Genomic DNA, 1,147,060 nt, shown 5'->3' on the forward strand with positions numbered 1-1,147,060 from the left:
GTAAGTCTTAATAGTGTCTGGCACACAGTGGGCACTCAATCATGATAGCTATTATTATTGCCCACTGCATTCAGCAAGACACCTATTCCCAAAGCTGGAATGGAAGAGAACATCCTGCTAGTGAGGAAATCATCTCATTCTCTTCCTCTTTAAGCCAAGTGATATAAACCAGAGGAGTGTGGCCAAGGGTGGCCTGCAAAATACGTTCTGCTTGGTTTAGTCATTTTTTTTTTTTTTAAGAGAACTAATTACCAACACTTACAAACTGAGACACTGATCCTGAAACTGATGCTCCAGTACTTCGGCCACCTGATGCAAAGAGCCGACTCATTAGAAAAGACCCTGCTGCTGGGAAAGACTGAAGGCAGAAGGAGAAGGGGACAACGGAGGACGAGATGGTTGGATGGAGTCACTGACTCGACGGACATGAATTTGAGCAAGCTCAGGGAGACGGTAAAGGACAGGGAAGCCTGGCATGCTGCAGTCCATGGCATTGCAAAGAGTCAGACATGACTGAGTGACTGAAAACCAGCAACAACAAACTGAGAGGGCACATAAATACGGGGATTTTCAGTACCTCTTTGATAAACAGGTTTGGGCCATCTAACCCCACTTTCCTGAAGGCAGGAAGTGCAAGGGCAGTGGGTCCTTTAAACAAGCGTCTTTTCCAGCATTTCTTTTTAATTTTTTTTTTTTTGGTCACACCATGTGGTATGTGGGATCCTAGTTCCCCGACCAAGAATCAAACCTGCGCCCCCTGCATGAAGCATGGCATCTTAACCACTGGACAGCCAGGGAAGTCATGGGTGTTTCTTCTGATTAGTCAGTTTCCACTAGGCCCACTTTCCTCGTTTACAAGGTCTTCTTGGCCCCTGTGAACCTTTATATTAATTTATTTGGCTTCATCAGATATTCATTGTGGCTTACAGGATCTTCGTTGGGCTTATTCTGGCTATTTACAGGGCAGGCTAGAGCCTGACTAATGTCAAGAGTTAGCTCCCCTCCCTTCTCCCGGAGTGTGTTTCAACCAATGACTGGCCAAAGGTGGGGGTGGAGGATAAGCATCAGATCTCAGATCCCTCACTTCTTGGTGGAGGATACATTGAATGTGGATTTGGGCTCTGGTGCCCCAGTGGCAGTCTGCTCAAGATGCATCTGTGTTTGCTTCCTTCCTTTCTTTCCCCTCTCCTCCACTGATGCTTCCTGAGGTCGCCTCCCCCAGTAATTGATTTGTACTCACATCTTTGTCTCAGAGTCAGCTCTTGAAGGTGGAGAAGGAAATGGCAACCCACTCCAGTACTCTTGCCTGGAAAATCTCATGGATGGAACAGCCTGGTAGGCTACAGTCCATGGGGTCGCAAAGAGTCGGACACGACTGAGCGACTTCACTTCACTTCACTTCAGCTGTTGAAGGAGGTCATCAAGAGGATGTGACTATTGTTTGGCCCTTGAGGTGGCCCTGGGCAATCAGAGGCTCTTCACTTCCCCTCTTCTGATCTAGCAATGTACCTTCTGCCCACTGTTCCTGCAGTGAGAAGCATTTTCCAGGACAGCCTTGGGAGAGTAAGGTGCAGTTGAGACCATCTGGATGGTATATGTAATCAAGCGCAGTTATGGCGTCTCTAAACTTTTCAGACTGGCAGGCCGGTGTGGAGATATCCCCATCTTGTGTTGGCCCAAGACCAGCCTCGGAAGTAAGTTCCCTTACTTACTGAAACTGCCATCTGCCAGCTGGTGTGGCTGCCCCTTTCTCTGGTCTCTCCCTGCTCTGTGTGTGAACCAATCTCTGCTGGGGAGGAGCACGAATGAGGACGCTGCACACTGCGCTTAGCATACCACCCCAGCACCCTCTCGGGCCCACATCGCAGGAGTGGCCTGGCCCCTGCTGCGGCCTACTCCAGTGTTTCAGTGAGCCAGGCTTTCACCTCCTCAGACATGCTGAGAGGTGGCCTCAGGGCCTTTCTACAGGCCCTCTCTCCTTTTCACTTGTGGGCCATTTCCCCAGAAGAGCTTTCACTCATCATCCTAAATTCAGCACCCCTCTGTCTGCTCCCAGTTATTTTCATCCGAACTTGTATCACCACTTGGAATGACGTATTTGTCCTCCCTTCCCAAATTGTGAGCCTCTTTGAGGATAACTATGTCTGTCTTATTCACAACTGTAAACCCAAAGCCCGCTTCACAGAGGTGCTCAATACATATTTATTAAACAAATGAACAAAGTGTGATTATCATTATGCCCATTTCACAGAAGAGTAAGTTGATGTTCAGAGTGATTGAATCATTTGTTCAAGTTAACACATTTGGAAAGTGAAGGTCTGGATTTAAACCTGGCTCAGGAAAATGTCTGCTGAGTCATATGGTGTCTCTTTAACTTTATAGGAGATAGCAAACTATTTTCCAAAGTTGTTGTGCCATTTTGCATTGCCACCAGCAACATATGAAAGTTCTAGATGCTCCGTATTTTTGTCAGTATTCAATGTTGTCAGCTTTATTAATTTTAACCATTCTGCTGGGAGTGTTATCTCATTGTGGCTTTAATTTTGCATTTCCCAAGATCCCCTGGAGAAGGAAATGGCAACCCACTCCAGTACTCTTGCCTGGAAAATCCCATGGATGAAGGAGCCTCGTAGGCTACAGTCCATGGGGTCACAAAGAGTCGGACACGACTGAGCTACAACACATTTGTTTGGTTGGTTGGTTGGTTGTTCTTGACATTTCAATCATACAGGACATGTCTGGGTGCCTCTACTCCCCCTGTGCCAATGATTAATACAGGCCTCCCAGGTGGCGCTAGTGGTAAAGAATCCACCTACCAATGCAGGAGATGCAAGAGACGCAGGTTCAATCCCTGGATTGGGAAGATCCCATGGAGAAGGAAATGGCAACCCGCTCCAGTTTTCTTGCCTGAAAATTCCATGGACGGGGAGCCTGGTGGGCTACAGTCTGTGGGGGTCGCAAAGAGTCAGACACGACAGAACACCCAGCACAATAATTAATAACACTGAACATCTTTTCATGGGCTTATTAGCCATTTGTATATCTTCTTTTGTGAAATATCTTTTTCATTTCACAAAATAAAATAAAGATGGGAAGATAATGACCCAATCATGGAACAGCGTAGAAGCAAAGTATGAGATGGGAAAGAAGAAACCAGGTCAACTTGGCAGGTGGGAAGACAGAGTGGAGTTGTGAAATTAAAACGTTAAAAGTTGGAGAGGGAAAAGGTAAGGACTATTACAGCAGGAAGATTTGCCCACTGCTGTATCTCCAACACAGACCTTGCCTGCCAGGTAGTAAGTACCCACTAAATATTTGCAGAATGAATAATAGCAGCCTTATGGTATTTTTACTATTTGTCCCATGACTGCCCTCCCTTCCCTCCACCTTCTTTCCTTCAATATTAGAGAGTATATTCACATCCTAGGGAACTGACTGGAGGCTTGAGTAGGGTGGCAGGATGAGTTAGGGGCAAGTACTCTGGGCTGAATATTGCATCCTCCCCAAATTCATATATTGAAATCTTAATCCAAGATGTGATGGTATTTGGAGGTGGGGATGTGGGCCTTAGGGAGGCGATTATGTTAGTGGGGCCATCATGACAGGATTAGTGTCCTTACAAGCAGAGGGGGAGATAGGAGATCTCTCGCTTTCCTTCTCTCTCTCAGCACACACTCAGGAAAGCCCACAAGAGGACAGAAGCTGGGACAGAGCCCTCAAGAAGAACTCCACCATGCTAGGACTTCCCTGGCAGTCCAGTGATTAAGACTCCAGGCTTTCACTGCAGCGGGTGTGAGTTCAATCCCTGGTTGGGGAACTAAGATCCTACATGGCCCCGCAGCACAGCCAAAAAAAAAAAAAAAAGGAATTCCACCGTTCTGGCACCTCGATCTCAGGCTTCCAGCCTCCAGAATTATGAGAAATAAATGTTATTTAAGCAGCCTAGAGAGCTGAAGAATTCAGAAGGCATGGATTTGTCCTCCAGGAAATCACAGTCCTATTCACCTCCAAGAACTAAGGTAATGGCTGTAAAAAGACCTGGATCAAGAGACAGTGCTATCTATCTATAAAGTGGAATATTATTCAATCATAAACAGGAAGGAAGCACTGATTCATGGTGCAACATGGATGAGTCTTGAAAATATTATGCTCACTGAAAGAAGCCAGTCACACAAAAAAAGAACACATATTGTAAGATCCCATTTTTATGAAATGTCCAGAATACGTAAATCCATCAAGACAGAAAGATGAGTGGTTGCCAGAGGGTAGGAGGAGAAAAGGGCATGGAAAGTGACTGTTAACTGGGTACACATTTCCTTCTTGGGTGATAAAAAGGTTTTAGAACTACATAGTGACGATGGTTGCACAACACTGTGAATGTCACTGACTTGAACCTTTTAAAATGGTTAATTTCATGCAAGATCAATTAAAAAAAAAAAAGACCTGTGAACATAAAAATGGGAATTTTTCTGAAAAATCCCTCATAGGGATTATTCTAGCTAATGCCAGAGACTTTGCTGCTGGTGCCTAGTTCCATGTCACATGTGGGGCTGCCACACTGCCCAGTTCCAGGGGTGCCATTTACACGGTATTCATTCTACAGGAGTGGCGCCCCCTAGAGTTGTGAGACATGGCAGCTCCACCTTTAGGGTCAGAAACAGATCTGACTGGCTGGAATGCCACTGCCTCCCCAAGTTTGTGTCTTTCTCCTCTCCCCCAAAAGGCTCAGGGACTTGGCTCTGACAATCCTGACTCCAATTAGAAAAGCAGTGTTAGAGGCGGGATCACGGGTGCCTGCAGGTGGCTGGTGAGAGTCCCCAGACAGCCCTGGAAGGATGGCTTCTTCACTCTTTACAGAAACTCTATCCCAGGGTTGTTAGGCTGGTTCAAAGGGCAGAGTGAGGAGTGCTTGGTAATTGCATTGAGCTGGGCAGCTTGCTTCCCAATTACTGGGCATCTGAAGTTATTTGATGCGGGAAAAGTGTCTGCACTGCTGAACTTCCTCTAAGCTGCTGTGGGAACAGCGAGAGCGTACCAGCTCCACGCTGAGATGGACCAGATGCCAAGCAGAGATGCCTATTTTGGTGTTAGCTCCTTCCTGCGCACAGCTGGGCCAAGATGGGCACTTAAAAATAATCATCCTTGTCAAAATGTCATTGACATGCCATAACACTAAAGAAAGAAACAACTTTATGGAGGTATGATTTCCGTACAACAATGCACCCATTAAGTGGACAGTTTGGTGCATTTTGGGGCTACCGTGGTGGCTCAGCAGTAAAGAATACTCCTACAGTGCAGGAGATAGCCTGCAATGCAGGAGACAAGGGTTCAATCCCTGGGTATCTGCATAACCACCACTCCAGTAAAGATACAGAACCTTTCCATCACCCCAGAAACTTTCCTCATATTCCTTTGCCCTTAATCACCACCCCCTCAATCCTAGATGGCCATTGACATGTGAAAGAGCTCTAGAATTTCATATAAATAAAATCATACAATATGCACATTTCTCTATCTGGCTTTTTTTGCTTAGCAGAATGTTTTTTTATATTTGTCCACATTGTTGACTGTATCAGTAGTTCACTCCTTTTTCATCACTAACAAGTATTCCATTATATGGATACACCAGAATTTGTTTATCTAAGCACACATTAATGGGTATTTGGGTTATGTCCATTTTGGAGCTATTATGAATTTCACTGCTGTGTGCAAATCTTTGTATAAGCATATGCTTTCATTTCTCTTGGGTAAATGCCCAGGAGTGGAACTACTGGGTCATATGATAAAGTGTATGCTGAATTTTATAAGAAATTGCCAAACTATTTTCCCAAAGTAATTGTACCACTTTGTGTTCCCATCAGCAGCTCATGAATGTTCCAGTTGCTCCACACCCTCACAACCACTTAATATTGTCAGTCTTACTAGTGTGAGCCAACCTGGTAGATGCGTAGTGGTTGTCTCATTGAGGTGTTAGTTTGTATTTCTCTAATGATTAATACCGTTGAACACCTTTTCATGTGTCTACTGGCCACTTATATACATTCTTTTTTGAACTGTCAAGTATTTTGCTCACATTTTGACTGGGTCATTTGCTCAATGTTGAATTATAAGATGATATATTCCAAAGGCAAGGGGTGAAGTTATTCAAGATTCTCAGTGTGATGGGAGGGGTTCCTAGTCTCCATTTTTCTCTGGGGTCTGGCCAGGACGACTGAGAAGGGAGCCTGTAGTAGTATAACCTGAGGTGCAGAAAGATTAAAAGCATAAATCCTTATAGCATAGAGCACACAGGAGGACATTAACCTCAAACTTTAGTATTCATGAGAATCACCTGGAAGACTTGTTGAACCAGAGATTCCCCGGGAGACTCACCCCAGGTGTTTGACTCGGTAGCTCTAAGGCAGAGCCCAGGAATCTGCCTTTCTAACAAGCTCCCAGCTGATGCTGATGCTGAAGCTGCTGGTCTGGGGACCACAGTTTGAGTTACACCTTAAAGGTGCTTGATGCTGAAGATGGACTGCAGTGAACTCCCTCTTGTCCAATCTGTCATCTCTGAAGCCCTCCCCTCTTCCTCCATCCACCCGCCCATCCCGCGCTCAGAGTAACTGGACAGAATGGAATGAGTGACAGACCACACTGTCACCACAGAGAGGACCAACATGGCCCAGGGGCTCAAGGAGAGTGCTTTCCCCGATGACCTCGTGGGGTAGACGCATCTTAAGGAGTGCCCTAAAAGTCAAGAACGGAAGCCACAAACTAGCTGAGTCAGGCCTGGATACGAGTCTTTTTGTGGGCAAGGAGGTTGTCTACGCAGTATTCAGGATTCTTCTGAATTAGTCATCAACATGTATACAAAATTGACAAATCCAAGGTCATTTTTTTTAGAGCCACTGGTTGCAACCAAACTTTTTAATTTGCTTTTTTATTTAACTTTCTATTTTTTTTTATTTTAAATTGGTTTTTACTGTTGTTATTTTTAAATCATTTTTTCTTTTTTTCAAACCCTTGTGTCAAGGGCTGACTTTCAATAGGTCGAAGCAAGGGCGGTGCCTTGCTACAAATGAAACCCCAACCCAGAAGCAGGTCATCTACGAATCAAATTCTTCTTAAACTTTCATGTGAAAAGTAGAATTATGCTTATTAAAAATAACTCTTAGTGACTTTGGCATCTGAGTTTAGGATGAAATACATCTGGGGGCAAAGATACCTGGAGAGACAGCAAAAGCTTGTTAGAAGTGGGAATGCATATAGATAGGCGTGTATGTGCACAGCACACTTTTTTTCCCTTTTCTTTTTTGGCAGCACAGCGTGGCATGTGGGATCTTAGTTCCCCCACCAGGGATCAAAACTGTCCCCTGCACTGGGGGCTCAGAGTCTTAACCACTGGACCACCAGGAAAAAACACACATCTTTTTCCTATATGTGTTCATTGAGCTAGAAGAATGCACAACCTTAATTGAAAACAGGAAAGACTTTGATTTTGCAAATTTATAAACTACAGAGTAAAATATAAATAAAGAAAGCAAAAGAAGAAGAAGAAATGGAAAGGAAAGAATACTCACGGTTGCCAGTAACTAGGAGCAGATGAAATAAGAAACATTTTCGATCTTAGTTAAAATTTTAGAAATTTTCCAAAGTGCTTAAATGAGAGAGGGGGAAAAAAGGAAGTAGAGTGAATGGGGGAGAGGGTACTGCCAATTCAGATGAAGCTAAAAATTTAAATTCTTGTTAAACAATCCTAAGAAACTGGCATTCAAAAGATGCTATTAATAAAAATACTCTGTTCAAAAAGATGGTTTGGTGTAAAGTACTTTTTCCCTTTATACTTTCCCTTACCCCTCAGGCATTTGGGATATAAAGATTGGATTTGAATTCCAGTTTTGCTGTTTATTACCTGTGTGACCTTGGACAATTCACTAGACCTTTCTGATCCTCAGTTTCCTTACTCGTAAATTGGGAATAGTGAAAATTACTTCTCGGGTAAACGGTAGAAAACTCAGCAGTAGATCTTAGGCAGAACTCAAAAGGTCCACATCAAGGGACCTCCCTGGTGGTCCAGTGGCTAAGACTCCACTCTCCCAATGCAGGGGGCCAGGGTTCAAACCCTGCTCAGGGAACTAGATCCCGCATATTGCAACTAAAGATCCTGCACGACGAAATGAAGGTAGAAGATTCCATGTGCCACAACTAAGACCCTGCACAGCCAAATAGGTAAATAAATAAATATGTATTTAATACTAAACACTAGGTTTATTACTAAGTTCATATTTATTTTTAAATTTAAAAAAAAAAAAACCTTGCCTATGAATATTAGGTGCAGCTGGCTGCTGAAAGTTTTCAGTTCTGTGTGCCCAGAAATGGAGTGTGCCAAGCGGATATGAGCAGGGCACCCACAACATGTAATGAGTCACTGAAGGATTTTAAGCAGAGTGATTTTCAAAGCTCACTCTGGTCTTTGGGAAGATAAGAGGCTGTAGGTGACATCAGTGGAAACACAAGTGTAGCGTGGATTCTGCTGGCAGTAACTCAGGCAGGAGATGGCCGTAGTTTGGACTGGTATGGCGGATGGGGGTGGAGAGAGTGGGAAGGTTTGAGATACATTCAAAGTAGGAACTGCAGGGATGATGTGGAATGATGGATGGGATGTGGGCCTGAGAGAGAGTGGGGCATCAAGGATAGCTCCTAAATTTCTGGCTTTGTCCACTAGGTGAATGAAGATGCTATTCTCTGAGAAGGAACTGGAGAAAAAAATGTTGCTATTATTGTGGAATTTGATTCAATTAAGGAGACTGCACCTAGTCTGGGGCCTTCCCTATGCTAGGCTCTCAGTAAAGTTCTGTGTTTTACCTTCCACTTTCATCTTCTTTGGAGACAATATCAAAGCCTGCTGGGGCCCACAAAGAGGGAAACATTTAATCTCTGGGAAATAACAGACAATAGAAACGGACTTCCCAGCCCACCTTGGCAGGTTTATTGAAATTCCATGTGATATCCCTGGTGACTCAGATAGTAAAGAATCTGCATGCAATCCAGGAGACCCAGGTTCAATCCCTAGGTCAGGAAGATCCCCTGCAGAAGGGAATGGCAACCCAGTCCAATATTCTTGTCTGGAGAATTCCACGGACAGAGGAGCCTGGTGGGCCCATCCATGGGGTCACAAAAAGTCAGATATGACTGAATGACTAACACACATGTAACATTCCAGCCCAATTCTGGAAGCAAATTCCAGAAATTACCTTTGGTCCTGATACACCAGGGGCAGATCTTTTTTTTTTTTTTTTGTGATTGGCATCAATTATAAGCTGAGGGTTAGAATAATGTGGTCATTTTCAGCTGGTGATGTGCTTTTAGTTCAGTATTTTCAAATGGCTCAGAGTTTTCCTCTTAACACATGGTCCAAAAACAAACATGGAAGAGAAAACATTTGGGATTGCTCCAGAAGATCTGAATCAATCACTCACATATTCAACAAACATGAGCATCGAGCGTTTTCAAGGCAACTGGTAGACAGAGGAGCTTTCTCAAGGAGCTAAATCATATGAGCAGAGATGAAACTGTTCACAGCCAAGAAAGAAAGTATACTGGGCGGGGGTCAGAAAAGGGGGTGATTGTTATCCACAAGTGTCTTTACAGGGAATACAGGGACAGGGAATGATGCAATAGACTTAGAGACAGAAAGACATGCAGAGTTACCCGAAGAGGAGTGCAAATGGGTACAACCACTTTGGAAAACTGGTGGTATCTATTAGAATTAAACAGACATAAACACTGTAATCTAGCAATTCCATTCCTAGGCATATTCCAAGGAGAAATGCATTCATTTGTTCACTAAAGACATGTGCTAGAGACTTCAAGGTCATGCTATTCATTAGAGCAAAACAATCAAAACAAAGAAACTGGAAACAACACAAGTGCTGACCAACAGTAGCATGAATGAACAAACTGTGGTATATTTACACAATGTGGTATATTTACACAGAGTATCATTATACACTGTACAGCAATGTGAACAGTCTCCAAGAACACACAATAACATGGATGATTCCCATACAGGTATAATTCTAATAATAATACTTTACAGTTGGACATACTGTTAAATAATTCCAAGAAATACTGAGAAGTAATTGCTAGAAGGGGCATCCCTGGTTCTCGGACTCAGTAGTAAAGAATCCGCCTGCCAATGCAAGAGATGGGGGTTTAACCCCTGAGTGGGGAAGACCCCCTGGAGATCTATTCTTGCCTAGAAAATTCCGTGGACAGAGGAGCCTGATGGGCTACAGTCCGTGGAGTCATGACTGAGCAGCTGAGCACAATACACACACACACACAATTCCGAGAATAGACACTGCCCAAGGTACTGGAGATGAGACAGTAAACAAGATCTTAAAAAACCCTTGCCTTCATGTATCTTACATTCTAGTGAAGGGAACAGACAGCAAATAAGTAGTATATCTGAAATCTCTGAACATGTTTAGTATGGTTTGGGCTTTTTAATGGAATTAGATAACTTAATGGCCAGGACTGAATTAAATGAACATTATCCCCTAAACCTGGAGTCGAGGAACATCTGTGGAGAGGGGTGACCCTTGATGGATATTGAGGGACCACTGAATCTCGTAGAATTATATGTAAAATGTTGTATGTCTAGGGCTTTTTCTGGGGAGATGGTCCAAGGCATTCTCAGATTCTTAGAAAGGTTGCTGAAAGGGAGTTCCAAATCTCCAGATTCTCCCCAGTGCTGCTCAGGGAGCATACACACAATCCCAGGACACTTGCCAATAATTATGGGATCAACTGTATTTTGCTCAATCTGCTCAACATTATTTCTCTGAACCAGGAAATGTATAGTCCCATCCTACGTGTCATTCATAAATGCTACAACAGATCTTGCTGCTTCATATTCTGTTCGCTTTGCAGAACTACTCCCTGCCCCTCCATCAGGCATGGGGTTGTTTCCCCTGTCTTACCATCCCACAAAGGTTGCTGTGAGAGCTTTGGAAAGATTGTTTGTTCCTTTTAAAGTTTTTTCTTGAAGTGTTTTCAAAAACTGCAAGAAGTGGGTCAAATAGTACCAATGGTTTAATACTCCAGAATGGCTTTTGACCACATTTTCAATACAGCAAGAATAGCTATTAAAAATCACCTACAGGATATGACAAAGGGATCATTTTAGCTTTAATTCATCATTGATCTTCTTCTCCCCCCAACAATAGTAGTCATTTATCTGTGAAAAAATAGCAGAATGAAACATACTTATTACAATAATGGGAAAATACCTATTTTCTGGCAAGATATTTCATGCTTCTATGCCCTTGGAAGTTCCTCTCAAATTTTTTTCATTCACCATAACCAATGTGTCAGTTTCAGGGTAAACAGGCAAGATGGAGTGGGGGATGGGGGGGGTTGAAGGGTGGAATGTTGCCATGGTAACAAAGGATTTCAGTGATGAGTATCCATGGTGATTGTTGCTAAATTCTGAGAGGCTTTAAATGCTTTATTTAAAATACATAACAACTGTGCAGCTGCTGAGGATGTTGTGAGAGGAAGAGAGGAATGGACTGTTTGTTCCTTTATGGATCCGTGCTTGGTGTGGTTCAGAAGGAAAAAAATAAGGCAGTTTAAGGACAGACGTGCTCCCTGTGTGATGCTGTTTAACAGCTATCAAGGTCTGCTCTCCCTCTAACACAGGATGCTCTCACAGTTCTGAGTCCATTTTACCTTGATCGCCTACTTGACAGGGTAATGCCTGAGATAAACTCCAGCAGGAGCGAGTTCCCATCCTGCTCCTTCCCTGGGCACCCTGCCCACATCACTGCCTCAGAACAGAAACACCCAGTGCCCTGAGCAGAACTGAGAGTTCCCGAGGGGTGAACCCCAATGGAAGCTTAAATTCAAGGCTGAGGATTGTGAAGCAGGGACTATTTTTTTTCACCCCCAAATTTGAATGGAAGATGAACTGGAGGAGTGGGACTAGACTCCAGGTCGTCTAATTAGTAACAGAGTTCACTCTTTCTCCTTTTGTATTAGAATGAACTTTCGCTATGAACAGCAAAGATCCAACACAGAAACTTTTTAAAATAGAAGCTCATTTCTCTTTTATAAATCCAATCAACTCATTAAGCAATAATTCCAGAGGCTCGGGGGGCCGGGGGCCCCTTATTGCTCCACTAGACTCCATATTCATGGTCCCTTCTTTGTCCACCATAGCTGCCTAATTCTAACCATCACATCCAAATTCCAACCAACAGCAAAGAGAAAGCGATGAAGAAATAAAAGCAACGGTCCAAATAAATGTCTTTTTAAAGAAGGTTCCTTAAAACTGCCCCCTGACACTTTCCTTTATACCTCATCTGTTGTTACCGAACACAAGTCCGTGCGCCAATACACAGTGAGGCCAAACAATACCACAACGTTGGAGTTTGGAGCAGAGAAAGGCTTATTGCAGGGCCATCCAAAGAAACGGATGACTCACGTCTTAAAAACCCTAAACTTCCTAAAAGCTTTCGGCAAAGCTCTTTTATAGGAAAGGTGAGGGAGGGGCATGGTTAGTTGTTGCAAACATCTAGGCGTCAGATCCTTTGTTCTTAAGGTCAGGACATGATCAGGTTATGATATATAAACCTACAAACCTATAAACCTCCATCAAAACAAATGTTAGTCTCTGTTCTGATAATAAAGAGCAAGGTCCCAAGGCTTAACTTTTGTCCTCTAGGGCCCCTATGCCAGCCAGTTACTCTGCCCAGGAGCACTTGTCCAGCATCCAGTCTGGGTTCTTCTGCCTGTGCCCAGATCCTGCTGAAGAGGCAGCTCTCAGCTGGTGGTGCCCTCGGGGCCAGGTCCCCAGACCCTGTCCAGTCATCTTCACTGAGGGAGCGAGGCACCCAGGACCCTGCCGCTCTCAGGCTTTTCATTTAGACAGGAGAGAATAGTTGTATAGGATCAATAGAATATGTGTCATAGCAAGTATCAGGTTAATTCCCAGCTCATCACAACTGCCCTTCTTTGAGAACAGCCCCAACTGTTACGGAAGTCACTGACCAAAACGGCCCACCCTCGCTAGCCATGATAGTAACCACTTGCATGAGTTATCAAACAGGAGGTGCTGGTAAGGAACATGGAACTGACAAGCTACTACCAGCCAGAATAAAAAAAAAAAAAAAAGAAAAGGAAAGAGGTGAGACACCAGTCCATACGTCCTGCCACCTCCCTAGAGTCCTTCTCATCAGACTCCATCTTGGCTGAGCAATTCACGTGCCACCAGGAAGGTCCCTGAGTCGGAATGATTGGCCAAAGACAACCTGGAAGCTAACCCCATCAGCATAAAACCCGAGACTGTGAGCCGCGGGGCAGAGCAGTCCTCCTGGTGCTCTCCGTCCAGGGCGGCCCTCCCCACTAACGTCTCTTGCTCCGTGAGCACGGGTGTCTCCTCGAACAATTCCTTTCTGAGTGTTAGACCAGAGCCCAGCCTCCAGGCCCTGGAAGGGGTCTGCTTTCCTCCAACACAACCACAGAGGTGGACTTGAGGTGATAAAGTGCAACGTCCTTGCAACTTAACCCTGGCCTCTGGTTACCTCCTAGAGGTATACAACTGATCTAAACTGGACCAAGTTGTGAAACTTGGACAGAGAGACTGAAGCTGTTGGAAACTATTTCCTTAAGGGCAGCATCTACGTACGCCGTCCTCTGAGGACATCAGGAGGTTCCGAGACGGCGGCCATTAGGTGGAGGAGGCGGAGGTCAGGGAAAGGTTCGCCTCTGCCTGGAGGCCAGGACGAGGGCTCTGGAGCTCTGCGGGCAAGACACAGCCCTCAGCCTGTCCCTGGGCCCCTGGTTCACCTGCCAGCCCTGAGCTGGAGGGCCCCTGGGAGAAGGCTGAGCTCCACCTCCGGGCACACTCACCTCTGAGAGGACCACCCGCTGCTAGGCTGACAGCCGGACTAGCGAGACCTCCCGCCTGCGCACACTCTGGATCTCGTTCCAACGGTCTCGCGGTAACATGCCCCCCACCCCCCAGGACCGTAGTGCTTGAGACCATCCTAAACGGTACGTTGGGCTTCCCTGGTGGCTCAGACTGTAAAGAATTTGCCTGCAATGCAGGAGACTGGGGTTCGATCCTTGGGTCCGGAAGATCCCCTGGAAAAGGGAATGGCAACCCACTCCATTCTTTCCTGGAGAATACCATGGACAGAGGAGCCTGACAAGAGCCACTAACACATAATCTTTATCTTGGGAGAAATTCGTCACTTTTTTCATTCCCTTCCAATCCTGAGCACGACAAGGAGAAAGTCTCGAGTTGGTAACCACAGGTCCCCAATGCTGCTCTCAAACTTGCTATTGCCTCCTTTTAACAGGAAGTCTCAGCCCAGAGTTCTTTTTTAATATTTTTTAAATTTATTGGGCTGCTCTGGGTCTTAGTAGTGGCATGCGGGATCTGGTTTCCTCGGCAGTCAACCCCGGATATCTGCATGGGAGCTCATTCTTAGCCACTGTACCACCAGGGAAGTCCCACCCAGAGTTCTAAGTAGCCCTGCTGCTGCTGCTGCTGCTGCTGCTGCTGCTGCTGCTGCTGCTGCTGCTGCTGCTGCTGCTGCTGCTGCTAAGTCGCATCAATCATGTCCGACTCTGTGCAACCCCATAGACGGCAGCCCACCAGGCTCCCCCGGCCCAGGGATTCTCCAGGCAAGAACACTGGAGTGGGTTGCCATTTCCTTCTCTAATGCATGAAAGTAAAAAGTGAAAGTGAAGTCGCTCAGTAGTGTCCTACTCTTAGCGATCCCATGGACTGCAGCCTACCAGGCTCCTCCGTCCATGGATTTTCCAAGCAAGAGTACTGGAGTGGGATGCCACTGCCTTCTCCGTAAGTAGCCCTAAATATCTCTAAATACTAAACCTGATGGGCAGAGCAGATGCTAGCTTTTGTTGTACATGAGCCATTGTCTAAACAATCACAGTTGCCTTACTAGAGCTTCATACATGGTTTTACTTGCCTTGTATAATTATCATTTATTTTCTATTTTTGTGAGTAATAAGATTTTCCATTTACACTTGGGCAGTTATTTCCTTTTAAATAGACAGCTTTATGTTTTTTAAAGGGAATCTATTTAAAGGAAAAACGTACGTGCACAGTAGTACTGGGGGCACATGAATATCTTACAAGTGTGACTGAACTATGGGAACACAAAATTTTCATGGAAAATACAACTACTGAGGCTGGAAGAGGCCTCATTCTAATCCCAGTTATGCCACCGATTTGCTGTGTGACTTTGGACAAGTCCCTTTACCTCTCTGGGCTCCCATTTCTTTACCTGTAAAATGAAGAAAACTGAACTGCTGTAAAATGAAGAACCACTGAACAGTGGTTGCTAAGATCCCTACTCTAAGTGATAGGAATTCTGGGGTCTACAGAGAAATCCAAAATATAACTTCTAAGGATCCAGTGATACCAGCTTTGTGACACCAGCTTCCTCTAGTGATACCAGCTTTGCCTCCATGAGCCTTTGAGAGCACGTGTTCTCTCATGCATGCTAAGTCACGTCCAACTCTGTGTGACCCTTGGGACTGTAGCCTGCCAGGCTCCTCTGTCCATGGGATTCTCCAGGCAAGAATACTGGAGTGGGTTGCCACATCTTCCAGGGAATCTTCCTGACCTAGGAATTGAACCCATGTCTCTTATATCTTCTGCAGTAGCAGGTGGGTTCTTTATGACTAGCACCACCTGGGAAGCCCCAGTTGAGAGCACATCAAGCAGTGAAAGCTTAGTTTAGCGATGGAGATTAATCTGTATTCAGAACATTGCAAATAAATAAAGATTTTTAAGCCAGTGGAGAGCCATCTCCCAAACATGCAAAATTAGAGTTAATTATTTTTAAAACAATACATCTCTTAATTTGCAAATGAGCAGAACCAGCATGCTAAGCAGGGTCTTATTTTGGATGCTAACTACAGTAGCTTTTTCAATGGAAGATTTTCATACTCTCTTCACACTTCCCCTCAACTGTTTATTAATAACTCTGCCTTTTCCTTGGGTTTAAATTATCCCTAAATATTAAAGCTGGTGTGCAGCGCAGATGCTAACTTTTGTTTTACGTAAGTCGCTTGTCTTATTATAACCCGAAACAAAGACCCATATCAAGAAATCCCGAGAGATGATCTACTTCGGAGCTCTGGACTTGAACAAAACTGGGCGGGGTGGGGGGGAATCTGGAGGGACACAGCTCCACTGTCCCTCAGAAATGTTGACATCTGAGTTCCCAGGCATATCAAGAAATGTGTGGGAAAACCACTATTTTACACCCAAGCACTGGAGAAAATTGAAGTGTCTGGCTATAGCAAGTGTTGTCAAGGATGAGTAATTCTTATAGACAGGAAGCCAGTCAAGGGAGGCCCCATGCCTGCGGTGGACAGAAGGATGACTTTGGAGTTATTCGCTCAACAAATATAGATTGAGCACCTACTGTGTGCCAGGTGCTGCTCTTGATGCTGGGGAAGCAGCAGAGGGCATGACAAAGCACCTTGCTTTCATGGAGCTGATCTTTTTGAGGAGAAGAGTGAACAACAAACAAAAACAAGTAAGTGATAGAGTGTGTTAGATAATGAGAAGTGCCAGGGAGAAAAATAAGGAAAGAAGGGGAAATTAGGGGTAGTGGGGAAAAGTTGCAATTTTTAAAAGGGCTGTCAGAGAAGAGGTGACATTTGAGCAGACACTTGAAACAAGTTTATGCAACTATTTGGGGAAGAGTATTCTAGGCAGAGGAGAAGGCAATGGCACCCCACTCCAGTACTCTTGCCTGGAAAATCCCATGGATGGAGAAGCCTGGTAGGCTGCAGTCCAGGGGGTCACGAAGAGTCGGACATGACTGAACGACTTCACTTTCACTTTTCACTTTCGTGCATTGGAGAAGGAAATGGCAACCCACTCCAGTATTCTTGCCTGGAGAATCCCCGGGACGGGGGAGCCTGGTGGGCTGCTGTCTATGGGATCGCACAGAGTCGGACACGATTGAAGCGACTTAGCAGCAGCAGCAGCATTCTAGGCAGTAGGAACAGCCTGTGCAAAGGCTGAGGTAGGAGCATGCCTGGGATGATTAACAAAGAGGTGGGGAGAGAGGATGTAATCAGGGAGACCAGGGAAGAGGCTACTGAGATGTGAGAGCGGCTGGACCAGGTGATAGCAGCGGGGTTGGGGAAAAGTGGGCAGGTACATATTTTGAAAGTAGAGCCAAAAGATTGTGCTGAATCTAGTTAGAGCTGAGTTCAAATTCCAGTTCATCCATTTTCTCAGATGTGTCAGTTTTCCTCTCCGAGCCTCAGTTTCTTCATCTGTAAAATGGGGATAATCGTTCCATTGGCAGCTGTGGTGGGGAGCCAGTGACACAGCTGGTGCACAGTAACTCAAAGCTATTATTATCTCCTCCAGCCAATGTCCACCTCCTCGGGGCTCTGCTGACCACCTTAGAAAGACAGAGCGCCCTGGGGGTGGGGGGTTATCACAGAGCCATGTTCTGATATGGAAAAGGGAAATGAATCTGACCAGAGTGGACCCTAAGAAGCTGATGTCACCAGCCACATAGAAACAGGATGGGTCATGGGCACAGGAGACTGACCACCACCACATGACCTGTCCTCAGCTAGAAGCCAGGAAAACCTCCTTCCATCTTCCGCCTCTCTCTCTGCTTCTGCTAGTCTCGTCTCATCTCTCCACTAACTGTAGCCTCTTGTTCTTGATGGCGAGTTCTGGCTGCCTCTGATGGCCTTTCTGCACACTGAAGATATGGGAAAAACAAAATAATTAAACCTTGCCTTTCTTGGTATCTTTCAGCTGGGAACCCAGAGTGCTTTTCCAACATTAATGAGACTGCTGAGGCTTCCAGCAGCTGAGCACAGAGGGCAGGTCACTGACACAGCATGGACCTGGCTGTCAGGGTCTTTCTGTTGCCTTAAGAGCCCTCCGGGAGGAATATCAGCTCATTCAGAGAAATGTCCATGCAGTTCTATAAGGATGGATGAATCTGCCCTTTGGGGTACCTCTTTTAAAAACAGTAAAATTCAACACAGAAAAAGGAAGCCAAAAAACCTTAAAATGTTTATGGAAGAACTCTTATGTAATTCGCTGCTGTTGCTAAGTCGCTTCAGTCGTTTCCGACTCTGTGCGACCCCATAAATAGCAGCCCACCAGGCTCCCCCGTCCCTGGGATTCTCCAGGCAAGAATACTGGAGTGGGTTGCCATTTCCTTCTCCAGCTGATTACCAATAATCAGCTTATCCACTTCTGCGATAATCAAGCTAGACATCAGCATAATGTCATTATGTCAATCGATAAACATTCTCTGTCATTTCACATGTCACTCAGACATGTTTTTCTGATCTCTGTATTTAAAACAGCATCCCACTGCCCCCATCTCTATTTTTCTTTGTTCCTTTATCCTATTTTATTTGTCTTATTTCTTCTATTATTGTATGAAATTGTGATTATTTATCTATTTTCTTATTTACTATTTTCTCCTCCAGCTGAAAATAAACCTCATGTGCGCCTTATTTGTTGCTCTGTCCCAGCACCTGTCACAGTGACCATCACATACTGCGCCCTCAATAAATACTGAATGAGAGGATGAATGAAAGAGGGAACAACCCTTCGGGGTAGGTGGGCCTCGTATATCTTTGCCATTTAACAGATGAAGAAACTGAGGCTTATCTTATCCAGATTGAAACAAACAGCTCAAGGAGGGGTACAGGACAGAGCCAAGAGTTAGAAGAGAAAGAAGGGTGGGCCATGAGGTCTCCTGAGTCATCACATTCTGGACCATGGCTGAGGAATCCAACATTCTAAATTCAAACCCATAAGTGTGTCAAGATAGAAAGATAACACATTTTGTTTATTTGCTTGATGTATAATTTTCAAATACACAAACTAAAGATATCCTGGCCTCCCTCTGCACTCTTGCCTTGGAGCCTGCAAATGTTAGAGGTGCCCCCATCACCCCAAACCAAGAAGTGAGCCTGGAACCCATGCTGGGCTGATAGCACGTCCCCTCTCCCACAGTCTGACTCCTGAAGCTTCTGATTAACATCTTTGACTTAACTGAGCCCAAATTGGTGTCTGTTGCTTCGCACAGAGTCAGACACGACTGAAGAGACTTAGCAGCAGCAGCAGCAGCAGCAGCTTCCAACCTAAGAACCCGCCAGATATTCCCACCCCCAAATTCATTGTTCCTTCCATTAGAAAAGGAGGTAAATACACATCAGGTCTGCATCCCCAGAAGATGTACAAGACACAGAGAGGTAGAAAGGGGAGGGTAGGATGGAACCTCAGGTACACCTCACAAGAGGTATCCAGAGACTGCGTTGGATCCTCCGTCCCCAATTCCCCCCACCTCAACTGACTCAGGGCAAACAGAGTCTTAAAATTCACTGAATCTCATAAAAGAAATTGTGCCTTCAGCTGCAACCTCCACCCTCATATGTATTGAACAAAAAAAAGCAAAACCATTAAAAATCATTTTAATTTTTGCTAGAAATCATTAAAACCTTCACACTTGATGCTCTGTCTTTTGTAAATATTTCTATCGCATCCCCTAAAAAGTGATCTCACTGAATGGATAAATAATAATCTAAAGAGAGGACAGGAGGAAATTTACATCATTTAAATGAAAGCCTCTATTATGCACAATTATTATTCAAATCATGCAAATATCACCCTCTCAACTGGATGAACTTGCCAGGGGAGTGGGGAGGGAGCGGGGGCAGACCACTCCATGGAGCGGAGGGAGGGAAGAAGCAAGATAAGCAGGATCCTAGAAGAGCATCTGGAGGGTACTAAAGCCTGCAATGGTCCACAACAGGATGGGTCTTTGTATGTTAGATTTGTTTGTGCATCACTCTACCCTAAAAATATGCAAAAATCGGATTCATTTCCTGTGATTCCCACAAATTGCAAGAAATGAACCCCTCAGATGTTGTGGCTGTACATCAAGAATACTTGTAGCAACAGAAGGATGGAATTCTCTTCCAGCAGGGTGTCTAGTAAAGATGAGACAACCTGAAAAAAAAGTTAGCTTTCAGGATAAATGGGGAAAGGACAGAATGTCTGCTACAACAGAGACCAATCCCCATTATTATTACCATGGATGCTGATACTGCTGATAAGAACCCCCTTCCTTTGCCAGAGTTTTTTTTTTCTTTCTTCCCTTTTCTTTATTTCTTTCTTCTTTTTCTTTCTTTCTTCTCTCTTCCTTTCTTTCTCTCTCTCTCTCTTTTTTTTTAAAGGAAATTGGATGGTGCTGTTCCCCTCCTTAAAGCGTCTTAGGAGCTTCCCATTCACTGACGATGGGAAGGCTACATGTCCTCCCATCCACCTAGGAGTAAGTGTGATTGTCATCCAGTGTTCCAAGCTGGAATCCACAGGAAACCAGGAAATCCACCTGGAAAACAGGAAATCCATAGGAAATCCACCTGGAGACAGAGCTTAGCATATGGGCTATGTATTAAGGAGAGCCCTTGGGATGGATCCCTGCGGAAGGCTAGGGAAGGAAGTAGAGTGGATAGAGGGGGAAATTGAGCTTGTGATGCAGGTTCAACCACATCCTCAACCCCCATGGGGAGGCCCGGTGCTAATTTGGTGATGTTCAAAAGTTGGGTCTTGATGGCTAGGCCTTCATACTCCACCTTGAGTTGCAGGCTGACCCAGAAGGGGAAAAGGTCAAAGTGGCTCTGCAGCTGAGGGAACCTTGAAGGAATTAACAGCTGAGGGCCATCTGCTGTCAGCATCCCCCTGACAAGCCCTCCACTAAAAGTGGATCTGAGTGGCACATGGAACTGAGACTTGATGAGTTTTTGCAACCTGCCAAACGTCTCATAAGTACAACACAGACGAAACAGCAGAGCCAAGATTTGAACCCAGATCTGTCTGATGCCAACATTTTCCCCACCAGCATGTACTTCTTATTTAAACTGCTAGTCTACACTGGTTAGTAAAAAGCAAAGGAGTTCATAATGACTTGGATAAAGGGAATAAAACAGAAAAGACTGAAAGACCAATCTGTGGTTTGACAGCCTGGGAGCCTGAGTATATGATGGCATCCCTGACAAATGGGCAAGTTGGGATGCGGAGTCAGTGGAGGGAGGAGAGGTGACAGGTTCTGATCTGACCAAGTGGCCTGTGGCAGAGATTGCTAGAGGGAAAATTTGCATTCAGGGATAGATATGAAAAAAATCACCATGTTTTGAACTCTCTGAGTTGGCAAAGGGCCAGGAAGATAACCCAGCATTTGTCTGGAGCATTGCATGACGGGAAATGCCATTAACACTTGGAAAAGATGAAATGCAGCCGAGGAGATTAAATAACAACACTGCACTTTCTTCCAGAAACTGTGAGGACTTGGGCTTCTCCCCAGAGAGAGGTAGCAACTGAAGACAGTTTCACAGATGATGACAAAATGGAACAAGTACACAGTGAGGAAGCAGGGGCCCTGAAGTTCAGCAACAAAACTTCGCTGACAAACGTGCTGTGTGTCCTTGAGCAAGCCACTCGCCCTCTCTGAGCTTTGAGGTGAGTGAGTGACAGTGAGCACAGTGAATTCTGCCTTAATGGAAGCCAGATATAACACAAAGCAAAATCAGATACGTTTGTTTCCAAATGATGTCTCAGTATTCTTTTGTCCCAGTCACACATCGTTTGCACATTAAAGCTTTGCCAAGAGCACTATTTCCGCAAAAGAAAACATTCCTTCTTCATCTGCTTCTGAGGAAAAGCCCTCTCCATCTACACTTTGTCCTTCCTCTCCAAGGGGCATTAAGTAAAAGAAACGTTTTGGTTTCCTCTCTACTGTAACAACATCTATGTGCTGATACACAGCATTGAGTGACACTCCAGCTGCAAATTCAGAGGCACTAGAAAGCGATCGGGGATGTGCAAGAAGGAAGGAGGGACGGGGCTTCCTTCTGGCCCCTCCCTGCTCTGACTACCTACCTTCTGACCTACGGTGGCCCCTCCTGCATAGCCTCACCTGTCCTTCCCCACCCCCTCACTGCACACCGCCTCCAACTGCGCTCCTTCCCTTTGCCCTGGAGGTGGTAACGATTCTCTCTCTGCCAGCCCTAACACCTCAGTATGCCCTGTAGTCCCCTTGATCACAACCACATCGTTATACTAGGTTACAGTTACATAACTATATAACTATACAGCTATAGTCTTTTTTACCAAACTCTCCTCAATTATCCAGTTGAAGTGTGCATTCTCTTTCCTGCTGGAACCCTAGCGGATACAATAGGTGCTCAATAAATACGGATTTTTAAAAAAATAAATGAACAAACATTTGAATAACTGAGTGGATGAAAATGGTAACTGTGTGAGGTGATGAATGCATTAATTAACTTGATTGTGGTCATCATTTCATAATATATACGTATATTCGCTAGTAGCTTCCCTAGTAGCTCAGATGGTAAAGAATCTGCCTGCAGTGCAGGAGACCCAGATTCGCTACCTGGGTCGAGGAGATCCCCTGGAGAAGGGAATGGCTACCTACTCCAGTATTCTTACCTGGAGAATTCCATGGACAGAGGAGCCTGGTGGGCTGCAGTCCACAGGGTCAAAAAGAGTCAGACACGACTGAGCAACTAACAGACACATAGGAGGTCTTCACAGTGGAGACCTTAAATATATGCAATACTAATTATACCTTAGTAAATCTGGAGGGGGATGAATGGATGAATGAGGTGGGTAAAGGGGAGAAGCAGAGGATTGTGGTTGAGGTTAGTTACGAGTTAGAGTAAGGTAAGGGATTAGGGAGGCCTGGCGTGCTGCAATTCGTGGGGTTGCAAAGAGTCGGACATGACTGAGCGACTGAAATGAACTGAACTGAACTGAACTGAACTGAAGGGTTAGGGTTAGAACTGGGGTTAGGGTTAGTGCTAGGGTTTGTCTGCAAAGTAGAGGGAGAAGGGATGTCATCACGGCAAGCAGAGCCGCCCACAGCTGTCTCTGGTGCTGTGTGGAGGCTCCTCTATCCCATCTCTGCTGCCCAAGGGGCCGTGAGATGACTGTACTGTGCAAAAAGCCCATTAATTATTTTGGCTGAAGGTCAGCTGACACACCCCACAGACAGTACATTAAAACACCTGTCACATGGTGGTCCTTCTGGGGGCAGCCAGCACCTCCACAAAAGGATGCAAACCTCAGCCTCCAGCAAGGTCAGATTGAAGGAGTCCGGCGTGCATGACGCCCTTAGTGGAAGTCACCAGGCTCTATGGCTACGAAAGGAAGACATTTCTCATCTTAGACAAGCGATTTTGTGAGCTACCAGAGCTGTGGCTTAGAATACACTCAGGAGCCCCCATCTGGCGTCTTCCCTGATGCAGGCATTTTCCTTTTTTGTGGATTCTAGGTTTCTAGAGTGTGAAGCGCTTCCTGAGTTTCAGTGACTCAAAGCCGTGGTCGCAATTTGGCTGTACCCTTGTCATGCATGCTTTATTATCTGTTTAATACTTTTCTTTAAATTAACTCTCACCTCCTTTCTTTGTTCTTGTTTTTGGTAAATCTGTTTTAAAAAGGAAACATTATGTCATGTATCAGCAAACTAGGATGGTTAAGGTCACAGGCTCTGAAGGCAGAATTCCTGGGTTCAAATCCCCCTTCTGGTATATACTAGCTGTGTGACCTTGGGCAAGTGCATCAACCTCTCTGTGATTTTATTTTCTCATTTCTAAAGTGGGGATAATAATAGTATCCTATCTTGTAAGAGAAGGAAATGAGTCATGCATGTAAAATCTTGAGAAAAGTTCCTGGAATTAGTAAGCACTACGTTGGTGTTGGTAGTGGTGATTGTTGGATTATAAATAAATGGAAAACTAGTTTTCACTGGCTACACAAAGAGAAGGGCAAGGAAAAACACAAATAGAAAATAAAAACAATGTTTTTTATGTATATATATCTGAAGAAAACAAAAATACTCTTTCAAAAAAATACATGTATCCCGATGTTCATAACAGCATTATTTGCCATAGCCAAGATTTGGAAACAATCCAAGTGCCCATCAATGGATGAATGGATAAAGAAGACGTGGTAAAAAAAAAAAATGAAATTTTGCCATAAAAAAGAAAGAAATTTTGCCAGGGACAGACTTGAATGGTATTGTGCTCAGTAAAATAAATCAGATAAAGACAGACAGACACTGTATGATATCATTTACATGTGGAATCTAAAAAATACAACAAACTAGTGATATAACAAAAAAGAAACAAACTCAGAGATGTCGAGAACAAACTAGTGATCATCAGTGAGAAGAGGGAAGAGGAGGAGCAATATAGGGGTAGAGGATTAAGAATACAAACTACTATGTATAAAATAAATAAGCTATGGGGGTATATATTATACAGTACAGGGAATATGCCTCCCTGATGGCTCAGATGCTAAAGCATCTGTCTCCAGTGCGGGAGATCTGGGTTCGATCTCTGGGTCGGGAAGATCCCCCGGAGAAGGAAATGGCAACCCACGCCAGTACTTTTGCCTGAAAAATTCCATGAACGGAGGAGACTGGTAGGCTACAGTCCATGGGGTCTCAAAAAGTTGGACGTGACTGAGCAACTTTACTAGCTCACTAACAGGGAATATAGCCATTTGTTTTATAATAACTATAAATGGAGTATAGCCTTTAAAAATTGTGAATCACTGTGTTGTACACCTGAAGTTTATATAATATTGTAAGTCAACTATCCCTCAACTTAAAAAGATAAAATTTTTAAAAAGGCAATGTTATTAAATTTTCTTTGTTAGAAGGAGATATTAGCCAATGCAGGTATTAAAATATCATTAGCAACAAGCTGCATTTTTCTTCACGGAAAAGACAAATGGAATTGATGAAGGAAAGAAATTCCCCAGGGGTCTAGTGCTTAGGATTCAGAGCTTCCACTGCAGAGGCCCTGGATTTGACTCCTGGTTGGGAAACTAAGATCCCGCAAGCCTCTTGGTGCAGCCTAAAAAAAGAGAGAATTGAACAAAAAATACTTTAACCAGATGATACTTAAAGCTCCATCCTTGTATCAACTAAAATTTGTTTCATACACTATAGTCCACTCTGGTTTTACCCTCCAGGACAGGGGCAAACAGAGGTCCTAACGTCGGCCTGCCCAAGGGCACAGGCAATCTAATACAGATGTCATTCTCAGCCAAGCTGGAAGTTCTTTGGACATCAGAATTCCTAAAATCTCTTCTAGACAAGGATAACCAAGAGCCCCAGTTCAGCTCTGTTCAGTGGGTTTATATTTTCAGGCACCAGACCTGGAAAGACCTGAAATGTAAAAGAAATCTTTAATAAAATTCCATAAAAACTTGAGAAGCAGTCAATGGCCGTGACACAAAATGACTTGCAGAAGCTTCGAGTATTTTCATCTTCTCCAAACTGCCTTTATGAAAAAGACAGCTATAAAAATGAAGGTTTTAGAGCCCTCTCAGGGCTTTTGAACACACAGGTAGATTGCAATCAGTGTTGCAGTTAGCCTCAGGAAATGCAATTTTTTGGGCACTGAAAATGCCTGTGATATTCTTCTTTGGTTTTCAAAATGAATGCAAATGCACATCCCTCAAGACAAAAGGAGAGTAAGGAATAAAATAAAAAATAAAAATGTCAGGTTTAGGGGGATGAAACCAGGAGATAGAGTTTGTCGCTGTGGGAAGTGGACCAATTATTTTACCTCATTCAGGGCCTGGGTTCTTCACCTTAAAAAATAGGGAACTGAAACTAATGGTCTCTACGTAGAGAATGGACTTGCGGTTGCCAAGGGGGAGGGAGGAAAGGGAGGGGACTAGACTGGGAGTTTGGGGCTAATAAATGCAAACTACTAAGTTTAAAATGGATAAACAACCAAGTCCTACTGTATACCACAGGGAACTATTGACATATCCAATTTCCTGGGATAAGCATAATGGAAAAGAATATAAAACAAGAATGTATATATGTGTATAACTGAATGACTTTGCTGTGCAGCAGAAATTAGCGCAACATTGCAAATCAAGTATACTTCAACTGAAAAACAACTAATGGTCTCTAATGACTGCCACTTACATCTCTTACACACACACACACAGGAGCTGTAACAGAGAAAACCAGCTGCCCCTCCACCCACACACTCAGCCCTTCCCCACATTATTCTTAGTTGAAGGTTGGCCATCCTCCTAGGAACCAGGACTCCAGACTTGAGGCCTCTAAGCACCTTATCTCCATCATATCCATCCACATAGCATGCCAAATCTTGCTAACTCTCCTTTTATTATTTATTTTTGCTTTTATTTATACAATGCTAATTATATTCCAGGGAAAAAATGGGTTTAAACCTTTCCAGCAGTCAGTAATAAGCACTATTACTTTGCTACCCAGCACCCATACCCCTTCTTCTGGTAATAGCACCCTGTTTTCTTTTGAGGACCATCCCCCACTCTTAATCCATGAGGCTTAGGAAATGCCAACACACACTCCCTTCCAATGACCCAGGCCTTACAATGCGTGTGTGTATTCCATCCCTCTGGCTATAAGGATTCACTCAGGAATGGGCATGTGAGCTGTGGTGATCCAATTACCAACCCCATAATTTTTATCAGAACTATTAATAAAGAGGTAATCTCTTTACATAGGATTTGTTGAGGGAGTGTGACATAGGTCTGGATGTACTGGCAGCCAACTTGCCACCATGAGGAAAGAAACAGCCTAAATAAAGCCAACACTTTATCAAGAGATAAATCCCTAGTAACTTTACTAAAGCCTCTGGATCCAGCCATACCTGAAATCGGAGCAGTCTCTAGTGAGCATACAACACAAGTAGTTACCTTAGCGGGAGAGTGAAAGCAGAATATCTCAGGTAGAACACTCAGGCATATGCAAAGGCCCTGAGGCAGAAACAGAAAGGAAATATCTATTTTTGTGAAACAGAATGGCTGTTGTGCAGCCATTCTGCACAACAGAATGTGGCTGGGATGCAGACACCAGGGACAGGCAAGAGTGGAAGGAAATAAGTTCTGAGAGAAAGGTAAGGGTCAGACCATCGAGGGTAGACCAGAGTATGTATTTAGATATTCATCCTAAAGTCAACAGGCAAAATAATCATAATAATAAGTAAAGACAATAGGTAAAGTTTTAAGAAGGAGAGGGTTAATAGTCTGATTTGAATTTTGAGAAATCCACTGGGGTTGTTTGAAGGAGAATGGACTGGGAAGGCAGATTTTGGAGGGACAATTCGGGGACGATTGTAATCATCAGGGGAGAGAAGGTGGCCTGGAACACGGTGGCATGTGTCCAAACAGCTGCCCTTGGAAAGGCCACAGAGAGGAGGAGAGGCCGGCCACGTGCTCTATCTTAGAAGCTACATGAAATGAAAACTAATGCAACAACCAAGGCAAGATTTGCAGCCCCCAGCAGCCCACCCAAACCACCGAATTATGGAGAGCTAACACAATCAATAAATCCACAGTTGCTGGGCAAGAGCACTGCTCTGCATATATATCGGCACGAAGTAAGGGACCCAGAGCTATGCACCAGTTACATTCAGTCACCCCTAAGGCTTGCAAGAACCTGGAAGCTGAGCGAACTGTCTGCCAGACAGGACCCCTTGTGCCTGTTTGTCTTTTCCTGTTTACACTCTTGAGCGATTTCTCCTGACTATTTCCCTTGAATTAAAAAATGGCAGATGTTCATCATGAAGGGGAATGATTCCTTTACAGGGGAGAAATTAGACAATATCACCTTGGCCACATGATCAAGGTTAACATCATCAATAACAGGACAAATGACACCTCGTGCCTCCTGATGGGACACACCAAGAAGGACACAACGATGCCCACACTGTGTTTTTGCCAAAAGATGTTTAACCCCAATCTAATCATAAGAAACAATCAAACAAATTCAGATCGATGGACTTTGTACAAGACAAACGGCCTGTGCTTCTCGAATACCAATGTCGTAAAAGAAAGAGAAGGGAACTGCTCTAAATTCCGGGAGACTGAATCAAAACGACTAATAAATGACATGTGTGATCTCTGACTGGATCCTGGTTCCCAAAAAAGAAAGACATTTGGGGGACAATGGGGAAATAAAAATATTGACTATATATTAGACAGTGATGTTGGGTCAATGTTAAATTTCTCAAGTGTGAACACAGCATAATCATAATTATAAAGAAGGATGAGAATGCTTTTAGGATTTACACCCTTCGATGTTAAAGGATGAAGTGTCATGCTGTCTGTACTTGAGTCTAAGGAAAAATAATGATATTGATAGACAAAGAAAGTATGTAGGTAGGTGGGTAAATAGATTAGTAGGCGGATAGATAAGATAGGTAGGTAGAAAGATAGGTAGGGTAGGTAGGACTGATGCTGAAGCTGAAGCTCCAATAGTTTGACCAAAGAGCTGACTCACTGAAAAAGACCCTGATGCTGGGAAAGATTGAGGAGAAGAGGGGTGACAGAGGATGAGATAGTTGGATGGCATCACCAACTCAAAGGATATGAGTCTGAACAAACTCTGGGAGATAGTGAAGGACAGGGAAGCCTGGTGTGCTGCAGTCCCTGGGTCTCGAAAAGTCAGACACGATTTAGTGACTGAACAACAAGAAGATAGATAGGCAGGTATATAAAGTAGATAGATAAGATAGGTAGACAGATAAAGATAGGTAGGTTACCTGGGTAGACAATAAGACAGATAGATGGGTAGATAGATAAAATCAGTAGATAAAGACAGGTAGGTATGTAGGTAGGTAGAGAGACGTAGGTAGACGGAGATGACATAAATGTGGCACCTGTCAAAAATGGCTCTATCGAGGTAACTATTATGTAAGTGTTCATTGCCCTAATCCATTATTCCTACGTTTCTTCTGCACTCTCGAAATCTCCCAAGTTATAAATTGTGGGGAAAAATCAGTCACTTCTTTCAACGCTCACACATACAGCACACAGCCAGTGTCCTGCTGCCACTGTGGTGAAGAGTCACCTCCCTGATTGGCAATGTTACCAGGCCTCCTGGTTTGCCCAAGACAGAGAGCATTATTAACAGTGCCCCCTGAAAACCAAGATGGCTGCCCAAAGTGGAGAGAAAATATCACCACCATCTGACTTCTGAAATGTCAGCATGTAACACTCATATTCATCAGATGTATGGTGGGCACGTAACGGTGTGCCGAGTATACAATGCTGAACAAAGTCAGGAAGTTTCCTCCCCTCATGGAACCGATGGTCGACAGCCCCTTTTTGCAAACTGCAGCCCAGAGGCCACATCCAGCCCCTGGCCTGCTTTTCATTCACTCGCGAGTGAAGAAAAACTTTACATTCTAAAATGCTTAGAAAAAATCAAAAGAAAAAAAAATTGTGACATATGGAAATTAAATGAAATTCAAACAAAATGACCATCAATAAAGTTTTATTGGCACACAGCCCCATCATTGAGGTACACATTATCTCTGTTGTGTCCCAACAGCAGAGTCATGATAATGACAATCTGGCCCACAAAGCACAAAAGATTCACTTTCTCACCCTTTATAAAAAAAAAAAAATTCGCCGACCTCTGGTCAACAGTTGTATTTTCAGTTGATTTCCTAGGGTCGCCAAAAGATGAAGTAAGATAAGGCAAGTGTAACAGAAGCATCTGGCACTTAATAAATTCTCAGACAATGTGATTTGGTTAACTGTCTCAATTTACTCATCTGACAAGTGAAGGTAACTGCACCTACAGAGACTTCCCTAGCAGGTCAGTGGTTAAGACTCCACATTTCCACTGCAGGGGCGTGGGTTTGATCCCTGGTGGGAGAATTAAGATCCCATATGTTCTGTGGTGCAGCTAAAATTTTTTTTAAAAAGGAAAAGAAAGAAATCACAGAGTTCATATAGATAATCTCTGCCCTAAGTTATCATCTGAGAAGGCAGTTGTGGTGTGGTGAAGAAAAAAACATGGCAGCTACAGGGTGTGGTGGTTGTGTGGAGGTAGTCAGAGAATGCAGGTCAAGCCCTTGGCAGAGTGCCTACACCTGGAAGTCAGTCAACAAACAGCAACTACTGGCTGTTATACAAGCTGACTTGAGCAGTGCACTATTCACGAGGTGCTTGTCACATTTATTACCATCATCTTTTTAATGCTTCATCCTGACATATTTCAAATGTTCAAAAGAATATATGGAACATATAATCTTATAATATGAACATATTTACAAAATGTTATAAAATCCATAAAAACAGGAAACATATCATCTTATAATGTAAATACCTTATAAAACGTCACAAAATCTAAAATTATATGGAACTTATGCTCTTATCATGTAAATAGATGATAAGACGTAAAAACTAATAACATTAATAAATTGCTCCAATAAGCATCGTGGAAGCCATCAGAAGCCCACTGGTCCCTCTCTCTTATCCAGCCTCATCTCTTCCTAATGTGGAAACAACTACCAGAAAGTGAGGGTTATTGTTCCTGTATTTTCCTTTAGAGTTTGACTATGAACAATTTTCTTCTCTAAACATGATTATTTGTTTTTGCATGTGGCTGGGCAGGCAGAATAAATGATCTCACTGTGTTCGTCTTCTCCCTAGATTTCCTTGTCCCTTTGTGTGAAGGATTCAGTCATATTGACAGGATCCATTCCTTCCCTTTGCTGTATCACACATCAGTCAGTGTATGGAAAACACCACAACTACTGATCCCATCCATTCTTCTGCAGAGGGACTTTTGGGGGATCTTTCATTGCTTTGCTCCTACAAAGAATCATTCTTGTGTATCCTGTTAGCTCATTTTATCTGCACAGGCAGTATGATCATCACCCCATTCTCCATGAGGTTCTGAAAGCTTAAATTACTTCCCAGAGTCACACGAGCAAAATTTACGACCCAGTCTTTACCGTCAGCTCATCCCCATTCTCAGCTCTTTCAGATCACGCTTCCCAAATTGAAGCAATTTCCCACTTGTTGATTGTAATAAAGTAAAAGGTATTTGCTCAACCATTATCTTTTGGAAGGGCTATGTAAACTCTAAAGCAACCCATGAATTTCATTCATATCCTCCCTGCTACGTGCCATTAGCTAGTAAATTCATATAACACAGGAACAAGCTATGTCAAGGGTCTGCAAGAGATTTCCAAGTCCTGTAGGAAAAACATAGATGTTTATTGAGTTCCTACTATGTGCCGAGTCATCCACCCCCATTAAACTTCTCAACAATCCTTCACAACAAGGTAGATTTCCCAAAGAGGAATCCGTGGATCAAAGGCCTGAACTGATTTGTCTAAGATCTTATAGCCAATAGGTGATAAAACCAAGAAACAAGATCAGGATTGTAGGATTTCAAAGCCCTGATTTTTCCCACTAAATTAACACGCCTAGCACAGAATGTTCCACCTCCTCCTGGAGCCTAAAACGCCAACGTAATTAACACCTTGTACCAAAACATATATTTTAACTTCCCCTTAGCAGAAACTTGATGGTTTATTCTTTTCTCTCGTGAGAGGAATTAGGACTTACTTGTTGGTCCAGTGGTTAAGACTCCACACCTCCACTGCAGAGGGCACGGGTTTGATCCCTGGTTGGGGAACTAAGATCCTGCATGCCTCACAGTGTGTTCAAAAAATTAAAAATAAAGAGAGGATTTATGCATCCCCAACGAGGATCTTGGGGCTTCCCGGGTGGCACTAGAGGTAAAAAATCTGCCTGACAAGCAAGTGATGTAAGAGTGTTGTAGCCATGTGTTCTGGGAAACAAACTCACTCAGAAGGACAGTTTGTTTCCCGGAACGCGTGGATACAACATTTGGTGCATTGGCCGGGAAACTCCTCACTTTGAGGAGACAAGTCCCATTTGGGACTACTCCAAGGCCTTGCAGCTCGAATTTTCTAGAGGGGGAAGGCGCCTCGCCCTTCTGGAAGGATTGTGCTTCTCAATGCCTGGACCTTTCACGTTAGCAGGTAGTGGACGGCAGCAGAGGAACTGAGCTCTCAGGCGAGGAGAAACCTACCCAGTAGGATGGAAGAGGGGGCCTGATCACCCTCCTGGGAGGGATTAGAAGGGGCACAGACCCACAGGAGCCTGGAATAGGCAGGTGGCAACAATTACTTGGTACACAGGTTGACGAGTGAGTTAGGGCTTAGGAAGGAAATTTGTGTAGGTCATTTAGGAGGTGGTGTCCACACTGTCTTGGGGAAAATTATTACCAAGCAATTGTCAGGGGATTTTTAGGAGAAGAAACTTGGTTTTTCTGTGCTCGTATTTGCCCTCCCCAAGGAGGTGTCCCATCTGCTATGAAATTCTCGACCCCCTCGGAATTGTCAGGCTAGAAGGAGGGGGATACATAAGTGAGTACGAATTGGCTTTTCCGGAGACGGCCTGGGACGTGGGATATTTAACCCATCTGTATTTTCATCTGAACCTAATCAAGCCCACCAAGGCAGAAGGGACTTTAAAAGTTAAGGGAGAAACAGTCTTGGATCACGTGATGTTCTGGTTTGGCTATGAGGACCGGCAGGTGAAGACACGCCGATCCCCCTTCTCCCTCTGGGACCTGGCAGGTAAGGCTCATCTCAACCCAATTAGGAAAGAGGCAGAATGGCAATTTAAGTGTCACTGAGTGGAAATATCAGAAGTACATAGGGTACTGAGAACTTTGTAGACAGAACAAAAAGGAAAAGTAGAAGGTCCGAGAAGGTAAGCAAGATGGGGGAAGTGAATCTAAGGCAACTGTATTGGAGTGCATGATTAAAAATTTAAAGAAGGGATTTGGAGGAGACTGGGGTGAAGATGAAGCCTAACCGCCTCCACATACTCTGTGAGGTCGAATGGCCCTGTATGGGAGTAGGACGGCCACCAGAGAACACCATGAACTTAAAAATACTGGAAGCAGTCTCTACAGTAGTCACAGGAGGGCCAGGACACCTGGATCAATATCCACATACTGACTCATGGCTAGGGTTAGCTTAAGACCCTCCTACTTAGACAAGGTTCTGTATCCAGAAGGGAAAGGGAAAAATATTAATGGCACAAAAATTGACTGATGATAAAAAAGGAAATTCTATAGGATTTGGACGGGGAAGACCTGACCCCTCCCCCATACTGGATAATGACACGCCTGCCTCCCAGTGCTCCACCAGGACCGGAAGCCGCCTTACTGCCCGATCCAGGGCCAGGTGAAGTCCTGCAGCAGCCACTGCTCTTCCACCAGCTCTCCTGGAGTTCGTAGAGCCGCCATTTCAGCAGGCTCCAATCCCAGCAATGGAGACCTCTGGTCAATCAGTGCCCCCAGAATTCCACCTCAGCTGGACCTCCTAGATTGTATCCACTCTCTTGGTGAGTACTGATGGGAAGGGGGAAGAAAACACAGCAATTAGACAGAGGCTGTGCTCCATCAAGGAACAGGGGGAAAGAACCCCACTACAGATGCCCCTCAGAGAGCTACAACAGCCTCCAGTTCAGGACACATGGGGCACTACCATCAGCCCCCTGTAGCCTATTATTACCAGCTATTTTCCTCTATGGATACATTAAACTGGCAGAGACACGCTCCACCATAGTGTGGGGGAGCCACAAGCCACGATTAGGCTAATGGAGACTATTTTTCAAACCCACCGCCCTGCATGGGATGACGTAATCCAACTACTAGTCTCCCGCTTCAGCACTGAGGACAGACACAGGATCCTAACTGAGGCCAGAAAATGGTTAAGAGCAATGGCACCTGAGGGTACTGCAAACCCGCGGCGGTGGACAGAGCTAGCCACCCCCGATGAGAGGCCCCGCTGGGACTGTAACACAGAGGAAGGGAGGGGCCACCTGGAGAGATACCAGGCGGCTATTTTACAAGGCCTCAAGAGGGGGGCCCGAAAAGGTATGAGTATGGCAAAACCCTCCGAAGTGATTCAAAGGGAAAGCGAATCACCCTCTGAGTTCTGTGAAAGACTGTGTGAGGCCTATAGACTTTATACGCCAATAGCCCCAGCCAGAGGCTGCTGGGTCTCAGATGGTGACTAAATGCAGCCTTTGTGTCTCAAGCCTACCCCGAAAATGTCAGATGGTGGGGGTCACCAAGTGGCTCATGAATGTTTATACATCCCTGAATGCCTAGTACCTTTGTTGGGAAGAGACTTGCTGTCTAAACTGGGGGCTGCTGCTGCTGCTAAGTCACTTCAGTCGTGTCCAACTCTGTGCGACCCCATGGACTGCAGCCTACCAGGCTCCTCCATCCATGGGATTTTCCAGGCAAGAGTACTGGAGTGGGGTGCCACTGCCTTCTCTGAAATTGGGGGCACAAGTGACCTTTCCCCCCACAAAACACCCACTGTTCGAGTGGGCTCAACCACCTATTTACTCTTCCTTTCAGTAACCCCTCAAGATGAATGGAGGTTGCACGAGCTCCTGGAAGGGAAACTAGACGGGCTAAACAGTCAAGAGAGAGAGTTAACTCAACAATTCCCTGAGGTCTGGGTGGAAGACAACCCCCCCACCAACCCCTGTGCCAGGCTTGCAAAACATGTCCCACTGGTAATAGAACTCAAACCCGGTACAATGACATCAGCACCCGCCTTGGGCCTGCCAGACCTTGCAAAGCCGTTGACTCTTTACATGACTGAAAAGAACAAGGTGGCTGTGGGAGTGTTGTCCCAGACTATGGGGACATGGGACAGACCAGTGACTTATCTCTAGTCAGCTGGACAATGTTGCCACTGGGTGGCTGGGATGCTTATGCGCAGTTGTTGCAGTTGCCTTACTGGTCCAGAAGGCAATGAAGCTGACTTTGGGCCAAGATTTTTTCATAGAAGTCCCGCATGAGGTCAACATTCTCCTGCGAGGGGACCCCCATAAATGGCTGTCGACATCCTGGATTACTCAATACCAAGGACTGTTATGTGAGAACCCCCATGTTACTACTGAGCCTTGTCAGGCCCTGAAGGTGGGCCCTCACATGATTGCAAGGAAATATGCCAGCAGACCTAACTTGAGAGACCAGCCAATCCCAGACCCAGATTTGGTCCTGTACACCAAGGGCACCAGCCTGGTGAAACAAGGACAATGACTGTCAGGATATGCAGTAGTCATGGAAGAAACCATCGCTGAGGCTGGCTCTCTGCCATCACACTGGTCTCCTCAATGGGTCAAACGATATGCTCTAATCCAGGCCCTCCAGCTGTCAAAAGGTAAGAAGACAAACATTGATACAGACTCCAGGTATGCTTTTGCCACACTACAGGGCTCTGTATAAGGAGAGAGGCCTTTGACAGTTAGTGAAAAAGATATTAAAAATAAGGAAGAAATTAAGACCCTGTTAGATGCTGCCTGGGAACCAGAAAGTGTTGCAGTCATACACTGCTGAGGACGTCAAAAAGAGGATACCCCCCAGGCTCAGGGAACAGACTGGCAGACAAGACCACTAAACAAGCAGCTGAGGGCTTGGGGGTGACAAGTGAAGCCCCTATTAAAGCTCTCATATTGGTGGAGCTGCCTGAGGTAACGCTAGACTCTCCAAAATACACTGAAGCCAAAACTAACTAGCCAAAGCAGAAGGGGCCATCAAGACTGAAAAGGGATGGTGGGAATTGCCAAGTGGCAAATTATTGGTACCGGAGGAACTGGCAGCCACTCTGATAAGCCAAACACACCAAACGACCCATCTAGGCCATGATAAACTGGAAGAGCTAATTTGAAAATATTTCTTAGTTCCCCACCTCTCTTCCCTAATGCAGGACAAAATCTCAGAACTGCACTGCCTGCTCACAGGTCAATGCTCCCTCTCGGCATGGACAGAAACCTCCAGGGATTCAGCTAAAAAGCACGCTGCCCTTTGAATACCTGGAAGCGGACTTCACTGAGATGAAACCTCACCGACACTACTGTTACCTGCTGGTCATGGTATGTACGTTCTCGGGATGGGTAGAAGCTTTTCCTGCCCAGACTGAAACAGCATCAGAAGTAGCCTGGTGCCTGCTTAGGGAGATAGTTCCCAGATTTGGATTTCCTACCAGCATTGGATCGGACAATGGCCTGGCTTTCATAGCTGATTTAGTATAACAAGTAAGCAAAACTTTAAACATCAAGTGGAAATTACATACAACATATAGGCCCCAGAGTTCTGGGATGGAGGATAGAACCAACCAGACACTTAAAAAGACACTCTCCAAGTGGATCTTAGAGACTGACTGTTACAGGGTGGATTTGCTTCCGACGGCTCTGCTCACTCAGGATGACCCCACAGTCCCGTGGCTCTTTTCCATACAAAACTGTGTGTGGGAGGCCCCCTCCCATAATAAAACAGGTGTCAACAAATTTCCCTCAGGTAAAGGGCGATGAGATTTCACAGCAGATGGAACTGGGTAAGGTAATAAATCAGGTAACTAAGTTTGTACAAGAAAGGGTGCCGTTCTCCCTTGGGGAACAGATTCATGAATTTGTGCCCAGGGATCAGGTGTGGTTAAGGACAGGAAACAGGACTCCTTGGCCTCACATTGGAAGGGTCCATATACTGTTGTTCTAACCAGCCCTACTGCAGTTAAAGCTGCAGGTGTCACTCCCTGGATCCACCACGTGAGGGTGAAGAGAGCATACCAGGCAGACTCGGAGGACGCTGAGCGGACTACGCAACAGGACCCCACTGATCCCCGTGAAACCAAGATCATCTTAAAGAAGAAAGAAAGATGAAGCTCTACGATCAACTGCTGCTACAAGGACTTGCTGGTATCATCTTGAGACTAACCTTAGTTTCAGTACAAAGAGGGACCTGTGCTATAATTAAAATTGAATGTTGTGTATATATTCCTGATTTATCTGGCTATATATCAGCCACCCAGGATGACATGAAAGGTCAGGTAAAGGTTATGTCTGATGATAATCTTCCTTTTTGGACTTCAGTCCTATCTTGGGTGAAGGGCGATTGGTGGAAAACTATATTTACCATTGTTATAGTTGCCTTGATAGTTCTGCTTTGTGGACCCTTTATTTTACAATGTATTATGAATTTTGTAACCCAAAGGTTGATGTCATTCTCCCAAACTGGAGGTTGGAGAGTCAGGGTGCAATATATCCCTATGAATGATGCTCATACTATGAGTTAAGAGCATCAAGAGAGGGGAATGAAGGAGGAAACAGACAGAACAGGCTCCATCTTGAAAGCAGGACTCCATGTTGGGCCGGACTGTGGACTTTGAGCTATATGCCCAGTATCTATGGAAACGACATACCAACTGGAAAACCAGGCCACCGGGATGGAAGAGCCCCAGGGCTCGTACCTAGACTCTCTGTTGCCTAAAAGAATACCCTAATTATCTGTGTAACTGAATAGAATCATAAATTCTATCATGCTTATTGGGGTATGACCACAGGCCTATTGATAATTGTCCACTGTTAACTACCTAGGCTTAAGGCATATGAATCACAGGTTAACTTTGATTGTATCTTTCTTTTCCTTTGTTCAGACTAGTTTCAGGGAATTTGGGGAGGTGGGTTTGGGCACGTACACTTAGGGTATATAAGGTTTTCAGAAAAACTGGTCAGGGTCCTTGGCTAAGAGGAGACTCTGCCTTGGGCCCGCCAGTGTAATAAACTGCACTCCACTATCTGCATTGTCCTTCTGAGTGAGTCTGTTTCCCAGAACACGTGGCTACAACAAGAGATATGGGCTCGATCCCTGGGTTGGAAAGATCCCCTGGAGAAAGGAATGGCATCCCACTCCAGCATTCTTGCCTGGAAAAAGGGAGCCTGGTGGGCTACAGTTCACGGGGTCACAAAGAGTCGGACACGACTAAGCATACACACACAAACAAGGATCTTAGTCCATTGTCAAAGGTGAACATATTAAACAGAATAAATCAATTCACAGTGGGGCACTGCTAGAAGCTTATTTGTATGATGGAAGCTTAGGAATCTTTTCTGTCCATAACTCAAACCTTTGTTAAGACATTTTCTAAAGCCTTTATACAAGGTAACACTTGAGAGAATCCACCCTTTAGAAAGAAGGAAATTGATTTTCGTATGAGAAAAAAAAATAATGGTAAAAGGGGAAGCAACCGTCAAACATGTATGAATGAAGATGGAAAAAAACTACTTCTTACAAGCCGAGAAATCCATCAGGACCCAGACATCTGTCACCTCCCAAACAGACTTTAATTTTAGAGTTTGCTTCCTCTACATTTCTTTCCCCTTCTCTTCCCATAGTTAGATGGATTTAACATATGCTTGGGATTTCACAAACTCGGTTTTGGTAGGTGCGATGTCTAAGAATATCTAAAGCTGGTTTTGAGGCCTTATGGGTTCTTTGAGACTCAGTCTTTGGATTTTTCCTATTCTTCGTGGGTACTCCTGTGATGTCAAGTGATTCCCAAATCCCCATCTGCAGATGTGGACTGAACCAAGCACGGGGTCTAATTTCCAACTACCTTTCTCTCCAGTGCAGCTCATTTCAAATGTGCCCACACACCCCCTGGTAATCTTGTTTAAAAAAAAAAAAAATACAGTTTGTGATTCAATCCCTGGTGGCTCAGACAGTAAAGAATCTGCCTGCAATGCAGGAGACTCAGGTTCAATTCCTGGGTCGGAAAGATCCCCTGGAGAAGGAAATGGCTACCCACTCCAGTATTCTTGTCTGGGAAATCCCATGGGCAGAGAAGCATGGTGGGCTACAGTCGAATAGAGTCACACACAACTGACCAATTAACACTTTCACTTTTCTGACCCAGTAAGGGTGAAGGAGGGCCTGAGACACTGCCTTTCCTTAACTTCCAGGAACACCACTACCTGTCTCCTTGACCTTCGAATGGCAGTAATAGACGCAACAGACCAGGGCTAGATATACTTTAGGAGAGTGAACAGAACTGGCCGGAGGGATGGTCAGGCACCGGAGGGGTCACAGATGATCCCTACATTTCTGGCTGAAACAATAGAGCGGTGGTAATGCTGGGGCCTGCACCAGTGGAGGAGATGCTGAGTGCTGGCCCAGAGCTTCAAGGGGCTTGTGCAGGGGCTGGGTGTGACTGTTCAGAGTTCACAGCTGCCCCAGGGAATCAGAGTGAGGCTGCCTCCACCTGAGTCCTGCTTATCCTGCACTCCTGGGCTCAACAGACCCTAATTCCCCACTTACTGAGTGAGTGGAACCTCAGATAAGTCTGCTTATGTCCCTGAATCTCAGTTTGCATGCATGCTAAGTTGTTTCAGTTGTATCCGACTCTGTGCGACCCCATGGACTGTAGCCCCCCAGGCTCCTCTGTCCATGGAATTCTCCAGGCAAGAATACTGGAGTGGGTTGCCATTTCCTCCTCCAGGGGATCTTTCTGACCTAGGGATCAAACCTGAGTCTCCTGCATTATAGGCGGATTCTTTACCACTGAGCCACTGGGGAAGACAGAACCTCAGTTTACTCATCTGTAAAATGGAGATGAGCCATTCATCCATAACTACTGAGCCACCCAGGCATCATGCTAGGCACAGGTACATGGCGGTGAGCAAGACAGACAGGGGAGAGTACCTGCTTTGCCAGGGGAAGGTACCTTTCAGTTTTTAAAATCATCTCTGACAGTCTTTCCATAGCAGCTTTATTTTCCATCTTTTATTTAGCCTGTGTGTGTCTCCTTTCCCTAAATGGGGCATCAAGTCTTTTAAGACAGGGGTCAAGATGGATATTTGTTTTGCATCCCTCATAGCAGCTAGCCTAGGGCTCACCATACTCATTAAAAAGGGGTTGAATGGATGCATGAATGCATACTGCTTGTTGCTTTTGAATCTGAAAGAAAACCTGAAGAAATTCTAAACTCGCTGCTGCTGCTAAGTCGCTTCAGTCGTGTCCAACTCTGTGCGACCCCATGGACTGCAGCCTACCAGGCTCCTCTGTCCATGGGATTTGCCAGGCAAGAGTACTGGAGTGGGTTGCCACTGCCTTCTCCCCTAAACTCACTAGCCAGGATAATTAAGACTGGTCTCACATGGTAGCTGGTAGAGAGCTTCAGCATCCTGGCAATGCCAAGAATGCTTTCCATCAACCTGAGGAAGGAAAAAAACTGAGAATGACAATCACAGCAAGGCCCAAACCACAATGCACAGACAGGTATATTCCATATGCACCTAAAGAGCATTTACAGAAATTGATTGGTGATTCAGTAATTCCAGACAAGTCAGCCAGTCAGAGAGAACTGAATATCTTTAGTCCTAAACTCAGAACAGGACAGATCCAGAACTGAAAAGGAAAGAAAAAAACAAAAAGGCAAGTGACATAAAGAATTCACAGAAAGGGATATACAAAGCATTTGAAACGATGCTTGAGAGAAGCAGATTTAGTTACATTGAACCATCTCTGTTCATCTATTAGAGGGATGAGGGCTCATGTTGGCCCACAGGGTAAAGATACGAGGGGAAAGAGGCTGGTCGGGCTATAACTAGTGTCAGCCACTAGTTATATGTCCACACTGGGGGACAGTTCAGCATTCTGCATCCAAGAAACAAGTGTAAACTCTTGGAACCAGCACTTTGTTGTTGCTGTTGTTCAGTCGCTCAGTCGTGTCCAACTCTTTGCAACCCCATGGACTGCAGCACACCAGGCTTCCCTGTCCTTCACCAGCTCCCAGAGTTTACTCAAACTCATGTCCATTGAGTCGGCGATGTCATCCAACCATCTCATCCTCTGTCGTCCCCTTCTCCTCCTGCCCTCAATCTTTCCCAGCAGCAGGGTCTTTCCCAATGAGTCGGCTCTTCTCATTATATGGCCAAAGTATTGGAGCTTCAGCTTCAGCATCAGTTCTTCTGATGAATAGTCTGGACTGATTTCCTTTAGGATTGACTGGTTTGATCTCCTCACAGTCCAAGGGACTCTCAAGAGTCTTTTCCAACACCATATCCAAGTAACAAATGTAAACTCTTGGAACTGGCACTTACAGTGGGACATATGTTCAAAGCTGCTCTCAGTCCTTGGGGATAATGAGAAACACTGTTCACAGGAGACAGGTGTGAAGAGATTTCCCACTGTATGCTCTTTTGACTGATGCTAAAGCTGAAGTTCCAATACTTTGGCCACCTAATGCAAAGAGCCGACTCATTGGAAAAGCTCCTGATGCTGGGAAAGATTGAGGGCAGGAGGAGAAGGAGGTGACAGAGGAGGAGATGGTTGGATGGCATCACTGACTCAGCGGACATGAGTTTGAGCAAACTCTGGGAGACAGTGAAGGGCAGGGAAGCCTGGCATGCTGCAGTCCATGGGGTCACAGAGAGTCAGACACGACAGCCACCGAACGACAAAAAAATGCTCTTTTGAATATTTCATACTTTGTTCTAAGTGAATTTATTATGTATTCAAAAACAAACACAATTTTTTAAGCCTAAGGGAGGGAAACTTTTAAAAAACAGACATATTGGTTAATGGGTCCAGAATTTCAGTGGTGATGATACAGTTCTGGAAATATCGTGGTTAATGTTGCACAATAATGTGAATTCCTCATACCATACACTTAAAAGTGGTATAAACGTTCAATTTTGTGTTACTCACATTTCACAATTTAAAAAAAAATTTTTAAACAAACTAAAGACAAACACAAAAGAACTCATGAATCATGAGATCACATTCAAATACAATTACTTGGGAATTCCCTGGTGACCAGATGGTTGATGGCATCATCAACTCAATGGACCAATGGACATGAGTTTGAGCAAACGCCAGCAAACAGTGAAGGACGGGGAAGCCTGGTGTGCTGCAGTCCACGGGGTCACAAAGAGTTAGACACAAATGAGTGATTGAATGACCACCAGTGGCTAGGATTCTGAGCTTTCACTGCCAAGGGCCCAGGTTGGATCTCTGGTTGGGGAACTAGATCCCAGAAGCCGCAGAGCCGAAAAAAAAGAAAACACCAGCACTTGGAAGATACATTCTGCCAAGCTGTTAAAACTCAGAGGCCTAGATTATATACATTCTCTAGGGTAGTCCTGAATTAATAAATAAAGGAACATTTATTAATTGTAAAACTAAATTGCAATGTAACTCTGTGAACTTATATGAAAACATTTACAATGTAGGAAAAAAAAATCCTTCGCCTTAGGACGTGAACTTGATTTTTCCCTTGAAAAATGTGGTCTCAACAGTGATTATATTCAGAATGAAATGGCTCATTCCAAACCATAGTTATACTCTAAATTATACTAGGAAGTCCTAACAAAACTAGCCTAGATTATCCAAATAGTGACTTTATACTTCACCAAGAACAGGATGGTTAAAAATGTGGTGAACAGATGCATGGATAGAGGATAAAGACACTGATAAAATATGTACTGTTTTGCTGCAAAATGTGTCCAGAGAGTCCTAGAACTGCCACTGGTGCAGATCATGACAAACAGAATTATTCTCCTTTATTCAAAGATGAATAGAGAAGAGTTGAAAGAGAAGAAGGGAAATAGCTATTTGTCTTGCATGTTCATTTCTAGAAAGAGAAGCAAAGAAACTGACCTTAACTGAACCCACAAGAAAATGAAAGGACAGTTTTCCTATTTCTCTACACACACACACACACACACACACACACACACACTTCCCCTCTTTCTCTGTACATACGCACACAAACACAGAGGCTCCCCCATGGCCAAGAATAAGCTTAAGGGACCCCCAACATTGAATTCCAACTCCCCTATAATTTACTCCTCTATGTAACCATTCAGTTAATACTCTTATTGTCTACTCCCATCAAATTACTACCTGTATATAGATCTGTCTCCTTGACTACACTAAACATGTCAAAACAAGGACTTTTATCCATCTATTCCCGTGTCTAGTCTCTAGCAAGGATTTAATTTTTGCTGAATGGAAGAGAGTTTGTACCCAAACACTCTACAGTCTTATCAGGTAGAGACAAGTCTGAGTAACATATGAATTTTTTTGTCCATAAAAATGTTTATAAGATTCTTTCTTATAAACTCTTGTTTGAGTAGCTGTGTTTTATATCAGGATGCTATTTGGAGATTTAAATCATCTAACCTCAAATGACAAGACTATCAGCTCACCAGTAACTGTGGCTATTGATAAAATAGCAAATCACTCTTCTTGGCTCAAATTCAGTGTTTGGAAGTTCACTTAGTTCCTAGGGGGGAAAAAACAGCACCTGCAATAAAACCATTTACTTCAGGTCTCCATCCCCTTTTTTTTTCCAACTGCTTCTTGTGTGGGCTTCCCTGATAGCTCAGCTGGTGAAGAATCAGTCAAAGCAAATGGGTGGATACAAAAGCAAGCACATGATCCAATAACAGGTGCTCTCTTCAAAAGCTTTTCATTTACAAGATGATCAAACTTGACAGGCTACAGCCCAGCCCATCGGGTTGGAAACAGACACAACTGAGTAACTAACACGACAACAAGCTAAATAAACCCTTAGTGCTCCATTCACAATTAATTGGTTATGGGGATTCCTGCTTTGCCCTTTAATCTACACATTCTCTTAGGGACTCTTCTTATGTGTAAGACCTATAGAACTAGAAAGTTCTTTCATGACAAGTAAAAGATATTGCCTTTGCCATCTAATGTACAGAAATTCCTTGGTGGCTTAGATGGTAAAGAATCCACCTGCAATGCAGGAGACCTGGGTTCGATCCCTGGGTTGGGAAGATCCCCTGGAGAAGGAAATGGCAACCCACTCCAGTATTCTTGCCTGGAAAATTCTATGGACAGAGGAGCCTGGCAGGCTACAATCCAAGGGGTTGCAAACAGTCAGACACGAACCAGCAACTAATATCTAATGTAACAACTCAGGATCTCAGGCAGGCTGAAGGGGAAAGAGTTTCCAGGCCAGCAGTGTATACCTTTTCTGAAACCCCAGAGGGTACACACCAAAGTTGTTGTTCAGTCGCTACACAGCAAAGTACCACGCTATGAAAACCCAGCAGAGGTTCCCCTCTCAAGAAAATTCCCTTGATAGATACCCTCAGTTCCTCTTCACAACTCCCATACCATTTGAAATTCACTAATTCCCATTTTTCCTGCTTGTCTTACTGTCCTGCATCTTCAGTAGTGCTTATCCCAAGTACAGCTAACTGCTTTCCTTTTTTTTTGCTGCACCATGTGGCTTGTGGGACTTTTTTTTTTTTGACTCCACCCCACAGCCCGTGGGACCCTAATTCCCTGACCAGGGGTCGAACTCAAGCTCCTTGCATTGGAAGGTGAAGTCTTAACCACTGGACTCCCAGAGAAGTCCCTTGTGGGATTTTTGTTCCTCGACCAGGATCAGGACCAGGGATCGAACCCAGGCCCTTAGCACTGAGAGCACTGGCCCACCAGGGAATCCCCAGTTAACTACCTTCTGACTGTACCAGGCCTAGCTCCCGTGTTGGAGCACCACCACTGTGACGATGGCCCCCACATCTATTCTGCTCACTGCTCAGTCCCAGTGACTTAACACAGACAGACGCAGCACTCGGCATTTCGCAGGGGCTCTGTATTTCCTGAATGGATACATGACCAAACCACCTGCATCTAATTACAGGCAACTTGGCTGAGACCAAGAGGAGGGCAACAGTATTTTACAAAAGTGTAAGTAAGTAAATAATACAGATCATTCCTTGGATTTATAATACAGAAGGAATACCTGTTTTGTTATTTATAAAAAAGGATTTCTTTCTGGGTAGCGATGTCAGAAGCAGCAAACGGCCCTGTTGGCATGAGGTATGAGACCTACGCTACTCCTAAGGGGAGACTGATGTCCTGCACCACGCTGATTTACTGCTCCTGCAAGCCTCCTTTATCATATCTTCACTTCAGGGCCCCGCTCAACACTATTTACATCCAGTTCTATATGTTTTCTGTGTATATAACACAGACATATTTTTTATTTGCTACTTACTCATAAGTTCTTTCGAATAAAATTGCCTTTGTGTCTCCCAGAGCTGCTCAATAAGTTGGTACTGAGTAAGTGCTTGAGGAACTGACTCATTCATTCTGTATTCCAAGTTCCCTTCTAGGTAAGAGTTGCTAAATGTCAGCATCTGGCCAGTATAGAGGTTCAGGGACATATAAACCCAGTTTTTCCTGGACCTTTTTTTTTTTTTTTGGAGTATAGTTGCTTTGCAATGTTGTTTCTGGACATTTTTGATGAAGTAAATGACAAATACTGTAATATAAGAAAATGGTTTTATTCCTAATTTTTAGTTCCCATACAGTTTACAAATACACTTTTACTCTGATAATGCAGCTTTGCAACTAGCAAAGCAGTTAAAACTAACACCCATAAATATAGGTGGGGAGACAATTAACAGCCACTAACGTTCCTCTACATAAACTATTCTCTTAATGTCATTTTTTAAAAACAATTGCAAATAGACTATGTAATATACGTGGGCAAAAAGGCGATTAACTGAATCTCTTGAAACACTAAATGTATAATAAACAGTGCATATTATCAACATTTACATGATTCACATCAAAATGATGACATCCTAAAACGTCTTCCTTTTAAAGGATAGATTTATCAATAAAATATTACATATCTTTTAATACTCTGGTACAATACTTCATATACTGCAGGAAAATTAACTGTAGGTCTAGTCATCAACTTAATAAAGGATCCTTTTCCATTAGCTTTTATTAATAAAAGAATCACAATTAGGTCATAAATAAACAGGCAAATTATTAATTACATGATTTGAGGTTTAGGATGAAAACTTGTAAAAATTAGTTTGATATACAGTAAAGTTATACAACACACTAAAACCAACTGTTTAATATTTTTGCCTTGTGTGAACTGCCCGTAATGAAAAAGGAATAAACTTTTTAGGGATGGAAGATACAATAAACTATATTTTGGAACTTACTTTTCAAGAGGAAGAGGAAAAAAGATTTTAAAGAAATTAAGGGCTAATACAGATCCTAATAAAGGCATATTGAAATCAGGGAGGCCATGTGCTTGCCATATAAAACTTTATTCCCCCAACAACATACAGAAAACAAAAACTGCACTGGGTTTGTACTTTTGTCTACAACCTAAGTCTCCCTTGCGGATTAATAAGCTACAACAAAGCACTTCACAACTGCATACCTTTTTCCACATTCCTCTGCACTAGAAAGAACCCAGGACATTATATTAGTTCTTAAAAACCCCAGTAAACCCTTAACAACCCCTTAGTAACACCTAAAAATAATCTTGATGACTTTCTTGGGTGTTCCAAAGCAACTGGGCTTTGTAAAGGACGCACAAACACCAAGAAAATCACACATGTACATTCTCATCCCTGTTTAGCCACATTTAAAAAGTCACTGAGTCACTGATTTCAAAGGGAGAGATGACCAGAATTTTCAGGAGGGCCACACACTGAATACAAGGTGTCTTTTTGCTTTTTTTTTTCCTTTTTAAAAAAGTTATTAAGACTCTGAAATTTGGCTTCTTTTTAAAAAACCCCAATACCACGTGCCAGGTAATCTCTTCACCCCAAATATAAAATCTTATGCTTATAACTTTGAAATACGGGGCCAGCTCGGGATATTGTGCAAATTTAATGCCCGCCAGCACCCTGGAAGCAGACTGTAGGCATGCAGCTGTCACGCCTGCTTCCCAGTGACCTGATTCAGCTATTACCGACTGCTCTGGCCCCGGGCCCTCTGACTTCCTCAGAAACCACCTCTTTGGAACTTCCATTTCCGCTGTATTTCTTCCTACCTGCACCTTGAGCCCCCGCCCCCTGCCCCCACCCATCTTCACAGTCCCTCCACCTGAATCCATCCCACTTAACGTTACCCAAGAACCTACAATCACCTTTACCAAACACACGGCAAACCTCAGCACCCTAGGGACTATTACAACCTTGTCTTGGCATCAGTTTATAGCACATGATAGTTTGCTGACTTTATGGAGGGAAATCTAAATGAAATCAATGTCCCTTTACAAAGCTGGCCAAGATCAGGTGGTTTCCAAGTGCAAAACCAACTGAGCTTAAGCTACAGGCAGAGACGTTACTGCAGCAGATATATTGTACAATCAAACCCTTGTTTGCTGGTGAAAGACCTTGCCCCCAAAGTCCACAGTCAAAAATTTACCGCAAAAATGAGAACCGTTCAATGTGACAATGTAATAAAAAATAACAGGACGCAAGATCCTTGTTGCTAATACTTAACTGGAATCTCTTTCCTTACAGGTTTGACAAGAAGACAGTAGTTATTTACATTCCTCTTACAAGGTAATTACCTTCAGATCAGACCTGTGTTCTGAAGCACTGAAGGCAGTGCTTCAATGCTGAAGTTCAACGGCTAGGCGAGATGGGAGGTGGGGTAGGGAGGAAATCAACGTACTCTTTTTTTCCAATGTACATTTTTGTCTTCTGAAAATGGCAGCCAGGCTCTCCTCAAACAAATCTCCTCAGGATTTTAAAGGAGGTAAAGCCCTCAGGAAGGAACTACTACCAGGGCTGGATCTAGTCCTTCCTTTTCAGGAGACAAAGCAAGAAGAATTCGATGAAGGAGCCCATGACTTAACAGCAAAGTTGCCACGGCATTTTATTATCTTTACCATGTCCACCAATGACGCTTTAATTGAAATACACTCATTGAATGATGATTCAACACACAGGGCAAAGAGGGATGTCTTTGGAGAAGGCACTTCAGGTAGGACGTTAGCAAATCTTACTGCTCAGTTAAAACAAAAATGAGCTACTGCTAATTCAGTCAGATTAGTGGCCTCAGGAGAACTGCTCCTCCTCACTCAGCCAACGGCAAGCATGGGTGTGGGATATGTGAGAGGTGCACTCTCACATATGGGAGTGCACTCCATACACCCCTCTCTGTAGGGGCTAGGGCAGTGAGCTGGTTCTGCTTTCAAATGCTCTGCCCTCACAAACACATCCATCCTTAAGAGGTCAGGTGCCCAAAGTGATGGTTCAGAAAATATGCTAAGAGCCAGCAGAAGTGGTTCAAGAAGCTTGCTGAAGGCCCTGTTTCTGCCCGACTCCCAACTTACACCAGTTATCATAACCAGCTTCAGCTTTCCAAGGTCACTAGCGGCTCCTACTTTTGCTACTTTTTTTTTTTAGCTGTTTTTCCATGGCCCTAGTCCTGACTGTTATGCTGGGGGCCTCCAAGGAAACTTACCTCCAGTTCACGCCCTCATGCAGGCCCCTCTTCCCAAACGGGGCCTGGGCCTGGGACTGGCTTTAACCAACACGGGGCAGTAGAAATGATGCGGTGACAGTTCTGGGTTGAAGTCTTCAGTGCGTGTGGCCACTACTACTTTATACCCTTGGGGCCTCAGAGCTCCCATGAATGTGGTCCAGCTACCCTGCTGCTGAATGAGAGACCTGAGGACCACACGCAGACAGAGAAGCCAAGCCATCCTGCCCACCACATGAGTGACACCAGCAAGACAAGGAGAGGAATCACCCAGCTGAGCCCAGCCCAGTTTGAAGAAGATGAGGAAAAGCAAGCTCTTGTTTTAAGCCACTCAGTTTTGAGGTGGTTTGTCAGCAACAAATGATAACCAAAAACTGGTTATCTGAAGATGCAATTTTTTTCCCCAAACACAAGACAATTACTCAAATGAAAAGAAAAGATGGCAAATGTTTTCCCACCACAACGTTTTCAGTCAACAGGCTGAATGGTAACTGGTCAACTGCTAAGAAGAAAGCATGCCTTTTACCCTAAGTTCCCATGATCTTTCCCCTCCGTGATTTTTTAATGTCAATGCAAAGGTAGACAGTCTGGGGCACTGGCTTAATTATTCTTGAGCCAAAATAAGAGGCCATCAAAATGAATTATCCACTACTGGATAAGTGATGATAAATAAAACTGTTCACTCTTCTACAGGATGTTGTTACTTAATTTTTCCAAATCATTTTTCCTCTTACAAGTGCCCTAGCATCCCCCACAAAGAGGGGAAACTCAATCTGTTGAGGTTATTAAAAAAAAATGCCAATAACTAGAATTTGAGCCACCATCATCTGTAAAATATACAACACAATTTAACTGCTTCCTCAATTTAAAATAAAATTCCACAAAATATAACACTGTCTACATCATAGAGATGATTTCTTATCTGAGGACATGAGTAACTAGAAATCAGGTATCATCAAGTTAAAATACAGTGGTCTTCAAATGGTTTCAAATTTTGCTTATCAAAAGGTAGCCAACCACAGTGCAAGTTTTCCAAATTCAAGTTCATTCTTCATGTAACCTTTCTTGCATCTGTTCTTGATCTTTTCAGGGAGAGGGTGAAAGTTCACATCTAGCAAAGAAAGAAATTAGAATTTTTAAGGAGCATACATTGAAAAGTCTGGCAAGGCAGTAAACCATTTTAAAGCAGAGTTAAAGCTTTTAAATATACTATTCATTAGAAATGAGAACGTCAACATGAAATACTAAAAACTGTGAGCTTCTAAATTCTCTTGGGTTACATCCATACACGCACTTGGGTCACTCTCTAAAAAGATGATTGACAGGCAGGAGATGTACAAGGGAGATAATTCCTAGCATCAGAGCTGGAAGGTGTGGAGTCGAGCCAGTGAGAGAGGCCCAGGAGGTTCAGTGCCCTGTGTCACACAGGCAGGCAATCAGAGGCCCACTAAGGTGAAAACTCAGGCATCCTGACTCCAATCATCCAGGACCGTGTCCCCATACTTCCTAAATCCCTAGAGATCCTCTCCCAGCACAGCCTGGGTTAATCTACTTTACTAAAAATTGCAGGAATGATGATATATGCTCTTTATCACCAGTTTTAACCATTTCTCAGTTAAGTGCTAACCCTGCCCTTAACAGAATTAATTTTGCATTTGATTTCAATATTTAAATGAATCCAGCTTGGAAAAAGAAATACAGGCAAAAGAAAAAGAAGGCTGATTTCTAAAAAGAAGGAGGTTTGTTTTATTATAACAGTCACAGATTATATGCCAGCTCCGAAATGCCACAAATTCACCAGACCCTGATGCTGGGAAAGATTGAAGGCAGAAGGAGAAGGGGACGGTAAGAGGATGAGATGGTTGGATGGCATCACCGACTTGATGGACATGAGTTTGAGTAAGCTCCGGGAATTGGTGACAGACAGAGAAGCCTGGCATGCTGTAGTCCATGGGGTCACAAAGAGCTGGACACGACCTGAGCGACTGAACTGAATTGATATGAACAATGAACCCGAGACCACTTGCACTGAAATACCTGTTTCTGTGCTTGACATCTTGGTGGGTCTTCTCATCTGAAGCTTTTCTGCTGCTGCATCAGGCCCACGTTTTCATAGACTCTAGCATTGTCTTCTCTCATTCTGAAAAGAAGAGAAAGAAGACACTAACAAAAACACAGACATACTGCTTAACCTTACGTGATAGTAATAACCCATCTACTTCATTCTCTGGGACTGAGTATGGCACAGATATAGCTGTTGTCCCCAGGAGCTGACATTCTAGGAGGGGATTTGAGACAGAAACACATATCAAAATCACTGTGAAGAGCCTTGAGTCCCTGTGCTCTCAAGGGTTTGGCACACGGAGAGTTGTTTCCCAGGAGGTTGGAGTAAGGGAGGCCTGTATAACAAGGTCCTGGGTTAGACCGTGAAGGAAGCTGGGGAGTGTGCACAGAGAAAAAAATGGTATTCACTGCGAGGAGAGGGATCTGATGGCCAGAGCTCTATGAAGGCAAAATGTAAGAATGGTCAGGCAGTGACTCTAGATCCATTCAGTCCCTATCCAGTCACGTGAAAGTGAATGTGAAGCTGATTGGTGGTTTAGGGCCCCTGGTGACCAGAACAGTCCAGGAGGACGAGGAAATCAGCAGCAGCAGGCTGGCCGGAGAGGAACAAGCTGAAACAAGCAGCAGGGGCTGGGGTCTCCTGGGTCTGCACCCTATGAGGAGGATGATGGGAAAGGCAGAGAACCTGTCGCTCACAAGGAGGCCACTGGTAACAGGGGAGTCATCAGAGCTAATTCTGTTGAGCCAACGAGTGGGGAAAGCTTCCTGGCAAGAAATCGGGGCCCTGACGTGCTGGTTCCACTGCAGATCACAATTCAAAGTATCAACTTTCCCCATCGGCCTACTGGGAAAGAAAAAAGCAGCCAGAAGGAAGAGGGAGCTTGGCGAAAAGCGTACTTTTGCTGCATCATTTCATCTCAATGCTAAATAGAAAGCAAATGTAAATACGAACCTCATATATGTTACCCAAAACGTTTATATAGAGTATTAAAGCCAGCAGGGGTTTAAAAATCCACATCAGAAGCAAACAGACATAAGACTCGCAGGGGAAAATAAAAAGTAAATGTTATACCAGAGAGTGACTTCAGGATATACAGAAAAATCATAACTTATAATTACTATTACATCATTGATTTAACAAATATTTTCCTATCACATGTTTTAGTTTTAAAAAGGAGTTGGCAAAGTTTTTCTGTATAGAACCAGACCGAAAATTATGTAGTCTCTGTGGGCCATATGCGGTCTCTGTCACGTATTATTCTTTGTGCGTGTGGTTTTTTTTTAATAACCCTTTAAAAGCCATCCATGAGCTGTACAAAAACAAGCTGTGGCCCAGATTTGGCCTGGGTGCTACAGTTCGCTAACCCCTGGTTTAAATAACCACGGTGGATTTCTGCTGACTATGGAAAATTAGACCACGGCTGTGTGGACCACTGTGTACTTAGTCGCTCAGTCAAGTCCAGCTCTTTGTGACCCGACGGACTATAGCCTGCCAGGCTCCTCTGTCCATGGGATTCTTCAGGCAAGAATACTGGAGTCAGCTCCCATTCCCTTCACCACAGGATCTTCTCGACCCAGGGGTCAAACCTGGGTCTCCTGCACTGTAGCAGATTCTTTACCACCTGAGCCACCAGGGACCATTACACCATTATTTTATGTAGCAAAGAATCCTGACTCATCAAAAGGGGTGTTACCTACCTCTGCAACAATCCCCCACCCCACTGAAACAAAAATAAAATTCTTCTTGGAGAAACAGCACTTGATATATTTATAATCCCCTAGGTTCCTACCCAGTGTAGCAAGCAGCCTTCAGTTTAGGTGAATTACAATTTAGTTTAGCTAGCCACACTCACAAACTAGTCAGGCAACAATAATGTGCACCAAGGAAAAGCATGTCATTTTTTAAGCTTTTCTAAAGGACTGTGTTCAGGTAAAAAGAATTTCCTTCATTTCTACTTACTCTGCACAGGATGGTGTTGGGGTACAAGGTGGCAGGGGACTCTGATCTCCACTTGCCTGGTCCGTCAGGGAATACTTAATATTTGTGTATTCGTGTCCTTTCCTCTTGCTTTTCTGAAAAGCAAAGGTTGCATATATGAAGTCCTATGACTTTTCTGAAGGAATGAAGAAGTTAAAAAGGCATTTCACAGGAAAGGAAAAAGGAGAGAGAGAGAAAGACAGAACTGGACATATAGATAAGTTGAACCCTGAATACTGGTATGCTGGCCAAATGCCAGGGAATTCACCTCCTCCATATAAATTCACCCTATGGGTGAAAGGGACTTTTGAACCATACAACTCAAAAGCAGAGAGAATCATGCATTAACAACTTACCGTATTAAATGAAATGTACCTGCTTCTAGGCTAAGAGAGAATTCACACTTTCTTTGCCACATTAGCATCTAATCATTTCATAGTTCACTTGCAACACATTTAATGATTTTCAAGTTAACGGGTGGGAAAAGAGTTCCAGAAATAAATGCACTCCAAGTAGAAATGGCCCACGGGTACAAAAGATGTCAGCATCTTATCAGGATCATACATTTTATCACATCGTCCCCATCCCACCCTTACACCAGAAAAAACCCTAGCACATTTAATACTTTATTTTCAGCCTAATGATAAACTCTGGAGGGAAAAAGGCAAAGAAAATCAGTAGAATACAATCTCATCTCAGATACAGAATGAACTGCATTCGGTAGGACTCCTGGTTAGATGATTTATCACTCTTTCCTCCTAAATTCACCAATTCCAAAAATCTAATCCATAAAGTTCTCATCATTATACAATGCTGCTTTCATTTCAGGATTATTCAAGACACAGCAAACATTACAAAGGGTATCCATATCAAATATTGACATACAGCAGTGACTTTCGTTCACTGCTGGTGGGAGGGTAAACTATGCCATCACTTTGATGCACAATTCATCAGAACGGATGGTGCTAACACTAGTTAGTATCTGGTAATGATGAAAAGGCACGTATGTACTACAACTTTAAACATTTTCTTCTTCAGAGGCTCATGCACACAAGCCTAGAAGAGCTGATAAGAATGTCCAGTGACATGCTATTTCCAACAACATTCACCAAGGGAACAAATGAATGTGATGTATTCATATCACAAAATAAGAGGAAATGTACGTATGTATACATGCACACCAAAACAGATTTCATACACAATGTTAGGTACAAAAATACAAACTGCAAAATAATGATATCGCCTTACTGAACATTCTATGGAGAAGGCAATGGCAACCCACTCCAGTACTCTTGCCTGGAAGATCCCATGGATGGAGGAGCCTGGTAGGCTGCAGTCCATGGGGTCGTGAAGTCGGACACGACTGAGTGATTTCACTTTCACTTTTCACTTTCATGCATTGGAGAAGGAAATGGCAACCCACTCCAGTGTTCTTGCCTGGAGAATCCCAGGGACGGGGGAACCTGGTGGGCTGCCGTCTATGGGGTCGCACAGAGTCAGACACGACTGAAGCGACTTACCAGCAGCAGAACATTCTAAGGGAATTCCATTACACTGTTTCTGCGTATTTTTTAAAAATGTCTTTTTAATACTGTAAATGGAAGTTAACAAAAGAAATCAACTTCCAAATAAATAGCAGAGTGTGAGATCGGTATATAAAGACTGGAAAATTTTCTCAGTCTTGCTCATTTGCATTTCCCCTAGATTCCCACCTCTGTTTTGCACTTCCTCCTTCCAACGCTGCCTTGGTGTCTCTTCTTCCCTTACCCTGCTCTCCACCTCTGACTGTCATTTTCTTTTTTTCCATTTATTCCTCTGTAGCACAGTCTTTTACTCCCAAAGGTCCTTAATGCTTCATATTAATAATTTTGGAAATACCTGGATTTCAGCATAATTAATTATGCTGAATGAGTTTTGTTCGTTTGCTTAATCTAAAAATCAGATGGGTGTAATATTTTTAAGTCTGCCACTGAAACCTACTAAATTAAAGTACTTCTTACTCTAGTCCCAAATCAAGTAGCAAGTTCCTACATTGAATCAAACAGTATATTGAAAGAAACAACATACCACAAAATCTACTTTATTTCTTTTTATTAGTGGATTTTTTTTTTTAATTTATTTTTTGCCCCACTCTGGCATGCGGGATCTTAGTTCCCTGACCAGGGAATCAAGGCTGTAACCCTTGCCTTAGGAGCATGGAGTCTTAACAACTGGGATCACCAGGGAAGTCCCCACAAAATCTAATTTTAAAAACACAAATACAATCTTAGCCTACATATTTTTCTTTTAAATCCAAAGGTTCATATACCAAATAGCTAATGCGCTGACACATAATGGCACTGACAAGTATTGGCTGAGTGGACGAATACACATACTCATTCGGTACTCTTGGGATGGGATTCCTGGGGACATCCAATTTCTATAGTCTACATTCTGTAATATTTAAGTGATTCTACCTCCCCTACCTCTCATCCCCAACAAAAGGGCAGCAATAAAGGTATTTTGGTTTTAACTAGTTCCTAAATCCAAATTACAACTTCAGATTTAGGGTCAGAGGGACCATATACGGTAAGTAACAGGAAGACGTGAAGTGCCAGATAAGCTGGGAGGGAAAGTCCCTAAATTCTCCAAAACCAGAAGAAAAACCAAAGCTTCTGAATGAAAGAGAGAGCTTTTCCCCCAGCTTTTCTGAACAAGACGACCTTATGGTCTTCAAAATATTCCCAAGTAATTTCCCATCTGTACCAGTGGTACTGCATTCTACTTATTAGAAGTCCTTCTTTTGAGGCAACTTCATGCTTTAAGTAAGTACTCCTGGCCCAAATCAGGAGTGTGATTTGGGAAGGTAAATATGAAATAGCCTACAGTAACCATCTAAAGGCTTCCTGGTGGCTCAGACAGTAAAGAATCTGCTTGCAATGCATAAGACCTGGGTTCGATCCTTAGGTCGGGAAGATCCCCTGGAGAAGAGATGGCTACCCGCTCCAGTATTCTTCCCTGAGAATTCCATGGGTGGAGGAGCCTGGTGAGCTACAGTCCATGGTGTTGCAAAGAGTCAGACATGACAGAGAGATTAACACTTCTAAGTTCTATTCTAAGTTCATAGCACTTACATTAAGACAACAACCTAAAGCGGTAAAGTTCAAAACCACAGCAGAGCTTGTTAATCATTTGACCATGCCTTTCTATATCCACACTGTTTCTGAAGACGTTTTTGTACAAGGAAACAACCTAGTGAGTATTTGTGCATGGACTGAGAACCTGCTGAACTAACTAACTCGGGCTAACCACGCTTTGATAACGTGGCCGCTGCGCTGCTAGGCTAGAAGCCTTTCAGTAAGGTTGTAGGTCCCCTTTTTGAGAAGCTGAATTTTCCAGAAGGTGATAAACAGGGTAAAGAAGGCAAATACCACTGTTTAGATATCACATCTATCCAGTGAGCAGCACGGTGATGGGGCTGGGGTTGGGGGTGGGCAGTGAGCTAAGGACAGCTCCCAAAAGAGCAGTCTCCTCAGTCCTCAGGAACTCAGCTTTGTGTGTTATAAAGAGCTTCCAATGGAAAGGCTCCAGTGCCACACTGTTCATTATGTATGGCTTATTAAAAATGGAAATGTTTCTGTTTCCAACTTGACCACACTGGTGGGTCCAACCCTCATGTGCTATAAAGAGTAAGGCATTCATTTAAGAGATGGAATCAGGATGAATAAGGCCTGGATCAAAACTGGAACAGGCTGGAAACTTTGAGGCTTGGAGTTCTAAGCCTACCAGGTGAACCTGGGGAAATCCCAAACCCATCTGTCAGGCTTGTTGCCCCTCCCTGAGCTACTCCATAGTGAAAAATCAGAGTTGTGCGGTAGGGAATAATTCATTTCCAGAGAGGTCCTTCCTGGTTGGGAACTTGTTTCTCCTTTTCAGATAAAGACAGTTATCTAGCAAAGCCTGTATTCTCTCTCAGAAGGAGAGCATATCCAAGCCAAGCTGTCCAGAAAAAAACACCAAAAATCTACATGTCAGCCGTGTAGGCTTGGTACCTGCTCTTCTTCAATCCTGCGCTGTAGTGTTTCAATATAATGCTGGACGGCCATATAGATGAATCGGTACTGTGCTTCTGTCTGGACCATCCCTGACCTCTGTGACCGCACCATCTGAATGGTTTTGGGAACGTCGATGTCACAGTCGACACCTACAAAGCAAAGCACCGCGGAGCATCAGGAGAAACTGCAGAGACAAGGTGAAGCAGTTTAAAGCACAACTTTGAGCAGAGATAAAGCAAATTTACACGTTCGTGTTTTAACCGAAGCTGTTCTAAGGGCTACGGCATTGGCCTTCTGACCAACAACAACGATCCTAGAAGATTATAGGGTCAGGGGTCGGCAGTGAGGAACCCCACAGGTTACACCACCACCCTGTACCATCAGCAAAGAGCGAGCAGATGGACAGAGACCACCACTCTCCTAGGCTGTGTTTTATGCCAAAAGCTCAAACAGCATCACTTCTGTTCTTGGGCAAACACATTGAAAGTTGAAGTCTCTGGCCTAGATTTTTGTGAAAATACCTTAACGTTCAATTTTCTTCTGCAGGCTATTTTCACTAGCACTTTCCTTGCATAAACTGAAAACAGGAATCATAGCTTCTTGCCCTCCAAATGACCTACCTTTCTCTCTGATGATGTCAATAAGAATATCAATCACAATGAACGTCCCTGTCCGGCCAATTCCAGCACTGTGGGCAGAAGGAGGAAGAGCGAGGACAATGGAGTCATTCATGAGGGTTTTATGCTCAAAACCAAGCTATTAATACTAACCGAAACAATGTCTGCTCTTGGGAGTATTTATAAGACTGTCTATTTATATTTGCGAACATATTAGCAAACAGCCCAGGGCTTTGGACTCAGTCCATCCTGCACTTGGAGCCCAGCTTCTCCAGCACGGTGTGCCTGAGGCAAATCCCTTAACCTCTCTGACCCTCTGTTTCATCATCTGTGAAATGGGCTATTGTGAGTATCAAATATCAGTAATGGGTGAAAAACAACTGATGCAGATGCTGGTATGGAGCAAGGGCTCAATAAAAGGGAGCTTTTATAGAACTGAATAAATAATGTTTCACACGCATCTACTTGCCCAACATATACCAACTTTCCCCAGTATAATCATGAAGCCTAAACTTGGGAACTGGCACCTACAAACTCTGGTGCGGAGGCCATGGGCCTGGCTTCTAGAAGCCTGAACGGGGAGCGGTCCAAATATTCTGAAACAAACAGGTATGTTGTCAGGGGGAAAAAAATACACCATATTTCCATGGAAAACAAGAAGAGGATCACAATCAAAGAGATGAATCCTAAAATAACTGCATGAACAGAGAAAACCAATCAAACACTACCAGACTAAGGGTGCCTTAAGAATAAGGACTGTGTTCACCACCCCCTGCCCCACCACCCCAGTACCTGGTGGTCCCACAGGATCTAGAAGAAATATACTTTGGGGTCAAAGTGTCCCTTAATGCCACAAACAGGCATTAAATTTTTCCCACAGTTAAAGAGCTGTGGCTTGGGCTGGGCAAGTACAAACAAGCACCCTGGGCGTTGAGAGATGATGGGACAGGTGACATCCTAGAGGTGGAGGGGCCAGTCACCTGCAGTGAACCACCACGGGCCCCGCATCCACAATGCTCTCCTGCTTGTGGTGAACCTCCTCCAGAAAGTCCAGCACGCCCCCCGGGTCACTGGGCACGCCGTGGTCCGGCCAGGTCCGAAAGTGGTATTGCCAGACCGTTCTCTCTGTATTCCCCTGGAGTAAAGCCAAGAAAAACCAGAAAAGAATTAAATAAATCAAGGGGTTGAGACATCGTCCGGGTCCTATCTTTCCCAGATCCTCCGTGAGCCAGGAGGACCAGGCCAGCACCGCCTCCCGACACTCCGTTCACAGGTCCCCCCGACAAGTTCCCCAGACCTCTCCTCCTCCTGGGTCTGGCTGAGCAATCCTGGAGGCTGGAACCCATTGCCTCTGTCCAAAGAAACAAGATGTCTCTTATAGCAGTTTGTTCTTGAGGAAACGACAGCCAGCATTCGTGCCTGCCCTGTCAGCCAGCGGCAGAGGAGGTCCCTGTTCCCCCTCCGCCGAGCACAGCTGCACGTGGGAGACAGCAGAGCCCTCTGGGACTCGGGGGCTCTCCTCCCACCACCTGAGAAAGGGGAATTCCCTCCAGACATCTGCTCGTCTCTGTCTTTTTGTACCTGGCCCGCCTCTCCTGCAACATGCACTTTTATTAGAATTATTTCAACTTCCATTTTGGTGCAGAGCAGGTAAGACAGGCTTTGCAATCAGGTGGGTGGATTCAGGCCCCAACCCCAGCATTCACGCTCACTGTGGTCCTTGGACATTTCCAAGCCTCAAACCCCTCATGTGTGGATGGGCATAAGACTCTCTACCACAATTATCACTGTGAGGACTAAATAAGACCAGTTAAACGGAGAGCCACTGTGAAGCAGACAGGAAGAGACTCAGCACGCTGGTGCTCTTCTGAGGACTGACATTAATAAAGGTCAACAAGGGTACTGAGACTACGAAAAACTAAAAGGCATCGTGTTCTGGGTTCACCCAATTAGGTCACTATTTGTCACTGTGTCTTCTTCCTACATTATCTGGAGACTACATAAGCTAAGTAACATTTTTAAAGGGGATTTTGAAAAAAGGAAAGAGAGAGAATAACCAGACCAGTATCCACCACCTGTGACCTTCAGAACATCCAAGGAATCTGAACCGCAGTCAAGATCTTTTCGGGAATTATGTGCATTTAGTTTGCTGAGTCATGAAAAAGGATTTTTCTGGAGGTTACCAGTGAGCTAAAACTCAGGGGGTTCCCAGGGTCACAGAAAGGACAGGGAATGAGAGAGACCCAGCTGCCCTGAGCATCCTTGTTCCTCCTCCTATATAAATGGCCACTGAGGTCTTGGTCCCACTCCTCCTTCCCAGGCGATTAGGAGGCTTAAATGAGATCATCTGATAGCACTTTAAAAAAAATGGAGCATGCTATACAAAAAGCAGATAACCCGTGACCAGTAATCCTGGAGAAATGATCGGCCTTGTGTCAGCACCTGCACCCACAAGTGCAAAACACAAACCCAAACACCAACATTCCCTGTACCTGGTACTCCCAAATCTCTGCTAACAAGAAGACGGATGGTTTATCAAAAAAAAAAAAAAAACCTGAAGAAAAATCCACCTGCTACTGAGAAACACCTGATAAAGAGAAGACGAGTAGTCTACCACTACAGCTGAAGAAAAATCTATCTGAAATCTTTGTCTGATGTTCTCTAAATCTCTAATTTCTGCTTGACAGAGACATTCTTCCAGCTTCCCCACACAGTCTCGCAATCGACCTAACCTCCCTCTTACCTCTCCCTGCCAGCAACAGAACGGCACATCAGAAGTTCCGACATCTCACCCTGGACCACAGCCGCTGAGGCTCCTGGCTCACTCAGGTCCCCAGACCACCTCATGAAACTCACCAGAGGACAGTCCCTCCTCTGCCCTCCGCATGCCTCCTCCCGCCCCGGCTGCCCAGCTATGACTCCGTGCACTCTCTCCATCACGGATCTGCACTCCCCCAACCCTCTCTCCACCCGCTGCTGAGGAACCCCAGCACCTTAGGTGGGTGTGACAGCGGGTGTCTGCTCGATGGCATAGGGACTTGTACCATGGCTTCTCATGGCTACATGACTACAATTCCTTGAGTACAAAGGCTGTTTCATTCACCTCTGTGTCCCAAGAGGCCCCTGAATAAGTAAGCCTGTCTCACCATGATATCATGATGAATCCAAATCACGCTGGATGCAAAGTTAGTCACCCCAGATGTACACATATTGGTGACTCCCTTTGCTGTCCACCTGAAAGTATCACAACATTGCTGATAGTCTATACTTCAATACAACATAAAAAGTTAAAAAAAAAAAAAGAAACAAACATAGTCATCCCAGGGACAAAACTGAACTACGTACAATTACAAGCTGACACATGGAACATGAGCACTAAAATAGGCCTCAGGGCCTTTGCACTTGCTGCTCCTTTTGCTTGGAACTCTCCTCTCCCGAGCCTCAGATGCTGCTCCACCTTCAGGTCTCAGCTTGCCTGGCACCCCCCGAAAGAGGTCCTCCCTGCTTACTCCACTTCATTCTCTAACACACCACACTGTGGCGTTCATAGCCCCAGCACAACTGGAAAGCTTGGTTGGTTATTTACTCCTTAGCCTCCCACCTCCCTAGGCTCTGTGGGGAAAGGGACCGTGCAGATCTGGTTTGCCATGTACCAGTCCAGTACCTTGCGGCTCCCCAAGTGGCTCAGACGGTAAAGAATCAACCTGCAATGCAAGAGACCTGGGTTCGATCCCTGGGTCAGGAAGATCTCCTGGAGAAGGGAATGGCAACCCACCCCAGTATTCTTGCCTGGTGAATTCCAAGGGCAGAGGAGCCTGGCGGGCTACAGTCACAAAGAGTCAGGCACAACTGAGTGGCTAACACAATGACAATGAAACAAGTACCTCGGTGGTACCTGGCACACAGAGGGCGTCCACAACTGGATGTTATTCAGTGAGTGAACAAATGCCTGGAGGTATGCAGACAGGAGTGACCGCACGACCCTGGATTAGCACACCCCCTGTGCAGTTACCAGACTGTCTAAAGTACGACAGTATACTTACTTGTCCAACCTTCGAGAGTTTAAGTTCTCTTAAGGTATAGTCGTGAGCGGCACTTTCCTTGACGTTCCTAACGCGCATGACTCCGTATTCTTTTAGTGCATACTCGTCAGGCCAGTATTTGACACATTTACTCTGGAAGGAGTCCAAGAAAAGAGTTAATCTCTGTGAACTCTGACATGAAAGCCTTAACCAGCAGAAGAGCAACACTCAAGTGTTGACTACTAACATGGAAAAGGGCCTGCCTAGTGTCTGTTGGATTTTCAAAGAAAAGGAAAGAAGAGTTCAAACTAAAGAAGCAGATGCAGGGAGAACCAGGGAGAAGTGGGAAGAGAAAGCCAGTGTAGCAGAGTGGTTCATCTAAGTCACGGGTCTGAGGAGAGTCGGTGCTTGTTTGTCTCTAAAGAACCAAGGAGGGATTTCCCTGACGATCCAGTGGCTAAGAATCTGTGCTCCCAATGTCTGTGCTCCCAATGCAGGGGACCCAGGTTCGATCCCTGGTCAGGGAACTGGATCCCACATGCCACAACTAACTGTTTGCATGCCTCAACCAAAGATCCTGCATACCGCAACCAAGACCCAGCAGAGCCAAATAAATAAATATATTTTTTAAGAAAGGACTTGAACTTATCTTATTAAAAAAGAACTAAAGGGCAGAGAGCAGGGGAGCACAGGGTGCTGTCTAGCAGCCGCTGAGCGCTGAATTCCAGAGATCTGCCAGTCACTCTGCAGGGAAGACAGGCAGGGGCTCTGGAGGTGGACGGGCTACCCAATGAGCCAGACTGTCTGGTTCATTTCCGCGCCCGTGTAGGAGGCCTCCGCGCCTTATCTAACCCGAGTGTGAACAACTCCAGCACAGAAAGGCAGCTGATGGAGTTTTGAACCAGCTGCTTTTTCTATATCCAGATCCACTTGATACCTGCTGCACACGTCACCCTCGCTTAACCGGGCGCCTGGGAACGTCGAGCCTGCAATAGCTGCTGGCTTCGGGTTGGAAAATATGGCACTAGGGGAATCAGTCTTGCTGCCAAAGAGGAAGACACTTTGTTCAATGAGACATGAGTCTGCAGAGATCTGGTGACGCATCCTGGGCAGGGAATGTTTTTGTGTCTTGCTTTTTTCCCCAGGAGCAGTCACCCACACCACTCACTTTCCACAGCCCCCAAGACACAACTACCAGCAAGAGAAATCTACCTGGTACATTAGGAAGATACAGCAACTCACTGTTAAAGAACAAGAACTCAGAAAACAGCTGTAGACACCACCCCCCCCAGTCAATGATTAATCGAAAGCAAACAAAATATGGTAGGAGAAAAGATCAACAGAAGAATTACTGGATAGCACTACTGTTTTTCTTGACATGCTTTATGCGGCCTTTTATTTATTATTCTGAATTTGGCTTTCCCTCCAGTATTTTGTAGATCCAAATACCTCTTTGACAGATTTGATACAATTTTTATTATCCCCAAATGAACACTTTGACTATTAAATGTATGCAATGCTCTCACTGGTCAATCAATTCTGAGGGCTGCTGGTCACCCCAGAGAACACAAATCACAACTCCTAACACTGTAGCCGACTCTACGCATCTGTGAATGACTGCGCCCTCCTCCCAGTTTCCCAAACTCTGATGTAAACCTTGGCAAACAAATTCTAAAACGTGAGCACCGATACTTTAGCTTTTAAATTAAAAGCCCAGGAATCCAGAGTCTGGTTTTTCTTCTATGCGCTGGCGGCGGGGGGCGGATACCAAGGCCAACACAAGTTATTGGAAAGACCTGTGGGGAGACCGAGAGCACATCACGCCCTCCGCTCCAGCTGCAGAGTGAAGAGGGAGAATGGGAACATAGGCGCAGGCCAGGAGAAGGAGGTAAGGAGTGGGGCAGGGTGACTGGTCCCAACGTCTGTCTGTTCCAGGAGCTTCTGGCAGCTCTTCTGACAGGGGCCAATCCTGATCCCTCTGAAGTAACCTGAGAACCCTCTCTTCCCAGCCCCCAAGTCGGCCTCCTACAACCGCACCAGAGAATGAGAATGGGCGGCCTCCTATACCTGCAACCAGGCAACTGGCAGGGTTCAGTTTTCCCTTCTACACTCAGAGCAGGTGATCCTCCCCTGAAGCAGAAATTTTAAAAATGTTTCAACTTGTCCACTAATTCAAGAACATCTAATGCTACTGCGGGCAGCTGCTGGAGGAAGCCCTTGTTTCACCATGACCAGACCTGGCACCAAAGGTATTCAGACGTGTTAACAACTAGCAGTACAACAACGAAAACCTTATAAGGGAACCCCTTGGTGGTCCAGTGGTTAGACTCCACGCTTTCATTGAGGAGAGCCGGGTTTTGATCCCCGCTCAGGAAACTAGGTATACAACACTAGACCATGCAGTGCAGAAAACTACACCAGATTTCTTCCACTCCCCTTTTTCCAGAGGGTCAGTTAGAATAAGCTTAGCATGTTTATTCAGTTCTTAACATGATCATAACATGATAGAACATAACATAACATGATAGAAGCAAGGTCCGATGCTGTAAAGAGCAATACTGCATAGGAACCTGGAATGTCAGGTCCATGAATCAAGGCAAATTGGAAGTGGTCAAACAAGAGATGGCAAGAGTGAACGTCGACATTCTAGGAATCAGCGAACTAAAATGGACTGGAATGGGTGAATTTAACTCAGATGACCACTATATCTACTACTATGGGCAGGAATCCCTCAGAAGAAATGGAGTAGCCATCACGGTCAACAAAAGAGTCTGAAATGCAGTACTTGGATGCAATCTCAAAAACGACAGAATGATCTCTGTTCGTTTCCAAGGCAAACCATTCAATATCACAGTAATCCAAGTCTATGCCCCAACCAGTAACGCTGACGAAACTGAAGTTGAACAGTTCTATGAAGACCTACAAGACCTTCTAGAACTAACACCCAAAAAAGATGTCCTTTTCATTATAAGGGACTGGAATGCAAAAGTAGGAAGTCAAGAAACACCTGGAGTAACTGGCAAATCTGGCCTTGGAATACGGAATGAAGCAGGGCAAAGACTAATAGAGTTTCGCCAAGAAAATGCACTGGTCATAACAAACACCCTCTTCCAACAACACAAGAGAAGACTCTACACATGGACATCACCAGATGGTCAACACTGAAATCAGATTGATTCTATTCTTTGCAGCCAAAGATGGAGAAGCTCTATTCAGTCAACAAAAACAAGACTGGGAGCTGACTGTGGCTCAGATCATGAACTCCTTATTGCCAAATTCAGACTTAAATTGAAGAAAGTAGGGAAAACCGTAGACCATTCAGGTATGACCTAAATCAAATCCCTTATGATTTGTATAATAAGGGATTTGTATAATAATTGTATAATAATAAGTGGAAGTGAGAAATAGATTTAAGGGCCTAGATCTGATAGATAGAGTGCCTGATGAACTATGGACAGAGGTTCGTGACATTGTACAGGAGACAAGGATCAAGACCATCCCCATGGAAAAGAAATGCAAAAAAGCAAAATGGCTGTCTGGGGAGGCCTTACAAATAGCTGTGAAAAGAAGAGAAGTGAAAAGCAAAGGAGAAAAGGAAAGATATACCCATTTGAATGCAGAGTTCCAAAGAATAGCAAGAAGAGATAAGAAAGCCTTCCTCAGTGATCAATGCAAAGAAATAGAGGAAAACAACAGAATGGGAAAGACTAGAGATCTCTTCAAGAAAATGAGAGATAGCAAGGGAACATTTCATGCAAAGATGGGCTCGATAAAGGACAGAAATGGTATGGACCTAACAGAAGCAGAAGATATTAAGAAGAGGCGGCAAGAATACACGGAAGAACTGTACAAAACAGATCTTCACGACCCAGATAATCACGATGGTGTGATCACTCACCTAGAGCCAGACATCCAGGAATGTGAAGTCAAGTGGGCCTTAGAAAGCATCACTACGAACAAAGCTAGTGGAGGTGATGGAATTCCAGTGGAGCTCTTTCAAATCCTGAAAGATGATGCTGTGAAAGTGCTGCACTCAATATGACAGCAAATCTGGAAAACTCAGCAGTGGCCACAAGACTGGAAAAGGTCAGTTTTCATTCCAATCCCAAAGAAAGGCAATGCCAAAGAATGCTCAAACTACTGCACAACTGCACTCATCTCACATGCTAGTAAAGTAATGCTCAAAATTCTCCAAGCCAGGCTTCAGCAATATGCAAACCGTGAGCTTCCAGATGTTCAAGCTGGTTTTAGAAAAGGCAGAGGAACCAGAAATCAAATTGCCAACAACCGCTGGATCATCAAAAAAGCAAGAGAGTTCCAGAAAAACATCTATTTCTGCTTGACTGACTATGCCAAAGCCTTTGACTGTGTGTTTATCACAATAAACTATGGAAAATTCTGAAAGAGATAGGAATACCAGACCACATGACCTGCCTCTTGAGAAACCTATATGCAGGTCAGGAAGCAACAGTTAGAACTGGACATGGAACAACAGACTGGTTCTAAACAGGAAAAGGAGTATGTCAAGGCTGTATATTGTCACCCTGCTTATTTAACTTCTATGCAGAGTACATCATGAGAAACGCTGGGCTGGAAGAAGCACAAGCTGGAATGAAGATTGCTGGGAGAAATACCAATAAACTCAGATGTGCAGATGACACCACCCTTATGGCAGAAAGTAAAGAGGAACTAAAAAGCTTCTTGATGAAAGTGAAAGTGGAGAGTGAAAAAGTTGGCTTAAAGCTCAACATTCAGAAAACGAAGATCATGGCATCCAGTCCCACCACTTCATGGGAAATAGATGGGGAAACAGTGTCAGACTTTCTTTTTTGGGGCTCCAAAATCACTGCAGATGGTGATTGCAGCCACGAAATTAAAAGACACTTACTCCTTGGAAGAAAAGTTATTACCAACCCAGATAGCATATTGAAAAGCAGAGATGTTACTTTGCCGACTAAGGTCCGTCTAGTCAAGGCTATGGTTTTTCCAGTGGTCATGTATGGATGTGAGAGTTGGACTGTGAAGAAAGCTGAGCACCGAAGAATTGATGCGTTTGAACTGTGGTGTTGGAGAAGACTCTTAAGAGTCCCTTGGACTGCAAGGAGATCCAACCAGTCCATTCTGAAGGAGATCAGCCCTGGCATTTCTTTGGAGGGAATGATGCTGAAGCTGAAGCACCAGTACTTTGGCCACCTCATGCGAAGAGTTGACTCACTGGAAAAGATTCTGATGCTGGGAGGGATTGGCGGCAGGAGGAGAAGGGGACGACAGAGGATGAGATGGCTGGATGGCATCACTGACTCGATGGACATGAGTCTGAGTGAACTCCGGGAGTTGGTGATGGACAGGGAGGCCTGGCATGCTGCGATTCATGGGGTCGTAAAGAGTTGGGACACGACTGAGCGACTGAACTGAACTGAACTGAACTGAATGTGATCAACCCGACACGTCCAATACTTCAAGAAACTATAGTACGCAGTATACCTTTCCTCTCTCCACTTCTTTTGTTGTCATGACAATCACTCGGGAGTTCTCTTGGAACACCATCCTCCAGAAGTCATTCACTGTGTTCTGCAGGCAGCCTTGTGTGGCAATGTAACTCTTTTTGGGCTTTGAGTTGTTGCATTTGGTTTCAAATTCAGGCTAGAGATTGAGGAAGAAAACAACTTCAAATGTTCGAAAATTGCTTTCAGGCCATGTGGAAGGATTTAAAATACAAACACTGGCTAGCAATATACAATCAGAAAACACCATGAAAGCAGTTTACCATGATAATGTTTGCGTTGATGTAATCCGAAACGGGCTCATTGGGATCACCATCGTGGAGGACGACCCTGGTGTGATCGACTGGAAGAAGAAGAGACCACGGTCACAGTGGTACTCAGACCCCTTCAGGATAAGTCAAGTCAAATCGGCTCATCCTCAGGGAGTCCTGGTTTTATTCATTTCATGATAAAATGGCATTAAAAACTAAATCCAACGTGAACATGATAATCTGAATATGATGCCCCCAAATGCTTTCCTTAAGGAGTATAAGGTAGCAATGTTAATTCCCTGGTTTTAATAGTTTATTGTTGATATTATCATCTGGAGAAGCTGGAGAAAACAACGGTACACGGGAACCCTCTATGTATTTTTGCAACTTCTTGTGAGTCTAAAATTATTTCAAAACAAAAGGTTTTTTGCTTTCTTGTTTTTTTTTTAAAGGAAAAGTATAGGTAAATGACGTATGTCTGAGATTTGCTTCACAACAATTCAGGGAAAGAAGAGATGTGTACCAGAATACAGATAAATTGGGACCTCCCTGGTGGTCCAGTGGCTAAGACTCCATGCTCCCAATGCAGGGGGGCCAGGTTCAATCCCTGGTCAGGGAGCTAGATCCCACATGCCACATCTAAGAGGTTGTATGCTGCAACTAAAGATCCCATGTGCTGCAACTAAGACCTGTCAGGCCAAAATAAATAAAAATAAATATTAAAAAAAAAAAAAAGAACAGAAATGAATCAAGATTGGGGACGAGCTGACAATTGGTAGAGCTGGGTGCTAGGCATGTGCGGGTTGTATATACTGTCTACTTTCAAATATACTTTAAACTTTCTGTAATAAAAAGGATTTTTAAAAAGTGAAGTAGAATTAAATACAGTCTCCAGACAACAAGATTCTGACAACAGTATCTACTGACCAAATTCTGTATAAAAGTACATTACTCATATAAAAATCTGAGTGTGCTTCCAAGCAACACATTTTACACTGGGAATTAGTAATAAAGTCCTTAAGTCTTAACACTGTTCTTTTGTTTCAGACTGCCCATCTTTAAAGAAAATGATGCTAATCAGAAGAAACATCTGCTTGGGATTTTTATGGAAGGAAAGGACAGTAATATTCTTTTTAGTACTGCATACCACTGTTCCCGTCATCTTTCCCTACATGCCCACATCTTACTAATGAGCACCATTCAGACCTCCTGAGCAGAAATGAAAACTTAAGACGTAGAGAGGATAATGCTTCCCCAAGGTCATTAGCACCACGCTGTGGCTCAGAATGATTCCCTGCAAATTCCTCTTTTTCTCTCCTCGATATTAGAAGATCTTCCACTGTCTCCCATCCTCACTTACACACATCTATATGGATGTGATATTCATATACACCATGTATGTGCCTATATGAACACAGAAAGAGGAAGACTATGCTCCACACACACACACGGGATGGGTTTACAATATATAACAAAGTAGCTCTGACCCGATGAGACATTAGAGCAAGGCTCTCCAATCTGATCATGCTCCCCAATAAACTCTAATAATAAAGTTTTTGGACATTGAAATGTATACATATTGGATGGGTCAAAAAGTTCATTCGGGTTCTTCTGTATGCTCACAATGTAGAAAACCCAAACAAACTTTCTGGCCAATCCAATACAAGTATAGATACAAACAAAGCTTATTAAATACATTATACACACTCTGCTATCAAGCTGCATATCAGATTTAATTTTTTTTTCTTTCTCTTCTTTTTTTTTTTTGGATAAAGAATATAAATCAAGAGAAGTTCTAAATGTTTCTTCCTGGCCCACTCTGGAGACGCTGCATTAGAGCCTGGAGCCAAGAGTAGTGACTCTGGTGGTTCCAGTACCGGTTTTCCCATGCAGACCCAAGAGCCAGGGACTGCAGAGCAAGGGCACAATCCTGGGACCCCTGAGGCTGACGGTGAGACCCTGGGAGAGAACAAGCCTTGACATGATCTCTCCTGGGCAGTCTAAATTAACAGCAGGAAACAACCACACTCTAAGCCTCCTAGTGGCAATTTCACTCTGTAAAAAGCAGCATCACAGGGACGCAATGAACGAGGCCATCCGTCTCCACCACAGCTGACTACTTTGGAAACTACTCACAATTAAAGGAAGCTAAGGCCTTGGATCTGCTGAAAAAGCACATGCCCCACCTCCCCAGAGAAGTGAGAGAGACACTGGGGATCAAAACCTCCAAGAGTGACTATTACGGAGATTGGTACTTACAGGGCAGGATGTTCTTATATCTATTTTTGTTTTTATTTTCTTGCCTCTGACCCTCTTTCCGGCTATAGAGAAGTTTACACTCCTGTTGTTGTAGTGTCTGGAGAGAAACAAAAGTAAATATTATTATGAATCAAAAGCTTCCCAAAAAAAGCCTGACTGAGCAGTTCTGCTTTAGGGGATTTATCCCAGGAAATGTTTAAGAGTCGCGGGCGACAGCTATAAGAATGCTCACCTTAATGCTACATCAAGAGGGGCAGAGACACTGAAAGAGCTGCCGAAATAAACACTTTCATTCATTCAAACAAAGGATGTTCTACAGAAATTTAAGAGACAGCCTAGGAGAATATCTAATGCCTTGGAAAGATGATCAGAGTGAGTGTTAACTAAAAAGAAGGTCAAATTTTCCAAACAGTGTGTTACATAAACCCTTATGTCTGTGTGCACCTATGTATGTAAGAAATGGCAGAAGTCTGTACACCAAAAAAGGATGGGGCTTTTTTATTTTCAGCAGTAAGATTATGTTTTGTTTTGCTCATTTTTTGCCTAAATTTTCTACAATAAGTATTTATGAGAAGAGAAACTTTGGGAATTTCCTATCAGGTTAGGACTCCTTGCTCTCATTGCTGAGGGCCTGGGTTCACTCCCTGGTCAGGGAGCTAAGATCCGATCCCCCAAGTCGCTCAGTGCGCCCCTACCCTGAAAAGAGAGAGACCTTTAAAAGTAAGTTATTAAGAATGAAAGCCAGTGAACGTTGGTATACAGTACCCAAACAGGAGATGTGATCCATGTTCTTGAGGACTTTGTAATCTGCCTACTTTAACCATTGATGAGTTCAAAGCAAGCTGAAACTCAGTTCTCAAATCTGGATTCTGGCGGACAGTAAAAGTGGTTTACCGTGGGCATGCAATCTTTGTTAGCAAAGCTTTAGAGTCCTCCTGTGCCCCAAACCTACATCAGTGCCCTGGGCAGTCAAGCCTGCGTCTGCACAGACGCCCGCTCCCCTGCACTCTGAGGGGAGGGGGCGCCCCTCCGTCTCCCCAGATAGAGATGGAGGAGGAGAATGCTCAGGCTCCTGAAGCGAGTGGTCAGGAAGGACACCTCTGCAGGGAAAGGACGTGGCGAACGGAACCAAGGAAAGAAGAGCCTAAACAAAGCAGGCAGCCACAGCGGGGCTGGCCCCAGGGAAGAAGGGACGACGTAAGGAAGTGGAGAGGAAGACCAGCTGTAGAAACAGACAGGAAGGTGGACCAGCCAGGCTGAATGAAGCATTTTCAAGGATGTAGGCTTCATTTTCAGAATCACCAAAAGTGCCTCTTCAAGGAACCAATGGTTTCAGACAAGCCTCGTTTGAATAGGAAATCACAAATGGGCAAATCAAGAAAGTGAAAGGCAGACTAAAAAGAAAATAAAAAGTGTTACATACTAAAAATATATTTATATATGCCAAAATGATGATCCCTTAAGAGATTTCTCTACAAGGGAAGGCAGAGCCAGTATTTCATAACACAGTGGCCCTATTATATTTCTATTTCATTTATCTGCATTTCACAGACAGGTATGAAAGTCAGGAGTTTAAATTGCTATTTGACTCTAAGTTTCAAAATGCAATAATTCAGCCTTGACACACAGCTCAAAACCAAAATGTTTAGCCAGCTGAAACCTGGACAGAAATAAAATACAATATACACAGAACTCTGACAATCAAATGGTCACTCAAAATTCCTCAGTGAGTTCACATAGAGTAATTAGAGCCATCTGCATTCTCGGAGCTGGCATATCCTCTGATACTGCTGTTAGGAAGAAAGTTTGATCTTGATTTTTAGACAGTAAGGTGAGGTTCAAACCCTATGAACTGAATCAATCACTTAAACATCAACCAAGTGAAGAGAAACAACATCAACAAAAGCTACGCGCCAGGAAATAACTAGGGGCTTGACTCAAAACAAACTTGACAGCAAAGCATTCAAGTGCTCACTTACGGAACACACTTCGAGTGATGCTTCACTTGTGGAGGGCACACTGCCAGAGCGAGCTCTAGAAAAGGCAAATCTCATCCATCTCTCCCTGTTTAATCACGTTCAATTTCTCCCCCTGCCTTCAAGACAAGCGCATGCTTCTCCGAACAACTCAGGAGACCTCTTCTCTAAGTGGATGGAGGCCTGCCTCTAACCTCAGCTTCTGACTGTCCGGTCACTATCCTGACTGTCCTTCAGTGTCCTCCAGCATAAAGCAGGGTGAACCCTAATTACCTACCCCACAGAGTTGGTATAAGAGTTAAGGCGCACTGTCTATACCGCAGCCACACCAAGTGTCTTGAACCCACCGTATTTCTTCAGGCCTTCATGTTCTTGTTCATGGCCTCTGCCTAGAATTCCTTTTCTCTGCCTTGAATACCTCTGAATGTTACTTTTCGGTCATTCATTAGGACCCACCCCAAATGCCGCCGCCTCTGGGAAGCTCTCCTGACCCACTCAGCACGACCTCCCTGTGTCTCATGATACCCACACACGATCTGCAGCACCCCCCTCCGTGAGTGCTCCTGTCACACTGAATACAGCTACGTCTTTACAACCTGTCTTTTCTATTAGAGAGCATGGACCACCCCTGTTTCCTGTAACCAGCTCAGCATCCAGCACAAAGCAGGCCCTCCAAATGTATCTGCTGGATGGACAAATAAATACAGGAAGGGGTTGGGGGGTGGAAGGGAGACAGACAAACCACAGACCATCATTGGCGATGGCCAGGAACTGCAGGCCCCACACTCAGCATTCCATGCTGACACTGTTGACCTGACCTTCAACGTAAAGGAAAGCCACTGGAGGCAAAATATGAGATCAGCATTTCCCAATCTTTAGTCACCTGAAAAGCATATTTAAGGGAATTCCCTGACGGTCCAGTAGTTAGGACTCCAAGCTTTCACTGCCAAGCGTGCTGATTCAATCCCTGGTCAAAGAACTAAGATCCCACAAGCTGCACAGCACAGCCAAAAACAAAAAGATAAATGAAAACAAAGAAAGGAAAGCATCTTCAAGATGCTGTCTCTTCTCGGCACACTGCCTATTATATCAGTTGTTTTCTTAAACTAACCTCCACTTTTTCCCCTTTGGAAGATGTATTTCAAGAGAAAACTGCATATTACTAGCACATAAGAAAACCACTATCACTTGCCATATATAGAAGGTAACCAGAAGAAGGAATACAATAAAAATGAAATATTGTCAAATCCTATCTAGATATTATAGCATGCCTGAAAGTGAAAGTCGCTCAGTCGTGTCCGACTCTTTACTGTCTATGGAATTCTCCAGGCCAGAATACTGGAGTGGGTAGCCTATCCCTTCTCCAGCAGATCTTCCCTACCCAGGCATAGAACCAGAGTCTCCTGCATTGCAGGCCGATTCTTTACCAGCTGAGCTACCAGGGAAGCCCTGGTATGCCTGAGGCTTTATTTAAAAAAAAAGAAAGGTATACTGGCAAGTGTTAAGAAATAGATGTTGCTGCTGTGCAGTCACTAAGTCGTGTCTGACTCTTTTGTGAACCCATGGACTGTGTAGCCTGCCAGGCTCTTCTGTTCAAGGGATTTCCAGGCAAGGATACTGGAGCCACTTCTTTCTACAGAAGATCTTCCTGACCCAGAGATCAAACCTGCATCTCCTGCACTGGCAGGTAGATTCTGTACCACTAAGCCACCAGGGAAGCCCAGAGGCAGATGTAAGAGGCATATTAAAACTGTACTCAGACCTTCTCCTAAGCCATGACCAAAGAAATGGATAAGGGTAAAAGAGAAGAAAAAAGAGAAAACCTTCTTCATTCACTAATTTAATCTTACTGTAATAGGGCCGCCGAAAATCACCTCACACACCAAAAACACTTTGCTAGAATAATTCAGACTTCCAGGCTGAGGAAAGCCTCACCAATACCCAGCACGTGCTGGCTGGACCATCTACTCAGCTCAGCCTCTGGCTTCCCTCATCCTGCATTAAGTTACCAACCGTCTCTTCCATGCGGTAGGTTTAAACAGAACACAAGCTGAAACAGTTTGGGCCCTGGAGTCTTCCAGAAAGGACAGGCCCAGGGGCCCTGTGTCCCTGGCTTTGCCGGGTGCTGACTGCCGGTGGCTGGCAGCTGTCATGGATTAGAACTGAGTAACCGTGTGTCTCCCACTCCAGCCCTGCCCCCTCCTCAGACCACATCAGCCTGTTCTCAACTATGCCTGGGGCCCACTTGCCTGAACACAATTCATTTCTCACAGTGGACAGCTGCCATTCCCTAGAGTGAGGCTGAAAATAAAAAGAACTCACAAGTTGTGAGTTTCTGTGCTCTGCCAGCAGAGGCTCCCTGACTGCACCCGAGATTATCAGCTACCACCTGCTAAGGGGTGCTTTCTCCCCAGCACCAGGCTGGTGGACCAGGCATTGTCACCAAGCCCTGCCCCCAGGAGGTTACAATCCCTTCCCAGTTGGTCTTCCATGAACTCCCTCTCAGCCGCCCCCAGGTCACCAAAAGCTGTGAATGACCTGCAGCTGACTGTCACTGTTTCTGTCCCCATTATCCACTGGGCCAGGCAGGATGTCAGTGATAAGGCGTGGGACAAGCAGCTAAAAGGATAGTACTAAACTAGAGAGAAGCCCATGTGCAACCAACAATGACAAAAAAGACTATAAAGCTTGGGCACAGGCTGCAAGTATCCCATTCTCCCAAGCAATACAACCAAAGATTTGCACCCAAGGATGAACCCTCCAAAAGGACCAGAGGCTGGCTACAGTCACCTGATTACATGAGCCAAAGCTGATCAACAAAGGGATTATATCAAATGGTTAAGCCTTTATAAAAGCCATGAAGAGAAAGATAATCCCCTGATCCACACTATACATTAGGAGTGCCCAGCAGCACCACCAGTGTGGACAGAACAGGTGTTCACAGTGCAGAACCATCCCTTACACGTATGGCTGTTGAACATCCATGCTCCCCACACCTGGACCCCTTTCGGTCTCCAGCCCAAAAGCCAGTAGCAGAATCCTCAGTCTCTGTGATGATCGAAAGAAACCCCTCGAAACACCCCCTCACAGACTTCCAAAGCCCTCTGATTAAAGACCACTGGAACTGGCTCTTGAACAGAATGTCATGAATGCAAGTGGAAAAACAGGATCAAAGAAAGACAGACACCCAAGTGGATGGGCAGAGCCAGGCAGCCCCACGCGCCAGGACATGGCCTGAGAACCATTTGTCCTCACTGCTCTAAGCAACCGGGACTAACTGCTAAGGGGGGGGGGGGAAATAATGCCATAAACCATTAGGGACAGACCAAGTTGTACAGTTACTTTATTTTTTAAATTCTAATTCTTCCTCTTCTTCTTATTTTTTGGCTGCACCGAGTCTTTGCTGAGGCGTGCAGGCTTTCTCCAGCTGTGGAGTATGGGCTCTCAAGCACGTGGGATCAGTAGTCCTGGCGCACGAGCTCTCTAGCTGCGGCACGCAGACTTCTCTAGCTGCAGTGCGTAGGCTTAGTCGCTGTGCAGCATGTGGGCTGTGGCATCTCAGTTCCCTGACCAGGGATCGAACCTGCGTCCCCTGCATTGGAAGGTGAATTCTTAACCACTGCACCACCAGGGAAATCCCAGCAGTTACTTTATTTCTAAAAACAAACTAGGAGGGGAGGAAACAAGAATAACAAAGTATTGCTAAGTGTTAAGCTGAGTGTTGGGAAAAAGAAGGTTCATCATCCTATTTTCTCGACTTTAGGGTATGTGAAAACATCAATAATAAAAGAAGGTTTTTATAAATTGTAAAAAAGAATAACAGAAATGTAAAAGTTGCTATTAACTCTCCCGCTACCTATGCATGGCTGGCCTCCTGAAGGAGACAGAGAAGGCTGAGAAGGGCTGCTGGGCCGATGGCCTCTCTGATTTGGGGCCATGAATAAGACAGTGGTAACCATGTGGGCAGGCTCCACGTGTGCAGGCCTTCTTCCCTGTCTGAATGAACTTCTGTTTCCCTTTGGTGCCTGCCCTCTGCAAAGAGGAACACTGGAATTCTCACTCTGTCCTCTTTACTGCAAACTCTGCAATGTTACCAGGCACCACTAGCGGGTGAAAGCCCCCACTTCCAGGTGCTACGCAGCCTAGCCTTTTACCACTTCCTCACGGTGGAGTCTGAGCGGTTAGTCCCGAATGAGTCCACGGCAACCTCGAGAAATGAAAGGGCTGATGGAGTCTCTCATGGTCGGAGAAGGTCCGCACTGATGGACAAGCACTTACAAAGCACCATGAATAGACAAAACCAACCTAAGATCTGGTTCCTTTCCAGGTGCATGTTGTAAGTCATCACCTCCCTCCAACAAGGGGAAGAATAAGTGGAAAAACACATTTAGAAGACACAGTCCCCAGATGAGAACAGGATCTGACACAGGAAATAGCAGCCCACAGCACAAGACAAATCCATCATTAACACTCTGCCATTCAGTGTGTAATGGATTAGGTGATGTGGAACTCTGGGAGCGAGATTCATGAAAATGAAGGGAAGGTGGTTTCTGGGAGGAGCTGAGGCTTGAGGTAGGTGAGGGGTGAGGGGTGAGGCAGAGGCAGAGGAGTGCAAGGAAGAAGACAAGACATCCCAGCAAGGTAGGGATGCGAGCAAAGGTGGCTAACAGGCCAGAGCGAGTAACCTCAGAGTTGGGGGGAAGGAAACTGGTCAGAGTCTGGAAGTTGTGCTGTCAGCGGTGGGGAATGACGTCAGGCGGGGAGCTGGGGGGGCTTTGGGAACTGGGCAGGAGATCTTCAACAGCTGAGCAGCACAGTGCAGTGGACTGGGAGTCAGAAGTTCTGAAAGTTCAAACCACAGCCAACTATTTGCCCGCCACATCCTTGGGGACAGCTTTCTCCCTTTCTTCGGGGTACTTCATCTTCAGAATGAAAATGCTATACCTCTGGTGAGACATCAGGAGTCACTGCAGGTTTGTAAGCAGAAGAGTGATGGGAGAAATGCTGGGAGCAGATAAGCATGAAGGGTGAATGGAAGGGCAGAGGTCAAGGGTAAAAGAGCAGCTGGTGTCCTGTGGGGCGGTGAGCACCTACAGCCCTGGCATCAGGTGAGACTCCTGTCTCAGCCGCTGCCCGCCTGGGTGGTCCTGGGGAGTTGCCCTGATCACAGAGCGTCCAGGGACACAAGATCTACCTCCCTCAAAAGATCCGGAGACACAATGAGATGACTTCCTTAGCCCACAGCACAGCACCAAACAGACTGTAAATGCTGCCTTGCTTCCTTCCTTCCTCTAAAAACAGAAAGACAACTAGGAAAGGAAAATCAACTGGACCTGGTGCATGACAATCAGAGAAAGAGGAGAAAGACGCGTTAAGGGATGCTCCGAGGATTCCGTCATACAGGGTCAGAGAATATACAGGACAAGCACCAGAGATGGAGATGTAAAAATGGATAGTTGGTTTGAAGGCAAAAATAAAATAACAGGTCTGGTTGTGGATGCTTGAATCTGAAGAGACATGAAAGCCAAGAAGTGTGGAAGGCACAAATCAAAAAGGTAAAACCAGAGCCTGGAAGCCACTTGGCGTAATTGGACTGGGGTGAAAATGGACGTGCTCTCAGTGAAGAGCAATTTTAAAGCCAGAAGAGCAGAGGGCCCAGGCCATGTCTTGGAGAACCAGCAGAGTTAACTGGTCAGGAGAAGAGAGAGCAGTGAATAGCAGGAAGGGCACATGGGATGGGAGGAGGGAATAAACCAGGCACATGCTGCCATCAGAGAAATGAGAAGATGGTGGGAAAGAAAGGCTAGACAGCTGTTCCAAGACCGGCTCACAGGAAAAAAAGGCCAGAGAAAAGACTGTTTTTAAATCACAATTAAGAAAACCTTTGGTGGGACCTCCCTGGTGGTCCAGTGGTTAAGAATCTGCCTGCCAATGCAGGGGACACGGGTTCAATCCCTGGCTGGGAAACTAAGATCCCATGTGCTACAAGGCAACCAAGCCTGCGTGTTGCAACTGGAGAGCCTGTGCACCGCAACTACTGAGCCCGTGTGCCACAGTGAAGACCAAGCACAGCCCCCTAAAAAGAAAGCAAGCAAGCCACTGGTGTCTTCTAAAAGTGTTATGTCAATATACTGGGGACTGTCACATTCCAAAGTTAAGGAAGAAAGGGGCTAAGAAGAAATGGAGGCCACAATACAGGCCCACTGGATGGAGAAGACAGAAGGACAACCACAGGTGTAGAAAGCACCAAGGGTGTTCAAAAGCAAAAGGGAAGGTTAAGCATAGACGTGAAAGTAGCTGGAAGTATCTCAGGTTCTTCAACTCTCTGTAAAGACATCAGGCAGCTCCAGCAAATGAAAACATTCCTAAAGAGAAAAACCTGACACTGGAGAGGCGCAGAACAAAAGCAGGAGGGGAGGGAGGCTGAAAGAGAGAGTTCAAAGGAAACAAAGGAATTGCTCCAGAATGAAGCTTGTGGAATAGACCCCCTTAGCCACTGTGATGCTCTGCCTGCAAGAAGACAGCAGCTGGGAGCTCGGGCCTGGATGGAAAACCCTGATGACAGCTTCAAGGCTGCCATCCTAGGGCATTTTTAAGCACGAAGTTGGAGCCCTGGTTGGGGGCTGTTGTTCAACATGGGTTTGCTTAGTCACCCAGCGGAAGATTTCCGCTAGAGATCACCAGCAAGAATCATTATTCGAGGCACAGCTTTGGGGTGCAGTTAAAAGTCTTGTCTCCATAAAAACCTAACCACCTCCAAGGAGAATTTATAGCTCCCCTGAGCGGATGTAATCACTTTAAAGAAATCAAACCAGACTGTGGGTTTGAAGATAGGCACGAGCTCCTTCCGGAGACACGCTGGCTGGCAGAGTTGCTGGCAAAATCCAGGACATCTGTGTGGCTGTCAGCAAACTGCCTGCAATGCCCATGCAAATGGAGAATAGTTTCAGACCATGACAGGGAAGAGATGCTTGTGTATAATGGAAGAAGGATGGGCTTTGAAGAAAAACCAAAATACTAAGGAAAACAAGCTTTAAAGCGCTTTGTAAAACAGAACCCCAGTGAAGAAGGTGTGCTGGGTTTATCTGTGTGCATTTTTTTTAAAGTCAGAAAGTTAATAACTGAAATCTTTCTGAAATTCATTACTACGATCTTGAATGACATCGTTTTAAGCAAGTCTGTAGGGAGGTTGCAGGGACTAAAATGTGCATTCGCCAAGCCTCCAACAGGGACTCCAAATGAAAAGTGCATGAGAATAAAGAGGGACATATCAAAGCAAAGCCTGGAACATTCCTCCATACTTTTTAAGCGTCAGAGATCTGTTCCCTACTGAATATAAGCAAAGGGTCCAAAGCCAATACAAGTCTCTTGCTACTGAAAACAGCTCACACTTGACAAAACACAAAAACATACGTTGTGCCTACTGTGTGCCAGGCACTTTGCTGGATTCTGGGGCTACAGTGAAGAGAACAAAACAAAAAGGACTACATGTCTTTGCAGGGCCACAGACTCACCCAGACTATTTTCTTAGATAATGTGCATACAGCAGACATAAACAGCAGGGCTGAAGTGTATCTATTTGTTCACCAACAGTTTCATTTGAACAAAACCATAACTCATAATGGGCTTCCCAGGTGGTGCTAGTGGTAAAGAACCCACCTACCAATGCAGGATTCATGCTTTTGAGCTGTTGTGCTGGAGAAGACCCTTGAGAATCGCTTTGACTGCAAGGAGATCAAACCAATCAATCCTAAAGGAAATCAGTCCTGAATGTTCATTGGAAGGACTGATGCTGAAGCTGAAACTCCAATACTTCGGCCACCTGATGCGAAGAACTGACTCACTGGAAAAGACCCTGATGCTGGGAAAGACTGAAGGCAGGAGGGGAAGGGAGGCAACAGAGGAAAAGATGGTTGGATGGCACCACTGACTCGATGGAAATGAGTTTGAACAAGCTCCGGGAGCTGGTGATGGCACAGGGAATCCTGGTGTGCTGCGGTCCATGGGGTCACAAAGAGTCGGACACAACTGAGCAACTAATCTGAACTGAACCAATGAAGGAGATGTAAGAGGAGCAGGTCTGATCCCTGGGTCAGAAGGATTCCCTGGAGGAGGAAATGGCACCCCACTCCAGTATTCTTGCCTGGAGAATCCCATGGACAGAGGAGCCTGGACGGCTACAGTCCATGGGGTCACAGAGTTGGACATGACTGAAGCAACTTAGCACACACACTCTCACGCATGATACACAGGTGGTGAATTCAGGTTTCAGGTCACTTGCACATCACAGGGACAAAATGGCAGGATCATAACCTACCTGGTCATTTATTTAGTGTCAGTCTCATTTTAACAGAACTTTAGTTCATTTCACCAAATCTAGAAATATTGTCCACCTCTTCGCAGTCATGAGCAGAGATATGCAAGAGACACAAGATGTTTACAGAAAAGGGCAAATTCATTTTACCACAGTAAATGTGGCTTTTTAAAAAAAGAAAGGTGGGGGAGAAAGAAAAAAAGATGGAGAATCTACAGAGAAGAAAAATCAAAGCTTGGGTTTGCAACATTTTGATCACACCACATGACCTAGAAGAAAACCATCAATCTGAATTTATTTCAGGAGCAAAGGAGGAAAGAACCAAAGAGTTTCAGAAGAGACTTTGTATATTTTAAGATGCGTCAAGATCGGAAGTAATTTGTAAGTGTCTTCTGGGAGAAATAGCTGAAAGAACACTCAGAATTTTACAGAAAACCAGAAGCCTGGCATACAGACAAACAAAATGTACCCATCAGAGCTAAATTCTCAAAGGCACTGCAATTTAGAGCTCTGGTTGACTCTAAAGACCTCACACAGTAAGAAGGAACTAATCCCAAATTTATCACCTTCTGGGAAAAAACTAAGGTACAACCACTAAAACAATGCCTTGCTGTTGGATCAAGCTTTACCTTCAGAGGACTTAGATTTTAACGAGTTTCTGCTTCCACAGACCTAAGTTCTTCTATAACTGTTTGCTCTGCTCCCAGCCTTATTCCCCTGGCCCCAACTTTAAAGGGCATTTTTTAAAAAAATTGACTGGATTTAAGAAGCAGGTACATAAGAGATCTAGAAAGCAGGCCACCAGCTGTTTGGATCTAGCTTCAGTTTAAATGAAACGATAATGCCCTGACTGAGTGCCTGACAATTCATCACCCCAGCCTGACCTCTGAAGAGGATATAGGAGAGTTCAGACATGATCTTGTTTCTCTCCCACTTCCCCTGAAAGCCAACTCAGTTCTCCCTCATTTTGTTGTTAATAATATATAAAACATGAACTTAATTTGACATGTCATGGAGTGAAACCATCAGGTGAGCATTTAGAGTCAATCTTCTTTCCATGGCCAGAAAGGTCAGGTTAGGCACCTTCCTTCTAAGTTCTTATCCTAACCCTACCAATGGGATCAGGAAAAACTCCCTGCTGCCACAAGCGGCAGGAAGGACTTAGTTTCTTTAAGCATTGCCTAAGTGAACTTAACGAATCCAGATACCCAATGCACCAGATGCCCAACTGGCTGCTACAATTTTTTAAAAGTTCATAGTCACTTTCGTTTCCCTGGCGGCTCAGTGGTAAGAATCTGCCGGCCAGTGCAGAAGACACGAGACACAGGTTTAACCCCTGAGTCAGGAAGATCCCCCGGAGAAGGAAATGGAAACCCACTCCAGTATTCTTACCTAGAAAATCCCATGGACAGAGGAGCCTGGCAGGGTACAGTCCATGGGCTCGCAAAGAGTCAGACACGACTGAGAGACTAAGCACGCACGCACACACGGTCACATTTTATGGGAAAAGTGGTTGATGCAAATGACTGCCCCAGTTATTTTAAAGTGTAATATAAAAATGGGTCTAGATTACAAAATTACTCACCATTTACTTCTTATAATTATTTCTTACATTTACCAAAAAGGGTTGATATTTTAAAATTTTAATTAAAACCAGTACTTTTCAGACTTTAAACATGCTAACCAAAATCATGCAGGATAGATAATAAAGATTAAAGATGAGTAGGGAGTTTCCTGGGAGTCAGTGCTTAGGTTTCAGAGCTTTCACTGCTGTGGCCCAGTTCAATCCCTGATCAGGGAACTGAGATCTAGCAAGCCATGTGGCATGGCCAAAAAAGAATAAAGATGAGTAACAACCATCACTTTTTAAAAAAATATAGAATACCAAAAAAAAAAGTTAATATTAACAATAATCCACAAAAATAGAGAAACAAGCATGCACAAGGCTATCCACTGTACTTCTTTCATTTGCAAACTATCCAAATGCAGATCAATAAGCTGAATAAACTATGGTACATCCCCACAATGGAGTATTATGCAGTAAAAATGAGTGAAGATTATCTGTAGACACTATTGTCCGGTGGATCTCCAATGTAACAAAAAGACAATGCTGGGAAAAAAAAGGGTGTAAAATGTTGCAACTATTTATCCACGAAAGGATGGGTTATGAAATTACAGATACATATTTGCTTATGCTTTTTGAAAGGCAACGATAAGCTACAATTTTTTTTAAAGGGCTATAAATATAAGGAGGAAAAGATGGGAACAGAAGATAGACTTCTTTGAATGTATTTTTTTATATCTGACTTTAGAATCAAAGGTAATATTTTATATAATTACAAATAAAATTTTATAGAAAGAAATTTCTGAAATTCAAATATAAAATGAAACAACCTAACTGTATATCCAGTTAGAAAATAACCATATAGAGAAGAACTATTACAAATGAATTGAAAGAACAGTAATATGACTCTATTTCTCTGAAGGAACTACCTTAAGGATTAAAAAATAAAAACTAGGAAAACAAACTGTTTTCAGTAATCATATTATTACAGGTAGTGGAAGTCTTATAATTCTGAGCCCTAAATTTGAATTGGAAGTTTCATCTGGACTCATAAGTTATTTCAAGAAAATAACTTTTTCTAGCTCCACCCACTGAGAAGGCAATAACCAACATTATAGCAATAAGCACTTCTGGCTCCCGGACTACAGTCTCTAAATACCACTTCCCAAGAAAGGAAGGAAGAGAAGGAAGGGAAAAAAGGGAGGAAAGAGAGAAGCTAACTCACTCCTTAGAGAAATGACTGATTCCAGTTCTGATATGGGAAATGTATTACCTGTAACAATTTATTAAACCAGAAAGTTAAGGAATCTAGCAAAAACTACTAAAGTTGTACAGGAAGGAGTAGAAGCCACCTGCAGAAGCTCCCAGTGGCAAAAGCTAAAATAATTTGAGCAACAAAAACGATGATGAATGCTGTAAACAGACGCACACGGAACGTGTTAAAAATTCATGAGTAGGGCTCCTCTGGTAGTCCAGTGGTTAAGATTCCACTTTGCAATGCACTGGACACCAGTTCGATCCCTGGTCTGGGAGGATCTCACATGCTGTGGAGCAATTAGGCCCATATGCCCACAACTACTAAGCCCCAGCCTGTGAGCCACGACTCCTGAAGTCCATGCAGCTAGAGACCGTGCTGCACTACAAGAGAAGCCACGACACTGAGAAGCCCACGCGCCCCAACTAGAGAGTAGCCTCCGCTTGTCACAGCTAGAGAAAGACCATGCACAGCAACGTAGGACCCCTGCACAGCCATAAATAAAGAATGAAAATTAAAATGTAAGGTGCCAATGCAAAAATAAAGTAAAAATAAAGACGTACAAAACGTTTTTTAAAATCCATGAGCACATATTGACAGAAAAATTTTTTTTGGAGAATGCTATTTTGAAAACTACTTAGTAAAAAGGAAGAGAATCAAACATTTATCTTGTCTTTGGTGACAAGCACCTCCTGACACACCAACATATATGCAGTCCTGCTGAGGAAAAACTGGATCTGACGAAGCTTCTAGATAGACCAACCTACAAAAAATACAGGGGACTTCCCTGGTGGTCCAGTGGTTAAGACTCCGCGCTCCCAATGCAGGGTGCATGGGTTGGATCCCTGCTTGGGGAACGAAGATCCCACGTGCCATGCAGCACAGCCAAGAAAGAAAGAAGGGGGAGGTGGGGGTGCTAGCCTGTTCTTAGAGCCTCCCACATGAGAACATTTAGAGGCTTAGGATTTTAAAACAGAGATCCAGGGGGAACTTATTTGAAAAATGATCCAACAACAACAACAAGAGACAACTAGTATAATGAGAACAATGACTACTATTTGATGAATCTTCATTATAAGTGGAATGTAGTGTAAAAAGACTGGCCAGGTAACATCAATTGTTAATGTTGGGTGACAGGTATATACTGCTACAATCAGATGATTCTCTCTGCACTTGTATATATTTGAAATTTTACATAATAAAAAGTTTTTTTAAAAAATAGGTTTTTCATTCAAACTCTGATGTAAGATCTCTGAAATTTCTGTTCTTATCCATCTCTCAATTCAAAGTTCCTTAAAGACAAAACCCTGTCCATCTTGTTCACCAGGGTGTCCATGGTGACTAACCCAATGCTGGTATAAAGGAATAAACATGAGGTCAAATCTCTGGTCAAGAACACAGAGCAAAGCCCATGACTGTTCTATTCTGTACCCACCCTCAGTGCTCCAAGTCAATCAAGGTTCGTGGTACAGAATGTTGGACAATTTACTCAGCCTCTCTCAGCCTGAAGGCTCTTCCCTCATCTGTAAAATGGAAATAATATCTTGCCAAGGCGATCTGACATATGGTGGTTAAAAGGACTCCATGTGGCCATTTACTTGTTCATTCATTCCACAGATATTTATGAATCCTACAGTCCATGGCAACCCACTCTAGTACTCTTGCCTGGAGAATCCCATGGAGGGAGCAGCCTGGTAGGCTACTAGTCCATGGGGTCGCAAAGAGTCGGACACGACTGAGCGACTTCACTCACTCAAAGTCCTACAAAAAGTGTGTAATGATCATTCCCATAAACAGAATAACGATAATATAATAACATAAATATTAGCTAAATGTAAACACTCATTCAACAAACATTTATGGAGCTTCTGCTGGTTACTAGGCATGCTGCTTAAAGGTAACTATGAAGATAGATACAGCACACACACACACAATTGTTTTTCAGGACGTTTTCTGTCAAAGGGATGACAAGGGAGAGAACAAGGTTACAACGGTGACACGTCTCACTGCAACAGGGACACAGCCCACTCCCACTGTGGACATTCTCCTACCCAAGCTGGTTTCAGGAAAGAAATCAGTTAATCTCTGAAAAGGTATAAACTTCCAGATTATACCTTATAAAAGGTATAAGCTCCCAGATTAAAGCCACATCGAGCTAACTGTCTTTTACTTATTCGCTGCAGCAAAGCTATATATTCTTCCTAAAGACCCCAGCCAATGCTGGAAATCTTCCGAAGAATTAGGTACTTTTATGTTTCTGGGATTTTGCCAGCAGTCCAAACCAAAAGAGCCAAATCCATGAGCCAAATGGCTCATTCATTTAATATTAACTGCCAACTCCTTTCTCCTAGAACATAACGCCAACTTTTTTGAAAAAGCCCCCTCAGCAACTTGCTCCATGTCAATCAACGACCAAATTAAGAAGAGCTGCAAATCCAAGTGAGTATTTGAGATCCAATCCCAAACACAAGACTAACTTCCCTTCCACTAAGATTAGGATTTAATAAATCATGTAAAAAAAATTTTTTTCATAACTTACCTCAAATTCTTCCCAAAAGCCTTGTTTGACTTTATCTGTGGTCTCAGCTAATTTGCTTAGTTCTCGAACCCGACTTTCTATTTCAGCAGCATTGATACGAGTTGTGTTGAGGGGCTAATCAAATTCAGCAGTCGGTGCAAAATGAAGAAAGTATTACAGAAAAAAGCGTCAATGCAAAAAAAAAAAAAAAGACTTCTATGTTGGCATTCATAAAACCAAGGACAGGAAGTTCACAGTATTCACAATAAAAGTTTTCAAATAGAGTTTCACTTTCCTTTCTGTTCAGTCAGGAAATACCTTTCTTGAATCTCCACGTACTTTACTCTGCTGATATAAATTTGAACCTATTTTTCTTTATAAATAGACCACATGTTAGAGATGATGTCATTTGCCACTAAGTAATGAGTGAGTTTTAAAATAGTAGTAACTCCCAAGTGAAAAGCAATGATCACCTAAAGATAATCAAAGCTGGATTTACAATGAAAACTTTATCAAAACTTTGCTTTAAAACCCCGTAAGGCCTTTTGAATTATATATGAAAACAGTCGTGAAAATGATGTAATGTCTAGAATTCGTTTACAAATACTACGGAAGAAGGTAGTGACTGGACTAATAAATGAAACAAGACTTGATGAGCTGATATAATTGAAGGTGGATGATGGGTACATGGAGGTTTATGATACTATTCTACTTCCATCTGGAATATTTTATGTTGGGACTTCTTTAATTGTATAACGAGGTGGAGTTTAGCTTTCCAATATGCTTACCTGCTTGAGTTGTAGTACTGTGCCCAATGTTTCTACCATAGGATTCTTCTTGTAATGCTCCACGAGGTCTGTCAAAGAGTCAAACCGTTCTCCTCCACCAACATCATATTTCAGTTCCTTTCATGACAAAAAACAACAAAAAAATTACGCTCATGACCTTTAGGTTAAATGACTGCTTTTCCCCACTCAAGTACAGAGACTAACTCTCCCCCGACTAGGTAGTCTTGAAAACCGATGGCTTCATAACCGCAGTAGCTGGGAAAACGAAGCAGCTCAGCACAACTGGAGCAGACAAGATGAAACTGGAACACTGTCCAGACCAGTCCCCAGAGAATTATCACTATTTGATCTGTTTAGCAGCTCCCTGTTTTCAGAGCTTGTCTTTGAACCTGACTTAGAGCCTATTTAGCCCTGCCTTAAGGGGATCTCCCCAAAACAATCCGCAGCAACTGTTTAATATCACAGCTGCCTGAGGCAGCAATACCAGTCAGTGCTTTATAAGAGACTGAGCAAAAACCTAAAAGGAAAATCCAGGCAACGTCCATAGCGGGCTCTGAAAACCTCCAACATACTCTTAAGAATCCAGAAGGACATGTGCACGTGCAGGGCTATGTGAAGTTCAGGAAAGATCCAAAAAGGCCCTAATCTTTATCTCTGGCTGATTCTGAGGTTGTGTACAAGCAGGAAGTGAAGGCTAAGGCTGAGTTTTAAGGTATCAGAACACTAAAAGCAGATGTGCCCCAACACACACACACACACACACACACACACACACACACACACACACACACACACACACACACAGCTATGCTGGCACAGTCTGGGAGATTTAATGTTTCACGGCATTTAAGGAAATCTCTGTCCAACCATCAGGTGATCACTATGCTACCCAAGCAGAGACATCAGTGGCCCCACATGACAAAGAATATAGGAAAGTCAATAAACATACAAACAGCAACAACTATAGGAACAATAAAAAGCAGCAACAACAAACCCTGGGAAAGGAGGACATCAGACTTCCAGAGCTGCCACATAATATTGCTTTAACTGTCTAGTTTCCAGGAATTTCCTGGTAGTCCAGTGGTTAGGACTCCAAGTTTCCACTGCAGAGGGCCCAGATTCAATCCCTGGTTGGGGAACTTAGATCCCACAAGCCATATGCATGGGGGAAATTTTTTTAATACGTAAAATACTTTGCTGTCCACCTGAAACTATCACAACATTGTTAAATGGCTATACTCCAATACAAATTTAAAAGTTTTAAAAAGTAAAATGTCTAGTTTCCAACAAAAACTCATGAGCCATGCAAAGAAATAGGAAACTGGACCATTTTTTGGGAATGGGAGGAAAGCATTCAGTAGAAATTGTCCTTGAGAAAGTATAGACAAAACTTTAAACCAGCTAGTATAATAAAGGAAACTATACAAATTAAAAGAAAATATGAACATCACGTCTCATCAAATAGAGAATATCATGAAAACTTTTACATAAATGCATTATTCACGATAGCCAAAATGCCCATCAGTTGTTTAATGGATAAACAAAATGTGGTATATATCCATACGACAGAAAGTTTGACAACAGAGTTTACTGACACATGCTACAATATGGATAAGTCTTGAGAAACATGCTAAGTAAAAGAAGTCTGTCACAAAAGGCCACATATTACGTGAGTCCATCTATATAAAATACCCCAAACAGGCAAATCCATTGAAATGAAGAGATTAGTGGCTGCCAAGAGTGGGGGAAAGGGGGAAAGATAGGGAGTGACTGGTAAAGAACACAGTTTCTTTTCGGGGTGATGAGAATATTCTGGAATTAGTGTTATTGGCTGCATAATTTGTAAATATAGTAAAAAAAAAAAAAAAACAACCACCAAACTGTCCACCCTAAAAAGAGTGAATTTCATGGTGTGTGAATTATATCTCAATAAAGCTGTTTTTTTTAAATCTTATGAAAAAACCAAAGCAATAAGTGAATACACAGTTACTATTTAAGAAACTATGTCAGTGTATATTATCATATGTGAAATAGATTGCCAGTCCAGGTTCGATGCATGAGACAGGGTGCTCAGGGCTGGTGCACTGGGATGACCCTGAGGGATGGGATGGGGAGGGACGTGGGAGGAAGGGTCAGGATGGGGAACACATGTACACCCATGGCTGATTCATGTGAATATATGGCAAAAACAACTACAATATTGTAAAGTAATTAGCCTCCAATTAAACTTTTAAAAAAAAAACCTATGTCAAAACAAAGTTTGATGTAGTTGACCAAAAACCTAACCTCCTCAGTCTAGCCACCACATTAAAAATAAGAAATGGTGAGTTCAATTCTCCCAGCCTTAACTGATATGAAATCACATGTAGTCACAGGCTATACTGTGCCAACCCAAGGGAGGAGCTGAGGCCGTCGCTTTAGAAATTCAGACGGAGGCAGATTACAGCTGCAACCATGTCCAAGTAGATTGAGATACTGTGGGGCTGGGAATTCCCTGGCAGTCCAGTGGGGAGCACTCCACACTTTCACCACCAAGGACCAGGGTTCAAGATTCTGCAAGCCACGTGGTGCATCCAAAAAAAAATAAAAAAAGATACCACAGGGCAGAAGGTGACTTGCTAGAGACACACAGGAAATAAGTAATATAATAAAGCCATGAAATGATGAAAACAGTTATAATTAACAAGGTACTCAAAGTGTAGAAGCCCTCGCCTAAATGAACAAAGAAAACCTGACTTTGCAAGAAATGGTGTTGGTCTTCTCCCAATTGAAAAACCACCCAAAGATGACATTTCAGAAGACTCACGGTTCAGCTGGGGCTTTACCTGACAGCGGATCATGACGTGGGTCACTTTAGACTTGGCATCATTGCTCTCCCCTTTGTCATCTCCAGTTCGGACAGAGAGAACAAAATCTCCAGGGTGGCTCTGGCTCTCACGCACAAGAAAGCTACCATGTTTTCCTTTTTCAGTTAATAATTTTTCTGCTTCTTTCCCAGAGAGGTGTCCATGAAACCACCTAATTTTTTTTTTAAATGACAATCAATTGAGTTCTGCAATGAGTTCACAACATCCTTTTATAAAACTACCATCCACAGTCATCTCTCAAAACAATTTAAAATAGACACATTCGTCCAAGAGACTGACCCATCCCACTCAAGACTGAACCTGCATCCCCAGCATGCAGGAAAAAGGATAAAGATGTTATGAGTAACCATTAAATTCCTTAAATGAGCCCAAAGTCATTTGAACACAAATATCCTCAATCTTCCTTATTTTCTTTTAAATCCCTCATCTTTTAAAAAGGCAGTCTGCCATTTCTCCACTGCCCAACTCTAAAATGACCAACTATTTAATCACAGTCATTTAAAAAAATTATAATAGAAAGTTATGGTAGTGACAGAGAATCATGTGAATGTTTGCCCTTGCTTTGGCATGCAAACACTCCATAAAAAAGGGATCTGCGTTAGAAATGAATTCAAACATTCCAAGCTTTTCCAGATTTTCAACTTATACTTCAAGAGCCTCCAAGTTTGCTGTCCACATATTTGGACTATCTGCTGGGTTATCATTTCAAATTTTAATGCACATGAGACCTGGAGTAGAGGCAAAGGATTGGGCTAACGATGTGAACTCTCATACCTTACAACCAGAGATACCAATACACTAAGTCAGAATGGGGCCCAGCAATTTGCATTTTTAACTAGCACATTAGAGTCCTAATGTAGGCGGTCTAAGGTCAGACTTTAAGAAAATACTACTCTAAGTTACTATAGAAAATATCTTAACATAGTCATATTAATAATGTGGCTTTTTCCCTCAGGATCTTGGTGAGGAAACAAGTATGATCTGCACGTAGTGCTAATCGCTCATCACTGAAGGTATATGTATCAAGATATTTTTCATCCACTCTCAGCCAAAGAGTAAAATTAAGAAATAAACTGCAGAGAGTTGGCTGACAGTCTTTTGCTTAATAATCTGGCTGGCAAACAAATGATCAGCATAAAATAACAATGACATGAAGGTATAAAGAGAAGAAACCTATCTGAAGATGGAAAATATATAAACCTAATTAAGAGACCCTGATTTGGTACTGAGTCAGAAAGGGGACCGAGAATGCAGAAGAAAACCAATAAAATCAATACAAATAAATCTAGCCCCAGCTTTCATCAGCTTAGTTCCAAAATAAGGGAAAGATCTCAGAAATAATACAATTCCCTCTAAGCAAGGTCATTCCCCCACATTCGTGGATATAACATCACAGAACTTATGAACAATCTGAACCGTCTGAGTTCTCTGCTTTCCCACTTCTGAGCTTAAACTGACATCTGTTGGTGGCACTGCTGAACAGCTAGTCAGGAGCTACAGGGAACTACTACCGTTTTGGTGTTTCCATTAGTGTTTGTCTTCCTCTCCTAACTCTCAAAGTTCAGTAACATTCAAATTCAATCATCTTAAAATTATCGCATGTACCAAGTATAATCTATACAGGAACTGTCTGAGACTTCGATGAGTTCTCAGTAATAGTGACTGAAGCTTTTGTAAAAAAGGCCACTCTGAGAGTAAACTGATCCTACCACTGATACTTTAGTAAAACTTTTAAGATTATGAGATTTTTAAGATTTTAAGATTAATAAACAGATAGAAGCCAAACCCCCATGATGCATTCACATCACACCTATGACACGGAAGAGACACAGGCTCCACAGTTACGGAACCAGAACTGACCTTTCAGAGGTAGGATCGGCACAGTTGAGAGGATATTTGAGCTCAATGACATCTCCATTCTTCTCTTTCAATTGCCCATGATGTTCCATGTAATACTGGACCAATTCAGCCAAAGTGGCAAATTTCTCTCCTCCGTACAGGTCATAGTAATCACCAGTGTTCTGAATCTTGATGTGGGTGACAGCTCCATTTCTTCTAAAATAGTCCATTAGAAAGATGGGGGGGTGGGGAGACAAATAAAGAGCTATACTAGTAAATACGGATCTCACATTCATTATCAGATTTCACCTAACTGAAACAAACCCAAAGAAGGTACAAGTTTATGCTTTTTTAAAACAAATGCATTGAGTGAAAAATAACCACACAGTCAACCATTTCAACACAAAGGGTTCTGTGTATATTAAGGGGCAATCATTTTTCTCATCACTAATTAATCAAGATGAATATCATTAGAATTAAACAGTAATTCAGTAAACCCGCTCTTAAGTATTTTGCCCTCCAAAAATGAAACTTCATGGCTACCAAAAGATTGGCTCAAGAATATTCACTGCGGCCTCTTTGTAGTAGCAGAAGAATGAAAAATCAAATATTTATCGCCAAAATGTATACAAATACTCATACAATGGAATATCATATAGGAATTTACAAAGAGAGACACAGAACCATTGATATACACAAACAACATAGGTCAATCTCTAAAACATTAGGTTATGACAAAGAAGCCAGTGCTCACTTTGGCAGCACATATACTAAAATTGGAATGGTACAAAGATTAGCATGGCCCCTGCGCAAAGATGACATGCAAATTCATGAAGCATTTCATAATTTTAAAAAAAAGAGAGGGAGAAGTCAGATACAAAAGAAAATATACTGTATGACTTCATTTATATATTACTGTCAAATAAGCTAGTCAATGGGGATAGAAAAAAGAATATTAATATTGCTGACCTCTTAGCGGGAGGAAAATTAGAAAGGAGCACAAAGGGACTTTCGAGGGTGAAAGAAATAGTCAAGATTTTGACTGTGGAGTTTTGGTTACATTAATAAGTACACTAGTCAAAACTTGTCTCACTATACACTTTAAGATATCATACATAACTGTATCTTTAAAAATCATTTTAAAGACATATAACTGACAGAGGTTCCAAAATGAGACGGCTAATATGTCAACCCACTGAACTGATGTAACACACTGGCCAAAAGTTTCTAAAACTTGCTATTTTAGTTAGCCTAGGCAGTTTGATGATTTTCCATTTGGTTTTCCGAACTACTAAATATACCTCGTTACTCATAATCATCTTTGTGGACCCAAGAAGTCTGGCAATCCCAAAATGATAGCCACTAACCTATATTTTTTAGTCTGACCCTACAGCATTATCGACGGAGGCCTCTGTTAAATATAAACACTACTATCTTTATCCAAAGATAAAGGAAAATGGGAACAAAGTATGAAAAAGTACCCTACAACGTTAACAACAATATCTACTTCTAATGTGTGGTAACAATCTTTTCCATGTAAAAAAGACTTACTTCAAGTAAGCCTCGCCTCCAGCTACACCTGATTCTAATTTAGCACATGAGCTTTCTACCTCTAATCTTAAGAACACAGAAACAGATATTTCAGTTATGGACTAGATCAATATAAAGCAACATAGGTGGATCTCAAAAATACGATATTAGGAATTCCCTGATGGTATAGTGGTTAGGACTTGGTGCTTTAACTCCTGGGGCCCAGGTTCGGTACCTGGTCAGGGAACCAAGATCAGCAAGCCTTGCTGTGCAGCCAAAAAAAAAAAATGTATATATACATAAATATACACGATAGAGCATGAAAGAAGCACAATGCAGAACAATATGCTTAGCATGTACCATTTATGAAAATTTCAGAATGTACACAAGTCATACCATATATTATTCATGACACAGACCACAGACATACATATAATTATGTTTACATTTTATTATTTTTATGTTCCATTATTTATTATATGTACCCTTTTTAAAATGAACTAGAAAGAAATATACCAAACTCAGAAAGTAGTTATTTCTGGGAAAGAAAAGAACAGCAGAAAGTGTGGTGAAAAAGAGGAAACTTTGCTTTACTTTATATTTTACTTTGAAGAAAAAAATGACTGGCAATAAACACAACATGGGTAACTGTACATAAATTTATGTATTTTTCTGTATTTTTTTTTCCTCAAAATTAAAACTGGGTATCTTCCTTGACTAACTAGCATGGGCGCATAACAGAAAGTTTAGATCACCTGCAGAAAACTAGAACAATAAACATGTCATGCATACACATATACACATATCTCAGTGTCTATTATATCATATATAAGAAACCATATTTATCATATACATAAAAAAATGAGTGTATAACCAAAAATGAATACAGAAAGAAATGAATCTGACTTCATAGTAAGTTCATAACTACACAGAAAATTAATTCCTGTAGCTTTTGAAAACAGTACTAACAGTACACCCTTATTGGGGTATATTCTAAGAACAAAAAAGACTCCAGGGAAATCATGAACTTTACTTAATTAGAAATGTTTGTAATTAGAAATGATAGTGGTATAGTCATTCTGAAGCTATTTTCCTATTACAGGACTGGGCAAATGAGGTCATACACTGATGCGGCTATAAAACAGGGTTCTCGCTGTAAGTGAACGGAAATGCAAATATGGAATGAGAAGAGGTGAAGAAGCTGGTGTTGAACTGGAACTATCAAACTTGGCTTGATATATATTCATGTATGTATTGATGTTGATATATTCAAAATTTGCTTTCAAATATATATTTACTCCCCAGCTCTGTCTACTACAAGGGCCTAGAAGAAGTAACACTCCAAGAGAACAAACACCAGAAGATAAGACAAACAGATATTCTGCGCTTTCTGATGTGACATAATGGGATGGCTTCAAAAGCCACGATTGAAATGAAGAGAGAAATTTGAACCTACTTTATATATAATATAGTGTGTACATTAGATAACACTGAATCAATGTTAAAATTTCTCATATATAATATAAATGATATCGTAATTATACAGGATATCCTTGTTCATAGGACATGCACACTGAACTAACAATATTGAGAGGTTAAAAATAAGCATCCTGACATTTGCAACTTATTTTCAAAAGGTTTGGTAGGAGTATACACACACACACTCATAAAAAGAAAGAGCAAACACAGTGAAATGTTATAATAACAGGTAAAGAGACTGCGGGTATTCATGGTATTCACCTTTTGACTTTCCAATAGACCTGAAATTGCTCAGAATAAAAAGCTGAGGAAAAGTAAATTTAAAAAAAAACCCTCACCAGTTCTGTAGTCCTGGCTCTGCTGCCTACTAGGTACGAGACCAGCTTTCTAACTTGACCTTTGAGCTTCAGCTTACTCACCTCAAAGCTGGAGATAGTGGTATTTATTCTTAGGACTTAATAAAGTGGTATTTATTCTTAGGTTACTGGACAGATTAAACAAAATGAAACACGGTGTTTAGCAAGATGGCCTGGAATGTGTCAAGTCCTCAGTAATGTTTGCTAACATCCTTCTCTTCCTCCTCCTCATCATCATTACTATTATATAATCTCCATGCAAACTCTTGTAAGTCAAATGTCACTCAACTGTAGGTTAGAGGTCTGTGCTAGGACAAGGCCTGAAAACTCACGAAGGCTTCTGCCCACTCCTGGGAGCAAAACAGAAGTAAAAGCTAATGACGACATGGGCTCCTAGAGAAACTAATACCCATCAAAAAGGGACTTCTCAAGTCCCAAAAGGGTCCTAGATAAATCCTCAGAGCACATTTTCCTTACTTTTTTATTTAAAAATAATAACAACAAAAGAAAATTCATAGAGCAGTTCAGATCTGGCTCCTGGAATGAGCTAGAGCAAGGAGAATATAAGAGTATATAAGAGAAACTCAATTTCAAGAAAAAACTCCCATGTGGGCTCAAAGAGACATGCAACAGGATGGGCTGGCCATACTGTTCAAAACAATTTTAAACATAGTAAAGATAACCTAGTGTCCAACAATAGGGGATGGGATAAATTGTGGTATATTCACACCATTCAAGTATTATATAGCCATTAAAATTGATAATTAGATCTATATGTCCCAGCACAGAATTAAAAAAAAAAAAATTTTCAAGGAAGTCGCAGAATACATACGTTATAAAGCCAGGGATATGAATTCTAAAAACACACAAACCAACTCCATATCATTCACACATAGGACAAATGCAGTACGAGCATAAAAACACGTTCAGGAAGGAGATATGCCAGCCTCTTGATGGTGGTTTCCTCTGAGGAAAGAGCGAGGGGAATGGGACTGGACAGGGGAACAAACGGCACCACAACTTCCTCAGTGATGCTTTATTTCTTGAAAAAGAAAAGGGATCTCAAGAAACTCTTCTCTTTCTTTCTCTTTTTACTTGAAGTACAGCTGATTCACAGTGTTGTGTTAGTTCCAGGTGTACAGCAACATGGCTCAGTTATGTACACTTTTTTTTTTCAGATTCTTTTCCCTTACAGAACATTACAGGATACTGAGCACAGTTCCCTGAGCTATACAGTAGGTCTTTGTTACCTACTTTATATATAATATAGTGTGTATCTGTTAATCCCAGACCCCCACCACCACCACTTCCCCCTTTGGTAACCTTAAGTTTGTTTTCTATGTCTGTGAGTCTATTTGAAGAAATACTTCAAGAGTATTTTTTTTTTTCCCATTCAGTAATCACCAGAAGAGAAAGGGAACCAAATTCAGGATGAGTGGAACCAGAACTGCGCCTTGTGTGGGATTACACCGGGATCAAATCAGGCTCAATTTAAGAACTTATGCTCTGCTCCAACTCATCCTTATGTGGTCCCTCCAGAGAGAAGAAAAGCCCATCTTTCAGGCCCTTTCTGCTGACTCCCTAATCTGCTCACTCGCAGGAGGCCATGTCCTGAAACACCACAAGCAGGCCTGAATCACCCCTGATCTGGGGACCAGGGCACTGGCAAGGCCTCACTCACAGGGCTGCAGACAGGTCTTCAGACTCTAAATGAGGGTAGCAGGTTGTCCAAATGTGGTATTAACATTTCCCACCTGGCAGGTGATCTCAGGATGTGCTCTTGTTCTTCTGACTCACCTAACGGAAAGCGTGAAGTCGCCAGGGTTGCTTTTGCTGGGCCTCGCCAAGAAACTGCCGTCAACTCCTCTTGTCAACAGTAGGTTTTCTGCCTCCACGCCAGTGATATTTGGGTGAAACCATCTTGAGAGAGAGAGAAACAGAGCAATGAAAAACAAAGCACTGCTTTCCACACCATTGCCGCTAAAATGCCTATGAGAAGAGTAGCAGATAAAAATATCAACACAACCTTTCCCCAACTCTCTCTGATCACTGCCTTCTCCCTGTCTTCCCTTCTGTAGGGACCTGGCATCCCGCTGGCACAGCAGGTGAGGCTGGGGGCATGGTTAACGGGACTGGGGCTGACATGGATAATATTTATTCAGGGTGGCTGGGGACGGCCTCAGCCATAAGGGAATATCTGATCAGATCTGGAAGAAGCAAGGCAGTAACATGTAGCCATATAAGACAGGAGCACAGCAGGCAAACGGAGGAACAAGAAAAGGGCACAGGGGCAGACCATTTTTGACCTGTTCAACTTGGGACAGAACAGACAAGGGTCAGAGGGAAAGGAGATGAGGCCAGTGAGGTAATGAAAAGCCAGATGAGGGAGGGCCTTGGAGGACACTGTAAAAACTTCAGCTTTTATTTTTGTGTGAAATGGGAAAGGACTACTGGGTTTTTAGGTAGAGGAGCAACATGATCTAACTTACTTTTTATTTATTTATTTATTTATTTGGCTGTGCAGGGTCTTAGTTGCAGCATGAGGAATCTTCAGCATTCACTGTGACATGCAGGATCTTTAGTTGTGGCACACAGAATTTTTAGTTGCAGCATGTGGGATCTAGTTCCCTGACCAGGGATCGAACCCAGGTCCCCTGCATTGGGAGCAGAGTCTTGGCCACTGGACCATCAGGGAAGTCCCTGACTTACATTTTAAAGTTATCCTTCAAGCTATCATGCAAGGACAGAAGCACACAGATCAGTTAGATAAGCTCCTGTGATAATCCACGCAAGAGACGATGGTACCAAGGACCAAGGTGGCAGAAGCAGCAGTAATAAACAGTCCAACTGGGAATACGCTGAAGGCAGCCAACAGGATTTCCTTATCAACAAATGGATGGGGAAAGAGAAAACAGTAAGAAAGATGCCTGGGTTTCAGGTCTGGGTAAGTAGAAGGTTGGAGGTACTGTGTACAAGACAAGGGAAAAAGGTGGGGAGAGGAAACTCAGGTGTTGGATTTGGCATGTGCTAAATACGAGATGCTTAGTCATCCGAGAGTGCATCTATATTACGCACTAAGGTTAGATATTATTACTGCCAATCATAATAATAAATGTAAGACTGTTCTGACAAGGAATAATCAGAAAAGGCAAGAATTCAGACATAGCCTACCAACACTCCTGTTATTTACATTAACTGAAATTTATTTTCTTTTTAATTTTTCCTACTGTATCTTCCGAGCATTTGGGGGAAAGTCTAAACATCACTCTGATTGTCCCAGAGAAAAATCACAGGGCTCAGGTGAAAAAAATATGTATATATTAGTTGGCTTTTTACTCCCTCTGAGAGCCTGTCAAAAAATCAAGATGGAATTTTACCCCAGGAAAACTCAACCTCAAGTTATATATACCTATCATCCCAACATCCCATACTTTAGCATACAGCATGATTACTAAACTCTTTTTTTTCCTTTGATTTCTTTGATCTGTGGTTCCCACCTGAGTCCTCACAGCCCTAGGGAATCAAAAAGCAATAACAGAGGGTTTCCAGTTACTTATAACTTTTCAAAAAGTACAGTGAAAATCTTACATTAACATTCAATTTGTCTACCTATATAAGCCAGTTAGAATGTCAAATCTCTTTTGCTTTTGGCTACAAAATAACATATTACTTGATGTGGTAGTCTGAAGCTGAGTGGGGGAACACACATATAACCAAGAAAAAAAAAAACATGCAACAGAATCCTCCTGCCAATGCAGGAGACATGGGTGTGATCCCTGATCTAGGAAAATCCCACGTGCTGCAGAGCAGCTAGGAATGTGTCACAACTACTGAGCCCACGTGTCACAGCTACTGAAGTCTGTGTGTGCTAGAGAGCATGCTCTGTAACAAGAGAAGCCATCACAATGAGAAGTCCAGGAACCACAGCTGGAGAATAGCCCCAGTTCACTGCAACCAGCGAAAAGCCTACAAAGCAACAAAGACTTGGCACAACCAAAAATAAATAACTAAATAAATATATTAAAATTTTAAAAAATAAATTGAGACAATAAATACGATGTGAACATATACACTGAAAAGTGTCACCAGGTACTTAGGAAAATTAGCCCAGAACAATCACTCTGACACTTGTTCTAATGAAACTATTACACTTTAAAAACAAATGGGGAAAAAAAAAATCTTCAGTGCCTGCAGGAAAATCAAATAACTTGCTACAGGAAACAAATGAGACTAGCATCTGACTTTTCAAAGTCAACATATACAGCAAGTTGACAAATGAACAAGAATTTTTTTAAAAACACAATGAAAGAAAAGTGTAAACCAAGAATTTTATATCCAGCCAAGTTATCCTTCAACTATCAAAGCTATAGAAAAAAACAAGTTTCAACATACAAGAACTAAGGGAATGCTGCACATATCAGTCTTTCCTGATGAATCTCCTAGAGGATAAACTTCATCTAAGCAAATGGTAACAAGCAACATTGACAAAATACCTGACAGTGGGCATTTAATAATCTGTAAGTGTACACGGACAACTGAAGCAAAGACGGGAAGGGGAGTAGAAGGCTAATGCACAGTAGTTACATACTGTCACACAGGAGAAATACAACCAGAAAACGGGAAAGGGAAAACAATAAAAACCTCATTGTTGGGGAACTAGGATCCCACATGAGTCCTCTTAATCTCCACAGCTGAAGAGTCTGTGTGTTGCCAGGAAAGATTCCCCAGTGCCACCACTGAGACCCAACACCGCCAAAATAAAAACCTCACTGCTGCATAGTGAAAGCGAAAGTCACTCAGTCATGTCCAACTCTTTTGTGACCCCAGGGACTGTAGCCTTCCGGGCTCCTCTGTCCATGGAATTCTCCAGGCAAGAATACTGGAGTGGGTAGCCTATTCCTTCTCCTGCAGACCTTCCCAATCCAGGAATCAAACCAGAGTCTCCTGCGTTGCAGGCAGATTCTTTACCAGCTGAGCTACCAGAGAAGCCCCACTGCTATATAGGCAATAGGCAACAGATGGGTATTTAAAGGAAATGAAAAAAATCTGATAAGCCTGATAATGAAAGTTAAATAACCAAACAGAGGGGTGTTAAGTACTAGAACTAAGAAAAAAAGACACAAACCTTCCAAAAAACTATTTTCAACAAAAAACTTTTAAATACACACCTTAGAAAAAAATTATACACACACACATCTTGAGACAAACAATGCAAGGAAACACTATTACACACAAGACCCGTGAAAAACTTGGGGGTTAGAGGCACTGATCCTTACACAAGTTGAAAATCCATATTTAACTTTATACACAGCCCTCCATACCCACTGTTCTGCTTCCAGCCACATGATCTCAACCAGCTGCAGACTGTATTGTTCTGTGGCACATACTTATTGAGGGAAATCTATGTTTAAGTAGACCTGTGCAACTCAAACTTGTGTTGTTCAAGGGTCAACTGTAAGTATAAAATATTATGATAGAATTGATACCAAACCTATCAATCATAACAATAAATGTAGATGAGGTTGCTATCTATTAAAAAAAATTAACAAACAACAAATCTATGAATATTTATGTATAATCACCTTTATGGAGCAAAAACTATAGGAGATGCAAGGGAACACACTAATAACAGAAGATTTTAATAGTCCACATCCAATACAAAAGAAAACAGACTAAGAAAATAGGTGAGAGATAGAAAATCTAAACAACGTGAACAATATGGTAGATACATTGTGTATATGTTGAATTCCACACCTTGATAATAGTCACATATTCTTCCCTGGTGCCCAGAGAATTTTCATAAAAACTGATCAGATATATTAGGTCACAAAGAAAAGAAAACAGTAACGCCTATAAAGTAGAAGTATTACAACTTAATACCATTGTATCATGATTGGTCTATAGAAAATAATAGAATTCTGTATCAGCAAAACTACCATTTAACAGAAAAATGTGATCACTTTTTAAAATCCAGATGCACATCAGAATTATCTTAGAATTTTTTGAAAAATACAAATGCCCAGGTATTGCTTTTTTTCTCCAGATGTGTTTCTAATGAGCAGCCATGTTGCAGAGCAACTGGAATATATGATTGTCTTTTACTTTTTATCTAGCTTGTTTCACTTTATCTATTTCATATTCAGTGCTCCCATTTTATTTAGTCTCTGTTTTCCATTTTTTCATATATAGCCATATATGTATTATACACATATTACATGTCTATATATACATGTATAATATATGTTAGAAAACTTATATATATATTTTTGACTAGCTAAAAAATTTATGACATTTTGATTCCACTTGTTTGATGTAGTATGAATAGAAAGCTAGATTTCATGCAACAAACAACAAAAGTTTACTGCATAGCACAGGGAACTACAGTCCGTATCTTATAATAACCTATAATGGAAAAGAATCTTAAAAATAGTACATGTGTATACACATAAATCAATCACCTCGCTGTGCACCTGAAGCACTGTAAGTCAACTATATTTCAATAATATATATATATTAAGAGAAAAAAGTATTACCAAATACACTATCATAAAGCAATAAAACCGAATTCTACTATCATAAGCAAAAAACTGAAAGGCCCTTCTACCTGGAAATTTTAAAACCTTCCATTAAACAACTGTTAGGTAAAGGGGGAAATATAAGCTCAAATTACACAATTTGTAAAAAATAATGGCCACAAAAACACTATGTATCTATATTTATAGCATACAACTAATGGAGTGGTCAGTGGGAAATTCCCTACACAAACACTAACAATAATAAAAAAATAAATAATAAAGTCCCACCCCCATCCCCAAAAAATGGCCAAAGTATACCACAAGGAAGGAAACATATTTTATAAAGCTAAAAGTAAAAATCAAAGAAAACAAAAAGGTAGCAGATGTAATTAATAAAAATCCTGCTTCTTAAAATTAGCAAAATAGACAAACCACTAGTTAACTTATTCAGGAGTACAAAAACAAGAAAAAAAAATCACAAATACACAAAATAAGAAATGACAAGGGGGAAATAACCATAACCACTGAAACAGAAGAAGGAGAATTTTTTAAGAAGCTACTTCACAAACTGGCGTGCAAATAAATTAGAAAATCCAGATAAAGTGAATAATTTTCTAAGGAAATACAGACTGCCAAAACTGGTCCATTCGAGAGAAAATGCAGGCAAACCAATTTCTATATAAAAACAGAGCAATTTTAAAACTGCCCCACAGAAAAGCACCAGGCTTTTTTTTTGGTTTCAAAATGGAATTCTATCAAACTTTCAAAGACCATACCATTCCAATGCTCTGTAATTTATTCCAGAGAAGCAAAAGGAAAGAAAATGCACCACTTCCTCTCATGAAGCAAGTATAACACTGATATCTATACCAGATAAAGACAGCTACTTCAGTGATATGGAAGGCAGATACCTTGTTCCTGATTCAAAGAAGATTCTAATTATTTTTAAATTATAACGATGGTTATATCACAGTATTTGAAAACTCCTTAACCCTACAGTTCTCAGGTTGCTGAAGTGAATGAAGGGAAGCCACTTTGTCTCCCTCTGCGGACGCGTGCTGCAAGCCCAGCGGTTGCTCCACTTGGCTGGCCACCCTGCCTGGGCCCCACCACCTACGGGAGGCCTGTTCCCTTGCTGTTCCACCACTGTTACCTCCTCTTTGTTTTTCAAAAACAGGTTCTTAGAAGAATTTCTCGGGTTTGCCCTCAACCTCACCACGGGGAGGGCTGCCTCAAGAGCATTGTTTACTGCTTCTAGCAAGATCTTTTTATTTGGTTATCCTGTTTTTCATTCCTGTTTCATCTTTCCTTATCTCAGCCAGCTACTTTAGGCGGCTCTAATTTTGTATAGAGTTGATGCCCTCTAGGATCCTGCTGAGCACACACGCTTAAAACTTTCTAAAACCTTTTAAAATTTATTTATTAAAACAGCACAGATAGGCATGAAATTCAGAGAAAAACGGCCAAGGTTCCATAGACTCCCAGCTGTATTCGTCAAAAGTAACTACAGTTAGCAAGTTTCCTGTAACACTGAGAAACGTCTCATGCCTACATACACACACACATACACACACACACACACACACACACACACTTACCTATGTGTGCACAGGTGCATAGTCCATGCCAGGCTATGTGAAACACACACGCAAATGGAATCCTGATCCACACCCCAATTTTTTCACTTACTACAACACAAAGATCTTTCTATATGATCTTTCTATTCTTTTTAATGGCTATACATTATTCCATTATAAGAATGTACTATTCATAATTTAATCCCTATTAAAGGACATTTATATTATTCCTAGATTTTTGTTAATACAAATAATGCAGAATATCATACCCTTTATAATTATCTTTATACACGTTTACAAGTATGTTTGTAAATTAAAATTTTAGAAACAAAACTGTTTTGACAAGAGTGCTTTTTTAACTCTGACAAATCTGTCAAACTGCACTCAAAAGAAGGTAACAGTTTCAACTCCCATGAAATGAGTGTGAAAGTCCCTGTTTTCTCCCAGTTTTGCCAATACTACATATATTACCAAACTTTTTCATCTGAGTCATGGAAAATGGTACCATTCTACTTTGCATTTCTGTGTGAGACTGAGCAATTTTTCATGTTTCCAGACCATTTTTTTTCCCTTTTCTATGAGCTGTCAGCTTGCCATTGTTCATTTTCTATTGGATTTTTTTTCTTACTCATTTAAAGGGGCTCTTGATAGAACCAGAAAAACGATCCTTTATTATATGTGTGACAACATTTGTCTTAGCATTTTTCCTTTTTTACTCACTTGTGGTTAATTTTTTTGCCCCCAAAGAAATGCATCTTGGCATGATTAAATTTATCAGCTGGTTCCTTTATGGCTTCTGGGTTTCTTGCTATGTTTAGAAAACCTTAACTGACAGCAAGTTGTTGTGAGCTTGAAGTAAATTAATAACACATAAAATGCTTAGCACAGAAAAAACTCTAAGGACTTTCACCTTGGGAACTAGGAATTCTGTTTTAGGTCAGAATAAAATACCTACAATAAAGGCATAGATTTTAACAGGACCCTTCACAATAGGTACTAAAAAGACAGGGTGACTGGAAGAAGAAAGTAAATAAGACAGAGATGAGAATTTACATCAGGAAAGAGTATGAAGACAGAGAAGGCATAATTATATGTTTACCACTAATCATATTTCTTAATTGGTAGAAAATTGCTTTATAATGTTGTGCTTTTTTCCTGAGGTACAATAACACAAATCAAGTCATGAAAAGCGTTAGTCACTCAGTCACGTCCAGCTCTTCGAAACCTCATGGACTGTAGCCCACCAGGCTCCTCTGTCCATGAGATTTCTGAGGCAAGAATACTATAGTGGGTTGCCGTTTCCTTCTCCAGGGGATATTCCTGACCCAGGGATTGAACCCAGGTCTCCTGCATTGCAGGTGGATTCTTTACTGTCTGAGTCACCAAGGAAGCCATAATTATTTATATATATACATATATCCCCTCCCTTTTGAGTCTCTCTCCCCTACAAATATTTCAGATTTAAATTAAAAGTTGCAAATTATAAAACAGAAAAGACTTCTCCATGGTCATATTATTACATACATTTTTTTCTCCTCAATTATGAACTAGCTCTGACAGCAAGGAAAAAAATAATTTACTGGCTATTATTTATTATGGCTGGTTAAAACTGCGGCCACGGGACTTCCCTGGTGGTACAGTGGTTAAGAATCCACCTTGCAATGTAAGGGACACGAGTTCGATCTCTGATCCAGGAAGGTCCCACATGCCATGCAGGCAACTAAGCCCACGCATCCTAGGGCCCGTGCTCCGAAACAAGGAAGCCACCAGAGTGGGAAGCCCGCGCATCGCATCTAGAGAACGGCCACCCCTCTCCGCCACTAGAAAAAGCCCACACACAGCAACAAAGACCCCGCAGCCAAAAATAAAAATAAACAATAAGTACATGCTTTTCTAAACCTGTGGCCACATTTACTGACATTCCATGGGGCCACATTTCCATGGGGCCAGCATACACTGTAGACTCCAGAAATCAAAATTTTAGCCTTTACACTGTTATTTATTTCTAAAAATTTCTGGAGCAAGACTCTGAGTCTAGATGGTCTTCATTCATAACCATGTGTTCCCACCTTTGTATATTTTAAAAACACAACATTTATGTAGAGTATCCTGCTGAGGCTGAGAGACATTATAAAAGTGACTGCTGAAAGTAGGGCTAGGTAACCACCACGGACACTCATCAGACAGACTGGCACAGGAGAAAAAGCAAGTGGTCTCTTTACCCCTTTATTAAACAAACTATTATTGCTTCATTGCCAAGTTCTAATTATGCCTATCATGTTATTAAGAGGGAACAGAGGAGAGTAATGTTTACTGGGGAAACTCAGTAACCAGCATTTAGCACAAAGGTTAGACAGAGTAAGGGCTTAACAAACACTGGTTATCGCTGTTGTTATCATTACTATTTTTGGTGGAAGATATACAGATAGATTCTTCTTTTGCATAATTATGTCAGTTTCACATGGCCCATTTTGACGTATGAATCATTTATTTTACACTGTCTTTGCAAAAACTGAACTTCAGGGCTCAGGGGCTGTCCCCATGTTATTTCGAACGGTGTATAATTAGAAATTGAAAGTTCTACAACATAATCCACCCACAAGTTTTGATATATTGTAAACTCTCCTTCCCGAGCTACGCTTTTCAAAAAGTTCTTCGTATTTACCAGAAACTTTTTCCCAATTGCATATTTAATATTTGTAGTTCAATGACTAGCAGTTTTGTGATTTGCAAAATGCTCACCTCTAACACAGAGCAATGGCACCCCACTCCAGTACTGTTGCCTGGCAAATCCCATAGACAGAGGAACCTGGTAGGCTACAGTCCCTGGGGTCGCTGAGGGTCGGACATGACTGAGCAACTTCACTTTCACTTTTCACTTTCATGCCTTGGAGAAGGAAATGGCAACCCACTCCAGTGTTCTTGCCTGGAGAATCCCAGGGACGGGGGAGCCTGGTGGGCTGCTGTCTATGGGGTCGCACAGAGTCGGACACGACTAAAGCGACGCAGCAGCAGCAACACAGAGCAGTTAAGAGATCATTCATTCCCTGAGATCTTAGTGAGGGAGGGTAGAGGATATGCATGTGCTAAGTCGCTTCAGTTGTGTCTGACTCTGTGCGACCCTATGGACTGTAGCCCACCAGGCTCCTCTGTCCATGGAGATTCTCCAGGCAATACTGGAGTGGGTTGCCATGTCTTTCTCCAGGTGATCTTCCCAACCCAGGGGCTGAACCTATGTCCCTTACATCTCTTGTGCTGGTAGGCAGGTTCTTTACCACTGAGCCACGAGGGAAGCCAAAGAATCATGAAGTTAATAGGTTTAATATTAGATTATAGAGCCAGCCTCAAGGATGACAGAAACACTTGTAATAGTAGGTACCGAGGCCACACATCTCTAAATCCTGCCCCCATCTTCTGCTTCATGTGAATTCAAACAGCAGAGGTTAGTCTCCCCAAATCATGTAAATGTATCTATGTCACCTTAAAGGAGGGGAAAAGGGCATTTGGGTTTATCAACAAGGTAGGTCCATAAAAGATGAGAAGAAACAGATAAATTTCAGTCTGCCTAACGTCTACCGTAGGCACTTGGTGAAGGATAGATGCCTGAGTTAATTTTGGGGAATGAAGAAAAACCAGGGAGGAGAAAAGCCAGAGAGGAAGGGCACAGGGGAAAAAATCACATGCAGAAGAGGGGAAGAAAGTTCTCTTCTGTATTTTTTTCTCAATGCCTTGCCACAAGGCATGCTGGATCTTAGTTCCCTGACCAGGGATCAAACTGGTGACCCCTGCAGTGGAAGTATAGAGTCTTAACCACTGGGCCACCAGGGAATATGAGCGTTCTCTTGTACACTGTAACTCTCACAAACCTGCAGGTGCTTGACAACCCCTTCTAACTGGTCATCCTCTGGCACTATTTTTTAAAAAACTTATTTTTAATTTTATACTGGGTATAGCCAATTAACAATGTTGTGATGGTTTCAGGTGGACAGCAAAGAAACTAAGCCATACCTGTACATGCGTCCATTCTGCCCCAAGCTCCCCTCCCGTCTAGGCTGCCACATAACACTGTGCAGGGTTCCCTGTGCTGCGCAGGAGGCCTTTGTTGGTTATCCACTTTAAATATAACAGTGTGTACATGTCCATCTCAAACACCCTAACTATCCCTTTCCCCATCCTTCCTCCTGGTAAGTTTGTTCTCTTAGTCTGTGGCACTATTATTTATTAAGATTCTCAGGTCATAACATGGCCCAGGTGGGGACCACCCATCTCGCAGAAAGAGCTGAAAACACATAACACTCACACAATCCCAACACCTGTGGAAAAAAGAGCCTTCAATCAATGTGTGAAACAAATCAGCCCTGTGCTGAGTGGGCTTGAAGAAAGGAAAGACAGAATCCCCCACCTCCATAAGAGTTTACTAACCCAAACTACTTGCCGGGAAATCATACCAAAATGTAAATCTCTCATTACTGAACACAGATTCTACAAAGCCCTAGCTCACTGAGACTAGGCTCTTCTTTATGTCAAATGAGTTTAAAAAAGAAAATGCTGATGAACCAAAAAGAAAAAACAATGATGCTGATTATTTTATCCACGAGTCCCCTTCCCCCCAGTGACGTGGGGAAACAGTCGAGCAGGCTGTTAATTTCAGGAACTTATTCTCAAGGCTGCTATGCTACGAAAGGAGTTTAAACTAAGGATTCAAAGTCTAATCTCAGTTTCTTGCCTAAATATAAAGTAATACTGGGTATGGTTTTCTTACCCGCTGCTCCAGAAAAAATGATTCTTTGTCCTTGGGGAGAAAGCTTAGAGTGGTACTTTCTGCAGATTACAAGAATGTTCCTTTTTTCCAATTAAATGCTAATTTTCTATGGTGAAAAGGATGAGTCATGAGAGAGGGGTAGTCGATAGGGAAAAGGATTCTAGGTAACAGAGGTTAGAAAAAAAGTTAAGGCAGTTTTTCAATGGTAGTAAAGAGCTATGGCTTAATCGATCGTTATCTTTTCACAGAATTTCACTGGTCAGCATCTCTGCTCTGATGACAAGGCATTGGAAACTGCCTCCAAATATCTTTCCACAAATGGCTTCTACCCTGTTCAAAGTCTCGTTTGTCTGCTCTCCCAGGGTCTACTCGAGCCTCTTACAACCCTCCCTTCAGAGCAGCTAGAGGGATATTTTTAAATAGATCAGCTCATGCCACTCCCCGATCACATCCTTCTATGGGTTTGAGCTGCTCTTAAAATACAATCCAAACTCTTCTCTGTAGTCCACGTGATGCTGAGGACCTTAATAATCCCTGCGTGGTCTAGTCCCCACCTACAGCCCCAGTGTCAGCTCTACCACGTGCTCCCGTCTGTCCTTCAAGCACTCTGAGAACTCCCCACCTCAGCACTTTCACACTCGCTGTTTCCTTAAAACCTGGACACTCAACGCCTAGTACAGTGCCCCCCATACGTAGTAATCCCCTAATAACTAAGTTAAATCCCACATTCGTGAATGAATAAGTCAAGGTTCCATTAGAGTGGGTCAGTGGAATGACAAAGGCTTGGATCTATAGCCTACTATTTTTAAAATAAACATATTGCATGTGGGTATAGGTATGTGTATATAAACAGACATACGTTTATATGTGTGTGTGTGAACAGTGTGTATGAACGTGTACCTCAGTACACAAGCATGTGTGTATTCTAAACAGTACGCTCGATACTGACAAATTTCAGTTTCAGTTTGGTCCTACTTTCATCAGACTCATTCGATGTTGGCCTACAAGTCTGTCTCCCTCTAAAGCCAATGCTACTTGAAAACATGAACTGTGTCTTTCATATTTCAGCACCGCCAGGAGTTTGCTAAATGTACATCACCCTCCAAAACTCAGCAGTGAAATGGGCTGCAATTTTAGGGTGTCTGAATCCATTTCGGCGGGGCGAGAGGGGTGGTCTCAAACCCCTGGCTGCAGTCCACACCTGCCACAGAACCTACCAAACATCAGTATTTGTCTTCCCCTTCCTTAAAAAGGGCAGCATTGGAGGGCAAGTGCTGTTTGTGTTTCCCAAAGGGAAAAAGGAATAAGCACAGTGTCTTCTATTGTTCTGCTGCTGCCTAACAAAGTACACCAAGGCCCACTAGTAACAATTACAAACAAGGGTTGGCTCTGCTTTTCCAGATCTCGTGTGACTCTCTAACAGTCACCACATTGACCACGTGCAAGAGGGGTAAGTAATCTTCACAGTGGGCCTTGCATTTGAGCAGCTCTGGACAAAAACCCGAGTTCTGGACAGGACGTTAGCAAAGACAACCAGTTTCAACTGGAAAGACACAGAGCTGTTATTTTTCAGTAAGGCAAGTTTATTGACTCCCACAGGAGATAAACAAACATGGCCACCAGGGAGAGCCTGGGACAAAATGTACTTGACCTGCAACAGATAAACCAAAAGCCTAGAGTTAGAGAACAAGCTAAATTTTCTGCCCCTCTCAGTACAAGTCATTGGACAGTCTCTCCCAGAGGAACAAAAGCAAACGCCAAAGATGTACCAGATGCTGAAGGATATAACCTGTTCGGTCAGCCGGGTGAGGCAGAGTAGAGCAGCCAAGCAATCTCAAAATCTAAACAAAGAACTGCCATCACTCTATTACCTGGGGTGGTGGTTGTTTAATGGCTAAGCCATGTCTGACTTTTTGCGACCCCGTGGACTGCCAGGCTCCTCTGTCCATAGGATTTCCCAGGCAAGCATACTGCAGTGGGTTGCCCTTTCCTTCTCCAGAGGATTTTCCCAACCCAGGGATCCAATCTGCATCTCCTACTTTGGCAGGCAGATACTTCACTGCCTAGACACCAGGGAAGCCCATGGCAAAGGCGGGGTGGGGATGGGGTGGGGCTTGTCATTTAATTGCTCATGACTTCCTTTCCCTACCTGTGATGCTAAGAGGCATCAGCATACTGAATATGACATTTTAATTACTGAACGCATAGAGACTCTAAACCCATGAACCAAAAAAGATTAGTTTGATAATTAAGCTACACAAAATTCAGGATATTCGTCACTGAGGCGTCAGCTCCTATGATCACCTCCTCAGAGACTTTTCCTAAATCCATTATCAAAACTAACGACATTCTCCACATTTGCTTTTTTCGGCCTCCCCATAAGTTACTGCTACCTGAAATAGTCTTATTTATTCATGGGTTTGTTCTCGTTCTCTCTCAGTCACGAGAACAGCAATCTCTGCCTACTTTATTGCCTCATCCTGCCTGGTTCAGTAACTACTTGGTCAGTGTATGAATTCTGAGGTTAAACGTCATTTGAAAAAGAACAGTTTGAAGACTGAAGACACTATCCGATTTCAAGACTTGTTATAAACCTACAGTGATCAAGATCCTGCAGTATTGGCATAAAGACAAATAGATCAATAGAACAGAAGAGAGTCCAGAAATAGACCCATGTACAAACGGACAACTGATCTTCAAAAAAGGTGCGAGTTCAGTAAAGATGGACAGTCTTTTCAACAAGTGGTGCCAGAACAACTGAACACTCATATGTAAAAAAGAGAAGATATATCCACAGCCCATACCACACATAAAAGTTAACTCAAAGTCAATCACAAACCTAAAACTATAAAACTTGGAGAAAACATTTGAGACTTAGATTAAGCAAAGATTTCTTAGGAATAACACCAAAAGCATGATCCACTTTTTTTTAACTGATAATTTTGACTTCATCAAAATTAAAACCCTCTGTTTAAGACACTGTTTAAAAAAATGAAAAGACAAGGTACAGACTAAAAGAAAATGCTTACAATTCTGATCAAAGACTTGTATCCAGAATAAAAAAGCTCTCAAATTTCAATAAGAAAACAAACAAGTAAATTTTTTTTTACACATAAACTTTCAAAAGGAAAATATTTAATCAATAGATATGCCACCAAAGAAGAGATACAGATGGCAAACAAACACATGAAAAAAATGATCAACATTATTAGTCACCAGGGAAAATACAAATTAAAATTACAATAAATAAATATCAAATCAGTATGCTGTACACCTAAAACTAATATAATGTTACATGTCAATTATACCTCCATTAAAATATTAAATAAGTAAATTAAATTAAAAAGTACTGATATAGGAAAAAACTACAATGACACACCTTTACGTGACTGAAATTTAAAAACTGACCACACCAAGTGTTGACCAAGATGTGGAGAAACTACAATTCTTAATACACTGCCAGTGGGAACATTCTGAAAAAGTTTGGTAGTTTCTGAAAAAATTAAATATATATGCGCTCAAACAGGGGCTCTGTATCAACCTAGAGGGGTAGGATGGGGAGGGAGATGGGAGGAAGGTTCAAGAGGGAGGGGACATATGTATACCTATGGCTGATTCATACTGAGGTTTGACAGAAAACAACGAAATTCTGTAAAGCAATTATCCTTCAATTAAAAAATAAATAATTTTTTAAAGTAAAAAAAATTGTAAATCAACTGCACACCAATAAAAAATTTTAAAAATTATATCTCCTAAATATATATATACACATCTGCTATGTGATTCAGCCATACCACTGATAAGGATTTATCAAAGAGGAATGAAAGTATACATCCATATAAATACACGAACACGGGCATTCAGAAGGAAATGGCAACCCACTCCAGTACTCTTCCCTGGAAAATCCCATGGACAGAGGAGCATAGTAGGCTACAGTCCATGGGGTCGCAAAGAGTTGGACACGACTGAGCGACTTCACCTGACTTCGAACTCTGAAACCACCCAAATGTCTACCAACAACTGGATGGAAAAATGAAGGGTGGTACAGGCATACAGTGGAATATCACTGATCAATAAAAAGGAACTATTTACCATACACAACAACATAGATGAACCTCACTATAATTCTGCTGAGCACAAGAAGCCACACACAAAAGTCCACTTGTATAAAATCCTAGGAAATGCAAACTAACATACAGTGACAGAAAGCAGAAGAGTGTCTGCCTGGCAACAAGGAAGGGATTATAAAGGGTTCCGGGAGCCATCACAGGAGTGACGGATATATTCATTATCTTGATTGTATTGCTGGTTTCTTGAGTGTATAAGTGTGGAAACTTATCAAATTGTATGCTTAAATATATGGAATTTGTGGCATGTCACTTATACCTCAATAAAGCTGGTTTAAAAATAATAAAAGACCTATGATCTGAAAACTAATAATAAATAATCCCCAACTGTGTGCACTGTTGTTGTTGTTATTTAGTTGCTAAATCATCTCTGACTCTTTTGCAACTCCATGGACTGCAGACAGCCAGGCGCCTCTGTCCATAGGATTTCCCAGGCAAGAATACTGGACAGGGTTGCCATTTCCTTCTCCAAGGAATCTTCTCCACCCAGGGATCCAATCTGAGTCTTCTGCATTGGCAGGTGAATTCTTAACCACTGAGCCACCTGGGAAGTCGTGCATTACAATCATTTGTGTGTGTGTGTGTGTGTGTGCATTACAATCATAATCTGACTTCTTAGGGGGCACATATTTCTCTTCCAAAACAAGTATGGGAGAGCCGGAAGAGGAGAGGAGGAATTACTTCATTTCAAACTGTCATCTTTACCACTTGCTGCTTTGGCTCTTCTCACACTTCCTGGCTTCTAAATTAACAAGCTGGACAATGTAGGGTCTATTACTACCCAGCCCCTACCCCACCCCCAGTCCCCAGACTTTTTGTCTCCTAAAAGAAGCAGATCCTTACTTGTCTGGAAAAGCAGACACAAGGAACAAAAGGCTCAATGACTATTTGACAGATTAAAGAATAGAAAACTGTTTTATTTAAACGCTCTCTAAAGAATTAGAACATCTGAGGCTATACGCTGTTCTGCTGAAATGCAATTATATATTACCCAGATCTGTAAGCACTTGCCAGAAGACCTGTCCAAATCACTCACTGCTTGAGTTTTCAGTTTTCTCCTTTCACTCTTTTCATCCCATCAATGAATAATGTGCAGGTGTATTTCTGAGAAGACATTCCTAATGTTTTGAAGTTTCTCAGTCAATAACCCCAACAGCTTGAAACAGTTTTCCAAATGTCTAAGACAGTGTGAATTCTATACAGAATGACAATACAATAGCAGGATCATTATCTGAAAACAATCAATCATACTAATATTTAACAACAAAATTAAGGCTTACAAATGATTGGCAATAGTTATAATAGCAATTAACAGTGGGGTTCTGTCTCCACCACTTACTGATTGAGTGACCTTAGGCAAGAGTCGGACACGACTGAGCGACCAACACTAGCACTAGAACTACTAGGCAAGTTGCTTAACTTCTGAAATTCATTTACTCTCTTTAGAGCGGGATAACAGTACCTACCTGATAGGGTTATAAGGATTAAATGTGTTTGGCATACGGTAAGAGCTAAATAAATGTTAGCAATTAGTAGTATAGTCTACTATACTACTTTCCAAGGATCTCATTAACTCACTCATCTTCCTTCTGACTTCTAGGTTCAAACCCTGTCATTTACCAGTATGTTTCTTCTGAGCCTCAGTTTCCACATCCGTAAAACGGAGGTAATTAATGTTACCTGACTTTTAAGGTTGTGGTGAAGGATTAAAATAACTAGAGATACGATCCCTTCCCTCCCACCTCCCAAAGCGAAGATCGCAGAGGAAGGAAATACTTCTAATAGCTGCAGATATAGTCAGTTTTTCCATTTCTGGCACGTGAGGGGTGGGGGGGTGGGGGAGAAGAAGATGCAAAGAGGCATACAAAGTGGTCAAGGACCCTGAGTAAAGCCCCCAAATGCGCGCAAAACGCAGAGTGACCCAAAAAGGCTCGACTATCGGCCTGGCCTCGCGCAACTCTCTCCTCTCCCCTCCCGCGTCCCGGGCCGAGGAGCCTCCCCTAAGTGAGCGGGGTTATTTCGGAATCACCATGAGGCAATTCTCATGAGGCAATGGGTCAGGAATGCGGCGCGCCGAGCCGAGCCGCTAGCGTCCGCGGTTCCCCGGGCGGCTCTACCTGTCCCCGTCCTGACGGGCATCCCCAGGGCTGCGGGAGCCGGAACTCCGTGGAGGCAGGAAATGAATGAGGACCCGAGGGGTTGGGGGCGCGCTAGGGCCGGGCCCCGGGGCCCTGGAGGGCTTAGGGGGCTGGAACGGAGCCTGCCCCGCGACCCCGGGCGGGAGTCCGAAGCCCAGCCGAGCCGCCCCCTCCCGGGCGGAGCTGACTGAAAGCGGCGGGGGCCGGGCCGAGGCCCGGGCTAGGCCCTCGGGGCTCCTCACCTCCGCGATGTCATGTTCCTCCCGCCCTCCGGCTCCGCGACGAACCGGTTCCTTACTCAGGCTCCACTGGGCCCGGTCACATCGGGCTGGCCCGAGGGAGGCCCGCTCCGGACCGGACGTGGGGGGGGGCGGGCAGAGCCAGCCGGCCGCGCGCAGACCCCCCTCAAGGCCTGAGGAGCCCGGAGACTGTGCAGCCGCCCCCCAAGCCCGGTTCGCTCCTCCTCCTCCTCCTCCTCCTCCTCCCCCGCCCTTCCCCGCCGGCTCCTCCGTGACGTCACTCCCACGCGACGCCCGCCGCTACTTCCTGCTTCCATTCTGCGCTGAGGCTGGTCATGGCAGTTCAGTGGATCTGTGGAGCCTCTGCCGCGCTGTTCCCAAAGGACCTTCTCATTCTCCTTTAGATCCTGGCGTTAAACCGTGCGTTGTGTGCTCAAAGTTACACGCAGTCGCGTGAATTGATTCTAGCTGCTCCCACAGCGTCAATTTCCATCCCTGCGCTGTGAAGTCGAATTTCATTCATTTCATTCCTCAAATAGTTGTTCCACTTACTGCTGTGTAACCTTAGGAAAGAGGTTGGGATCGCAAAGAGTCGGACACGACTGAGCGACTGAACTGAACCTTAGGAAAGTTGATTTCTCTGAGCCTCCATCCTTGATTTCTGTAAAAAGAATAGTAATTGTATTTTCTTCTTAGGATTATGAGGACGATTAAATATGTAAAATGTTTAGAACTAGGCCTGGTCTGTTTAATAAGTTCTCGGTAAAAAATCCGCCTGCAGTGCAGGAGACCCTGGTTCGATACTTGGGTCGGGAAGATCCCCTGAAGAAGGGAAAGGCTACCCACTCCAGTATTCTGGCCAGGAGAATGCCAAGAATTGTATAGTCCATGGGGTTGCAAAGAGTCGGACACGACTGAGCGACTTTTACTCACTCTCTCCTGTAGTTATTGGGGCTTCCCTGGTGGCTCAGATGGTAAAGAATCTGCCTGCAATGCAGGAAATCCCAGTTCAATCCCTAGGTCGGGAGTATCCCTTGGAGAAGGGAATAGCTACCCAATCCAGTATTCTTGCCAGTAGAATTCCATAGAGAAGCCTGTGATGCTATCGTCCATGGAGTCACAAAGAGTTGGACACAACTGAGCAACTAACACTTTGACTTTTTCACTTTTTTTGTGTGTCATTATTAGCTCTATTATCATTAGAAGGAAACGTGAGCGTTTTCTGTCTGCTAGGCACTGATTTTCCACTATAGAGATAAAAGAGTGAACTGAAAAGACAAAAATCCCCGATATTCTCATGGGAGGAGCTACAGTAATCGATAATAAATAAAACAATTGAGATAATACCCCCAATACTCATCTCCCTTCTTTTCTCCATTGCCCTTTATATTACTTTAAATGGGGGTATTTAGGGAAAGCTTCACTAAGGATGATATTTGAGTCAAGGAGCAGTCTAGTAGTGAAGTTGCTCAGTTGTGTCTGACTCTTTGCCACCCATGGACTGTAGCCTACCAGGCTCCTCCACCCATGGAATTTTCCAGGCAAGAGTACTGGAGTGGGTTGCCGTTTCCTTCTCCAGGGGATCTTTCCGACCAAGGGATCAAACCCAGGTCTCCCACATTACAGGCAGACACTTTACCATCTGAGCCACCAGGGAAGCCCTGAGCAGTCAGTGGAAATTTAGAAAAAGAGCATTTCAAGTACAGGAGGAGGCCAGTGCAAAGGCTCTGAGGCTAGAGGCTGACTTCTGTATTTGAAGAAAAAGGGAGAGCATTGCAGGCAAATTCTTCACAAGATTGAACCTCCAGAGAAGTTGGAGCACAGCAGGAGGTGGGGGATGGGGAGGTGATATAGGAGATGCAGGGGGATAGCAGCAAATGAGATGAGGAAGGGGTAGAGATGATATAGGGTCCAAAGCCTATTGAAATAAATAGTAGGGACTTCCCTGGCAGTCCAGTGGTTAACTCCCTGTGCTTCCAATGCAAGGGGCTTGGGTTCCATCCCTGGTTGAAGAAGTAAGATCCCATAGGCCAAAAAAAATTTTTTTTAATCTAGTAAAAAAAACAAGATAAATGAACAGTAAAATGGAGAGTCATTAAAAGATTTTAAGCAGAGAAGAATATAATCTATGCTTTAAAAGTATTCCTTTGGGTACTTTCAGTAACTGAATCACAAGGGCAAGGCTGGAAACAGAGACCAGGTCAGAATACTGTAACACTGGAGATGATGGACATGAGGGAGCTCAGACCAGAGAGAGATGGTAGAGCTTTTTCAGAGAAAAATCTGCCCCTGTGACTCATGAAAGGCCACAGATCTAGTACATGGCAGAACCAAAATTCAAACCCACAACTGCAGAGCTCCAAAATTCTCATTTTTTTCCCCTCCCAGTGTTCCCCACATCATTCCTATACAAAGAACTCTCATACAGTATGCTAATTTCTTCAGCACTGATGCTACTCAAAAATTCTTACAAAAATTGTCTTTAATATATGCCAATTTAAGCCATAGACTTTGAACAAGCAGTTGTCCAGCCTGTTTCTTTTCATTCCCCTGAATCTGGCCACCCAGATGGCAAACAACATCCTATCTGACCTTAAGCCTGAAGGCTTGTTCTCTCCAACTATTCACCACATAATAGCCCCGGTAATCTAAACTGCAAAACTAGTCACTCCTTCAGTTGAACACTTCAATGTATTCTCACTGCTTTTAAAATACGGTCAAAAAAATTTTTTTCTGGACTTTCCTAGTGGTCCAGTAGTTAAGACTCCATTCTTCCAATGAAGGGGGCACAGTTCAATTCCTGGTTGGGAAACTAAGATCCCTCATGATGCAACGTGGCCCCCCCAAAATGAAAACATATATAAAATGCACAGTATGCAGCTTGAGTTTTTAAAAGCATTTGACAATCACCTGGTCTGGTCCCTGCTCACTTTACCAGCCCCTTTTCTCACCACCACTCTATGATCCAGCCATGCTGAATGACTCTCAGTTCCTCTCAATAGCCATGTTCTCGTCCACCTCAAGGCCTTTAAACAATCTACTCCCTCTCCTTGGAGGATTCTGACCCTCCCCATGAACTCTAGTCTATGCCTCTGATCTCAGGCTAAAAGTCATCTCCTCTGGAACAGAAAGAATCACCTCATTCTCCCAACCCAGTTTAGATGGTCCCCAAGACACCTGGTGGCTCAGATGGTAAAGAATCTGCCTGCAATGCAGGAGACCCGAGTTCTATCCCTAAGACAGGAAGATCCCCTGGAGAAGGGAATGGCAAACCACTCTAGTATGCTTGCCTGGAGAATCCTAAGGACAGAATAGCCTGGCAGGCTACCGTCCATGGGGTCACAAAGCATCAGACAGGACTGACTGATCAATACTAAGACACCTATTGTAGCTTAGAACTGAACACATTCCATTATAAATCTAAGACACAATATCATATGAGGATTAAGCTGTTAATCTCCAAAGTTTAGCTTGCCTGGGTGTCCTCAGGCGAGTCACTTGGGTCCTCTGTTTCTCAGTTTACTTCTCTGTGAAATGGAGAGATCAAAATACTACCTACCATCAGTTCAGTTCAGTCACTCAGTCGTGTCTGGCTCTTTGCGACTTCATGGACTGCAGCACACCAGGCCTCCCAGTCCATCACCACCTCCCAGAGTTTACTCAAACTCATGTCCATTGAGTCAGTGATGCCATTCAACCATCTCATCCTCTATCGTCCCCTTCTCCTCCTGCCTTCACTCTTTCCCACCATCAGGGTCTTTTCCAATGAGTCAGTTCTTCACATCAGGTGGCCAAAGTATTGAAGTTTCAACTTCATCAGTCCTTCCAATGAATATTCAGGACTGATATCCTTTAGGATTGACTGCTATGATCTCCTTGCAGTCCAAGGGACTCTAGAGAGTCTTCTCCAGACTACAGTTCAAAAGCATCAATTCTTCGGCACTCAGCTTTCTTTATGGTCCAACTCTCACATCCATACATGACTACTGGAAAAACCATAGCTTTGTAGATGGACCTTCATCAGCAAATGTCTCTGCTTTTTAATACACTGTCTCAGTTGGTCATAACTTTTCTTCCAAGGAGGAAGCGTCTTTTAATTTCATGGCTGCAAACACCATCTGTAGTGATTTTGGAGCCCCCAAAAATAAAGTCTGACACTGTTTCCACTGTTTCCCCATCTATTTGCCATGAAGTGATGGGACCAGATGCCATGATCTTAGTTTTCTGAATGTTGAGTTTTAAGCCAACTTTTTCACTCTCCTCTTTCACTTTCATCAAGAGGCTCTTTAGTTCTTCACTTTCTGTCATAAGGGAGGCATCATCTGCATATCTAAGGTTATTGATATTTCTCCTGGCAATCTTGATTCCAGATTGTGCTTCATCCAGTCCAGCACCTACTGTAGGGTAAGCATAAAAAATAAAAGAGTTAATGTTTATGAAGTACTTAGAACAGTGCCTGGCAAAGTCAGCATGTGATAAATGCTGGTTATCATTAGTCTCTTTTCAAAAGTAAACTGTAAGCTTTTTTTTTTCTTTTGGACGCACTACATGGCTTGCAGGATCTTAGTTCCTTGACCAGGGATTGAACACAGGCCACAGCGATGAATGTGCCAAGTCACCATTGGACAGCCAGGGAATTCCCAAGCTGTAAGCTGTGTGAGTGAAGAAGCCATTGCTCCCCCAGTATCTTCTATGTTCTATGCATTCAACAGCTAGAATGATCTTTCTACAATACAAATCTAGTCATGTCCTTTCCATGAAAGAAGTTCAAAGCCTTTACTGTGAGTGAAAATTCTTCCATGGGGCACTTCTAAACATGAACTATGCCTACCTGGTCAGTTTCATTTACCTCAACTTCTTCACATAATCTGGTAGTTTCCAAAGGCCTCTGGCTGTTTCTTGTATCCTTGTCTTTCAAAATTTAATCCTTCTTAATAATATATCCTTTAGGGGACTTCCCTGGTGGTTCAGTGGCTAAGATTCCACATTCCCAATGCAAGGGGCCCTGGTTCTATCCCTGGTCAGGGAACTAGATCCCACATAGCACAATTAAAAGATCCTCCCTGCAGCACCGAAGACCCAGTACAGTCAAGTAAAATTTTTAAATTAATTAATTAATTAAATACCCTTTAAGTTCATCTCCATCTGGGAAACTGAACGTCATGCAAGATTCAGCTCCAACTCAATCAGCTCCTCTAGGAAACATTCACTGCACACATCCCTTGACTACTTCCTCAAAATAAAATAGAAACCTCTCCCTGGAAATTCCCTGGCAGTCTAGTGGTTAGGGGGCTTCCTAGGTGGCTCAGTGTGGAAAGGAATCCGCTTGCCAGTGCTGGAGCCGCAGGAGATGCAGCTTTGATCCTTGCATCGGGAAGATCCTTTGGAGTAGGAAATGGCCACCCACTCCAGTATTCTTGCATGAAGACTCCCACGGGCAGAGGAGCCTGGCGGGCTACAAGTCCATAGGGTTACAAAGGAATCAGACATGAGTGATCAGCTGAGCATGCCCAGGGGTTAGGGCTCTGTGCTTTCATTACCATGGGCCCAGGTTGAATCCCTGGTTGGGGAACTAATGTGAACAGAAAGCAGAAACAAAAAAAAAACTCTCCCTAAACTTTGGGATTTGCCTGTTCATGCCTCTGTCAGTCCCTAACATTGTTGGTTGATTTCCTGTCTCTTCCCCTAGATCAGGAGCTCTTCTTAAACTCATTGTCTTCATCTTTTTATGCCCAGAGCCTAGCACAGGCATGGACAAGCTTAATAAACATTCCGTTCAGTTCAGTTCAGTTCAGTTCAGTTCAGTTCAGTCACTCACTCATGTCCGACTCTTTGCAACCCTACAAATCGCATGACATGAGGCCTCCCTGTTCATCACCAACTCCCAGAGGTTACCCAAACTCACATCCTTCGAGTCAGTGATGTCATCCAGCCATCTCATTCTCCGTCGTCCCCTTCTCCTTCTGCCCTTAATCCCTCCCAGCATCAGGGTCTTTTCCAATGAGTCAACTCTTCGCATCAGGTGGCCGAAGTATTGCAGTTTCAGCTTCACCATCAGTCCTTCCAACCCACTCCAGTATTCTTGCCTGGAGAATCCCATGGACAGAGGAGCTTGGTCGGCTACAGTCCACAAGTCGCAAAGAGTCGGGCACGACTGAGCGACTTCACTTTCACTTTCACTATCAGTCCTTCCAATGAACACCCAGGACTGATCTCCTTCAGAATGGACTGGTTGGATCTCCTTGCAGTCCAAGGGACTCTCAAGAGTCTTCTCCAACACCACAGTTCAAAACTATCAATTCTTTGGCACTCAGCTTTCTTCACAGTCCAACTCTCACATCCATACATGACCACTGGAAAAACCATAGCCTTGACTAGACGGACCTTTGTTGACAAAGTAATGTCTCTGCTTTTGAATATGCTATCTAGGTTGGTTATAACTTTCCTTCCAAGAAGTAAGCGTCTTTTAGTTTCATGGCTGCAGTTACCATCCGCAGTGATTTTGGAGCTCCCCAAAATAAAGTCAGCCACTGTTTCCACTGTTTGCCCATCTATTTGCCATGTAGTGACGGGACCAGATGCCATGATTTTCGTTTTCTGAATGTTGAGCTTTAAGCCAACTTTTTCACTCCCCTCTTTCACTTTCATCAAGAGGCTTTTTAGTTCCTCTTCACTTTCTGCCATAAGGGTGGTGTCATCTGCGTATCTGAGGTTATTGATATTTCTCCTGGCAATCTTGATTCCAGCTTGTGCTTCCTTCAGCCCAGCGTTTCTCATGATGTACTCTGCATATCAGTTAAATAAGCAGGGTGACAATATACAGCCTTGACGTACTCCTTTTCCTATTTGGAACCAAATATTCCTTTAGATATACTTTATTTTAATTTCTTCCTCAGCTACAAAAACAATACAAGTTCCTTGAAACAGATCAAATAAAACAGTGATTTTTCCCTGCTCTACAATGTATACACCCTCCCTTCCCAAACCCCTACCAGAGTTAATGGTTTGGTGTGTATCTTTCCATACTTTTTTCTATACCTATACAAACACACATAGCCCACACCCACACTCACTCACGCACATAACATATATAGGGATTTTTAAAAATAGAGTCTTAGTGTGCATATATATTTATGGGTTCATAATATGTATCACTGTGGATGGTGACTGCAGCTGTGAAATTAAAAGATGCTTGCTCCTTGGAAGGACAGCTATGACAAACCTAGAGAGTGCCTTAAAAAGTAAAGACACCACTTTGCTGACAAAGGTCCATATAGTCAAAGCTATGGTTTTTCCAGTAGTCGTGTGAGAGTTGGACCATAAAGAAGATTGAGCACTGAAGAATTAATGCTTTCAAACTGTGGTGCTGGAGAAGATTCTTGAGAGTCCCTTGGACACAGCAAAGAGAGCAAATCAGTCAATTCTAAAGGGAATCAACCCTGAATATTCATTAGAAGGAAGGACTGATGCTGAAGTTGAAGCTCCAATACTTTGGCCACCAGATGGGAAGAGCCGACTCATTGGAAAAGACGCTGATGATGGGAAAGACTGAAGGCAAAAGGAGAAGATGGTGGCAGAGGATGAGGTGATTAGATAGCATCAGTGACTCAGTGGACATGAATATGAGCAATCTGCTGGAGATAGTGAAGGACAGGGAAGCCTGGCATGCTTCAGTCCATAGGATCACAAACGTCAGACATGACTTAGCAACTGAACAACAACAATAATAAGTATGTATTTGAACATACACGTACATTTGTATATATATGTACATATATATGTGTATACATATAAAAAATAAGATTCTGATATTTTTTCCTCTTAAAATATAATGGGCATTACTAACAGAAGCAGAAGATATAAAAAGAGGTGGCAAGAATACACAGAAGAACTGTACGAAAAAGATCTTCAAGACCCAGTTAATCACGATGGTGTGATCACTCACCTAGAGCCAGACATCCTGGAATGTGAAGTCAAGTGGGCCTTAGGAAGCATCACTAAAAACAAAGCTAGTGGAGGTGATGGAATTCCAGTGGAGCTGTTTCAAATCCTGAAAGATGATGCTGTGAAAGTGCTGCACTCAATATGCCAGCAAATTTGGAATACTCAGCAGTGGCCACAGGACTGGTAAAGGTCAGTTTTCATTCCAATCCCAAAGAAAGGCAATGCCAGAGAATGCTCAAACTACCACACAATTGCACTCATCTCACATGCTGGTAAAGTAATGCTCAAAATTCTCCAAGCCAGGCTTCAGCAATGTGTGAACCATGAACTTCCAGATGTTCAAGCTGGTTTTAGAAAAGGCAGAGGAACCAGAGATCAAACTGCCAACATCTGCTGGATCATCAAAAAAGCAAGAGAGTTCCAGAAAAACATCTATTTCTGCTTTATTGACTATGGCAAATCCTTTGATTGTGTGGATGACAATAAACTGTGGAAAATTCTTAAAGAGATGGGAATACCAGACCACCTGACCTGCCTCTTGAGAAATCTGTATCCAGGTCAGGAAGCAACAGTTAGAACTGGATATGGGACAACAGACTGGTTCCAAATAGGAAAAAGAGTATGTCAAGGCTGTATATTGTCACTCTGCTTATTTAACTTATATGCAGAGTACATCATGAGAAATGCTGGGCTGAAGGAAGCACAAGCTGGAATCAAGATTGCCAAGAGAAATATCAATAATCTCAGATATGCAGATGACACCACCTTTATGGCAGATAGTGAAGAGGAACTCAAGAGCCTGTTGATGAAAGTGAAAGAGGGGAGTGAAAAAGTTGGCTTAAAGCTCAACATTCAGAAAACTAAGATCATGGCATCTGGTCCCATCAGTTTAGTTCAGTTCGGTTCAGTCACTCAATTGTGTCCGACTCTTTGCGAACCCATGACCCTCAGCACACCAGGCCTCCCTGTCCATCACAAACTTCTGGAGTTCACCCAAACCCTGGTACTATCACCTCATGGCAAACAGATGGGGAAACAGTGGAAAGAGTGATGGACTTTATTTTGGGGGGCTCCAAAATCACTGCAGATGGTGACTGCAGCCATGAAATTAAAAGATGCTTACTCCTTGGAAGGAAAGTTATGACCAACCTAGACAGCATATTAAAAAGCAGAGATATTACTTTGTCAACAAAGGTCCGTCTAGTCAAGGCTATGGTTTTTCCAGAGGTCATGTATGGATGTGAGAGTTGGACTGTGAAGAAAGCTGAGTGCCAAAGAATTGATGCTTTTGAAGTGTGGTGTTGGAGAAGACTCTTGAGAGTCCCTTGGACTGCAAGGAGATCTAACCAGTCCATCCTAAAGGAGATCAGTCCTGAGTGTTCATTGGAAGGACAGATATTGAAGCTGAAACTCCAATACTTTGGCCACCTGATGTGAAGAGTTGACTCATTTGAAAAGACCCTGATGCTGGGAGGGATTGAAGGCAGGAGGAGAAGGGGACGACAGAGGATGAGATGGCTGGATGGCATCACCGACTCGATGCACATGAGTTTGGGTGGGCTCCAGGAGTTGGTGTTGGACAAGGAGGCCTGGTGTGCTGCAGTTCATGGGGTTGCAAATAATTGGACACAACTGAGTGACTGAACTGAACTGAACTGAACTCTAGACCAGCACTGATTGTCCATACAAATAAAATAGCCATATATATGTGATTTTATCTATTTGTTTCTTTGGTGTATAGTTGCTTTATCATGTTGTGCTAGCTTCTGCTGTACAGAAAAGTGAATCGGCTTTACATATGCATATATTCCCCTCCTTATTGGACTTCCTTCCCATTTAGAGAAGTTGTTCTGTGGTGGCAGAGCACTGAATAGAGTTCCCTATGCTATATAGTCAGTTCTCATTAGTTATCTATTTTATACATAGTAGCATACCATATATGTAATTTTAAAACTTCTAGTGAAAGAAAGTGAAAGTGAAGTCGCTCAGTCGTGTCTGACTCTTTGCGACCCCATCAACTGCAGCACGCCAGGCCTTCCTGTCCAACACCAACTCCCGGAGCCCACCCAAACTCATGTCCATTGAGTCAGTGATGCTATCCAACCATCTCATCCTCTGTCGACCCTATGGACTGGAGCCTGCCAGGCTCCTCTGTCCATGAGATTTTCCAGGGAAGAGTACTGGAGTGGGCTGCCATTTCCTTCTCCAGGGGATCTTCCTGACTCAGGGATCAAAGTCTGTTCTCTCACATTGCAGGCAGACTCTTTACCCTCTGAGCCACCTGTGAATCCCCAAAACTTCAGGTAGTCACACGTAAAAAGGTAAAGAAACAGGTAAAATAAGTTTGTAAAAATATGCTTATTTAACCCAAAATAATATCAAATATAAAAACTATTTTACATTATTTTATTTTACTTATTAACCCTTTGAAGTCCAGTGTGTATTTTGCACTTACAGACAATGTGTGAAATCTCAGTGTGAACTGGCTGCATTTCCAGTGCTTAATAACCACATTTGGCTGATGCAACCATACTGGACACTTATTCCTTGGAAGAAAAGCTATGACCAACCTAGACAGCATATTAAAAAGCAGAGACATTACTTTGCTTACAAAGGTCTGTCTAGTTAAAGCTATGGCTTTTCCAGTAGTCATGTATGGAGGTAAGTTGGACTATAAAGAAAGTTGTTGGAGAAGGAAATGGCAACCCACTCCAGTATTCTTGCCTGGGAAATCCCATGGACGCAGGAGCCTCGTGGCCTACAATCCACGGGGTCGCAAAGAGTCAGACACGACCGAGCGACTTCACTTTCACTTTACATTGTGTTAGGTATAAAAAAAAAAAGAAAGAAAGAAAAAAAGTTGTGCTGCGAAGAATTGATGCTTTTGAACTGTAATGCTGGAGTCCCTTGAACTGCAAGGAGATCAAAGCAGTCAATCCTAAAGGAAATCAGTCCCGAATATTCATTGGAAGGACTGATGCTGAAGCTGAAGCTCCGATACTTTGGCCACCTGATGTGAAGAACTGACTCATTGGAAAAGACCCTGATGCTGAGAAAGATTGAAGGCAGGAGGAGAAGGGGATGACAGAGGATGAGATGTTTGGATGGCATCACTGACTCGATGGACATGAGTCTGAGCAAGCTCTGGGAGTTGGTGATGGACAGGGAAGCCTGGCGTGCTGCAGTCCACTGGGCTGCAAAGAGTCGGACACGACTGAGCGACTGAACTGAACTGAACTGAACCATACTGGACAGCACACTGAGATGTAACTCACGCTTTTCCATATCTGCATAATATTCCACAGTGTGGATGTTCAGTATTTAGTCAGTTACTGTGTTGGTAGACAATTTATTTACAGGGTGGTCTGTTTTAATGGTGCTTGCATGAACTTCCTTATGAGAAAATTGAGTGAGGGAGTGAACCGCTATTAACCTTAACATTAACATTAAGGGAGTGATTATTAGTATTGTCAATATCATCCTCCATTTTAAAAATAAGATAACTCACGTGCAGAGATTTATCACAAAGTCAGAGAACAAATGATCCCTGGCTAGAAGAGTAGTACTCTTTCTGTAGCACAACTGCCCGCTGGTTTTCTGTTTTCCAGTAGCTCAAAGAGATAGGATTCAATGTAAATGTATGTGTGACCTTGGATAAGCCATTTATTGCAATCAAACCTCAGTTCTTTCATGTTAAAGTCCTACATCGTGTTAAAGTCTTGCATTGAGGCTTCAAATATTTACATTGTAATTAATAAACTGCTGAACAAATTTATGACCTCCTTATAGATGGCAAAACCAGGTGCTTAATCATACTGTTTACTCTATAACAGAATGATGATATTAATGTTTTGCCCAACTAAGGGGTTCCTTGGTGGCTCAAACGGTAAAGGATCTGCCTGCAGTGCGGGAGACCTGGGCTTGATCCCTAGGTTAGGAAGATCCCCTGGAGGAGGGCATGGCAACCTACTCCAGTATTCTGGCCTGGAGAATACCCATGGACAGAGGAGCCTGGTGGGCTACAGTCCATGGGGTCACAAAGAGTCCGACACAACTGAGGCGATACAACTGAGTGACTAAGGCCCAGCACAGTGAATGCTAAATTTTGCAATACCGAAACAAAACACTAGAGGGAGTTCATTATATTTTTGTGTCAATGGCAAGTCATTTAAGAAACGTTTTGGAGTCATCACTAGGAGAAAGTCTCTGAGACTGTCAGAATTTTTGAGGGGTTCAAGTAAGCCATTCTGCACTTTATTCGTTGTGATACATTTTCTGAAGTAGCAGTTTCTAAGAGGTGTTTTTCTTAAGAAGCTGAGCAAATAAATGTGCTGACATTCCCATTCTCAAAAAAAAAAACCAGTGTCAGCTCTTCCTGGAGAAAATTACATGCCTGGACAGTGAATAATCCTGAATGGGTATGAAATGGAGTAGGACACTACGGTCCTTGCCTCAACTTGCCTTTCATCTGTAGAAAAACTTTAGACAAAGAACACGTTTAATTAGAGAACTGAGAAAATGCAGAAGCAAAGAAAAGCAGTCAAACAGGACAAAACAATAATAGTTTAGTCTGTAAGCAAAGTCAAGGATCTTTAGTTCCTTCTCAAAGGCTGTAGATAGTATTCTGAGCCACATCCTGTGAGCTGTCTTATAGAGTCTAAAACCCCCACCAGGTGGAAGAACTTATCTACACGATGACCAGACTGAAGCCGTGAAACAAGCTGTCACAATTCCGAGAACCGACCTCAAGAAAATGGGAACAAATCAACCCTGGAACTGAAGACCAACTGTACTTAGTTAAAGATGATGCTGGTCAGGCCAATTTCAAGAGGACTACCAGAGCTGACTGCTATTTATACACATAGCTCCCTCCCTCTGCCTATAAAAACTCTTGCCCCCAATTGTTGGGTTAGAGAGTCAGCCTTTGGACAGGAATTGCCGGCATCCAAAATAAAGCAAACTTTCCTCTTTGCCAACCTTGACTCTTTAATGTCTTTTGAGCAGTGAGTAGCCAGACCCCACTTTTAGTTACTGGTTCTAAATGCAGCCTATTAGGATTTTATTCATCCTAACCCATGTGGAAGGCAGACATGGGTAGAAGCCCCATGTTTCAACATACGTGGCAACTCTGCCTCTACTGTGGTCAGAAGTATCCCACTGATATTTCTGAGACCTTTGTAAGCATCTGATCACTGCATTTGTGTCCTTAGTCACCTGAAACCAGAAAAGGCTACATTATTCTCAGGGACACAGCATTGAAGCAAGTGGTTTGTATACAGCAAGGCATAAAGCTCTAGCCACCAGCAACAGCAAACGGAAGAGAATGGAAACTTCAAGCTGAAAGATATTGTATTGTGTACATGTTACCTTAAGGGCTGCAGTGAAGTTTAAAACATACATACACACACAAAACGCTATAAGATGTACCGTGCTATTGGTTTTGCAAGAGATAATAACTTCTTATTTTTAATTCTATTAATATGCACAGCAAGCTGTCTTATTCATCTTCATTAATCAGTTCTTTAATCTTCACAGACTATTGGTTAAGAGCGCACTCTCTGAAATCTGATCCATGCTGTGGGCAAGTTACTGCACCTCTTTGAGTCCGAGTTTTCCCATAATAGTATCCTCTATAGGCTGTCAGGAGGATTCAATGAAATAAGGCAAGATACATAAAGCAGTGCTAGGTGCATTGCTCTTCCCACCCCTGGTGTATAGTTTTTAGCAGAATACTTGGCACGTAGTAAGACCCCACAGGGTCCTGCTCCATTACATCATTCACAGCTATGACCTAGATGGTGATGATGGTGCTGGTGGCAGTGACAACAAGAACAGATATTTATTTAGCCCTTTCCATGCATAAAATGCCATACTTAGTGATTTTGTATATATTAACTTATTTAATCTTCCCAACAATTCTGTGAGATACATATTATGGTTATCTCCTTTTTTTTTTTTTTCCATTTTAGAAATGAAGAAACAGGGCAAAGTGGCCAGGGAGGGAATGTGGAGGGAACAAACAATCATGCTCTTTGATGCCTCCATGCCCCTTGATGCCTCCATGCCCCCTCCATTTATTGTACCAATTGCCACTTCCATCTGCTAAATTTGTATCTAGTCTTCCAAATCCAATGCAAAACCAAACTCTTTTGCAAAACTTTCCTAAATCCGCCAGAAGAAGTAACTTATAATTATTCATTTCTCTGTTTGTTTTTTCCTTGAATATGTGTTCTCAAGGGCAGGAATGTACTTCATTGGTTTTAAATTCTAGCCTTTTCTACTACTGTATCACAAAGGGAACTATACCCAATCTCCTGGGATAAACCATAATGAAAAATAAATATTTTTAAAATAATGTATGTATGTGTAAATTGACTCACTTTGTCATACACCAAAGACTGGCACACCATTGTAAATCAACTATATTTCAATAAATACAGTAAAACAAATTCTAGCTTTTTAGACCTGCTGTCATTGAGCACAGGCTGTAGTCTGATTAGGCGATACAGGCTTTAGGTAATTGTGGAGAAAATGTCCCTGGAAGGTTCCCATCTAGCCTTTCATCGGATAGGTTTCACTTTATTTAGGATAAGTCCTTCATCCATCTATGTGCTAAGTCCTTCCAGTCCTGTCCAACTCTGTGGGACCCCGTGAACTATAGCCCACCAGGCTTCTCTGGCCATCGAATTCTCCAGGCAAGAATACTGGAGCAGGTTGTCAAGCCCTCCTCCAGGGAATCTTCCAGACCCAGAAATCCAACCATGTCTCTTGCATCTCCAGCATTGGGAGGTGTGTTCTTTACCACAAGCGCCACCTGGGAAGCTCATTCATCTGTCTATCAGTTCAGTTCAGTCTCACAGTCATGTCCGACTCTTTGCAACTCCGTGAACCGCAGCACGCCAGGCCTCCCTGTCCATCACCAAATCCCGGAGTCTACCTAAACCCATGTCCATTGAGTCGGTGATGCCATCCAACCATCTCATCCTCTGTCGTCCCCTTCTCCTCCTGCCCTCAATCCCTCCCAGCATCAGGGTCTTTTCAAATGAGTCAACTCTTCACATCAGGTGGCCAAAGTATTGGAGTTTCAGCTTCAACATCAGTCCTTCCAATGAACACCCAGGACTGATCTCCTTTAGGATGGACTGGTTAGATCTCCTTGCAGTCCAAGGGACTCTCAAGAGTCTTCTCCAACACCACAGTTCAAAACCATCAATTCTTTGGCATTCAGCTTTCTTTACAGTCCAACTCTCACATCCATACATGACTACTGGAAAAAACATAGCCTTGACTAGACGGACCTTTGTTGACAAAGTAATGTCTCTGCTTTTTAATATGCTGTCTAGGTTGGTCATAACTTTCCTTCCAAGGAGTAAGCATCTTTTAATTTCATGGCTGCAGTCACCATCTGCAGTGATTTTGGAGCTCTCCCCCAAAAAAGTCAGGCACTGTTTCCACTGTTTACCTATCTATTTCTCATGAAGTGATGGGACTGGATGCCATGATCTTAGTTTTCTGAATGTTGAGCTTTAAGCCAACTTTTTCACTCTCCTCTTTCACTTTCATCAACAGGCTCTTGAGTTCCTCTTTACTTTCTGCCATAAGGGTGGTGTCATCTGCATATCTGAGGTTATTGATATTTCTCCTGGCAATCTTGATTCCAGCTTGTGCTTCCTCCAGCCCAGAGTTTCTCTTGATGTACTCTGCATATAAGTTAAATAAGCAGGGTGACAATATACAGCCGTGACATACTCCTTTTCCTATTTGGAACCAGTCTGTTGTCCCATATCCAGTTCTAACTGTAGCTTCCTGACCTGCATACAGATTTCTCAAGAGGCAGGTCAGGTTGTTCTGGTATTCCCATCTCTTTAAGAATTTTCCACAGTTTATTGTGATCCACACAGTCAAAAGCTTTGGCATAGTCAATAAAGCAGAAATAGATGTTTTTCTGGAACTCTCTTGCTTTTTCCATGATCCAGCAGATGTTGGCAATTTGATTTCTGGTTCCTCTGCCTTTTCTAAAACCAGCTTGAACATCTGGAAGTTCATGGTTCACACATTGCTGAAGCCTGGCTTGGAGAATTTTGAGCGTTACTTTACTAGCATGTGAGATGAGTGCAATTGTGTGGTAGTTTGAGCATTCTTTGGCAGTGCCTTTCTTTGGGATTGGAATGAAAACTGACCTTTACCAGTCCTGTGGCCACTGCTGAGTTTTCCAAATTTGCTGGCATATTGAGTGCAACACTGTCATAGCATCATCATTTAGGATTTGAAACAGCTCAACTGGAATTCCATCACCTCCACTAGCTTTGTTTTTAGTGATGCTTCCTAAGGCCCACTTGACTTCACATTCCGGGATGTCTGGCTCTAGGTGAATGATCACACCATCATGATTACCTGGGTCATGAAGATCTTTTTTGTACAGTTCTTCTGTGTATTCTTCCCACCTCTCCTTAATATCGTCTGCTTCTGTTAGGTCCAGACCATTTCTGTCCCTTATTGAGCCCATCTTTGCATGAAACTTTCCCTTGGTATCTCTAATATTCTTGAAGAGATCTCTAGTGTTTCCCATTCTATTGTTTTCTTCTATTTCTTTGCATTGATCTCTGAGGAAGGCTTCTTATCTCTCTTTGCTATTCTTTGGAACTCTACATTCAGATGGGTCCTTCAGATGGGTCCTTCAAATGGGTCCACGGTGCAGGAGTGGTGGCTGCAATAGCGCCGGAGTGGCAGAGAGGAGCTACCCCACGTCCAAGATAAGCAAAACCCAAATAAGATCGTAGGCGCTGAGAGAGGGCATCAGAGGGCAAACAGACTGAAACCACAATCACAGACAACTAGCCAATCTGATCACACGGACCACAGCCTTGTCTAATTCAATGCAACTAAGCCATGCTGTGGGGGGCCACCCAAGACAGGCAGGTCATGGTGGAGAGGTCTGACAGAATGTGGTCCACTGGAGAAGGGAATAGCAAACCACTTCAGTATTCTTGCCTTGAGAACCCCATGAACAGTAAGAAAAGGCAAAATGATAGGATACTGAAAGAGGAACTCCCCAGGTTGGTAGGTGCCCAATATGCTACTGGAGATCAGTGGAGAAATAACTCCAGAAAGAAAGAAGGGATGGAGCCAAAGCAAAAACAACACCCAGTTGTGGATGGGACTGGTGATAGAAGCAAGGTTTGATGCTGTAAAGAGCAATATTGCCCAAGAATCTGAAATGTTAGGTCCACGAATCAAGGAAAATTGCAAGTGCTCAAACAGGAGATGGCAAGAGTGAACATCAACATTCTAGGAATCAGCGAACTAAGATGGACTGGAATGGGTGAATTTAACTCAGATGACCATTATATCTACTACTGTGGGCAGGAATCCTTTAGAAGAAATGGAGTAGACATCATGGTCAACAAAAGAGTCCGAAATGCAGTACTTGGATGCAATCTCAAGAATGACAGAATGATCTCTGTTCATTTCCAAGGCAAACCATTCAATATCACAGTAATCCAAATCTATGCCCTGACCAGTAATGGTGAAGAAGCTTAAGTTGAACGGTTCTATGAAGACCTACAAGACCTTCTAGAACTAACACCCAAAAAAGATGTCCTTTTCATTATAGGGGACTGGAATGCAAAAGTAGGAAGTCAAGAAACACCTGGAGTAACAGGCAAATTTGGCCTTGGAGTATAGAATGAAGCCGGGCATAGGCTAATTGAGTTCTGCCAAGAGAACGCACTGATCATAGCAAACACCCTCTTCCAACAATGCAAGGGAAGACTCTACACATGGACATCACCATATGGACAACACCAAAATCAGATTGATTATATTCTTTGCAGCCAAAAGATGGAGACGCTCTATACAGTCAGCAAAAACAAGACTGGGAACTGACTGTGGCTCAGATCATGAACTCTTTGTTGCCAAATTCAGACTTAAATTGAAGAAAGTGGGGAAAACCACTAGACCATTCAGGTATGACCTAAATCAAATCCCTATGACTATACACTGGCAGTGAGAAATAGATTTAAGGGACTGGATCTAACAGACAGAGTGCCTGATGAACTATGGATGGAGGTTCGTGACATTGTACAGGAGACAGGGATTAAGATTGGCCACCGCATGTGAAGAGTTGACTCACTGGAAAAGATTCTGATGCTGGGAAGGATTGGGGGCAGGAGGAGAAGGGGACGACCGAGGATGAGATGGCTGGATGGCATCACGGACTCGATGGACTTGAGTCTGAGTGAACTCCGGCAGATGGTGATGGACAGGGAGGCCTGGCGTGCTGCGATTCATGGAGTCGCAAAGAGTCAGACACGACTGAGCGACTGAACTGAACTGAACAAAAATAAATGCAAAAAAGCAAAATGGCTGTCTGAGGAGGCGTTACAAATAGCTGTGAAAAGAAGAGAGACAAAAAGCAAAGGACAAAAGGAAAGATATACCCATTCATCTATACTTTCTTACTATTTAAAATGGTAATGCTTTCTAATATCTTTGGTAGGCAAAATAAAAGTTTCAACTTTAGGCCCGTTCCCAAAAGTACTCTGAGAATTCTACCAGTCTATAAAATGAAGCATTTTCAGAAAACGTATTCTCCACTTTCGCCTCCTGAGAAAATCAGTCCTGTATACAGTACCAAAGAGGCTGAACTACATTTCCCATAATGCCTCAGACCCGGAAGGAAGTGAAACTCATTCCTTATAGACCGGAAGCCAGGATCTTAGTTCTCTTTCCCATCTTGCAAGGTAAGAATGGTGGTATGTCTCTTCAGGACTAGATTTCAAGATCCCAATCCTTCGCCATCCTAGCCGAGAGGGTATCAAGTCGACATCTGCAGGGGTCAGACACCCTCGGGGCCTTCTGAGAGGCCTCCCGGACGCTTCATTTCTCTCTCTTGGGTTTACGGTAGGGTACGAAGAGGGTGAGGTGGAATGTTGTAGAGGCTCCGGTTGCTCGCCACCTTCCTGTACTGGGGAAACAGGGCCCTTCCAGGGATTCGTAGCGGACTAGCGGGGCCGCAGGGACTAGAGCGGCGGCGCGCGCTCCGGAATCCCCAATCTGGGTTCCAGAATACGCAACCTAGTTTGTCTCTGCCACGTTGTGGATTTGAGGGTGAGGCCAAATGCTGCTTTCTCCTCTTGCCCAGTCCGCGGGCCGGAAGTCTGCTCCGGGGCTTTGCGTTTTTTTCTCTCAGGGCTTAGTTTGGACTTAGTGTGTGTGTGTCTTCGCCTCCTAAACCGAATTTCTTGAATGAGGCAGTCTGGTAAGAACAGTCCTGAAAGCGAGCGATTTCAAGTTAGAGTTTCGCTGCTTCCTGGCTTTGGAAATTGTTTTGGCCTGTGCCTAGAATTTTTAATTTGCAAAATAGAAATAATGGAATAAGGACCTGTGACATCAAAATATGCAGCAAACACTTAACGGGCGTGAGGTGTCTTCGGCTCGTCGAAGAGGTTATAGTGTATTGTGGGAGACAACCTAAAAATTACAGCATTACGGATGTTGTTGCAAAGGTGGGATTAGGAGGAAGGCCTGTATCTTAAGAGTGGGAAGACTGAAAAGGACGTTTTAGCTACTTGGAGGATGAGAACTTGTAGTTTGGGAGGCCTGTCAGTGTATAGCTATGGGATAACTGGTGAAATGCCTTAAAAAAAAAAAAATGTGTTGGTAGATGGCGGGTGAAAAGGCTGAGAAGCCAGATACTAAGGAGAAAAAACCTGAAGCCAAGAAGGCTGATGCTGGCAAGAAGGCTAAAAAGGTGGAAAAGGTGAAGAAGGTTAAGAAGGGGAAGCCCCACTGCAGCCGAAATCCTGTCCTGGTCAGAGGAATTGGCAGATATTCCCGATCAGCCATGTACTCCAGAAAGGCCTTGTACAAGAGAAAATATTCAGCACCTAAATCCAAGGTAAGGGATGAGGGGAACTCATCGGGCATTTTCTTAAGCTTAAAATGTTTGTCTGCCTCTGACTTTGTGATGTGTTTGTCTCCTCATAGGTCGAAAAGAAAAAGAAGGTTCGTGCCCTTGCTACTGTCACAAAACCAGTTGGTGGCGACAAGAACGGTGGTACCCGAGTGGTCAAACTTCGCAAAATGGTAAGATTTGGAGATCTTAAGTTGGGAGTTGAGTTGTATCTTGTGAGCATTTTTGTGTGTGCTCAAGGTTCTGGAAGTTTGTGTTTACCAGAGGATTACTAATGGAGGGTAGCAAGTTTTGGGTTTATGACTTGGCTTTATTACTTCCCTGGTGGCTCAGAGGTTAAAGCATCTGCCTGCAGTGCGGGAGACCTATGTTCCATCCCTGGGTCGGGAAGATCACCTGGAGAAGGAAATGGCAACCCACTCCAGTATTCTTGCCTGGAGAATCTCATGGATGGAGGAGCCTGGTGGGCTACAGTCCACGGGGTCGCAAAGAGTCCGACAGGACTGAGCGAGTTCACTTATTACTATTCCTCAGCAGAGTTACTTCTCTGCGCTTTTGTTTCTTATAAAGCTGGAATAAAGTTTCGCGTCTCGGGTTTGTGAAATTTACCCTGCACAGAGCCTAGAAATGCGGCCAGACCTATAGAACGTTTGTCCACTAAAGCTGTGTTTCTTGGCCCCTCTTTACCATGCTCAAGACACAACATTTTCTCTGTGAAAAAGAAAGGTTTGCTCTGATTTCCATTATGGGACTATTCCCAGAGGTATTTCACTCTGCGCAGTTGAATATTACTGCACAAGAGCAAAAATGGCACTTTGATTTCTTCTTATCAAAGGTTTTGTGAGCTGATTTTTCTGTTAGCCATTCATGTTTGTGGTAAAAGCAGAAGTGTCCACTAAAATGATAGATTGTTGTGAGTTACTTGTCATAGGGTCTGTTACTTGTCTGTGGGGTCTTATTTTTATAATAAATGAACTGGCAGTCTTGATGATCTAAGCTAGTATCTTTGGTTCTATGCAGTTTGTTTTTCTTTGTGAATGATGTGGAAGTCATGCATGTTAGTGTGATGTGTGTGAACATATTTTAATTGGAAAACAAGCCTTGGTTTTTTCATAGCAAACAGAATGTGTCAGGCCTTTGTTTTCTGAAATGTGGTTTACAGCAGAGTCAGAAACCTTAGAAAAGCTTGAGAATGGCTGCTGCACGACAGTGCATAAGCCATGCAGTACACTAAAGTTTGGTTTGACCCCAGATTTACTTGCTGGATCTTTCCCTCTGCTTGAACACACAGCTCTCTCAGTTTCTACCCTGTGTTCTTGCATGAAAAGCTAATAAAGCAGCACTGACCTTTTCTACTTTTAAAATCTTAAAAGTGAAATGCAATAGTGTAAACAAAAGTGTTTCAACTAACTGCAAGACTGTAGTAAAGGTTTTACCTACCCAAGAACCAGCTCTACTGACTTGATTAGCTTACTTTAATAAGTTGGACCTATGGGCTTTCTCCAGCCTAGGTATTACCCTACGGAAGATGTGCCTCGGAAACTGTTGAGTCATGGCAAAAAACCCTTCAGTAAGCATGTGAGGAAGCTGCGTGCCAGCATCACTCCTGGGACCATTCTGATCATCCTCACTGGGCGCCACAGAGGCAAGGTGAGTTCAGCTGCCCGGAGTTACTGCATCCGAATACGCTGGCACTTGGGATGGGATTGGTTTGCCTGTGTTAACTGCATCTAGCAGCAGGAGGTCCCGTGGGCGAGATGGGATGCTCCATAACAGAACCAACAATCCAGTCCCTAGCATTATGTGTCTAGTCTATAACAGATAAGTGAGTACCTTTTCCTGTTTTTGGTAATACTAGTTACAAATGATTCGGGTGTCCCTGTACTCAAAAAATGTTTGAGTTACTTCCTTAGAGTGAAATTGCAGGGATAGAATTAGAGTTGAAGGATATTTATTTGCATTGTTAAAGGTGGTGGCTGCTAAGTTAAAAAAGGCACACCGAATTACTGCTTATATCCTAGAGTCACCCCTGTTAGTAGTTTGGTATAATTCCTTCCAGAACTGTTGTATCTATACACAGGTAGAAATTTGCTTTAACAACGTTAGTCTGTGATTTGATTAATTTAGAAGTCAGGTTTTATTTGTGAAGCCATGTAACATTTCTTTTTAATTTACAGAGGGTCGTTTTCCTGAAGCAGCTGGGCAGTGGCTTGCTACTTGTGACTGGTAAGAAAGTCCTTGGATTTAGTATTCTTTGAAATTTGCAGCTCTCCCTATCTTCAGTTTTGTTTAGAAATAACTTATATGCATCACTCTTAGGAGTTGAAGGTGTACAATATGATGATTTGATTTATTAATATATATATTATGAAATAATTACCATAGTAGACAAGTTTAAAAGTTCTTTCTTTGTGATGAAAACTCTTAGAAACTACTCTCTTGAATTGTGTTTTTAAAAGCCTGAAGTATACATTTTGCTTAGGTGGGAACCTAAGTAGAGGTTTCAGTGCCATGAGATTCTTCAGCCTATTTCATTGCCTGTGTACAAATGCATTCTAAGGGAGCAGGTATTTAACTTTATGATAATGTGGCATATCATAAAGTAATTGCCACCTGTAATGCAGAGTGTTTGTCTGCTAATTCCAAGGAATACTGTACAAGGCCTGTGATTGGTTTGCCACTTGGCCCCAGGATGGAGTTCCTAGAAGTCCTCAGTTTGAATTTTTCATGAGGCACTGGTGATTTTTTTTTTTTAACCAACCTGTATGAGTAACTCTGCTCTCTCCTGGTCTGCGTAACTTAAAGATGGGAGGGGTGGTCTGGGTAACTTAAGGTGTGAGGGATGGGGGGAAGCCACACCTCTTGAAAAAAGCCTTGATGCTGGCAGTGGAAAGCAGTTTGGAATTTCTTCTGACCTAGAAAAAAGCTAGAACCTTTGTCAGCAGATATTTTTTTCAAATCCAGTCAGGTCTTGACCATTTGCTCCTTTCCCTCATTATATTGATCCTCCCCCACCCCCAGGGCCTCTATCCCTCAATCGAGTTCCTCTGCGTAGAACACACCAGAAATTTGTCATTGCCACCTCCACCAAAATCGATATCAGTGGTGTGAAAATTCCGGAATATCTCACTGACACTTATTTCAAGAAGAAGAAGCTGCGTAAACCCAGACACCAGGAGGGTGAGATCTTCGACACAGAGAGAGAGGTAAGCTGCTATTTCTGTCTTTGCCTTTGGTAACTCTGGCTCCTCTGTTGGGAGTAAAAATAAATAAGGTTAAGAACTGTTAAAAAGAAAGGCTGTAAATAACGAGTGAGGAATATCTGGGAAATAATATTAAATAATAATAAATGGTAGTGTGCTGGATTCCTAGTTGGCAGCTAGGAGTTCAATTCAGAAGCCTGAGGTTTTGATGAAACTCTGTGAACTACTGTTTTCCTGGGAATTATAGATCATTTATCCTTTTATATTATATAAAAGTAGGCAAAAGGGTAAAACTGGTTGTTATATATTAAAATAGGTTATGTTTCACAGCTCTCCAAAGAGGATTATCAGAATTGCCTTCTGAATATCCCCAGAACTGAGTACTTGTGAAAGAGGATTTCTTATGAGGAGTTTGGTTCTTGGGCCGAGTTTTTTTTAATGATTTTTCTTTTTCTTTAGAAATACGAGATCACAGAGCAGCGCAAGGTTGACCAGAAGGCTGTGGACTCGCAAATTCTGCGAAGAATCAAAGCTGTCCCTCAGCTCCAGGGCTACCTCCGCTCTGTGTTTGCTCTCACAAATGGAATTTATCCTCACAAAGTAGTATTCTGAACTTCTTGCAAAGAACCTAATTAAATAACTTGTCGTTTCCTTTGTGTCTTTTTTTTTTTTTTGATCTGCCTCTAGGTGTGGTATGACTTATAGCCAACTTAATGGGACATTAGCCTCTATTAAAAGGAGTGGGATTGGGGGCTGTAAACTGCAGAGGAGTCTCCTCTTCGGATAAGCATTCTTAGCTTCCTTAGTGTCTTTTCAGCTTTTTCGCCAGGCACGTACCAATACAAAACAGTGGGATTTCCCCAGTCATCACTGAATGAGTCTGTACTAACTACATGGATAAGAACTGGTAGGTTTTCACTGCTATCTATAAGTAGAGTACTCCTCTGAAACCTTTTGTAAGCTAAAATGGCATAAAGTGAAATTACCTTATGACATATCTTGCTAACAGGTATAAAATGATATAAAACACAGGTGCTCACAGTTCACAGCAATGGTTCTTTACCTGAAATGCTAAATGCAGTTCCCAGGAAAGGAGCTTGGCAATGCCATTCCCACAGCCTAGACACACCTCTTTAATGGCTCTGTAAGACAGCTGTTTTTCCCCACTTTCTTTTTTTGGTTAAAGTAGACTCAGCAGTGGGTGCCTGAGAGTTACAGTCTGAAATATGCATACAGATGAGCAAGTACCAGGAAAAGTTTGCTTAGAGAACTTACTAAGCCGTTGTGGTTACGCTCATTTGTGTCCGACTCAGGTGTGTCCGTCTGTGTCTCACCCATGGACTGTTGCCTGCCAAGCTTCTCTGTCCATGGGATTTTCTAGGCAAGAACACTGGAGTGGTTGCCAATTCCTGATTCAGGGTTCGAACCCACGTCTCCCACATTGCCAGCAGACCCACTGAGCCACCTGGGAAGCCATAGGCTGTTCTGGTAAATGGTGCCAAAGTACACTACCCTCCATGAAGGTTGTACCAACTTGAGAGTGCCCGTTACCTTACAGACTCACTAAATGAAGTAGTCAGACTTCAGTTTAGCAATAGGTGAAAAATGACAAGATTTTTTTTTTTTTTTTTGATAACAGGGTGGTGGTGGTGGTTTTGCTGCACCGGGTCTAGTTCCTGAACCAGGGACTGACCCTGGGTCCCCTGCCTTGGGAACGAGAAGTCTTAGCGACTGCACTACCAAAAAAATCTATTCATCTATTAAGATTTATGAAATATGTTTTAATACTTCGTGTTGATTTGTTTGAACATTCATGTGCTGTTTATGAAAGAAAGTGAAAGTGAAGTCGCTCAGTCGTGTGAAGTCGCTCAGTCGTGTGAAGTCTGACTCTTGTGACCCCATGGACTATAGCTTACCAGGCTCCTCTGTCCGTGGGATTTTCCAGGCAATAGTACTGGAGTGGAATGCCATTTCCTTCTCCAGGGGATCTTCCCGACCCAGGGATCGAATCTGGGTCTCCCACATTGTAGACAGACGCTTTACTGTCTGAGCCACCAGGGAAGTCCATGAAAGTTTATGAGAGAGATGGGTAGAATATTCAAGAGAGCAACATAAGAGTCTTGAAATAATCATAAATATGCAAAAGTCATGTGGATAAAATGTTATTTTATTAATATAAATGTGATTATAAAAATCACCACAAGAAATTTTTACGTACATTAAAGACTGAGTTTTCTTTTTTGGTCTCCAGAGCTCTTTATGGTCTTAAATTATTAGTGATAAAGAGTTTTTTGTTCATGTGAGTTATGTCTGTTGATAGTATACCATATTAAGACCAAATAATTATTAAAATATTTGTATTTAAATGACAAACCATTCCATGTTAATGCAATATTTTTGTGAAAAATAATTTCCAAAACAAAATGGCATTGTTTCATGGTTTTGCAAATTTCTTAACTTCTGGGTTTATGGAAGACAGCTGGCTTCTCATGCGTGCTACTACATTCAGTCTGTTGCTGTGTCAGATATGTCCTGCACCCTCTGGACACTTCATTTTTCTCTCACCAGAGAACGAACGTGAAGACAGCGTCTCAGTAGCAACATGGCAAATGGCTTTCACATCACAGATTCATTCTAATATGTCAGGGACACCAAGGATTCCAAAATCATAGTACCACTCTACTAGCTCCTTTGGAAGGTTCCAGATTCTTTGATATTTCTTTTTTTCTTTTTTTCTTTTTTTTTTTTTTTTAATACATTTGCCATGCTGACAGCATTTGGGATTTTGGTTCCTTGACAAGGAATTGAACCCATGCCCCTTACAGTGGAAGCTCGGAGTCTTAACCGCTGGACCAGCAGCAAAGTCCTCAGTATTTCCGTCTCAGATGTCCTTCCTTTCCATCCATCTGCTTCCTGTAGCTCTGGTGCATCTGTGCAATGCTTAGGGCAGGACTGCTTGTAGAGAACAAGGCTGGGAACCCTGTGTCTGAGATCCTTCTTCCTTAGCATCCAAACACCTCTCCGTTGCTGCTGTAATAAGTTACCACAAAGTCTGTGACTTAAGTACATTCTCTTAGAGTTCTGGAGGTCAGAAGTCCAAAGCCAGTTTCAGTGGTTTAGTGTCAAGCCTACGGTAGTGAGTGTCCATCCATCTCCCGTGACTTGGGATCCCTTCCTCCCAGGTGCTCCAGCCCAGGTTCTTCTGTCATATCAGCTTTCTCTGACCCTCGATCTCTAAAAGACCAGTGTGATTACATCCCAACTGGAAAATCCAGGGTATCTCCTTGTGAAGATAGTTTCTCCACTCACAATACTTCTGACACCAAAATGTGTGGATTTTCCCACACCAAGCAATTCTCCAGTTCTCCGCAGATACCAGCTGAATGTCCTACAGTCCCGTTCTGACACTTAACTACTTGGAATTAGCATGGACCCAAAAATTAAGGCTCAATACCCAAGACTGCCCCTCACGTCAGATACCAATCACAAGTACTGGGTCCCTGGGTCAGACCCACACTTCTGTTTGAGCTACAAATAGAGGATTCTTAAAAATCCATCCTCAGCTTTGATAGTTTGCTATAACGGCTCTCAACTCAGAGGAACACTTCACTTCCATTCACCAGTTTGCAATAAAAGGTACAACTCAGGAAGCCATAAATGGAGCAAAGTAAGTAAGGGTGGTGCTGGGAGCACTGAACCCTCTCTGGGTATACTATTTCCAGCACCTCTTGATATGTTCATCAGTCAAGAAGCTCATCAAATCTTATTCAAGGGTTTTATATAGAACTTGGTCACTAGCACTACCGCCACTTCCCTGCCTTTCCTTAAGTCGGTTGGGCTGAAAGTTCCAGCCTTCTAATCCCTTGGTCTTTCTGGTGACCATCCCTATCCTGAGGCTAGAGTCTGACCCTAAGTCAACTCATTAACTTGGGTGTGGTCAAAAAGGGGCTTCCCTGGTAGCTCAGACCATAAAGAATCCACCTGCAACGTGGGAGACCTGGGGTCAATCCCTGGGTTGGGGAGATCCCCTGGAGAAGAAATGGCTACCCACTCCAGTATTCTGGCCAGGAAAATTCCATGGACAGAGGAGGCTGACAGGCCCTAATCCATGGCATCACAAGAGTGATCAAAAAGAGCTCCTTACCAATAACAAAAGATACTCCCATCTCAGGAAGTTGCATGGGCTTTGGGAGCTCTGTGCCAAGGACCCAGGACAAAGACCAAATATATTTTTGTGTTATACTGCCTTCCCCACCTTGAGGTCTTTCTTAAAAAAAATGTTTATTTATTTGGTTGCATCATGTCTTAGTTGCAGCATATGGGATCTTTCCGGTGTAGGCTTCTGCTTGTGGCTCGTGGGCTTAGTTACCCCCTGAGGCATGTGGGATCTTAGTTCCCCCACCAGGGATCTAACCCGCATCCCCTACATGGGAAGGTGGATTCTTAACCCCTGGACCACCAGAGATGTCCCTCAAGATCTTTAACTTTATCACATCTGGGTCTTCCCGAGCAGTCCAGTGGTTAGGACTCTGCTTCCACTGCAGGGATGGATCCTGCAAGCAAAACACTTAATCACATCTGCCAAGTACTCTTTGACATATAAAGTAATATGCATGAGGTTGAGGGATTAAGACAGGACACTTTTTGGGACCATTATGTAGCCTGCATCAAGCACCAAGCTCTGGTTACGTGGGTTTGGGGAGGATTCCTACTCTAGTCCAGAGCCTGATTACCACCTTTGGCAGCCCGAAGTGTTGAACACACCTCAGTGCTATGCTCCATGTATGTAATTCAAAATAAAAAGTATCAAAGTAAGGAAAGGCAACCGTGTTCTGAATTTCCCATAGACTGTACAAGTATAAAATTGGAATTTCTTGGGCAAAGAAGGTTTGGACTACGCTCAAAAACTGTTCATTGAATACAGGTCAATTGAAAATGGTATAGAGGTTCAAGTTGTAGCTTTGGAGATCCAATGGACTTGGATTTGAAACCTAACTTTGCTGCTATTCATTTACCTTTCAGGTAATCAGCGTGATCCTAATGACAAAAGCTATTGTCCTGACTATGTGCCAAGCACTTAAAGTATATACTTTTTTTTTAGAATTGTATTTTTAATTATTAGTCATTATTTTTTTGGTTGCGCTGGGTCTTTGTTGCTACACACAGGCTCTCTCCAGTTGTGGTGTGGTGACTTCTCTTGCTGTGGAGCATGGGCTCTGGGGTGCTCAGTCTCCAATAGCTGCAGCATGCGGGCTTAGTAGCTGTGGCATGTGGGATCTCCCCGGAACCAGGAATCGAACCCTTGTCCCCTGCATTGGCAGGCAAGTTCTTATCCACTGTACCACCAGGGAAGTACTAGAATTATTTTCTTGTGGTAAATTATATATAACAAAACATACCATTTTAAACACTTTAAATATACAGTTCCCACCTGTACAGGTACTACTGTAAATATACAGTGGCACTAAGAATTTAATGTATTTAATATACTGGGCTCCCCTGGTGGCTCAGACAGTAAAGAATCCACCTGCAATGAGGGAGATCTGAGTTTGATCCCTGGGTTGGGAAGATCCTCTGGAGGAGGGCATGGCAATCCGCTCCAGTATTCTTGCCTGGAGAATCCCCACGGACAGAGGAGCCTGGTGGGCTACAGTCGATGAGGTCGCAGAGTCAGACACGACTGAGTGACTAAGCATAGTACAACACAGCACATTTAATATATATTTGTATATGTATTAATATATAGGTATTTGATTAAATATGCAAATATTTAACATATATTTTAAAATGTATTTAAGGTATACAGTCTAACAAGGGCATCTAAATTTTTATTGATAATTATTTAATTGCAGTTAAAATAGGTGGGCTTCCCAGGTGGTGCTCTTGGTAAAGGAACTGCCTGCCAATGCAGGATTTGTAAGAGACTCAGGTTCAGTCCCTAGGTCAGGAAGATCCCCTGAAGGAGGAAATGGCAACCTACTCCAATATTCCTGCCTGGAGAATCCCATGGACAGGGGAGCCTGGTGGGCTACAGTCCATGAGGTCACAAAGAGCTGGACTCGACTGACACGGCTTAGCACAAAATAGGTACTACTGAGAAAGTATGCTGTGCGAAGAGATTGAGAAACAGGAGGACTTGTCATGTTTGGGGGAGCCAAGGAATTTCTCTTTGAGGTAGCTGAGACCTGAAGGATGAATAGGAGTTTGTCAAGTGAAACAGGTGGGAAGTACAATCTGGGCCAGGGACTACCATGTGCAAAGACCCTGAGCAGGAACAACTGTACAAGGGCTAAAGAACCCGGAAGAAGCCTGGGTAACTCTTGGATCAAGATTGGCTCTGGCCTAAGGAGAGTAAATCCTAAGAGTTCTCTTCACAAGGAAAAAACTTCTTTTTTCTTTAGTTTGTACATGGGATGAATGGATGTTTGATAAACTCGTTGTTATAATCACTTCATGATGTAAGTCAAATCATTACACTGTACACCTTAAACTTACACAACTGTGTGCTGTGCTTAGTTGCTCAGTTGTGTTCGACTTTGTGGCCCCATGAACTGTAGCCCACCAGGCTCCTCCATCCATGGGATTTTCCAGGCAAAAATATTGGAATGGGTTGCCATGCCCTCCTCCAGGGGATTTGCCAACACAAGCATCCAATTCAGGTCTCCTGTATTGCAGGCAGATTCTTTACCATCTGAGCAAAAAAGCCCAAACTTATGTCAATTATATCTCAAAAAAAAAAAAAAAAACCTAAAAAAACCTGAGCAAAAACACCCTGGACAAAATTATAAAAAAAAGGAAAACCTTTAGGGGAACCTTCCTCATTTCTCAGATCAGGTCCCTAGCTTTCTCATCCCCTTTGGAATTACTTGTTTCCAGTCATTTTCCCATTCTAAGCTGGAGCTAGGAAAGATGCTTTTCTCCTAGAGGGGAGGAGTGCCAAACCTAATACTTTGCCGGCACTCGGAATACTGAATGAATGAAAAGATAACAGTGTTTGCCTTTTTTCTTGTGCAGACTCTAGGATTGTGCCTTTTGCCTGCTTTTCCTTTGTGGGGACTAGCTTTTTAAAATTGGAGGATCATTGTTTTACAATGTGTTGGTTTCTTCTGTATAACAACATGAATCAGCTATATGTGTACACATATCCCCTTCCCTATTGAATAAGGCCTCTGGTATCCACAAGGGGGCAAGAGAGGACGTGGCATCTTTTGGAACTCCAAGGTGCCGGATTCCTCCAATGACGATTGCACTTCTTGATGCTTTTCATCAACGTGGAGGCTCTTCCCTTGGTAACCGTAATTAAGGGAGCTCTCAGGAGAATTTCTCCCTCTGCTTTTCAAATATCTTTTCTTTCAAATTCTTTTCTCCGATGCCTCATAGACCCTCCTATGAGCTGAAGGAATTTTCCTTAAATTACAAAAAAAAAAGAGAAAACACGGCCAACCATATCATTTGGAAAAAAGATTTTGAGTAGGTGTGCGTGTTTCCTCTTTGAGACTGTGATTAGTGAGATGGAAATAATCAATCTCCCCCACAGATTCTGTCGATGTGTGTGCATATAGTTATGTAGCAGATGTAGGCATGTATTTTTCCCGTGGTGTTTTGAAAGGCCTTAAAAATTAACATGGCTGCTTTGTTTAAAGCTATTTCAAGCTCTATTAAGGCTTATCAAGGACCACTTATCCCCACCCTACAGTTGCATTTTTGTGGGCCCGGTACGGCTTACAGACTCAATTTTAGACAGTCAGCTGGTACAGGAAAGCTAGCAGAAGGGAGAGCTATTGAAAAATCCCAGAGGGGCCCCAGCTCAAGGCAAGGCCAGTGAACACCACGTCAGCAGCTGGGGCAGCGGGGAGACAGTCTCTACCAACAAGCTCGCTCTCTTGGGGAGATGCCTCCCAGGGGAAACTGAAGTCCAGTCTACTCATGGCTTTTCTTCCTTCTTGTTCAGACTTCTTTGCTTCCAACAGAGGGTTGTCCAGACAACACCTTCTCCTGCTCCTTTTCCTATCCCAAGCACCCGTTCTCAAACAGAAGAGTGGAGAGGACAATTCCAATGAAAATAAGTTGTAAATCATAAACCTTTCCTTTCTATATGCTTCCATGAATGGCTGTTTCCTGTATGCATGGTATGTGTGTGTGTGTGTGTGTGTGTGTGTGATCTTAACTAAATTTGGATTCTCTGTATCCAGGTTTCTAGCATAAAATTCTTTTGAGCAGGGACTTTTTCCATCTTGCTGATCTGTTCTAAGAGATTTCCAGTAAATGGTCTCTTTTTCCATAGGGCTTCTATAAATATTAATTCATCAGCTGCCTCTTCATGGTACAGTGGTAGCCATGTAGTCCAGTGACTAATTAATTACTGTTGCTAAAATATTAAATAACTATTCATTATGCAGTCTAAAGACTTTCAGCTATGGATATGTGCTGTTTTAATTCATTGAAGTGAAGGGCAATACGGACTGTCCCCAACCTAGGATGGTTCAACTTACAGATTTTTCAACTTTACAGTGGTGGAAAATGGATATAGTTGATTTTGCTCAACTACAGACAATGTAAGTGTTCTGAGCACCTTCAAGGTAGTGTAAGCTAAGCTATGAAGTTCAGTGAGGCTTTGTTTTTTATATTTTCAACTTACGATGGGTTTATCAGGACATAACCCCATCATAGGTCAAGAAAGATCTGTAATTCCTGGGCATCTTGACTCCTTATCTTGAAATATAAACAATATGAGGAGGAGAATTATTTTGAGCCACACAAGGCTATTTAGATTCCAACTGAAATGTTCTTTGACAGAGGAATGGATAAAGATGTGGTGCATATATACAATGGAATATTACTCAGCCATTAAAAAGAATGAAATAATGCCATTTACAGCAACATGGATAGACCTAGAGATTGTCATACTGAATGAAGTAAGTCAGACAGAGAAGATGAAATACTATATGACATCCCTTATATGTGGAATCGAAAAAGAAATGATACAAATGAAATTACTAGCAAAACAGAAAGAGACTCACAGACTTAGAGAATAAACTTATGGTTGCTGGGTTGAAGGGATGGTTGGGGAGTTTGGAATGAACATGCACACATCGCTGTATTTAAAATGGATAACCAACAAGAACCTACTGCATAGCACTAGGAACTCTGCTCAATGTTACGTGGCAGCCTGGATGGGAGGGGAGTTTGGTATATGTATAGTTGAGTCCCTTTGCTGTTCACCTGAAACTATCACAACATTCTTAATTGGCTATACACCTATACAATAGAGAAAGTTTTTAAAAAAAGAAAGCTGGGATTATAGATTCAAACAAACCTAGGTTCGCATCTGAGATTTGACATTTGCTGTCTGTGAGATATTGATTAAAGCATCCAACTGAGCCTTGGTTTCCTAGCTGAAAACAGGGGTAATAATATCTCCATTCTGGATACCTCCCAGGATTTGACACTTGCTAGAAGCTTAACACATGCATGGGGGATAAATATCCTGAAAATGAAATTAACAATTGTTGTAAAGCACATGAGATTGTTACAGGGCAGTGTATATGAATTGCTTATTTGGGAGGGAGGCAGAAGAGGATAGAGCCAGTCAGGGATTCAAATCTCAATTCTGCCAATTTCTAGGTGGGTGCAAGTCACTTAATTCTGAGCTTCAGTTCCTTGTAAAATGCAAATATTAATGAATACTCAGAAGGATAGTATGATAGATATATGAGTGGAGGTACCTCCATTCCTAGAGGTTCAATAGATTTTTTTTTTGGTTTTATCAAAAGTAATGCAAGCTTGAGAAAGAAAATTTGGAAAACATTGCAAAGCACAAACCACTCATCTCCCAGTCAATGCACTGCTGTAAATGTAGTGCATCTCCTGTAAATGCACTGCTGAAATTTACCAAAATATTATCAGACATGATACTTTCCCTGTCTTCTACATCTACAGTCATGCATGTATGTAATTTTTAAAATGCAGTCTTAACAACAAACAATTAAATTTCAAAATTTCTTTACTATTTTAGCCTGATTTTTTTCCATTTACTAATACCTCAACATTCACTTGTATTAATATCCTTTATAAGCATTATTCTGAATGGCATCATAATATTCCATGTTTCAGATATACCATTATAATAGTTAACCAGTCCCACATTGTTGGGTATTTAATCTGACTATAATTTTTCCTCTTATAAACAATACTGAGCTGCACATCCCTGTGTGTTCATCCTGGACTGTGAATCTGATAATTTCCTTCAGACAACTTCCTCAAAGCTGAATTGCTGGATCAAAAAGTATGCTCTTTAATGCTCTCATTCATTCTTTCTTTATGAAAACTTTTATTTTTTAGAAAAGTTTTAGGTTCACACACACACACACACACAAAAACTGAGGATGCAGAAATTTCAGACATACTCCCTGCTCCCATGCGTGCATGATCTCTCCCGTGTTCACATGCCCCACCATGTGATACATTTGTCATGACTGATGAACTGAACTGGCACATCATAATGCCTAAAGTCCATATTTTCCACTGTGGCTCCCTCTTGGTGTAGTATGTTCTATGATTTTGAAAAAATGTATAATTTCATGTATACATCATTACTGTATTATACAGAGTACTGTTCACTGCCCTAAAAATTTCTGTGCTCTGCCTTTCTGCATCCCTCCCTTCCTTTCTGCATCCACTAGCTACCAATGATCTTTTTTATCATCTCCATAGTTTAGTCTTTTCCAAAATATGATATAGTTGGAATCATACAGGGTATTGTCTTCTCCTGGTTTGATAGTCATTTCTTCTTTGTGCTGAATAATATTCCATTGTCCAGATGTACCACAGTTTATCTATCCATTCACTTCCTGAAGGGCATCTTGGTTTTGGCAATTATGAATAAAGCTGCTATAAATGTCCCTATGCAAGTTTTTTAAATTTTAAATTTATTTTAATTGGAGGATAATTGCTTTACAGTGTTATATTGGTTTCTGCCATACACCAACATGAATCAGTGATAGGTATACATATTTACCCTCCCTCTTGAGTCTCCCTTCTACATCCCACCCTTCTAGACTGTCACAGAGAGCTGATTTGGGCTCCCTGCCTCATACAGCAAGTTTCCACTGGCTATCTAATTTTACTTATGGTAATATATACGTTTCAGTGCTACTTTCTCAGTTTGTCCCATCCTCTCCTCCCGCCACTGTGTCCACAGGTTGTTCTCTATGTCTGTGTCTCCACTGCTGCCCTTCAAATAGGTTCATCGGTACCATTTTTCTAGATTTCATATATATGGTTACCACACAATCCTTGTTTTTCTGACTTACTTCACTGTGTGTAACAGGCTCTAGGTTCATCCTCCTCATTAGAACTGACTCAAATGCATTCCTTTTTATGGGCTGAGTAATATTCCATTGCATTTATGTACCACAACTTCTTTATCCATTCATGTATGGATGGACATCTAGGCCTGTGCAGGTATTTTGGTGGACATATGCATTCAAGTCCTTTGATACCAAAGAGTGCTTTTTTTTTTTTTTGGAAGTATAAAAGCAATACAAAGTTAACCTTACTTCAGCCATTCCACGCTAGTCCTGCTCTGTGTGGCAATTCATATTAACAACTTAGTACATAGTCACCCACACATTTTTCTCTAAACACATAGTTCTTTCCTTTCTTCTTTTAATAAAAGCGGGATGGCTGGCATATTTTTAAGGTGTATGTCAATCAGTGTTGAATAGTGATAGAATATAAGAATAATTTTAACTCCCTCTTGGAGCATTTATTAAGGTCCAGACACCAGACATTGTGACTAGTGCTTTATTTTCACCAGATTTTGAGTGCTTATTGGGTACAAGAATTTGTGGTGAATATGTAGCACCTACTGTGCATTTCGACCAAGTGCTTATGAACAAACTTCAGCACCTACTGTGAGCCATATTTTTGCATATATCTTATTTAAACGTGTAAGCAGCCCGTGAACTTCCATGTGTCTGCCCAGGTGCCCACGGTGGGACTCAGGCCAGAGAGGGTTGCACACATGAGCAGAGGGGAGGAGAGTAGAGGAAGGCTGCCCTCTTCTCCTGGAGTAATGCAGACGTAGGGCGCCCTGGAACTGTAAAGGACGTGGGAGGTCACTCTGAGGGCAAGGTGCAGAAAAAGGCTAGGCAGAGATCCAGCCAACCTGGCTGTCCCCGGGCCTTCGGTAGGTGGGCGGGGCCAGATGAGTGGGCGGGGCCGGTATTGTCCGCTCCGCGGGGCATGCCGGGAGCCCCGCCCCCAACATGGCGCCTCACTGACAGTTGGCTGCCTAGCGGCAGAGGCGGATCCTGTTCCTCAGGGCGGCGGCAGCGGCGGTGGCGGCGGGGCCGGGGTCTCCGGGGCCAGGGGTGGGAGGATGGCAGCTCGGACCTCCTAGGGCGGAGCTGCACGCGCGAGGCGGCGAGTGGGGCGCTGCAGGCGGGCGCGGCGGCTGCTGCCATGGACTGGTGAACTCGGCGGCTCCTGCTCGCATCTCGCCGAGCCGAGCGGCTGCTCCTCATAGCCAACCCCTCAGCTGGGGCCATGGGCTCGTCGGCGGCCGCGGCGGCTGCGGCGGCTGCGGCCGCGGACTCGGCGCAGTGGCTCTCGGTGAAGGAGGAGACCATCTTCCTGCACGACGGGCTGATCCGGGTCACCGACCTGGCCGAGCTGCCCAGCGAGATCCTCGGGGCCCCGGAGGCCGCCGACACTGACCTAGAGGTGAGCGAGGCTGCCCCCTGGCCTCCGCCATCAGATTAGCCCACCCGGCCCGCACCCTGGGGTCGGGCCTTCTTTCTGCTTCACCCCGGACCCCGAGGGTCCCAGAAGGCTGCCCTGGCAGGTGTGTGTGTGGGTGGGCGCTGGGCAGGCAGGTGCGGGCCGCGCCGCTGGTCTGCAGACCACCCGGGGCCTCAGGCCCGCCGGGGATTTCATTTGTGGTTTCATTTTGAACCTTCCGACTCCCAGCATTTTATTAGACCATCACCCGGCCCGGCCTTCACGCCCCAGAGGAGCCGCCGCCGCCTCCCGGGCCCTATATCCCCTCCCCCACGGGCCCCTCGGACGCACTTCCAGGGCACACCCAGGCTGCTTAGCTTTGGGGTCTTTTTAATTTTAATGCTTTACATCTCCCGCCGTGTTGTTATACCCCAGTGCTGTGTGTGTGTGTGTGTGTGTGTGTGTGTGTGCGTGCGTGTGTGTTGTTTATTTTTCTCGGGAGAAGGTAGTGGCAGCTGCCAGTCGGTGATGGGCATTCCAGCAACTACTGTGTGTCGTGCCGGGGATTGGCACGGGGCCTTTGTCAGGGAAGCAAGCTGGCTGTGTGGACAGCGAAGGGGGATGCTGCGGCGGTCCTCAATGCGCTCTCCGCAAGGGTCATGAACGTTTTAGGCCGCAAGGCCTTATCTATGATCTCGGGGGTCAAGGAGAAGCCCAGGCTTAGCAGCCATGGCAGGTGCAAAAGCAAATCTCAGCAGTTGTGCCGCTGGGTTTGGGGGCAGAAGGAAACCAAATATGCTGGATGGATGGGAACTTTGCACCGACTTCACTTGGTTCCCGTGTTTGCCCCGGGGTGGGAGCTCCGGCAGGATCGGTTGATCCAGGCACTGCCCCCTCCCCACCTCCACTTTGCGGGATGACATTTTGACGTGTAGGAAGCATCCGGTGGCACGAAATTCTTATTGTCGCAAGGAGGACTGTCAGGGGTAGGGCGCAGAGAGGCTGGCCTGTCTGTTGGCTATAAACGGAATGCGAGGAATCTTTTTGTGTTTTGCGGTTTTGCAGGCGCTTTGGCTTTCAACACAACGAACATTTATAGAAACGGATTAAACCCCATTACTGTGTGTTTCTGGAAAGGGCAGTGACGGGATCCCGTTGGCTGAGACATTTGGATGTGTCTGAGATGGGAATACCGACCTCTGTATTTTTGTGTCTGGATTCGAGGTTGAGGTTGCAGCATTTCCACTGTGAACTCCTAATGACTTATTTTACAGTCTAGCTACCAAAAAAAGGCATGTGCATATTGATAGGGAATTCCTAACATGGAATTAGAGGTTTATCATGTCTCATTTGGGCCTTTCCTATAAAAAGCAAGGTGTGTCTGAGTGTCTTATCTGCTTGAAAGCTCAAGGGGCATTATGCTATGATGGTGGAATCTTTGGATTTAATTGGCTCTCTTGTAGGTGAAATGTGGAAAGCTCTTTGTTTCTCAAGACTAAGTTCACAGATCCAAAATTTTTGTATGTATGTAGTTTATTTATTTTTAGGATTAAAAAGTGTAGGCTCCATTAAAAATACGTGAAGTTGGCTTTCCTAAGATGTTCACTGTATAAATGTACTGAGTATTTGCCAGGTATTTCCACAGAAGAATGATTTTAAAAGAAGGAACCTCTCTGGCCTGGAAGTTTTTTTTTAAACTCTTAAACATTTTTTTGTTGTCTGACCTCTCAGAAACCAATATGTGTATGAGTGATAAACACTTCTGACTATGGTCAGAACTTTTTTCATTTCTTTCCATGTGTGATACAAGCAACATAGTATCAGAAGAAGCAGCTAAGAATGTTTTGTTAGATTTGTGTTTTGTGTGGGTGTATTCACATTTATTTATTTAATAATAATGTTGATTAAGTATGTCATATGTGTCAAGCATTTATTAAATTCTCAAAGGGATCTTGGTTTTTTTAAAAAAGGATCCTGGTAGCTAAATATTGTTACCTGTTTTAACAGTTGTAAATATTGTATCCGTGTACAGATGAGGCAAATAAACTGCAGAGCAGGTATGCAGTTTGCTCAGGATCACATAACTGGAAAAGAGAGCCTGACATTAACTCAGCTCTATTTGGTCTCAAACATACCTGCTACTAATCATGTATGTATGATGCTCATGTTTGTAATTACTTTAAATTCAATAACTGGTTAAAGATAGGGTAATAAACAGATATCTTTATTTCCTTTCTAGTGACTTATTCTTTTTATTTTTGAGGAAGATTAGAGGTTCATTAACTTTTTAAAAACTAGTTTTTGGAGACTTCTCTGGCAGTCAGTGGCCAGAGGTCTGCACTCCTAATGTAGGGAACCCAGGTTCAGTCCTTGGTCAGAGAACTAGCTCCCACATGCCTCAACCAAGACATGGAGCAGCTAGGTAAATACAAAACAAAACACCTAACTTTTGAAATGCTGCCACCCCTATGTAGTATATTCTTCCAGCTCACACCTTCTAGTGGACACCTGGGTAAAAATGACTGATTTTTACAGGGTTTTATAGTTATATAGAATCTTTCAGTTTTGGATTAGAAAGATGAGATTCAAGCTGAGTTAAGTGATTTATGATTGGCAACTTTCATAAGACTGCACTAGCTGTAACAGAGTCTCAGAATTTTAGGAGGAACCTTAGAGATATTTGTTTCTCTCATTTTATTATAAAAAAATTTTTTTTAAACCAATCTCATTTTTAAAAATTATTTTTAATTGAAGGATAATTGCTTTACAGAATTTTGTTGTTTTCTGTCAAACACCAATCTCATTTTTAAAAAATGTTATTTAATTTGGACATACCGTGTGACTTGTGGGATCCTAGTTCTCTGACCAGGGATTGAACCGAGGCCCGTCAGCAGTGAGAGCACAGGCAGGGAATTTCCTTCCCCTCATTTTAGAGAGAAGTTATCTGAGATAAGGAAAGGTTTTGGCTGGGAGCAAGCTAGTCCCTGATGCCGGGAAAGATTGAGGGCAGAAGGAGAGGAGGGTGTCAGAGGATGAGATGGCTGGATAGCATCACGGATGCAATGGACATGCACTTGGGCAAACTTTGGGAGATGGTGAGGGACAGGGAGGTCTGGCGTGCTGCAGTCCAGGGGGTTGCAAAGATTCGGATACTATTGGGCGACTGAACAACAACAACAACATAGCTAGTTATGGCAAGGCAAATGACTAGACCCTGGCTTTCCTGTCTTTAAATTCCAGTGTTCTTTTCATCTGTAAGTGTAGCTTAAAGTTAAATGTCAATCTGAAAAAAGAACCCATCCTGAAAAGTAGATCAGCATTAACTTAGCATTTTAATTTAAGCAGTAGCAGGGTATTTAATTAAAAAAAATTTTCTTCTCTGTGAATTCTAAACAGAAGGGTATTTTTGTCAGTAAATAGTGTTTAATCAACAAATTCATTCAAGTGTTTGTGGAATTCAGAGGTAAGCTGAGCCTACTGTTGTGAAGTGAGCATAGCAGGGGGCAGATAAAATCCTTGTTCTTAAAAAAGCTTTTATTTTAGTGGGGGATATAGACAATAACAAATATTGTTAAACGTAAGACGTGTATACATTATGTCAAATGATAAGTGCTATGGAGAAAAGTGTAGCTGGGTTAGAGGGATGGAGGGTGATGGGGATAATGGGGATGGGGGAGGGCTCTATTTCACATGCAGTGGGCAAGAGACGAAAGGCTGGGATGGCATTTGAGACCTGAAAGAAGTGACAGTGTCAGTTTAGTTCAATTGTTCAGTCGTGTCCGGCTCTTTGCAGCCCCATGGACTGCAGCACGGCAAGCTTCCTTCTCCATCAACTCCCGGAGCTTGCTCAAACTCGTGTCCATCGAGTCGGTGATTCCATCCAATCATCTCATCCTCTGTCATCCCCTTCTCCTCCTGCCTTCAATCTTTCCCCACATCAGGGTCTTTGCTAAGAAGTCAGTTCTTCACATCAGGTGCCAAAGTTTTGGAGCTTCAGCTTCAGCATCAGTCCTTCCAGTGAATATTCAGAGTTGATTTCCTTTAGGATTGACTGGTTTGTTCTTGCTGTCCAAGGGACTCTCAAGAGTCTTCCCCAACACCACAGTTCAAAAGTATCAATTCTTCAGAGCTTAGCTTTCTTTATGGTCCAACTCTCAACATCCATTCATGACTACTGGAAAAACCATAGCTTTGAGTAGACGGACCTTTGACAGCAAAGTAATGTCTCTGCTTTTTAATATGCTGTCTAGGTTGGTCATAGATTTTCTTCCAAGGAGCAAGTGTCTTTTAATTTCATGGCTGCAGTCACCATCTGCAGTGATTTTGGTGCCCAAGATAATAAAGTCTGTCACAGTTTCCATTGTTTCCCCACTATTTGCCATGAAGTGAGAGGACCAGATGCCATGATCTTCATTTTTTAAATGTTGAGTTTTAAGCCAGCTTTTTCACTGTCCTCTTTCACCTTCATCAAGAGGCTCTTTAGTTCCTCTTCCCTTTCTGCCATAAGGGTGGTATCATCTGCATATCTGAGGTTATTGATATTTCTCCCGGCAGTCTTGATTCCAGCTTGTGCTTCATCCAGCCCAGCATTTCACATGATGTACTTTGCATATAAGTTAAATAAACAGGGTGACAATATACGGTCTTGGTGTACTCCTTTCCCAATTCAAAACCAGTCTGTTCCATGTCTGGTTCTAACTGTTGCTTCTTGACCTGCATACAAATTTCTGAGGAGGCCAGTAAGGTGGTCTGATATTCCCATCTCTTGAAGAATTTTCCACAGTTTGTTGTGATCCACACAGTCAAAGGCTGGCGTAGTGAGAGTGTACCGTATAACTAATAGAGGAAGTGCATCCCAGACAGAGAACAGCGAGAGCCAAGTCCCTGAGAGGGAAGCAGCCGTAGCATCCTTAGTGTGGATCTCTGAGCCCAGGAAGCAATGGGAGAGAGGAGAATGAATGATTGGATGGAGGTGGGAGCCGCAGATCAAGTAGGGCCTGGTAGATAGGAACTCTGAATCTACTCTGAGTGAATTAAAGATGCAGAGTGGAGCTCTTTCTTGGCTTCTGAAATAGCTGTTGTTTAGTCACTAAGTCCTGTCCAACTCTTTTGGGACCCCGTGGACTGTAGCCTGCCAGGCTTGTCTGTCTGTGGGATTTCCCAGCAAGAATACTGGCCTGGGGTGCCATTCCCTCCTCCAGGGGATCTTCCCAACCCAGGGATCAAACTCACGTGTCCTGCACTGGCAGGTGAATTCTTTACCACGGAGCCACCAGGGAAGCCCCTGAAAATAGCCATCTGTATTTCATTTTATGTTGTTGGCAAAAAGTGAAAGCATGCAGGAAGTTATTTTTAAGTGTTGAAATAAATATAAATTTAAGAGAAATAAAAAAGCAATAGCTCAAAAATGACAACTCAAATATTATTGAACTCAAAATATTTTGCATTACATTTCATAGTACATTAGTCCTTCTAAACAAAAGGGAATTTTCAAGGAAAAAGCATCAGTTCTGATTCATTTCGACCCTGTGGACTATAGCCTACCAGGCTCCTCCGTTCATGGAATTCTCCAGGCAAGGGTACTGGAGGGGGTTGCCTTTTCCTGCTCCAGGGGATCTTCCCAAGCCAGGGACTGAACCCGGGTCTCAGTTTCTTTGTGGGAGTTGCAAAAGATTTCAGCCTCCTGTCACATTTTACTTTACAAACTCCAAGTGAGGACAAGCAGCATACATATGGGTATTGGTAGAGATAATAACTGACTTGCCCAAGGTAGCCAAGATATTTTTTACTCTGTAGTTTAATTTTGAACCCAAGCATTTTGCTTAGTGTTTCTCATTTTTCATTGTGTTTGTTTATTAGGACCCCTTTCTTCATTGCCGCCCCCCTCCCAACCCCCAACACCATTCAAAGACTTCAACATGTATGTTCAGGGCAGCTTTATTTGTGATTGCCAAAAACTGGAAATAATAAAAACATCCATTAACAAGTGAATAGGTAAACAGATGTGGTACACCCATATAATGGAATACTACTCAGCAATAAAAATGAATGAGCTGTTGATACTGACAACATGGATTTATGCGGAAGAACCCGGTCTTACAAGAGTGCACATTGTAAGATGTATATGACATTCTAGGAAATGTAAACTAATCTGTGGTTACAGAAAGCAGATCAGTGGCTGCCTGGGGATGGAGACAGGCAGGAAGAGTTGGGAGAAAGGACTACAAAGGTCCATGAGGAAATTTTTGGGCTGATAGTAATGTTCCCTGTTTTGATTGTGATGATTTCATGTTGTATGTGTACATATGTCAAAACTCTTCAAATTGTGCACTTCAAATTTGTGTAGTTTATTGCATGCCAGTTATACTTCAATAAAACAAAACCCATGGAAGCCCAGAACACTTTATTGATATTATTTAGGAAGTGAAAACGGATAAGGCAATGGCACCCCACTCCAGTACTCTTGCCTGGAAAATCCCATGGACGGAGAAACCTGGTAAGCTGCAGTCCATGGGGTTGCTAAGAGTCGGCCACGACTGAGCAACTTCACTTTCCCTTTTCACTTTCATGCATTGGAGAAGGAGGAAATGGCAACCCACTCCAGTGTTCTTGCCTGGAGAATCCCAGGGATGGGGGAGCCTAGTGAGCTGCTGTCTATGGGGTCGCACAGAGTCGGACACGACTGAAGCAACACAGCAGCAGCAGCAAAAAGTGAAAAAGACTAAATAGCTCTTTGATTTCGTTTTGTCCTGTCATATAAGGGAAGGAACATTTTGGGCTTGGAGGTGGTCACCTGAAATAGACAAGGCTTTGAATACTTATATTACACTCAAGTAAAATCTTTGAGATGATATTTAAATTCATAAATGTTGATCTATTCTCCTAGGAGGATACTACCACCTGTTTATCCTTTGGTCAGAAATCTTTGGAAAGTGTTTATGTACTTTTAGAGAAATTCAAATTCTAGATTTGGAAGAGTTAATGAGTAAATGAATAAACTACCTTTGTTCACCAAGAGAATTAATTATCAGGTATTTAGTGAACACTGGAATAAGAGTCATTGAATTTTGGTACAGTTCTTTCAGTTCAGCAAATGTCTCAGAAGTTCTCAGGTGAAAGAATATAAAAAGGAATGTTTATACGTGTATCACTCAGTCACTTTGTGGTGCAGCAGAAATTAGTACAACATTGTAAATCAGCTATACTTGAATAAAAAAAAAAAAAACATTCTCAGGCCTGGCTGGCTAGCTACAAAGTTAGGATGAAGTACCTGAAGACCTTGGGAGGTAGTATTGCCTAGAGGTTAAAATCAGATTCAGAGAGTCAGACTGGGATTGAAATTCCAGCTCTGCACTCTTACTAGCTGCGTGACCTTGGGCAAGTTCAGTTACCTTTGCTCATCCCTGATTTCTTCCACTGCAACATCTCTGTCATCACTGTCACCACCTCTGCCACCAGGAGGACGACAGTGTCAGCATATTGCAGGCCAGGCTCTGTGCTAAGCACTTCCCACCCACTATCTCATTTAATCCTCACTGAGACTTTATGAGGTAGGTATTATTGTTATTTATTTTACGAATAAAGAAGCCATGGCACAGAAATGAAGTCACTTGAGGAAGCTCATACAGTTACTAGTAATGCTGAGGCTGAAATAGATCTGTCTGATTCCAGCCCAGGGTCGAGGCTTGAAAAGCATTGTTAGACGGCCTAGTCATCTGTACTAGGGAGATAATAATAGGGCTAATGTAAGGATTAAATAAGGATGGATGTGAATATGTACTTACAGTCTGTACATTCTCTTTGGAAGGTGCTATGCTGCTTAAGTTATTTTATGTATATTAAATTAACTGCCTATTGTCTATGAAAGCAAAACTATCCCATCAACATTTTTTTTTCTGGTAGTGAATTGTGGGTATAGTGCTTTTTTGGTGTGTTTATGATCCCTTTGGAATATTCTTTCTTCCCAATTTGTTTGGAATCTGGCTGGCAGATGAGATAATAGTCTTCATTCAGGTTTCCTCCAATTGTATGCCCAGGCTTTTGCTAAATAAATCAGTTCTGATTATTATCTGTCTTCTTGACTTCCATATTGGCTATCACAAAATACCACCAGGGCTGCTGGGTGAATCATGCACCTGTTCTTTCCTAAGTCTGGTAAGGTGCCTGTGGTGATCACTATAAAGGGACTGTCAGTTCCTGCATATACCCCATGCTGTCTCTCCCCTTTGCCCCTCTTTCTGGATTGTTTTTACAATGGTGGTGGTGGGGTGAACACAAGCAGTATAGTCTGCTCTTCAAGATGTTTAGTCAGTGGTTGTAGACAAATGTAAATAACAGCAGGTGATCAACTATGGGACGAATGCATAATTACTTCGAAAGGAGAGAAACCTGCAGAAATTGTATAACTATTACTTTGATCCTGCATTTTTAACATTTTTATGTGTTCATTATATTTTTAAAAACGAGCCCATGAATACATTCTTATAAAAAATGCAGGGGAAACTGAAGTTCCTTTTGACTACCATCACTAATCCTGTCTTCGTCTACTCCCCAGCTCAGTTAAGACAATGATAATTTTTTAATATACTTTTCAAGACCATTGTTGAATGTGTATGTTTGTGTGTGTGTGTATACATGACACTTTTTATTATTTTTCTCTTTTGCATGAAAGATTTGATGCTAGACATATCTTTGTATAACTCACTTCTTAAAAAAAAAGTCAACTCAATGTTTTGGTTTTCTGTGTCTCCATATATATAGATCTACCACATTTTTTTAAGTGCTGCACAAGACTCCAGAAATACCATAGTTTTTTTAGCAGTTCCTCTGTTGACGGGTGTGTTAGTTTCCTGTTGCTATGCTAACACGTTATTACAAACTTAGTGGCTTAAAACAACACAAACTTACCTATTACGTTTCTGGAGATCAGAAGTCCTAAATGAGTCACCTTGAGTTAAAGTCAGGTGTTGACAGATCTGCTTCCTTTTAGAGGTTCTAGGGGAGGATGCATTCCCTGGCCTTTTTCACAGTGTTTAGTGGGCACCAGTATTCCTTGGCTTGTGGCTTCTTCCTCGAAACTTGAAAGTGCATCACTCGTCTCTGATCTGTCATCCTACCTTCTGCTCTGACTGACTCCTTCCCTTTTACAAGGTCCCTTGTGATTACATTTAGAGCCCACCCAGATAATCCAGAGTAATTTCCCCATCTCGGGGTCCTTGATTTAGTCCCATCTGCAAAGTCCCTTTTGCCCTCTAAGGTCACATTCACCGGTTTGAGGGATTAGGGTATGTCCATCTTGAGGGCGGTTCATTATTTGGCTTCCCACAATGAGTATTTTTTGTTTGTTTGAATTCAGTTTTTCTCTCTTTAAAACAGTCCTTCAGGGACTTCCCTGGTGGTCTAGTGGCTAAAACTCCACACTCCCAGTTTAGGGGATCTGGGTTCGGTCCCTGGTCAGGGAACTAAATCCCATATGCTGATCCTGAGTGCCGCGACTGAGACATGGTGCAGCCAAGTAAATATGTAAACAAACATACGGAAATGATCCTTCAGCGGACATCCTTGTATGCCTGTTTGTGCACATGTAGGAGTATTTCTCTAGAGCAGTTTCTGAGAAGTAGAATTGCTGAGTCACAGGTGACCATTTTAAATTAGAATAGATACTACCAAGTTGCTCTCCAGAGTGGCTATCCCAGTTCATGCACCCAAAGAACAGGGCTTTTGATAGGCCTCTTTTCCTCACACCCTCGTAGAACGTGTAGATTTGCTTAAATTTATCATTTGCTTAAGCCAGTGGCTTTTGCTCCCAAAGATGAGTCCAATAGATGTAACTGGGTACCTGCACATGCGTGCCAAATCCTAGTCAGCAGAAAGAAGCCTGAATTTTCTGTGAGGGTGCCTAGCTGTTATCACTTCACTTCAGAGAACTCTGGTGGCTTGATTGCCTTCAGCTCCTGGCATGTGCTCATGTTAGTCAGTAATCCAGTGAATACAGACTATGTCCATATATGGGCAGGTGAGAGCACCAGCTGTGTATTCTGGTGGTCTGGGGATGCTGCCAGAGGTCAGCAGAGGCAGGGAGCTGCCCACCCTGGGAGGAGATGCAGCGGCCACCAGTGAGTGCAGAGTGCGTAGTAGCTGTTAGGCAGACTGTCTGGACTCAGATCATCTTAAATTTTTCTCTCGTACATGCCAATATAAGGAGTAATTCTCTTTTTTTAACCTGTATGGAAAATAATTGATAGTGAGTTCATTATATTTTTATGCTATCAAAACTTTTTTGATTATAAAGAATACATGGATGTCATAGAAATTGGAGGGAATTCTAAAGATATAAGAGAGAAAAGAATATCCTTTGATTGCTTAGAGGGAGTTCTAAAGGTATAAGAGAGAAAAGAAATATCCTTTGATTGCACTATCCAGAAATAGCCATATTAACTCACTTTTTAGTAGTTTCTTCTTAAATTCACATTTATATATATTATTGTAAATCCAAAAAATTTTTAATGTTTGGAGTATAATTTTCTTTTTTTTTTTGAGTGTTATCGACAAAATTTGGTAAATTGCTAATTTGTGGTAACTTAAAAGTATGTTTCAATCAACTATACTTCAATAAAAAATAAAATTAAAAAAGGAAAAGCAGCAACAACAACAAAGTGTGTTTCTGCAACCCATTGTTATTAGCAGTTATAATTGAAGGAGATTTTTATTTAATATAGTGCTATATGATTCCTCTCCCAGTAATGCTGAATATTTGTGTGGAGCTTTGAGTTTATGAAGTGCTAGTAAAGCACAATTGTAGAATAATTAATTAATGTTCCATGATGGGACACTTTCAAGTGGACACACTTGAATCCCTGGTGTTTCTACTGAAACCTGCAGTTGACTGAATTATTAGGTCAGAGCACAGTGTGTAGCAATTTTAGATTAACAATAAAGAGATATGGTATTTGCAGGGTATTTTATGCAAATTGTAGGTTTAGCAACCCTAATAACTACAGATTCATGGTTCAAGTGGTGGTTTTATACCAACAAAATATCAATATGAACTTTCAACTTGTATTTGTAATGGACCTTTTCTGGGTTTTCTATATTTTCTTTGAGCTCTGTAGTTTGCATGACTGATTTCAAATGAACGAAGTCTAATATAAAAGGTATAGCTATTTATAGGACAGATTAGAAAATCTGGACCTCCTATCTTTAGATATATTTGCTTTTCTTACTTGTGAGATAAATCATTAAGAATGTTAAAGGAGAATCTGTGTCAGCATGTTTTTATCAAAACAATGGCCTCTAATAGAGTAATTACCTTTTTTAGTTCTTGATATGAATTCTTTCCTGATTATCCAGTGGTGGTGTGGCTGAAAGACAACTACTGGTTTATTTAATCTGAAAAGGAGCAAAATATGTGGTAGAAAGGTAAATATACATTTGGGGAACTTTGAGGGAAGTTTTTTTTCTCTTTTTTGATGAGCTTATAATAAAAGTTTGCTTTCCCTCAGGGGAAAGGGATTCTGAACATGAATAGAATTCGATGGGGGACAGGGAGAGTCCCATGAACTTGTATGGGGAAAATTATATCTTTATTTACTCATACCTTTAGCTAGAACTCAGCATTTCCTTCTTTTTTAAATTTAATTTTTAATTGGAGGATAATTGCTCTACAATGCTGTGTTGGTTTTTGCCGTACAACAATGTGAACCAGTCATAACTATATATGTACATATATATGTGTGTATATATATATATATCGCCTTCCTCTGAAACCTCCCTCCCACCCACTTCCCCAGCATTTCCTTCGGTTATGAATGGAGTCAACAAACCCTAGTATTGGCAGTACCTGTGACCTTGTAACCGGTTGTTGTTTAGTCACTCAGTCGTGTCTGACTCTGTGACCCCGCCAGGCTCCTCTGTCCATGGAATTCTCCAGGCAAGAATACTGGAGTGGGTTGCCATTTTCTTCTCCAGGGGACCTTCCCAATCCAGGGATCGAACCTGAGTCTCCTGCACTGGCAGGCAGATTCTTTACCACTGAGGCACCAAGGAAGTCCGTAGAAATCGTGAATATTTCCAGATCATATTGCTGTTATGGTTGTTGAACATATCTTGAAGTATTGTTTATGCTTGCCTCACCACCACTTGGAAATTATGGCAAGTGTTAGATCTTGTTATTCCAATGTATGAACTAATAATGAAGTTTCTGATATCACAGGTTTATTTCTTAAAGTATTTTGGTAACTATATTTTAGTATACTGTAATTGGTTTTTTATAATTCCATGTGTTTTGTTTTATGCATTTAAAAATGTTACCTGAGAAGGGTTGTCGGCATCACCAAACATGTGAGGGTTAAAAGCCATCCAGAGATAGACTCTCTTTCTGCCAGCATCTCTCCCTTTTTGGTCACAGTTTATTGAAGACCAGCATAGTTTGCAATTGTTTGAAATAAAAGTGACCACATGTTGGAAAATCCTTAATGTTTTCTGTGGTTTCAAATGTTAATCTCCTAGTTTTTTCCATTACCTACTAATTGTAAGCTTTTAGCTATAATAATTTTCCTGGGTGATCTGATTTTTGCCCATTTGCTAAATATGGTACCATTGAAAAAGGAAACTTTTTTTAAAAAGAAAATTGAATACTTGCTAAAAAATGACAAGCAGTTCTTTTGAAATAGAACAATTTTTTGTTAACCAAATATTTTGGGTTTTTTCCCCCTTATCGGGGGAGAATGTTGGTCAACAGAAACTATGGAAATAAAAATTAATCAACATACTTTATATTGGTATCTTATACTGCTAATAATGAACCATTTTAAACAAATGGCCTCAACCAGTAACTGTTGGTATCCCAGGAGAACATTATTTTTTTAAGCTTAAAAATCATTTATTTTCATCTCTGTAGAGTACAGTTATGTGATTGTGGTTTCTTTTATGGTTACTCTACGTAGTATCTGCCTTCATGCTACAAGGAAGAACTGAGTGTTTGTGACAGAGACCTTATGGCCAGCAAGCCTTCCGGGGGCTTCCGTACATACTATTTTCATTTCATCCTTTCAGTGGCTTCATGAGACAGTAGAGGAGATATTTATTATTTTAGGAAAAAAGACTAAGAGAAGTGAAATGATTTGTCCAAGGTAATATAATTAGTTCGGAGAAGGCAATGGCACCCCACTCCAGTACTCTTGCCTGGAAAATCCCATGGATGGAGGAGCCTGGTAGACTGCAGTCCATGGGGTCGCTAAGAGTCAGACACGACTGAGCGACTTCCCTTTCACTTTTCACTTTCATGCACTGGAGAAGGAAATGGCAACCCATTCCAGTGTTCTTACCTGGAGAATCCCAGGGACAGAGGAGCCTGGTAGGAGACCGTCTATGGGGTCTCACAGAGTCGGACACGACTGAAGCGACTTAGCAGTAGCAGCAGCAGCAGCAGCAGGACTCTGTTTCATTTCTTGAGCGATTTTCCACTAAAACTGTGCTTTAGGTAGCACTTGATCTTAATAACCTATTATCTCTGAGACAGGAGTTAATGGCAGCTATTTTAAATAATAACTACATAGCACAGCTTACGCAGGCTGCCAGAGTAATCTTCCTAAAGCACAGTTATGTTACCTCCTTGCTCAAGTCTTCAGCAGCTTCCCATTTCCTACAAAATAAAATAATAATTCAACATAGCTATGTCTTGGCTCCATCTAGCTTTCCAGTCTTGTATCATTAATACTTGCCCTGCCTTCCCCCATATTTTATAAATTGACCACATTTACTCCTACAGTCTTGGGTCATGTGGTTCCATTGCCCTGGGGTACCCCATCTTCACCTTTGACACCCTACTCTTTATTCTTCAAGGGGCAGATCAAATGCTACTTGTCCATGAAATTTTCATGATGCCTATGGTTAGAGGTAGTCACACGCTCTTCTGTATCTCTGTAGCACTGCTTTATGTAAAAGTTATCTTACTATAAGCTCTTTGAGAACAGCCATTTCATATTGTACATCAAGTACCTGCTAATATAGCAGCAGCTCCAAAATTGGATATTGATTGAACTGAATTTTAAAAGGTGCATTTGAAATGTGTGAAAAAGTGTGATTTAATGAAGGTGGCTCAGTTGTAAAGACTCTGCCTGCAATGTAGGAGACCACCTGCAATGCAGGAGACCTAGGTTCAGTCCTGGAGTCAGGAAGATCCCCTGGAGAAGGAAATGGCAACCCATTCCAGTACTGTTGCTTGGGAAATCCCATGGAGAGAGGAGCCTGGAGGGCCATAGTCCATGGGGTTGCCGGAGTTGGACACAATTTAGCAACTAAACCACTACCACCATCACGAGTTGAGGACACAGGTAAGGAAAAATTCATTAATAGAGAATAAGATAAGAATAGGTAGTTATTTTTGATGAACTGAAGTAATAGTTCAGGTGAGACTTAAGGAATTTTAATTGTGGTTGTGCTTTGCATTTTAGATAAGAAGATTGAACACATTCCAGCAGTTGTAATACATGTTGGTAATGCTGGAATATGGATAATATGATGGTTAACATCTTTCGTTTTGTGTAGAGTACGGTGCTGTTTTTCATAGAAATAATGCATTCCCAAGAGGTTTCTGAATCTCTTCCCTGCTATCAGCTTCCCTGATATCCCTGATAGCTCAGTTGGTAAAGAATCCACCTGCAGTGCAGGAGATCCCAGCTTGATTCCTGGGTCAGGAAGATCCCCTGGAGAAGGGAAAGGCTACCCACTCCAGTATTTTTGGGCTTCCTTTGTGGCTCAGCTGGTAAAAAATCCACCTGCAATGCGGGAGACCTAGGTTCAATCTCTGGGTTGGGAAGATTCCCTGGAAAAGGGAAAGGCCACCCACTCCAGTATTCTGGCCTGGAGAATTCCATGGACTGTATAGTCCATGGGGTTGCAAAGAGTTGGACATGCTGAGCGACTTTCATTTCACAAGAGATTTCTGAAAACAACTAGATTAAAGGGAGTTAATTAAAAATGCTTTGCTCATAATTCTAAAACTCAATGAATTTGAATGAATTTTTATTTAACTTAGTTGTTCTGTGGTTAGGTAGTGATCTTGAGCATTATTGTGTTTATTTTGAACATTTCCACATAGAGGCTTTGTTTATTTTTCAGGCTTTTCATTCAACTGTGACCATTTATCAGCTTTTATTGAGTGGCAGTGGTGCCTTGAGGACTGAACTGTCAAAAAAGTTATCGTACAGGATTTAGTCTCTAGTTAGCATAATAAGGCTACTAATCATACTTTATTTAAAATATTATAAAATGCTTACAATTAAAAAAATTAAAATATTATAATTTTAGAAAACTTGTAAGATATTAAAAAAAGTGTAAAGAAGAAAATAATATTGCCCTAGAGATGAGATTAATTTATAATTTCATGTGTTTCCCTTCAGAATTTTTTCTATGCATGTACACTTCAGAGATTTTTTAAGAAATCAGGTTCATTTTATATGCATTTTGTATCTTGCTTTTGTCACTTAACATTGATGTTATTTGGGGGGCATTTCTCTAAAACTTCCGGTATTGTTGAGAATATAATTTTTAATACCTGCATAGATATTACAGTCTGCATGGCATTTCATTATATGGATATTCAATGATTTATGTACCCATTCCTCAATTGTTGGATATTTAGCCAATTCTGTTGAAAAGGTTTTTAAGATTAGGGAAATGATTTTTATAAATAGTGAGATTCTTCTGTTTTAAGTATGCTTCAACACAGATATATGACCATCTACATTTATTTACCATAAGTCAGAATGAGAGGCTTCAGAACTATGCTGTAACTGTATCAATTAATAGGATTGTTTCCTTGTGTGTTTTTATATGCATAGTCAGGTTCATGTTTTTGATTATGTAATATATAAATTACATGTGAAGTCTGTGACTTCATGAGGTGCTTTATTAAAAATTTTAGGGAAGCAACGCATGGTTTAAAATTATTAGGGTTCAAAAGGGAGCTCAGAGAAGGCAATGGCACCCCACTCCAGTACTCTTGCCTGGAAAATCCCATGGACGGAGGAGCCTGGTAGGCTGCAGTCCATGGGGTCACTAAGAGTTGGACACGACTGAGCGACTTCACTTTCACTTTTCACTTTCATGCATTGGAGAAGGAAATGGCAACCCACTCTAGTATTCTTGCCTGGAGAATCCAGGGACGGCGGAGCCTGGTGGGCTGCCATCTATGGGGTTGCACAGAGTTGGACACGACTGAAGTGACTTAGCCAAAAGGTAGTTCAGGGGAAAGTCTCCTTCCTAGCCTCTCTTCCCTGGCAGGAGCCAGTGGTGCCCACAGAGGTATTTAATACACATACAAGCCAGTGCCTAGCAGATTCCTTGGGACTTCTGCTCCCACTATGCTCCCCCTCTTTTCCTTCACTTCCCTGCAGCCACCTGGGCCTCCTGGTGTTCCTCGAGGTCAGGCTGGTGGGTCCCTTCTTCAGAACCTTTGCTCTTCCCTCTGGATGAAATTAGCTTCTACAAGGCAGCAATCCACAAGGGAGATAGAGGTGGTATTTTGTGAATATTACAGTATGAAAAACTTAGAAACTTAAACATATTAGAAAACAAAGATAGCCGTATTACTAAGGGCAGCTTTAGCTCTGATAGCAGACCAGTGGGAAAAACTTTGAAACAACTTAAACAATGAATCTTTCAAACAGATACAATCAGCCAAATGTGTAACACAGTTCTAGAGATCCGAGATAGAAACCTCTGCTTTGAGTGCCATGCATGGCAAAGGAGACAGAGAATTTCCTGGTTCAGAGGTTCTCTTGTTGCAGGACTGTGTGGTAATTCCACATAATTGGGACATATAGCGTTACCCAGAACTAGAACAGTTCTCCCAAATTCTGGTCTACAGATTCATCTTCCTCTAAGTATTTCTGTTTGGTGCTAAAATGTCTCCCTGCCTGCTACAGAAGTCAGACAGGCACCTACATGATAAGCAACTGTATATCTTGCGCAGGACGGGTTTTTAAATGTATATCAAGTACTGTGTTGTATGGCTCTTTTCTTGCCTGTTGTTTTTAGAAGGCATGTTAATATATGGGGCTATGCAGAATATGGTACCCTCTGGGATTTAAAGAATGGTGGTATACTGAGTCAGTGACAGATCTGGGACTTCTAAATATAGAAGTCTTCAGGGGATGTGAAGACACAAAAGTTGAGCCCAGTGGTTAAGCCAATAGGCTTTGGCATTAACCCACACATCTAGCCAACATTCTGTCACCTGTCCAAACTTCCATTTCTTGGTTATATTTTAAGCTTATTTTTTCATGACTTAGATTTAATTTTTGCAATGTCCAATTTTTAGGAACTAATTTGTAGGAGAGTTGCACTCTGTCCCCACCCCGTCCGAATTCTCCCAGATAAATGCTGTTGTGGTTGGTGTTTATCCTTACTCAGCTGCAGCTCACTGTCAGTATCTGCCTCCCAGTAAATTCTTATTCCTTTTTTCTGAGCTTACTCTTCCTCCCTGTTTATTGCCTTTCCTCGTTTTTTAAATGAATTTATTTTGATTGGAGGGTAATTACTTTACATATTGTGGTGGTTTTTGTTATACATTGACATGACTCAGCCACGGGTGCACGTGTGTCCCCCCATCCTGAACCCCCTTCCTACTTCCCTCCCCACTCCATCCCTCTGGGCTGTTCCAGAGCTCCAGCTTTGAGTGCCCTGCTTTACTGCCTTTCCTCATTTAGTCGCTCCATTGCTGCGACAGAATTGGCTGTCTTTAGGTAGTGAGGGTTTTATTTGCTGGTCATGTCACATCTTCAGCATTCAGAATCATAGGATGTGTGGGGCTGAAGAGGATCTTGAGATCATTTAATCTAGCTTTCTTTTTTCAGAAGACACTGAGTTCCTTTAGCCTGTTGTGATCATTACTAAGAGTTTGGAGACTTTTGAAAATTACTTTGAAAAATTAAATGGTTGCATATTTAAGTGTGGGCCACATAACATGAACTGTTACCTGTAACAACAAGGTAAGTACAGAAACTGAAAGTCAACATTCAGAAACTTCATAGCAGATTGCTAGACTAGTTTTATATCTGTAGCAATAAAACTTGGGACTTGCATTTTGTGCCTTTTTTCACTTTTTGTTCACTTTTGTTCACTTTTTGTTACAAAACTTTCATCACATGTGCTCAATCATGTCCGACCCTTTGGGACCCTTTGGACTGTGGCCCACCAGACTCCTCTGTCCTTGGGACTTTTCAGGCAAAAATACTGGAGCAGGTTGCCGTTTCTTTCTCTAGAGGATCTTTCCGATCCAGCGATCACCCAAGATAGTTTGAGAAGCAACTGATATAGAATTATCTAACATAATGTTTGGCATACAGTAGGCTCTCAAAGGAGAATCCCAGGGACTGGGGAGCCTGGTGGGCTGCCGTTTCTGGGGTAACACAGAGTCTGACATGACTGAAGTGACGTAGCAGTAGCAGCAGCAGCAGGCTCTCAAAAAATCAAATGCTTCCTTGTTTTGTAAAAGTTTGCATTTATTTTGGGTAAGGATGCTAGAGATCTGAGTAGTAGATAAATGAAACATTACTTTATAGAAATGAGGTGATTAAAGTTGACATTGCTTGTTTTCACATACAAGTAACTCGGGTTTTTTTTCCTATTTAAGTTTAGCCTGTGCTTTGAAGAGAGATTTATACAGGGTAGAACTGTAATACATAATTGCACTGATTCTTGGAGTTCCTTTATAATGTTTAATGTGCTGCTAAACCCTCAGCTCAGCAAGGTTGAAGGAACTTAAACTTTTTGGTAGCAAGCCATATCCATAAATATTTGAATACGTCACGGCAGTATGCATATATTATCTTCTTGGATAAAAGGAGAAGATCTAGTGAGAAGCACTGGGGCTTTTGTCAGTTTTCTCACCTCATTCAGCTTTTGGAAAGTATACAGTTGTAATATTATTTGGCATTCCCATTTTGAAGCAATTGAATGCCACATATGATAGCCTTTATATTTATTTTTAGCAATCCTTGACTATATTTTGAAATTAGTCTTGTCCTGATTTTTTAATTAAATTAAATTGTAGTTGAGCTTATAGTAAGTATAGAGTATCAGAGGTTGTTAGCTTATCCTGGTTTACAGGTTTGAGGGACATTTTTCATATTACTCAAGATCTTGAAATTGCTTCTCCCTATTTAAGGATAAAGAAAGGTCAATGACTAAGTCAGGTGATTCTCCTCAAATGTCACCCCTTTAAAAATTCTGTTTATAACCAAGAATCCTTAAAAATGAATCCCTTGGATTTATGAGATTTCATTTTGGCAAATTGAAAAAGTTATTTGAATGTTGAGAAACCTTAAAGGATTGCTCTTTCCTTGGCAGTACCATCTACCTCCATGTAATACCATACACATAACATAATAGGATAAATCTTTGTCCATAAAATGAAGTGGAATGACACATTAAAAAAATCCTGTTTGGAACATCCTTAATCTTATGCATATTTAAATGTTAGAATAAATATTTGCTCTGTAGGGCAGATCAAATATGTTTTGTTTTCAGTTTCAATTTTATTTGGACAAGGCTCAAATTTTCTTTTTTTCTTTAAATTTATTTTAAAAAATTTCTTGACTGTGCCATGCAGCATGTGGGATGTTAGTTCTCCTACCAGGGATTGAACCCACACCCCCTGTACTGGAAACATGGAGTCCTAACCACTGGACCACCAAGGGAGTCCCCTGGTTACGTCTTTTTTTTTTTAATTTATTTTTTGTTTTTAAACATTGAAGTGTAGTTGACATGCAGTATTTTATACAGGTGTATGATGTAGTGATTCACAGTTTTTAAAGGTTATAGTCTATTTATACTTATAAAATACTGGTTATATTCCCCATACTGTACAATATATTCTTATAGCTTAATTTATACATAATAGTTTGTAGCTACTAATCCCCTGTTGCCCCTTTCCACTTCCCACTCCCCAGTGGGAACCAGTTTGTTCTCTATGTCTGTGAGTCTGCTTCTGTTTTGTTCTAGTCATTAGTTTGTTTTATTTTTTTTAGATTATGCATATTGGTGATACCATACAGAATTTTCTTTCTCTGTCTGACTTATTTCATCCTCCAAGTCCATCCATGTTGTGCAAATGGCAAAACTTCATTCTTTTAAAAGATCAAATTATTAGTATCCATGGTGTCTGCGACTGAGCTAGGATTTGAAGTAACCAGCATATACCATGCTTGAGAGTATTTTTGAAGTGATGACTTAAAACGATTTGAGATTTGAAGTGTCACTCCCTGGTTTTACTAGGAGCATTTGAATAACACATCCAGGTTTTCCTCTCTTTCTGTGTCTTTTAGGTGTCAGGCTAAAGAACTTCAGGGAAAAAACCCACCATTACTAATCCTGTTGAGCACATGTTGCATTTTGGTACGTCTGGCTGATGAGGTGAAGATTACCCTTCACATTTTAAAAGTTACAGTTCTGTAATGTCACTAAGAAGCAGGTAGATCCTAGGTGGACAGGAGATGAACGTTCTTTCACCCTAACTTTTCAAAGTTTAGAATTTATTTTGGGATTTTGCTTTGATGCATGAGAGGATCTGGTTGTAGTTTTTTTTTTTTTTTTAATAATTTATCTCTGTTAGCAGTCATGTTGAAATTCAAGGAAAAGCTATGTGTTGGAAAATATGAAAGAGAAGAAACTGGAACTCTTGTAGTGGTATAATATGTTCTTCTATGACAGAGCTGGAAAACACTAAATAGTCTCTAAGTGGGTTAATAATTGGAGAGTCTTTTCTCCCAGGTTGTTGTTTACTTTGCTTCATGTCTGACTCTTTTGTGGCCTATAGACTGTTACTCATGCTTCCATGGTGTCTCAGATGGTAAAGAATCTGCCTGCAGTGCAAGAGACCTGGGTTTAGTACTTGGGTCAGAACGATCCCCTGGAGGAGAGGATGGCAACCCACTCTAGTATTATTGCCTGGGAAATAGAGAAGCCTGGTGGGCTACCGTCCATGGGGTTGCAAAGAGTTGGACACAACTGAGCAACTAACACACACAGAGAGACCATTACCCACCAGGCTCCTTCAGTTTTAGGATTATCCCAGCAAGAATACTGGAGTGAGTTGCCATTTTCTTCTCCAGGGAATCTTCCCGACCAAGGGATCAAACCCACATCTCCTACGTTGGCAGGTGGACTTTACCACTGAATCACCAAGGAAGCCCATTCTCCCACATACCATGTTTAGAGTTTAAGGAAATAGTCCAGGTTTGGAATTAATGGAAATTAATGGAAATTTCATTAGCCTACAAAGGTTCCTTGTAAGAAACCCTCACCAGTTATTAAGTTGTTCCTTGACTGTAACAAAACCACACGCTGGTCCTGAGAACTGCAAAGCTGTCAAGATAATATTGCTAGAGGGAACGCCTTGGAGATCCAGTAGTCAGGACTCCACACTCACTCTGTTGAGTGCCTGGGTTCAATCCCACAAACCACGTGTCACAGCCAAAAACAAAAATATAATCTTGCTAGAGAGGTCAGCATTATTTTAACCTGGTTAATGGTGGCTGCTGGTTAGGGGGCTGCCCAGTCTGATTCATACAAAATCCTTGGTGACTTCATCCTTGTCACCAACGTTTGTTAACCTGAAAATGAGTATGCTTCCAGCTGTTTGGCGCCTGACTTGTTGGAATCCTGGTGTTTTCTTCATTGTAGACAAGGTTTCCTCATTGCTCTGCCCCAGTTTCTGCTCTTCAGGTTTTGAGGATCAGAATTATGCTCTCTGTGGTTAAAACTCAGATTGATAGTTAAAAAATTTTTTCCCTTTGCTTCCTGTATTTTCAAATGCTTAAATAAAGCAGAGAAAAAACTGTGTTTGTGACAAGGTGTTACTCCATGGCCATATCCCTATGGGGCCTTGGGATTTTAGTACAGATGATCTGAATGAGGTTCAGCCCTGCAGTGGGCTGGGTTGTGCCCGTCCCTGCTTATTGTCACTCTTCATCCCAGCCTCCTTTTTATGTCCCTTAGAAGTTTGTTTGTTTGTTTTTTTAAATAGCTGTGAGGGAGGCTAGCTGATGCTAATGTTTTACTGACTTTTAAAGACAACTTCTACAGCTTGCTTTTATATCTGAGTGATTACAGCTTGTTTTTCCCTGTCTGGGATTTGAAATGTTAGTAAAATAGATAGGAAACCTTTTACTGAGAAGTCTTCAGCTTCCCTGTCCTGATAGGGTTATCCTGATAGTCACTTCCTTCTCAGTTTCTGAAATAAATTCACCCGCAATCCAGTTTATCTAAAAATGAGCCTTCAAACTTAACATTAATGTTACTTTTTTATAGAAGCGTAAAAGATGCAGCAAGTACTTTGTGTGTTTTTTATATTATAGCCCAAGTTTTTTTTAAACCTCCAAAAGAGAAATGGGAGTTTCAGTCCCATTTCTAGACCAACCTAGATAGCATATTCAAAAACAGAGACATAACTTTGCCAACAAAGGTCCGTCTAGTCAAGGCTATGGTTTTTCCAGTAGTCATGTATGGATGTGAGAATTGGACTGTGAAGAAAGCTGAGCGCCGAAGAATTGATGCTTTTGAACTGTGGTGTTGGAGAAGACTCTTGAGAGTCCCTTGGACTGCAAGGAGATCCAACCAGTCCATTCTTTTTTTTTTACTAATAAAAAAAATTGTATTTACTTAGAAGCATTCAGAATGTCAACAAAACAGCTGCAACTTTTTTTTCTTTTTCTTTTTTTGCAATTCAACCAGTCCATTCTAAAGGAGATCAGTCCTAGGTGTTCTTTGGAGGGAATGATGCTAAAGCTGAAACTCCAGTATTTTGGCCACCTCATGCGAAGAGCTGACTCATTGGAAAAGACCTTGATGCGGGGAGGGATTGGGGGCAGGAGGAGAAGGGGATGACAGAGGATGAGATGGCTGGATGGCATCACCAACTCGATGGATGTGAGTGTGAGTGAACTCTGGAAGTTGGTGATGGACAGGGAGGCCTAGCGTGCTGCAATTCATGAGGTCACAAAGAATCGAACACGACTGAGCGAGTGAACTGAACTGAATATTCAGTGACGGTATTTCATCTAACATAGGTGTCTGTTGGACGTTTCTGATTTATTCTTAGGCTTTTCCATTGGCTTGTTGGCCTCCTAGTCTTAGGCTAGCAAGAGTTGTACCTAGTGATCTTATTTTGGGTTTTTCTTTCTTTTTTCTGTGTTTTTACTTTTAAGGGACCTCAAGTAGCCAAATCTAAACAGATGCCTTATGTTTATTGATAATTTTATTGTTTCTAAGTCATATGGAAACCATGACATATTTTAAATTTCCTGATGTATTTTAAGAGCCAGGCATTCTGTAAAATAAAAAACAAAAACCTTCTTAATCAGAAATTTCCCTATGACTGCATGTACATTTGTGAATGAGAGCCACTCAGCCTACTTATTATCCACAGTATGGTATGTTTGGTGAATATTTGTTAAATTGAATGAAAGCACCAATATATGAGAGAGAATGGGCGTATTAAAACAGGTTTAGTCACATTTCTGAGCGGTTGCTAGATAGGAATCATTCTGTCTTTGTCTTAAAGACTAGGAACCTGAGGAACAGAAAGATTAGTGACTGTCATAACTTGGGTTAGACTTTTTGCCTCTTAACACAGTAAGTGTGTTTTCTTTGTTAAGCTGTGTTACAAAGTCAGCATGCATGGCTGGCCTTAGGTAATGAAATCCAGTGCGTTGGCCCAATTTAAGTCAGGCCATGTAGCATACAAATAGGTAAAAATATTCTCTTATGATCTCTAATGATTTATCTGTAGCTTTAACAGGGGAAAAAACCAACTAAACATGCTAAATTTAAAACTTTCATTTTTATCCCTTTCTCTAGAAATGTCTGTTTATTAAAGCATGGGATTCATTTCTATCTCTCCATTTGTCTCTATGGGTAGCTGATAGATCTAGAACTCTTCAGAGTTGCCTTTTTTGGGGTACCTTCTTAAATTGTCATCTTTCTTAAACCTCCTACCTGGTTTTTTTTTTTTTTCCATTAAAAGATTCTGTAAGTTGGTTACCTAGAGGAGACCTCCATGGTGTTGTGAGTCATATTCTGAGATAGCAGAAGGAGGGCCAGCTGTATGTCCTTATCTGTGTCCTGACAGACACTGTAAATGAACTCCACCCTGGTATATTTGGTGAGAGGCGATAGTGTGTCCTAGTTGATGATGACTTCTGGTCCCTCCCTGCGCTGGGGACCTCTGTCCTCACAGGAAGTTTGATTTACTTTGGAAGCAAAGAGATTTGAATTCTTTGTAAACACTAACGAAGTGAGGCAGATAGGCTGGGCAAGGGCTGGTTACTTGATGCCTCTACGCAGAAAGCTGGGTTCAGATCATTTAGATATGCAAGATATAGAAAATAACCCCAAAGTATAGAAAATAATCCCTGAAGTGAACTGATGGCTATAACGGGAAATGAGGTGGCTAAGAAACGAAGGTAAAAAAATAAAATAAAATAAAAAGGTAAAAAAAAGAAAAATTAAAAAAATAAATTAAAAAAGGTAAAATAAATAAATAAATAAATAAAAATAAAAAAAGAAACGAAGGTGATGGTTTATGCTGCCATTCACACTCTGTTGGATTTCTGACACAGAATGAAGCTCTTTCTTAGGGATACTAAAAGGCCCTTAATGTAGATTGAACCACAATTTAGTATTTGGTTCCAACTGACTGGGCTAGTTGTATTAGCCCAAAGAGCTGACCCAGCCCTCTCACTGAAAGGTCTTAATAACCAGGAGAGCAAAGTATGGTATGATGTGCGGCCAGAGCTTTGGCATCATAAATCAGAGCTGATTGCATGTGGACGGTGAAAACTGAGGGGTGTGTCTTGCTGACAGCCTTAAGCTTTTAAAATTGGATTATTTTCTTACGATGAAATTCACTTATTCACTTGAGGAACACTTGAGGGATTCTTTTGAAAAATGATTTCATCCAAGAACAGTAAAGCGTAAAATTCTATTAAATAAAAATATACTGAGAAATTGGAGGGGTGGGTCCTCTTCATTGGCTTTATATCCTTAATAAAGAAAAACAAAATAGACACTAAACCTCTAAGAAGCAAAGCCTGGAATTTGCCTGATGGACTACTTAGAAGGTTAGGAGGATATGACAGTATTGCTTCCTAAATCAATGAAATCAAAACAAGAAAAGTTATACAAGATAATTTTTTTTTCTGATAGCACATGCTGTTTCCTCAGAAATGATCATTACCTCCTCCTTGCAGCATGTTTTGAGAACGGCATGTTTATTTGGGGATATAAACCTAAAAAGACATTTGATACCAAAATAAAAAATGCTGTATATTTATTACCAGCCCCCCACCTCCACAGAAAAATTTTCAGGGACATAACATTATTTGAGGTATTCTCAACATTATTGCTTTTCTAGAATTAAGTAGGTTTCTTTAATCAGTTTTTTTTTTTTTTTTCATTTGCACGCAGACCTTGCCCAAAATAAAATCCTCCTACACTGGCTCAACCAGTTTTACTCTATAACATTCCAGGCACTGTTTCTAGGAAGAGGTTAAAATTAAGAATTATGTATTTCCCGCTGACCACCACATTGGTGCTGCCGCAGCTGAGTGCTGCGCCAATTTCTTTTGCCATCTGTTCTCAGCATGGAGAAGTTGAGATTCATTCAATGAGGGAGAAGCCAAACTAGATGTTTTACCTGACTTCTTCCCCAAGAAGCAAGGCTTATCTTTGCCAATTAGAGTCTTCACTGGAGAATAATTTGACATGGAAATATCATGCAAGTAGTTTTTAAATGTTGATTTTGGGGTATTTCATTCTAGGCATCTCTATGATTTTTTTAAGTTAGTAAAAACATTTTTTGTTTTGTAACCTGCTTTATTTATTTACCTGATGTTGTATTTTAAGTGTTCTTCCCATGATATCATATATCTACCCATCTCCCCAAATCAAAGGCAGTTTGTGCTTATTGTACACAACTTGGAAAATAAAAAAAGATAGAAGTCAACCATAATTTCTCCACTCTAAGGATTTTGAACCTGTTCCTCCTCTCCCTCCCCCCACCATATATACACATAATATATACACACATACATAAAACACACATGCACATTTGAAAAATAAGATCATTCTCTATCTAACATTTTAGTGAATGTAAATTTTAGGTTTTTGATCCATTGTTCTGATTGATAAAACAAGCAGGAGCATCATAAAGCCTATTTCAAAGACAGTCTAGAATCTTCTTGATGAGGTTTATTTCTCTCAGCCCTAAAATTGGTCAGTTCCTTATATCTTCCTTTTGAGGTTTTTGACAAAAGTAGAAAGAGGCTAGGGTCACCCAGATAAAATATATAGTCCTCTCAATGCATCCTCTTGTAGGGCACTTTATTTAAAGTGTTAATCTACTTTATTTCTTTTCCCTTTTAATTTTTTTCATTTACCTTTTTATTTCTATTTCTTTCTTCTTTTATTTTTTAATTGGAGGGAAATTGCTTTACAAGTTTGTGTTGGTTTCTGCCATATAGCAATGCAAATCAGTCATAATTTTATATATTACTCTATTTCTTAATATCAAAGCTTGGTCTTTGAAAACGTTCAACCTTTACGTTCACGGTGTCCTACCCTTGTCTCTCTATGGTTTGTCCAAACTAAGACGTGAACTATCTAGTCCAGCCTGGGGCGAGTACTTGGCAGAGCCAAGGAAGTGACAGCCTGAGAAAGCTCAAGCAGGGAATTCTCTGTATTGTCCTGTTACACGTCATCCATGTAAATGGAATGTGCTTATAGTTCATATGGCAAGCAGTTGGCATGAACACAAGCACAGCTTGGGCCAGCATACTGTCCTTATGTTCTAAATCAGCAATTCTTAACACCTGCCATGGGGACCCCCTCTCCTTCTGCCCCAAGCATCACTGTGTTAGGAAATTAGGGTGACTGAGAAACAGTATGATACGTCTTTTGGTTCTGTTGGAATAGGAGGGTGGTGAATCATAGCTCCAAGTTCTGTCCACTAGGTCCGATATTATTCCTTATATCAATATGCATATTGATAATTAATGATAAGAAAGTGAAGTGCAAATAAGTTCCTTATTTAAGCTGACTTAGTATTACCAATCCTGAGTTTCACTTTTTAAAGAGCCTACTTGACAGATGCCAAGTCATTTATCATCAGAGGTTTTTTTCAGCTTACTGAAGTATGATTGACAAACAAGGAATTTAAATGCAACATTTGTCCTCTCCATGAATACACGCACACAGACACACACACATAGTATAATGAATGATATGTATTTATGGAAAAAGACACTGAGGTAAGAAGAAATTTGGGCCCACAAGGATTGCAAACTATAGTCAGAAGGTCAGATTCAACCCATAGGCTTTGTTTGGCATGCAGAGTTTTACGAAATATTTGAATGCCTTTAAGAGGAACTCCCATTTTCCAGTTTGTGGTGGACCTCACCATTGCTTGTGTATATGTATGTGAAAGTGAAAATGGAAGTGTTAGTTGCTCAGTCTTGTCTGACTATTTTGTGACCCCATGGACTATAGCCCGCCAGGCTCCTCTTTCATGTAATTCTCTAGGCAAGAATACTGGAGTGGGTTGCCGTTCCCTTCTCCAGGGGATCTTCCCGACCCAAGGATCAAACCCAGGTCTCCTGCATTGCAGGTGGATTCTTTACTGTCTGAACCACCAGGGAAGCCCCATATATGTATAGATGAAATACTAATTCAAGAATTGATTACCTGTTTCTACTGGGAAATCTTATTTAGGATTTTCAAAATGAGAGTAACAGAGGAGGGAGGTCACTGAACTCATTCTCCTACTCCTTCCTCCTTTCCTCAACCATGATTTCCCCAGTTTGTGTTTCGGGAAAACAAGCTGACAGTGACTCTCATCAGAGCAGTTGTAGAGGTTGTAGAAATTCAGCATCTATGACAGCCTCAATACAAAAGCTTTATCTCCTGCTTTGTGTTGTATAGTCTTTTTCTCTCTTTGGAAATCCAAGGGTGACTTCAACCAATAAATTGACCTGGTTTTCTTTTGTGTTTTGCAGAATGTAGTATCTGGCATTTAAACAGTTCATACCAACTAGGGCCAATTTGTATGCAGCAATAAGCTTCATCCTAAACAAAAAGTTTGGGTGATAGCAGAGGGTGGACAGATCTTCCAAGTTATAGCTTGTAAGAATTACTGGGACACCTGTTAAATACAGAGATTTCCAGGTCCATGTTAGAAGGTGTAGGGGAGCATGTTTTTTAAACTAGTGTTGAAGATTATTCTGAACATGTGTGGAAATACTGGTGGTGTGGTTCAGAATGTGGACTTGAGTTTACAGACTACCTTTTAATCCAAGTTCACCATTTACTAGTGAAGTGATTTTGGTCATTGCTTTAACCTGGTAAACCAGCCATTTCCTATTGGTTGATTTACACTATTGGAGGTGTATAGCAAAGTGAATTCAGTTATATGTTTTTTTATATACACTCTTTTTCAGACTCTTTTCCATTATAATCTTATATAGGTTATTACAAGGTATTGAATATAGTTCCCTGTGCTGTACAGTAGGTCCTTGTTGTTTATCTGTTTTAAATATAGTAATGTGTATTTGTTCATTCCAAATTCCCAATTTATCCCTCCCTCCCAAACCAGTCATTTTCTTATCTAGTGGGGCTGTTGCACTGCTTAACAGCGCTATTGCTTACCCGCCTCATGCTATGCTTTTCCAGATTAAGAACCACGGTGAATGGAACTTTCTTGGCACAGCTTCTGGCACATAAACATTTGGTAAATTTTGTAAATGTAGTTCCCTCACTACTAAACAGTTCCATTCTGTGAGCTCCTGAACTACAGTTTTCTAGTGCCTTTTGGAAAGATATTTGCTTTGTATTCTTTCTAAAATAGCTTCTTATGGGGAACTGTATTCATTATCCTATGATAAGCCATAATGGGAAAGAATAGAAAAAAGGAATGTACACACACACACATACACACACACACACACACACATAACTGAATCATTTTACTGTGCAGCAGAAATTAACACAACATTGTAAATCAACTATACTTCAATTTTTAAAAATGAAGAAATCTTAAAAAATAAAGTAATTCTTGTAAAAGTAATGCATGTTCTCTGGAAAAATTTGAAAAAGCAAAAGGAATATAAATTACTTGTACTCCATAATGTCATGAATTTGCTTCCAGTCTTTGTAGGCAAGTGTTATAATGTGATTAATATATAACTAGTAATTTTCTGTTATAAAATACTTTATTGTTCTCAAATTGCTTATTTTGCTATTTATGTTTGTTTCTTTCTTTATTCTGGTTGCTTAGTTTTTGGTTGTTCTTATAGATAGGGTTTAGAGCCTTGTTTATTTTTTCTGTATTGTTTGATCATGATTTTTTTTCTTAATCCAAACATTTTGTATGCAATAAGAAAACTCAAGATAGTCCAGAGACCTACAGCCATTTTTGTTTCCAGTCTCCTTACTTTTTTGTTAGTACCCTTGTGCCTCTGCTTTGTCAAGCTTTTTATGAACTCTGAGTGAAGCTAGTTTTGGATTTGTATTTTGAACAGAGACATTGCCGCTTTGTTTAGTTTCTCACAGTGTGGCTGTTTTCCAGGCCGTGTTCTTTATGCTGAACACTCCTCCAAGTTGTTCCGGAAATCACTGAGCCAATTATAACACCCCTGCAGTTTTTGGTTTACAGCTTTAGTTGTTTCACTAAAACAGGACATTATAGGATACTTCTGCGGTGGTTGATTTTTCTCCTTGAAGCCATTAAGGGTTGGAAATGCTTTGGAGTTAAAATTTTGAGTTTTCCCAAGAGTAACAGTTCTAAGTAAATGGAAATCAATTATTACAAAAATTTAAGTGATCTGCAAGCTTGCTTGAGGAATTCTTTGGAGAGATACTGAGGATTCACACTCTGCCCTATTCAAATCCCATTCCATTGTCCCTCACCATTATTGGTCTCTTCCAAGTATGTTCGTCTCAGCTCTTGGCTTGTTTGCTCACAGAGCCTGTAGATTCTGCCTGTAGGAGATATGTAGTATTGGCCTTTTTTTTAGTATCAGTGTTGTTATATGCATGTTTTTGCAACTTATATTTTTTATACTCAGTATATCTTAGAGCTTGATTCATGTGTGTGTATATGAATTATATATATGAATATGAACTATATTATGTTATATATAATTATATATGACCTGTGTATATATATGACATATGGATTGTATATAACTGTTTTACATAATTCATATGAATTGTATATAATTATATATATACAAATTGCTTATTTATTTATATGACTTGCTCAGCCTCATTCTTTTAAACTTCCTCAGAGATTATTTAGCCCTTCTCTTGCTGATAGACATTTCAGATTGATTCCAGTTTTTCTCCAGTACAATGTTTAATGTCTTTATACTTCCAAATGTTTCTGAATACTCACAGTGCTTATCAGTACTTTGTACATGAAAAGCCACATCAGAAATAAAGTTTGTTGACTGAATTTGAAGAATGTGGGTTTATTTATTTATAAATGGAATTCAGTAGTATTTGTCAAAGTAGCGATATTATCAAAAAATTTGAAGTATAGTTTTGAGAGAATATCAGTATCACTAACTACCTATATGCTCATGCTAGTTGAACCCCTGTACAATAAATCTATGTAACAAAAATGTTTTTAACCTAGTTGGTGGAAATTTATTTTCTGTTAAATTTGTTGCAGCATATTTCCTGTGCCATGAAAAAAAAAGATATGTCTTTGGAAGTGATTTTGTCTGTAGTTTTAAGAGTTTTAGTGAAATTCTAAAATTACAGTTATATGATTTTGAAGAAAAATAAGGAGCTGTAACTCCTGGGTACAGAGTGTTGTAAGTTAAATATACATTGATGTGGTAAATTGTAGTGTTTTTTCAAATAAATTTCCAAAATGTAAAATTTTTAATGTTTCATTTTGTTGTCTGTTGTATTACTTAATAGAGAGAGGATTTCTTTGGTAAAAAAAATTGTACTGCAAAGAGAAACTGGACTTTAGACATTTTGTGATGTTTAAGGACATAGGTATAACATGGTATAATTTGGTATATGTGGTTTGGGCAGCAAAAATCAATCTACAGACTCACAGTTAAAATCCATAATGAAATAGGTCTTTTTCATGTCTTCCTCCTTTATCATACCTAGGGAAGGACTCTGTAACTCAGAAGTGAAGTAAAATCTGCATTAAGAGGGGGAATTTTATGTATTTTGCTGTCATAATTTGTAAAACTCTTAGACATTTAAAGTTATAGGTTCCAGATAGAGGCCATAAAAAGTGGATTTTTTTTTTCTAATCATTGGACAGGACCCAGTAGCTCAGCAATGAATCATCTGTTTTTCAGATCTCAAGAGTAAAGCTATAGATTTTGAGCCTATTTAGGTTTTCGAATGTTCAGATGAGAGGAAAATGGATGAGCAAACCTTTGGAGTTGATAGCCCTGTGTAGTTATTTTGGAAGAGCAGCATTTGACAAGTATTCATTTCTCCAGAAAGTTGCTTTTAGAGAAACCTTTTTTACCCATGAGTTTCTGGATTTATCCCTGTTTTGCTAAGATAGGAGTTGAATAAGTAGTATAGTTAAGCTTTGTGTCACCTTCTTTTTATCCATAGATTTATTCATGTACTTCTTGCTTCCTGCCCCCAACAACATATTAAGTCTTAGCTACAAAAGGTACATTTAATTTTAGCTAGTTGGATAGTTTTTCTGAACATTTGTTCTTTGTAGACCGAGGGAGACAGATGGATTTGAATTCTAAAGTGGGGTCTTTTGAGCTAGTAGAAGAAATAACCAGTAAAGTGATAGACAAGGATTCCAGGCAGTTCTAATTAGTCAGGCACAGCTGTGAGCAGGAATTGATGAGAAGGGCAAGATTCAATGACATAGAAGATGCAATATTTCTCATTTTCTTAGAGGTACTTAGTGGTCAGCCATGGTCATCGGTCATTTTTGAATAGTTGCTGGGTGCCTGTTCATGTTTTTACCTAACCCAGCCAAACAATTACAGGCTACGGGTCTAGAAATTAACATCTCTGATCTTATAGTCAAAATATGGATGACTGATTTCAGCTTCTTTGTTCATGTTGACTAGAGGAAGATGAGGTCAGGAGTCTCATTAGAAGCCTAGGGACTTCTCTGTGGCTATGACTCCAAATTCCCAATCTGAGGTCCTGGGATTGATCCCTGGTCGGGGGACTGAATCCCACATGCCACAACTAAAGACCCCGCAGGCTGCAACTAAGAGCTGGTACAGCCAAATGAACAATTTTTTTTTTTAATTACTGGCCTGGAGTGTATTTGCACCTGGTGCCTTATTGTGTCTGTAGCTTTCTGTGTTTTGTTTTGTTTGCTGCTGCTAAGTCACTTCAGTCGTGTCTGACTCTGTGCGACCCCGTAGACGGCAGCCCACCAGGCTCCCCTGTCCCCGGGATTCTCCAGGCAAGAACACTGGAGTGGGTTGCCATTGCCTTCTGCATGTTTTGTTTGAGGGGCACTTGTGTGTGGGACAGAAATGATATGGACCTAACAGAAGCAGAAGATATTAAGAAGAGGTGGCAAGAATACACGGAAGAACTGTACAAAAAAGGTCTTCACGACCCAGATAATCATGATGATGTGATCACTCATCTAGAGCCAGACATCTTGGAATGTGAAGTCAAGTGGGCCTTAGAAAGCATCACTACGAACAAAGCTAGTGGAGGTGATGGAATTCCAGTTGAGCTCTTTCAAATCCTGAAAGATGATGCTGTGAAAGTGCTGCACTCAATATGCCAGCAAATTTGGAAAACTCAGCAATGGCCACAGGACTGGAAAAGGTCAGTTTTCATTCCAATTCCAAAGAAAGGCAATGCAAAAGAATGCTCAAACTACCACACAATTGCATTCATCTCACATGCTAGTAAAGTAATGCCTAAAATTCTCCAAGCCGGGCTTCAGCAATACATGAACCGTGAACTCCCTGATGTTCAAGCTGGCTTTAGAAAAGGCAGAGGAACCAGAGATCAAATTGCCAACATCCGCTGGATCATGGAAAAAGCAAGAGAGTTCCAGAAAAACATCTATTTCTGCTTTATTGAATATGCCAAAGCCTTTGACTGTGTGGATCACAATAAACTGTGGAAAATTCTGAAAGAGATGGAAATACCAGACCACCTAACCTGCCTCTTGAGAAACCTGTATCCAGGTCAGGAAGCAACAGTTAGAACTGGACATTGAACAACAGACTGGTTCCAAATAGGAAAAGGAGTACGTCAAGGCTGTATATTGTCACCCTGCTTATTTAACTTCTATGCAGAGTACATCATGAGAAACGCTGAACTGGAAGAAATACAAGCTGGAATCAAGATTGCCGGGAGAAATATCACTAACCTCAGATATGCAGATGATACCACCCTTATGGCAGAAAGTGAAGAGGAGCTAAAAAGCCTCTTGATGAAAGTGAAAGAGGAGAGCAAAAATGTTGGCTTAAAGCTCAACATTCAGAAAACGAAGATCATGGCATCTGGTCCCATCACTTCATGGGAAATAGATGGGGAAACAGTGGAAACTGTCAGACTTTATTTTTTTAGGTCCAAAATCACTGCAGATGGTGACTGCAGCCATGAAATTAAAAGACGCTTACTCCTTGGAAGAAAAGTTATGACCAACCTAGATAGTATATTGAAAAGCAGAGACATTACTTTGCCGACTAAGGTCCGTCTAGGCAAGGCTTTGGTTTTTCCTGTGGTCATGTATGGATGTGAGAGTTGGACTGTCAAGAAGGCTGAGCGCCGAAGAATTGATGCTTTTGAACTGTGGTGTTGGAGAAGACTCTTGAGGGTCCCTTGGACTGCAGGGAGATCCAACCAGTCCATTCTGAAGGAGATCAGCCCTGGGTGTTCTTTGGAAGGAATGATGCTAAAGCTGAAGCTCCAGTACTCTGGCCACCTCATGCGAAGAGTTGACTCATTGGAAAAGACTCTGATGCTGGGAGGGATTGGGGGCAGGAGAAGAAGGGGATGACCGAGGATGAGATGGCTGGATGGCGTCACGGACTCGATGGACGTGAGTCTGAGTGAACTCCGGGAGTTGGCGATGGACAGGGAGGCCTGGCGTGCTGTGATTCATGGGGTCGCAAAGAGTCGGACACGACTGAGCGACTGAACTGGACTGTGTGCAGTCTTGGGTAGCATCTTTAGTCATTTTCTTCTCAGTAAATATTTATTGAGCACCTGTTACCTGCCAGGTTCTCTGGTGCTTGGTATACATTAAGGAACAGGATAGACAAAGTTGTAATCCATATTGACAGAGAAAAACCTTTTTTTTCCCAATTAATATGAACTAATGTTATTGAAGGGGCTTCCCTGAAGGCTCAGCAGTAAAGAATCTGCCTGCAATGCAGGACACACAGGTTCCATTCCTGGGTGGGTAAGATCCCCTGGAGAAGGGAATGGCAACCTGCTCCAGTATTCTTGGCTGGGGAATCCCATGGGCAGAGGAGCTTGGTGGGCTACAGTCCACGGGGTGGCAAAGAGTCAGACACAATTGAGCGACTGAGCACACACGCAGTGTTACTGTGTGCTTGCTATCTGCCAAGTGCTTTGCTCAGTGCTTTATTTCAGGGGAAGCCATCAAAACATGCTGAGATTTAAGTGCAGAGGATAAAAAGAGGAACAAATCTAAGTATGTGCCCTCAAGAAGTTTACAATCTATCAGAATCTCTCTGGTAACAGTATCTGCTGCTGCTGCTGCTAAGTCACTTCAGTCGTGTCTGACTCTGTGCGACCCCATAGACTGCAGCCTACCAGGCTTCTCTGTCCATGGGATTTTCCAGGCAAGGGTACTGGAGTGGGGTGCCACCGCCTTCTCCAGGTAACAGTATCTATAGAACTTAATTGAGCATATTAGAATCCCTCCAATGCACAACTCAGGATTGACAGATTTTGCAAACCAGACTGTGTCCTTAATGGGAAGTTGTTCGACACACTTAATGTCAGGTGGCAGTAGTTAGTTAGGCTAACTACAGTAGTTAGTAGTAGTTAGTTAGACATACATTCAATCAAGTGTTTACTATAGAGCAGGGTTTTTCAACCTCAGCCAGATAACTCTATTGTGGGGGCTTCTCTGTACATTATATGATGTTTAGCAGCATCCCTGACCTCTACTCAGTAGATGTCAGTTTCTGTACTTGTGACAACTAAAAATATTCCCAGACATTGCCAAACATCCCCTGGGAGGCACAGAGAGTCTCTGCTCTAGGCATTAGTCTCCCTGGACATTCAGCAGCTCTTCCAGAAGGCAAAGCCAACCGCAGCATCACCCAACATTTAGCTTGTGCCACCAGCTCACTCTCTTCCTACAAATGTGAACTGCTTGGGCTCTTCACACCTTATACTGGAAATACAATCATGTGCAGTGACAGTGTCTCTGCAGTGTCACTTAGTGCTTATCAGCAGTGGGGACAATGATCTTGATCTGCTTTTCAGAGCTAGAATAATCAGTGGGAATTTCATTTTTTGTTATTAAATTTATTATGAATTTGAATAATATATATGTGAGGTATAAATACATAAGTATAACTTTGAGTCTATACATAAAATAATTTTTTAAAGTATGTATTCTGTTTTTCCACCACCCAATTAAGAAGTGGGTCCTGACCAATACCTTTAAAGACCCCTGCAATGCTGTACCATCCAACCCTCCCTCTCTCCCACATAGGAGACACTGTCCTGAGTTTTGTGTTTGCTTTTCATTATTGTTTTCTCATATTATGCACACAACTCTAAACATTACAGAGCTCAGTTTTGTGTGTTTTAAGACCTTATTATATAAACATAGCATGCCATATTATGTTTCTTGTGACTTGCTCTTTTTTCTGTCCCACATGTGTTCTGGGATTCTTCCATACCTATGTGTGTAGCTGTACTTTTATTTTCACTGATGTGTAATTATATGAATACATCACAGCGTATCCATTTTGTTGCTGAATGTTTGCTTGGTTTCCAGTTTTGTTGTGGCTGTAAACAACATTTCTGTGACTCTTCTTGTACTTGTCATCTGGTGTTCATGTGCAAGAGTTTCTGCAGGGAATTACCCAGAAGTGGATGGCTGTATTTAGGCTGTATCTATGGAGCAGGCTGAAGGATGGCTCCCAAAGATATCAGGTCCTAATGCCTGGAACCTGTAAACGTTATCTTATGTGGAAAGAGGATCTTTGCAGATGTGATTAAGTTAAAGATCTTGAGCTGGGGAGATTATCCTAGATTTTCAGGAGGGCCGTGGATATAATCACAGGTGTCCTTAGTACAGGAAAGGCTGATGGAGATTCCTCGGAGTACAAGTGGAGAAGGCCATGTAATCACAGAGACAGAAACTGCAGTGATGGAGCCACAGCTGAGGGCACCAGCGGCAGCCACAGGTCGAGCAGCCAAGAGACACACTGTTTCCCCGAGCCTCTGGATAGATTTCGGCTCTGCCAACACCTTGAATTTGGCCCACTGACACTGATTTTGGACTTCTGGCCTCCAGAACTGTAAGAAAATAAATATCTGTTGTTTTAAGCCACTAAGTATGATGATTTGTTATAGCAGCTGCTGCGAACTAAAACAATGCATTTTCATTTTAACTGGACACTGCCAGTTGTTTTCTGAGGTGTTTGTACCAATTTCTGTTTCCACTAGAAGTGTTTCAATTCCTGTTGTTTGACGTTCTTCTCAGCACTTAGGTATTTTTGCATTTTACCAATAAGAAATTTTTCAAAGCAAGTCTATTAAATTTGGTGTAAACTTTGAAATTTTTAGTCTAGAATGCAAAACAAGCAAAAAACTGAATATGCTAATAAGGTAAAAATGTTGATATTGAATACTATAATAAAGAAGATAAGGGGTTTGGTTAAATTGATAAATATGCTATAAACACTGTATTATACCTATTATTTCTCTTGCCTTATCTCCTAACCACTGAACTTAGTATGTTCTCTACACACTCTTCTTTCTCTTGAAAATAATCTAGTGATGGGGGACTTTCATTTTGGTCCAGAGGCTCAGACTCCACGTTCCCAATGCAGGGGCCCCCAGTTCGATCCCTGATCAGGAAACTAGGCCCCATAGACCATAACTAAATGATAATTAAAGATCCCATGTGCCACTGCTAAGACCTGGCACAGCCAAATGAATAAATATTTTAAAATATAAGCTGTTTGGACTTAACTTTAAAAGAATATCTACTGATTCTTTGGTATTCACTACATGAGTTGGCATGTCCTTTAGTTTCTGTTTGGTTTGTTTCCGTTTTTACTCTATCCCATGTTAAATCTTTTTGGCTAAACATAAATTGGTAAAATAGTATTTTGTGGAGGATGGACAGTGGGCAGTAATTATAAACTATCTGCTCAATAAAATAGTGTATTTCTGTATGTATTTTGAGCGAACAGATGTTTAGTCATCAATCTCAGAAAATGTTACCATTCCTTTGTCTCATGAATTATATTGTTTGATGATAAATATATTGCCCATACTAACAATAAGTGTAAATACCTTAGGGATGAATTGCTTTTGGCAGTTTAAAAACTAATTTTAAAACATATATCCTCATTTGATTAATTTGTTTCTTTTGGGTTCCTTAAGGGTACACATTTAACCAGATATATTTACTTACGAAACTGGGTGAATCATAGTTGTTTGTAACAGTTTTGAGAGGCCCAAGAAAAAGTTTCTATTAGCAAAATTAAGTGGCAAATTGAGATTATGGAACCCTAGCATTGGGAGAGGAAATTCTTACCTGCCATTTATAAGAACTGGAATAAAATCTAGTTTCTTCTTGATTGTGCCCATTGGTGGGGCTCTTATAACCTCTTCAGCTTTTGGTTTTGACAAGCTTTTTTTTTTTTCCCCAAAACCCTTTTCTTATAAAAAAAATTTGGACAATTATCCCCAAACATTAAAGTAGACGGAGTTGCGTAACAAACCCTTAGGTACCTATCACCAACTTTACCAGTTTTCAACGCATAGCCAATCTTCTTTCAGCTATACTGCCACCTGTTTTCTCTCTTTCTCATATTATTCCCATATTATTTTAAAGTAAATACATGACATCCTATCACTTTATCCATAAGTATTTCTGTATGTATCTAAAGAGGTGAGGAATCCTTAAAAACAATCATAATCTTTCATATCTTTAACTTTTTAAAATATAATTAAATATGTAGGCAGCATTTGGATTTCCAGTTGTCTTATGATTGTGCTAATATTTTTAAAAAGATTGGTTGTTTGAGTTAGTGTTAGTCGCTCAGTCGTGCCCAACTCTTTGTGACCCCATGGACTGCAGTCCACCAGGCTCCTCTGTCCATGAGATTTTCCAGGCAAGGATATTGGAGTGGGTTGCCATTTCCTTCTCCAGGGGATCTTCCTAACCCAGGGATCGAACCTGGGTCTCCTGCACTGCAGGCAGTCTTTACTGACTGAGCTACAAGGGAAGCTGTTTGAATCAGGATATAAATAGGACGCAGCATGACATTGGTTGATTTTTTTTAAATATTTATTTTATTTTGACTTTGCCGGGTCTTAGTTGTAGCATGTGGACTCATAGTTGCAGCATGCATGTGGGATCTAGTTCCTCAACCAGGAATCACACCTGGGCCCCTGCATTGGGAACATAGAGTCTTACCCACTAGACCACAAGGGAAGTCCCAGGTTGATGTTTCTGAACTACATGTTACTTCTCTCTTTTTTTTTTTTCCTTCCTCTGCCTTGCAGAAAGTTGGTTTTTTGTCCTGTTGAGTTTCCTTTGGTATTGTTGAGTCGCTAAGTTGTGTCTGACTGTTTTCAACCCCATGGGCTGCAGCCCGCCAGGCTTCCTTGTCCTTTGCTGTCTCCTGGAGTTTGCTCAGATTCGTGTCCATTAAGTTGGTGATGCTATCTAACCATCTCATCCTCTGCCACCCCTTTCTCCTTTTGCTTTCAATTTTTCCCAGCATCAGAGTCTTTTCCAGTGAGTTGGCTCTTCACATCAGGTGGCCAAAGTATTGGAGCTTCAGCTTCAGCCCCAGTCCTTCTAATGAATATTCAAGGTTGATTTCCTTTAGGATTGACTGGTTTGATCTCCTTGCTGTGTCCAAGAGTCTTCTCCAGCACCACAATTTGAAAGCATCAATTCTTCATTGCTTAGCGTTTCTTATGGTCCAACTCACATCCGTACATGACTGCTGGAAAAACCATAGCTTTGACTATATGGACCTTTGTTGGCAAAGTGATGTCTCCACTTTTTAGTATGCTAAGTTTGTCATAGCTTTCCTTCCAAGGAGCCAGTGTCTTTTAATTTCACGGCTGCAGTCACCATCCACAGTGATTTTGGAGCCCAAGAAAATAAAGTCTGCCACTGCTTCCACTTTTCCCCCATCTGTTTGCTGTGATATGATGGGGCCGGATACCATGGTCTTAGTTTTTTAATGTTGAGTTTTAAGCCAGCCTTTTCACTCTCCTCTTTCATCCTCATCAAGAGGCTCTTTAGAGCCTCTTCACTTTCTGCCATTAGAGTGGTATCATCTGCATATCTGGGGTTGTTGATATTTCTGCTGGCAGTCTTGATTCCAGCTTGTGATTCCTCCAGCCTGGCATTTCTCATTATGTACTCTGCATAGAAGTTAAATGAGTAGAGTGACAATATACAGCCTTGTTGTACTCTTTTCCCAGTCGGAAACCAGTCAGTTGTTCCATGTCTGGTTCTAACTGTTATTTCTTGTCTTGCATAAAGGTTTCTCAGGAGACAGGTAAGGTGGTCTGGTATTCCCATCTCTTGATAAATTTTCCACAGTTCATTGTGATCCACACAGTCAAAGGCTTTAGCATAGTCAGTGAAGTAGATGTTTTTCTGGAATTCCCTTGCTTTCTCTATGATCTGAAGAATGTTGGCAATTTGATCTCTGGTTCTTCTGCCTTTTCTAAACCCAGCTTGTATATTGGAACCTCTCGATTCACATACTGCTGAAGCCTAACTTGAAGGATTTTTGAGCATAACCTTATTACTTGTGAAAAGAGCACAATAGTATGGTAGTTTAAACATTCTTTGGCATTGCCCTTCTCTGTGATTGGAATGAAAACTGACATTTTCCAGTCCTGTGGCCACTGCTGAGTTTATGCTTATTGTACCTGCCTGGTATAGTTTAACATGTCTTTTTCTGTCCTCTAAATTTCCTGTAGCTTTATCTCTGGATCTCACTTCTAGATCAGGGTTCCATCAGATTTTAGGTTTTTCAGAGCACTCTCTGTACATGATTTCCTTTGATCTTAACAGTGTAAACCCCTCATTTCTATAAATATAGAAACACAGACTGAGAGAATTTAAGTAAAATGCCTAAGTGGAGAATTACTTGCAGAGGCTCAGCTAGAACTTAGTTTCCTTAACTCAGTGGTTTGTAATCTTGGCTGTGTATCTCATTCACCTCTGGAGTTAAGCAAAACAAATGCCTAGATATTTTGAGTTAATCGGGCTGGGGTGGGGCCCATTAAATATTATGTGAAAGCTCTCAAGGCAGTTCTCATTGTTTAGCCAGGGTTGAAAGCAACTACCCTAATTCATATCTCATGTTCCCTCCTCTGTCACATATATTTTCTTCATCTAATTAGAAGATTCTTACATGGAAGAGGAATAGTTATTTTCCATTGCTCCAGAAGGCAGAAATATAATTAGTCCAAGTGAGGGAAGTTTACTTGGATGTAACAGTGGGAACCAGCTATACATCCTAAGAGCATTATTCTTGGAATTTATGTATCTTCTCATTCATTAATTTATCAAACATTTATGTGCCAGACACTGATACAAGTATGACTAAGACATGGTTCCCTCTTTCAGAGTTCACAGTTAAAATAGGGGTACAGATTTAAATAATGTTATAGTAGAGTGTGTTACACATCTTGGGGGCTGCATAATTTCCTTTTATAAGTTGTTATATTTTTATATTTTTAAATTGTCATCAGTGGCTTTCTTACTAAGATATTTATGCTAAGCATTTAGTGAATATGTCACAATGATAGTCTTTTCATTAAATATGTAATTCAAGCAATAACAAGTAAAGTTAGTCTTTGCATAGTTATCATTTTTCTTTAAATAGAAAAAAAATAAAATTTATAATAGCATTGAAACCATTTTGAGAGTTCATTTCTACATCTTTCTCCGAATTTTACTCTGTTGATTACTAAGCATAGAAGGATGATTTGTATTGGTTTTGTCAATACTTTGGTGAAGAAAAATGATTTTGTAACATGCAGAAATTTTTAGATTTGGACTCTGTGCCTCAGATCAACTTTGAACAGTCACTCTACATACCGCTCACTACATTTCCTTCATGGACATCATTTATTAAAAACAAATCATTGAGGCTGGGATGGGGGTGGGAGGGGATATATGTATAGTTATAGCTGATTCACATTGTTGTACAGCAGAAATCAACATGACGTTGTAAAGCAGTTGTCCTCCAATTAAAAAAAGTTTAAAAATTTAAAAACAAAAAATATGAAGTGGTATAGGGAGAACATTCAGAAAACGAAGATCATGACATCTGGTCCCATCACTTTATGGGAAATAGATGGGAAAACAGTGGAAACAGTGTCGGGCTTTATTTTGGGGGGCTCCAAAATCACTGCAGATGGTAATTGCAGCCATGAAATTAAAAGACGCTTACTCCTTGGAAGAAAAGTTATGACCAACCTAGAAAGCATATTCAAAAGCAGAGACATTACTTTGCCAACAAAGGTCTGTCTAGTCAAGACTATGGTTTTACCAGTGGTCATGTATGGATGTGAGAGTTGGACTGTGAAGAAAGCTGAGTGCCGAAGAATTGATGCTTTTGAACTGTGGTATTGGAGAAGACTCTTGAGGGTCCCTTGGACTGCAAGGAGATCCAACCAGTCTATTCTAAAGGAGATCAGCCCTGGGTGTTCTTTGGAAGGAATGATGCTAAAGCTGAAACTCCAATACTTTGGCTACCTCATGAGAAGAGTTGACTCATTGGAAAAGACTCTGATGCTGGGAGGGATCGGGGGCAGGAGGTGAAGGGGACGACAGAGGATGAGATGGCTGGATGGCATCACCGACTTGATGGACATGAGTTTGAGTGAACTCTGGGAGTTGGTGATGGACAGGGAGGCCTGGTGTGTTGCGATTCATGGGGTCACAGAGTCGGACACAACTGAGTGACCGAACTGAGCTGAACTGAACTGATAGGGAGAAAAACAAATTCATTGAGAGACTTCCCTTGTTGCCCAATGGTTAAGACTCCATGCTCACAATGCAGGGTTCCATCCCTGGTCAGGAAGCTAGATCCCACATGCTGCAACTGAGTTCCCATGCCTCAGCTAAAGATCTCACTTGCCTGCACACAGCTGCAGCCAAATAAATAAATAAAAATAAATATTAAAAAACAAATCTTTGATACATCTGTTGAAATAGCAGGCACAATTTCTCTTAGAGTTTGTATCTGACCCTTTGATAGAGGTATGTTCTAGATGATATGGGAATACCAAAAGGTTATCTGGAACTTCCCTGATGGCTCAGTAGGTAAAGAATCTGCCTGCAATTCAGGAGACTCAGGTTTGATCCCTGGGTCAGGAAGATCCCCTGGAGAAGGAAATGTCAACCCACTCCAGTATTCCTGCCTGGGAAATCCCATGGACAGAGGAGCCTGGTGGGCTATAGTCCCTGGGGTCATAAGAATTGGACATGACTTAGCAACAAAACTTATAAAGCAACTAATAATAAAAGATTATTCTCAGAAGGGGAAGTGAGAGGAAGAAAAGTGTATTTCAAAGTTGATGGTGGAGCAGAGCTGAGTTCTGAATGATAGGTAGGATTTAAACTTAGTGGTATAGGACATTCAGGCCACATTAGCAGAGAGATGGCAAAATAGAACCCTGGTCATAGAACATGACAGAGATGAAAACTAAGCAAGGATTAGGATAAGATGGAACTTTTATGCAAAAAGAATTTGAACAGTGATTTCTTACATATGGAAGTCCTCAGAGTTCTAACAGTTGTGCTGTCAATAAAAACTGTTCTCAGTTTATCCAGCGATTTGGGAGAAATCACCGGATACTGGAGTTCCAGAACTGAGCCAAAGCTAATTAGCGTGGTAACAAGGCAGAGTCCATTCCTAGTTTTGGCACCAAGCTAAGGGCTAAAACTCATGAATTAAAGTGTGAAATTTAATTGTGGTTATCAGTTAAGATCGTTTTAAAAAATAGATGCTGATGAGAGTTTGCATACATACAAGACTGAATAAGGTTGTGCAGCTTCAGGGTCTAATTTAATTGATAACGGATCCACTTTTGATTTAGGCTTTTGTATTAGAGATAGAGTTCCATCCTTTCATTCTTGATTCATTTACTTGGTTCACATGAAATCTTTCTGATCTTTGAGTTGCCAGATGCAATTCAATTTGACCATAACTGCCATCTTCATAATGTAAAAAAAATTGTAGGAAAATCTGTAAAAGGGTTTAAAAACTCACTCTGACGTTTGAGAGAATTTTGGTATTCTGTTGACTCTACTGAAAAGTTTTGTCCTGGGGTTGCAAGTCGGGCCAGTTCAATCTGCTTTGGAATAATTCAGGTATAAATTCATTTAATGCTGACAAGTTCACACAATGAATTGAATCAGTTAATGAACCTTACTAGGGAGTATAATAATTTATTCATAATAGGGAGTGTAATAATTTATTTGGAGCTTCCGTGATCCTGAGTTTTCAATCTCATTTCTTTTTGGAGAATGAACAGTTTTACTGTTCACTGATAGTTCTCAGCATCTGTGGTGGTCTCCCCCATCCCACCACAGTCTTCCACCTAATGAGCCCTACAGTGAGAAAAACTGCTGCTGAAGTACAATAGATGGGACTAATGAATTGATTCAAAGAAAACACTCCCTGGGGTCCTTATGCTTGTGCTTTGTCAGATACATCCCCCAAATGTTGATATATCAGTTACCATTTGTTTGACTAGGAGTTATTAAAGATAATGCTTGCTGCTGTAAAATACCAGCTCTGGTTAGGACTACTTTTCTTCAATATAAACTATTTAACTTGTCATCACAGTTTTTTTTTAATAGAGGAAAAAAACCCACCTGTTTATATTACCTCAAATATTAATGACATTTCAAAATTGAATAAGTACATTTTACCTTATTATAGGGCATATATAATTTTTATACTGCTTTTTATTGTTGTATAGTTTTAATTATTTTTAATTTATTCCACAATACTCCATTATGATATGATTTAATTGAACACTTCTGAATTTTGAGATTGCTTCTACTTTTTCCACTGTGATAAGACTGCAGTGAAAATCTCTCTGTGTGTTTTTATTTCTGGAATGTTTCAGATAAATTCTTAGAAATGGGGTGCTTTCTGTTTCTTTCAGAGTTAGGAGATTATATATGTTTTAGCTACATCTTGACCCTTTTAGAGGATTACATCTCTAGTATTCTGAACAGCAAAGTAGATGGAAATTGAGATTTACATTTAGGAGAGTATAGTAGTTCATTCCCTAATCTTGATTTTTCTAATGATTTATTAGTCTAGTTAATTTCCTAATGTGTATATATAATATTTTCTGTTACCCAAAAAGCCTCTATATGCTTATTATTCCTACCATATTTTGCATCATGACTGGTAGGTATGTGTTCTGTGTTTTCCAAATGAAAAAAAGTTGGTTAAAATGATACAGTCCTCTCTAACTCTTCTGTCACTACTGGAGTCTTGTTCAAAGCTAGATATGGCTGGTAAAGAATATTTTGCTTCCTTTCTCTTAACTTTCCAGAATGATTGTTTTTTAGCTTCAAAACACATGTGTCATGTATGATGAAAAAATTACATTAAGGCTTTAAGTTAATATTTTGAGTGTCATTCCCTTAATACTTTGGTGACGTCAGCATTGTCACCAAAGTACAGTTAGTAAACCTGTCTTCTGATTAAAGGTGTCAAGGATCTTCCTTTTTCCTCAAATAGCCTTTTTCGTTTTTTAAAAAAAATTTAATTTTCTAATGATATTTTGGTCTTGATCAAGATCTTTACTAACAGTAGTGGTTTTATATGAGCATCAGAGACAAATTATTTAATATTCATAAGTACCAGAAAAGATCCTCCATAGCTGACTCACTAAAACCCAAAGGTATGATCTCTTTCTCTTTATAAAATGATTTTAGGGCATGACTTTCGAACTTTAGAATTCTTAAAAACAGCAGCATATCAGACAGTTCTTAGTTTTCATAAGAGGCCATTGAAATGGATAATGCTGAGTAACCTAATGGATTTCTGAAAGCATAGGGTACTTTAGATACTGCTAAATCAATAAACAACAGTCACTTAAGTGTGTATATTATGTATTATTTGGTTAATTATAACTCAGATCCTTTCAGAGTATTTGTCTTTCAAGTGGAATGCTAAAAATATAACTAAAGTGCTTTTAAAAAATAGAACCATCAGAAAAATGCAGTAGTATGTATTTTTTCAGATAATCTTAATATTTGAAGTTAACCTCAGATTCTGCCATATACATCATTTTATGAACCATGAAGGAACAAATTTCAGAAGCACTTAGTAGTAAAAGTAAATAGTTGAGTTTAATGTTACTTTCGGAGACGGCAACAGCAGCCCACTCCAGTACTCTTGCCTGGAAAATCCCATGGACGGAGGAGCCTGGTGGGCTATAGTCCATGGAGTCGCTAAGAGTCGGACACGACTGAGTGACTTCACTTTCACTTTTATGCATTGGAGGAGGAAATGGCAACCCACTCCAGTGTTCTTGTGTGGAGAATCCCAGGGACGGGGGAGCCTGCTGGGTTGCCATTTGTGAGGTCTCACAGAGTCGGACACAACTGAAGCGACTTAGCAGCAGCAGCAGCAGCAATGTTACTTTAGAAAAGGCAGAGGAACCAGAGATCAAATTGGCAGCATCCATTGGATCATAGATAAAGCAAGAGAATTCTAGAAAAACATCTATTTCCATTTCATTGAATATGCTAAAAAGCCTTTGACTGTGTGGATCACAACGAACTATGGAAAATTCTTAAAGAGATGGGAATACCAGACCACCTTATTGAAAGTTGCTTGGTTGTGTCCAACTCTTTGCAACCCCATGGACTTCTCCAGGCCAGAATACTGGAGTGGGTAGCCTTTCCCTTCTCTAGGGGATCTTCCCAACCCATGGATCAAACCCAGATCTCCCGCATTGCAGGTGATTCTTTACCAGCTGAGCCACAAGGGAAGCCCGAGAATACTGGAGTGGGTAGCCTATCCCTTCTCCAGCAGGAATTGAACTGGGGTCTCCTGCATTGCAGGCAGATTCTTTACCAACTGAGCTATCAAGGAAGCCCCGAATTGCCTCCTGAGAAATCTGTATGCAGGCCAAGAAGCAACAGGTAAAACTATATATGGAACAATGGACTGGTTCCAAATTAGGAAGGGAGTACATCAAGGCTGTATATTGTCACCTTGCTTATTTAAGTTACATTCAGAGTACATCATGTGAAATGCCAGGCTAGATGAAGCACAAACTGGAATCAAGATTGCATGGGGAAATATCAATATCAGATATGCAGATGATACCACCCTTATGGCAGAAAGCAAAGAGGAACTAAAGAGCCTCTTGAAAGTGAAAGAGGTGAGTGAAAAAGCTGACCTAAAACTCAACATCCAAAAAACTGAGATCATGGCATCTGGTCCCATCACTTCATGGCAAACAGATCGGGAAACAATGGAAACAGTGACAGACTTTATTTTCTTGGAATCCAAAATCACTGCAGATGGTGACTCCAACCATGAAATTTAAAAGATGCTTCTTCCTTGGAAGGAAAGCTATGACCAACCTAGACAGCATATTAAAAAGCAGAGACATTACTTTGCTGACAAGGGCCTGTCTAGTCAAAGCTATAGTTTTTCCAGTAGTCATGTATGGATGTGAGAGTTGGACTGTAAAGAAAGCTAAATGCCAAAGAATGGATGCTTTTGAACTGTGTTTAGAGAAGACTCTTGAAAGTCCCTTGGACAGCAAGGAGATCAAATCAGTCAATCCTAAAGGAAAGCAGTCCTGAATATTCACTGGAAGGACTGATGCTGAAGCTGAAGCTCCAATACTTTGGCCACCTGATGTGAAGAACTGACTCATTAGAAAAGATCCTGATGCCGGGAAAGATTGAAGGCAGGAGATGAAGGGGACCACAGAGGATGAGATGGTTGGATGGCATCACCGACTCGATGGACATGAGTTTGAGCAAGCTCTGGGAGTTGGTGATAGACAGGGAAGCCTGAAGGGCTGCAGTCCTTGGGTCGCAAAGAATCAGACACAACTGAGCGACTGAACTGAATGATACTGAATTGTTGTTTGATTCTTGTGTGCAATAAAAGCCTATATTGAATTTTTCAGGAGTTGCTTCATATAACATAAGTAGCTGCTCAGTGTATTGTGTATCAAAGGGTTGTACTGAGTAGAAATCACAAAATCAATATTGAAAGCTTTTTAAAAATGTAACAAAATTTGTTTAGATCTTCATAACTTGAGATGACCAAATTTAAAATTCTATGGTTTTTCACATTAAAAGTATCTTAATCTTTGTTGACCATGACGGTGGAAGCTGGTTACTGACTTTTTGAGGGGAGATCTTAAAAAAAAATAGGCAATCTAGCTTCCTTAGGTACGATTACTTCAGGGTAGATAGTCGCCTCTGAAATGTGATCCTTTCTATAGGAATTTGTAGTTATTTTATCTGCTACCATTTGTGAAAAATAATCAAAAGTGTAATTTGTGTTTGAATCTAGACAAAAGGGTGGGATGATTGAATTTGTATGACTTGATGGTGAAGGACATTATAATCATTATCTGTTTGATACTCTTTAGTAAAAACTAAATAGAAATGTCCCTAGTTCTTATTTTTAATAATATGGTTTGCAATATAGTTTTACTTAATGATACCTAGTTGAATACAACTATTGCCTGGTTAGAACTTTTTAAAATTTTATTTAAAAATTATCAAGTTGACATTTTTGGGGGGAAAGTACAGTTCTATGACTCAATACATATATTGATTCATGTAACCATTTAACACATGTATTGATTCATGCAACCACTTAGCACATGTAAGATTCATGTAACCACCAGTGCTGTCCAAGATATAGAACAATTTGTCTTCATGAACCTTCTTATACTGTCCCTAAATAGTCACACCCTGCGTGTATCCCAACCTCTGGCAACCATTGATCTGTTTTTTAAATCACTATACATTTTTTCCCCAGAAAGTAATAAATAGAATCATGCAGACGGAACCTTTTGAAACTGATTTCTCTCACTCACAAAATGCCATTGAGATTCACTGAGGTTGTGGGGATCAGTAGCTCATTTTTTTTTATTGCCAAGTTGTTGGTTGAAATGTTATGGCATTTGGATATTATTTCTGATCTGACACACTGGCACTGAAGTTTGAATTGGTTGCTTTTAACTGGGTTGACTAATTTTTTTAATCAGTTAAATGAGATACACATGTAGTTGATTTTCTGAATTAGAATGTCTTTTTAAACTGAACATTTTTTTAGTTTAGTGGCTTGCATGTATAGCTAAGCTAGTCAGTTACAGGATTTAAGGGCAAAATTTGAGGTTAAAAAAAAGGATTTTGCAGTTTATGAGTGAAATAGAATGACCTATGACCCTTTAAAATGCCAGTGCCAATGACTTGACAGAATTTTCTTTGGTTTTGTTCCAAGCCTGTTCCCACTCTGTCTTCCTGGTCTACTGAGAACCAGACACTCTAGTGGCTGATAATCTATTTTAATATGCTTGCTTCAGTAGTGCCTGCCTTTATTTGTTGGTTATACCAGTCTATTCACCTTAACTTAGTCAAACTTCTGTGTATAAACTCTTTGCATCATAAATTTAGTTTGATTCTTTATCTTAGTATCTATTTCTTAGTTGATTGAGGTTTTATTATTTCCCCAGCTGCTGAAAATCTCAAGGAGGTCTCCTGATAATTGTGTGTTTTGGGAAAGAAAATAGTGGTGGTTCTGCTATCAATGAGAACTGTGTAAATCTATTTACGATGCCACCAATTGAAATAATGGATTAGCAGTAGTAAGAGTGGAATGCTTCTCAAACGGAGAGAATAATATGCAATCATTTATTAGTAGGTATTTTAGATTTTGAAGGTGAAACTTGTTCTGTTTTCATTGACAATCTAATTGGTAATAGAAGTTAGAGACAGATTTATAAATTGATTGAGTAAATATTTATGCCTCAGCTTTCTAAGTTATTCAAATTAACTTTGGCTTCCATATTTAAACTATTTTCATGATTCAGGTTCTAACTTTTAATAGTAACATTAGCAGAAATGCCAAGAAAAGAAAATCTCCATCAGCAGCCTGGCTTTATAGCACACATTTTCATATTTGGTCACAGAAGATTTTTTGATGTGGACCATTTTTTTAACTTTCAACTTTAAAATTTTAACTTTAAACTTTAATTTTGTACTGGGGTATTGCCAGTTAACAATGTTGTGATAGTTTCAGGTGTACAGCAAAGGAACTCAGCTATATATATACAAGTATCCATTCTCCCACAAACTCCCCTTCCATCCAGGCTGCCATGATGTGGGCCATTTTTAGATACCAGCGGATAGATTTACTCTTATCATAGATGAGAGTGGTGGTGGAAGCAATACATACCAACTTCCTCTCTACTGGTTCTTTCCTTAGATTTTAACATTTGAGACCAAGAACCCAACGGAATTAGCAGAACGTCTACGCTCTGTTTGTGGGAATCAGAGCAACGCGTATGCCCGCCTGCTGGAATACCGCCTGAATGCCTTGCGAGGACTGTGGAATGCCCAGCGCCAGCTGGCCTTGGAAGAACAGCATGAAAGGGAGAGTTCAGGTGATGAAGAAACTTTGGCCTTGCTCAAACGCCAGGGCTTGTTGCAGCAACCCGAGCAAGCTCCCTTCACATCGAGGATGGGGCTCCTGCTGGTCTTCCCCCTTATTCAGTCCCAGAGTAGAACAGACCCCTCTCTCTGTAACATCACTGCTGAGGTGCTATTGAACTGCCTTCGCGACTGCCAGCCTTTGAGCCTGACCAAGGAGCCTGCTGACTGTCTCAATGGAATTGAAACTTTGCTGTGCTCCTGGCTAGAGGAGACTTCTGACACAGGCCGACATATCCCACTTAAGCAAAAAGAAAATGCTGCTGCTGCCCTCGTGGCTTTGGCATGTGCCAGGTAAGGAAAATCAAAGGTACTCCCCGGTGACCTTGTCATAGCTGCTGCCTGGGTTGGGTGAGTGAATGAGAGAGCAAGTGTATTTGATGGATGTCTTAACATTCTGAAGTTCTTTGTTTTCAGTATTGAATTTCACAGCCTTGACAGTGCCTAAGATGTTTTCATCAAAACTTGGCACCAGGAGTTGGAGCTGGAACCAAAGTTCAAGGTTTTGCTTTGTGTTATATCATGATAACAGCTTAATCAGTTTAAAATGGAGAATTAACACTTGCCATTATCTACTTACCCTTAGATGATTTGTGTTTTACATCAAGTGGTTAGTGGAAGATGTTATATCTGTATTTCTCCCAGAAGGACAGTGAAAAAAATGTGTAGAGCTTTTAAATTTTTTTGTGACACATGTCTGTAAGGAGTGTGTCAGCGAGTGAAGGGGTTATTACTCACCTGGACTCGGTCACACAGATATGGTCACAAATTATATTTCTGGACCTTGATGCTTGGCTCCATCAATCTGATTGAAAGATCTCTCTGTGTATGTGTGTGTGTGTGTGTGTGTGTGTGTGTGTGCTTGCATAGGATTTAATAGTGTACTGTACTTCGCATGTAAGTTGATGTTATTGATAACCGTCAATAAGAAATATTCTTGGAAAAAAAAAAAAAGAAATATTCTTGGAGTTACTTTTCCAGGAGAGGATTTCTTACATTCTCCTGCTCAGTAAACTGTATGATCCCTCTAACATATTTGTGAAGAAAAGGTTCACTGCCTTTGCTTTCTTCTAACCTAATTGTCTAGGGACCATTAGGACCATGGTCTGACAGGTTAATGCTGCTAATCTGTCCCTCTCCTTTCAAAATTTTTTCTTTGATTGAGTTCTTCCTTTTGTTAGCAAAGCAAATGTGGATAACTTCTTGGAGGATTACGAAGTCCTTAGACTCCTTCCTCCATTTTTATGGCTTCAAAGTTGACCTTCAAATGGTTCAATCTCAAGCGATTTTTAAGGCAAAATGGCACCAACATTTATTGTCAGTTTCTTTGCCCTGAGCAAACTGTCATAGCTTACTTTTAGATGCTGAAAGACTGTAGTTGATTATGGAAATCCTGACATGAGCTTAATTCTGGAGACATTACTGGGTGGTACCAAAATAAGTTTCCCTGTAAAGGCTTTATATTGGATTGATTTATTAATTTTTGGATATGCAGAAGACAGTTTTGATCCCTAAATAGATTTGTTATTAATGCAAAAGTCCTACTTTGGGAAGTTTTTCTGTCTATCTTTAGACAGATTTAGGATGTTTGGAATAATTACCAGCTCTTTACTTTCAGATGTTTTAATAAACATGGGGTCATAAAACTCACTTTTTTATTGTGCCCTAATTTAGTCTGAACCAAAAGATGGTTGTTGAAATTGCTTCATGTACTTGAGATTCCAAAGTCCATCCTGAAGAAATGAGTGTTTTTATTTTCTTCTTCTTGGGTGTGTGTGTGTTGTTTTTATCTTAGTGCCTACATTCTGTTGCTAGTATTATCACCTTGTCTGGACTTTATTTACCTCAGAAGTCATATGCTTTTCAGGGTTGGATCATCTCTTTTAATGACGTGTTTAGGAGCATATTATTTAACTTTTGAGACTGATGCTCTTAAAGACAGAACAGTGTTTCCAAAAAGTTATTTTGAAGATATTCATTTCAATTAGCTAACATTTATTGAACACTTCTGATGTGCCAGGAACCTTGCTAGGTCTTAGAGAAATAGTGACTCATGGTGGGTGACTCACGATCTCTAATTTTACAGTTGAGTAGATTGCATTTTGTCAATCATTATTGCTCATTTACCACAGGCAAGGGGCTCTTCTAGGCAGTAGGAACATAGCAGTGAACAAAGTAAATGGTCCCTAAGATTGCAAAGTTTACGTGAGAGAAAGACAGACAACTGGCAATGAATGAATGTATAGGATAATTTCCAGAGAAAGAAGACAAATCAGGATATTTTGCTAATAGAGAATAGCTTAAGAGGAGGTGGAGGCCAGCATTAACTAGAGATGCCAGGGAAGACCTTACTGAAGAGATAACATTTGAGCTGAGGCCTAGACAGTTGACAAAGAGCCAGCCACACAAAAGAGGAAGTAACAGGGAATTCCAGGCAAGAGGAGCATCAAGCAGCACAAATCTGATCCTCCTCCTGTCCTTGGGGTAGCTGAGGGACAGCAAAGTGAGCAGGGGGCTGGAATGCAGTGGTAGAAGGGGAGGTGGGAGAGGAGGGTCCAGACCATGTTGGGGCTTAGGAGCCATGGACGGAGTCTAAATTTTACTCTAATGTCTGAATCTGGCAGCCAGTAATATCTTATAGTTGGCTTGCTGGTTTTAAATATTCCAGTGTGCCGTTGCCCATTAATTTTAACCTCGTTGTAACACAGGGAGGTATCCTTGTTGGACAGATGATGAAGTAAAAACCTATAGGAGTTTGGTAACAAGACTGAGATGGTGCCGCTGCTGAGTGCCAGAGCCTGGTTTCAGAGCCTAGGGGTCTTTTCTCCCAGCTTGTGCTTTTACACTCTCTCTGCTGCCTCCCTGCCGGTATGGTTCTTTGGTTTTGATTCTTTTGAACACCAGAGATATGGAAGGGGACAATTAAGAGGAGAACTCTAGGCCTCCTTGATCCTCCATTGGGTATTCCATTTCTTGTGAGGTTTAGGCACATGATACCTAGCAATTAAAGCCTTGGCTAAGAGAAATAAGGCAGCAGTCTGAAGTCAGCCCATCTGATACCCATGATCATTTAGTTCAGGAAATGTTCTTATGGTGATTTATACTTGGAATCTGGCCAGGTAAGTCTTGTGCATCTTAAAAGCACCTTCTTTTAGATCCTGCTGGCCGTATTACAGACTTCCCAGGGCCTCAAGCCTTTGGAACCAAAAGGAAATCGGGTCTTTGTGAGCTCTGCAAGCATTACAATCACATACTTCACAGCAGGGGAAAGCAGAAGGAATACCCTTCAGCACAAAATACTATTTGAATGTTTTTCTTTTTGGTCATATTTAATGTGATGGGAAATTGGTGAGATGTAAAATGGATGAACTTAACAAAGATATTAAAAAATTTAAGCCTGGAAATAGTGCTAGACTTTAAATATAATCTCTTCCAGTGAAATCGCTCCTCTAGACTAGAGATTGACTTGATGCAAGAGTATCCAGGCATAATCACCACCTGTGTTTTGTGCTTGAGCTTTCTGTTTTGAGCTTTCATGTTAGGGGGAGATAATTTACCTTTGCAAATACAAGAAGAACCAGCACGGTAAGAGGCAAGTATATCTGATATCTTGTACAGCACAGCTACTGATTGGCAGCATGTATGCATGCTCAGTTGCTCAGCAGACACAGACTTATTTTGGAAGCTTCCCAAGTGATTAATAACATTGACATCAACAACCTTATTATTTGACAGTTCAATTTAAATGATTTTCTGTTCCCTCTTTTTTTAGGGGATCATTGAAAACTTTTGTTCATACAGTCCATCTATTACAGAAACAGACTGATTTAGGGTCTCTGCCTGTAGCCGATGTGCTGTATAGGTAAGCTGTCACTTTGGATCCTCACCCTCTTACAAAAGTGAGCCTTGAGAATTAAAGCTTTTCCAATAAGTAAATTGGTAAACTTTTTTTTTTAATCAATTAATTACTCATGCTTTTAAGTAAGTGTGCTATTCTAATCATTGTAAGTAAGAATTTTGTTTTTTCCTTCTTAAAAAAGCATGTTGTTTTTCATTTTTTAATTTTAGTGGATTAAAAAAATGCAGTAGCTTGTCTTAAATTTTTATTGTAGATTTCAAGATGATAATATGTTAAGACATAAAGTGAAAAAGTGAAAGTTGTTCATAATTTCGCTCCTCAAAGATAACCACTCCAAATGTTGTATGTATTTCCTAGTTCATACCCCCTCTCTCTCCATCCCTTCCTTTCTCTCATACATGTATACATGTAAAATATATACATTTTTATACACAGCTGCAAATTTATTATAATATAAGCACTACTTCATAATTTTTTTTAATGTAAAAATATAAGTTTCATGAATGTCTTTTCAGATACATAGTATTGTGTAGAACTATTGTAGTTTTATGCTCTTTGAGATGGTAAATTGACTTTTATCTTCTTGCTGGAATGGATAGTGTCAGTGTCTATATGATTCTCTACCTCCTTCTTTTAGGCTGTTGCTTTTGGAAGGGGGGCCCGGATCCCCATCCTGTTTGCTTGGTGGCAAACATATAGTATCCTGGGGGTATGAAGACATGCTGCCTGCACCAGATAGCAACACTGGCTCCAGTTCTGAAAATAAAGGTAATGCAAGGGTTTGGGTCCTATGATTGAAATTAAGATATGAAAAGAGTGGTTTTAGATCATTGTGGCAAACGATTTAGATATAACTCTGTGTTCCTTTTAATTAAGAGCTCAAGCTTCCTATACAGTGCATTCATTGTCTGCTTTATCAGTAAAAGTATAAAAGCTGATACTGAGTGAGGTAAGAAAATTGATAGGTTTTACTATCGCAAGGGAAAAGGATCATCCGTACAGTCCTGCAAACGAGGCATGAGTTACTTAAATTGATTCCTGAGTATTTAAATTTGGGCATGGGAACCTTAAGTTGAATTTTTATATCCACGAGTAGAGTATCAGGTCTTGCTGCCTGATTCTGTTTCTTTGAGTAATTTATTGTATGTGTGTGTTGGTGAGCCCTCTTGTCCTAAAAACAACAACAACAACAAAAAGGTTGTTCAAAGGAGCATGAATTGTGAAGTATCTCCTTTAAACAAAGGAGATTAAAATGTTTTACACAGTTTCACAAGTATTACATATCTGATTTACTCTGTGATCTCAGCGAAAATGGCAGAAGGTCTCTGAAATGTCCTGCAGTTAACTGACTTGCCAGATGAATTAGGCCTCTTTCTTCATTTGGTGGATGTACTGACTAGTGTGCCATGGCACACACAACCCATGAGGCCAATACACTCTTTTAATAGTCTGTGCCCTGCTGCTTCCACTTCTGGAGTTGCAGCCTTGCAAGGAGTCTGCCTTGCTTCCAAACCTGTTTGTTATTGTAGTTGGTACTTGTGATTATATCATTAAATGTTGCATAACTGATAAAAGTAAGAATTTTTAAAAAAACCCTAGGAAATCATTTCCATTTAGAAATAGAATACTTTAGAACTATCTCTAAGAAATTGATGTTCTCTAAGAATTTAGGATGGGATTCAGAGTCTGTTCTCCCTACCCTTTCATTTCATTCTCTTGATGGGGGCAACTTTCTCAGATAACCGTATGGAAATGGGGTGCAGTCTCAGCGATGGGCCACCCCCCATCTCTCGTCTGGTGCCTGTGCCTTTTCATGGTCCACTGTTTATTCTGGATAGTCATGCTAAAGTGATGAGAGGAGCAGGCAAGACTTTGAGATGTGAGTTACCACCTTCACTGACTCAGTTAGAGTCAACAGGAAAAGTGAAAACCTGCAGTGCCCAAGAAGTTCTTAAACATTATGGGCAGAAATAAACAAATTCATACAAAACCAAAACCCTTTTCTTCACTTTCTCCTTTAGTCCTTTTGGGCTTCTCAGGTGGTGCTAATGGTAAAGAACCCACTTGCCAATGCAAGAGACATAAGAGACATGGGTTTGATCCCTGGGTTGGGAAGATCCCCTGGAGGTGGGCATGGCAACTCTCCCCAGTATTCTTGCCTAGAGAATCTCACAGACATGTAATTTCTCACAGAGGATGATGATATCAAGCTGATCTATATGCCCTTCAGTCTCTTGTACCTTTGGTTTTGCTTCTGGCTAGAGGATGTTTTTCTTATAAAAATTTAAAATGTAATCTTATTTAACTTTTAATACTGGAAACATTCAACATACACAGAAGTTGAAAGAATTCTATAGTAAATTGTATAGTAAACACTCAGCTTCAGCAAGTGTCAGCTCTGGTCCATCTTATTTATTGTTCTGTCCCCTTCACTCCCACTCCCTGTCAGATCCATACTCATAAGGCCTTGACGTTAATCTCAATAGTGGTGAATAAGTGTCTATTTATAAGTTGTAAGTTAAAATGTTTAAGGAATGAAATTAGTGTTTTTAAAATGATGACCTACTTTAACTGTTTTTTGAAGAACCAGTAGGAACAAGTCTCAGTTGTCTTGGATTAGTAGACTGAATTTGTAAGATAATCACGTGTGGATGTGGATGTGCACGTGTGCTGAGTCGCTTCAGTCGTGTCTGACTCTTTGCGACCCCCTGGACTGTAGCCCACCAGGCTTCTCTGTCCGTGGGATTCTCCAGGCAGGAATACTGGAGTGGGTTGCCATGTCCTTCCTCTAGAGGATCTTCCCAACCACATGCTCAGTGCCAATTTGAGTGCTGTGACGCTGAATTTTCTCTAATATGTCAAGTAGTAAAGAAACTCCACTTAAACATAGTAAGTGGATTGATTTTGAAAATAAGCCCAATGTTTTATTTATATGTTCTTTTTTTAAAGGTAAATTCTCTAGGATGTTTTGGTAAACCATTTACTATCATTCAGAGAGAAACTTTGTTTTAGCTTGGGGAAGATATACCAAAAGGGAAATATAATTGCTGTTTTTAAATAGAAGCAATATTATATTTTTGTACTGTGTCATTCCAGAAATTTGGGTTTCCCAGTGGCCCAGCAGTAAAGAATCCATTCACAAAGCAGGAGACTTGGGTTCAATCCCTTGATCAGGAAAATCCCCTGGAGGAAGGTGTGGCAACCCACTCCAGTATTCTTAGAGGATCCCATGGACTGAAGAGCCTGGTGGGCTACAGTCTGTAGGATCGCAAAGAGTCAGACATGACCGAAGCAACTGAGCACAACACTCCAGAAATTTAACATTAGGATCTCTTGATGGAAAATCCACAAGGAGCAGATTCTAGTTCAAATTATCATTAGTCTATCAATATAATATCATTTGCCATTTAAGGGGCACTGGCTTTGTACCAGAGAACAGTGTGGTGTGTGCTTATATTGTCTCCTTCAACCGTCACAGTCACTCTTACTGTGCATGCTATCTGCATATCTCAGTATGCACTATACGGTGCACACTAAGGTACATACTATCTTCAGCTTAGAGCTGCAGAAACTGAAATTCAGAGAGGTCCAAAGTCAACTAATAAGTGTCCCAAACTCTTGAACCTTCTACCTTTTTTTATTATGCACTCCTTAGGGAAAGTATTGTATTCTTAGTCATTTCAGATTAGAGTTAGGAATGAATTTTTCCTATTCAGAAAGAAAAAAGAAAAATCTTTGGCAGACTGAACCAGATTCTCCTGATAATAACTATCTGACCTCTTTCCCTGATCTTGGTCCCTAACCCTATATGCATTTTGAAGTTTGATGTAGGGGTTCGAGCTGTCTTCCCTGGAAGTCACACTGAAGCACTTATTTTATTATTATTATTTTTAGCTATACTCCACAGCTTGTGGGGATCTTAGTTCTGAGACCAGGGATCAAACCTGGGGCCCTGGCCATGAGCACATTGAGTCTTAATCACGGGACCACCAGGGAGTTCTCAAGAAGCACTTATTTTAAAAGTGGGAAATTATCTTTCACTCAGCCTCCTAATGGTTTTTTCATTAGAAAAAGCACATTTATAATTTCATTAGAAAAAGCATGTATATAATTTACCTGTGAAAAAACAATTTCAGATGCTGACTTGGGACGCTGTCTCACGGCAGATGGTCTTTACCTGTATACTACTAACTCAGTTGGAAGAGGAGTAAGCAAATTGGGGTCTGGATTACATGGTACTCTCAGGTCAGTTGCATGGAACTTGCTGAATAATTTGGCTGGAACATTTTCCTCGTTACGTAAATCTGTGGTGAAGACCCCTGGGAGTGCGTGCTAACTCCCTGTAGACTGACTAGTGACTAAACAAATCTGAGTGACTTCATACGATTCTGGTTTTCTTTTATTGTCACTTTCTTTTCCTGGTTCTATTAATGCATTTCAGCTTTGTTTTTGACTCTATAAAAATTGAGTTTGGTAGCCCTAAGATCATTGTTTGTAGCTTCTAGCCAAAAATCCCTCCGTGATCAGAATTTCTATATTAGTGACTTCTCCATGTCAAAAAGTGGGTATATTTCTAGTTAAGTCTCTTTGTCCTTGGATTTGACATTGGATCAGCAGTGATTTTTTTTTTCAGTTGAGATATAAGATCTATGAATTGCTGCCAAAAGAAACCGCAGTTTGAGATCCTTATGTATATTTAATTAGATTGTTTCCCCAACCTTTTCTCCTCTCCAATTTGTTGTGGGAAATTAATATTTGCCATAGTTTGTCAGTCTCAAAGTTAATATTGTTATTCTCCTTCAGATGTTTTATATACTTAGTCATTGAAAAGAAATGAGGAGGAAAATATAGTTTTGTCTGTGGTAGCTCATTGTCGGGTGTCAGACCTGACCTGCTGACTTAGCCTGTGTGCCTTTTTCCCCCGCAGAGGTTTTGTGTACTGCCGGAACGAGGAGCTGGAACCAGGATGGCTTGCTTTTGGCAGTGGCAGTCTTCTCCACCGGCCTGTATCTTTTGACAATAAACCTCACTCCCTTTTCCAGGTCATTGACCAGAATACCCTTCAGGTAAACAGAACACCAAGGCTTTGTGTTTTATATTTTGGAGATGGTAAGCAAAGTTCATGACATGATCAGAAGCAATAACACAGTTGATACCTTGGGTTCGTTTGGGTTTTTCCGTAAGACGTTACAGCAGTTTCCTGCCGGAGTGACGTCCTTTTAACTGTCATTGTTTTGGGCATTCTGTTCTTTCTCTAGTGTCTTAACTTTTCCTACATGATCTGAGTGAATGTGCTCTGTTAGAGTTTCTAAGGCCAAAGACAAACTTTTTTTTAGTTACTTTTTATTGAACTATAGTTGCTTTACAACAGTTTTGTTAGTTTTCTGTTGTACAGCAAAATGAATCAGCTATATGTGTACATGTACCTCCTCTCTTTTGGATTTCCTTCCCATTTAGGTTACTACACAGAGCGCTGAGTAGAGTTCCCTATGCTATATAGTATGTCTTCATTAGTTATCTATTTTATATATAGTAACAATAGTGTATATACATCAATTGCAGTCTCCCAAATCATCCCAGAACAAACTTTTGATTTAAAAAAATTCTAGAGTCAAAGATGGTATAAATACCAGCTTTTTTTTTTTTTCCCAACTAGATCTGTTTTGAAAAGACAGTATTTCCCTTATTCAGTTTGTTCTAAACAGCCTTTCTGTGGGAACGGGAGCTTTGAAGTGAGTTTAGATAAAATCATCATGTGCCCAGGATCGAACTTAACCATGGTGCTCTCGTAGCACTCTGTGATGTCACTTGCCACATTATATTGAGATCACCTGCTCTCGTGTGGAACTACTCGCCAAGACCACACGCACCTTTAGTTTTGGACACTGTCTTACTCATATTTGTGTCCCTAGAATGTAGCCACAGCACTTGATTGATGATAATGATAATAAGCTTGTCTCTCTGTGCCAGGCCCTGGTTTGGGCAATTGACATGTCCTACCTGGGAGGTATAACTACGGCAGTTTCATCTTACAGTTAAGGCACCTGAGGCTAGGCACATTGTAAGCGTCCAGTAAGTGTTTGTCCTTCAGTGGAAGAGTGCACTTAGAGAGATTAAGTATCATGGCACACAGTAATGGCAGCAAGAGGACTTGAACCCATCCACTCTAGAGTCTGAGTTCTTTATGCTACAGCTGTCTGCCTTTCAACCAAATTCGAACACAACAGTTATAGTTGCCATCTGTGGAGTGAGTGCCCTAAGAGTAGTCATAGCCAGGGCTTAAGTGAGATGTTACACCTTTTCTTGTCTGCCTCTCAGCTGTGTTTTTCCTGGAGTTGTCACCATTGCGTCTCCAGATCAGATTGGAGGTAATCAGAAATTGTGAAAGTGAATTGAAAAAGTGAATAAATAGAGGCCATATTAACTCCATTTCCTATCAGTAATTCATATAGATGAGAACACTGCCTGTATTTATTTGCAATGGAGTTATAAGCTAGGGAATTAAACAGATGTTAAATCTTAGAATGTGATTTACACTTGAAGTAATGTTAGTATCCTGTGTTGTCGTAAAAACTCTGTTGTCCAAGAAAGCAGTGTTCTCACTAACTAGATATCTGCATTGGAACAATTTTGGGGTGGCTTAGGCCATTCAGTGACTTCCCTGGTGGCTCAGACGGTAAAGCGTCTGCCTATAATGCGGGAGACCCGGGTTCAATCCCTGGATCAGGAAGATCCCATGGAGAAGGAAATGGCAACCCACTCCAGTATTCTTGCCTGGAAAATTCCATGGACGGAGGAGCCTGGTTGGCTACCGTCCATGGGGTCACAAAAAGTTGGACACGACTGAGTGACTTCACTTAGGCCATCAGTGGCTGTTAACTTTATAGACTTTATTGGCATTACATATTTCAAAGTGTAGTTACAGCAACTCCATGACTTTTAAACTTTTGAGGTAGACAAAACAAGTCTGGAAAAAAGTTCATAACATGAGTTCAGGAGTCAAAAGTAACCTGAGGAAAACTAGTGATGCACCCAAAGAAATGGAGTAACTGAAGGTCATTCTTAATGTTCCCTGAAGGCACCTGACCATCTCTAATTATTTTTATTTGGGAATTTTCAGTTCTGCTCCTATTCTTGGATTTAAAAAAAAAAAAAAAAGCATGTTTCTTGATTCTTATTTTCTATTATTTTAAGTGCTTTTCTCTGGCAATAAAAATTAGTATAAGAACTTATTCATTATACTGAAACCAAAGGATGTTTGCTATTAGAAACACATGCCTTCATGTCTAATGTATAGAATGGCTGTTTGTCTCTTTCTTCCTGGTAAATTTCAATAACGTCTCGTGTTCTACGTTAGGAGCTTATGTGTGCCTTCTTTTTTTGAGGCCTTTCTCCTCTTTCTTCTTTGCTTTCCCTCTTGTTTTCTTCTTGCCTTCTCTTTTTGCTTCCTTCCATAATTATTAATTTTTGAGTTAGACTCTAAATTAGGTGCTGGGAGTATAAAGATGAATAACATATGGTTCCTGTCCTTTACATATAATGAAGTCTTAAATTTATTTACTAAGGAAATTTCAGAAAGTACTATTTCTCTAAGACTTTTAAAAAATAAATATTTGATAAAACACACATGCAAAGCAGAAATAAAGTGTTTAGCAAATACTTTTTTTTCCTATTAAAATGTAATTTGAATTAATCTCAAGGATCTTTTAATATGTTGCATGGCTTGTTGTATGAAGTTTTATATATTTGTCATGTGATTTTCATATATTATTCTTAGAGATAAATGTCAGTTTTATTTTGACCAGGAAGCCTACCGAATTCTCTTCTTGGATTTAATGGCATTAATGATGAATTGATAGGAACAGAATTTACATGTCACACGAATGAAATTTTCCTCCCTTTCTTGTCCAGGTGTGCCAGGTGGTGCCAATGCCAGCCAATCACCTCCCTGTTGGCAGCACTATGAGCACTGTGCACCTTTCTTCAGACGGCACTTACTTCTATTGGATCTGGTCTCCTGCCAGCCTGAATGAGAAAACACCTAAGGGACATTCTGTTTTCATGGACACTTTTGAACTTGTGGTGAGTTTCACTTTCTCATCCCATGTCTTTGCAGAGACATTTTCACTTGCTTTCTTTTTATGTTGATGTACAAGGGACCTAAGAAACTGGAGTACTTGTGCAGTATATTCACTCTTGCCTCAAAATTGGTTTTTCTCTTGGATGTGTTTTGAAGGCTTCTTTATTTGGAGTTGTATGACACAAGTAAAGCAGGCTTTTTGAAGGTTAATCTAGCAACAGAATGGAGACAACAATAGTTAATATGTAGACAGTGGGGTTTTTAAGGAGAAATGCTCATGAGCTTGCTGGAAATTTGGAACTAGATTACAGTAGCAAGATTGTGTCTACACATGGATATTGGGCGTCTCCGAGAGAGATGATGATTGAAATTGTGAAAGGCAATCATTCATTCATTCATTAGATATTGGCAAGGTATCTCCTGAGAGCCAGGCACAGTGGTGTTCAGGTGGTGGGAATACAGTGATGGGCAAGGGGGTAGGATCCCTGCTCAAATGGAGCTTGTATCTTGACTAGTGGGTGGGTTGAGTGGCAGTGGGAGAGAGATAAAACTTCACCCATAATTGAGTGAACAAATAAATGGACAGCGTAATTTGAGGTAGTGAAGGAAATGTAGTAGCTAACCAGATGAGGGAGTTGGGGGGAAGGGAGGGGAAAACATTCTAGGAAAAGGAGACCACAAGTGCAAAAGCTCTGTGGTGGGAGCAGGCATGTGTGTTGTAGGAAATGACAGTGAGCCAGAGTAGATGAGTGCAGAGAGCAGAGCTTGAGGCGAGCAGAGACGGGGAACTATGAGAGTCCAGATCTGCACTGTCCAGTGCAATAGCCAGTAGCCACATGAAGCTGTGGTTTAATTTAATCAGAAGTTTAAATTGATCAGAAATAAATACAGTTAAAACTTTAGTTGCTCAGTCACATTAGCCACGGTTCAAGTGCTCAGTAGCCACATGTGGCTGACTAGTGGCTACCATATTGAATGTCAAAGATAACATTTCCATCATTAAAGAAAGTTCTCTTGGACAGCACTGAGACGTCAAGATAGTATTTGTAGAGACTTGTAAAAGAAAAAATTGCTCCAAGCCAGGTTCAACAAAACCTTTTTTCATGATGTAATTTAACAGCCTCCTTCTGGGAAGAATTTTAGCCTTCTTGGGAAGGGAGAAAAGACACTGAAGTAATTTCTAATAAACTTTAATGAGGTTATAACTTGCTCTGGAAAATCAGTCATCCATCCTGCCAGCTAACTATCAGTTTAGTAACCTTTCAGTATACATTGTTCTTTTTCTATTATCTAGTTTCACAGTATTCTCCAAAAATGATCTTTTCTTATAAAATGTCTTAGCCAGAGTGAGCCTTCAAATTGATCTGCTAGAGGTTGTACAACTAGGAATGTCTTTTTTAAAAAAGAAAAAAGAAAATTGTTTTCAAACAAACTTAACCAGCTGGTTAAAGGATTTAGATCTTTTTTCTGGACAGAGGAGCCTGACTGGCTATAGCCATGGGGTCTCAAGAGTCGGACTTGACTTAGCAAATAAACCACCACTGCCACCACCTAAGAATAATGGAAAAACATCAAAGAATTCCCCTTTCCTTGATGTGCTTTGGTTGAATTTTAAAGATCATGTCAAAGAAAAACATGCACATGCATTAAAATTTGAGGTAGTACATCTAGTACATCTGGGCTCATAATGAAAAGTGGGAGTCTCTTGCCCCATCCCTGGCAAGTTCCTTATAGATAGTTACTTTAACGGTGTCAGCTTTTCCTTCTTCTAGTGGTTACTTTCATGTCTCTAAGTGAAAGGCTTACATTGCTGTTTCTTGATTTACTAACTCCATGTATTATGTGTTTGTGTTTTGGTTTTTTGCTGTGACAGATGAGGATTTCGCTCAATTCACCTCCTTTTTTTCTTCCTTCCTCCTAGTGTATTTATTTGATTCATTTTAATTCTTCTTTGGAGGAGGATATCTTTGTAACTTATAGTTAAACCTTTATTACTTGTTCCTCAGCTCTAAGTAGTATCTCTTATCCCCTGACCTTAGGAGATGGAGATAGATAATAGTGTCTCTTCTTGTCCTTTAGTATGGGGAAAGCCAAAACTAAAAGTATGCATTCAGGGGAATTCCCAAGAGGAAGAGAGATGATTCACCAACATCCAGCCTTAGAGAGTCTTAAGGATTGGTGGCATCAGGTATGGCACAGAACCATTGTGAGACGGGGGTATAGACTGCAAGTTTGTTAAAGGAACTGTCTGTTGTCTCCTTTCCTGGTACACACTACATTTGTGCTCAGATGCCAGCTGCCCAGGCAAAAGTCTTGATGTTTGTCTGAAAAAACCAAATGACCCTGGAGAAAAGACCCCACTGTACTGATATTTGGGCTCATATAAGTTAAAGACTTGCTGCCCCAGTGAATCACCCACAGTGATGTCTTCTAGTAAGTAAGCTTCCCCAACCATGTGCATAGCATTCCTTTCTAGTGGTGAACTGTTTTAAAAAAGAGCAGACACAAAAACACCCCAAACAAGCAAAGGCCAGGGCTTTGGAGAGCTGTGTGTGTGGAGGGGAGAGGAATAGATTTTAGAAGTTTGGCAAGGTGGTGATAATTACTGAAGCCAGAAGCTGGGCACATGGGGAGCTCATTATACTACTCTTTCTTCTTTTGTGTACATTTTAAAATGACACTAATAAAGTTCTTTTAAAAAATTTAAAGCAGACCATTGAGAAACTCTAGACAAACTAGGAAAGTCTCTAGATTGGAAACTAAAAATAAGAAAAAGAAATCAGAAAAACAGCTAATAGAGTAAGATAAAGACCTCATTAGCGCTTACTACTCTGTGAGACAGATGAGAAGATACTGCGTTCATAAAACAGAGCAGGATGTCATGAAAAAAGGACTCTCAGAATGAGAAGGAGTTTATGATTGTCAAATTTTAAAAATTAATAAGGGAATTAAAGATATGAAATCTAGAAAGTAGGATAAGTAAAGAGCAGTAAATATGAAAAGATAAAAGACATAAAGGAATAATCCTTCTGAATACTTAGTAACAGCAGTTCCCAAAAGAGAACAGAAAATAAGATATTATCAAAGAAATAATAGAAGGACAATGTCAAACTAAAGGACACTGATGTCCAGATTAAAAGGTCTTTGGCACAGTGAATGAAAAATGTCCACACTGGCACCTCATCTTGAAATTTCAGATTATCAGGAGCAAAGAAGATTCTAAAGCTTCTGGAGGTAAAATAAAATCATGTACAAATAATGAGGTATAAGAAGAACACCAGGCTGTTCAGTCTCATTACTGAATGTAAAAATGGGGCAGTACTTCCAAAAATTCTGGGGGAAATCAATATCTAACCCAGAAGTCAGATAGTCAACCAAAATATCAATCAGTCATAAAAACAGCATAAAGATATTTTTAGGCATACAGGATCAAAAGCTCATACCTGCCCTGGAGGAAATAGAACAACTACAAGCCTTTGCCTATGGCATGAAATAAAAAGTTGGGGAGACGCTCAAGGGCCTGCTCTAGATTAAAACAGTAACCTTTGAGTTACTTTTGGAGTCTGAATCCAATGGACCAATTGTAGAAAAGAAAATTTGGAGACAATTTGGAATTTGAATATAAAATAAGTATTAGAGGAAACTAAGGAGTATATTCTTATTTTTAAAGTTATGATAATGGCATTGTGATTATATAAGAAAATGTCCATATTTTTAGAGATGAGTAGTGCGGAGAAGGCGATGGCACCCCACTCCAGTACTCTTGCCTGGAAAATCCCATGGATGGAGGAGCCTGGTAGGCTGCAGTCCATGGGGTCACGAAGAGTCGGACGTGACTGAGTGAATTCACTTTCACTTTTCGCTTTCATGCATTGGAGAGGAAATGGCAACGCACTCCAGTGTTCTTGCCTGGAGACTCCCAGGGATGGCGGAGCCTGGTGGGCTGCCATCTCTGGGGTCGCACAGAGTCGGACACGACTGAAGCGACTTAGCAGCAGCAGCAACAGTGAAATATTCAGAAGTGGAATTTCATGATGTCTGGGACATGTTTAAAATGGAGTAAAAAAGAGATAGGTGGGTTAAACAAATTTGGCTATATCCGGATAATAGTTGAAATTGGATGATGAATATATGAAAGTTCATTATACTATTCACAATTTTTACCTATGTTTGAAATTTTTCATTGTAAGATTAAAAAATTTTAAGCATCACCTGCCATTAATTTAGCAAATTCTAAAATACTGACTTGGGAAGCTAAACAAAGATACCTACCTGGCTTTCTGCTTATGATACTATCACAGAAAGGAACACTGTGTAGCCATTAAAAAGCATGGGGCAGATCTGTGTGGACTGAAGTAAATTAATTTCCAAGTTACATTGTTTAGTATAGAAAGCTTGGTTCAGTGCACTGTGTGTAATCAATCACTGCCTACTGTGTGATAAAAATTGTGGTGGGCAGGTATGGATTCTCTCTGGAATTGGCCTTCTCCTATGATACTAGCTTTCCTCTCTCAGTGGATCATTCACCACAGCATATAAATACAGGAGAAGATATTCAGTCTTGAAAAAGCAGAACCAACTCCCTTGACCCTCATTCTCCTCCACTCCCCTATCTTTGGTTCCCCTTTACAGCAATATGCTTGAAATAATTTATTCTTACTGCTTTACTTTCTTCCCTTCTGTTCACTCTTGAACCTGCTGCAGTCTCACCATGCCACCATAGCAGCTCTTCTCACGTTCCCCAGGGACTTCCACAATAGTAAATTCAAGGGCACTTCTCTTTTCTTTTTATTTGACCTTCTAGCAGTATTTAATATGATCTCACTCCCCCCCATTCTTGAAACTGTTTTCATTTGGGCTTTGGGACACTCCTAGGGCTTGTCTCGTCACTGGTGTTTCCTATCTCCTGTCTTCCTAACCTCTCAACAGTCAAGGGTGCCAGGACCTATTTCTAGGACCCCTTCTGTCTACTCTGTCTGCTCTTACTCCCTCATTGATCCCATCCTGTCTTATAGCTTTAAACACCTCTCTGTACAGATGATGCTCAATTTTGCTTCTCAGCCAAAACCTGTCCCTGAGGCTCTGCATGCATATTGATGTGGGTGGGTGTTTGTATATGCTCAGGATATGAGACTTTTCCAGTTGGAAGTCTGATAGTTCCCTCAAGCTAGATATGCCCTGTACCAAACTCCTGATTTTACCCCAGATCCGCTTCTGCCTCAGGCTCTCCCGTTTCACTTCATCACATCTGTGTCCTTTTAGTGCTGGCCAGAGACCTCTGTGTCCCTCTCTCTCCTCTTTTCCCTTCCCTGATTCCTTGCCCAGTCAGCATATATTGCCTGCTTTACCTTCTAAGTGTCTCCCAGCCCCCTTCACCTCTGTAAGAGTACTGTGTGATTTGGGGCTTCTGTCACTCCACTCCAGCCCCGCCTGACCTCCTGGCTGACACGCAGGCACTAACGTGTTCTCCCTTCCGGGCCTTGTGCAGTGTCATCTGCAGATAAACAGACAGCTCGTTCTCTCTTTTTAGGTCTCTGCTCAAATATCATCTTATCAAAAAGACCTTTCTTACCATTCTTTATAAATTATTTTATGTAAAATACAATCCTATCCGTCCTTGTCCCTTTTGCTTTGGTGCAGAATTCAGCTGTGACGGTACCAACATGTTGATCAGCAGGAAATACCTTATTCTTAATTTTAGCCTTTTCCTTCAAGATTATAGAATAACCAAGGCATGGACTCTTTCTGCGTGATTTCATTACCTGTGCACTGGACACATCCTTGCTTGAGAATCTTCTATAACTCTCTTTTACCTTTTCAGGGCACTTGTTTTACATCTTCAGTTCTGTTTTGCTCTGAGACCTCTTCCTGTGCCCATGTGCTTTCTGTAAGCTGCTGTTCTTCAGATAGATTCAGTGACAGTTTTACTGCTGTTTTGTCTCTTTCTTAGGTCTGTTCTTAACTATATGGTCAGTATAATAACGGATGCACTAGGTGCCTCTCCCCCTTCAACTCCATTGGTTTATGATTTTCTTTAAATTATGATTCGGATAGCTGAGGTGATCTTCATTCATTCAGTGTTAATCCAGTGCCTTGTCTGGGTAGCAGGGTAATAAGCCTTTGTTTTCAAGGCACTTACATCAGAGTGTGGGGAGTTAGTAAGAAAGGAAACACAAGAAGAAAATAATTTCAGCTACTGGCAAATGCTGGGGAGAAAATAAAAGAGGGTAATGCGATAGAGAGTGAGGGGGTAGAGATGGTGAGCCACTCCGGTTTGCCTGGCAGAGAGGGCCATTCTGAGGAAGGACATTTGAGCTGAAATGAGAGTGATGAGAAGCAGCCATCTATCCTGCCAGAGATGGCAACCAACCCTCCCCATTTGCCAGGACCTGAGACGTTTCTTAGGACAAGGACCGTTGGTGCTAAAACCAGGACAGTCTCAGGCAAATCAGAACTAGTCCAGTCCAGAAAGAGGGATCACCAAGTATAGGCCTAGCATGCAGGCATTTTAGAGGAGGGACAGAAGGCAGTGCCCTGAAAGTGTGGGGAGAAGGGGAAACCAAAGCACGGAGGTCAGTGGATGTTGGACCCCATGGGCCTTACCAGCCATTTGAGTTTTGTTTTAAATTTATTGGGAAGCTGATGCAGGGCTTCAGACAAGGAAGGACATAATTTTATTTTCATCTGTAAATGAATCTTTGGCTAATGTAGTAAAACATACGGGGTCAAAGTGGGGAGACCAAGTTGAGGCTGGATGGTCACTGGACTTGAGGTGGTAGCGTGGGCCAGGAAGGGAGCCAGAGGGAAGCTTCTTGTCATCACTAGCTGTGTGCTGCTTCTCACTCCTCCCAGGCGCTTCCCCCTCCTTTCAAAATCACTAGTAGCTTTTTCGTCCCAAAGAGATACTTTGCTAAGTATAGAGGTTCCCAGATTTACTACTTGGGCACCAAAGCTGAGTCCTCTTTGCTTCTCATGGGTGCTTTATCAGGTTTTCTTTTCAATATTTTCAAAGTACTTAAACACAATAGCATGACTTTTTTTTTTCTTAATTTAGCCATTGTTTTTCTTATGGAGCCAGATTGGGCAGTGCTTTTGAATGCCAAGTGATTGATTTTTTAGTCTGGATGCCTTTGAAGGGTCATATTTAGAGTTGTGCAACATAAATAGAGCTACACTTGGTAAACGTGAATCTAGCTGAAGGGTGGGGGTAACACAGTGTGGGAAGATGTGGATGTGTTCAATTTTAGGCGACAGAGGCTATTCCAGCCGAAGTGCTGGGGAGTGGGAGGCAGTTAGAAAAGTTGTGCTCAATCCCAGGAGCAAGGATGGTCTGTATATAGCAATGTAGGAGTTGCCGTGGAGAGGTAGCATTGGATTTGGGTCAGGACATGTGTGCATGCTGTCGCTTCAGTCGTGTCCGACTTTGTGACCCCATGGATGTAGCCCGCCAGGCTCCTCTGTCCATGGGATTTTCCAGGCAAGAATACTGGAGTGGGTTGCATGCCCTCGTCTTGAGTCAGGACACAGATCTGTTTATTCAGCAGAGCTTCAAGTATTTACTGTCTGCTTCATGAGTGCTGGAAATGAGACAGCAAACAAGGCAGGCAGGATCCTGGCTCTTGGGGAGCCAGCATTCAGCTAAGGTGGAATGGAGGTAGAAGGTCAAATAATAAATAAATTAATGAGTAAGATCATTTCAGAGAATGGTAAGTGCTGTACAGGTAACATGACTGGATGTTGTGCTCTGGCTTGTGGGGGTGAGTAGGAGAGGGCGGAGGGGATTCTTCTTTGGTAATCATGGAAAGCCTCTTTGAGGAGGTGACATTCTATGTAAGACCTAAATGATAGGAAAGAGCCAGGCACACACAGGAGGATCTAGGGACAGGGTGTTCCAGCAAAGGTTTTAGAACCAGAGGCAGGGTCTAATCCTAAGCAGGCTCCCGTTTAAGTAAGTGGAGATGGGAACCAGCAGATAAGAGGAGCACACAGAGGGCAAGAACTGTCTTGGCTTTGCTCATTAGAAGAGTCCCTTACACATAGGTACATGTTCATGTTGAAAAGAAACCAGGATTATATTCTGCCACTGAGACTGAGGCAGGACAACCCCAAGGTTTCTGGCAACCATGGCACAGCCTACACAGAAGACAAGGAAAACCTTGATGATTTTGGTTTTAGGTTCCTCTTGACCATCAAGAATGTTCACTTGTTAGAGGGAACTGAGTTAAGTAGCTGTAAAGCGTTAAGAGGCAGAGGTGAGGAAATAGAAACAGCATTTGCAAACTCTGAGAAGCCTTTTTACTTCTCTTTTGTGAACGTCTCATAAAAGCCCCCCTCAGCAGGTCCATCCCTCTCCGGGAACCTTGCCTGGCTGTGCTCCTCAGGTTGCTTCCTCTAGCCTCTTCTCTGTTACCAACTTTTCACTTAGGACTCCTTCACTGCTTTTTATTTGCTTCTGGAAGCCTTTCCACTTCGCACTCCTGTTCTTTCTTATCTCTATTTCTACCTCTCTTCACTCATGACACCAGTTTCTGAGACTCCAACCAGACCCAGAAGCCTGGTCTGGAGCAGGCAGTGGGTGAAGAGGCTGCTTGAGGTATATCTAAGACATCTGACAGTGAATGGAAGTTGAGAAGAGGGATGGTATTGCAATGGGCCACCAATGTTTTCTTTAAGATCTTGGAGACCTGTGAATATTTGAAACCAAAAAGGAGATCAAAGAGGGAGACTGTGAGGGTGAAGGGGGCAGATGGGAGATAATTGAGGGGGCAGTTAGAAAGGAGGTGGAATGCTTCTTCCTCTGAATTAAGAGAAAAAGATTAAATGAGGCTGAACACAAGATTCTTGAGTGGGAAGAGAGACAAGTGGGAGCAGCTTATAGTAAGTGGTCTGGATCTTTTCAGTAATAATAAAAGCCAGGTGGTCTGCTTAAAGCCATACTGAAAATTTGGTGGAAGAATTTTGGAATCACCACCCCAGAGCTTTTGCTGGGTTATAATCAAACGATGAAGGAGAACTGCCAAGTACCAGCAAGGATCCAGTTGAAGCTGGCATATATTTTTAGCAGACAAAGTCTGCCTTTCTCCACCGTTGCTCTGCCAATCCCTGAGCAGCTGGGGCTAATGTTGACTGCTGTTATTACAGAGTTTGGATTTTAGCCACTAATTATATTTCAAGAAGATATAATCCTCATAGCTGTACTTAATAGTAAATCAAGACCTGATTGATTTGTTTTCCTCTCATCTTACTTGTACCTGTCAGAAGCTTGTAATTAGTGAGAGCTGCCTGTGGAATTCAGTATGAGGAATTTTCATCAACAACCTTTCGTAGAACCTATTAAACTTGGCTCATTACTTTTAAGAATCTGGGCTATTAAAAATGAAAGCTCTCAAACATCTCATAGTTTCCCTTTTGTTCTCAGTTTCTGTAGAGCAATTAGGTTTTGAGGTGTACACCTACTCAGGTACAGTTTTGGGAAATGTTTTTGAGTAACCAGGTGACAATAATACACTTCTGAAGGAGAAGTTTGCTCACTGAATGGAAACAGGTTCCATTTAAGAACTTCTTTTTCTTTAAATATTAGGTGGAAAATGGTGTATTCGTAGCCAGCCCACTTCAGGAACGCACAATTCTAATGAGAAAAGAGGGCGAGTCTGCAAAAAGCATTAATGAGATGCTCCTGAGCAGACTGTCCCGTTACCGAGCCTCGCCGTCCGCAACACTGGCTGCCCTCACCGGCTCCACCATCTCCAACACCCTGAAAGAGGACCAAGCAGGTTGGCTGCCCTTCGCTTATCTCATGTTTACCTTGTTCAGCTTCATTCAGCTCTATATATGTTTTGAGAGTATTGTCTTAGAGCAGTTTTAGGTTTGCAGCAAAATTAAAGGAAGGTACAGATTTTTTGTGTACCTCCCACCCCTACATGTGCACAGCCCCCCTTATTATCAGCATCCCCCACCAGAGTGGTGCACTTGTCACAATCGATGAACCCACCGAGACACGTAATAATCACCCAGAGTCCACAGTTCACCTTAGGGTTCACTCTTGGTGTTGTACATTCCATGGGTTTGGACAAATGCATAATGACCTGTGTGCATCATTATTGTATCACATAGAGTAGTTGTATAGCCTTAAAAATCCTTTGCACTCTACCTATTCATCCCTCCCCACCCCCCAAACCCTGGCCACCACTGATCTTTTATTGTCTTCATAGTTTTGCCTTTTACAGAATATCATATAATCTGATTTACACAGAATATAGCCTTTTCATATGGGCTTCTTTCACTTAATAATGTGTGCCTTTACAATTCCTCCATGCCTTTTCATGGCTTGATGGATTCAGCTTGTGGTTAGTGCATGCTGCCTGTGGAATTCAGGCAGTACTTGTTATTGAGCTCTTACAGACTTACAAAGCAGTTTGCTTTACATAGTTCACCTTTTTGTGTCCTTCCAGTCATTGTTCATTTTTTTAATTCCAAGCTAATACATACTGTTGGCTGTGAACATGAATTAGCAAGAATCTGTAAGAATTCAACACAGCTCTCTCCTTAATTGTAAATACTTTGTCCTTACTGTTAGAATAAATTATTTTCATGTTTAGTATATGCTTCATGAATGTAAAAAACTCACATTTAACATCATCTTCACTAAATATGGGCTTCCCTGATGGCTCGGATGGGTAAAGAATCTGCTTGCAGTGCAGGAGACCTGGGTTCATTCCCAGGTCAAGAAGATCCCCTGGAGAAGGGAATGGCTGCCTACTCCAGTTTTCTTGCCTGGAGAGTTCCATGGACGGAGGAGACTGTCAGGCTATAGTCCATGGGGTTGCAAAGAGTCAGGCAGGACTGAGCGACTAACACTTCCACTTTCACTAAACATATTCTCAACCAAGCAAATAAAAGGCAAACCCTCTACGACAGAGATTGATTTTTCTGGACTTTGGCATTTAGTGTTTGCACTGTAATATTTTTAAATAGATAATGTGTTTACAGAGTTTGAAAGTGAAAACAATATAAATGGTACATGCAGAAAAATCTTACTCCAGTATCCTGGTGTATTCTGTTATTTGCCCCACCCTGCCCCCTATAGGTAGCTCTATTTATTAGTTTCTATTTATCCTGGCAGAGTTGTTGGTTTCTTTAATGCAAAGAGAAATTAAATTCATGTAGAAAGATACATTTATGTATTTTTTATTGTTCTTCTTTTCTCAGTAAAAGGTAGCCTTCTAAACACACTGTTCTGTATTTTTAAAGCAGGTATCCTTAACTAGGGTAAGAATTCAGTGTTTCATAAGCATCCTTTCCCAAAGTTTTAAATAACATAGTATGTGTATCATCATAATTTTCATCAGAGTTTCATGGTCACTTATGACCCCCCCGCCAAAAGTCAAGAACCATTATTCTTGGAGAGTTTTCATATTATATATCAACTACATGAATTTATAACAAATCATGACCTGTAGTAAAAGATAAGGCTAGAAAAAGATGCCATGTAGAGAAAAATTATCTGAATAAATATATGTTTAATGAATTTAATGCAAGTTTGTGTTTTCATTCTTTTATATAGTGAAATGTTACGAAAAATATTTGTGATTAATTCTTTGTGAGACTATCAAATTTTAAATATTTATTAGTCCATATTAGAATTTAAGGATAATATTTTACTTCTATAGGTCTCTATTATATCAAATACAAGTTAGAAATTTATTAATAGTTATTATAACTTGGTTCTTTGGATAATTTGAGTTATAGGCAATACTTTGTAGAGAGCAGTCCTCATTACCTAAATAAATGTTTTCTCGATAAGCTGAAGACTTGATCTGGGTTTGTCCCTTGGAAGAAAATTGAATCCTACCTGCACAATAGAAATGCTATTTTCTTGTTACCTAAGAAAATATGAGTGATATCAAAAAGAGGACTCAGTAGGCGAGGTATATTTAGTTCCTCTGAAACTATTATTTGTGTTCTAAATATGTGATCTCAATCACTGCACTTCTATGTGCATTCTTGATGTATTCATTTAAACACGCTGTTGTTACATAAAAATTCACCAGTAATAGGCTAAGTGAATTTTTGACAATTATTCAACATTCAGAAGGTCTAGGGTTTTTTATTCTGTGGTAAACTAATACCTCTTACTATGTTAATAAGGGTATGTCTATTAAAAAAAAAATCTCAGTGAAAATGTTATGCTCACAAAGTTGCTAGCTTTTTAGGGTTTCTTACTTATGGAAATTTATGCTACTGGGTTTATGTCCTAAATGAAGAATATATTTGCTGGAGGCTTGAAGTTTTAAAAAATGGAATTTAGAACCACAAGCATTCAAAGCAATGACAGATTAGATTTCACTTGTCTCACTTTTCTAATCTAAACCGTCTAAAGATTATTTTATGTCTATGTAGGCAGTTATATTTTATACCCTGACAGCTTCCTAGGTAAAACACTCTGATTGACTTTCTGCTGCCATCATCAATCCTCACTAAACTAATACATAGAAAATCCTTCAGTTCACCCTACGTTTTCATATCTGCCAGTGAGTAAGGGAAATTAAAGTACATTTTATACCTTTTAATTATAAACAATAATAATTATTATTTTTTAAAATTTTTATTTTTACTTTATAATTATTTTCTTAATGAAAATTTATGTCACTGATCCTAAAAAAAAAAAAAGAAAGAAAATGCATCATAGGTTATAAATCCTGCAGGCATAAATTATTTTGTGATAGATACTGTGAAAGCTTTTATTAACTGGTTATGGGTTGAAATTTCTGGCTGATTCCGTGTTTAAAGCTGTTTATAATGAATGAAATATCACAAGCCTATTAATAATTTGTTCTGTATAAAATGAAAAGATCTCTACTGGAGCACAGTTTCCTAGGGGGAAATATAAACAATAGGATTCTTCTTTTATTTTGAGATTTAGTCCATGTGAGGATTCATTCCTTTGAAAGATTTTTTAGAGCCATAAGGGCATATTGAGTACTGGGAACACCTTTGAGAAATGTTCAGATCATAGAACCAGGGGGCTTGGGGCCAGACTATGGAGCTAGATCATTATTTTTGCATTAGCGTATTATTTTTTGCTCTATTTTCTGAGTCTTAGTATATCCTTGCTAGAATTTGGGGCCCCCTTGTCATACTCTAATTTGGTTTGGTAATCAAATTAATCTGTGTGTCAACTGCTGTTACTCACCATTTTCATCCTTTTTACCAGCAAATACTAGCTGTGGACTTCCTCTAAAAATGCTTCGGAAGACACCCATTTATACCTGTGGTACATATTTGGTGATGCTGGTCCCACCTCCAGGGGGATCAGGCAGCTCTGCCACCCGATCTCTTTTTGGTGGAACAAGTGGTTTGTCGTCTTTAAAAAGTAAGTGAACTTTATTTATGGCTCTTTTCCCAATTCGTCTCCAACTCTGAAATTTAATGTTTTTCCAAATAGTGATTTTGCACTTACTCTCTTAAATGTTTGTTTGCAAAACCTCTTTGATAGCAACAAAACACCATATCAGTGTCATCAGAGGCTAGGAGGAATGAAAAACAGAATTTTGGTAGATGATGTAATAGTACACTTCTGAAAACTATTGTCCTGTAAAATTACTCAAAATAATAATGAGGTCAGAAAGATCTTAGGAAATAAAATAATCTGTCATCACTTTATTTATTTATGACACAGCAAGAACTCCACCCACCATAGAGCTATTAAAATAAGTCTATGAGAGAACGAACTTATGGTTCCTGGGGGGAAGGATGGGGGCAAGGGATAGTTAGGGAGTTTGGGATAGACATGTACACACTGCTATGTTTAACATGGATAACCAGCAAGGTCCTACTGTATAGCACAGGGAAGTCGGCTCTATGTTATGTAACAACCTAGACAGGAAGGGAGTTTGGGGGGAAAATGGATATGTGTATATGTATGGCTCAGTCCCTTTGCTGTTCAGTTGAAACTGTCACAACATTGTTAATTGGCTGTACCCCAAATACAAAATAAAACATGTAAAAAGCAAAGGTCTGTGAAATGCCTCCATTTTAGGACACATATGTGTCTGAAATGTTAAGCAAAAAATGTATATGATACAAAATAGTGTGCAAAAATTCATTAGTGTTAAGTGTACACATATTTTTATAAAAGAGGGAGGTATACTATCATGATTAAAGTATAACTTACATACCATAAAATTTACCCATTTAAAATATACAGTTCAGTGGTTTTGTATATTTAGAGTTGTCCAACCATCACCACTATCTAATTATAAAACATTTCTATCACTCCAAAAAGAAACCCCATACCCATTAGCAGCCACTCCTTTCCCCACCCCCTCACCCAGCCTGTGGCCTCCACCAGTGTGCTTTCTGACTATGGACTTTCTATATATGTGGAATTATGTAATATATGTGCTTTTCAGTTCAGTTCAGTCACTCAGTCTTGTCCAACTCTTTGCAACCCCATGGACTGCAACACGCCAGGCCTCCCTGTCCATCACCAAATCCCGGAGCCTACCCAAACTCATGAACATTGAGTCGGTGATGCCATCCAACCATCTCATCCTCTGTCGTCCCCTTCTCCTCCTGCCCATAACCTTTCCCAGCATCAGGGTCTTTTCAAATGAGTCAGCTCTTCGCATCAGGTGGCCAAAGTATTGGAGTTTCAGCTTCAACATCAGTCCTTCCAATGAACACCCAGGACTAATCTCCTTTAGGATGGACTGGTTGGATTTCCTTGCAGTCCAAGGGACTCTCAAGAGTCTTCTCCAATACCACAGTTCAAAAGCATCAATTCTTCAGCACTCAGCTTTCTTTATAGTCCAACTCTCACATCCATACATGACTACTGGAAAAACCATAGCCTTGACTAGATGGACCTTTGTTGGCAAAGTAGTGTCTCTGCTTTTTAATATGCTTTCTAGGTTGGTCATAACTTTCCTTCCAAGGAGTAAGCATCTTTTAGTTTCATGACTGCAATCACCATCCACAGTGATTTGGGAGCCCCCCAAAAATAAAGTCAGCCACTGTTTCCCCATCTATTTGCCATGAAGTGATGGGACCAGATGCCATGATCTTTGTTTTCTGAATGTTGAGTTTTAAGTCAACTTTTTCACTCTCCTCTTTCACTTTCATCAAGAGGCTCTTGAGTTCCTCTTCACTTTCTGCCATAAGGGTGGTGTCACCTGCATATCTGAGGTTATTGATATTTCTCTCAGCAATCTTGATTCCAGCTTGTGTTTCTTCCAGCCCAGCGTTTTTCATGATGTACTCTGTATATAAGTTAAATAAGCAGGGTGACAATATACAGCCTTGATGTACTCCTTTTCCTATTTGAAACAAGTCTGTTGTTCCATGTCCAGTTCTAACTGTTGCTTCCTGACCTGCATACAGGTTTCTCAAGAGGCAGGTCAGGTGGTCTGTTATTCCCATCTCTTTCAGAATTTTCCACAGTTTATTGTAATCCACATAGTCAAAGGCTTTGGCATAGTCAATAAAGAAGACACAGATGTTTTTCTGGAACTCTCTTGCTTTTCTGATGATCCAGCAGATGTTGGTAATTTGATCTCTGGTTCCTCTGCCTTTTCTAAAACCAGCTTGAACATCTGGAAGCTCATGGTTTATGTATTGCTGAAGCCTGACTTAGAGAATTTTGAGCATTACTTTATTAGCGTGTGAGATGAGTGCAATTGTGTGGTAGTTTGAGCATTCTTTGGCATTTCCTTTGTTTGGGATTGGAATGAAAACTGACCTTTTCCAGTCCTGTGGCCACTGCTGAGTTTTCCAAATTTGCTGGCATATTGAGTGCAGCACTTTCACAGCATCATCTTTCAGGATTTGAAATAGCTCCACTGGAATTCCATCACCTCCACTAGCTTTGTTCATAGTGATGCTTTCTAAGGCCCACTTGACTTCACATTCCAGGATGTCTGGCTCTAGGTGAGTGATCACACCATCGTGGTTATCTGGGTCATGAAGATCTTTTTCAGTTCGTCTGTATATTCTTGCCACCTCTTCTGAATATCTTCTGTTTCTTTCAGGTCATACCATTTCTGTCCTTTATCGAGTCCATCTTTGCATGAAATGTTCCCTTGGTATCTCTAATATTCTTGAAGAGATCTCTAGACTTTCCCATTCTGTTGTTTTCCTCTATTTCTTTGCACTGATCGCTGAGGGAGGCTTTCTTATCTCTCCTTGCTATTCTTTGGACCTCTGCATTCAAATGGGTATATCTTTCCTTTTCTCCTTTGCTTTTTGCTTCTCTTCTTTTCACAGCTATTTGTAAGGCCTCCTCAGACTTGGTGACTGGCTTTTTCTTTAATTGAAACATAATGTTCCCAAGTTTCATCCAAGTTGTAGCACAAATCATTGCTTCATTTCTTTCTTGGCCAAATCATATTTGATTGTATGGATATACTGCATTGACATTTGAGTTGTTTCTGCTTTTTGGCTCTTTTGAATAATGCTACTATGAACATTCACGTACAAGTTTTTGTGTGGACATGTTGTCATTTCTCTTGGGTGTATGTGTAAGAGGAAAATTCTGGGTCCTGTGGTAGGTACCTCTATGTTTAATCTTTTCGAGGGACTGCTGAACTGGTTTCCCGTGGCTGTACCATTTTAGAGGCTCATTAGCAATGGTTCCAGTTTTTCCACATTCTCTCTAACATTTGTTATTTTCCTTTTTTGTTGTTTTTGTTGTTTTACTAGCCATCCTAGTGGATATGAAGTAGTATCTCATTGTGGTTTTGATTTGCATTTCCCTAGCAATTAATGACAGAGAAGGCAATAGCACTCCACTCCAGTACTCTTGCCTGGAAAATCCCATGGATGGAGGAGCCTGGTAGGCTGCAGTCCATGGGGTTGCAAAGAGTCGGACATGACTGAGTGACTTCACTTTCACTTTTCACTTTCATGCATTGGAGAAGGAAATGGCAACCCACTCCAGTGTTCTTGCCTGGAGAATCCCAGGGACGGGGGAGCCTGGTGGGCTGCCATCTCTGGGCTCGCACTGAGTCGGACACAACTGAAGCAGCTTAGCAGCAGCAGCAGCAGTTAATGATGTTGAACATCTTTTCTTGTGCTCATTGACTTTTTGTATATTCTTTGGGGAAATATCTATTCAAATTCTTTGTCCATTTTGAAATTGGGTTATTTGTCTTTTCATTGATCATTAATCATCTTAAACTTTTTTTTTAGTTTCCTTGGCATGTTTTTTTCCCCCACTCAATTGAAATTAGCCCCACTTGATTAAAACAGGTCTTCATGGCACCATTTTTTCATGAGATTATAGCTTACTCAATGATTCTATTTTAGACCAACAAATAAATGCTGAAATTCTTTCTGTGCCCTCTTCCACAGTGGTCACTGTGGAGGCTACTCAGTAAGTGGAAAAAGTGGTGTTTGCCTTGAGGAGCTCATAGTCTGGTTAGGATAAATGATGTCTGTGTGTGAAACAACTGGAAAACGAAGCATGATGCTGTGTTCAGTGCCTGAACCATGGGGAGCAGATGTAAATGCTGCAGAATCAGAGAAAGACAGGGTCATTGTCGAGTGGGGTAGAAGGGAAAAACTTCATGAAGTTTTGAATTTGTCCTGAAAAATGGCTGTTATTCATGTAAGTGGCCACATGGGGAAAGGCCTATGCATGGGAAACAATCAAAAAGAGATTTGGAGAAGACCATTTGTTGGTGTGCAGGACAGAACAATAGAAAATAGAAAAGAAACAAAGAGTGCCGTTTAGATCACAGCTCAAGTCAGCCGTGATAAGAATCTGGATTACTAGGGTGATGCAGCTAAAAACGAGAAATTTGAGAGGCACTGCTCGGATTTTCTGTTGAAAAGTGGGGAAGAAAATAACATCAGTAATAGGGCCAGCCCATCTGCCACAGCAGCCATTGAAGAGCAGTGACTATGGCTCTGGGCTACCCCCTAGCCAGGGGCCTCAGCAAGGGCCACCAGGTGACCAAGAACAAGAACAGCCCCACCAGACATGATGCAGAAGGTGTGCGCCTTTGCCTCCGAGGGGCAGCATGCCATGGAGCGGCATGCCAAGGGCTCCCAAGAACAAGCCGGCCCTCAAGTCCATCAAGAAAAAAGGTGGGGACGTACATCCGTGCCGAGAGGGAGAGAGAGGAGCTGAGTAATGTCCCGGCCACTGTGAGGAAAGCAGCAGCCAAGAAGGGCTGAGCCCCCTCCCCTCTGTCCCAGTAAAACCTTTTCAGGAGAAAAATTAGCAGCTAGCATATGTGTGCTGGTGTAGATCCTTGACGTGTTTTTTAACTCACTTAATCTTCACAATAACTATATAAAGTAGATACTTTTATTATCTCCACTTTACACGTGGGGCAACTGAGAGGTTCAGTAAATTTGCCAGGGTCACACAGAAGTGGTAGAGCTAGAATTCAAATTCAGAATCCTGAAGTGCATGCTTGTCATCACTGCACTCTCCTTTGTTAAGGGAAAAGGCCAAAATCTCTCCAAACTTTAGAGCCAGTGCTTGGAAGGATAGCAACTGACCTGTGTTTGAACACCCTCTGAACTTTATTGAGCACCAAATGTATGTAAAGTATTGCTTGTAAATGTTGCTACTTTGTGATGTTAATGATCATAACCCCTCTTGCAATTACCCTTTTGACAAACTATATTGAAAAAACCCGTATGTAAAAGTTGCTGTTTTAAAAACACTTTCAAAAATATGCTTCACTTTGATGGCTGTTCCTCTCATTGCTTGGAGCTCTGAGTAGTGGGATTTTAGTCCATCATGTGTTTAAGCTGACTTGTCTTCACTCTGGGCACCATCGGGATGGGTTGGCTGTCCATTAGTGCCTTCTGAATTTTGTGGAGTCAAACAATTGGGGAAAAAAAAGAAAAAAATATGGTTCACTACATTGGAAGAGACTTTATGACAGTTTTTTTTTGTGAGTGTGTGATCTTAACATGTGTCTTTTGTCTCCTCACTGTTACACCAATAGACAACCAAAAAAAGATGTGATTTTGATGAAAATCTTTATCAGTTCAGTTCAGTCGCTCAGTCGTTCCCGACTCTTTGCGACCCCATGAATCGCAGCACGCCAGGCCTCCCTGTCCATCACCATCTCCTGGAGTTCACTCACACTCACGTCCATCGAGTCGGTGATGCCATCCAGCCATCTCATCCTCTGTCGTCCCCTTTTCCTCCTGCCCCCAATCCCTCCCAGCATCAGAGTCTTTTCCAATGAGTCAACTCTTCCCATGAGGTGGCCAAAGTACTAGAGTTTCAGCTTTAGCATCATTCCTTCCAAGGAACACCCAGGGCTGATCTCCTTTAGAATGGACTGGTTGGATCTCCTTGCAGTCCAAGGGACTCTCAAGAGTCTTCTCCAATACAGTTCAAAAGCATCAATTCTTCAGTGCTCAGCTTTCTTCATATTTTTGTCTTTATATTATATGTCATATTTATATATCTTTATATTAAGAGGCTAAAATTTAACTCACCATCATTCATCTCAAGGCTTACTAAACTGTTTGTTTCTGAAGTCCTTGCCTCTAGCTTGGTGTATAATATTTCGGATGGTCAGTTCACAAGCCGTGCCGACCTCATAGATGCTGCTGGAAGCTCCTTGGGGCGTGGTGCCCTTGTACCAGGATTGGGTAAGAATTGAAAGCCCACATTTATTGTCCTTGGAAAATTCAAAATTTTAGCAATTTCTCTCAAAAAGTCTTGCTGGTTCTCTATGGTATTCTAGTTTCCTTGAAAGAATTTTTTTTACGCTACTGTTTAGTTGTGAGGATTAATATAAGAAATTGTCCTATGTGAAATTCCTCTGCATAAATTATGGTTGAAGATACTGTCCGTTATAGGTTATATGATGATCCTATAACAAATTTTTCTCAAGTTCATGCCATAAAGAAACTTCTTTCCCCTAAGGGTTTGGTATACTTCTTATTGTTAGAAGATGAGCATTATGTAATATATTGGATATTCTGTTTGCATTGGCACCTAGGAAACTTGATTCTGAGTTTAGGGTTCAGTTACTAAGGCTTTTACTGTGTGTTAATGTTAACTAGTCCTATTGTACCTGGGTTTTAATGTAAGCCACTTGAATCCTTTTTGGAGTTGAAAAGGTCACATGTAAGTCAGTGACTAAAAACTTTCTATTCCTTGAGACTATTCCATTCTCACATATGAGTTAAGCCAAGTAGACTGAATCCTTTGAGCCCCAGTCTACTGCTTTGCCATCTCTGGGGAGCATCCTTGCCCTTCCACTCTTTAGCAGTGCTTATGAGAAGTATATATCCAGCAGATAATGACGTGATAGTTGTATAAAGGTTGCTGTTTTTGCAGGTGCCTGTTATGATACAGTGAACAACATGCTGTGGACATGCTCGAATGACTATATTGATCAGTGGTGTAATCCTGGGAATCAGGCCTTCCATTACGTCTGCCAGAGACTTGGAGTCAGCCATATCATCACTGAGCCCAAAGGTGGGTGCACTCATTGTCCTACAGGAAGAGATTCTCCCCTGGGAAATAAGAGACAGCACAGCAGCAGTATAAGTGGGAATGTACCCCAAGCAGCAAAGTGTGTCAGCAGCCTTCCCTCTTCAAATTTAGAATTTAGAATTCTTGTTATCTGGTTGGTTTATGATTAAATAAATAAATGTGTAAATAAATAGAGCTTTTGAGGTGGTCCACAGACCTTTTTTTAAAAGGAAATTGTTACGACCCTTCTGAATTGTCAGAACTTTAGTACAGAAATTCACTGTTTGTATTTGGCATGGGATTATATAAGCTGTTATGTTTTGCTTTAAAAACAACCTACTTATACACAGACTTACAATTTGATAGAATATCCAGCAAATGACCTTTAGATTTCTTAATATTAAAGTTCTTAATATTAAGAATTGTTAATTTTTAATATTATTTTAAAATCTCATGACTTCAGAGTCAACTACAGTGGTATATATGGAGTAGTGAGTAGCTCAGCAAATCCTCTCTTGATAAAGCAGTGATGAACTGAATTATCACAAATAACTTTCTACAAAATGAAAATACCAACTAAAAAAGTATTTCTAGACTCTGGAAATTGACCAAAGGGATATAACAAATTGAGAAGCAGTATTCATTAAAACAAACAAACAAACAACCCACTGAACTTTGGCTAGGAACAGTAGAAGTCTGTGGTGTTCTTAGCTGGAGATACCCCTGTCCCCCACTTTCAGCTTGATCAGTGCCGTAATTCTGGCAGGGTGGGACAGATCATGGGAGCCAACAGCTTTGCTGCCAGAAGTGGCTAACTGATTTGGAGTGGAGCATGGAAAAAATTCATGCTCAGCAGCAGTGTCAATAATAGTAGTGGTCTTGGTGGCAAACAGAGACAACCAGTGGCTTAACTAGCCTGAGGTTGTGGTCCTGGTTAGGGCAAGCAGCAAACCAGCAAACTAGCCAGAAATTTACTGGTGAGATTTGGGTAATGAGAAAGCTACAAAAAGACCTTCATAAGCTCCCCCAAACATCTGAAGAAGCCAGAGAAGGCCCAAGCTGGTCACATAGGCCTGGCTGAAAATGAGCCTTCATACACATGCAGAAATTTGAGAGGGTCCAGCAGAAGGTGAAAACCATGGAAGACTTTAAAACTGCCTAAACTTTGTCCTTCCCTCATAAAACATGGATCCATCCAGGGTGGAAGTTGTACTAGCTCAGGGTGTTTGAGCACAACCTATGACTCAGACGAGGTTACTTCCTACCTACCACTAGGAAGATAGCTTTACAAAGAAAAATGAGAATAATAAAAATAAACAAATGAAAGAAAAGAAGTAGTAAAATAGAAATAATTTTTTAAAAAGTGAGCAGAGAAACCAGTAGCTAAACACTGCAGGCAAAACTCAGATTTAGCAGATGAAGACTTTAAAGCAGCCTTTATAAATAAATTCAGAGAACTAAAGAAAACCATGTTTAAAAGACTAAAGGAAAGGATAATGATCATAATTATAAACAAATAGAGAATTTCAACAAAGAGTTTATTAAAAAAAAAACTAGTTGGAAATTCTGGATTTGAAAATTTCAGTGACTAAGAAAAAAAAATACTAGAATGGTTCAATAGCAAATTCGAGATGGTCAGAAAAATAATCAGCAAAGTTGAATATAGGTGAATAGAGATTTTTCTAGAAGAGTTACCAGCATGGAATCTAAGCTGAAATGGCCTGAATTCACATCCCAACCCTACCATTAGTTTCTGTATGACCTCAGGTGAGTTACTGACTCTGATTCTTGAGTCACTTCTCTACGAAACAGGGCTAAAATAATCAAAGTTGATAGCAATATTATAAGGTAATGCATGTAAAGCATTCAGCCAATTGTCTAGCATATAGAAAGCTCAAGAAGTGGTAGCTATTTATGCTCTTTTTTAAAAATGGAAATTCCCAAGTGTTTTCACCCCAGCACTCTGTGGCAAGGAAGAGAGTTCTCCAGCAGTAGTGGCAGAGATTGGAGCCACATTAGTCTCTTCCAGTGTGCGTGTACCTTTTGTAAGTAAGAGGTATGTTCTGTGGTGACCACCCACAGAGTTGTCTTTCCTCACAGACTTTCCTTTTCATCTTCTAGAAGAGGCTATAACCACGAATGAGGTTATAAACCAATTATTGCACCACGTTGGTGCGATGTGCATACATCAACTCAATCTTCTTGCTACCAACCCCAATCTTCCAATCACAAGTGTCTTGGGCAAACAGCATCCCATTGAAGCACACCATCTTAGCAGTATTTGTGACATTATGGAGAAGGCCATGGTTAATGGAGACACCTGTATTATACGCTGCATTCTTGTTGTCTTTCAGGTAAATATACTGTTTTGAGATAATTGAAATAGGGAAAAAGAAACACAGACTCTGGCTTCTGTCAGCTAATTTCTACCAGGAGAAAAATGTTATAACATTCCTGTTTTGCAACTTAACCACGTTCTAATCCTGTAATTAGAATAACCATCATACTCATTGCACTGCAGTTAATGGAATATTGCTATATGTAGCTCATTGCAATTAATATATGTAAAATATTTAATTATACCATTACACAATAGAAGAGATTGTGTTTAAAAATACACCTGGGTATACATTCATAAGAATAACCAGCATGTTCTTTCTTCATAAGGATAATTTTATTCCCAGTAGAATTAGCATTTTCAGATATACCCCTTCTGTTTCTGTAGGTGGTGTTTAAATTTTTCTTCAGCCCACAAACTGAAAGGAATCGAGACATCATTCGACGATCAGGATTGCTTCTTTGGCAGTTGTTGATGGCACCCAAAGATCAAATTTGCCCTGAAATTCAGAAGGAGGTCTGCCTTGCCATCAGGTAGTCAGCACATGGTTTTCTTAATACTCTCTACCAAAGGCTTCTTCTGTGCTTCATTGTAATTGTCCCTCTAGGCGGTTAGCCTCCCATGTCTCCTCCCCCATCCCATAGTCAGGACCTCAGGGACTCAGACGTTCCTCATGTATGATGGATCTTAAAACAGCAAAAGAAAAAAACAGTCCCTATAAGTAGATATTTTGGTGGTTTGCAAGTAGATGTTCTTCTCATTTGGGTCAAAGTGTGGCAAGGTGGTTATGAAACAGGCTTTGGGGGACTTCCCTGGTGGTCCAGTGGCTAATACTTCACACTCCCAGTGCAGGGGGCCCAGGTTTGATCCGTGGTTGGGGAACTAGATCCCACATGCTACAACTATGAGTTTACATGCTGCAACTGAGTCCCACGCAGCCAAATAAATAAAAAAGGAAACAGGCTTTGGCACCAGGCAGACCTGGATTCTAGTCTTTGCTCTGCCAGTTACTTCTCAAATGATTTTCTGCCACAGTCTACATCTAGCTGGCTTCACTACAGTGATTTTGTATAACTCAGTTCTCTTTAACTGGTTCAGCATCTAGCCTCAGATAAGTTATCATTTTGGTAATTCACGAATATGAGCAGTGGGATCCTGTTTATCAAGAAGGTCATTGGGCTGAATCACAACTGTAAATTTAGGTTCAACTGCCTTTTTAGTGGTGAAACTGTACTCAGAATGGCATCTTTAATAAAAATTTTAAAACTTAGAGTTGGGATATTCTAGAACATGTGTTTAAAAACTTTTCAATTTTTCTGTCATTTCAGCTCTGGGTTAAATATCTTGTACCCAGGTGAAACTGAAATCAATAACTTACTTAAGCTGGTCTTAACAGAAGGTGAGAATTATCCTTTAATTACCCTTGAAAAACTATCCTTTTTTTGTCCCTAAGGAAATGACTGAATTTTTTTTTTCTTCATATCTATTAGTATTATTTTAAAAAGTGCACATATGCCAACACTTAAACAAGATTGAAAGCAGAAACCATATTCTATATATTGTCAAGCTTTGTAAACCTCTTTCTAGCCCCACTGTATAGCATAATGTACCTGGCTGTAGACGTGCAAAGAACGTTAAAGATAATGATTTCTTGGGATTTCTAAGCCAGTTATTCCCCCACACATTAAAACTCAACTTTCAAAGTTAGACTCAATGACGGCAACAAAACTCACCTTGTTAAGGACACTCTGCATTTATAAGCAACATTAGTTTAAAGAATTAGAAATCACACTTCATGAAATATCAAGACAGTAACTCCACTTTAATCAGGATTTGCTGGTTAAAGAAAGTCTGATTGGTTGTGATATAGTTTTTGCTGCTGTTTGTCTTAGTACATGTGCCTGCCCTCAATTGTCAACAGTCTTCTCATTTACAAACTTAAAAAAAAAATAGTATCAGTTTTCTAAGCATGGTTGGTAAGATAGTTTATGGAGCTTTGTTCTGTGCTAGGAGAGAGAAACAGTGGCCTCTCCCAGCTGCGGGATGTGATCCTCACTAATTTAGCTGAACAACTTCAAAACAACCGATTCGGCAGCGAGGAGGAGGATCATTACAGGTGATGTGATATGATTCACTGCTAGCCTTTTCTTAGTGTTTTCCTCAGTAATTAATTTACACTTAAATGTGTTTGATCATCTTGAGTCTCCTGTAATATCTTTTGCTATAATTAGCATGTTAAATCTAAACTGTGGATCAACTGAAAGATAAAAAAATCCCACAGTTGCCCTAATAAATGATAATAGCACATTTCAGTTTTATGAGTGAAATAGCTTGAGCCTGGCAAAAAGGGTACTTAGCGGAAGTAACAGGTGGAGCTTATTTAGGAAATTTTGGTAAAGGGCATCATCTAATTGCTGGTCTATGAGAGGCTGGGAGGTGTGGCTAGAGCTGGTGAGTAGAGGAAGGTGTGTTTCTGCTATTTATAAAATACTTGAACTAGGTCCTTGAGTACCATTGTGTTTCCATAAATTTAATTTAGACAGTATATCTAGTTGTTAGCATCATTACTAAGTAAGATGATTCACTTACAGAGCCAGTGAATCTTTTGTATCTGCTATTTGTCATCTTGTACTGATTGTATAAGTTTTATCCTTTTATTAGTTAGCCATCGGTATCTTATTGTTACATTTTTCCTACATTTTAAAGACTAAATGATGAACTTTTACACTACATTCTGAAGATTGTTGTACGAGAATCCTGTATCTTAATCACCAAGTGCCAAACTGTCTCTAAAGATGATTTTCAAAAACTCCTTTCAACTGTGCCTGTAAGTAAAAATGTGTTTAATGAAAGCAAAATTATATCAAGGGTCCTTGTTTTCATTTTACCATTTTAAAGTATGTGTGTACACACATACTTATACACATGCTTTTCAAGGATAGACTTAATTGATGAAAGTCAATGAACAGCTGTGCTTGTCTTAGAAATGTAAAACTAGACAAATCCACTTACTTTCTCCAAAGACTTTATTCCTCCAGCTTAAATATCTTAAGCAATAAATTGTTAGACTGAATTTGGATGTTTTGATTTTGTATAAAATACTGCGGATTTTCCTTCTATTAATTTTTAATTTAGCATTGTTTTCTAAACCAGCAATGGTTTACAGAGACTGATAAGAACCAAAAGATTCTTTTAAGGGTTTGGGTAGAGTCTTCTGTCACAGAGATGCATGCGAGGGGTAGACGGGGGAAGAGGAATTACTTATTAAGAGGCAGAAGTTCAAGTATCAGAGTGATTAGTGAGCAATGTATAGCAGAGGGCAGAACGTTATGATAAATGTATTGAAATAAGTCACCTGAGAAGCTAACTTGGTCTGTTTTCTGTACTTTCTCTTTTGCTTCCCTTATCAAAATCTTTTAAAAACGTGAGCCCTTCTTTCAGTACAGTTTAGATCATTTAAATACCCTTATTTGTATTAAAGGCCGCATCCTCCTGCCTGCGCTATCTGATGGCAGTTCAGAACCACCTTCTCAGTAACACTATTTTGATTAAGCCTGATGAGAATGATGACAGTGACAACTCCTTGCAGGGAGAGACATTGAAGGTACAGGTAAACACCAAGCTTTATTCTAACGATGCTTTCTACCCAATGTGTAAAAGCCCAGCTTAACTGACTAAATTTCTGTCTATGATGATGTCAGAGTTCACCGTGTGGCCTATATTTTTGTGTGAGGTAATATTAGGTCACTCATCTCATAGATTTTTATGTCATTGCACGGTGGTTACCATATTTGTGACACTCCCATAGTGTGTCATCCATGAGCTCCTGTCAGTCTTTTTGTGGCTTTATTTTCATCTGTTTTTAAGAACTGGCACTTAACAAGTGATCTCATATGCACCTGAGAAGTTTAAATATATGTATGTATATGTAGTAAATATAGATAAATGAATCTGGGAGCGTAACATTTTAAACAGTTTTGACATCTTGGCTGGTTTATTGTGTTCTCTTGATTCAGATAACTTTAAAAAGGTGATAATTTTCTCATACTCCTTATATTGAATAATTTCTGAACCTATAGTTCATTTCATTTTTGGTAATTATTTTTAAGTTAGCTTCTGTGTAAACTCAATAATTTGTTCCCACGTGACAATTTATAGCAATCCACAGATTTCTTTTTTTAATAGCTGTGGTTGTTATAATCTTGACAGATGCTTGATGTTGTTGTTTGCATTGTTCTTCAGAATTTCATCTTTGTGGGAGAATTAGAGAAATCCATAAGAACTTGATTTTTCTTTAAAATGTTGACAAAACACACTGAAAAATTAACCAAGAAAGCTATAGCTAAAGATAAAAACCACTATAATTTGCCCTTTTCTTACCCTTTTACACACACACACATATAAAAGAGTTCACTGCTAGCTCATATTTATGGGTTTTATCTCATTATGTAATCAGTTTTTAAACAGGCAGAAAGACATGAATTAATCATTTAAATTGATGACACTTAATATGAAAGTGCTCTAATTTCCTAATCAGTATAAAGGAGCCAAAGCCTCTCCCTTGTGAGGCTGCTGTGAGGAATAGAGCTGAGGCCTGTGCAGTGCCTGGATGCGCTGCAGCCCGCAAGTAGTCAGCCCATGAAGGCTGACAGGATGTCATGTAGTCAGTTCAGAATGCCTTTCTCTTAATGATCAAAATGTCTAAATAATACCCCCAAAAGACCCCAGAAAATTCCAACAACAAAAAGCAGTGCTTTTATTTGAAAGGCTAAATGTTACAAATCTGAACTCCTGGAAGGAAATACTCCTGGTAAAAGCAGAATAGGCTGGCTTGTCTAGGAATTCTGGGGAAAAAAAGGATACACACTTTACCTGAAGGGTTAGAGTGGTTGTATTTTTTTTCCTAATAGGAAATAACTGTCAACTAAACATTTCTATGATCTTAACTAATGTTTCTTAACACGTTATTCAGTACTTGTACTCCCACGAACTCTCTAATAGTTATTCTTAATGTTTAATAGCCTGTAACTGCCTGCTACTTTCATTGAATTTTTAAACTTGCCTGTTTTCAAGTGTAATGGTTTAAAACGTTAAGTAAAAAGGTCACTTGGACTGTTTCAGAATGTTGTGTTTTTGTCTCATTTTATTCACCGCCTCTCCATGCGCCTTTTGCTGTTGTGTTTTTCTCTTTAGCTATCCTCATCCTGCCCACGGCATTCTTCCACCTGGACAGTTTCTGGGCTGGTCACCGGGAGCTCTCCTGTGCTGGAGGGGATGGGAGAAACGCCTTTTCTCCCAGGGACTCGGTGTGCTCCCCGTGAAATACTGCGTATTTCTATCAGCACTCCAGACCTTAGCTTCCCAACTCAGATTGTTACTTGCCATCCTTAGCAGAACTTACTGCATTGGGCTTACTCTGGACACTTCACTATTTAATTTGGAAATGCATCATTAAATACATCATTTCGTGTTGTCATTGTGAGTGTATCATCATCACAGAGCTTAAAAATAATTGTATGATGTTTCCTACCTAGGAGTTAAAGGTCAGTATTTTGGCTCTTGCTACCCAAATCCTGACTGGATGTGATGAAGTGTTGGAAATGCTACAGCAGGTCACAACTGCCCTCATAAATAGTGACATACCCGACCGGGAGCAGAGGTGAGGACTTGGGTTGTGAACTGTGGCCTGCTGCCCTTCAGGAAGAATTTGCTTATGAAAGTGAAATCTTTTAGAATAGAACTACCACATGCTCACTTAATTCTTAGGCATTTTTGTGAGACCAGGTTGGAATGGCAAGTGTTTCAAAGCCAAACACAGTTGAAATCTTTAATGGTGCTTTTAGGGAGGAGTGGGCTGGCAGCCATGATCTGAGGGCCACAAGGTGTGGACACCGTCCTCTCTGACACATGGGCCTTTCCTTTCATTGCGTCGCTCAGCGCTGTGTGCGCTTAGTTTCCTCATGGTGAGTACTTGAGAGAGGAGGCAGTGACTCAGTGACACAGATAAAGAACTGCCCTGCAAGAGACGACACTGACACAATATCCCAAGAATTTACTGAAGTTTTACTTCTCCAAATACAAGAGTGATCTATTCAGAGGGTAAACTTCTCTTTCCCAGTACTAAAGCTCTTTCTCAGTCCTCCCCATTAAGATTTCTGCTATGGTTTCTTGTCAGAGATGAGTTACATCCTGTGTTTCTTGATTATTTCATTGTTGAGATGCTGATCTGAAACAGTGCCCTGCAGTGTCTTTTTTCTCCAGTAATGCTGTCTGTCCCATGTCCCTGTTTCTTGCCCACTCCCAGAGGGCAGGTGGGCAGGCTAGAGCTGCCAACAATATGATCCAGAAAGGCATTGCACTGGGGCTTGTTGGGACATGTCAGGTTCACTGTGGGCACGTGGAGCAGATCTGCCTGGGGAGGACATAGAGTCCGTACAGTCCGAGAGCCGGGGAGATGTGAGGGATGTCTCTGGTTCCAACCCCAGCATCCTAAGTAGTTTAGAGAATTTACATAACCCACATGTTTCTTTGGGTGAGTCACATACCTTCTTTCTTCGAGCAGAGGATGAGTTATTAAGAATAGGATTTTAGGTAATCATTTCACAATATACACATGTATCAAATCATTATATTGTACATCTTAAATTTATACAGTGATGTCAGTTATATGTCAATAAAACACAGGGGACGGGGGGAAGAGCATGATTTTAAAGACAAATTTAAAAATCTACTTGCCTCTGTCTCACATGGGAACCAGTTTCTTTAGGCAGCTGAGTCAGTGTTGTAGCCATTCCCTGTCTCCTTATCAGAGATTCAGTGCAACACTGCAACCTGCAGCCCCAGAGCCAAAGGAACTTGCAGGTGGTAACTAGAGTACCTGTTTGCATTTTAGAACCCATTTATAAAGTGCTTCAAAGGTGCTATGAAATGCACCATATAAACTTGGTAGGGCAAAAAGAAAATCACAGTTCAAAGGTAAAATCTATTACTAGATTTCTGTTCTTTCCCTCTCCCTCGTGTGAGGTGGGACATTTGTAGACTGAATTGCTGGAACAATAAATGCTTAGCTAGTACCAGGAGATGCAGTTTAAGAGAATGTGTCAAAGAATAATGATAGTGGCTTCTTCTCATGCCTGAGAGTTGATGAAGCTGTATGTTTTCTTGAACTTTTGTAGGTTAAAAGGCTTGGAACAAGTTACTAAGGCTACTATGCTTGGTCACCTTCTCCCAGTGTTACTCACTTCCCTGATGCATCCAAATTTGCAAACTTTGACCATGGCCGACGCCCTGATGCCTCAGCTAGTGCAGCTGGTACTCTATACCAGTCAGGTATGGTCCTAAGGTGTGCCAAAGTGAACTGCTCTTTGGGAGCAGGAAATGAAATAAAGGTGCAATGAAGCAAAACATTGTGTCATAAAAATAAGTTGAACTAGTAAGGGAAAACAGTTTGTTTGACTAAATTACTTACTGCATTCATTTAACAAATATTAATTGCCAATGAACTGTAAAAATGCTATCTATGGCACGACTGAGATCCTTCCATTATATTTAGTCTCCTGAGCCCTTGCTGGATATTGGTAATGAATATAAATGATATGTTCCAGAGTTAAAATGATATTAAGTGGTCTAAGTAGCAAAGCATTTCTTAGTGAAAGAGAACAGACTGGGATTGTGAAAAGATGACTTAAGTGAGAATTCTAAGTTTGGCTCTAGTACCATCCAGATGGGCGTCTTTGATAGCTCAGTTGGTAAAGAATCCGCCTGCAATGCAGGAGACACCAGTTTGATTCCTGGGTCGGGAAGATCTGCTAGAGAAGGGATAGGCTACCCCCTCCAGTGTTCTTGGGCTTCCTTGGTGGCTCAGCTGGTAAAGAATCTGCCTGCAATGCAGGAGACCTGGGTTCAATCCCTGGGTTGGGAAGATCCCCTGGAGAAGGGAAAGGTTACCCACTCCAGTATTCTGGCTTGGAGAATTCCATGGACTGTATAGTCCATGGGGTCGCAAAGAGTCAGATATGACCGAGCAACTTTCACTTTCACCGTCCAGATAACTGAACATGTAAGCACTTTAGGACACGATGCTTTTGTGTTTCAGACGGCTTTGCTGCTTAAAACCCAGTGTCCGGTTTTTGCTGAGATGAGCTGTTCCCCATGTGGTGCATCAGACCAGAAGGGCAGGCTTTTGCCGGATGAGAGGTAAGGAGCACTGCTTCCTGCAGAACCTCTGCCATGTTTTCCTCTGGTGAAAGCCTACTACTCCCTTTGTAGTACTCCCTTTGTGATTTTTTTAACTGGGAAAAGACAGAGACTTCAGGGCCAAACCTTTACAGATAATTAAGAGAATGTCTTTGGAGATTATAGGAACAGGTTAGAATAAATTTCCCTGCAGATCAAGAGATTAGTTCAAAACTGAAAATTTTTCATATACTAATGATGGAAATATACAGCTTGATAGTTTCTTAAAAAGTAAAAATATATCTACCATGAGATCCAGCTATTCCACTTCTAGGTCTGTACACAAAAGAAAAGAAGGCACAGATTCTTACAGACTTGTATGTGAAGGTTCACACAACAGCTTTAGTTAGAATAGTCCAAAATAAGAAACAAGTCCAAATGTCCATCAACAAGTGAAAGGGTAACACACTGTGGTGTGTATCTGTGTAGTGGAATCCTATTCAGCAATAAAAATGAATGAACCACTGATATTTTCAACAACACAGGTGAGTCTTAGAATACTTAGGCTGAGTGAAAAAGTCAGAGCCCTCTTAAGAAGTACAAACTATGATTCTACTTATATAAGATACAAAATACAAACTAATTTCCAGTGAAAGAAAATGAAGAAGTGACCACCAGGATTCCCATGAGGAAGGAGGAGACTTCAAAGGTGTATACAGAAGGCTAAGCTTATCAAAATGTATACTTTAAATATGTGCTATCTATTATATGTCAATTACTTCTCACTAAAGCTGTCTTTAAGAACACTGATCAGAAAGGAAGGACTTCCTGGTTTTTCTAGAGCAGCATGCTGTCCCGTTGAGCTTTCTGTGGCGATAAAAGTCTGTATCTCTGTTCAGTGCTGTTGCCCATGGCCACCTGCTGTTATTGACCTCTTTCTGAGTGGCCAGTGTGGCCAAGAAACTGAATTTTAATTGTGTTTCATTTAGATTCAATTTAAATGGCCACACTTGACAAAGTAACCCCCCACATTGGATAGCACAAAGCTGAAACAGAAAAAGAGAATTCCACAACAGCTGAGTTTAGGGTATAGGAGTTTGCATTCCATGATACAAACTTGGGCTGTGAAGACCCTGAGAGTTGAATTACAATAGAGACGAGGACCTTCAAAGGCACTTTTCCTTAGTAAAAATTATAGCAAAAGTAGTCATGTAGACTCATGGGGTTTTTAACAGTTGGCATTTTAGTTATCAACAAGAGGAGACTTTGCAGGACCCTTCCTGTGCGATTTGGAAAGTAGCCAGTCTTTTTTTTTTTTTTTTTTTTTGGAAAGTAGCCAGTCTTAAAGGCCCTTTACAGTATCTTTTTTTTTCCCCTGAGGAATTTTAAATGAGAGTTGGCAAGGTGGTCTTCTTCTGGGTATGAATTCAGCTTCTCCCTTGAAAAAAAAGGGAGGGGGGGGAATGCAAATATGTTGTCTAACAAAGGGAAAATAACCTTAAATATAGGAGTTTAAAAAACATTTCTGGGGACTTACGTGGTGGTCCAGTGGCTAAGACTCTGCACTTACACTGCACGGTGGGCCTGGGTTTGATCCCTGGTCGGGGAACTAGATCCTACCTGCCACACAGTGCAGTGCGGCCAATAATAAATAAAAGGTTTTTTGTTTGTTTGTTTTTGGTTACAGTGTTGTCGTACTGCATATTGTAGAAAATTGAAGCAAAATTTCTTAACCTTTCATATTTTACTGTGTATACCTTTTCCTTCCCTTTCTGTTAAGCTCCATTGCTTTCTCTTTGTCTGGTTTTAGAATGCTGGAAGAGAAGGAGGAGCCAGGATTTCTCACTGGTTTAAAGATTCCTGCTCCATGGGCTGCTGGGAAGACTGTGGAAACAGTCCACCCTGTCAGAGACAACTATAAATTTAAAGAAACTGTCCACATCCCCGGAGCTCGCTGCCTGTACCTTAGATTTGATAGCAGATGCTCTTCGCAATATGACTATGACAAAGTAAGAAAGAACTGCTTTAGTGTTGGTTTCAACTCTAATAAGCTGTTTTCTTTAGATGCTTCTTATTTTTCTTTGCTGCTGGTCACCATTCTTGACTTATTTCTGTCTGCAGAGATCTCTTAGGGAGAACTTTCTAAGATAACGCCTTAAAGGGTAGTGACTGGCAGTCAGAGCCAGCACCTCTGCAGTCCAAGAGCAGTGTTTTAATGACATGTTGAAAGTGGACTTTTGTAAGCTTTCAAAAGTGCTGCATGCTGTTCACCTCTTGCCTTCCCTCTGTGCTTGGGATTCCTGTGGATGTGAGTGTCCATTCACTTCAAAAGGTCTCGCTGCCCAGTTCTTGGGGCTTCTCATGTATCTTTTGGGAGAAGGTGGCTTTTTATAGAAGGGCTTCAGATGTGCCTAGGACCTGGTTTATATTTATTTAAATTATTTGTTCTTCTTTGCCCTTACCTCAGAGCCCACATAGTTTGAGGAATTATAGTTTTTAACCTAGTGGCTTAACAGTAGTAAGTAAAAGAAATCATTTTAGGGGTTGAAGTATTTTCCTTTGTCTCTAATTGTTACATTGCAAACCATTCTGTTGAACTTATGTGGAAAGGCTAATAAAATTGTGACATGTAACATACAGGTACAGCTGAAGGATTGTCTGATAGTGTTGTATGCACACAGGGTTTTTTTATGTGAATTATTAATTATCTGTTGTCTTTTTCTGTGAACTGTATAGGGCAAATGATCTTAAATGCCTTGAAGGGAGGGTTTTAGGTTAAAAATAGAGAATTTGTTAACTGTAAATACTGAGATGGTGAAACACATTACTGGGCAAATTATAGTATCCTCTTTCCCCCCTTATCTTCTAGGATAGTGATGATTCCCAGATGTCTAAAGGGGTTTAAGACTTGCCCCTCAAACTCACCTTAGCCGGAAGCAAGAGAAATTAGAAAATTCTTTAGTGGATTTTCCAAAAAAATATCTCCTGGCATCAGTCTATCCCGCTTCATAGCTCCTGGCAGTAGCTACCCCTATTTCCTACATTCATTTAATAACTATTTAAAATGGAAATGGAAGATGTTACCATTTTCGCTGGTGTCATTTTGTTTCTCCTTTTAAAAAAAAATAGTAACTTGCATCTTCTGATGTAAGCTAACCTCCACCTGCCATAGACATTAGTGTTAAAATGGAGGCTCAGGGAGGCTTACTACATGGATAAAAGTAATGCTTACTTTTCCAGTGGTCCATGGCTGGTGTCCTCCAAAGGTGCAGAAGGGTAAGAAATCACAAAGTGATGAAGCATCTAGGGCTTAAAATGCAGCTTTTAGATCTGAACTGAACTCAGTGCTGGTCAGAGTACATGTTACAAGATAGAATTTGGTATTTACAGAAGCCAGAGCCTTCTTCCTATGAAAGTATTTGAATGCCAAATGACCTCTAAATGTTTTTCCTGCATGTTATTAATAGAAAGTTTGTTAACTGTGTATAAATGAATGACTTTTATTGAAGAAAAATACTGATACATGAAAATTGACCCAAGAAGAAGCAGCCCCTTTTCTGACCCAAATTTGTGTCATTTTCTTTTTATACCATTAAGCAACATTCTAAGAATACATGGCTTATTTTCAATTTGTTGCATCTTTTAAAATATTCACTCATTAAATTTTTTTGACTTTTGTTGTTATGTTAGCTATAACCATCTTACCATCTGTATTTGCTCATTTTATTAATTTGGGGGAGGATTTAAGGGGCAAACTATAGCTGTCATTAGGAGGCTATATCTCATTACTTAGAATTAAAACAGATTTAAAAATAATGTGTATAGTAGCTGAGTATAACTTATTTTAACGTGAGGTCCCCAAGCCAATTAAATCATGCTAATATTTGTTACTACTCTGAGGCTACCCTGTAAATACCAATGGCTGATTGCATCTAAACCAGTATCAGTTGTACCTAAAGAAAAAAAATCAGGAAATATTAGTTATAATGACCCCAGTGCCTGGTTATAAATGTGTTTTTAAACGAACATTTTTTTGCAGCCTTTTTATTTGTAGATGTTGTTTTTGTTTTTCTTTTACAGTCTAACAGTATATTTTCTGTTTTGAAGTTGGTGATATACGCGGGGCCTAACACAAACAGTAGGAAGGTTGCTGAGTATGGAGGCAATACACTGGGATATGGCAGCCGTAGTGTCTTAGGAACTGGTTGGCCGAAAGACTTGGTAAAGGTATGGTATTCAGGCACATTCGCTTCCTAGAAAAGAAAATGACCTTGCATTCCTCATGGGCCCAAGGATTAACTGTAACTCTAGAGAAACTTTGCCATGGGGACTTTTATTGAGGTGGGGGTCTTGGATAGGCCTTAAACTCACTAGAATGAGCTTCCTTTCATTTATAAGACATCAGACCCCTATCCACTCCAGAACTTGGATCTTTTCCATAGGTCACTCCATGGGCTGAGGTGGAGCATCTTTTCCCTGGCCATGGAAAGGACGGCTAGTTCTTCCCGCTCACTTGTTGTCTAGACTCCCTCATGAGGGGTGTCCTAGAACCACAGGGCTGTTGCCTTTTTAAAATGTGGAATCAATGTTTTCAAATGAACTGGGGACTTGAGAGCAAAAGCAATGATCCATTCTCAAACTGATGAGATTGGAGCCATGCTTTGTAATGTGGGCTTCAACTTGAAGTATGTCTACCTAGAATATAAATATGAACGGAAATGCCCATTGAGACCTGCAGACCTCTCCAGAGTCTGTTCCCATAGCCTTTATCTAAAATACATTACATACCTGCTTTAATTTAGCCACAAGGCAGCAAGTTACCTCCAGATGGGTAGCCCAGATGCAGCCAGATCAGATTAGCACAAGACTGAATTGTTTTCTGATTTCCTACGTTTTGTCTCTTACTCACGTTGTTGGTTCTACAACACAGAGCATGGTCTTTCAGCACTCTCTCTGTGTTTTTCAAGACATTGTCTGTTTGCCCACCTTATTGGCACAAGTAAGGTGGTAATAGTGGAGAGGGGAAGGCAGAAAGCGTAGAAACCTGGGGAATTTATTGAAGTTAGGCTCAAGATTTGATCTTTACTCTGGTCCCACCATTGGGCAATTGTGGCCCATTTCACAGATGCCTCATTCCCAAAGCTCCCTGGTCAGGAGAGACAGCTGAAAGGTTGGTTTCCAGCTGAGAGGGGATGGAATTTGAATCGAAAAGCAAGTGAGGAAAGGAGTGAAATATTGCTGTGGTCCTTTTCCAAAGTAAATCTCTAAAATTCATTGCTCTCTTGCAAATTGTGTGTTTTGTTTTTAAAGTGCATTTTCCCCCCTTAAATTTTAAGGTGGAAGGAGATACAGTCACCTTCTCCTTTGAAATGAGAAGTGGCCGTGAACACAACACTCCCGATAAGGCTATGTGGGGCTTTGCTTGCACAGTTCGCGCTCAGGTATTTGAACCTAACCACTGCTGTGGGCAGAATGTACTTTTTCCTGTGTGCCTTGGTTACGTACATCATATTTGCCTTGGAAACAGGGCAGAATATGAGCTACTGTTTCATCCATCTCTTCCACTTGGCTGTAGTAAGACCATTAACAGAAGTTATAGTTTCATGGACTAAAACTAGCTAAGACCTAAACTCAGTGTAGCACCACAGAAAGAATCCCTTGTTAGGGGCCCAGCTTCAAAGCCTGGAGAGGTGGTCTGCCGCTAGCATCTCTCCAGAGGGTGAGGAAGACTGAACACCTGATAGAAGTAAGCACTTGGATTCTGGTTTTCAAAGCAGTAGAATTGGATTCTTTTTATTCAGTTCCCAAAGGCTCTTCTTGCCGGTCTAGATCTGTCTGTGCTTATTTACTCATGTTACACTCTGTATATAGTTTAAATCTACTCGTTTTAATAGTGCCAGTTACTTTCCTCCCAGGAATCTATTTAAATAAATTCTCCCACATGGAAAAAGAGAGGAAGAGAGAGTAGTAAGTGTTCTCCTAACCCCTCTAGTTGACTGATTTGTATAACGCATTTTAGCACTGGGAGGTTGCTTAAGTTTAACCAAGCCAAGACTCTCTAGAGTGGGATTATCTTCTAGAATGTAAGCTCCATGAGGGCAGGCATCTTCATTTTGTTCTCTGCTTTCTCTCAGGCACCTAGCACAATGGCTGGTACACACTAGGCACTCAGTGAATAGTTATTGAATGAATTCAGTGTAATCATTGACAGCATCTTCGTTCAGGCACAGGATGGAGGTGGCAAAACACGACAGTGCTTTATGCCTGGATAGTTCAGCAGAGAGGAAGCCGTCCAAAAAATCTCACATGTGTTTTGTGCTGTATCTAATGTGGAGTCTTACCGGCTCTTCTCTCTCCAGAATTGTGTTGAGACTTCACTCTGTGGTCATTCCAGAGCCACCATCTGTCTCCTCATGGTGTTGGGTGCTGTCTCTGTGTCCCGTAGCAATGATACTTGACGCTGCTCTGTGAGCCCTCGTGGTTGGGGACAGTGCAGCGTGATGCAGCGCAGGTGACATGCTCCGCCGTGTAACTGACCAGTGCGGTTTGCCCTGTCTGCATTGTAGGAGTCTTCGGAGGATGTGTCAGGAGGCTTACCCTTTCTGGTAGACCTGGCTTTAGGTCTATCTGTGTTAGCTTGTTCCATGTTAAGAATCCTATACAACGGACCAGAAATTACCAAAGAAGAAGAAACCTGTCAGGAACTGTTGCGGTCCAAACTTTTACAAAGGTAACAAAGAGTTCAAATCAGACTGGTTTTGCTCACAAAGGAAAGAGGACTTTATGTGAAAAACTGCTTTTAGTACATTTCCCAGCTGATTGGGCCTACTGCCTGCCAGTCCTGTGGGTATCTCTGTGTCTAAGAAATAAGATGAAAATTACACCACAGTGCCTTGTGGTCCTTCCTGTACTAAATGTGAAATTGCAGCCTTGAACTGTATAAACCTTTCTCCAACCCAAATATTGTATAATTAAATTAAAGGATCCCCAAAAGGATGGGCAGATGGATAATAAACCAAACAGAGCAAAATGCTTATTCTAGAATCTCAGCTGTGTGTATTTGCGTATTAACCATATATTTCCTTCAACTTTTCTATATATTTAAAAGTTTGCATAATGCTGGGAGCAGGCAGAGTCCCAAAGATGGGGTTTCATGTAATGTTCATTTTTCTTAAGCCTCTGGAGGAGGTTTGATGAATAAGTTCTTAGCACATAGTGTGATCCTTCATGTGCTTAATATATCTGCAAATGTTAAGTAATTTTCCAGATAGAGGAGGAGGTGAAGAATCTCTTTTTCTTTATGCTCAGGTGCCAGTGGCAGGTAGAGGCCAACGGTGTGATCTCCCCTGCCCTTACTCCAAGCCCATCTCCGCTGCCTCTGACCATTGAGGAAGACAGAGAGTTCACTTACCCATCTGATGTCCTCGTGCCTCCTGTTGGAAACTACTTTGACCTGCCCCGGATCAGGCTGCCTCCAGGAATCATGATAAAGCTCAGGGAAATTTCTGGGCGTGCTAGACCACAGTTTAGACCAAGTATAAAGTATGTTGCTATACAGCATTTTATTTTCCCAATGAAAAAATGTTTAAACAAGTGAAGGGGATGCATTTCTTTTTGTAGTCTAACAAATTGATCTTTCATTTATTTTTATTTTATCTTTGCCCTACCAACTGGCATGCAGGATCTTTGTTCCCCAAGCGGGGATCAAACCTGTGCCCCCTGCATTGGAAGCGTGGAGTCTTAACCATTGTACCGTTAGTGACATTCTTGAACCTTTAATTTTACATGTACTTAATGAATGTTAACCAGGTATTGTGGGGAGTACCCCAAGTGGTATTCCCGGTCAACAGGCTTCAAAGTGTGGGCTCTCAGTCAGCAGCATTAGTATCACTTGAGAACTTGTTAGTTCTTTAGCCCCATTTCACACCTACTAAATCAGAACCTTTGAAGAATGGGGCCCAAGTTTTCCATATGATTTTGATACAGGCTAACACTTGATGAGTTCTAGGTTTTTCTCAGGTAGTTCAACCTTCTACTTTAAGGAGTCATGGTAGTCATCATGGTTTCCATGGAGTCTGCAGGCATTTATTTGTTTTCGATGCCCAGAGAGATGCTAACGGTCTTTAGAATATGAGGTGTCACAGTGACAAATGTCTTTGTGCTATTCTTGCTTAAAGTCAAGTCTGCTTTGCAGGCCTCTGTTCTGCCTTCCGAGGCAAGATTGGCCATTTCAGAGAGAAAAATTTAAAGAATAGATGAAATTTAATGTGAAAAAAATACAAAAGCACCATTGTTTTCAGCCTAACATCCATACGCCTAAAATACTATGAACCATAATACTGCATAAAATGAATTGGCAGATAAATGGTGCCAAAAATCTTTTATTAGCATTAGATCTATTCCAACTTTAATATAACTCCAGCTCAAAATTTTACAAATAGTAGAAAATCAAGTCTGTTTAATTTGGATTTTCAGCTTCATTGGCCAGTGTCAGTTTTACCTGTTAAGTTATTGCCATCTTGTTATGAAAGCCATCATCATGTTCATGCCACTTTATTGTACTAGAGATCGTGTGGTGGATATTTAACATACTTAAAGTGACATTCTTCCATCTATAAAAATACGGTGTTGGTACACCTAGAGCACGGCACGTATCTGACTAGTTTCCCTTGTGATCACAGAGAAGTAATTCAGCCAGATGTGATGGAGGAAATGGTGGTATCATGTGTTATTAAGCACTTGAACTTAGTTGATGCACTGCAGTCCCTAATAAATTTCCAGTATCAAGAAGAACATGCTGAGGAATATGATTTACTGTGTAAAATCATGGGAGAGACATTTAAGAAACTCAATGCCATGGAGAGACAGCTGCAGGTAAGTGAAAGTTAAAAGCATTTAGATGTCTCTTATAACTGTTGGAAATGACGTCTTTCCTAAAATTTAACGATGTTTAAAAAGTGACCTGAAAAAGAGAGAAAAAATATTGAATGACTGTATTCTGTAACAGGAACTAACATAGTAGAAAAAGAAGTGTCTGAATTTTAAAAAGTTATTGTGACTAAAATTTCTAAAGTCACAGATTCCTTATTTTGCATCTAGTTTCACATTGTTTTCTATTTTAATATGTCAGAGTGTTGCAGAATTGGAGCAGAAATGGCAGAGTGAAGTTGATGATGCCATGCAGGGGAAACTGGAGAACAACATGCCTTTCTTCTATGATTATCATTTTAACGAGGTGAGCAAGTTGTATGACTCATCACTGGGCATTGCTGTTTGTCATATTGGGTCGGCCAAAAATTTTGCTCAGGTTTTTCTGTAACCTCTTTCAGAAAACCCAAACGAACTTTTTGGCCAGCCCAATACAATGATATATACTGTATGTGGAAATTTAAAAAATATCATTCTTAAAATGTTGCATACCTCAAAATGTACCCAATCTCTAAAAAAGGTTAAATAAAGTTGATTAGATTAACATGTCAGTGATACAAAGAGTCAGTTACTCAAATTATTCAACTGATTAATAGTTTTATAGAACAGTTATTATCATTGTCAAATTCTGCTTTCAAGCCTTTTTAAAAAAAGACAAGAGTTATAAGCAATAACGAAATCCCTGGAAAGTAGTCAGTGCCATTTTTAATCATTAAAATATCAAGTAGTAACTTATAAATGTGCTTCTGGTGTAGAAACATGGACCAAAGGTGGGTTTTTGTCCCTGAAGTTTTCTGTTTCTTGTAACACGTACAGTAAAATTCGGTTTCTGCAGATCCTGCATACCATCTTTTCTTGATTTTTCCTTCTTTAGAACAAAATGAAAGAACTAGAACTTTTGTGTTCAATGAAGGAAGTCTCCTTTGATGGAAATGATCTTGAAAACATGGTGCTATCTCTGAGGTTAGTGATGTTAGTAACTGTGTAAAGCTAATTTATCACTTTGATGCTCAAAATAAAATGCAAAGATCGCATCTCTTAACAGATATTTTTAAAAATATTATGCATTCACTAAATATTTTAGAGTTGGAACTTCTTTGGTATTTGGAAATTATGATTTTAACCTTCAGGAGTTAGCATATAGGCATCTAAAACTGGGCAAGAGGAACTAAAACTGGCCACAGTTAAAGCACTGCCTTCCTTGGAGGGGCAGGGAGAAGGCGGGCAATGTTTGTCAGGTTACTTCCATTTCATTTCTCCTCTGTCTTCTCATACCCTCTGTGATTAAACACTTTGGTTTTGGTAAACCAGAGGACGACTAAATGCACATCAGTCTTTCTTTATAGGGAGAAGTTCCTACAAGAAGTGAATTCTCTTATTCAGAAACCCTCACACCCACTGGCTAAAACGAAGACGTTAGTGAAGAGTCTAATGAACCGAGCTGAGCTGTTGCTGCACGTCACCATTGCGGCCCAGTCTGGCCTCACGAGAAGCATCTCAGGGACCCCCGCGGAAACACCGGGTACTGCTGACAGCAAGCCCCGCAAGGCTCTCTGCGCTAGTCTGTTCATAAAACATATACTAGTTATTTTTTTTAAAAAAAGAAAGAAAATAACTCTTGTGTACTTGTAGAAAGGAAAAAAAGGAAATTTCAATGTTATTTTGCTTTTTACTTTTTCCAGCCAAGAAATACTTTCCACTGAAGTCATGTGGTGCTTTGTGAGTCATCTGAGCATTGGGGGGTGCCTTGTCACCTGCCTTGTTTAGTTTTGGGGGAGCATCTAAGGAGAGCAGTGACATATATTTTTATAATCCAGTGAGCCTCACTTTCAGATTATAGATTATCATTTTCATAGCAACATATAATTAATCAACTTTGTGAATCCTGTACTGCATCATATTTTCCTCTTGAAACTGAGTTTGCATTTCCTCTTTAGTGATTATGTGGAACCTTCTAGCATACATTTGCACTATTAATTTTTTTCCTGGTCACATTTTAATTGTTAGCCTGAGACTACATTTCTCAGGGAAATCAATGAGTCTTCTACTTAAGTCAGATCCACAACACTGGGCAGAGCCCGTAATAGCAAGTGTTAATTCTCACTCAAGAGAATAAGTTGTAAACATGTTCTTAAACGAAAGACTCCATGTCGTCTAGCCCCATTGCCCGATGGACACTATGGAACAAGTGAACTTGTTTTCATCCCAGCTGACTACCCAGGGCTCTTCTCACTAGGGAGAGAAGCCTAGGATGACTCCTAGGTTTCTGATCTCAGTAATAGGGTTTCCCTCCCTGAGAACATCAGGGAAAGCTTTCCAGACATGAGATAATGATCACATGCCACGTGATCTGCTGTGCCACGGTCAGAGGGCTGTGTTAGCCTGAGTTCATTAAAGGCCCCCCCAAAAGTTTCCCACTCAGTAAGGCTAGTGGTGCTTTCCAAGAGGCTCTTGGCACCAGAGATGATGAACCAGTAGTTTCCTAAGAGATAATATCTTCAAAAATTATATTTTTTTTAATTGAAGCTATCTAACTGTTCTTAAGACAGATTCAAAATGACCTCAACTTTCTTAACATCTTTTTTCTTAGCTGATCAGCACATGCAGTTTTGTCTGCTTCCATTAAAGTATTCTTTTACAAAACACCTATTTCCTGGATAGGAGCCATGTGTCTTATAGGAAGGGCCAGTCAGATTCTTGGAAAAGTGTAATATTTAGTCACACCAGCTGTGATCAAAGCAGAGGTTTCACCAAATGGCAGTAAGTCAGCAAAGTAAATCCAGGATCAAAGGGGGAATCAAAGGCCATCTCTAAAAAAAAATGATCTGCATTTATTTAAATTAAGATTATTTGCTTCCAGAGACTATTTTCTCTGTCCTCTCTTGATTTTTAGAATCCTTATATTAAAGTTAACAATGGGAATTCCCTGGCAGTCCCGTGGTTAGGACTCCTAGCTTTCCCTCCTGAGGACTCTGGTTTAATCCCTGGTTAGGGAACTAAGATCCCACCAGCCACATGGCCTGGCCAAAATAAATAAAAACATAAAGTTAACACTGTTAGCTTATGAAATTAAATGAATTTTTCAGGTTTTCCTTGGAAACTCAATTTAATAAAAGAATGTGGTTTTTCAAGCTGAAGTAATTTTTAACCTTGGTATTTGAGGTTGAAACCTCAGTTTTCAAATTTTTTAAAAATTGGCCTAAAAATCATCTATGTGTTGTGCTGGCTGGTTTGGGGGCCAATTTCCTGGAAAACGAAGGTACTCTTAGTTTGGTGGTTCCTTGTTGGTTTTTGCTGTCGCTGTGTCATTCTTACAAATAGGATAGCAGATACGTCAACCTTCTTCCTTTCTGTTCCAGCTTGTAAATCAGCCTCTGAAACAAAGGTGATCTCTCATGCTGTGCGGCAGCCTGTTTTCCTTCGCAGCATGTCGGCTCCTTCTGACCTGGAAATGATTGGTAATGAAGATTTGGAATTTACTAGAGCAAATCAGAGGTAAATAGCTGAGGGCCAAGGTCGGATCGGCACATGCTGCCACGCACCTTCACCACAACACACTCCCTGAGCGGGTCTCTTGTTTGGCCGCAGGCGGCGCCACGTGACCAGCCACCGCAGCAGCTCCTTCACACTCCTGCAGTCATTGGCCATAGAGGACAGCAGGGACAAGCCCACCTACAGCGTCCTGCTGGGGCAGCTGTTTGCTTTCATCGGCACCAACCCTGACCAAGCTGTACGTCCATGTTTTTTTGTTTGTTTTGTAATGTTTATTTGTTTGAGCATGCTGGGTCTTAATTGTGGCATGTGGGATCTAGTTCCCCGACCAGGAATTGAGCCCAGGTCCCCTGCACTGTGGACTCGGAGCTCCAGCCGCTGGACCGCTACGGATGTCCCTGTATATCATGTTTTGCCAAGTAGCTGAGTAGCGTGAGAGGTGCTGTGACCGCAGGAGTCAGGTGTACTTCCTTCTCACGTGTTCAGGTGTCCAGCAGCAGCTTTCTTCTGGCCGCACAGACGAGATGGCGGCGGGGAAACACCCGCAAGCAGGCGTTGGTGCACATGCGGGAGTTGCTGACGGCTGCCGTGCGAGTCGGGGGAGTGACACACCTTGTGGGTCCAGTGACAATGGTCCTTCAGGGAGGACCCAGGTCAGTTGTTTCTGTTAGTTTATCCTGTCCTGTCTGGAATGGGCAAAGGCCGTTCCAAAGATTCCTCTTGGGTCCAAATGTTAGATCATGGTGTTTGCTAGTGTTTTCCCCTAAAATAATATATTTTTCTAAAAATGGTACAGGATATAATTGAAAAATTCAGCACATGTAACAAAAAGTAAATTCTCCTTACCTTCCTTTTCTAAATTTCACTATTAAGAGCTTGTTTCATCAACTATACACATGTAAATAGCTATTTCATTTTCCTTGTATGCTTAAGTGTTTGTGTGTGATTTTTTTTAACTCTTCAGATTATATTTCACGTGCCTTATTGTAATCAGTTGTTTTCCTCAATATATTTTGGACATCTGTATCTTTTCATGTTAATATGTATAGCTCTGCTTTATAACTTTTAAGACCTTCATAGAGCTCTATTATATGCTACATTTATTTAACTCTTCAGCTGCTGATGAACACATGGGTTCATTCATTCTCTCTTTCACTCTCCATCTGTTCTTTCATCCCTCCTTTCTTCTTCCTGTTTTGTTTTGCTTTTCTATTAACAATAGTGCTGCAGGCAACAACCTTATATACCTATATTTTTGTATACTTTGTGCTTATTTTTATTGGGTCAAATTTCTAATAACATAATTGTAGATATTAACTTTGAGGAAGGGTTTATAACTTATTTGTGAGGAGTTTTCCTATACTAATGACCGACTGGGCTTCAAAGTTACTTAGATAGAAATAGAAAAAGCATTCTCTGCAAAGACTGGACTGCAACTGCTGGAGGCTGCTTGTGCCTCCTGACAGCTCTCAGGAGCTCTGGCCAAGAAGCAGAAGCAATAGCTGGAGGGAAACGTGAACTAAGAGCTAACATGACTGTCTTAAGAAATTTCTGTGTCGATCAGGAAAAGCCAGGTTATTCTTTGGAAACAAACAACTCCCAAAATCTCAGTAGCTTAAAAAACTAAATTTTAGTTTTTGCTCATGTCCCTCACAAGTCTATCTTGGCTCCTGGTAATTACAGAGAGCTTGGGATAGAGGAGGGGACAACCACCTTGGAAAGCTGTCAGGCCCCTTGTCAGAGCTCTGGCTCATTGGCCAGACTAGTCACATGCCCACCCGACCACAGCGGTTCCCAGAAGGCATAGTGAGTTACACTAATGAGTACCACAGTTCACTTCCAGAAGTTTCTCTGTAACACTGGCAGCATTATTCCTTTTCCCCTTATTACATTTCCCTCATGACATTATTAACACCATATGTCAGACATTTTAAAAAGTGCAGAAAATCCCCAAAGTACAAGATAAAAATCACCTGTAAATCCAGCGTTTTAAAATAAAACCCATTAATGTTTTAGCATATTTGTTCAGTCTTTATTCTAACCTTAGTGATCTCCTATAATGTTTTTAGTGCTTATATAGCATGGTATCATATCCTTGAACCTTTATTAAGCCAATTTCCTATTTTTAAATCATAGTTTTTGTTTATTTCACTATTATAAGCAATATTATGTTGCATATCTTTGTAGATATATTCAATAGTTCCAGTTTTCAACTAAAATTAATTGCTGTAGAATCTATCCCAGGTTGTGTTTTTACATTGGGAAAGTCTTATTTCCCAACTGGATTCTCATATTCTGCTAATAATTGGAGTGTGAACTTGCAAAGGACACTTAGCTAATGTATTTGTGTCTTGGTTTTCTCATTAGTACAATTGCATTTACAGTATTCAGTACTGCATGGGATGAGGCAGGCCTGTCTCAAATGAATGGTTTCATTATTAAATAAATTTGGGAAATGTTGGGTACCATTCTCCTGCTCTGAGAGATATGAAGGATTTTAACGCCTTGAGTTGTCCTGGAGTGAGGAACCCTGCTTACCTTTACTTTACCTAACCTAGGATTTCCCAGAGCATCCTAGAGTGTGGGCGTTGTCTCTGAGGCACTCTTAGGAATCCTGCCCAACAGCCTTCTGTGGTCCAGCACTTTGGGAAACACCAGTCTCCAAGGTTCCTTCAGTTCTGGATTCATCTAGCCACTTTTGTGTTTCTCAGAAGGCCTCTCCTGCTTTCGTGTTCACTATTGCTGTTCTTGACACGGTTGAGGAAGCCTGAGCTTTGGTTCTGTTTCCTAGAATTGAAGAACTGACCTGTGGTGGGATGGTCGAGCAGGTCCAGGAAGCCTTCGGTGAGACCATGACCTCTGTGGTGTCTTTGTGCGCACGTTACCCTATCTCGTGTGCAAATAGCATTGGACTCTTGTGTACTATACCTTACACCAGGTAAGCAAAGAAATGCTTTATAGTGTATGTAAGTTATGCCACAGTGTCATCAATTAAATAGAAATATTTTTATTTATTAAAAATATTTTTTAAAAGGATTTTTTGGTTTTGATTATCCAGTGACACTATCACTCTGATTAAATGAGCCTATCGCCTGACAAACACCTAAAGTTACTATGTAAATTCTTATTGTTGAGTTCCTACATGATCAAAGGTGGATCCCCATTAGAAATTATGTTACATTGTCAAAATGGAGAAGTTTGAAGGAAAGAAAAGTTCCCTAGAAAGTTACTTACTATATTGGGCAAAACTTTTTGCCTTTGCGCATTTCCTTCCTTCATTACTTGATTAAGAGTTTGAAGATGTCAAGCATTCATGAAGTCAGTCTTTAAATCCCCTTATGATAAAATATGGAATTTTTTTCTATTATGATAACCTTGTGTTGATTCCATTGATTTTTACTTTGCTATCCTATATGAACTAACCAGAACTTGAAATTCAGTATTTATGAAGGAAGTCATCATTCTAAAAATTTCTGTGTTGAGTTTTACATGGTGGCATCCTAAGTTGTAAATAAAGGACTATGTTGACATGTTTTATGGCCCTTTGATAACCTTGATCTTAAGTGAGAAGTTCCTAAGAGCTGGTCAGTTATGTTTCTTTCAATCAACCCTTTCTGCTTGGCCAGGAGTGAAGAGAAGTGCCTGGTGCGGAGTGGCCTTGTTCAGCTCATGGATCGACTATGCAGCTTGAGCAGTCAGACTGAGTCCAGCTCCAGTGAGAAACAAACCAAGAAGCAGAAGGTGGCCACCATGGCCTGGGCAGCCTTCCAGGTGCTTGCCAACCGCTGCGTTGAATGGGAAAAAGAAGAAGGTGAGAAGCAGGATCCCTTTCTATACTAGAGCTCCTTGATTTCTTCTATCGATGTTTTTTTTTTTTTTTTTGGTATTTGTGCTGGATGGGGAAAAGAAAGACTATTAGATTACATAACTAGGTTGATTTAATCAATTATGATTTCATGGGAGCCTCTTCATCAGCATGGTCCTATGGAAATTTATCACTGTGCTATGACAGTTAGCAATATCCTAACGCAAAAGACATTATGCTAAGTGAAATAAGCCAGGCACAGAAAGACAAATACTGCAGTGATCTCACTTATGTGTGGAATCTAAAAAGCCAATCTGATAGAAACCAGAGGGTAGAACAGTGGTCACCAAGGCTAGGGGGGAAGGGGAATGGGGAGATTTTGTTCCAAAGGACACACTTTCTGCTATAAGATGAGTAAGTTCTGGAGCCCTGATGTACAGCTTTGTGATTAAAGTTCATGATACTTCACTTATACTTGAAACTCGCTGAGAAGATGTCTTGTATTTTTACCCGCCATACGCACACACAGAGAGGTAATCGTCATGTTGTATACCTTTTAAAAAACTCACATTCTACAGTCTGAGTATATACAGTTTTTATTTGCTAGTCACACCTCAGTGAAGCTGAGGGGGCTGGGAGGAGTAATGACCACCTGAAAGAGGATAGTAGCCCCAGGAAATTGAAGACATCTTTCTTTTCCTTCTTGCCATCACTGCTAATGGTGTCTGAATAGATACTTTTATGAAATGATTTTTCAGTTGTGCTTTTGAGATGCTATTTCCAAATCATATGTTCAGTCAGCAATCCAACTTAAAAAGTAAACTTGAAGAATAACTTCTCCATACTATCCCAGGTATATAACATGTCATTCGCTGTGCGTTTTATTGTTCAGGGAGCCAGGCATAGGATGACTAAGGTATTGTTCCTCCCCTTAAAATATATGGTCTAGTGGGGGAAATAGGCCAGTGAACAAATAATTCCAGTGCAATCAATGCCGTGATCAAGGTGAGCTCAAGGTACTGTAGGAGGAGCATAGAGGTCCTTACAGACCCTCTGTACTAAGGCATCAGGCAGAGCTTCCCAAAGAAGGTGATGTGAGCATTTTTCTTGAGGGGTAAAGAAGACTTCCCAAGTAGAATGAACAGTCAGTGGCAAATAACTTTTGTGGCTTTTATGAGAGGTGCTTGAAAATGGAAAAATCCAAGAAAATCTTTTACTGTGTTTGAGAAGAGGTTGGGTGTGAGTTAAATATCAGGATGTTTTCCAAAAAAGAAACAGACTCACAGACAACAAACTAGTGTTTACCAGTGGGGAAAGGGAGAGGGGAGGGGCTATATAAGGGGAGGGCACTGTGAAAGTGAGAGTGACGTCGCTCAGTCGTGTCCGACTCCGCGACCCCATGGACTGTAGCCCACCAGGCTCCTCAGACCGTAAAATTTTCCAGGCAGGAGTACTGGAGTGGGTTGCCATTTCCTTCTCCAGGGGATCTTCCTGACCCAGGGATCGAACCCAGGTCTCCCTCATTGCAGGCGGATGCTTCACAGTCTGAACCACTGGGGAAGCCCTAAACTGTTGTGTATAAAGTAAGCTACAGGGACATACTGGACAACACAGGGAATATAGCCAGTATTTTATAACTGAAAATGGAATACAACCTTTAAAAATTGTGAATCACTATATTGTACACCTGTAATTTATATTGTACATCAACTACTTCACGAAAAAAAAGATGTTTTCATTCCAGTAAAATGATCATTCTTCCCTATTAAAGTATGTTTCTAGGTTTTGTGTGGATTAATTATATTCAATTTTAATTAAGAAAAATGTCTTTTCCTGGGACTTCCCTTGTGGTCTAGTGCTTAAGAATCCACCTTGCAATGCAGGGAATGCAGGATCAATCCCTGGTTGGGGAACTAAGATCCCACATGCCTTGGAGCAGCTGAGCCTGCAGGCTACAACTGCTGAAGATAAAAGAAAAAAAAAAAAAGAATTGCATATTTCCCCAACATTGAATCATTTTTCAAGTCACTGTTACCTTCCTTATGTTTCTGTGTGTGCTTAGTCGCTCAGTCATGTCCAGCTCTGCAACCCCATGGACTGGGTGGGCTCCTCTGTCCATGTGGATTCTCCAGGCAAGAATGCTGGAGTGAGTTGCCAGGCCCAGTTGTTATCTAATGAGAGACACTAATTAGATGGCTAACAAAATACTGAGCATGTTAAAGAAAAATTGGGCAAAGGGAGGCTTTAGTGCAGACCCGCCACAGCTGCAGACCCACCATGCCTTCCTGGGGTTTTCACCATGCTTTTTCTTGCTTGAACTCTGAAGGCGGCTCCACAGAGGCTGTGCACTCAGGTCTGGCCCGTCAGGTGTCCAGCCTTCTCACGAATCACCTTGCCCGAGCGACTGAGTGCTGTGGCAACCAGGCTGCCGGGAACGACGCCCTCCAGGATGTCCTCAGTCTCCTCAATGATCTCTCAAGGTATGGAAGGCCCCCTGGAGCTATGGGAGGAGGTGGCTTTTCCTCTGAGTGATGGAATTCCTTTGGGGAAAGGGTGGCTGTCTTTAGAAACATCTAATTTACTAGGCCGTCATGACATGCTCCTGCCTCAAGAAAAATAGAGAATACAGTCGTTGAAAAATAGCATTTAGTTCCAAAATGTGGAAATTATTTATTTGAATATCTATACCATAAAATAACATATTATCATTTGCTCCAATACTTTGCTGGTAACAGCTGCTAGCCTTTCAGGTCAGTACCACTGCATTCAGTAACCAAATAGCTTAACCTTCGTTATAGCAAGATTAAAGACTAACAAGCCAGGACTTGTAATTAATTCACCTTCTCGTGCTGTGTCTTTGAAAGAAGATATTCTTTGGAGGTTTAATCATGTGTGAGCTGTGAGGCCCACAGAGGTTTGTCCACCTAAGGCTGCTTATTCTCTGGTTTCTGCTGAAATGTAACAGGTTCAGCTGTGGCAGAGCCCAGACTCTTGAGGTCTGTACAGCACTGTATTATCTCTTTGGTCTTGAAGCACTTCTTGAAAAGGAATAAAAGACTAGACTAAAAGCCTCCTAGCTTGGATTTCTAAGCCTTGATGCTCTGTGAATCATGCTGAACTAGAGGATCTCAATTAACTAAACATAAGGAATCAAAGAATTTTCAAAAATCTTTTAAAGCATTACTGGTCAATTATGAGCCTTCATCAGATGGTTATTAAAAAAAACCTTCATAAAAACATATTGCCAAAAATCTGTGTCTTCGCATGAAATCTGAATTCAGTTTGGTTAACCTTTGAGGGAACCTTTGTTTCTGAATTTCTGTAGATCAACGTCCCCAACATTGTGGCCCTTTTCTTCCTCTCTTTGCAGGAGTCACATAGGTAAAGCCATCCTGAGCCAGCCAGCGTGTGTGTCCAAACTCCTCTCCCTGCTACTTGACCAACGCCCATCCCCAAAGCTGGTTCTTATCATTCTTCAGCTGTGCCGGGCGGCACTCCCGCTGATGAGCGTAGAAGACTGTGGGAATGTGGAGCTCCCACCCTGGAGCTACTCCGTCCCCTCCCTAAACAGCGAGCAGGAGGATCCCAGCGACCCAGCATCCAAGATCGCCTCGCTGCTCTTGGCAAAGCTGGCAGACTATGTGGTCCCAGGTGAGTCACCTCCAGGATGGGAGAAAGGCACCGTCACTTCCTGTGGATGATCAGACCAGGCTTTCCCTTGTCCACAGTCGCAGCTGTGCTTCCTGTGATAAAAGGAAAGGGGGAAAGGGCAGGAGAGAGGGAGGAAAGAGAGATTCCAAAGCCAGTGCTTCCCCATCCAGGGGAGCTGCACAAACACCTTTGCAATGTTTCTGTTTGCTTAAAGGATGTCAGACAGTCCTTTCTCCAACCGCCTCCGAACCTGACACCACGTTGACGAAAACCAGCCCCAAGAATTCCTTAAAAGGCGATAAAGATCCCGGAGAAGAGAGTGAAGCAGTGGATGGCAAGCTCTCTATCTTCATCCACAAGCGGGAGGACCAGTCATCCCATGAAGTTCTGCAGCCATTACTAAGGTGATGATCGTAATAGTCCATGCCTTCAAGCATGAGCCATGTCAGACACTGTGCTGAGTAAGCCCCTTACCAATGTCAACCATCTCAGCCCTCTTCACAAGTAATCACTGCTACTATCATCCCTGTCGTTACACACGAACAAACTGAGGCAGAGCTGAAACGTAGACACAGTTCCCCCTGACATCAGAGCCTGAACTTTTAACCATAACTCTGTACTGTCTCTCTGGACCCGACAGAGTGAAAGTCCTATTGAGTATGTATCATTTGTGTCCAACCAAGTCTGTAGTGTGACCTTATCTGTGAGAAGGAATAATGCAGCTTGGTTTTCAGTTATGGGCATCCCTCAGTCATAGTAAAATTAGGGATACCATTGACTATGAGATAAAGAAGTAAGAAACTTTTTCAAAAGCCATAATTAATTGGAAGTATGAACAATATGATTGCTTAACAAAGAAGTGAAAATATAATTATTGTCCAAAGATTACAAACCGGCAGGGCCCTTTTAGTGGAATCCAGGACAATGAGAAGGTCCCACAGAATACAAACTCCTAAATATAGGAGAAATTTAAGGAATTTAGAAGAGAAATTTAGGAAATTTAGAAGAGATGTTTGTCTCAGATGGAAGAGTCCTCTCTTCAAATAAATGACTGAATGATGGTGTCATCCTCATAATCGGGTTCCTTGTCTGCCATCATAGAAATCAAAAGCACTATGGGCTACTGCATAGGGTAAGCTGAGTCAGGGGAAGTCAGCACACAGATGAAGAAATTTCCAAGGAACGTTCCTGGGCACTGTGAAATGTCATCATACAAACTTGGTGAAAGCTCTTTTGAGAGCCAGGTTGAGGAGGCAGGAGGAACTAAATTCTTAGGGAGATCCAATCATTCACACTCAGGCACCAGTCCAGGCTGTTATTAAAACCGCCTCACTTGGAGATTTAGATCCCTCACTGAGGCCTCCTGTGGGCCTGGCCTTCTCTTTATTTTAGGATCAGCTTGTCACTTAGTTTATCATCTTCACACAAGTTTTTAATTATCATTATAACTCTAAAAAAAATTGTTGTTTTGATCCCTAGAAGTGCTATAATTGAGCAATAAAGAGCATTTCCTTTTGAAAAATTGAGTCTTACTGTGGATTTTTGTTACAGCATGTAATGGTGGCCTGATCATTACCAGGTTGCCTCATGGCCTGCAGTCCCCAGCTGTGACCATCCTGTAAAATCATTGCCTCTCTCTGACTTCCTATTTCAGTAGCTCAGAAGGACGACCCTTCCGACTTGGTACTGGTGCCAACATGGAGAAAGTTGTGAAAATGGACCGAGACATGACGAAGGTAACCCCAACGTGGAGGAACCTGCTCCAACAAGAACCACAGTTGAGAACATTTGCCAGGCTTCAGGTTTTCAGGAGAAATTTTTTTTAAAACATTCACGTTACCACAAAGAAGCAGGGTGAGAAATTGAAGTCATTGAGGCTATTTTCAAGAAGATTAGTCAAAATCAATTTATCATCTAACCAACAAGGACCAACAGTATAGCACATGGAACTCTACTCAATGCTATATGACAGCCTGGATGGGAGGGAAGTTGGGGGGGAATGGATACATGTATATGTATAGCTGAGTCCCCTGCACTGTTCACCTGAAACTATCACAGTATTGTGTTTTGTTTTAATTGAAGGATAATTTGCTTTACCATTTGTTTTGCATTGGTTTCTACCAAACATCAACATGAATCAGCCATAGGTTTACCCATATTGAAACTATCACAATATTGTTAATACCCCAACAGAAAATAAAAAGTTTAAATTTAAAAAGATCAATTTATCCTTAATATTAAAATATGGAAGAGAACTCTTGATTTTGACCTAGAAATTTTCTTAGCTCCGTTAAGAAAGTTCTACAGCATAAAAATAGTTTAAAAGTGATCATAGGGTGAAAGGTTAAAAGAGTAATAATAATGGATAATAAGAAATAAAGACAAATAGCCCATAAAAAATATGTCCAGTCTCACAAATTACACAGTAAATAAATAAAGGGAAAGAATAAAAATAATAGTACTGTGTCATTTTTACCATATCACCCTGATAATGTTAAGATTGATGATACCCTTTATTGCCAAGGTGAGGGTAAATAGGGCATTTTCAAGTATCCAGAGACAAGCTTATTCTTGGCAGTTATGTTTGTAAAAAATAAAATAGAATTCATGTACCCATAAATAGGAGATTTGTTAAATTATTATACCCATTTGATGAGATGATCTGAGCTTCCCTGGTGGCTCAGCAGTAAAGAATCTACCTGCCAATGCAGGAGACTCAAGTTCGATCCCTGGGTTGGGAAGATCCACTGGAGGAGGAAGTGGCAACCAACTGCAGTTTTCTTCCCTGGGAAATCCTATGGACAAAGGAGCGTGGCGGGCTACAGTCCACGGGGTCACAAAGAGTTGGACATGACTTAGTGACTAAACAACAACAACGAAATACTGTATAACCATAAAAGTAACCAGATATGTCTATGTTGACATGGATATTTATGATATTTTATGGTATCAGATTCATATCAATGATCAAAATTCACAATGTTTTGATAACTGTTAAAAAGAATTCAAAACTGCATGTAGCATGACCTATGATTCTGTATGTCAGAATCTGCGGGGAAAAAATTCTGGCAGACTAGCAATGATCTCTTTCTGGCTGAGGATAAGGGATGCGTGTGGAGATTTAACTTTCTACAGTTCTCATATTTTAATATTTGCATTTATAAAAATGAGCCTAGATTGGAGGACACAGATTTTTTAACGTATAGTGCTGAGAAGAGTGAAAAGAATATCATGAGAATCTTTAAACTGACCCCCAGGGTGGCTGCTGTGAGGTGATTACGGAAGAGGCGGCAGCTGCTCTGCGAAAAGCGACCAAGTGGGCACAGTCAGGCCTCATTGTCAGTGTTGGGCCACCCGTGGAGTCCCTCAACCCAGAGACCGTGAGTGGGCTGTCCACAGGGGACAAGAAGAAGACAGCCCAAACCTCCATTTGCCGAGAGAGGAACTCTGAACTCGCCAGGTAAAGCCTTCCTAGGAAAGAAGCTGTCTACTCTTCTCAGACTTCCTGTGTGAAGGGTTTGTTTTGAGGGTTTCAATTTTATTTTTTTATATTTTATTTTGTAGAGTATTTATATATGTATTTATTTTTGGCCTTGCCACGTCACATGCGGGATCTTAGTTCCCCATCTAGGAATCAAACCCATGCCCCCTGCATTGGGAGTGAGAAGTCTTAACCACTGGACCACCAGGGAAGTCCTGAAGGTTTTAATTTTATATCCTCCCCTTGACCTGCTGGAAGTGAGGAAGTGAGGCTTAAAATACCCAGCCATTCGTAGTAGTTTCTCTCAAAGTTGAGTCAACCAGTGATGACCATTCACTTGGTGGATCTGATGCTGTGAGGGACGAAGAGGGAGGCCCTCCAGCCTGAGTGCGCATCTGAAGCTGGAGGACTGTTTTTCTGAGAAAGGCCACCACCAGGAACACCAGCTACAGTTTTTTTTAGCAGCAGTAGTAAATTCTGGCCTTGCTTCCTTTACTTCATCTAAACGGTACTTGTCACCATTCCAGCTGTGTACAGAAGGATGAACACGTGTTGCCCCTGATAAGTTGGGTGAGATTCTATGCTTGCTGGCCAGAGGCAGATGCAGAGAAGTCATCAAAATCCACTTTTCTAGTATGGAGCAGGCCAAAAAGTTTATTAAGTTTTTTCAGCAATATCTTGCAGAAAAAACACAAACCAACTTTTTGGCTAACCCATCGTAATTAGAAAATGTTTCCATCTGATGCCAAGTCTAAAGCCACTCTTCTGGCTTCTTTACCATCACGGGGCCTTGACACTTTTCCCTGTTGACACTTGCAGGACCGACCCCGTCCGACCTTTCATCAGTGGGCACGTGGCAAACAGCATGGCCGCTGAGGTGATCGCCTTGCTTCATAGCTTGCTGATGGCACCTGAGTCAAATGCTGCTCAGATATGGACCACGACAGCAGAGAAGGTTAGTACGCTGTTATTGCTTAAAGGAGGAAGCAGGGCAGAAGTCAGTGTTTTGTTCTAGCAAGGGACATTGTAACAGCGAGAGTTCCCTCTTGAGCCAGATAGACTTGTGTTTCCCCTGAAATCTGCTTTGATTTAGTGGTTTCAACTCTGTTAACCCACATCTCCTATCACTGCCAATTCTGATTTCACAGAAGGCAGGCTAATACTCTCAGGGAAAGAATGGCACACCTTGTTTCTCCTCCTTGCTTGTGTTCAATCGGTACTAACATTAGGAAGTCATGCATCCTTGGTTTATTGGATTTGTTAAGTGGAGTTGATGAGTATTAAGGAGGTCTCTGTCGGACTCACACTCCTGAGCTCTTCAGTAACTCATCTTGACAAACTAGTCCAGTCTCCCAAAAACGAGTTTGGTCATCAGTTTCCCTATTCCGAGTCATTCATCTTGTGAACACCTTATATCATATCCTAAAGGTAATTGGGTGTTCCAAGGTCGTTGATATGCTATTATGGTCTTTCTTCAGATAAATTTTTGGCTCTTTTTTAGGTTTGTTTCTTTTTTTTAACTGTGTTTGATTTGCTCATATTTCAAGATTGTGCGTTTCCAGTTTTGTCCAATTACATAAGACCAATATGGCAAGAACATCAGTGGTCATTCCTGCTCGTTACTGCACCCCTCCCGTGTCCAGAGTTCCTTTAGTCCAGGGGCCCTGTTGTCGACACTGCACCACCCTTAGTATCAAAATGACCAAAGTTCTAACTCCTGTCATGTTGGCTGCTTCATATGTTTAGGTTCTGTCTCGTGCACTGATGTACATTCCACAGTTGGGGAAATATGCAGAAAGCATTCTGGAAAATGGCAGCAGTAGTGGCAGAAAGCTTGCCAAACTTCAGAGAATTGCCCGCCAGGCTGTGGCTGCACTGTGTGCACTTGGAGGCTTCAAAGAGACAATCAAGATCGGGTCTGAGGTCCAGGTAACCAGCCACCATTTCCCCAAGTCATCGCTTTCCCGTGTGTATAAGTCCATTGATTCATCTATCAGCTGGAAGACAAATATCATCCTCCCAGTTGGACAAAAATTCTTGTTTTTTCAAGCTAAGAAACAAGTGGCTTCTCATCCACACAGTGCTGCAGATTATTCAGACATCAGTACAGTACTGCACAGTAGCTAAAACCGTTGTGTCCTGTGGTAGTGTTAATATTGGGAGTGTTTTAGAATTGAGGCTTGAATTTGCTTCATACTGTGATCACCTTGATATAAGGTTTTAGGACCTATTATTTTAACTCACATTCAGGGCTTGGCGTCTGCATTATAAGAACCTATTGCTGTAATGCCAGTAATGACAGCTGTAGATTTACTCCTCCCACTTGTCACATCAGATCGCTGCTCACACCGTCAGAGTTGGTAAGTAGTGCTAACCCATCTGTGTCTCTAGGTTCTAGGTAGAGGAATATCAGGAAGCATCGGAGTGGTGGCTTCTATCAACGAACAGGAAGGTATAGCTACGGTCAGATTCCCACCCATAGACTGTAGAAAGACTTCGCAAGCATCAGACACACTGACTATTCCATTGTCTAGACTTTGTGTTCCAAGATCAGAGGTAAGGTGATTTTTAAATGTATCCTCAAATGTCACTGCAAATGGTAACCATCCTGTAATGAATGATATGCACGTGCACAATGCTGAAGCACAAATACGTGGTTTTCTTAAATTTTACTTATGTATTTACATACTAGGTGTAATTATTTAATAGTAACGTTGATGTGAAGATTTTTACCTAAATGACCAAATTCATTTCTTTGGTGAGGAATATTCCGCAGTATATTGTATGTTTAATTGTTTTGGTCTAGCTTGCAGTTTTCTGTACGGTGAATTTTTTTTTTTAATTGAAAATTTGAGAATTGACTCCAGATGATAATAACACCCTCATTTCTTATAAACTAACTACTTGAATTTAACTTTTTGCCATGCCCCCCCCCACCGCCATCAGGCATTGCCTCTTCATAAACTGTCCATTACTGAGAAGGTAGTACAGGCAGTCCAGTCCATGTTGCTTCCTCAGGAGGGAAGTCTCTCTATTCATACCTCACTTCCTGCAACAGGAGATGGGTCAGCTCCTGTGATGGCAGTCGTTCGGCTCCTGGCTGAAATAAGAACAAGGTGAGCGTGCTCCAGAGACCCCCTAATGTGCTGAGGTGGTGCAGGCCAGAGGGACAGGCGTCTTCCGTGGGCCTCTCTGTGCCAGGTTTACTGGGTCCATAGCATGAACTTCATGCCAAACTGAGTAACAGAAGCCATCCATTTGTGCTGCGTTTACTACAGTTTTTGTTGCATTCCCCAACTTCTGTGCTTTGAAATAAAGTTTAGCTGTTTCCCTAAGAAAATAAACAATCAAAATATGAGTGTTATATGGAGTGCATGCACTGATTTGCTTTGGTCAAAGAGCTCTGTTCTATCACAGGAAGTCTTCTGTCACTTGGCCTTTTTAAAGTAGTTCAGACCACATCAGTACCTATCCAGTCTCTTTCCAAACTGCTGAGGAGAGAATTAGGGAATGCTCACAAGTGTCAGAATTGGAAAGAAAACACATTTATTTACAATTAAACAACAGCAACAAGTTTCTTTTGACAATGAAACTTGCCAGAAAGTTCTAATATATGTTTTGAATCTGGTGAGAGAGATCAGTATACAGATTTCCCAAGCATTTGGGTCCCTCTTGTTCTCAGAACATTAATATTGCCTACAAAGCAAAGTTTAGGAAAAGTTATTAGGAGACAGTGCTTATTTCACAGCTGTCACTTGGTGTCTTCATGGAGGGAGATGGCAACCATTTCCCCCTTTCCAGTTGTCCATGCAGTGTCAGCAGTTACTGTGTGGGAAAAGAGAAACTAGTTACATATATTCAAACCAATGCAGCTCAGTAAAAAAGCAAGAGGAATGGAGAGTTGGAACCTTATGTAAATTAGTGGATAAAATTGATTGAAATGTTTTTCACAGTTGGCTTTCTAGAGAATGACCATTGATGACTTTGAAATATTGTAAATCTTTTAACATTAAGAGCATGCCTGGTCATGGCCCAGCTTTTGGAAGACAGCTTATTTTGTGAAGAATTCATACAGCAGTGTCCTGCAGCTGTTGAAGTTCTTAACCTAGTAGCCCAGGAATGCAGTGCTGGTAAGTACCTGTTGCTTTCCTTTCTACGCTTTGTGTCGAGGTTTGTTAGCACACTGACAATTTGGAATGGGATATTGACTGTTTTCACATACACGTCCAACAGCTAAGCTCTAGACACAGCACTTACACAACTGACTTTCATTTCAAGTCTGCAAATGTAAATAAAAAGATGCAGTATATGCCAATTAGGAAATCAGCATTTTTCATTTTAACTTTAGGACCATGATGTCAGAGTATTTTCTTTGCCCCATTCATATTAATAAGTGGGTTTCATTTCTGTATTAGAATTCTTTGTGACCTGCCCTTAGGGCTATGGATACTTTCTGACTATTGTCATTGGCCATATGTGAATTCAGAGTCCAGAAATTTGCACTAACATCCATCTTTGTGTGTTTGTGTTTCTGTGTGTCTGTATGTGTGCTTATGGAAAAGTTCAAACAAGTACAAAAACAGACTGTTTTTGTATAATGAACCCTCATGTTTCCATCATCTAGTTTGAACAGTTATCAACTAATAACCAATCCTGTTTCTCCTACACTGCACCCTCCTGGATTATTTTTAAGCAGATTTTTAGATATTCCTTTTATTTATCTATAAATATTTTAGTGTGTATCTCAGTAAGGACTCTTAAACCACAATATCATTTTCACATGTAAAAAATTTACAATAATTTAATATTATTTAATATCTAGTCAGTGTTCAACTTTCTAATTTTCTCGAAGTCATACTTGTTTTTATGTTTTGTTTATTTGAATCAGAGTCCAATTAGAGTTCATCCATTGTAATTCATTGTTGTCTTTTAAATTGCTTTTAAAATACAGATTCCCCTCAGTATCTTTTTTTCCCTTACAACTTACTTGTTGAAGTTTTCCATAGTCTGGATTTTGTATATCTTATGGTGTCATTTAATATGTTCTTTTGTTCTTGAATTTCTTGTACATTGATGGTTGGCCTGGGTTTTTCTGAGTGAAAATTTACCCTTTATCATTGTTCACAATTAGATTAGCATTTCTCCAGTGCTCTTGTACTAATGTTGTAATGAACTAAGGAAAAAATGGATATCTTTACCTCCCTTAATGGTTTTAATCATATCTATTTTTTTGGTCATTTTTGTTACCTATATTATCTACTGTCTCTCATGCTATTTCCTTTTTTTCTCTAACTCTCTAACTTTTTCTGTCCTTAAATTTTTGTCCTTTTTCATGTGACAGTGATTTCTTTTGGCTTGTTTTTGCTTTTTAATTCATCTTCATTTTTATATCTGTTTCACTTCTCAAATCTCCTTCCGTTAATAAGTATAGCTGTCTGGGGCCAGCAACCATTAAAAAGCCTCAGAGAGATCCCCCCAAAAGAAGCAGCAAGAACAAAAGAAAAGGAGCTTGCTTGCTCGGCTTCTCAAGTGAAATTACTTGTGACTAAACACTTGCTCATTATTTAATTTTGTATGTGTCATAGGTAGTTCCCTGCTTCTGCTTTTTTAATATTCTTGGCTTAGGTTGCATCCTAAGACTTATTTGACTTATTTTAGCAAACATATAACCTTCTGAATGAATCCCTTGCTTTTCTCTAGGACTCATTCTGGGTCTCTTTTATACATTTTATAGAATAAAATAGAATACATTTTATCTTACTCTGTGAAATTAACTTTGGTACTTGATGTATAAGCCAGAAATCATCATAATTTAGAGCAAATAGCTTTAATAATAACCCATCTAACCCATTTCCCCCCCACTGTGGAAAAGAACCCTATAGAAACAAAGAGTTGAAAGAAACATGTGGGAAGTTCTTATTAATTGCTACAATTGGAAGACTATGAGCTTATACATAGGAATTTATATTCTAATATAGTGTCCTATGTCAAGAAAGTGAAAGTGTTAATAGCTCCGTTATGTCTGACTCTTTACCACCCCATGGACTAGGCTCATGTAACCCACTAGGCTCCTCTGTCCATGGAATTCTCCAGGCAAAAATACTGGAGTGGGTTACCATTCCCTTCTCTAGGGAATCTTCTCGACCCAGGGATCGAACCCGGGTCTCCTGCATTGTAGGCAGATTCTTTACTATCTGAGCCACCAGGGAAATCCATGTCAAATTTAACAGTCCTTAATAACTCACATATTAGATTACCAGAAAGGATTTTAAGGTTTAAAGTAGGTATCTAAGTTTGCTGATTTACCTGTATTAAAAAAAAATAAAAACTATGTCTGAATTACTTTCCAACACAGCAGTAGTTTCTTATAGCCTACTAGAGAATTAGTCTGTGCTCAGAAGAAATGCTGTTTACTACATGAGATTCAAAGTAGCGTGTAAAAGAGAAAGAGTTATTTGATTTTTATTTTTTAATATATCAAGGTTTTTTAATTTCATAAATGAATTGTCATAGAATTTATAAGCAATATAATATATTGATTCTCTAAAGTGAAAATTTTTTCAGTGAATTCCTCTTATTATTTTACTTCATCTGTGATAAATTAAGCCTCAGACTTGGCCATTGTAATGCTTCCCTCTTTGGTCTGTCTCTCATCTTTGCCCATGTTTGTGTCTTATGTCACATAATAATACACTTCAGCCTTGCACTATGTTCTTTGTCATATGCGTGTGTGCACATACATGTCTTATCTCTCCTCCCAGATTAGGGACTTCGGCTCATATTAACTTTCTATTTTCCAACATCTGGCCCTGTGCTTTGTTTGTGGGAGATGTTCAGCAGGTTATAGTCTTAAAAAATCGATTTAGATGATAAAAATAATAGTTTTCATTCATTAGATGATAATAATAGCTTTCATTTATTGAGTGTTGACCATGTGTCAGGGACTTGGCTAAAGGCTTTAACTTGCATTGTCTCATCTTCACAACCACCCTGTGAGGCACAGGTACTGTTATTACCCCCATGTTGGCAGTATGATGTTAAATATCAAGTAATGGAACCAGATTCTGGATCCAGGCAGCCCAACCTCAGGGTCCGTGCACTTGACTACATTGGTTTGTTGCTGAGCTACACGCAGGAGACAAAGATGTCTCAGGGCGTTTGCTCTTTGTAAGAATTTGAATAATCTCTATAAGTATTTCATTGCTCGGGTCCAACTCCAAAAAAGTTGGAGCCCTCTCAGGAGTTGTAGGATTTATATGCACATCTTCGACATCTTCCCCTCCAGGAGAGCGGCTGGCAGTTGTGGAAGTGCAGTGTGAACGGCTGAGGATGCTCTACCGGGACTGTGCTCGGCCCCCGCCGCCTCCGCTGCAGGCTGACCGGAGACAGGTGAGCCCTCTGCTGTGTCTGCAGCACGCAGCATGAGAGAATTACAGAATGCCAGGCAGCACGTTCATGATTTTAGAAGGGGTGTTTGCAGAGCCATTTGGAGGTATAAGCTCTGCAGTGACATGCTCTCATCTCTGAATGTCAAAGCACATCAACTTGACGTTCTGAATATTGAAAGATTACAGCAGGGGAGCAGAACTCGGCAGTCTGTAAATAATTTCTGCATTATCAATAACAAAAAAAAAGAAAACTTTTTCAAAATTTCAGATCTGTAGTTCATCTTATAATAATACTAAAAAGTATACATAGAGTGACTAAAAAGCAAAAGTGGCACAGAGAAAGACATTGAATGTATGATATTACTTACACATAGAATCTAAAACTAGTGAATAAAACAAACAAAAAAGTAGTCTCACAGGGAAAAACAAATTTCACTTGAGGGGCAAAAGCAAAAGAGGCAAAAATGTCCAATATTGGCATATCTGTGAATGTTCTTAGCAGCACTAGTCATAATAGCCAGAAAGTAGAAACAGCCTAAACGTCCATCCCCTGATGAATGAATGCATAAAATGGGCATGTTCATACAATGAGTATTATCACCCTTAAAAAGTAGCAGAGTGCTAATACATGCTGCAGTATGGATAAAACTGGAATTATGCTAAGTGAAGGAAGCCAGTCACAAGAGACCACACACTGTATAATTCTATTTCTTATAATGTCCAGAACCTGCAAATTCAGAGAGACAGAAAGCATAAAGGTGGTTACCAGGGACTGGGAGGAGCGAGGGATGGGAATTAACTTCTAATGGGTACAGTTTCTTTTAAGGAGAACAAAAACGTTCTAAAATTAGTTTGTGGTGATGATTGTAGAATTCTGTGAATATACTAAAATCCATTGAACTGTACATTTTAAATGGGAAAGTTACATGTTACGTGAATTTTATCTCAAAAAATTTTAGTTATACTAGGTGAGAGTATATAAAAATTGCTGTATTCTTATAATTTTCTGCCTGGATTTGAAGTCATTTCAAAATAAGACAGTTAAAAATATATAAGAGAAAAAATATCACTTGAAATCTCAACATCTCCATTTTGTGTTCACAATGCTATTGAATGAAAATGTTTTTCCACAATGCAGCCCAAAGAGATTACATGGAGCCCCTCACGAGTGTTTCCACCTGTCCGAGCCTGCATGTTCTCCTCGCACCTCACTTCTGTCACTTTCCTAGCAGACCCCAGTGCGGGGGGCGGTCTGCCCCGGGGCACATTTATCTACGCCACCTCACCACTGCCCGTTCAGGTGAGAAATCACAGGACCCCTTGTCTTCTGCCTCTGTCCTTCAAATGTGAGAGAAAGAGGAAGTTCAAGGGCCCATGGTGAGCCCTGATTGTCTGCCCACTCCTGGTGTTTCTTCAGGCTCCGTCTTTCTACTGGGAAATTGAAATTGTTTCCTATGGAGATACAGATGATGATACTGGACCAATAGTTTCCTTTGGCTTTGCTACAGAAGCAGAGAAAAGAGATGGGGCATGGACTAATCCAGTGGGCACCTGTCTTTTCCATAAGTAAGTGGCTGCTATCACTGTTACCTGAAAAACAATAGGGACTTCCCTGGCTATCCAGTGGTTAAGACTCTGTGCTTCTACTGCAGGGGGCATGGGTTCAATCCCTGGTCAGGGAACTAAGATGCCACACAGTGTGGAAAAAAAACCCCAACATGGATGTGGGTATTTTAAAACTATAGTAATATAATTATAGTCTCTACCCTAAAAAATATAGACAATACCAGCTGGAAATATACTCATGTTCAATGAAAGAGAAGAGCTCTTAGGATTTGTCTTCTAGTTACTCTCCTGCTACTGAAACTCCTCCAACCATTCACTGCTTACCTTCCTCTGTGTTGGCCCATTAGCCTCGTCTCTGACTGTTCCTTGTTTTTTCTTTTCAATAGCAATGGCCGAGCCGTGCATTACAATGGCTCCAGTTTATTACAGTGGAAGAGTGTTCGATTAGATGTAACTCTCTCTCCTGGTGAGTATGGTGGGAGGTTTTTTGTTTTTTGGGTTTTTTTTTTGCACCTTGTCTATTTCTGTTGTTCCCAGGTTTGGGCCAGAATAGGTCAAAATTAATGAAACTCAGCAAATGGAAATGGACACTGTCTTCTAGTGAAAATGAAATACTTGTCATTGCTGTCCCCTAGTTTACACTGAACCTTTCATTTTATGAGGCAGTGTTGTCGTTAAAGCCTCCATTGGTAACGTAGGAGTCACAGTAATTGTCATTCCTCCATCATTAGAAAAATCTGAGATTTTGCTATACTTTGAAGTTTGGTCTTTAATTAGCTTTTCATTAATAAACATATAAATAGCTTCAAAAAAGACCCCCACCCCTACCAGTCAGCTTGAAGCACTCAAGAAATCCATTATCCGTAGGTAAGATAATGTGCTATAGACTTTGCTCTCAGTAGCCTAAACATCCAGTCCAACTTCAGCAGATCTTCAGCCCAGGTGTTTCAGTCACATAGTCGGTTCAATAAAGAGAAAATCTTTCCCCTCGTCTTTTTAAGCCTCCATATAATAACTTGATCGGTAATAGTAGAGGAATAGTCCTAACTGCTCCAGAAGTAGCATATACAGACATTGTCCTCTTGACATTAGAAGCAGCCAAAAGTGTTGGTGACTTATTTTCAGACAGTACATCTTAGCATCATCTCTGATGAAACTTGAAATTATTAAATGTGATAGATTATCTGAGATGCTTAGGTAGGGATTCCTGAGTCACTGAACCCGACAGATAACTTCTTGTAGCTGTCTGGGAGGTAATTTGGTCATCACTTTTCCTTGAGGGAGCTGCTTATTAAATTGTACTTTACCAGTGAGCATGGTATTTTCAGTTATGGTCAAGTTATGCCTTGGAAAGTTACTTCCTGGCAGGTTGTTTCTCTCTCTATGGAGCAGAACTCTGTGATCTGCTGAGTACTTAAGTGCTTTAAGCACAAAGGGAGGGGGAGTAGAGAGCAGGGGACCCATAGTTAAGTGGTTTATTTGTTTGTTACAGTTGATTGTTTTGTTTGATCGTACTTTAGTTTTTGAGAAAATTTTGGATCAGACCTCAAGCAAGCTGGCTACCTACTCTTTTCTTAGAGAAATGTGTCTGTGTAGTACTAGGAATTAAGAACCTACTTTTAACAACAGGATCCCAACCTCAGTACCAACACCTTCAGTGTCTGTTCATTAACAGTTACTCTTTGAGCATCTCCTATGTGCTGGGCCCTTTTCTAGGCCCTGCAGATGCCGTGGTGAACAATGACAAGTCCCCAGCCATTGGGAAACCCAGCCTAGTGGTATCAAAACCGTATGAGACTGGAAATTCCCTGGCAGTCCAGTGGTTAAGACTCCACACTTTCATTTCTGAGGGCACTGGTTCGATCCCTGTTTGGAGAACTAAGATCCTGAAAGCCGTGCAGTGCAGCCAAAAAGAAAAGCATGTGAGACTGATCAAAAGCAGAATCACAGAACTTCATGCACTGACTGGAGAGTTTACAATGGGTTAACTGTAAAGCTATGTGCACTAGCAGCTTGCCTGAGGCAGCCTATAGTGCTGATGTGGTGGACATGGTCCCCTTGGTTCTCTAAGTTCATCCCAGTATCTAGTCATCTCATCAGAAAGCAGCTTAGCTTGTATTATCTTCACTTCCTGAAAAACGCCGTAAATAAATATAAGTAAGGAGTCATAATATGAGTTAGTGATGTATGTTTAGCTTACATTGTAGGTGGAGTTTAAAATTACATTTTTTAGACCCTTTCTAAGTCATCTGCAAACTTGCTGAGAAAATACTACTTTTCTTACCTTTATTCATAAGCAATCTTGTACATGTCAAAAGAGAAAAACTTGTATTCCTCTATTAAAAAATCATATCCAATATTTTTCCTTTTTGTCTTCGCTGCCTGGAAAATAAAGGTTAAATTTCATGTGTAATTATATAACTATGTAGACACTACTATTTTTGTTCTTCTGAACAGTTTCTGACTTCTCTTTTTAAAATTGTTTATTTCTGTTGTGTTACTTTGAGTGAGTGAGTGAGTGTTAGTCGCTCAGTCTTCTGACTCTTTGTGGCCCCATGGACTACAGCCTGCCAGGCTTCTCTGTCCATGAAATCCTCCAGGCCAAAATACTGGCATGGGTAGCCATTCCCTTCTTGAGGGGATCTTCCTGACCCAGGAATCAAACCTGGGTCTCCTGTATCGCAGGTGAATTCTTTACTGTCTGAACCACCAGGGAAACTATGTTACTTTATATGTATCTAAATATTGGGTTGGCCAAAATTTCCTTTGTGTTTTTCCATAAGATGTTATGGAAAAACCCAAATGAATGTTTTGGCCAACCCAATACAAGGTATTCCATGTCTTTTTCAACTGTAACTGATGGCATGAATAAATAAAAACCATGATAGTCAATGGTATGTGACCGCATGCCAGTTACATATTGGAATTTTAATAGTCAATAAAAAGGAAAAAAAAAAAAGTGTTGTCTCCTTCTGCCCTAGGTGACGTGGCAGGGATTGGCTGGGAGAGAACCGAGGGGACGCCTCCTCCACCCGGGCAGCCTGCCAAGGGCCGTGTGTACTTCACATACTGTGGGCAGCGCCTCTCACCGTATCTCGAAGATGTCTCGGGTGGGATGTGGCCGGTGGTTCATATTCAGAAAAAGGCAGGTTATCTTGTTGAGAACGAAAACCAAATTCTCCTCAGCAATTTGTCCCATCGAGAATGGAAAAATTAAAGACACTAGACGTGGCCTGGTTGACATAGTATGTGGTACCTGATGACAGAACCTCAAAAAAGCTGAAGAAGTGGGTCCTTCCTTTGCATTGAATCTGAGTGCTTAAATGCTTTGATCTCCTTTTGGCCATCTTTCCTAAACAACAAGGCAAGGAACACTGGTGTTCTTCCAGTGCCAGTAGAAAATAAGTTAAATAAGTTTGGAACATGGCCCTCTTGGGTTGCTTTAGTATACCAAAAGCTCAGAGGTATCCTTCAGTAAAGATTTAAAAATTAAACTTTATTTAACCCAGCATCCCTACACTTATACTTAATCATGGAACCCTTGTTTTTAAGAAGCACCTATAAACAACTAATGTTGTGTGGGACATTTCTATTTACTACATGCTGGTAGCTCCCACATCCTTATATCCAGTCTAGATCTCATCCTAAATTCTAGACACAAATATTCAGCAGCCTAGACAACATTTAGAAATAGATATTCCACTGGCGTGTCAAAGTTAATGTGTCTAAAACTGAGCCTAACTCTTCCCCACCCCCAGCCTGCTTCTGCCCTAGCCTGCCTTGTCTCAGGAAATGGCAGCTCCATTCTTCCAGTCGCTAAGGCCCAAAAACCTTGGCCTCTTTCTTGACTCCTCTTCTTCCTCCCACTGTACAGCCAGTCTGTCAGCAAACCTTGTTGACTTACCTTCAAAATGTATCCAGAATCTGACCACTGAGTTGATGGCCCAGCCACCCTCACCTTCTGGGAAGCGTGTTACAGTATTCCTATATTTCCCTCTCCTCCCATCCCCGGAGTTCCTGCCCTTTTACATGTCTTTTCAACACAGCAGCTACAATGATCCCTTAAAAATGTTGGTTAGGTCATGTTACTCTTCTGCTTTCAACAGGTCAGTGGCACCCTGTGTCACATATTGTGAAAACCCAAATCTGAGAATGACTTAGAAGATCTTGTAGGATGTGCCCCTGTACCACGTCTCTGATAGCATCTTTTCTCTTTCTTCAGTGAATTGATTAAAGATGTCAATAATTTAGGCAGCCTGTTCTTTTCATTCAATAAATATTTATTTATTGAGCACCTATGTTGAGTGCTATATCTCAAGTACTGTGCTAAGCTCTGGACTTACAATAACAATGAGCAAAAAAAGATATGGTCTTTGTGCAATTAAATCCAGTTTGCAGGAGTCAGATACTAGTCAAACATTCACATAAATATATGTGTGTGTATATACATATATATATCTATATGAGAGAGAAAGAATGTGTGTGTGTGTGTGTAGACAGAGGTGGGAGAGATTTCTTTTGAGGAATTGGCTCGTGTTACTGTGGAGACTGACAAGTCTGATGAACTGCCATCTGCACGCCAGAGACCCAGGAGAGGCATGGCTTGATGCAGTCTCAGTCCAATAGCAAGAGAAAAGAGAAGACGGAGTGAGATATCCTAACTCAAGCAGGGGGAAAGGGGAAAGGGTTGAATTCCTCCTTCCTCCACCTCTTGTTTTATTCAGACCCTCAATGGATTGGATAGTGCCCACTCACATTGGGGACATATTGTGTCCACCGATTCAAATGTTAATCTCACAGACACAACAGCAATAACAATGTTTAATCTGGCACCCTGTGGCCAGTCAGATCAGCATATAGAATTAATCATCACAATATGATTCAATCGTAGACTTGAGGGAAGCAAGTACCAAGCCAATCTGGTCACATCTGTATTACCCTGAAGAAGTGATGTTTGAGCCAGATCTGGAATTTTAACCGGTTTAAATGGACAAAATTGGAGGAAAGAATGTTGCAGGTGAAGGCAATGGCATGTGCAGTGGCGTCAGGTAGAAAGGAACAGTGCTGGAAACAAGAAGGGTCACTGAACTTGAATAGCAAAGAGCATGAGTGAGGGGAGGGGCAGGGCGGCCTTGCCGAGCTCGAAGCACCAGGGTCTATAGTTGCACCAGCCCTTCTCCTGGGGTTACAGACTCTCCATAGCTAGGGACAGTGAATGAAGTCCACTTGGAGGTGTTAAAAGTGAAAACATAAGTAACCTAACTCCTTTCAAGTCCTTTCTTTGGTTTCCTTTCCAGAACACCAAGACTCGCGCTAACTTTGGTTCCCGCCCGTTTGCCTACGCTGAAGGGCAGGCCCACCGCAACGCTGCCGACCTGTGCACTGACCTGGCTGAGGAAATCAGCGCTAACTTCGAGGCCCTGCCCTTTGCCATGGCCTCTGACAGTGATAACGATGCTGGCACCAGTATTGCGTCAGACCCGGGCACTCACGGGCCACCATGCCGAATTGCTGCTGTAGCCACTGCTCAGCAACGTAAGCTGCCTCCCCTCAGGGTGCACCTGCTTCCTGGAAATGGAAATGCTGTTAATTCCATAAACCCATTTAGCTTGGACATACTCCATTGCACACTGGTAATGGGGTAATAGGCCCAGATAAAATAGGGAGCCAGGAGGAAGCCTGGTGGTCTGGAGAGTCCATCCCCCACATAGAGGAAGTCTGCCACTACTCAGAACCAACAGAATATTGCCACATGGAAATGCAGGCCTGAAAGATTGTCCACTTTTTATGAGACAGCTAAGAACCACAGAATTTTATATAAAACCTCCTAATTTTAAATGTTAATCATTTTTAAACTGATTTAAAATGGAAGCCATCAAAGAATAATAAAATGTTAGTTGTGGAATCTAAGTGGTAGATGTGTAGGTGTGCACTAAAAACATTCCTGATTATTTGAAAAATCTCATAGTAAGATTGAATAAAAATGATCTTCAAGAAATGAGATGTCTGCAGCCATATTTGGCCCTTGGGATACTGGTTTGAAAATTGTTTTAAGAATCTGTTTAATTCTGTATCTTGTTGAAGAACCATCCAAAGTCTTCTTTGAGTTGAATGAATTATATCCACATAAACTATTTTAGGATTCAAGGAAATTGTAGATGATTAGTTATTCCTTGACTCTGTGGTTTAAAATTCCTCCAAGAGCTAAGAGTCTTTCAGTTCAGTTCAGTCACTCAGTCGTGTCCAACTCTCTGCGACCCCATGAATCGCAGCACGCCAGACCTCCCTGTCCATCACCATCTCCTGGAGTTCACTCAAACTCACGTCCATCAAGTCGGTGATGCCATCCAGCCATCTCATCCTCTGTCGTCCCCTTCTCCTCCTGCCCCCAATCCCTCCCAGCATCAGTCTTTTCCAGTGAGTCAACTCTTCACATGAGGTTGCCAAAGTACTGGAGTTTCAGCTTTAGCATCATTCCTTCCAAAGAACACCCAGGGCTGATCTCCTTCAGAATGGACTGGTTGGATCTCCTTGCAGTCCAAGGGACTCTCAAGAGTCTTCTCCATCACCACAGTTCAAAAGCATCAATTCTTTGGTGCTCAGCTTTCTTCACAGTCCAACTCTCGCATCCATTATCTCACAAATTAAGAGAATCTGTTCTGTCCATGTATGAGTTTATATGCCCTTGCCTAGAATTCACTGTCACTGTGCTTTGTTACAGAATATGATAGTGATACTTCCTGTCATTATAAAGTGGAGCTCAGCTATGAGAATTTCATCACCTCTGGCCCAGACCCCCACCCGCCCCCCATTGCAGATGACGAAAGTGATGATGATGATGATGACGACATCCCACAGGTAAGAGCCCCACAGCAGTCACTTAACTCCCTGGTGATGAAATCAAGCCACGAGGAATATTTTGATCTGAGCATGCAAAACTGAAGTCTTTATGCTTACAGTTATATCATTGTGTTTGGACAGTAATTGGGGTATTCGTTTTCCTAAACCACATATCAATAGCTGTATCTGTTTGGCTCCATGGCCCAGCAGCAATCCAGATGCTGGAGAAAGAAGTGCTTCGATGGTAATTCAGCAGTGAGGTTTGGGGTCATGTGAAGTGTTTATATGGCTTTAGAGGGAAAGGAAGAGCCCACCCCAAGCCAGCTGTTGCCTCCCCTGGCCTCTGAGGGTGTAGTTAGTTTGATGGTCTGCACGTTGTGTTTCTGCTGCTGGCATTTGAGGGGGGTGAAGACCTCAGGGGTGAAAGCCGTAGTAAGTCAGGAAAGGACACAAGGTGTTCCTTCTCCACTCGCGTTTGTCTTCTCCTTCCAGGAGGACCACTACGCCCTGCTGGTGAAAGCCTGGGAGACCAAGGTTTTTCCTACCATCCGAAGACGGTTCCGCAACGAAGCAGAGCGGAAATCAGGACTGGACCAGATAAAGGGTGCTTTACAACTAGGTCTGGTGCTTTATGTTTTCCTATGGAACCCCCTTCATGGCTTGAAGAGATGTATTTACATGAAACTCAGGGAATAAATCAGAAAAGAGGGGCTCATCTAAAGTTGGGCCAGACTTACTAGTATCCCCTTCTTGGACCTTTATGGAACTTTGTGGTCTTTTGCTTTCTTTGCCAGGCTTTTCTTTGCTTGTCAGTTCTGCTCAGTATTTTGAGTTGATGGCCTGTTAGAATGAAGCTGGCCTTGTTATACCAGTAAACTGGATGGCCTGGTGGTTAATAGCTTGGGCTCTGACATCATGCCTGTGCTATTACCAGCTCTATGACCTTGGGAGAGTTACTTAACCTTTCTCAACTTCCCTCACCTTTCAAATGGAACCAATAACGGTATGAAAAATCAAAGAGCTGACACAGATAAAGCGCCTAAGAACAGTTTCTGGCACATAGTAAGCATCCATGGAACTTCCCTGGAAGCCTGGTGGCTAGGACTCTGAGCTTCCACTGCAGGGGGCACAGGTTCAATCCCTGGTTGGAGACCCTGCAGGCCGTGTAGTCTGACCAAAATTAAATGTCACGGTAATGATGATGGTGAGATATTTTTTGTCTGCTGGACACACAGAATATAACAGTTTGACTGCAGACAGTGAATTATTAGTGAGGCTTAAATGCAGATAGCTGGTTTCTGTTTTAAGGCTTTTTCTAATCTGTGAAACACCTGCTTTGTGAGATGCAGAAATGCCTTTTCCTGAGAGGCCCAGCCACCCTTCTCTCAGAGCATCAGATCAGGTTTCCTGTCATCATCGTGGCAGTCAGAGAAGGTGTGGGGAGATAGTACTTGCTCTTTCTCTTTTAACTTTTGTCCTGACTGAGACTAGAAACAAATAAGGCGAAAATCCACCAAAAGGCCTTCATTTCTTGACCAGCTAATACACTGAATCCCTGATTTCCAGTGATAGTTAAGTAATTCCTTTTTCTCAGATTGGTGCCAGGACTAATCAGTATATGTATGTGTGTGTGTGTGTATTTTGGGGGCGGTTTAATTATTGTTTTTTCTCCCACTGAGAAAGAGGAACAGAGCAAATTTCAGTACTGGATAGAAGAAGCTGATGGAGCTGCCCATTGCTCTTAAATAAGCAGCCTGTGTCAGTTGTAGCAATAATCAAACACAGTACAAGAAGGTATAAAGTAAGAAAAACATACAGCACTACCCTCACTTTCTTCTTCCTCTCCATTTGTCCTGTAGTTTGTTCTGTTGACTAAAATAAAATGACTGCTTCATAATGTATGATCATTTTTAAGATGACTGTGCTCGTTCTTCCCATTTTTTTCCTGGTTATACTTCGCAGCAGTGCTACCGGGAGTGTTCCTTGTACCTTTATACACTTGAGCTTGTGTTTCTGTGGGAGACACTTGAGAGTTTATTAGAAGTAGGGCATTGAGTATTTTAAACTTGATAGACACTGTACAATTACCATTCCCAAAAGGCTGCCTGCTCCCATGAATTCCCCTTCTGTCTTCATGCTAGGTACAAGTCAGTGTCATGATTGGACTGAAGATCGTGTGCTCTCTGGAGGGTTACCAGTTCTGTTCTGTCTTTCAGGCATGGTGGATATTGCCCGGCAGACAGTTGAATTCCTCTACGAGGAGAATGGTGGCATCCCAAGAGACCTTTATCTTCCCACCATTGAAGACATTAAAGATGAAGCGAACAAGTTCACGATTGATAAAGTTCGAAAAGGTTTTGCTTCCCCCCTTTCCTTCCTCTTTGAAACTTACCCTGAAATGAGAAGTTGAGTTTTCCCACACCTGAGTTTGAGTAGGCAGCTGCTGGTTCTCCTAGGGTGACTCTCTTCACTCTGAGTGATTTGAGGTCTCCTGAGCTCTCCCTCGTGAGGCCCTTGGCTCCTGGTGGGGAAACTGGATGCTTGTCTGGCCTCTAGGGGCCTCTTGCACTTTCCCAGAACCTGTTGCATGAGCAGGGTGAGACAGAACACTTGAAGACAGAGAAATAGGGCATGGCTGGAGGATTGCAGATAGGCCTCTCAGGCTTAATCCTGGCTGCCCAGCTAATGAACCATCAATATGTAGTTGTACTATGCTTTTTAGAATTTTATAGAAGGTATATATTCATTTGATTTAAAATCTGTTGCAGATTTTGAGGAAACAAAAATACAGAAAAGCACACAAAAATATCTAAAACCACTCATTATTAGACTTTCACAAAAATATCAGAACCTCATGGGCAGGGGCAGGCATATGTATTTTCTTTTCTGTTTTGATTCCTCTTCGTTTGAGAGAAAAACTTCACAGACCCTTTTAAAGTATACCTTTCAGTGGTTTTAGTATACTCACAAAGTTGTGCAGCCTCCAAACCATTGCCTCTGATTCCAGAACATTTTCATCCCCTGAAATGAATCCTGTACTCTCACCACTCCCATTCCTCCTTCCTTCTAGCCCCTAGCAACCAGTGATCTACTTTCTACCTCCCCATCTCTATAGATTTGTCTAGTCTGGACATTTCATAAAAAAATGGAATCATACAATGTGTGGTCTTTCGTGTCTGGCCTCTTTCACATGGAATTCTTTTTCAAAATTCATCCTTGTCATAACTCACGTTGGTACTTCCTTTTTATGGCAAAGTGATATCCCACTGTATGGATAATACTCCATTTTGTTTGTCCATTCATCAATTGATGGGCACTTGGGTGATTTCTACCTTTTGGCCATCATGAATAATGCTGGTGTGAACATTTGTGTACACGTTTTTGTGTGGGCGTGTCTTCATTCCTCTTGGGTATATATGGAAAATATATGGACCCAGTGGAATTGCTGGGTCATATAGTAATTTTATGTTTAACCTTTTGAGGAGCTGCCAGATGGTTTTCCGAAGTGATTACACCATTTTACATTCCCATCAGCACGTATGAGGATTCCAATTTCTCTACATCCTGGCCAGCACTTAATAGTGTCTGTCTATGATGATAGCCATCTTAATGGATGTGAAGTGTGGTATCTCACTGTGGCTTTGGCTTGCATTCCTCTAAAAACAAATGATGTTGAACATGTTTTCGTACATATATTTTCTCTTTGGAAAAATATTCAGATTTTCTGCCTGTTTTTTAATTGGCTTGTCTTTTTATTGTTGAATTGCCAGAGTTCTCACAGCACTTTGTTTTATTATCTTCCAGACTAAGCTGTGTTCCTCTGGGGCTATAACTAAATTGAGGGTATTGGTAAATGCTGGAGAGTTATTTGTATCCTAAAATATATAGAGTCCCAACGTGTTAATGCTACTTGCTCCTGAAAAATCTTCTCCCCTCTACTTTCCTCAGGTCTCACAGTAGTAACACGCTCTCCAGACAGCAATAACGTAGCCAGCACCACTGTTGGAACTGCTCTGCCAAAATTTGCTATCCGAGGGATGCTGAAAACCTTTGGGCTTCATGGAGTTGTCTTAGATGTTGATTCAGTGAGTGAACAGCCTTTTATATACACAGACTTTCATGCCCAGGCTTCCAAGTACCTTAAAAGTCATTATACAGGTAGATTACTCTTCAGAGTCAGGATAAAGAAACCAGACTGAGTGCTGTCATGCCAGATGACTTGCCTGAGATTTTCTCAGGGGCCCAGGTCAGAGTTGATGGTAGAGTGTAAGCTGTTAACTTTCAGTGCTGTCTGTGACTTCAGACCACACTGCCACTGCAGGGTTTGTTTTTTTTTTTTCCATCAGCCATGTTCAATCTGCCCCTGCCTATATCTACCAAGTTCCAAGGGAGAATTCTCCCGCTGGCCTTGTTGAATGGACGATCTGTCATTGTCACAGTTGTTATACAGATTCGAAGAAATAGTTATGTTGATTACATCATGTTACTGGTTCTCTCAAGCCTTGATTTCCCCGTCTATAAAATGTGTGTATTAAACTAGATCAGTTGTTTCCTTCTTGGCTTTGCAGAGCCCTCTCAAGGGGTTGGAGGTGGCAGGGAAGAAGGAATAGAAGAAAGTAAGGGCCGTACTAAAGCTTTCTTTTGAAAACAGAGTCCTCTTTGAAGGCTGTGATCCTTAGGTTACATATATGTGCTTGCATTTATGCTTCCTATTCAGGAAAAAGCGAAGAAATAATACACAGATCAAGCCTAAAAGTCACAGATAAAGAAGTAGCTATCACCACATAGATAAGTTTTGTTATCTGTCTGTCTACAGATACAGATAATGTTAGTTATCACTGATGCTTTGAAATGAAAGGTTTTACATCTTTAACTGACTCCATTTTACCAGACCATAATTTAAATCATGACATTTTAAAGAGAAGCTATTGACTGGTGGTTTACTAAGGTGAATGAACTTCCAAGTAGAAAATTCCATCAATAATATCTCCCATTCCTTTCTGATACAAACTTCTGACTCTGGTTATTAGAAAGTATGTAACTGACAATATATTTCAGCAGTGGAAATGTGTGCCAGGAAAATTACAAAAATATAAATTTGTTAAAGTAATAATTCTGGTATTTCTTGCTGCTGCTGCTAACTCGCTTCAGTCGTGTCTGACTCTGTGCAACCCCACAGACAGAAGCCCACCAGGCTCCTCTGTCCCTGGGATTCTCCAGGCAAGAACACTGGAGTGGGTTGCCATTTCCTTCTCCAGTGCATGAAAGTGAAAAGTGAAAGTGAAGTTGCTCAGTCGTGTCCGACTCTTAGCGACCCCATGGACTATAGCCTATGAGGCTCCTCCATCCATGGCATTTCCCAGGCAAGGGTACTGGAGTGGGGTGCCATTGCCTTCTCCCTGGTATTTCTTAAGTAGTCTGATTCCCTTTGTTTTAATAGTAATCCCTAAATAAAGATTAAAACAAAGGGAATCAGACTACTTAAGAAATACCAGAATTATTATTTTAAAAAGTAATAGTATTGTTTGTTATTACTTTAAATACAATAGTAATCCCTAAATAAAGATTGGGCTTCCCTGGTGGCTCAGATGGTAAAGAATCTGTCTGAAATGTGAGAGACCAGGTTAGATCCCTGGGTCAGGAAGATCCCCTGAAGAAGGGAATGGCTACCCACTCCAGTATTCTTGCCTGGAGAATCCCGTGGACAAAGGAGCCTGGCAGGCAACAGTCCTTGAGGTCACAAAGAGTCAGACACGACTGAATGACTAACACACACAGAGAAAGATTACATTGCTATTGGAATCCAGAATGCACTTGCATGAGCTTACTTTTTTTAAATTACTAGCAATAAAATAAAGCTATCAGACTATCCTCTGTTTTTGTAAAATTAACATAAAACCAATGAATATAAATTTTACCTGGCAACAATGTATGTTGAACTGTTACAGAAATATAGCACTATTCTCTTTAAATTTCTGACTCATGGTTACATTAAAGCTCTTAAATTTATTGTCCCAATTAAAATTCTCAAGCAGCTATACTCCAATAACAATTTTTAAAAATTTGCCAACTGGTATGAAGAAACTAAACACACTATCCCGGTGTCTTTGGACTTTTAAACTCAATAAATGACATGAAACTAGCATTTTAGGCTCAATAAATGAAACAAAACTAGCATTTACTTCTATAAAAGTTTGGTACCGATACACATACATACATAAGTATTTTTAAAACTGGGAAACAAACCAGTGCTCAAAAAACAAATAGACATTTCTCTTTTCTGTTGTAGGTCAATGAACTAGTTCAGGTAGAAACGTACCTCCGAAGTGAAGGTGTGCTGGTCCGATACTGGTACCCTATTGATATGTTGGAAAGGCCCCCTGCAGGCTACAGAAGGACTGCCACCAATGGGCTCGTCACACTGGACAATACCAACCTCCAAATTCACAGGTAAGGGAATTCCTGGCCGCCCAGTGGTTAGGACTCAGCACTTTCGCTGCCAAGGCCCCAGGATCAATCCCTGGTCAGGGAACTAAAATTCCACAAGCCATGTGGTGTGGCCAAAAAATGTTTTTTTAAAAAAGCATAGGTAAAGTTGAGCCCTTCTTTCTAAGCAAGTCACAGAAATCCACTTACTGTGTTTTGTCACATGTGCTACTCATCATTGACAAAGAAGACTTTTCTTTCAAAGTTGGGCAAGTCAGAGGCAGCTAGTAGTAGTAAGTAGTAGTAGTAAGTAGTAGTAGTAAGATAATAGTGAGATAGCAGGTTAGGACACTGCAAGATCCAGTGTCCCCTGGCCTGAGGATGATGGAAGCACGTCTGGAGATTTGGAGAGTGTAGAAAAAGTCTAAAGACTAAAGCGAGTCAAGAAGAGACACCTAGGAACTTCCCAGATGTTCCAGTGGTTAAGACTCTTCCAGCGCGAGGTGCATGGGTTCGATCCCTGGTAGGGGAGCTAAGATCCCTCATGGTACACGGCCAAGAAGAAAGAGAGACAGCCAAGAGGAGTCCAGGCACTGGGTGAGCAGCCAGCTCATTTTTGTTAATCTGACAATGAAAGCCTTGAACCCTGCTCTGTGCCCAACACCCTGTAGGGGTCTCTAAGAGAGAGTGTCTGCCCTCTGTGGGTTAGCACCTAAAAACCTGGCAGAATTCCCTCACATACACCTATGAATTCCTTCTTTCAGTTGTAAAAATTCTCAAAACAGTTCAGAAGAGAATATAATGGAGCTATCTGATAAAAGTTTCCATAAGCTGTTTTCATACCATTCATCCATTAACATTATAACTTCTGATTTTATTGTCAGTTTTGAAGCAGCTTGAATCTATCTCCAGCGTAGACCTCTCCTTGGAACACCAGATACACGTATTCAGCTGCCTCCTTGCCATCTCCACTCAGATATTTCATCACCCCATGTGGGTGGTCTGAAATTTCAGCTGGACAGTCAACTTTACGAGACCCAGATAGGCTATACTTGGCACTAGCTTCACCTAGGTCCAGGATGGGCCACGAGACCCAGATAGGCTGTACTTGGCACTAGCTTCACCTAGGTCCAGGATGGGCCACACAGCATGCCACAGGGCAGCGGCGTGCGTGTGTTTCAGCAGGAGTCAAAGTCACCCACACAGAAGTTCAAGGGCTCTTCTCTCACCCGGTCACAACCCAGGTGTGAGGAATACACTTCACATGGCCATGTTCACGTGGTGACTAAACAGCCCCACACCCCAAATAGAACCCAGCATCTTTTGTAACAACTCCACAAGCATAGCTTCCAGAGATTTAGCAAGAGGCATGCCCCATTGGTAAGAGTCACTGTTTTCTGGAAAGCCCCGAAACCATCACCTCCTACCAAGAAGCTCTTCTTCCAGTCCTCCCAGTGCAGCTTGCCAATGGGGGCTTGTTGTGACCATAAACAGGGTGCGTGGTAATATTGCTGATATTTGGGAGTTTCCTGGCAGTCCAGTGGTTAGGACACAGTGCTTTCACTGCTGAAGCCCGGGTTCAATCCCTGGTCAGGGAACTAAGATCCCACATGCAGTGAGGTATGACCGAAAAAAAAAGGCAACTAAATGTGGCTTTTTGTTTTGTTTAAAACACAAGTATCTAACTTGGAGCACAGAACATGAGGCCAGAGAAGCCTGAGATGTGGCCCTTTCTCTTCAGGAGCCCATGGCCCACCCAATGTGGTGGCCGGAGCATCAGAGCTCAGCGCCTCCCCCACCCTTCCCTTGCAGGGAGCTGCTGCGCTGCGAGGCTGCGCTGGCCAGGCTGTACTGCCGCATGGCCCTGCTCAACATCTTCGCCCCCAAGCTGCCTCACCTGTTTACCCGCCTCTTCCACATCCCCGCCATCCGGGACATTACCCTGGAGCACCTGCAGCTGCTGTCCAATCAGCTCCTCGCTCCTCCCCTCCCAGGTAAACCTTGCCTTTGCTGCTGTCACCACAGACACCAGACCCAGGACAGAATAGCCCTAAGGGTGAGCCAGGCGCTGAGCAGGAGGTGTGCGTGGTGTCCTCCTTCTCCATGTGAGGAGTCCCATCACAGGACCTTTAGACTTAATATAGATAAACAGCATGAAAAGATTGCTAACCTGTTAAGCATTCATTGAGCTTCCCAAACTAATCATGGATCAAGGAAAATAATATAGCTATGAAATCTAGTCACTGTAGTGTTACAGACATTCTGTTTGGCTTATAAAGAAAAGAAAATGCCCCTGCCATCAAATGCCACCTGAGATCTAACTGATTCATCGTAACCTCAAACAGAGCTGTTTTGGTGGGCCAGCCTGTGTGCATCAGCTCAACTTGGGGCCCTTGTGGTGTGGTACTCCCTGGTGAACACTGACGACTCTGCTCTCAGCCCGATTGAAGACCAGAGGGCTCCTCCTATCTTCTGGCACGTTGGCCTCCAGCCTGTTCCCCTTGACCTCTTAGCAACTGCAATGGGAACAGGAGTGAGAGGGCAGATGGCATTCTAAACCTAGAGGACATCTCACAGCCCTGGGGTCCCAGCCAGTGCCCTTGTGAACAACATCTCCACAAGCCGACTTTAGCACGTGGGGTCCACTGGCCCACCCCCAAGAACTTAGAGGCTCTGAAACAGACCTGAAAAACTTCCAAGTGCTGTGGAAGAAGCTTTATCACGATGACTAACTTGGGTTATAAAATCTACTCTCAGCTACACTGGCGATTCCTAAGGGTGGACCTGGGCAGCCAGTAGGTCAGGCTATGGGAACCCCTGAATCCTCTTTTACATGCTTGATAGACCTGGGCCTCCACTCAAATTATTATGTTAAGAAACAGTTTTGTAGCTTAAGAAAGCAAACATTTAAAGACCACTGAATTCCTGAATCCCACCCTGGAGGATCTGATTGGTAACATCTATTATCCAAGACCTAAGGCCAAGCTGAACTCCGAGAGATGGTGATGGACAGGGAGGCCTGGCGTGCTGCGATTCATGGGGTCGCAAAGAGTCAGACGTGACTGAGCAACTGAACTGAACTGAAGGCCAAGCTTGGAGAAGGCAATGGCACCCCACTCCAGTACTCTTGCCTGGAAAATCCCATGGATGGAGGAGCCTGGTAGGCTGCAGTCCATGGGGTCGCTAAGAGTTGGACACAACTGAGTGACTTCCCTTTCACTTTTCACTTTCATGCATTGGAGAAGGAAATGGCAACCCACTCCATTGTTCTTGCCTGGAGAATCCCAGGGACAGGGGAGCCTGGTGGGCTGCCGTCTCTGGGGTCGCACAGAGTCGGACACGACTGAAGCGACTTAGCAGCAGTAGCAGCAGCAAGGCCAAGCTAACTCATCCCAGTTTTCCAGATGGGTCGCGCCTCGTTGCTACTCAGGATCTCACAGCCCTGGGCTGCTGTGATCCTCATTGCCTGTGTTTCCTTTCCCGTCCCCAGATGGCACCATCAGCTCCAGCTCCATCCTCCTGGCGCAGTCCCTGCAGCACTGTGTCCATTCCCAGAACTGCTCGGCCACAGACCTCTTCTACCAGGGCAGCTCCCAGACCGTGCGAGAGTGGCTCAACGTGGCCATCACACGGACCCTGCACCAGGGCGAGGAGAGCCTTCTGGAGCTGACCAAACAGATCTGCTCTTTCCTGCAGGTGAAAGTCCAAAGCTCTGACGGCCCTGAACTGGGATTACAGGTTCCAATTGGAAATCTGCTAAAAATGACACTTTCTTGGTGCTTCCCTGGTGGCTCATTGGTAAAGAATCTGCCTACCAGTGCAGGAGACGTAGGTTTGATTCCTGATCTGGAAAGATTTCATGTGCCATGGAGCAGCTAAGCTCATGTGCCACAATCACTGAGCCTGTGCTTTAGAACCCGGGAGCCACAGCTAGTGAAGCCCGAGTGCCCTAGAGCCTGTGCTCTGCAACAAGAGAAGCCACCACCGTGAAAAGCCGCACACCGCACCTAGAGAGTGGCCCCTGCTCTCCACAGCTAGAGGGAAAGCCCCCTTGGCGATAAAGATCCAGCACAGCAAAATAAATAATTTTTAAAAAATAACACTAATTTCCCCAAGCCCCCACCTCACTAGCCTTGTTTTCTCTGCAGCTCCCCTACCTTGTCCAATCCATGTGTCCTTCCTCCCAGAGGGCTCTTTTGTCCTCCTGATCTCGTTAAAGTGTGTGTATTATGTATCGGCTCTCCCCTGCCTGGGAGCTGGGAAGGTGAAATGCCCTCTTGTGTTGAATCTGTGGTTTTCCCTGTTCAATGTCTCTGCAGACAGCACCAGAGCAGTTCCCCTCTGAAGAGTTTCCAATTTCCGAGTCCAAAGTCAACATGGACGTCAATTTTCCCGGGGCAGCTTTTGTTGTCGTATCTTGCAAAGAAAGTCAGTCTGGATTCCGCAAAGAGTAAGTTACCTGACTCCAGCAGATGGTGACAGGGAGAGAAAAAGTCAGGCAGATTCTGGTGAAACTTACAGAAAAAGAAAATTCATTGCTTTTATTCTTTAATGCATACTGTATTTGAAAATGATTTACACTTCTTCCCTAATTTCCATGTTTTAGAAATTAGTCTGTATGAAGAATGACCTTCTAAAACGTGGTAGGGATGACATGTGTGCCCAGTTCTCACCCCGCTTCTCCCAACAAAGTGTCTGTTGATCTGGCTGAACTCTGGTCAATTTCATACCTCCTCTTCAGTTCCTCTCTGTACAAGGCACCATGGGCGCGGGTGCTGGTGTACGGGCTGGGCCACAAAGTGAAGCGAAACGGCCAGCTGAACCTCATCGAGGCCGTCTGTTACCCGCGGGACGCATCTCCGGCCAACACAGGGCTCACGCCACCTCCCACCACCAACCAGTACCCTTCTGTGATCCTCTCCACAGACAAAGTCCACATCAAACTGGGTAAGTCTCTGAATTAGCTCATGGTAATACAAACAGATTTGAAGTCATTCTCTGCTTTCCTTCCTTGTGAAAATTGAAAGGATTTTCTACCTTGCTGTGTTCCCATTTCCCATGGGTGAAGAATAGGACTGCTTGGGGCAGTGTACTTCAGAGACAATAAATGAAATGTTGTCCCTTTCCTGCCCAGGGAAGGCCTGGCAGATGCTGCCCGGATGACGGGGGGATTTCGTCTCCTTTCACAAGTGTGTGCTGGGTACATGCTGTTTAGAATAACCTGAACAGAGCAGTCCCATCACTTAGCTATAACCATCCTGGCTGCCCTTCCTCAAGTTCTCATTAAAACTGAGTTCTCTCGGGTATACTGTGGCTCCCTGGGGCACGGGCCTCAGTGATTATCCGCTCCCCACGTAAATGATAAACAAAAGCTAGTGGCCAGGCTGGGAGGCCCATGTCTCCCTGGCATCCTTTGTTAAGTCTTTGTAGATTTGGACTGAGCTGAGGGCTCCTCCTCTGTAAGTCCTGACAACTGTCGCTGGCTGTCTACTTTATATACCAGGGCCAGCTGACTCTGTTTCTGAGTCAGCACACAGAGGAAGGAAAACCTACTCTCAGACTTCCACTGCGTGTCCTTGGCAGGTTGGACAGAAAAAGACAGACAGGTGCTTGCTGGTGACAGTCATAAAGATGTCTTTGAACTTTCAGCCAAAATTGGGCCTTGGCTTCTGCACAGCCCCAGTCCTGGGGACATTGCATCTTTGGGGAACAAAGTGAAAGGACATTTCTTAAGAGATTTGGTCAATGCTAAACAACTTTATGATCTCTTTTTTTTAGGGTCTAATTTTTTCACTGTGTTTTGCCCACATTGGTTTTGAAATTGTGTGTAAACATAGAGGATCTCTGTCCTGCTGTCACTCCCTAAATACACATTCACCCCAAAGTACAGAGCCGTCAGCATGGTTCCTCCTGATCTGGCCAGAGACCCCTGGTAGCCCAGCTTATGGGTTTTTGTCTATTTGTTTGTTGGTTTTATTGTTTTGTAGGCCACACTGTTCAGCAGGTAGGATCTTAGTTCCCTGACCAGCCCTCTGTACTGGGAGTGCAGGGTCTAACCATCAGACTGCCAGAGAAGTCCCCCTCAGCTTACGTGTGACCATTGCTTACAGAGAGGGTGGGGGTGCAGTTCAGGTTATGATGGGGTTCCGGCCTCAGAGCCTTTCTCTCTCATTGTAAACAGCTTCAGTCAGATTTAGATCATCGCAATAATGCAAGGTGGTAAAAAAGAATCAAAGCCCTGGTAGTGCCTGAAGTCTGGGAACCTCCTCACTGGTCTGCTCTGTCAGCCTAAGATAAGCTGATGCTCCCATGGGCTTGCAGCCACACCAAGGAGCTGGTTGTTTCTTTACCAAGCCAGGACCATTCCAATGAAGCATCTCTTAAAGTCTGACTTCTGTCTCCACATTAGGCCATTGGGCTGGGTGGTATCTGACTGACCAAGGGATGTTTATCCTTCCCTATCCCCTCTGTCCTGTTCTCACACTAGCAAGTGGACTCCTTGGAGGTCATCCTCCGCTGCTCCTCTGCCTGCAGCGGACTCTGTCTGGCAGGTGGGGAGTGAGGTTTCTTCTCACCCCAGCGCAGGAGTGGACAGGCCTCGTTTCTCTGCTCACACCTGGCAGGTCTTTCTCACAAGCTAGTTTTGATCAGGTGCTGCCAATCACAAGCTTTCCTTCCGGGTGCTTCTTCTAGGGGTGTCTCCCCCGCCCGGAGCCGTGCTGGTGTTACACTCCCTGCCCCTCGAGTTCCCCCTGGCGATGGCCTTCGCCGAGCAGCTGCTGTCCTGGAAATCAGAGGATGGCGAAGGGAGAGCTGAAGACGAGCCTGACACCATCCCGACGTCCGTCCTCCTGCAAGTGGTGGAGCTGCTCGGTGAGGCCCGCCATCCCCGGGATCGGCCAGGGAAGCTGCTTGGGGGTGGCCACAGTGGCCTGGAGGAGCGATACCTCTCACGAGCTGCTGTCAAGTGGGCCTGGAGAACTGAGTGGAGGTTAGACTTCCACATCCATGATCTGCAGGATATTGTCGTTATTTTGAAGGGTGGCATCTAACTAGGAAAACAAGATTAATTTGATCCTTCTTTGCTTTCAAACACAAACATATGCCATTATTGTAACTTTGATTCTATGACAGTGTTCACTTCCATGCCCCCTATCACCTGCAAACATGGTAACAGCTCCTGAAAGGTTAAAGAGAGATTGCATTTAGGCAAAACTCATGGAATGGTAAACTTAAAGAGTTGTGAAATTAGCCTATATATTGACCTCAAAAGTTTTCTAAATATTGAACTTTAATGATGTGTCTGCTTAAGTGGTTAGGGATAAAACATACTGATACCTACAATTCATTCTGAAATAATCAAAATCTAGGGTGAGTCTATAGATGAATAGAGGGATGGATAGATGTGCAATAAAGCAAACACAGCAAAGGTTAATGGTAGGACGTAGGTGGTGAGCATCTAAATATTTACTGCACAAGTTGTTCAACTTTTCTGTGTTTTTTCATAATACAGTGTCAGAGGGGAAACCATGTTGCAAACTCATATGCCCTCAGGGGTTCAGACAGATGATATGAGAGGAAAGTGGTTTGTCACCAACCTACTTAATAACTTTATGAGAAATAAAATACTGATTTGGGAGGTCAGAGCTGTAGAAACTGACTCCATGTAGTCAGGTGGCACAGGGGTTAGGGCCACCAGCCCTGGCGTCGGTCTGCCCTGTGAGATCGTGTGACTGTGTAGCAGCCATGTGAGTCCTTTGGCTCTTTGAGCCTCTGTTTCCTCATCTGTGAAATGAGGATGAAGGATGTATGTTTGTTTCATGTGGTTGCTGTGAGGATCTACTCTGTCAGAGCAGTGCCAGGAGCATAGTAAGCTCTGTATAGGTGATTGTTTTAAGTGATGACTGCTTTCATTTGCCTCAGGCAACTTCCTCTGGACCACAGACATGGCAGCCTGCGTGAAGGAGCTGGTTTTCCACCTCCTGGCAGAGCTCCTGCGCACGGTGCACAGCCTAGAGCAGAGGAAGCACCCAGCCGGCCTGTCCTCGTCCATCGCCCTCCAGCTGAACCCCTGCCTGGCCATGCTGATGGCCCTGCAGTCGGAGCTTCACAAGCTGTACGACGAGGAGACGCAGAGCTGGGTCTCGGGCAGTGCTTGCGGAGGCGCGGGGGCCACGGCAGCTGCTGACCAGGGCCGGTTCTCGACGTATTTCCACGCACTCATGGAGGGCTGCCTGGCGGTGGCCGAGGTGACCCTGCCCACCAACGTGAGTGTCACCGCCAGTGGGGTGACCTCAGCGACCGCCCCGAACCTCAGCGACTCGTCATCCTCCTCGTCGTCTTCCCCAGGACAGACTCCACAGAGCCCCAGCCTCCTGTCCAAGAGGAAGAAAGTCAAGATGAAGCGGGAAAAGGCCTCCTCCTCCGGGAAGCACCAGTCCTCGCGCTCTGTGGACTCGGACCCCGCCGTGCTGAGCATTGGGGGCAGCAAGCCCGAGGACATGCTGTGGTTCCATCGTGCTTTGACCTTGCTCATCATCCTCCGGCACCTCACCAGGAAGGACCCGCAGGGGCTGGGCGTGACAAGTGACGCCATCGCCGACGCCTGCCAGGCCCTGGTGGGTCCCACCGCCCACAGCCGCTTGCTGGTGATCTCTGGGATCCCCACCCACCTGGACGAGGGCATCGTCAGGGGTGCCATCCGCAAGGCCTGCAATGCCCACGGCGGGGTCTTCAAGGACGAGATCTATATCCCCCTGCAGGACGAAGACCCCAAGAAGCCAAAAGATAAGGCCGAGGGGGGTGATGGGAAAGCCGAGCCGGAAAAGACCCTCGGCTTCCCCAGCACGGACAGCTTGGAGGTCAGCACATCCAGCAGCCTGACCCCCGCCATGAGTATCAGCGCATCCGCGTCCACCAGCCAGGCTTCCATCTGCAGCTCCCAGGGCATCTCACAGACAGTCAGTGACCTCTCTGTGGATCCGTTGCCTGCAGGCCTGGAGCTGCCCATCCCTGCAGGCTTGTTGGAGCCCCATGTGGTGTCCAGCCAGGAGAGCCTGGACGTTTCCCTGTGTAGCACCGGCAGCCTGGGCAGCCTGGGGAGCCTGGGCGAGCCACTGGACAACGCAGAGACAGCCTCAGTGTCAGACATGGGCTCCATGTACACAGTCACGTCCCTGGACAACCAGCCCCTTGCAGCACGCCCCATCAAAGGCTTTGCGGTCGTGGAGGTCAGCACCTCATGCCTTGGCCACCACTTAAATCATGAGCAGTTAGAATCCCCCCAGCCTCTTTACGCCTTGCATTATTGTTTCCTAGGGACTAATAGGTGACATCGGAGCACTTATGGGGCTGCCTGAGGCAGCTGTTAGCAACAGCAATGATTTATCATGTTAGTTATCTGTGTCTGAGGTCACATCTCTGAGCGTGATGGCAAGTCTGATGTCAGGAAGGAAATACAGCTCATTGCTGGGAGTGGGAGGGAGGGAGGCCGAGGGGCTCCAGGGGCTCAACTTTCCTGAGGAGTGGGCTTTATTGAGTGCTTTCCCTCTCCGGCCCCAGTAGCATCTTTTTGAGTGGCCTTGGGTTGTTTTAATCATTGCCGTCAGCAGGAGGGATCTCCATCGAGCATGTGAGAACAGACTTGCTGTTCTGTTCCGAGTGACTCCAAGTTTCAGGTGCTGTGCGTGTTGCCAGGTTCCTTTTCCACTTCATGATGCCATCTGTCTCATGGGCCTCCTTGGGTAGAAATGCTGCACCCTCTGTAACAGGAGTCAGGTGCAAAGTGAAAACGGTCCTCCCCCTTACTGGATATGGCGAGGAAGGCCCTGGGAAGAGAACCTATACCCCCTCGCTCCCCACCCCATGGGCTCTGACAGGAAAGCTCAAGGATTCAGGGATTGGCTTTCTCCCAGAGTCACCTCTCATCCGTCCATCTTCTCCCTGGAGATTTTCTCGGAGCCTGGACCAAGCATGGCCTTTAACCACCTGGGCGTTCAGTAAAGCCACAGACCTGGCCAGGGTTTAGCAGCAGGAGTGTCTGCTTGAGTTAATCTTCTGCAAGTAACCGCTGTTGGCACCTGAGAGAGACTCTGTCAGGAAGGCCAGCTCGCCCTGGTCAGGTGGCGCTCAGAACGCTGAAGACTAGCAGAGGGCTTTGGGACAGACAGGAGGGAAAGAGAGGTCAGTCGTACAGCTGAATGACTGGTTTCTCCACTTAAATCCTGACTCTTTCTCTTGTTCACACAGATAAGGTCCCGAGCCAAAATTGAGAAAATTCGAGCAAGTTTATTTAACAACAATGACTTGATAGGTTTGTCAAGCTTGGATGGTGAGGATGAATTGATGGAAATGTCAACAGAAGAGATCCTCACGGTGTCTGTAGTGAATCAGAGTCTATTCGATACGCAGGGGAGCCCAGGGTTAGAAGATTATTTCAATGATAAGTCAATTAAAGGTGGGTTACAGATTTTGTTTTTTTAAACGAATAGACTTATTCCCTCAGGGTTCAGCCAGCCAAGAGACCACCGGGAATGACTGTGCCACAGCCTGCATCAGCTTCAAATGTGGGCTTGCATTCACGTCGTTTTTCCTCTTTTTGTCTAGTCAGGCTTCCCCTTGTCTGAATTCAAGTGTATTTCTTTTGTTGTGTCCTATGGAGCTAGAATGTGCTGCGTACATGACTGGTAATCATTTAGTTTGTATGCTTGAGGACAGCTGACGCCTCATCCTTTAAAATGAATTATTGAGGAAGAAACTGTCCCAGTTTCTTTTCCACAGAGTCCTTTGTCATTTGGTGGCTCGTATGTTGGGGGGGGGGGGTGTCTCTGTCTGGCTTCCCCATTTCTATTGTTCACCCAGGACCCACAGAGCTGCGTCTAGCAGGTCCTGAGGCTGAGAACTTATCTCAGAACTTATCTCAGAACTTATCTCTTCTGTTGCTTTGCAACAGAAGCAACAGCAGTTTTTCCCCTTTCTTTTTGTAACTAGTTCTTTGTGTGGTTGTCTTTATTTTGTATCAGTCTCTCTCAAATTTTTTAATTTATGTTCTTTTTTCCAACTCTTTAACATTATTGAAATTTCACAATAGAGTGGTTGAGTTTGTTTTATGTTTGCTGAGGACAGAAATGTAATATTGGGTATGGGTTTTTGTTGCTGTTCCAAATTATTATCCTCTAGTCATGAAATTTTGAAATACTGCTCCAAGGCTGGGACCAGAATGAGGTAAGTGAGGCCACAGAATTCAATGGGGCTGTGAAGAAACTCAGAAGTAGTATTTTAATACAGTACTTATGAAAGTCAAAATTAATGTAAAATATCCATGGTGAGCAAACCATTAAAATTTTAAATACAGATAGGATCAGTATTAAAGACTTTTCCTTTTGCATCAGGCTTCAATATGGCTCAGCACAGAACTTTAACTATTTTGCTCATCATGGGTTTTTCATATTAATTTTTATGTTTTTAATATTGCCTTGAACTATGTGTCTCGGTCTGTGAGTCTGTCTGACTCTCGCTCCCGAGGCTCTGCTTCTCTTCCCTGTGCCCTTTCTGGTGGCACTTTGCCCCCTCGCTCTCATCTGCCGCATGGGCTTGGCTGGTGTGAGATCTGTGGGAACCCTGGGTCTTTTCCTGCTGCAGTTAATGCTATACCGGTCTTTTCATGCTTCGATATGGATTTACTTCTAGCTCCCAATTGCATGACAGCCGAGCCTTCTGCATACGGTGCTCAGTCTTTCAAAAACGAATCTGCCACATCATAGCCACACTCGTCTCGCTTGAGTTCCTTCGAGTTGTGGTTGTACTGAATCGCCTGTTAGGTCTTGGTCATGCCTTCCATACACCCATCTCCTCACCCTCAGCCCAGATGCCCAGGGAGCCTTTGTGCTCTGGTTCTCACAGCCCCGTCCCCCTGAACTGGGTGTGGCCCTGACCACACCCCAAAGAGAGGGGATGAAGAGAACGGTCAGTCCCGCCCCCAGATGGGGGGGACCCTTGGCCACAAGGAACACGTGGGTGGATCCTGACTAGCCCCTTAGGAAAGATAAGAGCATCTTCAGGAGGACCAAAAAAATAAGTTTGGGGACCGAAAAACTAAGTCTTTTTTTCTCATACTCATGGACAGTTTTCTTGTTTCTGAGAGAACTTTCTCTTTTTTTAAGTATTCATTTGGCTGCACCAGGTCTTAGTTGCAGCAGGCAAGATCTTTAGTTTCGATATGCAAACTTTTGCAGCATGTGAGATCTAGTTCCCTGACCAGGAATCGAACCCAGGCCCCCTGCATTGGAAGCTCAGAGTCTGAACCATTGGACCACCAGGGAAGTCCCTCTTGTATCTGAGAGAACTTTCTTTTCCACCTGCTGGTTGTGCCAGGTTTGAAATGTATCCTGTAACAATAACCATTGAACAACTGTATTGACTACTTTGCACTGAAAATTCCTGCAGCCTCTACATCCTCTCACTCCCTGGGGTCTATCTGTCATAGACACATTCTTGAAGTTAAGGGAGGTTCAACCTCCATAATGAAGAGACCCCACAGTACAGTGACTCAGACCCAGTGGAAGTTTTATTTCTTAACACATGTAAGAGTCCAGCGTAAGCCCTGAGGTCCACCATTCAGGGGGCTTGTCATCTCCACGCAGCCAGCAGCAGGGACAGGCACCGAAGAGAGCAGGTTGGTCCAGGAGGGGCCCGTGTCCCAGGGCCACACCTCGTGGCAGAGAAGGCTGGGCGTGTCACTGACGTGTGCTCACAGAGCAGGGACACCAGGTCTCAGTGGACAGCTCCTCATCACCACTAACCTCCTGGTACCCACTTCCCAAGTAAATTGCTAATAAAAAATAAATCAGGTGCTGCAGGGCTTGTCCCGACGTAGCGTGTTCACGGCAGAATCGTTTGCCCTCCCTCCATCCTGTGACAGGTGAGAAGCTGGTGCCTGGGGCCAGAGAGGTGCTGACGGAGATATTTAAGAGCTGTGCCCACTCGGAGCAGATGCTGAGCCTGACGCCAGCAAAGCCCATCAAAGTGTCGGACATTTATCTTAGCAAAGAGCAGATCAACTCCCAGACACCAGGCAACCTCCTCCACCTCTTCTTCACCAATGTCCGGCCCCCCAAAAAGGTGCTGGAGGACCAGCTCACCCAGGTAGCCACCCCGTCCCCGCCACTCCTGTGCTGGGCCTCAGGCGTGCCCTGGGCTCAGCCTGAGGCCCTCCCTCTTGGTTGCCCCAGATCCTGAGGAAGTACGGTGTGCCGAAGCCCAAGTTCGACAAGAGCAAGTACAGCAAGGCGGGGAAGGAGCAGCACCCCGGGAAGGTGGTGAGCACCAAGCGGCCCATCACCAAGCCGCCCACCAAGGACAAGGCAGTGCTCAACAGCGTCAGGTGGGCGGCCGAGGAGCACAAGAGCCAGGCTGGTGGGAGGACGCGGGCCACCTGCCAGCAGGCTTCCTGGGAGGCTGTGGGCACCTCAGGGAAGCCAGACATTCTGACTCTGCTCTACTGCCGGGGGCCTTTGTGCCCTCACCTTCATCAATTAGAAGAGAACGTTTCTTTTGATACACAGGGATAGTAAAATCTGGACCATGCAGGCTGGAAAGCAGACCAGTCTGAATTAATTAAATGTCTAAAATGTACAGAATTCTTTAAAAAGCCTGAATTCTTTTACCAACACATATAGTACATGGTTATTGTAGAAAGACTGTAAAGTGCTCCCATGCATACTGGAAGATACTGAAGTACCCCCAGATAGCCACTGCTTGTAACATTCAAATGCAAAAGGTTTTGTTTGTGCATATGTATTATTTTGTTATATTTTAAATAGTGTAATATTCAAAAGTATCAAAGCCACTCCTCTTCCTCTCCATCCTTGGTCCCCTCCCTGAGGCTGCAATGCCCCATACATAGCCTCCCAAAACCCTTCTGGGTGTACACAAGTGAGTGTAGGCATACACAAGCAAGTGTAAGCATACCCAGATGTTGGCAACTTTACAGAAAGCCTGTACCTTGTTCTTTCTGTTTATTCCTGATCTTGGAGATGATTCCATATCAGCACAAAAAGACCCTCCCCATTTCTTTTTAAGGTAGCTGCATAATATTCCATGTGTGGATCTGTACACTTATCTGATAGAATCTTCTTTAGATACAAGTTTATGGCTCCCAAGTTAAAATTCAGATAGTAAAGCTTTACCTAGCAAGAGTCTCTAGAGGAATCCTTTAAATCATCAGAGAAAAAAGTGTCCATTAATTACTTACACACAAATGGTGCATTTGAATCATTACTGTCCAGTAGAGCTTTCTGTGACTATGGAAATGTGCTGTTTGTCTGTGCTAGTCAATTCAGCACAATAGCCCCTAGCCACATGTGGCTTCTGAGCACTTCACTTGTGCAGGCACCGCCAAGGAACTGGACTTGTCATTGCAATCAATTTAAACTTCAGTAGTTACATGTGGCTAGTGACTCTGTCTTGGGCAGTGCAGCTCTGAAGTAAGCAGAAAGAATGTTTGGAAAGCGTCACCTCAAGATTGTCCACATTTTAAATTGTCCGTTTGTCCCCGTAATTTGCTCAGGAAGCTTTCTTGATCAGAACAGAGCTGGTCTTGACCCCAGCCTCCCCTGAACCATCTGCTGTAGCTGGGGGAGGATGAGCCATTGCCTGGTGAGGCTCTGCGTTCCCCTTGCCAGGAGAGGGTGAGGGCGTGAGGAATCCCGACTCCAGTGCTTTGGTCTACAGCAGGACTGCCTTGAGTGAGAAGAAGCCCACTGTGAAGCCCAAGTCACCCGAAAAGAGCAAGCCAGATGAAAAGGACCCCGAAAAGTCACCCACCAAGAAACAAGAAGGTAAATAAGCACTTGGGGCCTGAGACAGGCTTGTCTCACCCTGGACAGAGGCAGCTCAGCTTGGAAACCAGTCTCCCTGCCTTTCCCTTCCTGCCTGGCTCCCTCGCATTTTAGCCTAGGCAGGGCAGCCCTGCTCACGACACAGACCACATCCTTGGCTGACTCCAGTTACTTCTCCAGGCCTCCGTCTCTGCTGACCTGAACTTGTGGAGGTCAGATTAGTAGCTCCAGAAACACCACATCCCCAAGAGAACTGATGATCGTGACTGAAAGTAAAGATTGGCAATCTGCTCAGAAATTTTTTCCCAGAGGGCACTTATCTGAGCATTAGAGCTTCATCTTCCTAAAGATCCAAGCAGAGTTGGAGAAAGCTGACAATTGTTATTATCATAAACAATTGTTATTGTCATAAAAATTGCTTAGTCAGGAATGTTTGAGATACAGGAAGATGGGACTGGAGGGGAAGCGCCCCACCCCTTGGTGTCCACCTGTCAGGTTGAGGGGTTATGCGAGTTGAGCAGCGGGTGGAGACGGTCTGCTAATAGACCCTGGAGTGACGGCGGGAGACAGAGGAGCTAGATGAATTGGGTCCTGAAATAGAGGGTGCACTGAGAGCATCATGTGGGGCCCCCGCTTCTCACCAAATTCCTAACTCTGTGAACACTCTTTCGTCAGTCCCAGAGGAGAAGTACCTGACCTTAGAAGGATTTCACAAGTTTGTGATCGACCGAGCCAAGCAAGACATCCGCAGCGTCTGGAGAGCGATTTTATCCTGCGGCTACGATCTTCACTTTGAAAGGTAAGAGGCCTTCAGCCCAGTCAGTTCCTTGTGAAAACTTGTCCTCAACCACTAGACAGTTCCCAAGAGATGACTTCCTGGGAAGCCATTCCATCTGGCCTGTTTCTAATGCCTATTGAGTTATTTTCTAATTTTGCTAAAGTGGGTTTTCTCACCCATTTGAAACAGTGCTCTAAACAACAGAAATCCAGTACTTCACAGTCTGGAGGCCGGAAGTCCAAGATCAAGGTGTCTGCAGGGTTAGTTTCTCCGGAGGGCTCTCCTTGGCTCACGGACGGCCACCTGCACACTATGTGCTCACGTGGCCTTGCCTCTGCGCCTGCATCCCTGGTGTCTGTCCCTCTCATGAGGATCACAGTCCTGTCGGATGAGGGCCACCCTGTGACCTCGTTTAACTTCATCTCATTAAAGGCTCTGTCTCAGCACAGTCACATTGCAGGCGTTAGGGCTCCAACATAGAAACTGGTGGGAGGGGACAGGTCAGTCCCTTACAGGGATGACTTATTCCAAAGAGTCTTTTTTTGTCTGGCGTCACACTTCCTCTCCCGTCTCTCCCTCCCAGGCGGGAACACAGCAGGGTCACTAGTCGCCAAGGCTCCAGGGTCAAACTAAATATGGTTTTCCCTTTCTGTAAGAGAGTCCCAAACAGGCAAGATGTTTGCAAACTGGAAGAAACCTCCCTGCCCTCTCCCTCTGGCTCCACCACACAGGCCTACACACCCTGACCCACAGCAAGAGGCTCTGGACCTCAGAGAAGGAATGGCTGCCAGAAGCATGCTTTTCTAAAGCCCCGTTTTCCAAACAGTTGAGAAATTGTGTACTGCTTGGCACCAGCGCTTTGTGCCTTCATTGAAGGCTCAGAGTCAATGCCCAGATGGGCCTTGGCTCACGGTGGCAGGGCCAAGTTCTCTGGTTGGTTTTAGAAACTATAATTTATACCTTATGTGGCAGTAGTGAGGCAGCCCTCACACACACACCTTTGCCTGCCTGTTCAAGGAGCTGTGTAACTGGACCTGGGGCAGAGTCACAGGGTAAAGGACACCTGTGACTGGCACCGCCCTTGGGAGGTGCCGGGCACCGTGTCGTGTACGTTATGGGCGTCCTCTTAGTTCTCCTGATGGCACAAGGTCATGCTATCACCAGCTCCATTTTATAGATGGGAAAGACTGAGGCCCAGGAAGTAGGTGTGCTTTGTAGCCTAGATTTCACCCAAGGACTCCACTCATATCTTTAACCCTCGGACCGTGTAATCCATGGACATGAGGGAGGCACATGGGGATGCATATTGCCCTCCCCACACCCCACTCTCAGCCTGCTTCTTCTGAAGAGCGCTTTCTGCTCAAGAGGAGCAGTCCCTCCGTCTATAGTCAGCACTTGGCTGAGCACCAAGAAACACCTGGAAGGCAAGGCTGTCTTATAAACAGGAGCTGGGACATGACTGTGGAGGAACCCAGCGTCCCCCTGTGGCCACCACCCTATCTTGCCTATCCCTGCCCCCAGGTGTGCCTGCATCGACGTCCGGCACGCGCACAAGGCCTCCAGGAAGTGGACCCTGGAGATGGATGTGGCGCTTGTGCAGTACATCAACCGGCTGTGCCGCCACCTGGCCATCACGCCCGCGCGTCTGCATCCCCACGAGGTGTATCTGGACCCTACAGATGCCGCTGACCCCAGAGTGGCCTGTCTCTTGAGTATGTGGGTCCAGGGGGATGCCAGTCAGGCACCACTGCCTGGGCTGCCCTGTGGGGGCCTCACCCATGATGGCACCGGGGGTGTGCAGGACTCAAAGCCCTTTACACAGCCATTAAACAAATCCTTAGAAACACTTGCTGTGAACCGAGTGGGTAAGGAAAGAGAGAGAGAAAGACAGGAGGCTGTGATTGTGGCCAAATTAAAGTTTTCGAGGACTTATTACTTGCTCCTCGCAACCACGCCAAGGAGCAGACCCAGGAGTGTGGTGGCTGGGAGACAAGACCCCCGCCATCACACCCAGGCCCCCCCTGCCTAGAGGCCACTTTGGATGCCAGCCTGGTGTTGGGGGTAAGAGGCCATCTGGTAGCCTGTGTTGGAGGCACGATCCTTAATGACAGGAAAACAGCATTTTTTATCGAAACCAGGAATGCACAGAAAAATAATACACACACAAAAACGGACACTCTCCAGAAATCCACCCCTGGAGAGGGTGCCCTGCCACGACCCAGTAGGCCCCGGGCTGGCTTCGAGGCTTTTGGTGCCCATGTGCTGCTCCTCAGGCCCCTCAGCCTGCTCACTCCCATCAGCCGCATGTCCGAGCCCTCGCTCTCTTGCGGGCACTGCGACCGTGAACATGAGCAAGAAGCTGCCCCGACATAAGTCTCACGGTCAGAGAGGGGACGCACGTGAGGGCGGACAAGTACAAGTCAGTGTGCCCCCATCACAGTTCCGGTCTTGATGTGTGATGTCACACTGAGGGGAGCTAGGTGAAAGGTACCTAGGACTCTACATTTTTTTTTTTTGGCCACTTCCTTTAAGCTTATAATTATTTGAAAATTAAAAGTTAAAAACAGTATAGCATGCAGCCCTGGCACAGCCCCAGAGTTGGCCGAGGGGACCTGTGGCTTCCTCAAGAACCCAGGCTTTGCCCTTTGCTTCCGCCTGGCCTCGCTCCCTCACCGGCAGCCTCCTACCCCTCCCGGTGACCAGGCCCCTCAAGGGATTCACAGATAGACGGAGAGTTGAGGCTCACTAGACCAAGCCCCCGCCTGACCACCCCTGCCCACTATGCCCCGCAGACGTGCCCATCGAGAGCCTGCGCCTGCGCTTCGCTCTGCTGCAGTCCCTCAACACCACACTCGAGACCTTCTTCCTGCCACTGGTGGAGCTGCGCCAGACTCCCATGTACACGCACAGCATCGCCGCCCTGCTCAAGGAGGCCAAAGGTCAGTGCCCGGCCGCCAGCAACTTGTCCGCCCCCCGCCCCCCAAGAAGAGACTGCACAGTGCAAAGGGGACAGCCTCAGGGTGACTGGAGTGGGGGAAGCCACCCACCCTGTCCCAGCCTCTCTCCCACCTTCCTCCCTCCAGGGCTGATCTTTTATGACACAAAGGTGACCGTCATGAATCGGGTGCTGAACGCCACGGTGCAGAGGACGGCTGACCACGCGGCACCAGAGATCACTCTGGACCCGCTGGAGATCGTGGGAGGTGAGATGAGCCACGCAAACCAGAAGATGCCTGCAGCGGCACCTGGCTAGTTGATTTCTCACACGTGAAAGAAGCCTCTAGAAGAGGATGTGGGAGCTGCTTCGACAGTCCCTCGTGGGTGGGAGTGCTCCTGCCGCCCTGCTCTGAATTCCAGCCTGTGGCTCCCCGTCTAGTCTGTCCAGAGCTTACTGTTCTCGGGAGGTAGGAGGAGGGGTGTCAGCAGCACAGGCTGCACCTCCGTGCAGGGCACGGCGGGAGAGGTGGGCTTCACTCTGGTCGTGGACCTGCCAAATTCCAGGCTCAGGCACCAAAGCAGAGGGGAGGCTGGATGTTGGGGAGGCAGCCAGGAGTCTCCCTTACAGCACATGACCAGAGAGATGTCGGGAGGGGCATGAGCCGGGTAGTGAGAGGAGCCTGGGTGTATCCCCAGGACACGTGGCAGGATGGGAGGGGCTGACCACGTGGAGAACAGGGCCGTAGGCTCCTTGAGAGGACCGCCCCCATGACGGAGACGTGACGACTGAAGATGTTCCAGGAGTTGAGGGCAGGCAGGGGCTGCTCCAGGGGTGGGGGTATGGGAGCAGTAGGCACGGCCCGGCCAGGAGTCTTTCCTGTCCTGGGAGGCGGGAGGTGGCCAGTGGCTGCTTAGAGGTTTCAGCAACTCCTCTGTCTCATTCCAGGGGAAATCAGAGCCTCTGAGAACTCCTACTTCTGCCAGGCAGCCAGGCAGCTGGCCTCAGTGCCCTCCTCCCAGCTCTGCGTCAAACTGGCGAGTGGCGGCGACCCTACCTATGCCTTCAACATCCGCTTCACTGGGGAGGAGGTCCATGGCACCAGTAAGTGGAGTCCCCAGCCAGTTCAGGTTGGAGGCCATGTATAGAGTGTGAAATTCCTAGGGTTACTGTTAAACAGCCAATTCTTCCCCATTAGCAGATTCCCCACATACTCATTACCTTGCTCTCTACAGAAGCCAGGACTGCCCCCAAGTGACCAGTGGTCCCAGGTTCTCCAAACCCAGCCGCCCTGGCCTAGGCCCTGTCCTCTGGGGAGTGGTGCCACTGCTGGTCTGGGAATTCAGCCTTGAGCCATGCAGGCTCAGGGACGCAGCTTCTGATCAGTGTTAGGGTTGCATCTCTGGCAGAGTGGACCCTCAGTGGAGAGACACCCTCAGTGTGGACTGGACTTATTTTCCAGGAAGAGCCCTTGACTGAGGGGTTGGTCGGGCTAAAAGCTTGTATGTGCCCCATAAGAGACAGGGGTCTGGGGAACCCTCGATAAAAATGGCACCTTCTGCCATTTCACACTGCAGGGATGAGGGACAGCCACTCAGAAAGTGCTCCCTCATGGTCCTCAGTTAAGCTCAGACATTCTGAAAATGCCTCCCACACTGGGTGGGAGGATAACGTTCTTTCACTGGGCACCCTGGGCAGGAAGGCTGTTCAGCGGCTCCATCTCCCACGCCCACCCTGATCATGGAGACATCCCTGCAGCAGCCTTCCCTCCAGACAGCGCCGTGGCCTCCCCTGGGCACACCGTACTCGGAGGCTGGCTGAGGACAGCTCTTTTCACTGAGAGAACAAGCCAGTCCCAGGCTCAACAGCTTATACTCCTCCTGACACCAGCACTGCCCTGCTTTAAAGATGGGGAAACTGGGGCTTCCCCAGTCGGCAGGCTCACTGGGGTTCAAACCCAGGCCTGTCTGATTCTGTCCCAGCCCTTGGCGGCTTCAGCAGGCAGGAGTCTCCTGCTTCTCCGTGGAAGCTCTGAGGGCCAGGCCTTGGCATCTGTCCCCCAAGCAAGTCCTCCGCACACACAGCTCTCCTCACAACGCCCAGACCTGAGGGCACTGACAGGGGCTGCCCGGGGGAGGATGCAGGAGCCTGGCCACAGACAGGAGTTCTATGAGACGCCCAGGGGCACGTTTGAAATGGCAGCAGGAGAGGAGCTGCTCACTGCCCATTGCCCATCGCACTGTATCTGTATGTCCATCCGTTTATCTGTGTTCTCACTGAACACGCCGAGCCTTGGGCTTGGCGGGAGGCCGTGCTGAGGAAGCCGGGGGCCCTGCTCTTGGCCCAGCGCAGGGGATGGACACAGGTCCCCCAAGCCCTCATATCAGTGTCAGCTTGCAGCCATGACAGCCGACCCATAAAGGATCTGACTTTGATCTCATGGATGCCCCAGAACTAGCTTGGGAGGTGGGTGTGGTGATGGCCCCCATCTGCTAGGCGGAGGGATGGAGACTGGCTTCAGCAGTGATGCGGTTCCCTGGGAGCCACCAGCCAGTTAGTGGTCCCTCAGGTTTGAACCCAGGTCCCTCAGCCCTCGGGCGGGTTCTTTCCACTCAGCAAAGCCCTGGTGCAGGGGGGCAGAGTGGCTGATGTCCCAGTGGGGTCAGGGTGTCCCAGTGGGGACAGGGCCTGCGGGCAGGGGGTCTGAGAGGTCCCCTTCTGTCCTGCAGGCGGCTCCTTCCGCCACTTCCTGTGGCAGGTGTGCAGAGAGCTGCAGAGCTCCTCGCTATCCCTCCTCCTGCTGTGCCCCAGCTCCGCAGTCAACAAGAACAAGGTGAGACATGGGGCCTGAGCCCCGCGGGCAGCTCCCTGAGGGGCGGGGGCTCAGCTCTGCGCCTTCCACAAGCCCCTGTGGTCCATCCCTCGCCCCTGCCTCGGCTTCCAGGGCAAGTACATCCTGACCCCCAGCCCCATCACCTACGGGGAGGAGCAGCTGCTGCACTTCCTGGGCCAGTTGCTAGGGATCGCCATCCGAGCAGATGTCCCCCTTCCCCTGGACCTCCTGCCCTCCTTCTGGAAGACACTGGTGGGCGAGCCCCTGGACCCTGACCAAGACCTGCAGGAAGCAGACGTACTCACCTACAATTACGTCAAGAAATTTGAGAGTGTAAGTGAAAAGCGCATTTTTTTTCTGGGGGGCCGCGGGGCTCTGGAACAGTGCCCCTGCCCCGTGTCTGCTGGAGGAGGCATCAGCTGAGCCCCCCCCGCACCCCATCCCCCCTCCACCCCCCCACAGATTGAGGTCCCTGGCAGGGTAGGGGGCAGGTCCTTGCTGCCAGGTTCTCTGTAATCCCCTTAGCTGCCACTTGAGGGCAGCTGGTACACAGGAGCTGCAAAGCGAAGGGCTGGGATGGCGGCTGACTTCTTAGCAGAAAGTGGCCCACAATGCATTGCTTAAAGGGTCAAAGCAGGACACCCCCCAGGGGCTGGGGGTTATGAGTCACTGCCAGGCGCTGCTCTGAGAGGCCCTCCCAGAGCTGTGGGTGGGCACCAAGAACCTGAGGCAGGCAAGGGATGTAAGACGGTGTCCAGGCAGACAGTCCAGCCAAGGCTTCCGTCTAGAGGGCATAGGCAAGGCCCCAGAGGGTGCCGGGAGACAGAACCACCCCAGGGTTGGCGGGGAAAGCAGACGAACCTCCTTTGGGGTGCCCGCAGCCTTCACCACCCCAGAGCCACGGGGCTGTTCTCCTCTGGCTGGCCCCGCATGCACTTCAGTATGCCGCACGGTGGAGGGTGGCCGGTGTACCTTCCACAGATGGGATTGTCAGGGTTCTCTGGTGACAAGTGACAGGAAACCCCAGCTCTAACCAGCTTAGGAAAACTTTTTTAAAAAATGATTTGACCTTAAAACTGAAAGTATAAATATAGATTGGGCTTCAGACAGAGCTGAATCCAGGTGCTCCGATAACATCGTCAATGACTCGTCTCAGGATGCCCCAGCAGTACAAGGCTCACCCTCCTTCAGCCGTGCCCGCACCAGTGAAAGGGAGGGTGTAATTTGGTCTTGTTAGCCAGGCCTTGGTCAGTGCCCAACCCTGAATCGAGGGCATGGCTGACGGTCCAGGCCAGTGCCACCTACCTGTTCATGGTGGCCAGGGTAGCCCCACCCCAAAATACCCAATGTTTGTCCCCAATCGGGAATGAGGTTCTATCACTGGGGATCTGAGGAGCAGGGCAGTGGTCAGCCCCACTCTGCCATGCCCTCCTTCCAGATCAACGACGAGACGGAGTTGGAGGCCCTGTGTGCCGAGATCGCCTCCCAGCACCTGGCCACTGAGAGCCCTGAGGGGCCCAACAAGCCCTGCTGCCGGTTCACCTACCTGACCATGACCGGCGAGGAGGTGGAGCTGTGCAGCCGCGGCCGGCACATCCCCGTGGCGTGAGTGCAGGGCCTCGGACGGGGCCAGGTGGCTTTCCCGGGGGAAGACAGGAGGCAGGATGGGGCGCCGGGAAAGATGGTGGAGTATCTTCAGTGGAAGGACCATATTCAGGAACACTGGCTCTGGGGCGGGTGACACCCAGAGCAGGAAAGGAATTCCCTGAGCTGCCTGGCCTGGGAGGTCCAGGAAATGCTGCCAGCAGCCTCCTGAGTGTCATCCCTTGCCCATGCCCCAGGTGGGAGAACAAGGACATCTATGCGGCCGCCATCCGGAGCCTGCGGCTGCGTGAGCTGCAGAACGTGGAGTGTGTGACGGCTGTGCGCGCGGGCCTCGGGGCCATCATCCCCCTGCAGCTGCTCACCACGCTCAGCCCACTGGAGATGGAGCTGCGCACTTGCGGCCTGCCATACATCAACCTCGAGTTCCTGAAGGTTGGTGGCCGGGCCAGGTTGGTGGGTGCATGCGGCCTGTCATCTGTACAGTACTGCGTGTCCTGGCGCTCTGTCCCCCTTATGTAAGAGAGGAGCCGTGCTCATCCCTGTCTCACTGCTGAGTAAACAGAAGCTGAGAGAGGTCACTTGCCCAGGGTCACCCAGCCAGGAAATGGCAGGTCACCTGCCTCCAGAGCCTGTGAATTAAGCCACCAACCAGAGGCGAAGCCCCTCCACTGCTCAGCGTGGCCTGCTTTCACCCATGCCAGCTGGGAGACCTTGCCCAAGTGACCTCACCTCTAACGGGCAGCGGCAGGACCCACCCAGTGGGGTCAGTGGGGTAACGTAGGTAGAACCCCTGCTGCCGAGCCTGGCGGGTGGGCCAGAGTCATGCAGACTCTTACCACCACTGCCTTTGCAGTCCTTGTCATAGCTGTGATCTCCCTGTGTCCTGCGGTCATCACCGCGCCCTGGGGTTGGGCGGGAGGCTGGGGTAGCAGAGGCTCGGGCCTGCTCACGTCTGGGGCCTCTGTCCACAGGCCCACACCATGTACCAGGTGGGGCTGATGGAGACCGACCAGCACATCGAGTTCTTCTGGGGGGCACTGGAGATGTTTGCCCAGGAGGAGCTGTGCAAGTTCATCAAGTTTGCCTGCAACCAGGAGCGCATCCCATTCACCTGCCCCTGCAAAGACGGGGGTCCTGACACAGCCCATGTGCCCCCGTACCCCATGAAGATTGCCCCCCCAGATGGCACAGCAGGTACTGGCCTTCCCTGTCACATTCCAAGCAGGGACACTCGGGCCCTGTTTGGAGCTGGGGCTGCTAGGCCCTGCATGAAGGGGGAAGGACAATGGATAGGTACCCCCGAACACCACACCCCAAATGTAAATGAGGTGCAGGGGTGGTGGGGGTGGGAGGGGGTCATGTGCTTCCCAAACCTGACTTTTCGCCAAGTGGCAGTACAGGCCCAAAGTTGACATATCCTTTGAGATTTTCAAAAGCTTAAAATTCAGAAATGTCATCTTTTGACTTTTAAATGCAGCAAAAAATTTTTAATTTTTGAAAACTCCAAACAAAACTCTTTGCTGGCCAGACTTGCCTGTCACAGGTCAGCCAGCCATCTGGGGCCTGTGCTGCTCTTTCTTCCCCCAGAATCTCCTCCTGCCCTACCCCAGCCTCCCAGACCCTCCCCCTCCACCCGCCCCGCCCCCCGCCGATAACTGGGCCTTGGGGTTGTCTTAAGAGCTGCCCAGAGAGGCAAACCTGGAGGCGGAGGGGCCCTCGCTCTAACGCTGGTCTCTCCTGTAGGTTCCCCAGATTCTCGCTACATCCGAGTGGAGACCTGCATGTTCATGATCAAGCTTCCCCAGTACTCCTCGCTGGAAATCATGCTGGAGAAACTACGTTGTGCCATTCACTACCGCGAAGACCCCCTGAGTGGCTGAGGAGAGGAAGCCAAAGTTAGGCTGTCACCGAGGCTTTGCTCTACCGGCTTGGGAAGCCTGCTGCTGCGGGCACACCCCTCTGGGGCCCTGCGTGAGGAGTTGGCGACATTTTGCTTTTCCAAACTTTTGTCCACACTCCAGGGCGTCCTGGAAGACTTAACCTTATGTATTTGTACGTTTCGTGATGGGTTGGTTCTTTTGCTACCTGTTTGTGGTATGTTTGTAGGATAGTTTAGTTCCCAGACAGCTCGTGTCTCATTTGATCTTCCTGGACATTTTCCTTCGTGGCCACCAGGTTCTGATGCTACGTCACAGAACCGCCCAGCAGGAAGCTGGTAGTGAGATGCTCTCAGCCCGGAGAGCACCCTGTTCGCGTCTCCACAGACAAGTCTGTGGCCAGCCCTGCCTTCCACCTCGAGCTGGCGTTTCTGCCAGACATGGCTCCTGCAGGCCTCCTTCCAACTTGAAATGGTTGGGCCAGTGACCCAAACATAGGAGACACACATAGGGAGTTTTGTGTGTTGATCTTCCGGCTGTAGACTCTTGTCTACAGTCTGGGTTTTTCTAAGGAAAAGCCCACCGTGGTTTGCCCTTCCTTTCCCACCCAGACAACCCTCTGCTCTCCGACTCTCCTGGACCCAGTCTGACAGGCTCCCGCTGAGTGCCGCTTAGGAGCGGACAACTGAAGGGATCCCTCCTGACCTTAGTCCACAGAGTCAGGCCAGGTACATCTCAGCTCAGGAGCTGAGAGGAGCCTGGGAGCTGAAGGGACAGAGCTCAAGTGGGGGCATTTTTCCGGGACTCAACATGAAAGCACATGACTCTGGCCTGCCCCCCTACCCCACCCGACCCCTTCTGTCCTCAGAAATGGCCCTTCCTCACTACGGTGTTTTGTGATGTGAGGAGCAGCAGAAAGGCCACACCCCATTTTCAAAAGAGCTGTCTGAGGTGCTCTGCTCCATTTGGGGTCTACTTCAGTGATTAAGACCTTCAAGTCTAGATGGAGACACCAGGGTCCTTCCGGCCCTCTGGCCAGGCCCACCCTGCACCCTCTCCTTTCCCCACGTGAGTGTGTACCAGGGCTGAGCTGCTGCAGCCCCAGCGCATCTGTGCCCTAGTAGGTCTCTTGTCCAGTGGTACTTTGTTCGAGAGCAGCATACACCATCCTGTTGGACCCTGTCATTTTTGGACCTTGCCAGTTCATGCAAAATCACATCACTGTATTTATTGTAAAATATTGTGAATATTGGAAGTTCTGCGTGAGTGCTGTCTAGAAGGCTTTGGAGTGTGAATGCTGGTTGAGAGACAGGATTTGCTCTTCCTTTCTCGGCTGTGGCCCTGGCCTGTTGGAAAGGTATGGATTTTAGAGTTAAAGGCGTTAGCATCCACCGCCTCCCTGTTCTTCTTAGGAAATGCATTAAGGACCATTTTAGAAATGATTCCCTGACCTAAGGAAAGGATAAACCTGGATGAATTGTTCCAGTCGCATCAGTTACATTTGATGCAGGATCAGTCACGTCTGGAGATGCCTGCCAGCAGTTTCCCTGATTGGAAGGAACATGGTCGGCCACTGCCTCCCGGGGGCAATAGCACCCTTGACTGGGGGGTCTCACCAGGACATAGTCCTGACAACAAGGATCCTCTTATTTCATTTCTGCATAATGAAAGAGCCTTTAGATTTACTAAAAGTGGTTTTTCCTCCCTGTATTTTTAAATCTTTGTCCCTCCACCCCCCAATCCTTCCCATCCCTTGAATGGACTCTGAATTGTCAGCTACCTCCCCAAGAGGAAGCTTTTGTTGGCCCATCTCTTGACTAGATGACAGCTGTGAGTAAGGTATCTGCTGCTAACATGACTGCTTCTCCCAGAGAACACATTAAGGTCCAGACAGATCCAAACCTTGGCCCTAAAAAATGTGTGCTGTAAAGTTACTTGATGTATATTTATTATAATTATTTATGGTTGCATCTAACAAACTTTTCATTCAATTTGATGCTATTTACACCACTGCTGTGTAAAGGAAGCTCATGACAGGAAAAGTCACACCAATAAATAACCTTCATCTAATTTTTATTTACCTTAAGAGTTGTGTGGTCATCTACTCTTGCTGAGAACATTCAAAAAGGCCAACATCCTTGAATGGCCCTGATGCTTGAGGGTCACCAAGAGGCTAGAAATTAAAAGTGTTTCTAATTATTATGGTCTCTTTGCACTTGGGGTGATTCTTAACTCATTATGCTTATAAATGACCTGTTGCTCCCCGACTCGACCCCTTAAATCTGTGGGCTTTTTTTTTTTTTTTTATGTGGACCTTTTTATAAAGTCTTTATTGAATTTGTCACAATATTTTTTCTATGTTTTGGTTTTTGGCATGTGGGATCTTAGCTCTCCAACCAGGGATGGAACCTGCACTTCCTGCATTGGAAGATGAAGTCTTAACCAGTGGACCACCAGGGAAGTCTCTCTGGTTTTCATATAGGAAGTCTGATCGAAGGGATGGAAATCCAAGGTCAAAGGTAAACCTACCCCTGCAGGTCTTGCCCACTCCTTGTCCTGGAGCTGGTTATACTCTCATCTGGTGTGAGGATTTTCCTCAAGTGGACAGTTGCACTGGAAGAGTCTGGGCCCCTCTTAGACCACATGTCCTCCTTTGGGCACAGGCAGTGGGTTTAGAACTACTTTGTGCAAAAGGAAAATGCAGGGAAGAGGGAAAGACTTAGCTCAGAACTACCATCCAAGATCAATGCTCTGCCTTCTTGTCCCGTGTCCATCACACACATACTCCCCGCCACACCACACACCCCCTACACACACACGCACATATACATACTTGCCCTCTGGTCTGCATTCAGGAGACTACCAGACCCACTTAATTCTCATTCTCTTGACTCCACCTTCTTTGAACTCAATAAATGCTCACAGTGGTTGTGTCCTACATATTTATTATACAAACATTAAGAACCCTATTGGACAAGGAACAAGCAACTTTCACTTCCTTCAGTTTGTTGCTTCAGGGTGCTAGAAACAGCAAAAAACAGCCACTCACAGCAGAGAGAAGACTATCAGACACACGAAGCTAGAGAATAAGACACCTCCGTTGTCACATCTAGGATTCTCCTGCTGGCCGGATCAGTTCAGTTCAGCCACTCAGTCGTGTCTGACTCTTTACGACCCCGTGGACTGCAGCACGCCAGGCCTCCCTGTCTATCACCAACTCCCAGAGTTTACTCAAACTCATGTCCATTGAGTTGGTGATGCCATCCAACCATCTCATCCTCTGTCGTCCCCTTCTCCTCCTACCTCCAATCTTTCCCAGCATCAGGGTCTTTTCAAATGAGTCAGTTCTTTGCATATGGTGGCCAAAGTATTGCAGTTTCAGCTGGCCAGGATGGTGGAGGCCATTTCCTTTTTAAAAAGTCTCGAATATATTCAGAATTACACCATCCAACGATGAGAACATATCCAGTCTCATTAGTTATATCAGGGGAATGCAAATTAAAATCACAATGAGCATACTGCACCACCAGCAAGAGGGCTAGAAAGACAGCACCATGGTTGGGGAAGACGTGGAACCAAGAGAACTCTCGTGCACTGTGGGGGTAATGGACCCTACACCCGCTTTAGTTGTTCTGGTTCCTCCTCTGAGACCAGCAAGTCCACTCCTAGGTGTAAATCCAGTAGAAACACGGCACCAAACTTCCCTAGGGGTCCAGCAGTGAAGACTCCGGGCTTCCACTGCAGGAAGAAAAGGGGGAAAACCTACAACCAAGAATACTCTACCCAGAAAGGTTCTCGTTCAGATTTGGTGGAGAAATTGAAAGCTTTACAGACAGGCAAAAGCTCAGAGAATTCAGCACTACCAACCCAGCCTTATAACATGCTAAAAGAACATCTCTAGCTGGAAAAGGGCAAAACCAGAAAACAGCAAATGATGAATGGGAAAGCTCACCAGCAAAGGCAAACCTACAGTAAGGGTAGAAAACCATCCATGAACAAATAGAATTTCGAAACCAGCAAGTATGAAGGAAAGTACAAATGCAGGACATAAAAAACGCATTTGAAATTAAGACATCAGCAACTTAAAATAGTCTTGTATATATGCAGACTACCATATCAAAACCTCATGGTAACGGCAGACCAGAAAGCTATATGGGAATAACCTTTTTAAAAAATTATTTATTTTGGCCACGCTACACGACTTGTAGGGTCTTAGTTCCCGGACCAGGGATGGAACCCGCAACCCCTAACCACTGAACCGCCAGGGAGGTCCTCCTTTTTCTTTTTCTCGATATAACTCAGATCCAGATGAGTCCTGGCTGCCATGAATTAATAGCGGCATAGCCTTATACAAGTCACCCGTTTCCACATGTGAAACTGGAGCAATTCTTCCTACTTTTCCCACTCCTACTAGGTTGTTGAGAGGAACACAAATGAGGTCAAAATGACCACAGTGCTAGATGTTCTGGTGCACAGTATGAGGTGCCAGGGGGTGATGGATAATTTTGCTAAGGCTCAGCAAGGCTTGGGACTGAGGCTTTTGAGGAACCTGCCCTCCCCCTTGTTTGGGGGCGGCCCCCAGCCCTCCCCAGTCAGCCCAGAGCTGCAGCCACCTGTCAGTTTCCCCTAACTCTGAGGAGGCAGAAAAGCCGCATCTTGACTGGCCCTCTCTGAGAAGGCGCGCCTTCCCTCGTTCCGCAGAGCTGAATCCAGGCGCCCTGGTCCGCCTGCACTCTCCAAAGAGTGTGGAGCAGAAGGAACCACACGACTCAGCTGAACTCCAAGTACAAAGTTTATTTCTATTACAAGGATGTTAATAATAACAGTAATAGTAAAATAAAAAGAGGGGAGGGGGCTCTGATTCTTGGTTTTCAGAGCCAACCACGAGTTTAGGCTTCAGTCCTGATTAAGGCAGAACCCAGCATGGCTCTGGAGGGCACAGGGAGCCCCTGGCCTTCTCCATCAGAAGGCAGTGAAGACAAAGAAGCCGTGCTCCCCTCAGAAACAGAAGGCAGTGATGCCAGATGCCAAAGAAGCAGATTAAAACAAAGCCCATAGTCCACTCACCTGAAACTCATCTCCAAAAGCCTTGTTCCTAACACATACTACAACTGGCCTGAACACTTTACCAAAGCTCCTCCACGCACCCCAGACCCCAAATTCTACAGTGGGGATGGGCAGGACACACGAGACGTTACCCCCAAGGTCCCAAATCAGGCCAGCACAGGAAGAGCATCACCTCACTGGTGGGACCAGCTTTCCAGAACCTTCCCTCTTTCCCACCAGGACCCCACAGCACCATGAAGCGACGGTGACAGTTTGTCAAAAGATGAAGCCCTGGTGGGGCGAAGGGCCCTAACGTACATTTCTGTGCTGTCAAAGGCAGCAGCTAAAGCTGAAACATTCTCAACAGCCTCCCTGCCAACCCTCCCTCAAACCCCCAAACTCCCACAGCACAATCTCAAAAGACACAAAATGGCCATAACCTAGAAAACGTTAAAATCTGAAAGGTCGCCCCTGCCCACAGAGCCCAAGGGGCAGGGCTGCACCGTGACAAGTCACGCGGAGAAGATGGAGCCAGCACGCGAGTTCTCTGCGGACACTTGTTACTCCTCCTCTTCTTCCTCCTCTGCATCCCCAGCTCCCTGCTGCTTGGGGGTTTTTGCCTGATGGACAACAGAACAAAACAAGGTTTATGCAGAAAGAAAGAAGGACGATCCTCCTGAAGAGCGCCAGAATGCCAGGCTTCTATGAAGCCACCTCCTCAAGAGCCAGAGAGGGGTCCTTCAGCTGCCATCAGCCTGAGGCCCAGCAGTTTCTCTGACTTCAAGGACCACACCAGCCCACCCCCCGGAGTCCTCACTGAGCTTTATGGGCTGGACCCCTCTCACCTTTGCAGTTCTGCTGCGGTAGCTGGCAGCTGTGGGGGTGACCCGGGGGTTCCTGCCACCTTCACTCCTACCGCTGAAAGAAAAGGATTGGAAACTCATTCCTGAGATGCCCCTGAGCCAAAGTCAGGAAACTCAGGACAGAAACAGCTGGAGACAGACAAAAGCAGCTCTCCAGAAGATAAAACTAATGAATAAAAACCACAAAGGGACTTTCTTGGTGGCTCTGTGGAAGTCGCCTACCAATGCAGGAAGACGCGGGTTCTATCCCTGGTCCAGGAAGATCCCACATGCCTCAGAGCAACTAAGCCAGTGCACCACAACTACCAAGCCCGGGAGACACAACTACTGAGCCCACGCACCACAACCAGAGCCCACACGCCACAACCACTGCAGCCTGTGCTCCTAGAGCTTGTGCTCCTTTAACGAGACGCCACTGCAGTGAGAAGCCCATGCACCGCAGCCAGAGAATGGCCCCTGCTCACTGCAACTAGAGAAACGCCTGTGCAGCAATGAAGACCCAGCACAGCCGAAAATAAAAAACCACAGCGAGCAAAAGGACATTATGAATCAGGCCACGATACAAGCAAAATCCACGCTTCCATTCTCCTGAGCTATCCCCAAGCTCTCCTCCCAAGCAATGTTTCTTACCTTGCTCCGTATCTCCCTGAAGGCCCACGGGGGAAAGAGGGCACAAGGTTTTCTGGGTAGAGACTCCGAGCAGGGTAAGCCGCTGGGACGTGGCCAGTAGCCAGAGCCCCGTTATGGCTGTTTCGACTGCGCCCCCGGACACCCTGGCTGTCTAAGTTGTTGAGCTTCAGAGCGCGAGGAGGGCTCGGCTGGTACCCAGGCCTGGGGCCTGATGTGGACGTTGACAGGCGGTTAGAAGGAACTGTCGTATTGTTAGGGGGTCGGCTAGAGGGGATAGGGTAGGCAGGCCCTTTAGCCGTTTCCTGCTTGAGATCATCCATGTAACCAGAAGACAAGTCTCCTGAGAAGAGAAAAGAGCACCAGCTTCAGGGGAAAGGCTGCTCTTAGTGCTGGATTTGGGGCAAGAACAAAAGATCCTGGGTAAAAGATGACTGCCTCGTCCCTAAAGGATGCTGAGACCCGTGTCTGCAGGACAGGGTTGAGAACATTAACCCACACTGTACACTTACCACCTAAGTCCTCACCAACTAGTCAACAGCAGTGCATAAGCAAACTTTGACAAATCACTTCTAACTGGCTTTGGGTTTCCAATAGTGACTGGGTTTCAAAAACAAGTTTACTTGCCTAGTCTCGAGACTATAAGAATACTGAGGATAATTCTGATCACCCTACTCTAGGTGAGCATATTTCAGCTAGAAGCAGGGGCCCAGGGCAGCCAGGGTAAGGTGTGAAAATTACCTCCCAGTCATCCACTAAGTGTACTGACAGGGACCGGCAGCTGAGTAAGCATTGATGCTAAGCATATCTCATGGCTGTCCCCAAAGCAGCCGAGTCTGACCCAGGACCACAACTAGCCCCAAAGGAGTCCTCAGTGAACTTGTACTGCGCTTGCTAATTTGGGGTGCAGGTAAACCCCATTTGAGTAGCTGATGAGAAGTGCAGCCCTGGCACAGCCCTGGCCCATACCCTGGTGTCGGACACGCCTCTTGGGCAGTTCTGATGAGGTCTCTCGAGGCTGGAGATCCTGGCTAGGGATTCCCTCCGACACGTGGTTGTTTGCTGTGGCTGGGCGTTGGTCACACTGGTCCTAACAAGAAAAACCAGAATTAGTACCCAGTCATTCCTATGAGATGAAGCACTGGGAGGAAAGGAACACCGGGCTTGCGGAAAACACCTGATGGTGGGTAGGAGGGTGGCAGGGTGGTGTCGATGGGCCAGGATGACTTTGACAACCACCGAGAGGAAGGGCCTGGGAGCGAGAGGAAGCGATCTGGAACAGAGCAGTCGCTCTTACTAGCACTGCCTGATCAGGGAGATCAGGAGGCGCTCTGATCTGCGCAGGGATGAAGGAAGGCGGATCCTGCGAGCCCAGGAAGGTCTGCCTACACTGTGACCACGGAATGCTGGCACCACTGCTTATTTTGTGGTCTCCTCTAGGGGACAACAGCAGTTAGCTTATCTACTGCTTGGTCCAAAGGCATAAGTGTGACTTCAGAAATGAAACGTGTGGTGTTCTAGCAACAGCTCTATGGCATCAATTACACAAACGCCTCTGAAATACCTTCAGTGTTGACTCCCATAACAAACAAGACTGGGCAGAAAACATATCTCCCACTAAGACACTGGAATCCCAGACTGGGAAAGCTGAAAGAGGACTTCAGATCATCCAGTCTAATTCCCTCATTCACAGGCATCCCCTGTGAGGGGCTGGGACCCATTGGAGGTCAACCATTAGGGCAAAGCTAGAATCAGCTTCCAGATTCCTGGAATGCCAAGATACAAATGCCGCCCCAACAGGAAGAACACACATGGTCAAGAGCAGAAACTGTCAGGGACCTGAGGGGGACTCCTCTAAACTCTCTGGCAAGCCCTCCATACCTGCTTACCTGGCTCCCGCAGCTGCAGCTCGTGATACAACGGTTTCCACTGCCAGAAGGCAAGGAAAGTCCAAAGGCCGGAGCTACTGTGTACCTCAGCTCACAAAACAGGACACGGCCAGTAGCCAGATCAGGTATGTATGCAACTTCAAGGCCAGAGAGGCCTTCTCGGCTCTGAAGGCCTCAGGTTCACTCCCACAGGATGAAGGGGACAAGACAAGTGCCCGGCTCTTCGGGGACTCTCACCTGGTGATGGAACAGCACCTCCTCTTCCAGCTGGACCCCACAGAATTCACACGGGATGACAACGCTTTCCTCCATGGGAGGAGAGCTGCTGAAGCCCATCAAAGACTCAAACTGATCACTTGCAGACTGTCGCATCAGCTTCTGGAAGATAACATCAGGGTCCTCCACCCCTTGGGGGGAAGTGCTGCCCACATTGAGCGGAGGTAAGGCACATGAAGGGTTACAGCTTGTCTGTCTCAAAAAACACAGGTTAAAACAAAACAAAGGGGAAAAAAAACAAAAACAGAAGTTAAGGAACAAACTAAATTCCAAAAATATTTTCAGGAAGTCACAACATTTTCATAATGCTTATTAATATTTGGGAAAAGGACTAAAAAGGGTCAGGGGAACACAGATGAAACACTCACTCTGCTTTTACTTTAAACATTGCTGTACTGTTTTAATTTTTTTAAGTGTGTTTTTATGTGATTATTTTCTCTAAATTAATTTGAAAAGCTTCAAGATTCTTTCCACAGACATACAGTAAGAGAGGCCCATATATTCTTTGTTATCCCTGTGTATGGATTTTCTTATGTTGCTCCCAAACCAAATACTAGATGTATTCAAATGCTGTATTGTTCCACATATAGGGGAATGCATGTTCCACCCAGAGCATAGGGACCACTTACTAGCCGTGGAAGTACCAGACTAGGTCAAACCAAATCAGAGTAAGAACGTTGAGAGGGAAAGGCGCTCCCTCCCCCATCGGAGCCACTCTTCCAGCACAAAGGCTATTCTCTAATCCTTCCTAAATAGCACAGGAACTTTCAGTCATTCAAAAACTACCTGACACCTTTCATACACAACGTATTAAGAGATTCAGAAACCAAGAAAACCCAGAACCTGTCCTCTAGGAACTCCACCTAGTGGTACCGACCAACAGGGTCAGCAGGCCACCCCACAGGGTGAGGGTGACGGGCTGAGAGAGAGATGGGCGCAGGACGTCTGGGGAGCACACTGATGGGCCCTCTGGCCTAGCTTTCAGAGCACTCCCCAGGATACTTTCCTGAGAGTCGTGTCTGAACCAAGTGTGTGAGCGAGGGGTCTGTGTGGCTGGGTGTGTTAAGGAGACGGGTAAAAGGCCACACACGTCCAGGCAGAAAAAGTAAAGTGCAAAACAGACCCCTAGCCCTCCCAGGAACTGCAGGGACTTCAGCAAGGCTCCTGTAAATCAAACATGGCATGAGATGAGAGCTGATTACAAGATGGTCTCAAGAAACGTACAGTATCTCCACAGACTGGAGGCAGCAACTGGGCCTGCTGGCATGAACGTTACTTTGCCCAGAGAGAATGAGGCCGAATTCTCACACCCACATGTGAGGCACACACAATTACTACTGGATTTTCCCTGGCAGTTCAGTAGTTAGGACTCCATGCTTTCACTAGCGGCCAAGGGTGCCGTTCAATCCCTAGTTGGGGAACTAAGATCCCACATGCTGTGCAGCACGGGCCAAAAAACCAAAATACTAAAAAAAAGAAAAAGAAAAAACACAATTGCTCCTCTCATCACAAGAGTTGTATCAATTTGCTCAAGATTTTCCATGTTCTGTAACACCAATACGGCCGCACACATTCTTCCTTAAAGCTTAAAGCCCTCAAGGAACTCACAACCCACCTGATGGTCAATCAGCAGTTCCTCTGGGTAGAGCTCCTCACAAAATTCACAAGGCAACATGGTCTCGTCAACTGCACCTAGGTATCAGGCCACACAGACTCAAAGTGAAAACCACAACCTTTTATACCCCTTAGGAGGGGTCGACAGGAAAATTTGATTTCCTTAAAACTATTAAATATGAAGACAAAATATATTTTCAGACCCAAACAGTCTTTATAATCAACAGATACTTGCAGTAGAACTTATAAAGAATGTACCTCAGAAAGAAATGTATCCTAAAAGGAAATTTGAAGAAACAAGGAAGCAAGGGTGAGCAAAGAAAATGGTGAACACATAATATACAAAATGATAAATATGAGTATATAAACAAGAAAACTCTACATCAGGGTGTTAAAAGGAAAGCAACAGAGAACACTAACATCCATCAGTGGCATTTAAGTCATAAAGGGATGATCCACATTCTAAGCTTACTGTGTCAACCAAGAGAAGTGTGAGGAGGTGGACTAAATTAAGACTTTACTAAGTTAAATAAGTATGTTGAAATTTCCAGGGCAACTACTACAAGAACTACAAGAGAATATAAATTCCAAACCATAATGAAACATGCAAACAAAGAACAAAGTCAATAAGGCAATCTAAGAAATGAGCAAGAAAGGAGAAAGTAAACGACACTGAATCCAGAGTCTTCATTTGTCACAACTGCGCTATTAAAATGTTCCTTTCTTCACCAATCTAAATCCTCAGGTCCGAGCCCTGGTTGGGGAACTAAGATCTCACATGCCATGCAGCTTGGCCAAAGAAAAAGAAAGACTCAAACTTAAATATCTGGATCCAGGACCAATTCCTATTCTAAATCAACAAAATGTTCAAAGTTAATCCTACTGTCCTTAAGGTCATTATTCTTACAGTGACATGAAGAAAAACCACAACTGAAAGCTGCCTAATTTTCAGGTCCCTAAAATCTTATAAGTTGAGCATTTTAAATACAACATGCCTTTCTCAAACATATTGTTCTCTAAACAAGAGACCCAAAAGGTGATTCACTGTTGATAATCCAACTTTTATTTTTAAAAACTTAGTTTTAATCCAATGATACTAAAAAAAAAAAAAAAAAAAAGAACTGTTTTTAAATGGGGGTGAGGGACCAAAGTTCTCTACAGACGAAGGACAACTAATAAATACAGAACAGAGGAAACATAAAAATCACCATTTTACAACTGCCATAATAACACTGGATTCACGCAAGAAACATCAATGAATTCTAAAACTGCTGGATAGGACTGTGAGTATCCTGTTCCCCAGCAATCTAGAAATAGCACCCTACACACAGCTAATACGAAGCAAAAAGGCTACCTGCACAGTGGAGGTATCTGACAGACTCCACTCTGACACATAGGACAGACTGACGTCTTGAGAAAGACACAGCATGGCCGGTATGGCACTCCTGCCAAAACTGTAACATGAACTTACACGTGGGAAAAGAATCAGACACATCTTCATTGAGAAAGGAGGAGTCTACAAAACAGCAGGCCTGGACTCCTCAAAAATGCCGAAAGAAAGGAAAGAGGTCAAGGAGGGGTGCTTCCCTAGTGGCACAGTGACTGAGAATTCACCCACCAGTACAGGGGAGACAGGTTTGATCCCTGGTCCAGGAAGATCCCACATGCCGCTGAGCAAGTAAACCCGTGCGCCACAACTACTGAAGCCTGTGCACCACAGCAAGAGCAGCTCCCGCTGTGAGACGCCCACACGCCACCACCACAGTCGCCCCTGCTCGCTGCGACCAGAGAAAGCCCACATGCGGCAGCAAAGACCCAGCACAGCCACAACCAGATACGTCCTTTAAAAAGAGCGAGAGGGTAGGAAGCCAGACTAAAAGAACCTAGAAAGAACTAAATGTATAATGCATAATCCTGGATTTCAAAACAAAATTAAAAAGCTCTCAAGGACACTATGTATAAGTAAGGAACTTTCCTGAAAGTGATATTTGTATTGTGTTCACATAGGAGAATGCCCTTGTTCTAAAGAAATACATCTTATGACCATTTAGGGATAAAATGTTATGTCGGCAACTTATTCTCAAATGGCTCAGGGGGGAAGAAATATAAAGATAAGTGGAAATACTAAAATTGATGAATATAAATGAGGGGCATATATTAATAGATAGTCACTGTACTTACTATTCTTGACAATTTTTAAACAGAGAGTTGAGAAAAGCAAATAAATGAAATGAAAAAAACCAAATTCTATCTCATGAAAAACTTGCAATCTTATATGAATTGTGACATAGAGACAGAGGCTAGTGCAGAATAAACAAACACACCCCTGATGTCATTCAGCGTGCTGGGACCTTCACGGGACTGGTCTGCCTCATATATGACCCTCCAGAGGTCCTGCTCTGCCAAGGCGGGGGCCTGGCCTTCATTCTGCAGACTGAGGGCCAACATGAAGTCCAAATTTGCACTGTCTTCACCACGTTCTTTGGGGGTCTGCCGGCTTCTATTCCTTTCCTGCCTTTCTTGTTCTTCCACTGAGGGGGGGGAAAGAAACAACAACTAGTATTTAAGAAATGTTAGATGCTCCCATCCCTTAGTTCAAGTCCAGGCCTAGCAAATATTCAAGGTTTTCAGGAATCTGTGCAGGAACAAAAGAGGCCCAGCCCTACAGTGCTCACAGGAATCCAAACATTAAGACTGCCATGATAAAAGGCTCAATTATTATTCTAATTGTTTTCTTAGTAAGTAGTATAAATAAGCTGTAACTATGAAACTGGCACTGTGCTAAGCATTTTACGTGTATTTTCTATTCAGACAGTAAAAACTCTGCCTGTAATGTGGGAGACCAGGGTTCAATCCCTGGGTTGGGAAGATCCCCTGGAAAAGGGCATGGCAACCCAACTCCAGTATTCTTGCTTGGAAAATCCCATGGACCAAGGAACCGGTGGGCTACAGTCCGTGGGATCACAAAAAGTCGGACACAACTCAGTGACTAACACACTTTCTGCATGATAGCAGAACGGTTTAAAGCATGAGGTCAGACAGCCTGAATTCAAACCCCAGCTCTACCACTTACCTACGTTCAGAAAACTGTTGCGAGAACTAAATGAATTAACCCAAGTAAAGCACTCTGTAAATGCCTTTAGGCACACAAGGGTACACTCAGTAATGTCAGCTATGAACAGCACTGTCACCCAACAATAATCCAATAGCAAAGAGGTTCTATAGGAAAGTTAAGTATTCTTCCTCATGTTACAGTCAGGTTTCTATAATTAAGATCTATCTGGTTCCAAAGCCCTGTTCCCATTTGCCCAGATCCTGATACCATTCCAGGTTTCTACTCCCAGACACAACTCACATAGATTATTCTGAATTGGAAACTGGGCTGTCATGCTCCTTTGGTTGGTGGTTCTACTTTGGAAAAGGTCTGATTCAAAGGCTCTCAGGGGCCTTCGAGGGAGCCTCATGGGTGAGTCCAGAGCCTCAATCTGTCTGAGCTGGGACGCAATCCAGATCCCATCTGGACCCCAAGATCCATCATGCGCATTAGGTGGCATGGCAGCCTCGACTCTCTTCTCCACATCTCTCCCACACACTTCAGGGTGAGTCTTCAGATCTTTCACCAGGACATTGCGCCCACAGGTGCCACATAACTCCGTCCGGGCACCACAGTAATCTTCATGGTCCTTCAGTTTGAGAACAGAAAGTTCCAGATCACAGTGCTGGCAAAGGGCAAGCCGTAGAGGACACTCAGTCTCCTGTAAAACAGAATAATGAGGCAGTTAATATTCCTAAGAGAGGTCATGCTGTTGCATAGGGCAAGGAAAGCAAAAAGTATTTACAAAAATATTCTCTTCCAGCCCTAGCTTTGCCTGCCATGGTTTTCTATGTATTTAAGAGTCACAGCTTCCCTCTTTGTCCTGCCACCAGATTCTACAAAGGGAAAGAAAATCTTATGAGGAAACTATTCACTACTTACAGCCACCCTATCGTCATCTTGTGTACACGTTACAAAGGAACCCAAAATCAGCCAGCAAAGTCCAGGGGCAAACAGCAAAAGCAGAGCAATTCCCGTATGCTTGTCAAAGCTCCCCCAGACCAATTTCCCCTTAGTACTCTGATTTAAGTACCTGGCAACGAGGAAAAGTGATTGTCCTTTAAAAAGACACTGACTTTTCCAATCTGCACATTTGTATGTAGCACTGGCTTTTTTTTTCTCTTTAAAATATTTATTTATTCATTTATTTATTTGGCTACACCAGGTCTTTGTTGCCACACACAGGATCTTTAGTTGCTACATATGGGATCTAGTTCCCTGACCAGGGATCGAACCTGGGCACCCTACATTGGGAGTGGAGTCTTAGCCACTGGACCACCAGGAAAGTCCCATATTACCTTTAAATTAACCAAATAAATCAAGAATCATCAACAAAGGGACTTCCCTAGCCTAATAAAATGTAGGTCAAATGCTTAGAAAAAGCAATGAAAGAGTGCCAAATTATTTATAAGATGTTTATCTCTGAGCTTTGGGGTCTTGAAGTAGTTGTTTTTATATTTTCCAAGTTTTCTACACTATGAATCACCTTTGAAAATTATAAATTAATAAGTTAATAGCTTTTTTCAGGTACATAGAATGAAATGCACAAATCGTAAGTACATACCTTAATGAGTTTTTACATATATATACACACTCCTGCATGACCACCAACTAAACAGTTGTTGGGATTTATTAATTGGTGAATATGTTTATGTTCATTCAAAATACACACACACACACACACACACAGAATTCCCTGGTGGCTCAGACAGTAAAGTGTTATTAATTGGTGAATATGTTTATGTTCATTCAAAATACACACACACACACACACACACACACACACACACACACACAGAATTCCCTGGTGGCTCAGACAGTAAAGTGTCTGCCTGCAATTCGGGAGACCTGGGTTCGATTCCTGGGTTGGGAAGATCCCCTGGAGAAGGAAATGGCAACCCACTCCAGTATTCTTGCCTGGAGAATCCCACGGACAGAGGGGCCTGGTGGGCTACAGTCCGTGGGGTTGCAAAGTCACGACTGAGTGACTTCACATATACACACACACACGCACGCACACACACACGTACACACACACACGGCTTCCCTGGTGGTCAGGTGGTGGAGAATCGCCCCGCCAGTGCAGAGGACACAGATTCAATCCCTGGTCCAGGAAGATCCCAAGTACCTTAAGGCAACTGAGCCCATGGGCCGCAACTACTGAAGCGGGCACGTTCTAGAGTCTATGCTCCAAAACAGACGCCATGGCAGTGAGGAGCCTGCACACCACAAGAGGGCAGCTCCCACTCCCCACAACTAGAGAAAGCCGGAGTGCAGCAACAAAGACCCAGCACAGCCAAAAATTAATTTAAGAAAACCACACTTACCAACTACGCCCAATTTTATCTCGACTAGAGACCAAATGATACTATGTTCTCTCTTGTCAAATACTGTGAATTTGTTTGGGTGTAAATAGCATGTCACCCAAGCGATCAAGAAGTCAAAATGGAATTAGAAGAAAGAAGGCAGGCTGTGTGCTTAAGAGGCTGTACCACACTGGCTATCCCAGGCTTGGTTTAGCACCCAGTGAGCCTGCCAACAGTCACACCCCAGCAGGAAGGACTCGGTTCCAAAGGCTCTGGGGCTTGAGCCTGAGGCACAGCAGCCGTGCAGTCAGATCTGGCAGCAGACCGTCGAAGTCTCAAGTGGGCTCAAACAGGCTTTGAGAGGCAGTGTGCCTGGCGCTGGCGGAGAACAAAGACTCCACAAGACTGGCTTTCTGCTCTGCAGGCGGCTCTGTAATCTCCCCAGGACTGGCCCCATGGTGATTCCCTTCACGGTACAGGGAAACCAACCTCGTGCTTCTTTAGCTGCCTTTTCTCCAACTTCTTGTTACACTTGCAGGTCACCTAGGGTAGGAAGCAAGAATGAGTAAATGGGCTTTGTGACAACACGCTCACTTGCTGTTACACAACAGCAAGTCTAATCCGCTTCTGAACATCTGAGTGCGTGGTGGTTCACCTGACAATGTTCTGTAGCCATGTGCGTCTCCATGTCAGATTTGGGAAATGGTTCCTTGCAGACAGGACACACACCAATGTTCCTTTGACAGTGGATCTCATGGATGGTAAAGTTAAACACAGGAATTTCTTTTTTGCTACAGAAATAGATCAAAGAAAAAGGCAAGAATTACTGATATCTATGCCCAGAGGAATCACAGGGAAATCTGTCTGGTCCAATCTTCAGACTCCATTACTTCTCTTTAGTGAGGACCTAACAAATAAGCTCTGTGACTGTTACTGCCCCTGCTTTCCAAGAATTAACTCCTGGAGGTTTTCAGTCTTTCATGCAACACTGAGTTCTCAGTGCTGTGCACAACCTCTAAATGCTCAGCCTCACTTTCTAGACGTCAGAGTTCATCACAACCAACAACATGAAGACAGATGCCATGAGGAGCTAGCTGAGGTAGGCTTTTCCAAAACCATCCATGCTCCAAAGCACAACGATCCACTCTAAGATTATTTTTTTTTAATAAATAAAAAAAAAACACAACATCTACCGTTTACTTTCAGTCTCAGCTACCTTTAATCACATTAGATTTTATGCCACTAAAGTCAAACCAAAAAGGGCAGACGCCAGCTTTGGGACAGTCAGTGGGGAAGGGATCCTGCCCCCTTTATGTCTCACATGTCTTTCAAAGTAGGCTGGACATGAACTGGGAACAAGCTCTCTGGTTGGGTTGGTATAAACTTTACTGCAGAGATGTACCAAAAGGAAATCCTGAATCCCCTCCCCCAGAGTACACATACACTCAAACCAGAGGCACGTAACATTCAAAGGCCTTCCTTTCACTCATTCGGTTATGACCATTAGAAGTCTCCAGTTTCAGTCTAACTAAAGGAAACATGAAAAGAATGTACCTGTAAGTATGTCACCTAGGATAAATTTTCAGAAAACAAAACACTGAACAGGATAAATACAGACAGTTACACAACAAATCTGTAACCACCTGTTTCACCCCTGAAGCTGATACTACAGAGACCTTCTCCCCCATCACGCTGCAGATTGTTTCTCTTTCATAGTTTTCATCTTCAGACACAGTCTAAGAAACATTTCAAAGCAGGATGACAGGTGTGCCTCCAGCTAGTCATACTCCCAATCTGAAAGACTAAGACACCAAAAAAATATATAAAAATTCATTTTCATCCAAAGGTAGAACCATCAAGGCATGTACCTTGATGTCACTCGCACCCTAGTCATCGAGGCAGCTCTCAAAACAAAACTGGAAGGGGACACAGAGTAACAATCAAGTGTGAGAGATGGGAAGAAAACTCAGACGGATAAGAGGGAAACTACCAATGCTTCGACACCCTTAACGTCTCCTTATTTTACCAAAATTCCCAGCTTTCCAAGGAAACTGTCAGTTTTAAATTAATTCAGCTTAAGTTTTTCAAAACTGAAGAATATTAAAATATATAGTGGAAGGAGCTATAAATCAAAGTTATCATCTAAATCTATTAAACTAATAAATATCAAAATTACTAAATCCTACTATTAAAGATGTTATGAAACTAGTACTCTTAACAGATTGCTGGTGGTAGTATAAAACCACTGCTTTTAAACAGTCTAAAACTGCATTTCTATTTCTAGGACCATTAACAGTTAAAGTGCGTTTAATAAAACAAAGACCCTGTCATTAAATTACTTGTTAAAGACCAGTAATTCCACTCTTGGGATTATGAAGATTTTCATTAGTATCATAAAATGGTAAAAAACTGAAAACCATTAAAAATACCTCAACTATAAGGCAACGGTTAAATACTGTATACCGACAAAGCACAGGAAGCAAAGCCATATCCTGATTGCAAATCCTGTGTTCACAGATGCCACAAAAAATTAAAGCCAGCAATTACCTCTTACAGTGTTGAGAGTCAAGATTCTTTTTTGGTAATTTTGACAACAATTTTCTTTAAACAGCCAAAGTCAAGAAAGTAAGTGTCTGGCCTTTATTTTACAGGGCTCTTCAGGACAATGTACTGGCACAGAGCATTCATTCTACATGTATAATGCCACTAAAAGCTTTAGGGTTAAAAAATATTAAGGACCATGACATAAAGAAGCAAGAGTCAAAAGCAGTTGTCAGGTAAGATCACAGAGCATTTACAATGTCACCTTTTGGGAAACCTTGAAAGAAGATAAAAGACAACTGCAATAATTACACAAAATGGTTGCCTGATGGTTACTTTTTTTTAAATTTAGCTGCCAAGGTAGTCCCACCAAAAGTTCTAAAGAGAGACAAAATACTAATATACTTGCCTCCTACCTACAGATAAAATTAAGATGTTTTAAATGAGAACACATTCAATTCTAGATAAAACTGCTAAAAGCCCCAAGGAAGAACTAGCCAAGTTAGAGATGAAATTTCATTTTCCGAGGTTTCCAAAAAATGGAAATTTTATTTTCCAAGGTTTCCAGAAAAGTCCCCAGCAAGCTTCCAAATGACATAGAACCATGCAAAAATAAGAAGTCAAAGTTTTCTAACACTGAAGCTTCTGTTTTTGAGACCCAAACTCTCCCATCAACGGACAAAACAGTAAGAAAAGAGGTAACATGCAAAAAAACAACAACAACCACCACCACTTTCAATCACAACAAACTGTTCTTTTTCCTGGCCCAGGAGGTTTAACTACAGCGTATACTCTGATGAGCACCTTAACTTTTCTTAGGGAACAACAGGAATATGGCTCTAAAGACAGAATTTTAAAACCTGGAATTTAAACAGGGCTACTTAGATGGGCGGATTGTACTGGCTTGGTCAGGTTTCCATGCTAATCTGCCTTTTTTCTTTAAATTGCTTTGGCTTTGAATAACCTTGTTTTCATTAGCTTTCCATTAACTTACCCTTTCTTTTTTTAAAAAAAAGTCCCTTAGCATAGGGACATTTATATACTATCCTAGGTTTGAGATTCCTTCAAAATGTAGTGGACTGAAAAAATAAGAATCTCTTAATTGATGTTAAAGCCAATATGTCTGTTTCTTTCTAAAAACACAAGGTTTTCTTGTGATTATTTGTATAACTGATTATTACACTTGCATCAGAAACTGTATGCATAAAACCTAAACAGAGCTAAAATAGTTTTTTTTTAAGGTGAAAGGGACAGTGACACAGTACCAAAAAAATACCCTATAAGGCTGGCACAGTACCAAAAAAATACCCTATAAGGCAAGACATTCTCACAGAAATAAAATCTTAATTTTATGCAGGGAAAGAATATTGTGACCAGCAGTTGCTCTGATTGTATCCTAATGCTGCCGAGAAGTTGAGAAGAAAGCAAAAGGCAATGAAAAAAAAAGAAAGAAAGAAAAAATTTTATCAGGCTCATCTTTCAACAGCCTCTCCTTCTACCACAATTTGGTAAGTTAAATATAGCACAGGTAGTTCTGCTTTGCTTTTTTCTTTTGCTGTCAGTAAGGGAACTTGGATATCCCTAAAATGCCAAGTTCTTGAGAAAGCCCAACCAGAAAATCAGCTGATTACAAGCTGCACTCCTAAGTTTCATTTCAGCAGAAAAGGAGTTGCTCTCTCTTGTCACTCTTGTCAGTTAAAAACACGAATATAAGAAAGCTTGACATTCAAGTCTGCACCCAGTCCTGCTCCTAACAGTTCTGGAATCATGCAGGACTGCTGAAAGACTTTGGCTAAAGTTTTTTTTTAAAGCAATGGAACATTCTTCCAGTAAAATCCTTTACAAAAACAGCTGAGCTGTTCTGCTGTACACATAGAGCCAAGTCCACACTAAACCATGATCCCATTCAACCTCAAGACAGCCGCTGTAACCACTCAGGGAGGTCCTTGCAATACACTTTGAAAAACACTGCTCTAGTCCAAACATTTCACTATATTTTTATTATCTCTAAAAAACATATGATATTTTTCAGGAAGATGAAAAACAAATTCCTGAACCTATAGGTCAGAAAAGTGAGGATTCAAAGCAGTCAAGTGACTTGCCAAAAGTCATTAACTAATTCACGGTAGGAACCAGACTCCTAAGTCTCATCTCCATCCCATCAGTCTTGTCACTGCTCTGTGCTACCTAAACCAATCACCTTGTGGAATTTCTAAGACAGGCAATTTTATCTAAAATTGTTTTAAAAAAACTTTAATCCCATATATTTGCATGACATGTTACATGGCTCGAATTTTAACCTGCCAACTACTAAACCAACTGTTTACAGAACTGTCCTCATTCCAATAATATTTCTTCGATTTCTTACCAATTGTCACACAGTCGAGTGTCCTGGTCATTTAGAAATTCAGCCATCTTGAGCTGTTCCTAAAAAAACAACAAAGGAAGAAGTAGGATCTTTCCATTTCATTTCTGTTTTAAGAATGAACACACACACACACACACACACACACACCAGTGCACAGAAAATGTCACCAAAGCCAGTTCATTTCACTTAATACCCAACACACTTGGGTCTGATTATTTTCATTTTAAAATAACTTGCCTTGCAGGGCTTCCCTGGTGGCTCAGTGGTAAAGAATCCGCCTGCCAATGTAGGAGACACGGGTTCGATCCCCAGTCTGGGAAGCTCCCATGTGCCGAGCAATCAAGCCCTTGTGCCACAAGTTCTGAGCTTGTGTTCTAGAGCCCGGGAACAGCAACAAGAGAAGCCACCACAGTGAGAAGCCCACACACCACAACCAAAGAGGAGCCCCGCTCTCTGCCAACTAGAGCAAAGCCCACAGAGCAGTGAAAAACCAGAACAGCCAAAGAGAAACAATTACCAACAAAAAATAAAAGTAATGACTTGCAAAAACAGCACAAAGAATTCCCACATATCTCTCACCCAGTACATCATAAATAACCATAGTAAAATTACCAAAGGGCAGGAAACTAACACTAATACAATACTAGCAACTAATCTACAATCAGTTAATGTCACAAATCATGCACTAATACCCTTTCTTGGGTTCAGGATGCAATCCAGAGTCCAATATTGCATTTATTTGTTATTTCTCCTTAATAATCTTTGATCAGGGATATTTTTTCAGTCATTCTTTTTTTTTTTTTTTTTGACCAAGCAGCATGCAGGATCTTAGTTCCCCAACTAGGGACCAAACCCTCAAAACCATGCCTCCTGCAGCGGAAGAACGGAGCCCTAACCACTAGACCGCCAGCAATTCCTTCAGTCTTTCATCCTGCATGACCTTGTTAAATCTAGGCTAGTTATTTTGTAGAATATCCTTTAAGTTGAATTTACTTGATGTTTTCCTGTGCTTAATACATTTTTGACAAAAATACCACAGAAGTGATGTTGTGCTCATCTCAGGGCATTATATCAGAAACCACATGATGTCAACAGTCATTATTACAGATGAGGCTAACTTTGATCACTTCACTGAAATAGTGTCTGCCAGATTTTGCCACTATGAAGTCTTTGCGTCTTTCTAAACAAGATGTTAACGCAGAAAGCAAAGTTTTGGCAACTTTAATACCAGTATTTACAATATTCAGATTACCCCTTTCCATGACGCAAAAATGGTCTAAAATACTGCCTCGTAGTAGGGTTCTTGAATGGTTTACACCTTTCCAAACTAACACTTTTCAAAACACCTACTCGTTCATTCAACATAATTAAGACCGTGTGCCACTTGTACCCTAGTCCTAACAATACAAAATAACAAAATATATTGTCCAATCTCTAACACAACAACAACTGAGTGATAGGGGAAAATTAAGCAAAGAAACTGACAAGTATTTTGATGTTAAAGTTAAGTAGACAAATGAAGATTGAATGAAGGGAATCTACTCTAGATAAGGGTGGTCAAGGAAGACATTTCTGAGGACATGACATTTAAAAAAAAAAAAAGACCTGAAGCACAAGGATCCATCCATGCAGAGGAAGATAAGAGGATGGAACAGAGAAAAACCCACTCAGGCACTGGGCCTAACAGGCAATGAGAGAAAGTACAGGGAGATCTGGAGGAGCATAATGAAAAGGGGTAATGATTCAAGCCCTTATTCTGCAGGAGAGAAAATACTGGATTATTTTCCAGGTTCAGTGATAAACCACAGAAGAGTTTTAAACTAGGAAGTGAGGAGATTAACGACATCCACTCTGATGTGATGTAAACCAGTGACAGGAAGCACCTATCTATGAAAATAAATCATGTTCCCCAAAGGGGTAAGCCTGACAACTTTTCTCAGGGCTGTCTGACTGATCCTAGGCATGCTGTATTCCATCCCACCAAAGCCAGGGTCAGGGCCTCTGAAGAGTCAAGTACCCGGTTCTCTAGCTTCAGGGGGGTTGGGGCGGCACGCAGGGCTCGGAGTTGGTCCCCTCCGAGGGTCAATTCCGCTTCTGCAGTTCAGCAGCTGTGTGCTTTAACCTCTCTGGGCCTTTGGATTCCTCACGCAGAAAGGGTCACTGGGAGGAGTGAAGGAGCGAATGCATGGAAGCGCTTTGGTAAGGAAGTTTCTTTTAAACCTTAGAAGGAAGCCCCTCTTAGGCGAAGGCCAGGACTCCCAGGACTTCCTTGTGCCCGAGGTGGGTGGGGACACCACCGCAGGGTCCACACGCCAGGAGGCAGTTTCCCGAGGGGGAGGGGTGATCCCCGATGGGGAGTGGAGAGGGCAACAGCTTCGCCGATCGTAATCGACATTTACCGGCTGTTTACTGATGGCTCAGGCGGTAAAGAATCTGCCTGCACTGCAGGGAGAGCCGGGTTCGATCCCTGTGTTGGACAGATGCCCTGGAGAAGGAAATGGTAACCCACTCCAGTATCCTTGCCTGGAGAATCCCACGGACATAGGGGCCTGATGGGCTGCAGTCCATGGGGTCGCAAAGAGGCGGGCACGACTGAACAACTAACGCTACTGATGGCTAAACGCTTTTACATGGACAGTCTTTTCATCCAGACCACAATCCGACGAGGTGAAAAAGTCATCACCCCCATTTCAGAGACCACGCAAGAGGAAATCCGGGGGAGACAGCTGCTGCACTGTTCTGAGTCCGGGCCTCGAACCAGGTCCGTCCGCCGACAGCCCACGCCAGGCCACCCGCGGCCCCTCTCAGGTTGGCAGCTCTGGACTCGGGCCCCGCCCCGCCCCGCCCGGGGCGCGGTGCCCACCGTCCGCTCCGAGCTACGGCCGACTCCCAGCCCGGCGGGGCCAAGGCCTGGAAGGGGCGGTACCGCCGGAGCCGTCGAGGCTCCGCTAAAGAGGAGCAAGGACGGCCTTTCCCACTGGCCAGGACAGACTCCGCGACGCGGGCATCTTTCTTTCTTTTTTTTTTTTTAACGAGAAATCCCGCGATCTCAGGGGCCCACAAAAGCCCACCCTCGAGATGCCGGCCTCCTCCCGAAACTGGAGCCCGCAGGAGGCTCCCCAGACGCTGGCCACCGCTTCTCTCACCTGGGACGAGACGAGAGACGCCAAGCAAATCCGCTAAGTCGCCGACACTGAGCCTCTACGGTGAGCCACCGCGGCTGAACAACGGCCCCCGAAGCCGCCTCACCACTTCCGACCGTCACGGAGGAGCGCGCCCATTGGCCAGGAGCGGACCCGATTCTCTGTCCATTGGACGGCACTGGTGTCGGTCTCGGAGCCCCACCTTCTGCGTGCCGATTGGCTCCGCAGGGCTGCGGGGGAGTGTTCCTAGGAGTCCCAACCCCTGCACATCTGGAAGGAGCGGCAGAGACCTGAGCTATGAGCCTAGACCCTGCTGACATGGGCCAATAATATTTGCATGAATAAACTCTGTACAAACATTACTAATATTCTTTATATATCAAGATAACTAACGGCATTTGTTCTCTTGTCATGGGCCATTAATACTTATTAGTCATTCTCGTTGCTATTATAATGCCCTCGTGCCAAGACATCTGCAAGGCTCTGCCCATATTTGAGCACTTGGCTTTATACAGTGAAAGAGCGAGTGCATGACAGGCAGGTTTCAGTTTCAGATTCTCCACTTTCCGCCTGAATAGATTCTCTGAATTCCTCCTCCCTCATGAATTATATATATAAAATAGTCGAATATAGAAGAGAACATATTATTTACAATATAGCAATTCAAAGTAATTATTTTTTTGCAGATTATAATTGCAAGATATTTATGACATAGTGGTAAGCAGGAGAAGCAGGTCACAAAGCATTGTTTATTTATAACAGGATAGAATGCTTAACTTAAATGGATCGTAAATTCTCTGTGATTCCCAAGATATAAAGTTCAAAATCAGGCAAAATTAATCTAAGGTGAGAGAAGTTACTATAACGGTTCCCATTTGGAGGGTATGATCTGCAAGAAAATATGAAAAAGATTTCCAAGTACTGGAAGTGTTCTATAACTTGATCTGCAAAGTGGTAAACACATGTACTAATTAGTAAATGGTCACTAGGCTATACAGTTAGGATTTAAACACTTTTCACCGTATATTAAAGATAACATACCACTCTGTATTGTCCTGCACCTTGACTATTTTTTTGTAATACTACACATTCAGTCTTGAAGATCTATTCGTTTTTAGCTCCTGTATCTGAAGCGTCTTTACACTTTTTCAGCAGTCATTCCGTTCTATGATGTGCCATGGTTTATTGAACCAGTTCCCTGTGGATAGACATTTCGGCTACAAAATGCTTTTTAAAATTTTTATTTTTGTATGGCTATGCTAGGTCTCCATTGCTGCGTGGCTTTTCTCTAGTTGAGGAGAGCAGGGGGATACTGTCTAGTTGCAGCTGCAATGCCCGGACTTCTCCTTGTTGCTGAGCATGAGCACGTGGGCCCAGTAGTTTCGGTTCCCAGGCTCTCTAGCACAGGCTCCACAGGTGTGGTGTGGTGCACAGGCTTAGTTGCTCTGCAGCATATGGGATCTTCCCAGATCAGGGATTAAACCCATGTTTCCTGCATTGGCTGGAGAATTCTTTACCACTGAGCCACCAAGGAAGCCCCAAAATGCTATTTTTGAATACATCATAACCAATACCTGAAGTCCACAACTACATCAGCACCAGCCTCATTGATTTGCTCAGCATATTTATAGAGGGTACCATATGTGCCAGGCCCCAGATGAGATCCTGGAGCTTTACTGGCAAACAACATGTCAAGCTCCCTGCCTTCCCAGAAGCTTGCCAGGAAGAGAGGCACAATGGCAATGACAATAACTATGATACTGCTGTGGTATAATAAAGAACACAATGTATCTGATTTTTGTCCCTGGCACAGAATAACCTTGGAATTTCCTGAGCAAATAGGAGCATCTATGTTATGCTAGTGAGGTGACTCAAAGTGAACCCCTAGATAGCTTCAGAATGGTGGGCTGGGGACTTCCCTGGTAGTTGAGTCGGTAAGACTTCATGCTCTCAATGCAAGGGGCCCCAGGTTCAATTCCTGGTCAGGGAACTAGATCCCACACGCTACAAATAAGACCTGGCCCAGCCTAAACAAATAAATATTGGGAAAAAAAAAAAAAAAGAATGGTGGGCTGATCCCCAGAAAGACCAATCACATAATTAGAGAATTGGAATTTTCCACCTCCAGAGAGGGGAGGGGTCTGGAGGCTGAGTTCAGTCAGGTGACCAGTGATTTCATTTATCTTGCCTTTAGTGATGAAATCTCAATAAGAACTCTGGCACTTAGGCTAGAGTGTGCCTGGAGCGTGACACACCCTGACTCCACAGGGAGAAGGCACCAAAGCTGTGTGTTGTCCCTCAGGCTGCATCCTATGTGTCTCTTCATTTGGCCGTTCCTGGTCTCTATCCTTTACAATCAAGCAGTAGTTGTTAGCACTTTCCTGAGTTCTGTGGGTCATTCTGCGCTGTGCTGTGCTAAGTCCCTTCAGTCATGTCCAACTCTTGGTAACCCTAGGGACTGTAGCCCACCAGGCTCTTCTGTCCTTGGGATTCTCCAGGCAAGAATTCTGGAGTGGGATGCCATGCCCTCCTCCAAGGGATCTTCCCAACCCAAGGATAGAACCCATGTTTCCTGCGGCTCCTGAATTGCAGCCGGCTTCTCTACCGCTGAGCCACTGGGGAAGCCTGTTTTCATTCTAGTGAAAAGCCTAAGAGAGTCACGGGAAACCCTAAATTTGAAGCCAATTGGTCAGAAGTCTGGTTGATCTGGGGACCCCTGAAGTATGGCCAGTAATTGACATGAGTGCCATCTTGTTGAGGATTAGTAAGATCTGTTTTTCATGCACAGCAATTAACTTCTGACAACGCATGTGTAGAGTTTCTCCTTACACTGACAACCAATCCTCCAACCCATTGGTCTTCACCTGGATATCCTGCAGTTTAATTCAAGACTCACACTAACTGCCTGATCCCACAAGTTAAAGGCTCAGTCCCACACGCTGCTCTTCCTCCCCCAGCTTCTGCTGCCAGTCACAAGCCCAGTTTGTCACCATGCTTCTGACCAACCAGCTATAAATTGAAGATTCCCACAATTCCCTCCTCGTATTTGATAATTTGCTATATTGGCTCACAGAACTCAGAGAAACACTTTACTCAATTTTCCTGCTGCTGCTGCTAAGTCGCTTCAGTCGTGTCCGACTCTTAGTGACCCCTGGTTTCTCATAAAGGGTGTTATTAAGGATACAGTTAGTTGATCAGCCAGACTAAGAGGTACACAGAGCAAGGTCTGAATGGGTCCCAAGAACAGGAATGTCTGTCCCTGTGGAGTTCAAGTGTGGCACCTTCCTGAAGGTCATAGTTTAGAGGTTTTTATGGATGTGAGTTTGAGCAAACTCTGGAAGAGAGGGGAGGACAAAGGACACTGGAGTGCTGTAGTCCATGGAGTCGCAGAGAGTCAGACACAACAATGGAGGTTCAGTTACACAGGCATGATTGATTAAATCATTATGGCCATTTGTGATAAGCTCAATATCCAGCCCCTCTCCCTTCTCTAGGAGGTGGGCAAAGGGTGAGACTAAGAATTCTAACGCTCTAATCACCTGGTTGGTTTACCTGGTAACCAGCTATCTAGGGACACACCAAGAGTCACCTCATTAGTATAAACTCAGGTGTGGTTGAAAGGAGCTTATATGAGCAACAAAGAATCCTCACCACTAACACTCAGGGGATTTTCCAAGAGTCTCAGAAGCTCTTAGGCCAGGAACTAGGACCAAGACCAAATATTTCTTATTTTATCACCGTGTCACAGGGACTGAGTCTGTTCATGTTTGGAGGCAGGGGCTACACCCAGCTGGGGGTGAAACAGAACAGTGAAGGTGTAAGACCACCCAGCCCACAGTGAGAGGGCTCTTCACTGCAGTGGCCTCTCTTGTGGAGCACAGGCTGGAGGGTGCTCAGGCTTCAGCAGCTGCCGTGCAAGGGCTCAGCGGTTGTTTCAGGGCTCTAGAGCACAGGCTTAATAGTTGTGGCTCATGGACTTAGTTACGCTGAGGCGTGTGGGATCTTGCTAGACTAGGGATCAAACCCATCTCTCTTGCATCGGCAGGCAGATTCTTCACCACTGAGCCACCAGGGAAGCCCAGGTTTCGGAAGTTTGAAACAGATTTTCCCATAGCAGCTGTATTACACTGGCAATTCCAATCTCAAACGCATCTGTGAAATGTTATTCAATTTATAACAAAGCTATCCCCTAATCCTATGAACTAAACAGAATCCTTTCAACAAAACTTGATTTTCACTAAGTCAACCAGAGTTGGGTTTTGTCTTGTCATTAATAATCTTGTCTGATTTAAAAAAAAAAACAACACTATAAGAACCTGAATCCTTGAGAATGTATCTCCTTTTCTCCCTTGCCCCACCCCCACACACATACCCTTTAGCCACAGGAACAGAAAGGGAATCATTTTTTTCTCTCCTTGAAGCTGCTTTTTGGACCAAGAGACTTCTAGGAAACTAACTTACATATAGGAATCTTCATGCTGTGTAATTACAAGGATGACTAATACTGTTTTCAGCAATAAAAAATAAATGGACTTGGGACTTCCCTGGTGATCCGGTGGCTAAGACTCCCTACTTCCAAAGCAGAGGGCCCAGGTTCCATCCCTGATTGGGGAACTAGATCCTACATGCCTCAGCTGAGAGCTCATATGCTGCAGCTAAAGACCCCACACGCAGCTATGAAGATGCCCCTCGAGCCGCAACTAAGACCCGGTGCAGTCAAATAAACACATGGACTGTGCTGTGCTAAGTTGCTTCAGCCATGTCCGATTCTTTGGGACTCCATGGACTTTAGCCTGCCCAGGCTCCTCTGTCCATAGGATTCTCCAGGCAAGAGTACTAGAGTGGGTTGCCATGCCCTCCTCCAGGGGATCTTCCCGACCCAGGGATCAAATCTGTGTCTCTTATGTTTCCAAAGAACTTTGGCAGGCAAGTTCCTTATCACTGGTGCCATCTGGGAAGCCCAAACAAATACACAAATAAAAATAAATATTAAAAGAAAAAAAAAATAGACGCAGCCAGCTACTCCAAATCTTTGTAGACTCCTTTGCTGCTCCTCAGCCTCACCATGGCCTCCTCTGGTTTGCAAATACTGGAGATCATCCTGACGCTGCTTGGCTGGGTAAATGTCATCACGTCCTGCACCCAACCCCTGTGGAAGGTAAACGTTTTCATCAGCAATGGCATTGTGGTGGCCCAGGTGGTGTGGGAGGGGCTTTGGATGTTCTGCGTGGATGCAGTGCGAGGTGTACAACTTGCTGCTGGCGCTGCCCCAGGACCTGCAGGCTATCGGAACCCTCTGCATCATTTCTCTACCTGTGGTCCTGCTCTACCTGCTGGTCTACCTCGTGGGAACCAAGTGCGGATTCCAAGGCTTGTCTGGTGCTCATCTTCCAGATCATCTTTGTCATCTCAGCGGTCCTGACCCTGATCACCGGGTGCTGGACAGCCCACACCATCATCTGGAACTTCTACAATGCCCTAGTGTCTGAGGCCCAAAAGCGGGAGCTGGAGGCTTCCATCTACCTGGACTAGGTGACTTCTGGCCTATTGTTGCTGAGTTGGGGGCCACTGTCCTGTACCTGCCCTCCTGGGGTAGGGGGTCCTAGGGCTCCAGTCATTATATGGCCTGATACTCACCATCAGCCCACACATTTGGGGTTCTTCCAAGTGCCCCACTAAGAATTACATCTAATTCGAGTAGGGAAGTGGGGGTTCCTTTGACAGTGGAGCCCAAACCTTTGAGCTGGAGTCAAGGAGATGGTGATCCATGACAATTTGGGGGCTGTTTTTGCTTTTTATTGAGGGTGGGAGGGCAGTGGTTACTCCATTTGATAATCCACGTGGGCTCTGTTACTGGCGTTTCTCAGCTTTGAATGATGGAGCTAAAAAGGTGATGCTTCTGAGTTTCTGTGTCACTCTCCACCCTGGACAACCCTATCTTAGAGGCCAGCCTGGAGCTTCGGGCCCCATGTGAAGGGTACTTGCTGTCCAGGTGCTCTCATCCTGTCCCCTGCTGATGCTGGCAGCAGGGCCTCCTTAGGTGTGTGTCATCGCAGCAGTCCTGACCCTGGTCACCGGGTGCTAGACAGGCCACACCATCATCTGGAACTTCTACAATGCCCTAGTGTCTGAGGCCCAAAAGCGGGAGCTGGGGGCTTCCATCTACCCTCCTTAGGTGTGACACACACGCCTTCCCTTACTGGTCAAGTCTCTGGAACCCCCAGATGCTCTTGAGCCTCAGAGAGCCTCCAGAAGGGCAGGTGACAAGTTACTGAAGACCCGCCCACAGCCGTGTCCTCTGATCTCTGGCTCCTGCACCCTGAGTCATGGCCCCCTGTACTAGCCCCTAACTCTCCTGTGCCCAGCCCCTGTGTACGTCTGCCCTGTCCTGTCTGCACTCACCAGTTTTACTGAATAAAGCATGTTCTGTTAAGTTAAAAAGGGAAAAAAAAAAATAGATGGACTTCCATGGTAGTCCAGTGCTTAAGACCCTGCCTTCCACTGCAAGGGGATATAGGTTCCATCCTTGGTTGGGGAACTAAGATCTCGCATTCTACACAACTTTAACTTCTTACAAATGGGTTACTTTTATAAGCACACACACACACAAAGAATCAAAATTTCTCCCTCTTCTCCCGATCTGCACAAAATGTATTGATGAGAGAATCCTAAGTCAGACTTTTATACTTGCTGACTGCTTTGTATGCCTTGTTGGTTGAGTAATCTGGCATAATATAGTTCTCTTTTTTACCCTATTTTTCAGTTTTATTGAAGCATAATTTACAAACCCAGAAGCCATTTTAAGTGCACAGTGCAGTTTTGACATCTGTAACTATGACTACAATCAAGATAGAGTTCCGATCATTCTTCTCCGTCTACACTGCTCACCGAGACCCTGGCAGCCCATGTGATGCTCTGTATACTTCAGAGTGAAATTCCATAGAAGTAGAATCACACAGTATGTCCACTTCTGTGTCCAGTCTCTTTCCCTCAGCATAATGTTTTTTGATGTTCACCTATGCTATTGATCATATCAATAATATATTCCCTTTCATTGCCTAGTAGCTTTCCATTGAGCTTCTCCTGTGACTCAGTAAAAACTCCACCGGCAATGTGGAAGACCTGGATTTGATCTCTGGGTTGGGATGATCTCCTAGAAGAGGGCATGGCAACCCACTCCAGTATTCTTGCCTGAAGAATCCCCATGGAGAGGACCCTGATAGGGTGCAGTCCATGGGGTCACAAACAATCGGACATGACTGAGCAACTCAGCACAGCACTAGCTTTTCATTAAATGGATATACCACAATTTGTGTTGATAGAATTGATTCCAGTTTTTCATTAATAAAGATAAAGCTGCTAGAAACATTCTGTACAAACCTTTTGGGAGGACCTATGTTGTTTTTTATTAATTTTTTAAATATTTACTTATTTGGCTACATAGTGTCTTTAGTTGCGGCATGTGGGATCTTAGTTCCCCAACCAGGGATGGAACCCCAACCTCTTCCTTCATTGGGAGCTCAGAGTCTTAGCTAATGGATTACCAGGAAAGTCCAGGACATATGTTCTTATTTCTCTTGGATTAATACCAAGAAGTGGAACTGTTGGATCATATGGTAAGTCTATGTTTTAATTTTACAAGAAGCTGCCAAACTGTTTTCCCAAAATGACTGTACCATTTAACATTCCCCCCAGCAGAGTATGAGAGTTCCAGTCGTTCCACATACGCACCAACTTGATATAATTATGCTTTGAATAAATAAACAAAAGCATAGCACGCTCCTATCTCCTGGAAACAACTCACTTTCTTCCCCTGCATGGGTGACCCAGAAGTTCCTCTGAATTCAGAGTTTAAAATGGGAGGCATCATCCAGGGTACCAAGGAATAAAATAGAAATAATGACAAGCTCCAAGTTCACCTAACTCCCAGGGGTGCCTTACTTTTACTGGCCTGTATCCAGCAGCAGAAATTTAGAAAAGTTTATCCAACATTTTATTGCTAACCAAAAGAGGCAGGTAGCGTGGGGTGATTTACAGCAACAGCAGAAAGGGTTTAGGTGAGATTTGTTTACTAGGCAACAATCCGTAAAAGACGATTAGATGCAGTTCCCCTTCAGCTCAGTTCAATCACTCAGTCATGTCTGACTCTTTGCCACCCCATGGACTGCGCCAGGCTTCCCTGTCCATCACAAAGTCCCGGAGCCTTGTTTACTAGGAGACAATCTGTAAAAGAGGATTAGATGCAGTTCCCCTTAGGCAGTATTTCTCCAACTACAGTTTAAGAATCTTCCTCCCACCTCCCACCCACTTGTGCCGGGATCATTTAGGGGCTTGTTGAAGAATTGCAATATTTGATGCCAGACTACCCCTCATCTCTCATACGTGCAAACGCCACTCGGCTTTATAGATGCTGAATTTTGGGGAACAGGACCTGAACTTTTCCCTTCCTGGTTCAGGCAGATGCAGCACTGACCGGAGTGGAATTTTGTTAAAGCCCTCGGGATAGGTATTGCCTTGCTGGTCCTGGCTCTGCCAAACTCAAACTGTTGGATCACATGGTTAAGTCTCTGTTTTAATTTTACAGGAAACTACCAAACTGTTTTCCCAAAGTGATTGATTGTACCAGGATGGGGAAGTGGAGGTCCCTCTCTTCTAGCTAAAGCTGTCTGAGAAGCCAGAATGGACTTCCCCCACCCAAGCACTTGCCTGACTTTCCCAGTTCACAAACACTGTCCGCCTCCCCCTCCTTACCCCTCTCAGCCTCAGCCCCAGCTCAGGGTTAGGGCTTTTCCTAGCAGAATGAAGCTTTTCCTTGTGTCTTCAGCAGGCACCCTCGTTCTTCCCTTCCTTGCACATGCACTTGGCAGTAGCTGTCTGGAGTCACATATTCCTGGCCTGGTGCCTCACCCAGACTCTGACACATAGAAGGCGCTCAATTCATACTTGCAGGATTACAGCAAGGTGTTCCTGATGGTCATCTCTGATCTGTAGAAGTTGCTGATTTTCTTTATGAGCTGCTTCATATGAAATGTTATAGTTTTATTTTTGTTTGGCCAAAATCAAATTTGTCTTCATTGAGTTGAATTCCGTTTTATTCTCAGCCATTCCATTTTCCCTTCCCTCAGGTCTTCCCCAGCTTCATCCATTTTCAGGTACCTGGTCCCACCTGCCTGCATGCTTAGTCTCTCTGATGCTTTTTCAGATACACTGAGGGGCAACTCTGCCACTGAGCAAGTCCCCAGACAACGGGGGACTATCTTAGCTAGTTTTGCCTTTTTTTTTTTTGCCACACAGCACAGCATGTGGGATCTTAGTTCCCTAGGGATCAAACCTGTGCCCACTGCAGTAGAGAAAATGGAGTCTTAACCTCTGGAATGCCAAGGAAGTCCCTCTGTTTGTTTTTCTTGAAGTATAATTGATTTACAATGTTGTGCCAATGTCTGCTGTATAGCAAAGCGACTCAGTTATACATATATATATACATTCTTTTCATTATGGTTTATCCCAGGAGATTGGATAGAGTTCTCTGTGCTATGCAATAGAAACTTTTTCTCAACGGGACAATATAGTTTTGATTTGTTTTAATTTGTATTGAGACAAATGACACAATAAAGTGCAGAAATCTTAATGGTATAGTGCAGTGAATTTTTCATAACAGCTCTCCTGGGATATAATTCATATATTAATACAATTCACTCAATTAAACTTTTAGTGGTGTTTTGCATATTCACAGAGTTGTGCAACCATCACCACAATTAATTTTAGAATATTTTTGCTACCTCAAAAGGAACTTTTGAGCTCATGAGTTGTCACTCTCTATGTCTCCCTTTTCTCCACTCTGGGCCTGGAAATCACTACTCTGTGCTGGACATTCATAGGAATGGAATCGGACAATATGTACATTGTTGTGACTGGCTTCTTTCACTTAGCATGATGTTTTTAAGATTTATTTATGTTGTAGCCTGGGTCAATGCTTCATTTTTTTTTCCTGCTGAATGATATTCTTTTATGATGGATATACCAATTCTGTTTTCCAATTGTCAGTCGATGGATGTGTGGGTTTGTTATGACCTGAATTATGTCCTTCAAAAATTAGGGAACTATACTCAAGAACCTATTAACAATGTATAATGTAATAACATATAAAGAATTTTAGAAAGAACACATTCACTAGTGGCTCAGTGATAAAGAATCCGCTTGCCAATACAGGAGATGCAGATTTGATCCCTGGGACAGAAGATCCCCTGGGGAAGGAAATGGCAACCCACTCCAGTATCCTTGCCTGTAGAATCCCACGGCCAGAGGAGCCTGGGGGGCTACAGTCCATGGGGTCTCTAAAGAGTCAGACATGAACGAGCGACTGAACAACAATGAATACACATGTGTATGTACATATATATATATAACTGAATCACTTTGCTGTACACCAGAAACTAACACAACGCTGTAAGTCATCTGTATTTCAATAAAATAAAAAATGAAATATTCACATGTTGAAGTCCTAATTTCAAGCACTTAAAAATGTGATTGTATTTGAAGACAGGGTCTTTAAAGAGGTAATTAAGTAAAATGAGGATGGGCCCTAATCCAACTGACTGGTTTCCTTAGAATAGGAGGAAATAGGGACACAGACACACAGAGAGAAAACTCTGTTAGAATACAGGGAGGAAACAGTCAAGTAGAAGCCAGTGAGAGAGGCCTCAGAAGAAACCAACTCTGTTGACACTTTGATCTCTGTCTTCCAGCCTTCAGAATGGTGAGAAAATACATTTCTGTTTAAGGCACATAGTCTATGGTACTTTGCTTCAGCAGCCCTGAAAGTGAAAGTGTTAGTCACTGAGTCGTGTCTAACTCTTTGCCACCCTATAGACTATAACCTGCCAGGCTCCTCTGTCCATGGAATTCTCCAGGCAAGAATACTGGAGTGGGGAGCCATGTCCTCCTCCAGGGGATCTTTCCCACGCAGGGATCGAAGCCAGGTCTCCCGCATTGCAGGCAGATTCTTTACTGTCTGAGCCACCAGGGAGCACCTAGCAAACGAATAAAGGGTTGTCTCCTCCTGTTGGCTACAACGAATAACGCTGCTATGAACAACGTTTGGGCTTTTGTTTTGTTTTGTTTTTTGTTCTTGGCCATGCCACATGCCATGTGGGATCTTAGTTCCCCAATCAGGGATGAAACCTACACCCTCTGCAGTGGAGGAGCAGAGTCTTAACCACTGGAACCGCCAGGGAAGTCCCTGAATATTTGTATACAGGTTTTTGGTGTAGACATATGTTCTCATTTTGCTAGGAGAAATTCTACCTAGAAGGGGAGTTTACACGATGAATTTTTACATATGTTTACATGCCTGTTACCACCACCTAGATCAAGAAATAGAATATTTCCAGCTCCAGTGGGTTCTTTTAGGCTCTTTCCCTATTTAACCCTCTTCCCTATTCCTACAGGATAACCAGTCTTCTGATTTCTATCATTGTTTTGTGTTCTCACCACAAAAAAGAAATAATAATTGTGTGAGATGATAGAGGTATTAGCAATTGCTAAGGTGGTAATCATATTGCAATATATGAATGCATCAAATTAACATGTTTTATACCTTAAATTTATATAATATTTTATGTCAATTATAGCTCAAACAGACAAATAAATAGTTTTACCTGTTCCTGTATATCATGTAAATAACTTATTATATACTCTTCAGTGTCTGACTTATTTCATGTAATATTTGATTTTATATTTCATATTTCGTGCAATATATTCACTCATGTTCTCACATATAGCCTTAGTTTGTTCATGATCATTTCTGCATAGCATCCCAAATAAATTTTGAGCATATCACAATTTATTAACCCATTCTACAGTTGATGAACATTTGGTTTGCTTATATTTTGTTGAAGAATGAATTTCTAATTCTTTGATTAGATATGACATTCATTTCAGTTAGATGTGCACTCAAGCGTGGAATTCCTGGGCAAGCCTGTAGGATATGCATTTATCGGTTATATAAGTTCCAGCCATCCATGTATTCATAAATATCTCCACTTCTCATGAGTTGGTGATTCTCAAGTATTTATGGTTAGCCTTTGCTTCCCCACCCCCTCCACTAACCTCTTAATTTCTACCAATGAGTTTTGGGTTCTTTCTTCTTCTATCTCTCAATGATCCCGGGAGCTGGCCCATTAGTTGGTCACCTTATGATTACCTGGAGGTACTTAGACAATTGACAAGCTGGGAAGGGGAAATAAGGCCTTTGGCAGGGAGTAAAGGGGGAGGTTGCCATTTGGAATGACTTTTTTCCCCTTTGGCCATACCATGGGGCTTGTGGGATCTTAGTTCCCTGACCAGGGATTGAACCTGGGCCCTCGGAAGTGAAAGCTCAGGGTCTTAACCACTGGATTACCAGGGAATTCCCAGGAGGTTGCTATTAGGGAGTCATCCTAGTGTCTGCTACAGAAGTGCACTCATACTCACCAACCCTGTCAGTGAAGATAGAACTTTCAGGGTAGTCTTTAAAAAATCCTTTTTGTTTGATATTTTCCACATGCTCACAGGTATATCCATCTATTACGGAAGAAACACTTGTGAAAGCACTGATAGAACATAGTCTCCTAGTCAAGGCGCCAGGCCGTGAAACACGCTATTGGTTTGCCCTTCAGGCTCCGAAACGTTTACATTATTCTGTCAATTCTGAAGCAGGTGGCTAGGAAACTCAGCTGACTTCTGGGGGCTCATACATACTCATAAGGAGAATGGAGATTGGACCTGAGTCCCCAGGGCATGCTGGAAAATCGTCCAGAGCTCCTGGTTACTAGGCAGAGTTCCCAGAAGCTGCTGCTCTCTGCCCCCTGGCTTCCTCAGCCCTTAGATGCTTGCACAGAGCCCTTCTAGATCCAGAGAAGGAGATACCAGGCTCACTTGCGTCATAACCTGATTTTCCAGAAAACTCACAGCTGTCTTGGCCCCATGCTGCCGAAGAAAGTACTTCCTGTTTCCCCGGGGGAAGAACCTTAGTGCATAGTCATTGTTTTTCTAAGGGTGGTTTGCTGGCTGGCAGAAGTAGTGTCATGCGGGGTGGGGTGGGGAGGATGGCTCATTAAGGTGCATTTTCAGGCCCACTTCACACCTATTAGATAAATAGGTAAACGTTTCTGCGGCAGAGTCCCAGAATGTTCATTTTAGAAGTTGGTGGGTTCATTTTAGAATTTTAGAAGATTCTTGTGTACAGTGAACTTGGAGAACCAAGTTCAATTACAGGAAAATTAACAACATAGATACATTCTTGAAACTATATCCAGTCCCAAGCACCTGCTCCCACCAGCTTGAAGAGCTTGCAGTTGTACCCACCTTCTCTTGTCCCTGCTAGGACTTTGAAAGCAGTTTCTGTCTGCTGTGACTTGTCAGGCTTTCCTTATCCTTCAAGATTTGGCTTTGATCTCACATATTACAACAAGCCTTTTAAGAACTCTGGGTAAGGTACCCCTCCTCTGGCCCCCACTGCCTCCTGTGATCACCAATCAGAGCCCCTAGAGAGCTACAGTATTGTTACCTGAGGAGGTGCCTGTCTATCCTCTCGAACTGAACCAGCTGCTCCAAGTCTGGGCTGACATTTTTTCATGGGCATGTCTGGCACCTAGCATATATAGTGCCCAGTAGGCACTATATAAATATTGAATAAAGGGAAGAATTATCTATTATAATTTGTGCTTTTTTGTGCTTATTTTAAAAAAACTTGCTTACCCCATGTAACAAAGATATTCTTCTATGTTTTCTTCCAGAAGTCTTATTGTTTTACTTTTTACATTTCAGTCTGTGACCCATCTTGAATTAATATTTCTGTATGGTCTGAGGTTGGGGTAAAGGGCTTTTTGTTTCTTTGCCACACTTGGGCGTGAGGGATCTTAGTTCCCCAGCCAGGGATTGAACCCTAGCACCCTGCAGTGGAAACACAGAGTCCCAGCACTGGACTGCCAGGAAAGTCCCACAGGTTTTTTGTTTGTTTATTTTTAAGGTATAGCCTGTTGCTCCATTTACTGGGGAGCGGGGACTTCATTCTTCCACTGAACTGGACTTGGGCCTTTGTCATAAATCCAAGGACATGTATCTGGACTCTCTATCCTACTCATCTATTTATCTGTCTTAGGCCAATAGCACACTGTCTTAATGACTGCGGCTTTATGGTATGTCTTGAAATCTCATCATGTAAGTCCTGCTACTCTGTTCCTCTTTTTTGAGATTTATTTGGCCACTATAGGTCTTTTGCATATAGATTTTAGAATCAGTTTGTGAGTTTTAATCTCTTATCCTTTATGCTTTATCTTCACCAGAGACCTGACCACACAGCAGCACTACTTCCTAGAAGCTCCTTTTTTCTAAATCAAAGACTGCCTTCTTGGCAGCTAGCAGCCATTTGCAGCTGACAAGGCTCTTCCCAGAGTTCAGCAACCCAGAGGCTGTATAGATCAAGTTCAGACTCAGAACACAGCTTCCAGTCAGCTCCGCAGAGCCCTCATTTGTGGCCCCAGCATTGACCTGCCCTTGAAAGGATCCTGCAGACTGTCCTGTGACTAGACAGAAATGCATATGGAAATGTAATATATGATAAAGATGGCATTGTGTGCTTTGTGAAAAAGATGGATTATTCAAAAAAGAATATATTTGAATCAGTTCTAATGAGGTGGATGAAACTGGAGCCTATTACACAGAGTGAAGTAAGCCAGAAAGAAAAACACCAATACAGTATATTAACGCATATATATGTAATTTAGAAAGATGGTAACGATAACCCTGTATGTGAGACAGCAAAAGAGACACAGATGTATAGAACAGTCTTTTGGACTCTGTGGGAGAGGGAGAGGGTGGGATGATTTGGGAGAATGGCATTGAAACATGTATAATATCGTATAAGAAATGAATCGCCAGTCTAGGTTCAATGCAGGGTACAGGATGCTCAGGGCTGGTGAACTGGGATGACCCGGAGGGATGGTGTTGGGGGGCAGGTGGGAGGGGGTTTCGGGATTGGGAACACGTGTACACTCTGGCGGACTCATGATGATGTGTGGCAAAACCAATACAATATTGTAAAGTAAATAATAATAATAAATCAATAAAAAGATGGATTATTCAATAAATAGGGTTTGGAGCAACAGGAAAAGATAAAATTGGAACCCTACCTCATTATTCATGCTGAGTAAAATTCCAAACAGGTCAAAGATTTAAATGTTAAAAACAAAACCATAAGATTACTAGAACTCCTAAAGCAATTGAAAAATAATACAGCCGTGGGGAAAAGGCTGCAAAAAAACGAAACACTTCTTTACGGCAAACCACCCCCTCCCCATCTCCCAGAAGTTGAAGGGAAAACAAAAGGCCTTCCCTGGTGGCTCAGTGGTAAAGAATCCCCCTGCCAGTGTAGGAAACATAGGTTCTGTCCCTATGTAGGTTCTGTCCCTACCCACATGTTGTCAGGCAACTAAACCCCCCTACGCCACAACTATTGAGCCCATGCTCTAGAGCCCTGGAGCTGCAACTGCTGAAGCCACGTGCTGAAGCCCACATACCCCAGAGTCCATGCTCCGTGGGAGAAGCCACTGCAATGAGAAGCCCATACACAGCAACTAGAAAGTCACCCCTCGCTCACCACAACTAAACAAAATCTCACGAGCAACAAAGACCCAGCACAGCCAAAAGTAAATACACTAAAAAAAATTATTTTGAAAGAAATAAAGTTATTAAAAGAATATGAAAATGTAGAAGGAAGGATACTAGCCAATAGCAGAATGCTGCTTATCTCTGAGGAGCCAGGGAGATGGGGAGATAAAGAAATGTACCTACAATATCAAGTCTATGCTTGTTAAAGATAACATTTGTCAGACCTGTGTGATATGTATACATGATTATTACTCTCTCTAGCTTTAGATTTTGAAACATTTCATTATTTTTAAAGTTAGGAAGCATAGTTTCTAGAGGAATATTATTAAGAGGATGTCAGTGTTCTCAACTTAAACTATATTACTGGCTGCACAACTTGGTAAAATGTAGTAGAACAGCATTGAATTGCGTTCTTGAAATGAGGGAATTTTATAGTGTATAATAACACCTCAATAAAAAGTTGAGCATAAATATTGCAAAGATATAAGGAATCCCTGGAGGCTCAGTGGCTGGGACTCAGTGCCTTCACTACTGGGGCCCGGGCTCAATCCCTGGTCAGGGAATTAAGACCCTGCTGTAGCCACGTGTTCCAGGAAACAAACTCACTCAGAAGGACAATGCAGATAGTGGAGTGCAGTTTATTACACCGGTGGGCCCAGGGCAGAGTCTCCTCTTAGCCAAGGACCCTGACCAGCATTTGTGAAAATCTTTTATACCCCATGTGTATGTGTCTGAACCCACCACCCCAAATTCCTTGAGACTTACATAAACCAAAGAAAATGCAATCCCAATAACCCCAGCGTTCACGTGCTGTGTGCTCATGTGCTCAAACAGTCAAACAATTAGCCAATAATCAATAAACCCGAGGTTACACTCCGACAAATACAGAAAAATGTATGGCCAGTCTGGAGGAAGGGGTGATTAGTGTATGTTTTCTCTTAGGCGATGAGTAACCTAGATAAGATCTTCAAGGTTCCCCTGTCTGGAGGGGGTCTTATCCTTCTGTTGTTGTTTTCATAGGCACTAAACACAGAGGTCAGAGTCCATCGAAAAGGTGGCTGAGCATGATCAGCATGAACAGGCCTAGGATGGAGTCCAGGCCCTATGAATTCCTTCTTCAATCCCATAAGCCTTGTGGGCAAAAAAGAAAAAATGATTACAAAGATAACTGGGCTGCATGCGGCCTCTTACTTACACAACTAGGGATTGAACTCACATCTCCTGGAAATTGGGAATGCAGAATCTTAACCACTGGACCACCAGGAAATGTCCTCTGTTTTATTTTGTAAATGTCCTCTGTTTTATTTTTAATTTTTTACAATTAAATTGAGATCTATCCCTTCTAATTTGAAAGAGGCCTGGGCAATTTAGCATTCATATGCCACCTGGTGGACAGAATTGGAAGTGCTAGAGTGAACAAAGGCTGCACCTCTGGGACTGAAAGCTGAAAGGGGCTCTCAGACCCATTCTCTCTTTTTCTGTTGGGAAAAATGAGGCCCAGGAGTATATCTTAAATTATTGGCCAAAACAAGACCATAACCCTCAACTCTTAACTCTTGGTTCTGTATTTTTCTGCCTTCATCTCTGTCTACCTTTAATTCTGTGCCTATTTGGTATTTTTGCCCTTTATACTAAGCATTGAAGCGACTTAGCAGCAGCAGCAGCATACTAAGCATTGCAGGAAATTCCAAGATATTCCTCGTGTGCCACAACTACTGAGCCAGGGAGCCACAGTTACTTAAGCCCACGCACCTAGAGCTTGTGTTCCACCAGAGAAGTCACTGCAATGAGAAGCCCTCGCATTGCAGCTTGAGAGTAGCTCCCACTTTCCACAATCAGAGGAAGACCTAGCGCAGCAATGAAGACCCAGTGCAGCCAAAAATAAAAATAAATACATTTTTAAAAGGTCGAGAAATCCATTAAAAATATGAACTGTGTCACTGTTCTGTTTATTCTGTGGAGGATAAGGATTAGGCATTGGATCAAGGTGGAAAAGAAAAGCAAAGGAAAATTAGAAAAGTTATCCAGTGGAGATGCTCACAACCACTACATCCAAGTAACGCACAGCCCCGCCCTGTGTTTACCAGCACGCCCCAGCTACCAGCACGACACACTGGTGTGCCTCACGGCTCCTGAGCGAGAGGGTTTCCTACCAGATCAAATCTGCCACCAAATAGGATAAGAACGAAGGGCTTAGCCCCCTGTTCTAAGTCAATATAATGGAAACCACCATTGAATGAACATCTGTTGTATACCAAGTATTTTCCCATAACATCAACTCTAAGGTACAGAGAGAAGGATAGGCTTTTGGCTCCCTTGGGGGGCATCTCATTTGATACCTGAAATTATTTAGGCCAAAGCGTGTGAAAGGTGCCGCTCAGGGAGCAGGTAAGGACAGGCCTAGACTCAGGTGACTGCTTCAGTCTTAGGCTTTTGAGGACAAGGAGTAAGAAAAAGAAAAGAAAAAGGCTAATTCATCCTGCTTGTATGCCAAACAGGCTTTCAGGGTGGACGGAGACATATTCTACGCAGCATGGTGACTCAAGGATTTAAAGGCCTCTCTTAGGTGGGTCCATAAGACTCCAGCCCTGCCAAGTTCAGGTAGCAGGGTGCCAAGCATCAGCATTCCTCTTGGGCCAGGCCAACAAAGGTAATCTAATAACATAGCTGAGTAACCACAGTCCTGGTCAGGAGCCTCCCTTTTAAGGTGCTGCACTTTTCCATTCTGGGAAATTCTTGAAACTCGGGTAACTCAACAGCTCTCTCATTTGTGTCACAGATGAACCCCAGGTCTCCTCCCTTCTCCCCCTCTCCAAGCCCAAGTCCAGCCCAGTCCTACCTGGCCGCAGCACCTAAGAGCAAGCCTGTGATCAGCTTACTGGAGGCTCCTGACCTTCATTCTTGCTGGTTAACATGATTTGGGAAACATGGAGTTCTCCCTGGGATAGGGTTTAGCAAATAAATGTGTAGAACCCCTGTGCACCTGAAACTGATACAACCTTGTAAATCAAGTATTAAAAACTCTAAGTCACCTGGCTAAATGTGAATTTCAGATAAACAGTGAATATTATTTTAGTGTAAGGATGCCCCAAATATTGTACCATATTTGACCTGACAACTCTACCCTGGAGGTATCTGTTTATTCATTTATCCTGAGCGTATTCTAGAATAGCAATTGGCAAATGTTTTCTGTAAAGGGTCAGATAGTAAATTTATTTTAAGCTTCTGGGCCACAAGGTCTCTGTTACAACTACTCAGTTCTTCTGTTGTAGCACAAAAGCAACCACAGACAATGCATAAATGAATAGTTGGGTTCAATAAAATTTTACTTATAGACACTGACCTTTGAACTTTATATAACTTTCACGTTGTGAAATAGTCTTCTTTTATTTTTCCCCAACCATTAAAAAATGTGAAAATCATTCTTGGCTCACAAACTGTACAAAAACAGTAGTAAGGTAGATTTGGCCTATGGGTCATAATTTGCCCGCTTCTGATCTAAAAAAGGATGAAACTTTTGTCTGAATCCAAATCACAAGAGGATTTGTAAAGATACAAATCGCCGACCCTACTCCCAGAGCATTTGATCCAGTATGTCTGGAGCAGTGCCTAATGTTTCTAAGTTCCTAGGTGATGCTCAAACCCGTGTCCTCTGGAGTGAAATGGCCAGGGAGGTCCCCATCTAGTGTATTTTAAACTCTCCTCAGCTTTAGGAACTATTTTCTATGAGGATCACAGATCATATCTTCATTTGAGGGACTCTCTCTCCCCAAGCATCCCCATTCTCACTAAGAATTTTTCTGTGTAATTGCTTCTGGAATTTTCTCTTTGAGCTAGAACTCAGGACAGAATTGGGATGAGAGTTTCTAGTGCATTTGGTTTTTAAAAAGTAGTCACCCCCCCACAAGTGCATTTAGGGACCTTCGTGGTGGTCCAGAGGTTAAGACTGTGCTTTTACTGCAGGGGTTCTATCCCTGGTTGGGAAAATAAGATTCCAAGTACTGCAGGGTGCGGCAGAAAATTTTAAAAAACAAACAATAAAAGCATTCTAAAATCTTTGATTTTGGAATAATTTTAGACTTAAAAAGAGAGTGAAAAGAGGATTAAGTTTTCATATGCCCCTCAACCACTTAACATCTTGCATTACCATGGTACATTCATCAAAATGAGAAACCAACATTAGCACAATACTATTAACTGAACTCTAGACTTTATTTGAATTTCAACTCTTTTTCCACTGATGCCCTTTGTTCTGTTCCAGGATCCCAAGGAAGGTATCACATTGTGTTTGGTTGTCTTGTCTCCTTAGGTATTGCTGGGCTGTAACGGCTTCTCACTGTTGCCTTATTTTTCATGACCTTGACAGTCCTGAAGCCTACCGGTCAGGCATTTTGTAGAATGTCACTCAGTGCGATTTGTTTGATGTTTTCTTTGTAACTAGTCTGAGTTTATGGGTCTTCCAGAAAAAAATACTACACAAGGGAAGTTCCTTTCTCATCACCTCTAACTGGTAATGTTAACTTTGATCCCTAGGATGCTTCTTAGCAGGCTGAGCACCGAGGAGGGCGTGAAGGGACCTCGAACTTTTCTGGCACGTTCTACTTGTCGCTCAGCACCCTTTTCCCCCTACTGTCCCCGGGGTCACCCTCCCACAAGAGTTTCCGGTTCCTCAACCGTGAATCAAAGGCAAGTCTAACTGGTCCTTCAGCACAGAGGAGAAACAGGATGAGCAGCAGCAGCCGAGCCCTGTCTTTAACCAAGTTTCTCCCCCACCCCTCCCCTCACTTTTCACCAGCGAAAGGGAGGAAAAGGAGCCATGAAGTGACACACCTTGGGGGGCGGGGGGCGGGGATGCGGTTTGAGTGTCTGTGTTTTCCGCGCCGGCGCGTTCTGTCGCAACCACGCGACCATCGCGATAGAAGCGCGAGATCGGCGCTGGCCCTTTAACAGCCCCTTCCCGGGGGCCTGCCCCGCGCGTGCGCACTGCGGTCCTGCGCTTGTCATCATGGCGACGCGGGGCCATGTGCAGGACCCTAACGACAGGCGCCTCCGACCCATTTACGGTGAGTGCCTGGGGCCAGTCTGGTCGCCAGCCGAATGCGCCGAGGGCTTCCGAAGCCGGGGCGAAGGCCCGGGAGGGGCGCTGAGGGGCCAGAAGCCGAGCCGGCGGGCACAGGGGGCGGGCCGCGCGGGCCTCTAGGCCTCAGCCACGGGCCTCGCGTAAGCGCCGGCCTGGCTTTCTCGAGCTCTGAGTTGGTGGCGGCGCGGCCAGGGCGGCCGCAGGTCGGCAGAGCCGGCCTGACAGGCAGGCCCTGTGAGACACTACTCTCGCCGGGACCTCCGCTACCCGCAGGCTGCGTTGTCTGTCCGCAGGTGGAAGCTGGCTCCGGCATGAGGGTGGAACACCCCAGCATGAGGGAAAATTCCCCACTAAAGACTTTTTACTTGAGGGAGCGGGGCCTAAAGGGTTGTCTGACTAACTGTGCTCGGGGCACAGGGAGAAACAGGTCCAGAGAAGGGAAGGGACTGACGCAAGGTCAACCCATATCGAGTCAGGAGCAGGCCCGGATTTGAGGTTCCCAATACAGAGCCCTGTGGTGGAGGAACAGCTGCTCTGGGCACATGTGGGAAGCGGGGGCGGCGGGGCGGGGTGGGGGGGTCTTGGGTCCAAAATAGCGGTGAAGCGACTCCAATAGCTGGTGTCGGGGGGCATGCAGGGAGGGCTCTTCCTTTTTGTAGCTTCTCTGGTCTTTCCTTTGCAGCCTGCCTTCCGCGTGCTAAGTGGATCCCCTTTCATAACGCTTACCTCAACCCTCAGGCTTTAAGACCTTGGTGGCATTCTGCTCTTCCAGTTGGGAAAAATCACGTATTTGAGTAAGGGAGGAAAACCTCTTCAGTAATCGAGACGTTCTGTAATTGGAAAGTGGCCCCATTTGTATTTCCTTTCCCCTTAGATGCTTGTGTGGTCTTGGTCTAGTTCATAGTGAGGAAGGCTTCAAGGTCAGTGGCTTTCCAAAAGGAGGCCTCGTGTTTATAGGGTAGATGTTACTTAAATGGAAGCTGAGATGATTTAACTTTTTTGGATGGGGGTAACTTTATGTTTCTGGTACAACTGGCAGTGCTTTTTGTAATTTGTATAATGTTTTGCTCTTGAGTCTTATTTGATTCTAGCAACAGCCTTGTTGATAACAACAACAATAATAATTATTATTATCAACAGCAATAATGTGGATAGTCTGCTAATTATGTCAGTCACTCTCCTTGGCCTTTTATACTTATTATTGTTTGATCTTCACATTTTCTTCTGGGGTGGGTGGTTTTTCCCAGTCTCCTCCCTTCCTCTCGCCCTCTTCTTTCCACAGATGAGGAGACTGGGGGCTTTATTGATGTGTAATTCGTTTAAGGTCACTTACCTAACATGAAACTGGTATCTTAACCCCTGGGGACTGTCCCAGACTTTTTAACCACTGTGTTAGAAATCACCTTAGTTTGCACTGAAGACACTGATTTGCCAAAGGTCACAAAGGTGGAGAGTGGTAGATTTCCATTTTCCCAGGGCTGTAAAGTCTTGTGTATTTCAGTATCCGTTTTAAAGGGCAGAGATGAAGTATACAAGGGTGTCTTGAGGGTAAGTTCTGAATCCAGAGTTCACAATGGATAGCTCATCACTGCTTTATAGCAGCTGCCTGCAGACTTTTTCTTTTTTAAAGACTGAATATTTTTAAGAATAATTGGATTTCTAAAAATTGTTCTTGAGGACCAAAGAAAATGTCTTTGGTGCCCCATAAATTGCTTAGAATTAATGTTTTGAACTATCCAATAGGAAAACTAGTCCCTTTCACACTGTTAGACATCAGGCTATGTTAACCAGATATGTAGGTCATATTGAAACTGAAGTCAGAATTATGTAGCTTTTCTTATAGTTACATGGGAAGAAGATTAGAAGATACTTTCTTTAGGAGTTCCAAGGCAATTAATATACACTGGCAGAATTAGGGAAAGCACTGCCCTTGACTTCAGCACTTCTGACCTCTGGACCTTGGGACAGCCTTGCTTTTGTGTTTAAATACCTGGGTATCCCTAAACCACTATTGTCCCTTGAATTTATCTCATTAGCTGACACATGAAGAAGCTAATGCTTGGCGGTGCTTACCCACCAGCCCAAAGTTCAACAACACTCAGCATTGATTGAGTGCTTGTTTGTGTGCTAACTGTCCTGTTTGGTAGGTAAGATTATTGTGAGCATAGTACTGAAGGCCAGAGATTAACTTGCTCAGGGCTGCAGCTAGTAAATTGTAGAGCTGGAATTTGAACGTGGCCATTCTCACTGGAGAGCTCAGCCCTTACTGAGACTCTGCAGCCTCGCTGTCTTTTGTGCAGCATTATTTATATTACCAAGGTTTAGGATTTTACAGCTGTTAGAAGCTTTGCCTATGACTTCAGCTTTTGCCGATGCAGTTGAGGGTAGAAGAGCACAGGGTGATTAATTGTGAAAATTATGGTAGGTTGAAATTCTGTTTTTGATGTCTCTGTATGTAATAGTTGTTTAGTCTAATGTCTTTAGAGTGCTTCTCTTTACTCATAAATTGGTAAGTTTGGGTATTGCAGTTTTGGTTTTTGAAAACCATCTTAAGTTTCTCAGAATGCCTACTTTATTGTTTTCTCCTTTCACTAAAATTATTCTCTTGTACTTTGTGGTTCTGAACAGATTTTCTATTCCCATGTGACTTGGTGAGCTCTAGTGCTTGCTTCTACCATTATTATTTTAAAATGTTTTTAGTAGTTAGTAGGGGTGTAGAGTTGGAAGTGATGGTCAGATATGGTACTTAATAAATTTTTATAGGATGCAGGAATTGTAAAATAAAAATAGAGAAGTTTCAAAGAAAAAATATCTCTGTAGTCTTTAGAATACACACACACATACTTTTATGGCACGAGATCCATTCTAATCTTTGTTACTGACTTACGGTGTTTTTTTTATATACTTATTTTAAAAATTGTACTGGGGTATAGTTGATTTAGAGTGTTGTGTTTGTTTCAGGTGTACAGCAGAGTGACTCAGTTATTCATGTATCCATGCTTTTTTAGACTTTTCTCATGTAGGATGTCACAGAATGTTGAGTAAAGTTCCCTGTGCTACACAGTAGTCCTTGTTGCCTACTGACTTGCAGTCTTGCTCTAGCCTGAATCATGTGTCACCTGTCCTAGCTGTGTTTCCTGAATGATAATCACTTCTTTGGTGCTTTAGGACATTTCCCTTCCATGTGTAGCCAGACTCCAGGTAATTATTTTGCTATAGTTTGTTATTAAAACTTCCCAAGTCTTCACATGATTGTTCTATATATTCTGAACCTTCTGTTGGGCGGTGTTAGCTCAGTGAGTCTTGTCCTGTTTCGCCCCAAGAGTGACAGGGTGTCTTGGTAAGTGAATATTATCTTTTCTTTCTGTAGAAAAGTCACTTGGCACAACCTGTAGTCTTCTGTTCTGAAATCTTGACCTTTTAAAAAGCTCTTAGACTTTGAGATTCTAAAAACATTTTAAGCTTAGAAAGACATGATGCATAGAAAAATCCTAGAAGAATGCACAGAGTAGAGGGTAGTGGGTGTGTAGGGCAAGATTACAAGACTAGTAATTCTTTTCATGTTATACCTGTATGAATCACTTTTTTTCCCACTATACTGTATTATTTTTATTATTTAAAAATTAACTGAAAAGACTTTTAAAAGTCCAGTTTGATTACAGGAAGCCATCACTAATCATTGGTTCCTTGAATATCCTATTGTGGTCACTTTGTATTTATGTATCTCTTTCTCCCGCATTGTAAAAGGATGACTCTGTGGGAAGTAGGTTTAAAAAGGACAGATGCAGGATGGAAGGCCATCAGTTCGAAGGCATTATTTGTTTTTAAGTTCAACCATTCATTTTTAAGTTCAACCTCACCACCCCCCATCTTCCACGTTAGGTATTTTAAAAAGGCTTGTTGATTAAAAGAATGTTTCACCTACAGTTTGTGTTCTTGGTAAAAGCAAGACTTCTGTTCTCAAACATTTAGGATTTTTAAGCAAAGAACATTATAATTTGAAAGTGGAGCTGTCTTGTATTCAGTCTTTTTCTAAATTTGGAGCAATATCTTGACTAGTCTCTGAAGTCCTTGTAGGAAGTGAAAACAGTGCAGGTTGTCAATTTCAGCTACTCTGGAAGGTTTAAAAGCATTTGCAAGGACACCTAATTTAAAGGCTTTCCTTTTTATTTGTGAGACTGATCCCTTTTCTATTGTCAGTATTCGTAAGTATGATTGGACTTAGGATTCTTAAGTATGTTGGTCCCAGGGCCTCTCTACAGGGCCTGTAGACAGTAGGCCTGTATGTGTCAGGGCCTACTGCTGTCTGTCTGCACCACCTGCAGGGAAGAGGAGCTTCTGTTGGCCATATTACCCAGGAACGGGGCTGGCTCATTCGTTCAGTAGATTTTGATAGTCTCTTACCAGTGGTTTAACCCTGTGTTCCCCAGATTTTTATCATTCTTTTATCCAGTCTGATGATTTTAGCTATATTATAGTATCATCTGTACTATTAATTACTTAATATTTTTCTCTAAGTTGACTGTTAAATTTATTTAAAAATAATTTGTATTATTGGGCTTCCCTGGTGGTTCAGTGGTAAAGCATCCGCCTGCCAGTTCTGGAGACGCAGGTTTGATCCCTGGGTCAGGAAGATCCCTTGGAGAAGGAAATGGCAACCCTTTCCAGTATTCTTGCTTGGGAAGTCCCGTGGGCAGAGGAGACTGACAGGCAGAGGAGACTGACAGACAACAGTCCATGGGGTTACGAAAGAATTGGACACGACTTAGCGACAGGGCTTCCCTGATAGCTCAGTTGGTAAAGAATGCGCCTGCAATGCAGGAAACCCTGGTTCGATTCCTGGGTTGGGAAGATCCCCTGGAGAAGGGAAAGACTACCCACTCCAGTATTCTGGCCTGAAGAATTCATGGACTGTATAGTCCGTGGTGTTGCAGAGAGTTAGACACGACTGAGTGACTTTGAGTTCACTTCACTTAGTGACTAAACAACAACAAATCTTTATTGTTACCATTAGTGGAAAATCTGTCACTTGCCCTGAGAAAACAAATCATAAGAATAAGTACATACAATGAAAAGAAAACAATGTTATTAAAGTCTTAAATCTTTTTTTTGTTGAACCAGTGGCATGTAGGATCTTAGTCCCCTAACCAGGAATTGAACCTGCGCCCCCTGCAGTGCAAGCACAGATTCTTGACCACTGGCCTGCCAGGGAAGTCCCTTAACTAGTTTCTGATAGTTGTGGAACTCTCAATCTGAGACCTGTTGCTTCTCTGTTTGAAAAAAATGGGGGGGGGGGGGAGGAACATTAGCAAATATTAAAGAAGTGACAGGCAAATGCCAATTTGAGTATCTCCTTAATATAAAGGAAATATTAGAAGTCAACTTTCTCACTGTGTTATCTAGTACTGCCTACAGAGATCACCTAAAAACAGTAGTTGGAGTGATAATTGTGCTTTGAAAAACACTGCTTTAACTGACACATCATCATCTTATTTCCTGTGTCTGATTCGTGGATGGCTGACTGGCTTACTCTCATTAAGGGAACCATACCAGTCCTAATGGTCAAGCCACAATTACCCTTGAGTAAGCTTTTAAAAAGACTTAAAAAAATAGAATTAGGATATCATTTTTTTGGCCTTTTTTCACCAAATGCTACATAATTTATATTACAAAGTCAGTGATGTAAAGTGGAAATAAACATTTCCCAAAGACTCAGCAACCAATTAATCAGTAGGCTTCCAGGAAGGGGGAGCCTGACAGCAGGCTGAATGTGGTGGGGTATCTTAGCTAAAATTCTTTTGGGTTCAAGGAGCAGAAACCCTTTGACACGAGCTCAAGTAGAGCGAGGTTGTTTATAAACCCTGTGGGAGCCTAGGGCAGGAATGCAGTGTTCTAGAGCCTGATGGAAACTGGAAGGCTGTCAAGATCTGAAGCTTCTTTCTCAAACGCTTGTCTCTGCTGCTCGTATCTGTTTGTGTCTGTTCTTTTCTCTGCTAGGTTCTCCAAGCCTTTTTTTTAATGTGCTTACTCATCACTTATGCAGGGCCCAAGTGCTGGCTGAAGCTAAAGTAGGGAGAGGTTGTTTGCTTAATCAGCACCGCCCCCTATCCCCCCATCTATTTTTTGATAAAGGTAACTGACATTATTCTTTTATAAATGTTATATGAATGAAGAGCCAAGAGATAACTCCCTTTTCACTCCCCATTAACCAATTTGCATCTCCCAAGGCTCCTTCCAGATGGAAATTCTGGACCTGCCCCGGATAATCTCAAACTGGAAATATTTATTGCCTTCCAAATGGAGTTCTACATAGCTTTCTGACTCCAGGTTTCAGCATTGCAGTTATGGATTACCAGGTTTACCCAGCTTGGGTCAAATGTCCATTCCATTGGGCTTCAGTTACGTGATCTAGACATACTCATCCAATTTTACCCCTTCAGCAGAGTCTGTGGAAACCATTCCCAAAGAAGAGGGCAAGGGTACAGGATATTAATATATCAGACCCTTGTCAACAACAGAGAGGAAAAGTTAAATATCCTTGTAGTCCTAATCTCTGGTCTGATCTGTTTATGGGGAGATCCTGAGTTGGGGTTTCACCAAAGATACCTACTCTTTGAGAAGGCTTCAAGATGTGGTCCATGAACCTGGAGTCTTACAGGACTGAGTCAGACATAACTTAGAACTCACTCTGCATAAGACCAACACCAGGTTATTAGAAAGAGAAGATATCATTTATTGAACTGAAATGTCTCTCAGATATTCTATGAGGACAAATGGTGGCCTGTCGCCGGAACTAAGAATTTGAGAAAACTGGTATTAGGTATTCAGGCCAAGATTTTGTATGCTTTTAGATTTCTGTGGTTTCGCTCTGAGTATTAAGTCTTTGATCTTTTTTAGATTGTGATTCCTCCAGAGTAAGTCGTCTTAATCATTGTACCTAGCATTATTGGTGCTCATTGGTATTAAGTGCATTGAAGAGAGACTAGAGATGAAACTCATGTGTTCATGTGGTTGTTTTTTAAAAGTTGTGGCAAAGTATTCATTGGAGAAAAATTGAAGCCGTCAGGTAAAATGATAGTGCGTTTCTGTTATTTGGCCTTGAGCCACCAGGGCCGTAGCTGATTTTGAGTTGTCTTTGCCTCCTCTCTCCCTGTTGCTAATGTGGGACCTTGAGGAGCAAAGAGAGACCAGCTGTAGTAGCCGATTGTGAACTAGCTTGTGTTCAGCCATCTTTCTGTGTTCTGAATCAGCAGCTACCACTCGATTTCCCATTTATAACACTTCTTTCTTTCCTTTTCTAGAAATGAATCTTTGCTTTTATTAGATAAATATTTTTCAAGTCAATCAGCTTTTTTTTTCTAGAGTGGTTTTTCCTATTCACCCACACACCCCCCTCTTCTCCCGGCAGTTTCCCGTGTTACTAACATTTGCAGTGGTGTGGTGCATTTGCTATAGTTGCTGAGCCAATGTAATATGTTATTGTTAACTCCCTAGTTGACTAGTTTACATTAGAGTTCATTCTGTATGTTGCGCATTCTGTGGATTTTGACAAATAAATAATTGAGGCATACCGTCATTACAGCATCATACAGTTTCACTGCACTGAAAAATCCGTGCTCTCCAGTTATTCATCCTTCCCTCGGCTCCTGGCATCCACTGACTGTTCCACTGTGCCTATAATTTTTGCCTTTCTCAGTACGTAGCTTTGTCCTGTTGGCTTCATTCTCTTGGCAGTGTGCATTTAAGAGTCCTCTGTTTTTTCCTTTGACTTGCTAGCTCATTTGTTTTTATCACTGAATAATATTTCATTGTATGGAGGGATGTACCACAGTTTTTTATCCATTCGCCTACCGAAGGACACTTTGGTTCCTCCCAAGTTGTGGCAGTTACGTACAAAGCTGCTGTAAACATTTGTGTGCAGATTTTTGTGTGAAAGTAAGTTTTCATCTCATTTGGGTAGATAACAAGGAGCTGGATCATATGGTTAGAGCATGTTTAGTTTTTTAAGAAACAGCCTGTCTTCCAAGGTGGCAGTGCCGTCTTTGCATTCCCAGCGGCAGTGAGTAAGAGTTGCTTTGGTTCCCTGTCCTCACCAGCCTTTGGTCATAGATTAGTGTGAGTTGTTCGTGTTTTGTCAGTTCCCATGCTGATTCGGGACCTCGAGGAGCCAAGAGGGATCTGGTAGTAGTCGTCGCGTTTAGTCATCTTGTATCTAGAGTTGGCATCTGCCACTGTTGCCCATTTAACACACTTCTCATTTTCTTTTAGATCCTCTCATTTGGAAATTAATCTTTGCTGTTATTCTACTTTTGAATAATAATTGATTGGTTTTCTTCCTTAACAAAATTTTATAACAAGTCTCCATATTCCTTGAGTTTTGGAATGGATGCATAGGTTAGGGAACTTAGAAGTCAGTTTTTTTCAAAGTCAGTGCTAGTTTCTGTTTCAACTTACGTATATGAAAGAACTGTTTTTCCTACCTTGTCTACTACTAATATTGCTGGATTTAATTTGCCACCCCTGTTACTGTCTCTTTTTTTTCCCCCAGCAAATTATTCTTAACTCTGTGACATAGTAAGTACACATTACACATTTTATTGAGGGAATGTGGTCCATTTGGTAGATTTGAAGTTTGAGTATAATAAACTGTTTTTTTAGATATTTTAATTTTTGTGTGACTAAACCCATTTGTTTCGCATAGGTAAAAATATTAGTGTCATCTGTCATCTAAATATATTTGGTCTTGAATCTTCATTAAGGACTAGTATAACTGGATTATATTGCTTTTGGATGAGAAATGACTATAACAAAATATAAGATTGGGTTCTGGACCATCCTGGCTGTTTAGAGTTCATATCGCTCCATGATATTTTTAAATACCAAATTAGGACACTTTTTGAAATATCTGATACTAGCCTATACATTTTTCATATTTGTTGTTGAAGAAATATAATGATCCTAACTTCTGTTTTCATAGATTATCTTGATAATGGTAATAATAAAATGGCAATTCAGCAAGCAGATAAGTTGTTGAAAAAGCATAAAGATCTTCATTGTGCTAAGGTAAGTTCATTTTCCTTCAAGTTACTTATAATTTGGTTGGTTATATATTATAATCTTTAAAGGGAAAGATGTTTCATTAATCTCTTTAGTGCCTGTGTTTTTCAGAGTATTTCTTAGGCCATATATTTTCCTGGTCCCTTAAATGCCATAAATAGTATTTAATTAAAAGCTCACTGCTTTTTTCTTTGGACATGACTTCTCTAATTTAATTATTCAATTTTCACAGGTCCCTTTAAGGGCTGTTGTACAGTTTTTTTGTCTTGCTTTGTGCATTCTTAATATGACTGAGATAGGAAAGAATCTTTATTTGCTGATATTTTTAGTGAAATAGTTGATTCGCAACCTAGGCATATCTTGTAATTTACCTTGTGCTTTCAAGTTGCCTTTCTTTGGTTCACATTTCCTTTTCTGTTCTTTAAAAGCAGTCTTGTCTTTTCTCTCAGGTGTTAAAGGCAATCGGTTTACAGAGAACTGGAAAGCAAGAGGAAGCCTTCATCTTGGCACAGGAGGTGGCCGCTCTTGAACCCACAGATGACAACTCGCTGCAGGCACTGACTATTCTTTACCGGGAGATGCACCGACGTACGTTTCATTTATGACATTTTTATTTGCTAAATGAAAGAGTTGCTTTTTCCCCACTTTAAAAATCCATATATTTTTGGCTGTGCGGGGTCTTTGTTGCTGCTTCGTTGGCTCTTCTCTAGTTGGCGTGAATGGGGCCTGCTCTCTGGTTGCAGTGCGCAGGCTTCTCACTGTGGTGGCTTCTCTTGTTGCAAAGCACGGGCTTCAGTATTGCAGCTCCTGGGCTCTAGAGCAGAGGCTCAAGCATGTGGCACATGGGCTTAGTTGTTCTGAGGTGTGTGGGGTCTTCCCGGATCAGGGATCAAACCTGGTCTCCTTATTGGCAGCTGGATTCTTTACCACTGAACCACCAGGGAAGCCCCTTTTCCCACTTTTTATTATGGAAAATTCCAAACATAGAAACAGAACAACATAATAAACCCCAGTGTGCCCATTACTCACCTTCAGCAATTGTTGACACATGGTCAGTTTTAGTCTATACCCCTCTGCCTGCCAGATTATTCCTGACAATATCCTAGGTAGTGTTCAGTTTCATCTGTAGATAAAGTTTTTCCTTGTTGATTTCTTAAATGTTTTGTTATGAGATATATGTCTTTAATAATACATGTTATAGAAGAGTATGTTTTATGTAACACACTAGAACATTTGATATGAGGTAAATGAACGTTCATAAACCTACCACCCAGCTTAAGAAATCGAGCATTATTAGGACAGGCGTACCTTGGATATATCATGGGTTTGGTTTCACATTAGAGTGAATATTGCAATAAAGGGAGTCACATGAATTTTTTCTCCAGTTCTCTCAACCTTTATGGAATTAAAGAGAGTTACGGTCTTCTTCTGGGTTAGGCTTTGGCTTAAAGGAATATTGTGGCTGGTTTGATTGTCTACCCAGATCACTGAAACTTACTCCATGTCAGCAATAAGGCTGTTTGACTTTCTTATCATTTATGTGTTCACTGAAATGATACTTTTTTTTAGGGGAGCGCTGCACCTCTTGGCTTGTGGAATCTGACTCCCCATCCAGGGAATCCCTGGAGTAGTACTTTAAATTTCCTTCAAGAACTTTTCCTGTGCATTTACAACTTGGCTAACTGGCACAGGAGGCCTACCTTTCAGCCTGTCTTGGCTTTCTACATGACTTTCTCACTAAGCTTAATAATTTCTAACTTTTGATTTAAAGTGCCAGTCATGTGACTCTTCCTTTCACTTGAGGCTGTTGTAGGGTTATTAACTGGCTTCATTTCAATATTGTGTCTCAAAGAATAGGGAGGCCTGAGGAGAGGGAGATAGACAGGAACAGCTAGATAATGGAGCAGTCAGAACACACGAACATTTGTTGATTAAGTTCAAGGTCTTATATGGGTATGATTTGTGGTGCTCTCAAACAATTCCAGTAGTAACTTCAAAGACCACTGGTTGAACTTGCCTAGTTGTCCAGTGGTTAAGACTCTGTCTGCCAATGCACGGGTCACAAGTTTGATCCTTGGTCTGGGAAGACTCCACATGCTGCGGGCACCTAAGCTCGTGTGCCTCAGAGCTGGTGCTTTGCAGTTGGAGAAGCCACAGCAATGAGAAGCCCGCGAACTGCGACTAGAGAGCCGCTCTCACTCACCACTGTAAAGAAAGCTCCTGTTCAGCAGTGAAGACCCAGCACAGGCGGATAAATTAATGGATTGAAAAAGAAAATGATCACTGGCCATAAATCACCAGAACTTTACAATAATGAAAAAGTTAGAAATATTGTGAGAATTACCAAAAATGTAGCAGAGACACAAAAGAGCAGATGCCGTGGGGAAGATGGTGCCAGTGGATTTGTTTAGACGCAGGGCTGCCGCAAGCCCTCAATTTGTAAAACACACAGGACCTGCAAATCTCAGTAAAGGGAAGTGTAATAAAGAAATGAGGCATGCCTGCGATGAGAGGACTTCCTGTCTGTCCTTTGTCAATCTCATTTCCCCTTTAACTTTCTAAGAGGGATTTGTATCCTGAGTTTTTTTTTAAATTCTCTTGCTTTTCTTTAAAAATATTTTCACATTTGTTTTTCTAAGCAATACATTGCTAGTTTTGCTTATTCTTGGACTTAATGTCAATGGCTTCATACTGTACATCTTCTGTAACATGCACTTTTCATCTAATATCCAGGTGCTTGTAGTTAATTCATGCTCACTGCCACAAAATACTTTTTTGGGTAAGTACACTAGAATCTAGGAATGGAGGTGTTTGGTCATAGGGTGTAGGTTCAGCTTAAAGATAAACATGATGTCAACCTACTTCTAAATTTACCCTCCCACTAGTATCACCGACTCAATGGACGCGAGTTTGAGTGAACTCCGGGAGTTGGTGAGGCCTGGTGTGCTGCAGTTCATTGGGGGTCCCAAAAAGTCGGACACAACTGAGTGACTGAACTGAACTAGCAGTGTATAAGAGTTTTAGTTGCTTCACATCCTTGTCATTGGTATTCTTAGACTTAAAAATTTTTTTGCCATCAAACCATCATGTTGTGCTCCTAAAAATACACAGTTTTTGTCGATTATTTCTCAGTAAAACTGGGGAGAAAAAACAAATTTTTTGCCAACCTAGCAGGCAGAAAATGTTATTTTATAGTTCAGTTTTGTTTTTCATTCTTATAAAAGATTAAAGAATTGAGGTATATCTGATTATTCAGGGATTATGTCAGTTTAGTGCTATGGATTCTCTCCTAGCCTTAAAAAAAAATTATCCTACAAGTATTGATTGAATGTTTTTCTATGACAAGTATGTACTAGAATCCTAAAGGAAAGGTATTCTTTCTGCTCTCATGTTACTCATAGTCTATAAGGAAAAATAGATCAATAGATAGTATATTGCATTATATATTAATACATTGTATAAGAAAGTTATTTAAAAGATTTAAAAGTGGCAGAAGGAAGAAAGTGGCAGAAAGAAGCAGTGATCAAACTGAGGTGGAGGGGCAGAGACGGTGTCAGGAAAGGATTACATTTGAACTTGCATAGTTTCTGGCAGCATGCATGGGTGTGCGTATGCTGCACCTTGTCCGACTCTTTATGACCCCATCAGCTATAGCCCACGAGGCTCCTCTGTCCATGGAATTTTCCAGGCAACAGTACTGGAGCAGGTTGCCATTTGCTTCTCCAGAGGATCTTCCCTACCCAGGGATTGAACACACATCTCCTGCCTTGGCAAGTGGATTCTTTACTGCTGTGCCCCCTGGGAAGCCCTGTTCCTGGCAAGAGGGGATTACATTTGAACTGGCTCTGAGGTGATGTTCTCTCAGTAGAAAAGAGAGGAAAGGGGAATCCAGGCAGAGGAAATAATGTGAAGTCATGGAGATATGCTATAGCCCAGGGCATCTCGTGGAACTACAGATATTTTGATGTAGCTGTAGCGTAAAATGTCAGGTGGAAGGAATTTGGAAGAAGACAGAAAGGCTAAACAGACCTGGAGAGTCTTATATGTTGTAAATATCATTGGGGGGCTGACCTAGTCCATTCTTTTTTGAAAACACCTGAGCAAGGGAGGAGTAATGATCAGGTGAGGCAAAGCAGATATTTCTTCTTAATGATAGGAGACATCTGTTTCCCCCAAATAGGAAAAAAAAATTGCTACTAAGATTTGTTACACATCAGTAATTAAAATCCTATTTCTCTTTGTCTTAGCGGAGTTAGTCACAAAACTTTATGAGGCAGCTGTGAAGAAAGTTCCCAATAGTGAGGAATATCACTCTCACCTCTTCATGGCCTATGCCAGAGTGGGCGAATACAAGAAAATGCAACAGGTAACTTGATAACCCAAGCCTCCTGGGCTGTGCGTTTTCTCTGAAAGCCTTTTCACTGTGGTTGAACTGCAGTTTGTGTGTGTGTGTGTGTGTGTGTGTGTCTCTGCACATGTATGCTTGCATACTGTATAGGAGTCAGTCTATTTATTTGTGTGTGTGGATCAACCAGATATTTGTGTGTGTGTGTTTTAAAGATGAACAACTATTCAGATTCTTTAACTGATTTATCTGGGAAACGTGATTGTTCTTTTGTCGCTTAATATATGTTTTGTTTGGTTCTAGTAAGGACAATCTAAAGGACAATCTTTAGATTGTCCCACTGCATCAGATCGTTGGTATATTTTCAGAAAATGGGCAGAAATCCCAGAACAATAACTGAACAGACTAGAAAAATTGGCTTTAAAAGTTTACATCTATTTTGTAAATTCAACTGTGTATATAGCCTGCTAAGATTTTTAAATCCACAGTGGGGGGAAAAAGTCCCTGTTGCTTGGGATGCTTTTTTTCCCCCTGGATGCAGCTTCTCCTTCTCTGCTAGTTAGCACATTTCCCGTGTTCCTTGTATACCTGTGAAGGTGCCTCATTTGGATACATTGGGGCTGATACGTAAGTAAAACTGCCACCCCAGAGAAATGAAATTTGCCCAGTTAAGCTCATAAAGGGTTATGATGTCAAGCTAGAATTTTTTAAAGAAATGCTTTGTGGATATAATATGTTCTGAAGGCAGATATTTCCTACTTGGGTTTTTATTTGGTCTTATTTACTTGAAATATCAGGCTTCCCAAGTGGCTTGGTGGTAAAGAACCTGCCTGCCAATGCAGGATCTCCTGCAGGAGACGCTGGTTTGATCCCTGGTCAGGAAGATCTCTGGAGAAGGAAATGGCAACCCATTTCAGTATTCTTGCCTGGAGAATCCCATGGACAGAGGAGCCTGATGGGCTATAGTCCATGGGGTCGCAAAAGAGTTGGACACAACCTGAGCAACTAACACTTTCACTTGAAGTGTCAAACTGTAACACTAGATAAAGCAGGGAAGGTGGAAGATACTGTATTAAGATAAATCCTTTAAAAATCAGTCTTTGTATTCACCTTGGCAAGTTTTTAAACTGGAAGAATTTTGAGGGGCCCAAATATAATTCTTTGAAGAAATTTTATCATTATTTTTATGTATTGTTGGAGTATATTCTCGGGAAAATATTCAGAAATTATAATTTTTCTTCTGTTGTAAAATGGGTGTATTTTTAAAAATTGGTAACACTAACATAAACATGTAAATCTTTAGTATGATTTTTACTTGTAAGAGTATGTTTTAAGTAAAGCATATTAAATATACATTAATATGGACACAGGTAAATAAACTACAACACCTCATTCTCACTCCCTGCACCCATCCGTGGTACTGTGTGTCTTTATTTGTTCACATAGAAAGATATTCCCAGTAGTGATTGAAGAGAGCAGGTTGTAAAATGGCCTTCTCCCCCTTCTCTCCCATCTACCTCTCCTTAATAAAAGATAGTATTAGATGTATGTACTGAAATATTGCTAGGATATAGGGCTGTGGTTACTTTCCAGCTTGCTTTCTGTTTTTTTAAAAAGCTTTGTTAATTTATGATCCCACAAAATACATTTTTGAAATATATATTTTATAAAATATAAACACATAAAATAACAAAAAGTAGAAGTTCATGCAATGGCAATATTAAGGTAAATTTTGAGAAAAGGAAAAAATAATCTGCCACTTGATCACTTTTATTTTTGTAAGGTTTAACTTTACTTGTTGCCAGAGATATGTATAATTTTTCAGCTTGCTCTTTGGAGACTGTTGCTCTGACTTGGCTTAATAGTTACAGCTTCTCAGTGTTTTAACCATAGCTTGCTTTTGCATTGTCTTAGTCTATTGTATTGGAGGAATGGAGTCCTCTAGTGTTAAATGTCTCAGAACGGAGTTTGTTAGCTCTTATCCTACCTTTGTTGCTGCTCAAGGTAGTCACAGTTCTTAGCTCATATGTATGCTTATTTTGAAATGGGTATGTCCGTCTGGGGTAATAGGTATTTTATAAATTATGTGCTATGTTTCTTAAGAGTAAAGGCTTTTGTTCACTACTGAATCCTCAGTTCCTAGGATAACATATGCATGATAAATATTTGTTAAATAATGAGCGATTTGCATAAACTGGTTTAGGTAAGAGGGAGGGAAGCCAGGGAATCAGAAAGTTTAAGGATTTCTGCCCCACAGATATCTCTGGCAGGTAACATTAAAGCCACCTTGAATAAAGAGTTGCTAGTTATTCACATGATAGATGACTAGACTTTCCTTTTTCTGTTAGTGACATTCCTATTCTCTGAGTCACCAATTTGTGGCCACATTTTTCCAACTTCTCTGTGGTTGGAAATTCTCCGTAGCAACAGAGTGATTGCACCTCTAAGACAGTAAGGTATAGGCATGAAAATTTTCTTTTATGTTGGAAATTCGTATTAATATTCCTTCTTATTTCTGTATGTCATTATAAAATGTTATCTTTACCCAAATTATTGAAAAAAATTTTTTTTAATGCTTTGCACTTCATTTCTCCAGTTTGGTTGGTATTAGAAACAGGGACCTCAAGCAATCCTGGACTCTCCTCCTTATCCTCTATGTCCATTTTGTCTCTAGAGTCTTTTTTTTTTTAAAGTTTTTTTATTAACATATAGTTAGTTGCTTTGCAGTATTGTGTCAGTGTCTGCTGTATAGCAAAGTGAATAAGCCACACATACACATATATCCCCTCCCTTTTGGTGTTTCACCGTCCAGATCATCTTGATTCTGCCTCCAAGGTGTTTTTAAGGTTTCTCTCTCTCTCTCTTTTTTTTTTTGGCCACAGGGCTTGTAGGATCTTATTTCCTGACCAAGGATCATCCCATGCTCCCAGCAGTAAGAGCATGGAGTCCTGACCACTGGGCAGCCAGAGAATTCCCTGTTGCATATACCGATTCTTGGTTTAGTTTTTCATTGCCTCCCCCCATTCCTCCTATTTTCTTTCTTCACAGTACTGCTAAAACACTCTGGAGGAGTATAGATTTATACAATGTCACAGTGTTACTCTGTATAGCTTCCTTTTTGAATGCCTTAATAACAAAGGTACCTCTGTCTACTTCTTAGCTCTTTTCCCTTCTACTGCTATTAATTTTTTGCTTCTGCTAGATGTCCTGCTTGTTCTTGTCAGCATGTCTTTTCTTTAATGTTTTTGTTTAGTTATTCATTTTGCTTCTACTAAGAAATTGATTCACTCCAAATGATTATATGTATTTTTACCCCCACATCTTTGCTTTTAGACATTGTGTTTGACCTTCGAGTTCCATCTGAAAGACTGCTACTTTGGAGAAGGCTCTTCTCTGCTTTTCCTTAAAAAAAATAAAAAGGAATAAACAAACTTATTAACCTTGTTTTCCTTGGAAACACCTGTTGTTTAGTTGCCAGATCATAACTCTTAGAAAATCCCGTGGACTGTAGCCTGCCAGGCCCTTCTGTCTATGGGATTTCCCAGGAAAGACTACTGGAGTGGGGTGCCATTTCTTCCTCCAAGGGATCTTCCTGACCCAGGGGCGAAGTCTCCTGCGTCTCCTGCATAGCAGGCGAATTCTTTTGCTGTTCAACCACCTGGCAAGCCCCTGGAAACACCCTAGCATGGTGTTTCTGTATAGGATGCTTTTTTGTTTGTGATTGTTTTTTTCGGTGGCTTGTGGGAACTTATTAGTTCCCCGGCCAGGGATCAAACCCTGTCCCCAATACTGAAGTGCCAAGTCCTAACCACTAGACTGCCAGGGAAGTTCCTCATATAGGATGTTTATTTTTATTGCCAAGAATATTTTTAGTTGTCTGAATATTTGTCTTTTTCCCTAGCTTTTAAGTGCCTTGGGGATCAGGACTCAATCTTTGTGTTCTTGGCAGGAATAGACATTTCCTTCCACTTAATGTAATAGGGGCTCCATGTATTTTTTTCAGTAGTAACTGTGATAATTAGCTGACAGAGTTCTTAGCATTGATTACTAATTGGGCAATTATGGACAGATTCTCAGTTTTACTTGAATAGATTTTTGCTTCTTTATGCCATGTTTCTGCTTTTAAGTATTTGAATATTATACATTATACAATGAAAGGGTTCAATTCTAATTAATGGTATCTTGAAAGAACTTGAATATTTTCCTAACCTAAGAATTATTTTTTGAATGATGTCAGAGTAATTTTGTCTAACTTTGAAGTTTAAATATGCTGTATTTTTAAATTTTACTGTAATTGATTAGTGCAGTGGCTTCAGTAAAGTTTATTGATATGTAGTCATAAGCCACATTTGTTTTCGCTTGGTAGTCTACGAGGACTATATTGGGATGCAGTATTTTCTAGGAACATTGGGCTTCAATTTGAGAAAATGTGATTTAAAAGGTGAAATATCATTCCTGATCTTGTAAAAATTTGCCATTTTGATTACCTCTCTTGTTAGCCTATAGAGCATATCCATCAAGTTACTAGGCACGTACAGTAACTGGCATATGTAAACGTGGTTATTTTCCTTGGAAACTTCTTGCCACATATCATTAACTGCTCTGTCTGATGTTTTCTAAACAAAATATTTATGGCTCTCTGTCTTTCAGGCTGGCATGGCTCTATATAAGATTGTCCCCAAAAACCCTTACTACTTTTGGTCTGTGATGAGCTTGATTATGCAGGTGAGTATGGCATTCAGAATGGGATTGAGATTTGCTTTTGTTTTTGTGTACAGTAATTGTCCTTAATGTGTCCTCTGAACATCTTGGGTAATGTGTTGCAGCATGTGTCAAACAGGGAGTTGATACACTGTCAGCTGATTTTTTTGAATTGAGGAGTTTTGGTATTCTTTATGAGTTGATATATTGGTTTATTTGTGTGTAATACACAGTGTATTTCCCCTTATCCTTAGATCTGTTACTAGGTTGCTTGATCAAGTTATGAGCCTAGAAATGTTTGCTATTGTTGGTTAGTGAACAGATCATTGAACTGGGTGACCTTGTTTTGTCACTTCTTTCTGAGCCTCAGTCTGCTCTTTTGCCTAATGGAGATGCTTATCTCCCAGAGCTACTTTGAGGACAAAATAAGATACTGTGTATGAGAGGATGGGGAGGAAGGTGTTAAAATATAGCAGTTTAGAACAGAGAGACTCAGAGTAGCCTGCTTTTCAGATACTGGCTTTACCCCATGTCTTGAGCTGTTGCGAAATCTTTTTAACCTTAGTTTATCTGTAAAATAAGCATAATAACTACTCTGAAAGGTTGTTTACAGGAGGCAAATAAGCTCGGAGCAGAATCTTTGGCAATGTTAAAATGATTACTATCATCTATCAATTTTAATGATCAGTCTGAGGCAACTGTAGCTGTTAAGTAAGCCATGCTATAAATAGAAGAAATTGGCATTTCCTTTATAATATGTGAACATCTCAAGAAGACATTGCAAAAGCTTTTCTCTTCAAATGCTTGGTACCGTTTATCTATAATAAACAGTATAAACGTAACCCCCCTTAATATATTTCAAGAAAAATGTTTGAATGACCTATATAAAAGTTAGGTCATATTGTAGAAACTGTTTCAAGAATGTGTAAGATAATCTTAAGAAATCTCTTGTAAAGCAAACCATCTCTAATGTATCTTCTTGGTAAATTCAAATTAGGTCTGATATTTAACATAGTGGTTTGTTAATTATGGGCCAGAGTCACAATAATAGTCTGCATGGCGATAATATAAATAGTGCAAACAGGGAAGAAATTTGAATGAAACATGTATCTTTCTCCTCCAGTCTATATCAGCACAGGATGAAAACCTCTCAAAAACAATGTTTCTGCCCCTCGCTGAGAGAATGGTAGAAAAAATGGTGAAAGAGGACAAGATAGAAGCAGAGGCTGAAGTGAGTAGTTTAAACCTCACTTTTGTATTTGCATGTTTTTAATACTGTTACAACATTATGAATTGTTGCTTTATTCCCTTTAGAGAACTAGTTCCTCACTCTTGTCTTTTGTGTAAATATGAAACTGTGGAATTCCCCAGCCTAGGTATAGTGAGTGAAGGAGCTATTGTTTCTTGCATGCTTCCAGCAAGTGTTCTCTGCTGAGATATACACAGATAGGGGAGATACTATTGTCTGATTCTCACTGTTAATTTCATCTTATTTGAAGATAGTGTTCTTTTCTATTAGACAGCTTTTTAAAAACATAAATGACATATCTCTATTATTGAAAAGTTTCAGTGGTTACACTTTTTGTTTTTTCTATAAGGTTGAACTTTATTATATGATCCTGGAACGTTTGGGAAAGTACCAGGAAGCCTTGGATGTTATCAGAGGAAAATTAGGAGGTAATTGAGGGTCTGTTTCTTTACATACTTACCCATCTATATTATCAAACTTTTTGTTTTTCAGTTAGATAAAACATACCTTAACAGTTATTTATTTAGCCACGAGGGAGCATAATTATTTTTTCAATTGTTTAAAAATCATTAATGTTTTCTTCTTCTCTGAGCTGCTTTTCCATAGTCTTTCCTGTTTCTAAAAATTTGGTTAATCTTATTGATTTGCAATAGCACTTTACATGTTAAAGAAGTTAGAGCTCTTTTCTGTTGTTGTGAAAATACTTTTTTCCTTTTTGTTGGAAAATTTATTTGTATGAACTTCATAGATGGTGTTAAACTATTTCTCTGTTTTTAGACATTTATAACAATTTGTTTCCTAAATATTTACACATTTTAAATTTCCTTAGGAGAAATTCATGGGAATGTAGTTATTGTTTTGACAACTCTGGTTTTTAATTGTGACTTTTTGGTCAGTTTCTTTTGTGGCCTCATAACTCTCATTAGGTCCAGCCATGAAAAGGATTTTGTTTCATACAAGTACTGTATATCCTTTACTAAAACCATAACAGTAACTGATAGTTTTAACTATTTTAATTATATAAAATGTAGGAAGAGTTTTGTTTTTATTTTTAATGTTACTTTCTAACTTTGGCCTCCTTGCAGGTGAGTAGAAGTCAACTTTGTATTTTTATTCAGTTAGGTTGTAGTTCTATGGATAAAGTTTAAATTTTCTATAGAAAATTCATAATGTAATTGTTGGCATGCTTAATCTGCTAAACTGTTTTAAAAGAACAGGGCAGATATAATTTGGTCAGAAATTTAATCCTAGTTTTTTTGTTCCCAGCTGTTGAAGAATTTGATTCATTTCTTTTCTTTTAATCTTCCTCCTAACATCTTCCCTTTCTCATCTTGTTCAAGTCCAAGCTTATTCAATGTTTTGAAAGTGTGTGGATGGTGAGTCTATGGTCTAAATATACAAGTCCTCAGATACTCTTGGGATTTTATGTGTATCCCATATACTAGATCTTCAACTCAATATGTTCTGGATCCTTTTATTTTATCGGAAAACAGGATTTAAAAGTTTATATCAGAAATATACTATTTTTCTTTTCAGGAAAATAACCTTTAGTGAGATAGAACTTTGTATCTAACGGTGATCCCATTTTCTCAGAGAGGGAATTTTAAGAACGTGACAGTTTCCTTCTTGTATTTGGACTTTGTTCTGATTTCTGAGTGAAAATGAAACCAGCTTACTAACTTTTATTACTTTCAATTGTAGAGAAGTTGACAAGTGAGATTCAGAGTCGGGAAAATAAATGCATGGCTATGTATAAGAAACTGAGCAGGTGGCCAGAGTGTAACGCCCTTTCTCGGCGCCTCTTACTGAAAAAGTAAGTATTTGCTTCTTTGACTATGAGAGTAGAGTGGGGCTTTTTGATTTTTTTGGACTATATCTTTAGATTTCTGGGCATAAAGTGAAGTCCTTTAGTTGTGTGTCCTGGATATTTTTTAAAAGTTTTTGATGAGCCTTCATCTTTCAGTAAAGAAGTATAGTGAAACTTTTGCTACCAGGATGCTGAGTATTCAGAATGAATGCTGAAATTTCATTAATTTGTTAAACTAAGGATTGGTCTCCCCCCAGCCCACCTAGGAAGCACTGTGGCGGGTTTTCTATAATGAATATTAGGTTTTTAGACCTGGTTATTTTATTGAAGGAAAAAATAGCTTCTTAGAAGTATTTGACCTTAAAAATACCTTTGGAGTTGCTGCCCTTTTAGGGCTGTAGAAGAAACCCAGAGGGAAGATTGGATTTCTCCTAATGAAGACTAAAGTATCACTTAGAAAATAAGTTGAGTATCATGGTTCCTCAGGCAGATTTGTCACAACTTGGGTTTAATCCTGTGTGCACCATTCAATCTGATTTTAGCTCAGATGACTGGCAGTTCTATCTGACTTATTTCGATTCTGTCTTTCGACTGATTGAAGAGGCCTGGACTCCTCCTGCTGAAGGTGAACAGTAAGTTGTCCTTTTTCCTGAATTACAGCACTTTTTAATATGTTGTAGCAAAAAGATTTCCTTATAAGCCTAATTGAATTTTCTGTCTCAATAATGTATCTCTTTCAAAGAAAGATTTTTTTTTCGATTTTAAAATTTTAAAATAAATACATGCCCATTGTAAAAATCCTAAATTAGGACAGAAACGTATGGTGTGAAAAATGTTAGTTTCCAGGATGTTTTTTTCCTCAGTTTTATCAGGATATGATTGACAGAAATTACTCTTGATAATAGTTTGATATCTTCCAGATTTATTTGAAAAATACTTTGATATTTTCCAAATTTATTTATATTATGCATATACTAACATAACTATTCTTATTTAACATAAAACTATTCTTATTTAACATAAAAATTAGATGTAATGATTTACAACTTGATATTCTCCCATCTTACAATGTATCTTGGGCGTCTTTCCATATATAGTAAACACAGATTTGATTAATTCTTTTTAGTGACTTAAGAGAACTCCATTTTAGAAATGTACGAAATTCATTCAGTCTGTCTCCTGTTGATGGGTACTTGTATTGTTGCTAATTGCTGTTTTGGGGGCTATTACAGACAGTATTCATAAATAGGATCTTTTTTTTTTTTTTAAATAGGATCTTTTAAAAAAGTGAATAAGGAAATAGGATTCATGGTAACCAATTATGAAATGATGCTTACTTTATAATATTAACTAAGTCTCTAATTTTTCTCAGATTAATTTTCTTAGCACTAAAATTTACTTACATTTTTAATTAGGTAATATTTTATATATGCAAAATATATAAATAATGTTTTTTTAAGAAAACAGTAGAGGTGGTTAATCTCTATAATAATCAGATGCCAGAACTGGGAGGAATCATGTGTCATGCTAACCATCAGAATATGCTCATAGCTTTTATTCTCATTTGTATTGTTTATTGTTGTACTTACTGTTATTTTTAATTTGTTTCTTGAAATCAGTTTGGCTTGACTTATAAGTTTTGGCACAGAACAGTAGAGGCACAAAATACCTTTTTCATGTGTTTATACCCAGCTCTTTAGAAGGAGAAGTACATTATTCTGCAGAAGAAGCTGTGAGGTTTATAGAAGATCGGATAGCAGAAGAATCTAAAAATTCTCGCCATCTCCGAGGACCACATCTAGCTAAACTGGAGCTGATTAGACGTTTACGAGGTCAAGGTTTTAATGATGAATACAAACTGGGTAAGAAGCTGTAATAATATTTGGGAACCATGGAGAAGGGATAGGGACATACTCGGTACCCAAGGGCGGTATCTGTTCTCTGAGGCCTACAGTATAAAGTTGTGTTTTGAGAAGCAAATGTCTTCATAACCTGAAAAAAATTACTGATGAATGGATCACTAATAAAATTAGGCCTCAGTCATACACGCAACTTGGCTTAACTTTAACATTTCTCTCTATGCCATCAGAGTCTTTGTCAGGCATTCTTTTGCTGACCTAACAATAATATCAAAATAAATTTCAAAGTAAAATAGCCAGTTCTGTAAAAGTTTGAGGATTTCAAGAAATGAATGAATGAATTTCTTGAAAATTTGCTCTAAGCACTCACAAAAACACTGACAAAATAACTTCTGGCCAAGTTAGAGCAGTTAACAGTTGAGAAAATTTATAAGGATAATGACAAGATGGGAGAGAAGAATGATTTGGATAGTAGAGGATTAAGAGAGACCTTCAGGAAATTTGATGAAGCGCTTAGATGTTTTTGTAAAATGGTTCTTGTTGAGCTTACTGCAGAAGAGTGAATGTGGTCATATTGTACTAGTTCACAGTTTTATGGGGATGAAGCACTACTCCCAGCCAAAATCTGCTCATATTAAGAATTAGAATTAGCTTTAGTTTTAGTTATACCCTAAATTTTGTTAGGTTTAGGATCGTGAACTTTAAAAACATTTTCAGTTTCTTTTTTCTTTTTGAAGACAAAGCTCCAAAGAACCTTTCCCCTCCCCCCCCATTCATCATTACAGAAATTTGGTTCTCATTAAAACTTGATTAAGAGGGTTTTTTTAGGGACCAGTTGTCTTCAGATGATGAGCACTTCTCAGTACCTAAAACCTATCCTAGAACATCTCTTTCCCTTCTAATCATGTAATTAGTGTTCTCTGCAGTTTATTCTGAAATTAACTGGCTATCTCTGTCATTCTATATGTCGATTATTTACAGCCAGTTTTGTATTCCATGTTGACTTCTTTCTTTGGGTCTACCTCAGTCACTTTAGTTTGTATTTATTCCCGAATTGCAAATGAAAATTGTTCATGTGCCTTTCAGCAAAATATTGTTAAAATATATTTCAAAGAATTGTTTTTTTTTGTTTGTTTTTTTTTTTTCGGATTTCCCTGGTGGTCCAGTGGTTAGGACTCTGTGCTTCCACTTCAAGGGGCCTGGGTTCAATCCCAAGTTGAGGAAGTAGGATCCCACAAGCTGCATGGTGCAGGCAAAAAAAAAAAAAATGCTTTCTTTCCAAAGATGGAAAGAAAAATATTTGGATCTGCTTTCACACTTGCTATTATATTCATCTCCTATCTTCCTCTTCCCTCTCACCCACCTGAATCTTATAAATTGGATTTGTCTAATGATTTAAGGGACTAGATCTGATAGATAGACTGCCTGATGAATTATGGACGGAGGTTTGTGACATTGTACAGGAGACAGGGATCAAGACCATCTCCATGGAAAAGAAATGCAAAAAGGCATAATGGCTGTCTGAGAAGGCCTTACAAATAGCTGAAAAGAAGAGAAGTGAAAAGCAAAGGAGAAAAGGAAAGTTACAAGCATCTGAATGCAGAGTTCCAAAGAATAGCAAGAAGAGATAAGAAAGCCTTCCTCAACGATCAATGTAAAGAAATAGAGGAAAACAACAGAATGGGAAAGACTAGAGATCTCTTCAAGAAAATTAGAGATACCAAGGGAACATTTCATGCAAAGATGGGCTCAATAAAGGACAGAAATGGTATGGACCTAACAGAAGCAGAAGATATTAAGAAGAGGTGGCAAGAATACACGGAAGAACTATACAAAAAAGATCTTCACCACCAAGATAATCACAATGGTGTGATCACTCACCTAGAGCCAGACATCCTGGAATGTGAAGTCAAGTGGGCCTTAGAAAGCATCACTACGGACAAAGCTGGTGGAGGTGATGGAATTCCAGTTGAGCTATTTCGAATCCTGAAAGATGATGCTGTGAAAGTGCTGCACTCAATATGCCAGCAAATCTGGAAAACTCAGCAGTGGCCACAGGACTGGAAAGGGTCAGTTTTCATCCAATCCCAAAGAAAGGCAATGCCAGAGAATACCCAAACTACCACACAGTTGCACTCGTCTCACACGCTAGTAAAGTAATGCTCAAAATTCTCCAAGCCAGGCTTCAGCAATACGTGCACTGTGAACTTCCAGATGTTCAGGCTGGTTTTAGAAAAGGCAGAGGAACCAGAGATCAAATTGCCAACATCTGCTGGATCATGGAAAAAGCAAGAGAGTTCCAGAAAAACATCTATTTCTGCTTTATTGACTATGCCAAAGCCTTTGACTGTGTGGATCACAATACACTGTGGAAAATCCTTCAAGAGATGGGAATACCAGACCACCTGACCTGCCTCTTGAGAAATCTGTATGCAGATCAGGAAGCAACAGTTAGAACTGGACATGGAACAACAGACCGGTTCCAAATAGGAAAAGGAGTACGTCAAGGCTGTATATTGTCACTCTGCTTATTTAACTTCTATGCAGAGTACATCATGAGAAACACTGGGCTGGAAGAAGCATAGCTGGAATCAAGATTGCAGGGAGAAGTATCAATCACCTCAGATAGGCAGATGACACCACCCTTATGGCAGAAAGTGAAGAGGAACTAAAAAGCCTCTTGATGAAAGTGAAAGAGAGAGTGAAAAAGTTGGCTTAAAGCTCAACATTCAGAAAATGAAGATCATGTCATCTGGTCCCATCACTTCATGGCAAATAGATGGGGAAACAGTGTCAGACTTTACTTTTTGGGGCTCCAAACTCACTGCAAATGGTAATTGCAGCCATGAAATTAAAAGACGGTTACTCCTTGGAAGGAAAGTTATGACCAACCTAGATAGCATATTGAAAAGCAGAGACATTACTTTGCCGACTAAGGTCTGTCTAGTCAAGGCTGTGGTTTTTCCAGTGGTCACGTATGGATGTGAGAGTTGGACTGTGAAGAAAGCTGAGTGCCAAAGAATTGATGCTTTTGAACTGTGGTGTTGGAGAAGACTCTTGAGAGTCTTGGACTGCAAGGAGATCCAACCAATCCATTCTGAAGGAGATCAACCCTGGGATTTCTTTGGAAGGAATGATGCTAAAGCTGAAACTCCAGTACTTTGGCCACCTCATGCGAAGAGTTGACTCCTTGGAAAAAAGACTCTGATGCTGGGAGGGATTGGGGGCAGGAGGAGAAGGGGTCGACCGAGGATGAGATGGCTGGATGGCATCACTGACTCGATGGACGTGAGTCTGAGTGAACTCTGGGAGTTGGTGGTGGACAGGGAGGCCTGGTGTGCTGTGATTCATGGGGTCACAAAGAGTCAGACACGACTGAGCGACTGAACTGAACTGAACTGAACTGAACCTCCCCACACATAAGAAGTTTTTGTCTTTTTCTTACTAGTGAGTGATTCTTAGTCTCTTTTGGATCACAGAGACCTGTGAGAATCTGATTAAGGCTATGGAATCTCTGTTCCTAGGAACAGAAGGAACTGAGGCCTGAAATCTTACAGAGATCTTATTAAAAATCTCTGCTTCCTAAGTCTAGTTCAATTTGAGAGCATTCTACTTTTATTATTTTTATTTTTAATTTGAGGAAAAATAAAATGAGCTAGTAGCTTTCTGCATATCCAGGTTTAAATTTTACATTGTGACTTTGGAGTTATTGGCCCATGGCTCTTCCCATTGACTTTCTCTTCTGTTGGCATGCCTGTTAACAAACATTATCTTTCATGCAGTTAACATTTATTTAATATTTGTTAAGTAGTTCAAGAACTGGAGAAAAGCATGTTTGTTTAATGCTTGCGTATAGACTCAAGTATTTAAACTTTAATGAAAACTTTTTAACTATTTAAACTTCAGTTGAATGAAAGACTTCACATTTCCTCAGTGTAATAACTGAGTTGGTAAGATTCAACTTCTTTTTCAAGTATTCGTTTATTTTTAAACTAACAAGCCATCTTCCGGCCCTCATTGTCATCCTCATTCTCATTGAAGCAAACTTTTCATTTAATTGAAATAAATGTTTCTCAAATCAGACTTATCACTTAAATTAGAAATTTCTTTAGTCCGTGAATTATTTAGTGATATTTTACCCTCTTCTCTCTTAGGTGATCCAGAGGAATTAATGTTCCAGTATTTTAAAAAGTTTGGGGATAAACCTTGTTGTTTCACAGACCTCAAGGTGTTTGTTGACCTCTTGCCTGCTACACAGTGTACAAAAGTGAGTAGGGTTCTGTTGGTTACCTGTGTTTATTGTAACTAGGTTAAGAGTCCATGTTTCTTTTCTAAAATGGCTGAAAGTAGTGAGCATGAGATTATCAAGATATTGCTCTATCAAGCCAAGTAGTCTAGGTGCTGCAGATACAAGGCATAATTTCTTATAAAGCTGGACCTCAATGAGAATAAGCCCCTGGTAGGTAATTGAATTCTCCTGGTGTGTGTGTGTGTGTGTGGTAATTGAATTCTCCTGGTGTGTGTGTAGAGAGAGAGAAATAATACAGAGAGATTTGTATGTCTTTCACCCATTTTGCCTATTCAGATTTCACCCGTTTTACGTGCATTCATTTGTATGTATATGTGGGGTGTGTTTGTGTGTGTGTATTTAGTGTGTGTGGTGCATGTGGATTCATGTGGCCACTGCGTAGATAAGATGCGTAGTAGTTCTGCCACCAGAGTGCCCCCCATGTGCTGCCTACCCTTTTCTGCCCACAGCCACCTCCCTGTATCTCCTCCTTTACGCATCCCTCTCCCTTAGAAACTGCTAACATGTTTTCTTTTTCCACATTTTATCATTTTAAGAATGTTATATAATGGAATCATATTATGTATAACCTTCTTTACTCAGCATAATTCCCTGGAGTTCATCTGTGTTGTTACATGTAACATGTTCATTGCTGGTACAGCAATATTATTTTGAATAATATTCCTTGATACGGATGTACCACAAGTTTCTTTATCTTGTTGAAGAACATCTGGGTGTCTCTGGTTTTAGGCTATTACAAATAGAGCTGCTGTGAACATTTGCATGCAGGTTTTTTATGTGAACCTAAGTCTTCATTTCTCTGAGAAAATGCCCAGGAGTTCAGCTGTGGGGTCTTATGGTAGCTGCATGTTTAGCTTTTTAGAGAAAAGGCCTAACTTTTCCATAGTGACTAGGTCTCTTAAATTCCTGTTAGCTATGTATGAGTCATCTGGTTTTTCTGCATCCTCATCAGCATTAGGTGTTACCACAGTTTTTTATTTTTGCCCTTCTGGTAAATATGCAGTGATGTTTCATTATGGTTTTAATGTGCATTTCCCTAATGGTTAATATTGTTAAACATTTTTTCATGTGCTGATTTGCCATCTGTATTTTCTCCTCAGTGAAATGTCTGTTATTATCTTTTGCTCATTTTCTAATTGATTTTTTTTTTTACTGTTGAAGTCGCTCAGTCGTGTCCGACTCTTTGCGACCCCATGGACTGTAGCCTACTAGGTTCCTCCGTCCATGGGATTTTCCAGGCCAGAGCACTGGAGTGGGTTGCCATTTCCTTCTCCAGAGCATCTTCCTGACCCAGGGATCAAACCCAGGTCTCCTGCATTATAGGCAGATGCTTTACCGTCTGAGCCACCAGGGATTTTTACTGTTGAATTTTGAGAATTCTTTAGATAGTCTTGATGTAAATCCTTTGTCAGATATGTGGTTTCAGATATTTTCTCCCAGACTATAGCTTGTCTTTTCATCCTTTTAATAGGATCCTTTGCAGAGCAAAGTTGTATTTTTGCCCATGTCATGGGAGTTACAGGATCTTAGCTCCCTGGCTGGGGGTCAAACCTTAGCAGTGAGTCCTAGCCACTGGACCACCAGGAAATTTCCAGAGTAAAATTTTAAAGTTTGATGAAGTCCAGTGGATTTTCCTTTAAATGTCTTGTCTCTGATTTTTTCAAAACTGTAGCAGTTAATTGCTGAATTTGTCAAATCACGATTTATTCTTGCTGAAGCAGTCATCAAATCTTAGGGATTTTTAAATAATAAACCTTGAAGGCCCAAATAGACATTTCTCTGGAGAAGACATGCAGTTGGCCTACAGGCACATGAAAATATATACAACATCACTAATTATTAGAGAAATGCAAATCAAAGCTACAATGAAGTTTCACCTCATACCAGTCAGAATGGGCTTCAACAAAAAGTCTGCAAAAAAACAGTCTGCAAATAATAAATGCTAGAGAGGGTATGGAGAAAAAGGAACCCTCCTATACTCTCAGTGGGACTGTAAATTTGTGCAGCCATTGTGGAAAACAATATGGAAGTTCCTTAAATCATTGAAAATAGAACTACCGTGTGATCCAGCAATCCTACTCCTGGCGTATAGCCAGAAAAGATGAAAACTCTAATTTGAAAAGATAACATGCATCCCAGTGTTCATAGCAGCACTGTTTATAGTAGTAAAGACAAGAAGGCAACCTAAGTATTCATCAGCATATAACTGTATAAAGAAGATATGGCATGTGTATGTCTATGTCTATACGCACACACATATATACATATATTGTTGTTTAGTTGCTAAGTCATGTCGACTGTTTCTCACCCCTATGGAGTGTAGCCCACCAGCCTTCTCTGTCCATGGAATTTCCCAGGCAAGAGTAGTGGAGTGGGTTGCCATTTCCTTCTCCAGGGGTCTTCCAACCCAGGGATTGAACTCACATCTCCTGTATTGGCAGGCGGATTCTTTACTATTGCACCACCAGGGAAGCCCTTACATACATACATGGTAGACATACACACACATGAAATGAGATATTCACTATAAAAAAGAATGAATGTTGCCATTTGCAGCCCAGATGGACCTAGAGATTATCATACTAAATGAAGAAGTCAGACAAATATATGATATAACTTATATGTGCAATCTAGAAAATAACACAGATGAACTTATTTACAAAACAGAAACAGACTCACAGATGTAGAAAGCAAAATTATGGTTACCAAAGAGGAATAAGGCGGGAAGGGACAAATTAGGAGTATTGTTTAACAGATACACACACTACTATATATAAAATAGATAAATAGCAGAAGAAACTATATTCAGTATCTTATAAAAGCCTATAATGTAAAAGAATCTGAAAAATAACGAAGTCACTTTTCTGTATATCTGAGACTAATACAATATTGTAGCAACTATACTTCAGTAAAGTTAAAGAAAAAAAAAAAACCTTCATTTTGGAATAACTGCATTTATAGGAAAGTTACACTAGACCCTTCACCCAGCTTTCCCCAATGTTACCGTCTTAGAAACAGTGGTACATTTGTCAGAACTAAGAAACTGATACTGTTAATTGGCCTTGAGACTTTATTTGTATTTCTGTAGCTCGTCCATTAGTGTCCTTTATCTCTTCAGGGATCTAAGCCTGGGTACCATATGGTAGTTAATTGTCAACTATCAGGGTTTTTTTCATGTGATTAAATCAATGCAAATCAAGTACATGCTGAAGTGGCGAACCTTTAGACTCCTCATCCACAGCAACGTGTATTGGATCAGATTGTTCACCCATTAATGAGAACTTCATACCTTCTTGCATATTAAAGGTTTTTAAGCTTTTAGCCCCGAGTATCCTTGGGTAATGGGCAGTTGGAGTAGAACACCAGTTGGAAGAACAGTGTGCCCAAGGTAGGATAGAGCACTATATTAAGAAATACTAGTGTCTATCAAGAAAGTCTGTGACCTTTGGGTCAGCTTTACGTATAAAAAGCTCTTAATTAGTGGAGGTTGGAAGTCTTCCTGTCACAGGGCTCCCACCGTCTGTTCTTCCAGAAGGCTCTGTCACCGCATGTGGAATGAATGAAGCTCAGTGGGAGTGCAGTGGTGAGGACTGAGCGTTTGTCTCGTGACCTTCCCCTTAGTCCTCCTGCACTCAGTGCTCTGGCAGTCTTGAGGTTACACATCTAGGGCAGATGGAGCAGTGCTTTCTCAAACTGGTAAGTAGCCAGTGTTCTCTGTTGGATTCTGAAATGACTGCCACCATTCACTTTGGTTTAGAAAAGGTTAGTCTTGGAGTGGTGTTAATTAAGCTCAGACTAAGCTTTAGAAGTTTTCTAGATAAATTGTAACATATCCAGAAAAGAAGGTTCTAGGTTATACTTGAAAACCTTTGAGAAATGGTTATTGGAAGAGAGATTTTTGGTCTGGTGCTGATAGTACTTTATTTCTCCTAATTTGAAAAGCTCTCCTGTAGAAGAGGGATAAGAACAGGGACCAGCAAGAAGTTGTTGCAGGGAATTAAGAATTTGGCTCAGTGAGAAAAAGATCTTTTTTATAGTCACAATTCTCTAAAAACACAGTGTGTGGGTTTCCTGCTATTGGAGGGATTAAAGCAGAAAATAGAACCATGTGGGAGAGAGAGATTCATTCAGTAAGTGTCACCCATGTTACGTGCTGAGTGCTAAGGTAGGGAACAGTTGACCATGCTTCATAGTGCTTACCATCTTGTAAATTAAAGCATCAAATGATGGGAATGCATTAGAGGAGTGCTTACATCTCATTAAGCTGAGATTCATATAGGTTTGCTAGCACAGTTTCAGAACCAGAAGCTCTACTTTATCGACATGTTTGAAAATCTTAGGTCACCTCTGTGACCCCATATAGTAATAATCTACTGGGAGGAACCCTCTAGAAATAGCGAAATACCAGCAGTGTTGAGGTGGTCATTGTTCAGTGAGACAAAGGGTTGAAGGCTATTGCAGTGAGTTTTGTAGTCCTGTGTAAACTTTTTAATTGAGAGGGGTAATTATGCTGCCACAACTTGTTAAATGTAGGATGACTTCAGTAGCTAAAAATTCCGCCACTCAGCAGTATGTTTGTCAGAGGATTGTGGACTCTCGAAGTAAGGTTCACACAGAACTGCTGTCTGGCTGAATTAGGAGACACGTTCTAAAATGGAACTGGTCCCTAAGAATGGACCATACAGTTCAGATATCCCAAGTGTCTCACCCCTGGTGACATTTTTATATTTTGTTTACTTTGTCTTGGGATTTTAAGTTAACACTAAAATATTTCCAGTTTTTAAAGAAGCTTTTTGTATAGCAGTAAAACTGTAAAGTCTAGAACAGAGAATGAACATACTGTTTTATGACAAAACCTGTTGGGAGGCCTTAATAATAAACATAACTAGATATATAAAATGGTTTACAAGAAATATGAAATAGCTTATAAGAATGGAAGAGCTGGCAATAAAAATTAGGTGGGCATTTAATAAAAAACATGAAAACTAATGCCACAGAGTATTTGTTACAGATGTGGTTATCTGATCATAATAAAGTTAAAATTCATACAATTGTAGAGAAATTGAAGCAAAGTTGACAAATGTGAAACTGCATGATAAGTAGGAATTTTAATTTTTATTTCCATCTAAAAATTACATGTATAAAATTGAAGAAGTCAAATGGTACTACAAGGCTTATCTTGAAAACCAATTGCAGCTCTTTGCCTTCTCCAGCCCTGGTTCTAGCTCTGTGCAGACAAATTACTTTGAACTCTTAACTGTTTCTTTTGTTATTTAATGCTGTATTTCTAAATTTTACACTCATATAGTTCTTTATTTTTATGATTACAGTCTTCATCTGTTGGTATCCTGTTGTGTGTGTGGGTTTAGTTGCTAAGTCATGTCCGATTCTTTGTAACGCCATGGATTGTAGCCCACCACACTCCTCTGTCTATGGGATCCTACTGTGGAAAGCAATAATTTCATTTCTAACATCCTACTTCTCTTACTTTCCCCTCAATATAGTATAGTCATTATTCACTGTTTATATTTTTATGACTAAATATTCACAGCTGAGCCACTTTATATATGGAGATTATAGCTTTTTTACACAACTTTCTTTCTTGGAGTTAATGTTTTTGTTTTTTGTTCATTTCACCCCAATCAGTCTGACAGAACCATGAACGTTTAAAACGCCTCTCACTGGGTTGTCTGAAATGTGAGGTTAATAGATCCGTTCCAGTCTCCCCTTGAGTCTACAGTGTCTCTGGTTCAGCTTCTCCTGGGGGTGAAGGAAAACCCTGACTTCTGCTGGGTTTAAGAATTCACTCAGTGACCTTGGGAGGGGTCTAACTTTTTAGAATTTAACAGATTCTCCTGTTGAAGTTTCACCAGAACTTTAGCTTTCAGACATACTTCCTGCCTTTAATTTCTGAGTCTTCCAAGGCTCCGCAGCTAGAAGAGGCTTGCTGTTTATTGGTGGCCTCCCCATTGCATACTACTGGATTCCAGCGTTCTTGACCCCATACATTGGTTATTACCTACCACCTGCGCTTGTGCCTTGTATCTTTTGAAATCTTGTTAATGCTTTTTACTTGCTGTCATCTCTTCACATTTCACATGTTCTAGATCCTTATGGGTGAATCCTTTTTTGTTCTTCACTGTCATCTTCATAGGATCTTGGAAGGGAGTGAAAATGGCCTATGTTTAATAAATGTGTAGTTGGAACTTTTTTTTTCCTTTAAAATAATGTATTGATTTTGTATCATAAAATAGAGGGAAGACACAAAATATAGTGACCCCTTGGCTGCATTTCTCTTCCATAAACACCTTTAGAACCCCAGATTTGTGCTGCTCAAGCATTCTCTCACATCCTGACAGCTGCAAAGTATAGCATCCAAGCATGTGTGACATGTAAACTGGTACCCTGACTGCAAGGTAGGGGTCCCTTCCAGTTAAGTCTTCTAACTCATTTTTGCCAGTAGTGCAACTGAACTGGTTGTGGAACTCACGTTTTTAAAAATTTATTCTATATTTAGAGAATTAAAAACATTTTAATACAAGATGCTACCATAGGGATGGAATTTCCTAGTCCAGTGGTTAGGACCCTGATTCCACTGCAGGGGACCACAGGTTTGATACCTGGTTGGGGAACTAAGATGTTGCACATCACACGGTGTGGCCCCCCCCAAAAGATGTTACCATTGGAAAAACTGGGCAAAGGGTACATAGGATCTGTGTTATTTCTTACAACTTCATGCAAATATATAATTATCTCAAAGCTTTAATCAAAAAAACAATTTAAGGCTATTGACATTCCCTTCAGTATATAGTGTTTCCTTTAAGAATTTATTTGTAGTATAATAGAGTATTTGTTTTAGGGTAATTGTTCTTTTTTACAGTCTTCCTAAATAAACTTTTTCATTGCTACATTGTATATTATGTTAATGTGTTATGATTTAAGAAACATTTTCACAGGTCTTTTCATCTTTTAATGCTTATACTGCATGGTGTTAGCATTAACACTTTTGACCAGCAGTGAATGTTTCACATGTGCCTGTTTTGCTGGAGTTTCACCAGCAAGTGTGCTGTTAGAAGTGTTTTGTTGGCAATTTTGGTAGACAGAAAATGGGACTTTAATTTGTATTTCTCCTTGATGTCTTTTTCTAGACCATTTCAGTATTTGTTAATTGTGACCTACTAAAGATGAGTTCCATTTTCAGACCTGTACTTTTTTTTTTTTTCCAACTTTGCAGTTCATTAATCAGTTACTCGGAGTGGTTCCTTTGTCAACACCAACAGAGGATAAGCTGGCGCTGCCCGCCGACATCAGAGCTCTGCAGCGACATTTGTGTGTGGTGCAGCTGACGAGGTTACTTGGCTTGTACCACACGATGGATAAGAACCAGAAGCTGAGTGTGGTCAGAGAACTGATGTTAAGGTACCAGCATGGACTGGAATTTGGTGAGCAACCTTTCAAAGTGTTCAGTAGTTCCCTGCTCTGCTAAGACTTAGAAGTCAAGTTTTGTTTTTTTTTTTTTCTTAATGTCTGTATACTTTCTTTTTCTGGTTGGAGGCTAATTACTCATAGCACGCTATTTTAATGCTTTTGGCAGGAAAAATATTTTATCAAGTGGGAACTCTATCCAAGTAATAAAATGCAAAGCCTTTCTTGAGCTTGGAGTTTTAAAAAAATTTGATAGGCCCCCAGATCCCATGTTCTTCTTGAGCTGGTGAGCCCACTTTTCATCACATTGGGACTCAGATGAGTTGCAGAGTTTATGATAATTGTCACATTTTCTGCTTGTAGGCCTTAGTATTCTTAATATATAGACTGTGTAAATGAACAGAAAGAATGTTGTAAATTGTGAGGTATATATTTAGTTTAGAAGTAGATGATGTTTGAATTATTTAGATTGTGTGATAAAATATAAATTAAATTATCTAAGTGGATGATATTAGTATTTCTCTAACTGTATTCTAAAAAATTAGGTGAGGTAATGAGCATATTATATTAGTTATACATGGCTCTTGATGTCTGTTCTTTCCTTCTCTTGAAACCTTTCACAACCTTTCACATAGTCCTTTTGGAACTATTTGGAGTATCACCTCTGTTCTGAAAGCCTTTTGCTCCAGCTGAGTGTAGTTTCACCTTTTTTTGACTCTTTTAATTCATGGCTTATATTTTCTTCTGGTATTTACTTTATTCTTAATAGTTTCTTTTACCCTTCTTCCTGCTGTCGTTTTCTAGCTTTACATAGCTCTTTGGGGACAATAATCATTGAACAAATCTTAAAATACAGATATGATTTTTTTTCCCCTATAGGGAAATCCTGTTTGAAAACCGAATTGCAATTTTCAGACTATTACTGTCTCCTTGCTGTCCATGTGCTTATTGATGTCTGGAGAGAAACAGGTAAAAACCAGTGATTTCAGTCTAACTTTATTTTTACTCTTTGTTTTTATTGATTATAAATCCTTAAACTAATTACATAATCCAAGACTTTGATTTATGCTTTTAGGTTTTTCTTCTTGCCTCTCTCCAGGGTGCTTCTAGAAGAACCCAAGTCTCCAAGTATCCTCTGTATATTTAGGATAATCTTAAATCAGTGGATATCTGTTCTGTTTTAAAATGTTTCTGAATAGTGAGTAAACAACCTATTGCAAAGTTACAATAATTAAAATGCAGGGAAACTGGTTTAGAGATAGATGTATGAATCCATGGAATGAAATAGCCATTTTTGTTCGTTTAAAATTATATACACGAGCATATACCTTTTTTTGGAATATAGTTCAGATTAACCCATTTAAGACAAAAATAAGACTACATGGTAAAGGAAACATCATGACTCATTGAGCAAGAGAAGAAGGATTCAGCTGATGATTCAGCCTTTTCTTTTAAGTCTCATACTCTGATGTTTTCTCTTATTAGCAGTTTTTGAGAAAAAATAGCTACTTATTGCATTATTATTAATGAAAATAAACTGCAGAAGAAACAGGGCTGATGAGACAATGGTGTGTGCAGACACAGTCCTGCGCTTGTGGGTCATTTCACCAAGCACTCAATTTTGATGTCCTCCTCATGCTTAAAATCCTTCAGAGATGCCCTATTTTCTTGAGGATAAAGGTCAGCCTTCTTAGGATGGTTTACAGTGCTCTCTAATCTAGCTTCTGCCTGCATCTCCAGATTCTTAAGTACTTAAAGCCCTAAATCGACTTCTTTGTTGTTGCTGTTTCTGTCATTGAACATCATGTTGCCTCTCTTTGAAATAACTGTATCACCTCCTTCATCTAACTTTTAATCAAAGAGTGCCTCTGAGAAGTGTGTCTTGATTTCATCCCTTTCTCATTGCAGATTTTATGCCCCTTCTGAACTTTTGTAGGACATTGTATATACCCATATGCTGCTGCTTGTTTTACTGTGTTCTACCGGAGGTGGGGAGGAAATTCTTTTCATCAGAGTACTTGATATCAGAAGCCCCAGATTCAGGAGGTTGCATAGAGCTGTAAAAGTCATATTAATGTAAAAACCATAATGAACTGATTACTTAGTAATTTGATCTTTACTCAGATACCCTTCCCCACTTATTTGTAGCATCTGTTCTTTCTCATAATGACATGGTTTTCCTAATCTCTTGGTTTTCGAGCAAGATATCTGACCATATAATAATAATAATAACACTTGACACTTATTGATCATCAGGCACTTGAAAGTACTTTATATGAATTCAGTTCAGTTCAGTTGCTCAGTCATGTCTGACTCTTCGTGACCCCATGAATCGCAGCACACCAGGCCTCCCTGTCCACCACCAACTCCCAGAGTTCACTCAAATTCACATCCATCGAGTCGGTGATGCCATCCAGCTATCTCATCCTCTGTCGTCCCCTTCTCCTGCCCCCAATCCCTCCCAGCATCAGAGTCTTTTTTCCAAGGAGTCAACTCTTCGCATGAGGTGGCCAAAGTACTGGAGTTTCAGCTTTAGCATCATTCCTTCCAAAGAACACCCAGGGCTGATCTCCTTTAGGATAGACTGGTTGGATCTTCTTGCAATCCAAGGGACTCTCAAGAGTCTTCTCTAACACCACAGTTCAAAAGCATCAATTCTTCGGCGCTCAGCTTTCTTTACAGCCCAACTCTCACATCCATATATGACCACTGGAAAAACCATAGCCTTGACCAGATGGACCTTTGTTGGCAAAGTAATGTCTCTGCTTTTGAATATACTATCTAGGTTGGTCATAACTTTCCTTCCAAGGAGTAAGCATTTTTAATTTCATGGCTACAATCACCATCTGGAGTGATTTTGGAGGCCCCAAAAATAAAGTCTGACACTGTTTCCCCATCTATTTCCCATGCAGTGATGGGACCAGATGCCATGATCTTTGTTTTCTGAATGTTGAACTTTAAGCCAACTTTTTCACTCTCTTCTTTCATTTTCATCAAGAGGCTTTTTAGTTCCTCTTCACTTTCTGCCGTAAGGGTGGTGTCATTTGCATATCTGAGGTTATTGGTATTCTTCCCAGCAGTCTTGATTCCAGTTTGTGCTTCCTCCAGCCCAGCATTTCTCATGATGTACTCTGCATAGAAGTTAAATAAGCAGAGTGACAATATACAGCCTTGACGTACTCCTTTTCCTATTTGGAACTGGTCTGTTGTTCCATGTCCACTTCTAACTGTAGCTTCCTGACCTGCATATAAGTTTCTCAAGAGGCAGGTCAGGTGGTCTGGTATTCCCATCTCTTTCAGAATTTTCCATAGTGTATTGTGATCCACACAGTCAAAGGCTTTGGCATAGTCAATGAAGCAGAAATAGATGTCTTTCTATAACTCTTGCTTTTTCGATGATCCAGCGGATGTTGGCAATTTGATCTCTGGTTCCTCTTCCTTTTCTAAAACCAGCTTGAACATCAGAGAGTTCAAGGTTCATGTATCGCTGAAGCCTGGCTTGGAGAATTTTGAGCATTACTTTACTAGCGTGTGAGATGAGTGCAATTGTGCGGTAGTTTAAGCATTCTTTGGCATTGCCTTTCTTTGGGATTGGATGAAAACTGACCTTTTCCAGTCCTGTGGCCACTGCTGAGTTTTCCAGATTTGCTGGCATATTGAGTGCAGCACTTTCACAGCATCATCTTTCAGGATTTGAGATAGCTCAACTGGAATTCCATCACCTCCACTAGCTTTGTCCGTAGTGATGCTTTCTAAGGCCCACTTGACTTCACATTCCAGGATGTCTGGCTCTAGGTGAGTGATCACACCATTGTGATTATCTTGGTGGTGAAGATCTCTTTTGTACAGTTCTTCTGTGTATTCTTGCCACCTCTTCTTAATATCTTCTGCTTCTGTTAGGTCCATACCATTTCTGTCATTTATTGAGCCCATCTTTGCATGTTTTAAACCTTGTTAACAATACAGTTAAGGTTGTTACAGTTTTACAAATGAGGGAAATACGGAGCAGAGAAATAAAGAAGGTAGGTTGTCCTAAAATCATACAGTGCAAATACATGGAAAGTTACAGATATTATAGATGCAAGGTTTCTTTCTTACTGTTTTTTAGGATTTTCATTTTATTCTTTTTTCTTTTTTTGGTTTCTTGAAGTCAACAGAAGTAATGCTGAATGTTCCAGTTGTAGACATAGTGACTGTTCAAGGTGGAGCTGATAAAAATTAGAAATGTTATAGAGGGACTTCCCTGGTGGCCCAGTGGCTAAGACTCCACGTTCCCAATGCAGGGGACCTGGGTTTGATCCCTGGTCAAGGAACTAGATCCCACACGCCGCAACTAGAAGATCCTACATATCATAACCGATACCAAAGATCCTGCATATCGCAACTAAGACCTGGCATGGTCAAATATATAAATAGATTAAAAAACAAAAGAAATGTACAGAAAATTGGGAGGATGTCTAGAGAGACTGCTTTGAATGTGAAAGGATTAAGAAGAGCACTTTAAGATTAAATTGATGATGCTCTCAAACACTTATTCAGGGACTTCCCTGGTGGTCCAGTGGTTAAGACTTCACCTAATGTAGGGGATGCAGGTTGGATTCCTAGTCAGGGAGCTAAGATACCACATACATGGGACCAAATAAACCAAAATATAAAAACAGAAGCAATATTGTAACAAACTCAATAAAGACTTTATGATTCTGCTACGGGAATGAAATGAGGCATGAAGGATATAATTTTTCCCCCTCTCTATTTTCACTGGGATATAATAGATAAATTACATTATGTTAGTTTAAGGTATATTATATGATAATGTGTTGCAAAATGATTACCACAGTGAGTTTAGTTACAGTTCATCCCCTCCCATAGCTACTCCCCTTGTGATGAGCATGTACTCTCTTCAGTTCAGTTCAGTGCAGTCGGTCAGTCGTGTCCAACTCTTTGTGACCCCATGAATCACAGCACGCCAGGCCTCCCTGTCCGTCACCAACTCCCGGAGTTCACCCAAACTCACGTCCATCGGGTCAGTGATGCCATCCAGCCATTTCATTCTCTGTTGTCCCCTTCTCCTGCCCCCAATCCCTCCCAGCATCAGAGTGTTTTCCAAGGAGTCAACTCTTCGCATGAGGTGGCCAAAGTACTGGAGTTTTAGCTTTAGCATCATTCCTTCCAAAGAACACCCAGGACTGATCTTGTTAACTGTAGTCACCGTGCTATACATTATATCCTCAGAACTTAATATATTTTATACCTTTTTGTTATATTATAAAAATTAATTAGAAAAATTTTGTCCCCAAGATCCTCATCAACCCTTGATGTTCTTTGATTTGGTGAAGAATTTGCATAGAGTTGTAGTTATATTCTATATTTTGCAAAATAAAATAGGTTGATAAATGTCTTCATAATGTTGGGTGTAATAGTTCAGAAGTGTGCTATTTACTTTCAAATTTTGTTTCCATTTAAAAGAGATTATTTAAAAAAAAGAAGTTAAATTCTTATGGTTATCCTTGAATAACATTGGACTTAAAAAATTTATCTGTAATTGTACAACTGTCTCTTCTGCTCAATTCTGAACCTGTTGAAGCCAGCAACCACCTACGCGTCTCTGGGTCTTATATCTAGTGTTACTGCAGAGTTTAGGTTACTGAGTGTTGAATTAAATAAAATTACAATTGTGAAGACCAGTTAGCCACATGAGAAAACACAAAATTGGATGTATGCAGTGATTACTACTGTGTAAAAGTAATTATAGTTCAAAAGCAATACATTAATCATAGTGGTAGTTTGAGTAGATCTTGGGTAGTTTACATAGTTTGGGTAGGATTATAGATGATATTTATTTAAAACCCCAATTTTTGGTTATATTTTATTTCTTTTCTCTTGGGAAAAAGCATATAAGATATAATCTCAGAAGCTCAGTGCTTGAAGCTTTCCATTTTAGACATTTTTTTCCTAAACAAAAGTAAATGGAAAATGGTATATTTTAATCTCAATTTTCCAGCTTCCTAAAGATACTAACATTTTTTGCATATTTCCTTCTCTGTTTGTGAATGCTTTATATACTTGAGATGAACTCTTCATACTCATTTGAATTCTGTATTTTTTACTGGTCTTTACTGTTCGTTTTTTTTTTTTTTTGCGATTAAAAATTCCTTGTTAATGTCAAATGGCTGTATGATATTTCCCTGTGTGGGTATAACTATAGTTTACTGTTCCTCTCTTATTAGTACAGTAGATGTCCTTGTATGTAAAACTTTATCTGCATTTCATATTATTTTCTTTAGATAATTTCATAAAAGAGAAATTACTTACCCATTAAGAATATTGATGTGTGTAACTTTTTGAATTTTGGTACTCCAGAAAAAGTGTATCATTTTAGTTTAATTATTAGAGGGCAGTTTTTTTTTCAAATATTAGTTGACAGTAGAGTTACATGTGGAAGAAAAATGATGTCTAGAGAAAGCATCTGTCTGGGGTTTTATAGAGGAAACCCTGTACTGGGAAGGTTGGTGGATTCCAGTTCTCCTTCAAAGTCCATCTCTTCTCAGAATCTATGATTCTGTGAGATTCCAAACTTCTCTTTAAGACCCAGCAAGTTAAAGTTGCATCGTTTTTGCAGATCTTACCTCAGTTAAGAACTGAGATAACTATTGAGGGACTGTCTATTCAGGGAAATTCCCTATTTTGCTTTCAGGTTTGTATCTAAAATTTGTTCTATGCCACCCAGCCTAATCCTTAAAATAGTTAGTGGAGGGGATGATATTACTAAGTTTTTGTTTTTTATTTTTGAGAACCCTCATTTGCTGTCAAAAACTGGATAATGCTATTATATTTTGGTTCTAGGTGATGAGACCGCTGTGTGGCAGGCCCTGACTTTGTTGGAAGAGGGACTAACTCACAGCCCTTCCAATGCTCAATTCAAATTGCTGCTTGTTCGAATCTACTGTATGCTGGGGGCGTTTGAACCAGTGGTGGATCTGTACTCCAGCCTTGATGCTAAGCATATCCAGCATGACACCATTGGGTTGGTAGTATATACTCTGAATAATGAGCAGCCCAGCAGGGTGGAGTCCTCGTACATGGAACTCCAGTATTTTAATTTTAGCAGAAACGTTGTTCCTGTGTTATGTTTTGTAGATTAAATGATCGCCTGTTATGTATGACCCATTGCAAAGCAGATTTTTATATCTTTCAGCATTTTGTGGTAATTTTAAATTTGTACAATTTAGAAATAGTTAAAAAATTTTTTCCTCAGTTTCAAAAGAACAGTTAACATACTTTGAACTCTTTTTCCTTAGCACACATTGTTTTGAAGTCTACTTCTGCCTTGCAGTTGAGTTTGAGACTTATACATTATGCATTGATCTCAGAGATCCTTTGAATTTGTATTTTGATTGTTCTTTGTCGTGAATCAAGGGTATTTTCTCTATGTCCCATAGAGCTGTTTTAGGAAGACAGCATTGTATAAAACTGAATTAACTTTGCTGTTTTTTTTTTTTATTTGATTCTGTGAATTACATCATTTCTTTGGCACAATTTTTTAAACTTTTCTTATGCCCTAGCTATTTGCATAATTTGAAGTGTAGTATTTGATACTAGAGGTGGGTAGTAATTTGAAGTGCAGTATTTGATACTAGAGCTGGATGGGTATAACATTTTTTTTTTCCTTCCGACCTAGTTATCTTTTGACCCGATACGCCGGATCCCTAGGTCAGTATGCTGCTGCATCCCAATCGTGTAACTTCGCACTCAGGTTTTTCCACTCCAACCAGAAAGATGTAAGTGAAAACAACATTTCTTTTTTGTTGTTTTAATGTGGTCTTGGTCCGGTGAATGCACATGACCCAGAGAACATCTTCTTCAAGTCACAGATGCACACATGAGGGCGCACCATTGTACTTGCCAGCGCCTTAGGCCATATCTTCCTGGCCGAAGGCTGGTACGCAGAGGTAGAGAGTTATCTGTGGTTGTTAGAACGGGTGTGTTAAATAGAATCCTTGCAAGTGCATATAAAAACTGGTTATTAACAGAATAGGAAGTGCCTATTAGGTCTGTCTTTTAATCCCTAAGAGACTTTCTAAGGGTATAAGAAATAGCCCATAAGAGTTTATAGACTGGGATGCCAAATATGATTTTATAATAGCATTTGTTCTCTATTTTATGGATTTCTGAAGTTTATGGCAACTGTACTCATTATCACAGAGAGTACACTTACCTTTTCTTCAGTTATAAAATTAACCATTTGAAGGACATTTTAAGAAACTTAAGTCAATAATTTGTATTTTAAAGTGACGATAAATAAGATAGAGTTTTTATGTGCCATAATGAAAGGATGGGATTTGCACCATATTTTTCACTGCAAGCAGATGTTGTCTCTACTTGTCAGTTAAGCAGAAGCTTTTGTGGGAAAGCCATAAAAAGCCATGGTCTCTACTAAGTCGAAGTATGCAGAACCACTCAGGAACATACGTGGAGAAAAGACACGCCTCAGCAGTGGCCACTACCTGCTTGCTTCTCGTGTGCTTCTAAGACTCACCACCTGGAATCTGGCCATGCCTGGTGTCTGCCCACAGTGTTCCATTTTCATGGTCTAATAGCAACTAAGAAACAGCAACAAGGAAGCTGGTTTCTGAGGTTCTTCTTGGCCAACACTCATGAAGATTTTTTTTTAAAGCCCTTTTGTAACTATGACTGCCACACCTTCATGTGTATATTAAACAGGAAGCGGGCATAGGACAGAAGCATTTCTAACCACTGGAATACAGGTTTGTTGCTCTCAGCTTGTGATAATTAAATTCTGCCACACTTCAAGGCATGGCCTAGAGGGCAGGTGTAGCACAGAGTGGCAATCTTTGCATCATCAGTTGACTTTTAAGCTCTATCCCTCTTCCCCATGACTCCACTTCCCAACAGTGATTGTGTCTGTTCAGATCTCATTCTGTGCCCTAACTTCTGATTGGGGAGAGACAGAAGTAGGCACCTGCATTTAAATATATTGTTCAGAAGCTGCTGACCTAGCTTTAGGGTCAGAATGGAATCTCTAGGACCTTGGTTCTAAATTCTCCTAGCATGAGTGGGCAGTCAAATTATAAATCTGCGAGTTTTCACTGTGTATTCAAATGTCTATGCTTGCCATTCTCTGTTTCACTACCTGAGGAAAAACTCCAAAGAAGAGTATATTTCAAATCTCATTCTGACTCTCATTACTGTGTTTCTAAGGGAAAGGTTAAATAAACATTTGATATCCTGAAGAATCCTTTTCAAAGTTTTGTTTCTCAAATAGCTTTGCTGTGGGAGTGGGGGGTTAATTAAGGGATTAATCCAAGTCTGGAGTTTGGTTTTTGTCCAGTTTTCAAACATCCAGCATTCTAGAGGAACTATATTTGTTCATGAATTGGTCAATAAAGGCACATTATTTTATGCTAATAAAAATTAATCTTTAATATTTTCCCCCACAAAATACATTTTACCTGAAGAAATGTTCTGAAAACAATATACTCACACATAAAACAACCCAACTGAAAGTACTGTAATAGGGAAAGGAGATCTCCAGGAGTGATTTGAGACAGCACATTGTCCTCAGTGGCTTTTGGTATCTTTGTTTGGTATTTTGCCGATGGTCATGTGTGGCAGGAGTGACTAATTCACCTGAATATATGAGATGCTGAAGACGATAAAAGTAAAGCATTTATGAATCTGGGACTAGAACTCCACTTGAAATTTATTTGTATTATTACTAACTAGGGAAAACAGCTATTTAATCACATTAAAGTATATAACTGAGGGGGAGGAGAAGGTGACGACTAGGTCCTGGGGCTAAAAGCAAGGCATGATACAGCAAGGCAAACACCTTAAACTGTACTGCCTAGGCCAGGTCCCAGAATAGGAAAATGGAGACTGTGGTGTGGACTGTTCCCTTTAGGAGTCTGAAGTTAAGAAAGGTCATGGTTGTAGTGTTGTACTGTCTGTGTTAAACCTCCTGACAGTGTTAGAAATACCTCTCTGGGAAGCTAAAGCTCTGTGTTCTACATCTTTTATGCTCAGTAGTTTTTGGCATCCTCAGATGATTTTTTGCTTGAGTGACTGATACATTTCAGTTCCCAGTTTGTTCTTTGAAAGAACACCTGCTCCTTAAAATCCTGGAAGATCTGCTTTGTAAGGCTTTGTGCTGTGGGATTGAAAGTTCTATTTGGAAATCTACATAGGGATTTTCTTTTTGGAAAGGTCATTGTCTACCGTCATCTTATCTGGAGTAGATTTTTATAATACAAGAATTAAGAGCTTATATTCACATATCTCCAGAAGTAACGTACATGTTCATACTTTTAAAAAATTGCCTTTAAAAGTCTCTGTTTTAGGTATTCACAGAGATCATCATTCAGGGATTTAATGTCCATGTATTAATATTCTACTAATTTTCACAGTGACCAGGGTTCATTTCAGGCATCCATATGGGATCCAAATAGCCTCATTGGTGCATAAATGAATAGAAATGGGTACAGACAACATTCTGTGATATTCAGAAGTCTTTAAAGTACCCGTGGCTTCCAGTTTTGCCTGCAGTTCCAATAAGGCCTTGTTGCTTCAAAGCGTAGTACTTCCTCAGTTTTTGTCCTGTTGGTAGCTGCCCAGGCCCTTTCCTAGCTCTGCAGGGATACTACGCTGCAGTATTAAAGGAGGACTATCTCAAAAACAGAAGCCAGAGAACTCTGATTACGCTTAGTTAAAGGACTGCATTCCCTTTTTGTGGCCTCTTATTCTCTTGCCTTTTTTTTTTTAAGTGGTATTCCATGGCCCACTCAGGAATTAAAAACTTCCTTTGCACTCGGTAAGGCTGAGTTCTTTCCTTTAATCACAGTGTATTTTGCAACTGTAATTAATAAATTTGATTGGAATCGCCAAAATAAAATCTCTATCCTGATTAGTCTCTGGATCATATGTTCCTAACCAGCTGCCTTTCCCCTCCCAGCCCCCACCTCCCCCCAAACTATAAGGTCCTATTGCAAGGGCTGATGTTAAACCTGGCTTTTCCAAGCCAGGAGGCCATTGGATAGGCATATGTGTTTAGGGTATCCTGGCCTCTCCTTGATTGGGTGTATCACTGTCAATCAGGCTAGAAGGTACACTTGAGCTTTCTCAGATAGTCCTTCTTTAAACCTGCAGGATCACAAGTAATCTTTTTAATTTTCTTGTGTCCGTCCGTCTTTAATTTCTCCAGATACTGCAGGCAAACAGCTCGCCGAGGTGTCCCATGGGGGTTTAAAAGCCGCATCGAATGCAGTTGAATTAGCGCCCGTGGCGCAATCCCGCGGCCTGAAATGAACCCTGCGAGGCTGTGTATCAGAGGGTATGTTGTTGACTATTGGCCTATTTTCCTATTGGGCAAATGACTCGGTCATAATGGAGATGGGGACAGAACTGACTGAGGCTGTGCAAAAAGACTAGCTTTTCTGTAAAGGATCTTTGGGGCAGACATCAGCTTTGAGCTTAATACTTTCCTTAGCCCGAAAGGGTGTTCTTCTGACTTCTGATCCTGATGGCAAAGGCCCATACCCATGAAGTTCTTCCCTGAGATTTCCTTCTGTTGTGCCAGAATTTCTGTTTAGTATTCTTTATCTTGCCTCTGTTCATGTTTCATCTGTATATATGTATTAATCTAATTAAAGTACATGTGTTGAGTGTTCCCTTTATTTACCTGTTTATGGCATTTCTAGCATAGTAGTTTGGATGGACTGGTAACTGGTTTTTGAATTTTCTGTCTTCAGAATGGATTATGACATGAATTTTTTTAGGTCTTTTGTTTGATGAATTCTATCTTGATGCAATGCACGTATATCCTGTGCTTATTCAGAAGTAAACAAAACCAACAGGCAGCCTGTCATTTTTTCTGAAGGAGAGTACTTTTTACTTCTGATGGTAGTGGGATGGTTATATTATACTGGTGTTTTGGTATAAAAGAAAGTGTATCTTAGATGCAGAAAAATATGGAGTAACATTCCTTCCACTATGGCACTAATCAAAATTTCGACTGATGTGTATAACGAAACTTTCAGTCCTGTTTAAATGAAAGGCACAACTCCTAGGAGGAAGTTTGTGTGGTGGTAGCAGTGGCTAAGTATTATTAATAATAATACTAGTGAAGAAGACATTTGACTCCAGTATATGATAGAAGAAAAATAACATTTTTAAAAGCTGGTATTCTGCTTGGTGACCAGAAACTTTCAAGATTAGTTTCAACATCTTAATTTTAGTTTGAGTGTTTTGTTTTGTCTTGCAAGGTTTGTCTTCATTGACTGACATGTGAAATATTTATACCAAGGTGATGTCTTTCCTCCCCCAGACCTCAGAATATATTATTCAAGCTTACAAATATGGTGCATTTGAGAAGATCCCAGAGTTTATCGCTTTTAGGAACAGGCTGAATAATTCTCTTCATTTTGCACAAGTCCGTACTGAGCGGATGTTGTTAGACCTTCTACTTGAAGCAAATATGTAAGTATTGCATGAGAACTAGTAAGGGACTAAGGGATTAGATCAGATGCTGAGAGCGATTAATGGGCTCATGGGTGTCATTAGTGGGCTTAAGCTAAAGAAAAATGAGGCGGTGGGAGTAGGAGGGAAAAGGGAAGTAAGGAGAAAGTGCCTGTCATGGGAAGTGATCGAGTATTGTCAGCACCATCCCAGGTTCCACACAGAAGCCAGCTGGACCATGGTCATTGTCCCTGGTCCATGTTGTGTTTACAAAGTTCCCCATACCCCACAGACATGAGATTTTGGGAGTTAATGCTGATGAGTTTTATTTTGGTTGGGCTTTCAGATGCCTTTCTCTAGCTGTGTAGCAGGCCAGTATGATCAATGCTTGGTTCTATTTCGTGTTATATAAGCTTTTACTTCTTAATAGTAAAGCCTTCCTTTCTTCACCCTTTCCTTTTCTCTCTAGTAAAACAAAGTCCTGGCTAGTATGTTTTCATGACTATTTTACTATTGAATAATACTTAAATAAAGTTTCTATATCCCAGATCAACCAGCTTAGCAGAAAGTATAAAGTCAATGAATCTTCGGCCAGAAGAAGATGACATTCCATGGGAAGCCTTGCGAGACAACAGAGACTTAAATGTTTTCTTTAGCTGGGATCCAAAAGACAGGTAACTGGAATTTAACCCCAAGAAATTTATTTTTAAAGAATAAGGATGATGTTAATGTATGGCAAAAACCACTATAATATTGTAAAGTAATTAGCCTCCAATTAAAATAAATAAAAACACAAAAACAAAAAACTAGGTGCCAAAAAACTAGGTGCCAATATTCCCTATGAATACAGATGTAAAAACACTCAATAAAATATTGGCAAGCTGAATCAAAAAAAAAATAGAACTAGGATGAATTTAAGAGTTATATGTATATAAATATATATAATTATGTCATACAATAACATGTATATAATATATATAATATACAAATATATATTAATATATTTTAATATATATAAAATGTCATAAATAACAATATATAAAATATAATAAATATTAATATTTATTATTTATATATATAATATATAATACATACATATATATAATTATGTCATACAATAACATGTATATTGTAGAGATCAGAAAATACAGGTAAGCCAAAGGAAGAAAATAAACCTCACCCCTATGTTGAAATTACTGGCTAATCTAAAAGTTCCTCTTTCACACCATAACATGAAAACAAGTTATAGATGGATTAAAGATTTTATGTTAAAACTTAGAAATTCTAGAAGAAAATATAAAAAATATCTTTAAAAAGTTGAGAAAGCCTTCCTTAGCATTGTTTCAGATCTGGAAACGAAGGATTTGACCCCTGTAAATATTAACTTGCTATATAGAAGTGAATTTGTTAACAGGTTCTAGAGGTATCTGGTAAATTATTAACTTTCTTCATATATATTAATGTCCTTCACATATATAGGGAACTCAGTAAATCAGTAAGAAGCAGATAACTGAAAAAACAAGTGGAACAAAGGGTTTAACAGGAATTTCGAAGAAATGCACTTTATATCTATATTTGTATTTTAACCTATCAGACAAAGATTTAACCTATTGGATAAAAAAAGATTAATCTTTGTTCTCAGCAAGGTTATGGGAGAATGACTATTGTGCATTTACGTGGCAGTAAAACTTTATATAACTTTCCTGTAGGGAATTTTAGTGATACATATCAAGATTGAAAAGACTGTGTACCAACTTGTGGCTCAGCTGGTAAAAAATTCACCTGCAATGTGGGAGACCTGGGTTTGATCCCTGGGTTGGGGAGATCCCTTGCAGAAGGAAAAGGCTACCCACTCCAGTATTCTGGCCTGGAGAATTCCATGGACTGTGTTGCAAGATATGACTGAGTGATTTTCACTTTCACTTCTAGGAAAGTGGAAACTAAGAAGTTGCAGAGACATGTGCATGAGGTAGTTCTGAATATGCTGTGATTCAGTGTCTTGCCAGGACTCTTGGGACTCTGCATGTAGTTGGACTCACAGCTAAGGTCTTTTGTAACAAAAGGAACCAGCAAGGGAAAGAGATTCAGGTGGTCTGTGGCGAACCCTGTGCACAGACCCAGTGTTCTCTTCCTCCTATGAAGGAACACGCTGGGCATGCTCCTTTCTTGAGCAGCGGAAAATGAAGTAACGTGTGTGCAGTATTTCTGCCCAGAGAAGCCCGTTAACAACTTGGTGCCCTAGGTTTTTATCAACTGGTTATGTAGGCACCCACTGTGTAGCATGTACCAACATTTCAGACTCCCAGAAGGAAAGCGCTGTTCACCCTAAACCACATGATTGTGTGAACAGTCTAGGCACAGTGAGCCACTGATTATTTAGGGAATGGTTGGCACACTGGGTTCCCAGACCTCAGCCAGGGGCCAACCACTGCAAGCAGGCCTTTCTTAGTAAAGATAATAGCCCCAGGCTTACTAGGTTAACTCTTTTTTGTACAGACTGTCATAAAAAGATGCAGTTTACAAAACAGTATAATCACTACTGTGAACCCATTTCATTTGTTTAAAATATATAAATATTTGTAGTTCATTTTTTGTACATCTATATTGTAAAAGTATGAAAAGATCTATTCCAAGCATGTTAATATTTTGGATTCTTAGGCTATTGGGGCCCATTTTCCTGCCATTTTTTAGTATTTTTTATATCGGTGTTGTTTGAATTTTTTATACTATGTATTTTATCATCAGAAAAACCAGTCTCATGTAAGGGAAAAATGGCTTGTTAGATACGTTATCTTTCCATTTTATGGATACCAGGGTGGTGACTTGGACTGTTTTGGTTTGTCCAAGATCGTTCAGCTATTAAATGAAAGCTGGGATCGTTCAAAGTCATCTTGACTAATGAAAGTGAACCTTAAAAGATTTAAAGTTGACATGAATAAATTGGATGGTTTGGGAATGTTTCTTTTTAAGGGATGTTTCTGAAGAACATAAGAAACTTTCCCTGGAGGAGGAGACAATGTGGTTAAGAATCCGCTCCTTAACGTTGAGGCTAATCAGTGGACTTCCAAGTCTTAACCACTCTGTCGGGCCCAAGAACTCAGAGAAGACCACTGAGAATGGAGTGTCCTCCCGGATTGACATTCTCCGTTTGCTCCTTCAACAGCTGGAGGTGGCCCTGGAGACGGGAAAGCGGTTTATTGAGAAGGACATTCAGGTATCATCAGTGTTTATTTACAATCAAAGCTGCAAAAACCTGTGACTGTCTTTTTGAAAATAGGAGTTGGGGTTGGGCGAGTAGTAAAGTGGGGCTTCCCAGGTGGCGCTAGTGGTAAAGAACCCGCCTGCCAGTGCAGGAGACCCAAGAGACACAGGTTTGATCCCTGGGTCGGGAAGACCCCCTTGAAGAGGGCATGGCAACCCACTCCAGTATTCTTGCCTGGAGAATACCATGGACAGAGGAGCCTGGTGGGCTACAGTCCATGGGGTTGCAAAGAATTGGACACAACTAAAGTGACTTAACACTTAAACGCATGAGTATTAAAGAATAGAATTTTGTCCCAGTTTATGGCATCTACAGGAAAAAGATAAAACTTTTTAAACTTGGTGAATTGCAAAGGCTTCCTCAGTATCCAACTTGGATAGTGAGGAAAAGCAGAGTAGTTTTTTTTGTGATGATTAACTTTTAATACCTACCAAGAAATTAATGCAGTGTTTTTGTTTTCATCATAATGATTTGGTTATTATTAGCTTGCAGATCAAAGCTTTGTGATTTAATCATGGAAATAGATTTTTATACAGTAGTTACTGTTCCTTGTTTTCTCATTTTGTGAATTCATTTTATGAATTGAAATTTCAGTGGATTTAAAGAACATCACTTTTTCTCCTTTCCAGTACCCTTTCCTTGGTCCTGTACCTACCAGAATGGCTGGATTCTTTAATTCTGGCTGTTCTCAGTGTCAGACCAGCTCTTTTTATCTTGTCAGCGATATTTATGAGCTGGACATCAATGGTTTAGGTAAGTGTATACTTGCATGTATATTTACGGCATCTTTGTCACTGAAAACTTACTGAATGCAACAAAATACCTATCACCTCACATATTTGGAAAAGTTTGGCAGAGGTGGAAGCTGGGAGCTGTTCTGGAACGTCGGGTTTGATATACAAGAAAATCCATTAACAGTTTATAAGAAAATCGATTAACTGTTTACAAGTAATGTTCTACAAATTTAAGTTTGTTCCATATTTTATTTTCTCTACCACCTTTTCTCCCCTCCCCCACTTTCCCTGGTTAGGCACCTCTAAATACCAGTCAATCCCTTTCCTACCTTTTTAAGTCCGTTCCATATTTCAAATCATTTTTTAGGTCCAAAAGTTGAAGAAATCCTTGGTTTGTTGAAATATCGTTGGATTTCAAATTGAATTCTTTTAATTCACTCATTTATTTAAAAAATTTTTTTAATTCAAAGTATCATTGATTTATAATGTTAATTTCTGGTGTACAGCAGAGTAATTCAGTTATATCTGTATATATTTTCATATTCTTTTCTATTAGGGTTTATGATAAGATACAGTTGCCTGTGCTATACAGTCGGACCTTGTCATTTATCCATTTTATAAATAGTAGTTTGTATCTGCTGATCCCAAACTCCTAATTTATCCCTCCTCCACTCCCTTTCTTCTTTGATAATCATTAGTTGTCTATGTCTGTGAGTCTATTTCTGTTTTATAAATAGGTTCATTTGTATCAGATTGAAATTTTTACTTAAAAATGAAGGCCTAAACTTTGTAGAGAAGACATATTTTTTTTTCCCTAAGCTGTCAACCCAGTGAGAATAACAAATGCCTTATAGATCATGTATATTTCTGTTTTATTTTTCCCAAATCATAAGGCTTGTTGATTCTGTCATTTAGTGTATTTGAAACACATAAATTTTTAGTCCTCCTAGAGAATTTTAGATAGTGCTTTTGGCGGAAAGGTGATTAACACCTTTCTTTTCCTTTTCTCCTTCCTTTTCCTGTCCTTCATCTTTCTCTCAGTAATGGAATTTAGGTGCCTGTGGGTCTTAAAAGAAAATGTCCTTGCCTATGCTTTCAGGTGTTGGTTTTGCTTCTTTATCTTAATTTAAAAAACAAATTGAAAGTTTTTCATTGTTTGTCAATTGTAGAGGATACAGTGGAGATCCAGGAGCGAGTAGAGAATAGCCTTAAGTCTTTACTAGAACAATTAAAAGGTAAGTGTTCCAATTGTGGATTCCCATATTGTATCTGACTGTCTGACAGCAGCTCATTTTTTAATAGAAACTTGAAAGAGATTTTGAAAAATAATAATGTACACTTTCGGTATTTTTATTTATTTATTTATTTTTATTTTAATTTTTACTTTATTTTACTTTACAATACTGTATTGGTTTTGCCATACATTGACATGAATCCGCCACGGGTGTACATGAGTTCCCGATCCTGAACCCCCCTCCCACCTCCCACCCCATATCATCTCTCTGGATCATCCCTGTGCACCAGCCCCAAGCATCCTGTATCCAACATAGACTGGTGATTCGTTTCTTACATGATAGTATACATGTTTCAATGCCATTCTCCCAAATCATCCCACCCTCTCCTTCTCCCTCAGAGTCCAGAATTGGTAGTTTTAAAGACTTGTTTCTATTTCCCTTGTATTCTAGTGGTTAAGACTACATGCTCTCAATGCAGGGGATGTGGGTTCAGTCTCTGGTTGAGGAACTGAGATCCCGCATATGCATGGCATGGTCCAAAACAAAAAAAAAAACTAAAAAGTTTTGTTTACAAAAATAGTAGACACTTTTTGTAAAACAGTACAGTACACAAATGGGTGTGGTCTTTCCCCCTTTACCAGTCACATTCCCGCCGAGGTAAGTAGGTGCTGTTGACATTCTGCAGTCTGTATTTCTAGAAATGTGCACGGTCATACATATGCATATGGAAATACATAGTAGTGATTTTTTAAAAAAAATATAGGCAAAGATATAATGCATGCTTTTCTGGCTTTATTTTTTGTTATCTTGGACCTCTTACCATGTCAGTTATATCCACACCCCATTTGTTTTAAGAGCTGCATAATATTCCATAATATTGAATCCATGTACTGGTTTTATTTATATACCCTGAGTACATAATATATTATGTGTAACAATGCTGAAATAAATATCTTGGGACATAATTGTTTGGGTACTTATTTGAGTATTTCCTTGGGGTAAAATTCATAGTAATGAAATTGGTAAAGAACATAGGGCTTCCCAGGTGGCTCAGTGGTATAAGAATCCACCTGCAGGCCAGGCAGGTGACCCAGGAGACATGGATTCAATCCTTGGGTCCAGAAGATCTGCTGGAGAAGGAAATGGCGATCCAGTCCAGTAGCCTGGAAAATCGCATGAACAGAGGAGGCTGGGGGGCTACACCCCATGGGGTTGCAAAGCTAAGCAACTGAGTAAATACATATGTGTTTCTTTTAGCTCTCTTAAATACTTTTAAAAAGTATTATTTCATTATAGCTGATTTATAGCACTGTGTTAGTTTCATGTGTACAGCTTGAGATTATTTTCCATTATAGGTTATTGTGCATTTTAAATTTAGAAAGGGCCCTTCTTTTTCAGAGCCTAAATAGTTTTTTATTTTGTTGCTCGAATGAAGCTGAAAATTAAAAGATGATCAAGATTATGAGAGTAAAACATGAAATTTGTTATGAAGGTGCATTTCTACCATGCACATTAGTCTTTCTGTCTATAATGACACAAATTCTTTAAATCACCTACTTGAATTCTTACTTTTATGTGAGTGCCCTGTATATGGAAAGACATAGCTGGTGTTTAGACCCTAGAGTATAATTTATAAGTCTACCTTTTATCTTTTGAAGATAGTAGAGCTGTAGTCATGAGACTTTTTAAAGAGCTTAAAACAGATATTCTTTAGTGTTTGGTTCATTGGGGAGGGGGAGCTTTGTGTATTAAGTCTTTATATCTGCTTATTCTTGACTCGATTGTACAAAATAACACTGAAACAAAAGCTGAATAAAACCATAAAATATTTTTCCTTTTTCAGATGTCTTCAGTAAATGTAAAGGTGACCTCTTAGAAGTTAAAGACGGTAACTTGAAAACACATCCTACTCTTTTAGAAAATCTAGTCTTCTTGGTTGAGGTATGTTTTTGCTTTCATCCTAAAAAACTCAGTTTTCCTTGATTGTGTGGAGGATTAATTTTCAAAAATGAACAGGTAATAGGCACCTTATACCTATAATTTAACCCATCATCACCACCTTTTGTTAATTGAAAAGCAATTTCAATTTTCTGAACTAAATCTTTCCAAAGATATCAGGAGAATTTAATTTATACTGCTAGGGTAAGACTCTGAAATTTGCTTTACAAATCTCTAGAGAATCCTCAGATTCACTCTAAATCTAGTTCTATTCTGTTCATCCTCTTTTTTGACTCAACTATTATGTAGTTTAAGTTAATTCTTGTTAAATTTTTAATTTGCTTTTTACATTTGTTGCTGCTCTTCACTAGTTGCTAAGATTCTGCATTATGAAGGAGAATCCAGGAGCTGATGTAGCAAAACTCTTTTTAGCCAGAGAGAAAAAGAGGAGGACCACAAATACTCATAGTCCAGTATCTTTTTTCCTTTTGTCACACGTTTAATTACTTTCTTTTTCTATTAGTCTGTAAGCTTCCTGAGGACTGTGTTCTCTATTTTGGTGACTGGCACATTTCAAGTGTGTAAGAGATAATATGAGTGAATGAGAAATACTTGTGTGTGTGTGTGTGTGTGTGTGTGTGTGTGTGTGTGTGTGTGTATGTACATGAATATACTGTAAACTCCTAACTTAATACAAAGGAGAATGGGTGCTGACCAACTGGGGGAGAATTCTTCGTACATAAGTTAAGGTTTGCACATGAGGTTTGCACCAGTGTCTTATCTGGATAGAGAAGTGGGCGCGGAGAGGCATATTGTATGGAACCTTTGGATTCCATGCCTAAATTTGGACTTTTCAGTGAAAAGGATGTTAATAGATCCCTATTTCCTGCAAGGAGATGAAAGAATATTGGACTGAGTAGAGGATTAGTTTAGAGCTGGGAGAGTGAGGAGAAGAGTAAAGGCAGTATTCTGAGGAGGAGATGAAGAAGACGTGGATCAATGTGGTGACTGTAGAATTAGAGTGGAGAGTTATAAGAGAAATTGAAGGGATTTACAAAGAGGAGCTGTTTGCATAGAATTGGTTTAGTCCATAGTCTTTGTTCCTGATAGGTATCTTGAGTGTAATCCTTATTGATGAATTTGCAATTTTTCTTCTTTCAGACTATTTCTATTATCCTTTGGGTGTCCAGTTACTGTGAGAGTGTCCTGCGACCATACAAATTAAATTTACAGAAAAAAAAGAAGAAGAAAAAAGAAACTAGTATCATCATGGTAATAACAGAGAAAACACAAGTAACAATTTGGCTGCATGCTGCTTTTTTTTTCCACTCTTTTCCTGCATTTTGTAAAGGATCTTAGGATCTTATATGCATTCATTTTCTCTCCCCAGCTTAAAAAAAAATTAATACAGAAAAACTGAAAGACTACTATAATGACACCCAAACATCCATACCTAGATTCACCACTTATTAATGGTTGTCACATTTCTCTCTTGCCCTTTCTCTTTTCTAACATCCCCCACCCCCATTTGTTAAACCATTTGAAAGTATAGACTTTGTGATATTTAACTCACCAGGGTAAAAGAAAGACAGTCTCCTACAAAACCACGGTACTCAAGACATTTTCACACCCAAGATATTTAATATTGATACAATAATATGTTCACATTAACCTTTCCCCTGTTATCTCAGTTATGACTTTTATAGTCTTTTTCAGAATCCTAGAATTTTACTAAGGATTTGACACAGCTTTTAGTTGTCATTTGACTGTTCTCTTCTTTCATTGAAAGTACTTCCTTAGCTTTTTATGTTTGTCTTTGTCATTGAAGAGTCTAGCTAGATTTTTGGTAGAATATACCACAATCTGCTGCTGCTGCTGCTAAGTCGCTTCAGTCGTGTCCGACTCTTTGCAACCCCACAGACGGCAGCCCACCAGGCTCCCCCATCCCTGGGATTCTCCAGGCAAGAACACTGGAATGGGTTGCCATTTCCTTCTCCAATGCATGAAAGTGAAAAGTGAAAGTGAAGTCGCTCAGTCGTGTCCGACTCTTAGCGACCGCATGGACTGCAGCCCACCAGGCTCCTCCGTCCATGGGATTTTCCAGGCAAGAGTACTGGAGTAGGGTGCCACTGCCTTCTCCTCTCACAATCTGGATTTGGTTAATTGTTTCATTAGATTTAGATGCTGTGTCCATTTTAGCAGTTAAATCAGGAGGCACTAATGTTATGTCCCATTATTGATAATTTCAGATTTAATTATTTGATAAAGGAAGTATCTGCCAGATTTCTTTATTATGACTATGTCTTTCCTCTCTGTAATTAATCTGTGAATTGAGACTGTGAGTGTCTTGTTCCCCAGAGCTTTTCACCCACTACATTTAACATTCATTATTAGTGTGACTTGCATGAGTCATTTATTACTTTGATGGTTCCAGAATGGTAATTTTTAAAAAATGTTACTAACCATTAATAATTTATTATCTGGCATTCTGTAAAATAGAGTTGTATATTTTTAATATCAACTGTCTATTTTAGTATCACTGTGTACTCATTCTTTTTAAAATTTGCCTTATAAGCCGTTGTCATCATTTTCTTTTGGATGCCCACATTTGGCTAATGGGAGCCACTTTAGGCTGGTTCCTGTCCTTGAACTCGTCCTCATTGGTTTTTGAGCCCTTACTTTCTGAAACCACAAAATGTTCTAAGCACTTTGTACTCAGCCATTGAAATGAAATCATACGTTTTTTCCATTGAGCCCTGGTTCCTTTATGGGGAATAGCTATTCAGAATACTAAGATCTAGTTGTTAGATGCATTAATTGCTATTGGGGTTTTATTGCTTCTAGTTAATGTCAGTGAAGAGAGACAGGAAATTTATTTAGATACATACACACATAGTTTTAAATAATTAATTCTTACTGATAACCTCCAGCTGTAGTCCAATATCACAGTCCTCTTCCTTCCATTCCTTCTCTCATTCCATATTTGTAGCTTTCTTTTCAGAGTGAGAACAACAGTTCCCAACAGGATCAATATATTTATTCATTTGCTGTTTTACAGTAAACACTGTAAATAGTTTTGGAAATAGTACATTGGTTCCATTACCAGTTCCAGTAACAAACCCACTGAAGTTCAAATTTTTGCAGTTCTTTTTTGTCCTTAGAATATGTTCAATGAATGTAGTAGTTGAGGTACTCTATAAAAGCACTAGAGTTTAAAACTCGGATTATGTTATTAATGGGATGTAGATGAGATTCATGTATTTCTGTTTGTATTCAACTTTGGAGTTTCCTCCCATCTTAATTGGTTAACTTTTGAATGTGTGAAACATTAACATAATTTGTATTCTTTTCATAAGGAAAGATGTTCAGGATATAGTCTGCAATGGCATGCTATTCATTAATGGGAGATTTTTGTTCATTGTAGCAATATAGTAACCATTGTCATTTGAAAATTTTGATGGTTTTATTAGTAATATTAATTTCCTGCACAGTTCAGTAACAGTTCAGGAATTCTTTAGATTTGACACTTGTCCTGGGTATTACCATTTATTTACTTCTCTCCTTCATTGTTCAAGATAATTTTAACAGATCATGAGTGCAGAGTTTGAAAGTATAGACCAGAGTTGCTCTGTTACTTTCTCTTCTGCAGAAAACCTGCACTCCTAGTACTTGTCAAAATAGCTTTTGTTATTTGGATTTTGTGCGAGTTTTTGTAGATATTGCTTTTCTAATTTCCAAAAATGAGGATAGCCTTCTTTTTTCTGTCAAAGTAACCTAAAGATATGAATAAAGAGAAGATCACCCATTTTCCTACTCAACAGTGATAGCCACTACATACAAGCCAGAAATATAGAAACTTTCTATAGAACTTTCTATCAAAAGTTCTGAACTTGGCTATTTGTTTTGTTTTCACTTAATAAGGTATCTTGGACATCTTTTCATTTCAGCAAATATAGATGTATCTCATTACTTTTAATGCTTATGTGCCATCCTGTTTTATTCATATACCATAACTTATTCTCAATGTTGGGTGTTTAGTTGGTTCTAATTTTCTTTTATTGTTTTATTTTTAAAAAATTATTTTTGGTTGCGCTGGCTCTTCCTTGCTGTGCTCCAGCTTTTAGTTGCAGCAGGCAGGGGCTACTCTTCATTGCGGTGCACAGCCTTCTCATTGCAGTAGCTTCTCTTGTTGTGGAGCACAGGCTCTAGGCATAAGGACTTCAGTAATTGGGGCTTGCCGGCTTAGTTGCTCATGGCATGTGGAATCTTCCCGGATCAGGGATTGAACCCTTGTCCCCTGCATTGGTAGGTAGCTTCCTATCCACTCTATCACCAGGGAAGTCCTAATTTTCTCTTAATATTACAAACAGTACTGCTATTAAAATATGGACAAATATATAAGATGAATTTATAATATGATTTCCTTAGGCTATCTCTTATATCTGAAATTACTACGTATACAGGTTTCCCCTGCTACCAAGATACAGTATTCCTTTGAAACCTTTCATAAGCCCAAGTGGCATAAGGGAAAGAAGCAATTACCTTAAGACACATCTTGCTAATGGGATACACAGAACAGGTTGAGATAAAGCACAGATGCTTACAGAGTTCAGAGCTGTGGTAGCTTGATGTTGAGTATAATAGTTCCAGTGCTATTCTTGTTGCTCAGGGTGTGCACTACTTCTATAATAGCTTGCTGCAAATGCTTTTCACCTTCTTCCTGTTAGAGTGAAAATCTTCTTTGGATTTCTTTTGGTTAGCAAAAACAGGTACTAATGTAGGTCTTTCATAAAAGCTAAGTGGCATGAAGTGAACTTTCAAAAAGCCAGAGATACCTATTCTTCTGTTTTTACATTCTCCAATGGTGTGGTATATCTTTACCCATTCAATAGGCAAACATTGATACTCCTGCCTGCTGCCAATTGGTGTTAAAAGAATTCTGTTGATGTTGCACCTTCAAAGAAAACTTCCTGAGTGAAAAGCTAGCTTTACTAGTTGATTGGCTGGGTTTCTTGTGTTTGTCTGTTTTTTTTTTTTTTTAATTATACCATTACTGGGATTTTTTTTGTTTCCTTTTTTCCTTTTTTAAAGATTTATTATTTATGGCCGCACTGGGTCTTCGCTGCTGTGCATGGGCTTTCTCTAGTAGCAGTGAGCATGGACCACTCTAATGCAGTCCATGGGCTTCTCATTGCCAGTGGCTTCTCTCGTTGCCAAGCGTGAGCCCTAGGGCGTGTGGACTAGCAGTTGTGCCCCGCGGGCCCTGGAGCACAGGCTCAGTGGCTGTGGCCATGGGCCCAGGTGCTCTTTGGCGTGTGGAATCTTCCTGGAGCAGGGATTGAACCCTTGTCCCCTGCATTGGCACGCGCATTCTTATCCACGATGCCACCAGGGAAGCTCTCTGGGATTCCTTTGATACATTTTCTGTTTCTGTCTTCGGCCAAGGTTTTCCTATTGTGGTGGTACTATTTTTTGCATTGATGTGTTTTGAGCTATTGACTCTTAACATAATTATGTGATATAAGCATTGAAGAAATATGTTTGATAATCTTTCAACTTCTTAAAAAAATTTTTTTTTTTTTTTAGCCACCTGTTTTTGCCAGTTTTCAAGACTATGTTACTGGGCTTCAGACTTTAATTTCCAATGTTGTGGATCATATTAAAGGACTTGAAACACATCTAATTGCACTTAAACTTGAAGAACTTATTTTAGAAGACACTTCTCTCTCGCTGGTAAGAGACTGTAGTTGATCAGCAGTAAGTTATATAGAGATAGTCGAGTGTTCTCACTTCTGTCACAGGGACAAGTTAGTTTTCAGTTCACCATTCTCTCCTTGTAGGACTTGAGATTAGAAGGCCCCTGGCACTAGTTTTTTATTGTGGTGGTGGGGTCTTCTCCCTGTCATCCCCTCATCCCTGACTCTTCACTGTTATACATTTTTTAGGGGTGTTGTTTAACTGTGAAAACTACTGACAGATTGTTGAGGAGTGGAATTATTATTGTTCCTATTTTGAGCACCAGAGGAAACCAGACATACTTTTGAGAAATCAGGGACAATCTCCTTGACTGAGAACTTTCCTGCTGCTGGATTGCCTGGTTTCTTTGGCCAGCCCAGCAGTCATCACATAAAAAAGGAAAGATGCTGAACATCAGAAATAATTATGTCAGTATTAGTTACGTCAGAGCAAGTCAGCCAATAAGGAAGTATGGAATCAAAGGAATTAGTTTTCTCCTGATCATTGTTTTTAGGCTGGTTTCTTAAAATTCTGCAAGGAAAATCCCTGTAAAGTCACTTTTTAAAATGTAGGTTCTTTTTAAAAAACAAATTTAATAGAACAAACAAATGGTGTCAGGTGAGTTAACATGCACCAGCCTGGAGTAGGTTTAGGATTTTGGAAGGTGCCAGAAGGGCAGTTGTGGAGCCACCTGTTTCTAGATCGTTGTTCCAGTGATGTAACTCTGATCTTAAGGGAATGATTTTCTTGAGTAGTTTGTCTAACTTGAGCCTCTGCTGATGACTGAGCTCCCCTAGTAATATGAGGCAGCCACCATCCCAGCCCAAGAGCTCCACCCAGGCCCTTGGAGGGAAGGGAATAAATGGAATCTTGCTTGGCACACCAACTTTAAAAGATTGTAAGCCCCTCTTTTGTAAAAAACAACATATTAGAACTTTGAATAAATGCTTACTATGGGAAAGGGCTCAGAGCATTTAACATTTCCAAAGATTGATTAAAGGAATCAGACAAGTGATGCCTAGAAGTTTGGTTTTAGCCAGTTAAGCTGTATATTCAACTGTTTTCCTATGTACTTTAGAATGAATATAGACTATACAGAATGAATATAGGTCATTAGAGGTACTAATTGATGAATTATTAATTTTTAGTATTTTTGTTTCCCTCTTTTTAAGCCTTACATTGTTTCAAAAAGTAAAATCTGTACATGGTGGGAAAAAAAAATTCGAAGAGGAAAGAAAGACTATGTAGTACTGAATAAAATAGGTTTGTGTACATACCTTTTAATGCATGTTTGGGTAATAAAGTGTGCTTATCTGGTTTCTTTTGGGCTTTAAAATACTGCCAAATTCACATAAAGTTTAACAGTTTTTAGCCAATCTTCCTTCCGTATTTAAACACTCCACCCATCCCCTTTATTTTTTGTGCTGTCTACCACAGGTCAAATGAGCAGCAAATATTTAACTCACATATTTGAGCAGCCTTAGGAAAACTTTGGTCTTTTTTAGTTGTTTGGCCTCTGGAATCTGTGGACTTTATTAAAATGGAGGGAAGTGTGTCAGTATTATAACTAAAAAAGATGATACTGGTAAATGTGATGCCTTTAGAAAGTAGCTGTGATAATGTCTAAATTAATAATAAATTTCTGCTTTTTTCTTGTTTCCTGATGACTAATAGTAAGAAATCTCAGTTTTTCTACTTTGTATAGCTCATCAGAAAATTGTAGTGACTTTATGGCCAAAGTGCTTAGTAATTATTTTTCTAACTTTTTTCCTTGATCAGAAATCTCAATTTTCTGACTTGACTAAGATTACTTGAAAGAATAGTAATGCTAGAGCAACAGGGTCTTAGTGAAAAGTCACATGGAGAAACAGACATCTGTGATGAGATTAGCCATCTTTGCATTTAATGAAATTGAAAATGACCCACTCCATTGTGATGGAGCTTCTGATGGAGTTAAGTGGTAATTTTAACTTACATGTGAAAAACTATAATCTGGGGGAATGCTTTCTGAGCAGGACCACTCATTCTTATTTCCTTTGTAGGAAGAGAGAAAATTTTCAAAGACTGTACAAGGGAAAGTGCAGAGCAGTTATCTGCACTCACTTCTGGAAATTGGGGAGCTGCTGAAAAAAAGACTTGAGACGACAAAGAAACTAAAAATTTAAAAGTTAGTGTGAACCACGGGCACTGATGATTCTACAACAGAAAATGACATCATCTTCCCAGGCAAAAACTACATCTGGTTGACCATCATTTTAAATCCAGAACTTCCTCATAAAATGCATGAAGGACTTTGATTGTGAATTAATTTTTTAGGTATTAAATGTATACAACTGATTAAATTATTGTATATAAACCAGAAGCAGGACCCTTGTCTGGGTTTGACCACTTTTTATACATGTTCATATGCATATGGCAGCCACAAGAGAACCCCACTTTTCTTCTTCCTTTCTATCACCAGAAACATCTGGTGGGTGGTGGTGGTGGTTGGGGGTGTCCTATAAAAGCAGCAATAGAAATTAAGCATAAAGCATTGAACTCAGAGCAGCTGAATGGCCCTACCATTATAGCAGTGGGTGTTTTGGTCTGGTCCTTGAGCCTTAGGAAGCAGGAAGCCAGTAGAAGGGGACCATGATTGGGAGCAGGCCCTCTTTCCAGCTGCTTAGCTCCCACAAAACCCAAGATAGGTACTCAAAGGGCTTCCAATTAAATTTGGCGTAAGCACCTGCCACTGAAGGGCATCACTCAGATGATAACAGGCCCTCGTTTTTTGGCTTAATAATGCCAGTGGCCAAGACATCCCCATCCTGGCTCCTGCAAGAGTTAAATCTGACAGGCTTCTGTTAACTTATAGCTGTTTGGAGGGGAAAGTAGTGCAGACCACTTATAAGCCTGCTGAGGACTAGCTTGCTATCTTTTGTCTGTTCGGGAAAGACAGGAATCACTGTTTTAAAGAAGAGAGGTGTACATAATTTATGCAGGCAAGTCTAATACCAGTGTCATTGGTTTTGAGATATATATATATATGTATATGCTTTTACATATATACGTATATTTTCAAGCATATATACATGTGTATATATGCTTGAAAATAAAGATTTAATACTTAGTGTTTTTTAAGTGGGGGGTTTGGGAAGGAAGAAAGGAAAGAATGTATATTAATATGGATTTAATCTAGGTTTTAAGTTTTAGGCTGGCAAAAGAAACATTATCAGTTGGGTTTGAGGTTGCATTTACTTTTTTCAAACTTGAGAGTTATACCAGGATGGTGTTGAACCTTGTTCACCTGGAGCTCCCCAAGACTGTAGCTTTAGAGGTTGGTCTGACAGAAAATGTAAACATTGCTCTTGAAAATGTTACACATTTTATACAATTGCTTTGGTAATTTTTTTGTGTTGGAATCTGTGCTTTAGTCTTTGGTCTTTGTTATCCAAATAACATTAAAGTTAGTAATTCTGAAAAAGCAAAGAAATGAATTTGATGAGGAAATTCAAGTATCTAATGGAGGATTGGTCTTGAAGGCCTTCCAAGTTCTCTCCAACTCACTTCTCCAGTGAAATGTGATACTTTTTTCTTTTAAAAGCAACCAGAAAAAGAGCTTAGAAAATCTCTTTATGCAAAGCAACTGCATTTTGTTTCCATCATTTGGACTTTAGATTCACAATTTGATAGGGTGATAACTGTCTCAACTTGCAAGGAAACTGTTTTGAAAATTACTGAATTACCTTTTCAAAATAAGACTTGTTGGAAATCTTAGTCCATCCAGTAATTTCAAAAAACTAGATTTGATGTTAATTGGTAGCCAGAGCTGTCATACCCCATCCCAAAAGGAAAGAACTGCTTTGAACAAGATGAATTAAAAATTGATTCCAAATCTAATAACATTTCACAAAACTATGGCCTATTTAGATGGAACTTTGTGTATGGGGGGGTGGGGCTATGTGTGTATAGCATGTGTTCTTGAAATGACGTTTCTCTGAATATCCAAAAATACTGTGTATAGAAGTAGAAATGCTCTTTGAAACAAGTCTATCAACTGACCATGATCATTCTAGAATATGTGTGCTCAGTGAGCTGGCCTTGGTCCTCAGGGACAGTGTGTGACTCCAGTGGTCTGCCTACCTATTTTCTTTCCTAGGGGCATCTGGGTCCTCTACTGGTTTTAGTGACAAACAATGTTACATTGGGGTTATGCTTCTTTGTTACTTAACTGATTTCCCTACTAAATGTAGCATTTCAATTAGATCCAACCTCTTACATTTTGAGAGAATTGTAAAAAGAATGAAATTATGCAGAAATGGCCAATATCTTTTATTGATCTGTTCTTTTGGAAACTGTCATGCACTATAAATTGTGTACAGTTAAAAAAAATATATATATATATATATTCTTACATGAGTAAAAAGCACCCTCTCCAGCAATTGTATGTCATTGGTATTTAAAGAGAATTCCCAAATAACTCATTGCTGCTGCTGCTGTTTTTACTTTGTTTGGGTTTTTTGTTTTTATTTTGTGTGGAAAATTGATATTTAAAAAAAAAGGAAAGGAGAAAAAAAAAGACTACTGTTTACAGACTGAAAAATTACTGCTTTTTATACTACTGAGATCCTAAGTTAAGACTCTCCAAAGCAAACATTTGGTTTAAATCATATATCTGATGTGGATAAAAGGTAGAGAAATTTTTAGTGTTCTCCACATAATGGAAAATGTACAAATGCCTAGTTGTGTTGCCCATCAATTTTGTATATTTTCATAATTTTAATTGTTCAAAATTGCATTATATTTTGCAGTCACTATGTTCAATCTGGATTTGTCTTTCATTTTAACTTTTAATATAAAAAGGGGTTTCAATGTATCTACAGCCTTGTTATTGAAACTCTTCCTACTTTTTTGCTCTGATTTATTAACGTGGGAAGCATATATTCTTCCTTCTTCAGAATTAAGTGAAGCATAGCAAATCTACTTTAAACTGGATGGGTTAATTTATATAAAACACTTTCAGTTTGGCACTTTTGCCTGGTTCATTTTTGTTCGTGTTCTTAGAAGCCACAACTTTTTAAATGGTATAATTCATTTCAATTTTGTACTGTTATATTCCTCAGAAAAATGATACTTGTGAATTTAAAATTACTCCAAGGCCACACTAGTCCTTTTGTTTAATAGCACCTTGCGCTTTAGTATTCATTAATTAGATTTATGCATGTATTGGGCATTTATTGTGTGCCAGATTCCATGTTAGGCTCTGCTGATATAATGGTAAATGAGACTGTGTATCCTAGTTAGTGGCTGAAGTGGGGGAAGAGACAATAAAGGTAAATATTAGTTTGTAATTAATTCCTGACTAATAAAATAAAAGTCAGGATATATGATAGGCAGGGTCACCAGAGGACCTCTCAGATGGTGCCATCTAACCTGAATGAGGAAGAGTCAGCCTTGGAAAAGGGAATACAAGTCAAAGGCAGGAGACTGCTGAGCATGTTCCAGTGACTGGGAAAAATGGTTCAAGTGCCTGGGACTTAAAGGAGTGGAAGAGGAGTACAGATTGAGATAGAAGGTAGAATGGGATTAGGGCAATCAGGAAATTGTAGCCTGGGGAAGCAATGAGATTTCTAAATTTAGTGGGAAGTTACTGGAGGATTTCAGGCAGGCTGATTACATGGGTTTTTTATCCAAGAGTATATGAACGTACAGGCTGAGATCAAATGTTTATTCATACATGCAACACAGTGGGAAGAGCTGTTTTTCTTTCTAGTTTCCTTTCTGTCCTGTGATATTAAATGCCCTTAATTGAGCCCCGGAAAAGTCAGTTTTTGCTTCTTCAGTTATGAATTAATGCCACCTCAACATTGTTTTCCCCTTTAACAAAAAGTGGGCACTTGGCTGTTTCTCACTGCCATTTTTGAGTTCCTCAAAAGGTGGACTCAGGTTTATATTTTTTTCATGTTCCCTGTTTTTGAGATGCTGTCACTGCCTCGATGCAGACATGTATTTCATAGTAACAAGCAGAGGGTAAGCAACCATGAGCCAAATGCTTATAAAAATTATTTGTGGGGTACCTGTGTTTATGCTTGAGCATAGTAGTTTTTTGCAACCTCAGCTTCCACACACCTAGTAAAAGTGGGTTCTAGATAATGTACTGTTTTATGGATGAGAAAAGCAGTTATTGCAGATAAGGCTACTAAGGCCAGGCAGTAAGGTAAGGGATGGGTAAGATTCCAACTCTTAAGCATTGATGAAATGAGCTAAAAATCAGTGTCTCTCCCCCCCCCCTCCGCCCCCGCCCACCCACCTACCTCACATTCTTCATCTTGATTCTGTCTTAGAGGTTCTCTATTGAAGAACCATTCTTTCCTAAAGCAATTCTAATGCCTCGTGTGTGTGTGTGTGTGTGTGTGTGTGTGTGTGTGTGTGTATCACCAATTACCAAGGACTATTAGTAAAATTACCCTTGGCACTATTTGAGATAACTTGCAGGTTCTTTAGAACAGGACTCATGTTGGCTCCAGGGGCTCATTGTGCTTCAGTTTATCTGGAAATTCCCTTAAAAATTGTGTAGGATTTGATTCTAGGAAGCCATAGCCTTTATTACAGTCTAGTTATTGTCCACACAATATTAGTAAATTATATGCTAATTAGTAGAGGGAAGGAATCCATTGGACATGTTAGGGAAGATTTTTGTGTGGCATATACAAATCACTGCAGATTCTAAATGAGAAACACGGCCTACCTTTAATGAAAAATATTTATGCAAAGAGTCTTTGATGTATGATAATCCAGTGCCATCCAATAGCCCGCATTTCTTCAACTCAAAACCCTAGGCTTATAATGATAGAAGGCATGGACCCATCCAATGAAATACCCGTGGGTGGGTTGCCACTTTCCTGTCTTTCCCCTTACAATTGAGAAATGAGACCATATTCGAGGACTGAATTTAGTTTGAGAGTCCTTTCTCTACCTGTCATTTGTCTTACTCTAATTTCTATAAGACAACAAATACTTCAAAGAATGGAAATGACTGTTTAAGGTAGATGAGAAAAAACTAGAACAGCTCAACAAGTTTACCAGTGAGAAGTATGGAAAAAGATCTTGTAGATTTTTCAGTTAGAACTGAAATAATGAGTAGGGGACATACTGAAATTATTGGGCCTAATATATAAATAGTTATTCTTTTGTCAAATATTGAGAGTATCGATGCTGGCCATGGGCAGGTGTTTAGGCTTAAACATCTTTTATCTAGTTGGTTTGAATTGTTAGCCTAAGCTGTGCAATTTCTTTTGTTGTTGTTCCATCCAATTAAACACATGAGTTTTGCTGTATTTTTTGTTCCAAGTGATTTTAAATACCCAATATGGCTGAAATGGAGGAATTTAAAGTTTTACTTGCCAACTCTGCTCGACTTAAATTTCTTTGTGTGGGTGCAGTTAGACATTTTATAAGCTGCACTTTGATATTTTCAATAGTTAAGTATGGAAGTGTGAATGCTACATGAAGCTTACTATTGCAGATAATTGCTCATCACTCTTGAGAAGAGATTTGAAAGTCAGTACAGTGCTCTCCTACTCTGCTTATTAAAAAGCTGGTGGTTACTGAGTAATCAGCAGTGACAAGGTGACTTAGATGGACAACAATCCCTTTCTAAAGAAACGTTCAAATTGAACTGAGTTACATCATTTAGCTGTCTAGATGCAACTCTTAAAGAAACTTACCAGACTATACTGGTAAAACTAAGAATCTGCTGTATGTATCTTACGGAGTATGGGAAAGAATTTACTGCTATTCAACTTCAAGGACCAGAAAACGGACAATGCATTCGACCAGCTGCAATCAGTCCACCTGAATCTGAACACCTGTGGAAAGGAAATTAAAGGTAGGTCTTGAGCTCAGCCTAGTTTCCACAGTGTTACCAGGTTAGTCTGTTACCCTGGTAGAGCAGAGTCCACACCACCTTAGCTTTAAAAAAATAAGTTCCAAGGAAAAAGCAGGCCACAGGCCAAAGCATAATTTGTAAAAGAAAACTAAATGGCTACAGGTCTACTTAAGGAAAACACAGAAACTTTAATTGGGATCAGAATCATACCTTTCAAGAACCTGGGCAGTATACTCCTCTTTATAGCACCGATTTCTTCTGAGGGGGAATTTCACAAGCCATCCAAGTGTTCACCAGCTATCCGCGACCGGCTACAGAGATGTTCCAAGCCCAGTCACATCAGCGTCAGTGTCCACGCATGCTTAGATTTCAGGTTTCATGCCACTTTTCCTACAACTCCCTGATACCCCAGGAGAGTTTCACAGCCAGAAGGTAACTTACCCCTCCCCACCCCACCAAACCCTGGAGTGCCTTCTCACAGCTCCTCCTTCTCACCCCCCTTCTTCTGGAAGGCAGTCAAAATGTTTAAGCTCTTCTGGAGTTCTTCTTTCTTCCCATCACTCATCTTGTTCTTCTCAATCAGCTTGGTGATCCTGGTCATCTCTGATGCTGGGAAATCTTCACCTTGGTCCAAGATCTTTCCCATGATCTTAAGGTATTGCTCGGCCCACTTCTTGTCAGTCTCCTTCACACTCGCGAGGTTATCCTGCCCCTGCTTCAAGAGGGACTGGCGGGCCTCCACACCAGAGGCCCTGATGAACTCCCCAGCAAGGGTGTCATATGCAGGCAGGCAACCAGGCATACCTAGGTAGATCCCATGTCCCTTTAGCCAGCGCTGGATGGCTCCAACCTTAACTGCCCCACTATACAGGATTGGGTTCTCAAAGTCCCCATCCTGGAAGAGATAGAAGACTGGGTAGCTCTCTTTGTCCAGCTTGTATTTCTCACTCAACTCCATATTCAGCTTGTCGCCATAATCTGTGAATGGAAACCAGAAATGAGGAACAAGACCCCGAGGAAGGCATGGCAGGAGGTTGCTGTGAGGCCCGAGCTGAGAATTCCGGCTGTCAGAATTCCTCCTCTGCTACTCCCTAACCACGGGGCATTAGTCAAGTCCTTTACCTCTCTGACCTTCATTTTCCTCATTTGAAAAGGGGGAATTCTGCATATTTATTATACGTGTCACTATGTGCCAGGGACTGTCCTCTAAGTGCTCGGGAGTACCACACTCCCTGACCTCAAGAGCTTACACTCTTCAAAGTGTGAGAAGAGATACTAAACAAAAGAACGTAAGTGATTAGTGCCATGACAAAAATGAAACGGTGACATGTGAAGATGACATGAACTCATGGACCTGAAAACGCAGCAGCCAGACATATCAAGATGTGGGAAGAGTGTTTCAGGCAGAAAAGACTGCAAGTGCAAAAGCTCTGAGGCAGGAATGAGCTGCATGTGTTTAAGGATTACGGGAACGTGTGGTAGGTAATGAACATGGCCCCTAACACTTGAACGCTCTTGGGAGGACCCAATAAGGGGATATGTGCCACTTAACCTGGCAGAGTTAAGTGTTTAATATGTGGTGGTGGTTGTTTTGGTTGCTCAGATGTGTCTGACTCCTTTGCAACCCCATGGACTGTAGCCCATTAGGCTCCTCTGTCCAGGGATTGCCCAGGCAAGAATACTGGAGTGGGTTGCCATTCCCTTCTTCAGGGCGTCTTTCCGACCCAGGGATCGAACCTGTGTCTCCTCCGTTGGCAGGTGGATTCTTTACCACTGAGCCATCAGGAAAGTCTGACGTGGTAGCTGTTACTATTTGCTATGTCTTTCCCAACAGGCAGTGGCAGCCCCAAGGGCTGACACGATGACAGCTACTTGCTTATACCTCGCCAAGACCACCTGTTAGTGGGTAGTGGTATAGGAAGTGTGGGGTTCCAGTCTAGGTCTGTCACTTCATAATCTTGAGCAAGTTTCTCTAAGCATCTGTTTCTTCATTCGGGGATCACAAAACTTTTCACAGTTGCCACAAGGATGACATACATGTAAAACACTTGGCACAGTGGCCTGGCACACAGTAAACATTTGAGCTGAGTTTCTGTGGTCATAGAATCTGCTCAAGCTAAGCCTGCCGTGGGTACCAGACTCCTTGAAGGGCAATGACCCCATTTACACTAGATGTGTGTGGCTCAGACAAGAAGATGCTGGGGTGTTCTGACAAATAGGGAAGTAACCCCTAGTTTCTTCCCCCTCTGCCCTCCTCAGTCATTCCAGACTTATCCATACCTGAGATCCCCACCTCTGCCACCAGGAGATCATCACTGGAAGCTGAGTTTTCAGCCAGACGCTTGAACTCATCCTGCTTCTCACCATAGGGGTACTGGGTGTCAAACTTCACCAGGACGAACTTGCTTTTGGGAATGACCTGAGGGCATATAGAGCTGAGCAAGTGAGGGTTCCCAAGGACCTTTGGGACTAATTCCCTTTCCCCAGGGACCTCTTTCAGGGTAGAAACCAAGCCCACAAAGGAGACAAACTCACAAACATTCATTCATTCGTTCCCTCATCCCTTGATTCATTTAACAATTTGATGATGTTTGCTGTGTCCCGGGGACCCCATTAAGTAGTTGCTCACACTAATCAAACTGTCTGCAATAAACAATGCTACAGACGTTCTAAGGCCTTCTCTTCCAGTGGCCCTTTGGTAAGACTAAGGAAGCCTACCGTTAGCACACACTAGGTTAGCCCCTGTCACGCCCATCATCCCAGGGGGCCTTTCTGGAACCAGCCAACCATCTATAAAGGAGCTGGCACCATGAAAGACACTCTGGTGAAGAGGTCCAGAGTTTGAACTCTGCAATTTCAGGGTTCACAGGAAGTTGCTGAGAGGCTAGGCTTGGGACAGTGTCCCCTCTCTGAACCAGTTAGATTCAGTTTAGATTGGTTAACGCAAGCAGTTATGTTAGATCTCTAGTATCTAAACTGTCAGGATCAAGATTTTTTATTTTAATTGTAAAATTTACATCACATAAAATTTGCCATTTTAAAGTGTACGATTCAGTGGAATTTATTGCATTAACTATGCTGCACAACCATCACTAATACCTACTTCCAGAATATTTTCCATTTTCATCATTGAAAAGGAACCACATATCCATTAAGCTGTCATTCCTCAGTCCTCCTCCTAAGTGACCTTTTGTGTGTGGCTTGTTTCCCTTAGCATAATGTTTTCAAGATTCATTCATGCTGTAGCATGCATCAGTGTTTCATTCCTTTTTATGGCCAAATAAATATTCCATTGTATGGATATATCATATTTTGTTTATCCATTCATCAGTTGAGGGATATTTGGGTTGTTTCCACCTAACGGTTATTTGTGAATAGTGTTGTTATCAACACTTGTGTACAGGCTTTTGTCTGAACACCTCTTTTCAGCTCTTCTGGGAACATACCTAGGAGTGGAATTGCAGGGTCATATAGCAATTCTATGTTTAACTTAACGAAGAAATGCAAAACTTCACTTTGATGGTGTTACCCAATGCACAGATTTTTATCTAATAAGCTCCCTCAGGTCAGTAGCACTGCCTTCCCTCCTACAACCTTTTATTTTTCTAATCAAAGTCATCATGGCTGGTTAATTTTTCAACACAGGCAATCACTGCTGTAATTAAATCAAGCTGACACTATTCCAGTTTTTGTTAGTCCGTGTTCCTTTTTTTTTTTTTTTTATGTCTATTTGGTTTTAAAAAATATATAACAGTGCCCAGGGACACAAAGGAAGAGGGAGAAGGGTCCAGAACAGGTAATCTTTAAATGGTCACTGATCCCCAGAAGTCTGAGCTCTGGAGCCTAACAAGCAGGGAAGACTTAAAAATATAAATCAGACCACATCCCTCTGGCCCATCTGGCCTTATTTTAGTTTCAACAAACATTTCTACTCAGATCCTTTTCATTTGCTATCTCTACTGGCTGGAGTGCCCTTTCCCTGGGCCTTTCCATGGTTATCAAAGCTGAGTACAAATGTCCTCTCCAAACAGAGAGGCCTCCTGCGCTCATACCAGGTAATTCTGCTTCCTTTCCATCAAACTCTATCATGCCACCATGCACCAGTTTCTTCACTGCATTAATCACTCTGAAATCCTTATTTGCTTGTTGTCAGTCCTCTCCACTAAAATATACATTTATAAGAATAAGGACCCTCTCTGACCTGTTTTCTGCTGTATCCCTAGTGCCCAACAGCACCTAGCATGTGACAGATACTCCAAAAATATCTAATAAATGAACAAACCCAGGATAGGCTTTGGTAGCAGATGCAACATGTCCAAGGAGAAAATTTTTTACGAAAACACATGATAACCTACCTTCAAAGGGAGTTCCATTTATATTATAGAATAATATTAATAATCATGTCTGTGTGTGTGTGTGTGTGTTAGGTCACTCAGTCGTGTCCGACTCTGTGACCCCATGGACTATAGTTCACCAGGCTCCTCTGTCCATGGAATTTTCCAGACAAGAATACTGGAGTGGGTTGCCATTCCCTTCTCCAGGATTAATAATCAGACAGTGATTTAATACTGAAATAGAATAGAGAGGACTTCATCTTTTATTTTCACCATTTTTAGCCATCACAGAATGGTTTTGAATGGCAAAGTAAAAGTCACTAAGTCATGTCCGACTCTGCAACCCCATAGACTATATACAGTCCATGGAATTCTCCAGGCCAGAATACTGGAGTGGGTAGCCTTTCCCTTCTCCAGGGGATCTTCCCAACCCAGGGATCGAACCCAGGTCTCCCGCATTGCAGGTGAATTCTTGGCCAGCTGAGCCACAAGGGAAGTCCTTGTTTGAATGGCAAACATTTGGATGATTAATTTTTTCTTGTTCTTTTATTCAATCTGTACCTTTGAACTGCTTTAGAAATCTCTCTCCTTTCCTCATCCTTGAGGTATCTGTTCCACATTAACCTACACTTAGGCACCTTGTTTCTTCAATGTATTGATGAATTCATCATTCATTCATTGAACAAAAAGGTACTGACAGCCTATCATTGCCAGGCACTGCTCTAAGTGAATACAGAAGTAAAGGAAACAGACAGGATCTCTTACTTTTAGTGGTCGTAAAGGGCAAGAAACAAACAAAAAACAACACTGGAGATCATAGAAAGACCCCTGGATACAGTAACCCTAGGAAGCTCCCCTTTTGTTCTACAGTGATGGAAGAGAGTGAGATTTAGAAACAGACTGCAGAAAACATTTGTTCAGTCAACACATTATTACTGAGCATCTTCTAGGTAACAGGTCAACTGTTAGGTCGTGCAGATGATCAGTGAACAAGGAGACAAGGTAGTTCTTCACAAGTATATAATATTTTAGTGTGGGAGATGATACACTAGGCAAGAGAAAACAAAACAGTGATGAGAGTTCAGAGAAATCAAACAGAGCAATGTGACTGGCACTTCAGATTGCACGAGGGGGAAATCTGAGAAAGCTAAAGCGTTTATCACTCAGTCATGTGCAACTCTGAAACCCTGTGGACTGTAGCTTGCCAGGACCCTCTGTCCATGGGGATTCTCTAGGCAATACTGGAGTGGGTAGCCATTCCCTTCTCCAGGGGATCTCCCCGACCCAGGATGGAACCCAGGTTTCCTGCACTGCAGGCAGATTTTTTCCTGTGTGAGCCATCAGAAAAAACCCCTGGAATGGAGGGGGTGGAGGTAATTTGAAAAGATAACATTTAACCCAAGCCTGAATGAAGAGCAGCAACCAACCTTTCAAAGATTGAGCAAAGAATGTTCTAGTCACAAAGAACTGCAAGTACAAGGGCCTAAGGCAATAAGGAGCTAGGAATAGCCAGAGGACAGAGCACGGCAAGTGTGGTTGAAGCAGAGGGGGCAAAGAGGTGAATTGTTAAGGTTTGAGGGAAAGGAGAGGGAAGCAGGGATCAGATCATGCAGGAATTCAGCTACTGTGTGAGTGGACTGAGAGGCTCCAGAGTGGAAATCTGCAGACTAGTGAGGAAACTACTTGAGATATAGCCTAGACTAGGGTGGTAGCTATAAAGATGGAGATACACTAATAGATGAGGAAATACTGCTACCATTAACAGTGCGAAGTTTCCCTCTAAGTCACATTTGGTCTGTGATGTTATCCCATATCCATGTTTGGGTGGTAGTGGGTTCCCTTTGCCAAGAAAGGCCCCCAAAGCAAAGGGTGCTGTGGGGGTGTGCCTGACAACCAACTGGTCATACCTACACTTTTGAATTTTTAAACTTTGCATTCAAAGAGCCACAGGTGCCAACTCCACAACAGGGAACCCTTTCAAAAATACTGAGTTCAACCAACTGAGACAGATTTAGAGCTCCACTTCTTGGTTTCACTTCCCAGCAATGGGTACAAGTTAAGAAAATAAAACGACTGGCTCTCTCTCAACACTCAGCTTGCCCATCACAATGGGCGAGATTAAAAAGGTGCCTGCTGCTGCTAAGTCGCTTCAGTCGTGTCCGACTCTGTGTGACCCCAGAGACGGCAGCCCACCAGGCTCCCCCGTCCCTGGGATTCTCCAGGCAAGAACACTGGAGTGGGTTGCCATTTCCTTCTCCAATGCATGAAAGTGAAAAGTGGAAGTGAAGTCACTCAGTTGTGTCCCACTCTTAGCGACCCCATGGACTGCAGCCTCCCAGGCTCCTCCGTCCATGGGATTTTCCAGGCAACAGTACTGGAGTGGGGTGCCATCGCCTTCTTCGAAAAAGGTGCCAGTGGGTGCAAAATTAGAGGACAGGGACTGCATTCAGCCTTCAACATTCCTAACGTCCATTTACCCAGGCCAAGACCCCAATTCTGTAAATATGGAGGCAGGGGTAGAGGCAAATCCTTCCATGTCTCGACCCGATTTTATCTGTCACCAGGCCCAAGACATTCACTACAGGGTGGACGAAACGAAACTTATTCTTAAAACCTGCACTTTTTAAGGAGACGCAGAATATCTATACAGTGGTTGCAATGGAAGCCAACGCGAGAGAGGCGCTGAAACGCAGGCTAACAAGCCGCGTTTCGACCTTCGTCCCAGCTGCGCTTGGAGCTTGGTGGCATCCGCCTCGCACCGCCCTCCGGTTCTCCAACTTGGGACTCAAGGATTGGATCTCGCCCGGCACCGCCCTCTTCCCTTAGGCGACGGGAAGGCTGCATCTCCGCAATACTTTAGCAAAAGAGGAAGCAAATGCAAATACTGCAAACGTGTTTGGGGACCCTCGATCGTATGCTCTATGGTCAGGATACGGTCTGGGCCCAGAGTCCATCAGTCCTACAGGACGGTGGGAAGTCCCCGGACCGTCGCCACAGACCACCTCCTGCCAGCTGTCAGTCCCCTGCGTCCCCTCAAGGGTGCGCGCTCCCTTGGGCGGTCTGGCTGCACCTGCGCGCTAGATTCCCGGCCCCTTTACCTTGTAGAAAGTGATTGTATCCAGGGGAAGGGCGCCCTTGGTGTGCAGGCCACTGCTGTCTTGCGGAGCGGAGAGGAGGAACAGGAGAAGTGGAAATAATGGGGAGAGAGAAGCGGCGCGGGGAATGGCGGCAGCCATAACGCCGGATTCTGGCAGTAGGTGCTGGGAAGGCTGCAGTGGAGGAAATGCCGAGCCAGGGACCACGAAGTTTAGGCGGGCAGGCTCGGGTGCGCGCACGTGTACAGCCTACCAGGCACACGCCAGCCTAGGCTGAGAGGGAGGAGCCACGCGAGGGGCGGGGAAATGGAGCTGCCGCGCGTGCGCACTCGGCGAAGTCCGCGCAGGTCGAGGGTGAGAGGGCGGGGCCGCGTAGGGGGGAGGAGGACGGACGGCAGTGCCGGGGAGGCTGGGGGAGAGGATGAGGAAGCGGCGGCGGAGACGGAGAGTCTGCTGCGCACGCGTACTCTGCGAGGTTGGCCATCCACCTGGCCTTTTCCGCTCATCCTACGCCTGAGGCGCGGCCAGAAGCTGGTGTTTGGCGTGTCTGCAACTTTTCGTTTGCTGTCTCCTTTTTCGAAGGCGACGAGGCAGGCCTTCATTTGTTTCTGCCTCTAGCCCGTCAGGCAGTCGGCTGGGACCTCTTGCTACTTTGTTAGGCAGTATGACTGCAACAAACCCTCCGTCAGGTGGCCCAGAATTTTCCTCAGTCAGTCACAGTCCGCTCCCTCAGCCGCGACCGCAGTTGGACAGTGAGACTCAACTCTTCGTCAGTGTGGCGGTCAGGCCTTTCCTGCCGCTGCCCAAATCCGATATTAGGCCTGCTCTGTGGTGAGTGCCTCACCAGGGAGGCTCTGGGCTCCTATAAAAATAGGCTTCCTTGAAAGTTGACGTGTGACATAGGTCTACCTATGTCCTAGGCGCTCTGAAAATTTTTTTGAAAGTTCTAGTAATTGTCTTCAACCGGTGTTTGTTCAGGGTAGTTTGCACCATATCCTGGTTTTGCCTGCGGGAATACAGAATGCAGAGCTGTGTACTGAACAGATTCACTGGTGGGAGATGGAGACACGGAAATAGCCTTATAACCATTATAATGTAATTGGTAGAAAATAAGACTGTTAATTTCGTGCAAACACAAATGGAGATTCAGTCAGCCAGGAGTGCCAAAGAAAGTTCTGGATGGGAAACCCTCTGGTGGCTGGGTCTTGAAAAAAGAGGTGTTTACAAGGCAAACACCAAAGAGTATTTCTAGCAAGAGGGAAAGTATAATGAATCTGTGGCGGTAAACGGGGATTGCGTTGTTAAGGGTCTTATCAAGATAAGAGATTTGGAGCCACCAGAGCTTTTATCCAGGAGAGTGACTTAGATTTGCCGTCACTCAGCAATAAAGGGGGTGCATTGGAAGGCAGAAAGCTGAGGGCAGGGAAATTCATTGCAGTAGCTTGGTGGGAGAGACTAAGATCCTGTAATAGATCCTAACAGTAAAGATGAAAAGATGAGGATGGAATTGAGAAACTTTTATAGAGTAGAATTCACAAGACTTGATGAACAAATGGATGTGCTGATAAAAGAATAAGTTATATAACACATTATAAGGGGCTTAGCACCAGATTAACCATTGTGTTGTTGTATAGTCACTGAGTCACGTCCAACTCTTTTGCCACCCCAGAGACAGTAGCCCTCCAAGCTGCTCTGTCCGTGGGATTCTCCAGGCAAGAGTATAGGGGTGGGTAGCCATTTACTTCTCCAGGGGATCTTCTTAACCCAGGATCGAACCCCTATGTGCTCCATCTCCTGCTTTGGCAGGTGGAGTCTTCTCATTGAGCCACCTGGGAAGCCTGGAGTAACCACTGCAGGTGTCCAATAAATGTGTGTATGTATATATGTATGTATAAGAGAGTCATCAAAGATAATAGCCAATCTTGGATGGCCAGTTTTGATAGAAATTTTGAGAGAACCCTCTGTATGTGTGTTGGGAAGGTTCAGAAACATTTTGAGTTTTCCCTGGTAAATTATTAAATAAAATGTGCCACATAGACAAATGAATAGAAGTTGGAGGAAGGGATAATTACTGTGAGGTGGTTTAAAAAGTCTTCGTGTAGGAGGTGGAAATGGAGTTAAGCCTTAGAAGAAAAAATGTTTTAGATGAAGAACAGATTAAAAAGGAGAAGTTGTAATGAGCAGGATGCTTTGGGGAATGACTGGCTTGGCTTGAAGGAGTTCTTGAAACAGAAAGTTAAGACAGTTTTAAGCCCAGTTAGGGGAGAATCTTGAAAATCAAATGCTGTTTTGTCCTGTAGTCAATGTGTGCTTAGTCACGTAGTCAAGTCTGACTCTTTGTGACAGCATGTCTGGTAGCCACCAGTCTCCTCTGTCCATGGAGATCCTCCAGGCAAAAAGACTGGAGTGGGTGGCATGCCCTCCTCCAGGGGATCTTCCCAACCCAGGGATCAAACCCAGGTCTCCCACACTGCAGGCAGATTCTTTATGTTTGAGCCACCAGGGAAGCCCCCTGTAGTCAATAAGGAGCTATTATCCACTTCTGAGTATATGAATGCCTAGAGTACATCTGTGGTAGTTAGTATGATTGATCAGGAGTGACTTTCTAGTCACGATTCACTTAGAAGTGGGTTTTGAAAAAAGTGAAAGAAGTGGCTTGGTTGGAGAGGAAAGGGAAACACTAGTACTTTTGCTATGAACTGCAAACATATAGTAATTGTATTAAGCTCCCTTTCTATAGTGCACTGGTCCCAGTTAGTTACCTCATGATATAATTAGATTTCTTGGCTTCAGGACCTTGACAACCATCATCTATACCAATAAGCCAAGTATAAGTCTCCATATTTAGGAAGTCATAAAATCCCAGTTGACGCTTGTGGAAAATCAAAAGGCTCACCCTGGGTATTGTATGGAGGTAGGAAGGAGGAGGTGGCAAGGCATGTTGGTTTAGTGAAATAAGAAGGAAGGAAAAGGACATGGTTTACTGAGACAACTAATATGTAAATTCTCCCATCTTTTTTTCCTAACATCATCAAGCTGATGACCCCCCAATCTCACTGATCTCTTTGCTCTTTCTCTTATACACAAGGCATATTCCTGCCTCAGAGCTTTTATACTGGCTTTCTCTCTCTAGAACTTTTTTTTTTTTCAAGATACTCATATGGCTGGCTCCTGCATTTCCCTCAAGCCTTTGCTTAAATGTCAGCTTCCTAAGATCTACCCTGACCATCCTTGAAAAAATCGGTTCTCTCTGAGCATTCACATACTCCGAAGTGGATAATAGCTCCTTATTGACTATAGGGGGCTTCCCTGGTGGCTCAAACATAAAGAATCTGCCTGCAGTGTGGGAGACCTGGGATTGATCCCTGGGTTGGGAAGATCCCTGGGTTGGAAGAGGGCATGCCACCCACTCCAGTCTTTTTGCCTGGAGCATCTCCATGGACAGAGGAGACTGGCGGCTACCAGACATGGGGTCACAAAGAGTCAGACTTGACTACGTGACTAAGCACACCTTGACTACAGGACAAAACAGCATTTGATTTTCAAGATTCTCCCCTAACTGGGCTTAAAACTATCTGCTTTCCATCTCTCTTCTCCCTTATTTTTTTCTGCATAACACTCTTCAACTTAGCATACTGTATAATTTCCTTATTTTACTTAGTGTCTGTTTCCCATGAAGGATGAATTTGGTTTTGTTTTTCTTATTGTTTTGTCTTTTGGGTTCACTGTTCCCAGCACCTAGAACAGTGGCACATGGTAGATGCTCAGTACATTCTTGTTCTGTGAATAAATGAATCAAGTTAATGAGAGAGAAACTATTCCATGCCTCTTTCAAAATTCCATTGATTCTTTCTTCATTCCCTTCTTAGATCACATCTTGTTCTTTGGCACTATCCTCTCCCTTAGAGCTAATTGCTTTCCCCCTGCAAGGTTTTGGTGATATTAACAATAGTTCTTTTAACAGAGATGTCTTAATGAACACTTAAGGCAGACTTCTCATTAAAAAATTGTTACAGAGGGAAGATTTGCTCCACAGTATGATTTTCTCCAAGCCCCGTACTCCTTTAAGAAGCTTTCAATATTTAATAACCATTTACTGAACATCTTTTACTCACACACTTCTGGGGACAAGGGTTACACTGGTGAAAACAACAGATGTGCCGCTGCAGTCCTAGAGGAGAGACTAACATTAAGCACATATACACATAAATATACAAGTCTACCATCCTTTCTCCTTATAAAAATGTTTTAGTTATCAATGGCTTTCTACAATTTCTAGGACTCCTAGCAATTTCTACAGTTTTCTACAACTTTAGCAATTTTTCCAGCTTTACGTGAACTCTCACGTTTCATTCAGTGGTTTATTGGGTTAACTTCCAAGTTTTAGCAAGGCCCTGGAGTGTAACTTGTTCAGGCGAGGAGTGGTGTATTCATTTAGAGCAGTCAGGCGCTCTCTTAAAATGTTTGTCTTCGGTTCCCTCTTACAGTGTTTGTTTTACACTTTTTATTCTAAATAACATTCTTTTCAGTAGGAAAGACAGAAGCATGTTAGCCATTAATCGTTATATCATGAATTTCAGCAATGGGAAATATCCTTCCTTGCTTTTGTCCCAAACTTCATTTTTTTAGACATTAGAGTTTTGAGATACAATTTAGATACCATACAATTCATCCTTTTAAAGTATACAATTCAGTGGTTTCCAGTAGAATTGTACAACTATCACCACTAGTTAATTTTAGAATATTTTTTATCACCCTAAAAAGAAAGCCTATACCCATTAGCAGTCAGTCCTCAGTTCCCTCCCAAACTTTCTTGCCCTAAACAATACTAATCTACTTTCTGTCACTGTAAATTTGCCTGTTTTGGACTTTTTGTATGAATGAAATTGTACAATATGTTGCCCTTTGTGATTAGCTTTTTCTCCTAGCCTAATGACTTCAAGACACTTACTCCTTGGAAGGAAAGTTATGACCAACCTAGATAGCATATTCAAAAGCAGAGACATTACTTTGCCAACAAAGGTCCATCTAGTCAAGGGTATGGTTTTTCCAGTGGTCATGTATGGATGTGAGAGTTGGACTGTGAAGAAAGCTGAGCACCGAAGAATTGATGCTTTTGAACTGTGGTGCTGGAGAAGACTCCTGAGAGTCCCTTGGACTGCAAGGAGATCCAACCAGTCCATTCTGAAGGAGATCAGTCCTGGGTGTTCTTTGGAAGGAATGATGCTAAAGCTGAAACTTCAGTATTTTGGCCACCTCGTGCGAAGAGTTGACTCATTGGAAAAGACAATGATGCTGGGAGGGATTGGAGGCAGGAGGAGAAGGGGACGACAGGATGAGATGGCTGGATGGCATCCCTGACTCGATGGACGTGAGTCTGAGTGAACTCCGGGAGTTGGTGATGGACAGGGAGCCTGGCGTGCTGCGATTCATGGGGTTGCAGACAGTCGGACACGACTGAGCGACTGAACTGACTGAACTGAGTAGGTGTGAAATGTCATCTCATTGTGATTTTAATTTGTATTTCCCTGGTGACTTATGGTGTTGATCATCTTTTCATGTGTTTATTGGTTATTTGTATAATTTCTGGGATAAGCCTTTTATTTTAAGCCTTTGTCTATGAATTCCCTGGTGGTCCAGTGATTAAGGCTTTGTGCTTTCACTGCCAGAGCTCAGGTTGGATCCCTGGTTGGGGAACTGAGATCCTACAAGCTGTGAAGTGCAGGAGAAACAAAACAAAACCCGTTGCCCATTTTTAAATTGGATTGTATTATTGAGTTATAGGAATTCTCTTATCTATATACAAATCCCCTTATTAGATATATGGTTTATAAATACTTCCGTGGGTTGTCTTTTTTCCTGTCTTGATGGTATCCTTTGAAGAACTAAAGTTTCTAATTTTGAAGAAGCCAATTTATATATGTTTTTCTTTTGTTGCTTGTGCTTTTGTTATCATATCTAAGATGAAATTATCTAATAAAAGAGTTCTCTTGATGTCCCATTAATTTTTAAATTACCTTTCCCTGTTTCGCCATTAACCAGTTTCCTATTAGTATCACTGTACTGTTAAGAGTAAGAACTGTGATCAGACTGAGTTTGATTGTAGGTGTTATCACTTGATAATTCTGTAATCAGAAGGAAAATGACTCAACTTCTTTAAGCCTCTATTTCGTCATCTGTAAAATAAGAATAGTACTTCTTACCTCAAAGATTGTGTTGAGGATTAAAATGCTTACATAGAAAGCACTTGATAACTGGTAATGATTATTATGAAAAGTTTTCTTTAAGTACTATTTTTGCTTAATTAAAATACTTTATTACATAGGTGTTTTTCTTGACTTTGTACCCCACTGCAGTAACTTGATTCTGGTAGAAATTTAGTGAATATCTGTTAAATTGATACGTCCTATATACTAGTAGGGCTTCTCAGGTGGTGCTAGTGATCGAGAATCCACCTGCCAGTCCAGTAGATTTAAGAGACTCAGGCTCAATCCCTCGTTTGGGAAGATCCCCTGGAGGAGGGCACAGCAACCTGCTCTAGTATTCTTTCCTGGAGAATCCCACAGACAGAGGAGCCTGGCAGGCTGCAGTCCATAGGGTCACACGAAATCAGACGTGACTGAAGTGACTTAGCACACATGCACATATACTAGTGCAGAAGAATTGATGCTTTTGAACTGTGGTGTTGGAGAAGACTCTTGAGAGTCCCTTGGACTGCAAGGAGATCCAACCAATCCATCCTAAAGGAGATCAGTCCTGGGTGTTTGTTGGAAGGACTAATGCTGAAGCTGAAACTCCAGTACTTTGGCCAGCGAGGAGCTGACTCAGTTGAAAAGACTCTGATGCTGGGAAAGATTGAGGGCAGGAGGAGAAGGGGACGACAGAGGATGAGATGGTTGGATGGCATCACCGACTCAATGGACATGAGTTTGGGTAAACTCTGGGAGCTGGTGATGGACAGCGAGGCCTGGAGTGCTGTGGTTCACGGGGTCGCAAAGAGTCGGACACGACTGAGCGACTGAACTGAACTGAACTGAACGTATACTAGTAGCCCATTACATTGCAGACTGGGATGCATTTTAACTTGCTAAGGAGCTAAGTAAAAAGAAAAGAGAAAACAAAATATATATCACCCACTTCGTCATTTGGGCTTGGATTAGCCCTTGTAGAAAAGGATTTGGGAGGATTATGTTTCCAAAGACATTTCACAGGGAAACAGTGCTAAATATACAGGCAGGGGATTAATTTATAGAGAAAAATAGAAAATAAATCCCTAAATGTTGGTTGGTGGTATAAGCCATTTTAGAAGAGAGGCCAAAAGAGAAAAGTTCTCTTGCCAAGAGTAGCAGACTGATTTGCCGTGGCTGTTCTTGACATTTGTTCTTGACTGAGACAAGAGTCCTTTGTTCAAAAGCATTCTCTTATCACTGGTGAGACTGTCATTAGTCCTTCACCCTTATTAGATAGATGTGTGATTAGAGGCCTCAAAACATTCCCTAAGACTTTATGATAGGAGTTTCTGATCCAGAAATATACTGGTATTTTAATTTGTTTATCTAATAATTTAAGCAAAGTGATTAGAGCCTACCTCCATTTAACAATGTCCTGTCTTCCACTGCACATGATATTCTTAATTTCATGTGAAAATATGAATAATATATTTAAGTTACTCATGATTGAATTTATATTATCATTAAATATTTGTGAAATGTATAAGGGAATGGTTAGATGAAATATAAATAGTTATGTAAATGAAATATTCTTCCTTCTGCTTTCTCCTTCCCCCAATTTTTGTCCAAATTTTTCCAATTCTTCCAGATAATGTTCAAATGACAATCAGTGTACATTATTTTTTGTGACAATTATTCAAGATTTTGGAATTCAAGTTATTTTTCTTACTATAGTATAAGGTCCTGGAAGTCTAGGTCTGTGTCTTTTTTGTCTTTATATATTTCATACCAGTGTTTTGTACAAAGTTGGTATATAAACATAAGCATATTAAATTATGTAATTTAGTAATGTAATTATATGGTGGGAATTTTGGTACAGAATATTGAAGAAAATGTTACTGTTAAATAAATATGAGACATTAATAACCCCTTCTTCTTTCACACCTTTTCCAGATATTACTAAAAACTGACTAATTGAGTGAATATACAGTCTCTCTTCCCCAATACAAGCTATTGTCCCTAAACAGGAACAGATTTCAAACAGAACTCCCTTCTTCCCTATTTTTCTCTCCATTTTTTCTATTCCATTTCTCCCTTGCAGCTCCATTTATCTTTTCTTAGTGACTCATTCTGTGTACTTTTTATTATTCCTACCTCTTGCCCCTTAGAAATCCTAATGCTTTTTAGAACTTTGTTTCCTTGTCACCTGCTCTTTCTATTTTTGTTCTTTCTGCTAGGCTTTCTCCTCCACTTCTCACTACTTTCTCTCCTTGCCCTCAAGATACAGGGCAGGATTGGGTAGGGAGGAGCCCAGCTGGTTAAGGGTGGAGCTAGCTGTTTACTGCTTGGAATTCAGAACCTGACCAGGAAGGATCAGGCTGCTTAAATTTAGCTGAGGCTGAGTTCCGTATGGCCTTCCTACTGGAGACTAGCATTTTGGAGGACAGTTGGGATTTGGTGAGACTAGAAGCAGCCCCTCTCTTCTTTTTGGTTCCCCCTTCCTTCCTCCCTGGTCTGTATTTTTCACTAACAGTATCTCTCTCCATGCGATTAACTTTTCTTATTCCTTTTCCCCTGTTGCTTACTATTCTGTTTTTTCTCTGTCTAGCTCTCTGGCAGTCAACTTCATTTAGTGTCTGTTTGCCTTTTCTGTTACCTACTCTTTCCACTTACCTGACTGTTCTCTCTCAAAATTTAACTTTTTCTACCTCTTCCCCATTTTATTCTTGACTCTCTTAATTTTCTCATCCAACTCTTTTTATTCAGTCATTTTCTGTCCACCTCTCTATTCTTTTTATCGTAGTGTTTCCCAGCGATGTAGCAATAAGGGAGGAAAAAGGGCCACCCGGGCTTTCCAGGGGCCTATTCACCCCTTTTACTCATTTTCAGACCTAACATGTTTTGATTAGGCAATGAAAGGTTTATGTTCTGCACAGATAGTTAATAAATAGTGAAATTAGAGTAAGGTTGAATATTAAAATTTAAAGACTTTATTTTATTCTCATTTTCTCTTTTTATTTAGTTTTTTTCTGCAATACAATGGATACAGTTTGTCATGGCTACTCTGAGGTAAGTTTATTTAATCTCATGTAATGTGACTGTTTAAACTACTACAAGCAGAACTGGAGAATTCTTGTAGTTTCTATATCTCCGCCCCCCACCCCCTGGGGATTTACTTTTATTCTTTAGAGAGAGATGCTCTTCTTTACCATGCTGATTTTTTCTGAATAATAAAATGTAATAACATCAACAACTACAATAATAAAAAAACAGATTGAAGAAATCAAAGGATATTTTGGTCAACAGGACTGATTTTCAAAACCAGTTGCAAAGTGTTCACTTTGGTAGCCCATATACTAAAAATTGTAACGTTACAGAGATTAGCATAGCCCCTGCTTAAGAATGACACACAAATTCATGAAGCATTCCATATTTTTGAAACTGTGTAGTTTAATTTATATCAATTATGTGTCAGTAACTATATAAAATCAATAGCAAAAACAAAGGAGCCCCAATTGTCCTGTTTAATGAAAGTCTTTTATCTCTGTCAGTGTTATAGGTTCAAGCTCACTTGTTGCCTATGCTGTATTCCAGAACATACAGAAATCTCCAGAGGTGAGCCATCTGTTTTCATGTTGGATTTGAATTTTCAGTGACTTAGCCTTTGAAATAATTAAGTGAGGTGGGTGTCCCCTGTAAGTGATGGAATAATTCTATAAGTTGCTTGTGAATTTGTCATTTTGATACATTGGGATGCTTTAGACATTACCAGTAGATCTCCCTTTTCTTTTAGTAGTTATTTTAACTATAATTTTTAATACTGAGAAATTGACTAGATGTGGATTAGTAGATAAATGTAGATTTTTTTGGAGTATGCATTAATTATTAAAGTCAAGGAGATGGAACCCTATAATTTGCTCTAAGCATGGCAGGGTCCTGCCAAGAGGTGAGTTTTCTGATGTTGATATGTTGGTAAAGTTGCTAGTGGGGCTGGAAATCGTTCAAAGACTGCTATACAAAAGATATTTATTTTGCTGTTCTGGCCTTCTGGCAATTACATTTAACAGTGAAAACAGAACAAAAATACATCCTATGTAAAACTAATCATACCAAAAAAACCCTTTCCTTTTGTTGAGATGTAATTGACAAATAAAAATTGAATATTCTTAAGGTATTAAAAAAAACCAACCAGGGAGTTCCTCAGTGTCCTAGTGGGTAGGTTTCTGGGCTTTCACTGCCTTGAAAAAATATTTTAAGAAAAATATAAGGAAACTTTAAAAATCAGGCCAGGTGGCACAGAATTAAGCAAAATGTAATTTAGAACATGTATTAGAGAACTTTTGTAATGTAGAAAATGTCGCTAGGTTTTATTTGGCCCACTCTAACTCCATATGTTAAATACTTTATCTTGTTGGCCCTCATCACTGTCCTGTGAGAAGAATGGTATTAGCTAAATTTTGCAGATAAGGAAATTGAGACTCGAAGTCATGACATAAGTTGTTCAAGTTACACGGTAAGTAGCAGAGCAGGGATTTTTCAAAAGCCTTAACTCTTAAGTACAATCCCCCTTCAAATTAAACACAGTTTTCATAATTATTGTATTATTGGTACATATGCCCAGCATTTTAAACACGCTCTTCAGGACTTCCCTGGTGGTCCAGTGGTTAATACTGTGCTTCCACTGCAGTGGGCGTAGGTTTGATCCCTGGTTGGGAAAGTTCCACATGCTGCTTAGGGCAGCCAAAAAAAGAAGAAACATTTTTCATTTAATCCTTAAAATAATCCTGTGAGGTAGATATTATTAGTCTGATATTACAGATGGAGAAATGGAATCCTTATTAAATTGATGGATTTTCCTAAGGTCTCATAGCTAGTAAGTATTAAAACTAGAATTTGGATGCAGATTTATCTTGTTCCAGAGCCTCTCCTCACCTGTGTTTTTTTGTTGTTGAAGATTTTTTTTTTTTAATGTGGACCATTTTAAAAGTCTTAATTGAATTTGTTACAATATTGCTTCTGTTTTACGTTTTGTTTCTTTGGCCCTGAAGCATGTAGGATATTAGCTCCCTGATTGAATCTGTACCCCCGGCACTGGAAGGCAAAATCCTAACCGCTGGACCACCAGGGAAGTCCCTCTCCCATACACTCTAAACCGCTGAAATATAGTGTCTAATGAAAAGAGAATTTTGAATTTCAGAGATAGAATGCGGCTATGTAAGTAAAACTAGAAAGTAGAAGTCTTGATACTGTATTGTTAGTTGCCTGCCAAAGTAATCAGGCCACACATCTTCCTGTGACGTGAAATTACTTAATGTTTGCTTCCTGGATGTTTATTAAAATTGTCATCCAGGTGTGATTAAGTAAATAAAATATAAGTTACATAGAAAGGGGTAAGCAGAGATTCTCAGTCTCAGCCACTATTGACGTTTAAAATTATATGATTATTTGTTATAAGTGGCTGTCCTGCATCTTAGGATGTTTAGCAGACTTTACCTATTGGATGTTACAGAAATCTTCTTCACCCAGTTGTTATAACCAAAAATACGTTCAAATGTTGTCAGATGTCTCCTGGAAGAGACAGTCACTCCTGATTGAAAATCGCTGCTCTAGGGTGACCTCTGCCATGACAGTGGGTTAGAGCTTTATAAAGATGTGGTGTCCAGTTTGGCCTGGGGTACAACCTTTAATTTCTCTGGCTTCAGTGCTCATACCTTTCACATAACCAGAGCCTGAAGGACCTTCAGTTCAGTTCAGTTCAATCGCTCAGTTGTGTCTGACTCTGCGACCCCGTGAATCGCAGCATGCCAGGCCTCCCTGTCCATCACCAGCTCCCGGAGTTCACTCAGACTCAAGTCCATCGAGTCAGTGATACCATCCAGCCATCTCATCCTCTGTCATCCCCTTCTCCTCCTGCCTCCAATCCCTCCCAGCATCAGAGTCTTTTCCAAGGAGTCACCTCTCCACATGAGGTGGCCAAAGTACTGGAGTTTCAGCTTTAGCATCATTCCTTCCAAAGAAATCCCAGGACTGATCTCCTTCAGAATGGACTGGTTGGATCTCCTTGCAGTCCAAGGGACTCTCAAGAGTCTTCTCCAACACCACAGTTCAAAAACATCAATTCTTCGGTGCTAAGCCTTCTTCACAGTCCAACTCTCACATCCATACATGACCACTGGAAAAACCATAGCCTTGACTAGACGGACCTTAGTCGGCAAAGTAATGTCTCTGCTTTTGAATATGCTATCTAGGTTGATCATAACTTTTCTTCCAAGGAGTAAGCGTCTTTGAATTTCATGGCTGCAGTCACCATCTGCAGTGATTTTGGAGCCTCCAAAAGTAAAGTGTGACACTGTTTCCACAGTTTCCCCATCTATTTGCCATGAAGTGATGGGACCAGATGCCATGATCTTAGTTTTCTGAATGTTGAGCCTTAAGCCAACTTTTTCACTCTCTTTCACTTTCATCAAGAGGCTTTTTAGCTCCTCTTCACTTTCTGCCATAAGGGTGGTGTCATCTGCCTGTCTGAGGTTACTGATATTTCTCCCGGCAATCTTGATTCCAGCTTGTGCTTCTTCCAGTCCAGCGTTTCTCATGATGTACTGTGCATATAAGTTAAATAAGCAGAGTGACAATATACAGCCTTGACGTACTCCTTTTCCTATTTGAAACCAGTCTGTGGTTCCATGTCCAGTTCTAACTGTTGCCTCCTCACCTGCATACAGATTTCTCAAGAGGCAGGTTAGGTGGTCTGGTATTCCCATCTCTTGAAGAATTTTCCACAGTTTATTGTGATCCACACAGTCAAAGGCTTTGGCATAGTCAATAAAGCAGAAATAGATGTTTTTTCTGGAACTCTCTTGCTTTTTCCATGATCCAGCAGATGTTGGCAATTTGATCTCTGGTTCCTCTGCGTTTTCTAAAACCAGCTTGAACATCAGGAAGTTCAAGGTTCACGTATTACTAAAGCCTGGCTTGGAGAATTTTGAGCATTACTTTACTAACATGTGAGATGAGTGCAATTGTGTGGTAGTTTGAGCATTCTTTGGCATTGCTTTTCTTTGGGATTGGAATGAAAACTGACCTTTTCCAGTCCTGTGGCCACTGCTGAGTTTTCCAGATTTGCTGGCATATTGAGTGCAGCACTTTCACAGCATCATCTTTCAGGATTTGAAATAGCTCAATTGGAATTCCATCACCTCCGCTAGCTTTGTTCGTAGTGATGCTTTCTAAGGCCCGCTTGACTTCACATTCCAGGATATTAGTAATTATTAATTCAGTAGTTCCTACACATTCTGTTTTCTTGGTTTAGGGAAGATTCCAATTTTTCCAGCTTAAATATCAGTCATACTGCTGCTGCTGCGTCGCTTCAGTCGTGTCCAACTCTGTGCGACCCCCGAGACGGCAGCCCACTAGGTTCCCCGGTCCCTGGGATTCTCCAGGCAAGAACACTGGAGTGGGTTGCCATTTCCTTCTCCAGTGCATGAAAGTGAAAAGTGAAAGTGAAGTCGCTCAGTTGTGTCCGACTCTTAGCAACCCCATGGACTGCAGCCTACCAGGCTCCTCTGTCCATGGGATTTTCCAGGCAAGAGTACTGGAGTGGGGTGCCATGGCCTTCTCTGGTCAGCCATACTACACTGTTTTTTCTATTTGTTAAATAACGTTTTTAACAACAAAGACACATGAGCAATAATCTGAATGAAAGATAATTATTAAATTAATAATTATGGTAAATTGGAGAAATCCATGGGAAATCTTTGAGTGGACTAGCTGATTAGACAGTGACTCGGAGAGGCAACCTTAAAAGAGAAGAAAGTGGCTTAGGCCAGCCAATGTTTAAAAAAAAAAGGCATATGTACTTCACTACACTTGTGTGGCTTCATTTCCTTATGAAGGTCACTTTTGATATTCTTTGTAACTTGATTTCACTGGAAATATTGGAAAGTGGGGTTTTGGAAGAGTGTTAATATGGGTTGCTTTAGGTGTTTTACCTTTCCAGATAGACCTGGACCCAGAACCTCCTCAGGGAAAGCCTTTCACATGATGCATTCTGTCTCTGCATTTTATTTTGCTCTTGATTTTAATTAAGTAAATACAGATACATGGTTTTTTTAAAGATTTTTCTTTCATGTTTAGGATCATTATTAAGCTTTTTCATGTCTTTCTTAACTACTGTTCTGATTGTATTTTTATTAAAACATTTTTTATTTTAAAAAAACATTTGGCCAGGCCACATGGCATGTGGGATCTTAGTTCCCTGACCAGGGATCAAACCAGTGCCCCTTGTAGTGGAAGCATGGACCACCAGGAAAGTACCTTTTTAAAAAAGTTTTAAATTTTCTATATTTTGTATTTTTCTTAAAGTATGGCTTCTATCATACATGTCTTTGTGTTGCCTTTTATATAGTATCTTGTTAAACCGAAGGGGTGACATATTTTTTTAGTTCAATAATGGATGCATCAGTTTTGTTTTTTAATGGTGTATTCTTTACATATATATTTTTTAGAAATATTATTTATTTATTTGACTGTTCCTGGTCTTAGTTGCATCACATGAGATCCTTTAGTTGTGGCATGCAAACTCTGAGTTTCATTATGTGGGATCTAGTTCCCTGACCAGGGATTGAACCTGGATCGCCTGCACTGGGAGTTGGGAGTCTCAGCCACTGAACCACCAGGGAAGTCCCAGGTTTTGTCGTTTATTTGATTTTGTCTCCTGTTACTAGAACTCATGATTTTCCATCCATGAGTGAAAGTATATAAACCTCTTTTTATCCTTTATTTCTCCACGAACAACCTTAGGTATGTTTTAATGACCAGCGGTTCCCTATGTTTAAGGTTATTTGTTGAATCATTGACTATAATTATGTTCTTGCTCACAAGAGCTGCTTGGCTGCCTTTCTGCTCCAGAGTTTATTTTGTATTCTGTTTTAATTTTTTACCCATTAACAGTTATAAACTTGTGGTAGGTCATAGACCAGTAAAATCTGTGAAAGAATTTAGTTTTTTGCATTTTTGAGCTTAATATAGATGGGATAACACTGCATTTTTGAGGATGTATTGCTTTGTGATTTGCTTTTTTCCCTTATTATTACTTCTGAGGTTTGTCCATGGTGTTGTGTATAGCTCTGCTTCATTTCTTTTTCATTGATGTTTAGCACTCTGTATTATGAACATACCACAGTTTATCTATCTGTGCTTCTATAAACAATCTGGTAGATGTCTTCTGATGCCCACATGCAAAAATTTATCTAATGTATTTACCTAATAATAGAGTTGCTATAGGATATGGATATCCCATAGATAATGCCAAGCTTTCTTCAAATGGTTGTGCCAACAGTGTATGAAATGTCTCATTGCTTCATGTTCCCCTCAGTATTTGATATTGTCAGACTTTAAAATTTTTTGCCATGGGTGTGTAATTTTTGTCTCACTGTAGATTTTTTTTAAAACTAAATTTTATTTATTTTTGACTGTGCTGGATCTTCATTGCTAAATGTGGGCTTTCTCTAGCTGCAGTAAGCAGGGGCTATTTTCCTGTTGTGGTGCACAGGCTTAGTTGTCCCAAGGCATGTGGGATCTTAGATCCCAGACCAGGAATTGAACTTGTGTCCCCTGCATTGGCAGGCAGATTCTTAACCACTTAATTGGGCCACCAGGGGAGTCCCAGTCTCATTGTCGATTGGTTGATTTGACTTTTGGTCCCCTTGTAGTTTATGATTGATTGACTTTGGTCTCCTTATAATTTTAATTTTTTAATTTCTTTGATTACTGATTGGGTCAGATGTATTTTCACATGTTTATGGTTATTTGAATTTCTTTCTTAACTACCTGTTCAAAGCTTATATCCTTTTTTTATTAGTTTTTCTTATTGCATTTTAAGAGTTTTTGTTTGTCTTTAATATTGTTTGGATACTGTTCCTTTGTTAGTCATATGTGTTACAAAGATCTCCCACTTTGTAGCTTGTCTTTTCACTTTCTTTATGGTATCTTTTGACAAACATTTTTCATTTTAATGTGGGCAAATTTTTAACTATTTCTTCTAGAATTTTGTTTAGGAAAAACTTTCCCTAAAATTGAACACATTCTTCTATATTACCTTTAAAAAACATTTTTAAAAACCTTTATAGATTTTTGTCTTTTACATTTAGGTCTTTGAACTAGTTGAGACTAATTTTTGAGTGTGAAATAGAAAGTTGGGGCTCAATTTCATTTTTATCCATATGGATACCCAGTTGTTCTAGTATCACATTTTGAAAAGCCTGTTCTTTCTCCACCCAGAAAGCTACCTCTGTCTTGTATCAAAAGTTTATAAATCTTATAGAAAATCTTATATATAAATCTTACATATGCAAATATATATATATATTTTTATATGCATGCTTGGGCTTGTTTGAGACTCTATTCTGTTCCATTGATCTATTTGTCTGTCTCTGGGCTAGTACCACTGTATCTGCTTTATATTGTATCCAGCTTTATATTGTTTTGGTATGTGTAGGATAAGTCCTCTTTCTCCTTTTTCTTGAAGAATGTCATGGTTAACTTGATATTTTGTGTTTCAGTGTCAAATTTAGAGCTAACTTCATCAAACTATATAAGAAAATATGTTGAGATATAATGATTTACATTTAATCTGTGTATCAGTTAAAGGAGAACTGACATTTTCATAATACTGGATCTTACAGTTCATGAGCATTCACCTTAGATCTTTGGGGTCTTTTAATAAACATTTTATAATTTTCTCCATGGGGGTCCAAAACTGTTTTCAAGAAAGTGGGAGTGTGTAGACCAAAAGGAGAAGGATACTAGAAAGTGAGACAGACAAACTTCAGAATGTAGCTAGAAATTGAAAGACAACATATATAATTCTTGCTGGTATTTTTCTCTGTCTTGACTTTCATTAATATGAAAGCCTATAAGATGAATAAAATTTTAGGATCTTGTCCATAACATGATAACCATAGTTGATAACCACTATATTGTATAGTTGAAATTTGCTCAGAGGATAGAATGTAAATGTTAAATGTTCTCACACATTTATATTACATAGGTAAATATGTGAGGTGATGGATGTGTTCATTAACTTGAGGGAAATCCTTTCACAGTGTATATATACATCAGATCATCACATATACTTTAATTATCTTATAATTTTATTTGTCAATTATACATCAGTAAAGAAAAATTGCAAATTAAACTGTATGAAAATTTAAAAACACCTGTTTTCATGTTCTTTCTGTTCTTAACCATATCCTAAAACACTCAGATCTCATTTCTTCTTGTTAGATGTTGGCTGTGCAGCTAGAACACTTAAAATTTCCCATTTGAGCTATGTCTCCATTACAGAATTTTTCATTTTTTCTTTCTTTCCTTTGACCCTGTATCTGAGGAAGGAATGTCTCTGTGAGGGAGAAGTTCCTCTGGTTCCAGAACAGTTGGAATAATTGAGATTTCAGATTCCTTCCTACCTGGATTGTTCATTTAGATTCCCTACAGTTAGCCACTAGCAGAGGGCCTAGAGAAATTATGCCCAGTTTTATATTAGAAAGGTTAAACCTAATTGATTGTTACATTCTTTTGGCTGCATCATTTTTGAAAGTATGAATTTTCTTGCTTTGACAGAGAAGACCACTCTTTTACCTGAGCTTCTCTGACCTCCTTTTGGGGATATACTGGCTCACTGAGGCACTTCTCTATGGTACTTCAACAGCCAATAAGGACATTGTCTGCTATAACCTGCAAGTAGTTGGACAGGTGAGTGCTACTAGATTGTGACAACATCTTGTATGAAAGGCACACTCTGATCTAAATAAGAAGTGAAGAAAACCCATTCTGGAAAGTGGGACCCTTTTATTTATTGTTACACTTTGAAATAATAGCTTTTACTGTTTTTCCACATTAAAAAACTACCTACTATAGAAAACTTGGAAAATATGGAGAAGCAAAAAGGTAATTAAATCACCCAGCTATAATTACTCTTTAATATTTTATCTGTATTATAATATACATAATATATATTATATGTAATATATATAATATACAATATTTTCAATCTTCTCTATAGATAAATGCATTTTAGAGCAAATATAATATGTTAATACTCTTTATAATCTGCTCTTATTATTCAACATACTGTGACCATATTTTCACGTAATGGAGTATATTTCAACATCTTTTGAGATTATTGCATTTTTTATTAATATAATAAACATTGACTTTTAGAAATACTACATATGATTATATGTAAGTTATATATCTTTCATAGATTTTATCAGTGGATTAACCTATCTAGTACTATCAGTATATAATGTTTCTGAGACTTGGGATGTGAAAAAAGTAGAGGTTAATGTGCAGTCTATACTCACTGCTGGTTACTTCCTCTGGGAGTTGTTGCAAGAGGGTAAATTTGTTTTAATTTAGTGGGAAAATACTAATATGTAATTAGTGATATGAACTCCAGGTACTGATAATATGTTACCTATCTCATATGAATTTAAGTATCTTAGAGACATACTTTATTCAGTCCTGCTTATAACCTCATAAATAGGGTGAAGCCTGTGTTTTCTCAGGTAATAATAAACAATTATTATATTATAATATTATAATATTTGTTGTTGTTCAGTAGTTTCAGTTGTGTCTGACTCTTTGTGACCCCATGGACTGCAGCCCTTCAGGCTTCCCTGGCTTTCATTCAGTTCAGTTCAGTTCAGTCGCTCAGTTGTGTCCAGCTCTTTGCAACCACATGGACTGCAGCACACCAGGCTTCCCTGTCCGTCACCAACTCCCAGAGCTTGCTCAAACTCATGTCCATTGAGTCAGTGGTGCCATCCAACCATCTCATCTTCTGTTGCCTCCTTCTTTTCCTGCTTTCAGTCTTTCCCAGCATCAGGGTCTTTTCCAGTGAGTCAGTTCTTTGCATCAGGTGGCCAAATATTAGAGCTTCAGCATCAGTCCTTCCAGTGAAAGTTCAGGGTTGATTTCCTTTAGGATTGACTGGATTGATCTCCTTGCAGTCCAAGGGACTCTCAGGATGATTCTTCATTCAGCACAGTTTGAAAGCATCAATTCTTCGATGCTCAGCCTTCTGTAGGGTCCAACTCTCACATCTGTACATGACTACTGGAAAAACCATGCCTTTGACTATATGGACCTTTGTTGGCAAAGTGGTGTCTCTGCTTTTTAATATGCTGTCTAGGTTTGTTATAGCTTTCCTTCTAAGGAGCAAGTGTCTTTTAATTTCATGACAGCAGTCACAGTCCACAGTGATTTTGGAGCACAAGAAAATAAAGTCTGTCACTGTTGCTATTTTTTTCCCCATCTATTTGCCATGAAGTGATTGGATCAGATGCTGTATCTTAGTTTTTTGAATGTTAAGTTTTAAGCCAGCTTTTTCACTTTCCTCTTTCACCTTCATCAAGAGATTCTTTAGTTCCTCTTCATTTTCTGCCATAAGGGTGGTGTCATCTGTTTTTCTGAGGTTACTAATATTTCTCCTGGCAATCTTGATTCTAGCTTGTGCTTTATCCAACCTGGTGTTTCACATGATGCACTCTGTATGTAAGTTAAATAAGCAGGGTGACAATATACAGCCTTTGATGTACTATTTTCTTAATTTTGAACCAGTCCATTGTTCCATGTCCGGTTCTAACTGTTGTTTCCTGACCTACATACAGGTTTCTCAGAAGGCAGTTATGGTGGTCTGGTAAAATTCTCTTTAGGAATTTTCCACAGTTTGTTGTGATCCACACAGTCAAAGGCTTTACTATAGTCCATGAAGGAGAAGTTTTTCTGGAATTCTCTTGCTTTTTCTTAGATCCAAGGGATATTGGCAACTTGATCTTTGGCTCCTCTGCCTTTTCTAAATCCAGCTTGTACATCTGGAAGTTCTCAGTTCATGTACTGTTGAAGCCTAGTTTGAAGGCTTTTGAGCATTATCTTACTAGGATAAAAAAAAAATCTGCATTGGAATCCTGAACCTGATTAACTTTGTAACCTTAGGCAAGTACTTTATCTTTCCAAACTCAGTCTCCCAAATCTATAAAACTGTCACTAATAACAATTACGTTGTGTTTGGCACAGATGTGATTGTTACTTTATTTTTTGAACTTTACTGAGCTATGTATTCAAAAACTACATATATTTAAAGTGTACATTTTTTATATACGTATGAAATCACCACTGCAATCAAGTTAATAAACATTCCTATTTCTGTCACCCCCTAAAATTATTTCAAGTGTTTTTTCCCTTAAATGCATTGTAAATAGTTGCTTTTAAAAATACTGGTTGGGAAGAAGGAAATGGCAACCCACTCCAGTATTCTTGCCTGGAAAATCCCATGGATGGAGAAGCCTGGTAGACTACAGTCCGTGGGGTCGCAAAGAGTTGGACACAACTGAGCGACTTCACTTTCTTTCTTTTACACAGGATTAAAGGAGGCTCCATGACGACACTTGGTTCCTCCTGAACTCGTTTTTCTCAAGCGTTGAGCTGCTAATGGCTCAGCAAACCAGTATGTCTTACTCATGAAAATGTTTTTCTTAATTAGCTGTATTAATGAACCTCTGTATTTGCTTGGAAATCTGCCTGTCTTCAAGATTCATGTTAATTGTTTTATGGCCAGAGATGACTCTCTTTCTACCAATTCTATCTCAAAATGCTTGCTAACCAATATAGAATAAAAACTAACAACTATCTCAAAATGCTTGGTGATTAGTATGTAATGCTTTGCTAAAAACTAACAAGGGGGCACTGTTTATGTCCCCTTCTGATGTCTACGTCAGAAGCTTTCTCTATCCCTTTACGCTTTAATAAAACTCTGCTACACACACCAAAAAATAAATAAATAAATAAAAATACTGGTTGGATGTTTCCAACATCTGGCTCATTTCTGAGTTGATGTTTGATGATTATCTTCTCCCATGAGAGTCAGTGACATTTTTCTTTTCTTTATATATAGAATGTAATTATCATCTCATCATCTTTAGGCAGTGGTTCAAATCTCAGTCTGTTTCTCTAATCCTTGGCTATGCTGTTTTGGGACTGCCATGCTCATGCATGGTGTAGGGATTAGGCTGAGACGTCTATGGAATCACACACAGAATCAGAGCATCCTCATTTCTGACTCTTATCATTTCTGGGATTCTCCCCATACATTTCCATACCTTCCTACCTGATGGGAGCCCTTCTCCGGTTTCTGTAGCCTAAAGGATGGGTTTCTATTAGAGTTTTAGGTGCCTATATTGAGCAGCATCATGATTGGGGCACACATTTGAGGCAAAACTGTGAGAAAAAGTTTGGGAAACTTATTTCTGTGCAGTTCACTTCTTCACATTTGATTCCCTTCTGTAATCCACTTGCTTTTGTTTACTTTTCACAGTCCTCAAGTAGTTGATTTTTATATTTTTACCAGACAGTTTTTGTTTGTAATCAGTGGAAGGGATGGACTATAGAGGGCTTAAACACAGTAGCTTATTTATTTAATGAATTAGCTGTAGTTTTTGAAATTGTGGTAAAACACATTTAACATAGAATTTTCCATTTAACCATTAAAAAATTTTAGGTTTTGGTAAAAATACATAACAAACTTTAGTATTTTAGCCACTTTTAAGTATACAGTTCAGCAGCATACATTCACATTGTTGTGCAACCATTACCACTATTCACCTCTAGAAATTTTTATTATCCCAGACTGAAATTCTGTATCCTTTAAATAATACCTTTTCATTTCTTGTACCTTCCAGCCTCTGGTAACCACCTGTGAATTTGACTACTCTGGGTACCTCATGTGTGTACTAAGTTGCTTCTTGTCTGACTCTTCATGTCCAACTCTTTGCGACCCTGTGGACTAAAGCCCACAAAGCTCCTCTGTCATGGGGATTCTCCAGGCAAGAATACTGGAGTGGGTTGCCATGCCCTCTTCTAGGGGATCTTCCCAATGCAGGGATTGAACCCACGTCTTTGTCTCCTGCATTGGTAGGTGGGTTCTTTACCATTAGCACCACCTGGAAAGCACTGGGTATATCAGTAGAATAATACAGTATTTGACCTTTTGTGTTAGCTTGTTTCACCGAGCTTAATGTCTTCAAGGTGTATCCATGTTGTAGCATGTGTCAGAATTTCTTTTTTTTTTTAATTTAAGATATAATTGATGCATAATATTTTATTAATTTCAGATGTACAACCTAATGATTCACTTTTTAATAGATTATCGTTTATTTTATACATAGTAGCTTGTACTTGTTCATCCCCTATCCATTTTTTGCCCCTCCCTCATCTGTTTTTTCCACTGGTAACCACTTGTTAATATTCCAGGCAAGAATATGAACAAGTGGTTTCAATCCATAGGGTCTCAGAGAGTCACACAGGACTGAAGCAACTTAGCACGACCAGTTGTTTATTAGGTATATCTGTGAGTTTGTTTCTGTTTTGTTACATTTATTCATTTGTTTGAGTTTTTAGATTCCACATATAGGTAGTAACATATAGTATTTATCTTTCTCTGATTATTTCACTAAACATTATACTTTCCCGTTCCATCTATGTTGTCGTAAATGGTAAATTTTCATTCTTGCTTATGGCTGAGTAATATTCTATTTTGTGTGTGTATGTGTGTTTATTTATTTATATACCACATATTTTGTATGTGTTCATTTGTTGATGGACAGTTAAGTTTCTTTCATATCTTGGTTATATAAATAATGCTACTATGAATATTGGGAAAAGTTATGACCAACCTAGATAGTATATTCAAAAGCAGAGACATTACTTTGCTGACTAAGGTCCGTTTAGTCAAGGCTTTGGTTTTTCCTGTGGTCATGCATGGATGTGAGAGTTGGACTGTGAAGAAAGCTGAGCGCCGAAGAATTGATGCTTTTGAACTGTGGTGCTGGAGAAGACTCTTGAGAGTCCCTTGGACTGCAAGGAGATCCAACCAGTCCATTCTGAAGGAGATCAGTCCTGGGATTTCTTTGGAAGGAATGATGCTAAAGCTGAAACTCCAGTACTTTGGCCACCTCATGTGAAGAGTTGACTCCTTGGAAAAGACTTTGATGCTGGAAGGGATTGGGGGCAGGAGGAGAAGGGGACAACCGAGGATGAGATGGCTGGATGGCATCACAGACTCGATGGACATGAATCTGAGTGAACTCCGGGAGATGGTGATGAACAGGGAGGCCTGGCGTGCTGTGATTCATGGGGTCGCAAAGAGTCGGACACGACTGAGCGACTGAACTGAACTGAACTGAATATTGGAGTTTGAAATTGTCTTTTCAAATTACTGTTTTTTTCTTTGGCTATATATGCTCAGGAGTAGAATTGCTGGATCATACGGTAATTATATTTTTTTCATGAACCTCCATACTGTTTTCCATAGTGGCTGAACCAGTTTACATTACCAGCTGTTCTAGGGTTCTCCTTTTCCCCACATCCTCACCAACATTTGTTATTGGTGGTCATTTTGGTGATATCCATTCTGACAGATGTGAGATGATATCTCATTGTGGTTTTTATTTGCATTATCCTGATAATTAGCAACACGGAACATTTTTGTGTGTGCCTGTTGGCCATCTGTATGTCTTCTTTGGAAAAATGTCTATTTAGTTCTTCTGCCCATTTAAAAATTTGGTTTTTTGGCTTCTTGATATTGAGTTGTATGAGCTATTCATATATTAGCTCCATATTGGATATATCATTTGCAAATATTTTCTCCTGTTCTGTAGCTTGTCTGTTCTTTTTCTCAGTGGTTTGCTTTGCTGGGCGAAAGCTTTTAAGTTTAATTAGATCTCATTTGTTTATTTTGCTTTTGTTTCCTTTGCATGAGGAGACATCCTAAAAAATATTTCTGTGTCAGAGTATTCTGCCTATGTTTTCTTCTAAGAGTTTCCTGTCCTACATTTAAGTCTTTGATCCATTTTTAGTTTATGTTTGTATATGGTGTGATCATAGTAGTTGTTGTTGTTTGGTTGCTAGGTCATGTCCAGTCTTTTACGACCCCTTGGACTGTAGTACACTAGGCTCCTCTGTCTATGGGATTGCTGAGGCAGAAATACTGGAGTGGGTTGCCATTTCCTTTTCCACAGATCTTCCTGACTCAGGGATCAAACCTGCATCTGCTGCATGGCAGGCTGATTCTTTACTGTTGAGCCGCCAAGGGAAGCACTGTATGGTGTGATAAAATGTTTGAATTTCATCCTTTTACACATAGCTGTCCAGTTTTCCCAGCAACACTTATTGAGGAGTATCTTTTCACATTGTTTATTTTTGCCTCTTTTGATAGATTAATTGACCATAGTGTATGGTTAATTTCTGGGCTCATTATTTTGTTCCATTGATCTGTGTGCCTGTTTTTATGCCAATACCATACTGTTTTGATGACTTACCTTTGTACTGTAGTCTGAAGTCAGGGAATGTGATACTTCTAGCTTTGTTCTTTTTTTTTTTTCAAGCTTTCTTTGGCTATTCTGGGTCTTCTGTGGTTCCATATAAATTTTAGGATTATTTGTTCTAGTACTCCTAGGTATTTTGATAGAGATTATTGCCTTGAATCTGTAGATTGCTTTGGATACTATGGACATTTTAACAATATTAATTCTTCCAATCCATAAACATGGTGTATCTTTCTATTTCTTGGTATCATCTAGTTTCCTTTGTCACCATTCTATAGCTTTCAGAATATGTCTTTCACCTCTTTAGTTGGTTTTTTTTTTTTGATGCTATTTTAAATGGAATTAGTTTTTTTGCTTTCTCTTTCTGATAGTTCTTTATTAATGTATAGAAAAGCAACAGATTTCTGTATATCAGTCTTGTGTCTTGCAACTTTACTGAATTCACTGATGAGCTCTGGTAGTTTTTTGGTAGAGATTTTTAAATTCTGTATGTGTAGTATCATGTCATCTACAGATGGTGACCATTTTACTTCTTCTCTTCTAACTTGGAGGCCTTTTCTTTTTCTTGTCTGATTGTTGTAGCTAAGACTTCTATTACTGTTGAATAGAAGTGGTGAGAATGGGCACCTTTGTCTTATTCCTGATCTTCGAGGACCACTTTTCACTGTTGAGTATGATATTACCTGTGGTTTTGTCATCCATGACCTTTATTATATTGAGGTATGTTCCCTCAATACCCAATTTGTGGAGAGTTTTTTTCATAAATGGATATTCAATTTTGTCAGAAGCTTTTTCTGCATCTATTGTGATCATCATGACTTTTATTTTCCTGTTTGTTAATATGGTATAACACATTGACTGATTTGTGGATATTGAACCATTCTTGCATTCTGGGATAAATTCCTCTTGATCATGGTATATGTTCCTTTTTATGTATTGTTGAATTTGGTTTGCTAATATTTTGTTGAGTATTTTGACATCTAATTTCATGATTATGTTGTACCTTGGTATGGTTTCTTCATGTTTCTTATGTTTGGTTTTATTAAGTTTCTTGGACATGGTGGTTGTATTTTCATCAAATTTGGAAAATTTTTGGTTATTATTCCCTCAAATATATATATATTTTCCTCCCTTCCTCTCTACTCCTGCTGGAATTCCAATTCCATATTAGGGATTATTAGCCTGCTTGTATTGTTACATAACTCACTGAAGTTTTGTTCCTTCTTTTCAAAGTCTTTTATCTCTAGGTGTCTCATTTTAGTTTCCAATTCTGTGTCTTCAAGTTTACTAATTTTTTGCAGTTTCTAATTTTCCCATGTATTTTTCATCTCTAGACTTTCAACTTGGATCTTTTTTACATTTTTCATTTCTTAATGTTGTGCTAATGCTTTCCTCTACCTTCTTGGACATACTGAGTATATTTACAGTAGTTCCTTTAACTTTTTTCCCCTAATTTTTATAATCTAGGTTGTTTCTGGGTCCATTGCTATTGATTAATTTTTCTCTTGATATGGGCCATAATATCCTGCTTATCTACATGACTTAAAATATTTTAATATACACCAGATATTATAGATTTTATATTGTTGACTATTAGGTTTTATATATACATATAAATCCCCTTTAAATTCAGGAATTTTGTCTTCAATGTAGTTAACTCTGAGTTCATTTGATCCTTGGTTTGTTTTGAAGGCTTGCTTTTAAGCTTAGTTAGGGCAGTATTTCATGTATAGCTAATTTGGTTTGATTAGTAGGGCAGTACTCTTCTTACGATTTTACATTATTATTCTACAATACTGCCAATTCAGCCTATGGATTAAGAAGTCTTTCCACACTGGCTTATGGAGACATAAACTATTCCTTTAGGGATTTTTTTTTTTTGAAGATTGTTCTACATGTTCCTTTCTGGTGCTTCTTTCTCTGTTCTTCATGGTTTTCTCTCCCATGTGTATAGATTAATACTTAACCAAAGACTTGAAGGTGCCTCTGCAAACCTGCAGAGCGCTGGGTCTCTATGTATCTGCCTCTTCTCTGATAATTTGCTTCACACATTTTAGCTGCCTTGGCCTCCATGAACACTGAAATCTGTCTCAGCTCACAGACAGCTTATTTCTTTTGGATTCCCCTTCACCGCACTCACTTTGCCCAGCTGGTTAGCTGGGTTCAACTTGTTTATTTTTCTTTTTTCAGGGATTACTGTTCTATACTGATTGTTATCCAATGTTTGAAAACAGGGTGTTTTCATGTATTTTGTCCAGGTTTTAGTTTTTTAAGGCTGAGGTGCAAATTCTGTTCCTTTTATTTCATCAAAGATGGAAGCAAAAGTTCCTTCTCTTGGATTTTTGTCCTGCTGGCTTGTTGCAATCTTGTCAGCTCTTCAATGTTTTTAAAGATTAAAAAAATATTCATGTTTAGTTCTTTTGAATGGAAAGTTCAGTTTGGATAGTCGAGGCTTTCATTATTAGAAATGGAAATTCTCGTGTCCTTTTCTTTATTTTTTAAATTTTTATAGGAGTATAGTTGATTTACAATATTGTGTTAGTTTCAGGTATACAACAAAGTGAATCTGTTCTACATAAACAAATATCCACTCTTTTTTTAGATTCTTTTCCCACATAGGCCGTTTCAGAGTATTGAATAGAGTTCCCTGTGCTATACAGTAGGCCCTTACTAGTTAAGTATTTTTTATATAGGAGTCTGTAAAAGCCTCTTGATGAAAGTGAAAGAGGAGAGTGAAAAAGTTGGCTTAAAGCTCAACATTCAGAAAACAAAGATTGTGGCATCCGGTCCCATAACTTCATGGCAAATAGATGGGGAAACAGTGGAAACAGTGTCAGACTTTATTTTCTGGGGCTCCAAAATCACTGTAGATGGTGATTGCGGCCATGAAATTAAAAGATGCTTACTCCTTGGAAGAAAAGTTACGAGCAACCTAGATAGCATATTGAAAAGCAGAGACATTACTTTGCTGACTAAGGTCCGTCTAGTCAAGGCTATGGTTTTTCCAGTGTTCATGTATGGATGTGAGAGTTGGACCGTGAAGAGGGCTGAGTGCTGAAGAATTGATGCTTTTGAGCTGTGGTGTTGGAGAAGACTCTTGAGAGTCCCTTGGACTGCAAGGAGATCCAACCAGTCCATTCTGAAGGAGATCAGCCCTGGGATTTCTTTGGAAGGAATGATGCTAAAGCTGAAACTCCAGTACTTTGGCCACCTCATGTGGAGAGTTGACTCCTTGGAAAAGACTCTGATGCTGGAAGGGATTGGGGGCAGGAGGAGAAGGGGACGACAGAGGATGAGATCACTGACTCGATGGACGTGAGTCTGAGTGAACTCCGGGAGTTGGTGATGGGACAGGGAGGCCTGGTGTGCTGTGATTCATGGGTTCGCAAAGAGCCGGACACGACTGAGCAACTGAACTGAACTCTATATGTCAGTTCCGATCTCACAATTTATCCCTCCCCCACCCCTTATCCCCTGGTAAACTCAAGTTTATTTTCTACATCTGTGATTTTACTTCTGTTTTGTAAAAAAGTTCGTTTGTACCCTTCTGATGTCCTTTTCAATTAAAAAATGAAATAGGAAAAGATTCTATGATATCCTTATAAAAATAGAACAGTTGACTGAGAGGAAGTGAATAATGTGGTTCCTCTGAACAGTCAAAAGGATAAAATAAGGACGCTGGGACATATTTTAGGTAGGCCTGGGTTGAATTCTCAGACTTGGCCCAATTTTGCATAATAGAGATACTAGATGGTAAGTTACTAATAGACCAGTAGTTAGGATTCTTACAGTAGAAAATAATGAAATAAATTGAAAGAAGCCATCAGTTCAGTTCAGTCGCTCAGTCGTGTCCGACTTTTTGTGACCCCATGAATCGCAGCACGCCAGGCCTCCCTGTCCATCACCAACTCCCAGAGTTCACTCAGACTCACATCCATCAGGTCAGTGATGCCATCCAGCCATCTCATCGTCTGTCGTCCCCTTCTCCTCCTGCCCCAACTCTTTCATCAAGAGGCTTTTTAGTTCCTCTTCACTTTCTGCCATAAGGGTGGTATCATCTACATATCTGAGGTTATTAATATTTCTCCCGGCAATCTTGATTCCAGCTTGTGTTTCTTCCAGTCCAGCGTTTCTCATGATGTACTCTGCATAGAAGTTAAATAAGCAGGGTGACAATATACAGCCTTGACGTACTCCTTTTCCCATTTGGAACCAGTCTGTTGTTCCATAGTGGGACAGTTATGATCAGTTGTTTTGATTTTCATCTAGGTATTGTACATCTCCTCATTTTTCTACACCATCAATTATATCTGGTATCTGTACAAAGAACTGAGGATGAAACCTAGCCAGAGTGCACAGAGGACATTTTCACTGGTAAGTTTTATTCAGAGGTGATAGTTCAGAACAGTATGCTAAAACAAATCCACATGTCTTTGACAAATAGTTTAGCACTTAGCACTGACTAGGTGAAATCATGGGAGTTAACAAAAGAGAAAACTCATGGAATTTCCACTCTGTTGACATGATTTCTCTACTCTTTTGCCACCATCACCACCCCTGCCGCCACCGCCACCACCACCACCACCAACAGGATTTGATTATAGGAAACATTATTTACAATATTACCATTCTTGCCTGGTTCCTTTCAGTAGGGGAAATCCTTCTTGGCTCTGTGCCAGTCCATCATTGTTAAAGAAGACGATCTTGGTGAGCAGATAGGGAAATGCCCAGCTAGTTAACCTGGGATTTGGGTTGTGGATATTGGAAAGGCAGAGTGTTGTGCTCTAAAGTATTTTGTTGGTATGTGTGGGTTACACATATTGGTTTGCAGAAGGGCAGAGGAATAAATGCCTCTGTTTTCTAATGTAATTAGAAAACAAGATGGATCCAGGAAGCAACCTGTTCCTTCTTTGAGTCACAAAAGAGTTTTGGACACTGTCTAGCATTACAGAAAGAGAAGAGAACACTTGGTAAATAAGTCAATATACCTGGATCCTTTTCTGTGTATACATATCTTACATATATAATTCACCTATTTCATGTGTACAGTTCAGTGGTTTTAAAAGTAAACTTATCAGGTTGTAAAATTATCTTAAATCAGTTTCAGAATATTTTCCTCACTCTAGTAAAATCCTTCATGCATATTTACTGTTAAATTTGTTTTCCATACCCTGCCCTGCCCTTGTTGTTCAGTCTCTATGTCGTATTTGGCTCACCCTGCCCTAGGCAACTGCTAATACACTTTCTATGTCTGTAGATTTTCATTTTCTGGACATTTCATATAGATATTTTATATATCATACAAAATATTTGGGTGTCTGGTTTATTTGGCATAATGCTTTTGAAGTTCATTCATTGTATATAAGTAATTCATTCCTTTCTATTGCTAAATAGTATTCCATTGTATAGTGCTCTTAGTTCCTTATTTTTGATTCTTTAAGTAAGTCACTAGGTGATTTAGCAGATTACATTTTTATGTTGTTAGCAATGTTCATTTATTTAACTGTCTGTGTTTATTTTATCTTACTCAGTATTCTAGTCGTTTTATTTATGCTGTATCCATTCTGTCGTGGCTTTTTGAAGGAGAATTTTTGTTCAAGAGCACCATAGAATAAATGAATCTAGAAAGCCTCCCAGCATATTTTTTCCAAAGCCTACAGTTTTAGAACAAATGAAAGTGGTATCCTGTCATGCACATGATGAAATGCAGCAAATGTTTGTTGAATGAATAAGTGGTATTATAGCATTGTGAAAAGAGCATTTGAAAGTAAATTAGGAGATCTGTCCTCTAAACCTATTTCTGTCATTTATCTCCTGTATGACCTTGGGCACATCATCTTCCTTTCTTGGGCCTCAATTTTTCATCATAAAAATGAAGTGCTGGGGGACTTCCCTCATGGTCCAGTGGTTAAATATCCACCTTCCAATGCAGGGAACATGGGTTCCTATTTTCTAGATAGGTCTTATATTCAAGGTGCCTTTTTTGATTCTGTCTTATACTAACCCTGGGCTGTGAATGGTTTCTGCTGGTCATCTTATACATAGACTTTTATTCCACCTATAAGGTCTGAACAGTTTACACCTCCCTTGATCTAAAAGAGGAGAGGATTGAGCAGTTATTAGAAGATGAAGATTTACTATGTAATTTCATATTTGCCTTTCTTCTTAAGAGAATTTGTTGTGGTATCCAAATCTTATATTAAGCTACTCTCTGCAGGCCCTCTACTGGTGTATTTTTTAATATACAACAATACAGATAAATTCTCTTTATCTTCAGTGCTAAGGAACTATTCATTTCATTTACTTTTTTATCAAATATTGCTTAACTGAAGCAAACCTGCTATTGGGAATTTTTGTACTATCAAATAGTAAGTGATGACCTGGTATTATTATAATATGATTGGCAATATCCTAAGACATAGTCACATTTATTATTTTCATAGGTTATAGATTATACCTGCCGAATTAGTCAAATAGCCATCATTTTGTCCAGGTAAGATTTTTTTTCCTTCCTAGCATGGTGTAGACTCATTATTCTTGGGTCCAGGTGGGAACAATTAAAAGGACAGCGCTCTTATTTCCATTCATTCTGTCACTCCTTGGTCCTCACATAGCTTTACTGAGTAGGAAGCAACAAATGTGTAATTACTGATTTCATTTTCCCAGGCAAATAGGCAAGCAATTTGAAGTTACAGACTGGGTTTTAGCCCCAGTTCTGCCATTAACTGTGTGTGACCTTGAGTGAATATTTTTCCTTTAAGTTTTTTGACTTCAAATTCCTTTTCATATATCATGAAAGCGGTAATAGGTGATTTTCAAGAACTTATTCACCTTTATAACACTGGGTGAGACTCTTTTACTAAACTCAGAAAGAATCTGGATCTCACCTAAAGTGATGGTCACATTGAGTTGATTTTAGACATTGTTATCTTTTACTCCTGGATCTTTTCCAGTTATAGGAATCTGCATATATTGAGCTGGATAAATAACTGTTTGCTTAAGGCTGTGTTTTGGAAAATTTCTCAGGGAATGGACAGAGCACATAGGTCCTTGATAGATTTTTCATTTCATTTTGACCCACTTGGTTTTTTAATCTGATCATGCAACTCCCAGAGTGCATGCTTAGTCACTCAGACATGTCCGACTCTGCAGTACCATGGACTGTAGCCTGCCAGGCTCCTCTGTTCATAGAATTTTCCAAGCAAGAATGCTAGAGTGGATTGCCATTTTCTGCTCAAGGAACCCTACCAACCCAGAAACTGAACTCACATCTCTTATGTCTCCTGCCTTAGCAGGTAGATTCTTTCCTGCTTTGCCACCTGGGAAGCCCATAGCTCCCAGAGACTGTGAAAATCTGTTAGGTTTTATTAACCTAGATATAAAATGCATTTCCTGCTTCATTTCACCAGGAACTTGAAAAGAAAGTATACTTAAAATTTTTGAAGTATTTTTCTTGAAGAAATTAAATGTGTATGTTTCCATGGAGAGTGGATAGGGTAATGGTATTGGGAGAAGGATAGAAGAATATTTTGCACAGGGAAAAAGGCATAAAAAAGTCTGAATATTAGGGTGATAATTTTTTTTCCTCCCAGTCTGATACCTCTATTGTTGATGGTACCTGTATTCTGTTTGGGCAACGTCAGTGAATGTTTCCGCAACTTCAGCCAGAGCCACAGGTAAGTAAGGACCAAACCTATCATTTTCATGGTAGACTACACCTATTATTTTCTGTAAATAAAGATGGAAGATGACTTTGTACATCCATGCTATCCAAGGTGCTTGTGTTTTAAATAGGCTATGGATAGGGGCTATAGTCTAGGCTAAAAATACATTAAGTAGAAATATGACATACAGTGACTAGATGACAATGTTTCAGTGAGAAGGAACAAGGTATTATGGACAAGGCTTAGCTAGATGATAAGTAAAATTGCATACTCATTAACTTTTGTCGCACTGAATGGCTCTCTCTCTGGTCTTACACCTGTAGCAACACTCCAGACCATTGATTCTCTTCCTAGGTGTATCCTGATGTACTCACCACCACCAGCCATGGCTGAGCTCCTGCCTTCTGCCAACACATCAGTCTGTAGCACACTTTATTTTTATGGGCTCATCATTTTCCTGGCCAGCTTTGTACTCAGCTTCTTCACCATTGTGGTACTGTACCTCCCTATCTGCCTTTATGGAAAGTGGGATGGGGTGGGGTGAGGTGGCACAATATTTCTGGGCCTGCATGGGAAAGATGTGGTACAGAGGCACTTCTTATAGTCTTAGAACCAAGGAAGTGACTGGTACATATTGATAATTTAATTACTTTCTCAATCTTTTGTACTTCCCAAAGTCAAATGATGAGTGGGGAAAAGAGCCTGTATTCATTAGGTGAGAATTATGCTCACTCTAGAACTAGTATGTGTTCCTGTGGATCCTCATGAAGGACCAGACCAGAAAACTAGTATGTGTCGAGTATATTCTTTATATAGTATGATTTTCTGGAGCACAGAACATGTTCTTTGATTTAATTTTCCAAATAATTAAGAGTTTTCTTTTCTTGGTTCTTTACTGAATATAAATTTGTGCTTATCCTATGTCTAACTGAGTTTAAAGTATTGAGTGGTTCGTACAGTTACTAAATACTCCTTTGATATCATCAGAATGATGGACAAATAATCATCTGTGGGACAATATGTTATTTATATATAACTGCCTAGGACAAAATCAGTAAGCAAGGAAATATGCCTTTTTATTTGCCAAATCTACTTTTCAGTATCATTTTCTCCTCTTTACATGCTAGTTCAGGGATTATAAATTATGCTTGTAGACCAACTTTATCCCACAAATTTTTTCTTTTTGCTAGCATACCTAGCATGTGTGAATGAAATGCAATTGTGGAGTATTTTCTTTGATAATTCAAAAGTAAGTTACGGAGGTAGCTTTGATCAAATCAGCAACTTTGTAAAGAAAGCACAGTGACTACTTTATGTTAAAATGGCCTTGATGGTTTTCGCTTAGAACTGATTGACAAGAGAGACCGGTCTCCCAAAACATGAGACCCTGGGAATTCCTGTTTGCTCCTTCAGAATAACCTAGACTTCAGTGGGCATTCAGAATTGGCATTCTGATTCTTTTTTAATTGGAAGATGGTGAACTGATTTCTACTAGACATAAATAATCTCAAATCAAGTTTTGGCCTCCTTTTGATTCCTGTGTCTGTGGGTAAAGGAAAATGCATGACTGAACTTAAGGAATTGGGTTATTAACTTAGATAGTGAAAAGTGAAAGTGAAGTTGCTCAGTCGTGTCCGACTCTTTCCGACCCCATGGACTGTAGCCTATCAGGCTCCTCTGTCCATGGGATTTTCCAGGTGAGAGTGCTGGAGTGGATTGCCATTTCCTTCTCCAGGGGATCTTCCCGACCCAGAAATTGAACCCGGGTCTCCCACATTGCAGGCAGACACTTTACCATCTGAGCCACCAGGAAGATCTGGATTATTTGAAAAAAGTTTCAGATTTGGTCACTTTTTTGTTGTTGTTGTTGTTTTACTTGTTTTACTCACTAAAGTTGTGTCCAACTCTTTTGCAATTCTATGGACTATAGCCCCACCCAGGCTCCTTTGTCCATGGGATTTCCCAGGCAAGAATACTGGAGTGGGTTGCCATTTCCTTCTCCAGGGAGATCTTCCCAACCCAGGGATAGAACCCACATCTCCTGCATTGGCAGGCAGATTCTTTACCACAGAGCCACCTGGGAAGCTCAGGTTTATTACCTAATTTACTCCCCAACAAAAAAGATATTTAACTGATTTATATTTATTTAGTTAACTAAAGCGTACTCAAATTGCTCCCAGTTGGAAGGGAAAAACAATCTGTTTTCCATCTAAAGATAGTAAGAATCTTCCTAAAACTTTTTTTGGGGGGAGCTGAGAATATTAAGCTCTGCCAAGTGCTAAACTATTTATTTAAAAGGTTTTAAGCTAGAACACTGTCTAACACAAACTCTAAGAAAGTATTTTGTAAGAGAATCTGGTTATATCTTAGTTTTAACTTCCCATGCATATTGTAGGTAACCTCATTGAGAAAAATAAAAGCCTTAGGGTTGATGTAAATTTTACATATTGAACATGATAACCACAAGTTTGACTAACATTTGTCCATTTCCTTGGCCAAGCAAAGGATCACTCTGGAGAATTTTCTCTCAAAAAAAAAAAAGAAAAAGAAAAAAAGAAAAACCTTATCTCAGATAGTAAAGACAATAAAGATAAGAGGATGGTCTTTCCTGCTGTCAGATCCTAAGAGAAGGCTCTCTCCAAAATGACAGACTAGACAGGGAAGTTTTAGTAAGTGTTAGGCAGACTACTCACTGCTCTAATCCATGTTTAGGTTTTACTCATTCAAGCCCAGACACTCTATAAGAAGTTTCTGAAATCGACTGGCTTTCTGGGGAGTGAACAGTGGGCAGTGATTCACATCATGGAGCAGCGAGTACGTTTCTACCCAGTGGCCTTCTTTTGCTGCTGGAGCCCAGGTGGGTATCTTAACTGAAAGATCTAGGCAGTGAAAAGGGTAATTGTTAGACTGTAATCAAGCAAAGTAGTTTCACCAAAAAGTATGACTACAAATTCCTATGCAGCATATAAAATTTACTTTGGTCCCACCCATATTTCCAGTTTTTCTCAACCTCCTTAACTTCTTTTCCTTTTATGTTTTTAGAAACTGAGATAATTAGACATGTAATAATATGAGAGGAAATGTCATGACAGAACTCAGAAATATTAACACCTGCCCTTCCTACTGCACAGAGTTGTAATGTGAGGATCAGATTGGATAATGTTTATGAAAAGGCTTGATAAACATGTTAAAAATCATAACTTATGTCCTTCCTATAGTATGTTTTGCTTCCATTACTACTCTTAATAATCTGCAAAGTTTAATCACTGAGGAATAGCAGTGGAGACCTGCTGTTGGAGGAGACCTGAAGCCAGTGGTTTGTATAACTGGTTTATCTCACTGCTAGTCTTCATCATGCCTGTAATTCTCACAGTGCTTAAGTGTTTATACTAAAAAAATTTATGCTCAGATACCCAGAACTGGCAACAAGATCTGTGCTTCGTGTTTTCACAGCTGTCATTCTGATGATCATAAAGCTGACAAAACTACAGGACACCAGACTTCATATGGCCCTCTATGTTCTCCAGGTAACATCTTCAAAAAAACATCCAGCATGTCTGTTCTTACACTTTGTTATCCTGTTCTCTTACACTGCCAAAATTCAGTAAGCACCTTTTCCCCCACTTAGGGTATTTCTTTCTACATTGCAAGAGAAAAATATATTATTTGCATTCAGTTCTGAAAAATGTGAAAATTTCCTCATTGATGAGGTAGATATCTTTATGAAAGTGCTGCCATGCATTTCAGAGCTTGTGTGTCTCTAGCCAATTTCATTTTATTGATGTGTTTTTTTAAGGGATGGGTAACAAAAGACAAGCTCTTCGAGGTAATGTTCTTATGAAACACTGATAGTGACATGATTGTCTCTCATCCAGAGTGAAATGAATAGATAAATTAGCTATTCTAGGTGAACAGAGAGAAAGAAACAAAGAAAAGAATGATTCTTTCCCCCCTTGTCAGATTTAAGTAGAGTTTTGGGGGCTCTCAGACTATGCTGCTTGGCAGTTTCCTCAAGCCTAACCCAGGAAATAGGGCAATAAGGTGGGATATTGAAACCACTTCATTGTCTGTATGTATATGGTAAGAAATATGACTAACTCTCATGACAAAGAACAGTGTGAAAAGTGAGTTCAGGAAGAGATGAAAAATAGTTTTTAAAAACAACACCGAATCTTGATTTTTGAAGTGGATATAACAATGATTTATAAGTAAGAGGAATGGAACTCCTCCCCAAATCTCTGAAAACCTGAAGGATGGGCTCCATCACCCCTTCATCTCCTCCAGGCTCTAACAACATCATCTCTGGGTCTGCTCAACTGTGGAGTATATGGCTGGACACAGTACAAGTTCTACCAACTAAAGCAAGAGGCTCGGCGTGATGCAGACACCCAGACACCATTATTATGCTCACAGAAAAGATTCTATTGCAGGGGCCTGGATCCGTTGGAGTCAACTCTTGCTTTTGCTACTAGCACCTCTACCATTCTTTGAAACTAAAAACTAGAACATCCAGAACTGGAATTATTCTGCACTCGTGGTTTGGGCAGAGTGTTTGAGGCCAACATCTTAAGTCTTTTCTAACCATACCTTAAGGTATAGAAGTGAAAGAGAATGTAGTACCATGATTAGTAGCTACTGTAGTTGAAGTGGGTGGAATCTATCCATTATTCTTAGATCCACAGATTAAGTCACTGTTCAGGGAGATGAAGCTACTTTTCACCTAAGAGATAGACTCTTATTACTTGAATAGATATTAGATTTGTGGAGTCTCTTCTGGAAAAAAATAAATTTCAAGTTATTATTAGTTATTATTTATACAAAATATTTCCAGGCCCTCTACTGAGTGGTTGTGGGGGAAGCAGTGTGGCATGCAACAACTTTCTCAGATATTTACATTGCTTTTCCTTCTGTTGAACAAAGAAAGTCCTGGTTTTACATTCTTTGAACAGAGTTTTGGAAATTCAGAAGAAGCAAGGACAGAAGGTGTCAAAAAAGTGATAGGGAGATCCTCAGACACTTGACATCCTAGTCTCGTATATATTCCATGCTGTTCTAGGTCTTAAGAATAGAAACCATTCCCTTCTAGAAAGTTAAGGCCAGTCTTTTGAAGTTACAGTGGATAATAAGATTTAAGAGAAATCAGGACTAAAACTGAAACAAAAACTTCTCAACTCTCATTTATAAGCAGAAATCCTAGGTTGTAGGTTTCATAGTGCTTAGATGTGGAATTAGATTGAACATTATGAACTTGCCATTTTTGTAGGTTAAAATGGTCTAAAGTCATCTATTTTACATGGTTCAACCTGACTGGAAGTGCTAAATATATGTTTATTGAATAAATGAATAAACAGGTGAATGAATGACTAACAAGTAGAATTGAACCTTTGGGAAAGAAAAGACTCCCACACTGAAGAGGCTCATTCATGGGTAGGGATGTTTAATGTTTCTTCCTCTTTAGTCGTGTAACAAATGATGTTTGGTCTCTCTCAGTTAAGTCAAGAGCAAAGCCAAACCAGGGCCAGGGCATCAGATGCTGTGATGCCTAAACAAAGGGGAAAGCCAAATGGACAAAAACTAGAATGATAATCAACTAAAACATCTAGAATGTTTATTAAATCAGATACTTTTCGCCTAATATATTTCCTTGGCCTGTGCAAGCTAAAATCATTAAGATTAGAGAAAATTGACAGAGTAGATTATAATGGGAGATAAAACAGTATACAATATATTAGAAATATATTAGATAATATATTAGAAATCAGTCCTGAATATTCATTGGAAGGACTCATGTTGAAGCTGAAACTCCAATACTTCAGCCACCTGATGTGAAGAACTGACTCATTAGAAAAGACCCTGATTCTGGGAAAGATTGAAGGCAGGAGGAGAAGGGGACGACAGAGGATGAGATGGTTGGATGGCATCACCGACTCGATGGACATGAGTTTGAGTAAGCTCCGGGAGTTGGTGATAGACAGGGAAGCTTGGTGTGCTGCAGCCCATGGGGTCACAAAGAGTTAGACACGACTAGGCGACTGAACTGAAATGAAGACAATATACTCTGAAAAGTAAGTGCCAGAGATCTTCCCAAAGGAATTCTCAATAGAAATGTTGTTCAGTTGCTAAGTCATGTCTGACTTTTTGCGATCCCATGAACTGCAGCATGCCAGGCTTCCCTGTCCTTTACTGTTCCAGGAGTTGGCTCAAGCTCATGTCCATTGAGTTGGTGATGCCATCCAACCAATAGAAATGTTAGGAAACTCTTTAAGTTTTAGGCCATGAGCTTCAGCCTTTCTAAGGATGGTAACCTGACCTCATTCTATCAAGATATCTTGAGGCCTTTCAAGGGGTGTAGCACAGATTTTTGGGTAGCACAGAATGATAAAGATACCTCACCTAGAGAGCTGCCTTCACTTCTTTTAATTTAAAAACTAATAAGAATTCAGCATATAGAAAGACAGATGGAAACAAGAATTCTTTCCATAGGCCTTGAGGGATACCTGAGGTAAGGAGCCCATTTCTTAAAAAGTCCTATCCGTATCACTTTATATTTGACTTTGTTTCCAAAAAGAAGATAATTATCAAATGTCTGTCAGGTTTGTTTATTTTCTCTGATGAATTTTTTGCATTGACACTGGTCTTGGATACTCTATAGATGTAGGCAAGCAAAAAGATAGTAGGAATGAAAAATAATAGAAGGTTAGGCAAGATTAGGATCATCAGCTCTTCATTATACTGAGAGTAGGAGGGCCACTATTCAGACTGCCCCTGTCGCCCTTGAATTCACATGTAGGAGGAGCATAGACATAGATACAGTGGCAGTTCTTAAAATTTCTGCGAACACCCCTCCCGTGACTCTGATACTTGTCTAGGTTGCAGTCCTAGTGGGATACAATGATATCTATGCAGCTTTGATTAATACAGATCTTTCTTGGACCACATGTTGTATCATCTGTCACCTTCCCCTCATTAGCCCTGTCTGTGGCTTCAAAAATCTCTGTACTGCACCACCACATGTCCTGCATGGAGAAATGGGTAAATGTTTGAGGTTTTTTCAATGCATGAGAGCCTTTGGATATTTTCACATAGGCACCTCCCACATTTTACATCTTTGGCATTGCACTGGCTGAAGACTTCACTGCCACAGTTCCAAAACCTGTCTCCCTTGGTATTGATTCACATTAGCAACTTTCCTGGGCAACCTTTGTACCCCTTTCAAAGCTTTTAACAAAGAGATTGTCTAGGCTTCAACCCTGGCCTTGGCAACAATAAGCTTGTTCCTTGCAAGGGGTGCCATTTTGCTTGTAGGTATCTGTGTGGCACCACTTGGGGTGCCATTACAGTATTCTGGGAGGTCACGCTCATCCACACTGAGGGGGCAAGGTGTGGTTGTCTTTAGAGATTTGTGGTTTTTGCAGCAAGATCCAAATGCAAAATCTGACCCCTTCTTCAGCTGGCATGAGGGCAGACAACAGTGATTGTTTTGAAGAAAACTGCCATAGTCACATTCTTCACCCTTATCTACTGTCTTTTTCCCACAGTACAGCTTTCAAAAGGAGCTTTGGACCTCAGGTTTATTAAATAGGCAGCCCTTTCTGTGCAACAACATGTGGAAATAGGGAAGCTGCAATTGCTGAAGCTCATATCTATAATAAATTCATGGGCTGTATAGAGATTCTGGCCATGGAATTTACAGACCACATGGTCATTCTTCATTCCCAAATGATGACCAACCTCATGAGCTATGAAGGCTGTGAAGTTTGGTGTATCTTTTTGAAAGAAAGATTCATCAAGGTTGCATTCTTGGCAGTGCAGATACCACAGAAATAATGCATGGCCCTGGTAATTCCCAAAACTTTGGCCAGTAGTCACATGAGCAGCATCATGTTCACCTCTCCCAAGAGATGCCAGTCTCTCTACTGGTTAAAATTTTTAAGTGTTTGCTACAAATTCAGGAAGATTTGCACAATGGTTTTTTTCTGCCCATATCTCTAACTTAGTAAGTACCACTTTCATGTTATATCCTTGGTGTACTTGTTGACCAGTGGAGAAGGAAATGGCAACCCAATCCACTGTTCTTGCCTCGAGACTCCCATGGACAGAGGAGCCTGGCAGGCTTTTAGTCCGTGGTGTCTCAAGAGTCGGACATGACTTAGTGATTAAACCACCACCACCACCTATTGACCAGAGCATGGAATCTGTTAACATCTTTGGGATCTTGGTAACTTATTATTCCCACATTTGGAATCACTGTCAACCACAGTCAACTTGAACATACTTGGGAAGTGGCCATATATAAGGCATAGGAACTGAGGAAGTCCTGTTCTGCTCTGAAATTGTGAAATGCTTAAGAGTTCCTCTTATTTATCTTCACGGATTACACAAGACTAACCTGATTTTGAAGATATGCGTAAACCATATGCTGAGAATGTACAGGCTTGATGCTAAAGACAGTGCCATATAAGGTCAGGATTCCCTTTTGACCTGAGCAAGGGCTGATTATCACAAAAGAATCCAGGTCATCCTCTGAATACTCAGTCATCCTGAATGGAAGCAAGACTAGTTTCCCATTTTGACATGTATGAAGAGGGAACTTGTGTAAAACAGAAACAAATAATCCTTTCTTTTGCTTCAAATTAATAATAATATGTCATTTCCTTTGTTTGGGCAGGACTTTGTACACTTTTTCTGCTTTTACTTCTTGTCCTCTGAATATCATCAGGTTCCTAGGAAAGACTTTTATAATAAAGAGATTCACGCTACAATGTATCCCTGGAAAAACAGTCAGAATTACCAGTCAAGTGACACTAGGCTTTATATGGGAAGGGCCCATTCTCAAATGCCCTAAGTGGGATTCCTAAAAGAGAAATCGCTCCAAAACTTAACCCATTATCACTTGATTTCATAGAAGAAAGATAGGAGGCAGGCAGAGTAACAAACTGGGGTCGTCATTATCATGGCCCAAGTGAAACAGCAAACTGATTGTGAGTTGATTTCCCTGGGACACAGTTATTTGTCAGTGACACAGTTGTTTAGACAAAGATCAAAACTGTGTTGCTTGCAAGAAGAATAGCTGCTCCCACCCTCAGAGTACTACATGAGGACACCTACCTTTTGTCTATGTCACTTCCTATTCCTCTAGAGCTCTCGCTGTTTGGGGGTGTCCTCACTTTGTAACCACCCTCAAAAAACAGCAGTTGTAGTACTCTTTGGAGAAGGCAATGGCGCCCCACTTCAGTACTCTTGCCTGGAGAATCCCATGGACGGAGGAGCCTGGTGGGCTACAGTCCATGGGGTCACTATGAGTCGGACACGACTGAGCGACTTCACTTTCGCTTTTCACTTTCATGCATTGGAGAAGGAAATGGCAACCCACTCCAGTGTTCTTGCCTGGAGAATCCCAGGGATGGGGGAGCCTAGTGGGCTGCTGTCTATGGGGTCACACAGAGTCAGACATGACTGAAGCAACTTAGCAGCAGCAGTACTCTTTAGCCGAGTTCCTGCTGTCTTCATAGAAAGGTTTATCAAGGAGAGGAAACTTTTAGATGTCCAGCCAGTACAGTGATAACAGATCAGGCCCCAAGAAAAGAAAAGTATATAACCTCTTCCCTCAGTCCTAGTTTCTGTGGAACAGCTTTCTCCTCCTGTCATCTAGTACACTTTTGAATATTGACACTATAAAGTTTCCAAAGCAGGGGTTCGTGGATTTCTGAGTGTCACCGGCCTCTGCTGTTTAATGCCATTTACACCATTCTCTGCTCTATATCTTATAGCCCATTTCAAACCTCCAGTCCTTTTCCTTTTTTTACATTATTCACAATGTTTGTTTATTTGCTCCATCGTAGAATACATGTGAAGTATTTTTAGAGGAACTAACCCAGGCCTCTGTGAAAAGGAAGTCTATGAACTGGAGAACAGAGTTTATGTTCAGTTCCTTTATTTTTAGCCTTACATATGAGGTCAAAATAATGTTTCCAAGAATTATTTAGATTGGTACTGTTTTATCCAGACCTATTCAGTGTGGTCATGTTATTCATTTCTAATACAGTTAAGGTCATATGTTACTTTTTGTATTTCATTCTGATTTGCTCCCATATTTTGGATGATGCTTATTATTTTGAGGGAGTATGTGAAATGTTATCATGATTCTAAAAGTCAGTGCATGCTAAGTTGCTTCAGTTGTGTCTGACTCTTTGTGACATTGTGGACTGTAGCCTGCCAGGCTCCTTTGTCCACGAGATGCTTCTGTCATGAGAAATACTGGAGTGCATTGCAATGCTCTCCTCCAAGGGATCTTCCCAACCCAGGGATTGAACCCACGTCTCTTACATTTCATGCATTGGCAAGTGAGTTCTTTACCACTAGTGCCACCTACTATACCAAAAAAGTGTATTCATAGTACACCTCCTTGAGCCTTTAATCTGTTCCCATGTCCTCATTCTTTCCACTCAGTTTTCAGTCATCAGTCTCAATAGTACTGGGTTTATTTTTCCTGTATTTCTTTTTGCACAAATAAGCAGATTTTCCAGTACTTTTGCCTGGAAAATCCCATGGATGGAGGAGCCTGGTGGGCTGCAGTCCATGGGGTCGCAAAGAGTTGGACACGACTGAGCGACTTCACTTTCACTTTTCACTTTCATGCATTGGAGAAGGAAATGGCAACCCACTCCAGTGTTCTTGCCTGGAGAATCCCAGGGACGGGGAAGCCTGGTGGGCTGTCATCTACGGGGTCGCACAGAGTCGGACACGCTGAAGCGACTTAGCAGTAGCAGTAGCAGTAAGTATATACATGTGTATTTCCTTATATTCCCCTTTTTCATATGTAAATATAGCATAACATTATCTACTTTCCTTTCTAAACTTAAACATATAGCTTGTAAATCACTTCATATCAGTTTATAAAAAATCTTCCTCATTCTCTTTTTTATAGTTGTGTAGTATTTAGATTTATGGATATACCATAATTTATTCAGTCACTCTCCTATATGTGGGCTTTTAGGTTGTTTATTTTGAAATTAATACACTATCATCAGCAAATAATGTTGCACATATATTATTTTGTGGAAGAATATTCTTAGAAATGAGAAGATTATGTTCATACTAATGACAGTTATAGCTTGTCTGATATTCCCAAATGTATGAAGGGAACTTCAGAAGCTTTTTGCCACTTTTAATTCCCACTAGCAGTGTATTAGAATGCCTGTTTCCCCAAAATCTAAGCAACAGAATATATCACAATATATCAGTTCACCAAACTGATAGAGTATAAGTAGCATGTCAGTATTGTTTAACATTTACTTTTTTCTAATTTTGAGTGAATTTAAATATTGAATGTTTAAAAGCCATTTTTATATCTCTTAATAATTGTTAATATTTTTTCTTATCAAGCTCTTGGTATTTTTTTCTTCTCAATTTTTTCCCTGTAGCTTTATTGAAGTATAATTCACAAATAAAATGTATTTGAAGTATATAACATGATTTGATGTATGTATAATTGTGAAATATTTATTGTGAATATAAATTTTATAAAATACAATAAATAGAATAGTTTAAATAATTTTGGGAATGAATAATGTGGGAGGAACCACTCTACTGAGTTTCAAGACTGTGTGGTATTGTGATGGGATAGACACATAGATCAATGGAACAGAATAAAGAATTCAGAAATAAAGAACCCACATGTATGGTCATCTGATTTTTGACAAAAAGGGAAAAGCAATTCTGTGGAAGGAGAATAGTCTTTTCAACAAATCTTGCTGGAAAATTGGACATACATGGACAAAAAAGAGGAACTTTAACCTAAACTTAACACTTCATACAAAAATTACCTCAAAATGGATCATAGATATAAATGTAAAATATAAAACTTTTTAGAAAAAAACATAGCATATATTTTAGATCAAAGACTTGCTGAAGAATTCTTAAACGTGGCACCAAAAGCATGATCCATAAAATTTTAAAATCCATAAATTGGACCTAATCAAAGTAAAAGCTTTTGTCAAGAACCTTAAGCTGAGACAGAGACAAGATGGCAGAGTAGAAGGATGTGAGCTTACCACTTCTTATGAAAACACCAAATCACAACTAACTACTGAACAACCACCAACAAAAAATTGCTGGAACCTACCAAAAATGATCCCCTACATCCAAAGAGAAAGAAGCCACAAATGAGATGGTGAAGTGAAGTGAAGTTGCTCAGTCTTGTCCAACTTTGCGACCCCATGAACTGCAGCCTGCCAGGCTCCTCCATCCATGGGATTTTCCAGTCAGTGAGACGGTAGGAGGAGTGCAATTGTAATAAAATCAAATCCCATACCCACCAGGTGGGCAATTCACAAACTAGAAAATAATTATACCACAGAAGTTCTCCCACAGGAGTGAAAATTTTGAGCCCCATGTGAGGCTCCCCTGCCTGGATGTCTGGCAACAGGAGGAGGAGGCCCCAGAAAATCTGGCTTTGAAGGCCAGTGAAGCTTGATTATAGGAATTCCACAGGACTGGGGGAAACAAAAACTCCACCACTCTTGGAGGGCACATACAAGGTCTTGTATGCACCAGGACCCAAGGAATAAAGCAGGGACCTCAAAAGAAAGTGTTGCTGAAGTTCCAGTACTTTGGGCACCTGATGGGAAGAGCCAGTGCACTGGAACTTCCCACAGCAACTTCCCACTGTTTCTGGGAAAGATTGAGGGCAGTAGAAGAGGGCGACAGAGGTTGAGATGGTTAGTTAGCATCACCGACTCAACGGACATGAATTTGAACAAACTCAAATTTAAATAATTTTGGGAATGAATAATGTGGGAGGAACAGAGTAGCCTGGTGTGCTATAGTTCATGGGGTTGTAAAGAGTAGGGCACGATTCAGCAACTGAACAAAAACAACATAAAAGACTGGGCTAGATTTACCTGCTACTGTAGGAGGATCTCCTGCGTAGACAGAGTTGAGAGGTAGCTGTGACTCACTTCCTGCTGCTTCCTGGGGGAGAGAAAAAGTTGGGAAAGGCCCCAAGAATCTCTGGCCAGAGTTATTGGTGGAGTTCTTGTCCTGTATTTGGCCAGTCTGTGAAGACAGAGAGGTACCTGGTTTGTCTGACACAGACACCAACAGAGAAAGTTAAAGAAATGAAGAATCAGGCAAACGTTCCACATAAAGGAACAAGATAGATCTCCAGAAACCGACCCTAATGAAATGGAGGTATATTATTTACCTGATAGAGAATCCAAAATAACTTATGAAAATGCTCAGTTCAGTTCAGTCACTCAGTCGAGTCACGCCAGGCCTCCCTGTCCATCACCAACTCCCGGAGTTCACTCAGACTCACGTCCATCGAGTCCGTGATGCTATCCAGCCATCTCATCCTCCGTCGTCCCCTTCTCCTCCTGCCCCCAATCCCTCCCAGCGTCAGAGTCTTTTCCAATGAGTCAACTCTTCACATGAGGTGGCCAAAGTATTGGAGTTTCAGCTTTAGCATCATCCTTCCAAAGAAATCCCAGGGCTGATCTCCTTCAGAATGGACTGGTTGGATCTCCTTGCAGTCCAAGGGACTCTCAAGAGTCTTCTCCAACACCACAGTTCAAACGCATCAATTCTTCAGCGCTCAGCCTTCTTCACAGTCCAACTCTCACATCCATACATGACCACAGGGAAAACCATAGCCTTGACTAGACGGACCTTAGTTGGCAAAGTAATGTCTCTGCTTTTCAATATGCTATCTAGGTTGGTCATAATTTTTCTTCCAAGGAGTAAGCATCTTTTAATTTCATGGCTGCAGTCACCATCTGCAGTGAGTTTGGAGCCCAAAAAAATAAAGTCTGACACAGTTTCCCCATCTATTTGCCATGAAGTGATGGGACCGGATGCCGTGATCTTTGTTTTCTGAATGTTGAGCTTTAAGCCAACTTTTTCACTCTCCTCTTTCACTTTCATCAAGAAGCTTTTTAGTTCCTCTTCACTTTCTGCCATAAGGGTGGTGTCATCTGCACATCTGAGGTTATTGATACTTCTCCCCCCAGTCTTGATTCCAGCTTGTGTTTCTTCCAGTCCAGCGTTTCTCATGATGTACTCTGCATATAAGTTAAATAAGCAGGGTGACAATATACAGCCTTGACGCACTCCTTTTCCTATTTGAAACCAGTCTGTTGTTCCATGTCCAAACTGAAGTCAAAGAGAACAGCACATGAACAAAGTGAGAATTTCAACAGGGAGATGGAAGATACTAAAAAGTATCAGATACTAAAAACCCACTAGGTATTCATACTTTAAAACTTTAATGGGAATACAAAGATACTACATTGTTATTGTTGCTCAGTCACTAAGTCATGACTCTTTGTGACCCCACGGGCTAACTAACTAACTAACTAACTATCCCCATGGACTCCATAACTAAGCCATGAAACTTAAGAACACAATAATTAAACTGAAAAAGAAAGTCAATAGAAGGGTTCAACATTAGAGTAGATCAAGCAGAAGAAAGGATCAGTGAACTCAAAGACAGCACTGGAAGTAATTCAGGCAGAGAAGGAAAAAGGAAGAATGAAAAGCAGTGAAGAAAGCTTAAGGATTTTATGCAGTATCATCAAGCCAACCAATAGACACATTTTAGGAGTTCTAATTGGAACAGAGAAAATAAGACCAAACAGCTTGTTAAAAATTTTGAAAATTTCCCAAATGTAGAGAAGCAAATAGCCATACATATCCACAAACCCCAGAGATCACCAAGCAAGATGAATCTGAAGATAATTCACACTGAGACGCATATAAACAAATTATCTAAAGTCAAAGAGTGGACTTTGAAAGAGGCTATAGAAAATTGACTACTCACAATTTTTCTTTGTAAAGAAATGTCCAAAAATTCTCATTAATTTTTCCAGCAAGAACTTTGTAGGCCAGAATGGTATTAAAAAGATATTAGCATTTCCTTGTTCACTGTGACCAAGATTCACAACAAGGTAATGTTTTTTCAACAGATACAGAAAATGTGATATATATCATACTGCCGCTGCTGCTGCTAAGTCGCATCAGTCGTGTCCAACTCTGTGTGACCCCATAGTGGCAGCCCAATAGACTCCTCTGTCCCTGGGATTCTCCAGGCAAGAACATTGGAGTGGGTTGCCATTTCCTTCCCCAGTGCATGAAAGTGAAAAGCGAAAGTGAAGTCGCTCAGTTGCATCCGACTCAGCGACCCCATGGACTGTAGCCTACCAGGCTCCTCCATCCATGGGATTCTCCAGGCAGGAGTACTGGAGTGGGGTACCATTGCCTTCTCTGATATCATACTACTGAGCCTTAAAAAATAAAGATATCTTGCAACATGTGACAACATGGATGAATCTTGAGGATATTATGCTGAGTCAAATAGACCAGTCATAGAAATACAAATACCTCATCATTCTATTTACATGAGGTATCTAAATTAGTCAAATTTATAGAATCTGAGAGTTGAATGGTGATTGCTATAGAGTAGGGCTATGAGGAAATGGAGCTTTACCCACTAATGATAAAAAAATTTCAGTTCAGGAAGATTAATAAATTCTACAGATCTGCTGTACAGCATTGTACCTAGAGTCAGCAGTACTGTATTACACACTTAAAATTTTGTTAAGAATTGTATTCTTGCCACAATAAGAAATGAGTAAGTTAGAAATGTATAATATGGGTACAGAAGATTTTAAATTATATAAGACTTATTTGTGCAACTCCTTCATTACTAAATTTTAAAATCTAAAGGAAAATCTGAAAAATTCTTTGTGGAGGTAATATAATCTTAATTCCCTAACTTGATAGAGCTGGCATTTTTAAAAAGTCAGAAATAAATTTCACTTTTTCTGGATGTAGATTAAAACAATTTTAGAAATATATTATAATTAAAATCTTGTACAATATTCAAGGCAAACACCATGCTAAAAAAAGTTTATGCCAGAAACATAAGCATGAGTTTAGCGTTAAGAAATACATTATCATAATTCATCACATCACAAACTAAAAGAAAAATAAAATGAACATATGAGTACATGCCCAAAAGTTGTTAAAAGTCGCTAGTTATTCATATTTTAAAACTTTAATGGGAATACGAAAATGCTACATTGTTATTGTTGTCCAGTCGCTAAATCGTGTCAGACTCTTTGCAATCCCATCCTTCACTATCTTCCGGAGTTTTCCCAAACTCATGTCCACTGTGTTGGCAATGCTATCTGACCATTTCATCCTCTGTTGCCCTCTTCTCCTGCCATCAATCTTCCCCAGCATTAGGGTCTTTTCCAGTAACTCGGCTTTTCACATCAGGTGGCCAAAGTATCGGAGCTTCAACCTCAGCATCAATCCTTCCAAAGAATATTCAGGGTTGTTTTCCTTTAGGATTGACTGGTTTGATCTCCTTGCAGTCCATGGGACTCTTAAGATTCTTTTCTAGCACCACAATTTGAAAGCATCAATTCTTCAGCTCTCAGCCTTCTTTATGATCCAACTCTCACATCCATATATGACTACTGGAAAAACCGTGGCTTTGACCATATGGACCTTTGTCAGCAAAGTGATGTCTCTGCTTTTTAATACACTGTCTAGGTTTGTCATAGCTTTCCTTCCAAGGAGCAAGCATCTTTGAATATCATGGCTGCAGTCACCGTCTGCAGTGATTTTGGAGCCCAAGAAAATAAAATCTGTTGCTATTTCCCCCATTTCCCCTTCTGTTTGCCATGGAGTGATGGGACTGGTGCCATGATCTTCATTTTATGAATGTTAGGTTTTCAGCCAGCTTTTTCACTCTCCTCTCTCATCTTCAATAAGAAGCTCTTTATTTTTTTTTTAAGAAATGCAAATCAAAACCACAATGAGATATCACTTCACACTTATTATCAAAATGACAATAAATAAGTTTTGGCGAGGATGTGGAAAAAAAGGAACACTGTTCATGGCTCTGCAAACTGGTGCAGCCACTATGGCAAGCATTATGGAGGTTCCTCAAAAGTTAAAAGTAAAGCTACTGTATGATCCAGCAATCCACTTCTGGACATTTATCCAAAGGAAACAAAAATGCCAACAAAGAAAGGTATCTGCACCACCATGTTCATTGTAGCATTATTTACAATTGCCAAGACATAGAAGAAACTTAGGTGTCATCTATTAGTGGATGAGTGAATTAGAAAATGTTATACAGGACTTCTCTGGTGGTCCATTGGTTCAGACTCTGCATTCCCTCTGCAACCCAAAGCCTCATCAACGGTCATGAGGAAACAGGTCTATAAAATCATTTCTTTAATCTTTCCTATTCAGCTTCTTCCAAATGGGCGATTTGGGGATTCTCTCATCATAAGGGGGCCACCATTTAGCTGAAACAGAAAAAGGAGCATGCCTTAATGCCACTAGAGTATGCTTAATGAAGCCTGCAAATTTCTCCCTCCCTTTCTTTCCTCTCCCCTTCTCCCTCTACTTCTCCTTGTTCCTTTCAAGCTCACTTTGAAAGTTGACCTGAATCTCCAGCAGAGGCCCTGAATCAGTCCAACCCAGAGCTTAGGGCCCAGAGATGCACCACAGCAATGATTTGCGTTTACACCTTATACTCACATTGCTCACAACGGCCAGCAATTCTGCCTTCTGCTATGAAACACAGTTGTTGAGATGACTTGACTTTAGCTTCAGAGAGACCTGCTCGGACACCTGTCTACCCTTCTCACCTGTCATGTGACCTTAGGCAAATTGCTTAACCCCTCAGGTTCTTCACGGGGAGAGTGGGGCCAATGATAGTGGGTACCTCATAGGACTATTATGGAAATGGTCAGATAAAATATGAAAGTGCTTAGAACAGTGCCTGCCACATGGTCCATGCTCAATCAACCGTAGCTATAATGCTTGATGTGGAAACCACAAACCTCCAGTGAGAAGACACCCAACCTTGGTGAACTCCAAGGAACAGGACACCTACCTCATGAAGCTTATATCTACAGTATCTGGACACTTAAAACACTAGTTCCTGCCACAGAGGTAAAAGGACAGTATGTGGGCTAATTTCGAGTTAAGCACTCCTCGGAACTCAAACGTTCTAATGGCGATTTTTGTGGCCTGAGCAATACATGCAAAAACATAAGTGTCTGTGGCCAGTGAACTAAAATGTGAAACAATGACTACCCAGCAACAAGCCAGGAACACCTACTGGTGTCTGTTAGATGCCACCATGTGGCACAAGCCTGTTGTTTCTTCCTGCATCATTTAGTAGATAAACTTTTTCATGTGACTAAGATACTAGTTGTCATCACAACTTCCAAAAAAAAAAAAAGACTCCATGTTCCCAATGCAAGGGGCCCTGGTTCAATCCCTGATGAGGGAACTAGATGTGTGCTGCAACTAAGACCCAACACAGCTAAATTTAAAAAAATGTTACACACACACACAAAATGTTACTCAGCCATAAAAAGAAGGAACTCTTGCTGTTTGTGACAACATAGATGGACTTTGAAGGCATTATGCTAACAAGTTACAAAAGAAAGACACATACCTTGTTGTCTTACTTATATATCTTTCAAAGACATCACTTTGCTGACAAAGGTCCAACATAGTCAAAGCTATGGTCTCTCCAGTAGTCATGTACAGATGTGAAAGTTGGACCATAAAGAAAGCTGAGTGCTGAACAATTGATGCTTTCCAGCTGTGGTGCTGGAGAAGAATCTTGAGAGTCCCTTGGACCACAGAGATCAAACCAGTCAATCCTAAAGGAAAGTAACCCTAAATACTCATTGGAAGGACTGATGCTGAAGCTTAAGCTCCAATACTTTGGGCGCTTGATGCAAGGTGCCAACTCATTGAAAAAGACCCTGATACTAGGAAAGATTGTGGGCAGGAGAGGGGGGTGACAGAGGACGGACGAGGTGGTTAGATAGCATTGCTGACCAATTCAATGGACATGAACTTGAGCAAACGCCAGGAGATGGTGAGGGACAGGGAGGCCTGGCGTGCTACAGTCCATGGGGTCAGAAAGAGTCGGACGCGATGTAGCGTCTGAACAACAACAACATTTCTAAAAGAAACAAAACAAAAGTTGAACTCATAGAGAACAAATCAATTGTTGCCGGGGGCGGGATGTGAGGGATTGGTGAAATGGATGAAGGTGGTCAAAAGGGGCAAACTTCCAGTTAAAATGTCCTGGGAATATAATATACAGCATGGTAACTATGATGAATACTACTATATTGTGTATTTGAAAGTTGCTCAGGTAGTGGCAGTGGTTTAGTTGCTAAAGTCATGTCTGACTCTTGTAACCCCATGGACTTTAGCCCACCAGGCTCCTCTGTCCATGGGATTCTCCAGGAAAGAATACTGAAGTGGGTTGTCATTTCCTTCTCCAAAAGTTGCTAAGAGTAGATCTTAAAAGTTCTCAACATAAGAAAAAAAAATTTGTAATGATGTGTGGTAATGAATGTTAACTAGATTTATTATGGTGATCATTTCACAATATATACAAATATGATCCCTGGGTTTGGAAGATCTGGAGGAGGAAATGGCAGCCCACTCCAGGAAGATGTCCTGGAGGAAGAACTGGCAACCCACTCCAGTATTCTTGCCAGAAGAATGCTATGGACAGAGGAGCCTGGTAGGCTACAGTCCGTGGAGGCACAAAGAGTCAGAGATGACTGAGCATCTGAGCAGACCCCTACCATAGTCTGTCTTTGATTGAAGTGTGGGGTTTTATAAACTTTTAATGCCTTATTTGTCTGTTTATAAGTAATTTAGCAGTATTGAATCTGAGCAAGATTTTGGTTGTGTTAGGGAGTGGTAAGAGGCATCCTGCCCCAAGAATGAATTTGGCCCTATATTTTAAGGTTAAATCCTTCACTTGGTAAACACTTATTAAGCATGTTCAATATGCTGGGCCCACATCATTGAATAAGATGGTAATCTGCCACACCATAATGGATATAGTAGGAGGAAAGACATTTTCATCAATAATGACTACACAATTTGTGGATTCATATGTAGTAGAAGTTAGTTAAGGACATTTTGAAGGTCTTCTCTGTCACTTTTTATTGAAGGAAAAGGTTCAGGAAGTATTGGAAATTGTACATTGAGTCATACTTTGGAAAATATGCAAATACCACTACTTACTATCTCTAGAGAAAATTCTCCTTGGTCTGTTTCCTCATGAAAGATGGAGGTTTCATAGCGTGGTTAGGAGGATTAAATTAAGACAATGAATATAGTGTGTTTAACACAGTTCTTGGCACAGAATGAATAGTGTTAATACTATCCTTGCTTTGTGCTCGTCACAGAGAAGTATCTCGTAGATCTAAAGGTATTACTTGTAATTGTAGAGATTCCTTATGATGTCAACAAGTTGTTTCAAAAAAGAAAAAAGGAAAAATAGAAAAGACAAAATTTTAGTTTAATACATGTACTCAGCACTGTGGTAGAGGCCTCTATACTATATAAAATTAAGTATAAATGCAGTTTTATAACTAGGTAATGTTCATCAGACATGACACATCTGAGGGTATGAAATTCATCCAAGGAATATTAAAAGAAGGGGATTAAACATTCTCTAGGAGAAAAGGGGGGCTTTCCTGGTAGCTCAGCTGGTAAAGAATCCACCTGTTTAATTCAGGAGACTCTAGTTCAGTTCCTGGGTTGAGAAGATCCCCTGGAGAAGGGATATGCCACCCACTCCAGTATTCTTGGGGTTCCATGGTGGCTCAGATGGTAAAGAATCCACTGCAATGTGGGAAACATGGGTTCGATCCCTGGGTTGGGAAGATCCCCTGGAGGAGGGCATGTTAACCCACACCAATATTCTTGCCTGGAGAATCCCCATGGACAGAGGAGCCAGGCAGGCTACAGTTCACAGGGTCACAAAAAGTTGGACATGACTGAGCGACTAAGCATAGCACAGTACAGGGGGAAAAGGGCCATCCAAGTTGGAGAGCTCATGGTGGAGAGTTCTGACAAAATGTGATCCATTTGAGAAAGGAATGGAAACCACTTCAGCATTCTTGCCTTGAGAACCCCATGAACAGTATGAAGAGGCAAACAAAAATGACTCTGAAAGGTGAACCCCTCAGGTCAGTAGGTATCCAATATGCTTACTGGAGAAGAGCAGAGAAATAGCTCCAGAAGGAATGAAGAGCCTGAGGCAAAGTGGAAACAGTGCCCAGTAGTGGGATGTGTCTGGTGGTGAAAGTAAAGTCTCATGCTATAAAGAACAGTGTTTCATAGGAACCTGGAATGTTAGGTCCATGAATCAAGGTAAATTGGAAGTGGTCAAACAGGAGATGGCAAGAGTGAACATCGACATTTTAGGAATCTGAACTAAAATGGACAGAAATGGGCAAATTTAATTCAGATGACCATTATATCTACTACTTGGACAAGAATCCCTTAGAAGAATGGAATAGCCCTCATAGTCAACAAAACAGTCTAAAATACAGTCCTTGAGTGCAATCTCAAAAACAACAGAATAATCTCAGTTCATTTCCAAAGCAAACCACTCAGTATCACAGTAATCCAAGTCTATGCCCCAACCACTAATGCCAAAGAAGCGGAAGTTAAATTGTTCTATGAAGACTACAAGACCTTCGAGAACTAACACCAATAAAAGATGTCCTTTTCATTATAGGGAAATGGAATGCGAAAGTAGGAAGTCAGGAGATACCTGGAGTAACAGGTAAGTTTGGCCTTGGAGTACAAAATGAAGCAGGACAAAGGCTAACAGAGTTTTGCCAAGAGAACGTGTTGGTCATAGCAAACACCCACTTCCAACAACACAAGAGGTGACTCTGTGCATGGGCATCACCAGATGGTCAATATTACTATTAGATTGATTATATTCTTTGCAGCCAATGATGGAGAAGCCCTATACAGTCAGCAAAAACAAGACCGGGAGCTGACTGTGCCTCAGATCATAAACTCCTTATTGAGAAAATCAGGCTTACATTGAAGAATGTAGGGAAAACCACTAGGCCATTCAGGTATGACCTAAATCAAATCCCTTACAACTATGCAGTGGAAGTGACAAATAGAGTCAGGGATTAGATCTGATAGAGTACCTGAAGAACTATGGACGGAGGTTCATGACATTGTACAGGAGGCAGTGATCAAGACCAAATCCAAGAAAAAGAGGCAAAAAGGCAAAATGGTTGTCTAAGGAGGCCTTGCAAATAGCTGAGAAAAGAAGAGAAGCTAAAGGCAAAGGAGAAGAGGAAAGGTTTACCTATCTGAATGCAGAGTTCCAAAGAACAGCAAGGAGAGATAAGAAAGCCTTCCTCAGTAATCAATGCAAAGAAATAGAGGAACACAATAGAATGGGAAAGACTAGAGATCTCTTTAAGAAAATTAGAGATACCAAGGGAACATTTCATGCAAGATGGGCACAATAAAGGACAGAAATGGTATGGACCTAACAGAAGCAGAAGATATTAAGAAGAGGTGTCAAGAATGCACAGAAGAACTATACAAAAAGAGGTCTTAATATCCCAGATGACCGCGATGTCATGATCACTCACCTAGAGCCAGACATCCTGGAGTGTGAAGTCAAGTGGGCCTTCGGAAGCATCACAACGAACAAAGCTAGTGGAGGTGATGGAATTCCAACTGAGCCACTTCAACTCCTAAAAGATGATGCTGTGAAAGTGCTGCACTCAGTATGCCAGCAAATTTGGTAAACTCAGCAGTGGCTGCAGAACTGGAAAAGGTCAGTTTTTATTCCAATCCCAAAGAAAAGCGATGTCAAAGAATGTTCAAACTACTGCACAAATGTACTCATTTCACATGCTAGTAAAATAATGCTCAAAATCCTTCAAGCTAGGCTTCAACAGAATGTGAACCAAGAGCTTCCAGATGTGCAAGCTGGATTTAGAAAAGCCAGAGGAACCAGAGATCAAATTGCCAACATCCGTTGGAGCGTAGAGAAAACTAGAGAATTCCAGAACAGAATCTACTTCTGTGTCATTTACTATGCTAAAGCCTTTGCATAGATAACAACAAACAGTGAAAAATTCTTAAAGAGATGGGAATACTAGACCACCTTACCAGCTTCCTGAGAAACCTGTATGCAGATCAAGTAGCAGCAGTTAGAATCAGACGTGGAATAATGAACTGGTTCGAAATTGGGAAAGGGGTATGTCAGGGCTGTGTATTGTCACCCTGCTTATTTAACTTATATGCAGAGTACATCACGTGAAATGCCAGGCTGGTAGAAACAGAAGCTGAAATCAAGATTGCCAGGAAATATATTAATAACCTCAGATATACAGATGAAACCGCCCTTATAGCAGAAAGTGAGGAATTAAAGAGCCTCTTGATGAAGGTGAAAGAGGAGAGTGAAAAGCTGCCTTAAAACTCAACATTCAAAAAAAAAAAAAAAAAAGATCATGCATCCAGTTCCATCATTTCATGGCAAATAGATGGGGAAACAATAGAAACAGTGACAAACTTTATTTTTTTGGGCTCCAAAATCACTGCAGACGGTGACTGCAGCCATGAAATTAGAAACACTGGCTCCTTGGAAGGAAAGCAGTGACAAACCTAGACAGCATATTAAAAAGCAGAGACACTTAAGTCAAAGCTGTGGTTTTTCCAGTAGTCATGTACAGATGTGAGAGGTGGACAATAAAAAAGGCTGAGCGCCAAAGAATTGAACTGTGGTGTTGGAGAAGGCTCTTCAGAGTCCCTTGGACTGCAAGGAAATCAAACCAGTCAATCCTAAAGGAAATCAACCCTGAATATTCACTGCAAGGACTGATGCTGAAGCTGAAGCTGAAGCTCCAGTGCTTTGGCTACCTGATGTGAAGAACTGACTCATTAGAAAAGACCCTGATGCTGGGAAAGATTGAAGGCAGGAGGAGAAGGGGACAACAGAGGATGAGATGGTTGGATGGCATCACCGACTCAGTGGACATGAGTTTGAGCTAACTTGAGGAGATGGTGAAGGACAGGGAAGCCTGGTGTGCTGTAGCCCCTTGGGTCATAAAGAGTCAGACACGGCTGACTGACTGAACAACAGCAAGGAGAAAAATATTTTAGTTAAAAAGGGAATATGGCCAGGGACTTCCCTGGTGATTCAGTGACTAAGACTTGGTACTTCAGATGCAAGGGACGTAGGTTCAAGAATTCAGTCAGTGATGAGGGAACTAAAATCCCGTATGCTGCTAAGTGCAGTTAAAAAAAAAAAAAAAAACTAAAAAAGAATAAAAACTGGACGGAAAAAGAAACTGTTTTTTACTCTTGGATACATTTGATTTTTTTCACTTTAAGTCCACATATGCTTCTATAAGAGTGATCCTTATAATAAAGAGTTAAAGAAAAGGAATAAAAAATGGAAACAACAAAAAAAGGGAAGTGTGGCTATAAAAAGGACCTGGAGATCCTGGGAAATAATGAATTGAGTATGTAATATATCAGTGTTTAAACATCTTCCCAGGTGGTACAGTGGTAAAGAGTCCACCTGCCAATGCAGGAGACAGAGGAGACGTGGATTTGATTCCTGGGTGGGGAAGATGCCCTGGAGTAGGAAATGGCAACCTACTCTAGTATTCTTGCCTAGAAAATTCCATGGACAGAGGGGCCTGGTGGATTACAGTGCATGAGGTCACAAAGAGTTGGACACGACTGAGCATACTCACCAACATCTGCCAAAACTGAAAAGTTAGATGACTGAAACACTAGCCCCTTGACCCTGGGTTGATTAGGGTCTTTTGACTTACTGGATATAGTCCACCCACAGAGTCCCAGAAGAAAATAGACTCAATAAATATACCGCATGGAATCTGAAGAGATATCTAATCTGAATAGGGTTTTATTTTTTGTTTTAAAAAATTCATTTCTTGAATGAACATTTATAAAAGGCCAAATTAGAACAATGAGTCACATAAATAGTTGTTCTCATATAGTAGGTAGCTGTTGCTTGAAAATCCAAGTGATAATAGTAAATGCAGGTATGAATAGTGGTATATGTCAAACAACTTTGATGAAAGATGGAATTTCCTGAAAAAGATTCTGGTACCTGGAAAAATTAGCCCAATACAAGGATGTTGATGTCAATAGATGCATGTGAAGAGTTCAAATTTAAATGTGGAAAAGCGGTAAGTTATTTAATATATAATTAAAACCATAAAACCTTAATGACTAAAGTGATAAAAGTGACAGAATCCCTCCTCCTACAGTAGTATATTTTTATAGAGTATATAATCGTAGTCAGAGCCACTGAGTTATCAATTCCCACTTCACCTTTGCTTCAATGAGCCTGTCATTCCCACTCAGTGCTTGAGGTGTATGACATATTATGCTTCTTTCTCCCATTGCTTGTCTTATGGCTCTGATTCTTCCTCTTCCTCCTCTTCCTTTTCTTCCTCCTCTTCCTCCTCTTCCTCCTCAGCCTCCTCTTCTGGAGGCTTCTCTTCCGGAGGCTTCGCTTCTGGGACAGCTGGTTCCTCTTTTGGTTTAGCAGCTGCTCCTTTGTCCGCTTTGTGAAACACGCAGATACAACAAATTATAAGTAGTAATAACAACATACAAAGTATTGCAACTAATGGGATTATTGTGCCTAAGACATGTTTGGCACCGTCTTCGTCAGAGGTAGTACTTCCTTGTCCACCTCCCTCTGAGTCGGGACCAGGGAAGCCACTGTCCACGCTACCACCAGGTCCTGGGTTTTTGCAGTCAGGAGGGGAAAAACCATCATCACAATGGCAGTTCTTGTTATTGTTGCAAACTCCTTTCTGGTTACACTGTACCTTTACATCACAATCGTACCCAAGAACACTGACATCTGAGCAGGTGAAGTCTATGCAGACTTTCCCTGGGGCACAAATAATGCCCATCTTTGCATCTCCAGAATCAGGGACATCCGTAACACTATACTTATCCATGGACCAGCAGAAGTCATTTTTATAATGAGTCTGCAACAATGTATAATTGACTTCGGTCTCTGGTAACTCTTGAACATTTGTACATATCATTTTCCCACAAAATACAGCATCGTTTTCACATTTAATATATGATGAGTCACCCTCAATGGGAGTACCACAGTTTCCAAATCTGTTCCCTTTACCATTAAATGACCGAAAACATTCTTCTGAGGCAGCTTTTGCAGGAAACCCAAAAATTTCAGAACACTGAGCATCAGAAGACATGCATACGCCCTTAACACAATAGTAACCACCCATACATACTGAACCATCTTGCTTGTAGGTGTCCGGGGGACACTCCCCAGAGGTACCAAGACAAAATTCTGGAAGGTCACATTCTCCTGAAGCAGGACGGCAGCTACGTCCAGTTCGTTCATACTGGCATGTAGCATTACAGCAGGGTCCAGGATTACACAATGCAGTCGACTTCAGTCTACATGTGTCATCACAACATTGGTCAAGGCCACAAACAGTACCACAGTCACACTGCTCATCTTCTTCTACAATGCCATTGCCACAGCGGGAAGCCCTCCGTAAGCGGCCTTTGTGCCCAGGCTTGTTAAACAGGCAGGCCCCCTTGTGTTCCCAGAGGAACTGGTGGAAGAAGTCAGAGCTGCAGTTGCTGAAGCCACTTTCTTTAGTGATGTTTTCATGCATGAGGCAGAAGGGCCTGTCTTTACAAATGCAGGCCGAATGGTCGTGCCGAATACCCAAGTTGTGTCCAAGCTCGTGGACCATGAGTGCTGCAAACAGGAGGACATCCTCGTGGTGGAAAGATTCCACGGCTGCTGCAAAATCACTGGAGCAGGCACCGCTGAGAAATGCCTGCCCCGTATCCTCCTTAGGATGCTGTCCCACGATCATGTGGGCAACATCATGCTTGACACGATGGAAGAGGTTCTCTTGTCTCCAGCTGTTGAAATTCCTGAGTGCAACTTGCAGGTCCACGGGGACCTCTGTGAGGTCCCCCTCAGTCCAAATCTCCATTCCAGCCAGCACCACCTCTGTGTTTATTCCCCTTGTGAAGCTGTTGGCCAGAGCGATGATGTCCATTACTCTCTGGACTGTCTGCTTGACGTCACTGCCCCACAATTGGAACCGCTGGTTGTTGACCACGACAACCATCTCCACGTACTTGATATGTGACCACAAGTCGGATGGCACCTGCCAGCTGTGAGGCTTGCCGCTCTCCGGTCGCCGGCTGGTGGACGCCACTTGGCTGTCTTTGGACGTGACGCCACAGGAGACGCGAGCTTCGTGGGCCATGGCGTACAACACGTGTTCAAACCGTTTGGAAGAGTGCACGGGCTCAATGCCATAGGATTTTTCCTCCTTAATCAGGAGGCCCCTGAGGCCTGAACAGGTGTTGACAGAAACAAAAGAACCTGGGACTCCTTCTATGTAGCCTTCATAGTGACAGTCCTGTGAGACGGGAGGCATTTCTTGCCCCAGGATGCCATTGTGGTAGCTGAAGACCGGGAAGTTATCCACAAAATAGTCTCTCTTCACCGTCAGGTGAATCAGCTGCCTCTGGCCCTGCATAAATAGCACGTAGGAGAGCTTTTCCACTTGGTCTTCCCTTCCTTCCACTGTCAGACTCTTGGGAATGACTATTTCATAGGAAGAGTGATGTAGTGAGCCCAGGTCACCGTACAGGCTTGGCAGAGAAATCAGTACCAAGAACAACAGGATCCCCAACCTGGCACATGAAAGTCCTGGCACCGGGGCCAGCTTCAAGCCCTTCGTGTGAGGAGCCCAAGTTTGAAGCGCTCTGATAGCCTCAGACATAGCCACTTGCCTTTTCCACAGAGAAGGCAGTATAGAGGCAGAGTCTCTCACAGACGCTGCCACTGACATGGCCCTAGTGAATCAGTTGATGACGCAGGGCTTGTGTCCAGCAGCAGCAGCAGCAGCTCTCCCTGACACACAGACCCTCTGTCACAGGTACTCACTTCAGATCTATGCTGGCTGCACGAAGGATGGCTCTTGCCTGCCTCTCTGAGGTCAGCCTGTGGCTGTGTCCTTTCTAGCCTTTTGGATCTCTCTGTTATGCTTCAAATAGTCTTTTCTCTGTGACTTCCCTCCACAGCCTCAACTCCAATGCTCCTTGGTTAAGGTCTTCCTGACATTAGGAAGAGCTGTAATCATGAAGAGGGACTTCAGACTCTAACATGCAAGACGGTACCTTGAGAAAGGAAACAAGACCTCCATGCCTTTCTCAACTGTACCGCATGGAACACCCCTCCCCCACTCCCATCGTCCGTTGCTCAGCTGACTCCTAATGTTCTAGACCAGGAGGCTTGGACGTCTTCAGTGGGCACACTCCATTGCCCATGTCCTCTCTCCTAAAGCTCTTGTTCTCTATCATATGGACATTGTAACTGGATATAGCATGGCATTATAGATGCAGTGCACAACAGACCAATCTGTTAGATAAAGCCAGTGTGGTACCTGCCTTGTGCCCCCAGATATGTAAGCCCCAGTGTGCTGGTCACCCGTGGGACAAATGACATTCCCTACTTTTAAAAAACATCATCAGAATTCAGTTTCTCAAGTTCTGTTTATAACACAGTGTGTTATTTATAGCACTAAAAGTGTGTATGGGAGATGCCAACAGAGCATTCTCCCCTTTTTTGCATGTTATCATGGGAACCTTGGTTGGTAAGTATCTCCAGACCTATTACCGTTCTTGGGCTGGTCCTGACATAGCAGTACCTTAAGACTATGCCTGTTGAAGACTGCTGCTGCTGCTGCTAAGTCGCTTCAGTCGTGTCTGACTCTGCTGCTGCTGCTGCTAGGTCGCTTCAGTCGGGTCTGACTCTGTGATCCCATAGATGGCAGCCCACCAGGTTCCCCCATCCCTGGGATTCTCTAGGCAAGAATACTGGAGTGGGTTGCCATTTCCTTCTCCATTGCGTGAAAGTGAAAAGTCAAAGTGAAGTCTCTCAGTCGTGTCTGATTGTTAGCGACCCCATGGACTGCAGCCTACCAGGCTTCTCCGTCCATGGGATTTTCCAGTCAAGATTACTGGAGTGGGGTGCTATCGCCTTCTCTGCTATTGAAGACTAGGAATCCTGTGTGTTCAGTGGCCACTTCTGTGTGTTCCTCCTTATATACTCTCCCAGGTCTAGAAGAGTGCTTGTCCAAGAGGAGACGAGCAAGAATTATTGAATGAATAGATAGCTCCCAGGTATGGTTGCTGTGGTGTCTCATTTGCTGTATCTTCTGTGTTTCTACTTGGCTTCATGCCTGCCCTGAATATCTGTAAATGTCTTCAGAAAAACCCACGAAAACCATGCTGGCACAGACATGATCTCAAAATGTACTTCTTTCTGCATTTCACTCTCAGTCTCCTAATTTCTTCTGGCTTCATATTTCACTGAGAAAAATATTAATAGAAGCAATCAAAAGAACACCTCCACATATAAACACTAGCTGAGTCCACCACCTGCATCTAAATGTTCCTCCCACTATCATGAATAAATTGTCCTTGCTCCAGTCTAAGACCAATCCTTTTATTTGTGTGTGGGGTGTCCTTCCCTTTTAATTTCTCATGGACTTCACTTTTAGACTTCTCCCTTCTCTCTTTTACATCTTCGGCATCTGTTTGTCCGCTGGATCCAGTCTTTCTATTTGCTGTAATTTCTCACCTTTATAAAACCATCCCTCTCAGCCCACATGACCTTCCAGTCACCATCTAGTTTCTCCTTTTCTCTGTTTTACAGAGAAATTCTTTGAAAGAGTGTGGAGACATTCTGTTCTAATTTGTATCACTCCTTTATTTTCTGAAGTTTTAAATTTTGATTCCTAACTCAGTCACAAAATATGCATAAAACATAAATGTGCTTTTCAGTGAATTAGTGGAATGAAAACCAGCCAGACACAAAAGGACAAACATCGTGTGATCTCACATATATGAAATTCCACAAATAAGAGACATGCAGAATAGATGTTACTTGCGGTGGGGTAATAGAGGAATGCTGAGTTCTTGTCTGATGGGTGCAGACTTTCAGTTTGCGATGATGAAAAGTTCTGGAAGTGGATATTGATGATGGTTGCACAACAGTATGAGCGAACTTAATGCCAATGAACTGTACAGTTAAAAATGGTTAAGATGGTTGTTTAATGTTGTGTGTATTTTACTGAAAAAGAGATAAATAGGAAAGGAGGGAGAAAAGGAGAGAAAAATAGCTGTGTAAGTACAGCTCTGGTGAGGTGATCTGTTTTATCTTCATAGAAGTCATCTATGTGCCATTGCCAATCACATGCCTTCATGCTTCAGTGGTATCATTATCTTGTCTTTATGGTAACTACTACTTCACCTTCTTGATTGTTTTTGCTTTCTAAATGTGTGCTTCCCCAAATTATGTTATTTTAGTTTAGTTAGCTTTTAATAACAGCTTTATTGAGATATAAAGTCATATACCAGAATACTCATCCTTCAAATTGTACTATTGAGAGGTTTGTAGTGTGTTCAGGAAGGTATGCGGTCATCATCACAAGCAATTTTAGAACATTTTCCTCATTCTAAAACAAAACTCTGCTGTTCATTCATAGTCACTCTCCATTCTTAGCTCCCTCCAGCCCCTGATTACCACTACTCCCTTTTCTGTCTCTATGATTTTTGTCTATTCTGGACAGTTCATAGCAATGGAATCCTGTATTATAGTTGTAGTCTTCTGTGACTGGCTTATTTCACCTGTTTTTCTGCATCATCACTGGAATTTGTTATTTGCCGTTTTGATTGCAGTGATCCTAGTGGAAGTAAAGGGGGTATCTTATTGTAGTTGTGATTTGCACTTCCTTAATAATTAGTGGTATTGCACAGTTTTTCATATTCTTACTACTCATTTATATATTCATTGGATAAGTGTCTAGTCACATCATTTGCCTTTTTTAAACAGGGTGTCTTTTTCTTATTGAGTTGTAACAGTTCTTAATATTTCTTGGGGTTAGTCTCCCATCAAGTATATAAGTTGTAAATATTTTGCCCCATTCTGTGGGCTTTTTCATTTTCTCAATGGTTATCTCTTAGAGTAGAAAATTATTTCACCTTTCTCTCTGATTTTTTTATTCTGTTAAAACATTCAGAACATAAAACATATCATCTTAATCATTTTTAAGTATATACTTCAATGGTATTTAGTACTATTAACTGTTGTGCTAGCATTACCACTGTCCATCTCCAGGACTGTTTTTTTTTTTTAATTTATTTATTTTTATTTTTACTTAATTTTACTTTACAATACTGTATTGGTTTTGCCATACATTGACATGAATCCACCACGGGTGTATACAAGCTCCCAATCCTGAATCCCCCTCCCACCTCCCACCCCATATCATCTCTCTGGATCATCCCCATGCACCAGCCCCAAGCATCCTGTATGCTGTATCGAACATAGACTGGCACTTCGTTTCTTACATGATAGTATACATGTTTCAATGCCATTCTCCCAAATCATCCCACCCTCTCCCTCTCCCTCAGAGTCCAAAAGTCCGTTCTATACATCTGTATCTCTTTTGCTGTCTCGCATACAGGGTCATCATTACCATCTTTCTAAATTCTGTATATATGTGTCAGTATACTGTATTGGTGTTTTTCTTTCTGGCTTACTTCACTCTGTATAATCAGCTCCAGTTTCATCCATCTCATTAGAACTGATTCAAATGTATTCTTTTTAATGGCTGAGTAATACTCCATTGTGTATATGTACCACAGCTTTCTTATCCATTCATCTGCTGATGGACATCTAGGTTGTTTCCATGTCCTGGCTATTATAAACAGTGCTACAATGAACATTGGGGTACATGTGTCTCTTTCAATTCTGGTTTCCTCGGTGTATATGCCCAGCAGTGGGATTACTGGGTCATAAGGCAGCTCTATTTGCAATTTTTTAAGGAATCTCCACACTGTTTTCCATAGTGGCTGTACTAGTTTGCATTCCCACCAACAGTGTAAGAGAGTTCCCTTTTCTCCACATCCTCTCCAGCATTGCTTGTAGACTTTTGGATCACAGCCATTCTGACTGTTGTGAAATGGTACCTCATTGTGGTCTTGATTTGCATTTCTCTGATAATGAGTGATGTTGAGCATCTTTTCATGTCTTTGTTAGCCATCCATATGTCTTCTTTGGAGAAATGCCTATTTAGTTCTTTGGCCCATTTTTTGATTGGGTCGTTTATTTTTTTGGAGTTGAGCTGCATAAGTTCCTTGTATATTTTTGAGATTAGTTGTTTGTCAGTTGCTTCATTTGCTATTGTTTTCTCCCATTCAGAAGGCTGTCTTTTCACCTTACTTATAGTTTCCTTTGTTGTGCTGAAGCTTTTAATTTTAATTAGATCCCATTTGTTTATTTTTGCTTTTATTTCCAGTATTCTGGGAGGTGGATCATAGAGTATCCTGCTGTGATTTATGTCGGCGAGTGTTTTGCCTATGTTCTCCTCTAGGAGTTTTATAGTTTCTGGTCTTAACGTTTATCTTTAATCCATTTTGAGTTTATTTTTGTGTGTGGTGTTAGAAAGTGATCTAGTTTCATTCTTTTACAAGTGGTTGACCATTTTTCCCAGCACCACTTGTTAAAGAGATTGTCTTTACTCCATTGTATATTCTTGCCTCCTTTGTCGAAAATAAGGTGTCCATATGTGTGTGGGTTTATCTCTGGGCTTTCTATTTTGTTCCATTGTTCTATATTTCTGTCTTTGTGCCAGTACCATACTGTCTTAATGACTGTGGTTTTGTAGTAGAGCCTGAAGTCAGGCAGGTTGATTCCTCCAGTTCCATTCTTCTTTCTCAAGATTGCTTTGGCTATTCGAGGTGTTTTGTATTTCCATACAAATCTTGAAATTATTTGTTCTAGTTCCGTGAAAAATACCACTGGTAGCTTGATAGGGATTGCATTGAATCTGTAGATTGCTTTGGGTAGTATGCTCATTTTCACTATATTGATTCTTCTGATCCATGAACATGGTATATTTCTTCATCTATTAGTGTCCTCTTTGATTTCTTTCTTCAGTGTTTTATAGTTTTCGATATATAGGTCTTTAGTTTCTTTAGGTAGGTATATTCCTAAGTATTTTATTCTTTTCATTGCAATGGTGAATGGAATTGTTTCCTTAATTTCTTTTTCTACTTTCTCATTATTAGTGTATAGGAATGCAAGGGATTTCTGAGTGTTGATTTTATATCCTACAACTTTGCTATATTCATTGATTAGCTCTAGTAATTTTCTGGTGGAGTCTTTAGGGTTTTCTATGTAGAGGATCATGTCATCTGCAAACAGTGAGAGTTTTACTTCTTCTTTTCCAATTTGGATTCCTTTTATTTCTTTTTCTGCTCTGATTGCTGTGGCCAAAACTTCCAGAACTATGTTGAATAGTAGCGGTGAAAGTGGGCACCCTTGTCTTGTTCCTGACTTTAGGGGAAATGCTTTCAATTTTTCACCACTGAGGATAATGTTTGCTGTGGGTTTGTCATATATAGCTTTTATTATGTTGAGGTATGTTCCTTCTATTCCTGCTTTCTGGAGAGTTTTTATCATAAATGGATGCTGAATTTTGTCAAAGGCCTTCTCTGCATCTATTGAGATAATCATATGGCTTTTATTTTTCAATTTGTTAATGTGGTGAATTACATTGATTGATTTGCGGATATTGAAGAATCCTTGCATCCCTGGGATAAAGCCCACTTTGTCATGGTGTATGATCTTTTTAATGTGTTGTTGGATTCTGATTGCTAGAATTTTGTTGAGGATTTTTGCATCTATGTTCATCAGTGATATTGGCCTGTAGTTTTCTTTTTTTGTGGCGTCTTTGTCAGGTTTTGGTATTGGGGTGATGGTGGCCTCGTAGAATGAGTTTGGAAGTTTACCTTCCTCTGCAATTTTCTGGAAGAGTTTCAGTAGGATAGGTGTTAGCTCTTCTCGAAATTTTTGGTACAATTCAGCTGTGAAGCTGTCTGGACCTGGGCTTTTGTTTGTTGGAAGATTTCTGATTACAGTTTCAATTTCCATGCTTGTGATGGGTCTGTTAAGATTTTCTATTTCTTCCTGGTTCAGTTTTGGAAAGTTGTATTTTTCTAAGAATTTGTCCATTTCTTCCACGTTGTCCATTTTATTGGCATATAATTGCTGATAGTAGTCTCTTATGATCCTTTGTATTTCTGTGTTGTCTGTTGCGATCTCTCCATTTTCATTTCTAATTGTATTGATTTGATTTTTCTCTCTTTGTTTCTTGATGAGTCTAGCTAATGGTTTGTCAATTTTATTTATCCTTTCAAAGAACCAGCTTTTTGCTTTGTTGATTTTTGCTATGGTCTCTTTTGTTTCTTTTGCATTTATTTCTGCCCTAATTTTTAAGATTTCTTTCCTTCTACTAACTCTGGGGTTCTCCATTTCTTCCTTTTCTAGTTGCTTTAAGTGTAGAGTTAGGTTATTTCTTTGACTTTTTTCTTGTTTCTTGAGGTATGCCTGTATTGCTATGAACTTTCCTCTAAGCACTGCCTTTATAGTGTCCCACAGGTTTGGGGTTGTTGAGTTTTCATTTTCATTCGTTTCAATGCATAGTTTGATTTCTTTGTTTATTTCTTCTGTGATTTGTTGGTTATTCAGAAGCGTGTTGTTCAGCCTCCATATGTTGGGATTTTTAATAGTTTTTCTCCTGTAATTGAGGTCTAATCTTAGTGCATTATGATCAGAAAAGATGCTTGGAATGATTTCGATTTTTTTGAATTTATCAAGGTTAGATTTATGGCCCAGGATGTGATCTATCCTGGAAACGGTTCCGTGAGCACTTGAAAAAAAGGTGAAATTTATTGTTTTGGGGTGAAATGTCCTATAGGTATCAATTAGGTCTAACTGGTCTATTGTATCACTTAAAGTTTGTGTTTCTTTGTTAATTTTCTGTTTAGTTGATATGTCCATAGGTGTGAGTGGGGTATTAAAGTCTCCCACTATTATTGTGTTATTGTTAATTTCCCCTTTCATGCTTGTTAGCATTTGTCTTACATATTGCGGTGCTCCTATGTTGGGTGCATATATATTTATAATTGTTATATCTTCTTCTTGGATTGATCCTTTGATCATTATGTAGTGGCCTTCTTTGTCTCTTTTCACAGCCTTTGTTTTAAAGTCTATTTTATCGGAGATGAGTATTGCTACTCCTGCTTTCTTTTGATCTCTATTTGGGTGGAATATCTTTTTCCAGCCCTTCACTTTCAGTCTGTACATGTCCGTTGTTTTGAGATGGGTCTCTTGTAGGCAGCATATATAGGGATCTTGTTTTTGTATCCATTCAGCCAGTCTTTGACTTTTGGTTGGGGCATTCAACCCATTTAGGTCTAAGGTAATTATTGATAAGTGTGATCCCGTTGCCATTTACTTTATTGTTTTGGGTTTGGGTTTATACGCCCTTTTTGTGTTTCCTGTCTAGAGAATATCCTTTAGTATTTGTTGGAGAGCTGGTTTGGTGGTGCTGAATTCTCTCAGCTTTTGCTTGTCTGTAAAGCTTTTTATTTCTCCTTCATATTTGAATGAGATCCTTGCTGGGTACAGTAATCTGGGCTGTAGGTTATTTTCTTTCATCACTTTAAGTATGTCTTGCCATTCCCTCCTGGCCTGAAGAGTTTCTTTTGAAAGATCTGCAGTTATCCTTATGGGAATCCCCTTGTGTGTTATTTGTTGTTTTTCCCTTGCGGCTTTTAATGTTTGTTCTTTGTGTTTGGTCTTTGTTAATTTGATTAATATATGTCTTGGGGTGTTTCACCTTGGGTTTATCCTGTTTGGAACTCTCTGGGTTTCTTGGACTTGGGTGATTATTTCCTTCCCCATTTTAGGGAAGTTTTCAACTATTATCTCCTCAAGAATTTTCTCATGGTCTTTCTTTTTGTCTTCTTCTTCTGGGACTCCTATAATTCGAATGTTGGAGAGTTTCATATTGTCCTGGAGGTCTCTGAGGTTGTCCTCATTTCTTTTAATTCGTTTTTCTTTTTTCCTCTCTGATTCATTTATTTCTACCATTCTATCTTCTATTTCACTAATCCTATCTTCCGCCTCCGTTATTCTACTATTTGTTGCCTCCAGAGTGTTTCTGATCTCATTTATTGCATTATTCATTATATATTGACTCTTTTTTATTTCTTCTAGGTCCTTGTTAAACCTTTCTTGCATCTTCTCAATCCTTGTCTCCAGGCTATTTATCTGTGATTCCATTTTGATTTCAAGATTTTGGATCATTTTCACTACCAATATTTGGAATTCTTTCTCAGGTAGATTCCCTATCTCTTCCACTTTGGTTTGGTTTGGTAGGCATTTCTCCTGTTCCTTTACCTGCTGGGTATTTCTCTGTCTCTTCATCTTGGTTATATTGCTGCGTTTGGGGTGGCCTTTCTATATTCTGGGAATTTGTGGAGTTCTCTTTATTATGGGGTTTCCTCACTGTGGGTGGGGTTGTATCAGTGGCTTGTCAAGGTTTCTTGGTTAGGGAGGCTTGTGTTGGAGTTCTGGTGGGTGGAGCTGGATTTCTTCTCTCTGGAGTGCTATGAATTGTCCAGTAATGGGTTGTGAGACATCAATGGTTTTTGAGTAGTTTTGAGCTGCCTGCATATTGAAGCTCAGGGGTGTGTTCCTGTGTTGCTGGAGAATTTGCGTGGTATGTCTTGCTCTGGAACTTGTTGGCCCTTGGGTGGTACTTGGTTTCAGTGTAGGTATGGAGGCGTTTGATGAGCTCCTATTGATTAATGTTCCCTGGATTCAGGATTTCTCTGATGTTCTTAGGATTTGGACTTAAGCCTCCTGTTTCTGGTTTTCAGTTTTATTTTTACCCTAGCCTCAGGACTTCTCCATCTATACAGCACTGATGATAAAGCATCTAGGTTAAAGATGAAAGGTTTCTCCACATTGAGGGTCACCCATAGAGGTTCACTGAGTTACACAGAGAAGAGAAGAGGGAGGGGGTAGTTAGAGGTGACTGGAATGAGATGAGGTGGGATCAAAAGAAGAGACAGCAAGCTAGCCAGTAATCACATCCTTATGTACGCTCCACAGTCTGGACCACTCAGAGGTGTTCACGGAGTTATACAGGGAAGAGGAGAGGGAGGAAGTAGACAGAGGTGGCCAGGAGGATATAAGAGGGAAATGAAAGGGAGAGAGAGGGATCTGGCCAGTAACCAGTTCCCTGAGTGTTCTCCATCATCTGCAACACACAGAGATTCACAGGGTTGGGTAGAGAAGAGAAGGGGGAGGGAGGAGACAGAGGACACCTGGTGGAGAAAAAGGAGAGTCCAAAGGAGGGGAGAGTGGTCAAGCCAGTAATCTCGCTCTCAGGTAAAATTGGGTACTGAAGATTGGGTTTTTACATGTACAAAATTGACAACAAATACCAAAAAGCAAAGATTAAAAATCTGGAGTAGAGATTGGATTTTCAAAAATACAATATTAAAGAAAAGAAGAAGAAGAGGAAAAAAGAAAGAAAGAACAAACAAAACAAAACAAAAAACAAAGCCACAAGAATTATTAAAAATAATAATTAGAGAAATAGAGTACTTAAAAATTTAAGAGAGTTAAAAAAAAAGAAAAACAAAAAAAGAAAAAACAATCACATAACCCCATCAACTCAAAAAAAAAAAAAAGATTGTAAAAGTAGTAAAGGTATATCTGGCCCTTTCTCTGGTGTTGTGGGTTGTGTGGGGTCACTTCCAAGGCAGTTCCCTCTGTTTAACTTCCTCTGTTTGCTGGTCTCTTCAGTGTCTGATTTCCATCTTGACACAGGGCAGTGGTGGACACACTAGGTTCACTATTCAGTCTAGCTATGGGGAGGGAGGGATGCTGCAAACAAATACTACTGGCGTGTGCTTGCAGTGTCTCATCCACTCTAGGCTTGCCCCTGCTCGCAGTGCACACCGCTCAGGCTCTATGTAGCTCTGCCGGGAAACCATCTGAGGCTGGCCCTAGGCTTCATGCACCTCCCCGGTCTAAGCCACTCAGGCTCGGCGTTCAGGAAGCCCTCAGAGGCGCAGATTTGGTTGGGCCTGCGTTTTGTGCCCTTCCCAGGTCCAAGTAGCTCAGGAGTTTGGCGAGCGCAATTGCTGCCACTATGGCCTTTCCCTGTTGCTCAGTTTTCAGGGTGTACCACTGGCATTCCTTCTCAGGCAGATGATGACTGTCCAGAACCCCCAGAAGTCTTAGTTAACAAAGAAGCCTGCTTGCATTTTGGTAGGTAATGTTTCTCTTGGGCTGCGATTGCCCCCTTCCAGCCCTTAAGGCTCTGGCTGCCTGTCACCAGAGGGGGATGGTCTGCAGCCGACTATTTCCGATCCATCCTTTGTTCTGTGCGCGGTCCTGGTGGTGTCTTATGTTCGAGCGTTTCGCGTGGTAGCTATCCCACAGTCTGGTTTGCTAGCGCAAGTTGGTTCGCTCTGTCCACGTGTGGGGCGTTCCGGCCCGATTCTCAAAAAAGCACTGCAGCCCACGCCTCCCGTGGCCTGATTCTTAAAAAGCACTGTCCAGGACTGTTTTTATTGTGTAAAAAAGAAAGCCTATACTCATTAAGTATAAAAATCTCCATTGATTGCTTTCCCTCAGCCCCTAGCAACTACCATCCTACTCTCTCTGTATGATTTTACTCCTCAAGTAAATCATTTAAGTGGGATCATACAGTGTTTATCTTTTTGTAACCAGCTTATATCACTTAGCGTAATGTCCTCAAGATCCATCCATGTTGTGGCAGTTTGCAGACTTTCCTCTGTTTTATGGCTGAATAATATTCCATTGTATGTATAGCCCACCTTTTGCTTCTCCATTCACCCTCTGTGGGCACTCTGGTTGCTTCCACATTTTAGCTGTTGTGAATAATGCTGCTCTGAACATTACATGTATGGACATAGAAATGTCTCTTTGGGATCCTGCTTTCCATTCTTCTGGGCTTATACGTAGAAGTGCACTTGCCGGACCACATGGTCATTCTATTTTTAATATCTTTCAGGAGCTACCATGCCATTCCAGAGCAGCTATAGCATTTTACCTTCCCACCAGTAGGGGACAAGTGATCCAGTTTTCTCCACCTCCTCTCCAACACTTGTTCTTTTCTGTTTTCTTTGTAGTGGTCATGCTAATGGATATGAGGTGGTATCTCATTGTAGTTTAGATTGACATTTCCCTAAGGATGAGTGACATTGAGCATCTTTTCATATGCGAACAGTCATTTGTGTATCCTCTTTGGAGAAATTTCCATTTGAGTCCTTTGCCCGTGTTTTGAATCAGGCTGTTTGGTTTTTCGTTGTTGAGTTTTAGGAGTTTTCGCTATGTATTTTGGATAGTAGTTCCTTATCAGATATATGATTCGCAACTGTTTTCTGTCATTCTGTGGGTGGCCTTTTCACTCTGTGAATATATAGTAATTTTGGATGCACAAAATTTAAATATTTCCCTAAAGTCCATTTTGTCTGTTTATCTTCTGTTGCCTGTGCTTTTGGTGTCATAGCTGAGAAACCTTTGCCAACTCCAACTCTGTGAAACTTTTGCCTTACGCTTTCTCCTGTGAGGGTTATAGGAATACAGGTTTCCTGAATGGGGATTCTCCAGGAACCTGCCAGACACGCAAGTTAGTAGTAATGCTATGGGTAGGCTTTTGAGGGAGCTCCGGACTGTTCTGTGCATTCTGCCAGGCTGCCTGTTTTCACGGCTGTTGCGGTTGAGATGATGCACTTGAGTTGTACTTGAGCTGACTCGTGGGGACCTGAGGAGAAGGCTGTGGGAGTAGGGTAGTTAAAAGTTCACACACCTCACTGCTCTCACCAAGATTCAGCTGTTTTTGTTGTTTTGTTGTTCTTTTGTTGACTTAGACAGTTTCCGCACTTGCAAAAAGTTGATTGTGACTGTTCTTGCCAGTGTTGCCACTGCTTTTATGGAGGAGGGGGCTTCTGTAGACCCTTATTTTGACCTTTTGGAAGTGGTTATTTTGACCTTTGGAAGTCCCATTTTCCCTCTTCACGTCATATGAAGCCAGATGAATGCAGTGTGAATGTACAGCCCGTTTAGTTCCACAGTAGTATTTAAGCTTACTTAGTACTTTTGTGTGCCACTGTGGTTCATTCCTTTCCGTTGCTCTACTCCTGTATTTCTCTGTGTGGATCTGCCACAATTTAACGTCCATTGTATTATCTGTGAATACAACGTGGAGTTCTTTTGGAATACTGTGAAGTGTGCTTCTGTGTCCATTATTATCTAGTAAGAGGATGCAGATGTCAGGGTAGAAAGGTCAAGGGTATTCAGTATATGCTATTTCAAAGTGGCATGCCAGTTACATTTCTAAAGCAATTGATGAGAGTTTCCACTGTTCCATAGTAATACTTGGAATTTTCCTTCTTCTGTAATCAGTCTTGTGAGTGTATAGTAATATCTCTGCAGCTAGATAACCTGCATTTCTCTGAATACTAAAGAGGTTGAACAGCTTCACGAATGGTTTTGGGCCCATCTTTTGCATTTTGACTCCGCTGGAATAAGCTTTCACCCCCATGCATCCATCCAAACTGCCAACTCCAGGATGTCAGTGGATAAACCACTCTCCATTGTCAAATGAAAAGATCAACATGGGGCCCTCAGGCTATGGACCTGCCAGCAACATTTAAAGCATAATGGGTATGTTCTGACTTGTTTTTTAAAAGAATCACTCTGTCTGCTGGGTGGAAAATAGGCTATTGTGGGAGCAGAGAGACCAGGTAAATACTTCTGCAGTTGTCTAGGAGGGAGTGATGGTGATGCAGGTTCCACTCCTTACCAACTCTAGAGCAGAACTCTGCAGCCTCCGTTTCTTCGTATACATGATGGAGATCCCCTGTTGTGTGTGGGAGGATTAAACTGAGAATGAATGTATAGTGTTTAGCACAGGGTCATGATGTTCCATGTGCTTGGGGGTATTGCTCAGGTGTAGCGCATTTGACTGCACACAGCGTCTTGCATAGAGTTGGTGATGTTACATGTGTTTTGTGGTCTCTTTACACACAGTTTAACCCCCTCCAAAGCTCTGTTTCTTTAGACTATCAGGCAGCAATATATTAATTTAAAAATCAGGAATAAACATAAGTAGAAAAACAGAAAACAAAGGAATAATTATTAATACCAGTTGAACGCCACACTAGACAAGGTTGTCTCTTGCCTAAGTCCTCTCCTTCCCTCATGCACCACCCCCATGCATCCAAGGTGATCAGAGCACCCTGGATCAGATGTAGTCCCTTCCAAGAGAGCCCCCAAATAAAGAAGCCCCAAAGACTAGGCACTATGGAGTCTGAAGTGATGCTTCTTAAAATAGCTTTTTATTTAAAATCATTTTCTATTCATGAGTAGTAATGGTTGAGGCAAATTAGATTACTGAACAGATAACCTTCTTTAAATAATATGTATGAGTGGGATGAATGATCCTGTAGGTGCAAATAATAGTGTTTATCAGACAGTGCAGAGGGAGGATAGTATGCCGTGAAAAGTAATTTCAGATCAGAAATTGGCCCAACTAAAAGATGACATTGATAAGTATGATTCATGAGAAGAACTTATATAAAGTTGTTTTGTGAAATGGGAAAAAAAGCAGAAGTGTAGAATAGTTTACATACGAGTTCACATATGAATATATAACCAAATTAATAAAACGAATACTGAAAGCATTGTCATCCTGTTCCTATGTTGGTATGTTTCTGTAGACCATCCCTGTCGAGTTAAAGGGTCCATCAATTCTCACTTCACCTTTGCTTCTGTGAGTGCCTCATTCCCACTCAGTGCTTGAGATATTTGATATTTTTGAACTCTTCCTCCAGTACACGTCTGCCTTTGGTTATCCTTGTCCTTCACCTGCTGCCTCTTATGATGCTGGCTGTCCTGGTGGTGGGGCCTCCGGTGGGGGCGCCGCCGGTGGGGGTGCCTCCGGTGGGGGCGCCGCCGGTGGGGGTGCCTCCGGTGGGGGCGCCGCCGGTGGGGGTGCCTCCGGTGGGGGCGCCGCCGGTGGGGGTGCCTCCGGTGGGGGCGCCGCCGGTGGGGGTGCCTCCGGTGGGGGCGCCGCCGCTGGGGGTGCCTCCGGTGGGGGCGCCGCCGCTGGGGGTGCCTCCGGTGGGGGCGCCGCCGCTGGGGGTGCCTCCGGTGGGGGCGCCGCCTCTGGGGGTGCTTCCTGTGGGGGTGCCTCCTGTGGGGGTTTCTCTGGTAGAGGTCCTGTTGGTAGGGGGGCCTCCTCCCGAGGGGCATCCGGAGGAGGTCCCTCAGGCGGCGGTGCCTCTGGTGAGAGGCCCTGCTCTGGTAGGGGGCCCAGCCCTGATGGGGGGCCCTCTCCTTCCTCCTCTTCTATCATGACTGGGAGTAACTCCATTATGAATACCTCACTACTGCTTTCCTCTGAACTCTCCTCTGAGGAAACCCCTGGGGTCGGTACTGACTCAATTCCAGTCCTGAGGCTAATAAATAACATAACAATTATCAAAAGTACTAAAAGTATGGAAGGGAGTATGAAAAGAAGGTTGCCAAGACCTGGAATGTCATCACTACGTTTCTTAGGTTTTTGACTTTGCCCTTCACTTGAAAGTTGAATTGATGTGCTAGGAGGACCACTGTCCACACTACCACCGTCTCCTGGATCTTTGCAGTCAGGGGGCGCATAGCCTTCCTCACAATGGCAGTGCCTAAAATTGTTGCAAACTCCTTTCCCGTTACACAATTCTGTTGTCTCACAGCTGTACCCAAGTGAGGTGTGATCAGTACACAAGTGATTCATGCAGACTTTGTGTGGGGCACAGAGAGTGCCAGTGTGTGCATCTCCATCATCAGGGATATCAGCAGTGTCATAGGCATCCATGCTCCAGCACCAGCCATCGTTGTGAGCGACCTGGATCAGTGTATGATTGGGTTTGATTTGTGGCACCTCTCTAACATTTGTACATATAAGTTTCCCACAAAATATGTTATCACCTGCACACTTCAGATATGTTAACCTCGGTGAGCTGCTGGTACCACAGTTTCCAAACCGGTCCCCTCTTGTGTTCATTGAAACGTAACAGTTTTCTGGGGCGGACCTTGCAGGGAACCCGTAGATTTCCATGCATTGATTGTCAGGGTTCTTACACCGACCTCCAGCACAGTAGTGAATTCTATCACACACTGTGCCATCTAGCTTATAGCTGTCTCTGGGACATTCTCCCGAGGAACCATTACAATACTCTGGGAGGTCACACTCTCCCAAAGCAGCACGGCACATGAATCCCTTGAATCTCAGGCGACATTTATCACAGCAGAGTCCATCACTACATTCTGCATGCTCTCTCAGCATACATCTGGTGTCACAGCATGGGTGCATTTCACACTTAGACCCACAGTCACACTGCTCAGGTCCTTCTACAATGCCGTCGCCACAGCGGGAAGCCCTCCGTAAGCGGCCTTTGTGCCCAGGCTTGTTAAACAGGCAGGCCCCCTTGTGTTCCCAGAGGAACTGGTGGAAGAAGTCAGAGCTGCAGTTGCTGAAGCCACTTCCTTTAGTGATGTTTTCATGCATGAGGCAGAAGGGCCTGTCTTTACAAATGCAGGCCGAATGGTCGTGCCGAATACCCAAGTTGTGTCCAAGCTCGTGGACCATGAGTGCTGCAAACAGGAGGACATCCTCGTGGTGGAAAGATTCCACGGCTGCTGCAAAATCACTGGAGCAGGCACCGCTGAGAAATGCCTGCCCCGTATCCTCCTTAGGATGCTGTCCCACGATCATGTGGGCAACATCATGCTTGACACGATGGAAGAGGTTCTCTTGTCTCCAGCTGTTGAAATTCCTGAGTGCAACTTGCAGGTCCACGGGGACCTCTGTGAGGTCCCCCTCAGTCCAAATCTCCATTCCAGCCAGCACCACCTCTATGTTTATTCCCCTTGTGAAGCTGTTGGCCAGAGCGATGATGTCCATTACTCTCTGGACTGTCTGCTTGACGTCACTGCCCCACATTTGGAACCGCTGGTTGTTGACCACGACAACCATCTCCACGTACTTGATATGTGACCACAAGTCGGATGGCACCTGCCAGCTGTGAGGCTTGCCGCTCTCCGGTCGCCGGCTGGTGGACGCCACTTGGCTGTCTTTGGACGTGACGCCACAGGAGACGCGAGCTTCGTGGGCCATGGCGTACAACACGTGTTCAAACCGTTTGGAAGAGTGCACGGGCTCAACGCCATAGGATTTTTCCTCCTTAATCAGGAGGCCCCTGAGGCCTGAACAGGTGTTGACAGAAACAAAAGAACCTGGGACTCCTTCTATGTAGCCTTCATAGTGACAGTCCTGTGAGACGGGAGGCATTTCTTGCCCCAGGATGCCATTGTGGTAGCTGAAGACCGGGAAGTTATCCACAAAATAGTCTCTCTTCACCGTCAGGTGAATCAGCTGCCTCTGGCCCTGCATAAATAGCACGTAGGAGAGCTTTTCCACTTGGTCTTCCCTTCCTTCCACTGTCAGACTCTTGGGAATGACTATTTCATAGGAAGAGTGATGTAGTGAGCCCAGGTCACCGTACAGGCTTGGCAGAGAAATCAGTACCAAGAACAACAGGATCCCCAACCTGGCACATGAAAGTCCTGGCACCGGGGCCAGCCTCAAGCCCTTCGTGTGAGGAGCCCAAGTTTGAAGCGCTCTGATAGCCTCAGACATAGCCACTTGCCTTTTCCACAGAGAAGGCAGTATAGAGGCAGAGTCTCTCACAGACGCTGCCACTGACATGGCCCTAGTGAATCAGTTGATGACGCAGGGCTTGTGTCCAGCAGCAGCAGCAGCAGCTCTCCCTGACACACAGACCCTCTGTCACAGGTACTCACTTCAGATCTATGCTGGCTGCACGAAGGATGGCTCTTGCCTGCCTCTCTGAGGTCAGCCTGTGGCTGTGTCCTTTCTAGTCTTTTGAATCTGTTATGCTTCAAATAGTCTTTTCTCTGTGACTTCCCTCCACAGCCTCAACTCCAGTGCTCCTTGGTTAAGGTCTTCCTGACATTAGGAAGAGCTGTAATCATGAAGAGGGACTTCAGACTCTAACATGCAAGACGGTACCTTGAGAAAGGAAACGAAACCTCCATGTCCTCTTGAGTTGGACTGCATGGAACACCCCTCCCCCACTCCTCCCATCGTCCGTTGCTCAGCTGACTCCTAATGTTCTAGACCAGGAGGCTTGGACGTCTTCAGTGGGCACACTCCATTGCCCATGTCCTCTCTCCTAAAGCTCTTGTTCTGTATCACATGGACATTGTAATTGGATGTAACATGGCATTATACATGCATTGCACATCAGACCAGTCTGTTAGATAAAGCCTGAGTGGTGCCTGCGTTGTGCCCCCAGATGTATACACCCCAGTGTGCTCGTCACCTGTAGGACAAATGACATTCCCTATTTTTAAAAAACGTCATCAGAATTCAGCTTCTCAGTTCTGTTTATAACACAGTGTGTATTTCTGACACTAAAAGTGTGTATGGGAGATGCCAACAGAGCATTCTCCCCTTTGTGCAGTTATCATGGCAACCTTGGTTGGTAAGTATCTCCAGACCTATTACCATTCCTGGGCTGGTCCTGGCATAGCAGTATGTTAAGACCATGCCTGTCGAAGACTAGGAGTCCTCAAGTCTCCCCTGTGTTCATACATGACTTCCATGTGTTCAGGGGCCACTTCTGTGTGTTCCTCCTTATACACTCTCCCAGGTCTAGAGAGTGCTTGTCCAAGAGGAGACGAGCAGAATCATTGAATGAATAGATAGCTCCCAGGTATGGTTGCTGTGGTGTCTCATTTGCTGTATCTTCTGTGTTTCTGACTTCCCTGGTGGCTCAGACAGTAAAGCATCTGCCTACAATGCGGGAGACCTGGGTTCAATCCCTGGGTCGGGAAGACCTCCTGGAGAAGGAAATGGCAACCCACTCCAGTATTCTTGCCTGGAAAATCCCATGGATGGAGGAGCCTGGTAGGCTACAGTTCATGGGGTCGCAAAGGGTCGGACACGACTGAGTGACTTAACTTTCTGTGTTTTACTTGGCTTTGTGCCTGCCCTGAATACCTGTAATGTCTTCAGAAAAACCCACGAAAACCATGCTGGCACAGACATGATCTCAAAATATACCTCTTTCTACATTTTGCTGTTCAGATCACTCTCCTAATTTCTTCTGGCCTCATATTTCACTGAGAAAAATGTTAATAGAAACAATCAAAAGAATACCTCCACATATAAACACTAGCTGAGTCCACCACCTTTATCTAAATGTTCCCTCCACTATCGTGAATAAATTGTCCTTGCTCGACTCTAAGACCAATCCTTTTACTTGTGTGTCGGGTGTCCTTCCCTGTTGGTTTCTCATGAACTTCACTGTTACATTTCTCCCTTCTCTCTTTTACATCTTCGGCATCTGTTTGTCTGCTGGATCTAGTATATCTATTTGCTGTAATTTCTCACTTTTATAGAACCATCCCTCTCAGCCCACATGACCTTCCAGTCACCATCTAGTTTCTCCTTTTCTCTGTTTTACAGAGAAATTCTTTGAAAGAGTGTAGAGACATTCTCTTCCAATTTGTATCACTCCTTTCTTTTCTCAAATTTTTAAACTTTGACTCCTAACACAGTCACAAAATATGCATAAAGCATAAATGTGCTTTTCACTGAATTAGTATTAAATGAAAAAGGGAATACCTTATGATCTCACCTATCTGAGGTTCCACAAATAGCCAAGTTCATAGAGACAGAAGGTAGAACACAGGCTACCCTGGGTAGGGAAATAGAGGAATGGGGAGTTCTCGCAGACTTTGAGTTTAGGATGATGAAAGGTTCTGGAAGTGGATATTGATGATGTTGCACAACAATATGAATGAACTCAATGCCAGTGAACTGTGCACTTAAAAATGGTTAAGATGGTTAATTTAATATTGTGTGTATTTTACTGAAAAAGAGAGAAATAGCAAGGAAGGGAGGGAGGGTGAGAGAGAGAAACAGCTGTGTTAAGTCCATCCTGATGAGGTAATGAATACTTTTAGCTTCATAGAAGTCACCTGCGTGCCATTGCCAATCTCATGGCCTCCTGCTTCAGAGAGACCATGATCTTGTCTTTTATGATAACTGCTTCCTCATCTTCTTTATTATTTTTGCTTCCTAAATGTGCCATCCCCCAATTATATCATTTTACTTTAGTTGTCTTTTAATAACAGCTTTATTGAGATATAAAGTCACATACCAGCACGCTCATCCTTTAAAGTGTACAATTCAGTGGTTTGTAATATGATCGAGAAGTTACGCAGTCATCACCACAAGCAATTTTGGAGCATTTTCCTCATGCCAAAGTAAAACTCCCATGTCCATTAGCAGTCGCTCTCCATTCCCCGCTCACTGCAGCCCCTGGTCACACTACTCTCCTTTCTGTCTCTATGATTTTATCTATTCTTGACAGTCCATCGCAATGGATTCCTGTATTATAGTTGTAGTCCTCTGTGATTGGCTTATGTCACCTCACATAAAGTTTTCAAAGCCGTATCATAGCAGATACCAATACTTTCTTTCCTTTTGGCAAAACAACATTTTTTTAATCTGGATATATCCTAGTTTTGGATTCATCAATCGATGAACATCATCTGAATGCAGAGTTCCAAAGAATAGCAAGAAGAGATAAGAAAGGCTTCCTCAGCAATCAATGCAAAGAAATAGAGGAAAACAACAGAATGGAAAAGACTAGAAATCTCTTCAGGAAGATTAGAGATACCAAGGGAACATTTCCGGAGAAGGCGACGGCATCCCACTCCAGTACTCTTGCCTGGGAAATCCTATGGACGGAAGAGCCTGGTGGCTGTAGTCCATGGGGTCGCTAAGAGTCGGACACAACTGTGCGACTTCACTTTCACTTTTCACTTTTATGAATTGGAGAAGGAAATGGCAACCCAATCCAGTGCTCTTGCCTGAAGAATCCCAGGGGCGCGGGAGCCTGGTGGGCTGCTGTCTCTGGGGTCACACAGAGTCGGACACGACTGAAGCGACTTAGCAGCAGCAGCAGCAAGGGAACATTTCATGCAAAGATGGGCTCCATAAAGGACAGAAATGGTATAGACCTAACAGAAGCAGAAGATATTAAGAAGAGGTGACAAGAATACCCGAAAGAACTGTACAAAAAAGATCTTCATGACCAAGATAATCACGATGGTGTGATCACTCACCTAGAGCCAGACATCCTGGAATGTGAACTCCGGTGGGCCTTAGAAAGCGTCACTACACACAAAGCTACTGGAGGTGATGGAATTCCAGTTGAGCTATTTCAAATCCTAAAAGATGATGCTGTGAAAGTGCTGTGCTCAATATGCCAGCATATTTGGAAAACTCAGCAATGGCCACAGGACTGGCCAGTCATCAGTTTTCATTCCAATCCCTGAGAAAGGCAATGGCAACGAATGCTCCAACTACCGCACAATTGCACTCATCTCACACACTAGTAAAGTAATGCTCAAAATTCTCCAAGCCAGGCTTCAGCGATACGTGAACCGTGAAATTCCACATGTTCAAGCTGGTTTCAGAAAAGGCAGAAGAACCAGAGATCAAATTGCCAACATCTGCTGGATCATGGAAAAAGCAAGAGAGTTCCAGGATAACGTGTATTTCTGCTTTATTGACTATGCCAAAGCCTTTGACTGTGTGGATCACAATAAACTGTGGAAAATTCTTCAAGAGATGGGAATACCAGACCACCTGACCTGCCTCTTGAGAAACCTATATGCAGGTCAGGAAGCAACAGTTAGAACTGGACATGGAACAACAGACCGGTTCCAAACAGGCAAAGGAGTACGTCAAGGCTGTATATTGTCACCCTGCTTATTTAACTTACATGCAGAGTACATCATGAGAAACGCTGGGCTGGAAGAAGCACAAGCTGGAATCAAGATTGCCGGGAGAAATATCAATAACCTCAGATATGCAGATGACACCACCCTTATGGCAGAAAGTGAAGAGGAACTCAAGAGCCTGTTGATGAAAGTGAAAGAGGAGAGTGAAAAAGTTGGCTTACAGCTCAACATTCAGAAAACAAAGATCATGTCATCTGGTCCCATCACTTCATGGGAAATAGATGGGGAAACAGTGGAAACAGTGTCAGACTTCATTTTTGGGGGCTCCAAAATCACTGCAGATGGTAACTGCAGCCATGAAATTAAAAGATGCTTACTTCTTGGAAGGAAAGTTATGACCAACCTAGACAGCATATCAAAAAGCGGAGACATTACGTTGCCAAGAAAGGTCCGTGTAGTCAAGGCTATGGTTCTTCCAGTGGTCATGTGTGCGTGTGAGAGTTGGACTATGAAGAAAGCTGAGCACTGAAGAATTGATGCTTTTGAACTGTGGTGTTGGAGAAGGCTCTTGAGAGTCCCTTGGACTGTAAGGAGATCCAACCAGTCCATGCTAAAGGAGATCAGTCCTGGGTGTTCTTTGGAAGGAAGGATGCTAAAGCTGAAACTCCAGTACTTTGGCCACCTCATGCGAAGAGTTGACTCATTAGGAAAGGCTCTGATGCTGGGAGGGATTGGGGGCAGGAGAGGAAGGGGACGACCGAGAATGAGATGGCTGGATGGCATCACCGACTCGATGGAAGTAAGTTTGAGTGAACTCCGGGAGTTGGTGATGGACAGGGAGGCCTGGCGTGCTGCGATTCGTGGGGTCGCAAAGAGTCGGACACGACTGAGCCTCTGAACTGAACTGAACTGAACTGGTTCTTTCTACTGTTTGACTATTATGAATAGTAGTGCTATAGACATTTCAGTACAAGTTTTGCATGAAGTATGTTTTCATATCCCTTGAATGAATACTTTGGAGTGGAATTGTTTGGTTACGTGATAACAATGTTTAGCCTTTGAGGAATTGCTGAACTCTTTTGCAAAGCTGCTGAACAATTTTACAGTCCTGCCAGAAATGAATGGGGATTCCAGTTTTTCCACATCATCACTGGCATTTGTTATTGCCTTTTTGATTGTAGCAATCCTAGTGGATATTAAGAGGTATCTCATTGCAGTGTTGATTTGCGCTTCCCTAATAATTAGTGATGTTGCACAGCTTTTCATATGCTTGCTTGCATGCTCAGTCACTTCAGTCATGTTCAACTCCTTGTGACCGTGTGGATTGTAACCCGCCAGGCTCCTTGATCATTGGGATTCTCTAGGCAAAAATACTGAAGTGGGTTGCCATGCCCTCCTCCAGGAAATCTTCCCAACCCAGGGACTGAACACCATGTCTTCTCATCTCCTGCGTCACGGGTGCATTCTTTACCCACTGAGCCACTGGGAAGCCCAGGTGATATTTTTATTGCTCACTTATTTCTTCTTCAGATGCATGTCTGTTCACATCCCCCTACATGGATCACAGCCTTATCGTAGCAGAAGGGCTTGCGTAACACAATAAAGCTGTGAGCCATGCTGTGGACCACTCAAGACAGATAGGTCATAGTGAAGAGTTCTGAAGTGTGGCCCACTGGAGGAGGAAATGGCAAGCCACTGCAGTATTCTTGCTAGGAGAACTCCATGAACAGTATGAAAAAGGCAAAAAGAGATAACACCAGAATATGTGCCCTCCAGGTTGGAGGTGTCCAGTATGCTACTGAGGAAGAGCAGAGGGCAATTACTAATAGCTCCAGAAAGAATGAAGAGGCTGGACCAAAGCAGAAATGACACTCAGTTGTGGATGTGTCTGGTGGTGAAAGTAAAGTCCAATGCTGTAAAGTACAATATTGCATAGGAACCTGGAATTTTAGGTCAATGAATCAAGGTAAATTGAATGTGGCCACACAGAAGATGGCAATATTGAACATCCACATCTTAGGACTCAGTGAAGTAGAATGTATGGAAATGGGTGAATGTAATTCAGATGACCATTATATCTACTACGGCGGGCAAGAATCCCTTAAAAGAAACGAAGCAGCTCATAGTCAACGAAAGAGTCCGAAATGCAGTGCTTGGGTGCAGTCTCAAAAACGACAGAATGATCTTGGTTTGTTTCCAAAGCAAGCCATTCAGTATCACAGTAATCCAAGTCCGTGCCCTAACTGTTGTTGTCAAAGAAGCTGAAGTTGCCTGGTTCTGTGAAGACCTAGAAAACCTTCTAGAACTAACACCAGGAAAAGATGTCCTTTTCATCCTTGGGGACTGGAACGCAAAAGTAGGAAGTCAAGAGATACCCAGAATAACAGGCAAGTTTTGCCTTGGAATGCAACATGAAGCAGGACAAAGGCTAACAGAGTTTTGTCAAAATTCAGGCTTAAACTGAAGAAAATAAGGAAAACCACTAGTCCATTCAGGTATAACCTAAATCAAACCCGTTAAGCTTATACAGTTGAAGTGATGAACAGATTCAAGGGCTTAAATATGGTAGACAGAGTGCCTGGATAACTATGGACAGAGGTTTGTAACATTGTGCAGGAGGCAGTGATTAAAATCATTCCCAAGAGAAAGAGATGCAGGAAGGCAAAGTCATCATCTGAGGAGGCTTTACAAATAGCTGAGGAAAGAAGAAAAATGAAAGGCACGTGAGAAAGGGAGCGATATACCCAACTAAATGCAGGACTGCAGAGAACAGCAAGGAGAGACAGGAAAGCCTTCTTCAGTGAACAGTGCAAAGAAATAGAGGGAAACAACAGAACAGGGAAGACTAGAGATCTCTTCAAGAAAATTGGTGATAACAAGGGAACATCTCATGCAAAGATGGGCATGATAAAGGACGGAAACGATAAAGACCTAACAGAAGCAGAAGAGGTTCAGGAGAGGTGGCAAGAATACACAGAAGAACTGTATTGAAAAGGTCTTAATGACCTGGATAACCACAATGGTGTGATCACTCACCTAGAGCCAGACATGTGGAGTGCGAAATCAAGTGGGCGTTAGGAAGCATTGCTATGATTAAAGTCAATGGATATGGTTGAGTCCCAGCCGAGCTATTTAAAATCTTAAAAGATGATGCAGTTAAAGTGCTACACTCAATTTGGAAAACTCAGCCATGGACACAGGACTGGAAAAGGTCAGTTTTCATTCCAGGCCCAAAAGAAGGGCAATGCCAAAGAATGTTCAAAGTACTGTAGAGTTGCACTCATTTCACATGCAAGCAAAGTTATACTCAAAATCCTTTAAGGTAGGATTCATTCAGCAGTACATGAACTGAGAACTTCCAGGAAAAGCTTTCTGGGAAAAATATCAGCAACCTCATATATGCAGATGATACCACTGTAATCGGAGAAAGTGAAGAGCAACTAAACAGCCTCTTGATGAGGGTGAAAGAGGAGAGAAAAAGCTGGCTTGAAACTCAACATCAAATAAATTAAGATCACGGCATCCAGTCCCATGACATCATGGCAGATAGAAGGGGGAAAAGTAGGAGCAGTGACAGATTTTGTTTTCTTGGGCTCCAAACCCACGGTGGATGGTGACCGCAGCCATGAAATTAAAAGACACGTGCTCCTTGGAAGAAAAGCTATGACCAGCTAGACTGCGTCCTAAATAGCAGAGACATCACTTTGTCGACAAAGGTGCATCTAGTCAAAGCTATGGTTTTCCAGTAGTCATGTATGGATGTGAATGTGGGATCATAAAGAAAGCTGAGTGCCAAAGAATTGATGCTTTCAAATTGTGCTAGAGAACACTCTTTGAGAGTCTTTTGAACTGCAGAGAGATCAAACAAGTCAATCCAGAGGAAAGCAGTCCTAAATATTCATTGGAAGGACTGATGCTGTTGCTGAGGCTCCAATACTTTGGCCACCTGATGCGAAGAACCGACTCGTTGGAAAAGACCCTGATGCTGGGGAAGATTGAAGGCGGGAGAAGGGGGCGACAGAGGATGAGATGGTTGGATGGCATCGTCAGCTCATTGGACATGAGTTTGAGCAAGCTCCGGGAGGTGGCTGTTTGACAATGAAGCCTGGCGTGCCGCAGTCCATGAGGTCGCAACTTAGCGACTGAGTAACAACAACAACTGCTCACATAATTTGCCTTTTAAAACAGGGTGTCTTGTTGAGTTGTAAGAGTTCTTAATGTGTCATGGGTACTAGCTAACCTCTGTCAGTATATAATTGACAAATATTTTCTCCGATTCTGTGGGCTTTTGCACTTTCTCAGTGGTTATCTCTTAAAGTGGAAAATTATCTCATTTTTCTCTTTGGATTTTTTTCATTCTGTTCAAACAAGCAGAATATAAAATTTTCCATTTTAACCAACTTTAAGTGTACACGTTAGTGGTACTAAGTAATGTCCCTGCTGTGCTACATTCAGTTCAGTTCAGTCGCTCAGTCACGTCCGACTCTGCGGCCCGAAAACCGCAGCACGCCAGGCCTCCCTGTCCATCACCAACTCCCAGAGTCCGCCCAAACCCGTGTCCATTGAGTCGGTGATGCCATCCAACCATTTCATCCTCTGTCGTCCCCTTCTCTTCCTGCCTTCAGTCTTTCCCAGCATCAGGGTCTTTTCAAATGAGTCAGCTCTTCACATCAGGTGGCCAAAGTATTGCAGTTTCAGCTTCAACATCCGTCCTACCAATGAACACCCAGGACTGATCTCCTTCAGGATGGACTGGTTGGATCTCCTTGCAGTCCAAGGGACTCTCAAGAGTCTTCTCCAACACCACAGTTCAAAAGCATCAATTCTTATCACTGTCCATCCCCAGGACTCTTTTCATTATGAAGCTATACTCATTAAAGTATAAATCCCCATTATCTTCTTTCCCTTAGCCCCTAGCAGCCTCTATCCTACTTTCTGTCTGTATGATTTTACTACACAGGTACACCATTCAAGTGGAATCTTACAGTATTTGTCGTCTTGCGACAAGCTTATAAGCTTATATCACTTAGCGTAATGCCCTCAAGATCCATCCATGTTGTGGCAGTTTGCAGACTTTCCTCTGTTTTATGGCTGAATAATATTCCATTGTATGTATAGCCCACCTTTTGCTTCTCCATTCACCCTCTGTGGGCACTCTGGTTGCTTCCACATTTTAGCTGTTGTGAATAATGCTGCTCTGAACATTACATGTATGGACATAGAAATGTCTCTTTGGGATCCTGCTTTCCATTCTTCTGGGCTTATACGTAGAAGTGCACTTGCCGGACCACATGGTCATTCTATTTTTAATATCTTTCAGGAGCCACCATGCCATTCCAGAGCAGCTATAGCATTTTACCTTCCCACCAGTAGGGGACAAGTGATCCAGTTTTCTCCACCTCCTCTCCAACACTTGTTCTTTTCTGTTTTCTTTGTAGTGGTCATGCTAATGGATATGAGGTGGTATCTCATTGTAGTTTAGATTGACATTTCCCTAAGGATGAGTGACATTGAGCATCTTTTCATATGCGAACGGTCATTTGTGTATCTTCTTTGGAGAAATTTCCATTTGAGTCCTTTGCCTGTGTTTTGAATCAGGCTGTTTGGTTTTTCGTTGTTGAGTTTCAGGAGTTTTCGCTATGTATTTTGGATAGTAGTTCCTTATCAGATATATGATTCGCAACTGTTTTCTGTCATTCTGTGGGTGGCCTTTTCACTCTGTGAATATATAGTAATTTTGGATGCACAAAATTTAAATATTTCCCTAAAGTCCATTTTGTCTGTTTATCTTCTGTTGCCTGTGCTTTTGGTGTCATAGCTGAGAAACCTTTGCCAAATCCAACTCTGTGAAACTTATGCCTTACGCTTTCTCCTGTGAGGGTTATAGGAATACAGGTTTCCTGAATGGGGATTCTCCAGGAACCTGCCAGACACGCAAGTTAGTAGTAATGCTATGGGTAGGCTTTTGAGGGAGCTCCGGACTGTTCTGTGCATTCTGCCAGGCTGCCTGTTTTCACGGCTGTTGCGGTTGAGATGATGCACTTGAGTTGTACTTGAGCTGACTCGTGGGGACCTGAGGAGAAGGCTGTGGGAGTAGGGTAGTTAAAAGTTCACACACCTCACTGCTCTCACCAAGATTCAGCTGTTTTTGTTGTTTTGTTGTTCTTTTGTTGACTTAGACAGTTTCCGCACTTGCAAAAAGTTGATTGTGACTGTTCTTGCCAGTGTTGCCACTGCTTTTATGGAGGAGGGGGCTTCTGTAGACCCTTATTTTGACCTTTTGGAAGTGGTTATTTTGACCTTTGGAAGTCCCATTTTCCCTCTTCACGTCATATGAAGCCAGATGAATGCAGTGTGAATGTACAGCCCGTTTAGTTCCACAGTAGTATTTAAGCTTACTTAGTACTTTTGTGTGCCACTGTGGTTCATTCCTTTCCGTTGCTCTACTCCTGTATTTCTCTGTGTGGATCTGCCACAATTTAACGTCCATTGTATTATCTGTGAATACAACGTGGAGTTCTTTTGGAATACTGTGAAGTGTGCTTCTGTGTCCATTATTATCTAGTAAGAGGATGCAGATGTCAGGGTAGAAAGGTCAAGGGTATTCAGTATATGCTATTTCAAAGTGGCATGCCAGTTACATTTCTAAAGCAATTGATGAGAGTTTCCACTGTTCCATAGTAATACTTGGAATTTTCCTTCTTCTGTAATCAGTCTTGTGAGTGTATAGTAATATCTCTGCAGCTAGATAACCTGCATTTCTCTGAATACTAAAGAGGTTGAACAGCTTCACGAATGGTTTTGGGCCCATCTTTTGCATTTTGACTCCGCTGGAATAAGCTTTCACCCCCATGCATCCATCCAAACTGCCAACTCCAGGATATCAGTGGATAAACCACTCTCCATTGTCAAATGAAAAGATCAACATGGGGCCCTCAGGCTATGGACCTGCCAGCAACATTTAAAGCATAATGGGTATGTTCTGACTTGTTTTTTAAAAGAATCACTCTGTCTGCTGGGTGGAAAATAGGCTATTGTGGGAGCAGAGAGACCAGGTAAATACTTCTGCAGTTGTCTAGGAGGGAGTGATGGTGATGCAGGTTCCACTCCTTACCAACTCTAGAGCAGAACTCTGCAGCCTCCGTTTCTTCGTATACATGATGGAGATCCCCTGTTGTGTGTGGGAGGATTAAACTGAGGATGAATGTATAGTGTTTAGCACAGGGTCATGATGTTCCATGTGCTTGGGGGTATTGCTCAGGTGTAGCGCATTTGACTGCACACAGCGTCTTGCATAGAGTTGGTGATGTTACATGTGTTTTGTGGTCTCTTTACACACAGTTTAACCCCCTCCAAAGCTCTGTTTCTTTAGACTATCAGGCAGCAATATATTAATTTAAAAATCAGGAATAAACATAAGTAGAAAAACAGAAAACAAAGGAATAATTATTAATACCAGTTGAACGCCACACTAGACAAGGTTGTCTCTTGCCTAAGTCCTCTCCTTCCCTCATGCACCACCCCCATGCATCCAAGGTGATCAGAGCACCCTGGATCAGATGTAGTCCCTTCCAAGAGAGCCCCCAAATAAAGAAGCCCCAAAGACTAGGCACTATGGAGTCTGAAGTGATGCTTCTTAAAATAGCTTTTTATTTAAAATCATTTTCTATTCATGAGTAGTAATGGTTGAGGCAAATTAGATTACTGAACAGATAACCTTCTTTAAATAATATGTATGAGTGGGATGAATGATCCTGTAGGTGCAAATAATAGTGTTTATCAAACAATGCAGAGGGAGGATAGTATGCCGTGAAAAGTAGTTTCAGATCAGAAATTGGCCCGACTAAAAGATGACATTGATAAGTATGATTCTTGAGAAGAACTTATATAAAGTTGTTTTGTGAAATGGGAAAAAAGCAGAAGTGTAGAATAGTTTACATACGAGTTCACATATGAATATATAACCAAATTAATAAAACGAATACTGAAAGCATTGTCATCCTGTTCCTATGTTGGTATGTTTCTGTAGACCATCCCTGTCGAGTTAAAGGGTCCATCAATTCTCACTTCACCTTTGCTTCTGTGAGTGCCTCATTCCCACTCAGTGCTTGAAATATTTTATATTTTTGAACTCTTCCTCCAGTACACATCTGCCTTTGGTTATCCTTGTCCTTCACCTGCTGCCTCTTATGATGCTGGCTGTCCTGGTGGTGGGGCCTCCGGTGGGGGTCCTGCTGGTGGAGGTGCCTCTGGTGGGGGTGCCCCTGTGGGGGGTACCTCTGGTGGGGGTCCCTGCTCTGGTGGGGGACCCTCCTCTGCCTCCTCTATTATCCCCACTGGGAGGGGCTCCATTATGAATACCTCACTACTGCTTTCCTCTGAATCCACCTCTGAGGTATGCGGTGGGGACTCTATTGTCTCGACTCCAGTCTTGATGCTAACAAGTAATACAATTACCAAAAATATTAAAAGTAAGGATGGTAATATGAAAACAATGTTGCCCAAGTATTCAGTCTGAGAGCTACGAGTCTTAGAAGTTTCACTTTGCCCTTCACTTGAAAGTTGAATTGATGTGCTAGGAGGACCACTGTCCACACTACCACCGTCTCCTGGATCTTTGCAGTCAGGGGGCGCATAGCCTTCCTCACAATGGCAGTGCCTAAAATTGTTGCAAACTCCTTTCCCGTTACACAATTCTGTTGTCTCACAGCTGTACCCAAGTGAGGTGTGATCAGTACACAAGTGATTCATGCAGACTTTGTGTGGGGCACAGAGAGTGCCAGTGTGTGCATCTCCATCATCAGGGATATCAGCAGTGTCATAGGCATCCATGCTCCAGCACCAGCCATCGTTGTGAGCGACCTGGATCAGTGTATGATTGGGTTTGATTTGTGGCACCTCTCTAACATTTGTACATATAAGTTTCCCACAAAATATGTTATCACCTGCACACTTCAGATATGTTAACCTCGGTGAGCTGCTGGTACCACAGTTTCCAAACCGGTCCCCTCTTGTGTTCATTGAAACGTAACAGTTTTCTGGGGCGGACCTTGCAGGGGACCCGTAGATTTCCATGCATTGATTGTCAGGGTTCTTACACCGACCTCCAGCACAGTAGTGAATTCTATCACACACTGTGCCATCTAGCTTATAGCTGTCTCTGGGACATTCTCCCGAGGAACCATTACAATACTCTGGGAGGTCACACTCTCCCAAAGCAGCACGGCACATGAATCCCTTGAATCTCAGGCGACATTTATCACAGCAGAGTCCATCACTACATTCTGCATGCTCTCTCAGCATACATCTGGTGTCACAGCATGGGTGCATTTCACACTTAGACCCACAGTCACACTGCTCAGGTCCTTCTACAATGCCGTCGCCACAGCGGGAAGCCCTCCGTAAGCGGCCTTTGTGCCCAGGCTTGTTAAACAGGCAGGCCCCCTTGTGTTCCCAGAGGAACTGGTGGAAGAAGTCAGAGCTGCAGTTGCTGAAGCCACTTCCTTTAGTGATGTTTTCATGCATGAGGCAGAAGGGCCTGTCTTTACAAATGCAGGCCGAATGGTCGTGCCGAATACCCAAGTTGTGTCCAAGCTCGTGGACCATGAGTGCTGCAAACAGGAGGACATCCTCGTGGTGGAAAGATTCCACGGCTGCTGCAAAATCACTGGAGCAGGCACCGCTGAGAAATGCCTGCCCCGTATCCTCCTTAGGATGCTGTCCCACGATCATGTGGGCAACATCATGCTTGACACGATGGAAGAGGTTCTCTTGTCTCCAGCTGTTGAAATTCCTGAGTGCAACTTGCAGGTCCACGGGGACCTCTGTGAGGTCCCCCTCAGTCCAAATCTCCATTCCAGCCAGCACCACCTCTATGTTTATTCCCCTTGTGAAGCTGTTGGCCAGAGCGATGATGTCCATTACTCTCTGGACTGTCTGCTTGACGTCACTGCCCCACATTTGGAACCGCTGGTTGTTGACCACGACAACCATCTCCACGTACTTGATATGTGACCACAAGTCGGATGGCACCTGCCAGCTGTGAGGCTTGCCGCTCTCCGGTCGCCGGCTGGTGGACGCCACTTGGCTGTCTTTGGACGTGACGCCACAGGAGACGCGAGCTTCGTGGGCCATGGCGTACAACACGTGTTCAAACCGTTTGGAAGAGTGCACGGGCTCAACGCCATAGGATTTTTCCTCCTTAATCAGGAGGCCCCTGAGGCCTGAACAGGTGTTGACAGAAACAAAAGAACCTGGGACTCCTTCTATGTAGCCTTCATAGTGACAGTCCTGTGAGACGGGAGGCATTTCTTGCCCCAGGATGCCATTGTGGTAGCTGAAGACCGGGAAGTTATCCACAAAATAGTCTCTCTTCACCGTCAGGTGAATCAGCTGCCTCTGGCCCTGCATAAATAGCACGTAGGAGAGCTTTTCCACTTGGTCTTCCCTTCCTTCCACTGTCAGACTCTTGGGAATGACTATTTCATAGGAAGAGTGATGTAGTGAGCCCAGGTCACCGTATAGGCTTGGCAGAGAAATCAGTACCAAGAACAACAGGATCCCCAACCTGGCACATGAAAGTCCTGGCACCGGGGCCAGCCTCAAGCCCTTCGTGTGAGGAGCCCAAGTTTGAAGCGCTCTGATAGCCTCAGACATAGCCACTTGCCTTTTCCACAGAGAAGGCAGTATAGAGGCAGAGTCTCTCACAGACGCTGCCACTGACATGGCCCTAGTGAATCAGTTGATGACGCAGGGCTTGTGTCCAGCAGCAGCAGCAGCTGCTCTCCCTGGCATGCTGAGACTGGGAAATTCAGTTGTCAGTCCCAGATCTATGCTGGCTCCCTTCTGGGTGGGTGCTGCCCAGCTCTTGTGTCTTACAGACCTTGGGGCTGTGTTTCTGTTGTTTTTCTCTGTTGGTCTTCAGTAGTTTCCTTACTATATGACCCCCTTCCCACAGCAACGGTTTTAATGGTCCATGGCTGTTTCCTCTACCCAAGTAGACAGCCTCCAATAGTTTCAAGTCAGTAATTTTACTCAAGCAAATTATCCTTGTCCTTAGCCCAGTCCATACTATTCCTGATATCCGTTAATCTGCTCATTCTCTGAAACCCAACATTCTGGCAGGAGGTCAGGGGGGAGGGGATGGGGATTCTTTGGGGATCCCAGAGCAGGATGATGTTCTTTGTTGCCCACTGTCTCTTTTCCTGGTATCTGTAGTACTGAGAATATTGTTTCTCAGTCCAATCCTCCTTTGTCAGGGTCTGCTTTTTTTGTTTAATTCCAGCAAACTTCTACATAGGTGCAGAAACTCTCCCTCATTCACTTTGGTTTATGACAGATGAGTTTTGAGATTTTATATCTACATGTAAACATAATTTTCCTCCAATAAGAAGAATTCTGAATGTATAGATATACTAACTGTTGAATGAAAGAAGTTCAGTTTCACTATGGAGACTAACAAGTGACTAGGATCAAAGTTCAGTTTCTCCCAACATAAAAACAAACTCTGGAGTAAGACTAAAGTCTGAATAACCAGCTTATCTAGTTACCATTTCATCAAGAAAATAAAAATGCACTGTATGAGAATTTTTTTTAATATTTATTTTTTATTTATTTGGCTGCATAGAGTCTTAGTTGTGGCATGTGGGAACTAGTTCCCTGACCAGGGATCGAACCCCTTGTATAGGGAGCACAGAGTCTTAGCCACTGGACCACCAAGGAATTCCCTGTATAAGAATTTTTTAAAGACCTCTTTGCTTTTGTAACTAAAACTAAACCATAATGTCTATGAATGTCTTTTAACTTGATTTTCATGTTGATGTTATATTTAGTAGTATAGATTTAAAAGAAAAAAAGGGAAAAAAAGCTTCATCTATCCACGTTCTTTGCCCAGTTATTCTTTTTTGCATCCTAATATCAACTAAGTAAGACTCTACATGTTTTATCTTGCATTAAAATAATTTTATATTAAGTCAAATACTTACAGTATAAAACCTTCAAAATAAGGGTTAGGAATATAAGTACCGCACAAAAATGGAGAGATGCACTATATAATTTGAAAAAGAATGGTATACCAGATCTCAGGTATAAGCATGAGCACATGAAGTCATTAACCCTTTCCAGTTAATAATGTTTAATTCCTAACAGACAAGGAAATTTATGCATATCTAGCAAGAAAATTAATACCATCATATCACCCATTAAAAATTTACAGCAAAAAATGGTGAAATGATTTCTAGGTGTATTTCCTTTCTCCTTGTATTTTATATAAGAGAAAAGCCTCTTAAAATTATATAACTTGGAAACTATCTAGATTTTAGATGTTCCCCTGTTCTTGAGCAAACAGACAGGACAAATTTGATCAAGTCATTTTGTGGGACAAAAGAATCAAATCAATAATGAAAGACCACTTCTACTTTTTAAATAAATAAAAATATAATTAAAATTAAATATCCAGTTTTCCAAGTCTCAAATTGAAACACATTTTCATCAATACATACGTACGCAAGTATTCACACACAGGATCTGATTTAAATCATTTGACTTCAATAATTCCTTCAACTTGTTCTATCTCAAATGAATACAAAAACAAAATTCTTTTTAAAAAAGCATTTCTTCCTATCTGCATGTTTCAGACAGTTAACTTCTGACAAGTGTTTCCTAGCTTATAAAATACATTAGCCAGAAAAATACAAATGTTGTTCCACATCAAATAGATTAATAATTGTGGTAAAATCTAAAAGTGTTTGAGTGATAAGTAATGGTTATATAGTAAGCAGAGGGTTGGCAAATCATGTAGGAAAACTGAAGACTCCTCCTGCCTATGAGAACTATTCTTAGAATGGGAACTTTCTGCAGATACAGGCATTAGAGGGACAGGTCAAAAGAGACAAGGATGATTTTGTTTCACTTCCAGTACATGTTTTCTTTTATTAGCAAAACTGACTGGTAAAGTTAAAGCAGAATTTGCTACTGGCCTACAAACTCCCCATAAACAAAACCCCACTTTAAAGACCAAACAGTGCTGAGTCTTTTGGAAGCTCCAGTTTTGTCATGGAGCTCTGTGTCAGGTAGGACCCACTTTTAAACACCCTCTAGCGTATTCTATGGACTTTCCGAGAGGCTCAGTCGGTAAAAGCGTCTGCCTATAATGCAGGAGACCTGGGTTCGGTCCCTGGGTCGGGAAGATCCCGCTGGAGAAGGGAATAGCAACCCACTCCAGTACTCTTGCCTGGAAAATCCCATGGACCAACGGAGGAGCCTGGTAGGCTACAGGCCACAGAGTTGCAAAGAGTCAGACACAACTGAGCCACTTCACTTTCAGGGTATTCTAAAACTCTGAGCATGAACCTGTCTGGACACTCTACTCATTTGGGAGGCCAGTTTAATTCAGCCTAAAGAAACATGAGCAACCTCTGCTTAGAGTAAAAGGAAGCATCTTTTGGACACCCTTTTAGATCATACCTAAAATTCACCACACAGGGAAATCATCCTGAGCCTTTAGAAGACACCCAAATAACAAATTTGAGAAGTTAATGGTAGCCTAGTTCCTCTGCTAGAAGGTTCTTCTGAAGAAAAAGAAGAGTAACAAAGTTAGTTACTGCCTTCCTCACCCTAGGGAATACTGAAGGGAAAGTCACTTAGTTCTGTCCAACTCTTTGCAACCCCATGGACTACACAGTCCATGGAATTCTCCAGGCCAGAGAATTGGAATGGGTAGCCTTTCCCTTCTCCAGGGGCTTTTCCTAACCCAGGGATCAAACCTAAGTCTCCCACATTGCAGGCAGATTCTTTACAAGCTGAGCCATTAAGAAAAGCCCACAAATACTGAATCTCTGCAATAAACTAAGAAACATAACAGGGATTCAGTTGTTCCAGAAACAAGTGCAGTTTTTCCTGACTGCAGAAAGTGATTTATAAGACTGCATTTCACTGAAAAACAGAATTCAACTTTTAATTCAACTCTCAGCTAAGTTTTTTGGTTTTTCTCTGCTGCCTGTTAGATTTTGCCATGTTTAAAAGTATTGAATTCTCCTTACAGGGTATCCATTTATAAGTTATCAGTCACCTGAGATTAGTGAGTCTTACCTCAAAAAATGCCTTGAATTAAAAATTCTCCAAAATATGAAGGAACTGATGTATAAGGTAATTGCTAAGAGATATTATTTTTATCATGTATTATTGCACTCATTCACACACATATGGGGTATACTAACCAAATGTCATCCTGAAGACATATTAGCAAAGTGGAAGAGTTAGAAAGTAAGTGAGCTCTGTGGGGTTGATTTCAATTGAAGAGAATGTGATGGGATGAAACTGAGTAACCAATCCTACTGAGTCTTTCCTTCTCTGTGAATTGGAGTTTGCCTATTAGCTCTCCCATTTATCAACACCGAACGAACAACCAAGAACTAGTAAAACAAATAAATAAAAATGGTTTGTTATGGAAGCCCATTGCACAATAGCACAGTAGAAAAGCACTGAGCCTTGTTTCTATTCAAGTATCTGACCTCTGGGCCAAAACCATGCTTCCTGAAAATGAAGAGTGCTAAATAAAATACATGCAGTCCAGGGGATGCCAACATGAAACCCAGGCAGAAACGTTAGAGAAAAAAGGTAGCTTTAAGACAGAAACCTGGCCCATCTTAGATGCTAACCCAGTTGTTGTTGTTCAGTCACTAAGTCATGCCCAACTCTTTGTGACCCCCATGGACTACAGCACACCAGACCTCCTTGTCCCTCACTATCCCTCAGAGTTTATCCCTTCAGAGTTTACCAAGTTCATGTCCATTGAGCCGGAGATACTATCCAAGCATCTCATCCTCTGCCACCTTCTTCTCCTTTTGCCTTCAATCTTTCCCAGTGTCAGGGTCTCTTCCAGTGAGTAAGCTCTTCACATCAGGTGGCCAAAGTATTAGAGCTTCAGCTTCAGCATCAGTCCTTCCAATGAATATCCATTAGTCCAGTTTTTATGACATGTAACTTTCTCAGAAAAATCATTCCATAAAAGGAGTCAGAAGAACAGGAAAAGGAGGTAAGAAGCAATGGAGCTGGTGAGGGCTTCAGGAAATGGGGAGTACAAGGTAGGACCTCGAAGGAAGTGACAGGGCTGAAGCTCTGGTTAAACATGAAAGAATAAACTCAATAGAGAATCCTATTAAAGAAACACACCAATACCTTTTAACAAATACGACAATAAAGAAATGGGACCACTTTTCCCTAGGGAATTAGGGAGAAGAGAAACGAGGACTCAGCTCCCTGCCTCTTCCATCACAGGAGTTGGCACCCTCTGAGTTCCATCTGGCAGTTTGCAACGGATCCACAAAAAATTCTTGGCACCAGAGCTAATCCACCAACAGTGCAGAGAGGAAATACACAGGGCAACTGAAACCAGATTCCACAGTACTTGATTCAACTGTTTACTAAGCAGAGAGGTCAAAATAGTCAGTCCTTTGCCTACCACTGGCAAATGGTTTTTGTATGCTTTATTACAAATAAAACAATCTTGCTTGACAATACCGTCAGCTTTACAACAGATGACTAAACAATCCTAAAGTAATAGTATATCTCTAGGAACTGAGCTTTTCTTAAAACAAATGAACTATATATATACTATTAGTAAATCCTGTATCTAAATTTATATAGCATCTTTAAGCAGTGTGGAAATGAAATTATGATTTATTAATTTACATAAAAATTATACATTAATGAATAAATCTTCAAATTTTTTAAAAAACAAAGTCTGAAGCTGTCATTATTGGGATTCGTGGGAAGTGGTTTGCTCTTCTATCACTTGCTTCACAATTTCAGCCAGTTTTAATCGATCTACTTTATCAGTGAATCCACGACCTGAAACTCAAAAAAGGAAAAGGTGAGTCTCCAAACTATTGGGTAGGTGGTAAGATTCTTGACAGGGACCCAATAAGGTACACCTCACTAGTGTCAAATTCACCTTCACCAATGGAAGAACCATCACCAACACTGATCACAAGCAGTTCAAGTCCCCCATTTTTCAGGTAGAGTTGAGCAGCTTATTAACCTGGTCATAAAAATCCAGTGTTCAGTACAACAGCACAGAAGGAAACCACAAAGAGGGAGAAGTTCTTTGTAATATGTGTCTACAACAGAACTCATATCCAAACTATATAAAGAACTCGTGCACGTTTATAAGAGAGGTACAAGTCAACAGAAAACTGGGCAACAGAATAGGCACTTCACAAAATCTAAGTGGCCAGTAAACATTAAAAAGTGCTTACGCTTAAAAGTCATCAGGGAAAGGCAAAGTAAAATGACACTGCGATACCAACAGTACTTACTAATTAGAATGACTAAAATGAAAAAGACAATAGCAAGTGTTGGTGTGGATACAGAATAATTAGAACCCTCAAACCCTGCCAGTGGAGGTATACATTGGTATGACAACTTTGGGAAACTGGTGGCAGTACCTTCTAAAGCCAAACAGATGAATATCCCCATGAACCAGCAACTCTTAATTCTAGATACGTAAGAGAAATGAGTTCCCTGATGATCCAGTGGTTGGGTGTCTGCCTGCCAATGCAGGGGACATGGGTCTGATTCCTGGTCCAGGAAAATCCCATATGCCACCAGGCAACTAAGCCCATGAGCCATAGCTACTGAAGCTCACACACTTTGAGCCAATGCTCTGCAATAAGAGAAGTGAAGCCACCGCAATGAGAAGCCTGTGCACCTCAACTGGAGAGTAGCCCTCGGTCACTGCAACTAGAGAAAGCCTGCGTGAAGCAATGAAGACCCAGTGCAGCTAAAAATAAATAAACGGAAATAAATAAATCTTAAAAAGAAGATATATGCTAGAGTGTTCAGAGCAGTGCTTTCCTTAATTACCAAAACCTGGAAACAACCCACATATCCATTCAACAGCAGAATGGATAAATACAAAAACTATTTATGTGGTATATATATATGGAAGAAAAAAAATATGAATATATAGAGAGAACATATGTACATTTACATATGTATATAAAAATGAGAAATGAATTGCTACTACACATAACAATATGGTTGAATCTCACAAACATTGACAAAAAGAAGCCAGATACAAAAAAACATAGATTTGTCTGATTCCATATACATAAAATACAAAATCAGGCAAAACTGATATATAGTGCTAGAAATTGGGCTCATAATTACCCTGTGGGGAAGGAGGTAGTACAGGAGGGCACATATTCCAGTGCTGGTTATGTGAGAATGTTCACTTTGTGAAAATTTACTGGAAGTGTGCACCTCAAATGTGGTCACTTTTCTGTATAGATTATTTCAAAATCTTTAAAAAAAGAGAAAATCCTATAGAAGCTAATTTCCAAGTACAGAAATGGCTGGACTAGCTTTTGGACTTCTCATGTCCAAAAACCAGGCTCCCTGCCTTGAGCATCTTAGACCTGAAGTCTAGCCTACTACGCTAGGAAGATAATACAAAAGCAGCTCAAAAAATACACCTCTGCCTTTGCCTGTGGGGAAAAAAATTCAACGAACAGCAGATTTGGGACACTCTGCTCTTTAGTGTAACAGGTCTTCTCTAAGCTGAGCAGATCTGCAGGGTGGACTCTGCAGTACTTTACCCTCTTTCTCCCCTTCAGACTGAACTGCTCTTTAATGATGCAGTTAAAAGCTCAGGTATCTAGAAGGAGTTCTGAGATCTGATGCTTTGTTTTTGCCCAAGTGGTATGTGATGGGGGCTCTGGACAGCAATGAATCTGCAACACACAATTCATTTGAACTCTGGAAAACAAGCAAAAAGGCCGGATGTCCAGATATGCCTGGGTAGTTACTGCAGGATTAACTCCGTCTCCCACAATACTCCACTGACTCTCCAGCCCTACTTCACCTGAACACAGCCCCAGCTCAGCCCCCAGAGATCCTACATAATCTAAACACAAATAATTCTCTGCATTCCTGGGGAAAGGCATAATTAAGGCTCCTACCATTCCAGCTGAAGCTTTGCAGAGTATCTCTGAGGAGTTTGCATTCCCGATTATACTTCCAAGCTTCCTGCACTACTTCATTCAGCTTTTCATCTTCATTCTCTCCTATTAATAAAGGTGAAAAAGAAGTTGCATTCCTCTGCAGCATCATGGGGTTTTATTGTCAAAGATGGAAGGACAGGATGTCCAACTGTATTGAGAAAGTGATCATAAAAGGTGCGAGCTTTTCCAGATTATCATTACTGCTAGTTCCTACATTACATGTAGACTACTTCTGGTTTCTGAATTCTTCCTACCCTGACCACCTGACAGACATCCCCTGAGGCCCCCAGAGTCTTAGCCCTGGGGGATGGGAAGTAGGCATTGTTGGGCTATTGCTGATCAAAAACACCTGGTTAACCTACAAGATCATGAGAAGGAAGAACGAGGCTGAGTGGGCTACCTTCTTTCTCCTAAGCTCATTTCCTACTCTGGAAGGCTACCTGAGGTACACTATGTGAGCTCTCTTAAAACCCAAGGAATCTAGGAAGACTGGTCAGCTCAGTAGTTTTCAGGCCTACAACATGAAGTATCTCATTCATCTGCTGAGAAAAGCCCGTCCTATCCCATTAAGTGGAAAGAGAACATATTTAAAGAGAGCTCTCACTCAAAAGACATGTATATAAGTCCCAGTCTGCCTGGAATACCAGTAGCCACCAGGGCCACTTCTGAACTTGGAAGGTCTTCTCTTTATATTCATAAGTTAATGACAGCCTTGTACTCTAGATATGGCGTTTCTCAACCTTCCTGACCTTCCCAACCTAATCCTGACCCTGTTCACATTTTCCATCCTCTATCCTGTTATCTCATTAACAGACTAAGAAAATACAAAATTACATGTTATGTCTGAAACTGCCAATTAAACGCAAACTAGAAATTTCATAGGAAGCCAAAGGTGGGGCAGAACCTGCGCATTTCTGAGTGCGCACCGTCCCCTCTTCAGTGGGCTGAGTGTGTAAGGCACTTAGAGGCGAGACAGACACTTCAGATTGACCCACTCCCCCAGCCACGCGCACACGCACACACAGCCACGCACAAAGCAGAAACGGTGTGACCTTTACCAGCCTGGGGGAGGATACACTGAGCAATCACGTCGCGGAGCTTTTCCAAGGCAACATTGGAATCCTCGGCTCCATTCTCACGGTCATGGATGTAAACACCATCCTTTGGTTTGGTGCTTTAGAAGTTTGGGAAAGAGGTAGGAACAAAGTGAGACCCCAAAACCCAGCTCTTCATGGATGTTAACTCTAAACACTAAACATAAGGCAAGATTTTTCAGATAAAATTTTAATTATAAAGTATCTCCAACTTCTGATGCTATTTAAAGAACTTATCCTTTCCACCCTCTTAAGAGGCAAAAAAGGGCAAGACCCTTGGCTGACCTTTCAGAACCCTGTCCTTGGCCACACCAGCCATGAAGGGAGAATCGAGGAAGTAAGTTCAGTTACCCAAGTAATTTCCTCTTCCTTAGAATGGGGTTGTTCACAGAGTGCAGGGGTTTGAGGCTGACTTTTAGTTCCTGGATCCGCATGTTGGCCAACTGTTCCGCATGGGCCTGCTGGATCCCTGCAACCACCGCCTGAATGCAAACACTGGTGTCAGGTTTTCACATTCATTTCTGGGCACCTAAAAAACCAATCTAACAGAGAAGGAGAATCTCTAAAAGAACTAAGCAGGTAATTTCAGTCTTATACTTGGAAGTATACAAATTCTGAAAAGGCAGAGGACTCTTCCCCATGGGTCAGCAGGGCCCAGGAAATACTAGGCCAGCCAAGGGCCACACAACAGCAAGCCCTTCTTCCCTGCAGGGGGACAGAAAGGCAAGTAAGAAAAACAAACAAGGCTCATGCTCATAGTCATTGGCAAGGGCAAGTGTAAAGAGAGTCATACATGTACATCAAGGGAAAGGCTGGCCGGCTGCTGCCTGAGAAGACTCCCTGACTGGCATTTATTCGCTTCCCTCAAGGTGGAAACAGTCACCTCAGCCCCAATGACTCAGAACCCCAAGTATTTCACCTGGTGAGCATGGAAGACCCTCGCAGACTCTTCTATAAAGCCAGTCAATTAATTTACAATGAAAAATAACTCATAAAGTCTAGCACTCTTCAAGTCTGTCTTTATGACCAGTGTGTTCTCTCACTATGGGCAGACCAACAAGGGAAAGCAAAAACCTTCGTAAGAATGAGATGATCCCACTTTTGTATTTAAAAAAAAAAAAAGGACAAACTGTGTGAATGTGTGTGTCTCTCCCCAGAAAAAGATCAGGAAGGATACATCAAGTCACAGATCACCTCACCTCTCAGGGCTGAGACTGGGACAGGGTAATTAAAAGGAACTTTTGCTTTTCATTTTATATACCTCTGTGTTATTTGAAAGAAAAAATATACTTCCTTGGTAAGCACACAATTAGATCCGGAAGAGTTCAAACTCTTTGAAGTAAACTACAGTAATTGGCCCTGGCTACCCATCTCCAGACCCGTGCATCTATTTCCTTCTTATCAGAGATAGCCCAACCAAAGAGATGGGAACCCTGCAAGGTCACGAGCTCAGACTCCATCTCCTAGCCACAGCCGAGATGGACACTATTCAGCTTCTGCATGTGGCCATTTTTTCTTCTCTTCCAAAGGTGACCAGCCTGCATCTTGACCACATCATTTCTTTCAAAATGGGAATACACTGTCACACTCCAGTTCCACCTTAAAGGCCTTTTTCTTCATTAAGATTATGCATATTCAAACTTGGCTTAGTTAGATACTAATCTTAAAGTAACTCCAGAAGACAATCTTCTTCATTTCCAACATCCTGAGGGAAACCACGCTGTAACACTCAAGAGCTGACAGTCAGAGGATATAAGTAATCCTGTATTTGGGACTGACCAAACAAACTATTTCTGGGTTATTGGATACTTTTAAACCAGGAAAACAACTGCACACAGATCAGGGATAGCAGAATACTCTGTTCCTTCTAGTTCTCCTTTCTCTTCTCGTACTCCAGCTAAACTAAGGGAGGTCCTAGCATTCCTTTCTCCTATTCACTTATTCTGTCACGCCTCAGCTCCATCCCTTCTAAGTGAGTAACTCTAGTCTGCGACACTGCCTTTACCTTTCAGCCACACTCTGAATCCACACCACACAATCTCATTCATTTGAATGTCCATCTACCATCAAATAATAGTGAAAATCTAAACCCGGCTCATTCCTGATTTCCCTGTCAGTGGTATCACCAGATATGCCACTCACTGTCCCCTTATCTCTAGTCAGTCACCAAAAATTGTTGAAATTTGTCTTCAAAAATATTGAGCCTATTCATTCATCTCTACCTCTCTGCTCCTAGTGCAGCTTTCCAGCTTCTAGATTACTGTAGTAGTATTAGGTTGGTGAGTCTGCAAGTCTGACTAACCATCCCTACCCTAAATATCTTCCCTGTAGCAGAACTCTTCTCAGAAATCTGTACGAGCCTCTCAATTAGGTCCTACTAAGACTTACACCCCTCTGTCTACTTTCAAAGCCAGGCCCTTCCCTATCACACCCATTTCACCAACTTCCCATTAATGAAATCAGGCTGTTTTTCCCACTGATGGATTTCAGCCTCTAATTTTTCGCTCATGTTGTCCATGATATGTGGGCACATGTGCTCTCTACTCCAGTTCTTCCAAGGCCAGCTCACAGCTAAACATGTAAAGGGGTTTAAAAGTGCCACACAATAGTTAGTAACTGTGATGGGTTTTGCCTTCTCTTTGGGAACCCTTCCCTAATTACAGCCCTTCAAAGATGTCTTCTTTTTCTGAATTCCCATAAGAATTCACAGAAAATTTAGCATGCAAAAGCTCTGATGTCTGAGAGTATTCCCTCTTTGTTTTGTATTTATTGGTGTTTCTAACCAGTCTTATTTAAACCCCTTGGGCAAAAGGATGGTTGATGTCTGATACTGCTCTCTGCCTCAACCCCACAGCACAAATGTGGAAGAGGATACTTTGAATGTTCCCTTAGTGTATGTACCAGGCTTTGATCTGGTCTTTATGGAAGGAAGCTCCTTGTTTCCAATCCTGATCTTCAGGAGACCAGAGATGTTTCTCTGGGAAAGACAGTGCGCTCTGCATTGTTTTGCCTTTAACCCCCTCACTGAGTCAAGCCCCAGCATTCCTTCCCAACACCACCATTTTGGCCAACAACATAAGCATCATTCAGAACCTTATCCATCATCAGTTGAGCAGAGGGTAGCACATTATCCAGGGCCTCAGTTGAGTTGAGCCAGGGGTGGTCCAGCACTCCCTCGATGGTAAGTCTTTCCTCCGGTTTGACCTTCAAGAGCCTGTGGAGAAAAGGCCAAAAGGGCTGCCATGCACAGTTGCTTCCAGAAGGCCATAAAGTTCCCGAGCCTGGCTCTAGTCAGCTCCAGCTTCTGACTTTCTACTTTCTGCCAACTCTTACAGCCTAGGCTTTCTGCAGGACAGAGGTGAGATTCTCTTCCCTAACTGTTAGTTGTGAGGGTGCTGTGTCCTTAGGCAGTCCTTTCTCTACTAAATAAATTGAGATTAAAAATGGTAGGAAAAGGCTTAATCCAGTGATACCTCAGACTGAGTTCTAGGTTCAGTAAGGTAATCAATCTTACATATGGCTCACAGTTCCTGAGACACTGAATCCCCAGACTAATGTTTCTAGGACAGTGGGCTATAATTTCCAGAAGGGACTCAAAGTACTCTTTTGGCCAACAGTGGCTGTAAAATTAGTTAAGCGATCATACAGTTCTGAAAATCCAGATTGCTACTTGTGATAAAACTTTTAGATAGCACCATATGGCAGCACACGAACCCTGAGCCATTTCTCCGAAGACATTCTAAGCTAAAAATCTAATATCTGAGAAGGGAACAGCATTTCTTTCTAAGCCTAATGTATTGTCTATACCATCAGCTTTTGACCACAGTTCTTTTCATCTTGTACATTCATACCGATGCAATTCCTAGCTTACCCCAGCATATTCCCTGGACCTTTTACAGCACTCCTTCCAAATACATAGCCTCCCATTCCAAACATCAGTCAGGACAACGTGCCTACTTGCTCTTTCATGTTCTCTGTAACTTTCTGGATCATTGTGAACAGCTTCAGATTCTAAAGAAAGGATTATTTAGAAAAGACCCTCAATGCTGAGAGAAGATAATCAATGTTACTCTAGTGACAGGGGAAATACACTCTATAGAACTGCAGAGAACCACTTAGAGGATATCGATGTTTTGGTTAAGTAGCTGAGAATACAGCATGGAAAGAACATGGGAAGACAGATTTCAAATTGCCTCCACCCTCCTAAAACACCTTCACTTGGATACTTAAGAAATGAATCCCTTTTTATGTACATGAATACCTAACCAACAGGACAAGTTCACTTCTGAAAGAGAGTAATCTGCATAGAGAAATAGCTGTACTATTAGGAGACAGCTCCCAGGTACTGCCCCTTTAATGCTTATCTTTATCACATTACAGATGAAGAAACTGAAACCGAGAGGAGCGATTACTCAGTGAAGAGCAAAGTAGTGACGTCAGAAGAGCGCATAAGTCCCAGGCAGCAGATCCCCTGGCACAGGTGGGCAGAAAAACCGAGCACACCTCCTATGTAGGCCTGACTTCTTAGTAACTTCAGCTAAGGAGCTGGAGCACGTGCCCATGTGTGAGGTCATTCTTGGGGAAGATATGTTGAAAGGCACTACCATGTCTGTAGGTTTCAGGTGATTTCATGGCCTGTAGTCAGAGCATGCTTATTAATAACGGACTCCTATCTTAATTAAACGCAGTTCCACCTGCCTCAGAAACTGGGTCCACAGAGGCCTCAACCCAAGCCCCTCCTGAACAGCAGGACAGAACAGTGTCCGCCTGAGGAAGGCGGCCCAGGGAGCCTGCCGCTGTGGCCACTCGCGCCTCACATCACAGCTGTGCGCTGCTCTGTAAGAAACAAAGGACTCTGAATGTCATGTGTCCCTCATCCACTCACTTAGCCCTAGTCCTTTTGAACCTTTCTATCTCTATATGTCAGAGCAACCAACTAGCAGCAGGGAGGCCAGGGTGGGATTGAGGTCCTGGACAACCAGTCACACTCCCACAGTAGCTAAGGGAGGAAAGGACAAAAGCGTCGTGGCCATTCCGGCACCCTAGTTCAGCTTCCGGCATCATGTCAGTGCCAAACGACTGGCCTCCGTGCAGGAAGGATGCACCGGGGGTTACCATTTAAAGTCTGAATTAATGCTAACGGATACAGTGGCTACCAAGGGACCTGGATTCAACCCTAGGGACAAATTCTAGGAATGCAACAGGAGGGAGTACAGCTCCAATTTCACCGAGATGTGGATACTGAGAACTCTCATTTCAGACTCCAGGACAGATTTTCTGTGATGATAAAAATGAGAAGGTACATGCCTGCAAAACAAAGAATTTTCTCTACCCAACATTGCTTTGCATTCCACCACTTTTAAGGGCCCCACCCAGTGGCCCAGAGACTCACTTTCTCACAACATCTTTGGCCATCTCTGAGATCTGGCTCCACTCTTCCTCCGGGAACTCAAAACTGCCTGTCATGATTTTTCTCCGCATATCCTTTGGGATAGTCCGGCTATGGTGTTTGGAGTAAAAAGGAGGGTATCCGCACAACATCACATAGATAATCACCCCTAGGGACCACAAGTCACAGCTCTGAAAGCAAAAAGAAAATGGTCACTCATACAAGAGGCACAGCTCTAAAATAAAGCCCCCAGAACTGACCCAAAAACAGCCCTTGATAGCCACAGGCTGATATCACCAAGAATCACTTATCAGAGACTGGAAAAGTTTCGGGAAGTCTTAAGAGAATTAACCTTTCTATCATTTGTTATCTGCTATCAATGCTACATATATGCACATCATATACACAAAGCCAATCTGGGGTAAAAAGTCACTTTTATTCTCACTGCCGAGGCCCAAGCTGCTATCTGACTGTTGGGTACAGAGAAGACACTTTGATCCCAGCCAGAAAAGTAATTGATGTAAGCCAGCTGTTGTGAAACATGTCCTCTGGCCACCTGGGAGGGTTGAGGGTGCAGGAACAAATAGCTAGGATGCAGATGGGCTGATCCCATAAAACAGCACCAGTCATTTTATAAAGGCTCACAGCAGTTTGACACAGATGAGGGACAAGCACGGTAAGGAAGAATGGGAGGTGGAAAGCAATCCTTTGGCCAAGGACTCACTGTGCCCATGTGCAAAGCCACTCTTGGGGAAGATATTTTGAAAGGCACTACCATGTCTGTAGGTTTCAGGTGATTTAGTCACAGCATGCTTATTAATAACGGACTCCTATTTTAATTAATCACAGTTCCACCTGTCTCAGAAACTGGGTCCACAGAGGCTTCAACCCAAGCCCCTCCTGAACGGCAGGACAGAACAGTGTCCGCCTAAGGAAGGCGGCCCAGGGAGCCTGCCGCTGTGGCCACTCTCGCCTCACATCACAGCTGTGCGCTGCTCTGTAAGAAGCCTGGAAAAGGAGGTACCTCAGGTACTCTCAGCCATGTCTTGGCATCATCCTACTAATAGAGATTCATAAACGACATGGCCCATGCTGTAAAACAATTATAAAATCATAGAGGTGAAAAGAAATCTTAAAAATTCAAATGTGGAAAATAAGTTCCCATGAGAAACTGGTGCTACAGAGATCTTGTCACATCTAGGGTCATCTGTCAAGAGTGGAACTAAGCACACCAACCAACAACATGCAGCAGACTGGGGCTGGAGTCACTGCAAGCATCCTGCCTCTTTTTTTTTTTTTAATTAAGATTGATGTAATTAGTTTTTTAAAATTTAACTACCTCTTATTACATTATTTTTCTTTAAATTACTTGCAAATGAAGCATTCAGTGTTCACTCAGTTGCCAATGTAAAGATTATAACTAGATGAATATATATACACATTCAAAAATTATTATGAGCTTATTATTTTAATATATTATTCATCTGTGGAGTGTAAATTTTATGGATGCCAAGCAAATTTACAAACACCACTAGATTCACAAAACAAGAGTAGGAAGAGGAGAAAAAAATAGTACTGGGAAATAATGTATCACACAAGAATCCATTGTATTCATGCTGAGAATATTGTATCAAGTAAATTCCGATCTCTGTTAGCTAAGTGTTTTTACCACTCAATTCCTGCCCACTGTGGGAAGCAGGAAGCAGTTTCTAACTGATAACTATCATCAGCCTAGCCCTCACTTCCAACCTTCACTACATAAGGACATAGCAGCCTATAGTTTGTAGAGCAAGAAGGTGTGGAACAGTAAGTACTTACTTGGGGACTGAACAGGGTTAATCATGAAAGCAGAGTGTAGAGTTCCAGTCACGTTGGGCCAGTGCCGAGTGGAGGGTGCTGAGAGCCACAGGAGCCTGTGTGCCCTCTGATACATGTGTCTGCGTGTGTCTGTGCATGTGCGTGTGGTAGGAATGTGGGGGCCCTCTAGGGTGTGTGACCAGGAGGAGCTGGCCTGCCCTTTTGCCATCCTCAGCTCCCTCCCTGTCATCTGTATCTCCCTGAGTCCCCAAGCAGCATCATTCTTTTTTGATCCACTCTGTGACTCCAGGATCTCTAGGACTTGTTTCAAGAGGCCTTAAGCCTCTTATACTTTAGAACAGAGAGGCCTGATGTGTAGGCTACAGGTAACAACGGTGATAGGAACAGGTACCACTCAGGACACTTGCCTTGTGTGTTAGACACTGTTCTAAGTTGGGTATTTTATGGGGTTAGAAAGAATGGCACCATAAATGGCCAAGGAATATTCTGTGAAATGGCCTCCACCTCAAAAAAGCAGGACAAACGTATCTTTTAAATGTGATCAGTGGACTGTACAGCTAGTCAAATAAATAACCTCCAGGTGACCACAGCCTTGGTTCCTGCTGCAAAACCTGAACTGGTATGAATCTTACTTCATCAGACAGAAACTTGAATTTCAAATACTCTTCTGCATAGATAGCTTCTTTCAGCTTCTCAGGCGGCAATATAATATCAAGGAATAAAAAGAGAATCTGCTACCTTCCCAAAAGACCACAAACACCACACAGGAGAATACAGGCTTCACCCAAGGGGTAGAGATTAGTTTTTCTTCTCCTACCTTGTTATAAGTGTAGGGTGTTGGCGAGGTAGGTATGATGCCAGATTTCTCCTTCTGATGCCTTCTCTGGGCTTCCAGTACCTGTCAGAGTCACACCAAAGGGGACAATTTACTGAACCTCACATCAGTGACCTGCAGCTTGAGACAGACTGCTATGTTAGAAGGCTGAAGAGGGTAGCCACTGGCAGTTAACAATCAACAATTTTTTAAAATTCTAAATACTTTCAAAAGCCTTTTTTTCTCTCTTACTATCAGCAACTTATCAGTATTTGCCTAGGTCAAGGACGTGAAGATTCAGTCCCTGAAGGAGATTTACTTCTTCCTGAGATTACTTTTCCCTAGGGGCGTCTCTTAAGGCCTCGGCAAGCAGTGAACAAGCAGACTTGCTGGTCGGTGGCTCAGGCTCAAGGTATCTGCTGCCATGAAGCACTGTGATCGTCACACAGGTCTGGGTGCTAAGTGCTGCACGGAGGTAACCGCTGCCATCCTTGGGGCCACCACTGCGGCCCAGCTCTCCACTGCCACGGGGATTACGGCTCCTGGGGACACAAGACTAAAGAACCCCACAGGGTTCCGTGACGAAGACACGATCCTGCAGCTCCCTGCCAGTAGGTGTCATCGTTGTACCCAGACACACTGCTGCTGCCTGGGACTTCGTGGCCATAGGACCACGCTGCTGACAGCAGGCACTGAAAACTGTCACACCTTGGCCAGGGGCCACACTGCCACCTTGGGCAACCTTGCCTAGGCCACCTCTGATGCCACCTCTAAGGCCTACAGCTATCTTACACCTGACCTCTTGAAGGTGACAGTGCTCACTAAAGTACCCTATCAGGAATTCACTGACTATCTTGTAAAGACCAACACTACCGTCTCTGTGGAGAAAGGACCCGGGCTCATGTTCTCACACAAGAATAATAAAGTGAATTAATTAAACCTAAAAAAGAAAATACCACTTATTACAGCATTAAAAATATTAAGGATAAATCTAAAAAGAGATGTGAAAGATTACACTGAAAACCAGACAGATTGCTGAGCAAAACCAAAGACAAAAATAAATGGAATATAGCCTGCTTATGGGTCAGAAGGCTTGATGCTGTTATATTGTCAGTACTCCCATACTGAACTATATGTTTCAAACAACACTAGTCAAAATTCCAGCACACTTTCTTGTAAAAATCAACAGCCAAGTCTAAAGTTCATATGGAAATGCAAAGAAATTTGAATAGCCAAAATAACTATGAAAAAGAACAAAGTCAGAGGGCTAAAACTACCTCATGTCAAAAGTTATTAAAAAGTGTCAATAATCAAAACAGTATATGATATTGGTATAAAGACCAATCAATGGAACAGAGTAGAACAATCCAAAAATAAACCCACACATATACATTCAACTGGTTTTTGACAAAGGCTGAGAAGCAATGCAGTGGAGAAAAGATAGCTTTTCAGCAAATATATAGGAACAACTAGATATCCAAATGCTTTTAAAAAATGAACTTGGATCTATACCTCACATCTTATACAAAAATTAAGTCAAAATGGATCACAGACCTAAATGTAAAGCTTAAAATTACAAAACTTATAGTAGAAAATCTTTGTGATCTTGGGTTAGACAAAGATCTCTTAGATAGAAAACCAAAAGCAGAACCCATGAAAATTTTTTAAAAGTTAACAAATTGGTCTTCACACCAAAATGAAAGACACTGTTACCACCTCACACCAGTCGGAACGGCCATCATCAAAAAATTTACAAATAATAAATGCTGGGGAGGGTATGGAGAAAAGGGAACCCTCTGACACTGTTGGTGGAACATAAATTGATGCGGCCACTATGGAAAATAGTATGGAGGCTCCTTAAAAAACTAGAAATAGACCTATCATATGACCCAGTGACCCCACTCCTGGGCATATGTCCAGAAAGGATGATATGTGTATATGTGTATAACTGAATCACTTTGCTATATGCCTCAAACATTGTAAATCAACTATACTTCAATTTAAAGAAAAAAGAAAAAGCCACAGACTGGAAGAAAATCTTTCCAAAGCATGTATCTGATAAAGGACTTATAGCCAAAACATATTTTTTAAAAAGCTCTCAAATTCAGCAAGAAAATAATCCAATTTAAAATATGGGGAAAACATCTGAATATATACTTTGAAGAAAATATACAGACAGCAAAGAAGCACAATAGATGCTCAACATCAGTAGCTATTAGGGAAAAGCAAATTGAAACCACAGTGAAATACCTCTACAAAGTCAGTTAAATGGCTAAAATTAAAGACTATCCATGCCAAATGCCAGTAAGAATGTGGAGAGCCCTGAAGCTTTCTAATTGGGAATGTAAAATTGAACGACTACTTTGGAAAACAAAGTGGCAATTTCTAAATTAAGATAAACACATCCAACATATGATAGAGCTATTCCACTCTAGATATTTACCAAAGAGAAAAGTAAATAAAGTGTCCATACAAAAACTTGTGCACAAATGTTTATAAGCAAGCAGGCTTATTTTTAACAGCCAAAATTTGAAAACAACCCATCAATAGATGAGTAGATAAACAAACCATGGTATATCCACATCATGGAATACCTTCCAGCAGTAAAATTAAAGAACTATTGACATATGAATAACATAGGTAAATAAACATAATTTTGCTGAGTAAAAGAAACTGCGCACACCCACCCCCCGCAAAAAAAACACCATACGATGTGCTGACTGACCGACTGACTGAAGTCGCTCAGTCGTGTCTGACTCTTTGCGACCCCATAGACTGTAGCCGACCAGGCTCCTCTACCCATGGGATTCTCCAGGCAATAGTACTGGAGTGGATTGCCATTTCCTTCTCCAGGGGATCTTCCTAACCCAGGGCTCGAACCCGGGTCTCCCGCATTGTAGACAGACGCTTTACTGTCTGAGCCACCAGGGAAGTCACTTCTATATATAAATCTAGAGGAAATAAAAACTAATCACAAAAGGTCAAAAGATTTGTACCATACTTCAAAACAGAATGTCGTACCCATATTTCACAACAGAATAGCCAATAGACACATGAAAAAATATTCCTCAACAGTAGCCATGAGGAAAATGCTGTAATTAAATCCATAACGAAATAACACTAAATACCTACTAGAATGACTAAGATTATAAATACTAACAAACTTGAGTTAGAGATAAGAAAGGCACAACCATTTTGAAAAAAGATTTTACCTAAAGGGGAAGGGCATGTCTCCTCAAACCTGTAAATGAACATTCCCAGGACCATCACCCTAATACCAAAACCTGACAAAGATGCCACAAAAAAGAAAACTACAGGCCAATATCACTGATGAACATAGATGCAAAATCCTTAACAAAATTCTAGCAATCAGAATCCAACAACACATTAAAAAGATCATACACCACGACCAAGTGGGCTTTATCCCAGGGATGCAAGGATTCTTCAATATCCGCAAATCAATCAATGTAATTCACCACATTAACAAACTGAAAAATAAAAGCCATATGATTATCTCAATAGATGCAGGGAAAGCCTTTGACAAAATTCAACATCCATTTATGATAAAAACTCTTCAGAAAGCAGGAATAGAAGGAACATACCTCAACATAATAAAAGCTATATATGACAAACCCACCGCAAACATTATCCTCAATGGTGAAAAATTGAAAGCATTTCCCCTAAAGTCAGGAACAAGACAAGGGTGCCCACTTTCACCGCTACTATTCAACATAGTTCTGGAAGTTTTGGCCACAGCAATCACAGCAGAAAAAGAAATAAAAGGAATCCAATTGGAAAAGAAGAAGTAAAACTCTCACTGTTTGCAGATGACATGATCCTCTACATAGAAAACCCTAAAGACTCCACCAGAAAATTACTAGAGCTAATCAATGAATATAGTAAAGTTGCAGGATATAAAATGAACACACAGAAATCCCTTGCATTCCTATACACTAATAATGAGAAAATAGAAAGTGAAATTAAGGAAACAATTCCATTCACCATTTCAACAAAAAGAATAAAATACTTAGGAATATATATACCTAAAGAAACAAAAGACCTATATATAGAAAACTATGAAACACTGGCAAAAGAAATCAAAGAGGACACTAATAGATGGAGAAATATACCGTGTTCATGGATCGGAAGAATCAATATAGTGAAAATGAGTATACTACCCAAAGCAATTATAGAGTCAACACAATCCCTATCAAGCTACCAACAGTATTTTTCACAGAGCTAGAACAAATAATTTCACAATTTGTATGAAAATACAAAAAACCTCGAATAGCCAAAGCAATCTTGAGAAAGAAGAATGGAACTGGAGGAATCAACCTGCCTGACTTCAGGCTCTACTACAAAACCACAGTCATTAAGACAGTATGGTACTGGCACAAAGATAGAAATATAGATCAATGGAACAAAATAGAAAGCCCAGAGATAAATCCACACACCTATGGACACCTTATCTTTGACAAAGGAGGCAAGAATATACAATGGATTAAAGACAATCTATTTAACAAGTGGTGCTGGGAAAACTGGTCAACCACTTGTAAAAGAATGAAACTAGATCACTTTCTAACACCATATACAAAAATAAACTCAAAATGGATTAAAGATCTAAACATAAGACCAGAAACTAGAAAACTCTTAGAGGAGAACATAGGCAAAACACTCTCCGACATAAATCACAGCAGGATCCTCTATGACCCACCTCCCAGAATACTGGAAATAAAAGCAAAAATAAACAAACGGGACCTAATTAAAATTAAAAGCTTCTGCACAACAAAGGAAACTATAAGCAAGGTGAAAAGAGCCTTCGGAATGGGAGAAAATAATAGTAAATGAAGCAGCTGACAAACAACTAATCTCAAAAATATACAAGCAACTCCTGCAGCTCAATTCCAGAAAAACAAACGACCCAATCAAAAAATGGGCCAAAGAACTAAATAGACATTTCTTCAAAGAAGACATACAGATGGCTAACAAACACATGAAAAGATGCTCAACATCACTCATTATCAGAGAAATGCAAATCAAAACCACAATGAGGTACCATTTCATGCCAGTCAGAATGGCTGCAATCCAAAAGTCTACAAGCAATAAATGCTGGAGAGGGCATGGAGAAAAGGGAACCCTTGTACACTGTTGGTGGGAATGCAAACTAGTACAGCCACTATGGAGAACAGTGTGGAGATTCCTTAAAAAACTGGAAATAGAACTGCCTTATGACCCAGCAATCCCACTGCTGGGCATACACACCAAGGAAACCAGAATTGAAAGAGACACGTGTATCCCAACGTTCATTGCAGCACTGTTTATAATAGCCAGGACAGGGAAACAACCTAGATGTCCATCAGCAGATGAATGAATAAGAAAGCTGTGGTACATATACACAATGGAGTATTACTCAGCCATTAAAAAGAATACATTTGAATCAGTTCTAATGAGGTGGATGAAACTGGAGCCGATTATACAGAGTGAAGTAAGCCAGAAAGAAAAACACCAATACAGTATACTGATGCATATATATGGAATTTAGAAAGATGGTAACGATAACCCTGTATGCGAGACAGCAAAAGAGACACAGATGTATAGAACAGTCTTTTGGACTCTGTGGGAGAGGGCGAGGGTGGGATGATTTGGGAGAATGGCATTGAAACATGTATAATATCATATAAGAAATGAATTGCCAGTCTAGGTTCGATGCAGGGTGCAGGATGCTTGGGGCTGGTGCACTGGGATGACCCGGAGGGATGGTGTTGGGGGGGAGGTGGGAGGGGGGTTCGGGATTGGGAACATGTGTACACCTGTGGCGGATTCATGACGATATGTGGCAAAACCAATACAATATTGTAAATTAAAAAAATAAGAAGAAGAAAGAAAGAAAAAAAAAAAAAACAGGAGACAACCCTAAATGGCCACCACTCAGTGAACAGATAAAACAAATGTGGCTTAGTCATATGATGGAATACTACTCAGCCATAGAAAGGAACTAATTACTGATACACACAGCAACATGGATGAATCTCAAAAACATGCTGAGTTAGGAAACAGGCATAACTGTGAGTGGGCAGAAATCTCTCATCTGTGTTTTACTAAGAATAGCTCCTCAGTATGGATCTTTATGTCCAGACATGAGGACATGCTACTCACAGGTTCCAGCCCCAACCAGAAACTCATGAAAGCTCAAGGCGAAGAAGTGAAGAAGGTCCCAAGGTTGAAGAAGTGAAACACGAAAGGTACAGGATTTCCATTCTAATGAAATTCTGCAACAGGCAAAACTAACCAATAATGACAGAAAGTAGATCTGTGGTTTTAATTAAGGGGATTAAGTTGGGAGCAGAATGACTGCAAAGGCACACAAGATGGTTTTTGAAGTAATAGAACTGTTTTACATCTTGATTTTGGCAAGGTCCATGCAGAAGTATCCACCAGCACTCATCAAATTACACTTAGAAAATGTAGTTGCTCAGTCGTGTCCAACTCTTTGCTACCCCGTGGAGTATAGCCCACCAGGCTCCTTTGTCCATGGGATTTTCCAGGCAAGAATACTGGAGTGGGGTGCCATTTCCTTCTCCAGGGGATCTTCCCAACCCAGGGATCAAACCCAGGTCTCCCACATTGCAGGCAGATGCTTTAACCTCTGAGCCACCAGCGAAGCCCAGGGTAGAAGTATTTTTACAGTATACTAATCATACCTCAATAAGGTTGTTGTTAAAAGAATAAAATGCCTATACAAAATTAAGCAGCCTATGGGTTTCTGAAGCTGAGTTCTCCCCTTTCCATTTGTAATATATGCCCACTCATGCTGTAGAATGGAAGAAATACGAGTCTACAGGTAGCCTGGTGATACATCCTATGGAAGAAACAGCACATGCTTACCTGAGGTGCTACATAATATGGGGTAAACTGAGGCGTCATCAAGTCACCTTGGTCAATTTTGGCAAATCCAAAGTCACACAACTTCACTGGGGCATCCTGAAATCAAACAAATGGGAATCACTGCCCCAGAGTTCTCAGAAAATGTTAAAGGAAAATCCAGGTGTAAGACATGTTGCCTTGAGCTTTCATGAGTTTCTGGTTGGGACTGGAACCTCTGAGTAGCATGTCCTCATGTCTGGACATAAAGATCCATATTGAGGAGCTATTCTTAGTAAAACACAGATGAGAGATTTCTGCCCACTCACAGTTATACCTGTTTCCTAACTTGTAAAGGCAGCACTCAAACCAAGATATTAGTCGCAGGTACCCTGATTCTGTCTATTGTGCATCATCTCTCATCAGTCTAGAGCGCTGCTTCACCCTTAACGTCAGCTTCATGATAGCCAGTCAGTAATCTGTAATCTAGTAGGACATAGCGCATGGGGCATGGGTTGGGGCTGGAGAGGAAAACACCTTATCGGGATTAACTGTAAACACAACCATTAAGTTTCAAGGTAACATATAACAGCATAAAGATTCCTGCCCCTTCCCAAAGTCCTTCCAAATGATATCCCAAATCTTAAGTCTGTACAAACATGTATCAGTATCATCCAAAACGACTGATATCAGGAGTATGGTAAAATTTCTCTTGAGCCTCTCGCAAGGGAACAGATGGGGAAAGTAAGCTGCCAGAAGCACTCTGGCCTAAAGCTTCTTCAACATGGATTCAGAGCACTCCAAACATATACACACCAACACACCTGCACACCACTCCTGAACTATGTTGGGAGTAGCGGCACTGAAATACAGAAAAGCAAGTAATCTCACCAAAGAGTTATCCTTGAAGAGCAGATTTTCAGGCTTGAGGTCTCTGTGGGCGATGTTTAACAAGTGACAGTGCTGTAGAGCCAAAGCTATCTGGAAAAGGACATAATGGAGCAACCGTATCTTAGAAGAGATTATTCTTGAATTCCCCCGGCTTAGAAAACTCAGGATGTTAAAAAATGACCCTTATTAAGTCAATTAACACTGTGGTCAGATTTCAGCTTTACAGCAGAAATGAAGTAAGACTTCACATACCAAGAAATAGAAATGAAGTAAGCTTCATTTAATAGCAACCTATATTTTGTTCAACAAAAAGAAAAATACAACAGGAAAATAATTCTTTGTCAGAATAAACTGATGGTTAAATCCTATATTAAATGGGAAAAACAAAATACTTCCACTTCCACTAATGTGAGATGTAACAAGCACTGCAGAGCAAACAGTGGGCCAGGCAGTCTTCAACAGGCCTGCGTTTCCCCAGCGGGGCAGTAGCACTAACGCCTGGCTCAAGAGAGACCTGCGGTCTTCAGGGAGCAGGACTTGAAGTTCTGCCTTCAAAAACAAAAGAAAGCAGCTGAATGGATGTTTCCACCTGATGCTCCAATCTGCTCATCACACTGGTTGAAAATGTTGTCTCTTTTGGTGGCTTTAAAGGGGTCTTGTTTTACAGATTATTAGAGCTCATCCTTTAGTCCTAATGTTTGAAAAACACAAGCTATAATTTTTAAAAATCAAATAGAACAGATTGCACCTGTTCTTTAACACTCTGTGTGGAACTGTCTTGGCATTCTGAAGAGCGCTTCCTCCCTACCAGAAAGGAGGCCTCAAAAAATGCTTGAGGCTCACAGAAAATTTGGAAGAATTTTTCTTTAAGAACCAACTGGGCCATATGTCATGCTTCTTTGCTTTGCTTGCTTGGCCTAAAGAGAAACCTTGAGGGTTTGGCTTTCCATCTCCTCATGAGGTTATTTCCAGTCAGATTCCTAGTATTGTTTATGAAAAGATCATACCTCTAGCAATAAAATGTGACGTCAGAATAGAAAGAACATATAACCAGGAATACCCCCAGAATTACAAAGACCTTAGAATACTTGTTAAAATCTGATGAGAGAAAAGTGACTCAGGAGCAAAAAGTATCCTAAATACAATTGTCTTAGAATGTGTTTCCATACCACACAGTCCTTCAGGTAGTACCAGCAGCATTTTATCTCAAAGTCCAATAACAGTGGCTTGGAAGCTACATGCCTAAAGATTATCTACCATATAAAAAGGAGTAAAGACTACCTTCCTTGCAGAGTTTATTTAAATCTTATGATAAGCAAACAATTGACAGCCACTGAAGAGTACACCTCCCTCCCCAAAGCAGAAAAGGGGCTCACATTCCTCCTGTCGAGGCATCTTTTCTAATTACATAACAAAGCAGGCAATGAGAGATCAAATAGAGCTTTTCTCCAAGCTTTCTTTTATCCCCCCCACCCCCAGTGAAATTGTGCTTCTTAACCAACACTGTTGGCAGTTTGATTGGTACCCGGGGTCAACTTGCCTGCTTTGTTACTTGGCTGGCTTGCTTCTCTGTAAAGTGCCGGTGCTGGCTGATTCTGTGAAATAGCTCTCCCCCTTCCATCATCTCCATTACAATTAAGAGCCGAGCCCTGTTTGAAAGCATTTGATTTTGTTAAGTTAAAAAAAAAAAAAAACAACTGAACCATCAAGTAGCTAGATACTTCATCTACAAAATGTGTCCTAAGTCTAGTCCTACCAGTCCCTTTGAGCTGGATCCCCTGTCACTACCAGCTGGACACTATGAATAAGGACTATCCCTGACCTAAAGGTTTCTAAGATGCTAAAGGAAAGTAAAAGAATTAGTTTTGAAGACAATGGTCCTTTTGAAGATTCTATACATGTATATATATTTTAGGGAAGCTATACTGAAAGCGTATTGAAAACAGAATACGACTTTGTATAGGCTGGGCTGTCTTCGTTATTTATTCGTGGGGGGGGGCGTGGTGTGTACACGCACATTGTGTGTATATGTGTGTGTGTTGCGGGGGGGCATGCTGTGTGCACACACATTCTCCCCCGCCTCATCTCTACTCTCTACCCCTACTCCACTAGTTTTCCATATGACCCACAGCATGCCCAGCAAGATAGGGTTAAAGAGCTACTAGATAAAAGCAAAAATTCTTATGTTGTCAAAAAAAAAAAAAATCTGCATTTTGGTTACCATTCTTTAATATAAATGCTTCCACCTTCCATCCAAATGCTTTCACCAACAGAGCACAATTTTAAGAATAATCATTTGATTTCCCATTTTTCTTTACAAATTCATATTTTTCCACCTGGAAAACTCCTACACATCTCCTTCAAGTCCAAGCCCCAAAACAACCACGCTAAGACACCTCACCTCCCCAGCCTACAGACAGCAGCTTTCCTCCTTTGTAAGCTCAAAATATTTTATGCATGCCTGTCCTTGGTCCCTACCACACTGCTAGAATGACAGGTTTACATCGCAGTCCCCTTGGTATTGAACTCCCTGGAAAAGAATTAGAATGACACCCAATGGTGTCACACTCAATGGGCTTCCCAAGCATTTGGAGGCTAAAGGAATGACATTGATCTCTCCCTTTAAAAGGAACACCAGACTAAGCAATAAAGGCCTTTTGCCATATCAGCTTCAGACACTGCCTAGAATATTTGGTCCCCTTTTCTCATTTGAAATAGAATCTATTTAAACTCCACGTGACACGCTTTTTCAAAAGAGAAAGTAATCACATATAATCGGGGGTAGCGGGGACAGGAGAGTGGGTGAAGTACAGATGAAGCAAGACTGGCAAGGAGTTAATAAATGCTGAGGATAAGTGATGGGCACTTGGGGATTCAGTATGTAATTCTTTTACAAATGTTTGAAAATATCCAAAATAAAAAGTAAAGGAGAGAAGAAAAAGAACAAAGGAAGGGAGGGGAGGGTAGAGAAAGAGAGCACAAAAGAGGAGATGCCACTAGGCCTTGGCTTACCCATGGAGAGGTGAGCAGGTGACAGTGACCCTGTGTAGTCTTACCTGGGGCTGGACTCATGAGGAAACTGTACACTGTTAGCAAACACTTCAATAATCTGAACTATATTTGGGTGTGTGGCACACATCATGTGCAGACGTACCTTAAAGAAGAACAGAGGAAATGTTTCTGTACATAGGGGAGGCCAACATTTTCTCTCCGAACTCCCCCACCCTGCCAAAAGTGACCACACTAGGCCCGGACATGAGCCTATTATGTAAAAAAACCTGATCATCTGGAATGACATTTAAAAAAAACTGTTTTCATATACACATTACCTCCTTAATGCTCTTTCCATGAAATAAAGAAAACCTTACCAACAGATGTATTTTCTCTGTCCTATTACCAAATGGAAAATTCATCTTATTTCAGAAATTATTCATATATCTCTAAGCAAAAGAATAAGTCCTTCATTGCATATAATTAACATGTCATCACCACATCCAAATAATTTTAAACAAATGTCTATTATTGAAAAACTAGAAACATAACTTCAGAGTTCTGCAGCACCTTTTCAATATATCATTCAATAGAACCTTCCTCATACTATTCTATCTCCACCCTTTTAGGACCTTTTCCAATAAGTAAAAGCTAAAGTAAACCTGACTACTTCAGAGTTACAAGAATCACATTAATTGAAAAAGAACAAGAAAGAAGTGGTTTGAAAGGAAGCAAGACTCTACTCATAGCTTTTGGTATTGATGGATGAAGGATTGCTTTATAATAACAACATGAATAGGGAAAAGTAAGTATGAACATAAAAAGAGTAAGTATGAACATAAGATTCTTTGTGCATCTCTGTATTCTCTCTCGGAAGCTGCCTTACTTGTAAAAAGAATAAATTCTTAGGCACTTCGAATATTTAGGCAAGTCAAGGGAATAAAGGCTCATACCTCATTTCTAGCTTTTGGACGATCAAAAAGAATTTTCAGTGCAAACCGTTCTTGGGTTGATTTCTTCACACAGACTCTAGATTTGAAAGAAAAAAATTCAATCAAAAATCATCTATGTTACCGTAAAAAACTAACCTAACAAGCTGTTCTTTGAGAACTGTACTTCTAATCAAAAATATATCCAGGCACATCAGAACAAACTTGCCCCTAGGACTAGCAGATGGAAAGGCAGAAAGAGGCATCTCACCCAACCTCCACAGGCCTCAGACACAGGAAATCAACTTGAGGGTGGTCAAGAAAGAAGAAATGGCCTCTGCTGGTGACAAGTGACTCACACAGTGGCTCCCTGGTATCAACATCTTAAATGATCCTGTCACAGACCATGTCACCATAAATATATTTCTCCGTGGATGAGAAAAAGCCTATCATAAATACCTCCACTTGTTAAATTAAGGCTATTTCACAAATCTGGAACACGTAATGCTTCTAACTTTATGTGTATTTATGAACGGCCCTTTTTAGAACAGTTTTGTCATGGTCTGCAGCCCACTCCAGTGTTCTTGCCTGGAGAATCCCAGGGATGGCGGAGCCTGGTGGGCTGCCATCTATGGGGTCTCACAGAGTTGGACACGACTGAAGTGACTTAGCAGTAGCACATGGGTCTCTTACCTAACTGGACCACTAATTCCAGCTCCCAGCTTCTGAGTCCAATTGATATTGTATTCTTCTAAAATGGAGCTTTCCTGTTAAAATAAAAAGGGAGGAGGCAGAGAATGATTCTCCAATTAAAAAGTTGAACAGTTAAGCAGAGGTGGAACAGCGGAAGACCTTAACAGCTCAATATCTTATTGATACCTTCTGAAAGAAGCTGATAAGTAAAGCTTTGTTGAAGAGCTATGTTATTAGACATTTCACCTAAGTGACTAGGCTAGGCCTTGTTTTCCAACAAGAGAAGGCAAAAAACTTGGGGATGAAAAGAAATTCTTCAGCTCTTCTTCAAGATCCATGTGAGTCAATCCTCGTTGCTGGTTTTGGGGTGTTTTCGTTGTCATTTTTTCTTCTTGAGTGTGTGGAAGATACCCTTTCAAAACTACTAAGGACTTATTTCCTCAAATGGTCAAGTGGATTTTCTGAGATTCTAGAAAGACTGGTCTTATAAATGCTGCTATGCCACAGAGGCCTATATCCTTAACAAATTGATCAAATTGGAATAACTGAATAAACTGAAACTTATTAAGTTCAAATAAAATAACAGTAAATATCATATTTATCTCGTTTTCAAGTGTTATTTTGAACACAAAGACATACATTCGTTGTGTAACTATATTCTTTATAGTTTTTAAAAAATAGATTCCAGTAGCTTTCCATAGTTCCATATAGAGCCTCTACAGCTTAAAGTTTTTATGGAATTACTGTGTAGTCACTATACACTGGGATTTCCCAGGTGGCTCAGTGGGTAAAGAATCTGCCTGCAATGCAGGAGACGCAGGCAGACATGACTTCAACCCCTGGGTTGGGAAGACTCCCTGGAGGAAGTCATCGCAACCCACTCCAGTATTCTTGCCTAGAGAATCCCATGGACAGAGGAGCATGGCGGGCCATAGTCTACAGGGTCGCAGAATCAGACACAACTGAAGCAGTTGAGCGAGCATGCCCGCACACTATACTGAGCTTCTGTTGCTATGTTTTTAGGCAAGGAAGTCATACATTTAAACTGTGGTACAGTAAAATTCATTTTTCAGGGTTCCATGGGCAGTACTGGAAACTAACCTTGAGAAATTAGGCCAAAACTCATGAGACTTTCAAACTGTTTTGTTGCAATGAAAATCTGATAGACTACAGTTAGCAACAGAATTCTGACTCCCAGGGATAGCAACAGGACATCTGTCCATGTAACACAAACTCACTGAGCAATTAGGAAGTGCCAGACACCAGGCTAAGTTCAGAGATGAAAACAGAGCTTCTATCCAGTGAATATATAAATGTGTAAAACAAGCTGAGAATAGTCTTCATCTCCACACCTTTCTGCTGCCAGTTTTTTTCTTTAACACTTATTTAGTTGCAGCGGATCTTAGCTGCAGCGCACACAATCTTCCATCTTCACTGCTGCATGTGGGATTCACAGAATCCCTGTTAAAATCCCAACACACTTTTTTTTTTTTTGGTAGAAACTGACAAGCTGATTCTAAAATTTATTTGGAAATACAAAGAACTTAAATAGCCAACTTAATTTTGAAATAGTAAAACCAAGATGGTTCTCATGCTACTCAATTTGAAAACTTACTCTAAAGCTTCAGTAATCACATCAGTGTGGCACTGGCCCAGATAGTCATGTGGATCAATGAAACAGAAAAGGGAATTAAAAAAAAAAATAAAATCGAAAGAATGAACACAAGAGAATCCAAAAAGTAAACTCATACACTTATGATCAACTGATTATCAACAAACGTGGTTCAACAAGGGAAAGAAAATATTTTGAACAAATGAGCCTAGAACAATTCCACTTTGGAAAAGTTCTACAGCTTCTTAAAGAGTTACTATACTATCCAGTAATTCTGCACCTAGTTATTTCCCCAGAAGAAATGAAACATTATGTTCACACAAACACTTGTATGGACAAGTTTTATTGATCATTTTGTTTATAATAGCTAAAAACTGGAAACAATCCAAGTGCCCATAAAGAGATTCCTCAAGAATAAAAAGGAGTGAACTACTAATGCATACACTAACATGAATGAAAAGTATAAAGAAGTCAAATACATAAGACTACAGGTATATAATTTCAATTATTTGGAATTTCCAGAGAAGGCAAAATAATAGTGACAGAAAGCAGATCAGTAAAGTTGTCTGGGGTGGGGAGTCAGTGTACAGGCTGACCACAGTGAGGCAGAATGAGCTCTCAAGGGAAGTGGGGAGTGTATGGAAAAATCCTAAAGCTGGGCAGTGAGGACAGACGCACAACTCTAAGGTTACTAAAAGTGACTAAATTAGATGCTTATCTTGGGTGACTTTATCATACGTGAATTATAACGGAAATTTTTTATGTTTCCTAAAACTACAGAAATGAATTTTTATTAAGTTCATCAAATATTAAAACCTGCCATATACAACAGAAAACAAATATGTAAGGCAATCTCTAATCCCATAATCCCCAAACGCTCATTATCCAGGTTTAGCTAAGTGACCTGGGAGTAGTGAAGTCATGGGCTATGGCAGGAGAGACAGAACTCAGAAGACAGAGCCAATGGTTGTAGCCAGCTGGCCTTATCCTGATATATTTAAGAGTAATAGGATAAGATCTGAAAGTCCAATCAGCCCATTCTCAGGTCACGAGGCAGCAGAAGTTTAAATGTTGCAGTGAAAACCCAGGAAAATAGCTTTTCCAGCTGAACTCTAGAGGTCTCAGTTCTCACCAAATGAAGGACAGCCTCAAAAAAACAGAACAAAGAATATAAGACACCACCACAGACCAAAAGTTTTAATTGATGTGATGCTGGCTTGCTTCCAAGGAGTGTATCCTATTCAGAACTGGTTGTTAGGTATTTTCAACTTCACTAATCTGTATTGGTTGAATACATACAATTGGAAGATTCACCAGTGATCTAATAAGTACAAGAAAAGCTAAAAAAAAAAAAAGTAAGAAAATCAGGTTAGACAACAGTGACCAACTGAGGAAAACTACATACAGTTCTTTCTGAACCATTCTTAAGTTGCTATGAGCTAATATCCATTGGGTTCTTACTAAATGTTAGGTATTATAAGCACATTTTAATTAAATGCTCAAAAAAAAAAAAAACAAACAAACCCTGAGCTGGGGAGTTTTATCCTCTTCCTATGGATGAAAAAACTAAGTGACAGAGAAGTAAAGTGACTTATTCAAGAACACAGCTAAATGAATGGCCAGGCTGAGATTTCAACTCATGAGTCAACCTGGAGAAACCACTATAACCACTAAGTAACACTGCTTCCCCGTTTATATATTTGCCCACTAGAACTATGTACCTCTCCTGCTCAAAACTCTCTCAGATTTCCCCTTCTACTCAGGGTCAAGCCAAAGTTCTTGCAGTGACCTCCTAGAGGCCCTATGTACTCTGGCTTCCAGCTACCTGGCTCCAACATAGTCTATACTAACCCACTGCCTTCCAGTCACCCTGTTGTTCCTGGGTCACAGGAGACCTGCACCTGCCTCAGGGCCTTTGCATCTTCTGTTCCCACTGCCTGTAATATTTTTCCCCAATACAGTGGAGGTTTGCCCCCTCATTCCCTTCAAAGCTTGATACAAATGTCACCTCCTCAGGAAGGCCTTCCCTGCCCACCCTTCCTAAAATAGCACTCTCCACCTTTCTTAATGTGTGCTCGGTCACTAAGTTGTGTCCAACTCTTTCACAACCCCATGAACTGTAGTCCATTAGGCTCCTCCGTCAATGGGATTTCCCAGGCAAGAATACTGCAGCGGCTTGCCATTTCCTCCTCCAGATCTTCCCAACCCAGGGATCGAACTGTGTCTTTTAATCATAATCATCTGACAATGTTTATTAACTAACTCCACTATCTAGACAGAAGATCTACAAAAGAGGGACATCTAGTGCCCAAGACAGCACCTTGCACAAAGCAAATAATACTAGCTGAATTTAAAACCCTGCCAAATGCCTTTTGATTCACAACCCAATCGTATAACTTTAGGCAATTCATGATGCTGTACCAATGAAATCCAAACCAAAAGAAAAAATATATATATCCATCAAAGCAGTCTTTTGGATCTTTTAATTCTATCATTTAAAATCTGATCTTTCTTAATGTGTATGTTGTCTTGATGCCTCCTTTTAAAAGGTGAATTTTCTTTGAAATGACCGATGACTTCTATAAATTTTTAACCCCCAAAATTGTTAGAAGTGGAAGTTCTTAATTAGTTATTGGTAGTAGTGATTGTGTCTTGATGGGGAAAATAACCCTGAGTTGCCTATCCCTCAAGGGAAAATGAAATTCCTAAATGCACAGATTTGACTTAGTACTGTAAAATAAGTAATACATATCAAACTTTAAGCTTCAGTGTTCAGTTTACATAAGAAACTTAATTTCCTCAATACAGCTGAATGGTAACTTTCTGACTCCTAGTGACTTACTGCCTCAATGTTCGCCTGTTTAAAAAAAAAAGTAAAAAGCGGGTTTTTTTTTTTTCAAAATGTGTCATTTTATTTGGGCCACTTTGGAACACACATATTTGCTTTTTTTTTTTTTTTGGTTAACAGAGCAGTACGTTACAGGACACCATTAGCTCCTCCTAAATAAACTCAACGCCCCCCAGGAGAAGAAGGAAAAGGAAACAGGAAAAGGGGAGGAACCACACGGAAAAGTGAAAACAACCTATTTGCCAAAGGGCAGGTTTTGTAAGGTGAAGCACCTGCTGAAACTGCAGATTTCAAACAAATCTGGAGCGAGGGGTAAGATCCAACTCGTTGCAGCAGATCACCTGAAAACAAATTCTGATGGTACTCGGAGAGTGATCGAATAGAGAGTAGCAGGGCGCCCTAAGTGCTACTCGCACCAAGTATAGCCACGCCACCCACCCTCCATCCTAGGGAAGTACAAATCACATCCCCGCTTTAAGCAGGTTAAGTCGGAGGGAGCCGGACGTCCCTCCCCTGCCCATTCCACAAACCCTTTGCCCTCAGCGCTGTAAAATGCAGTCCACGGAACCCAGAAGTTGGAACCCACGGAACTGAAAGCCAGAGTTGCTGGAATCTCTAAGTTCTCTCCGCTTTCTGAGGCTGAAGCCGAGAGGAATGCCAAAGAGACAAAGCGGGGAGGCATCTCCCCCAACTTACCTTGATGGCTTTCTCCATATCGCTCTCCTCCGACATGCTCCGCGGGGCCCGCAAGGCCGGGAGCAGCGGAGGCTGCGCAGCTGCCCGATCCCACCGCAGCCGGGGGAACAAGGGGCTCAGCGCTCGGGGCCCTGGGTCTCGGGGAGACGGGCAGCAGCCGCCCCCAGGGACCTGAGGGGACGAGGGCCCCGGCGCCGGCTCGGCTTCGGCAGGCGGCTCTAGGCTGGCGGCGGCAGCAGCAGCGGCCCCCGGGAACAAGTCTTTGTGCTGGGCCCCGCGCGGCCGCCTCCCGGCCTCATCCCCGGCCGGGGAGGCAGGCTCCCGGGGCAGGGCGAGGCGGGGAAGGCCCCGATCAGGGGCGCTGTGTCGGGGCCTCGCGGGGCCGCCGCTTAGGCCCGGGTTCGCCAGGTCCTGATGAGGAGCCTGCGCCTCCGCCTCCGCCGCCGGCACCGCCGCGAAGCCGAGGCCGAGCCCGCTGCCGCTGCTGCTGCTCCCGCTGCCGCTTCAGCACCACACATCGCCGGGACACCAGCGCCGGGCAGCCCGGCCGGCCGCCCGCCTGCCGGCGCTGTGCCCCGCCTGAGCTCCGGGCCGCCCCTCCTGTCGCCCGACTTCGTGTCCCCACGGCTCCACACGCCCGTCGGCGCGGTCCGCTGGGGTTTCCGAGCCGCCCCCGAACCAAGCAGTCGACTTGCAGGCATCCGCCAAGGCCTCCCCAAGGTGGCGCCACACCCAGGACAGGCCCCGGGGCCCTCCGCAGCGCTGGCGCCGAGCTGATGACGTAAAGGGGTCGCGGCCGGCGGGGCGGGGCTACGGGCCCTCACCAGCTGACTCTAGTGCCTGCGGGTGGCACTACAAACTAGTTTGTCTCTGCGCCGCGGGCAGGGCTTCTGGCGCGGGATCTACCCTACGGAAAGATCCGGAGATAAACGACTAGTGATAGAGGCGCGGAAACTGAGGCTCCGGGCGGGTCCGGCGGTAACAAGAGTTCTATATATAATAATAGCAACAATAGTTGTATATATACGGTGCGTTTACTTTACGTGCGGCTCTTTTCTTCCATTAGTTTCTCTCCTCTTTATAAATAGGCATTTGGCCCTTTGAGCTAAGTGTGTTCTTGTTCCCTGTTAACAGGTGAGTTAACTGAGGCAGTCGGAGAGCAAAACTCATTTGCGCACAGCTGCGGACAGCTGAGAAGTGGTCAAGTCGGAACTGGAACGCAGGTTTGTGCTCCTTACTCTACCAACACAGATGACTTTTTTTTTTTTTTTTTTTAATGCCTGGCTCGAGAAAACAAGTAATCAACGAAAGCCGGACGCTAAAGCCTTTGCCTGTCAGCATCCCATCTGCGGACCAAATGCTGAACTGGGTGCAGGCCCTCCCTCCCTGCAGCCCCTAGGCCCCGGCAGCGGGGAGCAGCCTACAGCTCAGGGGGTCGGCCTGGGGGCTCTGGAACCAACTGTGCCGCAGGGGCCCCCCAGATCTCTGACCCCAAGGCTCGTTCCGCTCCGCTCTTCCTCGTTGTGTCGGCATTTAGGCTGGGTATCTTTCCCTTTCGGAAAGTGGAGTAGCCAGCAAGTTCAGGCTCCCATAGCTCCGTGGGAGAGAGGAGGGCCTCACCAGATGCGGCTGCTCTTCTGCCAAACCTCTCCTGGGCAAGGGGACGGGCGGCTAGGGGTGGGGAAGAAGGGTGGAGAGGCCAGGCTATACCAACAGCCTATCAGAACCTTGCAGGAGCATTTGGTTAATCACCTCTTGATGGTTCTTCATTTGTTCACTTATTTACTGAGCACCACTGTGTGCCAGGCCTACTCGACCCTGGGGAAAAAGTAGAAAAAAAGACACAGTACCAGCACATGGATCTTTTTTTTTTTTTGAGAGAGAGCGAGAAGCAGAAAGTAAAGAAAGAAAAGCATAGTTTGTGGATACTAAGAAAGTAAACAGAATGCTGAGTAAGAGAATTTAACTGGGTGTGGGAACTTTTCAAATAGAGGATCAGAAGAGGTCTCCCAGGTGGCAACCCTGATGCTGAGACCTCTGATAAATGAGAAGGAACTGTCTACTGGAGATCCAGGTCGCTTTCTGGGCAGATGGAACAGCAGTTGTAAAAGTCTTAAAGTAGAAGCTAGGTAAATGTGGTCAAGCAGCAGCACAATCATTGTAGCTGGAGCAGGGAGAGTAGGAGAGAATGGTAAAGGATGAGGTTGGAAAGGTGAAGAGGGTCGTATCATCTACACCAGCGGTCCCCAACCTCTGGAATCTGATGCCTGATCTGAGATGGAGCTGATATAATAATAGAAACAAAGTGCACAGTAAATGTAATGTGCTTGAATCATCCCGAAACCATCCCCTCTCCCCTACCCTGGTCCGTAGAAAAAATTTTTTCCTAGAAAGTGGTTCCTGGTGCCAAAAAGGTTGGGGACCGCTGATATACACCTTTAGGGGTCATGGTGAGAACTTTGGATTTTATTCTAAGCCACTAGAAGGTTTTAAACTAAAGAGGGGTCTGATCAAATTTATGTTTTTAAAGATAAGACTCTGCTGTATGGAGAATTAAATATGGACAAGTGAGTGGAGACATGGATAGTTATTAAGAGGCTGTTGGAATAGCCCAGATTATTATGATGCTTGAACTAAGACAGTGGCCATAAAGTAGATTGGTTTATGATGTTTTGGAGGTGGAGTTGAAAGGACTTCCTGAAGAACTCCATGAGGAAGATGAGAATAAGAAACAAATCAAGAATAATTTTCAGGACTTCCCTAGTGGTCCAGTAGCTAAGACTCTGAACTCCCAATACCGTGGGCCCGAGTTCAGTCCCTGGCCAGAGAACTAGATCCCACATGTGGCAACTAAGACCCAGGGCAGCCAAATAAAAGCAACAAAAATAAATACTTTAAAAAAAGAATAACTTTTAGGAGACCACCTTATGCAACTTGCATAGATGGTGGTGCCATTTGGTGAATGAAAGACTTGATGAGAGTGAGAAATCCAGAGTTCTTTTTTATCTGGTTAATTTGAGGTTCTTGAGGAATGTACCAGAGAAGTAGACACATAATGGGATATATTTTGCGGTGCAGACATAGTTGTCCTCTTTGTTGGCCATACGCCTACAGGACATTCCCCACACCCCATAAAGTCGGTATGGCCATGTGTCTATGCTCTCCCCCAAAGGAAAGTGAGCAGAAGAAGACGTGCACGTATCCAGGCCTGGCCTGGAAAATCTGTCAACAGATGCTCTCACTTACTCTGCCAGCTGGAAGATGATGACCAGGTTCTGGAGAAGGCAAGACTTTTAAGATGGAGGATATCTGGGTGGAAGAGAACTCTGCCCTGTTGACCTCAGCATCCTCTCAGGATTGTTATATAAAAGAAGAAGAAGAAGAAAAAAAATCTCTTATGTTGAGCTTTCATGTATTTACAGCTTTTTGTTACAGCAGCTTTGCCTGTTCTCTCTAACACAAATAAGAAAGTGATTCTGCAGTGAACTGTGGGAGAAAATTTTGAAATGACTTGGATTAACATTATCTATGACAGTTAGGAAATAGAAGGTGCCTTGGTTTCTTTGGTTCTTTCAGTTAGAATTTATCAGGTGCCTCTCTGTGCCAGGCACCATTGCTACATAGTAGAGATGCAGAGAGGAGGCCCAAGCCTTATGCACTCTGAGTCTCACAGCTAAACTCAACATCTGTCATCTGCACACACTGTCCCTCTATCTAGAAGCTTACTCTCCTTACTGAGCACACAGAGGCCAATTCCTACACGTTCTTCAACCACATTCTAAATATTAATTCATCAGAAAGACTGGGCCTCACCCTCGTGTGTTTGTGTGCTTAGTCACTGAGTTGTGCCCGATTCTTTGTGACTGCTTGGACTGTAGCCCACCAGGCTCCTCTGTCCATGGGATTTCTCAGGCAAGACTACTGGAATGGGTTTTCTTTCCCTTCTCCAGGGGATCTTCCCAACCCAGGGACTGAACCCGCATCTCCTACACTGGCTGGCAGATTCTTTACCACTGAGCCACCTGGGAAGCCCCAGGCCTGACCCTTCAGTTCAGTTCAGTCAGTCAGTCGTGTCCTACTCTGTGACCCCATGGTCGCACACCAGGCTTTTCTGTCCATCACCAGCTCCCAGAGCTTGCTCAAACTCATGTCCATTGTGTCGGTGATGCCATCCAACCATCTCAACCAAGGTCTGACCCTTGGTTCAGTCTAAATCAAGTATCTATATTACCTCATAATTCACTTCCTTGTACTTATCACAATTTTAATTTATATATCCACTTTTTTTTTTCCTTTAGGGTCCTCTCCTCCATTAGATTAAATATTCTCAAAAAGGGAAAGAATCTTATCTGCATTATTAGTTCCATCCTCAACACCTAGCCCACAGTAGGTGTTTAATAAATATTTGTTGAAGAAATCAAGGAACGTGGTAGACAGCCTAAGATAACCCTCAGAGATGCCTGCCTCTTGGTATTCGTGGTCTTGTGTAATCCCCTCACTGTGCTCATGGGCTGACCTAGGGACTCACTTCAAATGATGGGCTGTCATGTCTGAGATTAGATTACAAAAAGATTGTGGCTTCCCTCCTGGGTACCCCTGTCTTGCTTTCCCATTCTCTTGCCCATTCGCTCTGAGGAAAGCCAGCTCAAATGTGAGCAGCTTTATTAGTTTCCTGGGGCTGCCATAGCAAATTACCGTAAACTAGGTGACTACAAGGAGATCAGTCCTGGGTGTTCTTTGGAAGGAATGATGCTAAAGCTGAAACTCCAGTACTTTGGCCACCTCATGCGAAGAATTGACTCCTTGGAAAAGACTCTGATGCTGGGAGAGATTGGGGGAAGGAGGAAATGGGGATGACAGAGGATGAGATGGCTGGTTGGCATCACTGACTCGATGGACATGAGTTTGAGTGAACTCCAGGAGTTGGTGATGGACAGGGAGGCCTGGCATGCTGCAGTTCATGGGGTCGCAAAGAGTCGGACACGACTGAGCGACTGAACTGAACTGAGGTGACTTAAAACAATGGAAATTTATCCTCTACAGTCCTGCAGGCCCAAAGTCTGAAATCCAGGTGTCAGAAGGGCCCTGCTCCCTCTGAAGACTAGGAAGGGTCCTTTCTGTCTCTGCCAGCTGCTGGTGGCTCCCAGCAGTCCTTTGGCCTTCCTTGGCCTACAAGTGTATCCCTCTCTCTGCCTTGATCTTCACATGACCTTCTCTGTGTGCCCCTGTGTTCTTTCCTCTTCCAAGGACACCAGTCATTGGATTTAGGGGTCACCCTAACCTAGTATGACCTCATCTTAACCTAACCAGTTGCATCTGCAGAGACCTTCTTTCCACATTCTGAGGTTCCATGTGACCAGGAATAGGGGAGAGGATGCTAGTCAGCCCACTACTATTGCCCATAGGGGGCCCCACATGTCGAGGAATCCATGTCTCACCAGCTGTCAGTGAGAACTTGAGGCCTGGCAAGTGGTCACATAAGTGAGCTTAGCATGGATCCTCAATGAGTTGAACCCTGAGATGATTGCATCCGTGGCCAACAACTTGATCGCATCCCTCTGTACCAGAGGCACCCAGTTAAGCTATGTCCAAATTCCTGCCCCACAGAAACTGTGAGAGAATAAATGTTTTTAAAGTGCTAAAGTTAGGGGCAGTTTGTCATGCAGCATAGATAACTAACACAGATGTTGGTGCCTGAAAGAGGGGTGCTATCATAACAGCTCCCTAAAATGTGGGAGTGGTTGGGAACCAGGCAGTGGGCAGAGGTTCTAACGAGTTGGACGAGTGGGTTATAGAAAGCCTGAATTACCTTGAACAAACTTAGCAGATAGAGGTCTGGGTTTTGGTTCTCTAAGTGTGGCTGCCAGACCAGTAGTATGGGGCACTTAGTAGATGTACAGTAAATATTTCTTCTTGGGGCCATAAAATTGGAAACCAGGAGTATATATCACTGAAAAAAAAATTTTCATTTTCAGAAAAAGTTTAATAAAAACAATGACTATCAGTTACCTTTTATTCTTCATGAAGTAGCTGAATGAGGGCGGGACATGACTGGAGGGACTGTGAGGAAATGGAGGCCCAGAGGTAAGGCAGTTTATTTTTTTAAATTAAGATTAAAATTCATGTAACATAGAACTGACCATTTAAAAGCGAACAGTTCAGGGGCATTTAGTACTCAATGTTGTGCAAGTATCATCTCTATCTAGTTGAAAGACATTTTCATCATCCCCAAGGGAAACCCTTATCTATTATCCATCAACTTCCCTTCTCTCCCTGGCTCCTAGCAGTGACCAGTCTGCTTTGTCTCTTCGGATTTACCTATTCTGAACATTTCGTAAACATAGAATCAGACAGTATGTGGCCTTTTATGTCCAGCTTCTTTCACATAGCATCGTGTTTTTGAGGTTCATGTATGTAATAGCATGTATCAGTGCTTCATGAGTTTTTTATGGTTAAATAATAATTTCATTATGTGAATGGGCCCCATTTTGTTTATTCATTCATCTGTTAATAGACATTCAGAATATTTCCACTTTGGGGCTGTTGTGAATAGTACTTCTGTGAGCATTCGTGGAGAAGTCTTTGTTGGAGTCCCTGTTTTCCATTATTTTGGGTGTGTGACCGTTGCCTCCTGACTCATTGCCCTTGTCCACTGGGTGTTGCCCATATATACTCATGTGGCACGTAACGCCATCTTATGTTTTGTTTCAACCATTTTTAAAACTGAAGTATTGTTCAGTGGTAAAGAATCTGCCTGCCAGTGCAAGACATGTGGGTTCAATTCCTGGTCCAGGAAGATCTCCTGGAGTAGGAAATGGCAACCCACTCCAGTACTCTTGCCTGGAAAACCCCATGGACAGAGGAGCCTGGCAGGCTACAGTCCATTAGGTTGCAAAGAGTGAGACACGACTTAGTAAATGGACAGCAACAATAGTTAATTTACAATGTTGTGTTAGTTTCAGGTATACAGAAAAGTGATTCAGTTATATAGATACACTTTTCAGATTCTCTTCCATTATAGTTTATGGCATGATATTGAATGCAATTCTCTGTGCTACATGGTAGGTCCTTGTTACCCTTTAGTAACCATAAGTTTGCTGTGAGTCTTTTCTGTTTTGTAAATAAGCTCATTCATGTAACACTCTTTGAAAGACACCAGCCTGATCATTTGGTCTATCCTGTCAGATCTCGGCGAGGATAGCGCTGTAGTTGTACTTACAAACACAAGGTGGCACCTAGACTTAGAAAACCCCACATCAGCCCCCTTCTCAGGGCCGCAGGAAGCTCCTTGTGTCCTTTACTCAGCCATTTCCTCTTGGCTGCTGGGCAAGGCCAAAGGCAGAAACACCATCTTTACACCCAATACTCCTGTGACTGACCCACATCTAAAAACCCAGAGAGATTAGGTTGTTCATAACCTGAGAACTTTGTTTTTGCTTCCAGACAGCTACCTAGTGTTCTAATCAGGTTTCTGTCACTAAAAGCACAAGGAGATTAATGGGTCTAGGGTGTCAGAATCAACATTATAGACGTTTTCTTAATAGCTGGCATTTCTTTTGTTATTTGCCAGTTTAAGAAGCAGATTCTCACCATGAGTCTGATTCACAGGGATGGGGGCAAGAAACATCACATTTCTCTGTTTTCTCCAGTTCACCCCAACAGGGTTTTCAGCAGCACTGGAGTATTAAAAGGTTGGCATTTCCAATGTCTTATGTCCTCTCCTTCAGATAAGAGCACCACTTTTCTTTGGGGATCCATCCCTCATTCTCAGCCTCAAATGGACTAGAAGGGCCTCCAGGGCTACAAGGGTGGACCATTACAACTCAGGTCGAAGTGATCACCACATCTTTATCGCTCTGGCCACTGGTCGAGGGAAGGGCAGGATGTCACATCCACTGGACCAGTTAGCATGGACCTGAGTCTTTGCTGGGGCTAGCAAACACGGACCTCCTCCTAGCCAGAGGACTTGAGCCTTGCCCGGTATGAGAGCTCTTGAAGTCAGTTGGTTCTTCTAAGAATCCAGACCCACCAGAACCAAAATGGGTCTGGTTTAAACATGGAGCCAACCTGGCAGAGGTGGAGCCAAGGGACGGAAACTTTTCGAACTTCTGGATCAAGCCATGGCCAGAGCCAAAGGGGTTTTGGAATGTGGGGACCATGTTTTTTTCACACTGACTTGAACTTGGTTTTCTGATACTTGCAACTAAAATTTTCTTGAGTAATACACTGTGTATAGAAAATCTTCCCAGAAGTACTCTCACCTATATCATGAGATTTGGATTAAGTTGGTGGTAAGGTTAGGCATAGGAAAGTCATCACCCTAAATTTTGAGGGTGCTGTTTCGCATCATGATAGGGATTGCTGTTTGCCTTCCCAAATCCATTTTCCTTTTATTCTTAAGAACTTTTAAGAATTAAGAACTTTAGTTTTAGATAGGCACACTGACTCCCAGCTAAACAAAGTTCCTTATCCTTCTTTGCAGCTAGATGTGGCCATGAATCTTAACTTTGTCCAGTTCAGTTCAGTTGCTCAGTGGTGGCCGACTCTTTGTGACCCCATGGACTGCAGCACGTCAGGCCCCCTTGTCCATCACCAACTCCCGGAATTTACCCAAATTCATGTCCATTGAGTCGGTGATGCCATCCAACCATCTCTTCCTCTGTCGTCCCTTTCTCCTCCTGCCTTCAATCTTTCCCAGCATCAGGGTCTTTTCAAATGAGTCAGCTCTTTGCATCAGGTAGACAAAGTATTGGGAGTTTCAGCTTCAACATCAGTCCTTCCAGTGAACACCAAAGACTGATCTTTAGAATGGACTGGGTGGATCTCCTTGCAGTCCAAGGGACTCTCAAGAGTCTTCTCCAACACCACAGTTCAAAAGCATCAATTCTTCGGCGCTCAGCTTTCTTTATAGTCCAACTCTCACATCCATACATGACCACTGGAAAAACTATAGCCTTGACTAGATGGACTGTTGTTGGCAAAGTACTGTCTCTGCTTTTTAATATGCTGTCTAGGTTGGTCATAACTTTCCTGCCAAGGAGTAAGCATCTTTTAATTTCATGGTTGCAGTCACCATCTGCAGTGATTTTGGAACCCCCAAAAATAAAGTCAGCCACTGTTTCCCCATCTATCTGCCATGAAGTGATGGGGCAAGATGCCATGATCTTAGTTTTCTCAATGTTGAGAACTTTAAGCCAACTTTTTCACTCTCCTCTTTCACTTTCATCAAGAGGCTCTTTAGTTCTTCCTCACTTTCTGCCATAAGGGTGCTGTCATCTGCATATCTGAGGTTATTGATGTTTCTCCTGGCACTCTTGATTCCAGCTTGTGTTTCTTCCAGTCCAGCGTTTCTCACGATGTACTCTGCATATAAGATAAATAAGCAGGGTGACAATATACAGCCTTGACGCACTCCTTTTCTTATTTGGAACCAGTCTGTTGTTCCATGGCCAGTTCTAACTGTTGCTTCCTGACCTGCATACAGATTTCTCAAGAGGCAGGTCTCTTTAAATGTCCAAAGACATATAAATAGAAGTTTTGTGGGCAGCCCCTGGGAAGTTGCCTTATAGGGAAAAGTGTCCCACCTTTCTTTGTCCTTTAACCATCTTGCTTCTTGGATGTTATTGTGATGGCTGGAATGTTAGAAGTCACATTAAACCTCACGGATGAGGGTCATGGAACATTGAAATAGTAGGAATTACTTATTTAAAAGACTCTGTGGAATCACTTTAATAGCCCTTCACTGCTCACCTTTGGGCTTCTTTTACCTGAGAGAGTACATTCTAGGGAGCCTTCTTCCCTGCCTGCAGTCAGCAGGGGCCCTTCTTGTCCTTCCATGATGTTATTACCGTATTCCTCTCATTGTATCTGGCACTTACATCGCACTATAATCGTCTCTTTTGAGAGTCTGTCTCTCCTTACCATTTCCTGAGCTGCTAGAGACAGTGAGTCTCACAGGTCTTACTCGTCTTTGCATCACCACTCCCTAGCACTCAGTACCCTTCCAGTAATTGTTCATGATGGACGTATGTAAGTGTGAAGAGCGTGACTTTTTCTTCCATCAGGCCCAGGTTAGGCCAGGCATCCCCCTTGGCGCTGTCAGAACACCCTCTTCCTGTTAAGTCCCTGTGTTTAATCCCTCTCTCCCTGCATGGACCCAGGTGCTGTGAGAACAGGGACAGAGGTTTCAGCTGACCTCGTGCCTAGGAGACTGCCAAGGTGGAAGAACAGTGGGCAGAGGGTGGCGTGAGCTCAAAACTTTGCCTTTTGCCACTCATTTGTCATGGGACAATTGCTGCTGCAGCTCCTCATCAAAGCTAAAATACAGAATCATTTTATTGGCAGTGAACCTCATTTCACCTTGAAGCAACATGAACTGGAATATCTTGTTACTGTCAGCTGGTCGTAAAATTGTCATCTCAGTGAGATGTACCTATTTCAGCTATAGAATAATTAAGTTTTTGAATACATATATAAATATGTGTTGTCCTAAGTCACTTCACTTGTGTCTGACTCTTTGTGACCCTATGGACTGTAGCCTGCCAGGCTTCTCTGTCCATGGAATTCTCCAGGCAAGAATACTGGAGTGAGTTGCCTTCCTTCCTCCAGGGGAAATTCCCAACCCAGGGATTGAACCCGCATCTCTTACGTCTCCTGCATTGGCAGATGGGTTCTTTACCACTAGCACCATGCGGGAAGCCCATATGTAAATATATATAATCTAAAAGGTTAAATACAAGTAAACCTAATAATCTAAAAGACACTTGTATTTCATTGTTTAAAACTTAGTAATATTGTTCTGCTTTCATTTTTCACATATTCTATTTATGACAGTTAAATGCTGTTCTTTTTTATGTACTGCAATGTAAATAAAAGTCAATTTAAAGAAAAAATAAATAATCGTACAAGTATATGCATATATGACAAAAATTGTGAAGTGCTACTCAGAGAAATCAAATGAGTCTTTAGTGGAATAGGGGTTGCTTATCAAGACGTGGCTTAGCCTCAGTGAAATAAAGGCAGGGGTCAACCGGAGTTCACCACTCCCCTGACACTGTCTGCAAAAGTTATACAGGTGTGTTTCTCAAGAAAGGATCAAACCTTTCCCCCAGATTCTTAAAGGAGCTGTGACCCAGTCGTGATCACTCACAAACTACTACTGTGATTCAATTCTTTTTGCTCCATTTTCATTGCTCACTAAGGAATGTTCAGATTCCTAATTTACTAATAGTACTAATTACTAACTTTCCAGGTCCCCTGACTAAAGGCAGGCAATGTTCTGGATACAGGATTCAAAAAGTCTGAGAATACAGACCTCACTTTAAATGAGTAAATGGGCATCTGGTTTTCAAGTTAATCTCTTATGAAACTGGGCCGGCAGGAATCTGTTTTGTTCTGACCAAGTCTTCGAACTTCCAACACTGAGAACCAGCCTCGAGTGTCAAGTGCACATTTTCCCCGGTTTACCTCCCCGTCTCTCAGGGCAGGGGCTGGGAGTGCTATTGAGGTGTCCGGACTCAGTGTGTCGCACAGGGCATGCCACACGTGGGCAGGCCAGAGACACCCATTAATTACGTGCAGGATACAAAGGCCATTTGCCCCCAACAGGGGAGGGGTGGTAGCTGTTTGCAGCGTGACACACGCACAGAGGGGACAACATGTCTGTGTGACAGCATCTCCTTGGGTTGAGATGGAGAAAGAGTTACTTAGAAAGTGTCTTTATTGAGTTTTTAGTCCAGAATACAAAGCAAGGTGCTAGCTGTTGCCTCAATGATAGTACAGGGGTCAACAATGCCTTTTCCTTCCCCTGTTAAGGCAAGTTACAGAAAGAAGTGTGTCAGATGGACAGAAGGAAATATTTGAATCTTTGGAAAGTCACTCTGAAAGCCAGTAGCAGTACTGCAGTGTAAAAGGCTTTCCATATATGCTTTGCCCCACACTCAGCCTATGTATTGGAAGGAACTTTCTTGATCCAAGAGATTGTTCTGGCAGAGTTTCTCTTTCGAGACCTTTAGCATGCAAGGGTCATTTTTCTTGGTCTTGTGGCTGATCTCCTCTGACCGGTCCGTTACTGGATGAGTAAGAAAGCCAGCGTGGTTTAGGAGTTCTTCTGAGGAACTCTGACCGTGACCTGTGAGGGATGCAGAGGAGCTGTTAAATCTGTGTGCTTCCCTGTGGACCACAGGCCCCCTCAGCTGGGTGCTGCCAAAGCGATAAGAAGGGCTGTCCTGATTTTCCAACATCTCGACGACCAAACAGTCGATCCGAGCAACCTGCTAGGGCTGTGTTCTGCGTTAAGATCACACTCAGCCTCCCCTTGACCCAGTCTTTCTCCACTGGGGGTCTTTCCCTCTTCTCAGGCTCTACAGAACTCAGTGTATGACGAAGCCCAGGACTTGCAAAGGACTGTGCAAGCTCGGTGGTGGTCAAGTCCCTACTTATTCTTCACAAGGCATAGAAGAGACTGGGTCTTTACCCTCGTTGGTAGCTTCCATGGCTTAAAACAAGAAACCTGCAGTCAACACTGGGGGAGCCCAGCACAGGAAGAGGGCGGAGAAGGCACCCATACTCACGGTCTTCACTTCGGTGTATGCCTGCAGCCCGTATTCCCCCAGCTCCCGGCCACTCCCAGACAGCTTGTAGCCACCGAACGGCGACTGGGCCCCAAACACGTCATAGCAGTTGACCCTACAATTTAAGATGAGATTTCAGGAGTAACTCACTGGGGCAGGGATGAAGTATCGTGCCCCCTCAAACCTCCTGTATTGCTCTAAAATTTAACTTTAGAGCAAATTTTACTTTAGAAAAAGGGAGGTGGAGAACCCTACTAAAATCTAGCCATGCTGCTGCTGCTGCTGCGTCACTTCAGTCGTGTCCGACTGTGTGCCACCCCATAGACGGTAGCCCACCAGGCTCCCCTGTCCTTGGGATTCTCCAGGCAAGAACATTGGACTGGGTTGCCATTTCCTTCTCCAATGCATGAAAGTGAAAAGTGAAAGTGAAGTCGCTCAGTCGTGTCCGACTCTTCACGACCCCATGGACTACAGCCCACCAGGCTCCTCCACCCATGGGATCTTCCAGGCACGAATACTGGAGTGGGGTGCCATTGCCTTCTCCAAAATCTAGCCATACAGGGGTTCAAAAGCAGGCCGTGTGAAACAAAGCCATAAGCTGTCTGGTCCTTCATGACATGGATGTCAATACCAGGGTACACCAAATACTAGCTTCCCATTTTAATGAGTTGTTTTTGCTAATTAGGTGCTAAACTTTTCGGGGTAGTTTTTTTTTAAACTATTAAATTTTGACTGAATTTAAAAACGTACCACCTTAAAGGTGTACAATTCAGTGCTTTATAGCATAGTCACAATATTATATCCTCTCCATTTAATTCCAGAACATTTCTATCCCCCTAGAAAGAAACCTTATGCCCAGTCAGCAGTTACTCCCCTGTTCCCTCCTCCTCCGGCCCCTAGCAGCCCCTAATCTACTTTCTGTCTGTATGGCTCTGTTCTGGATATTCCATATAAATGGGATCACACGACATGTGACCTGTGTCTGGCTTCTTTCATTTAGTATTACATTATCCACGTTGAAACAGGCATCAGCGCTTCATTCCTTTTTATGGCTGAACATTCCATCACGTGAATAAACCACAGTTTGTGTGTCCATTCATCAGCTGATGGGCATTTAGGCTGTTTCCACTTTTTGACTATTGCGAATAGTCTGAATATTCAGATACACTTTTTTGTGTGGATGTGTTTTTTTTTTCCCCCTCCTGGGTATACACCCAGGAGTGGAATTACTGGGTCCTGGGACAACTCTATGTTGAACTGACTGGGGAACTTATGCTAGACTTGTCTGTAGTGGCTGCAGCATTTTACAGTACCACCAGCAGTGTGTGAGGGTTCCTGTCTCCGCACCCTAACCAACACTTGGTATTTTCTGTTTCTTACATTACAGCTGGCCTAGAGGGTGTGACGTAGGTGCTAAGCTTTGAAAACTAGGGCGACACAGGTGTGGGCCCTCAGTGCTGGTTTCCTCATAGCTTGGTGAGGAGCCCAGTCACCCAGCTGCTTGTCCAAGAAGAGCGTCACAGACATACGCACCACAGGGAAGTTTAATCCCCTGAAGAAGGGCATGGGAAACCTCTGCCCGCTACCCCACACCCAGACCCAGGAGGCACTGAGCCTGGCACCCCAACTCTGGGATGTGAGCAGGGGATTACCAAAGACCCTGGCTTGGGCTCTCTGCCTGGGTTGTGAAGGGCTGCGGGAGGCCCTTACCACACAGTGCCGGCCTGGAGGGCCTGGGACAGATAATTGGCTTTGTCCAAGTCCTTCGTGAAGACAGCTGCAGCCAGCCCGTACTTGGAATTGTTGGCTCTCCCAACAACTTCCTCCATGCTCTTGAACTTCAGAATCTGCATCACTGGCCCAAAGATCTGGGATGAGACAGCATGAAGGGTGGGTGTGGCAGACGCACACCCACATGTTAGCCAGCTCTCCCCAGCACTGAGCAGGTGGTTCCAGCAGCCCCCAGACACACGGAGGGTGCTGACAGCCCCCGGGGGAGATGGCAGCTCCCATACTCGCTGGAGCACGAGGGAAGGAAGCCAGCTGGTGGCCTTCTATTATGTGCTACGGGCCTTACATACAGCTTATTTCTAAACAGTCCTGTGAGGTAGGGGTTTGCACTGACAAGTTACATGTAGATTTAGTTTCAAAGAACTTGAGTCAGTCATTCAGCCAGACACGCATCAGATACTGAAGAAACAGCTATGAAGAAGTTAACTAAGCACAAACAGGATCTCTGATCTCAAGATGTTCCAGGTTTATCTTACACCTTCCCTGTCTTATATCTGAGCCATTTCTTCCAGGAATCCTGCTTCCTTTTAAGTGGGCAACGGGATTTAAAAACCACAACATGGGAATCAGATGTGCTTCTTGTTGTTGCAGTGTGGCTGCTCTCAGCCCTGTCAGGGGAGAGCCCCAGGGAACGGATCCTGATGTGATCCAGTGCCTGGCCTATGACCAGGACACGTGCGGAGGGGGAGCCCAGAGGAGCTACCTGGCCCGAATGAGTGGTGGGAGGCGGGAGGTCAGGAAAGGCCCTGAGAGGTGATAATCAAGCTGGGACACCACAGAAGCAGAAACTGGCCAAGCCAGAGTCGGGGGGAGGAGCAGGGAGGAGGAAAATGGAGTTCCAGGCACCAGCGCCCATTCTTCTTTATGGCGCCCATTCTTAAAAAATCTATTCGCCACTAAAAGGAAGCAGGACTTTGTGAAGAAACGGCTGATGCCAGGACTGGGTAGAGAGTGTCAAGAGGGAAGTGAGAAGACTGCCAGGAGCCCATATCATAGCTAGAGCAAGAGATGGGGCATCATGCACCTAGGGCACTAGCAAAGCACAGGAGCCCCTGCCCTCCTTAGAAAATGAGTATTTTCCCTTTCCATTGAGAATGAAAAAAAAAAGATCAAAGTAGTCATGATGGCAAAAAGAGGCAGAACTTTGTTGTATTTTCCTATCCTGATTTTTGCTCTTTTTGAGTTATCAATGGAAGAGGGTGGCAGTGTAATATTTTCCCTGTGTAAGGCCACTAAAGGGCTTCATCCTCCCAGGGGAGGTGGAGTGAGTCTGGACTCCACTAGGGCAGAGTACAGGTACTGGATACCCCCGGCTCTCCAGGGTCTGTAGAGCACCTGGCACACAGTAGGCACTCAGAATGATTTGTGAAGCAAACGAATGAGACAGTTGCTGCCCTACGTTCATAATCAGTACCAAGGAGGAGAAGATCAAGGGACTCTAGCCATGCGGGGAAGCCTGGCTTCTGACCTAGTCCAGAGTCCTGCCTACATGAAGGCCATGAGAAGTGCTGGGAAGAATCCTGCCTTGAGTCCCGCTCACAGGGGCCAGAACACACGCAGGACCTGCAGGCTTGGCCAGGGAATTCAGAGACTGCCCCCAACCACTGGCCGCCACAAGAGGCTGAAGAGAAGCACAAGGTCAGCAGTGAGCTGCAAATGGTTGGTCTTATGCACTGAGCCCGGATTTGACCCAAGGTCAGCAGATGGGTCATGGGTCAAGATGCTGGGCTGAGCTGTCCACGTCTTCTCCTAAGAACATTCCCTTAAGTGCTGGACCCATACTGACCTCCTCCTTTGCGATGGTCATGCCATCTTGCACATCTCCAAACACGGTGGGCTGGATGAAGTAGCCACGGTCAGCAGCTGCCCCTCCACCACACAGCAGCTTCGCCCCCTCCTCCTTCCCAGATTTGATATAGCCAAGGACCTTCTTAAACTGCGTTTCATCCACCTGAGGGAGAAGGAGCCCAGAGTTATACAGATGCTACAGCCAGACGTTTCCTAGCTCTAGTCTTAGAACCACACAGGCATGGAGACACCTGGGAAATGGGCCAGATCATGAATGCTCCACACTCAGTCACTCCGTCGTGTCCAACTCTGCAACGCCATGAATTGTAGCCCACAAGGCTCCTCTGTCCATGCGATTTTCTAGGCAAGAATACTGGAGTGGGTTGCACTGCCCTCCTCTAGGGGATCTTCCCGACCCAGGGATCAAACCCACATCTCATGGCTCCTGCATTGGCAGGTGGGTTCTTTACCATTAGCGCCACCTGGGAAGCCCAGATCATGAATGCTGCTGCTGCTGCTGCTGCTAAGTCGCTTCAGTCGTGCCCGACTCTGTGCGACCCATAGACAGCAGCCCACCAGGCTCCCCTGTCCCTGGGATTCTCCAGGCAAGAACACTGGAGTGGGTTGCCATTTCCTTCTCCAATGCATGAAAGTGAAAAGTGAAAGTGAAGTTGCTTAGTGTCCAACTCTTAGCGACCCCAAGGACTGCAGCCTACCAGGCTCCTCCATCCATGGGATTTTCCAGACAAGAGGACTGGAGAGGGTTGCCATTGCCCTCTCCGATAGTAAGCCTACCATTTTTGTTTTTCAAGTATGAGATTACTAAAAATTTTAACTAGTACGAAAATACATTGATGGTAAAGTATGTTACATACTCTGTAATATGCATATAGAAGAACTGATAAAACAGGTCAATTATACCTCAATTTAGAAAGGAAAAAAAAGGACCGTAAGCTGGTACAGCTCTTTGGGCAAGTGTCTTAAAAATTAGGCAAAAAGTTAGATGTTCATATCCTTTGACCCAGCTACTTAACTTCTAGGAATTTATGCTACGTGTGACAAAGGGACCTGAGCAAGGATAGTCACTGGGGAACATCTTATAAAAGCAAAAAGCAGAAACAATCCTAAGTATACATCAGTAGAGGAGCTGGTTAATATAATTATGGTATATCCATATATTGTACCATCAATAACAACAGATCAGTCAACTAACACAGAAAGATAGCCTAAGATATTTCTTAAAGGGGAGAAAGCTTGTAGAAGGAAATATATTCCAACTTTTGTTAAAACAAGCATACCAAAATGTAATTCTGTGTGTGAGTGTGGTTGGTTACCTATGGGACATGGACATGGAGGGGAAAAGGGGAATCTTGCTTTTTACTGTAAACTCTTTTTTATGAAGTTTTTAATATAAATCTGTATTACCTTAATAATTAAATAGCCACAAACCACAAAGAAAAGTGAGAGAAAAAGAGATGCTGTAATGGTAGATACATGTCTTGATTCATTTGTCGAAACCCACAGAATGTACACCACCAAGGGTGAACTCTAATGCAAGCTATGGACTTTAGTTAATAACACAACAAATATATCAAACCAAGGCAAGATGTTAAAACCAGGAGAAACCAGGGAGTGGAAAGGTTCAAGGCTTATGGGAACTCTGTACTTTCTGCTCATTTTTCTAAAAAAAAAAAAAAAAAACAGAATCTGTTTAAAAAAAAAAAGGGCTGCCTGGGCTGGCCCCAGATTCTGGGGAGTGGACACCAGCAACACAGGTGCTCCCAGGACAGTGGAGCCCACAGAGAAGCCCCCATGGGCCCTCAAAGTGGGCTCAGGGCTGCACACAAGGGGCCTGTCGGGGCAAGTACCCCTGATTCCTGACCCTATGGCTCCTCCTCCCTGCGAGGAGGTGGCCAGCACGGAGCCCTGTGGAGAGTGAGCCCAGGACAGGCTGGGTCTAAGGACAGTGCTGGGAAAAGGACCAGGATACGAGAGGAGGTGGTGGGGAGAGGTACTGCTGTGTTTCTTACTGTAATTATTATTGACTATTAATTAAAATGAATACATGTTCATGGTAAAAAAGAAAAATTTTTTTTTAATTTTCAATAAAACAGCTCAGAAGAGTGTAAAGTGAAACGAAGTCCCTCTGCTACCCATACGTGGCCTTCTGCTCGCCTCCCAGAAGCAGCTGCAGCGAACAGGTATGCATGCACGTGTCTTTCTGGTCAAGGCATTTTTAAGATGGCCAAGGTCCAGGAAACACGCGTTCCCTTTCCCATAGACCCTCCTCGTATTTATTATGTGTGTGTAACTTACAAAGGGTAAGTGTAGGTGTAACTTTCTACTGTTAGTTTCCACTTCACGGCCACTCTGGGAGTTAGGAAGGGTAGGCATTACAGGTGAGAGACTGGTGGCTCCGAGACAGCAGGTGGCTTTCCACGGGCACGCAGCTGGTGCCTGGCAGAGCTGAGCCTTGGAGTCAGGCCTGCCTGACTCAGGAGTCCAAGGCCCTTTCTGCTTCTCCGTGGCGGCTCTGGACACTTGAGACCTGAGTGTAACCACCGAGCTTACCTGCGGCCCCTGCTCAGTCCGGCTGTCAAAGGGGTTCCCAACCACACGAGTCTTGGCCCGGGCAACACTCCGTTCCACAAACTCGGCGTAAATGTCCTCCTGCACAAAGGTCCGCGAGCCTGCACAGCAGCACTGGCCCTGGTTGAAGAACAGGGCGAAGTGGGCCTGCTCCACAGCCCAGTCCACTGGGGAGGCAGAAGGCAACCACGATCAGAGGAGAAGGAAAGGCCTGGCCCCTGTGGTGGCTGCTACCTATTAACACTGCCAACAGCACTCATGCCCTCTGGGTGCCAGACCTCATGTGGGAACAAGACAGGCCTGACCTCTCCCTCCTCCAAGCATGGAGACCAAGGGGCAGACAGACATGAAGAGCAGCGGTCCTAACCCGCTACGGTCATGAAGCCAAGGGCGGCTGGAGGACAAGCCAGCTGCCCTGTGACCATCAGGGAAGACTCCCTCAAGGCAGACAAATCTAAGAGCATCTCAACAGGACCAGGAAAGAGGACGTGATGGAGGGAAAGTAGCCTGATCTGACAGCAAGCTGCACAGCTCGGCCAGTCAGTAGCTCAGCCCGGCTGGATTACAGACAGCAGAGAGGAGAAAAGCGGGGGACAGGCCACAGCCACACAGGCCGGAGGGCCATGCTGCGGAGTCTCACTTTCATCCTGAGGCCCTGGGGGCAGAAACCAATCCAATGATGATAAGGATGGCAGAGCCAAGTGGGACCACAGGAGACACAGCTAGTGGCAGGTTGATATCAGACCTCTGCCTCCTCCCTCCCCCCCACAAAAAAAAACCTTACTATCAGCATCTGACATGATGATATTGGGACTCTTTCCTCCTAGCTCCAGGGTCACTCTCTTCAGGTTACTCTTCCCCGCAGCAACCTGGATTAGGTGGCCAACCTACAGGGAGGCATAAACAGGGACAAACTCTTAGTGGAGAAGAGAAGAGCCAAACGTTCTCACAGGCACAGAACAGAAGCCCCCACAGCTTGAGGGAGCAGCTGGATTAGAAGAGACCTGGGGAATTTCACTACATCTGGCCACTCACTCACACAGCAGCCCCACCCTCTGGGCTCCCAGGGTGACAGCAACGTAACGACAACAAGCAGTCAGAGTCACTGCCGTGTGGCTGCCACCTCCTGAGCACCATCTACACACCAGACACGGAGCTAAGTGCTTTGTGAGCATTGAGGTCAACCCTCTAAACAACCTCAGAGGGAGGGCCGACTCTCCTCCTCCACTCAGAAATGTGGGAGTGGCAGCTCAGAGTGGTCAAGTCACTTGCCCACAGTAAACCTGGAACCAGAGTTCACACTGGGCAAACTGCGTCCAGCACCAGTTCAGACTTGCCATCCCGCCGCCTCCTCACAGTGATCTAAATGGTATCCCCTGCACACAGCAAGGGTGGGGTGCTTTTTACCTCCATATTCCAAAAGCCTGCCACAAAGACACCCCTGATCTGTTGGGTGAACACACATTATCTCGGTCGGGAAACCATCCCCTCTGCCAGATTCCCAATACCCTCTTGAGGCGTTGATTTAGGTGGTGACTAACCCCAGAAAGAGTGGACCGTGTCACCTCAGCCACCATTCTGCCCTCCCGCAACCGCCATCTCTACGTATAGACTGAACGTTTGAAGGTATCTTCATCTCAGGGGAATCATTTTGAAGATCCCCTTTATTATGCTATTCAGTGTGCCTTCTCTAAAGTCATGGGATAAAGCCTTCCAAGAATTCAAGTTACCTCTTTAGAATGAATTTTGTCCCTGCTTCCAAGGTAATTATGTTTAAGGAATCCCCAGACATCTTACACATCTTTGCCTCTCCAGGGCCTGGCCCAGAGTGGCACTCACTCATTCATTCACTCACCAGGTACTTACTCTGGGTTAGACCTTTGTTGAATAAGCTTTATCTCACTCACGCCAACCCTGGGAGGTGGGCAGAGTTATTATCCCTATTTTACAGATGGGGAAATGGAGGCTTTAGGAGGCTGACTTGCCTAAGGTCACATAGCTAAGTAAGTGCTGCTGAAACACTTAGTTTGACTCCAATCATCTCCGCCACTACACCACACCTACATCTCTACTGCATAGACACTACCATCCTCAGTCTAAACACGAATGAATGGAGCCCCCAAAGGCATGCAGTGAATCACCCCAAGTCATAATGTCAAGGCTGGGATTTGAACTCATGTCTCCCAGAAGCCCACTCTCTTTAATCACCAGGACAGCACCAGTCAAAGAGTCTGACACAGCCCAGGTGCTTTGACCTTGGGCAGGCCAGCACCTCTGGGCTTTAGAAGTCTAGACAGCCTTGGCTTCTTTATCCCACATGGTATGTCAACCCACCCCCTGCCCCACAGCAGGGGCACACCATTCTACAGAGGGCCCCACCCTGATGGTCTCTGCTGGCACACCTGGGCCCCTCACACAAGCCACTCAAAGACAGTCCTGGGGCAGACCCCCATGCAGTGCCCAGAGGCTAATCTTATTATTATTTTTTGTTTTGATCGCTCCACTTTCAGGATCTTAGTTCCCTAACCAGGAACTGAACCCTGGGCCACAGCAGTGAAAGCACCAGGTCCTAACCACTGGCCCACCAGGAAACTCCCCCCAGAGGCTGATCTTGAGCGCACCATCCTCTGAGGACAAGGGCGCTTGAGCCACATGCACCACAAGCCTGAGGAGCTGGAGGCCTTACCTCAGTGGAGCCGGTGAATGCCACTTTGTCCACGTCCTCATGGGAGGCGATGGCAGCTCCGGCCGTGGGGCCAAATCCAGGAATAATATTGACCACACCTGGAGGAAAGCCAGCCTGTGAAAAAAACACCAGGGACACTGGAGTCATTCTCCTGCTCCACGGAGTCCAGACAGAGGAATACACATCCCTTCCCAGAGAGGCTGAGGCAGTCGGCCCAGCACCCAGGTAAGCAGTCTTACTGGGTGCTGCTCAGGAGTTCTAGATGGTACAGTGAGGAACCTGTTTTGTGGGATTCCCTGTGGCTGCTGCCCCTACCCCTATGGCACTCAGAACGATAATCTTCATAGGGCTTGTTGTTCAGTCACGCAGTCATGTGACTCTGTGAGCCCATGGACTGCAGTACACCAGGCTTCCCTGTCCTTCACTATCTCCTAGAGGTTGCCCAAATTCATGTCCATTGAGTCGGTGATGCTATGGAATCATTTCATCCTCTGCTGCCCTCTTCTCCTATCTGCCTTCAATCCTTCCCAGCGTTGGAGTCTTTTCCAATGAAAAGGGGTCTGGCAATGAAACCCAACATAGAAAAGAGGTGATAGGGGGGTCACCTAGGCTGAAGTGTGTTGAGCAGAGGTGAAGGGGGTCAGGCCCTGAGCTACAAATACCCGGCCCCACTAGGGTGCCCCTCATCCGAACTCCTATAGAACAAGCCTTTAAAAAGGCGTTTAGAGGTCAAGACAGACACAGCCACGCACCTCCTTAATCAGGTTGGCCACATAGAGGGCAGTGAGTGGAGTCTGCTCAGCCACCTTCATCACAACCACGTTTCCCGTTGCCAAGGCTGGGCCCAGTTTCCAGGCTTGCATCAAGAGCGGGAAGTTCCACTGCAATCAACAACAGCCACTGCCAAAATCTAAGCCAAGAGCTACAGCAGCTGCAGAAAGTGGCAGCCAGAGAGCGGAGATTCTCTGAACCTCTCCTGTTTCCCTCAGAACTCCATTACAGATGAAGACAGACGAGCAGGCAGGTGGCCGGGGACAGCACCAGTGACTCATGCTCACTGATGCTTTTACCATTGTGGCGGCACCACACTGCATTCACGCCTCCCTCCCAGCCTCAGACAGCTACTCTCACTTCCACTTTTCAGATAAGGAAGCCAGTTCCTAGGGGCATCAGTGACTTGCCCAGGGTCACAGAGTTCACACACGGCAGTACTGGTTGGTTTTCTTAAAACCCATGTTCTCAACCACTGCCCAGGCCACCAGCCAACATCAACCCACAGACCTTTCCACCTTGGCAATGAACCTGCCCGAGACCGCTGCCTCCCACAGCGCTCCTGATAAGCCTTCACGTGTTTGAGTCTAAGACTCACTGGGATGATCTGCCCACACACTCCCACAGGTTCATGGCGGGTGTAGCTGAAGTAGTCCCCGTCGATGGGAATGGTTTTCCCGTGGTACTTGTCAGCCCAGCCAGCATAGTAACTTAAAAAAAGAAAAATAACAACTCAATCAGTGACTGTTGGGGACCCTGTAAACCCTGGCAGAAAGCAAAGGCTCAGACTGGTCCAGCTGGGTCTTTCTGGTAACTGCCCTTGCTCTTGGCTTATTTCCAAAGAGTCAGCTAACCACTAGGGTCTCAGTAATTCATTCTAGATAACTAACCTCAAAGCCTCAGACTCACTTGGGGTGCTCATAAAAAAGCACCAAATTCTAGGTACCCACTTCGGACTTATTCAGCTGACTCACTGGGGCCTATGCCCAGGAGTCAGTATTTTTAATAAACAGATATATTAAACTGTGACTGTCTTACCAGTACAGCACCGTAGGTTATTATCTGAGAACCATGGCTCCACTCTAGTGGGAAAGTGCACACCCATCTAACAGCTGGCACTTGTGTGCACAACACTGTACTACCACCAAGGGAGCAGTGGCCAGAGACAAATCAGTGACTGAGTTCCCATCCAGACACACGGGACACCAGTGGTGAAAAAGCACTGCAGGCTAGACGAGGCGAAGAGCCATGTGCGGACAGTACGTAATGATTTTCAGGGAAGCAGGAAAACGAAAGATGGGGGAGAGATGCAACACGCAGGGTGAAAGAGCTTTCAGAAATGAACGTGTCTGCTGAAGTTAGTCCAAGACCAGAGTTGACCTGGGTGTGAACATGGGTGTGTGACCCTGGGGAAAAATATAGCCAGGGAGTTATTTTGCCAGTCTGTACAAAGTAAGGTATTGCTGCTCCCTTCCTCTTAGGCCTATGTGGTGTGGGTCTGCATGCCTCAGGACAGGTGTTGAATCAGCACAATAGTATACTGCTCAGACTCAGGAGGGCCTGGCGATTTGCCTGGGGTTCACCCAGCCACTCCCTCTTGGGTGTTCTTGCAGAGCACTCTGGATCTTGGCACGCCTGTCATTTGGGGCTGGAAAATTCTTCACTGTGGGAGCTCTCCTGTACCTGCTAGGATTTTTAAAGCATCCCTGGCCTCTATGCATGAGATGCCAAGTAGCACCCCTCCCTCCCAGTTGTGATAACCAAAAATGCCTCCAGACATTACCCATGGTCCCCTGGGGGACTCAGCGGCCCTGGCTGAGAACCCCTGTCAGGAGAGAGAACCAGCCCATATGTCTCCGACTCTGCTTCTTCCCCTCCACCCCTGTCCACATGGGCACAGGGCAGCAGCCATTATTGGTATAATGACCTGTCCACCCGAACCACAGCCGGTCAGACTGAATCAGGGCCGCTCCTCCAGGAATCTGGCACGAGGACTAAGGGGCTGAGGTCAGTCTGGCTGGAATCAAGCCCAGAGAAGAAAGCCCAGGAGTGGGCAACCAGGTTCCAGCATGCAGACAGGCACTAAAGAGGCTGGGGTAGTCAATCAAGAGAAGAACGCAGCAAGGAGGCAGCCGTGAGAATCAATGGCCTTGTTGGTTTAAGACCCCTCACTCTCTGTAGCTGCCCAAGTTAGCCTGAAACCTCTTATTCCTCATCTTGTATTTCTCAGTTATTAAAATGTTTACAGTTAAACCCAAAGCTAGCGAGAGGAAGCAAATAATGGAGAACAGAGACAGATGAATTGAAAAACAGGAAAACAACAGAATCAACAAATTCAAAAGCTGGTTCTTCGAAACGGTCGCTAAACTGACAGGCCTTTAGCTGGACTACGGAAAAAGGGGAGGGATTTCTCTGGTGGCCCAGTGGCTAAGACTCCGCACGCCAAACGCAGGAGGCCCAGGTTTGTTCCCGGGTCGGGGAACTAGATCCCACATGCCACAACTAAGACGTAGCACAGCCCACTGAATAAATAACGTTTAAAAAGAAAAAAGAAGCACCAATAACTAAAATCAGAACTGAAAGTAGGGACATTATGATTATAAAAAAACGAGATCTAAATGATTATGAGAGAATGTGATGTGCCACTATAGCCAAAAATCAGATAACTTCAAAGAAAGGGACAAATTTCAGCTAACCCATGAATTACCAAAACTGAAAGAGAAGACACATAAGGCTCAATTACAGTTTTGGTACGGAGGGACGGTTCCCCCTGAGATAGAGTCTCACTACATTCCCCCAGCTCCGGTGATCCTTTCACAGCCCTCCAGCAACACTCCCCACCCACTCACCCACCCCCACCCCACCCTCCCCCTCACTGGCACAGCCACAACAAAGAGCAGGAAGCCTGAGTCCATACCGCAGGCACTTGAGGACCATGTCCAAATCCACCAGGTAGGAGATGACATAGGGTTTGCCATTGTCCAGGGTCTCCAAGGCCTGAGTGGAAAAAAAAAAAAAAAAACAAGATCAGCACAGACGGGTGGGCACAGGAATGAATCAGAGCAAATCAGGTGATGAGCAGCATGGAGGCTCAGCATGGTACGAGGAGGGCTGGTGGCCCCTTTGTGCTGAATTTTAAGGCACTTTTGGCCCTCTTCAATGGCAGGGAGCATGGGGATGGATGGGAGGAAGGAGGCACCAACTTCTCATTCAGTCATTTCATAAACATTTGTTTCAAGCTTCTGTTCTATGGCAGATCGATGTTAGGAATACAGAGATGATCACTGGGACCTTATAGAACAAAAAAGCCAGCAAAAAGCCAGCAAACAAGGACACAAATCATTAGTCACAAGTGTCAGGACCAGGCAGGGTCTAGTAGATCATGTTGAGGGAACAGGGCTTTATCCTAAGACCACGGGATGCCATGGAGGGCTTAAGAGCAGAGTACCATGGTATAATTTGTCTTCTGGAAGGTTCACTGTGGTTGCTATGTGCAGTATGGATTGGGAGAGGTGAGGGTATTGCCTCCTGGTTTCTTCTGCCTCTTGCAGCCAGGGAGGAGCCCCAGCACATAGCAGGCTGTCCGTCTTCTGGGCTGTCTCCAGGAAGGCCTCCCCATCACAGCCCCCTCCCCACCCTCTCCTTTCTTAGACCCATCACATCAAAGGAAACACTCAAGAGGCTCCCAGGGCTGATACAGGGGCAAACCCCAAAGGTGTCCCACCTACACCATTCTGGTCAGTTACTTGTCAGCAATGCAACCCCTTCCTGACTATCTGTGGGATCTCCATTCTCCGTGCAGGTTGAGAAGGGAAGAGGTTGAGAACTCACTGCCAGGTAGGTCCGGTCTCGCTCAATCAGATCAGCCAGGCGGTTCAGTAGCCGGCCCCTCTCAGACGCGTCCATACGGCGCCAGGGCGAGCCCAGCTGGAATGCGGCCCGGGCTGCCTTCACTGCCCTGTCCACGTCTGCCTGGAAAACACCCACCCAGGCACCTCAGGCCTTCTCAGCAGTAACCTCCAAATACCTCCTGACCCACTGCCAAACGCACCCACAGGGGCTCCAGTCGATACCAGTGGAGACACTGCCCCAAGCAGTTCCTCCCAGCCTCGAAGAGCTCTGTCGACCAGGTTTAAGATGAGCAGCTTCTCAGGAGTCAGAGTGGGAATGAGGATGCTGATGGTTTCCCATTTCCGAATCCCCCAAAGAGTTATGTAGAGAGCAGCAACACAGGGATCAGCACTTAGAAACTGGCCATTTCTGCCCCTGCTTCCTTCCCAAACAAGTCCAGTAAAATTAACCATTCCTTCTGAAATGACTGGCAGTCTACAACACATGCAGGTTTAACCAGCTTCTCTTTCCTTGGGGAAGCATTAAAATCAACACAGCTAGCATTTTTCATAGAGGCAGATGTGTATCAAGAGGTGGGGAGCATGGTTGTAATTAATATTAAATACATTTACCATTAGACTATGAGTCAGAAAAGTATTCACACTTTCTTTTAGCAAAGGAAGCTAGGCTTTAAATGTGCATACAAGACTGTCTTAAAGCAGAGGACAGGAAGCATTCTTGAATCATTTGTTAAAGCTCTTTCTGTTTTAAAAAACGAAGTGTTTTTTTACTGAATGTTTTTTAACTTTAATATTACTGTTTTTTAATTATCATGGGTATGATGTAAATCAAAAATATGCCACAGACACCATAGCGAGATCTCAGAAGACCCAAACTGTGCTCAACAAGATTTCCAACCAGCTGTGCACTTCCCTTCTCTGGCCTTCAGCTTCCAGGTCTGAGATGGAGAGACTGGATTGGACGTTCTCAAATTAAATTCCAAGTTGGCAGTTCTACAGCTGTATGAATTCTTGAACCAGGGTACAATCTAGACTTTTACCTACAAGGAAGAGTTTCTGTGGCTTTACTTACTCAAAAATCTTAATGGGCATTGTAGTTATGAAAGTAATACACGATAGTTTCAGCCACACGAAAACCTATGTTAAAGAGTGAAACTACCCTTGCCCATCCCCAACCTGCTCAGCCCTGCCCTGAGGTTAAGTCACCAGTTCTCACCTTGTCCCCTTCAGCCACGTGACAGATGACGTCCCCAGTGGATGGATTGACCGTGGGGAAGGTTTTCTTGCTGACGGCATCATGCCACTCATTGTTTATAAAGATCTGCAATGAAAAGGAAGAAAGTCTTGAGGAGCAGCTCTCAACCTGATACTGACCACCAGCAATGTTCAAAAAAAAAAAAAAAAATCAGACAGAACAAATAGGAATTAACTTCAGAGGTACGTGGCCTAGAAGTTAAAAGCACAGGCCTTGGAGACAGTCCGAGCTGGAGCACCCACTCTGCTAAAAGTACTGAGGTAAAGCATTAGTCCTTTCAATGCCCTGGTTTCTTTGGCCCGAAAATGAAGACTACATACCTTCCTTATCAGTTATCTGCATCTACCACTGTGTGCTGCTGCTGCTGCTAAGTCGCTTCAGTCGTGCCCAACTCTGTGTGACCCCATAGACGGCAGCCCACCAGGCTCTGCCGTCCCTGGGATTCTCCAGGCAAGAACACTGGAATGGGTTGCCATTTCCTTCTCCAATGCATGAAGGTGAAAAGTGAAAGTCAAGTCGCTCAGTCGTGCCTGACTCTTAGTGACCCCATGGACTGCAGCCCACCAGGCTCCTCCATCCATGGGATTTTCCAGGCAGGAGTACTGGAGTGGGTACCACTGTGTGACATCAACTCAAAATCTGGTAGCTTAAAATGATTTATTACCATCTCTCACAGTTGGGTCCATTGATTGGGCTCAGCTGGGCAGGGCTTGGTCATGTGGTTGCAGAGCGAGGGCACCTGGGGCTGAAGATGCAAGGTGCCTGCTCACTCGTGTGTCTGTGGCCACACAGGTGCTTGGGCTCCCTGACTCCACGGCAGACTCAGGCTAGGCAGACCTCTCACATGACAGCTGGCTCTCCGGAGTGTTCAGCAACACCAGGCCGAAGCTAGAAGGCTTCTTCCTTTTTTTTTTTTTTTAAAGTCTTCTCTGTTTAATTTACTGACCTTTATTTTCTGGCTGCGCAGGCTCTTCACTGTGGTGTGAGGGCTCTTTGCTGCGGCACATGGGCTTGTCTGGTTGGAGCACAGGTTCTCCAGTTAACGGCACACAGGCTTAGCTGTCTCATGGCATGTGGGATCTTAGTTTTCCCCAACCAGGGATCGAACCCACATGCCCTGCATCAGAAGGCAGATTCTTAACCACTGGGCCAACCAGGGAAGTCCCTGAAAGGCTGCCTAAGATCTAGCTTCAGAAGTCATCCAGCCTTATTTCTGCTACCAAATTCCATCAATCACGTTATGTCCTAGAAACCACCGTTCCTCTACCACACTACTGCCAGGGTCATTATGAGAGCTGAGATTCTTCTTTTCACCCCTTCAGTACGTTATTTAGTGAACATCTGCAGCAGGGCGCTGTTCTAGGGCTGAGGACACAGAGTGGGATCCACACTCAGGAAGGACCTTTCTTTCGTGGAGCTGGCATTCTGGTAGGCACAGAAAGTAAAGACACAATCGAATATACAACGCAGCCTCAGACTGCAGTCTTAAGTGCAAAAGAGAAAAAGCAAGATGCAGAGAGAGTACCAAAGTTGGGGAAGATAGAGAACTCTAGCTGGGATGGTCAAGGAGGGCTTCTCTGAAGAGCAGACATTTGACTTGAGCCCTGACTGATGAAAGGAGCCAACCGCAGGAAGAGGACGGGAAGCAGGAGCAGTGCAGGCCACAGGGACAGCAAGTGCAAAGGCCCTGGGGCAGAAGTAAGTCTGGTGTGTTAGAGAAAAAACAAAGGTGGCCAGAGTTACTGGTGAACAAGGAAGAGAGTGCTAGGAGATGGGGACAGAGAGGAGGGTGGGTCCTGTGAAGCAAGCTGTCCCCTGAGGCTGGGGAAATTGGTCTCAGGAAGCGGGCTGAGGTGTTTCAGTCCCTTTAACCAAGGCTGGGGCGAAGGTCACAGGTAGGGTGAAGTCAAGGCCATCGGTCCAAGGCCTCTCTGTCTTCCTTTCCCAGGGGCTCTCCTGGGCCCCAGCATCCTACGCAGCGGTGGGGTGGGCCTGGCCCTGGCTGAGGACCCAGGCAGTTGTCTACAGTCACTCAGCCAGGTTCTCTGGAAATGTATGTGGGTTTCACTTCAGTTGGCTGATCCTCAATCTGAAGGGAAAAAAGACACCTCTGTTTCTTCCTACAGGAGGGCTGGGAAGTGAGCAACAGGTCGCTTCCAGTGGAGGGTACAGGTGTGGCAGAAAGAGTTCAGCCAGGTGGACCCAAGTTCAAGCTGGATTGGGCCACACCCTGCCTGCGTGCTCCCCTCTGAGAAATCAGCTTTACCTCCTGGTGAACTTGGAGGAGAGGGAGGCCCAGGGGGAGGAGCAGAGATAACATCCATGGAGGAAGGAGAAGGGCCTGGCACACAGTCTGTGAGCACTCTGAGCATCTGTTCCCATCGCCACCTGAGTGCAGGCTCAGGTTTCCAGCCTCACACCCACCGCTTCACGGACGCACTTGAAGCCAGAGATGAGTAGCTACAGAGAGAGGCAGGCCGCAGTGGTGGGGTGAGACGGGCTGGCCTTGAACTGTTCCCTCCTCTTGACTGAGATGTCAGCGCCTGGTCCCATGAGGATGTTCCCCCCTCACACCTATATGTCATGGAAATGGCTAATGACCATTATTTAGCTACTCGTTATACGGCAGCCCCTGTATTGGAAGCTTTCCAAAACTGGATCATTCCCATTTAAACTTCATAGCAAACCTAGGTGAGTTTCATCCTCTCTACAGTGGGGGATGGGGGTGGGGGACACTAAGGCACAGAGAGGCCAAGCCACCTGCTCAAGGTCACACAGCAGTGAAGGCAGAACCCAGATCTGAACTCAGGTCTTTGGAACTCTGAGACCTGTGCTCTTTGCCCAGTCCTTCTCAACTCCAGTCCAGAGCCCATGTCTGCCTTCCAGAAGGTCAGAACTCTTTTCTTAATCTCCACCTTTATGGTTTACTTACTGCCCTACTGCAAGTTTGATTTTGAGTTTTTATTATGGGTGCTGTAAAAAAGCACAGCCTGTAAGCCACACAGACGTGGGTTGGAATCCTGGCTCTACCTCTCTCAAGCTGTAACCCTGGGCCAATCCCTTCACCTCCGGATGCTTCATCAGTCTCTGGAAATAACATATCTGGGGGCTTAAATGTGAGGGTGAAATTCCACAAGGGGTGTAAAGCTCCTGGGCCAGGACCCCACGCACACCGTGTCTCACCACCACAGTCCCTGCATTCCTCCAGATCCCTGCATGGTAGCATGCAGAATTAGTCTATCCTGAGAAAGTCTCCATTGTTATTTCACAAACATCAGGAGGTATGAAGTGGACAACAGGCCAGTCTGGTGAAACTCCCCAGGTCCTACACCATTCCTCCCTGGGCGAGGCCCACACTGTCCCCTAATCTTAGTCCAGGATCCTGGCAAGACCGCTCCCTGGCACTGGCCTGCCTCTCAGGGGCCTGAATTTGCTGAGTCACTCTCCATTGTTGAGTTTTTAACAGTCCATCCTCCCTTCTAACTAACAGGATAAGCTGGAGTTTGCAGGAACCTGGAATCTTCCGTTCATAGAGTTCCCACTTCCCCTCTCCTAGAACCAGGCTTTAATGGTCTCCTCCTTGGGGAGGTGGGGCAATGGGGGGGCCAGGGTGAGAAGCGTTCCCAGACTGAGGCACTGCCAAAGTTCTGCTTCAAGTGAGGAGAGTCTCATAGCAACTTCTCTTGAATAAACACAAGAGCAGACTCCAGGCCAAACGCTTCCTGACCTCTTGAAACCGAAAGCCAAACTTACATAACATGTTAACCCAGTCACCCTGGGAGGCGGTCCTACCAGGCTCTCACTTTCCCCTTCTAGCCTCTAGAGCTGTAAGGACGACACAGGGTGCCTGCAGGAGGGGCCAGGGACAGGAGGAACCAGAAGGGCTCCGGAGCTGCAGGGTGAGCAGGAGGAGAGCAGAGGGTGCTCTGGGTTCCGCACCTGCTGCGTACCAGGACCTGCACTGCTGCTGGGGTTCTGAGGGGCATGGGATAGACACGGGGAGCATCCACTCTCAGTGGCGATCATGGACTTTTATTTTGTAAACTGCTTTTTTAATGAGTGAGTTTATCTTGGACATTATTCCACAGGCATATCTGTCTCACTATTTTAAGCAACACAGCAATCTTCAAAACTTAACAGATGGCAATTTGTTGAATCATGTCCTACAAATGCACTTTAGGACAAGTTTTCACTACAAGCAGACCTCAGAGAGATATTTTATTTTCAGTCCAGACCACTGCAATAAAGTACTGTAATAAAGGGAACCACATGAATCTTTAGGTTTCCCAGTGCATATGAAAGGTTTGTTTACTTTATACCAGTCTTTTAAGGGTGCAATATCATGATATCTTTAAAAATAAATAAATAAATAAACAATGCGCCTACTTTGAACTGAAAAAAACCTTACTGCTAAAAAGTGCCAGTCATCTTCCGTGCCTTCAGCAAGCCGTAATTTTTTTTGCTGCTGGAGGATTTGAAGTATGGTGAAAATTACCAACACATGGCAGAAAGACAGGAAGGGAGCAAACGCTGTTGTGAAAAAAGCACTGACAGACTTGCTCCATGCAGAGTTGCTACAAACCAATTTGTAAAAAGAGAACAAAAACACCACAGTATCTTCAAAGTGCAGTAAAGCACAGCGCAACTAAATGAGCTCTGCCTATACTCCTGACGGTGCTGCTGCAGCGAACATCCTCTGACCTGACGTGCATCTTTGCAAAGCTGGGGCAGGTTACTGTATAAAAATTAGAACTGCTGAGTTGCAGGATAACATGATCCTTGGCTTCCTCAGATGTCTTGTATTCCAGGTCCCCGCGTATTAGGAAATGTGAACAGAAACTTGGGGGGAGGGGAGAAGCTGGGGCAGGGACAGTAGAGCTGAGAGCAAGGACTGCAGGACCCTGGAGAGGAGTCTTAACCAAAGTGAGGACACAGGGATAGTCCAGTGCAGCCTCCATCCCATGGCAATGGACAGTCATCATCTGCCCATGGTCTTCAAGAAAAGGTTAAATGCCCTTCAGTAGCTCCAATTTACAGACACAGGACACATTATAGAAAGACCTCATTTCCAAGCTCGGATGCATGAAAGAATTCGGGATCCATTACCTAGGAAATCTACATCCCTGAAATATGTTTTTTCCCTAAGAGTAACCAAATGATTGGTTTTCTATCCTGGATGGCTTCTGCCGGCATCTGATTTTTCAGTGGCAGTTGAGTACTTTATGTCAAAGAGAAAACATATTATCTTTTGTATTGCAAGATCCTAAGGAGAAACATTCAGGATCTGAACCTTGGAATGCCACACGCATTCAGACTTTTCCATACAATCATCTAGATATCTCCTGGTTAGTTTGGGGTTAAGGCCAAGGGCCGTTCCCTGGCACCGCCCCCAAGCCCTCCTCTGTCTCCTCCACATCCCCCAGGGTCTTTGGTCTCACATTCCTGGATTTTCACCACTTTCAAGATGGAAGGGCTGACTCCACTGTGGACTGTTTGGCAGATAGGCAATTTCAATTTGTTGACATGTCTGTGGGCTTACGGTTGGGCAATCTCTATCTCACTGCAATCCCTTCTCTGGCCAATTTCAACACTCCCAATATGTCCCCACAATCTTGTTCACATTAACTCCACAATTCTTTGCAAAAAGGCCCTTCTGAGTAGAACTCTTAGGTTCCCATGCCCTGCTACTAGAACACAAGATTGTAAACAGTTTCATAAATGTCAACCTTCAATATTTACTGAGCAGTAATTACATTCCAGGTGGCTCAGCGGTAAAGAATTTGCCTACCAGTGCAGGAGATGCAGGTTTGATCCCTGGGTTGGGAAGATCCCCTGGAGTAAGAAATGGCAACCTACCCCAGCATTCTTGCCTGGGAGATCCCACAGATTAGAGGAGCCTGGTGGACTGCAATCCATGGGGTCGAAAAGAGTTGGGCATGACTGATACACACACGCAAATTATGTTCCAGTCTTGGTGTGGGAATATAAATGTGAACACAAACTTGGCTCCTCCTTTCCAATTTAAAACATTCAGTTCAACTATCTCGTAAATATTTACATCCTTGTTCGACAAGGCCTGGTCATGAGGCATCATGGCATGAGGGAGGTCTTGTGTGTTAAGAGCTAACAGAGCTAATCTTGAACCCTGGTTTCACACAAATGTGAACTTGACCTCCCTGAGCCTCAGTTTCCTCATCTATGCGATATGGTTCCTGCAGTTGTTGGGAGGATGAAACGTGAAGATGTAGGTTCAAGTTATCAGGCACAGCGCCTGACAGATCATAAGTAATCAATCAACATGGTTATTGGGTCACAGAATTCACATGTACGTCCACAACACACATGACTAGCCTCAACATTGTCCTAACCCAGTCACCTCTAACTCAGCCAGTTCCCACCATGCTCTGGGCATACTAAACAGCATTTCTGTTTATAATAGAAGCAGAAGAAAACCAAGGTGGGGCCAGTGAAATCCTCCAATTCCCTGGGTTGCCCAAATCTATTGTATCTACAAAGTCTCGAAAATCCCCAACAAGCAGTAAAAGCAGTGCGATCAACATGGGGATATTTCACTTGACTCATTCAGCCTGCAGCCAACTCCGAACCACAGCCTAGCCCAACAGAGGTTTTGGTTCATTCCATAAGACTCTGCAAGGAAAACAAGGTAATTCAAAACTCCTATTCTATATATATCACCTGTTGGCAGTGGTAATAGGTATCCATCCAGGACAAGTTGAGGCAAGAGGACCCCAAGAAAGTCGACCAAAGCACCCCACTGTACCTCTTCTAGTTAGGAAACAGAAGTGGGAGGAAAAAGATCCATTGCCTATGCCACCCTCTCTTCAAGGAGAGACCCAACAAACTTGAAATGCAGCATTCTGCACCCCCAGTCACCACCACCATGTCCTTGGATGAGAATACCCAGCGCCTACAGAAGCAACTTCAAAGCCTAGGTCACAGCTCCTTTGGGACAAGCTCCAGGATCCAGAAGAGTTCACTGAACATCAAGGAGTCAATAATCCCCAGGGAAATGTTGGCGCATATGATCTAGTTTGTACCTTGAGTCCCTGGTAAGAAACTTAAAATATTCAGGGATTATAAGAAGTCAACACTGAAAACCACCCAAGGAGCTTTAAAATGTGCCTGTACAGCAGAATGTCATCCTCATGTGAACTGCTTTGCAACCTTGGGAAACATTGGAATCTACTGATTTAGGAAGATAACCCAGATGCATTGTTCAATGAGACACAGTTTCAGAACAGCAAGCACAAGGATCTCATTTAAATAGGAAAAAAAAAAAAAAACCACCTAGTGCAAGCTCACTTGCCCAATGCGCTTATATACACACGTGTGCACACGTGCCCACAAATTTACCAGTTAAAATTGTTCTTGGACGGAGTGCGATGGAATACGCTGGAAGTTTTACTTCTGCATTTGTAAACAGTGAGCAACGGTTACTTTTATGATCTCAAAGAAATGTGATCAAAGCAGCTGCAGAAAGATTTCACTCAGCATTTCAAACTAACTCGAGAGAAAACTCTAGAGTCAGGACCTGTCCTATCTACCATGGCTATGCACGCACACATCTGGACCCTGCTTCCTCACCTCCACGTGAGCACAAAGGAGGAGGATCCTTAGAATCTGTGGCCACAAAAGCTTGGGGTGCTGCTGTCTTTCCGTTGATATTTCTGCGTGATGTGCAAATCTTTCAAGCATGAACTCCTTCCTCCTTAAGCGGCCTACTGAGGAAGCAGCAGCTGCTGCTTTTTTCGGCTTGTGTTATGCAAAGGACATCTTATTTTATTCTTTGTTTTTATTCCCTTGCTAATGACGATTTGTAACACACTTCAAGGGGCTTCCCTGGTGGCTCAGTGGTAAAGAATCCGCCTGCCAATGCAGGAGAAGAGGGTCCAATCCCTGGGTGGGGAAGATCTCCCAGAAAAGGAAATGGCAACCCACTCCAGTATTCTTGCCTGGAAAATCCCATGGACAGAGGAACCTGGCGGGGCTACAGTCCATGGGGTTGCAAGAGTCGGACACGACTTTGCAACTAAACAACACCACCCTTTAAATCACACAGATGCGCCCTTACCCGCTGCCAGGGTGTAGATCTGCAGCGAAGCTCCGCACCAGACAATCAAGTCCCCTGTTGAAAGCAGCCAGCCAGAGGCTGGCTCCCCAGCATCTTAGGTCAGCAGTAACCCCTATATTCCCACCTAGAGTTGCAACAAAAATACCACAGAAGTTTCTGGTTATTGGCTTACTCTTGGGAGCCCAGATGTGAACCCCAGCCTGACCACTGATTTGAGTCTTTGGGTAACTCACTGCATCTCTTTGAAAACTCAGTTTTTTCATCTGTAAAATGGAGATAACCACAGTACCTGCCTCACTGGGCTGCTTAAGGATTAAATGGCCAATCAGGTAAATGCTTAGACTGGTGCGAAGGAGGTGCACAGAGAATAGGAGCTGTGACTCCTGCTAGTGCCCCTGCGGTGCGTGAGCCCCTGTGCTCATTCTCCAGCCCCTCCCCAGGCTACAGAAGAAGGGGAAGCTTAGAGAAGGGCAGCAGCTACACTTGTTGTGAAAACAAAACAAAGTCTTTCATAACCAGTCTCCTTGGTGAATTCTCCAGCACTTTACCCAAACTCAAAAGTCAAGAGAGAAAATGTGCCAAAGTCCTGGTTGTCCAAGAAGTCAGCCACTGGGAATCGAGGTTATACTGGAAAATCCTTGCTTTGATCAAAGAAAGAAACTTTGGAAGGTGCAGACACCACCGCAGGATGGCACTGAGATGGCGAGGGTCCCCGCCCTTTTCCAGTTCCCAGCAGTGGAAGCAGCCAGGACGTCAGGTGGCCATGGCCGTGGCCTTGGCCTCTGCATTGGGGAACTGGTGAACTTTTAGTTGAAAAGGACTCCTTTTTCCTGTTTTCCCATTTGGTCGAGGGCATGAGTCAAGAGATAAAAGATGACGAAAAACCAAAACGGCTCCTGCAAAGAGGGTCTTAAACGGACATGTTCTCTGGATGAGTGATGTCGGATGAAAGAGCAACTGTGAGCAAACCCGTGAGACCCAACGGGATAAGCTGAGGCCCAAACAGATCCAGTCCCTTCCCACCCGGCAGAGAACAAAGCACGCGGGCGGCCTCACCTGGTTGTAGAAGACCTCAGGCTGCTGGTTGGGGGTCGGCACGGCCTGGGTGGCGGCGGACAGCAGGCGGCGGCCCTGGCGGGGTCCGAGGCGGGCCGCGGCAAGCGCAACGGCGCGCAACATGCCGAGGCTGGAGCTGGGACGCGGGGGCTCGAGAGGCCGGCTGGAGGCTGACTGCCTGCGGGGCGCGACTCCGCGCGGGGCTCCCTCTCCCCCCCACCTGCGCGGCCGCCAATGGGCAGCCGTGGGGCGGGGCCCCGCGCCTCCCCCACGCCTGGGGCGGAGAGCCCTTCCGCAGCTCGTCTCCAGTGCCGAGGGGGCAGGAGTGAAACTTGGGGCTGATCTTCCGCGGGGCCTCTCACTGCCCCACGCAGGGCGCGCCGCCGATGTGGAGTAAGAGGCTCTCCCGAATTCAGCGCACGTTGACTGAAGCCCTAATCTATACAGGCCTGAACTGGAGCGCCCCTGGCCCTGACTTCCGGGGCTTACGCTCCAGGGCATTACTCCCCAACCTTTGGGCAGCAGGCACCAGTTTTGTGGAAGCGGGTGTCGAATAGTTTCAGGATGATTCAAGCCCATTACATTTATTGTGTATTTTATTTCCAGTCTAATGCCCCCGCTGATCTGCCCGGAGGTACCAGTCGGTGGCCCAGAGGTTGGGGACCTCTGCTCTAGTGGGAGAGGCCAACCTTAAACCAAACACGAGATAATTTCAGATAGTGAGAAGGGATGTGAAGGAAATGAAGGAAAGGTGAAGAGGGACTTGGGGCTGAGGGCACCCGTGGTCAGGAATTGACCCTGAAACCTCAATTGTAAAAATCGTGGGATTAAGGAAGTGTGGCAGGAGGAGTGGGGAGAAGGGCAGGGCCCTGCGATGGGGCTACCTGACTTATGCTGCGGAAAAGACTGGAGGCCAGGGAACAAGGCAGAGTGAGTTGAGAGGTGAGGTGAGAGAAGTGGGCAGGGCAAGAGCTGGAAGGATCTTAGAGGCAGTGGGGAGGGGTTTGGAAGGGAAGGATTCATCTAGGAGAGACACTGAGTGATCCTGTAGAAGGATCTCAGTTCCCTGCTCAGGAATTGAACCTGGGGAGCCTGGATAGAAAGCAGGAATACTAGTCAGGGAACTAGATCCCACAGGGTGGCAACTAAAGATTCCGAATGCTGCAACAAAGATAAAAAATCCTGCATGCCCCAAGACATCGCACAGCCAAACAAATTAACATTAAAATATAAAAATTTAAAAATAAACAGGCTTTTCTGGGTTAAGCCTGTTTCATTGGCTAGAAGTCAGTTATGTGGCCACTCCACCGCATAAAGGAGTCTAGGAAACAGGCTGTGCCATATGCTTAGTTTCTCAGTCATGTCCGAACCCTTGCGACCCCATAAACTATAGCCCACCAGGCTCCTCTGTCCATGGAATTCACCAGGCAAGAGTGCTGGAGTGGGTTGCCATGTCCTCCCTCCTCAATGGGAGGAAACAGAGTTCTGTGCCCAGAAAGAAGGGGAAATAAGTTTGGGGATCAGCTGTAGAGATAAACTGCAAAGTGAGTCTCCCTCTCTTCTCTGAATGCAGCACCCAGCCACACTTCCAGGTTCCCCTTCCCCAAGACGGCTTGCTTTTTCACTTCCTAATCTGTGTAGGTGTTTGCTATGGCCAGCTCATTCTCTTGACAAAACTCTATTAGCCTTTGCCCTGCATCATTCTGTACCCCAAGGCCAAATTTGCCTGTTACTCCAGGGGTTTCTTGACTTCCTACTTTTGCATTCCAGTCCCCTATAATGAAAAAGACATCTTTTTTGGGTATTAGTTCTAAAAGGCCTTGTAGGTCTTCATAGCACCGTTCAACTTCAGCTTCTTCAGCATTACTGTTCAGGGCATAGTCTTGGATTACCTTGATATTGAATGGTTTGCCTTGGAAATGAACAGAGATCATTCTGTCAACTTTGAGATTGCATCCAAGTACTGCAAAACCAGGTTGATTATATTCTTTGCAGTCAAAGATTGAGAAGCTCTATACAGTCAGCAAAAACAAGACCAGGAGCTGACTGTGGCTCAGATCATGAACCCCTCTATTGCCAAATTCAGACTTAAATTGAAGAAAGTGAGTAGGGAAAACCACTAGACCATTCAGGTATGACCTAAATCAAATCCCTTACAATTATATAGTGGAAGTGAGAAATAGATTTAAGGGACTAGATCTGATAGACAGAGTAGCTGATGAACTGTAGACAGAGGTTTGTGACATTGTACAGGAGACAGGGATCAGGACCATCCCCATGGAAAAGAAATGCAAAAAAACCAAAATGGCTGTCTGAGGAGGCTTTACAAATAGCTGTGAAAAGAAGAGAAGTGAAAAGCAGAGAAAAGGAAAGATATACCCATTTGAATGCAGAGTTCCAAAGAATAGCAAGGAGAGATAAGAAAGCCTTCCTCAGTGATCAGTGCAAAGAAAAAGAGGAAAACAATAGAATAGGAAAGACTAGAGATCTCTTCAAGAAAATTAGAGTTACCAAGGGAATATTTCATGCAAAGATGGGCTCAATAAAGGACAGAAATGGTATGGACCTAACAGAAGCAGAAGATATTAAGAAGAGGTGGCAAGAATACACGGAAGAACTGTACAAAAAAGATTCTCATGACCCAGATAATCACCGTGGTGTGATCACTCACCTAGAGCCAGACATCCTGGAATGTGAAGTCAAGCGGGCCTTAGGAAGCATCGCTACAAACAAAGCTAGTGAAGGTGATGGAATTCCAACTGAGCTATTTCAAATCATAAAAGATGCTGTGAAAGTGCTGCACTTGATATGCCAGCACATTTGGAAAACTCAGCAGTGGTCACAGGACTGGAAAAGGTCAGTTTTCATTCCAATCCCAAAGAAAGGCAATGCCAAAGAATGTTCAAACTACCGCACGATTGCACTCATCTCACATGCTTGCAAAGTAATGCTCAAAATTCTCCAAGTGAGGCTTCAACAGTACATGAACTGAGAATTTCCAGATGTTCAAGCTGGTTTTAGAAAAGGCAGAGGAACCAGAGATCAAATTGACAACATCATCTGGTGCTGGGGTCCAGCCTCAGCAGAGTCCAGGGATATCCTCAGGATGGACGACGTCGGCAAATGAAGAAAAATAGGGAAAGAGATCAGGAAAGACACGGGGTGACCAAGCTTCTTCGGTGAGTGAGGCCCACTTACTTTATTTTCCTTGGGGCTTTTATACCCTGAGTTATACATACAGCAAGGTGAAAAATGCAGAGTCAACTCAACATTCCATCAGTAATAACTTTTATCAATATCAGGTTTCTTCCTGCAAGAGCCTTATTTTTTGTACATCATCTTCTATCCCGGAGGCCTGTTGATATTCCATGACCTCTTTTTGATAAATATTGGTCAGCCAGAACAATAATCTTCCCTTAAAGTGTTTCTTCTTAAACTCCTGGCCTGTGTCACCCTTAAAGTACAGAGTTACATTTTTATGGAGCAAAGATTCAGCGGGTTACAGCAAAGAAAGAACTTATTAACTCAAAGTCTAATGTTGCTAATGCTAAGGCTATTATTTGTTTCTACTACATCCTGACTATATGCACTCCCAGGAGCACAATGGATAAGGGATGTGAGAACTTGGCAACAAGCATAGGCTCAACAATGTTGCAAGAGTCTAGATAAACCTGCCAAGTAAGCTAGAATGCTAACAGGGGGTTTGAATTGAAACACTCTTATCTTGCCCAGGAGACTTATTAACTAAAGCCCTAAGTTAACTCTTTCCAGCAAAAGATGGTCGGGGGCAGCTCCCTGTTAATGTCAGGGGAGTTGATGAAAGGCATAAAATAGTAAGACAGACAGATTCTGGTTTGAGGGTAGATGCTCGAGCAAGTCCAGGTGGGTCCCTTGAGTCCCGCTCTCGCCTTTGCCCATCAGGCCTCTTCCTCATGACCTTTGCCATGGGTGGGATTCTCCACGCTGGCTCCTGGCAGTCTGGATCACAGAAAAAGCAGGAGAGTTCCAGAAAAACATCTATTTCTGCTTTATTGACTATGCCAAAGCCTTTGACTGTGTGGATCATGATAAACTGAAAAATTCTGAAAGAAATGGGAATACCAGACCACCTGACCTTCCTCTTGAGAAATCTGACCTGTATATAGGTCAGGAAGCAACAGTTAGAACTGGACATGGAACAACAGACTGGTTCCAAATAGGAAAAGGAGTATGTCAAGGCTGTATATTGTCACCCTGCTTATTTAACTTATATGCAGAGTACATCATGAGAAATGCTGGGCTGGATGAAGCACAAGCTGGAATCAAGATTGCTGGGAGAAACATCAATAACCTCAGATATGCAATGACACCACCCTTATGGAAGAAAGTGAAGAAGAACTAAAGGGCCTCTTCATGAAAGTGAAAGAGGAGAGTGAAAAAGTTGACTTAAACCTCAACATTCAGAAAACTAAGATCATGGCATCTGGCCCCATCACTGCAGGGGAAATAGATGGGGAAACAGTGGAAACAGTGTCAGACTTTATTTTTTTCATCTCCAAAGTCACTGCAGATGGTGACTGAAACCATGAAATTAAAAGATGCTTATTCCTTGGAAATAAAGTTACAACCAACCTAAACAGCATATTAAAAAGCAGAGATATTACTTTGCCAACAAAGGTCCATGTAGTCAAGGCTATGGTTTTTCCAGTAGTCATGTATGGATGTGAGATTTAGACTATAAAGAAAGATGAGCAATGAAGAATTGATGCTTTTGAACTGTGGTGTTGGAGAAGACTCTTGAGAGTCCCTTGGATTGCAAGGAGATCCAACCAATCCATCCTAAAGGAGATCAGTCTTGAGCATTCATTGGAAGGACTGATGTTGAAGCTGAAACTCCAATACTTTTTCCACCTGATGCAAAGAGCTGACTCATTGGAAAAGACCCTGATGCTGGGAAAGATTGAAGGCAGGAGGAGAAGGGGACGGCAGAGGATGAGATGGTTGGATGGCATCACTGACTCAATGGACATGAGTCTGGGTAAATTCTGGCAGCTGGTGATGGACAGGGAGGCCTGGCATGCTGCAGTCCGTGGGGTCACAAAGAGTCGGACATGAGCTACTGAAAAAAAACATGAACCATCACATCATATAATTTTCATTTCTTTTTTGTGGTGAGAACATTTAAGATCTACTCTCTTAACAACTTTCAAGTATATAATACTGTACCATTAACCATAATTCTGTGCTGTACATTAGATCTCAAGATTTATTCATCTTATAACTGAAAGTCTGTACCCTTTAACCAATATTTACTCATTTCCCCCAGTCCCAAGCCCCTCATAACCACCAACCTGCTCTATTTCTACGGGTTTACCTTTTGCAGATTCCACATACAGCTATGGTCATACGTTGTCATTTTGTCTCTGACTTATCTCTGTTAGCATAAAGTCTCCAAGTTTCCTCCTTGTTGTTGCAAATGGCAGGATTTTTTTCCCATGGTTGAAGAATAGTCCATCTTCCTTATCCATTCATCTGTTGATGGACTTCTGTTGATGGTTGTTTCTGCTGCTGCTAAGTCGCTTCAGTCGTGTCCAACTCTGTGCGACCCCATAGACAGCAGCCCACCAGGCTCCCTCGTCCCTGGGATTCTCCAGGCAAGAACACTGGAGTAGGTTGCCATTGCCTTCTCCAATGCATTAAAGTGAAGTCACTCAGTCGTGGCTGACTCATAGCGACCCCATGGACTGCAGCCTACCAGGCTCCTCCGTCCATGGGATTTTCCAGGCAAGAGTACTGGAGTGGGTTGCCATTGCCTTCTCCGGATGGTTGTTTTTGTATCTTGGCTATTAGGAATAATGCTGCAATGAGCACAAGAGCACAGATAGCTGTTTAGGATGGTTATTTTAGTTTCTTTGAATTTTCTTTGGACTCAGAAGTCAGATGGTTGGATCATAAGCTAGTCCTCCATACCGTTTTCCGTAATGTGTATGCCTAGTTGCTCAGTCGTGTCCGACTCTTTGAGACCCCATGGACTGTAGCCTGCCAGGCTCCTCTGTCCATGGGATAGTTTCCACAGTAGCTGTACCAATTTACATTCCTACTGGTCATGTATAAGAGTTCCCTTTTCTTCACATTCTCACCAGCCCTTGTTATCTTTGACTTTTTGTTCATAGTCCTTGTCACAGGTGTGAGTTGATATCTCATTTTTTTTCCTTAATATTTATTTTCATTTTATTTATTTATGTGGCTGTGCCAGGTCTTAGTTGCCACATGCAGAATCTTTAGCTGTGGCTTGTGAACTCCTATTTGCAGCATGTGGGATCTTGTTCGGTGACCAGGGATGGAGCCCGGGTCCCCTGCATTGGGAGCCCGGAGTCTTAGTCATTGGACCACCAGTGAATTCCCTCTCATTGTGGTTTTGATTTGTGTTACTCTGATGATTAGTGCTGCAACTCTCTTTTCATGGGCCTGTTGGCCATTTGTATGCCTTCTTTGGAAAGATGTCTATTGGTTCCTCTGCCCATTTTTTAGTCAAGTTATTTGTTTTTCTGATACTGAGTTGTGTGTTCTTTGTACATTTTCGATATTAACTCTTTATCAGTCATATGATTCATGAATACTTTTCTCCTTCCAAAGGTTACCTTTGCATTTTGTTGTTACTTTTGTTGTGCAGAAGCTTCTTAGTTTGATGCAGCCCCACTAATTAATTTTTGCCTTTGTTGCTTGTGCTTTTGGTGTCATATCCAGACAACGAGATCAAACATAGTCAGGGTGGAATGGCCGCAGACTGGTGTCACATCCAAAACAAGTTGTGACCAAAACCAATGTCAAAGAGCTTTTTCCTTGTTGTTGTTGTTGTTGTTGTTTTCCTCCTGTAAGTGTCATGGTTAAGTGTTCATGCCAGTTAATTTGAGTCAATTTTTGTGAGTCATGTAAGATAAGGGTCCAGTTTCATTCTTCTGCACGTGTGATTATCCAGCTTTCCCAACACCACTTAGTGAATACTCTTTATTTTCTAGTACTTTGATTGCTCATATTTTACATTCTAAAGTTTGATTCTTTTATTAATTTTGGTACAAAGAAAGATTTAGAGATTCAGTTTTCTTTTTTTTTCTTTTTTTTAGATGTTACTCAGAGCTCCTGATCCTATTTATTCAATAATTAATCTTTTCCCCACCCGTGTAAAAAGTCCTCTTTTTGTTTATTAAATGCCCTTTGGTAGTTGAATATTTCTGAACTGTATTCTGTTCATGGATCTGCCTGTTCATATGCCAGGATGATGCTGTTGTGACCACTGTAGCTCTCTTGTGAGTCTTGATCTCTCACACCATCCTTTCTTTTAACCAAGAGTTTTAAGCCTGGAAGTGATGAGTTTACATATGTGTTTTGGATGGGTCCCTCTAGCGATAGTATGGAAAATCAGTTGTAAAGAAGAGACAGGGTGGAAGCAGAGAGCTGACATGGAAGACGATGAAGCCCTGGTTAAAAGCAGCGGATATGGAGAACTTCCCCGGTGGTCCAGTGGCTAAGACTTCATGCTTCCAATGAAGAGGGCCTGGGTTTGATCCCCAGTCAGGCGACTAGATCCCACCTGCTTCAACTAAGAGTTCGTATGCTGCAACTAAAGATCCCACATGCCACAACTAAGACTGGGTGGAGCCAAATAAATAATTAAAATAAATATTTTAAAAAAAGAAGAAGCAATAAGGATTGCCGGGGTCCAGCCCCGGTGGATCCAGGGTAATTCGAAGGGGAGACGGAATCGGCGTCCTAGGAAAAAACTTATTTAATTACAGATATAAAGAGAGATTAGAAAAGAATAGTGTAGTAGGAAAATTAGTGGAGAAAAAGAGGCTGAATAACTTGGTTTACATGGAATACCAATAAAACTCCAAGACAAGGAGTTTGCCAAGTGTCCACGCTCCAGATGGGAATTCAGCCAGAAGGGGAAAGAAAGAACGACACGGGGAAATCAGTCTTTCCAGAAACTGATCCGTTTTCTTTATTTTTCAGGTTTGCTTATATACTTTTTGTTATACATAAGGATGAATACAGAGTCATGCAGGGGTCAGCAGACCTGACCCTTGTCACAATCAGATGCTTCATATAAAATTATACAAAGGTCTTAGGGGTTTTACATCATCTTCTGGCCATGAAGCCTGCTGACATCTTATGGCCCTTTCTGATAATGGTCAGTCAACCAGAAAACTTATTTTTCCCAGGAGTGATTTTTTCTTAAACCAAGCGCCACCCTCCAAATAAAGTTGCATTCCTATAGGGTGAGGGTGTAGTGGGTTACAGTTAAGAAAGGAATTTACTTAGCCTAAGGTTTAACATGATTGATCTTAAAGGTTAATACTTATTTCTCCTATATGCTAGTTATATTCATTATAAGGGCAGGGAATATGGAGATTTAGCAACAAATATTGGCTCAACAAATGAAAACCCTTCACCAATATAATTTCTAATCAACCCACTATACTATACCAATAATTTTCTAACTTCTCAAAAGAGTCTGTATTTAGAAAGTTTTAAAGCATCTCATACCTCTCACGGTTGGGAAGCTGTAAACAATCACATGTGGCCGGATGAACCTGCTCAGGCAGGCTAGAGAACCTTCAGAGGAGTTTGTAAGTTGAAACACTCTTGTCACGCCCAGGAATTTTTATTAACTGGAGCTGCAAGTTAACTCCTTCTCCGAGAGAAATGGTGATGGGGGAGAGCCCCCCGTAAAGTTAGAGGTGTAGGTGAGAGCATGAGTAAAGTAGGCAGACTCTGGTTTTGGGGGTAGATGCTCGGGAACAGGGGGTTTCCTGAGGCTTGATCCCGCCTTTGCGTATGCCAAAGCCTCCTTCCTCATGACCTTTGCCATGGGCCGAGTTCCTCACGCTGGCTCCCGGCAAAGGATGGTTAGGAAGGCGAGCATGGAGACAGAAATGACAGGTCACTCACTAGGCAGAGATACGGATGAGGAAGGAGAGGAACATGGTGCTGAGATTCTACCTTGTGTTGTTCACTAAGAAGTGGAAGCCAGAAAAAAACAAACAAAAACCCCAGTAAGTTTGGTTGTGGGGATGGGAAGGAGAAAATGCATTAACATGCAGACATTCATCTATGCTGAGATGGCCTGTGGCGACACGCTCGGGTCCCTAGCAGTATGCATGGCTGTGTGTGTCAGTTTAGCACACACATTAGTTCACAGAGGCATTTATTCTGGTTTGTCCATTGGTGGTATTCACCGTACCCACCAGCAGCTTTCTGTCGCGTAGTCCCCTAGTTTTGGGGGCCCAACTTCCTCATGCCCATCCTACCCTCTCTGCTTAAGGAAATCTTACCTTCCAAGATTCAGCTCAGATCCTCGTCTTCTGGGGAAGGCTTCTGGAAACACACTAACCTTCTTTAGCTGCTTTCACACTATTTTCTGTTCAAGGTCCACCAAACACTGAAGCCCAAGATGAAGTGCTTGTGATGAAACCCTAATATATCTGTGCCTCCATTTGGCTCAGTCTGTCCAAAGCACTAAATACAGTTTAGCTCTCAACCTAGACTTCTCCCTGAGGATCTGTGTTCTCCCTGAGCATCTGTGTTCCCCCTGAGCATCTGTATTGGCTCATTCTGTCTTCCATCTTTCTTTCAATCTGTTTTCTGTGCTCTTATGTAAGTCTTTATTCTGATTTCTTTAAAAAAATATTTATTTTACTTGTTTCTTTGGTTGCACCGTGTGTTAGCTTCAGCATGTGGGGTCTAGTTCCCTGACCAGGGATCGAACCCAGGCCCCCTGCATTTGGAGTGTGGAGTCTTAGCCATTGGACCACCAGGGAAGTCCCTTCGATTTTTTTTTTTTCATCTCTTTTTCTCTCTGGGTCTAACTTCGTTCCTTGTTCTCCGGTGTTGTCTGTGGACTCATTGTCAGGAATGGAACTGGCAAAAGCAAAATATCCAGAGAGGGAAAAGGAATGAAGCCAGGGGAAGAGCTAAGCAAGCAAAATGTGACTTCTTTTCAGGTGCCTCAGAGGGGAGCAGTGTGAACACCTTGACATGAATAAATGTTGTCCTCCTGCCCTGCTGAGATCATTGAGAGAAGCACCCAGTTGGGTAAGAAACAGTCCTTCTGTTCCTCTAAGAAGATAGGCCAAGCCTTAGCTTTGAAATATTCCAACGTGTTTCATTGTTAAGGCCCAAGAGCGTGTTTTCAAGTTAAAAAGTATCTAGTTCCCCTCTGTTCTCTAAAAACAGTGGTAACTGAGGTGTCCATCTAAAATGGTGAGATTTTAGATATTTGGATATTTACTCCCAGTGCTGGGACACTGACACTATCAAGGTGTGTTACATTTTGATTTGTTTTGTTTTGCAAAATATTGGTGGGAATTAATTCAAAGCAATATTTTAAAAAATATTTACTTATTATTTACTGGGCTGCGCCAGGGCTTAGTTGCGGCGCACAGTATCTTTTTTTAAATTGCAGCATGCCAACTCCTCTTAGTTGCAGCATGTGGGATCTAGTTCCCTGACCAGGGATCAAACCGGGGCCCCGTGCAGTGGAAACGCAGAGTCTTCCATCAGGCAAGTCCTTCAAAGCAACATTTAAACTGGAAGACATTCTCTCTCAGAACTAAGAGGAGAAAATGTGGTCCAAACTGTGTGCAGGCTGCCTTCCTTCCTTGCGAGCGCACACACACAGAGGACAGGCTGCCAGCACAGCACACCCCACCTGCAGCCTGGCGCTTGGTGCAGATGCCCCAGACACCCCTACATGGGCTGCCCCCTAAGGCAGTGAGGAGGTACCGCCAAGATTCCCCGGCTTCAGAAACAGCCTCATACATTTTCTTCATGGCAGGACATGTCTCCTTGGCTGGGTGGGGCTTCTTTTTCCTCCTTCTCCTTTTCCAGTGAGGCAGCCAGCACCTCTCAAGAAGCCCCTTGGAGATGGTAAAAACCCATGCCTCCGAGGAGAAAGAGCTCTGCAGTCTCAGAGATTAGGTTTGAATTCACCAACGGGCTGTGTGATCTTAGGCAAGCTGTGTAACCTCTTTGAACCTCAGTCTGCTCACCTCCTGCTGCTGCTCCTGCTAAACTGCTTCAGTCGTGTCTGACTTTGTGCGACCCCATAGACGGTAGCCCACCAGGCTCCCCCGTCCCTGGGACCTCCTAAATGGGCATAAAAAATGTACCTGCAAGTGTTCAAAGTAACACATGTGCAGTTCTTGGCACCTGGTAGGTACTAGACATGTAGCAGCTATAACTCCATCTAGGTGATGAAGTGAGGGGAATCCTGCCATTCTCCTCGCCCTGCCTTCCCAGATGGGGTCCCCAAACAAGCAAGCAATAACTGTGAGTGCATTAGGGAGGCAGACCTGCTGAGTCACACGGCACTGTAACCAGATCACAGGTTCACTACCTGCATGTCCGCCCGTGAGAGCTGCAGCCGTGGCTGGTCCAGCTGTGCCTGGCCTGGTGAGGCCCCCTGCAGGCCCACATCTCAGCTTGAGCACAGCCTCCTCTTTAGTCCCTTCCAGACTCCAGCCACATTGACACACTGGCGTGTACTGTGGGTCAACTCATTTAATCTTCAAACAGTCCTGGGAGGGAATTCTCTCTCCATTTTTCCAAATGAGAAAACCAACCCCATGAGATGAAAAATCTCTTCCCTGTCATCACCCAGCCCATCTGTTACAGAGGCAGGATCGAAACCCAGGCTGTTTGAATCCAGAAGCATAGCTGACAAAGAGCCTCTCCTTGACTGATCTCTGGACAGCCTTCTCTCAGCTAGCTTTGCTTTTTGCGGTGCCAAGTGGCTTGCAGGAGCACTTGTGAATAGTTCCCCTGACCAGGGATCAAACCCAGGCCTCCACAGTGAAAGCACCAAGTCCTAACCGCTGGACCACCAGGGAATTCTGTAAGCTGTCTTCCTGACTGGGCTTCAGTGTCAGCCTATAAAAACCGCAGACTCTCTGCACCGAAGATTTAGTTCACCCTAGGCAGCAGCACATCCGAAGACCTGAATAAACACTAACATTGTTTCTAGTAGCTCAAGGCCACAGCCCTATGTTGGCCCAGCAAATGTGCTTGCCTGAGAAAACTCAAGGCTGCCACAAGTTACTGTTTATTCCAGCCAATGCCTCAAGATATGGCCCCTTTTCCAGTCTCCGGGAGGCTACAAGCCTAATTTCATTAAGCGCCAGTTAGCAAACCCACATAAGCTTCAAGTGGACCAGTGCCATCCTCCTGCCCGCTTTCTGTACATTTAGCAGGAATTTCCCTGTGTAAACCTCGCCATTGCCCCTGCCTGCTCTCTCATTCTTCTCTTAAAATGTGCCCCCGTACAAATGGAAGTTGAAGTGAGTTCATGCCAGGCCCTGTTCCTACTCCAATTGTTGTTTAGTCAATTAGAGTTTGCTCAAACTCATGCCCACTGAGTCAGTGATGCCATGCAGCCACCTCATCCTCTGTCGTCTCTTTCTCCTCCTGCCTTTACTCTTTCCCAGTATCAGGGTCTTTTCCAATGAGTCAGCTCTTTGCATCAGGTAGCCAAATTATTGAAGTTTCAGCTTTAGCATCAGTCCTTCCAATAAATATTCAGGGTTGATTTCCTTTATGCTATTGATACTGTGATAGCATATTATTAATATGTGTCCTTAACACTTTAATGTCTGTCTCTGTTTACCTGTGTCAAATAGCTCTTTACCACTACCAGGTAATCTAACTAATGCTGGAAAGATAGAGAATTCCCTGAAATCATTTCTCTATTCGGCCAACTTTTTTTTTTTTTAATAGGATCTTAGTTTCCCAACCAGGGATCTAACCTGCACCCCCTACATTGAAGTGCAGAGTCTTAACCACTGGACAGCTAAGGAAATCCCTCAGCCATCTCTCCTGGGAGAACGGTGCCTCCAGAGTACTTGTCCAATAGATGGTCACAGGTCTGGACCCCAGGTTTCTGAAGTCTGGGACTCCCCCGTCTTTCTGCTGTGACTCTCACACACGTTGGCAGGGTGGATGGAGGGGAGAGGGCTATAGCCACGTGGCACCTTGGAGGAAAGTGTAAATACTGAGCCAGATGTCGAGCACCTCTGGGATATCTGTGGGAAGAAAATAATTAGCATATGTTATAATCACATTTTGTTTCCTTTCCCAAGACACACTAATAAGAAGGCAGGCCCGGCCATGTAGGGACAGTGGCAAGCTGTTAATTGCACCACAGATAAAACTGGTCAGGCACGCTCATCACCACGCCAAGCTCGTTCACATCCAAGCATACTCTCACAGCCACACGCTGCCTCCCACTCCAGAGGGTGCTATGCTGGTGCAGCACCACATTTGCTACCTCGTTTGCCCCTGTTCACTGACAGGTGGGAGGGGGCTGGGGAAGCCAGACAAGGACCAGGTTGGTGGTGGTTCCTTCCCTCAGTCGTGTCTGACTCTTGCGACCCTATAGACTCTAGCCCACCAGACTCCTGTGTCCTTGGGGAGTCTCCAGGCAAGAATACTGGAGTGGGTTCCATTTCCTTCTCCAGGGGATCTTCCTGGCCCAGGAATCACACCTGGGTCTCCTGCATTGTAGGCGGATTCTTTACCAGCTGAGCTACGAGGGAGGCCCAAGGACCAGGTTAAATGTCCTTTATTCTTTAGATTCTTACCTCATATCTTGTTGAGGCCCTGCCCCCATCCCCCTGCCTATCCTTGTCTTTTTTCCATTTTATGTTAAGTTAAATTTAAACATTTTTTATTTTGTTTTTTTTTTTTTTGCGCTGGGCCATCACTGCGTCACACAGGCTTCCTCTAGCTGCGGCAAGCAGGGACTGCTCTCTAGTTGCGGAGCATAGGCTCCAGGGCTTGCAGGCTTCAGTCGTTGTGGCTCAGGGGTTCCAGAGCCGCAGGCTCAGTAGTCATGGCACACAGGCTTAGTTGCCCTGTGCCATGTGGGATCTTCTCAGACTAGGGATTGAATCCTGTCCCCTGCATTGGCAGGCAGATTCTTAAACACTGGACCACAAGGGAAGTCCCTTTCTTTTTTCATTTTAATTTTGAAAGTGGTTCTTTTGGGAGACCTATGCAGCATTGAGAAACTCGGTCTAATCCTTCTTCATCCTGGTGAACTTTGGAGAGCAGAAGGATCTTTTCAAAATTCATATCATATAAAAATTCATATTCATACCTTGACAGTCCAGTGGTTAAGACCCTGCGCTCCCAGTGCAGGGGGTTTGATCCCTGGCCGGGTAAGTAAGATTCTGAATGCTGCATGGTGCGACCAAAAAAACCCCAAAAGCAAAAACTCAAGTCAGTGCATGTCACACCACTACCTAAACTCACATTTGTCATGATTAGGACCAATAGCAGACTCCTAACCAAGGCCTCTGAGGCCTCACATGACCCAGCACCTCCCACTGCCTTTGTTCTGCACCCAGACACACTGGGCTGCCCCCCAGGGCCTCTGCCTCTGCTGCTGCTGCCTCTGAAGCAGCTTTGCCTGTTGGCATCCTGCAGGTCCGGTCCAACTGCCTCTTCTGGAACCAGTCCCCCATTCTGAGCCCCCAGCTCCCCATCCCCAGCAGTGCCTATCATGTCACCTACCTCAGCACCTGCAACATCACCCGCCACGGTCTCAGGCACTCGCCACCATCCCCCACTCGAGATGTGGGCCCCTTGATAATGGCAACTGAACCAGTTGTTTTCCCGCACATTCCCCAAGGCCTACACCAGCCCCCAGCCGAGAGGCGGGGTACAGTTCACAGTGATGAATGGAATTATTTCACGGAATAGGAGACTCTGGATGAGGGGCTGCAGGAGGCCGCATCTCTGACTTGCATCCATCAGGCACTGGTCATTGTCCCCCACCACCCCCTCCACTTTGCAGCACAGTATCTGATGGAGACTCTGGGTTGCCCCACAGCACGGCTTCTATTTCCATTCCTGCAGTGCATGACTTAACAAGCAAGGGGAACCTCAGAGGCCACAAGAGAAATTCTAGAGCCATGTGATAAACCAGGCCACTAGCCAAGGCATTTAGTTTTTCAGAACCTCCTCTTCCTTTCTAAGGCTGGAGGCAAGAATACAGGCTGCTAGAACCTTGTCAGAGTTTGCAAAACGTTGTTTGCCAGTGTGGCTGATGTTGTCACAGCAATTCATTTGGGGGCTTGAATTAAACTTTACCTTCCATGAGCAGCAGGTAGTAGAGGAGAGCCTGGACCTGCCTCCCCAGACCACGGGGGCAGGAGTATCTGGGGAGCCCTTTTACAAGCCCCCCATGACTCCCCAGTACCCTGAAGGTCCATAGCCCTGGCTGTAGCAGGCGGGCATTCTCTCCAGTAAAGTGGTTCCCTCAAGCGGGTCAGGTCTGTAATGTCAGGTAAGCAACTTAGCATGCACACATGCACAGGTCGTTCTTAGGGGCTTCCCTGGTGGCTCAGATGGTGAAGAACCTGTCTGCCATGCAGGATGCCCTGGTTTCATCCCTCAGTCAGGAAGATCCCCTGGAGAAAAGAATGGCTACCGAATGGAACCCCGTGGGAGGACGGCCCCTGCCCACATGGTCTGACCTGAAACGGGCAACTGTTGGCCACATCATCCCAAATCATGAGATTAGCATGAGGTCAACAGCCAGTGGCTTATCTCTGCCCACCACCTGGGCTCACAGGCACCCACTCCTTGAAGAGCTCGGATCTCAAGTGAATGAGCGTGTCCACCTTTCTCCACGAGTACTGCTCTCAGAACTGTAGTGGCATACTGCCCCCACCTCCCCCTACCCCAGCAACCGTTCTGACTACAGAGCAGATAGATGGGCATTGGCCCTCACACACCAGAACACCATGGTCCTTTGCTGACCTTACCATAAGCAGGAGTGAGATGGCTGATTCAGGGGTAGGGAGGTCACTGCGTCTGTGCCCTCCTTGTACACGGGTGGGCCAATGCACTGGGCAGAATCTTGTGTGTGTGTGCTCAGTCGTGTCTTGACTCTTTGCAACCCCGCAGGCAGGATCTTGTGTAAACTCAAATATGGGGAGGCAACTGATGTACTGAGACAGGGGCCAAGGGACTGGGACTTGGAGAGGAGGCATGGCATGGTTAGGCATGGCTGGGCCTGGTGTAAGAAGGACCTGAAAGTAAAGTGAAAGTGTCAGTCGCTCAGTGGTGTCCAACTCTTTGCAACCCCATGGATTGTAGCCCACCAGGCTCCTCTGTCCATGGGATTCTCCAGGCAGAAATACTGGAGTCGATAGCCATTCTCTTCTCCAGGGGATCTTCCCGACCGAGGGATCAAACCAGGGCATCCTGCATGGCAGCCAGGTTCTTCACTGTCTGAGCCACCAGGGAAGCCCCTAAAAATGACCTGTGCATGCGTGCATGCTAAGTTGCTTCAGACGTGTCCGACTCTTTGCGACCCTATGGATAGTAGCCCTTCAGGCTCCTCTGTCTATGGGATTCTTCAGGCAAGAATACTGGAGTGGGTTGCCATGCCCTCCTCCAGGGGATCTTCCCAGCCCAGGGAAAGAAGGACCTAGATTCCCCCAAATCTGAGCTGAGCTCCTTGCAAATTGAGTGACCTTAACAAGTCACTTCACTTTCTTGTACTTCTGTTTCACATATTCAAAATGGAGGAGGGACTAGGACCCCTCCTAGGGTTGTTCTAAGGAGGAAGAGGAAAGTCACGTGTGATGAGTGTACAACAAAGAGAGGCTGTTAGTCTACAGGAGGTTGGGCAAGTTGAAGGAGAGGGAGTCTTGCATCTGTTGTAAATGATTCAGAAGAACCAGCGATCTTAACTGTGCTCACCTGAATGCACTTATCAGCCGCTCCGGAGGCCATGGACAGGGATACCACTTGAATCATGGCAATATCCAGAGCTGCAAACTTTAAGGACAAGGAGCCATGGTGAGGAGGGCAGACCCCAGGGCGGAATGCTTGGAAGAACCATCTGTTTCACAGGGAGGAGTAGAAACCATGGCTCAGAACCGAGACCCAAGGTCCCGCTGGAATGTGAGGCAGCCCTGCCTGGTGTACAGTGTGTGTCCAGCACCAAGGGAGGGTGGAGGGGGTGGCAGTGGTGACCAGGACAGTGACTCAGCTTGTGGTATGGTGTGAGGAGGTGTCTGGTCAAGGACAGACTCCAGGCATCTTCCCAGGTGACTGGCAGTGTCCCCAGAGTGGGAATGGCTTGTGCTTCATTTGGGGTTGCAGCCAGCTCTGTTTCCAACTGGACAGTGGACCAAAGCCAGCCAGGACTCGGGGAAATTGAGCTGCGAGGATCTACCCTGAGTGTGGCATGCATTTGATCCCCTTACAGCCCTCATACCTGGCACTAGAGTGCTGCAAAACTGGGAACTTGAGCCTGGGTCACTCCCACCCCTCCACCCCTTCACCCTCCCAACACTGCCCCCCCAACCAAGGCCTCTCAGCTAAGGGGTGGAGGCCCCATGGAGAGCTGGAGCAGGCAGGTGTCAGCACAGCACCATGCCTGGTGTTAGAAGCACTCAGAAAGAGCCATTTAAGGAATAATGTCACATCTGAAAGTAAAGCTTCTCCTCTGGCTAATTCCTTTGCTTACTCTTAGTGTGCCTGATGTGTGGGCAGTCCAGGGAGGACGTAGCTGAGGCTGGGGGCCATGTTGCCCTATCAAGCCTATTGTCTAGGACCCGGAAATTCATCAGGTTGATAAAACAGAAAGTTCAGTCCTCTTTTATTGTCTCTTTTCTTTTTTCTCTTTTCATAGCTTTTTCGGTTTTGAAGAGCTGCCCAAGCAATTCCAAGAAGAGTTGATCACATTTATGTCAAGGAGCCAAGTGCTTTCTCTGAGGTGTGCAGAACCGGGAGGGAAGAGTCGGCATGTTCAGATTCAGTCCCTCACCACGACCTCAGGACCTGTCCTCTGTGAGGCTCCTGCCCCCCCAAGGCCTCCTGCCTCCTTCCCACCACATCTGGGAGGTGGGCTGCTCCATCTCTACGGGGGACTGGGAGACTTCTGCCAGGACTGTGCCCTGCTCTACCAGGGACTTCGCCTGTGGACACAGGAGACAGGACCGGAAGTGCAGGGCTGCGCCCTTCAGAGGAGGTAGGTGGAAACAGACTGTGCAGTTCATCTGCCACTTGGCCAGCTCTCCAGCCCCCAGAAACTTCCAGGGGGAAGAACCAGACACAGACAATGTTCGAGGGCACCGCAGGGCTAGTCAAATTGGTGCCTGCATAAATTACCTCTGGGAACCCCTTTACTCCAGCCCTTCTGCCCTTTTGGGGCAGGCCCAGCCACCAGCCAGGACAGAGCTTGCTCTGCGCCGCCTCAGGCCCAGGGCTCCCCAGGGTGTTGGGAGCCACATTAGGCATTATTGACAAAATGGAGGCGCAGCCCCAACCCCCTCTCCTCATCCTGGAGGCATGGTCCCGGGATGAAGGAGTTAGGTCTTGTGATTCTGACTTGTTCTCTCCTTTCTTTGGTTGAGTTGGCTGGAAAGAATGTTAAGGTGCTTATTGTTCTTGAGAGAAGCATGAGAAAGCACAAAGCCTTCTGCAGTTGTGCCCAGAAAATAATCAATAAAGTAACCATTGACATTTGTTCAAGGATCTTTACAAAGAATGTTCCAGGATGAGCATGTAGGCTGCAGCTTGAGGCCATGGGAAGGATTGTTATCTGAGACCTGTTTGTGAGGGGAATGTTTATGGCAAAGGAAGTTTGCTGAGCTTAGGGATTAGGATAATTAAGAATAGCCAGAAGCCTTTTTAGGAGATAGTGAGCTTAAGATACTAGGGGCAAGCAGGATTTAGAAAGATGAGAAATAAACTGAGGAATGTGGTACGTAGTCCAGACATCAGCATGAACTACAATGTAATCACAAGTCAACACAATTCTGAGAGAATGGCTGAAGCAGGAACGCTGTTTGAAGGGCAACAAGGAGACAATAAATCTGGGTGAGGGGGAGCTGAAAAGGTAAAACCTCTGATCTAATGCTTTTGTCGAAGTATAAAAGAAGACCTGCTGCTTGAAATAAACATGCAGTCCTGCACCTTGAGTCAGAGGCTGCATCACTTTCTGCCGACACCGCTCATCTCTTCAGGCTGATTCCTTGGCTGCTGGAGCTGGACTCTGGCACCAGGGAATCAGGCAGAGATGGTGGGCACCTCACACAGGCCAGGAGGACGCCCTCTGCTGGCAGCAGGACCTGCTTCACGTCCTGCGGGGCCCTCGGGAGCAAAGTCTGGGTGCCAAACCTCACTTGTGAACAACTCCTGTTGCAACAGGGATCCAAGTGTCTTTGAGAGCCGCAGGCAATCAGGAAAGGTTGTATGGGGTCCTTCCCCTCATGTTTTTTTTTTTTTCTTTTTTGACTCTGTCAGGTCCCAGCTGCACACGGGATCATTAGTTGCAGAATGTGAGATCTAGTTCCCTGACCAGGGATTGAACCCGGGCCCCCTGCATTGGAAACTCAATCTTAGCCACTGGACCATCAGGGGAGTCTCCCAACTTTTTTTTTTTAAGCTAAATACAGTTATGACACAAATAATATATCTCATGACAGATATAGTATACATTTGCAGACAAAAAAAAAAAAAGAAGAAAATACAGACACCTGGTATCCAATCATCTGTCACTTACACCTAATATTTGGTGGATACCCTTTTGCACTTTTTGAACATGCATATTACATACATAGGCTACCCCGGTGGCTCAGTGGTAAAGAACCCACCTGCCAATGCAAGAGACTCGGGTTCAGTCGCTGGGTTGGGAAGATCCCCTAGAGGAGGAAATGGCAACCCACTCTAGTATTCTTGCCTGGAAAATTCCATGGACAAAAGAGCCTGGCAGGTTACAGTCCATGGGGTCACAAAGAGTCAGACACAACTGAGCACACACAGACACATACATACATCTGCATTTCTTACCGAGAAATGGAGTCACACTCTATATAATGCTTTATAGCCTGATTTTTTAAATTTCGGAGCATCTCTATATATATTAAGGAATAATTTTATTTTGGAATTTCCTGCATGCCCATACCACAGTTATCTGACCAGGCTTCAGTTGTTAGCCTTATAAGGTGTTTTCGACATTTTATAATCAGCACTATGATGAACCTCCTAGTATCAAATATCAAATGTAATTACTCCTTGTGACCACATCTTCTAGTGGAATGGCCACATCAATACTATGGCACCTTCTAGGACTTCTTTTTAAATTTTTTAAAATTTTATTATTATTTTTTTTTCTCATTAAACTTTTTTTAATGGGTCTCAAATTCTGTGACAGATTTTTGGTCAAGTTGTTTTCATTAAAAAGTAATGATTTTAAAAACTAATAAACTGCCACACACAAAACATATGGCCCACAAAAAGAATTTCTTTTTTTTGTTTGTTTCTTTATTTACTTGGCTGCACTGGATCTTATTTGTGTCATACGAGATCTTCCATCTTTGTTGCAGCAGGTGGGGCATAGTTCCCTGACCAGGGATAGAACCTGGGTCCCTTGCATTGGGAGTACAGAGTCTTAGCCACTGCATCACCAGGGAGGGCCTACCTTCTAAGATTTCTAACACATACAGTCAAACTGCTCTGCAGAATGGGACTGCAGTACTATACATAAGCCCTTAGAGAGAGGTATTTTTAATAAATTTTGTTTGTTTATGCATTTATTTTTGGCTGCACTGGGTCTTCGTTGTTGTGAGCAGGCTTTCTCTAGTTGCGACAAGAGGGCGCTACTCTTTACTGCAGCGCACAGGCTTCTCATTGCAGTGGTTTCTCTCGCTTTGGAGCACAGGCTCTGATAGTGCATCAGCTTTGATAGTTGGAGTGCGTGGGCTCAGTAGTTGTGGCACATGAGCTTAGTTGCTCCAGAAAGTGTGGGATCTTACTGGACCAGGGATCAAACTTGTGTCCCCTGCATTGAAAGGCAGATTCTTAACTACTGGACCACTAGAGAAGTTCCAAGAAAGGCATTTTCAAAGATAAAAAAAACAAAACTGGTCACCCTGAAAAGGGTGTAAGTCTCAGGTTTGCTCAGTAATCCAAACCCAATGGATTCTCCATTCTTTGTACAGAGTATCTTGTGAAATATTTGTTTGTTTCATCTCTGTGAAATTGATACGAATGATTTGAATTACCGATCCCAGGTAGAATTTCCTTTTGTGTCGCCTTCCAACCTTTGAGGAGGTCACAGCAGAACAAAGTTTTTAGGACACATAGCGGGAGAAGGGTGGTGCAGGGCTGGATGATGGGACCCCAGGTTCTCCCTGGTAACTGATTTTTAAAGACAATCTGGTAACAGGGGTGGCCATCAGCAGGCCATCACCCTGTGGACCTTGAAATCTTGCTGCCACATGACCTAGACTTTCCCCCTTCTGGCCACCTCAGCAGAATGAGGCCTATTCCCTACCTTTCAGACTTCAGCAAAGTAGCAGATACAAAGCAAAGATAGGGACACAGCTCCTTGAAAGACCAACATCTTGCTTCACTAGCCAAGTCTACTCTCAGAAAATAGGATCTGACGTCTGATAGGAAAACAGACGGGCCTTCCTGCGCTCCAGTGCCCTCTCCAAGTACCTGATCAGCCGCATGCAGTGATGGATCCTGTTGGAACCCACTCAGCCCTGGAGGATCACGAAGCCCGGGCCAGACTCAGGACCATGTTCTCCTTGGGCACACGCGCCTACTGGAACACGACTTCGCTGTGGCCACCTGAAAGACCCAGAGGGTTCCCCTGAGTGATCTGCCTCCCCATTTTCCTCCGATGTATTTATCTCTTGCCTCAGGTCATCTACAGCAATATTCCTGCCTTTTGGTAGCCTTCTAACTGTGACATGGTTGAAGGGGGAGGGAGGGCAGGAAGGAGCCTATTAAAGATGGAAAATAAATCACTGATTTACAGTATCATAAATGAATAGTTTGACCTTCCTATTATAAAACATGACTCTGCCTTAAGCTGCAACTCCCTGGTGGTATGTGACTCTAACAATGTACTGCCCCTACCGAAACAGTGAAGGCAAAATGTGGATGTCATCAGCAGAGAGAAAGACTCCCTGTGAGAGAAACTTCAGGCCAGGAGGCTGGCTGTCCACGCTGGGGTCCAGAAGGGGGGTCTGGAGGGCACTTCCTGCCTCCTGCTCCATCCTCTGTGGCCCTGTCTGAAATTTGCCAACATGGACGATACTCATGGATGAAGGGAAAATGCAGGAGCACGTGGCCTCCCAAATCTCATCACACCCTTACAGGTGTTACTTCCTACCCTGGAGCAAGGGCTGCCCAAAGCCTTTTCCCAGACTCAGACCCAGACCCACACAGAGAGGCAAAGTGCTCCCAGGGGGGACGACCTGGAGCTTCCTTGAGCTCCCACACCGTCAACGGCCTGGTGACTTTTATCCTGAGTATCCAAGAAGCAAGAGCACGGACTGCTGCTGGTAGCATGGGACAGCTGGGCCTGTTTTTTCCACCATCGCAGAGTTGCCAGCGGGGACCCAGGGTGCCTGTCAGGAAGGGAGAGAGACAGACTCCCATCCTCTGATGCCAGCGCCACCAGGTCTCCTTGTACACGTAGCCCTGGGCCAGGGAAGCTGAACCCGTGAGCAGACGGGGCCCGTTTAAGACTTCCCATGGGTTTCCTTGGTGGCTCAGTGGTAAATAATCCACCTGCGAATGCAGAAGACACAAATTCAATCCCTGATCAGGGAAGATCTCACATGCCTCAGGGCAACTAAGCCTGTGCCCCACAACTACTGAGCCTGTGCTCTCGAGCCTGGGAGCCGCGACTACCGAGCCCCTGAGCCACAACTCCTGGAGCCTGCATGCCGCCTGAGCAATGAGAAGCCCGGGCACTGCAGCTAGAGAGCAGCCCCTGCTCGCTGCAACTAGAGAAAAGCCCGTGCAGCAGCAAAGACCCAGCACCGCCAAAATAATAAGACTAATCAAAAATAAAAAGACTTTCCGTGATCAGATGAGGATGTGCAGGCCCTTGATCAGCTATAAGAGCAATTGATTTTTGTGCCAATAAGGAAGAAATCCAACATCATAAGAGCCATTTTTTAAAAAAGCACTGCGTCGAGTTGAAAATATAACAAGGAGACAAGAGGCTGAAAATTGCTACCTTTTTGCTGGCAGCCTGTCAGTGGAAACATGATGGCTTTGGTATAGTCTTCAGAATCAGACCAGTCCTGGACTCTGGGTTCTCTGCTTGCTGTGGGGGGCTAGTACCTTAGGCAAGTGACTCAAGTCACTTCTCCATTCTAGTTTCCTTCTCTGTAAAATGGAGATAATAAGACAGACCTTCTGGGGAGTGGTGGGGACTCAGTGAGATGAGGTCTGCACAGCCCGTATGGAGCACACTGCAAAGTTAGTGCCTGGCAAATGAAAGGATTACCACCAGCCCTTCTGCTGTAGCACAGCAGACCTCGCAGCAGTCAAGAATGGCAAGCCCCTTGGTCTTTTCTGGATGGAATCGCAGGTTGTTTAGTCTTAATGGAGACAGCTCTAAGAAAACTGACCACTAGGGTGTATTCCATGCTGGGCATCTTGTGTTGGCCCCTTCAGAAGCATGCCCTGCCCCACCACTTCTGTGACCCAGGTGCCCAGGAGCCTGCATGGGCTGCGTCCAACAGCTCCCTTGTCCGGCTTTGATGGGCTCAGCCAATGCGGACACCAGCAGGCAACAGGAAGAGGCCTGCATGTTAATTCCCCACCTCCCTTCAGCAGAAGGCCAAGGAACAGCTGTATTCCTCTCTCAAGGGCCAGAGTTTGGTCAGGCAGCCCTCACCATATAGCAGTGACTATGTCTAGGTTCTTGCAATTACTCCTTGCCTGAGATGGCTTTAAAACAGGCCTGGAATTTTTTTTTTTAATTTCCTTGTATTTGTTCAAATTAGATGACTAATATTAAAACATACAAGTGACTTAAGACTTTAGAACTTTTCAATGAGCACTCACTGTGGAGCTGGATATTTGAGTGGGAGCCTCAAAGAAGAGATAGTTGATGGGGAAAAAAAAGAGTAAATGAGAATAACAAGTGAGATTTTGCTGAAAGAAGTTCACCTTTCGATTTCAAGGAAATGGTTGAACGTACAAAAGAAAGATGAAAACTGACATCCTTTTAATACTATGTGCCGAGGACTTAGCATTATTATTTTTCATAACCATGCTGTTGGGTGGATATGGTTGTTTCAATCATAGAGATGAGGAAATTAAGGGTTAGAGAGGTTAACTCACTAAGCTAAAGGCTAGGCACTTCAGATCTGGACAGGTCTGCCTGATCCAGAATGTCTGACTGTAGCGTGCCAGCTCTTTCTTGCATATCGTGTTTCCAGAAGAGTGAGAGAGTCAGAATTATAGATGGAGACTCCAAGTGGCACAGGTCCATTGTGACGATCGGGAAAGACATGCTGGATATAATGGCTGATAGAAGGCAATAAAGGATAACCTTTAAGGGAACCATTATTGGCATGAGGAGGTTCTAAAGGGATCTGATGGTAAAGAAAATGTAGAGCCAGTGGGTGTAGGTTTCCTGATGGAAAACTTTATTGTAGGAGCTGAAGCCTTGGCAGGCAGAGATACCAAGAAAGCAGGCTGATCCAGACCACAGACTGGAGGCGCCATATCTTTGCTCTAAATACTAGCAGGGAGAAGGATTCATCATTGCATGACTTTCCAAGATCTTGCCTGGCTTCCAGAGTGTAGCTCGTGAACTTGTCCTCTTCAGCGTTAAACCCATCTATGTAATGAGGCCTACAAAAAATAACTCCTCAACCGGGAAGAGGTTCTCTCAAATGCCGCACATAGGCGGAGGGCTGGGCTAGATGGACGAGGACCAGGCCGATAGGCTAAGGGCACTGCTCGCCCATTGGCTGGCATCAGAGAATGTTTCAGAGAGAGAGGGAAGGTAGCAGCCCAGGAGAACCAGGAGGCTGGGATGGCCGCCAACCCAGTGAGATGGGACCAGCAAGACGTATTGAAAAGGGAGCTGCCCGGCCAAGAGGGCCTGGAGGCAGCAGCGGGCCCGGAGGGGGAACGGGAGGCGGAGGAGCCGGGGTGAGTGAGGCAGGGGGCAGAGCAGGTGGGTAGACTGCAGCCTGGTGGGCTGAGGGGCGGGGAGGTGGCCCAGGTCTGCAATTTTTTAAACTCTTTTTAAAAATTCGGTTTATTTATTGTATTTTTTGGCTCTGCTGGGACTTCCGTGTTGCCCAGACTTTGTCTAGCTGGGGAGAGCAGGGGCTACTCTCTAGATGCGATGCGTGGAATTCTCATTGCGGTGGCTTCTCTTGTGGCCCAATGTGGGCTCTAGGCGCATGGGCTCCAGGAGTTGCGCTCCTAGGCTCTAGAGCACAGGCTCTGTTTTGTGACCCACGGGCTTCGTTGCTCCACAGCATGCGGGATCTTCCTGGACTACGGATCAAATCTGTGTCTCCTGCGTTGGCAGGTGGATCCTTTACCACTGAGCCGCCAGGGAAGCCCTGCAATTTGTTAACACTCCCTGGTGGCTCAGAGGGTAAAGCGTCTGCCCGCAATGCGGGAGACCTGGGTTCAATCCCTGGGTCAGGAAGATCCCCTGGAGAAGGAAATGGCAACCCACTCCAGTATTCTTGCCTGGAGAATCCCACAGAGGAAGGAGCCTGGTAGGCTACAGTCCACGGGTTGCAAAGAGTCGGACACGACTGAGCGACCTCACTTTCACTTTCCTACCACAAAAAGAAAAGTCTAATCTTTCACCTCTGGAAGTATCTCACTTCTAACATTATAATGCAGGTGGAAGTGGTGATGAGTGACTCCAGAGACGAGGACAGAAAAGGTGATCAGCTTGTGCCCAGCCCTCTCCCCTCAGAACACACGCCTCTGCAGCTCTGAGCCACCAGGTATGAAATTCAACTACCCAGAAGCTGCCATACTGGAGAGACCAGGTGTAAACCACTGAGACACAGAGAGAGGTTCAGCTCCCCTCTGCCCCCATGCAGGTGTGTGAGCAAGGCTTCAGGTGACCCCAGCCCTCGGCCTGCAAGCCACCCCAGCGGTGGCATTCTGTCAAACAAGCATTCTGTCCCTAGACTGCAGATCTGTGAGTAAAATCATTGCTGTTGCTGTTGACAGGCACACAATTTTGGAGTTGCATGTTGTGCAGTAGTTACGACTGGAAGCCCGTGCTTGCACCTTCAGACCTGGAGGTGGTACCAGCTCCTGCTATTGCACAGGCTGCCCTCGCATCGTAGAGAATTATTAATAACTGGCCCAAATGTCAATAGTGTCAATGCTGAGAAACCCGGCCTTAATGGCCTCACACAGGCAGCATCTCATCTAGCGACTAGAAGGACACTCCTAGGGGTTGTGCAAAATGGAACTTTTTTATAGGAAGAAGGGTGGGACAAGGGAGCTATCAGCAGAAGTAAATAAAGGATTGTTTTTGGCCAGGCTATCTTTTTGGAGAGAGGGAACAGACAAAGATATTGTGTCGGTTGCCTCCTCATCCACTGGGCCGGGCGGGAAATGGAGAGGGTCCACGTGACAGATTATTTCAGTGGTGCTGACCAGAAAATTCCAAACTGGTTAATTAAGATTGCATTTCTATGAAGGTCAAAACTGCAATTACAGGACTTCCCTGGCACTCCAGTATTTAAGACTCCACACTTCCACTGCAAGGGGTACAGGTTCAATCCCTAGTCGGGGGACTAAGACCCTGAATGCCATGTGCTGTGGCCAAAAAATTAAAAAAGCAAGACAAAAATGTAAAAAAAATCTGCAATTAGGTTATATATTAAACCTAGGTTTGGTGTCATGGGCATTAGCACAAGTGATGCCATTTAGGGCCAGTGATTTTTCTCTTTAATAGTATATGTTATATATATTACTATATAGTGATATATATCACTCTTTATATATCACTATATAGAGACATCTTTTATTTTCTTGACATCAAAAATTGTCTTCCACCCTGACCCCAACCCCTGGCACTGAATTCCACAGAACAAGACCTGATTTTGTTTGGTAAGAATTTTATATGTATCTTGTGGAGTGAGTCCAGTTGTGTGCTGATAAATGTTTAAGAAGAGCTTCTGAGGGTGGGAGGGAGGATGATTTACAGAACTAGCCAACTTCTGTGGGGTAAATACTACAACCAGAGCCCATTTCAGGCTGCCACCATGATTTCACCGAATTGGCAACCAGGAAGAAAAATACTCAGATCTTTCAAGCCTGAGAAAGCCAGTTCCAGTGCCAATTCCCAGCCATTCTCGACAAATAATTGGATATTGAACTGCTTTCTTAAAAAAAAAATAAAGTTGGAGTACAATTAGCCAACTGAGCTTTTCTCTTTTTGAGTGGGATAGGCAAGTTGAGAGCCAGAACTGAGTTCTTCCAGACCATGGAGGGGAATTTATGTTAAGATGGGGAACCAGACAAAGACAGAGAAGCGGGAGGAGGAAAGGGGAAAGGAAGCTGATATTTATAGAAGAAATTCGGGCAGAACTTCTTAAACTTTAAGATGTTTAAAGGGAATTGCTTTGGCATTTGCCACGAGGTATGCAATGTCTCTGTGAGGTGGGCACAGTGGTAAAGAATCCGCCTGCCAGTGCAGGAGATGCAAGAAACGTGTGTTCGATCCCTGGGACAAGAAGATCTCCTGGAGGAAGAAATGGCAACCCACTCCACTATGCTTGCCCGGGAAATCCCATGGACAGAGAATCCTGGTGGGCTACAGTCCGTGGGATTACAAAGGGACACAGCTGAGCACACACACACACCAGTACAGACACACGTGTGATGTCACCCTTCTGCCACACCTTCTCCAGAAAATCTTCAGTAAAACTTTGTCGCTCCATCACCGATAGAGCTGGCTTCCTGGCACTGCATTTAAATTCTGAATGCAGCCTCAGAGTGGACCAAGGGTGAGAGCTGTGATTACCGTTAGGGACCTTGCTGCATCTAGGTTATGCATTTTCCGGTCACATTTGATTATTTTTAATCATGAGCATGCATTATTTAAGTTGTCCGCAAAAATATTTTTTTAAGTTACTTTCACCTAAGAATGTGGAGTTATTTTCTTACCCAACTCAGTTGAACATGACATAGAAACGTTTGCCCTTGCAGGAGGGAATCAAGTCCTGTAATGAAATATAAAATCTCCCTAAAACTTCTTGTGTGCTTCCATTGTATTTTTATTACAAACCTTTGGCATAGCCTCAAACATGCTAATAAGCCTCCCAAATAGCTTTATAAAGAGTAGACAGCTGTGCAGACTTGCTCTGTGATTCAAGTTCCTGAGATCATGCTGATCCTGTGTGCTAGAAACTTGGATGGAAGGCATTCAAGTCTCTGACATGTTCCTGCAATGAGGTGCAAATATGGATTCTTATTATTGCTAAGGTCCAAGACTATAACTAAGAAACTGACACACAGAGACAGAGAAAGACAGGAAAACAAAACAAAAGAAACCACGTCTTCACACCTCGCCATAGGTACACGTTTCTTGGCTTTGGGTAGTTGCTTTCTTTATTTCAGTGATCTCATGGACAGAGTCTGCCGGGCTACAGTCTATGGGGGTCACAAGAGAGGTGGACACGGCTTAGTAACTAAAACAACAATAAAAACAACCTCTCAAATTCACCCTCTTAGCTGTTCTCAATGATGGGTACTCCTGAGGCTGGCACCCACCATACCAGTCTGGAAGACAGGATACCCAAGTTTGCTACAAAGGCACCCAGAATTGATGCTGTCTGCCTCTATCAGTGCATTTTCCAGTTTCCAGCCACTCAGTCTTGACCACGTCCCTTCTTTTTGCCTTCTAAAGTTTCTCCATTTCCAGTCTCTGCATGCCTAGAGTGACACACAGCCTTGCCTGGGTTCCCAGCTGCAGAGTCCATGTAATGCTTGCTATCTGATCCCCACTACCTGCCTAAGCTTCCTCCTTGTGGAGGACTTCCAAGACTGCAGATCCTGAGCACAGCCATGATGGCTAACGTCGCGCTATTTTATATCTCAAAGGTTCTGTTGACCTAAAATTAGTGCACCCAGAAGGGGCAGTTGGAGTCAGTACAGAAAAATGAGTAACAAAGCACAGGGTTGGATGGCAGGTACACATAGAAGACAATGTGAATTGCGCCCCCTGGAGGACCATCCCAGCTCTGCAGTCCATAGGAACGATTTTCCCTCCCTTTCCCGAAAGTTGAGCAACAGGGTCAGCAAAGGTCCGTCTAGCCAAAGCTATGGTTTTTCCAGTAGTCATGTATGCATGTGAGAGTTGGACCATAAAGAAAGCTGAGCGCCGAAGAACTGATGCTTTTGAACTGTGGTTGGAGAAGACTCTTGAGAGTCCCTTGGACTGCAAGGAAATCAAACCAGTCCATCCTAAAGGAAATCAGTCCTGAATATTCATTGAAAGGACTGATGCTGAAGCTGAAGCTCCAATCCTTTGATCACCTGATGCGAAGAACTAACTCATTGGAAAAGACCCTGATGCTGGGAAAGATTGAAGGCGGGAGGAGAAGGGGACGACAGAGGATGAGATGGTTGGATGGCATCACTGACTCAATGGACATGAGTTTGAATAAGCTCTGGGAGTTGGCGATGGACAGGGAAGCCTGGTGTGCTCCAGTCCATGGACTTGCTAAGAGTCGGACATGACTGAGTGACTTGACTGAACTGAAATGAGCAACAGGGTGCTCTTACAAGCTGTGTGACTGTAAACAAGCCAGTTGATCTCTCAGCGCCTCGGTTTCACCATCTATAAAAAAGAGCTAAAATTCAGTGCTTATGTCACAGGACTGTTGTAAGGGGAAATGCTATGTAAAGGCAGCGTTGTGCCTGGTACATTAAAAATGTTCTATATGCCTTAATAGTTATTATTTTCCAAGTATAAACTCAATGGCCAACCTTCTTTAAGTTGGATCAGAGATGCTGTCTTTCTACATATTGGTGGGACCAGCAGTAATACTCCTGGGTTGCTAGGAGTTTGGCTAGGCTGAACTAGACGATCCAAGATGGTCTCGCTCAATATTTGGGCGGGTGCTGATTGTCACCTGCGGACCCTCAGTTCTCCTCCACGTGGCCTCTCGTCCTCCAGTTAGCCAGCCCTACTCCAGCACTCATCAAGGAGAGACCAGAAGATATATTTTTTCCTTCCCTAAATGGTGGGACATGAAGATAGGAGATGCACTCAAAATAGCAGAACCCAGAGCAGCCACAGGACCAACCCTGTGTCACAGAGCGGTTGTAATGATTACATGAAATAGCATGTGTAAAATGCCTAGAACAGTACTTGCACATAGTAGGTACGCAATATGTATGTGTAAGTAATTGTACTCATGTTGGTTTTTAACTTAGATTAAAATCCAACCTCTTTATTGATCAACTACAAGACCCTGCTCGAACTCTGTCCACCTTCTCCAGCTCATCCACTTCACTACTCCTCACTGACTTACCTCTCGAAAACCACACTGGCCTTTTTCTTTCCTAAATATGCCAAGTTTGTCCCTGCCTCAGGGCCCTTGTGCTTGCCATTCCCTCAGGCTGGGCTCTGCCAGCAGCTCCACAGACAGCTAGCTCCATCTTGTAGCTTACCTTGTGGTTCAAATATGCCCTCCTGTGTGGGCATCACACAACCCAAAATTAGCCACCCCTACTGACTTAGTTTTTCTCTCCCACCACCCTGGCATTTCTTCTGTCTGTAACCATCTTGCTTATCTGCTTAGCAACTATGTGATGACATCTTCTTAAGAGCAGGGACCTTAAATATCTCCTTTACCCCTGGAATCCAAACTCCTAAAGTAACGCCCAGGGTGTAAGTCAGCACCCTATAAATGTCTGTTGACTGAAGGACTCAGGCGGGGCTTGCTTCCCTTTGGATATATCAGCACTCCACTCTGTGAGAAAAACAATCTCCTCTATAAACTTGAGATGACAATGAATTTCTGCAGCAGAAATATTTTTCACATTAAATAATCGGATCCAAAAATGAAGTGGCTTTCAGGAGCCATGTGTGGAGGAAGTGCCGTTTTTAACAAAGGGCTGACAGAGTTGCCGTGCCAGCTGATCCACTTGGCAGCCTCACCGCAGATGCTTGGCAAAGTACTGTACCTACGGGCAAATTTTTTCTGCACATTACTACCCTAGAGATAGCTATGTACGATGTCCTAACAGTTGTATGTACACATACTTTCGGGAGAAAGATAATACTGTAGGTTTTAAAATTTTCTAATTTCAGAAGAATCACAGGCACCGTGTAGAAATTTTGGAAAGTGAAAGCAAAAAACACAAAGAAAGCACTAGTTTTCCGAACAGTGAAACATTCCAATCTGTGTTTTTCAGTTTTTGGTTTTTCTCTTTGAATGTTTTACAAATGAGCCTGTGTCACATAAACCAGTTTGGAATTGTGTTTGCAGAGGTGTTGTTTGCAGGATTTGGTGACTGATTGGCTGTGAAAGATGAAGGAGAAGGAGGAGTCACAGACGACCCTGAGGTTTCTCCATTCCTGACTTTTTGGATGGTAGTGCAAACAAGGACATAGGAGCAAAAGCAACTTTGGTGAGAAAAGCAATGTGTTCAGTTTTGGATCTGATGCATTTGAGATGCCTCTGGGACAGCCAGTGTGGATATTCGGTGAGTGACTAGATGGTCAGCTATGTAGTCAGGAAAGATGATGGACTGGTGAAGAAGGTCTGAGTGTCACTGGAAAAAGGCAATAGTCAAAGAAATGGAAATGCATGGATTCAGTTACTGCAGACTTCTCCATCTGCCCCAGCAGGCCCAGTGCTTAGTACCCGCAAAAACGTGAGCAGAAAGTGAGTGAAGGGGTAGACAGAAATTGGGGAGAAACGTCAGCTACTTTGTTGTCGTTTCATCAGCCGCTAAGTTGTGTCTGATTCTTTCACGACCTCATGGACTGTCTCCTGCATTGCAGACAGATTCTTTTACCACTGAGCCACCAGGGAAGCCTGCAGTTACTTTGTTGGTTGAAAGTGTGTTAGTCGCTCCATTGTGTCTGACTCTTTGCAAACCCATAGACTGGGAGCCTCTGTCCATGCCATTCTCCAGGCAAGAATCCTGGAGGGGGTGGCCATTCCATTCCCTTCTCCAGAGGATCTTCCCTTCCCAGGGGTCGAACCATTGTCTCCTGCTTCTTTGCCATCTGAGCTTGTGGTGGTTTAGTTGCTCGGTCATGTCCGACTCTTGAGACCCCATGGGCTGTAGCCCGCCAGGCTCCTCTTTCCATGGGATTCTCCAGGCAAGAATACTGATGGGCTGCCATTTCCTTCTCCGGAATCTTCCCGACCCAGGGATCAGGAAACTGATGAGAGGAAGCCTCTGAGGGGGAACTTGCTTTTTGCTGCCATCTAGTGGCTGTTCCTGGTAGCTAGTGCTTCTCTGGTAGCTCAGACGGTATAAGCGTCCGCCTACAATGCGCGAGACCGGGGCTCAATCTCTGGGTCGGGAAGATCCCCTGGAGAAGGAAATGGCAACCCACTCCAGTATTCTTACCTGGAAAATCCCAAGTACTGAGGATCCTGGTAGGCTACAGTCCATGGTGTCGCAAATAGTCGGACACGACTGAGCGACATCACTTCACTTCACTTCAGTGGCTGTAACTGGAGCAATTCCTGGGGAACAGACCTAGCGTGCCCAGGCCATTGCAGCTGGGCAAGAGCAGCGTTTTAATGAGGCTGGAACCCACGTTTTCTGACTCCTAGTTCACTGACTACGACCAAACCAATACTGCTTCTTCTTTTAATTCTTTTTATTCATTTATTTGGCGGCATCTAGTGGCACCCCACTCCAGTACTCTTGCCTGGAGAATGCCATGGACGGAGGAGCCTGGTAGGCTGCAGCAGTCCATGGGGTCGCGAAGAGTCGGACACGACTGAGCGACTTCACTTTCACTTTTCATTTTCACCCATTGGAGAAGAAAAATGGCAACCCACTCCAGTGTTCTTGCCTGGAGAATCCCAGGGACGGGGGAGCCTGGTGGGCTGCCGTCTATGGGGTCGCACAGAGTCGGACACGACTGAAGCGACTTAGCAGCAGCAGCAGCAGCAGTCTTAGCTGCAGTACTCGGGATCTTTGATCTTTGTTGCGGCATGCAGGATCTTTAGCTGCAGCATGCAAACTCTTAGTTTCGGCTTATAGGATCTAGCTCCCTGATCAAGAATTGAACCTGGGCCCCCTGCATTGGGAGCACTGAGTCTTGGCCACTGGACCACCAGGAAAGTCCCTGAGGAGGCACTGTTATCATCTCTATAGATGAGGAAACTAAGGTTAGTTAAGAAATTTAAGAGGACTTGAGAAAAGAAGAGAGGTTAAAGGCAAAGGAGAAAAAGATATACCCATCTGAATGCAGAGTTCTAAAGAACATCAAGGAGAGGTAAGAAAGCCTTCCTCAGTTATCAATGCAAAGAAATAGAGGAAAACAATAGAATGGGGAAGACGAGATCTCTTCAAGAAAATTAGAGATACCAAGGGAACATTTCATGCAAAGATGGGCACAATAAAGGATGGAAATGACAAGGAACTAACAGAAGCAGAAGGTATTAAGAAGAGGTGGCAAGAATGCACAGAAGAACTATACAAAAAAGAGCTTCATGACCCAGATAACCACGATGGTGTGATCACTCACCTAGAGCCAGACACCCTGGAATGTGAAGTCAAGTGGGCCTTTGGAAGCATCACTACGAACAAAGCTAGTGGAGGTGATGGATTTACAGCTAAACTATTTCAAATCCTAAAAGATGATGCTGTGAAAGTGCTATACTCAATATGCCAGAAAATTTGGAAAACTCAGCAGTGGCCACAGGACTGGAAAAGGTCAGTTTTCGTTCCAGTCCCAAAGAAAGGCAATGCCAAAGAATGTTCAAACTACTGCACAATTGCACTCATCTCACACGCTAGCAAAGTAATGCTCAAAATTCTCCAAGTGATGCTTCAATAGTACATGAACTGAGAACTTCCAGATGTTCAAGCTGGTTTTAGAAAAGGCAGAGGAACCAGAGATCAAACTGCCAACGTCCGTTAGATCATAGAAAAAGCAAGAGAGTTCCAGAAAAAACATCTATTTCTGCTTTATTGACTATGCCAAAGCCTTTGACTGTGTGGATCACAATAAACTGTGGAAAATTCTTCAAGAGATGGGAATACCAGACCACCTGACTTGCCTCTTGAGAAACTTATATGCAGGTCAGGAAGCAACAGTTAGAACTGGACATGGAACAACAGACTAGTTCCAAATAGGGAAAGGAGTACGTATATCAAGGTTGTATATTGTCACCCTGCTTATTTAACTTCTATGCAGAGTGCATCATGAGAAACGCTGGGCTGGAGGAAGCACAGCTGAAACCAAGATCACCAGGAGAAATATCAATAACCTTAGATATGCAGATGACACCACCCTTATGGCAGAAAGTGAAGAAGAACTAAAGAGCCTCTTGATGAAAGTGAAAGAGGAGAGTGAAAAAGTTGGCTTAAAGTTCAACATTCAGAAAACTTAGATCATGGCATCCAGTCCCATCACTTCATGGCAAATAGATGGGGAAACGATGGAAACAGTGACTGACTTTATTTTCTTAGGCTCCAAAATCACTGCAGATGGTGACTGCTGTCATGAAATTAAAAGATGCTTGCTCCTTGGAAGAAAAGTTATGACCAACCTAGATAGCATATTAAAAAGCAGAGACATTATTTTTGCCAATAAAGGTCTGTCTAGTCAAAGCTATGGTTTTTACAATAGTCATGTATGGATGTGAGAGTTGGACCATAAAAAAGCTGAGCGCCGAAGAATTGATGCTTTTGAACTGTGATGTTAGAGAAGACTCTTGAGAATCCCTTGGACTGCACAGAGATCAAACCAGTCCATCCTAAAGGAAATCAGTCCTGAATATTCTTAGGAAGGACTAATGCTGAAGCTGAAGCTCCAAACCTTTGGCCACCTGATGCGAAGAACTGACTCATTGGAAAAGACCCTGATGCTGGGAAAGATTGAAGGCAGGGGAGAAGGGGACGACAGAGGATGAGATGGTTGGGTGGCATCACTGACTCGAAGGACATGAATTAGAGCAAGCTCCGGGAGTTGGTGATGCACAGGGAAGCCTGGTGTGCTGTAGTCCATGGGGTCACAAAGAGTCGGACACGACTGAGCAACTGTACTGAATTAAAGAAATTTGCCCAAAGCTACACTATTAATAATTAACAGAGTCATGCTTTTGATCCAGACAGTCCAATGACAAGAGTCCCTACTCTTAACTGCTTCATTTTACTACTTCTGAAAAGAAGCAGATGGTAACATGCATTGGTCTCAGTCAGTAGAGACGCAGTGAGTGACATGGAGAAAGATGAAAAATAAGGAAGCTGAAAATTAAAGATGAGTTTTTCCTGTTGTAAAATTTGCTGAGACCAGACACTGTAGGCATGGGAGGGGTTTCTTACATTCCATTTTGTCATGCATTAAATTTCCTTAATGATAATATATGACCATTATTTTCCAAGAATCAGAATAGAAATAAACTAAACATCGGTAATTCTCACATTCAGTTATATACTGAGCTACCTCTCTTTTTGCTAAAGTGCTTTAAATACTGTCTTTAAAACGAAGAGTCCAGGGAGGGTGGTTCAAAAGGGAGGGGATATATATATATATATCTATGGCTGATTCATGTTGTGGTTTGACAGAAAACAACAAAATTCTGTAAAGCAATTATCCTCCAATTTTAAAAAAAAAAGAGTCCAGAAGAGCTGAAAGGGTGAGTTTTCCAAGAAGTTTATCCGGGCACTTGCCAAGCTTTTTTACCTGCCATGTTCACCGCCCTCCTCCCGAAGTGGGAAGACACGACTTCCAGCGTACCTCCCTGTGCCAAGACCAGCCGATAGAGTGTGCTGCCCACGATTCTCTGTCCAGGCAAGGCTCCTTGTTGAGACTTCTTCATATAGAAAGACAAAGACCATATCCCTATGTATAGATGAGAGGTTCTCAGCTTTATTGAGATTTCGAACCAGAGGATTCTTTGTTGTGAGAGCTGCTCTCTGTGCACTGCAGGGTATCTAGCAGTATCCTGTCCTCCTACCCACGAGAAGCCAGTAGCACCACCCTCGTTTGTGACAATCAAAACTGTCTCCAGACATTGCCGTCATCCCTGGGAAGTCACAATCACCCTCAATCGACAGCCACCAGCATAGATCAATGACAGTTTACCATTCAAGAATACCCACCACCATCTGTGAGTAGGAGTGTACATTGGCACAAACCATTTCAAGAGTGATTTTGAAAGTAGGCTTTGGAAAGTCATCATTACAATATTCAAAATATTTTCATTTGGAAGGAAAAGAAAAGGATTTGCTGTTTATAGCCCCCGAAATAGAAAAAGGTTCGTTAGGAATAAAGGTTTGACGGTGTATTAAAAGATTTTATTTTCCTTGAATGATAGACACAGATCTGGCGGCTGCCAGCTCCTCCAAATCCCTGAAGCAACTGTGTGCATGAGAAGCCCTCGAGCAATTGATGGGAGGTGTGGGCAGCTGACTTAGTCTATACTTTATTTCCTGGACTACAGTGATTGGTCCAATGGTGAGCCAATCAGAGTGCCTCACTCGGGTTCTTCTAATTAATCTGAGGGGGCAGGCTGGGGAACAAGGGCGTCTCTCCTCTATGATCACAAAGAGGTAAAGATGTGAGCCTAGCATCTGATAGCCATGCCCCCACCTAGTGAAAGCTGTTCCAAGATAATGAAGCATAGAAAGCAGCATGGGTGAGAGACGCAGAGAATCCTTTCGATGTTCCAGTCTCAAGTTCTGGCCGTCCCTGTGGCCAACTCCAGCCAGCACGTTCCTGTGGTTTCATTATGTGAGCCAATTTATTCAAGCTAATTCATGTTGGATCTTTGTCTCTTGTAACCATTGGAATTTTTTATATACAGTTTTTAAAAAAATATTTACATTTCTTTATTTGGCTGTGCCAGGTCTTAGTTGCAGCAAATGGGATCTTCGATCTTCACTGTGGCACGTAGGATCTTTAGCTGTGACATTTGAACTCTTGGTTGCAGTATGCAAGCTCTTCCTTGAGCGATGCGGACTCTAGTTTCCTGACTAGAGTCCACATGGAACCCCGGGTCCCCTGCATTGGGAGCACCGAGTGCTTAGCCACTGGACCCCCAGGGAAGTTCCCAACTTGGGGTTTTTATTTATTTTTTTTAACTAAACTTTTTATTTTGTATTGGAATATAGCTGATTAACAGTGTTGTGATAGTTTCAGGTGGACAGCAAAGGAATTCAGCCATACATATACCTACCTGTATCCACTCCCAACCATTGAATTTTGACTAAGACACCTTAGCAAAGACATAAAGAGAATTCACATAATGAACAGGAACACTGGTAAATTTTTCACTCATAAATGTTCTGTGCAAACCACATGGGTACAAATCCACCTATTTTGTAAATTCTAGTGTGGCTCTGGAAAACTCTAAGCAGATATGGCTGCCTCTTGCCACATACAGATAAAACCCACAATGGCTCCCATTGGTTCAAAGGATTTATACCTCCTGAAGCTTTCACATCCATTATCTCATTTGCCTTCTACCAAAACTCAACCAGACAGGGAAGGAGACTTTAGCATCCCCATTTCCAGGTGAGAAAGTGGAGACACCATATGGCTAAATGACTTTTTTATGTAATGTAGGGGTTTGGAACAAGATCAGCAGTTCTTAAATTCAATCAGTCACGAACTGTTTCATGACTGATTTGATGCTGGTGGTTAAAGTACCAGTGCGGGAGAATGATTCATCTTTTTAAAAATATCACATTATCCTTGTAACAACCTAATTCTCACCAGCATTCGGTATGCTTTCCTGGCTAGGAGAAAAGGAGTGGGGTTACAGCTGGCATAATCGGAATTCCCATGGGGGTGTTATGCATGTGAATAGTCAACCATGTGCATTCCAACAGTTTGGGGGAAAAAAAAAATGTTGAGAGTTAATGGATAAGCCAGGCCTGGAGGTTGCTTCCAACTCTAAAACTGGATGATTCACCCAAAATAAACTATGAGTTGATGGCATACAAGATCAAAACAAACCACTTTTCCCTGTCCATGGATCTTATTAAGGATCACTTACTTTAAAGCGTTGTAGGTTGATCATAACATGTATCATCCAAAACAGGATGGTTTTGTTTTTTAAATATTTATTTATTTGGCTGTCCCCGGTCTTAGCTGCAGCACACAGCATCTTCAATCTTCACTGCAGCATGGGGGATCTTTCTTTAGTCGATTAGCTGCAGTGTGTGGGATCTAGGTCCCTGACAGGGATGGAACCCAGGCCCCCTGCATTGGAAGTATGGAGTCTTAGTGACCAGATCACCAGAGAAGTCCCCAAACCAGGATAATTTTAGGAGAAAAAGGGGCATCAATGGAATGGAACATCAGGAAAACATATTAAACAAGAATGACTCGATGGACATGAGTTTGGGTGAACTCCGGGAGTTGGTGATGAAAAGAGAGGCCTGGCATGCTGCAATTCATGGGGTCGCAAAGAGTCGGACATGACCGAGTGACTGAACTGAACTGAACTGTGTCGAGCAAATCAGGACTAGAATCACCGTATGTATATGTAATGCAAGATGTGTGTGCTTCAGTCGTGTCCGACTCTTTATGACCCTGTGGACTATAGCCTGCTAGGCCCATCTGTCCATGGGATTCTCCAGGCAAGAATCCTGGAGTGGGTTGCCATGCTAACCTCCAGGGGATCTTCCTGACCCAGGGATCAAACCCATGTCTCTTATGTCTCCTGCATTGGCAGGCGGGTTCTCTACCACTAGCGCCACCTGGGAAGCCCCAAGTACATTTATCGAACTGGAAACTGCCAGACCTGCCCCAAGGAGCATCATTCTAATGGTGAATTGGATGTGTTTTGGTTTCAGTTCCCCCAAAAGCAGACTCTAAGACAAGGATTTTGGTGCAAGTAGTTGATTAAGGAGGTGAAGGAGAGTGGGGAAGTGAGGCAGGGGAAGAAAGGTAGCCAGTAAGAGTATATCCTCAATAAATAAATAAATAAAACGAAACAAAACCAGTATATGGAAAGGAGAAAATGAGTGTGTCCTCAAGCCAGCAACTGCTGAGGCCAACTGCAATAGAATCCCCAAGCTTGTCACAGACATGCGCCACCCAACATTCCCCCTTTAAGGAAGGGCTTGCTGTCCACTTGCAGGGAGTGGGGTCAGATGGCCCCCAAGCTCCTTCAGGGTCTGTTTTAGGAGCAGAGCTGCCTCGCTCATGGTTATACCCTTTCCAGAGCAGCCTGCACTACTGAGCAACCAAGGCAAGGCTGTGAAGGGTGCCCCTCTCCTCTGGATGCAGGGCACTCTGATGGGCACTCCTCACTGCACACCTTCCCTCTGGGTTGGCCAAGACTTTGTCAAGCTGGTACTGCAGCCAGACTTTTCCTTTCCTTTTAGAGGGGCTGATCCCTAGTAAAAACCCCATAAGTACCTGCTTGCATAGAGCCAATCTCAAAACCATTCCTCTAGGGAAACTCAGTGTATTAACATTTTTTTTAATACCTTAAAAATATTTATTTATTTGGCTGTTTCATGTCTTAGTCACCACACTCAGAATCTTCAGTGTTTGTTTTGGCATCCAGGTTCTTTTAGTTTCGGCAGGTGGAGTCTTCATTTGCAGCATGTGAAATCTTTAGTTGCAGCATGCAAACTCTTAGTTGTAGCACATGGGATCAGGTTCCCTGACCAGGGATCAAACCTGGGCCCCCTGCATTGGGAACTTGGAGTCTTACCCACCGGACCACCAGGTGAACTCCCTAATCATGTTTATTATTATTATTATTATTATTATTTTATATATCTTATGAGGTTGTGAACATCTTGGGGGACCTTGCAGATTGGAGGAGAGACTGCATTTATAGAGCTAGCTAATCTCTTAGAGGAGGTGGATTGCTTGCTGGAACGTGTCTAGTCATGCAAAGACCATCTGACTCAGTGTCATATCCCACCCACCTGCTTATCTAACTCACACACCAAGCCAATAGTTGCTTCTCCCTAATCACCCCAGAATCAGGTACCAGACAATTGAAGACAGCTCCTATGCCCTAGAGCCTGCTGGAATTACGCAAAGGAGCCCATCCTAGGTGGTGTAGGCTGTCTCTCCTTTTCTGCAGAAACTCTAGTAAAGGCTGTGGCTTAGGCTTTCTGCTTATTCCTGCTTCTGCCTCCTGATCAAGACCTGACCCCTCCCCTGTGGCCCTGAGTGGTGTGGTGTGTCCCCTTCTCTCAGGAAGGTAAGTAATAAACAATCTGTTCAGTGGCACTGGCTTCTCCAGGTCATCACTCAATCAGAGAATGCCTATAGCACCTTTGTTTAAAACTGCCCCCAATCTGAAATTCTTCAAAAGGTGAAAAAAAAATGAAATTAGCCAGTTTGAAAAGTTCAAACTCTGTATGATTCCAACTACACAACATTCTGGAAAAGACTGTAGTCAAAAGTAAAAAGGATTCTAGTAAAAAGAGACAGGAAGAGATCAATGGTTTTCAGCACTTTGGAGGCGGGAGGGAGGGATGAATCAGTAAAGCACAGAGGATCTTCAGGGCAATGAAACTACTCTGTGTGATACTATAATAACAGACATATAACATTACATATTTGTCAAAAGCCATACCACTGTACAGCACAAAGAAGGACCATAATATAAACTAAGGGCTTCAGTTAATAATAATGTATCAATATAAATTTAAAATAACCCTGAATCAATATTGGTTCAGCACCTATAACAAATATATCACACTAATGTATGATGTCACTAAGAGGAGAAATTGTGAGCAGAAGAGAGAAGAGGTACATGCCAACTGTCTGTGCTTGCCTGCGTGCCAAGTTACTATAGTCATGTCTGACTCTTTGTGACCCCATGAACCATAGCCTACCAGGCTCCTCTGTCCATGGAATTCCCCAGGCAAGGATATTAGAGTGGGTTGCCATCTCCTCCTCCAGGGGATCTTCCCAACCCAGGGACTGAACCCACATCACCTATGTTTCCTGCATTGGCGGGCAGGCTCTTTACACTCGCACCACCCGGGAAGCCCAGCAACTCTTTGTACTATCTGCTCCATCTTCTGTAATCCTAAAACTGTTCTCAAAACAAAAGTATGTGAAAGAAGAAAGATGGATGTTGGGGGTAAGGGGAAAGATGGATGTTTGTTCCAGGACAGGTATATCAGGGCTCAGACAGGACAGGGGGAAATTTAAATAAAAAAATAATAATAGAGGCAAGATACCACTTCACACTTATTAGGATGGCTATGAAAGTGAAAGCAAAAGTCGCTCTGTCTTGTCCAACTCTTTGCGACCCCAGGAATGTAGCCCGCCAGGCTCCTCTGTCCGTGGGGATTCTCTAGGCCAGGATATTGGAATAGGTTGCCATTTCCTTCTCCAGGGGATCTTCGCAACCCAGGGATCAAACCCAAGTCTCCTGCATTGCAAGCGGATTCTTTACCATCTGAGCCACCACTTTATTATTTTTTAATATTTATTTATTTGATTGTGCTGGGTCTTAGTTATGGCATGCAGATCTTCAGTCTTTCGTTGTGGTATGTGAACTGTTAGCTGCAGCATAGTGGAGCTAGTTCCCTGACCAGGGACTGAACCCAGGCCCCCTCCATTGGGAGCACAGAGTCTTAGCCATTGGACCACCAGGGAAGTCCCAGGTTGGCTATGGTTTAAACACACACACAGAATAACAAGTATTAGTGGGAATGTGGAGAAATTAGAATTCTCATACATTGCTGGGGGGAAAGTAAAATGAGTGTAATCATTTTGGAAAACAGGTGATTCTCATATGACCTAGAAATTCCAATCCTAGATAAATACCCAAAGAAATGGGAAGTGAGGACTTGAACAGATTACTTGTATGTAGGTGTTCACTGCAACCTTATTCACAATAGCCAAAAAGTAGAAACGGCCGAGTGTCTGTCCATGGATGAATGGATAAACGAAGTGTGGTGTAGCCATACACCAGTGGAATATTCTTCAGCCATGAAAAAGGAAGTATTGATACGTGGTACAACATGGTGCAACTTAAGATCATTCTGGTAAGCGAAAGAAGCCAGATTGGAAAGGCGACATATCATATGATTCCATTTATAGGAAATGTCTAAAATAGACAAATCCATAGAGATGAGTGGTTGCCAGAAGCTGGGAAGACCGGGGAATAGGAAGTGACTGCTAATGAGTATTGGAGTCTTTGGGGGGCAAAGGAACAGTTCTGGAATTAGTGGTGATAGTTGCGTAACCTAGTGAATGTACTAAAAACCACTGCCTGCAGGGCAGGAGATGCAGGCACATGCGGGTACTACCCCCTGGTCGGGAAGAACTGTTGGAGGAGAGCATGGCAACCCCCCTCCAGGATTCTTGCCTGGAGAATCCCATGGACAGAGGAGCCTGGCAGGCTACAGTCCATGGGGTCGCACAGAGTCGGCCACGACTGAGCGACTGAGCACACACTCACTGGTTCATTCACTTTGAAAAGGGTGAACTTGGCTGCCAGACTTGCCCTCTGTGATGGCCCATACTCTGTCCGTGGAGTGTGTCTCTCTCTAAATAAATCCACTTCTTACTTATCAAAAAAAGTATGAACTTTATGTTATTCAAATTATATCTTAATTTAAACATACATAAATTTAAAAAGTGCCAAACTATTTCTCCTCCTTTGCTAAGATCTATATGAAAATGGAGCTTCCTAGAAGTAACCTACTTATGGGTAATGCTGATCTGTTAAGTGGAAAAAAATTTGTCTTTCAGGGGCTACGCTTTAAATTCTACCTAGTGTTTTATTAAAACTACTGGGGAAATGTCACAGCCAAAAATAAAAAAGGAGGGGAGATGTGATAGTCCCAGAAAAACCCAATCCAGATACCTGCATGCCTATAACCCACAAACAACAGCTTCTTTCTTTCCTGTTTCTTTCTTCCCTTCCTTCCTTTCTCTGTGCTGAGTCTTAGTTGTAGCATGCAGGATCTTCAGTTGCAGCATCTAGTTCCCTGACCAGGGATCAAACCTGGGCCCTCTACATTGGGAATATGGAGTCTTAGCCACTGGATCATCAGGGAAGTCCAACAATTTCTGATTCATGAGATATAAAGCAGTCACTCAATTTCTAGCATCTGAGTTTCCTGGGGAACGCAGTTTCTCAATAGCAGTGTTATGAGAACAGTTTGCCAGGACACCTACAAGCAAAGATCGGGTTCACAAACAGGCTGCATTTGAGTTACCAAAGGTTGTTCTGAGATGCACAGAGCCTGCTGAATATACACTTTTTTTTTTTTTTTCACTTCAAAAAGCAAAACCCAACAATTTTTTATTTCAGGATATCCAAGTCCCCCTTGCATACAAAAAAACCAGAAAAAGTTTATCTGGTGGTCACTACATGAATCTTGAAACCAAATTCCTGATTGATGATACTGATAGAAGATGGTAGTTATTAATTAATCCATGCCAGCCCACCACAAACTAATTTAACATTGGTAAAAATGATTGTATATACATAAATGAATCTCTATTAGTACTGACACCTCCTCATTCCCCATAGAATCCAACTTCTAGTTTCAGCCATTTGATGGGTTAAATGTGCTTGGTCTAACAGAGAACTATTTTGATGGTCAAGCAAGATTTTCTTTATTTGATGGTAACAACAAAGTTACAGTTTAGTGCTTAAATTGGCAGTTAATAGTGATCTTCTCTCCAGGCAGAGTAACTAAAAGCAGCTGTGAAAACCGCTAAGAAAACTAGAGGCAGGACAAGAGGCAGTGGGAGCCCGGCTGCTGTAAACTGGTGTGCACCTCTGCATCTCAGCGAGGGCAGGGAAGCCAGAATCACTGACTGCTTTCCTCAGCAACTTGAACTGACAGTTTTTTCCCAACTAGCTTGTTACTGGTTGCATTCCACTATATCTACTTAAATATACAGAATTAGTCTTCATAATAAAATCATCTTTTCAGAAGAACTATACACAATACATTAAAAAAAAAAATCACTGATTGTGTTTTCTTCGTCTTTTTTTCTTTGAACTTGCAGGTGGTTGAGTCTCCTGTGTTTCTTCTTTTACACCAGATACAGGATGTTTGAAAACTATTTCATTATCTTTATCATCATCATTCATTTTAGCCACTTCAGATTTTCGTTTCTCCAAAAATGTTGGTGTACAAACTGGTGTGGGACCCTGGCTATCCACAGCCTTCTCAGGAGTCTTAGGAGTGACTGAAGCGGCTTTCTTCTTCTTACGTAAAGCCTGGTGCTTTCTGGAATTTCGAGGACCAGTGTTTGAAGCATTTTCCTCATTTTTATGTAATACCTTAACCCATGAAGGGAAATCATAATCAATCCCCTTTTTAGCCAATCTCTTTCTGAGTAATTTTTCCTTCTTTTTAAACCGCTCCTCCATCCGTAGCTTTTGAACAAGTGACCGATCCTGATTGTACCGTTTCACTGCTGGATATGATGGCCTTTTAAATGGCATATGCCACTCTCTAAAAAGTTCTTCATGTACCTTTTCAGGTGGTATAACATGGCACTTCAAGAGTCTTTCACCAAAAAGGTAGTTGTTCATTGTCTCAGCAGCTATTTTGGCAACATCTTCAGATTCAAACTCCACAAAGCCGTAGCCTTTGCTATTTCCAGTCTTTTTACTCCTGGACAGTCTGAATCTTGTAACAGTGCCAAATTGGGAAAAATATGCTCGGATCTGGGTTTCATAAAGGGACGGTGGTAAGTGGCCCACATAGATTACTCCAGGAGTAGATTTTCGTTTCTCCTGTTGCTTGGTCGCACGCCGACGAACCTGAGCCACCTCCTTTTTAAATTTGGCATCCTCCTGCGGGTTTAGGGACAGGAGCGGCTTTGCCGGGCCATCGAACGCCGCCATTCCGCCAACTCGTAAGAAGACGAGACCCACGCGGTACACCCGGAAACGCCAGACCTGAATATACACTTTAAAACACCATCTCTAGATCTATCTTTAGTTCCTGCCTCCCAGCTTATTATACTCATGAAAATAAGTGCATCCACATGATAAAGGCAATTTTGCCCTTAGAAGACACACAGTTCCAGTATGTTGATGGATTTCTAAATGGTGATCCATGGGAACCCTTATGAATATAGATGTTCCAAGTCCCATTCTTTCGTTTAACAGACATTGGCTGAGCATCTGCTATGTGCAGGCAATATTTTAAGCTCTGAGTTCAAGAAATCAAGGACCAGAGAGTCCTGTGCCTCTGTTTCTGGTCACAGAGTCTGTTTATAAACCCACCGCATATCTTTGTGCTGCTCGACAGAACAATAATCAAATGCCTTCAATATGCCCTGCACAATGCTAGAAGCAAGTAAAAGAGGCCCTGGTCCAAAAAGTTCACAGAAGGGAAAAATGGTCAATAAATAAAGGGAAAATGTTAAACCTTGCTAGTGTTTATTTATTTATGCGCTGCTGTGTTCCAAAAAAAGATTTAAGGCAGCTTACAAGGATACATAAAACACAGCCAGATTGCATAAATTGTAAGTGGGAGAGAAGGGAGAGAAAGAAAAACAAGAATGAGGACTGGAAATGGCGCCAGAAATGAGACTATGTAATAACTTCCTCTATGCTTGATCCTGTGTAGTAGATGCTGCTGGGGTCCTGCCCAGGGCCCCTCAGTCCTAACCTCTGTACACAGAAAGATGCTCATTGCTACGCCTGTGACTCTCTGAATGAGGGCTTTGTTCTGGCTGTGGAAGGACACCTGGCCAGCAAGCAGGATGGCCCAGAAGTCGCAAGGATTTTCTGTCTCTAGAAACGGCCCCACCCAGTGATGGATGGAGTTGGTAGATGAATATCCCAGCTTCCTCTCCTTCCATGGAGATAACATGTGGCTTGTTCTCTGCAGCCTGCCAGAGCCCCCTGCCCTGATGCTGAGCTCCAGTTGCCCATAGCAATAACTCGCTTGCCACATGCCCCTTATTGTCCCTCTTCCTTTCTGTGTCTCCCTTTCCATCCTCCCTACTGTGCTTCCTGGAATCATCTCCAGAATAAACTACCTGCTCTTGAATCCTTGTCTCAGAATGAGCTTCGTGGGGAACCCAACCCAATATAGCTCACCATACCCTCATCTGCTACTTATTGAACCTGTATCCCCTGCATTTGAAAGGTGGATTCTTAACCACTGGACCACCAGGGAAGTCCCTATGCCTTGTTTTGGGTTTGACTTATTTGACTGATCTTGTCTTTCCTTTTGGGCTTCCCAGGTGGCTCAATGGGTAAAGAATCTGCCTGAAATGAGGGAGACCTGGGTTTGATCCCTGGGTTGGAAAGATCCCCTGGAGGAGGGCATGGCAATCCACTCCAGTATTCTTGCCTGGAGAATCTTCATGGACAGAGGAGCCTGGGGGGCTACAGTCCATGGGATTGAAAAGAGTTGGACACAACTTTTGATGAATTATCTCCTAGTGGCAGGGGGCAGGGGGCAGGGGAGGTGGTCCTTGGGCCCTTGGTGCAAATAGTATACATTCACAGTGTCTTGGTATATAGCAGTATTAACTAAAATACTACTGAATACTGGAGGACATCTATCCAAACCGATCAGTTCTTCTTTCTGGCAATTATAGAACAGGGTCAGCTGTCCATTGATGCTACCGCTGGATCATCTGTATGAAAAAGGGAAAAAAGCATCTGTTACTCTTGTGCTCTAAAACCACCAAAGGCTCCCCATTACCCATAAAATAAAATGTAGATGTCTTTCCATGACCTACTGGCTCCTGCTCGCCAGTCCTGTCTCCTGTTCTTTTCCCTTTTGCTCACCACATCCTCATCATATGACTTCCTTTCTGTTCCTCAAACACACCTCAAGCCCTTTGCTTTGCAGAGTGTGCCTTCTGCCTGGACTGCTCTTCCCATGGCTATTTGTGTGGCTAACTCCTTTTTATTCAAATGTTAATTGTCATCTCAGAGAGATTGCCTAGTTACCTAAATTGGACACATAGTACACACACACACACACACACACACACACTCCCTGCCATTTGATAAAGTTGCTCTTTATTAAGTCATTATATTGATACATTGATATTCATTTTTTTCCCACAGAACATGTCAGAGTTGGTGCTTATCTTATTCATTGGTTTCTGTCTCTTTTCACTGGAACGTAAGCTTCATTCAAGGACAGGCACCTTGTTTGGTTTTTATTCCTAAACAGGCAGCAGCAAACATAGCGCACATAGTGTCCACTCAATATGCTGATGAATGAATATACATAAATAAGTGCTTATTTTCTGTTCTCAATAGCAGAAAACTGCATACTTTTAGTTCATTCAAAACTGAGAGTGTATATCAATATGTATGTCATAAAAAAGCTGGAAGGCCAGAAAGCATCCCTTATTTTTCCTCACTTAAAATATTTTGGTGATTGTATCATAAGACATTTCCCAATGATTCTGACTTCATATGAGCATCAGTAATTTGCAGGAGAGGAGGAAACCTTCATAGAATTCCCACAGCTTAGCTGGTAACCAATTCTGGTCCAGGCTAAAGTCTAAGGAAAGGTCAATAAAATTGCAAACATTGTTTCTAACCTACTTTTTCACAGGATAGCAAAATTGTATATAAAAGTTCATGGTGGGGGCTTCCCTGGGGGTTCAGTGGTTGGGACTCCGTGCTTCCACTGCAGGAGGCACAGGTTTGATCCCTGGTTGGGGAGCCAGGATCTGTCATGCTGCTTGAGGAGTGGCCAAAAAAAAAAAAAAGTTCACAGTAGGTAGTTAAAAAGTTTTCTGATAGTATCTAGTTTGAGTTATTGTCCAGTAGAAATAAATGTCAGTCACATGCATTATTTTTTTCCCACGTGCATAATTTTAAATTTTCTAGTAGCCACAATGAAAAGAATAAAAAAAGCTGAAAATAACTTTAGCAATACATTTTATTAAACTTAGTATTTCTAAAATAGTGTTATTTCATTGTTAATCAATATATATTTTTTAAAGATAAATAAGATCTCTTACATTTTTTCTTATTTTGTAGTGTACCTCAATTGAGATGATGCATTTGTTGTTTTTGGTCGTACGCTATGGTTTCTGGGATCTTCATTCCCTGACCAGGGAGTGAACCTGGGCCCCAGCAATGAAAGCACAGAGTCCTAACTGCTGGACCATCAAGAAATTCCCGAGATGGTAAGTTTGAATTGGAAATTATTGTTCTATATTTATTTTATCTTTTAAAACATTTTTTTATATGGACCATTTTTAAAGTCTTTACTGAGTTTGTTACAATACTACTTCTGTTGCTTATGTTCTGGGTTTTTGGCTATGAGGTCTGTGGGATCTCCACTCCCCCACAAGGAAGCTGCACCCTAGCTTTGGAAGGCGAAGTCTTAACTACTGAACTGTCAGTAAAGCCTCTAGGCCTCTGGTTAGATTTCAAAAATGTAGAGTTGAAAAAGTAGATTCATAGACCCAAGGAATTCCAAACATATTTAAAAGTTTTTCCAATAGTGGAGTCAAGTATCAATTTGACTTGATACTTGACTCAAGTATCAAGGGGGAGGGGAGAGTGAGGAGTACTTACTTAAAGGATATGAGGTCTTTGGTGGGGGTGATGAAATGTTTTGAAACTTGATGGAGGTGGCTGCAACTCCAGTATTCTTGCCTGGAGAATCCCAGGGACGGGGGAGCCTGGTGGGCTGCCGTCTATGGGGTCGCGTAGAGTCGGACACGACTGAAGCGACTTAGCAGCAGCAGCAGCAGCAGCAGCAGCACAACAGTATATGCTGTGCCAAGTCACTTCAGTCGTGTCTGACTCTGCGACCCCATGGGCTGCAGCCTACTAGGCTCCTCTGTCCATGGGATTCTCCAGGCAAGAACACTGGAGTGGGTTGCCGTAGGCTCCTCCAGGGGCTCTTCCCAACCCAGGGATCGAACCCGCAGCTCTTATGTCTAACCTGCATTAGCAGGAGGGTTCTTTACCACTAGGGCCACCTGGGAAGCCCACCATGGAGTTGTTCATTTTTAAATGTTTACTTTTTTATTGTGTGACTTTGACCTCGATTTAGAAATTTGAAATGAATACAACTTAATTAAAATTATGACATCAGTTCCACCATCCCACTAGCCCCAATCCAAATACTCAACAGCGCTAGACTATGACATCACTCAACATGGCACCAAACCACTCCCACGCAGAGGCCGGGGCTTTTAAAATCATTTATTTCTCTTTTTACAGGACACAGCTTCCCAGCACTTCCTGAAAGCTTTCAAGGTGAAGTGCCCTAGTTTTATTTAAGCACCACCTGGCAGCCGCTGAAGTGTCACGTTTCCATTTCACGAGAGCCAGCCACGAATCTGATTGCTCCTGTTCCACATGATTAGCACTTTCTGTGGTGACATTGTTAGGTCGGTCACACTTCTGAGCATGTTGTGATTCTTTTTTTTTTTTTTTGCAGTTTATTTTTTATTTTTATTCTTTTTTTGGTAATTTTTATTTTTACTTTATTTTGCTTTACAATACTGTATTGGTTTTGCCATACATTGACATGAATCAGCCACGGGTGTACATGAGTTCCCAATCCTGAACCCTCCTCACACCTCCCACCCCATATCATCTCTCTGAATCATCCCCGTGCACCAGCCCCAAGCATCCTGTATCCTGTATCAAACATAGACTGGCGATTCGTTTCTTACCTGATAGTATACATGTTTCAATGCCATTCTCCCAAATCATCCCACCCACTCCCTCTCCCACAGAGTCTAAAAGTCCATTCTATACATCTGTGTCTCTTTTGCTGTCTCGCATAGAGGGTTATCATCTAAATTCCATATATATGTTGTTGTGATTCTTTAATAGCTTTTCTGAAGGGCGCCAGACATCCAGAAGCTTCTGGCCTGTGCTTCAAAAGACATTACAAGTCATTCTAGTGGTTTGCAGAAGCTTTCCTCTCCAGGGAGCCGAGGAGAGCAGAGAAGGGAGGTCAGGGAGAGGAGGTGCTGTGCTGTGACACGCATGAAGAGAGCAGTTTAAATGAGGAGGGGCGCAAAACCCCGAGAAACTCCGAGGAGGACTCAGAGGACTCTGAAGGCTCTCATCAGCTCGCCCGGTCCGTCCCAAACGAATACCAGCAATCTGTTCTTTTCTCTCAACTCCCCAGAGATAAAGATCCACAACCACTCTCGTTTGCTCATTGAACTGTATCATACCTCTCAGTATTCCTCCAAGTCTTTCTTATCCAAAACTCTCCTATTAGTTTCTCTTCTTTTCTCTTGTAAACCTCCCAGCTAAGACTGGGAGGCTGTTTCCTGAACATCAGGACCCTTTACCTGGAAATATCTCCTTAGTATTTTCTCACTTTTGATGCTTCTATATCCCAATATGATTATTCAGTTTGTAGACTGGACTGTTAATTCTCTTTCCATTTTTCTTGCTCCCCACTGCCTTTTTTGTTCTTCTCCTTTGTCAGATTGGAGAGAAAAGTGATTAAAGTTCCCACTGGTCAGTTTTTCCTTGGCCAGTCCTGTAGAGGAAATGTATGCAAATTCTACTTTACTAATACTGAAGTGATAGCTGTCACCAATTATCTATGCCTCTGATTTACTTATTTATAACACAGACAGTGGGTAGTTTCTTTGAACAGCAACAACAACAGTGAAATATAAATCATGGTGACACATTCAATCCTGTCATAGATGCCTCAGAAGAAATGACATCCTCCCAAAGAACTGCTGTTCTTTTACCTCTTTTAAGGTTAAATTTGGCTGTATGCAATGTCTCACTTTAAAAAAAACTTTTTTTGGCCACACTGTGCCCCAGGCAGGATCTTAGTTCCCTGACCAGAGTTTGAACCTACACCCCCTGCATTGGAAGCCCTGAGTCTTCCAGTGTCCCACTGGGCAGCAGGGAAGTCCCTTGCTTGTCAAATTTTGATGGCAATTAAAAGAAGTGTCCTGTGGTTAGTGTAAACCAAAGAAGAAAAACTGGATGAGAGAGAAGAAGAAGTTAATGAAAGGATGCTGGAGGCATTTTGTGGCATCAAAGGAAAAGCTGAACTATTGAAATTTATCAAAGGAGGAATCCAGGGGTGGGTCTCGAGAATTCGACAGCAGCTCATGAGCTTGTCCTCCAGAGCCCTGCGCGAAGGAGCACACCACTTGGCCTCCGCCGCTTGGTCTCTTTCCGCTTCCTTCCCTCCTATTTCTGAGTTAGGATTCCTGGGAGAGAACCCAGGGTGGGTCGAGTGACTTTTAAGAGACTTGGTGCAAGCGTAAGATGAAACTAACATTTAAGAGGGGTGACATTTGATTTGCTCAAATGATATAAAACATGTAAGGTGAACTGTGTTTTCCAAAGATGGCTACGACCGTGTCTGCCACATACTCTTTTGCAATGTAACCTTGTCACTCCCTCATCAAGAGATGTTCTAATCCCTCCCCTTGGACCTGAGTTGCCTTGATGGCTCACTTGTAACCGATGCGAAAAGACCGCACCAGTGACAAAGTGACAACACTCCTTGTGCCCTACTGTTAGCGTTGACAGACGAAATACAGGACACGCGGCCTGCTTGGAATTGCAGATACCCGATAATGCTGCGATTCATGGGGTCGCAAAGAGTCAGACACGACTGAGCGACTGAACCGAACTGAACCGAATAAATAATTTTCAGATAAACAATGAGTATGTCCAAATGGGACATACTTACACTAAAAACAGTTGCTTATCAGAAATTCAAAGTTAACTAGGATTCAGTTCAGTTCTGCTCATTTCAGTTCAGTTGCTCAGTCGTATCCGACTCTTTGCGACCCCGTGAGTCGCAGCACGCCAGGCCTCCCTGTCCATCACCAACTCCAGGAGTTCACCCAAACTCATGTCCATCGAGTCGGTGATGCCATCCAGCCATCTCATCCTCTGTCGTCCCCTTCTCCTCCTGCCCCCAAAGCCTCCCAGAATCAGAGTCTTTTCCAATGAGTCAACTCTTTGCATGAGGTGGCCAGAGTATTGGAGTTTCAGCTTTAGCATCAGTCCTTCCAATGAACACCCAGGACTGATCTTTAGGACAGACTGGTTGGATCTTCTTGCAGTCCAAGGGACTCTCAAGAGTCTTCTCCAACTGGGATTATTATGCTCTACTTCTGGCAATCTTATCCAGTTTCTGTTCTCGCTTTCTTCCTTTTAGTAATAGTACCCACCCCCCAATCCAGGGGTTTTAGCCCAGCTAGAGATGGTTTCTTTGCCTCCGTTGCGCTGGAATTGGTCAGGTGACTAGTTCTTGACAGCAGAACGACTGGAAGTGAAGTAGGCCACTTCAGCGGCTTGCCCACTCAGTTCCTCCCCTTCCTTCCTTCCCACAGGGACAAATGCTGATGCTCTGCTGGAGAGCCAGCTTGCACCATGTAGATAAAGACAATACCCACCCGGTATGGCAGGGCAACAACACAGAAGGAACCTGGGTCCCCTTTCAGCTTCCTGGAGCAGACACCTTGGACCAACTCCTACCTATGGACAAGAGTGTGAGAAAGAAGGAAATGTCTAACTTGATTAGCCCTCTCTATTTTGAGGTCTGTTTGTTTGCTTTAATGTTTATTTATATTTATTTATTTGGCTGCACCGGGTCTTAGTTGCAGCTTGTGGGATCTCTAGTTGCAGCTATGCAAAGTCTTAGTTGCGGCATGTGGCATCTAGTTCCCTGACCAGGGATCAAACCCTGGCCCCCAGCATTGGGAGCATGGAGTCTTAACCACTGGACCACCAGGGAAGTCTCAGGGACTTATTCATGAAATAATAGAGCTGGGATCACTGCACTGGATCTGAAGGGCCTTACAGTTTCTGCCTACAATCTAGGCATTCAGAAACCCAACAAGATCCAGTTTCCATACATGCAGGGAAGCTGAATTGTGTGCTTTTATCTGGGTTCTCATGAGGCATCCTTTTGAGTTTTCTGCCTTCCCCATTTCCATTCATATGCTTGTGGTAATAGAAGACCATCTGTTTCTCGACACGAAAAGCCCCTAAAAAATTCTCCCCTTTAATCCTGCACTTTTCACTTGTATGTGTCCTTTCTGTCTTCCCTGCTGAAAGTGAGTTCCTTGAGGACCAGAATCACTATCTCTCCACTGCTATTTCTTCAGCAGCTTGTGGGGTTCCCGATACACAACAGGTGCTCTATAGAGGATGGGTGGAAGAAAAACTAACACTGTAGCTTATAGGAAGGAAAGCTTTATGAACTTTCTACCCTTAAGTTCTGAATTCCTTCGGCCTTAACCACCTCTGTGTCACTGTGACATTTGAGTAGGCCACATTCCCTTTTTTTCTCCAGTTGTGGAGGAATGCTTCAACGGAAGTGTTAAGTTAGGAAAATGTGCCTTTAGGATATTCCTTTTTGGTGTTTTCTACAGTCTTACAAGAGCCTCCCAGGGGGATTCATGGTAAAGAACCCACCTGCCAATGCAGGAGACACAAGAGATGTGGGTTCGAACCCTGCATCAGGAAGATCCCGTAGAGAAGAAAATGGCAATCCACTCCAGTATTCTTGCCTGGAGAATCCCATGGACAGAGGAGCCTGGTGGGCTACAGTCCAGTGGGGTCCCAGAGAGTCAGATGTGACTTGGTGACTCAACTATAAGAACAATCTTACTGCCTTCCTCCTAAGCACCTAGAGGCCTGATATTATGGACCTTCCCTTAATCAAAGATTCCTTTCCTTGGTTCTACTTAGTTAGCCAGGTTCCTCTAGAAAACAGAAACTGAGACAAGGATTAAAGGGCTGACACTTCATTTAGGAGGTAAAAGCCTACAGGAGGTGACAATTTGGAAAAAAAGAGAAAAGAAGTGAGGAAAGAGGCAAAGCAAACATGATGCAATTCCGTGCTGGCTTACCGATCCCATAATGAGGCGTATATGCCATCCAGTCATTTCTGGGTTTTCCACCAAAGGGAAAGAAACCATCTGTAAGGGAAATTTCCCACTTGCTGCTTGAACTGTTTCACCTTTTGTTATCCTAACCACCAAGGTTAGTTAATCACAAACAGGACTTTGAGACACAGCCTCTGTGATGAAAGAAAATAAGGTTACGAGGCAGGCAGGGGGCCAGCTCATTACCATGCTGGAGCGGGTGAGGGTGTCTTTGCAAAGATGAGGGGAAAGCAGGGGCCTACCAGGGAGAGGTAGACACTGGGAGGGGAGGTTGAGTGGAGTTTTAAAAAAATTGGCCAAGAATCTAATAGTACATCATTTTGTGTGCCTCTGTGTTTTAGGCTAAATGATACCTGAGATTTCAAACAGCAAGCATGAAAAGTGCATTCTTTATGAATTTTTAAAAATAACTCAGGCTTCTTGGCTAAGACCTATAAATTTGGACGAGCACATACATTCAGAGTTTATTTCCTCTATTTTCATTAAAGTTAAATCCAATCTGTATGACTCAAGCCAAAAGTTAAAAGTGGCATCAGGTGTCTTTTAGCTTTTCTTCACCACCCCCCCCCCCCAGGTACCCAGCTGAAATGAGAAAGTGATAAAAGTAAACTTAAAAAAACAGAACTCATTTTCTTAATGAATTTCTCAGCTCTGCAACTCACCCACACAGAGCTGTGTGCAAGTGGTAATTGATACTGAATACATTAATGGGTTCCTAAAATAAGCAGAACTGAACCACAGAAGTTGGGAAGGAGGCTTAAAATAAATAAATAAGATAATTAACAGAAAGCACTCCCTACCACAAAAGACTCACTTTTAATCATCATTTGAAATAATACCAGATAATTATGCTGGACACTCCCAAGAATGCCCTCTGCAAAGAACAATCAGCCTCAAAAGTTAGTCCTCTCCAATTCATTGAGAGCCTGAACAGAATAAAAAGGCGGAGCAAGGCTCTATTTGCTTGTTTTGTGTTGTTTCTGCCTAAGTTGAGACTTTCATCTTCTGCCATTGAACATTTTTGCTTCCGTTTCTCAGGTCTTCAAACTTGGAATGAGACTTACACCAGCAGCCCCATCACACCCCCAACCCCCTTTCTTGAGCTTTTGACCTTGGACTCAATTGCACCACCAGCTTTCCTGCTTCTCCAGAAGGCATATAGACAGACTGTGGGATTTTTCGACCACCATAATCATGTGAGCCAATTGCTATAATGTTTCTCTCTCTCTCTCTCTCTCACCTTATTGGTTCTGTTTTCCTGGAGAACCTTGACTGATAACAACCAACCTTCAGTAAAATAACACAGGCTATGTTATTAATATCACCTATCTCTGGTTAAATACTTCTCTTTACTCACATTTTCTTTGTAAGTCCTATTTACCAATTGTTTAACCATGTTTTGTGATTCTCTGAACCATCCATTAGATTTAGCATGGAATGCTGACTCATGATTAGAAAGTAGCAAAGTGAATGGTGGCTAGTCCATCTCTTTGCTTGAGGTCCCCTGGACCAAGTCTAGTTTGCTCCAAAGGAAACAATGTCCTAGGCTCAGACCAGCTCCATTTCATGTTATTCTTCTGTACCTGCCCCAAACTACCTTATAGTTACTATTCAGCAGCTCACCCACACCTGAAAACCCCTAATTTAGTGCAAGAATTTCCCTAGTCTCACCCAAAGTCCTATAAATCTCATAAAACCCCTTGCATTCACACAAGAGCAAAAGTTTTCTTGCTGCAATGGCCCAGAATTCTTTAAAAGGACAGTGGAGAAAATTGTAGACTTGAGAGGTGGCACCAAACAGGCCTCATATGACCCAAAGTTTTCTTTTTTCCCTATTGGCCAATTTCAGCCAATTAAATTCTACAATTTGAGAGTGTTCCTTTGAATGTTAAAGCATTGACATTATCAGTTGTGACTTCACTGGCATCAGTCAAGTTCTTATATTGGCTGTAGCGACCAGTCCTTATGAGCATGCAAGCTGGGTTGTGTGACAGCCAGAGCATGGGGTGCTGCCTGTGGGGGTGCTGGCTTTGTCTTGCCAGAGCACGAAATCCTGGGAGTGTGGGATATGAGGAAACAGAGGGAGGGGCATCAAAGGAAGTGGTAAGAATAGACAGTTCAAATAAATCCTTCACAAGTTGGCTTGTGCTTTGAGAGTAAGAGTTATGCAGATTCCAACAGAAAAGAAGCAGATGTGCTCTATGAGGTCAGATTTTGTCTACCAAGAAAACTCATACAGTAGTAATGCCTTGGAGAATTTCCCATCAATATCAAGATCAACATTTGATCAACAACTCCATAATGTAAGCACTATTTTTTTTATTGAAGTATAGTTGATTTACAGTATTGTGTTAATTTCTGCTATACAGCAAAGTGATTCAGTTTACCACAAGATACTGAATATAATTCCCTGTGCTATGCAGTAGGACCTTGCTGTTTATCCATTTCATATATAGTGGCTTGCATCTTCTAATCCCAAACTCCCAAGCCATCCCTCTCCCACCGCCTCTCCCCTCCGGCAACCATAGGTCTGTTCTCTATGTCTGAGAGTCTGTTTCTATCTTATAGATAGGTTCATTTGTGTTATATTTTAGATTCCACATATAAATTATATCATATGGTATCTTTCTCTGTCTGACTTCACTTAGTATGATAACCTCTAGATCCATCTATGTTGTTGCAAATGGCATTGTTTCCTTTTTATGGCTGAATAATATTCTGTTGTATATATGCACCACATCTTCTTTATCCATTCATCTGTTGATGGGCATTTAGGTTGTTTCTGTGTCTTGGCCTATTGGATAAACATCATTTTAAAACTTCATTTTCAAGTAGGAAAACCAGGGTTCAGAGGCATCTATGACCTGTCCCTGGTCTATTGTCTAAAAGGCTCAGAAATCTGACCTTTGCCAGCACATCAAGAGTAGGTTTGTATTTTAGAATTGGACTCACATTAATTAAGATTATTAAGTACAATGTTGAAAGCCAGGATGCCAAATTATTGATTTATAATGAGAAATGTAAGCTCTCAAAGACCACGATGCTGAGGTTCACATACCCAAAAGCACTCTCCCTATATAGGCAGAAAAAGCATATTACAATCAGATCACAGCTTAAAGAGCATATAATTAAAACAAAGAGAATTAGGTGCATGAGCTAAAAGAGCATTGCTCGGTTTGGTTTTTGAGATGCACTCTGCCTGTCTTTGGAGAAGGCAATGGCAGCCCACTCCAGTACTCTTGCCTGGAAAATCCCATGGACGGAGGAGCCTGGTGGGCTGAAGTCTGTGGGGTCTCGAAGAGTTGGACACGACTGAGCAACTTCACTTTCACTTTTCACTTTCATCCATTGGAGAAGGAAATGGCATCCCACTCCAGTATTCTTGCCTGGAGAATCCCAGGGACGGTGGAGCCTGGTAGGCTGAAGTCTGTGGGGTCTCGAAGAGTTGGACACGACTGAGCAACTTCACTTTCACTTTTCACTTTCATCCATTGGAGAAGGAAATGGCATCCCACTCCAGTATTCTTGCCTGGAGAATCCCAGGGACGGTGGAGCCTGGTAGGCTGCCATCTATGGTGTCACACAGAGTTGGACACGACTGGAACAACTTAGCAGCAGCAGTAGCAGCTGCCTATCTTGCCAATGACTCAATAATACTGGTCCATTGCTGAACCATATTTGAATAGGACTCTCCATATTTATTTCTGTGATGCTCTTTTTTTCTATGCTTTCAAATAGACCAACTTCTCTTCCATTAGGCATTTTTTGAAATTGTGTTGAAACTCTGAATCCAAGGCTTGCTCTGGCTTAGGAGTCACTGTATCTATTTTGGTACATTTGATATATTTATTTCATATTGTTGTTGTCCAGTCTCTTAAGTTGTGTGTCCATCTCTTTGTGGCCCCATGGACTGTAGCCTGCCAGGCTCCTCTGTCCATGGGATTTCCCAGGCAAGAATACTGGAGTGGGTTGCCATTTCCTTTACCAGGGGATCTTCCAGACCCAGGGATTGAAATTGTGTTTCCTGCTTGGCAGGCGGATTCTTTACCACTGAGCCACCTAGAAAGCCCCATATTTATTTCAGAGATCTCTTTTATACCACCAGATAAGTCTTATTGATAAACTTCACAGAGCCTAGCTCAACCATTATATGAGGCAAGTCCTCAGTAATATTTGTTGAAAGGAGAGTGAAAAAATGAATAAGTACATCTCAACAACAGATGACTTAAAAATAGCTCTCGCATCAACGTGGAAAACAGTATGACAGTTCCTCAAAAAATTAAAAATAGGGTTACCATATGATCTGGCAAGTCCACTTCTGGATAATGCTCTAAAGAAATGAAAGCAGGAACTCGAAGAGATGTCTGTACACTCATGTCCATAGCAGAGTTATTCACAATAGCTCAAAGGTGGAAGCAACCCATCTGTCAACTAATGAAGAAAGGGGTAAACAAAATGTGACATAGAAACAATGGAATGTTATTTGGTCTTTGCTACCAAATGAATGAACCTCGAGGACATTATGCTAAAGTGAAAGAAGGCGCTCGCAAAAGAGACACTGTCTGACTCCAATTGTATGAGTTACCTAGAACTGTCAAATGCATAGAGACAGAAGGTGCAGTGGCGGTTCCCGAGAGGCTGAGGAGAGAAGGGAATGGGGAGTTAGTTTTTAATGGGTACAGAGTTTCAGTTTTGCAGTATGAAAAGAGTCCTGTGGTTGGATGGTAGTGATGGTTGCACAGCACTATGATGTATTAAATGCTTTTGAACTATACACTTAAACATGGTCAAAATGGTAATTTTTATGTGACTTTTACCAGAACTGAAAAAAAAAGCTCTTTCATGCTGACTCGTGACTTGTGTTTTTAAACCTGAGCTGTCTCCACAAAACCAGTGTATCAGCTTCTATATCTGTCTTCATGTAGTGCAGTGGTTTGTCTTGTTAACTTTCATTCTGTTTGAGACTATTATATAACATCACTATATCAGCTTTATGGTAGAGTTGTGCAACACAAAACACACTTCAAAGTAAAACCACAAACAATACTGTCACTACTTGCCAATTAAAAGGATTGACTTTCAATCAAGAAAATACATACATTATTCATGGTGGATAAATAAGGTAATTTTATATTGGGTTAACAACTTTAGCAATCTTAACATACTTTTTTTTTTTTTAAGATCTGCAAGAAACATATGTACCAGCTGAATGCCGCTGAAGAAAATCGTTATAGGATTAGCAGTTTTCTGACCCACTTACTAAAAAAAAGCCAAATCACTCAATTGAGACCCCAGGGAAATGCAGATTTATACCTTTGACGTATTACTTGGTTTTTCTTCAATTAACTTAAATTCTGTAACCAGTTTTTGAGTCCTTGCCATCTTCTTTTCTTTTAATTGGGTGATTTTATATGCCTTATTGAATATAAGCCTTTGCAAATTCTTGGTTTTTCTAAATGCAAATATATAATGAAACCTGCATACGGCTTTCCTCTGTGCAATTATTTTCTAAACCCATCAGGAGGCCTGCTTCTCTCCCTAATCCTTTCCTTTACTAGACTGTGGCTGGATGGGTGGAGTGGGCAGTTGAGAAGAGAAGTCCAGTGCTCTTTGCTTCCAGATGGGAATTGGGGAAGGTGGGGAAGAGGGCCCAGTAAATGAGAGGCGCTTCCATTCCCACAGGCATGGAGCCATGATCAGCTGTTTCCTGTCTCCTGGCCTTGACTAATGCTTTTCCAACCACAGGGAACAAGCCTTTTCCTCCTGTCAAGTACTCTAGCCCTTCTCTTCCATCCAGTGTAGCCTTCTTTAAGAAGGTTTATTTCAGTTGAGGAATCTCTTTTCATTTTCAAGCCCACTGATACAATTCCTGACCAACATCTCCACAACTCACTCTTACAACTGCTGTGTTTATGCTGATTACGTGCTTGCCTTATTTCCCTGTGTAGGCCAGATGTCCTCGGCCACAGCCAAATCCAAGGGCCTGGTTGTGGAATTCTCTTTCTTCTGGCTTTCCTGTTTCTGGCAATAGCACCATCATTCTATTGCCCCAGTTAGGAACCTCAGAGGCATTTCTGCACCCTCCTTTTTCCTCACTCGCACTCCCTAGTCTCCAATCAGTCTCCAAATCCTAGCAGGTCTTCTTTGTTATTATTTTTTAAACTTTATTTATGTTCGGCTCTGCTGGGTTTCTGCTGCTGTGTGGGCTTTTCTCTAGTTGCACCAACCGCGGGTTACTCTCTAGCTGCAGTGCGCAGGCTTCTCATTGCGGTGGCTTCTCTTGTTACGGAGCACGGGCTCAAGGGCCCAGGCTCAACAGTAGTGGCATGTGGGCTTAGCTGCTCTGCAGCATGTGGGGTCTTTCCTCACCAGGGGTCGAACCCATGTCTCCTGCATTGGCAGGTGGATTCTTTACCACTGAACCACCAGGGAAGCTCCACTAGCAGTTCTTTTTTTTATAACCTCTCTGACTTCTTTTCTGTATTTCCCTATTTCTTTCATCCCTTTCATCTAGACTCTTCCAGCTGCATCTTAACTGTTCTCGCTGGTTCCCAGCTCCCACCATGACCTCGTCCTTAATACCAGCGTCAGGTGGGTCTTCCTGAGTTTCAGCTTTATTCAGGACACTTCACAATTTTAAAATCACCAATAGCCCTCTGTTGTCTTGGGGTTAGCATTCAAGGCTACATAGGTGGAAAGACCACAGGTTTTATAAGCAATCTAAACTCTGCTCACATACCAACTCTGCCCTTTACTAGTTTCAGGGCAAGACCCTGATCCTCTCAGAACCTGTTTCCACATCTATAAAATGGAGATGATAATACCCATCTGGAAAGGTGACTGTAAAGTTTAAGCAAGCTAACCCTTTGGCCTCCCACAGCAGGCACTCAGTAAATGGCATCTTTCCTTCTTCTGCAAGTCAGTGCCAGCCTGTCTTTACCTTTGCAACTCCATTCTTCCTCCTTGGTTCTTCTCCAACACAACTTCCTGCCTCCTGTGTCTTTGGAGAAGCGGTTCTCTCTACTTGCCTTTCATCTTTGCCCATGGAGTCCCCTATGTCCTTTAAGGGCCAAAGTCATGAAGTGTTCCTTGATCAATCTTGTCAAATACTGTCAGTGGGATGCCAAGGGGGGGTGAGGTGAGAGTGTATTGCCATTGACATTGTCTAGAATTACCATCTCATAGTGATAATAAAAAGCATACAGGGATTATCTGGTAGTCCAGTAGCTAAGACTCCTCATTCCCAGAGTAGGGAACCAGGGTTCGATCCCTTGTCTGGAGACTGGATCCCACATGCCACTACTAAAAGATCCCTCATGCCACAACTAAGACTTGGCACAGCCATGTAAGTAAATATATATATAAAAGCACACAGACTTTTGTTTGGCCTCACCACACAACATGCAGGATCTTAGTTCCCCAAACAGGGGTCCGAACCAACGCTCCCTGCAGTGGAAGCATGGAGTCCTAACCACTGGACTGCCAGGAAATTCCCTATGCTCAGTTATTTTATGCATTTATTTATTTATCAAGCACCCACACTGTGCCTACCATGTGCCAGGCACCATTTTAAGTGTTGTACATTTATGAAATCTTTTAAATAACAAGCTGAGGGAAAAGGAGGAAAGGGAGTGTGAGGTGGGGTTGAAGCCCCGGAGAGGACCCTAGGAGGGTGAAGGGAAACATGTGAGGGGTCTGCCAAGATAAGGACCTAGAAATGAGAGAGGCTGGGTAGGAGGTCCCAGCAAGGTGAGCTGGGGCACAGTGACAGGTAGCCGAGAAAGCCCACTCCTACACCAGGCAGGGCATGGCACCTGCTAAAGACTGATGCTACTGAGCATCAGCCACTAAATGTTTTTCCCTTAAAAATCAAGTTGAAAATCCCTAGAGGTACACATACCACATTTTGCAAAATGTTGAGTCAATTCGTCTCCAAAAAATATAAAAAGCTTTTGGGTAACATTTTAGGAATTTTTGAGAATTTTATGTTCCCACTACTAGTTCATAAATAAAATATAAAACTTAAAAAAATGCATATGCACTTATAATTGCTGAATGAAAATACCAAGTGTAGAACTGCTTTATCACATGTTTTGCCAGCTCCTCATATTTCTTCCACACTTGACTTCAAAAACAAATTTTCTGGAATGTTTTGTCTTCCACACTTTCCAGTTTTTGCAGATCAGGAGGCTAATAAAAATAAATAACTTGAGGAAACTTGATGAGTGTTATCACATTTGGAGATATCAGGATTCCTAAGAAAGAATATTTCATGCTTTGCTCTTAGGGATGTGGCAGCCCTTTAATGTGGAAATCCATCCATGGCAGGTTAAGATGGGTTTTACCTAAGTTCACCAGAATGTCCAGACACCAAAAGCAACAGTGATGCAAATATATTATTAAGGAATATAAAAATGATAAAAATGCAAGGCTTAGTAACCAAGAGCAATTCTTCATGTATTTCAGCCAAAACAAACATCACTACATTGAATGGAGAGGCAGATATAAAAATCCATTTTCTACTGTTAAGTCAAACATTAAAGAGATTTTATAAAAATGAAAAATAATGCCATTCCTCTTTGCTCACTTTTTAAATTTGGGAATTGCCTTAATGGGAGGGAAGTTTGGGGGAGAATAGATGCACATATATGTATGGCTAAGTCCCTTTACTGTTCACCTGAAACTATCACAACATTGTTTATTAATTGGCTATACCCCAATACAAAATAAAAAGCTTAAAAAAATAAACTTGGGAATATATATCTTTTATTAACTATATTATGTTAACATTTAATAGGTTTATTATAAGTATTTAAAATAAGAATTAAAAATTTTCAGTTTTAATTTTAATACAGTAAATACCACTATCTAAACCAATATAAACTAAACATTTTTGAGATCTTCAATGATTTTTAAGAGTGTAAAGAGGTTCTGAGAGTGAAAAGGGTAAGAACCACTATTCTAAATAGTTCTCCAAACTTGGGCTGGTCTCCTTTGACTATTCACAGGAAGATGGTACTTTAGGGCCAAAGTTGTAGTAGAAAATGATTGCTTCCTAGTCAGATTAGGCAGGGGAACATTGTGAGGAATGTTCTTCAGAAATGAGAGTTAGCATTGTGAAAGTTCATTCTCACAGTAACAGGCAAGTCTAATAGAGTAGGACCATCGAGCTTAAGGAAGGCAAGACAAAAACCTCTGGGGAGAGATAGGCTGCAAGTCTGCTTCAAGGAAAAATAAATACCTGAAACCCCTTTTGATTAGGATTTTGTTTGCTCTTGATATGTGTGTCCCTAATCTATTTTCAGGAGCAACTTCTTTCCTGATCAAAAAAGACAAAAGGGATTTGCAGGTGGGTCTCACCATGGACCCACTATTTCTGCTCAACTGCTAGAACAATGTATTGTTGGAATGATACCACCGTCAACTTTCAAAACTTGGTTCTAAGATGTGTGAAGCCCTCTATTGTCTGTCTCCTTTTCAATCAACTAGAGAACAGAGTCATCCCCAAGGCTCAGGACCTTCAGGTTTCACACCTTCAGTTGGAAGGTAAAAAGTGATGTATGTACCGGAGTTTTGTTTAGGCTTTGACTTTTTTTTTTTTAGGCTTTGACTTTAATAAGAGAAAAAGCCATGAGAAACCATTTGACTCATTTTAGCCAATTGGTGTCCTGAAAATTTCCATCTCACTGTGATGAAAAGGATCAAACAGTGATCTAACTCAAAAATGGATTGTTGTCCATAAGAAAAGGGAAAGAACAAGGACAAATTCTAGCCTCAGATGGGGTTGTTTCTGAAAACAGGAGACAGAGCATCACCGATGAGGTCAAAGCAAGAACTGACTGGAATCACCCATTAGGCTCTTTAGTCCTTGATTTGATCATTGCAGGAAGCTTTCCTGATAGAACCGTGGATACTGACCCAGGCTATCTTGGTCACAAATTACTACTTATCTTCCTCAAGACTTGTATGTGAGGAAAGTAAATAATGGTATATTTATATACCAGTCTGCCTAGATCTGATTCTGTATCTCAGGGCCTCAGTTTCCTTCTCTGTAAAATGATAAGAGTGACAGTACTGACTTTTAAGATTCTTGTGAGGATTATCTAAGATAATGCCTATAGAGCACGAGGCATGGCACACACTAAGTGCCTAATAAACAGAAGTTATTAAGGAGGGTCTTTGCTTCGCATTCCCATTTGTGAGCATTTTTCCCCGTTATTTCTCAACAGCACCCCTTTCTTTCGGAGCTGCTGATCTCCGAGGCTTCTAGTTTCTTATATCCCTGAGTCATCATCATTGAGACGCTGGATTTCTGAAGTCGTCCCTTCTATTGCTTTCTAGGGCTCCCTCTCCTGACTGCTTAGCTCTCGCGGGGGCTCAGACCCACAGTCCGTGGCAGCAAGTCTCCGTCGGGCTTGGCCACCCGTCTTGGAGAAACGTCCTCAGTCCCCTTTGGAGACCAACCACCTAAGACTGAGACCCATCGCACCCAGAGAAGCTCGCCAGTCCAGAGTTCCGAGAGAGGTCGAGGGCGGGGCCAGGCCTTGAGGTGAGAACGAGGCTGGGGGCGGGGCCGTTCTCGGAGGTGCGCGCGAGGCCACACCCCGAGGTGAGCGTGCCGGGGGCGGAGCCACACCGCGAGGTGGACGCGAGGCCGGGGGCGTGGCCGCGCCGAGGAGCCGCCCGGACCGTTACGGATGAGCCGGCCGTCTCCGCTGGCTGCGCACGCAGCCGCCCCCGGGCGTGAGGCAGCGCAGGGGTTAAGGCTGCCGGCGCCACCTGGGCGCCGCTGAGGAGACCCACGAACCGGCGAATCGCGCGCGGGCGCGGCGAACAGGTGCCCGTGCGCGTCAGGCGCCGGCAAGGGGCGGGGAGAGGGGGCGCGGCCGGAAGCCCGGGGCGGGGCGCGGCGCGGCCGGCCCGGTGGAACTGGAGAGAGCTGAGGCAGGCAGGAAGGAGGTCGCCGGGCCGCGCGGTGCGCGATGTGGAGCCGCCGCCTCGGCGCCTGCAGCAGCCGCCGTCGCCGCCGCTGCTGCTGCTGGGGCTGCCGCCGAGCCGAGGGACATGGAGCGCGGCTGCAGAGAGCGGCCGCCGGCAGCAGCAGCGAGCGTCGCAGCGACAGCGGAGCGCAGCCCGCCCGGTGAGGCGCTGCCCGGCCGGCGGCGGCAGCGGGAGCAGCAGCAACAGGGTGGCTGAAAACCCGGCGGCGGCGGCGGCGGCGGCGGCGAGGGCGGCTTTCCTCCCCGCAACTTCCCCTCCCGCTTCGCGTCCCCGCAGTCTTCCCTTCCTCAGCCTTCCCTTTGCCACCCCCCCTCCTCCTCCTCCCCGACGCTCGCCGAGCAGCTGAGCCCGGGGGCGGGGGGAGGGGGCGCGTGCCGCCGGCGCGGGGGAGGGGCGGGCCGGCGCGCGCCGCGCCCAGGGCTCGCGGAGACCCGAGGGGCGCGTGCCGCGGCGTGAGGCGAGGCGCGGGGCGGCGCGGCGGGGCCCCTCCCCCCTGCAGCCTGGCGCGCGCCGGCCGGGCCGCACCGCTGCGGGCTCGGCGCGCGCGGGCCATGTCCGCCTTCTGCCTGGGCTTGGCCGGCCGCGCTTCAGCACCCTCAGAGCCGGACAGCGCCTGCTGCATGGAGCTGCCCGCCGCGGCCGCGGACGCAGTCGGGAATCCAGCCACCGCCACCGCCGCTGCCCTCATCTCCTTCCCCGGGGGCCGCGGGGAGTTGGAACTGGCGTTAGAGGAGGAGCTGGCGCTGCTGGCGGCTGGGGAACGGCCGTCCGAGCCCGGGGAGCATCCTCAGGCCGAGCCTGGGCCTCCAGCCGAGGCGGCCGGACTGCAGCCGCCGCCCGCCCAGGATCCCGAGCTGCTGTCAGTGATCCGGCAGAAGGAGAAGGATCTGGTCTTGGCGGCCCGATTGGGCAAGGCATTGCTCGAGAGGAATCAGGACATGAGCCGGCAGTACGAACAGATGCACAAGGAACTGACTGATAAGCTGGAGGTGAGGACGTCCCTCCTGGGATAGGTGGGAAGCGGGAGAGGGGGGAGCCCAGGTACCCTCCCGCCGACCCTGGGTAGCTTCGGGAGCCAGGCAGTCACCCACCTCACCCCATTCCTTGCTTATTTTGTCTTAACAGAAAGCCACCTGGGAGGTGGGTAGCATGGAGGGTTTGGGGTTATCAGACGAGGGCATTCTTTGAACACACCTGGCTTTCTTACCCTGCTCACAGCAAATGGGCCCATGCACGGCCCCAAACGCTGTGGGCCGTTCTATATATGTACTGTACACAGCATCTAAAATAGAGCTTACAGTATGACTAATTTATACAGCACTGAGGTGATGCCTGCACACAGAAATTACAGAGCCGGAAAGCATTTAAAATATGCTCCAGGTTTTCAGAGAGGTAGTTAATCGCTAATCAGGGTGTTAGCCTAAAGCTTTTTAGCTTTGGAGTTAAGGGCTTCCACATGCCCTTGTCTTAACTTCCCCTCAGCTCAGAATGGTGGGAAACAAGTGCCCCTAAAGGAGCTTTATATAGCCTTCAGATACGGATTAGGAAATATGGTTCCACTGCAGAAATCAGGTGAGCCTGGGCTCAACATGTGACGGTTGTGATTTGATGTGGACTTCAGTATATATATGTATTTAAACAGTATATGTATTTAAACAGTACTTTTGTTTCTGTTCTGGGTCTCACACATGCATTTGGATGGCCAAATGCAACTTGTGAGAACCATATAACTTTAACCATTGTTATAAATACCCCTTAAAATATCTGTAAGATTCTGCCAATTCTCTGGACCAAAGTCTTTTGCTTCTGTTTTCTTGCCCTTAACTAGAAAAGGGCCTTGAAACTAATACAAGTGGCCACCACTTCTAAAAAAGTTTTTAGAGAGAGTCTTTTTTTCTTAAGTGAAGATGGGGAGGTGCATCTGTGGCAGTGGCGATGAGCTTATCTTTTTCTGTCTATGCATTTAATATTGTCTCCCAGTTTGGTGGCAATGAGTTCTTTTTATTCTTGTTACAAGAGAATAGTACAGCCCTGAATACGGTTTGAAATTGACCATTGCCTGGTTCCATATCACTGCTACTGGTCAAATGGTCAGAGTGTAGATTCAGAAATTTTTCTCTAGTAAGTATGTCTGTAGTCCAACAACATATCAAAAATAAATAAGAGAGGGAAAAAAAAGGAAACCAGTGAGTGCCCTGTAGTTCAGTTGGCCTGTTAACTAGGTCTGCCAGTCGGTGAACTCCCGAGATACCTCTCTGAAAAGTGGTTTGTGAAACCTGTTTGTAGATTGCCAAAAAGCAACCCAATGAATTGAATTGTTTGATTTTCACTTGAAGTAGACGTCTCAGACTAAAAGGGTGTCTTTTTTTTGAAAAAGAGATTAGATTACAGACTCTAAATAGAAGTACTACTGCAGAGATGTATGCTTGTGATTTGAAATCCCTTCAGTGAGAGACTTGATTAAAGAGACAGCTGTCTTGAACATCATATCAGTTGGTTTGATGAGTGATAGTTTTCAAGGGTAATCCTAAATATGTAGTTAAACACATCCTGGGTTCCGCTTGGAATCTTTATACATGTCTTCACCAAAGGAAAAAGATTTTCAAATTCTGTAACAAGAAAGGTTATACTGTAGAAGAATAAATTACATTTGACTTTTTGCTATTGACTTGATAGATGATATTAAAATAGTTTAAAACTCTTATTAAACTATTTTTAAAAATCTTCACTCCTCTCAGGTCAGCATATGAACTCAAGTGTTAAAGGTTTATTTTTAATTTCTGGAAGTTGGTTGCACAACGGTATGAATGGACTCAGGGCTACTGAACTAATGGTACACTTAAAAATGGATAAGGTGATAAATTTTATGTTATGTATGCTATGATCTAAGGCACTAACTTACATTTATATACTTTTTTGTTCGGAGATTTAATCTTTATTTAGTTTTTTAAAAATATGTTTTTAAAGCCCAGGATTCTCTTTTTCCCCCATTCCAGGTAAGAGTGAATTCTCTCTTAATGCAGAGGGAGTCTCTTCCCTAGGTTACATTTTCTTCCCTCTTCCTAGTCCAATTCTAATGATTCTAGCACTATTTTTTTTTTAAGAGGCAAAAAAAAAAAAAATGATGGGACTTCCCTGGTGGCCCAGTGATTAAGAATCTGCCAGTGCAGGGGTCCGGGTTTGATACTTGGTTGGGGAAGTTCTGCATACTGTTCAATATGGCCAAAAAAAGAGAATAAATGTTCTTGTTAAACTTTTTTGTTAAAAAAAAGTAAGGTGAAAATGATTACATAATTGGGTAGTAGATTTAGGTAAGCAAATGCAGGAGTCCTTATTTGCATTCAGTGCTTGATCCACTTAAATAGTATTTTTTTTTCTTTGTATTTTTCAAGAACCATATGCTGGACTTAGGAGAATAATATGCTGTTTTGGTTCATGGCAGAAGTCCATTTCTGTAACAACCAATTTTAGGTGAGCTAGTGATACTAACTTCTTAGAGTTTTAAATAAACTGTTTTTAGAATGGTTTTAGATTTACAGAAAAATTGAAAAGATGGGACAGAGTTTCCATATGCCCTGCCCCCAGTACTTGCCATAATTAGTAAATCAATACTAATACATTATTATTAGCTATGAGGCTTTCTTGGTGGCTCAGATGGTGAGGACTCTGCCTGCAGTACAGGAAACCCGGGTTCCATCCCTGGGTCAGGAAGATCCCCTGGAGAAGGGAATGGCTACCCAGCCCAGTATTCTTGCCTGGAGAATTCCATGGACACAGGAGCCTGGCAGGCTACAATCCCTGGGCTTGCAAAGAGTCCAACACGACTGAGCAACTAACGCTTTAACTTTTTCATTTAGTTTAATTAGATTTCTTTCGGCTTCTCTTGCGGCTCAGCTGGTAAAGAATCTGCCTGCAATGCGGGAGACTTGGGTTCGATCCCTGGGTTGGGAAGATCCCCTGGAGAAGGGAAAGTATTCTGGCCTAGAGAATTCCATGGACTTTATAGTCCATGGCAACGCAAAGAGTCAGACATGACTTAGCATGTAGATTTCTTTAGCCTTTGCCAAATGTCTTGTTCTGTTTCATGATACCCTTACATTTAGTTTCTGTATCTTCTTAGTCTCTTTTTTCCTGTATCAATTTCTTAGACTTCTCTTGTTTTTGATGACCTTGACAGTTTTGACATTAACTTTTTTCAATTTCTTATTGAGGTATAATTGACATACAGCATTATATTAGTTTCAGGTGTAGATATTACCTTTTGAAGTACAGTGTAACCCCAAGAAGCAGGGAATAGCATGGACAGAGCCTGACTGCTACACTTTCTGATATTCTTCCTAGAGTTTATTGGTTAATTTAGCACTTCATTGAAAATGTAATTCTAGGAGAAACCTTTCTTTTCTCAGAATAGACAGAAGGCTAAGTTCTGTATGTTCATTAATAGGAAAGTCTTGATTTTTTTTCCCAGAGTGTTGGGAAACCTGGATTAGGAAGAAATGTAAGGACAGAATAGATTGATCAGCGCCACTTGTCCTCAACCCTGCCTCACTTCCTGCATGTGGATTAGATTGTTTTAGTCGCTTAGTTGGGCTGTTCACTAACAGCTGTTTGTGGAGTATTTTTAAGTCTCTCTGTTCTTTTAGAACACAAGCCTAATTTATCTGGCCTCTCAGTAATACTGTGATTACTGAGTTCTTGCTGTTGCCTTCTGCTCAGTCTTTTCCATTTTGGAAAAACTCAATAAAACCAAGTATCACAATTTTAGAATTGTAATTACCACTTACTTCTGCATCTCATCTTTCTGAAGTTTGTGTAGTGACTAAAACATCCTCATTTTTGGAAGTTTAGCAAAATGAAGGAAGCATAGAACAGAAAATTTTCATGCTGAGAAGTGTAAGTCCCTCTCTTGAGAGAAAAATCTTTTTTTAGGCACATCTCAGATGTGGAATAATGAGACTGATTTTCTTGTATAACTATACACTGCCCCTTAAGGCTTTCCAAAAGAGGCATCCTAAAAAATATTTGAAAGGTGAGAACTTGGATAGAATAAGAGTGTAGATTCACAAGGTGAATCTGAGTACGCTGAAGGAGAAGATGCAATTGCTCATCTTAGCTTGTTGAAACAATCTCAGTGCTTGATAGTCAGCCTTTAGTGCATCAGAATTTCCAATAGAACCTAAATAGATGAATGGGTAGATAGACAGATGCCTTCCTAGGCCTCATCCCATTCTTTACTGAATCATAGTCTGGAATTAGTGTTTAGGATATATTTTGAACAATTATACCAGAGATTTTCTGACAGCAAAAGTTGAGGACCATTGCTTTACTTCTCATATGCATCTCATATACTCTGAGGTATTTACTTGGTTTTTTGGTGCTTACTATGCTTTTTTTATTGTTTATTTAAAAAAAAATCTATTTATTTGGCTGCGTTGGGCCTTAGCTGCTGCAGGTGGGATCTTTTGTTGTGTTGTGCTGCATGGACTCCCTAGTTGTGGCACATGGGCTCTCTAGTTGTGGGACAGGTCAGTCAGTGTGTCATGGAGGCTTAGTCGTTCCATTCCGAGGCCTGTGGGATCTTAGTTCCTGGACTAGGGATCGAACCCACATCAGCCTGTATTGCAAGGTGGATTCTTAACCACTGGACCACCAGTGAAGTCCTCATACCATGCTTTTTAAGTAGGAGAACATACTTGCCTCTGAAAAGAGGCATTCGTATTTATCTTAGAGAAACAAAAAGATGTTCTTATTTCCTTCAACCCAAAAAGAGTTCTTCTCTGTTGTTGCTCCTTCAAACCATCTGTACTTTTCCTGTATACCATTTGTCACACTGTACAACATAATACTTTCATCAACCTCTCACTAGAGTGGAAACCCCATAAATGGAAAGACCAAGTCTCTTTTGCTCAACATTATTTCAGTGACTAACCTATAACAGGCACTCAGGAATGAATGAATCAGAAATAAATATGCAAGGATTGTAGGCCATGATTTAATAAAAGTAGGCCTGAACTTGCTTAATGATTTCAAAATGCAGTGCTATATAGAGCAGCAAATATTTATTGAGTTGTGATTTTGAGCATTAAACAGTCAAGTGAGAGAGACCCCAATCCCAGCTCCCAAACGGGAGCATTTGCTAGAACAGACCTTAAGCTGGTTGCAGAATCTCTTCTGTGGCTTCATTTTAAGAAGTGGTTGATCTGGAGGATCTCTGAAGTCCTTTCTGTCTCTGAAAATTCTAAGTGCCTGGTATTATGCCAAGCATAACAGATGACAGCAAAAGAAACTTTCTCAAGGGCTTGTTTTAAGTTGCTTAAATGTATATTTCACTGATTAATAGATGACTTACTAAATTTCAGGTGAGTTCCTAAATCTAGAACCCCGATGCCCAAGGACAGGAATAAACATAATAACATTAAGTATTTCAGTAGGAATGGCGTTCTCTTTGTGAAGTTAGCCTTCCCTACTCTGGCTGAAAGGGATATTTTTGCAGCTGTGAAATGGGCAACTTGTCCTACGTGGCAGAGTGTTTTGTTGTGCTGACTGACTAGGAAAAAGAAAAGTTAGAAGAGTGTGAAAAGAGAAAAAAAATTAACGACTCTGGAATTTTTTAGCAGTTTAAAAATCCTCTTCATTTTCACCCAGCACTTAGAACAAGAGAAGCACGAACTAAGAAGACGATTTGAGAACCGAGAAGGCGAGTGGGAAGGGCGTGTGTCTGAGCTGGAAAGTGATGTGAAGCAGCTTCAGGATGAGCTGGAGAGGCAGCAGGTTCATCTACGGGAAGCAGATCGAGAGAAAACACGGGCCGTCCAGGAGTTATCAGAACAGAACCAAAGGTTATTGGACCAACTCAGCAGGGTGAGTCACGAGTTAAAAACTTATGGTATTAGAAAAAAAGAATTTGTGGTATAAAATACTAAAAGTTGAAACAGAGCTTCTGTTTAATGTCATCATATATATGGTAAGAGTAGTTCTCCTTTTTGTTGCCTTTGGTATTGATACCGGTAAGTCAAGTGTTTTTCACCTCTGAGAATTTCAACTGGGGTGAACTAGACGCCAGGAGCAAAGACCCTTGCTTGTCACAGGCCAACTGTGAGCTTTTGGCAATCATTTAACTTGGGAGTCTATCTCATTAATGATTTGGTGTTCCTTATAGCTCTACAAGTCTGTGATTCTTTTACCTAGAGAAAGTCTGCCACTGGTAAAATTATATTAATGCATTTAGTTCGGATATTAAATGGTGCCATCTTTAAAAAATAATAAATTTGCCATTTTTCTTTTCTTTCTTTTAAAATTAATTAATTGATCTATGTTTGGCTTCCCTGGGTCTCGGTTGCTGTGCTTGGACTTTCTCCAGTCTCAGCGAGCAGGGGCTACCCTCTAGCTGCAGTGTGCAGGTTTCTCTTGTGGAGCACAGGCTCTAGGTGCCCAGGCTTCAGTAGTTGCGACCCATGGGCTCAGTAGCCATGACATTTGGGCTTAGTTGCTCCATGGCGTGTGTGATCTTCTGGACCAGGGATGGAACCCGTGTACTCTGAATTGGCAGGTGGATTCTTAACCACTGGGCCACCAGGAAGGTCCAAATGGTGCCATCTTTAAACTGAAAAGCTTAGGGAAAATTTCTAGAGCAAATGATTTTCACTGTGAATGTACATTTCTTATTATTTAAATATGAAAGGAGGTATGTGTAGCTGTATATATAAAACGTGTTCTCTTTATTTCTACATTAAGTAGAAGTTCTTTATTTGTACCTTTATAGTGTGGTGTCATAGAAGTATTAATTAATCAAAGTCAAGATTGTAAAATCAATGCAAAGAAGGAGTATGAGAGCTGAGTAGGTGGAAATCTAACTTAAATACGAGCACACCTTTTAACAAATACAGGAATGTTGTTAATGCCCTGGTCTCTAAAGACTTACTTTTGAAAATTAAGAGCTGGATTTACTTTTATACCTCGTGCCTTCTTATGTATTGAAAATAAAACGAGTTCAGTTACTTGTTTTAGAGGAAAAAAGAACTTCTACTCTGATCGCATCCCTAAGCACAGATGCTCTTAGGAGAGCACTGCCCTTGTCCGCATGCTTAGTGTTTGGTGCTTAGGCCTCTGGGAAAGGCTCAGCTAGAGCAGCATGTGAAGTTATTTCACTAGGTTGTATCTTAGTTGCTTCTCATGGGGACCTTGTGCTGTGCTTAGTCGCTCAGTCGTGTCCAACTCTTCGAAACCCCATGGGCTGTATCCCACCAGGCTCCTCTGTTCATGGGGATTCTCCAGGCAAGAATACTGTAAGGTTGCCATGCCCTCCTCCAGGTGCATGGGGACCCTGAGACTGGTCTAAACCTCGTGCCTCACCAGGAAGTACAAAGTAAATGCTACCACTAGAGAAAGGGAGAGGAAGGAGGAGAGGCAACAGGAGGAGAGGATGGAACCAAGGGCGCCAGGGGCTAGAGAGGGCAGGGGAGAGACCGAAGTGGAGAGATGGCAAAAGCTTGGGAAAGAGCGAGTCACAGGAGCTCTCAGAATGTATGGGAAGGTGAGAGTTCAGGTGGTGGTGGAGCTGCCTGCAAGCTTCTCGCTGGGGAATCAGACTGCCATTTGATTGTCTGGAAAGGAAGGGCTTGACAGTTCTTCAGGAAGTCATTATAGGGCCAGCTCAGGAGCCTTTCAGAGTCAGTTCTAAAACCTTTTTCAGCAACTGGGAAGGGAATCTCTGTCCTTTTAAGATTTTATAGGTTTTTGAGACTTCATCCATCATTCATGAGAAAATTTTTCAAATCATTGATTTGTGCCTGTGCTGGGTCTTCGCTGCCGCATGGGCTTTCCCTAGTTGTGGCGAGCAGGGGCTACTCTCCACTTGCAGTGCTTGGGCTTCTCACCGTGGTGGCTTAGGGCGTGCAGACTGTAGTTGTTACAGCGTGAAGACTTGGTTGCTCTGCAGCATGTGTGATCTTGGTTCTTGAACCAGGAATTGAACCAGTGTTCCCGGCATTGGCCAGGACCCCTGGACAACCAGGGAAGTCCTTTCATTAAAGATTGACCAGGTCAACCTGGCCAGATTGATTTATTTGTTCAAAAACATTTAATACTTATTCTGAATTAATGTTTCTTATGGAGACTTATGAAAGGAATACAACAAACCAGAACAATTTAAGAGGAAATTATTTATTGGGAGCTGAGTTCATGTTACAAAGTGACATGAGCAGAAGCCGCCTCAACTCTGCTTTTTGATCCGGTGAAAGATAGGTGGTGGGAGAAAGCAAGTTAGAATTCGGATGCGTGTTGAATCTTGACTCTGCTTCTTTACTGGGTGACCTTGTTTATTACTTCCTCTCCTTATCTTTGAAATGGGGGTAAAAAGTTGTGTCTAATGCAAGTGCTGTTGAAATCGAAATGAGATAATATGTTTAGGTTAAGCAGAATATGAAGTTCAAGAATTTGTTTTGGTGCTGATGGTTATTTTACTAAGGTAGTATTTTTATAGTTGAGACTCCTCTGCCTAATTTTTCCATAGACAATTCTGATACATGGTTCCCAGAAGAATATGGGAGGATAGCATTTCCACTAGATCTAGATTCTTGTTGTCTTCTCTGGCCTTGAATGTAGGCCCTTGGTGAGTTTTGTGGCTTTTTTCTTTTCTCTCTTTAAGCAGGCCAAGCCCCTTGGGTTTCCATCAGCAGCCAGTTTAGATTGCATTTTATTATCATTTTATTAACTGAGTATTCAGGAACTAGAGGAGTGGAGTAGTTTGAAGTGAATTAAGATTCTCTTAGAACAAGTTAACAACCAGCAAAAGTAGTAGTAGGCCATGCTTTTCTTACAGAGTGAATAATGTGTTTTTATTAGCATGAAATGTATGGTATCTAAAATGTGTTGATATTTCCATGATGCTTTGTCCAGAGTATTGTTTTTGTTGAAGTATAGCTGATTGATTCTTCCAAAGTATTTTAAAATGTATTTCCTTCGCTGCCATGGCCTCCATGGTTTTTCTTAATGTTTGTTTGTTGAGATAGGATTCATATACCATAATATGTGCTTTTTAACAGTACAATTTCACCATCACCACTATCTAATTATAGAACATCTCACACCTCTCAAAGGAAGCCTGTGCCCATTAGCAGTTATTCCTCGCTCCTCCTGATCCCCATCCCACACCCTGACACCTGAAAACCATTAATCTACTTTTTATCTCGATGGGTTTGTCTATTCTAGACATTTCATGTAAATAGAATCATACATATGTGGCCTTCTGTGGCTGACTTCTTTCCCTTAGTATAATGTTTTCAAGGTACACCCACACTGTAGTGTGTATCAAAACCTCATTTTTATGGTTGAAGAATATTCCATTGCATGGATACAACGTATTTTGTTTATTGATTCATTAATAAATGGACATTTGGGTTGTTTCCACTTTTTAGCTTTTATAAATAAGGCTGCCATAAACATTCATATTCAGGTGTTTGTATGACCAAGATTCTTTTCAGCTCTAAAATAGAATGCTATGATATATACCTCATAAGCTTTTGGCCACGTTATGATGATGGAAGGGATGGGAATTGTCCTAATTTTATAGCTGAGAAAAACTGGAGGGACCAAAAGATATGTGGCTTACTTAAGGCTCTTCCGGTTTAAGACTGATGAGGGTTCCTTTGCCTCAGTTTCAAATTTCTGAAGTAGCAATCAAGGTCACAGGCTTTGGAGCCCAGACAGCCCTGGGACCAGATACCAACTATGCTATTTACTAGCTTGGTGAGTATGGGAAAGTTTTTCCACTTTTTAAAATCTTAGTTTTGTCCTCTGTATAATGGAAACAGTAGTATTATTACTATTTTCTGATGTTATGAGGACGGAATGAGGTAATGTATGTACACTCTAACTATGATGTCTAGCATATAGTGAGTGCTCAATAAATGGTAGCCATCATATCCTCATCATGAAGATGAGATTTCTGCGTCTAGTCCAATGTTGATTCTCTAATTTGAGAGGATGGAAGAATCTGAAGTTTCCCCAGAACTTATCAGCATGTTAAAACTGTTTTGTCTACTAGTCAAATCTCTTTTCAAAAATATTTGTGTAAAATTGACCCTCCTGGGAGTCGAGTTAGGTTTATCCTGTAGCACTTAGTATCGACATTGCTGCGTATATCCTAAGGATACCTTTGTTGTTGTTCAGTCAGTAAGTCATGTCTGATTCTTTGTGACCCTTTCATGGACTGTAGCCCACCAGGCTCCTCTGTCATGGGATTTCCCAGGCAGGAATACTGGAGTGGGTTGCCATTCCTTCTCTAGGGGATCTTCCCAATCCAGAGATTGAACCTGTGTCTCCTGCATTGTAGGTGGATTCTTTACCACTGAGCCACCTGGGAAGCCTTTGTTTCTTCTTTGTAGAAATGTCTAGTTAGGTCTGCTCCCCATTTTTCAGTTGGGTTGTTTGTTTTTTTGTCGTTGAGTTGTATAAGCTATTTGTATATTTTGGAAATTAAGCCCCTGTTGGTCACATCATTTGCAAATATTTTCCCCCATTCTATAGGCTGCCTTTTCATTTTCTCTATGGTATGTGTCCATTGCTGTGCAGATTTTTTGTTTTTATTTCCGTTGCCTTGTGAGACTGACCTAAGAAAACATTGGTATAATTTATGTGAGAGAATGTTTGGCCTGTGATCTCTTATAGGAGTTTTATGGTGTCATGTCTTATGTTTTGTGTATGTTGAGAGGATATGTTGTAACTTCAGTGATTTACCGGCAAGTGGCCAGCTTTCCCAACACCACTTGCTGAAGAGACTGTTTTTTTCCATTCTATATTCTTGCCTTGTTTGTCGAAGATTAATTGACGGTAGGTATGTGGGTTTATTTCTGGGCTGTACCACATCTTCTTTATCCATTCATCTGCTGATGGACATTTAAGCTGCTTCCATGTCTTGGCTATTGTGAACAAGGCTGCTGTGAACATAAAGGTGCATTATCCTTTTGAATTAAACAGTTTTGTCCGGATATATGTCCAAGAGTCGGATTGGTAATTCTAGTTTTAAGGAACTTCCACAGTGTTTTCCTTAGCAGCTGCACCAGTTTACATTCCCACCAGTGGTGTCGAAGGTTCCCTTTTCTCCACACCTTCTCCAGCCTAGGAATAAATGGAAAGCAGGCTGATGTGACTGTGGTGCCGTTGGCTTAGGAAGATGAGGTCAAAGGGGAGTAGTCAGTGGCCAGATGATGTAGGCCCTTTCCTGCCATGAGACAGATTTGGGGTTTTATTCAGTGTGCTGCGAAGCCAGTGATCTGCTTTTGGCAGAGGAGTATCAAGACCTGATCGATAACTATTTTAAAATTTTACTCTAGCTACCGTGGGAGAACGGATTATAGGGGCCAGCAGCAGAAGCTTAGAGGTCAGGGAAGAAGCCACTCTCCAGTGGAGAGTTGATGGTCACTTTGGTTATAGAGGTGACGAGAAGGGTTAGATGGGGTGTATGTTTAGAAGGTAGAACCAGCCAAGAGTTTTGAATGGAATGGATGGATGTGAGAAAGGGAGTTAAGAAAAGAAATAAAAAATGACTCCTGGATTTTCGTCTTGGGCTCCCTAGGGAATGGTGGCATCACTAAATTGAGAGACCAAAGGCTAGAGGAAAGGTTGGAATATAAAATAAATAATTACTGTTGGATGAAGTTTGAGCTACCCTTTGAATATCCATGTTGGTTTCATATAAGTAGAACAGTGAGAATTCTGTTGTATTGAGGTGAAATATTGCATTAAATTTCCCACAGTCATCTGAGCACTCACAGGGCCTGAGGCTCTGTTTTATAGTGCCTTCTGTTGACTCTCCCCAAGAAGTTATTCAGAGTGACTGAAGCTGTATTCAGATGAGTTCTCATCCCATCTAGCCCTGACTTCTACCCTCTATGACCCCCCTCTTCTCGTTTGTCCCCCACACTCTCAGCCGCTAGGAGAACCCCTCTTCTGAGTTGGTGTCTGTGGCATGACATGAGTAGGAGGAAGTTGGTGCAAACAGGTGCTTTGTCTGTCTGCTGCCTATTCTAAGCTGTATTCCTCAGTCTGCCTCTAATGTGTTATCCGCACACAAAGAAGGTAGGCTGCACAGTAGCTGGAGCTAATCTTCCTGAAAAGAGTAATTTTCCCCTGAAGAGTAAACAGATCCCTGTCGTTTAAACAGCTCATTTGGGATTAGCAGCTCTGCATCCGTGTACTTTTTGAAGCAAATTTCTCCCAGGTTTCTTTCTCAAAATCGTGACTGTTGTGGCTCTGCCTGGTGACACACAACCATCCTTGTTTCTAGAACACTTTACAGTGAACACTTTACAGATGAACAGGTGCTCATCAAAAGTAGTTTTAATTATTGAATGGGCTTTTGGGAGTAGGGGCCTGTATTTCACTTGTCTTCTCCTTAGAGTCTGTTTCATTTACCAGTTTTGTGTTGTATAAAAAAAAGACATGGCAGTTTTTAGTCAGCTTATCCATGAAAGAAGTTTTGAAGACAAAATTATTTCCCAACCAGACAACAGTAATTCAGACTTCCAAAAGGACACATATGGGACCTCCTCAGATATTACCACTCTGTGATGAAACTGATGGCAGTTATTCTTTATTTGACAGATAAGGAAACTGATCATCAGAAGTTCAGTGAATTGCTCAAGGCTTTAAAGTGGTTGTGGATTAACTAGTGATGTTAAGATTGGTTTTTGTACCTTTTCTAGGAGAGGTGGTCAATCAGAAACAAAACTCTTTTCACGTGTATTTCCATCTCACTGGCTTGTTTTTATTGTTGCTGTTGATATTTGCTGAATGTTGTTTTGGATGCCCCGTAACTTCAGAGTCACTGAGTAAAATGAATCCAGAGGTTTAGGGTCCACTTTCAGCAGGTTGTATTTATCAAGGAGGTACTATGAAGATTGAGAAGGATTTGTTAAGAGGCTCACTTCAGCTAGAAAAGAAAAGAGGTTTTTGCCTATAGGAGCTCTCTGTGAAGACAGCATTTTCAGCTTTTTCCAGATTGGTACTATGGCTAATTAGTAGTGTTAAACACATTAAGGTGGTAATCGCTTGTTCGTTCAGCATATGGGTGTTTTTAATGGGTAGATTCGTATCTTGATTATTTGAGACTGATCTTAATTATTTATCCAGAGAGAACTGTGCCTGATTCAGGAATCTTAGGTTGGTTCTGTTAGTTACAACTATATCGTGTTTTGATTATCTTTTTCGAAAGAGGAGAGCCAGAGGTTCTGGAACATTAAGTCTAAGTTTGGGGTGTTGCCAGGCCCAAGATTTAGATGAATCACTGTGGGAGTAGGTTTTCTTAATGCTGCTAGATTTGACTTAGTACATTGGTAGTCAGCTTTTTTTTTAACCTGGGTTCCCTTGGTCTCTGTAGACAGGTAAGTGTGTTGTGTTGGAGTGATGGAAACAGAGTTAAATGAGCTGCCCCTGCCTGATGTGAGGTGAGGCCTCTAAGTTTTATACCTGGCAAATGATTGCAGGTGATAGTAAGGTTGGCCTTTACTGGCAGAGAAAACAAAAAATGGCCACAAACTGTGCACTCTTTTGTTACCTATGCTGGCTGACCCACAGGTCTGGTCCCTAAATATTGTTGCCTTGAAAAATAATGTATCTGTATTCAGTGAGTAAACATAATCAGCAGAAAAGCTGATAATGTTTTAACTGTGACAGCGTCTTCTCCATTGTTCTTCATTGGCGTCCAGGACAATGATCCAGTATTCTCATAATTTTTAGAACTGAAAAAGAACTTCCAGTCTAGCTGGACTAGACTAGAAAATGTTTGTAAAATGTCTTTTTGGAGATTCCACAAATTTGACTGTTTTTAAGATTTTGTCACACTTTGCAGAGTCATTACCAGAATACACATCATGTGCTCTCTAAGAGGAACGCCACATTAAATGAGTGAAAGACCATTGGTGTCTCAGGTTGTGCTGCCAGCTTACCTTGCCTTTGTGCCCTCTCCGTTAACTGAATAATATGACACTGTTGTAAGATGAACTGTGTAGAAACTGGTCGCATTTGTAACTACTTCAGTGCTTTAAAATAAAAGCTGAATCCACAATTACATTGATACGGAGTAAAGCTAGTACTATCATCCTTATCCTCCAATTTAAAATTTTTTAAAGACCTAGTTATTTTTAATCTTTTAAATCTTAGTTAAATTTATAAAATATTTCATATTGATAAGAGGTTACCCTTATCTGTATCTGTTTATCGAGGCTTCTTATAAGATTGTATATGGGACGGCATATGGAGAGGGAAACCCACTCCCACACCACGCTCATAACTTGGACAGCCATTGGTTTAGATTAGTGGTTCTCAAACTGTGATCAGAGGAGCCACAGGTTTCCAAGAGGTACCTCAGAATAGTTTGAAGGGAGGAAGAGCTGAAAGGGACATTTCGCTGGTGGATTCCTGTCCCCTCCTCTATTTCCATTTCAACCTGAGCGGTTTTATGTTTCATGTATTAAAGTTCTGCTTAATATTTTACTTGTAAAATATTTTTCACCTGTATATTATAACATGATTTGTAAATCACTAATGCATTAGTAAGTAGTTAAGGAAGCTGAGTGGGTTGGCAGACCATTGTAACAGTGCCATGTATACCATTTTGTTCCAAATAGAGAAACTGTTGGTCTTTTGTACTCAGGCAATATCTCTGATAATCACAGATTTGAATAAATTCCTTTGAAGCTATAACCTGGAATAGAATTTCCAAAGAAAAAGGATATATTTTTCAAATTGCTCTAGGGTAGTATGGCGGTTTAGTTTCTAAGTTGTGTCGGACTCTTGGGACCCAATGGACTGTAGCCTGCCAGGCTCCTCTGTCCATGGAATTCTCCAAGCAAGAATACTGGAGTGGGTTGCTATTTCCTTCTCCAGGGGATCTTCCCAACTGGGGGATCAAACACAGGTCTTCTGCATTGCAGGCAGATTCTTTACTGACTGAGCTATGACACACATTCATTTTTATATTAAATAGGGTAACATTAACTGTTATAATAGATTAACCCTAAGATCCCAGTGGTTTTTTTTTTTCCTTCTGATAAAACCCAAATGATGTTCCTCTTTAGACATGAACGAAAAAAAAAAAAAAATGGAATTCTCCTTTAATGGAAAGGGTTGGCATGGAAAACAGAAGACCTCAGTTCTAGCCCATGCTCTGTCACTAACTTTCTGAGCTTAAAAAAATTTCACTCTGGGTCTCAGACTGTGACTGTAAAATGAGGGATTGAACTAGATGTTTCTTCCACTCTCTAAATATCCATGTATATAGATATTTATGTGATCGCTATTGAAAAGAAAATACCTAAGGGAAACATTCTCACATTTATGTGGTATATGGGGAATCTGGGAGCTTTATAATGTTGCCTTCTTTACATATAGAACACATCCATCCTTCTCTGAGACCAGGGATGGTTTCTCCTCTCAACAAAATTCATTGCCTCTGTATAATGAGAGATAGAGGTTGAAATGATTGGTGCCACTACAAAATGCATTTTCCATTCTGGTCATGACGTGTAAGGTACTTTCCATGCACACAACTGATACTATAGGCAGTGAGGAGGTGTTTACATGCTTTTCCTGTTTAAAATTAAGCAGCATGGTACAAGTTGCTTTTTTAAAAAGAAGCCTGACATTCCCAGTTCTCTACAGATCTGTCAGATTTTCCACACTGCCCTAGTATTATTAGTTGCATTCAGTGTTGCATGTTTATCATTTGCTGAACTGGAAGAATTCCCCCTACACACACCTCTCGTCATCAGTTGCTAGGTTACAGCTTTTTACATGGTCCCAGTCTGGTGATGTTTCTATGGATACCAGTCATTCTTTCCGCTATGACATTGCTGTGGTCAGGCTCAGAGTGCAGGGAAGACGTAACCATGATGTCACAGGTGTTTTAGCATATGGCCTTCTCTCTAGATTCATGATAAGACTTAAGTAATAGATGTCAATTTCATGTTTTCTAATATTATATAAATTAAGGAAGTGAGGTATTAACTGAATTTGGGATATACCTCATCACTTAAGATCTTTATTCCATAATAATTTCACAGAAATAAAACTAACAAAGTTATAAACTGTGCACAGAAGACCTTCTGTTCTCGCTCATGCTCCACACAGCCTCTTCCCTCCTAAGGGAGGGCTGCCGACAGAGGATAAACATTAACTTGTCCTCAAAGGTTAGGGGCACTGACCTGTGATGCTCTTTCTCAGACTCAGTTTATCTAAATGATAAAGCCTGAGGTCTATATTTTCTTGCCATTTAATCTCACAATGATGATGTTTGTTTTCCTGCTGGGCTTTAGACAATATGAAGGCAGAGACTGTGTCTTTAACTGATTTTTATCCCAGCAGTGCTTGGTATAGTGCCACACACATGGCCACAATCCTGAAAAGGTTTATTGATCTGAAGACTGAAAGCATAGGTGGTTACCACTTTGACTTCAGATTTCTAGAATAATGTTTTAAGATGGTGAGAATTCCTTCTTACTACAGTTTTGAAGGTCAGGCTTAACCCGTTGCTTAGCTTCTACTGTATGATTCTTTGATCTTACACTTGAGGAAACAATTAGGGCCTTAAGAGGACGTGACTCATCTAAGGTCACAGAGCAAGAAAAGCTGTGGTTTATGCACAAGTGTGTTATAAAAAGTCTGTGAAACACAGAGTTTAAACTCTGCAGTAAAATTGATTCTCTTTACTTAAGCAGTAGTGTTTTCTTTTATGCAGTCTGTATACAGACAGATTATTGAAAAGGAACTTCGGTGTTTAATAGGAACTCTACAGAAAGCATACCAGTTTTTATTTAGAGTCGATTCAAAGCCTTGCAGTCTATTTAAATATTTGACTTATTCTTCAAAAACCAGATTGAAGTTGAACATAGCATAGGATTGAGGCCAGTTTTTCAAAATTAACATCCTATTTTAAAACTGGCAGAAATGAATTAAAAAGTCATTCCTTAAAGTGAAAGGAATTTATTTGCCAAATAGAATCCTTTGGGGAAAAACAAAGTGAATGAAAAATGTATCTCCTGAAACACAGACTGCCAAAGATGTTAGTAACGGACTCTTAACTGCCAGTGGGAGAGACAGACAGATCCCAAAAGCATTGGAAAAAATGACAACGCAGAAGCTCTCAAGAGATGAATTGTAATTCAGCATGAACCTCCCCTCCTTCCTGGGATCAAAGAATCTGCCCCCTCCTTTCTATACTGCCACATCCTTTGTTGAACTTTAGGCAGTAATCACACCTTTATCTTGCATTTCTGCTCTGCCCCTTAATTTTTTCCTTTTATCAGATTACCTTCTTCCATGGAAGTTCTGAATAACTCATTGCCTTCTGGGAACTCCCCTTTGCCAACTATATAAAGTTGAGGCTCCTTGGCATGGCATTCGAGCCCTGTACCATCTGGACCTACACGTTTCCAGCCTCATCTCCCATTCCCTCTCTGTGCCCTGTGCCTTGACTGGACTAGCGTGTTTCCTGAGAATGCCCTGTGCTTTCCCACCTCACACTCTCCTCCCGTTGCCACCTGTTGGAATTTCCCCAGGCCTTAAGGCTAAACTGAGTCACTGCTTCCTTCATAAGGCCTTTGCTGTTCGTTCCCCACCTGTTTTAATCTCTCCTCCTACTGACCACCAAGAGCACTTTAGCACTTTTCTTCTGTCACTTCTGTTTTGTCGTCTGTTCCGGTTCATTCATGTCCTTGATTCTGTTGAGTCGAGGGCTGTGTGTTCAGGGCATCTCCTGCAGGAGGCCGAGCACCTTGATGAAATAGAATGAGTATAAGACAACATTCACAAGTCAAATAGGCATATACTACTTAGTTCTGTGGTTCAAGTGTATAGTAAATATAACTCTTACTAAAAATTTTTACCCAGCGAATTTCTGTTTTACTTCGTTTACGCACCCTCACTCTTGCTGAATTCCTTCGCTATTGTCTATATTGCTGGTTCCCAGTCTTTCAGTATGATGACCCTCCTCTTTTACAACTCTAATCCAGTGAACCTTCTACAATATTTTTGAATAACCTTTTTGAGATATAGGGCTTCCCTGATAGCTCAGTTGGCAAAGAATTCGCCTGCAGTGCTGGAGACCCTTGTTCGATTCCTGGGTCAGAAAGATTCGCTAGAGAAGGGAGAGGCTGCCCACTCCAGCGTTCTTGGGCTTCCCTAGTGGCTCAGTGGTAAAGAATCCGCCTGCAATGCGGGAGACCTGGGTTCTGGTTCCAGGGTTAGGAAGATACCATGGGAAAGGGAAAGGCTACCCACGCCAGTGTTCTGGCCTGGAGAATTTCATGGACTGTATATCCAACTCTAGCAAAGAGTTGGATACGACTGAGTGACTTTCACTTTTGTTGAGGTATAATTTACAGTGTAAAATTCACTCGTTGTAAGTGTAAACTTCAGTTATTTTTAGCAGATTTACAGAATTGTGCCACCATCACTGTGATCTGGTTTTAGAACATGTCTATACCCCTGCCCCCGCAAACGTTTTCTCCTGACCTTTTGCAGTTGGTTACCACCCCCACTCCCATTCCCCCCCTCAGCCCCAGGCAAACACTAATCTGCTTTTGATCTGTCCTGATTACCTTTCCTGGATATTTTGTATAAATAGAATCAGACAGCAGGTAGTTTTTGTGTCTGGCTCTTTAGCATAATGTCTGTGAGGTTCACTATCGTTGTACCACATATCAGTAGTTAGTTCCTTTTTACTGCTGAATAGTATTCAATTGTATGATTATACTATATTTTGTTTATTGGTTCATCAGTTGATAGATCTTTGTATTGTTTCTAGTTTTCAACCATTATGAATAGTGCTGCTTTGATCATGAATTTGATTCATGTATAAGTCTTTGTGTGGATGTTTGTTTCATTTCTCTTGAGTGGAATTACTATGATATATCTCTGTGTAACTTTTTAAGTAACTGCCAAACTGCTTTTCAAAGAGGCGTGTATAATTTTATATTCCCACAAGCAGTGCCTGAGAGTTCCAGTTTCAACACAGGAGGACCCCTTCCTAATATTTTTTAAAATTGTATGCTCTCACATGATAGTAGAGTTTATTTTAGTATCTGCAGGTCGCTAAAAAGAGTAAAAATGACACAGAATTAGTGATACTTCTAGAAGGATATATATATATTCTCTTATCACAACAGCATTTAATGACATGAGGTATTTTGTCTATAGGCAATGCTTTGTGTGCACTGGAATAGCAATTCGGTGCCCCCAGGATCACAGTTGGGTGTTACTGGTCCAGATGACTTGTTTAGTAATAAATGTAAGCTATCTTTTTTTATCCATCTTCTGTAAAATAGAGACCTATTTCATAAAGTTGTTTAGAAACTAAAACATTTGGCTCATAACAGGTACTCAATTAGTGACAGCTGTTACTGCTGGGGATGGTGTGACTTGTAGAGCATAGGCTTTGGAGCCTTACAGGTGAGAATTTTAACTTTCCTGAACCAGGCTAGAGAAATAGCAATCTCTCCTTTAATCAAAGTGCCTTTGAATGGAGACTGTAAATTCTTAGAAACACTGCTTTTCATGCTTATTCCTTGCTGACTTCAAAATGCTGTTTGTTGTCTATCCATTTCGTTTGGTCTCATCTTTTTTGGATTGGAACCTTCTCACTCCTACCTCCATTTATCGAAGTCGCTTAGTGAATGCTGTTCTTGTATTCTAAAGCTAATTCCCATCCCTGATTGCACGTAAGGATCACCCAGGCAGCTTTTGCACTGAATTCTGATTCTTGGGTCTCACCCCCCAGAGATTCTTATTTAGCTGCTCTGGGATGTGACCTGCACGTCACGAGGTTTTTTTTTGTTTTGTTTTTGTTTTTTAAGCAGGTGATTATAATGTGTAACCAAGGATGAGAATTACTATTTCTGATATGAAACTAGGATTGGTAACAGCTGTTCTTGCCTACTTGATTATCAGCAGCCAGTGTTACAAGTTTCTTAAATCCTTCATCAGTAAAGGCATTAAGCAGAATAGAGTCTCTGGGATACCCTGTTAGAATGACATAAAGCCGCTGGGGGAACCTCTCAGATAAGCACTTTCTTCCACCTCAGTGGTACAGTCAGTGTCTGAAAGGTGGTGTGGAATGAAGGCAAAAACTAAGCCATGCTGCAGTTAGGGCGTGTTTCATCCGTCATCACCCCTTCTAGGAGACAATGTGGCATAGTGAGGTGGATTCAGGGTTTGGTACTAGATGAGTCTGGGTTTACTTTGTTTCTGTTGATTACTAGCTGTGTTGACTGAGATTCAGGGTTTGCAACTGCACATTTTTCTCATGTGGACAAAAAATAGGGATTATTAAAAACACAGCTAGAATCATACTATACACCTTACAAGATTGTTAGGATACTTCCTGGCTTATTAAAGAGCAGTTGTATGTGTTGATACAACTCATGCTAAAGACTCTCTTTGACTCATTTATATCTCTGGTGCCAATCACGGTGCCCTTAAAGCTCAGAAGTCTATAGAATTTGATGATGATATAGAAAACAAAATTCGATTTTATAAATCGATCTGTTTTCTCAGGTAAATAATTAAGACAGATGTGGCGTTCTAAAATTACTGCTCAGCAAATAAATGTTGCTACACATTACTTTAATGGCAATATCCCTTCATTTTTGCTTAATGTGATTCATGGTCAGAGTCATGCAATGTCATATAATGCAGGGACAAAAACAGTAGCACTTCAGTATTTAGCAGGAGATGGCTTTAACAGTTACAGCATGCATGAGATGAGCAAGGGAATGGGTATGAGGACTGCTGTGAAGAAGAATCAGGCAAGGAGTTAGTATCAGAAAAATCAGACATGAGGACAGATAGATAAACATAAATCAGAAGATACAAGTGAAGTTCATCATGTATTTTTTTTTCCTAGCTCTTTCTGCAGAAGAACCTAAATTAATCAAATGCTAGTAGTGATGAGTACCCCTAATGCACAGATTTTACTTCCTATATCATTCCCCACTAGAAGGAACCAGGGCTTCTTGGAGAAAAAGAGAAATTCCAAGTCTGGAGTAGGAACTCAACAGGGTAAGCCTGAGAAATCATTTTGTGCTAGAAACAAGAAAGCTTTGCAGAATCTAATGGAATAATTATATGTGTGAAGTGAAGTCACTCAGTCGTGTCCGACTCTTTGTGACCCCGTGGACTGTAGCCCGCCAGGTTCCTCTGTCCATGGGATTCTCCAGGCAAGAATACTGGAGTGGGTTGCTATTTCCTTCTCCAGGGGATCTTCCCAACCCAGGGATTGAACCCAGGTCTCCTGCATTGCAGGCAGACGCTTTATCCTCTGAGCCACCAGGGAAGCCCCAATTATATGTGTACTTCAGTTTAAATCAAACAAGCGAATGGAGTTGTGTCAAAGGACACTGAAGGCAGTTTGAAAGGACCTGCACTGGCTGAAGTTGCGACAGAGCATCAGGGAGAATAATGGCTGCAGTTGATTTATTCGCATGAATATGTAAAAATCCATGAGTCCTCAGAAAAGAGAAGCTTCCCCCATCCCACAATTGACCATCTTAAAAATTACTCTAATATCAGCTGCTTACTTTAAATACTGATAGAAGGAAATAACTGACCATTTTTCTAGTAGCAACTGTTTTAAGGTAACTGAATAACTCTAGGTAAAGAGGGTATGCTCTTTTTTTATGTAAGAATGCCAGCTAGTATTTGGAGAAGTAATGATATAATTAGTGAATCACCATTTCAACTCCTAATAAAATATGTGATCCAGGCAAAAACCATCTACATATGATAAAAATTATTAGGTGAAAGGTAGATGGAGAACTGGAAATATCACCCCACAGATTATTTGGTTATTTCAAGGGGAAAAACATAGCTTTACAACAGAGGTATTGCATTTTTAAAGAATTGTTAGAACAAGACAGAAATAAACCAGGAAGCAAAAAAGAGTATATGACGGAGGTAGTAAGTGGCCCACAAAGCCTGAACTATTTCCTGTCTGGACCTTTAAGGAAAATTTGCCAACCCTATTTTAGAGGAGCAAGTTAATTGATTTTATAAGGAAGTGATTAGACAAATCCAAACTGATAAACCTTGCCGTATACCTGAAATGAACACAACATTGTAAATCAACTATACCCCAAAATTAAAGATAAAATAAAAAATAGGGACTTCCCTGGTGGTCCAGTGGCTAAGACTCTGCACTCCCAATGCAGGGGGCCCAGGTTTGATCCCTGGTCAAGGAACTAGATCCCATATCCTGCAACTAAAGATTGAAGAACCCGCATGCCCAGCACAGCCAAATAAATAAATACTTAAAAAATAAATAAAGTTAAAAAAAAAAAAAACAGCATGAGGAAAAAAAAAAACGAAAAAAGATTAAAAGAGACTTGAGGTTTATTCCTAGGTATTTTGTTGTTGTAGTAGTAAATGTTTTCTTAATTTCTCTTTCTGATCTTTTTTTTTTTTACTGCATAGCAATGCAAGAGATTTCTGTGTATTAATTTTGTATCCTGTGACTTTACTAAATTCATTGATTAGCTCTAGTAGTTCTCTGGTGGCATCTTTAGAATTTCTATGTACAGTATCATGTCATCTACAAACAGTGACAGCTTTACTTCTTTTCCAATTTGGATTCCTTATATTTCCATAGTGTTCTCCAGAGTGACTGCACCAATTACATTCCCACCAACAGGGTAGGAGGGTTCCCTTTCCTGTACATCCTCTCCAGCATTTATTGTTTGTGAGTTTCTGATGATGACCTTTCTGACCAGTGTAAGGTGATACCTCTGGTACTACCTTGTACTACCTCACTGTAGTTTTGATTTGCATTGATTTGATAATTAGCGATGTTGAGCTTCTTTTCATGTGCTTTTTGGCTGTCTGTCTTCTTTGGAGAAATGTCTATTTGGATCTTCTGCCCATTTTTTTATTGGGTTGTTAGGTTTTTAAACTTAGATTTGCATGAGCTGTTGGTATGTTTTAGAGATTAATGCCTTATCACTCTCTTCACTTGCGAATAATACCCTCCAGGTTCATTTATGTTGTTGCAAATGGGGAAATTTCATTCTTTTTTATGACTGAGTGGTATTGCTGTGTGCACGTGTGTATCTATCACATCATCTTTATCCATTAGTCTTTTGACAGAATGACTCTTGCCAGTACCAGTGTCCATGGGGTAGAACAAGCTCCCAAAATGGCTGCCACCAGTGTCTGTCCCCACTGTGAGCTGCAGTTGCCCCCTGCCTCTTGGGGGACTCCACAAGTTCAGCAGGTGCGTCTGGCTCAGGCTCCTTTCAAATTGCTGCATCTGCCTTGGGTCCTGGAGCAGGTGGGATTCTATGTGCACTCTTTAAGACTAGAGCCTCTATTTCCCACAGCCCTCTGGGTCCCCTAAAAGTAAACCCCACTGGCCTTCAAAGCCAAACATCCTGGGGACTCATCTTCCTGACGCAGGACCCCCAGGCTGGAGAGCCTGATGTGGGACTCAGACCCCTCGCTCTTGGGGAGAACCTCTGAAACTGTCGTTACTCTCCCGTTTATGGGTCACCCACTCGATGGTTTGGGTCTTAGCTATATTTCCCCTCTGCCCTTCCTACTCACCTTCTTGTGGTTCTTTCTTACCTTTAGCTGTGAAAGGTCTTTTCTGGAAGGTTCAGGTCTTTTTCTCATCAATAGGTTCTCTCTGAATAGTTGTGATTTTAGTGTGCTTATAAAAGGAGGTGAGCTCAGGTCTTACTCCTCTGTCTTCTTGGAATTCTTCCTGGCCGTTGACAGTTTTTTTCCTAAAGATTTATTTATTTTTGTGACTGCTGCTGTGTGCAGGCTTTCTTTAGTTGCGGTGAGCAGGCTTCTTGTGGTGGCTTCTCTTGTTGCAGAGGATGGGCTCTAGGGCGTGTGGACTCAGTAGGCATGGAGTCTTCCTGGACCAGGGATTGAACCCATGTTCCCTGCGTTGGCAGGCAGATTCTTAACCACTGGACCAGGGAATCCCCCTGGCCATTGGCAGCTCTTATTTAACTTATTTTTTAATTATTACAAAAGCAGTGCATGTAACCTGAAGAAAATTAGAAAATAGAGACAAGTGGAATAATGAAAAAATAAAAACATCACATGTCCACCTTCCAGAGAGCACCATTGTAATAGCTTAGTGTAAATCTTTAGAAACCTTTTCCTAGGTATATGTAAATTCATCTATACTTTTTTAAACCAAATCATATGCTGCATGTATTGTTTTGTAACCTCCTTTTTAAATTAATGACCTATGCCTTTTTACTGCAGTAACTTTTCTTTATCTTAACTTCAAGCTCATATTCAGATTTTCCCAATTAATCTCCAAAGATGTTCTTTTACTCTTGGTTTGCAAATCAGGATCCAATCCAGGATCGTGCATTATGTTTGTTCTAATATGTCGGGTCCCTTAAGTGTTATTTATTCTAGTGCAATTCCTCTTTTCCACTGACATGTTGAAGAAACTGGGCCAGTTGTCCTGTAGAAAATTTCAGCCTCTGAATGTGTGGTTGCTTCCTCATAATGACATTTAAATCATTCTATTCCCTGGCATATCCTACTAACTGGAGGTTACGTATTGCAGCTTGCTAGATTCAAATCAAACATTTTTTACTAGAAGATGTGCACTTATGATGATAATGTGAGATCCCCTGTTATTCAATTTTATTGTCTCACTTTTGACATGACATGTAATCTGTGGAGTTTTCAGGCATTGACTTTTTCTTTATTAAATTTTTATTTGTATGGAGTATAGTCAATTAACAATGTTGTGAAAGTTTCAGGTGGATAGCAGAGGGACTCAACCATCCATGTACATGTATCCATTCTCCCCCAAACTCCCCTCCCATCCAGCCTGCCTCATAACATTGAGCAAAGTTCCTTGTGCTATATAGTAGGACCTTGTTGGTTAACCATTTTGAATATAGCAGTGTGTACATGTCCATCCCAAACTCCCTAACTATCCCTTCCCCTCGGCAACCATAAGTTTGTTCTCTAGGTCTGTGAGTCTGTTTCTGTTGTGTAAGTTAAGTTCGTTTGTATAATGACTTTTTAGATTCTGTGTGTAAGGGATGTCATGTGTTGTTTCTGCTTCTCGGTCTGACTTCACTCAGTATGACAGTCTCTAGGTCCATTCGTGTTGCTGCAGATGACATTATTTCATTCTTTCTAATGTCTGTGTAATAGTCCATTGTATGTATGTACCACATCTTCTTTATTTCTCTGTTGATGGACATTTAGGTGTCTTGGCTATTATAAACAGTCAGGCATTGACTTTTGAAAGGTTCTGCTTTCCACACTACCAAATACTGGAACACAGTTTCTCATCCTTTGTGGTCACTGAGCATTTTGACAAAAATAGCATATCACCAACTAAATTTTCAAATGTTTCCTGTGGTTTCCTTTGGCCATACGGTTTTGGTTCATATAACCTAGTGTTGTGATGTTGGAAAATGAACCAATATTACTTTTAAACTAACATAAATTGTATTTTATCTCTAAAAATGAGATTAGGAAGACTTTAAACATAATGAATAAGATTGCCTGACAAACCAAGAATTGTCTTTTAATGAGTGCAGGTTTGGGAACATGTGAAATACAATCAAGGCATAAAGTTATGATACTAGAGTTAACTAAACACAGAGGGGTTTGAGAGCTGCAGCCTTGTGGTGGGTCTCTTTCCCTGGAGTGGGAATGCTGGGCTGGAACAGAAGTTTCTGGTTCTGGGCAATTGATCCCTAGAGAGACCACGACATGTGACTCTAGTTGGCATATAAGGACATCCATGAAACTCCCAAACTAGAATTTGGCTTCACATGCCAATTTCTTTGAAAGGACTCAGGGATCAGCAAACTTTTCATTTATTATCTCATCATTGCTGGTGATCAGGAATCAGCCTGGCTTAACTGAGCTCCATGCTCTAGGTCTTACAAGCCCCAGCGTAAGCACACCCCACCCTCCGTACAGAGCAGCCATTCCCCAGACTTTGGTGGTGATCACTCCTTACCTTTGCTTTCTTGTGAGTTTTACTTGCTAAGTGTGAATCCATAAATAATCCTGTTTTGCTTTGCCTGTTTGGGGATTTTCCACCAATGGAATCATACAGCATGAATTATTTTGTGTCTAACTTCTTTTGCTTAACATTTTGTTGTAGTTCATCTGTGTTGATACATGTATCTTAGGTAATTCACTTGCTTTGGTGTATTGCATTCTGCTGTGTGAATATATAACATACTTATTTTTCTGGTTAATTGTTGTTTATGGGTTTTAGCTGTTAACAAATAATGCTGTTATAAGCAATCTTGGATATCCGTTCTTGTGGACAGAAACACGTATTCCTATAGGATATACCCATAGGGAATTGCTTGGTACGTAAAGCTTTGATGGCTTCTCTGATTATTCTTAAAGATAGATTCCTAGAAGTAAAATTAATGGGTGAGAAAGTGTAACCGTGGAAGATGATTTCAGGACTTTTATGAATTTACTAGCTTTTATTCTAGTTTAATTCTACAGTATAAACTAGCTACACTTTGTTCAGTTGGCAGCAAACTATAGAATCAGGAATATAACCAGTTCCTTGTATTGTGAGCATCAGACTTGTTTTTTCCCTCAAGTTAATCTGGTAATGTAGTTTTCCTTTTTCTTCTTTCTAATTTATCCCCCCTCCCCCATTCTCTGCTTCCCCTTTGGTAACCATAAATTTGTTCTCTCTGTCTGTGAGTCCATTCTGTTTTATAAATAAATAAGTTCATTTGAACTGTTATTTAGATTCTGCATAGAAGTGATACCATATAATATTTGTCTTTCTCCGGCTTTCTTCACTTAGTATGATACTCTCTAGGTCCATCTAGAAGTGTACTTCTGTCATGCTTCCTAATACCCACTCATGTGAGTTTATGTAGTAATTATGGCTGATTGGAAGGAAACTTAGAACTGTTGCATCTCATTGTATAGAAATCATAATTATCCATGACCAAATGTATAAATACATTGATTCAGTATGCTTTTTTTGAGGGTTCACTTTCCAGAACTTAAGTTCTATCAATTGAATGTTTTAATATATGTGCTTCTATGTTGCTATTTTTGCTTTAGCAAATGTGAAATGTGTTTGTTCATTTGCCTGTTTCATGTCCTTCCTTGAATGTAGCTGCATCCTAATCAGTGCCTAACATCTTACCTTTCCTGTGGAGGATGTTTAGTAAGTGTGTTGGAATAGTATTGGATTACGACGTTATTTGGAATTACTGCCATTTTGGATTTCTGCTCTTCCTTCATATGTTAGATGTGTTAGTGATTATGATCATTTTAATTTTTATAGCACTTTCTCCTCCATCTGGGATCTCTCAGGTGACAGGTTATTTGGATTGTTTTCGGTTTGGAATAATTATTCCAACATTTAAATGAGCCTCTGTCTGAATGGGCCCTAATTTTCGTTTCTATATTTTTAAGCTTCGCTGCTCTGAAGAATTTTCAGGCTTATTAGACTGCAGTTAGTTAATCATCTCCATCATTCCATCCCAGATAGCGTGGGAGATGACAGAAAAGAAACAGAAACAAGTTTAAATGGGATAGTGCTTCGCTGTGAGATGGCACCTTGTACCCGAAAGCTTTAGCAAACATTAACTCATCGATTTTCCAACACGTTGGAGAAGTAGGAAATGGGGTTTTATTATGTATTTAATGGCTGAGAAAGTGAGATATGCTTTTGATCTCTTAACTGTTCCTGAGAAGTAGACACTCACTTGGAACAACTTTCTTTGTTTAAAATCATAGACATTTTTTGTAGCCAACTTTCCATAATAAATTTCTGTTTTTCTTAATCTGAAGTTTTTGAAAGAGGCTCATCCTCTGACCTTCTGTTTTTCTCAGAAGGAGAACACTGAGTCAACTTTAAAGCTTATGGGTTCCATTTTCATGAAGCCAACACCCTTGGCAGTTTCCAGAAGCAGTAAGCTCCTCTTGCTCTCTCACCATCTTGGAGAAACAAGAAAATAGACCAGATGCCAACTCAGAACACAAAGTAACACCTCATTGTCCCTGGAGGACAGTTTGGCCATGGGCAGAGTTAGCTCGTCCCTGTGCAGAGTTAGCTCGTCCCTGTGCTGGAAGGCCTGAGGAGACGGAGGCCAGATTGCTCACCTGAGTTGCTTATGTTCATCCAGCTAGGAAGAGAGTCCAGCAGCAGCCGATCCCTGCCCCAGTGCTCTTTGCTTCTTAACCTTTTGTCCACCAAGACACATGTTTAATTAGTCCCGAGGACAAGCTCTAGCTCTTAATACCTTTTTTTTTTCCTAGTCATGAAAATATGTGAACATTTTGAATTTACTATTGAAATTTTTTTGAAGAAATGACATATTAACCTCATTACACTATTAGTAATAAAAAATGTCTTGCAATAGATCTCGCAAGTGATCAAGACCAAACAGTATGTTCATAGAATATAGCTTTATATAAGATCTTTTATTTTTTTCAAAATAGTAAATGGACATTATTAGGACTCTTTCAGTATGTTTGATTTCTTAAAAAACAAACAAACAGAAGCCCCAGCAGTGTCTGCCTCTCCACTTGTTTATATCCAGGGTAGTCCTTTTTATTTATTTTTTTCTCTGTTGATTTTCTTTTTTAATCTGTTGATTTTCTTTAAGTCACTTTTGGCCAACTGATTGCCTGTTGTGAGCCAAGCCCTTGGAGAAGTGGCAAGAGGCAAGCCTCCCTTTCCTTGAGGAGCCTATAGTCAAACAGTAATGATTGTTTTGAGGAAATAAACTTGTACTGGGGAAATCACTTAACCTCTCCAGAGTTTGGTTTCCTCATCTAAATAGTGGGTTAATGATACGTGCCTAACAGGTGTCATTATAAGGACTTAAGGAAATCATTCACGTGACAGTACCTTGCCTGGTGGAGAGCACGCACTCAGGAACTGTTGATTCAGTTTGCATCTGGGAAACCAGGCAAAACACTATCATTAGATAAATAAATTATGGTATGTAGGCCATTAAAGAATGTGAATCAAAAGACAGACTGAGAGTTGAGAGCTGAGGTTTGTTAGGAAAGACTGTGGAGAATGTAGGATCTAAAGAGGCTCAGAACTTAGGTGATGAAGCTGTAGGTATTATCCGGGTAGGGAATGGATTGGCTCTAATTTGGAGGAAGGGCTTGGGCTTCACTACTTAAATTTCACCAGTTTTTTATCCCCACGTAGTATGTGTATTGCTTCCCCAGGGACTTCACAGAAAATAATCCTGTACCCAGTGGTAAAACCCTATGGGGCTAATCCTTGTTAGCATTACTGCTATTTCCATGGCAACCATCAGATGATATATAATCTTAGGCAAGATGTGAGATGTATTTTCATCAACAAATGTCCAAATTTACTGGTGGAATGTCCAATGGGAGATTACCTGACCACTTAGCTGCTGTCTCCAAAATGTAAACCCTGCTCTTCCACGTTTCCGTATTTGACATTTAGTAGGAAATATTTTTTTAAAAAATCTTGCTGTGGATTTTTTCCCATAAGGGAATGTAGTTATGCTTGAATTCCATTTGAATAGTTTTTGCAAAATGGGCATAACCAATAACATGAATCTGAGGCAGGAGAAGGCTTTTATATTTCATTTATAAATATTTTTGTGACTATTGATCGTTTGTGACTACTGGTAAGTAATTATGTATAAGGGTAAAATAGACGACTCATATTGTATCAATTTTACTCAAATGAAAGATTTAAAATTCTTAATATTTTCCTGCTGAAAACAACTCATCCTGTAATATGCGGGGTGAAAGAGCAAAGGGCAGGTGGGGAAAGGAATCTCATAGAGTCTTAGGTTGTTGCTGTGTTTGGTCACTTAATCATGTCCAGCTCTTTGTGACCTCATGGACTGTAGCACAACAGCCCCCATCCTTCACTGTCTCCCTGGGGTTTGCTCAGATTCATGTCCATTGGAGTCGGTGATGCTATCTAATCGTCTCCTCTGCTGCTGCTTCCCCTTTTGCCTTCACTCTTTCCCAGCATCAGGGTCTATTCCAGTGACTCTGCTCTTTGTATCAGGTGGCCAAAGTACTGGCACTTTAGCTTCAGCATCAGTCCTTCCATTGAATATTCAGGGTTAATTTCCTTTACAGTTGACTGGTTTGATCTCCTTATTGTCCAAGGGACTCTCAAGAGTCTTCTCCAGCACCACAGTTCAAAAGTATCAATTCTTTGCCACTCAGCCTTCTTTATGGTCCACCTCTCACATCTGTACATGATGATGAGAAAATCTGTAGCTTTGACTATACGGACCTTTATCGGCAAAGTGATGTCTTTGCTTTTTTATACACTGTCTAGGTTTGTCATAGCTTTCCTTCCAAGGAGCAAGTGTCTTTTAATTTCATGGCTGCAGTCACTGTCCACAGTGACTTTGGAGCCCAAGAAAATAAAGTCTGTTACTGTTTTCACTTTTTCCTCATCTATTTGCCATGAAGTGATGGGACTGGATAGCATGATCTTAGTTTTTTGAATGTTAAGTTTTAAAGTTAGCTTTTCACTCTCCTCATTGCCCCTCATTGAGAATCTCTTTAGTTCCTCTTCACTTCCTGTCATTAGGATGGTATTATTTGCATATATGAGGTTGTTAATACTTCTCCTGGTAGCCTTGATTCCAGCTTGTAATTCATCCAGCCCAGTGTTTCACATGATGTACTCTGCATAGAAGTTAAATAAGCAAGGTGTACAGCCTTGAGGTACTCCTTTCCCAATTTTAAACCAGTCAGTTGATTCATGTTAGGTTCCAACTGTTGCTTCTTGACCCACATATTGGTTTCTCAGGAGACAATATTCTCATCTCTTTAAGAATATTCTCATCTCTTCAATCTCTTTTTCCACAGTTTGTTGGGATCCACACAGTCAAAGGCTTTAGCATAGTCAATGAAGCAGTAGATGTTTTCCTGGAATTCTCTTCCTTTCTGTATGATCCAATGAATATTGGCAATTTGATCTCTGGTTCTTCTGCCTTTTCTAAACCCAGCTTGAACATCTGGAAGTTCTGGTTCACATACTGCTGAAGCTTAGCTTAAAGGATTTTGAGCATAACCTTAATAGCATGTGAAATGAGCACAATTGTATGGTAGTTTGAACATTTTTTGGCATTGCCTTTTTGGGGGATTGGAAAGAAAACTGACCTTTTCCAGTCCTCTGGCCACTGCCGAGTTTTCCAAATTTGCTGACATATTGAATGCAGCACTTTAACAGTGTCATCTTTTAGGATTTTAAACAGCTCATCTGGAATTCCATCACCTCCACTAGCTTTGTTTGTAGTGATGCTTCCTAAGGCCCACTTGACTTCATTCTCCAGGATGTCTGGCTCTAGGTGAGTGACCATACCATCATGGTTATCCGAGTCATTAAGACCATTTTTGTGTTCTTGTGTATTTTGTATATCTGTGTATTCTTTCCACCTCTTGTTCTCTTCTGCTTCTGTTCAGTCCTTACTGTTTGTCCTTTAGCATGTTCATCCTTGTGTGAAATGTTCCCTTGAGGTCTCCAGTTTTATTAAAGAGATCTCTAGTCTTTGCCGTTCTATTGTTTTCCTCTATCTCTTTGTGTTGTTCATTGAGGAAGGCCTTCTTATCTCTCCTCGCTATTCTCTTTAACTCTGCCTTCAGATGTGTATATCTTTCCCCTTCTCCCTTGCCTTTCACTTCTATTCTTTCCTCAGCTATTTGTAAAGCCTTCTCAAACAACCATTTTCCCTTCTTGCATTTCTTTTTCTTGGAGATGGTTTTGGTCACTGCCTACTATAGAGTATGAACCTCAGTCCATAGATCTTCAGGCACTCTGTCTACCAGATCTAATCCCTGGAACCTATTTGTCACCTCCACTGTATCTCCCAGAGTTTGCTCACATTCATGTCCATTGAGATGATGATACTATCTAACCAATTCATCCTCTGCTGCTCCCTTCTCCTCTTACCTTCAGTCTTTCCCAGCATCATGGACGGAGGTGTTAGTTAATGTTAAGGTGGTAGTCATTTTGCTTTATATAAGGATATCAAATCAACATGCTGTTTACCTTAAATTTACACAATGTTACCTGTCAATTAAATTACAATCAAGTTGAAAAACAAGCTATAGATTAAGTGAAGAGATAAATGAGGATTGACAGAAAGTATTTGCACCATATATGACAGAGCAAAGGTTGACAGCTTTGATGTAAGTAAATCAATTTAAAAGAAACTAACAACCAATCCAATAGGAAAATGAGCAAAAGATGTGAACAGTTAGTTTGTAGCAGAGGAAGAACACCTGAATTTATACAAGAAAAGATACTCAAGCTCATTCCTAAGAGGAGAAATGCAAATTAATACTATTTTTCACCTACTGGATTACAAAGGCTAAAAAAAGTTAATCTGACTAACTGTATTTCTGAGGGTGTGAGGAAACTCAGGGAGGATGAGGGGTAGGGCATAAAGTGATGAAACCTGTCTGGAGGATAATTATAGCGACAACTGTATTTAAATTGTAATCATTCCTTGGCTGGGTAGTTCCGTTTCTGGGAATTTCTCAAGCAAGTCAAGGCTATACTTTGCAGCATTGTTTGTAATGACAAATGAGAAGAAACACCCTACATGGTCACTCAAGAGCACTTTTCCTGGGTACTGTTACAGAGGATCTCCCACACAGATAGTTCAGTTTGGTTCAGTTGCTCAGTCGTGTCCGACTCTCTGTGACCCCATGGACTGCAGCACGCCAGGCCTTCCTGTCCATCACCAACTCTTGGAGTTTACCCAAACTCACGTCCATTGAGTTGATGATGCCATCCAACCATCTCATCCTCTTTTGTCCCCTTCTTCTCCCGCCTTCAGTCTTTCCCAGCATTAGGGTCTTTTCAAATGAGTCACCTCTTCACATCAGGTGGCCAAAGTATTGGAGTTTCAGCTTCAACATCAGTTGTTCCAATGAACACTCTGGACTGATCACCTTTAGGATGGACTGGTTGGATCTCCTTGCAGTTCAAGGGACTCTCAAGACTCTTCTCCAACACCACAGGTCAAAAGCATCAATTCTTTGGTGCTCAGCTATCTTTATCGTTCAACTCTCACATCCATACATGACCACTGGAAAAACCATAGCCTTGACTAGATGGACCTTTGTTGGCAAAGTAATATCTCTACTTTTTAATATGCTGTCTAGGTTGGTCATAACTTTCCTGCCAAGGAGTAAGCATCTTTTAATTTCATGGCTGCAGTCACCATCTGCAGTGATTTTGGAGCCCAAAAAAATAAAGTCTGACACTGTTTCCCCATCTATTTCCCATGAAGTGATGGGGCCATGATCTTAGTTTTCTGAATGTTGAGCTTTAAGCCAACTTTTTCACTCTCCTCTTTCACTTTCATCAACAGGCTTTTTAGTTTCTCTTCACTTTCTGCCATAAGGGTGGTATCATCTGCATATCTGAGTTTATTGATATTTCTCCCGGCAGTCTTGATCCCAGCTTGTGTTTCTTCCAGCTCAGTGTTTCTCATGATGTACTCTGCATATAAGTTCAATAAGCAGGGTGACAATATATAGCCTTGACGTACTCCTTTTCCTGTTTGGAACTAGTCTGTTGTTCCATGTCCAGTTCTAACTGTTGCTTCCTGACCTGCATACAGATTTCTCAAGAGGCAGGTCAGGTGGTCTGGTATTCCCATCTCTCTCAGAATTGTCCACAGTTTATTGTGATCCACACAATCAAAGGCTTTGGCATAGTAAATAAGGCAGAAATAGATGTTTTTCTGGAACACTCTTGCTTTTTCGATGATCCAGCAGATGTTGGCAATTTGATCTCTGGTTCCTCTGCCTTTTCTAAAACCAGCTTGAACATCTGGAAGTTCACGGTTCATGTACTGTTGAAGCCTGACTTGGAGAATTTTGAGCATTACTTTACTAACGTGTGAGATGAGTGCAATTGTGCAGTAGTTTGAGCATTCTTTGGCATTGCCTTTCTTAGGGATTGGAATGAAAACTGACCTTTTCCAGTCCTGTGGCCACTGCTGAGTCTTCCAAATTTGCTGGCATATTGAGTGCAGCACTCTGACAGCATCATCTTTTAGGATTTGAAATAGCTCAACTGGAATTCCATCACCTCCACTAGCTTTGTTCATAGTGATGCTTCCTAAGGCCCACTTGACTTCATTCTCCAGGATGTCTGGCTCTAGGTGAGTGATTATCTGGGTCATGAAAATATTTTTTGTACAGTTCTTCTGTGTATTCTTGCCACCTCTTCTTAATATCTTCTGCTTCTGTTAGGTCCATATCATTTCTGTCCTTTATTGAGCCCATCTTTGCATGAAATGTTCCCTTGGTATCTCTAATTTTCTTGAAGAGATCTCCATTCTATTTTTTTTTCCTCTATTTCTTTGCACTGATAACTGAGGAAGGCTCTCTTATCTGTCCTTGCTATTCTTTGGAACTCTGCATTCAAATGGGTATATCTTTCCTTTTCTCCTTTGCTTTCTCTTCTCTTATTTTCACAGCTATTTGCAAGGCCTCCTCAGACAGCCATTTTGCTTTTTTGCATTTCTTTTTCTTGGGGATGGTCTTGATCCCTGTCTCCTGTACAATGTCACAAACCTCTGTCCATAGTTCATCAGGTACTCTGTCTATCAGATCTAGTCCCTTAAATCTATTTCTCACTTCCACTGTATAATCAGAAGGCATTTGATTTAGGTCATATCTGAATGGTCTATTGGTCTACTTTCTTCAATTTAAGTCTGAATTTGGCAATAAGGAGTTCATGATCTGAGCCACAGTCAGCTCCCAGTCTTATTTTGCTGATTGTCTAGAGATTCTCCATCTTCGGCTGCAAAAAGGATAATCAACCTGATTTCAATATTGACCATATGGTGATGTCCATGTGTAAGGTTGTGTCTTGTGTTGTCTGAAGAGAGTGTTTGCTGTGACCAGTGTGTTCTCTTAGCAAAACTCTGTTAGCCTTTGCTCTGCTTCATTTTGTACTCTAAGACCAAACTTTCCTGTTACTCCAGTTATCTCTTGATATCCTACTTTTGCACCAGTTCCCTATGTGAAAAGGGCATCTTTGTGTGTGCGTGTGCGTGTGTGTGTGTGTTAGTTCTAGAAGTTGTTTTAGGTCTTCATAGAACCAACCGTTCAGCTTCTTCAGCATTAGTGATTGGGGCATAGACTTGGATTGCTATGATGTTGAATGGTTTGCCTTGGAAATGAACTGAGATCATTCTTTTTTTTTTTCTTTTTGAGATTGCAGCCAAGTACTGCATTTCATCCTCTTTTGTTGACTATGAGGGCTACACCATTCCTTCTAAAAGGTTCTTGCCCACAGTAGTAGATATAATGGTCATTGGAATTAAATTTGCCCATTCCCGTCCATTTTAGTTCATTAATCCCTAAGATGTCAGTGTTCCCTGTTGTCATCTCCTGCTTGATCCCACCCAATTTACCTTAATTTGTTGACCTAATATTCCAGGTTCCTTTACAATATTGTTTTTTACAGCGTCCACCTTTACTTTCACCACCAGACACATCCACAGCTGAGCCTCAAGAAAGAAGTTCCTGCTCTGGCCCAGCCTCTTCATTCTTACTGGAGTGATTACTAATTGCCCTCCCCTCTTCCCCAGTAGCATGTTGGACACCTTCTGACTGGGGGGCTCATTTTCCAGTGTCATATCTTTTTGCTTTTTCATGCTGTTCATGGGGTTCTTGTGGCAAGAATACTCAAGAGGGTTGCCATTCCCTCCTCCAGTGGACCACATTTTTGTCAGAGCTCTTCTCTATGACCCGTCCGTCTTGGGTGGCCCTGCACAGCATGACTCATTGAGTTACACAAGCCCCTTCGCCACAAGGATGTGATCCGTGAAGAAGGTAGAGTCTTATAAGCCATGGTAAGGACTTTGTTACATTTTATTCTGAGTAAGATGGAAAACTTCTAGATGCTTTTAAGCAGTGACATAATATGACTTGGGTTTTTAAAAGATTGCTGCTTGGAGAGTAGGCTCTAGGAGGACAAGGCTGGAAGCAGGGAGACCGCTTAGGTGATGACTTCCTGCAGTCAGTAGTCCAGGTGGGCAATGATGCTGGCCAAACCTAGAGTGGTAGAGTGGGGACAAAGAGTAACTGTAGGATGCTGGGTATTTCTTTTGCTCCGTAAGTACTCATGATGTTTATGCTGAGCACTGTTCTAACAATGCTTTAAAAAACATCAGCTCATTCATGCTCATAACAATCCTCTGAGGTAAACTTCAGAGGTACAGCCCACAGGATTTGTACATGGTTTGGATGTGGGTAGAAGTGAAAAAAGAAGGAGTGTGGGCTAATGCCTTTGTGTGGAGCTAAAACTCCTAAGAATGGAGTTGCCATCTGCTGAGAAAGGGGAGACGCAGGAGAAGCATGTTTGGTGGAGGCCCTAGAATCGGGGGTTCAGTTTTCATGCCCGTTGAGTTTGAGATGCAATCAGTGATCTAGCTGGACATGTGGAGGGGTAAGCCTAACCCAGGTCGGTCTGAGGGTCTTTTCCTGTGTGTGTGGCTATAGAGTGACATTTTTATTAACTTTCACATCAGACTTGCATTTGAATACTAGCTCAGTCATTTACTAATCAAGTGTCCAGCTATATAACATAATCTCATTTAGCTTCACTTTCTTCATTCTGTAAATGAGTTAACAGGATATATCCCATAGCGTTGTTAAGATAGAATGTATATTACCTGGAGCGGTGCTCGGACATGGAAAGTGCTTAGTAAATGCTCATTATCTTCCTTTTCTTCAGGTTTAGTTTGTTGCATTCAGTGCAAACTAACAGAACATGAGCTTCTCTTCAGGATGAAGAAATAAATTTTAATATGAAGCCCAAGTGTGCATGTGTGCTTGGTTGTGTCTGAACCCACATCTCTTGTCTCCTGCATCGGCAGGCAGGTTCTTTACCACCGTGCCACTTGGGAAGCCCCCAAATGTTCTCTTGGGAGTGCCTACTTAATGACAAGCTCTGCAAAGGACTTAATTCGAACCTATTTCCTATCAATCAATACTAACTTTATAAAAGAAAGGACTTTTGTGAGGTTTATAGAAGGCGCAGGGAAGAAGTTGTGGGTTCTGAGTATTAGATTCCACACACACAGGCAGACTGAAGGTATAGGTAGAAGCACCAGCCAGCAAATCCTCAGATCAGTCACGGGTAATTTACATCAAAGTGGAAGTAAATCCGCCTGAGTCATGGTGATGACCTATGGGGAAAGAGTGCCCTTTCCTGAGGATGGACTATTTAAATCAAAGGGAATTATCTCATTAATTACCTGGTGATCCTGCTGGGAATTTGCTAAAGGGACACTTCTGGGATTTAGCTTAATCCCACTTGTATTTCCTCCAACCTTAGCTTGACCATCTCAAAAAGTACACACTTAAGGTATTCAGATTTTATCTCATACAGTAAACATTTGAGTACCTACTATGCTATGTATGTTTGTAGGCAAACAAAGATGAATATGAGATACAATTCCTATCCTTAAGTCCTTCACAGTGTAAGAAAGAAAACACATACGTAAACAAATAAACAGACTATGTAGTAAGCAAACAGAAAAGAGTATGTAATACTCAAAAGAGCATTATTACAGGACTGCAAATAATGTAGTCATTTTAACTTAGGAGATTATGAAAGTGATGTAAGGATCACCTTTGAACTGGGTCATTAAGGTTAAGAATTTATCAGGGGAAAATTTTCAAGGAAAGATATTCCAAAAAAGGGAGCATGCCATAAGCAGAACCATAGGGGCATGTACAGAGAAAAAAGGAAAATATATAGTTTGATTGATAATTTTAAAAATAATTTTATTTCTTATCTGTGTTGGGTCTTCATTTCTGTGCAGGCTTTCTTTAGTTGCAGAGTGGGGGCTGTTCACTAGTTGCAGTGCTTGAGCTTCGCCTTGTGCTGGCTTCTCTTGCTGCGGAGCACGGGCTGTAGGCAGGCAGGCTAGCCGTACACAGGCTTAGTTGCTCTGCGGCATGGGGGTCTTTCCAGACCAGAGATCGAACCCATGTCTCCTACATTGGCAGGCGATTCTTCACTGAGCTACTCGGGAAGACTGATAATTTTGTTTTTATGTTGGTGGGAAGTGACCACCAATTCATTTCAGTTCAGTTCAGTCGCTCAGTTGTGTCTGACTCTTTGCGACCCCATGAATCGCAGCACGCCAGGCCTCCCTGTCCATCACTAACTCCCGGAGTTCACTCAGACTCACGTCCATCAAGTCAGTGATGCCATCCAGCCATCTCATCCTGGGTCGTCCCCTTCTCCTCCTGCCCCCAATCCCTCCCAGCATCAGAGTCTTTTCCAATGAGTCAACTCTTCGCATGAGGTGTCCAAAGTACTGGAGCTTCAGCTTTAGCATCATTCCTTCCAAAGAAATCCCAGGTTGATCTCCTTCAGAATGGACTGGTTGGATCTCCAAGGGACTCTCAAGAGTCTTCTCCAACACCACAGTTCAAACACATCAATTCTTCAGCACTCAGCCTTCTTCACAGTCCAACTCTCACATCCATACCTGACCACAGGGAAAACCATAGCCTTGACTAGACGGACCTTAGTTGGCAAAGTAATGTCTCTGCTTTTGAATATACTATCTAGGTTGGTCATAACGTTTCTTTCAAGGAGTAAGCGTCTTTTAATTTCATGGCTGCAGTCACCATCTGCAGACCACCAATTAGGAGAGCAGATTTTCCTTAATCCTTCTCCAGCTCCAAACAGTAACATTGGAACATTCCAGCCTTTCTTAAGGTCTAGATGGTGGGTCATATGACCAAAAGAAATAAAAAGCATTAAAAATACTAGAATTTTCTTTATTAGGATTAGCCATGACAGTTATTTTCTGAGGGAATCCTGAGTGTGTCCCTGGGACACCACTGGTCTTCTGTGAAGGCCTCCTAGTGTTTACTTAGCCCAGCCCATTCCTATCACTGACCCAAATTAAAATTTAAGTAGAATGTCATTCAAAGTATCTGTCTTCCCCCTCAGCCTTCCTGTTTATTATGAAAAGGTTCTCAGTTTCTCTTCCAAGTACCTCCATGTAATCTTTTGAAAGCGTAAACATTTCAAATTCTGGGAAATCTGCAGTGCTCACGGTGTTTTCAACCCTGAGGGAACAGGGAAGCCTGTTCCAGGATGGACATGTTCTTGTAGACAATGCAGTTCCTCAGTTTAGCTGGATAGTCATTCTTCAGGTCCATGTCCTCACCCCCTTTACCGCTGAGACCTTTGAGGTTTCTCTGTGATCACCACACCACATCCATGGGTGAAAGAGAATGCCTAGATTTTCTGCTTCAATTCGGGCTGTCCTTCTCACCATCAGTCTCTGCCGCATTTTCTTAGGCTGTTGAGACCTGCCCTCTTTTACGTTTAAACCCGATAATTTTGTTTTATGTTGGTGGGAAGTGACCACCAATTAGGAGAGCTACACTTTGTCCTGGCTTCCCTGGTGGCTCAGACGATAAAGCATCTGCCTGCAATGCGGGAGACCCGGGTTCGGGTTTATCCTAATTTTGCAAGTGAGGAAACTGAGGCGCAAAGCATTGCGAAGTTTTGCTTGAGGTTGCACAATACTGTAATTGGTAGAGAAGAAAAACTTTTCTTTTCAGAGCCTGAATTTGGAAGACAGTTTTTCCACAGAGTTGAGTCTTATTCATCTCTGTATCCTCAATTAAAAGCATAGAAAGCAAGTGTTTGATCCATGTTGGAGTTAGTGCAAAGCACCAGGCCGTCAAGTGAACACAGAGGATTGTGTCATTTTGGTTTAAAAAAAAAAAAAAAGCTCTGCGTGAATCAAAAGCTCTGATTGTGAGTTCAGTGTATTGGGGATATCCAGGGCTTGTTTCGGAGAAGGAAGTGGCACCCCACTCCAGTACTCTTGCCTGGAAAATCCCATGGACGGAGGAGCCTGAAAGGCTGCAGTCCATGGGGTCGCTGAGGGTCGGGCACGACTGAGCGACTTCACTTTCACTTTTCATTTTCCTGCATTGGAGAAGGAAATGGCAACCCACTCCAGTGTTCTTGCCTGGAGAATCCCAGGGATGGGGGAGCCTGGTGGGCTGCCCTCTGGGGTCACACAGAGTCGGACACAACTGAAGTGACTTAGCAGAGGGCTTGTTTTCTGGTATGGGTCCTCATAGGACATTTAAATGGAGAAGGCAATGGCACCCCACTCCAGTATTCTTGCCTGGAAAGTCCCATGGACGGAGGAGCCTGGTAAGCTGCAGTCCATGGGGTCGCTAGGAGTCAGACGCGACTGAGCGACTTCATTTTCACTTTTCACTTTCATGCTTTGGAGAAGGAAATGGCAACCCGCTCCAGTGTTCTTGCCTGGAGAATCCCAGGGACGGAGGAGCCTGGTGGGCTGCCATCTATGGGGTCTCACAGAGTCAGATACGACTGAAGCGACTTAGCAGCAGCAGCAGCAGCAGGACATTTAAAAATGTAAAATCCTTTTCTCTGACTTATGAAATATTTTTTACTTAACGAGCAGTAGAGATCTGACATGGAGTAAAGGCCCTCCTCCAGAAACAAAAGCAGGCTGACGTTTGTCCTTTTCTCTTTTTCAATTAAAAGCCTGTGCTGCCAGAGTTGCTGGCCTTTGATATTGAGGGATTACGTTTTGACAGTGATTAAAAGGATGACAATAAAACTGTTATTGTGATTTTTTAAGGAATCTCCACACTGTTCTCCATAGTGGCTGTACTAGTTTGCATTCCCACCAACAGTGTAGGAGGGTTCCCTTTTCTCCACACCCTCTCCAGCATTTATTGCTTGCAGATTTTTGGATCGCAGCCATTCTGACTGGTGTGAAGTGGTACCTCATTGTGGTTTTGATTTGCATTTCTCTAATAATGAGTGATGTTGAGCATCTTTTCATGTGTTTGTTAGCCATCCGTGTGTCTTCTTTGGAGAAATGTCTATTTAGTTCTTTGGCCCATTTTTTGATTGGGAGAATGGCATTCTAACATGTATACTATCATGTAAGAATTGAATTGCCAGTCTATGTCTGACGCAGGATGCAGCATGCTTGGGGCTGGTGCATGGGGATGACCCAGAAAGATGTTATGGGGAGGGAGGTGGGAGGGGGGTTCATGTTTGGGAATGCATGTAAGAATTAAAGATTTTAAAATGTAAAAAATAAAAAACTAAAAATAAAAAAAATAAAAAATAAAAAAAAAATGTAAGTTCATAATACAACTCCTCTAAAAAAAAAAAAAAAAAAACTGTTATTGTGCTCTACTTTTAAAGTTCGTTCAAACAGAATTAGACATGGCGCCTATCTAGTGGGTGTGCACCTTCTAAATGTCAAGGAGCAGCTTTCCACGCGTCTCACGTAAGCAGGCATTCCCTCTCGTGAGTAATACGCACTGGTAGTGGCATCAGACTTTCTTCATTCTAGAGGATGAGTTTTTGGCATCCTTGAAAAGCATCTAATATGTGACTCTTTGTTATTGTCTAAAAGAAGAAAAAAATGGTATTGAAATGGAAAGAAACTGAAAACGGTAGTCATGTGTGGTCTTAGGCAAGACCTTACTTTGGTTCACTCAGATCACATCAAAAGCCTCACTCTGTTGACCCAGGCCTCCATTTCATCAATCACCAAATTAGGGGTCAGGACCAGGTAGTCTCTGAGGTTTCAACTTTGAAATTGCATGCTTTCCTTTGAGCACATGTCAGTATTCTGTTTGGAGTTTTCACTTAATCGTAGATAAGAGTAATAACTATAACTTATTACATATTTTGTCTGTACTGAACGTTTTATCTACATTACTGTGACTAGAGAGGGATGCCTTCCAGGCCCCAAGAGGGGCTTTGTCTAACACTTGGAAATGAATTATCCAAGGAGACACACTTGTTGATGAAGCAAGACACTATTGGAAAGGGGCCACTTGAGAGGAGAGCAGCAAGGTCAGGGGACCCAGGACTGCTCTGCCTCTTGGTTCACAGTCTCGGGTTTTATGGAGGAGGGGTTAATTTCTGGGTTGTCGCTGCCCCATCACCTTGCTTGTGTCCCTGTATGGTCTGACTCAGGGCTTTTCCAGGTGGCATGCAAGTCTCCCGGTGAAGCCAGATTCCAGTATGAGAGTTTCCGGGAGGTTGGCAGGACATACTATAGCCCGGCATCTCCTCCCTCTTTTCGGCCCCTCCCAAATTCTTCGGGTTGGCAGCAGCTTGTCATTTCCTTGTTTCTTATTGGAACCTTCCCATGAGAGACAACTTGTGCAAGTGGTTGTTTTCATTCCTGGTCAGGGCAGAAGGTTTCAGTCCATGGTTCCCTAACATTATTTCATCTTAATGCTAAGGTAGATCTTTTACTCCCCATTTTTCAGATGAAGAAACTGGGGTACAGTGGCTGTATAGTTTTCCCCTAATCACTCACTGCATGCTTGGCCTTCCTTAAGATGTCTTCCCTAAGACCTCTGCCATACTTTGTCTTGAGCGGTCTCTGCGTCCCTCATACCACGTGTCAGTGCGTGCCAGTATCCTGTGCTTTGTATTGGCTTTCTTCATGAGCGTTCACCTCCTTCTTCCGTTGCTTGAGGGTGGAGATTGTGTCTTGTATTTTTTGTATACTTCACAGGGACATGAAACTTTGTAAATTTTCAAACTTTAAAAGTTTAAAAAGTAAAATACTCTTCCCCCTCCGTCTTTCTAAGCTTATGCTGTCTGAGGTTTGTTATAATTGTTGTATCACTCTCCCCAGCCTCGTTATTACTAAAATTTCTGATCTTTATTTGATGTTAATGCTATACTTTTTTCCTTTTGCCTTTGTCCCTAGGTTGATATTTTATGAATTTATCTATTTTTAAATAAATGACTTTATTTTCCCTCATTATTAAAGATAATACATACTACTGTTGAATATTTCAACTTTACAGAAAATTCTTTTCCAAGGCAAACATTGCTAGGAATATCATGCCCTAGAAGTAATTTCTGATAGTATTTTGATGAACAGCTTTGCAGGCATTCTTCTATGCATGTGTGCAACTAAATAAGCATACACATAATTTCATATAAATAGGATCAAATATGCTTTTTAAAATATGTTACATTGTTGAAAATCTTTCCACATTAAGGCAAAGTAATTTTGATGCATGGGTGACTCACTGATAGAATTCTTGCCTATCATATCGGTGCAGGTAGATTAGCATTTGATTGCACTGGTACATACAGTCTGCTAATGGTGGACCCTTTGGTTGCCTCTAGTCTTTTACAAACAATGCTGCGGTGGACATTGTTCTACAGGTCTTGAGTACAAAGTGAGTCTCATCTGTCTGCATCACACACCTGCACTAAGAGAGTGTTAATAAGCAAAATAGTATAGCAAGTGTCTATAGCCACACCGTTATCATGTAACACCATAAATTTGCAAGAACCCAATAACCCAGCATGATTAGACTGGCAAATATCTACCTGTAATAGGTATGGAACTTTGGGTTGCTTAGGAAAACTAAGATTCCCATTAAGCTAAAATAAAAAGAAAAGCTTGATCAACATGAAATTTATCTTCATTTTGTTAAAATCTTGACTTTTTCACTTGAAAGAATTGTTAGATATTTGTTTCTGTATTTGCTTTGGCAAAAAAAAAAAAAAAAAAGTAGTGGTTTGCATAGTCTAGAGAGGATATTCTGTATTGTAAAGTGAAAAATAGAACCTGATAGGAAAACCGATTTTCTGATAAAATATATACCATTCATTGTGCAAATATGTTTTAAGAACCAGTGGTGTACTAAATAATGTTGTGGATACTAGGGCTCAAAGTCTAGTGGAAGAGAGGTTGAAATAGTAAATTATACTTCAAACTAGTTGAAATCCAAGATGAGGAGACCAGGAAAAGAAACTGTTTTTCTTTGAATATTAACCAGCATCAGGTTTGGTTTTGTTTTCTCAGTCTCTAACCTTTCTCTGTCAACTACCTTGCTATTAAAATTTAAGTTCCTGTTTCTTATGATTTGTTTTTCCATCCTTTCAAAAGTTCTTCTCCCTAAATTGTTATCTCGCTTGTTTTACCTTTCAGTTACTTGTTATATGATCCTTATGGATTCCTTCTGGGCCTCAGTTTCCTCGTGTGTGCAGTGATGGCGTTCAGTAACTGGTTTCTTTTTTCTAGTAAGGTTCCAGCTCTGAGAGTTTTAGAGACCATATCTGGCTCAGACAGTAAAGAATCTGCCTGCAGTGCAGGAGACCCAGGCTCGATCCCTGAGTCTGGAAGATCCCCTGGAGGAAGAGAATGGCTACCCACTCCAGTATTTTGCCTGGAGAATTCCATGAACAGAGGAGCCTCATGGGCTACAGTCCATGGGTTGCAAAGATAAGACACTGACTGAGACTGAGAGACTAACACTTTCTCTCTTCCTCACTGTTGTACCCCTAGTTTGTAGCATAAATCTAGCCACTCTAAAAGCTGAATAAACTTTGTTAACATTTTGACTTTAATTTGGGGGTGTGTGTGTCTCCTCTGGTTCTTTGGAGATTTATACTTTTTTTTCATCCCATGGTAGCTATATTACTATACATTTAGCCTTGATTCCTTTTTACTCGCTCAAGGGCAATTTCCGACAGCCATGAAAGAGATAAACTTAGTTCAGGTATTTTTGAGTACTTATCATATGCCAGGCATTGTGCTATCCACTGGCAATACAAAAATGAACTAGACACCATCACCCCCTGTCTTAAAAAGCTTAAAATGTGGTGAGGGGGAAGATGCAAATGGGCAACTGTAATCACTGTAACAAAATGGAGTGTGTTCTGCTGGAGGTATGTGTCCAGGGCACTATGTGAACTAAAAGGATTGTTTTTCATCGCTAGACATCTTGTGCCATTTTCAGACTGGTTGGTTGTATTGAGATATTTTTAATCATGCCTTTTATTTATCTAAACACAATCACAGTTGTCTTATAATCTGTAACTGATAATTCTAAGATCTGAAGTCATTGTGAATCTGTTTCTGTTGCTGCTTATGCTGGTTCTTGCTCATGAATCTTTGTTTCCATGTGTATTTTTGTTTTGTTTTACTATAATCTGCTTATTTTTATTAGAACATTATTTATGGAGATTATTTTATCTTGAATGACATTACCATCCTTCAGAGATAACTCGTTTTCTCCTACAAAGTGTCTAGGGGCACTACCAACCAGGTATTTTTTAATTGTTGTTGTTAAACAATGTTAGCCTTACAGGGAAATTAGGAAAAAGTAGAGATTCTCATATACCCTTCTTCTAGTTTATGTAACCATGAGTGAGTGAAGTCGCTCAGTCATGCCCAACTATTTGCAACCCCATGGACTGTAGCCCACCAGGCGACCATCCATGGAATTTTCCAGGCATGAGTACTGGAGTGGGTTGCCATTTCCTTCTCCAGGGGGTCTTCCCGACCCAGGGATTGAACCCAGGTCTCCCACATTGCAGGCAGACACTTTACCATCTGAGCCACCAGGGAATCTCCTGTATGTAACCATAGTAGTTATTGAAACCAGCATTGAGGCAGTATTAGCTAATCCACATACCTGCTGGGATTTTGCCAGCTTTCCCACCTTTGTCCTTTTTTGGCCCAGGATCCAGTTCAACCTCCCATGTTGTATTTAATTGTCATGTTTGTTTTGTCTCCTTCAATCTCTGACAGTTCTTCAGTCTAGATTTGTTTTTCCTGAAGTTGGTAGTTTTAAAGAGTAATGATGGGTTATTTTATAGAAAGTCCCTCAGTTTGGGGTTTGTCTAATGTTTCGTCATGATTAGGTTATGCCATTTTGCAAGGTAGCACAGAGGTGCAGTTGTGCCCTTCTCAGTGTTCATACTGAGGACACGTCATGTTTGACATTTTTTGTAACTGATGACATTAACTGCTAAGGTAGTATCTGCCAGGCTTCTCCACTGTGAAGTTACTCTTTTCTTCTTTGTGATTAGTAAGCTTACAGGGAGATACTTTGAGACTGTATAAATACCCCGTTTCTTGTCGAATTTTTGCCACCAGTTATTAGCGTGCATCCTCTGTCTCTTGCCTGCAGCAGTTACTGCTGTGACGCTTGCCTGCTGGTGACTTTGTTTGCAGCATTCCTTCTGTATTTATTAGTTGGAATTCTCTGTAAGGAAGAGCTGCCTCTTTTCCCTCATTAACTAATGTATCCAATTATTTACTTATCATTGTGGACTCATGAATATTTATTCTGTGCATTTTAATCCATTACCGTCGTTATTTGTTTCATTGATCAAATGGTCCCAGCCTTAGCCATTGGGAGCTCCTTCAAGTTGAGTTCTATGTCCATTCACTGTACCTCTCTCATTTATTGAGGACTTCCTTTCTTTCTGGCATCCTAAGATGGTTTAAGCTCATCTTGTATTTCCTCCCCTGACCCTGAAACAAGCCATTTCTCCAAGGAGCTTTGTTTGGTTCATTTCTTAGAGATTAGTGTATAGAATCTAATGTGTACACTAAGGTGTTATTACTTTTAGGTCCTCTCAGAAGACAGAATTAGGGAATGAGTGTGTAGAAACTTACCTCATTCATAAACGGATGCATATAATCATTTTCTCAATCCTTCCACTTATGTGTGTGTGTGTGTGCGCGCGCGCACCCGCGCTCGCTAAACACCATACGTTCGTTCTGATGTCTTCAATTCTAATCTAGTACCACATGGTTCATGTTAGCCTTCCCTCTTTCCTTATTTGTAACTCTTTTTCCACAGGAGAACCTGGTTCTCATTATCCATGATACATTTACTTATTTGTTCAATTCTGTTAAACACAGTAATGTTAGAATTGCTAACCCATACATCTGTGAGAAGCAAGTTATGACCTACAGTTCAATAGCTCTGTGTAGTTCTTTCTTCCTGAACCTTACAGTACACAGTCAAAGGATTTTTTTCCAAAGCCATTTAGCTAAGTTATTTTCTTCTCCACCTGCTTTACTTGTGGTTTTGCTGTTCATTTGTGCTGGAGTTAGGTTTATTTCTTACTGTTTGTGTTCCATTGGTTGGTTGTAATAATGTGCCTGTGTGAAGCATTCTTATGATTCCATCACTATCTTGTCAGCTCTTTGACACTTTTAAGAAGTCTTTTCCATTTTATCCAGTATTTTTAGCTGTTTTCAGTAGGAAGGTCAGTCCAAGTAACCTAACCTAACATATTACCAGAAATGAAACCTTCCCTTTGGAAAGGTATTGGTAAAAATCTAACTAACAGAAGCAGAAGATATTAAGGAGAGGTGGCAAGAGTACACAGAAGAACTGTACAAAAAAGATCTTCACGACCCAGATAATCATGATGGTGTGATCACTCACCTAGAGCCAGACATCCTGGAATGTGAAGTCAAGTGGGCCTTAGAAAGCATCACTACAAACAAAGCTAGTGGAGGTGATGGAATTCCAGTTGAGCTATTTCAAATCCTGAAAGATGATGCTGTGAAAGTGTTGCACTCAATATGCCAGCAAATTTGGAAAACTCAGCAGTGGCCACAGGACTGGAAAAGGTCAGTTTTCATTCCAATCCCAAAGAAAGGCAATGCCATAGAATGTTCAAACTACCACACAATTGCACTCATCTCTCATGCTAGTAAAGTAATGCTCAAAATTCTCCAAGCCAGACTTCAGCAACACGTGAACTGTGAACTTCAGATGTTCAAGCTGGTTTTAGAAAAGGCAGAGGAACCAGAGATCAAATTGCCAACATCTGCTGGATCATCGAAAAAGCAAGAGCATTCCAGAAAAGATCTGTTTCTGCTTTATTGACTATGCCAAAGCCTTTGACTGTGTGGATTACAATAAACTGTGGAAAATTCTGAAAGAGTTGACCTGCCTCTTGAGAAACCTATATGCAGGTCAAGAAGCACCAGTTAGAACTGGACATGGAACAACAGACCAGTTCCAAATAGGAAAAGGAGTAAGTCAAGGCTGTATATTGTCACCCTGCTTATCTAACTTCTATGCAGAGTACATCATGAGAAACGCTGGACTGGAAGAAACACAAGCTGGAATCAAGATTGCCGGGAGAAATATCAATAAACTCAGACATGCAGATGATACCACCCTTATGGCAGAAAGTGAAGAGGAACTAAAAACCCTCTTAATGAAAGTGAAAGAGGAGAGTAAAATGTTGGCTTAAAGCTCAACATTCAGAAAATTAAGATCATGACATCTGGTCCCATCACTTCATGGGAAATAGATGGGGAAACAGTGGAAACAGTGTCAGACTTTATTTGGGGGGCTCCAAAATCACTGCAGATGTTGATTGCAGCCATGAAATTAAAAGACGCTTACTCCTTGGAAGGAAAGTTATGAGCGACCTAGATAGCATATTCAAAAGCAGAGACATTACTTTGCCAACAACGGTCCATCTAGTCAAGGCTATGGTTTTTCCAGTGTTCATGTATGGATGTGAGACTTGGACTGTGAAGAAAGCTGAGCACCGAAGAATTGATGCTTTTGAACTGTGGTGTTGGAGACGACTCTTGAGAGTCCCTTGGACTGTAAGGAGGTCCAACCAGTCCATCCTAAAGGAGATCAGTCCTGGGTGGTCATTGGAAGGACTGATAGTGAAGCTGAAACTCCAATACTTTGGCTACCTGATGCGAAGAGTTGACTCACTGGAAAAGACCCTGATGCTGGGAGGCATTGGGGGCAGGAGGAGAAGGGGACGACAGAGGATGAGATGGCTGGATGGCATCACTGACTCGATGGACTTGAGTTTGGGTAGACTCTGGGAGTTGGTGATGGACAGGGAGGCCTGGCTTGCTGTGATTCATGGGGTCACAAAGTGTCGGACATGACTGAGTGACTGAACTGAACTGTAGTAAAATGTAAATACATAACAAACTTAAGTTCTGAGTTTTATTTTTGGAAGGCTTTGGGAGGAATTGGCACACTGAAGCCTAGTGAGAACAAGAGACTACCATACATTTTTGCATTTACTTCAGTGCAGTTCAGTCGCTCAGTTGTGTCCAACTCTTTGCAACCCCATGAACCACAGCATGCCAGGCCTCCCTGTCCATCACCAACTCCCAGAGTCTGCTCAAAGTCACGTCTGTCGGGTCGGTGATGCCATCCAGCCATCTCATCTTCTGTCGGCCCCTTCTCCTCCTGCCCCCAATGCCTCCCAGCATCAGGGTCTTTTCCAATGAGTCAACTCTTCGCATCAGGTAGCCAAAGTATTGGAGTTTCAGCTTCACCATCAGTCCTTCCAATGACCACCCAGGACTGATCTCCTTTAGGATGTATTGGTTGGACCTCCTTACAGTCCAAGGGACTCTCAAGAGTCTTCTCCAGTACCACAGTTCAAAAGCATCAATTCTTCGGTGCTCAGCTTTCTTCACAGTCCAAGTCTCACATCCACACATGAACACTGGAAAAACCATAGCCTTGACTAGATGGATCTTTGTTAGCAAAGTAATGTCTCTGCTTTTGAATATGCTATCTAGGTTGCTCATAACTTTCCCTCCAAGGAGTAAGCGTCTTTTAATTTCATTGCTGCAGTCACCATCTGCAGTGATTTTGGAGCCCAAAAAAATAAAGTCTGACACTGTTTCCACTGTTTCCCCATCTATTTCCCATGCAGTGATGGGAACAGATGCCATGATCTTAATTTTCTGAATGTTGAGCTTTAAGCCAACTTTTTCGCTCTCCTCTTTCACTTTCATCAAGAGGCTTTTTAGTTCCTCTTCACTTTCTGCCATAAGGGTGGTGTCATCTGCATATCTGAGTTTATTGATATTTCTCCCGGCAATCTTGATTCCAGCTTGTGTTTCTTCCAATCCAGCGTTTCTCATGATGTACTCTGCATAGAAGTTAGATAAGCAGGGTGACAATATACAGCCTTGACTTACTCCTTTTCCTATTTGGAACCAGTCTGTTGTTCCATGTCCAGTTCTAACTGTTGCTTCCTGACCTGCATACAGATTTCTCAAGAGGCAGGTCAGGTGGTCTGGTATTCCCATCTCTCTCAGAATTTTCCACAGTTTATTATGATCCACACAGTCAAAGGCTTTGGCATAGTAAATAAGGCAGAAATAGATGTTTTTCTGGAACTCTCTTGCCTTTTGCATGATCCAGTGGATGTTGGCAATTTGATCTCTGGTTCCTCTGCCTTTTCTAAAACCAGCTTGAACATCAGGAAGTTCACAGTTCACGTATTGCTGAAGTCTGGCTTGGAGAATTTTGAGCATTACTTTACTAGCATGTGAGATGAGTGCAGTTGTGCGGTAGTTTGAGCATTCTTTGGCGTTGCCTTTCTTAGGGATTGGAATGAACACTGACCTTTTCCAGTCCTGTGGCCACTGCTGAATTTTCCAAATTTGCTGGCATATTGAGTGCAGCATAAGAAGGTAGTATTAAAGTCCTAATTTCAGAATAGAAAGTAAAAGTGAAGTTGCTCAGTCGTGTCCGATTCTTTTGCAACCCCATGGACAGTAGCCTACCAGGCTCCGCCGTCCGTGGGATTTTCCAGGCAAGAATGCTGAAGTGGGCTGCCATTTCCTTCTCCAGGGGATCTTCCCAATCCAGGGATCGAACCTGGGTCTCCTGCATTGCAGACAGATGCTTTACTGTCTCAGCCACCAGGGAAGACAATTTCAGAGTAAGATAACCCGAAATCGGCCATTCTGATGCTGTAGTTCACTGAGATGTGGGGCAAGTTCCCTCACCTCCCTGAGCTTGTTGCTTTGGGTGAGGGTGATAGGCCCCACTTTGGTTGTGACAATTAAGATAAAGCATTTAGCACAGTTCTTGGCACATGGTAAGCACTTGGTAAATAATAGTCATGTTATTTTTAGGCAGGAGCAACTAAATACTGTGTTTCTAAGTGATTCAGAAATAAGCGGTAGTGTCTAAAACTAAAATTAGAATAAGAAAAAAAGAGATGGTCTGACTTTTCTTTTGCTGTGTGTCTTGTAACTGTTTAAAAATTAGCACTGTGGGTTGATTCTTGTGGCTCTGTAGTCTGGGGGCAGGGAGGGGGGCATGTTTGTTGAATCTATGGGACCAAAAAAAGACAGACAATTGATTACATAGCACTTGAAGATAAAAGGAACTATTGAACGTGTGACCATTACTGTGAGAGCCTCATTGAACAGCTCACCTACCATTTCAAGATTATTACCACCCGCCTCCTCTGAAAGCCTTCCCTCACCATTTCTGCACGCTGTGATCTCCCCTGAGAACCCATAAAGCTTGCTGACCCCATTTGGCCTCCGAGAAGCACTGAGGCAGTGAGTTACCCTGTCTTGTGGCCACCCTCCCCAGGGCAGCACTCAGGGCTCTCTGCTGTGGGCTGAGCTGGCCAGGCCCCCGGAGGGGTGACGGGGCTTGGATCTTTCCAAGGGCACATTCTTTCAAAACATTCTCCTGCATATTCGAGAGAAGGTGACACCAATACACTGAATGGTAGTTGATGTTTGCTGGGTTTCCATGTTAGAGAATAAACAGATTAGGGTGGGAGAGGAGCCCCTCGGCCAGCACTCCCCAGAGAATCGAGAGGTGCAGAAAACATCCTTGAGAAATGAACAGCAAAAATCTCAACAGACATGACAGGGTATTTTAAATAGTGCCCACACTGACTGGGAGTAAGATAGATTATTTGCCTGGCCCCCACTAAGGAAATGGATGGGTGAGATAAAGGAATTTCTAAGGTTTAGGTATATTGATTGGTCTTATTCTTTCTTGTAAAATACTGAGACTGTCTCTCAATTTAGTAGATGTTTGTGGAGCTTCTGCTGTGTGCAGAGTCATAATGATAATAACTAACATTTGAGAACTTACTATTTTCTAGGCCTGTTTCCTCTGATCAGCGAAGTGGTCTTAGACCTAGACAGAGTCATTCATGCTTTAGGTAGGGATAGGAGTTAGTCTTGTTTGGGCATGAGAGAACAAAGCGAACGGCGTAGGAAACCGGTTCTTTCTCATCTGTACTTCCTGTAGAATAGAGTTGCAAGGAGATGCTTGAGAAATGAAAGACAAAATTCTGAGCAGCCTTCCTTTGTACAAGCTCTGAATCAGCCCCATGGTCTCTTTTGCTTACAGGCATCAGAAGTTGAGAGACAACTCTCCATGCAAGTACACGCCCTCAGAGAAGACTTTCGGGAGAAAAACTCCTCAACCAACCAGCACATCATCCGGCTCGAAAGCCTTCAGGCCGAGGTCAGCCTCCCCGAGAAGCCATGTTGGGCGGAAGGGCTTTTCTTATTGCAGGAGCTGTGCCTGGCCTTTTAGACACGGAGTCCTCTGAACAAAAACCTGCCCTATCTAACATCTCGAGGAGAGAGATGTCTGTGAGAAACTGAATGGGGATCGCTCGACCAGGTTTCTCTGGGGAGCCTGTTGTCTAGAGAAGTAAGGTTGCTTAGAGTTACTGCTGAGTGTGCTGAAATTAGGGATGACCTACTTTTTACTGGATATGTTGATCCCTCCAAAAACATCCTAAATGGAAGATTGGAAAGAGAATCTGTTCCATTTGGGCTCAGTTCAGTTCCTCTAAATAGGACCTATTATTCTTACCTATAAACCGAGAGTAATATCTACTTCATTGGGTTGAAGTAATCTACTTCATAGTGTTGATGAGAGGATTTGATGAGTTAACACGTGGAAAGCACTGTGTGTGGTGTTTAGAAGAAAGTAGTGCTATTGAAAGCATATGAGAGGCCAGGCGGGGTCTGTGGCCCTGGGCAAGCCAGACGGGGGAAGTAGCACTGAGGGGACCAATCTGTGAGAAGCAGCTTGTGGGGAGGTGAGGAGCAGGGAAGGGTCACATCACCAGCCCGAAGGGGGCCTCTGTGCTGGGGAGGCTTCCACCTCCTCTGCTCCCGAGACCCCTCAACCAAGTGTCTGAACAACAGCCCTTTGACTAAGTTATATTTTGAGGGACAGTCCAGTGCCACCACCTTGGTAAAAAGAACCAGCCCGTGTGGTCAGACCCAGGAGGCCAAGACGGCTGCTCCCCTGCTTCATACATGACGCAGAGGTTTTTCCTAAAGTCTGTCAATATCTTCTCTTTTCTCCTGGCTCTCACTCCCTTCCTCCCTCCCTTCCCTTGGAATTCCTACGGGTATTGAGCAGCAGGTCCTTGAAGTAAGTAGTTGGTGCTGGTGGGTTTGGCATGCCTGTCTGTGATGGTCTGTGTGCATGACGTACTGTTCAGCCACCTCTGCCAAGGTCCGGCTCCCTCAAGTTGCCTGTCTGCCTAGACCCTCGTGATACAGGGTCATGCCCAGGAATGTTTGTGGCCAGGTTGGGTCCCAGGTTTCAGGGTGTGTAGAATCTGGTGAGGGAGTTGGCTATCTAATGCCAATTCCCTACTTCATCTAATAACACTTTTACATATAAAAGCCGAGCTATGAAATTGTTTATTTCTAGTAAGTCACTCCACATAGCTCTGAACTTCTGAGTTTGTTTCTTTTCTGTTAAGGGGCAGGGTTGTATATCAGAACCAGATTACCTCATGACTTGACTGAATGGAACTTGGGAACCAAAGGTGATCCACAGGAAGGAAAATGTGAAGGTCAGAGGGCACTTAAATGAAACCCAGCTAGAGTAAGAGCTCCCTTCCCGTGGGCAGCGTGGCGTCAGTGTGGAGAAGCCTGGGCCATTCACAGGGCTGCTCTGTCGGTCCTTCCCTGGGTGCACACCTGAGAGACCGTGTTCCTTTGTCTGGCCAGATACCTGATCCCTCTGGACAAAGGCCTCATACTTCATTTCCCCAGGATGGCATCCCATCCAACGGAGGGGAGGTGGCCAGGGAAGAGTCGTGCCCTCTGAGCAAGAATTCTAGTGCAGAGAGTGAGAATAGCCAAAGAGCAGAGGGGAGGCAGGTTTCAGAGGACTTGGGACGTTCTTTTCCAGGTCTCTCCTGGAAACGATCTGTGGTTGGTCCCCTTACGAACTGTCATCATGCTAGACTAGAGAGCGTGGAGCACATCTGAACCACGCCAGGAGAATACTCACAAGAAATGGGGTGAGAGATCAGTCTAGCAGGGAACTGATAATGGGAGGAGCCGGGGGGCCTGCAGGACTCCAGAAGTCCCCCAAGGCCACTGGCAATTGAGGGGACTCGGGAAGGTTCCTGGAGCCCCCTGAGCAGGGCAGAGTTCCTGGGCTGGAGCATCGCTGGCCTGGGGGCATGCTGGGTGGCTCTCACCCTGCAAACCTTGAGGCCACAGAAGACTTGGCATCTCTTTCCTCTTTTCCTGTTTTCTCACTGAAACAGAAGAGACAGAACAGACCTTCCTGAAAGAAAGTCTGTATCTCTCTTGCGGCTGGCTAGATACTCGGCATACAAACATATCAGCCTGTTTAACAAAAGGAGAGAGATGGCTTCTATTCACAAATTTCTTGCTGAAGCAGAAGATACCTTGAGTAAAATCAGTTATTTACTTGTCAGTGTCCTGTTCCCTCCCAGGGCAGGGGCAGAAAACACTGCCGTGTTTTCTGTATCCTGGGGCTTCCGCATTCACCTGGGGCCCTGGGTCTGAGCTGTGACCTTGAGTGCCAGACCTGCCAGCAGTGGGGGAAGGACAGAGGAGAGAGATAAGAATATGAGAGTGTGGTGGCCCCAGGGGCTGTCCTGGGCCTTGTCTTAGGATCAGGACTTGAGAGAAGGGTCCTACAGGTTAGGTTCCACTACCCCTCCAGCTGTTGGGTTGGAGTAAAGTCGTAGGCAGGGGACTTCCCCGGCGGTCTGGTGGTTAAGACTGCACGCTTCCAGTGCAGAGGGGCGCAGGTTTGATCCCTGGTCAAGGAACTAAGATCCTGCATGATGCATGACACAGCCAAAAAAAAAAAAAAATGTTGTGGGCAGCAAGGTGGAGCTCTTCTCTGTGTTATCTGTGGAATTTCCAGAGCACTAACCTTCCTTGCCTCTACCTGGCACCCCACATTCCAGCTTTCCCAAAGCTTAACTCCCACCCCTTCTCAGACTGGTTTACGAAGGGGAGGGGTTTCCTCCTCAGCTGGAGAGTTGACAGCTGTTCTGTCCGGCGTGGGGGCCCTGGGGCAGAGCGCTGGAGAGACACCTGCCTTCGTGTTCCGGGGCTGGTCCCTTGTGCCCTACTCGTCAGCCCGGGTGTAACCCCACACTGCCCTGTGGCACTCTCCCCACTTTCAGATCAAGATGTTGTCGGATCGGAAGCGGGAGCTGGAGCACCGTCTCAGTGCCACCTTGGAGGAGAACGACCTGCTCCAGGGGACAGTGGAGGAACTGCAGGACCGGGTGTTGATCCTGGAGAGGCAGGGCCATGACAAGGACCTCCAGGTGCGGGGGCGGAGGGCGGGCTCAGGGCTGGGCACGCTCGGCCGCCCGACCCCAAGGAGGGGCTAGTGCACGGGCAGTGGGCGATGCTGAGGCCTCTCCTCAGGCCGGATATGGTCTCCTCAGGTGTGGCTAACTGGCTGCTCTTGCTCTGCCAAGAACCAGTGCACTGCTCCAGCAGGTCGTCCTTCCAGTTTGTTCTGAGCCACTGGCCTCAGGAGCAGTTTCACGGAGTTCTTTCCGGGCTGTTAGCGTGGCTGGAGCCCCCGCAGTGCTGTTCTGCCTCCTGGGGTTGGTGGAGTCTGTGGGGGACCCGTGGCTGTGGGCTGGACTCACGGTGCTCTCTGCAGCTGCTTCCCCAGGCCCCTGTCTTCAGTGCGCCCTGCCCGAGAAGAAGCCCAGAAGCTGCCCACCAAACACAGCAGGACATATCCTGATTCTGCCAGTTGCTAGCGAAGGCACAGGCCAACCCCTCTATGAGCCTAATTAGCCTCTTTTTTCTCCTTGCTAAAAGAAATTGTTTCATGGCTATATTTGTCCTTATTTGGGAACTGCCACCAGGCCTCAGCCAAATCCCAAAGCTCACACTTGACAGGAAACAACCCCTTAAACACTCAGCCTCCCCAGAAACAGTGCAGCATCTGCTGCCAAGAATGCTTCGCCACGCTGACCTGGGAGCACTGGGCCCGTGGCTCCGGGCCCTGCTTCCCTGGGGTGTCCTCTGAGTGTGCCAGGGAGCAGAGCCGATCGCAGCAGTGCTGTTCGTGTGCAGGTGGCCAGCCAGGGATAGTCCTGTGCCACGTGGGTCCCTGCCCAAAGACCAGGTTGCGGAAGGCCCCTGGGCTCAGCAGTCGGCTGTTGAGGAAAGCCCTGGGTCGTAGGATGAGGAGACATCTTAGGCTAAGGTCATGTGATACCAGGACCAGTTAAACAGCCCTCTGAGTGATTAGCCTCTTTAAGGGCAAATTAACATTTTTTGTGTGTTTTATACCTTCAGCTCGGAACTTTGTGTAAAGAGGGGCCTCAGTAAGTGTGGAACAGAAAATGATGCTGGCTAAAGCTTCACATCAGTTTTCAAAATGGAAAGGAGTTTGCTCTTATTTTAAACTTCATGGTGATAATAGCCATGGACATTTGTTGGCTGCTCTGCACAGAACAGAGTGTTTTTGCAGATGTTCTAAAACTGAGGCTAAGAAAGGTGAACTCTCTGTCCTAAGTAGTGTAGTAAGTCCTGGGTAGAATCCAGAAGGGGGCCCTCCTGCCTGCTTTACTTGGTTCTCAGTGATGACTTCCTATGTATCACTTGCCTCTCCAAGTCAGTGTCTCAACAGCGTTTATTACCCCATCGGGTGCTCTCCTGAGGGTTGAGTATGGAGAGGTACTCTCCGAGGTAGAGTATGGAGAGGAGAAGGAAAAAGAAGTACAGAAAAATGAGGCAATGGCCCTGCCTAAACAAACAAACAAACTTCTGTTCAACATGAATTCACAAGTGAGAAGTCCTTATTTCAGATCAAGAATGGGAGACCTGGGGGTGAGGAAGAGCCAGGACCAGTGTGGACTGTGGAGTACTTGGCTGGCATGTGGGCTGTATGTTCTCTGGCAGCCAGAGTCCCCAGTTGCACCTCATTCACATCCTCGGCCCCCTGCACATGCGCTGCCTCCTGATTGGGCTTCTTCAAGAAAGGGAGTGCAACGCCTGCATCAGGTCAGGGAGGTCCCACCTTGGGATCGCTGCATTTATGGACTGAAATCTCTTCTTTCCCAACTATTTGTAATTTTTTTTCCTCCTCTAGTCATATAAAACTCTCTTTAAGGTGTTGCTAATTAGTTCTGTTGCTGAAATGGCCTGTACTGATACAGAAATAGAAATTTCAGCTCGCTCAGGGAGCAGGTGAATGGCCCTAAGTCAGACTCTAGTGGCCTTGGAATGTTTCTAATCCCCTGGTTTTAATCCTTTTCCTCAGACACAGGATGAGAGAATGGCTGAGCGGGCGGGGAAACAGGCTGCCACAAGCAGAATAGCCCCCTTTGATCTGGCTCACTCTGTAATTGGGGTTCTACTGTCAAAAACAGATTTTTAAAACACTGATCAAATCCAGCTCTGATATTTTTTTTCAGTCTGAGAGGGATAAAAATGACTATTGAGGGCCCAGGAAATTTAAAAAGCAGGCATTTTGCTAAACTCTTAATACCCAGTAAAGGATTTGTCCCTCAAGAGGGCCACTTAACTGCTCTGTTTCATACCCAGTGAGCGTCTTACAGATGTGTGCAGGGGCCTGGTCCCAAGGAGTGGGTGGCTTTCATCAGCAGAGAATTCAGGCCCTGCTCCATGTAGGGACCCAGGAAGCAAATGACCTGGAGTCTAGACCTCGTTGACTCTGGGTATGTGCCGTTAGGCACATCACTTAATATCAGCCATCTCAGTTCCCTCAGCGTAAGACGGAGAGAGTGCCCTGACCTCTGCCCACTTTAAGGGCATGAGTGTTGTAAGCCTGAACTTACATACTGTTCAAACACAAGGCATTTGGTGTCTTCCTCAGTCACACATATAAATTACATTTAGTTTCATCTTTGTTCTATAAAGGGTGATATTTCTTATGTTAAAAGGCTCTTGTATTTAATAGACTCTTCTTTGGTTTGATTTTTCTGATTTATGGATCAGTTATTGACCAGAGAGGGCAGACCTGTCCTGGTGTGTTTGTTCTCTTGCTGTTACAAGTAATTAAGCACCTTTGAGTGTGTGTGAGTAATTGAACTAATGTTGTTCCAGTGCCTAAGAACTTGTACTTGTCAGTGCTGAACTTCCCCTGCTGAGATGTATATGGAAGTTGTCTAGAAAATAATTGCAAAGCATTTTGTCAATTTAATATGCTGTTTGTAATTGTGCCAAAGGCTTCCTAGGCATATCTTAAAAAAAAAAAAAAATCAACCTAATTTCTTCTTTCTGAGTTTCTTCAAAACCAGAGCTGGAGGAGTTCCCACTGGACCAGCAGGTATTGCTGACCCATTGGAACCATGCAGGGCAGGCTTGCCAAGTCCTTTGTCATTCTGTGAGCAGCCAGGCTCCAAATCCTTCCTAGTTAAGGCACACCCAGGCCACTGGTGCCATTAGCCAAATGTTCTCTGATACTGACCAGCAGAGGAGAGGCTCCCAGGGCACCCAGAGGGATAGCTGAAGGCTCTGCAAGGCACCTTGCTCCATTCATCAGAGCTTCGAGTTGCTGCCTGCTGCCCCTGGGGCTCTGCATCTCTGCAGGAGCCACAGACCTACCTCGATGACAGTCTGGAAAAGAAAGTACAGCGTTCCCTCTTTCTAATGAACAGTGGTGACCGAAGATACTATTTTATTAAAGGATTAACTAAATTTAAATCCCTGGAAGTTCTTCTCCCCACCCCCACCTCCCAAAGTATGTTTTCAGTCGGGGGACAGGGGTGAGCAGTAGGAAACTGCTCCCATACACAGTAGAGTTAGCCAACAGACTGAGTCTGCGGTTCAGGGCTGTTGTGGCGAACGTACGTGCAGCGGTGGAGTGCACCAGGAAGAGTGGCGTTTAGCAGTCCGTGGTGGAGTCTCCCTGTACATTCAGCAGTGATGACGTCATCATGTGGCAAATGTCCTGTTTGGACTCCCCAGGGAAGGGGCCACAGAGCGTGCAGAGAGGGCTGAGGTAGTGGCAGCGGAAGGCGCCCTGGCCCATGAGTCGTGATGCCTGCGTTGCCGTCCCCTCTCTACACTGGCGTCGCTCTCCTCCTCTGAGCCACATGTGCTGTGGAAATCTTATCACACATGTGCTCCTAAAATCTGTCCCCCGCTAGGGCCTTACCTGTAATCCGTGAGTAGGGTGAGACTGCCTCTCTTGTGAGTTTGGGAACTCTTGGTATTACTGCCCAGATGTTGCTTCAGATTCGACCTCTAGTTCCTTTCCAAACAACCCTTTTCCCCTTCACGTTTTCAGCAAAGTACAGGGTGCATATAGTAAAGCATACAGACCTTAGGTGTATAGCCCAGTGAAGCTTTTATCGGTACCTGTGTAACCACCATCCAGGTCAAGACAACCCATTATCAGCACCCACAAATCTTCCTCCTGCACCCTCCCAGTCAACGCACTGCTTCTACCTCAAAAGCAAACCTCTCTTCTAACTTTTATCTCAAGTTTTGGAACCTTTTATAAAGAGAATCGTACATTATAAATAGTTTTGTGTCTGGCTTTTGCTGAACATCAGTGTCTGAAAAGTTCACCCCCGTTGTGGCAGAGAGAAGCAGTGTGCTCTTCGGCATTCTTTGTGGCGTGCTGTACAGTATTGCAGGATGTGAACACATCCATTCTGTTTTTATTGGTGTTCAGATTGTTCCCGTGTGTGGCTTTTGTGGATAATACTGCTGTGAACGCCCTGTTTGTCTTTCATGTACATTTTCAGTCATTTATTACTGGGTCTGCACCTACGAGTGGAATACCTGCATCAAAGGATACATGTGAATTTCACTCCCTAGAAACTTGCCGAGCAGTTTTCCAGAGGTGCACTTCATCTTCCATTCCCACCAGCAGTGAGAATCCTAGTTATTTTACGTTGTCATCAAAACCTGATATTATTATTCTGTTACTATTATTTTTCTTAGCCATTCTGGTGAGAGTCTAATGGTGCCTTATTTTGTATGCCTGTAGGTTGTGTGTGCAACTTTTTATTCTGGAGAATTTCAGACAAACTCAGAATAGTACAGTGATACCCCATGTACCCCACTGTCCATATCTACACACCATTCATCCCTGGCCAGCCCCACCCTATCTTCGTTACATCCACTTGCTCCCCTCTCATATTATTTTGAAGTAAATCCCAGAATTTTTGTAATTTCATCTGTAAGTAAAGAATACTTTACAGATAAGAACTTTAAAAAACATAAACACAGGACTAGTACACCTAGAAAATTCAGCCATATTTCTTTAATATCATCAGCTGTCTAGTCAGTATTCAAGTTTTCAGTTATCTTAATATCATAATTGTTTTTCATATTTTTCTTTTGAGGCAAGATACAAATTAAAATGTGCCTGCATGTGGCAGTCAGGTCATATGTCTCTTAAGTCTCTTTTAATCTGTAGGCTCCCCTTTTGTCTTTTCCTTTTTGAAATTTACCTACTGAAGAAGGTACCTACTGGACTGTTTGTCCTATAGTTTCCCACATCTGGATTTTACCAACCGCATACCCTGAGTGCCATCTAGCTTGCTCCTCCCCACGTGTTTTCCTGTAAATTGGTGGCAGGTTCCAGAAGCATGGTCAGGTTCGGGGTGGGTTTGTCAGCTGGGTATCGGCCCCCTCACCCCCCTTTGCTGTCTCCCCGAAAGCTGCACCAGAGCCAGCTGGAGCTGCAGGAGGTGCGGCTCTCCTACCGGCAGCTGCAGGTGAAGGTGGAGGAGCTAACCGAGGAGAGGAGCCTGCAGAGCTCTGCCGCCACCAGCGCGTCCCTGCTGTCCGAGATAGAACAGAGCATGGAGGCCGAGGAGCTGGAGCAGGAGAGAGAGCAGGTGCTGGCGTGCCCCCGGCCCTCCCACTCACCCCATGCCTAGGTTGCCGTGGTCTGCACATGTGCGAGCCCCTTGGCCTGCTGGCTGGAGGTGTCCTGAGGCGGCCTTTTAGGAAATGCTTGTTGACTAATCAGCCTCAGAACTCTGGTATTGACAGGGTTCTGGAACATTCATGATTCACCTAATCGGCTTCTTTTCATATTACCTATAACCACTCATTCCCCTAATTATATGGGGACTTCCTCCAAAAGTAACTGACTATATCAAGAAGTACTTTATGTGCAACTGGGAGGGACCTGAGGGCAGAGGATATAAGAACTATGCAGTTGTAGGGGAGAAGGAAATGTCTACCCACTCCAGTGTTCTTGCCTGGAGAATCCCATAGACAGAGGAGCCTAGCAGGCTACAGTCCATAAGGTCGCAGAGTCGGACACAACTGAGCAACTAAGCACACGCAATTGTACGGGGCCCAGAATAACCATATGTTTCTTGGGACAAGTAATTAAAAAAAAAAAACAAACACTTCCTAGAACTAGATTCTCGGATTCGTATACTAGAAACAGACGGCCGCTGGCCATCTTCTCTGGAGCCCCTAACCGAAGTAACTCTTTGCCGGCAGCTGAGACTGCAGCTCTGGGAAGCCTATTGCCAGGTCCGCTATCTCTGCTCGCACCTGCGGGGAAATGACAGCGCTGACTCGGCTGTCTCCACGGACTCCTCGATGGATGAGTCTTCAGAGACATCGTCGGCCAAGGACGTGCCAGCCGGCAGCTTGCGCACTGCCCTGAATGAGCTCAAGAGACTGATCCAGAGCATCGTGGACGGCATGGAGCCCACGGTAAGAGGCCGCACTGAGTGTTCCAGGCTCCACAGGGCCTGGAGGCTGAAACCAAGTCCAGAGGGTGAGGTTGGCCCTGGAACCCGGAACCTAATAAAGTCTACAAGAATGCCTTCTGACCCCTTGTCGGAGCGCACTTCCCACAGGGGAGCAGGCACAGGGTCTGATCAGCCCCCAGAGTCCCGCCCTGCAGGCTCAGGGTGCGGATGAGGCCTCGGGGCCTCAAGTGTGAGCGCTTTCCCGGGAGGCTGTGAACGTAGAAATTTGGATCCTGGTAAAAACTGCAAGTTGTTGTTCTGTTGCCCACTGGTCCTGGTGGTGGCGGTAACCGTGAATAGGCAAACTTAAAAGATCTGAAGCTTCTGCTCAAAGGCTAGACGTGAGCACAGAAAGTTGAGACGGTCAACAGCCGGGCCCTTTAGAATTCCAGACATGGCTCCTCTGGTGCAGAAGAGGAACATTCCCATGGGCAGACGGGCCTTCCAGCTTCGTGTCAGATTCCTGCCAGATTCCCCCTCCATTTACACCCACAGCTCGCGGGCTATTGTTTCTTGACAGGTACCTCCTCCTGCAGTATGGCTGCGTCTCTCTCCCCGTATTGGGTGGAGCTAGGTGAAAGGGTGGCTGTCCTGCCGAGGTGGTTCGTGGGGCGCACTGTGGTGCGGAGGCCAGGCCAGCGGGAGAGCGAGCTGGCACAGGGAGGCATGCTCTTGGCGCGCGCAGTTTTCCTTCTCCAAAGCCTGAAAAAAAACAAACTTCTAGTTATTGTCTGCACATTGACACTGAGCAAGACAGCCTCTTTTCTCTAACCTTCTGTTTCTTCCTTCTGCTTCTCTTTTTTCCTCCCATCCCCCCTACCTTGCTCTTCCCCAAACTGAACCGTCTCCCTGCTCCCCTCCCATCTTCATCTCTCCCACTAACCATCTTCCCACTTCCTTCCACTCTCACCGCCTCTCTGCTTGGCTGGCTGACTCTTCCGCTGTCAGAGCGCCCGGAGAATTGACGATGACTCCTTAGAAGAACAGATAAGGCAGACCAGTGAGGATTCGAGAGCCCTGAGGGAACTCATGGAGGGAGAGAGGGGTAAACTGAGGCAAAGCCTGGAAGAGCTGCAGCGGCTGCATAGTCAGGTGAGCACCCCGTCCTCAGCCCAGTGCGGGGTGTGCAGGGGCTCCTGCCCCCTGGAACCCCGTGAGTCCCCCTCTCCATGTCTCTGAGAAGGGCTCTCTTCTGATGGACAGACCCTCAGGAGTAGTGACCTGAAGCTGAGATGAGCTGGGTGTCTTCAAGAGAAGTCAGTCCTCAGGTTTAGACCACAGTGAAATCGTTAGGAATGAGAATAGCCAAGGGACTTCCCTGGTGGTCCAATTGCTAAGACTGTATGCACCAATGCAAGGGGCCTGGGTTTGCTCCCTGTTCAGGGAAGTAGATCCCTTATGCCACAACTAAAAAGATCCCGCCCCAACTAAGATAGCCCTCCATTTCCTCCAGGACTCCCGGCCTTCTACAGAGCGTGAATAACTGGGTGGACTCTGATAGTTAGAGTGCCACAGCTCCCAAGACACATTTAGATGTTTGTCCAGCAGCTTCTGTGCAGGAAGTTTGCAAACCAGGGGACAGTTGATCCCTTGAGGGCCTGAGCTCTCTTTGTGAATGCTGTTACCTCTGCCAGCCTATTTTTCAGCTTTTGAGGCACTTACCTGCCGTTCTTGCTGTCCCTTCCTGTTTGATCGTGAGCTCATCTCTCAAGAACACTGGAGAAGGACATCTGTATTCCCATCTGAAAAGTTTTAAAGGGCTTAGGAGCGGCCCCACCCAAAAAGGAGCTTCTAGAAGTCTACCTAGGAGATAGATAGAAGCTCTTCCTTTTGGCTGGAGTCCTGTATGGAGGAGGTTCTGTCCCATTTGCAGGGGACACCAGACAGGTACCCCTTTAAACCCCACCCCCTTCTTTCCTTGTCCAAAGCTAGTCCTCCCTTCCTGCTACAGGAAGAGGTTGCTGAAAGATGGAATTTAAGCCGGGCTTTCACTTCATTCAGTATTTCTTAAATGTAAAGAAACTTGTAGAAATAAACTTTTGCCTTCAGGTTGTACCCATTAGACTTCCTGGTATTATTCTCTTGGAAGATACTGGGAGACAAGCCATCACTGCTCTCTTCTTTTTGTGAGTGACCAGATAAGAAGGGCAGAAGGGTGCTACTGAAAGCTGTATCTTGTTCCTGACCAAGCCCTGGGGAGTAGGTTTGGGCAGCCAGAAACACTCTTGTGCCTAAAACCTAAAACCCTCTGGTGGTCATTTATTTGGCCAGAGGGTTTGGCAGCAGGAGGGATCATACCTTCCAAACGGGAAGAATAAAATGCAAAAGAAAGTGGGCCTTAAAGTTATTTGGATTAATAAAAGCCACTTTGTTGCTTCTAGAAGCCCGAGAGGGCCTTATTTGACCCAGAAACATAAGGGAGAGGTTGCTGAGAGTCTACTGTGGAACAGTTAATATTAATACCAGAGAATTTTCCTTAAAATTTCAACTGAGAACTGATTTAGGTCAATTCCTATGGATTCCCTTTCAAAAAAAAAACCCATCAAGCAGATGGTTACATTCAGTCCCACATAAGATACAGAGTTGGGCCTCTGCCAGGGCTCCTCGGGCCTCACAGGCTCAGTCAGAGCTGCAGACCTCTCAGCCAAGGTGCGTCATCCAGGAGCGTCCCTTGGGAGGAACACCGAATCCCAGGGCAGTGGGTGACGCAGGTGGAGTTGCCAGGGCCATGGAAATGGCAGCTGTCAGGGCAGGCAGGGGTTCCTCCTGCAGTTAGCTCAGCACGTGCCTGTGCCCCAAGACCCTGAGAGGCTCAGGTGGATGTAAGATGAGGGGAGTCAGACCAGCTTCTTACCCTTTGGAGAGCCCGGCTCAGACAGGTAACATGGGACTGAGGTCTGGCCTCACCAACGGATGGTCCCACCTCCACTCCCACTGTTTTCCTGCCTGGGTGTTCTCTTCTCTCCTGGAAATGAGGCCAGAGGTAAAAGGTGTATGGGACCTTGATGGTGAAGTGCCCACAGTTCCCCACCCCTCAGAAGCCTACCCAAATTCTAAAAAGAGAGCCCAGGTTTAATTAATCATCACCTGTTTGAGGCAAAGCCCCGTAGCCAGACCTGCAGACTTGCTCCTGCCCTCGCTGGCTGTGCCCGGTCCCCTCTGCCCCATCCCTGCAGCTCCCCAGGGAGGGCTGGCCATGGGGTCTGGAGCTGCTGCCCGGAGGCAGGAGGACCTGCCGGGCAACATGACAAGTAGTTCTCCCAGGCAGTACACCAGGTCCTGGGAGGCACCGTAAGAGAACAGTCCCACCCCATCATTTGGCTCCTTTATGCTTGACTGAAGTACATTCCAGTTACTCCAGGGACGTGAACAGTCGTGGGAGCGTGAACCGGGAGCAGCTGAGGCTCTCACTGATGAGGTCTGGGTGCCCCCTCTGAAATCTCAGCACGTTCTGTCTCCTCCATCCTCCCAGCCACTGTCCCCCTCAGAACTTCATTCTTTCACACCTTGCCTTTGGTCATCACTTCCCCAGCCACTCACCCTTCAGATGGTCTAGAGTGATCTTCTGAAGCACGGCGTGAAGGTGGGACACCCCTTGCAATATTCTCAAACCGTCATGGCCCCATGGTCTGGCTGCGTCCCACCGTCCAGCCTCTGCTCCTGTTGTTTCTTTTTCACCACCTCTGCTTTAGCAGAATTAAACGTAGGTTCCAGATGGGCATGGCACGGGCTGCCCTTGCATTCCCACAGCTGGGTCTTTTCTCCCAGTCTTTCTCTGTCCCTGGTAGACTCCCCTGCACACACAGCCCTCCTCATCCTTCAAGTTCCTGATCAGGTTTCACTTCCTCCTTGAAACGCGCCTGCCTCCCTTGCTCAGGGAGCCCGCGGCCCTGCTTTGTCACGGTTACCCTCCCTTCTCCTTCCCCGTCCAGCCCTAGTGGGCCACCTGCATGGATAGGCTCCAGGGCGGGCATGCCTCTCCGTCTTCTCTTGAAGCATCTAGTGCGTGCAGCGCCTTACCTAGAGCAGGCACTCAAATGATTGTCAGCCCTGGATATATGACCTCAGGATGTTTCCTTTGAAGCTGTTCAATTTCAAGGACACCCACCTTAATGGGGAAGAGTGGATTTAGGGGTGGCTGTAACCTAAGCCAGCCGATAAACCAGCCGTTAACTGGAAGGTCCTCCATGGCGGGGAGAGAAGGGGTGGCACTTACACTCTGAGCTGGGCCCTTGATGTTATTTATTTCATTTGATCCTCCCAACAACCTGATGGCAGAGAATAGTTCCTTTTATTCCTGCTTTTTATCAAATTCACGTGCAACTCAGGGTAAATCCTTTGTCACTCCTAAGCTGGCAGTCTCTACCTTGGTCAGGTTTTCCAGGCCACAGCAAAAAGTTCTTATAGAGTTTTATCTGGAGACTATGACATGTTGGCATTTCCTGCCTAGCATGTAGTTTTATCTGTTGCCAACTCAGCTGGCAGAACACCTGGCTGGCTCGAGGCCATGTCAGGGCTCATTTGGTCTGAGGAGGGCTGGCTGTCTCTGCCAGGTGCTTTCTGGGTCTTGGGTTCTGGCTCACCAGGCTGCAGAACCTGCTAAGAATAGGGTGAGGCTGGGCTTCTCACCTGATGCCTTGTCTGCCTCAGAGCTCACTGCACCTGCACGCCCTGGCCTCTGCGGATGCCCAGCACCCTGAGCCTCATCACTGGAGCTGTCCCCATCATGGATGCACAGAGCGCCAGGCCCTGATATTCCCTCCCACGCACCTGAGAGTGCAAAGTCCACTGCATATAGTGACAAGTTGTCCCATATCCCTCATCACTGGTGTGTGTCCTCTGATTTGCTCCTGAGTGGCTGCTACCCTGGGGGGTTGGCACCTCTATTGTCTCAGCTTATAGAGCCCAAGGTATCTCAAGAGAAGCTTGATCTTCAGCCTTAGTCTTGGGGCCTTTGCTCAGCTTCACTGTCAAGGTGATCAGATCTAGGCCTCAAAGGGCAGAAAGGTGATGTCTTTGCCTTTGTGGGAGGGACAGATCCGCATAGATGGATCCTTCCTTGGAAAAATGTCAAAGGCATGTGTAATAGTTAATAAGAGGGCAGGGTCAGGCGTCCTGACTCCAGTCTGATTCTATCGACTGTGAGAAGGAGGGTTCCCCGCCTTCCATTCATTCAACAAATATTTATTAAAAGCTCTACCAGCCACGGTTTCTGGTTGCAGACAACTGAAACTCACTCTGCTTAACTTGAGCAGTAAAATAATATACTGGAATTAAATCTGAAGCGTCACAGAATCAATAGGCAGGCTGGAGAACTGAGCTCCAAAACAGGAAGGAGCCATGAGTGGGATGACAAAAACATGTGCTGTCCTTGCAGTAATCTCCCACTGGCCAGGGGCTTTGCTGAACCCCCGAGAGCTGCAGCCCCAGGTAGGGGCCCAGGTACCTAGGAAAGGTCTCTTCCTTTGGCTTCCTTAGTGGGTGGGCATGCTCTGCCTCCTGCCAAGGCTCATGCAACTAGGGATGCCCCAGACGGGAAGGAATTCTGGGTCCTTGACAAGCCCCCAAATGACAGCCGTCCACTGCACAGGCACTTGGGGATTAAGCATTGTTTCTGGTCAGGCTCTGAGACACACAGATGGATAGGACATGCTTCTCGCCATGGCAGAGCACAAGGTGTGCGAGAGGTCGCTGTGTGCAGAGGGTGGGATGAACTCTGGTCACCGAGGGAGCCACCAGGAGGGGCACCTCGCCACCGAAGGTTGACTCCCTGTGAGTGGCCTCTGATGCCATTCACAGAGGCATGGACCATACAGAAGGTAAGAGGCTTGAAGTGAAAGGTGACGATGTTGTTTTTCTGCCTAAATTCCCTGTGGCCTTGACCTGGGGAGCCGAAGGAAGAAGATGGGAAAGCCAGGCTGTGTCTAGTGCTGTCACAGAAATGGGAACCAGGTCCCAGGCTCTGGGGCCAGCCAGGGCCCATGTGGGGCACAGGGCAGTGTCCACGTCGAGTGGAAGATGACTGGAAACAAAACTCGAGTCCTTGTCCCCCAAATGTGTTCCAGGGCCCTGGTGTGCACGTGGCCTTCACTCAGCAGCTCCCAGAGAGTGCCTGCAGGTGAAGGAGGTGCCATGGTGTGCGCAGGGGGACCAGGCCCCAGCTGCAGCTCAGGACTGAGCGCCCCCGTCCACCGAGCTCCAGCCTCGTGTGTGGGCCCCTCCCTCCTGGAGCAGGGGGCAGTGGGAAGTCACCAGCCTGCCCCGCACACAGGCCCTGAGCCCGCCTGGAGCTATTCTCTTCTCCCTCGGGAGGGAGGCACCCCAGGCCGGCAGCAGTGGTGCGCGTGTTCATCCCCTTCGTCTCCCATTAGGTGACACTGCTGAGCGTGGAGATGACTGCCCTGAAGGAGGAGAGAGACCGACTCAGAGTGACATCTGAGGACAAGGAGCCAGAGGAGCGGCTTCAGAAGGCCATCAGGGACCGAGACGAGGCCATTGCAAAGTGAGTAGGCATGACTTGTTTAACTGCAGGCATTAGTAACACGAGAATGTGCTCAGTCTCAGGTGTTAAATCGAACAGAAGAACATAAAACTCAAAGAGTTTCCCTGCTACTTGGGAATTTCTCACTCCCCATCCCATTCTTCTTCCCAGACAGACACTACTGTTAAAAGTCGGGTATGCATTTTTTGCAGATATTTTACATATGTGTATGCAGGTGTATATGCAATACAGTTTTGGTGCACTTTTTAAAACATCAGTGAGATGATGCTCTCTACATGGGTTTTTTTGTTTGTTTTCACTTGTATCTCAGCTTTCCAGTTTCATTATGTGTGCTCAGTTGCTTCAGTCTTGTACGACTCTTTTCAACCCCATAGACTGTAGCCCACCAGGCTCCTCTGTCCATGGAATGCTCCAGGCAAAAATACTGGAGTGGGCCAATCTCATTTTATATACGCACACACACACACATAATTTTTGTTGTTTTTGTTTTACTCTTCATCATAGACATTTTCAAGCGTAAACGAAAGTAGAAAACATAAGACGAATTCCGACCTCCCTCCCTCTCAGTCTCAGCGCTGATGAACAGCATGGCCAGTGTGGCTTCATCTGTAGCCATCCATTTCCTCCCCCTCCCCTTCTGGGCCATGTTAAGATGGATGGCGAGACATATCATCTCATCTGCAAACATTTTCACAGAAAGCTCTACCAGAGAAAGACTCTTTATTGTAAAACACACGCCAGAAATATCACCACGAAAAAACTTCAATTTCTTAATATCATCTAGTATCCAATGTTCAAATTTCCCCAGTTGTCCCTTATCATAAATGTCGTTTCATACTCAATAAGAATCAGATACCAAAGTCCACCATACTCTGTTAAGTTGTTATGTCCCAAAAGGTTGTAACTCTTCCCACTTTTTTTTTTCCGGTTTGCGTTTATTGAAGAAACTGGCTCTTTTTAATTCATAGTTTTCCTACATTCTGAGTTTGACTGCATCCCCAGAGTGTCACTGAACATTTTTCTTTGTCTTTATTAATTTCTAGTAAACTGGGTCATTTTTAAATGATGTTTTGGGCTTTCTCTGGCAGAGAAGAAATGCATAAACACATTCTTGTACATTCAAAATATTTGGCAGTACAAAGGCAAAGACCATATTTATTTCCCATCCTCCTGAAAATTATCTTTAACACACATTCAATTTGTCCTGTTTATTGAGTCTAAGGAGATAAAGGGTACTAAAGTACCAAAATTGCGTCTGCTTTGCAGGCTTTATAACACATTAATAACAACATTTGTGCATCACTTTACTGCTTACAAAGCATCCGTTAATCCTCCTAGCCACAGCAAGAAGTAGAGCTTTTTAATCCCAATTTTACAAATGAGGGCGTTTCCCCAGCATCACAGCCAGTGCTGATCACTGGCCTTCACGTCAGTCTCAGGCTCCTTTCCCCTTACCTCAGGGCTACTTGTCAGAAAGCTAAAAGGAGCTTATTTAAAAGAATTTGTAAATAGATACTATTTGACTTTTTTAAGAAGTAATACGACATTTTAATTTCTGACTTTAAAATTCCCCACATCTTCCCCTTTTCATTTTCATATACCATTGTCCCCTCCCTTCTGTTCCCTTCAGTCATTTCCATCACTTCCATTTTGGTTTTACTTTTGGGTCCCCTTTTCTGTCTGGTCAGAATCTCCTATTAAGTTGTCTTTCAATTTCCAGTTCATTTTGGAATTATTCTCGGTGAGAATCACAAACCTACACTATCTTTGCCATTCCTGATGGTTGTAGTTCAGCTCAGTCATGTCCGACTCTTTGCGACCCCAAGAACTGCAGCACACCAGCCCTCCCTGTCCATCACCAACTCCCAGAGTTCACTCAAACTCACGTCCATCCAGTCGGTGATGCCATCCAACCATCTCATCCTCTGTCGTCCCCTTCTCCTCCCGCCCTCAATCTTTTCCAGCATCAGGGTCTTTTCTAGTGAGTCAGTTCTTCACATCAGGTGGCCAAAGTATTGGAGTTTCAGCTTCAGCATCAGTCCTTCCAATGAATATTCAGGACTGATTTCCTTTAGGATGGACTGGTTAGATCTCCTTGCAGTCCAAGGGACTCTCAAGAGTCTTCTCCAATGGATGTACTTACTGAATACTTGAATTTTTGTTCAGTTGCTCAGTGGTGTCTGACTCTTTGCAACCCATGGACTGCAGCATGCCAGGCTTCCCTGTCCATCACCATCTCCCAGAGTTTGCTCAAACTCATGTCCATCAAGTCGGTGATGCCATCCAACCATCTCATTCTTTGCCGTCCCCTTCTCCTGCCCTCAGTCTTTCCCAGCATCAGGGTCTTTTCCAATGAGGCAGCTCTTCACATCAGGTGGCCAAAGTATTGGAGCTTCAGCATCAGTCCTTCCAAGGAATATTCAGGATTGATTCCCTTTAGGATTGACTGGTTTGATCTCCTTGCAGTCCAAGGGACTCTCAAGGGTCTTCTCCAAAAGCACAGTTCAAAAGCATCAATTCTTCGGCGCTCAGCTTTCTTCACAGTCCAACTCTCACATCCATACCTAACCACAGGAAAAACCATAGCCTTGACTAGACGGACCTTTGTTAGCAAAGTAATGTCTCTGCTTTTGAATATGCTATCTAGGTTGCTCATAACTTTCCTTCCAAAGAGTAAGCGCCTTTTAATTTCATGGCTGCAATCACCATCTACAGTGATTTTGGAACCCCAAAAAATAAAGTCAACCACTGTTTCCACTATTTCCCCATCTATTTCCCATGAAGTGATGGGACCAGATGGAAAAACCATAGCTTTGATTATATAGACCTTTGTCAGCAAAGGAATGTCTCTGCTTTTTAATATGCTGTCTAGATTTGTCATAGCTTTTCTTCCAAGGAGCAAGAGTCTTTTAATTTCATGACTTCAGTCACCGTCTGCAGTGATTTTAGAGCCCAAGAAAATTAAGTCTGTCACTGTTTCCATTGTTTCCCCAACTATTTGCCATGAAATGATGGGACCAGATGCCATAATCTTTGGTTTTTGAATGTTGAGTTTTAAGCCAACTTTTTCACACTTCTCTCTCACCTCATCAAGAGGCTCTTTAGTTCCCTTTCACTTTCTGCTGTAAGGATGGTGTCATCAGCATATCCGAGGTTATTGATATTTCTCCCAGCAATCTTGATTCTAGCTCATGCTTCATCCAGCCCAGCATTTCTCATGATGTACTCTGCATATAAGTTAAATAAGCAGGGTGACAATATACAGCCTTGATGTACTCCTTTCTTAATTTGGAACCAGTCCATGTCTGGTTCTAACTGTTGCTTCTTGACCTGCATACAGGTTTCACAGGAGGCAGGTAAGGTGGCCTGGTATTCCCATCTCTTGAAGAATTTTCCACAGGTTGCTGCTATTCATACAGTCAAAGGCTTTAGTGTAGTCAATGAAGCAGAAGTCGATGTTTTTCTGGAACTCTCTTGCTTTCTCTGTGATCCAACGGATGTTAGCAATTTGATCTCTGGTTCCTCTGCCTTTTCTAAATCCAGCTTGAACACCTGGAAGTTCATGGTTCATGTACTGTTGAAGCCTGGCTTGGAGAATTTTGAGCATTATTTTGCTAGTGTGTGAGATGAGCACAATTGTATGGTAGTTTGAACATTCTTTGGCATTGCCTTTTTGGGGGATTGGAATGAAAACTGACCTTTTCCAGTCCTATGGCCAATGCTGCATTTTCCAAATTTGCTGGCGTATTGAGTGCAGCACTTTGACAGCATCATCATTTAGGATTTGAAATAGCTCAACTGGAATTCCATTACCTCCACTGGCTTTGTTCATAGTGATGCTTCCTAAGGCCCACTTGACTTTGCACTCCAAGATGTCTGGCTCTAGGTGAGTGATCACACTGTCCTGATTATCTGCATCATTAAGATCTTTTTTGTATAGTTCTTTGTATTCTTCCCACCTCTTCTTAATATCTTCTGCTTCTGTTAGGTCCATACCATTTCTGTCCATTGTGCCAGCCTTTGCATAAAATGTTCCCTTGGTGTCTCTAATTTTCTTGAAGCGATCTCTAGTCTTTCCCACTCTATTAATTTCCTCTATTTCTTTGTATTGTTCACTTAGGAAGGCTTTCTTTATCACTCCTTGCTGTTCTTTGGAAGTCTGCATTTGGATGGGTTTATCTTTCCTTTTCTCCTTTGCCTTTCGCTTCTCTTTTCTCAGCTATTTGCAAGGCCTCCTTAGACAACCAGTTTGCCTTTTTGCATTTCTTCTTCTTGGGGATGGTTTTGATCACCACCTTCTATATAACATTATGAACCTCTGTCCATAGTTCTTCAGGCCCTCTGTCTATCAGATCTAATCCCTTGAACCTGTTTGTCACTTCCACTGTAAGGGACTTGATTTAGGTTGTACCTTAATGACACAGGGGTTTTCCCTATTTTTTTCAATTTAAGTCTGAATTTTGCAATAAGGAGTTCATGATCTGAGCCACAGTCAGCCCCTGGTCTTGTTTTTGCTGACTGTATAGTTTCTCCATCTTTGACTGCACAGAACATAATCAGTCTGATTTCGGTATTGACCATCTGGTGATATCCATATGTAGCGTTGTCTCTTGTGTTGTTGAATAGCAATGTGGTATTTTGGAGTGAGACCATACTATTACGAATAACAAAGGGTGAAATTGTGTCAAACAATTAGGGAGTAAAATGGTAAAATTAGGGTGCTAGCTGTGGAAACCCAGTAAGTTAGAAGCAGAGTCTGGTTTGTCAGCTTCTCTCAGCTGGAGAAGCAAGAGAGCTGGCCATCAGGCTCTGACCACCCTCTGTCATCTGCGCAGGAGGTGGGGGATACAGCCAGAGAAAGTACCAGGGTGTAGGAGAGCAGAAGAAACAAGTTGTTCCGTCCCCTCCATTAAAATGAGTGCGCCTAGCTCCAACACCTGGGTGACAGGAAGTTACAAGTCTCCGTGGAACCTTGAAATGCATGCCCTTGCCTGCTGCCCACGGAGGCCAAGTCAGCCTCCTGGGGTCTGACTGATCAGATTTGTGAGTTCTCCCTCCTGAGCAGGAAGGGTTTTGGAGTGAGGACCTGTCCTTCCTGGCCCTGCCCTTAGAGTGTTAGATCACTCCAGGAGGGTTCTTTTTCTGTCCCTCACAAATGAAATTCTGGGTATACAGAATTCAGACGAGACCTAAGGAATCATTGAAATGTGGGACCACCATACATTTGTGTAGGGCCGAGAATCCCAGAGACAGGGGAGCCTGGTGGGCTGCCGTCTGTGGGGTCGCACAGAGTTGGACACGACTGGAGTGACTTAGCAGCAGCAGTAAGAGTTTTATATATGTCATCTCTTATCTTGGCTGCATTTTAGAATCTTCCCCGCCCCCAACCCCAGGGCCCTATCCAGAACAATTCTTCAGTCTGAAACTTCAGTCTGGGTTTGGGGCAGCTCCCACCCCATGATTCTAATACGCAATAAGGGTGAGACTTGCCCCCAAGAAGAATAACTTCCCTCTCTTCACTGGACAGCAAAAACCTTAAGGTGTTTAGAAAAGTTAACAATTTTATCTCCTTTCAGGTGAAAGGTCCTCAGTGAAAAGAAATCCCGGGCTGGCATCTGCCTTACACAGCCAGAGGGCTCAGTTGCTATTGGTTTCATTTATACAAGGAATTCGCCTAACCCTTTGAAATATTCCTTTTTAAAACTGATTAATGTATTGATCGGGGGTTTCTACAGCTTTGTTTTCCTTGTTTTGTGCTTTCTCATGAATGATAAGCTCCAAAGATGCCCTAGTGAGCAAACTGACACCTAGGCCCCCAAGGTGGGCCCAGCTCGAGGGCTTTCCGCGGGCCGCATCTGTCGCTGGACCTGTGCCCCTCCGGCAGCGGCGTTAGTCAGCACATTCCGGGGTCTTCAGGCTGCTCCTGGCGCCACCTGCCGGGAGACGCCTGTAAGCTCAGGAGGATTCCCTGCCGCGGGGCGCCGGGGGTTTGCGCTGACTTTCCAGGACCGTGGGGTGGGCCCTCCGGGCGTCCGTGGCAACCGGCGCCAGGCATGTAGTTCTACCTTCGCGACCAGCCAATGGCAGCGGCCGTCACGGGAGCAGCTTGCGGCACTTGAGACCCCGGCGCTCATTGGCCAGGCTCCTGTCCAGGCAGCCGCAGTGCGGGTGGGCGGACCCGCTGTGAGCGGACCCGCTCTAAGCGGCCTGGAGAGTCCGGGATGGGTGGGCGGGGCTCCTGCCTGGAGCCCCAGGGTGTCGAGGGAGGTGACCAACTGCTCGGTGGACTTGAGGCCACAGAGGAAGCGCTGGTCGCGGGGTAGCCCGAACGGTTCACCCCTACTGCCTTCTGGTCGAGCTTGGCTTTGACGGGGGCTGGGCAGCCTCTGAGGGTGGGTCCTCACAAGGCCATGCACATTGGTCTATGGCCCTGGGTGATGAGAGCCGTCTTAGTTTTGCCCTTTTAATGTGAAAGGTATCAGTCCCTGAAGGACTAAATACTTATTTGGCAGCTGGACAACCACTGCCACCTTATAGAAGGTGCCCAGCTAAGGCTCTGCCACTTTATTCCCATTACCTGGCATCCCTGCAAAGTTACCTTTTGCATTGAACCACCATGGTTTAGGAATGCTGGGGAAAGTGAACAAAGTATGTAAAACACACCAAAATGTGCAAATACAAAATGCAGAAGTGTGGGAGCAATTACTCATCAATGGTCATCATCCCAAGAGAACCAAGTAGACATTTTTGAGTGTGACCTTCAAATATACACCAGCAGGTTTTCTTGTACAAAGCTAGTATCATACGTGACCTTGTCTCTTGGTTCTTTTTTACACTCAGCATAAATCACGAGTGTTTCCCCACTGTCAGTAAATATTCAACATTGTGGTTGTTACTGGGAGGTGACTGTATTCCATCATATAATTTGCCACGGGTCCCCTAATTGCTGGCTACAGTGATTAGCTGAGCTGTGCAGCACTGTGTGGCTGCCAGTGCACACACCCTCAAAAGAGGGGGTTGCTAGTGGAAAGGAGGCACCAATGGGTTAAGTCCAACTTCCATGGGGACTGGTCTTTTGGGGGAAAGATGAAGGCAGCAGCCCCTTAGTGCTATAAGAGGTCTTTGATCTCTGAGTTCCAGTCCTGATTTAAGTATCCTTCTCTCTTAATCACTTTTAAGATAGCGGTTAGATAATCCTTTCACCTACAGCTTGTTTATGAAAGTTGAGAAAATGTGTACGAAAGCATGTTACAGTTTTCCAGGCCTCTAGAAGTAACACTGTAGTTACAGTTACTGTTTGTTGTGAGTCTGGGGTCAGAGACTGTTTCCTTATCCCATGGACGCTGGGTGCCCCAGGCAGAGGACCTGATGCTCTAGCACAGGGTGTCGGCGCTCACCCCAGCTTGTGTGTTTCCAGGAAGAACGCTGTGGAGCTGGAACTCGCCAAGTGCAAGATGGACATGATGTCTCTCAACAGCCAGCTGCTGGATGCCATTCAGCAAAAACTGAACCTCTCGCAGCAGCTTGAGGCTTGGCAGGTAAAAGAGTCTGTGAACCCAGGCTGAGTGTAAGGATGGGTTTGTTACTGGAGGGTCCCGTGTGTGCAGGTGAGCAGTTATCCGTCTTCACTGGGTGAGAGTCGGGGTTCCAGGCCCCAGGCCCTGAGTGCCTGGAGGAAGCTGCTCTCAAGAGCGAGGAACCCGGCTATGCCGACCTCCAGGCTTGAACAGGGGCCTCCTTCAGCCGCTTGCCTTGGCTTTGTTGAAATTAGCTCTAAAGATACTGCTGTCAACACTGAGGGCCCAGGAAGCCCTGTATGACTGACTGGAAATTCATTACTGGATGCATGTCGTTCAGGCACCCTTGGGTTGTTAGCGGCCGCTGCTCTTCCCTTTCTCAGAGGCCAGCTTCCTTCTTCCACACAGCACCATCCTGGTGCAGGTCTGGGGAAAGTGAGTCAGCGTGTCCGTCTCTAGCACCACGGGTGTCAGGGTCCAGTCAGCCTGCCCTGTCCCAGGCCCTGACGCGCACTGGGCCAGGGCCACGACTTGCTTTTTGTTAATGAGATTATGGAAGTACAATTTCAGGATATGGGTGTAACCATTCATGTTTCTCCCCAAGAAATCCTAACTGGACAGATGAAAAGGCCCCTGCAGCTTTCCCAGGCAGGGCCCTGCCTGGCTGGCTGCAGGTGCGCCGGGGTCCCCCCACCCCAAGAGCTGCTCCCCGCCTCCCAGCGCACCGTGTCCTGGCTCACTGCGTCTGTTCTTCTCTTTTCTCTCGGCTACAGTTTGCTTCCTCAGGGCTTTTTACTATCTGGCTCCTTTGGTTTCTGATCTAGTGGCCTTTCTCAGTTCCCGTATCAACAGCTTTAGTTGTACACCCCTCCTGCCTTTGAGGTGAGCTCAAGCCCTCATCCCCTCCCCTCTCCTCTCCCGCCATCACGGTCCCGCCCCGCCGCCTCCCTTGTGGTCACCATGTCGTGTCGGTGCCAGCGTCATCTCGTCCAGTGTGCCATGCCATCGCGCCCTGGCCTCCCCCTCCCTCCACCAGCGCGTCCGTGAGCGCGAGCACAGCAGCACGTGGCCCGGGCCTGACAGGCTGACCCGGCTGACGCTGGTTTCTTGGTTCCACCTCCTCACAAGTGGGCTGTTTTATAGACATGACCTAGCATGGAGTTACTAGCATCTTGTGTGTGTATCAAGTTTTGACGTGATAGATTTCGTGGAATTCCTTTGCTGAATCTTACAGTCTAAAAAAATGCAGTTTGCAGTGTACCAGAAAAAACACTGGCAGCTTTGAAAGGGTTTATCTCTGAAGGACCCTGTGACATTCCTAAAGTTGCATTTAATGTAGATCTTATGGCAGCGTCCCAAGAACAGAGCACTGGGCCGAGGATTTGACACTGGGCCCTTCAAAGTGAGGACCATGGCACTTGACGAGGAGTGGGTGTAGGAGGGAAGTTGTATGTGAAGAAAGAAGGGGCGGGGAGGAAGGTAGGAGAGCAGGCCGTGAGCGAGGGGTCTGCCCGCCGCCACCTGGTGACACGCTCAGGAAACTTGCAGAGACGTCTTGAGTGACTGCGAGCTTGGGTGAGTGTGTGGGAGGTGATGGACAAGCTGATCAGCCAGCGGCCCCGCCGGCCCACTTCCTGTGCTCACCAAGGGACCGGCTGCTCCGGCCTCAGGAACGACCGCCCCGCTCGGCCTCCGTGTGTGTGCCCGCAGATGCGGCAGCTGACTCGCTCCAGTGTTCAGCCCGCGGCTCGGTCTTTTCACTAGGACATCCCAGAGCCCACCCCCCGGCTTTAGGGTAAAGCAGCCAGGCAGATGCTTGTGTTTCTGGCTGACGTTACTAGACTGGGCTGCTTATTTCTAAACCAGGACTTTTCATGGTCTGTTAGCGGCTCTGTCCTGCACAGACTCAGTCCAGCGAGAGCAGAGCTGCTCTGTCCAGCAGCTGCCGTGGGGTAAGAGCTGGTTCTGTGAGGCGAAGTCTGGGTGGAGGGAACATCTCTGTAGTTAGCTTGCCGTAGGGAGAGGTGTGGCGGCCTCACTGAGGAAGCGCTGAGGCTGGAGCACAACAAGCCTTGAACGTGGCGATGCCCCAGCCTTCACCAAAAGGGCCCATCCATGGGGGCCGAGCATGGATGGTGGTCGGCAAGGACACACCAGGGAGCCTCGATCTTGCACGTGGGCCTGCCAGGGGCGCATGGGCGCCGGCAGCTCGGGCTGGCAGGAGTCTGAAGGGGGCAAGAGGCCACCCTGGGGCTGCGGGAGGGGGACCAGGTGAGAGAGGAGCACTTGGCCCCGAGACACACAGGAAGCAGGGTCAAGGGGGCTGCCAGCAGGCTGAGCAGGGCTGGAGGCGATGGCCAGGCACCAGCGGCGGCCGCTCCCGGGGCCACAGGGACACAGCTGGTCCCGGGTCGGCCCTGGAGTGACACCGTGCAGCCAGCCAGGCCCTGGGAGGCCGGGAGGGCGGGCTGCGCAGCCGCGCAGTGCTTCTTGGTCTCGAGTCAGGGCAGCCGTGGCTGTAGCCGCTCGCTCACATCCCTGCCATCCTCTCCTCTCGTGCTGCCCCGCTCCACTGCCTCCCCAGCCTGTCCCACGCCAAGTCAGCATCCTCACCCCACCCGTCTGCCCGCAGGATGACATGCACAGGGTCATTGACCGGCAGCTGATGGACACGCACCTGAAGGAACGCAGCCGGCCTCCCGCCACCCTCTCCCGGGCCCCAGGCCTGGGGCGTGGGGACGAGCCCAGCACCACTGAAGGCAAACGGCTCTTCTCGTTCTTCAGGAAGATTTAAACTGGGAGGAGTCAGGCCAGCGAGGACGGGCACACTGACACCGACTCAAATGGGGGCATGGGCCGGGGCCCAGGGCAGCACGTGTGCCCGCCGCGCTGGGCCGGGCTCAGTGGCCGCACTGCCCACTCGCCCGGGGGCCGCGTCCTCAAGAGGCCCCGCCGTCTCTGAAGGCGGCTCTCACCGGGGCTGCCCGAGCCATGTCCCCACTGCCGGGCCCGTCCTGGGGTCCACTGCCGCGGGGCGGGGCTCAGGCTTTCAGAGCAGCTGCCATGCCTGGCTCCAGGCACCGCTGCCCTTCTGCTCTGGATCGGGGAGAGAAGCGGAGGCCCACTCCGCATGCCCCTGAGGCCCTGGCTGCCCGCCACGGGGGCCTTGTCCTGCTGGGCGCCAGGCCCGGGCCTGGACCCCGTCCTCCCACAGCCCCGGCCCAGGAGGCAGCCCCTCACCCGCGTGCATGCACCCCCGGGCCCGGAGCCCCGGCCTGTGGGCCTGACAGCTGGCTCTCCTGGCCACAGCGGGCCCAGCCACGGCTGAGGCCGTCCCCAGCCTCAGAGGAAGCAAGGCCTGCCTCCCCGCGCGTCACTGCAGGCCTTCCTCCTCGGCAGGGCGCTCTGCGGGCACAGCCCTCTCCCCTTCCCGGCGGCGCTCCAGCCCCCGGCCCCCCGCCTACCTAAGTTCTTGGCTCCGCGGAGCACGTCCAGGCCACAGGACGGCTCCAAAGGGGTCTGCGCTCAGCCACAGCGCCAGGCAGCGTTGGCTCCACAGGGTGGACGCCTCAAACTGCCCACCAGGCCCACGGAAGGTCACCCCAGCGACCTCCGACTCCTGCTAGTCCTCAGCAACCGCTTCACCTTCTCTGCTGAGGCCCCGACTCGGACTCAGAGGCACCGGGCTGAGGCCGCCCTCAAGCTGCTTTACAAGGATCATCTCCGTCCCTCACGGGGAAAGCACAGCAGGGATGAGTGGAAAGAATGTACCTACAGATATGTACAGACACAGTGCTGTACAGACACAGTGCTGTAATTTTGTATGTAGCAACCATGTAAATACATGTATGGATTTTATAATATACATATTATATATGAATCTATAAAGGCATATTTTTAGAAAAACAGCACACCACTGCTTCTTTTGAAAATAGTCTAAGAATAAAATGAATTTCTACAGAGCTTCCTGCCTCAGTCACTGGGTACCTGGGGCAGTGTCTGGGCAGAAGGCAGAGTACAATTTCGATCCACTGGCTGGTTATGCAAAGGCAGAGTCCCCCACGCCCCTGGGAGGTCACCTCATGCGTTGGTATCAAGTCAGTGGATTCAGCCAGGAAGGGGCACGCACACACACACCCCCCACCTGGAGGGTGAAGGCAGGCATCAGTGACAGCTATTTTGTGAGCTGTGACCCAAGGTGCCACATCCACCCTGGCCCTGGGCTCCCGGCCAGCACTACAGCTCCCTGGTGTCTTACCGTGTGTGCTGCAGTCAGAGCGAGGAGCTCAGCCTGGCCCCACCTTTCACGTACAGAGCCACCCTGGCTTCTGAAAGTGTCCTGGGGCCTCGATGGACACCTGTGCGGGACTCAGACCAGAACAGACAAGGGCTAGACGCAAGGGGTGGGGAGCAGCCAGGCCCACCCAGGGCACAGCTGGAGGAGAGCAAACAGACCCTGCAAGAAAATTTGGCAGCTTGAACCTTTATTTTTAGTATTTTTTTTAAAAAGCATAATTAGAAACTTTCAATACAGAAATAATCCTAGCAAACCATTTAAAAGTGTTGTTGACAGGAAGTTCACATCAGGTCCACCAGAACGCTGGTCCAGCCCTGAGTCCCCCCCCACCCCCACCCCCCCATTCATGCGTGAGACACTCTGCGGACGGGCACGCTGCCATCACCGAATCTTCCCCCCACCTGGGTCTGGGTGTCCAGCAGCCGGAAGCCACGGAGGCTTCTTGCCTGTGCTGGAAACTTGCAGGACCCCCCACCCCTTATTGCCTAAATCTGCGAGCTCTGCCACACCAGCGTCACCGGAACGCTCAGGGCTAAGCCCCGATTCTCCACACCCTCCGGGGACCTGGGGTGGCTGGGACAGTCCTGAAGACTGAGACCGCGCTATGGCCCCAAGCACCCAACCCGACAGCTGCCTACTGCCAGCCCCCAGCCCCACCTCCCCAGGCCCGGAGCACCCCCACCTCGTCCCGTGGCTCCAGAGTGAGGAAGGCCGGTCACCCAGAACCGAGGGCTTTCGGCAGTCTTGGGGAAGTGGAGACAGGTCAGACGAAACCCCCAGTTTTTATTGATTAAAAACCCACCAACAGTGACATGGGAAATCTGCAGTGAATCTGTGATGTGATTGTCCAATCAGGGCTTGACCTGGAAATCTCCTAGGAAAGGAAATCTAATAGAACACATCATGGTGCTGAAATAAATTATTCCCAGGTTACATGATCTTTTAGGGGAAAGGTGAATGAAGTGTCTCGAAGGGGAGATAGGGTAACCATAATCAAGTGCAAAAGACCCTGGTTGTTCCTCCAAGGGCACCAGGGCGAGTCATGGCTGGCGCCCAGCCCAGGCGGCCATTCCCTACCACCCGCCAAGAAATTCTCATGCTGCCTTTGTACTGCCAACCCCCAGCCCCGCCTCCCCAGGCCCAGAGCACCCCAAGGCCGCCTACATCCAGCTCAGAGGCACCATCCCCAGGACCCAGCGGCCCGACACCCGCTCCCCCACACTGAGGGGTGCCGGGTGCTCATTGGAGACCCATGACTCCAAGGGAGGCCCCTCCTTTCCCACCAGGAAATGGCCAGGAGCCCAGCTCCGTGGCAACAGGAAGCCATTTTTTCTAAAAACACTGGACCCAGAGTGAGGAGGCTGCAACTTTTGCTGCTGTGCAACCAAGCCTCAGGAAGAGAGAAAAAAGTGAGGAACTTAATTCATTTGATTTGGCTTCACTTTTATCTGTTAAAATGACGCTCCTCAGCAGACGCCCAATGGCAAGCCCATCTGTGCACAAACACACCCCTACCTTTCTGTTGGAACCCAAACAGGTTGGTATAAATAAGTCAGAAGCCACAGCTCCCCTAGGTTGTAGCTGAGGCATCTGGAAGGCAGGACAAGAAATCTGTGGGCCAAAGGGCAGGAGTGATCCCTCCTCTGGAAGCGAAGGGCCAGACCTCCAGGGGGACCCCGGGGCCCACCTCAAGGCGGGATCCCCCAGCTGCTGGAGCGGTGACGAGGCGGGATGGGGAGGGGTGGGGGCCAGCCCTCCAAGCAGGGGGAGACGCTGATGCCGGTGAGAGAGAACGAGTCCCGTAGAGCCCACGGCACCACCCCAGGTTGGCAAAAGGTACTTGTTCTAGAACGTGATCCTGTCCTCTCCGGAAGCTGCTGGCGGTAAGTCGGGGTAGGGTGGGGAGGGGAGGGGATGTCGCAGCAGGCTGGCACGAAGGAGGCAAAAGCCGGAGCAGGATGAGGGTGGCGCGCTGGTTAAAGCGATATACACTATGTACAGACTCCGGTTAATCAGTCCGCTTGGCTGGCAGCGTCCTCGCCAGCCTGGGCGCTCGGCCGGGGGACAGGGGCGCCGGAAGGGAAGGGCAGGCCGTCCCACACCTTCTTGGCACTCGGGGAGGGGGGAGGAAGTCCCGACGGCGCCTCCCAGTACAAAAACGTGGAGAGAATTCTTTAAATAACGGCACGGAACTGAGACTGTCCCCCAGGAGAGGAGCCCCCGGCCCGGGGCGGGGGGCACGGCAGCAGCGCAGTCTCTGCAATGGGCTGGGGGCATTAGCAGCAGCGTTTCTTCCGTTTACTGTTCTTCGTGAGCTTCACCACGTCGTTCTGTTGTTGCTGCTGCTGTTTTGCTAGGTTGTCCTTCTTTGCCCGGAGGACCAGCTCTGTGATGCAGTTGAACATCTATGAGGGTGAAGAAGGCAGGGCGGCCTCAGACCGGGGAGGAGGCCCTGTCACAGCTGCGCCCCCCTCATGCTGGTCAACGCAGCCCCTCCCGCCTCCCCGGGCCCAGCCTTCCAGTCCACTGGGGGCTGTTTCTGCACATCTGTCTTCAAGCCCCATCTAGAAGGCGGTGAACTACAGAGGTCAGAAAGGAAAAGCATCAAAGACCTCTGAGCTGTGTCTCGGGGAAGTCAGCCTCAGGATTTTCCAGCCTTTCTGTGAAAGGACAGAGCTCCTTTCCTTCGGCTGACACCTTGGACAACACAGATAAAGGTGCCCCTGCACTGGTGACAAACCAGAGTCTGCCCACTCCACACCACCTCACCGCACGTCCTACTGAGAACCTTCCCCCCCAGCTCCCTCCACTCCTGGGGAAGGAATCAAGTATAACCTAGGGGGCAGGCCTCACCCCACCCCAACCTACACGAGAACGAGGAGCCTGGAAAAGGCTCAGGGCCCCGCCGCAGGCCCCCAGGGGAAAAGCCCACAGTGTGACCCTAGCTGGACGCAGGGGCCCAGGGTCCCCACTGCTGGGCAGCTTGTGTCCCAGGACGCAGGGGGGATCAGCCCCCTGGACCCCTGGGCTCCAACCCCACAGGCAGGACCTTCCCAAAAGCTCCCAAGCGCTTCCAGCAGCCCCGGCATATGTGGCGCTCAGCCTGCCTGGGGTGTACCTGGGGCCAGCCCGGACACTCACCAGCTCTGGAGGCCACAGCAAAGCAAGCTGCTCTGCAGGCCGAGGCCCAGGGAAAGAAAGCCAGAGAGTGGGGAGAGGGGACAGTGCGGGGCGGGGAGGACTGAGTGGACGTGCGCCCGGCTGTGGGGGCAGGCCCACATCTGAGGCAGCCTCTCCCTCAGGACTGCTAAGGTGCGAGGTGGCCCCGGCAGGGGGATGCCCGGGCGCGGAGCCTGGTGCACACAGAGGGCACTCGATCAGTGGCCGCTACGACGATGCTGTGGGCTACCCGCCCTGGCGGCCAAGGCAGAGTCGGGGGCGGTGGGGGGGGGCGGTGCCCGCGCTCCCAGCCCTTCCGGCGCAGGCCTCACCTCTTCCACGTTGACATTCTCCTTGGCGCTGGTCTCAAACAACTGGATCCCCATCTGCCCGGCGAACTTGTAGGCGTCTTCGGTCTCCACCACCTTGCGCTCGGGGTCGTCGTTCTTATTCCCCACTGGAAGGCAAGGCAGAGTCAGCCCGCCCCGCCCCCGCCCCGCCCCGCCCACTGGCCGCCCCGCCCCGCCCACTGGCCACCCGGCCTCACCTAGGATCCGGCACACGTCATCACAGTTCTGGTTGATTTCATGAAGCCACCGCTTCACGTTGACAAAGGACTCAGCGCTGGTGACGTCGTAGACCACGATGACCCCATGGGTCCCCCGATAATACCTGTGGGACCAGGGTCGGCGTCAGAGCTATGGCGTAAATAAGGGCAGCCCCTTCGCAGGACCCGCCGGCCTGCACCCGGACAGCGGGTGGGGAAGGCAAGGGCCCGTCACCCCAGGCCCAGAGGCCTCAAGCTGGACGTTGGGGCCTGGTCAGCACTGCCGCTCACCCTGCTCCCCGGGCGCAGTGCGTAAGGAGTGCCCCGCCCTGCAGGGTCAGCCAGATTGTTCAGAGGCAGCCGATGGCATGAAACTTAAGTTGTTTCCTTTTTCAAGTTCAGGCAATGGGGCGTTCCCTGATGGTTCAGCGCCTGAGACTCAGAGCTCCCAGTGCAGGGGACCAGGGTTCGATCCCTGGTCAGGGAACTAGATCCCACCAGCAGCAACTACGACCTGACTGCTACAACTAAAGGTCTCCTGCACCGCAACCAAGACCTGGCATAGCCAGGTAAATAAACACAAAAAGAGAATACTCAGGCAAGGTTTACATTCGACAGCATATTATCACTGTGCTCTTTGACATCCAAGAAAGTTTTTCTGTCCTCAAACCTGTCTTAGTAAAATGCTATTTCAAGGACAGGTGCCACTTGTGAGGCCTGCCAAGGTCTGTTCACACCCCAGGGGATGGGCAGGCACCTGCCTTCCTGCCACTCCAGGCACGTCCAGGCTGGGTCTGAGGTCAGCGGGAAGGGCTTCAGGCAGGAGGGGGCTGCCTCAAAAGTTCAGGGGGACAGGCAGGGAGCACAGGCCTCATGGTCCTCCAGAGAGCCAGCTCCGACCCAGCGGCCAACACGTCACCTCACCCGGCACGCGGAGACACTCACTCACAGGAGCCTCTGAGAGGGAGAGGAAGACCCCCTGCCCATAAGAGACGGGCTCACGGGTGGACAGTGGCCTCCCTGAGCCAGCCCGAAGCGCCTCCACCTCCTGGGCCCGCAGGACAGCAGGCCCTCCCCGGTGGCGGTCCTGAAGCAACACAGGCCCCGTGAAGACGGAGCCGGCCAGGCCGCACGTGCACTGCGTTTTCAGCCGCGCCCAGCAGCGCTCTGGCACACTCCTCACAGCCCCATCACACAACAAAGTCAACCGAGCTCCGCCTCTGGAAGGCGGTGTGGACCTGGGAAGGTTACTGCACACACCTCATGGCACCTTGGTTCCCTCAACTGTAAAATGGGGGTACCAAGAGGTAACTCTGGGGGTGGCTGTATGACTAAGGTGACAATACATGTTTTCACAAGGACCAGCTCTTTATCATCACCATTAACAGTCCTTCAGCGACACTCTGGGCCCCAGAAGTGGGCAGAAGAAAACCAAGGGCAGTGAGGGCGGCTCCCTTGGGCTGGCCACCAGGGAGGGAGAGCCGCCCGCTCTCCACTCTGGGACCCCGGCTGACATCCGCTGGGGCTTCGTCCACCCACAGCTCTGCCTTCCTGGGGACAAAGCCCTGCCCTGGGCAGCCCAAACAATCAAGCCATCCACACCCTGCCCCCCTTCCCCCCAGATCATCACCTGGGTCCACCTGGGGGTCGCCCACCTGAGCAGGTACAGGAGAGCAAGCCAGGAAACAGGGAGAGGAGGGCGACAACTGTCCCCCACCAGCAACGGACATGCGAACAGTGGACAGTGCTTCCCAACCCTCCTCTGTTGAGACAACCCAGGATGCCGAGAAATGGCGGAGGGAGACCAGCCTGGGTCGTGGAGCTCAGGTGCCGGGCCGCCGGGCCTGTCACTCCCCCACCATCAGGCACCACGTCCACGTGCCACAGCTTGGCTCTGTGCCAACACGACCGCGATGCTCTCCGCTCACCCGCTACCACAGACAGGCAGCCACCACGTCCCCGCTAGGACAGGAGGCTTGGTGAAGGGGCTGCCGGCAGCCATGGCCCAGGCCGGGCCTTCCCTGCCTCGGCCTCTCCCACCACCACCCGACCCGTGCCCCCAGCCACACCGCTCAGGGTCAGCGAACCCCAGCCGCCACAGGCAAGAAGCGGTGAGGGGACAACAGGGCATTCGTTCTCAGTGGGCAGACAGGATGCAGTCTTAGTTTCTCTTTTAGAGCCCTGAATCAGCAGGGGCCACGCTACTGCCCCCAGACTGCCCCACCCCTGACCTCTTCCCAGCTCCTTCCCTCAACAACCCCCCCAGCCTCCCAAGTGCAGCGCACCCCTCCTCCAGCCTCCTGGGACAAACCCAGCTTGCCCTCAGGTGGCCGAGGAATTCCAGTCCCCCTAAAGGATGAAGGAGGCAGTTCAGCCCCTTCCTGCTGCCCTGGAGGGAGCTGACCCCAGCCCCACTGCCTGGCCTGGAGCATCTCTTGTGGCCACAGGCCCAGTGTTCTCGGCTGGTTTTAACCCACAGGAGCCACCATAGCATCTGCCGCTGGCTCAGCCCTCGTCCCTGGGGGTGGGGGGCCAGCAGAGGGCGGGGCCATGGATCCGTTAAAGCGCGGGTCCCCAACCTCCGGGTCGCAGACCAGCACCTCCTGTCAGATCAGCGGCAGCATTAGATTAGAAATAAAGCACAGTAAATGTCACGTGCCGCACGTCCCTGCTGGTCCAGTGGCTGAGCCTGTGCTCCCAATGCAGGAGGCCCAGGTTCGATCCCTGGTCAGGGAACTAGATCTCACATGCCATGACTGAGAGTTCGAATGCCGCAGTGAAGACCTGACCCGGCCAAATAAATAAACTTAAAAAACATACGTCACGTGCTCGAACCGTCCCCAGGCCACCCCCCTACCCCCAGACCGAGGAAGAACCACCTTCCATGAAATTGGTTGCTGGTGCCAAAACGGCTGGGAGACAGCTGAGTTAAAGGCAAGAGACTTGGCATCGGGCAGACCTCAATTCAACTCCTGCCTAACTGACCAAGCCAGGTCCCTCCACCCTCTGCAGGCCTCACTTTTCTTGTCCGTACATGGAGAGAACCACAGGACTCTTTACTAGGATTAAACGAGATGAAGCAACCACAGTCCTTGGCGACAGTCCCGGCCTAGAGGAGGACCCCTGGTCAGTGCCCATACCTCGCGACACCGACAAGAGGTCCTGGTCTCATTCAGGCCTGGAAGCTCGGGTGGCCCAGGCGCATGGCGTCCAACTACCCTGGGAGCCTTGGCTCCAGCTGCCCCTCAGCTCGGACCTTGCTAGCAGCCGCTGACACAAGGGGGCTCAAGCAGCTCATAGGGAGGAGGCTGCATAGACCTGCCCTGCGAAGCCCCCAGGCTCTCAGGGAGGCATGGCCCATGGCGCGCGTGCTCATCTCAGGGCTGGCCCAGTGACCGGACCCCCTCCTGCTCCAGGGAGGCCCAGGCTCCAGCCCCCAAGCCTCCAAGCCCCCAGGGCCACCCACCCACCGGTCTGTCACCCCCACACCCCTAGCTGGCACCCCCGGGTTCCCCCGTACTCCCAGCCACCACCCTGGGGTCTCTTCACCCCGACACTTAGCACCCCTGGGATGCTCAGCAGCCCCGATGGGCGGCCAGCCTGGGGGCCGCCCGCCTCCACCTCGCAGGGAGGAGAGGGAACTTGGTGGTGCCTCCCCGAGAGCCCCCTACCACGGGACCCGCTGGGGGAGGCAGAGGAGAGGCCAAGAGGAGCAGCAGCCACTCCGGGCTGGGCCCGGCTCCTACTCTGCACACACCCCTCAGAAGCTCCCCCATCCGTGTAACTGGGGTGATGAGAACACCAACCGCAGGGAGCTCCATGGAATCTTCTACGTGAAGCCCAAGCACATGGGACCTCGCATTAATGCAAACCCCAAAGACAAGCCCCCTGGAAACTAAACAACGGAGATTTTAGGCAACTTGCCCAAGGTCACACAGGGGGCAGAAATGTAAATTCCGAACCACCTGCCTTCAAAGTCCTGTTCTTTCCCAGAACCTGTTCCAGTAACAGCCCAAGAACTGAGAGCCACTCCGCAGGACCCAGCACACAGTCGGGGGCTCCAGCCAGCTTTCCACCCATTTACAGCAGAGACACAAAGGTCCTGCGGCAACAAAGGAGGGCGACCCTCAGGGTGAGCTGGGTCTGTTTGTCGCTCAGTCATGTCCGGCTCTTGCAACCCCATGGACTGTAACCCACCAGGCTCCTCTGTGCCTGGCATTTCCCAGGCAAGAATACAGGAGTGGGTTGCCATTTCCTCCTCCAGGGCATCTTCCTGACCAGGGACTGCATGAACCCAGGTCTCCTTCACTGCAGGCGGATTCTTTACCATCTGAGCCAGCAGGGAAGACTCCAGGGTGCGCCGGGTCCCCAGTCAACAGCTTTGGGAGGCAGAGGAGGGGGCCGCCCAACAGCCTCCCACCTACCAGTGCTCCTTCCAGACCCCCAACAGAGAGACGCCCCCTCCACGTCAGGGTGATGACAGAGCTGGCCCCTCCAGCAGGCGAGCTGACGCTGAACAAGAGTACCCTCGCTGCCTGAGTGTCTGAGCGCCTGGCGAGGCCAGCACCAGCTCTGTGACCCCATTTTAAAGACAAAGGAGGGATTTCCCTGGTGGTCCACTGGTTAAGGCTCTGCCTTCCAATCTCAGGGACCCGGGTTCGATCCTATGGTCCACGAAGCCCCAAGCATTGAGCCCGTGCTCCACAGAAGGCGAAGCCCACATACCGCAACCAAGACCCAGCGCAGGCAAAATAAATAAATAAATACGTAAATCTTTAAAAAATAAAAATAAAGACAAAGGAACCAGAGGCTCCACTGACTGACGCACGCGGCCCTGCCAGCCCCAGAGGGAGGTGTGAGGCTACTGCCCACCACGGGCAGGACTGCACGCGCCCCGTCCGCTTCTCGGGTCTTCAAGGGGAAGAGCTGCACTCGGCCAGGAGCGCACCTCCCCACAGCCTTGGGGGCGCCCAGACCCATTTCCCAATGTCGGGGGCCAGGGGTCTGAGCGGGGACCGGGGATCTATGTGGAGGCGGGGGGCCTGCCGGGGGGGGTGGTCTAAGAGGGGGCAGGGGGTCAGAGCGGGCTGGGCCAGCCTGACTCACGTGGAGGTGATGGTGCGGAAGCGCTCCTGCCCAGCCGTGTCCCAGATCTGCAGCTTCACTTTCTCCCCGTTGATCTCCACAGTGCGAATCTTGAAATCCACTCCGATCGTGGTGATGTAACTGCCTGCACACACAGGGATGTTAGCACGACCCAGGGCCACCCCGGTCAGACTGCATCCTCAACAGCCCAGGTGACCCTGGGCTCCACCCCGCCCAGCTCACTCCAAGTGCCTGGAGAACACAGCCCTGGACAAAACAGTCTGAGCCCCAAGGTGAGGGCAGGAGACAGGCTACAATGAAACAAAGTGATACAGAAGACAGTTTCAAGAGCAATGAACCCACCATTTCCTCCAAGAGGAAATGAGAGAGGGGCCATGACTGTGGCGGGAAACGCTCCACCAGAGTTGCCCAGGGACCGTGGGGGACCACGGCACACTCTGGGTTTCTCTTTCCTACTCCATTCCAAACATTTTAAACAACCCACAAAATTAACTTTCTAAAACATAAACAAGTCATACACTCCCTGTTATATACAAAATAGATGACTAACAAGAACCTACTGTATAGCACAGGGAATTCCACTCAGTACTCTGCAACAGCCTAGAAAAGAGCCTAAAGAGTGGATCTATGCGTATGTGTGGCTGATTCACGCTGCTGGACACCTGAAACACAGCAATGGCAATCAACTATACCCCGATTTTAAAAAACACACACAGACAAGTCATGACCTGCAATTTGAAAAACTGCTCCAGGCAGAAGAGACAGCAGCAGAAATAGCAATGGTGCATGTGTGTGTGTGTGGGGGTGTGTATGTGTGCGGTGTGTGTGCGTGTGGGGGTGATGTGAGGTTGAGCACACGTCAGGAGGCGGGGGGGAGGAGGGGGGTTCCAGGTCAGCTCTCAGCTTTTGCAATGGGTGTGTGGGGGAGGGGGGTGTGTGTGGCGGGGGGAATGATGTGAGGTTGAGCACACGTCGGGAGGCAGGTTGGGGTGGGGGTTCCAGGCCAGCTCTCGGCTTTTGCTCCGTTTTCAAGAGCTTGGACTTTCTCTTGTGTGTGACAGGGAGGCATTGAAGGGTTTAACCCAAGCATGAGCGGCATTGTAAATAGCTCTCCAGAGGCATCTGTGTGAAAGATGGTGCTGGAGAGAATTTCTGGCAACAGAACAGTCTCATCCAGGCTTTCAAAGGCCCGAATGCTAGGAAGCAGGTGTCCCCAGCCTCCAAGATCTAATGCCCGACGATCTGAGGTGGAGTTGATGTCATCATAATAGAATGAAAGTGCACAATATAGGTAATGCGCTTGAATCATCCTGAAACCCTAAGCCCCACCCCGCCCAGCCTGTGGGAAAATCGGTCTTCCATAAGACTGGTCCCTGGTGCCCAAAACACTGAGGACCGCTGCTAGGAGGAGCCCACATGCTCACCCGGGGCCGCAGACAAGAGTGGACAGTGGCCAGGAAAGGCCAAAGCTCAGAGTCGGGCGGAGCTCAAGGAAGGCTCTGGGGCAGAAGTCACATTTGGGCCTGGCCTGAAAGAACAGGTACAATTTCCAAGGCTGCGACCAGGCCGGGGAAGGACATCCTCGCAGAGCAAAGGGCGGAGGCAGAAGCACAGAGACCAGGGTGGCCTCTGGTTCTGCGGGGACCGGGCTCTGCCGAGGAGAGCGGCCCAGTACCCAGCGCCGTGGGCCCGTGAAACACGGCTGACCACTGAGCAAGCGAGCGAGCTGGCGAAGACACAAAGGAGGACGAGACAGCAGGAGGAAGGAAGCTGGACAGGGGGCTGAGGACAGTGTGAAGGCCAGCGGTTTTCAGCAGGCGGTGGTTCAGGCCTCCCCTCCCCGCCCCCCGGGATGCCTGGAAACATCACATGTCACAGCTGGGCCAGGGGTGGAGGACGGGGGCACAGAACAGCCTCCACAACAAAGAACTGCAGGACCCAGAGTGTCCGTGGTCCTAAAACGGAGAGACCTTGCTATGAACTCAGCTCGCTTAAGAGAGGTCCACTGAGGTTTTTAAACAGAAGAGACCCTGCTAGAGACAAGAGGAGTTCAGCAGCCTGGCATGGGTGGGCAGGAGCTGCTGGGATGCCTCAGGTGAGAACCAACCATGGTCTGAGCTGGTAATAAGAGTGGAGAGGAGGAGACAGGCTGCAGCAGAGAGCCCTTTGAAAGCGCCGAGCTGACAGGGCAGAGGGGAGGTTTCCTAGCACAATGGCAAGTGCCCAGTGGCTGCCGTTCCTGAACAGCAAGCACAAACCAGCGATGTCTCCTGAGAGGCCACTTAGTCCCGGGCCCTCCTCGCAATAACTCTGCGTGGCAGGGATGGTCGTCAGCTCCTCTTTTAAAGAGGAGGAGCATCACGCTCACGGTGATGCAAAGAAGCCAACTGTTTCCAATGTCACACCACCGCTGTCAGGAGAAACCCACCTCTCCCCCGAGAGAGAGGTGCCTGCCAGGTAACCACTTCCCTCCACGGCATCGCAGGGCATTCCTTCAGTCCGCGGTCAGAGAGGCCAGGCCAACCCGAAGCCTCTGCACCAAACCGATGAGCTCCAGCAAAGAAAACGTGGCCCACCAGGATCGGGGAAGCAAGATCAAGCGGGCAGCACTTTCCACCCATCAGCTGAGCAAACATGAAGACCACTGAGACCCAGCGGCGATCTGCACTGACAAGGGGCTCTTCTGAGCCCTTCAGCTTCGCGCAGGTGTGAAAGGCCAACTGGCAAGACCTGTGAAAACCTGAAAAGCACGTACCCCCTGACCTTGTAACTCCGCTTCTACACAGGAATAAACACAGTGTCCCGAGAAACACGGCACCATTTGAGAGAGGCTACCAGAAAGCAAGCAAGCGCGCGTCAAGAACGGTGTAGATCAAGCATGTGCACCCCTGCACAGCCCAGGAAGCTGCACAGCCACTCGAAAGAACCACAGGCTGCGAGTCGACGTGCAAGGACGATCCCCAACGTGCTGGGGGAGGCCAGCGGCCGCCCACCGCAGGTGGGGTGAGGGGAGACCCCGAGCGTCAGTGCGGGGCAGGCCGGGAGCAGCTTTCTCTCTTCTTGCCATTCAGTCTTGCTGTTCGACTCTTTATATGGGCATGTGCTAAGCGTCAGGTTTTTTTTTCTTTCTTTTTTCAATGTTGGGGCACAAAAAAAAGACCCTGAGTAGAAAAATGACGCGTCTGCAACTGCTTTTTTTTTTTTTCAAGAAGATAGCTGGAGATAGACTGACTAGAGAGATTTCTAAGCTACTCACCACTCCCCCCTTAAATCTGCTGAGGCAGAGACCAGGGTGTACCGGCACCAGGGGAAAGGATTTAAAACCAAAACACCCAGCAGCACCCCAGGGGCACACTCACCTGAGAAAGTGTTGTCTGCGAAACGTAACAGTAAGCTGCTCTTGCCGACACCTGCAGGGGAGAGGGCAGGGGGTGAGAGGCGGCCTGGGTCCCCGATTCAGGGAGACAGCCCGGGGCCCGGCTCTCCAGACGCGTGACAGCGCCCACCTCCCTCCCCAGCCAGCCAGCCTCCCACCGGAACACCCCTCCCTCTCCACCTCTGACCTTGCCCTCCAACTCAGGGTGAGCCCCAAGCTGCCCCCAAGCCAGAGACAAGAAAGGGGTCCACACCCGGCTCCAGCAACCCCTCAAGGAGACCCAACAACAGGAATGAGGCTGAGGAAGGCCGACCCAGTGCTCCTGGCCCCAAGGTGTGTCCAGAACACCGTCCGGAGAACACATCACGTGCAGCACTTCAGCTTGGTGAGACGGGGGCTGTACGGCTGCAAAGCACCCTGGAGACCATCAGGGCTGGTTTGCAGGCGAGGAAAGGGAGGCCCAGACAACTCAAAGCCACTGCTGGCCACTCTCCCGCTGGCCGATGCCACTGGTGGGGAGGGGGCATCTGCCTGACACTCCTCAGTCTGGCAGCTCACAGTACTCACACCGTTTCACTTACCACAGCCTCTCCTATTCCAAGGATGGGCAGGATTGTTGAAACCCCATCAACACCCACACCCGGCAGCATGAGGCCCCAGGTACACCTGTCCCGCCCTCAAGGCCCGCGGGGTCAGCCAAGCACAAAAAGAAGCCCGCGCACACATGCCCGCGAGCCTGGCTGCATCTCTGAAGACGAGGTGCCCGAGGCTCCGAGACCTACACACGGGTCTCAGTGCCTTGGCAGGGCTGGGGGGCGGTGCTGGATCTGAGTCCTGCAGATACATGCTGCTCTGGGAGTCTTCCTGCCTCTGCTTCAGGAAGTGGAATAATAAAAAGACCTGGGATTTCCCTGGTGGCCCAGGGGCTAAGACTCCACAATCCCAATACAGGGGCCACAAGTTCGATCCCTAGTAGGGGATCCCACATGCCCCAACTAAGATCCGGCGCAGCCAAGTAAATAATATTTTAAATAAATAAAGAGACCCAAAGTGGCTCCTCTGTCTCACTCCTGTTAAGGAGTTTTAGCAGCACTGCTGAAAGCTAGACGTGAAAAGCTCCTCACCCGGAGTCTCAGACAGTGCCCCTGCACGTCCAGTTCAGAGCTAACTGTGCGTACGTGTGTGTGTGCGTGCTCCCCAAACCCGCAGAAGGCGAGGCCTCTGCCCCTTCCCCAGCTGACCTAGGCATCCTCTCTGACCATCTCCTCTGGGGACCTCTCCCAGTGGGTGAGTCGCCCAGGGATGCCCAGAAGAACCGGTCGGCCTCACGGAGCGAACCAGGCTTGGACTGTCCAGGAGGCAGGCCGGCGCTGCTCTGAGCAGACAGGTGCTTCAGCCCCAGGCCCACCACTCAGCGCCTGTGCGCTCCGGGCCCACTTCCTCATCGCTGCCCCCGCGAGGCTTCCTGTCGGCTGGGCCGGGGCGGGGGGAGGAGGTGGGGAGCAGATCCCGGGCCGGCCCCTCGTGGCAGCGCTCTGCCCCCAGCCACTACCCTACGGGCTCCCTGCTTCCTCCCTGCGCCTCCTGGTCCGCTTACTCAGCGAAAACCTTGTGTCTGGGCCACGAGTTCCTCCAGGAAGGGGATCCCACCTCATTCGCCCTGCATGGCTCTGGGGCTGGAAGCCAGGCCCAGCATTTAGTAGGTGCCAACAGAACACTGTTCAGTGAACTTGAGACTAAACCAGGGCCGATCACAGACAGCCATGCCACCTGACGCTACAGCTGCAGCAGGAAGAGGAGCCCAGGCGTGGCTGTTCAAACTCTGGGGGGGGGAAGCGGGAGCAAAGGCCTAAGGGATCGGGGTACACCCTGTGCATGAAGCAAGAAAGCAGCAGCGTCCCCCCTAGCCTGGCCTTGGAGGGTGGGGGAGGGAAGGGTGGGGCTTCATTCACCCCAAGCTCATCTGCAGAGCTGCTCAAAACCACTACAGTCACCCCGTCAACTGCTGCTTCAGGCCAACACCCACCTCTGGCCTGGCGGGTCCCTCTGGAAGGGAGGGAAACCCACCCTGAGAAACGCGTTTCCTAAATGTCCCTGAAGAGGCAGCCTTGGGAACACACGCAGCATCCACAGAAGCAGGAAAGTGCAGGGTGCCTATTGGCCTTCACCTCAGCCGAAGTCAACAACCTCCCCACGGCCACCCCAGCCCATCACCCTCGACCCCACAGGGAGTATAAGCCCGGCCCTTGATGCCTTCTGGAAGCGGGGAGACACAGACTCATTCTGTAAAAAACAGACCCACCACTCTCCGTCTCCACCAAACCCCAGCCCTCCCCGCTTCTGCCCCTCGCCCTGCACAGATGCTCTGTCCTCAAAGCCTCCACCACAGGCCCCACCTTGGGCGTGCTCCTCCCGTGTGCTCCAGCTCCTTCACTCCTCCTCGCTCCAGTTCTCTACTGCTGAAGACCCCAAGATCTTAAGCGTGCTCAGCTTGAATCCTGGCTCAGTGGCTAACTCACTGCACAACCTCAGACAAATCACTTCCCTCTCTGAGCCATAGTTCACTCAGCTGTGGAATCAGAGGCTTTAACTTGATCTTCAACACAGCCTGCAGGTTCTAAGAATGAGTTTGGTCGGCCCCCTGGACCGGACGAAATGCTGTTATAGAGCCAATGTCAGAAGCCCCTGAGAGGCCGTGTGCAACCTCAGGCACAGAAGAGATGCAAAAGCTGAGGGGCTGTATTCCAGAAGCAAGTACAATGTGGCAGAGTGGGAAGAAGAGCTCTGGATTTCTACAGAAAGGGACTAGCATTCATCGAGGGCCTACGGTCTGCCAGGCCTGACACCAGCTGCTTATAACGCACCATGTGCATTACCTCCTGGCTTTGCCCTGGAGGAGGGCATGGCAGCCCACTCCAGTGTTCTTGCCTGGAGAATCCCATGGACAGAGAAGCCTGGTGGGCTACAGTCCATGGGGTAGCAGAGTCGGACACTTAGCAACTAAACAACAACAAGTTTATTATTAAACTATTTTGCTCTCTGTTGACAAAAAACAAAAAAACCTCCTGGCTTTACCTCTGAGGAGCTGTGCAACTTGGAGCAAGTCGACTAGTCAGCTACTCTGAGCCTCAGTTTCCTTATTTGACAAACCACACAAGCAATGGGTAAGAACCAAATGAGAGAGTGTCTATGAAATAGTTTGAAAACCCTTAAGGAAGCATCACATAAGAAACCAGATTCAGGGGAGGGCGAGACGCCAGTCTACCTTGCTCAGCTGCCAGAGCTTAGCCTGAACTTCCAAGGCTACCAGCTCCCAGCCTCATAACCACTGGGCTTTGAGTGTCAGCCCACTGTCAGGGAACGTTAAACTGCAAAGCCTACATCTCCTCTAGTCAACACAGCCTATAGGCTCTGACTAACCGGGAAGCCAGATCCATAAATCTTGACCCAGGGAATCTTCTCCCACAACTAACTTCAGAGTGAAAAATCAATACATCGGAAAGAATGTATAGTGAAAAAGAAGGCCCAAACCACGGCCTGGGTTTCACTGGGAGAAGGTGCATCTTCTGGCTAAGCTTATGCCTTCCATTTTTGTGGGGCTGCACACAGGCCCCAGGCCTCTTGCAAAGGGATAGGGACCTTGAGCGTGGTAAGCTGACCTTAACTCCAAAAGGACAGAAAATCACCCTGGTGCCAGCTCCTCCAGAACCGAGGTGAGGGCTGAGAACGAAGCTCGAAAGGCATAAGCGTGCCAGGACCCTGGGAAAAGCCCAAGGCCATGCTGGTCTCGAGGCTACACAGCTGGTCTGGGTTTCTCTCATTCACACCAGGATGAATCCATGCTCCCCTGGCCACAGCTACTCTTCATCTCCCTCATTAGCCCTTAAACTTTTTTCCCTCCCATGGGCAACCACAGAAACCTCAGCCATCCTTCACCTGATCCAAATCACCAGACACGTCGCGATCCATCTCCACTGTGAGACCACAACCCAGCCACTCGCCTGCTTCTGCCTGGCCTCTGACACAACGCTCCCACTTCAAGGCCTAACAACCCCTCCATTTGGTCCCCGCTTTCCCTAACAATCCATGGGCTCCACCACCAACCTGGCCGCTGCCTCCAGTCACATGATACCATTGTCAGCACTCAACTGAGGTTTGGTCTGTAAATCTGGCACCTTCCCAAGCCTCCTTCCCCATCGTAAAACCCCAGCACCTCAGCTATGCTCCTATAAACCTCCCAGGGCCTGCCTCCCTGACCTCTTGGTCACCCCATAAACCTGCTTACTTGCCACACTCCAAACACCTCTACAACCCTCCACCCTTTCTCAGAAACAAGCCTATCTTTTCTGAAGATGTTGGATATCCACTCATTCAATACATACATATTAGGCACCGACAGGGTGCCAGGCACTGGAGAGGGACTTAGGAGCTCTAAAGGAGGGTCCACTTTTTTGTAATGTTGGCTGACCCACCTCCAGCTCTGTCCAGCAGCGTGCAACAGCAAACACACAGGGAGCGCTATGTGCCCGGTTCTGCACACTGCGTGTGTTTTATCTTGAACAACACTCCATCAGCCCAGCGAGGCGGATCCCACTGCTGCTCCATTTTACAGATGAAGACAGGGAATCCCACAGAGAGAATAATTCAGCAAGAATGTGCCAGACCCGGCGCGAAGTGCTTTACCTGTCTTACTTCATTTAAACTTCACAGGAATCCCATGAGGCAGGTTCTGAGATTAACCCCCCCCCCCCAACCCCCGCCCGACTTTCCCCAGAAAGAAACCCAGGCTTACAAACACTACTGACAACCACACACCAGGAGCTCCCTTTCCGCCAGGTCCAGTGCAAAGCACTTTTCCAGCTTCATCTCACCCAAGACTCACGTACTACCCAGCGAGGCAAGTCCCCACCTCTCAGACGAGAGAACCCAGGTTCGGAAAGGCGAAACAACTCGCCCAAGGTCAGGGTGAGGAAGCTGGTAGTCCCGAGACCCGAACCCGGCTCCTTCCAACTCCAGAGGATCGCGCGACTGGACCAAGGTCACACGTGGGGCAGAGGGGTCGGCGCGGCGAGCGGATCGGGAGCCCGGCCCCGAGCCCCGCGCGCCCGGCCCCTCCACACCGCGGCCCCGCGCCCCGGCCTCACCCCGGCGCGCCACGGAGCCCCTCCGCGCGTCCCTGGGGCCGCCCGGCCGCCCCGCCCGGCCGCCCGGCGCGGGCCGGCACCTCCCCGCCCGCCCAGCCGCCTGCCCTCCCCGAGGCCCCTGCGGGCCGCGCCCGGCAGGGCCCACGCCGCCTCCGGCCGCAGCGGCCCTCACCGCTGTCGCCGATGATGAGCAGCTTGAAGAGGTGGTCGTAGTCCCGGGCCATGGCGGCGGGGGAGGCGCGCGCGCGCGCGCGAGGGCGGGCGGGCGGGCGGGGTCGGTGCTGGCCTCGGGATCCGCGGCTCCCTCCGGGCTGCTCCGGCAGCGGCGGATCCACTTCCCGAACAAACAGCCGGAACTGACAGAAACACCTCCCTCCGCTCCCCCTCCTCCTCCTCCTCCTCCTCCTCGGCAGCGGCCGCCGCTGCCGCCGCCTCGCTCCTTCCCGCCCCGCCCCGCCACTGCGCAGGCGCAGCGCCTGGTCCCGCCTCCGCGCAGCCGCAGTGGCGGCCGGCCGCGCCCTCTCCGCGCTCGCGCACGGCGCCTGCGCCCTATCGGGGTACCGCGGGCGCGGGCTCGTCTTGCCGGTGTCTCTTTAGCGACCGTCGCCGCCACCGCCGCTGTCCGCCCGCCGTCCGCGGCCTGCTGCGCTGGGGGCTCCGAGAGCGCAGCTGCGGCCAGGCCTTAGCTGCAAGAATCCCGGAGTGCCGGGCAAGACCGGCCGTGGCCGGGGGTGGACCTGCTGCTGCTGCTTCATCTTCAAGACCCGCAAGCGCTGCGGAGAGGGACCGACTGGCACGCAGTGACCGGGCGGGGCGGGGCTTACGCCGAGCTCCAGGCATCTCGGGACTGGGGACCCGGGACACTCCGCCCCCATCTGCCTGGACAACCTCCTACGAGGTGCTGGCTCCGGGCCCCCCACCGTGTCCCGGGGCCCGTGGACTGGACGCCCAGGACGGCTGGAGGCTGTGGGAGTTTTACCGGACGTTTTAGCCGTGTAAGTTTACCGTGTGAGCAGTGTAGCCTTTGACGGCAGCGCTGGGGCAATCACAGCCGAGCCCCGCGACCTCTTGGGGCCTGAGATGCCCCGTTGGTAAAGCGGGCGGAGAGGTTCCAGATTCCAGGTCGCTTTCCAGCTTGACCCTGGCCTGTGAGATGAATGTCCCCGTGTGTAAGATGCACCCTCGAGATCGATAGCAGCAGCGCCCTCAGCTTCAGTTGCACCCCACCTACAGATAAAACTTCTGCAGATTGTGTGGTAGGAAGACCTGGGCCGCGGTATTCAGTTTATCATCAGCCCTAGGGTGGGTGGGTTGTTTGTTTGGTTTTTTCCGGGTTTAGAGTAAATTCCTACCTGCACTAAAAATAGGTTGCACCTACTGCCATCCTCCTTTGTAGAACTGCAGGGGGGAAATGTAAGTTACTGCTGAGTTCTGTATAGCTCTGTCCCTTTCTAGTCAAGTACCTGCTAGATATTTCTTCTTGTTTTCCCAAACTTATTTTGACTTTATACAAAGTAATGCCTGTGGAGTTTTGTGGGGTTTTTTTAATGCACAGAAGCTTACCAGAAAGTACAAGTTACCATTTTCCCCCTCAGACCCACCCCTTACAGGTTACTAAGTTTCTTGATACCTTAAAATGGTTAACAAAAATTTGTTGAATGAATAAATGTCTTTCAGTGAATTGTCTTTGCCTGTGGAACACACATGTATGTAAATTGCCTTCTCTCTCTTAACAGCATACTTAGATCTTCTGTCATTTCACAACCACGGAGCACTCCATCACTGGCATACTATAATTTGACCACTCTGCTGTTGATAGGCATTCACCTTTACAATCTCTTATTATAAACAGTGTTGCAGGGAAGATCCTTGAGTAGCACATGGGGTGTCTGACTCAAGCTTTAAGTTGTTTTTCCAGGAGCTGGAAACCAGCCTGGTGATGACCAGAGAACGTGGGCTTAGGATCTGAAGGCACCAGCTGGGAGGGGGGCTCTTCACATGATCACTGAGACAAAACGGGCCTTCTCGCTCTGAGAAAGATTAGTGGGATCCCTTTGATCTAGCAGTTTTAGAAAATACATGAGAAGAAACAAGCCTCAGTTTCCCCCCAGGCAGGCACAGTCCACCCTGCCTGCCTGGTGAGGCAGAAGGTTGCTCTGGATCACCTTCTCAACCTGCTCTGGAATCAGACAGGCTTTGGTTCAGTTGCTAGCTTTGAAACCCTGGCACCACCCCTTAAAAGCTTTTGAGAGTCTGGAAAAATCACATCACAGTGTCTCAGAGCCCCCAGTTTCCTCTTAATAGTTGTGAGGACGAAAGAGATGTTTGCAAATCACCCGGCTCCTACAGGTATATGATAAACAGTAACAGTAATGCTGTCAAACCTGAGGTCATTTTGCACTGACTCATTCCTGCTTTGGGCCATTTGCTGTTGCAGACCTTAGCGCACATGCCCAGGGAGGCCTCTTGAGAGCACGGCTGTAGGATACTTTGAAGAAGTGGAGCAGAATCAGCCGTTATGAAGCCCAGACTCCTCTGACTTGCCTCCATGTGCCTTCTAGGAAGCAATGGGTGTTAATTCCTGTGCCACAGACTCTAGGATAGAGTTTTTCCCATCCAGGAGCTTTCAGTCTCATCAAAGACACACTTGTGAGGAATAAAAAAATACAAGATGAAATAGCTGTCAGATTAGCAGACTAGACTTCAGAGGAGAGCTGTCACTTTGGGTTAGAATGGGGGGAAAGGATTTCATCCTAGAGGTTTCATGGTGGAATTGGAATTGAGAGAGCTGGGAATGGCAGGTGGGTTTTAATAGCTGCTGTCACAGCCCTGATGATGGGTGTTAGCCTTGAGGGAGAATACACCATGAGACAGGGTGTGCGCCTGGCTCCCCAGAGGGAAAATCTGAGCATATTTTCCTCTAAAAACATTGTTATACATGATCTAAACTACAGTGCAATGACTGGAGCTATGTTATGGTAGATAAAGTCTCTATTTAGAACAACATAAACTTTTGTGCCGCAGGAGGTAAGAAGCAGTATGTGCTGCCAACAGGAAGCTTTGTTCCACTGTTCTGAAGGGCCAGCTTAGTGATGATGAGCTTTGCAACACCACCTGTTCAGACCGTACAGCCACTACAGTGGGGAGCCATTGAAAGTTCCTGAGCAGAGAAGCAGTATCAGAATGTTCAGGGGGAAGTTATCTGGTGCAGGCACGCAGGAGGGATTTTCAGCTGCAGAGCTTTAACAAAGGCTACTGCCGAAGCCCAGGTGTGAAGTAACAGCAAGAAGGACCAGGTCCAAAAGATGGTATGCAAACAGGATCTACCAAATTTTTAGAAAACAATTAGCCTGACACCTGGATTCCTTTACTAGTAAGGTAGGTATTGTGCACCTATTGGGTGCCAGCACTGAGGACCTAACAGGAGTGAAACAAAACTCCATCCTCAGGAATTCACAGTACGACTGGGGGAAACGAGGCAGTGAACATTTGAGGGCTCACAGCTGCCAGGCACTGATGGAGGAGCTGGAGAGGTGGCAGGAAATAAAGCTTTCAAGACCCTGCTTCCATGGAACCCACATTCTGATAGAAAATGCAAATACATGTTAAAAGGAAAAACCAAGGAGTAAGAGGGACAGAGTATACAGAGGTTTACAGGACATACAGTGATGCCCTGAAGGCAGTGGTTATATACTGTTCATTCAGTAAGGCTGGTTGTGAATGAAGAGAAATGAAGGGGCTGCTGAGAACAGTGGGGTGAATAAAGTATTTTCCAGGATAGCGTAGGTAGAGGATTGGCAGCCAGTGAACAGTAAGGATAGAGTAGTAAGAATGGGAGGAAGGTGGGTTAAGAGCACTTTAAAAAGCTCAACTGCAGAGGAGAGTTGAGTGCTATGGAAGCTGAGGGGAAAGGGGAGGGACCCCCGAGCCGGAGGCCTGTGTTCAGAGCCAGCAGTGCCCAGGGTGGGAGGACAGATGAGGGCTAGTGCAGCAGAGGCTGGGGAGGGACCTGGGAAATCCACAGTTCAGGCCGGTCAGCAGTGGAGTCTGAACTTGCTGAACTCCGTGTTGAGGGAAGAAGCAATTGCTGCAATCAGGTAACGGGAAGTGGGTGCAGATAAGAACAGAGGGCAGCACCACCCAACACGCTGGTCCAGGAGGGAGGGAATAAACGGAACCGTGGTCTCTCCTCTGATGGGCCTGAGAACTGGCCCAACTCCCCACCTGCACACTACAGGCCGAATCCGATCAAGAGACTTGGCCCTGCCCTTTGGTAACCCCTCTTCCCCATCAAGTGGACATCAAGTCCCTAGATTGCAGGGACCATCCTGATACCCACTGGGACCTGGACATGGCGGGCACTTGGTTTCCATTCAGTTAAAGTGCAGCCACACCTAGAATTTACAGTTAGGAGTCTCAGAAATAACCTGACTGAACTTTCTTGAGTTTGCTTTCTGTGAGGTGTGGGCCAAATTTGGGGTCTCTCATTGTAACTCAGGGTCAGGCCCCTTCCCATTATAAGTAGGATTTTTCTCCCATCTTCAAGATTCGATCAGAATTTTCTAACTGCAGTCTAGAGACACCAAGGCTCCCTATGAGACTCAAAGGATTTGTGAAGCTGAAACATGCTCACAAAACTGATGTCATTTGCCTTTTCCACTCATTTCTCAAGAGTGCATGGTAGAGTCTCCCAGGGCCGCACAACATGGGACATCACAGTCGATTGAATGCAGAAGCAGACGTGAGAATCCAGAAATGCAGAGGTGTGCAAAAATGCAAAGCAGTGCTGCTCTCCTCAGACTTAACACTTGTTATAGGGTTATCTATGCTAATGTGTAATAGATTTATTTCAGGTGAATTAATGGAGCTTCTAAAGTTGACCAGTTGTGCTAAGATGGTTAAGTATCAGTAGGCAAGTTGCATATAAGCAAGAGTTCTTTGGGGTCTGCCACCATTTTTCACAATGTAAAGGAGTCTTGGGGCTGAAATATTTGAGAAACACTGTGTTAAATACTGCAGTACCCCAAGCGTCCCACTTCCCTTCTTTATGAGAGTCTAAATGGTAGTTTGTGACCCAGCTGCCATCTCAACCAACTCTCTGAGAAGCTCAAAGTGAACTGGTGTTTCCATGCAGACACACTCAGGAATCTCACCCAGAAATCCCACTGAGCTGATAATCTTTGGACTAGTTTTTCCAGTTTCCTAAGCTTTGTTAGTATCAACACTTTCCTTCCACTGGGGCAGCCTGCAGGGAACCCTCCTAGCAGCTCAGAACCGCCCAGTGAAACAACGGGGCTCCACCTCTTCTAAAAAGTGAAACCCAGTCACTCCACAGAACCACATGCCAAGAACTTGACTCGTTTGTTAAATTTGCCTTCCAAAAGTATTTTTATAGTATGGCCCCGGGGCTTGGTGACCACAGTATCAAGAAATGTGGGTTTGCTTTTCCAGTTCTGCAGCCAACTGGCCACATGACCTTAAGAGACCCTCCCTTCCTTCCCCACCTCAGTTCTGTCGTTCAGTCATCCAGTCGTGGCTAACTCTTTGCAACTCTATGGACTGCAGCATGCCAGGCCTCCCTGTTCTCACCATCTCCTGAAGTTTGCCCAAGTTCATGTTCCTTGCATTGGTGATGCCATCCAACCATCTCATTCTGACGCCTCTTCTGCCCTCGATCTTTCCCAGCATCAGGGACCTTTCCAGTGAGTTGTCTGTGTGCATCAGATGACCAAAATACTGGAGCTTCAGCTTCAGCATCAGTCCTTCCAATGAGTATTTAGAGTTGCTTTCCCTTAAGATTGACTGATCTCCTTGCTGTCCAAGGGACTTTCAGGAGTCTTCTCCAGCACCACAGTTCAAAGGCATCAATTCTTTGGTGCTCTGCCTTCTTTATGGTCCAGCTCTCACAACCATACGTGACCACTGGGGAGAACACAGCCCTGACTATATGGACCTTCATTGGCAAAGTAACGTCTCTGCTTTTCAACACACTGTCTAGGTCATAGCTTTCCTGCCAAGAAGCACTCGTTTCTTGACTTCATGGCTGCAGTCACCATCTGCAATGATTTTAGAGCCCAAGGAGAGGAAATCTGTCACTACTTCCTACCTTTTCCCCTTCTATTTGCCATCAATGGGGCCACATGCCATGATCTTAATTTTTTTAATATTTAGTTTTAAGCTGGCTCTTTCACTCTCTTCCTTCACCCTCATCAAGAAACTCTTTAGTTCCTCTTTGCTTTCTGCCATTAGAGTGGTATCATCTGCACATCTGAGGTTGATGTTCTCCCTCCTGTCTTAATTCCAGCTTGTAACTCATCCAGTCCAGCATTTCTCCTCATAAAACAGGAGCTGGCTCCCAGCCTCTCCTGCTTCAGCAATGACAGGACTGCTGTCCAGCCCAGGCACAGTGAAGACCCGTCCATGTACTTACGTGTCTTTCAGTGTTTCAGTTCAGTTCAGTCGCTCAGTCATGTCCGACTTTGCGACCCCATGAATCGCAGCACACCAGGCCTCCCCGTCCATCACCAACTCCCAGAGTTTACTCAAAGTCACATCCATCGAGTCAGTGATGCCATCCAGCCATCTTCATCCTCTGTCGTCCCCTTCTCCTCCTGCTCCCAATGCCTCCCAGCATCAAGGTCTTTTCCAATGAGTCAATTCTTCACATCAGGTGGCCAAAGTATTGGAGTTTCAGCTTCAGCATCAGTCCTTCCAAAGGACACCCAGGAATGATCTCCTTTAGGATGTATTGGTTGGATCTCCCTGCAGTGCAAGGGACTCCCAAGAGTCTTCTCCAACACCACAGTTCAAAAGCATCAATTCTTCGGTGCTCAGCTTTCTTCACAGCCCAACTCTCACATCCATACCTGACCAATGGAAAAACCATAGCCTTGACTAGACAGACCTTTGTTGGCAAAGTAATCTCTCTGCTTTTCAATATGCTATCTAGGTTGGTCGTAACTTTCCTTCCAAGGAGTAAGCGTCTTTTAATTTCATCGCTGCAATCACCATCTGCAGTGATTTTGGAGCACAAGAAAATAAAGTCTACCACTGTTTCCACTATTTCCCACGAAGTGATGGGATACCATGATCTTCGTTTTCTGAATGTTGAGCTTTAAGCCAACTTTTTCACTCTCCTCTTTCGCTTTCATCAAGAGGCTTTTTAGTTCCTCTTCACTTTCTGCCCTAAGGGTGGTGTCATTCAAACACAGTAATCAGTCCACCAGAAAGATCTGACTCTAGGTTGATGGCTTTTCAAAAGTTGTGCTCAAAAAATTAACATCTGCAAATTCTGGGTCCACAGTTCCTCCCAGATCAGAGCACTAGGTGCCTACGGTTGTCTTTCGTCCACACACCTCACTTTACTCACACCATCCACGTATGCGGCACCTCCTGTGGGCCCGGCCATGTACGGAGGGCGTTACCTCACCCACTCCAGATAGCCTAGGGGGCTGGACTATCACTGTCCAGGCGAGGACACGTTCTCAGAGAGGTTAGGGGACATGCTCTGGCTTAACATGAAGCAGTCAAGTTAAGGTTTAAACCTGACTTCCAAGTCCATGCAGCTCTACCAGGGTGCTCTATATGAGGATTTTAAAGAAACAGCTGTGTTTGCTTAAAAATACTTTAGAACCTAGATCTTTAAGTTATGCTGGTTCCTGTTTTTCCTATCGCTCTTATTTAGAAAGGCTTGGAACAGTTAAAGACCAGTCCACACAGAACCCTAGTTAGAAGAAAAACATCCCCAACTGCCTGTCTTATTTTGACATCCACGCAGTAAAATCATGTCCCCAAATCCCTGCCAATAGAATTGTGTTGACTCTGCAGGTCCCCTGCCCTCTCCCAAACCCTCCAGCACCTCGGCAGTGGGATGAAGGGAACGATAAGGGATGTGAACCACGTCGCACTCCCCTACATTTTAAAACAGTCCCAACACCAAGATTCCAGAGGCTCCCAAAGTTAAAAGGTTAAGAACACTGTTTAGTTTTCTCCAGATTAGCTAAAGGCACACCATCTTGTCACTGCCCTTCTAACACACGGCAGACAAAGATAGGGGTCCCCTCTCTCACCAAAGTCTCAGAGAAGTGTCTTTTCTAACAACAGGAAGCGTCCTATCTGCAGGGTGAGGTATGGATCAGCCTGCAGAGCCGCGGGGGAAGGCCTGGGGTGGCTCAGGCCCCTGGTCAGTCACCTGGAGCCACCTCGGCACTTCACCTCGAGCACTGCAGGATGAGAGAGGCCTGCAGGACCAGTCTATAGAGAGGTGCAGGACAAGGCTTGTGCCCAGCTAGCCAGCACAGCAGGAGGAAGAGCCAGGCTAAGGACACGAGCAGCTCTGGGGACAGACCGCCACTTGTGACCATCCCGTGCCTCAATTTCCTGCTCAGGAAAAAAGTCATAACTAGAGAACCGACTCCACAGGTTAAGTGTGTTAAGTGGGGAAAAAAAAGCCAAATGGCACCTGTTATAATTACTATTAACCCCTAAAGGATAACTTGAAGACACATGGAGAGCTTCCATTCCAAATTCCTCATTTTGCAGATGAGAAAACTGGCCCAGAAAGGCTGGGTGACTCCTCTGAGGCTAAACAGCCCTACCAACCACCCGGGCAGATGGCTTCGTTCTCTGCTGCCAAGCTCCTTCTCCAGGGTGTTTGGTCTGGGCAGCTGTTTTCAGGACCGCAGTGATTATGGGCTGGCGGGGTCTCCTTCACCTGCTCCACTGGCATGGCTGTGACAGCCTTTCGCAGCCCACTTCCAGACTCAGGGGATGCAAGTCAGTGCACTCCAGGATTCTGAGTCATCTCTGTCTGTGAATCAACCTTCATCCATCCATCCATCCTGAACAGAGATCTCATTGTCCTCCAGTCTCTGAATGGGAACCCGGTGTTTCTCCTTTGAAAATATCAGTGTGTTAGTTGCTCAGCCATGTCTGACTCTTTGGGACCCCATGGACTGTAGCCCACCAGGCTCCTCTGTCCATGGGATTCTCCAGGCAAGAATATTGGAGTAGGTAGCCATGCCCTTCTCCAGGGGATCTTTCCAACCCAGGGACTGAACCCGGGTTGCCTGCATTACAAGCAGATTCTTTACTGTCTGAGCCACCAGGCAGGTCTGGACTTTGCTTACTGAGAGTCCTCCAGCTCTAAGTACATCAGGCTCTCCTCCCGATTTCAGACTGGGGACAGCACAGTAGAGGTGGACCCAAGCATCTGCTCTAAGATCCTGGAGGAAGCACTGAACGCCTACCTTGGGGGCTTCAGAGGCTTCCCAGCCCACAACCCCTCCCATGAGAACTTCACCTGCCTCCCCAGGGCCGACCGGCAGAGCCACCTGCAGCTGCAACTGGCTTGCTGGACATATGCCCCAGGCAGCTGGGAGCGTGCCAGCGATCATCTGAATCCCAGGAGCAGAGGACAGTTACCATGGCTACCAAAGCTGTAACCATTGGCTGCTTTGGCTGTGGGGACCGGCTCAGCTGCCCTCTCAAGGTCCCTTCCAGCCCTGGGACTCTACAGCTCCAATGAGCCCGTGGAGACCACGTCTGCAGCAAGAAAACAGGAAGTCCTGTGACACACAAGGCTCAGACACCTCAGAGGTCACTTGTCTTATTCATCAGAAGTGCTGAGTCACAGGCTACTTTCTACCTCTGCTGCATTATTGATAAGCAAAGCCTCGCTTTTGGTTTTTGGTATAGTACTTCAGGCCTTTTATAATGTGAGCTCGCTTCCACCATGTTTCCTTTTTTTCTTCCTTTTACAGCTCATACCAGAAATTTTGGTACAAGTTTTGTTCCGTATTGTGACCAGGGAAAACAGCCCAGGAACACTTGCGTCACTGGGGCCTGGAGGGGCGGGCTCCGTCAGACAGGACGCCTGGATCACGAGCCTTCTAAGAACCAGGAGGAAGGAAGTCATTCATAAAGGACGCAGATGCTCAACTGCGACTTTGGTTTCCTCTCGCAATTCTGATTACAGGAATGTGGTTTGTTCTTATTCCACAGAAGGGAAGACTTTCTCTGTAAAACTTGACTCTCAGAAGCTGCCTACCTTTCTGAGTCAGGACAGAACAGGGAGGCGGCTGATTCAACCCCTGGGATCTCCACACCAGTGAGATCTCAGGTCTGACTGCAGCCCTCTTGAGATCCAGTCTCAGAACAGACATGGCTGCAGGTATCTATGGGACTTCAGAGAGCAGGAGAGACGCCCAGAAATCAGAGTTGCCTGTGCTCATGGGGACAGCTGCATGAGGCCTTGCCTTGCTCCTGATGCACGAAGCTTCATGTTTAGTGGATGTTTGGAGATTTTTAAAAATCTGCTTATCAAGATCAAATCAAAGCCTTTATTCAACATCCCTCCTTCAAACTACCTGCGTTTAAACCTACTCCCCTCCCCCAACTCGCAAACTACTCGGGCTGTCCGTCACCTGACGGGTCAGATCCAGGTGAGCTGCACAGTGCTGGAAAGCCACGCTGAGACACTGCACGGGCAGGCCTCCGTGGCTCTGTGCCCCCTCGGGATCTAGGCAGAGGTTGGAGGCACTGGCCCTGGAGCCAGAGCTCTGGCACAAGAGACCAGGAGGCAGACGTCTGAGCCTCACGTTCTGGACCCAGCCACGCAGAGTGGACGAGCAGCTCCTGGTGACCGCTGGGCGAGGCTCACGCGTGTGCTTTTTCTTCTTTTCTCCAAAGAAAAGGGTGAGAGATGGAGGAGGCAATATTCAGTTGTGTGTAGGTTTGATTTAAGGCTTTGGCTGTGGTCTGTTGATACATTAAAATACTTTCTGGGAACGCCATCTCCTAAGCTCCCCATCAGAACAAATGTATTTTCAAAAATGAAAACAGTGAACAAAGAGGTGGAGCTGAAATGCTGATGCAGAGCCCAGTGGACGGGCCTGGGTCTGTCAGGTCAGGATGGTGTCGTCCACCTGCTCCGTGGAGTCAGCCTGGCCGGCCAGCTTCTTCAGAGACCTCCGGTTGCATTCATTCAGCACTTCCAAGCTGGCCACATCCAGGATCTTGCAGAGGGACTGAGGGGAGGAGGGAAACGAGGAGACAAAATCAGAAAATATGGCTTCAGATTTCTCCAATCAAAGACAACACTGAATGCAAACCCAGAACTAGAACCACTGAGAGGGACCCTGGCAAAGTAAGGGAATCAGGTGGATCCAGGGACAGCCAAGACATGCAGGCCTCATGCCCTGATCCGATGACGGAGTGGGGCCTGGAGCGTTCAGCGCTTTAAAGGTGGCTCAGCAGGCAGGGGGCTGAGGGACAGGACTCTGGGCCTCAACAGGCAGCCCTGGGAGGTCTGTTACAGGTTTGGGAGCCACCTGAGATTTTACTTGAAGGAGGAACCCTGCTGCTGAAAGGAATCTCAACACCTCGGAAATAGAGGGATGTGTTTTTAGGCACCAGACCAGTCACCAGATGACTATCTGCCCATCAACACTCATGCCTATGCGGTGGCAGAGTACAAGCCTTAAACACTGTCATGCAGAAGGCCCACGAGACAAGCGCCCAGAAGCCGTGGGGAGGCCCACCAGTCCCAGGCTCCCACCTGAAACACTTCCTCTCCCTGCCTCATCTTGAGGAGGTTGACAATCGCCTGGTCGCTGTAGGCCCTGACGACAGTGTTTTTATCCTTGGTGTTGTCCAGGAGGGCCTTCAGGATGGGCTTGATGGCCTGGGCGTCCAGGGCAGGCAGCGGGTCCTTGTTTGCCCACCAGATCATCTTCTCAGCCACCAACCTGATGTCACTGGATGGGTTCTGCAGACACTGTGAAGAGAAGCACGGGCTTTCCATCAGGCACATCCAGCTTGCTCCTCGCCACAGCCCAGGCTCTGCCCTGATGCTGCCCTCATCGTGGGACCTGACCCCCTGCTCCCTCCGCGGCATCCCCACTGTGGGAGGGCGGCTGGGTGTGTTCGGACCCTACCTCTTCCACATCATCTCACACCACCCTCTCCTTGGCTCGGCACTCTCAGCCCACGAGGGCTTCCAACTTCCTCAAACGCCTCACACTGCTTCCTGCCTCGCGTCCCTGCACTGGCGGGTCCCACTGCCCGGGACATGCTTGCCCCAGATCCTCACCTGTTCGGTCCCCTCTCATCCTTCAGGCCTCAGCTCAGATGTCAGCCTTCAGGCATCTCCCCGACAGCCCTATCTAGATGAGCGCCCTCCCACACGCTCTGTGTACCTCCGCCTCCAGAGATCTTGTCTACCCCGTTCACCTCTGTACTTCAGGGTCTAGCCCAGCCAGGCGCACCGCAGCTCCTCAGTAATAAACACTGACGACAGCTGCATGCGGGGTGATACAGGCTCAGGCCAATCAGGGCCCTGTACACCCTCCTCTCTGGGTGTCTGCAGGGTGGGGACAGCAGCCGTGGGAGCCTCACTGCTCAGAGTGAGGTCAGTGCACCAGGGCCACTGACACTGCCCGGCAGCTGGTTACAAAGGCAGGGTGAAGGGCTCAGCAGCATTTCTTAAAATGCAGGTTCTGGTTCTGTGTGCACACCAAAGTTTGAGCAGCATGTTTTGCTGGCGGCCCCTCTGCCAGGCTCCCCAGCTTTCCCAAGTGGGTCCTGCAGCCACCACAGTAGCCATGCCTACTAATTACTCTCATACCTGCTAAAGGGAGGCAGGAAAGCGAAGATAAATTTGAACCCAGGTCTGTCCCGAAGTTTGAAAAATTGGGGTGCCTAGAAAGAATGCCTAAAATAGAGATTCTTAACTTGATTTGGGGTCATGGATCTATGGGAGACTCTTAACAAAAAGTTGGGCCAAAAGAAAAAAGTTGGGCAGTCTTCCAGAGACCATTCTGCACCCCAGCCCTACGGGCTCAGAGACCCCCACCCCCACCCCCTAGCCCTGCAGGCCACCCTCAGAGTGCCTCAAACACATGGACACACTTCCGGTGTCTTCTGGTCACAGGTCCGTCTCATGAGCCAGGCTGCCCCGCTCACCTTAATGAACAGGCTGGAGAGTTTGGCCGGCAACTGTCCTCCTCCGGTCTCGATGTGGTACTTCATCAGGAAGCCCATGCCCCGGACCCCGCTCACAGCGATGGGGATCTGGAAAGTGAGCGGAGAGCTAGACAGGGTGCCTCTGGCTCCCTCCTCAGGGCAGCAGGGCCATACACCATCCCTTCCCCAGGCATTTCTGGGGACCCTGGCCCTCCACCACCAGTCCCCACCCCACCCCCAACATCACCTCCAAGACCCTTTGACGGCTCTCATAAAGAGGTTCTGCCTGGCTGTGGGGCAGGTGAACAAAGCCTGAGACCCTAGTTCCCAGAAATAGAGACTTTCTGGCCTTGAAGGGACCTCTGGATGCTCCAACCCAAACTCCTCACTGTTTAGATGATGAAACAGTGCCCAGGGAGACCAAGCACTGGTCCCAGGGCACAGGAAGTTAGTGGCAAGAGTGAAATTCTGACCACCTAGTCTGGCCACCCCACAGCCTTACCCTGTCTGCCATGGCGTTGCTGAGGATCATGTCCTGGACATCGCTGCCGTACTTGCCTACGCAGAGTCTGCTGGGAGCCACGCTCACAGCCACGGAGAGAGCCAGGCTCCGCCCGTGCCGAACCATCCAGTCAATGCCGGACACATCCGCTGGGTGGAAGAACACAGGGGGGTCGACCTGCACCGTCTACCACCCGCGAAGCCCACCTCCACCACCTGAGACTCGTGTGTCAGCTCGGAGCCTGGCGGGAACCCCAGTCCTCACTGCACACAGACCTCCCTGCCCCAAGTGGCCGCCGAGTGGCCATCCCTCACAGGCCACTCCCAACCACAGCTACGTCCTCAGAGCAGAGACGCTCCGGGCTGCAAGACCCCCCGGAAACTCCGTTTTGACATTTCCAAGGAGAGGCTGGTCCAGCTACCAGAAGACCCTCTGAGGGGCAGGGGAGACAGAGAGGCCCCGAAAAGTACACACAAGAGGCCTACCCAGCAAGTACTGCTGAAGAACGGTGCTGAGCTCCTCTTCCGTCAGAAAGGCACACAGCTCCCCCAGGCACCCGGCCGAGGAGATGCGCGTATTGTCCTGACGGGGCAGAGAAGGTGGTAAACCAGGGTGCCAGCCCACATGGGCTCTGCGGGCACCAGGGCGCAAGGGAGGTGGACGCCAAGTCCAGTCCTCCCTCCAGCACACACACTCCCGCTGCCAGAGCAGGGCTGCCACTCGGCGCCGAGTTAAAAATTACACACCCAGCACTTAACTTAATTATAGAAAACTCCAGCGTGTGTGCATATGGTGATCATCATCATAATAGCAACAATAACTGTATTTACATAGCACCTTTCTTCTTACAAGCCTGAATGCTTCACGTTTATTATCTCAGTTACTATCAATAGCCCTGTGAGGCGGGGAGGGAGGCAAGCTCTGCCCATAGTCCTCAGGGAAGGTGGTTACAGAACCACTGGGAGCTCCACCCCCACTTCACCCCATCCCACCCCACTCCCAAACCTCTCATGTGTCCGCCTGTGTCCAGAGAGGCTCCCTGCTGCCCCAACGTTGTGTGGGTCTGTCCTGGGAAGTCACACTGAAGCTCTAATTGGCCCAAGGCAATAGGGAAAGGCTGAGAGTTCTGTGTCAAAACCAAAGTCTTGTACATAAGCGCTTCCTGGCCACTCTCCCTGCTGGCTCACTACAGGATGCTGTGCAGAGGATTTTGGGTTACGTGCTATAGTATTCGAAGTGCCAACTTGGCGTGCCTCTCCCAAACAAAACAACCAACCAACCAACCAGGGCCTCAAGGGCCCGTGGAGACGCATGAGCCAGGCCAGCACCCTGGATTGCCACCTCTGATCCAGCGGAAGTTCTGAGGGGGAGGAGGGTGGCCGGCCGGCAGTCTGGGCCTCTGAGCTCCCAGGTGTCACGCGAGGCTAAAGCTGGCTCTCTCTGACACAACACCCACTCTCTCTAAGGGGTCTATTTTAAGCTCCATTGTGGTGAAATGCAAATTGGTTTGCCTACTAACTTTTGCTTGCACTGTGAGTGGCCCTATAAAACCCTGACAGACCGTGACCAAGAGAAGGCAGAGGCTCCCATCTGTGCCACAAAAGGCCAGGGCCTCAGCTGCAGGGGATAACCAGCCCTGGGCATGGGCAAACAAGGTGCAGCTCCGTGCGAACCCTGAGGCCTCCCTCCAGAGATCAGCCCCACAGTGTCAATCAAAGGGGAAAGAGAAAATCCTTCTCAAAGACTCAACTGCTTTGGGGCTCATCAGAGAGCAACTGGTAGTTCACAGATGCTTGCAGACGGGGCCAGGAAGGGCCTTGGGACAGAGAACCAGGAGTCATGGGCTCAGTCCCGGTTCTTACTCTACCACGTGCTAGGGCACGGCCCAGGTCAGTCTGTCCCTCACAAACAGTGCTGAGCACCCCCCTCCGGACAGACACCAGACACTGTTTCCTGAGGGCTGTGCCCACACTTCATTCACCCCTGGGCAAGGCTCTGCACATCAGCAAATGCTTCCCGAGCCAAAAAACAAAACTCTTCATTTTACAACTGGGGAAATGAGGGGCAGAGAAGGGGAAGCGACTTAAGACTGGAGAACAAATGAACAAGAGACCTGGGACTTTAGAAACCTTAGCCTCCCTTACCTATACGATACGTCGTCCATATCAACACTAAGTGCCTGTCTCCCTCAAGACCAGAGATGCGGCAAACCACAGAGTGACACGAACGTCGGGAGTGATGATCACTCCTGACCAGGTTCTGCTTCTCGAGGCAGAGACGCCAGCCCAAGGGAAGGGAAACCAGCCCAGCCCGCGTGCCCCGCATCCACCTGCGGCAGTACCTCGTCGTGTCCCAGCATGCTCAGCAGGAGCGAGACGATGTTTTTCCGGATGACCACATCCACTTTGGCCCCTGCTCCCTGAATCACAAACCTCAGGGCCTGCAGCATGGTGTCCCTGCAGAACCAACGCGCCCGACTCAAACCTGGCTCTCCTCCACCCGCGCTCCCACCGCACAGGCAGGGCCAGGCTGCCCCACAGCCACAGCTCTCTCCGCGCCAGCACCTCACCTGACGCCCGGGTCCTCCATGACCCGGATGCCATTCAGCAGCTCCGTGAAGAGAGGATCCACCTTGATGTGGATGGAAATGAGCTTGCCTAGCGCGTCAGCGGCCTTCAGGCGCACGCCGCGGTTAGAGTCCTGCAGGGCTTTGGTGAAGGTGGTCTGCAGCTGGGGCAGGAAGGGCTTCAGGGCGATCCCGACCTGTCAGAGAGACCCCCATCCCAGAGCCTGGCTGAGGGGGCGTGCAGGCCACAGGGCACACAGGCACGAAAACAAAGCACCCTGAACCCGCGCGGCTCCACACTCAGGCCAGGAGCAGAGGCGCCGCAAGACGGGGGAGCCTGGCACAGAGGGTCCCCTCAGCCTCCTCTTCTGCTTCCAGCTTCCCACGGGCGGGGAACCATCAGCTCGGCTTAGGGGAGTTCTGCCCATGTGGACAAGTGACTCGAAACCCCTGGCTCTGAATACATTACAGAGCGGGCCAGCAGACCTGTCAGTACCATGGAAGAACATTCTGCAAAGGTGCCACCTACTGCACACGATCCTACAGAACAGGTGGCTTTGGGTGGTCATCCCTGTACACACGTGCACCCATGCACTGACAATCCAGTCTGAGGCCTGACCACGTGGAGGAAAAGACGCACGTCTATGACAAACTACAGATGGGCCCAGAGGAAAGACCTACTCAAGGCTAAAAGGGAAGGAAAAAGCAGCTGTTTGGAGGCTCAATGCCATTTAGGGTCTAGAGACACTGGGGTTGGGGCTGGCAGGCTGCTGGGAGGCGGACCACAGAATAAAGCCAGCAAAGCTGCGGTGAGAGCCACCTGCCCATGGGTGACACCTGGCTCACAGCCTGTAGGACAAACTCCAGGAGGGCAAGGTTCCATCTGGACACAGAATTCACACACACACACACAGAATTAACACACACACACACATCTGGACACACAATTCACACACACACACACACATATGAACGGCACAGAATGGAAGGTAAAGATGATACTTCAATAAAAAGAAAAAAGAAAAGACAATTTCCAGCAGAATGAGGGTGATGCTCACAGTCCCGTTTTTTAGCTGGGAAGTTGCTCCCCCACACTTTTCTCCCAGAAGGAAAAGAGCTGCAACTCTTTTAAGCTTTTGTTTCCAAACCACAAGTAAGAATTTTTTTTTACCAAAATAAATCTTGGCTGTTTATAACTCTCTAAGCCTAAAGGCTTTAATTATTAGCCTGTAAAGTATCAGGAACAGTTAATGTGTTGCTTCGCTTTTGACACTTTGGGCAAAAACTAAAGTTACTGACGTTGCTCTTGGACTTCCTTTGTGTTCTCTCCTCAGATTCTCTTCATCTCCCTTTATGAGGTAGTCATAAAGATGGGAAATGTATGTGAACAAGGTTTCTAATGTACTCACATGGCCCTGGATTTTGGAGCAGAGTCCCTTTGAACCACTTCTAATAAAAGCGATTATCAGACACACACATGCTGGTGTGCTGAGTTAGAACGTGTCATTAGATGTTATTTCACCTGAGCCCCGTATCTCACAGCCCTCTGAGAGACAAGCAGTGTTGTACCCTCAACACACAAGTGAAGGAGCAGACTCAGAAGTTGCACGACCTTCTGAGGTCATTCTGGCCACACATCTGCCAAGTGGTGGACCTGGCCTTGACCATGTGTGGTGAGTCTGGAGTCCAAGGTCTTCGCTCCCTCTGCCCTGCCTGCATAGCACACCGGGTGCTGGTCTCCTGTGCACAGATCTGGGCTCTAAGATCCAAGTGGACCAAGTGAACCTGTCAGTCCTCACCTTGGCCAGCAAGAGGCTGAGTGTCTCGAGCAGAGCTGCCTTCACGTTCCAGCTGAACCGGTCCCCCAGGATGCGAATCAGAGGGCCGGTGATGTTGACCACGGAGGGCCGCAGGGCGTCTGCCGAGGTCAGGCGGATCACCAAGCCTAATGCTTTGGCGGCTTCCTCCTTCTGTTCTGGGCTGCCAGTCAGGACCCCCTCCCGCAGCACTGGAAGGATGGACGTTACCCCCTGACAAGAGAATCGCACCTGAGAGTCAAACCGCAAAGGTTCTGGGCCCAGATGTCCCCCACCCGAAGCCAGGAGCTCCTGTCAGCCACCCTCTCTTCAACTCCATGAGCGACCAAGTCAGGCGTCCAGGGTCGTGGGCTGAGAGAGTGCTGGCTGGGGAACGAGAGCAGAGTCCCTGCAGCCCTGTCACTCATCTGCTCTGGAGTGACCTCCACAGCTGAACTGGAGGTGGTGAACTCTGACCCTGTCCCCACGGGGCCACCGTGGGGAAGAAACACGCTGTCCGTGGAAGTGCACAACAGCACCGAGAGCACTGCGTGGAGTAACACGCAGCTGCCCCAGCGGCCGCAGTGCTGGGGACCCGGGGGAAGGCGGAGGAGAGCCACACGACCGCGGGGCCCTCCCAGGGCCCTGGCTCACCTTCTTCGGGAGGCAGAAGCCTGGCACGTGCTCGCCTCTGCTCTCATTTCCTATGAACCGGATTTCCTTGTGCAGTTCCTCAATGAGGGCCAGCTGGTTACCCGCATCCAGTTTCTGTGGGACACCGGGGAAAAGCAAAAAGGATGTCAGGGTTCAAGTCAAGCCCTCTCAAGACAGCTTCCAAATAATGCAGCAGGGGGAAGGAAGGGTGTGGGCGGGAGCACAGGCGAGACCAGCCCCGCAGGGACAGATGCTGAAGCTGGCCGACAGCATCTAGTCTTGGAAACACCCCAAACTGTCTTCCACCAGAGGTGGCCCGGCAGCCCCTCACCTTGGTGATGGCATTCAGGGCGTCCCAGCTCTCCTCCAGAACCACGGGGCTGGAGTCGTTGAAGAGGCGGATCAGGCCTGAGACCAGGCTCCGCAGGTGGCTAGTGTAGTCCGCCTTGGAACGCGAGCAGTAGATGTTGAGAACAATGGCCGCGGCCTGCCTCATGCCCACCTCAGGGCTGCGGGCGGCTTCCAGCAGGTCCTCGATGATGAGCCGGTGCCCGGTGTCGTCCTCCACGGACAGGATCACGGCCTGACAGTTGGCCATCTCCTAAAAGCACAGGCGACACCTCGGCTGAGCATGTGCCTCCGGGATGGGACAGCACACAGACAGAGTCTGCAGGGGTGACTGTGCCCCTCACCAGCTGCTCGTCTGGAGTCCCCAGCTTCTCCTTCAGGGCCAACATGACCGCCGGGAGGATCACGCCAAGATGACGCGTCAGGGCATCACCCGCCACAGACGAAAGGAAAGCCAGCACCCGGGTGTTGACAGGCGGGGTCGTCAGCTGCAGGACGATGAACATCAGCTCAGTGCGGCCTGCCCGTGCTGGCTGTAGCGCTGGGATCTTGGAGATCCTGTCCCACTGCAGAGTCGCTGGCCTCCCCCAGCATCCGGGTTCAGAGCTGGTCCTCACATAACTAGGGAACGGTTACGTGGCTATGGCTGACGGGCCAGAGGGGGTCACCACGTGTGGGGACTTACCTTGGGCACGAGGTAGGGCAGCACCACACGGCTCTTGATGGCCATCACCTGCTTCAGACCGTCCAAGGCAAACTCGGACACCTCCTCGTCATCCTGCAGAGGGGCGTGGGGTGACGTCTGGGAGCTGCTCTCCTCCCAGCCTCTGGAGTCTGGACCTCCCTGGCCCCAGTACCTCCCACCTGGCCCCCTAGAGAGTCAATTCCATCCTGTGTACCCACTCCCTCTGGGGCCTGCACTGGCTGCCTTGGCAGAGTCAGCCCCGGCATGCGGCCTCCATGGAGATGGTGGAACCCCTCCTGGCAGGAGTGAGGCGGAGCCACTCACCAGCTGCTTCAGTAAAAACGGGAGGATGTCCTCCAGGGCCTGGTGGCCGATGGTGGAATGCAGCTGCTCGAAGGTCTTTGCCGCCGCCTCTCTGACCTCCTCCAGCGGGTCACACAAGGCCTTCCTTGCCGTGGGCACGAGGGACTCAGAGAAATACAGCACCTGCAACGGCATGAGAGCGCTGAACCTGATGTGGTGGAGGGAGAGAAAGTCAGCGGGGGTGGGGGCGATGAGGACCTCTGGCCTAGACAGGCTTCCTGGACTCTTGCCGGATCTAGACTTTTCACTCAGCTGGTTTCTGTGGAAATGCACAAGTATGAGAAAGCAGAAAGGATCTGTGATCTGCCCCTGAGGAGCCTTCCCCTAGTGAGGGTGGTTTTGTTGCTAAGTCATGTCCGACTCTTGCGACTCCCTGGACTGCCATCTGCCAGGCTCCACCATCCATGGGATTTTCCAGGCAAGAATACTGGAGTGGGCTGCCGTTTCCTTCCCCAGGCATCTTCCCGAGCCAGGGATGGAACCTGCATCTCCTGCGTTGCAGACACTCTCCTGCATTGTAGGCAGATTCTTTACCAACTAAGCCATGGACTTAACAGTTAACAGTCTTGATTTTTTTTTGGCAAGTTCCCCAGATACTCTGGTCTCTCATGGAAATGGCAAATTCCTTCCCATGGTGAGGCCCCAAGTGACCTGGCCTCCACTCCCCAGGCTCCTTTGCTCATCATCTTGGGAAACTCCAAGTCCTTCGTCAAGTCTCAACTCAAATACCTGCTCCCTTATGAAGTCTTTGGGTCTACAGTGGGGCCAACAACTGCTCTGTAACCAATTCCACCAAAGCAACGCCCCTCGATGACTCTAAGGACTGAATCTGAATATGGTGGCCATGGCATGGGCAGGGCCTCAGGCTTTGGGGCACTACCTACTTAATTTATCACAGTCCCATCTGATGGCAGAGTGTACCTTTGTTCTTTGAAAAACGCAACTATAAAAACCCCAAACGGCACACATGTACTGACCCATGCTGGAGAAGAATTAGATGAGGCTGTTCAGGCTGAGCAATTGGCCACATGCTCGCATCTCTGACCCGCTGTCCACTCATTGCTTTGGCGCTTTCATCCCAGTCTAGAGCTCTATGCCTATGCTCAACCTACTCCCCAGGTATGTCTGAAAGCTTAATTGGAAAAAGTAGGGTCGGTGAAAGACTCCAACCCCCTTGGCTGTTGCTATATGGAAACAATCTCACTGCTGGAGACAACGCGTTTCCACCCACTGGGTGCTCACTCTCATCTACTCCACGCCCTCCTGCTCCCCGCCACCCTCCACCTCTCACATACATGCACCTCCCTTCCCGCTAAGCACATCACACACATGAACTGAACTGATGCACTGACACAAAAGGATTAATCTGAAGCCACCTCAGGAGTGCTGAGAGAAAGACCACCTCAATCTCCAAAAGCCACCCCAGGCCTCTAAATTGCTGAGGTCTTAGCCTATAAACTGGTGCGAAAGCTGAGAGGTGGGAAAGCTAAGAGGTGGGAAAGCTGAGAGGTGAGAAAGCCCAGGGTGCTGTGGCCCCATCAGCACCTCACTGCCCACATCACCCTCTGGAGTGAGGTTGGCGTGTCCCTGAGGGTGAAGTGTCGTTAATGGAACAGCTTCTCCGGGAGCCTTCACCCTCCGGCCCTCTGAGGGGGGTGGGCGGCAGGCCTTCAGGCCCTGAGGACATGCTCACCGCATCCCGGCTGGTGGACTTCATGATCTCGCTCAGCCCGAAGCACACGCCCTGCCTCTCGTCGCTCTTGGGAGATCTCAGGCCTTCCTCCAGGATGGGAATGATCTCCGGCAGGATTTTCTCCCCTAACTTCCGGACGAGATCTCCCAGCGTCCTGGCTGCGATCTGCCGGGCAGAGCTCAAGTTAGGACGGACTCCCTGCAGACCCCGGGACACCCAGTGGGCCACTCCAGAATGAGGGCCCCAGGACCTCCCAGATGTTATCGGAGCCAGACTTAACTCTCCCCAGTGCTCTATCCTGTGAGAAGCCCCCAGGGTGCTTGCAAGACACCACAAAATAAAATTCTCTCTGCATCACACACACCTACTCAGCCTAAAGAGTTGGCACCTCATGGATGAACAAGAAACTCAACACATATTGTCCAGTTGAAGGCTGATCTCCCTGGATTGAAAACTGTGGCCTGGAAGTCACTTAACCCTCATGCTCTTGCCCAGGAAAGGAGAGCTGGGTTTGTAATCACAACGTTCAGGGAAAAAGACGCATCTCCTCTGAGGCCATGTGCAAACCCTTGTTCAGAGCCAATTATGCAATGTTTGCCAGAGATGGGGGCTGGGAGTGGGCTGTCAGACGCGGTCATCAGCCCTGGGGCCCTCCTCCAGCTGCCCTGGCCTTTGCTCAGCCCCTGCTCTGGGCAAACTCCTTGCCCACCTCCAGGCTTGCGCGTGTCCAGTCCTGGTATCTCAACCACTGGTCCTTCGGTCCCGAACAATCTTTCATCACCTCCTCACCTGCTAATGCTCACTCACTGTTCATCTTCAAACATCATCTCTTCTGAGAAGCCTTCCCTGAGCCCCCAGTTGGCTGACCTGGTATACGCACTGGCAGTGCCATGCAGCACTTGTCATAGCTGCATTTCCTACTTGTTTGTGTGACTGTTTGACTAGTATCCGTTTCCTCTGCCAGACGGCAGCTCCACAAGGCTGCTTTTCTTCTCTACAAGGTCCTAGGTCCCCACTTAGCACATGGTAGATGCTTAAGAAATATTTCTTAAGTAACTAAGTAAATAAAAGTTCCCCTGCTAGATGGTGGACCCCACTGCTCTCCCATTCTCTGCAGACCCAGCTTTCTGGCCTCTGAAAGGAGGCATCAGGGCTCTGTGGTCAGAAGCCAGGCCTGGGACACTTACTGTTCTCTTATCTGCGCATGTGCTGGCCAGGAAACCCAGCAGGAGCCCAAAGAGGGTGGGCAGGATCTCGCGCAAGGTGCGGGGGGTGTTAGAGACCACAATCTTCCAGACGTGCAGGGAGGCCTGCCGCACCACCAGCTGGGTGTCCGAACGGCCCATGTACAGCCCCGCCAACACCCGGTTCCGCCGATCTACCCCCAGGGCAGTGATGATCGCCTGCAGTGGCAGAAGGGAGCCAAGAATGAGAGGTGGTGAAGCCCCCACGGTGTGAGTGCCAGGGAGTCTCCCCACCGGCAGCAGAGGGAGGAGGGTCAACTGGGGCTGTGCACCTTGTTGGACTGAGCGGTTCCGAAGTTGTCATCCTCTGAGGCAGTTTCTGTGGTCATCTTCCCAGTGACTCCTGAGATGTGGAACAGGAGATCGCCAAGGAGCTGAACAGAGCTGAACCTGAGGAGGAGGCCAAAAACAGAGTCACAAGGGCGCAGGAGGAAGTCTCGGCCAAGCACCAGCGAGGAAAAGAGACTGAAAGGAAACGAACCCCAAACACTGGTGGTGGTTCTCTTAGAACGGGAGAGGTCACAAATGATAGCCATTTCTCGACAGTCTCCCACATATGTTCCTTCCAAGTTTTGTACTAACGAACATTACTTTAATAATGGAAAAGAACAAGCTATTTTTAAAAGCAGATGCAAATATTTCTATAATAAAAGTTATTAAAGAGAGAGAAACACAGAGGGAAGTATGAGCAGGGAATCCAGGAATGCAGATCATCAGGATGCAATGTAAGGAGAGGCCTAGGAGAAACTGTTTCTCTTTGAATGAAGGAGTATAAAACTAACGGTTGTATTCAAACTGAAAGTTCAATTAATACAAACAAATAGAAAGAAAGAGAGGGTAAACAAGCGCCCAGACTGTCGGCACCCAGGCAACTGCTCCGACACTCCGGTGACAGCCTTGTGCACACCAATCACCCTGTACACAGACACCCCTTCCACACACAGGGTGTGCAAAGTGGGCCCACACAGGACCCGGCCACGGCCCGCACCTCCCCACCCGCCAACAGAAGGCCGAGGAGCGTCCTGGGTCAGCAGAAGACGTCCTCACGCCATTCTTCGTAACAGCCGGGTCAAAGTTCGTGTTGTGGACGCACTATCTGACTTTTTCAAACCTACCTTTTCAAATGATAAGCGGTATCGCAACACACATCCTTCTAAATACATCTTTAAGCACTTGACTAAATATGTCCCTGAGACGAAATCCTAGAAGGAGAATCTCCAGATGAGAAAGCATTCACATTTAAAATTTTGATACAAACTGAAGGACTGAAGAGAAAAAACATCTTAGAAGAGAATCGGAATTACAGACACTGCTCTAGGAAACTGGAGAGTTACCAAATGGTGAGAAATGAGGATCTGGAAAAGTTGAGAGCTTTTGGTAACATTCTGCTTTTCATTTCTCAGTGCGTGCGTGCGTGTGAGGTAAGTTACTCCAGCTGTGTCTGACTCTCTGCGATCCTATGGACCATAGCCCACCAGACTCCTCTGTCCGTGGGATGTCCCAGGCAAGAATACTAGAGTGTGGCCATTTCCTCCTCGAGGGGATCATCCTGACCCAGGGATCGAACTCATGTCGCTTACATCTCCTGCACTGGCAGGTGGGTTCTTTACCACTAGCGCCCCCTGGGAAGCCCTCATTTCTCAGTAAGTTCCCCAAACACAAAGCTATGGCCACTGGGTCTTTCCGCCTGACTTCTTACCTTATTCTCCAGAGGTCATCAAAGAGGCCTTGCTCCAGCTGGGGCAGCAGCAGGGCGATGGCCGTCTCAGCATACATGGAGATGACCCTCTGGCCCGCACGCAGGGCAGTATCACGCACAAACTCGTTCTCATCAGCAAGAGCCTGTGCACAGAGAGGGTGTCAGCCAGACCTGCTGCTCCCTAGGCACCCAGACCCAAGAAAAAACAGGACTCCCTGCTACCCAGCTGCATCTGGGAGAGAGGCTGAGCCCCCCACGAGAGAGCATGTGTCCTGGCCCCCACCCTAGGCCCTATCCTCAGTGGGGGCACCGGTGCCTACTTTGAGGATACAGGGGATGATGGGCCCCACGTAAGGAGTGAATTTGTCCCCGAAGGTGATGGGCAGGTAGTTGAACATCATGATGTATCCGTCTCGGACGTGGGGGGCAATGTCCACTTTGCTGGCTGTAGCCACAATTTCTGGCATCAGCTTCTCCAACTTCTCCACCCCCAAGCCGGCCATGACCTCGGCCAACCCTGCAGGAAAGGGACAGAGTGAGCCTACAGGACCTCAGGGCCCCCAGCGCGCCTCCCAGGTCTGGCCCTCGGGCCCACCCTGCCTCACCCTGAGCAGCGCCTGAACGATCCACAGAGCTCTGCTCGTAGGTCAGCGTCTCCATCAGCCACGGCAGCAAGTCCTCAAAGCACGACTCCCCCATGCCCTTGACCATGGCCCCGAGAGCCTTCGCAGACACCGTCCGCACCTGCCAGGGAAGCCAGAGCGGAGACGGCAGGGAGACGTGACCACACAGGAATGAGGAGCGGTCCCTAGGGCCTCTCGCCCCTCACCAGGCAGATGCAAGCACAGCTTCTGCGGCTCCTTAGCAATCAGTTGCCTGGGGCGGGGCTAAAACCATGAGCTCCCGCCCCCTTCCCTCTCAGACTCACCTCAGGCACAGGATCCAGGAGAGAGGCTTTCAGACCAGGCGTCACGCTTGGCAGGTAAGGAGCCAAGTCCTGCAAAGACGGAGGGAGCTACTCAGTGGAGGCCTGAGGCCCGCTTTCTCCAGACCGGTTCCTGGTTAGATCTTGACCACCCCACTCTGCTGAATAGGAGCACTCACAGGGGTAAAGAACCCCCTCCATCCCCCTGGTTCCCTGAAGGCCCTGTGTGATTGCTCAGAAAAACTTCTGAGGGACCCCAGGCCCTCCTAGGGAGTACAGAGCCCCCAGCTGCCATTCAGAGCTTTTCCTCCTCCTGGGACCGAGGGCTGCCCAGCCTCGGGCATCCACAAGATTCTCTCAGCGTTTTCCTTTCAGAGTTGCATGATCTTTACCTTAAAAGGTTTATGTCTCTTGATACAGCACTCCACTTTCAGAAACAGTTTTAAATATAGAAAGAACCTTATGTTCACTGCAGTATCATTTAAAATAGCAAGAAACCTTGGACACTACGTGACCGACAATAGAATTATGTAAGTTATGGTATATAAACTTGTTAGAATTTTACATAACTATTTAAGACTCAGTTTTATGAATAACTCGTTATAACTTGGACATACATTTATATTCAGAAATATCATTTTTAAACGTAATTTTAAAACATAATTGTCTAGGCTCCTGGAGGGCTATGGGTAAAATGTTTTGGTTTTCCAACTTCCAATTTCCCAAATTTCCTAGGATTGACCTAACTTTCCACTTTATCTCTTGTGCCTGTAGCCTCAGCAAGCAAATCAGAGCTGTGGTATTGAGAGCACACACATCAGCCTCTGGGAGTGAGTAAACAGCAGATCCCAAAGTAGGCTAATTTCCTGAGAGGCTCACAGAAACCAGTGCTTATGACAAGGAGACACTGCCAGCAATCAAAGTGGCAGCCGCTTTCCCAACACCCCTGAAAAGTCAAAGGCCAGGCTGGACCTTTCCTCCCCATCAGCAGGTAAAAGGAGCTCACGGGGATGGGCCTCATCTGGGGGTGGAGCTAATCAAGACTTGTGCGGCTGGGCTCTCCAAGATGTGCAGAGAGCTCAGACTTCCACCCTCCACCCCAGGTCCACTTCTGCCCTGATACCATCAGGAATCGAATGCCCACAGCTACCCCATGTCTACTGTCACTAGGGACACGGCCCTGAGCCAGCATCCACTGGTCTGTCCTGTGTGAGCCCCCACAGGCCCACACCTTCTGGTCTGTCAGCGAGTACATGTTGCCAATGATCTGGGCAGCCATCTTCCGAGTGTCCGTGGACCGGTCCTGGAAGGCTCTCTGGACGATAGGCATGATGAGGGCCAGGGACGGGGCATCGATGAAGTGGACAAACTTGGTGTCCAGCAAGGTCTGCAAGCACTTCTGGGTCTTCCGGGAGGGGTCTGTCAGGGCGTCCAGCAGGACCGGGGCGATGGCTGCGTGTCCGGACAAGAGAGAGGCAGCTAGGTACAAGTCTGTGGGGCAGCTGCCAGAGCCCCCAGCACTAGATGGGTCAGAAGAAAAGGAGGCCAGGGGCCCTCTCCTGAGAGCCCCACAAGTCACCAGCTGAAGAAGCCAGCCTGTCTGCCAAGAGCAATTCTATTCCTGCTCCCCAGGAGGAAGTGGTGTGGGGGGCGGCAGCTGTCACCCCCTTGCACTTAAGAGCTGTGGCTGATGGGGTGCCTGCCTGCTAGCTTCAGTGGCCCTGAGCTGCAGCCCCGGCTAGGCCTCCAGAGGAGGCCACTTAGCAACATGGACCTTACTCTGCAAGCAGCAACGACCCAAAGTGGCTTTGTGAAAAAAACTGTTTGGAGATGACAAAGGCCCCCTGAACCAGTGGTGGGAATGAGATACACAACACTCAGAGCAGCCGCCACAGATAAAATGACTCTCCGAAGTCAGCACTATCAGCCCAGTAGAAGGAATTTCAAGAGGGGTACCTGGCTGATCTTTCCCACAAGCCCAGGGAATTCACCACTAACAGGACACACTCCAGTCAAGAGTTTTGAGGGATATTTCCTGGCAGTCCAGTGGTCAAAACTCAGCACTGCGGGGGCCCGGGTTCAATCCCTGGTTATGGAACTAAGAACCAGCAAGCCATGCAGAGTGGTGCCCCATCCCCACCCCCAATTTTTTTTAAATAGCCCAATTTAAAAATGGGCAAAGGATTTGAATAGTTTTCCAAAGAAGATATGCAAATGAAAAATAAGCACACGAAAAGATGTCCCACATCATTAGTCATTAGGGAAATGCAAACCAAATCCACAATGAGTGGTTAAGACTCCGTGCTTCCACTGCAGGGGGCACGAGTTCAATCCCTGGCTGAGGAAGTAAGATCCCACATGCTGTGTGGCATGGCCAAAACAAAACCACAGTGACATGCCACTTCATACCCACTAGGATTTCTGTAACCAAAAAGACAGACTGTAACAGTGTTGGCAATTGGAACACCTCTGTGTGTGTATATACGGCTACTGAGAATGTCAAGAAAGGTATAGTCGCCAGGCTAACAGTCTAGCAGTTCCCTAGAAGAGGTAAACAGTTACCATATGACCCAGTTATTCCATTCCTAGGTATCTAACCAAGAAACCCGAAATCATGTCTACAAAAACAAAAATCAAATAAAACCTTGAACACAAATGTTCATAGCAACATTAAAAACCAAAAAGTGGAAACAACGCAAACACCCATCAGTTGATGTATGGACACTCAAAACAGCACAGCCACACAATGAGATACGCTATTAGGCCATAAAAAGGGATGAAATACTGACAGATGCTACAATGTGGATGAACCTTGAAAACAGAATGCTAGACACAAGCAGCTAGGCATGAAAGGCCACACAGTGTATGATGCTATTTCCATAATGTGTCCAGATATGCAAACTCAGAGACAGAAAATAGACTAGGGGTCATCAGGGACCAGAGGTAGAAGGGGAAATGAGGAGTGAAACCTAATAATGGGTGTGGGGTTCCTTTCTGGGGCGATGAAAGTGCCCCAGAACTAGACAGTGGTGATACATAATTTTGCAAAGATGCTAAAAACCACTAAGTTGTACATTTGTAAAAAGTGAATTTTATGCAAATTACACTGCAATTAAAAAAAAAAAAGAAAAAAGGGCCCAGGCTGGATTCCCAAAATGGAAAGCATTCAATTGATAAGAGATAACACTGTCCTGGGCCTTAGAAATCCCCAGGGCTGCTGGACATTGTAAAGAATGACAACAAAACCCACATCTACCTGTTCCTCCCGTAAAACCCCATCATTTTCTGATTAAAATCAAGTCTGGAAATACTCAGGCTGAAACGCACTGAATGGTCATCAATGCCCTAAGTTGAAGCTTAGCATTTGACAAGTAGGGTGCTGCAAGTCAACATAGCTGGCTGGGGTTTACTTCTAGAAATCAGTCTTTCCTAATCACTCAAGAAACAACCATGCCAAAGAGTAAGCTCCCTAACCTTCCCTCCATCACAGGTCTCCTGGAATAGAGCGTGAATAGAAAGTTCCCTGGAACCTAACCCCTCTGAAGGGTGCTGCTGCTGCGATCCAGAGCCTGTCATTCAGTTCTGTGGATCTCAAGGCTCCCTTAGAATCAAGCTGCCTCCAGGCCAACAACTCAGTTTCCCCACCTCTACGGTCAATGAGTGCTCCAGACCAACAGGAGAACAGACCACTTCCAAACTATTTTCCACTGATTATCGTAGGAAAAGGGCTTCCCCGAGTTTAAAGGTTATCTCAGGGCGACTGTCGCTGTCCTCAGAGGGCCTGTGCTGAATGAGTGCACGCTCCCTGCCGCGTCAAGGGGCTCAGGGAGGAGCAAGGCCCGCGCGCTCGTGGGAGAGGCCTTACGTACCCAGGATCTCTGGGTTCCTGATGACAGAGCCGATCTGCCTGAGTGCCTGCTGCCCGGCCTTCTGCACTTTGACGTGGGAGTCGGTGAGCACCTCTGTGAGCTTGGGCACAATGTTGGGCAGGCAGGACGACAGCTGCTTGGGAGCACAGTAGGCCATAGCCCCGAGCAACTCCACCGACCCTGCAGACGGCAGACACACACCCGTGTGAAATCACGGGCCACAGGCTGGTAGTCCACCTGCCTGGGCAGAGGAGAAGCGGCCTGTTCCTCCCCAAGTGGGAGGGCACAGGGCCTGGCTCCAGCCAAGCGAGCAAGACGCGCCTGAAGCCGGCTGAGCCGGGGGAGCCCGGGTGAGAGCCTGGGCAGTGGTGGGGACAAAGGCCAGACCCAGCCTAGAGCTGGCAGTGTCCCCAGGTCAGTTCACTGAGCTTCTCTGTCCTCAGTCCGCTCACCCACTGAGTAAGAGAATGAGTTTAAGATGTAGGGCAAAGCCTGAAGGACCAAGGGGAAGCCCTGACCAACACTGACCCTCCCCAAATCAGAGCAGCTCCATTTTACAAATTAGGATTCCAAATAAGATTATACTTTTAAAAAGAGGGCTTAATGGGGGAAGAGGTCTTAGAATCAGAGAGCTAGCCACAGACCAACTTTAGAGCTCTGGGATTTCCTGATTTAAGTCTGTGGCTCAAAGGCCTGTTTCTTGCACAAAAGTGAACCAACTATTATAGAAACAAGCTGCCTGATGATAGCCCTAGCCTGGCCCCTGGGCGGGAGGCTGAGGGCGGGGGGCGGGCGGGGGGCACACAGGACAAGAGTAGCATCTCTGCACCCCTGGGCCTGGGAGGGCGCTCTTCAGAACAGGAAGCTGAGACAGCGGCACCAAGGGAGCAGCCTCACCAGCTTTGGTTCTCCAGGATTCCTCCTCCAGGGCAGCCAGCAAGGAGGGGAGCACCAGCTTCACCCCGTGAGCACTTAGGTTGCTCATCACAGCCTTGGCACAGTCATCTGCAGCCTCGAGGGAGGAGAAAAGACGTTCAGGGGCTTTCTCCGGCACACCAGGGTCAAGGCCTAAGGCTGGACCATGTGCCCCACTGGTGATCATCACTCACCAGGCGTCTACCGTGTCAGACCCCGGGCCCCGGCCCACACAGCCAACTGACAGGAGGGACGCGCTTTCTCACCTCACCAGGCTTCAGTACCGCACTGGGAACCAGGGGTGTCCGCACTGGTATCTGGCACTCGAGTGGTGGGCTGAGGGGCTCCCACGGGGCAGGGCCCCCACACACACCCCTGCCCCGAGCAGCCTCAGGACTTACCTCCCGCACATACTGGTTCCCGTCCCCAAAGCACAGCAGCAGATGGGGCAGCACGTGGACCACATACGGCTCGAAGAGCTTCCCCAGCATGGTGCAGAGCATCTCGAAGGCAAAGAGGGCTCCTGGGGGTGGCAGGGCGAGGTGGGGCAGTGAGGCTGGGATCGGGACGTCCTCTGGGGATGGGGCAGCCACAGGACAAGCTCCTCGTCCCCTCCTCACCCTCTGGAAATGCTCAGGGCAGCTGGGGGGCTACAACGGCCGCTAAGGAGGGAGCAGCGCCCTCTGCCCACCCCGAGCAGAAGGGAGGCAAGAATGGGAAGCACCACCAGTGAGAAAGGCACCTTCTCCCTCGGCTGAAGGTGCTGTAGAGTCAGAAACAAAGATGCCCAGGCTGCACCGGCGTGGCCAGGATGGAACAGCTCACAGCCAGCCACCAACAGCTCACAGGTGCACACACCCCGACGCCAGCCTTTGGCAGAGGAGGAAATGCCAGTTCCCTCCTCAGGCAGCCAGCGCGGGGAGGGAGTGCTAACCGCCCACGATGGGCAGCGTCAAGCCTGGAGATACTCACCCTCCCGACGGCGGAAGTTCTTCTTGTCCTGGATGGCATCGGTCAGCGCAGCCATCATCTCCTGCTGCTTCAGCGACAGGATGCCCAGGCCCTTCACCAGGCCTGCCAGTCCATACGCAGCCCCTTTGCGCTCGGCGTACTTGTCTGACTCCAGCAGTTGCTGCATCAGCCTCTGGATCATACCCCCTGCGTCCTCCCTGATGGCGGGGACGAGGGGTGGCAAGCAGCTGGCCACGGACTCCTGGACCTGGGGGAGGCGCCTGCCCGTCAGTGCCGAGGCTCAACCATGGCCGGTGCCTGGCGGCCAACGCAGTCCCCAGGCCGGTTTCCGCCACTGCCCGTCAGCCCACAAGGAGCATCAGGAAGGCCGACGGGGGCCCACGATCACGTCTGTAGCACGTGCCCACAGGATGCATGCTACATCTGTGAGCCACAAAAGCATCAGCTGTTATGAGGCTGCTTCTGGTCTGAAGGGAGAACCAAGGCCTGGGAAGGTGGGGTGAAGGCTCAGGATGGTAAAACTTACTCACAAAGAAAGATCCCGAGAGAAGTGGGCTACGGTGCCTTCTTAGAAACAGCCCAAGTCTCTCAGTTCTCAAATTCATTAGAATGAAAGGGAAATGGGACTGGGACTTAGAGGACCAAGCCCAAATCGAGTTGTTCCAGAAGATGCTGTCAATCATCCCGACACAGTTCAGGATGCCCAACCAGGCCCAAGAGGTGGCCTGTGGCTAGGAGCCCTGGGCAGGATGCTTTGGAGGCCGGGTGCTCTGATAGCTTCAGTTCAGTTGGTCAGTCGTGTCCGACTCTTTGCGACCCCATGAATTGCAGCACGCCAAGCCTCCCTGTCCGTCACCAACTCCCAGAGTTCACCCAGACTCACGTCCATCAAGTCAGTGATGCCATCCAGCCATCTCATCCTCTGTCGTCCCCTTCTCCTCCTGCCCCCAATCCCTCCCAGCATCAGATAGCTTATTCAACCACAATTCTGTCAACCTATGGTTTTCAACTGTGCCTTTGAGGAGAACACTCTGGATGGCTCAAAATGAAGTGAACAAAACGCAAGTCACAGAAAATACACGTAATGTGTTCTTCAAGAAAGAGGGAAAAAAAATCCTTTGCCCTGTGGCCTGAAAACTGCATTAAAAGGCCCCCAAAACATACAACACACACAGAGAGAATGTCACGGAAAGCCTAACATACCAAGGACGATTTTTTCCCCCTAATCTTTGTATCTCCAGAACCAAGTTTATACAAAGTGCAAAAAATAACTATTAAAAAGTATTAGAAAAAATGCACATACTTAAGAGATCTAGAACATAGTAACAAGCTGACTCTCCACTAGGGCATTCCTAACTCTGAATAAACTAGGCAGTCCCCTGAAAGAAGGGCAGAGAGCACAGCCATCCGGATTTGACACCCGACTCCATTTGCAGCTTCCACCGCCCACCCAAACAGGGCCCAGGTGGTCGGGGGACATACCTGCTGGGAGGGGGTGGAAAGGGCAGCGATGAGCTTGGCGACAATCGGCTTCACTTTGGGGTCACTCTTGTCCAGGTGCTTGGCTAGAGAACCCATGAGGACCACCACGCTCTGGCGCACAGCATCGTAGCTGGCGTCGTTGGGCGCGTCCTTCAGGAATTCCTCGAACACCGGCAGCAGTGAGTTGACGTTCTCCTGAAAGCCCGGGGCACCCAGAGCCTCACGTCAGCCCAGGGACCGTGCCTGGGGACAACGGGCTCTGCCCAAGCCTGGCTGCGGGACAGGCATCCTGACCAGTCAGCCAGCCATGCCAGCGGGCTTCCCGGCTTTCTGGCAGAACCGCAGCAGACTTACATCAATTTAATACCCTTTTGGGGTCTTTCTGACCCCAAAGAAATACAAACAGAATCTGCTGGGGGGCCAGCACCCGGCCAGGATGTCCAGCACTGGGCCTCGCTGTGGCATCATGGTACAGCCTGCCGCCTGTCCCGACCCAGCCTTCTTCCCGCTCCTCAGGTGGCTGAGACCTTGTCCCCCATCTCCTCGCCTGGCTGAGATCTCCTACCTTCCCATGTGTGTTGAGCGTTGCAAGAGCTGCATCCAACATGCACTTCCGGACATCTGGGTTTCGGTCATTGAGGGCGTCCGGGACAAAGAACTGAAAGAGTGGCTTCACCTGAGAGCTGTCCAAACACTGGGAAAGCTTGTTCAGGGCCAAAGCCAAGCCACACCTGGGAAAGCAGGGGAACGTGTCAGTGGAGTCAGAGGCCCCCCGGCTGGGGACCTCTATCCTGGCATGTCACGAGGAGAGCGAGCCTGCCAACAGCACATGCTGCTCCAGGGCAGAGCACAGCACGAAGCCCGGAGCCCTGTGCTCGCCCCCAGCTCTGCCCGTGGGTCTGGAACCGCCCACTTGTAAGAGAGCCCTGCCATCTGCCCAGAGGTTACCCCGCAGGGTGACTGCGAGCAGGGGAGCACTCTGCCTGTTTCCCTCTGTGTGAGCACACTGCCTAGCCTTCTCCCACCAGGCAGGAGGAGACGGAGGGGAAGGAAGCAGAGGTGACGACATCGGAAGTGGCTGTATTCTACAAAAGCCTAGTACGGTGAAGCTTTCAGCCACAGCCGTGAGGAGGTACCTGGGGAACTCTAAGAAAACAGTCCCCAGAGGAAAGGAGAAACATGAGCAGAGTCACCCAGCTGACCAGGAAGAGCCGGAAGTGGACCTCAGGCCTCTGACTCAGAGGGAAGTCTTGTCTTTTCCTACCCCTGCTGACCCATCACCCTCTGCTGCCTCCTCGTGGCATGCAGCTTCCACCTAGTCACACATCCAGAAGCGCTGAGTGCTGCAACAGCTGTCGTACCTGGCTTCCCACTGGTCTGGAGGAGATTCGGAGATAACTCGTCCCAGAGCATCCAGCACCGGGGGCGGCCGCTGCAACAAACAGGTGATCGATGCACTGCAGGGCTCTCTCCGGGCCCGTGGGCCAGCCAGTCACCCGGGTGAAGCGGGATCAGGCACTAGCGACCCTGAGCCACGGGGTGGCTCCTGTCTGGATTAGGTTGGAGGCTGATCAGGGTCCAACCCACCCTTGCACGCCCAGACTACAGTGCCCGGACGACTCACATAGAGCTTCTCCTGGTAGATCTCCATGAGCCTGCCCATGACCTCGGCCGCCTGCCGCTGGTAACGGGCCACCGCCTGGGAGAGGGCTTCCGCCCCGGCCTGCCTCACAGCTGCCTCGTGATAGATGACGTCATCGATGAGCAAGGAGCAGAGGTCTGGCTGCAGATCTAGGCCCATGGTCGACCAGAGCCTACAACAGACCAAAGGCAGCTGGTCGGACAAGGACCGGCAGCACAGGCCCTGCCAAAGCCAACGCCCCAGCCCTCGATCCCTCTGTAGGCTCAGCACGCTGGGTCCAGTTATTCCACAAGAAGAAAGAGAACAAAGCAGGACAGGCAGCCTTCTGACGGTGCTCACCTCTCAGCCAGCTTCCGGATCTCCTCCTCCTTGTCGAACTTGACCACCCAGAGCCTGCGCAGAAGGTTCAGGCCATTCTTCTCATCGGTGTCAGGCGCCGGCAACACCATGTGGAGTTCCAACAGGCCCTGAGAGGCATGGGATCACACCGCATGAGGCAGGACCTTTGGGAGGACACTCTGACCTGCCCTCCCCCTGCCCCCCATGAGGGCTGCACCATCCAAGATGAAGCCAACAGCCACTCGTGGTTCTCCACAGAAAATCAATTAAAACGAACTCTTAACTTCTTCAGCTGCACCAGCTACATTCCAAGTGCTCAGGAGCCACTCGATGGCTGGTGGCTGCCCTGCTGGACGACACAGTTAAACAGTCCCATCCCGGCAGACAGCTCAGCTGGACAGCAGCGCTGGTTAGGGAGCGCCATGAGGCAGACCAACTCATTAGCTGCTCTGTCTCTTCAAAGAGCTTTTCTTTTGTGAGATGATGGCATGCAGCGGTGAAATTTTTTTTAAGTAAACTTTAAAAATTTAACTGTTAACATTCAAGATCAACAAAAATCTCTAAAAAAGGATGTTCCCTCTGTTTTAAGAAATATTTGCCGCACTGCCATTGTGTTTCCCAGTGCATTTTAGAAGTTAGGTGATGTCGTCAAAGGCAAAGGAAAAAACCAGTGATATGACTGCTTCATTGTTCCAATTCCCAGAATGACCCCAAGCCACCCTCTGCGACCTTGCTCTTTGCCTCCAGCACAGCCTGGTGCACATGCGCAGCACCTCCCATCAGGGCAGCTCAAAGAGCAGGGCTGAGGGATGAGGTGGGGGGGCAGGGGGCGAGGCAGCCCTGCAAGGGCATGGGCACGCACCCGGAGTGCAGTGTCCCGCACGTTGGCACAGGGGGACAGCAGGGCGCAGAGCAGCACGTCCACCTCCTCCTGCTCTGCAAAGGCACAGCCATCCTCGCCACTGCTGCTGGCACACAGGGTGGTCAAGGCCTCTGAAGCTAGAACCTGAGGGAGACATCCAGCCGCTGGGCTCAGTTCAACAAATCGTTTCCTACTACGAGGCCAGGCAGGGGAGCTGGGAATGGGCTTCAGGGGGGATCTGAACTAAGAACACCTACCCCACCCACCCCTACTAGGCCTCAGACCCCAGCGCCAGGCCAAGGCAGTGGCAGGATCCAAGCAAAACCGCTCATGAACTGAGAACAGTCTGGCTGGCTCTCATGAGTACCGCTGTGCCCAAGGCTAGAACTGAGGGCTGGGAGAGGCAATCAGAACCTGAGGGCGGGGTTGTGAATGGTAGAAGCCAGCAGGGAACCAGATCACCTGAAGTCGGGGAGAGCCCGTCCCGATCACCCAGGTTAGAAGGCGCAGCATGGCCACACGAGGCAGCAACTCCGGGCCGTTCTACAGGAGAAAGCACATGAGGCAGGACGAAGGTCCACGGAAGGTCTGTAACCAAGCCCGGAGGCACTTGAGTCCCTCTCACCCACAGGGGAACATTCTGGGTCTTCCTGCTGACCATGCTGGAGGGACCCTGTCAAGTCCACAGCTCAATCCACAGGAGCCAACCCCAGTCAGCCGTGATCTCCAGGGACCAACAATAACTATTCTTACCCTTGGATGAAACACAGACTTTTGAAATACAGGTGGCTCATGAACACACATGAGCCACCTGTGGCTTCCTTTGTGGCTCAGACGGTAAAGCGTCTGCCTACAATGCGGGAGACCCAGGTTCGATCCCTGGGTCGGGAAGTTCCCCTGGAGAAGGAAATGGCAACCCACTCCAGTATTCTTGCCTGAAAAATCCCATGGACAGAGGAGCCCAGTAGGCTACAGTCCATGGGATCGCAGAGTCGGACACGACTGAGAGACTTCACTTCACTTCATGAATACACAAAGAGATACTGAACTTTACAAGTAAGTAAAGAAACGCAAAATAAAACAAGACTCCATTCTTCCACCTGTCATTGGCAAGCTAAACACTACGTGAGGTTGTACGAGGTTTGGAGAAAAGGGAACGCTTAGCGAGGGTATAGCTCAGAACATGTCACGTGACCTAACAATTCCACGCCCAAGAATCTGTCCTATGAGAATGTTCACATGGTGTGTGAGGCAGCAAATGAACACGGGGACACACCACAGCTGTGTTCAAAACACGGAAAGGTTTGTGGCCTTAAAATGTCAATCAGCAAGTAAAAAGCTGACTAAAACATGGTGCGCCACGGAACAGAGCCCATAAGATGAGATCCACAGGATGTGGGCCACACGGGTCCTGACGCTGGAGGAGGCCGAGAGAAGACATTCCCGTGGAAGCAGTGGTACAATCCATTTTTTGCATGACTGCATTTGTGGGTGTGAGCTTTATGTGTGCTTAAATAAAAAAAAGCCCACGAGGGTATAGACCAAACTGTTATTAATAGTTACCTCTGAGGAGGGGCATTTCTCTTTTTGCTTCTGTATTGTTGGAATTTTTTTAAACTACGTAAGCATTACTTTCAAATTTTTAGAACATAATCTACTAAAACTGGGCTTCCCCAGTAGCTCAACTGGTAAAGAATCCGCCTGCAATGCAGGAGACCCTATTTCAATTCCTGGTTGGGAAGTTCCCCTGGAGAAGGGATAGGCTATCCACTCCAGCACTCTTGGACTTCCCTGGTGGCTCAGCTGGTAAAGAATCCACCTGCAATGTGGGAGACCTGGGTTCAATCTCTGGGTTGGGAAGATCTCCTAGAGAATAAAACAGCTACCCACTCCAGTTTTCTGGCCTGGAGAATTCCATGGACTTTATAGTCCATGGGGTAGAAAAGAGTCAGACATGACTGAGTGACTTTCACTTTTAATCTATTAAAAAAGAAAACTCCTCGAGACTTCCCTGGTGGTCCCTTAGGACTTCACGTTCCAATGAAAAGGGTGGGGATTCTAACCCTGGTCACAGAGCTAAGATCCCACATGCCTCTTGGCCAAAATCCCAAAACATAAAACAGAAGCAATATTGTAACAAATTCAATAAAGACTTTATAGATGGTCCACACCCAAAAAGTCTTAAAAAAAAAAATCCTGACTGAATGAGCTCCAGTCTCAAAAGCAAGTGAAAAGGATAGTAAACAGCACTGTCTTCTTAAGAACAACATACAATAAGTTAGAGTCCTTCAACTCCTTTGGCTCAGAAACTATCAGATGCAGGAGACCCATAGCTTCTGTGAGGCCTTGAGAGCCTCTCTCAATAGAACATGTGGGGTCTCCCCACCAATGGCCGCTGCTGTAGGACCCCCTCCCCAGAACTGTTCATGGGTCAATAAGTGTCAGAAGCCCCTGCCCCACCCCACCCCCAACCCCACTCAAGCCAAGGGGGAGCCGAGCTCCCTGCCTTACCTCGTCCACACGCCCGGGTGGGTTGCTGGGGGAGGCCCGCAGCTGGGCATGGACGATAAGGATCTGAAGAATCTGGGCCATCCTTTCCTCCTCCTCCTCGCTGTGGTGGGGCATCTCAGTCAGCACCATCTTCAGAAATGGGAAAACCAAGGAGAAGGCTGGTGCGGACAGGGGTGCAGCATCTGTGAGAGCAAGAAGCAGACCAACTCTGCAAGCGGGCCAGGCCCCGAGCTTGGCTGCTGCAGCGTCCATCCTCAGGGCGAGTGGGTGGGGAGACAGCCCTTTCTGACACCCTGAAGCCAGCAGCATCACAAGAGAGACAAGAGACGGCAGTCCAGTTCTAAAGCCAATGCCGCTCCTACCCCAGACAGCGCCTGGTTCCACAATGTGAGCGTTAAAACAGACAAGTAAATTCCAACAGCAAAAACTAAACCCTCAAGGGTGGGGGGTGGGTCACAGTGACTGGACTCAAAAGTCATCCATCTAGTTCAAGGGGTAAGGTGAGGAAATCAAGGCCAGCAAGGAGAGAGACCAGCAGAAGCCACGGCCTCAGGAAGCCCGGGGGATGGGAGTCAAGCCCCCGCACAGTTCACGCCGCCTCACGCCCTCTGTCCACCCTATCCTGTCCCTTACCTGGCTCGCCCTTGCCCGCCCTGCTGGTGATGGTGTGACTGTGCAGCAGGGTCACCGCCCTCTTCACGGCCACTGACAGCTCTTCCTGGCACCACGACTCGTCCAGGGCACATTCCGGCTTCAGTAGGCGCAGAGTCACATGGCTCACCAAAGTGCCTGTGTCCAAGAGAAGGGACCCACAGGGGATGACCCACGCAAAGACACACATTCTGGCTCAGGTGTGAACCAGGGACCCATGTTCCCCTGAGTTAACAGTAATCAGCTCTGCTCTGCCCATCTCTTCAACCTAGTTTCTCATTTTAACTCCGTGCCACCCCGAAAGAGTGGGCAAGCTGGCAAGGGGCTATCCTTCTGACAGTAAAGAAGCAGAAGTACGCGGCGAGGCAGCATGAGCCACACAAGGTTATTCAGCTGGGAGTGAAGCTCTAGCCACAGGGCGCTCCCACCCTCCATGCAGCAGCCCAGCCAGCCGGGTTAACACTTCCAATAGGTTCTGCGTGCACGGCCTGACTCCAGCCTCACCCATGGGAACGTATCCTTAAGGCTCAAAGGTGTCATACAATCCACAGAGCAAGGTTACCACAATTCCCAGCCACCTCACAAGGTTCTTTGCGGCTAAAGAGAAAGCTTCTCAAGGCCACAGAGACCTCTGGTCATCCACATCTGGCTACTCAGGAGCTCTGGGCTCCACGGATAGGCCACGTGGCACCAACTATCCCACTGCCACTGAATTTAGAACTGCTACAGAAAGATCAGGGCTTCCCATGTGGCCCAGTGGTAAAGAACCTGCCTGCCAATGCAAGAGACATAAGAGATGAGGGTTTGATCCCTGGGTCAGGAAGATCTGCTGAAGTAGGAAATGGCAACTCACTCCAGCATCCTTTCCTGAGACACCCCATGGACAGAGGAGCCCAGAAGGCTACAGTCCATGGGGTCGCAAAGAACTGGATATGACTGAGTGACGCAGCACACACACACAGATCACTGACTAGCATCTAAAATTTGGTCCTCGAGTGAAGCCACAGTAGACATAAGAATGGAGAGAGGAGATGGCACCACGTGCTCCCCGGGATGTGCAGCTTGGGCTGCCTAAGGCTGCACCCACGGGAATACAGGTCAGTAGCTGAGGTCACTGCATGTCTCCCCCGAGCACTCAGGGCACCCCTGTCCACCCCCCTCCTGCCCCGGGGCCATGCCCACAGCCAGCCAATGAGAACTAACCCAAAGCCTTGAGCCTCGGGGGCATGACACAGGCAGCCAAGGACAGGAAAGGGGTCTTGATCCTGGGAGCAGCCAGGGGAGACTTCAGCAAGGGCAGGAAAGAGTCGACCAGGACCGGGATGTACTGGGTCAGGCCGGACGGGTTCTTGGCCAGGATGGTGTCCAGCAGCCCCAGCGCCGCCTCCAGCTCACCATCCAGCTGTAAACAAAGTCAGCCCAGAGGGCCTGTCAGCAGGGCCCACCCTGACAGTAAGTGAGGCGGGGGCGCTGGGGTAGCCGCTCACCTCCTGCAGCCGCCTCCGGATCTGTGCCTCCTTGTCCAGCTGGGCCTGCAGCATCTCCTTCTGTTTGCTGGTCAGCTGCACCTCCTCTTTTATGCCTTTCTTCTTCTTTATCTCCTGAAGGGACAAGCACAGCAATTCCGTCTCCAGGGCACAGACCTGCCTCCCTCCCACCACCAGGCAAGGTGAGCTCAGCGCCACCGTCAGCTCCAGGTCAGCTGTGAGTCTGTGATCTGGACCCTAAACCTGCCGGCTGGCCTCCCCCACCTCCCACAAGCCCAAGGCCGCCTGGTTTCTACAGAACAGAGAGCAGTAGAGCAGCCATTTCTTGCCAGATTCTCTACAAGCAAAACACAAAGAGTCTTTACGTGTTAAGAGAAATGGAAAGTTCCTCCAAGTGTTAAAGAGGGTATTCTGGAAGCCACATAGCTTCCAGAATTCTAGCCTAAGCCTCTCCCACCTCTGACCAGCCTGCCCTACACTCTCCTCCAGTGTAAGCTAAAGCCTGGCAGAGGCTGAGAGCATTCGTTCATCTGATATTTACTGAGCACCTAGGAGGTGCCAGATACTTGGGAGACTATGGGAACAAGACCAAGTCTCTGCCCTTACAGAGCTCGCCATCTTAGTGGGGGTGGCTACACAACGAACAGGGAACAGATATATAAACAAGGTGGTTCAGACCATGACCGGTGTCGTGAAAGGAATAAATACGATGCACAACAAACGAGAACAGGGAGGCTCGGCTCTGGGGAGCGTGGGCAGAGGGGTCACCTCTCTGCAGAAGGGACATGTGGGCAGAGATATAGAAGACAAGAAGAACTCAGCCTATAAAGAGTGAAGAAGAAAATGAAAAGACTGAGGGAGAAGCACAGGCCGAGACAAGAGCCATGTGTGCTGTGCTTCCACCAGAACCAGCCCCGTCACCACTGAACACAGCCATGAACCCCGATGCCCCAGAGGCTACACTGTGCCAGGGCCCGTGCCCACTGTAGGAGGACAGACGGGTCCTGGCCATCCAGGAGTGGGGTGTGGGGATGGGCATGGAGTCAAGTTACACCATTTAGCAGAGAAAATACATGAACTACTGACAGCAGAAAGAAAATCTCTTTTCCTGGAGTTCCGGGTGGAGAAAGCTACTGAGAAAGAGCAGATCAAGAAGGTGACAGGAGGACCCGGGCTGAGCGGGGAGGTCAGGGGTATATGCCACAGGTCAGGGTGACCCAGTGGACTGGCCTGAGGCCTCCGCATACCCACCTCCTTCAGCTCCAACTCGATGATCTGCTCCTTGAAGGAGTAAGCTTTGTTCTCTCGCTTCATGTTGGCCTTTTTTATGCTGTCCTGCTGGGCACTGAAACACCAGAGCGGGTGATCAACCAGGTTCCATCCGGCCACGAGGCCCTTTAGCTTCCCACCAGCCACAAGACCCCTGCTACCTCTTAAGTCACAGGCACCAGGCAAGCACTGGGTCCTCCACACACTCTCGTATCCAGGACCGAAGGCTGTGTGTGGACCACAGCCAGCACTCCCCCAACAGACAGACAGACTGTATCACTTACTGAGCCTTCGAGCAGGCGGCTCACCTCTGGATGATGGACTTGTCATACAATTCCCCTGCAGGGGTCTGCATGATAGCAAACTCCTCCCGCGTCACCTGGCACAGCGCTGGGTTCTGCACGGAGGCGGTGATGGTGCTGATGAGCTGCGGGAGGACCCGGTCTGGGGACAGGATCGAGAGGGAGCCCATGGCGTTCATGGAAGACTGTCAGACAAACAGACACGGTCAGTGCCTGCCACGGCTGGCATGGGAGACAGGGCCTGCCATGTCTCACGCCCCGGGCAGCAGGCTCCCCTTCTTGCCACTGCCTGTTCTTTCTGAACCCTGCCGCTGGAGTGGACGGCTACAGGGTGTGCCTGCCTTCTCAGCATGCCGCACCCGGACATGGGGGACACATTTCTCTCCCACTCTTGATCTCTGTGTTTCAGGTAGAGCTTCCCCCCACCCTCGCTAGAGATGGGCATGTGACCCAGACCGGAAGGATGGGCCCTGGGATAAGCAGAGGACCTGAGTCAGGTCAACCCGGGCGGTAAGGGCCCCTGCCAGCTGGAATGGTTGGAAAATGCCAGCTTTTCCCACGGGAGCTAACAGGGGATGAGACGTAAGCCTAGAACAGCTATCCTGCTACTGAAAAGCAGAGACTGATAACAGAGCCCATGCTGCAGAAAGCAGCAGTGAGGCACAGAGGAGGAAGGGAGATGGACAGAGGGCAAGAAACATTCCACTTATGAGGTCTTGAGGACATCTGAGTCCCTGTCCTGCCACATCCAGGGGCTTACCAGTTAGATGCAGCAACCAGCAAGCTCCCTGCTAATCTCAAACTAGTTGGCGCTCTCTGTCACTTGCAACCCAACGGTCCAAACCACTTCTCATCACCCCGTCTTCTGTTTCTCTGAATCTTCCCGGTCTGCCCTCTGACCTGAGGCCAGAGCCAGCTCACAGGCCCAACTACCTGGTTCAGGGGGCTCTGTGTGGTGATCCTGGGGATGATCTGGTCCAAGTGCCTAGTAATGAAGGCTTCTGGATCGATCTTCATCCTGGCGAGAAGTGCTGGCCAGAGGCCAGACTGCACAGCCACTGAAACGAAGGGGAGCTCTTTGAGGCCTTCTGCCCACCTGCTCTTCCGACAGAGTCCCTGCCCCACCCACCCACCTGGGCCACAGACCTAAGGATGGGTGGTGAGAGATGATCAGCATCTCCTGTGCCAGCTGTTCCATGCCAGTGACGCCGCCCTCCAGCCCTGGCACCCCAGAGATGACGCACAGAGCCTCCTGCAGAACCCGCGGGGGCACATAGGCCTTGCCCACCTCAGTCACCTCCCCAGTGTCGGTCACCAGAGCCTCGAAGGGCAGCACCTGCGGGGAGACAACGCATGAGCCCCAATGATCAGAGCCCCACGCCGGCCTGGTCCCCGGGAGATGAAGACGCAGGGAACGCGGCTGCCTGTCATTCATGCGATTCTCTGGGGCCCCTGCTGGCGTGGAGACCAATGCCCAGAGCCCTGCGCTGGGATCCACAGGCTGTGAGATGGGCCTGGAAGGAAGCACCTAGGGTCCTGAGCCTCAAAGAGTCCACAGGGGGAAAAAAGGCAACAGAATCCGATGCAGGGGGAACGAACCTGAGACTGCAAGTCTGTCACCAGCCCACATCCCTAAGGCAGCTCAGGGAGGGAGGGAAGCAGTGAAATGGGACACAAAGAGCGCTGAAACCAGGAGCCAGGCCCCAGTCCTGCCACCACCCGCTGATGGGAGATGCTGAGCAAGTCATTTCAGCTGCCAGAACCATGAGCAACTCCCGTAAAACAAGCGCAGTACGCCTGTTGGCCTCTTAAAGGCATTATGAGACAAAGACAGAGAGAAGGGTAGAAAAATGTTTAAAAAATTTTTAAGTGCTTTAAAAACGAAGTGTTTTTCCATTACTCAAGAATAGAAAGGTTGACTTATGTGTGATAAGACATGGGAAAAGAGAACGGTGTCTGCAAAGGAAAAGGAATGGTGTGAAACACGGTGGTCCCTGAGCTGTGAGGCAGGGCAGGAGACCCTGGCATCACACAGAGCCCGCGTAAGTGAGGACAGCCAGGGAGCACCCCAGGTGAGATCCCACAGCGCAGGCAGGGGCAGCTCGGGGGTCTGTGAGCCCCAGTTCTGGGGCCCGGAAGAGGCTCTGACCTTGTGAGAACTGAGGACGGTCTTCAGCTCCTCCAGCAGTCCGTACGCCAGCTTGAAGCCCCCGAGAGAGGACAGCAGCTTCCGGGCCGTTTGCTGGGCCTGCCTGCGCACGTGCCAGGGGCGGCTCAGGAGCACGGCCGCCAGGGCCCGGTGGTACTGCCTGCAGCAGAGGGACAGGGCGCGCTGGGGACAGCCGGGCGCGGCTCTCCGCAGCCAGCCTCCCGCCCCTCACACACCGCTGCGGCTCGGGATCCTGCCAGGGAATGGGGTCGTCTGGCCTGAGGGGGAAGGTGAACAAGCCCCACGTACTGAACTTTGCTGCCTGTGAGTCGGTGCGGATGGTCAAGAAACAGTCTCTCTGTCAGGTGCAGCACGGTACACAGGGCTGGTGAGGGGAAAGAAACAGCGCAAGTGCTTTTAAAATAGAGAATGTGGCTGCAGCCAAACTGCCCTGAACGCACCCGGTCTCGTCTACAACAGAGGAGACGGGGACTTCCCTGGTGGTCCAGAGGCTGAGACTCCGTGCTCCCAATGCAGGGGGCCCAGGTTCCATCCCTGGTCAGGGAACTAGATCCCACATGCCACAACTAAGGCCCAGGGCAGCCAAATACACAAAGAAATTAAATAGAGAAAATATCCAGAAAGAACAGGAAAAGTTGGAAATTAAAATGTAAGCGTAAAATTACACTTTCACTTGAATTTTCTTTTTTTTAAACTTTTTACTTTATATTGGAGTATAGTTGATTTAACAATGCTGAGTTAATTTCAGATGTATAGCCAAGTGACTCAGTTATACATATATGTTATCTACTGAATTTGCTTTTCTGCTAAAAGCAAGTTATGCTTTTAGCATACGCACACGTGTATTTTGGAACCAGCAAAAATATACACTTTTAATTAAAACAGTGAGATCCTATGGTATAGCACATGGAATTATATTCAATAAACTATAGTGGAAAAGAATATAAAAAGGAACGTGTATATATATGTATAACTGAATCATTCTGCTGTACAGTAAAAATTAACACACGAATATATTAATAAATTCAACTATACTTCCATTATTTAATTCGTATGCAGTTCTAAGGAATAAGAGCACTCACATACTGATGTGAAATGATTTCCAAATCTAGACAGCACAATGCATATAGCATGCATATTACCTTTTATATAAAAAGGCAGAGAACTAACACATAAGGATATTTATTGGTATAAAAATAAAATATCGACAATACACAGCAAGGGGATAAAACCGGTTTTCCATGGCTAGGGACACTGGGCAGAGATCAAAGCAACGGTGTAAGTTTCAGCGTAGCCCCTCTTGGGGCTTTTATTTTTGTATTATATGAATACATTTCCTGTTCAAAGACTAGCTAAATGTGTTTTAAACTTCAGGAAGTGACTAACAGTTGTAGCTCATTAACAGAATGTTGTGATGTGCAAGTCAAAAGACTTTTCAAGTCACCAATTAGCCACAGGTACTTCTAAGGCAACCTAGAATTTTAAACATACACTTAAAGATCAATAGTTCCTTTTCTGCCAAGATAGAAACCAGTAGTTTTTCTGTCTCCCAGTGGGGGAGTAGAGCCAGCCACACCTCCCTAGAGCTTCTCAGCTGCCGCTGAACATAAAGCCCCTGAGACAACACCAATTACCTGATCAGCTGTAATTACAGCTAATGTCACAGCTCTACAGCTATTAGCGCTCTGTCTCCACAAACCTCCCCCTCCACTCCCACCTCCCAGCCTTCCAGGCCCCACAGGAATAACGTCATTCTCAGGAAAGCTGAGCTACTGGTCAGACCGCTCTGCTCCAGGTCTCTGCCAAGCTGACTGGTCAAAACAATAGGCAGTCCGGGAAGGGTCATCTCTGAAGACCCACCAGAGAGACTCAGCCCCAAATTCAACTTCAACTAGGCAGACTCACCATCCTCTGAAGCCATGAGCAGGAATTTCTCGGAAGTGAAAACCTGCTTCTTCTCATCCAAAATGAGCTGCCAGAAACCACTCAGTTTGGCCTCTGCAAGAGACAAAAGGTCACTCCACCACACAGCCCACCGCCTCCCCCAGGGCTGGCCCCGCCACGCTGCAGCTGCCAGGGCTGGGTCCTCTGGCAGAGCCACCTCGGCAGGGAGGGGTCACTCCCAGGCTCACTGTCCTCCCATGCCAAGAACTAACTAGTTCTTCTGGTAGCATCACCTCTTATGGAAACCTCTGGTGCTTCTCCACTGCCTGCAGGAGCCCAGACGACCTGCCTCCCATCTCGGATTCCCACCTGCTCCAGGTGCCAGGCAGAGCTCCTTCAGGGCCTCACGTGGTGCCTTCCCTTGCCCTTCCCTGGTCTGAACTCACACTGGGCCATTCCCTTCCAGTCAGTGAAACTCCTTCTAGTCCTCAGGGCCCTAGTTCAAATGCTCCCTCCTTCAGGAAGCCTTTCCTGGCCCCTAACTCCGAAACTAAAAGCAATCCACCTGCTCTTATGCTATGTTTTGCCTTTAACGGCAGATAATGTTTGCATATCCCTTCTCCCATTACAGTAAAGGCAGCTTAAAACTTGCTGAAGCAGGGTCATGTTCACTTCTGCCTCCCCCCACGGAGAAGTAGCTGAGTGCTTTGGCCTATACTCAGGTGTCAAGCAATAATATGTGAAAAGAGCTGAATCTCGTCTCTAACCACAGAAGTATGTCCAGCTACGTCCGCACAGGGTAGGAGTTAGACTAAACAAGCATGGAATACCCTGTAGCCACAAAAACAGGAAAGCTCTTTTTGTTGCAGATTTAGAATCTTTTCCCAGATGTGTTCAGTATATAAAATGGCATGTATAGCATGTTGTTGTTCAGTTGCTAAGTCGTGTCCAACTCTTTTGCAACCCCATGGACTGTAACCTACCAGGCTCCTCTGCCCATGGGATTTCCCAGGCAGGAATACTAGAGTGGGTTGCCATTTCCTACCCTGGAGGATCTTCCCAACCCAGGGATCAAACCCGAGTTTCCTGCATTGGCAGGCGGACTCTGCCACTGAGCCAGCAGGAAAGCCCATGTATAGTACATTACCCAGGGTGTTTGGGCAATTACACATTAGCCATCTCTGGACACGAAACTGGTAATGTCCTCCAAGGAGAGAAACTGAGTGGCTGGAAGGCAGGCTGGCTAAACTCAGGGGACACTGTTCATGTTACATCCTAAAACTGTATAACCAATCAAAAACGAAGTCCCACTGAACACCTGCAGGGATGAGCCTCAGGGTCGCACTGAGCGGTGGGAGGGCAGCAGGGGGCGCTGTCACTGTCTTCCTCCGCTCTGTTACTCCAGTGCTCAGGGACGGGAGCTTGTGGATAAAATCCATCCCGGCAGGTGCCAAGTGGCCCTGTGACTGCTCAGGGGGTAAGTGGCCAAGCTGACACAGCCAAATCCTGAACATCTGGCCCTCCTCCCAGGGACTCTGGAAGAGGCCCTTGTCCGCAGCCTCCTGGACACCGCTAGACTCTTACCAGCCTGTGAGTCGGCCACTGAGAGCTTCGTGAGCAGCAAGGCAGCGGCGACCCCTTCGGTGACAACGGGAACCTGAGTGCCTTGGGAGGCCGCCTTCTCCACTGTCTGGATGAGCAAGGGCAGCAAGTCCAGGGCCTGCAGCAGTGTATCACCTGTGGAGACAGGACCGGCGCCTGTCCATCACTCGGGGTGGGGGGAGGGGGGGCAAGGTTACCTGAGAAAGGACATTCACCCCTGTCTGAACCGGCTAATGATTACCTTTTAAATACCTCGAAGGAGTGGAATACAATCTAGGGCTTAAATCAAACTCTACAACCTTACGGATAGAGCTAGAAGGGTCCTTACTAACCCAAGAGTCTGGCTATTCATTTGATGGATAAAGAAACAGGGGTGAAGTGAGTTGCCCATGGCCACACAGCTGGTTGGGAGAAGAGAACCAGGGCAAAACCTCAGGTCCACCAATTTCTTTCTGGGGCGGTTTCCCCACATCAGACAACCTCCAGACCCAAAGCCCCCAACCAGAACCAATCTGCTGACCTATGAACTAAAGTCTTTTTTAAAAAAAAAAGGTAAAAACCTACCAAAACCTGTAACTAAACTCATAAATTACCAAACTGGTATATCAGAATATTTCACACACTAAAAAGCATTTCATTTGGACAATGCCACGTTTTTGAATCCAAGAAATGTGTATTTTAAAGGTTTATGTTTGCTTTTAAAGTCTGGAGCAGAACTAGAACTAGCTCAAGCTAGAGACGAGGTTAAACCAAGACTTGGCTGTTTAGAACTCAATCTAAAGTTAACTTTGATCAGTGCACCAAAACTGCAAAGTGATACACAAGCTCAGACACAGAACAGAAGGGGGTCACCTTTCTAGAGGGCACTCTGGAATCTCCCAGACATTTCCTTAGACACAGTCATCATCCATTTAAACCATAAGTGAAACAGGAGTCCACCTGAGAGGTGGACATCAGTGTTGGAGATTTTCTCCTTGGGGATCAAGCTCCTACCCAGATTTGCTGTGTCCCCTCACTGCACGTGGAAGAGGCAAGTGCCCAGATGACAGGTTTGTCAGCCCTGATGCGAGGGCAGGGCTGGTTTCTCACAGTTCCAGGGTAAAGATTATAAATTTACACCTCATACACCAGTCTTATCAGAATCATATCTTCATGATTTCAGAAAACAGAGCAACGGGTTCTGGCTACGGGTCCTCTCTGAATAAACTTTGTACTCTGAAGGTCTGATAAGGGGGAGAAATCAAAATCAAACGGGGCTCCGATTCTAGGCTTTGTGGATGACTAAGCTGGATGCTCCCATGGACTCAGGAGGAAACGATGCAAAAAAGGCTGGACCAAAAGGGCAAGCCCGGAGTGGCGACGCCACCCTGAAGACTGGGTCTCCCCTGCAGGGAGCCGCTCACCTCGGAAGCAGACCAACATGCACTGCAGGTAGGCATGCCTCACGGCAGAGGTGGAGGTTTTAAGGCTGAAGGCTTTCTTGAACCATTCGGTGAGCTTCTTGGGTACTTCCGTGGTGAAGCGGTGACACCAGAGAGCCAAGACAGAGACAGCGTGCACCAAGGTGCCTTCGTGAACTAGGGGGAGAAGTCGGAGCCGGTCAGCCAGACATCTTACACCCACGTCATATTACCGCGAGCCGCACGCAAAAGCAAGCCGGGTAAAGGGAGCAGAAGCAGTGATGCTTCGGGGAGGGGAAGCAGGGCCTTCAGAAGGGGTCACCGCAGGCTTCAACTGCGAAAACCGGGCTCAAACATGGGGCCCGGCTGCAGCCTCACCGTGCTGCCCAGAATTACCTTCCTGCTGGAGGAACGGGATGAAGAGCTCAGCCACGGTCCCGCTCAGGACTTGACTGGAAGGCCCCGACACCACATGATGACTGACACTCCCGATCCCTGGAAGGCGGGGGTTCCCTGCTCAGCCCCTGGTCCGCAAAGAACTGCCAACGCACCATCTTCCTGTCGCTGCCCCCTCCCCAGCAGCCACGCCTCTCCTCCGGCCATCACTGACCCTCCCTCAATCTCCCATCACGTCCTGCCTTTTACAGAAGCCAGGCTGGGACGGCCAAGACTGTCAGAGACGTCAGGATCCAACGGACTCGCCGCACCTGACGGTCGGGGTGACCCTCATCTATAACCACACTTCCTGACACCCGCAGAGAAATTCTATACCTGAGAGAACGCTCATCTTCTGGGCTACAATAGTTAGCTTCCCCTCCGAGCCTGAGAGGAGAGAGAGCAAAGATTCAGAATCCACATCTGCCACCTTTCCCAAGGGGGTGAACACGTCATGTGTGTGACATCAAGACACACCGGGGGACTTCACTGGTAGTCCAGTGGTTAAGACGCCGTGCTCCCAATGCCAGGGGCCTGACTTCGATCCTTGGTCGGGGAACTAGATCCCACAGGCCAAGCAGTGTGGCCAAAAAAGGAAAAAAGAGAGAAAGAAAGATAGTTTCTGATTCTAAAAGTAGAGCCTCTTTATCATGAAGTTGGGTTTAAAACCACTTATTGGGGTTTTTTTTTTTCTGACAAAGAAGTAAATGGAGAAGGTGATGGCACCCAACTCCAGTGCTCTTGCCTGGAAAATCCCATAGACGGAGGAGCCTGGCAGGCTGCAGTCCATGGGGTCGCTAAGAGTCGGGCACGACTGAGCGACTTCACTTTCACTTTTCACTTTCATGCACTGGAGAAGGAAATGGTAACCCACTCCAGTATTCTTGCCTGAAGAATCCCAGGGACAGAGGAGCCTAGTGGGCTGCCATCTATGGGGTCGCACAGAGTCAGACACGACTGAAGCGACTTAGTAGCAGCAGCAGCAGCAGCAGCAAAGAAGTAAATATGTTCTTGCAGAAAATGTGACAAACAGAAAAAATTTTTTTAAAAATCTAAAAATCACCCATCTAAGAATATTACTTATATTTTGGTGTATTTTTCTGTATTTTTTAACCTATGTGCACAAAAACATCTATACTTAAAACTGAGCTCACCCCCATCCACACCTCTCTGCCTGTGCTTCTATTCACATTCCTGACACAAGAAGACTCAAAGCACGGAGCTCCCAGCAGGCCCCAGCACCCAGGGAGTGCCAGAGCCCACACCTCGGCCATCCCCATGCCCGGAAAGGCGAGCCCACCTCCAAGGATAGCAAACAGGTGCCTGGCCAGGGCTTCCATCGCCGAGGAGTCACTGCACTGGCGGGCCAGGTTCTGCAGCGCCAGCACGGCTTCGTCCATCAGGCGAGGGCTGTTGGACTTCAGCTGACCTGGACACAGAGAGCCGCCGCTCAGAGCTGAGGACCCAGGCTCTCGTCTTTGTCTTCCTGGCTCCCAACTCATCCATCCTGGCTCTGTGTTCTCATGATCAAGGATCTCAGAAAAGAAACTCCACGACTGTAGCTTATTTCTAAACGGGGCTGTCTCGTGCCCCTTCTTCTACAATTGGGACAAGTGCAACCAAAAACCCAAGGTGTCATTCGAGGGGCGGGAGAGGGGTCGGGACACTCACCAGCCAGTCCTTTCCCAATGTCCAGGGCATACTGGCTGAGATCCAGAGTCACGGATGCCAGCAGACTGGAGATAGCTGAGGGGGACAGAAAGCACACACCATGCTGACCTCGGAGGGAAATTGCCCATTTCTGCCCAGCTCCCCAGCCAACGCTCAGGCCCGCCATCTAGCCACGTGGAACGCGACCACTTTTCACCTCTATATTGGTCACACCTTTGTCCCTCAGCTCTGCTATAAAGCTGTACACTGCCCCATCCCTACAGCAAAATCTGTGCCCCCAACACTCCACCTATACCTCTTACCAAGATAAAAAGGGACAGAGACTCAACTCTCACATCCTAGGGTTTCAAATACCACCGGCACCAAGGTCAACCTGTCTAGACAGAGGTTCTTAACCTGGTTTCCAGAAGGTTCTCAGACCTCTAAAAATGTATGTATACAGCATTTTCAACAGATACACTTCTGTGCACTCTTTCAACAAGAGGGCCCATTACTTTCAACATACTCTCGAAAGGGTCCCTAAATCTCCCTCTCGAGGGGCCCAACAAGGTACACAGTGAATACAGCCTCCCCCCACAACCCCCATAAACACTGCCTGTTGCCAAGCAGCTGCGATCTGGCTCACTGGGTGATGTCATCTGCCTCCCACTGTCCTGGCTGGCAGCAACCTACTTTCAATGACATTCTCTGGACTCCTCAGTAAGGACTTCTGTACGGTGGGCAGGACCAGATCCTTAAACTCTGAGTGGGACAAGTACCGAAGCAGAGGGGCACAGTTATCCTGCCAAGAGAAAGGGGTCAGGCACCCAGCCCTTGTGGGAACAGACCGAGAATAAAGCATGGCTCTGAATCACAGAATTTAAAAGGGCATTCAGCTGGACGGACGAGGAAGGGCCACCGCTCACTCACCAACAGATACTTCTGAGGCTTCACTTTGCTCATCAGGATGTTCTTCACGTAAAAGTCCAGCAGGGCACTCTGGGGAAGAGAGACCTGTCGGACACTGGTGCTCTGAGGTCCCTCTTGTGCGAGCACTTCTGAACAGTACCAATCAGGGTCCCAAACGACACGGAGTCAAGCATGGAAATGCCAGTGTCCACACCATTCCCCAACGAAAAGCCCTCCACAGCTTTCCATGGCTCCTGGGATCAAGTCCAGACCCCTGGCGTGGCTCACAGGCCTGGTGGCTCCTCTCTCACCCAGGCAGCCACGTACCACCCATCCAGCCTACACACTGCTCTCTCTGCCCCAAATGCCCTTCCTTGCCTCTTGGCCTTGTTAACACCTCTTCACTCTTTAAGGTCCTTCCTTAGAGATGTGTTGCCTGACCCACAACCTGAGATAGGTTCCCACCACAGAGTATCACAGCCTCTCGCGTGGTTCCTTTTGTAGCGTGTTTCACAGAGATGACAAGATGCCACTCTGCCTAACAGTGGGCTCCTCAGACTCAGCCCCGCCTGGGCAGGGATCATGGCCCCCTCACTCACTGCTGCAGCCCCAACACCTGGCACAGAGGCTGGTAAAAGGCAGCTGCTCAGGGGTCAGTGACTCAGCGACAGCACGAACAGGCAAATCAGCATCCCAGTAACTGCAGCAGGGCCCACCCCCAGCCAGAACCAGAGAGGAAACGTTCCCGCTCCTCACACATCACCGCGAAAGGCCAGGGTCTCGGGACAGAAAACCAGCCAACTTCAGATGAGGCCAGTGGCTGGGGCCACCAGGGGAAAACGCGCTCCCCGCCCAGCGCCCGCTTGCCTTGTGCTGGTTGGCCACGTCCATCTCCTTGTGGCTCGTGCAGAACTGCACCAGCAGCCCCAGCATGCCTGCGTAGCTCTGGCTGGGCTCCAGGCTGAGAATGGCTGACAAGTACTGCTCCACCAGCCCGGGGTTCTGAGGAGGAACAGGGAGGGCAGGGGTATCAGACGGCAGTGGGGGTGCGCACGGGAAGCAGTGCCCGCCACCCACCGCGGCCTCCTGTCACCTCTCTCCACAGCTTGGTGAGCTTCTTCACAGCACTGTCCACGGCGTGCTTGTGGGAGCCGCCCAGCACCTCCAGCAGGAGCAGGCACTGCACCTCCACCTGCGGGGACAGGGGCGCTCGGGTCCGGATGGAAAACGGGAGCAGAGGACCCGTGGCCCTCACAGCCTGCCCAAGGCCTCCGTCAGGCCCACCGGCCAGAACCTGAGGCCATCTCTGCCAGGCCTCTCCCACCCGACTCCAGCCAGACCCTCTTCGCTTTACCCCCCCGGACCCCCGACTCAGCCCCTGTCCCAGAATTACATCTGTTCACTCAAGCACTTCGTAAGTAAGTATCTGCTGAACACCTACTATGAGTCAGAAATGAAAACACCGGGAGAATAAGACAGATACGGCCCTTGCTTTCATGCACCTCACAATCCAGAGGGAGAAAGAGATACTAAACAAATAAACACACAAATGAATACATAATTACAGCGAGGGAAGTGCCATGTGGAAAAAGGGGAAGCTTCTGTTTCATGTATTTCTTCATCTGCCTTGACTATTTCCTCATTAATTCCCAGGCAGTGAGCGCTGATGAAAGGGCAGGCACTAGGCTAGGCACTGTGGATATAGGAGTCAAGACCGATAGGCTGATCCTGCCTGCGGGAGCTCACTGTCCAACCCAGAGTGGAGCACAAAGAGGTGCTCGGTTAACAAGCCTCACAGAGACCGTACAGGCCACAAGCACCTGAGGTCACTGGTGTGGGCTGCCACCTGAGAACGAGGGCAAGCTTAAGAAGTCAGCTGAGTTCCATGTGTATGTGTACAAAGTGGGAGATGCACAAGGTTATTCACGGCAACGCTTTTTATGATGAGAGGCTGTAAACACTGTAAACGGTCATCAACAGGGGACTGGTTATATACCGTGGTACACCCACTCAAAGGATTAGTAACAGTCTTAAAGAATGAGAAGCTCTTTATATAATACCCTATAACAAATTCTACATCTGGTTAAAGAAAAAAACACAAGATGAGATAAAAAGTTTACATGTATGCTATCACTTGTATAAAAAAATCTACTTCATCATATACACAGGGACTATCTTTACCTACACAAGGAACTAGTTCTTGTGGGGGACCAAAATGCCTAGAGAAGGGGTGGGAAGGAAACTGGTGTATCATTCGACACTTGTTGAATATTGAACTTTCTTATTATTTTTTGAATATTGAACTTAAAAAAAAAATTATTATTAAAACAGCCTCTTAAGCTCGCTGACATCTCGTTCACAACTGTACTGCTGCTCCCTCTCCCTGAATGCTCTGCCCCTTCATCTGGGCATGGCTGCTTCTTTCACACCCTCAGGTCTCCACTCAAACGGCACCTCCTCCAGAGGCCTCCCTCCCACCATTAGCGTCCGCCCTCTCTCTATTCTCCTGCCTGCTTTTCTGCTGTGCGGCTCTAAACCTTATCACCCAGGTGTGGACCTATTTGCGTCCAGCCTCCCCAGGACTGCCAGCTATGAAAAAGCAAGGTCCTCTTCCTCGTCCGCTGCTTCAGCCTCAGCTTTGCCAACAGCACCCGGCACACAGGGGCCCTCGACAAATACTTCAGCAACTGAATGAACTGCCACCTATGTGTAGAGTCGACATCAGCAACGAGCAAAGGAAAATCTCTTGATGCATCCTGTCCCATAAACACAACACAACGAGGTCGACCCCTCCAGCTCACTAACCCACAAGCACACTGACTTACCTTGGGTAATGGTTGCAAGAAGTCATTGGAGACACACCAATGAGAGGGCCCGTGCGATAACCATCTTATAAGACGACCTTTAGGTAACAATGGAACCTAGACTCCGAAGGTGGGTTTGGAGTGTATCCACTACTTGTGAAGTCTCAGTGTTCTTATCCTCCTGTCAGCTGCTGATGGCCAATCTACGGTCATCCCCAGGGGTGCGCTGCACAAGCTCCCAGGGAGAGGCCTCAGCGCGTCTTTCAAGCTGGCTGTGTCCGGCAGCGGTGCTGAGGGTTTGCTAATGCCACGTGTCCACCTGCACAGCCCTCCCTAAGTTTCCACAGCCCTTTCACCTCTTCTGGGCCCATCTTCGTGACAACTCTTTGAGGTGGATGGGCAGATGGTACTTGTTCCCATTTTCACAGTAATGGGAAATGAACTCAGAAACTAAATTAAGTACTTGGCCAAATCTCAAGGCCAAGAATCAAATCCACACCAAGATCCTTTTTGTTAAAACTGTGACACCTTTCCTCTTACCCTCCACTAAGCATATCAAGACATTCAAGAGAACCTCCCAACCGGGCCTGTGAAGCCATCTCTGGTTAGCAGACACGCTGAAAGGCGAGGAAGGGAAAATGGAAGGAGCAGGCATAGAACGGGGAGGAGAGGATTTAAGGATCAAAGCACATGGCAAGAATCCCACTCCATTAGCCAGTTCAGCACTGAAATCCAAACACAGGGAAAGGAATGCTTAGTCAGAAAAACACAGAATGATTTACACTGCTTTCTGGTTTCCTAGTTTTTTGGCTGTCTTCCCTACTCTGGCCTGTCATGAAGGCAGGGACCACGTCTCTCTTGCTCATCCCTGTGTTCCAGGTCCCAGGGTCTAGCCCACATCTGATCCAGGAAAGCTCGCAGATATCTGATGAGGAGATGAATGTTATGCTGCCCTCGCGCCCATCCACCAAAGTGACACACACCAGGGTAACTCAAAGCGCCCGGCCACCTGGCCCTGAGGAGAACACTGGCCAGAGAAGGTGCTGAAACACACCCAGCTCTGTGCAGGGAGCCGACTCCAAAGACCCGGGGACCTACCAGTTTGTTCCAGATGTCTCCTTGCCGCTTGGCTCTCGAGGGAAAGACAATGCGCACCAGTAGGCTGGTCCAGGACAGGGCCAGCAAGGCGGCCGAGCCGCTGCTCTTACTGGGAGGGGAGGGGAGCGGAGGAGAGACGTCAGAGCAGCGGCCTCTACCTAAGGACAAGGGCTCCCCGCAGGGCCCTGCCTGGCAGATAGGACCCTCTGCTGACCTATGACTGGATGGAACCGGACACCCATTCTCCACAAACCACCTGTGACAACTCAGGACAAGGAGTGCCGAGCCCCCGCCTCTCAGCAGCCACAACTATAAAACCCGAAGGATGGTTTCCCACCTTTAGGGCCTGGTGGGGGTGGCGGTGGTGGAGGCATTTGGTTTCTCCTTAAAATGGCCTTACTGCCCCCAGTTTCCCAACCCTGCTCCCCAGGAGAGCGGTCTCTCTGCTGGGCCTGACATCCTGGCTTCTCCCTCCAGCCGGAAGGCAGACCACCAGCACCCCCCAGGGCTGCAAAGGGGAAAGGGGTGGCTGTGGCCACCCTGGCTGGTCTGCACGGGCTCCTCCAGAGAAGGACTCTGGAGCCCCGAGCACCACCAGCTTCCCCTCTTACCTGGGGACGCCCACTTTGGAGCCGATGCCCGAAGACTGCAGAAAGTGCAGAAGGTTCTTGGCAGTGGCTTCAGGCTGGGCCTCGGCCAGCTGTTGGATGGCTGCCTGCAGGGCCCGGCGTGAGGCTGCATCCCTGGGGGAGGGGCAAAGGCCAAGGTGAACACGTGGACCCGGGGCAGGGGGTGGGCGGGGGGGGCTTCAGCCAAGCCCCGTCTTTCCAGGAAAACGACATTGCACTGTATTTCAGCGCATCACAGATGAGGAGATTTGGAAGTAACTGGATAACCCTACCTCATCCCAGAGTTCTGGAAGCAGCTAACAAAGGGCAGGGAGCCTTAAGGCTGTACGGGCAACATCTACATTTACAGAACACTTACTATAGGGCTCAAATGAGGCCCAGTGCTTTCACACGCACAAGTGAAAGCTCAGAGTAAGCAAGAACTTCACACAAACCACCACGAGAGCATGATCCCTAGTCCAGAGAGGAGGAAACTGATGCACAGAGAGGTTCCGCAACCTGCCCAGGACACAGGCAGTCTGACTCCAAAGCCTGAGCTCCAACCACTGCCCTCTACCACCTCTCCGCACAAAGTGCTCTGGACACTGGGCTGGTGGCTGGCACTCGCCTGTATCGATGCAGGGTCAAGCAGAAGAGTTTGCAGAGGCCTTTCACAGCTCCTTCCGGCAGATCTAAAACCAGAGATTACACAGAGGTTAGTCAATAAGCACTATCGACACTTCCTGGGCATGGGCCCAGGAATAACACCCAACACTGAATTGGAGCTCACGAGGCACAGGCCCTGCTCTAAGCACTTGACACACATTAACTCAGTTCCTGTAGGGTGGGTACTGCGACTGAGCCCATTTTTAAGAAGAAACCAAGGCACAGAAAACTAAGCAGGCCAGTCAAGAGAAAGAGAAGCTGGTGGAACAACAGTGCTCAGTAATGGAGAGCCAACCTGTGATGGCTCTGCAGACCGAGCTGAAGCCCAAGGATGAAGGGAGGACGGTCTGATGGGGGAAATGGAAGCTGAGTGTCAGACAGACCAGCGAGCAGGAGGCTCATGAAGGGCTCGCCTGGGCCCCCGAGGGATGGGGGCCGATGGAGGAGGAGCGTAGACCCAGCTCCCCCAGCGCCCTGAGCCTGGCACTGACCCACCTGATTTGAGGATGTCTTAGTAACTGAGGAAAAGAGTAACTGGGGCCAAGAACAGGTTGTGGCTAAGAGCTTCCCCAACAGCTCAGCAGGTAAAAAATCTGCCTGCAATGCAGGAGACACAGGAGACGCAGGTTTGATCCCTGGGTTGGGAAGATCCCCTGGAGAAGGAAATGGCAACTCACTCCAGTATTCTTCCCAGAAAAATCCCATGGACAGAGGAGCCTGGGGGGCGACAGTCCAATGGGTAGCCAAGAGTCAGACATGACCGACCAACTAAGCACAGCAGAGAAGAACAGCAGTTAGTAACTGCTAACAGACACCAGGGCTGATAAGAGCCAGGCACTATCCCTACAAGTTCGCATTCCCTCCTCACTCTCACCCTGTGAGGGAAGCACGGCCTTACTATCTCCACACTCAATGCAAGGAGGCAGGCTCATAGCCAAAGGAACCTGGACAGGGTCCCGCAGTCTGGAGGCAGCAGAGCCATGGCCAGAACACAGAGCCCATGACCTCCGACTGCGCTGAGGGCCCGTGACTGGCAAGGCCAGGCCCAGCAAACCCGCCTCGCCAGCCTCAGGCTTCAGGTCCAGGGAGGCAGGACTGAGGGGAGCACCAGAGGCCGTAGGGCCAGGTGGGGCTGAGCCGGGCTGGGCGCCCGCCTCCAGGGTTCAACAGCCTCTGCAGAGGCCTTTCAGCTCCTTGCCCCGCCTTGGATGAACCCACCTGGGGACCTGGGACCCTAACACAAGGAGAGGCCAGAATAACTATCACTACACAACGGCGCCACAGACTCCGAAAATGAGGAAACTGAAAACTAACTATTTCATGTGCGGAGTTCGCGTCCCCCAAACGACCTACGCATCAAAGGCAAGCAAACATTTTACAAATATGATTCGCCCCGAACTGTAGAATTTCAGGGTGACTGGGGAGTAAAATCACCCTGGAAAGGCCTGAGTAGTTCATAAACTTCACCCACACTTGTCGAACTCCTTGCTCCACAAACTGGGGGGAAAGGTGGTACTCGGCAGTTACTTAGCACGGAGCCAGCCATTAGGGTTAGGGTGGACAGCCAGCGTCTGTCACGTGGCAGCCTTCTTTAACTAGAACCCTGCTGAGAAATGACCAGAAGGACTTCTGAAGGTGCCATAAACTCAAGCACTAAAGCTCTGATACACAGCAGAATCTCTCAGAAGCTCACGAACAGCAATTTACTTAATTTACACGCAACTTTAACAAGCTTCGGTATATAACCAGGCGACAGTAGATCAGAAGCAGCAAATGAGAGTCTGGGTGAGACAGTGGAAGAAGGCTCTTTCCTAACAAGAAGAGAAAGCTGACAGAATCGGAGACCCAACTCTACCACCACGGTTCTCAAACTGCAGCAAGCATGGGAATCAGCTGGGGAGCTTGTTAAAACACAGGTGCTGGGCTCTACCCCCGGAGTTTTCATGAATCTGCGTCTCTGGGGGTAGAGCTGAGATTCTGTATCTCAAACAAGTTCTCAGGCGATGCCGAAACTGCTGGTCTGGGGACCACATTTTGAGAACCAACGCTGCATAGGAAAAATATACCAGAAGGAAACTCAAAAACGAGGATTTTATAGCACAGGGAATGCTGCTCAATTTTATGTGGCGACCTGAATCAGAGAGGAGTTCTGGGGAGAATGGACACGTGTGTATGGACGGCTGAGTCCCTTCACTGTTCACCTAAAACTATCACAGCATTGTTAATCGGCTATACCCCAATACAAAACTAAAAGATAAAAAAACCAACTAATGAAGATTTATTGGTTGAAGGCAAACTAGTCTCATACACGCCCCCCCAGCTTGCCGTTAAGAACCCTCAGTCACAGTGCAGAATCAGAATAACTGCATGCGCTCAGCATTTCCCAAAATGTGCTGCCCAGACTGAACAGGTTTTCAGCAAAAACGAGTTTCAAGGAAACACTGGATTAAAAGGGGACATCTCCCAAACTTAGATGATCTTGGAATCCTTCACTAGCCAATCTAGTTACCATCTTGCTGATTTTCATGAAACGCTGGGAAAAACAGTGCCTCCAGTCATTAAAAAAAAAATTTTGCATCTAATAAATTACTTAAGAAAAACTATTGGCATCTATTACAACTATTTCCAGTCAAAATGGTTAAAACTGTTAAAAACTTTGGCACCTAGAAGGATAAACTTTCCACCAACCCAACTGTTTCAATGCACATTTATAACAAGCAAACATAGACAGTGATGACAGAAGTTGCTGGAAGTGGGGGAAAGAAGGCCATGGTTCTAAACAGAGAGCCCGACTTGGTCTGAAATGAAATCAGTGACATGGAAATAAATACCTTTTCCGGCAACACATCTCCCCAGCTCACTGAGGATTTCTCTCCGTTCCTTCACACTGGCTGTTGTCACCTTCCCTGCAAAACGCTTTAGTGTCTCAGAAACCTGCGAAGACCAAGCCCACAGAGAAAATGCCACCAGTCAGACCACAGAACGTTCGCGGGGAGGGAGAGGGAGGGTGTGCTGGGGGAAGCCGTGCAGGACTCAGAGCGGCTCCCTCTAACCCAGGGCTTCTCAGTCTCCACTCTGGGGGCTGCCTTTCACTCCTAATAATTCTTGACTGTGGGGGCTGCCTTTACACCCGGCAGGATCATGGGCAGTGCTCCTGGCCTCTACCCACTAGACACCGGTAGCAGCATACAACCCTCCCACCACAGGTGAGGCGACCCCAACTGCTTCCAGACATTGTCAGACGCCTCCTGGGAAACAAAATTACCCCCAGTTGAGATGTACTGCTTTTAACCCAACCAGTCAGCCACTCAGTTAAACTTAAACTTTGGACAAAAAGAGGCAAGGCTTAAGGCAAAAACCTCAAGACAGAAAACCTCCTTCTGGGACTTCGCTGGTGGTCCCGTGGCTAAGACTCCACGCTCCCAATGCAGGGGCCCTGGGTTCGATCCCTGGTCAGGAAACTAAAGCCACATGCCACAACTAAGTGTGTGCATGCCCGACTAAGACTCAGCTCAGCCAAATAAGTAAGTAAGTATTTTTTTAAAAAGAAAGAAAAAATATCCTTTCCGAACTAAGCAAAATATACGGAGGGCCTACTATGTGCCCAGTATGTCCCCTTTATATTATCTCTTATAAGCCTCCGGTAACGAGGTGTATCCTGGCAAGTCATAAGCACAGTTGGCTAAAGGGTAAAAGGTTAAGAAACTGAATCCCAGTTCAGCCTCCTACCGGCTGTGGAAACTCAGTCAAATTATGTCATATGCTTGACCTTCAGGTTCCCCATCTATTCAGCACCTACCTCATGACTGTTATGGGGAATAAATGAGAGAGTGCATTTAGGGCATTACTCTCTCCCCGAGCACAAAATCAGCTACTACTAACCAGCAAGCCTTCAAGACAGGCATCATATTCCCCATTTTACAGGTGATGAAGAAACCAACTCCCAGAAGGGAAGCCACTGCTCAGACTGGAGTCGAAAGCCACAGCACCTGCATTTCTGAAACTAAACGTGAAACCAGCAAGTGTAGAAACTGATGCGAACAAGTCCTTAGCTATCAAGCATCATCAATGTTACAACTGCCTCCCTTGCACAGGGACACAGCGTAAGACTTGGGGAAAGGGGCGGTTTGCAAATACTCCTGAAAATCTGCTCCTGAACAATATTCCACAGCGGTGTTCCCCAACGTTCCTGGCACCCGAGGCTGATTTTGTGGAAGACAACTTTTCCATGGACTGGGGAGACAGGTGGGATGGTTTGGGGATGATTTGAGCACACTACATTTGCTGTGCACTTTATTGTTATAACATCAGCTCCACCTCAGACTGTCAGGCATTAGATACCAGAGGGTGGGGACCTCTGTTCTACAGGCTACAAAGCAAGCAGGTCATGGATAAGTGACCAACTCCTGCCCTCTTTTTCTTTTGAGGGTATCTGACAGACAGGCCCTATTAGAAGAGTAAGACTTAAGCGTACACAGAGAAGTAAAATAACACCAAGTTCCTCTTATAGTTAAACCTTTGCCACAATTCTATCAGCAATGAATAAAATCATGTGCAAAACTCCATCTTCTACATAAAGGGTCTGTTTACTGTCTTTTGCTCTTATACTCATTCATGCATATAATTAAAGAGTCAAAAAGTTCTGGGAGGTTTGCTCTAAAAACCAGTCCCATGCCCTCACACACAAGCACAATCTCTTTCACCAACACTGGCTGATTATTCGGTAATTATTCCTCAAGTTTCATAATATACATTAGTCCAATAATTCAGTGTTTACATTACATGCAACTAGTTTTCAACTTCCGTTTAATGAACTCTGTTTGCTCTCTTGCACAGCTTTTTAAAATTAATCCTGGAGTTGAATCATGAGCCCTTCATTCTCTCCATTCTCAGCCTGCCTCGTTTTATCTGTCCTAATTAACCATTCAATCCCACAGTCTGCCCCGTGTCTAAATCTCAATACATTGACGCAGATCATGCAGTCTGACCAAATTCCACCTTCCTGAAGAGGCCTCTCCCAGTGGATTTGGTGTGTGACTGCTACAGCTGGGATGCGGTTTATCACCCTGAGAATGTACTCTTTTTGTGTGTCTGGGTGAACTGCACACTCCAACTTGTGACGTCCTTGCGGGTTTGAAAATGTTCTGACCTCCTACCTGAAGTTTGTCTGAATACAGAATGCTAGATTGAAATTTTCCTTCAGAATACTGAAGACTTTTCTCCACTGAGTTCTAGCATTCAGTATTGTTGGGAACCTCCATGCCATTCTGATTCTCGATCTTTTGTCTGAGATCTGATTTTTCCCCCCCAGGAGTTTCTAAGATCTTTTTATATCCAAGGTTCCAAAATTTCAGGTTGGGACTTTCCCAGAGGTCCAGAGGTTAAGAATCCGCCTTCCATCGCAGGCAACTGAGCCCACGCACCTCAACGAAAAGATCCCACGTGCCGCAAATAAGACCCAATGCAGCCGTAAATAAATACAAAAATAAAGAAAGAAAATTTATTTTTAACAGAAAAATTGAATTTCACGTTAGTGTGCTCTGTCGTGCGTCTGCTTTCATCCACTGTGCTGACCATTTTTGATTTGAAAAGGCATGCTTTGGTTCAGGGAAAGCATCTTGAATTATTCCGTTGATGATTTCCGTGGACATTGGACCTCCTACACTTTTGTGTGGTCCTGTTTTACACTCTCCAGAAAGGAAAACTTCCAGCCTTTTGCCAAGATGGAGAAAGAAAGCTGGGGTTCTGAAGGCACGTGAACAGGGCTTTCAACCAATCCTCCTAACTTAGCCCCTCCCCACTCACCCTCACACCCAGGGGTTAGCAGATGCCAACAATTCCCAGCTATCAGAAATTCTACAATGTAAATCAGGTTGGTTCTCAGCTTTCCGAACTGCTGGCTTAGGATCCTTTACCACTCCTCACTTTCTAGCTTCCAAAAGTTTGCAGCTGTTGTCTGCTCCCCATTCTCTCAATTCTTATTTTTTCCCTCAACCTTTTACTAGTTTCAGTAAGGCTGGAGGAGATAGCAAATTTAGATGCATCTTTATATATATAATACACCCTGTACCCGAAATTCCCACATAGCTGTTTTTCCATGCTAATGTTAAGTTCCTGACTACAGTTTCTCCTGGAAAGATGAAAAGGGCATTTCAGGTACAAGGCTCTTCTTTTTCTTAATCAGAAAATGAATGTCACCCACTAGGGACCCTGTCAGAACAAAAGTGAGGAAGAGCACACTAAGATCCTTCAGAGAAGTAATTTGTTGGTTTAGATCAGATGCAAAGAGCTTTAAAAGTTCACAGGTTTCTCTCTAGGGTAACCCTGTCCAGAAGCACTTTCTGTGATGATGGAAATGTTCTTTTACACTGTACAATGCATCAGTCACCAGCCACATACAGCTACCCAGGCACTGAAATGTGGCTAGAGCAACCGAAGAACTGAATTTTAAATTTCATTTAATTTTAACTAACCTAAGTAGCTAGTTGGCTGTTAATTAACTGGTTACTATACTGAACAACACAGCACTAGAGAGATTTTTTTTTTTAATATTTATTTATTTGGCTGTGTCAGGTCTTAGCTGTGGCACAAGGGGCGCCCAGGCTCAGTTCCCCAGTAGTATGTGGGATCTTAGATCCCGGGCCAGGGGCTGAACCGGTGTCCCCTGCACTGGCAGGCGTCTTTAACTACTGGAGTACCAGGTAAGTCCCAAGAAGTGTTTGCTTTCTTCATTTGAGTTTCAATGTTACACATTCAGCATGTATTCTCCCAACCCCTTTCAAAACACCCCTTTCTTTCCAGGATCCATCATAACAAACTTTGAACAAATTACCAGAACCTTCCTTGCACAGGAAACTCACAACACACACATTCTGAATAATGAAGTTAAGGGCTCACTCTCTGACTTCAGGGTCTTCATATCAAAATAAATAAATCTCCTCATCCCGACACCCAAGTGAGCCAAGCTGTCCTTTTGAGACCTGTTTCATTTCCCGTAATACTGTCTTTTTTTTTTTTTCGTAATATTGTCTTTTCTCTCTAAAACACTCACAGCCACAAAGGAGGCTGGGGTGGAGGGAGAAAGTCCCCCCTCCAACACTCAAGGTGACAAGACTCTTCCCAAGTTGTGACAGCTCTTTTATCTAACGCTGGACCTAATAATAACCACCAACTTACATGGGGCCCTACTTTATTTCATTGATTCCTCACAACGACCCTACGAGGCAGGTATTAGTTTAGCCCCATTGTATGGATGCAAAGACCGCGACTTGACAGGATTAAGCAGCTTGCCCAGCGTCTTAGAGAAACTGATCAGCTAGCACTCAAACTCAGATCTGTACAAATCCAAACACTATGCTTTAAGTCCCCGAGCGTAGTAAATGTCCGAGAAATATCTGCTGAATATAAAGTTTTAAGGCATAGTTGGCGCTGGCCGAGGTTCATCGTGGAGGGTTTCGGAGAAACGGAGCAGACTCTGAAACGGGAACTGTGGCAACTTCAGGATCAAGAAGGGTCTGCCGAAGCCGAGGCCGGAGTCCGACTCGTCGAGCCCACGGCCGGTCTGCGCCGCCCGGGCCGGGAACCAGGACGAAGCCGGGTCCGTGGGGAGTTCGCCCGAAGCGCCCCCGGGACCGCGCCCTCCGCAGCCGCCGCCCCCTAACCCCCTACGGCAGCTGCACTAGCGGTCAGACCAGACCGCCGCCATTCGCGCCTAGTTGCTGAGCGCGTTGGCCTCGCAGTCGCCCGCCTTACCTGCGTGTCCGCCGCCATCCTGCCGGAGCTGACTCCGGAACCGCTTCCGGAGCGCTTCCGGGTCACAGCGAGAGCCCACGCGGCAGGGCGAGGCCGGGATCCCGCTTGGAGCCTGCCCGGGCCCGGGGCCTGGCGCCCCCGGGCGGGACGGCGGTCACCGCAGGCCGGGATTTGACTCAGGCAGCCGGAGTGTGTTATCTGAGGGATACCGGGGACTATCAAGGCCTGCCAAGGGCGTGCTTTTCGACCCCCGGGTCTCAGGGCCCTTCTCAGCCCAGCCTCGTGGAAGATGAGGGTCCCTACAGCTCCGACCCACGTGTGCGCAGGCAGGTCCGGCCCGGGTACCCCAACGTGGGCCTCTCCTGTGTGAAGACCGTTTTACATAAGTGTGGCCTACTTGTTTGCCAGAGGGGTTTCCTTGATGACAGGGGCTGAACTCAGTAACAGGCAGGCAGCGAAGTCTTATACCGTTGTTTGTACCCCAGCAGCAATGTTAGATTCTAGAGCTGAGGGAGGAAACTGCCCAAGGGCAACTCCTTAGACCAAGGCCACAGGGTAGGAGGCTGGGGCTAGTTTAAATTTTATTCTGTATGCAAACCTGACAACTCTACCTACTTTAATATGGTCTGCACAGATCAGTCCTGTCTCTGATGTTAGCAATGGCTTTCAAACTTCTGAGTGCGCGCATGCTCAGTGGCTAAGCAACTCTTTGCAGGTAGATGGACTTGTAGCAGGTCAGGCTCCTGTCCATGGATTTTCCAGGCAATACAGGAATGGGTTGTCATGAGGCTTCCCTGGTGGCTCAGAGGTTAAAGCATCTGCCTGCAATGTGGGAGACCTGGGTTCAATCCCTGGGTAGGGAAGATCCCCTGGAGAAGGAAATGGCAACCCACTCCAGTATTCTTGCCTGGAGAATCCCATGGACGGAGGAGCCTGGGGTGCTACAGTCCATGGGGTCGTGCAAGGAGTCGGACACGACTGAGCGACTTCACTTCACTTCCTCCTCCCAAGGTATCTCCCAGACCCAGGGATTCAAACCGAGTCTCCTGCGTTGCAGGCAGATTCTTTACTGCTGAGCCACCTGGGAAAGCTCCTTTGGACTTGAGACCTGGATACAACCAGCACTTACCTCATGACCCAGTCAGTACAGAATAAATGATATGTATGATTCACACCTACAGGACATTTTCTCTTTAAATAGTGGCCACTAAATTGGACAACCACCCAGTCTGAAACACCCCCGGCAGCACACATCTTATCTCAGTATGACACCAAGCCTACTTAAATTATCTCAGAGTGACCCAGGCTTGTGGCCTGATGGTCATGGAGACAAATTTCAGTTTAACAAACATACAGTTAACACTGGGTAGAGACAAAGTATAGGATGCTAGGAGAGCAATGTGTCACTTTCAAAGAGAACACCCAAATGTCAATTTCAAATCAAGCTGATTTGACCATGCCTTTGGTTTCTAGCATACAGCACTATATAACCTTCAAACGCACAAAATGAGAAGCTCAGAGACTTGTAAGAGAAGTAAGCCTTTATTTTCTCATTTCACAAATAATGCTGGCCCGGTTGGCTGCTCTTTGGGGATTAGTCAAAGAGACCAAATCCCATATCCTCGTCCGACTCCTCCGACTCCTCCTTTGCTTCGACCTTGGCTGGGGCTGCAGTGGTGGCAGCGGGGGCAGCAGCGGGGGCAGCAGCCACGGGGGCAGCAGCCACAAACGCAGATGGATCAGCCAAGAAGGCCTTGACCTAGAGCAAGGGCAAAGTTCACAGTCAAAGGGTCATCTTAGCACCCCTACTACCCACAGCCCTTTGGCCTCTGCAGAGCTCCGGATTCAAGGGCCCGCTTCCTTGTCAGTGAAGCCTTCCTCTGAAGTAACCAGGCAGGACAGCTTGGGTATAAGCCTGGTGAGCTCAGGCCCGGCTCTTACCCATTAAACTATCCCTGCTTTAAATCTCATATAATGTCTAAAATCGAGAACACATCTCCTCTGCCTCCCAACTTCAAGTAGACAATTGGCGCTCTGTAGCCAAAGGTTTCACACTTAAAAGACCGAACCAACTGTGGATCAAAACTCAAAAAAAAGGGTGGGGGGGGGCGGAATGTCCAAAATGCAAAACTTGAATTTGCTATATTGTAGCAATTATTTACACTCAAGTTACATCGTATTTATAACCATTTATGTAACATTCAAACTAGATTAGGTATCCTAAGTAACCTAGAAATGATATAACCTAACTAACACCATTTTATGACAGACTTGAGCACTCATGGATTTTGGTATCCCAGTGGGTTCTTTGTACCTTTTCAGCAAGTGGGAAGGTGTAATCAGTCTCCACAGACAAAGCCAGGACACGCTTGTACCCATTGATGATAGAATGGGGTACAGATGCAACAGTCGGGTAACCAATCTGCAGGCACACACTGGCAACATTGCGGACACCCTGTGGAAGGGAGGAAACAGTCCTTTCGGTCTCAGGCGTGACATTCCTTTAGGTCTCAGGTGTGGCGTCTTAAAAGACAGTGAAGCGGAGCTCAACAGCACATGCGATTTGCTCAGTATCTCAGTCTCACACAGGACGCTTCACCTCACACCAGATGCTTCTGGCAGTGAAATTCAGACCCAGTTTAATTTACAAATGCTTTTTGCCCTTATTCTCCACAAGGGTGTTCCCTATACCATAACGATGGTATTTACTTCAAAAGCCACCGTTTTGTAAAATCATATATTCATGGCATTCTGAGAAAAACGTCAGTTCCAGGTGTGAATTTCATCCACTACTGAGATTTCCAAAAGTAACCAGAGTTAAGAGTATATGTAATTACAATTGTCTATCTGTCAAAAAAACAAGAATTATATATCGCATCACTTTGTTAAGGGGAGGTATTAGTGGCAAAAACTAAACAAGACGAAGGATGGACTGAGAGTCCATTCTCCCAAGATAGTAGGGTACTTGGCAACACTTGTGTATTAATTACCTCATTTTCGTTATCCCTCTTTTGACTCACTGACACTCAAAATCTCACATCTTTTTGCAGGTCCTAAAATGACAGCCCTTACTGTGTACCCAGCACTGTTCCAAGGCCTTACACTCATTAATTCATTAGCTCCTTCAACAATCCTAAATTGTCATTGCTGTTCTAAGGATGAGGAAACTGAGATACAGACTGAACAACTGTTCCAGGTTATTAACCTGCTAGTCAGCTGCATTGCCAAGATGCAGCTGAAGCCAGATGCGCGCTCAACTACTAATGAGAAAGGAAGGGCCTGGAATGGGCCCTCGGGTACCTCCAGGAAGCGGGAATGCAGAGTTTCCTCTGTGATGTCAAGCACTTCGGGGTTGTAGATGCTGCCATTGTCAAACACCTGCTGGATGACCAGCCCGAAGGAGAAGGGGGAGATGTTCAGCATGTTCAGCAGCGTGGCTTCGCTGGCGCCCACCTTGTCTCCGGTCTTAATCAGCTGCACATCGCTCTGAAGAGCAAGGGAGTTGGCAGTTAACCCCTGGACGTCCGGCAGGTCCGAGGCCACCAAGCCCCCACCGCTGGCGCAGCTAGCACTGGCAAGCCAGGTCCACTCACCAGGATTTCAATTGTGCCCCTGGAGATCTTAGTGGTGATGCCTAAAGCCTGGAAGAAGGATGTCTTCTCGGGCCCCAGACCAGTGTTCTGGGCCGGCACAGTGACTTCGCACGGCGCTATGGCACCAGCACGGGCGGCAGCCGGCACCTGAGCAAATGTGGGGAAAAAGTGAACAGTGAGATGTCTTCTCTCCAGACACAACCTGAGATCGGTCAGTTTTATTGCTTTTTAGGAACCAAACTAATGATAAGGTCTCTCCAGTCAACCTGATTCTCCCTTACCTTATTGGCCAGCAGCATGTCCCTGATCTCAGTGAGGTCCTCCTTGGTGAACACGAAGCCCACATTTCCCCGGATGTGAGGCAACAGTCTGCAAAGAGAAGTTTACAGGAGAAGGTCACTTTGTAGCTCCGTTCCTCTCCAGGAAGAGGGAGGAGGGCACTGAGAAGGGAGGATAAAGACACCAACTTCTCCAGAGCCGGGTTGTTTTCCAGATGCCCTCGGATGGCCTTGCGCATCATCGTGTTCTTGCCCATCAGCACCACAGCCTTCCCGCGCAGCGACATGCGGATCTGCTGCATCTGCTTGGAGCCCACATTGTCTGCTCCCACAATGAAGCATTTTGGATAATCATCCAGAAGTTGCTACAGAAACAAGCCGAAAACAAGCCGTGTTTCACAGGAGGAAAGAGGGAAACGGTTAAGAGAAACCAAATCCCGCAATCACCAGCTTCCATCTCACTCCCTTTCCTCTAAGCTTTTGAAATGACAGAGATTGGGACAGTTCCTCCTCCTATAGGCCACCTGAGTTAACACCAGTTTTGTCAAAGATTTGCGTGTTGAGTATAAACAGTAACTGTTTCTACAGTAAATTAAACAAATACTTGTAATTATAACTTTTGCTCTTTCCCCAATTATGAGGCATGTTTGATTCACTAAATGACTGCCTTAACCAAAAAAAAAAAAAATACTGGTCCAGGTAAAGTCAGATTTACAGCAATCAAAATATAACATAAAGGAAGTATGTCAAAATAGTAACTTGTAGGACCTAGGTTGTGTGTATATAATCATTTTACAAAGTTTTCTGTTAAACTGATAACCTGCATGATAAATGAGGAAGAACGCAAAAAACTAAACTCCACAACGCATCCTAAGGCTTGAAGAGCAGCGTGATTAGCATTTCTGGCCAGGCAAGACCCAACTCAAGGCCATCTAAATTAAAGAACTCACATAGTTTCTTGACTGACAGGCTCTAAATAGGCAACAACTTGCTCCATTATAATGAGTCACTCATAGCCTCAGACCTTCTCAAAGATGCAGACAGGGCAAGAAAATTAGAACGAGTGCTACTTGAACCTAGACAGACTTGGGCTTGAATGTTCTTTACCTTAAGAGCCACTTCACCTGCCTGAGTCTGTTTATCTGCAACACTGGGAGGGGGAAGGGCATGGATCTCGGGAAATTGTAAAAATTAAATGAAATGTGCCTAAAATGACCTAATATAGCAGCTAGCAAGCAGGCGCTCAGCACACGGCAGCTGACCGTCCCCACCAGTGCCCGGGCCCGGGCAGCACGGTGGGCGGCGGGGCCTGCCCCAAACTTACGATGATCTTAAGGAAGTAGTTGGACTTCCAGGTCGCCCTGTCTTCCCTGGGCATCACGGCGGTGCGTCAGGGATTGCCACGCAGGGTTTAAAGACGATGTCACTGAGGAGAGAAAAGGAGCTCAAGCCACCCCGACACGCGTCCCCACAGCACGGCGGGCTCCAAGCCCAAGGCACACGCGGAGTAGGCCACGCGCGGGCGCCCGCCGCCCCGAGCCAGGGCTGCACCTGTCGCGGCGGCCGCCGCCGCACCCCCAAACCAAAGAGGCCGGACCCCGCGGTCCCCAAGAGCCTCCAAAAGAACCCCAAAGACCCCCATTCTTCCCGCCACAGTTGCCGGTGCGAACGCAGCGAGACGGACGAACCTCACACGAGGACGCCTGGCGAGAGGAGGGCCGCGCGCCGGCGGGCATCTTTTATAGATGAGCGAAGCAGCCAATCAGAAGCCACAGGCAGAGCCCCCCGCCTATTGGCTGGTGCCAACGCCATTCTGAAGAAATCGGATAGATGCAGGCAGCCATTGGGTAGCATCCCTGCCACTCCAACCAACAGGAAGCTGCTTTTAAACGAGGTCGTTAAGGAGGACACTGCTGGGTGCTGGAGGCGCTTTCTCAGAGCTGCTGCCCTCTGCCGGGTGGGAGGCGCCGCCAGGTAGAGTTAGTGTTTGCAAGCTGAGTTCACGTTTCCTTTGGTCACCAGGCCAAGTCGCAACTACAGAGTATGACGTTGAGAAAGAACTCTCATGCTTTAGAAACAGGATGGTCTCTCGTCTCCTCTACAGTTTGTTCTTCCCCCTATCGAAACAAAGGGATCCTTTAAACCTAAGTCGGATCACTTCCTCATCTGCTCGCAATACTTTCGAGTCTCCCCATTTCCCTCCCAGAAAAAAACCTAAAACGTAAATGAGGCTACCTACAAGGCTCTACATGATCTGGTCCCCACCTCCACCCCATCATCTCATCTCCGATTTGCCTACTGACTCATTTCCTCCCAGCTGGGTGACGCTCCCATTTCAGGGCTCATGCACTGTCTATTCCCTCTTCCTAGAAGGCTTCCTGCCCATATCCACACCTCCGTTGCGTCTTGGCTCAATGATCACCTGCTGGAGGCCTACCCCCATCGCCCTATTCAAGATTACCCCCAAAACCACTCCAACTTCCCTCTTCCTCCGGTTTAACTTTTTGGTAGCACTTCCACCTAGTAACACACTAAATCACTAAAATAATTTGTCTCTCTCTCTGCCGTGAGCCTGGCACCTATGGGCATATAATAAACATTTGTTGAATGAATGGATGTAGAGTTTGCAGTCAGATAACCTGAATTCATATCCTTATTCTGTCACTTGCTAGGTTGGTCATCTTAGGAAGTGATTTCACCTTGCTGACCCTCTCTTTTCCTGTCTGTAAAATGAGGATAGTAGTATTCACACCCCATGAGGATTACGTGAGTTATGTGTTAACACAGTTCCTGGAATGTAGGAGGAAATCACTTAATGTCAACATATTTTATTACACTTTCATTCAACATTTATTTGAACAATTGTGCTATATCATTAAATATGTTTTTAATGAATAAGCTTAGAGCCTAGGGTGGGAAGGGGAGGGTGGTTCTCCCCAACTCCATCCTTTTAACTTGACCAAGTTAGAAACCCTGGTATTTTGTTTTCAAGCCTCCTGATGATGAGCCTGTATAGACAACTGCTGGAGTCCATTACTGCTAAGATCTCTTTTTAGTGACAGGGTATTACTGCATGCTCAGCATTGTACTAAGTACTTTATGCACATTACTGCTGTTCATCTGTGCAACAAACCCCCAAGGAGATACAGTATTAGTACCATTTTACTGGTAAGAAAATTCGCAGAGGTTAAGTAATTCACCCAAGTACCTCAGCTAGTAAGTGATGGCTTCAGAACCAAAACCTAAAAGCAAGTTCAAAGCCCATGAGTCTCACTATGCTATACAGTCCCTTCCAAACCCTAAGGCTGTCTTCCTTCAAATGCACTTTTGCAAGGATGTACATACTGACATATCAACTCCGCAAGGACATCCTGCCTCTGATGATATTGTCTCTAACTGTAGTACATCAATATAATGGAATACCGTGAAGGCATTAAAAAATGCCCATCTCTATTTATTGACATGGGAAAACATAAAGTACAGTTGAGTGAGCCAGTTACAATGAAGTGGACCTGTTCATTCACGTAAGTCCAACATGAGCTGGAAATATGATTTTTGGGTGAGGGTTGAAGGTAATTTTCACTTCTGAGCTCAATACGGAATGGTCAGGGTTCAGACTTGAAATCGACATGCGGCTTTTGGAGAACCATTCCAAACAACAGGGAGACTGCAAAGCTGCAAAACTGTCCCGGAAGCTCGCAAAGGCCCAGGACTGGAGTTACGGCTCTGACAACGCCGAGGAAGCATGCATGCAAATACAGATATGACCACCAGGGGGCAGTCGAGACCCATCATCGACTATTAAGTCAGTGCAGTTCAGTCGCTCAGTCGTGTCCGACTCTCTGCGACTCCATGGACTGCAGCACGCCAGGCCTCCCTGTCCATCACCAACTCCCAGAGTTTACTCAAACTCATGTCCATTGCGTCGATGATGCCATCCAACCATCTCATCCTCTGTCGTCCCCTTCTCCTCCTGCCCTCAATCTTTCCCAGCATCAGGGTCTTTTCAAATGAGTCAGTTCTTTGCATCAGGTGGCCAAAGTATTGGAGTTTCAGCTTCAGCATCAATCCTTCCAATGAATATTCAGGACTGATTTCCTTTAGGATGGACAGGTTGGATCTCCTTGCAGTCCAAGGGACTCTCAAGAGTCTTCTCCAACACCACAGTTCAACAGCATCAATTCTTCAGTGCTCAGCTTTCTTTATAGTCCAACTCTCAACAAGGAAGGTTCTACACCCAAGGTATCGTGCCAGAACTAGGGGGCAGTGGTGGTGTGTCTGGTCAACATAAGAACAGAGACAAGCCCTGGGTTCACAGCCTGTCTCTGTGCTCGTTCACAGGATATCGGCTCTCTCTGAACCTCCTTCCCATCCGTGAGTGGAAGGCCACACCCCCGCGCCCATGGGAGGCAACCCATGGCAAATTGCAGTGGGTAAGAAAGCCAGGAGGCCCACAAGTGCCCCATGAGGGCTTTGGCCTCAGGTAAGAGAACTGCAGTGACTGACCCTCAAACTGTGGTGCTTATGAGCCTGGGGAAGGTTTGGTCTCTCTTCTGGGGCTGAGCTGTTCATCTCGGACCACAAAGAAATGGCACTAGCACTGGTGAAAATAATGGCAAACTTTATTGGCATAAATCACAGGAATTAAAATGGGAAAAAGCCAGGTTATAAGTTTACAGAGGAAAAAAAATTAAAAATCAAATCATCAAATAACCATCGACCCAGAGGGTAGAACCTCTGGAAGCCCCAGATCCTCTAGGGGAGGGGCCTGGGGTGGGTCACTGTAAACAGAGCAATAAGGCCTAAGAGTAGAAGTGGAGACATCAGACCTGTGGTTGGGCCTGGCTGACCTCCCCAGACCCAGGCTGCTCCCTGCCCCGCCTCCAAGGAGGGACCCCCTTCCCCTCTTGAGAGGCTCAGGACACCCAGCCTCTGATGAGGTTAGTGGAGTGGGTCTGGCTTGTCCTCACTTAAGACCCCACTGGGGCCCCAGTTCCACTGACCTGGAACCCCAGCCCTGCCTGTCTCATCCTCAGGGGGCTCCCTGTTGCTTTGGCGGGATCCTGTCCCTCTGCCCAGAATCCTATCAGGGGGCCACCACCAGTCTCCAGGGAAGGCAGGAAGTTTGGGGAAGGGATGCACCCAGTGGAATCAACAAGACTAATGGTCAAAATCAGATCCCAGCTTTCCTGAGGAGGCAGAAGAAAGGACCCCCACAGTAGCATGTTACGAGTAGAATGTTCTCTTTGGGGCCAGAAAGTTCACAGGGGCATGAACACTAACAGCTTACACAGGGAAGGGGCACCCCCAGAGTGGACGTCCCCCTCTTTCCCGACTCAGAAACAGGACGGATGAGGTTTGGGATTCTCAGCCCCAGAGGGCAAGACACCCTTCAGGTGGGTTTCAGTGAAGAGCTTGCTGGCCTGGGGAGTAAGGAAGGGGGTTCGAAATACAGCAGTTTATAAAAACAGTCCCGGTGAGCTGTGAAGTTAAAGATGGGGAGTCAACAGAGCTGCTCCCCATTCACCTGCTTGTGCTAAGAAAAAAATAAAACATGAATTGCTTCCCCGCCCCGAGCCTTCAGTACAAGGCAGGCCCCGCATATCCCGCAGCCACTGCGGTGCACGCGGGGGGAGAGTACAAAAGGAGATGTCTGTAAAATCTCTTCAGTTTTGTATAGAGAAGTAAAAGCAACTCAGACGATATGAATTCAAACCTCAGTGTAGAAAACTATCAGTCAGTACAGTGTCCGGGCAACGGGGTGACACTCGCCACCTCACGCGGCCCCAGGAGACGGAGGAAGTGAGTAGAAAACATTATTGCTGGAGAGGCCTTTCTCAGTAGAACCAGAGCAGTCGGGGGGGGGGGGGGGGAGGGGAGGGGTTGGGACGGGGGAGGCAGGTGTTGGGGGGAGCTGCCCAGGCCTGAAGAGACGGGAAGGGCAGGAGGCACACAAGGAACCTTCCGTGGCCCCGTGGGCACATCTGCCCTTGGGTGGATGGGTTGGGTGGATGCTGGCATTGTCTGGGGGGAGCTGGCGTCCCCCCGGTACTCTCAGAACAAGGCTGACGAGGTTGGGGTTGGGGATAAGGATGCAAAGAGGCCCCCGTCTGACCCTGCCTGCCCTCCCCACCCCCGGCTCCACTGCCAAAATACGAGTAAGAGATGGCTCCAGTGTGGGGTGCTGGCTTGGCCAGGTGGGCTCGTGGGGACGCAGGTGGGACCCTTCAACCTCTGCCTCAGGGGAGGGTGACGGGCTGGCAGCCTGGGGGAGCCTCGGGAGGAGGAAGGCGGCCCAGAGGCGCTGGCAGGGGCCAAGAGAAGCAGGCAGGACCCCTCAGGGCCCTCTCGCCATCGCCAAGGACGCGGTTCCAGTTTCAGTCGGGTTGGCCCCTTCGCCACCGCCCCCCACCCCGGCCCCCGCCCCGGGACGAGGCCTCTGGGTCCCAGCAGCAGTGAGGCGGCTGGGCCGGGGAATGGGCCACAGGGAGGGGCGGGGGCGCCTAGCAGAAGAGCTTGAGGAAGCAGTTCTGACAGTAAGGCTTGTCGTTCTGCTCCTTGAAGGTGCCCTTGTTGAGCTGCTTGAGGCAGAAGGCGCAGACGAAGTGCTCGGGGTGGAACTTCTTGGCCATGGCGGTGATGCAGCGGCCCGTGATGGGCTTCTGGCAGCCGGAGCACAGCGAGCCCCGCCGCTCGTGGTAGTGCGCCTCGCAGTAGGGCTGGCCCTCGTGCTCGAAGAAGCTGCCGTGGACGAACGGCGTGAAGCACTCCTGGAGACAGAGGAGGGCGGGGGGCAGTTCAGGCTGGGGGCCGAGGCAGCTCCCAGGCGACAGGCAGGGGGCCGCCAGGGCGGCCACCCTGGAAACGACTCCCCCTTGGCAAGCGTGCTCGACGTGCCGAGCGTGGCACCAACCCTTAGTCTCCCAGTAACGACCGCGACTCGCTGCTGCCAAGTTGCACTGCTGTTTTTGCTGTTCAGTTGTTCAGTCGTGTCTAACTCTTTTATGACCCTATAGACTGTAGCCCGCTAGGCTCCTCTCTCCATGGGATTCTCCAGGCAAGAATACTGGAGTGGGGTGCCATTTCCTTCTCCAGGGGATCTTCCTGACCCGGGGTTCGAACCGGCATCTCCTGCATTGGCAGGCGAATTGTTTACCACTGAGCCACCAGGGAAGCCTGCTAAGTTGCACTGCCTGGACTCACACATAGGTCTGACTCCTGGGCACTGCAGCACATGTGCCTAGAAACTCTGGTGTCCAAAAAAAAAAAAAAAAAGGGTTCCGAGGTCAAACTCTGCATCCTAGATTCCTGTTTACAGAGATCCGCAGGCATACTCGGGTATTAAAGACTCTGAGAAGTCCTGCAATGAACAGTGTTTCCCAAACTTACTTAATCAGGGGACCCCCGCCAGAACCCTCGTAACACCTGGGGCCATCATCCCCCAGAATGCAGAATGGAAACCATCCTCCATTGTCCGCCGAGGCTGCTGAAGGCTTGTTACCTCATTTCACTCTCACATCCCCTTCTCCTGGACCTGGTCTGACCCGGGGGCAGCTGCACAGGTCTGCCTTGCTCTCGTTTCTCGAAGCCCCTGCACAAGCCCTGGTCCAGGACCGACTGCACTTGAGGGGGTGCGCCGCCTGCCTTCCCACCTGATCAAGAACCTCAAGCGGGCCCTCTAAGTCGGATTCAGCAAGCACAGGGCGGCAGCAGCAACGGCTGCTCTCAGCCTCTCCAGAGGAAGCAACGGGGCTCCTTACCCGACACACAAAGCACTCGGGGTGCCAGAGGGTGTTGAGGGCCGAGATGTAGTTCTCCAGGATGGCCCGGGCGCAGCCGCCACACTTGGGCGCGAACATGTCAAAGTAATCCTTGCGGCAGTAGGCCTTGCCGTCTTTCTCGTGGAACCCTGAGGGGCGGGGGTTGGGGGGCAGGTTAGGCTTCGGGGAGGGGCCGCCCTGACTCAACAAGGGCTGCCCCCGCACCGCAGCCCGCCTCCCCGAGGCTCAGTACCTTCAGGCCCGAAGAAGGCTCCACACTGGGCACAGAAGAAGTGCTCAGGGTGCCACGTCCGGTCGAGGGCTGTCACCACTTTCTGCGAAAGCCAAGTGTGCAGCCCCAGCTGAGTGGCTGGCCCACGCGACAGGCTCCCCCCACCAGGCCTCCCCGCAGGCCAGGGTGTCCTTCCCGCCCCCCTCCACCCCCACCCCCGGTCAAGGAAGGAGCTGACGCTCCCCAGACAGGGGTCTCTCCCAGCTGTGCTGTGAACACCACTGAGAATTCTGATTTACTGGAAAGGACGTGACGTGCCAGTCACACTCTGTCTCCCATAATCCTCACGGGCAGTTGAGGTCATATGTTCTACTGGGCCACCCATCTTGTAAGTGTAGACACGGAGGCCCAGAGAGGCTAGGCATCTCCCTAATGCCACACAGCGGTAGAGCGAGGGGGCCTGCACTCTGCTCCACCTATCCTCGGCAGAAGGGAGTGGGGGATGGCTGCATGATGGGTGCTAGGACGGGCCGCGCGCGCTTCAGGCTAGAGGGTGAATCCCAGTTTCCTGGCTGTGTGTGCTTGGGCCTGCGTGTGACCTTTCTGGGCCTCGCCTGGCCCTGGGCACTCACATCCAGAATGGGCCCATTGCAGTAGTAGCAGCGCGGAGAGAAGAGGTTGTGATAGTCCTTTTCACAGTAGGGCTGTCCATCCCGCTCGAAGAAGTTCCGGGAGCCGATCTCCTCCTGGCAGTGGGTGCAGACGAAGTGCTCGGGGTGCCACGTCTTCCCCATGGCCGTCACCACCTGACGGAGGAGGGGGATGCCGATCAGGACCCAGCCCTGCCCCCGCCGGGCACCCTGCCTCCCGTGCCCCCCGGCCCCGCCTCACCCCTCCTCATCACCTGCCCCGCGATCGGCTTTTTGCAGGCCCCACAGACCCCCTTGGCGACCGTGGCAACCCCCAGTTTGTTCAGGTCAGACTGCAGGCTCCCCAGCATGCTGTCCAGCTGGCTTCCGGGCTTTGGGGGGCCCCCTGGGGGAGAGCTGCTCCCCGTCTTCCCCTGGGCCATGAACTGCAGAGACAGGGAAAGAGGGCAGGTCAGGACACCTGGGCCTTGGGGGCGGGGACTTGCTGCCACACTAGGGTGTCTCTCCCTCCTGGACAGACAGATTGAGGTGGAAGTGTAGCCCCTCCAGGGGCCTTGGAAGCCCTCAGGTGGGAACAGTCTCTACAATGTATCTGGGGGTCCCAGGGGCTCACGGTGCCTGACCAGGCCCCAGAACACACCGCAAGCAGGACCTGCAGCCCCAGCCTCGGCACTGACCCCTCCCACGTCCTGCCCTTCGGGGCCGCTCTGCCTGCCGTTCAGAGGCCAGCCAGCCGCCCAGCGCAGCTCGCCATCCGCTCTCTGTTCCAGGCCCTGGATCTTAGGGGAGGAAACGAGAAGAAGAATTGCTTTTATTTTTTTTAAGGAAAAAAGAATAAGAGAACTTTTCACTAGACCATGTCACAACAGGGACTTCAGAATGAGATTAGAGAATGGATTCTTCCCCCCTACTGGCAGTAACGAAAATCAGGAGAAAAAGTCTACGGGAAAACCACCATGAGACGGGCCCCAGGAGAGATGAAGAGGAAGAGAGAGGTAAGCCCGCCAAAGGCGCGGACTGAGGGGGCAGAGGTGATGGGTCAGAGAGCCAGGGGGCCTTGCCAGGTACCAGGCCTGCTTGGTTTTCCTTCTGAGGACAGCGTCCTCAGAGGGAGCCTGGGGAGGGACCAAGGGGTGGCTGACACCTCAGGGGAGGGAGCGAGCATGGACATCGGGTAAAGCGAGGGTCCAGGGTTAAGGCCAAATCCAAGGAAGGGCTGTGGTACTTCGCAGGTACCTTGTGGATGAAGGCACAAAGCCAAGTGCAAGGATGGACATAATATCTTATGGATGGACAGACAGAGGGCTGTGTGTGTGTGTGTGTGTGTGTGTGTGTGTGTGCAGAGTGGGGATGCCGCTGGAGCATAAGGACAGGCCAGGTGGGGCCGGGCCCCCAGGAAGCCTGCCTGCATCGGGGGGAAGAGCGGATCCTCGTCGGTCTGGCAGCCTATGGACCTCACGGAGCAGGCTGCAGCCGCACAAGGGGCGGGGCCCTGCACACTGACTCTCCGCGGCCCCGTCTCAGTGCTCTGGACCCCGGAGGGGCCGCAGGGTGGGGGTGGGCTGGGAAGGGGAGGAGAGCTGCTGGCCGAGGAGGCGTCTTTGCGGTGCTGGAGCAGAGGGCTGGGAGGAGGAAGAGGAGAAGGCAGAACAGAGAAGGTTCTCCGCAGGGGAAGAGGAGAGCCAGGAGGGAAGACAACCTGGGAGGGAGAGAAGAGGGACAGAGGTGAGCACGGTGACGGTGGAGGAGACGGCAGCCTGGCGGGCGGGGGCTCCCGGGGCCCTCTCACTCTTGCCATCAGGGGTGAGGCCAGCCTCGCGAGGACGCAGGACGGCCCCCCTCGCCCGCCCAAACCCCACCTGCCCTCTGGCCAGGGCTGGGCAAGAACCAGAGGCCCTCTCCGCCCCAGCCCAGCCCGGGGGCATCTGCTCACTACCTTCTCCACCAGCTGCCCCCCAGCCCGCCTCCCACGCGGCTGCACGGTGATGACGACGCCCTCGGTCAGCCAGTCCTCGGTGGAGGCCCCTGCGGCCCCCACGGCCTCCTCTGCCTCCGGCCGGATGCCCAGCCGACCCTGCAGCTCGGCGATGAGCCGCTCCTGGGACGGGGTCCTGCTTAGGGTGGCGGGGTCCAGCCGGCGGCGAGGGGAGGGCTCCCGGGACATGGGGTGAGCGTGGCCAGTCTCCCGGCTCCTCCTGATCACCGAGCGGATCTAGTGGGGAGGCACGCTGTCACAGGCCACTCTGGGCTCAGCGGAGGCGGCTCAGTCCACACTCGGGGGTGGGGGGTCGGGGGGTGCCCAGGAGGGGAGGGCAGAAGAACCCAACCATCAGAGATGAGCCAAGCAGAGCTAGGGCAGAGGCAGGGGGCCCTGACCTTGGGTAAGACCCTGAACTTCCAGGGACTCAGCTTCTCCATCCTTGAAATGGGGTAATGGTGTTTTTTTTTCCAACTGCTTTAAGGAGTTATTACAAGAATGATGTGAAAGAATCTAAGTGGACATTCTCGAACGAGCTTGAGAGTTTTCCTTTTTTTTTGTTTCTTAATAGAAACAAAAAAAACAGTCTTTTCTTCCAGTATATCCTTTAACCAGTTGTGTTTTTTCCCTTGTTTATATAAGTAGGATTATAACCTACTTGTTTCTAGCAGTTTGGTTTCATTCTGTTGTCGCTTTTGAAAAGGGCCTAAAAATTTCAATCAAGCAGATAACATGACGTCAGGCACAGCTCACTGGGGACGGCGTGGTGTGCTCTTCCGAAGCACTTTCCAGGCATTGTTTGATTTAATCCTTTGGACAGCCTTGGGGGAAATGGTCTATTTTCCCTCATTTTAAAGATGAGAAGACTGAGACTGGTGGTCGGAGGGTTGCCCAAGGTCACACGGGGCACATGTGTTGGAGGTGTGGTTTGTATTCATTCACTTCTTGCTGGTTCCAAAGCCCATGCTTTTAACCATTCCACACACATCCCATCAGGACGTCAGGCGAAGCTCATCTAAAGGAAAAAGCCTTCATCGGGCAAGAGGCTGGCTGTCACTAGGAGATTCCGGGACCCAAGGAGCTCCGCCAGCCCCACGAAGCCCACTGCCCAGCGCTGGCCATCAGGGTCTCAGGCCACAGCCTCTTGCAACCGGCCGCCCAAGCAGACATGCGCAGACAGGGAGGCCGCATGCAGTCAGCCAGGCGGGGCCACGCTGAGCAGGGCGAGCGTGCGCCTGCCTGGCTAGATGTGGAAATCCTCTCCGTGGTGCTGGGCGTGTCCACGGCCACAGCCCGCGGGAGTTCTGGCCGGTCCCTCCTGGCCTCAGCGGCGGCTTCAGTGGCGCCCTCTGGCTTCCTGGGGGTCTCGGGTCCCTGGGCTGGCCTGACCAGGCCACCCGCCGAGGGTGTCTCTCCACCTAGCTGCTCATCCTCAACGGGGGTGCGGCGGTCACTCTCTGGCGGCCCTGGCTCTGGCCTTGCCCTCTCCTGCCATCCACGTTCCTTCGTGAGGCTCCAGGTATCCGGGAAGACGGCCTGACGGTCCACGACCACGACGGCCGGCTCAGTGACCTCCTGGAAGCTGGGCGCAGCTCCCTGCGGGGGCTCAGGCCTCAGTGCCCTCAGAGCCCAAGGGCCCTGCCAAGTGGCAGCCACCGCCTCTTCCGGGCGCAAAGCGTTGGCCGACAGTGCTTGGGGGCCCCCAGGCTCCTGGGGACCTGTGCCCCCAGTGTAAGGTAGAGTGTGGCCGGGAGGCGCCCTGCAGAGCTCCCCGACCAGGTCTGGTGGATCCCTCCAAACGCTAGCCTGGCCCTCTATACCCAGCGGCCCTGGCCAACCCTCTGTGGAGGGAAACCTTGAGTTGGGGGTGTCAGGCATCACCCCAAAGCCAGCCAAATCGAGCTGGCCGGGGGCCACGTTGTCCTCTGCGCAGAGAACGCCCAGGGTGTGGCTGTGGCCTTGAGGGGAGGGCTTCCGAGGGGGTGGCAGGCCTCCAGAGGGCCCGGGAGGAGGCGGAGTAGGGAGGCTGTGGTGTAAGGATGGAGCTGAGCCGGGTGGCAGCCCTGAGGAGCTCAAGGCCACAGCAGAGGAGGAGCTGGTCTGGAGGAGGAGAAAGACAAGAGACAGAGGGGAGGAGAGAGACGGGAGAGGTGAGAAGGGGCGTGCACTGGGGGGCAGGCCGGGCCTCAGGGCTCTGACAGCCCTTGGCTATGCTGACCAGATCAAGATGGCGCTGACCAGACCGTCTGCGCCGACAGCCCCCGGCCACGCTGACCAGACCATCTGCGCTGACCAGGCTGTCTGTGCTGACCAGACCAAGATGTCAGCAAAGCTGAAGCAGAGCAACTGGCTCTGGAAGAAGATTCCTCAGCCCCCAGAAGGGTTTTCCTGGGCTCCACCTCCCTGGCTCCCATCCATGTTCCCCATCCAGGGAGCCAGGATCCAACTCCTGGTCGGGGAGCCAGATCCCACATGTTGTACCTGGGATCCGGCATAGCCAAATAAAGACTTTTGTGTTTTCTGAAAAAACAAAAAACAAAAAAAACAACCCAGGCAGCGGAAAGCAGCCTCTGACCCATGCCTGTGGGGCTTCTAGTCCAAGTAAGGATGAGAGAGAAGAGATTAAGGTGGGTTGGACCAGGGGGAGGTCAGCCCAGGTATGATCAGGAGACAGGCAGCCGCAGGCAGCTCCCGGCTCTGTCTCTCCCTGGCGATCCCAGCTCTCCTATATCCCCCTGAAACCTCGCTCCTGGAGCGCAATGAGAACCAGCACAGCTTCTCAAGGGGGTCTTAAGGGGGTCTGAAAGCGACAAAGTGCAAAGGGCACTGGCCACCTGAGTCCAGTGTACACGCTCCTGACTGTGGCCACTCAGGAGGCTCACACGCGCAGGCCGCTGCCCCGCCCTAGATGAAGCCTCAGAGGCTCGAAGGTGCCCCTGGGGCTCAGAGCTGGTGCCCCTCCTCCAGTTCCCTAACCAGGCTTCCCCAGCCCCGGGAAGGGTGGAGTCAGTAATGGTCGGGAACTGGAGTTCAGTCACTATCAGGACCCACCGAGGCACTGCCTCCTCTACACAAGCAGGCGGTGGGCAGGGGACAGGGCACCTCTGGCAGGTATGGCCCAAGAGCCTGATAGATGAGGCTTCCCAGACAAGAGCCTGTAGGCCTCAAAGGCCCATGGAGGCTGGAAGGAGGCTGGCAAAGGAGCCAGAGGCAGAAAAGAAAGAGGACACACTGGGGACAGCCAGCCAGTGTGGGAGATGGGACTCCGGGACAAATGACCTCCAGGCAGAGGATCCCACCCAGCCCAGCGGAGCCCACCCTCCCCCACCAAGAGCAGCCACCAACACTGGGCCCTTTGTCCCAGCCTCCTGATCCTTGCCTGGGTGGCAGGGAGCCGGGAGCACCCAGGCAGGAAGGAATGTCCCGCTGAGCACGTCCCCAGCCTTCACAGGCTGCGTCCCAGGCTCGGGGCAAGGCACCCAAACCCTGAGCAGCTAAGTCCCAGCCACTCACACTGGGGTATGGGAGGGGAAAACTGGGGGCTTCTGAGCAGGCAGGGCAGGGGAGAGAGGGGGGACCTCAGGACACCTTAAAATCCGACAGTGAGGCCATCAGCTCGTCCAGCTCCCTGGTGGCAGAGGAGGCTGAGATGCGCGTCTGCTGCTGGCTGGAGGTGACTCGCTGGGGACTGCTCATCTCGCCCTGGTTCACAGTGATGGCGGGGCTGCGGGCAGGCAAGGAAGCATCAGCAGGGACCCCCGGGGCCAGCCCGAGTGCCCCCAGCATGGCCCTCCCTTCCCCAGGGGAGGGTCAACACTTCAGCTCCGACACCAGCGTCCCGCCGCCACCCAACCCCAGGGAAGCCCACCAGCTCCCAGTCTCTCCTGGGGACACGTCACTGGTGGGAGCAGGGGGGCTGCTGTCCGCCAGGGGGACAGAGCACCAAGCTGAGCTTCAGAGGGAGAGGAGAAGACAGCTCACATGGCACCTTTCCCAGAAGCCCAAGCTCAAGCCTGCCTGTACAACAAGCCCTGGCATCCTGTGTGGCCTCCAGACACTAGACGCACATGCGAGGCTGTTCCAGCCATGCGGAAACACCGAGAAGAGCTGACCCTGGGGAGGTGCTTATCACGTGGACTCGGTGCATGTGTTCTAAGGGTCTTACCAGGTCTCAGCCCACTGAGGTGTGTGGTCTCATCCCCACAACCTCACTTCCCCTTACTCCCTTATACAGATGGGAAAATGAAGGCTTGAAAGATGACACTCCGTAAGTGCAGAGCCTTGATGTGGCCCCGGCTGCATGGCTCCGAAGCCTACGCTGGGGGACTGCCACGGGTTCCAGCCCTGGTCCGGGAACTAAGATCCCACAAGCCACGCGTGTAGCTAGAAACAAATAAAAAGCCTGCACTGACAGCCACTGGGCTGGGGTGCCCCCGGCACGCCCAGCATCTGTCTTCCCTGAGGGACGGTGGCTCGATAAAGGCCGGCCTGTATCCACGTGACTCACTGCCGTCCCCCAGAGCCTGGTGCAGGGCCCGGCAAACAGCAGGGACTTCAGGGGGCAGGGGTGACACCAAGGATGAGCACAGGATGGGCTGGTCGAGACCGAGACCCTCCCTGGCCCGGGAAAGCCCCATGGAGACTCACACGGGACTGGGCACAGAGCTCTCCAGCTCATCCAAGAGGTTCTCCACGCTGGGCCGCAAGTCCTCCAGGCCCCGGCCACCGTTCCGCTTGGGCTTCTCTTTGGTCAGCGGTCCAGCTTTGCTCCCCAGCAGGCTGTTATTCTCTGGGACACCGTAGTGGGTGCTCAGTGCCCCTGGCAGCGGTGGGCTGGAGTTGGCCTCATCTTGGGAGAAGGAAAGAGAAGAGCCACTTAGCCCTGAGCCCCACGGGGACCCGAGAACACCAGTGGCACTTGGAGCAGGGTTGGTGGGGGGGACCCCCGGCCCAGTCCTACCTGCAGGGAAACCCGGGGGGTTATGCTGCACGGCGTTCAGCTCCAGCAGCAGGCGGTCGAGCTCAGAGAGGTTGCTGCCCAAGGAGGAGCTCATGACGGTGGGTGAAGGCTCGGCTGACTTCTGCTTGTTGGGGAAACTTCAAGAGGTAAAGGGAAGGCTGCGGTGAGAGAAGCTCCCCAAATCCTCCAGGAGAACCAGGTGGGGGAGGTGCGGGGAATCCGAGTCTCCAGCAGCCCAAGGACAGAACGTGGGGAAGGGATGTGGCAAGAGGAGAAAGGAAGCGTTGCTTCAGTTCCTGAAACTTCCTCCATGCAGGGCAATGTGACACCCAGCCCAGTGGCTGCATGGGGACGGCAGATAAGGCCACACCAGGCCTTCCACAATAACCCGAGGACCCAAGGAGGAACCCCCACCCCCCTCCAGCGCCCTGGCCCAGGCTCGGCTGGCTGACTCAGCCTAGCGTGTGTGGAATCCACGGGCAGGGGGAGGGGCTGGCACCTGTACACGTGGTCTTCCTCGCCAGCTCGGGGACACGGGAGCCCGCCGCCGTCCTGGGGGTTGGAGGCACTGGAAGTCTTGGCACTGGAGCCGTACACGGGGGATGAGGACTGAGGCTGTGGGGAGGACGGTGCTCAGGGCCTCCCCAGGGGGCAGGGTGGGTGGAGAAGGAACAGCCCGAATCACCCCCGGGAGCCTCCCGCTCACGGCCAGCCTCACCAGGGAGTTTCCACACTCTGGCCAGGAGACAGGTGATTAACAGTTGGTCACTGTCCCTTCACGTGGCATTGGGTGGGGAGGGCCAGACGCTTCCTGCCTCTGCCGCGCACCGCCCCCCAACTTCCTGGGCTCCCGGAGCCCCTGCCAGACCCGCTCCACTGGCCCCGAAGCTGACTTCTGAGCCCTCCCCATCCCCCACCTTACCTGCTGGTGGGTGAATCGGGAGGTGCTGGGTGGCCAGGGGTCTAAGGGGTCGAGAACCGTGCCGTTGAGGGCCTCGCTGGATGGGGGCGGTGGGACGGGGGGTACAGCGATCTCCTGGTACGTGTGGTTCCCAGTCGGGTAGGAGTAGGGGGTCTCCTCAGACAAGAACACGGGCCGCTTGGAGATGTGAGAGGTTGTGGACTCCAGGTCCGCCAGCAGGGCGTCTGCAGAGAGCGGGCGGGGAGTGGGTGAGGGAGAGGGGTCCTGGGAACTAGCCTCCAGGGCCAGCACCCTCCGGGCCTGCACCCGAGAGTTAACGAGCAACTTCTGAGCGCTGGCCCCACCCATGGGAGAAAAGACCAGCCCCAGGGCAGGAAGGTGCTAGCCCAGACCAGCCTGGCTAGGTCAGCGCCCAGAGCTCGGCTCCTGGCCAAGGAGGAGGCGCTCTGGGGGCTCCAGGGCCGCCCCCCGGGGCTCTCCTACCTCTGGGAGCTGGGTACCAGTGCTCCCTCCCCGACAGGGCTGTGCGGCTGGCTGGCTGGGAGTCAGAAATGCCTGCCTGACTCCACAGGGCAAGGCAGACAGAGCAGGTGGGAGGGGCCCCACGTCACAGGGAGGGGCCAGGTCCGCACTTAATGCCCAGGAGCTTCAGCCAGCTCAGCCCACAGGCTGGAGGGGTGGTACCTGCCTTATTGACCAGGTAGAAGCCGAACTTCGGGCTCCAAGCTCCTCCCGAGTCTTGGGGCTACCAGGGAGGTGGGGGCCAGGACAAGGCTGGCATGCCGCTCCCTACCCCCTTGGCAGAGGGGCAGGCAGGACTGCTCTGTAGGCTGTTTCTGCTGAAGCCTGGCAGGCAGCCTGGCCCCAGAGGCTCCAGGGCCCCACTACTCTGCTTTGAACAGCAGCTAGGGAGCTGGATCGGCCTTGAGTGCGAGCTTCCATTACCCAGGCACCAGGCAACCAATGGGGGGAGGGGGCCTCTGCATCTCCCCAGTCCTCAGACAAGAAAGGTACAGCTGGGGGAGGGGGTGGGGTCAGGAATTGCTGACCCTCCCCTCCTGAGACCCTCAGCTGCCCCAGCCTGGCCCAACATGCCATGCCCTTATTCATGCCCTGCCCTGTGCTCACCACCAGCTCACTCTCACCCCAGTGCTGACCCATTGGGGTCGGGGCCTGGTGATAACCCTCCTCGGAAAGCAATGGCCGGCTCATGGCCCTTTACTAGTAACGGGCCTGGTGCTCAGCACACTGCATCCATGGTCTCTGTTAACCCTCCTAACGAGGCTGGAATTCCCACCCTCCCTTTACAGACGGGAAACCAACTTCAAGAGGTGATAGGACTGCCCCCCTCCCCCACCGCTGCCACCATAACAAAGTCCAGTGCGTCACAGGAATGACTCCTCGGAGGCCCCCCCAAAAAAACCAAAAATCTGCCCCGCAAGAGGCTGCAGTGATCACAAGACGATGCCGGGCTTAAACGGCACAGCTTCCTGAATGACGGGGCCCAAGCTCCAGGGCTGCCAGTCTGGTCCTTCCTGGTGACCCAGTCTCCAAACCCTACCCCTGCTCAGAGGCAGTGAGAAGGAAGCAGGGGCCTCACCCAGGGCCCGGGTCTGCGGGCCCACACCACCTCCCAGCTGCCTGCCCTGATCTCCAACACCCAAGGCTGGCCTGGCCCCACCTACCCCAGGCTCCTAGCCCCGCTGATCAGAAGCTTGTTCCAAGGAAGGTCAGGTCCTGCAGGTCCCCCTCCCCCTCCAGGTCCTTTGGAAGACATCTGACTTCCTGTCTGTAGCAACCGGAACTAGAGGGAGTCAGTGTGTGTCTAGGTAACAGAGGAAAAGGAACTAGCCTCCAGGGCCAATCCCAGTGGCCTCTCCAGGGCCACACCTGCTGCCTTGGCTCCATAAGGCGTCCCTGGCTTCCTCTGGGCCCAAGCCAGCAGGGGGATGGGGGTCCTCCTTCTCCACCACAGACAGAGCCAGCCCCCCAGAGCTGGCAACAAGTGCAAGTCCAGTAAGGGTAACAGGAGCAGCTGCCATGCTTGAAGGCCCGCCACGCACTAGGAGGGCCATCTGGGTCACCGCTTTCGCTCCTTACAACACCACTAGTGTGGATGGCAAAACTGAGGCTCAGAGAGCTAGAGGCACACGCCCGTGCCGTGAGCTGACTGAAGGGACGCCGCTCGGACCTGAACGCGGTCTCTCGGGCTCCACTCAATCAAAGACAGATGGTGAACCTTCCCTGTCAAAGCTTTTGAGCTAGGGACACTGCCGCCCCTGCACCAAACGCCTTCCCCCGCCTCGTTCATGAGCTGACTCCGAGTCTGGCTGATTGGTTTATGATTTAAACAGGCTCTTTTCAACGCAGCTACCTCTGTGGGCTGGAAGGTGCAGTGCCGGGGGATGGAGAAGAGCAAATGCTGTGGAGTCGAGCCAGACCTGAGGTCAGTCCCAGCGCCTCTGTCCACCCTGCCCATGGCCACAGTGCAGATCGCCTGGCCCCCACCTGACAGCACTGGTTCGAGGTTTACAAGGGAGAGCAGATGATACAGGACATGGGAGGGGGCTGCAAACATCACGTGTCATCTGCTTCAGAAATTCAGGAGAAAAAAAAAAGATTTTCCTCCAAGGAGGCCAGGTGAGGGTGCCAAGTGCTGACTCCTCCTCCTAAGTCCTCTCTGGGTAGGATCTGGGCAGGACAAGAAAAGGGCAACCTTGAAGAGAGAAGAGCAAAGTAATAAAGTAACACTCAAAGTGAAACATCTGGATGTCAGAGAGAAGGGCCCCATCATTGTCCAGGGACGCGTCTGGCTGCGGATTCCACCAAACCCCCCACAGGCACCTCAAGGAAGATCAGGGAACATAGGAGGCGTGGGGGGTACTCGCTGGCCTCTACTTTGTGTTTCTGGGGCTGCTATCTCCCCTGAGGCTGCACAAGGGTGCCGAGCCAAAGTCTTCTTGCAGGCTCAGCAAACTCCTCCCTTGCCTGAATAAACAGAGGAGGCAGGTGGAGGACGGGACAATGGAGTCCGCCTTCAGGCAGCGCCCCAAGGTGTCTGAGCTGGGGGGGGGGTCCCCAGTTTTCAGCTAGAGTTACTGCCTGGCGCCAGCTCTGGATCCCCTAGGGGCAGGCTCAGAGACTGCTTAACATATGCCCCGGAGAGGGTGTCCAAGAAGACACCCTCCCTCCCATGTGTTCGCAGGCTGCCTTTCATCCACACAGAGGGAGCATCTGAAGCAGTTCGGGCCTAGGAAGGCCTCAAACTCCACTAAGCTTCTGGGTCCTGGCCTGAGCACTCTGGGACAAGTCAGAGCCACCAGGAGGGCCCCGGTCACCCTGGGGAAGGAGATCTCTCAGGGGCTTTCCAGTCCTCTTCTGGAGGAAACCACCCCAGATTCTGCAGGCGCTTTGCCTCGAGGATCAGCTGATGCAGGCTCTGGCACTTCCATCCAAGGAGAGGGTCTCTGGGTACAGGTGTACAAGGTCTCTGAGTCTCTCCTTTTCACACTGTGGGTGGAGGGTGTTAACGCTAAATCTCCAGCCCACCAGAGGCAAAGGCCAGCCAGCGGCGCCTGGCGGCGGAAGGGTGGGCACCATCCTCTACTGCCACCAGGGGGCGCTATTCACCCACTGGCTCTCCACGGCCGGGAGTAACCAAAGGTATGCTGCTGCTGCTGCTACGCTGCTGCTGCTATACCGCGCCGCAATCACGGAATTTTAGAGCCAGGGGAAGACCCCGGAGCCCCTGACTGGCCACAGGCGGGCACACCGGGGAAGTTTCAGTGCCAGAAAGGCCTAACTAAGCTGGAAGGATGGAGCAGGCTGCAAGGAAGAGCACAACAGGGCCCGGGTGCCAAGTCTGCAAGCACATATATCACTTGAAGGCGAGACTCAAAAGTGCCACAAGAGCCCGCGGGAACCCAAGAGAGACAGGCACAAGCCCTGGCTTCCAGAGTCCGGTGGCTGCACCTAAGCAGCAGTTCAGAGAGGTGGTGGCTTCGGCTGGAGCTGCCCAGGTGTAGGGAGGTATCTGGGTGGGCACAGCGCACCAGAGCCAGGCCAAGGTGACAGGCCCTTCTCCGAGCTGGCTGCAGTAACCATCGGCTGAGCACAATCCTCAGGACAGAGTGGGAGCCGCTAGGTCTGCCGCCCTGAGGGGGTTAACACTCAGGTGTCCAGGCTCTCTGCCCTGGGAGGGAGGAGACCCAGGGGCCGGTCTGCCTGCATTCCAGGGCCACTCACATTCCCAAACCAGCTCAGACACGTGGGGATGACGGGAGGGGGACTCTGGGGTGGGAGGACCCCCTGATGCCCCCAACATAGGGGATCTCTCCCCCAGGCTGCAGCTCCCAGGGCCTGGGCTGACTCAATAAGAAGTTAAAGAGAAGCCATTAACCACCTCCACCCCCAGCTGGAGTCTAAAGACAAGCCAGGCCTCTTTCACAAGCCTGCCTTCCTCCTACCCAAGCCTGGCCACTTCTTAGAATGTGATAACGACTATCAAGATCAGAGGCCTAGAGCTGGCCGGACGCCAGAGAGAGTGAGATAAAAGGCCAGCCGTGATCCCTCATGGTGGGGGCGGGGGTGGAGGCAGGGTCGGGGGAGCCCAGCACAATGTCATTTCCCCCGTCCTAGGCTCTGAGGACTTTAGATGTTAGAATTCACACAGGGGATGGTTCTGAGTCACACAGACTCTGCTCCATGGCCGAGTTGCTCGGCCAGGCCAAGCTGCTTAACTGCTCCTGTGCCTCCATTTTCTTGTCTGTCCAATGGGAATTTCACCATCTGACTCACAGGAATAAGGACTACAGGAGTGGATATAAAGTGCCCGCTTTAGCACAGTCTCTGGATGGGCAGACGGGCAGGCGGATACACACACACACTCTCGGTTCCCGCCCACAGGGATGGTTAGGCCCGGATGGGAAGGAGAAGAGTGCTTCCCACCCTGGCCCACTCCTGAAGGCCAAGGGTGCCGCACTCTCGGATCTGCAGTTGAGGGGCACCGCTCGGCGGTGGGGGGGAACAAAGTCACGACTGGAGAAGCCACCCCAGCGGGTCTCCGAATTGGGGCAGGTTCACGGGAGCATCATCGCATCTGAGAGTTCACAGGCCACCCCCTAGCTAGGCCCCGCCCACCAACGCTAGGCCGACTTGAAAGAGCTGGGGTCCTTTGGCCACCAGAAAGACCCCACCTTGACGTGCCTTGTATTCTCAACAGGAACAAGATCTTTCCAAGGCTGGGCTCACCCACCTTCTTTCTGCAGGCCACTTTAACTCAGCTTCCACAGCCCAGGCAGGTGTCTCCTTAGAAGCTGAGAAGCCGAGGGAGGGTGGAGCGGATCCTGCCCTGAGAGCTCCGGTACAGGCTGTCCCAGTGGCCCAGGGCCAGCCGTCCCTCCCCGCCATTTATGGTGAGACCCAACCTCTCACAGAGACAGCAAGTCCCTTCCCCGCTAGACCTGGAGAGGCCCGGCCTTCTGGCCTGCCCACCCTGCTGGGCTCAGAATACCGGGCAAGAGGTTTCCGCCCTGCTGACCACCGGGGTAGCCTCAGTCACCTCGAGGGTCTAAGAAGAAGCTGCCCGAGCTCAGGATGCAAGCAGGGAGTGGGGCTCGGCCCTGCTTAAGGAAAGGGGCGCATGAACAACAGGGCCAGCTCCCCTCCATGGGGATGGTCTCATCTCTCGGCCCCCTCTGCTGAGACTTCCAGATTAGGAAGGCTAGCGGCGGGAGGGCGGGTCTCCCCTCCCTTCCCCCAGCCCTGAGCACATGAGCAGTAGGGGCAGAGGTAATCTAATCCATGGTGGCGGGACACTTTTGCTTGCTGAGTAACTCCCCAGGAATGGGGAGCTGGGTATATTTATCCTGATAACTGTCCTGGGAGGACAGGCAGATCTGGGACTAGGAAGGGCCAGTCCGACCATTTCAGCCAGGTCCGCTCTGCACCACCCAGCCCCGGCAAGCCTGGGCTAGGACCTGACTAGGAACTCGGTCTCTCGGAGGCACCTTCCCCTGCCGATCTGGGTTCTGGCTTTTTGTCAACCAATGTCTCCTCTCCAAGAAATTAAGCTCTGGGTGCCCTATCCCCGGCAGCTAGCATGAAGGGTTGAAAGACACAGGACAGTGAGGAGGAAGAAGATGGAGGAGCCATGAGCCAGAGAAAGCAGTGGGCCCAGCCTGCCAGGTGCCTAAAATAAGCAGACTCAATTGGCTCCCACGCCAGGTTGCAAGCTCCGAGGAGGAGGAGACGATATAATCTCGGGTGAGATTTATATAGAGAACTTTCCTGGAGCTCTTCGGAGTTTGTCTAAATCCAAGATACTGCTATTATCTGAATCCCAGACAGGGAAACTGTGCTCCCTAAGGGGCCAGGAGGAGAAACGATCAATACTGGAGTGTCATTTAAATATTTAATAGCTGTGCCTGGAGGTTATGAAGACTCAGCTACCCCTCCCCTCCGCTGACTCATGCCTCACTCAACAGGAACTGGCATTTTCCTCTCGGCCCTGAAGGAAGGGCGGGCTGGGGGTGACACACAGGAAACCAGGGGAGTAGGCCGGAGTCTTCCAGGCTGCTGCCCCGAGAGGTGGGAGGCGGCCCTGTGGAGAAGGCGGCTCTTCCCTGGGCTTCCCACCTGCCTCGGAGGACAATCTCCCGCCTGCCCTTCCTTGCAGGGACTGATACAACGAGTGCGCTGGCAGGCAGGCCGACTCTCGACTGGGTGCCTGGGTGGCGCCCAAGCTCACAGAGCACAGGTAATCAGAGACACGAGAGAATAAAGGAGCAAAGGCCGCCCAGGGGCCACCCCAAGCTCCAGGCAGAAGCCAACCGAGCCAGGCCCCGTCTGCACCAGGCACCCAAGCAGGGCGCCCCCAGCCCCGGGACCCAGCCCTCTGAGGGGGCTCCAGCAGGCTGAGTAGCAACAGGTGGCGAGGCCGCCCAGGTACACACTGCACATCTCCACCACCCACAACGGGCACAGCAGCAGGTCCAGGCTGCCCGGACGGCCAAGTCTCGTTCCTGTTGTAAATAACTCATCTGAGTCCAGCATCAGCTGGCCCCGCCCTCCTCCAGAGGGGCCCAACCCCGTGGACGAATTTCATTGGTCAGATTTCATCCACCTCCTCAGGTGACCCGGAGACTCTGGACTTTTCTAAAGTCACATCTAGGGTCCAACTCCAGGCTCACCCTGCGGTTTCTTCAAAGGGTGACATGTGGATTTACACACAACTAGTGAAACAGACAGCCTCGGACCCTGGAAGCTCAGAGGCTGGGGTTTTTCTCAGCTATTTCACAGGCCATCCACGCCTGCAATCTGGGCTCTTCAAGGCAAGTCGGGCTGCTGCAGAGCAGGGCGGCTCCGGGGGCCTCCCACCCCTGCTGATCATCAACAGAGCTTAGGAGGGGCTCTGCAGTGAGTCATCCGCCCTACAGAGACCCAAGCAGAAAGTTCAGAAGTTTGCCTGTGTTCCAGGAACGAGCTGCAGCCTTTTCCCGATGTTTGTGGATTTCGTAGCACCAGTTACCCACTCTAGCTAGTCAAGTTCTGACTGACAAACGCGGCTCATGGCGGCTCATGGGGAAGCACAAGTCCCTGCTTCCCCATCTCTGGAAGCTGGGCCACTTCCCAGCCTTTCCCTGTTCTTCCGTAGCACCTGTGATAGCCTGCGGGTCCTTTCCCAGCTCCCCACATGTCACTATCAAGCACCATCAGTTCTTCCTTCATTGGGCCTCTCCCCTTTCTTTTTTTTCCCCACTTTTTGGCTGCAACTCAGGGCATGTAGGATAGTAGTTCCCTGACCAGGGCTAGAACCCATGCCTCCTGCATTGGAATGCAGATTCTTAACCACTGGACCACTAAGGAAGCCCCCCTCGTCCTTTTACTTGCCTCCCTTTCTTTTTATCACAGGAAGCCAATCACTTAAGACTGGCAACCGAATCCATCCTCAGCCCCTTCTCGAACTCGCCGGCAGCCCCCTGCCCTGCATTCCCCGACTCTAACCCTTGCAGAAGAGGCCAGCACATGAACTTCTTGATAATCCCACCCTTGCGTGTGCATCCACTAGACAGCTCGCCCTCTGAGGGCAGGAACCTTTCTGCGCCACAGATCCACAGCACGAGGCCCTTCGTGAGCCTCTCGGGTGGTGACTGAGTATGTGTCAAGCAAGGGGGACTCACGATGCCCGGCCACTGACGACCCTCTCTGCCTGCGGGGTGAGATTGGAACCCCCAGGGCTGGCATTCTGGCCTTGAGCCTCTTAGAATACAGTCCCGATCAGCCTTTACCTCGTCCTCGGCCTGCTCACCGCCACCTGCCTCTGCAGCCAAACTGGGCCCCCTCGTCCCTCTCCCCATCTATGTGCCTTTATTCACAATACTGAACATATTCCCCCACCCCCACCACCCACAGGGATGTCCATACCCCCAGGGGGCATGTGGAGGCCAGAGGCACAGTAGTCAGCTGGGGGTAAACCCAGAACACCCTCTCAGGATCAAACTGACTCAGGAGCAAGAAACTGAGACGACTGCCTTGAATTAAAGGGCTACTGTACAATGGACAGGAATCCGCCTGCCGATGCAGAGGACATGGGTTCAACCCCCGGGCCGAGAAGATTCCACGTGCCTTGGAGCAACTAAGCCCTCATGGCACGGTTACTGAGCCCACGTGCTGCAACTGCTGAAGCCCATGCGCCCAGAGCCCGTGCTCCGCAACGAGAGACGCCACCGCCACAAGCAGCCCACGCGCCGCAACCAAGAGCTGCCCCCGCTCACGCAACCAGAGAAAGTCTGTGCACACAGCAATGAAGACCCTGTGCGATCAAAATATAAATTAAACTGCTAGAAAGGCTACTTTTATGGAGTCCGATGCCAATGAACCATGAGATTAAAAACTGAGGTGTCAAAGCACCCTTCTGCACGTGCTCGTGGTGAGGGCTCAGGAGACATTTAAGCAGCCCGCGGAGTCATCCTGTCCAAACCATAGACGTGGCTGCCCACAGGGTGCTGGGAGCAGAGCTGCTGACCACACAGCTCTCTGAAGCCCCCTCCTGGCATCCCAGCCCACATGGCAGTGTGGCTCAGTGGACAGAGCGGGCCTCCAAGTACAGAGGGGCAGCAGAGGGGCACGTTCAAATCCACAGTGCTCTCAGCCTGCTCCCAGTGGCAATTCTGGGTTTTAGCTGCTCAGACACCTCACAAAGTGCAGGGTAAGGAATCAATGAAATCAATGAGTATACGAAAGCCACCGCAGGGGGAGAACCTCCTGGGTTCTCTGGGACAGGAGGAGACTCAGGAAAGAAACCCACGGCCCCACCCTGAGAACGAGGGGAGCCGGGTACTGCGGCCAGGAATCCCGGGAGCTGTGACAGGTCTGTCACTGACTCGGGCCTCCTTGCCGAGCAAAACCACTGACCTCATCCCTCCGTGCCTCGGGTTCATTCCAAGTCCTCCTCGGAGAACATCAGCTGAGCCCAGGAGCCTCCGACTCACTCCCGGGCGAAGACAGAGGCCCTGGTGGAGAAGCTTCAAAGCTTCGCGGCCCCGCCCCCAGGCCACTGCGGGCTGAAAGCCCTGTGACTTTGAACCTGGAACTGGGACAACTGGAGGAGCCCAGGGCAGGGCGGCCCTTCCCCTGCCACCGAGGCTCAAAGCCCTGCCAAGTGCCCCGAGGGGACCCAAAGCCAGGGCTGCGTGACCTGAAGGAAGCTCAGATGGGGGGGGTGCACGCCCCCGGACACGGGCAGAGGGCGCTGCCCCCATTTTACGGAATGGGACAAGGAGGCTCGGAGACACCTGAGGAGTGCACCCGGCGGCCTGGCGGAGTCGCCACCCCCACGGGGACAGCTCTGCCTGGCCACAGAGCTCACCCTGAGTCTTTCGGTAACACCCCACTGTGAGGGGAACAGCGCGGGCAGCTGTCCCTCCTTCTGCCTGTCACCACTCTCCGAAGCCCCCGTCTCCAGTGCCCTTGAAGCCATCCAAGAAGCCTGGCCACTGAGGTGCCCCTCCACCCCCACCACTGCTGGGAGCCCGTGCTCTGGGCCTCCCTTCTTGTCTCTCCCTCCTCGGTGTGGCACAGGGAGCTCCCTGTTCTAACTTGCTGTCTGGGGGCTTGGGGGGTGTCTATTTGCAAGAGCGCTCCCCCCACCACCACCACTGTCCCATGCCCACTAGCCCACTGGAACATCATGACCCAAGATGGGGCTACCCCAGGGGCAGGCGCTGACCTCCACCCTTTTCTATCTGGACAAAGGGAGGGGCCCGGGGCTCAGAGAGCTCAGAGGCTCCCCAGCCTCCACCAGAAGCAGGGAGAGGAAGCAGGAGAATCATCAGGAGACAGGCAGGCAGGCAGGGCTCCTCTGAAGGCACCAAACAGCCAACTAAAAGAGGGACAAAGAATCTCGCGCGTGATGTGGGATCGATCAGCCTGAGGCGTGCCACCACCTGTCTATAGCTCAGGACCACAGATGGCGGACACTTGCTACTTTCTTTGCTGTTACTTTTTGAGAATACACTGACAGCGGGTTCGCCAACGTTGGCCTCACCCACGTGTGTCCCAACACGATTTCTTGAGGGCGAGAAAGGGCTGGGAGGGGCTCAGAACCCCAGGCAGCAACCTCCGGAAGAAGGATGGGCAGCTCCTGATCCTTATCTGCCATGAGTGTCATCTGGAGGGTGTGACGCTGCAGAGCACAGTTGGAACCACTCTCTGAGAAAGTCAAGAGCAAAGACAAAGGGGCAGATGGGCCAAGAAAGAGCCAGGGCCAACTGGCCCCCACGTGACCTCAATGACACTTTCGTTTCCCTAGAAGCCTCTATGCCATCCAGCCCTGGTTTTCCCAGTCTCACCAGTTTGAAAGCCATCTACTTGGTTTGGGGCAAGACAAAATTCTCGGGCCAGCTGAGTGCGTGTTGGCTCCTCCCTAGGAAGGGAGGGGCCCCCGACCTTGTCCCAGTCCCTCCAGCATCGCTGATGTACAGAGGAGAGATGCCTTCAGCCACCACCCCTAGGAGGACAGGGCAGATTTCCCTGGAAGCCCAGATCCTTGCCCACTCTCTGCGCTGGGAAACCAGCCTCTTCCTGGATGGGGAGGGAGCGGACGGAGGCCGCAGTCCTCACAGCGCTGGCTAGCCAGAGTCACACTGCGAAACCGCGAGAGTGAAAAAGGAGGGAGAGACTTTGCTGAGGGTCCTTCTCAGGGAGGGAGGGACCTCTGTGGCCTGTCGGTCTCGCTGGAAGGGCTCACATGTAGGGGCATCAAGGAACAGAGGAGGAGGATGGAGGGGGGAAGACCCTGTAGTCCACCAGCAAGAAACCCCAGAGCGGAGGCAGGGAGCCAAGCAGATAACAGGTCTCACAGGAGAATTGATCAGGGACGTCTGTGCCCTGGAGATCATGAAACAGACAGGGTCCCAGGGCTCTGCTTGGCTTGGCGAGGCTGGCCTCCCTCGATCACGCCCAGCTGGTGACATCAGAAGATGAATCGGGGGGAGGATCCATCTCAGCCCTGGTTTGGATTTTAGTGGAGGAGACATCTGGGGCTCTGGGAACCCAACCCAGCAGAGCCAGGACAGGTGACAAGAGCAGGCGCCAACTGTAACGCCCTGAAACATCACACAGGAAGGCCCCAAATGTCCTCACACCACAGTATTCCAGAATTTTGTTTGGAAGTTAGAGACTGTCTCTTTTGGGGGTGATGGTTCAGGGAGACCATTTCTATCACTCATTCCATAGGATGCTAGGTTCTGCGGTTTGCAGAGAACGCTTTCTTATTCTGAGGGGGCCAAGGAGAAGGGCCACCCACGGTGGAGGAGGGGACAGCCCAAGCCAGGACCACGGGATCTCGCATTGCGCACTCAGCCCAGCGGGGTGCTGTGCACCGCGCGCACGCGCGCGTGTGTGTGTGTGTTGGGGGGTGGCGTTGGCCGCACACAGCTGCCCTGGACAAGGCTGGTCTAAACTTGCCGAGAATGCACAGGATAAGAACTGCTGTGCCCCTGGCCCTGAACAGCTGCATGGGAAACTGGGGAGCCCTGTGGTTAACCAGGCAACCTTCGACCTGGACAGAACTGCCCGCTGGGGCTGCTGCCTCTCCTCCTGCCTGCCACTGCGTTCAGAAAGGAAGTGGTCACCCAGGAAGGCGGCGCGCTGATCAAGCACAGCCGCTCCTGCCCTCTTTAACACCGCCTGTTTCTCCTTTGCTAAAACACGAGTCTCCACATGGTTACCAGAGAAGAAAGCGGGGGAGGGATAAGTCTGGGGTGAACAGATCCACACCACTATAATATAAAAGGGATTAAAAAGGACCCCCTCGAGAAGGGAATGGCAACCCACTCCAGTACTCTTGCCTGGGAAATCCCATGGACACAGGAGCCTGGCGGCCTACAGTCCATGGGGTCGCAAAGAAACGGACACGACTGACCCACTGAGCACACGCTGTATGCTACAGGGGAACTGTGTTCAGTATCTTGTAATAACATATAATGGAAATGAATCTGAAAAAGAATATATAACTAAGTCACTCTGCTGTACACCTGAAACGCTATAAAGCAACCACACCTCAATAAAAAAAGAAAAATTACACACACACACAAAAAAGCAGCGCGACTCTGTCCGCATCCACCCCTCCTTCTGTACCCTGAACTGTGACATCTTCCTCTTTGGAAACCCTCCCTGGCAGGAAATCGGGGTGGGGTGGGGGGTTGCCTGTAAATGGAAGGGGTGCCTGACCTCACTCCACTGTCCCACCCCACATCCAGCTGAGACAGGAGCTGGGATGAGAGGAGTCAGCTGTCACTGGTTGTGAACAAGGACGCCTGTTTCCACGTGGAAGACACAAACTTCAACAGTCAGGCTCAGAGCACAGCCCTGGCACCCTCGCCCAACGTCCGGGTCCTCTGAGGCAAGATCCCAGGGCCGGTACCCTTATGAGCGCCACCGGCAAGTGTGGTGGCAGACAGTGGCAGATGGGAGGAGGTGCCCACGGCTGCTGGGGGTGAGGCAGCAGGGCTGAGCCCAGCGGCTCCGACCAGGGAGCACAGACTCTGATTTCACAGGGCCTTACTTGTCTGTACCTACCCACCTTTTTGGTGAGACAGGAATCATAAATGGCTAAGGGTTGGCCCAGATAATCTCGCAACAGCTCTTTTAAGTCAGGAACTCTGATTCTTCTCCTTCTGGAGAAAACTCTAGAGGCAGCAGGACCAGGGGAAGGTGGGCACAGGTTCAATGAGGCAACAGAGAACATGGCAGAGACCACCGGCCCGAGGTATGAAGGCCCCAGCCAGCCACACAGGGCCCTGGATGTGTTTGTGCTTGTTTGTGCTTTTTCTCCTTTCACTGTGGGATCTTGGTGCTCTGAGCAGGGACTGAACCCGTGCTGCCTGCGGTGGAAACACAAAGCCCGAAACACCGGACAGCCAGGGAAGTCCCTGTTTGTGCTTTTGAAAGAAATCTGAGTTAGCCTTAAGAAACTGAGAGGTTTCACCCAAAAGCCAAAATGTCTGGCTTCCCGGGAGAAGTCACAAGAGCTAGCAGTTCACGTCTGTGTTCCTGGAGGGCCACCACTGGCTGTCCCTTGAAATCCAGCACCCTTCCTTTTGGGCCTACTCCACCCACTCATAACACCCACCGGCCTCAGCAAGTACGTGAGTTTGCCGCAAGAATGCAGTGTGAGTTTTGTAGCTGAACAACTTCGGTCTAAGTCCTGGCTCTGTCACTTGCTGGGACTGCACCTCTTTGAGCTCAGTCCCACATCTGTAGACTGGGTCTGAAAACAGCCTCCAATATCACAGGGGTGGGAGGGGGGTTCCCCAGAACTCGCCTCCCCCTGGCCTTCCATCCCTCTCCCTGGGAGCCACCTCACCTTCACCTCTGGTGGCCCTGACAAGTGTCTAGAAACACCACGCTGGGCACAAAGGTGACAGAAGTACAGTGTCTGGGGATTTCCCTGGTGGTCCAGCGGTTAAAACTCCGTGCTTCCACTACAGGGGGCGCAGGTTCGACCCCTGGTCGGGAAGCTAAGGTTCTGCACGCTGGGCGGCACGGCCAAAATATGACAATGTCTGTTCCCACAGAGCGCTGAGTGGGAGACCGGCATAATCGGGGCCAAGGGGAAGGAGCAGGGTTTTTTCCTTCCCAGGCCCAGGGTGGAACATAGGCAGAGGTGAGACGCAGCCAGGCAGACAGAGAGGGCCGGACCCCAGAGCACAAGTCCCAGCTTGGGGAAAGAGGGGAGCGGGAGGTGCTGTGGAGTCTGGACGTACCGGGGCAGACGGCAGGGCAGCGGGAACGACAGGACCAGGCTCGTGTTGGTGCATCAGCATGTGCAGGGGAGCCCCGAGGGAGGTGGGGCGCGCCCGAGGCGGCCGGGGAGCCTCAGTGCTCTAAATAAAACTAGGCGAAATCCAGGCGACCTGGTAACTAAGCGGCTGTGAGGAAAGAGAACAGGATGCCTCCCACGTTTGTTTCCGGCAGGCGGACGGGCCATCCACCAGATGAGACAGGGCAGGTGGGAGGAGGGGCAGGGCTGTGGGGAGGAAGGCGCATGGGAGGGTCAGGGTGACGGGGGCAGGTGACGACCTAGGACAGGCAGAGCCCCGGGGCTACCAAGCCTGAGGTCTCTCCTTTCCCCTGGCCAAGCTGCCTCTGAATCTCTCCGGGGCCCAGGAAGCAGAGGTTTGGGAACGAGCACGCCTGTGTGCTCTGGCTGGGTGTGGGGAGGCTGTGCACTGCCTGCAGCCGGCTTGGGGAATTCTCGGGGTGCTCAGCCCTCCCTTGCCCTGCTCCCCAGGGCCCAAGTCCAGCCCTGGGATCCAAATAAGAGCCAGCTCCATCCCCCCAATGGCTCCCCTCCGGAAGAGGGGCCAGATCCGGTGTGTTATCACAGGAACCAGGTCCTTCCTGTCACACAAGCACATGGGCTCACCGCTGGGGCCAGCAGGCCCGGGACACTGAAATCTCAGGCCCCATGCTCTTGTGGAAAAGCCCTTCAAAACGGGCCCTGGGCTCCACCCTGGCTGAGCTGGGAAAGGATTTGCCCCAACAGAGGCTCTACACCTGACTGGGTGTTCCAGAGGCCGGCCCCACTCCGACTGCCATTCCACCGAGGAACCAAAGGTTAGTGGCTGTCAGTGGTGGCCTCGTGGCTCAAGGCTGAGTTTGATGAGCCTGTAAGATCCAACTGGGATGCCACACGGTGCCAAAGCAGAGCCCATGAATTCATCATCACACACACAAAGCCTCCTCCCTCTGGGCCTTTGCATTCACAGCACCAGCCGCCTAGACCACCCTCCTGTCTTCTTTACCACTAAATCCCCAGAGACTCCTCAAGACTTCAGTTTCCTCTTCTGCAACCCGAGGATAAAGAGGATCCGCCCTGCCTACCTAAACAAAAAGGAATGCATGGTTTTTATTCTGGAGAGTTGGGGGTGGGGGGGTGCCTCTTTTGTAAGAGCTTCCCAAATCTTAGTGTGGAAAAAAAGCATTTTGGAGAGTGAGGGGATTCCAGCTTTTTCATTTTCCCCCTTGTACACAAAACAAAGTAGAAATAATATAGATTAAAACTTCAAAAGTAGTTAATGAGTAGAACAAGGAGGCACAAAAATATCCAGGCAGGAAGCAAGCCTATTTACAATGAAGAAGCACACATAAATTAAGGTAGTCTGTCGTTTTCATATGAAACGTTAAAAAAGAAAGTCAAACATGCACTTCATGGGTGAAGTGAAAGAGAGAACATGGCTGTTGAAAGAGAGAAAACAACACTTATTTGGGGATGGATACCCCAACAAGGTACAAGTCTTACAGCACTCTGTAAGAGATTCCCATATCTTATTATAGAAATCCTTGTGATTTATATAAACAATGAAAGTGGGGGGCTTTTCTAAAAGTCAAGACTCCAGTCAAAACACACACGTTAGGGACTTCCCCGATGGCCCAATGGTTAGGACTCTGTGCTTCCAGTGCAGGGGGCACCAGTTCGATCTCTGGTCAGGGAACTAAGATCCCACATGCCACATGGCACAGCCAAAAAATAAAAACAGCAATGAGAATGATGAAACAATTTTTTTTTAAGAAATATAAAATAAGTAAATAAATAAACCACATCAAAGAGTCAGTTTAGGGTACCATTTCCTCCAAGAAGCCCTCCATGACTACATCTCCGGCATAGAATTCCAAGCTCCTCTCCTTTGAGTTCCCAAAGCACCGTGCATATCCCCTACAGGAGCAAACTGGCAGAAACTGTCGGCCGGAGTACCTAGGTCCCACCAGTCTGTGACAGTTTACCAGTTTATCGAGGGCAGGCAGGCTGTCTCCATCCATCTTTACCTCCTTGCCTCCAGCAGAGCCATGCCAAGCCCGTCCATCACCAAGACCTGCTCACCCCCGCAGTCCATGCCACTTAGTGAGCACTCACGACTCGCCCCCACTGCCAAGCACAATGGGGGGTGGGGGGGGTGGCCTGCACAAGCAGCAGGGCCCCAGCCCTTCCTCCTCTTCCATCCCAGGAAATCTCCCTCTACCGAGATCTAGTTACCACCACCCCTCCCAAACCGGCATCGCTCCTGCCCTTTAAAGAAAAAAAAAAAAAAGAACAAAATCAAAGAAGCACCGCACAGGACTCTGTGGCCTGAGCAGAGCAGCCCCTGGTGGGTACTTAAGGCTTCAACTCACTGTGTGGCCAGTCTGGCTTCCTCTGTGGGTGCAGGAGGGCAAGTCAGGAGTGGGGGCTGGCCAGCGGAAGCGAGGCAGCTGGCCTGGGGGGAAGCTGGTACCCAGGGCAGCCAGGCCCTGGGGCGGGTGGGCACTTTCACTTGGCGCTGGAGGGCTGGGGAGGAGGAGGGCAGGGAGGAACAGGGAGGACCGCAGCCTCCGTGTCCTGCGGACCTGCTCCTGTCTGTCACACCTCTTCCCGGGGGACAGAGGAGGCAGGAGGAGACAGGAGCTGGAATGTGCTGATTTTCTGAACCCTGGGCCGCTGGAATGTGTTAGCAACACCAGCCATGGGGCTCTGTAGCTGGGGCAGCTGATAGCATCATTGATTATCACCACCCAGCACAGATGAGACAGCCAAAAAAGCACGCAAGGATTAGCGATGCAGAGGGAAGCCTCACAGGCAGGGGCAACTTGCCAGCGAAAGAGAAAAGACGACAGGTTTTTGGAAGAGAAACTGAAAGAGAGGGGAGAGGGAAAAGATAAGGTTTTGCAAACATTTTTGTTAATTTCTTTGAACTTAATATACTCAACAAACCCAAAAGGAGGCAAGAAAAGACGAAAGAATTCAGAAAAATAGTACAGGGACTTCCCAGGTGGCTCAGCGCGAAAGAATCCACCTCCCGATGCAGGAGACAGGAGGTCGATCCCTGATCCGGGAAGATTCCACAGGCCGCAGGGCAACTAAGCCCGCGCGACATGAATATTGAGCCCGTGCTCTAGAGCCCAAAAGCCACAACTCCTGAAGCCCACAAGACCTAGAGCCTGTGCTCAGCAACAAGAAGCCACCACCACGAGAAGCTCACGAATCCCAACTAGAGAGTGAGCCCCTGCTCGCAACGAAGACCCAGCACAGCCAAAAATAAAAAAAATAAACAAACATTAAAAAACAACAAGAACAAATGGTAGAAACACAAAATAAGTGGCAAGATCGCAGACTTACACTCAATCATGCGAATAATTATTTTAAATGTTAGAAGGTCTATATGCTTACAATTAAAAAGTAGAGATTGTCAGATTGGATAAAAATGCAAGATTTGAAATAGGATATTTATAAGAAACACTTTAAATAAAAAGACACAGATAAACAGTTCCTACCAAGGTGACAAGTATAAAATGATCGGAGAAAAGATACCACACTCATACTAATATCAAGAAAGTTGAAGTGGTTCCGTTAATACCAGACAACATGGACTTCCAGACAGGAATATTATTAGAGATAAAGACCCTCCATGACGATAAAAGGTCAATCTGTCATGAACATTCAACAGTCTTAAACACACATACATCCAATAACTGAGCTTCAAACTAGATGAAGCTAAAATTGACAGAAATGAAAAGAAAAAAAAAAAAAGATAAATCCACAATCATAGCTGGAGAATTCAACTAATTGGAAAATAACCCAAAGGACTTCCCTGGTGGTCCAGCGGCTAAGACTCCATGCTCCGGAGATGCAGGGGTCTCAGGTTCAATCCCTAGTCAGGGAACTAGATCCCACATGCCGAAACTAAGACCCCGGAGCCAAATAAATTAAAAAAAAAAAAAAAGGTATGAGCACTCCTTTGGTGATGATGAAAATGTTCTGAACTGGACAGAGCCAATGGCCATACAACCTGTACTAAATGGACTAGATACCATTGAACTGTGTCCCTTAAAGTGGTTAATTTTATGTTATGTGATTTTCACCTGGGCTTTTAAAAAAAATGAAGAACACACAAAAAAACAACAAAAAAAATACAAAAAAAAAAATGAAGAACATGTATATTACATGCATGCCTATATATTTATAAATATATAGAAGATGGGTGGGAAAGATACACACCAAACTGTTAAGTTATCCCTGGAGCGGGAGGAAGGACTTCCACTTCTGTACCTTCCTTTTTCTTTGTTTTTACAATAAGGATGTATCTTCTCTGACACAAGAACTTTTACAAAGTAACAGTATCAGACACATAATGACATTAGAAAGATCTCTAGAAGAAAACAAGGCCTGAGGCCACACTGTGGCAAGTGTGTGGTTCTAGAAAGACTAGGACCCCAGATACACCCCCAAAAGAGGGCTAAAAAGAGAGGGAAAAAACAAAACACAGGCTTGTTCTGCTACTAAGTGTCCTAGGCAAGTGCTTCCTCCTTGGAGAATTTCAGCCTGTCACTCTGTAAAACAGGTGGGCTGAACCTCATAAGTCATTTTCCAATGTTTTTATGTTCTTATTTTCAAATTTTTGAAAAACCACAAAACCCCTTTTGTGATTGCAGCCTCCAATGGAAGCTCAGTATATAAATAAAGTGAGCAGCTCCAATGGAAGAAGTAACGGGCAGAAAACCCCAACCACGGGAGTGGGTGGCATCCTAAGGCCCCTTCTACTCTCGAAGTGTAGGAGTCTAAGAAAGACTGAATCGGCCCAGAACCACAGGGAAGGGAGTGGCCACTGGTCACGCCCAGTAGAACATTTGGAAGAGAAACTTTCACAGGCAGTAGAAGCAACAAGAAGAGAAAGGGCAGAGCTGGGACGAAGCCCAAGCTGGTGACAAGGAAAGGAGCTGCTACCAGCAACGCCATCAACAGCCCAGGACCACACAGCCCAGGGTCCCCCAGAGGCAGACAAGCTGTGACATCCCTGGGCCCATGCCTCTGCCCGAGGTCAGGCAAACAGATAACAGCTGGTCCCAGGCCGGTGTTCCCGCTGCACTAAGGGTGCAAACAGGATGTTTAGGGACAGATGACCACAAGGGATCACAGGGAGCATAACAACCGCCTCCAGGTGACCCCCAGCTTTCTTGTGGCGTCAGCACACCAGGCCAAAAAAAAAAAAAAAAAACTTCTGATGCAGCTCTCCAGACAAAGCAGGTGAGGATTCTTGGAAAGTTCAAGACATATCAGAAGAAACCACCTGAGGGGTTGAGACAGGGAGGAAGCAAGGCCACCAAGCTTGGTAGCTCCCTCGCCCCCAAGATGTAGCTAGGCTGGCGCTCCACCAGATGGTGAGAAAACTACACGTCCACTTGTGGGGACAGAAGACTTTCCAAGATGAGCAGCAGGTGGCCAAGTGAGCCCGGGGGTGAGGGCACCAGGTCGTGTCCCCGAGGCATGAGGGTCGTTTTCCAGGTGCTGTGGTTGCTCTTCCTTCACACCCACCCCAGACGGGCCAGCCGGATTTGGCTGTCCTGCAGCTCAACAGTGCTGAGAACCCACCCGGGCTGGCCGGCAGGCCTGGGAGTCCACGGGACACATGGTGAATCCGGAGGAGACCAAGTGCAGGCTGTGTGGGACACGCCCATTCCCACCCGAAGAGGAGGAATGTTCCTGAAAACAGAGGGCAAGGAAAAAGCCTGGCCAGGACTCTCTGAGCCGCTCCACACCCCGAATGAGGGGGGCCTGGGGGCTAATCCAACGTATCAACTGCCCCTAAAAGGGCAGAAAGGCACGCAGGGGGCAGCCCAGAACTAAGCCCACTCCACTGACAAAAGCCAGTTTCCAGCCCAGAAACTCTCCTGTTCTACTGCTACTAGGAGCCTCACTGGCCTGGATCCACCCTGGGAGGCCTTATAGATGCTACTGAGCATCCTTCATGGCCTGCCTTGGCCAGCGTATGGCCCGCGAGTTCCGGGAGAAGCCCAGGGCTGACCTCAGAGCGCCTCTCAAATTTTCGCCTTACATGAGCAATCAGGATAAACCAAGCCACCAAACAACCTCCTCCCCACCGCTTCCTCCTCAAAGCCACCAAAGAGGCTAGGGGAAGTGAGACGTCATATAACCAAAACCCAACCTAACGCCACCAGTGCTAGGACTGACCATTTCATTTGCAGAGCCCCAAACGTGCATCAGTCACCCTACAGGGCGACGACCGCTCCTCCAATCACATTGCCGAGGGAGCTAACAGAACTCAGGGTTCCTCCTCCAGGCCCTGGCTGAATGGCCGTCCAGGGCTCTGAATGCCACCTTCAAGGCCACAGCGGACTCCGGCAGCAAGCTGTGAAAGCAGGCGGAAAAGCGACCGAGAAAGCCAAACCCCACCCTGCCCCTGTGACCCACGACTAGATTATTCCATGGATGAAAAAGAACCATCGTTACCATTTACTGAGCACCTTACCGCATTTCAGGAAATGCGCCTGTTTCACAGATGAGGGGATTGAGGCTTGGGGTATCAGGTGACCTGTCCAGGTCACGCAGTTGGCAAGGGGCAGCATGGATACAGAGCGGGGAGATGAGGGGCTGATGGGGGACCCTGCGCTCTGACCCGGGGCTCCGGGTGGCCTCCCCACCTGCTTGAAACCCAGAGGGCTTCGCACTGATTCTCCAGCGGAGGCAGTGTTTTGATGGGGGATCAGTGTCTTGGTGGGGGTCTGCAGTTCAAACCCATTTCATCATTGACCACCGTTAAATACTTCATAGGGTGGGACTTCCCTGGCAGTCCAGCGGTTAAGGAGGGTTTCACGTTCCAGGGCAAGCAGCGTGGGTTCGCAGGCAGGCAGCCTGGTCGGGAGGCTAAGATCCCACGTGCTTCGTGGCCAAACGACCAAACATAAAACAGAAGCGATACTGCAACAAATTCAATGAAGACTTTAAAAATGGCTCACATAACAACAATAACAACAAAAACTTAAAAAACTCACTAGGCAACCACAGAGAGAACCGAGCCACGTTTGGAGGTTAGGGACACTTGAACGGCAGGTGAGATCCCTGTCCTCGAGGGGTTTACAGGGCAGAGGAGGGAACACAAAGGAAAAAGCCCAATGGGCACAGATCTGTGAAGTTACAGGAAAGTGGGAGGGTCAAGAGGTTGGCTAGTTTTAACTGGAAAGAAAAAAAAAAAACTTTCCTAAAAAAGTGCCTGCAACTGAGACCTTAAAGAGAGAGAAAGGAGACGGACAGGTCAGGGGGCTATTTTCTACTACATGGACAAGGGTCCAGACCCCAGGTAGAGCTAAGCCCTTGGAGTGGTGAGAAGTCAAATCTAAGTCACAGAATGGAGTTCAAAAAATCCCCTAGATTTGGCAACTGCGTGTTTGCTGTAAATGGAGGACAGGAAGAGAGCATTTTTAGGGACTTCCCTGGTGGTCAAGTGGTTAAGAATCTGCCTGCTAATGTAGGGGATACGGGTTTGATCCCTGGTCTAGGGAAGATCCCACATGCCACAGGGCAACTGAGCCCGCAAGCTACAGCGGCTGAAGTGTGCACGTTTAGAGCCCATGCTCTGCAACAAGAGAAGCCACCACCACCAGAGGAAGATCGGGAGCAGCAACAAAAACTCAGGGCAGTTAGAAATAAATAAACAAAATTTTTTAGAAAGAGAGCATTTTTGGAACTTTTCAAAGCAGGCCTGCTGCAGGCAAGAGAGAGAGCCGCTGTGAGAGCCAGGCTGTCAAGTCCAACCCACCGGTGCCAAGGAGGATGGGCATGCAGTGTCACCAACTCCTGAGTTTCCAAAAAAAAAAAAAAAAAGCCTATGGATTTTGAGGTGCCATCTCCTAATACTTTCAATGCTGGCGTCTAATTCTGAACATGTTTAAATACCACGAAGGCCGAGTGACACGGGTCTGCAGGCCACATGCAACCTGTGACTTCCCATCCCTGCCTTCAGGCTTCCAGCATTGAAGGACCAAAAAGAGAACCGGCTGGAGCACTCAAAGACCTGAGACCAAGCTCTCGCAACATTATCTGTGGTGACACTTGGGAGTGTCCCCTTCCTCTGTGCCCCGAGCTGCAGTTTAGCTTCCCCATTTGTAAAATGGAGAAACCACAGCTAACCCCAAAGGGCTTCTGTCAGAATCATCAATAGCGATGAAACACATAAACATGTTTTCTAAACTGTAAAATGTTGCAGAAACAGTTTAACACCGGTCAAGAGAAGGGAGAGGACAAAAACAGAGCTGCCAATAGACTGAGGCGGCAAAGAGAGAGTGAGAAGGAAATGAGTTGGATCTTTGCTGGCTTGCAGACCGGAAGAATCTGGACAATAGAATCCACATCGGGGGTGGAAATATAAATTTAGGCATCACCAGCATTCAAGTGATAAAACAGGTCACGCACGTAGATAAACTGACCTGGATACCTAGGAGAGAAACAGGGCGCCCAGAAAAAGCTTTCGCAAAAACGCACTGGTGTCCCCCCAGAAAGGGATCAGAGAAGGAGGTAAGGAAGGAGGCGGGGCGGGGGGCGGGAGGGTGGAGGGTGGTTCTTCGGAGAATGGGGGATCTTCAGAGAAGCAGAATTTAAGGAAGGGAGGGGGAAATACGGCTGCTACAGAGTGGGACGCTCTCTCAGCCAAAGAGAAAAACGTGGAAGAATGGCCCGGGCTGCATTGAAGAGAACAAGGAGGAAACTGAAGAAGTCAGGAGGGGGATTTCTCAAGAGGTCCAGTGGTTAAGACTCTGCTTTCCAACGCATGGGGTGTGGGTTTGATCTCTGGTTGGGGAACTGAGGTCCCACATGCCACAGGGTATGTCCAAGGAAAAAAATTAAAGAAGAGAAAAAGAAGTTAGGAAGGACAAACAAGGTCAGGGGCGGGGGGGAGAAACCAGAAGGAAAGCGGATCCAGGTGTATCTATGGATAGGTCACATCCAGGCACGGATGTCGACACTGATGGGAGATGCTGGGGGGGCGGGAGGCGCCCAGGGAATTATATGACATGTTGAGGTGGGAAGAGGGGGGTGCAGTGAATAACAGACAGATGTCTCAGAGGGTCTGTCGTCTGTGTACTGAGCACTCCCACACCCACATCACTTGGCCTCCCAACAACCAGGGAGGCAGCCTCAGGCTCAGTTTACAGCCCGCTTGCTGTTACAGGGTCTTGCTGTTGTTGCAAAAAGCATCCGTTCAGAAAGGCACCCAGACCAGTGTCCAGGGGAAGAGTCCAGCGAGCTGAGGATCCCTGCAGTGAAGGGAGAAGAGCTCCCCGGAGGCCTCTGCCCACCTTGCTCACGCTCACCCCAGGCTCCACTCTCTTCCCAATCGGCCTGCTCGAGTGTGTGACTCGCTCTCCCCAATGAGAACACAGAACAGAACATGGCTGTTTCTGCCAAGCGCGTTCTGAATAAGCTGCATTCCATTTCATTAAAACAATTACCTGAGTCCCAGCCAAGAATTACATAAAGCTTCCTCCCAGCACCACCCCTTCCCACCCCCCCACCCCGCCCATAAAACACACGCCATTCTGCTCCTCGAACAGGCGGTCAGGTCGGACCCGCAGCTCTGAGACCCCCCTAGGACGACCCCGTGATCAGGACTCAGCGGCCAGCCTCAGGGTCCTTGCTTGGGGAAGGACAGACAGACATGAGGCTCAGAGAAGACCCTCGTGTGAGGCACTCCCCTAAGGAGGGCTGACGGGCTGCTAAATGCTTCTAGTGGGCACCAGGGGCCCTCTGAGCCAAGGGGGCCACCGATGTGGGAATCCAGCTGTTTCTCCCACAGAGATGGGAGGCCCGGTGGACGGGCTTTGGAGTCAGCAGAAAGCAAGACAGGAGGGCCCTGGGAGTAGGGATGCCAGGAGCGGAAGCCTCAAGTCTGGAGACTCGAATGGCCAAGAGGGGCTGCAAGCAAGAGCCTGGGGCCACTCCGGCCTCCACTGCCCACCGGCTATGGTGTTCCTTTGGCCACAGATAAGAGCTTCTCCTGATGTGAAGCGAAAGGCATGTCATCCCCTCCCCCCAGGCTTCAGCTGCCCAGAGGCGGCTCTCTGCGTCCCCAGGCCACCCCTTCCCAACTCCTGCTGGAGCCCAGCATCTTGCTTGCCTGGACCGCAGTCTGGTTCACATCGCCACACTCAAAATAACCCCAGAGGCTCCCTCCACACCAGCGATGCTCGTTGCCTCTGCCAGGCCCTGTCACTGTGTGTCCCCGTCCCCGGCGGCATCACCAGTCACTCCCATGCCAGGCCTGCCTGGCTGTCTCTACTCACCCAGTCTTTCCACCACCTGCGTCGGAGTTACGGGAGGCTGAGAGTCACTCGGGTCAATCACAGGTAGGCAACTGATGCCCATCCCTGATGGAATGACTCCAAGCCCGCTGTGGAAAAGCAAGGTTTTCTCACCTTTTCCCCCCCAACTCTTTATCATGCAAATGTCTAAACATGCAGAGAATCTGAAAGGCCACTGCAGTGAGCACCACATGCCCTCCACCTAGGTGCAGTCACAGCTGATGTTTGCCATTTTTTTGTACACACATGCACAAGTTTCCTCTCTCTCCCTCTTTACATATACACACAGTACATACACATCCTCCCTACGTTTTCTACTACACCATTTAAAACTGCGTTGCAGACATGGTGACACTTCACTCCCAAATACTTTCGCCTGCACCTAACAATAACAACGTTCTCCCATAAAACCACAATCAGACGAGAAATAAACATTAAGAGGCCATCTTTAAGGGGAAACTGGGCCACTGGCGCTATGCTGGGCCTGGTCATCCACACGTTCTGCCTGCCCCTGGCCCAGTATCCATGGCCTCCCCGGAGAGGCCGGCCCTGAGCCCCACTGGTCAGGCCATCAGTCCATTAGTTGGGAGACTTATCTGGCAAGAATGGATGCTTGAGGCCAAATGTGAGGCTCCCAACAGGACTGCAACTGAAAAGGCAAAATGGGCCTGGGAGGCCATAGGGCTCCAGGCCTATCCCAGGTCAGGAGATGGTCTCTGGACACTTATTTATTTTATTTTACTTCATTATTTTTATTTTGGTCACACAGTGAGGCATGCAGTTTCTTAGTTCCCTGGCCAGGAACAGAACCCACGCCCCCTGCAGTGGAAGCTTGGAGTCCCACTCACTGGGCCATCAGGGCAGTCCCCCGGCCACCCCTTTGAAGCTGTTGGTTTGTCAAGATTTCCGGGAAAATTCAACTTCCTAATGCTTTCTCCTCCTCTCTCCCTCTCACAGGATTCCTCAGTTCTCCACCTGAAGGGTTTCTGAGGATTTCTTCCTCTGGAAATGGGCTGGCTCCAAGCAGTAGCCAGGTGCAAACACCTAAACAAAGACAGGAGAGTGTACGGAGCTGGGGGCACAGAGGGCTTCTGACTCCAACCCCAAGGAGGAGAAGAGGGGGTGCGGAGCCTGCCCAGGTTCTCAGCGCCAGCTGCGCTGTAAGCTCGCAGCTCTGTATGAGGCTAACCAGTGAGTGGACAGGGGATGGTGAGAAAGAAGGGAGGTCCTCCACCGAACAGGAGACACTGCCGTTAAGCGCCTGGCATCCTGTCCTGAGCACGGCATCCTTGAGAAAGAACCAACGAGACGCAGGAAGCCGCAGAGAACAGGAAAGGACGGACTAAAGAGAAAACGAGGGGACACCCCTGGCAGACCAGGGTTAAGACTCCACACCTCTACTGCAGGGGACACGTGTTCGCTTCCTGAACTGAGATTCTGGCATGCTGTGGGGTGGTGGCCAAAAAGAGAGAGAAGAGACTGAGGGTGTAGGAAGGGCGGAAAAAGATTTTAGCATTCTAGAAACAGAGACCAATCAAACCAGATCCAATCCAGTATCAGGAACAGACGTGGAAAATGGGTTATAAGATTTAAATCCCAGCCCTGCCACTCACGAGTTATAGAACTTGGGCAAGTGGGCCTCCATTTCATCATCTGTAAAATGGGTGGCAGTAATAGTAACAGAACCTGCACCTCGTAGGGCCAACATGATTCAATGAGACAATGCGGGTAAGGTGCCCAGCCCAGGGCTCGCACATAGTAAGTGCTCAATAAACATTCCAGATGGGGTTCTGCAAACACTGTATAAAAAAGCAAAAGTGTTCTACAGACGGCTGTGATCATGAATGAAGACACTGAGACCAGGACAACCCAGGGGAGGGCTGGAACGAGAGTGAAGTGGAAGGGAGTTTTTCTAGTCTCTGCCCTTGGACCTCGGAGAAGGCAATGGCAACCCACTCCAGTACTCTTGCCTGGAAAATCTCATGGACAGAGGAGCCTGGTAGGCTGCAGTCCATGGGGTCGCTAAGAGTCGGACACTTCACTTTCTTTTTTCACTCTCATGCATTGGAGAAGGTAATGGCAACCCACTCCAGCGCTCTTGCCTGGAGAATCCCAGGGACGCCAGAGCCTGGTAGGCTGCCGTCTATGGGTTCACACAGAGTCGGACATGACTGAAGCAACTTAGCAGCCCTTGGAACTAGAGAAAGACCTCAGGGAAGCTTTCAGAAGTCAGTACCCTCAGGCATGAGGATCCTGGGATGTTCCCTCAGGGGGACTCAAACCCACAGTGGCAGGGCTCTGGCCCACAGCAGCCTGAACCTCTCCCCACCAAGCTCTGGCTGCCCAAAGGAAAGGGCACCTGCTGAAGAACCACACACACCAGGGTCCGAGTGCCCACTCTGCACCTCACTAGCGCACAGCCTAGGAGGAGATCTGGGGCTGACGGAGGGCCCCCTGAGGAGCACACCATCACTCCACGGGCCACCCCTGCCACAAGCCCAGCAGCTGGGTGCCCTTGACCCTGCCCTAACACACAGAGGCACCACAGACGGGCAAGCCCAAAGTCCAGACTTTCCATGGAAACAGAGAGGCTCCGTAGCCTGGAATGCCCCAGGCAATTCCCCTGCTCCCCAGTACTCCCCCCTCCAAGGACAATGAGGCACTGTGTTCCAGAGGGTCAAGACTGCTGAGAAGCTGCAAGGAGACAGGTCCAGATCCCAGCGGCAACTGGGCATTGCCAACAGCTGGCTGCTCCCCCTGCGAGGGATGGGAATGGCAAAGCTATCGAGGCCTGAACCAGCCTACCTACTGCTACCCAGACCATACGGGACAATGGCCCCAGGGCAGAAGTTTAAAAGGTACCCAGCAATTACTCAGCAGGCCCCATGGCTCACTCCCCTGGTTGATTACCAAGCACTTACTAACTCTTTAGGGCTTTCCCCGTGGGGCTTAGCCTCAAAGAATCTTCCTGCAGTGCAGGAGAGGGTAGTTTGATCCCTGAGTGGGGGAAGATCCCCTGGAGGAGGGCATGGCAACCCACTCTAGTATTCTAGCCTGGAGAATCCCCATGGACAGAGCAGCCTGGTGGACTACGGTCCAGGGGGTTGGAAAGAGTCAGACATGACTGAGCATGCACACATGTACTACCTTATTATGGAGATGATCAGGTCTGGGAAGTGGATCGACCTGGGTTACAATCCCAGAGTCCCCACTGAACTTTCCTGACTCAGATTTCTGCGTGCATCACGCAGGGATTAAACACGTCCCTCCAGGAATTGCTGTGATGATACCAAAGAGTGCTGAGTAGGATGCCTGGCTCCTATCAAACGCATGTGATCACTATTAGCCCCCAGCTGTGGTCACGGTCCCCATCCCCCCACCGCCAAGGGCACTAAAAAACGTGAAGGAGGGGCGAGCAGAACATAACCAGAGTGCCTCTCCGTGTTGTGAGAACTCTGTCCAGGAAACTCCAGCCAGAACTGGAACACCGAGAACTCCCAGCCAAACCAGCATCTAAACAGTAATGAGGAAAGCCACCAGCAGCCACCCCGTAGCACAAAGCTGACAGAACACACAGGGAAGGGCAGGACATTGTGTTTACTTACGGATTTTTGCCCAAAGAGCTGTAACTTTGTAACTTATTAAACAAAGCATGGTGAGTTTGTCACTAAGAGCTACAGGGAGGGGAGGGGTCCCCAATTTTTTTTCTTTTAGACCAAAAAATAAAAAACAAAGTCACAGCACACACTCTGACCCCTCTAGACTTGCCACAGGTCAGACTCTTCTCTTTTAGGACCCAAGAGGCTCACAGCTGACAGCACTCTCAGGAGAAAAATAAAAACAAGAAGCTTGGCCTCTGGGTCCAGCCTAACTAAGGAAAACAGCTGACGGGCAGGGTGCTGAGCGGCCATCCAGACAGCTGATGGGGGCTGAGAGCAGAGGCGAATTCCTCTCTCCTCCTGCACGCCCCATTCCGCCCACCCCAGGCTCCAGTCGGTCAGCCAGGCGTGGCTGGCCCCCTGGGAAAGCTTAGGCCAAGGAAGCCAGGCAGCCCAGATTCAGACAACTGAGGAGCCTCTGGGGGGAGGCAGGAGAAGTAGTTACAGGTGGCAGCCATCACCTCTCTGAGACCCCGTCGAACGAAGAAAGGCCTCACGGTGCACAAAGCTGCAGATGTAGGAGCAAGGGGTTGGGCTTCCAGTCATGATTTTGTCATCTTACGACTGTGCAACCTTGAGCCAGTGAATCAACCTCTCTTGGCCTCAGTTTTCTCCATTTGTAAAAGGCCGGCAATACTGATAGCAGGGACCCCTAAAGGGCTCTTCAAAAAGAGTTACTGTGAAGACAGGACAGTTGAGGTGCAGGGAAATACTCCAGGAACAGCAAATCTAAATTCCTACAATCTGCTCTGCCAGGACACTTTCTTTCCTTTCAGAGACGAACTCAGTTTCCTGGCCCTAAATGGAAGACTGTCAGAGGACAGGAATTCCGGGCTTCAACAGGGAACTCTACAAAGACTTTCTCAGTCCTTCAAACAGCACGGGGCCTGTCTGGAAGCAATGGAACCCACACCAGCATTTCAGAAACTGTGACTCTGCTTGTGAGTTCCCACAGGGAAAACATTGAGACTTTCAGATCCTGATTCGAAAAATATCCCCCAGCCTCCTTTCAGTTCAGTTATTTTTACGTGAAAAAAAAAAAAAAATACCTGCCTGGAAGCCATGCCAACCTTGAGTGTGCTGGAAAAATGGGTGCCAAGCCTGACCCAAAGACAGAACTATGCTTGGCAGCCACTGTACTCTGCAAAACAGGCAGGACTGCACACTCTCCCCAGCTCCAGGATCTTGGGGGTTAGGGGGTTGTGGAGGCACCCTGATCCCCGAAGAAAGCTTCTGGGAAGCAGTCACGCCCCAATCCTCCTCCCTGTTCCCTTGGAAGTCCAGTGCCTACAAATAACCAGTCTTAATTTAGTGCCCTGTGCAGCTCAGGGGAGGCCCATCAGTCCTGTCTGATGAATCCACCCCTAAGAGCTTGAGACAGAGAAAGCATCAGTGGTCACACAAGCCACCCACAGTCCACAGAGGGAAGACAAGGCTCCTACAGAGAAGAAACTTTCCTCCCCCTCCTCAATCCCCTGGCTCAGGCTTTCCAGCTCCAGGCGTGAAGGGGAGGGAGGGAGAGTGAATCCTCCCACTTCAGGGTTCAGGGTGCTCAAGGCATTCCTAGAACCCCCAGCACCAAGCCCCCTGGGTTTAGTGTCTGGTCCCAAAAGATACTTTCTTCTGCCCAAACTCTAGATAAAGGCTGGACTGAAAAAAAATAGTTTGGGAGCTCCAGTCACATGAAAACAGTAAAACTCTGTTCTGGACATCCTATCCTTACCTGAGTGGCTTCCCGCAAGGTACTACCAGCCTGGACAAGTTCAGAGATGGCCATACCTCGGGGGCCCACTTCCCACCTCATTCCCCTGGCACTTCACCAGTCTGTCTCCCCAGCTTAGGCTTCTAGGATGAGGCTGGTCCACTGAGTGGCCAGGGCAGTGAAACGGACCCAGGGCCGTGAAATGGACCCAGGGCCTTAGTGGGGCAGAAAGGAGCCTTGTCTTTGTGAGGATGTGGTCACGGAAGCTCATCCCTAACCTGTGAATCTGACCTGTGAAATACAAGGGGTAGTAGACTCGGAGGGGCTACCCTTGAGGTGCCGGATGTCCGTCTGTGAAGTGGGGGTGGTCCTCCAGGGGCTGGGAGCAGGCCCCGGCTGCGCGATCAGGCAACTGATCCCCAAATTGGGTGTTTCAACTGTGCGATGGGGGTGGGGGAGCGCTGTGTGAAGTGAGGGTCCCGCAGCGGGGGAGGTGGTCAGGTCCCGGCAGTGGGGGCCCGTCCCTGAGGCGGACCGGGCGGGTCCCTGACGAGCAAGCAGGTCCCTGAGGCTGAGCTGGGAGATGGGGGTGGATCCCCGAGGTCGGGGGGTCCGGAGGTGGGGCTGTCCTCGAGGCGAAGGGGTGGCGGCTGTGAGCACGGCGGCTGGCCTGGCCTGGGACTCAGGCCCAGCCGGGGATCCTGTCCCGCCGAACCGAGGCTGGCCGGAACCAGAGCCGGGACCCGGGCCGCAGCGGGTGGGATTCAGCCCGCCGCTCGCGCGCTCGCTCGCGCCCGCCCCGGCCCGTGGGCCCGGGGCCGCGCGCCCCTTGCTGCCTTCTCCCTCAGCCCCTCCAGTCACTCACCGAGGTCGTCCATGGCGGGGGAGCCGCGGGCGCCGGGAGCCGGCTCGGCGTCGCGCTCGCTGCCCGTCCCGCGGCCGCTCCTCGCCGCCGCGCAACTTTTCCGCCGCGAGCCTCGGCCAGGAACGGAACGCGCCGCCGCCGCCGCGCGCGCCCGCGCCCGCCGTACGGCCCGCCCCCGCGAGCACGCGCGCCCCGCCCCCGCCGCGCGCTCCGCCCGTGGGGGGCCCCCGCGAGGCTGCCGGCCCCGCCCCGTGCGCACGCTGGCCACGCCCCCTCCGCCGGCCCGCGAGAGCGCGCCCAGCCGGGGCTGCTGGCGCCGCTGGGCTGGGCGGCGGCGCCGCCTCGTGGCCAAGCCCGCAGGTGGGAGGCTCCCTGGTTTCCGGTCCTCTGTCAGTCTTTCTGTCTCACGGTCGCATGCCTGACTGTCTGGCTAACATATCCATCCGCCTGTCTGGACGCCTCACAATGTCACCTGTGTCTCTCCGTCCATCGGTCACTCACTTATCACACCGCTGTTCACTGGAGAGTCAGATTTGTCCGCCCGTCCGTCTACGTCCATCTTTCAGTAAGTTGCCACCCCACCGAAGAAGACCCTAAATTAGTACCAGGTACTTCTTGGAAGGAAAGTTATGACCAACCTAGATAGCATATTCAAAAGCAGAGACATTACTTTGCCAACAAAGGTCTGTCTAGTCAAGGCTATGGTTTTTCCATGTATGGATGTGAGAGTTGGACTGTAAAGAAAGCTGAGCACAGAAGAATTGATGCTTTTGAACTGTGGTGTTGAAGAAGACTCTTGAGAGTCCCTTGGACCGCAAGGAGATCCAACCAATCCATCCTAAAGGAAATCAGCCCTGGGTGTTCATTGGAAGGACTGATGCTGAAGCTAAAACTCCAATACTTTGGCCACCTCATGCAAAGAGTTGACTCATTGGAAAAGACTCTGATGCTGGGAAAGATTGGGGGCAGGAGGAGAAGGGGACGACAAAGGATGAGATGGCTGGATGGCATCACCGACTCGATGGACATGGGTTTGGGTAGACTCCAGGAGTTGGTGATGGACAGAGAGGCCTGGCGCTGCGATTCATGGGGTTGTAGAGTCGGACACAACTGAGCAGCTGAACTGAAGGCTGGAGATGTTTGAAGGACCTTTCCTGGGGTCACCCTCTGGATCTGTGGCAGTGCAATCTCTCAGCCCAGCCTTTGAGGTCAGATTCAATATTGTCAAGATTTGTTGTTGTTTAGTCACAAAGGCGTATCTGACTTTTTGTGACCCCCAAGGACTGGAGCTTGCCAGGCTCCTCTGCCCATAGAATGCTCCAGGCAAGAATACTGGAGTGGGGCCATTTCTTTCTCCAGGGGAATCTTCTCTTCCCAACCCAGGGATCAAACCCACTCTCTGGGGTCTTCTGCACTGGATTGTTTACTGCTGAACTACCCAGGGAAGCCCATTTTCAAGGTTATATATTCTTTAATTTTACACATATCCATTGTCCCTAGAAGGAGACTTCCAAAATTCTGGGCAGAGCAGAAAGGACCCCACCTTAGACCCTAAGGGAAAAACTACAAGGAGGTTACACCCAGTGCTGGGCATGGTTTCCTGAAACACCCCACTGCACCCCGGACCCCAGAGGGGCTTTGCTGTCACAGACTCAGAAATCATGTGATAGCACCACCTGCCGTTTTTTTGTTGTTTTTTTTTTCCCACCTGCCATGTATTGAGTCCCAGCACTATCAATAGAATGAACAGGCTGTGAGCTGGGTGCTTTCCGTGCTTTCTTGCATTTAATTCTGACCACAAGCCTAGGAAATGACCACTAGTATCCCCTTTTTCAGTTGGAAAAGTTAAGACCAGAGAGATCGAGTTACCCAAGGTCACGGAGCCAATAAGTGGGAAGACTGAGATCTGCACCTGAGAAGGCCTAGCTAAGGCCTCTGTAGGACACCTGCTACTCTGCCGGGTGAAACTATCGTCCTTAGACCAATCCCACAGCATACACGTGTCCCTGTTTCGAAGGTCTCAACCCCCTTTTTTTTTTAAGGTGGATCCACTATTTTTTAGTACTTATTTATTTATTTGGCTCTGTTGGGTCTTAGTTGTGTCATGTGGGATCCTTCGTTGTGGCTCTCAGGCTCTCTAGTTGGAGTGTACAGGCTTAATTGTTCCCTGGCATGTGGGATCCTAGTTCCCCAACCAACGATCAAACCCAAGTTCCTTGCATTGCCAAGTGGATTCTTGACCTTTGAACCACTGAGGAAGTCCCTCAAACCTTTCTTTTCAAAGCAATATTCCCTGGAAAGGAAAACATCAATTAAGCCAGCAATTATGCCTTTGGTGGGTAGAGTTCTAAGGAGGGGCTTCCCTGGTGGCTCATTCGGGGAAAAAAATCTGTCTGCAACGTGAGAGGTGGGTTTGATCCGTCAGAAAGATCCCCTGGAGAAGCGAATGACTACTCACTTCAGTATTCTTGCCTGGAGACTCCCATGGACAGAGGAGCCCAGCGGGCTACAGTCCCTGGGGTTGCAGAGTCAGACATGACTGAGTGACTAAGCACACCAACCTGAATGTTCTAAAGAGAACTGAGGCTTTGCGGCTCAGTGCTGTGACCTTGGACATTCAGTCCCTTACCTGGGATTTCCTCCTCTCGGGACTCCCGTCCCCAAGCCATCAGTCTTGGTTAATTCAAACCAGGTTTTCTCATACTTCCTCAAGATGAACTGATGTTGCCTCTCCTCGCTACCCAGACTGGGGTCCATATGGCACTGTTCTGGATTCCCATTGTAACTTAAAGGGAAACGTTCACCATATCCAGAGCCCTTGATGTCTTGCAAATAAGGAGGAGCCCTTGATGTCCTCAAATTCCTTTCATCAGGAACTCACTTGTGTGTGTGTGATCAGTCACTCAGTCATGCCCAACTGTTTGTGACCACATGGAGCTCGCCAGGCTCTTCTGCCCATGGAATTTTCTAGCAACAATACTGGAGCGGGTTGCATTTCCTCCTCCAGGGGACCTTCCTGACCCAGGGATCTTACCCGCATCTCTTGCTTCTCTTGCATTGGAGGCAGATTTCTTTACCACTGAGCTACCAAGGAAGGGAAACCCACTTAGGTGGCACCAACTTTAACTTTCAAATGAAACAGCATGTCTACAAAAGGAAAAGTCATGACGTCTACATCATAAATCTGAAGAGAACCTTGCAGAAGCTTCTGTTGGCAGCTCATGCCATCGTTGTCATTGAAAGCCCAGTGGACATCAGCGTCATTTCCTCCGAGAATACTGGCCTGCGGGCTGTGCTGAAGTTTGCTGCTGCCACTGGAGCCATTCCTATTGCTGGCTGCTTCACTCTTGGAACCTTCGCTAACCAGATCTAGGCAGCCTTCCAGGAGCCAAGGCTTCTGCTCGTTACGAATCGCAGGGCAGACCACCAGCCTCTCACAGAAGTCTCTTCACCTGCCTTCCATTGATCTATGTGACACAGACTCTCCTCTCTGCTCCATGGCCCCAGTCATCGCGTGTGACAATGGAGCTCACTCAGTGGGTCTGACGTGGTGGGTGCTCGCCAGAGAAGTTCTGCGAATGCATGACACCATCTCCTGTGAACACCCTGGAAGGTCATGCCCCATCTTTCCTTCTATGGAGATGCTGACAGGGATTGAAAAGGAAGAGCGGGTGGCAGCTAAGAAGGTTGTGACCAAGGAGGCATTTCAGGGTGAATGGACCGCTCCAGCTCCTGAGTTCACCGATGCTCAACCTGAGGTGGTGGACTGGTCCGGAGGTGTGCAGGAGCTCTTTGGGCCTATTCCACAGTTCCCCATGAAGACTGGCCTGCAGCTCCCACCACTCAGGCCACTGAATGAGTAGGAACAACCACTGTGGTTGTTGAGGAATAACCACAACAGGCTTAAGCTGTTCTTCTACCAACTTTTTTTTTGGCTGCACTGGGTCTTAGTTGCAGCGTGCAGAATCTTTAGTTATGGCATGCAAATGCTTAGTTGCAGCATGTAGGACCTAGTTCCCCAACCAAGGATCAAACCCAGGCCCCCTGCATTGGAAGCACAGAGTCTTAGCCACTGGACCACCAGGTGGGGGGGTGGGAAGGTTTCCACAAACTCTTTAAATGGAAATATGTTGATGGAAAATGAACAGTCTCTAAAAAAAAAAAAAAGAACTGACATTGACAGGACACGGATGGACAGTGCTGCCAAAACTGAATTCAGGGTCCCCACAGTGAGAAGACAACCTCCCAGAAGGCGGAGGCACCTTGGAGCTACTCCATGGCCAGGGTTGCCGAGGGCCTGCTGGTCCATGGAATGTCTGTCTCTTCGTGTGGTTGTTCTCTCCATGTTCATGGTCTGGATGCCTCTTCCTGTCCCAGCCCATGGGCCCCTCTGCTCAGGAATGTAGGGTAGAGGTTAAGTACACAGCTCAGTGGACTGAGAAAGGCCCAATTCCAGTTATCTTCCTTGATGGTGGTGAATCTCACTCCATTTTACTCTTTGCATCTGTTTCCTCCTCTGCAGAAAGTAGATAAATAATAGGTACCTGTCAGAGTCATCATAGGATTAAACAAGATACTACACATTTACACCTTGGTATATCCCTGGTCATCAACAAGCACTGTCTAACTCAGGGATCGGCGTGCCGTGCTCAGTTGCTCAGTGGTGTCCAAGTCTTTGTAATCCCATAGACTGTAGCCTACCAGGCTCCTATGTCCATAGGATTTTCCAGGTAAGAATATTGGACTGGGTTGCCATTTCCTGCTCCAGGGAACTTAGGGCTTATTCCCTAGAAACAAAATGCAATGTATGTAATTAAAAATTTTCTAGTAGCCGCATTGAAAAAGATCAAAAGAAATAGTTAAAATGAATCTTAGTATATTTTATCTAACCCAGTCTATCCTAAATATTTGTTACCGTTTCAACTTATAATCAATATAAAAATATCAGTTAGATAGCTCATTTCTTTTTTAATGAGAAGTCTCTGAAATCACATTTGCATGTTACACTTATACCACATTTCATTTCCACTAGCCACAGTCCTAGGACTCAAGAGCCTCTTGTTGGCTAGTGGCTACCACCCTGGACGGCACAGATTTAAATGTTAGCTGGCATCATTATTTGGGGGAGTGGGGAGATTTCAACATAAAACCCATTTTCTCAGAAAACAATTCCTTGGCCTGGTAGACTATGTCAGGGCTCCTATGATTATGACCTGTTTTTAGCACTCCTCATAATTGTACAGTTGACTCTTGGAAAACACTGGTTTGAACTGCACAGGTCCACTAATAAGCAGGTGGGTTGCTTTTTTTTTTTTTTTTTTTTTTGTCTGCTTGGCTTGCAGAATCTTACTTCCCTGATTAAGCCTGTGATCTGGAAAGTGAACGCCCCGAAGAATCCTAACCACTGGACTGCCAGGGAATTACAAAGTTATTACAAAGGATTTTTTGTAATAACAAAAAATTACAAAGGATTTTTTTTTCAACAAATGTATATAGTACTACAAGACCTGAGATTAATTGAATTTGTGAATGCAGAACCGGAGACACAGGGCTGACTATGGCACTTAAGCATCTAAGGATTTTGGTATATTGGGGCTCCTGGAACCAATCATAGATACCGAGGAACGGTAATGAAATACGCACTTGCTTGCAACTGTCTGTCTTCTCCTAGATTCTAGGCTACAGGAAGGCAAAGGCCAGGTTTGTCTCATTCACTGCTCTACCCAGTGCCTAACACAGGGCACAGGATATAGTAAGTGCTCAATAAAAATATATTGTTTGAATAACATCTATTAATTGAATGAATTAAATTTACCACTGCACTGGGCTTCCCTGGTGGCTCGGAGGTTAAAGTATCTGCCTCCAATGCGGGAGACCCAGGTTTGATCCCTGGGTCAGGAAGATCCCCTGGAGAAGGAAATGGTAACCCACTCCGGTATTCTTACCTGGACAATCCCATGGACAGAGAAGCCTGGTAGACTACAGTCCATGGGGTCGCAAAGAGTCGGACACGACTGAGCGACTTCACTTTCACTTAATTGATGTTGGGAATAAAGAGGGGATGTGTGTGTATGTTAGTCACTCAGTCATGTCCAACTCTTTGCGATCCCATGGACTGTAGCCCGCCAGGCTCCTCTGTCCATGGAATTTTCCAGGCAAGAATACTGGAGTGGGTTGCCATGCCTTCTTTATGGAGATCTTCCCAGCCCAGGGATCGAACCTGCCTCTCCTGTGTCTCCTGCATTGGCAGACAGGGTCTTTACTGCTGCACCACCTGGGAAGCCCAAAAAGATCCCTGTGGTGATGGTTTAGTTGCTCAGTCATGTCTGACTCCTGTGACCCCATAGACTGTACGTCGCCAGGCTCCTCTGTCCATGGGATTCTCCAGGCAAGAATACTGGAGTGCGTTGCCATTTCCTTCTCCAGGGGATCTTCCCAACCCAGGAATAAAACCCAGGTGTCCTGCATTGCAGGCAGGTTTCCATAATTCCCCCCAAATTAATGACCAGTTGTAGATTCTTATAGACCATTGTTTTTCACACATATTGAGAACATTTATTACTTAGCATGTGGGAAACACCTGTTAAGTCATTTACATTATTATCTCATTTAATCCTTGCAAAGATCCAATGGGAGTTCTATGCCTGTTTTCCAGGCCAGGAAACTGAGGCTCATAAATGAAGCCACCTGCCCTATGTCACACAGGTACGATGTGGCAAAGCCGGGATTCAAACCCAGGACCATCTGACTTCAGAGTCTAGGTCATAGCTCCTGAAGGGAGGTTTGGGGATTGTGTCACACCCCTCAGCAAGTTTAAACTTCCCCAGAAGGCTTGGACACAGTGCCTTGAGAAGGCTCTGCTATTCCTGAATTTGAGGGGCCACTCCCCCACTCCCCTCGGGCAGGAAATGGGAAAACCCACTTCAGTATTCTTGCCTGGAGAATCCCATGGAGAGGGGAGCCTGGCAGGCTATAGGGTCCATAGGGTGGCAAAGAGTCAGACACAACTGAAACTTAACATACATGCGCCCCCCACTCACTGTCCTGCTTAAAACCTTGCTGACACCAAAATAAAGCCCAGTGACTCCCCAGGACCTCTGACCTCATTGGAGGATCCAGGGCAAGGTATCTTCTCCTCAACTCTCCTTTCTCAGCTCCGGTCACAGGGAATGACTTTCAATTCCCCCAAGAGGCCACATTCTCCTGGCTCCAGACCCCTGCTGATAACTTGGCTGAAATACATTCTGTCCTCTTTCTCCTAGCTAACTTCTCTCTTCCCTCATTTCACAGCTCAACCACCCCCTCCTCCAGGAAGCATTCCCTGACCACCACCCAGGCTTGGATAATTGATCCTACAATACCCACCAAAGTATATAACCATGTCAAGCACTACAGGGAGCCTTTTCCCTATATGATCTCATTTAACACCCACAAAATCTCTACAGCACTGGCACATCAGAATGATCTGGAAAGCTTTATAAAAAATTTTTTTTTTTTGCCCCAGAACTAACAGTCAGAAATTCTGATTGAGTTGACCCAGAATGTAGCCTGGGTATCAGGATTTGTTAAAAGTTCCCCAGATGAAATTTTAAATGCTCAGCCAGGGTGGAGACCCGCTGGCTTCTGAGATGGATGTGATGACTCCGACACACCTTTTTCAGCCAGGAAAACTGAGGCACAGAGAAGTTAAGTAAGCAGCCTAAGGTCATGCAGCTAGTGAACGGTGGAGCAAGGATTATACACATATATATATGTAATTTAATTAATTAATTTATTTTTAGCTGTGCTGAGTCTTTGTTGTTGTGCAGGCTTTTTCCTACTTCTGGTGAGCCGGGGCTTCTCTCTAGTTGTAATGTACTCGTTGAGGTAGCTTCTTTTGTTGCGGAGCACAAGCTCTAGGGAGTGCAGGCTTCAGTAGTTGTGACACTTGGGCTCAGTAGTTGTGGCTCCCAGGCTCTAGCGCACAGACTCAATAGTTGCGGTGCCCGGGCTTAGTTGCTCTGCGGCATGTGGGATCTTCCCAGAAAGTGAAGTCGCTCAGTCGTGTCCGACTCTTTACAACCCCATAGACGGTAGCCTACCAGGCTCCTCCGTCCATGGGATTTTCCAGGCAAGAGTACTGGAGTGGGTTGCCATTTCCTTCTCCAGAGAATCTTCCCGACCCAGGGATCGAGCCCGGGTCTCCTGCATTGGAGGCAGACGCTTTACCGTCTGAGCCACCAGGGAAGCCAGACAGGGATCAAATCCAGATCAATCCCTGTCTCCTACATTGGCAGGCATATTCTTTACCACTGAGCCACCAGGGAAGCCCTGGAGCAAGGATTTGAACCCAGAAAGTCTGTTTTCAAAGCTTCATGGAAAAAAAAAAAATCAGTTGGTCTCAGCTCATTTTCCCAGTGATGAAGAAATGGGAGCCAGCTCCCTTCTGAGACAGACACTGAGGGCCCCTCGGGCATGGGATATTTTTAACCAAGAGAAGCCAGTGATTTCTGCAGCCAGCCTGCAGTGACTCGAACACTGGAAAGATTGTTTCGGGGCTTATGGACCCTCTCGCTGCTGAAATATTCCTCTGAGTCCAGCCTTCCGTCCCCTGAAGCCAGTAGGTCCAGGCTGGCTCAGGCGACAAGGGTGGAGGGGGTGGGGTGGGGATTGGCTCCATCTGGAACCGATGTTTCCAAGCATATTTCCATACATGGTGGAAGGGGAGAGGGTCAGGATTACCTCACCCAACCCAGCCCCTTCTCCCTGCTTTCTGCCTGGAAAGGAGAACAAACAAGTGTTGGAACTGGATATGAATTCACCCTCCTCCTCTTCCCCTCCCTAACCCAGAAGAGTCCTGTGAAAGCTGCAGGACATGTCCAAACACACACATCGAACATTCTCCAGACGCTCTCCTGTGTGGCTTTCTGGGAGGATTCACTGGTATAGTGTTGGGGGAACCCAACTTGGGGGCACCTCTTAAAATGCAAAATATGGAGAATTCCCTGGTGGTCCAGTGGTTAGGATGCCACGCTTTCACGGCTGGGCGCGCCCTTGCAGTGCAGCCCAAGGAAAATTAAAATGCAAGATGTGGGAATTGCCCTGGTGGTCCAGTGGTTAGGAATCTGCCTTCCAATGCAGGGGAGGAGGATTCTATCCCTTGTTAGGGAACTAAGATCCCACACTGTGTGCAACACAAGGAGAAGCTCGGGTGCAGCAGCAGATCCAGCGCAGCAAAAAAAAAAAAAAAAGAACTACTAAATAAAGTTCTAAGAAAAATAAATAAAATGCAAAATATGAATGGCTTTTGTGCAAGCAATCTCATCTACAGAAGTTCCCCTAGAGATAGCTTACTGGGAGGCAGAATTCCCCCCAAAATACCCCATGAGTTGGCAACGATGCACATTCAAGGATGTTCATCACAGCATTGCTCCTCATTGGAGAAAACTGGCAACCACCCAAATGTCCATCCATAGGGGGCTGGTGAGCTGAAGTGGGATGTATCTATATGGGAAATGGGAAGAGGAGAGCAATGTGCTGACGTGGAAAATAGGTCCACCATCTCAGTTTAGCAGAAAGAAAAAGGAAATAGTAGAACTAGATGTGTGATTCCCCAGTGGCTCAGCCTGTCTCCAAAGCAGGAGATGCAAGTTTGATCACTGGGTCAGGAAGATCCCCTGGAGGAGGGCACAGCAACCCACTCCAGTATTCTTGCCTGGAGAATCCCATGGACAGAGGAATCTGGCGGGCTACAGTCCATGAGGTCACAAAGAGTTGGACACGACTGAAGCTACTGAGCATGCACACACACAGAACTGAATGTAGAGTATAATCCAATGTTTTTAATAATTAGGCTGACACATAAATAGAACAATTTGGAGGAATAATCTCACCTATCTGTGGCTGTTTCCTCTAGTCCTGGAGGTGGAATTATGGTGATTATTGACTGTCCCTGTTGTATATATATATACACGCATATATATAATATCTGGATTTGATATACCAACATGCAATAATTTTATTACTAGATAAAAGTTAGATAGTGAAACAGAAACTTATGTGAAAATCAAATGGATCCACTTGAAAATGTGTTCATTTTATGTTCTGTGACTTTTACTTCAATTTAAAAAAAAAGTCATTGTAACTCAAACTACCCAAAGAAAAATTCCAGTAGAGCTGAGAGCAAAATATTACATGTATGTTCCATGAATTTTACCTTTAAATAAAACACACTGGGGTTTTCCTAGTGGTCCTGTGGTTAATTCAGGAGATAGTGGTTCAATCCCTGGTCCAGGAAGATCCCTCATGGCTCAGGGCAACTGAGCCCGTGCGCCGCAACTACTGAGCCTGTGCTCTGGAGCCAGGAAGCTGCAGCTACTGAGCCCATGTGCAGCAACTACTGAAGCCCTCACGCCCTACGGCCTGTGCTCCACAGCAAGAGAATCCATCGCAATAAGAAGTCTGCGCACACACCTAGAGGGTAGTCCCCACTCTCCGGAAGTAGAGAAAGTTCAAGTGCAGCAATGAAGATCAAGCACAACCAAAAATAAATAAATAAGTATTTTTAAGAAATCACTATTTTGCTTTTCAGCATTGTTTTGTTCATATTATTGGTGCTCGTTCTATGCTTTTCTTTCTTGTAATTGCTTATAAATGAGTCATTACTTACTTGTTATTATGAATTCCAAGAAAATCACACACACACACACACACACACACAATCACGTGTTTGCTAGAGTATCATCTGACTTTATAATCAACACAAAATTTGCCATGGGAGGGAGCATTCTTGTTTTGTCTCTTCTAGACCTGTTTTGACACCCAGGTTAGCCATCTTGGCACCCAACTAGGGTGAAAAGAAATGGTTGGAGTGCATTTGCAGACCACACTATCATAGATATTTTTAGCTCCTTGAAATTTCAGTCTTTCGGTAGCACATATTGGCTCCTCTTGTAGTTCCCACATTTGGGATGCCCCTTTGGCAGCAGTCACTGACCCCCTCTTTCCATCAATTCTGATACATTTGGGCCAATTAAGGACTCTTCTTCCCTTTTCTGGGACCACAGGGTATTCCTTGGTCTTACCAAACCTTCCCTGGGTTCCAGAGAAGTGACGTTAATTTATCTTACTTAGCCATATTTTTATGACTGGTCAGAAAGTGGTTTAAAGGCATGGTTGTGGAAAGAAAAGGGCTTTTTTAGTACCAAACAGTTCCTATGTCAAGGATCGTTCATTCCACAGATTACTGACTACACAGAGGAAAGTGCACGTCTACAACAGAGAGAGAGCAGTTACTGCTTACCCTGGCATTTAAATTCAGCATTGATTATAGTGGCAGGTGTAATACCAAGTTCACAAGGCCATCTCTAAAATCCTGTTGAATCAAATCAAGCTGTGGTCTTGGTTATAGGAAATAAGGGGAACACAATCAGTGAAGTTGGAATGTGAGAGTTAGATAACTATCTTCAGCTTTAAAAAAAAATCACTGTCATGAAGGAAAGAAAAAAGGCAGAGGGACTTGCTGAGTTGGGGTTTTTTTTTTTTTTTTTTTTTGCTATACAATAGGTCCTTATTGGTTATCCATTTTAAATATAGCTGTGACCTTCCCAGAGTCACTGCTATCCCTTCCCCTTGGTTGCTGGGATTTTTAAGAACTGTAGATGGAAAATAACATGCAAACGAAAGCCACTCTGGAAGATAATTTGGCAGCTTCTAAAAAAACTAAACATGCAACTGACTATACAACCCAGATAGTTAAAAAAAACTTATGCTCAGAGACTTCCCTGATGGTCCAGTGGATAAAAATTCGCCTGCCAAGGCAGGGGATTGGGGTTTGATCCCTGATCCAGGAAGATTCCACAGGCTGCGGAGCAACTAAGCCTGAGAGCCACAACTCCTGAGCCTGTGTGCCCTGGAGCCTGTACTTCACAGGAGAAGCCATTGAAATGAGAAGACCGCACAACACAGCAAAGAGCAGTCTCCACTTTCCAAAACTAGGGAAAGCCCCTAGTGCAGCAACAAAGACCCGTCACAGCCAAAACCAAAATTTGCTCACACAAAAGCTTGTACAGGAATACTCTTAGCAGCTTGATTTGTGATAGCAAAATACTTGGAACAAGCCAGTGTCCTTCCACAGGTGAACGGTTGAACAAACCCTGGTACTTCCATTAATGGAAAACTATTCAACAAGGGAAAAGAATGCACCAGTGATACAGGCAACAACCTGGACGGACCGCAAGGACATATTTTTTTAGAAAACAGTCAGTCTCAAAAAAAATTACATACTGTAGATTCTGTTCATATAAAATTCTAAGAAATGAAAACAAATCTATAGTGACAGCAGCAGGAGGGGGCTAGTGGGGAGAGATGCTGGGGAGGGATGAATTGCCAAGGAACACCAGGAGACTTTGGGGAGTCACGGATATGTTCACCAGCTGGTTTGCAGAAATGGTATCATGGGTGTACATGTTTTTTAAAATCATCAATTTGTACGCTTTAAATATGTGCAGTTTATTGAATATCAATTATCCCTTAATAGTGCTGCTTGTAAAAAAGAAAAAAGGAATAGCAAGATGATTTCTGTGAGAATTAAGTGAAATAAAGCATATTAAGCACTTTGTGTGGAGTCTGGGATATGAAGTAAGTGCTTCACATGGAGTCTGCCACACAAGTCAGTGCTCAATAGTTGTTGCTGTTGGATCTTGGCTGGTCTCCTGGATGATTCCATCACATGTCCCTGTTTATTTTCTTTATAACATTGAAATAATCTGTAATTATCTAGTTCAAATGTTTATTTGTGGTCTGTCTCAAGACTCTGAGCTCTCTGAAGCAGAGAAGAGTCTGATGACACTGGGGGGTTCCCCCCCAACTTCTTCCTCCTCCCCCCTCCGACACACCTGGTGCTGCTTTGAACCAGTAGATGCTGGCCCACCATCTCCCCGCTTAAGCGGCATCCTTTTGCTAGAGGCCAGAGAAATGATTCATAAGTGGGGGCCTAAGCAGGTCAAGGATCTGCCACGCCAGGGGTAGGATTCCTGAGGCCTTCTGTTCATAGACACGCCTGGCTTCCTAAGAGGACAAAACTAGTTGTAGCCACTACAGTGGAAACCAGCATCCCTATTAAGAGTTAGGAGACTTGGTTCCAAGAGCAGCTCTGCCTGGGACTCCATAGTGGGGCCTGAACAAGTCTATTGTGTCCATTCACCTCCTCTTCGTTTCTTTTTTTTTTTTTCCTTTAAATATATGTATTTATTTATTTGACTGCACCAGACCTTAGTTACGGCATGTGATTTTTGTTGTGGCATGCGAGATCTAGTTCCCTGACCCGAGATTGAACCCAGGCCCCCTGAACTGGGAGTAAGTGTTAGTCGCTCAGTCATGCTCGATTCTTTGGACCCCCATGGACTGCAACCCACCAGGCTCCTCTGTCCATGAGATTGTGCAGGCAAGGATACTGGAGTGGGCTGCCATTTCCTTCTCCAGAGCATTTTCCCAACCCAAGCATCGAATCTGGGTCTCCTGCACTACAGGCAAATTCTTTACCGACTGAGCTACAAGGGAAGCCCGAGGTGGGAGTATGGAGTCTTAACCGCTGGACCACCTCCTGGTCCTTTTAAAAGGAAATGGATGAAAAATTTACAGACCTCCGTCTGGTTCTGCGCATCCGTGACCCTCTTAAGAGTCCCTGCCTCTTCAGGGGTGATGGGAGCCGAATTGGTCTTTTGGCAACTGTGTGCTCTCAAGGGATAACTACAATATTACAACCAAAATCATGCCTAGTACTGTGGGAAACCTCCAGACTTCCAGGTGTGACAAAGTGCATGCGTGCTGTCATGTCCAACTCTTTGCGACCCTTGTGGGCTTTTAGCCCGACAAGACTCCACTGTCCATGGATTTTTCCAGGCAAGAATACTGGAGTTAGACACGTACCCCTAAATCACGTTGACTAGAAATACATAACGCTGCAACTGAAACCAACAAACTCCGTGAAGCACGAGTTTTCACGTCAACATGGGTGTGAGAGTAGGACGATAAAGAAAGCTGATGCGCTTGAACTGTGGTTTTAGAAAAGACTTAAGAGTCCCTTGGACAGCAAGAAGATCCAACCAATCAACCCTAAATAAATCAAATCAGTCCTGAATATTCATTGGGAGGACTGACGCTGAAGCTTCAAAACGTTGGCCACCTGATACGAAGAATCGACTTATTATAAAATACCGTGACGTTAGGCAAAATTCAAAGTAAAGAAAGACAGAAAATGAGATAGCCGGGTATCAACGGACCCTAGAACACGAGGTTTACACAAGCCGCAATAAGTGATATAGTTAAGGAAATTACACTATAAATTACTAAAGCCAGCTATGAATGAGTACAACGACACTTATAAATTCAGAAAAAAAAGAAAACTTTAAGCTTTTCTTATACAAGTAAGATTCAGTCTCCGTAGAGACTGTCAAAAATTGCCAATGCCGACTATATTTCAAGTCGTCATGGCGGGGTATTGGGAAAAGTTTTCAATTAGCAATAATCGCGCCTCGGATAAACCTCATTGGCTACGATACTGCCACTGCGCAAAGCTGGAGAACGTGAGCACGCACCCGCTTCCCCCACGGATGACAATGCCCTTTACACTGAGGGTGAGCGACCGCCAGCAAATTCATGGATTGAATCTGTTTCCCTGCAGATGGTTACATTTAAGGCCCATCGGGGGGCTTCTTGTGGTTGGGCCGTCTCTTGTCGAACACTATTATTTTGGAAATAGCGCTTTCGCTGGGGATGCTGGGGAATGTTATGCAAATTAGCATGACGTCACAGAGACGAAGCGAGTTGACTTGTACTCTGAGGAGGAAACAGCATCAGGAGGACCGGAAAAGCGAGGGCACACCAAAGAAACAGGAATTGGAGGTGAGAATGCGGGGGCGGCAAAAAGCATTTTCAAAAACCGAATTAAGAATCTCAATCGTTAGTATTACAAAGAAAAAAAATTAGACGCAGCACGAGTAGAAAACTGTACTTGCCTATCCACGTTTGATCCAGCAATCTCAAATCCGCCAACTACTTAAAAATCCACCGAAAACTTATAATGCTAAGTTAACGGCTATAATAAGTGAAAACAGCACCTATTTTCACAAGATGGTTTCAGACCCCTAATTTTAATCGGAAAAATAGTACTTTCTTTTAAAACCAAATTATTCAGTCTCCGTAGAGACTGTCAAAAATTGCCAATGCCGACTATATTTCAAGTCGTCACGGCGGGGTATTGGGAAAAGTTTTCAATTAGCAATAATCGCGCCTCGGATAAACCTCATTGGCTACGATACTGCCACTGCGCAAAGCTAACGAGTAACGCCCCTTCTCATCGTTCCCAATAAGCAAGGTTCCTATTACAGAAAGGTGAGTTGGAGGCTCATGGCAAAACCCTTAATTATTGAATGAATAAAATTTAGACAACCATATGAAGAGCTCTCGGAAAGATATAAGCTGATTCAGTTGCTTGATTTCGCTTAGTTTTTAGTGTCGAATGAAGCAAAGCATTGTGGGCGGGAACATGCTAATTAACTTAACTCACGACTACGAACTGGGGAGAAAAAGAAATGTGCTCTGTGTTAAGAGTGCTGTTCACTTGGCTCTGATTCACGGTGTGACTATCCTCTGAGAAAGTGTTGGTTATTATGATTATTGTTGTTTTTAATTGTAGAAAAGTGTGCATAACATAAAATTTGCCATTTGAACCATTTTTAAGTGTACAGTTCAGTAGCAACCATCACCACTGCACACCTCCAGAACTTTTTCATTATCCCAGACTGTTCCCATTAAACACTAACTCCCTATTCTTCTCCCCACAACCCCTGGCAACCCCTATTCCATTTTCTATAAATTTAGTAACTCAAGAATCTCATTGACAGAGGAGCCTGGCAGGCTACAGTCCATGGGGTCGCCAGAGTAGGACACAACTTAGCAATAAAACCACCACAAGTACTTCGTATAAGGAAATCACACATTTATTTGACCTGTTGTATCTACCTTATCTCAGAGCATGTTTTTAAGGTTCATCCATGTTGTAGTATATTTCAGAATTTCATTCCTTTCTATGGCTGATATTCTACTGTAGGGAATTTTGTTATCCATTTATTCGTTGACAGGAGGTTTCTTCCTTCCATTGTGAGAAATGTCTCTATGAACACTGGCATTCAAGTATCAGTTTAAGTTCTTATTTCAATTCTTTTGTGTATATATCTAGAAGTGGAATTTCTGAATCATATGGTAATTTAATATTTAACCTGAGAAAGTTTTCTCTGGACAGGACATATTAATTCGGCAGAGAGAGGTTATTTCCACAGAAATGCCCACCGTTTGTGAGTTTGAAGTAACAGTCGCTCTCATTGTGAAGGCTACTAGAAATCTTTATCTGGACTTGTTTCAGCTCTGAACTATATTTTCCAAACGACTGTTGGTTTTTGCTACTCACTAAGATGAAAACGGTAGTCTCTGAGAAAATTATATTTCCCCTAACATTTCATTATGAAAAACTTCAAACACAAAATGTTCAGTGTATTGCTTACTGAATATTCATGTAGTCATCAACTAGATGTAAAAATGACATAAAAGGGATTTTCCTGGTGGTCCAGTGGTTAAGAATGCGCCTACCAATGCAGGGGACACATGTTCCATCCCTGGTTGAGGAAGACCCCACATGCTGCAGGGTAACTAAACCTGTGCGACACTGCTGAGCCCACGCTGCAGATCCCTGGCTCCTCATCAAGGGAAATGACCGACCGCAGTCAGAAGCCTGTGCGCCGCAACTACAGAGTAGCCCCCAGTCTCTGCAACCAGAGAAAGCCAGCGCACAGCAACAAAGACCCACTGCAGCCAAAATTTTTTCTAAAAAAGGCCTGTTTGATGCTGATGTCTAGTTAACTTCCCCCCCCCCCCACAGCCAGGGTAGGAAAAAACAGCAGAGAGAAAAAGAAAAGACTAACAGTGTGATTTAGAGGACTTTGTCATTAATGCCTGGTGCAGTGGATTTGTGAGAAATGAAAAGACTAGCATCATCCAAGGAATTTCTCAGCCCTTGAGAATGTCTCAATTGGGTGGCTCATTACACCCTGTCAGTAGCTACCAAGGGAAATTGTATTTCACCAGCTGTCTTGGATGACTTCACCCTCCACAGATGACTTCCCAGCACTAAAAAAGCTGGAAAACTCAGCTAACTTCTCCCCAGAACATGAGATTCTTTGAGGCCTAAAGGCACAATAATCTTGTGTTCCTGGCCAGTCTCTTAATGATGCTTATTCCCCTAGGAGAACTGGGGAAATAATGTGGATATGAAGTTTTCCATGATAATATTGGCCTGAGATGGGGGTAATGTCATGTTTTGACATTTCTATAGGTTTTGATCAAACGATCATTGGTGCAGAAAATATTCTGGATTATAATTTTTTGCCTTAGTTTCCAGTCTACATTTTGATCCTTTTTTTTTTTTTCAGCCGGGATTTCCTGTGGCTTCCCTGTGTCTCAGCTGGTAAAGAATCTACCTGCAGTGCGGGAGACCTGGGTTCGATCCCTCCAAGGGAAGATCCCTTGGAGGAGGGAACAGCTTCCCACTCCAGTATTCTGGCCTGAAGAATTCCATGCACTGTATATTCATGGGGTGGCAGAGTCAGACATGACTGAACGACTTTCACTCACTTTCAGCCAGGGTGGTCAGGTTAACTAAGGCACAAAATATTCATGTCAGGTGATTCTCCCAGCCCAGAGACCTATTTGAGGTGTGACTGGAGGTACTGCTCCCAAAGTGATCTCTGATAGCCTCGACCTGCAGTGGCTTGAAGCAGGGTTTCCTTCCCCAGCCTGAGATTGAGGTTGGGTCTTGCAGAGAGAGAGCTGAATCCTAACTACTAGACCAGTGATGAGTGACAAGGCCCTGGCTTTGCAAAAAAAGAATTCCCACAACGACAAAAAGTAGTGAGACAAGTAAAATGTTTGTTAGGAGGAAAAAGAGTACTGTACATGTAGATAGACACACAGGCGGACTCAGAGTCGCAGCCTCATGGTAGCTTGAATCACTTATATGGGGCATTTCTTCTGGGTTTCCTTTGGCCAGTCATTTCTTTTTTATTTATTTATTTATTTATTTATTTGACTACAACAGGTCTTCATTGTGGATGCAGGTTCTTTAGTTGTGGCATGCAACTTATTGGTTGCAGTATACGGAGTCCAGTTCCCTGACCAGGGATCGAACTCTGGCCTCCTGCTTTGAGGGCATGGAGTCTTAGCCACTGGACCACCAGGGAAGTCCCAGGCCAGTCATTTCAATTTGCCTGGTTCTGAGTCCCTATTCGGTGCTTCTCACTATCTTCCAATGTGTGCACATGAATCTCTGTCAGGATGGATTTCACCAAAAAAGCTTATGGGTAAATTTAGTATCATTCCTCTTTTGACCTCCAAGGAGTTTTCTGGTCTGGAAGTCAAGGTTTCCTTGACTTGAAGGATGAGAAATATGTGGTCTCTTATTTTCATCTGGGCAGGACCAAGCCTCTTCTCTTGGTTGTACTGCTATTGATATTTTGGAGTTTCTGTCTACAGGAAATAAACTCAAATTGCTTTCCTTGTGGGTGAGTGGGGGCATCTACCTCCTGCTTCAAAACTACTGAACTTACTTTACCAATATTTACCTCTATGCATTCAATGAGAGTAAACTGACTCCAGCTTTCATACTACTTCTCTGGGCCTCAGTTGTTGTTGTTGTTGTTGTTGTTGTTGTTGTTGTTGTTGCGTTTCACTTGGCGGTGTCCGGTGGCTTGAGGGATCTTAGTTCCCTGACCAGGGATTGAACATGCACCATCAGCAGTGAAAACTCTGAGTACTGACCACTGGACCATCCGAGAATTTCCCTCACTTCATTTTAAAATGGGGGAAGTGATTCCTTAGAGTAGTCTTCAAGGTCAGTGCTAGCTGTTTTGATGTGTTCTAAAGCACAAACTGATGTCTTATCCAGGCAGTGCTACAGATCAGTGGTTCTCACTGGCTGCATGTTAGAAACAACTGTGAAGTTTGTAAAACGGCTTGGTGCCCAAGTGTCTCCCCAGACCAGTTAAATCAGAATTTTTGGAAGTAAGACTGAGGCATTGTGTTGGTTAATTTAATAAAAACATAAGATGAGAAATAAAATTGGAGAAGCCACATGTGTAATCATATTAGTCCCTGTATATTATATTTCACTTTAATTGTTCCTTTCAACTGTAATCGGTTTCCCAGACATTTGTGAATGAATTTCTTCACAACTCACTGCATGATGGGAACCTAATTCCGTTTCGATGCGTGGGAAGGATTGTAAACACTGAAGTTGAGGATAAGTCAAACCTAGATCCATTGCTGAAGCTTCTAATGAGAGAGTGAATTCCATTTGGATTGTCAACTAAAAATGATGTACAACGTGAGAGTTGTGAGTTAAGTTTTATTTGGGGTAAAATGAGGACTGCAGCCTGGTGGACAGCACCTCCGGTAGCTCTGAGAGACTGCTCCAGAGAGGTAGTGAGGGAAGGGCAGTATGTAAGATTCTGGTGAAAGGGGAGCTTACAAAAGGTGTTCTGTTAATGATGTCACCATGAAGGGATTTAGTGATTTTCTAGATAGGAAGAAATGGCAAAAACTGGGGTCATGAAATCAGTTCCTGAAAATATCTAACTATCTAAAGACCTGTCCCACCAGGTTCCCTGGAGCAGAGTGCCTCACTCCACCCTGAAGTCCCTTAGGGGATGTTAAGGGTCAATAGCTGCAGCAGCACAGGATTCAATCTCCTTTTTTTGTTCAATCGCTGGCAAATGCTCTTTGCAGCTCTTTGCAATTACGAATTTGCAAGTGCCAATTTGTAATTGACAGGATGTACTTTTTTTTTTTTTAATTTATTTATCTGGCTATGCTGGTTCTTCGCTGTGGCACGAGAGAGGCATGTGTGATCTAGTTCCCTGACCATGGATTGACTGGGGCCCCTGCTTTGGGAGCACTGAGTCTCAGCCACTGGACCATCAGGGAAGTCCTTGAATGTATTATTTTGCACTCAGGACACTGGCATCTAAACTAACCGCTTCTCTCTCGAAAACACGATGGCTTAGGAGACAGCTGCACATCGCATACCTGGGTTTGAAACCTCTGACTAGAGAAGGCCAACAGGGGGCCTTACTGGACAATCTGGGTCCCACAGCTGTGAACCCCAAAGGACTGTGGGTTTTGTAGTTTTCTTGCATCATTTCTGCTTCATGAACTACATTTCCCAAAATGCAAATATAGCCGGTCTGTCCCTGTTGGGTGTAAAGTGTCCCTTAAGCTGTGGAAGGTAAGTGTGTTCTGTGCGGGCTGCAGGTTTCTAGAAATTGTGATTCCATTTCTCTTCTTTGCCCTTTGGTGGGACCTGGGAGAGAGCAGTTGTTCCAGTAGAGCATGTTTTCACCGGGGTTTCCCGAGACCTTTGGTCTCAGGAATCGGGAACCTGTATTTGTCTAGCTGTTCACGTGTTACTCTGGAAAGTCAGGGTCCTGATCCCAGCTCTGGAAAGCCCAATATAAAATAATGTTTACGTATGGGGTGAGTGTCACTGGAGAATGTCTACATTTTATTAAAATCTATGTCAAGGCCTTGTTTTTTTTACAGCTAGAAAAGCTGAGGAAGACTGTCTTGTCATGTCTCATGACTCTTCACTGTGTCCAAGCATCTGTATTTGCAATTGAGGGTAAACTAATAGAATATGGGGGAAATAGAATAAAAGGTAGGCGAGTGCTTAACTACATTAATAAAATCCTGAAAAGTCTGAGCAACAGTTTCATCACCTAAACTGGAACTCAAATATGCCTCTTTAGTTTATGAAGAAATAAGATAATTTTAATTTATAAAGTGGGAAGTAGGTTTTTGGGACACACAGTCCCCCGAGGGATGGTTTTAACTAAAAACATAAATGTGTTCCTCTGATACAGACATCTTTAGATGGAGTCATAGATAGGTTAACAATGAGCTATTAAAGGACTTAAATTTTTTTTTATTTTTGTCTGTGTCGGGTCTTCGTTGCGGCACGCGGAATCTCAGTTCCCAGAAAGTGTTGAAAGCGTTAGTCGCTCAGTCATGTCCAACTTTTTGTGACCCCATGCTCTGTAGCCCACCAGTTGCCTCTCTCCAGGGGATTCCCAGGCAAGAATACTGGAGTGGGTTGCCATTTCTTTCCCTAGGGGATCTTCCTGACCCAGGGATCAAACCCACATCACCTGCATTGGAAGGCAGATTTTTAACTACTAGACCACCAGGGAAATCCCAACCACTCACTTTTTGAAGTTTATAAGAATTCAGTTCTGACCAGCCAGGTGTTACTTGGAGAGACAGAATAGTTCTTATGTTAGAATTCTGCTTTATCATTTTACCTCCCTCCTTTTTAAAATAGATTTCATTTTTTAGAGGCCTTCTTCCTCTTTTTTTTTCTTTTTCTTTTTTTTTTAGGAAACCAAAATATACAGTTTCCCTTGGATGCAGAAAGCCTTGGCAGATTTGCCACTCATAATTAACTCCTATCTGATGGTCAGAGTATAGGAGAGGTATGGCTCTTAGGAGACCAGGAAGACAAGATAGGCTTGAGCTATCATGAAATAAAACTATACATTTTATTTTGTGAACAAGGTTGTTGTTGTTTAGTTGCTCTGTCATGTCTGACTCTTTGTGACCCCCTGGACTGTAGCCCTCTAGGCTCCTCTGACAATGGGATTTCCCAGCCAAGCATACTGGAGTGGGTTGCCATTTCCTTTTCCAGGACATCTTCCTGACCCAGGGATCGAACCTGCATCTCTTGGGTCTCCTGCATGGGCAGGCGGGTTCTTTACCACTAATGCCACCTGGGTTTGGGCTTCCCTAGATCAGGAAAAACCCCTGGAGAAGGGCACTAAATAAGGATGTTACCCACACTTTTCTTTTAGTTTCTTGCCTAGAGTTAAGGTTTGTCTATGTAAGTTTAGGCTGAACTTAGCCCTTGTTTACTGCTGTACTGTTGATAATCATGTGCTCTTGCTGTCATTTTTCTCTAGGTCAAGGGCAACATGAGGGAGCTATACGTTTTAAGTTACCTGCCCTTGTTCACTATGTCTGTTTGTTTCAAATATGTTTTCTCCAAATACTATATGATTGCTAATATCATCCAGATATTGGAATTTTGTCTACCATTAAGGCAAAATATTCCATATTTTAGCTTCTCTTCAAACTTCTCCATTCTTCTTTCTTCTCATTAAAAAAAAATTATTTATTTGGCTGTGTTGGGTCTTAGTTGTGTCACATGGGATCTTCGTTGCCATGTGACCCTTGAGCTCCAGAGCATGTGGGCTCAGAATGTTGCAGTTTAATGGGGAGTAGTTGTTGCAGTTTCCCTACATTGGAAACAGGGAGTCTTAACTACTAGACCACCAGAGAAGTCCTTTCTGATTTTTCTGATCACATCTCTGGGCTTATAAAATATGGGTATAAACATTTTACTTGGCTCTTGGCATTTTCATGACTTTCAGCATTTCTGTACTTCCACTGTCCAGGGCACACTAGGGCATCTGCAATCCAAACATTCCTCTAAGAAATTACCGTTAAAAATTGTATTTGTTATTGTGGAGATAGGTAACGAACCCCCATCCTTGGATCTAACACAGATCCTCAACAATGAACAGCTCTTGGTTAATCTTGTGCTATTTATATACTCCACCTGTTGATTATTCACTCATCTGTTTTGTGTATTTTTTAATTAAATTAAAAATTTTAGGGACTTCCTTGGTGGTCTAGTGGCTAAAACTCCGTGTTCCCAATGCAGGGGGCTCAGGTTCGATTCCTAGTCAGGGAACTAGATCCCACATGCCACAACTGAATGATCCCACGTGCTGCAACTAAGACCTGGTGCGACCTTTAGTTGAAAGTTTCAGTTGTACGACATAGTGATTCATAATGTTTAAAGGTTATATTCCATTTATAGTTATTATAGAATATTGGCTATATTCGTGTTGTACTATATATCCTTATAGCTTATTTATTTTATAGATCAATAGTTCGTACCTCTTAATCCCCTCTCCCGTCTTGCCCCCCCCCCTTCTCTTGGTTATCTTGATTTTTAAAACCCAGTTTCTGAACTTCCCCGGTGGTCTAGTGGTTAAGACTCTGAGCTTCCAGTGCAGGGGCACCGGTTCGATCCCTGGTCTCAGGGAAGGTCTCTGCATTCTATGGGATGCACCATGTGGCAAAAAAAAAAAAAAAAGATAAAAAACAAGTAATTTTTAAAAAAAAAAAAAAAAAAAAAGATAAAGTTTCTCCTGTGATGCTTTTTTCTCTCTAGCATGAGGATGAGCTTTGGGTTAACTTTCAAAAGGACAGCAAAAGTCCGCTGGAGGGCGAACTTCAGCCAGCAGTGCTCACTCAGATCCACTGGGTTATTTGTGCCACCAAGTCCTCCTCTGGACACTGAGAAGGTCAAAGAGTTACAACGCTTCATCACCCTTTCCAAGAGGCTCCTAGTAATGACCGGGGCAGGAATCTCCACTGAGTCAGGGATCCCAGACTACAGGTCAGAAAAGGTGGGACTTTATGCCCGCACAGACCGGAGGCCTATCCAGCATGGGGATTTTGTACGGAGCGCTCCCGTCCGCCAGCGGTACTGGGCTAGAAACTTTGTGGGCTGGCCTCAGTTCTCCTCCCACCAGCCTAACCCTGCACACTGGGCTCTGAGCAACTGGGAGAGACTTGGAAAGCTGCACTGGTTGGTGACCCAAAACGTGGATGCCTTGCATACCAAGGCAGGGAGTCAGCGCCTAACAGAACTGCACGGATGCATGCACAGGTAACGAAAAACCTAAAACAGTGAATGTAGAAATGTGTGCTCCGTCAGAGCAGGGACCCTGGCCATACTGATCACTGCTGTCTTCTCTAGACCATGAGGAAATGACTCAGGAGGAAGTTGTTTACTCTGGAGTTAATCCTAGCAAATTCAGTGAGGGAATGGGATGTGAAACCTGGAAGATAGGAGAGCTAGGGAAAGGTTATGCTAATGAATGGGTTATTGCTTGGGACAGCTGGGGCTCAAGCCTGTCAGGGGCCCTCTGACTGTACAGCAGTTTCAGAATCATCTCACTGAAAATCAAGGGACCTGGGGCATTTATCCGTCATCTCCCGTCCTTCATTGGTGGAGGGGGACTCTGGGAGAATTAACTCCCTAATACTGACTCTGCTCCTGCAGGAAAGCTTCTATGGCCAGAGAATTAGGAAGCCACTTATAAGAGATCTGGATGCAGGTAGCCTCTGAGTGTTCCCAGGGAACTGTGAGCAGACCACCAACAGCACGTGCTACAAACGGCTGGGTCCCCAGTACCTAGACACATAGATCACAGGATAGCCAGGACCCAGTAAAGACTGATGAAATGAACATACGTAGCCCTGATCATAACTTGCAGCTAAGGGGAGCCCATTTCCTTATCTTTAAGCCTGGGAAACAGTTCTCTGCAAACTGAAATCAGTCCACCATTTGTAAACTCTTTATTGGGTGCCTGCAACGTGTGGTGTGTACCGGTGTGCTCCTTGCTGGTGTGGAGGGGTCAAAACCAAAATATAAAATGTGGTCTGCATTATATATATATATAATAATAATAATACCAAAATATAATATGTGAGAATTTGGTAATCTGTTTGTTGGGGGGACCAGAAAATACCAGGTTTAATGACAAATAACTCCACACATGACTGTTACTTTATGTGGTCCTTGATAGACATGTTTTACAGGTTCAGAGAAACAGTGAAGACTGGAGTAATCAAGAAAGCTTTTATAGGTGAGGTGGGGCTGGAGAATAGCTCAGGTTTGACTTGACAAAGGCGGGGAAGGAGAGCTTTCCATATGAAGGGAACTTTTGTAGAGTGTTGGACTGGTCTCCTTGGAGACTAGTATGAAATCAGCTTGTCTGGGAAGGCTAGACCCAAATCCTGGATGCATTTGAAAATCTTGCAGTGCTGATTTGGATCTGTTGTGAGAGACCAAAGGGGGCTGTTGGTGGTTTCTGAACAAGAAAGCAATATGATAAAAATGGCATGTGAGGAAGGATGGACAAGATTAGGAAGAGTGGCTCAGGGAGGTCAGCCAGAAAGACTTAGACTAAGGTGGTGTCAGGGAATGAGCTGGGGATGGCTATGAGTTCATTAAGTTTTTTTCTGCGGTGAAAATTTTTTAAATCCACAGAAGTAGAGTCCCACGTACCATCACCCAGATTCAGAGTTTTATCAAGTCTACTTTATCCTTTCTCTCCATCTCTTCTTAAATTTTTCCCCACTTTGGCCTCACTGTGTGGCATGCAGGATCTTAACTCCCCAACCAGGGATCAAACCTGTGCCCCTTGCATTGGGAGTGGGGAGTCTTAAGCTCTGGGTCGCCAGGGAAGTCCCATCTTCTTAAATATTTTAAAACAAAGCTGGGACCTGGCAGTGAAAGCCTGGAATCATAACCACTAGGCCACCAGGGAACTCCTGGGAAAGTGTTTTCATGGGCAGCGATTATTACAGCAAATGATTAGAGCAGAAGATGGAGGGGGTGGAAAACCCTGGTTTCGGGACAAAGGAAATCTGGTAAAGTCTTTGTAGTCATGTTAAGGATAAAAGTGAGCTGCAGCAGATTTAAGCAGGGAGTGGGTGGTGAGGAAACAAATGCATATTGTTCTAGAAGGCTGGCAGGCACTGGAAGGGAGGTGATAGCTAAAGAGGTCATGACAAGGTATTAATAAAATGAGGGGAAACGGGGGTATCAGGGAGAGAAAGCCATCGTGATGGAGGAGCTGGAGATGGCTGGGAGGAAAGGTCTCCGGCAGCTTTGTGCCTCCCCCAGGACAGTCGGCCTCCTCTGTGGTTTCAGGGTCCTCTGCTTGGATTGTGGGGAGCAGACTCCTCGTGGGGCGCTGCAGGAACGGTTCCAAGTCCTGAACCCCACCTGGAGTGCCGAGGCCCACGGCCTGGCTCCCGACGGCGATGTCTTTCTCACCGAGGAGGAGGTACAGAGCTTCCAGGTCCCATCCTGCTCTCGATGTGGGGGCCCCCTGAAACCAGACGTCGTCTTCTTTGGGGACACAGTGAAGCCTGACAAGGTTGATTTTGTGCACAAGAGGGTGAATGAAGCCGACTCCCTCCTAGTGGTGGGATCTTCCTTGCAGGTAACTGGCTTGTTGTTACTGGTAACTGACTGTAGGCTGGGAGGCCCTGGTGGTGGTGGTGGTGGTGGTTTAGTCACTAAGTCGTGTCTGATTCTTTCTGACCCCACGGACTGTAGCCCGCCAGGCTGCTCTGTGCCTGGCATTTCCCAGGCAAGTGTATTGGAATTGGTTGCCATTTCCTCTTCCTGGGGATCAAACCCATGTCTCCTGAACTGGCAGGCAGATTCTTTACCACTGAGCCACCTGGGGAGCCCTGGAGTGGCTCCCTATTTGATCTAGCTCTTTCTGCATCTAAAGAGCTCTCACCTGCCACTTCTACCCCAACAGGTGTACTCGGGTTACAGGTTCATCCTCACCGCCCGGGAGAAGAAGCTGCCCATTGCGATACTGAACATTGGGCCCACGCGGTCCGATGACCTGGCATCTCTGAAACTGGATTCTCGTTGTGGAGAGTTGCTGCCTTTAATAGACCCACGCTGACCACAGCCTGATGTTCTGGAGCCGGAAACTGGGGCTTTCACTTGAATTCTGCTGCTAAGGGTAAAAAACCTTAGATACCAGATTCCAGTTCTTGCTCAAGTCCAATACCACGCTTCCACTGCAGGGGGCCTGGTTCCATACCTGGTCAGGGAACTCAGATCCCACATGCTGAGGGGCGTGATAAAAAAAAAAAAGGATGGCCACTTTTAATTAGTATTTGTTTTTAGCTGTGCTGCAGGGGCTTTCTCTGGGCTGTCGCCAGTGGGAGCTACTCTTCATTGGGGTGCAGGGGCTTCTCATTGTGTTGTGTTCTCTTGTTACCTCTAGGCGGGAGGGGTTCACTAGTTGTGGCACGGGCTTAGTTGCCCTTCACCACGTGGAATCTTCCAGGACCAGGGATTGAACCCCTGTTCCCTGCATTGGTAGACCGATTTTTAACCAGTGAACCAACAAGGAAGTCTTGGTATGGCCATTCTTAACTGAAACTTAAGTGAAATGGTTTCTTAACGGTTAAGTGAAATGGTTTCTTAAATGAAACCATTCTTAATGTTTTTATGTACGTTAAGCGATATTGTTGGAAAGACTATGATTTTTGAATTCTAGGCACATAGCTATTTAAGACAATGTTCCAAAATCTGCCATTGCCTTTTTCCCCCATTACCAAAAATAACAGCTTTATTAAGATATGATTCCCATACCATAAAGTTCATCCTTTAAAAAGTATACTTTAAAAGTATATAATTAATGTGTTCTTAGTATACTCACAAAGTTTACACATGAATCACCACTACTTCTAGAACATTCTCATCATCCCAGGAAAAAACCCATTAGCAGTGATTCCCCATTTCCCATCCCCCTGGTCCTGACAACAACTAATCTTCTGTTTTCGCCTGTCCTGGACACTTCATACAGTAGGTAGCCTTTTGTGTCTGTCTTCTCTTAGTATAATGTTCTCAAGATTCACCCATATTGTAGCTGGTGTTAGTACTTTACCTCTATATCACCTATGAGTACAACCACTTAAAAAAAAAGTTTTTTTCCAGCTTTGAGATATAATTCATATATCATACAGTTCACTCATTTACTGCATACAATTCAATAGTTTTTCATATATTCCCAGGGGAGTAAAGCCACTTTTTTAAAAAACGGATTTTATTTTTTGAGGTTCACGGCAGAATTGAGCAGAAAGTACAGGAGGTTCCCATACATCCCTTCCCCCTGTTTACTCACACACTATTTGTTGTTTATTTACTGAAGGAATCTTGGTTGCTTCCAACTTTTTGGCAATTATGAATAAAGTGGAGGTTTTCTGTGGATGTAAGTTTTCATCTCATTTGGGCAAATACCAGGGAATGAGATCGCTGGATCACATGATAAGAATATGTTTAGTTTTTAGTTCTTTGATAGTAAGAAACTATCAAAGTGTTTTCTCAAGTGGCTGCTTCCCCACCAGCTATGTGTGAGAGTTCCCGTACACTACTTTTTAAAAACTTTTAATGAAGATGTAGAGCATCAAGATCAAGGAACAGAACACTGCTAGCCCCCAAGAAGTCCCCTTGGCACAATCACTTTTGAAAGTGTTAGTCATTCAGTTGTGTCCAACTCTTTGTGATCCCATGGACTGTAGCTCATCAGGCTCCTTTGTCCATGGAATTCTCCAGGAAAGAATACTAGAGTGGGCAGCCATTCCCTTCTCCAAGGATCTTCCTGACCCCGAGATCGATCCCAGGCATCTCACATTGCAGGCAGATTCTTTACCATCTGACCCACCAGGGAAGCCCACAATCACTTTTAACTAGTCTCTTATGACTAGAATAAAACATTATGGAAAGTGCAGGTGATACAGATAAGTAAAAAGGATTTTCATACAAATTACCCGTAATCTCACCATCAAGATAACCAAAATTTAACATTCTGGTGTAACTGAATCAATCTTTTCTTACAAAAGTTGAATCAAGCAGTACAGTGTTTTACATCCTGTTTTCACCTTACAGAGGTGACATGCCCTAAATTCTGTGGTTTTTTGAATGGGGGACTGATGTACACAGCCATTTCCTCTTCCCCACTGTCGACTTATTTTGGCATTAACTTGTTTGATTTCTTTTCAGATACCTAAGGATTCATCCCGGCTTCCTCTATCGGACCGAGGCTTACCAACTGTAGCCTGCAGAGGGCGGCAAAGCAACATCTCTCTGCAGGACCATCTCTGAACCCAGCAGGTTTCAGAGCTCAGGAGTTAAAATCTTCAGGCTAATGAGATTTACCCCATAAAATGGACTTGCAGTTTCTTTTGATAGGAAAACTGCTTTTTAAAAATCTCATTAGGCAGAAGAAACAGCCCAGGAAATATGTAAACCAGAATGACCTCCAGAGTGCTAACCTAGGGATCTCACTAATATCCTGAGTAAGAGGGGGAAGGAAATTACTTAATTTCTAATTCTAAATGGTTAAATATATTTAAGTGAATCATTTTTATATACATTTTTTTTCAAAAAAATGATGAGCAATAATATGAATTAATTTTTTACTAACCAAGGAATAAAGGAAAGATTTTTAAAATAGCACATTAGGTATGTGGGTTGTACTTTTATATTTTTTTAATCAGCTGAAAATGAATGTAGCTTTTTGACCCAGTTCTCTAAGGATTTCTGCTTGATTTCAGCTGCTGGAATGAGACCAGCATTGAACCTGGTCCGTAGAGAGGAAACAGTGAATTCCCAAGTGGGTTCTTAAACTGATTTGTTTCTGCTGAAGGAAGCAGCAAGCCTTGTTTGATTACTGTGTTAGCCAGAGAGAATCATTGTCCTACACTAAAGCTTCTGCACAATCTCATCAAAAAGTGAAGCAGGTGAAAGATTCACAGCCTATTCTGGGTAGTCTTTTGTCTAAAATTGGGGCAAGCAGTATACATTTATCCTATATCTGCCTAGGAAGCAAATTTCAGTTAACTGGGATAACCCAAGATATTGAAAACACATAGCTTTCTTTCCTGCACAATATGTTTGCTCATAACCATTCATTAATTCTGGAGAGGCATAAGGTTGTTGTAAATCTCACTCCAGCTTTTTTGCATCTAGAGATACTAAGATGCTCTGAACGAGATTTGCTCAGTTACTGAAAGTTGGTACCACCAATAATTGCAGTCAAATCTGGGTCTTTTGAATTCCAAGCCATTCCCCTCCATGAATCTCATAAATGGTTACTGACCAACAGTGTATTTATCTACTAAGGCTACAAAAATATACAGCCCCTTCTTCTCAAGTGGCTCACAAAAGTTGTGTTATCTCGCCCACCCTCATTCCTTACCAAAAGATGTCACAGAGTCAGGCATGAAATGACAGGAGAGAAAATTTAGTCCATCCCCGATTCACTTTGTCTAAGATCCAGACTTAACTAAGGCCACAGTTTTTAAAGAGCCAGGACTAGAGTCCAGGTAGATCTTCCTCCCAGTTCTTTTAGACAGCAGTGATTCCTACTTCTCTGAAGATTCCAGTTAGTAGGAAGTTAGCCTGAAGTGGAAGTCAACAGCACCCCTGGCCAAGAATGGTAACAATGTGGGCAGTGGAGACCAGGTTAGGCTGCCAGGGAGAGAGGTCAGGCTGTTTTATCACCTAATGCTGGTATAATTCATGAAACCAAGTCTTGAGGGCCTTAGGAATGTTTGTTTTGGTTGTATTTCCTCTGGAAATGAATTCTTTGCAAAAAAAATTGCCTCAAGAGGAAGCTGGCATTTCCTGAAGCTGATGCTTCTCATGTCTCTTACTTTGCATCTTTTGCTTTCTTGTAGCTTGGCAGTTCCCAACTCGCTTCAAGTGCCCTGAGTTGGACTAACTGACTTCTACTAGCGGGTGCTGTCAGCTTGTCGCCGCCCTGGTTACACGGTTCTAACTGCATTCATCCAGCTTTGGCTGTGACTTTCACTCATATCCTTCCTAGTTGCTTCCACAACTGCTCTGCTATCACAGTTTTATTATATTGTTTGCTTTTTAATTAATTTATTGTGGTTGTGCTGGGTCTTCATTGCTACACACAGACATTCTCTAGTTGCAGTGAGTGGAGGCTACTCTTCTCTGTGGTGTTCGGGTTTCTCATTGCTGTGGCTCCTCTTGCTGCAGAGCACAGGCTTTTCAGCTCAGACTCAGCAGTTGGGCCTCATGGGCTTTAGTTGCCCCAAGGCATGTGGGGTCATTCCCAGACTATGGATTGGACTTGTATCCCCGGCATTGCAAGGCAGATTCTTATCCACTGTACCATCAGGGAAGTCCTCACGGTTTTCATAAGTAGAAGTCATGAAGGCAAACATGCACAGAATACTCAAAATCTGCTTCCCACTAACACATTCTCCTTTCATGATGTTAAAACTGAATATCCTCTCGGCTCTCCCTTAAATATAGCATTTGTTGAACAGGCTATATCCCAGGCATTATGCAAAGTATTTTACAACGTATCAGCTGTGGACCCCGCCAGAGAGGCTTGTGCATGCATCAAGGTCAGTCCTCATTGGATGCCAAATGTTTCCTGAGAGGATCAAAGGCAGGATGGATAGAAAATGCAACACTCCTAGGCAGGGTGACCAGCCATCCCAGATTTCCCAGTACTGAAGGAGTTTCCTGATGCAGGACTTGCAGTGCTAAAACCAAGATGACCTGTTCACCCTGCTCCAAGGAAGAGCAAAGGTTGCTGCCAGCTATAATAGTTAATTCCAGATATATTATTCTTGTTGAGATTCAGAATGGTCCTCTGACGTCCAGATTGTTTCCTTAATTTTTTTTTTTTAATATTTGTCTGCTCCAGGTTTTAGTTGTGGCATGTAGAAGCTTTAGTTGCAGCACATGGGATCTAGTTCCCTGACCAGGGATTGCACCCAGGTCTCCTGCATTGGGAGCACAGAGTTTTAGCCTCTGGGCAACCAAGGACAGCCCTGATTCCTTAATTTTTATGTCACATGAACAAAAAGAAATTTAAACTCATCCAAGAAAGCAGAGTCTTTCTTCTTAATTTAGTACAGAAGGAATACAGCAATGCACTGAAACTCTTGGGATATAGGCAGACTTGGATTTCCAAAACTCTGTCTTGCTAATTAGTAGTTAGGTGAACTTGGGCAAGTTGTTTTTATCTAATTTTCAGTTTCTATAAACAAGGATAATAGGAGCTACTTCATTGGGTGGCTATGAAGATTAAACAAGTTAATGAAGCATGTATAGTTCACAGCACACAGCCTGGCAGAGTGAGCAAATGTCAGGCATTATCACTAGGATATGGGAGGCGGGTGGGATGGTGAGATGAGAAGCCATCCCATCTGCCTAAACCTTTGTCTTCTATTGAGTGCTCCTTTGAGTAGACTCACTCGGATCTCCCCCAGAGCTGCTTTTCCTTATTGTGTACCTGTTCATCTTAAGAGGGACTCCCCTGGTGGTCCAGTGGCTACTTCTGCTTTATTGACTCCACCAAAGCTTTTGACTGTGTGGATCACAACAGACTGTGGAAAATTCTTAGAGACGGGAATACCAGACCACCTTACCTGCCTCCTGAGAAATCTGTATGCAAGTCAAGAAGCAATAGTTAGAACTGGACATGGAACAACAGACTGGTTCCAAATCAGGAGAGGAATACATCAAAGTCGTATATTGTCACCCTGCTTATTTAATTTATATGCAGAGCACATTATGCAAAATGCTGGGCTGGAAGAAGAATAAGCTGGAATCAAGATTGCTGCAAGAAACATCAGTAACCTCAAATATGCAGATTACACCACCCTTATGGCAGAAAGCAAAGAACTAAAGAGCCTCTTGAAAGTGAAAGAGGAGAGTGAAAGTTGGCCTAAAGCTCAACATTCAGAAAACATATCATGGCATCCGGTCCCATCACTTCATGGCAAACGGATGGGGAAACAATGGAAACAGTGAGAGAATTTATTTTAGGGGGCTCCAAAGTCACTGCAGATGGTGACTACAGCCATGAAATTAAAAGTTGCTTGCTCCTTGGAAGAAAAGCTATGACCAACATAGACAGCATATTAAAAAGCAGAGACATTACTCTGCCAACAAAGGTCCGTCTAGTCAAAGCTGTGGTTTTTCCAGTAGTCATGTATGGATGTGAGAGTTGGACTATAAAGAAACCTGAGCACCAAAAATTGATGCTTTTGAACTGAGGTGTTGGAGAAGATTCTTGAGAGTCCCTTGGACTGCAAGGACATCAAACCAGTCAATCCTAAAGGAAATCAGTCCTGAATATTCACTGGAAGGACTGATGCTGAAGTTGAAACTCCAGTACTTTGGCCACCTGATGTGAAGAACTGACACATTGGGAAAGACCCTGATGCTGGGCAAGATTGAAAGCAGGGGGAGAAGAGGATGAGATGGTTGGATGACATCACCAATCTGATGGATATGAGTTTGAGCAAGCTCCAGGAGTTGCTGATGGACAGGGAACCCTGGTATGTTGCAGTCCATGGGGTCTCAAAGAGTCGGACACGACTGAGCGACTGAACTGAACTTGTCTTAAGGAAAAAAAAATTACAAAAGCCAAGCTTTGCTTGATGTAATAAAGCCTTTCTAAAGAAAATAAAGTATATTCTTCCAGAAAAGGAAACCCTCTTATGCTGTTGGTGGGAATGTAAATTGGTGCAGCCACTATGGAAAACAATATGGAGATTTCTCAAAAACCTAGAACTAGGGCTAACTAGCTTCTTATCCTGAGGATAAGTAAAAAAAAAAAAAAAAAGCACTAATTTAAAAAGATACATGCACCTTAATGAACACAGCAGCACTTTTACAATTGCCAAGGTATAGAAGCAACCTAAGTGTCCATCAACAGATGAATGGATGAAGATATAGTATATATACCCAATGGACTACTCAGCCATTAAAAGAACAAAGTCTTGCCATGTGCAGCAACATGAATGAACCTGGAGGCCATTATGCTAAGTGAAATAAGTCAGAGAAAGACAAAACACTGTATATCACCTACATGTGGAATCTTAAAAAATATAACAAACTAGTGAATAAAAAAGTGGCAAACTTACAGATACAGAGAACATATCTGTGGTTACCAGAGGTGAGACACAAGTGGGGAAGTGCAATATAGCGGGTAGGGGATTAAAAAAAAGCTTAGGTCTTCCCATGGGGCACAGTGGCAAAGGACCCACCTGTCAATGCAGAAGACCCCAGAGACTGGGGTTCAATCCCTGGGTCAGAAAGATCCCTTGGAGTAGGAAATGGCAACCTATTCGCTTATTTTTACCTGGAAAATTCCATGGACAGAAGCCTGGCAGGCTGCAGTTCATGGGGCCACAAAGAGTTGGACACCACTGCATGCATTAAAAAAAGGTTACTATGGGGTTATATGAAATCACCTGTTGCAAAACTTTTGAAATGTATAAAGTGGTATAGAATTTAAAGAATCTTTTGTTTAAAAAGTTGAAAAAAAATCCTTCTTTCTTTGGAAAATAGTATTTATGGAACATTTACAAGCACTGTAGAAATCACTTTATAATCCACTGACTCACCTAATTCCCACAACCATGTGATCTGCACACTGTTATTTCTTTTTAAAGATGAAGCTCGTGAAGCTCAGAGACTTTAACTTGCCCAAGGTCACCTAAAAACACCAGGCCAGTAATCAAAGCCAGTCTGTCCAGTTCTGAGCTTGCTTGTGTATCTAGGCAACTGTTCTTTGAGAAAGAGGAAGAGCAAAGCTCAGGAAGCTCTCAGAAGTGACCCCCACTGGGTCCTAAGATATGAACAGTCAATCACCAAGAGGGGTCATTCCAGATGGAGGGAACAAATGTAAACACATGGTTAGAACTGCAAATTCCTTCACCTTTTCTTCTCTAGAGGTGGGGATGAGGATTCAAGTGAGAATTTGGAACGCCTCAGAAGCCATCAGTTCATCCAAAACTCACTTGCCACTCTCCTTTGCCCTTCGCTCTTTTCTCCCCATTTTGATTCTGTCTAGTCAAAGCTATGCTTTTTCCAGTAATCATGTATGGATGTGAGAGTTGGACTATAAAGAAACCTGAGCGCCAAAGAACTGATGCTTTTGAACTGTGGTGTTGGAGAAGACTCTAGAGAGTCCCTTGGACTGCAAGTAGATCAAACCAGTCAATCCTAAAGGAAATCAGTCCTGAATATTCATTGGAACGACTGATGCTGAAGCTGAAACTCCAATACTTTGGCCACCTGATGCAAAGAACTGACTCATTGGAAAAGACCCTGATGCTAGGAAAGATGGAAGGCAGGGGGAGAAGGGGACGGCGGAGGATGAGATGGTTGGATGGTATCACCGACTCAATGGACACGAGTTTGGGTAAACTGGGAGTTGGTGATGGAAAGGAAGCCTGGCGTGTTGCAGTCCATGGGGTCGCAAACAGTCGGACACGACTGAGGGACTGAACTGAACTGAACTGACTGACTTTCCTGGCCCCCAGGATAAACGCAATGGAGGTGTTCCTAGCAGAGGGAACTGGAAAAGGAGGCGCTTGTGTGTAGACAATGAGAGACCTAGAGTGTAGTTCACCCTTTTCTCACATTTGACTCGCCTACTCTGTCCTTGCTGCGGGATTCTGTATAACTCTGAGCCCCACCTTCCACGGACACCGACCACTGCGCCTGCGCTGGCTCGCCCTCACCCTCTACCTGACGCGAGAGGGGCGGGGCCGGGGACCGGGGTAAGCTGCGGTAGGCTGGGGCTCGGCCACTATTCACCAATAGAAAAGAGGAACCGAGAGCCACGTGGCCATAAGAAAACCAGTCACATTTGCTACTGAAATCCTTCATCCTGGAGTGTGGCTAGCGAATTGGCAGGCCTGAGAGCGGAAGATCTCGTGATCAGAAAAGGTAAATAAGGCCACGTGGTTTTTCTTCGATTGCGGCAAATGGTTGAGTGTCGCTGTACCTTCAGTGAAAGACTAATGAACGTGTGTGATGTGCCAAGCTCTGTGAAGATACTGTAGCTTCTGAGATATACCTAATCCTGACATCGCATCACTCTCGGTCCAGCTTATGTATTTATTCATTTAAATCATCCCAGCCGTTGTATCAGTGTTTCCGGTATTTCGTTTCCTGTAGTGAGCACCCCGCAGATGCTCATGAAGATTGCTACAGGAATATGTTACAGGAGTTCTCGCTCCCCCAACCCTTGGGATAATAAAAAGAGGTAGGATTTTACGTAAGAGAGTATTTTTAGAGCCCAGCTTGAGTACTCAGGGGACTCTCTTGTTTATCAACTGAAAAAAATAGGAATCAGAAACAGTCCCCTAAAATCTTATTTTTCTTTCATCCAGACAGGGACTTGCAGTGTCCTTCCATTGAAAGAAGATATTCATAGGGACTTCCGGAGCTGTCCAATGGTTAAGACTCCTCCCTGCCAACACAGGGAGCACTTGGTTGAGTCTCTAATTGGGTAACTAAGATCCCTCAAGACAGACAGCTAAAAAGTTTAAAAAAAAAATGACCTTTACAGTTCTTTGAAGGCCGAGGCCAGGTCTAATTTAATTATTTGTCCCTTGCAATGATACTGTAGCACTGTATGTATAAAATACACATTCAACCTAAATGATGAATTTCGTTTTGGAAATAGTCCCATTCTTGCCTGCGGAAAGATCATTTAGCATTCGGCGATTATTCATTGAGTGCCCTATATATCAAGTACAGTACCAGGCAGACAGAGATATGAAAGTGATTAAGACACCTCACTCTACCTTCAGCGATTCGCGATGTGATGGCATTTTTCCTCTAAATGACCAGATTTGGGTTCCAGTTTCAGCTATACCACCTTTGACAGATGACTTGCCTCTTTGAGTCAACTTCTTCATCTGTAAAATGGGGAGGTGATAATGCCTTCGACTATAGAGCTGTTGTGAGGGTGAGGAGGTAATTGTGCAAAACGCATGGCACAGTCTGGAAGGCAGAACATAGCCTATGTTACACAGCATATGCCAGTTTGACAAGCAAGGTGGGGGAAAAAGTCTCAGAAAACGCTAAACTGATGGCAGCTACTAACAATAAATCATTGTCTTCAGGCCAATCCCAGATACATTGTATCCTCAGCATTTTGTGCAGTGTCTGGCCCAGAGTGAGTATTGAATAAATATTCTTTGAATGGAGGAATTAAATGAAGGAGAAGTTGGGACCAAAGACGAATCGGCATGCACTCCTTTGCTGCCTACCACACACCCGGTAGTGTGTATTCTGTTAGTCTCCAGTGGTTTAAAACTGCTCAGTCGTGGCTTTTCATAGTCCACACGGTCCTTTCTCATCTTTGCTTTTCCAATTCAGCGCTCTTCTGTGCCCTTCTCCACTCTCTCTGGTGAATTTCATTGCCAGTGTAGTAATAAACTTTTGTAGAGAAACTTGGCTGAGTGACTTAGTGGTTAACAGCTCAGGCATTATCAAGGAGACCTACATGCTTCCTAAGTTGCCTCAGTCGCGTCCAATTCTTTACCACTAGCACCACCAGGGAAACCCACCAAAGAGACACATCTGGTCAAATCCTGACTCTGCCATTTGTGTCATCTCAGGCAAGTGACTTGACTTACCTGAATTTTTAGTTCCTCACCCATAAACTGGAGGCAGTTGTATGGATCTCACAGAACTGGTTTGAACACTTAGTGAGATGAGACACGGAAAACACTTAGCACAGTAATATATAGTAAGTGCTCAAGAGGTAGAAATTATTATTGTTAATTATATTTTAAGACTACGATGTAAAAAACCAACGTGTACAAATTCCTTCTCATCTTCCTTCTCTCAGAATTCCCTCTCTCCATCCCTCCCTCCGGTTTCCCAGGGGGCACTAGTGGTAAAGAACCTGCCTGTCAGTGCAGGAGACAGAAGAGACTCGGGTTCCATGCCTGGGTTGGGAAGAGTCCCCCAGAGGAGGGCATGGCAACCCATTCCAGTATTCTTGCCTGGAGAATCCCATGGGCACAGCCTGACGGAGGTCACGAAGAGTCAGACACGACTGAAGTGACTGAGCACAGTCTTTCTCCCTCCCTCAGAATACCTCTCACCCACCTTCTCTTAGAATTCCCACTCACCCGCCTTCTCTCAGAATTCCCTCTCACCCAGCTTTTCTCAGGAATCCCTCACACCCTCTCTCACTCTACTTCTCTCAGAATTTCCTCACTCAGAATTCCCGCTCAGTCTCCTCTGAGAATTCCCTCTCACCCGACCTCACTCAGAACTCCCTCACTCACATTTCCTCGTACCCTCCTTCTCTCATAATTCCCTCTCGGCCTCCTCCTCCCAGAATTGCCTCATATCCTCCCTTCCTCAGAATTTGCTCATTCTCTCACTCTCCTCTCAGAATTCCTTCTCACCTTCCTTCTCTCAGTATTCCCTCTGACTCTCCTGCTCTCAGAATTCTCTCACTTTCCTTCTCTCAGATTTTCCTCTCTTGTTCTCTCAGAATTCCCTCACAAACTTTCTCACACCTGCCTTCTCTCCGAACCCCCTCTCACCCTCCTTTGCTCAGAATCCCCTTGCTCAGAAATCCCTCACTCACTCTCCTCCCAGAATTCCTTCTCACCTTCCTTCTCTCAGAATTCCCTCACCTTGTCTCAGATTTGTCTCATACCCTCCATCTCTCAGAATTCCCTCACAGCCTCCCTCGCTCAGAATTCCTCTCGCTCTCCCCGAATTCTCTGTCCCGTGCGTGCATGTTCGCACACGCACACACCCCAGCTTGTAGACGGTGGTGAAGGCTTTGTAGAGTTTAGAAAGGAATTATAGGGGGAAAAAAAGGTTGAACACAGTTGGAAGTAAAAGAGAGAAACAAGGAGGGCAGGTCTGACTCAAACCGAAGAGCCCAGCGCCTCAGGCAGGGCAGGGTGTGGTTAAGAGCCGGTGTTCTGTTGGACTGTCTGGCTTCAGATCCCTTCCTTGCTCTTTACCAGATGCATCTCTCTTGGTGGGTGAATGACCTTTCTTACTGAAGCTCAGCTTAGAAAAATAGGATTTGCTAATAGTGTCTAAATCTTATAGGGCTGCCCAGAGAATTTAGAGACACACAGTTCTGGCACAGAGTAAATCATCCGTGTTATTAATCACTATTCAGGTCTCGTGGTACTCACTTCCTAGAAATATCCCTCTAAATCAGCTTCCAGGTCTGGAACAAATGATGCTCCCAAAGAACCAGGAAGAAATTTAGTCATGTTCAGTAGGCAGAGAATAAAACAATCTCCAAGCGGGAGGCCTTTCAATAGGTGCTTTATTGGAGGATATGGTATAAGGTCAAAGCCACAGGGCCCAAAGGGAATCCTAATTTCCTGGGAAGATACTCAGACCTAGCAGTACTTCTTGTCCAGGTTCTTGTGCTCGTTGTTGTACGGCACCTCTGAGAAGCAGATGGCGGCATTACGGTCACAGTTGCAGATGAAGGCCTCACAGGCATTGTTTTCGCCTGGAATAGAGCAAGAACAGAGGACTGAGTCAAGGCTGTTCCTGCTTTGTACTATCCAGGGGCAGGAAGAATGAAATGAAACGATCTGCTGGCAATTCCCCTGGTACAATTTAGGGTTGACAGATAAAGCAAATAAAAATACTGGAATTTCAGATCAACAATAAATGCACTGTTTGGGACACAGACTTAAAAAAATCATTTCTTGTCTATCTGATAATCGAATTTTAACTGGGCAGCCTATTTTATCTGGTGATCCTAAGGTATGATAGCTGCTTTTGGGATGTTCTGTTTCACACTTCTAAATGAACTCACTGCTCTTAAAACCCATATAACCACAGAGCACTGATAACATAGATAAGCAACTGCAAATTGTCTGGGAAATACTAAAACACATACTCAAGGCAGCAAAATATTTTACATTTCAACTTACTGAAGTTTTGTAAGCCAATTTCTCTACTTTAAAGCACATATTCTTAAGATTACAGAATGTCCTTACAATAGAATATTATACAGATGTTTAAAATAGTTGTGTCTATATATGGAAATATTTCTAAGATATTTTATTAACAGTAAAAAGTGCATAGTATATGCTGAAAAAATCTGAAATGCAATATATATATAACTGGTTTTCTTGGGTATTAGAATTATAGATGCCTTCTGCTTTCTATGACATACATTACTGGAGAATTTGAAATTATATTATTTTGACCTCATTTACATTTGTAACCCAAAGAAACAACACATAACATTTAAAATGCATTTCAGCTTTATTATCCATAATTTAATTATGTATATCTGCTTACCTTCAATACTCGTATTAAGGTTTTGTTTCTCTACTCCTTTCTTTTAAAAATCATGAATGTTTTCCTCAACCACTCATTAAGCACAAATTAGTGCTTAATTAGATTATAAAGTGTGCATAAGATAATTATTTAGCGAGTTATTGTTTTTATTCTTTTAATTTTGTTTTATTGAAGTTTAGTTGGTTTACAGTGTTGTGTTAGTTTCAGGTGTATAGCAAAAGTGATTCACTTATACATTTATATTTTCTTTTTCAGATTATTTTCCATTATAGGTTATTATAAGATATTGAATATGGTTCCCTGCACTATATAGGTCCTTGTTATTTGTCTATTTTATATATAGTAGTGTGTGTCTAGCAAGTTATTGTTTATAATTTGAATCAGTGTCTTCTGCTGCAGGCTTCTTGACTTGCTTGTAGGGGAAGAAGACAGTTGCATTAAAAATAAATTATTTGCAAACATGTATGTGTGGTGTGTGTGTTTCCCTGGGGAGAGTGTCTATAGCTTTCAGCAGATTGGTAACGGAGTCCAGAATCCATAGAAAGAAATTCTTACTGATCACGTTTCAGGGCAAAAATATGATTTTCTGTATATTTGGCTTTCTGAAGTAGAGCACAACTGAAATCTCTGTTACCAGGGACTGTGTAAGCAAATTAAGCTATTTTATGCAGCTTTGAAAGAAATAATAAGGAAGACTGTGAGACCATGGAAACATGGTCATAACGTGATAAGTGAGAAAAACACATTGCAAGATTGTATCTAGACTGCATTCATCAAACATTTACATGGAGAGCACCTATGATTCCAGGCTCTGATCTAGACTCTGGGGACACAGCCATGAAGAGAACAGACAACTCTGATCTTGTGAATCCTTTCTATTGGAGAGACAGCAAATGAAGGAATAACATTAATATGTCACCTGTTAGGAAATTTTGTGGAGAAAATAAAGCAGAGAGAAAAGAGAAAATGCTGGAGAGATGAAGAGAATGTGTATACGATTTAAAGGAACAGGTTGGTGGAATTCCCTGGTGGTCCAGCAGACTCTGCGTTTCCTCTGCAGGGGTTGGATCCCTGGTTAAAAGGAATACAGAGACATGAAACTGTTTATTTCTTAGGGTGATGGGATGCCAGGTCAGTCTTTTCTTGGCATTTTGGGAGTTGGACTATGGTGATTCCAGTGTTAGTACAACTTTCAAAAATTGGGATGTATCTGTGATTGCAAAATTAAGGGCAGTGAGAATCTAGAATGCTGGTCTCACAAGACAGTACCCTACACCTCTATGAATTGTCTTGCTCTCCAGAACTGCCTTCATGGAGGGACATGTTTCATCATGAATGCTGCATAACTTAGTGGTTAAAACCCGAGCCTTTAAAATCAGAAGCAACTGAGTTCAAATGCTGGCCCTACCACTCATAGGTTGTGTGATTTGGAGCAAGTGACTACTTTGGGGCCTCAGCTTCCTAACCTGTAAAATGGGTTTAATAAGACCTATCACATAATGCACACCTTGCCTAGTACCTGGCATGTAAAGAAAGCCTGATATGTGGGAGTTCTAAGCTCTTTTAATGAAATAAACAAAGCAGTATGGCTTGGCAGTTAAAAGCAGAGGTTTTAGAGTGATATAGACCTATGTTCAAAAACCAAACACCACCATTTATGGGACTGTGTGCCCTTGGACAATTGGTCCAGCCTTCTGAGCCTCAGTTTCCTCATCTGTAAAATGGGGATAATAACAGTACCTATTCCATATGGTTGTTTCAAGGATTAAAGGAGATACTGCCTGGCACCAAGAAAATGATCAGTCAGTGGTGGCTATCATTATTATTATTTCCCTCCATGCCCACTAACAAGAGCCAACAAGATGGTAAACCTACTGCTGCAGGTGATCTGTTTGTTAGAACATGAGTATGAGTAGCTGTTGGTGTAGGGATTGTCCACGAGGACTTTACAGCTGTCCAGTTTCTTGGCTTGTTTGTAGCAGTTGTCGTGTGTCTGGCAGCACCTGGAGAAGGGGAGGAACAGAGCTGAGGCAGGAGCATGGGTAGGGCAGCAGTCAGCCTGAACTTGCTCCTTTGGAACAGGTGGGGCTGTTACTGGTCCTGATGGTTTCACTCCAGCTGGAAGATTGAATCCTTGCAGTGATGTTTTGTGTGGTAAAGTGGGCAGCGCGCGTGCCCGTGCACACACACACAAACACACACACACATCCTCCCCCGCCACACACACACACACACATACACACACATGCCCTCACCCGCCAACCTTCAGTTCACACACACACACACACACCCTCCCCCGCCAACCTTCAGCTTTCCCCTCGCTCCCCTTGATTAAGAGGTGAACGTGTTACTTTAGCAAATAGGCAAATCTTTGTGGTTTTTTTTCCTTTTTCCCCCACCCTTTTTTTGTGTGTGCTTCGTGAAGACCTTTGTCTTTGGCCCTCCCTCCGTCTCAGAGAGACTTTCCCAGCAGAGCAACTCACCTGTCCAGATCATCCACAGGGGTCCCTGATCCACCCAGGCCACAATAGCAGCCGTAGTTGTTGAAATCTAGCAGTGGCTCACTGCTGGGGATCTTGCACTTGATCATGCCGTTGAACTGCCATAACGCCCTCGAGTTGAGGCCGGCCTGGCCAGCGCCCACTGCAGGAGGACACAGCCAGAGTTCAGATATGTCCTGGTTGGCTGCCGGCGCCCCAGGGACCTTACTGCCTGCTTGCTCTCTCAGGCCCCATGCTGTCCCCCTGACCCTGCATCGGCTGCCTCCTCTGAAAATAGCTGGATACAGGAACCTGGTAAAGCGAGTGGGCATTTTCTAAACCACTAGCAAAACGTGAAACTCACCATTTTAACCAAAGCCACAATTCAGTGGTTTTTAGTATATTCACAGAATTGTGCAACCATCAATACTAATTCCACAACATTTTCAACACCCCAGAATGATGCCCTCTGCCCATCAACAATCACTCCCCTTTCTCCCCTCCCTCTGGCAACCACTAATTTGTTTTCTGTTTCTATGGAATTGCCTCTTCTGAACACTTTGTGTAAATGGAATCATACAATGTATGGCCTTTTGTGAATGGCTTCTTTCCCTTCACATATGATTTGAGCTTTATCCTTGTTATCACAGGTATCAGCATTTCAGTCCTTTTTATGGCTGATTAATATTCCATTGTATGGACAGATCACATTTTTTTGGTTGTTCCTCATTTGACGGACATTTGGGTTGTTTCTCCTTGTTGGCTGTTATGGATAGTGCTGCTGTGAACATTTGTGTACTAGTTTTTGTGTGAATATATGATAATTTAAAACTATTTCCATTATTTATTCAGTAAATATTTATTGAGCACCTGTTATATGCTAGTCACTGCCCTGGAGACACATCAGTGAACACATTAAAAAAATCTGTAACCTCACTGAGCTCATGATCTAGTACAGGAAAAAACAGTAAGCAATAAAGGTAATAAATAAGGGAATCAGATATTGTGTTAGAAGGCAGCAAAACTGAAGCACAGTAAGGGAATCTAAATGGGGGGTTGGGTTGGGGAAGACGAGGTTGAGGGGGGCCAGGAGTGTGAAGAATGGTGAGGAGGCCCATGTGGCCTCCATTCTCAACAGGACAACCTCTTTTCTTTTTTAAAATTATTTGGCCGTGATAGGTCTTAGTTGCAGCCAATCTTCGTTGTAGCATGCAGGATTTTAAGCTGCAGCATGTTCGATCTAGTTTCCTGACCAGAGATCGAACCCAGGCTCCTGAATTGGGAGCACAGAGTCTTAGCCACTGGACTACCAGTGTAAGTTCCTAGGACCTCTTTACTTCAGGTGTAGAGCCCTACCTGTGAGATTTAGTGCCATAAAGATGGTGCTAAATGATTTCAGCCCCTAGTGTCGTCTCTTTGCCCCATGCCTGGCCCTTCCTGTCCTTGATATGCTGTGGACACTGGAGTCACTCCAAGTGCTTAGGCTCCAGGACTCAGGAAGGGTGGCAGCTGGTCACTTTCTCTCAAGAGCAGCCTCCATGGTGGCAGCTGACAGCAGCTACATCCAGGAGCAGGCCCCGGAGGAGTGGTGGAGCTGTGCTCAGACAGGAGTGGCCTGACCGCCTTGGCCCCTCTCCGGACCCCTCTCCTGCTTCCCTCCTCTTTCTTTCTCTCTGATCCCACCAGTTCTGCTCTTTGCAGAGGCCAGACCTGCACGGAGGTACTGCTCGAGTGCATGAGCGCACCCCAGACAGGGAGCATGGCTGAGTCCTCAGTCTCAACCCTGAGCCTGATACCTTAGAGACTCTGATACCATCAATGTTGAGTGAATGAATAATGGCTGAATGAGGTGTGATTTGAATTCTAGTTAATTCTGATTCTATTAATCCATTCATTAAATGGTGCAAACAGCACTATCACTGCTCTCAAGGAGTCCGTGCTTAGGTGTGGGTGTGAGATAAAAAATGAAATGAATCAACAAGAGGCATGCTGCAGGCCAAGACAGGCACTGAGAAGCCCTTGTACCAAGCCCATGGCTTAGTGGTAAAGAATCTGCCTGCCACGCAGGAGATGCAGGTTCCATCTCTGGGTTATGAAGATCCCCCAGAGAAGGCAATAGCGGCCCACTCCAAGGAGAGGGAGAAGGGGTGCTCTTAGCTTGGATGGACAAGGAGGGTAAGCCTTTCTGAGATGGGTCATCTGAGTTCAGACCCAAAGGTGGAGAAGATGCCAAATGTGGGGGAATTTGTGTGTGTTAAGTCACTTTAGTTATGTCTGGCTCTTTGTGGCCTGGTGGACTGTTGCCCGCCACACTCCTCTGTCCATGGGAATTCTCCAGGCAAGAATACTGGAGTGGGTTGCCATGCCCTCCTCCAGGGGATCTTCCCAACCCAGGGACTGAACCCCCACTTCATTGGCAGCTGGGTTCTTTACCGCTAGTGCCACTTGGAAAGCCCATCGAGGGGGATTTGAGGGGACCCCAATATGGGAGCTCTTAAGCCCCATGGTGAGCCCTGAAAAAGACCCTCGGTCTGGCCATCCCTGTGACCTCTGGCCCCCATTGCCGAGGAGAGAGGTCCCAGGGCAGGAAGGGGCGGGGCTGAGGGCACTTGCCTACCTGTGAGCAGAGCAGCCAACACCAGGAGTCTCATCCTGTTAGGTTGGTGAGCAAAAACTGATGTCACTATGGGCTCCCGCCTTATAGCTGCCCTGCTGCCCTGAGATAAGACTGTCGTGTTTGCTTTGCTCCCTGCTGACTCTGAGTTGGCCTTGAGTCTGTTGCAGAAATAATCCTGAGCAACAAGCAAGCCCTGCCAGCCGGGGGTCCTTGGAAGCAGTGTGAGTATTTGTCATCCACCCTTTGGAATGAAAGGGATTATATGTGGAGTTGCACACCTTGGAATTTTGACCCTCATACCCAACCCTTTTCTGTGTGTGTGTGTTTCCTTTTCTCTTCTTTTTTTTTCTTTTACCCACCCCTTTTTACTCAGTCCAGCTTCAACACTGTGTGTGTGTGCGCATGTGTGTGTGTGGAGGGGTGGCTGTCAACCTTGTTGAACAACTGGGAGAAGGGGGATGGGAAGGAAGTGACTATTGCCTCCAGGTCCTCTCATTAGCCTGAGTCTGGGCTGTGGGTCTCATTGAAAGGTTCCCATCAATCATACACTTTGCTGGTGAGGAAACAGGTTCAGAGAAGTGAAGCGACTTGCCCCAGATCACACAGCTAGCAAATGCAAAGCAGGGGCTCCAACTTAGGACCTCTGATTCTAAGGCACACCTTGAATTTTCTTCCCCACTCCAGCAATACCACTCCCTCTCCCAGTCCCCCACAGCGGATTTGTAAGAAAACCCTGGACTTGGGAATTGGATCTGACTTGTAGAATAAAAAGAATTTTACAACTGTCATATCAAAGGTCTATATAACATTTTTTAGGTGAAATTCACTTCGTAAGACATGACTTGCTATTATTTTGGGCTTCTTAGGTGGTGCTAGTGGTAAAGAATCTGGCTGCAATGCAGGAGACCCAGGAGACATGGGTTCAGTCCCTGGGTTGGGAAGATCTTCTGGAGGAGGAAATTGCATCCCACTCCAGTGTTCTTGCCTGGAGAATCCCAGGGACGGGGGAGCCTGGTGGGCTGCCGTCTATGGGGTCGCACAGAGTCGGACATGACTGAGGCGACTTAGCAGCAGCAGCAGCCAGTATTCTTGCCTGGAGAATCCCATGGACTGAAGAGCTTGGTGGCTCTGACCAGGGGTCAAACCCATGTCCTCTTCATTGGCAGTGTGGAGTCTTTACCACTGGACTGCCAGGGAAGCCCCTGGACCTGGGCATTTTGAGGAATACTAGTCAGGTGTATCATAAGATGCCCCTCTCCTGGAATTTGTCTCATGTTTTTCTCATGGTAAGACTGGGGGTTAGCAATGGGTTTTGGGGAGGAAGTTCACTGAGGTGAAGTGTCATTTTCATCCCATGGCCATGCTGGGTTTGATCATCTCTTGTCTTGGAATGGATCTTGGGCACTTTCTAGATGAGAACGCTTTCCAGATGAGAACTTCTAGATGAGGTTTAGCCTGGGATGAAGCTGGGAATGGCCATGCCAAGACTTGAATCCACACCTGTCTCTTCCCACTGAGACACCTCCATTTGCCCTTGGCAAGGTTATGTTAGGTTATGTCATATGAATCAGAGCAGAACTGATAATTCTGACTCTTGTGACCTCTGCTGAAGCATGCACCCCAGAATTCCAGCTCTGTACTTTGCCCTTGAACAGGTACTGGGGGCAAGAAAGAAGAAATCAGTCTGGAAGAGCTTCCTGGTTTCATTCCAAGTCCAAGAGCCCCAGAAAAATGTCCTTCAGCTAATGCGATAACACTGAAACAGCATTTAGTAAGCAGATGGGGAAACAGGCCCAGAAAGGGGAATTGATTTATTTGCCTGGGCCTGACTCTGCCCCTATTTGATCCAGGGTTTTCACCACCCATCTCTTCCTACTTGTCTCTAGCTATTCTACATCAGTCCATTAGCCAGCGTGCATACCAGTGTACCATAGCCAATAGCTATCGTAACCATTAGCTACAAGTAGCTGTTTAGGTTCATTACTACCAAATAATATTGAAAATTGGCTTTTCAGTCCCACCAGCCATATTGCAAGTGTTTGATAGCTACAAATGGCCAGGGGCTGTGGTTTTGAACAGCACGAACTTAGAACATTTCCATCGTCACAGAAGGTTCTATTGCATAGTGCCCCTCAGGGTGTCACAGCACCTGTCCCGGGGCCGGCCCAGAGGTGTAGGGAGGAGACCTGTGAGAGCTCCTGGAAGAAGAACAGGGTTAACTTAGGACCCAATTTCAGCCTGGCAAGTGGTTCTCCCTCTTCAGAATGAGTAAAGGCTGCCCAGGAAAAGAGGAGTAGTGGCCAACAAAATGCTAAGTCCCTCTTGTGTAGGGTTCTTTGGGGCTGAGAATAGGCACTGCTCCTGTTTGGGGGTGATCTGAAGAAGGAGGAGTAGCTGATGCTATAAAAATCCTCTAAGGCTAATAGTATTAACTACCATTTACTGACTACTAATAGTCCAAGTTGCATGCTAAGAACCTGGCACAGCCCTCTGAGGCAGGTCCAAGGACGAACTCCACTTTACAGAGAGGCAAAGGCTCAGAGAGGTTAAGTAACTGCCTCAATGTCACACAGCAGGACGTGAGTTGGATCTGGCACTGATAATAACGCAATGTCACCTCACAACTGGGAATTGTAGTAGCAGGTGGGAATGTCAAAGGCCCCTGGAGGCCAGAAGGAGGTTTAGTCCTGCCTGCTTCTCTCCCCGCGACCCCAGCCAGCTGGAAGTCTTCCACAAGGGCAGGCTGGACAAACTCCCACGTGTAATTTGTGCCAGGGCTTAAGCAAAGCAGCTGGTGGGAGAGGGGTCAGACTGCTACTGGAACCCTCTCCCCCTGGAAAGAGACAAGATAGATGTGACAATCCAGACCTCTGCAGGGGACATGGAGGTGGCAGCGGGATGGACCTGGCAGGTCATTGATAGCCCACCAGGCCCCTGGGATCTGCACTGTGACCTGCTGTTGCCCTTCACAGGTGTGTACAGCACAGCTTCTCCCAGCCTGGGAAAAACACACTCTCCAGTGGAAAGAATGGCTAAGTTTAGCTTCTTGACTCCTTCAGGTGATGACATACCCACACTCTACCAAGGTCACGCCTGGCCAGCCCCTGGAGGACACGGCTCCTGCTTCTAGGAAATGCTTAAGCACACCTACCATTTACTGAGTGCTTCTGTCTGTTCAGCCCTGGGCGAAGAGTGTTATGTTGTTTTTCATCCTAACAACCATCTTCTGACATAGTTATTATTTTTGTCGTCATCTCGTTTTTATAGATGATTAAACAGGTTCAGAGAACTTAAGTTCTGGCTCAAAGTCAACACAGCTGGAAAGTGATGGAAATAGGATTTGAACCTGCATGTTCTTGCCTCTTAATCCGGCACTGAGCGCAGAATGTGGGCTGTCCGGAAGTTCCCAGAAAGCCTTCGGTAACACTGGACTGGGTTTAACTTGGCTGGGGTCACCTTAAGGGGCTGTTTCCCTTCCCCCTCTCTCATCACTCTGTTTCCAGTACATCTGGGCTCAGCTGGAAATATTTCTCAAACTGAGTACAACCACCGAAGAAGCTGACCTTCTTCAGAAACCCAGGAACTCTCCCCGTACTCCCTCTCCTTACTCTCTTTCCCATCCAGTCCCTTACAAGTCCAGCTCTCAAGCCACACCAAACTCCAATACCTGGTACCTGCCCCAGCATCCCTTGCCCAGATGGTTGCAGCAGCCTCCTTAGTGACCCTGTGCTCCCTTCCACAATGGCGTTCCTCAAATCTTTTCCCTACGGTGTGGGCTGGTGACATGTTCAAACGCAAACCCAATTACATCACGTCATCAGTCTTTCACCCCACTGCCTGAAACCCTTCATGCCTTCCCATGGCTCTTATATAAGGAACAAGATCAGCCTAGAGGCCCAGTTTCCTCTGCCCCTACCTACCTCCCAGTCAAGAGTGGGGTGGAATACCCTCTTCTCCAGCCACAGGAAGACTTCTCTCAGCTCTCTGGTTGAAGTCCTTGTGCTTTCTCCCATTTCAAAGCTTTTGCAACTGCTGGTCTCTCCTCCTGGTACGCTCCTCTCATGTGAGCCTTGCCTAGTTAATTCTTACCCTTCTTGCAGATTTTAGCAGAACTTGACACCCCCTACACACTCAACTGAAATCACTGCCTTTCAGATGACTAATTGTTCTGATTTTGCTTTCCCCCTCAAGGACTGAAGGGTTCTTGGGACACAGAGTTTCCTGTATTCAAACCAGAAAAGTCCCTGGCAAAGCAGGACAGATTGGTCACCCTCTCAGTTCTTAACAGTGATGCGCGCGCAGTCGATGCTAAGGGAGTATTTGTTGAATGAGTGTGGGAGCCAGTGGGGACCACCCAGGAGGGGGCAGCCACTGCTGAGCCCCAATCACCTGGAGGAACCTTGGGATTCATAGCAGCTACTACTCACTAAACACTTACTTTGTGCCCTGCCTGGTGTTGAATCCTCTGTCTGCCCTCCCTGTTTAATTAACAACTACCCTAGTTACTGCTGCCATTCTCTTTTTAAATTTGTTGAGGTGAAATTCCTCTATACATTAGAAAATAACCATTTCAAAGTGACCAATCCAGTGGCTTTTATTAGATCCACAATGTCATGCCTCCACCACCTTTGATGACATTTTCATCACCCCACAGGAAATCCCTTAACCATTGAGTTTATTCCCCTTTGCCCCTCACCCTCCAGCCCCAACCAATCTGTTTTCTATCTCTTATGGATTTACCTTTTCTGGCTATTTCACATAAACAGAATCTTACCATGTGACCTTTTATATCATTCCCATTAATAGATGAGGAAATTGAGGCTCAGAGAGGTTGAGGACCCTCAGCTAGGAAAGGGAGGAGCCAGGTGTTGGAACCACCACATTTAACTTTTGGGGATTACCCACACCCACCTGAGCTGGTTTTCCTGCCTCACCCTCTTAGGATTCTGAGTTTGAGGCAAACCAGGGTAAGGGTGGTGCTAGTGGTAAAAAAATCTGCTTGCCAATGCAGGAGACTTAAGAGATCCCTTGGAGTAGGAAATGGCAACCCGATCCAGTGTTCTTGCCTGGAAAATTCTTTGGACAGAGGAGCCTGGCAGGTTACAGTCCATGGGGCTGCAAAGAGCCAGACACAACTGAGCACATGAGAGTAAGGGGTTCGATGCCAAGCTTTTTTTTTTTTTTTAAGTGGCAAAAAATACATAACAAAATTTACTATTTTTTACAGCCCCTTCCCAGTTTATCATTTTTCAGTGTATAGTTCAATGGCATTAATTATATCCACAATGTTATGCACAATCCATTTCTTAAATGTTTTCACTATCCCAAACAGAAACTCTGTAACCACTAGGCAGTAACTCCCTACTCCCTCCTCCCCAGCCTCTAATCTACTTTCTGTCCCTATGAATTTGCTGACTCTATTAATAGGTACCGCAAATGTATAGAATCATACTTGTCCTTTTGTGTCTGACTTCTTTCATTTTTAGCCTAACTCTTCAAGGTTCATCCATGTTGTAGCACACAGCAATACTTCAGTCCTTCTTATGGCTGAATAATATTCCACTGTATGGAAAGGCCTTATTTATCCATTCATCTGTTGACAGATGCATGGGTGGCTTCCATCTTTTGGCTATTGTGGATAATGCTACTGTAAACATTGGTGCACCGCATCTTTTTGAGCCCCTATGTTCAATTCCTTTGGGTGTATACTGAGGAGTGGAATTGCTCGATCATATGGTATTTTGATGTTTAGCTTTCTGAAGAACTGCCACACTGTTTTCCACAGTAACTGCCCATCCTACATTCTTACTAGCAATGCAACAGGGGTTCCCATTTCTCCACATCCTCACCAACATTTGTTATTTTTTGGTTTTCTGATGATGGCCATCCTACTGGGTATAAAATGGTATCTCATCATCAACACCAAGTTTTGAGGCTGGTCAAGAAATTGGAGATGGGAGCTGGATTGACAAGAAAGTAAAGATTATTCCAGGAGGAAAACAGAAATTAAGGGAAAACAGGGTATCATTGGGGTACCAAGTTCTGAACACACAGAGAGATACAAGACACAAGCTCAGGCCCGTTTTCAAATAATTTATTAGGAATTCAAAACTGAAAATAAAACCTGGAAAAAGAAGTTACAGATGTGGAGAGAAGAGACACCGGAGGGTGGTAACTTGCTGGCTTCAAAACACCGTGTAACATCTTTTTAAAAAAATTTCCCAAACAAATCAGAAAACGGAATTCCAAGGCCCTGAGCCCATGGGTGGGCCCAGTGGGGTGGGGGATCACAGGAAGGGGAGGAGAGGAAAGCTAAGTCTCTCATGACTCAGCTCAAGTGTGTAGAAAATTAAAAATAAAAACCAATAAAATGCAGCTTCTCTTTTATTAGGAAACATTAAAAAAAAAAAAAAAACCACGAATAGCCGCGCATCTCAGTAACAAAGATTATTGCTTTGTGTTCTCAGGGCTAATAGGTTAAGCACCTCACACAGACAATTAACTCTCCAAAGGGGATTTTCAGGGGAGGGGACTATGATGAGGAAGGGAGCTTAGGTTCCCAGCCCCAGACCTGGGGGAGAGGACACGGGCAGGCAGTGGGTGGGTGGGAGGCTCCACCCAGCCACACCAGCCTGGTCACTCGCTGTTCATGAAGTCATGACCTGAGCCTCTTTCCTTCGAAGAGGGCCCAGGGACTCGGGGCTCTGGCCACGGGACCATCCTGGTGGGGAACTTCAGTGAGAGAATGTGGGGGTTCCCTGAGAAGCCCTTTGCTTTCCCCTGGGGTCCGCCCCTTCCCAAAGTGCCCACCCCCAATGCCCACTCATGGGGGGCTCAGGGCAGAGACCATGAAGGCCTGACCAGGTAGGGGGCAGGCGGGGGTGACCTTTGGAGAGTTAATTCCTTTCCACCAGTGGCTCCGGGCGAGCCCTTCTCTTCCCTCGCCCCCACACTGGGTTTTTTTGGGGTGAACGGGCCCAAGGCCTTTGACCCCATAGGGCCTGAGAGAGCGGGGCCTGCCTTGGCCACAGTTGAGGCCTGCAAGCTTACAGTAATGGTGTCTGAGAGGGAGGTGCAGAAACGCAGGTGGGGTGAGGCGATGCCCTCGCCCCCAAGGGGTCTTAGAGACGGGTAGGGGCTTCACCTCACAGTATTTACATATATGATACAGGACGGGATGGTCCCAGGGGCTCGGCCTGGCCTCCTCAGCCTGTCCTCCTCTCCAGGGCTGGAGGGAGCTGGCCAGGGCCCCACACCCACATAGACATTTTGTTCTCAGCTGGTGGGGGGGCACCTGGCCCCTTGCCCCCTGCGGCCTGGGGCTTCACATTCACAAACCTAGAAATAGTTTAAAAAACCGTTTCTTTAAAAAACAGAACAAAACAAAAAGGAAAGAGAAAAGGAAGGAAAAATCAGAATAAAAAAACCAGGGTTGTGGCTGTCGTCTGTAGCAGGCCCCCTCCGCCCTCACTCTAGCTATGCACAAATACAAAAGCCTTCTGGGTGCGGGGGTCCTATGGGGGCGCGGAGGGGAGAGGGGCGCAGACCCGACGTGGGGGGGTGGCGCGGAGAGGAGAATGGGGGGCGGGGGAGGCGGCGGGCGGGCGGGGGCAACCGGCTAATCCAAAATAAATAAAAGCAGGTAGGACAGGGGAGGTGGGGGAAAGGGCCAGGGGCGGAAGAGGGGGAGGTTAGTAGGGGAGCCAGACATGGATGTCCGGGGGTGAGGTGGAGGGGCAGCAGGGCAGGGGCCAGGGGGCCCAGGGAGTAGGGGGCAGGCAGTAGCGGTCCGAGTCGCTGCGGGGGAGGGGGCGGCGGCTGCGGCTGAGGTGTCCCCGCCCCCTCGCTGGCTCACTCGTGGTCCTCAGTCAGCTGCAGGCCAGGGCGCTGGAATACAGCAGCGGGTTAGCGGGTCCTGCCCCCCCCCCCCCCCCCCCCGCCTCTCTGCGGCCCGCAGAACCCACGAACCCACGTCTCCTCGTGCCTAAGGCCTCTTTCCCTAATCCCTTCCTAGGCAAGCTTTGTGCATATATTTCGCATCTCCTGCTCCCTGTCTGGAACCCTCTTTCCCTAGATTTCTGGATGGCTGGATTCGTTCCAATGTCACCTTCTCAGGGACTGCGCTCTGAACCCCTGAAGCAGGTAGACCTCTCACGTGCAATTTAGAATGATCTCAACTGCTGACGTTTTTTTTTGTCTGTAGAGAGAGGCGAGCCTTTTTGGTCTTCTACCACCCCTTCCTGAAACAAATGCTCAATAAATAGTTGTTGGAATGCACAAATGGACAAACAAAGGAAGTGTCGCTGGGACCCAGAGCGCCCCACTGTACACAGCATGATGGCTGTGTGTGCAGTGTCTTCCCCTCCCCCTCGCTCTCTGTATATGTAGATATGTGGACAGTATCCTGTTTCACCTGTTGGATATTCCAGTGCATGCATGCAGTCTATTTAACCGCTCTCCTGTTGATGGGCATTTCAGTTATAAAAATAAATGCCTAGAAGTAGAATCACTGTGTTATGGGCATGAAATGTTTAGTCCAGATAAACCCTGCCCTTTGAAAAACCTGAGCCGATTTGCACAGGTTCCTCTCCTCTCTTATCACTGCGGAGCCCCAACAGTCTTAAAAAAAAAATCTTTGCCTGAGCAGCGGCACATGCTGCCTTATGGTGGCTATCATTTACATTCTTTATGGAGCAGTTTGAGTAGCTTCTCCGGGTCTTTGACCATTGCTGGGATAAAGGTCTGTCTCCCCACTGAAGCTGTGGGTTCCATGAAAGTCTATGTCCCAGACTGCACTGCTCAACGCTAGCCTCCCAGGTGCCACCCACACCCCAAAGCCCCAGCCCACCTCCTCACCTCCTGCCACCTGTTTCCTGCTTCAGTGGTACCCATTGGTGAAAGCTGTGGCAATCAAGGGGCCCTGGAAAGAAAAGGATTTGACTCCTAGATTCCGGGGGGTGGCAGAGAAAGCCCAGGGGCTCCTCCTTTCTTCCACTGGAGACTCAGGTAAGGCACAGACCTTCTCTAGCCCTGCCCATATCACCCCTACTTTCTCCTAGGGTAGATTATCCAGGGTAGGGCCTGAGAATCTGCAGATAACCAGAACCCTGGTTAAAAGCAGGGCACCCCTGAGATAGAATCTAGCCTCCATGCAGGCAGAGATGCTGAGCCTCATTTGCACAGTATTCCCAGAGCCCACCCAATGCCTGGCATACAGAGGGCAATCAATAAATGCCCACTGAACAAGTGAATGATAACTCTCACTGATCCCAGGTCTCCCATCCATTATCTCTTGCCTCTCTTCTCCCCCTCCCCCGAAAGACAGACAAGGTCTCTCCCTCCTTCAACTTCTGGGGCCTCCAGGTCTGGGGGCCACTCACCCCAAGACTGTGGCCGAAGCCAGTGCTGGGGGCGGGGCTGGCAGCGCTGATGTAACTGCTGACCCCCGAGTCCTGATTGGCTGCTCCGTAGAGCTCGGCCATGGGGCCAGGGCTGGTGGTCCCCAGGAAGCCCCCTGTGCGGCTGGGAGTCGAACCTGGAGGGGGAGCCATCGTCCAGGGGTGAGAGCCTGGCAACCCAGAAAGAAGACGGTGATAGCCCCGGCGCCCACGGTGACCCCGCAGCAACCCCCCCAACCCATCCCACCCCCTCCCTCGACCTTGACCCTCCCCCTCGGCCTCACCCCCACATCCAGCAGAGTGTTGTGGGACCACTGCCTGGAGACTGCCCAGAGTCCGTCCACCCCCACCAGCCTCAGCCCAGGGCCCTCTTTATCTCCGGTGCCACGGCTCAGCAGCCTCCTTACTGACTGCCCCTCCCTAGTGGAGCCCTTCCCACCTGTCCCCACCCTGCAGCTGCCTGCGCTGTCTAAAATGATCATCACTCTGCTATTTAAAATGTTTGGTGTTTCCCTAGAATCTGGTTCCTTGTCTCCACTCTTCACTCCTCCACTCCACCCATGCTAACTGGCCTCCAAGCCTTGGCACCTGCGTGTCCCTCTGCTGGGAATACCTTTTCTTCTCTTTGCCTTCAGATTGGAAGTTAAGAGGAGCAACCTCCTGGCAGCCCTTCCTGAGAGGCCCCTCTCTGACACCTGACTTCCCCCGGTGGGGCTATAACATGGGATCGCCTTTTTAACACCTGCCGCCCCACCAGCCTGCAAGCTCTGGAGGGCAGAGACCACACCTGTCTCCTTCCTGGCGGGCCTGCCAGGTGCTCAGTTCATAGTCCTTGAGTGAAAGAATAAGTGAGTCCCTCTGGAAAGGGGTGGCCGTGGCCACCTCCCCTCCCCTCTAGACTTATCTGTCCCCCATCCCCCTCGCCCCCTGCACCCCAGACGGCCTCACCTGTCCCTCGAACCACAGCTGCTGCTGCTGCCGCCGCCGCCATGGGTCCATAAGCGGTGAGGGGAATGGCTGGAAGGAAAGGTGTGGGCACTTCAGCGTGGTGGCTGAGGGGCAGCAGGGGTGTGGGCAGAGCCTCTCTGGCCATACCCCACCTCAGAGGGGTCAAGCACAGCCCCGGGGTCAGGCAGAAAAGAGCTCCCTTGGAGAAAGGGAGGAGAGAGGATGGCCTCCCAGGGATCGGCTGGGCCTCAGCTTCAACTTGGACTTGAGGGACACGTGCGCACAACCCAAATGTCATGGGGTGGGGGGATGCACAAGTCACATCTCATGGGGGGGGGTGGGATGGGGGTGGAGCACCCCCTGAGCTGCCCTGAGTATTACCCGCTGCTGCCATCACCAGGGAGGGCCCTTGGCCGAACTGGGGGGCTACTCAGCCCAGGGCTATCGAGAGATTCGTCCCTCCTTCCAGTCCAAGTCAACTGGAGCCGACGACTGACTGACAGAGGCACCAAAAGCCGGGCCTGTCGCCCCAGGACCAACGGACCAAGGTGCATTCTCGCCTTCCCCGCCCCTCCACTCCCCTGCCAAAAGATCCGCTGAAGCTTCAACAACCCCATTTCGCTCTTTCTGCTGCCTGGCCGGCTCCCCTCGCACCCCTCCTCCTGGCTCAGCACCCCTGACCATCACCCAGGAAGAAACGACCACTCCCTTCCCCAGGTCTCCTCATCCCCTTGTCTCTGACCCTCTCTTCAGACACAGGGATCTGGCTATTCCCTAGTTTGCTGTCTACCCCACTCCCCCCCAACCTCTATAGCGCCTTGTACACAGCAGGTGTTTAAGGAATAGCAGTGATCAAGACCATCCACAAGAAAAAGAAATGCAAAAAGGCAAAACAGTTGTCTGAGGAGGGCTTATAAATAAATAGCTGAGGAAAGAAGACAAAGCAAAAGGCAAAGGAGAACAGGAAAGATACACTCACTTGAATGCAGAGTTCCAAAGAATAGCTAGGAGAGATAAGAAAACCTTCCTCAGTGATCAGTGCAAAGAAATAGAGGAAAACAATAGAATGAGAAAGACTAGAGATCTCTTCAAGAAAATTAGAGATACCAAGGGAATATTCCATGCAAAGATGGGCTCAATAAAGGACAGAAAAGGTATGGACCTAACAGAAGCAGAAGATATTAAGAAGAGGTGGCAAGAATACACAGGACAACTATACAAAAAACATCTTCACGATGCAGATAACCACGATGGTGTGATCACTCACCCAGAGCCAGACATCCTGGAATGTGAAGTGAGGGCCTTAGGAAGCATCACTATGAACAAAGCTAGTGGAGGTGATGGAATTCCAGTGGAGCTATTTCAAATCCTAAAAAATGATGCTGTCAAAGTGCTGCACTCAATATGCCAGCAAATTTGGAAACTCAGCAGCAGCCACAGGACTGGAAAAGGTCAGTTTTTATGCCAATCCCAAAGAAAGGCAATGCCAAAGAATGTTCACACTACCACACAATCGCACTCATCTCACACGCTAGCAAAATAATGCTCAAAATTCTCCAAGCCAGGCTTCAACAGTACATGAACCATGAACTTCCAGATGTTCAAGCTGGATTTAGAAAAGGCAGAGGAACCAGAGGTCAAATTGCCAACATCCACTGGATCATGGAAAAAGCTAGAGAGTTCCAGAAAAACATCTACTTCTGCTTTATTGACTACATCAAAGCTTTTGACTGTGTGGATCACAACAAACTGAAAAATTCTTCAAGAGATGGGAATACCAGACCACCTGACCTGCCTCCTGAGAAATCTGTATGCAGGCCAAGAAGCAACAGTTAGAACTGGACATGGAGCAACAGACTGGTTCCAAATCAGGAAAGGAGTACGTCAAGGCTGTATATTGTCACCCTGCTTATTTAACTTATATGCAAAGCACATCATGTGAATGCCAGGCTGGATGGAAGCACAAGCTGGAATCAAGATTGCCTGGAGAAATATCAATAACATCAGATACGCAGATGACACCACCCTTAGGGAAGAAAGTGAAGAACTGAAAAGCCTCTTGATGAAAGTGAAAGAGGAGAGTGAAAAAGTTGGCTTAAAACTCAACATTCAGAAGACTTAGATCATGGCATCTGGTCCCATCACTTCATGGCAAATAGATGGGGAAACAATGGAAACAGTGAGAGAATTTTGAGGGGGCTCCAAAGTCACTGCAGATGGTGACTGCAGCCATGAAATTAATAGACGCTTGTTCTTTGGAAGAAAAACTATGACCAACCTAGACAGCATATTAAAAAGCAGAGACATTACTTTGCCAACAAAGGCCCATCTAGTCAAAGCTACAGTTTTTCCAGTAGTGATGTATGGATGTGAGAGTTAGGCTATAAAGAAAGCTGAGCACCAAAGTATTGATGCTTTTGAACTGTGTTGTTGGAGAAGGCTCTTGAGAGTCCCTTGGACTGCAAGATCAAACCAGTCAATCCTAAAGGAAATCAGTCCTGAATATTCACTGGAAGAACTGATGCTGAAACTGAAACTCCAATACTTTGGCCACCTGATGGGAAGAACTGACTCATCTGAAAAGACCCTGATGCTGGGAAAGATTGAAGGCGGGAGAAGAAGGGGACAACAGAGGATGAGATGGTTGGATGGCATCTCTGACTCAATGGACATGAGTTTGAGTAAGTTCCTAGAGTTGGTGATGGACAGGGAAGCCCTGGTGTGCTGCAGTCCATGGGGTCCCAAAGAGCTGGATACAACTGAATGACTGAACTGAACTGAACTAGGAGGAATATAACTAGGAGGGATTCGTGCTTTAATGATGGGTTGTCGTGAGCCTGGAGCTGCCTCCGGCTGGGGGTGAGCACCCCCTACTGCTTGACTCTGCCACTGCAACCCTGGGAGGCCACGCTCCCATCCAGAGCCAGCGCCTTTTGTTTTAGTGCCCTAGCCCCGAACTGGAACTGGAAGTGGAAGGGACTCTGGAAAAAGAAAATCCTTGTGAAAATTCTGAGGTAGGTTGTTGGACCAGGATATGAAAATCTAGGACAGCATGCCTGCACAGTTGGGAGACACTTTGCCTAAGATCTTTAGAGTGCTGGCACCTTCTCACTCAAAACATCAACTCCTTTGAGAAGCCTTCTCTGACTACCCCTACTAAGGCAGCCCCCCACCCCGACCCAAGCACCTTAGCACATCTTGTTTTATTTTCCTTGTGGAACCCCTCACCCGGTGCAAGTATCTTGATTTACTTGTTTATTCCTGTCTCCCTCCACCAGACTGTCAACTCCAGGAGGGCAGGGAGTTTGTCTGTCTCACTCCCTACCGAATCCCCACCGCCTGGTACAGCGTTTGGCACAACAAATATTGATTAAACGCACGAGGAAATACTGTCGTCCCTTGAAAGTGAGGGAAAAGCTCAGACCCCAGACCTCCAAGAACTGCTCAGCCTCAAACCCACTGCCTCCCCAGGCCAAAATGTCTGCAGAGGGGCTATTTCTTCCCTCAATTCTTTAAGGGCAGGGCTGGGCCCTGAGGTCTGGTTTAGGGCCCAGTTAGGCATTTCCTGAAAGCAAAACCAGCATGCTCTCATCACAACAGTAAAGCATTACTCATTTGTATAATAAGTATTTATCTCTCTCTCTAGAGCACAAGTTCTGCAGATGAGAGCCTGGCTGTCTGGTTCCTTCTTTGCTTCCAGGGCTTGGCTGTCTGTCTCACACAGTAGGCCCTCAACACAAGTTCCAAGATGAGTAGGAAAGACCCCCATCTGCCTCACTCTGCTCAGGGAAGATCTTCTATCACCCCCACCACCAAGACTCCCTCCCCCTCCTTCACCCCAGGTGCCTCTTTCTGCTGCCCCATTTTGGGGGCCCCCTAGGCACCCCTTGGAAGGAAGTTCTCATCTAAAGCAGCGTCCACGCTTGTGTCTTCCACATGTGGCTAGGTTCGGGGAAGGAGTCTGGGGGTGGGGTGAGGGGAGAAGCAGGTTGAACAGAGAAACCTGTTGCAGCCCACGTCATCTGCATCCGCCCCTTGCCCCTTGCCCCTTGCTGTGGGCCTCCGCCCCGGCCCCAGCTCCAGAGCTGAGCTGACAGGCCCAGGTGAAAACTCCAGCTGGAGAAATCGCCCAGGATGGCAGCACACATCGCCCTACTTGCCCACGAGTTGCAAATAGGCTGGGTTCAGCCCTCAAATAGGTTTCATTTGGTCCCCAGGGAACTTAAAAATTTGAAATTTGTTGCTAATATTTGAAAATAACTGAAAATTCATTTGAAAGTGAAAGCCGGGTTTCTGGCTTCTCTTGGAAAAATGGGATCTGAACATAACCGGGTTTCTACATTGCCTCCTCGCAGGGGCAGAGCGGAGCCACGCCCACCACCATGTCCTGACGTCCCCACCCCGCCCACTCCGCTCTGAATTTGAGACCCTGGCTGGTTCACCGCTGGATCCCAGCGCCTACACGGTGCCTGGCATACCGGAGGCGCTAGATAAATATTTGTCAAATGGATGAATGAGTGATTTCACCTCCATCTGCTGGGCTTGGCCCTGTGCCCTACCCTTAAGGACCATGTAGCTACGCAGACTGGCCAGTGCCTGAGGCTGCCGCACCGCCAGAGGGCTGGAGGGCAGGAGAAGAGGGTCCCCCGAGCTTTCCCGGGGTCGGTCCCTGGGTCATTCTCTTTCTCCCCCATGTGGCCTGTGAGGTGTACGAAATCCGAGCGACTGACCTGTAAGCTCGGGGAGGACTGGGGCGCTCGGGAGAGGGGTCCGCTCTACACGGAATTCTAAAATGAAACGTAAAACAGCTTAGGAAGATGCAGAGAGGCCCCTCGGGCGTGGCCCAGGGAGGACGAAGGCACCCGCGGGACAGGCCATGCACAGGACCCGAGAGCTGCGGATGGGGAGAGCACGCAGGCCAGCAGGCCAGGGTGGGGAAGGAGACAAAGGCAGAGGCGAGACCAACAGGGAAGGGACAAGTGGGCAGAGTTGCCACCTACACCCGGGGCACTGGGAGATGGTGGAGCTTCTGTCCTTGGTGTTTTTCTTAAAAGGTCTGAAGGCACTAAAACATCTCCCAGAATCCATCTTTTTGTTCTGTTTTGGGGGCAGGCAAGCAATGACCCTAGAGCAGCTCTGCCACCTTCTAGATGAGTCATCTTTGCAGTCACTTTTCCCCTCTGAGCCCATTTCCTCACCTAGAAAATCCAGCTCATCCCGCCTCCCCCCGGAGATCACTATCAGGACTAGTCAGGGTCATGTGCACAGAGGAGTCATAGCTGGACAGCCCAAGGTGCAAGGGCTTAGGGAACACTCCAGAGAAATAAGACCGAAAAACAAACAAGAGCCTTGCAAAAATACGATATTTGATATTAAAAAAAAACAATGAATAGTCATCAAGGGAAAGGCTCAGAAGTTTGTTGGGCTTCTTGCCAGTATGGGAAGGGCTAGTGTTGTTCTTATTTTGAATTGCAAATGAGGGTGGTGATCATTGTGGTTTTAAATTGCTTTTCAGCATTCAGGGTCTCAAAAGGTCTCATCTGCCTTGGAAGGAGCTCACTGTAGCACATGGTCATTATAGGTGAGTCCATAAGGACACAGCCAACGCTGGCCCTCAGGGGGGACTCCCCACCACAAGCCTGATGCCCTTTTGGTGGAAGCGGCAACCCTGGAGGTAGGTAGGGAGGAAAGGCAAGAGGCAGGCAGAGGTCATCCTGGGAGGGAGGGGTGTCATGCAGGGCCACACAGGGAGCCCCACCCCCAGCTTCTCGGGAGGGGAGGGGGTGCTGGGTGGGGAGAGGCGCTCCTTCCTCAGACATGCCCTTCCTTCCTAACCTCCAGCAGGCAGACCTCCCCCCAGCCATGCACCACCCCCTGAACACTGCCCTGAGGAGTCAGACTGCCCAGGAACCGGGGACATGCTGGCAGCAGATGGACACTGGGCAGGACTTACCAGGGAACTGGTAGGTGTAGCCGGGGGCGAGGCCTGTATAACTCCGGCTGGCATAGGTCGTGGCTTGGAAACCAGGGTAACCTGATAAGGCAAGGGGACCAGTGTCAGATGCTTTATCTACAGCACTGTGGGGGAGGATGTATCACGAATAATAATCACATTTACCACATACATACCATCTGCATGCCAAGCCCTATACAAAGCCCCCTGCACACTTTGCTCTCTCCTTAAGAACCCCAAGTGGCACTGTTAGGAGCCTCATTTTATAGGCAGAGAAACTGAGGCTCAGTGAGGTGACACTAGCTGAGAATAACCCTAACCCTTATCGAGGTTCTTCGTGCTCTGGCTCCTGCCTCTATCCTCTCCTCGTCTACACCCTGCCCCTCTCACCCTGCTGTGGCCACCCTGGCCTCCACGCTGCTTTTCAAACTCACAAGCTCCTTCCCACCCCAGGGCCTTTGCACATGATAATTCCTCTGCCTGGGACACTCTTCCTCAGGTTTTCACATGACTATGCCCTTCTCACTGTGCAAGAGGCAGCTCAAATGTCACCTCCTCAGAGAAGTGATCCCGCAAAAGACCTCTCTCTCATCAGTTACAACAGTATTTATCATGTGATTCTCCCTGGTTTTTCCTTTCAATATTTATCATGTCACCCTGGTTTTTTCCTTTTATAGCACAGATGACCAGCATCTGAACTTATCCCAGGATTTCTTCAAAAGCTGATTTTCTGTCTTCCCCACCTTTTATTTCTGTCTCTCCATCACCAGCACAGTGCCTACTACTTAGTATGCATATAACAGATATTTGCAGCTTTGAAAGAAAGATCACATAGTGAGTAATAATGGTATAATTGGGATTCAAAATCAGATCTGACTGGCTCCAAGTCTCTTAACCATGATTCTCTATTGGTTAGAATTATTCTTTTCTCTTTCCCACCCTCACGTTTTTTGGCGGTGGGGGGCTTTGACAAGCACATGTGGGATCTTAGTTCTCCGATCAGAGATCAAACCCATACCCACTGCAGCGGAAGCACTGAGTTTTAACCACTGCACTGCAAGGGAAGTCCCCTCCCCCATTTTTTAAAAGGGGTAAAACCAGCTAATAAATTGTTTTGAAAAGAAAATTTTCTCAGAGTTCCAAAGGACACTAAAGAAACAGAACAACTAAATTCAAAAACTGATTCTGGTGGATCTTGTTCTGGAGGACAGAAATAGCTATAAAGGATAGTACTGGATCAACTGATAAAATCAGAAAATAGTAGATTAGATTAAAATATTGTATCAATATAAATATATGAAGTTGATAATTATCATGTTTCATGAAAGCACACCCCTAATCTTGGGAAATACACACTGAAGTAATTTACCCTCAAATGATTTAGAGAAAAATCATAAGCATATCATATATGTGTGTGTATGCATATGTGTGTATATATATATATATATATATATATACACACATATACTTATGGAGGAATGAGAAAAGCAAATAGGGTATGATGTTAACAATAAGTGAATCTGGGGACTTCTCTGGTGGTCCACTGGTTAAGACATCACCTTCCAAAGGAATTAAGAGTTCAATCCTTGGTTGTCCCCCAACCAAGTCTAATATCTCACATGCGTCTCAGGCAAAACACCAAAACATTAAAAAAGAAGCAATATTGTAACAAACTCAATAAAGATTTTAAAATGATCCACATTAGAAAAAAATCTTTAAAAAAAGCAACAGATGAATCTGGTAAAGGGTATATGGATTTTTTGGTACTACTACTTTACGTTTCCAATTCTTCTGAAAATGTAAAGTTACTTTCAAATAAAAAGTCAAAAAACAAAAACAAAACTTCAGGAGCAGACAGTGTTCCACTTGGTGGGTATGCTCCTCACCCTCTTTATCTGTGAGCCCATTCCTGACCCTCTAGCCCATGCTATACTCCCTTCTCTGAGTCCTCAGGGCACCCCTCCCCCATCTCCAGCATAAAGACCCCCTTGTTAGTGTTCTCTTTCTGTGTATATACAGCTTGTCTCTCCAGGAAGACTGTGACCTTCTTGGGGTCCCAGCTCAGATTTTTCACCCTTGGTCAAGGGCCCCAAGCACTGCTGACTCCTGTTCATCTTCCAAGGCTCATGGTGACCTTGACCCCCCCCCCCCCCAGGGAGCTTCCCCAACCCTCAGGTCGATTTAGGTGCCTCCTCAGGCCTCCCACAGCCTCCAGTCAGTCTGTGGTGACACGGTCTGTTTAATCTTATCTCTCACTTGATGGGAATTACAATGAAGGCAGGTCCTATTTCTCAGAAGCTGCTCAATAAATATTAGTCGAACAAACAAGAGGAAACAGGCTTCTCTCTACCTTCCCAAAGGCCTGTGTGTCTGTAAATGCTGTTCGATCTGCCTGATCATTTTTACCCTCCCCTGCTCCCTGCCCTCCCATGACTTAGCTCCTACTCAACCCTCAGACTCAGCTTAAATATCCTAGCGTCTCCAAGTCTTGGTCAGCTTCTCTATGACCATGCTCCCTTGGCCCCTATACTTCTCCATCCCAAACCTATTATGTTTTTGTTGTTAGTCACTAAGTTTTGTCCGACTCTTTTGTGACCCCATGGCTCCTCTGTCCAGGGATTTTCCAAGCAAGTATACTAGAGTGGGTTGCCATTTTCTTCTCCAGAGAATCCTCCTGACTCAAGGATGGAACCCGCGTCTCCTGCATTGGCAGGTAGATTCTTTACCACTGAGCCACCAGGGACTTATTTGTTTTTCCTGCCAGACCATAAAGCTCCAAGGAAAGTCACTGCTGTAATTCTTGGCAAAGGGCCTGGCATTTATAGCTGCTCAATAACTACTAACTGGATGGATGAGTGGACAAACAAATTGAACGGTGGGATGGACAGAAGGACCAATTAATAAGGAGCAACTGGACCATTCTTTCGGTCACCACCAGAGGGCAGCACCCCACAACCAAATGGCCCACCTTCGTTAGGATTGCCAGACCTGAGATCCTTGGTCCACACACCTCTTCCCAGACAGGAGGGCAGACCACAGAGGAAAGGCAACACCCACACAGCTCCTGGCAGCCCCAGGTGCAGTTCTGGGCAGGAAGAAGCCACAGGTGCAGGCCTAGCACATACCCAGCATGCCGATGCCCAGCATGAAGGCATCCATCCCGTAGGGCATGACTCGAGACCTCCCCCGGGCCGAGCCCGTTGGTGACATCACCTCTTTTGGCTGAGCTTTCTTACATTCCACCTGCAATGAGATCCGGCAGTCAGTCCCTCCTATAGACCCAGGGTCAGGGACCCTCCTATTCCCTGGTAGGCCTCTTGTTCATTTTGTAGTTACTATTTTTGGCGTGATTGCAATGTGCTAGAGATGGGTTGAGCATGCGGTGGTTCATCAAATGCTTACACCGGCCCTGAGACGGATGGAGGTACTACTGACACTCTCGTTTTACAGATGAGGGAACTGAGGCTGAGAGGGGAAGTCATCTGTCCAATGACTAGACTAGGAAGCGGTGGAATAAGGATTTCCCCTCAAGTCCCTCTGAGCCCACCAGCTGTGCTTTCTAACCGCCATATTCCTGTCCACATTTTCAGGGGGATGAAAAAACTGGCTCTGGCCCACTGACTGTGAGGCCTCTCTGCCTGCCTCCAGAACCTCCAAGCATTCCCTGGCTGACTCAGGCTAGAGCCCCAGTCCCCCTCTGCACATCATGCATAACGTTCCCCACCAGGGATTGAACCCGTCCCCCTTGCAGTGGGAGCGCAGAGTCTGAACTACTGCACTGCTAGGGAAGTCCACTTGCTCACCATTTTGTTGTTGATTTCGTGGAAGTGGATTTCACACACTTTCTCCACGATGTCTTCACTCTCAAATGTGACAAAGCCGAACCCTGCAGGGCAAAGGCAAGGTCAGAACCGGGCTCCTGGTCAAAACCCAGCCCCAGGTCATACCAACAGCACTCATTCCCTTCCTACAGGCAAGTGTCTAAGAATTAATGAGAGGCTTCGCCCGCACCCTGGCAACCTCTCAATTACGTGATGAGATAGGATTTCAGTTCCCAAATCATAGAGGTGAAAACCAAGGCTCAGTGAAGTGACTGGCCCAAGATCACATAGCAAATTAGAAAGAGGCAGGGCTGTGACGCAAATCACATTCAACAAGCCTTTTCTCTTCCTCAGATGCTTTCCAGAGAGGGAAATAGAAATACTTTAAAAATACACACACAAATACTTCTAAAAACGTACATGAACATGGACAAGTATATTTTTGTATACAAATATACACACACATACACACCCCTAGATACCCATACATCACAGAAACACTCTAGTGCTCACAAAGGCATAAAGGCCCCTGTGTGCATATGAGTTACCCTGACATGCTAGGTCTACACAACTGTTCAGTATCAAATACCCTCACATGCATAGATACAAACACATACACACACACACACACACCAGCACATACCCCATTCCCCAAACAGGCTAAAAGGCCCAAAGCTCTGAAGGCACTGGAGAAACAACCCTGCCTCCTCCTGGGTGTGCCCCAGGGGCTGGAATGGTATTTCTCAGAAGGCAAGGCCCTTGGGGAAAAAACAAGCAGGCAGTGCACACCCGGTGGCCCAGATGCTCACAGATCCAGGGGCAAGGGGGCTGGGCTCGGCCTAGGGGTGGGGCAAGGGGGCCAGTGGCAGGAGCAGACTGTAGAGTCAGCCTGACCCTGGGGTGGCCGGGCCCCAGCTCTGGTTACCAGGGACAAGGTAAGCCCAGCAGACACCGGCTGGGGCGGGGGCGGAGGGCTCAGTTGCAGGGGGAGGAGAGGTCCACTCCTCCGTTCCTCTCCTCTCGGGTGTCTGCAATTCGGCAAGTTTCTAGCACAGGAAACGGCGGGACAAAAGCCTTCTGTAAGGCCAGGCCCGGGAGAGGATGCAGATCCTCGGGGATAGGATGTCAGGAGGCGAGATGAAAGGGCAGCTGTGACCTGTAGCCCCCTGGCTGACCACAGGCCCCCCAGCCCAGCCTAGGAAGGGGGAGGGGCCACACTTACCTCGGTGCCGGTTGGTGGTTTTGTCAAACATCAGCATGGCATCATCCACCTAAAACAGAGCTCCCGTGGAGGACCCACCAGACCCAGGGGTCTCCACCGCAACCCAGGAGCGAGGGCTCCGACACCCACTCCCCTCCTGCCCAGTCCAGGCTTTATCCTCAGCCTGCTTCTTGGGTGGGGGACAGCATTCCATCTGCAACCCTACCACCAGATTCTCCTGCAAATATTAAGCACCCACTATATGCCTGGCACTTTGCCCCACCGTCTTCTCCTTGCATGGTAAGAGCCTCATTCTGTTGATGAGGAAATGGGCTCAGAGAGGTAAAGTCACATGTCCAGGGTCACACAGCACATCCCAGATCAAGCCTGGGAGGAGTAGGAGGAGGCAGACAGTGGGTGCTAGAGGAGAAAATAGAGGAGTAAGATAGGAGATGGGGAAGTGAAAGCCTCTTTCCTACTTGCAAAAGGCCAGGAGGCCAGCAGCCACTCCAGTCAGACCCAACTCCCCTCTCCTTGTACAGATCTTTTCCTCTAATTGAGGTTTCCTTTTGCTAGAGGCTGTAATTAAAGCAAGTAGAGTTCAGTGCTTGGGCTGCTGGCCTCCCACTGACTGGGGGAGGGGAGAAGGGTGGAGGAAGGGGGAGGTTCTGCATTATTCCCCATCCCTTGGACCCCAAGTCTTCTCTTCTTGCTGCTCCCTCAAGGCATCCTCTTGGATGCACGGACAGCCACAGGCCTTCTCTTCCCTTCCGCAGTCCCAGCTTCCCTCTGCCTACATCTGCTGCTTCCTCCTTGCCCTCTTAATTCTTCAGCCAATGTCAGCTGTCTCACGGGGTTAAGCTAAGGTCGGATTCATCCTGGGTGGAATCAAGGGCTGCCTCTGACACTGCCTCTCCCCATTCCACCTCCCACTCCAGCTGCTGACCCTCCCCCAAATGGTCAGACACCCAAGGGATCAAGGAAAACTTCCTGAGGCCTTGGGGCACAGCCTCTTCCCCACTCGCCTTTGCTCTCTTTCCAGGTTGTCATCCGCCTTGTTAAAGTGGAAAGGGCGGCCTCTGAGCTGGCTGGTCCTCCAGCTCTTAGGCTAGAGCAGAAATCAGGCCCCGGATTTTCCCCAAGGAGAACCAGGATCCCCCCACACCAGTAAGTCAGGAGGCAGCTGGGTCCCCCTGCAGAATCTCGGGAGAAAATGACATCTCTCTGCCCAAAGAGGCGCCTGACCTAGGGCCGCACAGCTCGGTGTCACCCTTGCTCCCATCCTTATGGACCCATTCTGAGTCCCAAATCAGCTCAGCCGTCCAAACTGGATGGACACTTCATGTTTGGCACAGAGAAAAGAGAAACCCGGAAAGGGGGAGCTTGTGATAAAAGCATAGGCTTTGAGTAGGACCGGCTGGAGCTGGAAAGTAACCTTGGCCAGCAGCTTTAGGTCTCTATGATTCAAGTTCGTTATCTGTCAAATGGGGCGTTAGCTGTGTCTTATACGGAGGCGTTAAAGGAGATCTGCATGCAACACTCCTAACTCACAGCACCCGGGATAGAGTAAGCGCTTAATAAACAGCAGCTGTTATTATTATTAGTACCTTTACTAGAGAGGGGCTTGCCCACAGTCACATGGGGCAGGCTGGCGAAGCTAGAGAGTAAACGACTGCACACCACTGGCTCTGAAGGCTCCATGAAGGCAGCGCCAGGTCAGTCATGACCACCCTATCCATCACGGGACTTGTGCTCCCTGATTACTTTTTGAACAAATGAATAGATGAACCCAGCCACACCCTCCTTCCCTATCCCGCTGCTGAGTTCCTGATTCAGCCCAAATGCACCGCCCTTCCTCCAACCAACCCCTGTCGCTCCACCAGCCCTGGCCACCCCCCACCTTTCAACCTGGGCCTTGGCTGGACAGACCCGGAGTAGGCAAGGGGGGTTGAGGCCAGGGCATAGAGCAAGGAAAAGTGGTTGGGGGTCCACGGCTGGACCCCTCACTGGCGTCCCCTCCTGGGGCCAGCAGAGGGGAGGGAGGCTCCCAGCCCAGTGTCCTTAATAGGCTTTGGTCTCCATGGGAACCCGGGGGCAGGGGGGCTTGGGCGGGGGGGTAGGGGGGGGAGGGGAGGCGGCCGAGGCCTGCTGACCAGTGGGAGCCGCCAAGTTCGGCGGCCGCTAAGCCTGAGTGGCAGCCATGGCGGCTGACCATTGTTCCCCCCTCGGCGGCGGCCCCTCGATCCGGGCGGGGGGCCCCCCGCCGCGGGGCCCTTGGCATTCCCGGCTGTCCCCCTCGCTCCCTGGCAGCCTATTCTCCGGCTCCCCCTGGCCTCCCCGGGCCGGTTTCACATGCCAACGCCGATTTAGGCCCGAACAAAAGACGCGGCCGCTGACGGCTTCTCCTGGGGCCCGGTTGCCATGGCAACGCCGGCCCCGGGGGCAGGCGGCCTCCAATCACAGCTGCTGGATCAGATTAGTGCGAGCTCTAATGCTCGGCGCTCAGACACAAAGACACCCCACCGGAGCCCGAGCGGGGCCTGCTGCTTCCCAGGAGCGCCCTTCCCTCTGGGGCCCAGGCCGCCCGACCTGCCCCGGATCCGGTACCCGGGTCCCTGCGGAGGTGCCTTGAGCCTAGGCCTCTGGCTCCGGCATCGCCAGCATACGCTGGCCAGGGACCTCCCACCGGCTCGCCTTCTACCCTAGAGGCAGGGGGCTGGAAACCCACCCAGTCACCAGCTCATGTCCCATTCCCAAGCCACGGTTCTCCTGTGCCTTGCACCTTATATAGGGAACCGAAAGGGCCTTGATGAGAAGGTGAGACCCAGCAGGCAGCCTGTTTCACGTCTGAAAAGCCCAGGGACCCCAGGACTCAGCACAGAAATCTCTACTTCACCCTGAGGCTTAAGTAAAACTTGGTCCCCTCCTAGCCATCTCTCCATGGCACCTTGATGTTCACACGCTCCCCTTTCTGGGGAAGGGGGGACACGCTATTGTCTGATGTCACTACATTGCTTCTGCATGGACTAAATGGCCCAGAAATTTAAGTTCCAGGCACCGCAGAGCTGAGAACCAGTTCTCTGGGACTGATCAGGAATTTGGGGTGGTCTCTGCAGCCCCTCCCCGATAAGCTAAGAGATCTGCAACGCCCCCCCCCCCCCCCACCGCAGCTCCCACCTGCACCAGCAGGGTTCTGAGTACAACTGGGAGTCATATTTATTGCCTCGTTATCATCCTTAGCAGGAAGGAGTGGGGGAAGGTACAACCACCCTGTGGACTGGACAGGTGCAGACTCCCAGGAGGCCAAGGGGGTGACTGGATTGAACTGGCTTCGGGAGCACAGCCTCCCTCAAGAGAAGAAAGATAAGCAGGAGAAGGGCGACAACAGGGATAGCTACTGTATGGCTTCCCTCCCTGGGGACGCGTACACAGTCTGAAGCCCACAGATAGGCCAGGAGCCTGAACGCTGGGTTTGGCCCAGCCTCACCCACAAAAGGACCCAGCCCCCTTTGCGACTCTTGCAGGAATTGGAATGACCTGGCTGGACTCCGCACTTGCTACTGACCAAAATTCCACAGGGCTTTCATACCCTGAGCCCGGCCCCCCTCCCCCCGCCCTGACCCCCAGCCAGCGCTCCCTAGTTCAGACCCACCTTCCCGAACTGCTCAAAATACTGCTTCACATCCTCCACCGTGGTGTTTACTGATAGGCCCCCGACAAAGATCTTCTTCGTTCGAGTCACCATCTGTTCAGGGAGGGAATGAGAAAGTGGGCATCTGAGTCCTGTGGCCTACCGCCACCAGCGGGGGCTCCAGCCCTCCTGCCGGGGTGCCAGCTGACAGCTCTCTGTGGCCCCAGCTACTCAGAAGACTCCCCCCCTACCACCCCAAACTCCCCCCTTGGACTCTCACCTCTGGGCCTGTCACAGGCAGCTGTACACCCCACACCCTGGCTCACTCCCTGGGGTCTGTGTCAGGAAGTGGGTGGCTGGCTCAGTGACCCACCTACAGCCGTACCTCGAAGACCCCACCAGCCACTCCTAGAAGAGGCCAAGACCCATCCCAGGGTCCCCCTGAACTTAACACCGACATTTTCCTCATCAACCTCTTCCCAACCCAACCTCTGGCAGCCCCGTGGCCCCAGCCCTGTTTTAGGAAGAACACATGGTCCTAATTACCCCAGGAGCGCATGGCTAATCCACGGCAATTCCCAGCCCCATCCTAGCACTAAAGCACCTTCTGTCACCAAACTGCTTAATGGAATTAACCCAATTCCGACCATGTGCTCCCTGGTGCGGCTTCCTTCCAATACCTGGTCCATAATTGCTTTCAGGCCCTCTGCTGGACCCTGGCAGGGATGCCCTTTTCCTGTCTCCCCAGACCTGCCCCTCTCCTTTCACTGTGGCTGGAGCTAGGCGCCATGACTCAGAATCGCAAAGCTACCAGTTCCCACCAACCCCTTGCAAAGGGGGAAACTGAGATCTCCTGGAGAGGGACCTAGTCCCTGGACACATGATATATCAGCCAACTCAGGGGTCCTGCTCCCAGGACTGTAGTCAGGCCACCGCCTGTCTCCTGTTTTCAACTGCTTAAAAATCAAGATGTAGCTAGTTGCCCTGGGAACTGGAATACCACTGTTAGGCCCCTGTGCTGCACCAAAAGTTTTGAGTTCTGTATGGCTCCACTGCTCAGAGAGCTGTTTTGTGGGCACCTAGAAAAATCTGCCACAGCACCAGGGACAAAGAACACTTAGGAAGGCAGCCACAGTCACCCAAGTTGAAAGATAACAGGTAACAGATGCTAGGATCCCTTCCCTCTCTGCAAGCCCAACGCACCTCATCCCAGAGGTGAGGGAAGCTGGGGAGGGGGGGCACTGGGGGTCAGAGGTAGCTCCCTGACCTGTCTCTAGTTCAGCTTCAGCTGGTAAGTCTGGGATGTATTTGAGTGCCTCCCACCCCAGAGGTGCGGGCACAGAAGTTGTGATCTCCAAAGTCACAGAATTAGAGTCCAAAGTTTGCATGCGTGCATGCTGGCACTTCAGCTGTGTCCAACTCTGGGTGACCCTATGGACCGTGGCTGGCCAGGCTCCTCTGTCCATGGGGATTCTCCAAGCAAGAATATTGGAGTGGTTGCCATACCCCCTCCAGGGGATCTTCCCGACCCAGGGACTGAACCCACATCTCTGTGTCCCACACATTGCAGGCGGATTCTTTACCCTCTGAGCCACTAAGGAAGCCCAGAATCCAAAGTGTACTGACTTCAAATACAGGGCAATGAATCCCCCAAGGGGTTCCTCTTTCTCTCAACACACACAGGCCCCTCTCCCTAGTCCACCCCAGAGCACAGATGGAAAAATGCATCGTGTCTGCAATCCAGAAAGCAAGGACATCAGGAATCCTCCCTCCTCCCACCCCATGCCATGCCATTAGCACTCCACCCAGAAGCCTCTTCCATAGAAGAGAATGATGGGAAAATCTCTACTGGTGGTACAGAGCTCCCAGACACAGACATACCTACCTTAGGCTGTGCTCGCCGAGGAAAGGCCACCTTGGGATCAATCTGAAAGAGAAGACAGAGGTAAAGGAGCCTTGGTTATTAAACACAGCCTGAAGATCTGAGGACCACTCTCATCCCAGGACACAGAGGTGACACAGAAGTGACAGAAACCACCATGGCCTCTGGCAGAAAGATGTAATGGTTAGAGCTGGACTGCTGGGTTCAAATCCCACTTAACGCAGCTTCCCAGCTGTGAGATCGTGCACAAATGACTTAACCTCTCTGAGCCTTAGGCTTGAGCTCACCCGCAAAATGGGCCAGTACTGACATCCACCTCAAAGGATCCTCTGCAGATTATTTGAAGTAATGCTTACAAAGCACTTGTTGTCTAGCCCTCAGTGAGAACCAGAAAAAAAGTAGGCATAGACTTATTCCTTCCGGCACCAGGTATATTGAAGCCCTTCCTGCCTGAGAGATACCTGTTCAGGTGAGGCAGGCAATCCAGATTGCGGGAGCCTTGGGAATGGAAACAATCTTTGCCTGCAAAAGGCTTTGAGATAAGAGTTCGTAAACCACAAGGGTAGACTCCATTCTGTTTTCCCAATACCACCGCCATCTAACAGTCCTTCCTGATGGTGCAAGCAAACGGTTCCCTGATAGTACAGGTCGGCTTGGGGTGAAACAGAGCACAGGCTTTGGTGACATGCAAGAGCATGGGATTTGGACTCAGAAACTTTGGGCCCCTGGCCAAGTCTGTGATCTTAGGAACTTGCCTGACCCCTCTGAGCCTCAGTTCCCTCATCTGCAAAGTGGGGACAATAGCACCCACTTTTCCCAGAGGCAGCTGCATGGAATCAAATGAGATAACGCAGGTGAAAGCGTTCCTTTGTGAACTGCCCTTCTTTGCACAAACAAAGGTGCTATTACCAGCAGGCCACCTTTGCCCTTGGCCATGAACAACTAAAGGGGAAAAAGCAAGATGCACCTGGGTACTCCCAGGTACTATATTCGTACTAACAAACATCAAAAGGCAGAGCTCGAGATACTGTGATCAACACAGGACCTCTGAGGCCCAGTCATTTCAGAGTATCTTGCCACTCACGTGGGTGGACACCACTCAGAAGTTCACCAGCCAATCACAGGCAACATCTGTCTTTCCCCACAGTTCCTTCCGTTCAAAACTCAGCCTAGTTCTAGGCAACAGACTCTGTCTCCTCACTGCCTGAATGGCACGAACCAGGGAACAGCCCTCCTGTTTCCCCCACTGGAATCTACCCACAGAGAAGGAACCTCCAAACTCCACACTGGGCAATGCTTCCTCTCTCCCCAAATCCCATGGGGCTCCAGGGATAATGATAGCTGCCCACTGATTTTGTATCTCAATGGACATGTTCATCCTTCTATTTCTCCTGGAAGCCACCAGAACACACCTCTGACAGTCCCCCTGTGCAGACACTGAAGGGGAGATGGTACCTAAGCCAGGGCCCACAGACCCACGCACAACCAGTCGCTGACACACCCTACCTCCACTCTGACTCACAGCTGGAAACATAAAACCCAACAAGTAAATAAAAGGTGAAAGTCAGAACCCAAAATAGTCTTCCCACAATAAGCCTCCCTTCCACCCCCACCCCTTTCCCAGGCTGGAGAACGCCAAACACAAAGCCCCTGCCCTTTTCAAAGTCCTGCATCTCAGAAGGATGCCTATCTCTGGCTCCTTCCTCCCCTCTCTCTTCCTCTTGTCCATCGTCCATGCCCCTGCCCCCCAGCTCCAACCCCAGTCCCAACATCTCGGCTTCCTGAGTGCCGCAGAAGCCATCAGTGCATTCTGAGGACAGGGGATGGTAGGAGAACAGGCAGCTTGATGGCAGATAATCACCAAAAACAATAGGCCACTGTCTCTCCATTCCTAGCTTGGGTCACTCGGTCTGCGCCAAGAAGATCCTTTCAGGGCCGGCAAAGTTGAGGCCTGGCCTCATTGGCTCATTACCGCGGGCAAGAGTGGGAGCCACTGGGCAGAGATAACAGGAGCTGGGGACAGGCGGTAGTTTAACAAATTCTTAGGCACAACCAGCTATTGTTGCAGGTAAGCAGGAGCCGGTGACTGACCCAAGCAGGGAGGCCCAGTGCTGGAGGAGAGTGGGGGAGTGTGGAGAGAGGTCGCACTGTCCCTGGCAGACAGTCACCCCATCACAGAGGAGCCCTTCCTCGGGTTTCTCCTCTCCCCTCTCCCCTGGAGCCGGGGCCTGGGCCAGCGCCCCCTGCAGGGCCCAAGACACTGGGGAGCTGCGGGACAGCAGCAAAATATTCCCAGAGTCTGAATGCCCAGCAAGCGGCTTCTCCCCAGACCCAGCCGGCAAGAGTTGTTTCCAGGCAAGCTAGGGCCCTCCTCATAAATTCCTCCACGGGCAAAGCAGGTTCACATCTTCCACACAAAGCCAGGAGCTCATTGACCAAAAGTTAGGGGAGGGAGGGCGAGAAGGAGGGGGGATTCAATGATGCTTTGCCATTGGTCTGCAATGGGGTAGTGGGGGGGGGAGCCAAGTACTAGTTGGAGTTCAGAGAAGCCACGGGTGGGTCACTGCAGCCCTGACTCACCCCACTTGGGCTAGGGGAGGGACCTAGCCCCACCCCAAGCTTCTCTCTGAGGCATCAAGTTTAGTATGTGAAGGGAGGGGGAGCCAGCCTCACCGTCCCTCCCCAGTCCTGGAGGGACTGGGGTGGAGTGGGGATGTAACAGCGCTTAGCAGGCTTGGGATTTTGCAGCTCCGTCTCCCCTCAACTCGACTGACAAAGTTTCAGAGCGTGGCAGCCCTTCTACTCGGCAAACGCCCTCCTTTCTCCTGGGATCCCATCCAACTGCCCCCCCCCCCCCCGCAACCCCGGACAGAGTCCTGCCCCTCTCCTCCAGCGACCTCCCTCTCCCAAAAGACCCCCGAAGCCCCGAGGGCCACTCACTGTTTTGGAGTCGAGCTCGTGCCGCGACTGCGCCAGGACTTTATCCACCCCCGCCTGGTCCATGAAAGTGACGAAGCCGAAACCCCTGCGCGCCGTAGTGAGGGAGAGGCAGATGGTTACAAGGCAGAGAGCGGCGGCGGAGCGGGGCGAGCCGGGAGCCGGAGGAGGGGGTGAGGGGCTCACCTGGATCTCTTGGTCAGGGGGTCCCGCATCACCAGACACTCCTTCACCTCCCCGAACTGGCCGAAGTATTCGCGCAGCCCTTCTGTAACCACACACCCGCCTTCGGACCGGCCCGCGCCCCTGCGCCCTTCCCCCCTTCCCCCGTCCTTTGCCCCCAGTGACCCCGGCGCGGTCCGGCCGCCCCCGCGCCCAGCAGCCTGCACGCTCTCCGGCGCTTCCCCCCCACCCCCGGTCTTCACCCGGCTCCCCTGGAGCCTCCTGGCGCCCACGGGGGCCCCAGGAAACCGAGGGCCGAGCAGGGCTGGAGGGGGGACGGCTCCGGCCGGGTTCCCGCCGCTCCGGGAGCCGCCTCACAAAAGTTTGAGCCGCAGGTGCGAGCGGAGTTGGCGCTGCCGCCGGCGGGTCCCCGGGGCCCAGCCCACCCCCCACCCCCGATGCCCCCTGAACCCCTCATCTCCTTCCCTCCACCCGCTGGGCCGTGCGCGCTTGCCGATCGCCCTGCGCTCTCGGGGTCCCCGGGCGGGGCGCGAAACGGCGCAGGGGCGCCCGGGGTCAACGGGGCGCAGGGCCGGGCTGGGGTGTCCGGTTCCGGGGCGCCGGGGGGTCCCGGGTGCCCCGCCGGGCCGGCGGGCGCTCCCGGGCTCGCTCACCCTGCGTAGTCTGCCAACTGAGTCCCCCGATGAACATCTTGCTGCGGAGGAGGAGAGACACAAAGGGCCCGCGTGAGCGCCGGGCGCCCGGGCGCAGGGGGCGCGGGCCCGGGCCCCGGGGAGGCCCGGCCCGACCCGGATCGGCCATGTTGGCGGGGCCGGGGCGGGCGCGGGCCAGCGAGGCCGGGCCGGGCCGGGCCGGGACGTACCAGGGGTCGTGCGGCGAGTCCGGGGAGGCGAGGCCAGGCTGGGGCGCGTCAGTCTCCATCGGGAGCCGCGGGCGGCGCGGGCAGCGGAGCGGCGGCGGCGGCGGCGGCGGCAGCGCTCGGCGCGGGGCAGATGAGGAGCGCGGCGAAGGGGGCCGGACGGACAGGCCATGCTGCCCCCTCCCCCGACCCCGCTCGGGCGGGCGGGCGGGGACGGCCGAGGGGAGGGCCCGCCGGGGGCCGACCTGCCGGCTCCTCCCCCCGCCGCCCTGCGAGCATAAAGCCCAGCGCTCGCCAGCACGCCCGCCCGGGCGCTCGCGGAGGCGGCGGCGCCCGGACCCCGCTCCCGCCGGGCTCCCGGGTCCCCGAGGGCGAGAGAGACCCCCTCGAAACCAGAGGCGGGCCGGGACCTGGGCGCGGCCGCACCCCCCACCCACCCCGGCACGGGGGCCGGGCGGCGGGAACGCCCTCCCGGAATGAAGCGCTTCCCGGTGCCTTCAAGGTAGCTCGGTTCCGGATCGGGGACCCCCCCATCCCTAGTCCTCCCTCTCAGTTCCCCGGTATGTAGAATCTAAGAAATGCCCAATCTCCCTGGGTCGGGTGGGAGATAGCCCCCCAGTGCCCTCACGTTCCAACTGGTGAGGATCCCTCCATTCCCCCAATCGGAGCGAGAATCGCCCTCCGAGCCCCCAATTTCCGCTAAACCTAATTTAGAGTTCCCCTCCTCGGCTGCCCTCGGTCCACTCCCAGTGTCCCATACCGCCCCCCTCCCCCAAGTCCAGTTCGGGGAACCCTCTCGGTGCATCGCGTCCCGAGCGGGGAGCCTCCATCAGCACCCCAGTAGAAACCGTGTTAGTTTCCCTCGACCCTTTCTGAGACTCCCTCTCCGGTCCCCCCACCCTCAACCCCTTCCATCCACAGCCGTGGACTCTATAGTCATTTTGAGGAAACCCTCCTGCTCCGAACTCGCGTTCTTGGTTTGCCGGTTACCCACTGCCCCCACCTCCCCAACGTGAGGAATCGCCACCGTTTGCCTCACTCCCCGGCTAACTCTGGTCAGCCTTGCTCGAACTTCCGTCTGGATTCGGGAAAGCAGGTCCCAGAGGCTCACCGCCCAGTCCCTATGGAGGCTGGGGGAAAGGTCAGCGCCTCCAGAGGGCCCCTCACACCCCGCTTCCAGTTTAGAAGCCCGTTGGCTCAGCTGTGCACCTTCCTCTTTGAATGACTGCCCCCCCCTTTTTTTTTGCAGAGTTCTAAACCCCACCCCATCGGATTGGAAGAACCTAAGATGCCTGCCCAGTGTGTATGAAGATAACTTCTCTCGGTCCGTCTCAATTTAAAAGGGCTCCCCATGGAGGCAAACGCCTTCTCCCCACATCCCCATCTTCTGGGTCTCCGAGACCCTCTAGTGCCTTTGCCCTAGGCTCTTGGGAGCCATCTCGTCCACCCCTTAAACGCCCTCCCTCTAGCCCCGCTAGTCCACCCTGGATCGCCGGCAGGTTCAGGCCACTCTCCCTACCCCATCTCTCCAAATCCACAGGCTGTCGTCAATTCCCTGGCAGAAACCAGTCAAGAAAGGGTCAAAGCAGGAGGCTAAGCAGCCACTCCTCCCCAAATCCCCAACCCTGATGAGGTGGGGGGTGGCGGTCTTAGCGCCACACAGCCCCCCCACCAAACTCACCTCCACTCCTTCCTTCACCACCCCCCTTCAGTCCACTCTCCCTAACCCGGTGACAATCCTCGCTGACAAGCCCCTTGCTCACCTTGACCTCCACCCTCAAGTCAACCACCTTTTATTAATGTGTGCAGGAGCTCTGGGCAACGTAAACCTGACCTCTGGAAGGATGCCCATCCCCCTCCTCTCAGTATACTTTCCCCGCCCCCCCCCCCCCCCCCAGCCACCTCTGGTAGAAGTTCGTGAGAGACTCAAGTTAATGGTTTCCTTGGGGACTTTCTGGGAACACTCAGCAGGTATATCCTGCCACCCTGTGTGCATAACACTAGAAACAAACTTGCTTTTTCCTGTTTTTATCATCTGACTGGTTCCACAATTTCTCAGACACCCCCAGACTGGGGGATCAGCAGGGTGCATCTCCGCTGTTAGGGAACTGACCATTCCTAGGTCTAAATTTCAGGTTTCCCGTGTGTAAAATGGGGCCAATTGGGAGATAGAAGGAGGGAGCCCCAAGCGCCCATGAGCATTGATTTTGGTGCTAGTGCTGTTGGGTACTAGCTGTTGGAGGGTGGGAGATGGATAAGGATCATTTGTGCAGAGCTGGCCAAGCCCGGTGAGAGAAGATCCATTTATTATCGTCCTTGTGCAGGACCTCAGAGAAGGAAGCGTCTACTTGTTGTCACTACCTGTCACGTGTGGAGTGAATTTACAAAAGTCCCCTCCCACTGCAGGTTCAGCTCAGTCTCGTTGCTTCCTTCCACTTTCACTGTAGGGGCAAGGAGTCCTACGAGGGGTAGCCTTCATAGGACAATGCAGCTGTAAATGGATGGTCCTCATAGTAAAATGAAGATCTCAGCAGCATTAAGGAAAAAATGATCTTTAGAGCAACTGGCCCAGGCCCCAGAATTAGGAGATTAGAGGATTCAGTTTCAGTTCTTTCTCTCTAGTATGACACACCCTGAAAAACCACTCAGAAAATTAAAGCATAAATTGGTTTATACTTTTAAAAAAAATCCTCTTGAGAAATACAGTGGGCCAATGACATTCCACCCAAGTACCAAGATGCAACTTGGCACATTCATTCATTCCACAGATACTTATTGAACACCTGCTACCTACCAGACACTGTCTTAGTTGCTATATTCCTAGCAGCTACCTTGGCGAAACTTGCTTATAGAGACAGGAATCAGACAATAAATAAATAGATAAATAAAATTGGTGATCTGTCAGTTACTTAATGGTAAGTGGCAGGGAGAAGGAAGGGGGATGATGAGGGTAGGGGGCATGGGGGAGAAGGTGATAAGCAATTTTACATCAGGAACGTCCTCACAGGGAGGGTGATGCTTTAGTCAAGACTTGAAGGAAATGAGGTCCATTAATCTGTTATCCAAAACTCTTATTTAAGCAGAATGCCCGCATCTCCAAAGTGCAATGATAACTGATATTCGTAATTTGATTTTCACTGCTCCAAAGCAGTGGTTCCCAAACTTTAATGTGCATTAAAAAAAAAAAAATCACCCAGTGATTTTTAGTAGACACACGGCGGACAGGGGCTCTGAAAATGGCATTTTTAGACAAGTATCCAGTGATGCTGATAGCTGAGGTTTTCCTTGGACCACTCTTCAAGGAACACTGCTTTAAAATATACTAAAGTCTTCTAGAATGACAACAACAAAATTAAAGATTAAATTACAGCCTGTGTGCTTTTAGTGTTGAGAGAATTTCACTGTGTTCTCATTCTTTGAAATTGCAAAACCCTGGATTACCCAGAACATCCCATTTCTTGTCCATGCAGGAGGAGAAGGGAAATTTTATCACAAGCTGATTAGGAGCCAAACATTTATAATCAGTCTGTCTTACATCCTTCCCCTCCGCCCACAATTGTACCCTAATTTCTCTCTATACATTTTACTTTCCCCAAATTTCTGGACAGCAAGCAATCGGCTGGGGGTAATGAGAGCACTTGGTCAAGAGTCCTGGGGTCCACAGGTTGGTCCTGGAACCACCACTATTTCTGATTGTGTGGGTCTAGGGATTTGCCACTCAGCCTGCTGGACTGGGAAAGATGGAGGGCAGAAGGAGGAGGGGATGGCAGAGGATGAGATGGTTGGATGGCATCACCAACTCAATGGACATGGGTTTGGGTGGACTCCGGGCGTTGGTGATGGACAGGGAGGCCTGGCGTGCTGCGGTTCATGGGGTCGCAAAGAGGCAGACACGACTGAGCGACTGAAATGAACTGAACTGAACTGAATTGAACTGCTGGACTTGCATTTACTCCCAGAATTGCTACAAGACCTAAGTGAGATCAGGTATACAAAAACACCTTAAATACTCTGAAGCATTTCGGAGGAACCTCTGTGACTGTGTATCCCCAGGTCCAGTTAACTTCGTCCAGTTCAAATTCAGTTCCCTTCAGGACTGTGTGGAACTGGCATAAGGGTATACATAGAGATCAACAGAACAAAACTGAGAGTTCAGAAATAACACCTCACATTATGATCAACTGATTTGCTGATAAGGGCATGAACACAATTCAGTGGGAAAAGAACAATCTCTTCAACTGGATGTCCACATGCCAAAGAGTTAAGTGTCATCTCTTCAAACCATATACAAAAATCAGCTCAAAATGGTTCAAAGACCTAAAACTATAAAAAGAAAGATAGACCAGTTGGACATCATTAACATCGAAACCTTTGCACTTCAAAGGACACCATCAAGAAAGTGAATAGAACAATGCGACTTCCCTGGCAGTCCAACGGTTAAGACTTCAAGGTTCCAATGCAGGGGTCTAATCCCTGATCCGAGAACTAAGATCCCACATGTTGCAGGGCAAAACCAGAAAATGAGAAAGAAAGTGGAAAAAAACAACAACCCAAAGAAGAGGAGAAAAATTTTGCAAGTCATGTATTTGCTAAGGGACTTGTATTATATAGAATACATAAAGAAGTCATGCAGCTCAGTAATAGCCTGCCAGGCTCCTCTGTCCATGGGACTTCCCAGGCAAGGATACTGGAGTGGGTTGCTGTTTCCTCCTGCAGGGGATCTTCCAAACCCAGGGATCAAACTCACATATCCTTCATTACAGGCAGATTCTTTACCAATGAGCCACCAGGGAAGCCACAATAAAAAGACAAATAACTCAATTAAAAATAAGCAAAGGATCTGAATAGACATTTCTTCAGAGAAGATATGTGAGTGGCCGATAAGCACATGAAGAGATGCCCCAATGTCATTAGCCATCAGGAAAGTACAAATCAAAGCCACAATGAGATGCCACTTCACACCCACCAAGATGGCTATAATCAGAAAGACAGATAATACCAACTGTTGGTAAGGATGTGGAGAAACTGGATCCTTTGTGTGTTGCTGTTGGGAATGTAAAATGGTACAGCACTGTGGAAAACAGTCTAGAAAAGCAGGTCCTCAAAAGGTTAAACTTGAGTTACCATATAATCCAGAAATTCCACTCCTAGGTACACACCCCCAGAGAAAAAAGGAAACATAATCTGCACAAAAACTTATACATGTCAGTTCATAGCAGCATTATTCATAATAGCTAAAAAGTGGAAACAACTGAAATATCTATCAAATCTGTACAATGGAATATTATTTGGCCATACAAAGGATTCAGTACTGAGACCTGCTACAAAGTGGATGAACCTTGAAGTTGTGATGCTAAGTGAAAGGAGCTGGAAACAAAAGGCCACATAACTGTGTGATTCCATTTACCTGAGATGTCCACAGAATCAGGAAATCCACAGAAACAGGAAGTGCACTGGTGGTTGTCTAGGGTTTCGGCGGTGGGAAAACTGGAGATTTAGGGAAAGCAAAGTGACTGCTAGTGGATATAGGTCTCTATTTGGAGTGATGACATATTCTAAAATTGATTATGGTGATAATTGCACAATTTTGTGAACACACTAAAAACTATCGAATTATAAATTTTCAATGGGTAAATTGTACTGTATGTGAATTGTGTATCTGTACACTCAGCCGTGTCCGACTCTTTGTGACCCCATAGACTGTAGCCCAACCATGCTGCTTTGTCCATGGGATTTCCCAGGCAAGAATACTGGAGTGGGTTGCCATTTCCTCTTGCAGGGTATCTTCCTGACCCAGGGATTAAACCCATGTCTCCTACACCTCCTGCACTGCAGGCAGATTCTTTACCCACTGAGCCACTGAGTCTGTGAATTATATCTCAATAAAGTTGTTAGAAAAAAAATCACTTACCTGTTATAAACCTTTTTTCTTAGACCTGTGTCTGTCCATCAAAATGAAATTTACTCTTTTCTCCTGTAGCACCTTTTCTTTTTAATCATTATTGTTACTATTACTATCGTTTAGAAATTATTAAGTACTTTCCACACACCAGCACTGTGCTAAGCACTTTTCAGGGATCTTCCCATTTCATTCTTTCAGCAATTCTTCAAGGTAGGAATGCTTGTGTTTTTATTTTACTGACCAGGAAAAAGTCTTAGAGAAGTTTAGTAATTTGTCCAAAGTCACATAGTAAATGGGAAAAGTAATAGCTAAGATTTATTGTGGCTCAGATGGGTACAGAATCTGCCTGCAGTGCGGGAGACTCGGGTTGACTTCTGGGTTGGGAAGATCCCCTGGAGAAGGGAATGGCAACCACTCCAGTATTCTTGCCTGGGAAAATCCATGGACAGAGGAGCCTGATGGGCTACAGTCCATGGGGGTCCCGAAGATTTATTGAGCAATTAGTATGTTCAAGGCTGAATGACTGAGCATACACACAAACAGACACTTTGCTTCACAAAACTCATTCAGTCCCCACAACAGTTTTGTTAGGTAGGCTCCTATTTCACCCATCTGGAAACAGAAGCATCGAGAGGCAAACTTGCTAATAAAGATCAGAATGGTAGCAAGTTTGATGCCAGAATCTCCACCATGAACTACTATATTATATAATCTACCTATTTCATGCATAACAAAGTATCTATTATTACAGAAGTTCTGGACTCTTAGGCTGGTAGGAGAGCTACTTAAGGGCAGGGTATTTGTGCTAAGCTGCTTCGCAATCTTGTGCACCATCATCTCCATCCTCAGGACCATAGCTTAGACTAGGTGTTCAGTAAATCCCTGCCTAGAACTCGTCACTGTGCTAGCGCTGGAGGGTGCGACAATGAATGAGACAGGCAGCTCTCCTTGCCCTTGCAGAGCTTACAATCTAGAGTTAAATACAAGAGATAAAACTACTAGTATAAAACTGCAACTTTTTAAGCAAGTCGTTTAAATCACTGCAATCAATAATCCAATAAGTAGGTTCTGTTAACATCCCTGTTTTACAGATGAAGAAACTGAAACTCAGATACCAGAAATGACATGCCCAGCATCACACAACTAGCAAGGTTGTGGGGCCAGGCTAAACCCAACTCAACCCAACTCAAACATTAGGCTACATTCTGTCTCCATTTTTTTCTCTCTGACTTTTCCCCCTTGCCCTGGCAGAGAGAGAATTAAATAAACTATTCTGCTTGCCCAGCTGAGAACACCCACAGTCTGTCCAGACCTGCTGACTCTCCCACTTTCTCACTGTCGCTTCCAATGACAGCCAGAGTCAGTTTGATGTGTTGGTGAAAGGCAGATGCTTTGGGGAGTTTCACGGTTTCAGCATCTGAAGTCGCCTCTCTGTTGTAATTAACAATTTGATTTAGTATGGTCAGTTAATAATTCCACAATTCTGGGGCTGAAGACAAAGATGCTAAGAGCCTGCCTCCTTTATTTATTTTTTATTTTTTTAAATGTTTATTTTGGGAAACTGAAACTGCAGACCTGAAGCACAGAAACCTGCGGTCTGTGGGGGAAGGGATGCCAGTCTGTTGGCAGGGGCTTCCGGTTACCGTCAGGCAAGGCATAAAGATGAGGGGCTGCCTAGAAGAGAGGGTCCCATCTGTGAGTGCTATTTGGGGAATAAATTGCTCTTTCCCTAGAGACCAGGTTTTCAGGTATCCCAGGGAAATCGTTTCTGGAGTCAGTGAATATAGTAGAAAAAAGCACTAGCCAGGAAGTCAGGAGCTTGGGGCTCCATCTCTGACCCTGAAGCAGGCTCTTCCCTTGTCTGAGCCCTAGTTTATTCATCAGCAAAATGGAAGGTGGCCAGATTATTTCAGACATGGGAAATTGGTTTCAGTTTTTCTATTGATTAGTAGTGGCTGGGGCCAGGCAAGGATAGAAAGCTGTGATTGATTAGCGATGTCTGACATGGATACAGGTAATGAAGGAATATAGAAGTGCCATGTATTTGCCTTCCCAGGACCATCCCTATGTCTTTTCCAGTTTTGGTCTTCTAGGGACTTTAGAACAAGCAGGGCAAGAATCAAGAGCCACGCAGACATCTCCAGAGGTTAGGAAGTCAAGAGAGGAAGAAGCAAAGTGAGAATTTTATTAATAATGATAGTGAGTGTGTGTGTTAGTCTGACTCTTTTCGACCCCATGGACTGTAGGCCTCCAGGCTCCCCTGTCCATAGAATTCTCCAGGCAAGAGTACTGGAGTGGGTAGCTATTCCCATTGCCAGGAATAATAATACTTGGTTCCATATGTAGAGGAAAAGGTTTCAAAAGATTTACTCCAAACATAAACCATTAACATCAAACAGGGGTGGGGGCCCACATTGTGTGTTAGTATGCAAATGGATTTTTCCTGTCAGTGTGTGCTGAGTTGCTTCAATCGTGTCTGACTCTTTGCAACCCTGTGGACCATAGCCCTCCAGGCTCCTCTGTTCATGGGATTCTCCAGGCTAAAATACTGGAGTGGGTTGCTATTTCCTTCTCCAGGGGATCTTCCTGACCCAGGGATCGAATCCATATCTCCCGTGCCTCCTGTGTTGGCAGACAGGTTCTTTTACCACCAACACCACCTGGAAGTTTGTGGGTATGGATTCATCTTAACAATTAGAAAAAACACAGTAAAAATAATTGATGAGACTATTGAAAGACTTTTTCAAGAATGGTCATAGGAGCATTATTCATAATAGTCAGAAATTGGAAGCAACTCAAATGTCCATTAATAAGAGAATGAATACCGTATGATCTATTCACACAATGGGATACTACACAAAAATAAGAAGGGATGAATAATTGATACATGGATGAATTTCAAAAACATTATGTTGAGCAAAAGAAGTTGAACCCTTAAAAATATATATTATGTGATTCCATTTATGTGAAGTTCTGGAACAAAACTTCTGAATCCATGGGGAGAGGAATTGGTATAGTGTTTGTTTGAGGGGAGGGGAGAAGGGAGCAGATATTGCCTGGAAAGCAAGGAATACTTTTCTGGAAGATGAAAATGTTCTTCTATACCAGCACTGTCCAATAAAACTAAGATGCAAACCAGAGCTGTCAACCGAATACAATTGTTAAGATATCTTCTACATTAGTTGATATCCAATGTATACTGTACGGCACTTCCTAGGTTGGACCAGCCACATTTCAAGTGCCCCGTAGTCACATGTGGTGAGATGCACATAGGTCTGCATCTTATTTTCTGTGGGTTGTAGTTATATATAAAAATTCATCAAGCTATGCACTTAAAATATGTACATTTCACTTTATTTAAATTATAGCTCAATAAAAAAGTGCATCATGCTTTACTAAAAAGGCAAAATTTTAAAAATAAATAAATAAAAGGAAGATAGGAAGAGACAGTGGGGAAAAGAGTAACTAGGCAAAGAAAGAATGTGCTACTGGGACTTCCCTGGTTCATTGGCTAAGACTCCCAATACAGATCCCCATCCTTGATCCCTGGTTGGGGAACTAGATCCTACATACCTCAACTAAGACTGCACGTGCTGCAGCTAAAAAAAAAAACCCTGCGTGCACAACTGAAGATCCTGAGTATTGCAATTAAGACCTGGCACAGTCAAATAAATATTTAAAAATTAAAAAATCATATTATAAAAAAAGAAAGAATGAGATACACCCATAAATCTGCTTAGCATCTTAGCAGAGAAATCTACCTGTACTCAGGACCCCCAAGAATGGGTCAGAAAACCACAAAAGATTAACTTTGGAGAAGCTAAGCAAAAGCGTAGTTTTCAGCCTTCAGCATCGTGTCGTACTCTTCTGGTGTGTTATGTGTGCCTGTGTGCTCAGTTGTGTCGGGCTGTTGCGACCCCACGGACTGTAGCCTGTTAGGCTGCTCGGTCCATGGGATTATCCTGACAAGAATACTGGAGTGGATTGCCGTTCCCTTCTCCAGGGGATCTTCTCCGCCCAGGAATCGAACCCGAGTCTCCTGCATTGGCAGGCGGATTCTTTACCGCTAAGCCACTGGGCATGTAATTAATCACAGTACATGTAGATATAGACAGTTTTTCTGAACCCTTGACACCTGGTCCGGATGATGCTAAGAACTTTCCTGCACGATCTTTCTTAATCCTCTCCACAGTCCTCTGAGGTTGGTTCTGCTCTGATCCTCCAATTTTGCAAACCAGAAAACCCAGGCTCAGAGTAAACTAATAATCATAATAACAATTATAAAGAAAAAAGAAAACCCAGTCTCAATAAGTTGTCCAAAGTTACTCAACTCAGAAGTGGTGAAAAGGGGATTTCTATGCAGGCTTCCTGGCTTCTGACCTGATGTTCTTTTTTTTTAAATTTAATTTTGGCAAAGGGATCTTTGTTGTGTCATGTGGGATCTCTTGTTGCAGCTCAAGGGCTTTCTTATTGTGGCACATGGGTTCCACAGCACTTGGCCTTAGTTGCTTCGAAGCATGTGGGATCTTACTTCCCTGACCAAGGATCGAACATGCATCCCTTACATTGCAAGGCAGATTCTTAACCACTGGACCACTAGGGAAGCCTCTGATCAGGTATTCTTAAATGCTCCCTCTATTGAAGCTTGAAAATGCGTTACTTACTTTCAAAAAAAAGAAAGAAAGAAAGAAAAGAAGAGAAATAAATAAATAAATGGTGGACTCAAGGTTATGTCTATAAATAACATCACGCTTGCTCCCTGCCCTTCAGATGTGCTCTCCGATGTGCTTTCCAGGAAGAGTTGGGGTTATACAGGGCTTCTGACTATCTTATCTGAATGCCCATGGAATTATGCATCATATGGGATTGTCATTCCATCAGGAGTGTCCCAATTTCAGAAAGGTTGAGAATAGCTGCCATGAAGAACCTCTGAAGCCTTCTTGCTTTACAGATGGAAAACCTTAGAGATCCAAAGAGAGAAGGGTTGGGACATCCCTTGTGGTCCAGTGGTTGACTCTAAGCTCCCAATGCAGCGCACTTGGATTCCATCCCTGATCAGGGAACTGGATCCTGCATGCCACAGTGAAGATTCTGGGTGCCACAACTAAGACTCAGCACAGCCAAATTAAAACAAAAAATTGCAGACTCTTGCCCAAGTACTCAGTGGTTCCATCTTTGTCTCTTCTCTTCCCACCGAATAAATCCAATATGCATTTTCTACCAAGTCAGCTCCCTTGGAGAAATCTACAGCTGAATGAGACTTGCTGCCAGTTCTTGAGGAGTTTATTGCTCTTTTGTTGAGTTGATAAGTTGTGTATGACTCTTTGTAACCCCATAGACTGTAGCATACCAGGCTTCCTTGTCCTTCACTATCTCATAGAGTTTGCTCAAACTCATGTCCTTTGAGTCGATGATGCCATCCAACCATTTCATCCTCTGTCGCCCTCTTTTGCCTTCAGTCTTTCCCAGCAGCAGGGTCTTTTCCAATGAGTCAGCTCGTTGTATCAGGTGGCCAAAGTATTGGAGCTTCAGCTTCAGCATCAGTCCTTCCAGTGAATATTCAGGGTTGATTTCCTTTAGGATTGACTGCTTTGATCTCCTTGCAGTCCAAGGGACTCTCAAGAGCCTTCTCCAGCACCACAATTCAAAAGCATCAGTTCTTCAGCACTTAACCTTCTTATGGTCCAGCTGTCACATCCATACATGACTACTGGAAAAACCATAGCTTAAGGAGTTTCAGTTCAGTTCAGTTCAGTTCATTTCAGTCGCTCAGTCGTGTCCGACTCTTTGCGACCCCATGTATCTCAGCACGCCAGGCCTCCCTTTCCATCACCAACTCCCGGAGTTCACTCAAACTCATGTCCATCGAGTCAGTGATGCCATCCAGCCATCTCATCCTCTGTCGTCCCCTTCGCCTCCTGCCCCCAATCCCTCCCAGCATCAGGGTCTTTTCCTATGAGTCAACTCTTCGCATGAGGTGGGCAAAGTATTGGAGTTTCAGCTTCAGCATCAGTCCTTCCAATGACCACCCAGGACTGATCGCCTTCAGGATGGACTGGTTGGATCTCCTTGCAGTTCAAGGGATTCTCAAGAGTCTTCTCCAACACCACAGTTCAAAAGCATCCATTCTTTGGCACTCAGCTTTCTTCACAGTCCAACTCTGACACCCATACATGACCACTGGAAAAACCATAGCCTTGACTAGACGGATTTTTGTTGGCAAGGTAATATGCTATCTAGATTGGTCATAACTTTTCTTCCAAGGAGTAAGCGTCTTTGAATTTCATGGCTGCAGTCACCATCTGCAGTGATTTTGGAGCCCAAAAAATAAAATCTGACACTGTTTCCACTGTTTCCCCATCTATTTCCCATGAGGTGATGGGACCAGATGCCATGACCTTAGTTTTCTGAATGTTGAGCTTTAAGCCAACTTTTTCACTCTCCTCTTTCACTTTCATCAAGAGGCTTTTTAGTTCCTCTTCACTTTCTGCCACAAGGGTGGTGTCATCTGCATATCTGAGGTTATTGATATTTCTCCTGGCAATCTTGATTCCAGCATGTGCTTCTTCCAGCCCAGTGTTTATCATGATATACTCTGCATGTAAGTTAAATAAGCAGGGTGACAATATACAGCTTTGACGTACTCCTTTTCTTATACACTCCAGTAAAGGGACAAATTACAGTATATTAAGTAAAGTAGGATGATCATAAGACCTTAAGAGAGTTTTGCAGGCTCAGCAGAGGGAAGGTACAGCAGGTTGGAGAAGAAAGGAAGACTGGCATTTGAGCTGGATCAGAAAGCAGGAATAGAGGGGTGGGCACTCCCTGAATGAGAGGCCATGGGCACCCGTGTTGACTGAACTGTGTAGGCATTTCCTACATCCACTGCACAACATGGTTCTGGGTCTACATTAAGGCTCAAGCAGTGATGGTAGACTGGATGCAGGATGGAACTCTCTCACCAGAAACAGAGAAAGATGTACTCATTCATTCATCCATCCATTCATTCAGCAAATACTTATTACATGTCTGTTACGTTCTAACCATAGAGCTAAATGTTTACCTGGGATTTAAGTCAAATATTCCATCACCAGGCCCACCTCTCTTTATTGGACATAACAGAAAAACAATAAGAAGAATAGGAGCGATAATTACCATTAGTCACAGCTTACAATATGCCAGGTGCTTGGCTAAGCAGTACATATTAATTGACTCATATCATTTTCCCTCCCCAACTGAGGTAGGTGCATTTATCAACTTCACTTGGCAGAAGAGGAGACCCAGACACTGAGAGGATATATAACATCCCAAGGTCACATGGCAAAGAAATAGGGAGCTGGGATTTTCACACAAGTTGGTTCTTTTTTAAAAATATTTATTTATTTGGCCATGCTGGGTCCTAATTGTGGCAAGGGAGGATCTTCAATCTTCATTGCGACATGCAGGATCTTTACTTGCAGCATGTGGAATCTAGTTCCCTGCTTAGGGATTGAACCCTGGCTCCTTGCATTGGGAGTGGAGTCTTAGCCACTGAATCACCAGGGAAGTCCCCAGGCTGGTTCTAAGCCACTTTAGAATCCAATCACTTCTATGCGTTGTCTCGTCCACCACCAGGTCCAGGTACCATGCCGTCAGTAAGATGTCTGTAAAACACACCTGGTATTCCAGCGGTTGCTCTGGCTCTCTGCCCCGGCTGAAAACCCTCTAATAGCTTCCTGCAGTGATAGAATAAAATCCAAACACAGTGGCCCAGAAAACTCTAGATAAACTGGCATCTGTCTGCCTCTCCAGCCTCATCTCCCCCACATCCTACCTCCTCTATTTTCTCTGATCAGCTGGCCTTTCAGAACCTGGAATCACCAAACTCTTTCTCCACAGAGGGCCTTGGAACCACCGTCCTCCAGCCAGGAGCATGTGTTTCATCCTGGAATGCCTGCCCTTCTCCCTCTTCTCTCAGCCTGCAGCCCCCTTTACTCAACCTGCAGCACCTTTGCCTGAGCCTGGACACCCTTCCCCGGTCTGACCATGCTGTCTCCAGGGGGAGCATCCCTTCCTTCTGTGCCTGCTTCCTTTCTTTCCATCTTTCAGAGTTTCCAGATAAATGTCACTTCTCCACAGGACTTCCCCATATCACGTCTCTGATCTTTTATTCCTTTGCCTTTTCCCCACTCCTTTTCCCTCATTGCATCTGCCACAGTGAAGATTCACATGTGGCAAGATTCACAAGATTCACACGCTTGGTTAATGCCTGTGTATCCCTAGGTTGTAAGCTTCTTGAAAGTAGGGACTGTCTTCTCCTGTTCCCCATCATATGGCTGGCACGTAGTTGGCACTGTATAAATCTCGATAAAATGAACAAACGGGTAAATAGGGTGGTAGATACAGTATCCTCCTTAGGTGTCAAGTAGTAATAATGATCACTGCTGTGTTTCAAGCTCTTCTGGCAGGGCAGGCACTTTCACGTGCTGTTTCATTTGCTCATTAGATAATGCTACGGTACAAGTGCATTTATTATTATCTCCCTTGGACTGATGAGGACGCTGAGGTTCAGAGAAGTGTCACCATCTGGCCAAGGTCACGTGGCTGGTAAGAGGAAGAACAGGCCACCCAGGCCTCTCTGCACAAGACACCTCTGTCTCACCCATCACACCACACTGCTCCTCAGAGTGTGGGCTGGCCCATTCCAGGATGGCCTCTCCCTGCTTCCCTTCCCTATCCCTTCCTTCAGCTCCTCCAACCAGGGGTACCTGCCTTGAATTTTTTTGCTAGAAGAGGAGGATCAGAAGGTCTGTCAGAACTTGGCTCCTTAAGTATAGTAATAATGATCTTTTTTTTTTTTTTCATTATTTGGCTGTGCTAAGCCTTAGTTGCAGCATGTGGGATCCAGTTCCTTGACAGGGATTGAACCCAGGCCCCCTGCCTTGTGGGCATGGAGTCTTTGCCCCTGGACTACTAGGGAAGTCCCATTATGGTTTACTGAGACATTATCAGGTGCCAGGCCCTGTACTCATTTGTATCACAAACAACCCCATGAAGTGGTTTATAAGTTTATAAGTAGTGTCTGTGTGTGTGTGTGTGTGTGTGTGTGTGTGTTCAGTCACTAAGTCGTGTCCGATTATGTAACCCCTGGGCTCCTCTGTCCATGGGATTTTAAAACCAAGAATACTGAAGTGGCTTGCCATTTCCTCCCCCAGGGCATCTTCCTGACTCAGGGATGGAACCCACATCTCCTGCATTGGCTGGTGGGTTCTTCACCACTTGAGCCATCTGGGAAGCCCGAGAAGTAAGTGAGGACTATGTTATCTGAGGGCTTCCCTTGTGGCTCAGCTGGTAAAGAATCTGCCTGCAATGCGGGAGACCTGGGTTTGATCCCTGGGTTGGGAAGATCCCCTGGAGAAGGGAACGGCTACCCACTCCAGTATTCTGGCCTGGAGAATTCCATGGACTCTACAGTCCATGGGGTCACAAAAGAGTCAGACATGACTGAGCGACTTTCACTCACTCGCTGACTCACTCATGTTCTTCGAGGCTCGGAAAGCAAAGCCATTTACCTGAGTTTACACAACTAGGAGACAGAGCAAGGGTTCAAACACCTGCCCCTTTGACACCAGACTTTGTAACCCGGAAGAGGGACATCAGATCCAACCTGGAGTGCTCACCCTCCCACCAGCAGCCCCAGCTGTCCCTTGAGAAGGACAGCTGACTTTGCTCTGTTCTCAGGACCAGCAGGCTCCAAAAAAGGGCGAGAGCCCTGGGAACTCTCAAGATGTGATCCACCAAGAAGAGATCAGGCCTTCTACATTTTGTCCTAATCATTTTTTTTTTTTTTTGGAAGCACTGAGATGCTGATTGTGGAGTCTTAGTTCCCTGAATAGGCATTAAACCCCTGGGCCCTTGGCAGTGAAACTGCAGAGTCCTAACCACTGTCCAGCCAGGGAATTTCCTATTTTGTCTCTTAAAATGATCCTTTGTATACATTTCATAACATAGATATTATAATTGTACACTTATATACTTTATAAATAAGTACATCTATAAGAACTTACTTGGTGGTCCAGTGGTTAAGACTCCACTGCAGGGGCCAAGGGTTCAACCCCTGGTTGAGGAGCTAAGATCCTGCAAGCCTCTAGGTGTGGCCAAAAAATAAATAAAATAAGTACATCTACATATACTAGAGATATGGGCTCAAAGATGATTTCCTCTAGGGATGTCTGATCATAAAAATTTGGAGATCATTGGTTAAGATAGCAAGAACAAGGATTGAAAACAATTATGATAGAATCTCTACAAGGAAAATAATGAAGTTAGGTAGGTCCCTACCTCACACTACATTTAAAAACTTACTCCAAATAGATCAAAGACCTAACACTATAAAACTCTCAGAAGGAAACATAGGAGTGTCTCTTCATGACCATGGATTTGGCAATGGATTCTCAGTTATGTCACCAAAAGCACAAACATAAAAGAAATGGATAGACTTCATGAAAATTGAAAAATTTTGTACAGCAAAGGACACTATCAAGGTGAAAAGACAACTGACAATACGGGAGGAAATACTTGCAAATTATATATAAGGGTCTAGTCTCCAGAGGGGGCTTCCTTGGTGGCTTAGCAATAAAGAATCTGCCTGCAATATGGGAGCTTCAGGAGATTCAGGTTCAATCCCTGGGTCAGGAAGATCCCTGGAGAAGGAAATGGCAACCCACTCCAGTATTCTTGCCCGGAGAATGCCATGGACAGAGGAGCCTGGTGGGCTGCAGCCCGTGGGTTTGCAAAGAGTTGGACACGACCGAAGCGCCTTAGAACGTAGCAGTCTCCAGAATATACCACAAGAACTCTGTTGTTGATGTTTAGTTGCTAAGTTGTGTCCAACTCTTTGCAATCCCATGGACTGTTGCTCGCCCGGCTTATATGTCCATGGGATCTCCCAGGCAAGAATACTGGAGTGGGTTGACATTTCCTTCTCCAGGGGATCTTCCTCACCCAGAGATGGAATCTGAGTCTCCTGCATTGGCAGGTAGATTCTTTACCACTAAGCCACCAGGGAAGCCCACAGGACTCTTACAACCCAATAATAAAAGGATAAACAACCCAATTAAAAATGCACAAAGAACTAGAATAGACATTTCTGTAGAGAAGATACACAAATGGCCAATAATCACATTAAAAGATGATCAACGTCATTAACCATCACAAACACAAATGCAAGTAAAAGCCACAATGAGATGTCACTTCACACGCACTAGGATGGCTACAGTAAAAAAAAAAAAAAAAGACTTAAGAAGGAAATTGCAAGTATTGATAAGAATTCAGAGAAATCATAATCTCTCCACTGTGGTAAGTATGTTAAATAGTGCAATGTTGTGAAAAACATTTTGGCATTTCTTCAAAAAGTATAGAATTACCATATGACCCAGCTTCTATGTATAGACCCCAAAGAATTGAAAACAGGTATTCAAATGAAACTTGAAGACAGACTATAGAAGCACTACTTACAAATGCCATAAGATGGAAACAACCCAAATGTTCATCAAGGAATGGATGGATAAACAAATAGTGGTGTGTCCATGCCTGGGAATATAATTCAGCCATGAAAAGGAATGATGCACTGATACCTGCTTCAACTGACGAACTTCAAAAACCTGATGCTAAGTGAAAGAAGCCAGACCACAAGGGTCACATATTTTATGATTCCATTTCTATGAAATAGCCAGAGAAGGCAAATCCTTAGAGACAGAAAGGAGGTTGTAGTTGCTAGCAGCCAAGGGAGGGCAGAATGGAAATAACTGCTTAACAAGTATAGGGTTTGCCTTTGGAGGGATGAAAATATTTTGGAACTAGATAGAAGTGATGGTCACGCAACACTGTGAACGTACCAAAGGCAGCAGAATTCTATACTTTACATGGTTAAGTCAACCTCAAAAAAACAAAATTAAATGTTATAAAAGAAATACATGTCTGTGGTAAGAAAATATTTTTTCCAACAGACAGAACGGTCCTGAGGTCTCTTCCTACTCTCCATTTCCACTCCCCAAAGGGAATAAAGAAAGTGTTAGTTGCTCAGTTGTGTTCAACTCTTTGCAATCCCATGGACTGTAGCGCACCAGGTTGCTATATATATAATACTGGAATGGGTTGCCATTCCCTTCTCCAAGGGCTCTCCCCGACCCAGGGATCAAACCCAGGTCTCCTGCATTGCAGGCAGATTTTTACCGCCTGAGCCACCAGGGAAGCCCCAAAGGGGGTAATAAACACGGATACAATTTATTATGTATCTGTCTTAAATGTTTTCTGCCCATATAGCACTGTGCAGCGGGTGCATGTGTATTTCTGTGTGTATCTATATTTCCCTTTTCTCTTACACAAATGGAATTATGCTCAGTATTGCCTTTTTTCTCTTGGCAATGTATCAGTGATGGTTCCATTTCAATACATCCTTCTTAATGGTTCCATTATATGAAAGTACTCTCCTGTCTCTTAATCCTGCGAGTCCAGAGTTCCAGCTTACCCGTGACTTTGACCTCGGTTGTTGCTTCTTCGAAGGCATTGTGAGGAGTCTCTAATACCCAGCAGGTGCCTGGCCCGTGGGCTTTGTGAAAATGACAGCTCCCTTCTCCCTCACCCTGCCCTACTCCAGGACCAGCCGAGGGTACTGAAGCGTAATGCTTGGGCTCTAGAGTCTAGACTCCTCTTACTAGCTGGGTGACCTCAGGCAAGTTCCCTAACCCTTCTGAGCCTCAGTTTCCTCGATCACACTGAGGATTGTCACAGCTCTCCGGGGGGACGCACGTCAAGTCCTGAGCCCAGCTCAGAGGCTAGCTTCCAGGAAGAGAAGATGGGTTGAGTCCTGGGTCTGTGGCCACCTGCCTTTGGGTAGGGCTCTAATACGGGGTGCTGAGGCGGGAAGGTGAGGCCCGGCTGGGCGGCCCTGGGAACCCGGGAAGGAGGCGAGGCTGAAGTGGAGACGATTAGAATGAGAACAAACTGGCTCCTGAATAGAAGCTTTTATTCCTGCCGGAGAGGGCTTTGTTCCCCAAACACGTGACACACAAAAGCCTCTACTTGAATTCGGGAACCCTAATTGGTTCTCAGGTGGGGGAGGAGAGGGGTGTCCGGATTTAGGGATTCCTTAAAGGGACAAGGCCGGGGAGAGCTGGGCTCAGGGCGCGCGTTCTCATTGTCATGGGGAAGGGAGGGGTTGGGCGGGGGGCGAGGGGTGAGGTTGCGGGGGAGAACTGGACCAGTGGGGGCGGGGCAGCAGTTCGGAAGAGGAGGGGGAGGGGACAGGAGGGGAGATGGGCTGAGAGCGAGAAGCCTGAAGAAACTCACAGGGCTCAGCCCCTGGCCCAGTGACTGGGAAAATAGGCAGGAGGGGAAGAAAGGGAAAGAAGGAAGGGAGGGAGGGAGGAAAAGAGGGCCGGAAGGAGGAAGGAAGTGAGAGAGGAGGAAAGGAAAGAAGAGCTCACTTCTTACCAAATTCGACAAGCCCACCTGGTTAAGGTCCTTCCTCCCTCCCCAACCTCTGCCCATGACGGCCCCCCTCCATCCTCTCTCCCAGTGCTGCAAGCCCAGGGCTGCTCCACCCCTGCCCCAGGATCTTTGCACTTGCTCTCTCCACAACCTGCCTCCCTCTCCAATCTTCCCACAGCTATCCTGAAGTTCAAGCATCAGTTCATCAAGAGACAACTTCCCAGATGCCCCCCACCACCACCACCAGCACCACCACGACTCGACTCTAGTCCGTGAGGTCCTTATCACTCACAGAAATTACTTGCCTATGGTCAGATTCCAACTCCAGGCTATGTCTTTCTTGTGCCCATCTCTGTCCCCCGCTGGCACTCAGCACAGAGCTTAACACACACCGATGATCAAAACACCTGAGGCTGGCTGGCTGTCAGTTGAGAAGGGGGACTGTCTGCTGTCGCTTCTCGGACCCCAGAGCCACTGTTTTTAGGGGTCAGCTGGCCTCCTGCCTCCCTTTGAGACTTCTAGCTGGGTGGCCATGGGCAAGTCACTCTCTGCCTTTGTTTTCTTCTTCAAACAGTACAAAACCCACTTTGCAGGGTGTGTTTTCAGAGTTGAAGAGAGACTCTAAAGTGCTGAGCAAAGATTGGCATATAAAGGGCACCTGATAAACCACAGGGCTTCCTTTATAGCTCAGTTGGTAAAGAATCCTCCTGCAATGCGGGAGACCCCAGTTCGATTCCTGAGTCAGGAAGATCTGCTGGAGAAGGAACAGGCTACCCACTCTAGTGTTCTTGGGTTTCCTTTGTGGCTCAGCTGGTAAAGAATCTGCCTGCAACACAGGAGACCCTGGTTCAATTCCTGGGTCAGGAAGATCCCTTGGAGAAGGGAAAGGGTACCGACTCCAGTATTCTGGCCTGGAGAATTCCATGGACTGTCCATGGGGTCACAAAGAGTCAGACACGAATGAGCAACTTTCACTTTTGCTTTCTTGATAAACCATAGCCGTGTTGGCAATGACACAGTAGATGTCTCTATGGAAGGTGAAGAGAGGATTCCTATTCGCTTGTCCCCAACCATGTGACAGGCACTCCCATATGGCATTTTAGTGAATGCATATAAATAATACTTGAAATATATATATTTTCTGGCTACACTTTGCGGCTTGTAGGATCTTAGTTTCCCAACCAAGGATTGAACCTGAGTTCCTGGTAGTGAAAGCACAGTGGACCAATAGGGAATTCCACTGAAACAGTTTTGTTTTGTTTTTAATTTATTTATTATGTATTTATCTGTGGCTGTGCTGGGTCCCCTTTGCCGTATATGGGCTTTTCTCCAGTTGCAGAGAGCAGGGGCTACTCTCTAGTTGAGGTGCATGGACTTCTCATTGTGGTGGCTTCCCTTGTTGCGGAGCATAGGCTCTAGGGCTCATGGGCTTCTGTAATTGCAGCAGGTGGGCTCAGGAGTTGTGGCTCATGGGCTTGGGCTTAGTTACTCCACGGCATGTGGGATATTCCCGGGTCAGGGATTGTACCTGTCACCCCTGCATTGGCAGGCAAGATTCTTTACCACTGAGTCACCAGGGAAGCCCCCTGAAATAGGTTTTGATTGTCCCCATTTTACAGTTGAGAAAACTGAGTCTCAGAGAGGTTAGGAGACTTACCCGAGATCACACAGGTGATAAGCAGCAAAGTTAGGACTGTAACCCTGCTCTATCCCTGTGCTCCACCCATTCTCACTCAAAGTCTCTCTCTGCCTTCCAGTGCCAGGAGGCTGGAGGGACAAGGAGAGATTCAGGATGCTGAGGGTGGGGATGGACAGATGGAAGAAGACCCTGAGGGACCTGCAAAGATGAGGCTGCCTCAGTGTCCTCTATCAGCAACGTCCGGGGGCCTCATTATATACAGGTAGGTCAAGTCCACATTCTGAAGCCATGGGCTCTATGCCTCAGCTACTTATCAGAGCACCAACTCTGTGCCTCCCCCCGGATACAGCTGTTCATACCCTCCAGTTATGCATTAATGGAGCCAAAGAAGATTGAAACAAGAAGCACTTTGAAATCCCTAGTGAGGATGAACCTTTTCCCTATGGCCTGGGGTGATGGCACCCACACTTTGCTAGAGCTGAAGGTATTGTTGGGGTCCTTTCCCCGCTCCCAGCCCCAGCGTGGGCCCTGGGTGCAGGGGCCCTTTAAGAAGATCCTGTTCCCCTCCCTCTCCGCACCCGCCCCCCCCCCCCCATAATTAGCCAGCTAAAGAAAGAGCAGGCTCAAAATGGGATTGTGCAGACCCAGCTTTGGGCCCCGAGGACGTGGGATCGGGGATTGTTATGCTAATCGCCTGAGATCAGCAGTTCCCCGTGTCCTTCAGATGGCAGGTAGCGATGCCCAGCGGCTGTGGCTGCAGCGCTGCAAGGAGCCGGCTTTTTCCTCCTGCTTCCTGCTTCCTCTGCCTCCCCCATCGGACCCGCCCTGTCTGTCCTCCAACCTGCCTGGTGGCTGCGATGCTTGGCCTCTCCTAAAAATGTCCGGCCCTGTTCCTTCCACTCTCCAAGGAGAAACGGGTCCCACTGTCCCCTGCCTGCCTTTGGAGTGGGTGCTGGTGAAGGACACAGAGGCAGGAGGAAAAGGTACCCAGATCCTCCGTAGAGCCTCATCTTTCCTGGGTCCTTCCTGCGCCATCTTTTGTAACTGGGGCTTGGGCACTTACTAACTACGCCAACAAGAGCAAGTGACTGCCTCCCAGAGCCTGTTTCCTCATCAGTAAAACAGGTTGATAATAATGGTACCTATTACAGAAGATTGAAATGCAGATAAATGAGAGCTGGCATCTAACAGGCCCAATTCATCAGTCGCTACTCTTAATCCCATGCTTGACAGTGTAGCACCCGGTGCTGAGTCCTTTTTTATGGCATTCTCCAATTTTGCCTTTCAACTGTCCTGAGAGGCAATTTTCATTATCACTTCCATTTTACAGGTGAAGAAACTGAGGCTCAAAGGAGCTAATTCACTTACCGAGGATCCACCCCGAGCCAGCCTATTCTCTTAACCTCTATTCTGTAGCTTGGCAGGTAGCCGTCGACCCTGCAAAAGGGGAGCTTGGTTGGTACAAAAAAAGGAAAAAACACTTTTAAAGTATAGGATGCTCACATAAACATGTAGAATAGATATATATTTATAAAACCGACATGTCAAGCCTGTGAATTCACAAGTAATCTTGCTTAGGTTAAATGTGTTTAAGTCCGTACAAAGACTAACACAAGTCTGAGCATAGCAGTGTTATTCATAGTAGCCAAAAACCAGGAACAGCTGAGACATCCATCAAGGAGAGAATGGATGAACAAACCGTGGTACAGCTATACAATGGAATAAACTTACTGATCCAAGCCGCAACGTGGACAAATCTCACAGACAGAATATTGGATGAAAGAAGCCAGACTCAAGAGAGTACATACTATACGATTCCACGTATATGAAGTTCAAGAACAGACGGAAGTCAGATTAGTGGCTGCCGACTGGGGAGGGTCTCAAAAGGGAAGCTATCCAAGGGAACCTTCTGGGGTGATGGAAATACAGTGTATCTTGATTGGGAGCGATCGCATGGGTGTCTGCCTAGGTAAAAATGCATCTGGAGGTACAGTTGATGTTTATTCAAATTGATGTGTGTAATGTATGCACCAGTAAACCACTGTTAATAATTTAAGTTAAATAATGAGTTCATTAAAAAAAAATAGTGAATAAATAGTAGTTGTTCAGGGCACATGCAGATATGACCAAACCAAACCAAGAGAAAAGAAAAAAATAAAAAACACAAAAAAGCAAAACAAAACAAACAAAAAACAACTCCAGCGACTAAAGTTAGGAGAAGTATAAGCCTAAATTGTATTCGGCTTCCTCTTCTCCCAGAGTGCCAGATGAACATACAGGAAGCCTGGTTAAATTTGAATTTCAGATTAAAAAAAACAAATACTTTTAAAGTATGAGTATGTCCCATGCAATAGTTGGGACATACTTAACACTTATTTCCTTTTGCTTTGCTTTTTATGTGTTGTTTACCAGAAACACACATTTAATTGGGCATCCTGTATTTTTATTTGCTGAAATCTGGCAACCGGACCCTCTCAGGACCCCACCCGGTCTCGCAGACCGGTGCCCACCGCAGGCGGGTGAGCCCCGCGCGGGGCAGTCACGCCGGGCGCAGCCTGGCAACGCAGCCACAAAGGGAGCCCGGGAGGCGGAATCTTTCCACATGCCTGATCAATGGGGGCGCGGAGACGGCGGCGCAAACAGGCCTGAGACAGCCGCACAAAGAGGAGGCCCCTCAGCCGCTCCCGCCTTCCATTGATCCCGGCCCTTTGTGGCTCGGACAACGCGGGCACGGGGAGGCGCCTCGCGGGGACTCGGCCCATTCTCATTAGGGGGAGAAGGCCTGGGAGGACCTCCGCCCTGCCAGCCCTCCCCACCGTTCCCCCTCCCGTGGGCTTCAGGATTCAAGTCTGGGGGAGTCCAGCTCCCTTCAGGGGCACAGGGTGAGGCCGGACCAGGCCAAGGAGGACCCTGTAGCCCAGAAAGGTCTAGAGCCTGCCAGTGGAGTCTGCCACCAAGATCTGGCCTCCCGAGGACCCTCCAGTCTGCCCTGTCAGGTTTCTCTGTCCCCCTGGTTACAGGCCGGCCTTGCAGTCTTTTTTTTTTTTTAATTGAACAAATATTTATTGAGCATTTGCTCCAAGCTGTTCCCACTCTCCTGCCCCCATGACCACTTATACGGGCTAACTCCTCATCCAAGTCTCACCTCTCTGGGAAAGCACCCCTGGCCCCTCTCCCACCGCCCCCCGCCCCCCCAGATTGGGCAAGGAGTCCCCCTCTCTCTGAGTGTGCCACCTTCTACCATGGTAGGAACAGTTAGCAATTATTGAACACTTTCTGTGGCTTCCTAGGTGGAGCTAGTGGTAAAGAACCCGCCTGCCAATGCAGGAGACGTCAGAGACTTAGGTTTGATCCCTGGGTCAGGAAGATTAGAGGAGGGCATGACAACCCACTTCAGTATTCTTGCCTGGAGAATCCTCATGGACAGAAGAACCTGCAGGCTACAGTCCATGGATCGCAGAGTTGGACATGACTGAAGTGACTTAGCACGCGCTCATGAACTCTTATTATGCTTGCTGGGCTAAGCGTGCAAGGTTGCCCTCTTGTTTCATCCTCACAGCAGCCCTCTAGGTTGAAGCAGCTTTGATCCCTTCTGGGAGGTAGGAACTGAAGCTTGGTATGTTAAGGTGGTCGGTCACACAAGGTCACACACCTAGCAAGGAGCAGAGTGAGGATTTGAACCCAGAGAGTAGATTCCAGAGTCAGAACATCCCCCACACAGTGCAGGCTCCAGGTTCTATACATGATTCATTACTGTGACCCAGCTGGCACACCCTTGATGTCTCACTTACCCCATCAGAACACTGACCGCACTGGCTTGCTGTGCCTATTTGTTCATTTTCTTCTGTTTTCCCGATTAGATGGATAGGTCTGTTACCTCAGCACCCAGCACAAATAAAGATGCTCAAGGTATATTTATTTGTGTGTGTGTGTGTGTGTGTGTGTGTTTTATCTGGCTATACCGTGCAGCTTGCAAGATCGTAGTTTCCCAAGCAGGGATCGAACCCACGCCTCCTGCAATGGAAGCACTGAGTTCTAAAAACTGGACCACCAGGGAATTACTAAGGTATGTTTGTTGGTCTGCTCTATTGAGTTTGACAATATTTTGCTAGACTCCAGGGGTTAGAAGGGGGAGAAAAACCTAAAGATGAATCTGATCCAGTTTCTGCCCACAGATGGCCTTGAAATCAGACACTCAAAGATATAAGAAGGGTTGCAGAACTTGGGAGTCTAGTGAACAATTTTTCCCCCTTTAAAAAAAATCAACTTTATTGAGATACAATTTACAGGCAATAAAATGCACCCGTCTTAAGTGTCCAGTTCAGTGAGCACTGGCAAATGCATACATCCATGTAACAAGCATCTCTGTCAGATGTAAAACATTTCCATCTCCCCAAAAGTTCCCCTGTGCCCTTTTGCAGTCAATGCCTACCTTCCCCTCCCCACCCCTGGTTCCTAGGCAACCACTGATCTGCTTTCTGTCACTATAGGTTAGTTTGCATTTTCTAGAATTTCATATAAATGAAATCATCCAATGTGTACTTTTTTGTGTCTGGCTTTTTTCGCTCAAATGCTAGTTTGGAGATTCAACCATGCTGTTGAATGACCCCTTAGTTTCAAATCTCCTCTCTCCTGACCTCTTTGAGCTTCAGTCTCTTCATCTGTAAGATGGGAGGGGATGCTAGGAGGGCTTGTTTAAAGACTGTCTGCAGAGTGTCCAGGACCTACACATAGTAGGCACATAATAAATGTTCTAGATTTGTATAGCATATCTGATAGATGGCAAGTTCCATGACACGGTAGGCACAGGACCTGCACACAGTAGGCATTCAGTAAATGCTCCTGATTAGCATAAACTTTCTGCTTGACTGCAAGCTCCATGAGGGCAGGGACCTTACCAGACATGGTGAATCCAGACATTCAGAGAGGTATAGCAACTTGCTGTTAAATCACACAGCTAGTAAGAGGCAGAAGTGAGACTGAACTCAGTCTGTCTAGTCTTGGGGTTCTTATCGTTTACTATTGCTGTTATAACTGCTGTGAAATATATGGGATCTTCACTCTTTCTTTTTCTTTCTTTCATTTTGGGCTATGCCATATGGCCTGTGGGATCTCAGTTCTCCAACCATTCAACCTAGGCCACGGCAGTGAAAGCTATGAGGTTTTCCTGTTAATCAGTATACAAAACTGCCTCACAGATACTTTCCTCGTCTCCCACCATCTCCCTGAACCATTTTGTCACCCTCATCTTTACCAACAAAATGGCAATATTCTTGCCTGGGAAATCCCATGGACAGAGAAGCCTGGTGGGCTACCGTCCACTGGGTCACAAAGAGTCGGACATGAGTGAAGCAGCTTAGCACATACACACACATGGGGACAACATAATGTAAAAAAGAACAACTTTGCTACCACTAATATATTTTTTGAGTTTATATGCCAGGGAATATTCTGAGCCCTTCATGTATAGTAATTCGCGTAATTCCCCAACCACACTGTAAGGTCAGTTCAGTGTTTCTTCCAATTTTACAGGTGAGTTGGCTGAGAGGCTGCAATTTTGGAGTCAGGACAAGCCTGGCGTGGCCACGCTCTCTGTGATGGGCGAGTCTCTTCCCTCCCCAGCCTGTGTGTTCCCCCTGCCACGGCTTCCTGAGCGCCCCTCCCTGGCCTGCCTTCTCCTTTCTAACCTCGGCAAGGTTTTCTCTTCCTGTCAATTCTAAATTTCTTTCCCCAGTCACTCCCTGGGCCTTGGCAAGTCCAGGCTACAATTTCAAAAGGAGTTGAGTTCCTTCAGGAAAGGGGCTGGGTCTGAGCCCTCCCCACCCTCCCGTCTCTTCCCATAAATACCCCCTGTGTGCAGCACCCAGGGGCCCCAGGGAGTCGGGCTGCTGACCTGTAATTAGAAACTTTTCTCCCTTCCCCAGCCGGGAGGAGGAGGGCCGAGTCTGGGCCAGCCATTTTGCTTGTCATGAATTATTCAGGAGATGAGAAGTGGTGTTGAGAGGGCTGCTCTGCTGACCAGACATCTCAGGCCCTGCCCAAAGCAAGCTAACCCACCATCTCTGCCCCTTTCTCTGATTCAGACCCAGAGACTAAATAAGCTATATCCCAGGCTCATTTACAAAGGAGATATTCATCGGATCCCATGAGGGAGGTGTGTCTTCCAGCTGAGCAGGGTGACAAGGACTTACCCAAGGACACAATGCTAAGAAGTGGACCACTGAGCTGGGATTCAAACCCAAGAATGATGCTGAATAGAGGGCCAGGGGGCAGGGGCTGTGGGGAACAGGCTGGAAAGAAAAGGGAGGTGATTCCCTTTTTGTCCTTTGCCACCCTTGCTAAATCTCTGGGGGTGTTGGGAAGGGAGATAATGTGAGAAAACTAGCACCAGCTAGGTGACAAGCAGGCATTGTTTTGCACACAATGCAATTTTCACAACTTTCTGAGGAATGTGTTATTATGCCCATTTTATGGATGCAGAAACTGAGGGCAGACTAAGGGAGTTTATTCAAGGACACATAGAGCTGGCTAGTGGCAGAATGGGCTCAAACCCAGCACATCCCTCTGTGGCACTCTCTTTTCCACCACTCCTGGAGGGTTGGGTGGGAAGGCATGGCTGAGGAGATCCTGTCTCTTAAACCTGCAATGATCCTTGGATCCGACTTCCCTGTTGTCAAACCTCTCAGTATCCAAGGCACCAGATCCATGGCTCTGCTGCAGGAGAAATCCTTTGAGAATCATAAATGAGCCTCAGGATGCTATCTGCCATCCCACAGTGGTTAGACTTTGCAAGGTAACCCTTTAGAAGACTCAGGGCTTCCTCTGTGGCATGGAGTTGGCAATTCTGAGACAGACCAGCCCTAAACGTAGTTCCCAGAGGAGCTAAGATCACAGGATTTGAGAAAGGACCACCTAGTTCCACTCCTTACTATCCGTACCAACTTGGCCCAGTGCCTTAAACACTCTATACATCAGTTTGCCCATTGTGAAGTTAGAGGATGCCAAGGAAAAAAATATGATGAAGAGTAAATATGATAATGCCTAAAAAGCATTTAACATAATGCCTGGCACACGGTGAGTGCTCAGTAAGAATTATTTATTATTATTATTCTTGATAACAGCCTCTCCTTAAGCTTGGTTAACAGAGGAGTGGTAACTACCAGATACACATATGTCTTCTTCAGGGAATAGCACCCCAGTTTCCCTGGGGAACTCTCCCTCTGCCAACATTAGTCTGTGTACCTTGGATGGGGTTTACTCCAGCCCTGTGATCCAGCCTGGCCATAGGATTGGTTGGAAGATGGACCTGTGGCCCAGCAAGAGCTGATCAGAGACAGCCCTGAGATTTTGGCTAGGAAGAGGCAATTTCCTTTCCACTAGGAGGAGAAAGCAAGCATGGGGCTTCTGAGGGCCTTCTTGTCACCCTGGGGATGAGCATATCTGCCAGAGAACAAGCTGCTGAGGAAACCAGAGCCAAGACATGGCATGAAAATTGAAATCTTTGGATGCCTGGATCCAGTTGTGAGCCACAAAATAATAATTATTATTAATTATTACTTTTTTTGTTTGCATCAGTTTAAGTTGAGTTTCTATTGCTTACAACCAAGCATTCTGGCTAAATATACCAATTATGTCCTCTCTCTCTCTACGTATATGTATACCTATATGTACATATATATGTGCTAAGCTGCTTCAGTCATGTCTGACTCTTTGAGACCCTAGGGACTGTAGCCTGCCAGGCTCCTCTGTCCATGCGGTTCTCTAGGCAAGAATACTGGAGTAGGTTGCCACGCCCTCCTCCAGGAGATCTTCCCCAGCCAGGGACAGAACCCACATCTCTTATGTCTCTTGCATTGGCAGGCAGGTTCTTTACCAGTAGTGCCACCTGGGAAGCGTATACATATATGCATATGTATACTTATGTTTGTATATTATACACATACATTGTATAATATATATTATACATATATATGGTGGCTCAGTAGTAAAGAATTCTCCTGCCAATGCAAGAGGCTCGGGTTTGATCCCTGGGTCAGGAAATGGCAACCTACTTCAGTATTCTTGCCTGGGAAATCCCATGGACAGAGAAGCCTGGCAGGCTATAGACCATGGGGTTGCAAAGAATCGGACAGGACTTAGCAACTAAACAACAACAATAAACATATATATATATATATATATATATACACACACATATACATATGCACACACATATATTTGTGCATATATATCTTTAATTAAAATGACAGTGTACATTGAAGACTCACTTCTAATTATTACTTTTGTTTTACAAACTTAGGTCAAGAGGTAATGCCGAGTAAGACTTTAAGATTCACAACACCTACGTACAAATTATGGGCCTTTAACTCCCTAAACTTATCCCGTCATGGAGTCACAGACTTAGAGTCATGGCTTGTCTTTAACCATGGCTTTCCTTTCTGCTTTCAGGAAAACATTTAATCTCCACCCTGGGCGTGGTCTATGCCAGCTTCCTTGCGGTGCGCTGTTTCTGTCTGCCTCTTGTCTGTGTGCTGGTGGTGTCAGAGCCGCTAACTCTCTGTTTACAGTTTCAGGCAGCAGCATTAATTGCCTTTTGAACCTCCCATTTTTCTCTAAGAACTCCCCTTGACTGTCTCAACTGTCTCACTTGTATTTCTTTCTGCACAAAGAAAAATGTCTACTTTTTTCCCCATAAAGTCTGGCCACCTGCGAATCCCTGCGCATTCTCCCGTGAGGAGGCAACATGAGAGAAAAACATGTAGACAGCAAAATATCCGTGTTGAACAGGCTTTACAGGACAAGGTGTCACAACCCAGAAGCTTCGAGGCCAAACAAGGAGGCAGCTGTGGGGTGATAAGAAGACCCCTGGCATTGGAGTGAGACCAGCTTTAGAAATCTGGTGTTTATTTATTTTTTGCTCATTCGGTGTGTGACCTGGGGCAAGTTACTTCATTTTGCTGAGCTTTAGTTTCCTCATCTATAAAATGGGCATGATAGTACCTGCTTCACCAAGCTGGACACAACAGCTGCCGGACAAAATCACTTTCCTCCGGAAAAGCACTTTCCAATGGCCTTTACTTGCCTGGTATGGGTTGAAAACAATAACAAAACTAGCATTTATTGAGTGCATACTATGGCTCAGCATTATTTCAAGTGGTATTCAGCCTTACAACAAACCCTATGAAGGAGCTATTTTTTAAAATATTAATTTATTTGGCTGCACTGAGTCTTAGTTGCAATACTTGGGGTCTTCTATTTTTGTTGTGGTGTGTGTGTGTGTACTACATTGTTCAGTTGTGTCCAACCCTATGGACTGTAGCCCGCCAGGCTCCTCTGTCCATGGGATTCTCCAGGCAAGAATACTGGAGAAGATTGCCACGCCCTCCTCCAGGTGATCTTCCCAACCCAGGGGTTGAATCCACATCTCTTATGTCTCCTGCACTGGCGGGCAGGTTCTTTACCACTGAACCACCTGGGAAGTCCTTGTTGTTGCATGAGGGATTTTTAGCTGCAGCATGCGAATGCTTAGCTGCAGCATGTGGGATCTAGTTCCCCAACCAGGGATGGGAACTGGGCCCCCTGCTTTGGCAGTGCAAAGTCTGAGCCACTGGATCACCAGGGAAGTCCTGAAGCTACTATTATTTGGCACTCATCTTACAGAGTGGAAATGGAGGATCAGAGAGGGTAAGTGAGCTGCTGAGGTCACACAGCTCAGAGGCTAAGCTGGAATTTGAACCCAACAGTTTCACTCCACAGCCTTCTCTTATCAATAAGTACATGGCTCCCACTAAAGTAGCAGATACCAGCCACCCCAGCTGGAAGCCAAGCAAGGTCAGAGGCTGGGACTGCTGCCTCTGGAGCAAACTACATCATTCTGACTTCCCTGCCCTGATCTGTAAGTCTACTCCACAGAAAACTTGATGTTTTCAGAGTCCAGACTCCACTACTCTTAGAAGTCATGGTGGGAATAAGGACATGATATTTTGGGTTTGGAATCCAAATCCTGCCCCTCATCCCTAAATATTCATTCGGAGGACTGATGCTGAAGCTCCAATACTTTGGCCATCTGAACCTACGCATCAGAAAAGACCCTGATGCTGGGAAAGACTGAAGGCAGGAGGAGAAGCGGAAGACAGAGATGAAATGGTAGGATGGTATCTGACACAATGAACATGAGTTTGGGCAAGCTCTGGGAGATAGTGAAGGACAGGGAGGCCTGGCATGCTGTAGTCCATGGGGTCACAAAGAATCAGACACGACTGGGTGACTGAACAACGTCTTATAAATACACTTACTCCTTCTGTATACCAAGGGGAAGAGGGAGAGAGCAGGGAGACAGGTCCTGTGGGAATCTGAGTGGGGGACCCTGGGTGCACATACATCCCCACATGCCTTGCCCAGGTACACTCATGTCAGCAGAGCACATTTTTTTGTTTGTTTTAATATTTGTTTTTATTATTTATGTATTTGACTGTACCAGCTCTCAGTCACAGTACATGGGTATCTAATTTCCTGGCCAGGGATTGGACTCAGGCCCCTTGCCCTGGGAACATGGAGTCTTAACCACTGAACCACCAGGGAAATCCCCAGAGCACATGTTAACACAGGCACGTGTTACATGGGCGTCACACTCACAGTGAACACGTGGGTACACGTGATCACACAAATACGTGCATCCTCCCCCCACATTTACACCTCCACCCACCCCACCCTGCACTGAATTCCTGGGTTTGCTCAGACCCCAGTAAGCAGTGTAGTATAACGGTTAAGCACACAGACTCTGGCTCTTGACTGCTGAGTTTGAATCCAACGCCAGTTGTGGGGTTCTGGGCAAATCCTCTCCGCGATCTGTGCCTTGACTTTCCCATCTGCAGATGGGAGCCATAAGAGTACCTGTCCCCTGCGGGTGTTATCAGACACTTTGCATGAAGCACATAGTGCCCACACCAGTGATGTCGCATCCTTTATCCAACAGAGGCAGACTCAGAGAGCTTAGCACGCAGAGCTTTATCAGGAACTGCTCCTGGGGCCGAATCCAGTAGAAAGGGAAGGAAGGAAGTGGCAGTGGGTAGAGGGAAGAGCTGGGCTCTAATGAGTCTCACTGGGGGCCCCAGCCAACCGCCTGGGGAGCTCTGAAGCTAACATGGTCCATCAGAGTGGTCCTGAGTTGACATGAGTGGGCCAAGCATTTATAGCTGCATTGAACCAACCAACCCAAGCACATAAGTTACCCTGAGAAAAGGGCATGACCTTGGTGTAACTGCTCCCTTCAACTGTGAGGAAGCCATGAAGAGGACTCAGCCATGACTGGTCAGCCACCAGCACCTGGAAAATGCATGCCTAGGGGACCAGGGCAGTGGTCCACGGCATGTGCTACGCAGGCCCCAGATCACAGCCAGGTGGGGGGACTTCTCCCTTCCTCTCATCTCTGGACTCCAAACAAGGACCCTGAATACAAAGAATCAAGCTGTGGAAACCTCTGGGACTTCCCTGTCATTACAGTGGTTAAGACTCCACGCCCTCATTGCAGGGGGCATGGGTTCGATCCCTGGCCAGGGCAAATAAGATCGTGCAACTCAGCTTTCCCTGACTTGACCACGGTGTTTGCTTTTGCCTTTGTTATCCATGGCACCTTATTCAAATCTCAGGGCCCTCTGTAGAACATTCTTGAATAATAATAAGTGGCATTGGGCTTCCCTGGTGGTTCAGTGGTTAAGAATCCATCTTGCAATACAGGAGACCCAGGTTCGATCCCTGGTCTAGGAAAATCCCACATGCCGCAGGATAACTAAGCCCGTGGGCCACAACTATTGATCCTGTGCTCTAGAACCTGGGAGCTGCTCTGAAGCCCCCATGCCCTAGAGCCCAGCACTCTGCGACAAGAGAAGCCAAGCCGCCGCAGTGAGTAAGTCTGCACACCACAACTAGAGTATTGCCCACTCGCTGCAACTAGAGAATAGCCTGAGCAGCAGTGTAGACCCCACACAACCATAAATAAATAAATAAATAAATTATAAAAAATAATAAGTGGCATTAGACTAAGGAGCATGTGCTCAGCAGATATGAACCAGTTCTAAGTACCTTAAATGGATTAACTCATTTAAGAATTACAACAACCCTCTGAGGTGACTATAATACTGTTATCTGTACTTTATGGATGAAAGAACTAAGACACCAAAGAGGCTAAGAAATTTGTCTAAGGTCACATTGATTATGGGCTTCCCTGGGGGCTCAGACCGTAAAGAATCTGGCTGTAATGCTGGAGACTCAGGTTCAATCCCTGGGTTGGGAAGATCCCCTGTAGAAGGGAATGGCTACCCACTCTAGTATTCTTGTCTGCAGAATTCCGCGGACAGAGGAGCCTGGCAGGCTACAGTCCACGGGGTTGCAAAAAAAGTGGGACATGACTGAGTGACTGACACTTTCACACAGATTATGTGTGTGGTGGAGCCAGGATTCTAACTTAGAGAGTCTGATTCTAGCACTCCGTCTTAACCAGCATGCCCACTAGTAAACTAGTGGTTAGTGTTAGCATGGATGATGGATACCCATGGATGGATGGATAGAGAGAATGACTGGCAAATGGATGGACAAATCAATGGATATATGAATGCATGAACGGATGAATGGATGGGTGGATAGATGGATGAATACATGGATGGATGGATATCTATTATCTTGACCTTTTTGGGAATTTTCCATTCTACTAGTTGTCTTCCCATTAGGGCAGCTGAGCCCACATGTGAGCAGGGATTGTGGCCCAGGCCTAAGCAAGGAAGACAGAGCTAGCGTTTCACTTCCTGCACCTCTGATCGTCAACCAAGAGATGATGTAACACAAGGGACTCAAAAGCAATGACAGAACCCAGGCGTGCCATCTCTGTGGCTGCAGAGAACCTACCTCTCTCTACTGCAGAGACCTTATCAGTAAAATGCAGTGACTGGAACTTCTAATTCAGGCACACTACAGTTCTTTGAAGTGGGAACTCAGACTGGGGCACTTAGCTTTCTCTCACCTGTGGGGACCAGCCAATTCTAATTTATTTCTTTCAGGCTCCAATCTCCTTCTCTACTGCCTGTTTTTGCAGTCTTCCTGCAGAATGCACTCGTTTTTAAAGCATTTTTCCTTCTCCTCTTCTATCACCTCTTTTCTGTTTATCTTAATACTTCATGCTCCCAACCATGGAATGGCCATGGCTGAACATGCAGTGGGGCTGCCTGATTTCCTCCCTGTCTGGGCATGTGGGTGCTTAACTGCTATTTCCTTTTTTTTTTTTTTTTCATGACTGACAGGCAGCACCCAGCCCTGGAGGGGAGACGCACAGCTAGGGCTGTGGTTCTGAGAGACTCTGAATCTTCTTGGAATCAAAAAGCCCCACAGGCAGATTTTCGAAGGCCAAGAATTTTGGAACTCCTGCAGTCTTAACTCCCTGGATGAGTACCCTGTGACCAGACAACAGAGCACAGCCAGAAAAAGTTCAGCAATTTGGACTTAGACTCTTTTTCTGACTTTGGGCAATTTGCATCCCTCTTCTGCCTCAGGTTTTCTTATCTGTAAAATGAGTGCTTGATTAGCCTATAAATTCAGGCAAAGGAAATCAGATTGCCTGGTTCAAACCTTAGGTGAACCAGCTACATGACCTTTGGAATGACACTTACCTCCCTAAATCTCAGTTTCCTCATCTGTAAAATGGGGATGGTAAGACCACCCAGTGAAGAATTGATACTTTTGATCTGTAGTGTTGGAGAAGACTCTTGAGGGTCCTTTGGACTTCGAGGAGATCAACCAGTTCATCCTAAAGGAAATCAGTCCTGAATATTCATTGGAAGGACTGATGCTGAAGCTGAAACTCCAATACTTTGGCCACCTGATGGAAAGAACTGACTTATTTGTAAAGACCCTGATGCTGGGAAAGATTGAAGGCACGAGGAGAAGGGGACGACAGAGGATGAGATGGTTGGATGGCATCACCAACTAGATGGACATGAGTTTGAGTAAGCTCCAGGAGCTGGTGATAGACAAGGAATCCTGGTGTGAGGCAGCCTATGGGGTCCAAAAGAGTCAGACACAACTCAGCGACTGAACTGAACTGAAGACCACCCACATCATAGGGTTCTTGGAAGAAGTCAATGAGATAATGGATTTACAATGCAAAGCACAAAGCAAATGCTTAGTAAATCATGGTGGTTGCTGCAATCCTAGAGAAGAGAAAGAAAGAGGGTAGCTGGCAACAGACAGGCAGAGATATATATTTAAATTTCAAGTGTTCCCACACAATCTTGCTGAACCCACCCTCCTCCAGAATGCCTGTGCCCATCACGCACAGTGAAATGGACAGGACATTTTAGAGACTGTAGGTGAGATATAAGGGAGGGTAATGCTTGAGAAACACTGGACAATGCTTTCTAAGTGCCAGAGAAATGGATATTGCCTTTAGCCCAATAGCTCCACTGCTGAGATACAAGGATATTATTTGACACACACACAAAAAGATGTAAGTACAAAGTGTTCATCTGAGTTGTTTATAATAAAAAAATTGGAAACAATTTAGCAGTCATTAATAGGGAAAGATTTGAATGAAGAATATTTTGTAACTATTAAAACTAGACCTGTGGGAATTCCCTGGCAGTCCAGTGGTTGGGACTCTGGACTTCCACTGCAAGGGGCAAGGGGTTTGATTCTTGGTCCAGGAAATAAGATCTTGCATGCCACTCTGAAAAAAAAAAAAAAAAAGACAACAAAAAAACCTGCAGTTGCAAGTCATTTATAATAACATAAAAGAGCATATAAAAATAAACTAATGAATTAAAGGAAAACACAAATTTACATATATAGAAGGAACAGAATCTAAAAAAAAGATCAACTCCCCAAAGAAAACGCTGCAGAGAAGCATTCAAAGTTTATACACTAAAATGTAAACAGTGGTTATTTCTGAATAGTAGGGTCTGAGTGGTATTTATTTCCTAACTTTGCTACAAATATATCTTTTGTGTATATTTTTCCACTAGTGTATTTTTCAAAGTTAAAAAAACTTCAGAAATAAAACTAGAAGGAAATAAACCAAAATGTTAACAGTAGAGTCTTTGGATGGTGGTGGTGGCTAGGTCATTAAGTCATGCCTGACTCTTTGCAACCCCATGGACTGTAGCCTGCCAGGCTCCTCTGTCCATGCGAAAGATTTCCCAGGAGAGAATACTGGAGTGGGTTGCCATTTCCTTCTCCAGGGGATCTTTCCTACCCTTCAAACCTGAGTCTCCTGCTTGGCAGGCAGATTCTTTACCACTGAGCCACCAGGGAAACCCTTTGGATGGCATAAAGGATTATATTTTCCTTAGTCAACATTGTATTTCTTTAATGAATTTTGTGTTTATTTAGTAAATATTGTACTTTTTTAACGAACATATATTAGAGTTATATATAGCTAAACTACATTTTTGTTAACTACTTTAAAAGTAGTTAACATATGCTCACATTAAAAGAAAAATTCAATCAGTACACAAAGGTATAAGGTGAAAGTAAAACTTCTTGGACCCCCTGTTTATTGTTTAGTCTCTTTCCCCAAAAGTAATTGTTACCACTTCCATGTGTGTTCTAGAAATTTTCTGTGCATGTATGCTTAGATGTGATTATCCATTGAAAAAAATGTGTTTATATATAGAGATTCATACAATATAATTTTGGAACTGGCTTTGGTATTCAATGCAGTATAGATTTTTAGATATTTTTGCAAGTATGATATTCTGTTACAATGGCTACAGAACATTCCACTGTAATGTGACATAGTTTATTTAATTAATCCCATCAAGGTTGCTGATGAACATCAAGAGTGTTGCTAAATTTTGCTTTTATATTATAAACACTGATGCAATGAACATATTTATTTTTACTATTTATCTTTTTCAAATTCATGTGACTACCTCTGTAGAATAGAATTCTATTTTATTTTATCAATTTATTTATTTGGCCATGCTGCTTGGCCTGCAGGATCTTAGTTCCCTGAGCAGGGATTGAACTCTTGGTCTTCAAAGTGAAAGCACAGATCCAAACCACTGGTCTGCCAGGGAATTCCCTGTGGAATAGAATTTTAGATATGGAATTGCTGGGGCCCAAGGGTTTGTATATTTTAAATTTCAAGATATTGCCATCCAGTAACATAAATATAGATATAGACATTTATAATATTTAAATATATAACTTTATTACATAACATATTTATATAATAAATGATATACAAATGCATACTATATTTATATAATGCATTTAAATGTATTTAAATATGAAATGTATATAAATACATGTATGTTGATATACATAACACATACAAATTTAAATATATACTATATAAATACACAAAACACATGAAGAGACAAGACAAATGGAAGAAACCTCAATATGTTAAGTAGTGTGCAAAGTATACAGTATAAGTATGCAAAAAAATACCAAAATAGAATGTAAAAATTTGAAATAAATCATCAAAGTCCATATCTTAAATATTAAAAGTGACTTTCTTTGGGTGGGAACATGAATGGTTATGATTATTTCAGTGTTTTATGTTGAATATGAATTCCTTTTCTAATTAGAAAACAGGATCACAAATATTATGAAAAGTGCCTCTTTTTTAATTACAAAAGGCAATATGTAGCCATTGCACTAAGTCAAAAATAAAGAAAAGTGTTAGAAAAATAATGCTAATAACGTCCCTCTCCTCACCTCCAAGTTCATTCCCAGAGGTTAACAATGTGCAGGGCTTGGTGAGACTACTTCCATACTCCTTTTCTGGAGCAGGTTATTTTTACACTGGAAAAGAAAGAATGAATAAAAGACCTTAACAAAAAAAAATTATTTTTTTTTTAAATTAAGACCCCCACGGCCCTTTCGCAGACCATCCCTCCCTTAACACCCACTGTGCCAAACTGTGTACCCTCTTTCCACGTCCAAACATCTTGCCCCCAAATAAACCCACTTGGGGCGCAGCTCCCCGTAGGCACCTGCGCCGCGGCCTTGGTGCGGCCCCAGCCCCGCCGGCCCCGGGCCGCGGCGAGTCAGGCTCCCCGCGCTGGGCCCGACCGGCCGGCGGCTCCGGGCGAGGCCTCCCTCCAGCGTGGGTGGAGCCTGCGCCCAGCCGCCCTCCCGCCCGCTTTCTCCAGGAGTAATTAAGAGTGAAATCCCCCTCCTGGTGACCCCCGTGCTCTGGGCCCGGGCTGATTTACACATGAAAGGTCTACGGAGGGCCTGGGCTTTCTCCTTTTCACATTCACAATGAGGCGCGGCCTATAAATAAAACCTCTCTGAGAAACGAGAGGCTTCAAAAATGTCTTTGTGTGTGTGAGTGTGTGAGTGTGTGTGTGTGTGTGAGAGAGAGAGAGAGAGAGAGATACAGAGAAAACGGAAAACGAAAAAGGGACCTCTACTAAGAGTTGGGATTTCTTATTGAGTGCTTATTCTGCTCAGCATCCTCACTTCGTTTAGGTGAGAGAGATACCATGGTACCTGTTTTATAGCTGAGGTCCAGGCAGGGGAAGACCTGCCCCAGATCCCACAGTGAATTAGGCGGAAAGCTTGGGCTCAGGAAGTTGGCTGAGCATGAGATATAAATGGGGTTCTCCCTTATGATGGTTACAGGACCGTATGGATTGGTCAAAACTCACCGGACTATACACACTCAAAAGGGTATGTAAAGCATACTCTATGTAAAGCATACTGTAATACAGTTAGTTGCTTAGTCGTGTCTGACTCTTTGTGACCCCATGGACTGTAGCCTGCCAGACTCTTCTGTTCATGGAATTCTCCAGGCAAGAATACTGGAGTGGGTAGCCATTCCCTTCTCCAGGGAATCTTCCTGACCCAGGGATGGAACCTGGGTCTTCTGTGATCCAGGTGGATTCTTTACTGTCTCAGCCACCAAGGAAGCCCATACTGTAATAATCCTGACTTTGAAAAGGTAAAGGAGGGGAACTTCCCTGACTGTTCAGTGGTTAAGACTTAGCCTTCCAATGTAGGGGGTGCAGGTTCGATTCCTGGGTAGGAAGCTGAGATCTCACATACCATGTGGCCAAGAAAGCCAAACCATAAGACAGAAACGATATTGTAACAAATTCAATAAAGGCTCAAAAAAATGGTCCACATTAAAAAAAATCTATTAAAAAAGAAACAGTAAAGGAAAATAAAATACACATACACATAAAAAGAAACAAAGGTGCTCACGGGCCAAGAACAGGTGAGGTCCCCTGGGTGCTTAGGGCCTGTCTGCACCTTCCATCTAGCAGGGCTGTTTCCTTATTCACCTCTGTATCCTCAGGCTCAGGGATGTAGGTAGGTACTGGGGAAATGTTTGCTTGCTTCGATGAATGAATGAGCTAAACAATTCTCTCTGGACCCATTTCTCCATCCGCAAAATGAGAAATTGATGAAACACTAAGGTGAAGTCCTACCCAACAGTTCAGAGGTCACCTCCTCGGGGAAGCCTTCCTGGATCCCCTCCCACTCTTAGGCTGGATCTGTTATCTCTTCTGGGCTCTCACAGAGCAAGGTTATACTCTCATCTCTGCACTGATCACACTGGATGGTATTTGTTGCTTCTGTGTGCTCTTCACGTAAATATTCAGGTTCTTTGCATTAGGGCCCGCATCTGTTTTATACTCCCAGTGCATGACACAGAGCAGGTGCAATGTCTAATGAATTAATGAACTGATGCCTTTATTAATTCTGATCTGAGGTCCAAAACTGAATCACGCTGGTGTTGGCTGGAGCTGGGCGAGTGTCTGAAGCAGCAGAAATGGTCCAGGGCACAGAACCAGGAAATCCCTGTGCAGCAGAAATGAGTTGAAAGGCTTGACTTGTGGAGCACCAAGAAAACAATCCTGCTGTGACCCTTGCAGGAAATCCAAGCCTCCTCCTGCATCAGGCAGGGGGGTCTGGGAGGAGAACAGTCAGCCTCCTCTGGAGGGCAGATGGTTTGCAGGAGGAGGGCTCCCCTGGCACCAGAAGCTGGCAATCTGCCTGCATCTGTTTGGGGCAGGGGTTGGGATGGGACATGTGAGGTACTTGAATGTTGTCAGGCCCCAGCTCTCCTATTTCTTAGCTGTCCTTCAGCCTCACCAAGCCTCAGTCTCCACGTCTGTGAAGCGGGCAGAGAGTAGACTCCTACCTACTTCAACCCATTTATCAGGAGCGCCAAGGGACTTAATGGGGTCAAAATGCCTGCTATCTTGTGGTGCTCAAAAAACTTCTCAACCTCCTAAAATCTTTTCCCTTTTCTCCCAAAAGTATTTCACCCTAATTAGCAGCCCCTCATGAGTTCCTGATAATAGCATTAACTCTTTCTAAGGTTTATTAAGTAGCTGCTGTGTGTTCGTCACTGTTGCCGTTGTTCAGTTGCTAAGTCCTGTCTGACTCTTCGCGACCCCATGGACTGCAGGCTGCCAGAATTCCCTGTTAGGCATGGTACTATGTGTATTTTCTCATTTCGTCTTCACAACTGTCTGGTAGGTTAGGTTTGTTTTTAATTCCCATTTTCCAGAGAGAAAACCGATTTAGAGAGGTACTCATCCGAGATCACACAGCCTCTAAGTGGTAAACCTGGGATGTGAAAGATCTGTTAATTCTGGGGAACGCTGTAATTCCCTGGAAGGTTTGTTCAAACACAGATGACTGGGCCCCACCTCTAAACTTCTGATGCAGCAGGTCTGGGGTGGAGCCTGAGAACTTGCATTTCTTACAAGTTCCCAGGTGATATTGCTGCTACAGGTCCTGGGAGCACACTTTGAGAACTGCACTCTGAGCTTCATACCAAGGTTGCTCCACTGTCATTATCCCCATTAGGCAGGTTATGTCATGTCCAGCCTATTACATTAGGCTCAATTCAAAGAGTTTTGGTTTGTTTTTTTTTTTAAGTTATTTTTGGCTGTGTTGCGCGCTTTATCGGGTCTTTGTTGCTGTGCTCGGGCTTCTCCTTGCAGTGGCCTCTCTTGTGGGGCAAGAGCTCAGTAGTTGCAGCTCACGGGCTTAGTTGCTCTTGCAGTATGTGGGATCTTCTCAGATCAGGGATCAAACCCATGTCCTTTACATTGACAGGTAGACTCCTAACCACTGGACTACCAGGGGAAGTCCTCAAAGACTTTGAAGTCTAGTATAATTTATTTGGCACTTGGCACCTATGACCCTATCTTTCTCATTAACTCAAAAAAAAAAAACTGTCATCTGTTTATCATCTGTTTTAAAGGTGCAAAAAATAACTAGAAAGTATAAATGAGCAGAAAGGACAGGATTAGTTCTGGTTTCACCAATTACTCAGAGAGATAGCTTTTTGTTATACATGATTGTATGGTAGAGGCTCTCTGGATTAACTAATTTACTGAGAAATTTCCAGGTGTCCAGTGTTCAGGACTCAGTGCTTTCACTACCGGGGCCTGAATTCAATCCCTGGTTGGGGAACTAAGATCCCATGGGCCATGATGAAGCCAAAACAAAAATCCCCCAACTCATGGAGCTGGCTCCTGGATTAGCTGTCACTCACCTTGCCTACTGAACAATGTGATGCCCACAGCAGCTGGAGGACTGGTCTCTAGGACAACCAAAAACTCCTCCCACTGACTTAACAGGGATGCAACTGGGCTTACCAAAAGTCAGCTGGGTGGGTTCTCCAGTCACTTACTCTTGTTATTAAATCACATAATTGTATATGACTGATAAAGTAGGAGTGGGAAAAGAAAACTGATGTTGGGACTGCCCTGGTAGTCCAGTGGTTAAGAATCTGCTTGTTAATACAGGAGACACAGGTTTGATTCCTGATCCAGGAAGATGCCACATGGTGCAGGGCAACTAAGTCTGTGAGCCACAACTACTAAAGCCCCATGCTAAGCAATAAGAGAAATCACCGCAAAGAGAAACCTGCTCAATACAACTAGAGAGTAGCCCCTGCAGCAACGAAGACCCAGCACAGCCAAAAATAAATAAATAAATATATATTTTTTTAAAAAGAAAATTGATGTTTCTCCAAATGCAGTTGAATGCTTCGGAAAGATTTATTTAAAAAGTTAGTTGGCATGCGTTATTACAAACGTGTCCACACTCATAGACAGTACAACACCGTCACATTAGAGTGAGCCCTAATGTGAACTGTGGACTCTGAGTGATAATGATGTTTTAATACAGGTCCATTCATTGTAACAAATGTACCACTCTGGTGGGGGATGTTGAGAACGGAGGAGGCTGAGTATGTGTGTATCGTTGATGGGGGGAGGGTTATGAGAAATCTTTGTACCTCTTGATAATATTGCTGTGAGTCTAAAACTGCTCTGAAAATAAAGTCAATTTGAAAAGAAAGAAAGAAAAATGGAGCAAAGCCCCAGCTTGACACACAATGACCACATAATATAAGCACAAAGTAAACTTTGTCATAAACCACTGGGGCTGGGACTGGGGATGGGAGGACAACGAGGTCAGGGGGGCCTTAGGATCTACATCGACTTAAAGAAGCTGAAGCTAGGACTCAGAGGAGTGGTTTCTGCAAGAAGGATGTGGGGGAACGCCAAACAGGTAACTCAGATTAAGCTCAAAGAAAAAGCTCTGGCCCTATATCAAAAGATGGGTGAATGAATATACAGCCATAGGTGTTTAAATTAGAATATTTCAGGGCTATATCCTTTTTTTTAATCATTTCCTGCTTTGATGGACTTTTTCAATAAACTTACCAACTATTCATCTGTTGAGATGGAATAAGAGATACTACTTACAGATAACTTTTTAAAATTGGAGACAAGAGGGAGGGGATGGTGCAGTTCTTGATTTTTTAATTCTTTTTGGTGTGTTGGGGTGGGGGCAGCTTGCAGCTTTGGGATCTAAGTTCCCCCAAGAGGGATCAAACCCATCGCTTGGCAGTGAAAGCATGGAGTCCTAACCACTGGACTGCCAGGGAAGTCCCACTTTCCCATCTTTAAATGGTTAAAAGCTCACATTGTCCTCTTTAGGAAGTGGGCAGGCATGGAAAATTTTGCACTCCATTTCCAGATGTTCATAGAATACCCTCCTGACCTCCCACCCCTTATACGTATAGCCACTCTCCCCCACCCGCCGTGCAGGACCAGGGATTGAATTGACACATTTTTCAGTGAGAATGCAGAATCCTGATCACTGGACTGCCAGGGAATTCCCACCTCCACTATGGAGAGGGTGATCCATGGAACCCTGAGTAGGGAGCCCCTGAATTTGAGGATCTAAAGTCCCTCAAGACCCTCACTGGAAAAGACTCTGATGGTGGGAAAGACTGAGGACAGGAGAAGGGGACGACAGAGGTTGGATGGCATCACCTACTCAATAGACATGAGTTTGAGCAAACTCCAGGAGATAGTGAGGAACAGGGAAGCCTGGTGTGCTGCAGCCCATGGGGTCACAAAGAGTTAGACGTGACTGAGCGACTGAACAGTAACAACTAGCCCCTCTAGCTCTGATGTTAATAGCGTAGTAAAAACAACAGCAGTAATAACAGGATCCAGAAGTCTTCAGACACTGACTCTGGGCCAGCACCGTTACTTCATTTAATCTTTTCACAGCCCTGTAAATAATAACGATGCAAACACTCTTATGATTATTGTTTCTACTTTTCAGATGAAGAAACTGAGGCTTAGAGGGACTCATTAACTTGCTCAGGGAGTATGGCCGAGAAGTAGGGGCACTGGTTTCCAATTTGGCACTGTGGACACCAGAATTTCAGCACTTTCCCATGCCCATTCCAGGAGAGGATGGAAGCCCCATGGGGCTTTTTCAAGGCCAAAATCAAGTCCTGTTTGGAGAACATAGGAATGCTGGCCACCATTCATTCCTTCAAGCATTCATTCAACCATCATGCATGTGTCAGACACAGGCTGACTAATGTGTGGCTCATGACAGATGACGATGGTCCCTGCCCTCAAGCAGCCCTGTTAACTGCATCCTTCCTCTGACATCCCCAGCACCAGGCTCAGGGTGTGAACAACCCCATGGCATGATCCTCAGGCCCTGCTCCAGTCCCTAGAGTCAGACTCTCTGAGGTTGGAGTTGAGGATCTGCATCTGACGAAGTCTCCCCAGCGTGACTTATAGACTCCGGGAACACCTGGAGGGAAGTTGAGGGGACTGGACAAGCAAGCTACACTTACACAGAGAGAATTGTCTCTCTGGATTGTGGAGGTCACCAGGGAAGGCTTCTTGGTAGAGGTGACCTTTTGAGATGAGACTGGAAGGGTGAGTAGGAGTGAACAGACCGAGAGGAAGGGGAAAGAGACACAGCAAGGAAGAAGACAGTCTCTGGCTTTAGGGAATTCACATTTAGGGAGGGGGTAGTGAGAGGAGAGAGGAGGGAAGGGGACAGCACTTAGCAGAAGAATGTGACCAGGAGGCTCTGGGAAGGTGGTAGAGGCATCTGACTCAGCCTGAGGAATCAGGGGTGACTCTGCAGAGGAGGTGACTGTCTTCCAACACCCAGGTGTAAGTATCTGCTTCATCACATTTTTTTTTGGTCACATGGCACTGCATGCTCGCTCCTCGACCAGGGCTGAATTCGAACCCCTTGCACTGGAAGCACCAACGGAGTCTTAGCCACTGGACCACCAGCGAAGCCCCTTCATCGCATGCACCTCAAGTGGAGAGAATGGGCGTGGGAAAGAACCAGGACTGGCCAGTCTCCCAGGACATGAGAGGCCTCTTATCCGCCCGCTAATAGTGGGCAGAAGCCACATCATCCTGTAATCAGGATGCTATTTTCACCTCCATTGTCAATGCTAAGCCTTTATTTGTTTGAACTAAGTCCTTCCATCTAGAGTCCTTAGTGCCCAGCAGTAAATGGTGGAGCAGATTTCCTTTGTAATGGGACCTGGAGCACACCTGCTTAGAACCACCCTATCACAAAAGAAGCACAGGATCTCTTCCTGCTCAGAATAACCCTCCTAGACACCGCTGGTGACTCAGATTAGGTGAATGGTAAGTAGGACTCTGGCCCTGGTCAACCTGGACTCAAATCCCCTGCCATCCATTTAAAAAAACTATTTACTGATTGATTTATTTGGCTACTCTGGGTCTTAGTTGTGGCATCAAGATCCCTAGTTTCATCATTCAGACACTTAGTTGCGGCATGTGGGATCTCATTCCCTGACGAGTGATGGAAGCCGGCCCCCTGCGTTCGCCACAGAGCCCCCAGCCATTTCCTAATGACCTCTCCTCGCGCTGTGTGACTCGACTTTCTGATATCTCCATTTCCTCCTCCAGCCAAGCAGTCTACCAATGGTACCTTCTGTCTCCAAAGAGCTATGTTGAGAATGGAATGAATTTTCCTGTGAAATGCTTAGAAAAATGCCTGGCACACAGCAGGACCTCAGAAAATGCTGGGTAATTAATAAGAAGCAAAAGCTATTAAAAAAAAAAAGAGACTTGCTATAAAGACAGAGGTGCTCTCTTAGAGAGAGGAACCAGGGAAGCTCTCTCCAAGAAGGTTCCCCTTGAATAAGGGGAGACATAACCACACAAGTTGGGAGAAGAAAGTTCCAGGCAGGAGGCAGAGCATTTGTGAAGGCCTAGAGGTGGGGATGAATTTGGCTTGTGCAAAAGAAAGACAATATAGGGACTTGCCTGGTGATCTGGGGGCTAAGACTCTGAGCTCCTAACGCAAGGGGCCCCGGTTCAAGCCCTGATCAGGGAATTAGATCCCACATGCTGCAACTAAAGTTCCTGCATGCCTCAACAGAGATCAAAGATCCCATGTGCCACAACTAAGACCTGGCAAAGTCAAATCAATACATAAATATTAAAGGAAAAAAAAAAAGGAAAGAAAGCCAATACAGCCGAAATGTGATCCTACCATTACTGTTGTTATCTTCCAGCTGAAGAAAAGAGGCTCAGAGAAAGCAAAAGACTTGTCCAAGGGCACGCCGGAAGTGCTGGAGGCAAGATTTGAATCTGGTCTCAACTTGAGCCAGAAATTTTATTTTTTTTCTAGCAGGGTTCAAGTTCATGCAATGTTTACAGATTTGAATGGAGACCTGGAGCCTGATCGAAGCCTGAGAATGGGCCTCCATTTCAGATGAGATTTAAACAGACTTCCTCTTCACCAGAGTCACTGGTGCCAATGTCTGCCAACTTTAACACAGAAGATGTATAATGTTAAGATCAATGCTATGGGCATGAACAACTACAGGGTAGGGTGGGGGCTAGAAATTAAGAAGAGAAATGGATCCTCCAAGATCAGGCTCACAGGCAGGCTGGTGAGTCTTCTCTTCCTCCCCTGAAAAGTCTATGAATGGAAACAAAATATAGGTGCCATTTAAATCAGCAGTGGTGGGACTTCCCCAGGCAGTCCAGTGGCTAAGACTCCACGATTACCATGGGGGACATGGGTTAGATCCCTGGCTGAGCAGACTAAGAGCCCACATGCCACTTAGCATGGCCAAAAGATAAAAAATAAATCAGCAGTGGCTCTAAAAGGGAGGGCCCACAGGGAACTTCTACCTTCTAATTTATTTCTACCTGCAGTTTTTACAATTGACATATTTTCTTTTGTCACCAGAATAAGAACAACAGCAAAATAATAATAAAACTCTTAAATGTAAAAAAAACATTTTAGAACAGTTAGTATTTATTACTCGGAGAAGGCAATGGCCACTCCAGTACTCTTGCCTGGAAAATCCCATGGATAGAGGAGCCTGGTGGGCTTCAGTCCATGGGGTCGTGAAGAGTCGGACACAACTGAGCAACTTCACGCTCACTTTTCACTTTCATGCATTGGAGGAGGAAATGGCAGCCCACTCCAGTATTCTTGCTGGGAGACTCCCAGGGACGGCGGAGCCTGGTGGGCTGCCATCTATGGGGTTGCACAGAGTCGGACACGACTGAAGCGACTTAGCAGCAGCAGCAGCAGCAGTATTTATTACTGGGCAGCCTGGCATGGGAAATGCAAACAGAGGCTAACTGTCTGGGTGCAGTTTAGGATATAACTATGGGGTGCACCAAATCATTAGATAAAAACAAAGACAAGGTGTTATATTGCATGAAAGTGAAAGTGTTAATTGTTCAGCTGTGTCTGACTTTTTATCATCCTGTGGTCTGCCCATGCAGTTCTCCAGACAAGAATACTGGAGTGGGTTGCCATTCCTTTTTCCAGGAGATCTTCCTGACCCATTTTGCATGGTAGAGTCCAAATGTTGCGTCAAAATGTAACAAGCAGAATCATTTCATTAAAAAATATATATTGATTAAGCACCTGGTTTATGTCAGGCACTGGGTTCGGTGCTAGGATACCAGAGTAAGCAAAGTGGACGAGGTCCCTCCTCTTATGAAGCTCACCGGCTGCTTCAAAGTTATCAAGACAAGGAGTGGGAAGGGAATTCCTGGCAGAGGGAACAACATGGGCCAAGGCCCTGAGGTTGGGAGGGACTTGCCATATTTCATAAACAGAAAGAAGCTTAGCTCAGATGATGACTGAGGTGTCCTTAGTGAATATGGTGGCCAGAGGCAGTGATGGCCCTTTAGAAGAAAGATGGACTCCTAGTTTGCTAGCTTGGGGAGTGGATGGATGGTGGTGCCATTATAAGGCCAGCTACCCAATGACAAGGGACCCCTAAAATGAGTAATCCAGTAAGAAAGGCAAGGACTGAGACAAACACCCATTACTGGATTATTCATTTTAGGGGTCCCTTGTACCGTCTTTTTCATGGTGTCCTCTTTCGTTTTCACAACCAATCAACCAGCAGATGGAAATGTCTGTCAGATGTCCTCCACCCCTGTTTTGTTACAGACACTCTCTCCACTGGACTGGTGCATTAGCATGAGGGCTGCTCTGTCCCCTTACAGGCTCACCGCCTCCAATCTGTTCCCCACAGAGCAGCTGGGGTGACCCTTCTAAAGGGCCAATCTGACCAGACCTCTCTTCTCTGCAACCCTTCAACGGCTTTCTGTTTGATTAGGATAAAGCCCAGTGCCTCACTCTGACCTCCAAGATCCTGTGGGATACACCATCACTGTACAATGAAATAAGCTAACAGAGGCTGGCAGGGGCTCTGGGGTCCGGGAGGCTGGTAGATTCTGGCTGGGGAGACTCAAAGGGAAAAAGATCCCAATAAATGGAGCTGTTGGAGGGAGGCTAGAGAATAGGAGGCTGGGGAGATGGCAACGTGATGCGGAGCTTGGAGACCTGTGTGGGTGACGCACAGAGTGGGTGGAGGTGCCCCTGGGAGGCCCTGCACGCCAATCCAAGGAGTCAGTGAAGAGAAATTATATCCTGTTCTAGAAGAAGAAGATTCAGTTCTCCTTAAATTTTAGGAAGTCACTGATGAGTACGTGAGAGGCAGTAATATAGGTGTTCGTCTACGTATCAGATATCTCTAAAAGGATCATCAGAAATCTCTAGTATGATGACCTTCTTTGTAGTGAAATTGGGTAGCTGGAGAACAGGAATGGCGGAGGCTTTTAAATCATTATTATTTATTACAACTATTTTGTAATTTTTACTGTATAGATGTATGTATTCAATACTTGAATACTTAATATAGTTTAAAAAATAATTTAATTAATATGCTTATTTAGGGTGTGCTGGGTCTTCTTTGCTGCTCCGGCTTTTTTCTAGTTGGGGTGAGTAGGGGCTACTCTTTAGTTGTGGTGTACAGGCTTCTCATTGCAGTGGCTTCTCTTTTGTGGAGCACAGGCTCTAGGGTGTTTGGGCTTCATAAGTTGCAGCTCCCGGGCTCTAGAGCACAGGCTGAGCAGTGGTGGTGCTTAATTGCCACAAGGCATGTGGGATCTTCCCAGACCAGGGATCAAATTCGTGTCTCCTGCATTGGCAGGTGGACTGTTTACCACCGGGTCACCAGGGAAGCCCCTTATACTTAATTACGAAGGAAAAACATGTACTGCTAAAACGCAAAGACTTTGGGGTCAGACAGCCATACATTTGAATCATGGCTCTGTCCCACTTGCTCTCTAGATTTGTCAGGATTTGCTTCTCTGAGGCTCAATTTCCTCATAAGTAAAACGGGGATAATAATAGTTCTTACTTCAAAGGCTTGTTGGAAGGATTAAATGAGATAATATATGATGAGTGCCAGTACCATAGGAAGGGTAGGTTAAACAAATGCTATTACTATTTTTTTTAATGTAATTTAGACTGGAAGACACCCCCTCTAAGGATGTCTCAGTTTGACACAGGATGCGGGGGAGTGGGGGGGTGGTGGTGAAGGGAGGTGGGGAGGCAGAGATAAAAAGGGGATTGGAATCCGACTCAGCAGCGGTCTGCTTCTCTAAGCAAGCACTACCTCTCTAAGGCGCAAAGACCCTTGTCTGCAAAATGCGGTGCCAGCACACCTCTCTTCTAAGATCAAAGAGCTACTGGGTGGGGGCAATTAGTCCACTGCTAAGCGCAGCAGGCCGTGAGTTATGAGTTGTGAGGATGACGATCTTCGGGGAGGACCTCTTTCTCTCTCTTCCAGGTCCGGGGACCTTTCAGTTTCTCCTCTCTGCCTCTCTTGTGGGGTGAGGTGGCGTGAGGGGACATTCTCTACAAAGTAAGGTTTTCGTTTCTTGTTTCAATCAGGGGAAGCTGCTGGAGACGTCTCAGAGGCGAGGCCTTAAGAAGGAGTCCCCGAACCTGGGCTCTCTCTATTCCTCTCGCAGATTCCACCTCTCTCCCTCCTGCAAGGACCCTCAGATTAGACAGCCACGTTGAAGGTCTCAGGCGCGACTCATCTCCGGCCAGACTCGTGGGCGGCGCCCGCACATGCGGAGCCTGCCACCCACAGGGAGAGTGCGGTACTGCAGGTGAGGGTACCAGAGCCGCCCCCATCTATCCGGTCACCTTTCCGTCCATTACTCCGCGCCCAGGCAGAAGGGATCCCTGCCCTCATGGGGCTTACAGTCTAATGGGACGAATACCAACAACAGAAGTGCTGAGAGCAACTTCATGGTCTGCTTTTTGGTGAAAGTCTTCGTTTTCATAGCACAAGTAATAAATATTCATTGCAGAATTTTTAAAAAGAAAATTAAAACCCAGACATACCTCTCTTACCATGAAAATGTAATCTTTATCAACCGCTGAATATCCATTGGAAGAACTGCTGCTGAAGCTGAAGCTCTGATACTTAGGTCACCTGATGCGAAGAACTGACTCATTAGAAAAGACCCTGATGCTGGGAAAGATTGAAGGCAGGAAGAGAAGGGAACGACAGAGGATCAGATGGTTGGATAGCATAACCGACTCAATGGACTTGAGTTTGAACAAGCTCCAGGAGATGGTGAAGGACAGGGAAGCCTGGCGTGCTGCAGTCCATGGGGTAATGAAGTCAGACAGGACTGAGCGACTGAACAACAGCAACATAACTCTTATAGCATTTTCCCCATGCATTTTACAAAAATGGAAACACACATTTCACCATATTCTGTACCCTGCTTTGTTGTGTTTAACAGCTTTATTAAGATATATTTCACAGACCAGACACTGGTCCTGTTTTTAACTTAATGTAACAGTGGTGGTGGTTTAGTTGCTAAGTTGTGTCCGACTCTTGTGACCCCATGGACTGTAGCCCACCAGGCTCCTCTGTCCATGGGATTCTCCAGGCAAGAGTACTGGAGTGCGTTGCCATTCCCTTCTCCAGGGGATCTTCCCAATGCAGGAACTGAACCCAGTCTCTTGCATGGCAGGCAGTTTCATTACTGGGGCTATGAGGCAATCCCAATGTAACAGTAGATGATTGATAATAATATATTACAAGTTGCTATTTGTTAAACAAGATGCTAAGTGCTTTTACACACATCATCACTTTCAGCCCTCTGAACCATCCTATTAGGTGAATATATACTATGATTCTCCCTGTTCTGCAGATGAGGGAACTGAGTCCCAAAAAGGTGAAGGGGTTTGTTCAACAAAAGTAGCAAAGCCAGGATTTTAATCCAGCTTTGACTGAGAAACTGAGTTCTTAAACCATTTTGTTATGACTGCTCTGTGCAACAGTTCAGAAGAATCTTAGGGAAGGGTGGGGGGAGGGGAGATCTGGAGCTCAGGATGGAAATGAGAAGGAATAGTTCTCAAATACAGTGCAGTGAACTTAAACCTTGCTAGGGGACCAGAGGCCCAAGGCTCAGTGTAACCAGGAAAGGCTTCCTGTAGGAGGTGAAGGCTGAGGGGAGTATGCAGACAAAGATGGACAAGAAGTCAGGAAGGGTTTTTCTAGTCAGGAGCGGCCAGCCTGTGCAAAGCCTCAGGTACAAGGTTGACTATCTCTCTCCTTGCTTAAAAGCAAGTCTTCTCAAGGAATTTCTTAGTGGTCCAGTGGTTAGGATTCTGTGCTGAGGTTGAGAGTTTAATCCCTGGTCAAGGAACTAAAATCCCACAGGCTGTGTGGCCCCCAAAACCTAGAAAGTCTCTTCAGTACCTTTTGGATAAAATCCTAACTCAGCATAGCCTGCAGGACTCCTATGGGGTTGCTACTATTATTATCCCCATTTTACAGATGAGGAAATTGAGGCACAAAGAGAGGTGAGGCCAGACTTCTTGGATTTGAATCTTGGGTCAGTCACTTCAAGGGTTGTGAAACTTAGGCAGATGTTCACCTCCCATGATTTCATGCTAAGTAGCTGACCTGAGACTTGAACTTGTACCAAGGTTCATGCTGGACAGCCTCCCATTGAAGAAACCTATCACAGTGACGGTAGTAACTGCTTATTTGTCAGTCTCTCCCTCTAGACTAGGTGTTCCATAAGGTCACTGCTGTTGCCCCAATCCAAGGATGTAGTTGAGATTCCAAATTAAATGAATTAATGATGCTGAGCAGCTCAGACAAGTTATTCAGATGATGGAAGTGGTGGTCACTGCACCCCAACCTCCCCTGCAACATACTTGGAAAAATACTTCATGCCTTCTGCATAGTCCAGGCTCCTCTGCTCTGATTCCATAGAACCTGTACCCTTAACCATGATCATAGCAAAAATAATAGTGAACAGTAAGTGAACAGTTAATTGAGACATAGCATTCGTCTCTTGGCAGACGAATATTTATTGGTCCAGGAACTGGAGGAAAACTTAGCTGGGAGAAACCACAAGAGAAGTAGCAGGCAGGATGCCCCAGATAAGCTTTCCCCTAAGCAAGCCCTGTCCTTGGCTAGGCAGCCTCCCCCAGCCTTCCTCCAATTACCCCACTAGCAGCTGGCTCAGGGATTGAGGTGCCTGCCTGCCAGCTCTCTATTTCAAGGAAATAGAGCGCCAGAGACCGTAGTGGCTTCAGCATGAGTGTAAACATCACCAGCTGCCAGAGAAGATGACGTCAAATCCAGGCCTGGCTGGCCATGGCCTTGGGGAGACTCCCTACACAGAGAGGCCAGATGCCCTGGGGGTCACTGTGAGAGGCAGCACAAGGTGGGAAATTCCAGCTCAGCACCTAGAAAACACATCTGATGGTTCCATTCATTCTCAAGGACCCCATGATTTGAAATATTTTTCTTTCCAAACCTACTGAAATCAGAAATTATGTAGCTTTTTTTTTTTTTTTCCTTGCTCATCCCTGTTTAGAGCATCAGACTAGCATGAGCTCAACAGGGTGACCTCTCAGAGTTGGTGTTGTTCTACCTACAGCAAAGTCTGCATGGCTTTGAAGTTAAAAAAACTGGCTTGACGGACTTGCCTGGTGGTCCAGTGGTTAAGAATCCGCCTGCCAATGCAGGGGGCATGGGTTCAGTTCCTGGTCGGGGAAAATTCCACATTCTGCAGAGCAACCAAGCCTGTATACCGCAACTACTGAGCCTGCATGTTCTAGAACCTGTGCTCTGCAACAAGAGAAGCAACTGCAGTGAAAAGCCCTCACTGAAACTAGAGAACTCTCACAGCAGCGAAGACCCAGCACAGCCAAAAATAAAATTCATTTTTTAAAAATTTTTTCGAAAAAGAACTTGAGTCCCACACTGCCCAGGTCCACCAATTGCCTAAAGCTTGGAGATCTTGGGCAATATCCTCACAACTTCAAGTCTGTTTCCTTATCTGAAAAGTGGGGGAAGAATAGTATCTAGTTCACAGGTTCATAGCTCAGTCGGTAAAGACTCTGTCTGCAATGCAGAAGACCCAGGTTCGATACCTGGGTGGGGAAGATCCCCTGGAGAAGGAAATCGCAACTCACTTCAGTATTCTTCCCTGGAGAATCCCATGGACAGGGGAGCTTGGCAGGGCTATAGTTCATGGGGTTGCAAAGAGGTGGACATGACTGAGCAACTAAACCACCACAGGCTCATGGTTGGGATTAATGTACATTCACCGAGGTCCTATAATGGGCCAGTGGTCACAGTTCAGTTCAGTTCAGTCGCTCAGTTGTGTCCGACTCTTTGCGACCCCATGAACTGCAGCGCGCCAGGCCTCCCTGTCTATCACCAACTCCCAGAGTTCACTCAAACTCACGTCCATCAAGTCGGTGATGCCATCCAGCCATCTCATCCCCTGTCATCCCCTTCTCCTCCTTCCCCCAATCTCTCCCAGCATCAGAGTCTTTTCCAATGAGTCAACTCTTTACATGAGGTGGCCAAAGTACTGGAGTTTCAGCTTCAGCATCATTCCTTCCAAAGAACACCCAAGACTGATCTTCAGAATGGACTGGTTGGATCTCCTTGTAGTCCAAGGGACTCTCAAGAGTCTTCTGCAACATCACAGTTCAAAAGCATTCTTCGGCGCTCAGCTTTCTTCACAGTCCAACTCTCACATCCATACATGACCACTGGAAAAACCATAGCCTTGACTAGACGGACCTTAGTCGGCAAAGTAATGTCTTTGCTTTTGTATATGCTATCTAGGACGGTCATAACTTTTCTTCCAAGGAGTAAGCGTCTTTTAATTTCATGGCTGCAGTCACCATCTGCAGTGATTTTGGAGCCCCCCAAAATAAAATCTGACACTGTTTCAACTGTTTCCCCATCTATTTCCATGATCTTCTTTTTCTGAATGTTGAGCTTTAAGCCAACTTTTTCACTCTCCTCTTTCACTTTCATCAAGAGGCTTTTTAGTTCCTCCTCACTTTCTGCCATAAGGGTGGTGTCATCTGCATATCTGAGGTTATTGATATTTCTCCCAGCAATCTTGATTCCAGCTTGTGCTTCTTTCAGCCCAGCGTTTCTCATGATGTACTCTACATATAAGTTAAATAAGCAGGGTGACAGTATACAGCCTTGACGTACTCCTTTTCCTATTTGGAACCAGTCTGTTATTCCATGTCCAGTTCTAACTGTTGCTTCCTGACCTGCATATAGGTTTCTCAAGAGGCAGGTCAGGTGGTCTGGTATTCCCATCTCTTTCAGAATTTTCCACAGTTTATTGTGATCCACACAGTCAAAGGCTTTGGCATGGTCAATAAAGCAGAAATAGATGTTTTTCTGGAACTCTCTTGCTTTTTCAATGATCCAGCGGATGTTGGCAATTTAATCTCTGGTTCCTCTGCCTTTTCTAAAACCAGGTTGAACATCAGGGAGTTCACGGTTCACGTATTGCTGAAGCCTGGCTTGGAGAATTTTGAGGATTACTTTACTAGCATGCGAGATGAGTGTAATTGTGCGGTAGTTTGAGCATTCTTTGGCATTGTCTTTCTTTGGGATTGGAATGAAAATTGACCTTTTCCAGTCCTGTGGCCACTGCTGAGTTTTCCAAATTTGTTGGCATATTAAGTGCAGCACTTTCACAGCATCATCTTTCAGCATTTGAAATAGCTCAACTGGAATTCCATCACCTCCACTGGCTTTGTTTCGTAGTGATGCTTTCTAAGGCCCACTTAACTTCACATTCCAGGATGTCTGGCTCTAGGTGAGTGGTCACACTGTCGTGATTATCTTGGTCGTGAAGATCTTTTTTGTACAGTTCTTCTGTGTATTCTTGCCACCTCTTCTCAATATCTTCTGCTTCTGTTAGGTCCATACCATTTCTGTCCTTTATTGAGCCCATCTTTGCATAAATGTTCCCTTGGTATCTCTAATTTTCTTGAAGAGATCTCTAGTCTTTCCCATTCTGTTGTTTTCCTCTATTTCTTCGCATTGATCATTGATCGCTGAGGAAGGCTTTCTTATCTCATCTTGCTATTCTTTGGAACTGTGCATTCAGATGCTTATATCTTTCCTTTTCTCCTTTGTTTTTCACTTCTCTTCTTTTCACAAGTGGTCACACCAGTGAGCAAATCATAGTCTCTGCCCCAGGCAGACCATAAACCAATAAATATTTAATACAGCAGATGGTGGGAAGTGCCACAAAGATAGCTAAGGCACAGTAAGAAGGACAGAGTGTCAGGGTGGGGAGGAGCAATTTCACTTCAGGGTGGCCTGGGAAGGCCTTCCTGATAAGAGATGACTTCTAAGACAACCCCTGAGTGAAATAAGGAAACAATTCATGTGGCTACCTGGGGGGAAACTCTTCCAGGCAGAGAGATGAGTGTGTATAAAAGTCCTGAGTCAGAGGCATGCCTGGCACGTTCACAGAAAGGCAGGAGGGTCAGTGTCGCTGGCATGAAGTGGGCAAGGGGGCAGGTAGACTAGATGGTGTCAGTGGGGCGGCTGGGGACAAGGTGTGTAGGATCTGGCAGCCCACTCTCGGGGCTTTGGCATTTACTCTGAGTGAGATGGGAACCACTGAGGATTTTGAGCAGAGGGGGAAGATGACCAGTGTTAGAGGATTCCCCTAGCTGCTCCCTAAGAATAGACTGTGAAAGGGCCAGGAAGCAGGGAGACCAGTCAGGAGGCTTTGCAATTGTCTAGGTGAGAGCTAATACCTTTGATCAGATTGGGAGCAGTATGTGGTAAGAAATGGTCAGATTCTGAGTAGGAATTGTGTGTATAAAAAATAATAATAAAATACAATAAACTAAAATGTGTGGGGGGACTTCCCTGGGGGTCCAGTGATGAAGACTCTGTGCTTCCACAGCAGGGGGCATGGATTTGATTTTGATGGTCAGGGAATTGGATCCCACATGAGAGACAGAGAGAGAAGAGAGTGATCAAAGATAATTCCAAAGTGTTTCACTTAAGGAACCAAGTCACCATTTTCTGAGGTGGGAAGACAATTTATGCAAAGTGCTTGTCATAGATGTGAATGACAGAAGTAAATGCTCAGTAAATATTAGCTATTTGTTGTATTGATGACTTTGGTTTCCTGGACTGTCTAAACTCAGTCACCCAAGGCTTTGCAAATGCTGAGCATACTTGGCAAGAATATCATAGGTATCATGCCTGAGGAGGTACTGTGTTCCAAACGTATGACAATCCTTACTTAGCAGTACCACCCTGCAAGATGTATTAAAGTCCTATGGGAAAATAAACATTTGTTGAATTTTTAACATTTCCCAGGCATTGGGTATTTTTTGGTTAATCCTGTCTCTAACACTGAATTCTAAAGTGTATGAGAGAGCTCTTACAGCTCTTGCATACTACACAAGGTAGCCACTGTAGTTAGTCTTTACTAAATTAACCATCATTACTATGAATGGAGGTTGAATAACTTCTCCAGGTGGAGCTGTGTCTTAAATTATTGTTTGTCAGATAAAGAAATGAATTAAGTGCATATTACATTCCCACTTTAGAGAAGAGGAACAGTTGAGGGCAGACCAGATTTGAACCCAGGATTTCCTGATGCTTGAGCTCAGATCCTTTCCACGGCTACACTGTAGGGCTTCACAGACCCTTCGACTCTTTTCGACGATGCCTCGAGATTTGACTATTGTAATTTCACCATAACATGCAAAAACCCAGGCTACTCAGAGAAAGAAAGATCAGGTTGTGAAGCTCTAGTAATATGATCCTGTTTTTGTTTTCATGAAACTGCAGGATGCATTTGTTTTATCTAACTTGCTCAAGGTCATACAGGCTGTGAGGGATGGGAACAAAATATGAATCCAGTCTACCCACACCAGAGTCTCTGTTTATTCCTCTAAGTAGGGGTTCTTAATTTGGAGCACAGGACTCTTAGGGGGTCTCTGGGTGCACTTTACAGTACCTTCTTCCCCTCTCATTGTGTGCTTAAACTGTGTGTGCTGAGGAGAAGCTGTATTAATATTTTATTTGAGGAAAGGATTCAGAGCTTTCATTATATTTTTAAAGGAACCTATGGTCAAGAAGTTTACTTTCATTTTTATGTATCTATTTTTTAAGATTTTGTTTATTTTTATTTGGCTGCACTGGGTCTTAGTTGCCACATGCCAGATCTAGCTCCCTGAGGAGGGATGGAACCTGAGCCCCCTGTATTGGGAGGGTGGAATCTTAACCACTAGACCACCAAGGAAGTCTCTCTTACGCATCTGTTTTTTAACTTTTATTTTTAAAACTGTTTTTAGATGGGTAGAAGAAGAAGAAAAAAGAAGGGCAGGAAAGAATTGCAGAGATAAAGTATAAGAAGTGTCAATTGTTTCCCGTTGCTATTCATTTACTCAACATATTTGTGTTGAGCACCTGTTACTTGCCAGGCACGATCCCAGAGTTTGGGGATGCTGCAGTGGCAAAATCTCTTGTTTCCCCTGACAGATTATAAGCTGTGTGATGCCTACAAAATAATAATGATGACAATTATCATGTCCTAGTGTCTTGAAAAAAAAGCGGAGTCAGATGATGAGGAGGGAAAAAGCATTTTAGATAGGGGATTTGTGCTTGGAACCTGTTGATTCGCACGGACTCCAACGAAGGGAGCGACCCTGGATGCCAGGGTGTCCTTCCACAAATCTTTTTTTTTTATGCGCTCATCTTCACCGCGGTGCTGACCTTAGGAACAAGGTACGCACACAGGAGTGCTGAGCGCATGCTCCCTCTGGCTCCCGCTGCTCCGAGCTTTTAGGCTACAATGCGCAGCCTCCGCGGAAAAGGTACCACCCACTAGGAACTTCCTTTTGAGGTTGTAGTCCCACCCCCACAGCCAACATTCTATTTCCGCTTCCGGCGCTGCGGCGGACCCAGGTCGAAGATGGCGGCGGCAGCTGGATCTCGGGTCTCTGGGCTGCTGGGTCGTTCCCGCCTGCAGCTGAGTCGGTGTATGTCCAGTGGCGCCCATGGCGAGGAGGGCTCAGGTACTGGGACCGGGGTCGCGGGGCGGGCCTCAGGTCTGCTGAAGAGAAGAGCGGCGGGATTTTGACCTTGGCTCGAGGACTTGGGGGAGGGAGGTGAGACGCGGGCGGCTCCTCGCCCGGCCTGAGCGGTCGTGCCCCCTCTGCAGCTCGCATGTGGAAGGCCCTCACCTACTTCGTGGCGCTCCCCGGGGTGGGAGTGAGCATGCTGAATGTCTTCCTGAAGTCGCACCACGGAGAGGAGGAGAGACCCGAGTTCGTGGCCTACCCCCATCTCCGCATCAGGTCCAAGGTACCCCCTTGCAGTCTCTTCAAGTGTCTGTTCGCCTTTCCCCAAATGCCCTAGTCCAAGTTCTTAATCCTCTAAAACGGTGGGTGCCGGGCGTGTACAGTTTCTCATTTAATCCTTCCAAACACATTTTTATTTTCTCCGGCCAGGCCTGAGTTTTCTTTTTTAAGGTCATACAAGTGCCCTTCGGTTTTTTCTTTCTCTGAGTCATCCCACCTTTTACCTTCTGATACTGTTAACAGTTGTCGGTTGTACAAAACTTGGAGGTTTGTGAAATTACCTTAAGCTGGCAGAGTCGGAAGGCTCAGCCTTCAGGTTCACCTCTCTAAAACCTGGACATCTGACAGCTACTAGCTCCATAAGGAAGAGATTGACAGCTTCTGATCTTCACCTCTATGCTAGTTACCACCCTGACTGTGTCATTTTTTGACTCTTGATGTAGATATTTAACTACTATCTCACTTAGCTCAAGTGGAAAATTAAGCTGGATTCTTAAATTTAGAAAGAATTGATGAGTCTCAGCGCCACTGCCACCCTTGTCAATAGAATTAGAAGGCATACATACAGTGAAATGTCTTAACCTCAGTACCATTGACATTTGGGGCTGGATAATTCTTGTTGGGGCAAAAGGCAGTCCTGTGAGTTACAGGATATTAGGAACATCCTTGATTTCTAACCACTAAGTGGTAGTGGTACCCCCTCTTCAAGATGTCTCCAGATACTGGCCTGTGTCTCCACAAGAGCAGAATCATCCTGGGTTGGAAATCACTGCCCTGGAGCAATGTTTTTCAAAAGTACCACGCAGAATAGTGGAGGGTATGTTGCAGTTTCCAATCCAGAGATTTGTTTCAGGTCCAGAAATCTGCATTGAAGTCAGCATCTCCTCCCCTGTACCTGCTTCTAGCATTCTGATATAGGTGATGGGAGGACTGCACTTTCAGAAACACAGCACTGAGGTTTACAGGGAGAGGCTTAGGAGTACCGAACTTGAGTTTGCCTTTCCTACTGTCCTCTTTACGGGCTCCCCTGGAGTTTATAAGAGCTCTCTTATGGGAGCACTGAAACATGGCAGTTATGTAAAGGATGAATTTCCATTTTGTTTTTATCTGTTACCTGTTACTTGCTCTGTTTTAAGCAGTTTGTGGCAGTGCTGAACTGTTTTCTGGAACTGCCTAATGGCCATCTTCACTCCACAGCCCTTTCCCTGGGGAGATGGTAACCATACCCTATTCCATAACCCTCATGTGAATCCGCTTCCAACCGGCTATGAAGACGAATAAAGAGAATCTGGACCACTACCCAGTGGGGACCACAGCACTGGTTTGGACCATTACTCTGCACGCATGGACCAGAAAAGTATATGGGACCTTAAGCTCACCACTTTGTATCCAGTGATGACCATTACACTTGAGGACCATTATACTGATCTTCCATCCCTTTGCTTATAGCAGGAGGAGATGGCTTAAATAAACAATTTAGTCATGACCTGAGAGTTGCATTCTTTGGTTGTGTTTTTCCCTCAGAAAGTAGCATTAATATTCTCTCTGTTTGTACAGTGACAGTCTGTGACTGCTGTTGACAGTGTTTCAGTTCCAGTTCAGGCCTCCCGAAGAACAGTGTTTGTAACAGGCCTGGTCTTGGTTTCTTGTGCCTGGGGTGGGTAAAGCAAAGATCTAAATTGACCTAATTAACAGTCAGAATTGGGTCCTGGCAAACTTTGGATGGGAAAGACACTGGCATTTGCTGAAGGATACTCCCTAAAATCAGTTTTCTCCAGAGGTGGCAAGTTCGCATCTTGGGTCCTCTCTCAGCTCCCTTCAGGCTGGAAGGGTTATAAACTTCTGGAGAAATAAAGGCAGTATAGCAGTATGACACTTTCTGCATATAGTACTGGCTTTGTTTGTTTCTGGAATTAAAAATTTCCTGTAGCCATAAGAATTAGAAGAAACAACAATCAATAATAGTTACAAAATCACCCTTGAAGAGCAATTAAAATTTCCTCTTCAAAATTTAAAACCTTTCAAGTACCTCAGATAGTTGGTCATTTTATGGGCAGGATAAAGTAAAAATAGCAGTAAAGTGGAAGAGAGATACAGAATCTAGGCTTTCTGTAAATCAAGTTTCATACTGTGTGGGCACACAAAATTTTCTGAGTTGGGTACCATTATATAAACATTGAAATCAGTGAGGTTTCCATTTGCTATACCATACTACCTAGCTTAGATAAATCTTCATTTTTAAGTTATAAAGCATATAAAACTCTGCCCAGTGTACATGAGATGTGTGGGGTTCACAGGATGGAAGTCGTTCCATAAAATGCACTGAGTTCCAGGAACAAATAATGAATATAATCTGTTACAATTTATTTCATCTTCATGATTTCAGGCATTACAGGGCAGGGTGAGTAAACAAGGCAAGTAAAGTGACCTCTTCAGCCTGCCTGCCACCCCCCCATTTAATCATATGCAGCATTTTGGCATTTTTATGATATACAGGTTGACTTAATTCATTGACTTAAGTTGAAAGCTGGCAGCAGCAAATCTTGGTAATTTAGGATCTTCCTCCATAGCCACTCCAAGGATTTTAATTCCTGAACTACACGAAGTGCTCTGAAATGGTGTTCGCTGCAGCATTCATGAAGCTTTCACATCTTAGTATGAAATCTGACACCTCTTGTTTAGGTAGGAAACTGTTGAAAGCGGTCTTCCTCTTGGCTAACCCAGTCCCCCAACAATCTAACAGTTAAATTATTATATAAAAATAAAACTGTGCTTCTAAGCATTGACCGAAACTGTTGTGCTGGGAACCCTTTCTAGAGTATTAGCTCCCTTAGAGAAATGAGATCTTAACCAGTTGCTTCCATGAAACCCCAGCAGAGTGTACGTAATGTCCTTCAAAGAATGGCTCGAGGTGAGGCAACCTTATCCTGACAAGCTTACTAGAGTTTTTATACAAGATATATTTAAAACTGATCCCAGACCAAGTACTGCAATGATAATCCCAAATAATCCCATTATTTAGAATACTGAGTTCCTGCTGTGATGCCAAAGCCAGAAATCTCAAAGAGTGATGGTTCATCATTTTTTACAAATGAGAGAGGTATCAAGGAGGAAAGGAAATTCTTCCCTCCTAAATTCATCAAATCAATGCTATCTTCAGTTTTAATTGACACGATCCAGGGTCCTCAATTTCCTGATTTGAGGAGTCCACTTTAAAGATGACTGTCAAGGTCAAGAAGAGCTTTCAGGCTTTTCTTTGCCATGGCCCATGAACTCCAGTCCTTCAATAGGAATCTCCTTCTCCTTTATCGCTTTCTGATGGAAGAAAACATGATAAAGGGACTACATGAAGCCTGAAGTCAAAACTTTAGAAATACTTTGTAGAATATTTTGTACTTTAGGTACAAAAGTAAATCCAACTGTACCATAAGGACTACCAAACATGACAAACCCGAAGTATGATTATGAAGAAATTAAGTGTAAGACCAGAGAGAGAAGTTGGAGAGTTGTAACAAAATTCAGAAGTGCAATTTAAGCAGTATCACCACTCTGTTGTGATACTTGTTTAGTCACTAAATAGTGTCTGACTTTCGTGACCCTGTGTGACCCCTGCCAGGCTCCTCTGTCCACATGATTTCCCAGGCAAGAGTACTGGAGTGGGTTGCCATTTCCTTCTCCAGGGGATCTTCCAAACCCAGGAATCAAACCAGCATCTCCTGCATTGCAGGTGAATTCTTTACCACTGAGCCACCTGGGAAACTCCTATTGTGACAGACACAAGTTCAAATCGGTCCCAGGACTTACTGGCTACGTAACTTTGAGCAAGTCTCTCTTTCCAATGTCTACGGGACAAAGACAAGTCCACCTGGACTTACTGAGGATGTTTTTTAAGTTAACTAATTGGGACTGCCTTGCCCAGGGCTGTTCTTACAATCAGATCTGTTTCACATTCACTGTGCTGGAATAAACATGTTCTAACTGGCTAAGAGAGAAAACATAGGCCAGTGAAGGCATTGTGACAACATAAGAGGACCCTCCATGAGGTCTAACAGGCCAGAGACTTAACACCCCGTCTGTAAGTGGAAAAGTGCACCACAGCAAAATCCAAGGACACTTGATTCTAGTGAACTTCGACTACTCGTTTAACTATTTCTGGGCGTGAGTGTTCCACGCATAAAATACAAATAACTGGGCTCACTTTGCAAGTTCAGGTTCATCACCAAAGGAACCAAAGAATGTAATTGGGCTCCGCAGAAAGTAAGGTGCTGCAAAAAGACTTACCTTTGACATTCGGAAAGATACCACGCATCCCGGGTGGTGAATGGTAAGGGAGAGAACTGCCACTGGTCTCATCGAGGCTTTTCTTCCACCCTGCCCGTCCCAACCCCCTCGAGCCGGGGCCTAGGGCAGAGGCGAGAGGGCCCGGGTAGGAGCTCACCTGAACACACTGCTGGTAGCGCTTGAAGAGGTCGGTGCATGGGTCCCCGGAGCCATCCCCCTTGAGGAACTTCTCGGCAAACCAGCGATTGAAGCACTGGTCGTACTCGCGCTTCATGTCTGTGCAAGCCTCCCCTACGCTGTTCATGGCGTCGGCGTCCGCGGCGGTGGCGGCGCTCTCGGATGTCATCACTTTTAAGCGCGTCGCGCGCTTAGGAGAGGATGCGCTACGGCGGCCGACAGGGAGCGAAATGTGGGCGCGGGCCGTGCACCTGGGTCTTCGGGCTGCGGCGCGCGGGAGCCGGGGCTTCACCTCCAAGGCGGATCCTCAGGTAGAGGTCGGGGAGTCCAGGCGGGTGTCGGAGCGGGGCGGAAGGCGGAGCAGGCCCCACCCGTAACCCACACCCTCCGCCTCATTCGCCCCCCCACCCGGCCCCCAGGGAAGTGGCCGGGTCACGGGCGAGCTGATCCAACACCTGGAGCGGCTATCGCTGGTGGACTTCGGCAGCCAGGAGGCCGTGGCCCGGCTGGAGAAAGCCATCGCCTTCGCCGATCGGCTCCGCGCGGTGAACACCGACGGAGTGGAGCCCATGGAATCAGTCCTGGAGGACAGGTAAGCTCGCGGCCGCGCGGCCCTCAAAGGATGGCCCGCGGCGTCTTCGCTATCAGTAAGGGCTGGAGCTTAGTCTCTCATTCCACCGAGGGGAAAAGAACATTAGCGACACGCGAGAACTTGCGCACGGTCACCCTGCGAGTAAACGCTTTCGCTCTTTGCGTCGTTCGTTAAGGATCCTCTCCCTCCCCTTTAAAATCCTCTAGCCCTCCCAGTGTAACAAGGAACAAAATCCAAACGTCTAAGCTTTCACCTTCTAAGCCCAACTTTCTAGAGCGCCCCCTACCTCATCACTCAGACCACTTGACTTCCTGCCTATTTCTGCTACACGCCAGATTCGTGGCTTCTCTAGGTCTTTGCCCTTGCTTTTCTTTTTGTTGGACAGTTCGTCTCTTTGGCCTCTCCTTTGTTGGCAAAGTAATGTCTCTGCTTTGAATATGCTGTCTAGGTTGGCCATAACTTTTCTTCCAAGGAGTAAGCGTCTTTTAATTTTATGGCTGCAGTCACCATCTGCAGTGATTTTGGAGCCCCCCAAAATGAAGTCTGACATTGTTTCCACTGTTTCCCCATCTATTTCCCATGAACTGGATGGGACCAGATGTCATGATCTTATGTTGAGCTTTAAGCCAACTTTTTCACTCTCCTCTTTCACTTTTATCAAGACGCTTTTTAGTTCCTCTTCACTTTCTGCCATAAGGGTGGTGTCATCTGCATATCTGAGGTTATTGGTATTTCTTCTGGCAATCTTGATTCCAGCTTGTGCTTCTTCCAGCCCAGCGTTTCTCATGATGTACTCTGCATAGAAGTTAAATAAGCAAGGTGACAATATAGAGCCTTGATGTACTCCTTTTCCTGTTTGGAACCAGTCTGTTGTTCCATGTCCAGTTCTAACTGTTGCTTCCTGACCTGCATATAGGTTTCTCGAGAGGCAGGTCAGGTGGTCTGGTATTCCCATCTCTTTCAGAATTTTCCACAGTTTATTGTGATCCACACAGTCAAAGGCTTTGGCATAGTCAATAAAGCAGAAATAGATGTTTTTCTGAGCAGAGACATTACTTTGCCAACAAAGGTCCATCTCGTCAAGGCTATGGTTTTTCCAGTGGTCATGTATGGATGTGAGAGTTGGACTCTGAAGAAGGCTGAGTGCCGAAGAATTGATGCTTTTGAACTGTGGTGTTGGAGAAGACTCTCGAGAGTCCCTTGGACTGCAAGGAGATCCAACCAGTCCATTCTGAAGGAGATCAGCCCTGGGATTTCTTTGGAAGGAATGATCCTAAAGCTGAAACTCCAGTACTTTGGCCACCTCATGCGAAGAGTTGACACATTGGAAAAGACTCTGATGCTGGGAGGGATTGGGGGCAGGAGGAGAAGGGGACAACAGAGGATGAGATGGCTGGATGGCATCACTGACTTGATGGACATGAGTGAGTGAACTCCAGGAGTTGGTGATGGACAGGGAGGCCTGGTGAGCTGCAGTTCATGGGGTCACAAAGAGTCGAACACGACTGAGTGACTGAACTGAACCACTCTAAATTCTCCCTCCACTCCCTCTAGTCACTGTCTCCTTATCCTGTCGGGTTTTCTTCCACTGTTTTTCTTGATTATCTTATTTTTGTTGACTTGTACTATTTCTTGTAATTAGAAAGTGAGCTCACATCTGACTTGCTTACTCCTGGATTCCTGTCTCAAAAATTTGTTAGATATACACTTTTTCTGACCTAGGGGTTCCCTGTCTGTGACATATATCTGTGACAGTGCATCAAGATGTGTGCACGAGCATTCAGGGTATGCAAATCTGTTGATAATACAGAGCAACAGAAAAGAAACTGGGAGGGATTGGGGGCAGGAGGAGAAGGGGACGACAGAGGATGAGATGGCTGGATGGCATCACTGACTCGATGGATGTGAGTTTGAGTGAACTCCAGGAGTTGGTGATGGACAGGGCGGCCTGGCGTGCTGCACTTCATGGGGTCGCAGAGTCGGACATGACTGAGTGACTGAACTGAACTGAAGCGTCCTTCATGGCTAAATTAATCTTCATACACTGAAATGACAGTTAAAAATAATGAAATAACTATATATGCTGATATGGAAAGGTTTCCAGGGTATACTTATTAATAATAAAAAAGGCAAAGTTCAGAATATGGTGTGTGGTTTCATTGATACTTTATGTGTAATCCATTTTATATACTCTGGTGCATGCATTAAGTTGTTTTGTTCCCTGAAAGGGCATGCAAGAAACTGTTAACCATGGTTAGTGTTAGAGAAGGTGGAAATGCAAAGGGAAATTTTACCTTTGACTGCCTAAGGGGGCAGAGTAATAATCCAAGTAGTGAAGTAGTGTAATGCAACCCGGAGGGCTGGGTCTTTGACAAAGCAGCTTGTGTATACTGTACTTAAAGTGTGTAGCCCCTAACCACCTCTACCACTTATTGCCAAATCTTAATACATTTTTAAAGAAAACACTCTTTTTTGCAAAGCAGACTTGTTTGCCATTTAGGAGTGCAGCTTCTTGGGAAGGATAGGTATGCAACTTACAAAGATAAGGGCAATCTACAACCCTGTCCTAGCCTTTTCCTGATGGAATTTTTAAAAATAAATTCCTGGTAGAAGTGGGCAAAAGCTGACATTAGTCAGTGCCAGTCAAGAGAGCCACACTTATGTGTAACTGTAACCTTCGTGTTGAGTGCTTGCTAGCCTCAGGACTTCCCCGGGGTTCCAGTGGTTAAGACGCTTCACTGCTACTGCCGGGGGTCATGGGTTCGATCCCTGGTCCAGAACTAAGATCCCGCAAGGAGTGTGGGGTGGCCATAAAAGAAATAGTCGTCCCATAGAAACTGTTTTTTCATCTCAGAGCCAGAGAATGACTCACATGGCATCTCTGATTGCAGTCAAATAACTCAATACTTAAGATGTCCCTCAGGGCTTTATTTGCCCCATCAATTAGCTCTCATTTCAATCTGCATGAAACTAAATTAAAAGGCTCGTAGATGGAGGTAGACTGGTGGCCAGAGAAACAGCTCCTCGCAGCTGATAGCTGGGAAGAGGCAGAAAGAAGCTAAAACAACAGCACAGCTGCCCCATTGGCCAGCGCAGGGCCAGCTGAGGCACTTCCTCCATCATGCTGCCACAGTGCTCTCCGTGAACTCAAATGCATCGCCCACAGTTACTGGCTTAAGTGCCTTGTCCATGAGCTTTAGAGGGCAGATTTTTTTTTTAGAGATTTCTAATTCACAGTTGAAACTGTCCTCAACCAGGGCTTTTCATCTGATTGAGAACACAGCAAGATCAATGGACTCTTTTTCAATTCTTCCAAGGATGGTACATAACTAACAACTAGACCAGATGCATAGAAGTTGTCCTACATTTCTGGACTAAACTCTCTTGTAGAATCCCGACTGAGAAAGATGAGGTGAGGTAGACCTTCATAATTGACAGGCATCTGAAGAGCTCATCTGGTCCTGTTTCGTGTTTTATGCATGATTCCAGGGTCAAGAAAAGTTAAGCAACTTGCCAAATGAGGGGCCTACTTGGTGTGCCCTCACAGACTCTGGGTTCAGTAGCCTATGATTAAGAAAATAGGGAGGTGTGGAATACAAACAACTTCATCTTAAACAGTACTTGGATAGAAACGTGTGATAGTTAAAGGGGTGAATTTCCTCCTTCAGGAAACCTTACTAGGAAACCCAATTACCAAATGAGTGGACCTGGGAAATTTTTTATATTGGTTGCGCTGGGTGTTCATTGGTGTGTGAGCTTCGCTTGTTGAGAACCACGGGTTCTAGAGCATGTGGGCTTAGTTGCCCCTTGGCTCGGACCATTTTAAACATCATCCCAGCAATTCTCTGAACCTTTTTATTTTTTATTTTACTTATTTATTTTTTCTGAACCTTTTTAGAAATAAGGTAACTGATACATGGAAAGGATAAGTAACTTGCATACAGGCCATGTGGAGCTCTGGGGTTTGAATTCCGCAGTGATTCAGGGGCCCCAGCTCTTAAACATTTTGTCATATTGCCCAACAGAAATATTAACTCCAGAAAGTCCAATGGTCACCTTTACAGATGATTTTTACTGTTCTCCAAGTTTCCTTAAACGAGTGTATATTCCTTATATGGTTTAAAAAGAAAAAAATCTAGTGCAACCTTCACTTTTTTGGCAAGAAACTTCAAGTCTAGACAGATCATACTTGTCCAAGGTCACACAGTTAAAACAGTGCCAGTCCTAGAACAGAGTTCAGCTTTGAACTCTTTGTACCATTAATGTGTTTATCGTGTCTCATTTGGGGCTGGGTGCCCCAAAGAAACAGAACCAATCCTTTCCTTAAAGAAACTTATGATTACACCTTGGCCTTTCTGCACAGCCTCTACAGATGTTCATGTCCCATCCTTGCCCTACTGCGTGTCTGGTTCAAAGCAGAAAGCTTGGCTGCTATCCTATTAGTGACTGAGTATACTGCTTACTTTTCAGCCCAAGTATCTGGAAGCCATCTCAAACCTCTTGTCATACACTTTCAAACCTTAAAACAGTAGTAAAGCCCCACAGATGTGTTCAACTGTTTGGTTTCACTCGTCTCCCATCCGGATAGTTTAATGAAGCCACTAAGCCCCAACAACAGTACAAGATTCTTGGGCTATGTTTGTGGTACATCTTGCAAGGGAAGGTACTTTTATATCCAAAGGTGGCTGTGATGAAGAAAGCACTCATCTTAGGGGCACCAGAAGCAGGATCGGATCCCAATCCTGTCCCTTAGCAGCTTAAGTCACTTATAACCACTGTTGAGAAAGTTTCTGTACCTTACTCATTTCCCATCCCCATCGTCCCCCACCCCCGAAATCCAGCTCTTTCTTGATCATGGTTAAGGGGTAACATCACCTGTTCTGAGGACCGAAGGCTGGGTGGGGTCCCCTTATCAATTTCCTTGGCAAGCATCGCTTACCTCTTGTTAGACTTAATACACTGTATTGTAATTGCCTTTTTACTATCTCCACGAAAAGCACCTTACCCATAGTAATCATCAAAAATATTTATTAAAACTTGTCAATACTGAGGAATTATTATTAATACCACTTATCTCACAGGGTTGTTGGGGAAATCAATAAATGGTAGGCTGTTACTTGGTCTTCCATCTTTGAGTAGTGACTCTAACTCGAGAATATGCTGCTGTCTTCTCCTCCCACCCTTGACCCTTTCAACCCATGCCCGTGAAGCCACATTCTGAGAAGCTAACCTAAGCTTCTGGTTTTGTAGATGTCTGTACTTGAGATCTGACAATGTGGTAGAAGGCAACTGTGCTGAAGAACTACTACAAAACTCCCACCGAGTTGTGGAAGAGTATTTTGTGGCTCCGCCAGGTATGTGCTACCCAAAATGGCTTAACAGACTGTGCCACAGTAAATGTGAGAATGCTGTAGGAACTGTGAGGCCCAGATCTGCTCTGTGAAAGCACTCTGACCAAGTATAAAGAGGCAATGGTGATTGTCCAAGGGTTCAGACTTCTAGTTATAAGTTAAATAAGTCCTGGGGATGTGTGATGTACAGCATGGTGACTAGTTAACAACACTGTATTGTATATTTGAAAGTTGCTGAAGAGTAGATCTTAAAAAAGTTCTCACCACAAGAGAAGAAACCGTAATTAAGTGAGACAATGGATATTAACTAATCCTGTTATGGGAATCAATCTGTGGTATATACATATATCAAATCATTGTGTTGCACATCTTACACTTATACATCTGTATGTCAGTTATCTCGATAAAACTGGGAATAACAAAAACACAGTATGTATAGGTGGCAAGGTGGCAGTAGATTCTGGAAGTCACATTAACCTCTAGGGGTCAATTGGTAACAGGAATGAGGAAAACAAAAACAGGACTGGGGTGGGGAGGGCTGTGCCTAGTGGCAGATCTGGAGCTCTACCTTAAAGGGACAGCTGGCATGTGCTACTTCTCTTGTTCAGGGCCAGGCAGGGATGGGAGCCCAGAGAACCTGGACATCTGGCATTCTGTGTGCTGGTTCCCAAAATTTAATTGTTAATCAAAGACTTTAAAAAAGTAAAATAGTGTGAAAGTAAAAAACGTACCTGCAAGCCAGATGCATCCTGTGAGTCATCAGTTTACAACCCCTAGTGTGGAAATTTGCATCTTTAAACCTCACTGTAACTATTTTAAAACTCTGGGCCAATAATAACACCCAGAACTTTGGGTGTTAATCTCTGATAGTTGTTACTGTTTAAGCAGACATAGCCATTGATCACATACGCTGTTTGTCACACAAGACCTTGTGTCAGGTTTTGCTTCTTGGGAAAAATTGAGTTCATATTGTCTCTCCTTCCTCTCCTATATACATACAAATGTCTAATTAACCTGTCTCTGCTACTTATTGACAAGTGTGCATTAATTAGGCTTCACTTATAACTGGTTCTTTCAGATACTCAGAAAAACAGGGTAATAGCTATACTTACTTCCATTGCTTATTTTTCATGACAAATCAGTTAGCTCAGTGTAGAGCCAGCTGGGAAGCAGGCTTAACATTCCTTTTTGTTTTTCTTTTCAAACAGGTAATATCTCTTGGTCAAAGCTGGATGAAAAACAGCCCTTCCCACACCACTGAGTAGCTATTCTGGGAAGGGGCATTCTATGAACACATGGAAGTGCAGAAACTATTGTGCAACAAGTATTTTGTTATTATGAACACTAATGTACCACTTCCTTCAGTCATCTGAAAAAAGTGATGGCTAGGTATCTTTTACTAATTCTTCTGAAGATAGAACTGGGAAAGATCTAGCCAAAATAAGGCAGAGTCCCTGACACCAACAGGAAGTGGAAGGTATGGCTGATTTCCAAGGAAATGGATCAAGTATATTCATAGATACTCATAGACCATTCAGTGTGGAAGACTTTATCCCTCCCTAAAAGACTGTCTACCAAACTGCACTTAAGTGAATCTTTCTATTTATGTAATTGTTACAGACCTTGCATCCAATCACTTCATGACCACCCTTTTAGTTGCTGTTTGTGTCAACCTGAGCAGCCTTTTATCTTTACTAAACATACTTAAATTTGTTCTTGGGTACCCACTGTGTTTCAAGCAGAGTGCTGACTTTCTGCTATGGTTGAAGGTGCCCGGGGTAGGCAGTTTGGGGAGGTGATGGGTTGTTTATGACCTTCACGGTTGTCATTTCATGTGTGCGTAATTTCACCCCAAACTCATTGAGTTGTATAGCTCAATGTAAAAAGTACAGCTTTTATGGGTTGACTATATTTCAATGAAGTGGTTTAAAAAAATAGCCTGTGACAATGTAGCCCCCTTACCCCCACTCCCTGCCCCATGATTACTGAACTAAGCAGAATCCAAGACAGTGGGAGGTTTTGGTTTTGGGATCCAAGACAGTGGGAAGTTTTGGTTTTGGGGTTTGTCTTTTTTTATAGCTCAGATACCAAGGACAAATATGAGACAAATTTAGGAGAGAAAGTGACAGAACCAAAAGTTAAATATTTGAGTTTTTTTCCCTGACCAACTTGCTCAAGTTGGTTTTGGTTAAGAATTTCCCAATGATCTTTACGCTGGCACCCACTTTTAAAAACCTGGTTTTAGCCTTCTCATTCCCTCCCCTATCTGCAATGCTCCTCTTTTCATTAAAGCAGCTTAGTTTAGTTTACATGGTTGGCTTTGAATTATAAGAAAACCCTGAAACTTCCCTTGGATGTGATGTTCTCAGACCATCGTCAGAGCAACTAACTTTATCCCCAAATAAGTAATCCACTCCTGCTCCTTACCAATTGGGCCCAAGTTGCCACTGCAACTCAATGTTTTGTTTTGTTTTTAAACATATCAGTGTGCCTGCTGGTGAAATCTATGAACACAATCAAAGACAACTACACCTGTCAGTTATTAAACGTTTAAAATATATTTCTAAACAGAATGGGCCGACTCGGTCACAGTAACTGCTGATCTCCATAGAAGAGCAACCCACAAGGATACAGCACTGATTTTTTTCCCATCATCGGGGTGAAAAATATACAACTCGTTTCTGAACCAAAACCACAATTTCTGCAGTTAAAAATGTTTCACTGCTAATATGGCCCTGGTAGAAATTATGTAGTTTTATTTCCTTAAAAAAAAAAAAATTAAAAAAATCTCCTAAGACACTAAATCATCAATCTGGAATGTAGATTCTGAGCACAAAGCAGCTCAGTTCACCTAAAAAATAAAGAAAAAATTCCCACCACCTGTCTCAGTAGGGTCTGAAAGGAGAGAAGTAGTGTGGGGAACCCCTGCTTTGGTATGGAGAGTCACGGCCCCTCGACCCAGACCGAGACCGTGAATAGCCATAGCTGGTGCTTCTCTCTGGATAAACTCGGATATAGGATGTTTCACCCTGAAAATCAAACAAAAAAGTCAAGGAAAAAATAAGACCTAGAAGAATAAAGCACACCAACACTTAATATGGCCGCCTAACAATAATGTGTTGAGCACTGTTTGGCACAACAGTGCCACAGGTAGGTATTCTTGCTCAAGGTAACACAAATAAATGGCAACTCGATTATGTGATAAATAACTCAAATACCGGCTACTACTCTTAACAAACCTAAATTACTACCACTGACCCCCACAATCTAAGAACTGGAAAGGCTCTCAGAGGTCAGATATATGGTTCAATCCCCTGCCACCTTTTCTGGTGGGTACCTACGGAAGAAGCTGACCAGTATTCAGCACCTCCCAGGTATCAGGACCTGGGCAAGATGCTTCATAATTTAGCTTCCTGACAAGTCTTATAAGATAATGCTATTATTGCATATACAGGAACCAGGGTTCAAAGTTGCTCAGCTAAGATTTTAATAAGCAGCAGAGGAGTTGTGTTCAGGCAGGCTTTTCACCCTCAGCTAGCATTCCCAGATTTAAAGATGCTAAGATGAAAGAAGCCAGATGCTTATTCCCCTCAGTGAACTCAATAATTTGATTTACCCTAACTAAGGCCCCTCTCTGTGTAACTGAGGACCAGGTGCTGTTTTGTTTCTGCTCCAAATTCAAGTCCTAGAGGATAGTCTGAGTAACAGCACTGCTAAGGCATGCAGCCTCCGAGACATAGTTAGCAAAGTGAATCCTTAGAGAAAGAAATGGGCCTTGAAATTGATGTTTTCAGACATCCCTAAACCCCATAGCAAGCCAGGACAGTGTAACCAGGACAAAAACGTCCAATGGGTGGTCTGGTCTCCGTGGTATCAAAGGAATAGCTACCATAAGAATCAGACTTAAGTCCAAAACAGCAGCCACCTACTTGAAGGGAAGAACATGGAAAGCTAAGTCCCCAGGGTGAGATGATGAACAAGAAAACCTGAGCCAAGGGCTCAGGTTTCAAAGAGGCTTCTGCACCACTTTGGGAAAGGCAAAGTGAAGTGACAGCCAGCCCCAACAGCAGTACCTAAGAGGGTAAGGTGACATGGTTGGCTTGCAGAGCCCAGACCAGAGCCAGAGGGGGGAGAGCCATAATATTAGGTTCATGGAGGGACACTGTGGTTTAAGTCAGTCACATGACAGACTGGGTATTCTCTCTGGGTTAAAAATATTATGGCTGCAGACTTCTCTCTGCTATGACCCTGCATTGCTGGGGCATAAGGAATTCCTTGGCTTTGTCCACTCAAGATAGATCTTAAATGGTAATATAAGGTCACTGAATGGCAAACACATGGCCTGTTGCTACTTCTGCTAGCTCAGCTTCAGGTGGAATGGTCTGGCAACGAGCTCCTCAACAGCAGGTGGGGACTCACCTCATGAGAGCGGAATTTGGTTTCATCCAGTTTACGCAGGGCATATTCCATGTCTTCTTTTCTGAGATACTCAACCATCCCCATTCCATCTTTCTGCACATCTGCGTAACAGACGTCCCCAGCTTCTCGCATGTGATCTTTCAGGTCCTGCCAGCTGCCTGATGGAGGAAGTCCTAGGTGCACAGAACAAGAGAAGAGGCCACATCCTTCATCCATGTTAAGAGCCCCAAGACCTAGGGTCCTTTCCCCATCAGTCACTACTTTTAAATCCTGATGGTCCCCAAATCACAGATTTTGACAAGGGACACAAAACCAAAAAACACTAAAGTATGGGTGATAAACCACCATAAGCAGCTGGTCCTAGGCAACTCTCCCAGAGACTAAGCCTTTCTTGACATAGCAAGAAGTCCATCCCATTACAGATTTAGCATCTCTAAGAATTCAAAGCATCTCTTTCTCTGTCCTTCACAATTAATAACAAAATCCCAAGACTTTGAGTTCTAAATTTTTCCATTATGAAATTTTATCGGTACCAATTATTTCTTGTCTGACGCAGGACATTTTGAAACCATCTAGTAAAATAACCAAGGTGTAGATGAAGTAACACAAGAAAAACCTAAAGTTTGTTTTCTTGTAGGTGGGAATGACTGACAAACTAGACAAAATACCTCTTAAAAGATCACCAACACTCTTCAATACAGTAGGGGAAAAGGTAAGACTCAGACGCTAAAACTAGTCAGGAGTCATACAACCCTACCTGATGTCATGAAAGGGAAATGTGCTCCTGCTCTCAAAGGCTGTGTTTACCGCTCACAGCTCAGGACTGCAGCCATTTCCTAATAGTTTTCTAAGCAGGATTTCAGAGCAGCATGGAGAGAAAAAAAGATATGTATGACATCCTGAAGGAGGGAATAGAGTTCTGGGGTTAAACACTTACAAAGGGACACAGGCAGATACTGACAGTATCCCTCTTCAGCACCACGGGAGTCTGCTGCAACTGTGTGACATTCGCATCTAAGGTGCCAGGTTCCTCAAGATACCTCACTCTGCCAGGGGCCTAAAACACCCCTACAACATGCAGAAGGCCCCAGTTTTCTACCAGTGTGTTAATATTTCCAAAAAAATACATAAACCTCTGAGCTTAGCATCTCATCACTTGTCAACACTAGACATTTTGTTCTGTCCTTCGCAATACGATCCCTAAGACTACAAGTTGTTTGGTTTCTTTTTTACATAATTCCAAAACCATTACAAAATCTGGCCTATTTTAGGATCCAAGGCTAGGTATAATTTGTTCAAATCTGGCTTCCAGAATGTCTTTCTAGCAAGTCAGATGCCAAGGTACATTTCCAGAAGAAAATGTCTTTAGAATCCTGGCTGAAGAGGTTTGGGCATCATCTCTTTCAACGCTAGAAAAGTCCTTTTTTACAAGAAGCAAGTTTCTGTTCCGTCAAGGCTGCATGATCAGTGCAATTTCATTGGCAAGGTACCTGCCTCACTGGCAAGGCTTCAGACTGTCACTGTGCATGAGAAGAAAACCCCACACATCCTAAGCACTGAGAAACAATAGCTAATATTTCTGAGAGGCCAGACTCTGTGCTAAGTATTTCACATGCATCATCTCATTGAGTTTGAAAGGAACATACCTGAAACAAGAACTCGGAAATCAGATCTTCTCGTAGGAGGCCCACTCCTCCCACCACGGGGCCACCCACCCCGACCTCCGTAAGTCCTGGGGAACTCCACACGAAGCCGACACTGGCCATAATCGTAACCGTTCCTTCCATAAATTGCATCCTCAGCATCTCTGCAGAGAAAAGTCTGGAGTTAGTGTTGCTCAGGAGGACCGACTAATTTCCCTGTGAGGGGCATGAGTAACAAGTATGAAAAAAAAACCTGAAGTGAGAAAAAAGCAAAAGAACAAAACCAAGGAATTTGATGTACTACTGCTTTGAAGACCTTTCATGACACTGGAATTAAATTTCGCAGCTGTCACACACAGGGTTTTCTAGGTATGAAATGATAATGAATAAACAGGTAAGAGAATTCAGAAAAAATAAACTGTTGGCAGATGATTGATTTTGCGATAGAACAGTGTTTCTTTGACCTTGGGGAGCTGTTTCTCAAAATGCACACCACACACTAGTCCTTTAATATTCTTCCTCAAGGCCTAGTACATTCAGGTCTACAGAAGGAAAAACTCATTTAAAAATAGGGAAGGCTCAAATGACAAATGAATATTGGTGTTTTGTTTAAGAAATACAGAATTCCCTCAAGTGCAACTTTTCAGCATAGCTTCGAGGACTAACTTGTCAAAACCACTCTCTGGGTACAGTTTTGCCAAAAGAGATAAATATTCAATAGAGTAATACTTTAAAAGTCTTTCTTAGGGTTCTAGGGGAGTGAGGAACACCAAGATGGCTCTCCAGGATTTGACAGGAAAGAGAATGCCCTGAGGCTGGGGGGACAAACAGCTGAAGAAATACTAATGAAAGAATCATTCAGATGTCAGAGGCACATAATCGCTTATGAAGATTCTAGTCCCAGGATCAAAAGCAAGGAGGACCACATCCAGCTCAACCCTGGCTATATGCAGAATACAGTGGGAGAGAGGCAGTACTGCTAGGGTTTAACGTTGTGAATGAAAACTGACCTCAGTCAAATCATTCTGCTACTTACTAGTCGTTGCCTCTGGGTAAGTATGCGATCAGGACTTTACATCTAAGTGTAAAATGCCAGTTTTGAAAGGATTAAATAAGATAACTGTGTGCAGAGCTTTGCTTGAAACTTGGCACTAGCATATCAAAAAGACAGCTTTTCCATTATGAAAGGAAGGAGGAGAAAAAGACAAAGTAGCACATCACACAGTAAGTTTGTGTTCCAAGGAACAGGGGATTCAAATCCTACCTTCCCTGGTAGCCCTCCCTTTTATCAACTCTATCCTCAGTTTACTCAGGATGTCAAGTATGTCAAAAGTAACAGAGCCTACCTTGTAGGCTGTTCAAAATGCTTAGTAATATATAGTACAGTACATGACAAATAGCAACTGTTGAAAAAAACCCAAAACACCAGTACTGTTAATAATTCTTTTCCACTTTAGGTGTGGAAATGCCTAGTTCCATTTTTGAGGCAAATGGCAAAGATACTAGGAACGATTTCCGTCAGAATCTTTAGCCATCGAAGCCTCAGGGTGCGTCCTGCCTCCCCATCCTCAGACGCTCCCCTTGCTTCGCATCACCCGCCCCCAATCCCCCAAGATGGGCAAGACATCCCACCGGCAGTCCTCGTAGCGAAGCCCGCAGGGAGCAGACTAGGCAAAGCGCTCCCCGAGCCAATGCTGGAAACCAGAGAGCAAGCTCCGATTCACCCCAAGCATAGTAGCCAGCACAGTGCGGTGGCTTCTAAGAACCAACAATCGCAGTTTTGAAAGTTCCCAGGCCTTTTCTGGGAGACAAGGGCCGACACTCTGCAAAATCACAAAGACTCCTTCGAGCTCGTTTCGGATTGAGCGCGTCCAAACCCTCGGGACACCTTTATCATCTAGCGGTGGGAAGGAAGAGTGAAATCCGAGACCCCAAACCCCTGATGCTTTTATCAGAGCGAGGCTCTGGCCTCTGCGGGGCGGGGCGCGCGTGGATGGAAATCTGGTCCATCCAAGAGCCAGCCCGCTTTCGGCCCTGCAAAGGCATCCATATCGCCCCGCACTGTGCGCCCCCACAACGGCGAGTTCCAGCGGAGGGAAGGGGAGAGGGTAGAGAGGACAACCAGTGTCCTCACTCCTCACCGAGTCCTTTCCGGGCCGCCTCAGGGGCCAAGCTTCCCAAGCTCTGGGCCGCTTCCCCCGAAGGGTGCCTGGGTACCAGCCCCCGAGGCTGATCTGGGCGGGCTTGAGCCGTCCTCAGACCCGGCTTTTGTGTTTTCAAGTCAAAAAAATAATAATAGAGGAAGTGACGGAGCAAAGGACTGCCTGGAGCCCCGCGGTGAGAGGAGGCCTCAGCCTCCACCCGGGGGCGCCCTGAGGGGGTCTGCGGCGGGAGGGGGAGGGGAGGCCCTGGAAGCGAAGGGAGAGAAAGGGAAGGCGGGGGCCCGCGGCCTCAGGCTGACTGACGGGCGGGCGGGTGGTGGGTGGGCAGCGCGGGGCCCTCACCGGGGGTCCTCGAAGCGCACGAAGGCGAAGGGCACGAGGCCGTGCCGATTCTTGAGCTCGATCTCGCTGATGCGGCCGTACTTGTAGAACAGGTCCTCCAGATCCTTCTCGCGCACGTCGCTCGGAAGGTTCCCCACGTAGATGCGCCCGTCGCCCTCACCGCCGCGCTCGTCCGCCCAGCCCGACATCCGCACCGCCCGACGCCGCGGGCCCGCCGCAGCCCACGTCGCCGCCGCCGCCGCCTCAGCCGGTGATCCCCCCACAGCGTCCCCGCGGGCTCGGAGGCGCTCAGCCGCACAGCATTGTGGGAACGAGAGCGGAAGCGGAGGGGTCGGGAGGAGGCAAAAAGGAATCCTCTTAAAGGGGACGCGGCTGCGACGACTGCGCGTGCGCGTGCGCCCCCTGTAGGCGCCCAGGGGACCCGGGGAGCGACGACAGAGGGAGGTTCTAGAGTCCGGCGATTTGGAGTCAGTTCCTGAGGGCAGGTCGCACTCCCCAGCTGTGTCGACTTGGGCAAGTGACTCAGGCTCCCTGGGCCTCGATTTTCTCCCTCTGTAGCGCTGCCTATCTCACAGGCGTTTGTGAGCATTTGCTGAGGTGGACGCGGGTGTAGCGCTCGGGGTGGCTCCCCCGGGCCGTCACTCCGTGTGCTGGGCGCCAGAGGGAAGGAGTCGGCTAGGGCCTCAGGCTGATCCCACAGCGACCTGGAGGAGCCCCCGCCCGCTAGATTGAGCGGGGCCGTCGCGGCCCTCTGCCTCAGGTCTGTAGTCCCCTGGCCTCCGTCCCTGTTTTACAATCGCTTAGAACTAAGAGTGTAAGGTGGACTAAAATGAGTACAAGGAGGCCTGAGCTGGCCTCCGTAGCTTGGACGTGAAGTTTATCGGAGACCAAGAGGGAGTAAAAAGATCAGAACTGGGAATTCCCTGTCGCGCGCTTCCACTGCAGGGTCACGGGTTCAATCCCTGGACTGGTAACTAAGATCCTGCCAGCCGCGCGGTGCGGCCAAAAAAAGGGGGAATGGGGAATCATAACTATAGCGACTGTCATTATAGGGTGCGACTTGTGCTTTTAATACTCACAATTTGGAGGGATTACAATATTTAAAGCGAAGTTGCTCAGTCGTGTCCGACTCTTTGCGATCCCGTGGACTGTAGCCTACCAGGCTCCTCTGTCCACAGAATTCTCCAGGCAAGAATACTGGAGTGGGTTGCCATTTCCTTCTCCATACAATATTTTTAAAGGGGCGAAAACGGATGTATAGTGGGTCAGGATTAAAACCCAAGCCATACTTCCAGCCTACGCGCCTAGTCCTTCAGAAGTTGGGGAACTCAGATTCTCATCTTGGAACGTTTCCACACTTATGTTCCGTAGTGCAGAGCATTGAACCTGGGGACGTTACAAGAATGAGTCTTGATCAAAAAAGGTTTTTCATGTTAAAAATGAAACCTCTGGGGAATTTGCTGGAGGTCCAGCGATTAGGATGCCCCGCTTCCACTGCTGGGATCTGGGTTCTGTCCCTGGTCCCTGGTCAGGGAACTGAGATCCCTCAGGCTGCCTGGATTGATGGATGAGTAAATATATGAGAAAGCAAACGCAGTAGAATGTTAGCTGTAGAATCTAGATGGTGGATGTGTTCAGTGTGTTCACTGTACCATTCTTTCAACATTTCTCTGTATTTAAAAACTTTCATAATGTTGCAGGGAGCTATGAAACAAAAGCAAGCTCCATTAATGCATAAAACCAAACATTTAGCTCGAATGTAGCTGATTGGTAGTTATACCACCTCTGAATCTTTTACAATCAAACAAAAAAATCAAACATCCACATATAACTACTGAGTGTATAGCTTTTTGAAAGTCAGATTGATGGTATATATTAAGTTTTGATCATATACCTCTTGACCCAGTAATTCCACCTGTAGGATTTTATCACAAGAACGTAAGAAAGCCTCACAAATTTTGTACGTTCATTGCATTCTGTGCAATTAAAAAGTTAAACTCCTGATAATAAGGAGGTGGTTCAGTCAATAATATTGAATGTTACACAAGTATTAAATCATGTTTTGAAGGATATTAAGGTCATGCTAATTTAGTTTAAATGGTGCACATATACACATATAACTATATATTCTGAAGGAATCTATTAAACTGATTGACACTAATTGTCTCTAAAAAATGCAGTTGTGAGAACTTTCAATTTACATGTCATACATTTCTATAAAGTTGAAGATTGTTATTGCAACTGTTTTATTTTTGTATTCTAGGGGTAAAAATGGAAATAAAATGTTATGCAATATTGTTCAGTTCTGTGCAAGAGAATACATCTTTTTTTTTTCATTGCTAACCTCCCAAATGTTTGTGCATCTCTTGATGCAAGTGGTTTCTGTATTTTTATTTGTGCTTTTTCGTGTTTATTGTCTGTAATTGGCATGTACTACTTTCATAGTTGGGATAAAACAATAAATTATTTCTAAAGTAAAACAATCAGAACCATTTGTTGTATTCTGGATTATGTAAAGCTTCTAGATGTTCTTTGCTGCCCTTCAGAAAACAAGCAGGAAAGAGCCCTGGCCAGAGTATATAGGAGCTTATGTACCCTAAAGGCACCCTTAAGTCCAGAGGCCTCCTCGTTTGAGGGGTGTGCTTAGGTGTATTAACACCACTCTCTGAGGCCTACTGCTCCTACATGGTGTGGCCTGAAACGTGTTGGTGGAGACAGTTGGGTAGTCTCCTAGAGAGAGAGACATGGAGTCAGCTAAGTGACCTAATAAGACTCTAGGTACAAATAGTTATGATTCAACTTGTATTGTGCAAAGTTTTGCAGCTTGCGATTACCAAAGGTGTTCATACCTAACATTGAAAATGTGCCCAGATAATGGGCTGTGACAAGTACAGCCTTTCTGGATTAAGAAGAAGACAGCTAAATTGCTAAGAGGCATTATCCAGGGAACCTCAAAGGTGGCTTTTGTTTCTGTGAGCCCAGCTACTAACCTTTGCAAGTTGTAACCCAAGTGAAGCCAAAATCATGGTCTAATGCTTAAGGGGCCCCTGGGCTCCATTGTCTACTAAGGCCACAGACACTAAGCGGGGACACCCTTTTGAGCTTTTGCTCATCTAGTTATTCAGCATTATCAAGAGCATGCTATAATTTAGGCCCTGTTTGTATGCAGTAATAATCACTCTGACCTGTTACTAATCAGTCATTTAGAGCACAGCTGTGACAAGGGTAAACTGCCTTATGCATTGTTAGAGATGATAAGAAAGGCTTCCAGATGTTTAGGTTTAGCCTTCAGGGACAGTAGGAGTTAACCATAGGGAAGAAGAAGGCTTTTTAGACAAAAAGAACAGCGTGATGGATTGCCCAGATCATGAGCTTATGACAGAGTAGGGGCAACCCCCCATCACTCTATAGTATGGCTGGAGCAAAGAGTTCAAGTAGGAAAAAGGCAGGGGTGAAGGAGCTAGGTCTGGGGCCTGCAAGGCCTAGTAGACTGTTTTATGGAGTTTGGACTCTACTGAGGGCAGTGAGTAGCCATTAAAGGGTTTTAAGGAGTTGTATTGGGGTGAGACCTTCTCAGAAGGAAGTGGCAAATAAAGAGTAGGGGAGGAGACTAAGAGCTAATTTGAATGGAGGGCAGCTACAGGACAGTGGGGGAAGGAAGGGGAGACAGGAAGAGATGTGGCAACAGCGGCCATTATTGGAGAACTGGGGGAAAGAGGAGAAATAATTAAGGGGTCAGTGTAGGAAGTGTTGCTGTGTAATCCCAGTGTAAGCCCCCTGCTGTGACTTCATTAAAAATCTGCGTTCTCAGGACTTCCCTGGTGGTCCAGTGGTTGAGATTTCCAGTGCAAGGGGTGCAGGTTAGATCTCTGGTGGGGGAGCTGAGATCCCACAGGCTTGTGGCCTAAAGACCAAAACATAAAACAGAAACAGTATTGTAACAAATAAAGACCTTAAAAAAATCTGCATTCTCTGTTAATGATTTTGATTAGAGTTGGATTTATATTGTTCAGGAAAGATAAGACAGGGTGCTCAGATTAGCCTAAAGGTGAATGTAGATAAGAACAGGGATAGTCCCAGGTGGACTATTGACTAGCAGGTTACACGAGGAAGTATCATAAGAGTGGGTGCAGGGAGACACCAATGGGGAGACCACAGCTGTCATCCAAGCGTGAGAGATGCCAGTCAGCTGATGAAAGGTGATAGTGTGCTTGTGTGCTCAGTCACTTAGTCGAGTCTGACTTTTTGCCACCCCATGGACTGTAGTGCACCAGGCTCCCCTGTCTTTGGAATCTTCCAGGCAAGGATACTGGAGTGGGTTGCCACTTCCTCCTCCAGGGGATCTGCCCCATTCAGGGATCGGGCCTGCATCTCCTGCATTGCTGGTTGGTTCTTTACTAATGCATCACCTGGGAAGCCCAAGGTGATGGAGGTAGATGCTAAGAAGATGAGATATCCCAAGAGCAGAATCATAGGATCTGGAGATAGATTGGTCACGGGGGCTGAGAAGGAGGAAGAGTCCAGGTCGATTCCCAGGTTTCTGGCTTGGGGCACTGGCTAGGCAGTGGTATCATTCCGAGATGGGGAATGAAGCAGATGGAAGTGATCTGCGAAAGGATGGACAGCAATGAGTTCAGATACATGTGGAGGATATAAGAAGGAAGGTTAAGAAGTGTAATGACTGGGCCTTCCCTGACAGTCCAGTGGTTAAGAATCCATTTTTCCACTGCGAGGGGCATGGGATTGATCCCTGGTCAAAGAAGTAAGATCCCGCACACCACACAGTGCAACCAAAACAACAAAAAAACCTGTAAAAGGAAAAAAGAAGTATGATAGCTCTAGGCTATATGTCCCCTCTGTACTGAAAACAGAATCCCAGGTGCATGAGCAGGTGATGGGGGGTGGACATTGGAGACTTCAGGTACATGGGATAGACCTGCTCTTCCCACAGAGAGGAGATTTCATTTACACTGTGTTGTTGTCCGACTCTTTATGACCCCATGGACTGCAGCTTGTCAGGCTTCCCTGTCCTTCACCATCTCCCAGAGCTTGCTCAAACTCATGCCCTTTGAGTTGGTGATGCCATCCAACCATTTCATCCTCTGTCGTCCCCTGCTCCTCCTGCCCTCAATCTTTCCCAGCATCAGGGTCTTTTCCAGTGAGCCAGCTCTTCACATCAGATGGCCAAAGTATTGGAGCTTCAGTTTCAGCATGAATCCTTCCAGTGAATATTCAGGGTTGATTTCCTTTAGGATCCCATGAACAGTCTGGAAAGGCAAACTGTATGGGAGCTCAATAAAATTTATCATTCCTGATGTGATGATAAGAATAGCACCAGTGGGGTTGTCTTCAGATTAAAAAGAATCCTTTGACCTTGGCAGACTGTTAAGAGTTAAGGCATTTCCCACAGCAAGCCGTGCATTTACTCCCTACGAGAGAGCAGGGCAGTGCCCAGTAAAAAATAATAAGAAAACAATTAACACTGGGGATAAAACATTCTATGAACCTGCCCATCTGGTTTCCTCCCTTTGCCTATGACATCAGTCCCCTCTGGCATTCAGGCAAAATATTTTCTTCTCTGCTATGCTCAGTCAGGAGCTTCTCCCAGACCCTGGCTCTTAGGAGGAGTGGGCAGAAGAGGAAGTGATGGCAGTCAACCACTGGTGGGAATATGAGTCATCTCAGAGAGACTAGTCCAGGCTGGCAGGGAGGGCTTGGGCTGGGTCACTGTGGAATACGTTTTCTGGCCGCTGTACCCTGGGAGCTTTCTGTCATTCTTTGCCACTATATTTGTGCATTGGAGTCAAGTGAAACATTCTGGAGAGCTACATAATTAAGAACTGAGCTGTGCAGGGGAGGAAGGGGACAAGCAACAGAAGAGAGTTTGGAAGGAGGAACAGAGAGCTTCAGGGAAGCAAGTGCCATGTGTGGGAGGATGAGAAGGGAAGAAAGATGGGAAAGATAATTCAAGTAGAGTTGCAGTTCACGGTGAATACTTGGTGTTTTCTCTAAGAGACTGTAGAAAATCATTAATATCTTCAATTATTTTTGGATAATGAACTGATGTTTCTTTTTCTTTTTTAATTAATTTATTTATTTGGCTGCATCAGGTCTTAGTTCAAGGCGTTCGAACTCCTGGCTATGGTATGTGGGATCTAGTTCCCCTACCAGGGATTAAACCTAGACCCTTCGCATTGGGAGCTTCGAGTCTTAGCCACTGGACCACCAGGGAAGTCCCTGAACTGATGTTTCTGTGAATGTGGCCAGACAGGTAGGAATGCAAGAGCCTGATTTTCTGTGAGGTATATCTACAGCAGTGAGCGTGCTGAATTTGTAGCAGCCTCCTTGCTTTATTTGTGCCAACATCCTGTATTCTGAGATGGAGGCGGCAGATAGCTTGTTGTGTCAAGGCTCCTTTTTCTTGGATCCATAGGCTTCAGCTGTCAGCAGAGCACTGCCTCCCCACGCAACCCCGACAGACACCACCCTGAGAAGCTGTAAAAGTTGTAAAGTTGGACACAAAATATTGCACATGAGCAAGAAAGTCTTGGTTCTGGAAGGATATCGGCACAATGCTAACCAGTAGAACTTTGTATGAAAACAGAAATGTTCTCTTACCTGAGTTCTGTATAGTAATCACATGTGGCTACATGTAGCTCTTAAGCACTTGAAAGGTGGCTGCTACAGCTGAGAAGCCAAACTATTCGCTCAGTCGTGTCCAACTCTTTGCGACCCCATGAATCGCAGCATGCCAGGCCTCCCTGTCCATCACCAACTCCCAGAGTTCACTCAGACTCATGTCCATCGAGTCAGTGATGCCATCCAGCCATCTTATCCTCTGTCGTCCCCTTCTTCTTCTGCTCCTAATCCCTCCCAGCATCAGAGTCTTTTCCAATGAGTCAACTCTTCGCATGAGGTGGCCAAAGTACTGGAGTTTCAGCTTCAGCATCATTCCTTCCAAAGAAATCCCAGGGCTGATCTCCTTCAGAATGGACTGGTTGGATCTCCTTGCAGTCCAAGGGACTCTCAAGAGTCTTCTGCAACACCACAGTTCAAAAGCATCAATTCTTCAGTGCTCAGCCTTCACAGTCCAACTCTCACATCCATACATGACCACTGGAAAAATCATAGCCTTGACTAAACGGACCTTAATCGGCAAAGTAATGTCTCTGCTTTTGAATATGCTATCTAGGTTGGTCATAACTTTTCTTCCAAGGAGTAAGCGTCTTTTAATTTCATGGCTGCAGTCACCATCTGCAGTGATTTTGGAGCCTAAAAAAATAAAGTCTGACACTGTTTCCACTGTTTCCCCATCTATTTCCCATGAAGTGATGGGACCGGATGCCATGATCTTCGTTTTCTGAATGTTGAGCTTTAAGCCAACTTTTTCACTCTCCGCTTTCACTTTCATCAAGAGGCTTTTTAGTTCCTCTTCACTTTCTGCCATAAGGGTGGTGTCATCTGCATATATGAGGTTATTGATATTTCTCCTGGCAATCTTGATTCCAGCTTGTGTTTCTTCCAGTCCAGCATTTCTCATGATGTACTCTGCATAGAAGTTAAATAAGCAGGGTGACAATATACAGCCTTGACTTACTCCTTTTCCTATTTGGAACCAGTCTGTTGTTTCATGTCCAGTTCTAACTGTTGCTTCCTGACCTGCATACAGATTTCTCAAGCGGCAGGTCAGGTGGTCTGGTATTCCCATCTCTTTCAGCATTTTCCACAGTTTATTGTGATCCACACAGTCAAAGGCTTTGGCATAGTCAATAAAGCAGAAATAGATGTTTTTCTGGAACTCTCTTGCTTTTTACATGATCCAGCGGATGTTGGCAATTTGATCTCTGGTTCCTCTGCCTTTTCAGTTTTCAAAGATCTGTAAATCTATACCCCTCAACTCCCCACAAAAAACGTTAAGAGTCACTGGAACCAATCGTTTCCCTTTACAATTCTGTGTGTTGGTACATAGTAAGTGTTTAATAAACACCTGTTAATTTTATTAACTAATACTTAAAGAAGAGTTGTTCTAGCTCTAGAAAAGGCAAACTGAAGTATAAAATGACAAACGGACTTCTCACGTTCACCAGGTTTTATTTTCTAAGCCCTAAATTCCTTACCCTCAACCCAGAATTTTTCCCTAAACATTTTCTAGTCTGTCACATACCTTGGAAACCGGAGTGAACCAGAAACACCAGCAAAGGGTGGAAGGGGTGTGAAACGATTAATGACAGCACTGATAATGTTTTCTGATGCAGCAAGAAGATGTGTTGATTTAATAGCATCCTATAATTGGCATCCAATTTTTTATTAAGCAGATTTTAGAAAGATATTTACTTATTTATTTGGCTGTGCCGAGTCTTAGTTGAGGCACATGGGATCTTCAGTCTTCATTGTGGCATTTGGGATCTTTTAGTTGTGATATGTGGGATCTGGGACTTCTCCGGCGGCTCAGACAGTAAAGAATCTGCCTGCAATGTGGGAGACCTGGGTTCGATCCCTGGGTCGGGAAGATCCCCTGGAGAAGGAAATGGCTGCCCACTCTGGTATTCTTGCCTGGAGAATCCCATGAACAGAGTTGCCTGTGGGCTACAGTCCATGGGATCACAAAGAGTCGGACACAGTTGAGGTTTGTGGGCTCTAGTTCTCTGACCAGATGCCCCCTGCAATGGAAGCACTGAGCCTTAGCCACTGGACCATCAGGGAAATCCCTGTACTAAGAAGATTTTTAATGAACTGCATCAGTATAACTTGGTAACAGCATCTCACAACTTCACACACTCCTTAAAGGTAAAAACAAATACAGAACATATTTGGAGAGTTTATAAAAGTAAAAAACAAAACAAAAAAAACCCAACCTTCCGAGCCGTCCCTCCCCCAGTGTTAACATGTGCACAGTAGCTGAATTTCCTTCTGTCTGGCTGAGGCTGACTCTCCCCCTCAGCCAGCACATGTGCAGGGCTTCTGTGAATGTCACATTGACAAACGTTCCCTAGAGCTAGGCAGCTGGGGACCAGTTTCTTTTGTTATTCCATCCTTCTCGTGGGCTGCCAGTTTTTCTCGTTATGGTACACTCCTTGACTGTGCCTGCAGAAGACCAGAGGTTATTTTCCCCCTTGTGAAACTCTCTGACCCCAGCTCTAAAAAGCCCAGGCTTGTGTCTCTGGCATCTGGGACTTTGATGATTTTCCCCACTCCTTGCCCACTTGACATTTGTTCATTCATTACTGGGTATTTACTGAGCTGCAGAACAGCCTGGCTGTGTGCTAGGCTTCAGGGACACAAGAGTGATCAAGACCAGCACTGTTCACAGACAACTAAAGGGACAGTGGCAATAGGTGCTCCTGCAGCCCCTTAACCTAGAGCTGAGTGGGGTGTTCAGGGAAGGCTTCCTGGAGGGGGTAGCTTTTGAGTTGACACCTGAAGTTGCAGCTGGTGTTAACCAGATACATGAGAGGAGGAAAAAAAGCATTCCAGGACTTCCCTGGTGGTCCAGTGGTTAAGAATCCACCTGCCAATGCAGGGGACTCAGGTTCCATCCCTGGTCCAGGAAGATCCCACACGCTGGGAGACAACTAAGCTCCTGCACCACAGCTAGTGAAGCACATGTTCTGGAGTCCATGAGCTGCCCTGCAACCACAATTGAAGAGTAGCCTCTGTGGCTGCAACTAGAGAAAGCCTGCATGCAGCAAGGAAGACCCAGTTTATTGTTAAAATTAAATAAATAAATAAAACTAAAATAAATAAAAACATTCCAGGCAGAAGGAAGAGCATGTGCAAAGAGAGCTGGGAGAAGAGAAAAGAGCTTGGTGCTTTTCCTAACCATAGTTAGGTGGGGGTAGGGGGGCGTTCTTCCTTTTTCACTCTAAAGCCACCGGTGACTTAGGGTGAGAAGCCCTAATGTAAGTCAGAGCCCGGCTGGGTTAGATTTTACATGTAAATCCTAAGTGTTTCAGCTGCTCATACAAATGTTTATTGTATATCCCTGACTAGGATGATTGTAAATGGGATGAGACACTCAAAGCTGGGGGAAGGCGAGAGCCTGAGGGGAATATAGTCTCACAGTCTCCTAGGGGAGCTATGCAGAGCAAAGGGGTGTTTGTTGGGAAGCCAGAGGGAAAGCAGAAGAGGACCAAGCAAAGAGCCAGTGATCCCTCGCGGGCCTGAGGAAGAGGGGCTGCAGGGGGGCGATATTCAAACTGCTGGGAAATTTGTTCATAACTGTGATTCCCTAAGAAACTGGAAGCATCTCAGGGTCCACCCAGAGGATCAGAACGACACGAGAAAACGTGCAGTTCTGAATACCCTGCAGATGTTAAAACAATCAAGTCCCTAAACGTACTTATGAAAAGATCTGCAGGCTATTTCTGGAATACCTACTGTGTGTACTGTGCTAGATACTAGGGTCCCAGCGGTGGAGGGGAGAGTTTCTGTCCCTCTGGAGAGAGCCCTATCTGTTCCCCTTTATCTTGACCCTTTGTGATTTGCCTCCAGTCTCTCCCTCATCTCCCATTACTCCCAGACCGCCAGCTTCTCCAGGATCTGCTGTGTTTCAGAGCCTGTACTCTGTCTTGCAGGGGCTACTTCTTGGAACATTGATTTCTCCACCTCTGCCTTCTCGGTCTCTAGCCTGGTCAAACCCTCTTTGACTTTCAGGTCCCTGACTTAGTAAGTTAGTCTTCAGTGGTGCCAAGACCTTGTGACCCCAGCTTTGTACTTTCCTCCCAGTTTGTACCTGAGAAAAGCCTAGGTATCCTCTACTGTTCCTTTTATCCCCTCAGAATTTTTGCCAGTTGATTTATCTAAGTACATTCTAGAATCTTTTTATCAATTTCTATATGGCACCTTCTAGTTTTTTCATTGGAATGGTGTTAAATCTATAAATTTACTTGGGGAAGATTTTTCCAATCTTGCTAAATTTGGCTTTCCCATCCAGAAGTTTGGTGTCACTAATTATTTATCTTTTTTTCTTTTCTCCTATTTATGGTTATAATTTTTGTTTTTATTGAAGTATCTTTAGCACTAGGCAGATACCCAGGGACTACTGTGGTGTCTTCTTTTGACACCACCTCTGGCACCAAATGTGTCATTTTTCCACGTCAGTTCTCCAATGCCAACTCTATGTCCAGTAATTCACAACTACCCAGAGTTAGTGCAGACCTCCCCCACCCCAGGTTAAGGGAGGGCTTAGTCCCACAAGAATTACCCTCAGTTCAGATGCCAGCCACAAATGGGATTACCAGTCTACCCATAGTTCTTCCTGGCAACTACAAATTTGGGGTTCCTATAGATGTTTATGTATCCCGCAAAACTCGTATGTTGGAGCCCACCAGGCTCTTCTATCCATGGGATTTCCTAGGCAAGAATACTGGAATGGGTTGCCATTTCCTTCTCCAGAGGATCTTCCCAACCCAGGGATTGAACCCAGGTCTCTTGCATTGCAGGCAGATTCTTTACCATCTGAGCCACCAGGAAAGCGACTAACACAGATAGACTATTTATGTATCTCCCAAAATTCATATGTTGGAACCTAACCCCCAATGTGATAGTATTAGGAGGTGAGGCTTTGGGGGAGATAATTAGGTAATGAATAGGGTTGGGACCCTAATGGAGGAAGCCTCAGAGAGCTCCCTCACCCCCTCCACCATATGAGGACACAGAAAGAAGATGGTCGTCTGTGAACCAGGAAGTGGGCCCTCACCAGAAGCTACCCATGCTGGCACCTTGATCTTGAATGTCCAGTCTCCAGAACTGTGAGAAATAAATGTCTATTGTTTCTAAGCCACCTGGTCTATGATACTCTGTGACGGCATCCTGAATAGACTAAGAGTCAGGAGTATAGAGGTGGTATTCAAAGAATTGAAGATGGAAACTATGTGAAGTGGTCCAAAGACTGAGGTCCAGGACGCTTCATCCTTTAGAGGTCAGGAAGCAGAGCTGGAGCAGGTAGATGAAGCTGAGAAGGAGCAACCAGCAAGACAGGAGGGGAACTCTTCCAGGGATGCTGGAAGCCAAGCAAAGAATGAGCTTCAGAGAGGCGAGCAACGGTGACGGTGACAAGTCCACCAATGAAGGATGCTGAGAACTGGCCACTGGATTTAGCAGCATGGTGGTCACTTTGATAACTGTGATAAGCTGGTTTGAGGGGATGGACTGAAAAGTGAATGGACTCTGTCTGTTTGGGCTGCTATAACAAAATACCATGTGCATCTCGTTCATTGTCCAGTTCCTCTACACACAAAATATAAACTCCATGAGGAACAGGAGCCACATCTGAGTTGCTCCCTTTCATGTCCCTCCTGCCTAGTTGGGGGCCTTGTATCAACTAGGTGTTCGATAAATATCTCTTGAAAAAATGAGCAAGTGACTAAGACACAGGGCAGGAATTCTCAATGTTTATCCTCTAATTGGCCAAAGCACTTAGGCAGAAAAAATTAAATAAGTAATGGAGCTTCTCTTGGGCAAGTGCTGAGGGATTTACATCTCCGTACCTAACACCTAGTTTGGGGCCTGGCCTACAGTGAAAGCTCAGAGGATATTGCTACCTGGATAAGCCTTACCTCTTTTGCTTCCCTGATGGCTCAGAGGTTAAAGTGTCTACCTGGAATGCGGGAGACCCTGGTTCGATCCCTGGGTCGGGAAGATCCCCTGGAGAAGGAAATGGCAACCCGTTGCAGTACTCTTGCCAGGAGAATCCCATGGAGGGAGGAGCCTGGTAGGCTACAGTCCATGGGATCACAAAGAGTCGGACAGGACTGAGCGACTTCACTTTCTTCTGTCTACACATATTCCTCCTGCTGGTGGTGATCTCATCAAGTCCCATGGTTTTAAATGTCATCTATAATCTGATGACTCCCCAAATGATAGCTCTAGCCTGGACCTTTTCCCAGAACACATATATTCAACTGCATATTTGACATCTCCACTTGAAATTCTAATAGGCATCTCAAACTAACATAGCCAACACAAGTTTTTGTTTCTCTTTTGGCCAGCCTTCCCCATCTCAATCCATTCTTCTCACTGTTCAGATCACAAGACTTGGAGTCATGCTTGACTCCTCTCTTTCCCTCTCCCCGCATTTAATCAATCAGCAAATCTGTCCACTCCATTTCCAGAATATATCCAGAATCCAGCTACCTCTCATCCTGCCTCTGCTGCATCTGTCCTGGTCCAAGCCACCATCACCTCTCACCTGGACTATTGCAGGGTCCTGGCCTGGCCTCTCTGCTCCCCCTGGCTTCTGTACACGTTATCCTCTACCCAAGAGCTAGGTCATCAAGTCTTGGCTCAAATGGCACCTTCTCAGACAGCCCTGCCTGGAAACCTCTATTTAAGACAAGATCGCTCACTCTGTCCCCTTTGGTTACCTTATTCTATTTTTTTTATCCATTGCACTTATCAGAGTCAGACATATTTTTGCTTGTTTATTATCTTTATTCACTTGCTAGAATATAAGTCCCATGAAGAAGGGGTTTTGCCTGTTTGGTTCTCTTGTGCATCCCTAATAGGGTTCTGGTCACCAGTTACAATGTGTGTGGGGAGTGAGAGTCTCCCTCACACCAACAAGCAATTCTCTGGACACGAGCTGATGTCCTAGAATTCAGCTCAATCCTGACACCATCTACCTGCAGATGACATCAGATTCCACTGTCCAGTGTTCAGTTCTATGAGACTACCCCTCAGCCCCACTTCAGAAACCAGTTGCAAGCCTGGGTTGTTACTTGTACTTTTGACCAAATGACTGTAAGTCAGAGGTACCCACAGCTCCCTCCTTGAGTTCAATTAATTTGCTGGAGCAGTTCACAGAACTCAGAGAAACATTTTACTTACTAAATCACTGGTTTATTATGAAAAGATGTAAGTCAGGAACAGCCAGATGGGAGAGACACAAGGTATGGTGGAAGGGTGGGGAGGGGCTTCCATGCCCTCTTCAGCACACTGCCCTCGCCAAACCTCCACGTGTTCACCAACCTGGAAGCTCCCTGAATCCCATCCTTTTGGGGTTTTATGGATGCTTTATTACACATGCACGGTTGATTAAATCGTTGTTTAGTCGCAAAATTGTGTCCTACTCTTTTGTGACCCCATGGACTTTGGCCTGCGAGTCTCCTCTGTCCATGGGGTTTCCCAGGCAAGAATACTGAAGTAGGTAGCCATTTCCTTTTCCAGGGGGTCTTCTCAACCCAGGGATCAAACCCAGGTGTCCTACATTGGAAGGTAGATTCTTTACTACTGATCCACCAGGAAAGCCCAATTAAATCATTGGTCATTGGAATCTAAACTCAAACTCCAGCCCCTCTTACCCCCTTGGGGGCCAGGGATGGGACTGAAATTTCCAAGCCTTTAATCCCATGGTTGGCTCCACTGGCAACCAGCCCCCCACCTTAGGTGGTTTCCGAAAGTCAGCTCATTAGCACAAACCCATTTGTAGTGGAAAGGAGCTTATTGTGAATAACAAGACACTCATTGTACCTTTATGGATCTGAAATGATTTCAGGAACTGAGGACATGAGACCAAATATTATAACAAAACATGTTATAATGCTCTTGTTGCTCAGAAAATTCCACGGGTTTGGGAGCTGTGACCTAGGAAACGGACGAAGAAAAATACACATTTCTTTCTATTTATTATTTATTTATTTGGCTGAGCTGGGTCTTAGTTGTGTTGCAGAGAAGAACCAATTCTTACGCCATGTTAGAACTGTATCTTTGACTTGCTTTTCATTGCGGTTGCCTCAAAGGATGCTGCTTCTCCGCCAGACTGTTAAACTCAGGTTCCTCAGTTCAGCTCATAGAGAGATTATTTGACCCTGCCCACCTGTAAATGGCTGCAAATAAAAAGAAGAGATTAACATACCCATTCCAAAGGCTGGCCCTTCCTAGAGATATTTTGCAAGACTGAAGATCCTCTTTTCTTTGCTTCCTTACTGCCTCTACCACTCTATTCTGCCTTTTGGCTTTAGTTTCTCATTGCTTCTCTCTCTAGTTCTATAGGGTTTCCCTGGTGGCTCAGCAGTAAAGAATCTGTCTGCAATGCAGGAGCCTCCGGAGGCACGGATTCAAATCCCTGGGTCAGGGAAGACTCCCTGGGTCAGGAAGACCCCCTGGAGGAGGGCATGACAACCCACTCCAGCATTCTTGCCTGGAGAATCCAATGAACAGAGGAGTCTGGCAGCCTACAGACGAGTAAACAACTGTAGCTTACATGTGGCGAGCCGAGGAAGCTTGGACTTAGTAAAAATTGTGGCATGTTGGATCTCTTGTTGCAGTAGGTGGGATCTAGTTCCCTGACCAGGGATCAAACCTGGGTCCCCCTGCATTGGGAGCATGGAGTCTCAGTCACTGCCCCTGTAGGGAAGTCCCTACTGATTAAAAAAAAAAAAAAGTATTTATTTTGCCGTGCAAGGTCTTAGTTGCAACGTGAGGGATCTTCAGTCTTCATTGCGACATGCGAGATCTTTAGTTATGGTGTGTGGGATCCGGTTTCCTGACTGGATCACTTGGGCGCCCTGCATTGGGAGCACTGAGTCTTAGCCACTGGACCTGGCTCTCTGTCAGCAGTCATGAATGTGATGGCCCAAGGATAAAGCAACACGGTGAAGGAGGAGGGTCTTGGAATGCAGAAACAGAAAAAACCAGACCCTTATCTCCCTTCCCGCCATGCTGTAACTATTGCGGAATTTTTGAGCCCTCCCGAGTAGTATGTCCTGTCTCCCCTCCCACCCCATATAAGGAGAAGGTATTTGCCTTATTCTTCTCTCCCCCAGTATATGTGCGTGTGTGCTAAGTCACTTCAGTCGTGTCCAACTCTGTGCGACCCCATGGACTGTAGCCCGCCAGACTCCTCTGTCCATGGGATTCTCCAGGCAAAAATACTGGAGTGTGTGGCCATGCCCTTTCCAGGGGATCTTCCCTGCCCAGGTATCTTACCCACATCTCTTATTACATCTTCTGCACTGGTAGGCAGGCTCTTTACCATTAGCGCCACCTAGGAAGCCCTTATCCAATCAGCAAATGACTCTCAAGACCCCTACCCAGCTCCTTGTCCCCACTGGCTATAGAAACAGACCAAGGACTCGCTTTCAAGGTTGGCTCTCCCCAGTTGTCAGGAAGTCCGCTCTCTGTGCTGACAGCAACCCCCCCTCCCCTGCTCTAATAAACTTTATTCTCCTTTCATTCTGCCTCATGTCTGGAAGTTCTTTTTCAACCTGAGCATGGACCACAACAATCAATGAAGGTCTGAATGAACTCTTGAGTTCTGGGGAAGCCAGGTTTTCTCCCAGTCAGTGAAGAAGAATGGAGATGCCAGAAGTCAGAAACCAACTACCTGTCCCATTGTCTGGAGCCCTAGAATAACTGAGATTTTACTTAGGGCTACTTTGCATATAATTAAAGAGTGACAGCAAGGTCACCTAGTGAGTCAGAGGCGGCTCATATGCAGTCAGGTCCTGCCTCAGTCTGTGCAGGAGGGAACTTGTTCTATAATTGGTAGACATTCCATCCCTTTGTAAGTAGGCCTTACTCAGGGCTCTGAATTGAGGGATCTGAGGCATTCAGACTCATCCTAGATTATGTAGGGCACTGGTTCTCAACCGGGGTTGGGGGGGCAATTTTACTCTCCAGGGGACATTTGACACTGTTTGCAGACTGGTTTTTTTTTGGTCGTGGACTCTTAGTTTCCCAACCAGGGTTGAACTGACACCTTTGGCAGGGAGAGTGCAGAGTCCTAACCACTGGTTTGCCAGGGAATTTCCTGTCTGCAGACGTTTTTGGCTAACAACTTGGAGTGAGTGCCATTGGCTTCCAGTGGGCAGAGGCTAGGGACATGATGCTGTTAAACATCCTTCAATGCCCAAGACAGCACCCCCATAGCGAAAAACTTTCTAGTCCAAAATGTTGGCACTGAAGTAAAGAATCCTGGTTTAGGGTGCCATTAACGATAACTGATAGCTAGCATCATTGACCTTTGTTGTGGTGGTGGTTGTTTTAGTCTCTAAGTTGTATCCAACTCTTTGTAGCCCCATGGACTGTAGCCCACCAAGCTCCTCTGTCCATGGGATTTTCCAGGCAAGAATACTGGAGTGGGTTGCCATTTCCTGCTCCAGAGGATCTTCCTGACCCAGAGATCAAACCAACGTCTCTAGCATTGGCGGGCAGATCCTTTTATCTATGATCCCCCAAGGAAGCCCTGCCAAGTCCTTTACCACTTACTTCATTTTTTATTTATTTTTATTTTAAAAAATATTCATTATTTGACCGCACTGGATCTTAGTTGTGGCACTCAGGATCTTTAGTTGCAATATGCAAGATTTTCGATAATGGCATGCAAACTCTTAGTTGCAGCATGTGGGGTCTAGCTCCCTGACCAGGGACTGAACCTGGGCGCCCTGTATTGGGAGCCTGGAGTCTTAGCCATTGGACCATCGCTAGATTCTTTAAATCACCTGCTTTATACGTACCATCTCAATCTCCACATAGTCCTTGAGAAACAAGGGCTATTACAATCCCTGTTTCACAGATGAGGAAACCAAGGCTCAGAGAGGTAGAGTCACTTACACAAGGTCAGACATCTTAGTAGGGGCAGGGTAAGGCTTCACACTCAATTCTGCCTGTCTTTAAAGTCTGCACTTTTAGTCTCTCCCCTAGGTTACTCTGCTTATTGACTGGGAGCTGCTAACTGACTAGGCCTCGCTGGATGTGCCTAAATGTATCTGCTGCCCCCATGTACAGGAGGCTGAGCACTCAGGCCTTGGAGGTGTCTGCTCATTCAGGCGAGGCTTGGCTATGGGCCAGAGGGAAGTGTTTTGTTGCCTGAGTTGTCCCAGGTCTGCCTGGCTTCATTCTCTCTGCACTGCAGTACGGTACTTGGCTCCAAAACTCAGTTCCCCTGCCAGCACCAGGGTAGTGCCAGCCCTTCTTCATGGGGAGAAAGGTTCTAGATTGAGACCTAAGGCCTTGCACACTCTCCCATAGAGCCTCTCCTTTCTGGACAAGGGTTCTTGAATCAACTCTGGGGATTGCAAGGTCATATTCTTCACACTTCCTTTCAGATAAGGGAGTGCTGGAGCTGCTAGGTTGGTGACAGAACTCACAGTCCACGGAAAGGGCTTGAGGTACCAGAAAATCTTGAAAAGTGACTACTGGACAGGGCTGGGGACAGTGTGTGGTCCTGGGCCAGTGGCCAGGTGGAGGTGGAGCAGGTTGTGGTTTTGTGTCATCTATTTTGGGAGGGTTGAACTCCAATCCCTGCAAGAAATCCCTCAGTGTGCTTGTGGACAATTCCAAAGGGCTTTCTGAGGGCCCTGGGAGAGTCTGGGGACTAAAGTGCAAATGAAATCTGTTCAGAGCAGAGCAAGACAGTCAAGGACCAATCTAGGGTCAAGTTTGAGAGGAAACAATGCTGAGTTAGTTTGAATTTTTTTCAATAGTTTGAATTTATTCTTTCTTCCATCCACCCAACATATATTTAGGGAGCTCCTGCCAGGTGCCAGAGATGCTAAGAACCTCCAAGGACACTCACAGACTCCATTCGTCTTGGGTGGAGGGGTGGGAGCAGCTCAGAGGCTCCATCTACTATGTGGGACTGTGGATTCAAACAGAGCAGGGCTCAAATCCCTTGTCATTTTCTAGTGTGACTTTAGGCAAGGGACTTTATCTCTCTGAACCTCATTTTCCTCATCTGTGTAAGGCAGAGACCAACAGCTCTTGACATCTGGCTCATAGAGTTGTGAGAAGTCAAGGAGATAATGTATCCTAGATGCTTGGCACACAATAAGGTCTAAGTCAGCAATAGCTACCATCTTTTGGACCTTGGCAAGGTTTGTTTTTTTTTTTTTCCTTGGCTGTGCTGAGTCTTAGTTGTGGCAAGCAGGATCTTTGCTGCAGCATGTGGGATCTAGTTTCTTGACCAGAGATGGAACCTGGGCTCCCTGCATTGGGGAGCTCAGGATTTTAACTGCTGGACTACCAGGGAAGTCCCTTGGCTAGGTCTTTAAGATGTATTCTTTAATATAATCCTTGCTGCCACCCTACAGTGAAGGTATTGCTAAGTCACTTCAGCCATGTTCGACTCTTTGCAACCCTATGGACTGTTGCCCACCAGCCTTCCCTGTCCATGGGGATTCTCCAGGCAAGAATACTGGAGTGGGTTGCCATTTCCTTCTCCAATGAAGGTATTATCTCCATTTAAAAATCAAGGAATTCCCTGGTGGTCCAGTGGCTAAGACTTCAGTGCTCCCAATGCAGGGGACCTGGGTTAGATCCCTGGTCCCACACGCCAAGACTAAGACCTGGCGCAGCCAAATAAATATTTTTTTAAAAAATCAGGAAACTATACCTCTGAGAGGCTAACTAACTCATAGGAGGACATACAACTTAGGTTTTTCCCAGGTATGTCTGATTCCAAAGCCTATACTCTCAGTTTTGCCTCCCTCTAAATATGATTTCTGGTAGGAAGAGTAGAAAATGCATGTTTTCAGGCTCAGAGGGTTCTCAAGAAAATTTAGCAGCTAGGAGTGGAATAGAGTGAGTTGCCCAGGTATGTAATGCTATGGAATCTCAGATGGGTCAATTCAGTAGGACATGGTGAGAGAATCTTGCATTCATTCCAGGAGTAGAGGTTATTGTAGAGCAATTGTTCTTTATCCTCCTTGGGTTCTGAATCCTATAGATCCTCTTCCTGGAAAAATGCTTATGAGCACAACACATATCTTGTGCATAATTCCTGGGGACTTGTGAAACCTTTGCAATCCATACGTGGACCCGCCCGCCCTTAAGAACTCTCCTCTAGGGCAGTATTGCCCAAGTGTGGGACACATCACTAGTGGGGTCCCAGGCAAGCTCAGCACTATGAGGATAGACCTTTTATATTCTTTTTAAATTTAATTAATTAATTTTTGGCTGCACTGTGTCTTCTGGACTGCACGTAGGCTTTCTCCAATTGTGGTGAGCAGGGACCACTCTCTAGTTGTGGTGCATGGGCTTCTCACTGTGCTGGCTTCTCTTTTTGTGGAACACTGGTTCTAGGGCACGTGGGCTTCAGTAGCTGTGGCCCATGGGTGTAGTTGCTCCACAGCTTCTGGAATCTTCCTGGGCCAGGAATCGAGTCTATGTCCCCTGCACCGACAGGCAATTCTTCATCACCGGATCACCAGGGAAATCCAACATTTTACATTTTAATATTATTTATATTTTATAGTTATTTTTTATTTATAATGAATGAGACTAGTTTTCCATTTATGGAATGATCCAGATTTACCTTTTTAAAATATGCTTATTAAAAATAGGGAGTTTAATTAAGGAAAAAATGTTGAAGAAATAACAACAGAAGTAGGGTGCAGTTGTGGTAAAAATCATGAGGGTAAAAACCATGATTTAGGATATGTCTCAGGGGTTTCTGTTTGGTGGAATCATAGTGGGTTTACTGTAGCATCATCTGAACTTCCAGAGGTCTGTGGAAATGATCTATTCCTGGGCTCTCTACATCTGATGACCTGGTGCTGATAAACCAAAAATGCTGTTGAGTCCCTACTTTCTTGCCTTCTCATGGAACCCCACCCTCAACCCCCAAGCCCCGGTGCTCGTAATGAGCTGAACCCTCCCTGCTGCCAATCAAAACTACATCAGATACTGTCTTCATGTAGCTCTGAGCGCAGGCATTTTGGTGCTGGACACACTCATTTATTCAGCATATATTCAGCAAACATCCTATGCCAAGTAGTCAGAATAGGCCACACTCCATTTATTTCCAGAAAGTGTGAAATCTCCAGCACCCAAGGGTAAATAAAGCCAACCTATTTGTTTTTTTTTTTTTTTAAGGATTATAAAAGTTATATTTATTCACGATGCTACATTTATTGCATTCCCTTAGAAAAATGGAGAACTATTTATGTACCCAATTTGCACATATAAAACTTTATACAAATTATGTGTAGCACATAAAGGCCTCTGGTACAGCTAAAATCCTGACACTACAATTTGGGTAATCCTGCTTCAGGGTCTCCAGTTTATCAAGTCTGTCCATAGAAAATAAAAACTGGAATTAAGTCATTCTTGCTGTTCACACTTAGAAATTATTTTAAATATAATAAAATAAAATTTTCAATTACTCTGAAACCCAAAAAAGGTTAAACCCGAAGGGGATACATTTTGTTACCAATTTCAATTCAACAGTATGACAAATTGACACCTTATTTTGGCTGGGTCTTTGAAAAAAAGAAAAAAATCATCTTAAGTTTTGACATTATCTTTCCAAGTTGTGGCTGCTTCAGAAGTAATTTGTCAAAAATATTTACCAAACAATTAAAAATAATAATAATAATATCCTTTTACAAAATGGTACAATAACACCTTAAGGAACCAGAAAATACTAAATGTCTTTGGCTATACAACTAAAAGGCCATTCTTCCAAACAGAATAGGGCATATTCATCACCTCAGAACTATAGAAACAGCGCAACAGAAATATGCATAGAATTTAATGAGAATTTGTCTTGCCTTTTTTTCCCATTCTACCCATAATATAAGCAAGGAGAATGCAATGTACATAATCTTCCTGGATGAAACTCAATAGCACTACAAAGAAGATACCCAAACTTCTGCAAAGGCAAAGTGAATGAAAACAATTACACAACTAAGTGAAGACTGAAGGGACAAGTGTTATCTGCAATTTTCTTTTTTTAACATGTTTGCTTCCTTTTAAGCGTCACAGGTATAGAAATTATAGCTCATAAACAAAGTCACGATCCTCACAAATGGAACTATAATAGAAAAATAAATCAAATGAAACATTTATTAATAAATGAAGCCTATTTTATTACTTCAACTGTTAATGATAAAAAAATTTCAGCACAGCTGTTGCATTTAAAAAAGTGAAACTACATACTATGTCTCTAGCTCAGTAAACAGATGAACCTGATGTCGTTGAATGACATAACAATTGAGCATTGTACAGTACATCTTATGAAGACCCGTAAATTAAAGAACTACTGGTTTAAAGTTAGTGATTATGAAACAAATATGTATTCATAGTTTCAGCTTCTTTTTTCTTCCTCGGCCATCAGGTGCTCCATCCATTTTACGTTTCTGTGTTGAAGGTTTGGGTCCTCTTTTCTTCTTCTCTGCCTTCTCCTTTTCTTCTAGTTCCATATTTTCTCTTTCAATCAAGGTAATTAAGGTGTTACACCTCCTCTGGAGTTCCATTGCGGTTCTGGACTTTAGAAACCAGTCAAATCTGAACTGAGGAGAGTTGCGAATACACTGCCGCAGCTCATCATACACATTTTCCTTGTCGAATCCAAGCTTGTGAAGCATACAGATCAGGAAGCGGTCTTCCTCTTCAGTGTAGTTTTTCCCTTTGTTAGTACCGTAAGATATTCTCAGCTGATGAAAAGGTGCTTTGTACCGTCCAATCTTCGTGTCAAGTGCTTTTTTGATGCTGATTCTCCTCTGAATCCTTGCCTCTCCTCTCTCGATCTGAGCCATAATCTTTTCTATGTCCTGCAGCTCATTGCATCTTTCCCAGAACACGGCTGAGTATTCAATGACTTCTTCTGGAGTTTTTCCCTCTACTTCTCTTGCTATATTTTCAATATCATCACGACCCCACTTCTCATTAGCTTTGATAAACTGGTTAAAATCTCTCTTATTCCAATTGGTAAATCCCTGCGTCAGAAGCTTTTCTTTTTCCTCTAACTCTTCATCATTAAGGGGTTCAGCTTCATCAATTTTAAGCTGTTCTTCCTTCTGTGCCTGTGCTGCATTTGGTAGGTCAGGATTTCGAGGGACCTTATAATCAATTGTTTTTCTGTAATACAGAATTTCTTTTTCCAATAATTCAAATAGACGTGGAGGAAAGAACTGGAAATCCTGAACATTGGGTTGTTTTGGAGGTCGAGGAGCCTTGGGTGCTTTTGGTTCACTGACGCGAAGAGCTTCCCTGAAATAGGCATCGACAGCATAGTTGGCTTTTCTTTCTCGTTTAGGAGGCTCAATCCACTCTGTGAATGCAATCTTTTGTTTTTCTCTGTAATCTTCTCCTTCAAAGTTATAAACACTCGACTCTGTATCCATTGTAAAATTTCTAAGTGAGCTTTCACCCATCTTGGAGAGCTTTTCATTCATCTCTGCAGTCTTCTTTGCACCTCTTTCCAAAATACCATCAATATCCTCATCAGTAATCTCACTCTCCTTTGAAGCAAATACATGAGTTGCCCCATGCCTTATCATTTGAAGCATTTCATCTTTCCCAATTTTGTTCAGATTCTGATCCACAAGTCTTCCCTGCTGGATGACGATGGAATCCAGTCTGAGCTTCATCTCGGCACGCTCCACTATTCTTTCTTCTACAGTGTTGTCGGTTATGAAGCGGAACACTCTGACTGTCTTGGTCTGTCCAATTCTATGTGCTCGGTCCATAGCCTGAAGATCTACTTGGGGATTCCAATCTGAGTCATACAAAATCACAACATCAGCAGTAGCAAGATTGATGCCAAGACCACCAGCTCGTGTGCTTAACATAAAAACAAACTTTGTGCTGTTTGGTTCATTGTATGCATTGATGGACTCTTGTCTCTCATCATGGGGTGTCTGTCCATCCAACCTACAGTACTCATAATTCCTCCACATGCAATAATCTTCCAAAATATCCAATACCCTGGTCATCTGACTGAAGATCAGTACTCGCGAACCTTGTTCTTTTAATTTAGGGAGCAGTTTGTCTAACACCACCATTTTGCCACTGTTGGTAACCAGATGCATGTCCGTTGTGTAAGGTGGACCCGGTTCAGCCCCATCAAAGAGATAGGGGTGGTTACAGCATTTCCGCAACTGCATCAGAATGTTCAGCAGCCGCATTTTGTCCATCTTCCCTGCAGAGTTCAGTATATCTATATCCTTCATTAATATCCGAGTATACCATTCCCTTTGCATTTTGCTAAGACCCACATAGATTTTTACTTCCTTCTTTGGAGGTAAACTCTTTTCAACATCAGCCTTAATTCGACGAAGGAGGAATGGACGCAAAACCATATGAAGCCTCTCAACTAGCTTTTGATCCCCAAGGCAATTATTTGTATCAAACCAGGAATCGAAGTCATCAGCTGAATTAAAGACATCTGGTAACAAAAAATTAAGAAGTGACCAAAGTTCATGCAAGTTGTTTTGAAGAGGTGTTCCAGTTAATAATAGTCGATTTGTAGTCTTGAATTCCCTCACTATTTCTGACAACTTGGATTTTTCATTTTTGATCCTGTGAGCTTCATCAATAACTAAGTACCTCCAATTAAATTTTTTGAAAACAGACTTCTCTTTAATAAGCATTTCATAAGAAGTTACACATACATCCCATTCTCCTGGTAATAAAACATCTCTGACAAAAGCAGCCCTCTGTTCTTTATCGCCTATTAAACAAACAGACCTAAGTGTTGGTACCCATCTCTTGAATTCACTCATCCAGTTGTGTAACGTAGACTTAGGCACCAAAACCATGTGAGGACCAGGAATGTTTCGATAGTGTTTCATGTACCCAAGAAGAGAAATTGTTTGAAGCGTCTTTCCCAGGCCCATTTCATCTGCAAGGATACCATTGATGCCATTCTCATACAAAGAAATGAGCCAATTTAATCCTCGGACTTGATAATCTCTCAGTTTACCCCATTTGACATATGATGGAGAGTCTTCAAACCGAGTGCAAACATTGGTTGCTTTGGAGCTTTCTGTTAATAATTCTTCATCTTCTTCTTGCTCTGTTCTTCGGTGTCGATAGTCGCCAACTGATAGCAAGTTCTGTTTCTCATCCTTTTTTATTCGTGGGCGCCCTGGTTTCATCTTCAAAGGTGAGGTTGGAGTCTTCTGAGCAGCAGGCTGAATGAAATGTGCAAACAGTTCTGTCTGCTTTAATAAATACTCAAACCTATTTGCCCGGTCAGTTTGCATTTTTTCTTCATAGGTGGGATCTGGTTCTTGGATTTCTTTTTGCTTTCCAGGAGATGCATTGTCAAATACTTCCTCCATCTCCGAGTCCGCGGGGCCGGCGCTGGCCACGGAGGGAGCCGCCTGGGCTGCGACGCCCTCGGGGCCGCCTTTGTTGCTGCTGTTGCTCCCGCTGCCGGCGGCCGAGGCTGCGGGCTTGGAAGGCGCGCTCTCGGGAGGCGGGGGTGGCGGAGGGTCGGCCGCGGACGACATGATGTTCCGTCTGCGTCACCCGCTGCTGCCAGAGGCCGGGTCCGGCAGGGAGGAGGAGGAGGAGGCCTAGGCCTGGGTGGCTGCGTCGCAACGAGTAGATGGAGAAGCGAGAGGACTACCCGAAAGCCCCCTGCGCCGCGGCTCGGCGACGAGCCCAAACCAGGCCCAGCAACCTCCCCCTCTGGTCGCCCTCCTCTTCCGCCAAGCCAACCTATTTGATGTGATGGAAAGAGCACTAGGTTGAGAGTTAGATCAGGATCTTCGAAATCTGGTTCCATAACTAACTCACTGTGTAATCACAGGCAGGTCCCTTCGTCCCTTCCCTTCTGTGGTGTCATTTCTGACATCACTTCTGATACCATGTTTATTTATTTACATTTTGTGCTGTGCCGTGGGGCTTGTGATATCCTAGTTCCCCAACCAGGGATTGAACCCACCACCCTCACAGTGAAATTGTGAAGTCCTAACCACTGGATCACCGGGGAATTCCCTGTTTGTTTTTATAACATCAAATACTTATTTTTTCCACATCACTTCTCCAACAACAACTAGATGTCCAACAACTCCGTTCTGACACTGATTCCCAGTGTTAGTGCAGACCCACAGGCTAAAGGCACAGTCCCACAAGACTGCCCCCATTTCAGACGCCAGCTGCAAACAGCGTTCCCAGGTTACCCTCACTTTGCTCAGCTAACTACAAATTTTGCTTCCCACAATTGCCTCCTCAGGTTTGATAATTCTCTAGAATGACTCACAGAACTTAGGAAAGTACTCTACTTACTATTACAGATTTATTATAAAAGATACATCTCCAGGAACAGCCAAGTGGTGGAGATGCATAAGGCAGGGTATTGGGGGATGGGGTGGTACAGAGTTCCCATGTCCTCTCAGGGTGTGCCACCCTCATAGCACTTCATGGTTTTGGGAGTTTATATGGAGAATTCAGTACATGGGCATGGCTACTGGTGACTGAACTCAATCTCCAGCCACTCTCCCATCCCAGGAGGTCAGGAGATGGGTAAGAAGGGGAAGGGGACATGGGAAGGAAAACAGGGCTGTAAGTTTTAACTCTCTAATCACATGGTTGTTTCTTTCCTCTGGTGACCAGCTATCCAGATATCTGAAACTATATGTATATCTGAAACATCTTGCCCCCCTCCTCACAAAGAGTTACCACATTACCTAAACTCCAGTGTAGTTGATAGGGGCTCATCATGGTAACAAATGATGCTCTTAGCACTAAAATATTTTCAAGGTTTTAAGAGTTCTGTGCCAGGATCCTTGGACAAAGACCAAATACACACACACACACACACACACACACATATATCAGTTCAGTTCACTTGTTCATTTGTGTCCGACTCTTTGCAACCCCATGGACTGCAGCATGCTAGGCTTCCCTGTCCATCACCAACTCCCAGAGCTTACTCAACCTCATGTCCATCGGGTCGGTGATCCCATTCAACCATCTCATCCTCTGTTGTCTCCTTCTCCTCCTGCCTTCAATCTTTCCCAGCATCAGGGTCATTTCTTCCCATCAGGTGGCCAAAGTATTGGAGTTTCAGCTTTAGCATCAGTCCTTCCAATGAATATTCAGGACTGACTTCCTTTAGGATTGAATGGTTTGATCTCCTTGCAATCCAAGGGAATCTCAAGAGTCTTCTCCAATACCACAGTTCAAAAGCTAAAAGCATCAGTTGTTCGGCACTCAGCTTTCTTTATAGTCCAACTCTCACATCCATACATGACTACTGGGAAAACCATAGCTTTGAATAGATGGACCTGTGTTGGCAAAGCAATGTCTCTGCTTCTTAATATGCTGTCTAGGTTGGTCATAACTTTCCTTCCAAGGAACAAGCGTCTTCTAATTTCATGGCCTCAGTCACCATCTGCAGTGATTTTGGAACCCAAAAAATAAAGGCTGTCACTGTTTCCATTGTTTCACCATCTATTTGTCATGAAGTGATGGGACCAGATGCCATGATCTTCGTTTTCTGAATGTTGAGTTCTAAGCCAACTTTTTCACTCTCTTCTTTCACTTTCATCAAGAGGCTCTTTAGTTCTTCTTCGATTTCTGCCATAAGGGTGGTGTCATCTGCGTATCTGACGTTATTGATATTTTTCCTGGCAATCTTAATTCCAGCTTGTGTTTCTTCCAGCTTGGCATTTCGCACGACATACTCTGCATATAAGTTAAATAAACAGGGTGACAATATACAACCTTGACGTACTCCTTTCCTGATTTGAAACTAGTCTCTTTTTCCATGTCCATTTCTAACTGTTGCTTCTTGACCTGCATACAGATTTCTCAGGAGGCAGGTCAGGTGGTCTGGTATTCCCATCTCTTTCAGAATTTTCCAGTTTTTTGTGATCCACACAGTCAAAGGCTTTGGCGTAGTCAATGAAGCAGAAATAGATGTTTTTCTGGAACTCTCGTTCTTTTTTATGATCCAACAGATGTTGGCAATTTGATCTCTGGTTTCTCTGCCCTTTCTAAATCCAGCTTGAACATCTGGAAGTTCACGGTTCAGGTACTGCTGAAGCCTGGGGGCACAGAGGCTCATGAGTTGTGGCTCATGGGCCCTAGAGTGCAGGGTCACCAGTGGTGGTGGGCTTAGTTGCTCTGAGGTACGTGGGATCTTCCTGGACCAGGTATTGTACCTGTGTCTCCAGCACTGGCAGGTGGGTTCTTATCCTCTGTGCCACCAGGGAAGTCCTGCACTGTGTTTTAAGAAATGAATTTGTGACCAAATTTGAAAATGATGGTATTTATAATAAAAATAATTCCAATTTCTGGTCTCTCTTGAAAATCAGATGATTTAGCAAAACTGGGTCAATATTCCCAAGTGGCAACATGGCACCTTTATTTTTTTGGCCCCACTGCTTTCAGGATCCCCGACCAGAGATTGAACTCATGTCCCCTGCAGTGGAAGTACAGAGTCCTAACTGCTGGACCACCACGGAATTCCCTGACTGGCACCTTTAAACAGGTTTCTCTGTTTGCCACAGCCCCCTCCACTCCCTATTCTACCTCTTCCCTCAGCTCATTCAATGTTACCTGCTTGCCCCCTATGATGTTGGAAAGATTAGGTTATTGTGAACCAGAAACTCGAGGATGGGGCTGTACCTTACTCTGGGTGAATATTTCAAGCATCCAAATCCTACACAGTACATTTCATTCACAACTAGGAGATATTTATTGCCTGCCTCAATAAATATCCTATAAGCACATAGGAAATGAGAAATGATTTTGCAAAAATAAATGGTAAAGGAATGAAAAAGGCAGCTGGTTACTAGAAACAGTAACCCTCAAAAGATCTCTTGGGGTTAAACACAGGCCAGAAAAGCATGAGTGTCTGACAGTGCTCTTCCTTCAATTAAAAGGAAATAATTAGGGTCAAGAGCCGGTTGAGATGGGCAAAAAACACAGGAGACTCTAGGGAAGGCAGGTGCTATAAATGGGAAAAAACCTATAGGCATTTATTGAACAAATCCTCTTATCTGTTAGAAAACCTTAATATCATCCCATTTCAATCTCCTTTTCTTCAAACTGTAAGAAAAATGCACACTGTCTCCTTAGCTCCTTAGCTAAATGTATTAGAGTAATATTGAAGTTAAGAGAATGGATTTTAGGGTCATCCAGACCTGGAATTTATTCATTAATTAACAGCTTAAGCTTTTAATGAAAGTCAGTTTTCTAATCTGTAAAATGGGGAAATAAGACCTGGTATTTTAAAAAATATATATTTATTTGACTGTGCTGGGTCTTAGTTGCAGCACTTGGAATCTTTAGTTGCAGCACTTGGAATCTTTAGTTGCAGTATGTGGGATCTGGTTCCCCAACCAAGGATAGAACCTGGGGCCCCTGCACTGGGAGCACAGTCTTTGTCACTAGACCACCAGGGAAGAACCAAGACATGGTATATTTAATTCAATGCATATCTAAGTCAATGCATGCTATGTGGCAGACGCTGAATTCGAAGCTGAAGATGCAGCAGTGAACAAGACAGGCAGGGACAGATAGATAATAACCAAGCAAATAAATACATGAGATAATTCACGTGAATTTATTCTGAAGGAATAAATGAGGCAAGTACCATAGAGGAAATAAATAATAGTTATTTCAGTAGAGAGCAACTGAATGTGGTGATTGAGGGTAAGTAGAGATGATTCCCTAGGGAAGGAGGTATTTGAGCCTCCTTCTACTGAAATCTAAATGAGCAGAAGTTATGGCAAGAGGGAGATAGGAGCAAAGGGGTCCTAGGCACAGCTGTTGTGAAGAACAACTGAGTGACTGCAAAGCACTGGCTGGTAGGCAACCACTTGATACACAGCGGCTGTTTTACCTCATCCCTTTAAGGACTCTCAGCTCTGTTCAAACAAGGAGAAGCTGGTCAAACCATGGATCACAGGGAGTAAAAACTATATCTATGAAAAGTAAAGGCCCCCAAGAGAGATTTGGGCTCTGGCATCATAGATTCCTTAGCTCTGAATCATACACCCAAGTTAGGTAGAAGCACTAACCCAACCCCCCTCTTGTTGCCAATGCAACTTCTTCAAGAATAACACCAGGTAGAACTACATTAAGTCCTCAAATAAATAACCCCACCACTGGAAACCTGAAACTGGGAAAAGCCTCCTAATTTAATTGATAAGCATGTGTCCTACCAGAGTTTCTGATTATTCCCACCTGTTTCTCTTTGACTCTTGTGTGCCTTTGATCAAATTGTAAGGGGCTCTGGATTCCCTGCTGGTTCAGATGGTAAAGAGTCTGCCTGCAGTGCCAGAGACCCAGGTTTGACCCCTGGGTCAGGAATATCCCCCGAGAAGGAAACAGCAACCCATTCCAGTATTCTTGCCTGGAAAACCCAATGGATGGAGGAGCCTGGCAGGCTACAGTCCATGGGGTTGCAAAGAGTCAGACAGGACTGAGCAACTTCCCTTTTCTTTTTTTTCCCCTGGATTAATGAGAGTGGGTGGTCAAGTAGAAACAGGCAGAAATATAAACAGAAAGCTTTTGGTTACATGGTAAAACTGGTAACTTGTTTATGGAAGTTGAAAAACACATTATAGGCATTGAAGTGTTAGTTCAAAACCTTGTCATGACTCTTGGGACAGTTCCCTAAGTTGACAGTTATTGGCAAAATTCTTCCAGCCCTTGCCATGAGCAGAGTACTTCAAATGCATTGAACAAAAGCGTGAAAGCGTTAGTGTCTCAGTCGTGTCTGACTCTTTGTGACCCTATGGACTGGTAGCCCTCCAGGCTCCTCTGTCCATGGAATTCTCCAGGCAAGGATACTGGAGTGGGTAGCCATTCTCTTCTTCAGGAGATCTTCCCACCCCAGGGATTGAACCCTGGTCTCCTGCATTGTGGGCGGATTCTTTCCCATCTGAGCCACCAGGAAAGCCTATAAACAAGTTACCAGTTTAACCATGTAACCAAAAGCTTTCTGTTTATATTTCTGCCTATTTCTACTTGACCACCCACTCTCACTAATTCAGAAAAAAAAAAAGTGAAGTCGCTCAGTCCTATCTGATTCTTTGCGACCCCTTGCTATGTGCAGAGAACTTCAAATGCACTAGTTTATGTAATACTCCCAATATACCTATGTAGTGGTTTCCTTTTATATTTAGTCCCTTTACAGATTAGAAACCCCGAGGGGTTTCTAGTAAGATGACAGGGCTAATATTTAAGTATTTAAAGCCAGACCTGACCCTGCTCCCAATCCCCCACCCCAAGTCCTTTTTTAATTACTAACCCACTCCAGTGTTCTTGCCTGGAGAATCTCAGGGACGGCGGAGCCTGGTGGGCTGCCGTCTATGGGGTCGCACAGAGTCGGACACGACTGAAGTGACTTAGCTTAGCTTAGCGTAGTCTCCCTAAACCAGAGGAAATACCTCTGAGGGATGCCTATTTATTAGGACACCACGGCCCTAGAGTTAAATCGCCACCGAGAAACTCCCACACCGGAAAGACTGCCTCATCAGAGCAAGAAGCCCTACCCTGGTCACACCCCACATCAGCACTCCCAAATCCACCCAGAGGGTCCCCCACCCCCTTAACGGAGATCAGCATTGCCCAGCCGGGAGACTCCACTCTTGAGAATAATCTTTAATTTATAAGGAAGCCCTCTTTCATTCCTGAGGATCTCCGACACCCCCCACCCCCTATATTTCAGAGGCAGTCCGGCTGCGTAATTTGCATGGCTCAATGCAATATCAAAATGTGGCGTTCCTTGTTTAAAATAAAATTAAAAAGAATTTCAACAGTGAGACAGCAGAGCATTAAACCAAACCCTAGGGCTTCTTTTCTGAGACTGTATCGATCACTCGCTCAAGAAGTCCTCCCAGCTTAAGAGATACCCTTTTGTGAAGGGACTGACTACCTCAGTCGAAAGGGTAGTTCTTTCTGACCTCGGGGGGCGAGGGGACACGTAGAATACGCAACTTCCAAAGACTGTCTTTATTCGCGAATGCATCCTGGGACAACCTCCGAAAACTTGTAATCATTTCTCTCGGCCCTGGCGGAAGCTCCCTTTGCATCTCTCTAGTCCCGGGTACGTCCTCGCCACCCCGCCCCTGCACCATCTTCGCGATGTTTGGGCCTCACCTCGTGCGGCCCATTGCCGGGGAAACCGACGCCGAGAGCGGTGCATTGTGGTCTGCAACAAAATGCAGGAGAAAGATCCTGAGGGAACCATTGAGCCTATGGGCCAATGGGAGAGTTCTAAGGGCTGCGTCAAGCCAATAGGGACGTTCGGTGGGGGGCGGGGTCGACGGGAGAAGGGCGGGGCTTAGGTACTAGGCGGCGGCGGCTGGCGTGGGGCTCCTTAGATGCGCCACGGCTTCGGTAGCGACCGCCTCTCTACACGGGTGTGAGCTTCGCCAGCCCCTCCCCCAGGAGACCGTTGCAGTCGGCGAGCCCTTGCTCCTTGGTGAGAAACTCAGGGGCTCCGCTCCTTAGCTTCGTCCCCTGCAGGACTTCTCCCGCCTTCTGTTCGCGCGGCTCGCGCTTCCTGAGAAGTGGGGTGGGGGGGGGTCGTCGTCCCGGGGTGGCGTGGGGCGGGCAGAGTGGACCGGGGAAACTGCGCCTGCAGCCCATACTCCCAACTCCTCATCCTTTGCCTCGGCCTCGCCCCTCAGGTAACCATGTGTGACCGAAAGGCCGTAATCAAGAATGCCGATATGTCGGAGGAGATGCAACAGGACTCGGTGGAGTGTGCTACTCAGGCATTGGAAAAGTATAATATAGAGAAGGACATTGCGGCCCATATCAAGAAGGTGAGGACGGGGCGCGGGCGGGGGCTCGGGCAGTTTGCGCGCTGTTGGGGCGAGTCACAACTTCCTTCTCCTCGATAATGCGTCCCCAGTGTGCTGGCAGAGATCCTTGTGGGCACGCAAGGTGGCGCGGTGTAGAGGTTTCCAGAAAAGGACGCAAATTAATTTTGCACTTATCTTGAAGATCGGCCCCTCAGCGCCCGAAGTTTGTTTTTTTTTTTTTTAAACCCAGCTCCACGGGGAAAGCGCCACCTAGCAACGGTTTCTAGGATCAGGGAGCAGCGGTTCCCCCTTCTGCATGATTGCTGCGCCCAGGATCCATCTGGGTGTTGGAGAGGGGGGAGCTGCGTGGGTGTTTCCAGCAGGGCCGGAGGGAGATCTTGCCAGCCTCCAGTGGGGAGTCAGTCGGCAGTTGAGGGAAAGTGGGTGGTGGTAGTTGGGGACTGGGTTGGGGGATTGGTAAATGGCAGTCTGTAGAAAGCTGGCAGGTCTGCCAACTTCTCGAGCTGTGTTTTCTAGAAGGGAAGGAAACTGGCAGCCTAAGTCGTGGGAGGGTTCCAGTCGAGAATGAGAAGATGAAAGATTTCAGATGGAACAGAAATACCTTTTCTGACAAAGGCAGCAACAGGAGTGCGTTTGTCTAGTCTATAAGAATGTTAGTCCCCTTAGTCTGAAAGACGTTCCCACTGTGTACAATACAGTAGTAGCCAAATTTCGCCTAACTGGCCCGAGACTCGTAATACTTTAATAGAGAAAGATTTCAGAGAATGACTACCTTTGGCCCCTACCTAGAGCTACCTAGTGATGAAATTAACGCAGGCATTCTAGTTCCTAGAGCTTCTAGGGGTGGAGAAAAATAGGGGAAGTTGTTAGTGCAATTTGGTAGCCTTGAGGACCAGGTGGTGGGGTAGATTGGTGCCATCAGGATAGATGGGGGAAGAAGGGTTGTTGACCGTAAAGATAAGATTTGCCCAGGTGGCTGTCAGGTTCTGCTTCCAGCTTTCTTTTTACGGGGACAGTGGAGCGCCAAGTGTCTTGTCCTTTAAATTTTGATCTCCAGTGGTTTAGCTGCTTACTGAGGCTCTGTTCTTTTGGAAACCTTTGTTTTCAGCAATACTAAAATGAGTTACAATGGCCGTATTTTGGGCTAAATACTATTCTCTTGGATTTGGGGGTACATGTCATACAGTAGGATAGCTTAGTTCTTTTAGAGATAAATACTAGAGGGTAAACTATAACTGATGTCACCTGCTGTCCCTGTATATTATAGAAGTTAGAAGGTGTAATTATCATGATAACAAAGCACTCTCAGAGGCTGCCCTTTCTGACTTTTACCTCCCCAGCCCCCATTCCCAGTTTAGCTCAGACTGCAAGTATGTTTGCATTAATGCACTATGTAGGCGATTTGGAGCTGGGGAACATTCTTTCATTTTAAGAATTTGCAGATGCCGAAGTTCCTCCTTTCTGCTCCTACAGGCTCTGTTTATCTAGGAGGCAAACTCTGACCTCAGGTTTAGCACTAAAATTCTGTGTTTTTTCTCCACCTCCTTCCCCCAGGAGTTTGACAAGAAGTACAACCCCACCTGGCACTGCATCGTGGGGAGGAACTTCGGTAGTTATGTGACACATGAAACCAAACACTTCATCTACTTCTACCTGGGCCAAGTGGCTATTCTCCTGTTCAAATCTGGTTAAAAGCATGGACTGTGCCACACACTCAGTGATCCATCCAAAAACAAGGACTGCAGCCTAAATTCCAAATACCAGAGACTGAAGTCTTCAGCCTTGCCTAAGGGAACACCTCCATCTTTGAACCTTTATTGTGTTTTGTACAGGGCATTCTCTGTACTAGTTTGTGGTTATAAAGCAATTAGTAAAACAGCTTACATTTGTATTTATTTTCTATTCCATACCTCTCTGCCCCATGTTTTTTCTCTTCAAAATCCATTCCTTTAAAGAAATAAATCTGTTGGAGAAGTGTGCGTTAATTACCGTTTGTTCAAATAATCTATTGAAGGTGGCCTATTACTTGATCTTGGGTAGGTTGGTGGGGGTGATTCTTTGAAGTTTCTGTGGGATGTAACAGACTAGCCTATTCAACACTCTTGAGTTTCATTCTTGCCCATCCTGCTCCTGTTGTGCATTGAAGAATACTACTCAGAAGTGCATGTTGAGAAATGCATGGCAGAGAAACCCTTGCTCCTAACCTGATAAATACATTCCTTAAGTGCTCCTTCTTGTGATACCTGCTATAGAATGTTCTAGGCCTTAGGCCTCAAGAGATGATGAATGTGTCGTAGAACTCCTTTTAGTTTTCTGTGGCTGTAAAATGGAAATAAGCTGGTGAGAAAGTTGGGCTAATGAGAAATTTGTTGGGCTCTAGACATTTACCCTCCCCTGCCTTGGCCAAAGTATACTCCAGAGATTAAAGGTGGTCTTAAAGGGAAAAAGCTTTTGAGCAGCAGTCCTCCATGTGATTCTAATAAAGTCTGCAGGAATTTAAACATAAGCCTGCTGTGCTGTGCTTTTAACTAGCTGTGTTCACATGTGAGTTGAAGCTTTCATTAAAAGGCCCAATTAAAGTTGTGGATAAGTAAAGTTTTCCTGCTATCAGTTTTAGGAAGACGGATCTCTGAATAAAAGCAAGTATAGCAGACAGCTTTTGTAGATAAAGGAAATGATGCAGAGGCTCAAACAACCCACACCATCTTGGGAAGCTGCAAGGAAGGTTTTTAGTTTCCCTTTGTTTTCAGTGTTTACATGAGGTAAAGCTCCTTTGTTTTAGAACTTGCAGCCAGGCTACAGCTACACTGAGGAAGTGATAGATCTGAATTGATCAATGACTCCATCTTAAGAGTGGTATTAAGTCTGTAACATCTTTGGAGACTTTTTCTTGATGAGAACTTGGGGTTTTAGAAGTTCTGATGAAGCTGAACAATGTTAGGACTGGGAAAGTTTCAGAGAAAGCAAAAAATTGTTTTAGGGTAATTAAAATGGAAGAAGAGTTTTTCCTGCTTTCTGCAGGAAAAGGATAAGGAGGTACTGTGGAACAGGGGGCTGCAATTGGGGTGATTTGGGTTTGGATTTATATGAACAGACTGAAAAGATTCCTGTAATTCATCTAGCTCCTTTCCCACTTTTGTGATCTGGCTCTATTTGTTTGAAACCCGACAGGAATTTGGCCTCCAAAGCTGCATCAATCTTGTCGATTTTAGCTCTTCTTAGAAGTAGTCCAGCAAAGAGCCTAAAGCTGCTTTCAGGCCATAAACAGCTGGACAGTGGGAGTTCTAATTTGACCTGGCCCACATCACCAGAAAGTGACAGCTTTTAACTTTTTATTTCTTAGAATCACTGCCACTGAGATAGGACTGGGTTGATCGCCTATGAAGATTTTTCAGTGCCTGATCCTTGTTAATTTCAAAGGCTCCAACTGGCTGAAAACAAAATCTAAGCTGAAAGTTTTTCTAAGGTTTAGCATTGTATCAAAAGTTCTTAGGTGCTGTTCTTTGAGACACTTGTATATAGAGAGCTGTATCTGGAAGCTTTTCAATGACAGGGCAAGATCCTGTGAGTGAGGGTACATAAATGACCCCTTCTGTGCTGGGGCGAGAGGTAGCACATCTGAAGACATTTCAAATAGCCTTGAACTGAAGTCTCTGCAGGACCTCTCTGGTGGCTCAGGAGTAAAGAATCTGCCTGCCAATGCAGGAGATGTGGGTTCGATCCTTGCATCGGGAATATTCCTTGGAGAAGGAAATGGCAACCCACCCCAGTATTCTTGCCTGGGAAATCCCATGGACAGAGGAGCCTGGTGGGCTACAGTCCACGGGGTCGCAAAGAGTTGGACATAACTTTAGTGATTCAGCAAAAATAGCAAGGTCTCTGCAATTAAACTGCCAGCAACTCCCAGGTTGATTTCTGTAATTTCTTACCAGCCCTTCTCCCACCCCTAGCCCCCTGCAAAAAAGAAAACCCTTAAATTTCATCCATTCTGAAAATATTTATGGTTTGATTTTAACATCAAACAGTGGACTATATTAAGCTCTGCCTAGCTCTGCTGTGTACTGGAGGGGGCTTGGCTAGATACCAAACTTTTTTTTTCAGCTATAAGATCCTTTCTTCAAATGTATTCTGACAAGCTCTCAATTTTTTAGATGTGAAAACAGAAGTCTGCTGGTACATTTATTCTTTCAACAAGGATTTATCAAGTTGTTTTCTTCATGACTAGAACTGAGGACCCAGTACTGGCTTTTGGTGGAAGAGTACTGAATGAATGATGAAGAAAGTGTATTTCTTTCACCTCCCTCAAGGAGAAACTGACAAAATCCATGAAAATTGTAAACTCACTTAGTGTTTCAGTTGCACAGTTTTAGTTGTGATCCTTAGCCCTATACTTTGGGCCTTGGCTTTTGGCCCCAGACTTAGCCCTAGGCTGAAAGGTGAACTTGGGTATAGCTAGCAAGTTTTCTGGTTCAAATCATCATTGGATTCAAATGATTCATTATCCCTCTGGAAGGCAGCACTGGCAGAGAAGCTACAAATACACTTCAAAATTGAGTTTTAGTGCTGGTTTTACCTTAACCACGTACTGCACAGCCAAGAAACAATAGGACTTAAGCAAAAATACAGACAAATAACTCTGGGAGAAGGCCTGAAGTAGCCCCTAAGGAAAGCTGCAGTCAAGTGACAGGAACTTGGTTCTTTCACTTTGAGATTGGTCGTGTCAGAATATGGGTCCAAGGCATACAACCTCAAGCAGAGATGTCCTGCTGCTGGTCACACTAACTGGATTATCCTCCAGCTCCAGACTTCTGACAGGATGTGACTCGTTCATGCTTCAGAATCTTAAAGGAGTTACAGTTTGAAACCAGAGTGAATGGCTACAATGCCTGATGTGAGATTTTCATAAGTCACCTTCTGAAAACCTGCATCTTCTATCATCTCCTTGAATTCTTCCTAAAACACAAAGAAAGATACAGCAGAAATTGCCTGGATTTCAACTGTGGGGCCTTAGGTTGTAAGCTACAGCGTTTTTTGTACCTGAGATGGGAACTGTCGGATACTCTCTACAAGGTATTGGTAGGACTTCCAATCTCCTGCAATGACTTCTCCCAGGACAGGAATGACCTGGAAGCTATATACATCATAGAGCCTAAACAAAAAGGCAAAAGATTAAGATTAGAACGTGACTGTTAATAAGCAAGAAGGTCTAAGCCTGGGATTATAAACTCAAAAATGCCTATAGGGGTCAAGCAAGTACCTGAAATAAGTGACCCAGTTGAGGGTGTGGTGACAGGCACAATTAGGAAGGTCCAGAAAAGTGGGGAAGGGGCAGTTACTACCCAGCTCTGATTATTGCCATGTGGGAATATGGGCTTAACCAGGGTTGCCATATTTCTGATTTCTCAAGTCAAGTTGGAAATCCAAATTTTTATGTAAAATTTCTCAATTTTAAAATATAGACATCTCAGTCAATTTTCTAAAATAACCATGAGCCAAACAAAATATATATGCAGGCCCACCTGAGTCTCTGGTTAGTGGTTTGAGACTCTTCTGGTCTAGGTGTTTTCATTCAGAACTGGCTGACCACAGAGGTGGCACTGTCCCTCACCAGGGACTCAGGGACTCTGAGGTTCCTGCTTAAAGCTACTGGCTATTTTCTATCCATTTGGGGATGGGAAACCCTTGGCTGGATGGTGAAAATCAAGCCCTGTTAACAATACCAACCTGGATAGGAGGGGATTGTTTACTTGGCTGAACTCCAGACAGAGAAATCTTCCTCCTGGTTTCAGGACCCGATGGGCTTCCTGTAGTGCCTGAGCAAGACAAGAACAATAGGACACACCCCTCAGCAACCCTCACTCATCTCTGGAAGGCTGAGGCGGCACTAGCTTCTGTGGGCATTATAAAGCGTGTTTCCCACAGATCCCGTGTTCAATCTCAGTTGGGAAGCCGTAACAGCAGAACAAACCCACAGTCTCCTAAATCTTTTAGCCATTCCACTGCCCATGACTAGAGAAGGTTACCTGGAGTAATCTAAGCTGAGCCATACTGGGGCAGGGAAATTTTTGAATTACTTCTCAGAATCATGATGGCTATCCCTCTTTGATCCAGCAATTTTCCTTCAAAGAGTCTATTTTACAGAAATGCTTCTACTGTGGAAATGACGTGGGGTTACTCATTACAGCACGATTTGAACAGCATAAGAGCAGAGCATCTTAATCATCAATGAGACTGGTTATATTAGGGAATATATATACAAACGGAATCTATGCAGCTATTTAAAAAAGGAAGAGCCAGAGTTCTTTATGTGCTGACATGGAGAAGTCTGCAGATATATATATATATATATATTTTTTTTTTTTCCAGGTATATTTTTAAGGGAAAAAAAGCAATGGGCAAAATGTTTCATATGCTAACATTTTTATTAAAAAAAGAAAGGAAATGAATATGCTTAATATGCCCAAGACATCTTTGCAAAGATATGCCACTAAGAAATTGGTGACCACAGAGGGAAGGGGCACTGAATGGTTAGCACACAAGGATGAAGATTTTTTAGTGATATATCCCTTTTGTGCTGCTTGAGCTTTGAATTTATTAAAATTTATTTTTAATTTAAAAAGAATAATAAACTGGCTATAGACACAGGAATAAAATGAAATTAAAATACACCATAAACAACATCCCACCCAAAGCAGGCAACCAGGCAACTGGAGTCCACGTTACAGAAATGAAACTCAGGGCCTCGCCTGTCATCTTCAAATGTTTGGACAGAATGTTCAAGTAGAAATAAAAGAAGAGCTGCATCAAATTAAGGGCTGAACATTCCCTTCTTCCAACAGAGGATCCATGAATCTGGCCACCTTCTGCCAAAATAGGGGCTGAGTGCCTTTTCCTGTGTCAGCCTTGGGAATTGCTCTGATCTGCAAACTCTGAGTCAGGAGGCTTCATGGGGAGGGAGGAAGCAGATGACATGAGAGAGCAAGACTGACAGGCTCGAAGATATGAATACCAACTCAAGCAACAAAGGCTTCTATGGGGATCTGCTCTGTGGTTTTGTTTTTTTTAATTTTGTGAGCAGGAAAATTGGCAATTTAAAGGATTAAGACCTCTCAGCCTGAAACATTCAACTCAGGAGCTCGGCTCGGAGAAGAATCTCTCCCTTTCCTCATTCACTATGGAGACACCCCTAGAGAGCTAATATCCTGGGTCATACCAGCAGATGCGGCCATTGGTTACCTGATCAATGTGTGTGACGTTCCGGATCCCAAAGGCAATTGTGTAAACATCAAACTTGTCATCATCGAAGGGCAGTTCTTCCGCATCTCCCAATATCCAGGCAAGTCCTGAAAGAGAAAAGCAGTTCTGGCTTCAGCCTGGACTGCTGTCTCCTCTGCACCCAGGGAACTGTCAAACCTGGGAAGGGGGTTGTGGGAACCCCTGAATTTGTAGTCAGCTGGACAGAAGTATGGGTACCCTGAACACCCTGTTTGTGGCTGTCTTGTGAACTGGGGGCCGTCTTGTGGCAATAAGCCCTTAAACCCGTGGAATCGAACTCTGGTAATTAGTGTTAGAACTGAATTGAATTGTTGGACAGCTGGCTGGCGCTGGAGAATTGGAGAACTGTATGGTTCTGGGGGAACATCACACGTGCGGTATCTGAAGCGGTGTCAGAAAACACACACCTGCCTTCTCCAGTGGATTCCTGGCCACCGTCTTCAGCGTGTCCTTCAGTCCTGAGAACTTGAAGTTTCTGGTGTCCTTGAAGTTTAGAAGACAGTTTCCCCCAAGGTTCTCAGAGTAGACACTGGCTACTTAGTTATGCCTTACTCTTAAGCAATTTTTATCCAACCAGGTGTAAAGCACTGTGGTTACGAGCCCAGGTCCTGCTGTTGCCTGGGTTCTAATGCCAGCTTCCCCAATTATTAGCTATATGACCTTTTTTTAAAATCAAGCTTTTGAATAGAGTTATTTTCTATTTTTGGCTGTGCTGGGTCTTCGTTGCTGTGAGGGCTTTTCTCTGGTTTCAGAGAGCAGGGGCTACTCTCTAGTTGTGGTGCACAGGCTTCGCATTGTGGTGGCTTCTCTTGTTGCGGAGCGCAAACTCCAGGCTCCTGGGCTTCAGTAGTTGCAGTGCATGGTTTCAGTGGCTGCAGCTCCTGGGCTTTAGAGCACAGGCTCAGCAGTTACGGAGCGTGGGCTTAGCTGCTTCGTGGCCTGTGGGATCTTCCCATACCCAGATCAAACCCGTGTCTTCTGCAGTGGTAGGCAGATTCTTTACCACTGAGCCACCAGGGAGGCCCCTGGCTATATGATTTTGGATAAACTACGTTGCCTCAGTTTCCTCATGTGTAAAGTGGAGTCAATAATAGTACCTATTTCAGATAGTCATTAGAATTTATTCTAAGTACATAATTTAGCATAGTTCTATTGGTTCTACTGGACTCACAGAGAAGCAAAGTGTCTTGACCCCAAGTCTGGTCATGAATTCGAAAACATCCAAGGGAGCTGCCTATCAGGGTGGCTATATCCCCTGAGAATCCTGATTCAGCTTCAATATTATTTGACATGCAGTGACTCAGACACGAAGTATGATTCAGTAGGGAGGCTACATCAGTTCAGTTCAGTTCAGTTGCTCAGTCATGTCCGACTCTTTGCGACCCCATGAATTGCAGCGCCAGGCCTCCCTGTACATCACCAACTCCCGGTTTACCCAAACTCATGTCCATCGAGTCGGTGATGCCATCCAGCCATCTCATCCTCTGTCATCCCCTTCTCCTCCTGCTCCCAATCCCTCCCAGCATCAGGGTCTTTTCCAATGAGTCAACTCTTCACATGAGGTGGCCAAAGTACTGGAGTTTCAGCTTTAGCATCAATCCTTCCGGTGAATACCCAGGACTGATCTCCTTTAGGATGGGCTGGTTGGATCTTCTTGCAGTCCAAGGGGCTCTCAAGAGTCTTCTCCAACACCACAGTTCAAAAACATCAATTCTTCGGTGCTCAGCCTTCTTCACAGTCCAACTCTCACATCCATACATGACCACTGGAAAAACCATAGCCTTGACTAGATGGACCTTTGTTGGCAAAGTAATGTCTCTGCTTTTGAATATGCTATCTAGGTTGGTCATAACTTTTCTTCCAAGGAGTAAGTGTCTTTTAATTTCATGGCTGCAGTCACCATCTGCAGTGATTTTGGAGCCCCCAAAATAAAGTTTGACACTGTTTCCACTGTTTTCCCATCTATTTCCCATGAAGTGATGGGACCAGATGCCATGATCCTAATTTTCTGAATGTTGAGCTTTAAGCCAACATTTTCACTCTCCTCTTTCACTTTCATCAAGAGGCTTTTTAGTTCCTCTTCACTTTCTGCCATAAGGGTGGTGTCATCTGCATATCTGAGGTTATTGATATTTCTCCCGGTGATCTTGATTCCAGCTTGTGCTTCTTTCAGCCCAGCGTTTCTCATGATGTACTCTGCATATAAGTTAAATAGGCAGGGTGACAATATACAGCCTTGATGTATTCCTTTTCCTATTTGGAACCAGTCTGTTATTCCATGCCCAGTTCTAACTGTTGCTTCCTGACCTGCATACAGGTTTCTCAAGCGGCAGGTCAGGTGGTCTGGTATTCCCATCTCTTTCAGAATTTTCCACAGTTTATTGTGATCCACACAGTCAAAGGCTTTGGCATAGTCAATAAAGCAGAAATAGATGTTTTTCTGGAACTCTCTTGCTTTTTCCGTGATCCAGTGGATATTGGCAATTTGATCTCTGGTTCTTCTGCCTTTTCTAAAACCAGCTTGAACATCTGGAAGTTCACAGTTCATGTATTGCTGAAGCCTGGCTTGGAGAATTTTGAGCATTACTTTACTAGCGTGCGAGATGAGTACAATTGTGTGGTAGTTTGAGCATTCTTTGGCATTACCTTTCTTTGGGATTGGAATGAAAACTGACCTTTTCCAGTCCTGCAGCCATTGCTGAGTTTTCCAAATTTGCTGGCATATTGAGTATAGCACTTTCACAGCATCATCTTTCAGGATTTGAAATAGCTCCACTGGAATTCCATCACCTCCACTGGCTTTGTTTCATAGTGATGCTTCCTAAGGCCCACTTGACTTCATATTCCAGGATGTCTGGCTCTAGGTGAGTGATCACACTACCGTGATTATCTGGGTCATGAAGATCTTTTTTGTACAGTTCTTCTGTGTATTCTTGACACCTCTTCTTAATAGCTTCTGCTTCTGTTAGGTCCATACCATTTCTGTCCTTTATTGAGCCCATCTTTGCATGAAATGTTCCCTTGGTATCTCTAATATTCTTGAAGAGATCTCTAGTCTTTCCTATTCTGTTGTTTTCCTCTATTTCTTTGCATTGATCTCTGAGGAAGGCTTTCTTATCTCTTCTTACTATTCTTTGGAACTCTGCATTCAGATAATTATATCTTTCCTTTTCTCCTTTGCTTTTCGCTTCTCTTCTTTTCACAGCTATTTGTAAGGCCTCCTCAGACTTCATAGGAGGCTTCATAGAGGAAGGTAAATGTAAATAATCTTCCTATGAGGCACACTAACAGTATTTAACAAGAGCCTTAGCAATGAGCATGCCCTTTAACATAGCCATTTGTTTTTTCGGAGGAAGACATTAACAACATTATCATCAAAGCTACTGCTTACTAAGCCCACGATGACGATGACGAGGTCTATGTAATCACTTTACATACATTAGCTTCTACAGGCCCTCTGCAGTGAGAATGTAGAGTCCTAACCACTGGACCACTGGAATTCCCAGGAATTTTTCTTTTTAAGACTTTTTTTTTTAATGTGGACCATTTCTAAAGTCTTTATTGAATTTGGTTACAATATTGGTTCTGTTTTATGCTTTGGTTTTTTTGACTGTGAGGGGTATGAGGGAATCTTAGCTCCCTGACCATGGATCGAACTCCTACCTCGTGCATTGGAAGGCAGTGTGTTAACCCTGGACTACCAGGGCAGTCTCCAGAAGTTTTTAATAACATGGAAAAATTTGTTTAATTCAGCATGATACAACGCTGAATTAAACAAAGCAGAATACTAAATTGTATCTCCAAGATGTTGCCAATATTATAAAAAGGAAATGATTAGGAAAAAGCTAGGGAGCAAATATACTAAAATACTGAAGGTCATCTCTGGATGCTGGAACTATGGTTAATATTAACCTCTTCATAATGTAATTTTTCAAATGTTTGATTTCTAACATCCCAAATTTTCCCAAATATATCACTTTTATAACCCATCAAATCTTTTTAAGGGTTCTGCCCTCCAAGCTTCTACTTTGGGAGGAAGTGCTACATGTAAATAAAACACATAATAGTGCTACGCACAAAAATGCCTTTATACATTAACTTTTATAATTATTAAATCATTTCTAGGATCCTTCTACTTAGTTTCAACTTTATTTTGGCATGATATGTGTTGTAAAGGCATTATTATTGGAGACTGGTACCTGGTAACTCAGCTGGTAAAGAATCTGCCTGCAATGCAGGAGAGCCTGGTTCAATTCCTGGGTCGGGAAGATCCCCTGGAGAAGGGAAAGGCTACCTACTCCAGTATTCTGGCCTGGAGAATTCCAAGGACTCCATGGGGTTGCAAAGAGTTGGATATGACTGAGCGACTTTCCTTTCACTTTCAAAGCAAGAAGGAAAAATAAAACCAAACTCTGCAGCACCTAATGATTCCTACAACAGGCGGATCTGTCTTGGCTGTTAGGAGAGCCTGAAAGGCAAGCTATGCTATGGCAGAGATGATTCTAGAAGTGGAACGTTACCCATCATTCCCATCTTTGTTCTCCACTCTTCGTAGCTGGGCGCCAGAGAGAAGGGAAACACGTTTCTCAGTAGGAGTAAGAACACAGTGCCTTTGTCTAGAAACACTAGTGACTGTTGGCCTTCTGATCAGTGTTGATGGTTAACAAAAGAGCCCTTCATCTGGGGGGCCAAGTGGGCTGCAGTTCGTCTAGGCAGCTCGTTCTGGGGGTGGAAGTAGGAGCAGGAAGAATTAAGCTAAAATAACCGTAGACACTCGTGGTAGGGAGGTGGTGGGGGAGGAGAGAAGTGCTGATGTTGACCCGAGGGGCGTGGGTTTTTTGTTGGGTGCCACTGCCTCTCACCGGGGCTGCCTGCAGTGCTCCACCAGTGTGGAATAGGGCAGTACAGTGGCTCTGAAAAGCTGGGCAAACATGCTGCAGCTGCCAGATCAGTACATCTACTGAGGCAAAACACTGGGGCAAAAGTATTTCAAAATATTGAAAGAGAAAGCCACATGTAAAACGTGTATCTTTAAGCTAGAGCAGAAACTGTCCATTTGGGAGCTGCAGCAGCTGCCTGGAGATACCCAGTCACTTTCCCCTTGGCTGAACAGCAGACTGTGCGAGGGAAGTTTGAAGAGTACCATTTATGGGTGATTCTTCAACTGCATCAGCTGCGCCCTCTGAGAAACCCATGCTGAAATAGAGGTAGGAGGGCAGTTTCATTTTCTGGGAGGTGGGGGGTTGGTGGTTGGGGGTAAGGGGAGACATCCAGAATAAAAATAAAAAGAAGAGGAAGCAAGGATGTGTGGGAAGAGCCATGAGACCTTGATGCAGACCTGAGAAAGCCCCAGCCAACCCAACAGGGGGTTCTGGAACAAAGACTGCCTGTGAAGAGAGCCCCATGTGGCATATGTTCAGGCCCGGGAGCCCCATGGATCCTTGGTCATTGGCTGGGTGCCACCAGGTTGGAAAGCTGAGGCAGAGCTTAGTTTTGGGAGGGGGATGAAATGGCTCAAGAATTGGGGTCATCAGAGAGCTGCTGGGAATTGAAAACCAAACTTCTGTCTCAGGGTCCAAGAGCTGAGACCCAAAGAGTCAGTCCACATTTCGGCTCTGCCGTGTAAACTGTGTGACTTGAATAAGATACTTAACCTCTTTGGGTCTGGGTTGTCTCCCCTGTGACTTGAGGCTGATAACTGGTTGCTGAAATAACATATGCAATAGTACACATGCTGGGCTCGGCCCCACAAATTATCTTCCACTCCTATGTATCTATAAGTTTTTGAAATCTGGAAGAGAAAGCACTTCAGCATTGTACACGTTCCATCTTACAAACATCTCCTCCAGGTCCACTTTCTGCAGGACTTACCAGCTTTGTATCCTTGAGCATGGGCTTTCTGTTTTCCAATCTTTAGCATCTCCTTGTTGATGTCACAGACCATGACACGAGAACCACCCAAGGAATCCTCTTCATTCTGGTACTTTCTGGCAATTTCTTCCCAGGATAAATTTTGTTGGGCCCTTAACTGCCTCTTCTGCTTTCTCTGATGCTGCGCCTGAACATAATTAAGGAACCGGAATGCAATGTCACCTGTGGGAAGCCAACAGGAGGAAAGATCAAACACAAACACAACTGCAGCATTTCTTAAACCCAACAGGAGCAGCAAAGGTACAGGGGCTGAGGAGTGTATGAAAACTGAAAGGCTGTACTCATTTCAATAGTTCATTTTTTTTAACAGCAATTTTTTAACTGCTAAGATTCTTTAAATAAAAAACCTTTAAAAACTGTATATGTAATGCATGGACACATTCTTACTCTAAAAGGCTCAATACTTAAATATATAGACTAAAACATGAAAGTTGCCATATCCACAACTCTCCAGAAATAACAAGTGGGAAGAGCTGAGTGTACCGCTTCCTAGTCGTTTTCTAATAATTTTTGTGACGGTAACATGAAGGTACACTCACAAGCAACAACAACTCACTGCCCCACCACTTCCCATAACCAGCTCAGTTCCCCACAGACCATCTTTCCCAATCCCTTTAGCGGTTTCTTCTGTTGGTTACAGCTATTTCTTCCCTCAAAAAATTTATAGAGCTATCCTGCCCCCATCTCTGCTTGCCTCTGTCCTCTCAATATATTTATATCACTTTTAATAGTTCCTCACAGATAGCTGTGTAACCTAGAGTAATAAACTAATCTAGATTTTCTTTTTTTTAATTTTAATTTTTTAATTAGGAGTACAGTTGATTTACAATGTTTCAGGTATATAGCAAGACCACTCAGTTACACATATATTTTCATTTTCCGAGTCTTTTCCATTATGGCTTATTACAAGATATTGACTATAGTTCCTTGTGCTATATAGAAGGTCCTTGTTGCTTATTTTATATGTAGAGGAATATATCTGTTAATCCCATTCCAAGTTTATCCCTCTCACCTTGTTTTATTATTCCATCAACTATAGATAGTATCTTTTGATTCCTTTCAACCTTCCATTATATATATATATGTGTGTGTGTGTGTATATATATATGTATGTGTGTATGTATATGTTCTGTCAAGCCTGATAACATTGTATTTGTTCTATAGCTCTATGTTTTCTGTGCTTTGTTGATGGTTTGAGTTTAAAAGCAGAAAGTCAAGTGTTTACATTATTGTGACCACGTCGTAAATATTGTTTAGGCAAAGCCAGTGCTTTCAGGATCATATTTCCCTTTTTATAATGCTGTTTCCTTGTCTTTGTTTTCTTCTTACACTGTTTGTAAGAAATACAGCCTTAGGTTTTCCATTTTCTCCATCCAATTAGGTATTCTTCAGTCACTTTCCTATAAATTTAAATATAATTATATGTACTCACATGAAACAACTTAAAAACATAAATGAAGGTTATATTATATCCAGTGTATATAACTTTTCTTTTTTTTCCCATTTAATATGTCCTTGATACTGTTCTATCAGTATTCATAGGCTTTTCTCATTCTTTTAAATAGCTACCTAATATTAATATTTTATAGTATTGATATATCTTAAAGTCATTTCTTCGCTGAGGTAGAAATAGGTTACTTCCGACTTTTCACTGTTACTAAAAATTATGCAGTGTGAGCATATTTGTTACTGTATGTTTTAAATGTCTTTTTAAATATATTGGCTTACTTTTTAATTGCATTTTCTAAATGGGCAGTTGTTGGCATGTGGTAATGTTACTGGCTGGGGTGCACTGGAGATGGTGGCAGCTCTGACTGAAACTTTTCTGTAGCTATATCTCTGTGCAAGTTTGTTTTCTTTTTTCAGATTAAATGTCTAGAATTGGAATTGTGGGGCCCTAGACTAAAAAGCATTTTAGATTTTGATAGATTCTGCTAATGTCCTCTACCTCACTGCCCTCTGTGCTTCCTTTTAGGAAGAGGATCACACCAGCAAAGCCAAACATAAACATGAACATTATTCTATTGCAGTTTATTATTACACATTATTCTATTAGTATCGATTATTATATTATATGACATTTTTCTCTCCAAATGCCTAGTGTGCACCAAGAAACAAAGGACCATGCATAAAAAGAGGCTTTTTTTCCCCAATAAAAGAGCTTTTGATATCTGATATGATAGTAGATTAGGCAGAAAAGGCTGCCTTGAAAACTTAGATGATAAAAGCCCCTCCCTTCCTCAGCAAAGAAAGAGGGCAAGTGGGCTAAAGGTTAAACAGAAAGCAAAAATAGTTGTTTAGATGGGGAAAGGACACTGGAGGAAAAAAATTGGTCAGTTTACTTTGTAATCCTCTGAATTTTAGAAAAATGACAGGCACAAAGTTGATATTCTGTGTTTTTGATTGGCATTCAGTAGGGCTTCCTGGTGGCTTAGTGGTAAAGAATCCACCTGCCAGCAGACAAGAGTTCACTCCCTGATCCCGGAAGATCCCACATGCTGTGGAGCAACTAAGCCACAACTATTGAGCCCACGCTGTAGAGCCAGGGAGCCGCAACTGCTGAGCCCACATGCTATAACTACTGAAGTCTGTGCACCCTGGAGCTTGTGCTCTGCAACAAGAGAAGCCACCACAGTGAGAAGTCCATGCCCACAACTAGAGAATAGCCCCTGCTCGCTACAATTAAAAAAAAGCCTGAGCTTCAGGGAAGACCCAGCACAACTTAAATAAATAAAACTAAAAAAAGAAAAAAGTAAATCTTTCTGAGAAGTGTATTGATTTTCAATCACCATGTTCAGCCTTATGGAAGGTGAGCTAGCTCATTACAACAAGAGAAACTAGTTTTTATAAAAGGAGCTCAGTGTTACCCAAGGAGACCAAACTGGACATTACCTGTGCCTCCAGCAACATCCAACAGCTGGGTGCCAGGAAACGGGCGCATCTTCCAGAGCAGCAAATCCTTCCAAACACGATGGATACCAAGACTCATCATATCATTCATCACATCATACTTCTTGGCCACACTTTCAAACACCTGATAGACTTGACATGAGAGAAATACAACATGACTGGGCTACTAATATTAACCTGGAAAAGTCCTAAATGTAAGAAAGTTCCCCGTTCCCCCCATAAAATTAACTATCTGCAAGGTGGAGCCAAGACATAATGCTTGATGCCCAAATCTGCACGTTAACGATTTTAAAGAAAGGCTAAACTAGGGACTTCCCTGGTGGTCTAGTGGCTAGGACTCCACACTCCCAATGCAGGGCACCCTTGTTTGATCCATGATTGGGGAACTACATCCCACATGCCACAACTAAGAGTTTGCATACTACAAGGAAGACGGAAGATCCTGCCTGCCGCAACTAAGACCCAGGGTATCCAAATAAATAAAGAATTTAAAAAGGCTTAAATTGCTTCAAGTAAGAAATAAGTCAACCTCTTTTCTGTTATCTTAGCTTCACATAGGACCATTACCTTGCAGTAATGCCATGCACATACTTAGTAGTAAATCACTTTCTTTTTTGGCCACACTACATGGCTTGCGGGATCTTAGTTCCCTAACCAAGGATGAGACTCAAGCTGAGTCCTAACCACTGGACCGCCAGGGAGTTCCCTGATTTCCATTTCTTAGAGAAAGGGGTGGGGGGATTGGAGTTTTTCTAAAAGTATCATCATTAAAGACAACAAAATCCATTAGAAAGACATGAAAAATGGATGGGAAGACCTCAGCTCATCTCTGCCTGTGTCACTGAGAAAAACCTCAGGTTCAACTTGGTGGGCAGATGAATGGTAGGATGTGAGTCAGGGCCAAGTTGAATTGTAGAGGGTTCTCGTGACTCCACAGGACCAAGGAAGAATGTGGAATATGGACTGGCTGAAGAGTTAAGGAATTTACTATCTAAGATGCTTCAAAGCACAGGCTACATTTAACTTCTTTGCATCTCCATTTCTGTTCATGAGATAACAATATCAGTGCGAGCCTCCTACCTACCTGCCAAAAGGACTGAATCAGGTAAAGAAGGGGAGATATGTTGAGTTCCTCAGATGAAATGTGCTGCTAAGGCCCAAAACATTACTGTCCTCTGCTGAAATCAGCAGACAATAGAGCCCTCCTCCTTCCACTCAATCTTGAATATCTATTCTCAACCCTGGGATCCTATAAGCTTGCTCTTTGCTTTTGAACATCTGGGATATTTAGAGGGATATTGAGGCTCAACTCACTGAGTATAAGCCCTTCTTGCTTTATGTGGTTCTAATATGTAAGAATTTCGGTTATTGTGGTTTAGTTCAATAACACCAGTCCTCTAGCAACATCATTCAATACAATGGTATATTAACTGTGAGTAACTGCATAAAGTACAAATCTTGCTAGTAGTCCTTCAGTCCATAAATCATCCATAAATAAGAGATATGCATCACAATCAGAAACCAATTATGTCACTTCTGTCACAGTTGTAGGGGGTTGGTCACTATACATCCCTTATTCACGTGCAGACAGCAAAGCATGTAGCTGTGTTGCCTTCTGATCTCAGCTGGGAATCTCTGTGGCATTTTGCAAACTAAATAACAGAAAGAGGAAGCTGGACTACAAAAATGAAAGTGCAACAAAATAATGAAAAGGGATAACCTTAGAGGTGAAACTTGAACAGAACGTCAATAGAATCATAGGAGACACATGACCACGGGGATGTTGATACTGCCGCCCCCGACATTTTGGAATTGCAGCCACAGGAGCTTTGGGAAGATGAACTTATGGAGTTTACTATCATTTTACCTGGCTCCACTTACTTCACCCCACAACCAGCTATCAAGCTCCTAATGTGCATCAAATGCTGAGAACACAGTTATGAATGAGTCTTAACTTTCTGGGGATTCACAATGAAATGTGTTAATTTAAATTTGATATTCAAGGAATTATAGTAGAGCTCTGTATTTAGTAAGGTTGAGGTGAAAGGTAATACAATATACTAGCCTATACGAGGATAAAAAATTCCATTGTAGGCTCTTTTTCTTATTTCCTGGGTGACTACAGGCCAAGTTAAGGAACCTCTCAGAGCCTCACCTTATCTATCTGTAATGTGACCATAATACCTTTCTCATTACAAATGGTACAGCTGGAATTTTAAAACAGGTCTTTTCCTAAGTCTTATGCTGAAAACCAAGAAAGTGCTGAACAATATCTAACACTTATTGAGCAATTATGAAGTGCCAGGCGTTATTCAAAATTCCTTAGTGTATGAAGTAATGTAATCTTCACAAGAACTCTATGAAAGAAATTACTATCTTCCCTACCTGGCAAATTTGGAAGCTGAGGCACATATTAATAGAAAATAGTCTCCTTCTTTCTTTCTATAAAGACGGCATGTCCCTTTAGCAAGAGATTAACAATATGGGCTCAGTAGTCAGACCGAACTAGGTTGGAATAGTAGTGCCACCACTTACTACGTTAAACTGGGCAAGGTTTTGCTTAACCTTTGTCTCTATTTCCTCATGAGTAAGATGGAATAAAAATACTCACCATCAGGAAGTTGAAATGAGAATTGTAAATAATGTCTGCACATCATAAATGCTCAATTGATCGGGTTCTGTGATAATTACTTGAAAAGAGGAGGCTCTAAGTTTGGCAGAGACAGACTAAGGGTACTCCTTGGAGGTCAGGACTGCACAAGTTAATGCATCAGAGGCGCGTGCGTGCGCGCTAAGTGGCTTGAAGCAGTCGTGTCCGCCTGCCAGGCTCTTCTGCCCACGGGGATTCTCCAGACAATAATACTGGAGTGGGTTGCCCTGCTCTCCTCCAGGGGATCTTCCCGACCCAGTGGATTCTTTACCACTAGCGCCACCTGGGAAGCCCTTCAGCGGAGCTCACAGTACGGTAAATCAACCCTTGGTTTCGGCAGAAGAAACTAGACGGTCAGATCCTCCCCATTCACCCTCTCACCCCTTTCACCTTTGCCCCCCTTCTCCTCTTCCGACACAGTCTCAAATCCAAAGTGCGTTTCGGTTGCCTCCTTCTCTTGGGACAAGAGCCGTGCACCCAGGGGGCCCCTGGGCCAGGAGCTACGAAGCCCGGGGACCCTGTAGCCCGACACTGCCCGCGACCACCCACGGCCGCAGAAGCTCCATAGAGCCCAGCTTCTGGGGGCTGCCATCTTGACAGTCGGGTGACCGCTGTCAGACAGGACGCAGCGTTGCATCACGGCTGACGGCGGCCGACCGGAGACATTATTAGCTGAACGCGTCTTGAAACCTGATGTTAAGTAGCTCTGCAGGATCTCTGGGATCCTGAGGCTGTTTCGTCTTTGAGTACGCGAAATCCCTTTCTCTCCGTCTTCAAATTAAATATAGAATTCACAAGGAATCAACGGACCTTAGGGAGAGCCCCCAGTCACTCCAGATGCCAGGTCTCTGAATCCTGCCAATCTGTAGTGTGTGTTAGTGTCGTGTTCGACTCTGCGATCCCACGGACTGTAGTCCGCCAGGCTCCTCTGTCTATGGAATTCTCTAGGCGAGAATACTGGGTAGCCATTCCCTTCTCCAGGGGATTTTCCCACGCCAGGGATCATACCCCCATCTCTTACATGTCCGGATCGAATCCGCGTCTCTTGCGTCTCCTGTATTACAGACGGATTCTTTACCATCTGAGCCATCAAGGAATCTCTAATCGGTAGTACTAACTCCGGAGATACCAGGTAGCTCCCTTTTTCCGGTGCGGAAGAGGGCAAAAGGAGCTTTTGAATCAGTAAATGATACTGAGAATGGATTCTAGGAATCTTTTTGATCGAAATTCTCTGGTGATTTGTATGAAGGGGATGTGCAGAATAATCTTGAGAAATTTATGCTATATTACTCTGAATGATAGACATAGGAAAGACAGTTCTCTGGTCTTTCCATCTTATGAACCTAGGAAGTTCACAAATGGGAAGGAAAGCTCTGGTATGTATTTAACGTACTTTTATTTATTTACTTTTTTGGCTACGCCCTGCAGCACGCAGGATCTTAGTTCCTGGACCTGGGATCCAATCTGTGCCACCTGCAATGGAAGCTGGATTCTTAACCACTGGACCACCAGGGAAGTCCTTCTGGTATCCATCTATTTAGTAAGTCACAATTAAGCACCATTCAGCCTGTCTCCTACTATTACAAAACTACATTTCTAGCTCCAGCTTGCACAGAATGAGTGCTTTACTTTAACCTCAGACTTTCCCATTATTTTCTATGGAAAGGGTAATGTAGACCATCTTGCGGAAAAGAGGATGGAGGTGGTGAGTTTTATTTGGATTTCTGTGTGTTTTTGCTTTACTTCTCTGTAAATATATGTTTCCTGTAAATGAGAAACATAGGAGAATGAGAAACTTTCTCACAAGGAGAAAGTGCCAAGGCCTCTGAGAAACTACTTTGAAAGTGAAAAATCTTTTCTTGGCTTAATGTAGCCTAACAGATGGACACCTACTGCTTTATTTGGGAAGAACTGCACAGGGCTTTCTCTCTTTTTCTAACTTTTAAGAGTGATAGAAGAAAGAAATGATTTACCCAGGTCATCAGAGTTCCCACAATTTTGTTAAAGGAGATAAAAAATCACCTAGGAATCTTAGTGTATCTTCCAAATCTGGTCATACATAAAAATGGACTTTTAGGATTTTCTAGACTTAATTTGATGTATTATGTAGCCATTCTCTCATTTCAGTATGATTTGTGGGGGAAAAAACTGGAAAAGAAAGATAAGGGCTGGTGGAGGGCATTTAAGAAATGTTAGAAAATATGAAATTAGTATCTAGTTTCTTTTATCCCAGCTAAAACTGTTAAGTTCAAGAAATTGACTTCTATATACTTATTAATGTTTTGTCTAACATATGATGATTAAAAAGAAACCCCAAAGGGCCTAATTAGGAGATGTCTAGGATTTTGTCTGTTTATTAATTTGTTCATGTATGACTGCTGAAATTCCACTCATCTTTCTATGCTCAGCTCAACTAACATCACCTCTGGGGAAGTCCTCCTTTACTCCTCCTAACTTTTTGTACTTCTCTCCTTCAGGCCTCTCCTCTGGACAGCATTTTGTGTTAACTTTATTATAGTCCTTATCACATTCTCCCATTAGTGTAATTTGGAATTCTTTGTTCTCAGCACAGCGCCTGGCATATAATAGGTTTCAAACTAGCTAAGGTTAACCTTATTTACTGTTATAAGAATTATTTATCTTTTTCACAGTGTTTTCCTGTGATCCTTTGAATCTCAAACTGCTATGGTTGGAAGGAATCATTTATAATGTTTCAAAGTATGGATGGGTGTCATATAATTTCTAAAATACCTATATCATTTTCTAAGTCTCAGTGTCCTTATCTGTAAAAGGGAGAATTGCTTATCTTACAGGTAGTTGAGAACATCATTTATTAGCTGTGTGATCCCATTTCCTCATCTTTGAGTTATTGTGAGGAAAGATGTGATACTTCATATAAACTGCACAGAGCAGTGTCTGCTAATAAGAAGCACTCAGTAATAACTATTAGGGCTTCTCTGGTGGCTCAGGTGGTAAAGTGTCTGCCTGCAATGAGGGAGACCCGGTTTCAATCCCTGGGTTAGGAAGATCCCCAGAGAAGGGAATGGCAACCCAACTCCAGTACCCTTGCCTGGAAAATCCCATGGACAGAGGAGCTTGGTAGGCTACAGTCCATGGAGTCCCAAAGAGTTGGATAACTATTATTATTAACGACAAAATTAAATATTAACAATGATTTATATTAATAAGTGACAATAAAATGAAGTAATAGTATGAGGAAGGGATATTAAATGTAAAGTATTGTCATTATTGTCACTATTATCATTATTATTAGGAGATTGAATAAGAGCCATAAATAAATTGATATTAATATTAGAATAAGGACTATAAAATAATGAGTCAGTAAAGGAATTCCACAGGTAGTCCGATGTTTGGATGCTTTATTATAAGGACTAATGCTGAAGCTGAAGCTCCAATACTTTGGCCACCTGATGCAAAGAACTGACTCATTAGAAAAGACCCTGATGTTGGAAAAGATTGAAGGCAGGAGGAGAAGGGGACGACAGAGGGTGAGATGGTTGGATGGCATCACCGACTTGACGGACATGAGTTTGAGCAAGCTCCGGGAGTTGGTGATGGACAGGAAAGCCTGGCGTGCTGCAGCCCATGGGGTCGCAGAGTCGGACACGACTGAGCGACTGAACTGAACTGATTAGTAGTTTATATTATTATTACGTGCATTAGTGTAATAAGACTAAAACCTGGACTTCAAGTCCAATCACTCTAAGCTCTCTCACACTTTGAGAAAGGAAGAAGGAAAAAAAAAAAAAATCACTGGACCCGGATGTACACAGAAAACTACATCTCCCAGCATGCTTCACTCTCACACCTCCACTATATATATAGTCCATCCGGGTTCTTCGAGATGCTGTTTGGCGACTCGTCGCCATTCCCGGAGCAGCTCGGCCTCGGCCCAGAGGCGAGTGTCGGTAGCTGTGTCGGAGACATCTGTCCCCGACACCAAGACAGCCAGCCCTCTCCGCTGCCCCGCGGCGGGAGAGCGTGTCCGGCCGGCCGGCGGGGCTCGCGCACCCTCCCTCTTCGCCTCCCCTTCCCCCGCAGCCTCCGCCCCGCCAGGCCCGGCCCGGACCTCCGAGCCCCGGCCTCCTCCTCCTTCTTGGTCCCCGCCGCCGTTGGGCTCAACAGCCCCTCCAGCCGCTTCTCCTTCCAGTTTGAGAAGCCGAGAAAGGAAACAGGGAAAAATGTCGCCATGAAGACCGAGAACCGCTGCCGCCGCCGACCCCCGCCGGCCCCGAACGCCATGAGCCTGGGTCCTCGCCGCGCCCGCTCCGCTCCGACCGCCGCCGCCGCCAAGGCCCCTGTTGATGCCGCAGAGCTCTCCCAGCGCCGCCGCCACCGCCTCCGACATGGACAAGAACAGCGGCTCCAGCAGCTCCTCCGCCTCTTCGGGCAGCAGCAAAGGGCAACAGCCGCCTCGCTCCGCCTCGGCGGGGCCGGCCGGCGAGTCTAAACCCAAGAGCGGTAAGGGCGGGTTCCCAAGGCGGTGGGCGGGGGGCGACTGCCGCTAATACTGGGGTGGGGGTGCGGAATCTTTCCTCGGTTGTCTGCTGGGTCACCCAGGGACAGGCTCCGCTTTTTACTATTCTGGTCTCTTTTCCATGGTTTCCATTACTTCCAGTTAACATTTAATGAGAACTGCCTGGTTTACATAAATCCTTGCATTAAAGTTGGAAACACCTCGGGGATGTAGTTACTGTTTCTGTTCCCATTTTGCGTATGAGTGAACTGAGGTTCAGAAAAGGTCAGGTTACCCAGCTAATCTGTACAGCCAGGCCCGAAGACCGGTTTGTCTGACGCATCAGTGTACAACTCCTAAAACCACCCAGTTGATCTACCCTTTAATGTTAAGTTAGCATTGGATAGTATTCAAGTATAAACAGAGGAGGCTGGCCTAAATATTTGTTAAACTCAGGTTTTCATGTTGAATAACGACCCCAGATTCCGCTCAGAAGAAGAGGACTCATCTTGGAATGGCTTTGTTTAGTATGGAGTAGGAGGTAAGAGTACAGGCTCTGGATTCAGTCTTTTTAGGCTTAGACCTTGAATGAATGTCTCAGTTTTCTTACGTGTAAGTTGGAGATGGTGAGAAAATAAATTAGCCAGCAAATGAACTAACTGATGGCTCAGGGGAGTACCTGATGCGTGGTATGCACCAAATGTGCATGGACACAACCTGTTAGGCTAGAGTTGTGTCCTTTTAGGGGAAATATTTTGTCATTTCTGTAACCATGTCTCTCAATACTGAATTTCGATCATCATGATCGTTATAGCTACCATTGCTTACCTTATGCCAAGTGCTGGACTAGGCTTTTACTTGTTTTTCTCCAGTACTCCAGTCACTAACCTGTCCATCAGGGTGGAATTGTTCACATCTAAAGAAGGAAAAAGGTGAGAGGCCAGGAGTTGGCAGAGTCTGGAGTTGAATATTCTCTGCCTTACTTCAAAGGCAGAGACACTTGTCTCTGCTTTTTTGTATTTCTGATTATATTAGCAGTAATAGGAAAATTTTTCCGTGGGAATAGGGGGGATGTGTGGCAGAGAGGGGAACATTTGGAGCCCTAAAATGTGGAACTCCAGTTGTTTAAAGTGTAAAAAGATTAAGAAAAAACTCAGAAACCACATAAACAGCCGTAATGCTGACTTTGGTTCAGAGTTAATCCACTCGGTAGAGCAAACTTGTTTACCTGGTATGTTGAGGGTTTGTAGAGCTTGCTTTTGGAACTCAGGTAGAAACCAGTTGTCTGGTTAAGAAATGAATGCTTTTAATATCTTAAGCAGAGATTAGTGTAGACTCTCAGGCCACATCAGGCAGTATTATGGAGACTACGTTTGGAATTTTGCACATGTGTAGGTTTATCACAGATCCCCCAAGATCTAGAGATTCGCCAGTCCTCTTGGCCCATGTTGGAGCTGGTTTAGAGTGAATGGTCTGTCTATTTTTCAGTGTAGTTGACAAATTACTTTTGCATTCTGTTCTTAGATGTTAAAGATTCTGGTTCTATAGCTATCTGAATTCTCAACTAATTTTTCGGGGGGCTCCTGTTTAAGCCACTAATATACGGTCATGAGTCAGTTGCAATAAATGCCTGAAGTTGTTCAGTTCAATAAATAAATGCCTGAAGTTGTTCAGTGAGGCAGCAGGTGAAAGTGTGCCAAAACCTAGACAAAGTAAATTGGAGAAGGAAATGGCAACCCCCTCCAGTAGTCCCCTTGCCTGGAAAATCCTGTGGACAGAGGAGCCTGGTAGGCTACAGTCCATGGGGTCGCAAAGAGTCAAACAGGACTGAGCGACTTCCCTTTCAGACAAAATAGCAACAAAAAACTGAGGCATGTAAGGCATTTCCCTCATGTGATCTCTGACTTTGTGACTGTGTTGACTAGTCCAACTGTCGTTAACCAATAGGATAATGACAATTTTGTTGTGGTTTGACCAAAGCAGGTATTTGTCAGACTTGTACAGAGTAAATATAAGTTGTTGGGTTCATTCTGACTAAAGTGAATTTTTTTTTTAACAAATACATAAAGAGACTTCCCTGACTGTCCAGTGGTTAAGACACTGCTTCAGTTGCAGGGGCACGGATTTGATCCCTGGTCTGGGAACTAAGATCCTGCATGCTGTGTGGCACAGCCAAAAATAAAAAAACTGCCCCCCCCCCAAAAAAAAATACTCTATAAAATGCTCTTAAAACACTATTCAGGTTATTATTTGAAAGCTTCTGAGGAAGGAAGTAGAAACTCAGTTCAAGGAGTTCTTTGCTGGGTTTTATGCAATACACAGGTGTCCCCCTGTAGCATTAGTTTTTGTTTAATGTGTTTATGAGAGAGCTTGAATGTTTGCCATTGCTATTGCCTACTTTTCTGACTATTATTTATTAATATATTCCCTTAGCAAAAAGGAAGGATAGGTCTGTAGCTAAATAGAATTCTTCATAGCATATTCTGCCTTAAGAACATTGCAGCGAAGACCAGTGCTACCACAGCAGATACCACTCAGAGCCTCTTACTCAGTGACTTCTAGGTGGCCACTCTAACAAAACACTAGATTCAAATTCAGCATAATTCCGTAAAAGGTTTTCTGTAGGATTTCAAAAGCTGATTCAACACTTGATGTACTTTATTCAGCTGGAAATTGTTGAAAGGAACTCTTGAGTTTGAGTACTAGGTTGAAGGAAGAAAAGGGAAAGGTGAAAAGACATAACTTGTCTTTCTGTCACTAAAGTAACAAGAACAAGTTTTTCCGTTTTTAACTATTTAATTCCCTTTTCCGCTTCCCTTTCCCTGCTTGCCATGAGAAGAAAAAAAAAACTTTGGTTTCTAGTCTCTAAACCATGCCTGTCATAAATGGTTATTTGCTTCCTAGTTACATGATTAATATACTTGAGGTTTTGTTCCAGTGATTGGCTTAAGTTTGTCCTTCATGTACACAGGAAATAAGTCAGTTTGGCTACCAGGATTTACTTGATCTTTCTGGCCAGATTGGCGTACCAGTTTCTTTGCTTTGATTAATTGCTTCAAACAGTCACATAATACTTCTTTTCTTGGCTCTCTTCCTACAGTTTTGTTCCAGTAGGGTTAAGAATGTAGTTCTAAGAATGTTCAACAGTGAATATCCCAGTAATGTGGCCCAGACGAGAGAGGTGGGTTAGAGTTTGGGGAAGGTTGTTTAGAAAGAGCAAAGAAAGCAAAAAAAAGGCAAGAGAGAGACCTGGCTCTCTATGGGCAAACGATGGACCCTGGCCCAGAGCCAGGTTCTTGCTCCATCTTCCTGGGTGGGGGATGGTACTGCCATGGAGGTTAAAGGAAGGTCAGGTATTATGAAGCAGTTATTTTGAGGTTGGCAATATGAAGCACTGTCCTGACCCTCTTCCTCTTCTGGTACCAGAAGCCAGGTGGCTGGTGGTAATCTACCTTGAAGAAAGCCTTTGAGCTGTAAATGGACCTGGAGGTTTAGATGGATTTGAAAATTGAGGTGACCTGAAACCTTCAGTAAACACCATTTAGGGAAGTTACAAGAGTTTGCAAGCTGTAACAGTAGGCTTTCCAAAAAAAAACAGGAAAGACTTTCAAATGACAGTAGCAACTGTGTGCCAGCCACCATGGTAGGCATTTTACAGAAGTTTTCTCTTAATTCTTACACCCAATGAGGAGGGAGGAGAGAGGATTAACCCTGTTTTAACTGATAAGAAAACCAGGGCTTAGAGTGCTTGTCCAAGTAAGTTCCTAGGAAATCCCAGGCAATATTCCTGAATACACTTAGCAGGCGTGTGACTTACTGGCATATGCATGTTCCTGGTATCTGCCCCGCCCCCTTCCTTTCATTCAGAATGACTAATTTCAGCTGGAGTCAGTTTGTTATCAGTGGATTCTGTAGTAAACCATATGCTGCCCCTCTGGAGGTGCTTGTCAACCACTCTGGATGATGGGTAAGCAGTCTGCTTGTGGCTACAGTATGAATCAGCAGCAGAAATTTCCTGGCTGGTATTCTGACCTCTAGGTTGTGCCACCTGTTACAACTAGGAATGCTGATAATGCCAATTTTTTTCACTGAAAACTTTATGGGTTGTGATTTGGTAATGGGGAAGAAATTGAGATACGCTTCCTTTTACCTGAAGAGACCTTTGTTGGAGGGAAATGTGGAACAGCTGAGACACACCGATTAAGTTTTCAAGTCTCTTGTTGACTCTGGGATCCTGAGTGCTGAATTTGAGCCATTTAACTAATGGTCCGGTTTGGAATGTGTCTCGACAGTAGTTTTTGGCAGTTCTCAGCTCTGGGTATGCATTAGAATCTCCTAAGGACCTTTTTTTTTTTTTTTTTTTTAAAGTATATGTGGGAATATTCTGTAGCAGTTCTTTCTGATTCTTAGGTCTGGGTTGGGCCCTGACATCCATAGTTTTAAAAGTTTCTGCAGGTGATTTCTCTTATGCAGCCAGGACTGAGAACAACCACTTTGAAATCTAAAACTTTCAACAGAGAATATGTTTGTCCTAGGAGCTTTAGTTTGACTGTTTTCCAAAATCTAAAGCAGATCACCTCATTGCTATCTCCTATCATAGAAGGGAGGCCAAGTTCAACCCCCAAGTTATTCACATGAAGATTCTGGCAAGTTGCCTATAGGACACCTCAAAAACAACACTCTTGAGTTTTATCTCTGGGGCCCAGGCCTGACTGTTCCTTCAATCTTTAGCTCCCTGTAGCCTGGCTCTAGAGATAAGAGCCAGCCTCTCACTATAGATGTCTGACTTCATTGTTGTTGTTCAGTCATTCAGTCGTGTCTGACTTTGCGACCCCATGGACTGCAGCACGCCAGGCTTCCCTGTCCATCTGACTTCATACCTGTAGGTAAATATAAGATGAAAGATTTGGTTTTAGCAACTAAAATCATGAATCTTCATGTGGTCAGTTGTTGAAATGTTTTAGGAGTGAGCAGTTTTCACTGTCGGAGAAGGCAATGGCAGCCCACTCCAGTACTCTTGCCTGGAAAATCCCATGGGTGGAGGAGCCTGGTGGGCTGTAGTCCATAGGGTCGCGAAGAGTCTGACATGACTGAGCGACTTCACTCTCACTTTTCACTTTCATGCATTGGAGAAGGAAATGGCAATCCACTCCAGTACTCTTGCCTGGAGAATCCCAGGGATGGGGGAGCCTGGTGGGTTGCCATCTATGGGGTCGCACAGAGTCAGACACGACTGAAGCAACTTAGCGGCAGCAGCAGCAGTTTTTACTGTCAGAGAGGAGTTCTGTAAGCGTTACAAAACTTTCCTTCCCAGTGTGGTAACAAGTAGAGAAATGAAAACAGCCCTTCTTCAGAGTGCTAGCTTGCTTTCTTGAGCCCTTACAGTGTAGAACCTGACTTTACCTAAATCTGCACAGTCTAAATTTGTTAAGTTTTGGAAACAACAGGGTCGAATGCCAGGTCATCTGAAATAGTCTTGGATAGTAAGGTTTGGGGAACATATGTCTTCTGTATATGCCTGTCCTCTTCATAAAACCTCACTTATTTTCACGGTAAAGTTAGCTGGAGTTCTATACCCTTGTGAATTCTCTGTTTATTTGAAATGTTACTATGAACTAATTCCATGGGTTGAGAGCAAGGCAAAATTTGTATGAGATTTGAAGCCTCACCTTCTAGGTGTTACTACCGAGGGCCATGTTTGACAGTAACTGTTGCTAACTGCAATAGTAGGTAAAAGTCTAGTTCTTAAATTCTAATTTAAGATTAAACTCTCGTCACTTTCCCTGACTGGGATTAAAAGGTGACAGACAGGAGTGAACCCTAGGCCTGGCAGTGTTTCTTGGACCATCTGTTCTCTGTTTATAGTGTTGCCGTCTCACAGGACTGTTCGGTCAGGTTTGAAGAGGATGGCGTACGTCTCATTTATTTTCTGTGTTGCTGGCAAACTGAGTGTGAGGTGGTTGCTTTCAAAATTTGGACTCTGGTTTGTCAGCTACCATTTCCTTTTGTCTGAGGATATGCTTCACTTTGGATTTATTTAGTATGCTGTAAAGAAGCTGGTCATCTTGTTAGAAATAATTTCTTCTAGGTACTTATAGTTACTAAGTACTAATCATTATCCAAATGATTATTATACAGAACAGTAAGACTTATAGTTACTAAGTACTAATCATTATCCAAATGATTATTATACAGAACAGTAAGACTGTTTTTTTAGTCAGAATCTTAGAGGGTGAGGCCTCAGCACAAGAATCCCTTAAAAGCTCATCTCTGTGATTCCTGCCAACTGTCAGGATTGGATTGAGAACCATTGCATTAGGCCAAAGTGAATAGTTTTGTTTCCCAAAGGTTACTGTCATCAACAGCCTGCTGTGTTTTCTTTGCAGACATGTTTCTATTAATTGTATATTTTAACATAAACAGGATTAAACTATGGGGGGTGAGGATTTGTAGTTTCTGAGGCTCATGCTGGAGTCTTCTTGACGTTGAAATGAACCACCTCCTTAAAGTTTGAGGGTAAGCCTAGTGGATTTCATTAATTGTCCCTCCAACTTCTGTTTTCTCTGTTTCTGTTAAATTAAAAGAAAAAAATTATTGAAGTATAGATGACTTAGAATGTTTCAGGTGCACAGCAAGGTGGTTCAGTTATACAAACACACATGTTATTTTTTAAAATTATTTTCCATCATGGGTTATTACAAGATATTGACTGTCGTTCCCTATGCTATATAGTAAAGCTTTGTTGCATATCTATTTTTTAATTAGTAATCTAGCATTCTATTCATACTAAATCAAACAAGTGGAGTCAAATGTCATAACTTTTTTAGTTAGGCAAAAATTGGTAAGTTTTCTAAAGTATATATATTATACATATTTATATATGTATATACAAAAGCTTTTCTACTACACTTGATAAAGGCTTGAGAAAAAACATCAGAAAAAGAGAGAAATTGGAGAACATAAACTAAATGAAATGGGAGCGCTGAATATGAAATAGAAAAATGAAACAAATTAGATAAAAGTAAAACATCATTATGTAGTCCAGTTTAAACATGACTGCTCACTAGAAACATATCTGGAGCTCTGGAGAAAAAAGCAGTACCTGAGCGTTAGTATTTTTCAACAGTTTTCAAGAAAATTCTGAATCAGTTTTCACAATCAATAGCTAGAGAAAAAATGAGAGATAATTACAGTTGCAGGCCATAATGAGAACATGATTAACTTAACAGTATAATTACCTACAACTTGGAGGGGGTCAAGCAGAGTGCTGTGGTAAGTGGGAGTGCATACATGTGCATGTTTTCATCCACCCAGCTGGTCTGTGTCTTTTGGTTGGTGCATTTAGTCCATTTACATTTAAGGTATTTATATTATATTATATATGTGTATGATCCTGTTACCGTTTCCTTGATTGTTTGGGGTTTATTTTCTGTAGGTCTTTTCCTTCTTTTTTGTTTCCTGCCTAGAGAAGTTCCTTGAGCGTCTGTTGGAAAACTGGTTTGGTGGTGCTGACTTCTCTTAACTTTTGCTTGTCTGGAAAGCTTTTGATTTCTCCATCAAATCTGAAGGAGAGTCTTGCGGGGTGGAGTCTTTTTGGTTGTAGGTTCTTCCCTTTCATCACTTTAAATGTATGCCACCATTCTCTTGTGATTTGTAGAGTTTCTCTTGAGAAATCAGCTGATAGCCTGATGGGAGTTTATGTTGTTTATAGCTTTTCCCTTGTTGCTTTTAGTATTTTATCTCTATCTTTGATTTTTGTCAGTTTGATTTCTTTGTGTCTCCATGTGTTCTCCTTGGGTTTATACTGCATGGGACTCTCTATACTTCCTGGACTTGGTTGACTATTTCCTTTCCCATGTTCGGGAAGTTTTCAGCTCTTATCTCTTCAGATATTTTCTCAGATCCTTTCTCTTCTCTTCCTGGGACCCCTATAATGTGAATGTTGGTGCATTTAATGTTGTCCCAGAGGTCTCTTAGGCTGTCTTCATTTCTTTTCATTCTTTTTTCTATATTCTGTTCTGTGGCAGTGATTTCCACCATTCTGTCCTCCAGGTCATTTATCCATTCTGCCCCAGTTACTCTGCTGTTGATTCCTTGTAGTGTATTATTCATCTCTTTGATCTTTAGTTCTCCTAGGTCTTTGGTAAACATTTCTCATATCTTAATCTTTGTCTCTATTCTTTTCCCGAGATCCTGGATTATCTTCACTCTCATTATTCTGAATTCTTTTTCTAGAAGGTTGCCTATCTCCACTTCATTTAGTTGTTTTTCTGGAGTTTTATCTTATCCCTTCTTCTGGGACATAACTTTCTGCTTTTTCATCATAATTAACTTTCTGTAATATGGTTTTTGTTTTAGCTCCTGTGAGATGGTGCTTCTTGCTTCTTCTGTCTGCCCTCTGATGGATGAGGCTAAGAGGCTTGTGTAACCTTCCTGATGGGCGAGGGACTGGTGATGGGAAAAACTGGGTCTTGCTCTGGTGGGTAGGGCCTTGCTAAATAAAGCTTTAATTCAATTATCTGTTGATTGGTGGGGTTGCACTTCTTCCCAGGTAGTTGTTTGGCCTGAGGCAACCCAGCCCTGCGGTCAGCGGGCTCTACGGGTTAATGGCAAGCTCCAAGAAGGTTTACTCTAGGGGGGACCTTCCAGTGCCCCTGTCCCTGTGGTAAGCCCCTGCCAACCCATGCTCCACAGGAGGCCCTCCAACACTAGCAGGTAGTTCTGCTAGCAGGCTCAGTCTCCTGTGGGGTAACTGCTCCTCTCCTCTGAGTCTTGGTCAGTGCAAAATTTTGTTTCTGCCCTCTGATACTGGAGTCTCTGTTTCCCACAGTCGTGTGGGAGTCCTATAATCAAATGCTGCTGGCCTGCAAGGTCAGATTTCCTGGGGATTCCCAGTCCCTTTGCCGGATCCCCAGACTGAGAAGCCTGACTTGGGGTTCAGAATCTTCACAGCACTGCGAGAACTTCTTTGTTATTACTGTTTTCCAGTCTGTGGGTCACCCACCCATAGGCACGTATGGGATTTGAGTTTATTGTGAGTGTGCCCCTCCTACCGTCTCACTGTGGCTTCTTCTTTGTCTTTGGACGTGGGGTATCTTTTTTTGGTGGGTTCCAGCGTCCCCCTGTTGATGGTTGTTCAACAGCTAATTGCCGTTTGGTGCTCTTGCCAGGGAAGAGGAATGCACGTCCTTCTGCTCCGCCATCTTGAACCAGAAGTCCTGCGTTTGCTTTTAAAGCCATTGAATTAGTGTGCAGAATTGATTTGGTCAGATCTCTACGTTGAAATAAGGCAAACTGGAGTGCATATTAAAGGGACAAGAAAAAATTAGTCTTTTTTTTTTGGTCCAAAGACTAATCTGGGTTCCTTCTACCTTTATCCACCTTTTCTTACTTGGTGTGGTTCTCAGGTTTTATTTTGCCCCCCTTTAAGCTGGTAAACTTTGGCACATGTTAACTCTGTCTGGCCAGGGTTCTTTGTTCAATTTGAGATGAAATAATCTATGCAGTTCAGCTCCCCAGTAGAAAAAAATGGGGCAAAAAATACAAATGAAGTCTTTACACAAAATACAAATGGTTAATAGAAAAAATGTTTGCTGCTAGTCTTCAGAAATTCACGTTTAAAACAAATTAGTTTGACCTTTGAATTTAGCAAAGTTTATCCAACTCAGTATTATAGTGTAGTAAGATATTCTCTTTTGTAGTGTTGTTAGAATATAAATAAACTGGTATGGTGATTCTAGAAAGCAACTTGAGTTTGTAAAAGGCTTTATGATCGTACTTCATCTGCTAATTCTGCTTTGAGACTTTGACATAATCATGTGCACAGGTCTGTGTATGAAGAGGCTCCCAATACTGTTGATGGCATCATGGTAAAAGAATCCACTTGCCCTGCAGGAGATGCCAGAGATGTGGGTTCAATCCCTGAGTCAGGTCCCTTGGAGAAGGAAATGGCAACCTACTCCAGTATTCTTGTCTGGAAAATTCCATGAACAGAGGAGCCTGGCGAGCTACAGTCTATGGGGTCACAAAGAGTTGCAGTCAAAAGCTACAAAGCAAATTGGTTATGTTATGTATGTATGTATGTAAGCATACAGTAGGTACAGTGTGGCCATTAATCTTGCTTTTGAAGCCTAGGGCTGCATGAAATAGCTCATGGGTTAATAAGTGGAAGACACTATATCTTATATGCTTATCATTTTATGGAAGTGTGTGATGAGTATGTAAAATGGAGACTAAAAGGAAATTAAACACTATAGTTTGGTATTCTGTGGGCACTGGCAAATTTTTTCCTTCTGAATTCCAAAATTGAACATATGTTCTGGTAACTGGAGAAGAAAAAGCAGGAAGCAGTTTTTAAGAGGATATAACTTAGGCTGATATACTGTTAGAGTCCTTCGTTTGTGAATTTAGTAGCCTCTCAGTTTGACCTTTAAAACATTATGTAATTATTGTTTTGTTTTTGTGCCTCTGGAATATATATGTGCTGGAAACTAGACCACACCATTGCAGTATAGGATCTAGCTGTGCTGCAGTAATGTAAGAAGAATGTTTTTTTTCCTGCCTCTGGATAAAGTACTTTTTCCTGATATAGACAGACTTTTTCCTGTTCCTTTTCTATTACTGTGTCTGAATGGACTTTTGCAAGAGCAGTGGTTAAGCTCTGTTATAAAGAAAAACATTGTGAACTGAGTCTACAGCTTTGATCTGTAGTGTGTCCCTTATGAGGGAGGGACCCTTTAGGCTTCATTAAAATAAAAAAGGAAATCCACCTTACTGTGTAATGTCTTGTCCAAAGCACTAATGGTCTGGGCCAACCCAGATTTCTTGGAGGTCATGGAAGGGCCCATTTACCCTTGTTTAAACACAATTTCGTTGGGAGGTGGAGGGTAATTGGCCAAGTATGTGTATCGTTTCTTAACTAATTTTTTCACATTTATTGCTTTCAGATGGAAAGAACTCAAGTGGATCCAAGCGTTACAATCGCAAACGTGAACCTTCCTACCCCAAAAATGAAAATTTTATCAACCAGTCCCGTCGCTCCAATTCACAGAAAAGCAAAACTTTTAATAAGATGCCTCCTCAAAGGGGCGGCGGCAGCAGCAAACTCTTTAGCTCTTCTTTTAATGGTGGAAGACGAGATGAGGTATGGAATTTTAGAATGTCCTTTCTAGAGCATGAGAAGCATGAGGTCTGACTCCCCGGCCCCCAGTTGATTAGTGGTTGGAGAAGATGTGGAGCAAGAGGTCCCCACTTCTCAGACTGTCTGAGTAGTTGAAGAGCCAGAGGAGCAGTCTTGAGTAGTTGAGGGTTAACTTGCTTTGGAACTTTGCCTCCTTTCTTCTCTTAAAGATTATGAAAATTTCCTTAGAGGAAGAAGACATTATAATCATGGATTGTGAGACATTGTAGCAAATTTGTTGTTGTTGCTCAGTGCCCCAGTGGTGTCCGAATCTTTGTGACTGCATGGCCTTCAGCACGCCAGGCTTCCCTGTCCTCCACCATCTCCCGGAGTTTGGCCAAGTTCACGTTCATTGCATGGTGATGCCATCCAGCCATCTCATCCTCTGATGTGCTCTGTAGCAAGTTTAGGGTACCTTAATTTGTATCAGCCTTTTATTACTACTCTTGATTTGTAGGTACCCTTTGGAATATTTAGATAATAAAATAGCATTACTTAATGACATTAATTTGCCATATGAAGTGAAGTGAAAGTGTGGCGGTCGACCCTTTGCGACCTCATGAACTAAAGTCCACCAGGCTCTTCTGTCCATGGAATTCTCCAGGCAGGAATACTGGAGTGGGTAGCCATTCCCTTCTTCAGATGATCTTCCATGACCTAGGGGTTGAAACTGAGTCTCCTGCATTGCAGGTGGTTTCTTTACCATCTGAACCATGTATAGTATCTAGCAGTCCCAGGTATCTAGGAGTTCCTTAGATATCTTCTGAAAGTGCATGAAGACTTACGTACAAGGGGGTTCACTGCCACATTGTAATTGCATGATTTAGGAAACAGCCTAACTGCTATCAAAGTTAAATATATTATTGGTTAAATATATTATCCTGCTGTTCCATACTGTGTGTCATACATAACATTCCATACTGTGTAGCTGGTATAGAATAAGATTTAATGGATGCACTCATGGGATAATTCATTCATTCACCAGAGATTTATTCCTTACTTACTGTGCACTAAATACCATTTAGAGCTTGAAATACAACATTGGGTGGGGTTTATATTTTAGTTTGGGGAGACAGATCGTTTTGTAATAAATATAATGGTAAGTGCTTATTAAATTGAAGAACAGTAGACTGAGAGGGAGAGGGATAGAGAGTATTAAAGACAAGTTTTAGGAGGTGAGTGAGGAAAGCTGCCCTGAGGATTCTGAGTCCTGAGGGAAGCCAGGAGCACACAGTGCAGTTTTGAGGAAGGGTGTGTTAGGCAGCGAGTTTACATGCGCATAGGACCAGAGGCGGTAGCATTTCTGCTGCGTTCAAGGCAAAGCAGGCAGGCTGCCGTGGATGGGGAAGTGGAAATGAAGCCAGAAAGGGAGAGAGGGGCCAGATCACATGGGCCCTCGAAGGACATTGGCTTTTGTTCAGAGAGATGGGAAGCTGTTGGGGGCTTCAGAAGAGAAGTAAGGTAACGAACGTGCCCTTGAGTTTAAAGGGGAGAGTGGGAACAGGGAGACTGGTTAGGAGCTTATTAAGGTATCCCTGGTTCTAGTGATTGAAACAGAGTGATAATGATTAGAGATGAGTAGACGAGATATTTGCAGGAAGAGCCAGCAGAATTTTTAAATAGACTAGATGTGGGGTCTGAGCAGAGAAATAGTGACTAATGTTTTTGACAGGAGCCCAATTCAGGTACCATGTGCTGAAATGGGGGCAGTTTCAAGAGGTACAAGGTTTTGGGCTGGGGAGGAGACACGGGGTGTTGAGATAAAGAACTTCATTTAGAAGTGTTGTCTATTGGATCTCTAAGTATAGCTAGGCTCTTAGTAACTGAGTCTAGAGTTCAAGGAGAAGACCTTGGCTAGAGAGCTGACCAGGTACACTTGGTGTTTGCAGCTGTGAAACTAAGTGTGATCACGAAGGAGTGAGTGTTGCAAAAACGGAGTGGATTCAAGGACTGAGCCTGGAGTCAGATGATAAGGAACCTGCAAAACAGGAGAAAGAGAACTAAAAACCGTTTGGAGAAAGTGATCAGTTTTTGTCTTGTGCTTCTAGGCTAGGTAAGAAGATTGAGTTGGAAAGCTGACCATTAGATTTGGAAATATGACGGTGGATTAGGTTGTTGGCCTTGTGCTGCTTTGGTGGAGTGAAAGTGAAGTCGCTTAGTCGTGTCCGACTCTTTGCGACCCCATGGACTGTAGCCTACCAGGCTCCTCCCTCCATGGGATTCTCCAGGCAAAAGTACTGGAGTGGGTTGCCATTTCCTTCTCCAGGGGATCTTCCCGGCCCAGGGATCGAACCTGGGTCTCCCGCATTCCAGGCAGACACTTTAACCTCTGAGCCAACAGGGAAGCTTGGTGGAGTGGGCGAGGACAAAAACCTGATTGACATAGATTTAGAGAGAATGGGAAGAAGAAAGAGCAAGTTTAGATAATTACTTTCTAGTGGTTTTGCTCTTGTAGGGGACCAGAGAGGTGAGGCAGTGGCTTCAGGGGAATGTGAGCACAAAAGAGATTTTAAGGTTCAAGAAATTGCAGCATATGTCTGCTCATGGAATTGTTCTGGTGAGAGGGAAAAGGTGATGGAGAGAAAAGGGAGAGAGTTGCTAAAGCAAGGAATTGGCTTAAGCGCTTCCCCAGTTCATCCACAGTAATAGAGGAAGGCAGGTGACTGCAAGGAAGGCCTAGGAGTTCTGTAATTGTTCTTACTGTCTCAGAGGCATATCAAAGAGGAGCTGAGAGAGAAGGTTTGGAAACCTGAGGACTGGAGGAGTCGTCTCAGGGACCGGGGGAATCAGTGGAGCACAGAAGTGTAATTGGATTGTAGTGTGACTGCTGGGCCGCACAAAAGTCTGCTTTACTGAGGCTGGTTGGCATGGTGTGGTTGGCACAGCACAGCTTCAGCCGTGTTTACTTGCTCTGATGCTGGTGTGGATTAATCAGGGGTAAGTTTCGCCAGATGAGTACAGTCAACAAAGAGAATGGGGCAATGGATCGTGAAATCAGAGCCAAGGAAAAAAACTTTGGGGAGAAGGGGATTGGATCACTGGTTTGGAGATCCCAGTGGAGGTGAAATTGTTGTGAGAATCAGAACTAACAGAAACAAGCGGGAAAGGAGTGAGATTCTGGTAGAGTGCTCAAAGCTATGATGGTGGAAGAGGTGGAATTGTTACCACCACGGTCTGGACTGTAGAGCAGTGCCGTCCAGTTGAGATGCTAAGCCATTGGGGGAGGGGAGGGAGGGAGGCTCAAGAGGGAAGAGGTAGCTGTATACTTATGGATGATTCATGTTGTTGTACAGGAGAAACCAACACAACATTTTAGAGCAATTGTCCTCCAGTGCAAAAAAAAAAGAAAGGCTAAATAAGCCACATATGTAACAGTTTTCTAGTTGCCACAGTAAAACAGTAAAAACAGTGAAATTAATGTTAATATAGGTAATCCCATATAGCTAAAATGCTGTTTCACAATGTGGTACTGGCCACATACCAAATGCTCAGTAGCCAACGTGCCTGGATAGCAGTGGCTGCTTCATCGGACAGTCCAGCTCTAGGTGGGGTGCTCATGGGAGTGTGTAGCAGAGGTAGGGTAGAGGGTAAGCAGACCAGAGGAGAAGATGTCAAGGAACCGAGAGGCGACAGGTTGGAAGTTGCAATCAGGAGTTATGATGGGCAGTGTCAGAGACGGGGGGCCAGTTAGAGTAAAAAGATGAAGTTAGAGGATGAGAATGTGGGGGGTTTTGTTGAGTGAACACAAGCTCTTAACCAAGTTTGGGGCATTGGAGTAGAAGACTGATTAGGGGAAGTGGAGCCAATTGGAGATGAGAATCTAGGGAGTAACAGATAAGGGATGACCAGGAAGTCCTGTGCTTCCTGTGGTGAGTTACATCAACAGTGATGGGGTGGAGGTGTGTGTGTGTGGAGTGTTGATTCCGAAGATATATTGTTACTATAAGAGCTTGTCTGACTATATCTTGTGCTGCTGTATTCAATCATAAAGGTCATATGCTCTGATTCCATAAGCATAAAAGATCTCAAGAGGGTATATTGGTTGCCTCTGGAATGGAAGGTATCTTTGACTGTGTCCTATCTTGTACTCTTTAGATTTCTTTATCACGTATGTGCAAGTGCTGCATATATACTAATAAGCAGCAAAACCCTTAAATTTGGATTTCCTTTGATTCAATAATTCCTACTATACATTCAAAAGAAATAATCGTAGGCACTCAAATATTTGTGCACAAAGATCTGTCAAGTGTATTTATCGTAGCATTATTTTGTTAGCACTGGAAAAGCCATGAACAGTCTGCATCCGATACTAAAGCATAATAGGAGACTCATGTAATGGTATATAGTCTTGTAAGGCACCTGTTTACTAGGATTTAGTGACAGGGGCAAGTGCTTTTGAAATTTAAGTGGAAAAGTGGGGTTAGAAAATGCACTGACTGACTCAAAGCAGGTACCTGTACCACTTCAGTCTGGGAATGTCAAGTGGACTGAAAAAGCCCCAGCATGATAAAGATTCCATCCCTGCCTGCAGTGGCATTTCTCATAGCTGGTTTCTTGTTAAACTGTTTTGGAATGTGCTGATTGGATTTATTTCTGGACACAGAGCTAGTCTGCCCACGTGCTCTAATTCTGTCAGTTTTAATTAACAGTGAATAGCAGTGTGTGTCTTAGATGGGAGGTCTCTGGCAAGATCCTGAAGCCTTTGGTAGTTAGCAGCTGCCTGCAGGCCGCCTCCAGAGTGTAGTTCCACAGACTCAATGTTGGCCAGAAAAAGACCAGGGAGCAAGTAACTAGCAAGAGTGAAAGTATCGGAGTCTTGTGGGACGGTGGAAGCATTAATCCAGTAAGTAAATCTCTGTGCTTCGAGATAGCTAGAGGAGTTCATGCTGGGTTTTGTCATGTAATGGTTAATTGCCACTTAGGGTAGACTAAATAGTTTATAAGTATCTGTAATTGTGTGTTAGAGGCTCTTTTTTTCCACCCCTGTCTAGATCTTGGGTGGCCTTTTCATTACCCCTCCTAGGAAGATTGTTTACTAAATAAAAGCCTGTGTTTTACTTAGCTCATAGTTTAAGCCGTGTAGGAGGAGGGGTGCTGGCTTCTACTGTCATGTAGCAAGTGTCATCCTAACTGGAAATCCTCTGCTTTGCTCTCATTCTCTCTAGGTAGCAGAGGCTCAACGGGCAGAGTTTAGCCCTGCCCAGTTCTCTGGTCCGAAGAAGATCAACCTGAACCACTTGTTGAATTTCACTTTTGAACCCCGTGGCCAGGCTGGTCATTTCGAAGGCAGCGGACATGGCAGCTGGGGAAAAAGGAACAAGTGGGGGCATAAGCCTTTTAATAAGGAACTCTTTTTGCAAGCCAAGTGAGTACCTCTACTCTTAGGAGGGGAGTGAAATTGAGCCTCTGGGTGTTTGTGGTACTGAGAGGCTTCCTTTAAGCAACTGTGGGAGAGGTGGAAAGGGAGTTGATTGCTCCCTCTCTTTCTCACCTGGTCTTGAAAACACAGATGTGTTTCAAGCGTGTGTTCTTGGTGTTTAAAAGAATATAATACTTAAATAAATTAATGCTTTAGTATTGTGATGAGGTAGTAAAAATGTTTCCTTTGGAATTGAATCCAGATTTGAATCTTATTTTGGCTTTAGACCTTGGGTAACTTACCTAACCACTTGGCGATTCAGCTGTTCCTCTTACATATAAAGGAGGAGGAATTACTTAAGGGAGAATTGAATGCCACGCTGGAGTGTTTGGCATGCATTTGTTCAAATACTGATTCTCTTTTATTTTCCTTTTGTGTGACCTTAGTTCATGTAAAGTTTGACCTTGGGTCTAGACTGAAGTAACCATTTAGTATTTTATGTAAAAAACTGGTGGGAGTTTCTGGTGGTATAGTGGTTAGGATTCTGGGCTTTCAGTGACGTGGCCTGGGTTAAATCCCTGATTGGGGAACTGAGATATCCCCAAGCCACACTGCATGGCCCCCCAAAAAACCCAAACAAACAACAACAAAAAGTCCTGGTACTCAGATGACTGAGTGGGGACAGTCTTTGCTGCTGCCTTGAAGACTGGAGGTTTCTGGTGGTGAGGAAGGACATCTGGCTTCCTTCTTGCTGATGGAGCCACTGTCTGGGCTAATTTTAGTTCAAGGGGAGGGCCTGCAGGCAGCTTGGCTGGGCCTGGGAGCAAGGAAACTGAGTTCATGGATTTGGACTCCTACCCGCTGAGTCTTTGAATTCCCTCCAAAGCCAGGACTTGGAACTCAGGCTGAATTTCTAGTTCAGTGCCTCACAAACCCTGGCTGCTAATTCCTGCGTTTGATTTCTAAGTGAAGAGATGGTGACTTTCTGCTGAGGGCTTGTTGGTGATTTCTGACAGTCTGCCTCTTTCTTGTCTCTCCCTGTTTCTAGCTGCCAGTTTGTGGTGTCTGAAGACCAAGACTACACAGTTCATTTTGCTGATCCTGATACCTTAGTCAACTGGGACTTTGTGGAACAAGTGGTGAGTAGTTCAGCTCAACTTATGAGCTGAGAGTGGCAGAGTGAACTCAAGAGAGGGACCGTGGTGAAAGCAGCTTTTGGCTGAGTTTGCTGCTGATCCAGCTTTCTGTCTGGCCTTACTGTGGGCATTTTCCAGAGATCACTGCTGGTTTTGTCTAAAGTTGATTTTCTGCTAATTGGCTCCTGCAGGACTAGGCATTGGAGGGTAATAGGGTAATAGCAGTCCTGTCTGCTACTTCCTCTCCTCTGGGAAGACATAAGCAGGGGAATAGAGAACTCCGGTTATCCTCCTGACCCTGCGTGGGCTCATAGGATGTACACTGCTTCATTGGTAGCCATGTGTAGTCATCAGTGTGAGATTTGGCCTTGGCCTTGTGACAGGTGAAATGAGCCCCACAGCTGTACTTCTGTCCAAGCTACTGCTGCATTTGTCTTCTCTTGAAGTTACAGCCTCTGGGTATCCCTTTGTTACTCGTAGTTATATGATGTAGAATACCTTTCAAAGTGATAGACTCCAAGGCCTGCACTCTCATTACTGTGAAAATTCATAAAATCATCTGAAAGTGACATGGAAAGCCTATGAAACTTAAGTTCTATATGCATTGGTTTAGGGAAAAAACAGACATAATGTGGAAGTCTCACTGACTCCTGTTGGAAGTTCAGTTCAGTTCAGTCACTCAGTCGTGTCTGACTCTTTGCAGCCCCATGAATCGCAGCATGCCAGGCCTCCCTGTCCATCACCAACTCCCGGAGTTCACTCAAACTCATGTCCATCGAGTCAGTGATGCCATCCATCCATCTCATCCTCTGTTGTCCCCTTTTCCTCCTGCTCCCAATCCCTCCCAGCATCAGAGTCTTTTCCAATGAGTCAACTTTTCACATAAGGTGGCCAGAGTACTGGAGCTTCAGCTTTAGCATCATTCCCTCCAAAGAACACCCAGGACTGATCTCCTTCAGAATGGACTGGTTGGATCTCCTTGCAGTCCAAGGGACTCTAAGGAATCTTCTCCAGCACCACAGTTCAAAAGCATCAATTCTTCGGCGCTCAGCTTTCTTCACAATCCAACTCTCATATCCATACATGACCACTGGAAAAACCATAGCCTTGACTAGATGGACCTTTGTTGGCAAAGTAATGTCTCTGCTTTTGAATATGCTGTCTAGGTTGGTCATAACTTTTCTTCCAAGGAGTAAGCATCTTTTAATTTCATGGCTGCAGTCACCATCTACAGTGATTTTGGAGCCCAAAAAAACAAAGTCTGACATTGTTTCCACTGTTCCCCCATCTATTTCCCATGAAGTGATGGGACCAGATGCCATGATCTTCGTTTTCTGAATGTTGAGCTTTAAGCCAGCTTTTTCACTTTCCTCTTTCACTTTCATCAAGAGGCTTTTTAGTTCCTCTTCACTTTCTGCCATAACTGGTACATTACTTCTAGACCCTTTTCATGCATGTGTGTGTGCGCGCGCGTGAGTCACTCAGTTGTGTCCAATTCTTTGTGATTCTATGGACTGTAGCCCACCAGGCTCCTCTCTCTGGGATTCTTCAGGCAAGAACACTGGAGTGGGTTGCCATTCCCTTCTCCAGGGGATCTTTCTGACCCAGGGATCAAACCCAGGTTTCCTGCATTGCAGGCAGATTCTTTCCCATCTTAGCCACCAGGGTATCCTGCCTTTATGTATGTGTACATATAAGTCTTCTTTTGTTAATGGGATCTATATTGATTGTCATTTTTTCCTTTTGATGCCAAACCCCGAAAATACCTGTTATATGGTGGTTTTATTATGTTATTATTTTGGTTTCCTTAATGATTTGCTTGAGGTGCTCTTTGCATATACCTGCACTGTTGAACAGTATTATGAAGATGTGTTAGATATGTGTAGGGATGAGGAGGGGGATGGAAGAGGCTTTGACAGTCCCTAGTCCATTCTGAAAGCAGTTTAACCTGTGGTGACGTTTGTTTCAGCGCATTTGTAGCCATGAAGTGCCATCTTGCCCAATATGCCTATATCCACCTACTGCAGCCAAGATAACCCGTTGTGGACACATCTTCTGCTGGGCATGCATCCTGCACTATCTTTCACTGAGTGAGAAGACCTGGAGTAAATGTCCCATCTGTTACAGTTCTGTGCATAAGAAGGATCTAAAGAGGTAAGATGGAGGTGTTTACTAAATTAGACCTCAGTCTGCCAACTGCTTGCCCTTCTACATATGAATGTCCATGTTACAGTGTTGTTGCCACAGAGTCACGTCAGTATGTTGTTGGCGATACCATTACAATGCAGCTGATGAAGAGGGAGAAAGGGGTGTTGGTGGCCTTGCCCAAATCTAAGTGGATGAATGTAGACCATCCTATTCATCTTGGAGGTGAGTTTGGTTAATTTGAGGAACACATAATGGTGGGTATATCCGTTAAGGCTACTTGAGTATGTCTTTCTACTGTCATAACTGAGCCTTTAAGGTAGCCATTTCTAGCATTTCCAAATTAGACATAGGATTCCAGTAGGTTGGGGGTGAAGTTTGCAGAAAATGATTTAACTCTTGATTTTGAGTTCAGTTCATTTGTGAAATGAAAAATTAAAATACACATTATAAGGCTTTGTTGAGTAGTATCTAGTGCTGTGCCCAGTTTGGGGGGGATTCCACAGTCAGCCAGTCTTGACACCCGTCATCAAGGAACTCGGTAGTCTAATTGAAGAGACAGACTGGTAGCCAGGCATTTGGACCTAGAGTGTGGTCAGTGCTTAACGGTAGGGAAGTGCAAGGGGTTGTATTCTCTGTATTCCAATGGAGATGAGCATTAAAGTGACATTTCAGTTTTGGGCAAAAGAGGATTTTCAATAAATGGTATTGAAACAATTGACTCTTATGGAAAAAAATTAGATCCCTATCTCATAACATTCATAAAAATCAATTCCTGATGGATTCAAAAATCAAGAATAACAAAATTCAAAACTTTTAAAGGAAAATATAGGAAAATATCTTTATAAGTCCTTGGGGTTTTACCTGGGAAGGTGTTTGAACCAAGCTGAAACCATCAATGCTATAAAATAAAAGATTGATAAATTTGATTTTATGAGAATTAAGATTCAGCAAAACTCCTTAAAGTCAACAGGTGATAAATACGGGAAGATTTGCACATTTAAAATACTGATTAATGTCTAGAACATACAGATGTTCTATAAGTTAACAGTCTAGTAGAAGAATAGGCTGAGCCTGTGGCAAAGTATTTCCCAGGAGAGGATATCTGAATAACCTCCCAAGTATCTACAGAGGTTTAACTTTGCCTAGAGTTACACAAATGCAAATCCAAATGCCTGTAACAGTGACACACACACACAGGATGAGGCAAATACAGGCATACCTCATTTTACTGTGCCTCACGGACATGCAGCTTTAACGGATTGAAGGTTTCTGGCAACACTGCATGGCCAGATGATGGTTAGCAGTTTTTTGCTTTTCGACTGTGCTGGGTCTTCACTGCTACGTGGGCTTTTCTCTGGTTGCGGTGCATGGGCCCCTCGTTGTGGTGGCTTCTCTTGTTGTGGAGCACATGCTCTAGGGTGCTAAGGCTTCAGTAGTTGTGGCACACGGGCTCAGTAGGTGCAGCTACCAGGCTCTGGAGCACAGGCTCAATGGCTGGGGTATATGAGCTTAGTTGCCCTGAGACATGTGGGATCTTCCCGGACTAGGGATTGAGCCTGTGTCTCCTGCATTTGCAGGTGGATTCCTTACCACTGAACCACCAGGGAAGCCATGGTTAGCATTTTTTAACAGTGTTTTTTAATTGAAGTATCTACATTGTTTAGACAGAATGTTGTTGCTAGCATATAGACTACAGAATAGTGTAAGAATAACTCTTACATGCACTGGGAAACAGAAAAATTAGTGACCTACTTTATTGTGATGCTTACTTTATTACAGTGGAACCAAACAAGCATATCACTGAAGTATGCCTGTGCTGGGTTTTGGCAGGGGTGGGGAAGTGGGCACTCTTGTTCTTGGTAGGAGTTCAAATTGATACAGCCTTTAGTGTATATGTGAGGGGGGCAGATAGTATATAAAATAGACCCAACCTTTGATTCAGTATCGTGAAGAAATCATTTGTACCAAAAAGCATGTATAAGGATTTTTTTGTTACAGTTTTTTTGTTGTTGTTACAGTCATAATAGAAATTGGCAACAACCTAAATGTCCACAAGAAACTTACTCGTTAGAATATATCTTCATTTCTAACACAATATAGAAGGTAAAAAAAAAATAGATCTAGATCTTTATTTATGAACGTGGATATATATAAATGTATAGGAAAAAGGACACACATTCAGATTTGTAAATAGTTATCTCAGGGTTAAGTCCATAAAATATGGGAGATGGATGTGAAGGAAGTAAATCATCCTTGATCCTTTTACCCAGAGGTACCCCAAAATGTTAATTGTAGAGTTTTTTCCTATACCTGTATATTTTTGTGAGATTGGAATTGTTTTCTTGTTTGGCATCTGTTTTTTTCCCCCCAATGTAATGTGGATATTTCTCCATGTCACTAAATGCTTCCTTCTTAGAAAAGCATTTTTAATGTCTGCAGAATTCTCTTTAATGAGTATACCATCATGTCACTGTCTCTTTATTGGACTTACTAGTTGGTTGCAGTTTTTCTGTTACTGAAGTTTTTTTTTTTTTTTTTGCGGGGCGGGGTTGGGGTGTGCATCATATTACTTTTTGAATCTTAGTTCCCAACCAGGAATTGAACCCAGACCTTCAGCAGTGAAAGTATGGACTACCAGGGAATTCCCAGAACATTAATTTTTTTCTACATCTTTGGTTTCCTTAGGATAGCTTTCTTGTGTTACAGAGTCAGAGTTGTAAACTTCAAGTTAAGGGTCATTGCTAAATATTTTTCTTCTAAGGAAAATACACTAAGTCATTCTATTTTCACCTTAGAAAAAAAGCTGTATATGAAAGTTGCTATTTAGCTACACAGCCGTGAGCTCTGAGTTTTGCCTCTCTGTAATCTCGTTGGCGTTGCAGATGAACAGCACAGCCAGTACTCCAAGCTGCTGCTGGCCTCCAAGGAGCAGGTGCTGTGCCGGGTGGTGCAGGAAGAGAAAGCAGCGCTGGAGCGACAGCTGGCAGAGGAGAAGCACACGCCCGAGTCCTGCTTTATTGAGGCAGCTATCCAGGAGCTAAAGGTGAGGAGAAGCCCTGGAAGTGGGGGCAGGGGTTGGAAATTAGCTACTTCAGCCCCACCCACGTTTGAGATGATGAGCAGGGAATAGCTAAGAAAGCAGGTTTGCTCTGGGCTTTGGTGATAGGAGGGAAAGGGTGACCTAGTGGTTTTTCAGGAGCTTCCTGGAACTGAAAAGATCAAGTCAGGGTGATTTTAAAATGCTGGAGTTTCTTAGATTAGCTGTGTTCTTTTTTGGTTATAAAATTTATTTATTTTTGGCTGCTCTGGGTCTTCATTGCTGTGCATGGGCTTTTCCGTAGTTGCGGCCAGGAGGGGCTACTCAGGCTTGTGGGCTTCTCATTGCAGTGGCTTTTCTTGTTGCTGAGCACAGACTCTAATGCGCCCGGGCTTCAATAGTTGTGGCGCACAGGCTTAGTTGCTCCGTGGCACGTGGGATCTTCCCTGACCAGGGATTGAACCTGTGTCTTCTGTATTGGCACATGGATTCTTAACCACCGGACCACCAGGAAAGCCCTAGCTGTGCCCTTAATTAAGCAACATAGACTTTCGTTTGTTTTTTAGGAAAGCGCCTGGATTAATTTTTGGAAATGTTTTATTTAAGGAACATTGTGAAGAAATTATTATGGCCTCTCTAGCAGGCTCTACCAATGCCTGCTGAGGGTTTTGGAGCAGCAGTATCCAGATACAGAATTCCCTATGCCCTGTGTCCTCTACAATAGGAGTTCTTAAACTTTAAGAGGCAGCAGAATCGCTAGGTGTTGGGCTCTGCCCTGAGAGACTGATTCAGTAGGTCTAGGCTCATTAAAGTTAATAATTTGCATTATAACAAGTTCCAGGGGAGTCTGGTGCTGCTCACCCCCAGATCACACTCTGAGAATCACTGATCTGTTAGAACAATGAAAGCCCTGATGAAAGGGCCTGTGACAGGCCCTGTGCTGACGTACTGCTCTTGTATTTATCTCATGTAGCTTCATAACTGGGTGTGATAGAACAGATATCCCCTTTCACAGATGAGGAAAGTGGAATCATGGGTTAGGTAATTTACTTGAGGACATACAAGTAGTAAGAGGTGAAGCTGGTATTTGAATTCCTCTCTCTCTGACTCACAAGTCCTCTTCGGGCAGGATTCTGTATTTACTTTTTATTTTCTTTCTGTAATGCAGGGCATTAGTTCAAATGCATTTCAGGGAGAAGGAAAGCTTCATATGAGTAGATCTGTCCAGGTTGAGGTGGGCGTTGCACAAACCCTTGTTTCCTCCAGTGGTTCTCTCTCTCTAAGCTTAGTTCATAAAAACTAGAAGACCACTTCTGTGTCCTTGAATTTCTGTTCAGGAAGCTTTTGTGTAGTGTTGTCATTATCACCGTCAGAGATGCTAAGCAGAATACCATCCCATTGCAGTACCAGGTACCTTTTGCTTCCTGCTTTCTTTAAAGATTGAGAATTTTAAGTACTTAGACTCTTCCTTTTTGCCTTTTAACTTTTGCTCCTGTCGAGGGGCCATTGTAAACTTTGGTCCTTCAGACTCAATACATTTCTGGTTTTCTCTCTGGTGTTCTAGGCTCGGGAAGAGGCTCTGTCAGGATTGGCTGAAAGCAGAGGGGAGGTCCCTGGTGTCGTGGCTGCTCTGGAACAACTGGTGCTGATGGCTCCCTTGGCGAAGGAGTCTGTTTTTCAACCCAGGAAGGTTGGTGTCCTTGTTACCGTCTAGTGGCCACCATTCTTCTCCAGCTGGTAGGCACTGTTAGATCTGGAGAAAAGGGAACTATGAGTATTTCCTATGTGCTTTTTTTTAAAGAAATTATTTAAAAAGTTTTCCTATGTGCTGTCCCCTGTTTGTTCTTTCTGCGGCAGTGTTAAGTCAGTGACAGCTAAGATAGACCTTGAGAGCTTGGTTCTTGCCTTTGCCACATGTTCTTCCTGTAACCTGCAGTTTGTCCCAACAGGGCGTGCTGGAGTACCTGTCTGCTTTTGATGAAGACACCACCGAAGTTTGTCCTCTGGGTCCTCCTCGTCCTGTTGCTCTCCCTGTGGTAGAGGAGGAGGAAACAGTGTCTGAACCAGAGCCTGAGGGGTTGTCAGAGCCCTGTGAGGACCTGGAGTTAGCAGAAGACAGTCTTGGAGAAGGGACCATTTGTACCGAGTCCAGCCAGCAGGAACCCGTCAGCAAACCAAGCGTCACACACCTGAGCAGCTCTCCTTGTTACTACTTTTACCAAGGTGAGCCTCCCTGAGGGGGCCGGCTGGGTGCCGCTGGATGTTTCAGAGACGCGGTCTGGCTCTCTCAGCAGAGTGAGGCAGCGGCACAGATCCTGGGTGGCTGGGCCTGTTGTGCCTTTCAGCCTGGGGAGGGAGAGTCGGGCTGGGTACGAGGAGGGCCCCGACTTGAGGGCTGGCCGAGAACGTGGAGTGACGGGTCTGCTTGTCTTCAGCGGAGGACGGGCAGCACATGTTCCTGCACCCTGTGAACGTGCGCTGCCTCGTGCGGGAGTACGGCAGCCTGGAGCAGAGCCCTGAGAAGATCTCGGCCACGGTGGTGGAGATCTCCGGCTACTCCATGTCTGAGGTGAGGGCCTGCCTTGCGAGGTGGAGGGGCGAGGAGCTGCATTAACCTCCTCTCTCTGTGCTGGGCCTAGCCAGTCCAGGTTCACAGACCTTCAAAGGCCATTGGTTTTTGTGTGTGTGAGTGTGTGTGTGTTTTGGAGCCTGTGAATTTTTAAAAACTCAAATGGGGCTCCCCTGCCATGTGGGGGTTCTATTGGGTCAGCCCACCACTGCTGTCTGTTTCACAGGCTCCTTGATTGTGCTTTGGGGGTAGAGAGGTCTCCTGCTTTCATTTGAGATAAGTGTGTTTTTGTTTCTCTTTCTTCCTACTGCTTGGGAGAAATGGCCAAGAAAACAAAGTCCTTGGAGGCTTTAAGGTAGCTTATGAATTTTGGCTTAGCAGATACCTGTGAATTATTGTCTGATAATATATGTGAATATTTGCCCTTTGAGAATCACCCTTGTATTGATCACAGTTTAAAAGCTTAAAATGAAGAGACTTTCTATGTACTGTAACCTTTCTATCAAATGTGAAGAAAAAGGATAAAAAGAAAATGAAATCAGCTTCATTTTTATTGTTTCAGGCCAAGCTTTGTTCAGTAGGGAAACCTGCTTTGTCTGCCTTCCCAGTTACCATTAATTCTGTCGGTGGTTCCCGGATTTTTTGCCAATAAATAACTCTTGTCTTCCTTACTCTACCTGTTTTTTGTGGACCCCCAGAAAATCAGAAACAGCTGATCAGCTTTGTATCATTCATTACTGGGCTCAATTAATTCATTTGCATCACAAACCCAATAATTGCTTTTGGTTGCTTATTCTACCTTACTGTAGGGTAATTGACACTTTCTGTTCAGCTTTCCAAAATGGCGATAACTTGAGCGCTGCTCTGAGCCGCAGTGCCATCTGAGCGAGTGTGTCTCCCTGCTGGGTATCTGGGTGGGAACCTCTACTCTCAGAGTCACGGCTGGTCTTACTTAGTTGAGCATCAGCCCCTTTTCCCCTGCAGGATGTGCGACAGCGTCATAGATACCTCTCTCACTTGCCACTCACCTGCGAGTTCAGCATCTGTGAACTGGCTCTTCAGCCTCCTCTGGTCTCTAAGGAAACCCTAGAGATATTCTCAGGTGAGAATGCTCTGTACTTTGCTTCCCTTTTTTAGTGAAATTCAGGGATTCTTATGACTAAAAACCCAATGTAGTAGGAAGTAAGGACTTCTGTCATGAGTCTCCGAATCTCCTGATACTCTCCATCCAGTCCAGCTGGGCCCTCCCTTGTGCCCTTAGCGGCTAGTCACCTGGGAGGAGTTAATTGCCAGGTTGTCCTGGGTCTGCTTCCTGACCACCTCACCACCCCGCAGATGACATTGAGAAGAGGAAGCGGCAGCGCCAGAAGAAGGCCAGGGAGGAACGCCGCCGAGAGCGCCGGATTGAGATGGAGGAGAACAAGAAGCAGGGCAAGTGTAAGTTCAGGAGCGCTCATCTGTGACTAGCGCAGCTGTGCATTACTGTACAGAGGCCCCAGGCCCGGCCCAGTCATAGCTCAGCTCTGCCACTTGCTTTCTTCAACTCTTAAACGTGAGTTGTAAGAGTACCTCCCTTATGGGCTTCTGAGAGAATTGGAGTTGGTGCTGGTCAAAGTGCATAGCACATAGTAAGGAGTAAAAGTGAGTTCATCCTTGGCAAAGTGGGTGGAAAAAACCCAGGGTGGGGGTGTGGCTAGGGAATTGGACATCTGCTAAATGCTGGGGATAATTGGCCCATGTGCACTCTGGGTACGTTGTTGGCCTCGCCTTCAACTCTGGAGACATCTATACATAGCTAGTTTACCAGGAGAGTCTGAAATAGTAGAAACCTGTTGACATACTAGGAAATACGTGCAGGGAGTTAGACTTGAGCTCCAAGTAGAGTCTTTTAATCTGGTTCCGCAACATAAGCTTCACTGAACTAAAAATTTTGTGACATGAGGGCCTGCTTAACCTCCAGAAACAAGGAGTTGAATCCTTGGCTAGGGAAAAGACTTGACTATTTTGAATCCACATGGTATGGTAAATACAAATTTTACTTCTCTAACTGGGATAAGTATGTAGCTGGCATCCTGGTGTTGTGTAGCTGTTTGGCACAAGTTCTAACAGTTGAGAAAACTGATGTTTCAAGAACAAAAACTTTTTTTTATTTTATGGGAATCTTGAAAAATTATATAGAGCAGTATGATTAACCTCCAGGTTTATCAGTCAGCTTTAACATGAATAGTTAAAACGGGTTTTATATTAAAGACATAAAGTGGCAGATATTACAAATTTGGTTTTTAAAGCTGTCTCCATGCTTCGTATACCTGGGAGATTCGTATTGACCGTTCATAACTGTTGGAAAAGATTCGAAGAATTCTGTAAATGGGCCTGCTGTTCTCATCTTGTCTTTGCAGACCCAGAAGTCCACATTCCCTTGGAGAATCTACAGCAGTTTCCTGCCTTCAATTCCTACACCTGCTCCTCTGATTCTGCTTTGGGTTCCACCAGCACTGAGGGCCATGGGGCACTCTCCCTTTCTCCTCTTAGCAGAAGTCCAGGTTCCCAAGCAGGTAAATGGAGTTGGGATTTAGAGAATAAAGTTGACCACCAGCCATAGACCTTAAGCCAAGCCCTAGTGTCTGAATTTACAACAGTGACCTCAGCATAGTGGGTCTTTAGGGGACTGATTTTATGAGGGTAGTTAATAGATTCCTGAGATACACTAAATTTGTAACATTTGATTCACTTTTCCATTGGCTGTACCGACTGGTTTATGCCCTGCTAGCTTCTGAATACCTCAGGCAGCCCGTACAGCAGGACAGTTAAACCTAGGTTCTTCTCTGCAGCCCAGCTGTTTTATTTCTAGTTCTGCCTTCCAAGTACTCCCTCTGTATGTGTGAACATCCTTATTTGTGTCTTATTGTAACATTGTTTATGGTGGAGGATGGAGGAAACAGCCTACAAAGTCTACTGGTAAGGAAATGGCTCAATTACAACATTTTTACTATGAAATTCTTTACACCTACTGAAAAGGAAGATAGCTCACCTCCTGAACCTGTAAGATGAAAGGAATTTGTGGAAAAAGACAAGGCATGACACCATTTTGGGGTTAAAAAACCCACACAAAACAAAGCATTTCAATGTAGGTTTGTATATCTAAATGTATAGACAAATCTTGGGATGATTGTGTTCCAGACCACTAACAGTGTTCCACTCTATGAACTGAGATCAGGATTGAGAGGCTGTCAGCTTTTTAAAAACAGATTTGCTTATATATAGAATATATTACTGTGTTATGAAATTAAACAGTTACAATTTCAGAGAGCTGTCTTCTGATCTTCATCCACCTGGCAGATAGTTTTTGATACTTAAAGTTTATTTTTCTCAGGTATTTTCAGTGAATTGTCCAAGATCAGAACATTTGGTGACTCTTGTGATGATTTGCCTGTCACTTCGCAGATTTAGGAGCCTGAGACGAAGGCCGGGGCTTGGCTAGTGGCAGGGACTGGGACTAGAGTCTAAGGGCCACGCAGCCATCACGCTCTTGAGTTTAACTGAGACAAGAGCCACTGTACAAAGGAACGTGGCAAAACATTGACTGCGTCATCTGTGACTCAGAGATTGCATTTTCACAGACTAGCTTTTCTGAAGGTTTGTGGGCTTTAACACATTCAGGCAAGAGCAGGTGGATGGGCCTAGAAATAAAAGTACCACAGAGCCCTGACTGACTGTGGAAAGGCCTTTCCCTACCAGCAGTGATCAGGGCAGTGGGTGGGCTGATCTGTGGGAAATGTTCAGCTCTGGGTCAGCAAGGATGGAGAAGATGACAACCTAGGGAAGGGAGTAGCAAGGAAAAGCTTGCATTTTGCTGGATTTTGTTGCTGTATGTGTTTTGAATTCTAACTGAATATTCCCCAGGTCATAGACATCTGTTGGCTAGGACATAAAGGCTGACCTGATTACATTTCATTTCTTTTTCTTAAAGCTTTTTATCCATATAAAACTAGTCCATGACATCCAATACCTACACCTTGAGAGCTGGCTCACGTGGAAAGGGTTTTTCTTACTGTGGGAATGGATTTCGCAATGCCTTCTAGTGTTGTCATAACCTTGAAACTTTTCTCTCCCTATTCTGATCACTTGTGTGAACAGTAGGCCATGTTCTTGGCTTTATAAGCACATGGCAGAGTTGAAGGTAGATCATGGTTTAGCTTTTTGAGGCAGTGTTGCTAATTATCCAGACCTGATTCTGTGCTAATCTCTTCTGTTTTATTAAGTTGACTTGTATAATCAGGTCTCTGATTCCCTTTCAGACTTTCTGCTGACCCCTCTGTCACCCACTGCCAGTCAGGGCAGTCCTTCATTCTGCGTTGGGAGTCTGGAAGAAGACTCTCCCTTCCCTTCCTTTGCCCAGGTAAACCCTCTGCTTGTAAAGCAGCCCATGGGCATTTAACATGAACTCCGCTGCTTGTTCTTCCTGGAAATTTCTCTGCTGGAGACAGGAAGATTGACAGGCTAATGTCGCACTGACTTTCACGGAAGGCTCTTTTAAAGAGAAGCTCATGGATTTAGTCTCAGATACTACCATAAACTTACCAAGGACAGAAGCCAAGAATAGCTCAGGAAGAATCAGAGTTTTAATTATTTAACAAGTCACTAGATTATTCGTGTACTAACACTGATCTAAGGGCTGGGGATATATCAGTCAATTTTAACTGGCCCCTAGTTCTGGGACCTCTGACTTAGGTGGTATGTATCTGTTACATATAATAAACCATTCTTTGCTTTGCGAAAGGGAAGGTTGTTTTGGTTATCCTGTAACTAACTAGCCAAAGTGGCTTCTTGAGATGGGTTGAAGAGAGCACCAGGCTAGTAAGATTTGATGTCAAATCAGTATCGATCTTTAAGCAAACAGTCAGCATTCCTGCATTTGATAACTGAGGAAGATGGACAGACAGGTTGACAAGCACCCCATTAGGAAGTTAGTGTTCACTTCTTTGGGACTAGTTTGGACTCATTTACTTAACAGTTCTTTAAAGCAGGTAGTTGATACAGCTATTTCTCACATATAGATGACAGTTTGTGCTGAGAAATAAGCAGGAATTCAACTTTGGTGAGGAGAGTCCTTGAAGTCAAGGATGAAATAATTGAGACTGATCCTGAAAATGAACTACTTGGTTTCAGAGGTATAAGCAAGTGGCTCCCAGGAGTTAGGTCAATGCCTGAGTTGTTTTTTTTAGCTAGGTTTTACTGCCATTGTGTTTTTCATCTTTATATTTTGAAAAACTTCAAACTTAAGGAGTTGAAAGGATAGTGTAATGAATAGTACTTTTCACTCAGAGTCACCAGTAGTTACTGTTTTGCTATATTTGCTTTTTCTCTTTTTGGTGCGTTGAAAATAAGTTACAGACCTCATGAATGACATTTCACCACTAAATACTTGGGAGATACGTACCACTCAAATGACATTCTCCTATATGCCCACAATTATCATTGTTACATCAAAGACATCCAGCTGATTTAATACTGTCTAAGATGGCACGTATTTCTGTTTGCCCATTTGTCTCGGTGTCCTGTATTGTTTTCGGTCAGATTTAATCAGACTGCTCATTGCATTTAGTGTGTCAGCTCTCCTCAGTCTCCTTTGACCCATAACAGTTCCCCTGGCTTCTGGTTTTTTTTTTTTAACATGTGGCATGGATATTTTGGGGGCTTCCCTCATAGCCCAGTTGGTAAAGAATCTGCCTGCAATGCAGGAGTCCCTGGTGCAATTCCTGGGTCGGGAAGATCCCCTGGAAGAGGGCATGGCAACCCACTCCAGTATTCTTGCCTGGGAAATCCCATGGACAGAGAAGGCAGGCTACAGTCCATGAGGTCACGAGAGATGGACACGACTTAGTGACTAAACCACATGGGTATTTTTGAAGCATCTAGGCCTGTTGCTTTATAGATGATCCCACACTGTAGATTTTCTGATTGTTTCTTCATGAGTGGACCCAGGCTAAACATTTAAACATTTTTGGCGAGATTAAAATATAGGTGATTTTTAATGATCTTATAAGATGATTCAGATGTTGTACTGTTAGACCCCAAACTCTTGGGGACCAAGGGAGATTTTTGACAGTAGTACATGATGAAGAAAGTTTATCAGTGAAATCAGTATCTGCCAGTTGAATTATCTTGCACAATATGCAAGCCCCAGTTTGGGACACATTTGGGACAGGCATGCTGGTGTGAATCTTGTGGGGTTTGTTTCTCGGTACAATGCACCCTGCTTTAGGTGGCATGGCATGTGTGGTAGATAGCATGCAAAGTGACCTTCAGCACTTACAGAGCTGGCCTTGGCCAACTGAGATGAAAAGTTCCTCTCTTGGGAGGGATCTGATGTTACTGTACTTCCAGGAATCTGGTTTATGGCTGAATCTAAAGGTTAATAGTTAAGGAGCTATTGGAAAAACAAAGACAGAAAGGTAATGAGGGCTGTGGGAGCAGTTTCGGGATAAAGTTAAATTGGTTTTTGTGGCCTTAGGTAACTGAGGTTTGCTCAGCAGGTGGTTTGTTTTAAACTTGGAAGGTCCTGTACACTCCTTACTGCAAGAGGAGTCATGTTGATGTTTTTAGGCGTCTCCAGAAGAGGAGGAAAATTTTGTCCAGAAGGAAGGAATGACAAAGTCGGGATTCCCCACTTCAAAATCAGAGTATAAATCTCTTGTGCCTTCTTTGCAGTATTCTTTACCTGTTTCCTAAGGAACAGAACAGGTTCTGGTTTCCCACTGTTAGTTTCACTGCCAGTTCCGGATAATAGATGACATGATGAAAACACTGTGTTAGGAAAAGAAATATCCAGAGAATTTTTTCCCAGTCGGGGTAGTTGATTCTTTGTCCTCTGTACCAGTCAGTGTCAAGGTAGGAGTCTGGAGAAGAAATAGGATCAGTAACTTAAATTCTCTCCCTTCCTTTTCCCACTTTGGCAGATGCTGAGAGTTGGAAAAGCAAAAGCAGATGTATGGCCCAAAACTGCTCCAAAGAAAGGTGAGAATGGCCCTCTGATAAAGGGGAAGCTTGAACCCCTTCAGAAAGTAGAAGGCTCTGGAGTTGTTTCTGCAATTTCAACACTGATCTTTTTTAGATGAAAACACCTTAGGTCCTCCTGCCCCTGTGGACAGCGATGGGGAGAGTGATAACTCAGACCGAGTTCCTGTGCCCAGTTTCCAGAATTCCTTCAGCCAAGCTATTGAAGCAGCCTTCATGAAACTGGACACACCGGTGACTTCAGATCCACTCTCTGGTAAAGGCACAGGAGCGGGGTGCTCGGCTCGGGGCTGTTTCCTCCTGGATCCAGGGGCACTGATCGCTAATCACTTGTCGCTTTCCCTCTGAACCTCAGGGCTCCCGTTCTAGTGTTAACTAACATCCCATCTGGTATATCAGATGGCTCCTTTTTGCACCCCAGACTAATTCTTGAGGACTTTGTGAAGTTCTGTATAACTTTTTTTTCCTAGCCTTACAGATTTCTGAATCCTGAGGTGGTGAAGGTGGCTAGTAGATAGATGGAGGTCAAACTCAAAGCACACCCCCACTCTGTATTATTCATGACTAGCATTTATGATGTGCTTCCTACACGCCTAGCATTGTGCTAATTTTATTCTCCCAGTAACCCTATTAAACGGGTATAACTCACATTACAGATGAGTTGGGCTAGGCACCTAAGTGATGTGTCTGAAGACAAACACCCAGAGAGTGCAAGGTCCGGTATTTGAATCCAGGCAGTCTAATTCCAGAGCCTGCACTGGTGTTGCCTGTGACTCCCATCAGTGGAAACTGGCCAGGGGGCAAAAGGGTGGCATTCTAAGCTAAGTCCTTTCTGTTTTTTGTTTAGAAGAGAAAGGAGGAAAGAAAAGAAAGAAACAGAAACAGAAGCTCCTGTTCAGCACCTCCATCGTCCACACCAAGTGACACTACTGGCCCAGGCTAACCTCTCCATCTGGTTTTCTTTTATTTGCGCTTTTGTTTTGCTGCTGTAATTTTTAAGTATTTGAGTTTGAACAGATTAGCTCTGGGGGGAGGGGGTTTCCACAATGTGAGGGGGAACCAAGAAAATTTTAAATACAGTGTATTTTCCAGCTTCCCGTCTTTACACCAAAATAAAGTATTGACACTCACAAGAGAGCTCTTCCTGCCAAGGTTTTTAGTTTGTTGCCAGGTAGTCCTTTTGACCCATGTGTAATTAGTTTTTCTCAATCCCAACTTAAGTTTTAGTCTCTTGGAGCAGCCCAAACCAGTGTTAGGGCACCTTGCTTTCAGCACACCTATTGGTGTGTCTTTTAAAAATAGTTGAATCTTTTCTATCTGTTCAGTACTCCTCTCGTTAAAGAAACAGAGGGATGGGAATAAAATGGATGTCGGATACCCAGCTTGAATTGTAGTTTTTCTTATGACAACCAGGCTGTGGTGTCAGACCCAGGTTGTATGTGTGATGGAGGGTTTTACCTTCTGTTTGGCACAGAAAGTTGTAACTGTAATTGACTAAGGAGGCCCTAGGACCTGACAGCCTTTAGGTCAAACTTGTTTCAGGTGACAGTGGCCTGAATGAATTACAGAAACAGGAGTCTGGCACACCCGGAGGCAGAGCAGGACAGGCTTGAAAGCAGTGGGGATGCCTCCCCCAGCCCCTGCCCCCCACTGCCTCCCTGTTGTCTAGAGCAGTCTTACGCCTTGGTTTGAGCTGAATGAATTTGAGTGATGTGAATTATTTTGCTGCTTAATAAAGTGACCTCTAGGTATAATAGACTATGAAGGCAAATAGTTGAAATAAATCACCTGCATAAGCATTGTGAGCTTTCTGGTTTCTTTTAAGATTTATTTCAGGTCAGCTAGACATATATTTCTTAATAGGTTAAGGTAACAGCTGCTGTGAACTTGAGCAATTCTGTTTTCATGGAGTCATGTCTTAACTAGTGTCAGGCCTAAAGGGTTCTTGATCTGGGCTCATTAGTTCTACCCTCCCATTCTTAAAATGACAAATGTTTATTAAATGTATTAATATGTTGAGGGACTTTTGAGTGATGTCCATTTTATGAAGGAGAGAGTATCTCCTTGAAGTGTCTTCAGTAGGTAGCAGATCAGAACGGGTCATGTCTCTCATCTCTCCTAATTCCTGTGAGTGCATTGTCTCACCTACCTTTGGGCGCCAGGCAGGTATAAGGCAATAGAGAAGGGTGGAACTGCAGAAAACCACCAGATGTTGGCAGCTGCTATTTGACTTTGTAATAATGAGTTCAGGTGACATCATTATTACAAAGATATTTTCCCCCACTCAAAAGTGTAAGAATTGTATTATTATCTTTTGTCAGGTTACCCGGTTAGGTATTGGCAAAGAATCTGTTTATTTTTAAGGTCCTTTGGGTCATTGAGACCAGCTCTAGATCTGTGCCGGTTTAGTTGCTGTGTCTCACTAACACTATTACTCTGGGGACTTCCCTAGATGTCTAGTGGTTAAGACTCTTGAGTTTCCACTGTGAGGGACCTGGGATCAATCCCTGGTCAAGGAGCTGAGATCCTACATGCCCCGCACTGTGGACAAGTAAACTTCAAAACTGCTTCTCTGAATGACCTGGATTGCTTAGGGCCCAGCCGAGGGCAGGAATATTAGGTCTCCAGTGGGAGGCTATACATCTAGGACCACACAGGGAGCTGGTCTTGCTACTGAGGCCAGGGATAGAAGAGGAAAGAGACTAGGCCAACCATGAACTTCACATTCACACTAAATGCTCCTGCTGCTAAGTCATTTCAGTCGTGTCCGACTCTGTGACCCCATAGCAGCCCACCAGGCTCCCCTGTCCCTGGGAGTCTCCAGCTAAGAACACTGGAGTGGGTTGCCATTTCCTTCTCCAATGCATGAAAGTGAAAAGTGCTAACAGAAGCCAAATACATTTATTAAACCTGCTGTTAGATACAAAGATGCGTATAAGGACAGGGGCTTCACAACTGCAGAACCACTTAACCAGGCAATGCTGGGTAAAGGTGACTTCGATTAGTTTTAAGTAAGTTCATTTTGAGCTGGTCACCTGGCCTCTGGTCCGCAGTCATCCAGTTTGGGAACTGCAGAAGATGCTGCTGCCTCTCAGAATGTCCCATCCCAGTGGGTGGACCCCAAGGCCTGGGCACAGCACAGCGCGCAAAGGTTCACTCCATTGGCTCAGCAGTCTCCTCACCGCCGCTATCAGAAAGCTCCTCCCCAGCGGACTCCTCCTCTAGTAAACAGCTTTTAGTGACAGACTTCTGGATAGCCTCCCGCTCTCCTGCAGAAAGAGCATGGTGAAGAGCATGAGTGACCTCTCATTCAGCCAGAGGCCATGGGCAGTCCCTGCTCAGTGGGCACAGGGCTAGCATCCCTTACCTTCATCAGTACAGTTCTGCAACAGGATCAACAGCTGTCTCCTGTTGTACTGAATCAGGAACTTCTGGCATGTTCTAATTGTACCTGGCACAGGTAAGAGCTTTGTGGTCAGCAGCTTGTGGAAAGTATTTGCCTCAGAGTCTTGCAGAGCTCGGAAAAAGTATCTTGCCTTTAGCAGGAGAGCAGGAATACCCACCTACCACAGAAGACCGATGCTGAACCTGTTACAAACCCAGCCATATCCCATGCACCCCTACCTCCCACATGTAAGGTGTTGAGAAAACACGGGTAGCGGTGTCCTTTGTTCTCCAAGTATGTAATGAAGGGAAGAGCTGACCACACAAGCCGGTAGAATTCCTTCCTGCATCGGAGTAGCACTATTCCGGTATAGGCGTTGAGGTATCGCACTACAGCAGGGGGAAGAAAAATCATTTGGGGAACTGGACTGTCAGGGATGGGTTAAAAATCTTTGGACGATTGAACGCCTACATGCTAGAGATCAGAGATGGCTCAAGACAGTGGCACTTGGAATGCATCAGTAAGTAAAAACTTCATTTCTGAAGGGGAAAAAAAATTAGGACAGCCCATTTACAGATGGTAAAGAATCCCCCTGTAATGCAGAAGACCCAGGTTTGATCCCTGGGTTGGGATGATCCCCTGGAGAAGGAAATGGCTATCCACTCCAGTATTCTTACCTGGAGAATTTCATGAATCGGATAGAGGAGCCTGGGACGGACAAGACTGAGCGACTTAACACTTCATTTATGGAAGGGAGAAACATCCAGTGCCCTACACACCACTCAGAATTGGTGAATTTAGAATTTAAAACGTTCTTCTAATGCACTGACTAGTGCAGAGATCCACCTTCTCCAGCCCCTGGCTGAAAACCAAGTTGTCCTATGACTGGGTTATGTAGGTTTTTCAGTCATCTGAGTCTCACCTGAGGTGGGACAGCTATGCCTATGTGGATCACCTCTGGAATTCAAAGAATATGGTAAAAGTGAATGACAGTAGTGTGGATGTTGAGAGTGCCTGCTCCTGTTTACATACAACTGTGTGTCCTGTAGGAGAAGGCAATGGCACCCCACTTCAGTACTCTTGCCTGGAAAATCCCATGGACAGAGGAGCCTGGTAGGCTCCAGTCCATGGGGTCGCTAAGAGTTGGGCACGACTGAGCGACTTCACTTTCACTTTTCACTTTCATACATTGGAGAAGGAAATGGCAACCCACTCCAGTGTTCTTGCCTGGAGAATCTCAGGGACCGAGGAGCCTAGTGGGCTGCCATCTATGGGGTCGCACAGAGTCGGACACGACTGAAGCGACTTAGCAGCAGCAGCAGCAGCAGTGCGTCCTATACAGGCCCTTTTCAAGGGTAATTAGATACAAGGGGTTCTTGCTCAATGTCCCACAGCCTACTAACTCGCTTCACTCGTGTCCGGCCCTTTGTGACCCTATGGGCTGTAACCCGCTAAGCTCCCTCTGTCCATGGGATTCTCCAGGAAAGAATACCCTTCTCCAGGGAATCTTCCCAACCCAAGGACTTAACTCGTGGCCTACTAGCTCTCCGCCTAACTGGATTCACTCAGACCTCGGGATGCGACCCTGCTAAAAAGAACGGTATCTTACATAGGACAGTACACAAGGCTTGGCAGTTCCCGGGGTCCTTCGTGCCCCTTTCTCCCTCCTGTGGCCACTGCCCCTTCCAAGCCCCGCCGTCCGCCCGGTTCCCAAGCACCCTCGCACCCGCGAAGCCGATGGAACTGGCGGCAGCACCGAAAGTCCCGTGCACGCGGGCGATCGTGTCCCGTACCAGGGTGCCCAGCACTCGGTCCTCCAGAGTCAGGCGGCAGCGGGGGTCGTCAGACACCACTTCGCAGAGCAGGTACCTGCGGCGGGCGAGAGGGAAGTGAGCACGGGGCTAGGCCCGCGGGGACCGGGCAAGGGGCTGTTGACAAGAGACTGCTTACCTATGCTTGAACCGCACCATGGCTGCCTCCACCTCCGGCGGCCAGACGCGCAAACCGGATGTCTGCTTTCTCCTCGGCGGCCAATAGGAAGTTGGCCTGGCAGCCACTCAGGGAGGCGGAGCTAGAATGTAGGCGGAGCCCTGTGTCAGTCTCCCCTGAGCTCCGCCTCTCTCTACAGTGCGCAGGCGTCCTGCTCAATTCCGAGCTGACGGAGTTGTTCGGAGATAGGCTGAGCGATCGGAGAAGGCAATGGCACCCCACTCAAGTACTCTTGCCTGGAAAATCCCATGGGTGGAGAAGCCTGGTGGGCTGCAGTCCATGGGGTCGCTAAGAGTCGGACACGACTGAGCAACTTCACTTTCACTTTTCACTTTCATGCATTGGAGAAGGAAATGGCAACCCACTTCCAGTGTTCTTGCCTGGAGAATCCCAGGGACGGCGGAGCCTGGTGAGCTGCCGTTATGGGGTCGCACAGAGTCGGACAGGACTGAAGCGACTTAGCAGCAGCAGCAGGCTGCGCGATTGATGCATTTTTGTGCCTGTGATAGGTGGTTGTGCCCACTCATTAATTTTGTAGGATGCTCCCGCGGCATTTGGAGCCTCCACGATGTTTACTTTCTATTACTTTGCAACACAGTCGTGCGTGCATTTATATTTTCTCCCCCGGCTGGAAGATCTTGAGGGCAAGATCTTGCACACACAAGCCAAGGATTCACAGAGGGGAAATCAGGACTCTCATATTCAGAATACAGCTCAGTTCAATTTCCCCTTACAGCCAAATATGTTATTACTGTTTAGGCCTTTCAACAAACTTACGGAGTCAGGTGTATTGTCTCACTTTTTGTGCAAAACCCATCTGTGATCATTGTATTTTGTTTCTGTTTATTCAGTGTGTACTCGTTTTTTAAACAGAAAAGCACAAAGAAGCAAATAAAGATAAGTTATAACCCCAGCATCAAGAGAGAATAATTTATCATGTAGTGGGTTTTCTTCCCTAGTTTTCCCCTTATGCCTGCAGTTCTCTATGTGATGTCCAGGAACCATTGAGTTTTCTGAGATTCTTTCAGAGAGTCTCCAGGATCAAGTTACTTTCTTAATGCTACTAAGATGCTATTTGTTTCACTTTCTCAGAGTGGACAGTAAAGCTTTCCAGAGGCCACACGACATGTACTGACATTATTGCTCTGATGGCGAAAAGAATTGTGCATTGTGTTTTAAATATTTCTCAGTTTTAATAAACATGGTAAATATCAACATATTCCACTAAACAAAAGCTCTTTGGGATCCTCAATAATTTAATGAGTGAAAAAGTGTCCTGAGGCAAAAAAACAAAAACAAAAAGAAAAACAAAGTGAGATGAGATCTTCTGCTGTTTGTTAAATTATATTTTTTTCTTTTCTTTTCTTTTTAAGAATAGAATCATATAGTTTAGTATTCTTCCCCTCCCCTGCCTGAATATCCTTTAAAAAATAAAGGTTATCTTAATGAGGCATAACATACATAAAGGGCATATTAAGTGAATTTTTACATATGTATAGACTTTTGCAACTATTGCCCAGATAGAACATTTCCAGTGCCCAAGAAGTTTCCTGTGCCCTCTTGTCAGCCAAAAACCTTCCCAGAAGTGACCTCTATTCTGATTTCTATCATGATTGATAAGCTTTGCCTGTTCTTGAACTTTGTGTATGTGCGTGTGTTCAGCTGCCCCAGATCGCACTGTTTAGAGGTAGCACTGCTAAACAGGTCTATATTTCCATGATGGACATTTAAATTTGTTCCAGAATTTCTTGTTATACCCAGTGCTTTGATGCTCAGCCTTATATCTAGCTCTTTGTAGCCATCCTTGACTATTTATTTGTAGACCTGTCAGGGACCTGGCAGGCCCTGTGAGAACCATGAAGGGAGTCAGATTTCACAACCGACTGTTTGCAGTATGTGGAATGAGTTCTCAATTTTTCCATCTCACTCTAAATCACCTTAAAGGGGGGACAGCTGTGGCCCTGCCCAGGGCTCTTTCCTCCTCATCCAAGAACCACCTCATTATCTAAAAACGGTCCCCGCCAGCGTCCTCCTTTGGCCAGCAGGGGGCGGCAGATGCTCGTAATGTGTGGAGAAAGTCTCGGCCTCTGCGTTTCCCGCCTCCCCTGCTGCTGCTGCTGCTGCTGCTGCTGCTGCTGCTGCTGCTAAATCGCTTTCAGTCGTGTCCCCACCTCCCCTTCCATCCTTAAAATAACTCCCCTAACTCCAGCCTTCAACTCATTTAATTCCCCAATCGCGCCATTTCATAGATGCAGCTGGGGCTCTGACCAAAGTCACACGTTCAATAAGAAGCAAAATCAGAATTCCAACTCCAGGACATCCGACTTCGGGGTCCTGGCTCTGGTCTAACCCGCTGAAGTCTTCTTGTGAGCGGTTTCGCCGTCCACTTTGTATATACACTGGAGAGACTACAGGTGTAAATTAGAATCTCTCCGTCGTTTACCAGACACGTGCTGTCGAGGCGATTAATTCATGTCTCCAGATCTCAGTTTCCTCATCAGTGTGATGGGATAATAATGGTTTCTCCCTCGTGCCTGGTGCATATGAGATTTAAACGAGATGCCACGGGCAAACGCCTAGCTAGCACCTTGAGTGCACTGTAAACGTGATTTTGAGCGAATGACTTACTGCCACCCGCAGGCACAGCCCCGGGGGAAGCACACCGGGTTCGTGCTGGGCCTCCTCTCCTCGGATCCTGCCCGGCGCCCTGCGTCCAGGACTGACCAGGGTCCCGACACCCGCGGGCCGGGCTGCAGGGAGGGGAGGCGTGGGCGGCAAGGGCCGCTCCCGGCGGTAATTAGCCGGTGTCTGCTCCCGCCTCGCCAGCCGCTAATTACACGTCTCCTAATGAGGCCGGCGGCTGTTTGCAATCACTCGGGTCCCCGCCGCGCGGCGCGGGAGGCCGTGGGGGAATCCCCCCGCGGGGGCGTGGACGGCGGTTGCAGCCCGGGACCGCGAGATCCGCTGGGCGGCGGCAGGGGTGCGCCCCGGAGGCGTCTGCTCTGCAATGTGCGCCTGGCTCAGTCAGTCTTTGGAATCATTATCATCCCACTTTACAGATGAGGAAGGGGGCTGAGGCTCGGAAAGGCGAACTCAGGCGCAAAACTCACGCTGAAATAGTCTAATCCAGTGCTCTTAACACGGTGCGGCCTGAATCAGTGGGGTACGTGGCTGTTGTGACTCCTGGGACTTTCAGATGCTTGCGTCCCAGATCAGATAAAAGAGGCGGGCGGGGGGGGCGGGGGAGTGCGGGCGTAGAGGGGGACTTCCTTTGAGCTCTTTCCCTCCTTCCCATTTGAAGGTTCTCACCATCAATTTGCCCTTTTGGATCAGACACAAAGCCGAGTATCAGCTCCAGTAAGGCCTTTAAAGTTTACTTGGAAAGGTAAGTCACAACCCATTTCACAGACTGGGAAACCTGGTCCATTTCCTAGGAGGTGGTTGGGGCTACTGTTAGAATGCTCCCATAGTGATGCATGTGGGTGCATGTGAGATTTAAATGAGATACCGTGGGCAAACACCTAGCACCGTGAATTCCCTGGTGATCCAGCGGTTGGGACTTGCTGCTTTTACTGCTGACAGCCCAGGTTCAGTCCCCGGTGGGGGAACTAAGATCCTGCAAGCCATGTGGGGTGGCTAGGGGGACAATAAAAGCTCCCATAACATCAAGGTGGGCTTCCAGGATGGCTCAGCCTAAAGAAAAAGTGAAAGTGAAGTCGCTCAGTTGTGTCCCACTCTTTGCAACCCCATGGACCAGGCCCCTCCCACCATGGGACTTTCTAGATGAGAGTACTGGAGTGGGTTGCCATTTCCTTCTCCAGGGAATCTTCCCGACCCAGGGATCAAAATCAGGTCTCCCACATTGTAGACAGATGCTTTACCATCTGAACCACCAGGGAATGCAGGATCCCTGGGTGGGGAACATCCCCTGAAGGAGGAAATGGCAACCCATTCCAGTATTCTTGCCTGAAAAATCCCATGGACAGAGGAGCCTGACGGGCTACAGTCCATGGGGTCACAAAGAGTCAGACACAACTGAGCACACGGTTCAGAGGTTCAACATGAGGGTTCAGGTCAGTTCAGTCGCTCAGTCGTGTCCGACTCTTTGCGAACCCATGAATCGCAGCACACCAGGCCTCCCTGTCCCATCACCAACTCCCGGAGTTCACTCAGACTCACGTCCATTGAGTCCGTGATGCCATCCAGCCATCTCATCCTCTGTCGTCCCCTTCTCCTCCTGCCCTCAATCCCTCCCAGCATCAGAGTCTTTTCCAATGAGTCAACTCTTCGCATGAGGTGGCCAAAGTACTGGAGTTTCAGCTTTAGCATCATTCCCTCCAAAGAAATCCCAGGGCTGATCTCCTTCAGAATGGACTGGTTGGATCTCCTTGCAGTCCAAGGGACTCTCAAGAGTCTTCTCCAACACCGCAGTTCAAAAGCATCAATTCTTCGGCGCTCAGTCTTCTTCACAGTCCAACTCTCACATCCATACATGACCACTGGAAAAACCATAGTCTTGACTAGATGGACCTTAGTCGGCAAAATAATGTCTCTGCTTTTGAGTATGCTATCTATCTTGTTCTCTTCTGGGATGGGATCCAGTATAGCTGCTTTCCTTCTTTTTTTTTTCAATTTTTATTTATTTTTGACTGCATCAGGTCTCAGTTGCACTGCCCAGGCTTCTCTTTTAGGTGTGTCCTGAGGGTTTAGTTATGGCATGTGGGATGGAACCTGCGTCCCTTGAATCGGAAGCAGATTCTTAACCACTGGACCACTCAGGAAGTCCCTAGCTGCCTCTATTCTTCATCCTTATGTTCTGGGCTACTATTTATTAGACTCTCACTATGAGCCAGACACTGTCCTGAGCACTTTGTGGGCTTGACTTCCTTTAGTCCTCACAATAACCCCATGAACATGGACCCCATTATTCTCTGAGGCTCAGGGAGGAAAGTAATTTGCCCAGGTCACCCTTGCAGGGCGCCATTGCTGTGCCACCCATTAACAGGCAGTGGTTATCACAAAACCAGTAATGTGGGCCAGTTAGAGCGGTGGTTAGAAGTCCCATCAGCCACTGGGAGGCACCACAGTGGGCCCCTCTCCCAAGCGAGCAACTGTCACCAAGCGACCCTTCGTGGGCTATTCAGCCAACAGTCGTTGGAGTGGTCGTCCGTCAGGAGGAGAGTAACGTAAGAGACTGATCACCGCCTGCTCTCCGGGGCACTCCAGCTCACCTGGCCTCAGGCCAGTGAGCAGGGGACCCAGGGGACAGGCTGTGTCCTGCAGGGCTCCAGAGCCCTCACTATGGCCGTCCATGGCCGGGCCCAGGCCTTGAGGCAGCGGGGACCCTCTCCCCCTTCCCTGCCTCTATGCTGCGACCTACTGGCGGTGGCCAGCTGTGTGTGATGCCATCTGTGGGACCTGGCCCTGGCCATTTGGGTGGCCTGAGGAGCCTGAGGGCTGGCTGGGTTGATGTTTTTGAACTGTGGTTGGAGAAGACTCTTGAGAGTCCCTTGGACTGCAAGGAGATCCTACCAGTCCATCCTAAAGGAGATCAGTCCTGGGTGTTCATTGAAATGACTGATGCTAAAGCTGAAACTCCAATACTTTGGCCACCTCATGCAAAGAGCTGACTCATTTGAAAATACCCTGATGCTGGGAAAGACTGAACATGGAAGGAGAAGGGGACGACAGAGGATGAGATGGTTGGATGGCATCACCAACTCAATGGACATGAGTTCTGGGAGTTGGTGATGGACAGAGAGGCCTGGCATGCTGCAGAGAATGGGTTCGCAAAGAGTTGGACATGACTGGAGGACTGAACTGAACTGAGGAGCCTAAGGACTGGCTGGGTCCGGATGCTTGGGTCCCTCAGTGATGATAGCTTGGCAGGGCCTGGGGACCTGGCCCTGAGGGTGCCACCAGCTGAGACCTGCCTCCTCAGCTGGGCCTGAGCACTGGTGGGAGGACCCAGACTGGGTGCTGGACGAAGGCTTTGGGACAGGGTGACAGCTCCTCCAGGGACCCCTTCCTCTTAACCAGGGCCTGGACCTTGGAGGGTGACAGGTGTGCCTTTGGGACCTTGCCCTTTCTTGTCAGAACAGAGAATAACATTTGTTTGGCGGAGATTTATAGGAACGTTGTTACCTGATTGCGACCTGATCTCAGGAACAAAGGATCTGACACCAAGACGTTTGCAACTCACCATGCCCCTTCCTTACCTTTCCTAGAAAAGGGCTTTGCTGAGAGCTTTCTGGGAGTTTGGGGTTTTAAAGGCACGAGCCACCGGTCTCCTTTAGGACCCTGCCCCAAACCTTTCTCTGTTCCAAACTCTGATGTTTCGGTATCGTTTGGCCTCACTGTGCGTTGGGCACATGGATTTGAGTTTCCGTAACAATTTCAGCAGAGACCTTTTGTTTTACCCCTCAAACCTGTGCTCTTGACCTCTTGCTTTCTACCTCTCCTGGGATGTCTGGGACCTAGAAGGATGTTCAAAGGAGGTATATGCAGTTGGGATGCCATTCTGAAGTATCTTTGGCATCCAGGGGGTCCTGACTGGAGCCTGCATGCTGCCACAGTGGATGGTGGCAAAGAAAAATAGTTCCGCGTCAGCATCTTGTTAAGCAGCTGCTGCTCATTAGGGGCTCCTGCTCCTCTAATCCAATCAACCAGTTACCTATAAAACCTTCACGGGGACAACCTGGATAAAATTAAACCTTCCATCGCCTTGGCCAGGGGCCTGGGGGGCTGCTGCATACTCTGGGTTGCTGGGGCAGGGACAGCCCTCCCTGAGCCTCAGAGACAGAATATCATGCTTGTCCCTCATCCTCCCTGCCTTGTGGACCTCCTTCCCTGTGCCCCGCCTGCCATGAGGATTCATTTATCCCCACATTAATTGAAATTACAAGGGCACTACTGTTTGACCCAGCAATTTCTCCACCAGCAATTTATCCCATTGAGATTCTTGGGCTTGTACCCAATGACAAGTAGCCCAGGGTGTGTCTTGCATCATTGTTTGTGATGGTAAAAGGCTACCTTAGTGTCCACCAGAAAGGATCCACTGTATGTCTACATTTATTGAACAACCATGTGCCAGAGAATTTGCTAAATGCTTCACATCAGTTCAGTTCAGTTGCTCAGTCATGTCCAGCTTGTTGAGACCCCACGGACTGCAGCACGCCAGGCTTCCCTGTCCATCACTAACTCCTGGAGCTTGCTCAAACTCATGTTCATTGAGTTGGTGATGTCATCCAACCATCTCATCCTCTGTCATCCCCTTCTCCCTCTGCCTTCAATCTTTTCCAGCATTGGGGTCTTTTCCAAGGAGTCAGTTCTTCTCATCAAGTGGCCAAAGTATTGAAGCTTCAGCTTCAGCATCAGTCCTTCCAGTGAATATTCAGGACTGATTTCCTTTAGAATTGACTGGTTTAATCTCCTTGCCATTCAAGGGACTCTCAAGTCTTCCAAAAAATTAAAAAATAAAAATAAAAAATAATTTAAAAATAAATAACATAAAAAATAAATAAATAATTAAAAAAAAAAAACATAAAAAGAGAGTCTTCTCCAACACCACAGTTCAAAAGCATCAATTCTTCGGCACTCAGCCTTCTTTATGGTCCAACTCTCATATCCACACGTGACTACTGGAAAAACCATGGCTTTGACTAAACGGACCTTTGTCAGCAAAGTAATGTCTCTGCTTTTTAATATGCTGTCTAGGTTGGTCATGGCTTGGTCATATGCGTCACATAGATTGACTCATTTAATCCTCACAGCTACCCCGTAAGGCAGGGACTTAGCTGTTTTTTCCTTTGTTTCCATCTTATTTATTCATTTATTCCTGGTTGTGCTGGGTCTTCGTGGCTACTTGGGCTTTTCTCTAGTTGTGGCAGGCAGGGGCTACTCTCTAGCTGAGCATGGACTTCTCCTAGCGATGTCTTCTCTTGTTGCGGAGCATGGGCTCTCGGGTGTGAGGGCTTCAGCAGTTGTGGCGCATGGGTGCAGTAATCACGGCTCCCCGGCTCTAGGGCTCTAGAGCACAGTCTCAAGAGTTGTGGTGCAAGGCTTAGTGGCTCCTTGGCGTGAGGGATCTTCCCGGATCAGGGATTGAACCTGTGTCTCGTGCACTGGCAGGCAGATTCTTTAACCACTGAGCCACCAGGGAAGCCCAGGACTTAGTTTTAGTAACCCCTTATGACAGATGAGGACACTGAGGCTCAGGGAGAACCAGGAACTTGCTGAAGCGTCACATAGCTGGTAAGGAAGGTTGGCTGAAGATGGCAGAGTGGAAGGACATGTGCTCATTGTCTCCTGTGAGAACACACAGCTATAGCTGGTAAGCAGCAGGGCCAGGCTTGGACCCAGGCAGTTCTTGTCTTTAACCACTGTCCTAGTCAGCTTCTCTGTCTTTATGGGCTTGAAAATTTTCCAGAAGGTGACACAAAAGCTTTAATAGTGGTTACCTCTGGGGAGTAGAATTATAGGTGCAAAATAGAAGGGGAATGTCACTTTTTACTGTGTCCCTCTTTGGACCATATTATTTTACCATGAGCATATGTTAGTTTCATAATTTAGAGCACTTATTGAGCCCCAGTTGCCACAGTGTGTTATTAGTAATCCTTCCCTCAACTCTGGTCGAGGATTCTGTCATGATCCTCGTTTTGCAGGTGAGGAAGCTGAGCTCACCTAGGTGGTTTTGCTCAGCAACACATCTGGGAATGGCAAAGGACTGATCGTCACATCAGTGCTCATTCCCCTAATTTTTATTACCCTCTTGGTGAAGAGGGAAGGGAAGGTCCAGAGGGCAGAACAGTAGTTAAAAACAGACCCCAGAGCCTATGGAGTTCAAGTCCGGACTCAGCCACTCACTGTGTGCCCTTGGGCAAGTCACTTCTCTCTGAACCTGTTTCCTCTCTGTGAGAATTAAATGACTTACCTCCATGTTAGGGCTTCCCTGGTGGCTCAGACAGTGAAGAATCTTCCTGCAATGCAGGAGACCCAGGGTTAATCCCTGAGTCAGGAAGATCCCCTGGAGAAGGGAATGGCAACCCACTCCAGTATTCTTGCCTGGAGAACCGTATGGACAGAGGAGGCTGGCAGGCTACAGTCCATAGGGTCGCAGAGTCTTTCACACACACATACTTCCTTGTCAAGTACTTAGAGCCCATCTAATTGTAGCCACTCAAGAAATGCTGAATATTTTTACTTATTGTCCTGAATGCTATCTCCCCCAGTTTCAAGCTCAGAGCAGTCCTGTCTCCCAGCTGGTGGGTTCAGCTATGGCTTTTCCAGCCCCCACCCTGAAGGGAGAGGCCCAACCCCCGCTGCTCCCCAGCCTCCAACAGACGTCCTTCAGGACTGGTTCTCCTGGGTTATCCCACTGTGGTGTGTTGTGATCAGAATTGATCACATCACCAGAGCTGGAAAAAGGGGCAGAGCTGCAGGGCTGGTGTGGCCCAGATCCAGGGTGAGGCTGAGACGGGCAGCCTCCCAGTTCGGGATGTTCCCAGCGCCTTCCCACCGCTCATGCTTGGAGGGAGAAGGGTCTCAAAATAGCTGTTGCTTCCCCAGCACGGCGCTAGGCCAGGGACAGGAATAGACATCTGGGGGTGGCCGCCTCAGCTTCCCTCAGGAGCCCTAAGGGACCGGGAATAGGCAGAGGCCAGCCTCCCCCCAGGGTGGGGAGGTGGATAGTGCAGCTGTCAATATGCAGCGACCTCCCTGTGACAGTCCAGCCCCTGCAAAGTGTCACCCCAGCTGGGCTGGGGGGTCAAACAGGCCACCAGCACTGGCTAGATACTGGCCATGGCCTGGACCCTTAGACCAATAGGAAGTGCCCTTCAACACTGACTCCTGCAGTCCTCTCTTGACAAGCAGGGAACCTGAGGCTGGGAGAGAAGTTCACATGCTTAAGATCACAACACTGGTTAGAAGCCAAAGCTGACAGAAGAGGCAGACCCTGGGGGTTTGAGTGGCTTTATAGCATGGTGATTGAAAGGTTAAACGACTCAGACTATCTGGGTTCAGATCCAGCCTCCACTACTTACGACCTGTATACATTCTCTTGGACCTCAATTCCATTGCCTGTAAAATGGGCACGATAATAGTTCCCATCTTCTTTAGTTGTTCTGGAGGATTGAATGAATTCGTACTGGTGGCTATTATGATTTTTAGTGTTTCCTCATTCGTTTCCTCACTTGTTCATCCCTAAGGCATTGGCTGAATACCTGCCCTGTGCCAGGCACCATTCTAGGCCTACATTAGGGTAGCTCATGGCGTGGCAACAGGAGATTGGTTGATATTTCAGGGAACCTGCCAGGTGCCAGCTACTATACAAAGTATTTTTTACCTCATTTATTCCTCATGGCAACAGAAGAGGAGCCATTGTCATGCCCTATTTTATGCATGGAGTGAGGCTCAGAGAGGTGAAGTCCCTTCTCCAGCGTCACATTGCCAGGAGGTTGCAGAGCTAGGATTTGAATTCTGGACTGCCTGCCTGCAGAGCTCATGCAAACGAATGCATGACGCTGTCTCTTTACTGGGGAGATGGCCCAAGTGTTCAGTAGGTACCGTCCAGAGATTGGGTATGAGGTGTTTTTTTGTTTTTGGCCACACCTTACGGCCATGCAGGATCTTAGTTCCCTGACCAGGGATTGAACCTGTGTCTCTTTAAGTAGAAGCAGCATCTTTAACCCCTGGACCACCACGACCATCTGGGTAGAAAGTGTTGGGTGCATGGAGGAGGGCTGCACTCTGCCAGCCTTTAGCTTATCACCCCTGCCCCTAGCAGCCTCTCCCTGACTTCTTTCTTCTCCAGGCCGCTCCTAGTCACCAGGGCCTTTTCACTTAAAATTGCAATTGATTATAAAACAGCAAGCTATTATTTTTCATGATTCTATAACAGCACAGTTCTTCTTTGTGTGGCTGGGGCACTGGGATAGCTGGAAGTTTCTGAAGTGGCCTCACTCACATAAGCCTGGTAGTCGGTGCTGGGGGGAGCCTCAGTTCATCTCCATGTGGCCTGTCCATGAGGCTTGGGCTTCTTACAGCATAGCAGCTGGCTTCCAAGAAGCGGAAGTTGCCTTATTCCTTAGGCCTGGCTCTGAAGCCCCAGAACATCACTTCTGCTGCATCAAAATGGTCAGTCCTAAGGCCAGCCTCATTCATGGGGAGAGGAAGTAAGCACTCTGTCTTTATTATTGCACAATTTAGTGCAATTAGTGCAATTTAGTGGCTTTTAGTGCATTCACAATGTTCTGCAACCAGCACTTCTCCCTAATTTTAACTTTCATCATCTCGTAAGAACTTTCATCATCTCATTGCTCTTCATTCCCCCTCTTTCCAGCCCCTGGCAATCACTAGTCTGTTTCCTGTCTCTATGGATTTGCCCATTCTACATATTTCATATAAAAGAAATCATAAAATGTGACTTTTTGTGTCTGATTTCTTTAGCCTAATGTTTTTGAAGTTCATCTATGTGCAGCAAGTATCCGTGCTTCATTTTTTTTTTTAATGGCTTAATTGTATTCCATTGTATGGACATAATGCAATTTGCTAATCCATTCATCTGATGGACATTTGGGTTGTTTCCATCTTTTGGTGATTATGAATTGTGAATATACAAATGATCATTTGTGTATAAATTGTTGTCTGAATAGCTGTTTTCAGTTCTTTACCTGGGAGCTGGGTCATATGGTAATTCCATACTTAACTTTTTGAGGCCCCAACAAACTTTTTTTCATAGCAGCTGTAGCATTGTATATTTCCATCAGCAATGGGAACTACTATTTCTCCAGATACTTGCTAACATTTTTTTTTAATTGAAGCAATCCTAGTGGGTGTGAGGTGATAATGTCATTGTGGTTTTGATTTGTATTTACTTAATGACCAGTGATCTTGTACACCTCTTCATGTGCTTTTTGACCATTTGTCTATCTTCTTTGGAGAAATGTACTTTGTTCATTTTTTAGTTGGGCTGTTTGTCTTTTCTGTTGCTGAGTTTAAGAGTTCTTTGCACATTCTGAACACTAGACCTTTACCTGATTTATGAATATTTCTCCCATCCTATAGGTAACCTTCTCACTTTCTTTGTCCTTTAGTACACAGAAGTTTTTACTTTTCATGAAGTCCCATTTATTTTTTATTTTCTTTCTCATGTTTTTGGTGTCAAATCTAAGAATTCATTGCCAAATCCAAAGTCATGAAGATTCACCCCTATATATTCTTCAAATTGTTTTATAGTTTTAGCTCTTTAGGTCACTGATCCATTTTGTGTTAATTTTGAGGCACAGAGAGGTTGAGTAACTTACCCAATGCCACCTAGCTAATAAGCAGCAGAACTGAGACTCAAACCCAGGCCATCAGGCTTCACTGTGCTGACTAGTGGGGAGAGCATTAAATAGGGCAGTTTGTTCAGGGAACAATACTCTAAAGGTGACGGTTGAGAGGAGACCATAGACATCAGTCATGGGAAGTCCAGGAGGCTGTGTATATGGAGTGAAGCAGGGGTCTAGCTCCATGCTTTGGCATGTGGTTAAGCTCTATCCCTTGGCAAATAGTCAGCATGCCCTTACCAGAAGGGGAGGGATAGTTAGGAGCCATCTTCAGAGGCAATCCAACCTAGCAGGTCTTGGTGATGAGTTGGCCATGAAGGCTTGGGGAGGGAAAATGGAGGAGAAGGCAGGCAGGATGCCATCCATATTTCTGGACTGAGTTACTGTCATTGGGCAGATGGGGAAGCCTGAGGAAAGAACAAGACATAGGCGAAGGAAAGAACTCAGTCCTGGACATGTTGAGTTTGAGCCCCCTGAGTCATCCAGGCACCAAATGCTAAAGGAAACATAGAAGGATGCTAAGGTTTTCATTCATTCAACGAATTGCTATGGGACACCTAATACTAATACCAGGTAACATTTACGTGGTGCCAACCATGGGCCAGGCACATAGTACTTTTTTTTTTTTTAACATTTACTGTGTGTTCATTGCCTGGTACTTTTCAAATATTATCTAAAATCCTTAAAAAATTCAGAGTGATGGATATTCCTAGCTCCATTTTTCATGTGAGAAAACTAAAGCTCAGTTGGCTCCTTAACTTGTCCAAAGTTGCATAGCAAGTTAGCAGCAGAGCCAGAATTTAATTGCAGACCTTCTGTCTTTAAGATCTGAGCTTCCTCACTTTTCAAAAAATTGAGCTGTAGCCCTTCCCTGTGTTAATCCCTCAGTTGTATCGAACTCTTTGTGACCCCTTAGACTGTAGCCTGCCAGGCTCCTCTGTCCATGGAATTCTCCAGGCAAGAATACTAGAGTGGGTTGCCATTTCCTTTTCCAGGGGATCTTCCCAACCCAGGGATCAAACCCTGGCATCCTGAATTGCAGGCAGATTATTTACCATCTGAGCCACTAGGAAAGCACCCCAGGTGGTCCACTGGTTGAGAATCCACCTGCCAATGCAAGGGACTCAGGTTCAATCCCTGGTCTGGAAAGATTCCACATGTCACGTGACAGCTAAGCCTGTGTACCACAATTACTGAGCCTGAGCACAGAAACTACTGAAGCCCAAGTGCCCTAGAGCCTGTGCTCCACAACAAGAGAGTAGCCCCCACTTCCTGCAACAAGAGAAAGCCTGCATACATCAATGAAGGCCCAGTGCAACCAAAAATAAATAAATACAATTTTAAAAAATTGAGCTATAATGTTCCTACAGTGAACTGAACAAATCTTAAGTTTGTTAATCAAATTTTGTATATGCCACCTCTCAGGTACAGACGTAGAACATTTCCAGCCCCCTAGGAAGCTCCCTCTCAGCATATTTAATTCCTATGGTAACACTAGGAGGTAGGTATTATTATTGTCCCCATTCTTCAGATGAGGAAACTGAGGCTCAGAGAGGTAAGACCACATGCCCATGACCCGCCCCCCACCACGGGAGGGGTGGTGGTAGAATCTGGATTCTAACTCAGACCTATAGGACTAGGAGCTTAAAGTCTTTTCTACCTCCCCTCCACCCCAAGATTTCTCCCGAAGGCAAAAGCTCAGACCCTCAGGCCCTCTGAGGCCACATTGAGGACCACCTCACCCCTCATGGGGCTGGGACTGGACTCAGACCTAGTAGGGGGTTGGTTCTTGAGGGCAGGAGCTGGCCTCTGCTGAAGGATGAGAGGCCCTCATTTGTGGCTTTGTGGGGCTAAGGAGGAGGCGGATTTAGGATAAGGAGAGAGGAATGCAATGAGCTCTTCCTCGTGTCCCATCCCCATCAGTCACAGAGGATGAACAGTGGGCAAGAGTCCAGCTGGGGCCCTTGCCCAGCAATAGGCCCAGGGGGAAAAAGTTCAGCTGTCTGGAACTGATTGGCCTAAAGTGAGGGGAGGAGGGGGCTCTGGACCATTTCCTCAGCATCCTTGGAGCAGCTGGGAGGACCCCAGGAGTGTCCTCGGCACCTCTTCCCACCTCCATGTGTCTTAATGCTCCCCGCCAACCCTGACCTCTTCTCCTGTCCCTCTGCTTCAGCTAAAACTGACCTCCTTGCTTTCTCTCCAACCTGTCAAGCTCCTTCCCGCCTCAGGGCCTTTGTACTCAATGTTCCCTCCATCTGGATCCTTCTGCCTCCTGGACTTCCTAGGGCTGGCGTCTTATCATGCATCTCCGCTCAAATGTCACGTTGTCAGAGTGATCTTTCCTGAACAAGTTGCCCTACTTAATGCCCTTCCTACCAGCCAGCACAAAGGAGCCAGATGGCCTGGGTTTGAATCTCAGCTCTGCTGCTTATTAGCTGGGTCGCACTGGGCAAGTTACTTAACCTTTCTGTGCCAGTTTCCTCAGCTATAAATGGGGCTGATGACAATAGTGCCTAGCTCATAGTGTTGTAGTAAGGATGATGCTTTTGAAAAATGTGCTGCCCATGTTAGATGCTTTATAAAAATGTGCTGTTATTCACAGAGCACTCATCCCATTCTGAAATTACCCTATTACTGATTTACTTGTTACCCCAATTAGAATGTGAGCTCTGGACTTCCCCTGCGGTCCAGTACTTGGGAGTCTGCCTGCCAATGCTGGAGACACGGGTTTGATCCCTGGTCCAGGAAGACTCCAGATGCTGCAGGGCAACTGGTCCTGGGCGCCACAACTACTGAGCCCTTGAGCCCTAAAGCCTGCGCTCTGCAACAACAGAAGCCACCGCAATGAGAAGCCCACGCACCTTAACTAGAGAGTAGCCTCATTCGCCACAACCAGAGAAAGGCGGCATGCAGCAACGTGAAGATCCAGCCCAACCGAAAAGAAATAATAAAAATTTAAAAAACTATAAGAAAAAGAATGCGAGCCCTGCACCTTGAATCCGTCTATGTTGGTTCACTGCTCTGTGCCCAGTAAGGGCCTGGCCCACAGTAATGCATGTGAGTTGAATAAATTGAATGGACAAATAAGCCAGGCTGCTAGATGACTCTGCTCGCAGCTCCCTGAACACGCCATGCTCCCTCTCATTTCTCGACCTTTGTGTCTGCTGTTCCCTCTGCCTGGAGCCATCCCCCAGAGGGAGGGAGGGGAGCAATGAAGAAAGACTGCCTTGCAGCCGTCCAGGTTTCCCTCTTAACCCCTCTTCCACCACCTTCTGCCTGAGGCACCCACAAGAGAGCCTCGACTGAGAATCTAGACTCTCTGGAACTAGAATCACCTGTTATTACCTTCTTGTTCTGGAGCTGGGGAAACTGGCCCAGAGAGGAGAAAGGACTGGGCCAAGGGCTACATTCTCACCATTGGATATCCTGGTATGTCACCTGGAGGTCCCTTCCAGTGTCCGCGCTGGTCCCGCCTCCCCGCATGGGGCCAGAGACAAGTGGCGAGTAAGGGGCTTTGGCTACTACCTTCTGCCCCTGGGAGGAGGGGCCAGGGCTGCTGGGCCTAGTGAAGCGACACGCTTCTGACTCTTCAACTTCGTAATCTTGTGGCCTTGGACTCTCGGAGCCTCAGTTTATACCCCTGGAAGATGAGGAGATGGAAACCCACCTTCTGGGGTCGCTGGGAAGATTTGCATTAAAAGCCCTCATGCATTGAGCACATATTCGCAACTACTCCATGGGGCAGGAATGAATTTTATGCCCAGCTTCCAGATAAGGAAACTGAGGCTCAGAATGGGGGCAAAATGATTTGTCCAAGATCCCAGAGCCAGCAAAAAAGAGCGCAGGGATTTGAATCCAGCAGGCTGACTACAGAGCTCCCATTCTCAGCTGGGCACTCCATCCTAGGCAGAGGGTAGGCACCCAACAGAGGGTAGCTACAGGTAGGTACCCCCGATTGAGCTCCTAGGAAAACCTTGTTTGAGGTTGGCACCATCTTCGAGGACAAGAGCACTGCAAACCACATCTTTCCTTCATTTTCCTCCCCTCCAGTCCCCACTTGGAGGGCTCTCACAACCTCTCTCTGATGAGATTTTCGGATTATCCCCTTCTTGATTAGTTCCAGAGTCTCCCAGCAGAGGCACAAGTTATTTTGGGGACTTGATGGCTCCCTCTGGCTGCCTCTGACCTCCCCCCACCGCTCCCCCGACAGTTGCAAACACCTCTGTCAGTTCGTTTAGGGTTCATTAGCTGCCTCCCTGCCGCTCACTTTCTGCCTCTGCAGCTCAGACTCTAGCCCAACACCTGCTCTCTGCTCCGCTCTCCCGCCCCACAGCTATTTCTGTTTGGTAGGGGTGGAAGAATGTCAAATCTCTCCTAATCCTTGGCCCCCAAGACTTTGCCCCAGGGCGGTGACCCTCCCTCCAGTTTCAGGGTTTTTCCAGCCAAACCTCACATACCATTTGGATGCAAATATTTTCTCCCTGTTCCTTTTGGAATTGAGTCTCCAGTGTTGTTCAGCATGCGGTGGGAATAGCTCAGAAATTTCCAAGACTAAATTTTATGGTATGTATATTTTACCACAATTAAAAAAAAATCCCCAAAGGGACACAGGATGAGGGGAGGGGTTGCCTGTGTTATGTCTCAGAGCGTGGGGTCGGCGTCACAGGGGCGTGGTGTGGGTTCTGCTGTCGCTGTCTGTCCTCTCTGCTTCTTGCTCTCCTTTCCAGCTCTGAGCTCTGCCAGGGCCGCCCGCAGGCCTTGCTTGCTTTTCAAAAATAACTCCAGAGTTTCTTCCCGAGGTGGGGGGGCTGCTTCCTTGGTGTCCCAGGCTGTGAGTTAATCCTTACAAGGCAAGACTTCCTGAAGCCAATTCAGGTTGGGCCGGTTGTGGGGAACGTCTTTGGTGGTCTGTCTGAAGTAGTTCTGGGTCTAGCACCTGTTACCTTCAAGGAACCAGGGTCCTCCCTGGTGCCCAAAAGGTCATTCATTCTTTTGTTCAACAAGCATCATTAGTGCTTGCTGGCTGCAGAACTCACCTCTGGGTGGCCGCTATTCTTCCCTCCTTTGTTTTTGCTTCTCTTTGAATCCCCACTTCCTTCTCTAACGTAGGGGATCTTAATTAGGGTGGCCAGTCGTCCCCCAAGGAAACAGATGGCGTGCTCAAAATTGGGCAACTTGAGAAAGACCGAATAAAGGACAGCTTAGGTGAGAGCAGAGGGTAGGGAAATTGCTGCCACCTTGCTAGGAGCAGGCTGAGCCCAGGGAGCAGTTCTTCCCAGAAGGAGCTGTGTGCAGAGGGCCACCTTTCAGAGAAGCTGTGACCTTCTTTTGTGGGAGCAGCCAGCCTGAGGTGGCCTGCAGTTGAGAGGGGGTTGGAGGTGCAGAGGAATAAACATCCGACTTCCTTTTCTCTTCCCATCTCCACCTCCTGGGGACTCCGCAATGGCCAAACCTGATTAGAAGCCAAAGGACATGGGAGATTGTTGAGTCTGAAGTGGTCGGTCTCCCTGGGCACAAAGCAGGTTGGGGGAAAGTGGAGCCTGCTCCTGGATGGATGGACGGATGGAGGGTCATCAACTTGATCACCATCTGGTAGTAAACAGTAGGAGTCACAGTAGGTCTCATGACACACGCTCAATAAATGTCAGCTACTATTATTAGTGATTATATTTAGTTATTTACTGTTGTGGAACAAGTTATCTCAGAGGACTCCATGGTGGTCCAATGGTTAGGACTCCACGATTTCCACTGCTGAGGCCCCGGGTTCGATCCCTGATCAGGGAACTAAGATCCTACAAGCCGAACGGTGTGGTGTAGCCAAAAAAAAAAAAAAAAAACCAAACCGTTGTCTGATAATTTATACATGTGAATTTTTGCCCCAAACAAACAAACAAACCTCCAAGTTACTGAACAACTTAGTGGCTTAAAACAAATACATATTACCTCACACAGTTCCTATGGGTCAGCTGGGAGCAGCTTCGCTGGACGGTCCTGACTCTGTCTCTCCTGAAGTTACAGCAAAGCTGTCGGCCACTCGTCTCTAGCAGTTCACTCCTGAGGCTGGCGAGGCGGTGCTGGCTGTTGGCAGGAGGCTTCAAGTTCTTTGCCATCCAGATTTCTCCACAGGGCTGCTTGAGAGTCCTCATGATATGGTGGGTGGCTTGCTTCCCTCAGAAAGAATGAGCCAAGAGCACAATCCTCAAGATGTTTTCTGACCTCGTCTGGAAATCCACAGACCATCATTTCAACAATACCCTGTAGGTTTTACAGGTCAGCCTATTCACTATGGACAGGGGTGGGGTGCCGGGGAGGGGCAAGGGGGAAGGAATACCAGGAGGTAGGAATCACTGGAAGCCTTCTTGGAGGTTGGCCACCACAGTTCCCAATGCATTCACTCATTTAATCCCTTCCAAATCCCTGATGTGAAGAGCCGACTCATTAGAGAAGACCCTAATGCTGGGAAAGATAGAAGGCAGGAAGAGAAGGGGACACAGAGGATGGATGGCACCACCCACTTGACGGTCATGAGTCTGAGCAAGCTCCAGGAGACGGTGAAGGACAGGGGAGTGTATAGTCTATGGGGTTGCAAAGGTCGGGCACGACTGCGTGACTGAACAACAGCAACGGCAAAAATCCTAGGAGGCTATCTAAAGAAAATGAGGCAGAAACCCTCTGAATACTATTATTATCGTCACTTTTCTGTTGAGGAAACAGAGGCACAGAAAAGTGAAACAACTTGTCCAGAATTATACAGCTAAGTGGCCAAGCCAGGAACTGAACCCACATGGAGTATTTTTTTCAATCAAGTTTATTCAGTTCAGTTCAGGCGCTCAGTGGTGTCCGACTCTTTGTGACCCTGTGGACTGCAGCATGCCAGGCTTCCCTGTCCATCACCAACTCCCAGAGCTTGCTCAAACTCATGTCCATCAAGTCTGTGATGCCATCCAACCATTTCATCCTCACCCACTCCGGTGTTCTTGCCTGGAGAATCCCAGGGACAGGGGAGCCTGGTGGGCTGCCGTCTATGGGGTCGCAGAGTCGGACACGACTGAGGTGACTTAGCAGCAGCAGCAGCAGCATCTCATCCTCTATCATCCCCTTCTCCTCCTGCCTTCAATCTTTCCAAACATCAGGGTCTTTTCCAATGAGTCAGTTCTTTGCATCAGGTGGCCAAAGTATTGGAGTATCAGCTTCAGCATCAGGCCTTCCAATGATTATTGGGCTACAGTAAAAACACTCCAATATAGATATAACCATTTTTGTTCCCCCGAATTTTCTCTCTTGCCCTTTGCAGTTAATCCTCCTGGGCCCTGCTCCAGGAAATCTCTAATTTGCTTTCTGTGACTATAGATTTTTGCTTTGTCTGTTCTAGGACTTCATATAAATGAAACCATACAGTGTGTCCTTTTTTGTAACTTGCTTCTTTTTTGTTTATTTTTTGTTGCACTGGGTCTTTGTTGCTGTATGCAGGCCTTCTCTGGTTGCAGCGAGCCGGGGGCTACTATTCTTCATTGTGATGGGCAGGCTTTCTCATTGCAGTGGTTTCTCTTGCTGAAGAGCACAGGCTCTCTAGGGCGCACAGGCTTAGTTGCTCTGCGGCATGTGAAATCTTTCCAAACTAGGGATGGAACCCATGTTCCCCGCATTGGCAGGTGGATTCTTAACCACTGGACAACAAGAGAAGTCCAACTTGCTTCTTTTGTTGAACTAAAACGTTTATGAGATACCTCTACCTTGTTACATGTATTGGTAATTCTTTTGTAAATTGCTGAGTAGTATTCCACTGCATAGATATGATGTAAATCTTTTATCCAATTCTCCTGTTCAATGGCATTTGGGTTGTTTCCAGTTTGGGGCTATTATGAATAAAGACGCTATGAACTTCATGTAAATGTCTTTGTATGGACATATGTTTTTTTGTTTATTTCAGGTAAATAGGTAGGAGTAGAATAGCCAAACCATATGGTAAGTTTATATTTAATGTCATAAGAAGCTGCCGAACTTTTCCAACGTAATTCTACCATCTTATACTCCCACTAGAAGTATATGTGAGTTCCAGTTACTCCATATTCTCACCAACATTTTGTATCATCAGTCATGTTAATTTTAGCCCTTCCATCTGTGTGTAGTGTTCCTTATTGTGGTTTAAGTTTGTACTTCCCTGTCAACCACTGAGCATCTTTTCACATGCATATTGACCATGTTTGTCTGCTTTCAGAAAGTATTTGTTTAATTCTTTTGCCTACCTGGAGAAGGAAATGGCAACCCACTCCAGTATTCCTGCCTGGGAAATCCCATGGACAGAGGAGCTTGCTGGTCTACCGTCCATGGGGTCACCAAAGAGTCAGACACGACTCAGCGACTAAACAACGACAAATGTGTCTTATACACTGGGCTATAACTTCCTTGAAATAAAAAACTACTCATTCATTTAACATATTTAAAAATAATAATAATTCTTTTGCCTATGTTTTATTGGGTTATTTGTCTTCTCGTTATTTAGTTGTAAGATTTCTTTATATATTCTGAATAGAGAAGTACTTTGTGAGAGACACACGTAATATTTTTGTTTAGTCTGTGGCTTACAGTTTCATTTTTTAATAGAAAAATTTCATTTTTTAATTTTTTGAAGAACAGAAGTTTGAAATTTTAAGTTCTACTTTTCAATCAATGACTTTTATTGTTTACTCTTTTTTGTGTTCTAAGCAATTTTTGCCTACCCCTAGGCCACAAGTTTTTTCTTACATTTTCTCCTAAAAGTTTTTATGTATGATATGACGCAGGGGTCATAGCTCTTTTTTTTCCTTCTGTGTTGATATATTTCAATACTAGCTTCCTTTTTCCACTGAATCATCATGGCATTTCAGTAAAATAATCAATTGATTGTATATATGTGGATTTACTTTTGGACTTTATTCTGTTTTGTTGATCTATATGTGTATTCTTATATTAATACTACATTGTCTTGATTACTACAGATTTATAGTAATTCTTAAAATCAAGTAGCATTAAGTGCTGCAAATTCATTCCTGTTTTCAAAAATTGTTTTGGCTACCCTTTATTTTCATATGTACTTTAGAATCTACTTGATAATTTCTACAAAAAAAAAAAAAAAAACCCTGCTGGAATTTTGATCAGGATTGTATTGAATCTATAAGTCAATATGGAGAGAAGGACATTTTACACATGAATGTGGTATATCTCTCCACCTATTTAGCTCTTTAATTTCTCTCAGGAAGGTTTTGTAGTTTTCAGACTGCAGATCTTACATGTTGTGTTAAATGTACCCCTAAATATTCTATATTTTTTCATGCTATTGGAAATGTTTTTATATATTTAACTTCTCAATTGTTTGTTACTAGTATAGTCTGCCCTCCTGTATCCGTATGTTCTGAGGCTACAAATAGGGAGAGCTGGCTGTATTATCTCATTTTTGTATAAGGGACTTGAGCATCTGTGGATTTCAGTATCCATGGGCAGGTGATTCCCAGAACCAGTCCCCCATGGATACCAAGGGATGACTATATAGAGAATTACATTTTTATATAGTTACCTTATATCCTTTGATCTTGTTAAATAAAATGATTAATTCTAATTTTGTTTTGTAAATTCTTTAGGGTTTTCTACACACATCATCATGTCATCTGCAAATAAAGATCATTTCACTTTGCCCTTTGTCCCTTTTTTTCCTTGTCTTATTGTCTTGGCTAGGACCCCCCAGTGTTGCATGAAGCGGTAAGAGCAGATATTCTTGCCTTGTTCCCAATCTCAGGGAGGAAAAATGAAAGTGAAAGTCACTCAGTGGTGTCCAGCTCTTTGTGACCCCATGGACTATACGGTCCATGGAATTCTCCAGGCCAGAATACTGGAGTGGGTAGCCTTTCCCTTCTCCAGGGGATCTTCCCAACCCAGAGATCAAACCCAGGTTTCCCACATTGCAGGCGGATTCTTTACCAGCTGAGCCACAAGGGAAGCCCCCAGGGAGGAAAGTGTGTAGATTTTCAGCATTATATACGTGAGGTATTTTGCAATAGGTTAAGGAGGTTCTCTTCTGACACTCCTCAAGTTTATTTGTTTTTAAATAATGACGAGGCATTAACTTTTATCAAATGTTTTGTCATATCAATACCATGTAGTCAGCCACTCTGTGTGTGTGTGTGTGTGTGTGTGTGTATAAGTAAATTGAGATGAACATAAGATTAACACACAATTAATCTTTTATTTATATTTTTGGCTGCACCACACAGCATTCCAGATCTTTGTTCCCCAACCAGGGATCAAACCTGTGGCCCCTGCAGTGGAAGCATGGAGTCCTAACCACTGGACTGCCAGGGAAGTCCCAAACAATTAATAATTTTAAAGCAAACAATTCAGTGGCATTGCATGACCACCATCTCTCTCCAGTCTATAAAGACAACATATCTTTAGTCAATTCAAAAGGAAACCCTGCACCCAGTAAGTGGTTATTATGTCCCATTCCGTCTCCCCAAGGATGTGGTAACCATCAGTTTGCATTCTGTCTCTATCGGTTTGCCTATTCTGGAACTTCATATAAGTGGAATATCCGACCTTTCATGTCTGGCTTCTTTCACTTAGGACATTTTTGAGGTCTATCCACATTGTAGCATGGTCAGTACTTCACTCCTTTTCATGGATGAACAATATTCCATTATATGGACTACCACAATTCTTTTAAAATTGAAGTACAGTTGATTTATAATAGTGTGTGAATTGCTTCTGTATAGCATAGGGATTGAGTTATATGTACATTCTTTTTTATATTCCTTCCATTATGGTTTATCATAGGATGTTGAATATAGTTTCCTGGGCTCTACAGTAGGGTCTTGTTGTTCATCCATTCTATGTATAACAGCTTGCATCTGCTAACCCCATCTCCCCACTCCAGCCCTCCCCTAGTATCTTCCCCCTTGGCAACTACCAGTCTGCTCTCCATGTCTATGATTCTGCTCCTGTTTCACAGACAGGTTCATCTGTATCATATTTAGATCCTCCATATAGGTGATATCATATATTTGTCTTTTTCTTTCTGACTCACTTCACTTGGTATGATAATCTCTGGGTCCATCCTTGTTGCTGCAAGTGGTATTATTCTCTTCTTTTTATGGCTGAGTAGTATTCCACTGTATATATGCACTACACCTTCTTTACCCATTCACCTGTCACTGGACATTCAAGTTGTTTCTATGTCTTGGCTATTGTGAACAGTGTTTCTGTAAACCTAGGGTTGCTTGTCTACCTAGACAGATTCTTTTTTAAAATTTTTACTTGTTATTTATTTTGTTGCATTGAGTCTTAGTTGCAGCAATCAGGATCTTCATTGGATCATGAGGGACCTTTCACTGCGGTGCATAGACTCTGGTTATGATGCACAAGCCTTTGTTGCTTTGTGGCATGTTGGATCTTAGATCTCTGACCAGGGATTGAACCCATGTCCCCTCCATTGCAGGGTGGATTCTTAACCTCTGGACCATCAGGAAGCCCCTCCAGGTAGATCCTTAACCACTCTTCTATGCTGTCTCTCAATGTGCCAGGTGGTGTCTTTAGCTCTACAGTTATAGTGGGAAACAAAGGGAAGCCGCCGCTGCTGCTGCTGAGTCGCTTCAGTCGTGTCCGACTCTGTGCGACCCCATAGACGGCAGCCCACCGGGCTCTCCCGTCCCTGGGATTCTCCAGGCAAGAACACTGGAGTGGGTTGCCATTTTCTTCTCCAATGCAAGAGAGTGAAAACTAGCTTTGTCCAAAGGGAGCTTAAGAATTTTTTGGAATTAAAAAAAAAAAAAAAAGAATCTTCTGGAACTTAGTCCTCTCTGTGGCAATTATGTGTGTCCATCTTTGATCACACTGCGGGCCCCAAGTGTTCTTGCTCATTTGTCTCCATAGCCCCAGTGTCTAACCCAGTGCTGTCACCTGAAAAGACAAGTTTTAATCTGGGAAGGCTTCATGGAGGAAGCAGCTTTTGTGGGGAGTCTTAAAGTTTGAGGAGTTGAGAGGTTTCCTTCAACCCACAGTGACTGATAATGACAGCCACTATTTGTGTGCTGGGCATGGTAATGAGCACATCAACCTCGCGGGGGGGCAGCCAGCTCCTGAGGGGCAGAGGAGAGACTGGATGTGAACCCAGACCCCCACTCTTAATAAGTGCCTTACACAGTCTTTCCAAACCTGGTTCCAGATTAAGGCTGGGGTCTTTCTTCTCCATATTCCGTCCCCTCGTCTTTTCTTCTGGGGATACCTGGACGGGACTAGAGAGTGAGAGGATGATGGGCAAAGCCTGGACTTGGATCACCCCAAGTCCTGGGAAGAGTTCAGCTCCTACCCTTCCAGGTCCTTCGGACTTGGTGGAGACCCGGGACCCCGGGAGACGGCACTGTCTGTCCCTGCCATGGCTCTTTCTTCCCCTACCCCTGTCCTCCTCCTTCCTTAGCCCCTCTAGCTCATCGGGCTGTGCCGGAATCTGTGGGGAAAGGAGCAGGATTTCAGCTAAATATAAACCAGGCTGTTCCAGTTTCCAAATAGAACAAAGGAGCAGGGTGTTAAGTTGATTTTTATAAATAAAGAGAGAGGGAGTGAGAGAATATTTTTTCGAGATGTTTAATAAGATCGCCTTGTGAGAGGCAGGAAAATCACTGGGCTGCGGTGGGAGGGTTTTTTTTTTTTTGGTGGGGGGGATTGAGAAGGAGAACGGGGAATGCTTCCTCCTTCCTGCTGTGACACTTGCCAACTCCCGGTCCTTTTCCTGGGACCAGGGAGAGACAGTGGGGGAGACAGGGGTAAGATGCAGGGGAAGGACATGAGGGTCCCTAGGAGGAGGAGGAGGAGGAGGGCGAGGAACACTCATCATCATGATAGTGACTGCGTATTGAGCGCCCACTGTATGCCAGGCCCTGTGCTAGATCTATGCATCATCTCCCCAAAATGCAGACAAGCGTGAGGAGTTGGGATACTCGTCACCGGGAGCTCTGCGAACTAGCCCCTGCCTACCTCTCTGACCTCACCTCCCTCTCTCCCCACCCTGGTTCACTCCAGTCCCGCCACACAAGCTCCATACATCAAGCTTATTCCCTTCTCGAGGTCTCCCTGCCTCCTCTTTCCTTGCCTCTAGGTCTCTCAGCTAGCCAGGTCTCTAGGTCTTCTCATCATTCGGGTCTCAGAATAAATGTCACTTCCTGTCTGACCATGTTGCTAAATATGCATTAGCATATTGGCAAATGATTGAGGCTCAGAGAGGTGAAGTGACTTGCCCAAGGTCACACAGCTAGGAAGTGACAGAGACAGGAGGGAGCCCAGATTTACCTCACTGCCAAATGCGTGCCCTTTCTACTATTTTATAAGGCTCCTAGTATGGTGGGTGTGGGGGAATGGGCACTTAAGGAGATTTTTCTGGAACTTGGAGGTTTTGGAGGATGACCAGACGAAACCCTGGAGGATCAAAGTTAGGGGATGGTGTCAGGGAAGTCGGAACGTCACCATCACCTTCATCCTTAATGTGTGTAACATATAAAAATTATTAAGCAGATAACCTTTTGGCAGCCATTAGGCAGAAAAGAGTTTTATTCAGTATCACCCAAAGGAGGGCTAGTCCAGGCTTTGGGGAGGTGGCACAGAGATGGCTTCTCATCTCAGGAGGTGGGAGGGATGGTCAGAGAAGCAGAGATATCTTGCACCCCTGCCCACCTGCCCTTTTTCTTTCCCTTGACCCCTCCACTTCTGCTCACTGGCATATCACATGTGGGGTGGGCTAGGAGAAAGTGTCTGCACATGTCCCCAGAGTCAGAGGGGGCTGGGTAAGCCTTTCTGCTGACGTCAGATGCTGCCTCACCAGGGCCCGTGGGGCTTGGACAAGTCATCCAGCTCTCTCTGAGTCTCAGTTTCTTCCTGTGTGACATGGAGATGGTGAAATTGCTTGGTTATGAAGATGAGAGATACGGCATTATATGTCAGGAACCCATACTACAAACACCTGGAAGGTGTTCTGTAGACTAGATGAAAGCTGTCATTTTCTAATTTATTATTACCCTTCTCCAGATTAGAATCTAATTGAGCATAGCAACAGTCACTCCGTTAATTGATGGCCACTATGTGCCAGGCTCTGGGCTAGCACCCTATGTGGAGTATCTTGTTGAATTCCCCATATCAGTTCCATGAAGTAGGTGCAGTTATTAGCATCATAATATCACAGTAGTATTATTACCATAATACAATTACTGTTATTATTCCTCATTATTGAATGAGGAATATGGGGCTCCCAGAGTGAAGTGACTTGCCAAAGGTCGCACAGCCAGGAAGTAGCTGAGTTGGGCCTGAAATCTAGGTAAGCCCAAGTGCAGATCCTGAGCTTTTAAATATTATACAATCCTGCCTCCCAGAACTAATGAACCAGTGGGCCTTCTGGTGCTCCAGGCAGGTTGAGCTGGGGTCAGGGGAGAGTGACAGGGTCAGAGAGAGTCATGGTAAAAAGCAGAGGCCAGGCCTTGATTAGGAGGTCAGCGGGGGAGCCTGGGATGGAACGGTGGGATCCAGGAGTAATGCTGCATTTTGGGGGGCTGTGGCTCTGAGCCTCTGACTCATTCAGACTGAGCAGCTTGACTCCCAGCCGTAGGAGATACTATTTATAACCTGCAGGTTCTAGCAGCCTCCGGATCACGGAGCCTTGTAGCTACCTGGGGCCCTTGGCCCTGGCCTGCAGGGCAGAGAGGGAAGGCAAGTGGTCGGGGAGGGCCATGGCCCGGCCTCCCTTCTCCTTGCTCTGGACTCTCCAGTCAGCATAAAATACACCCTCAAGTGCCCTGTGGTTCACTCTGGGGGTGTCTGGCTTGTCATCAGCAGAGTGCCTGGTACCTAAGAGGCTTGAATGAATGAATTAACGAATGAGCGATTATCGCTTCAGACTTTTTTCTTGGGTCAGATGATGTCATTTCTCTGCCCCAGACTCTCCAGCGGTTTTCCATCTCGTCTGGAGTAAAAGCCACAGTCCTTACCAGCAGCCTACAAAGCTCCTACCTGGCGTGGCTCCTTTCTTTCTCCTGGGAGCACGAGTGGAACGTCCCTGCCTTGGGGTCTCACTCTGCTTCCTCCTCCTGGGACTCTCTTCCCTAGATCCTGGCCCGTCTTCCTCCCTCACCTCCTTCAGGTCTTTGCTTCAATGCCAGCTTCTTAGTGATGCTTTCCTTGACCCTTCGACTTTAAACTGCACCTACACAAAATACTCCTGATCCCTTCTCCTGCTTCATTTCTCTCCGTGGTGGTTGCCATCATCCAACACATTACATACATTACTAATTTATCATTTTATTGTCTGTTTCCTTCCATTAGAACATCAGCTTCAGGGGAACAGATATTTTTGTCCATTTTGATTACTGCTGTAACCCTAGTGCCTGGCACATATATGGCATTCAAAGAGTATTCGTTGGCAGTATGAATTCACTGGGATTTTTCATAGACTTGCTGTGTGACCTAGGACAGCTAATTTCACCCCTCTGGGCCTCAGTCAGTAGCCTCCCAGTTTGGA

General features: G+C 44.9%; 27 protein-coding genes, 5 long non-coding RNA genes, 6 other non-coding genes and 4 pseudogenes across 94 annotated transcripts; 20 read left to right on the plus strand and 22 right to left on the minus strand.

Moving 5' to 3' along the window:
* Nucleotides 1-45,063: 45,063 nt before the first annotated feature.
* Nucleotides 45,064-112,893, minus strand: PTPN11 (protein tyrosine phosphatase non-receptor type 11). Of its 2 annotated transcripts, none has more exons than XM_069558140.1 (16): nucleotides 112,621-112,893; nucleotides 95,057-95,179; nucleotides 89,916-90,110; nucleotides 88,014-88,206; nucleotides 85,189-85,305; nucleotides 84,422-84,535; nucleotides 68,774-68,870; nucleotides 66,527-66,606; nucleotides 66,244-66,402; nucleotides 60,781-60,912; nucleotides 57,718-57,872; nucleotides 56,741-56,808; nucleotides 56,118-56,269; nucleotides 52,069-52,181; nucleotides 50,082-50,184; nucleotides 45,064-49,155 (listed from the first exon to the last, which is right to left on the minus strand). In XM_069558140.1, the coding sequence occupies exons 1-15, from the start codon at nucleotides 112,632-112,634 to the stop codon at nucleotides 50,115-50,117; spliced, it is 1,782 nt and encodes a 593-aa protein (XP_069414241.1). In that variant the 5' UTR covers nucleotides 112,635-112,893; the 3' UTR covers nucleotides 45,064-49,155; nucleotides 50,082-50,114. The 2 variants fall into 2 exon arrangements, with proteins under 2 accessions (XP_069414241.1, XP_069414242.1); XM_069558141.1 differs by having other exon boundaries at nucleotides 89,916-90,107; nucleotides 112,621-112,885.
* Nucleotides 90,641-90,744, plus strand: LOC138423006 (U6 spliceosomal RNA). Its single transcript, XR_011250112.1, has one exon. It is a non-coding gene; the product is annotated as a U6 spliceosomal RNA (small nuclear RNA).
* An 18,335-nt stretch (nucleotides 112,894-131,228) lies between the features above and the next one.
* On the plus strand, nucleotides 131,229-136,329 carry RPL6 (ribosomal protein L6). Of its 4 annotated transcripts, none has more exons than XM_069558316.1 (7): nucleotides 131,229-131,303; nucleotides 132,227-132,460; nucleotides 132,550-132,648; nucleotides 133,982-134,125; nucleotides 134,653-134,701; nucleotides 135,497-135,681; nucleotides 136,138-136,329. In XM_069558316.1, the coding sequence occupies exons 2-7, from the start codon at nucleotides 132,227-132,229 to the stop codon at nucleotides 136,288-136,290; spliced, it is 864 nt and encodes a 287-aa protein (XP_069414417.1). In that variant the 5' UTR covers nucleotides 131,229-131,303; the 3' UTR covers nucleotides 136,291-136,329. The 4 variants fall into 4 exon arrangements, with proteins under 4 accessions (XP_069414417.1, XP_069414416.1, XP_069414418.1 ...); XM_069558315.1 differs by having other exon boundaries at nucleotides 131,266-131,463; XM_069558317.1 differs by having other exon boundaries at nucleotides 131,284-131,670.
* Nucleotides 136,330-147,919: 11,590 nt separating this feature from the next.
* On the plus strand, nucleotides 147,920-313,796 carry HECTD4 (HECT domain E3 ubiquitin protein ligase 4). Of its 6 annotated transcripts, none has more exons than XM_069558125.1 (76): nucleotides 147,920-148,404; nucleotides 198,141-198,658; nucleotides 202,137-202,226; nucleotides 202,861-202,991; nucleotides 206,360-206,468; nucleotides 207,151-207,289; nucleotides 210,135-210,305; nucleotides 219,884-220,076; nucleotides 223,517-223,675; nucleotides 229,810-229,923; nucleotides 230,618-230,758; nucleotides 232,877-233,109; nucleotides 233,481-233,626; nucleotides 234,422-234,492; nucleotides 235,104-235,209; nucleotides 235,800-235,920; nucleotides 236,575-236,703; nucleotides 238,628-238,752; nucleotides 240,269-240,422; nucleotides 241,189-241,289; nucleotides 243,079-243,277; nucleotides 245,349-245,495; nucleotides 246,605-246,709; nucleotides 247,835-247,998; nucleotides 248,577-248,810; nucleotides 249,950-250,142; nucleotides 250,399-250,503; nucleotides 251,071-251,159; nucleotides 251,543-251,718; nucleotides 253,556-253,691; nucleotides 253,785-253,926; nucleotides 254,175-254,341; nucleotides 256,480-256,626; nucleotides 257,315-257,499; nucleotides 259,820-259,973; nucleotides 260,864-261,144; nucleotides 261,359-261,548; nucleotides 262,799-262,880; nucleotides 264,402-264,604; nucleotides 265,445-265,580; nucleotides 266,372-266,554; nucleotides 267,017-267,181; nucleotides 267,572-267,741; nucleotides 268,640-268,755; nucleotides 271,911-272,014; nucleotides 273,152-273,313; nucleotides 273,431-273,579; nucleotides 273,966-274,045; nucleotides 276,561-276,724; nucleotides 278,877-279,114; nucleotides 280,301-280,437; nucleotides 280,912-281,038; nucleotides 282,636-282,773; nucleotides 284,368-284,504; nucleotides 286,709-286,869; nucleotides 288,658-288,839; nucleotides 290,336-290,541; nucleotides 291,165-291,295; nucleotides 291,587-291,792; nucleotides 293,539-293,718; nucleotides 294,769-296,075; nucleotides 297,094-297,301; nucleotides 299,765-299,988; nucleotides 300,075-300,226; nucleotides 301,576-301,682; nucleotides 302,358-302,481; nucleotides 303,982-304,172; nucleotides 305,253-305,399; nucleotides 305,544-305,663; nucleotides 306,344-306,499; nucleotides 308,125-308,228; nucleotides 308,340-308,561; nucleotides 309,667-309,833; nucleotides 310,070-310,265; nucleotides 310,805-311,027; nucleotides 311,577-313,796. In XM_069558125.1, the coding sequence occupies exons 1-76, from the start codon at nucleotides 148,228-148,230 to the stop codon at nucleotides 311,711-311,713; spliced, it is 13,284 nt and encodes a 4,427-aa protein (XP_069414226.1). In that variant the 5' UTR covers nucleotides 147,920-148,227; the 3' UTR covers nucleotides 311,714-313,796. The 6 variants fall into 6 exon arrangements, 5 of the variants coding, with proteins under 5 accessions (XP_069414226.1, XP_069414227.1, XP_069414229.1 ...); XM_069558126.1 differs by having other exon boundaries at nucleotides 301,579-301,682; XM_069558128.1 differs by having other exon boundaries at nucleotides 245,376-245,495.
* On the plus strand, nucleotides 229,000-229,147 carry LOC138422977 (small nucleolar RNA SNORA79). Its single transcript, XR_011250089.1, has one exon. It is a non-coding gene; the product is annotated as a small nucleolar RNA SNORA79 (small nucleolar RNA).
* On the minus strand, nucleotides 268,155-291,680 carry LOC138422743 (uncharacterized). The gene is made up of 4 exons (XR_011250002.1): nucleotides 291,003-291,680; nucleotides 282,812-282,999; nucleotides 275,864-275,961; nucleotides 268,155-268,450 (listed from the first exon to the last, which is right to left on the minus strand). It is a non-coding gene; the product is annotated as an uncharacterized lncRNA (long non-coding RNA).
* A 2,688-nt stretch (nucleotides 313,797-316,484) lies between the features above and the next one.
* TRAFD1 (TRAF-type zinc finger domain containing 1) lies at nucleotides 316,485-335,622 on the minus strand. The gene is made up of 12 exons (XM_069558142.1): nucleotides 335,481-335,622; nucleotides 332,335-332,393; nucleotides 328,081-328,216; nucleotides 327,915-327,968; nucleotides 325,381-325,780; nucleotides 324,350-324,556; nucleotides 322,027-322,103; nucleotides 320,373-320,603; nucleotides 319,216-319,336; nucleotides 318,250-318,589; nucleotides 317,602-317,674; nucleotides 316,485-317,376 (listed from the first exon to the last, which is right to left on the minus strand). Exons 2-12 carry the CDS (start codon nucleotides 332,379-332,381, stop codon nucleotides 317,317-317,319), a joined length of 1,746 nt encoding a protein of 581 aa, XP_069414243.1. The 5' UTR covers nucleotides 332,382-332,393; nucleotides 335,481-335,622; the 3' UTR covers nucleotides 316,485-317,316.
* Nucleotides 327,553-331,427, plus strand: LOC138422744 (uncharacterized). The gene is made up of 3 exons (XR_011250003.1): nucleotides 327,553-328,524; nucleotides 330,077-330,202; nucleotides 331,324-331,427. It is a non-coding gene; the product is annotated as an uncharacterized lncRNA (long non-coding RNA).
* Nucleotides 335,623-340,542: 4,920 nt separating the features above from the next.
* LOC138422524 (claudin-6-like) lies at nucleotides 340,543-341,169 on the plus strand (annotated as a pseudogene).
* A 14,739-nt stretch (nucleotides 341,170-355,908) lies between these two features.
* Nucleotides 355,909-420,638, plus strand: NAA25 (N-alpha-acetyltransferase 25, NatB auxiliary subunit). The gene is made up of 24 exons (XM_069558130.1): nucleotides 355,909-356,188; nucleotides 365,183-365,268; nucleotides 365,712-365,850; nucleotides 369,510-369,628; nucleotides 374,258-374,332; nucleotides 375,432-375,539; nucleotides 375,907-375,985; nucleotides 377,259-377,370; nucleotides 377,907-377,996; nucleotides 379,057-379,226; nucleotides 383,378-383,490; nucleotides 390,767-390,974; nucleotides 391,837-391,926; nucleotides 397,801-397,981; nucleotides 398,636-398,735; nucleotides 403,298-403,449; nucleotides 403,977-404,102; nucleotides 406,399-406,642; nucleotides 407,320-407,443; nucleotides 408,594-408,659; nucleotides 410,503-410,600; nucleotides 411,759-411,869; nucleotides 416,184-416,330; nucleotides 418,376-420,638. Exons 1-24 carry the CDS (start codon nucleotides 356,131-356,133, stop codon nucleotides 418,496-418,498), a joined length of 2,919 nt encoding a protein of 972 aa, XP_069414231.1. The 5' UTR covers nucleotides 355,909-356,130; the 3' UTR covers nucleotides 418,499-420,638.
* A 3,727-nt stretch (nucleotides 420,639-424,365) lies between these two features.
* ERP29 (endoplasmic reticulum protein 29) lies at nucleotides 424,366-432,092 on the minus strand. The gene is made up of 3 exons (XM_069558169.1): nucleotides 431,633-432,092; nucleotides 426,481-426,619; nucleotides 424,366-425,178 (listed from the first exon to the last, which is right to left on the minus strand). Exons 1-3 carry the CDS (start codon nucleotides 431,768-431,770, stop codon nucleotides 424,676-424,678), a joined length of 780 nt encoding a protein of 259 aa, XP_069414270.1. The 5' UTR covers nucleotides 431,771-432,092; the 3' UTR covers nucleotides 424,366-424,675.
* On the plus strand, nucleotides 431,986-551,086 carry TMEM116 (transmembrane protein 116). Of its 20 annotated transcripts, none has more exons than XR_011250000.1 (12): nucleotides 432,009-432,460; nucleotides 440,822-440,868; nucleotides 441,351-441,414; nucleotides 449,419-449,550; nucleotides 460,449-460,553; nucleotides 462,623-462,672; nucleotides 463,772-463,855; nucleotides 464,198-464,336; nucleotides 466,556-466,700; nucleotides 467,297-467,370; nucleotides 535,990-536,089; nucleotides 551,003-551,086. XR_011250000.1 is itself a non-coding variant. In XM_069558158.1 (12 exons), the coding sequence occupies exons 1-11, from the start codon at nucleotides 440,209-440,211 to the stop codon at nucleotides 485,454-485,456; spliced, it is 909 nt and encodes a 302-aa protein (XP_069414259.1). In that variant the 5' UTR covers nucleotides 440,120-440,208; the 3' UTR covers nucleotides 485,457-485,483; nucleotides 508,669-509,127. The 20 variants fall into 20 exon arrangements, 18 of the variants coding, with proteins under 18 accessions (XP_069414251.1, XP_069414262.1, XP_069414269.1 ...); XR_011249999.1 differs by lacking the exon at nucleotides 432,009-432,460 and adding an exon at nucleotides 440,120-440,256; XM_069558158.1 differs by lacking the exons at nucleotides 432,009-432,460; nucleotides 535,990-536,089; nucleotides 551,003-551,086 and adding exons at nucleotides 440,120-440,256; nucleotides 485,436-485,483; nucleotides 508,669-509,127.
* LOC138423014 (U6 spliceosomal RNA) lies at nucleotides 441,132-441,236 on the plus strand. The gene has a single exon (XR_011250120.1). It is a non-coding gene; the product is annotated as a U6 spliceosomal RNA (small nuclear RNA).
* On the minus strand, nucleotides 489,124-491,580 carry LOC138422730 (disintegrin and metalloproteinase domain-containing protein 1a-like). The gene has a single exon (XM_069558133.1). It carries the CDS (start codon nucleotides 491,578-491,580, stop codon nucleotides 489,124-489,126), a length of 2,457 nt encoding a protein of 818 aa, XP_069414234.1.
* LOC138422740 (disintegrin and metalloproteinase domain-containing protein 1a-like) lies at nucleotides 505,484-508,442 on the minus strand. Its single transcript, XM_069558170.1, has 2 exons — nucleotides 506,050-508,442; nucleotides 505,484-505,989 (listed from the first exon to the last, which is right to left on the minus strand). Exons 1-2 carry the CDS (start codon nucleotides 508,438-508,440, stop codon nucleotides 505,567-505,569), a joined length of 2,814 nt encoding a protein of 937 aa, XP_069414271.1. The 5' UTR covers nucleotides 508,441-508,442; the 3' UTR covers nucleotides 505,484-505,566.
* LOC138422728 (disintegrin and metalloproteinase domain-containing protein 1a-like) lies at nucleotides 520,147-523,374 on the minus strand. The gene has a single exon (XM_069558132.1). It carries the CDS (start codon nucleotides 523,236-523,238, stop codon nucleotides 520,701-520,703), a length of 2,538 nt encoding a protein of 845 aa, XP_069414233.1. The 5' UTR covers nucleotides 523,239-523,374; the 3' UTR covers nucleotides 520,147-520,700.
* Nucleotides 524,924-557,934, minus strand: MAPKAPK5 (MAPK activated protein kinase 5). Of its 5 annotated transcripts, none has more exons than XM_069558146.1 (14): nucleotides 557,152-557,934; nucleotides 551,996-552,069; nucleotides 551,327-551,402; nucleotides 550,439-550,536; nucleotides 548,923-549,031; nucleotides 547,383-547,472; nucleotides 546,516-546,611; nucleotides 539,634-539,714; nucleotides 537,002-537,189; nucleotides 534,703-534,823; nucleotides 531,961-532,091; nucleotides 531,574-531,689; nucleotides 530,474-530,578; nucleotides 524,924-528,368 (listed from the first exon to the last, which is right to left on the minus strand). In XM_069558146.1, the coding sequence occupies exons 1-14, from the start codon at nucleotides 557,185-557,187 to the stop codon at nucleotides 528,268-528,270; spliced, it is 1,422 nt and encodes a 473-aa protein (XP_069414247.1). In that variant the 5' UTR covers nucleotides 557,188-557,934; the 3' UTR covers nucleotides 524,924-528,267. The 5 variants fall into 5 exon arrangements, with proteins under 5 accessions (XP_069414247.1, XP_069414246.1, XP_069414248.1 ...); XM_069558145.1 differs by having other exon boundaries at nucleotides 524,924-528,362; nucleotides 531,568-531,689; XM_069558147.1 differs by having other exon boundaries at nucleotides 527,920-528,362.
* Nucleotides 557,935-568,852: 10,918 nt separating this feature from the next.
* Nucleotides 568,853-594,844, minus strand: ALDH2 (aldehyde dehydrogenase 2 family member). Its single transcript, XM_069558135.1, has 13 exons — nucleotides 593,603-594,844; nucleotides 584,416-584,520; nucleotides 583,180-583,320; nucleotides 582,266-582,345; nucleotides 579,947-580,058; nucleotides 579,330-579,458; nucleotides 578,578-578,691; nucleotides 576,676-576,778; nucleotides 575,874-576,058; nucleotides 573,301-573,465; nucleotides 571,434-571,591; nucleotides 569,724-569,838; nucleotides 568,853-569,281 (listed from the first exon to the last, which is right to left on the minus strand). The coding sequence occupies exons 1-13, from the start codon at nucleotides 594,179-594,181 to the stop codon at nucleotides 569,249-569,251; spliced, it is 2,019 nt and encodes a 672-aa protein (XP_069414236.1). The 5' UTR covers nucleotides 594,182-594,844; the 3' UTR covers nucleotides 568,853-569,248.
* Nucleotides 584,430-652,895, plus strand: LOC138422741 (uncharacterized). Its single transcript, XR_011250001.1, has 9 exons — nucleotides 584,430-584,714; nucleotides 603,586-603,676; nucleotides 611,289-611,627; nucleotides 619,289-619,395; nucleotides 641,542-641,690; nucleotides 642,739-642,908; nucleotides 645,855-646,061; nucleotides 648,453-648,610; nucleotides 652,596-652,895. It is a non-coding gene; the product is annotated as an uncharacterized lncRNA (long non-coding RNA).
* Nucleotides 637,151-647,501, minus strand: LOC138422738 (MKI67 FHA domain-interacting nucleolar phosphoprotein pseudogene; annotated as a pseudogene).
* Nucleotides 652,896-658,849: 5,954 nt separating the features above from the next.
* Nucleotides 658,850-739,025, plus strand: BICDL1 (BICD family like cargo adaptor 1). 5 transcript variants are annotated; one of them, XR_011249997.1, is made up of 11 exons: nucleotides 658,850-659,404; nucleotides 665,061-665,276; nucleotides 711,429-711,545; nucleotides 714,505-714,651; nucleotides 719,989-720,168; nucleotides 720,788-721,006; nucleotides 721,993-722,136; nucleotides 727,416-727,546; nucleotides 734,964-735,084; nucleotides 735,837-735,945; nucleotides 737,696-739,025. XR_011249997.1 is itself a non-coding variant. In XM_069558137.1 (10 exons), exons 1-10 carry the CDS (start codon nucleotides 658,967-658,969, stop codon nucleotides 737,855-737,857), a joined length of 1,875 nt encoding a protein of 624 aa, XP_069414238.1. In that variant the 5' UTR covers nucleotides 658,850-658,966; the 3' UTR covers nucleotides 737,858-739,025. The 5 variants fall into 5 exon arrangements, 3 of the variants coding, with proteins under 3 accessions (XP_069414238.1, XP_069414239.1, XP_069414240.1); XR_011249998.1 differs by lacking the exon at nucleotides 721,993-722,136; XM_069558137.1 differs by lacking the exon at nucleotides 735,837-735,945.
* TRNAG-CCC (transfer RNA glycine (anticodon CCC)) lies at nucleotides 681,574-681,646 on the plus strand. Its single transcript has one exon. It is a non-coding gene; the product is annotated as a tRNA-Gly (tRNA).
* Nucleotides 739,026-739,530: 505 nt separating the features above from the next.
* RAB35 (RAB35, member RAS oncogene family) lies at nucleotides 739,531-757,212 on the minus strand. Of its 2 annotated transcripts, XM_069556868.1 has the most exons (6): nucleotides 756,865-757,212; nucleotides 751,532-751,582; nucleotides 748,173-748,296; nucleotides 743,067-743,191; nucleotides 742,852-742,976; nucleotides 739,531-741,765 (listed from the first exon to the last, which is right to left on the minus strand). In XM_069556868.1, exons 1-6 carry the CDS (start codon nucleotides 756,914-756,916, stop codon nucleotides 741,637-741,639), a joined length of 606 nt encoding a protein of 201 aa, XP_069412969.1. In that variant the 5' UTR covers nucleotides 756,917-757,212; the 3' UTR covers nucleotides 739,531-741,636. The 2 variants fall into 2 exon arrangements, with proteins under 2 accessions (XP_069412969.1, XP_069412970.1); XM_069556869.1 differs by lacking the exon at nucleotides 742,852-742,976 and having other exon boundaries at nucleotides 741,576-741,765; nucleotides 756,865-757,136.
* A 5-nt stretch (nucleotides 757,213-757,217) lies between these two features.
* On the plus strand, nucleotides 757,218-768,995 carry LOC138422216 (uncharacterized). The gene is made up of 2 exons (XR_011249796.1): nucleotides 757,218-757,687; nucleotides 766,454-768,995. It is a non-coding gene; the product is annotated as an uncharacterized lncRNA (long non-coding RNA).
* On the minus strand, nucleotides 767,010-821,456 carry GCN1 (GCN1 activator of EIF2AK4). Its single transcript, XM_069556867.1, has 58 exons — nucleotides 821,410-821,456; nucleotides 816,489-816,591; nucleotides 813,620-813,683; nucleotides 812,995-813,126; nucleotides 812,384-812,492; nucleotides 809,575-809,673; nucleotides 809,349-809,483; nucleotides 808,503-808,571; nucleotides 808,266-808,374; nucleotides 807,594-807,668; nucleotides 807,223-807,351; nucleotides 806,259-806,309; nucleotides 805,884-805,982; nucleotides 805,491-805,664; nucleotides 804,070-804,222; nucleotides 802,507-802,599; nucleotides 800,890-800,965; nucleotides 800,581-800,740; nucleotides 799,578-799,767; nucleotides 799,365-799,489; nucleotides 798,438-798,616; nucleotides 798,112-798,205; nucleotides 796,861-796,974; nucleotides 796,577-796,775; nucleotides 795,356-795,511; nucleotides 794,723-794,904; nucleotides 792,674-792,754; nucleotides 792,212-792,355; nucleotides 791,350-791,477; nucleotides 790,993-791,182; nucleotides 790,730-790,800; nucleotides 789,934-790,099; nucleotides 789,369-789,563; nucleotides 787,887-788,133; nucleotides 787,316-787,437; nucleotides 786,897-787,011; nucleotides 786,000-786,179; nucleotides 783,362-783,582; nucleotides 782,134-782,202; nucleotides 781,811-781,949; nucleotides 781,526-781,722; nucleotides 781,206-781,348; nucleotides 779,779-779,896; nucleotides 779,450-779,665; nucleotides 778,263-778,427; nucleotides 776,531-776,692; nucleotides 776,207-776,299; nucleotides 775,866-776,009; nucleotides 775,505-775,774; nucleotides 775,174-775,287; nucleotides 774,523-774,753; nucleotides 772,727-772,920; nucleotides 772,499-772,613; nucleotides 770,643-770,739; nucleotides 770,158-770,306; nucleotides 769,656-769,763; nucleotides 768,250-768,468; nucleotides 767,010-767,719 (listed from the first exon to the last, which is right to left on the minus strand). The coding sequence occupies exons 1-58, from the start codon at nucleotides 821,425-821,427 to the stop codon at nucleotides 767,594-767,596; spliced, it is 8,016 nt and encodes a 2,671-aa protein (XP_069412968.1). The 5' UTR covers nucleotides 821,428-821,456; the 3' UTR covers nucleotides 767,010-767,593.
* A 1,476-nt stretch (nucleotides 821,457-822,932) lies between these two features.
* On the minus strand, nucleotides 822,933-827,398 carry RPLP0 (ribosomal protein lateral stalk subunit P0). The gene is made up of 8 exons (XM_069556871.1): nucleotides 826,969-827,398; nucleotides 826,605-826,706; nucleotides 825,470-825,645; nucleotides 825,284-825,371; nucleotides 825,003-825,149; nucleotides 824,710-824,895; nucleotides 823,724-823,864; nucleotides 822,933-823,168 (listed from the first exon to the last, which is right to left on the minus strand). The coding sequence occupies exons 2-8, from the start codon at nucleotides 826,656-826,658 to the stop codon at nucleotides 823,004-823,006; spliced, it is 957 nt and encodes a 318-aa protein (XP_069412972.1). The 5' UTR covers nucleotides 826,659-826,706; nucleotides 826,969-827,398; the 3' UTR covers nucleotides 822,933-823,003.
* A 2,483-nt stretch (nucleotides 827,399-829,881) lies between these two features.
* Nucleotides 829,882-872,826, minus strand: PXN (paxillin). 11 transcript variants are annotated; one of them, XM_069558171.1, is made up of 15 exons: nucleotides 872,639-872,803; nucleotides 841,783-842,006; nucleotides 841,360-841,475; nucleotides 840,861-840,997; nucleotides 840,548-840,749; nucleotides 839,489-839,624; nucleotides 837,140-838,000; nucleotides 835,859-836,134; nucleotides 835,328-835,621; nucleotides 834,600-834,701; nucleotides 834,177-834,347; nucleotides 833,905-834,078; nucleotides 833,294-833,375; nucleotides 833,041-833,189; nucleotides 829,882-832,050 (listed from the first exon to the last, which is right to left on the minus strand). In XM_069558171.1, the coding sequence occupies exons 1-15, from the start codon at nucleotides 872,649-872,651 to the stop codon at nucleotides 831,784-831,786; spliced, it is 3,204 nt and encodes a 1,067-aa protein (XP_069414272.1). In that variant the 5' UTR covers nucleotides 872,652-872,803; the 3' UTR covers nucleotides 829,882-831,783. The 11 variants fall into 11 exon arrangements, with proteins under 11 accessions (XP_069414272.1, XP_069414274.1, XP_069414276.1 ...); XM_069558173.1 differs by lacking the exon at nucleotides 872,639-872,803 and adding an exon at nucleotides 851,197-851,287; XM_069558175.1 differs by lacking the exon at nucleotides 872,639-872,803 and adding an exon at nucleotides 847,037-847,127.
* LOC138422295 (small ribosomal subunit protein uS2-like) lies at nucleotides 872,650-876,805 on the plus strand (annotated as a pseudogene).
* Nucleotides 876,806-887,054: 10,249 nt separating this feature from the next.
* LOC138422989 (U4 spliceosomal RNA) lies at nucleotides 887,055-887,195 on the minus strand. Its single transcript, XR_011250097.1, has one exon. It is a non-coding gene; the product is annotated as a U4 spliceosomal RNA (small nuclear RNA).
* Nucleotides 887,196-887,244: 49 nt separating this feature from the next.
* On the plus strand, nucleotides 887,245-901,850 carry SIRT4 (sirtuin 4). 3 transcript variants are annotated; one of them, XM_069558659.1, is made up of 6 exons: nucleotides 887,245-887,521; nucleotides 890,104-890,138; nucleotides 895,959-896,459; nucleotides 898,512-898,806; nucleotides 899,134-899,346; nucleotides 901,395-901,850. In XM_069558659.1, the coding sequence occupies exons 1-5, from the start codon at nucleotides 887,393-887,395 to the stop codon at nucleotides 899,284-899,286; spliced, it is 1,113 nt and encodes a 370-aa protein (XP_069414760.1). In that variant the 5' UTR covers nucleotides 887,245-887,392; the 3' UTR covers nucleotides 899,287-899,346; nucleotides 901,395-901,850. The 3 variants fall into 3 exon arrangements, with proteins under 3 accessions (XP_069414760.1, XP_069414762.1, XP_069414761.1); XM_069558661.1 differs by lacking the exon at nucleotides 890,104-890,138 and having other exon boundaries at nucleotides 887,298-887,521; XM_069558660.1 differs by lacking the exons at nucleotides 887,245-887,521; nucleotides 890,104-890,138 and adding an exon at nucleotides 892,796-892,952.
* LOC138422990 (U4 spliceosomal RNA) lies at nucleotides 887,814-887,954 on the minus strand. The gene has a single exon (XR_011250098.1). It is a non-coding gene; the product is annotated as a U4 spliceosomal RNA (small nuclear RNA).
* Nucleotides 901,851-911,479: 9,629 nt separating the features above from the next.
* PLA2G1B (phospholipase A2 group IB) lies at nucleotides 911,480-917,653 on the minus strand. Its single transcript, XM_069557009.1, has 4 exons — nucleotides 917,589-917,653; nucleotides 914,975-915,134; nucleotides 914,367-914,494; nucleotides 911,480-911,688 (listed from the first exon to the last, which is right to left on the minus strand). The coding sequence occupies exons 1-4, from the start codon at nucleotides 917,620-917,622 to the stop codon at nucleotides 911,573-911,575; spliced, it is 438 nt and encodes a 145-aa protein (XP_069413110.1). The 5' UTR covers nucleotides 917,623-917,653; the 3' UTR covers nucleotides 911,480-911,572.
* A 6,013-nt stretch (nucleotides 917,654-923,666) lies between these two features.
* MSI1 (musashi RNA binding protein 1) lies at nucleotides 923,667-948,567 on the minus strand. Of its 4 annotated transcripts, none has more exons than XM_069557002.1 (15): nucleotides 948,405-948,567; nucleotides 948,196-948,236; nucleotides 947,546-947,627; nucleotides 947,363-947,447; nucleotides 944,426-944,467; nucleotides 942,562-942,654; nucleotides 938,931-938,979; nucleotides 937,691-937,773; nucleotides 937,013-937,130; nucleotides 933,888-933,968; nucleotides 932,665-932,721; nucleotides 927,935-928,003; nucleotides 926,969-927,156; nucleotides 926,445-926,508; nucleotides 923,667-925,475 (listed from the first exon to the last, which is right to left on the minus strand). In XM_069557002.1, exons 1-14 carry the CDS (start codon nucleotides 948,461-948,463, stop codon nucleotides 926,467-926,469), a joined length of 1,089 nt encoding a protein of 362 aa, XP_069413103.1. In that variant the 5' UTR covers nucleotides 948,464-948,567; the 3' UTR covers nucleotides 923,667-925,475; nucleotides 926,445-926,466. The 4 variants fall into 4 exon arrangements, with proteins under 4 accessions (XP_069413103.1, XP_069413104.1, XP_069413106.1 ...); XM_069557003.1 differs by having other exon boundaries at nucleotides 926,969-927,123; nucleotides 948,405-948,552; XM_069557005.1 differs by lacking the exon at nucleotides 932,665-932,721 and having other exon boundaries at nucleotides 926,969-927,123; nucleotides 948,405-948,552.
* A 57,712-nt stretch (nucleotides 948,568-1,006,279) lies between these two features.
* On the plus strand, nucleotides 1,006,280-1,008,205 carry COX6A1 (cytochrome c oxidase subunit 6A1). The gene is made up of 3 exons (XM_069558187.1): nucleotides 1,006,280-1,006,429; nucleotides 1,006,576-1,006,718; nucleotides 1,007,912-1,008,205. Exons 1-3 carry the CDS (start codon nucleotides 1,006,327-1,006,329, stop codon nucleotides 1,007,993-1,007,995), a joined length of 330 nt encoding a protein of 109 aa, XP_069414288.1. The 5' UTR covers nucleotides 1,006,280-1,006,326; the 3' UTR covers nucleotides 1,007,996-1,008,205.
* Nucleotides 1,008,206-1,009,120: 915 nt separating this feature from the next.
* GATC (glutamyl-tRNA amidotransferase subunit C) lies at nucleotides 1,009,121-1,019,424 on the plus strand. Its single transcript, XM_069558186.1, has 4 exons — nucleotides 1,009,121-1,011,483; nucleotides 1,011,592-1,011,764; nucleotides 1,017,015-1,017,118; nucleotides 1,018,324-1,019,424. Exons 1-4 carry the CDS (start codon nucleotides 1,011,268-1,011,270, stop codon nucleotides 1,018,374-1,018,376), a joined length of 546 nt encoding a protein of 181 aa, XP_069414287.1. The 5' UTR covers nucleotides 1,009,121-1,011,267; the 3' UTR covers nucleotides 1,018,377-1,019,424.
* On the minus strand, nucleotides 1,013,544-1,026,387 carry SRSF9 (serine and arginine rich splicing factor 9). 2 transcript variants are annotated; one of them, XM_069558185.1, is made up of 4 exons: nucleotides 1,025,682-1,026,382; nucleotides 1,023,181-1,023,341; nucleotides 1,021,535-1,021,707; nucleotides 1,013,544-1,013,808 (listed from the first exon to the last, which is right to left on the minus strand). In XM_069558185.1, exons 1-4 carry the CDS (start codon nucleotides 1,025,867-1,025,869, stop codon nucleotides 1,013,728-1,013,730), a joined length of 603 nt encoding a protein of 200 aa, XP_069414286.1. In that variant the 5' UTR covers nucleotides 1,025,870-1,026,382; the 3' UTR covers nucleotides 1,013,544-1,013,727. The 2 variants fall into 2 exon arrangements, with proteins under 2 accessions (XP_069414286.1, XP_069414284.1); XM_069558183.1 differs by lacking the exon at nucleotides 1,013,544-1,013,808 and adding an exon at nucleotides 1,019,651-1,020,144 and having other exon boundaries at nucleotides 1,025,682-1,026,387.
* LOC138422750 (uncharacterized) lies at nucleotides 1,026,109-1,033,479 on the plus strand. The gene is made up of 3 exons (XR_011250005.1): nucleotides 1,026,109-1,026,441; nucleotides 1,031,792-1,031,952; nucleotides 1,032,115-1,033,479. It is a non-coding gene; the product is annotated as an uncharacterized lncRNA (long non-coding RNA).
* A 13,018-nt stretch (nucleotides 1,033,480-1,046,497) lies between these two features.
* Nucleotides 1,046,498-1,057,520, minus strand: LOC138422751 (SWI/SNF-related matrix-associated actin-dependent regulator of chromatin subfamily A member 5 pseudogene; annotated as a pseudogene).
* Nucleotides 1,057,521-1,057,622: 102 nt separating this feature from the next.
* Nucleotides 1,057,623-1,060,125, plus strand: DYNLL1 (dynein light chain LC8-type 1). Its single transcript, XM_069558193.1, has 3 exons — nucleotides 1,057,623-1,057,794; nucleotides 1,058,003-1,058,140; nucleotides 1,059,695-1,060,125. The coding sequence occupies exons 2-3, from the start codon at nucleotides 1,058,009-1,058,011 to the stop codon at nucleotides 1,059,830-1,059,832; spliced, it is 270 nt and encodes an 89-aa protein (XP_069414294.1). The 5' UTR covers nucleotides 1,057,623-1,057,794; nucleotides 1,058,003-1,058,008; the 3' UTR covers nucleotides 1,059,833-1,060,125.
* Nucleotides 1,060,126-1,062,690: 2,565 nt separating this feature from the next.
* COQ5 (coenzyme Q5, methyltransferase) lies at nucleotides 1,062,691-1,077,550 on the minus strand. Of its 3 annotated transcripts, none has more exons than XM_069558189.1 (7): nucleotides 1,077,297-1,077,550; nucleotides 1,074,239-1,074,388; nucleotides 1,071,287-1,071,508; nucleotides 1,065,377-1,065,483; nucleotides 1,063,865-1,063,953; nucleotides 1,063,178-1,063,289; nucleotides 1,062,691-1,063,093 (listed from the first exon to the last, which is right to left on the minus strand). In XM_069558189.1, the coding sequence occupies exons 1-7, from the start codon at nucleotides 1,077,541-1,077,543 to the stop codon at nucleotides 1,062,992-1,062,994; spliced, it is 1,029 nt and encodes a 342-aa protein (XP_069414290.1). In that variant the 5' UTR covers nucleotides 1,077,544-1,077,550; the 3' UTR covers nucleotides 1,062,691-1,062,991. The 3 variants fall into 3 exon arrangements, with proteins under 3 accessions (XP_069414290.1, XP_070145455.1, XP_069414292.1); XM_070289354.1 differs by having other exon boundaries at nucleotides 1,077,288-1,077,538; XM_069558191.1 differs by having other exon boundaries at nucleotides 1,076,868-1,077,526.
* A 6-nt stretch (nucleotides 1,077,551-1,077,556) lies between these two features.
* On the plus strand, nucleotides 1,077,557-1,115,627 carry RNF10 (ring finger protein 10). 2 transcript variants are annotated; one of them, XM_069558188.1, is made up of 18 exons: nucleotides 1,077,557-1,077,750; nucleotides 1,078,335-1,081,388; nucleotides 1,092,330-1,092,526; nucleotides 1,097,728-1,097,927; nucleotides 1,098,970-1,099,060; nucleotides 1,101,027-1,101,211; nucleotides 1,101,291-1,101,427; nucleotides 1,104,088-1,104,248; nucleotides 1,105,807-1,105,932; nucleotides 1,106,192-1,106,465; nucleotides 1,106,678-1,106,811; nucleotides 1,107,796-1,107,913; nucleotides 1,108,147-1,108,248; nucleotides 1,109,211-1,109,366; nucleotides 1,111,110-1,111,210; nucleotides 1,113,771-1,113,828; nucleotides 1,113,926-1,114,084; nucleotides 1,114,676-1,114,961. In XM_069558188.1, the coding sequence occupies exons 2-18, from the start codon at nucleotides 1,081,232-1,081,234 to the stop codon at nucleotides 1,114,750-1,114,752; spliced, it is 2,433 nt and encodes an 810-aa protein (XP_069414289.1). In that variant the 5' UTR covers nucleotides 1,077,557-1,077,750; nucleotides 1,078,335-1,081,231; the 3' UTR covers nucleotides 1,114,753-1,114,961. The 2 variants fall into 2 exon arrangements, 1 of the variants encoding a protein (XP_069414289.1); XR_011250006.1 differs by lacking the exon at nucleotides 1,111,110-1,111,210 and having other exon boundaries at nucleotides 1,114,676-1,115,627.
* A 1,083-nt stretch (nucleotides 1,115,628-1,116,710) lies between these two features.
* On the minus strand, nucleotides 1,116,711-1,119,280 carry POP5 (POP5 homolog, ribonuclease P/MRP subunit). The gene is made up of 5 exons (XM_069558192.1): nucleotides 1,119,164-1,119,280; nucleotides 1,118,940-1,119,082; nucleotides 1,117,453-1,117,602; nucleotides 1,117,196-1,117,279; nucleotides 1,116,711-1,117,097 (listed from the first exon to the last, which is right to left on the minus strand). Exons 1-5 carry the CDS (start codon nucleotides 1,119,181-1,119,183, stop codon nucleotides 1,116,982-1,116,984), a joined length of 513 nt encoding a protein of 170 aa, XP_069414293.1. The 5' UTR covers nucleotides 1,119,184-1,119,280; the 3' UTR covers nucleotides 1,116,711-1,116,981.
* Nucleotides 1,119,281-1,147,060: the final 27,780 nt, after the last annotated feature.

The sequence above is a fragment of the Ovis canadensis genome, chromosome 17 (genome assembly GCF_042477335.2).
Source record: "Ovis canadensis isolate MfBH-ARS-UI-01 breed Bighorn chromosome 17, ARS-UI_OviCan_v2, whole genome shotgun sequence".
Lineage (NCBI taxonomy): Eukaryota > Metazoa > Chordata > Mammalia > Artiodactyla > Bovidae > Ovis > Ovis canadensis.

Bases quoted from the DNA above. Each gene is read 5' to 3' on its own strand.
- HECTD4 (XM_069558125.1), top strand. From the start codon at position 148,228: ATGGGCTCGTCGGCGGCCGCGGCGGCTGCGGCGGCTGCGGCCGCGGAC. The intron at 240,423-241,188 runs GTATGGTCCTAA...TTTGTGTTTCAG, and splicing joins TGGTACTCTATACCAGTCAG to ACGGCTTTGCTGCTTAAAAC. The intron at 259,974-260,863 runs GTATGGAAGGCC...CTCTCTTTGCAG, and splicing joins CTCCTCAATGATCTCTCAAG to GAGTCACATAGGTAAAGCCA.
- PTPN11 (XM_069558140.1), bottom strand. The intron at 66,403-66,526 runs GTAAACTGCTTT...CTCAATCTCTAG, and splicing joins TCAACGCAAACATTATCATG to CCTGAATTTGAAACCAAATG. The intron at 56,809-57,717 runs GTGACTGGCCCC...TTCTGCCCACAG, and splicing joins CCCGTGGTGGTTCACTGCAG to TGCTGGAATTGGCCGGACAG.
- COQ5 (XM_069558189.1), bottom strand. From the start codon at position 1,077,543: ATGCAACGCTGCGTCCTGTCTGACAGCGGTCACCCGACTGTCAAGATG. The intron at 1,063,290-1,063,864 runs GTTGGTATTGTT...CTTTTTGTTTAG, and splicing joins AACAATCCCCTCCTATCCAG to GCTCTATGATGTATATAGCT. The intron at 1,063,094-1,063,177 runs GTACAAAAAACG...TTTGTGTTTTAG, and splicing joins TCCGACAGTTCCCATCTCAG to GAAGAATTCAAGGAGATGAT.
- LOC138422730 (XM_069558133.1), bottom strand. From the start codon at position 491,580: ATGTCAGTGGCAGCGTCTGTGAGAGACTCTGCCTCTATACTGCCTTCT.
- RPLP0 (XM_069556871.1), bottom strand. From the start codon at position 826,658: ATGCCCAGGGAAGACAGGGCGACCTGGAAGTCCAACTACTTCCTTAAG. The intron at 825,646-826,604 runs GTAAGTTTGGGG...TTGTTTCTGTAG, and splicing joins ACTACTTCCTTAAGATCATC to CAACTTCTGGATGATTATCC. The intron at 825,150-825,283 runs GTAAGGGAGAAT...ACATTTGCTCAG, and splicing joins ACATGCTGCTGGCCAATAAG to GTGCCGGCTGCCGCCCGTGC.
- TRAFD1 (XM_069558142.1), bottom strand. From the start codon at position 332,381: ATGGCTGAATTTCTAAATGACCAGGACACTCGACTGTGTGACAATTG. The intron at 324,557-325,380 runs GTGAGTTGTGTC...CCCCCCCCTCAG, and splicing joins TCCAATTCAGAATAATCTAT to TGGAAGAACAAGAAAGGCAG. The intron at 317,675-318,249 runs GTAAGAAACATT...CTTTTCTTTCAG, and splicing joins TCAGGGAGATACGGAGCAAG to CGGTAGGAGTGAAGGTGGCA.
- GATC (XM_069558186.1), top strand. From the start codon at position 1,011,268: ATGTCTGTGCAAGCCTCCCCTACGCTGTTCATGGCGTCGGCGTCCGCG. The intron at 1,011,484-1,011,591 runs GTAGAGGTCGGG...CCCGGCCCCCAG, and splicing joins CCTCCAAGGCGGATCCTCAG to GGAAGTGGCCGGGTCACGGG. The intron at 1,017,119-1,018,323 runs GTATGTGCTACC...CTTTTCAAACAG, and splicing joins GTATTTTGTGGCTCCGCCAG to GTAATATCTCTTGGTCAAAG.
- ALDH2 (XM_069558135.1), bottom strand. From the start codon at position 594,181: ATGGGCTTGAATCATCCTGAAACTATTCGACACCCGCTTCCACAAAAC. The intron at 576,779-578,577 runs GTAAGGCCTCCA...GCCTCCCTGTAG, and splicing joins CATTCACCGGCTCCACTGAG to GTTGGCCACCTAATCCAGGT. The intron at 573,466-575,873 runs GTAAGCTCGGTG...CTTCTCCCTCAG, and splicing joins GGACTGAGCAGGGGCCGCAG to GTGGATGAAACGCAGTTTAA.
- POP5 (XM_069558192.1), bottom strand. From the start codon at position 1,119,183: ATGGTGCGGTTCAAGCATAG. The intron at 1,119,083-1,119,163 runs GTAAGCAGTCTC...CGCCCGCCGCAG, and splicing joins ATGGTGCGGTTCAAGCATAG to GTACCTGCTCTGCGAAGTGG. The intron at 1,117,603-1,118,939 runs GTGCGAGGGTGC...CCCCTGCTGTAG, and splicing joins CAGTTCCATCGGCTTCGCGG to TGCGATACCTCAACGCCTAT.
- BICDL1 (XM_069558137.1), top strand. From the start codon at position 658,967: ATGTCCGCCTTCTGCCTGGGCTTGGCCGGCCGCGCTTCAGCACCCTCA. The intron at 721,007-721,992 runs GTAAGAGGCCGC...TTCCGCTGTCAG, and splicing joins TGGACGGCATGGAGCCCACG to AGCGCCCGGAGAATTGACGA. The intron at 735,085-737,695 runs GTAAAAGAGTCT...GTCTGCCCGCAG, and splicing joins AGCAGCTTGAGGCTTGGCAG to GATGACATGCACAGGGTCAT.
- SIRT4 (XM_069558659.1), top strand. From the start codon at position 887,393: ATGCTGGGGAATGTTATGCAAATTAGCATGACGTCACAGAGACGAAGC. The intron at 887,522-890,103 runs GTGAGAATGCGG...TTTTTTTTTCAG, and splicing joins CAAAGAAACAGGAATTGGAG to CCGGGATTTCCTGTGGCTTC. The intron at 896,460-898,511 runs GTAACGAAAAAC...CTGTGGTTTCAG, and splicing joins CTGCACGGATGCATGCACAG to GGTCCTCTGCTTGGATTGTG.
- MAPKAPK5 (XM_069558143.1), bottom strand. From the start codon at position 557,187: ATGTCGGAGGAGAGCGATATGGAGAAAGCCATCAAG. The intron at 551,403-551,995 runs GTAAGAGACCCA...TTTCAAATCTAG, and splicing joins GGAATTAGTGGTCCAGTTAG to AGTCTGTGTGAAGAAATCAA. The intron at 546,612-547,382 runs GTGAGATTACTT...GTTTGATTTCAG, and splicing joins TCTTCAAGGATAACTCTTTG to GATGCCCCAGTGAAGTTGTG.
- MSI1 (XM_069557002.1), bottom strand. From the start codon at position 948,463: ATGGAGACTGACGCGCCCCAGCCTGGCCTCGCCTCCCCGGACTCGCCG. The intron at 927,157-927,934 runs GTGAGGCCGTCT...CTGGGTTGCCAG, and splicing joins AGCTGTGGTTCGAGGGACAG to GCTCTCACCCCTGGACGATG. The intron at 926,509-926,968 runs GTGAGTGGCCCC...TTTTCTTTCCAG, and splicing joins GCTTCGGCCACAGTCTTGGG to GGCCCCTTGATTGCCACAGC.
- RNF10 (XM_069558188.1), top strand. From the start codon at position 1,081,232: ATGCCGCAGAGCTCTCCCAGCGCCGCCGCCACCGCCTCCGACATGGAC. The intron at 1,097,928-1,098,969 runs GTGAGTACCTCT...CCCTGTTTCTAG, and splicing joins GAACTCTTTTTGCAAGCCAA to CTGCCAGTTTGTGGTGTCTG. The intron at 1,101,428-1,104,087 runs GTGAGTTTGGTT...TTGGCGTTGCAG, and splicing joins CCATCCTATTCATCTTGGAG to ATGAACAGCACAGCCAGTAC.
- COX6A1 (XM_069558187.1), top strand. From the start codon at position 1,006,327: ATGGCGGCGGCAGCTGGATCTCGGGTCTCTGGGCTGCTGGGTCGTTCC. The intron at 1,006,430-1,006,575 runs GTACTGGGACCG...CCCCCTCTGCAG, and splicing joins CCATGGCGAGGAGGGCTCAG to CTCGCATGTGGAAGGCCCTC. The intron at 1,006,719-1,007,911 runs GTACCCCCTTGC...TTCACTCCACAG, and splicing joins ATCTCCGCATCAGGTCCAAG to CCCTTTCCCTGGGGAGATGG.
- TMEM116 (XM_069558149.1), top strand. From the start codon at position 440,209: ATGGCCTTCCTACTGGAGACTAGCATTTTGGAGGACAGTTGGGATTTG. The intron at 441,415-449,418 runs GTGAGCCATCTG...TTGCTTTGACAG, and splicing joins ACATACAGAAATCTCCAGAG to AGAAGACCACTCTTTTACCT. The intron at 466,701-467,296 runs GTGGGTATCTTA...GTGTTTTCACAG, and splicing joins CTTTTGCTGCTGGAGCCCAG to CTGTCATTCTGATGATCATA.
- RPL6 (XM_069558314.1), top strand. The intron at 132,461-132,549 runs GTAAGGGATGAG...GTCTCCTCATAG, and splicing joins ATTCAGCACCTAAATCCAAG to GTCGAAAAGAAAAAGAAGGT. The intron at 132,649-133,981 runs GTAAGATTTGGA...GGCTTTCTCCAG, and splicing joins TGGTCAAACTTCGCAAAATG to CCTAGGTATTACCCTACGGA.
- NAA25 (XM_069558130.1), top strand. From the start codon at position 356,131: ATGGCGACGCGGGGCCATGTGCAGGACCCTAACGACAGGCGCCTCCGA. The intron at 369,629-374,257 runs GTAACTTGATAA...TCTGTCTTTCAG, and splicing joins AATACAAGAAAATGCAACAG to GCTGGCATGGCTCTATATAA. The intron at 403,450-403,976 runs GTAAGTATTGCA...TCTATATCCCAG, and splicing joins CTTCTACTTGAAGCAAATAT to ATCAACCAGCTTAGCAGAAA.
- DYNLL1 (XM_069558193.1), top strand. From the start codon at position 1,058,009: ATGTGTGACCGAAAGGCCGTAATCAAGAATGCCGATATGTCGGAGGAG. The intron at 1,058,141-1,059,694 runs GTGAGGACGGGG...TCCTTCCCCCAG, and splicing joins TTGCGGCCCATATCAAGAAG to GAGTTTGACAAGAAGTACAA.
- RAB35 (XM_069556868.1), bottom strand. From the start codon at position 756,916: ATGGCCCGGGACTACGACCACCTCTTCAAGCTGCTCATCATCGGCGAC. The intron at 743,192-748,172 runs GTGAGTCAGGCT...CTGGTCCCACAG, and splicing joins TTCCGCACCATCACCTCCAC to GTATTATCGGGGGACCCATG. The intron at 741,766-742,851 runs GTGAGGCCTGCG...TCACCCTCATAG, and splicing joins AGAATGTCAACGTGGAAGAG to ATGTTCAACTGCATCACAGA.
- GCN1 (XM_069556867.1), bottom strand. The intron at 809,674-812,383 runs GTAGGTCCCCGG...CTGTCCCCGCAG, and splicing joins GAGACATCTGGAACAAACTG to GTGGAGGTGCAGTGCCTGCT. The intron at 791,183-791,349 runs GTGAGCACCGTC...GGTCTGTTGTAG, and splicing joins ATCCGGAAGCTGGCTGAGAG to GCTCTGGTCGACCATGGGCC.
- SRSF9 (XM_069558183.1), bottom strand. From the start codon at position 1,025,869: ATGTCGGGCTGGGCGGACGAGCGCGGCGGTGAGGGCGACGGGCGCATC. The intron at 1,023,342-1,025,681 runs GTGAGGGCCCCG...TTTTCTCTGCAG, and splicing joins GTGCGCTTCGAGGACCCCCG to AGATGCTGAGGATGCAATTT. The intron at 1,021,708-1,023,180 runs GTATGTTCCTTT...CTGTGCACCTAG, and splicing joins TTTCCGAGTTCTTGTTTCAG to GACTTCCTCCATCAGGCAGC.
- PLA2G1B (XM_069557009.1), bottom strand. From the start codon at position 917,622: ATGAGACTCCTGGTGTTGGCTGCTCTGCTCACAG. The intron at 915,135-917,588 runs GTAGGCAAGTGC...GTCCTCCTGCAG, and splicing joins GTTGGCTGCTCTGCTCACAG to TGGGCGCTGGCCAGGCCGGC. The intron at 911,689-914,366 runs GTAGGTTTACCA...GCTCTATTCCAG, and splicing joins CAAACAGATCACCTGCAGCA to GCGAAAACAATGCCTGTGAG.
- PXN (XM_069558171.1), bottom strand. The intron at 838,001-839,488 runs GTGTCCTGAGGT...CTCCTCCTCCAG, and splicing joins CCTCACTGTCGGATTTTAAG to ACCAGCTCCTCCTCTGCTGT. The intron at 835,622-835,858 runs GTAGTGAGCAGA...TCTCCCTCCCAG, and splicing joins GGGGGCAGCTGGTGGAGAAG to GTTGTCTTCCCTCCTGGCTC.
- LOC138422728 (XM_069558132.1), bottom strand. From the start codon at position 523,238: ATGTCAGTGGCAGCGTCTGTGAGAGACTCTGCCTCTATACTGCCTTCT.
- LOC138422740 (XM_069558170.1), bottom strand. From the start codon at position 508,440: ATGTCAGTGGCAGCGTCTGTGAGAGACTCTGCCTCTATACTGCCTTCT. The intron at 505,990-506,049 runs GTCATGATAGAA...CCCCTACCAGAG, and splicing joins TCATAATGGAGTTACTCCCA to CAGGGCCTCTCACCAGAGGC.
- ERP29 (XM_069558169.1), bottom strand. From the start codon at position 431,770: ATGGCTGCCGCCATTCCCCGCGCCGCTTCTCTCTCCCCATTATTTCCA. The intron at 426,620-431,632 runs GTAAAGGGGCCG...ATATGCCCTCAG, and splicing joins ATACAATCACTTTCTACAAG to GTCATTCCCAAAAGCAAGTT. The intron at 425,179-426,480 runs GTATGGATAAGT...TTCCATTCACAG, and splicing joins GGCAGAGGTGGGGATCTCAG to ATTATGGCGACAAGCTGAAT.